The 1,153,433-nt window shown below is 42.7% G+C and overlaps 8 protein-coding genes, 2 long non-coding RNA genes, 3 other non-coding genes and 1 pseudogene across 21 annotated transcripts; 5 read left to right on the forward strand and 9 right to left on the reverse strand.

Annotated features, from left to right (window-relative positions):
- Positions 1-60,915: 60,915 nt before the first annotated feature.
- Positions 60,916-795,612, forward strand: ALK (ALK receptor tyrosine kinase). 2 transcript variants are annotated; one of them, XM_061432943.1, is made up of 29 exons: positions 60,916-62,564; positions 289,836-289,955; positions 309,740-309,904; positions 468,210-468,411; positions 603,930-604,057; positions 667,127-667,258; positions 676,492-676,623; positions 679,025-679,125; positions 698,644-698,813; positions 718,807-718,901; positions 719,073-719,201; positions 737,441-737,603; positions 751,418-751,568; positions 755,853-755,984; positions 756,750-756,894; positions 759,449-759,631; positions 760,840-760,938; positions 761,416-761,568; positions 762,923-763,027; positions 764,995-765,181; positions 765,826-765,916; positions 766,045-766,109; positions 767,523-767,652; positions 773,965-774,062; positions 778,015-778,107; positions 780,633-780,734; positions 789,763-789,897; positions 790,628-790,718; positions 792,828-795,612. In XM_061432943.1, exons 1-29 carry the CDS (start codon positions 61,880-61,882, stop codon positions 793,509-793,511), a joined length of 4,866 nt encoding a protein of 1,621 aa, XP_061288927.1. In that variant the 5' UTR covers positions 60,916-61,879; the 3' UTR covers positions 793,512-795,612. The 2 variants fall into 2 exon arrangements, with proteins under 2 accessions (XP_061288927.1, XP_061288926.1); XM_061432942.1 differs by lacking the exons at positions 60,916-62,564; positions 289,836-289,955; positions 309,740-309,904; ... (10 more) ...; positions 755,853-755,984; positions 756,750-756,894 and having other exon boundaries at positions 759,486-759,557.
- LOC133256541 (uncharacterized) lies at positions 184,241-199,614 on the forward strand. The gene is made up of 3 exons (XR_009739244.1): positions 184,241-184,325; positions 185,673-185,864; positions 199,468-199,614. It is a non-coding gene; the product is annotated as an uncharacterized LOC133256541 (long non-coding RNA).
- LOC133256542 (uncharacterized) lies at positions 628,326-642,853 on the reverse strand. Of its 2 annotated transcripts, none has more exons than XR_009739246.1 (3): positions 642,753-642,853; positions 636,050-636,336; positions 628,326-628,782 (listed from the first exon to the last, which is right to left on the reverse strand). It is a non-coding gene; the product is annotated as an uncharacterized LOC133256542 (long non-coding RNA). The 2 variants fall into 2 exon arrangements; XR_009739245.1 differs by lacking the exon at positions 628,326-628,782 and adding an exon at positions 635,524-635,954.
- A 6,158-nt stretch (positions 795,613-801,770) lies between the features above and the next one.
- Positions 801,771-880,261, reverse strand: CLIP4 (CAP-Gly domain containing linker protein family member 4). Of its 3 annotated transcripts, none has more exons than XM_061432938.1 (16): positions 880,015-880,261; positions 859,350-859,497; positions 855,695-855,834; positions 854,477-854,570; positions 852,994-853,155; positions 851,177-851,295; positions 847,281-847,517; positions 846,556-846,691; positions 838,277-838,417; positions 828,996-829,085; positions 827,843-827,986; positions 824,274-824,408; positions 820,772-820,895; positions 816,106-816,170; positions 806,864-806,936; positions 801,771-803,984 (listed from the first exon to the last, which is right to left on the reverse strand). In XM_061432938.1, the coding sequence occupies exons 2-16, from the start codon at positions 859,480-859,482 to the stop codon at positions 803,663-803,665; spliced, it is 2,115 nt and encodes a 704-aa protein (XP_061288922.1). In that variant the 5' UTR covers positions 859,483-859,497; positions 880,015-880,261; the 3' UTR covers positions 801,771-803,662. The 3 variants fall into 3 exon arrangements, with proteins under 3 accessions (XP_061288922.1, XP_061288925.1, XP_061288923.1); XM_061432941.1 differs by lacking the exon at positions 880,015-880,261 and adding an exon at positions 864,916-865,003; XM_061432939.1 differs by lacking the exon at positions 880,015-880,261 and adding an exon at positions 864,912-864,997.
- Positions 880,262-892,002: 11,741 nt separating this feature from the next.
- Positions 892,003-901,347, forward strand: PCARE (photoreceptor cilium actin regulator). The gene is made up of 2 exons (XM_061432944.1): positions 892,003-896,366; positions 900,981-901,347. The coding sequence occupies exons 1-2, from the start codon at positions 892,621-892,623 to the stop codon at positions 901,156-901,158; spliced, it is 3,924 nt and encodes a 1,307-aa protein (XP_061288928.1). The 5' UTR covers positions 892,003-892,620; the 3' UTR covers positions 901,159-901,347.
- Positions 901,348-914,293: 12,946 nt separating this feature from the next.
- On the reverse strand, positions 914,294-958,756 carry TOGARAM2 (TOG array regulator of axonemal microtubules 2). The gene is given in 20 exon segments (XM_061431380.1): positions 914,294-914,771; positions 919,968-920,054; positions 927,519-927,735; positions 928,609-928,801; positions 930,315-930,409; positions 930,800-930,917; positions 935,054-935,212; positions 937,319-937,554; positions 938,323-938,428; positions 939,297-939,450; positions 941,368-941,532; positions 941,750-941,900; positions 946,874-947,040; positions 949,333-949,379; positions 955,088-955,275; positions 955,976-956,187; positions 956,841-957,122; positions 957,806-957,949; positions 958,096-958,249; positions 958,745-958,756. Coding segments are annotated over 20 exon segments (3,225 nt in total). The 3' UTR covers positions 914,294-914,433.
- Positions 958,757-997,586: 38,830 nt separating this feature from the next.
- Positions 997,587-1,036,699, reverse strand: WDR43 (WD repeat domain 43). Its single transcript, XM_061432945.1, has 18 exons — positions 1,036,431-1,036,699; positions 1,027,255-1,027,392; positions 1,024,063-1,024,184; positions 1,018,496-1,018,616; positions 1,017,575-1,017,714; positions 1,016,240-1,016,342; positions 1,015,649-1,015,713; positions 1,012,976-1,013,147; positions 1,011,319-1,011,405; positions 1,010,282-1,010,413; positions 1,008,851-1,008,982; positions 1,006,368-1,006,454; positions 1,005,750-1,005,781; positions 1,003,398-1,003,461; positions 1,001,234-1,001,347; positions 1,000,653-1,000,722; positions 999,276-999,325; positions 997,587-999,174 (listed from the first exon to the last, which is right to left on the reverse strand). The coding sequence occupies exons 1-18, from the start codon at positions 1,036,653-1,036,655 to the stop codon at positions 998,983-998,985; spliced, it is 2,046 nt and encodes a 681-aa protein (XP_061288929.1). The 5' UTR covers positions 1,036,656-1,036,699; the 3' UTR covers positions 997,587-998,982.
- LOC133257885 (small nucleolar RNA SNORD53/SNORD92) lies at positions 1,010,010-1,010,085 on the reverse strand. Its single transcript, XR_009739743.1, has one exon. It is a non-coding gene; the product is annotated as a small nucleolar RNA SNORD53/SNORD92 (small nucleolar RNA).
- LOC133257884 (small nucleolar RNA SNORD53/SNORD92) lies at positions 1,010,756-1,010,833 on the reverse strand. The gene has a single exon (XR_009739742.1). It is a non-coding gene; the product is annotated as a small nucleolar RNA SNORD53/SNORD92 (small nucleolar RNA).
- Positions 1,017,999-1,018,083, reverse strand: LOC133257886 (small nucleolar RNA SNORD53/SNORD92). The gene has a single exon (XR_009739744.1). It is a non-coding gene; the product is annotated as a small nucleolar RNA SNORD53/SNORD92 (small nucleolar RNA).
- Positions 1,019,351-1,020,804, forward strand: LOC133257279 (large ribosomal subunit protein uL15-like; annotated as a pseudogene).
- A 9,866-nt stretch (positions 1,036,700-1,046,565) lies between the features above and the next one.
- On the forward strand, positions 1,046,566-1,059,986 carry TRMT61B (tRNA methyltransferase 61B). The gene is made up of 9 exons (XM_061431381.1): positions 1,046,566-1,046,670; positions 1,046,831-1,047,646; positions 1,047,939-1,048,019; positions 1,050,222-1,050,324; positions 1,053,665-1,053,855; positions 1,057,874-1,057,965; positions 1,058,470-1,058,696; positions 1,059,404-1,059,481; positions 1,059,566-1,059,986. Exons 1-9 carry the CDS (start codon positions 1,046,566-1,046,568, stop codon positions 1,059,607-1,059,609), a joined length of 1,737 nt encoding a protein of 578 aa, XP_061287365.1. The 3' UTR covers positions 1,059,610-1,059,986.
- On the reverse strand, positions 1,059,696-1,098,316 carry SPDYA (speedy/RINGO cell cycle regulator family member A). The gene is made up of 7 exons (XM_061432952.1): positions 1,098,172-1,098,316; positions 1,094,026-1,094,278; positions 1,092,071-1,092,129; positions 1,089,957-1,090,042; positions 1,083,127-1,083,298; positions 1,074,505-1,074,802; positions 1,059,696-1,059,954 (listed from the first exon to the last, which is right to left on the reverse strand). Exons 2-7 carry the CDS (start codon positions 1,094,258-1,094,260, stop codon positions 1,059,866-1,059,868), a joined length of 939 nt encoding a protein of 312 aa, XP_061288936.1. The 5' UTR covers positions 1,094,261-1,094,278; positions 1,098,172-1,098,316; the 3' UTR covers positions 1,059,696-1,059,865.
- Positions 1,098,317-1,106,475: 8,159 nt separating this feature from the next.
- On the reverse strand, positions 1,106,476-1,143,024 carry PPP1CB (protein phosphatase 1 catalytic subunit beta). Of its 5 annotated transcripts, none has more exons than XM_061432950.1 (9): positions 1,142,885-1,143,024; positions 1,142,350-1,142,489; positions 1,123,498-1,123,629; positions 1,121,434-1,121,664; positions 1,119,365-1,119,469; positions 1,117,893-1,117,964; positions 1,113,129-1,113,280; positions 1,110,391-1,110,525; positions 1,106,476-1,108,272 (listed from the first exon to the last, which is right to left on the reverse strand). In XM_061432950.1, the coding sequence occupies exons 2-9, from the start codon at positions 1,142,399-1,142,401 to the stop codon at positions 1,108,168-1,108,170; spliced, it is 984 nt and encodes a 327-aa protein (XP_061288934.1). In that variant the 5' UTR covers positions 1,142,402-1,142,489; positions 1,142,885-1,143,024; the 3' UTR covers positions 1,106,476-1,108,167. The 5 variants fall into 5 exon arrangements, with proteins under 5 accessions (XP_061288934.1, XP_061288932.1, XP_061288935.1 ...); XM_061432948.1 differs by having other exon boundaries at positions 1,142,862-1,142,984; XM_061432951.1 differs by lacking the exon at positions 1,142,885-1,143,024 and adding an exon at positions 1,142,739-1,142,863.
- Between the last annotated feature and the right edge of the window lie 10,409 nt (positions 1,143,025-1,153,433).

The following is a 1,153,433-nucleotide window of genomic DNA, read 5'->3' on the forward strand; positions in this document are numbered from 1 at the left end:
GCTTCAGTATTCTTCTTCAACTCCTTTCTGAAAGACTTTTTCCGTTATCCAACATAAAACTTCCACCTTTTGAAAACATAAAACTCATACACTGTATCCCAGAAATTGATCTCATCCCAGAATCTACTTGTTTCACTATACCTCACATCAGGGACTTGATCTGTAACAGCGTAAATAGGATGGAAAAGAGATACTTGAATGGGATATTCTAGGGTGGAGTTTGGCACTCCAAGGTCTGACGCCCACTGGAGATCCATCATTGTGACTGTAGGTCCCTTCTTTATTCCTTGTCTTCAAACCTGCACATGTGTGTGTATGCACACACACACACAAACACACACAGACATCTCACAGAGACACACAGTATTTCTCTGAAGCAGTGGTATAAAGGAAAAATAACATTATATTTCCTGCAATATCATCTGCATAGATGATGCTGTCAGGAGCAGAGAGTGCTGTATCAATTGTTCTTTCTTCATCCTTCCATGTGTCCCAGGTCCATTTCTCTAAAGAGAAAGGTGGTCAAAGACCATGGATATTTTCTTTTTTAATAATAATATCAAATTATAATATTAGTGATTTGATAATGATGTAATAATTATTTAATAATCTTTTAAAATAATCATCTGGCCTGAATGAATTCTCAGATATGGTGTCTTCCTCCCTCAGTCTTTAGCAGTCGTCTGGAACTGATGGTGGTGGTGGTAGCAGTAGTATTCCTCCTACACGTATGAGCTGCTCTCAGGCCACAGCGCTTCCTGATGACTGGGTGTTACCTCGTTTTATGTATCAGGAAGAGGAGACTCATAGAAGCTTTCTGGTACCCCCAGAGTCAGATGTGGTAGAGCTAGGACTAGAACTCAGACCTAGTGAGTCGAGGCCTAGAATTCTTTCTACCACATTAATGTGGAAGACAACATCACTGAATATATATCTTGTTAAAATAGATTACGACTCCAATAAAGAAGAAATTAGTGTGAGAATGTACAAGGCAGGGGAATCTAGAGTTTAAAATAGATCAAGATATCATTAAATTTTATTTTCTAAGAGAACCTAAGGAAGAAGGATCTTTCTGTTATCTTGGTATAGGAGGAATTGTTCATACTCTTCAGCCAAATTTTATATCAGGTACTTTGAAGAGTTTAGTTTATCTAAAGACAGGAAAGGTCGGATTATGATCCCAGTATTCTGTGATATAAAAAGTTAACAAAACACATAATATGAAGTATAGAAAGTGCCTTCCTTGTTACATGGTGACTCAGGAATGATAGAGTCATGTAGCAACACAACTGATCTTATTGCTGTAGTGTATCCAAGGTCATTGAGTTAGCCTAGCCTTGCAGCCACAGTGAAAAGAAGTATTTCATTTTATGATTGTAGGAGATGATTGGCCATTATCAGGAACAGAGAACTCATCAAATTCTCTGTGAGGTTAAACAAATGTAAAAGGAAGCTTAAGTGGGTCAAGAAAAAGAGCTGTTGGCTGACACTGAAGAGTCCAGAAAGGTCAGATACACCTGGAAAGTGAAGGCTCATCGTATGTAAGACTGATAAAAATTTTAAAAGGTCGGAAGTTTGGTTTGTACAAACAGACAACTATCTATAAGAATGATGGTTGAGGACTTAAACTAAGATGATATAACAGATTCATTTTGAAAGAATGCTCAAGGAAGAAAGTTTCTGTGATGAGTGTGCTGTGCATTTGATTAATGATCAGAAATAGCCAAGACCTGGCATTCATCTGGATCTCTCAAGGGAAGCCAGATACAGTAAAGAATTTGAGGAAAATAGTGTCTGGTCAAGCAGTACCTTCTATCTCTGACTCACCTCTCTAGTCTAGTCATAGTCACAATTCTTGATCTGGAAGCCCTTATCAAAAACTATGGTAGTATCCACCTCACAGGTTGTTGTAAATATAAAATGTATATAAAATATGTATGTGTATGAAAGGGTGTGGCAACCTGAAAAACCCTCAGCTAGTATCATTGCTGTGCTTTGTGGGGACTCTCAAGGAAAGGAGGTGAGGAGGCAGTGTGGTATTTTGGTGAGAGCTGTGACTTTGGTATCAGGCAGTGTGGGTTCTGATCCTTGACCTATAGATAAATCACTCAACACCTGGAGTCTCATATTCCTCATCAGTAAAATGGGAATAACAGATCTTACTTGCACAGGTATATGACTCAAAGCCAAAATGAATAACTTATGGGAAGACTGCAAGTGCTAAAGCGCTGTATGAGTGCAAGGAATTATAAATATGGTTATTACCACTTGGGCCCCTGGTTTATGGGTTTAAAATTCAATGACAGAGGAGAGGAAATACATGAATGATTACCCTCAAATTAAACTCTTTCTTCTTGCCATATATCACCAATAAATAGTTGATTTAGATATGAAATCTTGCAACCCTGAAAGCCATTAATCCAAATAAATACTCAACACTCTGTAAGGCAAAAGGTTTCCCAACCAGGGCCTCTGCCTGCTCTGCGACATTTGCCTGGCACAGACTCATTTGCTGCTGGTGCTGTCGGTAACGACCCACCCCTCAGACAGTCAGCAGCTTGGTGGTGGTGGCCATTGTGCATGCAGCAGCTTGCGCCAATCTGTAGGTGACCCCAGAGGAAGGACAAGCATTGTCCTTTGTTGTTGTTCACTCAGTCATGTCCAACTCTTTTGCGACCCTATGAATGGCAGCATGCCAGGCTTCCCTGTCCTTCACTGTCTCCCAGAGTTTGCTGAAACTCCTGTCCATTGAGTTGATGCCATCCAACCAGCTCATTCTCTGTTGACTCCTTCTCCTCCTGCCCTTAATCTTTCCCAGCATCATGGTCTTTTCCAATGAGTTGGTTCTTCACATTAAAGTATTGGAGCTTTGTTTTGGATATGCTAAATTTAAGGTGCATGAGGGATGACTGGATAGATAAACCCATCAGACAAATGGATATATGAATTTGTGGCTTGATAGAGAGGTCTGGATTGGAGAGAGACATTTAGCAATCATCATCATATAGTTAAAATGATCATCTAAGGAGAATAGTGGGGTACAAAGAAGCACGTTCGAGAAAAACCCTGAGTATACCGATAGTGAAGCATTGTGCTGGAGTTAAAAGAGCTGTCAAAAGAGGCCCTGAAAGAATGGTTGGAAAGATAGGAGACAAACTAGGAGTGTGTGATCTCCTAGAAATCAAGGAATAGCGCTTCAAGATGGAGAGGGTGATCATCAGTATCACATGCAGTAGCATACAGGTGGGAAAAAAAATTCCCGACTGCCTATGGTATGTGAGTCATTTAGTGGTCGTAGAGTTGGTTCAGTAGAGGAAGGATGGGAGTGGGAAACAGAGTAGAGTAAGTCGAAGTTCATAGAATAACTGTGACCATTCTTTGAGAAGAGAGGGAAAAGATGAGATCATAAATGGAAATGGATCCAGTAGCAAGGAAGATTTCCTCTTAAGGACCTGAGCCATCTGAGCATATTTTCAGTATAACAAGAAAGAGAGATATACTGGAAAGGGAAGTTGGAGATATAAACTGAGAAGGTTTGGAGATATAGCAAGACTTAAGAGCCTGGAGGGGGTATGGCCACTGACACCATGGATAGATTGGCCTTGGAAAGGAGGACATATTATGTATGATAATGGGAAGAAAATTTTTAATAGGGGTATGAGTTTTAATGATTGGGAAATCTTTGGGAAAAATACTCATTATAGCTTGGTTTCACAGAAGTGGGAGAGGGCAGGGGCAAGGTTGGAAAGTTGAGGACATAATACTAGATAACTATTTTTTTCTCATGTGGCCAGTTATTTCTAGTTGGCCAGGAATAGACTATGACAAAAAGGATGAGTTGCTGAATGGCACATGGCCCAAAGGCTTTACCTTTGGGTAAGGCCCAAACCTTTCCTATTCTTGAGATATAATTTACTTGACGTAAAATTTACCTTTTAAAAGTGTTTTTAGTCATTCACAGTTGTGCACCTATCACCACCACTGTCTAATTCCAGAACATTTTAGTGACCCCCACAATAAACCTGTGCCAGCTAGCAGTTACTACCTGTTCTCCCATCTCCTGATGCCCTGGCAACTGCTCATGTATTCTCTTTCTATAGATTTGCTTGTTGTGGACATTTCATGTAAATGGGATCATGTGATATGTGGTCCTCTTTGTTATCAACTTCTTTCACTTAGCATAAAGTTTTCAAGGCTCATCCCTGTTGTAGCATGCTTTATTTCTCTTTATTGCTGAATAATCATTCATTGACAGATTCTCCACATTTTGTTTATCCATTCATCAATGATGGATATCTGATTTGTTTCATTTCTGGGGTACTGTGATAATATTCTTATGAACATTTGTATATAAGTTTTGTGTTGCACGTATATCTAGGAATGGAATTGCTTTGTCATATGATGTTTAACTCTTTGAGGACATGCCAAACTGTTTTCCAGAGAAGCTGTGTACCATTTTATTTTCCCACTAGCAGTATAGGGTTCCAGTTTCTCTATATCTTCACCAACACTGGCTATTATTAATTTTTCAAATAATGATCTTTAAAGTTGTATGTTGAAGTGACATGATATTTCTATGAACAGCACTACACAGGGTCCCTCCCATTCCCAGGGTAAATTGGGGAAAGATGGTTACTCATTCTATTCTCATTATCATGGGGACAACCACTGTAAAACTCATAGGAGATGATGGGACTGTTGTAAGGGAAATAGCCAGGACAATAAATGTCATATCACTTCAGACAGTTATGCCTTTAAGACATGCAAATACATGCCTGTGGAGTGGCCACCGTACCATTAAAGGAAAAGCAGTCTCAGGGATAGCTGCAGGTTGACTGCATTTCACAGACCGATTGTTATTTCCTTTTATTTGACCTCTGACCCTGGGTTCTACCTTTCATTACTTTCTTAGGATCTGGCACATATTTGGGATTGAGGACTTGAGGAACATTTTGAATAATAGCCTTTTTTAATTTTTTTTTTTTTTCCCATGCAGTCAACATAGAACTGAGCTAAACACTGAGTATGGACGAGCAGGTTCAGGAATGAGAGGGTCTTTCTATCACTTTATGGCCAGAGCACCAGCACTGGTTTCTACTTTCCTGGCTGCTGTTGGAGGCTGGCTAGTGGCCGCCATGCACTTTGCCTCTGGTTGAGAGATTTATATTCCCTTGGACCCCTAACAGAAGTTAGGAGTCTGTTCACTGCACCTCATGGGCCAAGCGGTTGGGAGGATATCAAGAGAGGCAAGAAAAACCTAGCACTGAAGAGTATTCTGTCCTCTGGGAGTATGTGCTCAACGTGAGTATGGAACCCTGAGTATGACAGCAGGAATTTTAACCAGCAGAGGAATTAAAGCAGTAGGGATTAGGGTGCAAGTGTGGATTAAAAACAGTAGAAATCACTTTGAAAAACACTGTGCTGCATACTACCAGCATAACTTCTGGTATATGCTGGTAGTATATATCTGGTATACTTCTTCTTTTTGCTGTCTTCCTCCTTCTCTTCCTGTTTCCTTCCCTCCCTCCCTTCCTCCATCCTTTCTCTCCTCTCTTTTCCTTTCGTTGTTCTGGGACATGAACCTGCCAGCGTATCTTTGCAATCTATCAGAGCCTAGATTTACACTACTCAAAAGTTTTGCATGGCTGTCACCTCATTAAGGTATTTATGTCCTGGCAGAGGCTGAACTTGAATCTACCTTGAAGGTGTAATTGTGTGTTGCTAATGTAATGGCTGAAGTTGCCCATGCAAAGAGTAACATGGAAAAGGTCACAGGAGGAATGCAAGGTCACAGAGCCACCTGAAGTGTGCTCAGGGTTGATTTGCTCATTTCCTCCAATCCCTGGGAGGAGAGGTCTCATGATGTCAGGTAGGACTTGCAGAGGGAAAGGATTGTAGTTTAACCTGTGCAGATGGGAATAGAGAGTAGTTTATTGTGCTTTCCAACTAGCTGAAACCTCACTGAGAATCTGAGCACATGCAGCAATAGCCCCAATGCAGAGGCCCATAAATATGGATGAATCTAGGCGAGAGTTGCCTCTCCCCTAAAGATGACATATTGTTTACCCAGCATTAGCAGATTTATCTGCAAAACAATATAAGAAGATTTTTTTTTTTTCAGAATAGATACAAAATCCAAGCTTGCTCTCCAGTATTCAGTCTACTTCCCGGATTCTTTGGGGGTGTGTGGCATGAGAGATGTGGCTATATCCAACAGTGTGATGCTTTTCTTTTCCTTTCATCCAGAAGGAGGTGGCTGACAGGGGTCACCCTGTCACAGAGGCACTCTGCCCCCTTAGATTATATCACATTTATGGATCCAGTGAATATTTATCTCATCTGCCGTGAGATGTATCAAGGGGCTCCCCAGGCTATGTAAGAGATGCAGGTTCAATTCCCCTGGAGAAGGCAAGGCAACCCATTCCAGTATTCTCGACTGGAGAATCTTATGGACAGAGGAGCCTGGCAGGCTACAGGCCACGGGATCGCAAAGAACCAGACATGACTGAAGTGACTAAGCAGTAGCAGCATGAGATGTATCAAGTGCTGGGGGTGCTGCAGGGAACAAGGCAATCATGAAGCCTTCCCTGGTGCTCATCCGCTAGCCCAGGATACAGGCTGTTGCAGGGTAGTAAGTGCTGCCATGAAGGACAGAACAGGGTTTCAGAGCTGCACAGAGAAGGGATATCCCACTCAGAGCAGGTAGCACAGGGAAACCTTCCCAGAGGCAGAAGACCCTGCAAATCCTACATTATGAGAATCATGAAAGAAACTTTACAATTCATCTTGTCCAATTCTTGCAACAATGAAAAAATTGAGTCCCAGAGAAGTAAAGTAAAACCTCAAGTTTATAAAAGCTGGTAAGGGGAAGACCAACCAAACTCAGGCTTCTTTTCTTCACCCCGTTATTCTGTTCCAGAAGTAGATGTTCTTGTGGAATTCTCTTTTTTTCTATGATCCAACGGATGTTGGAAATTTGACTCTTGATTACACCAAAGCCTTTGACTGTGTAGGTCACAATAAACTGTGAAAAGTCCTTAAAGAGATGGGAATACCAGACCACCTTACCTGCCTCCTGAGAAATTTGTATGCAGATCAAGAAGCAACAATTAGAACCAGACCTGAAACAACAGACTGGTTACATCATGCAAAATGCCAGTTTGGATAAAGCACAAGCTGGAATCAAGATTGCTTGGAGAAATATCAGTAACCTCAAATACGCAGATAACATCCCTTTATGGCAGAAAGTGAAGAGGAACTGAAGAGCTTCTTGATGAAAGTGAAAGAGGAGAATGAAAAAACTGGCATAAAGCTCAACATTCAAAAAACTAAGATTATAGCATCCAGTCCCATCACTTCATGGCAAATTGATGGGAAACAATGGAAACAGTGAGAGACTTTATTTTCTTGGGCTCCAAAATTACTGCAGATGGTGACTGCAGCCATGAAATTAAAAGATGCTTGTTGCTTGGAAGAAAAGCTATGACCAACCTAGACAGCATATTAAAAAGCAGAGACGTTACTTTGCCAACAAAGCCCTGTCTAGTCAAAGCTATGGTTTTTCTGGTAGTCATGTATGGATGTGAGAGTTGGATTATATAGAAATCTGAGCGCCAAAGAATTAATGCTTTTGAACTGTGGTGTTGGAGAAGACTCTTAAGAGTCCCTTGGACTACAAGGAGATCAAACCTGTAAATCCTAAAAGGAATCAGTCATGAATATTCATTGGAAGGACTGATACTGAAGCTGAAGCTCCAATAATTTGGCCACATGATGCAAAAAACTGACTCATTGGAAAAGACCTCGATGCTGGCAAAATTGAAGGCAGGAGAAGAAGGGGACAACAGAGGATGAAGTGGTTGGATGGCATCACTGACTTAATGGACATGAGTTTGAATAAACTCCTGGAGTTGGTGATGGACAGGGAAGCCTGGCGTGCTGCAGTCCATTGGGTCACAGAGAGTCGGACATGACTGAATGACTGAACTGAACTGCTTTTGTTCCATTAAAGTTGTGTGATTCTCTTTCCATAATGTTGGGTGTTGAGCCAACTGAATTTTAAGACATCAGATGAAAGAGTTGATGGGGACCACAATATTGCTATTAATCACATAATTGACATTAGAAATGATGATTGTCCTTTAGGTGGAGGCTGAACTCCATTACTAGGCAAAGCTGTCCACCCTGTCCTAGAGGTACTGGAACTGAGAGAATGCATGCACCCGTGGATGCCTCACTTTGAAGAGAAGGAGGAGAGAAAAGGGCTAGGCTACCCTCCCCAGGTTTGTCTTCCAAATGCAGCTATTGGATGGGCCATTCAGTATACCTCCCAGGGCACAGTGAGTGATAGGACAGGAGGAACCAGTAGTGCTATGTTCATGGGAAGAAGGAAGAAACACAGAAAAAAGGAAGAAATACTCTCCCCAAACTCACCTTCCATACTCAATTCATTTGTCCATCAAATATTTTTAAGCATCTTCTCTTTCTCTGTGCTATATGACAAGGATTTAATGATGTTATCTTGGCTACTAGAGAAATCATGACCTTAGTAATAAGTAGTATTTTCTTTGAAATCTAACATTGGGAGAGGAGGGGTTATTAAACATAAATTCTAAACTCAATCAGTGGTTCACACAGTGCTTTCTTCTGTCGTTTGAGTTTAGAAAAGAAATCCACATGGGGCATCACTTGCTATTTTAATGCCCTCATCTCGGCTTTGTGTAATCCAAGTCACCATGAGGTGGTGAAAAAGGAACTGAGTTTTGTCTTTCTGTGATGAGAGTGAAACAATTGTTTCCCTCTTCCCTGTGGCTGCCAGCTGCTCCTGTTATGCAGTCATGACATCATTCCCTGTTCTATCCACCTCCTCTCGTACTCCTCTCCCAGTACAAAGCTTCTCTTCTCATCACTCTCCACCCCATAAAGAAGGACCACCAGCCTTTGACTCACCTCTCCCAAAATTTCAGTGACTTGTCTCTTTTTTGGAGTATATAACTGATGTCACAGACTCCTCATTTTGGAGTTGTCTCACTATTATGTCGGAGAAGGCAATGGCACCCCACTCCAGTACTCTTGCCTGGAAAATCCCATGGATGGAGGATCCTGGTAGGCTATAGTCCATGGGGTCACTAGGAGTCGGACATGACTGAGCAATGTCACTTTCACTTTTCACTTTCATGCATTGGAGAAGGAAATGGCAACCCACTCCAGTGTTCTTGCCTGGAGAATCCCAGGGACGGGGGAGCCTGGTGGGCTTCCGTCTATGCGGTCACACAGAGTCGGACACGACTGAAGCAACTTAGCAGCACTATTATGTGTGTTGACCTTAATATAAGTGAGTTTTCTATGGTCTTACTTTTGCCTCCCCCAAAAGGAAACTCTGAGATAAAAATATAAATTCAAGTTATTTATTTGGGTTGGGGGGAAGCTTCAGGAAGTACCAGTAGGGGAGTGAGAAAGCAATAAAGGGAAGGGAACCAAGCCAACCAAGTATGGGGTAATGAGTAAGTCATTGCTGTGGAACCTGGGGCTCTGTTCCCAGACCCTGAGAAGGCCTGTGTGCAGTGTGCCTCAGAATTATCTCCGAAGGCTGAGGAAGTCAGCATATTTATCCACAGCTCTCAGCCCTTATTTGGTAAAGATTGTCCCTGGGGTACCAACTGCCAGAGCAGACTGGAGGCCATTTGAAGCAGAGAAGCAATGCAGAAAGCCATCCACGTGGGAAAAACTATATGGTGACCTCTGGGCTAAGCTGGGAATGTGGGCAAGGCACTGACCACCTAGGCCATGTCTTTGCTAATCTCTTAATCCATCCTTTCTTTCATTAAAAAATATTTACTACACTTATTGCATTTTTCAATTTTCTTTTAATTGGTCAGTTCGTATGTCTAATACTTGTGTTATTTGCTACGGTATACCCAATACTTAGCTCAGTGTGTGGAACCTGGTAGAGCCTCAGTAGCTATTTGTTAATTCAAAGACTAAATTAATGAATGAGTCCATGCCTCTGTCTTAGCTTTCTGTTCTTGGGGCATGTATGGGACTACCTCTGGGGCTTTAATTACTGGAGCAAGGGAAGAGGGAGGTTTGAAGCTATACCAGCCTCCTCTTAGGTAGTTTTTTCCCTGAAAATCTCTATGGGAGTTGGGCATGGCTGTCATTAAAAAGATGTGCCTTCCCTACTCTTGTACCGTAAATCTGTGCTTAGTCACTCAGTTGTGTCCAATCTTTGTGACCCCGTGGACTTTAGCCCGCCAGGCTCCTCTGTCCACAGGGATTCTCCAGGCAAGAATATTGGAGTGGGTTGCCATGCCCGCCTCCAGTTAAAATCTGTAGGGAGATTCTAAGATCCCTTCAATAGCTCACTCACTTGACAAGTATCAAGCAGCCACTAAGGATAATATACCATATTCAGAGCTATAACATTTACAAGAAAGGTACAGGATACAAGTCTTGTCCTTACAGAAGAGCTTACAGTCGAGTTAGGGGTAATAATATAACCAGTGTGAATTACAGAACACCTTATAAGCAAGAGATGGGTTGCATATCTCAGACTAAGAATTAGGTAGTTATAGAGTTCAGAATCCTCAGGGGATTTCACTACATACAGGGGAGTGGAGCAAGCTCTAAACTTGTGATGAAGAGACCTGGGTTTGGGTTCCTTCTTTATTACTAGGCTCTAAGACTCTAAGACTAAAGCTGATCCTGGGAGAAGAAATACTTATATTTGGAGCCCACAGAAACCACCTCATTCTTTGCCCCAAGGCTGAGGTGTATGGATTACATTAATGGTGCTGATGCTCTCTGGTTTATAGTTGGCTTTGACCAATGGAGAACCCAGTTGGTGGGAGGAGAGAGAGGCCAGGGTATTGGCATACCATGGCTCCTTTTCTGTGGTTATCTTGGCTCAGATGCTGACTCTTTCTCACTCTTTCCTTCTGGGATCCATTTACCTGACCTTCTCTCTTTCCTCTGGGTTTCTGCTAGCTCTGGATTTCCACACTATCCTTTAGGTTTCCTGTGTCTTTCCTGCATCATGGTAAATAAACCCTCTTTGAATTATCCAGTTTCAACATGCCATCTGTTTTCTTTTGGAACCTGTTACAAAAACTCAGACCCTGCTCTTAAGAAACTCTCAGTTTAGTAGGAGAGAGAGTTCCAGACAAAACCATTCTTAATCAAAGACAGACAGAAGGCAACATGCTAATGGCTGAAGAAGATGTGATGATTGAGATTATAGGTAGCTGGAGGACCTTTTCAAATTTGCTATGGAATGTACGGGTGATTAAAAAAACTGTTGGAAAAGATATTATTTCCTATAATTGCACTTATTTAATTGTGACAGCATGATTTTTGGTACCATTAGTAGCAGCAATGGTAATTGGGGCTTTATTGTTAAAGCTATACACTGGACATTTTCTGTAACCCACCAAGGCCTCTGTTTCTTCATCCCAGGAGCTTCCTACTCCCCTAAGAAGACAGTGATTCTCCTGGCTTTTCTTTTGCCAAAAGCTGTGCTTCAGAGGGGAGTGCGTTGAGCTTCAAGAGAAGGGAAGACAGTAGAGGCAAGTGTTTGGCATTCAAGAGGCTCTTGATGTTGAAACTGCCAGAGGAGAGAGAAGATTTTAAAATATCCCCTAAGGCCAGGAGAGAAAGAAAAGTTCTTGGGTTCATAGGAGAATAGGCACCAGTGCTTGGCCCTGGAAGGTACTTCAGGGAAGAGGGAAGGTCTCAGAAGAGTGGCTCATTGGGGCACCAAAACAGGCAGGATGTGGCACTCTGGACACTCAGCCTTGGCCATGAGCCCAGGAAAGAGGAGATGCTCACCTTTGTGAGATTTCATGGGCTTGGAAATTGAGCATTTTAGTGATAGACAATGGACCATAGAACATTTCTCAATGACTTACACTATGCCAGGTCCCAGAAACTCTGCCAACCCTGAGTGAGGAAACTGTGCTGCAGTTGAATTTGAAACTGTGGCATGGTTGAAACTATGTTGAATTCCTACCAACTCAATGCTCAGAAAAGATTAACTTTATTTCAGGAGATAAAAATAATGTGAAATTTCTTATATTCTATTTTGTGGAATAAATTCATACACATGGGATCCTCATCTGGGACTACTAAGAATCCCAGTGTAAAACATATCTATACCACAGATTGTTTATGACCATAGCAGTGAGACCGGTTGGTTTTGAGGAAATCCTCGTTTCTCTATTGGAAAACTGGTAGGCAGAGATGTTCACATTTCTGAGTGTGAACTCTTAGAAGTCACTGCTGATTTGGAGAACACCATTCACTAGCGATGAAACTCTGTTTGAAAGGGTGCCATAGAATGCTTTAAACCTTTGGGTTGATATAAAGTGGCTTATTCAGTGTTTGGAAGGAAGATAATACAAGTGTAGCTTTGTTAAATTACACTGACAATGTCTCTGAAATTCCCTGGAGGATACAGAGACATTTGAAACTCATAGAATGAGAAATTTAAGGCCCTATCTCTGATTTTATTTTTGAAAACAAAATTTAATCTCTTTCTAGGATAAAAAGACATCAGAGACTGATATCACCAGAGTCCTTAATAAGAAAACTATCTCCCAAGGGTTATGATGGGCAGAGAACAGATGTCTGGGGATGATTTTACTGGCAGTTTTTCCAGCCAGGGCACACGGGGTCTTAAAACAGAAGGTAGAATGCCAGAGAGGAAGAGGCCTGCACCTTATTTGATAAGGCTGCTAACAAGAGGTGGGCTAAGTATGTATATGATAGGCTACCCCATGCTGTACTCCTTAATGGAAGAGATTATAGCCTCAGGCTCTAAGTTCCATCAGATGAGTCCAGAGAAGTCCAGATGAGTATAGGGACCACCACACCCAGGTTTGGCCAGAGCCTAGAGCAGGGTGATGATTTAAAAGATGTAGAATGAATGGTTGGACATTCTATTGGGATGTGCCTGGTGGTTCAGTGGCTAAGATTCCATGCTCTGAACACAGGGAGCGTGAGTTCAGTCCCTGGCCAGGAAACTAGATCCCACATGCCACAAATCCCACATGCTGCAACAAAGATAGATTCTGCGTGCTGCAGGTAAGACCTGGCACAGCCAAATAAAAATAAATATTTTAAAAAGGCAAGACTTATTAATGAATAAAAGTATCTGTTGAGCACTTATTTCCTATTAAATGCTTGTCTAGATTTTGGGGATATAATACAGAAGAGGCAAAATGTCCCTGCCTTCATGAAGTGTGGCAAACTGTATTTTCCAAAAGTGACTCAGTATTGTTAAGATAGCATTTCTTCCCAACTTGATATGTATATGGAAAATATGTGAAAAGATGCTCAACCTCAGATATCATCGGGGGTTATAAATGAAAACTATAATGAGATATCACTACACACCTATTAGAATGGATAAAATCCAAAAACCTGAGAACACTGAATACTGATGAGGATGTGGGGCAATAGGAACTCTCAGTTATTGCCAATGAAAAGGCAGAATGGTACGGTACGGGTACTTTGGAAGGCAGTTTGGCAGTTTCTTACAAAGCTAAGCATAGTCTTACCATGTGATTCAGCACTTGTGCTCCTAGATATTGACCCAAATGAGTTGAAATCTTATGTTCACATGAAAACCTACAAGTGATTATTTATAGCAGCTTCATTCATAATTACTCCAAACTGGAAGCAACCAAGGTATCCTTCAGAAGGTGAATGGATAAACAAATCATAGTACATTTGTACAATGAAATATTGTTTGGTGATAAAATGATATGAGCTATCAGGAAGGCCAAGAAAAGACATGGAAGAAATTTAAATGCATTTTTCTTAGTGAAAGAAGCCAGTCTGAAATTGCTACATATGATTCCTCCTGTACGACATTCTGGAAAAGTCACCATGTTGGAAGGCAATCCCAAGTCCATGGAGATGTTATATGATGGTGTTCCAGACAACGGTGCCAGCTAATGTCCCAGGTGATAGCATCAACTACTGGACACATGAGTAATTCTTCAGGTAATTTTAGCCCCTTGATGTCAAGGCATTCTCAGCTTTCTAATATTATAGCTGGGGACCCACATACTGTGAGCTGAGGCAAAACCATCCCCACAATGCCTTGTCTGAAATGCTGACCAACAGAATCCATAAGCATAATAAATGCCTGTTTTGTACCATTAAATAGTAGAATAATCTGTAATGAATGACTAGAACATCGTATCTCTTGTATTCTGGCTACCGTTTCATTAATTCTTAGATGGTGGCTATGAAGGAAGAGTCAGAAATAAAAATATTTAGAAAAGAAATTTACCAGCAGAGAAGTACAATATGATAAGAAGGACTGTCTCTCCAAATTATAAGAAACTAACAAATTAAATTTCCTGTTTGTTTCCTATGACTGCCATAACAAATTATCAAGAACATAGTAACTTAAAACAACATCAATGTATTATCTTGAGTTCTGGAGATCAGAAGTTCAAAATGGGTCTCAGTCTCAGTAGGCTAACACTAAGGTCTCAGTAAGGCTGCATGCCTTCTGAAGGCTCCGGAGGAAAATCTAATTTCTTGTCTTTTGCTTGTTTCCCAAGACAGCTCACATTCCTCAGCACGGATACATTTTCCATCTTCAAAGGCAGCGATATTGGGCCAAGTCTTTCACGTGCTGCTGTCTCTTTGGGTCTCCCTTTTATGTTTCCCACTTCCATTTATAAGGGCTCTTGTGATTTAACTGGAACCACTCATAAAATCAGGACTTCCCTTGTACCTCAGTTGGTAAAGAATCTGCCTGCAATGCAGGAGACCCCAGGTTAGATTCCTGAGTCGGGAAGATCCCCTGGAGAAGGAAATGGCAACCCACTCCAGTATTCTTGCCAGGAGAATCCCACGGTCAGGGAAGCCTGGCGGGCTACAGTCTATGGGGTTGCAAGAGTTGGACATGATTTAGCGACTACACCACCACCACCTATAAAATCCAGGAAGATCTTCCCATGTCAAGGTCAACTAATTAGCAAACAATTCCATCTGCAGCCTTAATTCTCTTTTGTTCTATATCCTTACATATCACAGTTTCTGGGGATCAAAACAGACATTATTGGGGGCCATTATTCTGCTTTTGCGCAGACTTGGCCCAGAGTTTCAAACTAGCTTTATAATTGGTGGATGGGTAGGTATTTCCATTCCCTAAGGTGGTTGAGAGTATTTTCACACACTTTTGTATCCATCTACAGACTCTCCCTGTGATAGTTTCCCAATAAATGTCGGTTGCCTCCCTCTCCAAAAAAAGTACAAAAGCAAGCATATTCACATATAAATTATTTGTTCTGTGGAGAAAGAATAATTAAAATGACATGCAGTGCAATCTGAAACCCACGTGGGATGCAGAAACCTGCTCTTCTTGTTCTTATTTTTCTTGGTGAACTCTAGAGTAACTTTGTGAAGTAGGTGGGATGGATCTGTTATCCATATTTTACAAGTGGGAAAGGAAGTTGCAGGGAAGGTGAATGACCTCTCTACAGTCACCCAGGGGTCACTATAGAGCTATCCTTGAATTCTGTCTCATGTTTCCAAATCTAATGCTTTTCTTCTATACACTCTGATGCCCAAGGATCCCCTTGGTCTCTTCCTAGGAAGATGGATTCCCTGCATGTGTCAAAATCTTATATTTGCTTTTGTTTTCCCCTTTTCATCCTTTTGTGGCCTAAGGGATTTCTATTTCCCCACTCTGTTCTATGATTTAATTTCCAGCCTGTTCTTCATATGAAGCTTGTAAGTGTGGGACGTTGTCAGAGACCTGCCAAGAAAAGTCAGCACAGAGCAGCTGTGTGTTTTTTATCTTTCCACTATTACTAGCAGATGCTCTAAATTTTATGCTATTATACCATTGTGTTTGGACTGGCATAGATGATGAAGTCTGAACTTAAGTCATGACCAAACTTCTAGTTGTCTTTTAGGATTGTCAAGGGGCAGAGAAAAACAAAGTTACCAACAACCCCTTCATTTGAGCATTTACTAATATAATCATCCATCTAGCTATTTAAAAATATTTATTGGACATATTTGGAGAAGTAGAATTGTTCACAGTTATTCAGCCAGTTAGCAGCAGAGATGGAATTAAGACAAAAAAGAGATGGAATTAGAACACAGTCATCTTCCCTAGTTGTACTCAGCACCATCACCAGACCATTAACAGAACATCGTTCCAAGATGGTGTGGTCAGGCTATGAGAGCTGCTCATCTCCATCAGTCTTCAGAAGCCACTTTCTAAACACTTTCAAATTCAGGCATCTGTTGACTGTGGGAGGTCCTAGATAGCATATTGAAAAGCAGAGACATTACTTTGCCAACAAAGGTCCGTCTAGTCAAGGCTATGGTTTTTCCACTGGTCATGTATGGATGTGAGAATTGAACTGTGAAGAAAGCTGAGTGCCAAAGAATTGATGCTTTTGAACTGTGGTGTTGGAGAAGACTCTTGAGAGTTCCTTGGACTGCAAGGAGATCCAACCAGTCCATTCTGAAGGAGATCAGCCCTGGGATTTCTTTGGAAGGAATGATGCTGAAGCTGAAACTCCAGTACTTTGGCCACCTCATGCGAAGAGTTGCCTCATTGGAAAAGACTCTGATGCTGGGAGGGATTGGGGGCAGGAGAAAAAGGGGACGACAGAGGATGAGATGGCTGGATGGCATCACCAACTCGACGGACGTGAGTTTGCGTGAACTCTGGGAGTTGGTAAAGGACAGGGAGGCCTGGTGTGCTGCGATTCATGGGGTCACAGAGTCGGACACGACTGAGCGACTGAACTGAACTGAAGGTACAGAGCAAAAGACAAAGGTTGGGGTGATATTGGGGTTTGAATCCCAGCTCTACAAGATATTAGCTGTGTGCAAGTAAATAATTCTGAATCTTACTCTCTTCTTTGTCTAATGAGAATAAGATAACTATCTTTCTAACACAGTTGTGAGGAATAATGATATGGTTCACATGTAAACATGAAAAGTATGTGATACATATCAAGAACTCAGTAAATACCTGCTTCCTCCCTTCTTGCTGTTTGCCGTGTGTTCAGCTACTCCTCAGCCCTGTCCCTGAGGAGGAAAACCCTGAGGGTAGGTCAGGCATAACTGGTAACTGAAATTGTAGTCTTGGTTCTGCTGTTGGCATGGATAAGATGCAGCCTTATTCTGTACATTTTTTTTTTTTTACATCCTTAAAAATGTGAGTAGTCAAGCCTATTCTTCCTAACCTCATGAGGTTTGGTAAATGTGTTGAGCTCCTTGGACTGAAAAATCTGTAGAATTAAAAAAAAAAAAAATCAACAGGAGGCTCGGCTTCTAATATCTCTATTGCAGTGTGTAGAAAATAAGCAACCAGAGCAGCTTGCCAGTGACTAAAAACTGTAAATATTTTTGTTTAAAACAAATTTAAAATTGGTCAAAAAGCACTTGCTGAATAGCTCCAGGAACTTAAATCTCTTATCAACCTAGTTACTATCATTAATAGACAGCTACTGAACCACAGCCATGCTCTAGACAGGCTACAAATAAGAGTACTTAAACGCAGCCCCTTCCCAGATCTACAATTAAAGGAGATTGAAAAACAGGACAAGCATGCATAAATGAGAAATGTACTAAGGGTAGAAGGGGTGTGGGATTAGACTCAGTGTGAATCAGGGTATCCTCTGAATACTGCATATGCCATGGGACTCAATGTCTCAGAAAAGAGAGGGGGGCACTGATCCAAAAGAAAGCAGTGAAAATGATAAAATGGAAGGTTAAATACCTTGGGTTGATTCCAGTGCAGAAGAAAAGGTTAATGAGACTCTGGCTGTCCACTGTACACGTACTCATTCATCCAACTCTCAAATATTTCCTTCTCTACCCCTCTGCCACTGTTGTGGTCAGTTTCCAGTTTTACCAGACTGCAGGTCCTCTGCGGACAAAAACCGTGTTTGTCTTTGAATGTCAGTCTTCTGGCGCTTATACAGAGTAAGGTTTCTATTGCATGGTATTGGACTAGTGAGTTATTATAAGGGAGGGGGAATATAGAGTGGTGAGGCCCACAGCTTGCTCAGAGGAATGAGAAAGAGCTTTGGTAGCTCACATAACACATGCTACTGCCTTCCCCACCTTTCTGACAGCACACAGTTTATTTCTGTGCTGAGGTGGGGATTACCTCAACTTTAGCCAGTTAGTTTAATCCCATCTTCCTTGCCTGGGTGTTGATCTAAGTGAAAGTTGCTCAGTTGTGTCAGACTCTTTGTGACCCCATGGACTATACAGTCTGTGGAATTCTCCAGGCCAGAATACTGGAGTGGGCAGCCGTTCCCTTCTCCAGGGGATCAAACCCTGGAGATCAAACCCAGAGATCAAACCCAGGTCTCCCACACTGCAGGTGGATTCTTTACCAGCTGAGCCGCAAGGGAAGTCTAAGAATACTATCCCTTCTCCAGGGGATCTTCCGGACCCAGCAATTGAATCGGGGTCTCCTGCATTGCAGGCAGATTGTTTACCAGCTGAGCTACCAGCGAAGACCAAGTGATAACCCAGGCCTGAGCTAATCATCAGTGCATGATGTACCTTGGCTACTTTGATTCTTTCAGGTTTGTCTAAATCAGAGTGAAGATTATTAGTCTGCTCCAGGTTTTGGAAAAGAAATGTTTCAAGTCTGTCTTTTCCCTCTGGATGATGTAGAACATGAATATTGTATTGGAATCACCATAATCACTTTGCTTCAGTCAGAGATGAAGCAAGTACATGAATAAGGGTGAAACCTGAGAAATGGAACACAATTCTGAATCAGATGACCCTGAAGACAGCTCTACATTGTGCTTCTCTGTATGAATCAATACATTTCCTTCATGCTTAAGTCAATTTGATTTGAATTTTTATTAATATTTATAACAGTGCATGCTAAGTGATGCAGCTGTAATCCTGCCATCAAAGTTGGAAACTGAGTGGCAGTGGCATGGTGGTTAGGAATTTGGTTCTGGCTCCACCACTCCCTCACCAGCTCTGATACTGGAGAAGTTATCTGCATTTTCTGAGACTCGGTATTTCTCATACATAGAATAGGTAGGGAAAATAAGCTTGTGAGGATTAAATGAGATAATGCATATCACTGCTAAACATATAGTAAGAGTTCAGAGTAAAGTAGCATAATAGTACTGATATAAACTACACCACTTTGAAGGATCCTACCTGGGATTTTGAGTTTAAATGACATGTCCTTAGTTATAATTGAACTTCCTTGTCACACTTCTCTTGGATTCACTCACCTAAAGTTTTTTGTGTCTACCTCTAAGAAGGTCAAGTCAACTCAAATGGTTAATTAATAATAACATGGTCCATCTTATTGTGCTTTATTCATTGTATTTAAGTTAGGGTTGCAAAGTTTTTTGTGTCTACCTCTTAGAAGGTCAACTCAACTTAAATGGTTAATTAATAACAACACAGTCCATCTTATTGTGCTTTATCCATTGTATTTAAGTATTGAAGTTAGTTAACAGAACCAGTGAATGGAGTAGAGACATGGGGCTCTCTCTTTCTCTATTTGCTTATTTATTTATTAAGGAATTGGATAACACAATTATGGATGCTGAAAAGCCCCACGATCTGCAGCAAGCAAGCTGAAGTCCCAGGAAAGCTGGTAGTGTTAGTTCCAGTCTAGGCTGACGGCCAAAGAACTCGAATTGCTGATGGTTTATGTTCTAGTCCAAGGTCAGGAGAAAACTGATGTCTCAATTTAAGCCAGCAGGAGGCTGAAGTTCCCTCTTAGCTTTTTTGTTCTATTCAGACCTTCAACTGGTTGGATGAGGTCTACGCACATTAGGGAAGGCAACCTGTTTTACTTAATACATCATTTCAAATATTTTAATCTCATCCAGAAACACCCTCACAGACACACCCAGAATAGTGTTTGACCAAATATCTGGGCACCTTGTACAGTCAAGTTATACATAAAAGTAATGACCATGTAATCCAAAAATGTTTATTGAATATCTGTATGTTAGGTATTGTTCTGGGTACTAGGAATATGGGAATAGAACGGTGAGAGGGAGTGAGAAAAAGGAAGAAAGAAAGGACGGAGAGCGAGAACACAAGCAAAGAAAAGAGAAAGAGGAAGGAGGGGAGGAAGGAAGGAGAGAAAGGAGGGAGAGGAGGAGAAAGGCAGAAAGGAAGGAAATCCCTAGCCTCACGAAGGTGTTTTTTTTTTTTTTTGGTGAAAGTTTCTTCATAGTTTAGCAAGTTCTTTCTCTTTATTGTCTCATTTAGTCCTCATAATAATCCTGTGAGGTTGTTTTGACAAGTTTTATATCTTCACCATACAAAGGAAAAGATAGAAACAAAGAGAGATTAATTTGTTGACTTGGCCAAAGTCACAGAGCTCCTAAGCAGTAGAAACAAGACTTGAATTGAAATCTTCCGAATCCAGTGTAATGCTATTTTCACTATACTGGATTTTTATATACCTATTTAGCCACAGAAGTTGCGAAGTTGAGAAGAGTCCATTTACAGAATGTCCTGCCTCCATTCTGCAGTGTGTTTAGGGACAGACAGTGCAATACCAAGTGTCAAATCATGTGTAATTACTATTATTACTCTTTCGCCTACACATTGTAACAGGCTTTCTTGCCTTTGTCCAGTGGGCAAATGCATTTGAGAAATGCACTTGGGTTGGCATCAGTTGACCACTTAATTCTCAACTGAAGACAAGCTCTTGCTTTGTTTAATGGCTCTCAAAACATTGACATGCATGGGAGCACAAAATAGCACTCTTTCTTGTTTTTCCCTCCTTCCTAAACTACAAGAAATTATTTAAGGAAGTTTTAATGAAATGCATCTGTCACTTATTAAGATGGATGGCTGGAGTGCAGCTTTCCATTACTGGAAATGGCAGAATCAAATTAGGAAATAACAGTCCTCAGCATCTTCTCCAACTGGCTTTAGCATAATGTGTTGGGAAAAGTGCCACCTCGGCAGAAAACTGCTATTGTGTGGGCCAGGGTTCTTTCCCCAAAAGGGTTGTGTTTACCAGTGAGGTTCCTCTTCTCCTTGGCAACTGAAATGACTGGGTTTGAGAAGCAAGATTCCTTGTCTAGGACACCTTGCCTTGACGTTTGGAGACTGAGGCCTCTATTTAACAGCACCCATTTAACAAATACTGGATGTCCACTATGTGGCCAGCACTCTTGACCTTGGGGTTTCCCGAGAGAGCAAAACTATGTTCCTGTTTCATGTTGCTACTACACACGGTGAGGACACAGTTAATAAAGTTCAGAAAGTGTTTTTGCTGTCAAGGTAATAAAGCCAAGCCACAAAGTTAAGAGTAGGTGGAGGAGGGGTTTATTAGGAAGAATAAAATCTCTTTCACAAGTCATGAAATCTGGGCCCTTATTTCAGGGTAACTACTGTATTTTATGTCTCCAGAGGAAAACTGCAGGTAGCATTTGTTGTTACCATTGTTGTTGTTAAAAAGAATTTTTGAGATCATTTAACTCATCTTCCGTCTAGATAAAGGAGTCTCTTTTTCAACAACCCGATAAATGATAGTGGACTTGTCACCTTTTCCTAAATACATCTAGACTCAACTTGTATTTCACCAGGAAGAAGTCAAATCAACTCAAAATATCTGTTGATCCGTATAGTCTTTCAGCAGATAGTTATTGAGCCTCTTTCATGCGCTAGGCCTTGAGGAGGAAACTGAACAAGGTGCAGGCCATCAGCACACTGTTCATTTTCATAGCACTTTACCCTGATGAAGAATTTTCACACATGACTTTATCCTCTAATCATCCGGCAAAGTAGGCAGGACAAGTACAATCGAGACATGAAGTTTACGCCTGTCCTTAGTGCTAGTCTCAAAATATTTCTGGCTTTCTGTTTTCTGCTGCTGCTGCTAAGTCACTTCAGTCGTGTCCGACTCTGTGTGACCCCATAGACGGCAGCCCACCAGGCTCCCCGTCCCTGGGATTCTCCAGGCAAGAAACTGGAGTGGGTTGCCATTTCCTTCTCCAATGCATGACAGTAAAAAGTGAAAGTGAAGTCGCTCAGTTGTGTCTGACTCTTCGCGACCCCATGGAGTGCAGCCTACCAGACTCCTCCGTCCATGGATTTTCCAGGCAAGAGTACTGGAGTGGGGTGCCATCGCCTTCTCTGTTTTCTGAGCACAACTCTTTTAAGTAGTTGTGCTGGTGTGACATGCTCTGACCAGTAAAAGATGAGGAAGGATCATGTCATCAATGGAGAGGTTTTAAGGGGACCTTTCCCTTCCCACTTTTGTGGTGATCAGGGCGCCTGTGTTCCCATCACTGCTTATTGAGGAACCATAGTGAAGAAAGATCCCTTTTGCCCCACATTGGATGAGTAGTGTGAGCGAGAAACTAAACTTTTGTCATATTAAACCACTGAATTTTTCAGTGTTATAACTGCCTCCTAACCTGGCCCCAACTAACACAAGGTTTCATCTGATCACTTTTCCTCACTGTGAGCTTACTTTCTTGTGGAACAATTTAGCATCTCAGAGAGAGTCCATTCCGTTGCTAAAATTTCTAAGTGTTGGGAAGCTCTTCTATCAAAATTGAAATGAAATTTGCTTTCCCATTATTCCCCCCCTGACTCCTCACTCTTCCCTCTGGAACAACAACAGAGAAACCTACACCTCCTTCTACATGGCTGCTTTTCATATCATATGACAGGTGTCATGTCTTCTGTCAGAGCTCAGCTCTCCAGGAGAAATTAACTGATCCCCTCAAACTGGCGCTTTGATGACGTGGTTCCCAGATGCCTCATTATTCTTGCTTCCAGTCTTTAGATCACGTAACTCAACACTGTAGCTTTTAAATGGGGAGATCGTACTTTCAGGTGTTTTATGTTCACATCAACCGCAATGAAACCTCTTTTTTTTTAATGCTCAGGTACTATAGGTAAAAAACTTAAAAGATTTAGTAAACTTTTAAGACGAATTCAATCATATACTTTCTGTTTAAAACCCTTCAATGGCCCCCCATTGTGTTTAGGATAAAGCACTTACAAGACTATAGGTGATCTGACCTTACCTTCTGTTTTCAATTTTACCTTTACTGTGTTAATCTTTTTTCTGTTTGCGCTCTGATCTGTTCCTTCCCTTCTCTGCATTATAATGGGGCTGACAGAATGCATTCCAGGGCTCTCATTTTGGCTGGATTTTACCTTGGTTTGGCCTACCAAAGACACTAGTGAGGGATGAGGGGTGAACAGAGTTATTTCTACTCTCCAACTACTCCACCTCAGATGGTGTCTCCAGAAATGGCTGTGTTTCCTCTTCTTCTGGCTCCAGTTCCCACCAGGCTGTCATGACCACCATAGCCCTACTCCTGACATTGTGCTGTGGCAGTTAAATCTTGCCTGCAGAGACTGAGTGAGATTGCAGCACTGTACAAACATGCAGATGGGACAGATTATTGGCCAGGGCATTCTCTAGTGCTAAGGTGGCCACATGACAGTTAGCCAGTTGTGTGACCTTGGGGATGACTTTGACTAGGGATGTCCTGGATAGGGGATATAGGCTCTATCATGTGTGATGGTGCCACTGCCACCCATAAGTGTATAGACTCCCCTTGCTGACCCTCCATGTGGCCGGGGGGTGTGGGAGAGGGATTATCACCTCTGGTGCCATTGCATCTAGCAAGGTATTGAGGGAAGGAGAGACTATCTCCTCTTGTAAGTAGGATATTCCAGAGGGCCCAGGTTTGGCCCTAACCTTTAAGTACTATTTCCATCTCAATAAGGAGGCCTCTGTGGCTATGCTGAACCTGTAAGATGCTGCCTTGGTGACTCAAGACATAATGAGCAGCTGGATAAAACTTGGTCTGGTAAAGCTGAGTAAAATCTGGGCTCAGGACCTGTGAGAGCTTCCACGCATCCCAAGAGGAATCCATTATGTGGCCAACAGTTGCTCTTTTAATATTGTATTGTATGAAGCTGAAGAGTTACTTGCACTGGAAGCCCATAAGCAATTTATGGCCATCATGGGTGATCCAAAAACTTCAGGAAGGGGTTGCTAATGCCTGTATAGTGGAGGAGTCTCCAGAGGGCACTAAAAGGATTGCCTGTTGCATTGCAGTTTGAATAGATTTTAGAGGCTTTTGTTGTAAAGAGTCTCATTCAAAGTGGGCTGATTTGTGAGTAACAACATAAATGGGATTTAGTAAAATTTGTAAGTGAGAACTATGTTGCCTCCAAATTTGAATAGATCCAGCAACTCTTGGGTCTGCCTTAAATCAGTGGGTACAGATAAGTGAGGAGTTGATTCCTTGACCAAATAATGCTCAGAAATGTTGTTGAAGTTGTAGAGCTTTGAATCTTTTGTGGAACAATGACTCAGCCCTAATTGGAAAAGTCTATGATGTATGTTTATATCTCCTGTGTGAATGTGTCCTTTGAATCTCTTCTAAGGAGGAAGTAGTCAGTGTGGTGTCATACTTGAGTTCTGGAGAAAATGGAATGCAGTTAAGATCTTGCCTACAAAGAATGAGTATGATGGCAGGGCTGTAGAAACACCCTATGGGGAGGCAAGCAAAAGTATTTTGTGTCCCTTCAAAGAGGAGGGCATATTTCCATTGAAAGGCTGTCAAAATGAGCAGTAAAGAGAACATATTAGCCAAGTCTATAACAGCATAGTACTTTGCAATTTCGGATTGAGTAGAGTCAGTAATATCAATGATATTAGATATGGGAACCTTAATTGAAGGAATTATGATATTAAGGTTAGGGTAAACCACTGCTGAGTATCATTTGTTTTCATCAGATTTGAGTACTGGCCAATTTGGCTTATCAAAGAGGGAGACAGTGGAAACAATGTCCGCTTCCTTCAGTAAGTCTTGTGTAATGGCTTTTGATTCCAGTAGGTCTTGTTTCAGGAGAAGGCAGTGGCAACCCACTCCAGTGCTGTTGCCTGGAAAATCCCATGGACAGAGGAGCCTGGTAGGCCGCAGTCCATGGGGTTGCTAGGAGTCAGACACGATTGAGCAACTTTACTTTCACTGTTCACTTTCATGAATTGGAGAAGGAAATGGCAACCCACTCCAGTATTCTTGCCTGGAGGATCCCAGGGACGGGGGAGCCTGGTGGGCTGCTGTCTATGGGGTCGCACAGAGTCGGACACGACTGAGGCAACTTAGCAGCAGCAGCAGGTCTTGTTTCAAAATATATTACTCTGTGTTAACCACTTTAACCAGGTTCAGTGGAGGTGTGGAGAGGCCTATGGGATCCTTTTTTGTGAGACCAACTTTAAGTGCCAAAGACTTTGTTTTATTCAAACTTATTGCTTATTGAGTCAAGTGACCTTGCCCACTATGGGGTATTTTAGGGAAATGAGTGCTATGACCTTGGGGAATTTAGGTAAGACAAATAATACTGATGGTTAAGGTGAGACATTACTATTTGCCCTATATTTTAATGTCCTGTAACTTCTTTAAGCGCATAGGTGAGACCTTATTTAAATTTCTTGGGACCCCTGGTATCATTGTTACTTGAGCCCAGTATTGACTAAGGCCATGAAGATTTGCCAATTGTGGGGATACCCATGAACCACTAGAGAGATATAGTGGCAAATTGTCCCCAGCTGGTGGCTTATACCTCTGGGAGATGCTGAGTACCTAGCAGGTTTGTGGCAGTTGCCACTGCCTAAAACCAAGGCATTGGGTAGTGGGCTTTTGGGGTGTCAGGGGCATGAGAGTCAGGGAGGTCTGGAGGCAACTTGCTGTATATCTGTGAGGCCCGGCATTGGATACCCTGTAGCTTTTACATAGCTCGCTATAATGAAACTTGTATCTCCTCAGGGGTTGTGCCGAAGATTAAATGATTAAGGAGATCTAGACTTCAGAATCTCCAATATTAGGCCTTTTGATGAGGTTGTTGTTTAGGGGGAGGCTGATTGCCTGGAGGTCCTTTGTGAGGCAACAAATAATGCTAGGCCATCTATTGCTCTCTTTCTTTTTATAAAAAATAGTGGCAGCCTGGTTAAAAGGCACAAGTAAGTCTTCTTGATTCTTTGGGGGTGCTATTTAAAAAAAAATGTCTGATACAGAATCAAGAGGCCCTGCTTGCGAGTAGTAAGTGCTTCTGGTTAATTGGGATGTTTCACAAAGTAATAATAAGTACATTGTACCATGCCAATTTTTCATAATAGCTATTATTCTTCTTTCAAGTTTTTCCAGCTGTTGAAGGCAAGAGAGTTTACAGTGGTGGCAGGGGGATAGAGTCATTTCCCTGGTATGAAGACCCAGTAGATGAGAGGAAAGACAGGGAGATAAGTTCTGGTGTGCTGTGGGAGGGTGCATATTATGGTCCCTTTTCAATAGATCAGTGGGTTGCTCAATAAATTATTAGCTTGGGGGTCATGAAGTATGCCTGCCAATTAACAAATCTCAGCAAATGTGAACATTAATTCTTAGCTGTGTTCAGTCTCAGTCTCAGTTCAGTCACTCAGTAGTGTCTGACTCTTTGTGACCCCTGGCAGCACGCCAGGCTTCCCTTTTAATCACCAACAAACAGGAATTGCTCAAACTCATGTCCGTTGAGTTGGTGATGCCATCCAATCATCTCATCCTCTGTTGTCCCCTTCTTCTCCTGCCTTCAATCTTTCCCAGCATCAGGGTCTTTTCCAATGAGTCAGTTCTTCGCATCTCGTGGCCGAAGTGTTGGAGTTTCAGCTTCAGCATAAGTCCTTCCCATGAATATTCGGGACTGATTTCCTTTAGGATTGACTGATTTGATCTCCTTGCAGTCCAAGGGACTCCCAAGAGTCTTCTCCAACACCGTAGTTCAAAAGCATCAATTCTGTGTTTGATATAACAATTCACTGTGTTATAGAGGTGCAATAGCCAACTTTTCATCTTCACATTGAATAAATTCTTAGAGTTACTTTTGAATTTCCAATAGGACAAATCACAGACTTCTGTTTTAGTTTCTCTTTCCTCCACCTGAATAAAAGATCTTTGAGTAGTTATATGGAACTCTTTGGGGGAGGTCTTGTCCTGTCCTGTCTTTAAGTTTTTCCATCTGGGGAATTCCAGCTAGTGTCAGGAATTTCACCCGCACACATAATCTTACCCACAAATACCACTTGATTTGTTGACTTACAAGGCTGTGCTCCAAGGTGGGGTTGGAATGGCTGCTGAGCATACTGAAAGATGGTGGTACCCAGAGTCTTTGGTGATCACTTTTTCAATTTTCTAGTAATGTATAGTTTCCTCTGGCCCCTTTGGGGAGTTGGGATGACATATTCTGGTATGCTTTCATTAGCATCACAGAGCATCACACATTTTCCCTTTCCAGTGCTGAGATTCGGGATCGTTTTTTCTGACAGAAGCAAAGCAGCAACAGAGGCGCTTTCAGCCACAGAGACCTGGTGATCCAGGTGCCCTGTGGGGCTTGTACCTCAGTGCACCACATACTTATTTATTCTTTCTCCATGAGTAACCACCAATGGCACAGTTGTATGTTTATCCCTGAGTGTTCTCTCGAGAGTCATTCTGTGAGCCAAGAGTTGGTTAGGCTCAGCTTATGGTACTATCAAGACCCATGGTCCACTCTGAGACCCAAGGGTAGATCTGGGCCATGACATACCACCCAGAGTAACTTTGAAGAAAGTGCTAGTCCCATTTAGGGATTCCTGTACCTAACTGCCAATTATCAAAGTTTCTGATTAAGGTCAGTTAAATCTTATAACAGAGTCTTAGTAGAAATCAGCCTGTGCAGCACCAACTAGCCCAGCTCAGAATGTAAGCTTATCAGCAGGCCACAGCAGAGCTGTGGTCACACCAGCCAGCAGGCAGCAGTTCCAAATGCATACTTCTCCACAGGCAGCCTTCTATTTTGTCTTTGGTTATGTTGGTATTTATCATTCCTTTCTGCCACCTCTGTCACCACTGTGCTCTGGACTGCTGGTTTGCTGTTAGGGTCCTGGATAGCCGGCCTCCTGAATGCTTCCATTCATTCTCTGCATTATATGGTACTATATGGCACCCTGTTATCAGCTGAACGCTCAACACAGACAGCTTTGTACCGTGTAATTTTTTCTCTTTTGACTTCTTTTCTTCTCTCTCACATCACACTGCGAATGTGAGGTCTTTGAGGGTGAAAACATCTCTTTTCCTCTCTGTATCCTCAGAGTCTCTACATAGTGGTGCCTCCATGAATTCTGGTCTTTGTTTTGGCTGCCCTGGGTCTTCGTTGCTGTGCAGGTTTTCTCTAGTTGCAGCAAGCCAGGACCACTCTCTAGGTGAGATGTGTGGGCTTTTGTCCTTGCAGAGCATGAACTCTAAAGCACTGGCTCAGCAGTTACGATGCACGGGTTTAGTTGTCCGGAGGCATGTGGGGTCCTCCTGAATCAGGGATGGAACCCATGTCCCCTGCATTCACAGGTGGATTCTTAACCACTGGACCACCAGTGCTGTGCTTAGTCGCCCAGTTGTGTCCGACTCTTTGTGACACCATGGACTGTAGCATGCCAGGCTCCTCTGTCCATGGGGATTCTCCAGGCAAGAATATTAGAGTGTGTTGCCATGCCCTCCTCAGGGGATCTTCCCAACCCAGGGATTGAACCCAGGTCTCCTGCACTGCAGGTGGATTCTTTACCATCTGGGCCACCAGGGAAGTCCCCAATTCAGGTCCTTTTTAATGCTAGTGAAGGTGACATTGAAGTCCATTGCCCATTGCCTGCAAGTTGATATCTCTTGGGGTTTATTTTCTTCCTGTATCCACTCAGCCCCTCCCTCCTTCTGCCTTAAGATAATCAACGAGCTGACAATGTTTACTCATTAGTGAGCTCTGCTTCTAGTGCTCTAAAGCTGGAAATGACTTATCTTTTTCAGATCTTTTTTTCAAACCTGATTCTCCTAAAATCCCTAAAGCAAGTAAAACCAGTTCTTAAGCATTTACAGGGTTTTTCTCCTGCATGAGAGCAATTATGTTGCTGAGTGAGTTCTTCCTTCTGCCCGGAGGGGCTTTGTATGAAATGGAACACCACAAAATGGGGGCTTTTCCATGTGCCTTGTCCAGGTGTGTGAAAGAGCAGGGGACCCTCATCCATGCAACACTGTGCAGAATGGGAGTTTAACAGATGATCCTTATTATTTGTGCCCAACTTCTTTCTAGGAAGAATTCAGGATAGTTTAAAAGAAAAGTAAGTTAATCATGAGAAGTAAAAGAGGCAAAGGAAAAAATGTAAGCTGAAAAAGACATTAGTGCAGAAATGTGCACTGTGATCCCATACACTTGCAAGGGCGGGCCATTTATTTGCTTCTTGCTTTCTTGCAGGACACTACAAATTGAAACTGTCACAGGGTCACAGTTCCCTGAAGTTAAAATAATAGTCAGCTGTGAAGAACAATTGTTGTTACTGAATCCAGAGAGAAACATCTCCCAAGGATTTCCATAAAGAGTATTCCTATAGTAAACAATGTCTCAACAGAATTCTTAAAATAAATTCAGTAGTGGGTTTCTTAGGGTTATATTTTATCATGGCCCAAATGTAGCCTTAGAAAGGGAGGAGGATATTTTGGGGAAAAGAGACTTCCTTTGAGTCAGGGGGGAAGGAGGTGGGTGGCAGCAGATAGTCCTGAACTAGACCAAGGCAGGACTGGGAAGGGCTAGGCCAAACAGGGCTGGCTGGGCATGACTGAGCAGAACACGAACTGGTTTGGGCAAGGCTTAGCTGGGCAAGACATATTGGACAGGACCACACAGTACTGAGCAGTACTGGCTGTGCTGTGTTCAGCAGGTGTGAGCAAGGATGCCTAAGCTAGGCAGTTCAGGGCAGACCCGGACAGGACTTCTAGAGCTGAATGGAGCAGGGCAGAGTCAGGCAAGGTTGGGCAGAACAGAACAAGACTGAGCAGGTCTGGGCTGGGGACAAAAATATAAGAGGACTGGGTCTCAGACTCTGGAAGGAATTGCTAAAAGGAGGAAAATGTCCTCTGTTCCCAGTGGTCTCTAGAAACTGCCACCACAGAACTCATCCTCCCTGCAGGAGGGAGGCTGCTTGCCTTGTTTACATTATGGATTGCTGATCCCTAGCAAGGGTAGATCTCCCTGAGGTCTCCCCTGAGGATACTGGCTGGATTGTCATGCTCTGAATGAATAGTGTCATCATGGTTGGGGAAGACAATCCGAATCTAATATGTCCTCTCCGTGGAAGGCCCTTCTTCCCTGGAAAAGTCCTTGTCCTTCAAGACCTAGTGTAAATGGCATGCTCTCTGTGCTGCCTTCCTGATGCTTCAGCTCTGTAATTTGCTAACCCTTTACCTACATCAACCAGTATTGATGTATCTGTGTCATTACTAGTATTGGTTTAAGTTCATCCTTTCTTTCCTGTTTGTTCATCATAGTGGAGTGAAAGTGATGTTATACAGATGGTCTCTAATTTGGCACACTTAGTAACAAGCTGATTTGTAGTATGGTTCACAATTAATGTGTTAGGACATCTCTGTTACAGGAAATAAAGTGGGGTGTGAGGCCTGGTCATGTCCCAGGTCTCAATCTAGTCCCTGTGAAGGCTGCCAAGTGTGGGTTCTTGGCTTCTTGTAGGAAAGAATTCAAGAGTGAACCATAGTGAAGCGAAAGAAGGTTTATTCAGGGAGATACACTCCATAGACAGAGTGAGGGCTGTCTCAGAAGGCAAGAGGCCCAGGGTATGGGGTTTTAAGTTTTTATAGGAGTGGTTAATTTCATAAGCTAATGAGTGGAAAAATTATTCCCATTATTTTGGGAAAGGGGCAGAGAATTCCAGGAATTGGGCCCCCTCCACTTTTTCGCCTTTCATAGTTGGCCTTGGAACTGTCATGGCACCTGTGGGTGTGTCATTTAGCTTGCTGATGTGTTACAATGAGCATATACTGAGGCTCAAGGTCTAGGGAAAGTTGACTCGTCTGCCATCTTGGACCTAGTTGCTGCTGCTGCTAAGTCGCTTCAGTTGTGTCCAACTCTGTGCGACCCCATAGACGGCAGCCCACTAGGCTCCTCTGTCCCTGGGATTCTCCAGGCAAGAATACTGGAGTGGGTTGCCATTTCCTTCTCCAATGCATGAAAGTGAAAGTGAAGTCACTCAGTCACAACCCCATGGACTGCAGCCTACCAGGCTCCTCTGTCCATGGGATTTTCCAGGCAAGAGTACTGGAGTGGGGTGCCATTGCCTTCTCCCTGGTTAACCAGTTTATGCCATGTCCTCAATGGCTGTGTCATTCTTTTAAAGGTTATGCCCTGCCCTCTTCCTGTCTCATCTCTACTGGGAGCAGTTTTCATGGACTAAGATAGATTTGACTGCAGGATCAGGAACTAGAGCTGGAAGGATCATTAGGAAGTCTTATTAGGAAACTGAGACCCAGAGAGGATAATTGACTTACTGGAAGTCCCTCAGAGAGTTCAGGAGAGAACCTGGACAAAATTCTTTTGACTCTTGGCCTGATGTTTTCCCCTGAAAGACTTTTCAAAAATATGTAACTTTATATCTCAGTGTGCTCTGGAAACCAGATTTTCAAAATGCACGTCAGTAACTCCCAGGATCTGGAGATTTGTAGAAACCTCTCTAGAATGATACTTCCCAGCCTGAACTTCCAGTTCTTTCCCCCTGTAATCCTGTAGCTTCTCCAGGGGAGGCTTCTCTTTCTAATGAGGAGCCCCTGAAGTTGAGTGAGAATCCCGAATAAAAACATCCAGATGAGCCTCATGGAAAGGGGATAGACTCTAGAGTCAGACAGATGTGAGTTTGAATTCCAGTTTCATAACTTGAGTGAATCATTTACCATCCATGAGTCACAGCTTTCTAATCTGTAAACTGGAGGTAAGAGTACCTACCTCACAGGACTGTCATGAGGAATACAAGGTAATAAATGTAAAATGCCTAGCACAAAGTCGGGGCTTAATAGATGCATTTTTGTCATTCTCCTTAAAAGAGCCCTCAGATATAATTTAGTAGTCTGTTCATGTCTGAGAGTCAGTTCAGAACAGCAGGCTGCTTAGGAGTATAGACTCTAAAGTCAGACCCCAGCCCTAGTTAAAGCTTTGCTGTCACATAATGATAGGCTGTGTCAACTTGCATAGGTGAGCCTCAGGTTCTCACTGTCCTTCCTTTCTAGAATCATTTTGAATATTAAATGAAATACTGCATGCACATGGTTTAGCAGTGCAGTGCTTAGTATTCACCAATGCCAGCTATCACCAACAGTATTATTACCCTATTAAAACACTTTAGACAGTTGACAGTGAGAATCTTCCAAAGACTCGGGCTCCCTACAGCAGACTGGCAACTCTTCCAGCTCTATCACCAGGCCCACTGAACCCTGCAGACGCCTCCTGTCTCTAGGCTTGATCTTCTAGCCATTATGAAAATGGAGGGGGCCTCCTGGCAGGTGGCTCTCCCTCCCTGGATGTGGTGAACCTCGCTTCTGTAAAGCCTCAGAAGCACATTTGAAAGCTTACACCAAGTGCAGAGACCCTCTCCTGCCCCATTTCCTAACTCAGGGTGTCCACAATCCTCAGCCTCCTCTTTATTCTCCTAGGGCTGCTGCTCTAATGCTGGATCCAGGATGACTTCTTAATCCACCCCACCCCCAGCCCCTGCTTGGCTGTCCCTTGTTAGTGGTGCAGGTTTTCCCAGCCAGGAACTGCCTAATCCAGGCCTTGAAGCTTTACCCAGATAAACATTTAATGAGCATAGAATGCAGTGGACTCCATCCTGCGGGGTCAGGAGGAGGGGGGAACAGACCCTTGGGGCTGGGAACAGGAGCTGGAGGAACAGCTGCTCCTCACATCTGTGCTCCTTGCACACCGCCCCTCTTCTCAGTCTTAGCTGCTCCAGCAGGCTCCATGGGGGCATGTACTGGGCCAGCTCCTAGCACCTCAGAGCAGTGGTAGTGGCTCTGGCTCTCATTAATTTATAGATGGGGAAACTGAGGCCTAGACAAGATGAGCGAAGGGCCTGATGTTGCTAAATGAGTCAGGCAGGGCCAAGACTAGAACTAGAATTTAGGTCTGTAATCAGTGCTTTTTCTAAGGGAGTCACCTGCTCCAGGCACCTTCACCAGAGGTCTCATCTGCTCCTGGGGAAGGTCCTCAGGGAAACCCTAGAAGGTGGCTAGGCTGGGATGTGCGCCTGACACGATACGAGTGCTGGGAAGACTGGTTGGGGAGTAAGAAAAGCAATCTGGCAGCTTGGGTAATCAGTTACTCCATGGAGCCTGTTTCATCCTCTGAAGAATGGGTACAAAAAGAACTGTCCTCCAGATATGCTTCGATTCTTGTGAGACTAAAATCAAGTGAGATGAGTGCGAAAGTGTTTTGTAAATTGTAAACAGTCATAAAAATGAATATCATAACACAGAGTCAAGGAACAAGGTTGGCAAAACTTACAGAGGGAAAACAAGATAAGAAGAAAGGAGAATGTTAAAATAGGGCTGGTTTTCTTTCCTTATCTCCTTCTATCTTCTGCCTATAGGCTGTCTACTCTGTGTGTGTGTGGGGGGGTGCTGATGTTATTTTATTTGATCCAGATATTCCAAGACTAACTTTAAGATGAAAATGGTTTTATGAGATAAAATCCCAACATATATTCATAACTTTCCTTGAACTTCAGATTTTAAGCCTGTTATTATATTGATAGTTTTAATACCATTCTTTCTACCCCCGAGAATACAAATTAGGTATTTATCTGTTTGACACTATGCATTAAAATAAAAACAATTTAATTTGGAAGTGCTAATATAATTTGCACACAGATACCCCTTAAAAATCATGCCTTAAAAATGTCAGACTTACCTTGAACAAGTTTTAGTGGGAATATATTGCAAAGCAGAGGGAATAAATGCATCATATAGAAAGCTGTAAAATACAGACACCTTGCACATGCAAGTTTAGACTCCAATAAAGAAGAGTAACTATGTGGTGAATGATTATTTTAAATATACATATAATTGGGATTACCTTTGGCTTATACAAAATGTTGTAAAACAGCAAAGACATTTTGTCATCAAAATGAATACATCATCATAGAATACTATTGGAGGAGGAAAGACTTTTGCAGTGACTGCTTAGAAAGATGTAAGGGAATGGACCAATATCATTAACTGTTACCTGAAGAAGGAACTGAAGGCTGAAGAACCTAAGTAACCTGCCACTGTCATTCACTAGCAGGGGGATTGTGTAGCCCAAGTGGCTTGACTTCCCAGTGTATGCACTGGCTGTGCGTGCTTGGTAAGTCGCTTCAGTTGTGTCCAACTCTGTGCGACCCTATGACTGTAGCCTGCCAGGCTCCTCTCTCCATGGAATTCTCTTGCTCCAGGCAAGAATACTAGAGTGGGTTGCCATGCCCTCCTCCAGGGGAATCTTCCTGACCCAGGGATCAAACCCACATCTCTTGCCTCTCCTGCATTGGCCAGTGGGTTCTTTACCACTAGCACCACCTGGGAATCCCTCAAGTTTAAATGCTACTTTGCACTATTTTTTTAGGACTGTCATCTGGTGCTACAATCTCCCTTTTTCTTTTTAAATCTCATTTGTAGAGGTAAATATTTCCTCCTGTCCGATTAGTTTCATATTATTTTGCAAGGAAACCCAGGGTTCTGTGACTGTGACTTTTCCTTGGAATGTGAGCATAGAGAGGACTGGGGGCGGGGAGTGGTGGTAAATCAGCAGGGTCCTTCATCTGCAATCCCCCCTTATCTAGAACTTCGTTGTTTTTGTTCAGTCACTTAGATGTGTCTTTCTTTTTGCGACTCCATGGACTGCAGTACGCCAGGGCTCCTTGTCCTTCACCATCTCCCGGCACCTGCTCAAACTCTTGTTCACTAAGTCGGTGATGCCATCCAACCATCTCATCCTCTGTCGTCCCCTTCTCCTCCTGCCTTCAATATTTCCCAGCATCAGGGTCTTTTCTAATGAGTCAGTTCTTTGCATCAGGTGGCCAAAGTATTGGAGCTTAAGGTTAGCATCAGTCCTTCCAATGAATATTCAGGACTGATTTCCTTTAGGATGGACTGGTTGGATCTCCTTGCAGTTCATGGGACTCTTCAAGAGTCTTCTCCAACATCACAGTTCAAAAACATCAATTCTTTGACACTCAGACTTCTTTACAGTCCAACTCTCACATCCATACATGACTACTAGAAAAACCATAGCTTTGACTGACCTTTGTCAGCAAAGTAGTGTCTCTGCTTTTTAATATACTGTTTAGGTTGGCCATAACTTTTCTTCTAAGGAGCAGGCGTCTTTTAATTTCATGGCAGTAGTCACCATCTACAGTGATTTTGGAGCCCAACAAAATAAAGTCTGTCACTGTTTCCCCATCTATTTGCTATAAAGTGATGGACCCTGATGCCATGATCTTAGTTTTTGGAATGTTGAGTTTTAAGCCAGCTTTTTCGCTCTTTTCTTTAACCTTCATCAAGAAGCTCTTTAGTTCCTCTTAGCTTTCTGCCATATCTAGAACTGCTTCACTACTATTTGTCATGTAGCCTGGATATCAGAAAAAATTTGAATTTAAAATGAGGATTCCACTGCCAAAAAAAGAAAAATATGAAAACCACCACTGAGGGGAAACCATGCCCCTTTTATTGCCAGTTCTGGGGCTTGGGGGTCAAAGGTAATAGTGAATAGTGAATAGGTGGCGGTAGCTGTTGTTTCCAGTTGATAGTAGGGAGAGGAGGTCTCAAAGAATGGGACTTCAAATATTCACACTCCAGATGTGAATCTGGAGGAGTCAGGAAGCACCTGCCTCTCCCAGCTGCTCTGGGAGGTTCTGTTTGGCTCAGGGAATCCAGAGCAGCAGCCAGGGGCTGCCTCAGAAATGAGCAGGCTGTTTTCTGAAAATAGGACATTTGGTGTCTTTAAGGCAGTATACCCTAGCTTCCCGCTTTGAAAGGGAGCAAGATTACAGAGATGTTCAGAGCTGAATAAAGGTTCAGAGATATATACTGTCAAGCGGTCGTAAACTCCCATGTTTGGGGGTCCAAGCCTTTTGTCTTAGATCTCAAAGCACCTCATCTGGTATTAAGTGTGATTACTTCAACTGTGCAGAGTGAAAATAGAGACAAGAATGAACAGAGCTTGAGGGATGAAATAGTTAGGGAATGGAGAGCCATGAATAAATCCTGGGCTACAGGACACTTTGAAATGTTGTTGGAAATTTGATGGGATTTCTTCCCTACCTCCTTGTAGAGCTTGAAATTAAGACGAGGGAGATTATGTTTTTGGATCTGAATTTTATTTCTATTCCTCAAAATATTGCCAATGAAATAATCCTAAAGTGGGTGTTAGATAATTATTAGGAAAACTGAAAAGCAAACATTGCACCCTTTGAATAGTTTCTGATACAAAATATTAAAAAATACATGTGCTTCATTGTTTACATACCAGTTCTAACTCCACCAATTTATTGATAAAGCATCGATAAGAGATCCAGCAGATGTTGCTGTGAGGATAAGCAACAAGGAAATGAAAGCTCAAAGTCCAAGCAAAGGCGGGTGGTGGTGACAAGTTTATGTGCAGTTTATATGGACTATTTTATTTCACCCTCACAATATCCTTTAGAGGGTAGATTTCATCATCTCCATTTTATAGGTAAAGAATCTGAGGCTCAGAAAGGTTATAACTTATTTAAGGTCACATGGTAAAGAAGAGAAAGGGTCAGAATTTGAATTCCAGTTTAGCTGACTCTGAGGTCCATATTTTTCTTTTTTTTAAATCATATCATGGATGAGTTTTGATTTGAGGCTAAAGATCAATGTTATTAGAATTTTAAATGTGATTAGGACAACAAAAAAAGATATATTCTTTTGGAATAAGCTTAAAAAGATATGTGCAAATGTTATATGAAAAAAAACATGAAACACTTCTGAGGGACAAAAAAGTAGATTTGAGCAAATAGAAACACATCCTTTGTTCTTGGATAAATATCTCAATATCAGCAGTATACTATGTTGGTTCTCTTTAAGTTAACATATAAATTTGACATAACTACAACAAAAATGCTAACGTACTTTTTTTTTTTTTTCTGTAGCTAGACAAGCTGATCCTGAAAGTTTATGTAAAAAATAAACATGAAAGAAGAGCTGTGTGTGTGTGTAGTGAGAAGAGAAGAGAGAAGGAACCAGGCTTATTAGATATTAAACACACGACAAAGTCTCTATAATTAGAATAGTACTGGAACATATATAGACCAGTGGAATAAAATAGAAAATCCAGAAGCAGACCAAATATGTACAGAAATTTAATATACATGATAAATGTGGCATCTAAAATCACTGGGGAAAAGATAGCTATTTTAATGAATAATATGAGGCAATTGGATAGCCATATAGTGAAAGATAAAATTAGATTCATACAGTATGTATTAATAAACTAAAGATGGTTCAAAGGGAAAGCAGAACTTCTGGCTATGGTAGCGTCAAGAAATCGACATATCTTTTCCCCCTCAAAATAAGTATAAAATTGAAAAAGAAGTTTAAGAAAAATAATTTTTGGAATCTAAAGATTGACCAAAGGCAGACAGAACTTGAGATGCATTTATTTGTGGAAAACTGCAAGAGATTTGGATGAAAACATTAGAGTCTGCAACCTGTATTCCAGGATTGCTATCATCTTTCCACCGTCATCCCCACCTCCCCACATAGATCTGTTGGCAAGAATTGTGGTTTTGCCATTGGAGAATTGGCCAGTAAGAACAAGCAGTTTTGCTGCCAGAGAGATTGAACTTAATAAGGAGCAGAGGGTAGGAAATCTGGGTATTTTCAGTAAAAGTACAGAATTCAGTATAAAATGAACTGTGGAAACCTGTAACTCTACTAACTTAGGTATTTTGTGGTTGCAGAGATAGTCTGAACAAATGGTGGATCATCAGATATTTAAGAAAGAAATTCTGGAAATGAGAGTCCACAGTTCGAAGGGCTTGGTAAGCTCTCCACCTACCCTTGACTCACCGTGAAACTAGGTGTAGACTAAGGAGAGTCTCAGGAGAGTCCAGTGGAAAGTGAAAGTCAAGGCAGACTTGAGAACTGGCTGAATGTTGAACTCTCCCTAGCCCATAGATAGATAAATTCACAGAGGGGTGGGTGGACACTGTTAGAGATCAGAGTGTTTGAGAGCAAACTCTACTCAAATTGTTGGTTGCCCTCAATCTATATAAGCCATAGAAAGCCAGGTTAAAAAATGAGGAATAAAAAACTGATGAGAGATATTAGTGTGTGTTCACCATGGCAAAGAGGAATTTTGCAGCTCAACTCAAGGCATGTTAACTGCTTTTGCTAAAAACAAAAGAAAATCATTCCTCAGGGAAAAAAATCAGAATTGAGAGTTGTTATAAAATACTATCTACATATTTTTTTAATGAGGTGTGCAAAGAAACAGGAAAGGATGATCCATACTCAAGAAAAGAAGAAGCTGATAGAAATGGATTCTGAGTGGGCCCAGAATGTTAGTTTAGCAAACAGAATCTTAAAGAGCTATTATAAATACATTCAAAAAAATAAAGGAAAATAAGTGACTCAGCAAGTAAAAATAAATGACAGTGACTCAGCAAGTAAAAATTTCAAATAGAGAAAACAATAAAAAGAACCAAATGGAATTGGATTGAAAAATACAATAATTTTAAAAATCACTAGGTTTGCTCAAGAGCAGAGATGAAATAGAAGAATGGATCAATGAAGTAAATCATTTAATGAAGTTATCTAGGCTAAAGAGAAATTAATGGAGCCTTAGATACCTCTGTGACAATATGAAATATACCAACTTATCTGTAAAGGGGATCCCAAAATAAGAAGAGAGGAAAGAGTGGAACAAACATTTATGAAATAATAATTGAAAACTTCCCAAATTGGATTTTAGTGATGAATTTACGGATCCAAGAGGCCAAAGTAATCCCAAGTAGAATAAACACAAAGAGGGTCATATCTCAACACAACGTATTCAGTAATAAAATTCAAAGACAAAGACCATCTTGTAAGCAATAAGGGAAAAATTGCTCATCGTATACAAGGGAATAATACTGTAATATCTAACATAAAAATGAAGGTCATAAGGTATAATGACATAACACAAAAGTATTAAGAGAAGAAATAAGTATAAACCAAGAATAATCTATACAGCAATACTATCCTTTCAATATGAAGACAAAAATGAAGATTTTCCCAGATGAGCAAAAACAGAGAGTTTATTGCTAGCACACCTTTCCTGCAAGGAATTCAGAGGAAAGCTCTTAGGAGTGAAAGACAATGATACTTGATGTTAATTGAGTATATAGGAAAAAATGAAGAGTGCCAGAAATGGTAAACGTGTGTATAAAGTGTAAAGAAGAGTAGAGAAAATTAAACTCTGTTGAAGCAAACTTGTTACATTTTCCTGGAGTTAAGATAGTATTAACTTGAACTAGATTATGGTAAATTAAAGAAATATAATACTACCGTTAGAGTGACCACAAAGAAAATAACTGAAAAAAGTATAGCTGAAAAATAAATTGAGCAACTAAAATGGTAGACAAAAATTATTTGTTTAATATAAAATCCACTAAAGGTGGAATAGAGAAACAAAAGAAGACAAAAGATGTAGAGATAAAAATAGCAAAGTGGTAGATATAAATACAAATATATCAATAATTGCATTAGATATAACTGGATGAAAAACTCCACTTAAAAGGCAGAGGATATCAGATTGGATTTAAAGAGTAAGATTCAACTCTATGACACTTACAAGAGAGCCACCTTAGATTCAAAAACACAAGATGTAAAGAATATATCATGCAAACTATAACCAAAGAGAACTGGAGTGGCTATGAATAATATCAGACAAATTAGGCTTCTGGGAAATTTCATAATTATACAAGGGTAAATACATTAGGAAAATACTACAATTATAAACACCTAACAACAGAGCTCCAAAATACATAAAAGTGGCAGAATTGGAAGGAGTAATAGACAATTTAAAAAAAATTATGGATTTTAATTGGAGGATAATTACTTTACAATATTGTGGTTTTTGCCATACATCGACATGAATCAGCATGAGTGAACATGTGTCCTGCATCCTGAACTCCCCCTCCCACCTCCTTCCCCACCCTATCCGTCTGGGATGTCCCAGAGCACTGGCTTTTGAGTGCCCTGCTTCATGCATCAAACTTGCACTGGTCATATACTTTACATATGGTAACATTCGTATTTCAATGCTCTTCTCTTATATCATTCCACCCTTGCCTTCTCCCACATAGTCCAAAAGTCTGTTCTTCGTATCTGTGTCTCTTTTGCTGCCTTGCATGTAGGATTGTCATTATCGTCTTTCTAAATTCCATCTTTTTATTCACAAATTCAGCAAACATTTGGTGAATGTTTCTTCTTAAGGGGTACTAAATCAAATGGGGAAAGGGAGTTATGAAGTAATAATTACAGTATAATAAATGTGTTCTGAAGTTTTCTGAACATAAAAGAGAATCTGACATCTAAACAAACAAGTCTTCACCAAAGGGGATTAAACACCTACTATTTGTCTGCCCCCTCCATAGATTAACTCAGTGGATTCTCAGAATCTTTTGTTCACCTTATAGGTGTTCCTGGGTTCCACAACCAGCAAGTGACTGAGGCATCACTTCATCCAATTCTTCTGACTTTAGACTCTTCTGCGCTCTCAAGTGTTGGATACCTGCCACAGGTAACTGTCTCCTGGAGCTTAACTCTGCTCATATATAAGATTGGTGAACAGTTTGGTTTAAAAAGGTTGTACTGATTATAACTAATACCCTGGGGGCCTTTAGAGGAAAACAAGCCAGGGTTTATTGGCCTCACATGACTCTTTTAGTCTTAGAAACTAGCTTCTGTTCTAAGGAAGCCTGGTTTCCCCATCTTGCACCTGGTTCTCAGCCCCACATAGCTAGGCTCCAGCAGCTGGCCCTAAAGGGAGGTGCAAACACAGGCTCCAACTTGCAGCTTACCCATGATCTGGACATTGGCTTTGGATCAGCTCAGCCTGCAGGGCTTTGTTTAATTATTGCAAACCTGCTGACTTTTTTTTTTTTTTTTAAGTACTGGATACTTAAAGTTCAGTAAAGAATCTGGAAGAAGGAGTAAAACTTATCCATCACTGCCCATGTCAGTACAAAAGCAGTTGATAATTTCCAAGCCAAGATTGTGCTGGAGCCGGTCTTCAGTGGTGTCTGGAGCCTAGGGGTCCTAAGAGCCCTGAGGGGCTTCAGAGCTACCTTTTGCTTTAGCAAGCATTCAGACATTGAGGTGTAAGGCAGGGGCCTAGCAGTGGTGGGGTGAGAGACACAGGCCCCAAGAGTCAGTCTAAGGGGCCCTGCAAAAATGCTAACTTTGCAAAGTGTGGCAGAGAGAGAGCACACAAACCCGGTACCTTGCCCTTTAAAACCATGTGCCTTTCTTACTGTGCCACCAAGTACCTCTGGAGGCAGATGCCAGTGGGAAGGCACAGTTGCCCATGCTGTTCCTGGCAGTTTGCCTTCGGGGTTCATGTAACCCTTTTGAGCATATTCACCCCCAACTTCACCTCTTATAAAAGCTCCCAGTGAATGATGGGTGAGCATGTCTCAGGTTGGAAGAGAGAAGCTCACACTTTTCCAGGAAGAGCAGAAGTGTATGTAGAGATCAGGAGCATGAACTTGAAAATCAGAATAAGCACTTTCCCAGTTTCACCTGAGTCACTTATTATCTGCCCAAGCTTGGGCAAGGAACTTAAGTTTCTCTAAGCTCCAGTAATCTATGCCTGCACGTGTGTGCTCACTCGTGTCTGACTCTTTGTGACCCCATGGGCAGTAGCCCATCAGGCTCCTCTCTCCATGGGATTTTCCAGGCAAGAATACTGGCGATGGGGCTAAAACTACCTACCTAGCAGTTTGTTGTAAAGAATTAGTGAGATAACATTTAAAAGGCATAAAATACAGTGTAAGCGCTTGTTGAATCATGGCTGTTATATGAGTAAAGGACTCAGTCTTACCCTAAGAATAGACTCAAGGGATTCCTCTATCTTCAGTGGACCCCAGACTAAGCATCCATGCATATTAGATCTTCTACATGAACCCACACCTTCTTTTTCTTCTTGGGTGTGGATGCATCTTAATGATCCTAAACTACTCAGATTAAGCATTTTTCTTTGCCTGGAATTTTCCCTGAACCCTACCAGGCAATAAACTCCAGGAGGGCATGGACTATATTTTTCTTTTTGATTCTAGCATCACTTATAGTGTGTGATGTAGGAAGGTTTAATACGAGCAGAACTGAATTCAGGGTACAAGTTTGTCCCTTTCTAAGTCAGGGTCAGGTGCCTGCTGGAGGAGGTAGATTGAATAGCATCATCTGTGCCTTTAACAGAGTAGGATCCAAAGGAAAGCAAACACTTATTCCTTCAAGCTTTGTCTGAGCTAAGAATACCTTTGGGTGCTTTAGGTAGATGTAAGCCATTAAAGGGAGAAGAAAAAATTAAATGAGAGGAAAATAAGAGGAGAAACAGGAAGAGGAACTGTAGATTTGTAATGGGCCCATTATAGATCTTTGCTGATTGAACAAAAAAATCATTGCTTGATTGAATATGAAAATGGAAGAAGAGAAAGTAAAGAAGAGTATTAGGGAAAGGACAATTAAGCAGTGCCTCTTAGGCTCATGTCTATCTCTGTGAAAAGACTTCGCTCTGTGCCATGCAGCAAACAAGCTCCACTGAGGCTTAGACAGCGGGAGGAACAGAGCATGGGGGCTGTGGGGCTCCAGCTCTGGAGTCAGATTTTCTGACTGTGGGCTCCCGGTGCCAGCAAATGGCCACTCAGCTGTTATTTTAAAAGCCGGTTTTCTGAGTCATACAATGTGGATAATAATTTCTTTTTGTTGTAAGGATTAAATGAGATGATGAGTGTAAAAGAAGTTGTGAGACTTCTTGGTACATAATAAGTGCTCAGTAAATTATATCAATTATGTAAATGTTGATTTTTTTTTTTTTTTTCTGAATGTCCCAGGCCTGACTCAGAGAGTTTGGGGGAAGTGGGATGAAGGGGAATCTTTGGATATAGGGTAATATGGCCTAAAACAGATCTTCTCCTCTCCCAGGTTATGTTCATTGAGATACCCAAAGCATTTTTTACTATGGATCTAAGGAAATTAATCATATGGAGAGACAGAAATAAAAGTGGCAGTGTCAAGAATGGTCCTGGAGTCAGAACACCTGTGCTTTCATCTAAATTCCACCACTGCTCAGTTTTGTGACCTTGGTAAGTTCCATAAGCTGTCTGGGCCTCAGCCCACTCATCTTCAAAGAAAAGAATTGGTCTATAAGGCCTTTTTTTCTATAGCAGTCATTGACTCTCATATCCAGCCAAACTGAGCTGAAGCATTTTTCCCTTCTTTTCTACATTTTGTTGTTACCTTATCCGCTTGGCTGGGGGCTACAAATTGATTAATAGACAAAGCAAACCTCACCAGACAGGCTCTTTGTAAAGGGAACTGATGGCTGAATAAGTACAAGTAATATGTAACAGTATATGTTTAAGTACGTAAGTCTAAGAAGCCAAAGATTTCTGGGGCAGAGGTAGCTGAGAGGTAGGAGTGGGCATGAGAAATACAGAGCTTCCTTAGAAGGCAGAGCTTGATCAGGCAGGGGTGTGCACTGGCTCCCTTCTAAAATACAAGCAGTGAGTGAATAGGACAGGGGTTTCCATCTCAGGGAAGAGAGAACCAAGAGCAAACCACAATATTGATTATATATACCAAAGGATTGTCTGATGGAGGACAGGAGTGAGCTGTCTGATGAAGGAGGACTTAGCCTCCCATGGTACTCCAGGGGAGAATGACGGCCAACAGGGCAGATTGCAGACTTCAGGGTAATGTAAGAAAACCCCCATCCATTTCATTAAAAGCAGGATTTGGAAAACTTTTCAGTAGAGGGACAGACAGTATTAATAGATATTCTAGGCTTTATGGGCAATGCAGTCTTTGTCATAGTTACTCAACTCTGCAACTATAGTGTTAAAGCAGCCATAGACAGTACATAGTAAGCATGACTGTATGACAATAAAATACTATTTACAAAAGCAGATGGCGGGTCAGATTGGGTCCATGGGCCATAGTTTACTGACCCTGTCGTTTGAGGAACCCTTCCCCACAACCTCTCAGGCAGGACAGTGTTCCAGTAGAGGTTGAAAGATTGCCTTAATAGTACCAAGGTGTGTATCCTGATTAGCTGGCCCGCAGGGTCCTTTTTAACAATAAATCCTGTGCTTCTTAGAGGGTAGACATAAGGTGAGACCATGGGGTCCCGAGTGTCAGAGGAGGCAGAAGATCTTGGAAGGAGAAGCTGGGGCTCATAAGGCAAACCACAATTATCTGATTCCAGGCCACCAGTCTCTACTGCATGTGGAATGTTAAGATACAGCAGCTCACCGTGGACCCTGTAACAAGCCACTGGTAATCCTAGTCTTTGTAAAGCCCTGCTCAGGTGGAGCCACACAAGATTCTAGCACTTTACATGGCTGTCCCTCCAATCAGGAGTCAGCCAGGCATCTTTACAGAGTTGCACTGAATTATCTTTCAGTCTTGTGGATGGCTGACTGCACATTTCTAACACCTGGCCTGCTGGACACTAGCATTTCTGTTATTTTAGCATCTGCAGTGTTTCAGAGTAGAAATGTGTGGAAATTGGGGGCCACGCCATTTGGCTTCAAGTTCTGGCTCCATCACTTAGTAAATATGAGCCTTGGGCAAGGGAGCCTTGTGACACTAGGTTCCTGCGTGCATGCTCAATAGCTAAGTCATGTCCAACTCTTTGTGGCCCCATGGACTATAGACAAGACTCCTCTGACCATGGGAATTTCCCAGGCAGGAATACTGGAGTGTGTTGCCATTTCTTCTTCCAGGGGATCTTCCTGACCCAAGGATTGAACCCGTGTCTCCTATATTGGCAGGCAAATTCTTTACCACTGAGCCACCTGGGAAGTCATTTTGGTTAACCATTTGGGAAATGCAAATTTAAAAGTGAAATGAAACAAAACTGTGCCAAGTACAGTGGATTCTTTTTATTTGTGGTAGTTATGTTATCGGACATGACTGAGCGACTGAACTGAACTGAACTTGATGTTCTGTAAAGTCACAGCAAACTCTGAATTAGTGAATACTGAACTAGTACTCCTAGGGGAAATGCAGAGTTAGGTTCCTGTGAGCCTCTGGCCACGGTAGTTTAATTAATATATCAATACATAACCTTGCTTCATTTGTGTTTCTATTTCAAAACATTTAATACATATTGTTGATGCATTAACATTAAACTCATGACAGTAGCACTGTAACTCATGCCAGAGTGCGGCCTATCTAACACATTTATTTTCTCTGCCTTCTTGCTGTGCAGCACTGCAGCAGTACACTTGGGGACTGTTTTAAACAGTGAAATCACTAATACAGAGCACAAAACATGAAAAAGGTGACTCTAAATAGATAGCAGAAAGGGCATTGGTTTATAGTATGAGAGCTGAAACCAAAAGAACATCTTCTTGTTTCACCTCATCTGGAAATGTACATAAAAATATCTGCTGCTCTGCAGGTCTGTGAGTGACAGAGAGGGTACTGCAAGTATTGTTTCGGGTGTTACAAATAAATTTTAAAAAGTAGGACAGTTTGAAAATACCAAATGTATAAATAATGATGACTGACTGTACTTGAGATTTATCACGAGGGTCTATTTTGATAACATCCAAAGGACCCCATCTAGTGTGCAAAGCCCTCCATATTCTATCTTCTGTCTGCTTTTTCAGTTCTTTCTGTGGATGCCGTCTGACACACCCCCCGTTTTCCAGTCATCCTTGCTGTTCTCTGGTCATGGAAGGCTGTTTCTTGCTTCTCTGACATTGCACACACTATTTTCTGTCTAAAATACCCTCTTTGTCTCCACAGAGGTAAACCATTATTCTACTCAAGGGAGGTTGATAGGTAGGAAATGTGGTCTTCACACATTCTGTATATTTGCCTCAGAATAAAAGCATTTGACTTTTTAGATATATTTTTAAAGTCATATGTAAATCATGGGACAAACACATGAAAATTTCCTTTCATTAAGGACCAGTTTCTTCTGATTCTCCTAATCATCAGCTGTCGCAGAACCTCAGTCTGGTGCATGCGCTCAGTATCCGGGGTTGGGAGGAAATTCCTGCTTCATTTCTCCTGGCTTTTATACTCAAGATTTGGGGAACTCTTACTCTCAGCCTGCGGTTTCCACCCTTAACCTGGGCTTTTATCACTTGAGACCTTTTAGAATGGTAAGGTTTGAACAGGCATAATCAAAATAGCATCAGAAGTCAAAATCAATCCTTTATATATCAGAATGATAGTCCAGCCCTCAGTCTTGGTCACTCCAGGTCAGAGCTGGACTTCCAAGAGTGTTTTGGAATCTGTAACACAGGGAGTCCCATGAGTCTGGATCCCAGGTAACTGCCTCTAAGCAGCTTGGCTAGATGTCCCTGCCAGCTGGGTTTGGGCTCCCATCTGTTCTCCCTACTCTTTGGATAGGCCTGCCCCATTCTTGCCTTGTTTCATGCCTGCCTCTATCTGTTCCTGGGGCTTGTTTTGTGTTTGTTTCATCTTCAGTATAGCCAGCTATTTTCCAGCTGCTCCTGTCTTCTCCCACGTGCACAGGCTTCCTTTTTGCCACCCTTGCTGCCAAGACTCTGGCCATGCCATCTGACTGCAAGAAGAGGTTGCACCGGGTAGTGAAATAACACTGGATTGAGAGTTAAACAGACATGGGGTCTGGCCCTGTTCCCACCTCTTATTATCTCGGTATTGTGCAAATCCTTTATTTTCCTTTGCCCCAGTTTCCCTATCTATAAAATGAAAAGATTGACCAGATTGCTGAGGGCTTTTCCAGCATTCACTCTATGATGCTATGAGGTTTTTGGAAGAGAGATGGGTAGGATGGACCTGATGTGTCCACAGGTGGCAAAACTACCTTTGACTAGCTCCAGGGATAATGAAAAATATGCTCCATGACTGGTTGAAAGGTCCATCCTCCTTTTCCACATTTCCTAGGCTTGATGGTGAAAATACCAGTGTGAATGCTGTTGACAAAAATAAAAATTGGGCAAAAGCAATAACAATATGGAGAGTACATTATTTCGTTTTCAAAGTAACCTCACATTCATTCGTTGTCTTTTGAAAGAGAAAAGCCTCTCAGGGTGTCAGTAAAAGCCTTACTTATCACTTTTCTAGTGCTGTTCAGTGGTTTAGAGGTTGGCTCAAAAGGAAACTCAAGCAGCCAAATTCTCATGAATCAAAGCAAGAAAATGTTCACTAATTGGGAGTGTTTATAATTTAAAATAAATGCAACATGTTGATAATGATGAGGATGGTGGTGGTGATGAGAATAACAGTATTCAGCATATACAGAGCATACAGTCTCTAGAACATACACTGTATGCTAAGTCCCGTGCTAAGTCTATGTACATAGGAACTCGTGTAATCCTCAGTCATATTGTATTTTCCAAGGTCACACTAATATTGTATAAACAAAAAATCCAGATCTTCTTAGGGGACAACACTATGTGAGTAATAACAGTATTTTACATTTACTCTCAGTTCAGAAGCCATTGCAAATAGATGATACCATTTCTGATTTGCCTTTTGAAACAGCTCTAAGACATGGAGAGGGTAGATGTATCTCATGTTATGGATAAGCTTGTAAGCTGAGATTCGCAAAGGTAAAGTGACAGGCCAACAATCTCCCCAGAAAGAAATGATGAAACCACTTCAGGGGACTGCACTGGTGATTCAACAGGGGCAGTTCCATCATTGTGATTTGCACAACAGCAAAGAAAATAAAGTCTTCACTGTTACGTGGCAAAAGCAGTTGCTTAATTGCATGTCCTTTGGCTATGTTGAAACCTGATTTGAAAATATCTGAGGCTGTGAAAAGTTCTTAAAATTCTTTTAAAAGAAAGCAGAAAAAGAAAGCAGTTCCAGGGACTTCCCTGCTGGACCAGTGGCTAAGACTCCATGCTCCCAACGCCAGGGGCCCAGGTTCAATCCCTAGTCAGGGAACTTGATCCCACCTGTCTTAAGTAAGAGTTCACATGCTGCAACTAAAGATCCCACATTCTGCAACTAAAGATTCCACATGGCACAACAAAGATCCTGCGTGTCGCAAGTAAGACCTGGTGCAGCCAAATAAAGAAAGAAAAATATTTAAAAAGAAAAAAAGAAAGCAGTTCCCCATCTCTTCCATGACCTTGGGCTTCTTGGTTGTTGTTGTTGTTTTTTTTTTCCCTGGTGGGACTCTGGCCCTGCCTGCCCAAATCCCTTGGGTCAGCAGAGCAGGGTTTATAGTATGATTGCAGATACTGCTGCTCTCTACCCCTTAGTGATTGCTGCTTTTTCTACTGAGTTTTTCTTTGAAATCTTTGACCTTGGAATTTTTAGGCCTGCTTAATCTCTAGTCTGTCTTGCCTTGGCTGCAGCCAACCCTTAACCTAGGTGCTGTGCAGAGTGGGGTGATGGGCAGTGGAATGAAGTCGAGTCTGGGGCTCTTCTTCTTACCACTCTGCTTTCATTCCCTCGGAGGTCAGCCAGAGGGCTGAGGCAAGAATAAAGGATGATCTCAGTGTGCTTGCTTCCAGTTTCTACATTCAGGAACTTTATGAACTCATTCTTTTCATCTTTCTTCACATTTCTGCTTTGTCTCAGCTTGCTACCATGTGCTTTTCTGAGTAACTTTCTTATTATTTCATCTTCTAGGTCATTCAAAAGGATGTTAATCATTTAGAAGGATGGGAGCTTTACCTACCTGGAGAATGCTTTCTCCTGAACTCATTGAAAGTCTCTTTGATTTGCCAAAGAAGCAAGAAAATAAAATCTAGACTAAGTGGGAAAATATTCTGTGTGAATAACATATTTATAAGCTCTGGGTGTTATATCAAAATCTCTATATTGTGGAGAAGCCTGCTGCCTTTTCCCATTGGCAGAGCACGTGGTTACCTATAGAGTGTGTTTTAAAGTTTGCTAGAAAAAGCTCCAGTGTTCTTTCCTGGAGAATCCCAGGGACAGAGGAGCCTAATGGGCTGCCATCTATGGGGTCGCACAGAGTCGGACACGACTGAAGCGACTTAGCAGCAGCAGCAGCAGTAGCAGAAAAAGCTTCCTGCCTCTAAATATGTTGCCTTGGACATTGCCATTACAGATACATGATTTCATATTAAATAATTTTGCCCTCTGTGTTCTTGTGATTGAGAATACTCCTAAGGTGATTTCAGCTTGAATTGTGTTTGGGTAATAGAGTCTGGATTGAGTCTACCAGGTGTAGCAGATCCCACTGGCACCACACTCATGTCAGTCTGTACGCTTCTCACTGCTACTGAAAATACCCCCAATCTTGATCTGAGAGCTTTTTCAGACTGTGGGAGTATGTTTGGCCTGTATGTAGGGCAGGCCAGTGTGCTGGAGAATTAATGCCCTACAGGGCTTAATTCTCCCCCTGCCCCCAAGAGGATGGGACTGCCTGGGTGCATACTCTAACTCCCTACCCTCTTGGCGGGATCTTTCTGGTGTGCTCTGCACGGTGTCCTGGACTTCCCCAGTTGGACTAAGATTCAGTTTCCCACTGAATAGATGACATACCATTTTTGGCTTCCTTCTCTTCTCTGTGTCGCTTCCCATCCCCCTACTGGTGTTTCCTGGGATTACTTCCTAAATAAACAACAATTCAGTTCTTGTCTCAGGGCTCCTTCTGGGGAAACCCAAACCTAGATACCAAGAAATGGCAGAAAGGCACAGTCCACAAGGCATGAAGGATCCAGGCTGCTTCTTCCAGTTCCATCATCATGACTGTGGTTTTCAATGTCATTGTGGCAAGAGAGCTGCTGCCCCTTCAGGCATTAGGTCCGTGTTTCAGGCAGGAAAAAGGAGATGGAAAGCCAAGACAGAAATGAAGACCTTCTCTATCAGAGGTTTTGCGATTCTAAACAGGAATGGACACCTTCTCCAGAATGTTCTGTTTGCACTTTTTTTGTCCAAATTGTGTCATCCCCTCAAACTCCCCACTACAGTGAATACTGGGGAACTAAACAGTTAGCTGAGCATATGACCCTACCAAACAAAACTGGGACTTTCAATGTAAAATAAAAGGAGAAGATGTTGGGTAGGCAAGGAGCAGTATTTGTCACAGAACTTAATGCCTTATAATGTGTCATTAGCATCTGACTGTGGCACGGTTTTTTAGATCCCTCAGCTCAAAGTATCTGACTAGCAGCATTAGAATCACTTAGGAGCGTGTTAGAAATGCAGGATCTGAGGCCAATCCTGGACCTACTGTATCAGAATCTGCTTTTTAACAAGACTTCTCCCACCAACCAGGTAATTTGTATGCACAATCAAGTTTGAGAAGCCTTTTCTTAAAGCACTTTCCTTGGTGTTGAGGTGAACAGGGGCATCCCTGGCTGTGGGTATCCTTTCCTTGGCCTTGCCAAGTGCCTTCTCAGTGGTAAATTTCTGTGGAATGATTGACTAAGTCATGCCAACCCAGGGTTGGGGGAGAAGCTTCCTCCTTCATCCCTCCCCCTCATCCCTCTCCCCAGGCACTTTGCATCTCCCTTTTCTGTATCATAGTCAGTTTTGAACTTCTCTCATTGTTCTCTTGGACCAAAACAATCTAGGATCTTATCTCATTCATCTTGGTGTCATCCCCACTCCATTCTCTCCCAACACCCAGCTGAGTCCTTTGCTAGGTTAAATTGAGCTGAGTGGAACCTTCTTCTTTATCTAGTTCCACCTTTGTTTTTTTCATTGCTTTGACTATTCATTTACATGTTCCTTTTCTTAAAATAAAGCAACTCCCATGACTAAGAAGGTAGTGTTTTCTTTCTGGATTTTTCTAGCATTGTTTTAAATAATAGAAATGTGTAGTGTAGAGATTTCAAACATTTTTTGGCAGCAGGATTCTTTCTGCAAGCATAGAAACTGAGTGTGTGCTCAGATTCTAGGCAAGCTGGTGGTGCTTTGGTGAAGTGGTGGGGGCCTTGACTCCCATCCGTGGGCCTTCCAACTTACATAGTCCTTAAGTGTTTTTGATCATAGTCCACTTGTATGAGGCAAAAGACTCCATGGCCCACCCAACCCCTCTTTTGGTGATGGATAGAAGTTGGAGAGGATAAAAAAGAATTGGAGAAGAACAAATTGTGATAAATTTGTTGCTAGTGAAAAATACTTCTTACATATTATTCACATTATAAAAGAAGAAAGTGAGAATATAAAGTCTGTATATGCTTAAACAGTACCTTGTAATTTTAAAACAACTCAGTGATTTTTATCACACTTTCTTTGACAGAAGTTCAAGTTATTCCAGTGGCACAAATTCACCAGCAGCACATAATGTACTGTGTCCTTATAAAAGCAAATTAGCCCAGGGATGTGGATTAATGTTAAATTTTAATTATTGGAAAAATTATAGGCCCCAAATACTGTTAATGCAACCATATATCACTACATACTGTAGGGTTAACTGAATAATTGATAATATTCTAATATTAATGAAGAGCTTTCCAGGTGGCTCAGTGGTAAAGAATATGCATGCAAGGCAGGAGACATGGGTTTGATCCCTGGGTTGGGAAGATCCACTAGAGAAGGAAATGGCTCTAGTATTTTTGCTTGGGAAATCCCACGGACAGAGTAGCCTTGTATGTGGGGTTGCAAAAGAGACGGACAGGACTTAGTGACTAAAGAACAATAACAATATTAATGAAGCTAAATGAGCAACAATTCATATTTTGAAAAGTAGCAGCTCTTTAAAACCTTACCATCTCACAACAGTGTGGTAATCTTGATGCTAGTAGAATCACCTGGAGTATTATTTTCATTCAGTGCAATTCACAGTGGCACTGAGTACCTGGTGATACGAAAGCCGACTTCCTGAAGATTACTGGAGTACAATTTCCTCTAAGGCATTGCACTCATAGTTAGCTGGAGTTGGGAAATGGGGCCAGGCTTTGCAAAGTGTACTCACTTTTTAGTGGATACTGAATTAAACTCCCCTGCAAACTCTAAAAATGAGCCATTTTTAGTTTATGAACGCCAACATTTAATAACCTCGATAACTCAGTTTGTTACTAAGTACCCCAGAGTCCCATGTCATGATGAAAGTCTACAGAACAGCTCATCATTCCCGGAAGGAAGGGAGACCTCTTGCATTCATCAGGCTTTGAAACTCACTGCTGTAAAGAAGTGGAGAGACAAGCTGGAAAAATGCTTTGCTTCCCTCAAAGAAGCTTCCTTCATTATGTCATGCTGCTGAAAATAGAAGCTAAACTTACCAGATGGGCTCCCTCAATGGGCCAGGCATGCATTCATGACCCTGCAAACTCGCCTTGATGTGGTGTGACTTGCAGGGAAGTAACTGGCGTAGCTGCTGGAGGTTCGTTAGTGGAGTCCCCGAAGGCCCTGGGAAGCAGGTCAGTGGGACAGCTTCTGAGTGAGGGTTCCTTAATGGGCTGAGCTGCTTTACTCTTTTGCTTAAAGACCAATTTAAAGGCAGTTCAGTAGTGCTGCCGCTTCTCACCACCTTTGACTCTAACCACAAGAGTTGCCTATGGGTCTCATGGGTGTTCAAAGACCACTTTTCAAAGTGGCCCTGCTTTGGTACAGGAGAGCAGTAGACAGTTTGTAGATATGCCTGTTCATCTGCAGGGCTTCTTGTCTTTACCTGTGACCATAACTCAGGTGGGCTGCCGGTGAGACTTGCCCAGCTTCAGCAGGCTTTGGGAAAATAGAGGAAGCAGGAAGAGGGCAGACCTAGGTCAGTTATGGATAGCAAGGTGAGTAGTGTTGGGGTCAGGTACACCTATGCTGAGAGAGCAGTGTCTAGGTAGGATTTCTGTAAGGAGTTAGTGCCAGGAAGCACTAGTGGGAGAGAAAGGGCAGTGTCCCAGCTTGTCTTAGTTTGATTAGCCAGGAGCAGAGTACATCCCAAATTTTCTAAGTGAGATGTTCATTTAAGAAACATCTGGAAAACTGATGGAAACCATCAGTTTTTAGGGGGCATTCTGATGCCCCACTATTAATGACTCACATGTCAGTTCCACATAGTCTGCTTCCTAGTTGGAGAGGGAAGCTGATTGGCTCTGCCCAGCCTGAGGATGGGCCTCTCTGGAGTCAGGTGTTCACTTCTTATCTAATCAACCATGGTCATGACCTGTGTCCCATAGTGATAAGCAATGCTTACTCTTGGTTGTAATGCTCAAAATTAATTTTGTTAATTAATTTGCTCAAAATTAATGCTCAAAATTAAGTCAAAGTAATGCTCAAAATTCTCCAAGCCAGGCTTCAGCAATACATGAACCGTGAACTTCTAGATGTTCAAGCTGGTTTCACAAAAGGCAGAGGAACCAGAGATCAAATTGCCAGCATCTGCTGGATCATGGAAAAAGGAAGAGAGTTCCAGAAAAACATCTATTTCTGCTTTATTGACTATGCCAAAGCCTTTGACTGTGTGGATCACAATAAACTGTGGAAAATTCTGAAAGACATGGGAATCCCAGACCACCTGACCTGCCTCTTGAGAAACCTATATGCAGGTCAGAAAGCAACAGTTAGAACTGGACATGGAACAACAGACTGGTTCCAAATAGGAAAAGGAGTATGTCAAGGCTGTATATTGTCACCCTGCTTATTTAACTTCTATGCAGAGTACATCATGAGAAACGCTGGGCTGGAAGAAACACAAGCTGGAATCAAGATTGCTGGGAGAAATATCAATCACCTCAGATATGCAGATGACACCATCCTTATGGCAGAAAGTGAAGAAGAACTAAAGAGCCTCTTGATGAAAGTGAAAGAGGAGAGTGAAAAAGTTGGCTTAAAGCTCAACATTCAGAAAACGAAGATCATGGCATCTGGTCCCATCAGTTCATGGGAAATAGATGGGGAAATAGTGGAAACAGTGTCAGACTTTATTTTTGGGGGCTCCAAAATCACAGCAGATGGTGACTGCAGCTATGAAATTAAAAGACCCTTACTCCTTGGAAGAAAAGTTATGACCAACCTAGATAGCATATTAAAAAGCAGAGACATTACTTTGCCAACAGAGGTTCGTCTAGTCAAGGCTATGGTTTTTCCTGTGGTCATGTATGGATGTGAGAGTTGGACTGTGAAGAAAGCTGAGCGCTGAAGAATTGATGGTTTTGAACTGTGGTGTTGGAGAAGACTCTTGAGAGTCCCTTGGACAGCAAGGAGATCCAACCAGTCCATTCTTTGAAGGGTGTTCTTTGGAAGGAATGATGCTAAAGCTGAAACTCCATTACTTTGGCCACCTCATACGAAGAGCTGACTCATTGGAAAAGACTCTGATGCTGGGAGGGATTGAGGGCAGGAGGAGAAGGGGATGACAGAGGATGAGATGGCTGGATGGCATCACCGACTTGATGGACGGTGAGTTTGAGTGAACTCTGGGAGTTGGTGATGGACAGGGAGGCCTGGTGTGCTGTGATTCATGGGGTCGCAAAGAGTCGGACACGACTGAGCGACTGAACTGAACTCTTGGTTGTGTGCCCAGTCAGAAGAAGGGGGAAATAGAGGAAGATAGCCTCTCTAGTTCACATCCATAGGAGAGAAGACTGAGAACTAGTATACACACAGTTGGGCTGGCAAGAGACTGGCTCAGAGAAGCCAGTCAGTGGAGAGAGGATTTCAGAGGAAGGGTATTGATTAGGGGGAGAGTCCTATAACAATAGGCTAAGCTTAGCCCTTTAAGGAATTAGGAATAAGGTGTGGCTTGGTCACTGGACAAGACAAGCAGTTATTTGAATAGGATTCAAAGTGATTAGCATGAAAGGCAATTGATGATAAGCCATCTGAGCTAAGCCATTAAGATTCCTCTTGTTGTTGTTCAGTCGCTAAGTCGTGTCAGACACTTTGCCACCTGTGGACTGTAGTACAACAGGCTTCCCTATCCTTCACTATCTCCTGGAGTTGGCTCAAACTTAGGTCCATTGAGCCAGTGATGCCATCCAACCATCTCATCCTTTGTCGCCCCCTTCCTCCTAAGTAGAACCAAAATTTGTCTCTCCATCTGGGTAGGGCTCAGTCAAAGGTGTTTAGTCACCCCTGAGTCTGAATAAGGAAGAAAGTCAGGGAGAGAAGACCAACTAAAACAATGCAGATGTGAAATGATGAATCAGATAGGACCGGCAAGTGGGAATTGCCTGTTAATTTTGATCATTAGGACAACTGGAGCAGGTCAGATGTAATCTATTGCTCAGAGATTGATCTGCCTATGATTGATCTGATCTGTCACAGAGACGTGATTAGGCTCTAAGATACCAAAGGCGGCTTCTTGATGTTACTAAAAGTCACAGGCCAGGACACTAACATGTGTTGGCTGAAAGTCAGAAAAAACTAAATGGAATGGATACTGTGTTGATTTGGAGCCCCTGAAAGGTCTTTTAAAAGGACTGCATTGATAATCAAATTACCCCAAAAGTTTTACTTTCATCTTCCCTGACCAAAAAAGATATTTAAAAAGACAAGAAAATATTAGGCCAGCAGCAGGTAAGACCAACACATGCTAGTTGTAGTAATAGCTCACGGCCTTCTTCCCTAATGTACTGTGCTTCAGCAAACACGGGGATTGCTGTGAAATACATAGTGGTGAACTGTTTGCTTTGATCTCTGTTGTTTCTTCTCTTTTCAGTAAATGTGAGATTGTTTATAGTTTCTGGGAGAGAGCTGTCACTCTTTGGTATTTGAGAAGGGCTTTTATTGTGTCTGTGCAGCCTCTTATATCATGCCTTGTGAGGGATGAGAGCAGACCAAGCTTTTCTGTTGTTCCACAATGACATATGGACACAGTGAGAGGCCGTGCAGCCTCATGTGGCTGGGCTCTCCCGTTGGCTGTGGATCTCAAGCAAATTAAGATCATATTTTCTCTGGGTAACACCAGTCTTCTAGACCCTACCTGGTCTGAGTCATCTAAGACAACACTTCAACAGGTTTTCCTTGGACATCGCTGAGGCTGTTTGCTGGATATTTCTGACTCTCCACTTTGTGGACTTTCTCATGATAGAAGAGGTCCATATGGTTGTTTCCAGCCAGAGTCATGAGTAAAAAGGATGTGACATTTCCAGGTTGGAACTTTTTCATTCAAAACCCTCCAAGTTAACAATAATAGCTCCTCCATAGCCTGGATCCCTAAATGATTATGACAGTCAGAGCTGTCTGCTGACCTGAAATAGATATGGATTATGAGATTATATGTCATTGTTAGTGAGATTTTGTTGTTGTTATAACAGCATAACCTAGCTATCCTGACTGATATATTTCCTTTATGGGAATCAAATTCTATTATTATTTATTTTACAAAACTGTTAAAAGTTAGTTGTAAAAAGAAAAAAAGTCACCCATAATTTGCCATGCCCAAAAAGTCTATTTATAAATAAATCTATTTATGTTTTCCTCCACTTTTTTTTGTTTTGTATTTGTAATTTTTGCTTAGTTATAGCATAGGCATGAATTCGATTTCCATTCTTGATTTTTTCATTTAATTTTTATCAAGACCTCATGCTAATAGGAACCTTGTCTGTTTTATTCATCACAGTATCTCTCCTTGGCACCCCATGTAAAGCCAAGCAAATAGTAGGTGCTTAATAAATAATGGTTGAATTAATAATTCTAGTATTAGAAGATATCTTATGTATGACTGGTCAGTAATTGCAGATATAGTTTCAGAACTGAAGTCTGTTTACTAGTAGAGATACATTTTTGGAAATAAATCTTTATTTTTCCTCTTTTCAGCATTAGGTTCAAACTCTTTCCTTGGTTCCCTTGGAAGTTCATTTTCTCCTTCTGATTCTTTGTGACCCCATGGACTGTAGCCTGCCAGGCTTTCTGTCCATACGATTCTCCAGGTAAGAATACTGAAGTGGATTGCCATTATCTTCTCCAGGGGATCTTCCCAACCCAAGGATCAAACCCAGGTCTCCTGCATTACAGGCAAATTCTTTACCGTCTGAGCCACCTCAGCTCTGGTCCTCAGTCTTGGATGAGACCTTTTGGCCACTTGGAGAATCTCACACAGAATTCAGAGTGGCCAGTGTCTTAAAGCTATACCTGGTTCTTCTAGTTTGATGTGTGAGCCAAGAGAAATCAAGGAATTCCCCAAGATTCATAGAGCCTCGAGAAGCAAGATGGTGATTAAAATCTGGTTTCCTGAATACAAATTCACATTCATTTGAATGTTTTTCCTAGATCACACTCCTTACTCTTGTCCCAAGATAAGATACTCTGGCTGTGAGTTTCCAAATGTCTTAGCAGTAAACATCTTCTAATGACTAGCTTTAGCTCAACTTATGATTTTTCTCCTACCTTCTTTTCCTTCTCTTGCTCCTCCTGCTCTTTCCCTTCCGCCTCTCTTCTCCTCCCCGCCCCCCCCCCTCTTTTTGACCAACTGAATGCCTGACTTAACTCTGTAGGTCTCAATCAGATTTTCCAGTTTTGAGGTGGTATGTCACACTGCCTGGATTTGAAATGCTGTTTTTATTACTGCTTTTCTTACAGAGAACTCAAACCCCTGCTTATCAGTGTTATTCACTTTACCATTACCAGAAACTGGGAATTTCCAGAGGAGGGTCTTGGTGCTTTCAGTGTCCATCTTGGCCCTTTCCTTTCTTCCTTCATGATCTCACTTTCCTTCCTCCTCACCTTAAGTGCCCAAGTTATCAGCAAGGTGACCCAGAGCAGCCCATCTTATCAAATGTGTCTTCATGGCTTCCATTATCTCCTGTCCGCTCTCACTGTAACTCCACACCCTATATCTCTCTTTTTGAGTTGAGTTTTCAGTTTTTTCCTTGTTCACCTCTGTCCATCTCAGACTATTCCACCATACTCCATTTTCTGTCTTGTGAGGTCATCCAGGATTTGATACCATGGACTTCTTAGTCAGATATCCAGGTTCAAATTCTGTTAACAAATTTTGTTACTTTTTGTAGTCTGTTGTTGGGAATTTACCCTCTCTGAGCTTCCATTTGTGATCTGTAAAATAGAGATATTATTACTTCTTCTCATAGTGTTAGTGTGACTCTTAAATGAGATAATACATGAAAATTATTTGTGTCCAACTCTTTGCGACCCCATGGACTGTAGCCTACTGGGCTCCTCCATCCATGGGATTTTCCAGGCAAGAATACTGGAGTGGGTTGCCATTTCCTTCTCCAGGGGAACTTCCCAACCCAGAGCTCGAAGCTGGGTCTCCCGCATTGTAGGCAGACGCTTTACCGCCTGAGCCACAAGGGAAGCCCCCTATTTTGAAATATGCTGGTCCATAATATGTGCATCAGACCATGTTAGTTATCATTGCTGCCACATTTTAAATCTTTCTATCTCTGTTTTCCCCCACTTGTTCTTAATTTCTCTTTTCCATCTACTGTGCTCTAGATGGAAATGATATAAGGCAGAATAGATGTGCTTGCTCAGTTGTGTCCAACTCTATGCTACCCATGGACTGTAGCCCACCAGGCTCCTTTGTCCATGGGATTTCCCAGGTAAGAATACTGGAATGGTTTGCCATTTCCTCCTCCAGGGGATCTTCCTGACCCAGGGACTGAACCTATGACTCCTGCATCTCCTGCATTGGCAGATGGATTCTTTACCACTGTGCCACTGGGGAAGCTAATGACATAGGGGAGAAGTGGCAAAATTATAGCTGTAAAGCATGAGCAAGAGGCCAAATTTATCTCAGTGAGATGTGTTAATTTTTAGGGAAAAAAATCACTGGTTTGAATTCCAACTCTTATTTATTTGCTGTTTGACCTTGGGCAAATTATTTTGCCTCTCTGAGCCTTAGTTGTTTTGTCTCTGTAATGGAAATAATAATACATACCTAGGACTTCCCTGGTGGCTCAGATGGTAAAGCGTCTGTCTACAATCCGGGAGACCTGGGTTCAATCCCTGGGTCGGGAAGATTCCCTGGAGAAGGAAATAGCAACCCACTCCAGTACTCTTGCCTAGAAAATCCCATGGACGGAGGAGCCTGGTGCAGGCTACTGCCCATGGGGTCGCAAAGAGTCGGACATGACTGAATGACTTCACTTCACTTCACTTTTCTCAAAAGGCCACTGTGTGATGCGATACACACACACACACACACACACACACACACACACACATACACACAGATGCATATGTATATGCATATACATATATGCCTCATATGTGACTGATAGACTATCAATATTCATTTCTGCCTCTTTTTCTAAATTATTTAACAAAAAGGGAAAAATTTTTGGATTCATTGTGATTTAATCTACAGAGAGAAGCACTTGTCCTTCTTTTGGGGATATTGGAGAAAATTTATAAAAGCATGAGAATTGAGACCATTGTGTTCACAAGGTGCAAAAAAGGCAGTGATCCTGGTGAATACCTGGGAAAATGTTCAACTCTGGCAGGTATCTTAAGTTGAAAGTCTCTGCAGCCCCCTAGTGGCTGTTGATTGTAGCGGATTCATAGTTATTAAATGCCTGGAGTCAGTTTGACTTTGGACAAGAATTAAACAGAGAAATAAGGAAGGGCTGCAGTGGGGAATGAAAGGACCTGTGTTTTAGTCTTTTTAATATGTCACATAGAAAATTATTCTCTCACTAGTGTGCATGCCAGTGAAATATGATGAAAATCAAAACATATTTGCTCACATACTAGGAAACTATTAACCTTCATACCCTTCCCTTCCTCTTCCCTTTTCTCCCTCCTTCCCTTGCTCCACCAAGGCAGGAGCATCATTTCTTCTATGAATCAGGTCATTCTTTGTTGCTCAGTGAGGGAGAGTCAGCTCCACTGTGTGCACCAAAGATTGTAGTTTTGTCTGCGATTCCAGTGAACCACTTGTTATAAACACAGCCATTATCCAGGTTCTGTGATAACTGCTCAAGAGAGAAGAGAGAGACTGGAGATATAGCCCTGACTTCACAGGGCTATAGAAATGGCCTGCACTTTTGAACTGTCACTCCCAGGACTGTGAACAGGAATGCCAGATCATTCTTTCTAGCTAAGTCACTTCTAGACTTCTTAGCCTGTTACTCATAGAGGGGTATGATTAAGAGCAGTGGTTAAGAGGCATGAGTAAGAGCTTGGGAGGCACGTAGGACTATTAGATCCTAGGAAAATCAGTTAAGATCTCTGTGACTCAGTTTCCTCTAAAACTAGAGTTTAAAATATTTACCTTGCAGAGAGTAAAGGAAGTAACACTATTTAAACACCATTCTGGGAAAACACGGCGTGACTGAGGTCTGAAATATTTGTTATAGCTGAATCGCAACTCTGCAAGAACGCGAGCCACTTCCACCCTCCCTCTTAACCCCCCAAATGCTCACTCCTACCTCCGCACCATTTTATCCTGTGTGGATGATGGGATCACCAGGTTCTCCAGGAATGCGTTCAAATAATGGAAGGGTCAAATAAGACTCTGTCTAAGGGCCCTAATCCAAGCCCAGAGTTGGCAGTGTCACTCTGCCCCTCCCTTCTGCCCGTCCCCTGGCCTCCAGTTTTATTCCAGAACTGCTTTTTCCGAAGTCGGATTCGTTTACTTCTCTAAATGCTAAATTAGAATACTTGATTACAAAGGCCTCTTCCAGTCCTACTATTTATCTGATATACGCTCCTGTTCACACAGAAGCGACATAGGGCAGGGAATCTGGCAGAGGTGGAGCGAGAGAGGGAAGAGGGGTGGAGGGAGGCTAGGGCGGGCTTTGTGCTTTTCTCAATGAAAGCGGGGGGGCCCTCTGCAGATTTGCATAAGAAGTCGACCTCGCCTCACCATTGGCTGGCGGGTGAGCGGAGCGGGGCGGGGCGGGGCTGCGTGGGCCCAGCCGCGGTGAGGAGTTGGCGTTCGAACCCCGCCCCCGCCTCGGCCCGGCCCCTTCTAGGCGCGCGCTCGCGGCTCCGCCAGCTGCAAGTGGCGGGCCAACAGGCAGATGCGATAGAGCGGCTCCCGGGGCTGCAGCGGCAGTAGCAGCTGGCACCCTGGCTGCCGCGGCCCAGAGGGTCGCGGGGCACAGAGGCGACTTCCGGCCACCTTCTGCCCAGCCACTGAAGCCGCAGGAGCTGCCGATGAGTGAGGAGGGGGCAGCAAGATTTCGGGCTTTTGGTCCCTGAATGCTTTCACTCCGCTTCTGCCGCCGGGGCCGCTTTGGTGCCTGAGAACTCTGAGACCAGACGCGGGAGGATAGCAAGGACGATGTAAACTTGAACGGCGGCGGCCTGAGCCTCTGCTCCGCAACGCGACGGCTCGATTCAGGTCCAGAAGTTCAGCTAGTAGTGCAGTTCAAAGACCTCCCGCTGCGGAGGGTCGCGGGAGGGTGCGCGAGAAAACAGCTGGTGCCCTCGTTTCCCTAATAGACGCGGAAGAGGAGCTCAGAAGAGCCGAAAGCAGCTCAGGAGGCGGCCGGGACACCAAATACCAGCTCGGAGCCACCGTTCCCGGCACAAAAGTTGCAAAGGGTTGGAGGCCGCTCAAGAGTGGATAGACCACAGCTCAGGCCGCGAGGGGCAGGAGAGGACGGTACCTAATTGCCATCTCCCGTCAACCATAGTAGTCTCTCTCATTCCAAAGCGCGGCGATCAACGGACGGGGGCGCGGCATTCTGCGCGGCGCGCGAGAGGCATAGGGTCCCAGCTGCTGAGCCCTTCGCGCTTCAGGGTCTCTTGACACGCCCCTGAGCTTCCAGTCCTGTTTTATTGAGATTCCTGCTCTCCTCCTTGCAGTTGGAGGAAAGGAAATCTAGTGCACGGACAGTCCCCCGATATCTGGTGGAACGAGCCTGTCAGGACCAACGACTGTTAGGAACCCCTTCTCATCTGAGGGGGAGCGGAGGGTGAGTCTGGATCCCGGGGAGTCGAAGCTCTAGCATTAACAGTCATCCTTTGGCGGGATGGGAGCCATAGGGCTTCTGTGGCTGCTGGTATTGCTGCTGCTTTCACCGGCAGCCTCAGGCTTCGGGACTGGGATCGAGACCGGCCAGCGCATGGGCTCTCCGGCCATAGGGCCGGCCCTGCAGCCCCGGGAGCCGCTTAGCTACTCGCGTCTGCAGAGGAAGAGCCTGGCGGTGGACTTTGTGGTGCCCTCGCTTTTTCGCGTCTACGCCCGGGACCTGCTGCTGCCGCCGCCGTCCCCCTCGGAGCCAAGGGCTGGCCGGCTGGAGGCGCGCGGCTCTCTGGCTCTCGACTGCGCCCCACTGCTTAGGCTGGTGGGGCCACCACCCGGGGTCTCGTGGACAGCAGGCGCCAGCTCTCCCACCCCGGCTCAAGCACGGGCGCTGTCCAGGGTGCTGAAGGGAGGCTCAATTCGCAAGCTTCGGCGCGCCAAGCAGCTGGTGCTGGAGCTTGGAGAGGAGGCGATCCTAGAGGGCTGCGTCGGGCCTCCAGAGGAGGCGACTACGGGGCTGCTTCAGTTCAACCTTACTGATCTGTTCAGCTGGTGGATTCGACACGGCGAAGGGCGGCTGAGGATCCGCTTGATGCCGGAGAAGAAGGTGTCTGAAGTGGGCAGAGAGGGAAGACTGTCCGCCGCGATCCGCGCCTCCCAGCCCCGCCTTCTCTTCCAGATCTTTGGGACCGGTGAGCAGCTCCCGCCTGAGTGGTTCGGGATTTGTTTGTTGTTGTTGTTGTTGTTGTTTTAACACATATCAATTTACAGCCACTGTCAAGTAACCCCGATTTCCAAAACCTCAGCCCATGGTTCTTAGCTCTTTTTTCTTCCTCAAACCTCCTTCCCCAGTTAGACTATATTTACTCCTTGAACGCAGTTACTCCCCAAGGGACTCTCCCTTCCTTCTCAGCAACCATGTCGGGGGGGAAAAAGTTTCCTGTTCTTGATAGAATGACTCTACTGACAGGCACAGGGTTGCAGCCAAGATTGGATGTCCTTTATTTGGGGCTCCTAGGACAGTTGAAATCCCTCTATTACTTTTGCATTCTGAGAGCTTAGTTCTAGATTTCAGCTGTTACCTTTCTTTCTTTCCCTTTGTTACTCTTCCTGGCCTCCACAAATTTGGGGAATGTGATATACTTTCTCAGGGAATATAGAACTCCTTATTATTGAATCCCACCCAGCTATCCTCTTCAAATGTTGACTTACTCTAGGAATGGCCTCTTCTTCATTAATTCATTCTGCTCTCCACCTAATCCCAGTTCCTGTCCACTCACAGACTCTTGTTCTTCCTCTCGGATGTATTGGGAGAGCCCCAGAGGAACTAAGGGACAGGTGACAGGGGAATGGAGGGAGATGTGGAGAGAGGGAGCAAAGTAGCCAAGATTATTTTCCTTTGGGGGAGTCACTCTGAAGCCAGGAAGAGACAGTAGTTGATTTCCCTTTCTCTCCCTGCCCCCAGTTCCTTCACTGCAGTTCTTAGCTTGAGTATCTGTGTTAGCAGATCTGAATGCCTGTTTCTGGAAGGCCCATTTCTCTGCAGATCTCGCTGCTGGAGACTCCTGAAATGAGGTTTATATTTCATTTACTCTCATTTTCTTCCCATATTCACTGAGTTGGGGTTGTGTATTTAGGCACTTACTTCTAAGTCTTCCTATAATATCCTTTAACTGGGAAAACCAGGTGGTTTTGAATGGATGTTTCTTTTGTAAGACCATTGGGGAAAGTCTTGTGAATAAAATATAAAATGTAAATGAATGAGAAAGCACAGAAGAGAAAGCATGCCTTTTAAATGCCTACACTAATTTCATTGAGTAAAACCCGGCATCTTTTCTATCATTCTCGTTGTCAGAAATAAATGAAATTCTCATGCTCCACTGGTTACTAATGTCTCTGTATTAATAGGATGGAAAGCATTGGAAAAAAGCCTAATATAGAGCTACAAGTATCTCCCATGTTTGTCCCAACACACATACACACACACACACACACACACACACTCCCACATATACCCAGTAGTTTCATGAAGGGATATTCTGAAGCTGAGGTTTCTCAGTCATTGCAGAGAAAATACACTGGTATGTGATCCCCATGGAAATCAGAGTCTGGATACATATTTCAGCATTAGCGCTAGTGGTATTGGCACCTAAAATGACCCCTTTATGTTCAGTGTTGGAATTTATACTAGCCTGTGGCAAGAGACAAGATCTGATGAATTTGATAGTGCTTTCTGTGAACTGAGATAGAGACCAATACTGTTGTCTCACTACAGATACTTTTGTAAAGAACAGCTGTGCTTTAATGTTGTCTTGGCTTCCATGGTTTATACATGCAACATTCTCTTTTAGTGCCTAATGTTTGTGTAATGGATATAAAAATTACTTCTCTGGGAATGCAGATTTTCTCCCACTTTCATGTCTCTGAGCATCTCTGAAACTTTCCTATCATTTTTTGTTATATAGGCAGGCCCTAGCAGTCTAGATGCTGATGGTATAGGCAAAGGGGTCCTTTCTACAGCTCTGAACTTACCTACTATAAACAAGCAGGTTGCTTGAAGTTATCACTGGTGCCTCTGGGGAGTCACACACTTAATGCTTTTGAAGAATATACTCCAGTCAAACATTTGATGAGGAGTTGGAGCTGCTGAGTGAGGGAGTTTCATGTAGAGATTAGTGTGCTCTGGGAGCTGCTCTGCTACTGGTTGTAGGGAAGCACAGTGAACATCCCAAATCCTCCCTCAGCAACACAGTCCATTTGGCAGCAGGACGAAGCCCTTATGCATCATTTGACACATCTAGCAATGCTAGTTTTAGAAAGAGCCAGGATTCTGCCATTAAAAGGCTAGAAATTTTAGCCAAGCATTTTTCAGCAGTATTGGGATCAAATGATTATTGATGGGATCAAATAAGACACTAAGTGTAACTGGATGAGCTCCCCATGACCTCCAGGGAGACAGACAGCTTATTGAAAACCACTTCAGGCCTTGTGGTGATCACACTTGGAACAGGCTGGACTCTCCTGCTCTGAGACATATGCTGTCTGCAGTTAGGCAGCTGGCCATGCAGGACTAGGTTCTCACCTTATCACTGCTTCCTCAGCCTCATTTAGATACAGTCTCTACTGCAGACTTCCTGTGGAGGGACTGGGCACACCCTTCTGTATCATGTTTTATGTTTGGGGCAATATATATTATTGTGGTTTCATTCATTTTCTTTTTATCAAATTTTCTTGTATCAAAATTGAAGTTTAGGTTCTCACACTTGGAACAATTAGTCACACTTAGACTAATTATGCTATTTATCATGTTTGAGGAAATGGATTTATTCTTTTTATATAGACTCTGACTTACAGAAAAGGCATTTAACTGTTGTGTGACATAGGATCTTCAATTAAGTGAAGAAAAATAGGCACAGCTCAGTAAATTTCTCCCTGTTTCTGCCTGAGTAACTGATGGTCTAATCTAGAGGGGAATGGTCTTGCTGGTGGGCTGTCTGTGGGGAAGAAAGTGGAGAGGATGGGTCTTCTGCCAACCCTTGTTTTGAGAGGCCTGGGGTAGCCCATTTGTCTCAGACTAAAGGTAGGGTACCAAACCATGACTAGGAATGTGGTAAAAAATGGAAAAGCACCTAGTTAGAACAAAGCAATACCTTCATATCACTTGCAGTTTGGGCTATCTGAGAGAACAAAAGGATGTCTGAGAGACATTAACATGGTGTTTCTTTGAGGGTTATTGTGAATTCATAAATGGGATCAACATATGAAAAGTCGGAAGTAGTTCTCCAGAACACCCATTCATTGAAAAGAGGTACAGAGAGTTACTGGGACTATACAAATGGTGTGCCCTATCTTGGGACAGCCCAAACCTCAAAAATGATGTCTGCCTGCAGGCTACCACATTGCCCATAGCTCTACTTTGTAACCTGTTGTGTAAATGTCTTGACATCTTGCTTCTGCCGTCCTCCAGGCAGAAGCCTAGAGGATAATGATCTGTGGGATAAGAGGGCTTGTTTCACTGTTAATACCTGCCTTCTCATTCCAGGAAAGGGGATATATGACTTGGGACTTTATATGTACTATGGAGAGGCTTAAGCAATTTAGAGTAGGTATATACAATGCAATATTCCTGACCCTTGACCTCACATATCTGTTAGTCCCTTCCTATTTCATTTCTGGAAAGGGCAAAGAGAGGGAAGGAAGATAGTAAATTGGAGCTCCCAGAAGGGATATCAGTTATTGGAGGTGAATTGGGAGAGTTGGAGTTAGTCCAGAGAAGAGCAGAGAGCTGATTTAAGAGTTGAATGGACTGATTTAAGACAAAAGATGAAAAAAATTAAATATATATGGCTGGGCTAAGTGGTGATGAAGGGGAAGCCATGGTAACAATCTACAAATCTCTGAAGAGGGAGAGTGGCAGTGAAGGGGAAGAGTTATTTAGTGTGGCCCACAGAAGTAATAGGATGAGACTTGCAGAAGGAAACTTCAGGTTAGATATCAGGGAAACCTTATTTTCTGAAATTGATATTCCTCTGACTATGGAATGGAATTCCAAAGGAGCAAAAGAGTAAGGTGAGATGTGGGTCAGACAAGCCACAGCATTCATAATTAATCAGTTCTATATTTTCAAATGTTGAGAAGCTGCAGAAGACAGAAGAGCTGGGATGGAGAACAGCATCAGGAGTTGGGTTTTTTGGGATGCAGTTCTGGAGAGCCTCTGGGTTTTGATGTTACCAGGGGGAAGAGAAAATAATTGCATACGTATCTTTGAAGTTTGTGGGAAGTGCTTACAAGAACATTGTTGGTATCTTGAAAATACTATTTTGAAATTAATGAGTTTATTCTTTTTTATCCCTAGATTAAACAAGAATGTTCTCTGAGGTTTTTGTATATTCACTAGGGGGAGTCACACTCACCCAGAACTATACATTAAAGATATATTTATTCATGTGTGTGGCATCAAGTCATTGGGCAAGACAAAAGGTACTTGGATCTTGAGAAGATGAGATCAGTTCTAGATTTGGTGAACTCTTACTGGCTACTGAAAACCCTTTGAAATGCTGAGAATATATACAGCTATTTGAAAAATGCACTTCTTCTGAATCCTATTGATCCTTTCACAAATTTACAAAAGAGAAAGAAGGTTCATGAGGGGTTTTATGAGGAATGTGGGAGGAGAGTAGTATCATGAATAAAAATGAAAGCTTTTATAAGGCAGTTTGTCTGCAGACGGTAAAGAGGGACTGGCCTGTGGGTAGGAGAAAAGAAGGAGAGTTGTGTGAGCAAAAGTTGCAGCTTATTGCCACTCTCAGAATTACTGCCTGACAACACTTCATAGAAATTTGCCCATCCTGATTTGGAAAGGATATTTTGCTTTTTAAAATAATCATTATTAATGTCCTATTACAGTTGTATAGGACTTTATAATTTATAAATCATTTTAACATTTGTCATTTTTACCAATCATACAGTAGGAAGGGCAAATATTTGCTTTATTTTGTAAGTAGAGTAATTGAAATCCAGAAGTTTGATAACATTGTTTCAAGGTCATTTAGGTAGAAAGTTTTAGACCTGAAAACTTTCATTCATATGTTGAAAGGTTATGACTTGCTAAAGGATATATTAGAATACTGACTGGGACCACATATCCTGCCTTCAAATCAGAGCTCTTTCCACTAAGGGAATCATCTCAAGGTGCATACTATAAATAACCAAGACATGTAAATAGACAAAAAGCTTTACGTTATCTTTTTCAGAAGGTCGTATAATAAATATTTGGTGGGCAATAGCCATGACTTGGAAAAAAAAGATTTCTTAAAATCTTTAAGGCCTGGTTTGATCATTTGAAAATGGTTGTAGTAAATAGTTCCTATCTCAAGATCATGTCCCGAATATTAAATTAGGTGATGCATGTAAATCTTAGGGCTTTCCTGATGGCTCAGTGGGTAAAGAATCTGCCTTCAGTGTGGGAGACCTGTTTTCAATCCCTGGATTGGGAAGATCCCCTGGAGGAGGGCATGGCAACCCACTCCAGTATTCTTGCCTGAAGAATCCCCATGGACAAGTGGGCTGCAGTCCATGGGGTCTTGAAGAGTCGGACATGACTGAGCGACAAAGCACAGCACATGCAAATCTTAATCCAAAACCTGAAACATCATAAACTGCTCCATCAATATGCACAATTATATTTTTTCCTAGAAGCAGCACCACTCCAGCATCTGGTTGTGTAGGTTGTGTATTCTGCAATTACAAGGGTTCCATATACATTTTAGCCTATTTGAATGGTGCCATCTGGACTTGTGCAGTCCTTGGTGTGGCAATACGTGGCAGCCCTGGCAGCAATTGTGATGCTGTGTGTTCCCCATACAACTAACTTCTAACTCCTAAGAGATGAGAGGTGAGATCCAGAGGAAATGGGGAGTGACCAGGATGACAGTTTCTATTATTCCATCACGGAAGACCTGTCTTTGCCAGAAATGTAGATGAAAAGAGGTGTTGAGGTGTGGCATTTACTTTGACTTCCCTGGTGGCTCAGATGGTAAAGCATCTGTCTACAAAGCGGGAGACCTGGGTTCGAGCCCTGGGTTGGGAAGATACCCTGGAGAAGGAAATGGCAATCCACTCCAGTACTATTGCCTGGAAAATCCCATGGACAGAGGAGCCTGGTATGCTACAGTCTATGGGGTCACAAAGAGTCGGACACGACTGAGCAACTTCACTTCACATTATCTTCTTATAGGCCTTTTGACCTTGGATTCAGTCCAGAGAATCAAGTGGCATATTTACAATCCGATTCTTTTTTTTTTTTTTTGTCTAGAAATAAACAAAGTCTTAACTTTGTGAAAGTAAGGAAATGAATGCTGAGAAAGAAAAAGATAGAGGCGTTATACAGCAGTAGTTTTCAGATGGTGGATCTTCTCTCAGAATGATCTGTGCAGTCCAGGCCTTACCATGTCCGTAGACATGCTGGACCACTGGCCTCTGGCAACTCCTTTATTGTAATTAGCTGGAGCTGTGCCCTTCCTGTACATTTCTAGCCTCATCATTCATTGTCAGATGTATACTGTGGTTAGTCGCTCAGTCATGTCTGACTCTTTTTGACGCCATGGGCTGTAGCCCACAGGCACCTCTGTCCATGGGGATTTTCCAGGCAAGAATACTGGAGTGGGTTTCTATGCCTACCTCCAGGAGATTTTCCAACCCAGGGATCAAGCCCAGGTCTCCCACATTGCAGATGGATTCTTTACCATCTGAACCACCAGGGAAGCCCCCCATTGTCAGATGCAGTTCAGTTCAGTTCAGTACAGCCACTCAATCATGTCTGACTCTTTGCAACCCCATGAACCTCAGCACGGCATGCCTCCCTGTCCATCACCAACTCCCGGAGTCAACCCAAACCCATGTCTATTGAGTCAGTGATGCCATACAACCATCTCATTCTCTGTCATCCCCTTCTCCTCCTGCCTTCAGTTTTTCCCAGCATCAGCGTCTTTTCAAATGAGTCAATTCTTGGCATGAGATGGCCAAAGTATTGGAGTTTCAGCTTCAACATCAGTCCCTCCAGTGAACACTCAGGACTGATCTCCTTTAGGATGGACTGGTTAGATCTTGCAGTCCAAGGGACTCTCAAATGTCTTCTCCAACACCACAGTTCAAAAGCCTCAATTCTTCTGCACTCAGCTTTCTTTATAATCCAACTCTCACATCCATACATGACTACTGGAAAAACCATAGCCTTGACTAGAAGGACCTTCATTGGCAAAGTAATGTCTGCTTTTTAATATGCTGTCTCAGTTGGTCATAATTTTCCTTCCAAGGAGCAAGCTTCTTTTCATTTCATGGCTGCAGTCAGCATCTGCAGTGATTTTGGAGCCCAGAAAAATAAAGTCAGCAACTGTTTCCACTGTTTGCCGATCTATTTGCCATGAAGTCATGGGACCAGATGCCATGGAGAGATGCGAAGTCCTAAGTGGTTAATGGACATGAGCCCATGAAAGCAATTAAATCTTTGAAATTTCATGGAGACACAGAGCCCAGGGACTTGAATGGGAGGCTGTCTTAGGAAATTCAGTTCAGTTCAGTTCAGTCGCTCAGTTGTGTCCAACTCTTTGCGAACCCATGAATTGCAGCACGCCAGGCCTCCCTGTCCATCACCAACTCCCGAAGTTTACCCAAACTCATGTCCATCGAGTCGGTGATGCCATCCAGCCATCTCATCCTCTGTCATCCCCTTTTCCTCCTGCCCTCAATCTCTCCCAGCATCAGAGTCTTTTCCAATGAGTCAGCTCTTCGCATGAGGTGGCCAAAGTACTGGAGTTTCAGCTTTAGCATCATTCCTTCCAAAGAACACCCAGGGCTGATCTCCTTTATAATGGACTAGTTGGATCTCCTTGCAGTCCAAGGGACTCTCAAGAGTCTTCTCCAACACCACAGTTCAAAACCATCAGTTCTTTGGCATTCAGCTTTCTTCACAGTCCAACTCTCACAACCATATATAACTACTGGAAAAACCATAGCCTTGACTAGACGGACCTTTGTTGGCAAAGTAATGTCTCTGCTTTTGAATATGCTATCTAGGTTGGTCATAACTTTCCTTCCAAGGAGTAAGCGTCTTTTAATTTCATGGCTGCAGTCACCATCTGCAGTGATTTTGGAGCCCAAAAAAATAAAGTCTGACACTGTTTCCACTATTTCCCCATCTATTTCCCATGAAGTGATGGGACCAGATGCCATGATCTTAGTTTTCTGAATGTTGAGCTTTCAGCCAACTTTTCACTCTCCTCTTTCACTTTCATCAAGAGGCTTTTGTGTTCCTCTTCACTTTCTGCCATAAGGGTGGTGTCGTCTGCATATCTGAGGTTATTGATATTTCTCCCAGCAATCTTGATTCCAGCTTGTGCTTCTTCCAGCCCAGCATTTCTCATGATGTACTCTGCATATAAGTTAAATAAGCAGGGTGACAATATACAGCCTTGATGGACTCCTTTTCCTATTTGGAACCGGTCTGTTGTTCCATGTCCAGTTCTAACTGTTGCTTCCTGACCTGCATATAGGTTTCTTAAGAGGCAGATCAGGTGGTCTGGTATTCCCATCTCTTTCAGAATTTTCCACAGTTTATTGTGATCCACACAGTCAAAGGCTTTGGCATAGTCAATAAAGCAGAAATAGATGTTTTTCTGGAACTCTCTTGCTTTTTCCATGATCCAGCAGATGTTGGCAATTTGATGTCTGGTTCCTCTGCCTTTTCTAAAACCAGCTTGAACATCAGGAAGTTCACGGTTCACATATTGCTGAAGCCTGGCTTGGAGAATTTTGAGTATTACTTTACTAGCGTGTGAGATGAGTGCAATTGTGCGGTAGTTTGAGCATTCTTTGGCATTGCCTTTCTTTGGGATAGGAATGAAAACTGACCTTTTCCAGTCCTGTGGCCACTGCTGAGTTTTCCAAATTTGCTGGCATATTGAATGCAGCACTTTCACAGCATCATCTTTTAGGATTTGAAATAGCTCACCTGGTATTCCATCACCTCCACTAGCTTTGTTCATAGTGATGCTTTCTTAGGCCCACTTGACTTCACATTCCAGGATGTCTGGCTCTAGGTGAGTGATCACACCATCGTGATTATCTCTGTTGTGAAGATCTTTTTTGTACAGTTCTTCTGTGTATTCTTGCCACCTCTTCTTAATATCTTCTGCTTCTGTTAGGTCCATACCATTTCTGTCCTTTATCGAGCCCATCTTTGCATGAAATGTTCCCTTGGTATCTCTGATTTTCTTGAAGAGATCTCTAGTCTTTCCCATTCTGCTGTTTTCCTCTATTTCTTTGCCTTGATTGCTAAGGAATGCTTTCTTATCTCTTCTTGCTATTCTTTGGAACTCTGCATTCAGATGCTTATATCTTTCCTTTTCTCCTTTTCTTTTCGCTTCTCTTCTTTTCATAGCTATTTGTAAGGTCTCCCCAGACAGCCATTTTGGTTTTTGCATTTCTTTTCCATGGGGATGGTCTTGATCCCTGTCTCCTGTACAATGTCACGAACCTCTGTCCATAGTTCATCAGGCACTCTATGAGATCTAGTCCCTTAAATCTATTTCTCACTTCCACTGTATAATCATAAGGGATTTGATTTAGGTCATTCCTGAATGGTCTAGTGGTTTTCCCTACTTTCTTCAATTTAAGTCTGAATTTGGCAATAAGGAGTTCATGATCTGAGCCACAGTCAGCTCCCAGTCTTGTTTTTGTTGACTGTATAGAGCTTCTCCATCTTTGGCTGCAAAGAATATAATCCATCTGATTTTGGTGTTGAGCATCTGGTGATGTCCATTTGTAGAGTCTTCTCTTGTGTTGTTGGAAGAGGGTGTTTGCTATGATCAGTGCGTTCTCTTGGCAAAACTCTATTAGCCTTTGCCCTGCTTCATTCCGTATTCCAAGGCCAAATTTGCCTGTTACTCCAGGTGTTTCTTGACTTCCTACTTTTGCATTCCAGTCCCCTATAATGAAAAGGACATCTTTTTTGGGTGTTAGTTCTAAAAGGTCTTGTAGGTCTTCATAGAACCATTCAACTTCAGCTTCTTCAGCATTACTGGTTGGGGCATAGACTTGGATTACCATGATATTGAATGGTTTGCCTTGGAAACGAACGGAGATCATTCTGTCATTTTTGAGGCTGCATCCAAGTACTGCATTTTGGACTCTTTTGTTGACCATGATGGCTACTCCACTTCTTAGATATAATGTTCATCTGAGTTAAATTCACACATTACAGTTCATTTTAGTTTGCTGATTCCTAGAATGTCCACTCTTGCCATCTCCTGTTTGACCACTTCCAATTTGCCTTCATTCATGGACCTAACATTCCAGGTTCCTATGCAATATTGCTCTTTACAGCATCTGACCTTTCTTCTATCACTGGTCACATCCACAACTGGGTATTGTTTTTGCTTTGGCTCCATTCCTTCATTCTTTTTGGAGTTTTCTCCACTGATCTCCTGTAGTATATTGGGCACCTACCGACCTGGGGAGTTCCTCTCAGTATCCTATCATTTTGCTTTTTCATACTGTTCATAGGGTTCTCAAGGCAAGAGTACTGTAGTGGTTTGCCACTCCCTTCTCCAGTGGACCACATTCCTAATTTCTTAGGAAATCACCTTAACCTAAAATAAGTTGCTAAGCACCCACACTGCATTTTATAGATGGTGTTTTTTTGTGAGCCGTAGATGAACCACTGCCTCCAAAAGATGCACATGGTTATCATCTCTGCTTGAGAGTAGATGAACATGAGTATTGGTGAGGATGGTTATAGATCCAGGGGTCATGTAGAGAGAATAGCAAATAAGGAGCCCTGTGAATAGCAAGTAAGGAGCCCTGTGAATGCCTTCTTTCTTAGAACCTTTGCTTTGTCCTCCAATCTAGGGCATGGCCAGTGTTTCTTAACCTAGTAATTACGTGAGTTCTTTCACACAGTCAAGGTGTGAGATTGGAGCAGTTCAAAGCAAGTGTTGGCCTGGTGGTGAGATAGTAAGGAGGTGGGAGGTACCCCATATATTTTTGGGTGAGTCAGATTTCTCAGAATAGCTTTTTTTTTCTTCAGTAAATATTATGATTAATTTTCCAGCAGAACTGTTCTTAGCTTAGGTCCTTTCCCAGGGAAATTTTATCAAATCCATTTGGTGATACAACATAGACATTCCAGAAAGTGGGAAGCCCAAGAACATGTCAGAAAGAGAGCTCCTTTGGGGCAGATACACCTAACCACATGGTTAATTAAGAGACTTTGTTCCCTGAATCATCCCTTTCTGGCTAAGTGACAGCAGGTGCATGAAGAAGTAGGCAGTCTGAATTCCCTTGAGTAAGGAAAAGGCTAAAGGGTAGGTATGAAAAAAAGTATGAAAGTAAAACAAAGCAAATCTAGGCAAGCTTAAAGGAAATCAGGCAGATAACCAAAGGAAACCAGAAGGAAAATTTAAACCATTGGTTATGGTTTTTTCTCTCACTTATATTTTATTCAGTTTTCATCAGAATATGGATTTGTGAACTTGGGCATGGGTGGAACTCCTTTGTAGATCTTTTTTACATTCTCAGCCCACATAATTAAAATAAATAAATAAATAAATAAATATATATATATATATATTTTCTTAGTGAACAGAACACTGGATTAGGAGCTAGGAGGCCTAGATTCTCTTATGATATTAGCTTTCATTGTATTTGAAATCTTGTGCAATCCCTTAAACACCTTGAGCCTCTGAGTTTTGTTTTCCTAAAGGAGATAACACAGATCTTGTCTTGACTACCTCACGGAGTTGCTGTTGCATTGTATGAGATAACCTATGTGGAAGGCTCTACTCTGGATTATTCAGAAATAAATATGTAAGGAAGTAGAAAAATGAATATATAAGAATCATGACAGGTGCTAAGATTCTACTTCATCCATACATAGTTCCCCCAACCTTTGGCATTCAGAGCAGCTATGCAACATCCCAGACTTTGATGCAGGCCGTAAGGTTCAGTTAACAGCTCAGAAGCATTGAAAAGTGTTTGTAAAGCCCCTTCCCAAGGTTCCTAAAGTGAGGTTGTTTCATTGAAATCAGTTTGCTCAATTTCAGACTTTTCTGGAAATGGATCTCTGGTAGTGGGACATAGGACCTGTGTTTTAGCATCAGAAAATGATTTGTTTTTTAATTGAGGGATGACAAATAAGGTGGATCGAGTCTATTGATTTTGTGTACAGCTTGATGATAATTCACATGTACAGCATCCATATAATCGTCACCCAGATGAAGATACAAAACATTTCTAGCATCCCCAGAAAGTTCCCTCCTGTCCTTTTGCAGTCTGTATTCAACCCCTAACCAAGATAACCATCCTTATCATCCGTATCGTGGGTTGCCATTTCCTTCTCCAGTATCATCAATTAGTTTTGCCTATTTTTGAATTTCATGTAAAATGGAATCATATAGTATATATTATTTTGTGTCTGACTTTTCTTACTCAGCATGATTTATGTAGGATTCATTGGTCATTTTGTGTGCCAACATTCAGTCTTTGTGCGCCAACATTCAGTCTTTCTTTTTCTTAATTTGCTGTGTTGTATTCCTTTATATGAATATGACACCATTCATTTATACATTTTCTTATCGAGGAATTGGACTTCTGTAAAGTCAAAAGTAAAAGGTCCTATTCTAAATAATGGGTTGTTGTTGTTCAGTTGCTCAGTCGTGTCCAACTCTTTGCAACACCATGGACTGCAGCACACCATGCTTCCCTGTCCTTCCCTATTTCCCAGAGTTTGCTCAAACTCATGTCCATTGAGTTGATGATGCCATCCAACCATCTCATCCTCTGTCATCCCCTTCTCATGCCCTCAATCTTTCCAAGCACCAAGGTCTTTTCCAATGAGTTGGCTCTTTGCATCAGGTGGCCAAAGTATTCGAGCTTCAGATTAGCATCAGTCCTCCCAAAGAATATTCAGAGCTGATCTCCTTTAGGATTGACTTGTTTGATCTCCTTGCAGTCCAAGGGACTCTCAAGAGTCTTTGCCAGGACCACAGTTCAAAAGTATCAATTCTTCGGTGCTCAGCCTTCTTTATGGTCCAGCTCTCACGTCCATACATGACTTTGGATAAACCATAGTAGAATAAGTAAAAGATCTGGGATTGAAGCCCTCCTATACCATTTATTGGCCCAAGGCTACTTATTTTCTTCTTTGAATTTCGGTTTTTCTTATTTGTAAAGTGAGAAAAATAATACCCATCTCCTGAGTTACTGTGAAATAGGATAAGGCATATAGAAAGTCCTGACACACAGTTGGTATTCAACAAGTATTAGTTTTTTACCCCAGTTCTTGATTGCATTTCTTCCATTGGTGGCCAGAATGGATGCTTCAAAAGCTTCCTAAAGTAGGGAAAGGGAGCCCTGTTACAAGTGAGGTCATTAACTCAAAGAGGGAAAAGTAGCAACCAAGGACTATGTAATAAATTGTGCATAATAACTCTTAATAATTTCATTTTAAATAAAATAATTTAAATAAAACACAAATATTTCTTGTACTCAGTCTTAAATTTAACAAAATATTCAAATAATAAATCAAATTTTCAAAATTCTTTGGTCTTACATTCAAGTGAGTTAAAGAAAAGAGAAAGAGTTTAGAGGGGACAGAAAAAAGTGGGCAGGAGCACAACTATATTTATATAAAGAAAGATAAAAATGAGAATGACAGAGATATAAGTGGGAAAACAGAGAGGAATGTGTAAGAAGAGGTAACCGAGGAAAACAGAAGACAGGGATTATTTTCTGGATATGGAGATGCATAGATGTAGTAAAGGAAGCCAAGAGTGACAGAGAATAGGGGTTGGGGAGGGAAGGACGTGAGAAGGAACACTTGATTATTTTTGGCCTGGAAGGATTATTTTTGACCTTGTATCTGAACCTATGACCAACATTATATAATGGTTATTTTCAATTTTATTGAAGTAGAATTCACATACAATAAAATGCACCTATTTTAAGTGTTTTGTTTGATAAATGTGTACACCTGTGTAACCACCTTCCTAATTAGTATACAGAACATTCCTAAACCCCCGAGGGTCTTCCTTGACCTTTTGCAATGAACCCAGTACTTCCTGCTCTAGGCAATATCTGATTTGATTTCTATTGCAATAGATTTGTTTTGTCTGTTCTACAGTATATTCTTTTGTATCTGACTTCTTTCACTTAGAATTCTAATGCTTTTAAGATTTTTTTTGTGTAGTTGGTATGTATTATAATAGTAGTTTGTTTCTTTTTATTCATCTCATTGTATGAACAGACAGTTGATTCTTGAACAACTTGAGTGTGAACTTAGAGGGGGTCCACTTATGTGTGGATTTGTTCAACAACAAAAACTACACAGTCCACAGTTGGCTGAATCCACTGATGTGGAACAGCCGGTATGGAGGAATTAAACCCTGTATTGGAAGGGCCAAATAAAAATTATATGCAAGTTTTCAACTGCAAGGAGTGTAGGTATCCCTAACTTCTGCATTGTTTAAGGGTCAACAATTTGTTTATCCATTCATCTGTTCATGGACATTTAGATTGTTTCCAGTTTGGGTCACTCATGACTAAAGCTGTTACGAACATTGTGTATATAATTCACTTTGTGGACATACGTTATAAATTATCTTAAATCCATTATAGAATTGTTGGATTGTGTGGTGAATGCATGTTTAACATTATTAGAAATTGAAAAAACATTTTCCCAAGGTATATGTACTGTATTTTGCTCCTGTCAGTAATGTATGAGAGTTCTACTTGGCTCTATCCACATCCCTCAAAATATTTGGCATTGCCAGTGTGTGGTGGCACCTCATTGTGCTTTTGATTTGTATTTCTAGGTATTGGTTATCTAACATTGCATAGGAAATCACCCCCAAAGTTAGTGGTTCAAAATAATGATAAATATCTTTTATAGTTCCTATGAATTAGGAATTTGGGAACAGTTGACTTGGTGATTTTTGCATGGAGTCTCTCATGAGGTATCAGCCAAAACTGTAGGCATCCTAAAGCTTGACTGCGGTTGCAGGATTTACTTACAAGGTGCTTTACTCACATGGCTGGCTGGCTGATGCTGGCTATTGGTGGGGTCTCAGTTCTTCACCAGGTGGTCCTCTCCACAGGATTATTGGAACATCCTTGTGTCCTGGTGTCTGGCTTCCCTCAGACTGAGCATCTATTGAGATGATCGTGTGGTTTTTCTTCTTCTTCTTTGATAAATGTGAACTACAGTATTTAACTTCCAAATGTTGATTTGCTTTAAGTTCCCTGGATAAATCCCACATGGGTATGACTTATCATACTTTTTACATATTGTTGGATCTGCTTCCTAATACCTGGTGAGAATTTCTTCATGTTCATGAAAGTTATTGGTATAGTTTTCTTTTACTATCTTTGACAAGCTTTAGGGTCTAGGTAATCCTGGGATCATAAAATGAGTTGGGAAGTGCTCCCTCTTCTTTTGTTTTTCCTGGAAGAGAATTGTACGTTTTTCTTTCTGGAATTATTTTTGGTAGAATTCGGTACTGATGCCATCTTGGCCTGGTGTAGTCTTTGCTGGAGGGTTTTTAAATACTAAATATATTTATTTAATACTAATTAGAGGATTATTCATATTATCTGTTTATTTTTTAGTGAACTTTGGTCATTTTTATCCTTAAAAAAATTGGTTCATCTAATTTGTTGAATTAAAACAAGTTAGGTTGTTCATAATATTCCCTTATTTATTTATTTTTAATGTTTGTAGGCTCAGTGGTGATGCCCTTTTTTTACTCTTGATGCTGGTAATTTGCATCATCTTTTTCTTTTCTTTTTCATCATTCTGGGTAGAGAATACCAATTTACCAACTTCACTGAATTTTAAAGAAATGACCTTTGTGATATTGATTTCTTCTGTTATTTTTCTTATTTAAATTTCACTGATTTCTGCTCTCATTTTATTGTCTTTCTTTCATTTTGTTTGCCTTGGGTTTAATTTGCTCTAATTGTTTCTAGTTTCTTAAGATCATTGATTAAAGATTTTTTTGCCCTCTATTTCAAATATAATCATGTAATGTTAAAATGGAATCCGGTCCCATCACTTCATGGGAAATAGATGGGGAAACAGTGGAAACAGTGTCAGACTTTATTTTTCTGGGCTCCAAAATCACTGCAGATGGTGACTGCAGCCATGAAATTAAAAGATGCTTACTCCTTGGAAGGAAAGTTATGACCAACCTAGAAAGCATATTAAAAAGCAGAGACATTACATTGCCAACAAAGGTTCGTCTAGTCAAGCCTATGGTTTTTCCTGTGGTCATGTATGGATGTGAGAGTTGGACTGTGAAGAAGGCTGAGTGCCAAAGAATTGATGCTTTTGAACTGTGGTGTTGGAGAAGACTCTTGAGAGTCCCTTGGACTGCAAAGAGATCCAACCAGTCCATTCTGAAGGAGATCAGACCTGGGCTTTCTTTGGAAGGAATGATCCTAAAGCTGAAACTCCAGTACTTTGGCCACCTCATGAGAAGAGTTGACTCATTGGAAAAGACTCTGATGCTGGGAGGGATTGGGGGCAGGAGGAGAAGGGGACGACAGAGGATGAGATGGCTGGATGGCATCACCGACTCAATGGACATGAGTCTGAGTGAACTCCGGGAGTTGGTGATGGACAGGGAGGCCTGGCGTGCTGCAATTCATGGGGTCGCAAAGAGTTGGACACGACTGAGTGACTGAACTGAACTGAATATTCCATTGTGTATATATAGTACAAGTTCTTTATCCGTTCATCTGTCGATGGACATCTAGGTTGCTTCTATGTTCTAGCTTATTGTAAATAGTGCTGCAATGAACAATGCGATACACGTGTCTCTTTCAATTTTGGTTTCCTCAGGGTGTATGCCTAGGAGTGGAATTGCTGGGTCATGTGGTTTTACGGAGAAGGCAATGGCACCCCACTCCAGTACTTTTGCCTAGAAAATCCCATGGATGGAGGAGCCTGGTAGGCTGCAGTCCATGGGCTTGCTAGAGTCAGACATGACTGAGCGACTTCACTTTCACTTTTCACTTTCATGCTTTGGAGAAGGAAATGGCAACCCACTCCAGTGTTCTTGCCTGGAGAATCCCAGGGACGGGAAGCCTGGTGGGCTGCCGTTTATGGGGTCGCACAGAGTCGGACACGACTAAAGCGACGCAGCAGCAGCATGGTGGTTTTATTCCTAGTTTTTTAAGGAATCTCCATAGCATCTTCCATAGTGGCTGTATCAATTTACATTCCCACCAACAGTGCAAGAGTGTTCCCTTTTCTCCACACCGTTTCCAGCATTTATTGTTTGTAGACTTTTGGATGAGGGCCATTCTGACTGGTGTGAGGTGATATCTCATTGTAGTTTTGATTTGCATGTCTCTAATAATGAGCAATATTTGTCCTTTTACTTTTAATCTATGTATTTATTTAAAGTGAATTTCTTGTAGAAGACATATTGTTGGATTTTATGTGTCTTTTTAAAATTCAGTCTCACAATGTCTATCATTTACTTGATGTGTTAGACACATATATTTAATGTTATGTTTGATATGGTTGGATTTGGTCTACCATTTGTTATTATTATTTTCTCTTTATGTTTTTTGTTCTTCTATTATCCCTTTCCAGGTTCCTTTTGAGTTGTTTGAATATTTTTTTGTTTTAATTTTTGTCTTCATTACATCTTTTTATATTATTATTTTAGTGTTTGCTCTTGGGATTTTGTTTATGTTTGGGCTTTCACAGTTTATTTTGAGTTGACATTTTAATACTTCAAGTAAAATATAGATGGCTTACAACTATGTGTAAGGCTTCCCTGATAGCTCAGTTGGTAAAGAATCAGCCTGCAATGCAGGAGACTCCAGTTTGATTCCTGGGTGGAGAAGATCAGCTGGAGAAGGAATAGGCTACTCACTCCAGTATTCTTGGGCTTCCCTTGTGGCTCAACTGGTAAAGAATCTGCCTGCAAATGTGGGTAATCTGGGTTCGGTCCCTGGGTGGGGAAGATCCCCTGGAGAAGGGAAAGGCTACCCACTCCAGTATTCTGGCCTGGAGAATTTCATGGACTGTCATAAAGAGTCAGATATGACTTAGTGACTTTCACTTTCTACAACTATGTATGTCCATTTGTCTTCCCCCTTAGTGTTACAGTTATCATATATGTTTTATCTACATAACTTAGAATCTTGCTAGACAGCAGTTTTAATTTTTTTTTCAGCAGTTATTCATATTTTAAATAAGAGGAGAAAACTAGTCCTTCATATTTACTCAGATATGTAGCATTTCTCTTGTTGTTCCATCTTCATTAAAATTCCAATTTTCCCTATTTTATCATTTTCTATCAACCTAAAAAGCTCCCTTTTGCATTTCTTTTAGAGCAGGTCTTCTGGTGACAAATTCTCTTAGTTTTCCCCTTATCTGAGTGTCCTTATTCCATCTTCACTTATAAAGAGTATTTTTACTGGGCACAGAATTCTGGGTGGACATTTTTGTTTGTGTGTTTTTTTTTTTGTTTTTTGTTTTGCTCTTCAAGAATGATGTTCTTCTCTCCTTTGGTGAGAATTCTGTCATTAAATTGTTGTCCCTTATATGTAGCTATTTTTAAGATTTTTCTTTGGTCTTTGGTTTTCAGAAGTTTGATTATGATGAATCTGTGCATGAAGTTTTATTTGATTCTGTCCTTTTTGTGATTTGTTGAGATTCTTGATCTGTAAGTTTATGTCTTTCATGATATTTGATGAGTTTTCAGCCATTATTTCCTTATTTTTTCCCTTGCACCATTATCTTTCTCCTCCTCTCTGGTACTCTAATTGAACAACTATTTGACCTTTTGATACTGTCTCACATGCTCCTGAGGCTCTGCTCAGTTCATTTTTCATTTTTTTTTTTTCTTTTTGTTCTGCAGGTTGGACAGTTTCTATGCTCTGTCTTCAAGTTTAATGAATCTTTACTCTGTTATCTCCATTTTATGATAATTTTTTATTTTAGATATATTTTTTTAGTTTAAATTTTCCATTAAAAGTTTTCTATTTACTTACTGACAACTACCTTTCCATCTATTTTTCAGATATGTATGTTTAACTCATGGAACATAGTTATAATAGCTTCTTTAAAGTCTTTGATAGTTTTAGCATCTTATCATCTTCTTATTGGCATCTGTTGATCATCTTTCTCCTTAAGACTTTGTCCTTTGTTTTGTTGTTGTTCTTTACATATTGAGTAATTTTAGGTTGTTTTCAAGAAAATTTGACTAAATGTTCTTTGGTCTGAGACTTGACTATGGTTTAAAACTTAGTTTTGTCCTTAAGGCCTTTGCTTTAAGTCTGTCCACACGTGTGTTGCTCACAGGTGAGCTGGAACCTGTGGCCAGTTTCTTTACAGAATTTGCATATTTCCTTCTCCATCTCTCTCTTCTTTTAGATTTTCCTTAAATTCACAGTTTTACCCACTTGTACTACTGCAGCACAACTCCTTTAACTAAGGTTGGCTTCAGGCAAAACAAAGAGCTAATAAAGATAACCAGAACAGGGATTCCCTCCACACTCTTAGGCCTGAAGGGGTCCCTTCTCGAGCCCCAGGCCACCCCACCCCCACCTCCAGTTTTCTGGTCTGAATGATAACGATTGTTATAGGATTTCTATTAGAGTTTGGCTGTTGACATCACCAGCCAAGCTAACTCTCCTGAGGACTTATCATGAATTGAGAGAGAAAAAAAAGAATGTCAAAGATACATGTTCTCTGGATCACAATGCCCTTTACCTGGCCTTTTGGCCAGAAAGAAATGATTTCTCCAAGAATCCTTAGGAGTTGCTTTTCCAAGTTTTTCCTTTTCCTTTCTTTCTAAATATTCCTGGTTTTATTTACTTTTCAGAGTCCCTTGATAGTTGTTTTTGTATTTTGTCCAGAGTTTTTGGTTGTCAGCCTCAGGGTAATAAGATTTAGTGGACTTACTCTGTCTTGGCTGCAGGAGAAGTTCCTTGTTCTTTTTTGAATCACTTTACATCTACAATATTTTTCTTTCATCCATTAATATTTAATGTTGTGCCATTCTTCAGTATTAAAATTTGCTCAGATTCTGTTTGCTGAGTATCTTTATTTTGCTTTTATTTCTGAAGATTTTCACTGGATATAATTTTAGGTTGACAGCACTTTAGTATTGTTCTATTGTTACATGGTTTGTTTTGTTTCTGATCAGAAGTCAGATAAATTCTTATCTCTATTTTCCCTTTTGTTTCCCTTCCCATCATCCCATGGTTGCTGTAAGATCTTTTGTTTATCATGGAGTTTCCACAGTTTGATTATAATGTGTCTTGTGGTTTCTTTGTGTTTTTCTTGCTTGGGATTTGCTGAGAGACTCTCAATTCTGCAGGTTTATATTTTTCATCATATTTGGAAAATTTTCAAGTAGTTTTTTCTGTTCCCTCTTCCTAAGAATTTAATTATAATTGTTATTACAATTAATGTATTCTCACATTTCATTAAGGGTCTGTTCACTTTTTTCCCAGCCCTGTTTCTCTCCCTACTTTTATCTGGATAGTTTTTTTGCTTGTCTTAGAGTTTGTTCCCTTTTCTTGTACAGTGTCTAATTCAATGATAAACCAGCCCATCTAATATATTTTTACTTTAGGTATTATATTTTTTAGCTCTAGAATATCTACTTGCATTTGTGTTTCTTTCCTCATTATGTTTTTAAAAAGTCCTTGAATGTATTAATAATAGCTGCTTTAAATTTCTTTCTGAGGCAGTCTGGTACTATAGAAAAGAGGATAGCCATTAGAATCAGATTTCCTGGGTTCAGATCTTGGCTTTTATATCTGAAAGCTGGATTGATCATAGGCAAGTTGTTTACGAACCGTATGGGGCTTTAGTTTCCTCAAAATGGTACAAAGAGATTATCTCTTAGAGGACTATTTTGAAAATAAATGAGATAATACCTAATGTTAAAACAATAGTACCTTGCACATAATAAGCACTCAATAAACATTGACTCTCATAATTTTTTAAAGTTTCTTTCTGCTACTTAAATTATTTTGTCGTTTCTGTGTCTGTTTCTATTGATCAGTTTTTCTCTTAGTTAAATGTCACATTTTCTTTCTCTTTGGTATACCTAATAATTTTTTACTGGATGGTACATATTATAAATATTACATTGTTGACTGTATAGATTTTGTTGTCTTCATTTAAAGACTGTTAACTTTTGTTTGCCAGGCAATTAATTTTTCTTGCCCGTCAATTTGATACTTTCAAGGATTATTGTCAAGCTTTGCTAAAGGAGTTTAGAGGAGCCTTTATTCTTCTGTTAAGTTTGTTCTCATCTTAAGGTTTGATCTTTCTAGGGTCTCCATTGAAAGCCTGAAGTGTACAGTGAGGTTCTTCTCTCTGGTTAAAGGAAGGATACGCCCATCTGAGTAGGAAATGGCAACCCACTCCAGTATTCTTGCCTGGAGAATCCCATGGACAGAGGAGCCTGGCAGGCTACAGTCCATGGGGTCGCAAAGGGTCTGACACAACTGAAGTGACTTGACACACATACCCATCTGAATGCAAACTTCCAAAGAATAGCAAGGAGAGATAACAAAACCTTCTTAAGTGAACAATGCAAAGAAACAGAGGAAATAGAATGGAAAAGACTAGAGATCTCTTCAAAAAATTAGAGTTACAAAGGGAACATTTCATGCAAAAATGGGTACAATAAAGGATAGAAATGGTATGGACCTAACAGAAGCTGAAGATGCCAAGAAGAGGTGGCAAAAATACACAGAAAATACAAAAAAGATCTTAATGACCCGGATAATCACAATGGTATGATTACTCACTTAGAGCCAGACATCCTGGAGTGTGAAGTCAAGTGGTCCTTAGGAAGCATAACTATGAACAAAGCTAGTGGAGGTGATGGAATTCTAGCTGAGCTTTCAAATCCTAAAAGATAATGCTGTTAAAGTGCTGCACTGAATATGCCAGCACATTTGAAAAACTTGGCAGTGGCCACTGGATTGGAAAAGGTCAGTTTTCATTCCAATCTCAAAGAAAGGCAGTGCAAAAGAATGTTCAAACTACTGCACTATTGCACTCATTTCACATGCTAGCAAGGTAATGCTAAAAATCCTTCAAGCTAGGCTTTAAATTATGTGAACCGGAAACTTACAGATGTACCAGATGTATAAGCTGGATTTAGAAAAGGCAGAGGAACCAGAGATCAAATTGCCAATGTCTGCTGGATCATAGAAAAAGCAAAGCAATTCCAGAAAAACATCTACTTCTGCCTCATTGACCACACTAAAGCCTTTGCGTGGATCACAGCAAACTGGAAAATTCTTCAAGAGATGGGAATACCAGACCCCTTTGCTACTGCTAAGTAGCTTCAGTCATGTCCGACTCTGTGCAACCCCAGAGACGGCAGCCCAGCAGGCTCCCCCATCCCTGGGATTCTCCAGTCAAGAACATTGGAGTGGGTTGCCATTTCCTTCTCCAAACCCTTTACCTATGTCCTAAGAAACCTGTATGCAGGTCAAAAAGCCACAGTTAGAACCAGACATGGAACAGTGAACTGGTTCAAAATTGGGAAAGGGATATATCAAGGCTGTATATTGTCACCCTGATTGTTTAAATTATATGCAGAGTACATCATGTGAAATGCTGGGCTGGATGAAGCACAAGCTGGAATCAAGATTGCGGGGAGAAATATCAAAGACTTCAGAGATGCAGATGACACTACCCTAATGGCAGAAAGCAAAGAGAAACTAAAGAGCCTCTTGATGAAAGTGAAAGAGGAGAGCGAAAAAGCTGGCTTAAAACTCAACATTCAAAAAACAAAGATGATGGCATCTGGTCCCATCACTTCATGGCAAATAGATGGGAAAAAAGTGGAAAGGGAGAGATTTTATTTTCTTGAACTCCAAAATCACTGCAGACGGTGACTGCAACCACAAAATGAAAAGACAGTTGTTCCTTGGAAGAAAAGCTATGACAAACCTAGGTAACATATTTAAAAGCATGGACATTACTTTGCTGACAAAGGTGAAGCTGTGGTTTTTCCAGCAGTCATGTATGTATGTGATAGTTGGACCACAAAGAAGGCTGAGTGCCAAAAGAATTGATGCTTTTGAACTGTGGTGCTGGTTAAAACTCTTGAGAGTCCCTTGGACAGCATGGAGATCAAACCAGTCAGTTTTAAAGGAAATCTAGTCCTGAATATTCATTGCAAGGACTGATGCTGACGCTGAAGCTCCAGTACTTTGACCACTTGATGCAAAGAGCTGGCTCATTGGTAAAGACCCTGAACTGGGGGCAGGAGGAGAAGGGGGTGAGAAGATGAGCTGGTTGGAGAGCACTGTAGACTCAAAGGACACGAGTTTAAGCAAACTCTGGGAGATAGTGAAGGAGAGGGAAGCCTGGCATACTGCAGTTCATGGGGTCACAAAGAGTTGGACAGGACTATACAGCTGAACAACAACAACAACAAAGCATTTTCTAATTCAGTGTGAGCTGCAGAAGTTGTTCAGATTGCAGTTCCCTCATATGTTCTTTCCCCTTTAGCTATGGGGTCACAAAGAGTCGGACACGACTGAGTGACTGATCTGATCTGATCTGATTGTTTACCCAGCTTTGTGTAATCTCATCCTATGAATACAACTTAATACTCAGCCAGAGACTCAAGGGGACTCCTGTGCAGTTTTATGGAGTGTTTTATGTCTTTCTCTAGATGTCTCTTCTCTGGTCTGCTCCCTGATAATTGAAGCTGCATCAGCTTTCCCAAACTCTGCTATTACCTCAGGCCTGTGAGACCACCATGCTCTACTTGGATTCTTCCTTCCTGTATCAAGGGCCTCCTTGGTGACTCAGATGATGAAGAATCTGCTTGCAATGCAGGAGACCCAAGTTCGATCCCTGTGTCGGGAAGATCCCCTGGAGAAGGGAATGGCTACCTATTCTAGTACTGTTGCCTGGAAAATTCCATGGACAGAGGAGCCTGGTGGGGTATAGTCCATGAGGTTGCAAAGAGTCAGACATGACTGAATGACTAACACTTCAGTTCATTTCCTATTTCAGAGTGTAGTAAATTCCTCCAGGCAGAAAGTCAGGGCAGTGCTAACTAAGACCTCCCACATTTTATTTTTCTTCTTTCAAAGATTATAATTCTTTGCTACTGAGTATCCAAGAAAAATAGTTTTTTCATATATTTTGTCTAATTTTATTGCTTTTTATGACAGAAAGGCTAGTCCAGTGCTTGTTTAGTACTCCATCATGGCTGGGAGTCTGTGTGATGAATTTGGAGATCAGAGTCATAATGGCTTGTCTCTAGAGACACCATATAGGTGTTTGTGAGAGAACTCACCAAATAGAAATCAGACAGAGGGATTCTTTTTTGGATATCTGTAAATTTGGACTTTTGCCTGAGGAAATGCTATTTATTGGTTTGGTTTTTATTGAGCACTTACCGAGTTGAATGAAATACAATCTCTTTCTCCAGGGGAGTTCACAATGAGTTGAGGGGAAAAGGCAGACAAGGCATGCTAATAAATAACTCTAGTGAAAGGTAGCACTCGAATGGTGAACAAATGATGCAAATGGTTGTAGTGGTTCACTGGAGGCTTGGAGAGGTCAGTTCCTGCTGGGGTGATTGGGAGCAGGTTCATTCTGAACCTCCAGATCTCAAAAACCATTCCTTTAAAGTCAGATGAGCTCCAGTTGTTCAGTGTATGATGGGAGTGGTGAAGTTTCTCTGAGACAGGAAATTATATCTCTGAAATTTTAGAAAGAATAAGCTTATTACCTTTTGGCAGGAAGTCAAGGCAAAGGATATCTGCTAAGAATGATGGTTTTCTTTTGGGACTACAATAGAAGTGAGTTACAAAATAGTCCAGAAGGAGGTGATTTGAGAGGTCTTAGAGTGAATACAGGGCTTCTCAGGGCTTCCCGGTGAATACAGTGCTCAGTGATAATCTGCTTGCTAATGCAGAAGCTGCAGGAGATGTGGGTTCAATCCCTGAGTTGGGTAGAGCCCCTGGAGGAGGAAATGGCAACTCACTCCAGTATTCTTGCCAGTATAATCCCACACACAGAGGAGCCTGGCAGGTTACAGTCCATGGGGTCTCAAATAGTCGGACATGACTTAGCAACTAAGCACTCAGCAGAGTGGGTACATAATTAGACTTGGAAAAGAGAATGGCAAAGGACTTTCAAGTTGGGAAGATGGGACCTTAACACAAACTAATGCCCAGAGGAAAAAAAACTGATTAGAGAGAGAAAGAGAGACAGACTGATTCTGTGTGTGTGTGTGTGAAAGTAGGACTAGCCAGAACAGAAAAGTCTAAGGAATATTGGGAGTTGAGAGGATGGGTGCTGAGTCAGATACTCTGAATTAGCGGTGGGGCTGGCTTATTGAGTCAGGCTTTATATTTGATGTTGAAGAGTCAGAAAGTGTTGAATTTGTGAGTAGGGGTGATGCATGTTGATTGCCTGTTGACTGCAGATTCTTTAGGAAATGTAGTTTGGTCATGCATTTCAGGCCTGGACCACAGGGAGAGCTGGTAGTTGGATTTGAGCCCTGAGAGGCTGTACCCTGGCTCAGGAGTGGGGGACTCAAAGATGCCCAGATATAAGGGAACAAAAAGGAAGAAGTCAAAGGTCCAAGGTTTTGGGCCTGGGACCCTCTAGACTGGTAGTGTTGCTGATAAAGCAGTCAGTTGGAATGAGGATCTGGTCTAGGAGAGAGTGACTGGCATGATAATAGTTGTAGTGGGCATCCATCTGAGGATCAGGTTATCTTGTATGCACATGAAGATATAGAGTAGAAGCAGGAACAGGTGAGAGGTCCAGGCAGAAGATATGGATATGGGAGTTATTTATATGGAAGGAAGGTCACACCTAAGATTTAAGAAAGTTCATAATTAAGAGGTGGAATGGAGTCAGTGATTTCATCCCAGAGAACTTTCTTACAAGAAGGAGGAGAGGCTACTGGATCCAGTGGTGTGATGGAAACTGAAGGAGGAAGATTTCCACAGATGGACTGGAAAGGTCATTGGGTTTGGCCAAGAGCTTTCTGGAGAGCAGGCGTATGCACAAGGAAGTGTAAGGGTAGTGTTAAAGAAATCAGAGCAAAATGTGCTTGCTTAGTAGTTCAAGAAGTTTATCATCTGTGAAAGGAAAAAGGGAAGAGAGAGAGACTGAGATGTCAGTGATGCTGCAGAATGAAGAAAAAGTGTATTAAATATGGATGAACCTTCTTTATGTTGAAAATCAGAAGGGGAAAAGGTAAAGAGAAAGGAGATTTCAGGTACCAGAAAGAAGGAATAATTTTGTAGCAAGACCACTCAACCTAGGCATTTCAGCCTCTTATACAGGCCTCAGATGCCACTCCACTCAGGCTTTGTCTGCTCCTGCAGTCTGTTCTTTGATAGTGTTCCTACAATCTCATCTTTTAAAATATTTCTAGAAGATGGGGAATCACTGTTTTATAAGGCTGCCCTATTTTTGCTGGACATATATGTTGAAAAAATATTTAATAATGGCTAAATTCTACTCCTCTGTAACTTAATACTAATGATAACAGCTACCATTGAACAATTTTCACAGATTACAATATTTAGTCCTCACTACTACAAGGTTGATTATATTATTATTCTTATTTTCAGATAACTAAGACTCAGAGAGATTAAAGTTACTGACAAAGATCACATAGCTAAGGAGAGAAGGATCTGGTATTTAAGTCCTAGCCAGTTTAACTCTTGTCCGTCATTCTACTTGATGACTGTCATTCTTTCCCCAGTATGAGGGCCCTTTACATCAGTCAGTTATCCTACATACGCTGGATAATTTCCTTAGTCTCCTCCTTCTTTTCTTTCTTTTCCTTTTTCTCACCTTATGTTTCTTGCAGGTTCAGAATATCAAACACTGTGCTAGGTACTGCACAGACAGCAATGAATAAAACAGACCAGGGCTCTGGCCTCATGAGGTTTGTAGACTAGAGGGAAGCATTTTAAGTATGCAGAGTAACAAATGCATAAAATAAGAAATGATGATGAGTGAGTGCTATGAAGGAACCATACATCCTAGCTTCCCTTGTTAGCCTTCTTCATAAACTCTGGGTTTTGGACTGCTCACTGTGTTTGCTTATTTACTCCTGACATCTTATCCTTTTAAGGGGTCTCCTTCAAAGGAAGACAACTTCTGCTGTGATCTGACCATTGTGGAGCACGTTGAAGAAATTAACTAGGAATCCTTGTGTTACTGCAGCTTAGAGGTAGGAATGGGCAGACCCGCAGGCTGGGGTGACTGGAGAGAAGACAGATGTGCAGAGGGCTATGCAGAGATGAAGGATAGAGAACCCAGGAGTGGGGCCAGATGGTCTCAATCCGTTCCATGAAGTATGAGCAAAGGTCATGCTGAATAGATCATGAAACCATGCGTCCTCTTCCATTCCACAGATCCTGCCTTTCCCTTCATGCTCCAGCCTGTCTGTACCCACACATCTGCTTGACAAATGCAGCTGAGGAGGAAAGCACTGAAAACGCATGTGTCACAGTGGGCAGCTAAGGCTGGAAATGTGCTACAAGGAAGGCTTTTTCCCCTTCCCCCTTCCCTCTTTCTTTCCTTCCCTTTTAATCCCCTCCTTCAGCTCTCCCTACCCCATCCCTCCCTCCCTTCCCCTTTCCTTCTTTCTTCCTTCCTTTTTTTTTTTTCTTTCATAGTATTAGTCTTAATACCATAGTTTGGAAAACTGTAGTTGAAGAAAAATGTCAAGAAGTACAAATGCAGATTTGATACATCTGACCTTTCTTCTCTTCAGAACAATAAATGTCAAATAGCTTAAAGTGACAGCAGGATGGATAGGGATTTTTTATGTCCTTAAATATTTAGAAACATAGTTTAGATTTACATCTAATTTACATGGAGATTCTGGCCTATGAGAATCATAAAAATTTTTAAGGAAGCAGTATATAAGCCATGATGTTTACATTTCAGAAAACAGAAAATGTTTTGAAAAAGCATTCTGAAAAATCAGAAGAGAATGAAGTGGTAAGTGATTCCTGGTAGGTAATGAGAACGCTTGATAACATCAAGAAAGTATTTTGTGACCTGAAATTGTGTTTGAGTTTTATATATCTGTGTGATGTGGTTTGGTTAGCATTCCAGGGAAAGATCCACAATCCACATGCCCTGTTCTTTGATTAAATGAAAAATATTATATATACGCATTTTTACTTGAATCACTTATCCCCATTTTACTAAAGACATTTTATTGTTAAAACAGAAGCAGGGAGAATTATCTTGCTCCAGCTGTGTAATTCCTGATAGAAGTATAATCCTTCAGCCTAGAGTGTCATTCTGTAGTCTACCTCATACTCAATTATCATCAGAAGCAGCAGTATCTCTTTCAGAGTGTAGGCTCTGAAAGGTGTTTTCTTTTTTTTCTATTTTTAAAGAATGTTAGTTAACCCATTCACTTCTGAAATGACACAGTATTTCAGTGTGTTAAGAAAATGGAATCTGAACTTAATTCTGCATCTGGTACTCAGTTCCAGAACTTATTATTTAAAAGTTCATAAAATAATGAGACAACAGCTTACTTTTCTGCTCTTGGAAGTCTTATCTATAGAATAGAGATTATGAAATAATAGATATTATAATAACATTTGCTTTATAGGGTTCTTATGGGAGGTACCCCCACTTCATGGGAAATAGATGGGGAAACAGTGGAAACAGTGTCAGACTTTATTTTTGGGGGCTCCAAAATCACTGCAGATGGTGACTGCAGCCATGAAATTAAAAGACGCTTACCTCTTGGAAGAAAATTTATGACCAACCTAGATAGCATATTGAACAGCAGAGACATTACTTTGCCAACAAAGGACCGTCTAGTCAAGGCTATGGTTTTTCCAGTGGTCATGTATGGATGCGAGAGTTGGACTGTGAAGAAAGCTGAGCACTAAAGAATTGATGCTTTTGAACTGTGGTGTTGGAGAAGACTCTTGAGAGTCCCTTGGACTGCAAGGAGATCCAACCAGTCCATTATAAAGGAGATAAGCTGTGGGTGTTCTTTGGAAGGACTGATGCTAAAGCTGAAACTCCAGTACTTTGGCCACCTCATGCGTAGAGTTGACTCATTGGAAAAGACTCTGATGCTGGGAGGGATTGGGGGCAGGAGGAGAAGGGGACGACAGAGGATGAGATGGCTGGATGGCATCACCGACTCAATGGACATGAGTTTGAGTGAACTCCGGGAGGTGGTGATGGACAGGGAGGCTTGGCGTGCTGCGATTCATGGGGTCGCAGAGAGTCGGACACGACTGAGTGACTGAACTGACTGACTGATGGGAAGTAAATGAGATAATTAAAAAAAGTTTAGTGTAGCACCTGCCACATGGTTAAAGGGTTGAAAATATTATTTGTTATCTTCTATTTTAGTATTATTGTTTTCTTAATAAAAGCATCCCCTAACATTTTTGTGTCTTTCTTTCTAGTATCATCTTTGCTGAAATTTAGCTATATTCAAAATTAGAATTTATCCTGTATAAAATACAGTTAAGCAAAGGACCCAAAAGAAATCTTGAGATGTTGTAGACTAAAGCAGTCTGTTTGCTCAAAGAACTAAAATCATCAGAAAATCAGAGCCATAGCATTGTGCATTTCCTAAGAGTTGCATATGGATCCAGCAAGTCTTTTCTTTATTTACGTTTAATGTCAAATAATTTTAATTAAGTCATGAAGATTGTTTTTAAACTCTTTAAGTATTCATTATAAGATCTTTTACTTTCATAGTAGAAAAAGTTCTTATTTCTGTAATTAACTATGAAGTTTGAAAACCTTTGTAAGTTGAAGCAGTAGAAGGAGGGAAGAGATTTGGACCAGGAGTCATGGGATTAGGTTTTCATCTTAGGATGTGCTGACTTGTCCTATTTGAACCTAGGCAAATCACCTAAACTTTCTCAGTCTTAGTTTCAGTCATGTGAAATAAATGAATTCTAATTTCTACTATCCCTTTCCTGTTAAAATTATGTGATTCTAACCTATTTCCAGGACTGGTTTTGAAGTGATACTGGGAAAATCCTATTTCTATAAACAGTTGCAGGCTTAATTAGAATTTCACAGAGCAGTGGTAGGAAAGGATAACCTTCTCTGATTCTTATGTATTTGGTAACTAGCAGATTATAAGTGTTGTTTACTGCTAACTAATATGCCTAGAAACTATAAGATTAAATAAATTTATTTTCATTTCTACCCCAAAGGAAAACCCAAGTTTTGGGGGTACTTTTCTGAATATGCAGAATATATCCAAGATACTCTGTTCTGGCTTTCTGTTCTATCAGGGACCAGCTATGTGGACAGAGGTGATAGATAAGAAGCTAGATGCATAGACAAACAGATAGATAACTAGATTGATCACTACTTATTATTTACCTACCTTCATGTATTAAAAGCTGAACTTCTTCCTTATTTGGATAGGGTTTATATTAGGGGAAAAATTGAGAAATAAGGACTATTTGATTCATCTATCTCAGTGTGAAGGACAGGAGGTATGGTACATTTAATATGGTATATTAAGAGGACTACTTAAACAGATCCTTTCCATCTTTAATTACCCATACCCCAATGAACACAGTGTGTGTCTTACAAGTTTATTCACTCACATTTAATTTTTTTAAATTGAGGTATAGTTGATTTACAATATTTTACTAATTTAAGGGGTACAACATAGGGACTCAAAACTTTTACAGATGACACTTCATTTATTGTATATTTTTGCCTCCTATGTCTTAGATTAGTTGACTGTTAAATATGTGGATTTGTTTCTAGGTTCTCTATTGTGTTCCGTTGATTGATGTGTCTATTTTGTGCCAGTACCATAGTGTTTTGATTACTGTAGCTTTGTAGTTGGGGAGCATGATACCTCCAACTCTGATCTTTCTCAAGATCATTTTAGTAATTAGAGTTCTTTTGTTTTTCCATACATTTTTTTAGAATTATTTTTTTTTAGCTGTGTGAAAAATGCCATTGATATTTTGATAGGTGTATTGCCTTGGGTAGTATGGTCATTTTATCAATATTAATTCTTCCAATCCATTAACATGATATATACTTCTTAATGGCTTATTGACTCTTTCCTTGACTTTGTTCTCCATTCAACAATTATTAATAGAAACTTGTGTGTTTAGAACTTCGTAAAGTTCTATAGGGTAAAAGACAGTAATTATAAAATGTGATCCCTGACTTTAAATAACTTATAGTCTAATAAGAAAAACCAAAAATATGGGGCTTGGAGTCAAAAGTTGGAGATTCAATGCTTGAATGTATTGTAAAAGCTAAGGGTCTTGGGGCAAAGAACAGTGAGTAGGGAGTTAGTGAGTTGAGACTTGATGGAACTGAGGCTTGATGGCTCCTGGAGATGAGTGGGTTCTGGAGACTCAGAATGAAAGAAGGAGACCATTCTAGGTGGGAAGAATAGAATATGGAGCTTGGAGTGAGGGCTGCTCAGTTCAGTTTGGTTAACGCAGCCAGCTCTCCTAGATTACCTAATATGAATGTCAGGCTCTGCTGGAACCTTTCTGTTTGGAGAAGAGATGTGTTGGAAAGAACAAGATGGGATCAGGTCATGATAGGAGAGCCCTGGGAGAGCAAGCAAGAGTGTTTAACTTCCTCATAGCAAGAAATAGGCTGCCATCAATAGGTCTGATATGAATATGATTTTAGGAAAATGAAATTGTTAAGAATTTATAGTTTGTATTAGTATTGCAAAGACTGGAGTCAGTATTCTGGAGTGGAGGGTGGGGAAATATTTTGAAAGTGGGATGGTGGAGAAAAGGATGAGTCCAGAAAAATTTAACAGACTTAGGTGTCAGAGGCAAGAGGGGGGAATCCAATTTTATTTAGAGCTTTTTGCCAGTAAGACTAGAATAACAATGGTTCATTTGATAGGAAAGAAGAATTGGGAAAGAAAAGAAATTTTGGAGGAAGAGTTGAGTTTTTTTGACACATGGGGAGCTGAGATGATAGCTCACTCAGGGCAGCAACATTCTGTAGGAAATTGGAAATATGAGACTAGAACTCATGTAAGAAGTCAGGGCTAGGCATGGGGATTTGGGAATAATCAGCACAGAGACTTATAAATTATGCACTTTGCTTAGAACTTAATTTCATGTTTTTTTAGAAGATAAGAGAAATGAAAAGCTTGCTGAATTATGGATTATGCAACTGTATTAAAAGTAATTCTCTCTGCTCCTCCATCTCCCTGATGATTTTTGTATTCTGTTTTTCTCTCTGATCCACTCACCCTTCCCCTAATACTTTATAAACTGAGGGACACAGTAACCTCTATTTCTGTCAGATCAGAAGATTGTCAGTGAAGAGATTAAGGTGATTGGGAATGTTCACCAGAAAATGTGCGATCCTCTTGGCACCTTCTCCAATCCTTCAGAGATCAGAGGGATACAAATTTTCTCTAGAGGAAAGCAACCATTTATATTTATTTATAGGAGGAAATGTTTAAAGAGCTAAATTTTCAGTTCCCTGGACAGCTCTGTTGTTTGATTTGCAGCTTTTCATAAGTAAAGCAGTGATTCTCAGCAGAGACAGAGCTGCTTGGCAGATAATTTAATCAGATGAAGTAGATTTTTCAGACCTAGTGGATGGACTTGAAGTTGGGACTCCACTCCTGGCATCCAGATTTCATCTGTGATTTGAACTGACTTTGCACAAATAGCAGGTATAGAACTCAGAAGTTGAACTTACTTTATCCTCATCATCCTCCCTTTCAAAGAAAAAAAATTTTCAATAATCTGCTTAAATGTTCTCAAACATTACCTGAAACAGAGAGTATCAGACTTGACTTTAGAAAAGGTATTGAGGAGGAAGAAGTTGGGGAAATAAGACACATGTTGCTAACATTTATTGAACATTTATTATATGCTGACATTTTATAGTCATTCTCTCATTTAATCTTCAGAACTGCAAAAGATGGATATTTTAACCTCAGTTTCACAAATGAGGCTCTGAGAGGTTATATAATTTGCCTAAATCATGCAACTATTAAGTGACTGAACTGGTATTTGGATCCTGTAACTGGGATTAGAAAAAGCAGAGGAACCAGAGATCAAATTGCCAGCATACTTTGATCATAGAAAAACCAAGAGAATTCCAGAAAAACATCTACTTCTGCTTTATTGACTACGCCAAAGCCTTTGTGTGGATCACAACAAACTGTGGAAAATTGTTAAAGAGATGGGAATATCAGGCCATCGTATCTGCCTGCTGAGAAATCTGTATGCAGGTCAAGAAGCAACAGTTAGAACTGGACATGGAACAACAGACTGGTTCCAAATCAGGAAAAGAGTATGTCAAGGCTGTATATTGCCACCCTGCTTATTTAACTTGTATTCAGAGTACATCATGCAAAATGCTGGGCTGCATGAAGTACAAGCCGGAATCAAGGAGAAATATCAATAACCTCAGATACACAGATGACACCACCCTTATGGCAGAAAGTGAAGAAGAACTAAAGAGCCTCTTGATGAAAGTGAAAGAGGAGAGTAAAACAGCTGGCTTAAAACTCAGTATTCAAAAAATGAAGATCATGGCATCTGGTCCCATCACTTCATGGCAAATAGATGGGGAAACAATGGAAACAGTGACAGATGTTATTTTTTGGGGTTCCAGAATCACTGCAGATGGTGACTGCAGCCATGAAATTAAAAGATGCTTGCTCCTTGGAAGAAAAGTTATGACCAACTTAGATAGTATATTAAAAAGCTGAGACATTACTTTGCCAACAAAGGTCCATGTAGTCAAAGCTATGGTTTTTCCAGTAGTCATGTATGGGTGTGAGAGTTGGACCATAAAGAAGGCTGAGCACTAAAAAATTAATGCTTTGAACTGTGGTGTTGGAGAAGACTCTTGAGAGTCCCTTGGACTGCAAGGGGATCAAATCAGTCCATCCTAAAGGAAATCAGTCCTGAATATTCATTGGAAGGACTGATGCTGAGGCTGAAACTCCAGTACTTTGGCCACCTGATGTGAAGAACTGACTCATTGGAAAAGACCCTGATGCTGGGAAAGATTGAAGGCAGGAGGAGAAGGGGATGACAGAGGATGAGATGGTTGGACAGCATCACAGACTCAATGGACATGAGTTTGAGGAAGTTCAGGGAATTTGGTGATGGACAGGGAAGCCTAGCATGCTGCAGTCCATGGGGTTACAAAAAGCTGGACACTACTGAGAGACTGAATTGAACTGGGATTAGGTTTCTAAACCTGAATGTTTCTTTCTTGTCCAAGCTTGTGCTTCCTTTCTATCCTTATTACACAGAAAAATTATTTTTTAAAGGACACTTGATTATAATTTTACAGAGGCCTGTAGGGTAGGATGAGAATCCAGTAGTGCTCAGATCCACATACTCCTCAGCTAGTTTGCTCGATTTGCTTATCCCTCTTACCTTCCTGCTTTCTCTTTTCTTCTCCACCTATCATAATGGGATGCCCTCTTCCCTCCTTACAGTTCTCCATCTTGTGATGAACAGGCTGAAGGATGAAGCAGAGCAGTATGGAAATACAGCACCAAGTTCTTCATTTCTCAGGGTATCCTGTGTATTTTTCATCAGCCTTCTGTGGAGCCTGGTCAAGGACATGTGGCTACTATAGTTTGGCTGTATTATAGCTTCTGATTTTCATGTTGACTGTGGACAGACATTGATAGAAGTACCTACCATATACAAGGTACCATAGTGGGTACTAGAAAAATTACTTTTAAGTGAATAAATTGAAATTTCCTTAAAATTAAAATAAAATGTGTTTAGTTATTGTATTTTTTGGGATTGGAATGAAAACTGACCTTTTCCAGTCCTGCGGCCACTGCTGAGTTTTCCAAATTTGCTGCCATGTTGAGTGTAGCACTTTCACAGCATCATCTTTTAGGACTTCAAATAGCTGTACTGGAATTATATCACCTCCACTACCTTTGTTTCTAGTGATGCTTTCTAAGGCCCATTTGACTTCGCGTTCCAGGATGTCTAGATCTAGGTGAGTGATCGCACCATTGTGGTTATCTGGGTCATTAAGACCTTTTTTGTACAGTTCTTCTGTGTATTCTCGCCACCTTTTCTTAATATCTTCTGTTTCTGTTAGGTCCATGCCATTTCTGTCCTTTATTGTGGCCATCTTTGCATGAAATGTTCCCTTAGTATCTCTAATTTTCTTAAAGAGCTCTGTAGTCTTTCCCATTCTGTTGTTTTCCTCTATTTCTTTGCATTGGTCACTGAGGAAGGCTTTCTTATCTCTCCTTGCTATTCTTTGGAACTCTTCATTCAAATGTGTATATCTTCCTTTTCTACTTTGTCTTTTGCTTCTCTTCTCTTTTCAGCTATTTGTAAGGCCTCCTCTGAAAACCATTTTGCCTTTTTGCATTTCTTTTTCTTGGGGATAGTCTTGATCACCACCTCCTGTAAAATATCACAAACCTCAGTCCATATTTCTTAAGGCACTCTGTCTATCAGATCTAATCCCTTGAATCTATTTGTCATTTCCACTGTATAATCTTAAAAGATTTGATTTAAGTCATACCTGAATGAATGGTCTAGTGGTTTTCCCTACTTTCTTCTATTTCAGTCTGAATTTGGCAATAAGGAATTCATGATCTGAGCCACAGTCAGCTCCGGGTCTTATTTTTGCTGACTGTATAGAGCTTCTCCATCTTTGGCTGCAAAGAATATATCAATTTGTTTATGGTATTGATGATCTGGTGATGTCCATGTGTAGTCTTCTCTTGTGTTGTTAGAAGAGGGTGTTTACTATGACCAGTGCGTTCTCTCAGCAAAACTTTGTTAGCCTTTGCCCTGCTTCATTTTGTATTCCAAGGCCAAACTTGCCTGTTACTCCAGGTATCTCTTGACTTTCTACTTTTGCATTCCACTTCCCTATAATGAAAAGGACATCTTTTTTGGATGTTAGTTCTAGAATGTCTTGTAGGTCTTCATAGAACTGTTCAACTTCAGCTTCTTCAGCATTACTGGTTGGGGCATAGACTTGGATTACTGTGATATTGAATGGTTTGCCTTGGAAACAAACAGAGATCATTCTGTCATTTTTGAGATGGCATCCAAGTACTGCATTTCAGACTCTTTTGTTGACTATGATGTCTACTCCATTTCTTTAAGGGATTCTTGCCCACAGTAGTAGATATAATGGTCATCTGAGTTAAATTCTTCCATTCTAGTCCATTTTAGTTCACTGATTCGTAAAATGTCGATGTTCACTCTTGCCATCTCCTGTTTGACCATTCCAATTTGCCTTGATTCATGGACCTAACATTCCAGGTTCCTATGCAGTATTGTTCTTTACAGCATCAGACTTTACTTCTATCACCAGTCACATTCACAACTGGTTGTTGTTTTTGCTTTGGCTCTGTCACTTACTTCTTTCTGGAATTATTTCTCCATTCTTCTCCAGTAGCATATTGGGCACCTACCAACCTGCGGAGTTCATCTTTCAGTGTTCTATCATTTTGCCTTTTCATACTGTTCATGGGGTTCTCAAGGAAAGAATACTGAAGTGGTTTGCTGTTCCCTTCTCCAGTGAACCACGTTTTGTCAGAACTCTCCACCATGACCTGTTCATCTTGGGTGGCCCTACATGGCATGGCTCATAGTTTCATTGAGTTAAACAAGGCTGTGGTCCATGTGATCAGTTTGATTAGTTTCTGTGATTGTGGTTTTCATTCTGTCTTCCCTCTGAGGAATAAGGATAAGAGGCTTATGGAAGCTTCCTGATGGGAGAGACTGACTGTGTGGGAAACTGGATCTTGTTCTTATGGGCAGGGCCATGTTCAGTACATCTTCAGTCCAATTTTCTGTTGATGGGTGGGGCTGTGTTCCCTCCCATGACCTGAGGGAACTAGATTGTTTGATCTGAGACCAAAATATGGTAGAAGTAATGAAGATAATGGTGACTTTCTTCAAAAGGTCCCATGTATGCATTGCCGCACTTAGTGCCCCCGATCCTGCAGCAGGCCACCGCCGACCCACGCCTCTGCTGGAGACTCCTGGATACTCATAGGCAAATCTGGGTCAGTCTCTTGTGGGGTCACTGCTCTTTTCTCCTGGGTCCTGGTGCTTACAAGGTTTTGTTTGTGCCCTCCAAGAGTCTGTTTCCCTAGTCCTGTGTAAGTTCTGGCAGCTCTTTGGTGGGGTTAATGGTGACCTCCTCCAAGAGGGCTTATACCATACCCACGTCTGCTGGACTCAGAGCCCCTGCTTCTGTGGCAGGCCATTGCTGACCCGTACCTCCACAGCAGTCACTCAAACACTCAAAAGCAGGTCTGGCTCAGTCTCTGTGGGGCCTTCTGATGTGCACAAGGTTTTGTTTGTACCCTCCAAGCATCTATGGCGGGTATGGGGTTTGGTTGTAAACATGATTTTGCCAGTCCTACCATCTTGCTGGGGCTTCTCTTTTGCCCTTGGACATGGGGTATCTTTTTTGGGTGGGATCCAACATGGTCCTGTCAATGGTTGTTCAGCAGTGTGTTGTAATTTTTGAGTTCTCACAGGAGAAGATGAGCACACATCCCTCTACTCTGCCATCTTGTGTCATCTGTACTTTTGCAACTCAGGGGTCTGTCTGTCAAGCCAAGCGGCCATCATGCACAGTACCATCCTCTTCTGAAAATTCCTGTACCCAGGCTTCAAACTTCCTATATTCAATGCTCAAACTTCTCCAAGCCATGCTTCAACAGTACATGTACTGTGAGCTTCCAGATGTTCAAGCTGGATTTAGAAAAGGCAGAGGAACCAGAGATCAAATTACCAACATTTGTTGGATCATTGAAAAAGCAAGACAGTACCAGAGTACTACTTTATTGACTATGCCAAAGCCTTTGACTGTGTAGATCAGAACAAACTGTGGAAAATTTTTAAAGAGATGGTAATATCAGACCTCCTGAGAAATCTATATGCAGGTCAGGAAGCAACAGTTAGAACTGGACATGGAACAACAGACTGGTTCCAGATTGGGAAAGGAGTACGTCAAGGCTGTATATTGTCACCCTGCTTATTTAACTTATATGCAGAGTACATCATGAGAAACACTGGGCTGTAAGAAGCACAAGCTGGAATCAAGATTGTTGGGAGAAATATCAATAACCTCAGATATGCAGATGACACCACCCTTATGGCAGAAAGTGAAGAGGAACTAAAAAGCCTCTTGATTAAGGTGAAAGAGGAGAAAAAGTTGGCTTAAAACTCAACATTCAGAAAACGAAGATCATGGCATCCGGTCCCATCACTTCATGGGAAATAGATGGGGAAATAGTGGAAACAGTGTCAGACTTTATTTTTTGGGGCTCCAAAATCACTGCAGATGGTGACTTCAGCCATGAAATTAAAAGATGCTTACTCCTTGGAAGAAAAGTTATGACCAACCTAGATAGCATATTGAAAAGCAGAGACATTACTTTGCCAACAAAGGTTCGTCTAGTCAAGGCTATGGTTTTTCCAGTGGTCATGTATGGATGCGAGAGTTGGACTGTGAAGAAAGCTGAGCGCCGAAGAATTGATGCTTTTGAACTGTGGTGTTGGAGAAGACTCTTGAGAGTCCCTTGGATTGCAAGGAGATCCAACTAGTCCATTCTGATGGAGATCAGCCATGGGTGTTCTTTGGAAGGACTGATGCTAAAGCTGAAACTCCAGTACTTTGGCCACCTCATGCGAAGAGTTGACTCATTGGAAAAGACTCTGATGCTGGGAGGGATTGAGGGCAGGAGGAGAAGGGGATGACAGAGGATGAAATGGCTGGATGGCATCACTGACTCGATGGACGTGAGTCTGAGTGAACTCTGGGAGTTGATGATGGACAGGGAGGTCTGGTGTGCTGCAATTCATGGAGTTGCAAAGAATCAGACATGACTGAGCAACTGAACTGAACTGAACTGAACTGACTATTTAACTTATACACAGAGTACATCTTGCGAAATGCTGGGCTGGATGAAATACAAGCTGGAATCAAGATTGCCAGGAGAAATATCAATAACCTCAGATACCCAGGTGACACCACCCTTATAGCAGAAAGCGAGGAAGAACTAAAGAGCCTCTTGATGAAAGTGAAAGAGAAGAGTGAAAAAGTTGGCTTAAAACTCAGCATTCAGAAAACTAAGATCATGGGAACCAGTCCCATTGCTTCATGGCAAATAGATAAGGAAACACTTAAAAGAGTGAGGAAGTTTATTTTCTTGGGCTCCAAAATCACTTCAGATGGCGACTGCAGCCATGAAATGAAAAGACTCTTGCTCCTTGGAAGAAAAACTATGAACAACCTAGACAGCATATTAAAAAGCAGAGACATTGCCAACAAAGGCCCATCTGGTCAAAGCTATGGTTTTTCTAGTAATCATGTATAGATATGAGAATTGGACTATAAAGAAAGCTGAGTGCCGAAGAATTGATGCTTTGAACTGTGGTGTTGGAGAAGACTCTTGAGAGTCCCTTGAACTGCAAGGAGATCCAACCAGTCCATTCTAAAGGAGATCAGTCCTGGGTGTTCTTTGGAAGGACTGATGCTGAAACTGAAACTCCAATACTTTGGCCACCTGATGTGAAGAACTGACTCATTGAAAAAGACCCTGATGCTGGGAAAGATTGAAGGCAGGAGGAGAAGGGGATGACAGAGGATGAAATGGTTGGATGGCGTCACGGACTCGATGGACATGAGTTTGAGCAAACTCCCAAAATTGGTGATGGACAGGGAAGCCTGGCCTGCTACAGTCCATGGGGTTGCAAAAAGTCGGACATGGCTGAGTGACTGAACTGAACTGAAATACTGAATATTTAAGAATGGTGGCCCAAGGAGAAAGGAGTGGTGAAGAGAGCAGAGCAGATAGCAGTTCATCTTAGAAGCTAACAAGTTCCTGGAGATAGAAGGCAAGGGCAGGTTGATGTGTGGCCCTGGCCACCTACCCTGGTTCCACTACATTGTCACTTTTTGGTCCACAGTCATCATGTGTTCAAGACTATTTATTAGGAAGCCCATTTCCACTGACATCCCTCGGGTGGCATTTCATGCAGATACTTTACTCCCTTTCCTCTTTCCCTTTCCTCTGAAATCTAATACATGAATCAATGGATGAATTGACCTATCCTTAGGGTAGATGGAGGTGCAGAGGACCTGTTATCTGGGCAAGACAGGGAAATTGGACTGGGCCAGGGCTCCTCAAAGGACTCCTAGATTAGTCAGTGCATGTTGACTACAGCCTTCCAGAGAAGTGTTGCTAATAATCAAGGAGGAGGCAAAGCCAGCTGTGAAGATGAATTGAGATGATGCACATGAGGCAGACTTGGCACATGATAAGTGCGTCCTAGATGTTATTTGTATCGTGATTATGCTTGTTCTTATTGAGATCAACTAAAATACTTTTGTCTGCAAATAACAAAGACCCAACTAAAAGTAGCTGAACAGTCTTATATAATGACAATTCAAGAGCTGGTGTGTCTCTAGGGTTGGTTAATTCAGGAGTACTTGAGAATCTAAAGGACCCAGATCCTTTCTGTCTTTCCACTCTGCCTTCCTCAGGGTGTGTGGTTGCAGAAGCTCTAGGCACCTTCACATGCAGCTGAAAAAGGGCAAGTGTTTGTCTTTTGTTCCTACACAAGAAAAAGGAAAACTTTTCCAAGGACTGCCTAAATCAAAAAGAAATCTAGAGGAAATAACATAATTCACATAGTCTCAAACCTGACCTTGTGTCAGAATCACTGGGAGGGCTTGTTAAAACAGACACTGCTGGCCTGCATCCGCAGAGCTCCTGGGTCATTATGTCTAGGGTGGGCCTGTGAACTTGAATTACTAACAAGTACTCTGTTAGTGGATCATGCATGCATACATGCAGGCTAAGTTGCTTCAGTTGTGTCCGACTCTTTGCAACCCTGTGGACCATAGTCCGCCAGACTCCATTGTCCCTGGGATTCTCTAGGCAAGAATACTGGAGTGGGTTGCTGTGCCCTCCTCCACAGGATCTTCCTGACCCAGTGATTGAACCTGTGTCTCTTATGTCTCCTACATTGGCAGGTGGATTCTTTAGCACTAGTGCCACCTGGGAAGCCCCTGTTAGTGTATTAGTGTAGGGGCCTTACTTAGTAACCATTGCCTTAAACTGTTCAGCAGTCATGTCTCAGGTCGAAAATAGTGCTCTTGAAGTACATAGGTGTTCCAAACCTGATCAGAGTTGAGACCCTGTTAGCAAGAAGGAAGGGGAAAAATGCCTGATGGGTAGTCAAATCATCATTTTTAATTTTTGGAGATACAGAAAGGGCAGAAGGTTTCATATAAAGCTTTTGTTTCCCTCTGGGTCATATCTTGTAGGGGGCTTTCCTTTCATTTAGGACAATGCCATATAGTGTCTGAATTACCAGTTCAACTCAGTTGAAGATGGGATAAAATTAACTGTCATGTTGTTACATAAGCTCTTGGATAAGCAAATATTAAGATTAGCAGATCCTGGAGATGGTGGTGGCTGGTCCTCTTCCCTTTCTTCCTCATCCTTGTCATCTTCCTCTTCTTTGTCTCTACAAACTTTGGCATTGTATGAAATGTCTATATTTCAGAGGACCAAATTCTTCCTTGTCCTGAATGTGTCCACTCCAAGTTTTCCACTTTGGGGCTGTGTGGCAGCAAAGGCTGAGGGTTTTACAGCTGGTATCTGAGCAGTCACAGGCTCAGTCATCAGGGAGCTTGACGCTGTGGTTACTTCTAAATGAATGCTCATTATTGATGCTAATTGAACTTGAAGTTAATGAAAAAGGATTATTTTATAGGGCTTAAGCTGAGGCCAAAATTGTTATTACAGGTTAATTATTCTCCTTAAAAGACACTATTAACAGCCATGATTGTTTTTTATCAGCTTTTTCTTTAGCGCTAAAAGAGATTTCTTCGAAGGCAGATTCCTGATATAATTATTCACCTCATCTAATTCTTAATCACCAATCATTTCTCTCCAGATAAAGGTTAATCAAAGGTGTATGAATTGGATATTCTGCCTTAATTGCATTTGATCAGTTTCAAAGAAACCCTTTTCTCCTCCATCTTTGGTTAGAAATGTGGCCTTTCTCTGTGCTTTTAAACCTAAACCTGGAAGAAGAAATCAAAATGGGCTCACTGAATAAAATCGACCTATTCTACTTCTGGTGTCAGTAGGAGATGGACAACTCTGGGTGTGTCTGGGGCCAAGGGAGGGTGCAGGAGAGAGTGTGTCTCTGTGGGTCTGTTGTTGGGAATCAGCAGCATAGAAATGAGGTCTTGTTATTCTTTTCCCTTACTTTCCTTCCCTATCTTTTTATATGGAGTTTCAGCCTTCAGCATATGAATTTGGGGACAACACATGTCGATTCATGTTGACATTCAATTCACCATCACAGCTCTGTGCTTTTGTTAAACTATTTCCTCTTTTAGGTGCCATTCCATTCTGCTCCAACTGGGGAAATGCTTTTCATACCTCAAGTCTCTACATAAATTTCAGCTCTTCCAAGGCATGTAGTCACTCTAGCCCCCTCCCTGCCTCCTTCAAGAGAGATTTGCTACTTCAGAGCTGTGGGTGCATGCCTTGCCTGGTCATTTCTATGGCAGTGTCTGCTTGCATCCCCTCTGCCATTCCCATAATCCCATTGCAGGGAACAGTTTGTGCCCCCCACCCCCGTGGGACATTTAGTATCGTATATGTGCCTGTCTTCAGAATGGAGAGACATATGCCCGAATCTTCTGGCACCAAACACAATGCCTGTGAAATGCATGGAAGGCCAGGAAAGGCCACAGGTCCATAACCTACAGCTAGCCCCTCTTTTCACTCCTGCCATTAGCAATCCTGGAAAGCCACTGGCTCACTTCTGTCCTCCTCTCAGATACCCATTGATCATAAAGAAAGTCCTGTGTGTTAGTCGCTCAGTCGTGTCCAACTCTTTGTGACCCGAAGGACTGCAGCCCACCAGACTCCTCTGTCCATGATAGTCTACAGGCAAGAATATTGGAGTGGGTTGACATTTCTTCTCCAGGGGATCTTCCTGACCCAGGGATTGAACCTGCATCTCCTATATTTGACTGTGTGGGTCACAATAAACTGTGGAAAATTCTGAAAGAGTTGGGAATACCAGACCACCTGACCTGCCTCTTGAGAAACCTATATGCAGGTCAGGAAGCAACAGTTAGAACTGGACATGGAACAACAGACTGGTTCCAAATAGGAAAAGGAGTACGTCAAGGCTGTATATTGTCACCCTGCTTATTTAACTTATATGCAAAGTACATCATGAGAAACACTGGGCTGGAGGAAGCACAAGCTGAAATCAAGATTGCTGGGAGAAATATCAATAACCTCAGATATGCAGATGACACCATCCTTATGGCAGAAAGCGAAGAAGAACTAAAGAGCCTCTTGATGAAAGTGAAAGAGGAGAGTGAAAAAGTTGGCTTAAAGCTCAACATTCAGAAAACGAAGATCATGGCATCTGGTCCCATCATTTCATGGGAAATAGATGGGGAAACAGTGGAAACAGTGGCTGACTTTATTTTTGGGGGGCTCCAAAATCACTGCAGATGGTGATTACACCCATGAAATTAAAAGACATGTACTCCTTGGAAGGAAAGTTATGAGCAAGCTAGATAGCATATTGAAAAGCAGAGACATTACTTTGCCAACAAAGGTCTGTCTAGTCAAGGCTATAGTTTTTCCAGTAGTCATATATGGATGTGAAAGTTGGACTATAAAGAAAGCTGAGCACAGAAGAATTGATGCTTTTGAACTGTGGTGTTGGAGAAGACTCTTGAGAGTCCCTTGGACTGCAAGGAGATCCAACCAGTCCATTCTAAAGGAGATCAGTCCTGGGTGTTCACTGGAAGGACTGATGTTGAAGCTGAAACTCCAATACTTGGGCCACCTCATGCGAAGAGCTGACTCATTTGAAAAGACCCTGATGCTGGGAAAGATTGAGGGCAGGAGGAGAAGGGGCCAACAGAGGATGAGATGGTTGGATGGCATCACCGACTCAATGGACACAGGTTTGGGTGGACTCCGGGAGTTGGTGATGGACAGGGAGGCCTGGCATGCTGTAGTTCATGGGGTTTCAAAGAGTCAGACATGACTGAGCGACTCAACTGAACAGAACTCCTGCATTGGAAGCAGATTCTACCATTTGAGCCACCAGGGAAGCCCCAAAGAAAGTCCTAGGAGAGTCAGTAACTTGACTGATAAACCAGTAATTAACCAGATTGGGACTCACAATTAACTATTGAATTGAGATGGTGAAGGACCTACTGAATTAAGCCTCTGGAAATACTGTTAAGCTGCAGATATTATCTAGAAGGAGAAACTATGGCCAGTCATGCAATACTCATTTACAGAGTCCGTGATTTCTTTTCCACATTATTTAATCAGTCACCCAGTTTCCAAAGGAATGGTAAAGGAGCTGGACCACAGTTTAGCAAGGTTAACAGCCACAGCACAGACTTTCTTGGAGCTGCAGCTTCATTTTCAGTTTTTGTCTCTCTGCCAAGACTTTCAGTCATATAACTTTAAACTCCTAGCCCATTCTCTTTTAGAGCAAAGCTTTGTCTTTTAACCCTTGTTCACATTGTGTCTTTCAGAATGAAAAAAAGATCTCCTAATGGAACCCTGATTCACTCCAGTGTGGTCTTCCTCCCCAGGTTGTCACTAATTCACAGAACAAGATGGCAAGGAGGAGGCTATCCTGAATAATTACTTTCAGGGCTAATTGAGGTTTTAAATCATCCCAGAGAATTAGGATCAACCAACAGTCCTCATGTGTGCCACTGTAACTTGCCAAGCCCAAATCCCGCCTTATCTCTAGGCATAAAAGCCACATTAAGTTTTAAGACCTGATTCAAAAATGCATTATGGATAATGATGGCCCCTTGATATCAAGTTTTCAGAAAGGAGTCTGGGTATATGATTTGACATGTTGAGGTTTCACCACTAATAGAAATGTTAGTTTTTATAGGTTCCATTGATTATTAAGCAAATACTGTATCTTTCTATAGAAAATATTTTCTCAAAAGTACATTTTAAGAGGAGTATGTGTAAATAGTGTGTGTGTTTTGGTGTGTGTATGTCTGTGTGTGTTTGAAATATTGTCATACTTATATATTGGCTTTTCCCTGTCTTCTTCCAAAGGGAAAAGCAAAATACTTGAGAATTTAAAAAAGTTGAAAGTCAAAGAACATACTGCATTAAAAAAAAAAAACACTTAGGAATAAGAATGAAACATTAGAGCACCCTTATTTTTTAAAATTTTAGAAGAAAATATCCTGACTAGAAGTCATGCTACTTAGGTTCTCACTGGTCTCTCACTACTTAATTAGGTGATCTTAGATAAGGTATTGAGAGTTTAAGCGCTAACATTTTGTTGGTTATTTTTTTGTTGTGTTGTGAGTTGAGTTTTGTTTCCATTTCTTATATCACCCTCCTAAGCAGCCCTATGAGGGAAGTATGGATGCTTTTCCCATTTCACAGAGGCTTAGAGAGGTTAAGTCACTTGCCGAAGTGGTAGAACTAGTCTCTTGCTCGGGCTCTCGGGCCCTCAACACCCACCATCAGCCACCATGCTGTGCTGCTGTTCTGAGTCTGACAACACTGTCCACAGTGCCATACTCACCGAGTGCCTCCTGTGAGCCAGGCACGGGGAAGGGATGGAGACAGGGTGGCCCCTGTTCTCAGAGCTTGCAGATCAAGACAATCAAGGCAGTTAAATTCTCTCTGGGTTTTTTGATCTTCTCTCATAAGAAAAGAGTTCTGGTCCTTGATATCCCTTCTAACCTGAAAGCTTCTGAGCATTTAAACTACTTGCAATGACTTCTGGTCTTCCATTCCTTTATTAATATTAATAACATTGTACTTTTGTTGGAGGGTTGTTGTGTGCCAGGCATTCTGCTAAGGATTTTTATAGAATTACTGAATTTAGTTCTCATACCGAGTCCAGGAGAGACTGCGGATGAGGAAATAGTGACTCAGAAAAGTTCCTTTGGCCAAGGTCATTTCATTTATAAATGGCAGAGCAGAATTTGAACACAGCTCTATTAGCTCCATGATCTTTCCCATGTTAGCAATTTCTTGAGCTACTGTTCTGGAAATTTAATAAGCTGCATTTTTATGACTACAGTTATCATGAAAACAAAATTCTAGGTAACTAAGCAAGCTGGAAGCCTGGGCCACAGCCTGCTTATTATAGGCAGCACTGTATACCAGAGAATTCAGATCTAAACAGCCTCAAATGTGGGGTTTGGTTTGTTTGAGGCTGAGAATGAATCTGGAAACCTTTACTGCAGTGAGAGTTAACATTTCACCATGGTGAATTGAATTTGGGAAGTTGTTAGTTATAAAAACAACAACAACAATAGCAAAGGACTAATATTTATACACCTCCTTATAGGTTCCCAGGCCTTTCCATCCATTATATCATTTGATAAGAGGAAAAGAAGAATAAGTTGGAAGGCTGCAAATATATAAAATGATATTGAGTCTGCCAAAGAGAAACTCAGAGCAGTGAGAAAAAGGAGCAGGGTCACTTGTCAGAAGTAGACAGGCTTATCTTTAAATACCTGATCAGGATGGTGGCTGAGCAGTAGATAAATGTAAAAAGACCATGAAGCTGAGAATAAATGGAGCAATCTTTTTCTGAATGGAAGGCAGCTGAAATTCCAGAGCCAGGGAAGGGGAGGGGTGGAAACATTCAGAAGTTATGGCCTGAGAGGAATCCCTAAAGCTGTCAGACAGCGGGGAATGATAAGGCCCATCAGGAGTGGCCCAGAATAGATGGAGCTATAAATCAAGGAGAAGTGTTACAGCCATCACAAGGCACTGCAGTGCCTTAATGGGGAATGGGCTGGAGGGCTTTATGAAAGCTGGGTCTCCTTGGCTCTGGGGCATGATGGAATTGACCGTGTCAACCTTGGGAAGGCTTGAAATTCAACTCAGTTTTTAAAATGGACCTGAGGGGTTGCTTAGATTATTCTGAAGATGCACAAGTCATTTTTTCTCTCACCAAAGAGCCTATTTAAAATAAAAAGATTATACTCTGTTGGGAAATAATGTGTGTGGGAGCAGAGGAGAGGTTCTGAGTATTTAGGCTTATGTGTGTTTGAATTCTATCAGTGCCCATAGAAGCAGTCTGGAATGGTGCTGGTGGCAGGGATAGTGTTTGTTCCAAGTCCCAGATAGGCCACCAGTGACCAATCCCCGCAGCTCTCAAGTTTTCCAAACCTCAAATTTATCATCTGTAAAATGGTGACAATAATATCTCAATTTTAGTTCGTCATGAGGATCGAATGAACTAAGAACTGTAAAGCACTTGATACAGGGTCTAGTACATAGTACATTACTAGAAGCCATCACTGGAGAGGGAAGTAGGGCATATCTCTCCATTCAGAAATCACAATTAACAAATGAAGAGTGTAGCAGAAATCTTTCTCTGAGTTATGCTGCATAAATAACCTCAGAGTCTTGTTGCTTTACAAGATTGCTGTATTTCTCAATCATGCTGCCTCTTGGTGCCATGGGTGGCTACTCTCTGCTCCAGGCTGTCAGTAGATTCAGATCTACTTCAAGCATATTCTCATTCTGGGATTCATGATGAAGGGGCACCTCTTATCTGAGCCTCCATATTCTCATGGCAGAGGAAACAAATGGAAGAGACCTCTCAGAGCTTCTGCTTGGATCTGGTACCTCTCCACTTCTCTATACATTCCAATTGATAAAGGAAATACTAGGCCAAGGCCAACACTGATGGGGCAGGCAAGTATATCCTCCCATAGTGGATGGGAAGGGGAGACTAAATATTTGCAGGACAGTAATAGAGTCCACCTCAGGGGGTATGCTTGGGACCATGGCTGTGTGTGTAAAGTCACCTGACTGGATCAGGAGGAGACTGAACTCAGTCAAGCCACCGTTTACCTAAGAAGGTAAACAGTGGATGTGCATTCAGAGAGTGGGCTTTTGTGGAATCTTGCTCTTGGCTTTGGCATTCTGTGGAGAGAGGCTGGATGTCAGGAGGGCTGTGCCTGGTTCTCCCCACCACTGTTGCCCTTAGGTCTTACTGCATCTGTGGCTCCACCTGTGACATGGCAGTGACTTCCCTAACTTACCCTTCAGCTCTCAGCTTTCTGATGGCAGTTCCTGGTCTGTGTGAGTTGATGGTGAATCAGTGTCTCCTAATGTCTTCTGATGCTGTCTGGGAACAAGGGTGAACACTTACATAAGCAGTTGGATGTAAGTGTTCACACTTATTCCCAGGCAGCATCAGAATCCAGTGATTTCTTTTAGTTTTCCCCAGAATCATAAAATATCCTTCTTTTTGGGCCTCAGACTTGTCATTTTAAGGTGAGAAATGGCAGAGTGATCTCTAAGGCCATTTCTAGTTTCTGTGGTTTTTGACCATGATGATTTGACAAGTGTTTAGGAGGCATGTATGAAATACTTGATCTGAAACTCCCTAATATTGATAAGTGTTAATGGCAACATTATGCTCACTAAACCTGTGCTGTACTACTCACATTACTATAAAAATAGTAATTGTCACCCAGCACCCTTTCCAGGTCTCCTGTTACCCTGGGGTGCTGGTTTCTCTTACATACTCTTTCAAATCTGCTGAAAGGTTTCAGGGTGTCACGAAAGTGTGCATGATTGATCATTATTTCCTCTTTACCTCCCAAAGAATGACTTTTAAATACCATGATGTGACAAGCTTGAAAAGGAAGACACTTAGGGCAGGAAAGCCCCTCTTCTTCTTTTCCCTAATTTGATAAATATTTATAGGGCACCAAGCCCCATGCTTACATTTATGTTCACTTATTTAGCCCTCAAAAACACCTTCTAAAGGAAGTATCACCATCTTACAGATGAGAAACCTAGTTCCAAAGAAAGGAACTTACCGCAGTCATACAGCCAAGAATGGCAGATCTAGGTTGCAAACTTTGGTCTGTTTGATTGCAGTTTCCATTCCCTTTTATTATGTTTTGATGAGATGTGACACCGAGATAAAGTTGAGGGTCTCTTCCTAAGACTTGAGTCTGCTTCTGGCCTGTGTGGCCTGAGGCAGAACTCTGATACTATAGAATTGAGGCAAGGGAACATTTAGCTACCGGGAGACTTTTGTTTTCAAAACCCGTTCATAGTTTACTAATTCAGTGATTTTACATTTGTTACATTTATATAACAGGATTTATGATACCAGCTCTGCCTACCCCACTGAGATTCTGGGAGAGTGTGAAGAAACAATAAATGTGAAGACACTTTGTAAATTGTTTAATGTTATTCAAATATAGGCATTGATGGTGGTTCTTCTTAGAAGGAATGGAGAACAAAGCTGACTACCACTTCCCATCTTAAAGAAGTTTCTGCCTGAAAAGGAAATCTTACCCTACACTGGTCATAGCAAACACCCTCTTCTAACAACACAAGAGAAGACTCTACAAATGAACATCACCAGATGCTCAACACCGAAATCAGATTGATTATATTCTTTGCAGCCAAAGATGGAGAAGCTCTATACAGTCAGCAAAAACAAGACCAGGAGCTGACTGTGGCTCAGATCATGAACTCCTTATTGCCAAATTCAGACTGAAATTGAAGAAAGTAGGGAAAACCACTAGACCATTCAGGTATCACCTAAATCAAATCCCTTATGATTATACAGTGGAAGTGAGAAATAGATTTAAGGGACTAGATCTGATAGACAGAGTGCCTGATGAACTATGGATGAAGGTTCATGACATTGTACAGGAGACAGGGATCAAGACTATCTCTAAGGAAAAGAAATGCAAAAAAGCAAAATGGCTGTCTGGGGAGGCCTTACAAATAGCTGTGAAAAGAAGAGAAGTGAAAAGCAGAGGAGAAAAGGAAAGATATAAGTATCTGAATGCAGAGTTCCAAAGAATAGCAAGGAGAGATAAGAAAGCCTTCCTCAGCGATCCATGCAAAGAAATAGAGGAAAACAGAATGGGAAAGACTAGAGATCTCTTCAAGAAAATTAGAGATACCAAGAGATCATTTCATGCAAAGATGGGCTCGATAAAAGACAGAAATGGTATGGACCTAGCAGAAGCAGAAGATATTACAAAGAGGTGGCAAGAATACACAGAAGAACTGTACAAAAAGGATCTACATGACCTAGATAATCACAATGGTGTGATCACTTACCTAGAGCCAGACATCCTGGAATGTGAAGTCAAGTGGGCCTTAGAAAGCATCACTACGAACAAAGCTAGTGGAGGTGATGGAATTCCAGTGCAGCTATTTCAAATCCTGAAAGATGATGCTGTGAAAGTGCTGCACTCAATATGCCAGCAAATTCGGAAAACTCAGCAGTGGCCACAGGACTGGAAAAGGTCAGTTTTCATTGCAATCCCAAAGAAAGGCAATGCCAAAGAATGCTCAAACTACCGCACAATTACACTCATCTCACACGCTAGTAAAGTAATGCTCAAAATTCTCCAAGCCAGGCATCAGCAATATGTGAACCATGAACTTCCTGATGTTCAAGCTGGTTTTAGAAAAGGCAGAGGAAGCAGAGATCAAATTGCCAACGTCTGCTGGATCATGGAAAAAGCAAGAGAGTTCCAGAAAAACATCTATTTCTGCTTTATTGACTATGCCAAAGCCTTTGGCTGTGTGGATCACAATAAACTGTGGAAAATTCTGAAAGAGATGGGAATACCAGACCACCTGACCTGCCTCTTGAGAAACATGTATGCAGGTCAGGAAGCAACAGTTAGAATTGGACATGGAACAACAGACCAGTTCCAAATAGGAAAAGGAGTCCATCAAGGCTGTATATTGTCACCCTGCTTATTTAACTTATACGCAGAGAACATCATGAGAAATGCTGGACTGGAAGAAATGCAAGCTGGAATCAAGATTGCTGGGAGAAAATATGAATAACCTCAGATATGCAGATGACACCACCCTTATGGCAGAAAGTGAAGAGGAACTTAAAAAGCCTCTTGATGAAAGTGAAAGAGGAGAGTGAAAAAGTTGGCTTAAAGCTCAACATTCAGAAAACTGAAGATCATGGCATCTGGTCCCATCAGTTCATGGGAAATAGATGGGGAAACAGTGGAAACAGTGTCAGATTTTATTTTTTGGGCTCCAGAATCACTGCAGATGGTGATTGCACCCATGAAATTAAAAGACACATACTCCTTGGAAGGAACGCTATGACCAACCTAGACAGCATATTCAAAAACAGAGACATTCCTTTGCTAACAAAGGTCCTTCTGGTCAAGACTATGGTTTTTACCGTGGTCATGTATGGATGTGAGAGTTGGACTGTGAAGAAAGCTGAGCACCGAAGAATTGATGGTTTTGAACTGTGGTGTTGGAGAAGACTCTTGAGAGTCCCTTGGACTGCAAGTAGGTCCAAGCAGTCCATTCTAAAGGAGACCAGTCCTGGGTGTTCATTGGAAGGAATGATGTTGAAGCTGAAACTCCAATACTTTGGCCACCTGATGCGAAGAACTGAGTCATTGGAAAAGACCCTGGTACTTGGAGGGATTGGGGGCAGGAGGAGAAGGGGATGACAGTGGATGAGATGTCTGGATGGCATCACTGACTCAATGGACATGAGTCTGAGTGAACTCTGGGAGTTGGTGATGGACAGGGAGGCTTGGCGTGCTGCCGTTCATAGGGTCGCAAAGAGTCGGACATGACTCAGTGACTGAACTGAACTGAATCCTGGAAAATGTTTGTTTTGAAGTTTCTAGGATGCAAGAGAAGGAGTATGACATCTGTAGCTACTTCTGAGAGAACGAAAGGTAGAATTTCAAACTCACTTGTAGACAATCCAATGCACAGAAATCCAGATTTTCACCAAAGGCATTCAGGGATTCAGGCCCAGGCTCTTTTGGCTTGGAAACTTCCACTTTTTCATTCTAAAACAGTGCTTAGGCTAGGAGTTAACAGAGGTTACCAAAGATGACATGGTCCCTTGATTCTAGTGACATACAGTCTGACTGGTCCTGGGAAAAGGCACACTTACACAACACAGTTCAATCACAATACAGAATGGTATGGGGTATCGGGTCTGTCACAAGAGTGAATGTCTAGTTAAGACAGAGGATGGAACTTGCTTCTCTCCTACTGTAGGTATGTGCTTTGTGTCCTACCTCAAAGTGTAATGGCCTAGAAATACTTGTTTAGAGGACTAAAAACCTCAGGATGTATATGTTTTGGAAACATTGCTCTATAATATTTGTAAAGCACCCTGTTGTCTTCTTTTACCAGCTTATTTGCACAATAGAATCTAGTAAGAGCTGATTAGCTGGTTGTTGTTCTTTTCCCTTAAGAAGCTGGGTCATAAAGAGATGAAATGACTCCTTGGTCGTCTATGCCTAGGAGTACTCGAGTCCATCTTCATCAGAGTCTTTACCTTGCCTGACCATCTACCTAATGTGTTCCCTCCTTCCCTCTCTTTCATTTTTTCTCTTTATTGATAGATCTTGATTTCCTTCTTTCTCTTCGCTCTCCCTTCCACAGAGAAACCATTGTACAGCTCTACAATCTTTCACTCTATTCAAATGTGCTTTTTTGTGTTAACAAAGTAAAAAGACAGAACGTTTTAAAAAGAGGCTGCCAGATTATTGTTTATTCAAACTCACTTTTTGATTTAAATTAACTTTTGAACACAGATGCAAAAACCCTTAACAAAGTACTAGCAATTAGAATCCAACAACACATTAAAAAGATCATACATCATGACCAAGTGGGCTTTATCCCAGGGATGCAAGGATTCTTCAATATCCACAAATCAATCAATGTAATACACCACATTAACAAATTGAAAAATAAAAGCCATACGATTATCTCAATAGATGCAGAGAAAGCCTTTGACAAAATTCAACATCCATCTATGATAAAAAAAAAACAACCCTCCAGAAAGCAGGAATAAAAGGAACATACCTCAACATACTAAAAGCTATATATGACAAACCCACAGCAAACATCCTCAATGGTGAAAAATCGAAAACATTTCCCCTAAAGTCAGGAACAAGACAAGGGTGCCCACTCTCACCACTACTATTCAACATAGTTTTGGAAATTTTGGCCATAGCAGTCACAACAGAAAAAGAAATAAAAGGAATCCAAAATGGAAAAGAAGTAAAACTCTCACTGTTTGCAGATGACATGATCCTCTACATAGAAAACCCTAAAGACTCCACCAGAAAATTACTAGAGCTGATCAATGAATATAGTAAAGTGGCAGGATATAAAATCAACACACAGAAATCCCTTGCATTCCTCTACACTAATAATGAGAAAATAGAGAAATTAGGGAAACAATTCCATTCACCATTGCAACTAAAAGAATAAAATACTTAGGAATATATCTACCTAAAGAAACAGAATACCTATATATAGAAAACTATAAAACACTGGTGAAAGAAATCAAAGAGGACATTAATAGATGGAAAAATACACCGTGTTCATGTATGGGAAGAATCAATATAGTGAAAATGAGTATACTACCCAAAGCAATCTATAGATTCAATGCAATCCCTATCAAGATACCAATGGTATTTTTCACAGAGCTAGAACAAATAATTTCACAATTTGTATGGAAATACAAAAAACCTCGAATAGTCAAAGCAATCTTGAGAAAGAAGAATAGCACTGGAGGAATCAACCTGCCTGACTCCAGGCTCTACTACAAAGCCACAGTCATCAAGACAGTATGGTACTGGCACAAAGACAGAAATATAGATCAATGGAACAAAATAAAAAGCCCAGAGATAAATCCATACACCTATGGACACCTTATCTTTGACAAAGGAGGCAAGAATATACAATGGAGAAAAAGGACAATCTCTTTAACAAGTGGTGCTGGGAAAACTGGTCAACCACTCGTAGAAGAGTGAAACTAGATCACTTTCTAACACCATATACAAAAATAAACTCAAAATGGATTAAAGATCTAACGTAAGACCAGAAACTATAAAACTCCTAGAGAAAAACATAGGCAAAGCACTCTTTGACATAAACCACAGCAGGATCCTCTATGACCCACCTCCCAGAATATTGAAAATAAAAGCAAAAATAAATGGGACCTAATTAAAATTAAAAAGCTTCTGCACAACAAAGGAAACTATAAGCAAGGTGAAAAGACAGCCTTCAGAATGGGAGAAGATAATAGCAAATGAAGCAACTGACAAAGAATTAATCTCAAAAATATACAAGCAACTCCTGCAGCTCAATTCCAGAAAAATAAATGACCCAATCAAAAAGTGGGCCAAAGAACTAAACAGACATTTCTCCAAAGAAGACATACAGATGGCTAACAAACGCATGAAAAGATGCTCAACATCACTATCAGAGAAATGCAAATCAAAACCACAATGAGGTACCATTTCATGCCAGTCAGAATGGCTGCTATCCAAAAGTCTACAAGCAATAAATGCTGGAGAGGGTGTGGAGAAAAGGGAACCCTCTTACACTGTTGGTGGGAATGCAAACTAGTACAGCCACTATGGAGAACAGTGTGGAGATTCCTTAAAAAAACTGGAAATAGAACTGCCATATGACCCAGCAATCCCATTGCTGGGCATACATACCAAGGAAACCAGAATTGAAAGAGACACGTGTACCCTAATGTTCATCACAGCACTGTTTATAATAGCCAGGACATGGAAGCAACCTAGATGTCCATCAGCAGACGAATGGATAAGAAAGCTGTGCTACATGTACACAATGGAGTATTACTCAGCCATTAAAAAGAATACATTTGAATCAGTTCTAATGAGGTGTATGAAACTGGAGCCTATTATACAGAGTGAAGTAAGCCAGAAAGAAAAACACCAATACAGTATACTAACCCACATATACAGATTATAGAAAGATGGTAATGATAACCCTGTGAGACAGCAAAAGAGACACAGATGTATAAAACAGTCTTCTGGACTCTGTGGGAGAGGGTGAGGGTGGGATGATTTGGGAAAATGGCATTGAAACATGTATATTAACTTATACGAAATGAATTGCCAGTCCAGGTTTGATGCATGATACAGGATGCTCAGAGCTGGTGCACTGGGATGACCCAGAGGGATGGTATGGGGAGGGAGGTGGGAGAGGGGGTTCAGGATGGGGAATACGTGTACACCTGTGGTGGATTCGTGTCAGTGTATTGCAAAACCAATACAATATTGTAAAGTAATTAGCCTCCAGTCAAAATAAATAAATTTATATTAAAAAATAATAAATAAATTAACTTTTACTGAGTGGTTTTCAAACTGTGTATGGAAATGGAAATGCCTCCTCTTTTGATTCTGTTATAGCTACTGATTTTCATTAGTTTTATACATTGAGATTCTCTTAGGACTTCACTTGACAAAATGTGTACCAACAAACAGTCTACATGCAAATCCTCTTTTATACCAACAGTGAGTTTCCCAGGAATCAGTAGGAAATGCTAGAATACAAGGTTAGCGTTAAGATTTTTCTAATGGTAATGAAAGCATTTTAGAAATTGACATGTAACTTGGTATTTTTTCCAAGTGCTTTTCAAATGAAAGTATAAAAGATGTAAAGACTGTGGGTATAGTAAGAGGAAATCCTTTTTGGGAAATTAATAGAAAGTTTTGAATTTGACTTCTGTGAAATTAGTGCTCCAGAGCTACTATCAGTTCAGTTCAGTTACTCAGTCATGTCCAACTCTTTGCGACCCCATGAATCCCAGCACGCCAGGCCTCCCTGTCCATCACCAACTGCCGGAGTTCACTCAGACTCACGTCCATCGAGTCAGTGATGCCATCCAGCCATCTCATCCTCTGTCGTCCCCTTCTCCTCCTGCCCCCAATCCCTCCCAGCATCAGAGTCTTTTCCAGTGAGTCAACTCTTCGCATGAGGTGGCCAAAGTACTGGAGTTTCAGCTTTAGCATCATTCCTTCCAAAGAAATCCCAGGGATGATCTCCTTTAGAATGGACTGGTTGGATCTCCTTGCTGTCCAAGGACTCTCAAGAGTCTTCTCCAACACCACAGTTCAAAAGCATCATTTCTTCGGCGCTCAGCCTTCTTCACAGTCCAATTCTCACATCCATACATGACCACAGGAAAAACCATAGCCTTGACTAGATGGACCTTTGTTGGCAAAGGAATGTCTCTGCTTTTGAATATGCTGTCTAGGTTGGTCATAACTTTACTTCCAAGGAGTAAGCGTCTTTTAATTTCATGGCTGCAGTCACCATCTGCAGTGATTTTGGAGCCCCCCAAAATAAAGTCTGACACTGTTTCCACTGTTTCCCCATCTATTTGCTATGAAGTGATGGGACCAGATGCCATGATCTTCATTTTCTGAATGTTGAGCTTTAAGCCAACTTTTTCACTCTCCTCTTTCACTTTCATCAAGAGGCTTTTTAAGTTCCTCTTCACTTTCTGCCATAAGGGTGGTGTCATCTGCATATCTGAGGTTATTCATATTTTCTCCCAGCAATCTTGATTCCAGCTTGTGTTTCTTCCAGTCCAGCATTTCTCATGATGTTCTCTGCGTATAAGTTAAATAAGCAGGGTGACAATATACAGCCTTGATGGACTCCTTTTCCTATTTGGAACTGGTCTGTTGTTCCATGTCCAATTCTAACTGTTGCTTCCTGACCTGCATACATGTTTCTCAAGAGGCAGGTCAGGTGGTCTGGTATTCCCATCTCTTTCAGAATTTTCCACAGTTTATTGTGATCCACACAGCCAAAGGCTTTGGCATAGTCAATAAAGCAGAAATAGATGTTTTTCTGGAACTTTCTTGCTTTTTCCATGATCCAGCAGACGTTGGCAATTTGATCTCTGCTTCCTCTGCCTTTTCTAAAACCAGCTTGAACATCAGGAAGTTCATGGTTCACATATTGCTGATGCCTGGCTTGGAGAATTTTGAGCATTACTTTACTAGCGTGTGAGATGAGTGTAATTGTGTGGTAGTTTGAGCATTCTTTGGCATTGCCTTTCTTTGGGATTGCAATGAAAACTGACCTTTTCCAGTCCTGTGGCCACTGCTGAGTTTTCCGAATTTGCTGGCATATTGAGTGCAGCACTTTCACAGCATCATCTTTCAGGATTTGAAATAGCTGCACTGGAATTCCATCACCTCCACTAGCTTTGTTCGTAGTGATGCTTTCTAAGGCCCACTTGACTTCACATTCCAGGATGTCTGGCTCTAGGTCAGTGATCACACCATCGTGATTGTCTTGGCTATGAAGATCTTTTTTGTACAGTTCTGTGTATTCTTGCCACCTCTTCTTAATATCTTCTGCTTCTGTTAGGTCCATACCATTTCTGTCCTTTATCGAGCCCATCTTTGCATGAAATGATCCCTTGGTATCTCTAATTTTCTTGAAGAGATCTCTAGTCTTTCCCATTCTGTTGTTTTCTTCTATTTCTTTACATTGATTGCTTTCTTATCTCTTCTTGCTATTCTTTGGAACTCTGCATTCAGATGCTTATATCTTTCCTTTTCTCCTTTGCTTTTTGCTTCTCTTCTTTTCACAGCTATTTGTAAGGCCTCCCCAGACAGCCATTTTGCTTTTTTGCATTTCTTTTCCATGGGGATGGTCTGATCCCTGTCTCCTGTACAATGTCATGAACCTTCGTCCATAGTTTATCAGGCACTCTGTCTATCAGATCTAGTCCCTTAAATCTATTTCTCACTTCCACTGTATAATCATAAGGGATTTGATTTAGGTCATATCTGAATGATATAGTGGTTTTCCCTACTTTCTTCAATTTCAGTCTGAATTTGGCAATAAGGAGTTCATGATCTGATCCACAGTCAGCTTCTGGTCTTGTTTTTGTTGACTGTATAGAGCTTCTCCATCTTTGGCTGCAAAGAATATAATCAATCTGATTTCGGTGTTGAGCATCTGGTGATGTCCATTTGTAGAGTCTTCTCTTGTGTTGTTGGAAGAGGGTGTTTGTTATGACCAGTGCATTTTCTTGGCAAAACCCTATTAGTCTTTGCCCTGCTTCATTCTGTATTCCAAGGCCAAATTTGCCTGTTACTCCAGGTGTTTCTTCACTTCCTACTTTTTCATTCCAGTCCCCTATAATGAAAAGGACATCTCTTTTGGGTGTTAGTTCTAAAAGGTCTTGTAGGTCTTCATAGAACTGTTCAACCTCAGCATCTTCAGTGTTACTGGTTGGGGCATAGACTTGGATTACTGTGATATTCAATGGTTTGCCTTGAAAACGAACAGATTCATGATTCCTTTTGGGTAAATTGCAACCTTTTTCAAGACAGCCAGAGCCCTGTGCTTCTGAGTTCTGAATTACTCCAGGTTCAGTAACTAGAGCAGTACGGCTCCTGGAAGTTCTAACACAGGATAAAAACCTGTGCTTAATTTGGTTGAACAAAGGGCAAAGTCCACTTAAAAATAGGTGTTACAAGATGTTAATTTGTAACAGTTGAGAATTAGTCCAGAAATTGCCATATCGTATCTAAAGGTTTGTATATCTTTGAATCCTGCTTTGAATTTATCATTCCTCAAGTAAGAAAACGTTAATATAGTTGTGTTAACACTGATGATCAGCTAAAGTTTGTTTTTTTATAGAAACAAAATTGATTGAACTGTGTGCCTAATGCCTCCAGGCCCAACCATGACAATTGGGACATTGACTTGTATGACCAGAACCCAAGGCATCAATACTTCTTGGCCAGCAACTAGCTGAGTCACAGATATTGTCTGAGCCTCCAAGAGGTGGTAAACCACCAATGAGTCCTCTTGTCATAGTCATCTTTTTGGATGTGTCTATAATCAAATGCTGGAGAAAAACATACCCCAAATTCTTTATGATTACCTGACCTGACATCCTCATTTGCCAGAGGTTTTCCTGTTAGCCATTTTAAGCTCCCTGTGAAATCTAAACACAAGGGTGTTTGTTTCTTTTAAGGTAAAGGTCTTTGAACATAGTTGCCCTTCCAGTAAGTCTGAGAAAAGATTGGCTGGATGAGTTCTAAATTAAAGGAAGCTACCAGAACATAGTAAAGAATCTGACTGCCAATGTAGGAGACACAAGAGACACAGGTTCAATCCCTGGGTCAGAAAGATTCCCGGAATAGGAAATGGCAACCCATTCCAGTATTCTTGTCTGGAAAATTCCATCGACAGAAGAGCCTGATGTGCTACAGTTCATGGGGTCACAAAGAGTCAGACACACACACAGCATAGGATAACACCAAAGAATGAGACAATAGAAACGGTAACAAACAGGAAGAATTTGGGTATAATGGAAGATGCAACATAATGGGTTGTCAAAACTGTTTCTACTCGAGTATAATATATGAAGAGCAGTATCTTCTAACTTGGGAAATTGTTGAAGTGCGGAATCCTAAGCCCCACCCCACCTCTGCTAAACCAGAATCTGCATTTTTATAAGATTCTCAGAGTGGCAGTTTAAGAATTGGGCCCCAAATCTTTGATACTTTCATTGAGAGATGAGGAGCCTATGTTATGTCTCCTTGAATCTAGGCAGATTTGTGACTGTTTTCACCAATAGTTAGTTTTGCAGAAGTGACCCTGTGTGATCTTCTGAGAGTAGGTCAGAAATGGCCATGTAGTTTTCTCCTGAGATGTTCACTGGGAAGAAACTAGTGATCATGTAAGAAATCTGAGCACCCTCAGAAATTCAGTAAGGCACTTTGGTAATCTGTCTCCGCCAAGCCTAGTCTTCCAGACACCCTTGCCAAAATGCCAGATGTATGAGAGAAGCCACCGTGGAACCCTCCAGACTAACACATCCACCAGCTGAAAAACCACCAGGTGGCTCTAGTTGGTGTCATAGGGTTTGGAAGAGTCACCTAACACAAGTCCTGCCTAAATTTCTGAATCACTGAATTCGTGAGATGTAATAAAATGGTGCTTGTTTTAATCCACTACATTTTTTTGTGGCAATTTGTAATCTAAAATATATCTGTGTCAGATGTACTGTATGCCTAATAAAATTTTGAGACTCACTAGACAAATGACAACAACTAATCACTCAGAGAGGCATTAAAAGACATGTCAAATGCTAGGGTGAGTTAAGATGTTCCTGATTTCAAGTGGGAATGCTGCTTGTTCAATCTTTCTTGCCTTTACTGTGTAAACCACAGAAAGTCTTATAAGAAGAATTTGAAAACTGACATCTATTAAGTGTCTACACTGCCATGCATTGAGCTAAGTGCTTTACTGGGTTGTATCAGCTATTCTTCGTGCAACCCTATGAGTGAGGTCTAATTATTCCTATGTCATAAATGATGGAGCTAAAGAAAAAAGGTTATATAACTTGTTCAAGGTAAACTATCATAAGTTAAATGTAGGTCTCTCTGATTTGAATTTCTCTTGATGGTACATGGTTTTCTCTTCACGGCCATGGTTGAGATGTATTTTCCCTCAGGCCAGACAATGTACTGTGAGCTAAGGGCACTCTTTTTCCCTCCTGGGAGGAAACAGACATGGCTGTAAATAGCCTGAGTTTTGAGTTTTATCTTTTTTAAAATCCAATATCTGATGGAAGGGCTAAACAAAGACCAAGATGCAGGTAACTAGAGAGATATAGGACTGCTGCTGCTGCTGCTAAGTCTCTTCAGTCGTGTCCGACTCTGTACGACCCCATAGATGGAAGCCCACCAGGCTCCCCTGTCTCTGGGATTCTCCAGGCAAGAACACTGGAGTGGGTAGATATAGGACTAGGGTGCTACAAACATGTGTTGAATTGTTCTTAGGCAACAGGTTCAAATGTACTTAATTGGCTTAAGAGAAAATTCTATCTTAATCTTTGATGAGTAAGTAGATCTGAGCCTAGATGTTAACTCCGTTGAGTTGGAGCTTCTCTGTATTCATCTCTTGGGAGAGAAAAGTATTTCAGTTCAACATCTTCTACTGAGTGCCACTGTGTGCTTGGTGGAATTATGGCACTGTTGGAGGTAACACTATGGGGAAGAAAGAGATTCAACACCCCTGTCAGGAATTCCTCATTATGCACTAATGAATATCACTGGGCAGAGACCAGAGGATGGACAGTGGGGGAAAAGCAAGGAAGGTTTTCTAGACAAGTTGGCCTCAGATGGGCCTTTGCAGATTTCACCAGACAGAGATGAGGTTAAGAGCATCTAAGGAGGGGGACACTTAAAGCAAAGCCCTCAAATGAGGAAAAGGCCAGAAAGGATTGGGGAATGGCAGAGACTTCAGTGGCTAGAGTTAGCTTCAAGCTTTGCATTGTGTATACGGATTTGGGAGGGTGCAGCTAGGATAGGGAAACCCCATCCTGTTGACCTTCCTAATGGGGAAATTAGGGATTCTTTAAAACTTTTTATAATGTTTGGGTATTAGCTAGAACTGCCAGATTCAGCAAATAAAAAATACAGGATTCCCAGTCACATTTGAATTTAAGGTAAACGTGTACCATAATATATTTGGGATAGTTCAGTTCAGTCACTCAGTCATGTCTGACCCTTTTCGACCCCATGGACTGCAGTGCTCTAGATGTTTCTGTCCATCACCAACTCCCAGAGCTTGCTTAAATTTAATGTCCATTGAGTCCGTGATACCATCCAACCATTTCATCCTCTGTCGTCCCCTTCTCCTCCTGCCTTCAGTTTTGCTCAGCATCAGGGTCTTTTTTGGTGAGTCAGTTCTTCACGTCACATGGCCAAAGCATGGGAGTTTCAGCTTCAGCATCAGTCCTTCCAATGAATATTCAGGACTGATTTCCTTTAGGATGGACTGGTTGGATCTCCTTGCAGTCCAAGGGACTCTCAAGAATCTTCTCTAACACCACAGTTCAAAAGCATCAATTCTTCAGGACTCAACTTTCTTTACAGTCCAACTCTCACATCCATACATGACTACTGGAAAAACCATAGCTTTGACTAGATGGATCTTTGTTGGCAAAGTAATGTCTGTGCTTTTAAATATGCTGTCTAGGTCAATCATAACTTTCCTTCCCAGGAGCAAGCATCTTTTAATTTCATGGCTGCAGTCACCATCTGCAGTGAATTTGGAGCCCCCCTAAAATAACATCTGTCACTGTTTCCATTGTTTCCCCATCTGTTTGCCACAACATGATGGGACCGGATGCTATGATCTTAGTTTTCTGAATGCTTAGTTTTAAGCCAGCATTTTCACTCTCCTCTTTCATCAAGAGGCTCTTTAGTTCTTCTTCACTTTCTGCCATAAGAGTGGTGTCATCTGTGTGTGAGGTTACTGATAATTCTCCTGGAAATCTTGATTCCAGCTTGTGTTTCATCCAGCCTGGCATTTTGCATGATGGACTCTGCAGAGAAGTTAAATAAGCAGAGTGACAATATACAGCCTTGACGTACTCCTTTCCCAATTTGGAACCAGTCAGTTGTTCCATGTCCAGTTGTAACTGTTGCTTCTTGACCTGCATACAGATTTCTCAAAAGGCAGGTAAGGTGGTCTGGTATTCCCAACTCTTTGAGAATTTTTCAGTTTGTTGTGATCCACACAGTCAAGGGCTTTGACTTAGTTAATAAAACAGAAGTAGATGTCTTTATGGAACTCTCTTGCTTTTTCGATGATCCAACGAATGTTGGCAATTTGATCTCTGGTTCCTCTGTCTTTTCTAAATCCAGCTTGAACATGTGGAAGTTCATGGTTCATGTACTGTTGAAGCCTGACTTGGAGAATTTTGAGCATTACTTTACTAGTGTGTGAGATGAGTGCAATTGGGCGGCAGTTTGAGCATTCTTTGGCATTGCCTTTCTTTGGGATTGGAATGAACACTGACATTTTCCAGTCCTGTGGACACTGCTGAGTTTTCCAAATTTGCTGACACATTGAGTGCAGCACTTTCACAGCATCATCTTTTAGGACTTGAAATAGCTGCACTGGAATTCCATCACCTCCACTAGCTTTGTTCATAGTGATGCTTCCTAAGGCCCACTTGACTTCGCACTCCAGGATGTCTGGTTCTAGGTGAGTGATCATATGATCGTGGTTATCTGGGTCATGAAGATCTTTTTTGTATAGTTTTTCTGTGTATTCTTGCCACCTCTTTGTAATATCTTCTGCTTCTGCTAGGTCCATACCATTTCTGTCCTTCATTGTGCCCATGTTTGCATGAAATGTTCCCTTCGTATCTCTAATTTTCTTGAAGAGATCTCTAGTCTTTCCCATTCTGTTGTTTTCCTCTATTTCTTTGTATTGATCACTGCTGCTGGTGCTAAGTTGTTTCAGTCCTGTCTGACTCTGTGTGACCCCACAGACAGCAGCCCACCAGATTCCCCCATCCCTGGGAGTCTCCAGGCAAGAATACTGGAGTGGGTTGGCATTTCCTTCTCCAGTGCATGAAAGCGAAAAGTGAAAGTGAAGTAACTGAGTCGTGTCCAACTCTTAGCGACCCCGTGGACCGCAGCCTACCAGGTTCCTCCGTTTGTGGGATTTTCCAGGCAAGAGTTACTGGAGTGGGTTGCCATTGCCTTCTGCGATTGATCACCGAGGAGGGCTTTATTATCCTTGCTTTTCTTTGGAACTCTGCATTCAAATGGGTATATCTTTCCTTTTCTCCTTTACCTTTCACTTCTCTTCTTTTCTCAGCAATTTGTAAGGCCTCCTCAGACAGCCATTTTGCCTTTTTGCATTTCTTTTTCTTGGGGATGGTCTTGATCAGTGCTTCCTATACAATGTCTTCAAGCACTCTATCAGATCTAATCCCTTGAATCTATTTGTCACTTCCACTGTATAATGGTAAGGGATTTGATTTCAGTTATAATTGAATGGTCTAGTGGTTTTCCCTACTTTCTTAAGTCTGAATTTTGTAATAAGGAGTTCATGATCTGAGCCACAGTCAGCTCCTGGCCTGTTTTTGCTGACTGTATAGAGCTTCTCCATCTTTGGCTGCAAAGAATATTTGATTTTAGTATTGACCGTCTGGTGATGTCCATGTGTAGAGTTGTCTGTTGCGTTGTTGGAAAAGGCTGTTTGCTGTGACCAATGTGTTCTCTTGGCAAAACTCTGTTAGCCTTTGCCCTGCTTTCTTTTGTACTCTAAGGACAAACTTGGAGTACATTTTGTAGTCCAAGGAAAAATTTGGGATACAGATACGCTAAAAATGTATTCTTTGTTTATCTGAAATTCAGATGTAATTGAGTATTCTGTATCAGACAACTTTTTATTGGGAAAACATAAATAGCCCCTTGGATGCCTCATGTCTATTCCACAAATGAGGTGAAACCTACGTGGTTTAATTTAATTTTTCTAATAAATTTTAAAAATTATCTAATTTTTATGAATAAAAGATATTTCTGTTTAACCCAGTGTAATAGTTTATATCAAGACATTGTTTTCTTTATACATTATTTTTTATTTCTTTTTAAAAAATGACCTATTTGCAACCTGTCACTTAGTTTCCTTATGTCTGCCTTTATTCTCTTGATTTTAAGACTTTCAAATGTGACAGTTAGTTTCAGAAGGTGTTCTCCTTCAAGCTAAGATTTGCTGTGAGGGACACCGAGGCTCTCATATTGATAATCCTTCATTGTCCTTTGCATTTCCTGGAAATGTTTATGTATTTAGACAGCCTCAGAAAGTGTCTCTGCATGCAGATGGAGACACTGAGTGAGAACTGTAGTGTGGTGGTGGGGTCTTCACCAGGCTCCAGATCAGGTAACTCAAAAGGGCATACCCCATCCCAGAACTCACGGGACTGAGGAGCCTCTAGTTTCTCCCTCCAATTTGATGGCATAGAATTGTAGAGAATTTGAGGTTTGAGACCAGGGAAAGGGGAGGAGGACATGCAATGAAGATAATGATGAGAGTGAAACATTTTGACCTGGAGATGGTAAAGGAGAAGAGGGAGGGTGAAGAAATAGGAAAAGTTTTGTGGAAGAAATGACATTTCAGCTCAGCATTAAGAGGTTAAGCAGAAGTTTTACCCTATCCCTTGCCTGTGGAATCTCATCCACTCTCCCCATTCCATTGTGTTACTCTTGTAAAAACTACAATTTAGTCCAACTTGTAACAGCACATGGAGGAGTCAGGGAGACAGCCAGCAGCCTGTTGTGTCTGGATAAGCTGGCTGGGGACCCCGCCCCATGGACACAAAAGTTTGCTCTGCCCAACAGTGGCACCGTGGCCTTTGCTCCAGGGTCAGAACGGTTCAGCCCCATGTATCTCCCTTGCTTCCTATAACATACAGAAATGCTGCTCTTTGAAACTTGATAAAAGCACCGACCTGCCAATCCAAAGACGGAAGATCATAATTAATGATAATAGCCCTGTTTTAATTATAGCTATTTAGCAAGTTAGCAGAACAATACCAGTAACACAGCTTGACACTGAATGGGTGGGGAGCAGGCTGCTGTTCATGCGGTGCCCCTGAAACTTGCAAGGTTCAACTCCCTGTAACTGGAGGGACTGCAAGAGAAGACTAAGTAGCCTGCAACTTTCTTTAACCCAGTGAGGTCGTTCTTCCTTGCTGTCTTCCAGACTACTTGCATCTCATGCCAGGTGCATCTGACTTGAGTCAGTGGCCTCTGAAGCTGCAAGGTTGAAGGCAGACCCACATTCTCTTGAGGGTAGAGGCAAGAGATATTGTATATAGATCCCAGTGAGCCCCCTTTTAAATCATCCATTCTTGGCTCAGCTCTCTGTCCTGGCCAGACTGAGTATCCTAGAAAGGTAGCCCTGAAAGGGACCTTAGAGCACCTCCAGTCAAGAGACTTTCAAATTTCTTAAGACCAGAAGAGCTGCTCTACTTGAAGGGAAGGGGTAAGAATGCCAACAAAACCTGCTCACCTCATCTCCATCTTGCCTCTCATTATAGCCCCTGGTTGCTCCATGGAACATTTAAGACACCTTGGAGAAGGTGTTCATTACCTTCATTTTTAAAATTGTGGGACTAGAGGAAATACAGCTTCCCTTTGTGTGTGTGTGTGCTCAGTCGTGTCAGACTCTGTGACCCCACAGACTGTAGGCCATAGGCTCCTCTATCGATGGGATTTCCCAGTCAAGAATACTGCAGTGGGTTGCCATTTCCTCCTCCAGGGAATCTTCCTGATACAGGGATCAAACGTGCATTTCCTGTGTCTCCTGCATTGCAAGCAGATTTTTATTTATTTATTTATTTTTTTCACACTGAGCCACCAGGGAAGCCTCACAGCTTTCCTACATCTAAGCAATTAGATTCAGGAAGAATTAAAATGCAGATCTCCTCCCTGTCAAGCATGTGCTCTTATAATAAACCCACCTACCTAAGTTATTGTTTCAGTGCTGAAAATCCAAATCCATGTATCCATAGATCCCCAAAGACCTATAATAGAGGAAAGGAGGAGCATAGGTAGGTCTTATGGTGGAGAGAGCCCCTAAGTCAGTGACTTTTAAGCTGTGTTTCACAAGCAGATTGGAGAATCATTTTGTGTGTATGTGTGTCTGTATGACACACTTGTGGGTGCCTTTTTTGATTCGTTGAGAGGTCTATAGTTTTCATCAGATTTCAGTAAGATTGATGACCCCCAGTATTTAAGAACTACTGCTTGAGATTTCTCTGCAAGTCAGTGAAGGACTCTGACAAAACCCAAGCTGCTGGAACTTCTCTGATTGTCCAGTGGCTCAGACTCTGCACTCCCAAAGTAGGGACTCCAGGTTTGGTCCCTGATCAGGGAACTAGATTCCACATGCTGCAACTAAGAGTTTGCATGCCTCAACTTAAAAAAAAAAAAAAAAAAAAAATCACACACAAAAACCCAAAACCCACTCTGCTGCTTCCTTTATATATCATATCAGCACACCCTCCTGCCCTGGGCCATATCAGCCTTCCTAGTTGGTTTTTCCTACTTCACAACTAATTCCAAGTGACCACAATCCAGTTGAGATAGAACCTGACAGGCAGCAAAGGTGTGGAGCTTTATGGAGAGGAGCAGATTCTTCCCCAAGGCAGCCAGAGGGGAGTTGGCTCTGAGAGATGACAAAGTAGCCTTGTCATTAATGAGGCAGATATCTCTTCAAGGATGGGTCTGCAGAAAAGACAGCACTTCCCCAATTGCTTATGACAAGACCCAGTCTTTAACAGATGCTGAAGAAATCTATAGGATGGGGTTTCTTGGATCTGCTTTGAATCTGCCATGGAATGTTGATGGTCAGAGAAAATCATCACAGGTGATAGAGAGTTGATTAGCATCAGATGACTGTGAAGTAATAAACTGTCCCTTTGAGGTGATTCAGGTGGGCTTTCTTCCCTGACAAATTCAGACATGAAGTTTCAGTCTTGTTAGTTACCAGATTTACAGGAAATGTACTGGCTGCTTTTTACCAAAGGGAAGAGAAATTTCTCCCTAAGACTTTGGTCTGGCAATCTTCCTTCCTCTCTGATTCATAAGTGGGCCTGTGTTTGTTTCCAAGGAATGATAACTCTGTTGCTTTTGAGAGCGAAAGGACAGAATAAGCTGGTACATTAGAGCCACCCCATCTTTTGAACCGAATGAATACACCATTGTCCTCGAAACCCCAACTTTCTATGTTGTCAGTCTCCTGGGACCTGGTTTGGGAGGGGAGGGGAGGGAAGGCATTAGACCAAGGAGCTGGAGCAGAAGAGTTTAAAACAGGCTGTCCAGTCACACACCATTACCAGTCATTGATGAGGTAAGGATCTTGCAGCAGAGTATAAATCACCTTCATCACTGAGTTTGCAGGTTAGCTCAGCTGATATATATATATAATCTTTTTTGTTTTTTTTCATTGCAAGATCTTCTTAAAGGAGGATGCAGTGTGTTTCTGCTTGCTTGGTATACACTTCTTATTCCATCATGGACTGGCACTTTGAGAAGCACTGATTGAAAGTAAAAGTATTTCCTCAAATTGCTTTATCTAGAGGTTGGAAGTTTGCCAGGCCAGTTGTTCTCAGGATCCAGAAGAATTGATTGGAGGGGGGCTTCTTGTCCAGGGGGTCAGGTCTGTGTGTCCTAGTGCTACCATGCCAGCCGGAGCTCCCTGTGAATAGTAGCCCTTCAGGACCATACACGGGAAAGCTGAGTGCCCTAATCATCAAGTGCAAAGGACCTCATAGTCCTGGAGTCATTGTTGGCAAAGGATGTTGAGTAGAATTACCTTCCTTGGGGGCACAGGGGCCCACTAGGGTGACCACTACTTAGTATCAGTCCTGTTTCTTGCCTATTCTCTGCTTAGCCCCTCTGCCTAGGCTCTGCCCAAGCCAGCCTGCTGTGTTCTTGTGGAGCTCCTTGCTCTAGCCTCTCTTCCTGCTCCATCTACCAACCTTGTCTTCTTGACTCTGGATTCCTGGCTTATGTTGTTTCTTGATGCCACTTTTCTCATCGACCAGTGACCTGGTGCCCCATACCCTTGCCAGCTGTAATGGTTCCCAGTCTCTCAGCCCAGCTCTCTACTGGGCTTGATGCCCTGTGTTGGCTTAGCTCCCCTACTTTGAAATTCTCTTTACTCCCTAATCCTATGGCCAAAGAGTTCATTCATCATAGTTATTAGCAACTGCTTCATTCTCCAGAGTGGACTAGAAATTCCAAGACCCCTGTTAAGACCTGGGTCTGCTGGTAACATCTAGATCTGAGCTGGGCAAAGATGTGTTAGAAAACCCCCCAGCAGGACAGTGAGCTGGGAAAAGTTGTATTAGAAAATGCCCCAGCAGGACAGTGCAGCAGACTTGCCAGAGAACAAAACTGAGGCTTGGGATTAAATCTGAGGTTAATGCTGCTGCTGCTGCTGCTAAGACGCTTCAGTTGTGTCTGACTCTGTGTGACCCCATAGACGGCCGCCCACCAGGCGCCCCCATCCCTGGGATTCTCCAGGCAAGAACACTGGAGTGGGTTGCCATGTCCTTCTCCAATGCATGAAAGTGAAAAGTGAAAGTGAAGCCGCTCAGTCGTGTCTGATTCTTAGTGACCCCATGGACTGCAGCCCACCAGGCTCCTCTGTCCATGGGATTTTCCATGCAAGAGTACTGGAGTGAGGTTAATAGCTCACCAGCTTTTGGAGCTTAGTCAAGTCATGTAACAACCAAACCTCAATTTCTCAATCTGTAAACTATGGACAATCACAGGGACATGTTAGGACAATAGATGCAGTGAACACACACTTAACACAAGACTTGGCTTATTATAGTTTCCATTATTATCATTCAACCTCCCAAAGATCTAATTTCCCTAAAGACTCACGACTTTCTTCTCTATTTTTCCTGTCTGGTTTCTGTACCTTCTATATTCCTCAGTGGGTAGAAAACTGAAGCTCCACGCTAATATTTCTCAGAGGCAATCAAGTCTCTTTGCAAATGGTAAACAGGTGGTTTCCTGGTAAACAAAAAGCTGTGTACTTGATTTATCCTGCAATCCAACAAAATGAAAGAGATAGCTTTTTATTCTGTACAATAACAGAAAAACCCTTCTCACCAAACAGTACTCTCAATTTGTCTCCTAAGTTGAGGTGGATGGGATAATTGCCCATACAGACTGCAGTAAGCAGGTTGCCCCGCAACCCCTGCCCTCCGATCCAGTGGTCATGTTTCTCCTCTGGGCCTTGGGAGGAGACCAATGTCCTGGTGTTGGGTAGGAGGAAGAGGGGCTTCCTTGCCTCTGCTTCATTGGGAGCCCCATCTGGTCATGCCTCAGGGAATGGCAGCCTCCTGGGCAGTCTGGCACATCCTCCTACCACTGAACCAGGGGCACCCACAGGAGTAGCCTCTGTGTAGAAAGTGCTGAAGTGCCTATAATTTGCCTCTACATTCTGTGAGATTTTTGACCAATTAAATTAGTGGTGGACTAGGGCCTCAAATGGGGAAACAGTGGAAGCAGTGTCAGACTTTATTTTTGGGGGGCTCCAAAATCACTGCAGATGGTGACTGCAGCCATGAAATTAAAGGACGCTTGCTCCTTGGAAGAAAAGTTATGACCAACCTAGATAGCATATTGAAAAGCAGAGACATTCCTTTGCCAACAAAGGTCTGTCTAGTCAAGGCTATGGTTTTTCCAGTGGTCATGTATGGATGTGAGAATTGGACTGTGAAGAAAGCTGAGCGCCGAAGAAATGATGCTTTTGAACTGTGGTGTTAGAGAAGACTTGAGAGTCCCTTGGACTGCAAGGAGATCCAACCAGTCCATTCTGAAGGAGATCAGCCCTGGGATTTCTTTGGAGGGAATGATGCTGAAGCTGAGACCCTAGTACTTTGGCCACCTCATGCGAAGAGTTGACTCATTGGAAAAGACTCTGATGCTGGGAGGGATTGGGGGCAGGAGGAGAAGGGGACAACAGAGGATGAGACGGCTGGATGGCATCACTGACTCGATGGACGTGAGTCTGAGTGAACTCTGGGAGTTGGTGATGGACAGGGAGGTCTGGCATGCTGTGATTCATGGGGTCGCAAAGAGTCGGACATGACTGAGCAACTGAACTGAACTGAACTGAGGGCCTCAGGAATCAACTGGATAGCTTAATGAATGAATGAACAAATGAGGAATTATTTATTTAATGTCTACTGTATGTGAGACACCATTCTAGGCACTAGGAATACAGTGGTGAACAAAAAGGGGAAAAGTTCCCACTCTCATGGTGTTTCTATTCTAGAGGGGACAGCAGGAATAGACCAAGAAACACATAGCACATCAAGGGGCAGTAAAAGTTTGGGAGAAAGTGAAACCTGGGATGAGGGTGGATAGTGATGTTAGTGCTCATTTATAGGATGGGCAGGGCAGGCTCTGTGACCAGTGATGTTAGAGTAGGAATGGGAACAACGTGAGAGATGGAGCTGTGAGCATGCCTGGAGGAAAGATCTTTAGGTAGAAGTAAGAGCAAGCATGAAAGTCTAAGGTGAGAGTGTATTTTAGTCCATATCAGCCTCTAACTTCAGCTTTAAAAGAAGCAAAAAATTACATATTTATTTCCAACATGTAAGTGTGACCCCACATGGGTCAAAGGAGGCACTGATCTTTGAGCAAATTACTTCATTGGACCTTAATTTACTCACTTATGATGTATTGATAACTGTGCTAGATTAGGTTTGCTCCTTCTATAAGATGGAGTTTAGAGACTGCTTTTTGTTATGGGTACTGGGAGGCTATAAAAGCAGAGAAAATCTGGGATCAAGGCATTGTACATAGGGGTGGTATCTTTGTTGGCTTCCACCCTTTAACCTTCATATCTGGTAAAGGGACACTCAGTAATATTTGCTGAATGACCTTGAAGTCAGGAAGACAGATGAGGGATGGGAAGAAAAGCTAAACTCAAGAATGAAGCAGGCACTTGGGAAGGAAAGGGCTGGGTGGTTAGATTTGATGAACTTTCAGGTCACTCTCAGTCCTGAGAATTTAGTTCAGCTCCAGGGCTTGTTTGATACAGGTTTTGATGTTTATCAAATTATATCAACATTTAGCAGCAGCTTAAAGCAGCAAACATTTATCAACTCACAGAGTTTTTAAGGGTCAGGAGTCCAGAAATGACTTAGTGGTGGCTCAGACTCCCCTGAGGTTGTAGTCAGCTGTCAGTCAGGGCTGAAGTCACCTCAAAGCTGGAGCAGGGCTGGAAGACCTGCTTCCAAGATGGATCCCTTGTGTGGCTGTTAGCGGGGACTTCAATTCCTCATCATGAGGGCCTCTCCATAGGTCTGCTGGAGTGTCCTTCCCAGAACAAAGACCAAAATGAGGACTGGGACTAGGGCGAGGCAAGCTCTGGCTCTGCACCTCATAATGGCAGCTAGCTTCCCCCAGCATGAGGGACTCAAAAGAGAAAAAGCAAGCTGGAGGCAGCAGCACTTTATTCTATTAGGTAAAGGCCAGTCCTTAGGTCCAGCTCACACTCCAGGAAAAGAGTGTGTAAGAGTTTGTGGACTTTCAAAAATTACTACATCCACTTTTTAGCCATGGGAGCCTCCTCAGGTTGTTATCTTTCCATCCTTGGAGTGCTCATTTTTAGCTCTTAGCATACTGTTCAACATATGCAAGGCATTCAGTTAGTGCTCATTTTTTTATCTAGGGGAAAAGGCTAGACTGGGTGAACAGAAGTCTGAATGGGTGGTCAGATGTTTAAAAACACATCCTGTTGCTGCTGCTGCTACGTCACTTCAGTTGTGTCTGACTCTGTGCGACCCCAGAGACGGCAGCCCAACAGGCTCCCCTGTCCCTGGGATTCTCCAGGCAAGAACACTGGAGTGGGTTGCCATTTCCTTCTCCAATGCATGAAAGTGAAAAGTGAAAGTGAAGTCGCTCAGTCATGTCCCACTCCTAACGACCCCATGGACTGCAGCCTACCAGGCTCCTCCATCCATGGGATTTTCCAGGCAAGAGTACTGGAGTGGGGTGCCAGTGCCTTCTCCAAAAACACATGAACCACACCTAAGAAATCATAATTCAGTTGATATTAGGTGAGATTGGAGCACAGATACAATTAAAAAAATATATATATATATATATTTCTTATTGTGGTAAAATATAAATAATATAAAATTTAACATTTTAATCAATTTTAAGTGTACATTGACATTTAATGCATTTGTAACATTGTGTAACCAATACCACTATCCATTTCTAGAAGTTGTTCATTACCTCAAACAAATTCTGTGCTCATTTAACAATAGCTCCTCATTCTTCCCTGCCTTCATACCTGGTAACATCTGTTCTATTTTATGTCTCAATGGATTCCCTTTATCTAGATGTTTAATATCTGTGGAATCATGTAACATTTGTCATTTTGTGTCTAGATTATGTCTTAGCAAATGTTTTCAAGGTTCATCTGTGTTATAGCATGTGCTGTAATTTTAGTACTTTCAAGGCTGAATAGCATTACATCCTATGCATATACCCCATTTTGTCCACTAATCTGTTGATAGACATTTGGGTTGTTTCCACCATTTGGCTTCTATGCACATTGGTGTACAAGTATCTGTTTGAGCCCTTACTTTCAGTTTTTGGGGATGTAAAGCCAGAAGTGAAATTTCTGGATCATATAATAATTCAATGTTTAACTTTTTGAGAAACTGTTGTGTGTTTTCAAAAACTCCTCAGGAAATCCTGATGTGCAGTGAGAGTTATAAAGACTGATTATAAGTGAGGACTTCTAAGGAGGTTCATCTGATGGAAGGGGAAGGACAGAACTAGGAGTCAAGGCAGATCTTGGTAATTAAGTCCATAGTGTTTGTATCTGGGCAAACTCACCTCCAATATCACTTATGAAGTTGCCCCCGATATTAGAATACCCCTATGCAAGTCCATAATCCACTCTTGGCTTCTGCCCTTGGCCTCTTGTCGAACTTTCTGGAATGATTTCTGCATATGTGTCTCAGCTTCCTCATATAAGAACCCATGTCATGACTGCTTTCCTTCTCTCTTCCTGGCATGTTAAAAAATGACATTGGTAATTTGGAGACACACTCTCTGAAGCTGCTTGAGCAGTATAAACAGTTTTCTCCAGATGTGTGTGGGCCATGAGTTCCTGACCATGATGTGGTAACTGCTTTAGGTAAGCATTCCAGCAGTGTCCCTTACTGTACACATCTGAGTTTTCTCATCAGTTTTTGAGTTCCACTCAAGAGGGAGGGAAATGTCTGATCTGATATGTCTGATATTTCACTTAGTCCCTTTGGATTCAGCTTGTCATTGCCAAGTTTTCTTTCAAGTATGTCAGCCTTTGTCATACCAACAGATCATTTTTTGTTTTTGTTTTTCTGGACTTCAGGTGACAGATGTCAAGTGATGCTCGGTTCTGGGTGGTAGGGTTGGGGGCCAGTGAAAGAAACCATATGAGGTTTCCAGATGAAGAAATAATCTTACAATTTTTTAAAACCACAAAAGCAATCACACCAAGTGTTTTGGAATGCCCAAATCTTGGGGCGGTGAGACAGGAGGATTTGTACATACATTTCTTTGCCTCATAAATTTGGTCAGTGGTTAGTGGGTGCTTTGAGAACAGAGCAATTTCTATTCACAGTTGAGGAGGTCATTGTGGAATGGCCCTTTTTGGATCCTGTGTTTCTCTACTGCTAAATTTGGGCCATGCAGAAAAAGAGCTTCTAGAACAAACCAGGTTTCCACGACACATGAGCAGATAGCTGCTTTATTGGCCAGAGGCCATCACTTTGTTGGGAACATTTAAAGAGCCAGGCTTTTGAGGCCCAATGCAGAGTGGAAGTGCTTCCCAAGCAACTGTGATCTGGGTGGTGAGGAAACAATGGGGGTTCTGAATTATTCTGGCAATGTTTCCATGTCACAGGCACCCAAGAAGAGCAACCCTAGTTCAGTTGGCTGCTGCTTTGCTTAAGACGTGGCCCCTGGGAGGCATCTGCTTCTTCCTGTCTGGCTTCCATTAAGATGCTGCTTTGACTCCTGATGCTCAAATCTCTTCCTAGAGTTTGGCTCTAGGCATCATCTGGTTTCTGCCTCTGGGCAGATTTCTAGCTTCTTGGTTTGCTGCACTGATTTTAGTTGCTCCTCTACTTCCTATCTGAGCTGGAACCACCATATGAACACAGTTATTATTTCTGTCTCCCCATCATCACCACTAGGTTTTCCTTTCTGAGGGCCTGGATGTGTTAACTGTCAGAGCTCTGGTTGCGCTTCAGCCTTTGTTGCTCCCTTGGCATATGCTGGCCTGTCGTATTGATAAAACATCAGAGTCAGTGGCAAGGGCTGCAACCTAGAGTGGACCCCAGCCATGCCCCAGATTCCTGGAGGGTATTTGGATGGGGACACAGCCAGTTGAGGAGCCCACATAGTCTAAGTCACTTCCAAAGTAGACTTTGGAAATCCTCTGGAGCTCTTCCAAGGAAAGATATTGTGTATCTCTTAAATGACTTACTTTTTAAAAAAATTTAGAATAATGTTATTTCTTTATTATCTTCAATCATATTCAAAGTCTTAAAGAGTGGATATTTGCTGGTATTAAATAGTAGAATTTCAGTGTGTTGCATTGTTGACCATTTATACATGGATCATCTGTGTCACACGTTATATTTTCTATTGAAAATATGTAAGGGAATTCCCTGGTACTCAGTTGGCAAAGAATATGCCTGCAGTGCATGAGACCCAGGTTCAATCCCTGTGTTGGGAAGATCCCTGGAGAAGGAAATGGCAACCTACTCCAACACTCTTGCCTGGAAAATCCCATGCACAGAGGAGCCGGGTGAGGTACAGTCCATGGGACAATGTACTTTTGACATTTAAATGCGCTAGCCAACTTGAAAGTGAGGAGAAGTGCTGGTTTTTAACAAACCTATAGCAAAGATGAAGAAGAAAATTTTAAAACTACATAGTTATAAGAGACCTTACTGATTATACAGTTTGTCCACCTGTATTGTCTCCTCACCAGATGAGAAAACAGGCCTAGACAGATCACAGGATGTCCTTAGTGTCATACAGCTTTTTATCAGTCAGCTTTTCCCCCTGACTGGTTCTGTTCTTAAATTCTTTGGACTTTTAAGGTCTTCAGCTCTTCTGAATTAGGGATGTTCTGGAGAGACCAGTTCAGTCAACCTCCTGTCATTATTTAAATATATTAGAGGCTCTTGTATGAAAGTATCTAGAATTTTATATACAAGAGAGGGAGCTAGAGAGTGTCAGGTTTCCTGAAGCTTGAGTCTGAGGGTCATAAGATTGTTATCGGCCCTGTATGTAATGATATAAAACCTGGGGGTTGGAGGGCAACAGGCTGCATGATTTCTTTGGGAAGGAGGGGGTGTTAGAAGGCAGGCCTCTCTACAAGATAAGCATGGTTTTTCTTCAATCTATTGAGGCAGGTAATATCATGATTCTCACATTGTGATTGCTTTCTTTAAAATGAATTCCAAACTTCTGTCAGGGTTGGTCTAGGTCTGAACCAGGGCTTCCCTAGTGGCTCAGATGGTAAAGAATCTGCCTGCAATGCAGGAAACGCAGGTTTGATCCATGGGTCTAGAAGATGCCCTGGAGAAGGAAATGACTACCCACTCAATTATTCTTGCCTGGAGAACTCCATAGACAAAAGAACTTGGTGGGCTACAGTCTGTGAGGTCACAAAGAGTCAGACACAGCTGAGTGACTTTCACTTTTTGTGCTGTGAACAAGTTGTGTGACCTTGGACAAGTTGCTTTCCCTCTTGGGCTTCAATTTTTCTCCTCTGCAAAACAAGGAGAGTTGCTTGTTTAGGGATTTTTAGAAGTCCATGATTTCATGACCCATGCAATCTCAATAGCATTTACTGTAGAGTAATCTCAAACCTCTTTTTAAGCACATCTTCAATTTCTACATGTCTCACAGCCTTTTTATGGCCAGGAATGTAATTGGAGCCATTGGTTAAGAGTTAATTCCAGAATCAGAGGTTTTATTGCTCTTAGATGCTAGACCTACTCTGATTTTACTTTTCCCTTTTCTTGTTGCCTGTTTCTAATGGACCTAAGCTTCTCACTGCCATGTGCTTAGCAAAAAACCAGTCTTGGACTTCTGTCTTTGGAGGACTGACTAGGCAACAATGGGAGGATCCCCATAAGGGAATGTAGTGGCTGATCCCATGAAGCCTGTCCAGGACATTCTGTCCAGTAGAATTTAAGGGGTCAGTGCAGGAGAGCTGCATGGATATATTATGGTCTTCATTCTATTTGGAGTTAACACCAGGGGAGCCTGGATTAGTCTAGATACAAATTTCTGCTAGACCAGAGGAGGCCTGCAGTGGTGTTTGGCTGTAGGCTTGGTTTCGCTGGTATCTCTCATCCGCAGTCAGGTCTCCTATTCCTCACCACTTGGCTTCTACAAACTTCCCTGAAACCAATGAGCTCTTTACTCACTGAGCAGCCAGGGAAGCCTAATGAGGTCTATCCCAAGGTTCACGTGTGTTGACTAGTCACACCTCTCTGTTCCCACAGTGGACTGGAAAAAGAACATGAAATACACCTATCCAAAAAACTGAAGGCTGAGGTGCAAGACAGTCCTGGAGTCATTATAATTGATCCCCTTTACTCCAACAGTGGTTATTTGAACTGCCCTATGATTTGGCATGGCCTTGTAGTTCTTGTGAGCAATGAGGGTTGCTCTTCATCACAGACCTATAGCACTTAACTCCTCTTACAGGGGAATTGGGAAACAAATCTTAATCAGTCTTGCCCTGATTTTTTTTCCCCGTAATATTCTACCAAAACAGAAACTTAAGAAATAGATAAAGAAAATTCATTAATAATCCCTAGAGCTAATCAGAACTATAAGTTTGAGGCACATCTTAGGTTTGTTTCTTTGCAGAAGTATACATATATTTGCATCTTTTTATTTATTTAAATTTGATTACATTTTCCACATCTTTAAAATATTTTTATAAACATGATTTTAATAAATGCATAATATTTTATGAAATAGATATATCACAATTTGCTTAACTATTTCTCTAATGGTGGATATTTATCCTGGATCTAATATCCTGGATATTTATCCTGTTTTCAAGTTACTCTTGTTTTATTTGCTGGTGTACATATTGCTAGTTTACTTCACCAAAGGTTTTTTAAATGTACACTTCCGCCAGCAATGTATGAGAATACTCAGCTCACAGTACACCGTTATTGTCATTTTGCTGTTATTGCAGATGAAGATCATTATTACCTCATTATTATTTTAATTTGAAATTCTTTGATAACCCATCAAGTTGGGTATTTACCATTTGGATTTTCTCGTTTAGAATTCTTCTGTTTGCATTCTTTGCCCATTAATCAATTGGGATCTTAGTGTTTTTGTTTCATTTGTTTGTTTTTTGGTATTTGTTCTTTGCTTATAATCTTTGTTACAGATATTATTCCTTATTCACTGTCTTTTAATATTATAATTTTTGGCATACAATTCAGTCTAACAGTATTTGCCTTTGTAATTATTTTGCTTTTAAATTTAGGAAGTCTTTCCCTTCAAGAAATAACGTATTGCTTTATCCAGATTCTCTTCTTTATTATTTTATTTTTAACATTAAGCTCTTTGATCATATTGAATTTCTTCAAGTGTAGGATCTAAATTGATTTTCCACTGAGTAGTTAACCAGTTCTTCCAGTATCAATTTTTAAATAATCTTCTCTACTGATTTGTGATACTTCTTTTGAACTTTTTAATAAGGTTTGTTTCTGGCCTATTTGTTTTTGTTGTCGTTGCTAATCTCTCTTAGGGGTAATCTTGGGATTAGTGTGCAGTTAGGAGGTCAAGGGACAAAGAAACACATTAATCTTACCTGTTAGCTTAACCACTTTTCCTCCCTTGTGAGGTACCTAAGGAAGGTATAGGCACAGAGGACAAGCAAATTAATATTTTATTATTAGCTGGGGTAATACACACTCTAATATGGATGCTCCAGTTGTCTCTTGCTGCATAAAAACCACTCAAACTTAGAGGCATGAAACAGCTACTTTATTATGCCTATGGATTCTATGATTTAGGAATTAGTAAGGGCACTTCAAGGATGTCTCGTTTTTCTTCCATGATATAGAGACTTTAGCTCAGCTTCAGCTGAGAAGACTCAAAGGCTGGGAGAGACTGATGGCTGGAGACGGAATCTTCTGAGTGATGTTTTTACTCACCTTGCCTACTGGTTGAAGATGGCTGTCAACTGGGATCTCAGCTGGGGCTGCCAGTTAGAATACCTACTTGCGGTCCCTCCAGGTGCCTATGTGGGCTTCCTCACAGTGTGGTGACTGAGTTTCAGGAGTGAGTGTATCCCTGGAGAACCAGGCAGATGTTTTACTACCTTTTATGGCTTTGCCTCAGAAGTTATTGTCATTTCTGCCATAGTCTCAAACCTGTCCAGATTCAAGGTGATGGAAGGAGTGTCAAAGTTGCATTATAAAGAAAGCGAGTGGGATAGGAGATCCTGTTGTGGCCATTTATGAATGAGGTGCATTGCCATAGCAGGAGACTTTGACAAGCTGGGCTAGAATGTGAGGCTTAGGGAATCTCTCCTGCTTGATATTCTCTTCTCTCAGATACCCACATGGTCCATTGCCTCATAACTTTATATATTTGCTCAAAGCCACTTTCTTAATGAAGTCTCTCCTTATCACCCTATTTAAATTTGACCTCACCCACATCTTGCAACACTTTTTACCCTTCCTTGCTTTATCTTTTCCTCAGTAATGCTTATCATCATTTAACATGCAATCTCATTAACCTAGTTATTATGTTATTATTTATTAGTTATCTCTTCTGCATAGAATATTGCCTTGACAAAGGCGGAATCTTCTTCTGTTAATGTTTATGGGTGTCTCATAAGTGCTTAGAATAGTGACTGGTACTTAGTAGGTGCTCCAAATTATTTAATGAATTAATAGATGAATGAAGGGCAGGGGCTCCTCATCCCTTTCCTTTTTTGGCCACCTTACTTCTTGGGGCTCCTTTTGAAGCTAAAGAAGGCAATCAACCTGTCTGTTTTCCTTCCTTTTCTTGGCTTCTGGAATACATACTCCCACCTTCCCGCTCTAACTCTATAACCTCTCTGCTCACTGCTCCCTCCTTAATGAGTAGTCCTCAGTCTGTTCCAGCTGAAGCATGAGGAGCACTCTCCAGGCTCTGGGCCTCCCAGGTCTGTCATACCTGCTTCTGCCACACTTGCTCTTCACCTGTTTGCTCTTTACCTCAGGGCCTATGGCTTCTCTGTCCTCACTCCTCAATGGGAACTAAAGGCACTGCTGTCTGGGTAGCTGCCTATTCCTCCATCCTCACCAACTGTGACTGTGTCACCTCCTCCCCCTACACTCTGCACTCAAGCAGCACAAGGACACTTTGTCCTCAGGACAACCCTGGGAGGCAGGAAGGCCAAGTTTGGAAACCTTCATTTGTAAACAAGGGAATTGAAGAGCCAGTGTAGTAAAAGAGCTTGCCGAGGTAACAACAGGGCTAGAGCTCAGATGCTTTCACTTGGAGTCCTTGTGTCTCCACTTCCCTTTGGTGCGGTGATGGTTTTACTTTGTGACTCTGGGCCACTTCTCAGTCTCTTTGTGTTTCAGTTAGGGCTTCCCTGGTGGCTCAGCCAGTAAAGAATCTGCCTGCAATACAGGAGACCCAGGTTTGATCCTTGGGTTGGGAAAATCCCCTTGAGGAGGGAATGACTATCCTACTCCAGTATTCTTGCCTGGAGAACTCCATGGACAGAGGAGTCTGTCAGGCTTCAGTCCATAGGATCGCAAAGAGTGGGACACAACTGAGCATCTTAACACTCCTTCACCTTCAAAGGGAATTACAAAACATCCTAATTCATAAGACAGTTGTAAGCCCTCAAGTTGTCCCGGACAAAACAGCATTGTTGCAATTCATCAATCAGCTGAATAGCATGAGCAGAACAACAAAATGGTTGAATATCTCTTTAGGACAAGTGAACCTTGTAATTAGATCAGATCACCTTGCAGAAATATCACTTTGACTATACTTAATACAGAAGTTACATACCAAGCAAATGACTGTTTTGGTTATAGTACTTCTACTCCAGTTACCTTCAGTCTGGAGAACATTTCCTTACAATCTCTTTTTTTTTTTTTCTTAAGGAATAAACTTCTTTGAAGGGATGTAAGGACACAAGAAAATAACTTTATTTTGCCTTCTTTGATGTGCTCATTTGAGTTCTAGGCCTCAGTGAAACAGGGACTATTTTCTAGAAGGTTCCCCTTCAACCTATCATTCTGCTGTTGTTCAGTGGAGTGTCCTGCAGAATGTAGAGTGGGCTGCAGGCTTTCTTTATGTAAATATATTAATCTTTCTACCGCCCTGGAAACTGTCATCTAGTGCCAGCCAGATAATGAATTTTGCCTTTCAAATATTGAGCCAGTGTATATATTTTTGCCAAAAGGTAGAAACTGGCTTTTTTGCAAGTGGCAAAAATGCCTAGGAATGCACAGTTGTGACAGGCACCCTGGATTTCCATTACACACTGCTGCCTATGAACCACGGATCAGGGAGAGCAGAAGCAGAGAGCTCCCAGGAACCACACCAGGATGCCTGGTACACTTGTTTTGCCCACATAGCTGTTGCAAGAGTTTCGGATTTTCAGACAGGTGACTTGTACTCCATGTGGCATATTTTCGATAGGTCTTTAAGGACTTTTTTCTTTAGTCCCTCCTTTGTTTCCATCTTTGTCGACTCCTTTAATCAAGTAGTTCTTTTCATCTGCGAACTCTAATTCCTCTGCATGTAGATTCTCCCTAGTCCCTGGTAAATCTGCATATCATAGTGATCAGCCTGGGGTGTAGGGATGTAGCTCATAAGTTTAGCCTGTAAATAGAACTGGAGTTTAAGCTCCTTATTACCATAGAAATTAAAAATTCTTCCACTCCCATGTAGTTTTGGTCCTTAGACAAGGTCCGCTAAACCCGCCAACTCCTAGTGGGCTGTGAAAGCCTTGTGCATGCCACACACTGAGCTGGCATCTCTCTGAAAGGTGGAGATGCTGCCAGCTCCCCTTGCTCCACACCCCCAGTGTGTTGCTCATCATACTCTCAAAAGCCGCTCTGTAGACATGAACAGGTTTTACTGCCCTTCCTTTCACTCCAGTTACCAGAGAGTTGGAGTGAGTTCAGTTCCTGGAGCTGAGATAGAGATGGGAGATGACGTGGAGGAGGAAGACCCCATCTCCTGAGGATCCGAGTGACCTCTTTCCACTTCCTGAAGAGCAGGAGTGGGAGAACACCCCTACAGCCTCCAGGCTGCTCAGAGTCAGGCTCCGTTTTTTTCCCCACATCCTTGTCTTTCTGTGCCCTGAGAAGAACTTTGATGTTGCTGTGTTTCCAACAATAGTGGAAACAATTGTTTATTTTTCAAAAAGTAAAGAGCTAGTTTACTGCCAAGCACCAGGCTAGATGCCAAGGATACGATGCTGAATAGATTAGTCCCTGCCCCCAGAGAACTTTGGGCTCTGGGTAGAGACACCTTGATCATCCAGAGACCTGGTTTCAAGTTCTGAGTTCTCTCTTACTGGCAATATGACTTTGGGCAATGATAACTATATCAATAACAATTTTAATTTGTATTTTGGAGCAGTGGCATATACTAGGAAGAATAATAGGTGATTTCACACACATTATCTACTTAAGTAAATTTGTCTCTTCAACTCTCAGTTTCTTTGTAGTAGACAGACTTTTTGCCAGCCTAGGTTTTCCTTCACCACAATCCCTACCCTCATGCTCCCATGGCCATGGTCATGTGATCTAGGGATGGATATCTGAGCAAAGATGGGCCAACAGTTTCTTATCCTGGCATTTGGGGGTAGGAGTGAGTTGTGTCAGGAGAGAAAAAAAGAATGTGAATCTATAAGTATCTGGATATGTGAATTGTTACATGTCAAACTGAGGGGTCGCTGAGGAGCAGAGGAAGTCAGTTCACAGATGAAAAACAAATAAAGCAGATTAGCAGAAAGGTGCAGACGAGAGAAGGTGAAAAGGGTTGTGGGAGTTTTGCAGGCCCAGGTACCAGTATGCTCTGGTACCAGTGTGCCCAGCTCTTTGCCTGTTCGTGAGCTCTCTGAGATAGTCTGAGTCCTAGCAACATCTTCCCTTTTTGGGTGAAGCTAGTAAGAACTAGCACTCTAGCCATTGTAACAAAAGTCCTAAATAGTGCATTTCTTTTATGAAAGGAGAATTGTTGTCAGAGTTAAATGAGACCATGTGCCTGAAGACACTTTAAGGATATGTTTGAAATGCATGGGATTATTGGATGATGAGGATGACCATGATGAAGGCAATGATGAGGATGGTGATGATTACTATCATACAATGACAGACAAGTGAAGTCCTCTGTAAGGTGTAAGGTGACAGTTTTCCAATAGAGGTCAAATGATGCTGGTATTATTTGATGTTGGGTGGAATAGATCAGAATTTGGTGCTGGACCCAGTGGCTTCCAGGATGATGTAGGAGCTGATCTAGGTGTTGGAGTTCAGTGAGGAAGAAGCTTGCTCCAGGGAAGCAGCTGCATTTCCTCTTAAAAGTCTCAGGAAGTATTGTCGTAGATCTAAGAGAAAGGGTCTCCCTCCCAGCTAAGAAAGGCAGAGTGTGTTTCCTCCTTCTACCTCTGGCAACCCTAACTCTAACCCCACTGCCTTGAAATAGCTCTCACTAGCTGCTCAGTAAGAGTGGGGGCTAAGGAGCAGTCCCACGGAGTACACATGCCCTGAAAAGGTCACTTTAAAGTGGCAAAGAGGTCACAATCATATTGAGTAGATGTCATTGAATTAGCCACTGACTCTGCCGATTGTCAGCAGCAGAGTTCTGTCCTGGACTGTCAGGGGCAAACCCATTGAACGTAGTAGCATCAAGCCAGAGGACTCGGCTGACATCTCCGACACTTCTGATGGATATCAGCCCTGCTTGACATCCAGTGTCCTTCAGGATTGAATATAGGAGGTGTTTGTTGGCACAATGTGACTTGCATGAACTGCTGGCTTTATACACATTCCTTCCAGGAAAAACACTGTAATTTCTCTCAAGATGGACTTGCTCTCTCAAGCTACAGATTTTCCCATTATTAGAGACACCCTGGCACCTGGGACCATTAGAGAAATGTGAAGCATGATTTTTTTCTCCCAGTTCAATGAATTTAACCTCTTCTCTTTGTGTTCTCTTTGCTTTTTAAAATGAGAGAATGTATATGGTAAAGTGCCATGCAAATACATTGCTTTATTCAGCACACATGTATTGATAGACTGTGTGCCCAGCTCTGAGTTAGGATTTATCAATGCACTAGAAAGAGAAAGACATGACACTTGGTATCATGAGACTTGCATTCCAGGGGCAAAACCAGAGAAAAACACTATGCAGAAAAGCAGTGGGAATAATCTTATATTGAAGTGAGTGTTGTGGAGGAAATAAACCAGGGGCAGAGGTAGAGAAAGACAAAAAGATCACTGCTTACTTCAGGAGGTCAGGGAGTACTCCTTTGCCAAAACCCAAAAGAGGAGAAGGAGCCTGCCTTCTAGAGAAGAGGAACATTTCAGATAGAAGAAACAGTGTGGGCCAAAGCCCAAGGCAGACTAACCAGGTGTGTTCAAGACATGAAATATGGCCCATGTAGCTGCAGTGTGACAGATGATGGAAAGACTGGCAAGTGTGGGTAGCTAGGGAGATGAGCACTGACTCTTGTCAGGCACACATGGTTTTGTTTGAACCTCAGCTCTGCTGATGAACTAGCTAAATGATCTTCAGCAAGCACTTAAGTACTCTGTGCCTCAGTTTTCTTATCTGGAAAATGGGAACAATAGTATGTATATCTTGGGTTATCATAATTGCAAAAAGGAATAAAGCATTGTTTCTGTCCAAGTCTTCTGAGAAGCAGATGCCAAGACAAGATTACATGTGTAACAGATTTATTGGGGGAAATGCCTTGAAAGAAAAAGTAAAGGAAGCCGGAAAAAGTGGTTGGTTTTCAGATCTTGATGCAGGTCTGACATCTATAAAGGCAAGCAAGCGGAAGGAAGGCATTCCAATAAAGATTTGGCCAGGCCAGAAGGGAGCCCTTGGGCCAAAGCTACTTGTTGGTAGGCTCTCACCCCTCAAAGGATAGGGCTGATAGTAATATCATCGTACCACTGCTTTTCTCAGTCATTGTCTGGCTGAAGCATGATCTTGCTATGGAGCCAGAGGAATGGCTACTGAGGCTTTTGGTCAGCTGTACTCCTGTAACAGGAGATCTGAGCAGTGCGTTTTCATGGCTGCCAACAGTGTATATGCCTTAGTAGACCCTCCAGTGCATAATAGATGTTAAAATTAAGTGTAGATTTTGCTAATAAATTATTACTACCAAGAAATCTCAATAATAACTGTTGTTATCTTGTTTTCTTGATTTTTTTTCTCCTCTGCCTTGATTTTTCCATAGCCAGCTGGTAGAACTTCTGGACATTATCCATGCTCATGGATGAGCAAAGGCATTTCTAATAAGAGAGCTGGTAGTTGCCATATGGTGGGATTTGAGAGACACCAATAAAATTGTTTGTTGTTATTTAGTCACTAAGTCCTGTCTGACTCTTTTCCAAGCCCATGGACTGTAGCCCACCAGGCTCCTCTGTCCGTGGGATTTCCCAGGAAGAATACTGAAGTGGGTTGCCATTTCCTTCTCCAGGAGATCTTCCCAACGCAGGGATTGAACCCAGGTCTCCTGCATTGGCAGGTGGATTTTTTAACCACTGAGCAACCAGGAAAGCCCTCCAATAAAATTACCTTTTCTTAGCAACAACAACAAAAATCCCTATCACATTACCAGAAGTTCCATCATTAAAAATTTCTTCCTTTGGATAAGCCTCAGATCACAGCTCCCAAAGCAGAAGATTTCAAAGGCTTATCCTTGTCATTCTTTCTCTCTTTTTTCCTTTTCAACAATTTGGAATATCACTTAACCTCTACTTGAAATTCTCACCTTCCTTTTCATGAGTCCATGTTGTTTTGAGTCCTTTGTTAACCCTTTTCCCTATCTTTTAGTCCATATCTATATTCTCTGCTGTCTTCCTTTTCTCATCCTTTTCAAAAGAACCTTATGGCTTTCTTAACACACTTTCCCTTAGAAATCTCCCCTGACTTCAACGAGTTACAGTTTTACTTCTTTCTTTCTGATTTGGATGCCTTTATTTCTTTTCCTTGCCTAATTGCTCTGGTTAGGACTTCCAATACTATGTTGAATAAAAGTGAGGGTGAGTATCCTTGTTTATTCCTGATCTCAAAGGAAAAGTTTTCACTTTTAACTGGTGAGTATGATGTTTGCTGTGGGCTTGTCACATATGGGTCTTTATTCTATAGATGTATCTTCCCTCTATACCCACTTGTTGAGAGTTTTTATCATAAAAGAATGTTGAATTTTGTCAAATGCTTTTTCTGCATCTATTGAGATGACCATATGATTTTATCCTTCATTTTGTTAATGTGGTGTATCATACTGATTAATTTGTGGATGGTGAGCCCACATTGCATCACTGGAATGAATTCCCACTTGATCATGGTGTCTGAACTGGGAACATGATTGTCGAAAGCAATCTCTTTTATCTCTTCCAAACTTCATATCACATCTTTCAACTTCCTATGGTCATTTCTCCTAAAAGAAGTCCTCCTACTAACTCAGTCTTAACCTGACCAAACCATCTTGTCCTCCCCTTAGTCTTTTCCCACTTGTGGATTTCCTGTTCACTCAGGCTGAAACTTTGGTCACTTCCATCTTCTTGTTCACTTGGGCTTGAAATTTGGGGTAAGTCATCCATGACTTTCCCCTCCCTTTCCCCTACATTTCTAGTCAGTCTTGAACCTTCTGTTTATGTTTTCACAAGTGATTACTCTCTTCTTGCCAGCTTCTCTGCCATTATCTTAATTCACGTTCTCTTCTTACTACTGTGGCCTCCTCCCTGGTCTTTTTGCTCCCTGCCTCTCTTCCATTTATTTGGAACCATCTATTGTTTATTTAATACATACAGTGAAGTCATGTTTTTAAAGTTCTTGAAGTGGTTTGTTTTCAACAACTTCAGCTTCTTTCAACCTTCTTTACACACATCTCTAACGCATAGGTCTGGCTCTTGAGTGAACAGAGGCCAATTTCATCTCCACGGTCTTTCTTGCAGTCCCAGCCTGGATCCTACCCAGACTTGACCACTTGCTGAACAACCTCTTGTCTACACTGGACCCTCCAGACCCTGCATCTTCTTGTCACTCCTGTTATCGTCTATAGGGGGGATCCTGTCTCCAGTACATGGCCCCTCTAGTGAGACATGGATGCTCTGCATCCTGCCCCATCCACTCAAGTTGCTAAATAAAACAAAGTGAATGTCAAAAGTTCAACTCCATAAGACCCATTGTTTCTATGTAACCCCCTATTAACACATGAGAGATACTTTGTGAAAAGGATAGTTCAACTTTGGTTTTGAATTATTACCTCAAGGGATGTTCCTCATCTTTAATTATATGCTGTTATCCATAAAATGTTAGAGCTCCTATGATTCCACTTATGTAACATTATTAAAATGAAAAAATTATAGAGTTGAAGAACCAATTAGCAATTGCTGGGTGTTGGGGATGGGAATGAAAGAGCGGTGGGTGTTGTTGTAAAAGGGCAACACGAGACATCCTTGTGGTGATGGAAATGTTCTGTACCTTGACTGGTGGTGGTGGATACAGGATGTGATAAAATTGCATAGAACTAACCACACATGGAGAAGGCAATGGCACCCCACTCCAGTACTCTTGCCTGGAAAATCCCATGGACGGAGGACCCTGGTGGGCCGCAGTCCATGGGGTCGCTAAGAGTCGGACACGACTGAAGCGACTTAGCAGCAGCAGCAGCAACCACACATACATGTACATGTATGCACACATGAGAACAAGTAAAACTGGTAGAATCTGACTAAGACTGCTGGATTGTATCATTGTCAGTATCCTGGTTGCACTGTTGTTAGTTGTATAAGATATTACCATGAGGGCAACAGGGTAAAAGGTACCCAACAGGATCACTTATTATTTCTTAAAACTACATGTGAATCTACATTTACCTCGAGATAGAAAGTTTAATTAAAAAAAATGTTAGCACTCTTAATTCTAATTCTCAATGGTATTTGTTGAACTGAACCATTTATTCTTTCAGCCAGTTCTGCCTCATGGGAGTAATAGGTTTCATGGGGTTTTGTTCACTTAATTAGAGAATGCTTCCACTTACTTTCCAAAATATACCTCTGCCTTTAGTTTCTTCAGTGTTCTTATATTTTAATTTATAATTTTGTAGACATCACTTATACCTCCCCTAGTGCTCTTGCACATGAACTGAAGAATCCCAATAATTTAGAGCAACCCCAGTGTTCCTTTTACTGTTAAAACCGCTTGTTTCTGGTTTCCCACCTGTGAATTTTTTGCTTTCTAAAGTGTCAGGGATCAGATCACACTCAGCTACAGCCCAGTGGTATTTGTACCATGATTTGGTACAGTCAGAATGAGATCTTCTGTTTGGTTTTTATTTTCCCTTTTCCTTTTTTTCTTTCCTATGTTTTTGGCTATAGAAACACATTACATAGAAGCCTTTGGGGCCCAATCATGGAAAGACTCCAAGATGAATTGCATGGGTTTTAACTGAGAACTCTGAATTCTTGAAGTTGGGAGGAAACTCCTCCTCCCGCTTTCCCCACCTAATTGCATAGTCTCAGAGGATCCTGTGATTTCTTCTCATCAATTTGCTGATTTAATACCCAAAAAACTTGTCATCTGCAGTATGTGAGCATGTATTCCACATCCATATTCTCAGTAATTTATAAACAAGTAAATAATCTTGAACCCAGTTCTAATCCCACAGAGATGCACATTCACACCTTCTAGATGTTTCCTACCTCAGGTCAGGGTCCTGAGTTTGCTGCATACCATCCGCACAGTTCTCTGCCCAGCATGTGCAGTTACATAAGAACAGTTATGATTACCTGGCTGAAAGGTAAAACTAAGAAATGCAGTCTAACTTACTATAGAATCCTAGAGGCAGAAAAGACGTGAGGTCACCTTATTTCCAGTTAAGCATTCCTTCTAACTCATGAACTTCACTTGTTAGACATTCTTTCTTATACTGAGTTCTCAGCTGTGTGCCCTCAGGAGGGACACAGGTCCTTCTACCTATGACGCCTCTCTGCAAATTGAAACCTCTGTCCCCTCTGTGTAACACCTACACACACCTTCAGCCTTTTGTGCGTGTCAAAGGGAGACAGACAACATCACCAGTCCTTCTTTACCCACTTAAATGGGAGATGTGATTTGGTGAAAGCAGCCTGATGGTGGATTAACATCCATCTGGGTTCAATATCTCTTCCTGTACCTACTAGCTGGTGACCTTCAGCAAATTACTAACTCACCCTCAGACTGCTTCTTCACATGTAAAATCCACCTCAATAGATAGGGGAGAAGTAAGTGAGGACCTGTATGTAAAATGCCTGGCACACAGTAGGTGTTTTCAGTATGACAACTTACATGACTAGCAGTAGCTGTAGTAATTTACTGAACACTTATTATGATCTAGATGCTGTACTGAGCACTTTACATGCAGTATTTATTTTACTCCTCACAACAACCCTATGATCAGTTCAGTTTAGTCACTCAGTCGTGTCCGACTCTGCGACCCCATGGACTGCAGCATGCCAGGCTTCCCTGTCCATCACCAACTCCCGGAACTTGCTCAAACTCATGTCTGTCGAGTTGGTGATGCCATCCAACCACCTCATTCTCTGTCATTCCCTTCTCCTCTAGCCTTCAATATTTACCAGCACAAGGGTCTTTTCCAATAAGTCAGTTATTCGCATCAGGGGGCCAAAGTATTGGAGTTTCAGCTTCAGCATCAGTCCTTCCAATGAATATGCAGGACTGATTTCCTTTAGGATTGACTGGTTTTATCTCCTTGCAGTCCAAGGAACTCTCAAGAGTCTTCTCCAGCTCTATTATAAGTTCCTACTTTACAGATGAGAGATCTGGGGCTGGGTTAAATCACTTACCCAAGGCCACATAGCTGGAAGGTGGTAGAGTCAAAATTTAACCTCAGATTTTCCTGATGCTAGAGGAAAGAGTCCTGACCTACAGCTCCATGTCATCCGTTTTCACCCTTCCTCCATCAGAGAAGTTCAATATATTAATCAGGCAGTCTCCTCACATCTTTCTTGGGATGAGATGGCATATCAGTAAAGAGAATATGCATATTTTAACTGAAGGAGTCACAATACCTCTCACTTGATGTCTATGTAATCATGAATTTAAATTAATGTCATCTGTATTAATGGGGTCACACATTAAAGAAACAAAACATGATCTTTAGGGTACTTTTGATTTTAAAATTTGATGATTCTACATACATAGAAAATTACAGAGAAATAAACAGCTAAATAATTGAAGAGTTGGAAAGACTAAACAGTTTTGATGAGGATTGGCCTAGGACCTGTAGAGCCATGGACATGCAAAATAGGTGGGGCCTCTATTCTCTCCAGTCCACTTAGAGCAAGAACCAGAACTTGTAAACTCCTGCAACCACTTATTTAAGGGAAGCAGGGAGACTTCTGTCAGTGTGTTGATTTCTACTAATTAATTTTTAGGAGCTCTTCTGTTAATTTTTTCGAAAGTTCAAGGATGTGATCCTTGAATATTGACCAATTAATTAAAGGTTATATATGAGCCTGATTAATCAAGATTCTTATCTTTACATTTCCTTTTTCCCAGCAGCGTGAGGCAGCAGTCTCTTCACAGCAGGAAGAAGAGGGTAAATCTTCCATTGTTCTCAAGAAATGAGGATGGCACTGCATAAACAGATGGGTTACTTGGGCATCTAGGTGCAGCTTGTGGGACATGAGCCCAAGAGCATAAGTCTCTTTACCTGTGGGCCCAAGAGCCCTAGGCATAAGTCTCTTTACCTGTGGGCCTTGCTGTGTTCAAGTGTGGAGATGAAATGATGATAGTAATAGGATGACTGTGAAGATTAAATTTCATAATGTATGTTAAGGGCCATGGTGCCTGCTCCTTTACTGGTTCATTTCATAAATACTTATTGAGCCCCCTTGTAGGCCAGGCCATGGCATGTACCAGAATTACAGTGGGCTGCATTGTTTACAGGGAAAATAAGGTAGGTCGTTCCTGTCCTCTCAAAGACCTCCAGTACAATGAAGAAGACAGACCAAAAAAAGGTCACAAATAAAATATATAATTACAAAATATGATAAAGGGCATGGAAAAGAAAAAGAACTATAAAAATGAATATGCCAGGGGCTAGAGGGAAAGGGAAATGGGAAGTTGTTGTTCAATGGGTATAAATTTTCAGTTACAGACGATAAATAAATTCTGGAGAGCTGCTGGACAGCACTGTACCAGTAGCTAGCAATCATGTATTGTGCTGCTGCTGCTGCTAAGTCGCTTCAGTCGTGTCCGACTCTGTGCGACCCCATAGACGGCAGCCAACCAGGCTCCCCCGTCCTTGGGATTCCCCAGGCAAGAACACTGGAGTGGGTTGCCATTTCCTTCTCCAATGCATGAAAGTGAAAAGTGAAAGTGAAGTCGCTCAGTCGTGTCCAACTCTTAGCGACCCCATGGACTGCAGCCTACCAGGCTCCTCCATCCATGGGAGTTTCCAGGCAAGAGTACTGGAGTGGGGTGCCATTGCCTTCTCCTGTGTATTGTGCAAGGCTGTTAAATTTTGTTAAGAGAGTAGAGCTCATGTTAAGTGTTCTTAGAACAGTAAAATTATATATATGTATATGCTTAGTCACTCAGTCATGCCCATCTCTTTGCAACCCTATGGACTATAGCCTGCCAGGCACTTCCATCCATGGGGATTCTCCCAGCAAGAATACTGAAGTGGGTTGCCATGCCCTTCTCCAGGATATATATATATATATATGTGTGTGTGTGTGTGTGTGTGTGTATGTATATATATGCACATATATATGTACATATATATGTATATGATATGTGTATATATATATAAAAACTAATGTCAGTTCACTATACATATATATGTTTATGATATGTGTGTGTATATACATATAAACTAGTGTCAGTTCACTACGCATATATATGTCACTATACATATATATGTCAGTACATGTATACGTACACATATATATATACATATATAAACTAGTGTCAGTTCAGTTCAGTCGCTCAGTCATGTCTAACACTTTGAGACCCCATGGACTGCAGCATGCCAGCCTTCCCTGTCCATCACCAACTCCCAGAACTTGCTCAAACTTATGTCCATCAAGTTGGTGATGCCATCCAACCATCTCATCCTCTATATTCCCCTTCTCTTTCTGCTTTCAATCTTTCCCAGCATCAGGGTCTTTTCCAATGAGTCAGCTCTTTGCATCAGGTGGCCAACGTATTGGAGCTTCAGCTTCAGCATCAGTCCTTCCAATGAATATTCAGGACTGATTTCCTTTAGGATTGACGGTTTGACCTCCTTGCAGTTGAAGGGACTCTCAAGAGTCTTCTCCAACACCACAAATCATCAGTTCTTCAGCATTCAGCCTTCTTTATGGCCCAACTCTTACAGCCATATATGACTACTGGAAAAACCATAGCTTTGACTAGACAGAACTTTGTTGGCAAAGTAATCTCTGCTCTTTAATATGCTGTCTAGGTTGGTCATAACTTTTCTTCCAAGGAGCAAGCGTCTTTTCAATTCATGGCTGCAGTCACCATCTGCAGTGATTTTGGAGCCCAAGAAAATGAAGTCTCACTGTTTCCATTGTTTCCCCATCTATTGGATGCCATGAGCTTTGTTTTTCAAATGTTGAGTTTTAAGCCAACTTTTTCATTCTCCTCTTTCACTTTCATTAAGAGGCTCTGTAGTTCCTCTTCACTTTCTGGCATAAGGGTAGTGTCATCTGTGTATCTGAGGTTATTGATATTTCTCCCAGAAATCTTGATTCCAGCTTGTGCTTCATCCAGCCTGACATTTCGCATGATGTACTTTGCATATAAGTTAAATAAGACGGGTGACAATATACAGCCTTGACGTACTCCTTTCCCAATTTGGAACCAGTCTGTTGTTCCATGTCCAGTTCTAACTGTTGCTTCTTGACCTGAATACTGATTTCTCAGGAGGCAGGTCAGGTGATCTGGTATTCCCATCTCTTGAAGAATTTTCCACAGTTGGTTGTGATCCACACAGTCAAAGGCTTTGGCATAGTCAATAAAGCCAGAAGTAGGTGTTTTTCTGGAACTCTTGCTTTTTCTGTGATCCAGTGGATGTTGGCAATTTGATCTCTGCCTTTTCTAAATTCAGCTTGAACATCTATAAGTTCTCAGTTTGCATACTGGTTAAGAATTGCTTGTAGAATTTTGAGCATTACTTTGCTAGTGTGTGAGATGAGTGCAATTGTGTGGTAGTTTGAATATTCTTTGGCATTAAATCTATTAAATCTATTTGTCACTTCTACCTTATAATCATAAAGGACTTGATTTAGGTCATACCTGAATGGTCTACTGGTTTTCCCTACTTTCTTCAATTTAAGTCTGAGTTTTGTAAGTTCATGATCTGAACCATAGTCAGCTCCCAATCTTGTTTTTGCTGACTGTATAGAGCTTCTCTATCATTGGCTACAAAGAATCCAATCAGTCTGATTTCGGTATTGACCATCTGGTGATGTCCATGTGTAGAGTCGTCTCTTGTGTTGTTGAAATAGGGTGTTTGCTATAATCAGTGTAATATCTTGGCAAAACTCTGTTAGCCTTTGCCCAGCTTCATTTTGTACTCCAAGGTCAAACTTGTCTGTTACTCCAGGTATCTCTTGGCTTCCTACTTTTACATTCCAGTCCCCTATAATGAAAAGGATGTCTTTTTTTGGTGTTAGTTTTAGAAGGTCATGTAGGTCATCATAGAACCATTCAGCTTCAGCTTCTTTGGCATTACTGGTTGGGCATAGACTTGGATTACTGTGATACTGAATGGTTTGCCTTGGAAGCAAACAGATCATTCTGTCGTTTTTGAGATTGCATCCAAGTACTCCATTTTGGACTCTTGTTGACTGTGAGGGCTACTCCATTTCTTCTAAGGGATTCTTGCCCACCGTAGTAGACATAATGGTCATCTGAGTTAAATTTGCCCATTCCAGTCCATTTTAGTTTGCTGATTCCTAAAATGTTGATGTTCACTCTTGCCATCTCCTGTTTGACCACTTCCAATTTACCTTGATTCATGGACCTAACATTCCAAGTTCCTGTCCAATATTGTTCTTTATAGCATTGGACTTTACTTCTGTCACTAGTCACATCCACAACTGGGTGTTGTTTTCATTTTGGCTCTGTCTCTTCATTCTTTCTGGTGTTATTTCTCCACTCTTCTCCAGTAGCCTGTTGGACACCTATGGATCTGGGGAGTTCATCTTTCAGTGTTATTTCTTTTTGCCTTTTTATACTGTTCATGGGGTTCTAAGCTCTTGTATTTAACTATTAAAAAAGTGTGCACACACCACTCGTGAAGGAGCTCATATTAGTAAAACATTTCGAATATTGCCTGGTACAGAGAAAGTGGTAATCAATGGATGTCAAGTAAAATAAATGTGTATGAATATAGGGCTTTATTCTAAGAAAATAATCATGGGATATGCAAAGATTTAATTGCAAGGATATTTAACTCAGGGTTATAAATCTGAAGTTGTAAACAACCTAAATGTCAAACAGTAGATGACTAAGTTGTTGTAATTTGTTGTTCATTCACTAAGTCATGTCTGACTGTTTGCGATCTTATGGACTGTAGCACACCAGGCTTCTCTGTCCTCCACTTCTCTTGAAGTTTTCTGTTTCATGTTCATTGAGTTGGTGATGCTGTTTAACCGTCTAATCCTCTGCCACCCTCTTTTCCTTTTGCCTTCAATCTTTCTCATTGGAAAAGACCAGGATGCTGGGAAAGATTGAAGGGAAAGACTAAGTAAATTATATTAATTTGTGAAATAAAAGAGAACCCAGGGAGTGTTGATATAGATTTTGCATGTAGTGAAGGCTCTGAGGATGTGAAAACTGATATATGAAGGCTGAGAAAGACCCATCCTGTTCAGGTTGAGTGGGGGCTTGGGATAAGAGGAGAACTTTCTGGTCGAGGGAACAGTAAATACAAAGGCTGAGAGGTGGGGAGAAGCCAAACAAGTTTGAAATATGACCCCCAAACAAAAGGAACACAGAAGAGGCTGGGGAGCCTGGCAGGGTCTGATATTGCCTGATCTTCAGGCTGTAGGAATGAGTTATTTAAATGAGTTTATTCCACACAGTATAGATGAAAAGCCATTGAAAAGCTTTAAAGTGGGAGGATGGCACAATCTGATATACATGTTAAGAAAACTGCATAGATGGTTGCATGGAGGATGAATGGGGAGGAGGGTAGAGGTGTAGCCAGGAAGCCAATTGAGAGGCTGCTGGACCAGCATAGGAGAGACATGATGGCAGCTGGGCTGGCATGGTCCAAGTGCGAAGAGTGAATGGGTGGCTCTGAGATATTGTTTGGAGTCAGAACCAAAAGGACCTGTGATAGACTGGGCATCCGGTGAGAGCAGGTAAAGAATTAAGGGTGAAGCCTGAATTTCTGGTTTAAATAATAGGAAAGAACCAAGGTGTCATTTACAAAGATGTGGAAGACTGGTTTGTGAGGAGAAACAAAAAATTCAGTCTGAATATGTTGGATTTCTATGAAATATATAAGTGGAGGAATCAGACAGACTGTGGAAGCATTAGGATTGGAGGTGTAAGTTTGGAAGTCCTCAGCCATATTGACAGTGCTTATAGTCTACATCAGTAAAAGTTGCTTAACATTCCCACTTAATAATAGCAGCCACAAGTTTATGCGTTTTCTCTTGTTCTCAGTTCCAGCTGTCAAATATACCCATTAGATTGTGTACCATTAGGAACTGTAACTGAGTGACTTAGGACAGGGAGAGTATTTATGGAGGAAGGTTCCAGAACTGTTGGAAATCTCTGCTGGGAGTCTGCTGCTCCAGTCCTGACTCCTACAGCTTGGATTTGAGACATCTGTCCCATGGTGTGAGAGACCTTCTCCACATTTCAGAATGAATCAACAGGCACTGTCACACTCCTTGACCCACCTTGGGTGGCCAGTCTTGGTGAACCTAGGTGATGGTCAGTGAGGCTGCCAGCCTGATTACAGCCAGATTTACAGCCTGACTTACAGCCAGAGGTTAGGAGGCCACATAGATCTCACTGCAGAGAAGGTTCACAGCCTTGCCACTGACACACCCCATCTGCCTGTCTTATTGTCACCTGGGTGGAAGGCTGTGATGCTCAAGGAAAGGTGAGAAGGTTTATGAATTATTAATGCATTACTATCTTAGCTAGCTTAGCATATGCCCCTCCATGGAATCAAGCTTTGTGCCACAGGTCATGGGATAAACACTACATAATGGGCTGGTGTTCTTTCTGCTGTAGAAGCACCTAGGGGAATGGAAGAGAAAAATCAATAATAGTTTTTGCTCTGTTCTCTATCTTCCCCCACAGGCAGATATGGCCAGACCAGAGTAACAAAGTGAAAAAGTTCTCCAGGTCTGAAACACAAGACAAAGCAGGTTTTAGTTCATATGCTCCCTCTTATTTCCTCTCTGCCTGTTAACTTCATGTGCCCTGAGCATCCTGAACCTCAGCTGGTCCATCTGAGGAACAGGAGCAATCTCCTCCTCATCTGCCCTTCTCCAGAACTGTCTTAAAGGTCAAACGAGGCAACAGGTGAAAGTGCTTTGTTAGAGTGCCACAGAAATACGTGAGTTCTATTTTCCTTCATTCAGGCACTCCCTCGTCCTCATGGCAGTGATAGTTGTTGAGGAGGCTAAACACTGAACAAATACTAGCAAGTGCAGACATAGAAGGGGCAAGAAGAGATGTCCTTGGAGACTGTAACAAGGGGGTGGGGCACTTCGTCTTGACCGGTGGTTCTCAAGTGTGGTATCTGGGCAAGAATCACCTGGGAACTGGTTAAACACGTAGATTTCCATCCTGAACCTAAGGAATCAGAAAGACTAAGGGCTTGTGTTTTAGCAAGCCCTTCCAGGAGATTCTGACCCCTGCCAAAGACTGAGAACCACTGGTCCAGGCATTTAGGGAAGGTCTTCCTGAGAAAATGAGCTCAGTGAAACCTGAGAGAGAATTAAATTTGGTCAAAGGAGAGGGAAGTGTGGGGTTAAGAATACTGTTCCAGAGGAAGGTCCTGGCACAAGTGAGAATGCGGTCTTTTTGAAAAACTGGTCAGTCCAGTGTGGTAGAGCAAAGGAAGAGCAAGTGGAGAAGGACATGAACGGAGCAGCCAGGTGGAAAGGCCCTTGTAAACCTCGGGAAAGACTTTGCAGTTTATGTTCAGGTCAGTGGGGAGCCATTAATGAGGTTTGAGCAGGGAAGGGCTTTTTCTGGTCAATAAGTACTATTGTAATTTTAAAACATTTCCTTACAATCCAATAAGGCAGTCAATTGTCTTAATTAGAATTACCACTCTAATTCAGGAAAAGACACAATGTAACTACTGGGCCAACAAATGAGAATATATTCACCTCTAATTGTGTGTTTGGCACTGTGCTGGGCATGACAGAAAGGATGCAGAAAAAGATGTCTCCTTTCAAAGGATTGAGAACCTGGGTGAGAAGACAGATGAAAGTACACACACAACTCCTAGTGAAGAATCTCTTCACCTTAAATCGCTAATGGCCTGGGTTGGCTGTGGCAGGATTCCAGAGACTAGGTAGTTAAGGAAGTGCTGGGGCAGTAAGACAAAGCTTCCTGGAGAAGGTGGGTATAAAGCTTGGCGGGGCAGAGGAGGAGGAATTGGGAGAAAGTGTAGGGTCAGGGATTGGCAAGGACTCTGTCCGTGTCCTGAGGAAACAGCCTTGACAGGAGTTTACAGTCCACGTTGGGAAGTACTGGAAAATATGCTTGGAGAAGCAGTCTGAGACCAGATTGTGCTGCCACGCCCAGAGAGGGGAAGCCCCTAGACCATCCTGGCCCCAGATGAAGCCATCCTTGGGCTTGTGGGCAAGGGCCCTGCCGGGAGACCTCAAGAAGGGAATTATGGCCATTTTCTGCAGTCACCACTGAGAATATCTTTTCTCTCTCTCTTTCCCAGGCTCTTGGGCATCCTTGATAGTTGACTGCTTCACACTTGTTTTTTAATTCTTTTATTGCAACAAATTAGTCATAGAAAAAGTCACAGACATTAACAGCATAAAGAATTTTACCAAATGAATATACCTCTGTTACACCCACCATGATCAAAAGCAGGACATGGCAGCACCCTGAAATTCCCTGTTCCCATTATTTCCCTTCTGGGTGTATCTCTGTCCTAGAGAATCACTGTCCTCTTTTTGTATCTTATGTACTCTTTGTTTCCAGCTTCCCTAATGTCATATTTGTAAGATCCATCCAGATCATTGCCTGTAGTCATAGATTATTCCTTCTCATTGCTATGTGCTCATCTGTCGGGTGAGTGCATGGCTATTCATTCATTCATTCGTTATGCCGTTGATGAACATTTAGGTAGTTTCTATTGTGAGGTTAAAATGCAACAAAATAATACCTCATATCAGAGCTATCAACTATACTTCAGTTTTGAAAAAGAGAAAAATGTTTGTGTAGAACTTCATCTTGTGCCAGGCACTCCCAAGGTGCTTTACATCCTTTGCCTCCTGTAGTTCCTTCATAGCCTTGTGGAGATAGGCACTCTTCTTGCCCCCCACATGCAGATGGGAAACTGAGGCATGACTGGCCCAAGCCACCTCCATGTCCATGCTCTTGATTCATGAATGTGTCATGGGTAACATGGGAAGCCAGGAGGCTGGGCTCTGATCTGTGCTCTTTGCCACCACACAGCTGGCATCAGATGAGCACAGCCAGTGGTAAGGGCTATGGAAGGATGGGCAGACCGGGAGCCATTCCCCTGTGGGCTGTGGTGAGGGGGGGAGGTGGAGTTTGGGTGGGATCTTGAAGAAGGGATGATACTTACGCAGGTGGAAGAGAGCAAGCTGGTCCTGGGATATGGGTGACCAGCCTAAGCGCCCTCCTAGGGTGGGCAAGGAGCAGGATTGATGGGGGTCTGGGGAGTCTGCCAGAGGAGGTGAGACCCTGGGGAGAGTAGGCATATCCTGGTTGTACTCAGAATACAAACCCTAGGAGGATACTGTGGCAGATCAGTCTACCCAAGTGCTGCCTGAGTTGATATTGCCCAGCCCAGGTCTCTGCTACTTGGCCACTACTTGGCTGTCTGGTAGCCAAATCTCTGTGGCCCTGACTTGTGCCCTTCCTATGAGTTCGGCTGCAGCCCACCACCTCCAGGACTGGCCTCCCTTTGGAGAGGCTGACCCATATTGTCCTCCTGAACCTGTTGTAGGATCCCATCTGCAGGCAGCGCAAAGCCCAGACCTGCCTGAGCTTTTTTGTCCCCACAGACCTAAGATCTTAACCTTCTCTCCATCCTGGGGAACCCTCTGGACAACAAACAAATCCCTTAACACTTACTGAGATTTTAGAGGCTGGGTACTAAAACACTGTGCAGAAAGCCCTGCAGGCTAGCCGAAACACCTGAAAATTCTCTGCTCATCCCCCTTTCACCACTAGCAATTTAATAATTATCGTGAAGACCATATGGTTTGAAAGTCCATCATCTGCATAGAGATGATCCTTTCCTTCTTCCTTGTATATGTAGCTCAGTGGTTCTTAAACCATCTTGTGAAAAAGCCTTTCTGAACCAGGTGGTAAATATGAAGCAGAGCATGTATGCTGCACTTTATAGACAATTTAAGGGATTTTTCAAGTATAGTTTTTTCTCTATGCAATTTATACCTTTTGCGCTGACTTCAGAATTGAAGTCCCACTGTATTGCTGACTTGGCTGGGAAGAAAAGCTTCCTCCTGACCCCTCCCTGGGGAAATAAGGCACACTCATGCTCTGAGTGTGAGTCTACTCTGTCTCTGAGTCCCTAGGGACCCTGGCAGCTGCATACCCAGTCTTTCCAGTGGCCAAGAGGACACTTCTTGGAGACTTGGAAATTCTTGCCACTTATGGAGGGATTTAGATCCAGTTGGCTCCTGAGCTGAGCCTACAGTTTTAGAGCCAGGAGTCTGTCTCCCCCACTAGATAATGCGCTCATCTGAAGGCAAGACTGTTTCTTCTTCTCCACTTCTTTTCTTCCCCCTTCTTCTCTTCCTTCTCCTTATACCCCCACCTCCCACAGTCCATATTTCCACCATGGGGCCCAGTGCCTGGCACAAAACAGTTATTGTATAAAGTCTGATAAATGAATGAATGAATGTCATTATTTGGCTTCAGAGGAAAGTTCACTCATTTTTTTTCATTCTGGGATGTTTGGAACTGGATTGTCATTCACCTTTCTGTCTTTTTCATTATTCCCTGAAAGCACAAACTCAATTTAGGCTTTAGTGAAAAATGAAGAGCATTAGACCAACCTTTTAAAATTGCTTGGTCAGTACTTCCTGCTCGCTTGTACTTCATGGGGCTGTCATCACTGGGTAATTATAACATTAAGTATGTACCTGATCAGCAAGTTGCTTTTAATTAAAATCCCCTGTTGGTTTCCTAGCACCTCAGGGCTCCTGGAACATTCTTTCAGCTCCTTGGGCTGCTGGCAAAGTTTCAGCTCCAGCGGGGAAAGGAGTAGACATCCAGAGGTCCTGGTCAACATATTCCCCCTACTTCCGGCTGTAGTACATTGCCTGCTGTGGTGAGCAGCTCCGTTCACCTCCAGAAGAGGGATAACTATTCATAAGGGAGTTCTGAGGCACCCCCCTGCCCCCAGAGAATGGGAGGGAACCCCTGGAACCAGAACTTCTCTGGGCAATTCCTGAACCACATCCAACCTGAGTGAGATTCTCCCCTGTGGCTTAGCCAGCGGGGCCACTTGGCTTCTCTTCCTATGTCCTGTGCAGGGAAATGGCGAGGATGTCAGAGCTGTTTCTACTCCTAGTCCCTTCATGTGTGTTTATAGATTCTATAGCTCAGCAAGAGTAGTTCTAGAGGTAGGTTGACCTGCTTATGAATCCTAGAGCAAATGATGTTTTCCAAGTTTCATTTCCTCATCTGTTAAGTGGAAATAATAGAATCAATCTCTTGGAACTCTTGTGGTGAGTAAATGATATATACAAAAAGAGCATCACATAGTTGCTGGCATATAAGAATATACTCTCACTAAGTGGTGTCTGTGACTGTCATGACAAATGACTACTACTGCCATCACTACAACCACCACCAGTAGTAGCAGAAGTAGTACTTCTACCAGTAAAGAGGTTGCCCAGCTTTTGGCAGTCTTCAGAGGAACACGGCCTCCTTTCTTGCAGTGTTGAATGTCCTTTAATGCCAGGGAGAGGAGGTGGCCGTTGAGCCACTCAGAAGACCATGAGTGGAAAAGGAAGCCATTCATCAGGGTAGACAGAACAGACTGTGGAAACTGAGAAAGTCTAAATATGGACTAATGTCAACCTTTGGACACCAACGTATGTGCCAGTAAAATTCACTAATACTTAAAGTAAATGCGTATTTCTTTTTGCCAAAGGATTATGTCCCCCTTACATTATAAACTCAGATGGTAAAGTGTCTGCCTGCAAAGTGGGATACCCCAGTTTGATCCCTGGGTTGGGAATATCCTCTGGGGAAGGAAATGGCACTCCACTCCAGTACTCTTGCCTGGAAAATTCCATGGACAGAGGAGCTTTGTAGGCTATAGTCCATGGGGTCGCAAAGAGTCAGACATGACTGAGTGACTTAACTTTCACTTTACCATATAAACAAAGAATGTATTGTGTTACTGTTTTATTCAATAAATATTTATTGGACACTCACCGAGTATCTAGTAGATGTGATAAATGCTTATTCAGTCACTCAGTGACCTACTGTGTGCTTACTCTAATTTGGGTGTAGGTGTACAATGGTGAGTTGCTGTGCAGAAGGAGGAACTGAAGCACAGAGAGGTCGGGAGCCTTCCCTCAGGGGACACAGCGGCAGGATACGATTCATTTCAGGCTTCCTCTCACTTACCTTGGATCCCTTTCTGCCGTAGCATACTGATATGTCCCCGTTTTCAAGAGGATTGTAATACTTCTTATGGGACAAAAGTTATAAGCCACAGACCATTGAAAGCAAGGATTCATTCATTCAACAAATATTTATACCCCTACTATGTGCTGGGTTGTAGGTGACAGATGAGACAAGTTCTTGTTTTCATGGAGCACATATTCTAGAGGGGAAGACAGGCAACCGATAAGCATATGTATATATGTGCAAGGCAATTTTTCATAGAAGTAAATATTGTGGAAAAAATAAAACACGAGAGACTAACAGGACCAGACCATAGAATAAGACATTACATTTCCCAAGTCCTGAATTTCTTACAAACATAGCCCAAAATGTATGATCCAGTATACAAACACTAAATGTAGACTAGAGCATTGGTGAAGGTTTCCTTCATGGGGTAGCATTTCATACAAGTCTTGAATGGGAAATAGAGGCTATCCATTGTGTTAAAGAGAGTCCTGACATGGTCAAGAAAGCCAGGGCAAAGGTCTTTTAAGAGAATTTGGAGAGCCAGATTTCCCCAAATCTGTCTTACAGTACATGTGTGAGATGCTCCTCAATCAAAGGCTTCTGGGAAAGTATTTTAACAGTTTTAGGAAATTAAAACTAGAATTCCTTCTCCAGGGTTGAAGAGATACCACGAACAGCTGGGGAACTCCTGAGAAACAGATACCTGTCTCACTTTTTATAATCCAAAGTGTCCCAAGCTTACTTGACCATCAGTTCAGTTGCTCAGTCCTGTCTGACTCTTTGCGACCCCTTGGATTGAAGCATGCCAGACTTTTCCGTCCATGACCAACTCCCGGAGTTTGCTGAAACTCATGTGCATCGAGTCCTTGATGCCATCCAACCATTTTCATCCTCTGTCATCCCCTTCTCCTCCTGCGTTCAATATTTACCAGCATCAGGGTCTTTTTCAATGAGTCAGTTCTTTGCATCAGGTGGCCAAAGTATTGGAGTTTCAGCTTCAGCATCAGTCCTTCCAATGAATATTCAGGATTGATTTCCTTTAGGATTGACTAGTTGGATCTCCTTGTAGTCCAGGGGACTCTCAAGAGTCTTCTCCAACACCACAGTTCAAAAGCATCAATTCTTTGGCACTCAGCTTTCTTTGAAAAACCACAGCTTTATCTAGATGGACTTTTGTTGGCAAAGTAATATCTCTGCTTTTTAATATGCTGTCTAGGTTGGTCATAACTTTTCTTCCAAGAAGCAAGCATCTTTTCATTTCATGGCTGCAGTCACCATCTGCAATGACTTTGGAGCCTCCCCCCAAAAATAAAGTCTTTCACTGTTTCCACTATTTTCCTGTCTATTTGCCATGAAATGATGGAAGCAGATGCCATGATCTTCATTTTCTGAATGTTGAGTTTTAAGCCAACTTTTTCACTCTCCTCTTTCACTTTCATCAAGAGGCTCTTCAGTTCCCCTTCACTTTCTGCCACAAGGGTGGTGTCATCTGTGTATCTGAGGTTATTGATATTTCTCCTGGAAACCTTGATTCCAGCTTGTGCTTCATCCAACCCAGCATTTTGCATGATGTACTCTGCATAGAAGTTAAATAATCAGGGTGACAATATACAGCTTTGACATACTTCTTTCCCAATTTGGAACCAGTCTGTTGTTCCCTGTCCAGTCTAACTGTTGCTTCTTGACTTGAATACAGGTTTCTCAGGAGGCAGGTATGGTGGTCTGGTATTCCCATCTCTTTGAGAATTTTCCACAGTTTGTTGTGATCCACACAGTCAAAGGCTTTGGCATAGTCAATAAAGCAGAAATAAATGTTTTTCTGGAACTCTTTTGCTTTTTCAGTGATCCAACGGATGTTGGCAATTTGATCTCTGGTTCTTCTACCTTTTTAAAATCCAGCTTGAACATCTGGAAGTTTGCAGTTCACGTACTGTTGAAGCCTGGCTTGGAGAATTTTGAGCATTACTTTGCTGTTGTGTGAGATGAGTTCAACTGTGCGGTAGTAACATTCTTCAGCATTGCCCTTCTTTGGGATTGGAATGAAAACTGACCTTTTCCAGTCCTGTAGCCACTACCGAGTTTTTCAAATTTGCTGGCGTATTGAGTGCAGCAATTTCACAGCATCATCTTTTAGGATTTGAATAGCTCAACTGGAATTCCATCACTTCCACTAGCTTTGTTCCTAGTGATGCTTCCTAAGTCCCACTTGGCTTTGCATTCCAGGATGTTTGGCTGTAGGTGAGTGATCACATGATCGTTGTTATCTGGGTCATGAGATCTTTTTTGTATAGTTCTGTGTATTCTTGCCACCGTTTCTTAATATCTTCTGCTTCTGTTAAGTCCATACGATTTTGTCCTTCATTGTGCCCATCTTTGCATGAAATGTTCTCTTGGTATCTCTAATTTTCTTAAAGAGATCTCTAGCCTTTCCCATTCTATTGTTTTCCTCCATTTTTTTGCAACAATCACTGAGGAAGACTTTCTTATCTTTCCTTGCTATTCTTTGGAACTCTGCATTCAAATGGGTCTATCTTTCCTTTTCTCCTTTGCCTTTAGCAAACTCTCTTCTTTTCTCAGCTATTTGTTAGGCCTCCTCAGACTACCATTTTGCCTTTTTGTGTTTCTTTTTCTTGGGGATGGTCTTGATCCCTGCCTCCTTATACAATGTCACAAACCTCTGTCCATAGTTCTTCAGGCACTCTATCATATCTGACCCTTTGAATCTCTTTGTCACTTCTACTGTATAATCGTAAAGGATTTGATTTAGATCATATCTGAATGATCAAAATGAATGGTTTTCTTCAATTTAAGTCTGAATTTTGCAATAAGGAGTTCATGATCTGAGCCACAGTCAGCTCCCGATCTTGTTTTTGCTGACTCTATAGAGCTCCTATATCTTTGGCTGCAAATAATATAATCAATCTGATTTCAGTATTGATACCTGGTGATGGTACTCTTGCCTGGAAAATCCCATGAATGGAGGAGCCTGGTAGGCTGCAGTCCATGGGGTCGCCAAGAGTCGGACACGACTGAGCGACTTCACTTTCACTTTTCACTTTCATGCATTGGAGAAGGAAATGGCAACCCACTCCAGTATTCTTGCCTAGAGATTCCCAGGAATGGGGGAGCCTGGTGGGCTGCCATCTATGGGGTCGCACAGGGTCGGACACAATGGAAGTGACTTAGCAACAGCAGCAGCAGATGTCCATATATAGAGTCATCTCATGTGTTTTTGGAAGAAGGTGTTTACTATGACCAGTGTGTTCGCTTAGCAAAGTTCTGCTGGCCTCTGCCCTGCTTCATTTTGTACTCCAAGGCCAAATTTGCCTGTTACTTCAGGTATCTCTTGACTTCCTACTTTTGCATTCCAGTTCCCTATAATATAAGGGACATCTTTTTTGGGTGTTATAAAGGACCATCTAGAAGGTCCTGTAGGTCTTCATAGAACAGTTAAACTTGACCATACAATCAAATTTATTTTCAGAACTCCTATTAACATCCCCTAGAATTAAGGTACCAAGGAGCACTCTTTGGGAATCATTCCTGAAATAAAAACTCAGGTTTTCATGGGCGAGAGTGATCAGTAGCTTCAGTCCTGGGATCCCAAGGTGGATGATTCACCACTTGTGCCCACGATGGCTAACTCTGATGATCCTCTCCAGTGACTCAAATCACTGAGTGTCAACTGTGCCTTTTTCTGCCTTGATCCACTTGCTGTTAATTTCACTTCATTAGCAGATCAAGCGGAGAAGGCAGTGGCCCCCCACTCCAGTACTCTTGCCTGGAAAATCCCATGGATGGAGGAGCCTGGTAGGCTGCAGTCCATGGGGTCGCTAAGAGTTGGACATGACTGAGCGACTTCACTTTCACTTTTCACTTTCATGCATTGGAGAAGGAAATGGCAACCCACTCCAGTGTTCTTGCCTGGATGAACACTCCAGTGTTCATCCCAGGGACGGGGGAGCCTGGTGGGCTGCCGTCTATGGGGTCGCACAGAGTCAGACACGACTGAAGCAACTTAGCAGCAGCAGCAGCAGCAGATCAAGGGAGAGTCTGGAGAGAGGAAGTGAGTAGACATGCATTCATAATCCACCCCCCACCCTCGCACACCCCCACCCATCCCTCCCCACCGCCACACACACACCACCACACAAACACAACAGCCTAGCTGTGACTGAACTGGTTATGAAAATGCTTTTGGGCCTTAGACAACAGCCCTGGGAACCTCCAGTGCCAATGTTCTGAAGGGGTTGATATCTATAGCCTTTGAGAGGCCTTTCCTTGGGAGGGGCAGCATGTGTGTGAATGTGTGTGTGTGTGAAAAAGAGAGAGAGACAGAGAGGCAGATAGACAGAGACACAGACATGGAGGCAGAAATCAGTGTGAAGATGAGTGTATTCTTTGTTATACTTTGAGGCTAAGTTCACTGTGCTTCTTTTTTCTACAGGGCCTTTGCATATGCTGTTCCCACTACTTAATATGGTCTTTCTTCTCCATCTAGAGGAAGAACTACTGATCCCTCAGGCCCATGCAAACCCCGATAAATCCTTCTTATCCTTCAGATAGCTGCTGTGGCTGCTGCTGCTAAGTCGCTTCAGTCGTGTCTGACTCTGTGTGACCCGATAGACGGCAGCCCACCAGGCTCCCTCGTCCCTGGGATTCTCCAGGCAAGAACACTGGAGTGGGTTGCCATTTCCTTCTCCAACTCATGAAAGTGAAAAGTCAAAGTGAAGTTGCTCAGTCATGTCCGACTCCTAGCGACTCCATGGACTGCAGCCTACCAGGCTCCTCCATCCATGGGATTTTCCAGGCAAGAGTACTGGAGTGGGGTACCATTGCCTTCTCCATCAGATAGCAGTTCAGGGGTTAGTTTCTCTAGAAGGTTTCCTTGACCTTTACCAGGTCCTATATATTAGATTTTCCATTCTGTGTTCTCATAGCACTTGTAGATTTTTTTTTTTTTTCAAAAGTGCTTGTCATAGTTGAGTTTTACCTTTCTTTGTGAGATTAATTGGTTGGTGTCTGGATCCCCACTAGATAGTAAGCTTCATGAGAGCAGGAACTGGGTGTTTGGGGCCTAATGATGTGCTTGGCACACAGCTGGTGGTTCATGGTAACTGTGTGTGGGATGAAAGAATGCTGTTTGGTCACCAGTGTGTGTTATATCTCTAGACAACACATTCCATAGTCCCAGGGTTTCTGTTGACTTCTGGTTTTGGTTAGTGACTATTGCTTGTGTCCATTATATTGACAAATTGTGAGAAGTTTTGTTCTTCTCTAGGTAAATCAATGAGCACTTTAGTTTTTACAAAGCTGTTGGCTAGGTCTCTACAGTGTGAATTTCCCTCAATAACTAAATCTAAAGGCAGACCTTAAACTTCGCTGTACCCATGCTTTGCTGTAAGAGTGTGTGATAACCACATCCATCAGCAGCCATCCACACAATTCCATTTGCAGTTTGTTCCTTCCTTTCTTCCTCCCTTTTTTCTTTCCTTATTTCCCCTCTTCTTTCTTTCTATCTGTCTCTCTCCTTTCTTATAGTACTTGCATAGTCACCTTCGGGAGTTAGGAAGTTGTACACACATACACACAACTCTTGGAGGAAATTGTATGTGTATGTGTGTACCTGTTGAATGGAAGTGGGTGCAGAGTAGGGTGCAATTTCACTCCCAGTAATTTCAGTTCATAGTTTAAACCAACTCTGTGTGGTGGTGGGGCACTAAAATCCTTCTCAAGGAGAAGTCCATTGCCCTCCACCCTCAGTCACATTCCTCTTCTCTCCAGCCAATGTCAGTATTTCAAGTCTCAAGTCCTGCTTTCTTTAAAGCTTAGTCATCCTTACCTGTTCACCCTTCACTGGCCATTTGGTATTTCACACCATGCAGAGGACAGATGTGAACCTAGCCTCCCAAGAGGTGAGAAGTCAGAGGACTTCCCTTTTATCATTTTCTCCACCTTTAATGTTAGAACATTTGCTAAAAGTTTCTATCCCCCTCCTCATCCCACTACCCAAATATCTATGGATTTTGAGCCCAAAGTTCCCCAGATATAACTTATTTCCCCACTTGCAAGGGAGGAGTTTGCTTGGAACTAGATGTGAAAAGGGATGTTTCCACAGCGCCAGCTGCTCAGGGCACACTGTTGTTGTTGTTGAGCCTACCAGTCAAATGTGGCACTTGGCAGGGCTGCTGTCATGAAAATGAGCCCTGCTTGCTCGATACTGCCTCAGCTTCTTCTCTCCCCAGTGACTGGTCCATGCTCTGGAGGCCTGGAGGATGGTGGTAGTCAGATCCTGCCCTACTGCTGTTGGAAATGTCTAGAGCCCTTATTGCCCCTTACCTGCAGCTGCCCCTAACCCAGAAGCATGAGTGTCTATCCTTGGAGAGTTGAATGGTAATTGTGTAGTGGGTGAGAAAATGTATCATTAAGTGAGAAAAAAACCAAAAACTGGACACAAAGGATATACCTGTGCACCCTGGTGGTGAGCTCCTAACTGCCCCCCTCTCCCCGCCCCGGCCCTGCCCAATTCAAATTCACCCTCCAGTTTCTGCTTTTTCTGAGATGTGATTTTAGGGCTCTTTTGAGTTCCTGTGCTCAAGTTCCCTTCCGTTCCTTCCAATAAATCCCTTGTTACCTGAGGTAACTCATTGCAACCACAAGAGTCTGTCTAGATAGAACCTTTGCTGTGCGCATTCTCAGTTGTTCATTTGTGTCCGACTCTTTGAGACCCCGTGGACTGCAGCCCATCAAGCTCCTCTGTCCATGGAATTTTCCAGGCAAGAGTACTGGAGTGGGTTGCCATTTCCAACACCAGGGGATCTTCTCAACCCAGGAATCAAACCCTTGTCCCTTGTGTCTCCTGCATTGGAGGGTAGATTCTTTACCACCGTGCCACCTGGGAAGCCCCAGAACCTGTCCTAGGATTCTTAATATATTCTTTGTCATAAATATAACTGTCATATTTTTCCTTTTTGACTGTAAACTTCAAGAGGCTGGTTTCAATTAATAGTCATCTTTCTAGCTTCTGATTCAAATTTGTTAGAATATAGAGAGAGAAAGAGATGGAGGGGTGGAAAGAAGAAGAGGAGTGGAGAGAGGGAGAGAGGGAAAGAAGAGAGAAGAAAGGAAGAAGAGTAAGAAGAAAGGAAGAGGAAAAAGAAGGATGGAGGGAGGAGGTGGGGGGAAGTGGTTTTAGGAGTTACGTGACATTTACAACCTGCATGCCATCGTACTGTACACCATGGTTGGGTAAGAGTGAGGAGGAGGTTTGATGAGGGTGAAAAACAGTTATTGGCTGAAGAAAAGCTCGACAAGCCCTTGATTCAGAGCAGAATTTTATTTTTGGAGAAATTAGTTTTGATGGATATTTTTGGAAGTTGAGAAAATGGAAGTCTATTTCACTGCCAAGTCTGTGTGTTTCAATTGGCAAACACAGATTTCTTCACCGTGTTTTGTGTTTCAGATGGTGCTGAAATGAGCAGCGCTGGTTGGGCTGTACTGAGCTGGTTGCTCAGTAAAGCTGTCTGAGACTCCTCAAGCACAGGCCCCAACAGAGGCCGCCTGCTATTCCCCAGAAAGCCAATAGAGGGCTCTCAAGAATACTGAGCAAAATCGGGTGGAAGTCATCACCCAGAGAGATGCGTCTATAAGGGCAGTAATTATTATGCTTACCTAACACCCTAATGGATAGAACTATATTCAGATGGTAGAGGTGCAAGTGAAGGAGAACCTGTCATGAATGCAATAGAGTAAGTTGCTACATTGGAGGGAGTTCAGATTAGATTAACTTGTATACAGAATGCATATAGTATGCTAGATGTGAACTGTTGTCTTGGGGGAAAAAAATCACTTAATTCCTCTAAGCTTTACTTCAAGAAAATGATAAGGTGCTCCTGAGATAGAGCCTGGCTTTCTAAGAGTTTTGCAGGTGTAACCTTAATATTGTTATAGTTGATGGAAGCCACATTCAAGAACAAGCCAACAAAACATGGCTTACTCTTTTGTTAAAGGAAGGGGGTTAATGCTGACCCCCAAAACAGGCCTAACGAAATGGTCCTATTATACATTTAGATTAACAGTTGAGTGCAGTAGTGAGCTAGAGACAATATGGTGAGTGGTGAGAGTGAAAGATGACGTTAATTTTAACCAAAAGAGAGCTTCCCTGGTTGCTCAGATGGTGAAGAATCCACCTCCAATGCAAGAGACCTGGATTTGATCCCAGGGTTGGGACGATCCCCTGGAGAAGGGAATGGCTGGATTGTTGACTTTATTCAGTAGCTAATCACTTTATTTCTCTGAATCTCGGTTCCTTCACCTCTGAAGTTGGGTTAATACAAATTTCCTTGCCTACTCCAAAGTGTGAAGATCAGATAAGACGGTGCAGCAGAAGTACTTTGCCTATTGCAGTGTCACACAAGTGTTCATTTATTACTAGATAACTTGCATGGCACTAATTTAGTGACACAGTATGTGTGAACGCCTTGAGTCCTTTCTTTCCTGAACTGAAGATCTCATACAAACTACACTATTGCCATAGTTTTTCTTTGTAATATTCTTTCAATAGAAAATAAATTAGGAAAGAAATATTTCTGAAGTGCAGAGGAACAGGAACTAGATTTGCAAATCTTAGAACTGGCCAAAAGACCAAGCAAAATCATGTGATTTATACCCAATCTTGAGATTGTGTTTGAAGTAGGAAATAAAATTTTGGGGGATCTGTTTATTTATTCATATATTCATTAATTTTGGTTGTTTGGCACTCTAGGATTACAGTTTTTGAAATTAGGGAAAGAGCTAGAGTCTTGCAATGGGCTTGTCTGCCTATCCGTCCTTTCAAGCACGTTGAAATCTACCTATTTGCCAGAAATCATGTCAGATGCAAGGAGCAATACAAAGATGTCTTAACCATGATTCCTCCATTCAAGGAAAGCATAACACTCTGTCACTTAGTAAATGATATATAAATAGAGATAGATTTTGTTTTTGTTGTTTTAGGATTAAATGAGACATGAATGCCAAGGAGGTAATATAGTGATTAAGAACAAAAGCTATGGAGTCAGACAGCCCTGGTTGTAATCCTAAATCTGCTTAGTAGACTGACTTTGTCCTTGAGCAAATTATTTGGTTTTTCTAAGTCTTTGTTTCCTCTTGTGTAAATCAAGTTAATGCTGTCTCCCTTGAAGAGTGGCTGTAGAAATTGCATGACCTGATGTATGTAAAGCACAGTGAGTAGCGTATAATAAACTCCCAATACATGGTAGTTATTATCCGAATCATTATTGTTGTTGTAGAGAGTCACAATACCAAGCCATGCTAGATTTCATAAGACAGACCCTGGAAACCTTGGAAGTTCAGAGAAGGGAGCATTCAGTGAAGGACTTTTGGGGAATGACCCTTGGGACACTTAAAGGATAAAAGGATTTTCCATTGGCAGATAAGGAAAAGGTCATTCCAGAGGAGCAAAAGCCCATCCCTTTGAGAGGGATATGAGCAAAGTAGGGAAGCAGGAGAGAACGTGGCAAGTTCTGGGAATGGCGAGACATTCATTTTGCCATGAACAAAAAGCTCATGTTATGATCTACTTAATGTATTCATTCTGACTTTGAAATTTCCATAAAGATAGCTTGTCATGTTTCTCTGTGTAGGAAATTGCCTCAATTATCCTAATGTTTTGCTGGTCTGAATTGGAAGGCAGTTACTTGAAATCTTGAAGATGATGACATTTTTCTTCTGGAATTCTGAGCTACTTTTTCCTCTGCCAGTTTTCCATCTTGCTGGGCCACCCACCCTACCCAGTCAGCCCGGATCTTCGTTTATTTAAAAAAACTTCATTCATCTTTCTTTATATATATATATATATATATATATATATGTAAAATATGTTTATTGAGGAGAAATTAGAACACAGAGAAAAACTGTCTCTTATAACCCCCATGGTATTTGTTTCAGCCATCCCCACAAAAACACGTTCTTATACTATAGGTACAAATGGTTTTCAATGTGACTCTCATTTAAAGGCCATTTGATTTTTGAAGAGGCATAGGCCTCAAAGCAGAGAAGGCAATGGCACCCCACTCCAGTACTCTTGCCTGGAAAATCCCGTGGATGGAGGGCCTGGTGGGCTGTAGTCAATGGGGTCGCTAAGAGTCGAACACAACTGAGCGACTTCACTTTCACTTTTCACTTTCATGCATTGGAGAAGGAAATGGCAACCCACTCCAGTGTTCTTGCCTGGAGAATCCCAGGGAGTGGGGAGCCTCGTGGGCTGCTGTCTATGGGGTCGCACAGAGTCAGACATGACTGAAGCGACTTAGCAGCAGCAGCAGCAGGGCCTCAAAGTAAATTACTTGGAATTTCAGGCATCCATAGGCACACATGGAAGTCATTTTGGGTGGTAAAAATGGTACCAGATACTTAAAAATATAAAAGTATATTATTCACCACTTATATGCAGATTATGATTTTATTTTTACTTTTAATATTTTTATTGAAAAATAATATATATTCCATGAGATGCACATTTCTTTCATGTACAAATTCATTTGATGATTGCATATACCTGTAGAACCCTTATCCTTATCAAGATGTGCATTACCATCATCACAGAAAGACCCTTCTTTCCCCTTACCCGTAACACCTCCTTCATAGGCAACCAGTCATATTTCTTTCACATAGACTCATTTCGCCTGTTCCAAAACTTCATATAAGTGAAATGATAAAATATGTGTTTTTTTGTGTCTGGCTTCTTTCATTTAGCATAATATCTGTAAAATCCATAAGTTATATATATCAGTTTTTTTTGATTAGTAATATTCCATTATATAACTGTATCAAAAATTGTTTATACATTTTCCTGTTGACAGACATTTGAGTTATTTGCAGTTAACTCAGTTATTTAGAGTTATTATAAATTTCCTATGCACATTTGTATACAAATCCTTTATCTATCATTAATTTTTAGCAACTTAACTATGATGTGTTCTGGTGTAGCTGTCTCTGTTTATTTTGCTTTGGATTCATTGAACTTCTTAGATCCATAAGTCAATATTTTCCATAAAACTTGTAAAATTTTTTTATTATTCCTTCAAATATTTTTTGTCTGATCCAGCCTTTCTTTCTGTTAGGCCTGTTGCATATATGTTACAATACTTAATATTTTCCCATAGATCACTGAGACTGTGTTCATTTTTTTCCTGTCATCTTTTTCTCTCTACTTTTTAGTTTGGTTAGTTCCTATTGCTTCGTTTCAAATTCACTGATCTTTTCTTTTGTAAAGTGTTGTCTGTTGTTAAGCCCATCCAGTGAAATTTTCATTTTGGATATTGTATATCTCTATTCTAGAATTGCCGTTTGGTTCTTCTTTTCACTTACCATTCCTCTATTGTGATTTCTTCTTTGTTTCCTCATTAAATTTATCTTTTCCTTTTAATCTTTGAACAAATTTATAATATCTATTTTAGAGTCATTGACTACTAACTTATTCTTCTGTATCATTTCCAGTGTGTTTCTACTGACTGACTTGTCTCCTGAAGATATATCACATTTTCTTGCTTTTTTTTGCCTATCTACTTTTTTTTTTTTTTTTTTTATGCTGGGCATTATTGTTGCTACATCATTGACTGCCTGGATTTTGTTGTCTTCCTTGATAGTTTTATTTTGTTCTGATAGGTAGTCAATCAGTTCAATCTTTTTGAGGCTTATTTTTAAACTTTCTTAATAAGGACCTTTAACCTAAGGCAAGCTTAGGCCCACTGTTAAGGCATGAACTTTCTGAGGTCTATACTGAATTAACTCAGGATTTTCCAGTGTGTTTGGTGAGGCTCTAATGTCTCTCAGTCCTGTGCAACCTTCATTAGACTGAAATACAATCTCTAAGATACAGGGGAATAGTTATCCTCTTGTACTTTTTATCTCTCTGGTAGATGTTATTTTCCTGGCCCTGTGAAGTCTTTCCTGCACGTGTGCAGTGTAGTGGTCAGCCAAAGACTAAAGGAGACTTCTCTGCAGATTTGTGGATCACCTTCTTGGTATAGCTCCCTCTTTTCTGGTACCATATCCCATAATTTCCAATGACTTCAGTACCCCTGAACCTCAATATCTGTCTCATGGGCTCAGCAGGATCATGTTTGAATTTCCCTGTGACAAGTGCCTTTAGGTAGAAAACTGAGTCCGTTGCAGGCTTATCTCATCTGCTGTCCTTTTCCCAGGGATCACAGTCTTTTGCTGCTTGCTATCCAATTTCTGTAATAGTGATTTCATATGTATTTTTCTGGTTTTGTAGATGTTTTCATTAACCATATAGTTCCATACTAGTTATTCTATCCTGACCAAGTAAAAGACCACACAAAGTAGTTCATTTTGAATATGGAGAAATAAAGAATCTGCCTGCAATGCAGGAGACCTGGCTTTGATCATTGGGTCAGGAAGATCCCCTGGAGGAGAGCATGGCTACCCACTCCAGTATTCTTGCCTGGAGCATTCCATGGAGGAGCCTGGAAAGCTACAGTCCGTGTGATGTTGGACACAACTGAGAAACTAACCCTTGCACTTTTCACTTTTGCAAGACACTCACCATGGATTGTCAAAGATCACTATATTACTATATTATCACTATATTACCAGGGAAAGCTGGAATAATAGCAACATTTTTCATCTCTGGATTTCTCTAAACCTACCACAAAGTCTTTTGTAGGAAGTATCTGTAAGCACATTATGGCGATAAATTGCTACTCATGGACACCAAAGCTCATAAACAGGCAACAGATATCAGGGTTCTAAGCTTTGATTTCCTATCGTAGTCATTAGTGAAGTTCATCCCTGGATGCTTTTGGTCAGGTGGGGCCATGAAACTAGTTCAGGACAATGAGTTGTTAGCAGCAGCAATGTGTGTTAATTCTGAGTAAACACTCACTGCTTTCTGAGTCTCCCAGTTTCTCTTTTCCTTATGTTATGGTAACTGGCAATGTTCAAGATGATTCTTCTGCAAACCAGTGTCTTTGAGTGATTAAGATGAGCAGAGACAGCTTCTTAACTCTCAGGGGACAGGTGACATGAACAAGAAATAATCCTTGTTTTAAACTACTGAAATTTGGGGTGTTGTGTGTTTTCATGATATAACTATCCTGAATGTTAAAGAAAACTTTGATAAAACTTGATTGTCTTATGTTGGTTCCCCTGAAGCATCCCGAGGTGAAAATTAGCATGCAAGTTACTTGTTTAAGAAGTGCTCCCAGAGGAGACTTCTAAAGGAGTAGGGAAAGCGGTATAGGGAAGGGAAGAAAGGTGTGATCTCAGGCAGAATTCCCTCAGATGGTACTGCAGCCTGATTTTACAGGGGAATCCTTGAACTTAAGTTATGTCTTGGTGTTTTCCCAACTCAGAGCAAGAGAGTTAGGCTTTATTATGCCTACACACAGCCAAAGTTGGGGAGGGGAGGCTGCTGCATGTGGATTTGGTAGAAATGTACCTAGGTGAACAAGGCAGGAGGAAAAGGCTGTGAATCTTCATTTCCAGTGTTGTACAAGAAAACTCATAAATTTATCTTCTAGGAATGTGGCATGGAATAAAATGCATTGTAATACTATTTGAGGATCGAAATGCTAGTGGTTGCAGAATTCTCAGATGGAAAGGCCATTTCTTCCTTATATCAGTATGTTTTGACTGTCAATATATATTCCATAGTAGAGCCACTGAATTTTTCTCCTAAATATTTCTAATTTCTCCTACTTTCTCAGCCTCTGAATCAATTTAGAGTAAAATAGAGTTCAAGATTTGCCTTCAGCTCATGTTATTTATTATTTGCTGACTGCCAGCAGGGTACTTAGACCTTTTCCCTATATAAAAAGACATGGTCACGGTTGCTTGTTTCCTTGTCAACACTTGATTTACCCCCTCACTTACCCAGCCGGAGTGATGGCTGCCTTCTTATTTGGCTTAGATCATGATTTGGGGGAGCTTGTCTTAAGGGGAAATTTTTCTTAACTGAGAGAGTTGAATAAGTTACAATGCTTTTTCTGCTCTTTTGAAAGGTAGGGCACACAAAAAGGTGTGTGCTTTTTTTGCTGTAGTTGATGGCATAGTTAGTGCTCAAGGTGGATTGAGGAACTCTGATCTTTTGGTTTTGGTGTGAGTAATGTGGAAAGACTTCTCAATTAGGTACAATAAAGTGATTTGAGATCAATTGTCAATTCTGGAGTGTAGAATCATACCCCTCTTTTTCTTTCCCTCCGTTTTCTATGATCTCCCCTCCCCATACTCACATCCCCTCCCCATACTCACACCCCTTTTGTTTGTTGAAATATCTGGACAGAATATTTCCTGTTGCAATCTCAGTTCTTCCTCTTAATCTTTAACCTGATAGAATGTTTATTATGTTGGCATTATAGCTGATATCTAAGCCAACTTCACCATTAACTTTGGCAAATATCTACTGTCCCTTCCCACTCTGTCTAGTTTCTACATGTTAGTGTTGCCCTAATTGTTTAGAGTTGATCCTTACTCTAGAATTTTTTGCCTTCAGCTCTGTCAACCCATTTATCAAGACAACCTATCAAACGAGTTGAGAAAATTGATGAGACTGACTATTTGGCATTGTGTCAAGTCCTCAAAACCTGGTTCACTCAGCTGAATTGTTCACTGTTTTACTAACTGGGTGGGTACCGTATAGACCATAGACATACCACGTCATTAGAACTCAGTTGGTAAGAAGCATTCTTCTCACATTGTCCCCAGACAGCATTAGCTGAGAAGTCAGTGGTTTTGACCTTACCAAATGTGTGACCTTACTGGACACATTATCTAATTTTACTAGCATTTTAGAATCTCACATTCCTGATGTGTATATTAGAACACTTTTAATAATGTATCAAATATTTGCATGGCCTTTTGCAGTTTACAAAGTGCTTTTAATTGGGCTAGGGCATTTGTGTAGGTCCTAGAATGCACATGCCTCTCTCTCACGGGCATGTTATATATTCCACCCCTCCACAGACACCGATTTTGGGTTTCTTGGTTGTTATTCTGTTGTGTACCCCTTTGAGAGATACCCCTTTCTTTTCACCTCCATTCCCTAGTTCCAATGCATTGAGCTCTGTCTTTGCTTCTTGGACATGCTCATCCTTGTGAAACCTCCTGCCAGAAAGTGCCCCATTATCTTGCTTTGCCCTCTCCCTTGCTGTCATTTGTCCAGAGTCCTATGAAATTGACTTGCGAGCATCCAGAATTCCAACCCAGTCTTTTCATGATGTTGAGCAAGGTGTCTTACATAACAGTCCCTTGCTTGTCTATTTCCACAGAGATGACAAGGCAGACAAAAGACCTCACCTCTCAGTATAATAGTGAAGATTCACCCTTACTCAAGGTTCCTTTCCTGTTGCTAGAGGTTCTTAAAATAGCCTGTTAAGTACATTGAGATATCTGAATGATAAAACATTACCCAGTTGAGAAGCCATTACCCAGTTGAAAACCACAACTTTTCCAGCAGTCTCAGACTTAGGCATGCAATGAAAATGGTTAGCTTTTTCAGGAGATAGTGGCCATTAACCCAGACAGATGCTCACAGAAACTATCTTGGATTTGCTATATGATAATGAGCACTATTAAATATGAATGACCCCATTTGTCCTCCTGGCATGTGTATCCCGTAGAAAGTGACACATATATATAGGGCCATTTAGCATCTGGGGAAGCCACAACGTAGACAGGTCAAATGATTTTTATCAAAAACCAATGTTAACCATTAGGTCTTGAACTTTGGGAAGGCATTGTGTTTGGTAGACTTGTGCTGCAAAAGCTGTAGGAGTGAGTGTGGGATGAGAAGTCAAAAATGTAAACCGACTTAGGTCAACAGTGTTGGGACACAGTGCACATGGTCAAAACAGAAGAGGAGCTGATTAGGAACTAGGGTTAAACTTATAGTGGAGTTTTCATCCTTAAGGGCACAGAGGAGAGGAGATCTAAAGCATGCTTCTCAAAGTTTAGTATATCAAACTGATCTCTGGGGATCTTGTTAAAATGCAGATTCTGATTCAGGAAGTCAGTGTTGAGGCCTGGGACTCTGCATTTATAACAAGCTTCCAGGTGATGTTGATGCTGTCAGTTACTGGATCACCTTGAATAGCCAGGGTCTCAGTCCCTGGGCTTGGGACTGGAGAAGACCTTGTTTGAAGAAGTCGAGTAGGACTCCTGTTGAAAGCCCCAGACCTGGTTCTAGGGTTGGAAAGTAATGGCTGTCAATGGGGCATATTAGCTTATGCCACATCCTGGGAATTGGCTAGTGATTTTTCTCTTAGACTGCGTTAGCAGCAACCCTACTGTTTGAAGACTATGAATTTACCCCCACCCCCTGCAGTTATTAATTCAGTTGAAAGAAGAGAGAAGTTGTTGCTGTCAGTGTCTTTGTGAAGGACAAAGTGTGTATTTGTTCACAGAGTTGAAAGAAATGACAGAAAAAAAGGTTTCCTGAAGGTATTTACAGCCAAGAGCCCCACTAAAACATCCACTACACATTGAATAGAGGGGGTGATAGGCTACACAAACACTCTGTCGCAGCAAATCGGAGCCAAGTCAGTGTTAAACTTCTCAGCAGCCAGTGGCTCCATGCCACTTCAGTTTGCCAAGGAAGTGATGAAGGATGCCCAGATTGGAAAGCAGAGCCTTGGGAGAGACAGCAAATTATGGCATCAACTTAATGGAAATCTCAAATCTTCACCCAGAGGCCGACAGCTTCCATGCTCCCATCAGCCCAGAGTATTTTCTGAGACTTGTAGCTACAGAGAAGAGAGATGAAATCAAGGAACAGGAAAGAGCCTCACAGATCAGGGCCATACCAGGCTGAGGAGTAAGTATATACACTCGTAGCTTGCAGCAACAGACTTCAGATAATCTAGATAAGCTTTGCATTGGTACCCAGGGATTTTCCTAACATGAGAACTCAGTAGTAGTAGGATGGATCCACTATTCACTGAGAATTAATCTAATGAATAATATATTTCCTTCTGTAGGTGAAAATGATCTTAGTAGTGGACTCACCTTCTTCATAGGAGTGTAGATCTGTAATCTGATTTTAAATAAACTGTACCCAGAACAACTGTGACAAGCCTCAGGCATGTACAGCCTTGCTTGGTTAATGTTCTCAGGCTCTATGCAGTAAGACTGAGGGTAAGGGATGTTCTTGCTCTCTGATCTTATAAGCAGACATCTGGTCTGCTTCTTACCTAGCTCTCTGGTCTTGCGAGGAACACCAGAATTTACAAGCTCAGCTCCAATAGGCACTAAGGGTAGAGCGGGTTAGTTTAGCCACATACACCCTTCCTCCCAGGGCTCTTTGCAAAGCCAGTGGTGGGAAGGTTTCTCAGGCTGTGGAGCTAGCTTCTTAGAAGGGACATTGAGTCATCTCAGATGGAATTTGAGGCTGGCAATTAAGTCCCTGACCCTGCCCTCAGCCAAGAGAGTTCACTAAACAAATTAGACCGGAAATAATAACTAAAAGCATCTCTAGTATATAAATTCTGCAAAGCACTCATCATTTGATAGCAGTTCATAGGCAGAGAAGACCTATACATTACAGAACATCACATCATTGCAGCGAACTCTGTAGAGAAAGTGTGTTTTCTATTGGAAATGTTTGGCTTGCTCCTTCTTAGAAGGTCAGTGTGTTTTGCTTTAGACAGTGAATCACAAATTAGGGATTTTGAACAAATTCCTTAGCATCTCTGGATCTTGACTCCTTACATATAAAATAATCTTAGAAGCCTACGTTTTCAGCTTTGATATTTTAATTTTCCTGTGCTGGACAAAAACTATAAAATAAAAGCTGCTTCTGAACTGTATGCTGTTCTGAGACTGTTACCTAACATCTCTAAGCCCCTGTTTTCCTTCTAGCAGTATTTCCCCCATCACATATCTCATGCTCATTGGTTGAAAGATACTGGATTGAGACCAATTTCTCTGTTAGTCTTCAGCACTTGGATTTGAGTTCATTTATTTGGAAATCAATCTCTGTAAGAAAATACCAGCTGAAGGCAAACCTTTCTGAAATGTCACACCATTAACATGACCCCTTAGATGGTTTAAAGTTTGACATCTGATTAATATCAGCATAGCATGTGCCTGTAGACTTGAAGCTGTGAACTTAGTTAAAAGCATTCTTTTAATGAGTGGCAGTCCAGTTCTCTGTTTCTTACAGCTAAGTAACCAGTCAATGCCCTCTCCTCAGTGTTCAGTCAACACTTGGGGTCCCCAAGAGGTGGCAGGTAGCCGGGGAGAATGAGATCTGACTTATTGCACTGATTAATCATGGAGGACAAGGCAGGCATTGCTCTGGTGTTGAGTTTTCTCCCAAGAGTGTGAGAACATTATTCTCCTCATTCCTTGCACACCAGGAACATTTGCTGCTGCTTCAAGCACAGAAAGGGTTGCGTAAACATTTTAATATTGCATGAGGCTTGTATAAGACTGACTGAGTATATGAATGTTAAACCCTGACACATAAAGAGACAGAGAAAGAGAGAGAGAGAAAGAGAGAGCGAGCCTGGTAAAGACCTAAGATTGCCTTTTTTATCAGCTGGAGAGATGGTCTGTAGTAACTCAAAATGTTTTGATGATTATTATTGTAGAATTTGTTATGGTGATATATTGAAGCCCATGATAAATCAAGCCCCAAATGTCACAAACTAGAGATGTTTCTGTTTTTGGTTGATTTTTTTCACACCCAAAAAAGATCTTATAAAATCCCAACCACTCTGTCTTCCTTTTCCTTCAAGAGTTTGGAGGTTTATAGTTGAATTTCTACTGCCCTAGATGGAGAAGCAGGCTTCATGTAGATGGTAGAACTGTGGTGTGTTTGTCCTTCCTATAGAACTATAGACTGTGGTGTGTTTGTCCTTCCTACAAAATTATAGGGCCATGACAGAGCTTCTGGGGAGGATGTGATAAGGCAGCACAGGGTGGGCCAGTCACAGGTGGTATCTGTCACCTGAAAGGGACTCAGGGAGGGCAGCTGTGTGAAGAAAACCTATTTTGTTTGATTTAGCATTCACTGAGTCACAAAAGCAAGCTATGGATCACCAGGCATCCTTAGAAATGATTTCTCAGCCTCCCGAACATCTTCCTTTTAATCACTGTCTTTCAAGCTCCACCACCTCCACATCTAACTGCTTTTTTTGTTGTTTTGATTTCTAGCTTGTAACTATTTGTCAGATGCTTCCATGTTTCTTCATCTCCTTCCTAGTCCAAGTTCAAATCATCTCCTGTCTGAACCATTCATTGGCCTCATTTTCATCTAGTCAATCCTGGTACACAATAGTGATCTTAAAAAATTTAAACATAAAATTATCTTTTCAAGATAAAAACCTATTTCCATTATAATCATGATTAAAATCACCCAGTGATCTCTACTAGAATTCTTTTACACAAAAATGATCTTTAAGCTGGAGTATATGGTCCTTCAGATCTGGCTCCTGCCAGCTCTTTAGCTTCAACTGCCACCATTCCCTGCCTTGCACTTCATTGTACAATCCTATTGCTTCACATTCCTTGAAGTACCAAGGTCCCTTATTCCTCTGGCTCTTCACAAGCTCATTGTGATATTTAGTTCTGTGCTTCTCCTTCTCAAATGTAATTAGCACATGGACTGAACCATGCCCATCTTTCTCATTGTTGTTACCAGTGACTAGTAGAGACCGTGGCCATATGATAGTCACTCAGTACGTATGTGATTAATTAATGGATGGACAGATGAAGAGATGAAACAAAGAAGAGTCAATGTCTGGAGAAAACTTTCTCTACTGTAGCTCCTTCCACATACAGTCATTGAATTTGGAGATAGATGCCAAACTGGAAGGAACCTCAGGGAGAATATAGCTAACCATCTCATTATATAGGTAAGGAAACCAAGTCAGATGACTCACTCAGCATCAGACAACAGCTAATGGGCCAAGACTAGAATCAAGGTCTTCTGCTACCTGTTCTGATAATCCTATATCCCTTGATATATCTCTCAAATTTTCATATTTGTCAACTCTTAGAACTTTAGAGCTGGGAGGAATTTCTTTGTCATTTTATGAGTGAGGAACATTGCTGAGGATCAGAGAGGTAAAGGGACTTCCTCCAGGCCAGTTTTCACAAATTGCCTAGTCCTAGAGAACAGCTGGACACCAGTCAAGAAGAAATGAGCCAGTTCTTGAGCCAACAGCACATGACTTTTAGCTACTCATTAGGCCAGGATGGTACCCCTAGCCAATATAGTTCAGATTCAGCTATGTCGGTTTCTCATTTCCTCTGCCCTCCCCTAGCTGAGAGCTGGTTCTGCCTTTGTCTTCCCTTTGCCTAACTGCTATGGCACTGTAGTACCGTTGGCAGGTCCTGTATACTGCCAACAGATTCTGGGTAGTGGTTCAAAATTCTGGTGGATTTCAGAATTCAGTACTCAGAATTCAGATGGAATTCCGAATCTACTTCTTGGGCAGTGGGGAGCCTTGTAACCACTCACCTTCCTGTGCTTTGATTCCTCCCTTGACTGAATCAGGAGGCATCCAGGGTCTGGGAGGTGACTTTACTGGATTACTATGAAAATGTGCATAAGAGCCTTTGGGCTCCTTAGGGAAAAGGACAGTGTAAAGAAGACACAATTTAAGGTTTATAAGCTTAGCAAATAGGGACTGAGAAGCTTTCTGAGATTCTTTTGCTTACTAATAGACCATGAGGAATGTCAGGAGAACATGGAGGATAGTCACTTTGGAGTGACCCATTAGCCCTCACATTCCCTGCCTGTGCTCATCTTTGGGGCGGGGGCAGTTCAGACAAGATTGATTTTCCTTTGCTAGAACTTAATCTGGCTGACAACAGGAGACTGAGTTTCCCTCTGCTCCCCAAGGTCTGAGGACTGGTAACAACAGAGGGAGATCAGGACAGTTCAGTTTGTAAGATGCATTCCAGAGATCTTCCCATTAGTGCTGGGATGATGTCAAGACCTGAGTGGTCTGGAGTAACAACTCCCGAAGACTCCTCCAGATGTACTTGATCAGGATTGGGTGGCCAAGACTGGGGGTGATGATTACTTCCTTTTCATTCTCATTTGTAGGGGCTAGTCTTGGCTCTTTCAAGGAAAGAGGACTGAGGAAATTCAGGGATCAGAATTTCTTAGTGAGAAGCCCCAGGGTCCTAAGTTCAGAGTTTCTTTACTTTTATCTCCCATGCAAGATAAATTTATCCAGATTACTGCTAGTCCTCCCAGTCTTCCCAGGAGGTAGATTCTTAAGGAGAAGGGTGCAGTAACAGAGAAAATGAAAACCAAATAGGGTGGGAGAGGGCAGAAGGTGGGGCCAGGGTGAGTACCTTCCATTACTCTCATGATCTGGCACCACTGGGTAGAAAAACATAAGATGGTCTCTACCTGGTGCCACATATGATATGTTTATTATATCACAGTTTTTTTTTTGTGGGTCAGTTGTCCAGCAGTGGCTTAGCTGGATGGTTCAGGCTCAGGGTCTCTCCTGAGGTTGTTGGTCAAGGCTACAGTTATCCATAAGTTTGACTGGGGCTGGGGGATCTGCTTCCACGATGGCTCATTTTGGGCTTCAGTCACTCCATATGCATACCTCTGAGTAGGGCTACTTGACTGAGCTCATGATGTGGTAGAGTCATATGCTATCACTTCCACCACATTCTATTCATTCAAAATGAGTTGCTAAAAAAGAAAAAGGAAAAGAAGTGAGTTGCTAATTCCTGCTCACTTTCAAGGAGAGAGGAACTAAACTCCATCTCTTGAAAAGAGGAGTGTTACAGAACTTGTGAACAGCCTGTTACTCAAGGCATCTCAATCTTAGGGGCAGATGTTTTCTATCTTCATGCCAAGTGAATGTGGGCATTGGAATTTTCTGTTCCTTCTCTGTAGTAAGAAATTTTTTGTTCTTCACCAACCCCAAGAAAGACACATTGCGTTGTGGCCCACTGAGTTAACATCATGGACCAGGGACGTGGATGATGTAGAGCAAGCCGTCACTTCTGGTAACATCTTTCTGTGCCTGGCTGACTGTGGAGACTCTGCCTCTCAGAGTGAATGTTCTTTTAGCAAAAGAGAACAAAGGTATAGTGTTGTAAATCAGCTATACTATAATAAAAATGATAATAATTATTAAAAAAAGAACAAAGGTACATACATCCTCATGCTGCACTGACTTGTTTAACCCTTTCCTAACACCTTGACATAAGTGCTGCCAATCAAGTGGTAACACCAATGTGGCATGGCAGTGAATTTTTCTGTATACAATAGGGGGATGTGAAAACATCAGAGGGGGTGGGAGTCTAGGACTTCACCCAGTCATCCCTGTCATGGTAATAACTGATAATGCGCTGCTGCTGCTGCTAAGTTGCTTCAGTTGGTGTCCGACTCTGTGAGACCCCATAGATGGCAGCCCACTAGGCTCCTCCGTTCCTGGGATTCTCCAGGCAAGAACACTGGAGTGGGTTGCCATTTCCTTCTCCAATGCATGAAAGTGAAGTCACTCAGTTGTGTCCAACTCTTAGCAACCCCATGGACTGCAGCCCATCAGGCTCCTCCACCCATGGGATTTTCCAGGCAAGAGTACTGGAGTGGGGTGCCAGTGCCTTCTCCAAGAGAACACTTAAAATGAACCAGGCACTGTTTTAAAGTGTTAACTAATTTTCTTCACTCAGTAATTCTCTGAAATAAATGCTGTAATTCATTTACAGACGAGGAAACTGAAACAAAAAGAGGGCATATAATATATCCAAAGTCAAGTAAGCAGCAGAATGGTTTTGAGCCCAACAGCATTTGGTTGCTGAATCTGGGCTCTTACATAAAAGTCCTAGTGGTTTTACATATAGCCTTGAATGAAAACAACAAGAACAAGGGAAGAAGGTAATGTTTCTGGATTTGTAATGTGAGTATGCATCTCTTAGAGTCTTGGGAAATCTGTTAAAATGCAGATTCTGATGCAGTAAGTCAGCTGGAAGCTGAGATTCTGCGTTTTTAACAGATTCCCAGGCAATGCTGATAGGGGCTAGAGAGGGTGGGAACATTCTGAGTGACAAGATGTCCCTTCCCTTTCTCAGTTCCTTTGGGATAAAGGTTCTTCACCAAATCTGGACTTCAGAATCACAGGGGTGGAGTGGAGGAGGGAGATATTAAAGAAAACAGAAATGAAAACAATTCTGCCAATGTTCCACCTGTAGAGATTCTGATTCACTTAGTCTGGGGTGTCTTCCTGGGGAAACAATATTTTTAGAAGCACTCCAGGTGACTGTCATGTGCAGCTAGGATATAGAACCAATTCCTTAGGGATAAATCTGCAGTCTGGGACAAGAATAGACTTATTTCTTTTGTTAGAAGCTGTGGCACAGGGTCCCTAAGATGAGGGCTGCCCTATGCTGGGCCAGGCATTATTAAACCCTTTATCTGCTCTGGAGCTGCTGAAGGGGTTAGGAACAGAGTGGCTCAGAGCTGCATTTCTTATGCAACAGAATATTCTTGGAGCAGAGCATTAATGGGCTGCCTTGCTTTGGGGGAGAACAGCAGGTCCCAGGCTGGAAAGCCTGTGCACTGTTCTGGCCAGCACACGTTGGGGATGCAGTGCACGTACCAGGCTGGGCTTTCTCTAACGCCTCATTTTGCATAACACTTTTTGTTTTCATTATGCCTAAATTTGGCCTGCCCAGAGTGCGTGATTAAAATGAAAACCTTATTCTAATAGGGCTCAGAAAACAGGAGAAGGAATCTAAAAATAGGCCATGGAAAAGGGGAAAGCTCAAATGGTATAATGGCCAAGTGGGTTCAAATACACACACTTGCAGTAATTTTTCTTGAAGAGACAAAAGAGTGGTGACATCCATGCAGGTGTTTGTATAATCCAGGTCACATCCGAACTCCTATCTGTTCTACAAATTCAAAGCCCTGGACAAATGGAAGCAAACAGTAATAGGAGATAATAAGAGGAATAATAAATCTTACTCCCTGCTTCTTGCATAGTGGAGTTTGGTGTGCCACGCGGGTGCCTGTATGCACTTTCGTTCTCTGCAGAGAAATACTAGATGTTGGGAAGAAACAAGTCCTTATCTTTCTAACACAAAGCCTGAGGAGAACTGTCCATGGGCACCTCGTTTCTAGCTTCATTCCTCGCTTTCTATCTATAATTAAATAACTCACTCTTAAGAGCTCAGCTTAAATTTAACTCCCTGTAGAAGGCGTCCCCTGGCTTGAGTTAAGTTCATTAGCTCCAAGTTCCCAACATCCCCTCCATTTCCCCATTAGAAGCCTTGCTTCTTGTTTAATCTGTGTTTAGCTCAGCCCTATACCTTCATGACCTTGTACAATACAAGACACTTATTAGATGCTTAGTATGAATGAACGAGTGAAATCCTAAGAAAGACATTTAAGTTCCCTGGGCCTCTGTGTTCAAGTCAGTAAAACAAGGTCAATTTTCATTCCAATCCCAAAGAAAGGTAATGTTAAAGAATGTTCAAACTACAGTACAATTGTGCTCTTTTCACATGCTAGTGAGATGATGCTCAAAGTCTTCAAGCTAGGCTTCCACAGTAGGTGAACTGAGTTTGGGCAGATAACGTCAAAACGCTCTTTTTATTCTGACTCTCCACTTAAAAGGCTTTACTTTTTCTGGCCTCATAGTTCACTCTGCAGGGACAGAGTGGTTGGCTGGACAGAGTAGTGGCAGAATACATGATCTGGCCTTGTTACTAAGAGGAGCAGAAAAGATCCCTAGAAAAGATACCATCTTGCAGTCACATTGAGTATTCATCTCACAGCTCGTCCCCTCACCAGATTCATGCTGTGTGACCTATGATTTATTCTAGTGGCTTGTTGCTGAGTGTGTAGGCTCTGGGGTCATCAGTTCAGTTCAGTTCAGTCGTTCAGTCGTGTCCGACTCTTTGCGACCCCATGGACTGCAGCACACCAGGCTTCCCTGTCCATCACCAACTCCTAGAGCTTGCTAAAACTCATGTCCATCGAGTCGATGATGCCATCCAACCACCACCTCATCCTCTGTTATCCCATTCTCCTCCTGCCTTCAATCTTTCCCAGCATCAGGGTCTTTTCCAATGAGTCAGTTCTTCACATCAGGTGGCCAAAGTATGGAGCTTCAGCTTCAGCATCAGTCCTTCCAGTGAATATTCAGGAATGATTTCCTTTAAGATAGAATCCCTTGGATTGCAGTCCAAGGGACTCACAAGAGTCTTCTCCAACACCACAGTTCAAAAGCATCAATTCTTTGACAGCTTTTTTTATAGTCCAACTCTCACATCCATACATGACTACTGGAAAAACCATAGCTCTGACTAGATGGACCTTTGTCTGCAAAGTAATGTCTCTGCTTTTTAATATGCTGTCTAGGTTGGTCATAGCTTTTCTTCCAAGGAGAAAGTGTCTTTTAATTTCATGGCTGCAGTCACCATCTGCAGTGATTTGGGAGCACAAGAAAATAAAGTCTGTCACTGTTTTCATTTTTGTTTCCCCATCTATTTGCCTTGAAGTGATGGGACCGGATGCCATGATCTTAGTTTTCTGAATGTTGAGTTTTAAGACAACTTTTTCACTCTTCTCGTTCACTTTCATCAAGAGGCTCTTCAGTTCCTCTTCGCTTTCTGCCATAAGGGTGGTGTCATCTGCGTATCTGAGGTTATTGATATTTCTCCTGGCAATCTTGATTTCAGCTTGTGTTTTACCCAGCCTGGCATTTTGCATGATGTGTTCTGCATATAAGATAAATAAGCAGGGAGACAGTATACAGCCTTGATGTACTCCTTTCCCAATTTGGAAACAGTCTGTTGTTGCATGTCCAGTTCTGACTGTTGCTTCTTGACCTGCATACAGATTTCTCAGGAGGCAGGTCAGGAGGTATGGTGTTCCCATCTCTTGAAGTATTTTCTGCAGTTTGTTGTGATCTACACAGTCAAAGGCTTTGGCTTAATCAATAAACCAGAAATAGATGTTTTTCTGTAATTCTCTTGCTTTTTCTATGATCCAACGGATGTTGGCAATTTGATCTCTGGTTCCTCTGCCTTTTCTAAATCCAGCTTGAATATCTGTAAGTTCGTGATTCACATACTGTTGAAGCCTGGCTTGGAGAATTTTGAGCATTACTTTGCTAGTGTGTGAGATGAGTGCAATTGTGCAGTAGTTTGAACGTTCTTTGGCATTGCCCTTCTTTGGGATTGGAATGAAAACTGATTTTTTCCAGTCCTGTGGCTACTGCTGAGTTTTCCAAATTTGCTGGCATATTGAGTGCAACACTTGAACAGCATCATTGTTTAGGATTTGAAATAGCTCAACTGGAATTCCATCACCTCCACTAGCTTTGTTCGGAGTGATGCTTCCTAAGGCCCACTTGACTTCACATTCCAAGATATCTGGCTCTAGGTGCGTGATCACACCATTGTGATTATCTGGGTCATGAAGATCGTTTTTGTATAGTTCTTCTGTGTATTCTTGCCACCTCTTCTTAATATCTTCTGCTTCTGTTAGGTCCATACCATTTCTGTCCTTTATTGTGCTCATCTTTTCATGAAATTTTCCCTTGGTATCTCCAATTTTCTTGAAGCAATCTCTAGTCTTTCCCATTCTATTGTTTTCCTCTATATCTTTGCATTGATTGCTGAGGAAAACTTTCTTATTTCTCCTTGCTATTCTTTGAAATTCTGCATTCAAATAGTGTCTTATCCTGCCTCAAATCCTAGGCCTTACTCTGCCAGGCTGTGTGACCTTGGGAAAATTACTGCTTACCTCCCTGTGGCTCCATCTTGCTCCCTGTAAAAGAGGGAGGATAATTTTTCCACTTTATAAGGTTCTTATGAGGATTCAATGAGTTAATACACAGAAAGCACTTAAAATGATGCAAACAAAGAATGGTAAAGATGAGAGACCTCTTCAAGAAAACTGGAGATACCAAGGGAACTTTTCATATAAAGATGGGCATAATAAAGGACAGAAACAGCAACGACCTAATAGAAGGACAAGAGATTAAGAAACAGTGGCAAGAATACACAGAACTGTACAAAAAAGGTCTTAATGACCCAGATAACCACAATGGTGTGGTCACTCACCTAGAGTCAGACATCCTGGAGTGAAGTCAAGTGGGCCTTAGGAAGCATCACTATGAACAAAGCTAGTGGAGGTGATGGAATTCCAGCTGAGCTATTTCAACTCCTAAAAGATGATGCTGTTAAAGTGCGTCACTCAATATGCCAGCAAATTTGGAAAACTCAGCAGTGGCCACAGGACTGAAAAAATTCCATTTTCCTTCCAATCCCAAAGAAAGGCAATGCCAAAGAATGTTCAAACTTCCATAAAATTGTGTTCATTTCACATGCAAGCAAGGTAATGCTCAAAATCCTTCAAGGTAAGTGTCAGCAGTTCATGAACTGAGAACTTCCAAATGTGCAAGATGGATTCAGAAAAGACAGAGGAACCAGAGATCAAATTGCCAACATCCACTGGATCATAGAAAAAGCAAAAGAATTCCAGAAAAACGTCTGCTTCTGCTTCATTGACTACACTAAAGCCTTTGACTGCGTGGATCATAATAAACTGTGGAAAATTCTTAAAAAGGTGGAAATACCAGACCACCTTACCTGCCTCCTGAGAAACCTCTATGCAAGACCAGAAGCAACAGGTTAGAACCAGCCATGGAACAGCAGACTGATTCAAAATTGGGAAGGGGGTATGTCAAGGCTGTATGTTGTCATCCTGCTTATTTAACTTATATGCAGAGTACATTATACAAAATGCTGGGCTGGATGAATCACAAGCCGGAATCAAGATTTCCAGGAGAAATATCAGAAACCTCAGATATGCAGATGATACCACCCTAATGGTAAAAAGTGAGGAGGAACTAAAGAGCCTCTTGATGAGGGTGAAAGAGGGGAGTTAAAAAACTGGCTTAAAACTCAAGATTCAAAAAACTAAGGTCATGGCATCCAGTCCCCTTCATGGCAAATAGAATGGGAAAAAATGGAAACAGTGACAGACTTTACTTTCTTAGACTCCAGAATCACTGTAGATGGTGACTGCAGCCATAAAATTAAGACACTTGTTTCTTGGAAGAAAAGCTATGACTAATCTAGACAACATATTAAAAAACAGAGACATTACTTTGCTGACAAGGGTCTGTAGAGTCAAGGCTATAGTTTTTCCAGTAGTCATGTATGGATATGAGAATTAGATCATAGAGAAGGCTGAGCACCGAAGAATGGATGTTTTTGAATTGTGGCACTTGGAGAAGACTCTTGGGGACTTCTCAGGTGGTGCTAGTGGTAAAGAACCCACCTGCCAGTGTAGGAGACGTAAGAGATGTGGGTTCGATCCTGGGTCAGGAAGATCCCTTGAAGGAGGGCATGGCAACCCACTCCAGTATTCTTGCTTGGAGAATCCCATAAACAGAGCAGCCTGTTAGGCTACAGTCCATAGGGTTGCACAGAGTTGGACATGACTAAAGCAACTTAGCATAAATGCACAAATGATGCTTGAGAATCCCTTGGACTGCTAGATCAAACCAGTCAATCCTAAAGGAAATCAGCCCTAAATTTTCATTGGAAGGACTGGTGCTGAAGCTGAAGTTCCAATATTTTGGCCACCTGATTCAAAGAGCCAACTCATTGGAAAAGACCCTGATACTGGGAAAGACTGAGGGAGGGGGAGAAGGGGGCAACAGAGGATGAGATGGTTGGATGACATCACCGATTCAATGGACATGAGTTTGAGCAAACTCCAGGAAATAGTGAAGGACAGGAAAGCCTGGCATGCTGCAGTCCTTGGGATTGCAAAGGGTCGGACCCAACTTAGCGACTGAACAACAGCAACAGAGTAGGCAGTCAATAAATATCAGCTTTTTGTTTTTTTAACTCTCTTTCTCTTGTATATTCCTGTCTCTGTCCCTGAGTCTTTATTCATGAGCTCCCACTCCTCTACTAAAATCTGATTCAGCTTTCAAGGCCTAGCCCCTCATAGACCATAGATCACAGCCTGTCAAGCTGGGAGGAGCTGTGCAGATAATTAAATCCAAATAACCTAATTTTACAGATGAGAAATCAGAGGCACAGAGGGACTCAGCCAGTTGCTCAAGGTCTCAGAGTTGGCTGGTAGAACACTGGCCCCAAACCCCAGGGACCAACCCTGCAGCCCTGGTTTTTCTTCTGACACCGGCCAGCCTCCCTCTTTGGAACTCAGGGCTCTTCATTTCGGTGTCTTTCCTTCTGCTTGTTTTCTTGTGACATCTTTTTTAATAGGATGTGATTCGTAATCACTTTTAGAATACACTTTCTTGCTTAATCTTACATGCTCATGTGTTAAGCAGGTTGTTTTGGTCCATACTTGGTATCACTAATAATAAGAATAAGCTATATTGGATTCAGTTCAGTTCAGTCACTCAGTCGTGTCCAGCTCTGTGCAGCTGCATGGACTGCAGCATGCCAGCCTTCCCTGTCCATCACCAACTCCCTGAGTTTACTCAAACGCATGTCCATTGAGTTAGTGATGCCATCCAACCATCTCATCCTCTATCGTCCCCTTCTCCTCCCGCCCTCAGTCTTTCCCAGCATCAGGGTCTTTTCCGATGAGTCAGTTCTTGGCATCAGGTGGCCAGAGTATTGGAGTTTCAGCTTCAGCATCAGTCCTTCCAATGAATATTTGGTACTGATTTCTTTTAGGATGGACTGATTGGATCTCCTTGTAGTCCAAGGGACTCTCAAGAGTCTTCTCCAACACCACAGTTCAAAAGCATCAATTTTTCAGCGCTCAGCTTTCTTTACAGTCCAGCTCTCACATCCATACATGACTACTGGAAAAATTGGATCAGGACACTGTTATTTATAAAGTAATTCCTGATAATGTTGCTATCATGATCTAACAATGCTAAGAGGCAGGGATTAATTTTTATCTTCTCCAGAAAAGAGGAAGCAGGTTTAGAGAAAGGAATAGGATTGCTCAGAGCCACCCAGCCAACACAGGGGAACTTGTCTGTCTGCAAATGGCCCTCCTTTGCCTGTTTGCAAATGAAGGAATCTGTTACTTAACATTTCACATGGATTTGTCATGTTTCCTTCACTAGTAGACCTGGGCCATGTGTTAAGAATGATTTATATTTTCAAAGAGTCTACAGTAATCACAACAAACTCATGATATGTGTTTGTTGAAGAGATAAGTAACAGTTTTCACTGCTGCTTCCATCCCTAAAGAGGTAGGGTCTGTCCAGATACACACGTATCGTTGGCTATGCAGTGTTAATCCACTTTCTGTACTTCCCAATCTGTGATCTCTCTATTCTTCTGTACAGTGTGGTTAAAGCTGTTTGCCTTCTTTCAAATTTTTGATCATGCTTTAAGATCAGGCTGACAATTAAACTTTTGTGGACTCCTCAGGCTGTTTCAGCATAATCCCAGGAGAAAGAGTGTGTGTGGGCGCCTCAGAGGCTCAGTCATCGGATAGTCTTTCAGGATTGTGTCAGGAAACAAAAGTTGGGGGGAGGGGGATGGGTAGGAGGTGGGAGGGAGGCACAGGACTAACCCACTCCCACACCCTGTTCCTTCAGTCTTTAATTACATCCTTGTTTCATGAATTAATGATGACACTGCCACCTTAATATTATTCATTAAAGCTGTTGATTCTATGCAAGTCGGCACGGCCTCCTCTCTGAATCCCGTAAGAAAGACCTCTTCACAGTCTAACAGCAGAAAGCTTCCAAGAGCAAACCTCTCCTCTCTCAGAGCACGACCAGCCCAGGAAGGGGCCAGTGCAGCATCCAGGTGCCTCCCTTGCCTCCGTGGTCCCCATAAAGAGATCTGTTTACATTAGATGGATGGTGGACCAAGAGTACTGGGGTCACTCAAAGACTTGAATGAACAGCCCCTACCTCCTCCTTTTTAAGTAAATTAGGAAGATCTGTAGTAACATAGAAAATTTTAATTGAATCCAATGGGGTCACAAATTTAAATGCCTATAGGTGTGGGTGATTATGCAATGAAAGAGTGAAAACAGCTCAGCCAAATAAAATAGGACAAGCTGACTTCAATTAAAGAGATCAGGCTTAGGTAGATTCTTGCCCTATGGGCATCTGGAGCCATAAATGAAGACTCTGCTTTTAAGTGTTGGCAAGTGATATAAATAAAAACAAATTAAAATGACACAAATGCTATGATATGCTAAGTCACTTCAGTCGTGTCCGACACTGTGTGACCCCATAGACGGCAGCCACCGGGCTCCCCCGTCCCTGGGATTCTCCAGGCAAGAACACTGGAGTGGGTTGCCGTCTCCTTCTCCAGTGCATGAAAGTGAAAAGTGAAAGTGAAGCCACTCAGTCGTGTCCGACTCTTAGCGACCCCATGGACTGCAGCCTACCAGACTCCTCCATCCATGGGATTTTCCAGTCAAGAGTACTGGAGTGGGGTGCCGTTGTCTCCGAAATGACACAGAAGACTGTAGGATAAGCAAGACTTTGGGGGCAGGATGCAACGTTGACTACCAGTGTGAGATATTGGATGCAGTGACCACATTCATGTGACTGATACCAAAGGCCCTAGCCTTGGGAGGGAGAGAAACTTTTGAACATGTTTTGGAGGTCAGAAAGTGTTTGCTATGCACTTCTTTTTTTAAAGTACACACTTAAGTGGGATTTAGTGGTGACTTTATAAAGAAATGTAGGTACTATGTTAAATAATGTACAAAGTTTGACATCCTCATGGCACTGCAGATTGGCTATTATCATCCACATTTGATAGAGAATAAAATAAAGGCTAAAGAAGCCTAAGTTACTTATCCAAAGTCACCTAATTATTGTGACAGAGAACTGCTGTGCCAAAAATATCTTTGGTTCTAGACACAGTTTACAAAGTACTCTAGATTTTTATGGTTCTCTGCTTATAGCCTGCAACATGCCAGAAAGTATGTTATAGTACAGCTGGATCTGCTCATGTATTATGTTTTCATTCATTCCAGGTTGGATCAGAGGGTCTCTAAGACTTGAAATTCTGTGGTTCCTGGACGTAACCACCACCACTAACCACTGCCACTAATATTTCCCTGCATTGACAGCTTACCAGTTGCCAGGCTCTGTTATGTGCACTTAATTGCATGTAATTCTCACACCAGTCCTATGACATAGGTATTAGTCCCGTTTCACAGAGGAGGAAACTGAGGTTCAGAGAAGTTAAATAACCTGCTCAAGTTCATACAGTTAATAAGGCAGACCCAGGATTGGGGCTAAGGTATGTCTGACTCTTAACCCCTGAGCAAAGGTGAGGTGCAGGGTTGGAGAACGGGTGTGATCTATCTTCCCAAGGGCCCGGGAAGAGCACTGCTGAACCACAGCTCCAGCACTTACATTAAGAACAGTGTGACATGAGTAAGTTACTTAGCCTTCCTAAGCCCCAGTGCCTCTTCCGTAAAATGAGGTAACAGTAGCACTCCCACCTCTTTTACTGCTCAGTTCACCTGTCTAGGGTGTTCAGAGCCACACTGGACAGATACTGAAGTGTTCCGTGTTGTTTCATTTTCTTTTTCCATAACCCAGAACCTTGCTCCCTCTCCCGAGGAGGTCAGCTGCATGTCTGTTCCTCCCTCGCACCACCGGGAGGGGAGATTCAGCTCAGACTTGTGAAGAGAGGCTTAAAAGATGTTACAGAAGCATTAAATTATCCTTTCTTCCTCTCCTTAAGTTTCTTTCAGCCATGACAGCCACAGACTTAATAGAATTTCAGTTCACTAAAGTTCTATTAGTTCTTGGTATGAGTTATAGAAGGAGGTTTCCCAGGCAGCTGTTTATGAGACTGGCAGGGTAACAGCTATTTGCCACACAATTATGGATTAAAGGATTCTGCAGAGAGAACATGCTCAGGTAGTTTAGATGGGGGCTCAGGGCTGGCAGGGCAGGTGTGGCTTACAAGGGTGTGCTGTAGAGTTCAGCAGCATTGGTCTAGGTAACAGGTTGTCAAACTACAATGGAACATTAAACAGGGCCTCCCAGTTTTGGAGGAGACATAAAACCATAGCTCTGCAAGTTCTAGGAGGTTGATATTTATGCTTTTTTTTTTTTTTTTTAATCTAAGTAATGAATTCAATACACCGTCTTGAGGGAGACCTTTCCTCCCATTTGTGATGTAACAAGAATGTGTATTCAGCCTTGAGTTCTCAATGGGTTTATTTCCTTAGCCTGCTTTCCTCCTCCTCCATTTACTCCCTAATTCCTCTTACACCTCTGTCTTTAGTGCCAGAGATTCTAGCTTGTGACATGTCTGCTGTGCTCTTTTTTGAAGCTTGCTGGCCAGACTGAAAGGGATAATGGTACCTTCACCTAAATATAAGAAGGAGCACACCATCAGAGGGTGGGGGCCCGCAGAAGAGACATCTTTGTATCTCCTTTGACATCTGGCAGTGTGGAAATGTAGTCGGTGCTCAGCATGTGCTGGCTGGAGGAAGTCATGAACGTGCTGTGCCCAGAATCAGCCGCATTTACTGGGATGCTTGTCCGTCCTCCATCACTTCCCCTTGGAAGTCTTTCCTGGTTGCATCTTCATCTAGAAATAATGCCTTCCAATCTAAAAATATCATGAAGTTTATTACCTCTTAAGAGAGTGTCACACTTTGCTTTTGTCACAAATAAGTCTTGTTTCCCTGGCAAGACAGCAAACATCTTCAAGTCAGGACCAGTTTGACCTCATCTTTATTATCTGTATGGTACTCACCCTACAGGCCCCGTTCCATTAATTTCTATTAGGGCTTCAACCTATACCTTCTGGGGGAGTAAAATTCAGTCCATAACAGACCCTTAATATAAGGCCTGAGCAGTAGGATAGGCATTGTGACTGCCATTTTATCAGCGTAGGATCTGAAGCTCAGAAAGCTCACAGTGTTATCAAATGCCTTGCATAGGTTGCCAGGTCAGTGTCAAAACTGAGGAGAGAACCTGTTTTCTAACTCTTCTCATTATTCTCTGAAGCCGTTCAACACAACTTATCCCCAACTACAAAACCCAGTGGTCTTTTCTCAGTCTTTATCTCCTTGACACTGTCGAACAATATGACTGCATGCCCATTATTTTTTTAATGATGAATCTTTTTTAAATAGTAAAAGGAGAAACTGTACTCAAAACACCACCATCTTGACATCATTGCTCTTCATCTGTATTACCTTTCAAGTTTTGTCCATTTATATTCATTAGACTCAGTTGTAATGAGTAAACTGGAACAGGAAATCCATGGGTTTGTCAAGCTCTTCCAATCAATGACTTGGGAGGATTCCAAAGCCACAGGAAGATACAAGTCCAAGTAGTAGACACTGGTTGCAGATAGACTGGTCCTTTCCCATCAGGCTGGACTATCTGGCAGTTACCTTGTTGCTCTCTTCACAAACCAGCTGGCCAATCCTGGTTGCTCTCAGGAATTGTCTGGCCTTTTGTATATCTCTGGGAAGTAATCATTTGAATTCAGGACAGGGCAGCAGAAGACACACTGAAAGCCCCATGAAGCCTATGAATATGGATGGAGTCAGACCAAGTATCATTCACATTCTGCCGTGCACCCATTCATTCTTTCATATCCTTTCTTGTTCCAGGGAAAATTTTAAAAATCTTGCTGCCTTGCTACTTGCCAGGGAGGTGACATTTATAAGATACTTAACTGACTTCTGACTCTCTGTATAATGGAGATACCAACAGTCACTTTGCAAGGCTATTTGGAAGATTAAACAAAATAATGTGTAAAAGTTCCAAGTACAACATGCATGGCACATAGTAGGTGCCCAGAAAACAGTATCTATTATTTAAGAAATGGATGTGTGTGCTAGGCTTATGTTTGCAAATCCTTGTATAAGAACATGTCCCTCATCCATATTCTTCTCTAAAACTCATATGCTCTTGGATGCACTTAAGCTTCTGCATAAAGTTTATGCTTCCCTGGCATCATCAATAAGGGACTCGTTGGTTTGGTAAAGTAACCCCTGGAAAGGCTTTAGGATTTGAGAATGGCAGGTGATTATGGATGGGGCTAAATTATTTACTTCATCAAAGTATCTCTGGGCTTTATCTTGCAGACCTGTCATAGAAAGCTGTACATAAAGATGAATAATGGATCCTTTAACTCAGGGATCTGAAAGGTCACTGGGGCCGTGGCAGATATATAAAGTTGTGTTTGCTGCATCCATCAAGATGCAATTGTGTATGGATGTGATGCATGGCAGGCAGCGTGAGGCTGGACTTTTGCTTTCCACTTTGTATTCTGGCCACACTGGGCTGCCACATAGAAAGGCGGTGACGATTAGCTCTCCAGAGTCTCACTATGCTGTACTTATACCATTCTTTGCAGCCACTACTTCCTACAGTGGCACATTCAGGACAGCAGGGGGTTTGGAGAATGGACCAGGGAGTGTAAGATAATGGTGTGTCTGTTTTTCCATTGGAGAGGTGTCCTGGCTTGAGCTCCCTTCTTGTTGCTCAGTGATCTAAGAGAATGATGGAAAAGGAAAAGAAAACGAGGCAAAGTGACTAATTCTGTCACCACCATGTGACGTGCCTAGTGTATCAGCTGACTGTTGGTTGTATGCCTAAAAAGGAAAGACTGACTCCTGCTGAGACTCCTGGGACCCAGAGCTTTAGAAAAGTCATGTGGCTCCTCTGAGCTCCACATGCTTCTTGGACGAAAGTGACTTTCATCTTGTCTCTCCTTCACAGAGGCCAAGCAGCAGGATTGGATGACATCAACCACATATGCCATTGTGGGCAAGTCATTCCTGCTCTGGGCCCAACATCCTTGTTCTCCAAGCTCCAGTCACATTAGTGCCACATCATCCATGTCCTGTCTGTGTAACATGTCCTTAATATATTTTTAATGGACTAATATTTTACTTTAATAAACTTATGTTTAAAGAAGAAACTTTATATCTTTGTAGTAAAGTATATGAAAAATATTTGAAAGAATAGATAAAATGAAAACCAAGCAGTGAGATTGATTTCTGCCTAGATGCTTTGGCCAAATCAAAGTTTCTACACATGAATCTTGCTCACTTTTTGTTAAAAAGGGAGCATGGTAGGGCTTCCCTGGTGGTCCAGTAGCTAGGACTCCGCACACCCAATGCAGGCGGCCCGCATTTGATCCCTGGTCAGGGAACTAGCTAGGAGTTTGCATGTCACAACAAAAAGATCCCACCTGATGCAACTAAAAAACACCCTGCATGATGCAATGAAGATCAAAGGCCCTGCATGCTGCAACTAAGACCCAGTTCGGTTCAGTTCAGTTCAGTCACTCAGTCGTGTCCAACTCTTTGTGACCCCATGAATTGCAGCACGCCAGGCCTCCCTGTCCATCACCAACTCCCGGAGTTCACTCAGACTCATGTCCATCGAGTCAGTGATGCCATCCAGCCATCTCATCCTCTGTCGTCCCCTTCTCCTCCTGCCCCCAATCCCTCCCCATGTAGCCAAATAAATAAATAAAGCCCTCTTAAAAAAAAAAAAAAAGCTTGGTAAGTGTTAGAGACATAATAGCACCCAATTGAGACTTTGTTCTGAGGTACTCAGAAGGGATAAAGAGAACTGAAGCAGGAGTAGTTTTCTCACAATGTAATTTAATGATATTTAATAACTTGTCCTTGTGTCACCTACAGCATTTTCTGGCCCATCTAAAATCCTAAGATACTAACAGTGGTATGAATCCTATACTTTGGGGAAAACTGTGCTAGGAACCTTTAGTTCCCTTTCAACTCCAGATTTTTATTACTGCCATCTATTATCCGTAATGATCACTTAATCAACTGTTTCTACTTCCACTTTCACTTGCTTACTGGCTGTACTAAACTGATATTTGTTTGAACCACCCACCCAGCACTTTGCACCTTCAAAAAAACTCCCACGTGCTAATTAAAAACTATTGACACTTAAATAGCAAATTACTGGAACCTGGCAGCAGGCCAAGGATGGAGCCCCTGAGAATCCCCCCTGCACACTGTTCCTGCTCCCAGCACGCCTTAGGCACTTGAGTGCGGAGCCCTCCCAGGCGGAAAGAAGCCTCTGTTCCCTTCCTGAGGGCTGCTGCCATTCCAGTGAGTAATGTTTTGAGACAGATGCAGAATCGATAGCACTAGACTCACACTGCTCCAGTTATCTTCCATTCTTTTTCATTCAACCTCCTTTGGCTTCCCTAGAGGAGAGTCTGGGGAGAGATTCATCTCCTCCCTTGTTTCTTATTGTATCACTGTTGTAACCACATGAGGAGAGTGACAGATATTTCTAGGTTGTCAAGGGAGAGATTAGAAAGATGAGCCCTTTGTCGCACCTGACAACTCACCGTAAAGACCCAAAGTGCTATTTGTGGTTTTTTAAGAAAATTAATGTTTTAATTGTCATCTTCAGTCTGCACAGATTGTAATCCTTGCTGAGGATTGCTCCCGAGTGAAGTTTAAAGTCTGAAAATGCTTTAGGTGATCGAATTGTCTGAGATCTCTTTAATGAAGGGGAGTGTGTGTTTCTTATGTTTTCCCTGAAAACTATCTAATATGGACCTAAGATCTTTTCCTTCAAGACCCCTGCTTGTTATTTTTACCACCATCTAACTTGAGACCTTCTTCTGTGATTCCTTCATTTTGCTTCATGGCAACCCACTCCAGTATTCTTGCCTGGAGAATCCCATGGACAGAGGAGCCTGGCAGGCTACAGTCCATAGGGTTGCAAAGAGTTGGACCCAACTGAAGCATCCTGGCTCCCTGTCCAAGCCTGGATGTTCCTTCTGTGGTGGGAAAGTTGTCGTGAAAATTAGTCATTTTGGCACAATTGTTGACTTATTTTATAGTAATGAATCTCAGGATCGGAGAGGGTAGGCATATTCTGAAAGATCAAAAGTAGGACTAAAGTGGCACCCCCACTCCTGGTGAGCACCCTAAACCCAATGCTGGCCTTCCTCCAGAAAATGGAAAGCACCAGAGGTCCAGTGGGACCCATGAGCCCTACCTCCAGGTAAGGAAGTTATTAATATTATCAGCTTGAGGATCTCGCTGAACTTCTGTTGCCTTATCTGTCAAATACAGACTGTCTTCCAGGCTTTACTTGCCTCACCTCTTAGTCATGGTCACAAGCTGCATATGAGGTGAGGGTATGAAAGTTCTTTGTGACCTAAAGAATGCTGGGCAAATGTAGGGCTTCAAGGACCAATACATACCCTACACCCACCAGACCCTGTCTAGTTCCTAAAATCTCATTAGTTCCAGGTGGAATGAAATGGCATGAAGGGGCCACAGCCCTGGCTGCTTGTGACCCTCACTCACCTGTCTGTGGGGCCAGGACAGCAGGCATGTACTCTTAATGTTCATTTAAAAAATTCATCTGTAAATACAGTAGTTAGCTCTTGGAGGATGAGATTATTATTCTGAAAATATTCTAACTGCTAGCTTCACACATAGGCAGTCTTTTACATTTGCAATACAGTAATGAGAAAATAAAAGAGATTTCGTTTTCCTGGTTTGCCTCTGAGTATTGTCTAATTGTCTTCAAAAACAATTGACTTGGTGTTTCTTACTCAGCTTCTAATACTCAGCGTACATATATTATGTCTCCCAGCTTACTTATCTATTTACCGCTGTTGCTTGGGGAAGTTTAATTTCCTCAGTCTAAGTTGTTTGTTCCCTGAAAATGCTGCCTTCAAGGGACACTGAGGCTGAGCCCGTGGAGATGAACAGGGAAATGGAGAGCTGTGTAATTTACTGAGGCACAGATCCACGCAATGGTTTGGGCCCCCTGCCCTCATGCCTGCCCAAACTCCAAGCTTGGGATCTCTTTATCTATCTGCATAACTGTCTTAAATCTACATTTCACTATAGACAACCTGAAACAATGTTTTTTTCCTCTATGAGTCAATGCTGGTGCAGCCAGTTTACCTTTCTTGCTGCCGCTGCTAAGTCACTTCAGTCGTGTCCGACTCTGTGTGACCTCATAGACGGCAGCCCACCAGGCTCCCTCGTCCCTGGGATTCTCCAGGCAAGAACACTGGAGTCGGTTGCCGTTGCCTTCTCCAATGCATGAAAGTGAAAAGTGAAGTCCTATCTTTCTTAGTAGGATAAAAAGACAATTTCCACATGATGGATCTGAACAAATACACAGCCATATGAATTAATGGTTAAGAAGATGAAGACCAGCACCCTGACGGACCAGTGTTATTTTTATCTCTTAACAGTTAAAACTCTCTATTCAGTTTTCCACACTTGACTATGAAGGATACCCTAAACACGATAGTAAGGGTGGTAGACTCTTGCAAACAACCAGTTGCTATTTTTAAAAGTTAATGAAGTTGCTAGTCATTTAATGATTGTTAAACAACCAATTAAATTCAACAAACAAGGGTTTGCTTGTCCATACGCTGCTTTTCAATACTAGCTTGAGTGAGCTGGATCATCTCTGGCCCACTCTCTGCCCCAAGTCTGCTGCCTAATGAGCTAAGTTGTTCAGAATCTCAGGTTAATGGAGTTGTGACAATGGCATATTTCTTTGATCTGAATTACGTGGACATTTGCCCAAATTACCACTTCGTTTTGCTGGCAACGACACAGCTCATTGAGAGCAGCTCATTGAGGTTGCTTTAAAAAAAGATTTTGCATTTAATAAAAGCAATTCCTTACTTGTGTTATAGTTCAAGCCATTCAGATAATTAAGAAAGAATTTCTTTGAATACACCTTAACTATTTTTAAAAATTCACTTATTTTTAAACACCCCATTTAGGTAATTTGCACATTCAAAGGGAAACAGAGAAACTGGATGTAAGCCAAAATGCAGGTTTAGGGATTAGTATAGAGGAGTTGGCTATAATTGTCTAGAATATGTGTTGGACTTTAATTTTGATTTTCAACCTTCTCCTCTTTTGTCATTGTTGTTATAAACCCAACTGATAACCAGATTAGTTTCAGTGTTTTGTTTCTTTCCCCCTTTATAGTGTAGGTACAAGGAAATAGAATAAAGATCTGAAAATCATGTTGGCAGAGAGTAATGGGAAAAACAAAGATCCTGAATAATCTGCCAACTTGATAACCAGCCCCTGAATGCAGAATTGATTATAGAGGGCCCATCCCCTTTCCCTTTAATGGTAGGCTAGACCATGGCACTGCAGTCAACTGTTAAGTTTCTCCTCTCATTCAGTCTCCATACTTGACTGAACTTAAGTGCATGACTATTTTGGGAGACATGAATGGGTTTCTTTTGTGACTGAGTAAAACATATTTGTACTTAATTAGGTTTGGGAGATTTCATTTTGTTTTGTTTTGTTGTTTAAACCAAGTCAACATTTGAAACAGAACTATTTTGATAGTACAGTTTACCTTATAGAACTAGAGGTAGGTTTTGATTTGGACTTTATTATTATTATTGTCATCATTATGATTTATGCCCTTCTAGACCTAGGGGTTAAGAAATTGTTAATCATATCATCCCAAACTGACTTGCCCTAAAACTGCATAGCAGTGCAGTGGGAGAAAGAATCTTAACACAGGAGTTAAGCGACCTGGGATCCCAGCCTAGAGCTGACTCTTCAGTCAATGACTGTGACTCAGGCTGTGATTTCTCAGCCTCAATTTCCTCAATATGAAATGATGGGTTCCTGGAAGATTTCTAGAGCCTCTTTTAACTTTAATGGTCTGTGTACTCCTGGCAAATAGAGAGATACATTTCGTTCCTCCTGGAAAAAGAAAGAAGTCAGAGATTGAGCAGAAGGAAAGAAAGCAAAAATGAAAACATTAAAGGGAGAGAAAAGGAAGCAAAAACAGACAATAGAGACCAGTTTCTATTGAAGTAGCTGTGTCATTTCTCTGATCCTTGAAGGCTGAGGGTAGCGCCGCAACGGCATACACAACGCACAATGCAGGAAAAACTTATATGTCTTGGAGCTGAATTCACAATCATTAAAAGTAAATGAGAAAACCGAAGTGTTGCTCAGTACAGGTAGCAACTAGAATGATCGTGTTCTCTCTCTCTCTCTTTTTTTTAAACAAAACAGTCTCTGGAACCGAGCGATAGATGACTAGTCGTTGAGCTTAAAAAATTCTATGCATTTTTCAAATTAGGTGCAATGAAGGGGAACTGCAAATTGGGAAAGCAAATGGGTTATCATTTCCTGTGTTTCCTGTTTTCTTCTCTTTCTCTTGGTAGTAGACATTTCTCACACCACCCACTGGTTATTACATATAGTTTTTCTTTCCCTCCATTAAGTAGGTGTGTGTGTTGGGGGGAGTCTCCTTCCACTCCATGATCTTTCCTAAGTTAAATGTTGTACCTGTCTTGCTATCTGTGAGTTCCTAGGAACCTGGGTTGACTGCTTCAACATCTGTTCCTCTCTGGGGAAGGAGTAGTCTGTGCATGTTCTTAGGGCTGATCTTCGCTCTAAGTAGGACCCACTGGAATCTAGATGAGAGAGAAAGAGAGCACACATAGGAATCAACAGCACGGATAACCTCAGCTGGAAGGCTCTGTTCTGTTCTCATCTCTCAGAGTTGTGATGTGAGTAGGCTGTGAGTTAGCTCCCCAAATTGATTTGCTTAGGACTTGGAGGCCCCAAGCCTTGGAAAGGAAGTCAGTTCTTCCTTTCTGCCTGCATTCCTTAGTGAGATAGATTTGCGCCAAAGGACTTTTCTTGGGTCTCCAAGAGAAAAATTGGCTATTAAATCCAGTGTGGGGGAAATTCGAATACCTCATAGCCATAGCCCTTCTGAAAGATCTCCAGTTGCCAGCTAGAAGCTTCAGGGCACTTAATCTCAATGGGTTTTTTTTTTTTTTTTTTTGGCGTGGGCAGACAGATGTTTTAAGGGGTTGTGAGCAACCTGTCCCCACTGAACAGCTGCTCCTAAAAGGGATCCTGTTCCATAGCAATTTATTCTCTGTGTAGACCTAAACTTTTATTTCCAGCTCACTTTTATATAACCATGTTAGATTGCTTTTAAAACAAGGCAGGGTATAAATAACAAATAAGTTAAATGAAAGAATGGCTTCAGAATTGCTAGAATGATGAAGGTACATTCAAGGATTTATTGGTACTGAGGTCTGACCCGTAGCCTTTCCTCTGGCCAGCATGGTGGTGGCTGCACCTACCTTAGGTCTTTACTGTCTGAGAGATCGATTCTGCTGTCTCTTGGCCATGAATTTCCTACCCTACCTTTCTCCCTTTTTAGACTCAATTCAGGCATCACCTCCTCCAAGTGATTTCCTCCCTCTCCCGTTTTTCTCCCCACCACTTGCTTCTAAGCACTACAGATGTCTCTTTTGTGGGCCATCATTCTTGAAGTTTCTAATATACCACAGTGAATTACAGTTGTTACTCTGCATATTTGCTTCCCCTATTTGGAGGCAGGGCCTTTTGCCCTGCTCTGCACCCTAAAAGATGCATCGTGCCTGGTACAGAGGAAATTCTGAACACAGATGCACTGACTGAATATATGAATATATGACTGTTGACATCATGCCTTTTGGAGATCCACTTTCACACTCTTTGTTCAATTAAATTCGATTTGTTAATGATAGTACAATAGTATGTCTCTCATTTTGAAATCTTTTATTGTGATTTTTTAATCCATTTTTCTTTGGGGCCAATTATTCTCTAACTTTAAAAAAAATGCAAAATTCTAAGGTTCTTAAAGTGATGCTTGGTCATTCTCTCCAACCCATTTCTTCCCCACAGCCCCATTCAGAACCAATTCAGCATCCTTCTTGCTTCCCTGGCTGGATCTCAGTGGATCATTCAGGAGGGTTTTTGTTTGTTTTTTAAGTTAGACTAGAGCAATGGCACCCCACTCCAGTACTCTTGCCTGGAAAATCCCATGGAAGGCGGAGCCTGATAGGCTGCAGTCCATGGGGTCGCTAAGAGTTGGACATGACTGAGTGATTTCACTTTCACTTTTCCCTTTCACGCATTGGAGAAGGAAATGGTGGCCCACTCCAGTGTTCTTGCCTGGAGAATCCCAGGGACGATGGAGCCTGGTGGGCTTCCATCTATGGGGTCGCACAGAGTCGGACACGACTGAAGCGACTTAGCAGCAGCAGAGGTTCCTGAAAATGTTTCTTCTTTGGTCAAAATAAAAAGGAAGTAAAAAAAAAAAAAAACAAAACAAAACAGGGAAAGAAGATCTCTGGAAGTTTTATTGATTCTATTGCTATCTATCTGGTAAGAAATGCCATGTTAAAAATAACTAGCTGGGACTTCCCTGGTGGTCCAGTGGTAAAGAATCCACCTGTTAATGAAGGGAACACAGGTTTGATCCCTGGACCAGGGAAGATTCCACGTGCTTCGGGGCAGCTAAGCCTGTGTGAATTACTGAATCTGTGCTCCAGAGCCCCCAAGGACTGCAACTACTGAACCGTGGGCCTTAGAACCCATGCTCTGCAAGAAGAGAAGCCACCACAACGAGAAGCCTGAGCACCACGATTGAAAGCCCGCATGTAGCAGTGAAGACCCAGCACAGCCACAAAAACTAAAAAGCTAGCTGGTGCAGCCAAGGTTTTAGATTTCAGGTATTTTCACATCCTCACATCCTACTTGTTGTTCAGTTGCTCAGTCATATCCGACTCTTTGTGACCCTGTGGACTGCATCACGCCAGGCTTCGCTGTCCTTTACCATCTCCTGGAGCTTGCTCAAACTCATAATCCATTGAGTCAGTGATGCCGTTCAACCATCTCCTCCTCTGTCATCCCCTTCTCCTCCTGCCTTCAATCTTTCCCAGCATCAGGGTCTTTTCTAATGAGTCAGCTTTTCATATCAGGTGGCCAGGACTGATTTCCTTTAGAATTGACTGCTTTGATCTTCTTGTAGTCCAAAGGACTCTCAAGAGACTTCTCCAACACCGCAGTTCAGAAGCATCAATTCTTCAGCATTCAGCCAACTCACATCTATACATGACTAATGGAAAAACCATAGCTTTAACTATACGGACCTTTGTCAGCAAAATAATATCTCTGCTTTTTAATATGCTGTCTAGGTTTGTCATAACTTTCTTTCATTTTGTGGCTGCAGTCACCATCTGCAGTGACTTTGGAGCCCAAGAAAATTAAGTCTCTCACTGTTTCCATTTTCCCCTCATCTATTTGTCATGAAGTGATGGGACTGGATGCCAGGATCTTTGTTTTTTGAATGTTGAGCTTTTAAGCCAGCTATTTTGCTTTCCTCTTTCACTTTCAAGAGGTTCTTTAGTTCCTTCTCATTTTCTGCCATGAGGGTGATGTCATCTGCATATCTGAGGTTATTGATATTTCTCCTGGCAACCTTGATTCCAGTTTGTGCTCTATCCAGTCTGGCATTTCACATGATGTACTCTGCATAGAAGTTACATAAGCAGGGTGACAGTAAACAGCCTTGATATAATCCTTTCTCGATTTGGAACCAGTCTGCTGTTCCATGTCTGGTCTAACTGTTGCTTCTTGACCTGCATACAGATTTCTTAGGAGGCAGGTAAGGTGGTCTGGTATTCCCATCTCCTTAAGAATTTTCCATAGTTTGTTGTGATCCACACAGTCAAAGTCTTTGGCATAGTTAATGAAGCAGAAGTAGATATTTTTTCTGGAATTCTCTTGCTTTTTCTATGATCCAACAGATGCTGGCAATTTGATCTCTGGTTCCTCTGCCTTTTCTAAATCCAGCTTGAACATCTGGACGTTCATGGTTCATGTACTGTTGAAGCCTGAATTGGAGAATATTGATCATTACTTTGCTAGCATGTGAAATGAATGTAATTTTGCAGTACAAAATTTGAACATTCTTTGGCATTGCCCTTCTTTGGGATTGGAATGAAAACTGACCTTTTCCAGTCCTGTGGCCACTGGTGAGTTTTCCAAATTTGCTGACACATTGAGTGTAGCACTTTAACAGCATCATCTTTTAGGACTTGAAATAGCGCAGCTGGAATTCCATCACCTTCACTAGCTTTGTTCATAGAGGTGCTTCCTGAGGCCAACTTGACTTCTCACTCCAAGATGTTTGGCTCTAGGTGAGTGATCACACAATCATGGTTATCTGGGTCATTAAGATCTTTTTTTTATAGTTCTTCTGTGTATTCTTGTCACCTCTTCTTAATCTCTTCTGCTTTTGTTATGTCCATACCATTTCTGTCCTTTATTGTGTCCATCTTTGCATGAAATGTTCCCTTGGTATCTCTAATTTTCATGAAGAGACCTTTAGTCTTCCCCATTCTATTGTTTTCCTCCATTTCTTTGCATTGTTCACTTGGGAAGGCTTTCTTATCTCTCCTTATTATCCTTTGGAACTGGCATTCAGATGGATATATCTTTCCTTTTTTCCTTTGTCTTTCACTTCTCTTCTTTTCTCAGCCATTTGTAAGGCTGCTCAGATAACCATTTTGCCTTTTTGCCTTTCTTTTTCTTGGGGATAGTCTTGATCACCGCCTCCTACAATATTATGAACCTCAGTCCATATTTCTTCAGGCACTGTATCTATCAGATCTAATCCCTTGAATCTATTTGCCGCTTCCACTGTATAATCATAAGAGATTATATTTAAGTTATGCCTGAATGGTCTAGTGGTTTTCCCCACTTTCTTCAATTTAAATCTGAATTTTGCAATAAGGAGTTCATGATCTGAGCCACAGTTAGTTCTGGGTCTTGTTTTTGCTGACTGTATAGAGCTTCTTCATCTTCAGCTGCAAAGAATATAATCAATCTGATTATGGTATTGACCATCTGGTGATGTCCATGTGTAGAGTCGTCTCCTGTGTTGTTGGAAGAGGGTGTTTGCTATGACCAGTGTGTTGTCTTGGCAAAACTGTGTTAGCTTTTGCCTTGCTTCATTTTGTACTCCAAGGCCAAACTTGCCTGTTACTCCAGGTATTTCTTGACTTTCTACTTTTGCATTCCAATCCCCTATGATGAAAAGGATATCTTTTTTTTGGTGTTAGTTCCAGAAGGTCTTGTAGGTCTTCATAGAGCTGTTCAACTTCAACTTCTTTGGCGTGGCATCTCACTGATTCCTTACAATAGCTTTGTGACATAGGTGAGCAAATCTTGATATTCCCATTTTCAAGTGGGTAAAGCAGATACTCAGAAATGCTCAGTGTCACAAGAAATGCTTGTGAGCACAGAGGCATGACTGGAGCCAGGCCCCGTGACGGAATGCAGTGTTCTAGTCACTGCACTCTCCAGTGTTCTCCTCCTCCCCCCACCCCCCTTTTTAAGGAAAATTCTGTAGCAAGATCAGTATTCATCCCCTTTTAGGAGCAGACTTTCTGTGCACATTTACCTCAGGGGCAGGATAAAATCTTTGCTACCTAAGTGAGATTTGAAGGATGAGTAGAATCGTTTGGGTTATTATCATCCTACCTTTGGGTATTCGTGGAGACATGACAGATTCTAGATGTGATGGCAGTTTATAGAACGTGGCCAAGAATCCTGCTCTGCTTCTTTTCTTTTTTTGATTGCACCGTGTGGCATCTGGAATCTTAGTTCCCTGTCCAGGGATGGAACCCATGCCCCCTGCATTGAAAGTGTGATGTCTTAACCACTAATCCTCCAGGGAAATTTCCATCCTCTACTTCTTGAGAGCTTCACTATCCCTTAAATACACATGAAACTACCTTTGCTGAAAAAACCTAGATACTAGGAGCAGGGAATTTGTAGTTTGTGATGGGAAGACCAAATTCTATACATTTTCTATCCAACACAAAACCTATATAATGTATTGTTTCTAATTTCTGACTGATGATTCTCATTCCAAAAACATTTGAAACCATAATTTTCCAGCTGCAATAAAAATAGTTCTTTGTTTCTTAGATTTCCTTTCAGGGGACAAATGTGGATAATTTTGTCCCTGTGGATGAACCTGTGGATGAGAGCACTGGGCTATATCAAAGTGGATAAAATCTGGTGAAAGTACTGATTTCATAATAAAACACTCCAAATGCTTTCATGCACATAGAAGAGGAAGACTTGGCGGCCTTATAATTACCAAAATGATGGCAGTTATTCCCCTTCTGGATTTAGATTTCTGAGCTCATTTCCTGATTAGCTAATGTAGTAAAGGATACTGGCAGTGTGCTCCTCTCACCTTCCCAAATGAGTGCTTGGTGACAGTTCCAATGCAGTACTCCCCTTGGTCTTTATCAAGCAGTCTCACCCCTCCCACCCACCAACTTGCTTACTGACAGGGAGATCTAAAGTTCACCACCCACTCTCACTTACACATGGATCCACCACTCACTTATGCCTTCCTCTTGTGTCCTTTGGATGGCCAGGGCTAAGCCTTACTGAACTCAAGCTCTTGGTTCAGTAGCTGCATGAATATACAAGTCTAGTCCTTTGGTGAAAGTGAAAAATTCCTCACATTTCCCTCTCTTTTTAAATCCTCAATTCAACAAATATTTATTGAATACCTACCTTGTGCATGGTTTGGACATGAGTAAGAAAGATCTTAAGGAGATTTAAAATTCTAAGAGTAGACAAATTGCTAACCAGTTCATAAGTAGTTCATTCATTTAACAAATATTTGGTGGTACTGCTATGCCGGGCCCTGTGTCAGCATTTTGGATATATTTATAAATGAGACAGACAAGGTCCCTGCATTCAGGAAAGCTACAGTCCAGAAAGGCAAAGAGACAATTAAACAAGCAGTGACAATAAGGAGTAATAAGTGATTTGATAGGGGCGGAGGATGGGGTGCTCTGGGACCTTCAAGCCAAGAAGGCTATTATAATCAACTGGGTCTTAAGGGAGATTCAAGTGAAAGAAACCAAGGAGTATTTGGAAAAAAAAAATATATGAAAGATTGGTAAATCATAGCAGAAAGTGGGGGATAGCATGAGCAAAGGTACGGATGTGGGGAAGTAAGAATGTGCTCAATAAACAGAGTTATCTGGACTTGCTAGAATACAGTTGTTGTTATAGAATACAGTTGTTGTTATTCTTGTTTAGTTGCTAAGCTGTGTCTGACTCTGTGACCCCATAGACTGTAGCCTGCCAGGCTCCTCTGCTCATGGGATTTACCAGGCAAGAATACTGGAATGGGTTGCCATTTCTTTCTCCAGGGGATCTTCCTGACCCAGGGATCGAACCCACAGCTCCTGCTCACAGACAGATTGTTTACCACTGAGCCACAGGGAAGCTTTGGAATACAGTGCGTACCCCCCAATTAAGAGGGTTACAGAACAAATAGTTTGTAAATTTAATTTATTTTAGAAATCTTTAAAAAATGATTAAAATCTAAAGAAAAGTGGCTAGAGTAGTATTATAAACCTCTGTATACACTTCCATTGCTGCTGCTGCTGCTGCTAAGTCACTTCAGTCATGTCCGACTCTTTGCGACCCCATAGATGGCAGCCCATCAGGCTCCGCTGTCCCTGGGATTCTCTAGGTGACAATACTGGAGTGGGTTGCCATTTCCTTCTCCAATGCGATTTTTCCAGTTCTTGGTATTTTGCTACGTACTGTGTGTGTGTGTTTGTGTGTGTATCAGTCAGTCAGTTCAGTCACTCAGTCATGTCTGACTCTTTGCAACCCCATGAGTCGCAGCACGCCAGGCCTCCCTGTCCATCACCAACTCCCGGAGTTCACTCAAACTCACGTCCATCGAGTCAGTGATGCCATCCAACCATCTCATCCTCTGTCGTCCCCTTTTCCTCCTGCCCCCAATCCCTCCCAGCATCAGAGTCTTTTCCAATGAGTCAACTCTTTGCATGAGGTGGCCAAAGTACTGGAGTTTCATCTTCAGCATCATTCCTTCCAAAGAACACCCAGGGCTGATCTCCTTTAGATGGACTGGTTGGATCTCCTTGCAGTCCAAGGGACTCTCAGGAGTCTTCTCCAACACCACAGTTCAAAAGCATCAATTCTTCGGGGCTCAGCTTTCTTCACAGTCCAACTCTCACATCCATACATAACCACTGGAAAAACCATAGCCTTGACTAGATGGACCTTTGTTGGCAAAGTAATGTCTCTGCTTTTGAATATGCTATCTAGGTTGGTCATAACTTTCCTTCCAAGGAGTAAGCCTCTTTTAATTTCATGGCTGCAGTCACCATTTGCAGTGATTTTGGAGCCCCCAAAAATGAAGTCTGACACTGTTTCCACTGTTTCCCCATCTATTTCCCATGAAGTGATGGGACCAGATGCCATGATCTTCGTTTTCTGAATGTTGAGCTTTAAGCCAACTTTTTCACTCTCCTCTTTCACCTTCATCAAGAGGCTTTTTAGTTCCTCTTCACTTTCTGCCATAAGGGTGGTGTCATCTGCATATCTGAGGTGATTGATATTTCTCCCGGCAATCTTGATTCCAGCTTGTGCTTCTTCCAGCCCAGCATTTCTCATGATGTACTCTGCATATAAGTTAAATAAGCAGGGTGACAATATACAGCTTTGACATTCTCCTTTTCCTATTTGGAACCAGTCTGTTGTTCCATGTCCAGTTCTAACTGTTGCTTCCTGACCGGCATATAGGTTTCTCAAGAGGCAGGTCAGGTGGTCTGGTATTCCCATCTCTTTCAGAATTTTCCACAGTTTATTGTGATCCACACAGTCAAAGGCTTTGGCATAGTCAATAAAGCAGAAATAGATGTTTTTCTGGAACTCTCTTGCTTTTTCGATGATCTAGTGTGTGTATAAAGATATGTATATAAATGTATATACTTATATATTTGAAAAGGAAAACTCAGCTTTTTCCCTTTCTATTTAAGGAAAAACACAGTTCTTACCTACTGTGCCTTTCGTTATCCTGTGTGTCTCTTTTACCTTCACAGAGAACACTTCGTTTCTCAGAATATATGTGGAAGATTTCCGCCACAACATAATTTAACCTGATTCTGATACTGTCTACACAAAGACAGCATCAGATCTGACATGTTAAGGGCTCAGTCCCACAAGCCTGCCCGTTCAGCGCCCCCACACATAGTTAAGACCACCAGTTGCAAGCCCAGGTTATCACCTGATTTTCTGTTCCACCAGCTATAAATAGGTTTCAGTGACTCCCCGCTTGGGTTCAATGAGTTTGCTAAAGTGACTCGCAGAACTCAGGGAAATGTTAGCTAACATTTGCCAGTTTGTTATAAGGGTATGATAAAGGATATAGATGAACATCCCCATGGAAGAGATGCGTAGGGCAAGGTGTGTGTGAAGAGTTGGGCGCTTGCGTACTCACCGTGAGCGTGTCACTCTCCTCACACCTCCGTGTGCTCACCAACCCACAGGTCCCCCAGGCCCACTGCTATTGGAATTATGTAGAGGCTTCTTCACATAGGCACAGTCAGTAACTCTCATTTCCAGCCCCTCTCCTCTCTAGAGGAATGAGGGAGATGGTGAAGCTGTAAATTCTAAACTTTTAATTATGGCTTGATCTTTCTGGTGACCACCCACCCACCATTCAGGAGCCATACACGAGTCCACTCAGAGTCGCCTCATTAGGACAAAGGATGCTCCTAGTGTTCCTATCAATCAGGAAATTACAAGGGTTTTAGGAGTTCTGTGCCAGGAACTGGGGGAAGAGACAAAATACATATTTGTGTACCTCTCTATATAATTTTTTGTTATTATTGCTGTCATTGAACTGAAAGTTGTACCCTGTGTCTATACCATGACCCTGTGTCTATCTCCTGAAACCAAACAAGTAGGATTTTATTTTTACTTATTCTTTGATATTAACAAAAATAACTTATTAAAAGGTAGCTCAACTGCCCCCACCCATGACAGTCATCATGTACATTTCACAACCCAGCTCCGACTTCCCTTTAGGGTAGTTTCATCTCCCCCTGCATCTTTTTGAGCCTTGAAATGAACAGCTGCCCAGTAGCCAGGTTGCTTGGAGAAAAGGAACAAGTTTAAACAACTCCAAAGTTGTTTGCAGTCTCTGCTGGGTTGGAGCAGACAGGGCCATCTGTGCTTTCTGCTCATACCTCAGGATCTGAAAGAAAGTATTCTGAGAAAATGACATAAAATGAATCCATTCCGCTGTCACAGATCATAATGAAACTGAAGAAGAGGTACAAAATCAGTTCATTCTTATTATAATTCCCAGATTGCCATCTTTCCGCTTGTTCAGATGTAAGTCTGGTGGCTCAAATTGGTCTTTGGAATATTTAAGGAGCTTTTGTGGTCCCTTAATATTGGCTTATCAGTTCCAGTAATTTTACCTCCTAGAGTGAAATTGGCTGCTAACACTTGGAGGAAATCCGTGCTGTATTTTTTGGTAAGTTTTGCTGATCATCACCTACCAGGCTATATAGTAAATGTGCTTCTGGTTTATTTGGAAGACAGCCTTGGCGACTGAACGCTTTATCACAAAACCTCTGGTCATTCCAGGAGCTCTTCCCCAGCAGAGAGAGCCTTTGTCAAGCGTTTATCTATTTTTCTTCCTGTACAATGCCTTAGACCTCCTGTTTAGAGGCAGTTTTCCCATTTGGCAGCTGGGGTAAAAGAAAAATCAGGCCTGCAGCAAGCAATCCTTTTATTCCTCCTTCAGGGCCATGTGTGTGGGCTTAATAGAGAGAGATTAAGACGCAAGAGAATGGTAGAAAGAAAGATCGACTGAATTTGAAGACCCATCCCATTTTTTAAGTGTTGCAAAGTAATAGTTGGAATGTGCATCTATGTTTATAAAACTCTTTGTAAAAATAATATGTATTGTTTTTGAATGATGGAAAATACAGAATAAAATAATAGCCCATAATTCTACCAACTAAATATAATCATTTTAACAGCTTAATGTTTCTTGTCAGTCTTTACTTTGTGAATTTTAAACATAGAAGTGAAAATATATTACATGTAACCTTTTAAAGATTATATTTTCACTTAATATTGCATAAACTCTTCATAAACATCTTTTTTAGAGGTTATATAATAGCATACCTTGTGGATGTCCATAATTTACTTTGTCATTTCTTATTTTAGGCAGCTAGTTTGCTTCCTCATTGCTCTGATTTGTGTTTTCCATAAAGATTGCAGCAATGAATATTCTTATGCAAAAAGCTTTTATGTGTACATCAGATCATTTCTTGGGATGGATTTCAATAAGTTAAATTACTGGGTCAAAAAGTAGGAACATTGTAAGACTATCTATATTTACCTTCAAAGAGTTTTAAAAAATGCTCTATCAGAACAATTTATACTCCCACTAGCGTATGTAAGAATGCTTATCTCACTGAACACTTGCCAGAACTGAATATTACTTTAAAAACATTTTTAATTTAATAGGTAAAGAAAAATGCAATCTTACTTTAAATTGCAATTCTTAACTTACTTGTGAGTTTAAACAATTTTTCATGTTTGTTAGTAATTTGTATGTGTGCGTGTGTGCTTTTTGTTAATGTCCACAGACTTTAAACCTGCTAGTCTGTGTTTTTCTAAATTATTTGAAGAATGTCAGGAATAACTATTGTTTGCTATAAAATTTCCCAGTTTGAAAGCCTTTTACATAATTTTTATGCAGTTTTAAAATTTCATGTTGTCAAAGTTTTTTCCTTTTTCTTTTAATTTTTAAAATCGCTTTTAATCTTAGAAAATCCTTTCTTTTCTAGAGATCCATGAAATACTACTTTGTAGTTCCATTTTTTTGCTATAGATTCATTTTCTAAACATATTTCATTCTATTTGCCATTTATTATGGTGAAATGATTTGAATTGAGATGCCAATTGAACTTTTCCCAAACAGTTAACAAATGGCTCCAGCATTATTTATTAACTAATCCTGCCCTCCCAAATAAACTGAGATACTCTGTTTATCATGTGTTCAATTCTTACATAGACCTGAGTCTGTTCCTGGGGTCTCCATTCAGTTCCACTGGTCTATTTTTGTTGTCAGCATCACACTTTTCAATTTTCTTTTTCAAACAAGCTTAAAACCCTTTTAAATTATTTGTTGTAACAGAGGGATTTTAGAATAATTTTTCCAAGTTCCAAAGAAAATCGATTGGTGTTTTTATTGAAATGATTAAACCTATGCATGAATCCAGCCTTCTTCAAGATTCCAAGTTAATTTTTATTTCATCAGTTCATGTTATGATCAGAATTACTGATTCATAAATAAAGCAGTAAGACAAATTTTCAGATCAATTGCTGCATCCCAATTGTTTGGAAAGAACTCTAAAATGGTGTGTTTCAAGTTCCCTAAAATTTCAATTATTAATTGATTGTTAATGGTAAAGTCTGTCTCTGGGTCTATATTAGATAAAATATAGAAACTAGTTGATTGTACATTAATGCATATATGACTTTGAGATTGTAGATGAGCTGTGAAAAACAAAAGATCTGACTTACCAGAGGCCTTCAGTGCCATCTGGGCAGAGAGACTGTTACTTGGAAATCCCTGATTGCAAGTCTGATAGTATCCACCAGTGGTTCCCCATGTATGACGCAGAGATTGGAAACCAAGTTATTTATTGAGCTACGCTAGGCATTTGTCTCAGAGAAGGCGATGGCACCCCACTCCAATACTCTTGCCTGGAAAATCCCATGGACGGAGGAGCCTGGTAGGCTGCAGTCCATGGGGTCGCACAGAGTCAGACATGACTGAGCGACTTCCCTTTCACTTTTCACTTTCCTGCATTGGAGAAGGAAATGGCAACCCACTCCAATGTTCTTGCCTGGAGAATCCCAGGGACAGGGGAGCCTGGTGGGCTGCCGTCTATGGGGTCGCACAGAGTCAGACACGACTGAAGCGACTTAGCAGCAGTAGCAGCAGCAGGCATTTGTCTAGGTGTTTTCATGTGTTATCTAAGAGAAGAAATTAAGGTAGAAGAAAGTAAGAGACTTGCCAGAAATCATGGAGTTTGTAAGAGGTAGAGCCAAACATAAATTCACGTCTCTTGGTCTCTAGAGTCTTTTCAGTCTGTTTCTGTTCCTGTAGTCTATGCATGTGCAGGTCAAATGAATCAGGTTTTTAAGAAGATTACTTGATCTCTTCTAATTTTAATGTGTCAGAAACAGCAGATAATAACATCTTAGATATAGAGTCCCAGTGATGATTATTTATTCTTGGACAAGACTCACAAGATTAAGCTTTTGTCCTTATTACATGGAAGTAGTTCCACAAAGATGTAGGTCAGAAAGAAGTCTACTAGGGATGTGCTTGAGGACCAGAGGACTTTGCATGGATTAAAGTCCAGTCCATATCGGTTGTGATTGCATAGACATGTCTCATGAAGTCTTGACCTGGCATCTAGTCTTAACAAGAGCAGACCTTCTTTAATCTACTTTCCACTCTGCCTCTCTCCATCCAGGCAAGATAGTCTAATTATGGCAGATGTGGGGTTGTGAACTGTGATTTACTCTCCCTTAAAAAAAATTACATTAATGTTGCTGTAATCATTCTTTAGCTGCATATATTAGAGATTCCTTCCCTAGAGCCCCAAATGCTTTGCAAATATGATCTCATTAACCCACATGCCAGCCCTCTATGGTAGGTCAACCATCTTGGTAGCATTTGGGAATTGAATTATGCAGAGAGAAAGTGGGCTTTTCAGAGCTGCCTGCCAGATGGGGTGGGATCAAAATTAACAAGGAATCTTAGAATTGTAGAGGGCCCCAGATATCACCTGGTCTAATATCCTCATTAAATAAATAGGAAACTGAGGCCCAGAGGGGACATATCACTAAAATCCAGGGTTCTCAATCATGGCTATTTATTATCATCACCTCAGTCTCAGTCTCAGTTCAGTCACTCAGTCGTGTCTGACTCTTTGCGACCCCATGGACTGCAGCACGCCAGACCTCCCTGTCCATCACCAACTCCCGAAGTATACTCGAACTCATGTCCATTGAGTTGGTGATGTCATCACCTGGGAAGCCTTAAAAATATGTAGTCTTGTCCAGGTTCCACTCCAGATCAGTTTACTCAGTGTCTTTGGGACCTCCCTCCATGAATGGTTTTAAAAGCTTTGTAGATGATTCTAATGAGTAGCCAGTTGAGATTTAGGTGGATAAAAGCAAACCCTGGAAGAGAAGCAGTGCTGTACACTCCAGCCTAGGGATCTACTCATGACGTCCCTTTGTCATTCTATGCCATACCTGTTGGTTTTTGGCAAAAGTTCTTTAGCTTTGACAATCTAGGCTGGCATCTTTGAAATGGGAAGTATTTGTAGTAATTTCATCCCTTTTCACTTCATTTCATCAGCAGAGACACATTGCAAAGCTGTGGCAACATGATTCTGAAGTAACTGTGTTATTCCACCAAGCCAGTCAGGCAACCAGTCAGTTCACTGGACAAAATCAGTCAAATCAGTTGGTGGTTGACTTAGCCATTCCAGGTAGAATGGTCTGGCTAGTTGTCTAAGTGTAGACATTATTTTCCTAGACCTTGCCTTTTACAGGGAGGTGTGGTGATATTCGGAGAAGGCAATGGCACCCCACTCCAGTACTCTTGCCTGGAAAATCCCATGGATGGAAGAGCCTGGTGGGCTGCCGTTTATGGGGTCGCACAGAGTTGGACATGACTGAGTGACTGAACTGAACTGAACTGAACTGTGGTAATATTATATTCATATATTATATTATTTTCTATAATAAGCTCAGTTCTGGGGAGCACTGGAGAGGTTCAGCATTAGCCTTGTAAAGGAATAGATGAAATCCTGTCCTCTGGCACTATAGGGATTAGAGATTCAGGAGTTCCTCAGTGCTCATAGTAAGTGCTTGATAAACGGTAGCAATTTTTATGCTCACATTGCCCTGAGATATTGCAATGACCTAGACCCAGGTCTAGACAGGCATGGGTGCACATGTGTGTGCAGGCACACACATATATAGTGTACAGTATGGAGCATGTTTTTAGACTTATGTCTTTGCAAACTTGGCTAAAGTTGAAAGTGGGAAGAAGAAACAACAATCTATTCATTCTTTTACCTCCAGGAAAAAGTAATAGCACAGAAAGTGGCACTGATTAGGGAACTGGAAACACAAACATCTAAAGCTATGTCTGAATAAGAAAAAGCTGTTCTTTTTAGCCTTGTGTGAGTTACAGCTCTGGTGGGTCCCATGGCTCCTGCTCCTTAGCCCTTGGCTCCTGAAGCCAAAGCCCTTTGACACCAGAATCTGGGATCATTGTCCCCTAGCTCTGTGGTTCTGAATGCCCTTTTCAGTTTTATTGTCTTTGATAATAAGCCAGTCTCGTTGAAGTCCTGCCCAGTGATTTGAGTCTCACTAGGTTGCCTGCGTGCTATCTCCTGTCTCTTACTCCAAAACTGATCTCTGGTCTAGTTCTCTCCCTTTGCCTTTCTTATAAGTCCCTAAGTCCCTGTACAACCTCAGGTCTCACCAGCCTGTGCATCACACAGCATCAAAAATGAAAAGAAAGTGTTTGATGTTTTCAGGTCCCAAGGCAGGCTGTTGAGAATCTGTCTAGACCTCTCTGGTTTCAGCAGCTAGACCTCTCCCTTCCTTCCCTGATGAAGTGTGTTATATTCACTTGTCCACTGGAACAACCCCTCACTATCTGCCTCTCACAACCCACTAGCTGTTCTTGTCTCAAAACCTGTCTTGACAGATGCTATGGCTATGTGATCAGGTCATGAGCCACATCACTGAGGCACTCAGCAAGTTATTGCACTAGGCTCCTTAAACTAAACAGTTATTTCACCACCAGATGGTTGGATGAGCTAAACAACTGAACTAGCTGTCCATAAAGATAGGTCACAGCCTAAAGACCAGACAGAGGCTCTGCAGCACGTCTTATTAACTGTAATCACTGTTTGCTTTCAAGAAACTCTCTTACCTTCATAGAAGTACTTAATGTCTGCAGCAACTGATGATGTGTTTCCATTTCTACAACTATGCTTACATGCCTTGGCTAACCAGTATTTTCACATACCAATTCTTTCAATAAAGGCATGGACTCTTGTCTCACTTTAGTGGAATTAATGTTTGCAGGACAGTACCAAAGATCTTTGGTGACTTTGATCCCATTCTTTGGTGTAGAGCCAAGTTGGTTACAAAGTCCCAGACACCTTATTAGCATCATTTCCTGCCTGTTCTTCAGCATGCATGCATGCTAAGTCGCTTTGGTCCTGTCCAACTCTTTGTGACCCACCAGGCTCTTCTGTCCATGGGATTCTCCAGGCAAGAATACTGGAGTGGGTTGCCATTTCCTTCTCCAGGGGATCTTCCTGACCCAGGGATTGAACCCACATCTTTTACATCTCCTGCGTTGGCAGGTTGGTTCTTTACCACTAGCGCCATCTGGGAAGTCCCTCTCTTCTTCAGAGAACTAACTGAGATGTTCCCCCTTATGGAATTCACCCTACTCTCTCAAACCTCCATATCTTTACACTTGTTGCTTCCTCACTCTTGAAATGTCCTTTTTCCATTCTCTTCCAGGCAATTCTTACTCATCCTTCAAACCTCAACCCTAATATGAACTCCTTTGTAAAGCCTTCCCTGAACTATCCTTCTTCATGTCTGAGTACCTTACATGATGTATACAGTATGAGTGAAATAACTGTTTGGGCACAAGTGAATAAATTTGAATGCAAAGTAACAAACATGGAGCCTTGGATTGCCATCTGTTACTTCTTGATCAATCCGTAAGTGGCTTAAGGAATGAAGCCCTGATTAATTCATGTTTGTATCTTTCACCCAGTGCCTAGCACTGTGTCTAGTACATACAAGTATATAATATATATTTTCTAGATGAATAAACTGTTACCAAATGGCTCTCTGTTATGCCAATATGCTCTATCTAAAAATGGTGTTTGTTTGGGTTAGATTGAACTGGCATAGAATATGCAGGAAACTGGACTTCAGGAAACTTTTTCTGTTGAGTCAGTTTCAGTCCCCTTTCAAAGGCTTTCAGAGCAATCCTAGGGACATCTGTTTCTGCAAACTCAAGAAATAGAGGGAAACTTTTCATTTGCATTTACTTTTTGCCTGGATTTTGGGCTCCCACCACCTAAACTCCAGTCTGGGGACTGTGTATTATTTTCCCTTGAATTATAATTTCCTAGCCTAGTGCCTGGTACACAATCAGTGCTTTATAAATATTTATTGAATGAATAACCACATGGTGATCTCTACATTATTCAGCAAACCCTTTAGCACCATCTCTCCTAACATACATTTATTTTGGTTTAACATCAGTCATTATGAATGCCTCTCTATGCAAAGTTATTTGTTCAGGTGCAACTTGCTTGCCTTTGAATTGTGCTCAAAAAGAATCTCTGATGGTTGTACTGATGTTTAATTAAATGGAATGAGGTGCTTCTATTTTCATAATACTTGAACTGCCACTTGTGTTGGCTCATGGGCTATGGTGAGGGCCAGGGGAGCAGCGCCTGTCCTTTTAGGGCTCTATGCAAGTTCCAGATAATCCAAGGGAAAGAAAATATTGGATGGAAGAAGGGGGAAAACTAAGTCAGGTAAAGAAAAGGAGTATGGAAAAACTTCCCAAAGGACACAAAAATTGGTGGCATTCATCATTAAAAAGAGCAGCATCAATCATTCTCAGTCTCATTTTATTTTCATTGTGTGTGTGAGTGAAGGCGCAAGTGGAAATGACAATGGTGAATAACGTTTAAAAGCCACTTTATCCAGGAACAGTGAATAAGAAGAATATTTAGTCCCAACCTTGCAGATAGGGTAAAAAAGAAATCTATCAACTCTAAAATGTTCCCCAGGTAGATGAAATTCCTCTGAATCTTTCCTGTGCTTCCTGATCTCAAGGCAATGGAAGTAGTCAGAACCCATAAGGAAAAGCTGAAGGGGAAATAAGAGTAGGGGCCAGTGGAGGTTCATGGGTGTGGTTCACAGTAAATTCTTTTTCCTGCTACAGGATTTGTTTTCAGTCTCATCTGCTTTCTTTCTAGGTCCTAGCCTCATGGCCTGCACAAATTCATTTGCCTTGCTTCATGTTTTACACGTGTGTCCATATCACATGGACTCATACCTGTGTAACTCTTCTTTATTAATGCAAGGCTGTGTGAAAGGTTGTAGACAAATGGAACTTTTGTAAACCTAATCATCTTTCAAATGTACTCGGGAGCGTTCCATTTAACAGGAGCCAGGCTTGAGTCTTGCACAACATGAAAAAGACTAGCAATCCCACTCACATACCAGTTTGTCTTCACTGAAAAGTAGTTTTCTTTTTTTTTTTTAAAGTTGAGCCTGACTCTCCTGAAGCAATGAATAGATGTCTGCAGTTTGTAGGACCTCCCTGTACTCTGCTAAAAGAGCTCTGATCTCCCCACTCCCCTCACCTACTCCCTTTGCTTGTATCCAGCCCCTTGTACCTAATAGCACATGCACCCAGATATTCTGTAGTGCCTGGAGTACATAGGGCAGGTAGGGCTCATGCACAGCCCTTCAAGAAACTTGTAGCAAGAAACCAGACCTTATTCTCCTGATTTCTAAACAAGTGCTTCTCCCTTTCTTTGCTATACCATCTCCCTATCGTAGGATTCATCCCACGATGTAGTACTTCTTGTCAGTTGTCAGAACGCTCACCTTGATCCTCCCTTTCTCTGTCAGAGGCACATTCAGAATTGCTCTTGGTTACAGATGCTGCCTTCTTGGATTCTTCATGAATCCTCTACTTGAACTACACTTTATGAACTAAAGCAGAAGAGAGCACTGGATCTCTTGCTAAACAATGGAGAGAATGGTTTAGGAGGTAGTATAACATAGGGGAAAGGCTGGCTTGGGTTCCTGGGTTCAATCATGGTGTGATTAATTAATTATTAGCAGTGTGAACTTTAAACCACTCTGAACCTCAGATTCCTCATCTGTAAGATGGATATATTAATACAACCTCAGAAAGCTGTGAATATTAGAGAAAATGTATTTATACCTTGGTAGATGTTGAACGAATAGAAACCATCACTATCATTAGTGTTTACTAGAACTAAATAATTAAAGTTGTTTTGACCTCACCTTTATTTTATCGTCACCTGCCCACTTTGTCTACCCTTCTGTTTCCTGTTATACTACTCTTTTGGCTTTTTATTTTCTGTCTCCTAACTTCCTAATTTCTTCCTCTTTCTTACATCTAATATTATGGTATTCCTATTCTCTCTTCCATGTAAGGGTCATAAAATTTGAAATCTAAATCATCTCTTGGATATTCTTGGATCCAGCTCCTGTGTGTCAGATGGGACAACTGAAGCCCAAGGAAAGAGACATTTACACAGGATCACCAGATATGGAATCCTGGAGAACTCAGGTGGCACTCAGCCTCTCTGCTCCTTTATGATTCTGTCTCTGGGGGTGAACATGTGAGGGACGTCTATCCCCAAGGAGCCTTGCTAGGACAAGGATGTTATAGAGCTCAGTCTCCCTTAAGGATAGTGTTTTTCTTCTTTCCTTTCTAACCCCTCAGGAGCATTTTATATTTCAAAGCTCTTTGATAAAACAGCTAAACCAGCTCATCTCCTGGGGCAGCAAAGCTCAGCTGAGATTTCTCTTGAAATTTTCTTGTTGTTGAACTTAGGGTATTTAAAATTTTTTTGTTATTAAAAAAATCCACAGTTGCTCAGCAGGGGTAGTACATCATGAATGAAGAGTAGAGGGCCTTTGATCTAATTTTTGTGTGTATCTGCTTTCTCAGTAATAAATCGGCTTTTGTTATGAGACAGGTTGACACTTACTGAGTTTGCTTTTCATTGGTCCAGGTGAGCTGGGAGCAGCTGAGGCTGTGTTCTCTTTTCTTAGTCCTGTAGCAAGGCTATGACTTGACACCTAATTGGACATTGTTGCTTAGGTCCTTTCAATATTCCAGGCATTGAAGACGGAGAAAATTGTGCTCCATCTGAGAGAACAGCGTCCACGTTAAATGTCAGGCGACAGTTTACATAGTGGTGCCTGATATGATCCATTACAAAGCAGAGATGAACTATTGATTATGATGCTGCAGAGAGAAAAGCACATCCCCAAGGAAAAAAGGCAGGAAAAACGGGGAGCCTATAATGTAGCAGCTATCTTTAAGTCAATGTCCTTGAGTAATGACATATGTCTTGCATTGGCTCGGATTTCTTTCACTCAGACAGGAAGTCGAGCTCAATGCCTCTACCATCAAAGGCAGCAGGAGTGATGATGTTAAAGCTGTTTTGAGTAATGTTAACGTTGAGGAGAATGGCTTACACAACAGCACATCCATCTAGAATGCGGTCAGAGGGCACTCTGCAAAGGGGTCTGAGAGTAAGAACAGGGGAAGGAGGGGAGAGCTGGCATAAACAAGTCAAGAAGGCTCATTTATCTGTGCTCTCAGATGGATGAGGTGAGAGGCAAAGGCACAGGGAAGGCTGCCCTGGGGAGCAATAATGGTGTTTGGAGCCTTTCAGTTCAGTGCAGGTCACTGGTTCAGTTCAAACCCAAACTGCTGGAATTGTTACGGCTTGATGGCTGATGGGAAATCAAGTCCTGACTTTCACTCAGCTTCCTAAAAGTAGTCCCTGTAATTGGTCTCCTTTCCTGGAAGACTGTTGAAGTCTGGGAAGGGCGACAGGTGCAGAGCTGTCTTGAGGCCAAGGGAGATTCTGCTGGGATGGGGAGGGAATACATGATGGGCGGGCACAGAGGTGAAAGGCAATGCAGTGGAGGGAGGAATATGCTTTACTCCTCTGGCCCCTGAGTGTGCAAGGGTTGCTAGGATTCTGAGGCCAACCTGTAGACAGACCAGCTTGTGAACACTGGGCAGAAAGTTGGACTGAGTCCCATGAAGAAACTCATGTCTGATCCACCAGCCTCTTTCTCTCTCTAATTCATCTCTAGCACAATTCCAGAGAGTCCAAATCTGATTTCAGGGCATGAGAGTGTAATTTGTGAGCCAGCTTCTGAATCCCTTGTGTAAGCCTCCAGCCTTTCAGATTTAGGCTATTGTAAAGCCCAGGCTCTTGCAAAGCTAAAGCTTTGGCTCTTGGATTTCAGCTGCTTTTCTTGGTTTTTCTACTCCTTTCCTGATGCAGTAAATGGGGAAGGGGGATGTTAATAGGTAAGCAAAAAAATATAGAATAAAAAGCCCATCAGTTATTATCTCAAACTGTCACCCAGCTCTACTTCATATGTGTTTCTTTCAACAATAACCCTATTCCTGGGCTTTTGAAGCCTGCACCCAGATCAGCCGGTAGACCTGAACATGGGTCCATCAGCTTCTCGTCAAGGAGAAATTCTCCCTGTGGACAATTCACACATCCAAAAGTCCTGCCACAGTCTATTTTGTAGAGTGAGATAGGGTACAGAGGAAAGGGCCCATGAGAAACCTGGCTAAGTCTAATATTCTATGGTTTACAGCATTTTGGTCACATAATGGGAGATGAGAGGGAAAAAATGCAACTCATTACCTATTATAATGTATGCAGGTCAGGAAACAAGAGTTAGAACTGGACATGGAACAACAGACTGATTGTTCCAAATAGGAAAAGGAGTACGTCAAGGCTGTATACTGTCACCCTGATTATTTAACTTATATGCAGAGTACGTCATGAGAAATGCTGGGCTGGAGGAAGCACAAGCCGGAATCAAGATTGCCGGGAGAAATATCAATAACCTCAGATATGCAGATGACACCACCCTTATGGCAGAAAGTGAAGAAGAACTACAGAGCCTCTTGATGAAAGTGAAAGAGGAGAGTGAAAAAGTTGACTTAAAGCTCAACATTCAGAAAACGAAGATCATGGCATCTGGTCCCATCACTTCATGGCAAATAGATGGGGAAACAGTGGAAACAGTGGCAGACTTTATTTTGGGGGGCTCTAAAATCACTGCAAATGGTGATTGCAGCCATGAAATTAAAAGACACTTACTCCTTGGAAGGAAGGTTATGACCAGCCTAGATAGCATATTAAAAAGCAGAGACATTACTTCATCAACAAAGGTCCATCTAGTCGAGGCTATGGTTTTTCCAGTAGTCATGTATGGATGTGAGAGTTGGACTATAAAGAAAGCTGAGCCCTGAAGAATTGATGCTTTTGAACTGTGGTATTGCAGAAGACTCTTGAGAGTCCCTTGGACAGCAAGGAGATCCAACCAGTCCATCCTAAAGGAAATCAGTCCTGAGTGTTCATTGGAAGGACTGATTTTGAAGCTGAAACTCCAATATTTTGGCCACCTGATGTGAAGAGCTGACTCATTTGAAAAGACCCTGATGCTGGGAAAGATTGAAGGCAGGAGGAGAAGGGGATGACAAAGGATGAGATGGTTAGATGGCATCACTGACTCAGTGGACATGGGTTTGGATGGACTCTGGGAGTTGGTTATGGACAGGGAGGCCTGGCGTGCTGCAGTTCATGGGGTTGCAAAGTCGGACACGACTGAGTGACTGGACTGAACTCAACCCATCATAATAAGTATGAACTGTCATTTTTATATAGATGAGAAAATTTATTTGTTTGCTTTGTAAATTGTAATGATTTTATGTCACTTTGCAGATGATCTGTTTCTGAAAAATGTGCTGAACCTGTCAATTGTGTGATCTTGGGCACATTCTCTCTCCTTCCTGGAGGTGGGGATCCTGGCTTCTGACCTGGAAGGCCCATGGGAAACTGGTATGCTAGGGCTAGTGGTAAGCGTGGAAGAAGCCCAGAGAGTGGTTTCCAGGTATCTCTAGAACACAGGATTTTCACAAAAGCTTACATGATGGGATATATTTCTTTGAGGGGCTGGCTCTGCCAAGGCAGAGGGTAGGATGGAAAACGAGGTCCGTGTTTTCCAGATCAAGCTGCTACCCTTGTGCCCAATCCCAGAAGGGGGTGGATATGCTTTAAGTGTTTGTGTGTATGTTTCTCCTTCATTATACCTTGAACTCCCTGGGGTAGTATCAGAATCACCTCTGTCTCCTTCATCCCTGGCAGCTGCCAGACACATAGCAGATACACAGAAATTACTTCCGTTAAAAGAGTGTGTAAAGGGGGAGAGCAGAGTGTGGGGTAGTTCTGTCTTTTCTGAAGATGATGATTGGCTACCTTGGTGTATTTTTAGTCAGTTCCTACCTGGCCTCCTCTTCAAACTACACTAAGTGTCTAAAAGTCATCAAAAACATTTTGCTGAGTAGGCAAGAAACAGATCTTTAAAAATTAGAACTTAGGCTTCTGTGTGGTGATAAGGTTAAAGCTTTGTCAACAGAAAGGATGTTGGATGTATCTGGAGAACTTCTCACCAACATCACATTTCAAGTAACATGGACTCTTGCTTGTGGCATCTGTTCCCCCTAGAATCCTTGCGTTGTGCTAACTGAACCATTCATTTCAGCCAAGAGTGGAGCTCAGACCTCCCCTAGGTATCTAGAGATTAGCTTTCCACACCTGGCTTCCTCTGCAAGCTCCTGACCCCATGTGAGCTTGTCATGTTGCAGTTAGGTCCAATCAATAGTCATTTAAAGTAAGCTTTGCCCTTTGAAAACCAGCCCTAAGCACTTTGCATTCCTTCCCTGTTTGAAAAGTTCATTTTTGTTCCATGTTCAGTTCTAAAAATATCCAAGTGAGTGGGAGGCCCAAGCAGTGCAGTTCAAAGCTGTTCCTGTAGGTAAGGGTCTGGAGAGCTTGACGTTGCACTCATTGAAATGAATCCATCACTTTCATGGCTTCCGGAAATGAGCTTTGTGAAAGACAGAGTAGGAAGGTGGGCATTCTGTCACTTGGCAGCCTCAACTCAGTGGAAGACAGGAGGGCACAGGATAAGATCCTGAAAGTTGTTGAGATGCCTGAGTCAAAGAGGGCCATCACATGTCTCGAATGTATTTTTCCAAGATAGATGCAGTGTTTAGACAGTATTGACTGCAAGTCGATTGATAATCTTCTGTGTTTTTGAGTGTGTATGTGGGGATCAGGAGTCAATATCCATTGTCTTCAGGGCTGGGATGCTTTATCCATAATTGATGCCGGTTATTTGTTTCTCAGCATTCCCAGGATCAAGGAGTTTTGTGCAAAAGCCCCATGAATAAAAGTGTTTCTGGGTGTGAGTGAAGTAATACACTCGTCCCATTTACTTCTTAGTTGTCTCAGAGTGGGTAGCAGAGGCCTAATCTCTGTTTTGACTCTGTGTCTTTAGAGAATAAAGGCACAGTGAGATACATGCTGTTCAAACACTAAGCTTTTTACACTCTGTTTATCTGATTCTTCGGTCTAATTAAAGTTACTTTCTACACTTGATTGGTTTTTAAAGCCCAATATTTAGCAATGAAACCATCTTTATTCTAACAACTGGCTGGCACTTGCCTGAATGATTTAGCACATGATGTATTATCTGCTAAAAGAAGAACTGGCTTCTTGGAGAACTTCTTTTGCACAATTTGATGTTTCGGTGGCCACTATGAATGCCCACTGAAGAATCTGTAGATAGAATTGTGTGGATTCAATTCAGGCGTCCATGCAGCAAGTGTGGAGAAATCCTTGACTTGAATTAGGGATTGGGAGACCTGATTTAATCCCCATTGAGACCACTTTTCTAGAGCTTCCTCAATGTCTTTGAAAGTGTGCTTTTATCCATGTCTATGAGTTATAGTCAGAGAAGCTCAGTGGGTGCCAGAAGGCAAGCTAGCCTGCCTCAGGATGCTGGCAAATCATCTCCACTTGGTCCTTCCTGAGAGCCCAGTCCCACCACCACAAGGCTTTCCTTTATTCCGTGTCCTTTCAGATAGGAAGACCTGTGACAGGACAGGCAGGGAGTTGGGGGGCGGGGGTGGTCAATGTCATAATAATAACTCTCCTCTCACCTCATGAGAGTACACTCTATTTCCTGTTCATGTTTGATAGATTTTTGAAGGACAGAGTTTTAGTGTCATCTTTTCCAGGGAAATAAAGAGGAGGATGTTAAGGAGATGGCAGCCGTTTATAGAAAAAGAATCAGTGTGTTTACCTCTTCCTCCCAGCCTTGCTCCTGCTGCCCTCCCAATAGACACACACAAACAAATGTAAATGCATGTGCACACACACACATGCAGGCACACAGGCACAGATACAGCCTTGCATCTTCAAAGCCATCCAGAAATGCACATGCGCTGTCCTTCTGGCCTGTTCTCACCCTGGTGGCAGGACATCTTCTCCAAGTCTAGCATTCATGCTGAAGTTTTTTCAGTGACAGTGGCCCTTCCTGGGATCCTGGTCCAACCACAAAAGGCATTCTTTATTTGTTTGAGAGTGTTTTCAGTCTTTTATCCTCATATGTGAGTCCACAATGATGCTTCAGTTCAGTTCAGTTCAGTTCAGTTCAGTCGCTCAGTCATGTCCGACTCTTTGCGACCCCATGAATCGCAGCACACCAGGCCTCCCTGTCCATCACCAACTCCTGGAGTTCACTCAGACTCATGTCCATCGAGTCAGTGATGCCATCCAGCCGTCTCATCCTCTGTCGTCCCCTTCTCCTCTTGCCCCCAATCTCTCCCAGCATCAGAGTCTTTTCCAATGAGTCAACTCTTCGCATGAGGTGGCCAAAGTACTGAAGTTTCAGCTTTAGCATCATTCCTTCCAAAGAAATCCCAGGGCTGATCTCCTTCAGAATGGACTGGTTGGATCTCCTTGCAGTCCAAGGGACTCTCAAGAGTCTTCTCCAACACCACAGTTCAATGATGCTTAAGGGAGGCTAAATTTCTGCCACCAAGCTGATCTGATTCACCATGAGGTGATTAGCTCTGCCACCTGACACCAAGGACTGTGGGATGCATCCTAATGCCTTTATATTTCCTATACCGTGAATGCAAATGATTTAGGGGGTTTCTTCTGGACTTTTTATCCTTTCCCGAGGACTCCCCTGGGGAAGATAACTGGAACTATTGAAGACCTGCCGTAGTCATTCTGGCATGTTTGTAAGCTTCCTCTGCAACACCTCTGTGCCTAGGCTGAGGTATCATCCAACTGCTGGAGCATTTCTGCATCCGAGTTCCCTGTTTTCACGAGGTGGAAGACAGGGCTGGTGTGTGGATGGCACAGAAATCAAGGGGCCTGTGAGAATGACCCCTGAGATTCTCTTGTTCTGAGAACTTCTGGAAGGGATGGTTTTGGGTGAGCTCACAAGCTTAGGGCAGTCAGAACTGGAAGGGTCTCTAGCACCTCCATACTCATTGTGTGGCCAAAGGACCGGAGAAATGAACCCCATCCAGGAGCTTGGTAGCCTGCAGAATTGCAGCCTGCAACCTAGGCATGCTGAATTAGAATCTGCATTTTCACAGGAGCCCCGGGTGATCTGTAGACAAGTAAAAGAAAATGGCCAGTCAACTCCCTCTTCTTATGGGCTATTCTTATAACTGTCCCTCTGAGATATATTGTATTGAGAAAATGTCTACATGGGGAATGGAAAAGAAGCAAGCCAGCCAAAATTTGTAGCATGGATCTCTGACTCTGGGGTCGCTAGGTGGCAGAAGGACCAAAGAACCCAGAGGTAGGCAAAGGGATAGATGGTGGCATGAAAGGACACAGCGGGAATGTTTGAGTGGACACAGACTTCCTTAACATCCCTTTCTCCTCTTTTCACTCCCCATAAACCCTCTGCAACTAACCTCATGGATGCCCACTTCTTGGCTGGATGATGATTTAAGAGACCTTGGTCTCTAAGAGTGTTACAGTGTGCTTATTCCCTAACTCTTGCCATAGAACTAAAAATAACAGTGAGCTGAAAACAGGTATAAAAAATCTAATGAAGTTCTGGTTCTCCCATTAATAAATAATTTGATCTTTGCTTTCAAATAGCAAATTGGAGCTTCATGTGTGAGCCCCACCTTTGCTGGTGCCCCAGGCACATCGCTGGGGAGTCAGACCCCTGCCCAGTGCACCCTTGTCTTGGCCTTGCTGTGGTTTGAGGAGACTCATTCCTGACACTAGATGAGGGACTGAAGTCTCAGCTCCATGACTCCCTCCCAGTGACAGAGCCACATACCAGTACACTGGGGGCCAGAACCTGGTTTCTGGGTTCCACTTGTTGAGGCACTTCTACTCAGGTCACCGATAATCCTGTCCACCTTGGCACAGCTGGTACCTTGTATGGATCATGAAAATAATGTTGGTTTCCAGGGCTTGACACAAACTAGGACCTGTTTTGACTTCAGCCACAGCTTGGTATCTGGATGCTGATGAGAAGCAGAACTGACTCAGACTTGAAATAAGGCAACTAGTCATTCAACAACCAGCATTTCACTCTATGCTTGAGAAGGATCAGAGGGACGCGCTGGCTCCCTGCCAGATCCATTCAGGTCAGCGTAGCCAGGAGAGAAAGGGGTAGCTGCCCTACCAAAGGCCATCTTTAACCTCTATTTAGCCACTTGTCTCTCAACACTGACTCTAGGTTGGGATTGGAAGGACAGTGGAGGTGGTTAAGAATCATGGCTGCTTGTGACTTGTCAGTTTTGATGAACACCCTTCTTGCTTAAAGGGCCAGCTTACTTGTCACAAAGTCTTACTGGCAATAAACTCTCTTTTCTTGAATTCCATTGTGTTTTTGTTTTTTCAGCAGTAAAGCTATTGTGTATCGATCTATCTATCTGCATACATGCTTCTTCAAAGAGGCACTGAGTATAATTAAGCTTTGTGTGTGCCTAGCACCATGCCTGGCAGGAAGAGGATCAACATGTGTCTAATTCAGAGAAGGGTTTGTTACACCATCAATCACATGTTTCACTGCTTCAAAAGTGCAAATTAGACAATGTCTTTCTCCACTGCCTTATAGCTGTTACTCTAGTGGACCTGGTGTTTTCTATTCTTTGAAAAGTCATGTGACTTTTTCAAATGATCAAGAATTTGTGAAGCACCCTGTGATACCAAGACTTTTCTTGCCCTAAATGTTATGGTTCTCCTTCAAGGCAACACTTTCTCACCAAAACTTTAAATTACAGCAAATGATCATTCTCATGTTCATTGGATTGTTACTATATTTTAGCCAGGAGGCTAAGCAGCTCTAATTAAATTAATTTAACTGAGTCAGTACTATTATTATCCCCATTTTATAGATTAAATAAATGCCTCAAAGTCACCCAGTTAATAGGTGGCAACAGAGAATTTTATCTAGTTGAGCCCAAGCTATTAACCACTGTGTTTTCATCTGTTAAAGGTATATGGAGCCCCCCTTTTTTTCTCTTTTGATTTTTCGCCTCTGCTTTGACTTTTTTGCAGGGGAGACTACTCACATCCTACATGGTGGAACTGGTTTCCAATTATGAATAAGAGGTTTGGGATATGACATTTTGGTCCTCCATCTCATTTTTCCAGTATTCAGCTACTTGGGAGAGGTTTCCTTCTCTCCTCCTGGTAGCTATGTTCCGTTTCTTTGGTTAGCAAAATAATAAGACGGTGTCACTTTCCTTTAGGTGAAGTGTTTGGGTAACAGAAACAGTTTCAGTGAAACATGACCCTGAGGCCCAAGTTAGACAATGGTTTTACTCAGAGTTAATCAAGACCTGAGTGTTAGAAGGGATTTTAAAGGCCCTTTTGTCCAAATTCCCATCAATTTATGACTCCCCTTTATAACTTTCCACCAAGCATCATGCTGTGATTTGGTTTATCTTTTAGTCAGTCAAAGGTTGCCTGGTGCTTGTTGTCACGTCCAGTGATTAAAAGAAAAATCTTTTCTTTTGCCTTTTCCTGAATTTTCAATCTGGCTTTCTTTTCTTGTCTCCATCTTTTCTTAGAACTTTATTTGTCTGCTTGACATGAATATCCAGGTTGATTACATCTGGAAAGAAATAGGGATTTCAATCATAGAATCATTTCAATCATAGAATGATTAACTATGTAAATTTAAATTAACCCATCCCAAAGTCAGTATTTTGAAATCATCTTTTTGGCAACTCTTTGGTGAAACTTGTTTCATGTAATGATTTTTCTTGACAGTGTAATTAATACCATCCATTTTCAGAGAGAAGCCATATACACACAACCAAAGTCATTTAATTGTTGTCTCCAATTTTTATATTTCTCTTCTGGCTCAAGGAACTGTACCTTTTGTATTTTATTGGAAGAAATTTATCAGACATGTGGCATTCTATTTTTATGTCTTAGGTTCACCTCAGAGTCCAAATGTCAGCATTTTATGGAAAAAGCACTGGGCTAGAAGCCAAAACAACTGAGTGAGTCCTAGGTTGGATTCTGCCCTGAGACCTCGGTCAAGGCATTAACCTTTGGGAATCCCCAGGAAAATGGGCATTCTGCCAGCTCCGGTCTTGTCATAGGATTATTGAGAGGCTCAAAATAGGGAATCTATGTAACAGCACTCAGTAAATGGTAATACAGAATGGAAAATACAAAGCCAAAGCCCTGGGTTTACAGAGTGGTTATGAAATGGATAAGTATGGAGGAGTGGAGCCAGAGAGCATGAGAACTCAGACTCTCAACTTTACAGTTGATTCTTATCTATCTGGAGCATGTGTCTGCAGATGTTAGGGAGGGATTGAGATTAAGTTGTCTCAGAACTGAGCATTCCTTTCAGTAAGTAATGTGTCAGTCAGGGTGTTTCCAAATAGCACTGAGAGAATGAGCTGACAGTCACTTGTACCAATTTAATGAACACTAGTTAAATATCCGGAGAAGGCAATGGCAACCCACGCCAGTACTCTTGCCTGGAAAATCCCATGGATGGAGGAGCCTGGTGGGGCTCTATGGGGTCGCACAGAGTCGGACACGACTGAAGTGACTTAGCAGCAGTTGAATATCCTGTTTGTAAATAGCACTGAAAATCGTATAACACAAACCGTGCCTGCGCCATTTCAGGAGGTGGCATCAACCAGAGTTGTGTTGCTCCCGCCACCACTGTGCTCTGCTTCCAATGGCTCTGAGCACTGTCAGGCACCATATATCTTTTAGACATTTTCCTCAACAGGATTAGCTTTCAGTTGAATATTGTCCTGCAATAATACAAAAAAATACAAAAAATTGTATTTTTTCCCAATATTTTAAAAACTCTGATGCCATTCTAGTTCCAAGACCTTCTCTTTAAAGAAGTCTTCACATTAAAGGTATCTTCACAGAATCTATTCCTTCTCCTGTTCCTTTCAGGATTATAAATTAATTTCTTTCTCCTTTAAGTTCTTTTTTTATGATGCTTTTTTAAAATAATATAATTTTATGAGGAAATTCACGAAGCAAAATTCAGCCCAAAATGCATGTAGTGCTTAATGTAATAAATAGTTTAACTGTCATTTCTATCATCCATTCCAATGGATAAATGTTTTACTTGTATTTCTTTGAAAAATAATATCTTTAAGTTATCAATAATCTTAATTTTATTCCAAAGAAACCCATCCTTATGTAGTAAGTTTTGCCTTCTGTGGACATCAATGACAATGCCCTTTGGGGAAATCTATAGGTGGTGCTAGTGGTAAAGAATCTGCCTGCCAATGCAAGAGATATAGGAGACACAGGTTCAATCCCTGGGTTGGGAAGATCCCCTGGAGGAGGAAATTGCAGCCCTCTTCAGTATTCTTGCCTGGAGAATTCCATGGACAGAGGAGCCTGGTTGGCTACAGTCCACAGCATCACAAAGAGATGGACATGACTGAGCATCTGAGCACATGAGCACCAGGGTATTTACTAATCTGTGAAGTCAGAGCTGACCCTCGCAAAAGGCAGAGACTTCCTTTCCCCAAGTCATAGAGAACAGAGGGGAGGGTAAAAGTCACTGTAAGAATACAGGCTCCTGAGGGATCATTTGGCTAAATTTCTCTAGTCAGACTTCCTTATTCCTAACTCATTCCTGAGCAATAGCTGTAGGTCCAGTGGTGTGCCAATAAATGTTTGTTGATACTCTGTAAAGAAAAACTTGTATGTATAGACATATGCACACATACAGATGCACAGACTCATTTAATATATATTTTACTGATAAAAAAGATATGTACTGCACAATTTACAGATAATAATCAATAGTTTTTCTTTGTAAATTAAACTTGATTCTCACAGAATGCTTCTGTTAATTTTCACCCATTTAAAAAATTTGTAGTCAACATATGGTTGTAATTAACAAATGTGCGGAGTTCATGCACCAATGTTGGTTGATATTTTTATTTACTTTAACAAGTAAGATAAACATGAAACAGCGAAGATATAGGTTGGAACTCCAGTACATTGTTATGTGAGTCCCTTTTCCCCATGTCTAGCCCAAAGCCCTCATGTTGCTTGTTAAGCCAGTCCTCTGCTTTGAACACAAAAACAGATAGGAAAACACTACTGGGAGAGGAAAGGGCACTTGGAGAGTTGAGATTCACTCTTTCCTTACATTTTATTATTTTATCAAAATTTGTGCCTGCCTGTAGTTTAAAATAGCAAATAGTGTATAAGATTTGTTAGTGAACATATCAGTCCTCTGCCCTGATCATTTGTTTACTAGGCAAGCCAAGCCAAGCCTTTCTTTCCCCCCACTCTCCCTATCATGTTACATTTTACTTTTGTTCAAGTCAGTATTCAGTGTTTATTGTATATGGCAATGAAAATTAGATTCATGGCTAAACCTTTTCTTTTCCTTTCATGCACAATCTTTTGTTTTTCCTAGGGGTTTTGTTTTATTTTATATTTACATTTAGATTACATTATACCCTCTTATATTCCCTTAGTTTCCTCTGAATTTATCACTGCTTCAACCCCAAACTCTGCCAGTTGTCTAAATGTCTTCTCCACACATCAGATGTGTTCATTCACCTGCCAATCACATCTTCTTTAAGAAATCTCTTCTGGAACCCTCTCCCCTGCTCTCACCTGAGGGTCTTACCCTCTGGCTTCCTGGGACCTCCCTTCTGCCTCATCCCAGGAATTCCCTTTGCCTGCCCTGTGTTCCACCCTTCTCTGCCAGTGTGCTGCTGAATCGGGTGGAACGCATCCCCGTGTAGCGTCCTGAGAAACAGTACCAGAAGGTTAAATACTTGAGACCTTGTATATCTGACAGAGCCATTAATTTATCTTCAGGTCTGATTGGTAGTTTCTCCTAGTATAGAATTCTAGGTTGAAAGTCATTTATCTTCAGATTTTTGAAGGCATCACACCATTGTTTTTTATCTTCCAGCATTTCTATCTAGAAGTTCAAAGCCATTCAAATTCACAGTCTTTGGAATGGGATTTGTTTTATTTTTCTCCCTCTGCAAGTTATTTGATTGTGTCTTTGCCCTCTGTATTTTAAAATTTCATGACACTGTGCCTTTCGAGTTTATTTTAATATTGCTGTATGGACACGCTTTAATCTGGAAAGTCAAGTATGAACTAAGAGACATTTCCTTGAATTATTTTGTGGTTGATTTCTTTCTGTCTCTTACTTTCTGTGTTTTTCCTTTCAGGAATGCTTATTATTTGCATGTTGGGCATCCAACATGGATTTGTCATTACTTTTCTCTTCTATGTTCTGTCTCTTTATCTTGTAACCCTCTGTTGACTTTTCCCATTTTTACCATAATATTTTTAATTTCAATAATAGTTTTTTTTTTTTGCTCTCTTAGTGCTCTTTTTCTAAATTATCCATTTCTTGTTTGCATAAATGCAGTGTATCTTCTTTTGTATCTTGTAGGACATTAAATATATTCTGAATATAAAATGTTTTCTTTGAATAATTCCTGTTAGGTTGCTTTTGTCCTGCGTGTTTGTTTGATTTCCATCTTTCACATTAGAGGTTTTTCTCACATGTCTGTGAACTCTGATTTCTCTCTTGTTAAGAACAGAGCACTCAAGTACTGTCTGGAGGCTCTGAGCTTGCCATTGAGGCTTGTCACCTGTGGGCTTCACTGAAGAGTGTGGCTGGGCTATTTTGTTGGAGAAACTCAGGGTCAGTGTTTTTAGGTCTTTCCTCTTACCCTCTTTCCCCGTGGTAAAGCCCTGCCAGTCTCCTGCTTACAGGTACAGGCCTGGTAACTACATTCGGGAAACCCAGTGAGGAAGAAGGTTGGCGGTCTCAGCATTTACCGAGTAAACACCCACTCTTGCCTGCATGTCCAGTACTCTGCTCCCTACCTCTAGTTGTGCCTTGTATCCCCTGAACCCAGTGGGTCTCCACCTCTCCCAGTCCAGAGAGCAAATGCACCTCTCAGTCATGCTGTGGATTCCACTGCTTCTTCTTTTATTTTAATTAATTTATTTTTAAATTGAAGGATAATTGCTTTACAGAATTTTATTGTTTTCTGTCAAACCTCCACGTGAATCACCCATAGGGATATGTATGCTGCTGCTAAGTCACTTCAGTCGTGCCCGACTCTGTGTGACCCCATAGACGGCAGCCCACCAGCTCCCCCGTCCCTGGGATTCTCCAGGCAAGAACACTGGAGTGGGTTGCCATTTCCTCCTCCAACGCATGAAAGTGAAAAGTCAAAGTGAAGTCGCCCACTCGTGTCTGACTCTTCGTGACCCCATGGACTGCAGCCTCCCAGGCTCCTCCATCCATGGGATTTTCCAGGCAAGAGTACTGAAGTGGGGTGCCATTGCCTTCTCCAGGGATACGTATAAGGATACATATATACCATGTCTTTTGAACCTCCCTCCCCATCCCACCCATCTGGGTTGATACAGAGCCTCTGGACTTTGACCAAGCTTCTTGGCTTAGCTTCCCTTCTGTCCCATACCTGCAGAGGCAGTAGAGTCAATTTCTCATTCTTTTGAGGAGTTCTACTGGGAAAATGGGGCTGCTTGTAGGCCCCCATAATGTCAGCTGAGGATACTACTGTCTCAGATCTGGTAAGTCAGTTAGGTATTAGCCTAGTTGCCCATTTGCTGCCCAGTTTCCAAGTTGTTGCTGCTGCTGTCTGCTTTCTCATTCTCTTTGTCCTTGCGAGTTTATACTTGCACGTTCATTTCATGGCACCTGTTTTTGTGTGTTATAGTTCACTGTAAACCTGTTTAATCTCTCCTCTGAAGAGGGAGCTCCTTTGAAGGAAGAGATGCATCCCACATATTCAGTAGCCTTCAGTACTTAGCAGTGAGAGACAGCATGTGCTGAAATATACCTACACTGAGGTCACTTCAGTGGCCTGGCCAGCACAGGCCTAGCTGCTGAGGCCCAGTCTCTGCCCTCAAGGATTTTATGGTTGGGTGCTATTTTCTTCCTTCCAATAGGAGGTCTGGTTCTGACTTTTGGCCCCTCAGTGGCTAAAGAAAGTAGTCATGGTTCTAGCCACAAGCTTTCCTTGCTCTCTCCTTATAGGAAAAGAAACACGGATGGATGTGAAAGAGAGCCTAGAAACAGACACAGTGTCTGTAGATGGTTAAAAAAAGAGGAAGGGCTAGTGTGAGAGTGAAAATCAAGAGACCCCAGCCCCTTTCCATACTCTTCTTTGCCTCTTTTTACATGAAAGAGTGTTTTCTGACTGTGCAGTGATGCAAGGTCATTCCATATTTGATAACTGTTGTTGTTTAGTCACTGAGTCATGCCCAACTCTTCTGCAACCCCGTGGACTATAGCCCACTAGTCTCCTCTGTCCATGGGACTTTCTAGGCAAGAATACTGGAATGGGTTGCCATTTCCTTCTCCAGGGGATCGTCTGGACCCAGGTATTGAACCCATGGCTCCTGCATTGGCAAGTGGATTCTTTACCACTGAGCCACCAGGGAAGCCCCATATATACAAATATGCACACACATAATTTAGAGTCATATTGATTACAATATATATACAGCTTTTATATTCAGTATTACAGTGTGAGCTTTTCTCACACCACTAAATTTCCTTTGAAAGCATGATTCTTAATGATTGTAAAATTCTACTCTGTAGATGTATTTTATATTTTAAACTATTTAGACTCTTTAAATTTTTCATTATTATAAATAATGCTTTAATTGATAATCATTTATGATATCATTTTACTCATTTCTAATTATGAGTTTAGAATTTATGCAAATGGTTTATTGGGCTACAGAGAATGGATTTTTTAAAAGACCATAATGCCTATTATCAAGTTGCTAAACATAAAAGTTGCTCTCATACTTAGTACCACCACCCAAGGATAAAGTGACAGTTTCTATAGTCCCTCACACTGTGTGTGTGTGTGTGTGAGTATTTCAGAAGCAAATTTCAATTTTTAGGTTTGCATCTCCATATTAAACTTTCCCCTTCTTATTTTTTTATGTTACTCATTTACTTACGCTAAGTATCTATTTTCAAATCACTATTTTACTTTTGCCCATTTTATTATTCTCAGGTTTATAATTTTTAATTGATGATCAAGAACTTTATATGTCAATATAATCAACCTTCTGTTGTATCTTTTCCTTTGGTTTCTTGTTTCTGTTTTTACTTTTGACACCTTCTGATATATACCAATTAGTAGATATTTATGTAATAAAAGCTTACTTTCTCTCTATGCAGTTTATACTTGCTTTATACTAGAAAAGTATTCTGAGTAGATGTCCTAAGAAGGACGTGAATAGGTTTATTTCTCAAAAAGCCGTCACACTTTCCTGCAGTTGTTCAATTACCATTTATGGGACTCACATTTACTTGGAATCTACAGGCTGGCTCAGATAGTTGTAAAAATTCGGCTCTATAGGGCTTTGGCTCCCTTTGCTAAATGTGTCCATTGTTCCTTCTGCCACTTTCACAGAGAAGATGTGCTGGCTGCTGGCAGAACCGCAAACATTGCCACAACTATCATCAGTTCTCTAAACCATGAAAATTCCCTGGGTAGCCCCTTATATATCCAGTCTATAATCCACCTTAATTTGAAAGTCTTGGTACCGTCCCCAGAAGACTTGCTTAAACAAGAAATAGCAAAGGCTGCTCCAGGCACCAACTGACAGCCGGACGGTAACCAGTCATTTTTCTCTCTTTGTAGCTATCTAATGAGTAATCGTTAGAACTTCCCCCAGACTGGGTCTAGAAGATGAGCAGTGTTCCTTGGAGTTACGTCCTTTCATCTTGCCTGCTTGACATCCGTGTTGACAGGACACGAAATGCAGGGCCAGATGGCTCTAGGAGCATTATACACATGAGTGGCAGGAGTCCAGGTGTGCTGAGCAGGGGGGAGGAGGCAGGGGAGAGACTGGGCATTTCATCACTAGAGTGTACGAGAAAGAACAGTTCCAGCTGGGGTCTGTCTCTTCTTGAGAGCTAAAGTGATTGATGTTATAAACAGATTCTGAAATGCCTGTTTCACTGAGGGCCCAGAAAAAATGAATACATGCATCCTAATGACTTCATCTTTCATTATTAAGAGAGAAAGTACAGTTTGTGATGGGAAGAGCACTGTACTAGTACTCAGAGATCCTAGGTTCTACCCTCTCTTAGGATGACCAACTGTGCTGGTTTGCCTGGGACTGATGGTTGGCCCAGAACATAGGACGCTTCATTTTAAAATTACAGTAGTCCTAGGCACACTGGAATGGTTGGTCTCCTAGACTAGCTATGTGGCCTTGGCCATGTCATTTATCCTACTGAGCCACTGTTTCCTGATATCTATTCCTGCTTTGCCTTTAAAAAGTTGAAGTAAGAATCACCAAGGTATTGCGAAGCAGACCAACATTAAGTTGGGTGACCTTGATCAGGTTCCTTAACCTTTAAACTAGATTTTACTTCCTTATCTCTACAGTTAGAGTAACACCAGTGAATACCTCATAAATTATTCTGAGAATCAAATGAAAAATGAAAATTATATGAAGATTTCTGATCACAGTGTTTGACACAAAGTAGATCCTATTATATGTTAGCCATGGTTGTCATTGTTAATGCATGTAGACCATTGTCAAAAGTAGACTAAAATGATGTCATTATTACTGGAAAAACCCTTGAATTTAAGGAAGTCTGTTCTGCCCTTTTTGGGTTGGATTGCCCTCATCCAAGAGCCAGGAGTCTGAGGGTGTACAGTGGCTTCCAGACAAGCCTTCTGGAAGCTGGGCTCTGGGATAGTTAGGACCTACACCCAGAAGCTGGAAGTAAAGATGTCTTCCTTTTCCCCTGGACAGGTGTTCCAGTTCTGTCAAGGACACTTGCATGCTTCTTATTCAAAAGGAGGGTAAGTTGAGGTCTTGCAGGTTAGGTATATAAAGGATTTTATTTAACAATAATTTATTAAGTTCCAGCTCTAAGCCTGATACTATTGTTAGTTGCTCAGTCATGTCAAACTCTTTGCAACCCCATGGACTGTAACCCACCAGGCTCCTCTGTCCATGGAATTCTCCAAGCAAGAACACTTGACCCTTCTGCTACGGCCTGTGACCTGTCAGGCGAGGCCAACTGGTTTCCTGAAGCAGAGGTGCTGTGAGTGCCTTCAGAGGCAGCTGGGTCTCCAACATCCAATAAATGTTGGGGGCTGAGCTTGGTTTGATGGGGAAACACTTAATGAAGCACTCATTTATGAAGCACTGGTTTTTATTAACTCTCCTATTTCATTAGGTCTCATTCATGGTCTGGGAAAATACCCATCCTTGAAGCTATCAATGCCAAGATTGCCATACAGACATAGAAATGCTCAAGGGTCACACCTCTGGGGGAAAAGCTGACTTTCAAAATGACTAGAAAGAGATAATAGCATTTATAATCAATGTAATAATACTAGTTTGGTGCCTACTATGGGTCTGATCCTAGACTGATACTTTATATGCCATCCAATCCTAAGAGCACCCCTATATGATGGATATCATTACCCCTGTTATACAGGTGAAGAAACTGAGGTTTAGCAAGGGTATACAACTTGCTCAGTGTCATACATCCTGACAGTGGTGGTAGAAACCTATACCCAAGTCACCTGACTCCAGAAGACATTGTTGAGGCACTGCCATAGATTCCTGGACATAGGAAGGGCCTTAGAGCTCCCCCACCCCAGTCTCCTTGTGTGGCTGGATGCCTTCAGCTAGTTGCTTAAGCCTCCCTATAGCCCCATATCCTCTTCCGCTTCACAGTTTAGAGACACAATAGGGTACGTCTGCAAGAGCTGGTATATTTTAAGTGCTGACATCATCTCAGTCATAACTGAGTCCTAACCAGTCCTTTACTCTCTCTCTCCTGCAACATGGATTTGGCATGGTGCTTTCTCTTGTCAGGTAGATCGAGGGCTACAAGTTGCTCCACATATACTCGAGGGGCGACTGCAAAAAGCAACCCTCTGCTCAGCTATTAAAATAACCTTCCCTCTGTAATGGATTAGTTATTTCAGCGATGAGGCCCATTTGAAGGGAGATCATGAGATAATTGACTGTCAAGCAGTTGAGCAATGTTAAGGTCAATTGTAGTGGAGGTCAATTCGTTTGAACAATGGGCTTGCTTCTGTCAGGCCTCATAATGTTGATAATAATAACTTTGGTTTAATGGAAGTGTTCAATGATGTTAGAAAAGAATGAACTATTAGACGTCCAGATTAAGTATTGTCTAAACTTAGAAGGTTTTGGAGCTGGTTTGGTCATAGCAAATGTAAAATCCTCGGCTAGGGAAAACCAACTTTAAAAGAACAGCTGGATTTAATGTCAAAGGCAAATGATTTTCTTTCCCCCTTTACCGACTGACTTGAATTTACACTGTGCAGACAGTGATTATTCCCTGACTCTATATTTATAGCTTCTCATTTGCATTTTCCAGAATAATTAAGAATTTAACCTAGAATGGTCCATTTTTGAGTAGAGGTGAATGCTTTCTGATTTTTAAATGAACCATCTAAATTAGATACTAAATATACATTGTATTCTCATTGCCTCCTATTTAAAGTCCTTCTAAACTTCTGAAATCATTACTGGAACCCAAGGGAACAGACTGCTCACCCCATCCAGAAGTCTGTTTTTTGTGAAAGAGTGACTCTCATCCACAGAGGGCGAACTGTTTCACAAACATTCCCCTCTATCTGATGTGTGGAACCAGAGGACAAGCTCAGTGGTTTCTGTACTGGGGGCACCAAGGAACTCCCCAGTGAGTCCCCAGCAGACAGCAGCAGGGGAAGGCAATGCTGTAGTTTTTGCTTAAATTCTGCTAGAAATCATTTCTAATCTATTTCTGTCTTGTTTGCCAATGCTGGCTCGTCCTTGTGCCTTTAAAGGATTTACTTCTCCAAGAAGTGTGTTAACTGCACTCGCCCAAGTAAGGCTGCTCTCCAGGTCAGCTGAGAAGGAGAGAACTACTTCTCAGGAGTGCCTGCCTTTCTGGTCGGGAGTCCTCATCCTTCTCATCACCTCCATTTAGACAGGAAGGCTGAGGCTCCAAGGATTTCTAAACCACTTCATGAAGTGCCTGGAAAAACTAGGAGTTCCACCCACATCTGTCTGCCTTAGACTTCTGCTTACTCTTCCTCTCTACTATGCTACTTCCCACAGTTATAAACAGGGCCTGGTTTCTTGGTTTTTCAGTAATGAAGCCCTGTGTCTGCCCCGTAAGCTCATTCTCTGTTAATGGCAAGAGGCCTCTAAGTCATGTTGCCCTGCAGTTGCCAGATTCTACAATGTAACAGTAGTTCCTAAGAGAGGGATATTCTCTCTTTGGTGGGCTCTGTGTCCCTGGGAGGCAGATCAGAGGGGCAGAGATAATTCACCAGAACTTTCTGGGAAACCTGCAGCCACAATCAGTTGTTTCTTTCCTTAGACCACAAGGGAAGGAGGGGGGAACCATCAGGCTCTGGGGGGGTGTAGGCATGAAAACAGATGTACCTTCAGAGTTCCAGGATGGAGACAAGGGCATGCTGAGGCATGTTGAAGACAGCACACTGATCTTACTGTCTGTAGATTAGTGAGTTGTCTGCAAAGCTCCTTGCATTTCAGGGTCCCAAACACTTCTTCCACACTAGACAAAAATTAGCAAGGATCCCACATTTGTGTCTATAATATATGTTGCAGAAAAGGCAAATGCCCATCAAACAAGGGCAACTTCTGAAATCCATGGCACTCACCTGGACCAGATCGTAGTTAAGATTAGTTAGCAAAGATCACAGGAGAGGTCTTTATGGAATCTGATAGGTCTATTTAATTTTTGAGATCTAGTGTTGGGATATCCCCTGAGATTCTGCAGTGGGGGATCTTGGCCAAAAATAATAATATTGGCTGATATTTGTAAGCCCTTACTATGTGCCAGGTGTGGCAGCCACGAGTATGACATGCATTTTCTTACTTCATCCTTACCCAATAAGGATGCAAATACTATTATTATCCCCCATGTTCAAAAGAAGAAACCAAGACTTGGAGGGTTGATTAGCTTGCCTGAGGTCACTCAGATAATAAGTATGGGAACCAAGAGTCTCATGCCAGTTGGTCACTCAGGCTCCAGAGTGACCAACCTGAGTTGGTCACTCAGGCTAAACGTGTCTGTGCACTGGCAGGCACACATGTGCACAGGGTTGGGGGCGGGGCAGTGGTGAAAGGGGAGAAGACTTGGCCTGCCTCACATGTGTCTTAAATTGTGCTGGGATTTCTGTGACTCTATGGAAAAAACCAAATATGTATATAGATATTCACAAAATGAACTGTATTTACCGTCCCTTTCTTTCCCACAGTTACACATATCAGACAAGATTCTCAGTATAAATGGTGATCCTGCTAAGTCACTTCAGTCGTGTCCGACTCTGTGCGACCCCGTAGACGGCAGCCCACCAGGCTCCCCCGTCCCTGGGATTCTCCAGGCAAGAACACTGGAATGGGTTGCCAGTGCCTTCTCCAATGCATGAAAGTGAAAAGTGAAAGTGAAGTTGCTCAGTCGTGTCCGACTCTTCGAGACCCCATGGACTGCAGCCTACCAGGCTCCTCCACCCATGGGATTTTCCAGGCAAGAGTACTGGAGTTTGCTGCCATTGCCTTCTCCCATAAATGGTGATCAGTCATTGCTATATGGACCTCTATTTATCTGGAAGGCCAATACAAAATTCACAGCCAGAGTAAAGCAGTAATCAAAGCTAGTCCTCTAATATCAACAAGAAAAAAAAAATTCATATATGACTGCTGACTAGAGCTGTCCTAAAGATCTAAGTAACTCTACTTTAGAATTCATCTTCCCACTTTCTGGCTAGACAGAATGAGGCCAGACATCTTGCCTGGTCTGAAAGCAAGAGTAGAATGGTAGCTGAGTGAAATACTTCTAGCTTAGTCACACTTCCTGTGACTTTCCCTCCATGAGAATGATAGGCAGCAGTTAAAAAAAATCCTATAATACTTCCTTTGTTTTGGCTTCAAACATGCTGTTGATAACAGCTGGTACTAGTGTACAGTGTGTTTATTGTTGAGTAATTATGTTTTGCTTTCATAGTGGCAAAGCTATTATTTGCACTCTTAGGAGCTGTGGACATCTTCTGTGCACAAACGAATTAATGTGACAATGGCTTTTGACTTTGGAAGCAGTGACTTATTAATGTTTTCATGGGCAGTATTGTTAAATAGTTATTCAGATCTGTTCAGCATGGCACCTATCACTAATGGGTTTCTCCAGCTCCATATTCCATAGGATGAGGTAACCCAAAGGACCAAAAGAGAGACAGAAAAGGGAGACAGAAATTAGGGACATCTTTCTTATAATTTTTAAATCCTGTCTGAATGCCATAGAGTGTTTCTGATTTAAAAGTCAGATTGGTGATAGCCAGACACTGATGTTCCCCAGAGAGGATGTCCAGGGGAAGACCTCCTGTGCTATATCCTGTCCCTAGAAGATTAAATCAAAATGACATCCCTCTCCATACACAGTTGCATGCACACATACATACATGCACACACATGCTCACACACACACATGCATATCCATGGATCTTTTATTTCTCTAGAACTTCCTAAGTCCCTGGTGGAGGGCTCAGTCAATAGTATTGCTTGGCTATTTCATTATTACTTACCATTTCTTGTACACCAGGTCCCATAGAGTGAGCTAAATCACCCACTAAATTGGTTAAATGGAAAGGCAGATGGAAAACCTAAGTTAGATGAGGGATGATGAATGTTTTCACGGAACAGGAAGGTACAATAATGAAGAAAAAGATCTTGTGTGAGGATCCTGCAGACTTGCATTTAAATTGGTTAACTTCAGAAAAGAGATGAGGTTGGCAAGCAGTGAGGAGACAGGTTAGAAACACAGAGAAAGGGGATGGGACATGAAAGAATTCCACTTGGAAAATAATCTAGTGCCTTCATTATGTGCAAAGTGAAGTGTGGATTGCAAAGAGAGAGAAAGACAGCTTTTAATTCTCAGAGAAGTTAAATTGTAGGACAGTGTACACCAAGCATATAAAGAGGCAGTGGTTTCCACACACGCAAAGGGACTTGGTAGGACATAGTGAGAACAAGAGGAAAACAAGACTTTAGCTTTGAGACTCTTCCAGGCAAATCTGAAACGTCCAGGAAATGGGAAACTTGAAGGTCTAATGGAGTAGGAAATGTATTTTGAACTGAAACCTTTTTAATAAGGAGAAGAAGAAAGAAACAGTAGAGGCCTGGAGGAGGTCACCCACGGGGATGAACAAGACGGAAGCAGAGCATGGGGAGAGAAGAAGTTGAGGTAAGCCCACGGTCCCATTTGCACACACACACACACACACACAGGGATGGGGAGCAGAGAAGAGCCCAAGGAGACTTGGTCCACAAGGTACAGATCCATGACCCTTGGCATGGAAGCCCTGGGGTCATATCACCAACCCAGACACAACTAAGACAGCCTGATCCTCAGAAAAGGCTTGTCCAGTGCCTCATTAACAGGAGCCATGGCTGCACAGTAATGCCGAACCGAGTCCCAGCCCTGAGGCCATCAGGCAGCCATTCCTCCAGCCAATGTTGAACCAAAAAGTAGCAACCCTTCCGTGCTCCCCCAACAAGAGTACTGTGGGTAGGTGGTAAACACTATCTCTTAGGAAGGTGTGAGTTGATTCTCGAGCGCAGAGAATCAAGGCCTAAGTAAGATCATGTCTGTCTGGTACTTAGAAGCTTCTAGATCAAGGATCAGAAACTGCAGAGGGCATGCCCTATGTGCTGAGAATGTTTTTTTATATTTTTAAAGGGTCGTTGAAAACAAACAACAGCAACCAAAAAAAGAAAAAAAGCAAGTGAAAAATGCAAGACAGAAGGTGTATGTGGCTTTCAAAGCCCAAAATGTTTACTCTCTGATCCTTTGCAGAAAAAATTTGCTGACCTCTGCTCTAAAGGATTTTGGAACATTTAGGAAAAAATCCAGGTAGTGTTGACAGACCTTTAAAAAAAAAATAAAATCCACATACACACACAGAAACAAAAAACCAGTAGCAACAAAAACAAACACAGGATACCCACAAAATATCTGAGATACTCTTAAACTAAAAAAATGCCTGTTGTTTATCTGAAACTCATATGTGACTAGGCATCCTGTATTTTATCTGGCAACCTATGTACAGGGCATAACAGGATGGTATAATAAGACCCTGTCCTCTGGAATCAGATCACCTGGGTCCAAATCTCAGCTCTGCCACTTGTATCACTGGACAACCAGTTGACCTTTCTATACCTCTGCCTTGTCATCTGTAAAATGGGGATGATGGGTTCTCACAGGGTTCCCGGAACAGTGTCTGGCACCAGCTGCTGCGGCTATGTCGTTGTGCTCCAGGCCACCTCTCTGAATTCACCTCCTAATTCTCTCCCCTCCCAGTCTTCACTTTAGCCACAGTGGCCTCATGGCCTTTCCTGGATCTCGTCACACAGGCTCCTGCCTTAAAGTTTTTGCAACTGTAGCATCCTCCAGTGCAGAACTCTCTTTTTTTTTTTTCCTCAATGTCACCTGCTGTTTTTGACCTTTATGCATATAGGATTCTGATCAACTGCCGTCTTCTTGTAGGTCTTCCCTGGCCACTGTGTCCCTCTTTAACCTCCATTCGGATCTACTTTGTCATAGCTTTTACCTTTCCCTGACATTATACATCTATGCTCTTTGCTCCTGATCTGCTCTCTCACTTAGAATGTCAGTTTCCTGGGCGGTGGGATCTTGCTGTTTTTATTTGTGGTTATGCCTCTAAATCCCAGTACAGTATCTGGTGCTTATTTGAAGAATAAATGAATGAATGAGTGAATGATGGATTATACTTCCATACTTTGTTCAGAAGTGTACTTCATTCAGGGCTTCGTTCAGAGTCCCGAGGCAGTTCTAAAACCATCAACACATGTTTTCAAGGGTCTACTATGTGGTGGGAATAAACAGATGGGTCTCGGTCCCCTTTTGAGTTCACAGCCTGGCTGGGAAGGCAAATATTATACAAGCACTTAGGAACAATGAAGTAGAAAATCTGAAAAGGACCATCAAAGAAAAGTCTTAAAGACCTTGAGAGCATTTGCCAGGGACATCAGGGAAGGCTTCTCCCAGGACGGGCCTCTGAGCTGAGTCCTGAACAAGACCAGAAGTTAGCCAGGTAAAGTGGGGGAAGAGTTCTGGTGGCCGAGGGAACAGCACGCACAGAGGCCTAGAGGCATGTCTGCAGAGCACAGAGGTGGGCTAGGAGGCTGGGGGATGTGGGCTGGTGTCTCATGTTCAGCAACCTATCTGCCCTGCATGTGGCATTCAGGTTTCTTTTTGTTCTGAGTCCACGCTCTGTCAGCACTGCAGGGATGAATCTGGGCTAACAGAAGCCTCCTAGCATATATTTTTAAAAACTTGTGCACATTATTCTTTTTGAGTCATTTTAGCACTGGTGGAAAGGCAGGAATTGGCACATCTGAAGATTAATCCATAGGTTGACAGTGTGGCATAGATCCTGTGAGGGCCCCAAACCCCCTTCATTGCAATTTTCTTACATTTATTAGGAAAAGCACAGGCTTCCAGCCATGACTGTGTTCTTCTGTCGATCCGCTATATGACCTTGTGCAAGTTAGTTATGCTTTCAGAGCCTCAGTTTCTCCATACACAAAATGGGGAGATGGGTGTTAATTTGTACCTCACAAAGTTAATGAGAGACTTATATGAGAAGGGATGAAGTGTGCTCGGTTTGTTGCCAGGCATAGTCAAGGCACCCAGGCATGGCCAGCTCTTGTCTCCTACTTCCCCCTTCTGAAACTCAGCCCTCTTCTATAGGCAGGATCCATTTGAGGAGAATGAAGATGTCAGGTTAGCATTTTCCACCATGTGGGCTTTGAATCTTGGTCCCCTGAGACAGGCTGCAGACATAGATACCGTTGTAAAATTGGTCCCTGGAGAATACATACTCCAAACATCCAGGTTCCTTCTCAAAGCATCAACCAATGGCTTTGTCTCAGAACAGACCCGAGGATATTTGGATATTTGACACGGGGGCCTCTTGGCCAATGTAGCCTGGGCCCTCATATAGTGCCTCTCCCTTGTGAAGAGTCAGGACCCCTGACTGCAGCATTGATGTTGAAGCAGGCTGGTCCCTTGAAGGGAGCTGGGACTAAGACATCAAGAGCCCACAGACAGTGGTGTTGGCCACTAGCTTCGGAATGAAATCACTTCATCGTGGAAAACTGCTGGAGTCCCTCACTGCTCCTCCCCACTTATCCTCTAGTCTCCCCTCCTAAAGTTAGTGTCGTTAGAGAAGCTGATGGAGAAGAAACTTCATAACCATTCCTTCACAGGAAACTGAGCCCAAAATCACCCACTCATACACGCTCCACACCAGCTCTGGGAAAGAGCCCATCTCCTTTCCATGCTGGCTCCTGTCAGCTCCTTAGGCTGAGGGGCTATTTTGTCCTGCATGCTTTATACTACTTTTCTTCAAATGAATTTAGAAGCTGTGCTATTAGAAAAATATAAACTCACTCAGGATCATTTTTCTTGTTGATAAATAATAATATCAGTGGCTACTCAGGTACAACTAACATGCATATGTTGGCAAATGTTTAGCCTGAAAATAGATCTTCATTGTCATATAGTTCTGGAACATCACTTTAGAATATCTGGTATTCCCTCATCAAAGATGAAGAAACTGAGTCAGGGAGTTGCTAGTGTCACACCTAGTCATAAAGGTGGGTGATGTGTGTGTGTGAGAGAGAGAGAGAGAGAGAGAGAGAGAAAGAAAGAGAGAGAGAGAGAGAGAGAGAGAGAGAGAGAAAGAGAGAGAGAGAGAGAGAGAGAGAGAGAGAGAGAAAGAGTGCTCAGTCACTCTTAAAACTGCCCTGTTCTTCTCCAGATCTCCTTCTACAGGGAGATGTGTCTGGGGAAGAAAGGATGTTATATCCTGTGTTCTGCCACACCTGCTCAGGATCACCCTGGACAGCCTGGCTGTCTTATCTGATAAGCCCACTCCCATGTTAGGGCTGGCAGCACCCTGCAAAGGAGCATAGCAGAGCAAAAAGAACTACATTCAGTTCAGTTCAGTTCAGTCGCTCAGCCGTGTCTGACTCTTTGAGACCCCATGGACTGCAGCACGCCAGGCCTCCCGGTCCATCACCAACTCCTGGAGTTTACCCAAACTCATGTCCATTGAGTCCGTGATGCCATCGAACCATCTCATCCTCTGTCGTCCCCTTCTCCTCCCTCCTTCAATCTTTCCCAGCATTAGGGTCTTTTCAAATGTGTCAGCTCTTCCCATCAGGTGACCAAAGTATAGGAGTTTCAGCTTCAACATCAGTCCTTCCAGTGAACACTCAGGACTGATTTCCTTTAGGACGGACTGGTTGGATCTCCTTGCAGTCCAAGGGACTCTTAAGAGTCTTCTACAACACCACAGTTCAAAAGCATCAATTCTTCGGCGCTCAGCTTTCTTTGTAGTCCAACTCTCACATCCATACATGACCACTGGGAAAACCATAGCCTTGACTAGACGGACCTTTCTTGACAAAGTAATGTCTCTGCTTTTTAATATGCTGTCTAGGTTGTCTAGGTTATGGCAGAAAGTGAAGAGGAACTAAAAAACCTCTTGATGAAAGTGAAAGAGGAGAGTGAAAAAGTTGACTTAAAGCTCAACATTCAGAAAACGAAGATCATGGCATCCGGTCCCATCGCTTCATGGGAAATAGATGGGGAAACAGTGGAAACAGTGTCAGACTTTATTTTTGGGGGCTCCAAAATCACTGCAGATGGTGATTGCAGCCATGAAATTAAAAGACGCTTACTCCTTGGAGGGAAAGTTATGACCAACCTAGATAGTATATTGAAAAGCAGAGACATTACTTTGCCAACAAAGGTCCGTCTAGTCAAGGCTATGGTTTTTCCTGTGGTCATGTATGGATGTGAGAGTTGGACTGTGAAGAAAGCTGAGCACTGAAGAATTGATGCTTTTGAACTGTGGTGTTGGAGAAGACTCTTGAGAGTCCCTTGGACAGCAAGGAGATTCAACCAGTCCATTATAAAGGAGATCAGTCCTGGGTGTTCTTTGGAAGGAATGATGCTAAAGCTGAAACTCCAGTACTTTGGCCACCTCATGTGAAGAGTTGACTCATTGGAAAAGACTCTGATGCTGGGAGGGATTGGGGGCAGGAGGAGAAGGGGACTACAGAGGATGAGATGGCTGGATGGCATCACCGACTCGATGGACATGAGTTTGAGTGAACTCCGGGAGTTGGTGATGGACAAGGAGGCCTGGCATGCTGCAATTCATGGGATCGCAAAGAGTCAGACACGACTGAGCGACTGAACTGAGGCTGGTCATAACTTTTCTCCCAAGGAGTAAGCATCTTTTAACTTCATGCCTGTAGTCACCATCTGCAGTGATTTTGGAGCCCAAGAAATAAATTCAGCACTATTTCCACTGTTTCCCCATCTATTTGTCATGAAGTGATGGGACCATATGCCATGATCTTCGTTTTCTGAATGTTGAGCTTTCAGCCAACTTTTTCACTCTCCTCTTTCACTTTCATCAAGAGGCTCCTTAGTTCTTCTTCACTTTCTGCCATAAGGGTGGTGTCATCTGCATATCTGAGGTTATTGATATTTCTCCCAGCAATCTTGATTCCAGCTTGTGCTTCATCCAGCCCAGTGTTTCTCATGATGTACTCTGTGTATAAGTTAAATAAGCAGGGTGACAATATACAGCCTTGATGTATTCCTTTTCCTATTTGGGACCAGTCTGTTGTTCTATGTCCAGTTCTAACTCTTGCTTCCTGACCTGCATACAGATTTCTTAAGAGGCAGGTCAGGTGGTCTGGTATTCCCACCTGGATTCTAATCCAGCTTAACCACTTATCCTTGAGATTTGGGGTCAGTCAGTTCATCCTTCTTTTCTTTTTGGTTTCAACACACACGTCTGTATAATGGTGGGTAAAAATCTCCCTTGCCTTCTTTACAAAGATGCCATAAAATAACAAGAATGTAAAACACTTTGAAAACATGTAAAGCAATTCAGCCGTATTCAGGTTGCTGATTGTGTTTAAGTATTAGTGCCAAAAGTAAATGTTTTCTTTTGGCATGTTTAGGATCACATTCATGGCCTGGGATTATAAAAAACTGACCAGAAAAAGTTTCTTTGAGTCTTTCAAGGGCACCCCATTATAGTGCAGTCCAGTTTAAACCTTGGGAATTTGCAGTCTGAGATTGGAAACTGCTCTGGGTAATGGAGAGCCAAATTGGGCCTTAGAGCAGAGAGCAGGGTGACTTATTTTTTAATGTTTCCAACATGAAAGAACACAATTGATTTTTTTCCTCCTTAATCCCTCCAACTCCCTAGCTTTTATTGTTTCTAAAATAAGATAAACCAAGCAGGTGTTATTTCAGCTCTGTAAACAATCTTTATTTTTCTGGCCGATAGGAATAGAAATTGAGACGGAGACCAAGCTTGTGAGAGGGGGAAGCAAGGTAATCAAGGAAATCATTGATCTTAACTTAGTCGACTTCTACCACTTCTGGAAATGCTCACGGTGGTCGCGCTCCCCCACCCCGTCCCCTACCATAACTCACCCTCCAATCTTTGTCGATAACCTCATGAAAGAGTGGAGCCTCCGGCAGCAAAATCTTCCAGTGCTCTGGTTCCTTGCTCAGATCAAATCACATTCATTATTTTTTTTTAAGATTAGTGGCTGCTCTGAAAATGACTTCACTTTCTCGATCCAAGCAAATAATTGTCAAATGATTTTATTTTAATGCCTCAGTGCTGGCAACATGGGAAGGGTTTCCATTTTATTGCACATTCTGAAGTTGTCGACCTGTTTCTCTTCCCTTTGTGGGCAGAACCATGTTACCTTCAAAAGCCTTGTCTGAGTTGGCAGACTCTTAGCAGGATGTTGACAAAAGGAGAAATGAGACTGATGGGCCTAGTGAGCAGACAGGCACTTATCCTGGATTTGGTATGAGCATAAGGGTTGGAACGTACACAGTTCCACTCCCTCTAACCTCAAATGCCCATGGCAGCTGGACATGTGCAATGCACAGGGTATCTCCTTTGGCTTCATTGCAGACCCTGGCAGATGCTCAGCTAGCTGCTGCTGAAGGTTGGCCATCTAGCCAGATGAGCCCCAGTCCCTGTTCCAGCTCTGAATTCCCTTGCTCAGTCTTAGGTGGGTCCCTTGAATTCTTGGAGAGCAAGGCTGGTATAAAATAACAAAACCGTTTTTCCTTCTTCCTACCTTTGAGGACCATCCTATGGTGTTGGTGTAATTTTGTTTGTTTTTGTTTGTGAAAAGTGTTTATTAACTGAATGTAATTGAATTTTCTTGAGAAACACAGTAACCTCGATTTAGGAACTCTCTGCCCATATATATATAATATGAATTATGATAGGAAATCTGTGATATGAATTATGATAGAAAATCTAACTCTACATTGTCAGTGGACAAAGATTTGAACTATTTACCCATCTTTGAAAATAAAATAAAAACATCCTCTTCCTTAGACCCAGACATTTGTAAAGTATAAATGCTTTTGTAAATTCCACTGTGTGTGATCCTCAGTGTGATAGCTACAATGGAAATTAAGTAGCCTGGGGCTCAATCAGGCTGAAAGACTCTTTAAGATCACCCAGATGGTCAGATGACAAGACTATTTTTCCTTTTTTCTACCTTCCAGGAACATTCTACCAAGTTAGTATCCTTAGTGAGGGCAGAAGCAGCAGGGTATGGAGGACTAGGAAGGTCTTGATGACAGATAGACCTGGGTTAGACAGTGGTCCAGAGAAGGCGATGGCACCCCACTCCAGTACTCTTGCCTGGAAAATCCCATGGGTGGAGGAGCCTGGTAGGCTGCAGTCCATGGGGTCGCTAAGAGTCAGACATGACTGAGCGACTTCATTTTCACTTTTCACTTTCATGCATTGGAGAAGGAAATGGCAACCCACTCCAGTGTTCTTGCCTGGAGAATCCCAGGGACGGGGGAGCCTGGTGGGCTGCCGTCTATGGGGTCGCACAGACTTGGACATGACTAAAGCGACTTAGCAGCAGCAGCAGCAGCAGCAGACAGTGGTAGCTTTATGTAATTACCTTTGCTTTTTGAGTCTCTGTTTCCTCATCCCAGAAGTCAGAATGACATTACCTATACGACATGAAACTCCTATATACTTCCTTGCCTCTTTTGTGCTTTTAAGAGTCATGTTAACCAGACCCTGAGATTTTCTATTCAGTGTTTTAGTTCTAATTTTCATAGAAAGACAATTTTCTGCTAACAACATTATTTAGGTTCTTAACATTTGAAACATTTACCATAAATGAGAAATATAAGTACAAAATATCTTCAAATTCTTAATTTCTTAAAAATTTAAAATTTCTTATTTTAAAGCGTTCAAAGATATTTCCAATGGTGGAAATATCTTTAACAGAATGAATTGAATATTATCAACCAATAACTGAGAACCTACAGCTCATTAAAGAATATGTTCTATCTCAAAAAACACACAAAACCTGAATTTCTAAAATGATACCCAAGTGATTCATACACATATTAATATTTGAGAAGCATTGCCTTAGACTATATGCTTGGAGCACCTGCTATATGTGGGCAGCTGATTCTTAAAGTCTTGAGTGGGAAGTGCCACTCCAGAGTAGACCAAGGACTCACGCTACCAGTGTCTCATGTGTCCTGACTCAGATATCATGGAGCATTCTGTGCCATGTAATTAACAGGATAATAGATGACCTTGCAAGCCATTGGAGAGCTGGTCACCTAATGAGTATAGGACTGTGGGTCTTGCATCTTTTAAGAAGGAAAGTTCACTCAAGCATTCTTTCAAGCCACTGTTTTTTCCTCAGAGAAAAGAGGAAATCCCAATTCACTCATTATGACCTAGCCCAGAGAGGCAAGATTTAGAACTCACTTGACTCATTCTTTTGTTTGCAGTTGATTTCATGTACTGAATAGCTTTCTGGAAAATGCCTGCCAACAGTTCTTTACACCTTAGTGTGAGTTAAGATTAATTCATCTTTTCTCTGGGTCTTGACACTTTTGAAGGGAAAGCTTGACAGTGTGTTCTGGAACTGGCTACTTTTCTATTCAAGGAAATTTAGGTGACAATAGCAGATGGAAAGATGTTTGGAAGAGGGGGACATTCAAGTAGGGAGCCGTCCAAGAACTCCAAGGTCATGTTCAGTACCTAGACTTAGGTACTTATTCAGCAATGAGTATTGCTGAATATTTGTTTCTGTTTTGTATTTCCACAAGGGAAGTAGTTGGGTTGAATGGTCCCTGAGGCTCTTGGGGCTCTTTCCTTTTTTAGAAATTCTTTGGAGTATTTGTTCAACATTCATTCTGTGCTGGGCCCTGTGCTGGATATTGATATGAGATGGGAAATTGAAATGATGCTTCTTCTGTTCTCCCAGACTGGGGTTGGAGATGGGAACAGAGATATTCTCCTTCTTTCACTTCAGACTGGATGTACCTGGAGTGACCCAGTAGTATCTCTAGAGAATATAATGAAAATTTCCGCAATTTTTGGGTGTGAAGAAACTCATTTACTCATTCATTCATTAGTTCAACAATTTTTTAAAAATATCTATTACTTGTAGGTAATTCTTCCTGAGATTTGTTCTTGGGTTTTATTATGGAAGCAATCTTTCTTAAAAGCATCTACTTCCAAAGATAAGTTTAAAAAATTTCAGACTAGTTGGAACATATTATAAAGAATAGAGCACTGATTAGAAAAGAAGAACTATTTTCTCTCCAGTTTCCCAAAGGGCAATTTGAGAGAAGTCAAATTGTAATTCTGAATGAGGAGGACTGTTCCATCAGTCAGTATTGGCCACTCATGGATTAGTGACCACCCCCGCCCCCAACCCCCAACACACAGACACACATGGAACTGGTGGAGGAGAGACAGAAGTGTCAGCCATCATTGCTAAGGGCTTTGAGAGGAGACATGTACTTTGTGGCTTCAAGTATCTTCCAGCCCTGAAATTTTGTGAGGAATACAAGACTGCATGAGATTCATCTCAAGAGCTGTAGTTCTTGTAGCATAACACATGTATATGGTTTACTCCATTATGTTTCTGCAGGATGAATAGAAGGGCTGGCAAATGCAAGCCAGATTCTATTTTCCTCTCCCAAGTGAGACGACATTGGGAATATGGTTCAAATATAATGAACTGAGTGGAAAACAAGAGAATTAGAATTAAAAACAGCATAAAGGGCAATAGACATCTCAAAACTGGCAGCTGATAAAAATTATAGGGATTTTTCCTCCTAAATTGGCCTAAAATACTATAATTGTGGAGAAGCCCAGAACACTTCAGGCTTCTTTCACTAATGGGTCTCTAAGTTACCTCAGTATGTCTCGGTAGACGCAACTAGGGGAGATATTGGTAGTAGGCATGGGAGCTGATTTCTGCATAAAACCTTATCAACTCGGTAGAAAACTGAGAGTTTAGTGTAATTTGAATCAAGATGTCCTGTTATTTAAAGGGTCCCAACAAAGCCAAATCTTGTCATATCACTCTCTATTTGTCTTCTAAAGATCCAGGCTTGAAGATAAATAGTTCTCCTATAATTTGGGTACCTATCACCAGCATGCAGAGACTCAGTCCAAATTCTACCTTTGTGTCAGGAATGCATTTCCAGAGAGTTTTGTACACAATTCTTATTGTTTTTCACAAAAAATTTAATGTTCAAAACTGATTTCCAACTGCTTTTAAAAAATCACATCTTTAAATAAACCCATACTTAGTGGTCAACCTGAATATTCAATATTCAATATCAACCCTGAATATTCATTGGAAGGACTGATGCGGAAGCTGAAGCTCCAATACTTTGGTCACTTGACATAAAGAGCCAACTTATTGGAAAAGACCCTGATGCTGGGAAAGATTGAAGGCAAAAGGAGAAGGGGGTGGCAAAGGATGAGATGGTTAGGTAACATCACCAACTCAACAAAAATGAATCTGAGCAAACTCCACAAGATAGACAAGGGTCGGGGAGCCTGTGTGCTGCAGTCATGGGGTCGCAAAGAGTCAGACATGACTTAGCAACTGAACAACAGCAACATTCTTAGCAATATTGCCCACTAGGTAAGGGATCAGGCTATGGAGTCAAACAGACCTCAGTGAGAATCTTATCTTTGATTCTCTTTAGCAGTGTTAAATGAGGGCAAGTTATGTATCTTCTCTGGACCTCAGTTTTGTCACCTGGAAAATGGAAATGGTTCTAATATCTATGCCATAGGGCTGTTGTAGGACTAAATGAGATAATATTCACAAAGCGCTGGCAGAGTATCTGACGCATAGCAAGAAGTACTTCATTAAGATCATTTTTCTTAAACTCGATTGTTTCATAGTGGGGCCTGAGGATGTGGACTAATGTCCTAAAATCCTAGAGGTCAATAATTGATCTCAAGATTTTCACAGTCTAGGATTCCTTCCTTCTTTCATTTCTAATAAATATTTATTTAGCACCTACTTTCTGCTAGATTCTATTCTACCACGTGGTATAGATGCATAAGATAGATACTATCCCTCAATGGAGTTTGTACTCTGGAAGGGGAGTCAGACAGTGAGCAAGAGAATAAACAAATATGTGATTATAGATTGGGATGAGCAGCGTGAAGAAAGCAAATAATGGGCAGTGATGGATCATACCAGTATATGGGAACCTCCTCGGATAGGATGATCACGGGAGGACTTTGTAAGGAGGTGACACCTAAACTGAGCCTGAAGGATGAAAAAGATTCAGCCAAACAAAGAGCTACTAATCCCTCCATTAGCACACGAGGTAGACAGAGTTTCACCAGGAGTACTCAATATAAGCTGGTAGTCCCAGCTTTCTTCTGATCTGTAAGGAAGTGGACTTTGCCAGCATCTAAGAGAGTTTTTGTAATTTTATTGCATATGATGAAAAGTTCAATCATATCGCAGTTCTCTAGGGCTCAGCGTATTTTAGCATGTTGCACCATGTATTAGTGTTCTCTAGAGAAACAGAACCAATATGAGATATATATGTATGTATATATATATATATATATATAATGAGATTTATGATAAGGAATTGGGTCATAAGAACATGGAGGCTGTGATGTCCCATCGTCTGCCTGAGCTGGAGACTCAGGAAAGCTGGTGGTGTGAATTCTAGTCCAAGTCTGCAGGCCTGAGAACCAGGAATGATGCTGATGGTATAAATTACAGTCCAAGGGCAGGAGAAGACTGATGATCAGCTTAACCAGTCAGGCAGAGAAAATTCAACTTTTCTCTGCCTCTTTGTTCCATTCAAACTCTCAATGGATTGGATGGTGCCCACCCACATTGGGGAGGGCCATCTGATTTATCTAGCTCACCAGTTCAAGTGTTAATCTCTTCTGGAAACACTTTTACAGACTACCCAGAAATAATATATAACCAGATGTCTGGGCATCCTTTGGCCCAGTTAAGTTGACTCGTAAAATTAACCATCACATATCACCAAGATACAGTTCTTATCCACTGCTGAAGAAATGTAACTTGTGAAAAGAGATTTAGAACCAGAATATAGCCTTTCTGTGCGACTTGCTAGTTGAGTGAGCTTCAGCAAATTAATCTCTAAGTCTTAGTTTTCTCATCTGTAAAATGTGAGTATAGCTTCTTTTGTTGTTAGAATTGAAATTGAAATGAGATATTGCATATAGAGTGTTCAGTATAGTGCCTTAAATATAGTAGTCATAGAGTAAAGCAAATTTTCCTGTTCAGTTCAGTTCAATCACTCAGTTGGGTCTGACTCTTTGCAACCCCATGAACTGCAGCACGCCAGGCCTCCCTGTCTATCAGCAACTCCTGGAGTTCACTCAGACTCACGTCCATCAAGTCGTTGATGCCATCCAGCCATCTCATCCTCTGTCATCCCCTTCTCCTCCTGCCCCCAATCCCTCCCAGCATCAAAGTCTTTTCCAATGATTCAACTCTTCGCATGAGGTGGCCAAAGTACTGGAGTTCCAGCTTCAGCATCATTCCTTCCAAAGAACACCCAGGACTGATCTCCTTCAGAATGGACTGGTTGGATCTCCTTGCAGTCCAAGGGACTCTCAAGAGTCTTCTCCAACACCACAGTTCAAAAGCATCAATTCTTAGGCACTCAGCTTTCTTCACAGTCCAACTCTCACATCCATACATGACTACTGGAAAAACCATAGCCTTGACTAGACGGACCGTTGTTGGCAAAGGAATGTCTCTGCTTTTCAATATGCTGTCTAGGTTGGTCATAACTTTACTTCCAAGAAGTAAGCATCTTTTAATTTCATGGCTGCAGTCACCATCTACAGTGATTTTGGAGCCCCAAAAAATTTTACTGTAGGACTGTTTAAAATAGTGTCAAGTCAAATGAAAGTCTCTCATTTGTGTCCAACTCTTTGTGACCCCATGGACTGCTTAGTCCATGGAATTCTCCAGGCCAGAATACTGAAGTGGATAGCCTTTCACTTCTGCAGGGGATCTTCCCAAGCCAGGGATCGAACCCAGGTCTCCCACATTGCAGGCGGATTCTTTACCAGCTGAGCCACAAGGGAAGCTCTAAAATAGTGTAAACCACCCCTATTTTCTACCTCATGTGGTTAAAAAAAATCTTTGGCATATGTGGTGGCTTTGAAAAATGTTTGCCAACTTCTTTTATCAAAAGGTGGGGTCTAATTCCCTTCTTAAAAGTGGACTTGTCTGAGTGACTCACATCTAACTAACAGAAAGCAGCAGAAGGGACACTGAGTGACTTCTGAGGCTATATCAGAAAACATACTAGCTTCCACCTGGCTCCATCCCTTTAGAGCCAGGGGTGCTTCCCTACTACCACCCTTGGCACTCAGACACCAGGCTGTGATGAAGTCAGGAATCTACATGGAAAGTCCACTTACAGATATTCCAGCCACTGCCTTGGATAAGGTCCCAGCTAAGAGTCAATATCAACCCCCAGACATGTGACTAAGACTTCCAGCTCCCACCCCCACCCCCTACGGCAGCCTTCTCATGCCCCTACTGACCCTGAATGGAGCAGGAATGAGCTGCAGCTGCCAAGCCTTGCTCATTTGTGAGCAAAATATTGAAGATTTGTGAGCAAAATAAATGTTGTCATTATTTTAAGCCCTTTGTATTGTAGTGGTTTGATCCATAGCAACAGGGAACTGAAGATTTGTGAGCAAAATAAATGTTGTCATTATTTTAAGCCCTTTGTATTGTAGTGGTTTGATCCATAGCAACAGGGAACTGAAATATCACTCTTCCCTCTCTTGGTCAGTGCCACGCCTTACCATAGTGTCTTTCCTTCCACCGATCATGGGTCCAGAGTAGCAGAGATAATTAGGAAGGACATTGTATTGTAATGAGGTCTTGTTTCTTGTACCAGCACCCTGCAAAGTTTTGGGCATGTAGCGTCTTCTCTGTGGGCTTTAGTTCCCTCCTGCATGTGGTGGCTTTAGACTTAGATACTCTCTCAGGCATGTGCTAGTCCCAGAGTCATGCAGGAAACCAGTATGGAAATAGGAAAAGTTACAGTCTTCAGGCATTTTGGATTGTGTGTCGAAGTTTTGCATGTTGTAGTATAGAAACCCAGTGTTATCTGAGAGCCTTCTTTATGATTTTTCAATTAAAGAAAATATAATCTTAGCACTTTTGATTTGAGAGGAAGATTTTATATCTCAAGACCTCCATGTGAATCATGAATGGGCATGGTTGGAGCCTTGCAGGTCTGTCTTGATCCAGTAGTCTAGTAATTTTCACAGAGTCCTCTTTGGAACCTGTGCTGTGAAGAGGCTTACAATCCTGGGGGGCCTGTTTAACACCTGTAAATTCTCTTAAAGTTTAAACAAAGACTGGCAGGCTGCAGGCTGGCAGAGTTTTAAGCCCCCGTCTATTGAATGGTTTCTGGCAGATGGTCTCTAAAGGGTGCTGTGTGTTTTATCATTTCAGTTTCTTCTGAGAAAGGATTTAAAATCAATTTAGGGGTCATGTTCGGGGACTTTGTCAAAACGCCAGGCTCCAGCTCAAACAGGAATCAGTCCTCAGGGGCTCTCTAATGACAAAGTGAAAGTGATCTGGGCCCTTCTGAGGCTCCTTGTTCTCATCTCCTTCCTGTGTTGAAGGGTTGACTTTTCTTTTGAAGTCTATTGCCTCCTTCATTTATTCTTTAATTTCATACCACTGAGGTGATTCCCACTCTGTCTTGTGTGTGTAACTGACTGTCATGGGCTAGGCTTCTCTGATGAACAAAAGCTTAGCCCGCCTGAAAGGAGTTGCTTTGAAAACCAGGTCTCCAAGTCAAATATCACACCTCTAAATGAAACAGGAGAAACTCTTCTAATTAAAGAGAACTTCTGGGCAAGCTTTGGAGAAAACAAAAAAAGAGTGCAGAAGCTTTAGAGATCTCAGATAGCTTATGGGATATCAATATGGAAAAATGGATTTATTTGTTTATCTAACCCCCCTACCATGCACAGGCAGATCACGAAACTCAATGTCAGAAAATCTTAATACTGAGAGCCCAGCGGGAATGTGACTTGTTTTTCTTGGTCTGTTTAAGGCTGCTGAGATTGGATTATATCCCTGGGATGTTGGATTTTCTCTCCTTCTACTGCCTAAAACTTGACCATTATTGCAATATTGGCAGAGATGTTGCCAAAGTGCAAGAAGTGCTTGGTGTTAAAAGTCCATAACTGAGGATGGCTGGCACACGAAGAAACCTGTTCCTCAGCTGGGCTTTGTCCTGGCTGCAGCTGTATGTAAGGCTGACTCTTACTCTGGGATGCTTTATCTATCTTAGAGCAAAGGAAACAGAGGGGATAAGAGGTTTGGGGTTGGCAACTTTATTGAGATTGAAACCTAAGGCATCTTTGCTCACCTGGCTAGAATGGGCGAGTAGGTCACGTTCGACATGCCAGAGGTCTCCTGCCTGGGCATCTCTGTCCCTGAGCTGTGGTCGTTGGTTTCAGTTGGTTAGAGCACTAGACTAAGGGGCTGACATCCAGGGCTGGATCCTTAGCTGGGTAGAGGATCTAAAATGTGTATATAAAGGCTGTAGGTAAAATAAGAGCCAGGAGGGACTTTGGCAGACAATTAGCCAAGCCTCTTTGTCTTATGAACGCAGAAACTGGGACTCACAGCCAGGGAGTGATTTTCCCACAACCTGTAACATAGACAGGACTGCCCATCTCTTCTCTCAACTCCAGCCCACGTATCAGTCCAAGTTGGGCAACCTGTAAACAGAGGCCATTGATCACAAGAGTGATCAGAGAAAGTGTTAGAACTAGTAGCCTATGCCTGCTATGGGCAGAGCAATTTAGAGTGCTTGCCTGATGAGTACTTGTCACCAGTACCCACCTTAGGGTTAAAGATGGCACCTTACATAATGAACTTGGCCTTGAAGTCTCCCCTAGCAATAGGGACCCAGGCAAAAGAAGCACCTTCCCCAGTTCATCCATAGTCATTCAGGCCCTGCCTGAGGAGAGGCCAAATGGAAACTCAGGCCATGTCAAGTGACAGAGACTGACTGTCTCCAAGCCCCAGGGGAGCCTTGTGGCTGTGAAGTTGTTGGTGTGCAGGAGACCAGTGTGCTCACTGATAGGGGAGGCAGATTTCAGTTTTGTTGTGAAAATATTTAACTTGTTTTTCATGAGTGACTGAGACCTTGAGTGCCAGCACTTTAGCTGAGTGACTCTCATCCCTACCACAGCTCCTCCTCCAAACTGCCTTTGGACCCCAGTCATATAATTGCTAGGCCTTACCATCTGAAGTCCCTCAGAGCTATGTAGGACCCATGCAGCTTGAGCCCAATTCAGTCTATATATGTGACTACTTCAACTTGCCCCAGAGAGTTTGTAAGGGAATGGAGGCCAAAGAGGCTTTTGCCTTGGAAGAATCATCAGAATGACTCTCTAATTTTAATAAGGGAGTAGAGCTTGGTCCCTGCGAGCTTCCCAATGACTAGATGAATGTCACTGGGGGAAATGTGTGCTGGTTAGATTTATTAACCAAGCAACTCAACCAAAAAGTTTAGAATGAATTTGACCTCTTTTTAGATTTTTTGAGAATCTTCAAAGTATTCAGATTATAGGAATTTTTAAAAAATCAAGCATTCTTATGGTAGTGTGATTTGTCTGTTTTATTTGACATTTAATATTGACCCTCTGCTTTTTCTCATTTTTAAAATGTTTGTTTCAGTAGCCCATGGCATAGTTAAGAACGGTCATGGTCAAAAGATAAGAGAACAAGAAGATAAATAAGAGTCTTTGTAAGTCTGTTGACTGTCCCTCTGTGTGTCTAACCAACTGTCCATCTATCTGACTGCCCTTTATCTCTCTTTCTGACTCCCCTGTGTATGTGACTGACCAAGTTTCCCTCTCCCTCTCTCTTTCAGAATGTCTTCCCTTCTTCCATCCTTTCCTTTCAACCCTTTTTTTTTAATTGAAGAAGTGTTTGATCTACTATGTGGGAAGCATTATTTTTTGTTAATTCATGAAGCTGATAGAACCGAAAGTAGAGCTTAATGGTCAAATAAACTGGCCCTGCAGAGTTGGGGCTAGAAAAGTTCTCAATGTCAGAATGGGAGATGTGAAACACCAGTCTCTGACCTCACAGAGAAATACAATAGCTCTTTGAAGTCAACTAAACTAGAGAATGAATACGGATGGTGTAGGCATTCAATAAATGTTTGCTGAATTGAATGCAATAAAAATGATAAAAGAGACATTACAAATGCATTTTTTAAAACTTCATTACATGCACTGAAAGATGTTTTTGACATTTTATCTACATTCCTAGTTATATCCTGAGCTCCAGGCACGCATGACGATTGAGTCCCTCGCGCTGTTACACTGTGAATCAGTGGCTGCAGTCAAAACCAGTGCTGGCCTCCTACAATTCTGATTCTAATAGAGGGTGAGAAGGAGATTTAATGACATTAAAGCAGTCATTAATATATGCTTGGTATTCACAATACACAGCTCATGAAATCTTTTAGTAATTACAGAAGGTGAAATTTTCATCCCCATTCTGTTTTTTTAACAGATGACAAAATTGAGACTCAAATACGTTCGTTAATCTGACTCTCTCACGTACCTAATAAGTGGTAGGATAAAGATGTAAATCCAGGTTTATCAGGCTTTGCAAAATATCCAACCATGTTCTTCCCACCCTATTCTGTGCACCCTTCAAGTCACATGTCACAGAAATTATTTTTTGCTATGTTGATATTTAAGTAATCAATAACAACTATTCTCCCATGTTCTAACTTATAAACATTTAGTTTCGAATGAAGCTTTTCATAGAGCTTCAAAATATTGGATAGGGCAGATGATGTCCTTATGTCAGTTTACTCTTTAATGAATCAGTTCCAATAGGGGTTAAATGAGTCTATCTCCAATAGTCCTTGTCTGACCATTTCAATTTTTCATCTGACACCCTTTCCCCATGTTGAAAGTTCTAAGATATGTATATCCAAAACATGTCTCAAAATTTTCTTAGTCTTGAAAACCTGGGCAGCCTCCTCTAAAAATGAGCAGGGTCTGCTTCATGAGCTGCATTATCACCACCCTGTAATTCTGGAGTGATAACAAAATAATCCATGACTGTGCAAGTTAAAGAATTTGCCCTGTGGGCTCATATGCTAAATTATGCTGTCAGGACATAAACACAAAAGCCTATTTTATGATTAAAAAGTAATGATACATAGAATTTGAGCATGATTCTTCTGCAAAAAGAACATGTAAATTTGTAAAGTGTCATTTACTTTTCAACAAAGTCCATTTGGTTGCTCTTTTACTATTGACACAAGTGCCAGCCTCCACGAGGGCTAGGGTCACTTGGGTTTTAAACTTAGTTTTATGTCTATAGCACTCAAATCCTATAATAGAACATGAGCTCCTCCCTGATCTGAGACTGCCCAAGCTATCTTTCAGTCTTCTTGTTGCTGGCAGTCTTTCTGTTTCTCAACTCTTCTCACCCCAGGCTTTGGGTCTCTGGACTCTCATTAGCCCCACCAGGCTTGTATTTTTACTCTTGTCCCCTCCTGTTCCTATCTTTTTCCTTCTCAGCTTAGCTCAGATACTCTCATCAGGATTACTCTGTTCCTCCTGGCTCTAAATTCCAGGGTCTAAAGTTCAGTTCCAACCATTGCCCGACCTCCTCGCAGACACAGTATGTTATTCTTGGGAATCAGCCCAGGATGGTTCCTAGTGGTAGATACTCAAGGAGGATTATGTAAAACAGAACAAATACCAAGCTGGGAAGGGTGGCAGAGGTAACACCTCTCAACAGACTCCTCTTTCCTGCACAAACCTTGCTCACAGCAGATGTTCCTGCCACCTGCTTGTTTTGCTCTGGACTCCCTGGTTCGTTGGTTTTTTTCCCTAAAACAATGCAAGAACTGAATACAGTTATTACCAATGTGCTTTGCTCACTACAGAGCCCAGGGGAGTCACTGCTGCCTAGAGTTTGGAGGTTTGTCTTCTAGGGGTGTCACTTAAGATCGGAATTAACGTCTTTTTAGCTACTATGCTGCCTTGCTAGCTATGGAAGAGCTTAGGGCAATCATACATCCCGGCTTTTTTTTTTGTACATGAAATATTGTAAAATCAGCACCAACTACAATACCCCAAAACACATTCTATAGTTGTATGAGGATATTTTTACTTTTTTTTTTTAAAAAGTAACTCACATTCAATAGAGCAAGATGAAAAAAATACAGTATATAAATTACCCATAGTTATACCATGTGATGAAGTTTCCTTCATGGAAACTTCATGTATAGCCTTCTGATGTGTATTCTATGCATTTATCTCTAGCTATCTATCACTTATTATGTATTAATATTATTATATGTTTATTATATATTACTAGTAATAATAATAATATTATTGTATCTATCACATTATTATAGCTATCTATAAATTAGAATTACACTGTTTGTTATATAATAACTTGCCTTTCTTACTTAACATATTATGAAAATATTTCTAAATCAACAATTTAAATTTCTACAATATCCTTTTATTGAATAATGTTCTATTTTAAGGAGGCCCGTAGTATATGCAACATATCATCACTATTATATATGTTTCTAATCTTTAGATGTTTCCAGGTATTACAAGGGACATCTCTCAGGCTAAGTCTTTGTGCATATTCTTCTTTATTTTCTTGGGATGTTCCTAAAGTTAGAAGCAAATCAATGGCTAAATCATTTTAAGACTTTTGATACATAAGCGATCGATATACCGAAAACTTCAAACGAGTATTACATTTCGTCTTGCATTTGGCTTAGATAATTTCAGATCTTGACTCTGCTTTCTGTTGTGTCAGTTGTCACTACAAGTGTCATAAGCATTTCTTCCATGTCTTGTCACTGATTTTTTAAAAAATACTAAACAAGACAATGTCACTCATTCGGCAAATATTCGCCAAAAGTTAACACTATATAAGGCACTCTGTTAGATATTGGAGTAAAGGGAGTAGAAATTCAAGAGTGTGTAAGTTTTAATCTTGATCCTCTTTTATTTACTTAATATAAGAAGTATTGTTCCATTAATAAATAATTCAAGATATCTTCTGTTATACTTGTTCCCTTTCTTAATGCACTAAATATGTTACTTTGTCAAATTCTAAAATACATTGTCCAAATGGAAATAAGAATTATTTGGCATGCATATGACTTCCTTTTTCTTCACCCTAGATTTAAAAAAAATTAAAAATATAAAAAGCACAAGCTTATTTAGCAAATTAGAAAAATTCATAAAAGTATAAAGAAGAAAATAAATGACTCATAACCAAACCATTCAAAGACAATTACTGTTAATTGGCATATTTCCTTCCAGGCATTTTCTTTGTATATTTTTTACATAGCTAAGATCATACTATATAGGCAATTTTTCAAGCATATAATGTAAATATTTCCTCTTGCTATGAAAAACTCTCTGAAAACATTATCTCTAATGAGTTCATAATATTTTATCATGGAAATAAATATATAGAATTTGACAGTTAATAGTGAAAACTCTGGAGTAAAACTGCAGGGGTTCTAGTCTGATGCTGCCATGGTTAGTTCTGATCCTGAGGAGTTACTTTTCTCTGGCTCAGTTTCCTTATATGCAAAAATGAGAATAATTAGTACCTCTATTTTTTAAAGTTTCTTTAGGGAATACATAAGACAATTCAAGTAAATCTTAAACAGGTACCTGGCACATAATGAGCATACAATAAAAGTTATTATTATTCCTATTGCTACTTAATCATTCTACGTATTGTTATATATTTAACTTGTTTCCCATGGAGATAGCATTTACTACTATAAAATTACTGTAGAGTATAATTCTTCACAAACCTTTTTATAACCTGAGAATGTTTTGTAAAATAGAATCAAATTCAGAGAGGAACACTGTTAGGAACACTGTTAAGATTCTAAATATTGCCAAAATTGCTTATGTACAGTGTGATGCAGTATTGTTATTCTCATCAGAGAGATAGTTATGTCCAAACAGGATCCCCTGTGGGACTTTTTAATCTCTCCTCTCATCCTCTCTGCACCCATCTGTAGCCTTTCTTTCTAGGATGACAAGTGAAATCAGAATCTCTGGGGCATTTGGAAACTCTTATCCTTTTCATTTCTTGATATGTAAAATGAGGATATCAGTATCTATTTCATAGGGCTGTTGTAATAAATAGCAATGCATGTGTATAGGACTTTGGAGAAGGGAATGGCAACCCAGTCCAGTATTCTTGCCTGGAGAATTTCATGGACAGAGGAGCCTGGTGGGTCACAGTCCGTGGGGTTGCAAAGAGTCAGACACGACTGAGCGATTAACACACACACACATAGCACTTTATATATAGTAAATACTCAGTGATAGCCATCATTAAATTATTATTACAAATAACATTAAATCTATAATTTATACTCCTATCAGTTCAGTTCAGTCTCTCAGTTGTGCCCGACTCTTTGTGACCCTATGGACTGCAGTGCACCAGGCTTCCCTGTCCTTCACCAACTCCCAGAACTTGCTCAAACTCATGTCCATCAAGTCGGTGTTGCCATCCAACCATCTCATCCTCTGTCGTCCCCTTCTCTTCCTGCCTTCAATCTTTCCCAGCATCAGGGTCTTTTCCTGTGAGTCAGTTCTTCGCATCAGGTAGCCAGAGTATTGGAGTTTCAGCTTCAGTATCAGTCCTTCCAGTGAATATTCAGGACTGATTTCCTTTAGGATTGACTGGTTTAATCTCTTTGCAGTCCAAGGGACTCTCAAGAGTCTTCTCCAACACCACAGTTCAAAAGCATCAATTCTTCAGTGCTCAGCTTTCTTTACATATACTCCTATCAGGAAAGTATAAAATTTTCTGTCTCCTTGCCCAGTGTTGAGCATAATTATTTTAAAATTTATTTTAAATTTAGTTTAACTCAAACTATTTAAATTATTTGTATCTTTAAATATTTTCTACTTCAGTAAGTAAAAGGCAGCATTTCAGTGTTTTAATTTGCTTTCCTTTCATTACTGTTGGAGTGGAACTTTCGTCAAATATTTATTAGCCATTTGTATTACTATGTGTGACTGTAGGAAGGGGAGGGAAGGGGAGACAGACGGGCACAACAGACACAGGGAAGGAGGGAGTAAGGAAGGGAAAGAGCTCAGAATCTATTTATTTTACAGGGGTCTTAGTTTTATACTTCTCTTTTATTCTTGTGAGGAGGAGATGTGTTGTTCTTTGGATAGTAAGAATGTTATCCTTAGTCTGACCATGGTTTATCCCTACTGAACTAGTTTTATTTCCCTATGATCAGTATATGTTTCTAAAGTTTTCCAAGCCATCTGTTTAATTACCCATTTTAGAATTGTGCCAGAAGAGCATTGTTAAACTTTTAAGTCTATGGTCTCTGAACTCCATTCTTTTTTCTCAAATAAAAAAAAAAAAATCTGAAAAGATTAGCCAGTCTCCTATTCTCTAGCACAATTTGATATCTCTGTGATTGCTCAGAGCTTCCAGATGGTGATGGAGACTGTCTGCAAAAGAACTGTTTGTCTGGACCTGAATGTGGGTGAGGGGAATGAATGTAGAGAGCACAGATGACTCAGTTGCAGTCAACAAATCCAGGGAACAGGGTCAGAAAGAGGCTGACACCTGGGTCGAGGGTTGGTTCTGTGCCCTGTCACACTGCTTATTCTCCAAGTCTCCTTCGTAATTGGGTACCTAACTTGTTTTTCCATGCCTGAGTTCTCACCTTGGCAACCTAATTTATGCTTTATTGGCTCTCAGACTGACAATGTATCTGATCCTCTCCACTCTCTGTAAGCATCAGAACTCTACTTAAGGCCATCGACTCTTGGCCTCTCTGACATTGGTCAATAACCTGCCAGAATCTGCAGGCCCAAGCTCTCATCGCCACGTTTTCCGGAGACCATCCCTTCAACCCTCCTGTCACTGTCTATACAGTTCTGAAAACCTGCCCTATCCAAGTGGCTGTGTATGGATTCTATGTCTTTGCCTGCTGCCCACAAAACTCATGTTCTCCCTCTGAGGCACCATATGGACTCTCCCTGAAATTTTAGAACTCAGACTTAATGGATGGGCCCAAATTTTGTCCAGCATTTCCTTTATTTACTCTAATAATAATACATTATTGTTTATGGTGCTAGAAGTAGCATTTACTGTGTGCTTACTCTAGGCAAGGCATTGTGCTGAGTGGTCCATAAGCACTTTCTCATGGAATCTTCAAGGCAAGCATATAAATCTGGCTCTATCACTGTTCCCACATCACAAGTGAGGAAAGCAAAGCTTAGGAAAGTTGAATAAGTTGCCTGAGGTCACCCTGGTGGTAGTTTGGTGTTGAGGCTGTGAGTTAATTTCTGGTCAGTCTGATGTCTAAGCCCATGCTCTAAACTCCAAGATGATACGGTACCATCTGGGATTCCCCATCTAGCCTCCTCTTCCTAATCTAGTATATAGCCCCTTTTATAAACCTGCACCTCCTATCACATATCTCTATAAACAATGACAATTTCAAAGCTGGGAGAGGCCCTGGATGCCATTTCATTCTCCTAAGGTGACATCAGGTTTTTGTCCTCCCTGATCATGCTTGTTACTTTCTACGTGACTTCTGGGAAGCCTGGCTGGGTTATTCTTCTTCAGTTCCCCCTTGCACTAGCAGGGTGAGGGCCTCACTAGTCAGTTGTATGTCTCTCTCTTTGCTGTCATGCTCTCCTATTCGCTCTGTGAGTAGATTTTCTTCTACTTGCTTCCTAGCTTTTTTCTTGCTTTTGCTGGCAGGCTGCTTCACATTCTAGAGCTTCTCCCTGTTGGTCTTGTATTCATTCCACTTATATCCACCCTGAAATGTCAGGAGCTCAATGTCTTTGTTTCAGGGGTTTCTCTAACAATTAGCAACCCACAAGCATGCCTTCCTTCAGTCTTTTCACCTCACGAGTGAGTTAGCCCTATTGTGGATATAATTGCTTCTTGTCTTAGACATAAAACTGCAGAGATCTACAAATCTGGACAATGAGAATGCCACAGAGAGAACTTCTGTGTGCTAACAATTCTTGCCTCCCCTTGCTTGTTTCAGGGTCTGGAACCCCAACATACCCCCCAGTGAACCCCAAGGTACCTAGAAAAGTAGCTTTTGGTTATGTTTTTTCCCCATAACTTTTATATTCTGACTACAGCAACTTCTTAGTAGTGGCAGATTTTAGAGTCACAGTTTCTACTATTTGCAAGTGTCTCCAAATTCCACTATATGTAACAAATCATTTTGTTGAGGTAAGAATTTGAAAGCCTCATACTCTTAGGCTAAGTGTGGTTACAACTCATTTAGACGTGGGTGATTTCTTGTTTCCCATTTATTGTGGCAGTACATTTTATGGAGGAAATGATATGCTGCTAGTTGACAAATGTTGGGATTCTAGAAGTCTCTGGATGCCTCCAGCACCAAAATACAGGAGTTTATTTACCCTGTGTGCAAAGTGATGTATAAAAGCCCAGGGAAAAGTGGTACCTCCTCCCCTCCCACTGCGAATCCTATTGCTGTGTGAGCAATTAGTAGGGATTTGACTTCACCTGCCTATGACACCTTTCCAGGTCATGGACAGCACCTTGCTAGAAGTCAGGCATCCTCTTTTTACAGTTATAAGTGATGTAAGTAAGATTACCCATTTAGCTTGTGTTTCATTCATCTGGTCCAAATATTTTTAATACTCAATCCCAGCTGCTCTCTCAGGTTGGATCAATATAAGGCATGCTATCCTGATGAGAATGGAAACCTTTGGTTTACATTTGGAGACAGGAAACTGAGGAAGTATTTTCATTTCCCGTCCAGAAGTTTAATGTTGTGTAGACGCTGCCTGAGTGTAACTACTCTTATTGAATATAACCTTGGATTCAGCAGGATTCTGTTCACAGGGTTTAGGTTCTCATACACATGGTGCTGGTACCCTCATATCCCAGTGCTGCCCAGCATCTCCATTGACAGCAAGACCCAGGAAGTCTTGGGGAGACAGAGTTTCACTTACAGAAAAAGAGTCCATTATCTTAGAAGCCACTCCTGGAGTCATTGCTGAAGGCAATTTCTCAGAGTTTATGCTCCAACTATAGAAAACTCCTCCTGCCACTTTGATTGAAGGGGCAAGGGAGGGAGCCAAGCCAGCTTGGTCGGCAAATGTCATCAGTCGTGATGAGCCACTAATCCTGACGAGACTTCTGATAAGACTCTGGTATGATGACAGATGAGGCCACGTATAGCAGTTAACTCAGTCATTTGTAATCATTACTTCTGGGCCGTTCAATAACCATCCTGTGAAATTATTTTCTGAATTTCCCAGGGTACAGAAAGGAGCTAAATTTTGCCCCTTTTCTTTGGTGAAGCATCTCAGCACTTATAAACACTTAATGCGAACTTTCTACAGTCCTGTCAGATCCAACTTTAAGACCCTTATTCACCCGAGTCACCTGCTTCATGGAGGTGATGATGCAGTGTTGGGCACACTTGCTCTTTTCCTGACTCTGCCCATGGAGTCGGAGAAGGCAATGGCACCCCACTCCAGTACTCTTGCCTAGAAAATCCCACAGACGGAGGAGCCTGGTAGGCTGCAGTCCATGGGGTCACAAAGAGTCGGACATGATTGAGTGACTTCACTTTCACTTTTTCACTTTCATGCATTGGAAAAGGAAATGGCACCCCATTCCATTGTTCTTGCCTGGAGAATCCCAGGGATGGCAGAACCTGGTGGGCTGCCGTCTATGGGGTCGCACAGAATCGGACACAACTGAAGTGACTTAGCAACAGCAGCAGCACCAGCAGCCCGTGGAGTAAGCCCTGGATTCCTCTGTGGCTAACATCTCTGATTTTGTTTCAAGATGTCCCAAGGATGAGATGTACGGTGATGCTGCTGTCTGTCACTTCTCACAATTGTGACTGAGGCCATATCTGTTGGCCCACAGCTTTTCTTCCCCACAGTGTGCCATGCCATGTATGTGCTGCAGAAGCTCACCAGCATGCAGAGATACCAAACTGCTGAGGCCCTAGGCACTCTGGGAGGCTGACGTGGACCAGCTATGCTGAAGCTTAACCCCTACCCAAGTCAGTTGCCATCTGGTTACCCCAGATTATTAATATCATTCTGTCTGTGTCATGATATAGAAAAATGTTAGGAAGCACTGACTTAACTTCTTTGATTTTCATTTTCTTCCTAAGTTGGGATTTTTAAAATTATCTTAACAAGATCATTGTAGGGATCAAGGGCTTGAACACACATGAAGGGGTGTTATTGTTGTTGTTTAGTTGCTAAGTTGTGTCCGAACTCTTTTGTGACCCACATGGACTGTAGCCCATCAGCCTCCTCTGACCATGGGATTTTCCAGGCCAGAATACTGGAGAGTGTTGCCATTTTCTACTCCAGGGTATCTTCCTGACCTGAAAATCGAACCTGTGTCTCCTGCATTGGCAGGTGGATTCTTTAGCACCAGCCACCTGGGAAGCCCTGTACAAAGAGGCTTTAAGAACTACGATATGTTTGTTGGGTATTTCACTGGCCACAGAGAGATAAGACTGTATCTTTAGTTCATTGATTGTCCCTTTGAGAATAGGATGGAATTTCACTTTTAAAAGATCTTTTCTAAGTTATAAAATTAACGTACTGCATCTATCATTGATGTTCAAGCCCTGAAATACATTTTCTACAATCTTTGTTTCTTGTGACTTCTTTGAAGCATCTACTGGAACAGAAGTTCTTTGCCTCTCTGCCCAGTGAGCTGAGGGTACACAGCATCTCCTGACTTATCGACATTCACATGCCAGCTGCTGTCGAGTCTACCAAGCCAGGGTCCCGCGTTCCCACTAAAGACTGGCCTGTGTTGCCCTTGACTGCAGGCCCATGCCCTGGGCAGAGAGCATCTCAGGTTTTTGTGGTTTTAGCATCTGTGTTCCAGGGTGTGATGGCTGGTGTTGGTCCACAGGGCTTCCAGAGATGACTTCTCTCAGTCCTGCAGGCAAATATCTCCTTCTCCTCAATAGAACTTAAGCCAAATGCTACCTTGATAAACCTGTGAAAACCAAATCACAAAACAATATACCATAAAAAGTTAACACTGGCTTTCTGGATATGGAGGTATGGGTCATATTTATTTTCTTCTTTAGACCTTCCTGATTTTTTTCAGATTTTCTATAGTGAAACTGGAAGAGTATTTTAAATTATCTTTCTAAAAGCACTCAAGATGTGCTGCATGAAGGCAAATAACAGCTCCAACATTCCTTCACACTTGCTGGCTCCAAATTACTGCCTCTGTCTTCAGAGCCAGTCGATTTGGAGGCGATGGAAGCTAGGAGGCAGGGGGAGGAGGCAGCAATGTGGGCCATTGAATTTCCTCTTTTCAGACATTGCTCTGGCAGCTAATTCCAGGGTGCTCATCTGTATGGTGGCAGCATGACTTTCATGTTTTCCCCAAGGTGTTTTATGGCCTTTTTACAAAGGTACTTTGAATAACTTTCTCTCGGTAACTTCCAAATAGTGAAAATATCAGGTGACTTCTCTGTCTCTCTCCACTTTTTTCTCTTTTTTGTTTCTGCCCATTCCTTATTGCTTGTCTCTTCACTGTCTTTTGCTTTACCTTCCTCCCTCTTCTTCAGTCTCTTCCTGCTGCACCAGCCCAGTCCCCCTGTTTCATCTCTCTTCATTTAATATTTAAAGCAAAATAAAACACGGTAGTGAGAAAGAAAAGATTTGATGGTATTTCCCAAGTTGTGGTGAGGGGAAAGTAAATATGAGTTTATCATTAGGAGGTCAGTGGCTTCAAGACTGGTTCTAGAAGCAGTTTCATCCCTTTACTTTTCAGTTTTCAGACCTGTAACTAATACATCTTAATTTGCTCTCACCCTTAAGATCAAGGGAAGATGGCCTGGGAAACTGATGTTTCAGTTGTGGCCCTAAAGTGAATGAGGGGAGTTAACTAGTTAAAGAGAGTGAGATGGGGTGGGTGGCCAGAGAGGGTAGGGGTCTCGATGGGGCCGAGTCTGTCTCAGTCCAGAGCATTTGCTCCTTATTTGTCACCAAGAAAGGTTTGCTGTATAGACCAACCAGCGATTCTGCAGTCCCACTCAGAATCTCCTGGAGATGATGCTGATTATCCTGGAAAACAAGGACCTTGAATTACATGCCGCAGAAAGACTGATCAAATCACAGACACCTGCAGCATTCTCCCAACTGAGGACAGGACTTCCTTCAGGCCACCCAGGGAGGTCCCCTAGAATCGACACTTAGAATGACTTCATCCCACTGGCAGGACTACCCTGTGCCATTAGTCATCCCCCCGTCGTTTATCCAGTGCTTGACCTGTTAGCCAACCTTCCTGTAGAGAGGGAGCCTGGAATCCAGATACCAGGTCCCAGTCCTTCCCTTTGGTGTATGATGGTGTGTTTGAGTTCTGAGGGTCTAATCCACTGTGTTTCCTTCTCAGCACATCCTCCATAAGACCGCCAGGCCTCTGACAGATTTCACACTAAGCATCCTCCTCCTGGATCAGGCAAGGCCCTGTCTCAAGGGGCAGGCATCAGGCCTGGTGTTGGTGTCCATACAAAGAGTGCTGGCTGAGCTTGAGGCCTTGGAGAGGGCTGACATAACATATATCTGACTACAGGTGTATGTTTCTAGGTGACCTTCCTAGACGATCTTATAGAAGAGACAGTGAAGAGGTTAGGGGACCCTCTCTGGCTCCCCACCCCATCTCACTCTCTTTCACTAGTTAACTCTACTTCTCTGCTTTAGAGCCTCGGCTCAAGCATCCGTTTCTCAGGGAGTCCTCCCCTGGGCTTAAGGATGAGTCAAGTCTCTCTTTTGTACATTCTGTTAGGGCCATTTATCTCTTCTTTATAACACACACCAACACTGAGATGTTATAAGGATTTGTGAGGTTGTTGGACTGCTGTCTGCTGCTGCCCTACCACACTCAGTTTACAAGCTCCTTAACCTGTGAGATTTAAAAGGGGGGTGTTTAATTCTGCTCACTAATGCATCCTAACTGTCAAGGGTAGAGCTTGGCACGTAGGAGATACTCAATAAATATTCATCAAATGAAATTAATCTTAGCTGCATCCCATTTGGCTCCAAGACCTTGAGCCATTTACTTAATCACTCTTTGAGCCTCAGGTCTCTCATTAGAAATGGGGATGATAATTCCCCATTGAGAAAATTGTGAGATTCACATTGAACAGTGGTTATAAAATACCCAATATGGAGAACAATGTAGAAAGTCCTTAAAAAACTGAAAATAGAACTGCCGTATGACACAGCTATCCCACTGCTGAGCATACACACCAAGGAAACCAGAACTGAAAGAGACACGTGTATCCCAATGTTCATCGCAGCACTGTTTACAATAGCTAGGACATGGAAGCAACCTAGATGTCCATTGGCAGACCAATGGATAAGAAAGCTGTGGTACATATACACAATGGAATATTACTCAGCTATAAAAAAAAGAGCATGTTTGAATCAGTTCTAATGAGGTGGATGAAACTGGAGCCTGTTATACAGAGTGAAGTAAGTCAGAAAGAGAAACACCAATACAGTATATTAATGCATATATATGGAATTTAGAAAGATGGTAGTGATGATCCTATAATGCAAGGCATCAAAAGAGATACAGATGTAAAGAAAAGACTTTTGTAATCTGTGGGAGAAGGTGAGGGTGGGATTCTATGAGAGAATAGCACTGAAATATGTATGTTCAGTTCAGTCGCTCAGTCGTGTCCAACTCTTTGTGACTCCATGAATCGCAGCACACCAGGCCTCCCTGTCCATCACCAACTCCTGTGTATATTACCATAAGTAAAATAGATGACCAGTGCAAGTTCGATGCATGAAACAGGATACTCAAAGCCAGTGCTCTGGGATAACCCAGAGGGATGGGGTGGGGATGGAGGTGGGAGGGGAGTTCAGGATGAGGAGACACACGTGCACCCATGGCTGATTCATGTTGATGTATGGCAAAAACCACCACACTATTGTAATTAGCTTCCAATTAAAATAAATAAATTAATTAAAAAATACCTAATATGGGGCCTCTGTGCATAATAGGCACTCATGAAGTATTGGTTTTTCCCTTACTTTCTTTTTCATCCTCAAGTATTGCACAGAGCAGTAGTTGAAAGGCTTAAAGGACAAACACATATGTTTCTGTATTTCTTTTCCCTCCTCCTTTCTTTATTACTTTCTTTCATGGTTTGGTGAGGCACAGAATGAAGGGTCGGAAGATCAGTCTTGAGTTTTCACTAATGAGATGACTTTGGGGAAAGCACTGGCCCTGTGTTTCAGTTGCCTCATTCATGTGATGGGAAGACGTAGATAAATGGTCTTTGCAGTCCTTCCCAACTCTCACCATGGGTCTCTGCATAGGAGTCAAGGGTGACACTGACCACTGTTGTTCACAGTGCAAGATGAATGGGGGTAAGAGGGAAATGCAGCACCAGAACCAGAGAAGCAAATTAGGTTATTGGCCGATCTAGTTTAATGTGAACTGAGTTTATTTTAGTAATACAAGTGAAGAATGTTTTTAAAATATATCACCATGACAATGCCCCTCTGTAACTGCACAGGATTGCTAGTGTATCTTTCTTCAAAAGAGCCTGAGGGCTTTGTATGTACTGTTGCAGTAATTCTCAGAGCATTCCTAAAGTTGGAAGGGAAAGCATGATGAGTTCAGTTTTAAATGCAGAGAAAAAAAACTTCAAAAATGGTTAAGTAGCTAACCCGAAGTCTCACAGCAACATCACTGTTCCCAGGAACCCAGGTCTCTGTCTAACATACCAACCTGTTAGAGCATTCTGCTTCTGGTTTCCAGAAATGTGTCCAGCCATGGGTGAGAGGTCTTTGTGCTGAGCAAAATAGTACTTAAAGTGTGGTTTCCTGGAGGATAGACTCTTTTTTGCTGCAATGAGTGGGGTGACAAGTAGATAAAGATGGGTTGAAAGGCCTGTAAGTTAGTACAAAGTGTTCTGTCCGTCTCCATCTCTCCATCCCACACATCATTTCTCTGGACCAGCCAAGGCCCCAATTCGAGGCCAAGCATCAGACCTGGTGGTTGTCATGGAAACAGTGCTAGCTGAGCTTGAGGCCCTGGAGAGCCAGCTACCCTGACTGAAGTTGTGTGTTTCTAGGTCACCTTCCTGGCTGACCTGAAGGGCTTCGATCATCCTCAGGAGAATGCTTCAGGCACCTGCAATCTGATGAATCTTTCTGCTTTATTAAACACAATGTCACTATTTTCCAGGGAAGTCAACATCATCTCCAAGAGGTTGTACTGAAGAGTGGCATTTCCAGTTAGTCCATTTATCAGGGTCTTCAGTTGAATGTCCTATCCTGATTCTCCCTGTGTGACCTTGGGTAGGGCAGTTGTGCTTTCAGAATTTCAGCCTTCTCATCTGTAAAAGAGGTTAATCCATAGGACCGTCGTGAGGATTATGAGAGTGAATGACTCTGAAAGGCATCTGCTGCTGCTGCTGCTAAGTCGCGTCAGTCGTGTCCGACTCTGTGTGACCCCATAGACGGCAGCCCACCAGGCTTCCCCGTCCCTGGGATTCTCTAAGCAAGAACACTGGAGTGGGTTGCCATTTCCTTCTCCAATGCATGAAAGCGAAAAGTGAAAGTGAAGTCGCTCAGTCGTGTCCGACTCTAGCGACCCCATGGACTACAGCCTACCAGGCTCCTCCGTCCATGGGATTTTCCAGGCAAAAGTACTGGAGTGGGGTGCCATTGCCTTCTCCGCTGAAAGGCATCAGTAAGTCATAAATCACAGTGATTGTGTAAATAGTTAGCATCTATTCTTCTTTGCTGGAGGCCACGTCTTCTGGTAGAAGTGGGCCATGACGTCCCCAGGGGTCACCCTGGTAACTGTCACTTTCTAACTAGAAATATCAGGTCAAGAGAAGACTTGTTTCCGGATAGTCTGTAGCTTCTTATCCAACTTACCCAGAGACTACTGGGCCTGCCGGTGGGTTGTTCCCACAGCATGCCCTCACTTGGAAAGAGAAAGGTCCTTCACTGAGGGACTGGTTCCCTCCACTGCCTGGGCTTTGTGTCACTTGCAGTACATTAATTATTTAGTGCCTGGTAAAGCTTTCTGAGATCACAAGATAAAAGGCCTAGTGGTAGTTCAAAGTCTTCCTTTTGATTATTATTCTAGTCAGTAGATTTTGAGGCAAGAAGATAGGATTGAAATAACAGTGGAGTAAGTGTCATAGAGTATAAGCAAGCCACAGAAATGGACCCAGAACATAAAGTCCTATTGCCCTGCTAATGGAAGCACTCAGACATGGGGTGTGTGTGTGTGTGTGTGTGTGTGTGTGTGTGTGTGTGTGTGTGTGTGTGTGTGACACACAGAGAGAGAGAAGCATCAGGCTACTCGGAGAGTGATATCCTCTCCATTGCACTCTTGGATTAGTATAAATGCCGATTAGCCTTCCTCCACTACTGAAAGCCAGAGAGTCCAGCTGGACGAGGTAAGTAGGGCCAGTAACCAGGCACACCTGGAGCAGGGATTCCAGAGCCGTAGATACAGCAGGGCTCACAGGCCAGTCAGGAGCTCTTCCTTGGAATGCTGAGGTCATCTCTACATAGGTCGAAATGTAGCAACTTGGGACACAAATTCTAAAGGGCAGTATTGAATGTCTTATTACTTTCATTATCTGGCTTTGCCTTGAATTATGAGTTACTGGTGGCCTGCACAGACGTGGTATCCCTGGGGTCTATGCCCCTGATCTGGCCTTGGCCTTGACCTTGGAAAGCATGTCCATATGTCCCATATGAGACAGAATAGCAGCCCTTATGAAAAGCTTTTGGTAATTTCTTCTAAATCTGTGCACTTGAAAGTTGTGAATTAAATTAATAAACTAGTTTACTTCATTGTCATGAACAACCAAGGTAGTTTGAACAACGTGTTTGGTAAATGGTTTAATGGCACATTCCGAAGTGACAGTAAGCCATGGTGGTTAAGAAGGCACACTCCAGTTTTGCTTTGGGCCACTCTGAATCCCAGATCAGCTGCTCTGATGAGACTGCAGCTCAGGAAAGATGGGAAACCTTGGAGAAGGAGGGATTTTGTTTGCCCCTTTAAGAAAGGGTAGGATTTAGGAAAGCAGCAGGTCAAGAAGGACATTCTAGGTAGAGATCAACTTGGGCAAAGGTTTGGAGACTTAAGTGTGACAGAGAGAGAATATGAAAGGATTCTGTGTGGGAAATAAGAATGAAAAAGCAAGTAGTGGCCAAAGTGTGTTGGCTTCATATTTACACATTTCAGCCATTTCTGCCGGAACCTCTTTGTAATTCCCTTTTATGTGTGGGTCTAATATACCTTGCAGGTAACCAATCCCCAAGAGCTGGGACCATGCTGACAATTTCCGTTGTGTTCCATCAATATTCCTTAATGCCATGCCTTGGGAAGGAATGCCTGCTTTCATTTGACTGACAGATGGGGTTCACCACTGAATGAACTCGGTAGTTATACACAGGTCCTTTTGGGTACTGGGGAGAGAGGCAAGGAACATGTGTTGAAACTATGACTTTCAATGGTACAAGAGAACTTTATGAGAGATAATGATTTTGCTTCAGGACTCGAGCTACCAAGAAAGAGCACAAACCTTCCTGGCAGAGGGGGAGTGGAGTTTAGTGAAAGGTAAGGTGAAATGGGGAGCTTTTCGTTCTATTCAGATTCTGCCCTGACACTAATAGCTGCTCTCTGAATGAGCCAACTGGAAGGAAATGTGAAAGCAAACTGCAGAAGAGTTGATTCCCTGAACTGGAGAGGAGCTGACTGAACCGAAAGTTCAGCCCCTTCATTTTCCAGGCCTGGAGAAGGTGTAGGGAGGTCTGTGTGTTTAGGACAAAGGGCATATCTGCTAATTCTCCCTCTTGCGTCTGAAAATCACATCTGTTTTTCAGACTAAATGAACTGCCTGTCACTGCTCCAACATCACTGCTGACTCTAGAAGTCATGTAAATTCACTGAGGTTTCTTTGGCTGCACAGGTGTGGGCTCAATCTTGTGAATACTGAAACTATTTCCCTGGGCTGCCAATCCCAGGCGGGAGCCCTCCCCTGTGCCCAGCCCTGCTGTGCCTGCTCACCACTGTTTGACATCTGAACGGCTATTTATTTGGCCACATTAAGCTTTGTTTCGTGTGACACAAAATCATTGTTAAAGAATGCATTATTAAGTGTGTTTTCAAATAAGGGAGAAAAACTAGCAGGCAGTCACTGATTGTTTTATTGTTGGGAGGAAAATAAATAAGCAAAACGTGTGCAAGGCAAGGCAGGAGCAGTTCCAGAGAGCGTTTAGAAGGGAAGCATTTTTACATTTTATTGATGGAGGTTTGTAAAACATGCTTGATAGTGAACCCAGGGCATTCATGTAAATAACCATCACACACACATAGCTCTGTATTATTTATGCCAATGCAAGTATGATATATTCATTGTATCATGTACATTGGCTTAGAGATAAATAGACACACAGTAAGACATATAATAATAAACACTGAATATAGAGACATTGCCAATTGGCTGAAATTGGGGTAGTAGAGATTGTAGACAGTTGGCAGAGTTAATAATTAACTAGTGAATAACAGAGAAACAGCTCTTTGGAGCACTTTTGATTTTTGGACATTGTATCCTAGATCTTCAGATAGAAGAGGAACCAAGACTCTCATTCATTTTGGATTCTGAAACAGAAATAAAAGCATAAAATTTCAATAGTGGTGTGACTGATACATCATGCGTGCATTATTTCATCTGGCCTGTACAAAATCCTGAGAATTTGCATCCATTATTCTTGTTTTTATCATTTTTTCAGGACACTGAGTATGTGATTGGCCTGAGTTAAACAGCTAATAAGTATCAGAGCTAATAATTTTCTCCAAAACTCTGGTTTAATTATTTGACAAATATTTACTGAGTGCCTATTATGTGCCAGGCGTGGGGACATAGCAGTGACTAATGCAGGAGAGACACAATAAACAGACAAATATAAATATAAGAAATAATAAATGCAGATCAATGTGATATAGAGTTGTTAATGGAGTGTGTGGGCTTCCCTCATGGCTCAAATGGTAAAGAATCTGCCTGCAGGAATACATGTATATATGAGTAAAGGGTATATGGGAAGCCTCTGAGTTATCTTTGCAACTTTTTCTGTAACTTTAAAAATATTCTAAATAAAATTTAAGAATAAAAATGCACAGCAAGAAAATTTAAAGTTGATAATCAAATACTAGCTTTGGAAAAATATGTAATAAAAATATAACTTAATAGCTACAATATGTAATATATAACTTTTATGATAGCTATAATATATATCTTTATTGCAATAAAGATATCTTTCAAACTGACAATGAGAAAACAACTCAAAAAATAGGCAAAAATATTAGTCAATTTAGAGAATGGCAAATTAATACCACTATTCCCCTCCCCTAGTAAATGGAAGGCCACACAAAAAGATGTACAAATTCACTCATAGTCAGGGATATGAAAAATCAAGTAATAGATATTCCTTTATACCAAACATCCTTGCAAAAACCGTAAAGTTCCTAATATCTATTATTGGTGGAATACAGGGGAAAGGGGACTCATGTATTGTTAGTGGAATTGGAAATTGTGACAGCCTTTTGGGGAAGGCAGTCTGATAATCCTATTAAAATTAAAAATACATTAAAAAAAAAAAAAAGAATCTGCCTGCAATGTGGGAGACCTGGGTTTGATCCCTAGGTTGGGAAGATCCCCTGGAGAAGGAAATGGCTACCCACTCTGGTATTCTTGCCTGGAGAATTCCATGGAGAGAGAAGCCTGCAGGCTACAGTCCATAGGGTTGCAAAGAGTCAGACATGACTGAGCGACTATAGAATGACTAGGAAGATCTCTCTGAGGAGGTGACATTTGGGCAGAGACCTGGATGGAAAGATGGGATGATCTCGTGCCTGTAGAGCAGAGGAATTTTTAGGCTGAGACCCGCCAGTGCAAGAGCCCTGAGATGGGAGCCTGCTTGTTGAGTTTAGGAATAGCAAGGAGGCCTGTAAGGCTGGAGCTCCACGAGCAAGGGAAAAATGGTTGGAAATGAGGTCAGAAAGAGACCAGGAGCCAGATCGTGTGGGACCTTAAAGGACTAGGTCATGGCAAGAAATGTTAATGCTGTTTCAGGGCTGAAGTGCCAATCCAACTGCTGTGTGGAGAACATATTGAAGGTGAGCAATAGGAGAAGCAGGGGACCAGCTGGGAGCTCATAGCAGTTGTCAGAGTGAGAGGTGATGTGGGAGAGAAGAGAGGGACATAACGTAGGTAGAGCCATTGAGATTGGTTGGTGAACTGGTGTGGGCCATGGGGAAAAAATGTCAAGGATCCCTCCTTGGTTTTGGCCCAAGGAACCAGGAGAGTATTGCCATCGCTTTCTGAAATAGAGAACACCTGGGGTTTAGATGGAGAGACATCACGTGTTTATTTTTGCATGTATTAAGTTTGTGATACTGACCTAGGAATAAAATGAAGATTTCAGACTGGCAGTTGGATATATGTTCTGCTGTTCCGGGGAGCGCTTGGGCCTTGAGATATAAATTTAGTGGTGTTAATATATAGATGATATTTAAAGCTATGAAACTGGATGAGATCATTTTGGGGAGTGAGTATAGATGGGGAAGAGACATGTCCCAAGTTACCCAACTTTCAACACCTGTAAAATAATAAAACAGAAATTCCCTCCCCCATCAAGTTTTTAAAAAAGAAAAACAGCTGAGCTTATTTACATGTCAGACAAGAAATTCACTGAGCAGTTCTCTAAGGAATAAAATTCAGAGTTTTTAGAGCCCTAGGAAGAGTTACATGGTGGTCATGCTAATTCAGAATTGAAAATCAGCACTTTAGATAGGAGAGAATGAATTCATAAGTCTGAACATGCTTGGTTAAAGCAAATCCCTTGTTCATGGGTCACGAGATTTTAGTGAAGTTTAAGGGTCTGGTGTCCTGGGCTCACTTGAAATTCATGGTCAGAGTTTATTGTCAGCTGGTTAAAACTACTGTGATGAAATTGAATATTCAGCCGTGAAATCTCCTGGGCAGTTACTGCTAGGAAATGGAGAATGTTCCTTTTGTACAGCCTGGAAAATGGGGAAGATCTGGAGGAGTAGAGAAGACCTGCCATTGAAGTAGGAGACAAGGACGATGGCAGCCAAGGACTGCATGTCACTGAGATGTGAAGAATCTAAGAAGCAGGGAAGATCAGTGTGATCCAGTGCTGCTGAGTGGTCCAGTAAGAGAAGAGCCAAGACTCATTCATTGTAACGTGGGGTCTTTGGTGACCTTGACCCAGTGAAGTGGAGATGATCCTGATTTAATTTAACTTAAGAGGAAATGAAAGAGGAAAATAGAGACAGATGCATAGACAGATCTTTTTAAGATACTTAGCTGTGAAGGAGAGCAGGAAATGGGAGGATGGCTGAAGAAGAGTGTGCGGGTCAGGGAAGTTTTTTCTTTTTCTTTTTTTAAGATGTATATACTTGCTGCAGATGAGATTGACTTGGAAGAGGAAGGGAAACTGTTGATACAGAAGAAAGGGCAAACTACTGACCAGTGGATTTCTTGGGACGTGATGAGATTAGCAACTAGGTGGAGAGGCTGCCACTGCTTAGAGTGTGGTCAACCTGTTTTAGCAGGAGAGAAGGTAGTATATAAAGTTACTGATACCTCTGAGTTGGTAGATTTGCTTCTCTTTTTTCAATAAAATAAAAAAACAAGTTCACTAGCTGAGAAAGTGGAGGAATGTGGGTCAGGGATTGGAGGCTTGAGGGGTAAGAAAATCTTAGAAGTAGTGAGACTAGAAGAGCGAGGGTGAATTGAGCCCATCAGGGAATTCAGAAGAATTCCTGGGCAGTCCTGAGGGTCCTCTTGAGGTTTGTGGTTATAATTTTAAAGTGAAACTTTTAAGCATCTGGTATGCTCCTCCCCTCCTTTCCTACCACCACATTCAGATGCTCAGGACAACCGTGAAGGACGAAAGGACAGGAGTTGCACCTGTTTGCAAGGGAATTATTGTAGTGGAAGTATTATAGTGATGAATCTTGGAATCTAAGTTGAGGGTGCAAGAGGGGTGACACGTGGTAGGAAAAGAGTAGTGTCAAGAAGTTAGGGGTTTCACTGTGCCTAGATACCCTGTGGTACCTGGAAAGGACTCAGGATATCACCCCAGACCCCCCTAATCCCCTCCAAAACCTAAAACAATCTTATCTGTAGCCAATCAAAAATGTCCTCAGTCCAGAGTACATTACTTTTCTCCTCAGGTGGTTTTGGCTATCACTTGGACACCTGGAAGCCCTTGCTCCTACTTTCTCCTCTCCTTTCCTTTCCACCCCTCTCCTCCCTCAGGGTCCAAGATACACTCCGTTTGAACCAGAGGGTCTCAGTTCACACTTTCACCCCATAAGTCTGTGCTAGTGAGATTCACTCTGGATCCTCACATTTCCAGAGGAAAGCACCAAAAACCCAAGCTTTTTTCTTGCTTAAACAGATTACTTCTTATGCATAGCTTTTCTCCATGCTGGAAACCCCCATTCCCACCAGGGCTGAAGGTAGGTAGTGGGTGGAAATGAACTGTAAAGGGAGCAGAGAGCCTCTTCCCTGCACTTAAATGCAGTTCTTTCTAGTCTATGTTTATGCATATTCTATTAACATTAACTAGAACCCACTTCTGTGTCAGTGCTTCTGATTTTGACAAACAACTTCATTCTTGTAGACTGTGCTTTTTCTTAGTGTTTACACTTTCAGGTGAAGAGACGTATCCTTTTGGTTGACCTCCATTAGCTCCCCCAGTCTCATGTAGCAAATCATTATCCACTCCCCTCTGGGGACCATGTGTGAACCCAGCCTACTAGCAGAAATTCTGAGAATTCCTATAAGGGTGGGGTAAAAATGCGTGCTTTCTCTCCAGTATTCAACTTTGAAGGTGCTCAACTATTTATTGGCATTTTTGGTGGCTCAGATGGTCAAGAATCTGCCCGTATTGTGGGAGACCCAGGCTTGATCCCTGGGTCGAGAAGATCCCCTGGAGAAGGGAATGGCTACCCATTCCAGTATTCTTGTCTGGAGAATTCCATGGACAGAGGAGCCTGGTGGACTACAATCTATGGGGTCACAAAGAGTAGGGCATGACTGAGCGACTCACACTTTCACTTTTGGATGTAAAATGGTTTAAGTTCACGTCATTAAGAGTGACCCACAGTGAGGTCCATGGCTCCTTGCTAGGCCATGACTCAACCCTCAGAGCCCTCCTTTTGAATTATTTCAGATATTTTTTATCCCTGAGTATATAACCTGACCCTTATCCATATTAACTTAATCTGCCATCCATGTCCACGCACAGATTCATAGATGCCTCCTGATGTCTAGCCCCATTTGCTTGGTGCTTCACATCCAGGAAGAAGTTAATGCCATTCCCAAACTGTATGGCTAAGAAAAATGACATCATTCTGAAACTGGGAAATATCACCTAGACTTGATCTTCCTGTTGCTTCAGAATTACTTAAAATTTGAGCTCTGCTGATGACTCAGAGATGCCAATTTTTATTCACATGGGGTTCTTCGCAAGGAGTTGATTGTCAAAGCCTTCTCATAACCCTCACGCTGTTGACCCATTCTGGAGCAGACTCTTATCTCTGGTATTAACCATTGACTAGTGGGGATACTGAAGGGCCCTATAGAGAACTGATCACCATGGAGTAGTTTGTGGGAGTCCCTGAAGGGTGGTATAAGGAGCAAGGGCTATAGCATCAGGCCAACCTGATCTGTTGACTCTGTGGTCTCCTGCCTGCTGGTCATGTGGCCACAGTCAGGGCATCTAACCTCTCTCAGGCTTTGTTTCCCTGTTCTCAAAATAAGGCCCAATAATAGTATTTATTCACAAGGTTGTTGTAAGAATCGAGTGTAATCACACATTTAAAGCACTTACCACAATGCCTACTCCATGTGTGCTCAGTTAGCATTATTAATTCTTTAAAAGTCTAATAACCTCAAGCCTGCTCTTAAGTAGACCTGTGTGATCTTGGACCTCAATTCTCTCAGCCCCATTGCCCATCTGTAAAACAGAGTTGATATGAGGGTGAAATGAGGTGGCTGCTCTCTCAAACTTACTAGTGTAACATCTGACTCCTTTCAGTGCATTCCTCTGAGCCATTTTGGAGAAATGTTACAAAAGATGTATCTAGGTACCAACCAATTCAACTCATTTCTGTTTAGATCACCTGTGAGAGAAAATTCAAAAAATCTTTTCTAGGCACTCAGGATTGCCAGGAGAAATATCAATAACCTCAGATATGCAGATGACACCACCCTTATGGCAGAAAATGAAAAGGAACTAAAAAGCCTCTTGATGAAAGTGAAAGAGGAGAGTGAAAAAGTTGGCTTAAAGCTAAACATTCAGAAAACGAAGATCATGGCATCTGGTCCCATCGCTTCATGGGAAATAGATGGGGAAACAGTGGAAACAGCGTCAGACTTTATTTTGGGGGGCTCCAAAATCACTGCAGATGGTGACTGCAGCCATGAAATTAAAAGACACTTACTCCTTGGAAGGAAAGTTATGACCAACCTAGACAGCATATTTAAAAGCAGAGACATTACTTTGCCAACAAAGGTCCGTCTAGTCAAGGCTATGGTTTTTCCAGTGGTCATCTATGGATGTGAGAGTTGGACTGTGAAGAAGGCTGAGCACCAAAGAATTGATGCTTTTGAACTGTGGAGTTGAAGAAGACTCTTGAGAGTCCCTTGGACTGCAAGGAGATCCAACCAGTCCATTCTGAAGGAGATCAGCCCTGGGTGTTCTTTGGAAGGAATGATGCTAAAGCTGAAACTCCAGTAGTTTGGCCACCTCATGCAAAGAGTTGAGTCATTAGAAAAGACTCTGATGCTGGGAGGGATTGGGGGCAGGAGGAGAAGGGGACGACAGAGGATGAGATGGCTGGATGGCATCACTGACTCGATGGACATGAGTTTGAGTGAAGTCTGGGAGTTGGTGATGGACAGGGAGGCCTGGCATGCCGTGATTCATGGGGTCTCAAAGAGTCAGACATGACTGAGCGACTGAACTGAACTGAGGTACTCAGGCCAGCACTTCCAACTCCAGTCTTTGGAAGGTAGAAAGAAGAATGTTTCTTTGGAAGGAGAGTATAGAATGCCCATTATGTTCTAGTTACAGAGACAAGTGGGCTTCACGAAAAGGCAGCGCCTGTAGATAAAAAAGTGGAGCAGCCTGGAAACAAAAGGCTGCTGGGAATACTCAGAGCAATGATTTCCTAAACATATGCAGAGGGACTGATACTATAAGGGGATTGAAGGCATAATAGGGCCTGGAGGAGTGCATGCTGGAAGTGATGTGGAAGAATCTGCAAAGCAAACAGGCTGAGAAATGCTTCTGCTACTGTTGCTTCCTTTTCTTTTTTCTCTTCTTCCTCTACTTCCTCTTTGTGAAATCACTCCAGGTGGTTTAACACTTTCTGTTTGAGTAGCAAGCCAGCCCACTTATGGTAGAGCATGGCCTCTTGAGGTCAGGCAAATCTGGCTGCAGTTCGTGATTCCATCATTTGCCCTCTAAGCCTCAGTTGCTGCGTATGTAAAACTGAGACGGTAATGCTTATCTCAGGGAGTCATTGTGAAATTATGTGAGTTGAGAGCCCAGCATGGTGCCTCATCCATGGAAGCTGCAGAAGAAATTCTGGTTCCCTTCTTTGCCTCCTGCCCACACTCAGCCTATCTCCTAAACAGATAGGCTCAGACGATCAAACTGGTCCTTCTTTAACAGAAAAAGCTTTACCTGCCTTAAGACATTAGCAAATAGCAATTGGGTTGGGGATTTCTGGGAAGAACTGCATAAGAGCATGCAGCCTATGTTCCTTTGATTTGTAGATATATTATAATTACTTTTCACCACATGAAACCCACTTGAGGTACTTTTAAGCAAAGGAATAATGGTACTTTTACTCTTTTTCTCTCAATCCTTCTTTCTCTCATGCAAATCAGAAACATTAATCCTTTGTGGCTCCCCTGAACTCTCAGCTATAGGAAAACTCATCACCTAGCATTTTCCCCCTGAAAATAGCATAATTGTCAAAACTCATAACTTCTGAGTGCAGTTTCAACATTCTTATTGATAAGACAATAACCCAAGCAAACAACATTAGATGAAGTTACAAATCTGAACACAAAGTAGAGTGGAGGCATTATTTGAATGCGATGAATTAAAATTCTCTGTAAAGTTGCTCAAATTCTCATAGGCAGAACAGACTTTGGATAGAACTACTAGACCAAACCATTAAGTATCCTGGCTTCTAATTCTTCTACCAGACATCTTTGGCATGGCCTAGTCACAAGATTCAGACTTCTTAGATCTTACTGCCCTTGGTAGAAAATGTGGATTGAGGTCCTGAGGTCAATTCAATCTCCTAGTGGCTCAGTCTTTTTCTCCCTCATTTTCCAATTGATGTCATGAAAGCCTCCTCTGAATTTTCTTTTATAAGCCATATGAGTGACAGCTAAAAGACACATCCCAAGCACAAAGATCAGTATTCTCTTTGTCTTTTTTATGTTCAGGTCAGAGCTCCTTGGAGTCACCAACAAGCCTGCCTTCTCTTCCTCCTGATTCTTTTGCATGGAATCTGACCTGGATAATGAAAGATTCCTTCCCTTTCCTGTCTCATCGCAGCCGATATGGTAAGTATATTTTGATAGTTATTTGTAATGTATAGTCACCATCTCATAATTAAAGAAGCTGTGAGTTGCAATTAGTGATGTATGGCTTGTCAAGAAGGAAGCCTTTCTGTGCCCTTAGTCTTCCATTGACAGCCACCTCCATAAGACCATTGCCCTCAGGCCTGGCCTCTCCAGACTGACAGCCGTCTTCTGTATCCTGAAGGAAGCCAAAGGCTTTGTGGCTGCCACATCTTATCCCAGCTGCCTTTATGCATGTGTGGTATTCCTGACTGCCCCTTACCCACCATGAGATGTAATACTTGTTTGTATTTTGACTGTGGCTTTCTAGATACATGGTTCTAATCCATGAGTGTCTCTATAGTGATCTCTTGAGAGAGGATTATTATGAGGGTCACAGGTCTTCTGGGGCCCCTCAAGTGATTCCCTGACATTTCAGTTCAGTTCAGTTCAGTCGCTCAGTCGTGTCCGACTCTTTGACATGACTGAACTGAGCTGAAATGTCAGGGAATCACTTGAGGGGCCCCAGAAGACCTGTGACCCTCAGAAGACCAGGGGCCCCTCAGGTGATTCCCTGACATTTAGGTACCTCCTTAAAAGTACCCAGACATGTTCCTAGATATTATTTCAGTTCATTTGATTCTGCAACAACTTTGGAAGTAGGTCCCATTTCATTTTTACAGATGCAGAAACTGAGCATAACAAGATCATACAAAGTGGATTTTCTAACTACAGAAGCAGAATTCTTCCCTTCACTTTTTCTCCTAGGGAGCTACCTACTCACACTGTTAGGCTGAGGCCAGAATTACATGGTGTAGCATTCCTCATCCTCTGCCCTCATCCTGATAGTTCACAGAAGCTGGGCCTCTGCAGAGGAAAGGGAAGGTTTGGAGGAGAACTAATGTATTTCTACTTGAACATTTTTTTCTTCTCTTGAACTCCTCTAGGGTGAACCCTGTGAGGGCAGGCACAAAGCTCTGTTTGCTTCTCATTTTAACCTATCACAAAGAAGAAACTCATAGAGGATCGTCCATGATAAATGAATGCAGAGGCCTTCCGGGATGGAATTCACTCATCAGGCCTGATTCAATTAAATATTTATGAACCTAGTACAACTCTGAGTTCTAGATTCCCTTCTGGGCATATTTGCCTATTCTTGCCACCCGGTTTCTGCCCCTGGGCTTGAGCTTTTTAAAGTGCACCTAACAGAGATCTTCCATGTGCTAGTGTTCCATTTGTAAAGCAGTAAGTCTGGGTTCAGATTAACTGTAACTTTCAATTCAAACTTAAAAAATAAATGCATCAAAACCCCGAGGGCAGTTTAGAATGGTACTCTTCTAGGATGTTTCCTGCTACTCCTCAGCCGCCCCTGGTAGGAGGGGAAGGTCATTAGTTTTCTGGAGATTCCAGATAAAAATTACTTCTTGATTTTATTTAGGCCAGACACTGAGTGTCATCTTAGGATAAGAAAAGGTGTTTATAAATAATTGAAATCTGGTCCTTTGTACTGTTATTGCTTTGTAAACCCAGATTTGTGATAGAAGCAGTCTTTGGATAATGTTTTTGTATTTGCTCTCAAAGTCCCTCAGTATTTCCACAATTTTTATAAAACGTAATGTCCAAAAAAGTCAGGTCTGCTTCTTGCATGACACAGAGAACATTGCATTTATTCTCTCTGAAACATCCGAAAAGAGGTTTCAGGTTAAGAGAAGAAAACCACTGGAGCTTATTTAAACTGCTAGCACTCCACCGTTTGACTCTAATATACCTACTTCCTCTTCCTGGGCCTCCCCTTTCTCATATATAGAATGAGGGTGCGGTGGCATGCTCCAGGGGGGAAAGGAACAGATAAGGGTGATTCCCAAGATTCCTTTCAGATGTCCCTTGTAGCCTGGAATCCTCAGGATTTCCCTTCTTGGCAGAGGAGAGAACCAAAACCATTGGTCAGACATTGCCCAAATGCTCAATGAGGTACCAAAGTCAGCACCATCATTGCTATTGATTCACAGGGTGAGAAGAGATGATTCTTGGTTGGTGGCTCCTTGATTGAGTGCAGTGGTAATTTCAGAGCCTTTTCGTCTTCTTCCCGTATTTAATTCAGCTGAGACCATAGGACTTAGCTGTCTCCACCACCATCTGTGTGAGCCTGGCCCCGTGCCACATGTTAGAGGTGATACAAAAACAAACATGAGCGAGACTTACTCTTCCTCTCTTTGAGTTCACTGGCCAGAGAAACAGTTCTGTAGGCAGTTCAACCCATTGCACAAAGAGCACCTCTGGGGCACGGAGGTTGAAGACTAGTCCCGAGACACACAGCAGGGAAAACCGAAGGCTGAGACTCCTGTCGCCTTAAGGATGTTTGTGGGGCTCAGCCTGTGTCTATGAACCAAAGAGGCCAGCAGGCTCACTGGTTATAAATTCACAACTTTCAACTGCTGTGAAAGACATTTTAAGAAATGTTAACAACTTCATTAATTTTAAGACCTCAAACTTGGGCAGAGAGATTTGACTGGAAAATTTCTGCCCGAAGGGATAGTTCTTTAGACAGTAAGAAGCAACTAAGACTCAGCAAGTCAGTGTGGGCCCTGAGTGATGGAGCTTGGTGCTGGCTGGCTGTCCTCACCTGCACGCTGGGGTGAAGGTGGGAGGGAACGGCTGGTGGGGAGGTAGGAGGGGGCGGCAGGGGTAGGCTTCAGCAGCACAACCACAGGCATCATGACAGACAGTGGTGGCCAGCCCTCTCAGGCAAGCCGTCCAGGACTGAATTGAGTATGGCTTTCTTCTCCACTGGTGTTTTATGAGAAGAGACGAGGTGGATAGAGGCTAATAAGATTTACTCACCCCAGCCCGTAATTATCTGCTTGAGGAAAAAGTTTGACCTACCTTTTTGAAGTCTCCCCATATTTCTTCTAATTTACGTTGGGGCCTTTTATGTTGTGTAAAATATATTCTTTTCAATGGCATTTGGTATCAGATTCCAGCTCTTTCTCATCTTGTCCTGAATGATGGGAGCCTGCTAATTTCATCATCAACAAACAGAGCTGCACATTCTTCCCTCAAGGCTTTGAAGAAGGGGGGGAGGGGTGTATAAAGAAACAATTTTTTTTTTTCCTTTTATCATCCAGCTCTGATGCCTTAGGACTTATTTATAGGCTTGGTTAAAAGACTGGGCTCCAGCTCCCTACCCAGATAAGAATCTGTTTCATTTGGAAGCTCCAGGTAATAAGAGATTACAGGGTTTTGATCACCTTGAGTTCTAGAACCACAAAAGCAGATAATATTCCCCCCCAGCTTTAATTCATGTTTGCCATTCTGGGTTTAGGAAGAATCAGATCATGTTTTAAAGCAAAGTAACCAAAGTTTCTGCCCAAATGAGGATGAGAAAAAGATTTTTCATTTATTGGGAAAAGAAGTTTGATACTTTGCCAAACTTTTCCACAGCCCCCTTTCTCACTTAAGTGTATTAAAAAATTGTGGTGGGTGAAAATTATTTTATATCCCACTTTGTAGAAATGTAAACTGAGGGCTCAAGATATTTATCAACCATGTTACCAAGTTACTGAGCTGGTGAGCATTAGTTGGGACTGAATGACCAATCTGATATCCAAGATCTGGGCAGCTCTAGGACCAAGACTTGATATCCCCAAATTGAGACTATTCCTAGGAAGCTAGGGTAATTCACCTCTTCCTAGATGTGAATGTAACCGCCCCCAACCCAGGAGCATGGGCAGTCTTGCCTCCCCTACTATCGACTCTGGTTCAGTATACCAACAAGGTGTACTGAAGTCTTTACCCCCACTGTGAGTATGACCTTAGTTTAAAATAGGGCCTTCGTAGATGCAGTTGAGTCCACACTGGATTAGAGCAGGTCCTCATCCAATATAACTGATGTCCTTGTAAGAAGAGAAAGCAAAGATACAGACACAGACACGCAGGCTGAACATCATGTAATAATGGAGGCAGAGATTAGAATGATGCATTTGCAAGCCGAGGAATGCCAAGGATTGCCAGCAACTGCCAGGACTAGGAGAAGTCATTGGACAGATTCTCCCCTAGAGCCTTCAGAGCATGGCCCTGTTGATGCCTTGATTTCAGACTTCTGGCCTCCAAAACTGTGAGAGAATAATTCTCTGCTATTTGAAACCAGCCATTTTGTAGTATTTTGTTATAACCGTCCTGGTAAAATAATGTAGTGTTTCATCCCTCCAGTCCTCCAATGTCCAGAACACTGAATCCTGGAAAAGAAAGGTTCCTGCCAACATTTCAACATCAGAGAACAACAAAGTCATTGTTGGACTTTAAATAAAAGTTCTATTAAAACTTTGTCTATTTTCAAGCGCATTGGGACTCATCCAATTCAGGGACTGGTGTTTTTGGAAACAAAGAAAGATTAGACTTTTTAATTACTTCCCTTGCTGCTGCTACCACCATCACCAGTCTTGTTAATGTATCAATTTCTTTGATTGAAAAGACTGAGTAATTTAAATCTCTTTCTCAAAAAAAAAATCAACCTACCCCAGAATAAAAAATGGTAAACAAAAAGCCCTCCAGCCCCCCGTGGGATACACTTCATAGCTCTGGCAGGAAGTCAGTTTGATCACATTTCTGAAATTACAGGTGACGTGGCTGGCCATGGTCTGACATACTGCCCTCAAGAGCCTGGCGTTTTCAGTGAAAAGCAGCTCCACAAGGGACCCTAGTGGGCCCTTGTCACAGCTGATGCTTTCTTACCAGTTCCTCTGCCCTGAGAGGCCAGGCCTTTTCCCGTTCTCTTCCCAGTCCCCTGAGCCAGGAAGTCAAGTTCATTCCTTGTCCGTGCCTCTGTATTTCTCTCTATTACTTGATAAGCACACGGCTCTGGATGTCGTCACCAGAAAGACTGAGTCCTGTAGGGAAAAGCAGTACCAGCCGTCATACAAGACCAAGAGCAGGCAACATTTGTCACCATGAGGACCAGTGACCTGCTGGGAACCAATGAGCTCAGTCTGTGGAAATCAAGTGGAAAGTAGTTGGCTTAGATGTTTTGAGAGATTTGTTTAAAATGCTCTACTCGATCATATCCTTTGCCTTTAAAATAAGGACACATAGATCCACTCAATAAATACCAACGAATTACCTCTGTGTTAATGGCAGACTGAAATGGAAAGGAATCAAGTCAGATTAAAAGGTAATAAAAAATAATAATAAAAGAATAATTGACCAACTGACACAAAAGCAAGAAAGGCAAATCAAAAGAGATCCATTTAAAATGACTGTCACAGACAGAGTGGGAAAGAAATTAACAAAAGGGGAAGAGTGAGATGGGTGAGGAACAGGGACAGACTGACAGATAAGCAATGTGGAGAGCATCACTCAGTGTTGTGTGGTCTCCTGGTCATGCATTCATGCTCCTGTGAACATAGTCTCAGCTCTCACGCCTGGGAAGGTGGCTCCCCAAAGCTTTCTCTGATCTTGAGCATCATCCTCCTGAGAGCTGTTTCTGCACCCCTACTTATCTGCCTGCATCATTTCCCCCTTAGTGTGTCTGTGACACACAAGAATGGGATAATGGATATAAACACTCTTTGAGCACTAACTGTATGCCTGGTTCTGCTCTAGGCATCAGATCAGATCAGATCAGATCAGTCGCTCAGTCGTGTCCGACTCTTTGCAACCCCATGAATTGCAGCACGCCAGGCCTCCCTGTCCATCACCAACTCCCGGAGTTCACTCAGACTCACATCCATCGAGTCAGTGATGCCATCCAGCCATCTCATCCTCTGTCGTCCCCTTCTCCTCCTGCCCCCAATCCCTCCCAGCATCAGAGTCTTTTCCAATGAGTCAACTCTTTGCATGAGGTGGCCGAAGTACTGGAGTTCCAGCTTTAGCATCATTCCCTCCAAAGAAATCCCAGGGCTGATCTCCTTCAGAATGGACTGGTTGGATCTCCTTGCAGTCCAAGGGACCCTCAAGAGTTCTCCAACACCACAGTTCAAAAGCATCAATTCTTCGGCGCTCAGCTGTCTTCACAGTCCAACTCTCACATCCATACATAACCACTGGAAAAACCATAGCCTTGACTAGACGAACTTTTATTGGCAAAGTAATGTCTCTGCTTTTGAATATGCTATCTAGGTTGGTTATAACTTTCCATGCTAAATACCAATAGCACAAGAAGTCTTGAGGATGAGGCAGACCTGCCTGCTATAAGACAGGTGCAGTAACAGAGGCATGTCCAAAGCTCCCTGGAACACAGGGAGGGAGAGCCAGTTCTGTGAAGGACTTCGGAAGGTAGACGTTCAGGAGACAGGGACTGCTGAGCTGGGCCCTGGACCCTGTGTGCCACTGAGATCTCTGGGAAGGGCTTTGCAGGCAGAGGGAGTGAATGTGCAGGGGGGTGATGAGAAGCAGGTCAAGCCCAGTGACTCAGGGTAAAGATGGTCTGGGAGAGAGGAGCCTGGAGAAACAGTTACTTCTGGGTATACTAAGTGTTTAGATATGATCCTATGTGTGAAGCATAGGCTGGAAAAGGAAGGGCAGGAGGGGAACCTAGGAGAGATTCCAGCTGTAAGGTGAGAATGACTAGGTTGCCCTTGTAGGAGAGTCCAGCTTGAGTAATTGAGTAGATGAAGATCCCACCATCAGAGGATGGAGGAGGAGAAATACTTGACAAGGAGAGATGGGGACTATTACATCTAGAGAGAGGAGAAAATGGCGAGACCTGTATTGAACCAGTTACATTTGAAGTGCTTTCAGGACACCCAGGTAAAGATGGTCAGTAGAGAACTGTACATCTGTCTTGGCTTTGAGGAGACAGGTGTGATAGAGAGTGGTTAGCACAGACTATGATGGAGGCTGTGATTGAAGAGGAGCATGACAAACAGTCAGAGGTGGAGAAACTGAAAGGATAGGAGGAGAACCAGAAGGTGGAACAGCCACGGGTTCCGAAGGGATGAGAATTTTACATGCGGGAGTCACCAGCAGTGTCAAAGCTGCCTAGAGAACAAGCACTGTCATTCCGGTAAATACCCTTTCTCTTTTACATTCCCCTCCTTCCCCTGTGTTTCCTTCTTTCTCATTCCATTTTGTCCCTGGTTAATTTGTTTTCCTTTCCTTGAACCTGTCTCCCTAGATCCTACTGCTCTAGCTTGCAAAGCCCAGCTCAGTCCCTGCTTCTACCTCAGGCCTTTTTCTGAGTACCCAGGCTACACTGATGTTTCTTTTTCCCTGTAATTTTTTTTTATGGAGAAAGTTAATGAAAATTTTTGGTAATACTAGGGTTGCATCATCCCCCTCTTGAAATCTGAAAAGATTCTGACTTGTACAGGGAATGGTTTTTTTCTTGAGCATCCCAAATTCTCCAAGAATCCCTTCTCGTGATACCCGCTCCACAAAACCTGGGGCTTTCCTGATGTTTCTAATGAACCAAATTACTTTCCTAATTTGTATTTCATCCTTTTTATGGTCCAACTGTAAACTAGGTCACCTGTTAAAGCAGTCACGGATGGGTCTAATTTATTCAACCCAAGGTAGAGATGTTAAATATGACTTTTCATCTATCTATCTATTGTACATTCATTCATACAGTGGGTGTCTACAGTTTGCCAAGCTCTTTGCTCCTGCCCCTCATAGAGATTCTAGCCTACTTTTAAAATTTATTTATTTACTTTTTAATTAATTTATTTTTAATTGAAGGATAATTGCTTTGCAATACTGTGTTGGCTCCTGCCATACATCAGCATGAATCAGTCATAGGTATACATATATCCCCTCACTCCTGAACCTCCCTCTCACCTCCAGCCCATACCGCCCCTCTAGGTTGTCACAGAGCACCAGGTTGAGCTCTCTGTGTCCCACAGCAAATTCCCACTGGCTATCTGCTTTATGTATGGTAATGTGTATGCTTCAGTGCTGCTCTCTCGACTGGCCCCACCCTCTCCTTCCCCCACTGTGTCCACAAGCCTGTTCTCTGTGTGTGCGTCTCCACTGCTGCCCTGCAGATAGGTTCATCAGTTAGCCTAGTTCACTTTTATCATAGGTCACAGGTCTAAGGTGGTTCTGAATATCCGTCTGAATGGTGCTGCTTAAACACTTGTGGTATGATTGTTTTGTATCTGTACCCCTGGATCTGATGAACTGTCAAGCCTATACGAAGGTTTACTTGGGAAATAAGACTTTCAACTTTAGCAAAGATACTGTCTGCCTATTAGAGTGTCTTTTTGGAAACCATGTAGTGAGCATTCACACCCCACAGCTAGTGACCAAATTAACACCAAATTAGGACAATCTACAAGGTTGTAGACCTCACTGTTCCCATCTTCTCAGCAAGAAAGGTTATATAATGTCTTTCTGCAGCACTTTGCATGTCTGTGTCACACTTTCTTCATATCTTAGTTATGTATGACCCTGAATCATCCTGATTCCTAAACTGGAAGCTCTTAGAGGTCAATAATCCACATCCTATTTCCTCTGCATCCCCAGTGTTTTCTTAAACATACCCTGGATTAAACTACAGCATATGCTGAACGGTCCAGGGGCCAGCCAGGAGTATACTCAAGTCCCTCAGTTCCCAGCCATTTCTGCCGCTGGGGATCTCTATTTTAGTAAAAGGTATGGATGTTCCCTTAAGCCCTGTTACTCCTAATGTCGCATTAATGAGGAAAGACATGTGTGTAAGGGGAGAACAGTTCCTAGGCTGGACATATTTTCATTTAGAAAGAAAAGCTGTGACTTTAACTACTTAGGGCAGGCTTTTTTAAAAAAAATCTCAATCTGAAAAAGCACATTCAGCAGACATGAGTGAGCTGAGGAATTTTTGTTTTGACAGCTTTGGGACATCTGAGATATTGTATACAGAGCATTTCTAACCAGTCTAGAAAGACATGTGTCCAAAACATATGCAGGAAAATGACTGATCAACAGTGATAAAAATGAGAGGAAATCCTCTTAAAGTGAAATGTTATGTGAAGAGCTACCTCAGGGGCAGAACTTCATGACAGAACAGACCTCAGATTAACAAGACTTTAACCAGCTCATTTGAATAGATGACTAGAATAATTTGGTCTGTGAGAAATTCACAGAAATGGTGAGCTTTCGGGGCCCACAGCAGTCTCATCAAATAGCCTCATCTTACAGCGGGTAAATTAGGCGCAGAGAGGTCATTGATCTGCCCAGCGCTAGTAACACAGTTGAGATTCAGACCCAGGCCACCTGCTTGGCAGACCCTACAACTGTCCTCTGCTCCTGCCCCCTGGGTGGTGGTTGATATTTTCTCAGTACTTGAGCTACAAAGCATTTCCTCACATGTTACTCCCAAATATTGCTTTACTCACATTATCACTTTAATTCTGTGGGTCTCTGTCAGCCTGGCGGCTCTTGCTGCCCTAAAGGTTACATCAGTGTAGGGTCAGTACCATCCTGATGTGGGTAAGCTCACATACAAGCTCAGTCTAGTTGCTTCGCCATCACCTGGAGAGCTTCTTTTTAAAATAATTTTTAAAATATTTGTTTGATTATGTATTTGGCTGTGCCAGCTCTTAGTTGCAGCAAGTGGGATCTCCGATCTTCGTTGCATCATGAAGGGTCTTTTAACTGCAGCATGCAAACTCTTAGTTGTGGCATGTGGGAACTAGTTCCCTGCCCAGGGATTGAACCCAGGCTCCCTGAATTGGGAATGCGGAGTCTGAGCCACTGAACCACTGAACCACTAGGGAAGTCCCCTGGAGAGCTTAAAAACAAGATTCTGGGATGTGGGGATTGTAGGATTGGGCTTAGAAGCCATAGATCTTTCATACACCTCCTAGTTGCCTATTAAAATCTCCTCTGTGACATGGAAGCAAGACATCTTCCAGCCTCTGTTTGAATGATGGGGAAGAAGCTCAGTTGGGATCGAGATGTGAATTTCATTCTCAGCTCTTATTCTTAAGAGTGTTGTTATTTTACCATCAGTGACAACCACCGTCTTTGATTCTCTTTGTCATCTGAAGAGTGGGAATGGTCATGATTCCTAATTGAGAGCATCACTGTCAGGATTAGCTGTGAGGACAGAGTTCCATGTGCTGGAGCATAGGTGCTTCCCTAGTGCTCTCTGAAGATGAATGAGAGCCGCTCCAGTGAGGGGCCAATAGCCTGCATTTTGGTGGCATGACTATTTGCTAGAATATTTTTCCTTAAAACTCTTTAAGTCCCTAGTTTTGCCCTCTGGAACCTGAGAGCACTTTATCCTGAACCATGATACTCTCTGAGCTGGGATTTAATGCTGAGAAGTCCAGCTTCAAAATCCACATGACTCCATGAAAATAAGCAAACTATTTCCTCACCCTCCCTGGAATAACCTCATTCCTTCCTCTATTCTTAACCTTTCTAGTTAATCTTTATCATCTGTCAAAATCCTTTCACCCTTCAAACTGCAGCCCAAAAGTTGCCTCTTCCATGAGCCCGTGATCCTTCCAGGCAGGTCTCTCTTATTCTGTGTTCCCATGGCTTCCCCAGGTCTGCTTATTGTGAAAGTCAGGTGTGATTAAGTCTTTCTTTCCCGCCAGATTAGGAGTTTCTGAAGGTCACAGAGTCTGTGTTAGGGAAGCCTATGTTCTGAGATTGGCACCAGGGAGGAACCTCATGTTCACCTCCAACACTCAGGGGGTCCTCACCAGCAGAGACAGATGAGCGAGTGGGAAGGGCCACCTTGCATGAGGTCAAGACTTCCCAGGACCCTCAGCCTTCTCCAGTTGTTGGGGCTGCCACACTACTCAGAGATCTCCTCCAACCATCTAGTTTCAGGAATGATCTCATTTGGGTGGATACCATGCTGAGCAGTGTACAAAGAGCATGTTTTCACCATGCTCTCCAGATCTGGCCTCATTCTGTTAGAGATACCATGTTTTGCATAAACGCTTCCTGAAAATTGCAGGCAGAAAACTGGCCTAGACGTCCAATTTAGACTTTAGTCTTAGCTTTCTGCTTCTCCAGAACCTGGGCTATGCCACTTTGGCCAAGTTATTTCACCTTCCTGAGCCTTAGTTTTCCTATCTGTAAAATGAAGAGGCTATTAACTTCAGAATTTAAATTATTTCTAATTTTCTGTTCTGGAATGAAGAGCCAAGTCCCATTTCTTCAATCTGTAATATTGTTACGGCCACAGATAAGGGAAATGAGAATTGAGCTTTCTGTGCTGATCTTCCACCCTTGTGGGCATGCATGCACACACACACCCTCCTCTGAGACTCTTCCGAGGCTGTGTTTATATAATTGATTGATTGAAGGAGACTTGGCCCTTTTTTGCTGCATCTTGATTATAAGTGAGCCGAGCAGATGTCTTAAATTTGGTGGTTGGTTCCCAGATACATTGTAGGGAGGATGCTGGTGGGGAGGAAGTGAATGATTTCAGTTCTGGGGTCCCTCCAAGTGAACAGTGGTGGGGGAGGGCAAGCAGGGGGCAGATCTCATAAAGAGTGTGACCAGAATGTTGACGGTAGCTGGTGGATTAACATAGAAGATGACTGGTGGGCTAAGTGCTCCTTAAGAAGAAAACCCAGAGGAGAAAGGAGAAAGGAGCCTGAGCTGGAAGTCAGGACTCTTGGGATTCTGCTGACCAGCTGGCTAAAGCCAGATTAGAAAGCTTGTTTCAGCCATGCCCAAAGGTGAAATTGGTCTTAGGATGATGGAGATGGATGAGATCTGAGGATCATTTTATTCCACTACTTCATTTTTCAGATGAGGAAACTGAGGCCTAGAGAGGTTGAGGGACTTTCTTGAAGTAATATCTCAAGCCAGGGCTTGAACCCAGCTCTTCTTACTCAAGGTCTAGCGTGACTTCACTTCCAAAGGAAAGCTTGATCAGCCTGTCAAAGTGAGGAGGAGCTTCCACAAGGTTTCACATAGTTCTGCCTTCATTGCTGAACATGCGCCCCTTTATTTCTGCTCTGTGGTGACTGAGCCTGGAGCCAACTGGAGAGCAAGAACAAGGCTTGCCATCATTTAGTAAGAATCAGACTGTGTGTGTGAGTCCCCATGCCAGGTGCTTGATGTGTGTATTGCATTTAATCCTCCTCATAATTCCCTGAGGTGGCCCCTGTTTTAATCCCCACTTTAAAGTGAAAACAAAATCGAGCCACACAGAAATTAAATAATTTGCCCTGAGATAGCACAGCCAGTAAGTGACAGAGGCAAGCTTTCACCTTGAGCAGTCAGACCCCAGTTTGGAGCTTATGTCTCTGTTTACTCCCCAGACACCCTGGTGCCCCTCTGAGGCTTTGATATAAAACAGGGCAAAAGAGGATCTTCCCACTTCACTCTTAGACCACCCTTTTCTCTTCCCTTTGTATTCACATAGCTTCTGGCCTGTGCACAGACTTGCTGTCCAGCAACCACCACAAAGCAGGAGAAGAGGACTTTTAGGATGCGAGAGGCCAGGAAGCCTTATTGGAGATTATTTTAGCCATCAAATCATTGTGGAATATTTGAAACCTAGCTATGAATGCTTTTGCTGGCTTATCCAGAAAAACACAGTATGGATTTTTTAGAATTTTAAAAATTGTTTTAAGATATCATTTTACTTGTTTGTTGCTCACAGCTTTGAGTGATAATAGTAAAAGTTACCAGGTTAGGAGCTGGAATTTAGAACACTTCTAAACTCACCCACTGTGCATCCTTTGGCAAGCTCCTCTATGTCTCTGGATTCAGTGTCTTCCTCTAAGATGGTCCTCAGGGTCTTTCATGATCTTGAGGTCAACATTTGGAAAGTTCAGGGAAATCTCTTGAGAAAAGGAGACCCCACCTTGTGCCCCAGGATTCGTGGCAGCCAAGGGAGTTCTCTTGAGCTGGATACAATTCTTAAGGCCTGACAGTATTTCAAGACTGCTGGTTCCTGGAGCTTTATCTAATGAACTGAAGTTTCGAATATGAAGCTCTATTTTATGACCTCTAAAGGTCACCTACAAGAAAATTGCCACATGTGTATGGTGCTTCATATGGTTCTTTATTGAATACACAAATCAGGCTTGTCAGGAATACATTGGCATTTGTAAGGCCACCCATGAATCATTACAGCCTTAGCTTAAATGTGCCAATAAGCCAAGCCTGAGGAGGTGAGAGCTGGTGTTTCAGTAACAGATTTTCAACCTAGCTCAGGCCTGGTGCTGCCTGGAGAGGATGCCATTCGGAAAGGCCTCCACAGCCAGGAGAGATGCCCTCTACTCTGTATGTGAAGGACTCCCTGACCAGCCATATGACCGTGGGTAAATCTTCCCTGGCCTGGGTCTTGGTGTTTTCACCTGTCCAATGGGAAAAACAACCTCAAATGTTGCTTCAAGTTCTAACAGCTGACTGCGAATATCACCTTAAGGCAGAAACACCAACCTTCCTGTGGTACAACAAAATACTGAGGAAATGGTCATGTGCTATTGGTTGACTGCCCCATTAAATACTGTTTCTCGTGGTGAACAGAAAGCTGTGTTCAAAAGGGCATGAGTAAATTCTGAACCAGCTAATGTGCATTAGGAATTTCTCCATTCTAAAGACATGCATCATTCTCATTGAGTCCTCCTACCAGTCCTGGGAAGTTAGTCTTATCACTGAGATGGCTGGGACTCAGAGAGAGGGAGAGAGTGCCCCACACTGCACAGCTGACAAGTAGCAAGACTGGAGTCAAATCTCAGGACTTGTGCTCTATCCCTGAGAAACAATCCTGATGGTGTTAAGTTGCTTAATAAGACCTATGGGCAAGTATGCATAGGAAAAGACTGCAGAGCTGGGTGGGACCATAGAGACCACCATTCAGCAAATGAGAGATTTCAGGCCCCATGTCAGGCTATCAGCATCCTGGCAGCTAAGCACTGGATCAAGAAAACTAGAGAGAGGAAAATAACCCCGAGGCAAAAATCACAATTATGTTGCCATATGTTAAACTAGTAGCAAACCTGTTAATTCTGTTTTCAGATGCAGATCCCAGGGCTGAGCATACAGTTGAATAAACTCTCTTGTGGGCCCCAGATAGTCCAAAAACCTTGCCCATCCCACTCTCAGTTCCCTTAATGGAGACCCTTAGCCTACCAAGAACCACAAAGGATACCACAGAGGATATCAGGAAAAACAGACATCAACATGGAGTCCCGGACTTCAATGCCGCTGTAGGTTTGACTTTCTGAGTCATTCCCACTGGGAGTAAGACTTGGCTCTTGGGGATGGACAAGACTGACTCAGTCCTCGCCTAGGGTATCCCAGGTCTGGCTTTGTGAAGGGGGAAGCAGGACACTCTTCAAGGACAGCTCAGTGCTTTGCTTCCTGTCCGGCCTCCATCTTGACCCTGCCTGTCCCAGTTCCTGTCTTGCCTCACTGCAGGTCTTGACTGTTATTGGTGTCTGTGGCTCTGAACAAAGGGAAGTCTTTCTGCTGCCTTTTCAATTCATAATTCCCTGTTAGTGAGCTACTGATGTCAAGGCCTTGGGGTCCCATGCAGGAAGCAGGTCAGTGGAAACCAAGTCAGTCACTTCCTATGTGAGCAAGTAACTTCAGATGTGACTTCATTTCTCTAAGCTCCAGTGTCTTCCTCTATCAAATTGAGATACAAATCCCATTTAGTTCATAGGAACTCAATAAGATAATGATATAGGGTGCCTGGGATTGTGCCTGACCATGTTAAACTCTCAGTACATGCTATCCATTATGAAATGGAGGAATTTCATAATTCCTCCACTGGAACTATTCTCCATCTCCCCCAGGGAGATCCCTTACTTGGGGCTCTTCTATAACCATACACTCCTTGCTGCCAGAGTCGAGAACATAAGTCCAAGCTTGACTCCTGGGACACTTGTAATAAGAGACAAAATGAAGAAGGGTGAAGTATCACGAGGTTGATAAACATACTGTTTCTCTATTTTTTCTATGACTCTGCTTTTTACTCTGTGGTTTTGCTTTCACTCCTTGTGCTGGGTTGAGGCTGGGCAACATCATCCAATGGGCTCCTATGAACCTGCCCAGGCTGGCACCTGCCACCTGTGGCCTCTAGAAACCAGCCAGCCTCAGAAGACGTGTCTTAAAGTCTAAAGGAGGCTGTTGGTCCCTTAATTTGGGTTGTCTAAAGGAGACTTAGGAAACTAGTGGGGGGGTCTCTGTATTTATAGGGTTGGGGTGAAGGAGGTACAAAGGACCTTGATCTAAGGGATTTGGGGAAGCTTGAGGTCAGTTTGGATATAAAGGAAGACTGTGGGACTTTCTAAGTCCACTCAAGAGAAAACTCTAGAGTTCAAAGTACATCTGCTATCCCTGTTATGCTTGGACAGTGCCTGAAACTTCCATGCAGTCTCCTTCCTGTGGCTCAGGCTGGGAAGATTCCCACCTTTGCCAGAGTAGCCACAGCTGGCTTCCTAGGCTCAGGCCTTGAGCAAGATTGCTGTGGTAATCACTCACATTCCCAGAGTCCAGATTCAGTCTCAAAGTTCTTGGTCACTGCCAACTCACCACAGCCAAGGGAACTGGGCATCTCTCTGGGAAGGGCCACCACAGGGTTTTTCTGATGGGTTACTGAACAGTTCTTCTGAATGGCTGTATTTTATACTAGAACAATTTCTTGAAGCTGTTAATTCAGTTTTAGAAATGTAACTCATATCCTGGAAGATTTAAGAATATGGGTACAGACTGATAAAAATGTGTGAATACACACACACACACACTCACCCTGGCAGTCATCTGTAAAATCTGCCTGAACTCTCCTTCTTAATTCTTTGAGAATCTTGAGGCAAACTGAGTCCCTATGGAGTGTGATGCACATTCCACCTCCTTTCCTGGGGAACCCATTAGGGATAACAGCAGGCCCTCATTTAGAGGCAGACAGAGTGAGGGGACCAACAGTCTGTAAGGTTGTGTTGGCTCACGGTGAGCTCTATAGAATCACCGAATTCAGAAATGGAGAGCATCAGAGAGGGACTATGCTCCATCATTTTCAAATTGCAGAAAGCCAGGTGCAGAAAAAGGAATGGACATTCTGAGGCCCTTCAGCTGCTGTGTGCAGGAGTGAGCCTGGAGTCACCCTCACTGCTCTACCAAGACCTTTCCCTTGAAAGCACTTGACACTCCTCTCAGCAGGCCAATTATTTCCAGAAGATTCCATTACTTTATCTTTCTTCCATGATGGAAGTGACTTTCTGTTGGTCACAGTGATTTCAACTATGTGATTAGCAGGTTCTGGAAAGTCTTTTTCTCATTGCTCTTTCTCAGTGGTTAGATTCTCCTGGTTCCAAACGGATATGTGAAAAGTACAGTTTTGGACCTGACACAGATGAAATATAGCTCTGTCCCCTTAGGGTAGTATAGAAGCCTTTATGGATATGACAAAGTTACAGACATAGTGTCTAATAATAGCCAAAACATAGCACTTCATAGCTTTCTCATATATTATTTAATTTGATCTGTTGGCCCTGGATTAAAATTCTGAAGCTGTGGAGCTGTGAGCTCTTCAGCGTTAGTCGGCCCTGGGTCACATTCTGGCTCTGCCTCAGGGCAGTCCTTTCATCTTTGTACAAGTAGGGTAAACTTTCTGAGTCTCAGTTTCCTCAGCTTTAAAGAGAAAACACAATTCACTTCTCAATTTGTTCAGCAGATTAAATATAGTGATATAAGAAATCTCTTTGGCACAGTCCCTGGCTGACAACTGGGGTTATTGAATGTTTGTTTCTACACCTCCCCTTGGGTATGGGCCTGTTCAGCCATTTTGGGTTGCTTAAGGCTGAGCACTTCACTGAAGCCCTTAGTTCCTCTGAGTCCTATTTGTAAGAGAGACTCTATAGCACCCATCTCCTGGGGACAGAGTCAAGGAGGGCTGAAGAGAGAGATCCAAGAAACACCCTAGATCTAGAAACTCAGAAAAGGCTTAGGAAAATGAGACTTAATCTGCCATTTTTAGAGAAGACAAGTCCCAGATATTATTGCTCAAAAGGCACTAAAGCTAGGTCAGAAGAAACCTGTGTTGAAATTTTATAAGAAATTAAATCAGAATGTAGAAAAGCCCAATCTAATTTCACCCCAAATAAGCAATAATGTTGGCTCCATTTCTATTTAAAGCACAAAGTACATCTTTGACAGCTGAAGAGAAGCTGCCTCAGAGTATGAATTTCAAAACAAACCTATTTGATAATAGGAGTATCTGCCTGGCCTGTTTTACTAGGCAGAATCTGATCCATACACAACTGATCATCAGTCTCTCCAGAGTTCAAAGATTCAAGGATTGATGATACTTGAGGCTGGAATTGAATGCTCTGTTGTCTGTTTGTGTAACATGCGCACAGAGCATGTTTGCTAGGCAGTGTCTGAGCTGGCATGCCACCCTTCTGTTCCACGTGGAAGCAGGATGATTCTAATTGGAGAAGAAAAGTCAAGATGGAAGATGGGCTTCAGAAGTTGAAGCTCTGGGAAAGGCACCGATAGTTGTTGATGTGGGGTGGAGGTGGCCACCTTCTGACTTGATCTTCCGCTAATGTGGTTGGGTCTTTTTGATCATCCACAGAGGAGCCAGGCTTAATGGCTATACTTTTCATTATAAGATACATTTCATTATAAGGATAATTTTGTGCTACAAAGTACAAAATGTTGGTTTTTTTTCCTTCTCTTTGCATTCTGTTATTGAAACTGGGGACCTAGCAAGCAAGTCTTGAAGATTAAGGCAGCCTACAATTCATGGATACTAGCTCATAGCAGTAGCTCAGCCCCCAGAAGCATGTAGAAAGTCTTCAAGGCTGATAAAATATGTAGGCAGCAAGTGGCATGTCAACTCAAACAAGCCTAGCTCTGCCTGTTTCAGCTTGACATTATAAAGGTGAATTGTCTGAATCGTGAAAGGGCGAATGGCATTAACCTTAGGACCAGGAGGATGGCAGCTCTGGAGAGCAGCTGGCACATAAATCTCTGCTGGTTGAGAAGTAGAAAGATACTTAATAGAAGGGTAATTGAAGGATTTTTTTCTTCTCCCCTAAACTTAGTTTGGCCAGTGTCATTGGGAATTATTTTACTCCTACTCCAGGGCAGGGCCAGCTTCTATGGTGTTACTAAAGGACATTCCAGTGACTGGCTATCTGCACTAGATTCCAGGGCAGGGCCAGCTTCTATGGTGTTACTAAAGGACATTCCAGTGACTGACTATCTGCACTAGGTTTGGCACTATTCCTCCTCTGCCTTCTGGAATTCCCAACAGAGAACTTGTCTTGGAGATCAAGGTAACAGTAGCTCCAGAAGCAGCTATTAAAATGCACAGTGATAATTGGGAGTTAGTACCCATTAGTGGCTTGCCTGGTGGCTCAGTTGTAAAGACGCAGATTCAATCTCTGGGTCGGCAAGATCCACTGGAGAAGGAAGTGGAAACCCACTCCAGTATTCTTGCCTGGGAAAGCCATGGACAGAGGAGCCTGGCAGGCTACAGTCCATGCGGTCTCAAGAGTCAGACACAACTTAGCGACTAAAACTACCCATTAGCACCACCAAACAGATTGATTTAATAAATTAGTTATAACGCTTCTAAGAGTAGGGACTTTGGAATCTTAAAAAAGTCAAATCAAGAAGGAACTTTAGAAGACATCTAGTGTGGGTCTCATTCTGTATTTGAGGAACTTAAGGCCCAGAAAAGTAAAGTGGCTTATTCAAGGTAACCAGCATATCAATGGCAAAGTTGGAGCTGGAACCTAGGTTTCTCTGGGTAATTGTTTCTAGAATCATTGAGTCTAAACCTCTTATTTATGAATGAGGGCACCAAGTTCTACATGTGAGAAGAAGATACCAACCAAATGTGAGAAGCCTGGATACCAACAAAATTCCCCAAAGTCCCATTCAATGGTCTTTATATCAAATTTTCCCTTTCTTCACATCTCCAGGGCAAAAAGGAGATGGAGATGATGAAGTAAAGAGTAGATGACTAATTTGCTTTCTGACACATATTCTATTGATCCATGAGCAAGCATTGAGAGCCTTCAGCCACTTTGGGTAGAAAATAATGAGCAAGGCAAGGGAAATAGAAGGTGAGTATATCTTAAAAGTAGGGCAGCAGATGTGAAAGGATTGGACACAGTGATGATTCTTGCAAAGAAGCCCAGAAAAGATGATACAAAGTCCCAGAGCACGGCCTCTTCTTGCCTCTTCTCTCTCTCCCAAATCAGTGACCTTCCCTATTCCCTCTCCAAGAGAAAATAGAACTCAGATTAGCTATTCTAGCCTTTGTGCTCCTCCCTGGAGGGTGGTTGAAGAATAGATGATATGGTTGGCAAACAGGGCTGTGAGAAGCCTAAGTTCCCTTTGGCCTCCTCTTCTTATTTAGGAACCTGATAAGAATTTTTGCTGAGCATCAGTTGTGCACCAGTTGTGTGTGTAGATATTGTGTTATCCTGCTGGTTCTTACAGCAATCTCCAGAGGTAGAAATTATCATCCCTAATGTACAAGAGAGGATGGTTGAAGCCAGAGAGGTTAATTTTCTTGCCTGACTTAGATTCACACCTTTCTGGTTGCAAAGCCCAGCTCTGACCTGTTGACCTCAAGCCTTCTTCATGTCGCCAAGTAACTTGACAGGATGCAAATCTTTTCATGGTTCAACCTCTTAGCTCTTTTTTTCTACTTGCCTTCTCTGAAGACATCTCTCATAATCCGAGTTATACAAAGCACTCTATTTTTATCTCTTAGTCTCCTTCTCATCCATATGGAGCTAAGCTGCCTGTGAAATTTATAGCTCCTCACACCTGGATGAGATGGAGGCCAACTTCCTGGAGTGGAGTGGGGCTGGAAGGTCACATCTGGGAGACAGTTTGCTCCACTGACCATGGACTGCTTCTTGCAGGTCTGGAGTGCAGCTTTGACTTGCCCTGTGAGCTGGAGTATTCCCCCCCACTGCACAACCTCGGGAACCAGAGCTGGTCCTGGCGCCATGTTTCTTCTGAGGAGGCCTCTCAGATGGACCTGTTGGATGGGCCTGAGGCGGAGCATTCCAAGGAAATGCCCAGAGGTAAGGGTAGAGGACAATGCAAAGTGTCCTGAGTGGTCCAGGATGAGGATGGGATGTCTGTTTCTGTTTGAAATTTGTGACTTCTCCATCCCTGTTCTGTCCTGTTTCCTTTGAAACCTGTTTTTAATATCTGTGCCTTTCCATGCCTTCGAGTATACAAGGGAGAGGAGGCTACAAGTTCAGTTTCAAGATCAATCCAACCCTTTGGATTGAAGGGTTTAGAAATAGGATTTCATAGCTCTCTTTCACGCAGATTTCCCAATGTAAGATGTTGAAAAAAATGTTAACCTGTTTGTTTATTTGGAATGGTGTCATCTCTAAAACATGGGACATCCAGTTAAATTTGAGCTTTAAGCAACAGATGATTTTTTTAGTATAAGTGTGTCTCATGTAAGTAGTTGGGACATACTTACACTGAAAAATTATTCCAATTATCCTAAAAAATTCAAATGTTATTGTGTTCTGCATTTTTACTTGCTGAATCTGGCAATCCTAATTTGGAGTATGTTGTATAACTGAGTTAAATGTTAGTTTCAAAGCCATTAATGACTATTCAGACTGCATATTGGTTCTGTAAGGTGCTTCCAGTAGTTCTGAGCTGTTTATGAACATCCTCTTCTGAATTATCAGTACTGGAAAAGATAGGCTCAGGATAAGTGATGGATGCTTGATAAATATTTGCTGAGTTTTTAGAAAGAGATACAGAGGCACTAAGACCTAATCCTTTCTCAGGTCTCTCTAAGGCAAATCTTAGAGCTCCCAATTCCTTGGACCCAGAAAATTCTACCGATCCAGCATTGACAGCCTGTATTTTTAGATTTTAGGAAGAAATAATAACTGACATAGTACTGGATTTACTGGGCGTGGCAGAGTAGTACTTCCAATTGCAAAGCCCTTCCAACTGCATTGTCTCGTTGGGTTCCAATTTTGCGAGGGCAACAGGGCAGATGAGAAAACCAGGGCTCAGAGAGGGGAAGCAACTTGCTGACGATCAGCTTATACATGTGGGTCTACAGGTCTAGATGTCTGCCTTGATGAATCATAGACAGGAATACTCTCCACCTTATCATGCCTCTGTCTTTATAGCAAAAGCTGTGGTGAGAGCTGCTGTGGGCCCAGTTCTTAGGGTGATTATCTCAGACAGATGCTCCTGGGAAGCACACAGGAACAGGGCTCAAGGAAGTTGGTGAGGACTAAAAACTAGTAACTAATGCTCCCAGGCTTCCCCCTCAGCCTGGAGCCCTGAACTGTGAGGCCTCTTTCTATTATACACACTCTCCCAGGATGACCTTTTCTATTTTTATGACACTCTTGAAATTTCTTGACTATGATTTGTATTTAAAGCTGCTTTCACCTGGATACCGATGTGTAATGTGGGGTGTGTGTGTGTGTAAGTGAGTGGCTCTTACCCAATAGTGCATCCAAATCTTCTGGAGAACTTATACAAATACTGTCTAAATGCTATAACCTAAGATTCTGATTCAGTAGATGTGAAGTAGAGCCTAGAAATCTATAGACTTTCAAACTTTATTGTAAAATCAAGCATGTACAAAAAAGTAGACATAATATATATGTGTGGATTAAAGATTACAACATAATCAGTACTTGTATTCTCATCACCAAGTGTAAGAATTTGAATGTTGTCAATTCCTTTACAACCTTTTCTTCTCCCACCTAGATCAAAAATCTCTCCTTTTCCCCAGAGGTAACCGTTACCCCATACTTTGTGTTTAATCATGCATTTGCTTTTCTCTATGGCCTTACCCCTTATGTATATAGCCTCAAACAGCATATTGATTAGATTTGCAACCTGTTGTATAAATGGAATAGTGTTTTGTGATTTGCCCGTTTTAATACATATAGCTGTGGTTCGTTTTGTATTGGATCCATTACATGAAAATACCACAGTTTGTCTCTTCCACTGTTATTAGATATTTGGGTTGTTTCTGAGTTTATGCTATTACCAACAGCACCACTACATGTCTCTTAGAGTGTGTGCATGTCCAAGGGTTTCCCTGGAGCATAGAACTTGGGGTGGAATTTCTGGGTCAACATGGTTCACCTTCCATTTCAATACATAATCCAATGTATTTTCCAAAGTGGTGGCACCAACTTATATTCCTTTTAATGATGTATTAGTGCATCCAGGATTCTACATCCTTACCAGTATTGGGTTTTGCCAGACTTTGTCATTTTTGGTCATCTGGCAGATGAAATACAGTATGTCATCGCAACTTTGATTTCCATGGGGCTCTGTTTTATTTTATGATTGTATAAGTTTCTCAGGTGATTCTTAGGTTTCTTGTACTATTGGTGTGGACCCTTTTTCAGGCTTACTCACATTCAGCCATTGCTAGTGATGTCTCTGGATCCCAATTCCTAACCCATTGAAGTCGTCCTGTGTAAACATGTTTTTTGATCATAGGTTTTTAATTATGACTGATCATAGGTTGAATTATGATCAAATTTCACTGAGTGAGGAGAGAAGGACAAGTGGCAATTATCCACAGATATGGTGGTGTCAGGCTTTATAACTTTGAAAATCAATGCTTTTTACATTTTTAAACAATTTTAAAGCAATGCCAATAGATTGTGTTTTGCCACACTCTGACCTGTTTCTCCTCCCCTATGCTCTGTCTTGGGAGAAGGCAATGGCACCCCACTCTAGTACTCTTGCCTGGAAAATCCCATGGATGGAGGAGCCTGGTGGGCTGCAGTCCATGGGGTCTCTAAGAGTCGGACACGACTGAGCGACTTCACTTTCACTTTTCACTTTCATGCATTGGAGAAGGAGATGGCAACCCACTCCAGTGTTCTTGCCTGGAGAATCCCAGGGACAGGGGAGCCTGGTGGGCTGCTGTCTATGGGGTCGCACAGAGTCAGACACGACTGAAGCGACTTAGCAGTAGCAGCAGCATGCTCTGTCTTATGATCTTTAGCATCTGCATGTTATGCTGAGTATCGTGAGAGGGGGGAAAAAAAGGAAGGAGAGGAGGGGAGGAAGAAATACTGACTTTGCAGTGGTCCTGAAAGTGGATATATATTGAGGGCTTTATGTTTCTAAAAAGCTAGATCCCAAGGCCAGGACATACACTAAATGTGAACTTTTCCATTATATGAATCAGTCAGTTCAGTCCAGTTCAGTTGCTCAGTCGTGTCCGACTCTTTGCAATCCCAGGGACTGCAGCATGCCAGGCTCCCTGTCATCACCAACTCCTGGAGCTTGCTAAACTCATGTCCATCGAGTCGGTGATGCCATCCAACCATCTCATCCTCTGCTGTCCCCTTCTCCTGCCTTCAGTCTTTCCCAACATCAGGGTCTTTTCCAATAAGTGAGTTCTTCACATTAGGTAGCCAATGTATTGGGGCTTCAGCTTCAGCATCAGTCCTTCCAATGAATATTCAGGATTGATTTCCTTTAGGATGGACTGGTAGGATCTCCTTGCAGTCCAAGGGACTCTCAAGAGTCTTTTCCAATACCACAGTTCAAAAGCATCAATTCTTTGGCATTCAGCTTTCTTTCAGGATCAGTCAGGATTTGAATATCCACTTTTTAGCAAGTGTTGCTAATTTCCATCTCTCTGAAAAATTATTGCTCTTCCTAGTGTGGCAGGATCTCACATCTCTGAAGATATTGATGGAACAACCATGACAAAAGCTTCTGTGGATACACCAGTTTACTTTATCAAGTTTTTTAGTGAACAAACGCATCCAAATGTAATTTGGGGGAATCTCACCATTGTCAGATACTTGCGTTTATTCTTCCTGGGGTCTAGTGGAGGTATCTATACTCTGTCTTGATCAGTCTTAGAAACAAAAGACCAGCCTCCCAGCTTTTGTAGCTTTTGGACCACCTGTTGTTTTTGAAATCAATTGATTACATTGCTACCTGCTTGTTCCCTGAAGTAGGGTTGCTTCTCGTGAAGCATCAGTCCCTTGACCTGCAGGGAAAGAGTAGAAGAAGGTAAAGGAAGAGAAAATTACATGTCCAGTCCAGACAGGAGCAAAGCAAGGACCTAACTCTCAACTGTTTAGAAGCTTATTTCTCTGTCATTTTGACAGAAAGAATTGCTGTTGATGGAGATAAGAAGGAGTGATGGAGTACCCTTCAATAAAGGGTTTTCCCACTCCCCCCCCACTCCATTTTTTTAACTCAACATTTATTGGTTGGATGGTATTTAGACTCTATTGCAATATTTCTTGTCAGGGGATATAGAGGGGCCAGAGAAGGCGGTGAGATAATACCAATCATAGATAATGAACTGTAGGAGTATAAATTCTGAATGATTTTAATTTATGGCCCCTGTAGCTGAGAATAATAAGGGAGATACAATGCAGAGCAGCAAGATAATAAAAAGTGATGATCTTGATGGAACATAATATTATAAATTAATAAAATCTTGAGGAATCATCAGGTTGAGGCGTTCTATGACTTTTTAAGAAGTGCCAGGGGCATGTTCAATGTCTATTCCTTCCGGTATTTTGGAATGCAGTCAAGGGAACATATTTTTCTTCTTCAGCAAGATAAGATTTTGATCTCTAGCTAAATCCTAGCTTTAAAATGGGAAGCAGATTAGCAGCCCCCCTCCCAAACGCCTCCCCAGCCCTTCATATGCATATGTATCCAGAAGCATACACAGTAAGACCAGGAGTAGACTCAGCTGGGAGGGGCTCACGTTCTTCTTGTATCAACTGAATTCTCCTCCAGGGCACTGATTCTCAGGCTTTTGCTTTATTTTGTTCTGTGTGTGAGGCCTGAATGAAACTCTGCTCCTGAGATTTTTCTGTTTATCTAGGTAGCATAATAGTTTTCAAAAAGGTTGAGGAATACCGTTCTGGAGCTCTGAGATGCCTAGCGAAGCTGCCGCGGGTGACGGGGCCACAGTGGTAGATGGGGTCATCTGGTCTTTAGGTTCACTCCTGTTTTACCCTTTTGTGTTAGTTTCTTGTAGCTGCTGCAACAAGTAAACACAAACTGGGTGACTTAAAACAACAGAAATTAATGTTTCCCCACTTCTGGAAGCCAGCAGTCTGAAATCAAAGTGATGGCGTAGTTGGCACCTTCTGGAGGCTCTGCAGGAGAATCCCTCCCATGATCAGTAATTGCTCCCCTCACTTCGTCTCTATAGGCAGTCTTTAGCAAAGACCTCTGGTTTTAGCAGTTTGTTGAAGCTGGGAGAGTAGTCAAGAGAGATAGGCAAACTGGACTAGAAGAATGTAATTGGAATCACACACACACATTCCAGAATAGAACGATGTTTCTTTTCACGTGTGTCAAATGCGGTGGTCCAAACTGGGACTGTCTACGCCAAGTGGTTCCCAGAATCTCCCCACCTATTCTGTTCCCTCTGTCTACTATGGAGTTTCTGTTTTAAGGCAGTGGTTTCTAAACCTTATTTTATTATATTCCCCATTAGTAAAATATTTCTGAGCACTCTTGCTATGTGTGTATTCATCAATTATATGCATATATATTTTTTCTAGCTATATAATATTATTGGTAAAGCTTATTTTGCTTCTTACTTCTTTAAAATAAATGTAATCATGCACATACTTTGGAGCCTCTGCAGGACATCTGTCCTCTATAAATGGAACTGAACTTCAGGATTTGCTAAGACATGTCACCCAGCCCCAGAGTCATTGATGAATCTGTCCCTTTCCAGTCCTTTAGGAAGTTGCCTGGGCAGATTTCTCCCTGTTCACCTCCCATCTCCTGAGCTATGCTGGCTGGGTACTCTCCATCAAGAAGGCCTTACAGATAGGTTTAGCTCTTGTGGTCTCTCTGAGTTTCAAAGACCATTTAGTCTCTTTTTTCAGAGTCAATATGGTTTGAAGAGGAAGAAATCACTTCCTGTCTAAGTACTATTAATATACTAACTCACCTTCAAGAATCAAAAGATATTTTTCTCTAAGATTACCTGACAGACCTGAGGAATAGGGTTGCAACCAAATATTTTCTACTGGCTTATCTAAAAAGGTATCTTGGTAGTGAAAAACTAGAATTCATTTAAATGCTCACACAATAAGGATTTAGTTAAATAAAATATTATTGTTTTTAATTGCTAAGTCATATCTGACTCTTGCAACCACATGGACTGTAGCTTTCCAGACTCCTCTGTCCATGGGATTTCCCAGGCAAGAATACTGGAATGGGTTGCTAGTTCCTTCTCCAAGGGATCTTCCCAATCCAGGGATCAAACCTTTGTCTCCTGCACTGCAGGCAGTATACTTAAATATTATGCAGCCATTATATGTATGCCATGTAAAAACAATAACATGGGAACATATCCAAGGCCTATTATTAGATTTGTTTCAAAAGATTAACCAATGTATGTTACATAAATTGTTTTGTAAAAGAGAAAAATGTATATGTACGTAAGAAAAAAGTCTATAAGGAGATATACTAACATAGCAGAAGTTATTTCTAGATGACTCAATTTTCAGTGATTTTTATTTTCTTCTGTGTACTCTTAGTATTTTCAAATTTGAGTCCATTATTATGTATTACTTTTATAATAAGATAAAGCATCATTATTTTTTAATATAAGGGGATAAAAATTCTCATTTGAAGGTATGTCTTATTGAATTATTTTAGACTTTCCTGGGGGAGGGAACATGTTAGCTATTTTCTGCCACAACAACCACCAAAAAAGCCTGTGGTACTGGCTGGAGTGAGACAAACCAATGGGCAAGCCTGCCCTGCTGGGTATGGTAGAGGGCACCAACAGTTGGCTTCAGCTCACAAATCCAGAGCACCCCGCTGGACCCTATTTGTGCTTGATTTATGCTTGGAGGGTTACAAAGGGTAATCACTTGCGCATAAGGTTCAGGAATTCACCCAGGGACTAAGTGCAGCACAAAAGTATGAATGACATCAACACATTTCAATTCAATTCACATTCCTATTTCAATTCAATCTTTGCCCCTTCAGATGTATCAGAAGGATTGCGGGTGGTTGTGTGTTTTTTGTTTTTTTTAATTGAAGAATAATTGCTTTACAATGTTGTGTTGACTACTGCCATCAGTGGAGAAAAGGGAACCCTGTTGCAATGTAAATTGATACACCCACTTTTTTTTTTTTAATGGGATTTTAAACTTTACTTTTAATTAATTAATGTATTTGTTTTTATCTGAGCTGGGCCTTCATTGCTGTGTGTGGGCTTTCTCTTATTGCAGTGAATGGGGGATACTCTTTAGCTGTAGTATGCAGATTTCTCTTGTTGTGATGCGTGGCTCTAGAGTGCACGATTCAGTAGTTGTGGCATACAGGCTTGGTTGCCCTACAGCATGTGGAATCTTCCTGGACCAGGGATTGAACCCATGTCCTCTACATTGGCTGGCAGATTCCTGTCTATGGGACTACCAGAGAATTCTCATGTGTTTCATCTGAACACACTTCTTATCATACTAAAGTCAGTGGTGCTGTTTGTGGCCTCTTATCCCTGCCCTTCCCCTGGAACTCACCATGAGAGGCCACACTGGTTCCCTGATTCTGCCTACAGAAATGTAACCCTCGTCTCCTGAGAAGTGAGGTCACTGGACCTTTGGTTTTGACCTTTCAACAAGCTGTGACTTGTGATTATTTCATCCTAATCAGATTCTGGTGCCAGCCTGGCAGCCGGAACTTGAGCTCCAGAGAAGAACTTGCCTTAATGAGGTGGCATGCTCTCGGGGTATCTAGTGAAGTATTTCTTGCCTCCCCATCAGTATAGGCCTCTTCCAGGGTGTTTCTTCTGCCGTCTATGGGAAGCCTTCATTGGGAAGGGATGGGTTGTGGTTGTCTGGTGATGATTATGCCCTTCCTTAGCTGAATCTAATAATCCTGCCCATGGAGCATGTGGAGTAAGAAAGGAGGACAAGAATTGGAGGGAAAAGGGACCTGGACTCATTGCAACTCTGCCATAAGGGATGTCACTTCACCTGTCTGGGCTGTAGGTTCCTCATTTGTAAGGTCAGTGTTTTAGACTAGATTATCACTAAGGCTCGTTCCCACTCTGATACACGACTGTGTGTAGGTATATCCAACACAAAGGATAGCCATGTACCTGACACAGAAATTGTTAGCCACAGAAATCCTCATCAGCCTTAACAGATATACCCACTCCCCAAAATTTAGCCATGACTTCTGGAATCTGGATAGTTTCATGGCTCAAGTCGCTCTTCAGACCACAGCATCAAGATGGGGCACTGCCTCTGGAAACCTGTGTGGCACCCTGGAAGGTTGAAAGAAGAGCTCCTTGAGAGGCTAGGAAGCCTGTGGGTTTGGTGTGGCAGGTAAAATGGAGGCCACCAAAAAAGTCCTAACCCCCAGAATTTGTGAATATGTCGCCTTATATGGCGAAACTCAACATTCAGAAAACCAAGATCATGGCATCTGGTCCCCTCACTTTATGGCAAATAGATGGGGAAACAGTGGTAAGAGTGACAGACTTTATTTTTCTGGGCTCCAAAATCACTGCAGATGGTGACTGCAGCCATGAAATTAAAAGACGCTTGCTCCTTGGAAGAAAAGTTATGACCAACCTAGACAGGACATTAAAAAACAGAGACATTACTTTGTCAGCAAAGGTCCGTCTAGTCAAAGCTATGGTTTTTCCAGTAGTCATGTATGGATGTGAGAGTTGGACTATAAAGAAAGCTGAGTGCCTAAGAATTGATGCTTTTGAACTGTGGTGTTGAAGAAGACTCTTGAGAGTCCCTTGGACTGCAAGGAGATCCAACCAGTCCATCCTAAAGGAAATCAGTTCTAAATATTCATTGGAAGGACTGATGCTGAAGCTGAAACTCCAGTACTTTGGCCACCTGATGTGAAGAGCTGACTCATTTGAAAAGACCCTGATGCTGGGAAAGATTGAGGGCAGGAGGAGAAGGGGATGACAGAGGATGAGATGGTTGGATGGCATCACCAACTCAATGGACATGAGTTTGAGTAAACTGTGGTAGTTGGCGATGGACAGGGAGGCCTGGCGTGCTGCAGTTCATGGGGTCACAAAGAGTTGGACACAACTGAGTGACTGAACTGAACTGAACTGACATGGCAAAAGGGACTTCACAGGTGAGATTATCCTGAATTTTCCAGATGCATCTAATGGAATCACAAGGATCCTAGTGAGTGAAAGAGGGAGACAGGAGAGCCAGAGTCAGAGAAAATGTGATGATGACTCCAGATGAATCAGAGGTCAGAGAGAAACAGATTTGAAGATCATTTAATTACATGCTATTTGTATCAATTTAAAAATTCCATTTATTCTTTAAATTGTGTATTTCCTCACTAAATTAATAATTGGTAATTCCCTACTGTAATCTACAGTTCAATGCAATGCACTGTATATTAAAATCTAAGTCAAGGGAACATCCAAAATCAGGGGGGTGGACACAGTTCCATGTAAAGTGACAGCATAGCAGCTGATGGTGTTGGAGAAGCTGTGAGAGAAGGAATGCAGGCCACTTCCAGAAGCCAGAAAAGGCAAGAAAAAGCATTCTTCCTCAACTTTCATCCAGAAGGAATACAGTCCCCAACTCATTTTAGACTTCTGACCTCCTGAACTGTTCAATAATGAATCTATGTTGTTTTAAGCCATTGCATGCTTGCTAAGTCACTTCAGTCATGTCTGACTTTTTGTGATCCTATTGACTGTAGCCCACCAGGCTCCTCTGTCCATGGGGATGCTCCAGGCAAGAATACTGGAGTGGGTTGCCATTTCCTTCTCTAAGGAATCTTTCCTACCCAGGGATCGAACCCTCATCTCTTAACGTCTCCTGCATTGGCAAGCTGGTTCTTTACCACTAGCACCACCTGAGAAGATCTTTAAACCATTAAGTCTCTGATAATTTGTAAGAGTAGCCATAAGACATTAATATTGCTGGTCCTGAGCAAGTCTGGAGGAAAACTGATGTTATTAAGGCACTTTTCTAGAAAGGCAGGGCTCAGAGGACTGACTGGGCCTCAGAGACACACTTCTTGTAGTTACTGTAGGTATCCTTTGACTTAATCCTAGGAGGGCAGTCTACAGATTTCCTCCTGCACAGGGCACAGGCAAACAGGACCAGAAATAGAACAGAAAGAGCAGCAGCAGGAGCTGAAGCTAGAAGTATGCAGCTGCATCTGAGGGTCTGGCTCCTGTGGGTAAGGAGGACAGAAAGCACCCAACAGAAGGGTCTGGGGAGGATCATTGCTCAAAATGGGGGAGCTTGGGTGAGGTGACGTCACCTGTGGAAGGAAGCTGTGCTGCTGCCCAGGACAGTATCTATGAAGTCTTGTCAAAGGTGGCTGGGTGATGCAGTCAAAGTGCACATACAGGGCCTGTGGTGAGCGGCTGCCAGTCAGGCCCAGCAAGGGAAACTGGAAAGAGCTACAGTCTGTGAAGTGCTTTTCTATTCATGATCACCTTTGATTCTCATAAAACAACAAGACAGGTAGTGTTAGTGTACCTAATGTATAGGTTGGTAAACTAAGGCTAACCAGTAGGCTTTGAAAAGAGGAAGATGGGTCTTTCTCATTCATTATGATGTCCCATGTTTACTCAGAGGAGACTGGGTCTTGCATTGTGATTGTCCCAGGAGCCTGGCCCAATGCCCAGTATAAAATAGACATTCACTAAATATTTCTTGACCCACAGATGGAAGCTTAGAGAGATGAAGTAAGTTACTCATCTACAGAGTCTACAAAGCCAGAATGTGAGTCAAATCTTGAATTCTAGTTTTTGAATACCAAATTTTATGTTCTTTCCATTATATCAAACTCGTGAAATACAGTGTTTCCCAGGTTTCTCCTACATAAGACTCTCATTAGATGTCTGGCAGTATTCAGAAATTCAGGGCATCGTCCTCACACCAGTGATGCTGGGGGACTCCTTCTGTTCGATAACACAACCAAATTATATCCACTCTGGTACCTGTGGGGCTTCCCTGGTGGCTCAGATGGTAAAGAATCTGCCTGTAATGCAGAAAAAGCCAGAGACCTGGGTTCGACCCCTGGGTCGGGAAGATCCCCTGGCATCTGGGAAGGGCAATGTTTTCGGATGGATCCTGGGAAGCCTACTCTCACCCATGTCTTCTCTGCAGATGGCCAGGTCAAGGAGTGCTGCCTAAGGCAGCCACAGCATGAAGCTTGCCATCTGGGCGACATAGCAAGGCAGTCAGTGTGGAGTCAGGTTATTGTGACTTGAATTGCCTTTTTAGAAATATAGGGAGTGCTGTGCTGAGACCGGGAGTGGTGCCCATGTGAACCCAGGCCTAAGTTTTTCAATTGGTAAATTGAGTGGGTAGGGACTAGATAGGCTCCAAGAGTATGTGAGGTTGTCTTTCTGATTTCCTACTCCCTCTTATTAATACCTTTTATTACTGTTATCTGGATTTTTTAGCCTCACTGATTTCTATATATCAAATGGTTCAGAGAAGACACATCTTAAAGAAATATGGGTTCTGTTTAAGAAAAGCTATGAACCGCTCGGAATTTATGTTTGAAGAGAGTTGAGGGAAAGCCAGGACCTTGCAAAGAGGAATAAAATAAAATTCTTTTGAGTGGAGATAACTACAGTGTAATTCTCCTTAGAGTGGAAAGATAATCTTTACTCATTTAAGATGGAGAAAAACTGGTCTGATATAAGTTGAAGAGAGATCTGGGGGTCATTTTACTTCTGTGTTTTTTTTTTTTCCTGACTTGTTATAAAAATCAGTGGAAATAATGCACAAGAGACCACTCTGTAAACAGGGAAACGGCATAGCATAGTAACAAGGCCCAGTCTGATAGTGGACTTCCCAGCCATAGCAGTCTGAAGCAGGGGCTGCTGCTCTTTCTTGATTTAAGAATCCTGATCCTCTGGGACTTCCCTAGTGGTCCAGTGATTAAGACTCTGTGCTCTGAACGCAGAGGCCCTATTTCAATCCCTTGTCACCGAACTAGATCCCACTTGCCACAGCTAAGAGTTAGCATGCCACAATGAAAGACCAGCATACCACAAGGAAGATCAAAAATCCATGTGCCACAACTAAGAGCCTATGCGACCAAATGCACAAACAAATATTTTTTTAAAAAACTTTAAAAATAGGCAATATTGACCCTAAAAGACAGGAGGCTTACTTGGCCTAGGTATCCATGCATAACGTATTTAGGACTTTGGGGACATGACAAAAGAATTCGCTGAGAAGGATTGAGCACATTTACATGTGGAAGTGCATCAGGTGGGGGTTCAGATCCAGGGTCCAGTTCTCCCATTGAAAAATACATACGGACCTTTTACCTGGTGCTATCGTGGTAGTCTAGTTTTTCTTACCTAAAGCATTATAATCAATTTTGACTCTTTCCAATTCTTGCTTTATAATTCTTAGTACTATTTGCTAGTCATACTTAATAAAAACACATGATTGGATATCAGCTGTTAGTTAATTTTTATGGAAGCTGTTATTATTTGGAAGTATGCTGGATTTACTCGATTTACTAGGCTTACTTTTAATGAAACTGGCTGCATACATGGTGTGGAAGCTCCCTGTGTCTTTGTTGTGGTACCCTGACCTGAACTTGTATTCTTTTCAGCAACTGTCTTCTCTCTGATATGTTGGTATGGCTTCACCAGGAAGCATTGGACAAGGCAATAAGAGATATTATGCTGGCAATAAGGAATTATTTATTTATTCCTCATAAATAAAACAAGAATGGTCTACAATGAGAATGTCTCAAATGAGAGTGGCTTGTTTATTCTGAAGTAGATAGAAATTAAATTCACTTTTGTAGCAACGGCATTGAATGCTCCTGTTTAATATCTTCACCTTCAATATTGCTTGTGCTGCTGCTGCTGCTAAGTCGCTTCAGTCGGGTCCGACTCTGTGAGACCCCATAGGCCGCAGCCCACCAGGCTCCCCCGTCCCTGGGATTCTCCAGGCAAGAACACTGGAGTGGGTTGCCATTTCCTTCTCCAATGCATGAAAGTGAAAAGTGAAAGTGAAGTCGCTCAGTTGTGTCCGACTCCTAGTGACCCCATGGACTGCAGCCTACCAGGCTCCTCCAACCATGGGATTTTCCAGGCAAGAGTACTGGAGTGGGGTGCCATCGCCTTCTCCAATTGCTTGTGCTACGCAAATAGAAAATATTGTTCAAGTATCATTCCTCAGATCATATACTCTGCTTCGCCTAAGAATTATTTTTCTTCATTGACTAAGACACTGTGTTTATACCCCAAAAGTATCCATTCCAACAGTGGTGTATATTCTGGGAGCTGCCGAGTGTGGGAGGAATCAGTGCATTTGTTGCTATTCCTCCTTCATCCAAGCTTTTAACACTGATTCTTCCCTATTTATTCCTTAACTGTAAATTATATCAAAAACATTGAGCATATTAAAAAATAGTGTAACCAAAATAATTAGTGCTTTCAAAATGAAGAATTTAGAGAAGGTAAGAGTTTCAGTTCTATGGGATTGGCAGCCCTCCAGTGCAGTTGTCGAGCCCTCACACAAGTGCTTCATTCCCTCATTTTTTCTGTCTTTGCTTTTCCCTCTGTCTTCTATCTTTGTTTTAGTGGCCCTCTTCCCTCCTCAACCTCTATTTTCTCCTTAAAAGCAAATGCGTCCTTCCCATCTATAACTCTGGACGCAGAATAGGCGTGACGAGCCAGCACACAGACCGGAAGTGGGCTTCCCCTGCCAATAAAGATTAATTCAGACTTATTGTCTTTCCTGTGGCACGTGTACAAACATACATTTAAGAAATATTGCTTGCTAGAGAAACAAGAACGTTTATCAAATTCTGGAAGTCTTGTGCTTCATGAGGAAATGATTATAATTAAAACCTCATGTAAGAAAAAAGTAAGCTGAGTCAATTGGCTTCTTTACCCCTGAGGTCAAAGTCAAGATGGAAAGTCAGCGTTCTTCAAAAGGCAACCAGGTGCTTAGATGGAGTGGAAGAAGGATTCCTAACGACTCCTGTCTTTCAGGAGGATTTAGAGATTGAGTTTCTGCAGGAAATGTAATTAGCAGTACTTTCCCTGACACCTCTATCAGCAGCAGGAGCAGCCCACAACTTTTTAAAATTCATGTTTCCATAAATGCATGAGTAAAGTCATTCAAACCATTTACCCTGAAAAAGGAAAAGGGAAAATAAAGTGAAAATAGGGGAGAAACAACCAAGAGGCATGCGATTGATAAGGAGCTTTCCTGTGAACATGTTGAGCCAGCTCAAGAAAAAGGACTTAGCCTGCATCGTGAAGGACTAAGGTTGACGAGAGGGAATATGATGACCCTGAGACCAACTAGACTATATGGCACCTCTGTGTGAGTTTGAAAGCATTACCTCCTCTGGGTGAAGGAATTAGGAAAAGATGCTTCTTCTGGCTGGGTGCAGCCAGTGCTAGAACTTGTAGCTTGGCAAGCAGAACATGGACTGATGCTTAGCCTCACTCGCCCCTTCGCTTAACACATCTGTACGGGGCACAGTCTACCCGACTGCATACAATAGCTCTATCAGTGTTTACCAAGAACTTACTTTATGCCAAGCACTTATCATGAAAAGAGTGAAAGTGTTAGTCACCCAGTTATGTCTGACTCTTTGTGACTCATGGACTGTAGCCTGCCAGGCTCCTCTTTCCATGGAATTCTTCAGGCAAGAATACTAGGGTAGGTAGCCTTATAATACTATGCTTTATATGATTCTCAAAATAGTTCCATAAAATAGTTTTAGAAAGATGAATATCCATCTTTCAGACTAATAAAATAAAATTCAAAGAAATAATGTGAGGCAGGATTTCCAGGTATGACCAAATGAAAGAAAGAGTTAGTTGCTCAGTCTTGTCTGACTCTTTGTGACCCCATGGACTATAACCCCAGGTTCCTCTGTCTATTGAGAACTTCCCAGGCAAGAATACTGGAGTGGGTTGCCATTTCCTCCTCCAGGAGATCTTCCCAATCCAGGGACTGAACCTGGGTCTCCTGCATTGCAGGCAGCTTCTTTACTCTCTGAGTCACTACTTGCAAATTCTCTTCCTCAAAAGTAACTTTTAAGCTGGAAAAGAGGGCTTCACTGGTGGCTCACACAGTGAAGAGTCTGCCTGCAATGCAAGAGACCCAGGTTCAGTCCCTGAGTCAGGAAGATCCCCTGGAGAAGGAAATGGCAACCCACTCCAGTATTTTTGCCTGGAAAATCCCATGGATGGGGGAGCCTGGGGGTACAGTACATGGGATCACAAAGAGTAGGACATGACTGAGTGACTGAACAACAACAATCAGGAAAAAGTGAGTGGTCTCATAATGTGAGTTGAAATGTTCCTTCCTCTATTTTCTGAAAGAGTATATGAAAAATTAACAATATTTGCTTGTTAAATATTTGATAGAATTTACCAGTGAAGACATATAGGTTTGGACTTTTCCCTGATACTAAACCTAGAAAAAGGCATCACAAGGAAAAAGCAAAAACAAAACCCCACTATCCCTCATAGACATAGATAGAAAAAGCCTTCACAAAATAAGCAAGCAAAATTTAGCAAAATATGAAAAGGATGACACTGTGACCAACTGGAAATTATCCAAGAATACAAGGCTTAACTTTCACAAAGAAATCAATATAATATATTAACAGGATAAAGGACATGACTATCTAAATAGAAACAGAAAAGGAATTTGAGAAAATCCAGCATCCATTTATGATAATATCTCTCTACAGAATGGTAGTAGTAGGAAATATTCTAAATTTGATAAACAGCATCTATGAAAAAACCCACACCTAACAACATACTTGATGAAAGACTCAAAGCTTTCTCCCAAAATTGTAGAAAAGGCAAGAATATCTGCTTTCATCATTTCTGTTCAGCATTGAACCTTACCAGTTTAATAAGGACATGAAAAAAAGATGAAAGAAGGAGGGAAGGAAGAAAGGGATGGAGAGAAGAGAGAAATTAAAGACAAACAGATTGAAAAGGGAAAAAAGAAATTTTAGTATTACCAGGTAACGTGATCCTTTATTTAGAAAAACTCAAGAGAATTCACATGAGAAAGAAAAAACTAAAAGAACAAAAAAAAATGAATTTGGGAAGATCACAAGATATAAATTGATATACAAAAATTAATTATATTTCTATGTTCTAACCAAAAACAATTCCCCAAAGGGAATTAAGGAATCAATTCAAATTATAAAAGTGTCAGAAAAACACAAAATTCTTAGGAATAGATTCAACAAAAATATAAGCCTTGCACACTGAAAATTACAGAACATTGCTGAAAGAAATTAAGGGATAATATAAATAAAAAGATAATATAAATAAAAAGAGAGACATTGTATTTTCATGCATTGGAAAACTCAATAGTGTAAGATGGTGTTACTCTATAAATTGCTCTGTGAATTCAGTGCAATCCTGATCTCTTCAAAAACCCCAGCAGGCTTTTCTCCCCCCTTTCCTTTCCTTCCTTCCTTTACTAAAAATCTATATGAAGACGCAAAGGACCTAGAATATATAAAACAATTTTTTTTAAAGAAGAAAAAAGTGGAGGATTTACATTATCTTCTTGCAAAACTTTTTGTAAAGACAGTGTGATATTGGGGCGAAAGGCATATATATCAACAGAACATATTTGAGAGCCCTAATGTTTATGATCAGTTGGTTTTTGACAAAGGTTCCTAGGCAATTCAATGAAGGAAAGGTAGTCTTTTTAACAAACAGTGCTGGGATAATTGGATATCCATACTAAAAAAAAACAAAAACTTAGACCCCAGCCTCACACCACATACAAAAATTAACTCAAAACAAATACAGACCTAAGTATGAAAACTAAAACTCTACAGTTTCTAGAGAAAAATAAAGACCAAAATCTTTTACTCTAAATTGAGAAAATAGATTTTCCCTGTGACACTAACATCACAATCAATTAAAAAAAAACTGATACATTGTACCTCATCAAAATTTAAAACTTTTGTGTTTAAAAGACACCATTAAGAAAAATGAAATAAGCCACCGACTGGTTGAAAATATTTGCAAGTTATATATTACATAAAAGGTATGTATAACTCTTGCAATTCAATAATAAGCCTGAAAATCCAGTTAAAAATGAGACTCATATCATCCACTTCAAAGGGATTTAGTGAAAATTAAACAAGTTATGCACTGAAGCTCTCTTTTGGTACAATATTTGGCATATAGTGAATAATATATGGCAGTGATAGTTATGATTAGAAAAGTTATCACTATTTTATAAATAAGCAAGTTGAACTCCAGAGATGGTAAAGAACTTGCCCTAGGACACTCAGGGTATAAGCAATAGCACGAACCAGGTTCTACCTGGCAGTACCCAGGAGAATTCAGAAAATTTCAGAGTGAGCTTCACATTAGGTGATTAAAAGGTGTTCCTTTGTACCATCCCATCATTCTTGGTGACCAAGGATGCTCCACCTCCAGTATCCCTGTTCCATAGAGTTCTGCTATTAGGGGAGCTTGTGGGGAGAGGAAGAGGAAGAAGCAGCTTGCCTTCACTGGGCAACCCTCATGGTTTCACAGTTCTCACTCATTCCCTCAATTCTCATTAATTGTTTAGACATTATTGTAGTTTATTATCATTAGTAGTAGGAATAGAGAAAAATTTGGAAGCTACTTTAAATGTCTGTTAGTAAGGACTGGCCAAATTAACTATGATTTAACCATAACAAATTTAATTACAAACCTAATAGATACTTATTGTGAAAAAAATTTGGATAGGTGTATGTACTGTCATGGAAATACATTTGATATATAGTTAAATGAAAAATGTAGATTGTAAAGCATTGTGAATATTATGGCCTCATTTTGATTTATATGCATTTATTTTTTATAGAAAATATCCTAGAAGCGTGTATGTGTGTGTGTATGCTTGCTAAGTCTCTTCAGTCATGTCCAACTCTCTGCGACCCCACGGACTGTAGCCCTCTAGGCTCCTCTGTCCATGGAATTCTCCAGGCAAGAATACTGGAGTGAGTCACCATGCCATCCTCCAGGGGATCTTCCCAACCCAGGGATCGAACCCACATCTCTTATGCTGCCTGCATTGGCAGGCAGGTTCTTTACTGTAGCACCACCTGGGAAGACTGGAAAATGCATATAAAACCATTATCACTGGTTACTTTTAGAGAATAAGATCTTGACTGGAGAGCCAAGGGGATAATACACTTCTGTGTCAATTAGAATTTCTCATATATTTCTTTTGTAATTAAAGAAATACAATATTTTAAAATGTTTTTATTTTAAAATTCTTATTTTTGTCTCATTAAAAAAAAGAAAGTTACTTAAAGTCACACAGCTAGTAAATGGCACAGTCAGGATTTGAACTCAGTATCAGATCTATGCCTTCTTCACCATAACTTCCTCCTTTAGAAGGAAATTGGATGAGAAATTTGGAAGTGCTTCCTAAGCATAAAGTTATGAATCACTGATTCAGGTATCAGTAGAGATCTCAAATTCTCCTATTTGGGAAATGCTAAAAAATGTATAGTGTTCTGAAATGGTTCAGGAAGGTGATGAGAGCCTTGTGAAGAAAAAGGCATTGACCAAATGACTTCTGCAAGGCCCTTTCTTATTCTTTTGTGATATAACAGAATAAGGAAATACCCTTACGCTGATTGTATCAAATTAGGTAGCAAACTTTCAAAATAGCAAGGTAGCAATCCTAGAAATGACCATCTAGTAATTCAATCCTTGTTAAAATAGTGGAACAAATATTAAGAGGAAAAAAATACTATCTAAGATAATGGAATTATGAGCAATAAGCATTATGGGTTTTAAAAGAACAAATCATGCCAGACAAAGTTGATTGCTTTTTTGATTAGTAGACTAAGGGAATAGAGTAGATGTAATATATCTTGATTTTAGCAAAAGGTTTGATAGTGTCTCGTGAAATTTTACTCAGGAAATTAATTGAAAATGGCCTAGAGATGAGCACTGTTGCGTGAACTTCAGAGTGGTAGCAGGACAGCAGAAGGGAATGAGAAACGGCGATGTATCATAGTGGGGAGACGTGGGGCGGGGAGGTCCAGGTTAGGGGTCAGTTCTATTTAATTATTTCATTACTTCTCAGGAAGAAGAGGAGGCAGCTCTTACGTGAGTGAAATTTATATTATATCTTATCTCTGTGCTTTCATGAAAAAATCCTTTGAAAGCTAGCAAGTCTACCTGGTTTCCAGTCCCAGGTATAGCCTTGGTCTGGATCCCAGAAGAAGCCTTGTGTATGCAAGAAATATCATACAGTGTGGTCCTGTAATGAAATTTAGTTCTAATTCTGGAAAGTGAAAGTGAAGTCACTCAGTCAGTCCTACTCTTTGTGACCCCCTTGGACTGTAGCCTACTAGGCTCTTCTGTCCATGGGATTTTCCAGGCAAGAGTACTGGAATGGGTTGCCGTTTCCTTCTCCAGGGGAACTTCACAACCCAGGGACTGAACCCAGGTCTCCCATATTGCAGGCAGATGCTTTACCATCTGAGCCACCAGGGAAGCCCTTCTAATTCTGAATGATGAGTTAAACATAAGTCTTAGCCAAGAGCCCTACCTATCCTTGTCACCATGCCCTTATCCTTCATAGTCTTCCTCTCAACCCCTAAATACCTGGGAACCCCCTAATATCTTGAAGCCCAGCATTTAACCCTAAAATCAACCCTCAGTATCTACTGTTTGCCAGGACCATGGTAGATATAAAGGATAAAGAATGTTATAAATGCAAAAGACAGAAAGGATAGTTCATGGTTTACAGTAGGTGACAGACACATTAAACTGATAATAATCACTGCAGTAATCAAATTTAAAGAACATTCTATGGAAAATATAGAAGTCTAAGAGTAACGTTAGATGGAGGAGAAGGGAAACTGGGGAGAGCCAAAAGGCTGTTGAGGCCCACTTCTAAAAGGAGGTACTATTTGGCCAGAGTCTTAAAAAATATTATGTAAGATGGGGAAGGAGAAGGCAATGGCACCCCACTCCAGTACTCTTGCCTGGAAAATCCCATGGATGGAGGAGCCTGATAGGCTGCATTCCATGGGGTCGTGAAGAGTCGGACATGACTGAGCAGCTTCTCTTTCACTTTTCACTTTCATGCATTGGAGAAGGAGATGGCAACCCACTCCAGTATTCTTGCCTAGAGAATCCTAGGGACTGGGGAGCCTGATGGGCTGCCGTCTATGGGGTCACACAGAGTCGGATACGACTGAAGCGACTTAGCAGCAGTAGCAGCAGCAAGATGGGGAAGGAAAGGGAAATTCAGGTTGAGGATAGAGACAAGTTACCCAACCTCCATAACTGATCTGTGTAATTCTAACAGTAATCATTTCAGCCCTAAGTGTTATGGGGAGGATAAAGTGAGGGGTTGTCTGTATAGAGCAGAGCACAGAATAGAGGTTCAACAGTTGGAAGCATTATGCTGCTGCTGATGGTTAAGGGTGGGGTTCAGCAGGACACAAGGATGGAAAGGCATGTTTAGAACCAACTTGTAAAGAAGGATCTTGAAAGTCACATTAAGGAATCCAGACTTCATAAGGTAGACAATAGGAGAACATTGATGGGCTTATAAACAGAGGAGGCAACTTGGCCAGAACTTGTTTTACCAAAATCAGTCTGATAGTGATGGAAGAAGAATACAAGGAAAGAGTGGCCAAAACAAGGCCAGGTAAGAGGCTACTTACTCAAGTACAAATGAAGATCCAAACTGGGGCAGTTCCACTGGGAGATGGAAAAAGGCTGTGAATCTGAGGTCTGTCTTAATAACTGAAGGAAAGAGAATCAATATTAACTTGATCATATGGTTTCAGCAACTAGATATTTTGTAATGCCATTATCTGAAAAATGGGGCTCAGAAATGGAAAGAGTGGATCATGAATTTGATTTTCTGTCATCCCATGGAAAGTTTCTGTGGACTTATGCAAATTGTGTCTCAGAACTGTGGTGAGAATGCATTTCCATCATTACTACCTTGCTTATAGAAGTGAAGTTTTAATAGGCTGACACTGAGCCATCTCTCCCAGGTCTCAGTATTTGACAGTGGGGTGGTGTTATAAGAGAAACATCTCAGGAGGTTTTACCTGGGGAAGAATTGGAAAAACTATACTAATCAAGAGGAAATAAATGAGGAACTAAGAAAACAAAGGAGTTCCCAGAGATTAACCTTCTCTCTTTTTTCCCCCTCTTATTTTTTTGTTTCAACATAACAAAAAAACATTTTCAAAAATCCCTCTCAGGGTGTTTTCAGCATAGAGCCAAACATTTCATTGTTTCTCTATTTGACATATAGGCAAACAAATGAGAGAAACATTATATCCTGACCTGAAACATGTAAGGTTATGTATAGACTAGGTCTATTTGCTGTAATTTCTCTGCATTGTTACATGTGGAACCAAGTCTAAACTTTCACAGCCCATGATGTGAAATCCAGTGTTAGATTTTGTCCTATGCTTTCCCTTAAACATTAAACAGACGAGGATGAAAAATAGCAGAAGAGAATGCCTGATTCATTGAACCCTGTTGTGAGAAGATATTCAATATGTCTTAGACACATGACACATCTTGTGAGTCACCCAAAATATAATCCAGTCCTCTTCAAATGGACCTCATGAGGTTTAACTCCGTGAAGGGAAATTGCTCCGGCACAGCTGTCATCACTGTCTGTGCTCTTCTCTGGGTAAAAGTTGCTGAGAGAACGGGGGAGGGAATGCAGGAAGATGATGAGAAGGAGAAAGAGAGGGAGAGCAATCATTTTTGGACCAAGAATTTTCTTTCAATTTCTTCTCTTAAAGCTTTGACTGATTATGTTTACTTTGACTCACCTGAAGTGATTAATAAGAGCATGGCTTCATGAAAAAATTTTGTGTCAGCATAATCAAGACATTTTTACTTAAACTTTTTTCAGTGTCCCTAAGACATAACCACTAGGTCATTTTAGAATCATGTTTTATGGTTTCTTAGGAAGATGAATATTATGAGTTTCAAGGGGAGAAGTTAGGCACATAGTTTAGTCTGCTCTGATTTATGAATTGCCCTTTAAGGAAATATAGTGATAGTTGAACACGGGTTTATGGAAAGTCAGTGTTGTTCAGAGAATGTGGAGTGCATATTAGTCAAACTAACAGTCACATTTTTTGTGAGTCCACCTTTCTTTGAACATGTGAATCTCTGCTTTCTTGTCAATCATCAAACAGTTCTTAAGCACTTAGTATCTACTAGACACTATTCTAGTCCTAGTGGGAAATACTATAAGGCATGTAAAGGTATGTTACTTTCTCCAAGGAGCTTACACTTTGATGAAAGTGATGTCACACACTTGTGGCAAGGATTTAAGTGTATTGTAAAAGTTGGCACACAGTTTCCTTTGGGGAAGAAACTGTCTTTATTTGGAAAAAGAAACATCTTCATATAAATTGCTTGACCGGTAAGCAGCAGACCCCTCAAGCAATTTATACAAAGTCACAGATGTCTGTGTGTTCTGATGAAAATAATGAGAAGACATTTCCTGCAAGAAGAGAGAGGGGCGAGGATCGGTGAAACCACCTTTGATGGTCTCTACTGAAGGAGTGCTTGACGGACTGTGGGGGCTGGCGTTCCTAATGTTCATTTCGAGCTTATTCATGTTCCTCTGACGTAATGCTTTCTCTGAAATTATTGCTGTCCCTGCCAGCAAAACTATTGTTTTATAGTAAATACACACATTGCCCTATATAAGTGGCCTTTTTTTTTTTTTAATTGGAGGATAATTGCTTTAGAATGTTGTTTTGGTTTCTGCCATCCAACAATGTGAATCAGCTACAAGTATACATGTATCTCCTCCCTCTTGAGCCTCCCTCCCCCTTCTCCCATCCCACCCCTCTGGGTCATCACAGAGCTCCAAGATGAGCTCCAAGTTATATAGCATCGAAATATATACATGACCATGTTTAAAATAGGTATCTAGTGGGAGTGTATACGTGACCTTTCTGATAGATTTCAAGGAAGGGATCAAGTCTCACCTTGGCGACAGCTTGTTATAAAGCAGGCAGGACATTGGCACAAATGGACGATCCAGTTTGAAACCAGAAATGGTCATGGGCACCTGGGAACTTTGGAAATCTTAATGAGAATTTGAAAATTTTAAACTTCCACAAGGTGTGGAATTGAAAGTTTAAGCTCATCTTCCCTAAACCTCAAAGGATGGGAAAAATGGCCCTAGTTGACGTTTTTATGGCGTGTGCATTGAAAAGGCAGCTGTAAGAGACTTAGTGTGAAACCTGCTGCACGAATGAGCATTTAACAGATAAGGGCTTTCCTTACATTGGCCCCCATTAAACCAGAGGCCCGTTTTCTGTTATGCAGATTCTAAATGATGTAGAACAGCTATTTCAGTAAGTGTGTAAATATAGAGTAGTTACAGGGACCATGGAGTCAAACTACTTGACTTCATGTCTTGGCTCCATATTTATTAGCTGTATGACCTTGGGAAGGTCACTTTATTTTTTATATGCACAATGCAAATAAAGAGTCTGCCTTACAAGGTTACTGTGAGGATTAAATGGTTATTACATGGCAAGGCCTTAGAATAACACCTCTAAGTCCTAAACAAGCATTGTTCTTTCTGTTGTTAGAGTTCAGAGGGATTTCATATTCACGTGTTCTCACAACATTGCCATAAACTATTCTTATCTCAATCATAGAAATGGAAACATTAGTTTGTTAATTTATTTATTAGTTGATAAAATTAATTTATCATCTGTAAAATAGGCCTAATAATAATAATACCTACTTGTAGGACTATGATGAGATTTCAGAGTCAAACTATATATTATATATATAATAAAGATATAAATCTATATTATATATAATATAGATTTTAAAATATAATATATATATTATATAGATATAGATATATAGATACATTATATATATTACATAGATATATATTATATTGATATAGATATATAATCTATATCTATATATCTATATAAAGATATAGATATCTAATCTATATCTGTATATCTATATATAGATATATATATTATATATATAATATATATATTATTTCTATATATATTTGATCTATATCTATATATATAGATATAGATCTATATATAGATATATATAGATAATAATATATATAGAGATAATAATATATAGATCTATATCTATATAGATTATATATCTATATCTATATATAATATAGATATTATATATATCTATATAATATATATTATATATAATTATATATAATATATTATATATTATATATATTATATCTATATAATATATAAAATATGTATTTTAAAATATAAAATCCCTAGCCCAGTAATTAATACCAAGTGCATATTGATGTCTTCCCTTTCTTTCCATAACTGTGTCACCAGGAGATAAAGAGGATCAAGGTGCACTGAGTGCATTTGATCACATAGGAAGATGCCTACCATGAGGGGTTCATGGGAGAAGTCAACCAAATGAATGAGTAGGGTGAGCACCAGTGTTTTAGTCAGGGCAATGTGCAGTCTAATTCTTCTGTGCCTTTATGGTCAAAGCAGTACTTCCAGGTTGGGGCGGGGGGGACACTGTGTAATCATATTTAGCAGGAGACAAGAACTGCAGAAAATAATGGACATGAAGATCCCAAAGAGAAAAGCAGTGCACTTTGATGCAGCTGTGTGCACTCTTGACTAGAAGGAAAGTTCCAGCCTTCCCGACTTTCTGCAGCTGTCACTATCCATACTTCTTACCAGCCCTGTTTGTCTTTTTTCTCCCTTCTCCCTTGGCCCTATTTCTATTTCTCTTCTTTTTCTTCTTCCCAGTTTTCTCCTGATTTTCTTTACCCCCTTTTGCCCTCACTTCCTCCTTTATATCTTTCCTTGTTTCCTGCCTCATCACACACCATCTATTGGAAAGAGGGGACAGCATTAAGCACTTGTATGAGGGTTGACAGCTTGGTAGCTGGCATCCAGGGTGGCCCCAGCCTCATAGGTGGCTTCCAGATGAGAGTGACCTTCAGAGGAACAGCTCAGACCCACCTTGGGCACTCTTCTTGGACTATTTGTCCCCTACTCCTCTGAACACGCTGGACGCAGATGACTCAAGCTTTAAAGTGTTCTTTGGTCTGTGTTCACAGTTAGTTCATGTGCTTTCCTCATTCAGCTGGCACAGCATCTCCTAGACCAGAGTTTAATCACATAACCAGTCAGCCAGGATATCTGAGGGTCTATGAGTGCAGAGCCCTGTCTGGGCCTTGGACTCAGAGGGACACATCTCACCTCTATTTTCCACCTTACACCAGGGACTTGCTTACTAAGGTCAAGGCTTCCTTCCAATATATTAATATTAAAGGGTTGTTTATTTTATGATGTCCTGGGAAGGGTGTGTTGATCTTTTCAAAAGATATATTCTAGCTAATAATACAGAAAATAAGGATATATAAGAAAGGGTCATATTAGGGCAAAGAATAGGGCAGAAGATAGGAGAGATGAGACCAAGTGAGAAGATGAAAAAGAATATAAAGAGTGCAGATAGGAAGAGAACAAAGGGGAAAAGCATATTCCTAAGAGGCTGGTTAAATTACTTATATTAAATTTGTTATGAACACCAAGACTCCCAAATAAAAATAGTTGCACCCATTCATGCATACATACATAAATACATGGATTCAATTTTTTAAAACTAACATCTATACTCACTTTCCAGGTAAATATTGAGTTAGAGTGAATTGTTAGAAGTTTCTGGCCCCTGATGACAAATATTATAAATGTGAAGATGCGTTGGCTTTTATTTTGGGATCTGTTTGCCTGGAAGATTTGTGCAGCTTGTTTGCTTGCTTTTTTAATATATTGAGTGTAGTCTTAGACCTGAGAGACTAGGTAATTTGCTTTATTTCCTCTAATTTTCAGTCTCCTGATGTAGAACACAACTTGAATGTCTCATCTTCCTGCTCATATAAAGTGTCTGGAAAGCTTTTGAGTAGTCCAGGTACTATGAAGTGCTAGGTCACAGTAGACATCAGTGGCAACTCATAGAGGAGACTCCATCCCATCTCTTCAGCCCAGTTGCCCAAGGCAGAGGAGCCTGCTCCCAGTTGCAGTGATGTCAATCCTATACGCTTGCCTACCTGGGACCCTCACCAGCTAATTTGCCACAGGACATGAAGTGCTGTCTGTAAATGCAATGCTTCTTTCTTTAAGTAGAATTGTTCCTGATGAAATTGCAAATCTCCCTATCAGCCACTAATTCTTTTGTTTGAATGGGTTTGTTGTTGTTGTTCAGTCACCAAGTTGTGTCCGACTCTTGCAACCCCACGGACTGCAGCATGCCAGGCTTCCCTGTCCCTCACTGTCTCCTGGAGTTTGCCAAGTTCATGTTGGTGATGCCATCCAACCATCTTATCCTCTTTCACCCTGTTCTCCTTCTGCCTTCAATCTTTACCAGTACCAGGGTCTTTTCCAACAGTGGGTTTAGAGGATCCCAAGCATTCCTATTAACTACTTGCAGTAGGCTTAACAGTGAATATGCATGCTGGGAGATGGCAGGAGGGGGACTCCACAGTTCCTGAGCACCTAGATAGACATTAAAACGTGGGCTTTATTTATAAAAAGATACCATTATTTGTCAAATAAACAATGACCTGAAAAACTTTTAAAACAAAGCAAAAACTCTGGCTTTAATTTCAGAGCCTGATAAAATGAATGTGAGAACTTGAGATAATTAGCCCCTCCCCAATTTGGTTTTTTTTTTTTAAGTGAAAACTTTATAATCTTAAAATATAAAAGATTTAAAAACCACAGAAGCTAAACAGTAGCTTCTGGCCCAAGGAGGGGACTAAACTTATGGGCCCTGCTTCAGTGTAGTTTATGAGCCTCTTTATCTTGGTCTATTCTGGGGGTGAGTGTACAGTAAATATTATATATGTGTATTATATATTATGTAAAGCATATAATTAAGAAAATTTGTATCACTTAATCCACCCTAGAAAGTAAATATATTAGCATGAATATGCATGCTCAACAAAATAGCATTCATTGTATTTGCATATCACATCTTTAAATAAAAAATTGTTAGTATTTTTTGAGGCCAGGTCAACTTCTGTACAAGTATGTGGTTATTTTATTCAAGCACTTTCTTCACCCTCATTTGCCCATCTCCGAAGAGGGGCTCTACCAAGCTGTTGATGTCTTTCTGAAAGGGTATTGAGCAGTATCTTCCAAAGGCTTGACATTTCTTTGAGAAAGGATGTGTTTATTAACTCAAATTTCCTAACACTATAAGAGATGCCAAAATGAACATCTCTGCATGCAGGTCGGCAGTTCAGGTGAGCTAAGGGAGGCCTGGAGAAGTTAAGCAACCTTATCATGGCTCTAAAGCTCTTTGGTGGGAGAGGAGGGCCTGTAGTCTGGGCTAGAACTTCTGCTAGCACTCTGTTCCGCATTTAAATGATGTACTGAGGCAGGAATAACCTCATTCTAAGTATTTTTGTTTCTTTTGTTTCTCATGGAATTACTGCAGTCTTGACTCGCCTTGAGTAGATCGTGGAGCTACGGAGCAGTGGGCAGTGGCAGGGGCTGGGAGCAGGAAGAACCCCAGAAGCTCTTGTTTTTTCAGCCTTGTGTTTGGCCACACCTCCTACTCCCAGAACCAGGACAAATGAATGTCTTGGAGACACGCCCGCCATCCCTCCAGCTGTTCAGTTGAGTGAGACAGATGCTCTGGCCGGCAAGTGACCTGAAGTGACTGGCAAAAATTAATTAACTTGCTGTGGAACTAATAAGCTGCTGGTTTGTTTTCTCTTTCCCTAACACCAGTCATCAAAGAGTTTTCCATTAGGGGGCTGAATGCTTCCTTTGTAACCAGAATAACCTCATTAGTTACAGTCCCATCGTGTCTGGAGAGATAGACAACAAATCACTGTCTCCTCCGCAATCACTGTGACCTAACTTATCCTCTTTCATCATCTTGCTGGGAGGAGTTTCTCTCCACCCCCAACATCCTCCATCCTTTCTTCAAGGTGTCTTTCAGAAATGACTTTCAAATATATCTACTTATAGTTGTTGTTTTATCTTGACAGCAGAGCTTTTTTGTGTCTGTTATCCCAGGCATTTGTTGGAAAGACGGTAATTCTGGCTGATCCGTGTCCATACTTCCAACTCCCCTGGCCTCTGCTATTGGTACTCTGCTATTTTAATTCAGATTTGCTATGTGATTTACAATGTTCACATCAGTTTCAAAGACATCTTTAGTCTTCACAAAACCTTATGTGCTATCCCCATTTTATAGATGAGGTCATTGAGGCTCATGGAGGTAAAATATCCAGAATTATACTTCTATAGAAAGATGCAACTGGTATAAAGGCCAAAACTTTTGACTCCAAGTCAAGTGTTCTTTCTAACCTATCACAGCTGTCTCTTGGTCCCTTGTTTGCCTGTGTTATCTTTACAGTCCAGATTTTTACATTCCCCTCCTCCCACCTTAGCCCTGTTGCTAAGAAACTTGACCTCTGGAACTAACTGAGATCAAGTTAGACACAAGTTACAAACAAGGTGAAGATGGTAGAGTCCAGAGATCCATAAGACTAGAAAGTAAAGGGTTATCTTTCAGCCCAATGTGTTCATTACTGAGCCCTTCTAGGCCTCCCTGGACATAGCTCAGAATAATCAGAAGGAGAACTTGATGAGTTCCTATGGAATCTGTTGTTATTAAGATTTCAGTGTTAGTGTCCATCTCCTACAGGCTTCCCAGGTGATGCTAGTGGTAAAGAACCCACCTGCCAGTGCAGGAGATGGAAGAGACCCGGGTTCAGTCACTGGGTCAGGAAGATCCTCTGGAGGAGGGCATGGCAACCTACTCCAGTATTTTTGCCTGGAGAATACCATGAACAAAGGAGTCTGGTGGGCTCCAGTCCATAGGGTCGTAAAGAGTTGGACACAACTGAAAAGACTTAGCATACACACACATACATCTCCTAAGATACCCTTTTCAGTATCTTTCCAAGCACCCAGAAGATTGGCTTGGAGAAACACGATAGAGAACTGGTATATTATAATTTACTATTCCATTGGAATTGATATCTTTCCAAAATCATGGATCTCAGAACCATTCGATTAGGTCCACAAAATACACACTTCCCACTTTCTCTGAATTTCTAGTTTATCAATCCCACCACATTCAATCTCTACCAACATTTCTACAATATTCCAAACTTGCCACTTTTCCACCAGCAGGAGTATCTTGAGATCACTTTTTTCCAGTCCAGACACACAGAACTTTCTTAGATTTTGAAGGTCGATAAATCAGAGAAAAACATGACTAGTTCTCTTTGGTTTTTGCATATTCCAAATAGTGTTTTTGGATATTTCTCTGAATTTTTTTTCTGGAAATCAATATCTGATCTTCAGCAGCTCTGATCCATTTAGCTTCTTGAAGCTGTCTCTAGTTGGTAGAATAAAAGAACTTGTTTGGCCTACAGTAAGTTACCAATGACAGAAACAGCTGGTTTATCATCTTTTCTTTATTAACAGACATCAGAGTAATTGATGAGGACTTTTTTTCAATCTCTGATACATTTGTTGAAATGGATTGATTCTGGGGCATTTCAGTTCATTTACTGACAATGTCTTAAGGAGTAGAATGTGACTGTAATCAATTTTCATTATCATTGTGTAGCTAATAGGGCTAAAAATAAGAACTCTTAATTTGCTATGGCATGATTGATTATCCAAGAAGAATATGGAAATAACGTCTTTTAATATGCCTGGAGAGTTATATTAGACCTTTAAATTTTTCATCCTCAAAACATATCACTTCCTGTAATTTTCTAACCACTAATAAAACAACTCAGGACTTATAACATCACTTTTATCTGGCTCTCAATATCAAGTGATCTCCAGTTTCAATTTTCATATTCAGTGTTCCCCTGCAAATAACATCATGGCCAAAGCTTTTCTTCTTCATAGGTTCTCTTCATCTTTGTGTCTCTTGAAATAATTCTTTGAAGCTATGCTAGATTTGGAAAACCCAAAGCAGCTTCCTAGAGTCCCGATTCTGCTCATATGTGTTCTCCTTAAACCAGAAGTAGGCCATCTGGAGTATGGGATTCATCACAAAATCCCTCAAGGTGGTGTGGTAAAGATAGAAATTTGAAGACTATGCGGACTCATGAGCAAAGTATTAGGCTGGGAATAAGGAGACACTGGGTCTAGTTCCAACTCTTTTCCAACTTAGTCAACTCTTACTCTTTGGGACTGTAGCTTCCTCATCCATAAAATGAGTACTAATGCCTGTCCTGTCTCACAGGGTTGTTGGGATATGCCACTGATGGTGGTGGTGGTTTAGTCACTAAGTCATGTCTGACTTTTGCAGTACCACGGACTGTAGCCATGGGACAGGCTCCTCTGTCCATGGGATTTCCCAGGCAAGAAAACTGGAGCGGTTTGCCATTTCCTTCTCCAAGATATCTTCCCAACCTAGGGTTTGAACTCGCATCCCTTGCATTGACAGGTGAATTCTTTTACTGCTGAGCCACCAGGGAATATGCCAGTGATATGGTGTGCATAAATATGTTCTATAACTGTAAAACTTTGTATATTATTTTTACTACTCCTTCTCATGTTCTTTCTCTCTTTATTTTGAATCTTTGGTTTCTTACACCTTACATCTTTCCCAGTTCCTTTACTTTCCAATAAAATTTTGGTTACCTTTTGCTCTTGCCTGATAGTTACTTAGCATCTGCTCATTCCTGGTCCCTTGGCATACATTGAAGCATTTAATCCTCACATTCTCTCGGTGGAGTACTTATTGCCATGACCTTTTACAGATAGGAGACGGATGTTCAAATTAAGTGAACTTGGGTAAGCAAGTGGTAGAGTCATGATTTGAGCAGAAGACTGTCTGATTCTAGGGCACTTTTCTTTAACAGTGTTTCTCAGGTATAAGAAGTTGCTATTTCCTGGTCTGATCTGATTAAAAGACATGGTGTACTCAAAGGCTGAGCCAAAAGAACAGGAATTGGAGAAAGTCTTAAATGGATAAATTGATGACTTTCTTCCTGTTTAGAGATCCATGTTTCTTGTGATATTTAAACTGTTCAGGAAACTTTCATTATGGTAAAGGGTGTCTCATGGTAGAATACTTTTGTCCTTCTCCCCATGACTTTAAATCACTGTTAGACACAGAGAATTTCTTACCACTTCATTAACCAGCCTCAGTCATTCTTTACTATGGGCAGGAAACTCTCAGCCAGGGAAGGTGGTCCCAACTTGAGGACCCTTCTGCTGAGGAGCTATGATAAGGAATCTCAAAATCCGTTTGTAGACTAAAGAGGTAAAATGTCTCACCCCTCTAGATGGTATTTTTCAAAACTATGTAGAAGGAATAGAATAAACAAAATATAAATTCATCTAAGAGCATCCCTTAATCCACAGGACAGTAGAAGCTCTCTTAATTAACTTCCACTTTTACCAACCCGCTATAATAACTGCTCCCCCTGTAAAACATCCTGATTGATGCAGTGTCCTGAATACTCGAGGTCAACAGGCTACTCTCTAGCATACCTGCATTTCTATGTGGCCATCAGTTAAGATGTTAGCTTCCCAAGAGTCCCCTGTTGTATTTGTTCTCAAAGATATTTATGGTAATTACAAAATTCAATTACAATGCAAGAAGAGAGCTATTGTTTCTATGAAAATTCAGTTGAATGCTTTGGAAAGAGTCAATAAAGGCAAGCCACTAAAAAAGAAGTTGCTGCCAAATGATGCAAGGCCACTGAGAAAGGCTCTGCGGGTTGTCACAGTGCAGTTCTGAGGAACGTTCTTAATGACACCCCCTCAGATTGCATAGGGCATAACAGCAAGGCAGTGCACAGAGCCTTTGCATTAGGAGTAAGATGACTATAAAAGTTTGAAGGAAGAGTATGAGTATCTTTAAGAAGTCTGCATTCAAAATTCTCTGCAAATCCTTTTAGGTTTCTGTTCTTCTTTATATAAACCCAAATGGGAAATTATAGGCAATAAGTTATGGATGTGGTGATTGTAAGAAAGATGACATGGAGGACCCAAGATTTTGCCCTTGGCCCTACATCAAGATCAGTATATGAAACTCTGTACATGTTTTCTAGTTAAAATAGAATGTTTATGGTATCCTATTTTACAATTCTCTGACTTAGCTGCCTTTTGGGATTAATATATGAACTGCTAGTCCTTGGGGACTCTAGCCTTTATTTGCTTTATGTGTTTTCAACCAGCAGATACTCAAAGTATAGACATGATTATGTCATGAAGGGTGGTCTGTGAAAGGTTTTGAAGTTAAAAAGATTTACTCTGGTGGCACTCAGCTTACTCTTAACTGAACACAGCACTGAGTAATGCTGTCATTGTCAGAGAGAGGACCTAGATTCCTGCAAACACCCATATCAATTTCTGTGCAGGCCACACACTCTCTGAACAGCCCACACCACTGTTGTTTCGAGAGCTCCAAGTCACTAGCAGACTGCATTCTCCATAATTACACCCAATTTTCCAATTGAATTATCACATGATTTAATTCGTTGGCTGCATCTGGAGAGCATCAGCATTGTGCAGCTGTTGCAGCTTCAAGAGCTAATTGTTGCTAAGCACATTAAAAGTAGCCCTATTGCAGTGCACTGGAGTCAGAAAAGGAGGGGGTACAAACTTTCATTTCCCATTTTCTCTTTGGTTGAATCATCACCCAAAGAGCCTGAGGGGTAGAAAACATTTAAGCCCTGTTAGCATGGAGACCTCACTGGGTATGGTTACTGTCACTGGATGAAAGCCCTTAAGTGAGTCAGACATATCCAGATACCAAAATACATAGAGACCTGAAAGCTTTATTTGGCATGTCTCAGAGAATCATGACAAATAAGATTAGGTTAGAAATTAAAGTCTCTGTTAAACAAGAGGCAGTGCATCATCGAACAAGGAAGCCAATTGTTGATGAGGCACCAAGACATCTGAAGACCCCAAATCTTAGTTTTGGTAAGAAGCTACCATATACCTACTACCCTACCCATGTGTTAAATTCACCTTAATATGTTTCCATAGAGCATCTACGATGTGCATAGTCACTTGAAGACTTGCTTCAGTCTAAATATTTCATGATGATCATCTTCAATCTCTTGTTGTTTGATATCTTAGAGTCGGGGATCTGAAACTCTGAAAGAAATGAATTGGGTATTTTCCTTTCTTCCTTCCCTTCCTTGTGGTTCCAAGCATTTTGAGTTTGACTCCAAAGAATCTTCATCCCCTGCCTAGATTTAGGGGTCTACACATAGGCTCTATTTTTATGTGAAATATAAAAATTGGGGGTTTAGTAAAAGATATCAGGGGATATTCTGTCAGAACTGAAGGCTGGCAGGGGAGGAAAACAGGCCATGGGGGAGCCATATGTAAAGGCTAAAGGGTGGAAATGGGTGACCTGAGGGAAAGAACAGAGGGACCCAAAACAGAATCTAAGGAGAGTCCAGGAGACAGGCAGAGGTGATGTCATGGGTTTACAACCATACTACCTACTAGAGGATTAAGGGAGAGTCTGTATCCTGAACAGTGGATTCCCTAGCTTATTCTGTATCCTAGAATGATAAGATTTAAGAAGAGTGGGAGTCGAGCTTATAGCTTCTTAGCCAGGCAAGAAAGCAAAAGGTGACAGGGGGATTGTTTACACAATCCTGTGAAGTTCACAAGGCAGTGGCTCCCATCCATGCACACAGAGATTCTGACTGGCTTTAAATTTCTCTCAATCTTAAGTTAGAAATGACAGCCAAAGACCAGCAGACTTTTGGTGATAGAGTTCTAAAGAAAAAATAGAGACCAAAGCCAAAACCAAGAAGCGAAACAAAGATGGGGAGAGGATTCTCAGAATCAATGTGGAGAGCAGGAATAAAACTTACACACACACACACAAATGATAACTGTGACAATTAGCTCCAAGATACAAAAGGTATACATAATAGCACATAATTGTGAAATTTTTAAAAACTAGAGAATAAGGAAAGATTGTACATCTTTCAGAAGAAAAAATATAGATCGTATATAAATAATAAGAAATCAGAATAGTATCTACCTTAACATCTGCAATTGGACTTCACAATATCAAGAAGTCAATTGATAAATGCAACCAAAATCCCAGGGGAAAATAATTTTCAACCTAAATTTTCATACCCAGTCAGTTCAGTTCAGTTCAGTCACTCAGTCGTGTCTGACTCTTTGCAACCCCATGAACCACAACACTCCAGGCCTCCCTGTCCATCACCAACTCCCAGAGTTTACCCAGATTCATGTCCATTGAGTTGGTGATGCCATCCAACCATCTCATCCTCTGTCCTCCCCTTCTCCTCCTCCCTCAATCCTTCACAGCATCAGTGTCTTTTCCAATGAGTCAGCTCTTCACATTAGGTGGCCAAACAATTGGAGCTTCAGCTTCAACCTAAGTCCTTCCAATAAACACTCAGGACGGATCTCCTTTAGGATGGACTGGTTGGATCTCCTTGCAGTCCAAGGGACTCTCAAGAGTCTTCTCCAACTCCACAGTTCAAAAACATCAATTCTTCTGTGCTCAGCTTTCTTTTTACTTTCATCAAGAAGCTTTTTAGTTCTTCTTCACTTTCTGCCATAAGAGTGGTGTCATCTGCATATCTGAGGTTATTGATATTTCTCCCAGAAATCTTGATTCCAGATTGTGCTTCTTCCAGTCCAGCGTTTTGCATGATGTACCCTGTATATAAGTTAAATAAGCAGGGTGACAATATACAGCCTTGACGTACTCCTTTTCCTATTTGGAACCAGTCTGTTGTTCCATGTCCAGTTCTAACTGTTGCTTCCTGACCTGCATACAGGTTTCTCAAGAGGCAGGTCAGGTGGTCTGGTATTCCCATCTCTTTCAGAATTTTCCACAGTTTATTGTGAGCCACACAGTCAAAGGCTTTGGCATAGTCAATAAAGCAGAAATAGATGTTTTTCTAGAACTTTCTTGCTTTTTTGATGATCCAACGAATGTTGGCAATTTGATCTCTGGTTCCTCTGCCTTTTCTAAATCCAGCTTGAACATCTGGAAGTTCATGGTTCACTTATTGCTGAAGCCTGGCTTGGAGAAATACCTGCAGTGAATTGCAACTGTAGCATGTTACAACATTGATGAACCTCAAAGTCATTATGCTAAGTGAAATAACTCAGTCTCAAAAAAGACAAATACTGTATGATTCCAGTTCTATAAGGTACTTAGATTAATAAATTCATAGAGACAGAAAGTAGAGTGGTGCCTGGTAGGAACTAGGAGGATGGGGAAATGGGGAGTTACTGTTTAATGGGTATGGAGTTTCAGTTTGTGATAAAAAGAAAACAGTTCAGGAGATAGATCATAGTGATGGTTACACAACAATGTGCCACTGAACTCTACACTTAAAAATAGTTAAAATGGTAAATTTTATGTTGTGTATATTTTACTACAATTTAAAAAAATAATTGAAAGTGTTTATTCTGAAAAGTGGGAATTAGAAGGAAGGGAAAACTGCTTTCTGTTATATGGGTGTGTAATACTTTAATAAAAAATGTTTTAACTAAAACCACTCCAGTACTCTTGCCTGGAAAATCCCATGGACAGAGGAGCCTGGTGGGCTACAGTCCATAGGGTTGCAAAAAGTCGGCCATGACTTAGCAACTGAGCACACACGCAAATATTAAGGCAATAGGCTTTCTAGGCAAAGGGAACTGCATGAACAAAGTCAAGAAGGCATGAAACAGCATGGGAAGAACCATAGGAAGTTGTACCTTCCTGGAGGGTGTTAAAAGAGGCCATGGGAAGGAACTGGAGCTTTATTTTCTAGGGAAACATTTTCAGTGTCATGTGCACTTACCTGATGATCTTTGTCATTTGAATAGTTGTGTATTTACTTTTAAAGTGCCTTCTATTCATAGCAAATGACATTGACTTTTAGTTGATGGTGGTGGTAATAGTGATACAAATTCCCGAAACTAAATTAATTTTGTAAATATGAGTTGGTTTTAAGAAAAATGTTAATATTAATAATAAGAGACACACAGTTGTGGCAAAAAATGAAGGTGACACGTGGATGATCAAAGTAGAGGAAACACTTTTTGAAGTGATAGAAAGGCCTTGGTTATTTGAATGAGGCAGCGTGTGCAGGCTGAGTTTTGAGTCCCATATCAATTCAGAGAATATGAACTGCCTTTTACAGATCTTTAAGACCTAGAGACATTTTCAGAGGTGGTCCTAAGGTGAAAGTTAGAGCTTCAAATAACAACTCTTTGTTCTTGAAGCCTTTCTATGAGTAAAAAACAAAAGAGTTGCCATTAAAAAATAACAGATTGAAGACCACTGAAATAGATCATTCTGGTTGGAGGTGAGGCAGGGAGAGAATTAAAGAAGAAAGCCTGAAGAAGAGGAAGACAAACAGAGCAGCTTCTGCAAGTGACCCAAGAGGAGACTATGGCCTGGTCTAAGATAGTGTAGGGAGAGGAGACAGATTAGAGAGGTAGAGCTCCTGACTGCAGGCCCAGTGTTCCACCTCGCAGCAGGCCATCTGAATTGCAAGGATACACTTATGAAGAAATACATAGTTCTTAGAGAACAAACTTTATCTTCCCAAATAAAGAAGTTATGGAAGAAGTTTACTGCTTTTTTTGAATCTTCCAACATTAATTACAGTATTAGGAGCAGTGGTATTAGACACTGATTTTTCCAAGCCCAAAAGAATATGAAAGTAGAAGAGGAACCATATGCTATAATAGCAGACTAGACTTGGAGCCATTCATTCATTCACTCCTTCACTTATTTATTCACTCTGTCCATCCATTCATACCATAGCTGTTTATTCAATATGTATACTGAGGAACTGTTCTATAAACTGGAGAGCCAGCAGTGAACAGAACTGACATCAGTTCCTGCTTCCTGGTACTGATATTCTTGTAGAAAGAAACAGAAAAAATAAGTTAGTAAAGCATACAATGTGTTAGAAGAGAATAAATTTTTTATGACAAAACTGAATTCATGGTATCAGTACATTAAAAATTTGAAACATCTGTTAGATATTCAAGTGGTGATCTTAAGAAGGCAGAGAGATAAAATGGACCTGGAATTCAGGGAAGTGGTTTGGGCTAAAGATACAACTCGGGGTCTTTAGTAGGGAGATGGTATTAGCCAAGAATACATGTAGCGAGAAAAGAACTCCAACAAGAGGACCCAAAGGCTGAGTTTTGGTGAACTCCAACAAGCTGGGGAGATAAGGAGCAACTGGCAAAAGAGATTGAAGAGAGGACAGTGAGGTAGGAAGAAACCAAAGAAGGTCCTGTGTCCTGGAAGTCACACGAATAAAGTGTGGGAATGGGAATGATCAGTCATGGTAATGCTTCTGATGGTCCAGGAGGAGCATCTGAGGCTGAGGACTGACCACTGGGTTTAATAACAGGGAGGTGACCAGTGACCTTGAGAGGAGCATCTTAGTGGGAGGTAGGGACCAAAGTCTGATTGGAATCATAGTTGCTGAGCTCTGGTTGGAGTCAACATGCTGGATGATTTTGGATGAATCATGCAACTTCTCTGGAATCAGTTCTCTCATTTGTCAAGTGAGGGTGTCTGAAGATCTCTAAAGCCTCTTATGGCTCTAAAATTAAAAGATTTGTGATGACTCCAATAAAACAGGTTATTCTTTCCATAAAACTGATACCCCGAAAGTATTTGGAATCTGAAACTTGCCTATGAGGCTTCTCCTTCCTCAGAGCAAAGAAAATGTGGGTGGAAGTGCAAGACATTCAGCAAACTGACCATTGGGTCTAATGTAATAGAAGCCAAGTTAATTTGTAGTTTATTTCAAGATAATGAAACACATATGCACACACACGTTTTCTGACTTTTCCCACAAGGAAAGACACCTCATTTGCATTTGTGTGTTTGTTTTTATTCTGTGTGTAATATTGATCCCATTTAATTAAGATTTTCAGACTCTCATTAAATAGAGTTTGTTTTGGTAATTTCCTGAAAGAGAGCATTTGATAGCTCCACCTTTGCCATGGATGCACTTACCTACTACCACCTGGTGGTAGCAAAATATTACAAAATAAAGGAAAAGAGGAAAAACTGAGACTTTCTTATTTCACTGCTCCCAAGGACTGGTCCTAGGTCTTTCCAGGCATTATGACTTCATGAGGTCTTAAAGGCCCTCAAGGCTGTGGGAATCTGCATGACCCTATGGAGACCTGACACCTGGGACTTGTCATGGGTTCCTTATATCCAAAGCCAGTGAAACCTAGACATCTTGAATAATCAGAGTATTCCTGAGGAAATGAACCGAGTACATGAAGGCCCTCAAAATTAATCCTGGTTTTCTGAAACCACTTCATCTCCCTATTTAAGAACTTATCTATTCAAGCATTGTTTTTAAAATTACCTTTTTGAAGAAGTACTCTTAGAAAACTGTTTTTAATGGAAGTTGAGTTTTGTATATTTAATGTCTTCCATTCATGTCAGAGACAAACTGTGAGAATACCTGGTTGCTAAAGGATATAAACTTCTTTAAATTATCAGTAAACATAATAGCTAACAACTGGATTCCTGCATGAATGGAAAAGATTCTGCTATCCCTGGAGGGTCAAAAACAAAGCAAAACAAAACAACAACAACAAAACCCTTTAATTTGAAAAAAATAGTTACTGGCATTTATTCTGCTAGTACAAAGACACACCCAACGTGGCTATAATCTCTGAGTCGATGAAACTGCAGGGAAAGCAGAGAGCAAATTTAAGCAAGGAATAAAAAAGATAACAAGGGACTGCAGGATTTCTATCGCTGTCGAACCTCACTGCCTCTCCTCCCCTGATTTTTTTGAGTCAGCTCAGAGAAGAGAGTCTGAGTTATAAGACAGAGGAAGCCAGAGTTGTGGGTGACACCGAGAAGATAGATTCTCCCAGAAGAAGTCTATATTGCTCCTGAACAACCCTAAGATTCAATAACAAATCAAATGAGTAAGATAAAAATGCTGGAGTTTCTGTTAATAAAGGAAAAATTAAATATCATATGAATTTAAGATCACTTGAAAGGATAACTTTATGTGGATGTTTATTTCTTGAAATAGTTGTGCATGAATGTGTAGAGTAAGGAAGTTAGAGAAAGCAAGGTTCAGAATAAGAACGAGCCCGGCACTTTACAGAAACAGATCACCTTTAATGAGGCGAGAAGAGGCAGCAGTCAGATTAGTGAGCTGCTTCACTTACCCAAGAAAAGAGTAAGTATATATAGGCATGTTATGGAAAGCTACTGTCTTAAGGGGGCCTGTTCTTCTGCAAGGTTGTTCAGAGTAGTTATCTCTTAAATGGCTGGGGCAAGGAATTTTGGAGATCTGCCAGAGGCTGGACCAGCTGGGAGCTGGGCATAACCAACCTAATGTCCATTTTTTTTTTTTTTTCGGGTGAGGGAGTTCTTTGTTTTGCATAGAATGGTGGGGAGGACCTGGAGGGGAGTTTTAACTCCAGGCTATTTTGAGCCATGTAACTTTCCTTCAGAATGTGTAGCATAAATTTTAAAATTGTGCTACTTGATATTGAGCCGCTAATCATGGTAGAAAATGGGAGGAAACAGGGAGGACCCAACTAATGATGGGTCATTATTAACAGACCTACTATATACTACAAACCAAATTTTATAGTTTGATATGGGAAGAAATAAGTCATTGGGAACCTGAAATGATCTTAGTTGAAGCAGTGGGCAGGCCAAGTAAATTTAGTAATAGAAGTGTCAAATGATCAGTGACTGGGCATTGGAAAGGAGAAAATGTGGTATAGTTGAGTGATATCATAAAGAGTGAAACATCTGGTCTTCATAAACTCCTTCATGTCACAGTGGAAAGATTCATAGACTGTGGATCTTCTGGTTTATTCCTCTGTATTTTAGATGCAAAGTCAAGATCAGAGAAGTAGAATTATCTACTCAAGGCTCAAGGGAATTAGAGCAGAACCAAGACTAATGCTCCAGTGACATCTTTAAGCCCTCTATGAAGTTTAAACCTTAAGGGATATTTCTGAATGGGGAACTTTGCTGGAGATGGACAAGGAAAGCTCCTGTGAAGGGTAGAGGGAGGGTAGGAAGGGATCTTTAGCTTTGCTATCATATTGAGTTTAGAATATCCAACTAAACACCCTTGGTACCTTCCTCTTTTTTCTCTTTTTCCCGTCTCGTTCAATCCCATGACCTCAACTCCCATCTCTAAGATAAATGATCCCCAAATCACTTCATTCAGTCTCTTCCAGTCTCCAGTTCCATATTTCCAATTGCCTGTTGAACATTTCCTCCTGGATTCCCACTAGGATCTTAGACTGAAGATGCCCAATATGAATTTATCACCTTTCCTTCAAAATATCTGTCTTGGTTCCCTGATTAGTACCATTCTCCTCCCAGACATCCAGATCTAAACTTTTAACAATATTTTTACTTCTTTCTCTTCCTTGAAAATCCCAATAAATTGCAATCTAGTTAGATGCCATCAGGGCTTCCTTCATGGCTCAGATGGTGAAGAATCGATCTATAATGCAGGAGACCTGGGTTTGATCTGTGGGTTGAGAAGATCCCCTGGGAAGATCTCACTCCAGTATTCTTGCCTGGAGAATGGAAAAGGGGAACCTGATGGGCTACAGTCCACAGGGTCCCAAAGTGTTGGACATGACTGAGCAACTAACATTCACCTTTTTTTAGATGCCATCATCACTGCATCTCTTGTTCCTGCCCCTTCTTCTCTGCCTGCTCTTAGCTCATGCCTTCACTGCCTGTACCAAGACTCTGATGATGCCTTCCTCTGGACTTTCAATGTCTAATACTCTTTTATCAGGATTTTACTCCAGAATCTGACTTGGTTGTGTCACTCGTCTATTGAGAAAGCCTTCAGTGTCATTGTTGCAGTATATTTTCCCATTACTTTACACTGAAGTTGACTTTGCTAGATTCAGTTATCCACTAACCCTATGAATGTGGTAAGCCTTTGCCACATGCTGTTCTCTTTGCTGGTGATGTCTTTCTTTCTAGTGCCAGCCCGGAACATTAAATATGTACCCATATTATTATTATTTTCACTCTTGAATATGTGTTTCAAACCCACTGTAACTCTTAAAATTTTTTTTATTATTCTTCTCTAGACAAAAGGATTCTCTTCCTTGGCTTTCTCACCATTTTATCTCTTTTGCTCTTTAGAAGGAGAAGGCAATGGCACCCCACTCCAGTACTCTTGCCTGGAAAATCCCATGGACGGAGGAGCCTGGTAGGCTGCAGTCCACGGGGTCGCTGAGTCGGACACGACTGAGCAACTTCACTTTCACTTTTCTTTCACGTTTCACCTTCATGCATTGGAGAAGGAAATGGCAGCCCACTCCAGTGTCCTTGCCTGGACGGGGGAGCCTGGTGGGCTGCCGTCTATGGGGTCACACAGAGTCGGACACGACTGAAGCGACTTAGCAGCAGCAGCAGCAGCACAGCTCTTTAGAAATCTTTACTTTTCACTTTCTGTTAGCTATTACTATTCCTGAAGTTTAAATTCCTCCTAAATTATAAACCCCCAGAGGGTAGCGATGGGTTTAACTTAATCTTACCTAGTAAAATACTTGGGTATAAAATGCTAAGTAGGTCCTCAATAAATGTTAATTGAGTGAATGACTAAGTGAATATTAGTAAATAAATTTCTGAAGACAATAGACAAATTGGATTAGAATGAAGTAGAGAGGTAGGAATGGAAAAAAATTTGGGGTATTTTCATATTTTATTGATGGTGAGAATTACGCAGGTTTTTATGGTTGCTGCTGCTGCTGCTTTATTTTTTAAGGGTAGATGAACAGGTGAGATCCAGGTCTGAGTCAGGGAAACTGCAGAACATAGCCCAGGATGAGAAGGGTCTAGTGAAAAAGGAAGCTGAAAGGGGAAAGGATATACGGTACCCCTGAGAAGAAATTTATGCAGACCCAGATTTGGAGTCAACCTCCAATTATCTACTATTTATATATTTTAAAGAAATGTGCACCAGATTTTAGTGCAGCTTTGTTTGTCTCCCTATATATGCATGAGCCAGCACAATCCTGGACTTGATTTACCTTTGCTGATTCGGCTTCTTTTCTCTGAACTTATTTATGGCTGCGAGAGAGGCATTGTGTCCTTGCTGATAAAGGACAACTGAACTGTATTCTAGGCTTAGCTGCCTAGTTGCCGTACAACTCTTAGAAAGTTGCTTTCTTACCTAGCTGCCAAGTTTTCTGAACTATAGCAAATAAGGACCACGTCATAGCAAATCTATAACAAATCTAGACCACTCTAGTCTGGAGTCCTAGACCAGAGGTCTCAAAATTTAATATGCATTCAATCTCTGGGATACTTGTTAAAAAAGTCTTGTTTCAGTAGGTCTGGGCTGGGGCCTGAGACTTTTATGTCTAACAAACTCACAGATGGACCACACTTAATAACAGGGTCCTTTTGAATACAGGAGAAACCCTAGAGATCAGCCAAGCCAGTTGTTCACAGCCCCAAGTCATCTTCAGAGATAATTTGAGGAGCATCTAAGAATACAGATTCCAGTGATAGCTTCCAGGGAATGATGTCAGATTCGTGATCTCCAAAGAAGAAGATTGTAGCTTCGGGACCAGGGACCAGGCTTGATCACTCAAGAGCTTTTGTGTAGCAGAGTTTTATTCAAGTAAGAAAAGGGACAGAGAAAGCTTCTGACACAGACATCAGAAGGGGGACGGGGAGTGTCCCTCTCACTAGTCTAAGTAAGGGGGTTATATACCTTTTAAATTAGTTATTACAATAAATCAAAAGAATGTCTCAAGATTGTAAAGACTACTACTGCTAAGTCACTTCAGTCGTGTCCGACTCTGTGCGACCCCAGGGATGGCAGCCCACCAGGCTCCCCCGTCCCTGGGATTATCCAGGCAAGAACACTGGAGTGGGTTGCCATTTCCTTTTCCACCCACTCCCATAATTTACAGTTTAAGATAACAGGATTAGCCAGAAGGTTTTCAGGAAGGAAAAACTGTCCTCAAGCAGGATACAGTATTGTTCTATAATCCTTAGAACGGAGTTGAAACTGAGTCGTTTGCTGTGTAATTATCAGTTCCGGGCTTAAAGAAAAAAAAAAAATGTTTTTTTTGTGATTAAGACTAAGGAACGTAGAGAAAAGAAAAAAGACATTTGTCCTTTTCTCCTCCTTGAGAATTCCAGGCCCCTATCTTCTCCTTGAGAGACCCAGACCCTTTTCTCCTCCTTGGGGACCGCAGACTTCTTATCAACCTGCCTAGGAATTGACTCTCTCACCAGGCTCCCCAGCCAGAGGCTTGTATGGGGCCCAAACAGCTGAGTTTTTAATAAGCTCCCAGCTCATTCCGATGTAAAGCTAGGTTTGAGAACTACAGCTAGGTTTGAGAACTACAAATATTGTCTGACCCACACTACCACATAGGGATGGCAAAACTGAGGACCAAAGACTATTTGAATTCCATGAAGAAAGATTTTTTCCATTTGAAAGGGGTTTTCCTGAAAACCTGCAGCCTGGTATGCTGCATTCCACAGGGTCGCAGAGTAGGATACAACTTAGCATCTGAACAGTAACATTCCTTAAAACAATTACTCCTATGCAGTTTGTTACAGCTCCCCTTTAAAGCCACAGAAATAACTGGATCCTGTATATAATTTATTCCTTAGATGCTACTAACATAGAAAACCAATGTTTTCAATCATTTTTAGAGTGATAAATACTCTAGATTATTTTAGTTTCATCCTAATGGTAGGGGGTGGTGGTGGGTGGTGGTAAGGAATGGCCATTAAGCAATTATGCAATTCAAATACATCATTATTATTATTACCATGATGAGTGGACTAATTATAATCAAACAATAAAAGCGTGAATGACTCTGCATTGTTGTTAGTGTCTGTCTCAGGGCCCCTGCCTTTCCCAGGGGCTATTGCATTCAGCAGACTGATTCACCGCGTACCGTACTTGCAGTGCTCAACTTGTAAACTACTGGATTAGTTTTCAGAATCCAGTGTGGTCATCTTTTCCTTCCTGGTGCTGACCTGTTGTTCACTCAAGATTCTTGCTTCCTCCACCCTCAAACAACCTGATCTGAGGAAGCCTGTGGTCTCCTGGTATTCACCTTTGTCGTTCTCCCAGCCTTTCTTCCACACCGCGATTAGTGATCCTCAGAACTTGAACCAATATTAGAATCCCCTTGCTTAAAACTTGCCAATTGTTGCCAGTTTCTTCTAGGATAAAATAAAAATCCTTGGCGAGAGTTCCCAGACCCTTAATAAACTGTCCCACTTCCTTTCAGCGGCCTGATTACCAGCCAGTCTTCCTCTCCCTCTTGCCACACTGTTTTGGGCTTCTGGGATAGTCTAACATCTCCAGTTTTTGGAAGCTTTTAACATCTCTCGTCTAGGAACTCTATACATGCTTTTCTCTCCGTTTGCAAGATTTTACCCAGCTACCCTGTCCTCACCCTTCAGCTCTCAGCTTAAATTTCTGTTGCTCAGGGAGCCTTCCCTAAACATCTGACAAAATTAACACCCACAGTCATTCTCTCCCTTAACACCTGGTGCTTCTCCATTGGTAATAGTGATTATACCAGTAATTACTTGTTCAGTATCTTTCTTCCCTCACTCATGATAAACCCCAAAAGGACATGGTTGTCCTTTCAAAGCTAATTCCTCATTGTTCAACACTTACCTGGTTTAATAGTTGTTGGAGGAATGAGTGTAAGAATCACCATGCGTGGGACTTCCTTAGTGGTCCAGTGGTTAAGAATCCACCTCACAATGAAGGGGACACAGTTTTGATCCCTGGTTGGAGAATAAAGAACCCACATACTGTGCAGCATGGCAAAAAAAAACCAACAAATCACCAGGCTCTTGAACTGACCATGCAGAATCCTGGAGATCTAAGGGGAAACAAAGGCGCTGGGCCTCCTCCTGTCTAATTCTCTGAGTGAAGGACTGCCCTCCCTTTCCCAGATCCATATCTACCTCGCCCCTGCCAGTACATTTTTGAATACTTTAAATGAGTAGAATATTTTATTCCTAAATTGAGCATCAAGTGCAGCATGCTGGATCTCACTTCCTAGAAGCTCTGTCACAGTGTTCCTCTTGGAGGACTTGTGGGTGAAGCTCTGCAGAGCCCAGAACTTCTGTGGAGATACTGTTGTGGATGCCATTAGCTACAGCACTCTGTGTCCCCTATGGAAAGACCTACTCAAGAAATGGTTCATTTAGATTTAATATCAGGAAGAGTTTTGCATCCTTGGGAAACTGATGAGTGTTTTCCTTATGTCCACTGAATTTCTGTACCATATTTTTCTCTCTGCCAAGAAGCTCAAAGTCACATTCTCAGCTCAACTTTCGTTAAGTGTGGAAATGTATGGGGTCGCAAAGAGTGGACACAATTGAGCATGCGCGGGTGCGGCACATGTACTTGCGGTATAACTTTGCCCTGGTGTTGATTTTCTATTCTAAATATATTTTCTCTGCTCTTGATTTATTAAATATTTACAGCTTTCTATTTTAGAGTATGAAGTCTTGTAGGCTTCCTCAAATCCTTAGTGGAATGAGGCAGGGAGATATATGAAAGAAAGAAATTCATGAGGCTCTGAGATACATTCCCTTTAAAGTCCAGAGGGTTCCTTTCTACAGGTGGTACTGGCAGGAGCCGTGAATAGCAAGAGTCCTGCTGGCAAGGGTGTTCCTTGCCATACAAAGACATGGCAGAGCTTCTGGGAGAGGGAACCCTTTTGAAACAGCTTATTGAGGTGATTTTGCTTCTGATCTCTTGCCAAAGCTATCCTCAAATGACCCAGAAGTGTGAGTGGCCCTATCCTCCCCTTGGAGTCTGAATCCTTTTGGGGAGAGTGACTAAATAGAATAAGCCTTGTAATCTGTTCTGAAATTCTATATGAGAGCTAGATTTTCATTGGCATAAGTCTTCTATTATGAAGTCTGAATTAGAATACTTTTGTAGGGAAGACTGTAATTTCACCTACTTCCCAATTCTACTTTAGTGCCCAACATTTTCTATAAGAATCCATTTCTGTGTCTAAGGGAAGCAGGAATGAGCATATGTTCTACATGTACTGTATGCTGGGTACTATGTATGTACCTCATAGGAGTTCTTTTAACTCCTGTATCCACCCTGTGCACTAGGCTCATTATCTGCATTTTGTATGTGGATAAAACAAGGCTTGGAGAGACTTGGCCAGTGTCACCTGGATAATGGAAGATGGTGCCAGGATTATAGTCATACCTTCTGAGCCCAACAAGGCTGACCTTCTACAGTCTACTGGGAAGATCACGTGAAAGCAGAATATGTTTAGGGCAGAAAAAAAGACTGCTCAATGGGTGAGTCACACACAGATCTGAGGAAGGACTCAGAGGCAGGCAGAAGAGAAAAGAAGAGAACACGCTGAGACCCTGGCCTCAAGACTGCTCCAACCCAAACCCGCTTCCATCTCCTTCCTCCATTCTGTCATCTTTGGTATACTGCTGTTGCTGCAAACAAGTTCCCCGATACTCTAGGCTATCCTGGCTTTAAGCATTCTTGCCTCTTAGAAATTAGATAGAAATAGATATAGACACATACAAACACATAGATATATCCACAGCATTCTTCTGGAGAGGAGATGCATTTTGAAGGTGAATACTAATCACTGACTCTTGATATTGGCAAAAGTTGCTATGTATTGAGGTACTATCATGTTCTGGATCCTTTAGAGGCCTTACTTTATTTAAGCTTCACAAAAACCTAGCATGGTAGACATTATTATCTCTGCATTGCCGTGAGATCGTTACATGATTACATTGTAATCATGTACCTGGTTACAATATTACATGTTACATGATTACAGAGGTTGTCCATGGTCATGCTGTAAGCAAAGAAACTGATGCCCCAGTTTCCTGCCTTCATTTTCCATCATTGCTGGGATGCTAACTATGATCAGGAGAGTTCTCTAAGTATTAAGGATGAGGTGTACCCCTTTAGGGAAAATGGAGTCAATAAAGAGGAATGAATTTCACAGACCTCCGTAAAGCTCTGATTTGAATACAAGTTCTCTCCACTCACTTCAGTGACATGCATATTGAATTTTAATAGCAACTATATAGTTTTAATTAAACTTTTAATTTTTAGATAATTATAGATTCACATGCAGTTGTAAGAAATAATGTAGAAGATTCCATTTGCCCTTTACCCAGTTTCCACCAATGGTAATACCTTGGATCACTGAAGTGCAATATCACAATCAGGATGATGAGATTCATAGTTAAGACACAGAACAGTTTCAACATTACAAAGATGTTTTATAATTGTCCTTTTATAGCCACAGCACTTCCCTTCCATCCCCGTTTTTTCCTTTAGTCTGGCAACCACTATTCTCTTCTTCATTTCTATAATTTTATAATTTCAAGAATACTGCATATGGACTTCCCTGGTGGCCCAGTGCATGGGATGTGGATTCAATCCCTGGTTGGGGAGCCAAGAACCCACATTTGTTATTGTTGTTTAGTTGCTAAGAACTACCAGCAATTCCACTCCTCAGTATATATCGGGAAAAAATGAAAACATTAATTAAAAATGTCCATCTAGTCAAGGTTATGGTTTTTCCGGTGGTCATGTATGGATGTGAGAGTTGGACTGTGGAGAAAGCTGAGTGCCGAAGAATTGATGCTTTTGAACTGTGGTGTTAGAGAAGACTCTTGAGAGTCCCTTGGACTGCAAGGAGATCCAACCAGTCCATCCTAAAGGAGATCAGTCCTGGATGTTCATTGGAAGGACTGATGTTGAAGCTGAAGCTCCAATACGTTGGCCACCTGATGCAAAGAGCTGACTCATTTGAAAAGATCCTGATGCTGGGAAAGATTGAGGGCAGGAGGAGAAGGGGACAACAGAGAATGAGATGGCTGGATGGCATCACCAACTCAATGGACATGAGTTTGGGTAAACTCTGAGAGTTGATGATGGACAGGGAGGCCGGGCATGCTATGGCTCATGGGGTCACAAAGAGTTGGACACGACTGAACAACTGAACTGAACTGAACTAATTAAAAAAGATGCATGTACCCCAATGTCCATAGTAACACTATTTACAGTAGCCAAGGTATGAAAGCAATCCTAATGCCCATCAACACATGAATTGATAAAGATGATGTGGGATGTGACAATGTAATATTACTCAGCCATAAAAAAGAATGAAATTCTGCCATCTACAGCAACATGGATGGACCTAGAGAATATTATGCTTATTGAAATTTGAAATAAGTCAAAGAAAGACAAGTACTGCATGAAAGCAATGATATGTGAAATCTAAAATATAATACAACTGAATGTATTTGCAAAATATAAACAGACTCACATTTATAGAAAGCAAACTAGGGGTTACCAAAGGGGATAGGTAAGAGGAGAAAGACAAATTAGAGGTGTGGAATTAATAGTTACAAACTACCATGTATAAAATAAATGACTAGATATACTGCATAACATAGAAAAGTGTTACAATAACTATATTATGTATATATAGCTATATAATAACATAGCATAGTTGTTATAATAACTTACAATGAGGTATAATCTGCAAAAATACTGAATCACTATCCTATACAGCTGAAACTCATAAAATATTATAAATCAACTATTGTTCTTGTTGTTTAGTTGCTAAGTTGTGTCTGACTCTTTGTGACCGCATGGACTGTAGCCCACCAGGCTCCTCTGTCCATGGAATTTCCCAGGAAAGAATACTGGAGTGAGTTGCCATTTCCTTCTCTAGGGGATCTTCCTGATCCAGGAATCAAACCCACATCTCTTGTATCTCCTGCATTAGCAGGTGGATTCTTTACTGCTGACCCACCAGGGGGGCCCAAATCAACTACACTTTTTAATAAAAGTTCCATTAGTATAAAAATAAGAATGATTGTATTTCTTCCTCGTTGATATGTATTACTTTTATTCTACCCAACCCCTTCTTTTTTTTTTTTGCTTTATTGTCCTTGCTGTAGCTTTCAGTACTATATTAGTTAGCGATTGTTTAAAGTGGACATCTTGCCTGTTCTTAACTTGTAAAGCATTCAGCATTCTTTCTTTAACCATTAAATATGGAATTAACTGGGTTTTTTGTAGACTTCTTTTATCAAGTTAAAGGAGTTCCCCTCTGTTCTTAGTTTCCTGAGAGTTTTTGTCATGAATGGATGTTCAATTTATCTACTGCTTTTTCTACATCAACTGATACGATTATGTGATTTTTCTTTTGTAACCTGCCAATATGATGAGTTAAATTGATTGCTTTTTCAGTGTTGAATCAGCCTTGTATCTCTGGAATAATTCCCACTTGGTCATGGTGCATAGTTATTTTTATATATTGATTATTTTTTTGCTGATATTTTTGTTAAAGATTTTTGCACATATATGCATATATGCAGGAGGGACTTTGGTCCTTAGTTTTCTTTTTTTGTACTGTCTCTGTCAGTTTTTGTATCAAGGTAGTTTTGGCTTTATAAATGAATTGGGAAGTGAACCTCTTCTATTTTCTAGAAGAGATTGTGTAGAACTGGTAGTAATTCTTTAAATGTTTGGTAGAATTCTCCAATGAAACCATCTGGGCCTGGAGATTTCTTTGGGGGAAGTTTTTAGATGGTAAATTCAATTATCTGAATAGTTATACAGCTGTTCAAATTGTTTCATATTGGGTAAACTATAGAGGAAAACAATAGAATGGGAAAGACTACAGATCTCTTCAAGAAAATTAGAGATACCAAGGGAACATTTCATGCAAAGATGGGCTCGATAAAGGACAGAAATGGTATGGACCTAACAGAAGCAGAAGATATTAAGAAGAGATGGCAAGAATACACAGAAGAACTGTACAAAAAAGATCTTCATGACCCAATAATCATAATGATGTGATCACTGACCTAGAGCCAGACATCCTGGAATGTGAAGTCATGTGGGCCTTAGAAAGCATCACTATGAACAAAGCTAGTGGAGGTGATGGAATTCCAGTGGAGCTATTTCAAATCCTGAAAGATGATGCTGTGAAAGTGCTGCACTCAATATGCCAGCAAATTTGGAAAACTCAGCAGTGGCCACAGGACTGGAAAAGGTCAGTGTTCATTCCAATCCCAAAGAAAGGCAATGCCAAAGAATGCTCAAACTACCACACAATTGCACTCGTCTAACATGCTAGTAAAGTAATGCTCAAAATTCTCCAAGCCAGGCTTTAGCAATATGTGAACCGTGAACTTCCTGATGTTCAAGCTGGTTTTAGAAAAGGCAGAGGAACCAGAGATCAAGTTGCCAACATCCGCTGGATCATGGAAAAAGCAAGAGAGTTCCAGAAAAACATCTATTTCTGCTTTATTGACTATGCCAAAGCCTTTGACTATGTGGATCACAATAAACTGTGGAAAATTCTGAAAGAGATGGGAATACCAGACCACCTGACCTGCCTCTTGAGAAACCTATATGCAGGTCAGGAAGCAACAGTTAGAACTGGACATGGAACAACAGACTGGTTCCAAATAAGAAAAGGAGTACGTCAAGGCTGTATATTGTCACCTTGCTTATTTAACTTATATGCAGAGTACATCATGCGAAACGCTGGACTCAAGAAACACAAGCTGGACTCAAGATTGCCGGGAGAAATATGAATAACCTCAGATATGCAGATGACACCACCCTTATGGCAGAAAATGAAGAGGAACTAAAAAGCCTCTTGATGAAAGTGAAAGTGGAGAGTGAAAAACTTGGCTTAAAGCTCAACATTCAGAAAATGAAGATCATGGCATCTGGTCCCATCACTTTATGGGAAATAGATGGGGAAACAGTGAAAACAGTGTCAGACTTTATTTTTCTGGGCTCCAAAATCACTGCAGATGGTGACTGCAGCCATGAAATTAAAAGACACTTACTCCTTGGAAGGAAAGTTATGACCAACTTAGATAGCATATTCAAAAGCAGAGACATTACTTTGCCAACAAAGGTCCGTCCAGTCAAGGCTATGGTTTTTCCAGTGGTCATGTATGGATGTGAGAGTTGGACTGTGAAGAAAGCTGAGCCCCGAAGAATTGATGCTTTTGAACTGTGGTGTTGGAGAAGACTCTTGAGAGTCTCTTAGACTGCAAGGAGATCCAACCAGTCCATTCTGAAGGAGATCAGCCCTGGGATTTCTTTGGAAGGAATGATGCTAAAGGTGAAACTCCAGTACTTTGGCCACCTCATGCGAAGAGTTGACTCATTGGAAAAGACTCTGATGCTGGGAGGGATAGGGAGTAGGAGGAGAAGGGGACGACAGAAGATGAGATGGCTGGATGGCATCACTGACTCAATGGATGTGAGTCTGAGTGAACTCCGGGAGTTGGTGATGGACAGGGAGGTCTGGCGTGCTGCAGTTCATGGGGTCGCAAAGAGTCGGACACGAATGAGCGACTGATCTGATCTGATGGTAGTTTGTGGTTTTGATATTGGTCCATTTTATCTTCATTATTAAACTGATATATGTGAAATTGTTTGTAATATAATCTTATTATTCTTTTGATGTCTGGAATCTGTAGGATCTTTTGATTTGGTCCTCTTATTGATGATCTGCATCTTGCCTTTTTTCCTTTATTTTTCTACTAAAAGTCTGTCAGTTTTATTGATCTTTTCAAAGGACTAGCTCTTTGTTTTATTGATTATTCTATTTTTTTTCTGTTTCCAAGTTTATTGATTTCTGCTCTTAGATTTATTATGCCCTTTATTGTGCTTGTTTTGGGGTTTATTTGGGTTTTATTTTTCTTTATTTTTTTGGTTTCTTGACTTAGGATTGACGATTATTGATTTGAGAATTTTATTCTTTTCTAATCCAAGCATTTGGTGATATATAATTCCCTTTCAAATATATTGGCTTTATCTGTGTCCTACAAATTTTGATATGTTATTTTTGTTATTTATGTTATTTTGTCCTTCATTTTTGTTCAGTTCAATGTATTTTTAGGCTTCCTTTGAGAATAATTTTTTGACCCCCTGGTAGTTTTTGACATGATAAAGCTACCCCACACCTTCTGATCACATATTCAAAAATGGAGCCTCTTCATGTTCCAAAAGATAATTTTTGACATGATCATTGTCATGACTATGATGAAACAGATTCTATCAGAGAAAGAAGTAAGAAATGAAGCCCATTAAACTCATGAAGTAGGTCATCGTAGACTCAGTTCACCTCCAGCCCAAGGTGCAGTATGTACTCTTGCTGTTTTCTGCTAAGGATGCCATAACAATGCATCATTGACTGGGGGGCCTTAAACCATGGAAATTCATTTTCTCCTAGTTCTGCAGGTTGCAAGTACAAGGTTAGAGTGCCAGCATGGCTGGTTTCTGCTGAGAGCCCTCTCCCAGGCTTCTCAATGGTCATCTTTTCACTGTGTCCTCACACAAGAGAGAGATTCCTTCTTCTTAAAAAGACCACCAACTCTATTGGATTGAGGCCCAAACTTTCATGACCCTTTTTAACCTTATTTATTTAAACTTTCTTAGTCTTCTCTATCTTAACCCTATTCAACCTTATTTGAAACTTTATTATTTAACATTAATTACTTCCTTAATCACCTAAATTTGACCTTAATTGCTTTCTAATGTTAACCTTATTTATCTCCTAAATTACTTGAATTTAACCTTAATTACCTCTTTAAAGCTGTATCTCCATATACAGTCACTGGGGTGGGGGTGGGTGGGATTTCAACGTATGAATTTGGGGTGAGTGACACAATTCAGTGCATAACTCCTCCGTTCCCACCAGCCCCACACCCTGGAGACAACCTGTGCTCTCAGCTGTCACAGGTTCCGTTCAGCATTTCTTATTTTAATTTTTTTGTTGACTTCATACTTCATGCAAAGTTCTGCACTAGAAAGCACAGAGGTGGAGAAGGAGGAGTTGAACCTTTAGGAATTTACTGCCTACTCCAGGAAGAGACCTGAAGAAATTCTCTACAGCAGGCAGCTCAAAGAGACAGACTCACCTCATGACTCCACCACTTAGTGGTGTGAGACCTCTGCAGTTCACTTACTTCCACCTTATCTGCTAATTAGAGACAATCCCTATTTTATCTGCCTCAAACCATTAGGCTGATCAGATGATGTATGCATGGGAAACAGAATTAAAAACTTTGCAAAGTTGCCACTGGGAGAAAATGGTGGTTTTTGAAGGTATGTTCATCAGGGGAGAGGAAACTGAGGCAGACTACATGGGATGGGATTAGATGGTGTAGGGCATTGGAGGCTATGTTGCAAGATCTGAGTTTTATTCTTTAAGCAGCTTTCCTGTGGGGTTCAGTGCTTGTTTTACAACTTTCAGAAGATCTTCAGACATCCATTTTCATTTGATGTACAAATGATCCTTTGAAATGTGCAGAGCAGATACTATTTTCTCAGTTTTAGTCATTAAAAAAAAAAAATTCAGAGAAGTTAATTTGCCAAGGTGTCACATTGGCAGAGCTGGGATTTCTGATTCCGCTTCTAGTCGTTTGTCTATTGTCCTGCCAGCTACCGTAGAAATGCACAACCATTCCCTGCATGGGGTCTGGAATTAAAGCCCATTTTCATTCTCAGAGATTCACATATATTAGCAGAGCCAAAAGTAGAGGCTAATCCTTGTTAGGGAAATCCAAGATTTCCCTAACTGATCTCAATTCACTTGAATGTATGAACAGCTTAGACTCCTACCTGGAATGATGATAAAGGCTAGGTTTACTTTGATTTGTTTTAGAGTTTTAGACTTAGTCTTTATCACCCTCATCATGAGATATGGCCCAGGGGCCAAAATCATCACTTGTTCATTGACAGCTATTAATGAAAAATTTTCTTAAATTAATCTTAATAAACATTTGTGATGCAAAGATTGCATCAATGCTTTATAAATCTTAAAGCTGTCTATATAGCTGTAAGAGCTTGATATTCTTTAATTTTTATGTAGTTTGCATATATTTAGTACAGTTTTCACTTTGATCATTTCATCTATAGACCCACTGAGTTGACTTTATTAGGCTAACTTGAAAGTGTTCGTTTTTATATCCTCATCTTTCACAAAGAACCTAAAGTGCCATGCACTACACAAATCACACTTTGGCCAGTGTGATTCTGCAGCTTGTAAAGTTAGGCCACAAGAAAAAATAGATTATCAGTGTGTAACTAGGCTATGAGTCGTGTGGGGTGAATGCTCAAATTTCCTGAAGACATAGGTAACCAAATTTCAAAAGATCACCTACGATAACTATAGTATATATTTCCTTCTGCGTCACTTCATGGGAAATGGGGAAACAGTGGAAACAGTGTCAGACTTTATCTTTTTGGGCTCCAAAATCACTGCAAATGGTGACTGCAGCCATGAAATTAAAAGACACTTACTCCTTGGAAGAAAAGTTATGACCAACCTAGATAGCATTTTCAAAAGCAGAGACATCGCTTTGCCAGCAAAGGTCCGTCTAGTCAAGGCTATGGTTTTTCCAGTGGTCATGTATGGATGTGAGAGTTGGACTGTGAAGAAGGCCGAGTACCAAAGAATTGATGCTTTTGAACTGTGGTGTTGGAGAAGACTCTTGAGAGTCCCTTGGACTGCAAGGAGATCCAACCAGTCCATTCTGAAGGAGATCAGCCCTGGGTGTTCTTTGGAAGGAATGATGCTAAAGCTGAAACTCCAGTACTTTGGCCACCTCATGCGAAGAGTTGACTCATTGGAAAAGACTCTGATGCTGGGAGGGATTGAGGGCAGGAGGAGAAGGGGACGACAGAGGATGAGATGGCTAGATGGCATCACCGACTCTATGGATGTGAGTCTGAGTGAACTCTGCAAGATGGTAATGGATAGGGAGGCCTGGCGTGCTGCGATTCATGGGGTCGCAAAGAGTCGGACATGACTGAACTGAACTGAACGTGTTTACTAAGATAGCAAAGCATTAATCTAGGAGCATTGCATACTATAACACTTACTGTGATACCCTTAAGAATAACATTTTAAAAATTTTATTGAAATTGTAAATACCTAGTACACTCAGGCACTCAATAATGACAACCTTAATTCCACCTCTCTTTTCCTTCTCTGCTTTCAATGAAAGCATTTTCTTCTCATTTATGGTAGTTTGAGTGTCAGAGTCCCTGAGCTACTATATAACTCCCCAGTGCTTGGAATTAGAGACCCTGTACTTAGGCTTAATATCACTTTCAAAAAAATTAAATAAAACTCTATCTGTGATAGCTCTATTACTAGAAAATCCCTAACATCCCCTTTTAGCTACTGTTTTATTTTCCTCCCTCTTTGAGAAGAGAGGCTTTCATTTTCTCCCCACTGGCTTTGATAGAAGGAGGAATATCTATGATCCACTTAGGGTGCCTTCCTTGTGCATCCACAGCTACTGCTCTCCCACCAAGCGCCTTCCACCTCACCCTCTTCCGTGGCGTTGCCAGCACTTGAAGGTACGTGTGGCTATTAACATTCAGTCAGGTTCCTGTCCAGACTCTGAATTGTAGCTATGGTGCCTGAGGAAGTCAACTGACATAAACTACCTAAAAAATAATGTTTTACTATTTATTATTAAAGAACTTTTATAGGTACTGATGGAGCATAGAATGGGAGCTGCATTTATTGGGTACACTACTGCCTGTAGGGCCCATCATTTTATAGATCTAGAAATATGAAATGACCTCTTCAGGGTCAGCTTGTTTTCAGTTAGCTTAATGGTTAAAACTATGGGTGTGGAGTCAGGCTGACCTGCATTCAGTTCCTGTCCCATAACCTGCTGCAGTGTGACTTATTGCTCTAAGACTCCATCTATAAAATGGGAATAATCACAGCACTCACTTCAGAGGTGGCTATCAGGATTAACAGAAATCATGTAGGTAAAGGACTGCACAGGGCCTGGCAACTCAATAATGTTAAATGTTGCTGTTGAGAGATAGATAGTGGTTATTAAGTGGACAACAATGCCTTGGACTGTGGTTTCTTATAATCTCTGCTTGATGTAACAGAAAGGATTACAAGAACAATTTAAGATTATTCAATTTAAGATTCTCCTGTATGCAATACCTTAACTTTAAAAATCCTAAAAGAAAACTCTGACTACTATATAAGGCAATTCAATACTCCATTTAAAGAAAGATTCAAACAAAGAAAACTCCTGTTGTAGGCCACTGTATATCTGTTCATTATCATAGATACCAATTTTCTATGATAATTGGTTAGAAAGCAATTTCCACTTGTTCCATTCTTTCCTTAGACTCTTGAACTTTCTAGCATTTGCATATGGTTACTTTGTTAAATATGATGACAGATATTTTAACCATAGTTTATAGGCAATAGTCCTGTGGATTGACTTTGAATGCAGGGCTTCTTAAGCACTCAGAAACATGGGTGAGAGGGAAATTCTCCCAGGGTGCCCAGGTCTAGATCTGATCCCATTGCTCTAGCACACATGTAACTGGGCAGAGCTCTGTGTGCCCGGTTTACATAACAACTTGCAGCTTATAATAGAAAGCATGTAACTTTGCCTTCTGAATGCTCTCATGGCAGGTGTCATCCCAATTTTTAATCTGGTTCCTTGAATCTTCATTAGAGAGAATGACATCCCTGTGTATGGGGTCATTCTCTGGTGATGTGCTCCAGCTTCTGTGGAGAGGCAAATCATTGAGTCTTGAACATACTTAAGCTGTATTATGTAGGTCTTTTATTATGGCCTTTTTTTTTCTTACAATTTTTTTTTGATATATGGATAGCTTCTTCAAAGCTTCCTTAATTTAAAAATTATTTGTATTGAATTGCTTGGGATTATAAAGGAACTAATCAACAAACAGGTTTTGCGTTCTTGTCTCTGCCAAAGGTTTGGTTTTAGTCACTAAGGTAGCCAGACATATTTTTCTGACTCAAGCACTTTAAACAGAATTCTACTAAGTTTTTTTTTTTTAATATAAATTTATTTTAATTGGAGTCTAATTACTTTACAATATTGTATTGCTTTTGCCATACATCAACATGAATCCACCACAGGTATATCTGTGTTCCCCATCCTGAACCCCCCTCCCACCTCCCTCCCCATACCATCCCTCTGGGTCATCCCAGTGCACCAGCCCTGAGCATCCTGTATCATATATCGAACCTGGACTGGTGATTCATTTCACATATGATATTATACATGTTTCAATGCCACTGTCCCAAATCATGCAACCCTCGCCCTCTCCAACAGAGTCCAGAAGACTGTTCTATACATCTGTGTCTCTTTTCCTGTCTCACATACAGGGTTATCATTACCATCTTTCTAAATTCCATATATACGCATTAGTATACTGTATTGGTGTTTTTCTTTCTGGCTTACTTCACTTCCAGTTTCATCCACCTCATTAGAACTGATTCAAATGTATTCTTTTTAATGGCTGAGTAATACTCCTTAGTATTACTTGTGTATATGTACCACAGCTTTCTTATCCATTCGTCTGCTGATGGGCATCTAGATTGCTTCCATGTCCTGGCTATTATAAACAGTGCTGTGATGAACATTGGGGTACACGTGTCTATTTCAATTCTGGCTTCCTCCGTGTGTATGCCCAGCAGTGGGATTGCTGGGTTGTATGGCAGTTCTATTTCCAGTTTTTTAAGGAATCTCCACACTGTTCTCCATAGTGGCTGTACTAGTTTGCATTCCCACCAACAGTGTAAGAGGGTTCCCTTTTCTCCACACCCTCTCCAGCATTTATTGCTTGTAGACTTTTGGATAGCAGCCATTCTGACTGGCGTGAAATGGTACCTCATTGTGGTTTTGATTTGCATTTCTCTGATAATGAGTGATGTTAAGCATCTTTTCATGTGTTTGTTAGCCATCTGTATGTCTTCTTTGGAGAAATGTCTGTTGAGTTCTTTGGCCCATTTTTTGATTGGGTCGTTTATTTTTCTGAAATTGAGCTGCAGGAGTTGCTTATATATTTTTGAGATTAATTCTTTGTCAGTTGCTTCATTTGCTATTATTTTCTCCCATCCTGAAGGCTGTCTTTTCACCTTGCTTATAGTTTCCTTTGATGTGCAGAAGCTTTTAATTTTAATTAGGTCCCATTTGTTTATTTTTGCTTTTATTTCCAATATTCTGGGAGGTGGGTCATAGAGGATCCTGCTGTGATTTATGTCAGAGAGTGTTTTGCCTATGTTCTCCTCTAGGAGTTTTATAGTTTCTGGTCTTACATTTAGATCTTTAATCCATTTTGAGTTTATTTTTGTGTATGGTGTTAGATAGTGTTCTAGTTTTACAAGTGGTTGACCAGTTTTCCCAGCACCACTTGTTAAAGAGATTGTCGTTTCTCCATTGTATATTCTTGCCTCCTTTGTCAAAGATAAGGTGTCCATAGGTGTGTGGATTTATCTCTGGGCTTTCTATTTGGTTCCATTAATCTGTATTTCTGTATTTGTGCCAGTACTATACTGTCTTAAGTCAGACTGTACACCAGCTTCTTTATAACAACATAGTAAGTTTTTGCTATGCAATAGCAAATAAATATAGTACAATACTTGTGAAGTAGTGCAACTGAATTCTGGCCAAGAAAATTCTGCCATATGGTTCCTCTAGCTCATAAGTTTGGCTGAAATCCTGAAGCATTCTCCTGGTAACTATGGCTGCTTATTCACTTAAGTCCCATGGAGTCATGAAAAATTGCAATGATGTGAAAATTAGCTATATAACATGCTTTAATGGGGAATACATGTGATTCATCCTGAATGTACTAAGATTATATAGAAAAGCAGGTTTTTCTTACAGTTTTGTAGGACGACTTAATGCTCATAGATTGCATGTTGACAAAGGTAGAATGCTTGCAGTGAATCATAAGAGGACTAAATGATGCTTTTATTGTATTTTGGGGTCTCAAGGAAACATATCTCTGAAATCATAATGGAAGTCAAAGGGAAAAGAATATAGCTTAATACATACTTTTTAACTTTACACATGGATGTTTGGGGACTGCCTGAGATGCATAAAGTAAGATGAAGCTTCACTGAATTTACTAATTCTTCAGCTGAAGAATTCTTAAACTAAGCCCTGTTGATTTCTCCACTGAATGCTGAAAGAGAATTAATGATATTTCCCAAGCCAAATCAAAGTTTGATACTCTAAAGATTACTTCACTCCTTTTCCCTTTTTCAGCACTTTCTTTCAACTTGGGCCCTATGCAGTGCCATCAAAAATGGAGCACGCTAAACTTTTCTGTCTTTAAACACATAAGCTCTCTTCTTGCTTAAATGGTAATGAATAAATTACTTTCTGCTACCTGACAGAAAGATGAATTGTTTAGCACTTATTATGCAGCCATCTACTTTAAGCCCTGATTACAGTTCAATTCATATTTGATTCATAGAACTTGAAGTATTCATCATTCCACCCTCTTTCCCGCTTCAAAAGGTCCTGGGACATTTTCGTGTTGTAACAAACAAGACGTGACTCATGCCTTCTCCTTCCTCTCTCCTGCTGGGGTCTTAGCAGTAAGCCAGCCAGAGACACGTTTGCGAGAAACGCGACTTAAGTTGGATGAATCAAATGCTTCACAGTTCCCTGGCCCACTGCAGTTCACACAACCTAAATACAATAATCATCTTCATTTGCTAAATTAGGGAACGGAAATGGGCTACCTGCCATCTAACGCAGAAATGCAGCATCAACAGTGAGCAGTGTTTGGGGAGAGGGGGAGTGAAGAGCAGGCAAGTGTTCTTCCTTGCAAAAAGCCCTGCTTTAGAATGCTTGAAATGATGTGTTATTCTCTCCGGGTTCTGTGTAGAGGGCAGCTGGGGCCGGAGAACAGAAGAGAATTTTCTGTTATAATTGGGCTAGAGAGAAATCTTTTATAATACAGGGCCGTGGTGGTCTGGAAAAGCCTGCTGTTAGCCTTCCGGAGTGCGTTGTGCACAGTCGAGCCTCCTTGCGTCAGCCGGGCCTCAGAGCCACCTTGGCGCCTGGCATTAAGCATCATTAGGGGATGATGAGCACGATTGCCTGACACGGGTATCTTTCTCTTTTGGAAACAGCAGCCAGGCTCCTAAGAAGCAGGTCTAATAACTGCAGTGGGTAGGTTGCAGGTGGTTTGGAGGAGGCCCTGGGGAAGGAATAAGCAGAGGTTTCTTTGCACTGCAAGTCTGTCCTACTCCTTGGACCTCCATCATCATCTCTGCAGAGATAGAGGCCTGTCTTACTAGAAGGCAATTGTCAAAACAGAAAAATACAGTGAAAACAGCATACTGTCACAGTCTTCTCGAGCTACTATAACAAAATGCCTTAGACAGGGAGGCTAAACATTTATTTCTCACTATCTTGGAGTCTGCGAAGTCCATTACCAGGGTGCCAGCATGGTCATGTTTTTGGTGAGGACCCTTTTCCTGGCTTACAGTGGTTTTCTTCTTGCTATGTCTTCTCATGGTAGAGAAAGAGGGAGCTCCCATTTCTTGTACAGACACTAATCTTGTCATGACAGCCCCACATTCATGACCTTATCAAAACCTAATTGCCTCCTAAAAGCCTCGTTTCCTAATACCACCACACTGGGGGTTTAGGGCTTCAATATATGAATTGAGGGGACGCAAATGTTCGGCTCCTTACACGTATCATTACCGTTGTTCAGAGCCCTGTGCTGCTTCTCACTTCTTTGCCTTTGTACAGGTTTCCTCTGATGGAAATACCTTTGTCTATCTTGCCTCTCTTGGCAAACCCACGTTTAAGGTGCAGATTGAGGAGTTTTTGAAGTGCTTCCCAGCCTTATCCTAGCTCCCCAGGTAGACCATAAAACACCCCAGTACATGCCCCAACCCAGCACATGGTCTAACTTCCCCACTGGAGCACAAAGTGCCGGGATCTACTTCTTACAGGGAGGGGTGTGGAGAGTTGGGGTCTGTTAGAGGGAGGGAAAGTCAGATAACTTTTTGTGTCTCCAGAGCCGGGCCCTGCCTGGCCTACCAGCAGCAGTCAGAGAAGTCTTGGTGGCTGAATGAGTGAGTGTAGTAAGTATGAGCTTAATAGTAAGAAAAAGTGGGTTTACATGTTTACTTTGCCACTTAACCAAATTTACTTATTCCTCATACTCTCTGGTTATCAGTTTTCTTATCTGTTGAATTGAGGTAATTATAATTGCTACTTTTCTGGGCTATTGAGAGGATAGAATTAAACACCTGAAGGAGAAGATCTTTGTAAATGGTAAAATGTTGTTTAATTTAAAACCTTTGGAAGGCTTTTTGTTTTTGGAATATATATGTACATACACACACACACACACATATGCATTCCTTCCACCTATGGATTTGAAAGTCAAACAATTAATTTTGAAGTTGAACTCTAGTCCCTTTCTAACTATGTAATCTTTAATAATTAGCTTTCTCATTTGTAAAATCAAGAAAATAAAAATAAGATGTTGGTGAGGATAACACAATATCAGTTCAGTTCAGTTCAGTCACTCAGTCGTGTCCAACTCTTTGTGACCCCATGAATCACAGCATGCCAGGCCTCCCTGTCCATCACAAACTCCCGGAGTTCACTCAGACTCACATCCATCAAGTCAGTGATGCCATCCAGCCAGCTCATCCTCTGTCGTCCCCTTCTCCTCCTGCCCCCTATCCCTCCCAGCATCAGAGTCTTTTCCAATGAGTCAACTCTTCGCATGAGGTGGCCAAAGTACTGGAGTTTCAGCTTTAGCATCATTCCCTCCAAAGAAATCCCAGGGCTGATCTCCTTCAGAATGGACTGGTTGGATCTCCTTGCAGTCCAAGGGACTCTCAAGGGTCTTCTCCAACACCACAGTTCAAAAGCATCAATTCTTCGGCGCTCAGCCTTCTTCACAGTCCAACTCTCACATCCATACATGACCACAGGAAAAACCATAGCCTTGACCTTTGTTGGCAAAGTAATGTCTCTGCTTTTGAATATGCTATCTAAGTTGGTCATAACTTTCCTTCCAAGGAGTAAGCGTTTTTTAATTTCATGGCTGCAGTCACCACCATCTGCAGTAATTTTGGAGCCCAAAAAAATAAAGTCTGACATTGTTTCCACTGTTTCCCCATCTATTTCCCATAAAGTGATGGGACCAGATGCCATGATCTTCGTTTTCTGAATGTTGAGCTTTAAGCCAACTTTTTCACTCTCCACTTTCACTTTCATCAAGAAGCTTTTTAGTTCCTCTTCACTTTCTGCCATAAGGGTGGTGTTATCTGCATATCTGAGGTTATTGATATTTCTCCCAGAAATCTTGATTCCAGCTTGTGTTTCTTCCAGTCCAGCATTTCTCATGATGTACTCTGCATATAAGTTAAATAAGCAGGGTGACAATATACAGCCTTGACGTACTCCTTTTCCTATTTTGAACCAGTCTGTTGTTCCATGTCCAGTTCTAACTGTTGCTTCCTGACCTGCATACAGATTTCTCAAGAGGCAGGTCAGGTGGTCTGGTATTCCCATCTCTTTCAGAATTTTCCACAGTTTATTGTGATCCACACAGTCAAAAGCTTTGGCATAGTCAATAAAGCAGAAATAGATGTTTTTCTGGAACTCTCTTGCTAACCCTAACACAATATGAAAAAGTGGAATTGCCCAGCATGGTGCCTGCAGACTGTCCAGATGCCCATCCTGTTTCCCACTCATACCCCAAGTGTCACTGACCTGGCGCTGCTAGTGTCTGCACTGCTCATGCATGGTGAATCCCACACAGCATGGGACTAGCACTTACCTTTCCCCTGAGTCTTAATCTTACTTCCCCAGTGGCTGGTAGACTTCTGGAGATGAGACCTAGCTCATCTAGCCCCAGACTCTGCCCACAGTGAGTACCTCTCCCTAGATATCAGCTAAATGAATGTGCTTATGTATAGTGCCTGGGGCAGAATGCAGAAGCAGTGAGTCTTAGGTATTGAGTGACCCTGTCTTTGGTGTTCCTCCTCAGGCTAGTCCATGGGAATAGTTCCTCCAAATCAAGATCCATTCACCTTTCTTGCAGATGTGAACACCAGAGTGGAAGATGGGCCTTCCTTTTCTACCCTTCATGTCTATATTTCCCCTCTCTCATGTCCTCACTCTCCTTAGAATTGCTCTTACTCATCTACAGACATTAAACCTCTCTCTGTTACCCAGAAATATTTTTGTGCAAGACCTCTGCAGAATTGATTTTGCCTTTATAAAAGACCACAAATCAGATGAACCTGAAAGGAAAGTAAGGCACCCTTAATCTCTAGTTGCATCCTTGTTGCTGCAAATGGCATTCTTTCCTTCTTTTTGATGGCTGAATAGTAGTCCATTGTATACATGTACCACATCTTCTTTATCCATTCATCTGTCAATGGACATTTAGGTTGCTTCCAGGTCTTAACTATTGTCAAAGTGCTGCTGTGAACATACGGGTGCATGTATCTTTTTGGATTAGAGTTTTGTCAGGATTTAAGCCCAGGAGTGAGATTGTTGAGTCATATGGTGATTCTATTTTTAGGTTTCTGCGTAACCTCCATACTGTTTTCCATAGTGGCTGCACAAACTTACATTCTGACCACCAATGTCGGAGGGTTCACTTTTCTCCACATGCTCACCAGCATTTGTTATTTCTAGATTTTTTAATGATGGTCATTCTGACCTTTGTGAGGTAGTACCTTACTATAGTTTTGATTCTCATTTCTCTAATAATTAACAATGTTGAGCATCTTTTCAGGTGACTGTTGACCATCTGTATGTCTTCTTGGACAAATGTCTATTTAGGTTTTCTGCCCATTTTTTGATTAGCTTATTCCATGATTTTCAGTAGATGGAAAATATTGCATCAGATTGCAGTTTAGCCTCTTCTCTGATAATTGGACATTTAAGTTTCCAGGTGGTGCTAGTGGTAAAGAACCCACCTGCCAGTGCAGGAGACATAAGAGACACAGGTTTCATCCCTGGGTTGGGAAGATCCCCTGGAGGAGGGCATGGCAACCCACTTGAGTAGTCTTGCCTTGAGAATCCCATGGACAGAAGAGGCTGTCAGGCTATAGTCCATAGAGTTGCAAAGAGTCAGATACAACTGAAGCGACTTAGCAAGCGTGCAAGTTCATTCCAGATATTTTCTACTTTAAGTAATGCTGCCCTGAATGTCTTCATGGTGGTCACTTTTTCATAGTTTATATTATTTTCTGAAGAGAGGTTCTCAGAAGAGGAATGTCAGGGTCAAATGCTATGAAGTCACTCTTGTTTGTGATATGTCTTGCCAAATGGCTTTCCAAGGGCCTTGCGTCAATTTCTACCACAAAGTAGAAAATGAGTGTTTCAGCTCATTCTCAGCAGAGCTGAGTTCTGTCTTTTTAAAAATCATCAAATTTGACAGGTGAAAAAAAAAGGCTCATTCACAATAAATATTATTCAGCATTTCCTAGGTTCTAGGAACTGGGTCTGCCATCAGGGATGTCAGGAGGGAGACCATTGGCTATGCTCTCAAGGAAGAATGGAAAACTAACAATTACAAGTGCTACAGGGTGCAGGGAAGTGACCCTCACCTAGCCTGGGAAATCAGGGAAGACTTTCTGGAAGGGGTGGGCTTGAGTTTAGTCTTGAATAAAGAATAATGGTTAGCCAGGTGGAAAGGGCCATGAAGGGCATTCCGTACCAAGGGAACAGCATGTGCAGGGGAGGTGTGAGGGGGCTGGCTTATTTGAAGAACTACAGGAGATTGGATACAGGTATTTTGGATTTTAAAGGGAGTCACTTGAAGATAGAAATTCTTGCAACCAAAAAAATCTCTAGTGTTGGAATATCAGGCCAGAAGGCTGGCCAGTGAAGGGACGATTTAAGGTTGGGCTGATCAAGCTGTGTCTTCCCAGCCCCCCCCATCATCCAGCATAGCAGAGGGTCTTTGTGCAAGTCCAAACCTGGATGTAACCATTTGTCCCATGCCCAAAGGTTGACTTCCTTCATTCCGTTGCCTGCTTCATCTTGCCTTCTAGATGGACTGTGGGATCGGTGTCCTGGGGTAGAGGGTGTGGTCAGTTATCTCTGAAAGCTGGTCAGAATCAGGATGATGGCCAGTAGCTGGGAGGGGGAGGGCATCTGTGAAATGGCCACATTTCCAAGTCTCAACCTCACCTACCTTTTTAGCCCTGTATAAAAAAATAGCATCTTTTCTCCACCTTCTAGGAAGCAAAAAAAAAAAATCATCTAGGACAGTGTTTTTTCACTCCTCAGGAAAACATTGTAATTCCCTCCCGGAAGATTTCCTAGATCTTAAATATCAGCTCAAACATTTATGCATGAAAAATTAGAGGCCATGAATGATGCATGTGTTCTGGAAACTCTGCTCGTAAATCTCCCCTCCCTCCTTTGTAAAGTCCCCCACGATGGCAGCCAAAGCCTCATTTCCAACCCCTATTTTGAAGCCACCTGAGATGAAATCTCCTATTTGTTTCCAACTTGCATGGCCTTTGAATATTCAGCCCTCTCTTGCGGCAGATGAGTCTGCTATTATCTTGTCTGAGATATTGTTCTTTTACTTGACCAGATTATAGCACAATTGTCAGTTTGCTCTTTAATAATACTACTTCACAGGGGATTTGTAAGGATTAATGAAATAATGTTTGAAAACCACTTTGAACTTGTCTGCACTTTTTCTATGGAGGCTCCAGGGTTATTATTTCTTAGTGTTTATACTGTATCTTCCACGTGAGAAGTTTTAAATGCTTTGTTAACATTTGGATCCGTTTCAATTAGATGATGAAGCTATTCGCTGTTAGAGCAAGAGGGGCCTTTGAGATGGTCTGGTCTTAAATCTTTAGACTTAGGGGATGAGGAAAAGCCTGAGGCCTAGAGAACCTACTCAGCATACCCTGTACCACAGAGCTGCTTAGAAAAGTTGGTTCTAGAATCTAGCTGTCCTGACTGCTTGTTCAGTTCTTCAAGTCTGTAATGGAGTGAAGTATGCCCCTCCAAATATTCGTATATAGAAGATCTCACTCCACTGTACCTCAGAATGTGGTCTGATTTAGAAGTAGAGTTACTGCAGTTGTAATTAGTTAAGATGAGGTCATTCTGGAGGAGGTTGGGACCCTCATCCAATTGCCTGATGTCCTTGTAAAAGGGAGAAATCTGGATACAAGCACACATAGACACAAATTCGGACAAACTCATTTCTATAGACATAGAAATTTGGACACAAGCACACATAGGAGATCCTCTGGAAAAGGGAATGGCTATCTATTTCAGTATTCTTGCCTAGAGAATTCCATGCACAGAGAAGCCTGGTGGGCTACAGTCCATGGGGTCACAAACAGTCGAACATGACTGAGCAACTTTCAGTTTTCATACGTAGAGGGAGAATACCATGTACGTGTGAAGACAGTCTCAACACCAAGCAGAAAGTTCTGGAAGGGATCCTTACCTCACAGCTTTGGAGGAAATCAACTTTGTCATCATCTTGATTTTGGACTTCTAGCCTCCAAAATTGTTAGACAATACTTTTGTATTTTTAAGCTTGTGGTACTTCTTTATAGCAACCCTAGAAAACTCACACAAAGACTTTCCTACTCTTAATACTAATCATTGCTGGTTAGCACTTTAGGAGATTGAGACCAGAAGAAAGGGAATCACTTGGCCCTGTCGAACCCAGAAGCCCACCTGCTTATCCTCACTCACCCCAGGCTTCTCTTGGGGCTGCTGCAGTTGGGCAGCCACCCTTGCTTCATGTCTCTCGGAAGCCCTCACTGTGGGTGCAGGCACCCGAGTCAGCCCATCACATAAGCCAGTGCCCCAGGAACTGCTTCCTGGCATTCCTCCAACATCCTTCGCTCCATCAGAAGGCAGCAGCACTGCCAAGTGAGGGCAGAAGCCCAGGGACCCTTGCTGCATGCTGTTTGACAATCCGGGAGGGGTCGTTAAGCACAAATGAAGGGAGATAGGTTCTGAAAGTCTTCTTGTAAATGAGATGCTGGCAACTCAGAAATCATTCTCCTGGGATAGAGTGACTGTGCATTAGGATGGGTTCCTAAGCCTGTCCACAAAGTCTGTTTGAGTTGTATTGTTCGAGAAGCTGCATACTAGCAGTCCTACTTTTGAAGTCACAGTAACATTGAAAGGCTCTTTCAGTGGGGTTGTCAGGCTGACAGGCAGATTGTGGGGCTTTTAAGAAAGGGAAAGGATGAAGAGTGCAATACCTCAGAATTCACACAGTGAAACAGGAGGGAGAGAACCCAGAGAGCTAGAACTTGAGGGTTCAGCACACCCTAGGAACAGTTTGGGGAGACTGTTTGTAAACATACTGGGAAAACCCGAGTACATTTGAAAATCAGGAAAGGAGCCAGCCCCAAGAAATCACAGACAATCCCAGTGGAGGCCCACAGAGGTTGAGGTATGTGTTTGAAGCCGCATGGAGGATGAGTGGCAGAGCAGGGACTCCTGGCTGCCAGCCCAGGGCTCTCTACTGTGCAGACCTGCAAACTTCAGTCCATTGTTTCCAAAGCCTCACATCACTCCCACTGTCATTTACTTGGTATTATTATAAGTCAATCTGCTTTTTAAAAAACTTACATATATTTAGCTTCACTTAAAGCAGTAATATCTGCAAAACTATGTGTTTGATGTGCTAGTTATATAATTTTTTCTTAATACAAATTCAAATTAAATGCATAACTATTTTGAAGTGTTTATTCTTAATCATCTTGCACATCACTGGTAGTAACCACCTGTTCAAACTTTGGGCAACTCTGCACCAGGAGATTGCAGGTGATGGGGAGAGGAGCACTAGGGGCAGGGCCAGGACCTTCAAATCCTGGAGGAAGAGAGAGAGTGGACAGGTTGACAGCACACAGGGAGGGGGTTATCTCTGGGGAGAAGGGACCTTCTTCCCCCAGAATGAGGGCAAGTGGGTTCAGGGACAGAGCAACACTGAAATGGAGCTGAAAGAAGAGGACAGAGCTCACGCCCACTCACCTTGAGTTTTTTCCACAAAGCGGTGTGGCAAACTGATGACAGCTTAAAAGGAGCACAGAGCTTTAGATTTTAAACTAGAATTGTATTATAGTCCCCTGAGACTCAACTCTGTTTGTCAAAGGGTGGAGGCAACTTGGTTTAGGAAAAAGAAAAAAAATAAAAGGTTGAATTTTGAACCTCAACTGTGGTTTTTAAAACACTACTATAATTGCTTCTGGATTGGATTTTGAGGTTGACCTTTGATCAGAAACATTGGTTTTCTAAGATGAAGGCTTTCCCTGAAAAAAGGCCGATTTGATTACAATGATCTTGGTTGAACGTGGGTCAGGGACTAGGAGCTTTTCTAAAGAACTGGCCCAGCCCCTCCCAGGAAGTTTACCATACTGACCCCAAGGAAAGGGATTGAGGAATGTGCTGACGCAGGCTCTGTACCTGCCCCTCTCTTTGACCCCAAGGCACCTACCTGTAGTTACCATATCAGGGTAGGTCTCCCCAATCCAAAAGTGATGCCAGGAAGGTAGAGTTTCCACATGATTGTGGAAGTGCTGCCTTTTTAACTAGGAACTAGATAGAAAAATTCCACAACCTCTTGATCCCTGGAAGGGAGGAAAGATAATGGCAGTAATCATTGGCATGTACTTTTAAAGAGGAATGATTCTAACACTTGTGAAAAACGGTGAGGAAGACTTTTGTTCAAGATTATTGCAATAGGGAAGAAAGATCGGGCTCAACTCCAAATATGGGAAAGATAAGGGGAGACTTACAGTCAAGGAGCAAGGTGTGGGGAGGGGTTCAGCGAATAAAAAGTTCTAAGAGGAGACATCAAAAGTAGAGGAATTCTTGCTGACTTAGCATGATTCTTGCTAAAGCTGAGCTTGGCAGGCTGTAGACAGGATGGGGTTCAAGGTGGAGGCTGAGTGGAGAAGTGGACTCAGGGGAGCCTGACCAAAGTTTGGTCAAAGAGAGTCTTTGTCAGTACTGAGTGCGCACCCAGTGCCAGGCATGGGGCTATATCCTTTGATATCAATCATCAGACCACCTTATTAAATAGGAAGAGGAAACAGGCACATCCATTGTCCATGGTACATAGCCAATCAGATGTTAGATTTGATTTCAGTGTCCTCTGATTACCCAAGCCCAAAGCTCTCTCCGCATAATGGTTCCTGACATCATGGGTGGACAGCTCCTTCCTCAGAAATGTTTGTAGAAAGAGAAGACGCATGTTTGGATTGTTCAATGCAGACAGGAGGGATGACCTGATACAGTTGTCTCACAGCTTCTTCAGACCCCTCCATCCCTGACTGAAAAACTGTCTTTAAGTAAAAGTCATTTAGGTGAGGCCCAAGCCCTGGCATTCACATGGATGATCCGGTCATACAGTAAATTAGATTTGGAGGTTAGGCTCAAAAGTGTCTGCCTCGTCCTTCTCAATATTAGATAATTTGACATCTGAGGTGACATGCGAAAAGTGTTCCTAGTCGTGCAAGCACTGTCTGAAGGCTCCTGTTAAACTGCAGGTAAACTTCTGTATTTTAGATACATAGTTTGCAGATATGTTTTCCCATTGCATAAGTTACCTTTTCATTTTGTTGCTTGTTTTCTTTGCTATGCAGAAGCATTTTAGTTTCATGTCATCTCATTTGTGTTTGCTTTTGTTTCCTGTGATTTTGATGTCGCGTCCAAAAGATTGTTGCCAAGACCAATACGAGCCAACAGTCCCACATCTGAATGTGTATCTGAAGGAGCTGAGCTAGAATCATGACGCATTTGCACTCCCATGTTCTCTGGAGCATTATTTACAGTAGCCAAGACAGAAAAGCAGCCTATACTTTGGCAGATGAACTGACAAAGAAAATGTGATACAGAAATAAAGGAAAAATGTATATCACACACCCATACATACACACACAGTGGAATATTTTCAACTTTAAAAAAGAGGGAAATCCTGACATTTGCAATACCATGGATAGAACTGGAAGGCATTATACTAAGTGAAATAAGCCAGACACAGAAAGATAAATACTGTATGATCTCACTTGTAAGGGGAATCTTAAATAGTTCAACTCGTAGAAACCGAGAGTAGAATGGTGTTCACCAGGGACCAGGAGAAGATGGAAATGGCCAAATGACACAAAGTTTCAATTATGTAAGATGAATAAGTTCTAGAGATATAGTGTACAGCATGGTGATAGTATTTAACAGTACCATATTGTATACTTGGAGAAGGGAATGGCAACCCAGTCCAGTATTCTTGACTAGAAAATTCCATGGACAGAGCAGCCTGGAGGGCTACAGTCTATGGGGTTCTAAAGAGTTGGACTGGAGGAGGAAACGGCAACCCACTCCAGTACTTGCCTGCAGAATCCCATGAACAGAGGAGCCTGGCAGGCTACAGTCTGTGGGGTCGCAAGAGTCAGACGCAGCTGAGCAACTAAGCACAGCACAGCACAGCACAGCACTGTAGACTTGAGATTTGTGAAGAGGATAGATCTTAATCTCCTCACCACACACACACACACACATACACAGTGGTAAATTTATAGAGGTGATGGGTGTGTTAATTAGCTTGATTGTGGTGATGTTTTCACAATGTATATCAAAACATCAAGTTGTATACCTTAAGAATATAGTTTTTATATATCGAAGATATCTCAGTGAAAGTGTTGGAAAAAATACAAATAAACTGCCAGAGAGATCATTTTTGGCCCCCATCAACATTTGCTATGAATCCTTTATCCAACCAGTTATCAGCCCAGGGACTTAGTGACATATTGTGAGCCATGATGATGTGAAACTGGAGGGAAACTGCAAAAATAAATGAGACCCACATATGCTATTAAGGAGCTTCCTTGTCAAGGATTGAGGATATGGGCAGGGCAGATAGTATTAATAACAATGATCATTATAAAACATGAGAAGAGATAATAACAGTGGTAAAATTTATTGAGCACTTACTATGAGCCAAATACTATATCCAAGCACTTAATAGAAGTAATGCAACAACAGTCCATGTGGTGGGTAGTATTATTAACCTCATTTATCGATGGGGGAACTGACAGGTTAAATAACTGTACAGACAGGTTAAATAACTTTCCCAAGGTCAAAAATTAAAGAAAGGTAGAACTGGAATTTGACTCCAGGCTGTCTGGTTCCAGAGTCCTGTACTAGACAGGATGTGGCAGTAGAGGGTGGGGTTGTCCACTGAAAATTGCACAAGGAAGCTGACATTTATAAAAGTGAATATCATTTAACCAACTAGGCAAAACAAGAACAGGAAACCGACTTTCTCAAAGTCACAAGCGAGAGCACAGATACATGAGGTCTTGTTAAAGAAAAGAATTATTCATGACACTTCTAAAGAATGATAGAGCAGACCTCATTCAAGACTATTGTGATAGAGAGTCTACAGTACAAGAGAGAGATTGGGCTCAGTCCTGAATATAAGGAGAAGTCGGAATTTATAGCCAAGGATTGGAGGGGTGGGTATGGAAAATTAGAGAGAGGAACTATCAGGAGAAAACATGAGGAATTCTGACTAAAGGGGCATAATAGGAGTCTTGCTGAAGGCAGGCTAGGGTGATCAGATATTGAGAATGAACGATTCTGGATAAACCATCTTGACAGAATTCTTGCTAAATTGGGCTCTTAGAGGTTGAGGCCTCATTGAACTCAGAGGTCCTGACTAAAGTTTGGTCAAAAAGAGAATATTTGTCAGTCTTTGAATCATTTGTAGTGGATAGACTGATAGTATTATCAGTCTAGAGGGGAGAACCTTGAAGAGGAGAGACAAGCTAGGTGAGTCTGCAGGGAGTGAGGGCTGGAGGATAGAGAGGGAGGGAAACTAACCATAACTGACCCTTTACTAGTGCCCCGATATTTTGTCAGTCACTTGAAATAGGTTAAATTTAAAAAAAATTTTTCCAGCTTTATTGAGATATAATTAACACAAAACATTGTGTATGTTTAAAGTGTACAATATATTGATTTTATATACTTATATATTGCAAAATGATTACCACAATAGCTTTAGTCACCACCTCCATCCTGTCACAGTGTGATCATTTCTTTTTTGTGGTAAAAGCATCTGAGATCTACTCTCTTAGAAACATTCAAGTATATGATACAGCGTTATTAGCTAAAATCAATCACCACTGTACATTAGATTTCCAAACTTCTTAATCTAATAAGTATGAGTTTGTGCCCTTTGAGCAAAATTTCCCCATTTCCCTGGTCCCCCAGCCTCTGGCAACCACCATTCTACTCCCAGTTCCTCTGAGTTTGCCTAGTTGAGTTTCCACATATAAATGTTACCATACAGTATTTGTCTTTCTCAAGTAGACTTACTTCACTTAGCATAATGCCCTCAAGGTCCATTTATGTTGTCACAAAATGGCAAGATTTCCTTCTTTCTCATGGCTGAATAATATTCCATTGTATGTATGTATATACAGACATATGTACATGCATGCATACATACCACATCTTCATCCATTCATCCATTGACAAATACTTGAGTTTACACTTCTTGGCTATTGTGAGTAGCACTACAACAAACCTGGAGGTGCTGATATCCTTTTGATATTCTGTTTTCATTGTGAAATACATTAACATTTAATCACGAGGTGGGGATTATTCTCACTGTTGAGCAAATTGAAGTTCAAGGGGTCCAGTGATACAGAGCTACAAGTGGCAGAGCTGGAGTGACAAGCCAAGTCCCAGGGGCGCCAGCACCCCTGGAACTAGCTGCAGGGGGCGGGGGTGCTGTCAAGGGGAGGATAAGAAGGCAAATGGAGCTGGCCATCGGGTGTCCAAGGACCCAGGGATCCAAGAAAAGGAGGGCACTGGTTTAGGGCAGGAATGACAGGAATGGTGGAGCGAAAGTAACCCTGCCCCTGGCTCCTCCTCACTTTTTAAGCTCCTTGGCATCCCTGGTGAGTCTCTTATAGTCTGAGCTGCCTGGACCAGATCTGCTATAGTTGGAAGCAAGATGATGGAGCCAGGAAGCACAATGGCTCTGCTCTGTTGCCTATTAGGCCCTATGCTGTGGAGCTCCTCTTTTCCTTGACTTGCTGGAAGTGGCCCTGTCTCTGCTTAGCCAAAGAAGAAGCAAGTCCAGCTGAATCTTCACAAAGCTAAGTAGCTAGGTTACCATAGGGCAGAAGTAAATCAGTCTTGATAATCACATTTGGCAGTATGCAAAGCCATTCTGCTGGACAGTGCAAGTTCACTTAATGGTACAAAATGCTATTTATTTGTTATGGAAAAACACTGAAATCAGGCCTACTCCCTGGTGTTCAAAGCCTCTGTTCCATAGAGAAGAGGGTTTATTTCTTTGGTGGAGGAGATACAGATGTGTAAGATGCATGTGTTCCTATGTGATACATGTCCAACTGGAGCCCAGATGTCTACTGGTATCCACAGCAAGGAAGAGCAGTGTGCGAGCCTGTGGATTGTGTTTCCATTTACCTTCTGTTTCCAAAGATGATTTTTTACAGGAAGGGGTTATCCTCTGAAAGAAATGTCAACATCTGAAAATATTAGCTAATTTGACTTCCTGAGTAGAAATGAGAAAGGGATTGAGGTGATTTATTATGTTAAATTTCAAATAAACCTTGACAATTAAAAATGGAAAGGAAGCCAAAACTAATTAAAAGGAGAGGAGAATGAGAAATGCCAGGCATCTGGGATAAATTTATGATTGCGGTTGAACACTAAATTTAGCTCCAGGCTTCCTTTTGGCGCAAGCATTCAAAAAATAATTTGGGTTAATAAAGTTTTTTAGGTTCATTTACAGAAAGCTACTGATGATGACCACAATTGTGGCAGAACACTTATGACTAGACATTTAATTTGGGTATTGAAATGTGAATAGAACTAGAATTCATGAACTTGCTCTCCATTCATGTACCTTAACATGTATACTCACTCCAACCACCCCTTATGTGAGCACACCAGAGTGAGAGGAGGCCATGCCTTCGAAGATTTATGTTTGCTCTGAATTCTTTCTTCCCAAACTGGTCTGGCATTATTCTGAGGGAGATGGGTATTTGTAGACACATCAAGGAGAACCAGAGCTGGACCGTGGTGACAGCAGTAAAAACAGATTTTACTCAGGAAGAATTGCAGTAGGATAAAAGAAACCTTAGTGCAGAACTGGGCTCGATTCTGAATACGACAAGGAAAGGTGGGCACTTATTGCCAAAGAGTATCTGGTGAGTGGAAAATTGCTAGGAAAGTAGGTTAAATCCTATTAGGTTTTAACAGGATTCTTGCTGAAGGCAGGCTGGGGCGACCAGCTATAACCTGGATGGGGAGCAGTCAAGAGTAATTTGATCAAAAATCAAGGGGTCAAGGGTAAGGATCTGGATAAACTGACCTGACAGGATTCTTACTAAATGTGGGCTGTGTAGACCTACAAGGAGGGACAGTGAAGGTCAAGGTACAGGAGGATTGAAAGTCTTTTTCAGAAGATAGGAGGGGAGACAGCAAAACTGCCTGTTCCCACATTCACCTCCTCCTTAACATTAACTCTTGCCTGGAAAATTCTATGGATGGAGGAGCCTGGTGGGCTACAGTCAATGGGGTCGCAAAGAGTGGGACACGACTGAGTGACTTCACTTCACTTTCACATTAATAGCCCAACCCCTCAGTAAGCACCATGTAGCCTTACCACTCCCACTCCATCCCTTGGTGAGCTAAAATACCTGGAGAAGTAACCACCCTGGATTCCGCCACAGCAGGCCAGTCTGCAGGGCTTGAGGCTGAGAGAAAAGGAGGAGGAAATGAGAAGAGAAGTGGCTGGAAAGAGAATGACCTCCAGAGAGAACTCTCCTCAGCTGACTCACCATGGGTTGATCTCATGATAACGCTGGGGACAGGAGAGGAGTTATCCAGGTTGGAAGCAGAATTCCTACATTTGTCTTAAGCATGAAACCCTGAGACGTGGGCATGACTGCCAGGAATGAGTGAGACCAGGAAAGCAGAGTGAAAGGAAACTTATCAGGGACTTTATTGACTACCCAGGTAAAAATGAAAAACAAACTTGGGAAAGGTTCCTGGTGGCCTAGTGGTTAGGATTCCATGGTTTCGCTGTCATGGCCGGGGTTCAGTCCCTCGCAGGAAACTGAGGTCCCACAGGCTGTGCAGTGGGGTCAAAGCAAAACAGCAAACTTGAAGTTAAAAGAGAAGGGAATAGGTGCAAGTTGTATTTGAAAAGACTTACTTTTTTACTTTCTTCACATTTAAAATTGAAACATTGCTAGAACACTACTGAGATGGGATTACAAGGGTACCTCTTGAGTACCAAGGTGTTAAACAGATCATTAACATGTAGGGCAGAGGGCTGGGAAGAGGAGGAAGTGTGGGTCCTGGTGCCTGCCCTGGTGTCAGGTCCCAACTCTGCCACTTCCAGGTCATGTGATCTTGGGCAAGTCATCCTGCCTGGGTCTGCTCTGATAAGGATTCATTTTGTAGAGGAGAACTTATGTGTCTGTCAGCTGTTTGTTCATTTATTTATCCAACCTTCCTCCCAGTAAGATTTAAGATGGCTGACATAGCCATTTAATCAAATCACTTAATAGCAAACAAGCAGGCAAAACCCCCCAGACCAGGACATTACAACTCCATCTCATTCACAGGGTTGTAATGAGGCTTAAATGAAGTCCTATTTATGAGAATGTTTACTTTTTTGGATGGGCACATAGTATATACTCGGTAAATGTTTGTTGAATCTGAAAATGTGCTTCCACAGCCCAGGGAAGCAAGGCATCGTGGGTATTTGCCCACAGCGGAGCCCAGGAGAGCTAGAGAAATAAATACCCTGTGCGAGTTCCTTTCCCTGTACAATGTTGCACACCTTCCAGCCCCTCAAGGCCTGCACCTGTGACGGTGGTGTTCTTGCTGCCATTCCCTGCAGCCCAGCCATCCCTGGAGTCTGTCAGGCGAATTGCAATTGGTCTGATGGGTAGAGTCTCCCAGCCTGCCCCCTCCCATGCCCTGCCATTATTAGTGACCCAGATCACGTGAAGGAAGCTTCTATCCTTCCTTAGGAGCTGAAGCCTGAGAAATGGACTACAGCAGGGGTCTGGGAGAAGAAATAAATGGTCCCTCAAACACATTTTTCAGTGGGGTCCTGAAGAAACTCCAGTGTCAGCAACTCCAGACTGATTTCAGTATAAGTGAAATGTATTCAAGTAACGAAATACACAAGCAGACCTACAGAATGTTTTTATCGGGTCATTTTTTTAATTATTGTTGAGAGGCAGAATCTAGTTACAGAGAAATGATTTGACACTGATGCCCAGACCCCAGTTGAAAAATGAGATACAAGGTACCATTTGCCCAGTGACCTTTTCCTTCCTCAGGACAATTAATAAATCTTGTTTTTGTAGAGCTATGATCTTGTCAGTTTAAATCCGGCTTGCTGACCAAACTGGAGAGAAACCATTGTCTCCAACAGACCAAGTGCCCCTGTCTGCTGCTGCCTGGAGTTGCGTTTGCTGGCTCGTGTGAGTGGAATTTTAGCTTTAGCAGGCCATCACTGGAGTGGAAATAATAAACATGGAATTTGAATGAAGGAAAAGCAGAAAGTAGAACTCATCTAAGGAGAATGAAACCCTTTAAATGAAAGTACATCTTTCTCAGTAATAGGAATTCTAATGTTCTTGGAGTTGTTATTATAATAGCTTTCTCTGGAGTATGTACTGCATTAGGGAATCCAAGTCAGAGCAAAGGACAAGCAGTCTTGAATCCTGAATCATCTGTCCACTGAGCCTACAGTGAGTCATCTGCCATCCGTATGCCTTGGTTTCTCCATCCGCACCATGGTAATGGCAGTACTTTTAACTCTCTTGCTGCCTGGGGGTATATAGAAAGATTTATTAACCTGTATTTATTTTAATAGCCAAAAAAGTTATATTGGTATCTAGGTTCAACACGAATGGGTCGGATGTATTTTTCTATGCTCACAGGCCTATTTGAAAACCTGGCAAAAAAATGAAAAGTGAGGTTTATAGGAGCTAGGTCTAAAGACAAAGACCACGACCAATGTGTGGAGGCTTTAGGGAGGCTGGTTTTGACTCAACCTAAGGAAAGTTGTATGAGAGTAAAAATATTTTGTTGATACAGCGGCTCAAGCAGAGGTGCCCTTCATGTCACAGATGTTTCAGGGATCACTGATTGTTGCTAACTGTTGGGACAGTATGACATTTGAGATTCCATCCAGATCTAAGATTCTGAATTATAAGATGTTATTCACTTTGAAAGGAAAGATGAGTGAATGAAGACCTTGAAACAATAATTCTTAACATTTTTCTTGTGTGGGCCACCAGTTTGGGCTAAAGATCTCACAGAGCCCCTGCCATTTCCCACTTGCCACCGTATAGCAGAATCTTCTCCGAAGGGAAGGGCAAAATCACAGTACTTTGGACTAGACTCTGGTGAAGGTAACAAGATTAAAACCATGCACCTTGATAACCAATGATCATTAAAAACTAGAAGTACAAATATGAGAGACAAGCCAGGAGACACAAGGACTCCTCACAAACCACATAAGATGAGACTCAACACTTAATAACAGTCATAGTTTAGAGAGATGAAAAAGTTATCTTAAATGTGAGGTAAAAATTCATTTTATGCCTCAGAATCCTGTAAGATTATACCTTGAGAAGGAGTAATGGCTGTTTAAGAATAAAGACCTTAGTCTCAAAGGGTCATTTTGATGGTGGTAACAAGAAGCCAATGGAAAGAACCTGGCTTAGAGGTCAAGGGGTGAGTTGCCATTGTCTGTTCAAAGTCAGACTGAACAGCTCTGAAAAACTGAAAAACCACTGAAAAACTCCATGAGAGCAGAAATGGAACTTGTGTCTACCCCCCATCAAGCACATGACCAGGATTCATATATCAGCTTTGCCACTTGCAAGCTATGTGATTTGAGGCAAAAAAGACCTAAATTTAGCTCCCCCAGCTATAAAATCATGTTGACTCCTAGAATCCCAACATAGACAACTCACACCTCTATTCATTCATCCTACAACATTACTATGTGCCTACTATGTGTCTTCCAGGGATCTAAGCCCTTGTGTTAACTCTTTTGGAGAACAAAAGAGTACCTGCATTCATAAAGCTTATGTTCCAATAACTAAATATTTCTGATAGTGATAAGTTCTGAGGAGAAAAAAAAGTATGCTGAGGGAACACTGGCTGGCAGGAGTGAGGGGTGAGGGTGTTATTTATACATATATTTATAGAGTGGTCAGAGAGTACTGTATGGATACTGTAGTATTTTAGCAAAAACATGAAGTGAGCCAAGCAAATTTTGGGGTAACGGACATTCCAAACTGCGGATAGAGATAGAAATGTGGGAGTCATTGGCATCAAAAGCCATGAGACAGGATGAGCTCATGTAGAGACCATGTAGATGGATGGAGGCATTCTAGTGGGGGCCTTGGGGAATTCCAGCATCTGGAGGTCAGGGAGATTATAGTGACCCAGGGAATGGCTGAGAAGGGGGGCCAGTGAGGTAGAAGAAGAGCCACAGGAGAGCAGGATCCCAGAAGCCTAGAGAAGGAAGTGTTTGGGGAGAAGAGTCATTATCTGTATGCTGCTGCTGCTGCTGCTGAGTGGCTTCAGTTGTGTCCGACTCTGTGCGACCCCTGAGATGGCAGCCCACCAGGCTCCCCCGTCCCTGGGATTCTCCAGGCAAGAACACTGGAGTGGGTTTGCCATTTCCTTCTCCAAAGCATGAAAGTGAAAAATGAAAGTGAAGTCACTCAGTTGTGTCCGACTCTGAGCGACCCCATTGACTGCAGCCTACCAGGCTCTTCCGTCCATGGGATTTTCCAGGCAAGAGTACTGGAGTGGGGTGCCATTGCCTTCTGTGCATTATCTGTACAGAATACTGCAAATATTACGAGTACAGTGACTGAGCCTTGACCTTGGGTTTAGCCTCACAGAAGTCATGGTGATCTTGACAAGAGCCATGTTAGGGGAATGGTAGGGGAGAAAGTCTCACTAGAGTGGATTCAAGAAAGAGTAGGAAGAGGGGATTGGAGGGGATGAATATAGACAATGCTTTAGAGGAATTCTGATGCAAATGTCAGCAGAGGCATGGGTGTAGTGGCATAGGGATGGCATTTGAGAGAGGGTTGGTTTGTTTTTTGAGATGAAAAAATTATGTTCTTTGCTTATAGAAATAATCCAATAAAGAAGGAAAATATGATGGCATTGGACGGGGACTCCTGCAGGCCACTGGGGGTTCTCCCGAATTTCTAGTGTTGCCACTTCCTCGGGCTGAGAGGCACTACTCACTGTACCACTCTGGCCTAAAGGAAACACCTCAGCCCTCCCTCAGATCTCATCAACATAACTGTCACTAGACTGGAAAATCTAAGCAAGGTGCATCCCTGGGCTTGGGGAAAAAAATAGAAAATCAATTCAAAGAACAGTAATAAGCAACAAGATTGGTATTTTGCGAGTGTGCTCCTATGCTGCAATGGAATGTTGATAGGATCAAGTGAGTCTGAGGAGTGCTGAGTTAAACAAAGTTAAACAGACATGTGTGCTGCAGGGCTTCTGGAAGCCTTTACTCAATTAGTAACACCATGAATTTTCAAGAGGGGCACCTGGTGTGAAGAATTACCCCCCAGATTTGTTGCCTCACCACATTAGTCACTCAAGACTAATGTGGTGAGGCATTCAATACTGGAAATACGGAACTGTATCACTGGTGGCAGACTTTTTCTGTATTTTTTTTTTTTTTTGCTAGTCACTCAGTCATGTCCAACTCTTTGTGATCTCATGGACTATAGCCCACTAGGCTCTCTGTCCATGGGATTTTCCAGGCAAGAATACTGGAATGGATCACCATTCCCTTTTCCAGGAGATCGTCCCGAACCCAGGGAATGAACCCAGGTCTCCTGCATTGCACATAGATTCTTTACCATCTGAGTCACCAGGAAAGCCCTTTTTCTGTAAGGACTAATAAATATTTTAGGCTCAATGAGCCTTAGTCTCTGTCACAACTACTAGGCTCAGCTATTGTAGCACGAAAGCAACCATAGTTAATAGGTAAATCATAGGTGTGACTCTGTTATTTACAAAAATAAGCAACAAGTCAGATTAGGCCAACCATTGAACCAGATAATCTGCATCAAGAGGTAAACTCATTCTCCTAACTGCCCACAGGAATGCCCAGTTTCTAGCTACCTCTATATGACAAGGGCTGTTGTTTCTTTTCCTTATATTTAAAAGCACTCTCAAATACACTTAAATTCTTTGAAGTTTGGCACAGGGGCCCAAAACCTGTAATGGCCCATTTGGATTCCCATTTCCTTCCGATGGTCTTGTCCCTTTTCTCCATGATTGACACCAGGAAAATCCACTCTTTATGCCATTTTAACTAGACAACCTTTTGGGTCTAAATTGAGAGCAACTCTTCATGCTCCACATTGTACCTTATCCAGTAAGCCTTTGACTTACTTGCAGCTCATTTCCTCACTCCTGGGAAGGAGTCAGGGAAGGGAAATGAAGTGAGCATCTACCATATTGGCTGCTTATTTTCTAAAGTTGAAAGCTTCAGTGGAAAAACAAATTTTGGAACAATGTCATATAAAGAATGATCAGGAAGTATTAGCTTGTTGGGCCTAGAAAAGAGAAAGCTGGTACAGTTATGAGTATGTGGCAATGGGGGTGAGAGGTAGGGACACAGGGCATGGTTGTGGGGCTGATTCATGAAAGGGCAATGTAATCCAAGTGATGAACCAAGAACATGAGGTCAGACTTAGAGGGCACAAATTTCCACTGATGATCTGCCATTTTGATTCTGGCAGAGGCGTGGGAGGTAGCATCACATACATATTCAAGCAGAAGTGGTGGAGAGGACGCTCAATATTCAGATCATGGATGTTCGATGCATGATACTGGATGCTTGGGGCTGGTGCACTGGGACGACCCAGAGGGATGGTACAGGGAGCGAGGAGGGAGGAGGGTTCAGGATGGGGAACACGTGTATACCTATGGCGGATTCATGTTGATATATGGCAAAACCAATACAATATTGTAAAGTTAAAAAAGAAAAAAGAAAGAAAAAAAATATTCAGATCGTGGATGGGCTGGCTTTTTAGTCATTGTAGGCTGCTATAACAACATCTTGAGACTGGGAGGCTTTAAAAATAAACATTTATTTCTCTCAGTCTGGAGACTGAGAAGCCAAGATCAAGGTACTGGCAGATCCAGCTCTGAGTGAGAGCTCTCTTTCCGACCTGCAGGTGCATAGTCTTGCAGAGTTTCTCTCTCGGATGCATCACATGTTGAAGAGAAAACTCTGGTCTCACTTCCTCTTCTTCAGTTCAGTTCAGTCAGTTCAGCTGCTCAGTCGTGTCCGACTCTTTGCGACCCCATGAATCACAGCACACCAGGCCTCCCTGTCCATCACCAACTCCTGGAGTTCACTCAGACTCACGTCCATCGAGTCAGTGATGCCATCCAGCCATCTCATCCTCTGTTGTCCCCTTCTCCTCCTGCCCCCAATCCCTCCCAGCATCAGAGTCTTTTCCAAGGAGTCAACTCTTCACATGAGGTGGCCAAAGTATTGGAGCTTCAGCTTCATCATCAGTCCTTCCAATGAACACCCAGGACTGATCTCCTTTAGGATGGACTGGCTGGATCTCCTTGCAGTCCAAGGGACTCTCAAGAGTCTTCTCCAACACCACAGTTCAAAAACATCAATTCTTCGGTGCTCAGCTTTCTTCACAGTCCAACTCTCACATCCATACATAACCACTAGAAAAACCATAGCCTTGACTAGATGGACGTGGTTGTTGTTGGCAAAGTAATATCTCTGCTTTTCAATATGTTATCTAGGTTGGCCATAACTTTCCTTCCATAAGGACACTAATCCCATCATGGGGGCCTCACTCTCATGACCTCATCTAAACTAATTACCTCCCAAAGGCCCTACCTTTACCATCACTTTGGAGTTTAGGGCTGCAAAACATGAATTTTAGGAAGACATAAATATTTTGTCTTTTACAGCTAGACAATCTTTTAAGACCTCTTCCAATCCAGAGAGTTTATGAGATTGAAGCTATCAATTCAAACATGGTTTCCTCTGGGCTGTAGATTATTCTCTTCCGCCTAGCTTCTTCCAACAATTTTCATTGTCTTTAAACATCACCTATATTTGTTAGTTGGGATGAAATGTGCCTGAATATTCCAACAGCAATGATTGAAGGGAGGATTCATTGACTTTCAAGAGACTGAAATTAATACCAGTATTGCCATCTTAATATAACTGGCTTGAGCAGGGCACTCTAATCCAGGGACATTTGTTTGCACAAGCCTGTGGCTTTGTTCCCGTGTCGGAAATGTGAGCAGGAACAAAAGCAAGATCTGAAAGCAGAGCGATGTGGCATCAGAACATAAAACTCCTGGGGTTGTTGCATTTTGTAACAGAATGGAAAGAAACCTCAACTTCCACATAAACAGAACACATCAGACCTCTTTTCAGCAGAAATGCTTTTATCCCTGTAAGTATCTTTTCTCGGGGAGGTATTTAAAGTGGCTTTTAACAAAGCACCTTTTATCCCAGGTCCTCAGGGATATTTACCTATCATGGATATCTAGAAAACCTGCTGCGGGCCCGGGTAGATTCTGGGCCATGGTTTTTGCAGTCCTTGTTGTCAGTTTGGAGAAATCCAATAAGTGGAAACACTGCAGGAGTTTGAAAGGTCTGAGTTTAATCCCTGACACATGTCTGAACTTTAGCATGGCCTTTCTCTGCTTTTCTTCACTGTTGTAACTACTCTCATGTTACAGCTCTGCCACTGTAACTTGAAAGCAGCCAGAGTTGATACGTAAATGAAGGAAAATAGCTGTGTTCCAATAAAGCTTTATTTATGCACGTTGAAATTTGAAGTTCATATAATTTTCACATCACAAAATACACTTCTTTTGATATTTCCCCCAACTATTTAAAAGTGTAAAAAGTATTCTGAGCTCTTGGTTCATACAAAAACAGGCGGCAAGCCAGATTTGGCCCCCAAGCTGTAGTTTGCCAGCCTCTGTGCTTGACCTTACAATGATGGACACAGTCCTGGCCTCGTGCCACTTACTGTTGATGGGAGAGATGGATATTGAAGAAATAATTTGAATAGTTTTTATGTAATTGCTAATTGCATAGGAAGGAAAATAAAGGGTTAATTAGGAATTATAACAGGGAAATATCATTTAAATTGGTGAATCAGGAAATGAAATGAGAACAGAGACCTAAAGATGAGTAATATCTAGCCAGGAAAGAGTAGCTAAAAAAGGAAGTCTTCCAGGAAGAGGAGAATTATAAGGTCAGACTGATAAACTGAATGGTGGGTTTTATCCTTCGCAGTCCTATTAGGTAAGCAAATGCTCCAGGAAGTTTTCAGAGAGAATGTGGTACCTGGTGTGTTGGGGACAGTGTGAGGGAACCACCTCATCTCCGAACGTGACACAGAAGGAGTTCTTGGACCTTCCTTACTGTCATTCTGTGTTTTCACAGAGGTTCTGGCCTCTTCATGCTGCTCTTTTTCCTCCTCTGGGAGGCAGGTGAGAGGCAGTGACATTATGAAGCAGAACAGGGACTCCCCAGCTGAGAGTCAGGCACCCTGAGTTCTGAATTCAGTACTGCTATCCCTTGTCATGCAGTCCTGGGCACATTGCTTAACCTTACTTAAACCAAAAAATAAAGTACTTTTATACATCAAGAGTCCAGGCAGGTGACTCCAGGCCCCTTTAGAGCCGTTCATTCAAAAATAGAGTTCCAAGAAAGGCCACTGGACTTGGTGACTGCTGTCCTCCCCAGGCCTGGCTCTCAGTGATTCTGTGAGAAGAGTCTTTTTCTCCAGACCTGTCTGTGTTGGATCCTGAGCTAGGAGGGAACCCAGGTCTGGCTGCTCCCAGGCAAATTGAATGTGGAAGTTTCCATCCCAGCCCTCCCTAACAAGAATCAGGGGAAAATCCAGCCCTTTTCTTCAGGAAAATGATAACTGCATCTTGTCGGCACACTATCAGGAAAAAAGCAAAAGTATATGATTCATATCACGGTTGTTTCAGATCGCTATCATTTCAGTGGCACCACAGGCAATTGGCAACATAAACTAGGTAGCAGGCCTTTAACGTCCCAGTAAATAAGCATCCTACTATGAGAGGCTCACACCCCAGAGAATGCTGAGGCAGGCTGAGTTCCTGCCCCCTCACACCTTCAAGTGTCGTAGGAGGCAACATCAGGGCCTCTGGCCAGCCCTGTCCAGCTTCCTTCTGTGTCACCTTAAGGCTGTTCCCATCAGAACATCTATCTGCCCCTCGGCTCTGGTGATTTGGTAAGCTTTGCATCTGGGTCTGCTGAAGGCCATCCAGGCCACAAATGCAACGGCGAGGTTCTGGACCCTTTTTGTTGGAATCTGCCCAAACTGTATTCTGAGTCACCTGAACCCAATACTGCTCCCCTGGACGTGTTCTTCAGGCTTATTCGTATGACTTTCCTGCCCCCTTTGTTTGTTTGTTTGTTTGTTTTTACTTCTGGTAATCTCTTCCCATGGCTCTCTTAATTCTACAGGACACTCAAAGAAGCTGAGGGAGCACCATTTTTCTGTCCTGCCCTCCTGTACAGCCATCACACAAATCTACAGTTACTCTTGATGCTCCCATTGAGAAGAATGAAGTCTATAATCTAGGCCTTGGGTTATAATTCCTCCTTCCCCTGGGAATGTCCCCCCAAGTCACTACCTTGATTTTACATCACAGTTAATAAAGTCTTTTCATTTATATCCTTGCAAAGTGAAAGTGAAAATCGCTCAATTGTGTCCGACTCTTTGTGACCTCATGGACTGTATAGTCCATGGAATTCTCCAGGCCAGAATACTGGGGTGGGTAGCCATTCATTTCCTTCTTCAGGGGATCTCCCCAACCCAGGGATCAAACCCAGGTTTACTGAATTACAGGTGGATTCTGTACCATCTGAGCTACCATGGAAGCCTAAGAATACTGAAGTGGGTAGCCTATCCCTTCTCAGGGGATTGTCCTGACCCAGGAATTGAACTTGGGTCTCCTGCATTGCAGGTGGATTCTTTACCAGCTGAGTTACTGGGGAAGTCCTATATCTTTGCAATAGATATTCCAAATACCCTCATTAAGTAGGTAGAGGAGTTACGATTATCTACTGGGACCCATGGGGAAGCCGAGACACCAGGATCGAGTCATTGAATCAGGATGGAAGTATGACTGGTACCCAAGATCTTGATTAAGTATGAAATTAATATTCGTAAAGTACTTAGAACCAGTCTGGGGGCTTGTTTCAACCCTAGGCTCCCCCTCTCTGGTCTTCCCTGATATTTCTGTACTGTTCACAAAGGCCATTTGCCAAGCTCTGAATTGGCTAGTTTGAATACTTGTAGAAGAAGCATCAGACAGAATAAATTTCTCTGCATACAGGCAGAGCTATGTGCAAAAGCAATTTTGGTTATTTTTTACGATTTTACAGCAAATTTGAGCTCCAGAACTGAGTGATTTCTGAGGAATTATAAATAAGTTACAAATCCAATTTTGAAACCTTTAACCAAATATAGTCAGTGACCCAAGCAACCCTCTCCATTTCCACCTAGATGGATGTCCCCTGGGCTTGCCTGTTAAGGAATTTGCCAGTAAGCTTCAGTGGAGACACTTAGCCCTTTCTTAGTTCTCCAAGCTAAGCTGCCTATTTCCAAATATATGACCTGAGTTCCTTCCTACCTCACACTAACCCAGCACCATGCCTCTGTGCTCTAATTTCTATTTTATTGTTTGTTCACTAGCCCCGCTGTTAAAGTGCCTCTAGCCCCTCCCTTTGAATCATCTCTTCCTACCATCTACCTCCCACAAAATTCACTGAGCTCTCAGGGCTACCACATCATGCCACCAACGTAGCATACAAGCAATGCCTTGTGCCCAGGCAGCTGCATGGTCTCAGCAGGACATCTCTCCTGGTTTCCCTGCCTATATGAGAGTCTACTTCCTTCATCTCTGTCTTCTTTGCTTTTCTTCTGATACCAGGAGCTACGTCTTTAGCCTCAACATTTCATTTTCCACATAAACAATGATTTAATTTCTTTTCTTGCAGCCTTCATTTCCAAAATTTCTAAGGGTTTTCTTTCTTGGAACCCCCTCTTGTTATTCCATATCTTACATTCTTTTCCACGAATGCTATTGCCTCCTTTATCTCTTTGAGTTTCTTAAAGATAGTCAAAAGCTCATCAGGGTATTCTAGTATCTCTATTCACTTCAGATAAGTTCTTCTGTTTGTTGTCTCCCTTTCAAGGTGTTATTCTCCCACACAGGCTGAAGGATTTTTGGTTTGTGAACTCATCTTCCACCAGAGATTTCACCTCTTGAGTATTTTAAGGTGATACCCTAGGAAAACAGTCTTGCAGGGTCTCAGCTCCAGGCTTGAAGGGAAATGGCTCCAGGTCAGGCCTGTGCTGGTTACTGGTTTAACCCCTTCCTGGATGGGTGGTGTGGTTCCAAGCCCATCCTCACTGGTGCAGGGCAGCTCTCGGTTCTGGTCTCGTATGACTGAAGACTTCCTAACCTTGACATCGATGAACAGCTCAACACCACCCCAACCCCAACCTTTGGCTGATGGCAGGGATGCAGAAGAGTTTAGTTCTGTAATACCAGCGAGCACCATGACCCAACTTCCAGACGCCTGAGGGTGGTCTTGGCTTCATTGTAGGTGAAAGCATTGGCCCTATTGCCCGTTAAGGATTCTCTTTTTTATTTACCTCTTTCAAGGTTTAAGGAATCACTATTTGTCTAGTGAGAAGTCTCTTTCTTGGATTTCAGTGTGAGATACATGTTAGTTAAGTCTGATTATTCAAAGATTGTTCTATCTTTTCCTATGTTTGGTGTGCAAAAATGAGGTATAGACTATGCTCAATTTCCCATCTTGAACAGAAAGCACAAGTTCAAATACTACCTTTATGGTCCCAGCAGATCCCTGGGAGCTTGCATTTTCCTGCCAACAAAGCACTGGTCACATTCTTATATCCCAAAAGCAGACTGATTCAACAGCTTAATCTAAAAGCCCCCTTGGTACCTGATGGTTGAGCCTCCAGCTTCCTTAATGACAACTTCTCATCTCTTGCTAAGGGATTTTTCAGCTTAAAAACATATTATCAAGTGAAAGAGCCACCATCCTATTCCTAGCAGTCAGTCCCCCATTGCCTTTGAAACATTAAAAAGTACTTAAGAGCTCACATTTTTATTTTATCACTTTTGGGATTGTCCCTTATTACTAAGGATGTTCTTGTTACACCATAGGCTTTTCAATTACATAGTACTCCTCTAGGACAGAGTGTAATATTTTTTTTTGCAGAGTCAGATATTTAAGTGAATTTTATTGTCAGGTTTTCTTTTTAGTCATTTTAAAGCCAGCCACTGTTTCTTAAGTTACCTCTGAGGGTATCTTATCTGTTGATGACACAGCTATATCTTTTTACAGTGTTCCACACCATGCAACTTAAGTGCCTGGACATTGTTATTTTAAAGTAGAGATTTTTTTTTGGCCTGTGATTTTCTATGTGTCCTTTTACATGTAGTTTTAGGTGTTCCTGTATTTTGTTCCTGTATTTTGAGAACAGAGGTATGGCTTAAGTTGCCTTATAATTTGAAACAATGCTTATTTGAATAATATAAATGATATGTTTATAGTATTTTCAATTCATACTCATTGTAGACTATTCATTGAATATTTAAATGTATAAAATAAAAAAATAAAATTTATTGATACTCCTACCAACCAAAGGCTTTTAATCACTATTAACAATAGGGAGCATTTCCTTCTAGCTTTTTTTGAATGTATGTAAGTGTGCATGTATATTATATATTCCATAACTGGAATCAGTACATGTATATGCACACTATGCCTATATATACATATGTATCACTTTTATTCTGCACTATTTTCACTTAGTATCGTATAATTTTAAATCAAGAGCTAGCTGCCTTTTGCTTTCTAGATCTCTTGCAGCTCTCTTCCTTTTGTAAACTTAAAACAATTTTAAAAAATTCATTTCTTTTGGCCACACTGTGCATGTGGGATCTTAGTTCACTGACCAGTTATCTCAACCATGCCGCCTGCAGTGGAACCGAGACGTCCTAACCACTGGACTGCCAGGGAAGTCCCTCCCTTCCTTTTTTCATGAAGCGATGAAGCCATGCACGTTCATGGTGTCCCTAATAAAAGGTATTAGGATGAGAGCAATGTGTTTTAGGGTCATGCACTGCCTAGTGTCACCCCTAGGTTTCTGTGCTGAGTCCTATTACACTAGTCCAAGTGCAAAGAAAACAAAACAAAAACCACACGAGTGTGTGTTTTTTAAGAGTACTCTCTGTCCTCTGTTTTTTTTTTTTTTCCCTCCATTACAGTGAGGAGATAGGAGAGCTGATAAAATTTGACCCAGCCTCCTTTGGCAGAAACTGGCCTTGGCACCAGCAGAGCCCTCATGTGAACACTGCTTGGCCACTCTCCTCTCCACCCTCCTCAGCCCTGCGTCCCCTACCTGCCCTGTCCTCTTCCTATCCCCCAGAGGCATTCTGCATCTCCTTATCTGGTGAAGAGGAGAGAGAGCTCTCTAGGAGCTTTCAAGGTTTTAATTAAACATGACACCAGCTGAACAGCAGTATGTATTAAAACTTTTATTAAAAACACTGCTAAGGTTCCACGTTAATCAGGAAGCCACATCTTCCCTTAATGGACAGAATTACTCATTAGATCATTAGAACCAGTGAGACCTCTTGGCTGTCAGATTTTTTTTTCCCTAATGTAAAACTCTGTATGAGTCACTCTTATGTTAGGAATTAATAAATTTATTGTTTGATTGGTTATGTAATTTTAAGAAAAGGGCACCTGGCTTTGTTGAGGTATTTCTGATGATTCCATGGCAAATGGAAGGGACTCAGCACCAAATTAGCAGCATCAATTCATATTCCTATATGATTTATCATCTTTCACATGCTCTGAAGCACAACAGATGTGATGGTCTGGGGATGAGCACTAAATCTCTCCCTCACCACCCTGTTGACAGTAGCTACTTAAGGAGAGTCTGATTTGTGAGGTTGGCCAGGCTTGCTGTCCACTACCTCTGTCATGGCCAGTCGGGATTGGATTTCCAAAAGATTGTCTCTTTTCTTCAGATTTTCTTCATTTAACTTTTTATTAATAGTCTCATATTTACCAGGCAGTTTTCTGTGGCCTTCAAGAATTTCACTGACTTTATCTTACTCCCAGTGTTGGAGCGGGTAGCATCTTCATGTCTACTTTGAAGTCTGGAGGTGCTAAGACATATAGGGACTTACTGATCCACAGACATACAAACTAGACCCAATGACACAGGCTGGAATGTCCTCACTGGGGAGAAATTCTTTACCAGCAAGGCTCCTTTGCTGCTAAGTCACTTCAGTCATGTCCGACTCTGTGCGACCCCATAGATGGCAGCCCACCAGGCTCCCCTGTCCCTGGGATTCTCCAGGCAAGAATACCGGAGTGGGCTGCCATTTCTTCTCCAGTGCATGAAAGTGAGAAGTGAAAGTGAAGTCGCTCGGTCGTGTCCGACTCTTCCAGACCCCATGGACCGCAGCCCACCAGGCTGCTCCGTCCATGGGATTTTCCAGGCTCCTTTGGCTCTCACCAAAAAAATGAAAGACCTCATGGACCACTTTATGAGGTCTGACCTCATTCAGGATGCAGTAGTCAGTATGCACTCCAAAAATATCCCTGGGAAGCTCCATACATGCTCTTGATGCTCCTTATTAGGAGTCAGATCTGCCCTAGTGTGCCCAAGGAAATTCTCAGGTGGCCAGAGTCCTTGCTGCCATGCCAATACTCTTCTGGAGTCTGTTTTCTCAAAGATTCTTTTGTCAGTAGCTAGCTTCTTACTGTTAAGAGGTCCCCGCTAGGTTTCATGAGCAACTCATAAATCCTTAATGTGGCTCCAGGATTTCAGAATCTGGTCCTGATCATCCCTTCCAGGCTCTGCTTCCCCATCTCCATCTTCCAGTCATCCTGAATTTCTGTCATTTCTTTAGAGATACACATTCCTCTCTTCTTTCAGTCTTCAGATATATTTCTTCCTTTGCCTAAAACACAAAAAGATGTTGCCTAGAAAAGAAAAGATGGTTTGGAGAAAGAGATAATGAATTGTTTGGGACATTTAAATGTGTTTGTTTTTTTGTTTTGGGCTTCATCAGGTCTTTGTAGCAGCATGCAGATCTTTCATTGTGGTGTGTGGGCTTCTCTCTACTTGTGGATGGGCTTAGATACCCTGCAGCATGTGGATTTTAGTTCCCCAACCATGGATCGAACCTGCATCCCCTGCATTGGAAGACAGATTCTTAACCACTGGACCACGAGGGAAGTCCCTGGCACATGTTGAATGAAGCTGACAGCAAAATACTCAGGATTCCTACAGGCTACACAAAATACAAGACACAGGGAATACAGGAGACTGAGACTCAAGCTGTGGATCTAAAAGTCATTTTCAAAGAGAGGGTGATTAAACTCATCAGTGGAAATATAGGGAGAAGTGCATAGGTCTCAGAACAGAGCTTCTAGTGGGGCTTGAGGAAAGAAGAATCTAGCAAAAGGGTGAGGTAGAAACAGGTTCAACTGGTGACATCAGAGGTGAGAATAAAATAATAGTGTGTTATTGTAAGTAAGAGAGGAGAGCTAACATTTGTTGTAAGTGCCAACTCTGTATTGGTTGATTTGTACACTCGTAGCTGAAACTCAAACCTAAAGTTCAGGTTCACCCCAGAGATGATTCCAGTGCCAAATATTGCAGAGACCAGTAGGATAAAGGTTGAAAACTGTCATTAAATCAAGCTAAGGAAGTCACTGATAATTATTAACAGATGAGACCCTTGGTATAAGGTCTAGTTTTTATTAGTATTTATCATCTTTGAAGTATAATAGAAGATGGACTGAACTAGAAATACAGAGGATCTATTCTTAATTCTTCAATTAACTAGCTAAGTCACGAATGCATTTGACTTCGTTTTTCATGACTATGAAATGGGATACATTATTAAAGGATTTGGCCTTCCAACTCTTTCTGGAATCCATAATCCTATCCCAGTGAATTTTACAGGAAATATACACACCAGATATACTGCTATATGAGGCAGAAACATTGCCTATTTTGTTCACTGTTGTGTCCACAGAACATAAAACTATACCTAAAACATAGATAATAAATATTTATCAGTAGACAATAAATAAAAGATATGTATCTTTTATTAATCTAAAACAAAAATATAGGCATTATCACATTTCAGAACTCGAATAGTTAGGACAGTATATTAAAATTCAAATTTCAAGAATAACAGGTAAAAATTACTGATCTGCAGTACAGGAGACCCACTCCAGTATTCTTGCCTGGAGAATTCCATGGACAGAGGAGCCTGGAGGCCTGCAGTCCAGAAGTTGTAAAGAGTCAGACATGACTTGGCAACTAATACTTTCATACACTTTTTCACTTCACTCAAATAAAGTGAATATTCAAATATATTTTCATTCTAGTTAGAAAACAGTGGGAATTAGAGTTGAAATTGAGGAGCTGGGCAAAGAAGTGTGAGAATCACTGGTCTAAATTGCTCTGCCTTTGAGGTATTAAAATCAGATAGATGTAAGTCAATCTGAGTCTTTACTAAATAGCCAAAGTATCATTAGTTAGACAGTGATCATGAAATTAGGGAAAACAAACCCAAATTGCAACAAGGACAGTTCAGGGCTGTTTCAGGCTGACTATCTTGGATTATACTACAAACTGGGAAGACATATGTAAAAAGACACTTTTACATATACTGACTGTGTTCACCTTCTCCTTTTAGAACCAACTTTTTTCTTTTTGGTTATAAATTAGCCACTGTTTATGATAGAACATTTTAGAAATACAAAACTGTAGAAAGAAGAGAATAGGGGCTACCCATAGCCCTAGCTAGTGGAGATGTCCTGTTTTATATTTTGTAATGGTCCCTCCTGTCTTTTTTCTAGGAAACTAATTTTTCATGTAGCCCCTCAAGCTGAAGCTGACTTGACCATTGGTAACCCAACATCTGAGATGCCCAGCAGGAACTGGTGCGCTCTCCACCTACTTCCACCTTTTGGAGAACGAGGACTAGGGTCAGTTGTCTGGGTTCACAGGATCTGAGTGGACATTCTCCTTTACCCACACCTCCTCAAACACAGTCCTAGCCCCATTTCCTCACTGTTTGGCCAACTCCCAGCTCCTGGACTGCAAGATAACTCATCTTCGATCACAGCCCACAACTGTCAGTGTCCACGGCTCTCCTGGCTCTCTGCCCAGTTCAGAATTTTCTCAGCTTCAGAGAAACTTCCCCCAGGCTTTGCTCTCAAAGCCACCACGTTATTCACCAGATTTATTTCGTTCATGTACTTGGTTTTAAAATTCGTACAAATTTTCCTTTACTTTAAAATGTTTTGTTTTTTTTTTCTTGTTGTCTTCCCCTATCACCCCATCACGTTTTCTTATTGAGGGAGGCTCTTTAAGTCTGTTACCACGCAGAGTAATCTCAAATTCTACATGAGCCACGTAGGCAAATTTGTCTAGTGCCCTCGCTGGTTTCTAGTGTGGGTCATCCTGAAGTCAAGTTCTACTTTAGTAAAAGTGAAACTGCTTTCACATATCTAAACAGCAGGAAAAAGAGTGGAAACTCATCCTACTATTTCCTAGTATTTTGATATTATGCTTCATGGACTCTGAATGTTCGAGTATTCGTCTACCGGTATCACTCAGAAAAGATATCTGGGTGAAGGATTGATTTTTCAGTTTTCACCCAGATGTTCTAATAGTGTAAAAAGATAGATTTAGATGCATGACTTAACTTTCCATTAACAGTTGTTTCTTGTAAACACCTTATTTCTTCCATTTCTTTCTTTTGCCTTTTTATATGAGACTTCATTTTTCTAGCCACCTTTGTACCCCCTCCCAGTTTTTGTTTAGAAAAACGGAGATCTCCATTTCACTGTGATCTTTTGAGAGAAGTGAAAAATGAAGGAGAAGATCCCACCACAATTCAGGTACCCTATACCTATATATACCTAAAGTGGTGTACTGTAGAATACTTAACAACTGGATCTCCAAAAACAAGGGGAGACCTTACAGGTATGTTTGCCTATTTCCTTGGTGTAAATCCACCCACCATGGCTAGTTTGAAGGTACTGACATGATTTACTGAATGTGGAGTTGGGAAGAGATACACAGTTCACACCATAATAAAGTATTTCTACCATGCAGATGCAATACATGCAGAAATCTGTCGCCTCAAAAGAGAGATACTAGTAAATAGGAAGTGATGAATTTGATGTGCTGTTTACCTGTTTTTTATTTAATTGATTTAATTCAGGATTTCTCACCCTTGATATTGTTGACATTTGGGGCTGGGTAATTTTTTATTAGGGATCTGGCCTGTGGTTATAGGATGTTTAGCAGCATCCCTTAGCCTCTACCCACGAGAGACTAGTAGCATTATTCAGTGTGACAATCAAATCCTCTCCAAACATTGCCAAATGTCTCCTGGGGTACAAAATCACCCCCCAGCAAGAAGCACTGATTTTAATTGTAAGTTTTATACTTTAATTTTAATAATGGCTGTGCTGAACAACATTTTCTCAAAATTCCTGAAAATTAAGCAATCAGCTGTTGCTCGCTCACTGCTCTGTCTCCCATAGAGAAGCTTGTCCAGACAATGTACTGCTTTGCCATGGTCACATAGTATATCAGAGGAAATAAAAAGAGGAGTATTCAACTACACTCTCTGACACTTTTGGTTTCTGCATTTAACCACTTGGTTTGTCCCATACCAACAAGCATCACAACATCTTTCTTTCATTTCTATGAATTAAAGAGTGTCTTGGTTGACTGTCTAGTTTTCTTCCAAAGTGGACTTTGCTTTGCACACAGCCCCAGAGTTCCCTCTAAGTGAATGTGATTTTCTGCTCAGCCAAACTCAAGAACCTCACCTAGATTTGTATATGCTTTCCAAGGAAGCCAGCTTTGGAGTGGGAGGTAAGGCTTGGAGAATGAAAGGAGGATGAGCCGCTAAGGCAGTGATAGGCAGTGATCTAGGTAAGGAAGGGCCTGGTCTCCCAGTCTTGGGAGAGACTGTGTCCTGGAATAAGAAATTCTAGTCTGTCTCCAACTCTCCACTCCAGGACAAGGGGGAGTTGGAATGTGAAAATGTGACTGAGAGCTCTGCCAATCTATGGGGGCCGGGATGGGGTGGGGGGGCACGGGGATTGAGGGAGGGGACCCTTCCTGTCTCTAGGCAATCAGTTTAGCCCTTGTAGTTATTTGAAGTCATCTCCAACCATCTTCTTTTCTGGGATTTTCATGACCTCATAATGCCCTCATTGGGTTTTACTCTAACCAAATACCCAGTGACCCTTCACAGACCAAAATTACCTTTGGGTAAAAGCTTCCACTGTATATGCCAACCAGGCACAGGGGTAGCATAACCTGTGAGTTAATTCATCCCAACTTGTGAGAACCAATTTGTAACCCACTATCGGAGAAGACTCTATACATGGACATCACCAGATGGTCAACACTGAAATCAGACTGATTATATTCTCTGCAGCCAAAGATGGAGAAGCTCTATACAGTCAGCAAAAACAAGACCAGGAGCTGACTGTGGCTCAGACCATGAACTCCTTATTGCCAAATTCAGACTTATATTGAAGAAAGTAGGGAAAACCACTAGACCATTCAGGTATGACCTAAATCAAATCCCTTATGATTATACAGTGGAAGTGAGAAATAGATTTAAGGGCCTAGATCTGATAGATAGAGTGCATGATGAGCTATGGAATGAGGTTCGTGACATTGTACAGGAGACAGGGATCAAGACCATCCCCATGGAAAAGAAATACAAAAAAGCAAAATGGCTGTCTGGGGAGGCCTTATAAATAGCTGTGAAAAGAAGAGAAGCGAAAAGCAAAGGAGAAAAGGAAAGATATAAACATCTGAATGCAGAGTTCTAAAGAATAGCAAGAAGAGATAAGAAAGCCTTCTTCAGCAATCAATGCAAAGAAATAGAGGAAAACAACAGAATGGGAAAGACTAGAGATCTCTTCAAGAAAATCAGAGATACCAAAGGAACATTTCATGCAAAGATGGGCTCGATAAAGGACAGAAATGGTATGGACCTAACAGAAGCAGAAGATATTAAGAAGAGATGGCAAGAATACACAGAAGAACTGTACAAAAAAGATCTTCACGACCCAGATAATCACGATGGTGTGATCACTGACCTAGAGCCAGACATCCTGGAATGTGAAGTCAAGTGGGCCTTAGAAAGCATCACTACGAACAAAGCTAGTGGAGGTGATAGAATTCCAGTTGAGCTATTCCAAATCCTGAAAGATAATGCTGTGAAAGTGCTGCACTCAATATGCCAGCAAATTTGGAAAACTCAGCAGTGGCCACAGGACTGGAAAAGGGCAGTTTTCATTCCAATCCCAAAGAAAGGCAATGCCAAAGAATGCTCAAACTACTGCACAATTGCACTCATCTCACATGCTAGTAAAGTCATGCTCAAAATTCTCCAAGCCAGGCTTCAGCAATATGTGAACCGTGAACTTCCTGATGTTCAAGCTGGTTTTAGAAAAGGCAGAGGAACCAGAGATCAAATTGCCAACATCCGCTGGATCATGGAAAAAGCAAGAGAGTTCCAGAAAAACATCTATTTCTGCTTTATTGACTATGCCAAAGCCTTTGACTGTGTGGATCACAATAAACTGTGGAAAATTCTGAAAGAGATGGGAATACCAGACCACCTGATCTGCCTCTTGAGAAATCTGTATGCAGGTCAGGAAGCAACAGTTAGAACTGGACATGGAACAACAGACTGGTTCCAAATAGGAAAAGGAGTACGTCAAGGCTGTATATTGTCACCCTGCTTATTTAACTTATATGCAGAGTACATCATGCAAAACGCTGGACTGGAAGAAACACAAGCTGGACTCAAGATTGCTGGGAGAAATATGAATAACCTCAGACATGCAGATGACACCACCCTTATGGCAGAAAGTGAAGAGGAACTAAAAAGCCTCTTGATGAAAGTCGAAGATCATGGCATCCGGTCCCATCACTTCATGGGAAATAGTTGGAGAAACAGTGGAAACAGTGTCAGACTTTATTTTTTGGGGCTCCAAAATCACTGCAGATGGTGACTACAGCCATGAAATTAAAAGATGCTTACTCCTTGGAAGGAAAGTTATGACCAACCTAGATAGCATATTCAAAAGCAGAGACATTACTTTGCCAACAGAGGTTCTTCTAATCAAGGCTATGGTTTATCCTGTGGTCATGTATGGATGTGAGAGTTGGACTGTGAAGAAGGCTGAGCACCGAAGAATTGATGCTTTTGAACTGTGGTTTTGGAGAAGACTCCTGAGAGTCCCTGGGACTGCAAGGAGATCCAACCAGTCCATTCTGAAGGAGATCAGCCCTGGGATTTCTTTGGAAGGAATGATGCTAAAGCTGAAACTGCAGTACTTTGGCCACCTCGTGTGAAGAGTTGACTCATTGGAAAAGACTCTGATGCTGGGAGGGATTGGGGGCAGGAGGAGAAGGGGACGACAGAGGATGAGCTGGCTGGATGGCATCACTGACTCGATGGACGTGAGTCTCAGTGAACTCCGGGAGTTGGTGATGGACAGGGAGGCCTGGCGCGCTGCGATTCATGGGGTCGCAAAGAGTCGGACACGACTGAGCGACTGATCTGATCTGATCTGATCCTTTTTGTGTCAAGAGAAATTATTCTACTCTTGGTAGAGTTTACCTAGGGAGATATATTAGTTTCCAAGGGCCGCCATAGCAAATTACCACACACTAGGTGGCTTAAGAGGGGCTTCCCTGGTGGCTCAGAGGGTAAAGCATCTGCCTGCAATGCAGGAGACCCGGGTTTGATCCCTGGGTTGGGAAGATCCCCTGGAGAAGGAAATGGCAACCCACTCCACTATTCTTGCCTAGAGAATCCCATGGACAGAGAAGCCTGGTAGGCTACAGTCCAACAGGAATTATTCTCTTACGGGTCTGTAGGCCAGAAGTCTGAAATCAAGGCGTCAGTAGGGCCAGGTGCCTTCTGAAGTCTCTAGGGGAGAGTCCTTTCTTGTCTCTACCAGCTTCTGGTGCTCCTGGTGTTGTTTAGCCCACATCAGTACTCTAATCTCTGCCTCCATCGTCACTAGTCTTTCTTTCTATGTCTCTGGGTCTCAGATTTCCCTTTTCTGTTTCTTGTAAGGAGGCCATCACTGGATTCAGATGCCATCAAAACTAAAATCATCTGCAAAATCCTATATTCAAATAAGGGCACCTTCACAGGTGCTGGACTATAGAACTAGGACGCATCTACCTGAGGAACACTATTCAACCTACTGCTAGGAGATTGGGTATGAGGGTCCTTTCTTCTGCTCCACCCAACACTCAACCTAGCCAGGAAGCGAGCAAAAGGAAGCCGTGGCCTCTTGTGATCCTTCTCTCTGGGTGTAGGGAGAGATGAAATACCCTTGCACTGCTTCTTTCTTCTGCCAGCTTCATGTCAGGGAACAGCCCTGAGAGCTCAGCCAACAGGAACCCTTTCCAGCTCCTAGCTGTCTGCTTAAACAGAGCAGATTAAAGAAACAGAGAAGGCTTGCAGCATTACTGGCCTGACCTGCAAGAAGCAGAAAAGTAGACCCCCAAGGTACATGCTGTTTCACTAGCCAGTGCCCAGATCAGCAAAGAGATGGGGTGATGTGGCCAAGGCTGGAAAAGAGCCTGTGATAATACAGAAATTGGGGATTTGGAGGGGTACAAGGAAAAGAAGGGGCTTCCCAGGTGACTCAGTGGTAAAGAATCTACCTGCCAATGCTGGAGACTCTGGTTCAATCCCTGAGTTGGGAAGATTTCCTGGAAAAGGAAATGGGAGGAGCCCTGGAGGGCGCAGAAGGTGCTCTGAGATCCCTCTGAACACCCAAGGAGCCATCAGCTGTAGTGACTCAGGGGGGCCTGGGCCCTTCCCCATTCTCATTCCTTTCCCTTAGGCCCTTAACTGAGAATTTGTCATCTGAGCTTTCTTGGGGTCAATTCCCCAGTGACAGTTTCCTAATCCTTAAAAGTTGGTAGCCTTGGCTTTGTACCTGAGGTAAAAAGGGATCTTAAAAAGACCGGCAAAAAGAGATCTTAAGCCAAAAGGCCAAAGATGGACCTGTGAGGACAGTGGAAAGACTAAAACCCAGAATGAGTTCAGGCCCTGAAAAATGCTAGTGGCAGCCCAACAGGTTTGTTTTAGCTCTGATAACTGAAAACAAGGGGAAGACAATGTAATATACATACCTAAGGTCCTGAGCACTGATTTCCTTTTTTTAAAAAAGCCTTCCTGTTTTCCTCCCTTCTCCTGCCCCCTTCTTCCTCTTCTTCCAGGTATCCTATTGTCTGCTGCTTTCCTTCCCTGCCTCCCTTTTCCATCTGACCGTAAGGAAGAAAAAGCCAAAACACAGTCTCCCAGGGGTTGCTTTAGTGCTCTCTGTTTATTTCTATCTCTTTAAATTCTGGCCGAGTCCATCCTCTGCCTGTGCTCCTCTGGTGTCTTATACTCCCCTGTCTCTCCAGCCTTCAGCATTAATCATTCATAGCGTTGTGGTTCAGTGAAGAGGCCCACTTGCCAAAGTCCAGCCCTCCTGCATGTGCCTCTGTCTTGTTTTCTGTGCTTCCCTTTGTTTGCCATACTGGCTGGGGCTGGCTGGATGCTTTGGTGAGCCTGATATTCTTGGAGATCCCACATTTAAGAGGAGCTTTAACTCTTTGAACTTCTCCCTAGTGACAAAAAGGAATGAGAGGAGCGTTTAGTGTCAGAATGAAGAACTTCAAAGGACCTAGTAAAGGAAATTGTTTAGGTGGCATTGGACCATTTGGTTTTAATATGGGGGCTGCTGAATAAGAACATGAGCCTGGGTGTAGAAAATTCAGCCTTTAAAAGTAACCAGCTGAAGACAAACTCTGGAGCCATGCATGATTTGGGTATTTCACTGTAGACTAATTGCTTGTTATTCAGTCACTAAGTCATGTCCGACTCTTTGCAACACCAAGAACTGCAGCACACCAGGCTCCCTGTCTTTCACCATCTCCTGAAGTTTGCTCAGACTCATGTCTGTTGAATCAGTGATGCTATTTAACCATCTTATCCTCTGTCGCCCCCTTCTCCTCCTGCCTTCAGTCTTTCCCAGCAACAGGGTCTTTTCCCATGAATCGGCTCTTCCCATCAGGTGGCCAAAGTATTGGCGCCTCAGCTTCAGCATTAGTCCTTCCAATGAATATTCAGAGTTGATTTCCTTTAGGATTGACTGGTTTGATTTCCTTGCTGTCCAACAGTCTCTGAAGAGTCTTCTCCAGCATCACAATTCAAAAGCATCAATTCTTTGACACTCAGCCTTTATGGTTCAATGCAATGCAAATTAGTGACCAATTTTCAAGGAATTAAAACATAATAAAATTACCGATAACATTATGTTTAGAAGAATTAAATGGTTTCATGGTTAAGTATGCGCATGTCCTTCTTAGAGTGCTCTTAGTCATCATTATGCACATGGTCATTATTACCCTGTAGATGTGGGCTCAGGTTGGCTAACAAGACTCCTTTGGATGATAAGCCGACAAATCGGCTTTGGCTGGATGGCCTTCAGGGATGACTCTTCCCTAATGTGTTTAATAATGTCCTGTTCCCTGGGACATAGAGAGTTTGACATGGTGACCCCAAAGTCCTTCCAGATTGGCGATTTGACAAGCCTACTACAGGGCTCTTTACTGTTTACTTTCCATTCTATCAAGGATCTTCCACTTGGCACAGAGATAACCACTCTTTGGTCACCAATTCTGTCTTTGCAGAAGTACTTTATACCAGTTTTCTGAATATCAATTGGGTTCTTTTGATCTAGGTCATGTGCTGAAAATGTTTACTTATGCATAAAATGGGAATAGTGAACTTTCCATGTTAGTGCCAGAGGTGAGAAGGCCCAGACTCTGTACAATAGGGGTAGAATTACCGAGTGCTTTGGAATATTGTTGTTGCAGTCAGAGCCTGAAGACAGCAGACTGAGTTTTTGAGGTTTCTCTGACCCCTGTGATACTGAAAACTGTGTGCTGTAGCAAAGCCTACAAAGTTTAGGACTCTAAAGACCAACATTAGAGTTCCAGGTCTGCTGCTCATCAGCTGTGTGACCTTGAGCATTTTGCTTTGTCTCTGCCCCTCAGTTGCTCTGTGTGCAGACTCAGGCCCATGACATCTTTTCCTGGACCCTTTCTTATGCAGGGCTGCTGTGAAGACCTTTACCCATCTGAAAAAGAATGAGATTGGACTAGGTCAGAGGTTTTCCACCTTCACTCATCATGCAGCTGTGGAGCATCCCTGACAGTTGGTCCTGGTCATTCATGTGTCTGCAGAACCCCTCGGCAGAACCCCTCTTAGTACCCTAAGAGCAGATCAGGATGAAGTGAGAGAGAACAGCACTCTTATAATGAAAACGTCAAATGTGCTCTAATTTATGAGTAGGCATTAATCACTTGCAAGCTTTGGTAGTTTATTACTGGTAGCAAATTATGATACACTTCACCTATCACCACTCCATGTTTGAAAACTGAAGAGATTATAAGATTTTTCTACCTCTTAAGATCTCAAGCCTCATCGTGTGTCCAGACTATAAATGTAATTATCGACTATGATGATAATAAATGTATACAGACAACAGATCCAACAGAGCCCTTCCCAGAGCAGAACAAGGGGTTTGTCTACCAGTACCCGAGTATGTTCACACAGGTGACAGAAGAGCACAGGGGGTGGCTATGACCTGCAGGCCAAATCTGGCCCTGGATTTAAGAATGACATTTACATTTCAAATGTTAAAAAAATACTTCAAAAGAAGAAAAATATTTTGTAACAGGAAAATTATATGAAATTGAGGTATTTGTGTCCATAAATAAAGTTTTATTGGAACACAGCCAGGCACATTTGTTTACATGTTGTCTGTGACCACTTTCCCTGCAAGAACCAAGTTGAGTTAACTGTAATAGCAACTGTCTGGCCCATGAGGCCTAAAATATTTACTATGTAACCCTTTACAGAAAATGTTCACCAGCTCCTGGAACAGTGTTCACTAATTCCTGGAACAGAGTGTGACTTGTCTTACTTCAATCCCAAATCTAGAGAGAATGAGAGTTTAATTCATACTTAATCTCTTTCTCTACAAATAATTAGGGTAACTATACAATTTATTGTCCAAACTAAGACCTTTGTGAGAGTGCCTTAGACCGTTCAGGCTGCTGTAACAAAATGCCACAAACTGGGTAGCTTATAAACAATAGAAATTTATTTCTCACAGCTCTAGAGGCTGGCAGTCTGAGATCAGGGTCCCAGCATATCAGGTGAGGGCTCCACCCTTATGATTTAAGCACCTCCCAAAGGGTCACTTCCTAATACCATTTGTTGTTGTTCAGTTGCTGAGTCATGTCCAACTCTTTGCAACCCCATGACCTGCAGCATACCAGGCTTCCCCATCCTTCACTATCTCCCTGAGTTTGCTCAAACTCACATCCATTGAGTCAGTGATGCCATCCAACCATCTCACACCCCCTTCTCCTCTTGCCTTCAAACTTTCCCAGAAATAGGGTCTTTTCCAATGAGTCAGTTCTTTGCATCAGGTGACCAATGTAGTGGAGCTTCAGCTTTAGCAATAGTCCTTCCAGTGAATATTCAGAGTTGATTTCCTTTAGAATTGACTGGTTTGATTTCCTTGCTGTCCAAGGGACTCTCAAGAGTCTTCTCCAGCACCACAGTTCAAAAGCATCAATTCTTCAGTGCTCAGCCTTCTTTATGATCCAACTCTCACATCCATGGGCTTCCCTGATAGCTCAGTTGGTAAAGAATCTGCCTACAATGCAGGAAACCTGGGTTCAATCCCTGAGTTGGGAAGATCCCCTGGAGAAGGGAAAGGCACCCACTCCAGTATTCTGGCCTGGAGAATTCCATCGACTATATAGTCCATGGGGTCAAAAAGTCACTTATAACTGAGTGACTTTCAATCTCACATCCATACATGACTCCTGGAAAAACCACAGCTTTGACTTGAAGGACCTTTGTAGGCAAAGTGTTGTCTCTGCTTTCTAATACACTGTCTAGGTTTGTCATAACTTTTCTTCCATTACACAGGGCATTAGAATTTCAGCACACATTCAGACCACAGTAGAGAGTGAAAGGAATAGCGGTGTAAACTGAGACAGACCTGGGAAAGCTGGGACACATGGGCACCCTACTTAAAATCTTTGGTGTGAAAAAACTCTCTAGAGTAAGTTTGTCTTGGGTGGGGACAGAAGGCTTTGGTGACCCAGACTCTAAGGGATTTGTTCTCTGGCTTCCTGAACTAGAAGAAGCATCTCTGTTCAGGATTGTAGAGTATGAATGGACCTGGGACAGCTGACTTCTCTTTACTCTGCCCACCTACTTTTTTCCTCTCTCCCACAACCTCATTGTTTAGGAAATATTTCAGTATTTCTATACATTCTTGCTTTTGAGGAGATAAGCTACTTATTTTCTTCTTATTTTTTTTTAGTACATAAGAGAATATTGAACACAACATGAATGCAGTCTTTTACCTTTATTCATTTTTGAAATTAACTTAATAGCTATCACCCATCCTGTAGTTGTTTGAGAAATCTGGAATGAAAGAAGTTAAAGAAAGAAATATGAAGCTGCTGTCACTTAGGCTTTTTCCAGAAAACCAAAAGCAAAATGCTAAGTCTTTGCCCCAGGCCAGAGAACTGACACAGGAGCCTGTGGTTGAACTGAAATAAGAAGTGGTTTTCAAGTGCTGAGACCTTTGGTTCCTACAACTAATCCATCTCAGGGGAGAAGGAAACCTGAATGACTCTGGTAGGGGCAGAAGGAGAAGTGATCTCTCGGAAAAATTCAGGGCCATATCACTTGGGACTTTATATTTCACTGTGAAATAAAATAACTAAATTTAGTTAAACTTAAAAGAGCTTTGAGTTGTGCTTAGAAATAAGCCCACAACCTCAGCCTGTTATGAAAGATAGATATAACACATCAAGTAGCAGCCAGGGATCACGGGTCTGCTGTACAGAAGACCAGGGACTTGGTGTCTGTGGCTGGGTCTGAAACTTGGGAGCATCCCATCCCGCTTCCACATATAGGGGAATTATATTGCCTTCCCGCCAGTTGCACTGGGATGACTCCTAATTCAGAGTGGGAAAAGGCCCACTGTAGGAACAGAGCTAACTCTCAGGCTAAAAGGGGACTAAGAAGCAGGAAGACTCAGATACAAAGACTCAGATTTAGGCCCCACCCTCACAAACAGATACGGCTGTGCCCACCCCCACCCCAATGCTCCTTCATCCTGGATTTTGTCCTGTTGAACCTGGAACTCTTGGCTAAAATTCTCAGAAAACAATCACCCCTAACTCTGGGAACCGTCTCAAGGATTTTATATCCCTGGTTTTTGGTTTTCGTTTGTTTGCTGTATCCTACTAGAAAGAAAAGGAATATGTGTATAATGGGAAAATTTGGGTTTTGTCCCTGGATGCTAAATGTACTGTATGTGACAATGGCTTGTGGGGGGAGATCATCCTGATTCACTTCTAACCACAGTGTATAAGTTGTTACCTGCATTACTTTCTTCAAAGAGGCCAGCTTATTATACAGAGTGAAGTAAGCCAGAAGGAAAAACACCAATACAGTATACTAACGCATATATATGGAATCTAGAAAGATGATAACAATAACCCTGCGTACGAGACAGCAAAAGAGATACTGATGTATGGAACAGTCTTATGGACTCTGTGGGAGAGGGAGAGGGTGGGAAGATTTGGGAGAATGGCATTGAAACATGTAAAATATTATGTATGAAACGAGATGCCAGTCCAGGTTCAATGCACGATACTGGATGCTTGGGGCTAGTGCACTGGGACGACCCAGAGGGAGGGTATGGGGAGGGAGGAGGGAGGAGGGTTCAGGATGGGGAGCACATGTATACCTGTGATGGATTCATTTTGATATTTGGCAAAACTAATACAATTATGTAAAGTTTAAAAATAAAATAAAATTAAAAAAAAAAAAGGAGGCCAGCTTAAATGAACATTAAAAGTGTTCTTATTTGCCAGGTTAGATAGCAAAACCACTAGCTGAGAGCATCTTAGAGAGCACTGATGCACTGCCATGGGCTCAGGGCTTGAGTCTTCAACAGAAGCCCAAAATATACCAAAATAAATTCTAAAATTTAGCTAAATTTAGTTAAACTTAAAAGAGCAAAACACTTTTCAAAACTTAACAAAACTATGTGTGGATAGTTATCTTGTCCTCAAATGTAGGTAAGAATTAAATTGAACAGATCTGTTGAGATAATTACATAAGAAATAAAAAATGGCAGTCAAAAATGAGAAACAAAATGGAAACACAAGCATATTTTCCAAAAACACATTGGAAAATAGTTGATGTATTAGATATATGTAAAAAGCCTCATGTAAATAAAAATGAAAAGTGTTAATACCCTGAAAAGAAATATGGGCAACAATTCAAAGAAAAACACATGGAAAAGATTAATAAAGAGATGAAAGATGATTTAGATTCTAGTAATCAAAAGTGAAAATTAAATTTTTAACACTGTATGGCAGTGGATGTTAAACAATGAAAAAATACAAATTAAGAAATTATTTTTAACTATAAAATTAATAACATTTTTTAATGATAACAACATAATTCCAATGAAGTCAGGATGAAATAGGCATGTTTCCTATGCTGCTAGAAGGAATGCAGACTGATGCAATATTTTTGGAAAGCAGTTGTATAATATTTATCAAAAACATTAAAAATGTTTATATTCTTAAAGAGGACAAACTAATGGTTACCAGCTGGAAGAGGGAAAAGGAGAAGGAGCAAGATAGGGATCAGAGATTAACAGATTCAAATCATTATGTATAAAATAAATAAGCTATCGGGATTTATTGTACAGCACAGGGAATGTAGCCAATATTTTATAATAACTTCAAATGGTGTATAATCTATAAAAATTTTGAATCACCATGTTGTACATGTCAAACTAATACAATATTTTAAATCATCTCTACATCAGTAAAAAACATTTTGTATCCTTTAGACTACTAATTCTCTTAGGAATTTATCCTAAAATAATAATTTAAAACTTGAACAGAGATATATTCTAGAGAGATCTTAACACAGTATTATTTATAACATCAAAAAACAAAACAACCCCCTGAAAATGTGCTAAATGCCTGCAAATAGGGAAATGTTAAATATAGAGAGACTATTTAAAGTAATAAGAAAATGCTCATGATTCTATAAGTGGAAAAAGCAAGACACAAAGTTGTATATAGTATATGATTCTAATTTTGTAAAAATGATTGACAGAAAATACATCAAAATATTAGCAGTGCAGAACTTTATCTAGATGTTAGGATTACAGTTGATTTTCTTGATGTTTTTTCTTTGTATCATCACTTAAAATGAGCTTTAAAAAATTTTTAATTATGCATTTATGCCTTGCCTTATTCCAAAAAGAACTTAGGTCTTAAAAATATGAATAATTGAGCTAGATAGAATACATTAAAAATAAGAAATTAAGATGAAGGAGAGAATGTGGATAAAAATGTTACCATGTATCTTAGAATATCCCCAATACAAAAACCGTGCCATATATATTATAATATACTGGTAGAGGAAACCACAGATTTGGCTGTAGGCTTTTAGCAGCCCATGTGAAGCATGAAATGCTTTTAATTACAAGTTCACAGTGTGTCTATAGTAAAATCAAACCAATTACCAGTCTGAAACTATGACCAGAGAGAAATGTTTTACATGGGTTCTTAAAGAGAGATGAAAACACTCAACATCATCTGAATAATAACCAAAGAGGTGCATTTTATGCAGCATTGTTTACATTAACCTTTAAATACAAGCTGATGTCACCATATCAAGATGTAAATCAGAAAAGCGATTCTGATCATTTAGCTAAATCCCTGAGTAGACTCCAGGACCTAAACCAGCCATTCTAGAATGAGTTTTGCAAGTTCTTTTTTTTTTAATCGGGGTACTGTTGATTTGAGTGAAAAAGTTGGCTTAAAGCTCAACATTCAGAAAACGAAGATCATGGCATCTGGTCCCATCACTTCATGGCAAATAGATGGGGAAACAGTGGAAACAGTGTCAGACTTTGTTTTTATGGGCTCCAAAATCACTACAGATGGTGATTGCAGCCATGAAATTAAAAGACGCTTACTCCTTGGAAGGAAAGTTAGGACCAACCTAGATAGCACATTCAAAAGCAGAGACATTACTTTGCCAACAAAGGTCCATCTAGTCAAGGCTATGGTTTTTCCAGTGGTCATGTATGGGTGTGAGAGTTGGACTATGAAGAAAGCTGAGTGCCGAAGAATTGATGCTTTTGAACTGTGGTGTTGGAGAAGACTCTTGAGAGTCCCTTGGACTGCAAGGAGATCCAACCAGTCCATTATAAAGGAGATCAGTCCTGGGTGTTCATTGGAAGGACTGATGCTAAAGCTGAAACTCCAATACTTTGGCCACCTCATGTGAAGAGTTGACTTATTGGAAAAGACCCTGATGCTGGGAGGGATTGGGGGCAGGAGGAGGAGGGGATGACAGAGAATAAGATGGCTGGATGGCATCACTGACTCGATGGACATGAGTTTGAGTGAAGTCTGGGAGTTGGTGATGGACAGGGAGGCCTGGCGTGCTGCGATTCATGGGGTTGCAGAGTTGGACACGACCGAGCGACGGAACTGACTGACTGACTGACTGTTGATTTACAATATTACATTAGTTTCAGGTGTACACCATAGTGAGTCAAAGTTTTTATACATTATACTCCATTTAAGTTATATAAAATATTGGCTATATTCCCTCTGCTATACAATATACCCTTGTAGCTTATTTATCTTATCCTTAGTAGTTTGTATCTCTTAATCTCCTGCCCATATCTTGTACCTTACCCACTCCCTTCCCACACTGGTATCCACTAGTTTGTTCTCTAGGTCTGTGAATCTGTTTGTTTTTTGTTATATTCATTAGTTTGTTTTATTTTTTAGATTCCACATATAAGTGATAGCATACAGTATTTGTCTTTCTCTATCTGATTTACTTCACTAAGGATAATACCCTCCAGATCCATCCGTGTTGTTGCAAATGGCAAAATTTCATTCTTTTTTATGGCTGAGTAGTATTCAAGTATATGCTAAACAGTATATTAAAGAGCAAAGATATCACTTTGCCAACAAAGGTCCATATAGTCAAATCTTTTTTCCAGTAGTCACGTACAGATGTGAGAGGTATACCATAAAGAAGACTGCTGCTGCTGCTAAGTCACTTCAGTCGTGTCGGACCCTGTGCGACCCCATAAATGGCAGCCCACCAGGTTCCCCCATTCCTGGGATTCTCCAGGCAAGAACACTGGAGTGAGAGCCAAAGAATTAATATTTTCAAATTGTGGTACTGGAGAAGACTCTTGAGAATCCCTTAGACAGGAAGGAGATCAAACCAGTCAATCCTAAAGAAAATCAACACTCAATATTCACTGGAAGGAATGTTGCTAAAGCTGGAGCTCCAATACTTGGCCACCTGATGCAAAGAGCTGATAAAGACCCTAATGATGGGAAAGATTGAAGGCGCAAAGTGAGAGGGGTGGCAGAGGATAAGATGGTTAGATAGCATCACTGACACAGTGGACATGAATCTGAGCAAACTCCAGGAGATAGTGGAGGACAGAGGAGCCTGAGATGCTAAAGTCTATGAAGTTGCAAAAAGGCGGACACAATTTAGTGACCAAACAACCAGAAGTATTTCTCTGTCTATCTGTCTCTATCTACCACATCTTCTTTATCCATTCATCTATTTATGGACACTTAGGTTGCTTTCATATCTTGGACATTATAAATAATGCTTCTATGAACATGTGGGTACATGTATCTTTTCAAATTGGTGTTTTTATTTTCCTCAGATTATACTCAGGAGTGGAATTGCTGGATGGATCATATGGTAGTTCTATTTTTAGTTTTATGAGGAACTTCCATAATACAGCAGCAGTGGCTGCAGAAATTTACATTCCCACCAACATTGTACAGTGTTTGCCTTTTCTCCACGTCCTCCCCAACATTTGTTACTTGTGGTCTTTTTCATGATGGCCATTCTGATAGGTGTGAGGTGATACCTTTCTGTGGTTGTGGTTTGCATTTCTTTGATGGTTAATGATGTTGAGCATCTTTTCATGAGCCTATTTGCCACCTGTATATCTTCAGGGAAATGTCTATTCAGATTTTCTTACCCTTTTTTAATTGGGTTGTTTGATTTCTTTTGAAATCAAGTTGTATGAGCTGTTTTGACATTGAATTATATGAGCTATATTTTGGCAATTAATTCCTTATCATTCATATCATTTGTAAATATTTTCTCCCATTCAGTAAGTTGTCTTTTGGTTTTGTTGATAGTTTCCTTTGCTGTACAAAAGGGTTTGTTTAATTGGGTCTCATTTGTTTATTTTTAGTTTTGTTTCCTTTGCCTTAGAAGACATATCCAAAAAAAAAATTATTGCTATAATTTATGTCAGAGTGTTCTGCCTATGTTCTCCTCTGAGAGTTTTATGGTTTCCAGTTTAACATTTAGATCTTTAATCCATCTTGAGTTTATTGTTGTATATAGTATGGGAAAATGTTCTGGTTTCATTCTTTTACATGTAAGCTGTCCAATTTTCCCAGCACCACTTATTTTTTCCATTGGCTATTTTTGCCTCCTTTGTTGTAGATTAATTACCCATATAAGCCTGGGTTTATTTCTGGCTGTTCTGTTCCATTCTATTCTGTTCCATTGATCTGTGTGTCCATTTTTGTACCCATACTGTACTATTTTGATGACTGTAGCTTTGTAGTCTGGAGTTAGGGAGCATGATACCTCCAACCCTGCTCTTTTTTCTTAAGATTGTTTTGGCTGTTCAAGGTCTGTTGTCTTTAAATAATTTTTAAATTATTTGTTCTAGTTCTGTGAAAAATACCATTGGTATTTTGATAAGGATTACATTGCATTTCTATATTGTTTTTGGTAGTATGGTAATTTTAACAATATTAATTCTTCCTAACCTTAACCTAAAGGAACTAGAAAAAGAAGAACAAACAAAACCCACAGCTAGTAAAAGGAAAGACATCATCAAGATAAGAGCAGAAATAAATGAAAATAAGACTCAAAAAAAAAGGGGGGGGGGAGGAAAGATCAAAGAAACAAAGCTGGTTCTTTGAAAAGCTAAACAGAATTAACAAACCTTTAGCCAGATACTTCAAGAAAAAAAGAGAGAGGGTCCACAGTAGTAAAATCAGAATTGAAAATGAAGAAGCTAAAACGAACATCACAGAAGAATAAGGAATCATGAGAGATTACTAAGAACAACTATTAATATATACCAATATAATGGAAAACCTAGAAGAAACTGACAAATTCAGTGTTCAATCTTCCAAGACTAAACCAGGAAGAAATAGAAAATGTGAACAGGTCAATTACCAGTAATGAAATTTAATCCATAATTTAAAAACAAACCAAAAAAACCTCCCAACAAACAAAAATCCAGGACCAGATAGTTTCACAAATGAATTCTTTCAAACATTTAGAAGAGAGTTGACACCTATCTTTCTTAAATTATTCCAAAAACTTACATAGGAAGGAATACTTCCAAACTCATTCTATGTGGCCAGCATCACCCAGTTACCAAAACCAGACAAAGATATCCAAGAAAAGAAAATTGCTGGCCAATATCATTGATGAACGTAGATGCAAAAATCCTCCACAAAATATTAGCAAGCAGAATCCAACAATTCATTAAAATGATCATACAACATGATCAAATGGGGTTTATCCTAGAGATGTAATGATGGTTCAGAATCTATCAATGTACACCTCAGTAACAAGTTAAAGAAAAAAATCATATAATCATCACAATAGATGCTGGAAAAGCGTTTGACAAAATGCAGCATCCGTTTATGATAAAAACTCTCAACAAAGTGGCCTTAAAGGGAACATACCTCAACATAATGAAGACAATATGTGATAAGACAAGAGCTAACATCCTCAATGGTGAAAAGGTGAAAGCATTTTCTTTGAGGTCACAAATAAGACAAGGATGCCTACTCCCACCACTTTTATTTAACATAGTATTGGGTGTCCTAGCAATCAGTCAAGATAAAGAAATAAAAAGAGTCCAGATTTGGAAGGAAGAATTAACACTATCACTGTTGGCAGATTACATAGAAAATCCCATAGATGTCATCAAAAAACTACTAAAGGCCATCAATGACCTCATGAATTTTCTATACATAGAAAATCCTATACATGTCACCAAAAAAACAACAAAAGGTCATCAAAGAATTTAATAAATTTGCAGGATATGAAATTAATATGGAATCTATTGCATGTCTATACACTGATCATGAACTATCAGAGAGAGAAGTTAAGGAAACAATCTGATTTATAAGCACATTGAAAAGAATAAAATACCTAGGAATAAACTTACCTAAGGAGATAAAGGGCTTCCCTGACAGCTCAGTTGGTAAAGAATCCACCTGCAATTCAGGAGACCCCAGTTCGATTCCTGGGTTGGGAAGATCCCCTGGAGAAGGGATAGGCTTCCCACGCCAGTATTCTTGGGCTTGCCTTGTGGCTCAGCTGGTTAAGAATCCACCTGCAGTGCGGGAGACCTGGATTCGATCTCAGGGTTGGGAAGATCCCCTGGAGAAGGGACAACTACCAACTCCAGTATTCTGGCCTGGAGAATTCCATGTGTTGTTTAGTCCATGGAGTCACAAAGAGTTGGACACAACTGAGCAACTTTCACTTACTCACTCAAGGAGGTAAAAGACTTGTACTTGGAAAAGTGTAAGACATGGATGAAAGAAATTGAAGAAGACAAACAGATGAAAAGACATACTATGTTTATGGATTTCTGCAGATCCTTGATGACCACATTTCTCTGTAAGAAAAAGAATCATTTCCATGATCATAGGAATATAAAGACACCTGTGTACTCTGTGTGCCTTTCTGAGAGTCCCGGTGCATGAGTACTACACCAGATTTTGTTTAATTCAGGTTTGCCCAAATTTATTTGACTAATATCTTTGCAAAATCCCTGTTGAGATCCTGATGAACCAGCCATTAGTTGTCATATTTTGCTTTGGAAAAATTCCCAGGGAACATTTATTGCTTTTAAAAGTAGAGGAACAACATTTAACAGATAATGAAAGCAGAAGCTCCCTATATAGATGGAGTAACTGTAAATGTGGTTTCTTATGGATTTACTACGTCCATGACCTTACATTAAATCCTACTGGATTTGACTCCAGGAGTCTTCCTAGAGACTCATTCTCAACAGAAACCCCATTCAGATTTGGTGACTTGGTGACTTTTGGAAGTTTGGGGGAGGGGGAAATGAGCTCTGTCTTTTGAGCTTCCGCCCCCACTCACTCATCACATCTTGGCTTTGTCTTTAGTCCTCTTCTTCCTGCTGCTTCAGAGCCAAGATCCAGGAAAGACAGAGCTCATTTTCCTCGTTGCGTGCTGTGGCTAGAGTGGCCAGAATGCAGAGAAGGTGGTGAGACCCTGATAGACACAGAGTAAATACATCAGGCCTCTAATTAAATTTACATGATAAATAAATAGGTTGTCTCATTTATTTAGTAAACAAATTTAGGCAGATAATGAGATTTCTACTGGAGGCCTTGCAATGCCCTAGAGGCATATGCCAGCTATCACCCTGTTAACATTCCAAGGTTTTCTATAGAGGGCTCATCTGGCTCATCAAGTGGTTGTGTCTGTAGGAAAAGGGACAAGTGACAGCAAGCAAGGCACATGCTGGTACACATGGAGTCTGTCCTTCAATTTATGGCCACAGAAGAAACCAGAGAATAGCACCTAAGAAAGGTTTGTTTGTTTGTTTGTTGTTTAGGGCAGAAGGAAGCAGGTTTGCCATGGTAAAGGAAGAGAACAGATGGAGCATTTTTATCTCGGTGTTAAAAATCAGGAAACTGAGGTCAAGAGAGACTGGAATTAGAATCAAGACCTATTCTCTGCTCAGGGCTCTGCTGTGACTGGAGATCTACAGAGGGCCAGGATGTTTGGTTTCATGGGAGAAGCTTCCCTGAATTAGAGAGACAGGAGGTGGAGTTTCCTGTTGGCCAGTGGTGTGGCCCTAAGCAGATCACCCCATGTCTGTGTGACTTAATTTCTTTGTCTCTAAATAGAGACTAATGGTGGTGGAAGAATCACCAAATGATAGTGAGATTAGGAATGTTTTACAAATTGTAAAGCATGATGCAAATGTTTCATTTTATTATAACATTATGTAAATAACAGCAGGAAGCAAAGTGTAGTGGAAAAAAACGATTTCTCTGGATTAAGAAGAGTGCTGGCCTTGAATTCTGACTTTTCATTCTTTTCTCTGTGCGAAGACGATGTTGGAAAAAAATCTGCCTCTCTCTGATTCAGCCTGCCTGTCCTTCTTTGTATCCATTCTTGTACTCTATTTCTCTAGTTGTATCTATGAAACAAACGTGACCACTTCTTGGAAGGGAATCTTGATGTCAGACTTTCGAGAAGCCTGTTCCCTAGAATTACTGTGCAAGTGAACATTCTTTCGAGCATCAGCATAGGAACTAACAAAATGAGATGGCATTGCAGTGTCTTTAATTTGTAAGACTCTCTAGCCCTGGAAAAACTGGCAGTTACAAGACAGGTGAGAATGTCTAGGATGGGATTTCTGAACAATCTGAAACGTTCATGGCTCTTACCCAAACCCAAGGCCTCAATTTTAGGTCCTAATTATGAGACTGAGCCTATAAGCTTTCTGCTTCAAATTCCCTCTCTGGGCCTTGTTATTTAAAATACAGAGGGGAAAAAATCCATTCTTCATTTAGAAAAAATAAAAACACATAGAAGGAAAGTGAGTGAGATTCCCATTTTTTTCAGGGTTTGGGATGGAGTTCCTAAGCTTTAGTCAAATCTCCCTCCTCCTTGAGCCTTTAAGATTGCCTTAGCTAGAAGGCCATTCCCCTCGGCTTCACCTGCATGGTATGTTGCTTCTAACACTCTTAGGCTCTTGTCCATCTCTCTCCTCCAGATATGGTTCTGTCCATGCAGATCTTCTCCTGTATAAGCAGTGCAAACAACAAATGATCAGGCCTTGCAAACAGACAGAGCCTAATAAATGCTTATTGAGTCAATGTTCAGCTTGAGTCTACACTCAGGGACAGGGGAGAGAGAATTGCACCATGACCATTACCTTGCAGTCCACTCTGCAGAGGTCCCATATATTCACCTGGGCCCACACTACCCTTATCCTGACTCTGCTTTCTCTTGGCTTAAGAGATGAGGAGATGAGGCAAGATGGGCATTTAAGCCATCACTGGGCAAAAACTTAGAGCCAAATGCCAATCTTCTCAAAAGTTATTCTAATTTGAAAGGAAGTAAAAAGAGAGAAGGAAACTCCTCCTGACTAAGGAAACCAGGGGCTGGGGTCCCTGCTTCACCCACACTACCCTACTCATCTCTGACGGTCATCATTTCCTGGAGTTCTGGCTCTTGGTCCAGGTGATTCCCACCTCTGGTCTTGACCTGCAATCTTTAGACCACAAGACACCCATCAGCCATGTATCACCTTCTGCCTGTCTCCTCCTCCAGTGCTCTGACCATAGGGAGTGCTGAGCAGAGCCTGGCGGGATGTGGGCACAGTGAAGGGGTCCTTGCAACTGTCCCCTTAGCTCTGGGACTCCAGATGGGTTCCACCAGGGCAGGCCCTTCCTCTGAGCTGTTGCTACACACAGGCTCTGCACCAGGCAGTTCTTGGTAAGGACTTAGAGCGGCGGAGAAGAACTCGACCTTGGGGAAAGAGACACCATATGTTCACCAATACTAATTCACCCCGAGTCCTGGCCTTGATACTTGTTTCTCTCTGCCTGAGACACGAGGAAACTAAGAAAGGCCGTTATGCCATCACTCAGCAGAGCCTGACAGAGCTGACCACTGCGGAGCCTGCGGGCGAACGCTTTGACTTGCTGCCACTGGGCAGCAGGACGGCATAAATAGCCCCGAACCACGTCAGGGCCTGTCTTTGTTCAGGCTGAACTAAACTGTCATATGGATGGCAACTTTCCCCTCCACAGCTGTTTAGCGTAATTTAAAAATCACAGCCCTTGCACCTACACGATCGGCACCACATGTTGTTCATCTTCCTTATTATCCTAAATTAAAGCGCTGCCTGGTGTCTGGATTTTCTGCATTGACCATAATAATGGAGCTCTAGTCTGACTCCCAGTCTAACTTTGGGAGAAGACGTATTCAATCAGAGGGGAGTTACGTAAACCTGATTTCAAGTGGCCGCAGCAAAGGAGACCTCCATTGTGACTGGGCCTAAAATCTCAGGCTTAGGTTATAATGACTTTCAGATGCCAGTGCTGGCCTTGAGGTTTGGCTACTGTGCGTGACAGAGAGAGGGAGGGCGAGAGAGGACACGGAAGCAAGTACATCTGGGCTTCATTAGTTGCAATGTAATTTACAAAAGGCAGCTTTTCAGATGTTGGGATAATCAGCAGGCTGTTATCGAGGTAGTGCACGGTAATCATGGGTTGACATGAGCAATCCATGCTCAGTGAGATAAATGGGTTTGACTGGCAGGGCAGCGGTTGGACTTTAATAAAAAACAAATTGAATTTTTTTTCCTGCAGCTTAATATAAGAATCATCTGGATATATGCATAAAACCCACACAGTCGCAAAAACCCCTTCAGAAAGAAAAATGCCACATCGCTGGGTCTCAGAGCCAGTTCCAGTGTTATAAATTCTGTGGATGTTTAGGCAGTGGTTGAGATGGGGGTGGGTGGGGTGAGGAGGAGAAAGCAATGCAGGGACCTCTCAGACTGATCCCAGCATAAATCACAAAATAATGGACAAGTAATTTAATACCATCCTGAAGCCGCAGAGTGAATCAGTATTTTTCCTACAGTGAGGCTGGGCTCTTGTGGGTGAAGAACTTGGGGCTGTTGAATCCTAGAATTATGCCTTCTTCGGGAGCCATTTATCCATGTGCGTTGCTTGGTCAAGACTGGAGTCTTCGCTGAGGGGTCTGTTCACCTTTCCTCTAAAGACCCAGTATCCAGAGCGCACGGAACTGCCTTCCGTCTGCCACGTGCACCGTCTCCACAGTCCTAAGAGCTCCACAGGGGCGCTCCCGTGCCTCAGAGCAGCTGGTTCATAGTTTGACTAGTTGGATGTATGCAGTTTTTCAAGTCTGGCACGTGGCAGGTGCTCTTGGACAAGCCTTGGGGTGGCTCACATACACTAAGTCCATTTGCAGGGCACAGAGGAAAAGGGCAAAATTTCAGCAAAGAGCACTGAGGACATGGAGGAGGCTGTGCAGGAGGCCACTGGAGTTTCTGTGCAGATACCCACACAGGTTCTCATCAGAGCTAGGCTGAGCATTTTCTCTCATGTCACCCCCCTGTGGACCAGAATATCACCTTTTTAAGGGTCAGATTAAATAAGCCATGAGCATCTTTAAGACACCTAAAGCTTGTGAGGACAGAACGGAGGAATAGACTTATTTTTCACTGCAAGTTGATCTTAAATATAGACATCGGTACAAGGATGAGCTCATCATTAAAGATCAGAGACAGCCTAGAATTCTATAGCTGGAATGATATTAGAAATAATCCATCTGTAGATGAGGAGACTCAAAGACAAAAGTACTTGTCCAAGATCACACAGCAAATTGGCTACAGAGGCAGGGCTAGAACCCTGGGTGTTGGGCTCTCTGGTGCTTCTCCATGTCCCATAGAGTCCCAGGCCCATTCAGCAGGGCTACCTACAGATGCTATAGAAAGGGCCTGGCAAACCAAGAACTCCCCAGAGTATCTCACAGCAGATAGCTGCTGCTTCCTCCAGATTGTGCAGTTCCCTGTCGATGTTGCTCAGAACCCCTTCCACTTCCCACATTCTGCTGTTCACGACTGTACCTCCTGGCATCACCAGTCTGGAGAGCACTCAGATTGCTTGCAGGGCAGGCCAGGGGAAGAGCTTGACTAACTAGCCAGGATTTGTACTAACCAGCTGGGGGGCCTTGGGGAAGTCAGGCTCCTTTGCTGTGAAATGTGGAGATGGAATAAGCTATCCCTGGGGATTCCGTGGCAGTTTTTGTTTTGCTGCAGTGGAATCCTTTTATACCAGGTGAACCCTTCATTGGCCACACCCCCAAGCACTAAGAAAGAGATGGAGTCGAGTGGTTCTGGTCGAAGGTGGGAAGAAACATGTGCCTTCTTTCTACCCTCCGCACACCCCAGCAGACCCTGAGATCCCTTCTGAAGCGCAGGGCTCTGCAGAGCATGGGTAGAAATCACTGGAATAAACTGCCTCAAAGGCCCTTTCAGCTTCTGCAGTTTATGATTTTATTAATGGTCAGGACTCAGGGGTCTGAACAGAGATGGTATTAATACAGGGCACGATACCCTATGGACCCTCCCAGAGCTATTACAGATCAAGATCCTCTCTTGCTTTTCCTTGACCAGGCGAAAGAGCCCAATGCAGCCAGGGGTTGCTGCCCTGGGCCTGCCTACCTCCCTGGTACCCAGTGCATCTCTCTCAGCTTTTCCCCGATCCCAGAAGCAGCATAACTTCAAGGATTGAAGATCCTATCCTGCAAGAACAAAGACCTGAGGTGTCTTGAAAACTGGATTAGGCTGTCCGTTTAGGTTTCTGGGAAAGACTTGTCCCCTGCCAGTTCCCATGAGAACTGGGGCAGAGGTTCACCAAGTCCATGCACTGCTCTCGCATCAGTGTTCGAAGTCATCTGGAAACAAGGAGGTTGTGAGACACGCTCCTGTATTTGCAGAGCTGAGGGTGGACTGCACGTGCTAGAACGGTGGTCCCACGATGGGCAGAGATCACAAGCTGCAGCATCCCCTCAGACAGGACCCTCATCACCTCTCTTTGCTTTTACTAATTCTTCACCGTGTCAGCCCCAAAGTCCCTCTATGTGGACTTAGCCACCCAGCCCCTGCACCCATGGTATTATCCATGTGTTGTTATCTATGTCAGGCAGTTAGATGCACTGCCAGCACCGGACTGCTCACCAAGTCCCTTCTTGCTTTTGTTCACACCTCAGGAAAGGAAGTGCAAGTTATTCAGTGACTGCTGGGTGCCAGCACAGGGCATATAGAGACTACTATGAACAGTCATCTGTTTTAAGCTCATCTGATGTGGATATCTTTATTTTCAAGTGAGGAGACTGAGGCTCAGAGGGATATAATGACTCAAAAAGAATAAAGAGCAGGCCCGAAATTTGAATCCAGACACACCAGAGTATGTTTGATGAACTTCAGTGTCACTTCACCCAAGAGTATGAAGTCTTGGGCTCTGAGGAGTGTTGAGAGGGCTGACAGGTATCTTGGAAATTCTCCAGAGGACTAGAGAAAGGACTGCCTAGGGCATCTGCAATCAGCAGGTTGCTCTCCTGAAGGCACTGGGTGCACAAAAAGAGATCTGAACCAGGAGGTTTCAAGGGCTGGGTCCTCCTGGGCAAACCTGACAGAGCACCTGCGAAGAACGCCAGCTCCTCCCTCCCCACATTGGCACTGGCACTGAGAGGGGGGTTCTGCCAAGCTAGCCTGCAGTCCCAGGGGGGCTGAGGGGTAGCCTGCAGTCCCAGGGGAGCTGAGGGGGCGGGTAATGAAGAGCTCTATCCAGACTGGGACCTGCAGCCATGGCCCTGGAGGAGGCAGGGCAGGGGGAGTTGGAGTTCTGCTCCTGGCTTCTGAGATCTTGAAGACCAGGTGAACCTAGCACAAAGCACACTTGTGAACTGGGTCATTTCTGAATACACTTTGACTATTTGGGGATATATAGGCCATCCTCCCTTTTTATCAATACAACATATTTCTCCATTTCATTCATTTCATGTGAAATGAAATTCGTTAATTTCTCTGAAATGTACTTTTAGAGAATCAGGCAACCACACCCCTGTGCATCTACCTTCTCACAGAAGAAGCGACTGCTGGCTCTTGCCTGCAGCTCCTGATCCTTTATTCAGGAGTGAGACGGGCAGGAAAATATAGGCAGTCTTGAAGAGGGAGGCTGAAAAAAAGGTATTCTCAAATAAAAACACCCTCGCCGCCCCCACAACACTCTGTAGCTCTCAGGGTGTGCCTTTCAGGAGCACATCAACGTGCCATCACTGAAGCCCCCTGCACTCCATTCTGCCTGCGTTTTGGGCGAGCCTGGCGCTAGGCAGACTTGGCTGACAGAAACACCACTCCAGGGCCACTGCACTGTAAAAGAGCAATCTTCTGCCCAGAAACTTTCCAGAAGGCTGGGAACTCACTTATCTGCTGGCAAAATTGCCAACTTGGGGATTCAGCGCCGCTTTTCTGCAAAACAGGCACTGAATTACCCCGCACTTAACAAATGGTTGCCCTGCTCTCCTAAAGCTGCCAACACAAATTGAATTGTATTTTTTCATTGGTGTATACAATGGGTGTGCTCTTGCGCCGGCACTAATTTCTCCCAAGCAAGATAAATGCACAGACCCAAGCCTTCCTGCTTACATCCTGTCTCATTCCAGCAAATTAAAATGTCACAAAGCTCCAGGATTCTTTAGGAGACTGGTCTGTTGGGAGTGGTGCAGTGGGGGTGGGGAGGCTGTCATTTGGTGTCACACCTCAGCCACCACTTAGAGGAGTAAGAATGAGCACTGATCAAAACAGTTAAAACACTCACTGCTTGCCGTGAAATGAGCATCTGAGGAAGGCAAGGCGGTGTCGATGGAATCTTGCAAGAAGCAAAAAGCTATCATTTGGGTGGTTTTCTCAAGAGTTGTTTTGGCATTACTGGTGTCCTGTCGTGAATTTTTCCCCCGCTCACTCTTACAACGAACCACAATCAATTTGGCTAAATTCAGTCCTATAAAAATTTTCACCTAGAGTGGCCACTTTGTGAATCGAAGTTCATCACAAACAAAGTTCTCACAATGAGAACTGGAATTTGATTTTGAGAGGCTCTCAGAGGAGAATTGCAGTAGGAAATGGAATTGCATTTGCAGCTGAAATGCCCCTGGTTGTGCCCGCCTGGATTCTCTGAAGTTGTCAAAGAACGGGTATTAATAATGTAACACCTGGTTTACGCATTCTCCTTTTCTCTCGGCATCTCCCATCAAAGGGCACTGCAGCAGCTCACTGTCGTCCCTCAGGCATCCTTTTAGGAAAGGGGGTATGTAAGCCTGTGTATCATCATCCCATTTCCCAGAGCAGAAAACACAGGCCCATAAGAAGCTCCTGAGTACCTGAGCAGTACCTGAGAGAAGAGTGTAGCACTGCCCCCCACCCCCCAAAACAATGGTGGAAGCACTGACCTCAAAGCAATTCTAGGGAACTTTTCCCTATTCCCTATTCCCAGAGGTCAGGCTGTTTGCACCAAATCTTCATTAACAAGGGTCTGCAAAGGGGCAGGCACTTCATGTGAGAAGCAGTCAGGAGATGTAGTTTGGAGGCTGAAATATGTGACTTTCTAGGACATTTCAATAGTTTATAGAGCCAGTGGGACCACACACATGAAGTCAAAGCTGTCCCAGAAAATTCAAGATAAATGGTAGCCAACCCAGGGGGGCTTACAATCAAAAGCAGGGAACACCAAAAAGGCAGGCAGGTATAATAGAAGTCCATGGTAAGGATACTTAACCCCTTCATGCGCATTTCCATTTAGAAAGAGACTTCATGTTCATCTTATTCAACATGGGGCAGGGGTGGAGGTGTCCACCCCGCTTTAAAGGTGAGGCGGCTCAGGGAGATGGAATGGCAAGAGCGAATCCCTGAGCACAGCTGAGGTCCTGTGACCTCTGCACCACACTTCCTCTCCCTCAAGATAAGAAACAGAGGTGCTTGCTGGCTCTGCACCAGTGTCAAGGGTGGCTGCAGGGAAGGTATCCAAATGGAAGGTTCTGGCCAAAGACTCTCCTCCCGTGAGGCCTTGACACGAGTTTCTCACTGTCCGAAATCCTCTCGCCCATACATCCAGATCTTCCTCCTATATATCCCTCAGGTCTCTGCTCAAATGCCAACTCACCAGGGAGGTCTTTTCTCAAACCCACCCTTACCCATCAAATTTATCCTCCTTACCATCGTAAAGTGTTCTCCATAGCATTTCTCACTTTTTATTTGTCAGTGTCCTGTCTCCTTCCTCTAAGTCCAGCCATGAGAGCTGAGACCTCATCCTGCTTTTGCTTTATACCTCTGTCTAGATTAGGAGTTGGCTGTTTCTATAAAGGGCCACAAAGTAGATACTTTTGGCTCTGGGGACTGTACATTCTCTGTTGCAACCATTCAGCTCTGTCACTGTGGCATGAAAGCGTCCACAGACAAGGCGTAAAGGGGCAAGACAGTGTCCCAGCAAAACTTTATTTATGGATGATGAAATTTGAATTTTATATAATTTTTATGTGTCATAAAATATTCTCCCTGCCCCCTCAACCATTTCAAACTATAAAAAGCATTCTTACCTTTTCTATGGGCTGTACAAAACAGATATTGGGCTGGATATGGCTTCAGGCCATAGATTGCTGCCCTCTGGTCAAGAGACAGGATGATTAAAACAGACTCACAGGTATAGAGAGCAACTAGTAGTTACCAAAGGGGAGAGGGCAAAGAGAGAGAGGCAAATTAGGGGTATGAGATTAAAGGTACAAACTACTATGTATAAAATTAATAAGCACCAAAGATACATTGTATAACACAGGGAATTGCAGCCATTATCTTATAATAACTTTTATTAGTGGAATATAATCTGTAAAAAAAAATAGCAAACCACTATGTTGTACACCTGAAACTAACATTATATTGTAAATCAACTATACTTCAATAAATACTTTAAAAAAATACTTAAAAAAAAAAAAAAAAAGAACAGAAGAGAACTGGGTAGCCGGGGCCTGAGGGGGGCAGTGTTGTCTTGGAGGCCTGGTTCTTTAAAGGAACACTGCAGAATGTTTGCCCCTAGAGACCCAGACATGGCAACCCACTCCAGTGTTCTTGCCTGGAGAATCCCAGGGATGGTGGAGCCTGGTGGGCTGCCGTCTTTGGGGTCGCACAGAGTTGGACACGACTGAAGCGACTTAGCAGCAGCAGCAGAGACCCAGACAACTACAGTGCTGTGTGTTTGGTTTGGGGACAGACTGCATTGGGAAGGCAGGGAAGAGGCCCCTCCCACAGGTGGGGAAACAAGGTGGATCAGAGACATTCCTCAGAGGAAATAGCAGAGAAACACCTTCATTCATACATTCAAGTACCAAGTGTTGAGAGGTACTGGGGTAGGAGCTCAAGATAAAGACAGGCATGACCTTTGTATTTAAGTGAAAAGTGAAAGTATAGTCACTCAGTCGTGTCCGACTCTTTGCAACCTCACAGACTGCAGCCCGATAGTTCCTCTGTCCAAGGAATTCTCTAGGCAAGAATATTGGAGTGGGCTGCCATTTCCTTCTCCAGGGGATCTTCCCGACCCAGGGATCAAACCCAGGTCTCTCACATTGCAGGCAGATTCTTTACTGTCTGAGCCACAACTCAACAATTGCAAGGGGTTCATAGACATTAACTATTATTTCATTAAATTGATGGTAGGTGCTTATGGAGAAGAAATAGAGGTAGTTATGAGGATATAATAGGGACCCAGGCTAGGTGCCAAGGAGAATGTAGGTTAGTCTGGCAAGACAAAGTGGGGAGGGGTGTGCCAGAGCTGTGCAAAGGCTCAGGGGTGTGAAGGGACCTTCAGGATGGCCACACTGTTAGATGTGTGCTGGGGAGTGGGGGTGAGGACTCCCCCTGAGAGGGTGCCCAGTGCCTTAGGGTCTTGTGTGTGGTGTTGAGGAGTTTGGGTTTAACCCTAATATTTTTTTAGTCTAAAATTTTTCATTTGAATGGTGGCCAACCACCTCTCTGGATGGTTCGGTATAAAATCTTGAATTTTCCATCAAAGGCTCAAGACCTCTTATCAAATCTGCCTCACAGGAGAACTTCCAAGAAAAGAAATTGCCATCTATACCTAGGGCTGAGCAAACCCCAGTCAGTTCTGTGATGTCAGCCGAGATAGTCTAAGCAAAGTAGCAAAATTTGGAAATGATACTCTAACACAGACCTGATTTTCTTTAAAACGGGATGTGATTCTACCCATTTTGCAGGATGAAAAGTTCAGGGTTGTCTCCAGAGAAAGTGAGGATAAAGTGATTTCCCTCACATTGGTTCTTAACCTATTATCACTCACTCTGACACATTCTTCAGCTGGATATTCTTCATGTTTGCAGGTGTCCTGATTTATCAACCACCCCCTTTGCATGACTGAGCCACTGTGGGTCTCTGGATACCTCTGAGTATGTAGCTCAGCCTAGGACTCCTTGGTCCTTCTGCAGAGTATTCATTTTCATCTTTCACCCTGAGTGGAGAAAGGAAGCCTGTGATGCCCTGCTGCGCCATGCCCTCTGGGCCTGTAGGCTCCTTCTGTGGCCCTCTGTTTCTGTTTTTATCTCCAACTGTCTCTTTCCCCTCTTTGGCCCCCCACCCCTATCCCCGCCTTTCTGTTCCACAATTATCCATAACAGAAACAGAAGATTTTATTATTTTGTTTTAATTATTTGAAAAGTTTTTTTTTAGGTTTCCTGTTTCTCGTTTAAAAGTCTGATGAAAGAACAGTTTTATATTCATCCCTCAGAAACCAGTAAATAAAAGTTTTTCTTTGTGGATGAACCCCCACTGGCTAAAATGTTGGCCATCTGCTCTCTACATAAGGATGCCCCAGGCCAGAGAACTCTGTCCTCTTAAAAGTCACTCCTGAGGAGCCAGCTTTACTGTGGAGAGAATGCAAACTCAGAGAGAGAACACCAAGGATCCTTCCCCTGGAGCTGCAGTCATCACGTTCAGAGTATCACGTTTAGAGTGTCACGCGAGTGTATGTTCCTCGGTTCTTTGTCTCGTCACAACAAAGATTTGGAGCAACAGACATTAAAGCCCTCTGTGCATCACAGCTCTCGGGTCTTGGACAAACCGTGCTACAGCTCTTAGACAAATCAGTGTTACAGCTCCATTTTATTTAGAAGATAGCAGGAGAATCCAAGACTTGAAGAGAAGAGAGTGGAGGAGTGCGTGGGGAGGGAGAGAGAGAGAGAGTGCACACACACGGGAGAGAGAAAGAGAGAGAGAGAGTGGGGGCATGCGGGAGAGAGAGTCCGTGAGAAAGCGCTTTGGCTCCTCCTTTTATATGTTTTTTCCTCCACCTGGGCCTGCCTTATGCAAATTGGGCTTAGCCAGGAGTGCTGTTTGTTCTGCCTGAAGTCTTCACTCTGGTCCTCGGATCTTCCTTTGACCTTACTTGTCTTTTAGCCACCGCCATTTTGGACTCCTTTTCCCTATTCTACCTACCTAACAAGAGGAAGAACTTCCTCCAAGGACTCAGCCTTGGATCCCTCTCCTTATGAGACTGTTCCCAACTCTGTGTGAGACCCAGTGGTCTGGATTGGATGCTGTGACCCTGTAGGCCCTTCCAACCTAGAACACTTTCTCAGGCCCACATACTTTCTTCTGTTCAAATGCTTCCCCCTTCCAAGACAGCACTCCCAGAATTTTCGCATTCTTGAGCACCTTCAGTCCTACCTGTGCAAACTCTCTCCCTTAGAGGAAAAGTCCTGCAAATAAGCTGATTTCACATTCAGAGAGGGTCTTCCTGGGTAACTCATACCGTAAAGAATCTGCCCTCAATGCGGGACACCTGGGTTCAATCCCTGGGTCCAGAAGATCCCCTGGAGAAGGGCTTGGCAACCCACTCCAGGATACTTGCCTAGAGAATTTCACGGACAGAGAAGCCTGGGAGGCTACAGTCCATGGTCTTGCAAAGAGTCAGACACAACTGAGCAACTTACACACACATATAGAGACAACTACATATGGCATCACTGACTCGATGGACATGAGTTTGAGCAAGCTCCAGGAGTTGGTGATGGACAGGGAAGCCTGGTGTGCTGCAGTCCATGGGGTTGCAGAGTCGGACACTGAGTGACTGAACTGAACTGAACGTATGCACCTTACAACTCTTTTCCTTAAATCACCTTTCAGGTCTAGTGTCTCTAATATCTTGAGAATCAATCTTAGTTGTGTTTACCTTCTCTTTCTTTTTAGAAGTCCATTAGAATCCTGGGTTTTAATAGTTGCTTCCTTGATGTAAGGAGTTTAATTGTGCAGCTCTTAGCATGCCCTGGAGAGTCCGATGAAGATAAATAACCTTAAGTAGCCTCCCTTGGGGATGAGAGATATGCTATTTACCCAGAGGCTCTTGTTAAAGAGATTTGTTAATTGTTTCAGCAGTGGTAGACTACTCCCCAACTAGGTAGGAGGCTCCTTCAGGGCTGGGATCATTTCTTAGCCTCTGAGATTGTTCCCCTGGAGAGGAAAATGGCAACCCACTCCAGTATTCTTGCCTGGAGAATCCCATGGACCGGGGAGCCTGGTGAGCTACTGTCCACAGGGCCGCATAGAGTCGAACATGACTGAAGTGATGCAGCAGCAGCAGCAGAGGTTGTTCCCTTAAGTCCTAACACAGGGCCCAGGCATAGGATGGATTCCAGACTGTCCCCAGGAGTGCTTTTGCGCCCTCTGATTGTTTGAGCAATGGCTAAGGAACCCTATCAATTTTTTTACTGCCTTCGTGTCCTCATCTGTAAAAGGAGACACTCTCTCAACCTCATTTAGGGGAAGAAAAAGGAAAGAAAGTCACATTTACTGAGCATGAGTGACATCCTGTGTTTTCCCTTCTGCTATTACCCCTGATTGCTACAAAGCACATTTTAGAATCCATCTCACTGTACAGACAAGAACTCAGGCTCAGTAAGGCTTGTGTGTGTGTTAGTCACTTAGTCGTATCTGACTCTTTGCAACCCCATGGACTGTAGCCCACCAGATTCCTCTGTCCATGGGATTCTCTGGGCAAGAATATTGGAGTGGGCTTCCATTTCCTTCTCCATCAGTAAGGCTCAGTGATTTCAATTACAAGTGTAATGCAATTATGGAGTGGTAGAGATGGGACCACTCTTCAGTGATTTATTCTGGGTAAGGACCTAAAATAACAATGGTAAGGGGTCAGTAGGTGGTGATCACTGTTGCCATTACTGCTGTAGTTATACAAAACCAGGCTCTTGGATTTCCAAGCCCATACTGTAAGGGTGAATGAGAGGAAACATGCAGAATTCTCTGGGGTAGGATGAGGAGCCTCGTACATTGGATGAAATTCAAGTAGTTTAAGCCACATGCAGTTGCAAATTAAGTCAATATCCAGAGGGTTTGCCAGTGTGGCTGTGTGGGTGGAAGCCTCCCTCCGTAGGGTCTTTTGTCTCCTTCCTCCAGTCCAGCCTCCTTCCTTGGGTGGAAAGAGGGCCTCTACAGAAGGCCCAGGTTATAGTCTCAAAAGAAAGACTCATTTTCTCCCCCAGGGCAAGAAGTGGAGAGATGTATCATAATTTTGGAGCATGCCCTGTCAGTCCCTCCTGCAGACTGCACACAGGAGTCCGGTTGATGAAATGCTATTGCCCACAACCACTCCAGTGCCAAGCAATTGCTTTTCCCACCCAGTCCCACTGAGAACACACTGGCAACACATACCAATTTTACAAACAAGAAAATAGGACCCAGAAGGAAAGAAGGGTTTTCTCCCAAATTCAAGTTAGTTCTTTTCTCCCATTTTTACTGTCTCTGCTGAGCAGGCACTGAGCTGCATTTTCCCTTTCTTCACTTTGGGGGCTGTGGGATCAGTGAGCAGGTGGAGCAAGGGACGGAAGGGGGAACCACTTGGCACCCAGGTTCCAGCGGCTTTGCTGTGCCCAGACACCACTGGGAACCTGGACTTGAAAGGCCTGCCCTACGCTTTGAGTCACCTGCCCCTGAAAAGCACACACACATTCAAAATCACCGACTGAAACTGGTTCTCATTTGATTTTCTCTGCCCCCTCTCATTTCCCTGGCTAAACCTAAGCATTAACACTTGTCGCCACTATGAACATGTGGCTGTGGAAAAAAAAAATGTCTCTAGGCCTTTGACAAAAGAGGAAAGGCACTCTGTTCAATCAACTGTGGGAGAGACAGAATTATTTATACTGCTTTTGTCAGTCACTGGGAAAGGTAATTTCATTGCTGAATTTTAAGTTTTTCATTAATTAACCACTTTTTCAGTTCAGTGCTCCGCAGCTAGGCAAAAACTCACGGCAGAGCCATTTTGCAGAAAGGCTGGGGGGAAGCTTGGCTTTGGCCCTGCCACTCCGAGGACATAACGGATGTTTCCGTGTTTTTGTTTTCTGCAGTTTCTTGGGCTGTGTTCTGGTGCAGATATTAGATATTTCATTTAAGACTTGGTCTCACCCAAACTGTCTGCAATTTAATATGTCATAATATATACTTGGGTAAATCATCTCTGTGTCATCTCTCTCAACGTTCTGTTATTAAAGCCCATTTTTCATGGTAAAATATTCCTCCAAGAGATGACACGAGGTGCACACGTCCCCAAGTCTAGTATTTAACGCTAATAGGCTGAGCCTTCTCTCTGAAACTAAGCTAGGAATTGAGAAAATGTAGCAGAATGAATCAGGAAAATGCTTTCTTAGAAATGGAATGAGATTTAGACTAGAAAGAGGATTCAGAAGAAAGCTGACATTTTACCTGAACCCTCCAGATAATTGCTTCATCTTTTCCACTTCTCTCGGAAAGTAGAAACCTGGCAAGGCTTGCCTAGGGAACAGTGAGTGACTGGTTTCAGGGAGATTGTGCAGTGGCTCTCAGTGAGGACAAGGCGTGCAAAGTTGTCAGAACTCAAGTGTAGCAAAAAGTTGATGATATTATAGGATTGTGAAATTTCTGTCTGTAGACATCCTTTGGGATCAGAGTCTTTGAAATGTCACTCCTGCCCCAAACAGAGAGCAGATAAAAGCTTTGTTGATTCCAGAAAGACACCTGAATACCTATTTTGTACAGGTTCAGGACAGGTGCTGGGCGAGTGGAGAACATGAGCTTGGTCCCCATGAGTTTATAAGCGAATGAACCAAGATGGACTATGTTAGTGGGGCTGCCAGTTGGCTCTTAGCAAGGCCAGTATTTTCTGGGCCCTGGTCACATGATCCCACTATATCAATAGGGAATCAGTTATCTAAGCCATAGGTAATCAATTTGTCAGCCAGGTTGTACTGAGTATCTAGTGAGTTTTTAATGTGTGAGAATACCAAGGGCACTGAGACAGCCAAATGACATGACCTAGTCTCTGTTGCCTTTGGTCACAGAGCAGCTGGCTTTACTTAAAGGCCTCTCCTCACTAAGACTTGTTTATAGAAAACACCACCCAGAGTTCCTTGCATATTAAAAAATAAAACTTTTATTATTTATTTTGATGAGAATAGCTAACATATTCATTGTGAAAATTTGAGAAAACAAAGCCTAAAAATTCAGAAAAATTACTTGTAACTGTATGACTTAAAGATGACCACAGTTAACATTTTGTTGCATGTCTGCCCAGTCTCTTTTTCTTTCTATTCATATATTTATGTTACATAGTTTATAGATCTCAGTACAATTCTGTTTTGTGACTTTTTTTTATCATGTATAAATATGTCATGATCATCTTCCAGGTCATTAACTGTTCTCTTCCAACCTTATCTCCAGTTCCCACTGTATGCCTGAATTACTTCACTTAACCGTTCTCCTTTTTAGGCTGTTTCTTTCTTTTCTTGGTATTATCAGTAAATCACATTCTGGAAACTAAATTGTACTCACTTCCATATCATTTCTATTAAACAAATTCTAAGTTTTGAATTGCTGAGGCTAAGGTTTTTGCCGAGTTTTAAGGTTATTGCCAAATTTTCCACCAAAAACCTTCAACCAGTTTACGTTCCTACCCGCAATGTGTGTGACAACTTGTTTCTCCACATTCTTGCCTTGGCTGCTTACAAGTTTTAAAGTCTTAACAACATGTGAGTGCTTTGAGGATGCCTTGCCCCACGGTAATATCAACTTTCCACGTGGACTTGAGTCAGTACACCCAGGACACCCTATTTCTTTTATTGGAAGATAGCATGTCAATTCTACTATTATTAGTGGTTTCTTAAATATGAGACAAGCTTGCAGTGCTTCCTTGATGCTCTAGTGAATTCTGTGTAAACCCAGGATGTCCTGACAAAGCATGATGTGGACACTGAAATCTCTGGGACCCTAATGACTGATTAGAATTCAGCCATGGTGGGTGCCTCACCAACAGGCCTGGATAAATTGGACGGCTCATAAAGTGATCCAGGCAGGGTGGCTCTGGCTGGGTCTTGCCTGTTTTCCTGACCTGTCATTCCTTCCTGCAAGCTTGTAGCTCAAGCAGGGGCCGCCAGGTTCAACTTGCCATAAAGGGTAGCTCCAGGAGACCCTATGTATCTACCCATACTGGAAAAGTTCCTCAATTCAGTAAAACCTGATTTGGTGCTGATACACAAAATTGTGAGTATCAGCAGTGGTTCCCACACAGGCCTAGAGATTCTTCTCTTTCTTTTCTCTTCCTCTTTTCTTCTTCCTCTTCACCTCCCCTTTCCCCTCCTTCCTCTTCCTCCTCTTCTTTTTTTCTAACGGCTCCAATTTAATCTCTCCAAGTACTGAACTCATATGCAAAAGGTAATAAAATCCTTCTAGGAGAAAAAGAGAGTTTATGTTTAGAATAACAACCTCTGTATTTTGCAAGATGCTGTGAAGTTGCTGCTGTGCGATGGGGAGGGACTGGGTGAGGAGAGGCCGGCTGCCTTTGTCTGGCTGCCCTGTTTTTCCATGTGATAAGCTAAGCCCGTGGAAAGGTAGCTGCTGGCGATGAAGAGAGCTGGGCCACTGCCTTAGGGATTCTCCTCTGAATAATCTGACTGAGAAGATCTCCAGGGTGCCTCTCATTTGTTTAGGCTCTGTTGTTGTTTATTCAGTAGCCAGCAAATATTATTTTCCCATAATCGCTTGCTTGGTGCCTGGTTTCTAACACTCAATTGGTTTTCTTTGCCTCCCTTTGCTCTTGTTACCCTCTCACCAACTGCAAGTTTCTCTTAGGCTTGCCAAACAGGATCCTGGGATATCTGTGTGTGTATATGTGTGTGTGTGCACGCTCACTCACTCAGTCATGTCCAAGTCTTTGTGACCCCATGGACTGTAGCCTGCCAGGCTCTGCTATCCTGGGATGTCTATCCACATCTATCTATTTATCTATATCCTTATCTCTATCTATCTATCCATCTATCTTCCTGCACTTTAGTCCCCTTCATGCTCACCATTAGGAAGCTGCTGCTGCTGCTGCTAAGTTGCTTCAGTCGTGTCCAACTCTGTGCGACCCCATAGACGGTAGCCCACCAGGCTCTGTCATCTCTGGGATTCTCCAGGCAAGAACATTGGAGTGGTTTGCCATTTCCTTCTCCAACCTGGGTTTCAATCTCCATTTCACCATTTGGGGTCTTTCTGTTCTTAGACTTGAAACTTCTTTGCCTCACGTTTCATCAGTGAGTTTAATAATCTTCTCTCTGAGGGATTTATGTAGGGATTAAATGAGAATATATTAAATCGTTCTGCCATGCAAAGCCACAATAGCACCAGACCCAGAATTCACTTTGTCAGCTAGAGTTGTGTTGTGTAGTCAACTTCTCATGCTCCATGCCTGGCATAGAGCAAGTGACCAGTAAATGGAAGCTGTCATGATGATGGTGATGATTTTCTGCTTCCTTCAGAAAACAGCCTCAGGTCAGTAGGCTGCACGGTTATCCCCAAAGGATATTCTGATGAATGCCCTTGGCTATACATAGCCTGCAAGTCTGGGTCCCAGGGAGAGGGTCAGCTGTCCTGCCTCTCTGGAAGGTCCATGAATGGTGGACCTGAAGACAGACAAAGTCTTCTTCTTCCCAAGGAAGACTGCTTCTGAAGGCACATCACATGTCCATTGTCCAGGCAGAGCAGTCTTGTAGAGATTCTACCTATACCTGTGAGAATGAAACTGGTTGCCTTACCTGAGGTGCCCTAAAGTCCCCAGCAGATTGCCAAGGCTCACTCACTCAGAGTTTGGAATTGACCTAATTATCAAACTCTGCAACCCCTGGATCCCCTCTAGAAACAGTGCTTTCCATTGATTCATCCTAGTCCTTCCAACATTTATCTGCACATTAGAATTTCCTGGAAATTTTTAAAAATTGTCAAAGCCCAGGTCTCATCCAGACCAGTTAGTCACAATCTTAGGGGTGAGACACAGACACCAGGGTTATTTCAAGGCACTAAGTGATTCCTATGGCAGACCAGTTTGAGAACCACTGGCCTGTGAAAAGAAGGTGAAGACTGTGCAGTGACTCAGATCCCAGCATGGTCCGTGCGTGCCGTTATCTGGACCACCATGGTGCTGCCTGTCCCCCAGAAGGGTTGCTGGGAAATTCACTATGGTGTGTGTTTTGTTCCATTAATTGGATGCTGTTATGTCTTTTTCTAAGGTTTCCTTACCGTGTACATCACAGGCATAACATCTAATCTCTATTTTCCTGGGGAGAACTCAGAGGACATTTTGCAGATACCATAGTGAGAACCTTAAGAGAAAGTGAACCTGTGTAGAAGTTTTCAATCACTTTGCCCTCAGCAGGCAGGACCCCCTTCCCCGGTCTCTCTGTAATAAAGCATGAGGCCCAGGGGTCCTCTTGGATCAAATCCTGGAAGAACCATGGGAAAGCAAAGTGATAGCAGCACAAACACACCAAAAAATAAAGCAACAACCCAGAGATAATAAGAATAGCTCAGCCTGTCTCTGACTCAGAGCAGAGCATCTTGAGGCCTCTGACTCTCCACTTATGAGGATCTCAGTGGACAAACGGAGCTCTTCCATTCCAGGACTCTGAAAATATGGGTGCTTTTTATTATTATCATTTATCTCTTAGGCGGGAAGTGGAGAAAGAAAAGAAATAAATGAAAGACTGGGCTGAGCAACTCAGGGTGAGGCATCTGCACAGATGACCTTGGTAGCACAGGAAATCTTGGAGGAGATGAGCATTTTGCCACATTGTCTCAACAGAGCTAGGAAGCAGTGGCCTTTCCCTTTACTAGGGTGGGAAGTGGTGGTGGAGATCCTTCATGCCAGGCATGGAATAGGTGCTCTTTGAATACGCATTTGCCAGTGTCTACACCTCTATTGGTTAGATAGTATCACTGACTCAAAGAACATGAATTTGAGCAAACTGGGAGATAGTGAAAAACAAGAGTCTGGAATCCTGCAGTCCATTGGGTTGCAAAGAGTCAGACATGACTTAAAGGCTGAACCACAACAATGCCTCTGTTGATTTGTTTTTGTTTCAACTTTGATAGCTAAAAAGATAATATAGGTAAGAGACAATGTCTGTCACCCACATGATACTGGCCTTTGAAAGTCCAGGTTGGAATAGTCTGTTTCCAGGGTTCGGAAGGAGTATCCCCTGAGAGGAAGTTATATTATCCTCAGCAATGAGGGAGGCAACTCCCTACATCAGAAAGAGACTATTGGTTTGTATGTCACAAAATCACCCATTGTCCTGCCTCCCCTTGGTGTGCCATTCGGCACTCTGCCATGTCTGTCTGTGGCATTTCGCTAGTTGTGGTGAGGGGGTGGTCTATGTCCATGCAAGCAATGGCACTGTGGACAGGGATGCGTTAGGCTTTGAAAATCATCCTAAGTCTACAGGTAGCCTCAAGGTCATGCACAAAGACAAGGTATTCCTGAGTTTTTCTGGTGCTTCCCTGAATCTTCTCTCAACTCCAGCACCAACCCTCCAACCCCCTGGTGTCCAGTGATCTTTATTGACTATAGTCAATGTTTCCCTTTCATTCATCAATCCTGGTTACCCACTTGCAAACAATTGAAAGCATTTATATAATTAAAAAAATATGTAAAGGCACCCTACCTATCTAGCACAGAGTGCATATTCAATATAAGTAAATTGAATTTGAAATAAATTGTTTTTGGAGAGAGATGTGGGTAATTAATTGTTAAACAGCAGATATCTTCTACTATGTTCTGGGCCCTATGACATTACAGAGAAGTCAAATGGCCACTGCTCTTTGGGAGGCTATGTTTTTGTGAGCAAAGCCTATAAGGACCAGCTTCAATTAACAGCATGGAATTAAAAAGGCTTGTCCAGGCAGGGGATATAATTTGCCTTTGCTCTTATCTTTGTGAACCAAGTCAAGTCTCTGCATAGAAGGTACCCTACCCAGGATAGACCAGCCCTTTCAGATCTGTTAAACCCTTTCCTGAGTATTGTCATTTTGCCAGTGATCCCCAACTTTGGTCACTGGAGCACTTGTTAGGAGGTTAATAGTTAAGAAATAAGTTAGGAAAAAGAGCAATCTTTTCTCTGCCCATAAGCCCTCCATTCTCATAAATTGGCTCCACATTTACTCCAGTGCAAATTTTGTGAAGTACCGTACTCAAATGTGAACGCTGTACAGGTGAAACATTTCGGGAATCTAGCTCTCATTTTTTCCCCTTCTTTGTTTTCCTCTTTCTGGTGGTCACATTACTAGGATGCAATGACCTTATCAAGGAGTGAAACTGTTCTTCCATACACAGCCCTGGGAAGACACCATCTGGAAGATGGGCATTTGGAATCTCTACATTTTAAAGAGGAAATTGACAAATTTGTGCTTAGATAAGGTTATAGGCCTGGAGAAGGGGCCACATCTGATCAAAGAACTGGGAGTATATAGTATAGAAAAGACAAAAACTTGAGGTGCTAATAATTGTTTTCAAATAGTGGAAAGACCATCATTGGGGAGAGGATAGACTTCCTTAGTCCTGTCCAGATGGCAGGATAGGAGATGTAAGTAGATGTTAAAATACAGCAGGTTTGAGCTTGGGCTAAGTCAGACGCAGCTCACGATGAAATCTCGTCCAACACCACAGGTGCTGTCTTGTAAGCTGCAGGCAGCATATTCCTAGATGGGCAGAGAAGTGCAAGGTTCACATGGCCTGTGGGAGTCGGTGCTTCCTTTGTCTGTTGCTTTCCTCTCCTCCTCTTTCTCTTAATTCTAAATCCATTATTAAATCCTTGTTGAGCAAAGCCAGGAATCTGTGACTCTCACTCTGGCCTATGCTAGAATCACTTTGAAAAGCTTTCCAATAGCATTACCAAGACTAGTTAAATCCAAACATTTAGGAATGAAACCCAGGCATCTGTACATGTTTACAGTCCCCCAACTGATTTTTGAACATGATCCATTTTCAAACATGATGGATGCTGCACTGACACTGGACGTGGTTTCCCCTTAAGCTCCTGTACCTCAACCAGCAAAGGGTCACAACATCTTCTATGCCCAGCCCAACACTCCTCTTCCAGTCACCAGGGTGCTGTTATATAGTCAGTCACATAAACAACTGTAATCCGGCTGCTGCTGCTGCTGTTAAGTAATCCAGGCAGTTCCCCCTTATTTTAAAGTCTGTTGAAGGGTACAAGCACCCTGTTCCCATATGGGGCTTGTTGCGAGCCAGAAGGAAGGCAAGCACATTCTCTGAAATTGTAAGGACCTGTGGACCTGTGCTTAGTCGGTATTATGGGACCTTCTAAAGTTGTGCTGTCCAAGCAACATAGATACTTGAAATTTTCTAGTAGCCATGTTAAAAAAGTCAAAATGAACAGATAAAATTAATTTAACACAGTATATCCAAAACACTATAATTTCAACATGAAAATTATGTAAAATTACTACATTAAAAATTACATGGAAATATCATATAATATGGGCTTCCCAGGTGGCACTAGTGGGAAAGAATCTACCTATAATTTATATACTACAGTATTTTCTCATTTTAAGTGTAAGATTCAATGATTTTTAGTATTTTACAGAGTTGTGCAACCATCACCACAGTCTAATTTTAAAACAGTTTCATCATCTCCCCAAAATCATTCAGCCTATCTGAAGTCATTCTCAGTTCCCATCCCCAGCCCAGGCAACTGCCAATCTAGTTCCCATCTCTATAGCTTTAAAGGTAGTTGTAAAATATGTGTCTTCTGGGTTTATCTTCTTTCATTTAACATAATGTTTTTGACATCCAGTCATGTTGTAGCATGTATCAGTAGATTGTTCCTTTTTATTGCTGAATAATATTCCATTGTAAGGATATGATGCCACAATTTGTTTATCCACTCACCAGTTAGTGGACATTTGAGTCATTTCTAGTCTTTGGCTATTACATATGAATAAAATCCTGTGAACATTCACATACAAATTTTGTGTAGACTAATTTGGGTTATGTACCTTGGGTATTATGTACCTTGGGTAGGTACATCATAGAATTGCTAGATACATGTTAACTTATGTTTAACATTTTAAGAAACTTCAAAGCTGCTTTCTGAATAATGAGATATTTTACATTTTAAAAAATGTATTTAAAATCTGCTGAGTATTTTATAGTTATAACACATTCAGTTTGGACTAAACACATTCCAAAAGCTCGATAGTCACATGGAGCTTAGGGCTATTGTATTGGACAATACAGATCAAAAGTGTCTCTGCCTGGACAGAAATCCTATTCAAATCCAAAGCCAGCTCAGAAAAGCACACACAAACACACACACAAATGTACATACATCTCTAAACACACACATATATGGTCATCATAAACTGATACACAGCAGTTCCACTCATATTTCTCTTCTTTCATGATTTATCATTTGCCTTTACTGAATGTTGCAATAATTATATTGTACTAAATAAATATGCTTTACAATAATTTATCCATGGTTTGCTGAAATACATTTCTCATGGGACAGAAGGTGATAAATTAACAGAAGTATATCCCCCTAAATGAAGATATAGATCCTCATTAAGCGTTGATGGCAAATATTAAGAATATGGAGAGACAACGAAGATTAGAAAGCTGAACATATTAAAAATCCTATCATAATTCTGGAACTCTCTATTACTTGTCAGTGATGACAAGTGTTTAGCTAGGGCCTCTTCTGGCAGGAGTTAAAAACTACTTCTCCTACTTACTTCATCACTTCGACCCAGTTATCCAAAATCCCAACATGTGTGGTCTCTTGGCTCTCTGAATTCCTAACAAATAGCTCTGGATATAATTCTTAGTCTTCAAAACCACTTACAGAGCAAAGGTCTCAAGACCATAAGATGGTCCCCCTTCAATACACAGATTTCTGGAAAGGCTGTTGAAGTTCGATTTGGGGCTATCCATACCCTGAAGGCAGCTAAGCTAACATCCACCCAACTTTTCAGGAACTCTCTTTGCTTTCATATCTGGGTACACTTGTCAGAACCTTTCAAAGTGTATAGATACTGGATGTGTATTGACCAGAGAAGTAGCTTTGCCACCTATGCATATGATTATGCTAGTGTTTATGAACAGGAAATTATAGGCTACCCTCTTAAACTTTTCAAGTTTGATCTATTATAGCAATTAGTGAATTATTTCACATTTCTAAACCTGAATTCCCTGTCAGTTTAATTCAGGAGTCACTTGTGGGTATCTGCTATGTGCCAGGACTAGGATAGAATGCTGGGGAGAATAAATGGATAAATTGAATAGTTGAATGCTGAATGAATGAATTGTGATGTATACCCTTGGGGAGAATATAGGCTACCTGGAAATGTGGGCACAAGTCATAATAAGGTACTAAGTTTTGGAAAATGTTATACACAAAATTATGGTTGTAGGAGAGGAAAATAAGACTGACTTTGCTTGAGGAAGTTGGAAAAGGCATAACAGAAGGGCAACCTTTGAATAGGCCTTGAAGGAGATTTCGAGGTGCAGAAGAGGAGGAAAGACAGAGAAGATGGTCTGTGAAAAGCCTCGATGTTATGGAAGAGAATAGCCCAGGGTAGCAATGACCAGCTCTGTGGATTGCAGGCTGGGTCACGGAGTGAACCTAAGAACTGGGAGGAGAGAGGTGTAAAAATGATGTTGAATCAGGCTAAGGAGTTTGGCCTTCATTATATAGGCAAAACTTAAGAGTAATAAGGACTCTTGAGAGAGGCAGACTGAAAGCATTTAGTCAAGGATTAATCCTGAGATGAACAAAAGTGTGTCAAAAAAGCTTTTCAAATCTAGGAGTCCAAAGTTCTCTGATTCTGTGAATGCCTGAAGCATTATAACACGTGCCAGAAACAAACCAACATGTTTGAAAATGAAGAAGAGATAGGTCCTTGATTAAAGGTGATCATGTAGTATTTATAGAAACCAGAAAGAAGGAAGAATTTTCAGATGAGATTTGGTTGGCATCGGTCTTTCCCAGCAACCAGAAGGATTTCTGAAACATAAGGACTCAAATGAGGAATGCAGTGCATATATCATTAGCCAGACATGGGAGGAAGAAAGAGACAGCCTTTCATCTCTTTAGAGGCACTATGGACTCTTAGCCCAGAGGACCCCTTTTCCAGGACTTCAAAAGAACACATGCATGAAAGCCCAGATTCCCTGACTCAGCTTGGAGGAGAGGACAGAGAAGACTGCACATATGCAAATGTCTATCTTAACCCATATCCTAAAATCCCAGCATCAATTATATTACAACTCTTTGGCACCCCCATGGCCTACCTGTGCTTTTTGGTTTTGTTTTTATTTCATCTATCCTATATGTTCCCTGATAACAAGGAGAGTCTATATACAACCCACTCAGTTTAATGTAGTATATAGTAGATCTGGAAACAGTGTCAGACTTTATTTTTGGGGGCTCCAAAATCACTGCAGATGGTGACTCCAGCCATGAGATTAAAAGACGCTTACTCCTTGGAAAAAAAGTTATGACCAAGCTAGATAGCATATTCAAAAGCAGAGACATTACTTTGCCAACAAAGGTCCGTCTAGTCAAGGCTATGGTTTTTCCTGTGGTCATGTATGGATGTGAGAGTTGGACTGTGAAGAAAGCTGAGCACCGAAGAATTGATGCTTTTGAACTGTGGTGTTGGAGAAGACTCTTGAGAGTCCCTTGGACTGCAAGGAGATCCAACCAGTCCATTCTAAAGGAGATCAGCCCTGGGATTTCTTTGGAAGGAATGATGCTAAAGCTGAAACTCCAGTAGTTTGGCCACCTCATGCAAAGAGTTGACTCATTGGAAAAGACTCTGATGCTGGGAGGGATTGGGGGCAGGAGGAAAAGGGGACAACAGACGATGAGATGGCTGGATGGCATCACTGACTCGATGGACGTGAGTCTGAGTGAACTCCGGGAGTTGGTGATGGACAGGGAGGTCTGGCGTGCTGCGATTCACGGGGTCGCAAAGAGTCGGACATGACTGAGCGACTGAACTGAACTGAACTGAACTGAATGTCTGTTTTGTAGCCTATCAGTGAGTGTTTCAGATGAAGGGAAATGCTTTCATTTGGGGGCCCTTGGTCAGTTTTATCTAGCAGCTATTTATTATTTGTTAGTTAAAGGGTTAAAGTAAAGGTTGCTGACCTATTTCTACTACCTGTTTCCAGTTCCCTGCTGAAACATGCCTCTTGCCGAGTGCCCCAGGATCTGAGACCAGTGAGCTCTGAGCCCTGAGCCCGGAGGATCTGATTGGAATTACTTCAAAAGTCGTTCCCTAAGAGAGTCTCAGCATCCTTGGCTGGACAGGAAATACCCACATTTCTCACAATCATTTGGTTCCTGAAAACCAAGCACTTTCAATATGTCTTAGTGTTTCCAAATGGGCTATTTGATGATCTGCTCTAGGCTACTTACAAGCAGAATTTAGAGGATATGTCTCAATTTCAGGGTTATGCTTAGTGCTCTTATTCTTTTCTTTTTTCCATTAAAAAAGGTTGTGTTTGCTTTTTTCCAGTCATGAATTAATCAGTTAATATCTAATTGTCTAAGATGCAAAGTACATAGAGAACAAAGTATATATGATTTTATTATACATTTGTATGATAAATGTTCTTATCCGTGGAATACACCACATTGCTGTATGAAATATTGTAAACTGGAGTCAGATTATATAACTGAAACATTTGTAAAGATATTTCTGAATTAACTAGTTAGTATTAAAAGAAGGAAGAAATAAAAATTTGGGACTGTAATTTAAGTTTTCTGGAAGAGAGATACTTGTAACAGGCTAAACCACCTAAGTATATACACTGCAAATGGAGGCTAACTCAGGCCCCTGGAGGCCTAGTAACAGCCTTCTAGAAACCTAGAATATATCATCAGTATAAACCTGGGCAGGTAGAATATTGATCAGAAAACCCTAAGCTGGATGTCATTTCCAGGTTTAAATGAAACCTGGAGAGTTCTCACAGGCCCCACTAAAATTACTAGGGAAACTTAAGACTTCTTGATCACAACTTTTATTTAAAGGAGAGTGAACCCATGAAATCACAGTGGCTGCCTTTCTTATGCCCCTCCCTGGCCCACCTCCATTCAGGTCCCTAAACAATGACTGTGACCTTGGAGAATGTGTCCCTGCTGCATTTCTTGTATCCCTCATCACTGAAAGTCAACGACAACGTAAGTGCTCAGAACAGTCTTGTTGGTGATAGTAATGATTGTGAAGGCAAGTAATAATGAGAGTGAACACTTCCTGAGTCCTTGTGAAGACCAGAGAGGATGCTAAGTGCTTTTACATAATTTTCCTCCAAGAAGTCTCACCACAACACTATGGGAGGGTCCTCTCGCTGTTCCTATTTTACAAAGCCTTCGAGAGGCTGTTTTCATTAAGATCACACCTCCTATAATAGAGCCAGGATTTGGCCCAGGGATCAGAGCTCCCAGTGCTGGGGCAATACCACTCCAGGCTACAGTATTCTCCCAGGTAAGCTCCTGGACCATTGCAGGTATAGAGTTCTAATGCCAAGCTTCCCTTGGGGCCAGCTTTGACTATCTCTTCACTCAATAGGGGTGCAGCTTCTCAGGATTCCAATCCCTTTCTCCTACATCATGATCCTTTAGCCTGACTCTTAAGGCAGTTTCCTTCTGTACAAACTTACACCTCAACAGCCTGAAAAGCCATTATTTCTTCAATAACCAAATATTTTTTCTAAAAAATTTTTATAAATATTTAACAATTATCCTTTTTTTCTTTATTCCTAAATAACTGACTGGTCTTTTTTCTTCTGATTTTTGAAAATCAAAGCATTCTTGTATTCCAAAGAAATTGAGAGCCTGCCCTTATTTATTTATCGTCATCACCTGTGACAATTAGGATTTAAGATACAAGATGTAAGATACAGCTGCATCTTCAGACTCTCGCAATGAGTGTCATTTAACCATCTGCTTCTTTAGCTGGGCTTTAGTTATAGAGTGTCAAAATTGAAGTCAAAATAAATCATATTTATTAGGTCCAAACCAAGGGATCAAGGATGAGAGAGAAATGGTGGGTAGAGATGGGAAGCAAGCAGCAAGTTCCACTTGTATAAATGGGCAGATCAAATACTCAGATTGACTGTTTCCAGGACAGAAGCACTAGATTCAAAATTAATCCTTGTAGCTCTATGATTGAGATTATCACACAGATTCCAGAGCCTGATCTGATGTCATAAATTAAAACTCAAATCCCGTGGCAGCCTGGTAGACAAAGTAATTGAGCAAAATGAGCTCTTGGCTCATTTTGGGGCCATTATCTCACTAAAATTACTAGGGAAACCTAAGACTTCTTGATAACAACTTTTATTTAAAGGAGAGTGAACCCATGAAATCACAGTGGCTGCCTTTCTTATGCCCCTCCCTGGCCCACCTCCATTCAGGTCCCTAAACAATGACTATGACCTTGGAGAATGTGTCCCTGCTGTATTTCTTGTATCCCTAATTTTAGTCAGATAATTTTAGTAGGATGATAATGATCACTCACCATCATGCCTCAGTGATGGGACACTAGAGAGTGGTGGGGATCATGGGGAAGTAAGAGTGTCCTGAGAGCCCTGAGAGGGTCAGAAATTCAACCCTGGTCAATTATTGCCACCAAAACACCAGACCCATTCTTGCTAGACCTTCTTTTTTCCCTCAGAGCGGCTGGATATGCAGGTATTAATGTGACTAATGTTTCCTGACTTTTAAGCATTGATGCTAATCCAAATTTAAAAGCCAGTGCTGACCAAGACTTGGGCCAAAGGAAAGCTACCCATGGACAGTGGCCTCTGGGGACTGATGATTTGCCCTTTCCTAAACCTTCTTCTCCAGGTCTGACTATTTTTTTGCAATTTAGATCTCACTTGAAATTTAGAGCCTTTCTCCCTCCCTGACCGCAATAGCTAAGGAAGTCTTAAAGCTCAATTTACAATATAAGTTCAGTGACTTCACTTAGGTTTCCTTTGTTTTCACCTAATGATTTCCTTGGATATAATTACACTTAGACATTTCATTCAATACCCACAAAGCAATTGATATACTTTTAAATATAGTAATTATTCTTATCAAATATTATTGAAGTTAATACTAAGGTAAGCCATTATAGAACATTCAAGTTTATTGATATAAAAAGGCAAATTGATAAACTTCATATATAAGATTTGATAGCATAAAATGACTCAAATTGTTTACATTAAAAACAAAATTAAATGACAAAGACTAAATGGGAGTAATTTCTTTTAGCAAATATAATAGACAAAGGGTTAATAGCCTTGTTTTAAAGAGTTTTTACAAAATCAATGAGGCATATACTAAACTTCCTATAGATAACTGAACAAAAGAAATGAACAGACAGTTCACAAAAGAGGAGAGACAACTAATTAAAGAACATATGGGGGAAAGATTCAGACTCACTAGTAATTAAATAGATGCAAATTGAAACAACAAATATTATAATTCCCATTGTTGACAAGGCTGCAATGAAACAGGTACCTCCACGCATTGCTGATGGACAAAATAGAAAGGCTTGTTTTGTTAGCAAGCAATAAGTTAATAAAAACCAAGAGTTCAATTCTGTTAAGTAAACACTGAGCTCCTTCTGTGAGCTAGGCGTTGGTGTGTGCCGCTGACAAAGGCCTGCCCTTATTCTCAGTGAGTGAGTGTGTCTTGTGCGGGAGACAGACACACATCACTCCATCATTAAAAGGTGAATGGCAGAGGCATCCTCAACGTGTGGCAAAAGCAGGAGTAAGGTCATCACTTAGCCTGGAGGGTTTGGAAGGACTATTTGAAGAAATAACCCTGAGCTGACTCTTAAAGGGTGATTAGGATGTAGCTGGATAAAGAAGGGCAATGAGAAGGAAGAAAAGAAGGGAAGGCAGTCTCTACAAAAGGTAGAGCATGGGCAAAGAGACCTGATGTCTGCAGGAAGTTTGGAACAGCTGCAGCATCCTATGTGAAGCAGGAGGCTGCAGATGGAGCCTGGCTGACCTATACCTTGACAGCACGAACCTCAATCCAGAGGCAACACAAGGTATAGAAGTAGGGAAAGACCCAATTAGATGTGCATTTTAAAAATCCTTCGTAAAAGTCACTGTAGTTTACTTTCTAATTTAAAAAGTGACAGATGAAAACGAACAACCCAATTACAAGCTGGGCAAAGGACTTAAATAGACATTCCTCCAAAGAAGAAATACAAATGACCAATAAGCACATAAAAAGATGCTCAACATTACTAGCCATTAGGGAAATGCAAATCAAAACTACAGTGGATACCACTTCATACCCATTAGGTGGCTATTATTTTTAAAAAAGTAAAAAAAGAATTTTGGTTAAGAGTGTAGAGAAATGACATTGTTGTACAATGCCAATGGGAATGTAAACAGTTTGGCAGTTCCTCAAAATTGGTGTTTCTTGGGGGAGCCTGGTGGGCTGCTGTCTATGGGGTCGCACAGAGTCTGACACGACTGAAGCGACTTAGCAGCAGCAGCAGCAACAAATATGGAATTACCATATGACCCAGCAATTCCATTCCAAGGCATATCCCCAAAAGAATTGAAAGCAAGGACTCAAACAGATGCTCGTACACCAATGTTCATAGCAACATGATTTACAATAGTCAACATTATTTACAACAACCCAAATGTCCAGCAACAGATGAATGGATAAACAAAATGTGGTATATATATATATATATATATATATATATATATATATATATATGCACAATGGAATATTATTTAGCCTTAAAAAGAAATTAAATTCTGACCCGTGGTACAACATTGAAGAAATTATGCTAAATAAGAACTTTAGCTAAATTTCTTGAAGAATTTCTTGAAGAAATTATGCTAAATAAGCATCATAAAAAGACAAAACTCTATCATTGCACTCATATGAGGTACCTAAAGTAGTCAAATCCACATAGACAGAAAGTAGAATAAAGATTACCAGGGGCAGGAAGTGGATAACTGGGTGATGAAAGACTTCTCAAATTGTATGGTTGTGACAGTTTAATAACAACACTGTGATGTACTTAATGCCACTGATTTGTACACTTAAAATAGTTAGAATAGTACACTTGATGTTGTATACATTTTATTGCAATAATAAATACCAAAAAAGTAGCAGATGTTTTGGAAAATTCAAAAAAATATAAAGAAAAATATTCCACCATCCAGAGCTACCCATTTAATCTTTTGGAGAATATCCTCAAGTATTTTCTTTTTCCATATACATATATTTATTATATGTGTTTTACAATACCAAGATCATACTATCAACATTATTTTGCAAATGCCTTTTCCATCTAACAATAGACGGTGAGCATCCTGGTTATTAATATATCATGGTGATTAATCGTGCAAGCCCTGGAGATGACAAGTTTGTGTCTCAGTTCTGTTGCTTACCAGTTTTTTGGCCCTGAGAGGTCACCTAACCCTCTAAACTTATTTTGTATCTGTACAAAGAAGATGATAATAATAGTACCAAACACATGGGTTGTTGAGGATTAAATTAGATCCTAAATATGGATAAGCACAATGTCTGGTAGTCAATCAAGGAAAGTTATCATTATCAGTAGTAGTAGTATTTAACAATCCTTCAGTCGGTCAGTCGTGTCCGACTCTTTGCGACCCCATGAATAGCAGCACGCCAGGCCTCCCTGTCCATCACCATCTCCCGGAGTTCACTCAGACTCACGTCCATCAAGTCAGTGATGCCATCCAGCCATCTCATCCTCTGTCGTCCCCTTTTCCTCCTGCCCCCAATCCCTCCCAGCATCAGAGTCTTTTCCAATGAGTCAACTCTTCGCATGAGGTGGCCAAAGTACTGGAGTTTCACAGTCCAACTCTCACATCCATACGTGACCACTGGAAAAACCATAGCCTTGACTGCTGCTGGTGCTGCTAAGTCGCTTCAGTCGTGTCCGACTCTGTGTGACCCCTAGACAGCAGCCCACCAGGCTCCCCCGTCCCTGGGATTCTCCAGGCAATAGCCTTGACTAGATGGACCTTTGTTGGCAAAGTAATGTTTCTGCTTTCCAATATGCTATCTAGGTTGGTCATAACTTTCCTTCCAAGGAGTAAGTGTCTTTTAATTTCATGGCTGCAGTCACCATCTGCAGTGATTTTGGAGCCCCAAAAAATAAAGTCTGACACTGTTTCCACTGTTTCCCCATCTATTCCTTATTTATTTTTAAATTTTAATTGGAGTATAGTTGATTTACAAAGTTGTTTAGTTTCAGGTATTTGGCAAAGTGAATCAGTTACACATATACATATACCCACTTTTTTAACTTACATGAACATATTTATTTATGTATGTGGCTGCGCCAGGTCTTCGTTGTTGTGTACAGAATCTCTTTTTAGTTGTGGTATATGAGGTTTTGGTTTTTCCTGTGGTCATGTATACATGTGAGAGTTGGACTGTGAAGAAGGCTGAGCGCTGAAGAATTGATGCTTTTGAACTGTGGTGTTGGAGAAGACTCCTGAGAGTCCCTTGGACTGCAAGGAGATCCAACCAGTCCATTCTGAAGGAGATCAGCCCTGGGATTTCTTTGGAAGGAATGATGCTAAAGCTGAAACTCCAGTACTTTGGCCACCTCATGTGAAGAGTTGACTCATTGGAAACACTCTGATGCTGGGAGGGATTGGGGGCAGGAGGAGAAGGGGACGACAGAGGATGAGATGGCTGGATGGCATCACTGACTCGATGGACGTGAGTCTGAGTGAACTCCGAAAGTCGGTGATGGACAGGGAGGCCTGGCGTGCTGCAATTCATGGGGTCGCAAAGAGTTGGACACAACTGAGTGACTGATCTGATCTGATCTGATCTGAGGTCTTGAGTTGTGGCGTGCAAACTCTTAGTTGTGACATGTAGTTATCTAGTTCCCTGACCAGAGATCAGACACAGGTATCCTTTGTTGGGAGCAGAGAGTCTTAACCACTGGACCACCAGGGAAGTCCCTATATATATCATATATCTGGTTTTAAGACAGTATTTGTAGTGTTTTCATGAAGTACTTCATCACATGAATACAGCGTACATTACTTAACTAATCTCCTATGTCCAACATTTACCAATTCTGAATATTTGCTCACGTAAATAGTGCTAAGCAGCTTTGCAAAGAAGTATTTTTGGATAACTGTTTTTTTAAAGCAAATTCCTAGAAAGGAACTGTTGGGTCAAAGAATATGCACAGTTTAAAGTTTTTGATACATGTTGGGGGACTGACCCTCCAAAAAAGACTGTACTATTCAAGGGAGCAAGAGAACAACTTTTTCTGTAATCACAAAAAATTGGAAACAACCTAATTCTCTAAACTAAAAAAAATAGTTTAAATGTTATGTCCACTGAATTGAAATATTATACAAGTGTGTGTGTGTGTATATATATATATATATATATATATATATATGTTTGGAAAGCCTACATAAGAGCATATAGAAAATACTTATAACCTAACGTTAAAGGAAAGAGCAAGGGAAAAAGTATACTTAGTGAAACTATAAATTTTTAAAATTCTATGCATATGGGGCTTTCCTGGTGACTCAGTCTGTAAAGAATCTGCCCACAATGTGGGAGACCTGAATTTGATCCCTGAGTTGGGAGGATCCCCTGGAGGAGCGCATGGCAACCCTCTCCAGTATTCTTGCCTAGAGAATTGCCATGGATAGAGGAGTCTGGCAGGCTGCAGTCCATGGGATCTCAAAGAGTCAGACACAACTCAGCTACTAAGCACACAGGCATATGGAAGAACAAAACAAACACAATACAAAGTTCAAATAGTAGAGGTATAGATAAATTGTTTTGTCTTACTTTTTCTTCCTAAATTGTACTTAATGAGTATGCACAGTGTTTATAAAAAAATAAAAATAATTTCATGAGGAAAGTATGATTTGTCCCTATATTTGAAAGCTGTTATTAAATTTAATTTTAAATTGCAAATAGATCTTTAAATAAGCACCCATAGTAATGAAGCCCATATTTCAATTTTCTGGTTGAAAATTTTTCAGATACAAAGTCACCTTCTTGAGCCTTATCTATCTATTCAAAGACTGTGGCACTTAGAGATTTCTACTGCATAGTGTTGGAATCAGCAGCAAGATCAGCAAACATTATTTCCCAAAGGAAATTAATCTAACAGGATTCTGGGAGATACAGCTGCTTGTTACCCACACAGAGCCCGGATGCTTTTGTGATGGCCATCATATTGGGGAAGGATTTAGTATTCAATCATTTGTATGGACCTCCTAGGTTCTGGGCCCCTCAGACTGCGCTACCTTGAGCTGATAGGCAGATTAATTGGTATCACCAAACCTTAGTTTCCTCGTCTAAAAAGTGGATATAATAATCACATGCCTACCTTACCAAGCTGTTGTAAAATCAAATGCAGTAAACCTTGTAAAATGTTAACCTAGCACCCAGGACATGTTCAGTCCAGTTCAGTTCAGTCACCCAGTCATGTCCGACTCTTTGCAACCCCATGAATCGCAGCACACCAGGCCTCCCTGTCCATCACCAACTCCCAGAGTTCACTCAGAGTCACGTCCATCAAGTCAGTGATGCCATCCAGCCATGTCATCCTCTGTCATCCCCTTCTCCTGCTGCCCCCAATCCCTCCCAGCATCAGAATCTTTTCCAGTGAGTCAACTCTTCACATGAGGTGGCCAAAGTACTGGAGTTTCAGCTTTAGCATCATTCCTTCCAAAGAAATCCCAGGGCTGATCTCCTTCAGAATGGACTGGTTGGATCTCCTTGCAGTCCAAGAGACTCTCAAGAGTCTTCTCCAACACCACAGTTCAAAAGCATCAATTCTTCGGTGCTCAGCTTTCTTCACAGTCCAACTCTTACATCCATACATGACCAATGGAAAAACCATAGCCTGGACTAGACGGACCTTTGCTGGCAATGTAATGTCTCTGCTTTTCAATATGCTATCTAGGTTGGTCATAACTTAGGCACACATTAAATGTTAGCCATCATCATCATTATATTGTTATTGTCCTAAAGTTCAGGACAATAATATTGTCCTATCGTCCCCACTGTTTTTAGAGGTAACAATGAGGCCTGTTAGAAATGTTACTTGTAGTTTAGCAAAAAGAGCCATGAATTTTGAGTCACATGATCTGGATCATAACGGTGGTTGAAGCACTTGACTCATCCAGTGGCCTAGGGCAAGACACTTGATCCTCAGAGCAGTGCTACCAAGTAGAAATATAATATGAGCCGAAAATGTAACTTTAGAATTTGCAGAAACCGCATTACAAAAAGTAAAAGAAACAGATGAACTTAATTTTAATAATATATAAACTCAATATATTCAATATTGTCATTTCAACATGTTATCAATATAAAACTATTCATAAAATAGTGTATTTTTTCAGTACTAAATCACTGAAATCCAGTATATGCTTTATATTTACAGTACATGTCTATTTGAGGCTAAATTTTCATTTTAAATAGTGGATCTGTATTTCATAAAATTTATGATTGAACAGTTAGATTCACATGCCCAAGTTGTTCCAAACATGTTTTTCTAATGACTAAATCAAGTGTTGACTTCTAAATTTAATTTTTAAATTAAATTTAAAGTTTTAAAAATTAAATAAAATGAAATATTCAGTTTCTCAGTTTCATCACCTCTTTTCAAGTACTCAGTAGCCACATGTGGCTAATGGCTGCCATGGCAGGAACAGCCACGACTGGGAAAGCATCTGTTTCACTGAGTTGTTATAGAATTGTTTGTGTGGGCGAGTTTTATAAATCACAAAATTCTGTCCAAATAGATTTCTTCTCCCCAAATCACCCACCTAATGAGAGGTAGCTCAGGGAACAGACCCACCCAGTATACTTTCCGTATGAACATTTGAAATGTGAACAATACTCATCTTGAGCCTTTCAATTATTTTTAACCACAACCCACAGTAAGAAATATATTTTATATAACAGCATAGGACACAGAAACATGTGTGACTTTGTGTGTGTGTATATATATAGATCAGCAGCCATTATTTCCCAAGGGGAAATTACAATATGGATATTTTTTAATTTCATTTTTTTCCTCTTCCTTTCTTCTTCCTTCTCATCCTTTTTATTTAATGCTGGTCATGACCCACTAAGTTGATTTCATGGCCCACTAAAGGGTTACAAACCACTATTTGAAAAACACTCACGTTAACTGTCCAAACTTCCAGGCATTTAAAAAATTATTTGTTTTGTGTTGCAAATAATACTCCTTCTGTAGCCACCAGTCAGTTCAAGGGGGGAAATGTTCTTCCTAACATAAATAAGAATGACACTATTTTAGATGAGATACAAGGAAATCAGTGAATTACCCGTGTCTTTGTGAAGTGTAATGTCTTTGCCCATTTAGGAAATGTTTGTTGAAGGAGTACTGTTCCTGTCATCGTGTTAGGCACTAGATAGCTGGCTCAAGACAGACAAGATCCCTGATCACAGAGCATCAGCTGTAAAAACAGAAGCCCTCACCACAGTGGCTTAGCCAAATAAAGATCTTGGGCAGGCAATGGTACAAATGTCCAAAAACACCATTAGTGACAATGCTCGTTACCTTTCCATTTTGTGTGCTTATTCTTGTCACTTCTTAGTCACAAGACAGCTGCCACACCTCCAGGCATCAAGTCTACATTCCAGGCAAGAAGAAAAAGAGGCAGAGAGGGAATGTTTTCCCCAAATTTTCCAGAACATGGGCTTGCCAGATAAAATATAGGCTGTCCAGTTAAATGTGAGCTTCAGATAAGCGATAAATAATGTTTTTAATATAAGTATGCCCCATGTAATATGTTTGTGCTGAAAAAATTATTCATTATTTTTCTGAAATTTACATTTAACTGAGTGTCCTGTGTTCTTATTAGCTAACTCTGGCCACCTTATAAGCACAATTCTGCTTACATTTCATAGGCTAGAACTGTGTCAGTGGTCTGTAAGGAAGGCCTGTTAAATTGTTTTTTAACTTCCAGTCTCAGTAAAAGAGAAAGGCAAGAAAGAAGGAAGTTGGTGAGGGTGCTAAGTGAGCCAACCTATGATATCTGCCACAGGTTGGTTCCCCTCTGACCTTCCTTGTAGATCATAGTAAGGAACTTGGATTTATTCTATTGTCATTGGGAAGCTATTGAAGAGTTTAAAAGAAGGAGTGTGACTAACTAAATCCTATTTAAGAAGATGGCTCTGGCTGCTGTTTGCAGAATGTATGGGGGGGAGGGTGAGTGGGAAGTGGGAAGACCAGTTAGAAAAAGCCAGATCATTCTAGAACCTTTGAGAGCTCAACCTAGCCCTTTTACTCTGCCTAACCCTCTTCAGACAGTTCCTTCACCTTCCTGCATGTAAGTTCCCTCTTCAGTTCCCTCTTCTGAAGGACAAAGAGTTGGGTGGGACCGCCTCTTGGTGCCCTGTGGGTCGTTCCCAGAGTGGCATGTGGTGACCTGGTGGCCTTCCCTCGCTTCCCTACCCTCCCTTCCCTTGTCAGCATTTGCCCAGGGTTTGTGTTCCTTCCTCAACACCAGGGTGTCTGAGAGCCACAGCACACAGAATGTCAGAAATTATTACAAGAGGCTGAGATCCTGTGACACTCCCACAAGAACATGGGTCCAAAATTGCTTTAAAAAATTTTTAATTTTAAAGAATTCAATGAACTACACAAATAAAGTGATAAAATCTGATACCTCTTAGCAAAATTTTAAAAAGTAACATGAAAGATTTTTATACCCTGACATCTGGGACTTAAAGCAGAAATAGAACAATCTGATTCCAGAGCTATGAACCTACATGGAAAAGGGAAAATTTGATTTCCTGCTGTCTCCATCTAAAGTGGATCTTGTCACACCAAAGGCACTTTGTCCCCTAACTCCTCCCTTCCCAGCCCCGATAGCAGCAGATACTTTTATCTCTCCTGCCTCTTGCTTCTCATTGAATTAAATCAATTGTTTAGTTTTCATTTGGCTTCTCCTTTCTTCCTCTCATCAGATCAAGTGCTGTTCTATTTTCTTTGAGGATTACCACAATGAGCTCTTAGGGAAAAGAGGTTTCTCAGCACTTCAGCTTGTTTCCTTCTATTTATTTGCTTTGCCTTTTATTATCTTTTTTTGCTGACTCCCCAGAACACAGAGGCAGTATATAAAGATTTTTGGTCTTTTTTTCTTAAATGAAGCCTATGGGTTAAAAAAACAAAAACAAAAAAAAGTATGTTTCTCCCCCTGCCCAAAGATTTGTTCTTTATAACAGGATCAGAGATCTAAAATGGGGCCTACCTGAACATACACACATATACAGGATACACACACGTGTGTGTGTGTGTGTATATGTATACATACATATACACACTATAAAGTATGTATACACATAAGCATAAGTATATTTTACCATTTCTAGGCAACTTTTGCCACAGTTAACCTGGACCAGAGAGGTAGTTTACAGCAATCCACCAAATAGGCAAGTGTACTACCACTTTTGGCTATAGCCGAACTCATAGTGTTAAGGTTAATAATACTGTTAAGAAAAATCAACTCCTACCTCCCTTTCCTCCCTTAATGAACACACTTGGTTTTTCTGTCATTAGACCTCAAAAACCGATTCCATTTCTCTTCAAGTGCTTCCTGATAAAGGTGCAGTAAAGCAGTACATTTAAGTCCTGGTGGTGGAGGGCAGTAGAGCTTTTACCGAATATTTGACATCGTAGCAGTATGAGACAGTAAAGGTGCACCAGTCTGGAACTGGAGGAGCTGAGGCCTAACACAGCTCAGCTGCCTGCTGTGGAACCCAGGCATACCCCTTCAACCCTCTGGCCTCAATGTCCTCACCTGCAAGGTGAAACAGTTGGGCTAAATAACTAGCAAGAACTCTAGGTCTGGATTCCTAAGTTATCCCACTTTTAGACAAGGCATGGCGATAAGGACAATCCTAACTATTCCTTCCTATATATTTCAAAACTCTGAACTAAAACCTAAAACCTGAGTTGAGATTACATAGGGTAGCAGAACCCAAATTTGAAAAATAAACAATAAAGGAACTTTTTCAGTGTTCCCAATGTGGTTTGGTACTTCATAAGACCACATGAAGAGAGGAGACCCTCAAATACTTTCCGGACTTGAAGGACTACCCTAAGCCCCTAGGAGTGATTTCCAGAGGATAAGTCATCTGTGCCCTTTGCCCAGGCTTTAGTCTATTTCCTTGGATCTGAGACAGTCAGATAGATGGACCTGATCCTCAGAATTGTGAAAGTGAAAAGAAAGAAAGTGATGTCTGGGACAGCTGAAGACCAAGCCATAGAACATTTGACCAAAAATACTATCATAGATCTCTGACATGGGCAGGCAGATACTGAGTGTTCCACTGGACAGGATCTAAAAATCTTGCTGTTAGTCCCAGATCCACCACTAATTTGCTGTATGACCTTGAGCAAGTCCTCAGCTTTTTTGCTTTCTCCCCATTAGAGCAAGGGGCTAGCTATGTGACCACCATGTTTGTTTCTAGCTCTGACATTCTGAAAGTCAGATATAGAACGTAGCATTTTTAAGTATCCTCAGGTAGAGAGACCAAAATAGTAACCCAGAGGAGCCTTTCTAAAAGCATGATTCTGCCACAAGAATCTTAGGTGTTGATGGGAGGACAGTTTGAAAGTCATACAAACAGAGCTTTACAGTTTAAGAGATGGTAGAGATATGTTATTCACTTTTATACTACTTTAATTCTTATCACGATGGATTTTTTTCCTTTCTCGCTTTCTGCACATGGTCTCTAGAGCACAAATAGAATAGAGTAGGGTTTTCAAAGCATATTCCATGGTGCATTATACACCATAGCAAAAGATTCTGTGCCCAAAGGAGTTTTGGAAATCTTTGTTTTATGTTTCAGTCTTGAAGAGTCAAAACTCTTATTGGCATATTAAGTTTCTAGGAAGTCCCACAAGGAAAGAGCTTGTTTACTTTTGTTTAACCCGATAATCCTCAACCTTCCTTGACCCCTGAGCTTTCCCATAATACCTATTAACACCTTGTGGGGCTGGTGTGTTGTGGAACATACTCTGGGGGATGGCACAGCATCATTCCCTATGCTACACCTTGTACCGTGTTGCACTTCTTCTGTCCACATTCCAGCCAATAAACTTCTGCTATTCCTTAGGCCCCACCTAATACAAATGGTATCGTGATCAAGTAATAGCTTGAAATAATGATTTAATAGTTTAATTTCAATATAGACAATTAACCAGTGGTGCCAGAATCAGGTGGTTTATTGAGATAGAAATCTGTCCATTCATACATTTGTTTATTCATGTTCTCACGCAAAGAATATGATTAAGAGACTTCTGGTTCCGGATGGTGGACTGAGCACACTTTTGTCTTCTTCTCTCCTGTAATCCCACTAAAGTGATAATAAAGGATTCAAAGGAGGAATAAACCTTGAATGGCAAACAGAACAGGAGGGGATCTATGAGTGACTTCTAGAGCACAAAGAGGAGATGGAAGCTGCTGACAGAGGAAATAAGATGAGCAGAGGAGCAGAGGAGGGGGTCTTCCTTTGCTGGGAAGCACCACAATGGGTACTGATAAGTGATTCTCTGGAAGGAAGGATGAGAGTCAGGAGGAAGAATGTGATTTCTCTGGGTGTGTTAACTCATATGGTCGCTTCCTTTCAACCCCATTTTACCAGATGAAAAATTAGTAAGATACCTAACCCCAAGGGAGAGAAACAAAGACTTTTCTCTAAAAATTCAAGTGGACCTAGAAAACCAGGGCTACTCTTGGGAGTGTTCATTGCTCATGTAGAGAGTGAAGATGAGTCCACGATGCTGGAGTTGGGGAGCAGGTGCTGCAGGGTGGCCTGCTCCCCACAGTCCATCAAGCCAATGCTGACATGAAGGGCAAGCACTAACTATGGGTAAAGAAGTTTCTAGAAGTGCTCCTAGCTTCTCCTGTTTCTATACGAGGGGCTGAGCCAGGACCACCCTACATGTGATAGCCCAGCAGAATGAAAAAGAAATATCAACATTAAAAAACTGACCCCAGAGAAAACAAAGATAAAGTAGCTAAAAAGTTAACTTGAGAGATAAATGTCTTCAGAAAGATTTAAGACTGAGAAGAGGGCAATGAAAATATCAGAGAAATAATGAAACAGATTTACCAGAAATGAAAGAAAGAAATGTATTTTCAGATTGAAAGAGCCCACCAAATGTCACGGCAGAATTTTTATAGAGATCCATTCCTAGATCCATTGTACCAAAATTCAAGCACATCAGTGTTAAAGAAAGGTCCTAAAGGCTTCCAAAGGAAAAACAAACAGATTGACCATAAAGAAATTACAGTAAAACCAGCATCAGATTTCACCTCAGTCACACAGATGCTCAACAATACTAAAGCTAGACCTCTAAATTTCTGAAGCAAAACTTCTAATCTGGAAACTATAGCCAAACAATCTATCAACCAAGTGTGAAAACAAAATAAAAATATTGGAGATAGTCAAAGATTCTCAAAGAAGTTTTCCCCTGAGGAAATTTCCTAGAATGGTGGGACTAATGGAAGAGACCCAGTGAAAAGAAATTCCAGAATAATAGCTGTACTGGAGGCCCAGAAAACAACTGGTACAAATTAAAAACATAAAGTCAGGGTCTTCGAGAAAAAGGGAGAGATTTTTTAAGGAATTTGTAGAAGCATTAGTGATATAGTGCAAAAGGCAGATAGAAAATAAATAAAAGAGAAAAGCAATCAGAAATTTCTGGAAAAACAAACTGCACAGGAGACTCCTGGTTCAAATATAAGGCAAATCATAATGTGCCACAATTTTGACAGGTGACAATGTTAAGACCAAGAGAGAGAGAATGAATATTCATTTCATCTTGATATTAGAAACATTCTCTGTGGAATGGGATGCATTACTGGACCAATAAAGACATTTATAAATATAACCTTTGTTCACTGCAGTGAAAATATGTATATAGTTTTCAATATAAAAAGCTCTGTTATTAATTTTCAACATTTAGCATCAACCTGTAAGCAAAACACAAGACTTAATCATTCTTACACAACCTTGACAATATAGAGGAAAACACAGCTGCTTTAGGAGGTGGATGTGAAAAAGTCTGGAAGAGCAGGAAGGCTAATGGCGTCACCTTCCTGGGAGGAGAGTCAGGTGATTCTGCGTAAAGCTGATGGAACAAATGATAAATTTGCCATGAAGAGTTAAAAAGGAAAGTAATTTAAAAAAGTAAAAAGGGATTTAAGAAATAAAGAATTATTAAGATCATGTGGAAAAACTCAAACGAACTTTTTGACCAACCCAATAGAAGGGGGATAGGATCATTTTTCTTACTGTACCATCAATGTTAATGAGCCTAAAGTTGTTGCACCAACAAATAACACTCTAAATCCAGATATCTAGACTTATGAAAGCAGCTGGCCAAAGACATCAGAATTCCTTAAAAGTATTTTTGGGACTTGGTGTGAGGAGCATGATTGGGGATAGTTTTTATTATTATTATTATTACAAGCCACTCTGAACTACTTGACTCCTTGCTTTATGTATAAATTACTTTGATTTGTAGTCATTGAGTGCTTGCCATATGGCAAGCATTGTGTTAAATATGAAACATTTAGAGGTGGTACCAGTCTTGTAACAAAAGCATCTACAGAACAAATGATGCTCCGTCAGGAGCCCTTCACAGAGATGGGTTCGTGTAAATTAGAAGAGAGGAAGCAGAACTGGGAATCACAGTCCACAGAATATTTGGTCAATTGATAGAAACTGTTGGTTTAGAAGCCTCAGAGAGCTAAATTAGGAGAAGAAGTCTTTAGGACTTAGGGGCTTGGAGACTTGACATGTTTCCTTTAGATTAATAATATTCTAGGCAGGCAGATAGAATTACTGACAGTTTGCAGCTCTAAGGGTCCTCAGAGAGATTCTATCCAACCTTTTCATTTTACAAACAAAGAAACCTTGGTAGTAGCAGAGCCAGGGCTGAAATTTGGTCCTTCTGATTCCAAGTTTAGGGATAGATAAAAGGAGCTCCAGATTGACACCCCTCAAAGCAGGAAATCAACATTCATCACGTATCTACTAAGGGCCAGACACTGTACTAGCCACTTTCACATATGCAATTCAATTTAATCTCCATGACAGCCATAGGAGGTAGGCTATAGCCATATTAAATCTGAGCAAACTAAGGTTTAAAGAGGTTAAATAATTTGTCTAAAGCCTAGAATGAAATAGAGATAGAGCCTGAATATAAAAGTCTGTCTGATCTCAAGATTCATGCCCCTTGGTTTCTGTCTCATAATTTGAGCCCTGCTGGCTTAGATGAGAGTGACACATCCCTATGCCTGTGACCAGAGGTAGAAATAATAACCATTTCATATTTAATCATTGAACACATCAACACAATAACGTAATAAGGAAACCACAATCATGGCACCGGGTAAGCAGGGCTCTTTGATCTGCTTCTCCACCCACTATGGCCCACTCTGGGAGAAGGTCTGTGAGCTGCCAGGCCATCCTTCTTAATTAGAAGGGACCCCAGGAGCCTTCCCATAGCCCCAAGCTATTCTGAGCAAAATAAACAGGAAATGGGAAAGAGGAAGAGGAGAGATAAATTCTCACTGACTTTAAAAGATTTATACTGACAATATCCCAAGGAGCTTATGAAATGTATTTTTTCCTTTTATTTTATTTTTTAGGGGTAGAGGAAAGCTGCTGATGAAGAGATAGCTCTCAACTATAGTTTTATTGAGAGTGAAAATACTTTAAGCTCAGTCCCTTATTGATAGTCCAGTTGCACAAAATAAAATTCATATAAACATCATCTCACATATTAGAACTGGAAAAGTAATCCATCTTCCAGTCAGCTTTGAAAGAGTCTCATTATTGAGGTACTGAATCACAAGGACAGAATTTACATGTGGTTTCACATCCAGGAGGGAGGGACAGTGGAGAAGATGAGCCCCCCAAGCCCCAGCAACTTCAGCTTGATTTGCTCCTATTGGGAGCTCGAGTTTCCCAGGGGTTAAACGAATATCTTTAATACCCAATCATCAGTGTGTGCTCACTGACAAAAAAGGGAAGCACCTCTTTTATTTTGCCTGCTTTCTTTCTCTCAGTAGCTCAAAAAGCTGGTTTCAATCCAACTTTTTCCCAATGAAAAATACCAGCGTAGGGTCTCAGACCCAGACACACTACTGTGCTCCCTTATATGTGGCATGTGTGGTTTCATCCTAAGCTCAGAATGCACCCCCAAAGTATCTGCCACAAGACTGTGCCCCAGAGATACTTCCAGGGCTCTCACTTGCTCTGAACAGATGGTTGGAAGCCTCAGTAGATCCCAGAGTTGTCCCTAACACAGCACCTTTGCTTACAACGTAACATACTAAACACATCACATCTGCATTTAGTCTTGTCCTTGCCTGGTGTGGACGGATGGTGGAGGATGAGGTTGGGTCAGTTTTGATCCCGCCTCTCCCCCACCATACCAGATTAATCTTCCTGAAACATGATGAGGTGCCTATCCTGCTCAAAAATCTTTTCTGGCTCCCTATTGTCCAAAGTATAGTTGAACACTTTCAGCTGGAAATGAAATGTTCTCTGTGGTCTGGCCCACATGCACCAGCCTTCCTTATTTCTCAGCCTTCTCTTCATGTGCCCCACTCTGCATCCAAATGCCACGACACATTTTCTGCATTTCTGCCTTGACTCCTCTTCCTCTCAAATTTTGCATAGCCATTTCTGCCAATATCTTTGTTTTTCTCTCCTTTAAAGACCTAGCTCAAAGATCATCTTCTTTATGAATCTTCCCAGCTGAACCTAATATCTTTTGTGGAGCCTCCCAAAGTACTTTGTCTGTATGTGTCTTATGACTCTATAACCTCTACCTTTGATTAAAGTTAGTGCAGACGTCTCATCACCCCTATGGGACCTAGAGTTCCTTGAAGTCCAGAACTGTGTCTGACTCATGTCTGTGTCCCCAGGGCAGAGCCAGTGCTTGGATGTTTGCTCAAAGTAGGCATCCAATAAATGAAATCTGAGGGCAGAAAGGAGTGAGTAAAGAGGCCAATGAACAAATGGATTTGGTCCAGCACCCATCTGCCTGTCTTTCTCCTGTCCCACCCCTCTTGGCTCCTGCGTTATACAACTTGGCCACAAGGCACTCTGGTTACATTTCATTTTAGGATAAAGAATACAGTGGGGCAATGAGAAAGATGCAAGGTTTAAAGAGCCTTGATTAGGAGTTCAGAGACCTGGAATCTGGTTTGGACTTTCAAGTTGAGACTTTATACAAGTTATTTCCCACTTCTGATCTCCAGTCTGCTTCTCTAGAAAAGCAAGGGCATTACATTGGATCAAATTAAAGTGCTTTCTGAGTCTTTGATTCTAATTATCTTTTTTTTTTTTTTTTTTTTTACCTCTGTGCCCGTAACAAGAATGTCTCCCCATGGTAAAATAGGATAATAATACAGATTATTTACTGAGGGTCAGAAAGCACTTTTTAAAGGCCCGTGCACCATGCTGAAAACTTCCCACTAATTACAGAGGGTTCAGTTTCCAGTACTAACCCGTGTCCCTGATTCAGTTCAGAAACAGTCTTGTGCTGACTTCATCCTGATTGTAACTAGAAGTCATATTTATCTACTTCTAAAATATAGCAACTCTCCAAATTCCTGACACAATATGTGTCCTTGGAAATACTTAGCTTCTGGTAGAAATCCCCTTCTTTCTTCCATATCATTCTTTATAAACAAAAAGTATGGTTCCTTTGCCTACTCGATAAATTGGGTTATCTGTGAAGGAGACTAATTCTATGTGCTGGGGGTGGTTAAAGAAGCTGAATACTTGTTAGCTGGTTCCCACAGGAGAAATCAAGGATCTTATGAGACAGGCTTTCACTGCAAAAGGAGCAGCATCTAATGGTCCAAAACTTCAATGGAGAAGTGTGGCGAGTGATATTAATGCATCAGAAGGAATACCAGGAACAATAAAATAATGCTGTTCTTTTATGCCAACAGTAATCCCCATAAACACAGGTTTTGTGTAGGTCACTTGGCCTGTGCTGCTGGTATTAGGGTTGGCTTGCCCCAGAGGGAAACTCTGCCACAGACATGGCACCAGGATGGATTTGTAGGGCTCTCTTTGTGGAGAATAGTTGCAGATTCACATGGTTCATAGACTAAAGGGCTGAAATGGGTCTTAAAAGATTATTAAAAAAAAAAAAAAAGATTATTGAGTTCGGCCAACCCTTCCCATGCCATTTTTATACATGAGGAAACTGAAACAAGAAAAAGTTAATGCTTTGCTCTAGATCACTTAGCTAGTAAGCAAAGGAGTTGTAGCCATGATCTTGGCTACAAAATAAGTGACCAAAATAAGCCACACAAAGAAAATCTTGAACTGGTCATAACTATTTGACAGCCTGGAGCCAACCCATACATTCCTCAGAAACTCTGAATTGTCCAACAGATATCAGTTTAGTCTGAAGTTGGCTTGAGTGTCATATGGAGAACTCAGGTCAGTTCAGATTTAAACTGTGACCCATTGGGTGGCCTGAGATGCCCCAGAGTGTCCTGGTTTGTGAGGTTTGGAGATACCACACATGGAGGTTTATGACGTGGAACTAATGCCCTGGATCCACTCTGGGATCATATATGCAGTGAGGGACTCTCTTAGGCTGTCCGAGTTACAGACGAGAAACCTGAGATTCAAAGATAAGATACAGAACTAGTCAGTAGGGAAGCTGAGGTGAGAAGCTCGGTCTTCCTGATAATAAGTCCCAGATCACTATCTTTGCCTGAGGCTTTACTTTTTATGGAAACAGCCTAAGAGAGCAAAGAAGAGATTGGCTGCGTGAAGAAGGTGAGAGGCTGGAGGAAGACTTCCAGCATCGTTGACTCTAATGCCGTTGGTCTCTCTAATCCCACCACAGAGCTGATGCTGGTCCTCTCATCTGGACACACTGCAGACTCACTCTCCGTGTCTCTTGGCAGGTGCCTTCCTCCTCCTCAACACCTCGGCAAACTCCAAGCACACGATCCTGAGCCCGTGGATGAGGAGCAGCAGCGAGCACTGCCGGCTGGCCGTCTCGGTGCATCGGCACCTGCAGCCATCGGGCAGGTACGTCGCTCAGCTGCTGCCCCACAACGAGGCTGGAAGAGAGATCCTCCTGGCACCCACTCCGGGAAAGCATGGGTGAGTCCTTCCCCGTGTCCCAAATCCAGTATGTGAATGGAGATGTGGCTTTTGGCTACAAATTTCCAGACTCTATGACATCTACTTAAAACTCACAATCGTCCTTTAACGGGTAGGGTCCAGATTGAGCCATTACTGCTATTATTCCCTGGGTGGTGTCTCGGGCACTGATCTGTGGGGCCCTCTGGCTGCCCAGGCTGGCGGTCCTTCCAGAGGCCAGAGGACCAGCTGGCAGAGTGGACATTTAATGAGTGGGTATTAAAGATATTCGTTTCCCAAAGTCCAGATGGAGCCAAGAAGAAAACAGCCAAGGGGAGTGTTAAAAGGCCAAAATGAAAGTAATTTAATATGCTGGAAACTGGTTTTTACCAGGGGAACTTTGGCAGGAAGGGAAAGAGCAAACCTTTGTGGCTGCCTGAGCGGTCCCACAGCAGTGCGGGACCCCACGGCGGAAGAGATTAGGGCTGCCGCACGGTGCCGATTGAGGAGAGGAGCAAGACAGGCTTCACAGCAAGGCTTCACAGCACTGATGTCATACCCAGTACCCTTGTCATTGAACTTAAGCTTCCTGGACATACTCACTTGCTTCCTCAGTGATCCGTCAGGCCTCTAGAAACGGTGACTCTGGGAAGCAAACTTGAACAAGGGAATCTCTGCGCTTGCCTTTCTTCTCATTCCATAAGACCCCAGCTTTGAGGGGTCCCTGCTCTGATAATCAACAAGAGTGAGAGAGGCATGTGTGCTAGTTGACCTCACATTTCTAGCTAAGCTTACAGGGCTTAACTTTCCTCTAAGAAAATATCTTTCAGAGAGACTCCAACTGAACAGTGATGTTACCCATCTCCACCTCTGTGCTATACTGGGTCAGTGGGGAGAGCCTACCTACCACCATTCCAATAAAACTATACAGCCTCTTACTCATTTCTTGAAAGGCTTCACCCTACTCCCCCTGCTACTGTCCCATCTGTATTTATTTGTGTTTCAAAGAACTGCTACTACTGTCCCAGCAGGAATGAAATCTTGGCTTCAGAAAGGATGTTCTCCTCATATCGAAACTCGCATGCGTCTTCTTGCCTCAGAAATGTCTCGTTGGCCTGACTGGGAGGGGCCCGGCCACCAAGTGTTTCTTGCTGTGTTCACAAGAAATCAAGAATGCCAGGTGTTAGGGGTGAGCCATGGGCACGCCTTCCTCCATCATGGCCTCCCTTTCTTGTGAGAATACCAGATGGCAAAGTCTCCCATCCATGAGTGGGGCTGGTGGTGGCCTCGGCTGCAGTGCCATCCTATATGTATTTGCCCAGCCCCATGAGCTATTTATTTTGCCTTCTGCTCACCATTCCTGCCCCACCAAGCCTGGCAGAGTCCAGAGAGTGCTGCCTGGTGCTGCTGGGACTTCAGGCTATCAATCTGTTAAAGTGCTGGAGGAGTGGGGAGCAGGTAGAGGACTCACTGATGTCACAGGGGAACCTGGAGTTTGGGGTCTCCCTGAAATGCCAGCTGAGAACATGCATGCCTGCAAGGGGACAAATGCCACAGGACTTCAGCACTTCCTAAGTAGCAGGGCCTGGTCCCTGTCCAGCATCCTCAGGAAGATGACTGCTCCTTGGTGTGACTCGCTGTGGGGGCTTACAAAAAGCCATCCCCTCTTTATCTTCCTGTGCTCATAACTATCATCTGAGGTCCCATTTCAGTTCAGTTCAGTCACTCAGTCATGTCTGACTCTTTGCAACCCCATGGACTGCAGCATGCCAGGCCTCCCTATCCATCACCAACTCCTGGAGTTCATTCAAACTCATGTCCATTGAGTCGGTGATGCCACCCAACCATCTCATCTTCTGTCACCCTCTTCTCCTCCTGCCTTCAATCTTTCCCAGCATCAGGGTCTTTTCAAATGAGTCAGGTCTTTGCATCAAGTGGCCATAGTATTGGAGTTTCAGCTTCAGCATCAGTCCTTCCAATGAATATTCAGGACTGATTTCCTTTAGGATGGACTGTTTGGATCTCCTTGCCGTCCAAGGGACTCTCAAGTCTTCTCCAAAACCACAGTTGAAAAGCATCAATTCTTTGGCTCTCAGCTTTCTTTATAGTCCAACTCTCACATCTGTACATGACTATGGGGAAAACCATAGCTTTGACTAGACAGACCTTTGTTGGCAAAATAATGTCTCTGCTCATTTAACAGACAGGAAAACTGAGACAAAGAGGAGATCGGTAGCCTATTTATAGTAACCTAAACAAGACTTCAGTTCTCCCCTTTCTTCATTTGGGGTCTTTCTGGGTCATTTCTCCTCTTTCTGGGAAACCCATAGCCTCTCGGCAGGAATTCAGGGAGAACCGATGAGTTTGCGAAAGAGGAGATGGAAGTGAAGGAACTTTGCGAAAAGAGACAAGCTAGCTTCTTTGACAGAGAAGGCAATGGCAACCCACTCCAGTACTCTTGCCTGGAAAATCCCATGAATGGAGGAGCCTGGTAGGCTGCAGTCCTTGGGGTCTCAAAGAGTCGGACACGATGGAGGGACTTCACTTTGACTTTTCACTTTCATGCATTGGAGAAGGAAATGGCACCCCACTCCAGTGTTCTTGCCTGGAGAATCCCAGGGATGGTGGAGCCTGGTGGGCTGCCATCTATGGGGTCTCACAGATTCGGACATGACTGAAGCGACTTAGCAGCAGCAGCAGCTTCTTTGAAGATCCGGGGGGCATGTAATGGTGACCTTCCCTCCATATGTGGTGAGAACACAGAGACCAATACTGCACAATGCAGGAGGCTGTGACCTTTCCCTGAGGCTGCCATTTCTGTGTCCATTTCGCAGGCCAAAGCATTTTCTTCCCAGCATGACTCCTTGATCACTGGCAGTCATCTGTCCCCTGGAGGGAGGGAGCTGAGGCAAGGGAAATGCTGCAGGGGTGATGGGCAAGCCCACTGACCCTGGCTTTGGTAGGGCTGCCCCTGCATCCTAGGGGCTTTGCCTCAGGCCAGGCTCCGTGAGTCTTGTGCCACAATGTTCTCTCCTAGCCGTGGCAGTCATTTTGGAGTTTGATGATAAGAGTGATTCTGGTTTAAATTAAAGACACCTGAGCCAGCCCTGAGGGTGCTTCCCTGGGCACCCTAGCAAGCTGCAGGCCACAGGCCCTTTCCATCAAGTCAGAGAACTCTAGCTGTTCACGTCCAGCTGGATCTGGGTTTGCTCAGTCTCGATACTATTGACATCTGGGGCCAGACAGTTCTTCTTGTGGGCACTGTCCTGAGCGTGGCCCCCGCCTTCCAAGGCCTCTACCCACTAGATGCCAGTAGCACCTCCCCAGGTTATGACAACAAAAATGTCTCCAGACATTGCCAGATGTCTCCTGGGGGGCAAAACTGTCCCATTGAGACCTCTGAAATGGAGCATTTTAGAGTGGGGAAGAACACTGGAATTTACCTGGTCCCACCATGTCAGTTCACAAGTGTTGGGAACTGAGGCCAGGAGGGGTAAAGGACTTGCTTCCCGTCACATATGTGTCAGTGTTGGCAGGCGTGTGTATGTTCCAGCCGCTGTGCCAAGTCCTGGGTTTCACAGACATATAAGGCCCATTCCCACCCTTGAGTAGTAACTTGTTGACACTAATTATGCACTAATTATGCCAATCACTGCTATGCACTTTAAATGTGTTTTCTTATTTAATACTCAACAACACAGGTACTGTGTTACTATCTTCTATCTCACAGATGAGGAAATTGAGTGAAGCCAAATAACTTGTCCAAGGTCACTGACTAGACAGGGTGGAGGGCATCTGAACCTCATCAGGCTGACTCTAGATTGTTTTCACCCATTGCTGCAAGAGCTCAATTGAACCACAGTAGTGCAGCAAAAATAATAATAATAATGTTCTGTGAATCAAAGTCTTGAATTTAAGTCCTATGTCACTATTCAATTGTCAGTTCAATGAATAGTCATTTATTGGGTATTTTGTATTTGTTAGGACCATAGAGGTGCTAGAGATGTGGAAAGCCAACCTTGATGGTTTGTGAAAGGATATTTCATGAATGAGCTCTATGAGTTCAGGCACATTCCATCCCTACCTAAGCCTCAGATTTACCATTTGTAAAGTGGGAATGATGGTGCTGCCCTTCTCACATAGTCATGTGGGGTCCGTGCAGTTAAGGATGTGAAGGGTTTTGTACACTCTGATCAGGAAACACATGTAAGAGGCCATTTACTTAATACCCTGATCTACTCCACTCTGCTTACAATTTGGGATCACACAGGATTGCAACTCATCTGTTTTCTGATTATGAGGTCAGTGCCACTCTCAAGAATCTTTTGATTTTGGGATCCTTGGCAGTTTGCCTTGCTGGAAGCTTGTTCCCTATAATGTCAGAGATGACCCCAGGAGCCCAGTGATCAATGCAGTGAGGGGGACATGGTGAAATCGTGGTGGTGATGACAGTGATGACTACGGATAAGGCTGGCTTCCTCTCAGAACAGAACACGGTGGTTGGGGAACGCTGCTGGGAAAACAACAGTCAGCATTTGTAGTAACAAGGGAGGAAGTTGTCATAACACTGTCGACTCGGGAGAGCCTGACTCAGAGGAACGACAAGTCAGAGGCCAGCAAGTCCCTGGGAGACCACTCAGTGCAACACCAGCGGGGCGGCAGCCTGTGAGGAGGCACAGGAAGCAGGGGCAGCGGTTGGGGAATCCCAGCAGATGCTCCCCTCCCAGTCGCCTGGAAAGCAGCAGCAGCAGCAGCAGCAGCAGCAGAGTGTGTGAGATCTAAATGATTCACAGGGCGAGAACGCCTGAGTCTGCCAAGACAGTCAGGCTTTGCCCGGAGTCTCCCAGGGGACAGCCGACAATGAATGCCTGGCCTGCTCATCTGCTCATCTTCCCAGCCAGAAAGGCCACAGACTCAAGGAAGCAGAGAAATGGGCTGTCAAACTGCCCAACCCCGCTGACTGCAGAATCTAGCAGGCAGAGGACATCCTAACTGGAAATTAGAGGCCACAGAGTTCTGTGAATTGAACGAATATAATACCTATTTAACATGGTATACTGTGAAATGCTCCAGTATTTTGGCCACCTGATGAGAAGAACAAACTCACTGGAAAAGACCCTTATGCTGGGAAAGATGGAAGGCAAAAAGAGAAGGGAGCAGCAGAGGATGAGGTGGTTGGATGGTGTTACTGACTCAATGGATGTCAGTTTGAGCAAACTCTGGGAGGTAGTGAAGGACAGAGAAGACTGGCGTGCCACAGTCTATGGGGTTGCATAGAGTCAGACATGACTGAGCAACTGAACAACAAACTGGAATGGCATGAGGAGAATGGCGCACACGGTGCCCAACTGTAGTAGATACTTGATACATTAATAGATCCTTCTCAGTTTATAATTCATGTAAGCACCATGGATGGAGTGCCACCTGTATCATTGGTGCTGGGAATACACAGCCGGAGATGACAAAGGCTTTCTTTCAAGAAGCATCCAGTTCAGTAAGGAAGACATAAGTTCAACAGCAACAGCAGATGCTTATGCAGATGTTTTTAAATTAGGGCCCAGAAATTTTAAGAGGCTGAGCTAAGACCACTGTCCAGGAAAGCCAGCACAGGCATCTCAGTTCCTTCTTCTCCTGTGCTCCCCTGCCTTTCAACTGAAAGCTGTTTTAGAAAGAGCAGTCTGCCCAGCAGCAATTGGCAATGTAAAATCAGCAGCTTCTTGGACTCAAGAACACAAGCCCAAGGGTTGGTGGTGTCTCAGACTGTAAGAGCGACTCTCCAAGACTGCTTCCATGACATCCGTCACAAGTCTGCCTTCCTCCTCGCACATACAGCTTTCTCCTGCAGCCCTGGGTATCTGGGGACTTTTCTTACGTGTGACCAGAACTACAGTGTGTGGAGGGAAGAATTGGGCCTGGGGGGATAGAAGTTGCCAATCTTTTGAATTACTAATACTTGAAAAGATGTTTTAAACCTAAAGGATTTGGTGATACCTGGGCTTGAGCCAAGATAAGCCGTCAGGGCCTTTTCACAACACAAATGAGACTCATTCCAGAGGGTAGCAGAGAAATAAGATTCTCCACAGCACAGAACTTCACCTATCTGTGGGAGCTTAACCCCCACACTCAGAGGAGACTTGAGTTCTATCTGTCTCGTTGATTTCCTGATGTGGGAAGCCAGGGCTCAATGCCTGATGAGATGTGATAAAGGTCAAAGTGCAGGCTCCTGGCAAAGCCAGGACCCACGCCCATGTTGGGCCCCAGAGCCCCATCCTCCAGTGCTTCCATTTGTCTGTTTCCCAGCTAAACAGAAAATCTCAATCAAGAAGTCCTCAACCTCATTGCCCTGAGATTAAAATCTGCACTCCCCTCTCAGTTGAAGAAGAACTCACGTCTGTGCTGGGTACCCACACGGCTGCCATGTTTATTTAAACCGATTGGTTCTGACTAAAGATCCCAGCTTTAAAACCAGAAACAGTCCCAATGGAAGACCTGCCAAAGGAATTTAACCCAAAGCAATATTGATTGCTGGGCGTCAGGGGTGAGCCGTCAGTCCTAGCTGCTAGTTTGCAGTGTGGTAATAGAACAACCACCGCCTTCCCGGCCTCAGCTTCCTCCCTCCTCAAGTGGAGATTTCACCGCTGCCTCCCCTTCCTCCATCGCGCAATGCAAGCGCCCCTGCCTCAGGTTGCCAGTCGGGACAGGGGAGCAGGAAGTGATAGAGTCTGCTTTATGGGCCCACTAGTCTGGCACACAATACAGTTACCTACTACTGACCCACAGAGACCTTTCACCACTTTTGTACAGAAACCTGGATTTCCCTATAAATATACTGGATGGTCTCAGGAGGCTGAGCGAGGGGCAGGAGCGGGGAAGCGCAGTGTGGAAAGATGACACAGGGCATTTGCCTCTGAAAGGATGCCCGACGGCCTCTGCTCAGCCTTGCTGGGCGTACCTTCAGTTGGTTCAGGGCACTGTGGCAGGCCTGGCCAGCGTGAGGAAATTAGAGGCCTGTGGTACTCAGCGTCCCAGGCAAAGTTCTCCTCGCATCCTGCCCGCATGACAAACGGGACCAGGAGTGAACAAAAGGTGATCATTTATTGAAATTGATGCCCTCGAGTGGCACTGTCACAGTGATTTAATTTCAGGCCCCACTTCTTCTCGCTTTCAAAGTCATTCGTAGTGTCAGCTTCTCTCTTTTCCCCCTTGGTCTGAATAACACACTAATAAATATACAATAAGGGCTTTAATGTCCGGGTGATTTACACTAAAAAGAGAGAGCCATTCAAAGGCTTTAAAGATAATTTTTAAAAAGCCTTAAAACTCACACTCAGCCCTGTCACGGTGTCATGGGAACAGTCATGCAGCTGGGAACTCTCGAGCAGAGGCAGTTGTGAGACTCCAGTCCTAGGAGCACAGGGAGGCACCCCCTCCCCCAGCACACACACTCAGTATGCTCTGAGGCTAGTCTCTGGAGCCTCAGCTTTCCTCTCTGTGTGATGGTAGTAACTGAACCACCTCATAGGGTGGTTGTGAAGTTAAATTAAATAATGTGGAGTGGGTGTTCCCCTCATCCCCTACCAATTGCTCCTATAAAGGTGGGCCAGCCTTCCTCCAGACTGCTCAGCATTTGGGGAGAGTGGTTGTGAGATGGGCCAAGGTTATCAATTTCATACCCCTCGGTATGACCTAGGTGGTACCCCAAAGTACCAGTCCCACTAACTATGCCTGGATTTATCATATTTCTCACCCCTTTGAGTAGTAATATTGAAGCAACAACTAAAATGCTAGTCTTCTCTAGCATATGGACCTTAAGCCATTGAAATGGTAGGTCTCAAGATTTGGGGGTACAAATCATAAGTACACAGTTTACAAAATCCATATGGCTAAAGGCCATTCCAATTGATTCTGATTTTAGTCTTGGGAAGGGGCATGAGCATAAGTATTTTTAAAGAGTGCCACTGGGATTCTGATGTGCATCAAGAATTAGTAATGACAGCTAACATCTCAGCTTGACTTGCGTCATCACATAAACAGGTGGCTTTCTATAACTATTTACTAAATGCTAAGAAAAAAATTAAAAAAAGAAAGCTTGGAGAGGTGAGATGGACTTCTGTGCAGGGTGGACAGTCATTTTTCTCCCCCTTATGGGGAGAAATGCTAGTGACAAGGCTGTCTAAGCCTGGCCTGATCCTGCCTGCTGTGCACCCCCAAGCTGGGAAAACTATGTATCCCAGGTCATGGATGGGTCTGGTCTCCTCTGGTGGGTCTTCTCAGGACACATGTGTTATTCTTTCTCCAAAAGGACTGTGGTGTTCAAGGCCATGGAGACTGAGAAGAATACACCGTGGACTGGAGAAAGCCTGACCTTTTAGAGTCAGAGGGGGTCTCCATCCCATGCATACTTTCATGCGTCCATCCACCCTCTATTCACACACTATCCACCATGCCTCTTGATCTTCAGAATGTCATATGTTGACTCTCATCTCATCTTCAGATTAACAGCAGGACCACGGCACTCCTCTGTGTTCTTAGGAGGTAGACACTATGTTGTCAGTATTCGCAGTAAGTATCTGCCCTGTGCATGTTGAGGGTACAAAGTACATCAACATCCACCCACTCATTTCATCTTCACTACAATCTGTGCCTTATATGTTGTTACCCTCATTTTACAGATAAGTAAACTGAATCTCAAAGACGTTCAGTGATTTGCCCATAGTCGTGGGTAACACACAGTGGGGAACACAGATCTTCTGCCTCATTTTTTTATCTCATGTTATTTCCCCCAAGGAAGCCTTGCAGGTGAACCCTTGTATCACACCTGGCTCTGAGGAAATCAGTCAGGAAAATCTCACCTGATATTTGGTCATCTGGCTCTAGGCTACACACCCTGAAGCTAGATCCTTGGTTTGCACATCTTTTCCTTGCAGTGCCTGGCACAGCATCTAGAACACAGAAGATATTCTGTGTTAGGTGAACAGATACCAGATCAGTTTACGGTAGTTCTGTGATGCGAGTCTTCCTAAATCTAAGCTCTAAAAGTTAAAAGTCCAGGCCAAGATCAAAGAAGAGTCTCCAATCAGTGAAAAGATAAAAAGTGCTTCTCCCCACCCTCTGCCCACGCCCAGGGATAGATGTGTGATTCTCCCTGGGGTTCGGGAAGCAGCTGTCAGAATGCACCTCAACTGTGAAGGTTGCCACCAAGTACAAAGGACAATTCCTTTCCTGGCAGGTACAACTTTTACTCACGATTGCCTTCATTGATGAGCGTCAAGAAAAATAAATGAAAAGACCATCGGCTTCTGCCAGCTTTGACCTTCGAGATTTGACAGCCCAAGGCTTGTAGTGGGGCTCTTTTGAGCTGGTTGCTTTCGTTTTTCCACTCTGCCCTGGATATTTGATGGATTGAACACTACGTAGATAAGAGAATTGTGAATACCTATAAACCCCTTGGCTTGTCAGAATGGCATCCTGGCAAATCCCATAATGATAAATATATGTTGTATACAAAGAGAAATCAAAATGCATAAAAACAATCACTTCTCATCTCAGGAGTGTTTACCAAGTACTTACCACTTCCCAGTGGGGAGGGAGATATTAAAAATAGATGGAGGAATTAGGTGATACACCAGTGGTGTCAGAGAATTGACATATTCCTTCCATCATGCACTGTGGCAGCAAATGTTTACAAGTCTTACTCTATCCCAGGTACTGGTTGGACTCTGGTGGCTCTTCCTGCCTTCAAGGCCTCAGAGTGAGGTTTGGTGTTGGACGACAAGGGACAGATCTGATGCTGTGATGGGTGTGTGCACCGGTGCCACAGGGGTGCTGGTGAAGAGCTTGTCCCCTGAAATCCACTTGTGCTGGGGCGGAAAATAGTTGCACATGTGGACTGTCTTTAGATCATACCAGAGGGAAAGAGAAAGTGAGAAGTGCCTGGACCCAGGGCGAAATCTTTTGAGCACTTGAAACAGGATAAGGAGTCGGACACGACTGAGTGACTTCACTTTCACTTTTCATTTTCATGCATTGGAGAAGGAAATGGCAACCCACTCCAGTGTTCTTGCCTGGAGAATCCCAGGGATGGTGGGCTGCCATCTATGGGGTCACACAGAGTCGGACACGACTGAAGTGACTTAGCAGCAGCAGCAGCAGCACAACAGGATGTTTGCCACAAGAAGAGGTGGGGTGGGGGTGGGGTCCAGAGACTTCTGTGTTTGGAGACTGCCTCGGTGGGGAGGGGTTGGGTTCTGCTTCCACACAAGCCAGTGGGACACACACATGGAAGTCAGGCGCTCCGAGAGACAGAGACCTGGGGCGGGGGGTGGGGTGGTGCAGGGTGGCCAAGTGATCCTGTGGCCCCAGCACGTCACCAGGCCTCGGCACACATGCCCGCTTTGTGTGGAATGCCTTCCTGTCGGTGTGCACCTGACCACTCCCCTTCTCCCATCAGAGCCAGCTCACTTGTCTTCTCTGGGCCAGCCTTATGATTTTGGCTGCTGTTGGCTCCAATTTCAGACCTCTCTTGTCATCCTCCTTCCTCTCCTTTCTCTTTGCAAGAAGAATAGCTCGGGCAGGTTGTTCCTCACGGATTGCCCTCCACCCTGTTCTCCACCAGAGGTCCTTACTCATTCTTCCGCAGCCAGTTTAGTGTCTCCTCCTCTGAGAAGCCCTTTAGGGTCCCCAGAGTGGCATTGGCCCTGTGGCCCTGTGGCAGTCCAGCTGCAGCCCTGTCTCTCCACTGGTCGACAGGGATCTGGTGCCCTTTCACAGCTGGCTTCTTCCTGAGTGCCAACACACAGAGGACAGAGGATGAGTGAGGCTGCTGGTTCGGGGCAGGGATGAGCAGGCACCCTGGCAGCCTGAGTAGGGGCTCACCTCTCTTCCAGCATTCCTCTTAATTTGTATAATAGTAATAATGATGATGAAATGGAAAATTTTAGTCCTTGTTTGAGCCAGTGTAACAAAATACCACTGACTGGGCAGTTTATAAACAACAGAAGTTTATTTTGTACAGTTGTGAAGTCTGGGGGCTTCCCTTGTGGCTCAGCTAGTAAAGAATCCGCCTGCAATGTGGGAGCCCTGGGTTCGATCCCTGGCTTGGGAAGATCCCCTGGAGGAGGGAAAGGCTTACTCACTCCAATATTCTGGCCCAGAGAATTCCATAAACTGTTATAGTCCATGGGATTGCAAAGAGTCGGACACGACTGAGTGACTTTCACTTTCACTGGAGTCTGGAAGTCCAAGATCAGGGTGTCAGCAGGAAGAGGTCTCCCTTCCTCGTTCATAGTTGGTGCCTTCTCTCTGTCTTCACATGGCCGAAGGGGCAAGGGAGCTCTCTGGAACCTCTTGATAAGAGCACTCACTAATCCCATTCATAGGGCCTTCACCCTCATGACCCGATCACTACCCAAAAGCCCCATCTCCTCATACTACCACTCTGGGGGGTAGATTTCAACATAGGAATTTGGGGATGGGGGCAGGGAGCACACGCAGGCCATAACCAGGAGAGAGAGGAATAGTTACTTCGTGCTTCCTGTGTGGTATCGGGCATTATTCTAAGAGCCATCCACGTGTCGTCTCACCTAACATTGTACTTACCACCACTCCGTGAGGGAGGCACTTTCATTTTATCGTGGAGGGAGCTGAAGCTCAGTGTGGTTAAGTAACTTGGCCAGAGTCACACATCTCATATTCAAACCCAAGTCGTCCAGTTCCACAGGTGATACTCCCAAACACTGTGCAGTGAGCTTCCCCAACACCAATAATTGAGAATACATTATTATATATATGTGATGATTAACCTTTGATATGCCCAGTTACATATTTTCTATGGTATATATGTAATCCTTCCCATCCAAAATCAAGGGCAAAGTTCTAAGGCCTCAGCCCACAGAAGAAGCACATTTTGGAGAGCAGGCAGTCCTGAGAACAGGAACTAGAAAACATTATGTCTGGCCCTGCAGAAGGTCATAGTAAGTCTAACTAAAGAATGTGGTCTTAGATTCCTGTGATTGCTGATTTGTGAAGCTCTCCTCCAATCCTACCCCTCACTGCTTGCTGGTTTCAGGTTTCTTTCTGTGGTAAAGTAGCAGAAATAGGTGATGGAATCATCAGTTCTTTTAATTGTAATGGAAAAAGGTTAGGTAGCCAGTGCTGACAAGTAAAGAAACACCACCACCTGCATGATCTCCCAGGTCAGCCTGCGTTTGCTCCAGGTCTCAAAATAAAGCTCCCTGTTTTTCATTACCTGGCCTGCTCCTGAGTTTTCCTTTTCCCTTTCTGTTTTGTTTGTAGTTCCACACTCACATGTCTAACTAAATTCCTTGCTGTTAGAACAGAAATGCATTCTCTTATGGTTCAGAGCCTTAGTTAAGAGCTGATCAACCATGGGATTTGGCATTTAAAAGGCTTTACAAAATCTGCTCAGGGATTTGGTGCAATGTCTATTCCTGAGAGATTCTTACATCACTGAACTCCAAGAGGAGAGTTCTCACCACTTTCAAATTACTGATAGCTTTCCCTATAAGTCTTGTGGTGGCAAGAAAAGGGAGGCCATGGAAGGAAAGCCACAGCTTGCAGCAGAGCAGACCGAGCCCAGGCGTGAGAACTAGCATCCCCAGTGGCTTGGAAGGTCCTTGAGACTGTTCCCTCCAGGGCGCCAGGTTACCTGAGGGTCCGGAGCCTTCCTCCACCCCACAGGGCAGCTTTGCTCACATGACTGCTGAGCAGTGGGCCTCCGAGGAGAGACAGCTGTGTGCTGTGCTGTTCATCTTTGGCTCAGCTCTGTGACTCAGATTTTCAGTCTCTCTGAAGGAGTGTGAGGGAGAGGCCAGAGCCAAATTGTTATTCTGTGTTGTTCCGTTAATTCTGTGGAATGCTGCGTGAAGCCTCTGAGGATGATAAGCTCAGTGACTCTTCCTGGGTATTAGGAAGTCCCAAATGAAGCACATCAAGACTTTGAGGAGAGAACGGACAGACGAAAATTGCAGGCTGTTAATCTTCTACTTCAAACCCTTCAATGAAACCATGTCCAACCCAAGATCAAGTCTGAGCTCCTTAGCATGGTACCAACCCAACTGGGCTGCACCCCTCTTAGGCCTAGATCACCCCATTCCTTTGGACCCATACTTCATTTATATCAAACTGTTCAGTTACCCTGCTGAGTAAAGCAAGTTGTTTCAAGCCCTCTTGTCCACCTCCACACACACTCCACATGGCAAAGAAAGAAAGAAAAAGAAAGTGCTAACTATAGGAACAAATTCGCAAATGAATCGGGCCAGGAACTCTTCAAGAACTTGAAATATGGTGGGTTTTTTTTTGGGGGGGGGGGGAGGGGGTGGGGAACACATCTAGAAAGCTCTTGACCAAAATTCTACCTCTGTCTTATACAACAGCTTACTTCCTTCTACCCACCTCAGATATATTGACTGTCCTCAGCCTGAGTCATCTTCTCTGTAGCCCTAACCATCCCACACTGCTAAGCAAAGGCTGACATATATCAGCCTTGGAAATAGGTGGTTCTGATGTTTTCTGATTACCCGCTCTGTGATCCTTTTATCCTCTCCAATTTTCTAAGTAATTTCCTACATATTCTTTCTATATGTTTCCTCATCTTCCACAAGAGACTTCTACTTGGTACTTTCCCCCTGGTTTCTCCCTTTCCTTAGTTTACTACTAGTCTTTACATCCCCACTTAAGCACACTGGCTCCTGTTGAGTTTTTTATCTTTTCACATAAGCCAGGGTGAATTCCAGTTGCATTCTCTTCAGTGTTCCTTGAATATTCCCTCCATTTATCTTGTTTTTCTCTCCCAGGACTACCATTCCTCCCTGACTGCATGAAATTTTGCTTATTATTCTATCGGATATCTACCTGCAGGCCTCAGAGAGACTTCTCTGTCTGGAGTTTTCCACCCTGGTCACTTTCCCTAGGGAGTATCTTGATGCTCTTTGGGGTCATCCTCGCAATAGACCTAGATGACTTCTGTTTCTAAAAATCCCCACTTGGCTGTTATCTTTCTTGATTAACCTTCTGCTACTTTGTCTAAGTTGTCTCACTGGCCTCTGAAGTTTGGGGAGCCAGTGACAGCAGATTCATTGTGTATGGAATGTGAGCCAGGAAATTTGGTGGTTGACAAAGTCAGAATTCAGATAGGAATAAAAACTCTGGATTTCCCTATGCATGCATGGTCCTTGGGTCCTTGGCCTTCTTCTCTGGCTGCCTCTCCAAGTTCACATTCCCACTGAGCCATTTATGCTAAGATAAGTTAAAGGCATGGTCTAGCCAGCCAGCAGAGCTTGGAAAATATTTCGGTCATAGAATTATCAAGCATTAAAGAACCTTAAAATTATTCAACTCAACCCCTTTACTAGTCCAAACCAACGCAAGAGCCTCTTCCTAAGCTCCTCTACTTCACCTTACCTTGCTCCAAGCAGTAGAACACTCATCACAGCCCAGCAGACCACCCCACCGTGGGGCAGCTAGAGCTGCTAGGAACAACTTATTAAGGGCCCATTCACTGGATTTGTAACCTTGTAAAGTTACTGAATGTCTCTAGAAAATTATTTAATTTCTTCAAACATCTGGTGTCTCATCCATAAAATGAGAATAGTAATACCTACCTTGTGGGATCTTTGAGGATTATTGCTTGTAACAATGATAGCTAATATATACTGAGTGCGCACCATGGTCTTAGCAGCAAGGCATACAATTACATTTAATACCATGATTTCCCTATGAAGTAGTACTATGATAATGTATACAACGCACCTAGGGTCATTTGAGTAGACAATATCTCTTAGTCCCATCTCCTGTTTCACCATTATCTTGCCAGTCCTCTTTTTCTCCTCTAAAATTGAACAGAACAAGCCTAATTTCTCCTTACATAGCAACTTTTCATTTGAGGATAGTTTTCATGTCTCTTTTTAACTTTTTTCTCCCCAGGCTAAACAATTTTACTTTCTTCTGTAGCATATTTTTCAGAGCCACATTCTTCCAATGTGACCAGTGAAGGGGTCAGGGACCTATTCTTCAGTGATCTGGAAAACCCCACCTGCCACTGTAGAGGACACTTGGCTCTCTCTTCCATTCTCTCCATCTGCTGTTTGAAGCCCAGACACACTGAAGTTGACACCATTAGGAACCAGGGAGGCTCCGGAGCAGTCCATCAAAATCACGTCTCAGACTATTTGCATTGGTTTTTGCCAATGGAGAATCCTCATGTTTCTCTTAAAAAGAATGCTTTTGTTTTCTATTGACATTCCCAAAAATGTCTGATTCAAAAAGAAATTTAATTCCAGCCCCAGCTTTCATGTCATCTTGCTTTGTTTGTCATCCTTGTGGTCTGCCAGCTTTGCCCCTTTGTTCCCCTAATTGCCAGAGACATTTTTATACTGAGTAAATTGCATCAGGCTCACTGCAAAATGAATCAATTTGGAAAGAGTATGAGCTGCACTGTTGTCTTAAGTGTGCATTAACATTTAGATGCGTTATTTAAAACGGGTCTGGGGTTAGTGCCAGAAGGACAGCCTCCTGACTATTCTGACTCATTCTCTGTGGCTGGACTTCACAAAAAGGAACTGGGGAACCCTGTAACCCACCACTAGCCCTGTCTTACTGTCCATCCCTCTAGGGAAGGCTTGAACTAGGTGAGATCTTTTAAGAGCTCGGATTTGGGAACTTGATTGACAAACTGAGTTTGACTTGGTGATCTCAGAATGAAACACAGCCGGGAGTTGGAGACGATGAGAGGCAAGCATCTCTTCCTCTCTCATCACCCATCAGGCACACATACGACATCTAGGTTTAAGCGCAAACCAGACTGCCAAAGCCCTTGGCGGTAAAGCAAAGCACACACAAAGAAACAAAAGACATCAGTAGCCCTCTCTAGTGTAAAAATTAAACAATGCTATGGAAACTGCTGAAAAAGAGGAGCTGCCATCCATGTGATCAGGTGGTGATTCGATGAACTAATTCTTTTATCATTGAGAGGGCCAGGTAATATCTCCATTACTAGCAGAAGGTTTAAAAATTGGAGAGAGTGGCATCACCAGGACAACTGCCTGATTTATGCTTTTTCAATCACCTGGGCTTGTGGCCTAAACTGGTAATGGACTTCATCCATCAAAAAATTATCCCATCTGGCATCCTGGTTTTTGAAGAAATCCGGACGTCCTCGTAGAGAATTGGCTAAATGATATAATGCGTATGAAAGCCCTTAGCGCAGTTCCTCAGTGAAAGGATGTTGAATCTATTCAGTCTTTTAATTCTATGTTCAGATATATGATGATGCATTAGGTAACACAAGAGAAAATATCAATTTTATAATGCCACCATTAAGGTCTCAAAGCCTGAGATGAACAACTGTGAGGATTGTGAGGATGGCACCTTCTCAGGGAAATCTGCCCGGACAGCTCTGTCCCTGTGTGTCCTTCTCTCTCAGCCCCTAGGGCCCCTTGTAAGTAATGGCTCCAGTCTCATGGAAACTCACCAGCTATATGTGTTTCTGCCCATTTCGCACAGTAGAGCCCGAACTTCACGCAGGCTTTCATCTTTGGTGTCTACCAGGTCCAAAACAGTGCCTGACACACAACACACATTCAGTAAATACTTACTGACTGAGAAATAATTCCAAAAGGAACTAAAACATATTGTCATGCTAACCTCTGAGTTGAAGCGGATGATAAGGGTATGTGCCTCTGTACCAGGAGGCAGAGAACAGTAGAATCTCTGACCAGAGATAGAGCATCATGTACAGAAAACACTGCTGCCACTTGCTGGCACTTATTATTAATATATGGTGGGTATCATTCCAAGAGCCTCTGCCTGCGTCTACCCATGTAACCTTCACCACAGTCCTGTGAGGTGACATTATTATTATCCCCATTTAGTCCCACTAGGAATGATCAGAGCTGGGATTTGAACCCCAGAGTCTTACTCCAGAGCGCGTAGAGATGGAGTGGGAAAGAATCAGATCTGCGCTTCTACCAAGTCCCCAGCAATGCACTTGGTCCTTCCCTTTTATTTGCAGACGAAACTGAGTAACAGACCACTAAGGGAAGGGGCAGATCCATGACTTCTTATTGGATGAACCAAGGTGGGATGGAGATAAGGAAGTCTGCATGCATGCTGCTGCTGTATGCAAATCCCCGCTGAGATGGACCCCCCCGCCCCCACCCACCGCACCGCTGCCCCAGACTCCTGTTGCCTCACTGCCCTAGCCCTGACTCAAATCACTGGACCCTGCCCGCCTCAGCCCTGCTCAGTCAGGCTTGAACTGAACTTTTTGCATCTGTGTGAATAGGGTTCCCAAAAGCTCTAGAGGAAAAGTGAAAAAAAATCTCTTTTCCAATTGGCTTATGAAAATATCTTCCTCGAACTGAACTTTCCCCTTTTACTAATGCCTTTTGATGCCTGCACTTAATTGCTTTTAAACAGGAAGCCGCTGTGATCAGAGAATTCAGAGTTACATCTGGATCTTTTGTGCTGAAACTATTTTACCATATGCTCCTAAAGCTGTACAGGTTGATTTTGATGGGAACAATGTAGGTCTCACCAGTCTTGCTATAATTAGTTGCCTGCTTACATGATTGGGGAAAGAAAATTATCTATTGATTCCCAGTTCCAAAAGAAAATTCAACAAACAGGTTTCCCATAAGCACATAATTCCATTCTAACCCCCATCTTGGTGCAATCTTGCCCCATGGCCCACCTCCACCCCTCTTCTGGTCCAGATGCCTTTCTCTTTGTCTTCATTCATTCACTTATTCATTCATTTTCATTTATTTACTAAATATTTACCTCAATAAGTGTTCCTCTACTGCATGAAGGGAAATGGATGGTGGGAAAAAAAGACTGAGAACCAGCAGAAACAATTGCTGTCCTCATGAAGTTTGCATTCTAAAGGAGGAAATTAACATTATTACTAATTACATGTATAATCATGCAATTACCATCGTGATACATGGTATAGGAGTATATTGGAGAAGGAAATGGCAACCCACTCCAATATTGTTGCCTGGAAAAATCCCATGGATGGAGGAGCCTGGCAGGCTACAGTCCATGGGGTTGCAAGAGTTGGACACGACTTGGCGACTGAACCACCACCACAAAGGAGTATAGACTTCCGTGAACTCTTAAAACGGCACGTGACCCCGACCAGGGGATCAGATGAGCCTTCCAGAGGAAGTGGCCTTTGAACTGAATCTGAAGAAAGAGCTATAGTATGACAAGTGAGGAGATTCTTTCTGGGAGGGGAAAAAGCATATGAAGGTCCTGAAGGTGAGATATTTTTGAAGAAATCAAGGAAAACTGATGCATCCGGGCATGAAAATAAGGAGAGACCCTGCTGGGGTAAAGGATGGGGAGAAAGGCAGAGGAGCCACCAGCCATAAAGCTCACAGTCTTTACTTAAGAGCTAAGGAAAGCTAATGTAGAGTTTTATGTATATGGTGAGAGGGGCTACTCTTCGTTGTGGTGTGCAGGCTTCTCATTGCAGTGATTTCACTTATTGTGGAGCACAGACTCTACACGAGTGAGCTTCAGTAGTGTGGCTCATGGGCTCAGTAGTTGTGGCACACAGGCTTAGTTGCTCCAAGCCATGTGTGATCTTCCCAGACCAGGCATCTTACCAGTGTCCCCTGCATTGCACTCTTAAGCCCTGGACCACCAGGTAGGCCCTAATATAGAGTTTTAAGGAGAGAACTGTGAGTGAATTGGAGGTAGGACAGAAGTGTCTGGAGACTCCAGACTTCTTCAGTGGTCCAGAGACCAGGGATGGTAGTCCTGTAGTCAGAAAGTGAGGATAGAGAGATGTGAACAGGTGTGTACATGTACATGTACCAGGTACAATGGACAAGATTAGTTCTGAATTGGATACAGGTGAGAAAGAAAGGAAGGTATTCTTGCCTTGATCAGTTGGGTGGATGGAAAGATTCATTAAAACAGGCAAAAGAGAAGGAGGCACACATGTGGAGAGGAAAGTAGAAATCAGTTTGGACATGGACTTTTTAGAAACTTATAAACACCTAAGTGGATATGCAGGTGAACAGGGGAATCTGAAGCTCAGAAAAAAGATCTGGGCTGGGATACAAAAAGTAAATTTCGGAATTGTTAACATGTTGGCTTGACTTTGAAGCCAATGGGAATGTATAAAAATGCTTAGGAAATTAGCTGGTAGTGAATCATTGACCTAAATGTAAAATCTAGAACTATGAAATTTCTGGAGGAAAAGATAGAGAAAATTTTAGCAAACTTAGGTAAGCAAAGATTTCTTGAATAGCACACAAAAGGCATAAACTATAAAACAAAATATTGATTGTTTGGAATTTATCAAAATTAAAAACTTTTCATTTTCAAAGGATTCCATTTAAAAATGAAAAATCAGAATAGGAGAAATATAATATTTAAGATTTTATCTATATCAGGGCTTCCTTGGTGGTTCAGCTGGTAAAGAGTCCACCTGCAATGTGGGAGACCTGGCTTCGATCCCTGGGTCGGGAAGATCCCCTGGAGAAGGGAACAGTTACCCACTCCAGTATTCTGGCCTGGAGAATCCCATGGACAGAAGCCTGACAGGCTACACTTTATGGGGTTGCAAAGAGTTAGACACAGCTAAGTGACTTTCACTTTCATTTTTCATACTTTTATCTATGACAAAAGGCTTGTACCACTCAATTAAGAAATGGTCAAAAGACTTTCATTGACACTACACAAAAGCAGATATATAAATGGCACTGATAGGTGAGGAAGTGGGTGTGCAGTCAGTTAACTTGGGGCTGGTGAGAGATGGCGGATGGAGGGGCAGAGGAGCCAAGACCACTTACTGTGCCCCAAGCAAGGCTCAGATACAGCTAATCAAGATGGAACCCCCACCCTCATGAAGCTTCCGGGAGACATCAACCCACTCTGTTCTGCTTCCAGGAGACGTCAGCCCACTCTGTTCTCTTTATTTCTCAGTTCCATACAACTATCGAAACTCAATGCACTGTGGTGTCCCCATCCCATCAGAGAATGCCTGCAGGTTGCTATACTCAGCTGTGTATTTACTTAGTCTGTCAACATCCGGTGCTCTCTTTGTTCACAAATCATTTTGTGTAGGTGTTTCTGGTTTCCCTGATGCAACTGTTCTTACTGGTTTTTTGCTACTAGATATCGAACGTTTTTGCGTAAGTTAAGCACTTTACAAATATTGTACATATTGAGTACTTTCAATTCATATTGAACAGTATGTGAAGTAAATATTACTAACCTCAGTTTTCAGGGAAAACACTAAGGCTAAGGAGAGAAATCAAGTAACTTCCCAAAGCAGCATAACAAGATTTGAACTTTGGTCTTTGTGAGTTCTGAATTCTCTGTTCTGAGTTCTAAATCCTGTTTGTAAGACGTGGATTGTAAGACAAGGTTTGTAAGACTGGAGACATGGACCTCATTTTATACTTACTTTGCATACCTCTGTGACTGTTATGGTGCTAAGCACATGGCAGATGCTAAAGAAATATTGATTGATTTCCTCAACTAATATTTTTATGCTTTGAAATAGCAACCATCTGCCATGAGGGGCTCCTAAGGGGTTTTAAGGATGTCAGTTATTAGGTACACATCATCTTTGCCAAAGCAGATGAAGAAATTAATTAAAGGAGCTCCAGGCTTCTTGTTACTGCCTTGGTGAGACAAGATAAAGAGTGTCTTCCTTCTGTCTCCTCATTCCAGCTACCTTTCCACCTCCTTTGGGATTTCTCTTTCCTTCAAGAAAAGCCACAGAAATGTCAAGGGATTGACTGGTCACCTTGACCCAGAACCAATGGAAGAACTTCCACTACATCCATGACTCCATAAGGAATTCTAGAGCAGGGAGTGGTGACTATAGCCACTGTTTCGTCTTCTGATTGCAAGGTGACAAATCCCAAATGTGAATACAGGCAGTTAACAAGTACCTTGCAAGTAAAACTCCTTTACTTATAATCTCCTAATCTCTCCTTCTCTCTTTTTCTCTAACACTAGTTTCTTTCTTTCTGTCTTTCCTCCTGGCTCTCTTTTAAAGCCCAAACAAGTCTCCATTACAAATGCTTATCCAGAAGATTTTCTTTGTTGTTATAAAAAGGCATTCTGTTAGAAATATATTGCAATAGATTCCAGTTAGATGGCCTTGATTTTTGCATAATTTAGGGTGAGTTACAGAAGAGCTGGGCTTCCTTGATAGCTGAGTTGGTCTCCTGCAATGCAGGAGACCCTGGTTCAATTCCTGGGTTGGAAAGATCCACTGGAGAAGAGATAGGATACCCACTCCAGTATTCTTGGGCTTCCCTCATGGCTTAGCTGGTAAAGAATCTGTCTGCAATGTGGGAGACCTTGATTTGATCCCTGGACTGGAAAGATGCCCTGGAGAAGGGAAAGGCTACCCACTTCAGTATTCTGGCCTGAAGAATCCCATGGACTGTATAGTCCAAGGATCGCAAAGAATCAGATACAACTGAGTGACTTTCACTTCACTTCACTCTTCACAGAAGAACTATACAAAAAATATCTTAATGACCCAGATAACCACGATGGTGTGATCACTTACCTAGAGCCAGACATCTTGGAGTGTGAAGTCAAGTGGGTCTTAGGAAGCATCACTACAAACAAAGCTAGCAGAGGTGATGGAATTCCAGTTGAGCTATTTCAAATCCTAAGAGATAATGCTGCGAAAGTTCTGCACTCAATATGCCAGCAAATTTGGAAAACTCAGCAGTGGCCACAGGACTGGAAAAGGTCAGTTTTCATTCTAATCCCAAAGAAATGCAATGCCAAAGTACTACACAATTGCACTCATATCATATACTAGCAAAGTAATGCTCAAAATTCTCCAGGCCAGCTTTCAACAGTAGAATGGAGAACTTCCAGTTGTTCAAGCTAGATTTAGAAAATGTAGAGGAACCAGAGATCAAATTGCCAACATCCATTGGATCATTGAAAAAGCACTTGAATTCCAGAAAAACATCTACTCCTGCTTCATTGACCATGCTAAAGCCTTTGACTGTGTGGATCATACAACAAACTGTAGAAAAATCTCACAGAGATGGAGATACCAGACCACCTGACCTACCTCTTGAGAAATCTGTATGCAGGTCAAGAAGCAACAGTTAGAACCAGACATGGAACAACAGACTGGTTCCAAATTGGAAAAGGAGTGCATCAAGCCTGTATATTGTCGCCCTGCTTATTTAACTGCTATGCAGAGTACATCATGCGAAATGCTGGGCTGGAAGAAGCACAAGCTGGAATCAAGATTGCCAGGAGAGAGATCAATAACCTCAGATATGCAGATGATACCACACTTATGGCAGAAAGCAAAGAACTAAAAAGCATCTTGATGACTGTGAAAGAGGAGAGTGAAAAAGCTGGCTTAAAACTCAACATTCAAAAAATGAAGGTCATGGCATCCAGTCCCATCACTTCATGGCAAATTGATGGGGAAACAATGGAAACAGTGAGAGACTATTTTCTTGGGCTCCAAAATCACTGCAAATGGTAACTGCAGCCATGAAATTAAAAGATGCTTGCTCCTTGGAAAAGAAGCAATGACAAACCTAGACAGCGTATTGAAAAACAGAGACATTACTTTGACCATAAAGGTCCATATAAAGTGTTTTTGTTCCACTCATTCCTTCATCCCTCAAGGTATTGTAATGGGCACTGAGTCATAGAAATATTAGTGAAAATTGAGCCTGTTCCTCCTGATTTGCATCTGGAAGCTTTCATATTTCTTACTGGTTAAAAATAATTTTTATCTAAAAAATTTAATACTGGTAAAATGTATATTAAGTATTTTTAAGTTCAGTTGTGTTAAGTACATTTACAGTGTTGTGCAACTGTTACTAACTATTCATCTACAGAATTTTTCATCCCCAAATTGAAACTCTGTATCCATTTAACAATGACTCCCTATTCCTTCTGCCCCTAGTCCCTGGCAACCACTATTCTACTTTCTGTCTCTATGAATCTGACTACTCTAGGTACCTCAAATATAAGTAGAATCTACACTAGTTGTCTTTTCGTGACTGACTTATTTCACTTAGCATAATGTCCTCAAGATTTATCCATGATGTAGCATGCATCAGAATTCCTTCCTTTTTAAGGCTGAATAATATTCCACTGCCTCTTTTTTCCATGCATCTTTATACTGTATTTTATTAATCCATTAATCTGCCAAACACTGCTATGAACATGTGTGTACATATACCTTCGATTGCAGGTAGATCAAACCAGTCAATCCTAAGGGAAATCAGTCCTGAATATTCATTGGAAGGACTGATGCTGAAGCTGAAGCTCCAATACTTTGGCCACCTGATGCAAAGAACTGACTCATTGGAAAATCTTGCTGGGCAAGATTGAAGGCAGGAAGAGAAGGGGACGACAGAGGATGAGATGGTTGGATGGCATCACCGACTCGATAGACATGACTTTGAGCAAGCTCCAGGAGTTGGCGATGGACAGGGAAGCCTGGTGTGCTGCAGTCCATGGGGTCACAAAGAGTCAGACACAACTGAGCGACTAAACTGAACTGAAACATTTGAGACCCGCTTTCAGTTCTTTTAGGTATATACAGAAGTTGAATTGTTGGATCATGTGCTAATTCCTGGTTTTAATTCTTTGAGGAACTACCATTCTACTGCCATGGTGGTTGCATCATTTTATGTTCCCATCAGCAGTGCACAGGGTTCCAATATCCTTGCCAATACTTCTGCCTCTTACATCGGGCCACTTCCTTAGCTATAATCTGGGCCATTGCAACAATGTCCCACTCAAATTACTCTCTCAGTCTTCCCCGTCCCCTCCAAATTTTGCTCAGTCTCTAAAGATAACTCCCATGTTCTCTAAAAAGTTCAACGACATCAGCCTCTGATGAACTCACTCCATCTTCATCTGGGACCCTGTTTTCTCTCGATGATTAGTATCTCATTCTCTAATCACCTCCTTACTTCAAGTCGTGTTCTGTGCTCACTACTTTCAGTTGGCATTTGTTATAGCCCATTCAGTAGAATAATATATGAAAAGCAAAATGTATGCCGACAAAAAGGGATGAAGCACAAAGCTTGATTCCTGATCTGAGAACTCTACATGGAACAAAGAGACTGAATCCTGTTGCCCCAAAACACTGTTTCTGGTGGAGGCTTACTAAAAGCCTTTGCTCTGTCTCATCAGACATCCTCCCCCAGCCCCCGTCCCCCGGCCACAGTGACCTGGGGGAGCACTGAGCCTAGCATCACCGGTAGAGGAGAGAGGCTTCTCAGAGGAGAACTGGCTCTGGAAGTGCTAACCACCGATCATAGCAAGCCAGAATTCATTAGTTCAGGGGATTGCTGTAGAAGTCCGCATGAGTTTTATTACAATATCTGCAGCCATTTACATTACACAAAAGCGGGGTTTTTTTCCACATCTTACCCTGTGCTGGATGCCAGCAAACAGTCCCAGTAGGGCTGTTGCTGCCAAACCAAACAAACCTTACTTTTTTCCCAATTTATCTGCCCCCTTTTGAGTTTGAAATCTTCTCAACCTTTCATTTGTTCTCTTTAGGGGTGCGGTAGAAACCCTTGGCTGCCTATGTTACAGAAAGAGCTGAGCAGTGCTGGGGCTGGCCTCTTGGAACGATGATTTTTCTGCCATCACCTGAATGCTCTGATATGTGATGTGGCCTCTGCTGTCCAGGGCTTGCCCTGTACCCATTTAACAGCGTGAAGCAATTCCCTGAAGCCCCAGCCATCACTAATAACACAGGCTGCAGAGGGCTAGGTTCCAATGTCCCTTCAAGCTCTTCCACCCAGAACGGAATTTCAGTCATGTCAAGAGTGCTTGGCCCAACACACATCTCCCAAGCTCTCAGAACCAGAGGGGAGCTAGAAGCTCTGCCAGGAGGGAGACCTTTAAGACATTCAAGACAACTTCCAGCTGGTATTTGAAGCCCCTGCTACGGGGCTGTCAGTCTACTTGAACTTCGTAACAGGGAACTCACTGCCCCCAAGACAATTCAGTCATCTCTAGACAGCACTTTTGTTCTGGAGCTGTTGAGGCCCCAAGAGTCTACTGAGAAGGAGCTGGTGTGTACGCAGGAGCAGTCCCCTGCCCAGCTCTGGGGTAAGAGCCAATCCCTGAACACCCGTTCCCTTCCCGGTAGCCCTGGGAAAGCTATGTTGAGGATGGTGTGAGGCCTGGGTGCCCTGGATGGTTATAAAACTGCCATCAGCAGGTATCATCCAGTAGGGAATTCATAAGCCTTCCTGCCCTGAGAACCACAGAGCATCCCAGCTGCTCCCAAGTTATGCATCATCGAGAAGCCCCAGGGGTTTTGGAGTTATTCTCAACCCAGCTGACTTTCCTTACTGTGGTTCAATTACTAACCACTCCCCGAAGGGAGGGGCTTCCCAGGTGGCACTGGTGGTAAAGAAGCCGCCTGCCAATGCAGGAAAATAAAAGACACAGGTTTGATCCCTGGATCAGGAAGACCCACTGGAGGAAGGCATGGCAACCCACTCCAGTATTCTTGCCTGGAGAGTCCCATGGACAGAGGAGCCTGGCAGACTATAGTCCATAGGGTTGCACAGTCAGACATGACTGAAGTGATTTAGCATGCACAGCCCAGTGGGAACCACATTTTCTTTCATAGTCCAAACAGCTGTACACCTGGGGTTGTCAGCAGACCATAAGCAGCCTGGGGTCTCTGTCCTACTTTAAGCCCTTATCACCTCTTGTCTGATGATTACAGTCACCCTCAACTCACCTCTCTGTCTCGAGGCTCCTTGCCTCCTCTCTACCCAGTTGTCAAAACAACCTTCTAAAATGCCAGTCTGACCATGTTATTCTGCTCAGCATCAGGGCATCCATCTTTAATGAAATCAAGCCCGATCTTACTGCCAAACCTTTAGGTCACTTCAGTTCTCCGGGTTGGTCCACCTTGGCTGCTTCCTCCACTCCATCTCAACATTACCCAAGCCTGCAATGCTTTCTTGTCTCCTCCTTCACCCTCACCCATACCCACGCTGAGAGCAAGCCCCATTCATTCTAGCTACAAAATACATACTTAGCCACTTATCCCTGTCTCCCACCACTCTGGTCCATGCCACCATCATCTCTCAACAGGTGACAGCAGTAGCCACCGAACTGATCTTCCCACTTCCGCTTTTGTACCCTTATAATTCATTCTTTACATAAATGTCAAAATAAACTTTAAAAATATGATTCAGGGATTTCCCTGATGGTCCAGTGGTTAAGGCTCCACACTTCCACTCCTGGGGCCATGGGTTTGATCTCTGGTTGGGAAACTAAGATCCCGGGTGCCACTGAGCAGCATAGCCAAATACATGCATACATATATACATATACATGTATATGTATACATTTTATATATACATATAATTCAAATTACATCATTTCACTATGAAATAGTTGAATGGCTTTTCATTGGTCTTAGAATAAAATCTTGACCAAAAGCTCTGTATAACCTGGCTTTGCCCACATATCTGACCACCTCTCATACCATTCTCTATAGTCACTGTCCATCTGTCTCTACCAACCACAGGCCCTTTGCACTTCCTACATCTCCAACATGGAACACCCTTTCTTGATCTGTACTCTCATCTGGTGCTCATCTTCTAGGTCTCAGCTGAAACATCACCACCTCAGGAATGCTTGATATGACCTGTTTTTCTCTATTCTCCCACCTTCTTTAGTTTGTTTTAATGCTATTCACAATCTGTAACTAATTAGTATACTCAGTTTCTTGCCTGTTGTCTGATCTGATTCTCTTACTAAAAAGAAAGCATCATCAGGGCAAGAAGCTCTCTCTTTCACTATATCCACTGGATCAGCTATATTGAATACAGCTCATAGCATGTGGTAGGCTCTCTATAAATTTTGTCCATGAAATGCTAAATGAATCCAGCCCCTGCTGCTCCTTCAGTCTTTCTCCTTTGCCACTCCTCACCCTTATACCCATATTCCAGCCATGCTGATTGGAACTCCCTGAAGACGCACGCTGCTTTCCCTCTCTGTGCCTTTGCACACGCCTCTGGGCTGGGACTCTTGATGCACTGTGTGTGTCTAGAAGACTCCTGCGATTGAAATGTCATCTCTTCTCCTAAGCCTTTCCAGCCTCACAAGCAAGGACCTGCATGTGCCACAATGTGGTGCCCAGACCTTTGTTCTTGCTCTCAGCAACTTGGTAGTAACGATTCATTTTCATATCTGCATCCTCTGTAAACTCTGTAGTCCCTGAGGAAATACAGCACGTCTCCATTTCCCCAACTTTCATCCATGATCAAATCCAGAACCTGGGACACTTCAGTTGCTCCACCAACATTTGTTGAAAGACGGCTGAATGAAGTGGAAGAGTAGTCCCTGCATGTAAACTCAGTAAGCCAGGTTACTCATCTCTGCTCCCTGGTGACCAGGTAACTGATAATGCCACATTATGTCTCAGGTTCCACCTGTAAATTGGGAATAATAAATCATTACCTATCTATTCCGTAGGCTAGCTTAAGAATAAAATAAAATAGTAAATGCAAAACAGTTTGAAAAATATAAACTTATTCATTTAAAATATATATATTGAGTCCTTCCTTAGTGTTGAGACACTCAAGTTATAGAAATAGAGACATGACCCCTTAAAGGGTTCTACTTCAAGATGGCATTAATTGCCCACTGTAAAGATGAGTCTGCCTCTTCCTGACTTGGTTCCTGGTCTGTTGCATCTTTCTGTCTGCATTAACCCTTTGGTTCTGGATTCACTGCATATCAGTATAGTCTAGTTTTACTGAAGGTCTCTGCTTGCTTTCCATCTATAATCATGGCTGAACGATCCCCTAACCCATCCCGGTTCCACTTTAGGAAAACTGTCAGCGGTACACACAGCACCAAGCCCATCCATCTGTGTATGAGATAATGTAATTCTAAGACAATATTTAACATTGTGGGATGAAGCATAAACTCAATATGTTTTCAGGCAAAATGCAAAAAAAATATGTGCCTCATCTCATTAATCACAATAAGAATGAGGGATGGGGCAGATACCCGGGCCGGAGCTGTTCCCTTCAAGTTAATCTGTCTTAATACTAGCCCCTTGATAAAGAGAGTGCACGTGCCACTGTTCTGCTTGTTCAATGGCAGTTTACATTGGGGGAATGCAAGACATAGAGAGTAACAAGATTCTCTCAGTAATAAAAACTTGAGCGGTCCACGCTGAGTTTGGAGGTAATTTCAACTGCAAACACTCTCTGGGGATGAAACTTCAAGAGAAAGATTTCAAAGTTGGTATTATAAAACTGATCTATTCACAAATGCTTACTGAGTTCATTCATTCACTCATCCAACACATTTTTTCTGGGCATTTATTTCTGCAAGAGGCTCTGTTAGGGGATTTGAAGCTGCCAAAGAAACCAGCTATGGCCTGTACCCTTGGGGGACCCCCATAAGGGAGTATGCAACTCATACCCAATAATGAGGGCACCATATGGACAGCAAGCTCTGGTGTACAGCAGTGCCTATCACAGAAAAGCTCATTAAAAATCTGTCATATGACAGTGTGGCACATACACACAATGGAATATTATTCAGTCTTAAAAAGGAAGGAAATTCTGACAATGCTACAACCTAGACAAACCCTGAAGGCATCATGTTCAGTGAAATAAGCCAGCCACAAAAGTATGAATACTATATAAGTCCACTTATATGGGAAACCCAGGAAAGTCAGGTTCATAGAGACAGAAAGTAGAATGGTAGTTGCCAGACGCTGGAGGTTGGAGGGAATGGGGAGTTATAGTTTGATGGGTATAGAGTTTCAGTTTTGCAAGATAAAAAATATTCTAGAGACAGATGGTAATGATGGTTGTAGATCATAGTAAATGTACTTAATGCCAGTGAACTATACATTAAAAATGGTTAAGATCCTAAATTTTGTGTTGTGTACATTTTACCACAAAAACAACAACAAATTTTGAAAGAATATCAGATGTCCAGAGAGAGCTTGAGGCTGGAGATGCGACGGAATGTTCCATGAGAAGGGAATCATTGGGAGGACATGTGCTTTCCCAGGGAGAGAAGAAGAGGACATAGCATTATGCTGAGGACTCACTCCAGAGAAGAAAGTAGGCTAAGGGCAGTGTGGTTGGAATTTCCAGGAGCAGTGGGCCAGTTAGGGATGTGGAAGTGAAGGATCAGAGAGTTCCAAGGAGATTGCACGGCAGTCATTGACCAAAACCTCTGCTTTTGACAAGAAGAAGGGAACATGCAGCCCTTAGTAGAGCTTCTTCAAAGAATTGTGAATGTGGCAATGAGGCTGCAAAAGGTTAAATGCCACATGAATGGAGAATAAGACGTTTGATAGGAAAGGAAAAATGATGGCAGAAACTTGAAGAGATCAGTGGATGGGAGAGAAGAAAGATTTAGCAGGGACACGGGGACTGAAAGTAAAAGAGAGAGGTTCTGGAAGGATCTGGAATGGTTGGGAGAGATGCCTTGGGGGATTCCCTCTCCTTTTGAAACAAGAGAACAGGATAAGGAGATGCAGAAGGTACCAGGAGGAGATAAGGCAGAAAAGGGGGAGCTGAAGGGTTCATGTCTCCTCGGGGAGGCAGGAAACAAAACCAAGTTGGAGACGATATTGTAGTGCGTGTGAACTTGGATCCAGCTGAGATTAGAGCCCCTGTGCAAGTGGGGAACCTCTGTTAGCTGAAGGAAGAGTACGCATGGAGCATTTCCCAGCCGGGGAGACAGAATCAGCAACAGACCAGAGAGACAGGCTTCCCAGGATGGCCAAGAGCATGGATAAAGCTGACGTCCACCAGGTCTGGACTGGGTGGCAAGTAAATCAGGATCCAAGGAGCTAGGAAGGCATGAAGGTAGGGACTGAAGTTCCTGATGAAGATGAGGAGATGGTTCTGGAAGAAAGAGAAGAAATTTTGGAGTCTGAAATCCTGGTTGAGGAGCATCTGTGTGGGAGGGCAGCACCCAGGTGAGACGTGCTGACAAGTTGTGGACACCATCCCAGTACAGGGACTGCGAGGTCCATGTATTTGTGGTATGTTGCAATGTCCCCAGGGACAGTGACAGGGTGATGAGGTGGGAACAAGTGTTAGATGAATGAGAAAACCAACCACGGGGAGGGAAGATAGTGCAAGGAAAGTTTACTTGGCTGGCTAGGACAGGGAGAGGAAGAACTTGTTGAAAGACAGAGGCACCACCGTCGGGGGTGGGAGCTGAGGGCGCCAGTCAGTCAGGAAGAAACAGGCTGAGAGCCTAAGTCTGCTTCCACTGAAGAGGGTTCACTGTGAGACGCTGAGGCTACCCATGAAGAAAGGCGGGCCAAATGGGGAAGGTGTTGGTGTTTGCAGTTTATAGCCTGAGCAATAATTGTGAATGAGCTGGATGAGGAGTCAGGCTAGAGGAACTAGAGGGGTGGGAGGGAATTGCAGACGGAGGGCTCAGGGAGATGTGTGGTGAGGAAAGCACTCAAACTCCAAGTGTCTATAAAACCAGCAAGCCCTCAACCTGACCAAGAGGACCCCCAGGAAGGAGGGCCAGAGCAGGGCCCAGGGGTGGATTCTCAAGTGCCTCAAGACCACGGTGACAAGCATGTATCTTGGAACTAGAGGACTCCTTCTAATATGCAGGCCTGCCAGTCAGGACATGAGGGTTCTCATTCCAACCACTACCAGCCAGCTTTATGAACCTAAGTAATAAACCTTCCCCCCCCCCAACCCCGCTTTGAGGGTGAGAGAAGTTACTGAGTCCTGGACTCCTTCTCTGCAGAATGGGGGTGTTTGGAGTAGGTGATCTTCCAGCTTCAAAATGCTGCAGTGCTGTGAACCTGTGTCCTTGGTCTTCTCCTTCCACCACTTTAGCCTGTGTTCAGTTGTAATGATGCAACTCCACACTCTGTCCACTGGTGGGAGAGATAGATGCTCATTAGGAAAAAGTAGAAGCCCTTGGCTGAATAATGATGTCATTACATACTTAATCCGGGTGGCTGTGAGCACAAACAGCTCCTTCTTCCAAACTAGAAGCAGCCCCCCAGCTCTTTGGAGACAAATGAGCAAAAGGCTGAGGCTTGGCAGGTGGAGCCAGGCTGGATTGGACTGGAGCCAGGCCCTTCTCCTCCCCTCAGCCCCAACCTGCACAGCTGCGACTGACTTTGATTCTTGTGACAACAGAAGTGTCACTGATTGGCAAGTCAGTACTCCCATTTCACAGAGGAAGAAATCAGAAACTGGAAAGCTTCAGTAATTTCTCCTACATCTTGTGGTCCCTCCACACGTATACCCCAACTCTACTGCTTTGGAGTCCTGAAAATGGTCACATTTCAGAACTCTTCTGTTTTTTCCATATTGTAGTCAATGAGTGGCTCAGCAGCAAAGAATCTACCTCCCAATGCAGGAGACACAGGAGATGTGGGTTCAATCCTTGGATTGGGAAGATCCCCTGAAGGAGGAAATGGCATCCCACTCCAGCATTCTTGCCTGGAAAATCCCATGGACAGAGGAGCCTGGCAGGCTAGTCCATTGGGTCACAAAGAGTCGGACACAGCTGAGTGACTGAGTGTATCAATGAGTATTTCCTTGTCAAAATAGCTCAACACTTCATGGACATTATCTTCTCCACACCCCACAACCCAGTCACCATGCCTCCGTGTCCATTTTCCAAACCATATTTGGACATTAATCCCGTCACCCACAGTCAAAATGCCATCTAATCTGGAAGGAATATGGCTGCAATATTAGGAGAGCAGAGAATAAATTCTGAAACCCATAACTCTTTATCATCCTCTCAGTTCCCATACGCACTTACTAAAATGCATTTGGCCAAATGAGAAGGGGAGAGAGAGACATTAATCCTATAGAAGTTAATAGTGATGGCATGAAGAAATTGTATTTTGACTTATACTATTATTGCTTATTATAAGTGATAGTATTATAAAGATCTCAGGTGCTTTCAATTAGTTCTGTGTTTTTTGGACTTAAAAAGAGAGAAAAGAAATCTCAATTTACTTTCTGGACCAGGAGAGTAATAATCCTTTTATGACTATGTATATTCATTTTCTTAGCCTCGGATGAAAAAGGTGACCGGGGACTAGTTATAACAAATGATCATGCTTTATTTGTCAAGGCACCTTACATGCCCAAAATAGGGTTTATAGAGTTCCCATGAGAGCAGAGTATTGAACCCAAGTGGAAGGAAGAGATTCTGTCTTTAAGGGACCTGCCTTCTTGGTGAGAATTCAAGGCCTCGACACATAAAAGAGTTATAATTAGTTTCACAGAGACTTACAAATCACCACCAAGTGCTGATTAGTAGTGAACAACAGAGCACAGGCCTGTGTGGAGCTTATAGAAGAGAAAAGGACCCTGAGTGAGCTGAGCTTGGTGAGGATATGCATAGAGCTGGGAATCTAGGTCACTCTGGGTCACAAGCACAATGTCTGACACAGACCAGGCTTCATTCATACTCGATCAGTGTTTGAAGCAGAGCATAGATTGGTGGAGAGGCAAGCACCAGGTATTGTAGAGAGAATGCTATCCAAGCCATGGACGACATTCCTAGAGCTCTGGTGGAAGTTTTATATTCTCCTACAGCAACAGTCATCATCATATCCCAGGCACTGTAGATTCATCATCTTGAAATCCTCACAACTATTCCCTCATGTAGTGATGGCAAATGGCATCAGCCAACATGCCAACCCCCATTTGGTTGGTAGCAGTTGCCTGGGACATGAAGTGGGTGGCATCCAGGCTTGGTGAGAAAAGGAGTCCTGATGGGCTGCTGAGGTCTGCCATTGGCTGACAGTGATGTGGTACCCATGGCAAATATTTGCCATCTCTATTCTAAGAAATGCCCGCTGATTAGATTAGGAAACAAGGATTAAGGTAAAGAAATTTCATAAAGTCATATAGTTGCTTTTTGTGAAGCATATTAGGAAAAGGCATCCTTTTTTCAAGACATTTTACTTTATGTTGTAAAATTGCCATAATATAACAACTTTAACAGGGCAAGCCACTCTACTATCATCTCCTGGAAAATTGTCATAAAACACATAAAGATCTACAGCATCTGTGATGTGAATGTCTTAGATGTGGCATCCTTGTTCAGGACCCTGTCTGCACAGCTATACATGATGACCCTGAACCAAGATTTGAATTGAGATGATCTGTATTAGTTCCCCTGCCCCATACTGCCGTAATGAAAAAGTGAGGCAATTGTAGAGGAAAGGCAGTAAGTTTTTAAAGGGCCTTAAAATTTTGCCTAAAGAGCTTGGATCTGATGTAATAGGTGAATGTGCAAAAGGGCTGTTTGTATGCATATGCTCTCCTTAAATCAGACATTTATAGGTTGAGTACCTATAATGTTTCACATTTTGTGAGGTATGTTATACTTTTAAAAATACTTTGAATAGTTTATTTCATTTGATCTCTACATGTGGAACTACAGTAGATTTCTTGGCAAAGAATTGTCATCAGTTGTCAGGAAGTGGGAGGAGGTAGGTGGGTCTTAGAGCAGAAGTTATAAAAAGCTTCCATTAAAAAAAAAAAAAAGGCATGTAAAGTTGTGCTCCTTTCTTAAACTAGGTTTGGATTCTCTTAGCTGAGGCTGAAATGTGCATTTCATTATTTGATTCATCAGCATCTCGAGTAGACTTGCTAAATCATAGCTCCATTCATTGGATGTGCCAGCATAATTAATTACACTGTGAATCCTCCTGACAGCATTTTCCAGGGACTGAGGGGAAAAAAAAAAAGACTAAACACAAGGAAGTAGGATAATCTGGGTCAACTTTCTGTATATTCATCATGGACTTCTTCCATGTGAGTCCTGGCTTTCTGTAATTGAGTGACACTTAGCAAGTCACCTCCTGAGTTTCCTCCCCTGTGAAAATGAGATGGGAGTAGATGATTTTTATCATTCAAGGTGGAAATGAGATGATATATTCAAATTAGATAATTTGAAGTGAGTTGAAGAGAGAAGATTCTTTATAAAGGTGTAGGCAAAGTAAGGAAACTACCAGGGATAAAGCAGTAGCCCAGGGGCCAGTAACCACTGGCCACTGCTACCCCAGTCCTGAAGGAGAAGAGGGCACTTCTAGCACTATGAGAATCCAGAGGGACAGAGTTGTGGAGAGAAGGCTGCCTTGAGAAGGGCAGTGACCACTGCTGAGGGATAGACAGGTGTGCAACACTGAAGGAAATAGAGAAGTAAATTCCCCAATGCTACTCTCCTTCTCCCTCCCTCTAATCTCCTGCGACGCTCTGCATTGGCAGAACCTAACCAGAAGACAGAATTCAAGGGGGCTGGGGATGTATTCCATGCAGCTCAGCCCCATGTAGCAGAAACCAGGGAAGAGAAGGGCAGAGAGGGGACCTAGGGGTGGGCAGGAGATGCCCAGCACTCACCTGAAGTCCACTCAATGTGAACGCACTTAATGTACATCAAACACCCTGTCCTCTTAAACATGCCTAATGAAAACATGTTAGAAGAATGTGTTGTTTTTGTTTTTTGTGTTTTTTTTTTTTTTGAGTAGAGAATGTGCTGGAAACTTAGGAGAACATGGCAAAAAGCATGGAGTCTGCCACAAAAGGAGAGCAGAATACATTTACAGAATGAATAAATACACGAAAGAAAGGAAATAGCTCTAACTGAAGTCTAACCACAAAGAACTATGACCCTCTACACATACACACACATGCACATACATACCGCGTGCACAGGCACTAACAGCCTCGAAAGGCTTTGAGCATCTCACAGTAGCATGGAATTTACTACGCAGGGAGTCACTTCTGAGATCCAAGCCTTGAGACAGAATTATTGAGGTACCTTAAAGGTTTATTGCTATCTATGTCACAAGACTGGGCAGACCTGGAATTCCAGGATTTTAGGTCCTGGAAGGACTTGAGGGAACAGCTAGTCCAACCTGCCCCCTTCCTGTTGCAGGGTAGGTTCCTGGAGCTGTAGAAGGGTCTGGCTGTCAGATACCCACCTGGATGGGGCAGAGCCTGTGTTGGAGCCATGCCCAGCCCCCTCTCCCCACCAGCCCTCTTTAGGACTCAATGTCTCACTCTAGTGTGGCAGCTCTCGTGAGTGTGGGAAAGGTTTCTGGTTAAAAATCCTTAATATCTTAAAAGATATCAGAGCTCCAAGCTTTATGGGCCTTCTAAACACCCTCTTTTTTGCCAAAATCTTTGCCAAAATCCACCTCTCATCACTATTTTCCCATAGCTTCTGCCCAAGTTGTCTTAGCTGCACTCCCCCTCACCATTAGCCAAGCCAGTGAAAGTTGCTCAGTCGTGTCCGACTCTTTGCAACCCTGTGGACTATACAGTCCATGGAATTCTCCAGGCCAGAATACTGGAGTGGGTAGCCTTTCCCTTCTCCAGGAGATCTTCCCAACCTAGGGATCGAACTGAGGTCTCCTGCATTGCAGGTGGATTCTTTTACCAGCTGAGCCCCAAGGGAAGCCTGAAGTGGACTAGTACCAGGTCTGAAAACCTAAAGGCTTAAGTTGTTCTTGATACTAATGTTACCAAAAGCCCTGCCATTTATTCAGCACTTCCTGGGCTCCAGGCTCTGATCCAGACAATCTCACATTCTTTATCTCAACTGGCCCTTCCCAGACCCATCAAGTTGGGGATTCTGCTTCTTATCTTCATTTGAGGACACTGGGACAGTTTCCCTAGATGCTGAGCAGCCTGCCTGCCAAGTCAGAGAGAGACTTAATGTATCTCACTGGACTCTCTCCATTGTCTCCCCCTGCTCTGCCAGAATCAAAGATCTTCCAGGGTAGGAAGAACCTGCTACTTCAGTGTTTGGGGACATTTTACCCTGGCAATGGCCCCACAAAGAGGGATTCTGTGGGCTCTGTCACTAAACAAACCCCAAGGGCTCTGCAGGGCACTTCTCAGGGAGCCTTGTTCAACCTCTTTACCACATGCCTGTCCTAGACCTGGGTGCTGGGATATGGAGGGAGCTAATGTTTATCCAGGATAAGTATTAGCTACTCTGTGCTCTGTGCTTCAGGTAGTCCACGTGACTTACTCTTTCCACAACCTTAGGAAATAGAAATTATTTCCATTGTACAGATGAGGAAACTGAGATTTACCAAAAGAATATAAAGAGAAGTCAGTTCTGTTTTAAAAGCAAATACTCTTTTCATTACACACTGTCCCCTCAGATAATGAGAGACAAAAGGGAAGACAGGAAAGCTTCAGAGGTCACCTGGATTGACCTGTCACCGATGTAGGGACCTCCTAAAAGGCAGCTCATTCTGCTATGGGATGACTGGAGAAAACATTCTCTGATATAATATACCTTTCTTTGGTCTTTGACTGGGTTGGGGGACAGAGTCTTAGAGTGAGGGGAGGTTAGGGCCTGGACTAGAGGATTCCCTTAGAAAACTGGAAATCCAGAGTTGTAGGAGTGAGTTACCCAGCAGAGTCATTGAAAATCTGATCAGCTATCCTTCCAGTCTTCATCCCAGTGTTGGATAAAAACCTCCAATAGGACAGGGCAGAGGACAGAGAGATGTTAATCCATACTCCTTTGCTGTTGAAGCTCAAGTAACTGTAAATCCACTTAATGCTGTTATCAACTAATCCACATCTATCTTATTACTTGAAAGCACAGCAAGAGAGATTTCATCAAAAGCTGAAATGAGATGCATGTTCTCTACTGCATTACTCCCCAACCTGTGCCAAGCCTAACAGTGAGAAAATGCGGTTGGTTTGCATGCCTAATTCTGAGTTTACCCTTGGTAGCTCTTCGGTGATCCCTGTGTTCTTTTCTAAATGCTCCCAAACCATCTGGTTGGATTAAAAGTTGGCCAGGTTTCTATGCTGGTATTCCCACTATAAAGTTAGTTTTTTCGTTCAGAACACTTACCTACATCTAATCTTCAATAGCATCTGTGTAACCAAGACAGCCTTGAGTTACCTCCATGGCTTAGATGACCACACCCTTGATGTTATATCCAGCCTCAGAAATCACCTTTAAAGATCTTTATGAACAGAAGGAAGTTCCCCCATCTGTACTCTCAGTTTTATTCTTGTTAGCAGAACCACTGGGCCAAAGTAAAGACAGGAGTTTCTGCTAAGTGCCTACTTTGTGCCAGACACTGAGCCAGGCCCTGGAGAAGCCAGAGCTGAATAGGGTGCAGGCCAGGCAAATGCCAAGTCTCATATTAAGGCCCTAATTCTTTGTGCCTCTCCTAATGCCTCTCCCACTCTTTTTAAGCAGCTCTGATCTGAACCACCAAGGACTATTGTTTCTTCTTTCCTCAAGGGCAGAATCTTTTTTATTTCTCCATGCCTCCCCAGTGGAGAGCCCCATGTCGTCTATGGAAAAAGCACTCAATGCACTCTTGTGACAAGGATAACAGTGTTGCTGATGGGTTGGGGAAAGAAGATACAACCTAAAGATAATTTAATTTCTGATTCAGAAGTAAAGGATTATAAAACACATTAACTATAATGTTGCCAATTAGTATGACTGAGTATTAAAACAGATCTTGCAATACTATAATTTGGAATGGTAACCATGGCATATTCTTCCAGTCAGGCCAAGAGTGATATTTTCCATGATTAGCTTTTGATTAATCTTTTGATTGATACTTCATTTACAGTCTATATGTTTGTTCTTAAGGATTTAATTGCTGTTATGTTAATGAATTTTTCAGCATCCAGTTCACCTTTAAGGTAATCAAATTAAGTGTGGTTAGTTAAGAGCGCTAGACTTCTATGAAAAGCGCCTGACAAAAATTTGGTTTGTTCAGGTGAGAAGGCGGCCTTCTCTGTTTCTGTACCCTCGTTTTGTTTTTCTCCCAGATTCTGGGTCCTCTGTGTCCCCTCCCATGTTCCTTCTTTCCTGCTGGCTCCAACTAATTTGCCAGTTAAAGAAGGACACATGTTGAGTGAAAGAAACACCCGGCTTCATAAACAAGCTCAGCGGCTTCCAAGAGAAAGCAGAGGGACTCATGTTCCTTGCTGAGATGCTCCTCTCCTCAATTTGTTGAATTGTTTTCCAATTTTGATGGTATAATGTTGCTCATAATCTGTGTATTCAACATGAATTTTAGAATCAGAGCTCAGCAGTCGAGTCTAGCAGATTAGGGAACTGAACTTACCTTTTCCTGACTTCTGGATAAATATGAAGAACATGTCCCATCTTAATAGTAGCATAGTGTGGTTGGGGAGTAGAAAGAATGGACTTTTGAGGTAGGTAGGCTTGGCTTTCAGCCAGTCTGGTGCAGTTCATTCATTCATTCAGGGAATACTTATTGAGCACATATTGGGAACCTGGCCCTCTTCTGGGAATTGGGAAGAAACACGGAAAGCTGCATTTCACAGGGACTCTGACCCTGCACTCTGTGTCTTGCTTGCTGTGGAAGACACTGGATATATTTCTTCAATTCTCTGAGCCTCAATCTCCTCACACACAAAATGGGAATATTAAGGATAATATTGTTCAGAGAATAAAATTATATTTATTAAGTGCTTAATAAGCAGAAGTTGCAATCCTGGGTCCATGGATCCTTAGAGAGCTGTGGATATAACTGAAATGCCTATGAACTTGGAAGGGAAAAATTACGTCTTTATTTTTAGAACTTGTGACAGAAATTTAGTGTTTCTACAATTGTGAATATAGGAGATAAATCTGCTACTACTGTAGTAGTATATGTGACTTTGTCACAAATACAAGTCTCATTACAACTGTGGCAGACATCATGAAATACTACTGAAGCTCATCACTACTTCAAATTGACAGATGTTATTAGATCTGCCATGAGATACTGTTATTAAATGTGTTAATAAAGAAGCGTACAGATTACTATATCATAACTTTTTAGATATTGATAACTATATTTCAGTTTAATTGGTTTCCTTTGTAATGCTATGTATTTTATTTTATGTGTTTGGAATTTGGAAACATTACTCTAAGAAGGGGTCCATAGTTTCATCAGACTGTCAAAGGGGTCTTTGTGAAAAGGGAAGAACATTGACTTAGATAGTGTCTACTACAGTGATTTTGAACATTGATCTGTGTCAAAATCTCTTAGAGGCTTTGTTAAAACAGAAACTGTTGTCTACTATCCCCAGATTTCTGACTCAAGACGCCTGGGGTAAGGCAAGGCTGATGTTGCACAGGGACCACATTGCGAGAGCCCTGGCCTAGCACACACTAAGAATGACATGTTTCTTCCCCACTTGACCTGGCACATGAACAATTTCAGGGCACTGGAGTGCTAGCCAATGATTCAGAGCGATACAGGAACACACCCTTTGACTCTGCTAGTCAGGCCATGCTGAGCTTTAGCCTCCTCTCTGCCCCTGGCCAAGGTCTTGTGACCCTACTCATTGTAAGCTGAGCCCTTCTTTTGCCTCTCGCTCCAATTCTGGTTTAGGCAGGGGCAATTTAAGAAGCACTGAATGTTCTGGGATTCAGCATCAACTCATACACACAGCCTCGCCAGCCCTTGTCCGTAGGGATGATACATGGCTTCTCCTTTATTCCATGGTACGTAAATTCTTGACTCATGCCCTAGCCCCTATTAGACAAGTGCCATGCCTGCCCTCGTGCTAGAGTTTGTAGTCCTAGTCTGGATAATGCAATTACTGAGTCCCTGTTACCTCCTGGAATTCCAGTCTTCCTGCATTTTTTAAGCATTGCTTTCTATTGTCTTCTTTTTAACATGTTTCTGTCTTCTGTGGGTCTGTGTCCTCTTCAGAATACCTGCATAACCAGCTATACCTTTCCTTCAGCACCTGAGACAGCTCCTCATTTTGGAATAAGCTTCCTGGCCCAGGTTCTGCCTCTTCAGTTAACCTATCCTTCTGGAGTTCATTGTGACATAAGCTATCGTGCCCCAGATAACGCATTAGCCATGCTTTGTGATTTGAGGCAATATCAAGCCCCAGAGATTAATATAACACCTTTGGAGGTGCTTATGCCTGTGGAGTATTTAGCTCAATTAATCATTTATTGAGCATCTCTTAAGTACTAGGTATCATGCCAAGCCTTGGGGTATAAATAAGAAAAACTCCAATACAGACCTTGGTTTAAGAAATGCACAGAATAATACGAAATGTAAACATATAAATAAATAATTATGGTGTCTTTTCATCTCCTTTGCATATTCATTTGCATTGTTCTGCTCTAATTAATAGTTCATCTCTAATTCTTTTTTAAGAGGAGTTTGTTTTTTCTTTCCAGTCCTAAAGATGAGTGGTTATGAACTGTCCTTTGGTAAGCTTTTAGTCCTTTGCTTTCTTCTCAGAGCTTCTATAGTCCATTCACCACCCCAGTGATCCCAGTGATCACTGCTGTTGTGTTGGGGCTAATAAAGTGATATCCCTCTCTTTTGCTCCACGAAACCAAAGTCATGTGCTTTCCCAGATGGAGGAGGACCAGGCTGTGACTAAAAGTTGCTCTACTAACTTCTAACTTCCTTGCTAAGTCTACCTGATATTCGCACTTCCAGTGCCCTCATCTCCCTTTGAAGATACACCATGATTATGGGGCTCTACTGGATCTGAAAAATCTTATGTTATGCCCGTAGACCATAGTTACTAAATGAGAGGTGGAGATCATGAGTAAATTATGAGGAAAAGAAAATTAGATGTCATTTTTTCCCCCGTCCTTTGCTTTTTCAACTAACCCCAGTGTAATTTTTGAAATAAGACCATGAAGGCTATATGGACCCTTACCAATATTATCTGACCTAAACCAACCCTACAGCTCCAATGCAATCAGTCATGCTGGGGAAACTGCTTGACACCCCCTGAACTGCTCCAATGCTGCTGTGATTAATTAGGAGAGCTGGTGGAGTCACCAGTGTTTGAATATCAGTTTAGGAAGTGACCCCAGCATTCTGCTGAATATAACAGCAGACTTATATAATAGGAAGTAGGCACCTGGTAGAGCACAGTGACAAATTATCAAGGAGCAAATAACAGGAGCTTATCGGTTGCCCGAAAAGCAGCCTATAAAGCTAAGAGAATGCAAGAAGTTTAATCATTTACATAGGTGTATATTAATAGCACTTGCTTTGTGCAGAGAACTGTCCTGGGATTACCTCGACCTGCTTGTGAGCTGATCCCCACTGCTATGAACTCTAAGTAGGACAGGCAGTGTCGAAGGCTGTTGGTGTGTCTATGTATGCACGCATGTGTGCATAACTATTATGGAAGAGTCCAAAAGAAACAAAAATAACAATCCAGGAAAAGATGCTGAGCAGAGAAGATCAAAATAACTCCAGCCACATGAGTCCCTCTTGCCTTTGAATGTGGGCTGAGATTCAGGAACAAGCCCAGGATAACACACAGCCTGTGGGGAGGGGGTCAGACACACGAGATGTGAGTGCTGGGTCCGGCTCTGTCTATGATTCTGTCTCTGTCTCATAAAATGACAGATCAGTAAACGAGCAGAAAATCCAATGAAATAATGTTTAATACCTAGTAAGGTGACTGGGACAGAGAACGCTTTGAGGAAGTGTCTCCCATCTCCTGAATCATCTACCATTATCCCCGTTTTACAGATTGGGAAACAGCTTCCAACAGGTTAAGTGAGCTGCCCAGGGTCACAGAGCTGTTAAATCTGGTGCTCTGGATGCTGTACCATGCTGTCTCTATTTCACATGTTCATGGGTTAAACCATCTAATGTCGAGTCCTTTCTTCAGCTGACCTTAGAGTTCATAAACAGCATCATTCTAATCAGAGGCAACCACCTTTCCTCAAAATCCAGGCTGGGACTTAGAAGAACACTCCTCACCTTATTTTTTTTAACCAGAATCCTGTTCCCTTAGCTTTTGATTTGGTCAGAGCCACAGACCATGTTTGGGGGCTCAGCAGTTCCCTCCCACACAGCTCCCCCAGCTCATGCTTGGCTGCTGTTCTACATACAGCAGAGAGCTGAGAGAAGCATCCAGTCAATCTCCCCCACATCTACTCTGTTTATTAATAGTTCAGTCCTTTTGGACCATGATCCCAAACTGACAATCCTGAGAAACCCAATTTTTGTCTACTTTTTTGATGACTCTGGAGTTCAGGAAGTTAAGAGTATTGCTTTTTAATTAATTCTACCTTCTAGGAGCTCGAAAAGCATAGTGCTGCTAACAGTGACCCCCTCTAACTCTTCTGGAAAATGGATATGGACCTGTTTGTTGGTGTTGTTTTGGGTCATTATTTTTCTCTTAAAACTCTACTTTAGAAAAACTTGCATTTTTGAAATGGCTGTCATTTAATTCCATAGGCAGTTGATTTAAGCTTCATTTTTTTTCCATTAAGTGAAAATTAAATTAAGCTCATTATTGTATTAGACAGGCATTGATTGTACTCACTTTGGTTTTAATTAAATGCTACTATTCATTATTTTCTCCTGTGTAGTGCTTTTAATTTTCTTTGGTATATAATTTGGGGTAACAATATCAGTAAATTATCCCTCATAAATAATATTCAAAGAGAAAGACGAACAAAGCACACTGTGAAGCAATTTGAAGGTATTTGCTTATTGTTTTTAATTTACTGGTAGGATATTTATCAAGGGATATTTTTCCATGTTGCTCCTTCGTGATAAAATGGGGCATGCTCATATCTCTCTTAAGCAGCTCTGACTTTTGCAGTTAATGGCTGACTTCAAGACATCATTGATCTTAAAAATGTGCTGACTTTATGTGCAACACTGAAGATATGGTCCAGGGGGTAGATGTTTGAATTTAAGTCTAAGAACATTATCAGAAAGGTTCAGAAAAATGTCCAGAGAAGCTTATTTATCTATAGTTTTTTCTAAAACATTTGTCAGGCACTTATTTCATGCTAAACAGTCTCCTGGGGTCCTGGTAATATATGGCATGATAGAAGACCACAGACCTTGTCCTTCTGGTACTTGTATTCTAAAGGGTAGGAGACAACATAATATGCACTGACTCCAACCCTCCAAGAAGACAGGACTCCCATTAACCTCCTGACAAAGCCTGGGCCATTCTCCTCAAGTCTAGACTTTGAGCAAGATCATGTGTTTTGCACTATCCTCCACTAAATATTTTATAATGAAAAGCACAGAACAGCTTAGCTGAGCTCCAAAGGACAGACAGATACCACCTCTCAAATCCAGATCAGAAGTAGAAAACAGAGTGACTAGATCAAGCTGCTGCAGGTGTCCAGGGTTCTGGGTGGAGAAGCAGTCCATTCAGCTAGGAGTTTGGTCACTACTGGTAAGCAGTTCTCAGGGCGACCACCAGGATGTGAGTTCAGCAGTCAGTGCTTACAGCTGGGGTTGACAATGGGATAAGCTTCCCCAGGCATACAGGGAGCCTAGACTAGTGTTTTTAGCAAGCTGTAGTCCTATGGACAATGTCTTCTGACGTGAAATTGAACCAAATTGTCAGTGGTTGGATCTGATTCTGGCCTTTATAGAGTTGCAAGTGCAATGCAAACAGCTACACAAGGAGGGGTGAGCCTGGCTGGGAGGAGGAAGACTTGTAAACAAACAAACCACTCCAGATGAGCTTAGCTTCAAGTCAAAGTTCCGAAATGTGAAATCATGCCAAGAAGACAGCCTAAAATCAATGATCAGGATATGAATGCTCTTCAGATGAAAAGAAATTTATGTACCAGTCTGAACTGGTTTTAATATGAGTACATTTAGTATATATTCAAATAGATACATAAAGGGAACTTCTGTTTAAAACGTTAGGAACCAAAAGTTATGAAAAAAACCAGGCTGACATGAAATGAAAACAGGGAGATATGAAAAGGAACCAATTTTAAATATTAGAAATAAAAAGTCATTAAAAATAGAATAAAAATAAAATTTTAAGTAAAATTTAACAGCTTTGTAGATAAGATAAACTCTGGAGTGGTCTTCTTCCAATGGAAAATTAGTGGAATTTATGATTACATTCAAAAATTCACCCAGAATACAGCAGAGAGAGACAAAGAGATTTTCTCAAGTCTTTGAAAAGCAGTTAAAGATATGGAAGACAGAGAGGGTCTTACATAGTCAAACAGGTGTCAGGAGAGAGTAGAGGAAATAGAGGAGAATCAATACTTGGAAAAATATTATAAGAATTTTACAGACATGAAGAAAGGCAGAATTATTTAGATAAAAAGTCCACTCCAAGTATGTAGCACAATTAAGGAATATATATACACCTATATGTTCAAATTATCAAGGACAATAAAGAGAAAAACCTTTAAAAATTAGTAGAATATCCTTAATGAAGCATAAGTGACATGTAACATTATATTTATTTCAGGAATATAACATAATGATTCAATATTTGTATACATTGTCCAAGTAGAATATTTTTAAAGGGATTAGCTACAATCAGAGTATCAGACTTCTCACCCAGGACTGATGCCATAGAAATCATGTACTCTGATCACAGTGCAGTTAAATTAAAAGTAAATATAATAATAAAAGATAGTTAAAAGCAATACCAAATATGTTTGAAAACATAAACATGTCAAAAATGACCCATAGATTAAAGAGACAACCACATTGGAAATGACTAAATATATAGGAATGAAAGACAGTACTAAGGAAAATTGGTAAAATGCAACTACAGTGAATTTTGAGGTCAAATTTATAACATTATGTACATTTTCCAAAAAAATTTATAATATTCAACTCAATAAGACACAAATATAAAACCTAATAAAACAGAAAATATAAGAAAAAAGATAATAGTGGTTAACAAAGCGGGTTCTTTGAAAAACAAAATGAACAAATCAAGCAAAAGAGAAAAAGAAAAATCAGACAATAGCTACAGATAAAGTAGAACTTTTTTTAAATAAATGAATTCAATAAACAATTTTATGTTAATAAATTTGAAAACTCAGATGAAACACAGTTTTCTGGAAACAGATAAATTGCCAACATTGACTCAAAAAGAAATAGAAACTCCAAATAAACTGATATAAACAAATGAATATTATTTCATCAAATATTATTTCACTATTAAAAAAGTGAATCAATAATCAGTTCCTTGAACACCCCCCAAAGATGCAAGATCCAGATGATTTTAGGAAAACCTTTCTAACTCCCCAGAAACAGATAAATAAACCTAATGGTTTACAAAATATTTCAAAGAATAGGAAAAAAAGTAATACTACCACTCATTTAATACAACCAGCATACTCTTGATAACAAAACTAACACTAAAGGAACACTTCAGAGGAATCTCATTTAATACCATAGTGAAAGTTGCCCAGTCGTGTCCAACTCTTAGCAATCCCATGGACTGGTCCACGGAAATCTCCAGGCCAGAAAACTGGAGTGGGTAGCCTTTCCCTTCTCCAGGGGATCTTCCCAACCTAGGGATCGAACCCAGTGTCTCCTACACTGTAGGTGGATTCTTTACCAGCTGAGCTACCAGGGAAGCCCCCTTAATAAGGCCTAAATAAAATACAAGCAACCAAATCCATCAGTATATTTCTAAAGTATACATACCATAACCCATTATGATTTGTCCCCAGAATGCAGAGATGGATCAATAGCAGAAAACCTATTAAATAGACAAAATCATTTTATCTACCTATGTAATTACCCACCTATGTAATAATAATATAAAAACATTCGTGAAATTAAAAAGTACCAAATTCAAGATAATGACTACATCTATGAAGAGAGGGAAAAAATGGGATTCAGGAGGATAAATAGAGGGGCTTTGTAATAAAATATGTATTATTACATTAGACAAAACCTAAATCAAAATGGTGAAAAGCTAATGATTTGATGAAGCCGAGTTGGGTGCATGGGTGTTACTTAAATTATTCTTTAAGGGTTTCCATGTGTCAAAAATATTTCACAATTTAAAGTAAAATATTACTTAGAGATCTGTCTTCAGCTCAGTTCAGTTCAGTTGCTCAGTCATGTCCGACTCCTTGCGATCCCATGGACTACAGCACACCAGGCATCACTTGTCTTGGGGCTTCTCAAGCTTGGATGTGCATGTAAATCATATGAGAATCTTATTAAACTTCAGGTGCCCAGTGGGTAGGTTCCTGGACTGGGGCCTGAGATTCTGTAATTCTAAAAAGTTCCCAGGTGATATTGATGCTATTGGTACATGAATACCCTTTGGGTAGAAAGAGTAGTTCTCAAACCTGGACATACATAGAGTTGGATGGGGAGCTTCAAAGAGAACCTAACGTTTATGCCCCAGCCCCAGCCCCAGGGATTCTGATTCAGTTGGCTTGGGGTGGTAATGCCTAGACAATGGTACTTTGAGAAAGCTTCTAAGTGATCCTAGCATGCAAACGTGGTTTAATTGAATGCAGCTCATTTTGTAGCTAAGGAAACTGACTCAGGAGAGGCGGAACACATCGCACAGATTGCTGGCCACTAGATTCTACTTTTGCAATTCCCACTCCAGTTCTCTTTCCAGGAACAAAAATTTTGCTTCAATCTCTTCCAAGTTTCTGCCCTTCAGGTTTTCAGGTGCCTGTTGCTCATTCCCTCTTAGCACAATTCCTGGGTGCATGAGTGCTCAGTTGTGTCTGACTCTTGGCAACCCCATGGACTGTAGCCCACCAGACTTGTTGGCATTTCCTACTCCAGGGTATCTTCCCAACCCAGGGATGGAACCCATGTCTCCTGCATCTCCTGCATTGACATGCAGATTCTTTACCACTGTTCCACCTGGGAAGCCCAATAACTGGGTACGATAGTCATAAAGCAAGACAGGCTGCCAGTGGCATTCTTCAGCTACCTCCCTTCCCATCCACTGCCCCCTCCAGGCATAAAAGGAAACACTCTTGGGGAAGTTCTTGCCTTGGATTTGAGTAAGTGACATCATGAAAGAGTGAAGAACTTTCTTCTCCCAAGTTTTTCTGTTTTTGTTTTGTTTTGCTTTTTTCCTCTTGCACAGCACTCTCCTGCTCTCTCATCAGCTGAAGTGAACAACACTGCAGTCATTCCACTGCACCAGTAACATTTATGTCCAAAGCACCTACGAGATCCATGGGTGTATCCTATGCCTTAGTGCATGACCTCATGTCACACCATGAGCTCAACACAGTTTCAAAATGTTAGGTGAACTTTTCCCAAATGTTCCCAGCTTTCATTCTTTTCTTCTAGCCTTAATCTCTATTTTTCCTTACTAATCCACCCTGATTTGATAACCCCTCCTCAGATGTACACATTGACAGTATTCACCCTCACTTCTCCTTGACCTTAAACAAGTAGGATGTATGCCTGGACTTCAACTCCACCTTCAGATACAAAATACTTAGAACTATAGACTATTAGAGTTTAGAAACTAGAAAATCTTGCAAATTAAAAACCTTAGCTATGGGGTAACTTACTCCTACTCATGGCATGCTGTCCAGTGGTATATCTCATACTGAACAGCTGTATCCTACACCTTGGAAAGCAATACCTTTCCAAGCCCAGAGAGAGCCTTATGGTTCCAACACTAATGGAGTTTTCATTTCTAATATTGGTCTGATACCAGAACTGTCTCAGGGGAAAAAGGTAATGACTGGTTAGAATTCACCCAGGGGTTACGCTAAAGGTTTATAGTTTGTCCATTTGAGATCTATGGTCATAGATACAAGGGAAAGGCACAGTTGGCTTAATTAGGGTTTCTAACAGGCCCACTGAACTGACCATATTCTTTCTTCTAAAGCAAATAGTCTGTGGGGCAATTACTTTTTTTTTGCATGTGTGTGAGAATTGAGGTTTAAGAGCTTTTGAAAATCAGTGCATAAGTCATTCTGTTGCTGGGTCTTAAATAGTACCTTGACCCTCTTTCCTGAATAAAAAGTAACCACTGTATCAATAGTCCTTCCTTTTACTTATCACTTTCCTGGGCAGGAAAGCTATGAACCATGTAAAGAGAAAAATGACAGCTGCAGAGAGGAGTCCCAAAAAACTGTATTTAAGATATACAAAAAAGAAAACTTTAGACTCAAAATTATTAAAAATGAAAAGACTTAGAGAGTATGAGTCCAACATCATTGAAGAAATTGAAGCCTAAAGAAGTAGCCTTGCCAAAATCAGAGACTGTAGAAAACTAAAGAAAGACAGGGACCTAGGGTCTGGCAGACACAGAATCAGTTAAGATGGGCCTTTATTTATGTATGTTAACAAAATAGTATACATAAATTGATTCTAGTAAAATCAAATTATAAGCAAAGTTTATTATAGGAGCTTGTAGTTTATAGGAGTCCTATGATAAAGAATGCAAAACAATTTTTCCCTTCCCCATTGCTCTTTTATTTTTAATCTGGGTTTGTCCACAGGAGAGTTGCTTAAAGCCCAATATATTGGCAAGTTAATGAGTTCTTACTGTTGAGTTTGTTTTCTTACTAAGATGAAAATGATGAAATGGTAAAATAGTTAAAGCGATGAACTACAGGTCAGAAATCCAAATTCTAGTCCTGCTCTACCCCTAACAAGTTATGTGGGCTTGGATGCGTCACTGAACCTCCATATGCAGCTATTTCCTCACCAGCTGTTCTAGAATAATCTCTAATATTTTCCTTCCCTTAATCTGATGCCCATCCTCAGGCACGATTCCCAGTAGAAGAATACACTCAGTTGCTGCATGCAGTAACTCAAAGGACCACATTCAGTCTTTTTCCTGGTTTAAGATTTCGATCAATGTGTGATCCTTGATCACCAGCAGCAAAGCATCACCTGGGAGTTCATTAGAAATGCAGAATCTCAGGCCTCACCCAGACCTGCCAAATCGCAATCTGCATTCTAACAAGATCTCTAGAAGATTCATATGCACATGGAGAAGCACTGGCTTAGGATACCTTGTCCAGCTTCCCAAATGATAACTGGCTTTTCCTGGACCTTCCTCAGTGCCCACTTTAGCATCACCTATGTGTTGACCTGCCTGTGGTGCTCTAGCTGACCTAGCAACCCCCAGTCTGCTCCCTTCCCTCTGTCTCACAGACCTCTCCTCCAGGCTGGTGTGTGAAATAAGTGAGTCGATTGACAGACAACAGCAAGGTCAACATGTCCCTGGGGCAGGGGGACAACAAAAAAGCAGAGACAAGAAATATAAACAGACAACTTGGAACCACTGAGTTCAGAGATAAACAGTCCCAGACAACTCAAGCAACTCTGAAAAATACTTACAATATAAGCTATATGTATTTAAGGAGTTGTTAGACAAGGTTTTCTAGGTCAAGAATAAAAAGCACAATAGACAAATAAAAGAAAAATAAGAATATGAATAGGCAGTTCACAAAATAGAAATAGAATGGTCAGTAAATCCATGAAACTATGCTCAACCTCAGGGAATTCAAATTAAAGCAACAGGATACCATTTCAGCATCTCTCCAAATGGAAACAATATGCCTGTTATTCTTTTTTAAAATAATACTTTGCTTTTAATTATGAAATATTACAGAAATACAGAAAATAATATAACAAACGCCCGTGTACCCACTGCTTAGAATGGATATTAACATTTTGCCCTATATACTTTCCTCCTCCTTTTTAATTGATAAAGATAAACTAAAGCATCACTCCACTCTCTTTTACCTCCTCCATCACTCTCCTGAAGTTGCTGGGTGTTATTCCATGTGTGACTTGGTACTTTTTCTACATATGAGTGTGTCCAAAGTCAATGCATATTCTGTTCTGATGACACTATATATCTTTCAGAACTTGTATTTCTTCACTCCACATTGGGGGATTTTTCTGTGTTGATATATAGGGAGTTTGTTCATTCTTTTTAAGCTGTTTTTAGCATTTAATTGAATGAATACAACAGTGAGTCACAGGTTAAAGGAATGAAAACAGAAAAACTTAACAAATTCTAATGCTTTATCTAGTATATTTTAGGTCTGATATAGAAATTCTGTACCAGATTCCAAGAATCGTATGCTCCTTTTTCTGGTCTAAACTTGTGTTTTCCACCCCTGACTTGAATGAATGCTCTCTCCTACATTTTCCTAACTTCTTCCAAGGCCACTTCCAGAACAGAATTACTCATGTCTCTTGGTGATGTCAGAAGGACAGAGAACCAGCAACCCCTGGGGCTCACAGTCCCAGGGGTCAAGCTGCCTCATGGCACCCTGTTTTACCCTGTGGTCTGCAATCTAAGTGTCCATGACTGGGAAAGGCTCAGCTCCCTTCACCCAGTGATACATGGAAAAAATGCAAATACTTTATCACTACAATTTATCCTAAAGGAGATTTGCAAAGCCGCACGCCTGAGATTTATGGTATGACATCCAGAGATTTCATGTACTGTATTTCTCATTTATGGGCCTCAATTTAGTTAAGAGAAAAGAAGCTATCTAGAGCAAAAACACCCTGAAGCTTTGGTTAAATGGGATATTTAATTAATTCCAAAATCACCACATGGATAAAAAGTGAGTTTCAGATCCATGTGTTCAAGCATCCCCTAGCCTTCTTATTAGCTCCCTCGTAGGTCTTGGTGACCAAGCGGTGCTCCCAGAAACCTATCCTTGTGACCTCAAATCCTACAGCACTCTCAGGCAGGCCTGGAGCCTAGAAAGCTCAGGGTGGAAACTTTCCCCTAAGTAACCAGGTTGTGTGGGTTGATTTGCATATGCAAAGCTTGTTCGTCGGTCTGTAGAAGCCTGGAGAGCACAGAAGTCCTTTACTTCAAAGCTCTCCTATAAAAGCACACAGTAAGGAGTAGTGGAAAGAAAGCGGCGACCATCAGGGAAATAAGTCCTCCACCTGCCCCGGCTGTTTCCAGGTGCATACGCAGCAGACCGCACCCTCCCACCTTTCTTGGAAGGAGCTTGTGTGACTTGAGGCAGACAATGGATGTGAGGGCTGTTTGAGGCTACAGTGCCCTTTATACAAGATAAGGTCATGCTAGTCAGTCATGTCCACAGAACAGGATGGTTTGTTGATTGACCCTAAAAGGAAGTTACAGAAGGGAAAGGTAGACCACATTTATTCATATGATCATGTTTTATATGTATGAACATATTTATGTTCACATGTATGTTTATATTCATATTTGTGATTTTGTTAATATTCATATTTCTATTTATTTGATGGGGAGCCAAAAGCAGGGAGCCTGGGGGGAACTCTCGGAAGCTGAAAGCGAGGCAGTCTCTTCATTTCTGATGGATGGAAAAGCATACACCACGTGGGGCAGTGCTTTGCACAGCTTATCAATATTGAGCTCAGACTTGGGAAAATAGCCTTTTTTCTTTTTTGTTTAAATCAATGTGTTATCTGCTAGCAAAAGATCTTGACTCGCCTTGCCTCTATGCTCTCACATGGCACCTCCAAGTGAGGACCCGTGCTGTCAGATTCTAAGTCACACTCAGAAGAAGCTCACATTTCCTGACCACTGACTTCGTGCTGGCTGGGTGAGCACTCTGCCCTAAGTCCCCGCCTTTCTCAGTGCCCCTCACTGTACTGGGACCCTGCTTTCCTTTGCATCTCTCCACACTCCCAATGTTTGCCATCCCTGCTGGTAGCATCTATCACCCTCTGAACCGCTGTCTCCCAGAGCAAAAGAGCTGGAAATTTCAAGATGTTACCCCAGTTGTTACCCTCTTTTGTCTATGACCTTCAGAATCTGGAAACCATTCTATGTTATTAAGAATCATATAATGTCTCTGATGAAGCAGCCTGAACCTGAGGGTAGGAACTTACTGACTTTCTTCGCTGGGAAGAGAAATGAAGTGAAGTGAAAGTCGCTCAGTTGTGTCCAACTCTGTGACCCCACAGAATATATAGTCCATGGAATTCTCCAGACCAAAATACTGGAGTGGGTAGCCAATTGCTTCTCCAGGGGATCTTCCTAACCCAGGGATCGAACCCAGGTCTCCCACATTGCAGGTGGATTCTTTATCCCACATTGAAGCTGCAGGTGCAGCTGAGCCACCAGGGAAGCCCTTAGCTGGGAAGGAAAATATCAATCATCAATTGAATACACATTGTGTACTAGGCACTCTCCTAGGCAATTTCATAGTTTCCCTCTTAAAGCCTCACCACAACTAGAGAGGCAAGTATTGTAGTTTACTTTATAACACAGAATCTCAGAAAGGTGAATATTGTGTCCCAGACCACACAGCTGGTAAGTAAGAGAGCAGCTTTCTGTGTTGTGTGGTGCACCTCTGGCCTGTGGGATAAGGTGGTACTAAGCATGTTGATTTTTGTTTAGTCTCTCAGTTGTGTTCAACCCTTTTGCCACCCAATGGACCATAGCCCATGAGGCTCCTCTGTCCGTGGGATTTCCCAGGCAAGAATACTGGAATGAGTTGTCATTTCCTCCTCCAGGGGGTCTTCTAGACTCAGGAATTGAACCTGTATCTCCTGCATTGGCAGGCTGATTCTTTCCCACTGAGCCATCAGGGAAGCCCAAGCATGTTGGTATGGGCATATAATTTCTAGGCCCCCTGGTTCATTCTGATCTCTGTAAGCTATTCAGACCTTCTATGCCAGGCGTCATTTCCCTATTCCTCTTCAGTTAACCCAAACCTAACCTAGCCAGCACTGCTCAGCTCAGCTCTGTCTGATGGCACACCTCTTCCTGTAGATCTACAGCCTTTCTAGCCTGATGTCCCACTCTATACCGTATCCTCCACCGATCAAATGGTAAATGGGAATCCCACCTCCCCATGATCCAGTCAAGTCCCTGAAGGTATAGTGCAGGGCCCAGAACAGCCATCTGGGGTCCCTCTGTGTGGCTGGAATTCCATTATTAACATTCCATTATTTGGCTTCAGAATTTATCATTGCGAATTGGGGAGGTAATAATGCACTAAGCCTTATTAGGCATTTATATCATTCTTTGATTTCACTTTATGAAGGCAGTTTTGATAAGAAGAGAATATTAATAAGCCCACTGAAGTTGCTCAAGGACAATTAAGAAAAGCGATTGAGAAGAAGATTAGGTGGGAGAGGGATGACAGGAGACTAAGATAACCTCACTCCCCTGCCAAGTTTGCCTAAGGGCCAGATAGTTGTTGGCTGATCAGTCAAGGATTCTGGAATGGGAGAAGTAGAATTCTTAGGGATCATCTACGCCTGTTACCAGTAATTACAAAAAAAAAAAGAAGCTAAGGTCCAACAGAAGTAGCGGTCATCTTTTGAAAACACACATCTGACTGTGCCACTGGCACTCTGCAAGCCATTCAGCTGTCGGCCACAGCAGCCAGGTTTGGATAGAAACAGACTTCAGGAAGGACACACGTCTATTGGCATATGCAGATTTTGACTTCTCTTCAGTATATAATTACTTGGTGCCTAGTATATTCCAGCCCCTTTAGGAACCAAGTGAAGTGTAATTTCCTCACTGATTTCTTCATTGCTCCCAGTCTAATTATTCCTCCCATGCAGAACCCCTGTGCTGTTCCTCGATAGAACTTGTCACCATTTGTAATGAAACATTTATTGGTGTGTTTATTCACTTAAAAGCTGCCCCTCCCGCCCCGACTAAACTTTAAATTCCACGAATCTGGGCGTGTTCAACAGAGTGAAGTGAGTTGGTTGTCCAGTGCAGAGTAGACATTCAATACTTATTAAAGCAATAAATGAATGAACGAAATGTGCTAGGGGCTGGGGATATAGCAAATGATAAGACTGATATGGATTCCACCCTCACAGAACCTACTCAGGGCAGGAAGGGGAGAGAAAGGAGACAGTTATCAAGGGGGCAGAACTATGATGCTGATGCTCATTTCCAGGGGAATGGGTGGGGGCACCATCCTGGCTCTGCTCTATCCCTTTCCCATCTACTCTTGAAACTGATGAGAATGCAAGTGAGTCAGAGTGTGGTGCACAGTGACTGCTCTAATGAAAAACAACTATAAAAAGGCATGTCAGTCAGTATTGAGGAATCATTATTAAGGAATTACTAGCAATGCATCTCAACTAATTTCTACATGCAAAACTACAGTGAAAAAGGCTGAGGATGAGATCCAAGTTCTTTCTGGAAGAGGGGCTCTTTTGCAGCCTGTCTGACCTGTCTCTAGGGACTTCCCTGCTGGCTCAGATGGTAAAGCATCTGCCTACAATGCGGGAGACCCTGGTTTGATCCCTGCATCAGGAAGATCCCCTGGAGAAGGAAATGGCAACCCACTCCAGTAGTCTTGCCTGGAAAATCCCATGGACGGAGAAGCGTGGTAGGCTACAGTCCATGGAGTTGCAAAGAGTCGGACACGCCTGAGCCACTTCACTTTGCTTTCACTTTCGTTGACCTGTCTCTTCTCTCCTCTCACCTCCTTCCCCTGAGTGCCTACACATACCCTGAGTCCCAGCCCACACCATGTTTTCCCGCCCCTTGCTGTACTCCCCCTCAGGTAAGCACCCCTTCCTCTACCTGAAAAGCCTTCCTGACTGCCTGGGCCTCCAACTCCCTCTCTCTTCTGTGCTCCTCCCCACTTTCTGCCTCTTCCACCACGGCCTTGGTCATGAGCTATATGTGCATTCATGTGTGCTAAGTCGCTTCAGTCGTGTCTGACGCTTTGCAACACTATGGACTGTAGCCCTCCAGGCTCCTCTGTCCATGCGATTCTCCAGGCAAGAATACTGGAGTGGGTTGCCATGCCCTCCTCCAGGGGATTTTCCTGACCCAGGGATCAAACTCCTGCACTGGCAGGCGGGTTCTTTACCACTAGTGCCCCCTGGGAAGGCCCATGAGCTATATCCCTAAATAAGTGCATTAGTTACTTCTCTATAGTGGGATTAAGTCTGGTTTTTATTTCCTCCTGGATACTTCCAGATATTTTCCATTTTTTCTACAACGTATCTTTCCTACAATTATTTTTTTTATAAATGGAGGAAAAAACTGCTGGTATTTTTTAAAGATTGTTGTTATTTTATGTCTGTCACTTCTGCAATATCATCAAGGCCAGAAATCAGGTCTTTTTGTTTTGTTTTCAAAGCTTAGAACCTATTGTGTGCTCATTATATGTCAGATGGATGGATGGATGGATGGATGGAGAGAAGAGGGCAGCAACTGAGTTGGCAACTAAAGACATGAATCTGAACCTCAGGTTAATCAAGAAAGTGAATAACAAATCCCATTGGTGTCAGCATCATAAATTAATAGATCATTCCCAGGGAGTCTCGTGACCGTTTCCCAGAGCAAGTGCTGGTGGGCTTGCAGCTCCCTGGGCTCTCTGGTCTGCTGTGCCCACCCTGTCTGTCTGAAGTTACCCTATGTGGCACAACTGAGACTCCCCTTTCATTGCAGTTGTGGAACTTGATGTCACCAGTCGCATTGCCACCTGTCTGGGATTTTATAGACATCCTTTCTCTGTTTATTGTGATGGCAGTTTGCACAGCTTCTCTTCAGGCACTCAGAGTCTTTCAAGCATGAAGCTCCTGGAGATGAATGAGCCTTTATCGGGGCTCAGTGCTGTTTACTCAGTGGGAGCTAGCTGTGCCCTCGGCACAGCTTAAATTTTCAGCCAGAATTCTCAAACCTTTAACTGAGAGGCCAGGGCCAAGTGGAGACTGGCTTCAGGGATTGCCAGTATCTCCACAGAGCCGGCCGGGATTCAGCCACTCGCTAATGGGAGGGAGTGAGGATGGCGACATCTGCCTCATGTCATCTCGTGCAGCTAACCTGAGATGCCCCGAATGTTCACCCGTGTGAGGGCTTGGAGGAGGGAAGCCCTGCAGAGTAGGGAGGGCATCTGGGATATGCTGGAAGGAAAAGCAGATTCTACCACCTACAAAGTATGTGGCCTTGGGCAGGGCCTTTCACCTCTCTGAGCCTATTTCCTCATCAGTCAAATGGGAATGGTGTGAGCTGAGATCACGTGGAGCACGAGGAGACATGCAGAAAGGAAAGCTCTCCTCTTTCATTGTTGCCTTTGGATTCCCCATGGCCCCGTTGTCCTCTGAAATGTGCCTCTTGTCCAGCAAGGAAGGGATTCCTCCAGGACCGGCGGCTCATCTGCCAGCTGCCTGGCTCACTGCTCTCCACTCGCCTCGCTCACTGCTGCTCCAGAAGGCGAGGTGAACCATTGGAGGGAGGGTTGATGCTGAGAGGGGGAGATGGGAGAGGATATCAGATTAGACAGAGGAGCCGAGGCAGCTTCTTCTGCAGGAACTTCAAGGGTCCCCTAAGGTCTCCCTTCAAAGTGACACCAAAGCCTGGACGCTGACAAGTGGCAGGAGTGGCAGACGGGCCTGACTGGCAGAGCACTTTGAGTAGATAATTAGTTCAGGCTTTTGTGCTCCTCTGTCTTTGCCTTTCAACTTGATCTATGAATCACTCCTCCCCACACCCATCTTTCTCCTCCCGCCCTGACTGACTTTTATTCCTCTAGAAGACCAGCCTAAACTAAACTTCCCCAAATCCAACAGAATAAGAAATGAATTCAGGAGTAAGTTTGTATGCTGCAATGCCATCTTGTGAAAGAGAGCGTATTTCTGAGTTCACAAATTTTTTTTTCCCCCAGAGGCAAAATATTCAGGTATTGCTGTCGCAGAGTTGGTTACACAGTGGTAACTGAAATTCTGTACGTGAGGCTTGTGTGGTGCCCACTTCTTGGGCGTTTGGGAAAAGAAACGCAGTTCTTCTGAAGAACAGAAAGTCATCATTGTTGCCATCAGCATTCCCAGCTACCACTTATGTTTTTTCTTCTTTTTATTCTTTGAATGTTTTAAATGAAATACGATATACATACACTAAAAACCATATATGAATGCATGAATTTTTACAAAATGTAATTATATTTTTTAATGAATAATTACCACACATTTCCCAGCACGTGAGAAGCCTCCCTATGCCTCTTCTAGTCATTACAGATTATTTAGGCTTCTTTCCCTATAGATTAGGTTTTCCTGCTTTTAAAATATATATAATTTTATATGAATGAGCATATGAATAGTAGTAACTGTTTTTTGTCTGTGAGTGATTTCCATTTAGTTGTATGTACTAATTCAATTTTCATTGTGTAATAATATTCCATTTTATCAATGTGTACCAGTTTATCCAGTGAATTAGATTGTACATGTACAGGGCTTTTATTGCACATATGTATACATTTCATTTTGGATATTTACTAGGAGGGTCAAAAGCGTGTGTTCATTTAGCCTTAGAAGATATTGCTAAGCATTTTGCCAAAGTTGTGATACCAATTTACACTCCCTCCAGCAATATATGAGACTTCCAGCTGCTCCATATTCTCAACTTGGTAGGGTCTGGTTTTTGTTTATTTTGTTCTGTTCTCTTTGTCCTTAGCCATTCCGCTGGGTGAAGTAGTATTTCATTGTTGTTTAAATTTGCAATTCTTTGATGCTTTTCATATGCTTATTGAACCTCTGCAAATCTTTTGCTCTTTTTGATGTTCTTATACTGTAGATTTTGTTTTCTTATTTATATTAGGAGTTCCTTCTATATTTTGAACAGAAGTCCTTTTTAAGATGTATGCCTTATGGATATTTCTCATATTTTCTCCCAGTTCGTGACTTGCCTTTCCAATTAGTTAACAATGTCTTCTAATGAGAAGAAGTCTTAAGTTTTTGTGAACTCCCACTTACCAATTTGGAATTATGATTAGTGCTTTTTAGGTCCTGTTGAAGACTTCTTTACCTATGCCAATGTCATGTTTAATATTCTCCTGTGTTATCTTCTAGAAGCTGTGTTGTTTTGCCTTTCATATTTTAGGATTATAATTTATTTAAGTGGATTTTTATGTATGGCATGAAGTAGAGATGCAAACTTGCTTTTTCATAGTCCGTTAATCCAGCACTATTTGTTGAAAAGATTATCTTCTTGTCATTGCATGTCAATGGCATCTTTGTTATAAATGAGGTGATTATAGGTTTGTTCCTGAACTCTATTCTCTTCAGTTGGTAGCTATGTGTCCATCTTTGTGTCAGTACCATTTCATTTTCATTCATGTAGCTTTATAAAATCTGTCTTTATATATGGTATTCTAAGTGCTCCAACTTTGTTCTTCTTAAAGATTGTCTTTGCCATGCTTCTGTTCAGTTCAGTCGCTCAGTTGTGTCCAACTCTTTGCGACTCCATGAACTGCAGCACACCAGGCCTCCCTGTCCATCACCAACTCCTGGAGTTTACTCAAACTCATGTCCAGTGAGTCGGTGGTGCTATCCAACCATCTCATCCTCTGTTGTTCCCTTCTCCTCCTGCCTTCAATCGTTCCCAGCATCAAGATCTTTTCAAATGAGTCAGCTCTTCCCATCAGGTGGCCAAAATATTGGAGTTTCAGCTTCAACTTCAGTCTTTCCAATGAATATTCAACACTGATCTCCTTTAGGATGGACTGGTTGTATCTCCTTGCAGTCCAAGGGACTCTCAAGAGTCTTCTCCAACACCACAGTTCAAAAGCATCAATTCTTCAGTGCTCAGCTTTCTTTATAGTCCAACTCTCACATTCATACCTGACTACTGGAAAAACCATAGCTTTGACTAGATGGACCTTTGCTGTCAAAGTAATGTCTCTGCTTTTTAATATGCTATCTAGGTTGGTCATAACTTTTCTTCCAAGAAGCAAGCATCTTTTAATTTCATGGGTGCAGTCACCATCTGCAGTTGATTTTGGAGCCCCCAAAAATACAGTCTATCTCTGTTTCCATTGTTTCCCCATCTATTTGCCATGAAGTGATGGGACCAGATGCCATGATCTTAGTTTTCTGAATGTTGAGCTTTAAGCTAACTTTTTAACTCTCCTTGCTCACTTTCATCAAGAGGATCTTTAGTTCTTCTTCACTTTCTGCCATAAGGGTGGTGTCATCTGCCTATCTGAGGTTATTGATATTTCTCCCAGCAATCTTGATTCCAGCTTGTGCTTTATCCAGTCCAGCATTTTTCATGATGTACTCTGCATATAAGTTAAATAAGCAGGGTGACAATATACAGCCTTGATGTACTCCTTTCCCAATTTGGAACCAGTCTGTTGTTACATGTCCAGTTCTAACTGTTGCTTCTTGACCTGCATACAGATTTCTCAGGAGGCAGGTCAGGTGGTCTGGTATTCCCATCTCCTGAAGAATTTTCCACAGTTTGTTGTGTTCCACACAGTGAAAGGCTTTGACATAGTCAATAAAGCATAAGATGTTTTTCTGGAACCCTCTCACTTTTTGATGATCCAACAGATTTTGGCAATCTGATCTCTGGTTCCTCTGCCTTTTCTAAATCCAGCTTGAACAGCTGGAAGTTCACAGTTCATGTACTATTGAAGCCTGGCTTGAAGAATTTTGAGCATCACTTTGCTAGTGTGTGAAATGAGTACAACTGTGCAGTAGTTTGAACATTCTTTGGCATTGCCTTTCTTTGGGATTGGAATGAAAACTGACCTTTTCTAGTCCTGTGGCCACTTCTAAGTTTTCCAAATTTGCTGGCATATTGAGTGCAGCATTTTCACAGCATCATCTTTTAGGATTTGAAATAGCTCAACTGGAATTCCATCACCTCCAGTAGCTTTGTTCGTAGTGATGCTTCCTAATGCCCACTTGACTTCACATTCCAGGATGTCTGGCTCTAGGTGAGTGATCACACCATCATGATTATCTGGGTCATGGAGATCTTTTTTGTATAGTTCTTCTGTGTATTCTTGCCACCTCTTCTTAGTATCTTCTTCTTTTAGGTCCATACCATTTCTGTCCTTTATTGTACCCATGTTTGCATGAAATGTCCCCTTGGTATCTCTAATTTTCTTGAAGCCATCTCTAGTCTTTCCCATTCTATTGTTTTCCTCTATTTCTTTGCATTGATCACTGAGGAAGGCTTTCTTATCTCTCCTTGCTATTCTTTGGAAGTCTGCATTCAGATGCTTATATCTTTCCTTTTCTCCTTTGCCTTTCACTTGTTTTCTTCTCACAGCTATTTGTAAGGCCTCCTCAGATGACTGTTTTGCCTTTTTGCCTTTCTTTTTCTTTGGGATGGTCTTGATCACTGCCTCCTGTACAAGGTTATGAACCTCCATCCATAGTTCTTGCCATGCTTAGCCTTTTATATTTACATATACATTTTAGAATCATCTTAAACACACAAACACACACACACAAACAAAACCTGCTGAGATTTTGATCGAGATTGCATTGAATCTATAGATTAACTTGAGGAGAACTGATATGCTTACAATATTGAGTCTTCTAATCCATTTGCATGATAAAGCCTTCCATTTATGTAGGTCTTCCTTAATTTCTCTCAGTAATATTTTGTAGTTTTCCTTGTGTTCTTGCCAATATTTCTTTAGATTTATTCCTTTGTGATCTTTAAATACTTTTGTAAAAGTTGTTTAAATTTTTTATTTTTCTTTTATGACTAGTTTTTTACAATATAATTTTTATTGTGTATTGATGGTCTTTGGATACAGATCCAAAGTGAAGTGAAAGTGAAAGTGAAGTTGTGTCCAACTCTTTGCGACCCCATAGACTGTAGCCTACCAGGCTCCTCTGTCCATGGGATTTTTCCAGGCAATAGTACTGGAGTGGATTGTAATTTCCTTCTCCAGGGGATCTTCCCAACCCAGGGCTCGAACCTGGGTCTCCCACATGGTAGACAGACGCTTTACCGTCTGAGCCACCAGGGAAGTCCACAGATCCAAAGACCATGCTAAATTTACATATTGATTCTAAAAGCTGATAGATCATTTTGGATTTTCTATCCTGTTATCTGTCAAAGTTGACAGTTTTATCTTTCTTTTCTAGTTATTTCTTTTCTTTTCCTTGCTTTATTATATTGGCTAAAGGAGCCAATAAAATATATATTTGAAGTGGTGATAATGAGTATCATTGTTTCATTCCTTAGGTCAGAGGAAAGATTTTAGTATCTCATCATTAGATATCACATTAGCTGTAGAGTTTTCACAAATGTCTTACATCAGATTGAGGAAGATTCCTTCTGTTCTAGTTCCTATGGTTGCATCACAAAACTTATTGGCAAAAAAATGACCATTTATTATGCTTGTAGATTCTGAGAATCAAGAATTTAGACAGAGAGCAGTAAGGAAGGCTTATCTCTGCTTCACAATGTGCTGGAGTTGGAAGACTTGAAGCTGAGTGGGTGGAATCATTAGGAAGAGTGTTCCCTTACATCTGATGTTTGATGCTAGCTCTTGGCTGGGGGCCTCTTTACTTGGGTTTTCTCCATGCAGTCTCTTCATACAGGCTAATTTGAACTTTCTTATAGCACGGTGAAGAGTTTCCGATAGCAAATGTCCTGCAAGAGGTCAGAGTGGAAACTGTACTGCCTTTTATAGTCTAGCCTCAAAAGTCACACAGCAACATTTCTACTGTATTGTATTTAACAAGATAGTCATAGAGTCCTGCAAGTTCTGGAACAGCATGGAGAGATGCAATATGGCTGTGGCCATTAAAGTACAGTCTGCCAGACTTTTAAATCTAATGTGCTAAGGGTTTTAATCATGACTGGGTGATGAACTGTATCAAATTCTTTTTCTGATTCTATCAAGTCATTTATAGAATGTTTATTGTTTTTTCTATTAAAAAAGTAGTGAATTACACTGAATTTTGAGAATTAAACTAATCTTATATCTTAGAATAAGCTCAATTTGTTGTGATGGATTATATACTTTATATGTAACTCATTGTTTTGCTAATATTTTATTTAGAATTTTACATCTATGTTCATGAGAGAGAATGGTCTATACTTTTTACTTCATGTAAGCCTTCAAAGCTTCTGTTTTCAAACTTATGCTAACCTTATAAAACAAAATTGGAAGTCTCCCTTAATATTTTTATTGCTGCTGACTTCATATGAAATTGGTTTTACCACATATTTAAATATCTGCAAGAATTCACTGGTAAAGCCATCTTGGCCTAGAATGACCTTTGTGGGAAGGAACTTAATTATGTATCATATTGTTGTTGTTGTTCAGTGGCTAAGTCATGTTAGACTCTTTGGACTATAGACTCTTAGGACTATGCAGCTTAGACTTAGACTCTTTGGACTATTCAGGCTCTTTGACTATAGCTCTCTGTCCATGGAGTTTTTCTAGGCAACAATACTGGAGTGAGTTGCCATTTCCTTCTCCAGGGGATCTTCCTGGACCAGGAATAGAACCCATTTCTCCTGCATTGGCAGGCAGATTCTTTACCATTGAGTTACCTGGGAAGCCCAATTATCATTTTACTGTGCTGTTAATTGTTACCCTGGAGATCACTAGGGTATATCTTAAATTAGTATGCTTACCATTCCCAAACAAGGCAAAGACCTTAGATTATTTAAATTCCATTTACTCCAGCACTATCTTTTGTCCTTTTTTGTTATGTATTTTATTGCTACACATATTTAAAATCTCTCAGGACACTATTACTGTGTCAAAATGACAATATATATATTTTTGTCTTTCCAATGCTCTTGAGCTCCTTACGTTATTCAGCTTCTATCTGGGACCATTTTTGTATTGCCTCAAGAGCTCTTCTTAATATTTCTCTTAGTGAAGATCTGCTTGGAAATAACTGTTAAGCTATTTTGACTGAAAATGTCTTTATTTTACCTTTATCTTTGAAGACAGCAATCACTGGGTAAATAATTCTTGGCTGGCAGTTATTTCCTTTCTGTGCTTAATGTGTATCACTCAGTTCTCTTCTGGCCTTCATTGCTTCTGTTGAAAAGTCAATTTTCAGCTTTATTGATGCTTCCTTAGAGGTAATAATTTTACCCGTCATGCTATTTTGAAGATTGTCTTTTTGTCTTTGATTTTAAATAGCTTTATTATGATATGAATAAATTTGTTTTACATTTATTCTGTTTGGGGCTTATAAAGAAACATGTGTTTGACCATTTTTAAAAGAAAATCTTTTCCTTCAGATATTGCCTCTGTCTTTTCCTCTTTCTCCTCTCTTTCTGGGACATCAAATTCATATATCTTGCACCTTTCATTGTGTCCCATATGTCTCTTTGACTCTCGCATTTTTCATCCTTTTTTTTCCTCCCTGTGATTCAATATAGTTATTTTCTACTGAACTCTCTTCTAGTTTACTAATTCTCTCTTCTGCTGTGTCCAATGAACTGTTAAGTCCATCTATTGAATTACTGATTTCAGACATTATATTTTTCACTTCCAGAATTTCCACTTGATTCTTATTCCATAGATTCATGTTCACTGATGAAATACTTTATATTTCATTGATTTTCTTAACTATATTCTTCAGAAAATCATTTTTAAGTATGTATTTGATTACTCCAGTACCAGGCTTCAAGGTCTGTTTTTCTGTTTGTTTTTTATCTGGGCTTTGGGTCTTTTGGCTCTGTTTCCTGTCATTTGTGGTAATATTTTATGAAATGCCAGAAGTTCTGGATGATACTGTTCTTCAGAGAAGTTTTATTTTCTTTGACAGGCAGATTCATATTGATCTAATCAGGAGTAGATGATTCAGGGCTGTGGGGTCTCCATAAAGGCTTGGTAGAATTGGTAGAAACCAGCAACTTATTGAAAAACAGAAATAAGGGTGGCTGGAACAAAGAGGGTGATTAGGATTAGCAAGATAGGAGGAGAAGTCAAACACCCTAAGTTGAGAACCTCAGTAACAAAGAGGATGATGCCATTAAGAGAGCTGCAAGGAAGATCAAAATTGGGAAAGAACAGGGATGGATTTGATTGTTGAGCTGGAGCATGCCTATGAAACAATGTTGGGGCTGAATAGATAGTGATTTTAACTATGTGAAGAGAACTGCCTTGAAATACAAGTCAAAACTTAAAGTGAGAGAGATCTTATTAAAATACTTAGGCTAAATGCAAAAGAAACAAAAGAGACCATAGCAAAAATCAACAAAGCCAAAAGCTGGTCCTTTGAGAAGGTAAATAAAATTGACAAACCATTAGCCAGACTCATCAAGAAACAAAGGGAGAAAAATCAAATCAATAAAATTAGAAATGAAAATGGACAGATCACAACAGACAACACAGAAATGCAAAGGATCATAAGAAACTACTATCAGCAATTATATGCCAATAAAATGGACAATGTGGAAGAAATGGGCAAATTCTTAGAAAAGTACAACTTTCCAAAACTGGACCAGGAAGAAATAGAAAATCTTAACAGACCCATCACAAGCACGGAAATTGAAACTGTAATCAGAAATCTTCCAGCAAACAAAAGCCCAGGTCCAGACGGCTTCACAGCTGAATTCTACCAAAAATTTAGAGAAGAGCTAACACCTATCCTGCTCAAACTCTTCCAGAAAATTGCAGAGGAAGGTAAACTTCCAAACTCATTCTATGAGGCCACCATCACCCTAATACCAAAACCTGACAAAGATGCCAAAAAAAAAAAAAACAACTATAGGCCAATATCACTGATGAAAATAGATGCAAAAATCCTTAACAAAATTCTAGCAATCAGAATCCAAAAACACATTAAAAAGATCATACACCATGACCAAGTGGGCTTTATCCCAGGGATGTAAGATTCTTCAATATCCACAAGTCAATCAATGTAATATACCACATTAACAAATTGAAAAATAAAAACCATATGATTATCTGAATAGATGCAGAGAAAGCCTTTGACAAAATTCAACATCCATTTATGATAAAAACTCTCCAGAAAGCAGGAATAGAAGGAACGTACCTCAACATAATAAAAACTATGTATAACAAACCCACAGCAAACATTATCCTCAATGGTGAAAAATTGAAAGCATTTCCCCTAAAGTCAGGAACATGATAAGGGTGCCCACTTTCACCATTACTATTCAACATAGTTTTGGCCACAGCAATCAGAGCAGAAAAAGAAATAAAAGGAATCCAAATTGGAAAAGAAGAAGTAAAACTCTCACTGTTTGCAGATGACATAATCCTCTACATAGAAAACCCTAAAGACTCCACCAGCAAATTACTAGAACTAATCAATGAATATAGTAAAGTTGCAGGATATAAAATCAACACACAGAAATCCCTTGCATTCCTATACACTAATAATGAGAAAATAGAAAGAGAAATTAAAGAAACAATTCCATTCACCATTGCAACGAAAAGAATAAAATACTTAGGAATATAGCGTACATCATGAGAAACGCTGGACTGGAAGAAGCACAAGCTGGAATCAAGATTGCCGGGAGAAATATCAATAACCTCAGATATGCAGATGACACCACCCTTATGGCAGAAAGTGAAGAGGAACTAAAAAGCCTCTTGATGAAAGTGAAAGTGGAGGGTGAAAAAGTTGGCTTAAAGCTCAACATTCAGAAAATGAAGATCATAGCATCCGGTCCTATCACTTCATGGGAAATAGATGGGGAAACAGTGGAAACAGTGTCAGACTTTATTTTGGGGAGGGCTCCAAAATCACTGCAGATGGTGACTGCAGCCATGAAATTAAAAGATGCTTACTCCTTAGAAGGAAAGTTATGACCAACCTAGATAGCATATTCAAAAGCAGAGACATTACTTTGCCAACAAAGGTTCGTCTAGTCAAAGGCTATGGTTTTTCCTGTGGTCATGTATGGATGTGAGAGTTGGACTGTGAAGAAGGCTGAGCACCGAAGAATTGATGCTTTTGAACTGTGGTGTTGGAGAAGACTCTTGAGAGTCCCTTGGACTGCAAGGAGATCCAACCAGTCCATTCTGAAGGAGATCAGCCCTGGGATTTTGGAAGGAATGATGCTAAAGCTGAAACTCCAGTACTTTGGCCACCTCATGTGAAGAGTTGACTCATTGGAAAAGACTCTGATGCTGGGAAAGATTGAAGGCAGGAGAAGAAGGGGACGACAGAGGATGAGATGGCTGGATGGCACCACTGACTCAATGGACGTGAGTCTGGGTGAACTCTGGGAGTTGGTGATGGACAGGGAGGCCTGGCATGCTGTGATTCATGGGGTCGCAAAGAGTCGGACACGACTGAGCAACTGAACTGAACTGAAAGAAACTAAAGACCTATATATAGAAAACTATAAAACACTGGTGAAAGAAATCAAAGAGGACACTAATAGATGGAGAAATATACCATGTTCATGGATTGGAAGAATCAATATAGCGAAAATGAGTATAATACCCAAAGCAATTTATAGATTCAGTGCAATCCCTATCAAGTTACCAACGGTATTCTTCACAGAGCTAGAACAAATAATTTCACAATTTATATGGAAATACAAAAAACCTCGAATAGGCAAAGCAATCTTGAGAAAGAAGAATGGAACTGGAGGAATCAACCTGCCTGACTTCAGGCTCTACTACAAAGCCACAGTCATCAAGACAGTATGGTATGGCACAAAGACAGAAATATAGATCAATGGAACAAAATAGAAAGCCCAGAGATAAATCCACACACCTATGGACACCTTATCTTTGACAAAGGAGGCAAGAGTATACAATGGAGAAAAGACAATGCCTTTAACAAGTGGTGCTAGGAAAACTGGTCAACCACTTGTAAAAGAAAGAAACTAGAACACTTTCTAACACCATACACAAAAATAAACTCAAAATGGATTAAAGATCTAAACAGAAAACCAGAAACTACAAAACTCCTAGAGGAGAACATAGGCAAAACACTCTCCAACATACATCACAGCAGGATCCTCTATGACCCACCTCCCAAAATATTGGAAATAAAAGTAAAAATAAACAAATGGGACCTAATTAAACTTAAAAGCTTCCGCACAACAAAGGAAACTATAAGCAAGGTGAAAAGACAGCCTTCAGGATGGGAGAAAATAATAGCAAATGAAGCAACTGACAAACAACTAATCTCAAAAATATACAAGCAACTCCTGCAGCTCAATTCCAGAAAAATAAATGACCCAATCAAAAAATGGACCAAAGAACTCAATAGACATTTCTCCAAAGAAGACATACAGATGGCTAACAAACACATGAAAAGATGCTCAACATCACTCATTATCAGAGAAATGCAAATCAAAACCACTATGAAGTACCATTTCACGCCAGTCAGAATGGCTGCTATCCAAAAGTCTACAAGCAATAAATGCTGGAGAGGGTGTGGAGAAAAGGGAACCTTCTTACACTGTTGGTGGGAATGCAAACTAGTACAGCCACTATGGAGAACAGTGTGGAGATTCCTTAAAAAACTGGAAATAGAACTGCCATACAACCCATCAATCCCACTGCTGGGCATACACACTGAGGAAACCAGAACTGAAAGAGACACATGTACCCCAATGTTCATCACAGCACTGTTTATAATAGCCAGGACATGGAAGCAACCTAGATGTCCATCAGCAGAGGAATGGATAAGAAAGCTGTGGTACATATACACAATGGAATATTACTCAGCCATTAAAAAGAAAACATTTGAATCAGTTGTAATGAGGTGAATGAAACTGGAGCCTATTATACAGAGTGAAATAAGCCAGAAAGAAAAACACCAATACAGTATACTAACATATATATAAGGAATTTAGAAAGATGGTAACAATAACCCTCTATACGAGACAGCAAAAGAGACACTGATGTATAGAACAGTCCTTTGGACTCTGTGGGAGAGGCAGAGGGTGGGATGATTTGGGAGAATGGCATTGAAACATGTATAATATCATATATGAAACGAGTCACCAGTCCAGGTTCGATGCACGATACTGGATGCTTGGGGCTGGTGCACTGGGACGACCCAGAGGGATAGTATGGGGAGGGAGGAGGGTTCAGGATGGGGAGCACGTATATATCAATGGCGGATTCATGTTGATATATGGCAAAACCAATACAATATTGTAAAGTTAAAAAAAAAAAAAAAACTTAGGCTAATAAAAGCTGTAATATCCAAAGGGCTTCCATTGTGGCTCAGCTGGTAAAGACCACCTGCTACTTCCTTACTTGATATTCTTGTTGTCATCACTGGCTCTTCTCAGTTCAGGCTCTTCTCAGTCCCTGTCAAATCAAAGGTTCTGGATATTGAGAAGTCACTTTAGCACAAGATAATGGCCAGTGATCACCAATTTGGATAACTCCACAGATGTGGATAGATTGAACATTTTAACCTTTCATTAGCTTGTTGACAGGATACTTCCTCCTTCATTCAGAGTGTCAATGAGAATAGCTTCTTTTGGAAAGCTTCTTAGCACCATCTTTATCTCCTCAGTCTTTGCTAGGGCTGGTTACTTCCAAGACACATCTGTCTGTGCCATGAATAGTGAAGCAATTATTGCAGTTTGTTTTGTGCCAAACCACTGTGAACCAGTACTTTTCATCTATAAGGATAAAAGGGAGAAATGTATGCTCAGGAACTAAAATTGCACTTATTCCTCCAGTGAGTTGGCATTCTTCTTGTCTGTATCACCATGGCTCCTCAGTTTCACCACAAAATATATTAACCCACCAACTGTTCAGCACTGGCCCAAATTAGCAGGTCTCAAACATTTTGTCCCAGGATCACTTGAGAATGATATAAAATTATATCATAGAGTAACATAAAAATTAATGTTTGTGTGGGTTAAGTAGGTTGACTTTATCGCATTATTATTAAACTCAGAAATTTAAAAAATTTTATCTACTAATTCATTTGCAAATAATAATAAATCCATTACAAGTAAACATAACATAGTTTAAGGAAAAGTAACCATTTTTACCAAAACCAAAACAAATATATTGAGAAGGGTGGCATTGTTTTACATTATTTTGCAAATCTTTTTAAAGTCTGGTTTAATAGAAGTCATGTAGTTTCTGGAAAACTTGACTACATAGTCATGAAAGAATGAGAGTGAAAAAGGCAAATAACATCTAAACATGATTATGAAAATAGTTTTACCCTATGGATCCCCTGAAAGACACTCAGGAACCCCCAGGGATCTCTGAACCACTATTGAAGAAGCGCTTGTCTAGCTGATTAGTTTTACTCCAGACTGAGTGAGAGGATTCCAAGTTCTTGTCTTCAGTCAGGATCTTCTTTTTAAATGATCCTCTCCATTTTAAAAATCAGAATTACGAGTGTGTTTGAACTCTTTAAAGCAACAGAAATTGAAGGTAAACTAATTTAAGTGAAAAATAAAGATTAATTGGGTCATGTAACTGGAAAGTCTAAAATACTAAAACTAGGCTTCAGCTGAAGCTGAAACTCCAATCCTTTGGCCACCTGCTGCAAAGAACTAACTCATTTAAAAAGACCCTGATGCTGGGAAAGATTGAAGGTGGGAGAAGAAGAGGATGACAGAGAATGAGATGGTTGGATGGCATCACCGACTCAATGGCCATGAGTTTAAGTAAACTCCAGGAGTTGGTGATGGACAGAGAGGCCTGGTGTGCTGCAGTCCATGGGGTCACAAAGACTCGGACACGACTGAGCGACTGAACTGAACTGAAGCTTCAGATTCCACCCTGTCAAGTAGCTCAAGAATTCCCTAGAATGTGTTTAGAGGTCTTGTTCACTGTTACCCACTCAAGGCCAGGAGCAGTGCTAAACACATAATAAGTACATAGTAAACACATAATAATGTATGTTTGCTGATTAATTAAACAATAGATTAAATATTGTTAGCAGAACTCTGTTTCCATTCCTCAACTCTACTTGCCTCTTATTTCTTTCCCTTATCTCTAAGACTCCCTAGAAGCTCTGGTCACACATGGTTCTCAGTGCTCAGAATCTTAGAGAAGAAGTCATCCTTTCCTTCACATTGCATCCATATCCCCAAGAAAGAAAGATTATTGATCCTTCTTGGGCCATGAACCCAAACTGAATCAATTATTGTATGTGAGGGGAATGGGTATTACCAGCTTAGAAAGGGAGGGGCTGGATTATTAGCAGCTCCACCAGAATCAAATCAAGTGAATATGTGGTAATTCCTAAAAAGAAAGAGCACTGAGCATACATCACACAAAATTACAGATGTCTACTAAAGATACTGTAATAACCTATCAACAAATGGCTTATCTAATCACATAACTCAAATTATCAGATGTACAATATGTGGTCTGGTCACTCAGTGATCCAGAAAACTGTATGCCAGCCAAGTTAACCACTGGGTGATTGATTTATGATTATTCAATTTAGTTTTAGTCCCTGAGCTTCAGAACAAACTATTTGACTTTTTTCTATCTCACATCATCTAATCTAAAATTTGATGTGAGAGCATTGCTGTCAGGTGTCACCTGCTTTATAAACCATCAGTGATTGCTTGTTACCTTTCAGAAAGGATCTCAAACTCTTTAGGCTAAGTTCTTTCATCCAACACAGTGGTTCCATGGTTCTTGGCCATTTCAAAATTGAGGAACCCTTTTAGTGACTCCCATATTGTAGAAGTAATTGTTTTAGTCATAAACATTAACTGATTAAAATATAATGACAGCAAGTCATCAATTTAGTAATATTTTAAAATAAATTTTTACTATTAGAACATCAGCATATATTTGAATATTATTATACATAGTTGATGTGAATATTTGTTATATTCCCTTAAAGAGTGCTGGATTTCATTCTGGCATGCAGTTAAGTAACTTGCAGATCAATTTGATCCTTTCAGGGATTTCTTTTAAGTTTTGCTCTGTCAGATTCAGAGCAGCCTTTATTCTGAGGCTTGTTGTTCAGTTGCTAAGTCGTGTCTGACTCTTTGCAACCCCATAAACTGCAGCATGCTAGGCTTCCTTGTCCATCACTGTCTCCCTGAGTTTGCTCAGACTCATGTCCATCGAGTCAATGGTGCCATCCAGCCATCTCATCCTTTGTCACCCCATTCTCCTCCTGCTATCAGTCTTTCCCATTCTGAGGTTAATTTAACTCTGTTACTACTAAAGTGTGATTTTTCTGTGTACCTTACTGAAGTACACAGTACTTTACTGAATGGTATTACTAGATCTGTCCACTCTGGCTGGTTGGAACACAGACTGTATTCACAGTCTTGCCTCCAGAAATTGTTTAGCCTCTTTATTCTTGGTTCTTTTCTTGTCCTGCAATGGTTTTCTTACATGCATGCATGAATTCAAATTCAACCAAAGGGATTTCCTCTGTTCGTGTTCTCTCGCTTCCTTTCTCTCTATTTCTCTCGAGGTTCCTCTTTGGTGTGTTGCCTGAAAACCATAGCTTCTTTGGCACCCCCAAACTCCCATTTTGGTCTCAAGTCAGCTCGCTCTGTTTAGGTTTGCTTGCTCTGAATTGCAACCTAGAAGCGGCTTCCAGGAAATAACCTGGGGAAATTATAAGGCTCATCTCATTTCTTTTCCTTCTCTCCTGTACCACGGTCTTGTGATGTCTGCTGTTCAATACCTGAAACCCATCACTTTGTATGGATTTCTGGTTTTCTATTTGTTTATGACAGGAGGCCAATCCCTGTAGCAGTTAATACACATAGGCAGAAGTGGAAGTCTTGTGAGGAGCTTTGAATAAACCAAAGCAATAGCAGACTTTTACATTTAAAACATTTTTTCAGCATTGAAAATCCCACAACCTGCCATTGTGGATCTCCAAACAACAATCATTATTTTTCATGGTATTTCAAGTGAATCTTTGGAATACATCTGCTTGCTGCAGGAGTCAATCCAAAATAAGGGAACACATAAGTACTAATTTCCTTGGATATTTCACCCTTATAAGAGAAGTGAGCACTTAAATTATCCTGTAAAACTCCATCTAAAGTCTCAAAGAAGCAAATACAATTATCACTCATTGCATGTTTTTGGTTTATTGTTGATCGCATGTTAGTTTTAGGTCATATTTATGGTGTAGATTTTTATGTTCATATTATATGACTACTTTGATTATACAGTAAGCCCAAATGTGCTATAATGTGTTCAATATATTTATTCCCATTTTATAGGAGTTGGAACATCATTTTATTATTTCAAATGATGTTACATTTTGCTCTTGAGCCTTGTTATTGGCTATATTTATAATTAATTGGATTCTACGTCTTTGGTTAGGAGCACAACCCTTTTTATGACATAATTCCTATGGGAAAAATAAGAATCATTTTATAATTATTTGCTTTATAACACTGTTTTCAGAGACATATTGTAGCAAAAGTAGCCTTTGCTTTAAACAGCTTTAGTTTAACTCTTGCATTGCTCCTCAACATGGTATGCATGTATGTCTTATCTCCTCAACTAGGTAACAGTGTGCTAAAATCAAAAATCAAGTATTGTACTCTTTATAATGCCTTATGTATCAGAGGAAAACTGCATGGCATAATGCTATTTTATTTTAAACTATATATTTAATCAACAGAACACTTTCTTTAAATTATGTTTTATGTGAAAGTCTAATTTATAAAATGGGTCAGTAAGAATTATTCTAGTTGACGTGGGATAGGGAGCTCAGACCCCCAATTACTGGCTTCCTTCCACTTCTCTTGTGTGGGAGTCACTGGAGCCCCTTCATTGTACAGAGAGGCTCCAGGGTAGACAGTTTAGGATTTGGAGTTCGTCCATCTGAGTTTCAAGTCAAGGACTCATTATTTATTTGTTCAGAGATTTTAAACAAGTAACTTAACCTTCTCTTTGGCTATTCTATATAAAATAGGATTTTAATAATTATAACATCTCTGGATCAGTTAGGGATGATTTTGGCTAAAGGTGACAGAGAAAATCTAATTTAGATTGCCCCACCCCCCAAAAAAAACCCCAGAGATTTTTCTTTTTTGTAATTAAAAACAAGTTCAGATGTATATAGTTGCTGTGGTGCCCCACCCCCCCCCCCCCGCCCGCCACAATTTAAGTGATGTTGTCGGAGGTCTTTTTCTCTTTCTGCTCCATCATATTTAGCATTTTGGCTTTTATCCTTGTGCTTGTTGCATTATAGTCACGAGATAGCTATTCATTTATGAGTTTCAGAAAAGAAGAAGGGGCAGGCATTCACCTCAGGAGGCTGTTTTTTAGTTCAAAAAGGGAGATTCTCCCCAATACAGTTCTTTTTATAGCTCAGTAGCCCCAACATGCCCATTCTTTGCCAATCAGTTTCCTAAAGTAATTTGTTTGGACCTGTCAAAAAGTTTTCCCCGGGTAGGATAGAGGACCCATGTTTCCAGGTTTCATGGGATCTCCAGCCCAACCGATGAATGCAGAGGATAAATTACTACAAAATCCTTGACAGAAATACTGAAAAGGTCCATGCAACATAGCAACATACCATGTCTGAAGCTAACTATCTGGGTGTGATTGAGCAAATCCTTTCCCGGTTGATTTTAAAATAAATTAATCAAGTCCAAATTAATCAAACTGGCAGAGGAGAAGAAGAGAGCTCACTGGTGTCTGCCACATGTGCTCCCATACCTACATGATGGAGTTTAGATGGCTACTGTGAGCTTCAAACGAGGGTGTATGTGGAAATTATTTTCCAACTGTAAAAGCACCATCCAAATGAGATTCTCCATTATGTTAACTTCTTGGTGAATGTTTGAGAAGTGAATGAAGGGGGAAATTTCAGTAACAAATAAGAATGTCTTTGCAAGTCCTGAATCAATGATTATTCCCCTGATGCCTATATTAGAAGGCATCAGAAAGATTAAGTAAAAATATAACTTCAGAGTACTTAAACTTTAGATGGGTCCCAGAAACCTGTATTTTAATACATTTCTCAAGTAATCCTTATGCCCCTTAAAATGGAGGCTCATGGGCCCACATGACTAGTAAAACAGTGAGGCAGAACCAGGTTTTCTTGAGTAGATATGCACATGCTGTGGGTGTTTTGAAGCCCAAGAAAGGGGAACACCAAACAGAGGAGTAGACTGCTGAATAGCAACCACACCATCTCTTAAACCCCAAACACAGTGTAAGCACTCAATAATGTTGGCAACTTTTATTATTATTGACAATTTTCTCCAGCACCAGGAAACCTAGATCTTAATGAAAACCTCAGCCATGGTTCAGTTGCTTAGTCACCGTCTGTGAAATGAAGTCACTATTGCCCAAGCCTGCTAGCGGCAGACACCATTGAAGTCTCCTAATTCAATCCACAGGGAACAGTAGGAAGTTTCCAATGCCTTCCATAAGTCAATAAGAAATCTTGAGCCTCAGGATTGTTTTGAAGGTATTGCAAGACTTATGTAGTATCTTTTGAGTCCCTCAAAAGAAAGACAGCCTAAAACAAATTCAAGCCATAATGATTAGTGCCATCTCCTTAGCTCAGAGTGTTGGGAAGGACGGGTGATAAATTATTACAAAATCTTTGACAGAAATGCTTAAAAGGTTTACATAACATAACATCATAGCATGTCTGAAGCTAAATATCTGGGTATGATTGAGCAGATCCTTTCCATTTATTTTAAAACAAATTAATCAAGTTTATAGGTGATCGTTTTAGGCTGTATGTCCCAGTTGCATAACTGGATCTGAAAAATATTTGTTTATATGTGTGTGTATATACACATGTGCACACATATATATGCAGACATGTATACACATACATACATATATATTTAAATGTGTATCTATATATATACATATATATAATACATGTACATTTATACACACATGGTAAAAATACTGTGGGGGTCACATGGTGACCATGGTTATTGGTTTAAAAAAGCAGGTTCCAAATGTTCATATGTTATTCTTTGAGCCTTTTTCCTACAAGCTTAGCATACCTCTAGAGCTTGCACGAAGGATATTTGTAAGCATGGCATATGAGAACTTCCTAAACTTTCTATTAATAACATGATAATGGTACCTTCAAGGTGCTGAAAAGTTAGGAAGGAGCAGGAGGAGAAGAGGATGGAAATAAGGAGGATCTTTACCTTGAACGAGTCACCTAACCTCTCTCAACTCCCATTTTTGCACTCATAGGATGAGAATGATAATACCGACAACATAGGGCTCGTATGGGGATTGAACTGAATAATGAATATAAAGCACCTAGGATAGTCACCAGTACATAGTGAGCCCTTGGTAAACCACTGTTAGTTTTACTTTTACTATCCTCTATAGGGCGATAGGTTTGAGGAAGTGATTTGAGCCTAAGCGCCCTGATTCATAGTGTTCAAAGGCACCACCTGAGAAAAAAAGGGGCAGTCCCAGCCTGGCCTGGCCTGTTGGAAGAGTTCTCCATGAAACCCACAGGCTGCAACCTGTTCTCCAACATGGAGGCCACAGATGCAACCAAAGTTGGATTTGGAAGGAGCCTTGGTAAAGTACTCTTTGGCATCGTCCTTTAGAGATCCAGGTTGGGCCAGGCGCAGAACCCCTCACCACTCCTGCCTCCAGCAGGGACTGGCCTTCACTGTACTTCTTCATCCTGTTTCTGAAGGTCACCTGAGCATAAATGGGCAGGTGTGGTGACTCCCCACCCAGAAACACCATACCGCAGGGTGGATGAGAGTCTGGTTCCCACATCCGAATCAAGCTGGTGCTGTTTGTTGGCCTGCTGAACTAGGTAGGTAAAAATGTTTTGAAACCTAGAAAGACATTTCTCCCTTCCTGTTTTCAACTCAAAAGAGATTTGCAATGGTCCCTCTGGTGCATCTTTCTGCATTCGGTTTGCTTTAAGGAATAAATTATTCTTAAGGCATAAAATGGAAGGAAGCAGTCTCCAGACTGACCTATAATTAATGTCTTCCTTCTTTGAGTATGATCATCTTTGTGCAGAAATGTTATTGTATGCCATCTCCATTGTGTGGCCACTTTTCAGTTATAATCTTCTAAGAACGCAAAGAGAGGCTCCCTGTAAATTAAATATGCTTGTGGAGAAGGAAATCCCTGTATGTGGAACAACTACAATGTGACAGGCATTGTTCTAGATATTTTGCATATGATATCTATTTCAATTTTTAAAATAACCCAGCAAGTTAGTGGTAATATTCCCATTTTTTTCCTATGGTAAACTATACAAAAAATTAACCATTTTAAGTGTGAAGTTCAGTGGCATTCACATTGTTGCACAACCATCACCACCATTCATCTACAGAACTTTTTTCATCTTCCCAAACTGAAACACTGTACCCATTAAACACAAACTCCTCATCCCCTTCTCTTCCCAGCCCCTGGCAACTACCATGCTATTTTCTGTCTCTAAATTTGACTATTCTAGGTACCCCATGTGAATGGGGGACAGCATTTGTTCTTTTGTGTCTGACTTATTTCACTTGGTATAATATCTTCAGTGTTCATGTATGTTGTAGTGTATGTCAGAATTTCCTTCCTTTTTAAGGTTGAAAATATTTCACTCTATGTACATACCACATTTTGTTTACCCATTCATCTGTTGAAAGGCACTTGGGTTGTTTCCACTTCTAGATTATTGTGAAAAGGTTTCTATGAACAATGGTGTACAAGATCTGTGTCCCTGCTTTCAGTTCTCTTGGGTTTTTATTTAGGAGTAGAATTGCCAGGTAATATGGTAATTCCATATTTCACTTTTTGAGGAACTGCCAAACCGTTTCCACAGTGGCTACATTATTTTATATTCCTACCAAGACATGAGGATTCCAATTTCTCTGTATTCTCACCAACACGTGTAATTTTCTGGTTGTTATTGTTGTGTGATCATAGCCATCCTAATGGACATGAAGTGACATTACCATTGTATAGGTGAGGAAGCTGAAGGTCAGAAATCTGGGGTGTCTTATTCAACATCAAACTGTTAGTAAGCAAAAGGGGCTCGGTTCTAGTCTAGAGCTCTTAGGCATCAAACTTTTTGCTGTATTCCTTGCACAAGCACCATGCTAGGAACTGAGGGCCCTTAGGAGAACTATAGAGAACAGAGTCCCACTTAAAAGAAGAGCTTGGTTGAGTCTGTTTTTATTTCCAATAGCCATCCAAGGATGGGCAGACTGTTTCCTGGTGTAATTGCCAGGTCAAGAGCACAACTCGGAATTTCAGTTTCCATAGTTATAAATAGAGGCTTTTGAATTTTCATTTCTCTTACTTCTCTTGGTCAGTCAAGTGGCTTTTGACCTTGTTCCAAACAAGGTTCCTGCTGAGGACATCATGCATGTTCCTTTCTGCAGCCAATTCAATCGTTCTGATTGTGGAGCTAACGCACAGTTCTTATTTGAAAATTCAGAGTGAGAGAGACAAAGACTATGAAACAGAAGCAGTAGGGAAAGAAAAAGATAGCATATTCTGAGATTGGTGTAATTAGCGTGGCACAGCATTTCAGCCACTTGAACAACTTCTGTGTCTGTCCCTGGCCTACAGGATGATGGGAGTCTCCAATTGCAGACCAGACACAAGGCTCCCACCTTGCAGCTTTCCTGGGGTAGGAGAGGCTTCCATATCTTTGTCATCTGACAGAAGGCACAGCCAAAGCTTGGACAGAGCAAATGCCTTTGTCTGAGATCCCACTGCTAACAATATGAAAGGCTAGAAAGGCCTCCAGTTTGCTGGCAGTTTCTCTGGGCTTCTAGACTGTGTTCCACTGGCCTCCTGCTTCGACATCTTGTGAAAGACGGTGACAGGGGGGACCCCTTTCTCTTAAAGTCTAGTCTGTTTCACCTGCTAATGCCTATCATTAGCAGCATGGAATATGGGGCAGAGCAGTGTGGAGTCAGAGCAGATGATGTCTAGGACCCGTTTCAAGAGCTTTGGATGAGAGGGAGCTGGGCCTAAATGTATGACTTCAAGACTTTAGTGCTGTGTAAATTAGGACTGATCAAGCTTCGCTGAAAGCTCAGCTGGTAAAGAATCTGCCTGCAATGAAGGAGACCCCGGTTTGATCCCTGGGTTGGGAAGATCCCCTGAAGAAGGGAAAGGCTACCCACTCCAGTATTCTGGCCTAAAGAACTCCATGGATTGTATAGTATGTGGGGTCACAAAGAGTCGGACACGACTGAGCAACTTTCACTTTCACATCTCACTCTCTCAACTTGATTTTCCTTATCTGTGAAGCAGAGATATTAACTTAATTTCAAAGGGTTTTTATTGTGAACTAAGGAAGTATATAACTAGATGCTAGGCACATCGGTAGTCATTTATACAGAGAATTAAAATAATGGTCTTCAGTAAAATTTCATCCCTTCTATTAGAAAGACACCTCAGATTTTGAGCCCTTCTTATGTCCTTAAATTTGGAAAACAGCACAGCACATGATTTTATACATCCTGCATTTGAAAATAAATTCAGTTCTGTAGGCTACCCCGGGATAGGCTCTTTCACTGAGTTAATTTTGCTCCAATTTTCAATAATCTATAGAGACTCATTTACCCAAGCCCTCAGGACCCAAGCCTCAGACTGTGCCAGTTCCATTCAGTAGCCAAAGTTATTAACCTGCCCACCAAAAGCTGGAGAGTTCTCTTGGGAAAGCATCACATGTGTTAATCCAACCATTGCATCTAATCCAAGTCATTAACTACTTTAATTAAATCAAATTTAGTAAATTTGTATGAACACCTAGAATGTGGCATAGGCGCTAGGTCCCAGGAACACAAAGATAAACAGCCACAGCCCCTGCTTGGGGGATATCCCCAAGCCTCTGTGTACCGAGGACACATATATGACAGATGCTGTGGGTGAGCCTCTCCCTTGAGGGCCTTAACAGAGCTGTTATGTTCACATCTTCTTCGAGAGACACCTGAAGTCTTCCCAAAGCCACGCACTCCCTTCTTCCCACACTTCCTCCAGCTCTTCTCCCTTCCTCGCCTCCCTCTTTCCCTTCACCATTTCTTCCTTTCCTCAGTTTCATCCTTCTTTCTTCCTTCTCACCTTCCTTCTATTCACAAATGATTAGCTAATACCTGCTATGTAAAAGGGACTGTTCTAAAACAAGACAGGTAAGTCCCTCCTCTCAAAAGCTTGTATTTTTTTTAAAGTTTTATTTTGAGATAATTCTAGACAACATAAAAGCTGTAAAAATAGTACAGTGTTCCTATATATCCTTCACCTAACTTCCCGTTCCGCCAACATCTTATATAAAGGTAGTGTAAATATTGAAACCAGGAAATTAACATTGATACACTTCTATTAGCAATCCCACCAATATTATTGTATTTTTTTTTCAACTTTTTCTACTCTTTTTCTGATCCAGGAAACAATATAGGTTCTTGTATCATGTTTAAACATCATTTCTTATTTTTCTCCAGTCTCACAATCCTTCAGTCATGACCTTGATGCTTTTGAATAGAACTGGTCAGATATTCTGTGCAGTGTCACTCAATTTGAGATTGTCTCATGTCTCACACTTAAACTGAGATTCTTCATTATTGAGACAATACCACAGAAGTGATATATCCTCAGTCGTCACACCAAGGAGGTACATGATGTCAAATGTTTTGTTACTGCTGCTGTTAACCCTGGATTACACTTGTCAGGTTAGCACTTGGTAAAGGTGGTGTCTAATATGTTTCTTCTCTGTAGTAAAAATAGCCTTTTCTCCCTTAGAGTTAATTAGTATCTTGTTGGGAGACAGTTTGAAACTGTGCAAATATCTTCCTTCTCATCATGTTTTCACTCACTGATTTTATTACACACTGGTATTTGAGTGCTTCCTTACTCAAGAAGCTCATCTTTTATTCGGAAGAGTTAGACAGTAAAGAAGTAATAAAATAAATTCTAGATAGTGAAAGGGTTGTAAAGAAAATCTAAGGAGGTGGGGTAACAGAAAGAGAGGTCTATTTCAGATGGCATATCAGGGACATTCTCTCTAAGGAAGTGACATTTGAGTTGAGACCTGAATGACAACCCAGCTGAATGAGATCAGAGAGGAAGGCACTCCAAGCAGAGCACAGGGCAAAAGCAAGAGCCTGGAAACCAGAGCGAGCAAGGCCTACTTAAGAAAAGGAAACTAGCCAGGCATGGCTAGATGGAGTAAGGGGGGAACTGGTGGGAGCTGAGCTAAGGATGCAGAGGTAGGGAGGACCAGATCAGGTGAACCCTGAGGGTAGAGTAGCAAGTTTAAAAGTTTTCTAAGTACAGTGCATCCTCCTTCATTAAATATGTTCTCTGTCTGTGCTGTCCCATAGTCTATTCATTAGCCACATCTGCTACTTAAATATAAGTTTTGATCAGTTGAAATAAAATAAAATTGAAAATGTAGTTCTTTGGTCACCGTAGCCACATTTTAAGTGGTCAAGAGCCACTATTGTGGCCAATGACTACCCTGTTGGATGATGCAGGTATATAAAATTTACCTCATGGCAGAAAGTTCTATTGGGCAGCACTCTTACATATGCCTTCTGGAGGTCATTTTACCATGTTTGTTTCTATGGGCAATACAGAGTGGAGTGTGTTATGGGACTGATTGAGTGAGTGAGTGAAGTCGCTCAGTCGTGTCCAACTCTTTGCGGCCCCATGGACTGCAGCCTACCAGGCTCCTCCATCCATGGGATTTTCCAAGCAATAGTACTGGAGTGGGGTGCCATTTTCTTCTCCAGTTATGGGACTGCTCTCCATAACTTTAAGTCTAGTAGACAAATAAGCAATAAGTACAATACCTGCTGCTGCTGCTAAGTTGCTTCAGTCGTGTCCGACTCTGTGCGACCCCAGAGACGGCAGCCCACCAGGCTCCCCGTCCCTGGGATTCTCCAGGCAAGAACACTGGAGTGGGTTGCCATTTCCTTCTCCAATACCAGGTATCGTATATTAAGACCAGGGGCGTAGCACAGAAAAAAGCGCTGTAGAGTTTGGATGAAGCGCTTACAACTGGATGACCAGCACTTAGATGTCTAGAGATCTAGAAAGATGGTAAGATTCTGATGAGTTGAGATGAGGAAGTTTGGTGTGAGCTAAAGTTTTGGAGACATAAAGTGGCAGATGAGGATGGTGAGCAGTCCAGATTGGCTGGCATTTGGGTGTATGTGTAGAAAAATGTGAGAGAAAGATTAGCTGGTAGGTGGGCCATATAGTGTGAAAGACCTGGAAGCCAGGCTAAGGAGTTTTATCCCATAGGCAGTGGGGAGCCATTCATGGTTTTTTGTTTTTTTTTTGTTTTTCCACCAAAGGAGTAACCGTACCAAAACTGTGCTTCGGAAAGACTGGTCAGTCTGTGGTATGTGAGGTGGACTGTGGTGGGGAGAGACAGACTGCAGGGAGAATGTTGGAAATCCATTTGCAGTAGAGCAAACGTGAGATTGTTCCTATCCCAGTGTATATATAATTTTTCTAAAACCTAAAATCATTCTCAAGCAGATAAAGTCAGACTGCTTGAAATACAACATTCTGAAATAAACTTTGAGAATTGAAAATACACTATTTTATTTTGCCATAAGGAGTATTTAAAATACTCATTGTAGCAAGCAGATATCTTACATAACCATAGTAAAAATACTGAAACCATGAAATTAATATTAACTTATAAAGCCCACAGGATCTGATTTGGGTATTTGATAAACAGGTGCTCTTTGTGTGTGTTTATTCACCCAAATCAGAGGTTCAATATGTTTAAATATTACACTTCATAAAAGTCACCTGAGCAGCTTGTTACAGCACAGTGCCAGGCCACATTTCAGGTTCTGATGTTTTAGGTATGGGATGGGGTCTGGAGACCTGGATCTTAACAAAAGAAGCAGTAATCTGAGGGAAGTCACACAAGAAACATTGCCAGTCCTATTTCCTTAGAAGTTTTCTGTCTTCCAGTTAACAGATTCCCCTTATCATTATTTATAGGCTATGGCCCTACAGATATTAAAAAAGAAATAATAAAGGTTTCATTATACCTTTTTCTCCCACCTCCATGAACTAGTAGATTTAAGAGAACTGTAACATATTTTTCCCCTTACAATTTCTTTTTATTTTACCCACTTTAAATAGGTTTAAAGAAGTATCCCTTCAATTTTCTCTTTTTATCCCAAGTGTTGATTTCCCAGAACTTGATCATCCACCCTTCTCCCATGCTTCCCTTATAGTGACATTACTTTTGCATTGCCCTGTCTGCCCTGTACCACTAAAAACTCTGTGAGGACTAGGACTTTGTTCGAGTCACTTCCATGAACCTCGCAGGGCTTGGCTGGGATCACCACAGCTAACACTTGTAGGACCCTCAGAGCTCTAGCCCAGCTGGTACCACAATGCTTCTAATAACCCTGCCAAACTAGAGTCTCTACCAAAGCTGTTTTACAGATGAGATTACCCAATCTCAGTGAGTTTAAGTGACATCTTTATGGGCACACAGCAATTAACTGAGTGATTTTGAACATAGGTCTCTGAACCCAGCATCCTCGTCCTGGTTTTACCCTTCACCATATGGGCCCAGAGAAAATAGCTGTTTGGTGATGATGTTTTTTCCGTGGCGTTCTAGGAGCCCTGTTGTCAAGGGGAGAGCGGGAGGGTGACAGCATCTTCCCCTTTGCCCTCAGGGTTTTGCTTGTTGTCATTCACTTCCTCTAGTACTTTTCCAATTTCTCCAGTGCCTTGCACCCAGGCACCATCTGCCCTAACAGTCAGTTCTTCCATTAGCCCACCTTCAAGAGGAGCGTTCCCAATTCACAGGTCCCTGGGGAGTCCAGAGGGTGATGATTACAGACCTTTCCTCCAAATCCACACAAGTAAGGCACTTTCACAGTTAACTCTGCCCCTTTCTTCCAAATGTGTCACAAGCAGACAAACTGCTTGCAGAAGATGCTTTAAGATTCCCCTCGGCAACCCATGCCTCTGTGACACAGATGGGGGTTTTGACACAGGAGCCTCATCTGCACAGACAGTTTCTGCAGGGAAGTGACAGGGGAGACCAGTAACATTCAAGAGCCCTTGGGTCCTACAGCCAGATCCTCAGGAGCATCGTCCTCTCCAAGGGCTTCCTTGCTCCAGATGCAGTGCCTCCAGGTTGCAAGACAAGTGAAGCAACTTGTGTCTGGACTGTGAGCAGAAAAGTACCTAACACTTGAGACTGTCAGAGTCTACATTAATGGAGACTCCAACACAATGGCTGGGCAGACCCTGATGTGCAAATCCTCTCATGAGAAATTAGCAAGCAGCTTGAAGAGAAGGTAGGAAACATAGCCCTGGGAGTCCAAGACCAAAACCACCACCTTGGGAGGCCTTCTGTGCTTCCACCCACCAACCTCCCACTAGGCAAATAGCTGTGCTTTCCCCTAAGCCCCCAGGAAATTGTTTAGACTTTCACTTAACCACAGAAAATTCAATTCATTTGGTAAGGTACCCAGTGGTACCTTACAGTAGTACCTTAAGGTGCCCAGTGGTACCTTATAGAAGTGCCCAACTGTATTGTGATGGCAGGTTCTATGGTCTTCACTTCGTAGCCTTGGACCCTGCTTTCTGGCCCATAATAGATGGTTTAGCTAATGAATGAACAAATAAATAACATGGCTGTCACTGTTGGAAGATTGTCATGCCAAAAGGGATTATTTTTGCCCTTTGTGCAACTAGGATCAAGAGCTAGGATCAAGCAGGAGGTGCTGTGATTTTAACAACATAAAGTAGAGGGGTTTGTTTCGTTTTGTTTTTTAACCATCTGGACACTGGGAAGTTGAGACGGGTTAATCTCCGTGGAGGAGGCAATGAGATCCCCGTCATGAAAGGGATTCAAAGCAGAAACCGGAGGAGAATACACAGAGATGCTCAGAGGACACAGGCTTGGGTGTCTGGACAGGTGGCTGATCTAGACATCTTTCAAGTTTCTGCCAACCTTGAGACTCTGATTTCTGAATTTGTTTTTATTTACCTGCATGGCTGCTTTATTGGCTGAATATATATGGGAATATTTTTCATCTTCCAAAGTAATCTGAAGGCAGCCTCTCCACTTACCTAAGGAGCTTTTGGTGGGCAGCATGGACTGACTTATGGTAGGGTTGAATCTCATGTTGCATGATTCACTGTGCTCTATAGATGCCCCCCAAAACATATATCATTGTGTCTGCTGTTCCAAGATGACACTGTTATTTCCCACCTGTGCAAATACAGCTGTTAAAAAATGATGCATGGCCAGTCATCTCTTCCCCAGGGTGTAGACAGAGAGCACACACCCTCTGGCTTAACACGCCCAAGAGGCACACACATACCCTCTTCTGAATTTCAATACTCATTTTCAATCCAGCTGAGAAGGGAAGAGAATTGCAAATGAACTCACATTACCAGCAAAACCAAGCCAGCCTTTCTCCTAAATTACTTTGTATATTAAGTCTGTGGACTGCGGAAGCCCCTGCATCCTCCGTGGCTTCTTGAAAAATCAAAAAGGTTTCCAGCAGTTTCAGCAAACAAGCAGGCTCTGAGCCTTCTGTCTTTGTTAGAGATTTGATTCAAACTGTGTCCGCTAGCAGCGAAACACAAAGGGAAAGAAAGTCAGTATGGTATAACTGAAATTTTTAGCAAGCGCCACGGGAAAGAATAATAAACCATAAACTGCTGCATCTGGCTTTAAATTTATAAAGAAAACAATAATACCAGAAACTAAAAACGTTACTCTCCATTGTCATTTTAAAAAAATGGTTTCTGGCTCTTCATCCCTTTTCGTTCACCCTTTCACTTCACCAAGTGTTGAAATTGCATCAAAGGCAACATCACTCTCTCCCCACCCCTCGCTTAGGCAATACACTTGTGTGGAAAAATCCACCCAAATTCAAGCAGCTGAGAGATAAGGAGACGTTGAAAGTGATAGGGCCCTGCACCCCAAAGACCAGAGGTGTGTGGGGGTTTCTGATTAGGAAGCAAAGGAAGGAACTTAGCTGGAGGACCAGTGAGATGAACTGTTGACCCTGTCTGATTGATCTGAGATGTAAAGTGCCATCTGTGTTCAAGGGGAAATCCTGCCCTTCTCCCCAGCCCCCTCTTTTTCACCAGAGGTGCCACTGAATCATGTCATTTCCTAATAGAAACAGACTGTGGAGAGAAGGACAGGGCCTGCCTCCATTTTCTCTTCTTTTATGTGTGCTCAGCAAACCAGGACCAATTCTATTCTATTTCGTTCATTCAGGGCAATCATCTTGGACTGCATTATAATAAACACATAGGATTTCTCCCCCTCCTGAAGCCATTGCTCCCTGTGCTGCTCAAAATAATTTCCCGAGCTAACAAAAGCACCGCATGTCAGCAGACCTGTTCTGCGTGCCCTCTCCATCCTCATCCTGCCAAGACGTAGTGGCGGCTTAATCTGAATGCCGCCTGCCCCGTGCTAGTGCACCTGCTAGAGTGGTTTCTGCAAGAAATCATAACAGACTGCTCTAAAAAACCAACAGCAAATGACCAGTAAATATGGTTTTGCCCCAGTCGGTCGGGGTTAAGAGAGGTCTGTGCCCTGCTTGCTCTGTTAGCCCAGGATGGGTGGGAGCAGGAGGCTGGATGACACGTCAGTGCAGCTGGGCCATCACCATGGGGAATGAACCAAGTGGGTGGCAGAATCAGTGGGCCTAGAGCCCGTCTCTGGGCACAGGGAGGCAGCTGCCTCATTTCGCCTCTCTGCAGCATGGCTCACCCAGGTATATGAAAAGTATTGATGCCTTGGCCTTACTGCTGAGATTCCGTTTAACTGGTCAAAGTGGAGGGTGAGCACTGATAGGTTTCAGATCTCTCCAGGTGGTGTTAGTGTGCAGCCAGGGTTGAAAGCCTTTGTCTAGACTATGGAGGAGCAGAAGAAGGTTGCTTAGTGCCCTACTCTCATTACCATTATTGTTAATACAAAGGCTGGCTGCACATCCAGGGAGCATCTGGATTGTAATGACCTGGAGGGGATGACCTTGTCCCAGAACTTGTGTCTCCTCACTAGTTTCCACCCTGGGAAGTGTTCGGTTAACATAGCCTGATTTGTTAAGGTGACCCCTAGAAAGCAGGTCAACTTGATTATTTTTTGTGCTTATGTCTATGAGCCATGACCATGATGCAGTTGTTATGGAGTCCTGGAGTTGGATGAGCACACTTGGGTACTTGTTCCAGCTCTATCACCTTGATTAAGCCCCTTCCATTTTCTTGGCCTTGGTTTACCCATTGGTAGAACAAGGGCGTTGGATTATTTAGTTGATCACTGAAGACTCACCTGCTGTCTCTTTGGCTTTGGAAGCATAAGTTAGCAAAACACTCCTGTTTGTCTGTTACCAGAACAGAAGCAATGATACATACTAATAATGCACTTTGGTATTTAGAAAATAAGCATTATCAGAGACACAGAGTAGGGGAGGGGTAAATATACTTGGAAGAATACTAAATATTACATACTAAACATATGAAAGCAGAGGTTATGTGAAGAAGGGTCAGGGGAGAGATTCTGGTAGAAAGTCAATTTGGTCTAGGTTGCGAAGAGTCTTGAGTGCCCTGCGATCAGCTACTTGGACTTTATTCAGAATGCAGTCAGGTACTAACCATGAATATGTGTCAGGAAACCGATGCCCCAGCTGTGTTTTAAGAGCCAACTTTGGCATCCACATGGCCAGAGAGTCCTTGAGGAAGGATGCGTACCTTACTCTGCTAATCATCAAATCCCTGGCACCATCATTGTTAAATGATTAATGAATGAGAGACTGCTTAACTGATGTCAGATATCCTGATGAATACTGAAAAAGGATCATAACCAGCTGGTAAGCCACGTACTGAACACTAGGTTCCTTAACATCCATAGTTTTTAAACACCTGGAAGAGTGACTGTTGTGTAAAATATTCTTCCTGATTCTTTCGAGGATATAAACAAACAGCCTTTGGCCATCAGATTTTTCTAAGCAAACACACGGACACTGTTTGCTCATTATTTGCATGAAATATAGTCATTTACATATATTTGCATAGTGCTTTCAAAAACCCTTAATTCCAAGTATGTCAAATAAATAAAACAAATTAGTGTAATCTACTGCCATTGTACGGCAGCCCAGCTTGGGGATCTTGGTGGTGACGGGGCCAGCTTTTAGGAAGCTCTGACCACCGCAGGGGGCAACAGCGACAAAGAAGTCTGAGAAAGGGGACTCTAGGGCAGGGTCAAGTTTCAAGCATCTGGACAGTGCTCTGTAGCTCACAAAACCAATTTATATCCTTTATTTCCTTTAAGCCTCACAAAAACCTGTGTGTTTGGTAGGGCTGGGGTTGTTATGAACTTCTCATTAGCAAGGGGATTACAGAAGTGAAGTGACTTGCTCGTATCACAGTTGTAAGAGGTCATGCCAAGATTTATTCCACATCTAGGCCTCTTGGTCCTCAGAGGCTTGATGCTTTGAGGATTGATCCAGAGTTCCCCTGACAAGAGGCAAAATGTGCCAATTCACTGATAATCCAGTGTGTCCTCTCTAGCCTCCACACTGCCACTGGGAAACTACAAGAGAGCCCCGGATGTCTCGGAGACAGTGCCGCCTAGCCTGTGCTGTCTGGCCTTTTATTGTTTGAGACAGTTATTTGAAAGTTATGGAAATGGGGTGAAAATATAAGCAGCTTACAGTTTACTGGAACATTAATCCTCTGGGGATGATGTCTTTTTCCCTCTGAGTATCTCTGTGGGACCTTTTCCATTGCATTATGTAGACTTTATTTTCAGACTTTTCTGCTATCACCTATCTACTCTTGCTTAATTACTAATTTCCATATTTGCTAAGGTGTAGATAGTTATTTAGAAACATCCATCTCTGTAGATATATAGATGTTTCTGGTGTAGGTCCCAGACAGGACAATGTCTAGTCTGGGGAGTGGTGTTCAGTAGCAGCTCAGATATACACTGTGGGAAGTAGGAGTCAAATCAAGGGCTTTGGGGAGAGAGAGAGTTAAGTTCAAAACCTGGCCCCTCCATCTTTGATAACTCGACCATGACATCTTTGAGCTTCAGTATCTTCACCTGTAAAAGCAATGAGGCATCTGCACCTCCTAGAAGCTCAAACTGATGCTTTGAGGCTGATTCTATGAATTTGAGTGAGCCTGGCCCAGATGGGCTTGGGCAGACCATAGGGGTCAACTACTGTAGCTGGTCATTGTAGGAGGCAAGGAATGCTCTCATGCCAGCTGATTAATCCCTGAAGCACAGCTGATGCAGTGCCTATGGCCCACATTACTCTTAGGGCCTCATGAAAACATTCTAATTTCTTTTTTCTTTTGGCTGTGCTGGGTTTTTCTTGCTTTGTGAGGGCTTTATAAGAGTGTGGCATACGGTCCCATCACTTCATGGCCAATAGATGGGGAAACAGGGGAAACAGTGGAAACAGTGTCTGACTTTATTTTCTGGGCTCCAAAATCACTGCAGATGGTGATTGCACCCATGAAATTAAAAGACACTTACTCCTTGGAAGGAAAGTTATGACCAACCTAGACAGCATATTAAAAAGCAGAGACATTACTTTGTCAGCAAAGGTCCGTCTAGTCAAGGCTATGGTTTTTCCAGTGGTCATGTATGGATGTGAGAGTTGGAGTATAAAGAAAGCTGAGCACAGAAGAATTGATGCTTTTGAACTGTGGTGTTATAGAAGACCCTTGAGAGTCCCTTGGACTGCAAGGAGATCCAACTAGTCAATCCTAAAGGAAATCAGTCCTGGGTGTTCATTGGAAGGACTGATGTTGAAGCTGAAACTCCAATACTTTGGCCACCTGATGCAAAGAGCTGACTCACTGGAAAAGACCCTGATGTTGGGAAAGATTGAAGGCAGGAGGAGAAGGGGACGACAGAGGATGAGATGGCTGGATGGTGTCACCAATTCAATGGACATGAATTTGGGTGAACTCTGGGAGTTGGTGATGGACAGGGAGGCCTGGCCTGCCGTGGTTCATGAGGTCACAAAGAGTCGGACATGACTGAGCGACTGAACTGAACTGAGGGCTTTCTCTAGTTTCAGTGAGCAGGAGCTACTCTTTGTTGCAGTGCATGGGCTTCTCATTGTGATGGCTTCTCTTGTTGGAGAGCACAGGCTCCAGATTCACGGGCTTCACTAGTTGCAGCACACAGGCTCTAGAGTACAAGCTCAGCAGTTGTGGCACACAAGCTTAATTGCTCCCAGGCATATGGAATTTTCCTGGACCAGGGATTGAACCTGTTCTCTGCATTGGTAGGTGGATTCCTATCCATTGTGCCACTAGAGAAGTCCTTCAGTTCACTTCAGTCAGTTCAGTCACTCAGTCATGTCTGATTCTTTGCGACCCCATGAATCGCAGCACGCCAGGCCTCCCTGTCCATCACCAACTCCCAGAGTTTACCCAAACCCTTGGCCATCGAGTCGGTGATGCCATCCAGCCATCTCATCCTCTGTTGTCCCCTTCTCCTCCTGCCCCCAATCCTTCCCAGCATTAGGGTCTTTTCCAATGAGTCAACTCTTCTCATGAGGTGGCCAAAGTATTGGAGTTTCAGCTTCGTCATTACTTTCTTTTAAAATCAGAAGGAAGGAAAACGAGGCTTTAGTTTGAATAAAGTGTTTTAATATATAATATCAATATATCTGTACATCAATGCAGTAGTAAAATAGAATTTTTAATTCGTTTTGCAGAGGAATGGTCCCATGACAGCAAAAGTACCCAGGCTTGGAAGTCATAATGCAGCCCCGGATGCTACAGCCTGACTCTTTGCCCCCTGGGCATCCAGTCTTCACCTATTCAGTCTTCATCTTTTCATTTACAAAAGAGCATCCAAACTGGGGGTCAAGATGCCCATTGAGAACTGACCTTACTGAGAAGGTCATTTATATCCAAATGACCGCTGGCTTGTCCAGACTTGGCTACTTGCTTACCCTGTGTCTTGTGTCTGGCAGTGTTTTTCCATGTTCCTCAGTTTCCCTCATGTTCCTGTCCAGAGCCCCCCAGCTCCCTCAAGACAAGCAAGAGAAGGACAGAGAGAGTAGAGAGTGCAGAACCAGGAGTCCCTGACTCCCTGTCCCATGGCACACCTCTGTCTTCTCCCCTCTTCATTCAGGGACTATTCGAACAGCCTAAATAAATATTTCATTAGCAGTTACATTGTTCTTTGTTGTATTTTGATATAAACTTCTGAGAACATAGGAGAACCAATGCCAGTCATTATGCGACTTTCTCCTTTCCATGACTCAGTTTCCCCATATGCAAATTGGTGCTAATAAAAACAGCTTTGTAAGGAGCAATGGCAAAGAGAATGAAATTATTGCTAGATAGATGCAGAACCTTTAGAAGAAACATTCTACCTGAGCTAGGAGTTAATATTAGCCTGGTTATCAGTGAGCTCAAGCCTCTCAGAGTGCCCAGGCATAAGGACTTCCTGTGTTCATAGGACTTAACAACCTCCTCCATGTCCTTCCTGAATTGCCTTCCGTTAATTTCATCACTAGTGAAAGGGTTCTGTTTTTTTTATTATTATTACTCTCAGTCCACCCCCATAGCTTGTGAAAGGCTTGTGAACCAGTGGTTGATTCAGCTTGAAGAGTTAGCAGTGCCCTTTCCCAACCACTTCTGAAATCCTTGGCCAGCCCCCTGGCAGGGCTGAGGTCTAAGGGTGAGGAAACAGGAATGAGAAGGGAGAGAGTGAAGAGAAAAGGGAAAGAAGGAAGTCACAGGAAAGGGCAAGGACACCCTGTAGCCGGCGTGTCACTCTAGGCCTGGGCCCTCATTCTCCACCCACAGTTATCTTTGGAGCAGGACGCCACCCAGGAAGTTCTCTTTGCCCCCTGCATCCTTGTCACATCGCAACTATCAGGTGACAGCCTTGGCCAGTGGTAGAGCTGTGACTTTGCCCCTTTCATGTCTGAGTTAGAATTAGAGGCCTTTGGCCCAGGAAGGACACTGGAAATCATTTGTCCAAAGTTGTCTTTTTTACAGATGAGGAAACTGAAGCCCAGAAGCCTAAGAAACTTGTCCAGGTTCACACAGCAAAGAAGCCAGGACTAACACCCAGGTGTTCTGATGCCCCCAGTATCCATTTCACTATAGTACACAGGGCTTTTAGGTATGTGTGCATATGTGTCTGAATACATGCACACACATACACACACATTTCCACATGCTTGGGAGTCTTTATTTTATTTATAATTACAGCGACTAGGCCTGGAAAATGAGTAATACAGCCCCATTTTTACCAAAGAAGAATTTGAATCTCAAACAGGCTGAAGTAGTCAAGATCCCCCAGGTTATAGAAATTCTGGTATAAAACCCAGTCTCCCGACCCCCAGCCCCATACTTCCCAACACCCCTCACTGCCTCTGAGCCAACTGTCCAGAGCTCTTGACTGTGGCTATTATGAAGGAGCCAAGATTTCCATCCATATTTATAGGAAAACTTTTGGCTCAACTGCATTCATGCTTAGAAGTCTCAACGTTTTTTTAATTTATCAAAGGAAAGAGAGTAACAATGGAGTTGATGGGCAATTTGTGTAATTAACACCCCAAAGCTCCCTGTACTGTAAGGTTTTTTGTTTCAGTGCATTTTTCTCGACAGATGCTCTTTTTACTGGTCAAGTGGCATTATCAGGAGGAGTATAAAGGAAGGGTAAGATGCCTGCCAGAGGAGAATGGAGGGGAAGGCATGATTTGGGTTCATCGTTAGTAATCTTAGGTACATTTTGATGTACCTATGAGCCTGCTTCCTGCAAAGATTTGAATGATGAAACCAATGAGACGCAGACAAGGAGTTGGACATCTGCTTCTAAATTAGTGCTAATTTAGCTTGTTTGGAAATGATTTGTGCCTCTACAAGACAGCATAACTGAAAGTTGTTTTCTTTCCTATGACCATAACTTTTTACTCTTCTCACAATGGGCCAGATGGACACATCAGAGGGGACTTGCTGGCCTTCAGAGGAATAATGGATGTTCCTGTTCATCCCAGTGTTTGAAAAGACATTGCTCCTCCTTAATCTCGGTATAATCATAATACCCAAATCGAGGTCTTGAGAAATCATACAGCCCCTTCCAAAGGACTTCATGGAAGCATGTAACCAGCTCTCCTGTGAGTCTGAAGCCAGGGTTGATGTTTAGGTGGTAGGTATACACCAAGGCGGGACTTCCCTTGTGGCTCAGATGGTAAAGAATCTGCCTGCAATGCAGGCAACCCGGGTTTGACCCCTGGGTTGGGAGGATCCTCTGTAGGATGAACTGGTAACTCACTCCAATATTTTTGCCTGAAGAAATTCCACGGGCAGAGGAGCCTGGGGGACCATAGTCCATGGGGTTGCAAAGAGTTGGGCACCAGACACAACTGAGTGACTGAGTATACACATCTCACATGTTGCAAATAATTATTGAATTATTTTGTTTGGCTTTAGTCGTCATGTAAAAGCTATAAGCATAAGGAATTTATACCCACTTTTATGTTATATATTTAAAAATAACATTATAATACAATTTGTCAGCTCAGGTAGTCCTTAATGATTTTCATTTGTTCTATTTTAAGTAACTGCATGTTGTTTCAGTACTAGAGCCCCTGGGGTCTATGAATTCCAGATGTGAGAGGAGATGATAGCCTTCCAAACTTTGTATGTATGAGTAAATGTGTTAAAAGCAGCTTGCCTGGGAACACGGTCAGATTTCAGATTCCCTGCAGATTTGTGTACCTGTTATGACTATGTCTAAGAATAAACATTGGGCTTTGACATGGCCTGGAGCCAAGGCCAGTTCCCTTAGGGTCTTCTCCCACCCACCCCCCTCCATGCCTCTCAGCAGTAATAGCTGGTCTAGAGAGGGGCTGGATTCTAGCTTGAGTCCCCCAGGGAGGTCAGGTTTGGAGATCACCAAGCTGCAGAAAGCTGGATGCCCCCTAGAACCCTAGAGAACTGACCCCCAGGGAAAGTCCACAGCTCGCCTCCCCAAGGGTCAACAGGGGCCCCAGGAGACACTTAGCCCTACTCCATTGAGCCTCATGGCCCCGAGGACAAGTTTGCCCTCAGCACTACAAGAGTGCTTGAACATAAGTCCGAGGCGTTTGCTCCATGCCTTTTCATCCAAAGATGGATTGTAGGACCTTTGACGAAATTCTCAGCTCTACTTTAGTATCCCTAAATCCAGACCCCTGGAGGGTGGGCACAAGGCCTGGGATAGCAGTCTTAAGTCACTTGCAGCAAATAACAAAATTTTTTGCTCTCTTTTTATTTTTAACTTTTTCTTGAGTTTTGTTTTAATTCTAAAATGTTTAAACCTCATTCTTTAAAAAAAAAAAAAAGTTTAACTTGTTTCCTCAAAAATCTTATATTAAAATCAATGATTCTGAAAGATATTTCAGGTTTATCCCAGAATGTTCTGCCCACCACCAACCTCATTCCCTTCTCAGCTACAGTCTTCAGTTGATGAAGCACTAAATTACAAATAGTTGAGGGATTTATTTCTTCTAGGATCAGGAACAGGGAAAAAGCACAGAGGATGGAACAAACAGATTTGTCTCAATCCCTGATTCCAATACTTAATAGACGTTTGAACTTACTTAACCCATTTAACTACACGGGGCCTCAATTTCTTAATCCGGAAAATGAGTATAATAATACCTTCCCATCTTCCTCATAGTCATGAAGATTGAACAAAATAATGCTTGTGAAAACTTTTAAAATGTAAATTGTTACTTAAGTGTGAGTTATTTTTATCATTTGTCAATGTCCTTCAAGCAAAGGCCATCAGTAAAACACCTGTAACTAAACAAACTGGGTTTGTTACTGGCTGCAGTACAGAACAGAAACCATGGAAAACATTGTGGGTCTCACTAAGAGAGTGCTGAAGGAACCTACTATAGGATTTGGGCTTTGGTTGGATGATTTGCAAGAGGTTTAGGGAAGAAGGCGGTTGCTCTAAACTGGATGTTGTCCAAAAGTGGGGGCAATTATATGCCTGTGTGTCTCAATAAATCTTCTCAGGGAGAAAAGACTAGAATGAGGATCAAGCTGTAATTGTAATTGGTTAAGAAGCACTAGCAACTCATCTTGGTTGAGAGAGACACGTTTGGTGTTTTGTATGCAGCATAGTTACATATTTTTTATCTGTGCTTAGAAGTGGCCATGCTTTGTCTCATTTTTATCATGATCTCAGAGTAACCTCGCCTGAGCTCAGCATTCTGTGTTCGTGTCTGATAGAATAACATGACCAAGCTGTGGAGTGCCAGGCCAGCTCCTGCATGTCAGGGGCTGCTCTTCTTTCTCACATCGCACATGTTCAAACCAATAGTTTTTCTGTAGGACCGTGGGCCCCATGGGGTTTCAAAAATAGATGCACTTAGAGTAGGTAAGAACAAGAAGGAAGAAGGGAGGGAGAAGAATAAGGAGGAGGGAAAGAGGCACTAAGAGGAAAAGAAGTTGTGAGGCTGTAGTGTGTATGCTCATGCACCCCAGGACTCTCCAGGAACAGAACTCAAACTGAGTTAATTCCATTTCATAATTGGCCACCATTGGAGGCAGCATCCAAAGGTCAGCCTAGGATACACCAATGCAACTCCATTCCCCTATGGGGCTCCAGTGTCATCAAGTCCTATGGCTCTGGTCCTGACTACCTCTCCCACTCCCCCTGAAATCTGTGCCACCTAGCTCTTGGGGTCTGTGCTTCCTAATGCTTCGAGGAAGATTCCAGAGCCATTTTCTCCTCTGGTCTATGATCAAAGTGCACAGATGTTTCATAAAACTTAAAATGACTAAGCCATTTACCTCAGGTGGCTAATCAAGCAGGTTTAAAGAATTTCAAAGTATCAAGGAACCACAAGTGCAGAGTGGAAATTGAATTGCGGTCACAGATACAGTTTGGCCATTAAAAGCTGAACTTGATGGGCTAATAGAGAGTTACCAGCTGATGAGTGAAAATCAGTATGATAGCAACAAATTGGCCTCTGTTGAAAGGGGCTTTTCTCAAAGACCTCATGATACCCAGTAGAAGATGAACTCTTGATACCTGCTATGTCTCAGTTAATAGCATCAGTTGAATCAGATTAATTTAAAGGGGCTAATGAAAATGATGTAGGAGAAGAGTTTGGAGGTGATCATTTGATGCAGAGATATCAGCTGAACAATGATGACATTCTGAAACCCGTCCCCTTGGGAACAGGCATGTGTGATGGAAGTTAGAAGGGAGCAAAGGGTTCCTGCCTCATTTCTGTCAGCCTTGTCTCAGGAAAATGTGGCAAAATTGGTTGACATTTATCAGTAAAATTTTTTAGATGGCTATCTGACTTCTAAGAAGTTCAAGTCTTACTGATGGTTTTGTAACAAATGGGTTTTACATTTCTCTTGCATTACTAAAGAAGTTCTCTGGCTGTACTTGCTAGGCCTTCTTGGCCTCTAGCTATCTTTTTTTGTAAGCAGAATTATACTCAAGGCCAAATCTTAGCATTATTAAGGCCATGTCTTATACAGAAAAATAGAAATATCCAAACCAGAGGTGGAAAATTAAATGGTGAACAAGGAAGAGGAAAGAGTCTTAATGACTAAATGGAGCCTACCTTTTAGGTAGGATCTGCTTGTGCTACCTGTGGTAGTACATGCTGGCTACTATGATAAGAGTACCGCAGACTAGGGAACCTAAACAACAGACATTTTTCTCGAAGTTCTGGAGATTGAGAAGTCCGAGATCAAAGCACCAGGAGATTCGGCATCTGGTGAGAACCTACGTCCTGGTTTGAAGACAGCCACTTTCTTGCTGTATCTTCACATGGTGAAAAGAGTGAGCTCTAGTCTCTTCATTCCCTTGTGTTAGTTGCTCAGTCATGTCTGACTCTTTGCAACCCCATGGAGAGTAGCCCTTCAGGCTCCTCTGTCCATGGGATTTTCCAAGCAAGAATACTGGAGTGGGTTGCCATTCCCTTCTCCAGGGGATCTTCCTGACCCAGGGATTGAACCTGGGTCTCCTGCATTGCAGGAAGATTCTTTACTGTCTGAGCCACCAGGGAATCACTCTTATAACACCACCAATTCCAATATGACGGCTCCACCCTCATGACATAATCACCTCCCAAAGGCCCTGCCTCCAAATACTATCACATTGAGAATTCAGTCTTCAAAATATTAAGTTAAGGTGGAGGGTAGATACAAACATTCAGTCTGCAGCACTACTTTAAGGCTTAATGTTGGCAAAATCTGTCAGGCAACTGCTCTTGACACAGTTCCTCAATAAAATTGGCAAAAGGGTGAAAACTGTATTGCCTTTGGAGGCAACTTTGTGGTTGTTGTTCAGTAACTAAGTCATGTCCAACTCTTTGCAACTCCATGGACTATAGCATGCCAGGCTCTTCTGTCCTCCACTATATCCTAGGGTTTGCTCAAATTCATGTCCATTGAGTCAGTGATGCTATCTAGTCATCTCAGTCTCTGCCACCCCCTTCTCCTTTTGCCTTCAATCTTTCCGAGCATCAGGGTCTTTTCCAATGAATTGTCTCTTTGCATCAGGTGGCCAAAGTATTGAAGCTTCAGCTTCAGCAATAGTCCTTCCAATGAATATTCATAGTTGATTTCCGTTAGCATTGACTGATTTGATCTCCTTGCAGTCCAAGGGACTCTTAAGACTCTTCTATAGCATCACAGTTCAAAAGCATCAATTCTTCAGTGCTCAACCTTCTTTATAGACCAATTTGCACATCCACACATGACTACTGAAAAAACCATAACTTTAGCTTTATGGACCTTTTTTGGCAAAGTGATGTTTCTGGCTTTTTAATTCACTATCTAGGTTTATCATAGCTTTCCTTTCAAGGAGCAAGTGTCTTTTAATTTCATAGCTGCAACTTTACCTGTATTCAAATCTTAGTTCCAGATTTTATTACCTCTGTGACCCTGGATTGGATTCATAAAATTTGTACAAACTTCTGAATTCTTACTTTTATATATATATACATACATATATATATATGTATGTATATATGGGAGACAGCAATTCTTCACTGTGTAATGCCAGAACCAGATAAGATCACGGATATGAAAGCACCTGACATTGTACTGGGAGGTTCAGAAACTTTGAGATGTTATATTGCTCTCAGTTATGTTCTTGTTTCTAGAACCTGGCAGGGCCACCTCTGACAGATGCGTAAAGGGATTACTCTTGAAGTAGATTAAGCAGGGTGGTTTTGGTGGTGCTGAAGTCTCTTACAAGTCTTTATGTTGAGAAATGAACTTCGGCATTCCAGATGAGAGAGTTTGATGACTATCCAGGATTTCGTCATTTGAGTGCCAGGCACACAGTAGGTTCAGTGTATTTTTTATGTAATGAATGAATGGCAAGTGGTAGAGACACTTAGTTGTTTCCTTTAACTATTTAGTTCATTTCCATTGTGTTTTGGGTCAAAGCCACAGCCATCTATTGGTAGAAATAAAAATGGCACACTAAATTGGGAGTGTCCAAGGCATTGCTTAAAACAAGGCAGGTGCTTTCTTGAACTATATTGGGTGCTTGAAATAGTTCTGCAACCTTGGCAAATCAGATCAGTTTTCTAGCCTTAGTTTTCTTATTTACTAAATGGCAGGTTCAGGCCGAAAGATTTCTGTTATTCCTTTGAGTTCTAATGATCTGTGATCCAAAATTGACTGTTCCCTTGCAAATGGATTTCCTATTGACCTAATGGGAAAAATACAATTGCCTCATCTCTCAACCATGAGCCCAGCAATGTCCGTTAGAATTGGAAGGCAAGTCTCCATTGTAAATGGATATTACATGTGTTGGGGACTGATCCATGCCTTTTCTTTGTGGGTGAAGTGTTATTTTGATAAATGCCTATCTTATGAATTTTAATCATGTGGATTGTCAGCACTCTTCAAACTCTAAGGACCAAACTCTTGTTATTACTCATTGACTGATTCAGAACCAGGTCAAAGAAACAAGTCCCAAACATTGACAGTTGAAATATTTATGATGCAACTGGTGTTGCTTCCGAGTAATGCACATTGTCTTCAGAAAAAAACACATTATGGCAATCCAGGCCTTAAACTGATGAACATGTTTCCATTTTAGCCATGCAAATCATTCATCAGAGAGCAACCAATATGAATTTGATATTCCTTGGAGACAAAGTTGGGATGAGAGTAAACCTTGGTACTGATCCTGCTTTGTCAACTTTCAGAAAAGGAATAAGCATCCACCACATCACACTGTAGCCCCAGTCGTATTTTCATTAGTCTATTATGCCTACCATCCTCTTTTTTAAAGGACAATATACCTACTTGGAGTGTATCATATAGAGAGCTATTGTATATGATTGACATAGGAGTTTTTGAACATATTCAATTAAAAATTGCATACACTCTCTTTGGAAATATAACCAAGAATAACACATTAGGAATTCTTGTACAGGCACAAGTGGTAATATGATATGGAAAACGTTCTTTATAAAATTGCTGGCAAAACTGTGTATCTGTGTGCCTTCTACTTCTTCACACTTTTCCTTTACAAATGCCCATTGAATGGTTCCAACTGGTTGGAGTCAAAGAAGCTCTGAATTTTAAAACATCTTGTAAATATTCCTTTAAACTTGGCCTAAGAGATCCAGAAAGTCTTAATAGAAATTGCTAGCAGGATGTGGTGTGAATATACCAGGTTGTTTTTGTGTTGTTGAGTAGATGAGTCATCTTGGAATCTTTTGTGACCCCATAGACTGTAGCCCACCAGGCTCCTCTGTCCATGGGATTTCCCAAGCAAGAATACTAGAGTGGGTTGCCATTTCCTTCTCCAGGGGATCTTCCCGATCCAGGGATCGAACCTGCATCTCCTGCATTGGCAAGCAGATTCATTACCACTGAGCCAGCAGGAAAGCCTTAATACCAAGTAGGAGAAGCCATTTGGGTTTAATCGCCCTAGATAATGAAGAGCAAAGAGATATATTTTCTTTTAAACTTTAACGAAAGAGTAAAATCCAGCAGTCAGTGAGCAAGCACTTGCTAAGAACCTGCTTTGAGCAAGGCCTTGGGGAAAGCACTTGGAGAGAAAACAAGTTAGCTGAAATTTGGTATTCTTAAGTATCAAGCCTTCTAATACTGGTCTCACGTCCTCTCATCAAAACCCTCTAAAATCTTGCCACTCAAAGTGGCATATCACTCAAAGTGTGTTCCATATCAGCATTGCCTGGGACCTTGTTAGAGATACAGAATCTTCAGCCCTACCCTACATCTACTGAATCAGAATCTATATTTAAACAAAATCCTCCTGTGACTTACATGAACATTAAACTTTAAGAAGAACTGCTGTAGACCAGTGAGTCTGAGAAATCATCACTTCGTCAATCAAAGAGTACTTATAGGGGGCATCCTGAAGTATCTACTGTGCATCTGGTATTGTCAGAACAGACTTTATAGTTGTTTAACATTGCCTAGTCACTTGGGCGGAGAAGGCGATGACACCCCACTCCAGTACTCTTGCCTGGAAAATCCCATGGACCGAGGAGCCTGGTGGCTGCAGTCCATGGGGTCGCTAAGAGTCAGACATGACTGAGCAACGTCACTTTCACTTTTCACTTTCATGCATTGGAGAAGGAAATGGCAACCCACTTCATTGTTCTTGCCTGGAGAATCCCAGGGACGGGGGAGCCTGGTGGGCTGCCGTCTATGGGGTCACACAGAGTCGGACATGACTGAAGTGACTTAGCAGCAGCAGTAGCAGTCACTTGGGAGACAGATTTTCTCTACAAGTCTGACAACGAGGACATTTTTATTGATCATATGAAATCATATATGATACAGCTGGTAGGATCTTACTGACTACAGACTCCCTCCTGATAGAGACAAGGAAACCCAGAGTGGGGAAACAATCAATGGCCCATGGCTAGTAGGTGGGAGAGCTGGGGTTGGAGCTGAGGTTTCTGAACTCACTGTCTAGTGCTTACTCACCTCCACTTCACTGAGAAATGACACAGAGGCCCAAGGGCATGTCTGGATGACTCACTTACAAATCAGTTGCTATTCAATGGATCATATCAGTTAAAAAAAAAAAAAAAGACTAAATATAATTTACCATTGGATGATCCATTGCTCAGAACCAAATTCTCAAGGGGAAAAAGTGGAATCATAATAACATAGTCATTGTTACCATAATTAATGCCATGGCATGAGTAGAAAGAAAATGGAGACTGGCCATGTTTAATCATCAAATAAATGACCAAGTTACCATTACAATCTAAAGTTATTTGTCCCCCGACAAGCCCAGGAAATGAGTATGTCAGAGAGAGGCCTATCTACCTGTAACCTAGGCTATAGGGATTGAGGTGGTCTACTTAGAGTCCTTTTTATGCTAGAAGGTCCACCCTCAAGTTCCATCCTTCAAAGGCCACCTAAAACGCCACCTCCTCCACTCAGTGAATGGGAATGAGAACAGAATGAGACAAAGTGGAGCAGTACACTCACTCACATATCGACCTGGGAGCTCCTAAAGACAGAACACACGTCTAACTTATATCTGCTTCCCCAAAACATCCAGTCCCTAGTAGGCCCTCAATCCCTATTTGCTTGGTGGAAACTTCAGGGGTGCTCATTTATAAATCGCAGGTCACTTCAGCAGTCAGTCAGTCTTCAGCAAGAATGACTGCAGCAGCCTCAGGGAGCCCCAAATCTGCCAGCAGCCATCACCAGAGGCATAGACCCACCCCTGGATACCACCAAAGTCCCTATTGCTGTTCTCACTTGCAGTTGGTGTGGTACACACACCTGTCAGTCAGCTGAGTCAAGGGACCAGTGGAGAGCTGGCACAGAATCCTGAGCAAGAAGAAAGGTTGGGCCAGACTGGTTTGTCACTTCTCATGAGCCTAGAATAGATCATTGTGTATGAACAAATCACTTCGGTAGTTTTATCTGTGATTTGGTTTCTGCTAAAATTCAGAGTCAGCTGCTTACAGGAGTCAAGAGATTTGACTCCCATCTCCTGGTTAATCCATTAGCCCAAATGTTCTGCTTTTCACATTGTTTTCTGTCTTGTATACATAGCCTTAAATACACAGTAATGACTCTTGGGGGATGCATGTTATCATCTCATATTTATCATTTCATTTAATTTTCCAAACTCCTAGGTCCCTTTGTGCTTTACATGAGATATCGTTTGACCACATCACCTAAATCCATTTTCCTTCACTTTCAGCTAACTTAGTGTTGTCCTTTCTGGCTTATTCTTTACAATAATTCCCTAGTCTCTGGCATCTCCAAATTTGTCTTTTGTGGAAGTGATTATGTTTCCAAGAACTCTTACTCTTACCTGCCCCCTAGTTACAGAAGAAAGCCATCCCTTTGCAGCATAGCTCCTTGTCCTCACCTTGCATTGCAGCCCAACTGCACTTCATCTGGAATGCTGACATACTGTACCAGCACTGCCCCTCTTGAGAGGTTCCAGAACCCAGGATCAGGAGCTGGGGGCAGAGCAAGCCCTGTGTTCTGGCTGAACATGCCTGGAGTAGAATATCCATCATGCTGAGCAGGGAGAGGGATGGAGGGGTCAAATGTCACAGATTCTCACTGTTCTTACCAAGTTGTAGTCTATTTTCTTGAATAAAGGTTTTTTTTTTTCATGCGTTGAATGCCCTTAAGATAATTTTCAGAGGCTTTACATGAGTAGGTTTTTAAAAACAATTTTCACAAGATATGCTTCTTTCACTGAGGAACAGGTCTTCAGAACCCCTCATATCACCATTCCAAAAGTGGAAACCCCTCTGTAATTCTTATCTTTCTCTCATACCAGATGAGAGAGGAATAGGGGCTGTATCCAAATAATAATGCTGCCTGCGTTTACTCTGTGTCAGGAACTATGCTTGGTGCTCTGTGAATATTATTTCTAATCCCCTTAACAGTGAGTTGGTTATTATCATCCCTCCACAGGTGAAGAAACTGAAGCTAAAGAGTGTAAATGACTTGCCTGAAATCTCGCCATTAGTAAGTGTCAGAGCCAAGAACCCAAACCCTGTCTCTCTCTCTAAAGTCTGTCTTCCACTTTCCCATGCTGCCATTGTGCTCTAGTGTCTGCACAGTGCTTGGAATACAAGTGCTGGCTGAATGAATAAAAAAATTACAAATGACTGGATAAATAAGTGAATGCTTAGGCCTAACAAGCCCAGGAGTATCTATCAGCACATAGCTATCCTCACTCCCTTCACATTTTGGTTTCAGGCTGATTAGATCATCTTCACAGCAACCTTTCTGACTTTGCTGATTAGTTCCTTTGCTTAATGGCAATCATAATATGTAAAAACAGCTTTAATCCTAAATTTATTAAATCACTGGGTATTATATAGTAATGTTTAGGAAGTATAGTACTAAGCTGTCTGGAATTTGCAAAAGGTCTTCCTTTGAGTTTATTTCTGTGAGAGCATAGTAGTATTATTTTGTGTGTTATTTGATTTTTGTATTTTAGTCAGCTTGAAACCTTTTAGATGGGTGATCTTTAGTGCTGTATTATTCAGAAACTCAGATCAGATATGTTATTCACAGTATGATTGTACCTGAGTCTATTTCTGACAAATGCAATGATCTATTGAATACCTTAAAAGTTGAATCAGTATCTTCATTCCTAAAGTAAGCTTTATTTTTCCTAAGTTCCATTTTTTATTTCTCTTCTCCTCTTTCTTTTTTCAAATTAAAATTTCATTACCCAAGTAACATATGAATTTATTCTTCTTGTGGAATTTCTGTAGATACATATTTGTGTGTATGTTTGTAAGACACATGAAAAAAGACCTAAAGAGATATATCTGAGCTTAATATAGCAATGACCTATAGGAATGAGAATGGGAGGGCGAAGAAGGGAGTCTGCTGGTCAAAGAGGCCACTAGGCTCATCTGCAATGTTTTAATATTTTACAGAGAGAATGTTTCCTCTTTCTTTTTGCTCCCTTCATTCTCTGTCATTCTTAGTATAACATGTGAGAATGTGTAAATCCCTATGCGAGATAAATTCAGCCAAAAGCTCCTACTAAGCCTCCCCAGTGTCCAGAGGAACCACTCACCCCTTCTTAATTGTTCTCTACTGAGTTGGAGAAATGGAGTATCATTATTCTTGCCTGTGACTTTTTCATCTTCAATGTACATTTTCTATTAGCTTGGTCTGCTGCAGTTTATGGCAGTTTTATTGCTTAGAGTATTTGCCTGTAAACACCAGCTTGATCATGAAGAAGAAGCAGAGAGAATTGAAGTACTTCTAAAAGCATATTCTGTTACCAATAGCAGGATGCTGACTAGCTTACATATTCAACCTGAGGGAGCCTGAGGAAGACAGATTGACATACAGCATAATCCAGGCATTCACTCTGACCATCTTCCCAACTGATGCTAATTGATTCCACGTAGTTAGTCACAAAAGGTTGTTGCTTAGCCCAATGCAAGGTGTCAGAGCAAGGACTTCAGGGTTTCACTCCTGATACAAATCCTAGTTTCATCTCTAGCTGAAGGGTTCATAGGTAAGTCACACTTCTTAACCAGTTTTAGTTTCCTTCTCCCTTCCCCCTCCTCCTTCCACTCCCCCCTCTCTTGCTCTGCTTTCTCCTCCATTTCCTCCTTCTCCTCCTCCTTCTAGAATTAAGTGAAATAACACATGAAAGAACATAGTTTCATGAATGCTGGGGAACAGAAAGATGGTCTATGACTGACTGCCAGATTTCTTTCCCTGTGCTAAGACGAAAACAAAACAGAAACAAAACTACAAAACAAAACAAAAAACACAGCACCAACAAACAAAAACTCTTCTTTTCACACTAATGTGCTTTCCATTTCTCTTTCTAAAAATGTGCAGAGCAGTCCTTACCCATGCCCATCTCCCCTGGCATTGTTAGCGACACTTATAGATAAGATCTCTTGGACTAAACAGAAATTTGATGAGGGAAGAAAAATAATAAAGCACCAAATACTGTTTTGATTGAGGCTTGGGGTTGTCACAGACCCAGGCACCACTTCTGAAGCAGTTTCTGAAAAAGCTTTTATGGTGAAAGACTTCCAATATCTATAGGAGGAATGAGACTCTGGACCCTTGAGGAGCCATGACCACAGGCCATGCTGAATGCTTCCATCCTTAGATGGGGACTCTCATGGAGAAACAGCAACTGGCAGGAGATGTCACTGGCATTTCTTATTTTCATTTGATAAGCATGGTATAAAGGATATCCAACAAGTCTCAGAAAGAAGAAAAAACTAACTAAAAATGTCTTGATCAATCTGTTACCTTCATCAAACATTTCTTTGGTCAGGGCAGCTGGAAGATGGAGAGGGGAACATCACATTTGACTGGCACCTTGACAGACACTCAGCTCTGCTCAGGCTGAAGTGCTGCTCCAGGCTGTAAGAGGCCTGGGACCAGAGAAGCCTCCCATAGGAAAAGGGCTGAGGTTTTTCTGAGTGAGTAGATCCCACCAGTTTGGGGCCTGCAGTCATTCCTAAGTCTGTCCCTGAGTAAAGGGAAACTGTGTCTTTTTAGTGATCTGAGCTCACCCAGTTTTGCTGGGTACCATTAGCTTCTTCTGAAAAAGACATGACTGTCGTTAAAGTCAGCCTGTTGCCTCTGATCCTGCTCTAGAGGGACTGAGTCACACCTGCCTTACCTCCAGGCTCTTAAGAGACCACCCAAAAAAAAAAAAAAAAGAGACCACCCAGTTTCAGTCTCAGACTCTCATTCCTTGTCCTCTCCTTATAGACAAAGCCCAAGGAGCCTCAGTGTAGAATGAAGTTGTCTAGGAAAATTCCAGAATGGAGAGTTCATGTAACAGTTGATCCTAATTATTCTTAGATGTTAAGAAAAAAAAAAAGTTGACTATAAAATGAGTTGCTTTTCTAGAATTTCTAGCAAACAGAGGCTCTTCCTGCAGACTGGACAATGGGGGTATTCCGTAGAGTTTATGATCTACAGAATGGAGCTTTGCAGGGAAGTTCAAATATAAGGGCTCTTCTTTACCCACACTGTAACTGTGATCTGGGCAGAGGTTGCTCAAGATACCTGACCAAGGTCCAGCACTTAGGATTCTCCTGCTTGACTCAGATATTCTGGCTTTCTGAGACATAGGCAGCAGCCAAGCTGAGCATGAAACTGTAAACTTGGAATCAGGACCCACATCTCTAACCCGTTGCTCATCTCTGGTAGGGTCAGAGAGCCCAGTCTCCCACCATAGACTCTTAGAGGAGAAAGGGACCTTAGAAATAATGTCCAACATCTTTGCTTTTAAAGGAAACAAGCCCAGAGACATCAGTTAGCCTTCCCAATGCCTCCTCTCCCAGATTGCACCTTAGGGTATCTTAATATTCTCAGCTACCAGCCACTTCCACACATACGACAGGTGCTCAACAAATGTTGAATGAAGGAATATACATTGTGGTGGGAACTCAGTGGCAGAGCTAAAATGAGCACGCAAGACTGACTTTTCTACCCCATCACTCATCAAGTCAACACTTAGCACAAGTTAATCAGCACGTTCAAGCACAGTCATTTGGAGCCAAAGGCAGACTCACAAAACATGGCCCCCTGCTTGCACTCAATCTGGAGAGCTTTTCCTCTCATTGCTCGGTTGACCTCTAGATTGAGGGCTGCAGCTTGCAGGACCAGCAGATGATACCCATTGACTTGGGGAATGGCGTGAAGCCAGTTTCCCCTCTGGATACCAAGAGGGAAGGAACCAACAGCGCTGTCCTGCCAGAGCCATCCTGGGCTGAACATGGACTAACAGTGTGGAGGCAAGAGGGGTCCTGAGCCATCAGCAGCCCCCTTGGCTATGGTTTTCCCTGGCAAGTTCCATGATGGAGGAGGGCACACAGCCTCCAGATTGCTTCTGCTGCTGTTCTGGGCATGTTATTGCAAAGCTAAGGGGGCAAGTGTGTCAGTATAAAGTTAAGGTCTGGCCAGCATTCCATTTCTGCAGACTTTTTTAAAAAATAACAGGCTGCAGGGCTAGCATTTCTCCTCTCTGTGGTTATTATCTGTTTCTTTTCGCAAAGCAAGACATTCCCGTGAAGGGCGCTGAGACCGTAAGGCAGGTCATAAAGGGTGACATAGCAGAAAGAGAGCCGCCTGCAGTCTCCTCTGATGGCGACTCACTCTGCCTGGTTATTCATCCGCACAGGGAAGTCGTGGGCCTCACTCTTAAATGGCTTCATTCATGATGATTGACTTCAGAGATTTGCCTGTGCCTTTTGCAGAATGTTAAGCAGGAAAGGATTTTTCCCTCCTTTGAACCAGCTATGATAGGAAGCTCTGGTTTCACAGGCTTGGAGTGGGTGGCTTGAAGGAAAAAAATCAGTCCTTGGTAGGAATGTGTTCCTCAAATGAGAATAACCACTGAATAACTACGGTAATGAACCTGGGAGCAGCTCCATCAGGGGGAAAGTCTTGCCTCTGGGCACTCAACTATTTTTCTGATCAATTGTAAGCAATATCTAAACCCTTAAAATACCATTAAAAATGTGTTTTATTAATATATCTTCACTTCTGTCTACTGACTATCTTTGGTCCCTGTATTACAGAAGCTGGGGAAGGTCTGAACTTAAACATTGTTCTTAAATGATGTGATGCCTTGGATACTTTTCCAGGGCAGCCCCATCCTTCTAAGCAAACGATCACCACCTTAATTCAAGCCTTCTCTCCCCAGTGCTCCCCTTGCATTAGTTTCCCAAAATGGATCTGTCTCCACTCTTCCCTGTTCCTTTATCCCAAAATATCTTCGTGATGCTGAACCTTCAGAAGCTCCCCCACTGCCTCTCAAACAAAACCCAAACTCCTTTGCAGTGTAGGTAAAGTGTTTTGCTTTTTATCTTACTAATACTTTACACTTTCTACTCCAGCCAAGCAAGTTCACTCCTCATTTTTAACCAACCTTCACACTTTTTCACCCTTCAACCTGTACTTATTATGATTATGGCTTGTGACTATAAGGTAAGAGAAGAAAACCAGGAAGCACGTACCCCCAATTGTGAAGCTTTTAAGTCTCTTCTGTTGATTTGCACAAGTAGAATTGCAGCTGTATTTGTGGAAAATAAATACATAAAATAAACATGTCCTTAAGCATACAGATTAAAAAGCCCAGCTACTAGGGTAAGTCACTCTCAATATTAAGCATGGTATTTGGCTAGATTCCAATAAATTGGACCCTCATACTTAGCAGCTGAAAGAATAGAACATAGCAGTTCCATTGCTTATGCATATAAAGCACAAGGGATGGGACAGCACTGGAAAATAATTTCTTCCTGGTGTCCTATCTGGGCTTGATGTTTGGGTTGGAAATTGTCTAGTTGGTGATCACAGGATAAAGGCTAGTGACTGTTTAATCAGAAAATAAAGAGGCTTTCCTTGGAATGAAAATACTCTGTCACCAGCTATGTGGTCTTTGGCAAATCAGGTCTTTCCCTCCCTATCAGTCTCTTTATCTGGTGAACTAAGGGATTAGAACAGAGTGCCTCTCTTTTCAACTCTTGTGCTTGTGGATGAAATTCTATGAGTCTGTGAATATTTGTTCTTCATAGCATGTATAGGACTTGTAAGTGTAAGTTTGCCTCTTGAACATATTCAGGAATTTTGAGGAAAAGAAGAAAAAATGTTTCAAAAGTTGATTCACAAAGCAAAGGAAGAATGCTGACACTGACTGACCTCACTGAATGTTTTAAATGCACCAAACATCTATAAGACGAGTAATTCTTGCCTTAAGGACAAATATTTGTTGATGCATACTACTATGCAAGGCCTTCCCTGATGGCTCCAATGTAAAGAATCTGCCTGCACTGTGGGAGGCCCGGGTTCGATCCCTGAGTCAGGAAGATCCCCTGGAGAAGGGAATGGCAACCCTCTCCAGGATTCTTGCCTAGAGAATCCCATGGATGAAGGAGCGTACAAGTTATAGTCCATGGGGTTGCAAAGAGTCAGATATGACTGAGCAACTAACACTTTCACTATGCAAATTTATTACGCAAACTACAAGACAGGTGTTCAGTCAGATATTGGAGGTGCAGCATGAAGTTTATAGTCTAATGCGATTTTCCATTAGATAAACTGACTTTTAGATAGGTAAAGTAATTGGCACAGGTCAGGTAGGCATTGGTGAGTGAAATCAGAATTTGAACCCTCATTCCTCTGACTGCTGCAGTCAGAGGAATTCCTGGGAATTGAGACAGAAGGACCAAAAACAGCAGTGTCCGGAGCCTGAGCCTGGATCTGAAATCTTGATATTCTTCCTCTTAGCTCCACTAAAGTGAGTTCTTTGTGCTTCCCGACACTATCCCTAGCATTTGATAGCCTCTGAAAATCTCTTTTTTCCCTTAATAATTTTTATTGAACCATCTTCTGTTAACACACACAAATCTCTTAGAAAACTACCTCTGGAAAAGTCAAAACCAAACCTCTGAAACCTGGACCTTGGGTGCCATAATTCTAAAAGCTAAAAGAGGACTTAGTCTTATGTCACATCACAGATCAAGCACTTGAAGAAGTAGCTAAAGGATGGCTGTCCTGTGAATTGGAGTTCCATTCCCTAATCCCATTCCCCAACGCCCCCAGCTTCTTACTGGATTGGCCTATGGGCATTTGGGCACCTGGCAGAGATTGTGAAGAGCAGGTTCTGTACTCCTCCCACCCTGCTTCTCCTGACCTGCAGCCTTTGGATCCCAACACAGTGATTCTGACTGGGGATTCTGCTCAGTCCAAACTCAATGGGCCTGCGGTCTCTTGTAGAGATGGAGAGGGTGGTGATCTGAAGGATCCAAGGGATCAGGGTGAGGCCTGGGAGAGGTCAATTACATGAGTTTAGACTCCATCTTATGCTAAAAGGATAAAAAGAGCTTTTGAGAAAAGCTCAAAAGCCAGGTTAGCTGACCAAAGAGAGCTTTAGCACAAGGAACTAGGCTAGGGATAAAGAATGTGCTTTAGGGGCAGAGTGGAAAGATAACGGCTGGAAAGCCAGCTCAGCGTACTAACCATGCACTTTGGGTCACTGGGCATCAGTGTCTATGTCAATTGAATGGCGATAATAACACTTCCTTTGGAAGATAGTCACTAACAAAAGTCAAGTTTGCAGTAAAAGGTTCCTGCTATTATTTTGCTGTATTTGTACTGTATTATCCCTCATGAATCAGGCAAGATCTCAGACCCAGCATGTCAGCACCACAGCATTCTGGATAGTCACTTGTTAGTGAGGGAAGAGGAAGCTTAACTGTGAATAGAAACATGTGATTTTGTTTTATGTGTTATGTACATGTGTGTGAGGTACATATGTGTGCACGTGTGAGTGTGCACATGTTCTGTGTGGACATGCAGGTGTGGGCGTGTCCCTGGGCCTGCAGACACACCTCTCGTGGCATTCCTTGATGTGACCGAGGGATTTGATAACCTCCCTTCTCATGCAGCCTGCCTTGCATGTGGCAGTTTGAGAATCCCAATTATAGACTCTTGTCTCAAAACAGCCTGGAAAACAGAAAGACAAGCCGCACAAACACTGTCTCATTAGTTCAGTAAAACCTTACTAATTTACCCTAATTGTGGGGAAGGATCGTTTGCATGCGGGAAATGTCCAAAAGGGGGTTGCTTTAATAAATAGACAGGACTTATTTGTAATTAGTGGTGCCACTTGCACACAGACAATCAATGTGCTTGGTCCTTAAAAACACTTTGTTCTCGTAAGTGGATTGCACATTCCCACTGCCATCTTGAAGCTGCTAATGCAAGGGGTGACCTGGGAGCAAGGGTCTTTTATTTTCCTTCTTATTTCCAAGTAAACAACAATCTAACAGATGGCTGAGGGGATTGTACTAGGGCCACTTGCAGGAAGAAGCTAAAGACAAAGGAGAAAAGGAAAGATATACCCATCTGAATGCAGAGTTCCAAAGAATAGCAAGGAGAGATGAGAAAGCCTTCCTCAGTGATCAGTGCAAAGAAATAGAGGAAAACAAGAGAATGGAAAAGACTAGAGATCTCTTGGAGAAAATTAGAGATAACAAGGGAACATTTGATCTCTGGTTCCACTGCAGTCCATGGGGTCACAAAGAGTCAGACACGACTGAGCAACTGAACTGGAGGGAACATTTCATGCAAAGATGGGCACAATAAAGGACAGAAATGCTTTGGACCTAACAGAAGCAGAAGATATTAAGAAGAGGTGGCAACAATACACAGAAGACCTATACAAAAAAGATCTTAATGACCCAAATAACGACAATGGTGTGATCACTCACCTTGAGCCAGACATCCTGGAATGTGAAGTCAGATGGGCCTTAGGAAGCATCACTATGAACAAAGCTAGTGGAGGTGATGGAATTCCAGTTAAGCTGCTTCAAATCCTAAAAGATGATGCTGTGAAAGTGCTGCACTCAATATGCCAGCAAATTTGGAAAGCTTAGCAGTGTTCACAGGACTGGAAAAAGTCAATTTTCATTCCAATCCCAAAGAAAGGCAATGCCAAAGAATGCTCAAACTACCGCACAATTGTACTCATTTCACACGCTAGCAAACAAATGCTCAAAATTCTCCAAGCCAAGCTTCAACAGTACCTGAACTGTGAACTTCCAGGTGTTTAAGCTGGATTTAGAAAAGGCAGAGGAACCAGAGATCAAACTGCCAACATCCATTGGATCATAGAAAAAGCAAGAGAGTTCCAGAAAAACATCTGCTTTATTGACTACACCAAAGCCTTTGACCATGTGGATCACAACAAACTGTGGAAAATTCCTAAAGAGGTGGGAATACCAGACCACCTTAACTGTGTCCTGAGAAATCTGTATGCAGGTCAAGAAGCAATAGTTAGAACCAGACATGGAGCAACGGACTGGTTCCAAATTGAGAAAGGAGTATGTCAAGGCTGTAATTGTCAACCAGCTTAGTTAGCTTATATGCAGAGTACATCATGTGAAATGCCAGGCAGGATGAAGCATAAGCTAGAATCAAGATTGCTGGGAGAAATATCAATAACCTCAGATGAGCAGATGACACCACCCTTACAGTAGAAAGTGAAGAAGAACTAAAGAACCTCTTTATGAAAGTGAAAGATGAGAGTGAAAAGCTGGCTTAAAACTCAGCATTCAAAAAATGAAAATCATGGCATCCGGTCCCATCTCTTCATGGCAAATAGCTGGGGAAACAATGAAAATAGTGACAAACTTTATTTTCTTGGGCTTCAAAATCACTGCAGATGGTGACTATAGCCATGAAAAAGGAACAAGGAAAAGACATTTGTTCCTTGGAAGAAAAGCTATGACAAATCTAGACAGTATTTTAAAAAGCAGAGACATTACTTTGCCAACAAAGGTTTGTTTAGTCTTTATGCTAAAAAAAAAAAAAAAAAAAAAAGCTTTGGTTTTTCCAGTAGTCATGTATGGATGTGACACTGGGACCATAAAGAGAGCTGAGTGCCAAAAAATTGATGCTTTTGAACTGTGGTGTTGGAGAAGACTCTTTAGAGTCCCTTGGACTGCAAGGAGATCCAACCAGTCCATCCTAAGGGAAATCAGTCCTGAATATTCATTGGAAGGACTGGTGCTGAAGCTGAAGCTCTAATACTTTAGCCACCCGATGTGAAGAACTGACTCATTGGAAAGGACCCTGATGCTGGGCAAGACTGAAGGCAGGAAGAGACGGGGACAGCAGAGGATGAGATGGTTGGATGGCATCATCGACTCAATGGACACGAGTTTGAGCAAGCTCTGGGAGTTGGTGATCGTCAGGGAAGCCTAGCCTGCTGCAGTCCACAGTGTTGCAAAGAATCGGACACAACTGAGCAACTCAACTGAACTGAACTGACTTGCAGAGAGAAAGAGAGACAACAAAGGCAGAGCTTGAGAGTTTTGGCAAGAGTTCAGACTCAAAAGACCTGAATTCTAATCTCAGCTCAGTCAAGTGACTTTATCTCTCTGGGTCTCAGTTTCCATCTCTCGTGAATGAGTTTACCTCTCAGTGCTGTTAAATCATGGCATTTCAGGGCTGGAAGAGATCATAGAGATCATCTGATTCCACCCCTGGGTTTCCTTGTGACAACAGTAAGGAGTTCTTCCCATACTGTGATTTTCTGAAGGTTTCTGAACTACAATTATGAAGACTGAATATACATTTAATGATATATGTGCCTGGCATAAAGGCTCAGGCAAGAGGATGGGACTGAAAGAACTTGACTGGAGTCAGTGTTCAAGCTGAGAATAGATGAGCAGCCAACAGGGCACACAGAGAATGAGCAACCAGAGAATCCAGAAATGGGCAATGGGGTTGAGAAGTGGGCATGAGACTCTAGAGCTCAGCAAGCCAAGAGATCACCAGCAGAGCAGGCAGGTGGGGATTCCCCTAGGAATGAAGGACCCAGAGAAGAACCTTAGCAAAGAAAAGTGAAACTCCCAAAGAAGAGAATGAGGCTTGATGGAGAGCCATTGGCCCTGCCAATAGTGGTAATTACAAGGCTGGAGGTCCAAAGGTATCTTCTCTGATTAAAGGAGATCGAGGAAGCCCTGGGCTTGTTTCCTGTCCTCTGGAGACCTGTAGAATAATGAATGGAAGGACTGGCTGATTGAAAGGAATGCCATGTAGTGGAGGACAGCCAGGGAGAAATGGTTCAAAGCAGCAGGAGTGCAGTGCTGGTGGCCCACATGAGCCATCAAATCAGAGCTGGAGCTGAAGATCTAAAAGTCATCCCCACTGAAAGCAGCACCGATCCCTTGAGAATGGGCAAGCTCTCTGCAGAGAGCAGAGAAAGGAAGAGTCAAAGACAATCTGAGAGAACACCCTTATTCTGGCCAGATAAGCAAACTGAAAGGTGACCTATCCTCTTACCTTACTTGAGGCTGATAGTGAAGTATGTATTGAGAACAGGCGGGAGAAAGGACGAGTGGCATTTTAGATGACACAAGAATAAATGGACTTTCCTCCTGGAGGTGCATATTATCAGGTCCACCTGTCTGTGCCTCTTCTTCACTTACATCACTGTTCACTCACGAGATGGCATCTCTGTTGTCTCTAGAATTCAGACGATGACTGAATGAGTCCTTGGCTTTCTTTTCCTTTAGAGAATATGGGTTGAGATGTAGAAGCCACAGAAATAAATCAGCCTCTTGATATGGATGTTTGTATATTTCCTTCTCCCAGGGAAATTCCATTCCAGAGAAGATATCAGCAAGTCCTGCTTTTTTCTTGATTCAGTTTTCTAAATGAGTATTCTCATGCTCAAAATTGGAGCATGTTTTCAAGCATGACCTTGAAGCAGTCAGCTGGGGCAGCAATCTCAGAAAGGTCTGCCTGTCTCCCAAATGCTTGTCTTCTCAGCCTGAAATTCCTGGAACTAAAAATTATCTCATCTACTCATCCTATTTTTTTCTTTTTTTAGCGTGAAGAACTAGTCTAGGAGCAATGAAATGACCTTACTCAGGGTCATTAGTACATATAAAGATTAGATTTGTTGTTGTTTAGTTGCTAAGTCATGGTCAACTCTTTTGCAACCCCATGGATTGTAGCCCTCCAGGCTTCTCTGTCCATGGGCTTTCCCAGACAAGAATACTGGAGTGGGCTGCCATTTCCTTCTCCAGGGGATCTTCCTGACCCAGGGATCAAATGTAGGTCTTCTGCACTGAAGGCAGATTCTTTACCATCTGAGCCATCAGGGAAAGACATTAATGGTTGAGCCTGGGTGAAAAATATGGTCTGCTAAGAGGATAAAGAACTGCCTCAAATCAGGAAGTTATGAATTCCTGGCAGTTAGAAGTGTTGGCTGGAGACTTGAGGGGCAGTTCTTCCCGCCCAGGATTGAACACAAAGCATAGGTGGACGTGGAGTCCATGCACAGTATTAGATGTGCTGCTGATGGGGACAGCAGACACACAGACAAGATCAAAGTGTGCCTTGAATGGGGGAGCAGGAAGTTCTGCCTCCCCATCAATATTCAGGCCGATTCTTTTTCTGAAAATTCTGTTTTAATTTCATAATACAGAAGGTCTGTAAATTGGGCAGTCCTCTCAGCTCCATGCAGACTCTGAAAATGAATAGAGAATCCATCAGTGCTGGGTGGACTTGGCTTCACAGTTGTTAATCATCTGTCAGGCTGAGGCCCCTGAGCCAAGCAGAGACCTCATACTTACTGAAGGCAGTCTTGAGAATGGGCTGGGAACAGTTCAGCTCAAAGCCTTAGATTCTCATTCCACCTCAAATCCTAAGGAGTCTCAGTGCAAAGGGGTTCTGGACAGAGGAATGGAGAGTGAAGAGGTGTGGGAGAGGGGCTGCAGGAGGTCGGGGTTCCCAGAGAAACCTGGGAAGACACAGGCCAATTTGGTGGAATGATGTGTTTGTTCCCTTGACCTTTTCTGTAGAAGGTGCCATGGTTTTCCCTGAATTGCATCCCTGGGGAGAGTAAGGGATAACTTGTCCCAAGGTCATGCTCATCAGTGATAGGGATGGAGAAATGTCACTCTGTGCCTTGTTGGCTCTGCAATTATTCAAATGCTTTGCTTATAATACAATCACAGCTCTCAGCTCTGATTATTGGCATCATCAACATCATCTATTAATGGATTCTGAGCTCCTCTGGGTACAGGGCATTGAACAAGATGCTAAACGGTGCCAAATTCAGAAATGAAAGCCACAAAAGAGCAGAAAGTGGACCAAACCAGGCATCATTCTGAGTAGCAAGATTTAAATCAGCCTGAATCTATTCATGTGTGCTAATCTTAAAGGGCCAGAGCCTTATAAATTTCAGAAAGGTATTAATTATTCCGCACTCCTTTTTATCATTCTTGTCTCCATTATTTTCAGCTGTCTACTTTTAACTAGAAGTATTTAAACTTCTATTAGTATTCTTTTATCCCTTTTGTTAAATAAACTTTCCTTTTTCACCTCTCAGTCTCTCCCCATGTGGCCGTCTGGAGGAGGAGAACTAGCTGAAGGAGAACTTGCCTCCAAATTGGCCAGAGCTTGCTGTGTTTGCACAGTGGCACCTTGCTACCTGGCATTTCTACCTGACCGTACCTTAGGAACCAAGCTCAGAGTGAGGAGACACACCATGCTGAAAACACCCATCACCCCGGCATGAAAAATGCTCAACCCACTGCAGAGCTCCAAACATCTGTTCTGCCTTCTTTCATGCATGTGCTTTTAAGCTGATGGTGGGAGACAGCCTGCCAGAAACGTCTGAGTTTCCACAAAAGTCATATTGTAGGTTAGAAGACAGAAGGCATTGTTGTATTAAAAACCTGTTCACCAGAACCTCCAAAATGAACAGATATGAAAGGTTCAAATGAACCCTTCAGGGTTTCTCCATCTAACCAGGCCTGAAGCTCTGCCTCTCATTAATCTTTAATGAACAACAAAGAAAATGCATCGCTGGCTAATTATTGTGTAGGGTGGCAGATGCTGAGCAAGGAAAGATCCCCAGAGACCCATCATTAAAGGGACGCTGTCAAAAAGAAAGTCTTATTTTGAAACGGATTCCCTGACCTGTAACATTATCTATTCTTGTTCAACTTGAATTACGCTTTTCTCTCGACGCTTTACCGTTGTCTCGGTCTCAGGGATTTGCACTTTGAGCTGGAGCAGTCAGGTGATGGAAACTGAAGGACCTCTGTGCTGCCTTTCCTTGTCATGATGCCTACGTGCAGTGCCTTTCCCTGCCTCTATTTCCTTCAAACCTCTTAATCTTGTCCCATGCTGAGCGAGGCTCTCCCTGACTTTGAATATTCTTAAGCAGTCTCGATGTGTGAATTCTGGAATATAAATCCCTTTAGGGCAGAAGCTATGTCTCATCTCTATCTAGTACCTACCACATGCCCAGTACGTAATATGCTCAATAAGTGTTTACTGAATTCGGTGAAATTGATTGTACGTGCCTTGGACTTATCTATTTCTTGTTCCACGCTACTTCTTTAGCCTTCAACTGAAAATTTCCTTGAGGGTAGGATTCCTGTGTTATTCTCCCTTTGCCCTACTGCTGAAACACTTGATACAGATTTATATATGTAACAGGATCTCCACATATTAGGTGGCCATGTTAGTTGTTTTTCAAAGTCAGATTTTTTTTTAAATTTTATTTTATTTTTAAACTTTACATAATTGTATTAGTTTTGCCAAATATCAAAATGAATCCGCCACAGGTATACATGTGTTCCCCATCCTGAACCCTCCTCCCTCCTCCCTCCCCATATCATCCCTCTGGGTCGTCCCAGTGCACTAGCCCCAAGCATCCAGTATCGTGTATCGAACCTGGACTGGCAACTCATTTCTTACATGATATTTTACATGTTTCAATGTCATTCTCCCAAATCTTCCCACCCTCTCCCTCTCCCACAGAGTCCATAAGACTGTTCTATACATCAGTGTCTCTTTTGCTGTCTCGTACACAGGGTTATTGTTACTATCTTTCTAAATTCCATATATATGCGTTAGTATACTGTATTTATGTTTTTCCTTCTGGCTTACTTCACTCTGTATAATAGGCTCCAGTTTCATCCACCTCAGAACTGATTCAAATGTATTCTTTTTAATGGCTGAGTAGTACTCCATTGTGTATATGTACCACAGCTTTCTTATCCATTCATCTGCTGATGGACATCTAGGTTGCTTCCATGTCCTGGCTATTAGAAACAGTGCTGCGATGAACATTGGGGTACACGTGTCTCTTTCCCTTCTGGTTTCCTCAGTGTGTATGCCCAGCAGTGGGATTGCTGGATCATAAGGCAGTTCTATTTCCAGTTTTTTAAGGAATCTCCACACTGTTCTCCATAGTGGCTGTACTAGTTTGCATTCCCACCAACAGTGTAAGAGGGTTCCCTTTTCTCCACACCCTCTCCAGCATTTATTATTTGTAGACTTTTGGATCGCAGCCATTCTGCAAAGTCAGATTTTTTTATCTACTCAGTAAAAACTGGGCTTCCCTGGTGGTTCAGATGGTAAAGAATCCGCCAGCAATGAGGGAGACCTGAGTTCAATCCCTGGGTTGGGAAGATAGCCTGTAGGAGGGTATGGCAACCCACTCCAGTATTCTTGCCTGGAGAATCCCCAAGGACAGAGAAGCCTGTCCTCCTCTGGGCTACATGGGTCGCAAAGAGTCAGTCAGACAAGACTGAGCGACTAAGTACAGTGTAGCATAAACTATAAAGTGTCCCATTGGAGTAAATAGTTACATGCTCTCTATCTAAGATGAAACTAGGCTAATCTGACTAGGTTTCCTTTCATAGATAATTTTATTCTTAGGTTTAAATGCAAGGGTCTATATTTTTAGGATTCTAGGGAGTCAATCAGAAAATTTTTTGAATTTGAAAATATTAATATCAGTTAAATTCTAAATGAATTGCTGAAGTGGTTTGGAACTTTTAGAAAAGAAGGTGGTGATTCTAAGAGTCAACACAGCCTCATGTAAAGCAAGTCCTAGAAAACACCTTCTTCAGAAGGGGTGTGAGATTAGGAGGATAAGGGGATGTGACAGAGTATCTTGATTTAAGTACCCCACTTGACAGCGTTTCCCTGAATATTCTGGTAGATGAGTCTGTAACAAATTGAACATTTATATCCAAAGAGGCATAGTGAGTGAGCCCTGTCCATCTGAAAGGTGTCTCTAAGAAAACTGAAAAAGGGCTTTGCCTTGAACTCTGACTCTTCCATGGTTTTAATGCATGACTGAAATGGTGACAGAGAGGGAATCAACATTTGTTCAGACCTGTGACATTCTAGAAGCTACATGATCTTTACCTCATTTCATGGATGGGGTGGCAGTAGGGGTGGGGGCTGGTCTACTGATGACACGAAGCGTGGTTGGAGGACTAGTACTACAGATTCTAAATTCTGGAGATCAAATCAGTTGCTGCAGGAAATATGATGGTCCTGCACTCAGATTCAAAACAGTCTAATGCTTTGAGTCACAACCTATAAAATATGGAAAATCTGGCTTGGAAACAGTTTTCTGGAAGGGGATTAGAGACGGGAGGGAGTGAAGAGAGGTTCCGATTGATTAAAGTTGACATAGAACTACAGTCTCCTGCAGCTGCCTGAGAAGACAACACTCTAAGGGGCCGCAGTGAGTGCAGAAGCAAAGCCCAGGGAGGGTTGACCAGCATTGTCTGCGTCAGCCAAACCAGTGCATCCTAGTGTCCAGGGAACAATCACATAGAGGCGAGTAGCAAATATCAAAACAATATAAATCAATTACAACATATATTTTCAAAGCTCTCTCCTATTCATTCCACCATGTAGGCCTTCCAGCTATTCTTTGAGGAAGTCAGTGAAATAAAGGAACCTTGAGCAGAAAGGTGGGGTGACTTGGCCGACCACCCAGCCAGTGCAAAAGCTAGATCTCAAGCCAGGATCCCTGGACTCAAGCTAGTGCTCTTCCTCGGAGCCATGCTGCTTGTCCAGGTCAGCTCCTGGCCCCAGCCCTCATGCGGCAGCTGCTCCCCCGGCTGGCGCAGAGCAGCTGCATAACAGACAAGGGCCCTGGCTCTCAGCAGAGCTGGAGCTGCAGTGCACCGGGGAAGGGCTCTGCCAGGTTGTCACTCAACGCCCCTCCACCAAGCCCACCCTCCTTCCCGCACTGCTCCCTTGTGAAGTGAGGGGTATAAAACACAACCAAATGCAAACCCGTGGTTCTCTGCCAGCCTGGCCCTCAGAGCTGCCCCCATTCCCGGAAACAACACCTGAGCACCATTCATTATTTCTACTTCTTAGTATTAAAGCCCTTTTAATATGGCATTGGAGACCATTGGGGAGTTTTAAATTTTATGTCAAATCAGGATTTATGGGCCAATTCTGAAATGTTACCTCTGGGCTCGATAACTGCAATTCCCTTTTAATCGCTCTCTTAGACACCTCTGTTAAAAGACTTCAATTATATCCACACAGTGGCCCCCAGGATTGGGCCAATCTGAATACCCTCCTGTGTCACCTCCTTTTGGAATCCTGCATGTGAGGCTTTAGCCCTGGGTCCAGTTTGAAGATACCATGTCTAACAAGCAGTTCCACCAGCAACCTGGGAGGATTCTTAGGAATCTCTCCTCACAGGTAGTCGTGAATTTAGTGGCTGTGCCCCCAAATACCCCTCCCCCACCATTCTCCAACATGTGTGTGTTAGTTGCTCAGTCGTGTCCGACTCTTTGCGACCCTATGGACTGTAGCCCACCAGTCTCCTCTGTCCATGAAATTCTCCAGGCAAGAATACTTGAGTGGGTTGCCATTCCCTTCTCCAGGGGATCTTCCCGATTGCAGGTGGGTCTCCCGGATTGCAGGTGGATTCTTTACCATCTGAGCCACCAATGAACCAAGAATAGGAGGCAAGAAATGAATGCATTAGGATGTACATGTTCCACGATGGTTGTTGTAAAGGCTGTACAATTCTGGAAACAGGCAAATGATATTGGAAAATTTTCCATAGGAAATCGCTTAAGGGAATATGCTTGGAAGGAGGGTCAGAGAAGGGAGCAATCCTTCAACTGAGCCCTAGGGAACCCGATGATGTTTGGGGAAAAGTACAAGTAGATGCTATCTGAGGGGGTGTGCAGGATTGGAAAGGAACCCCCACCACCAAGGACAAAATGAGGGTACAGGAGGAGAAACTGCCTGTGAAGGGCAGCCATGTCACAGAGAGGAGAGAAGGGCTGCAGTGACAGCAGGCTCTTGCCCTCTTCCCAAACACCCAGCTGGACCAGGGCACAGTAAAGGGGCTAAGACAGAATGCCTGGGGCGGGGGCAGCTAAGGGGCCACCTCTGAGCTGTCACTAATGCTCTATGTCTGGCAACAGCAATATTTGTATGGGAGAAATGCCCAGCTCGGTGTCCAGTCACCAACGGCTGAGAGGAGGTTTAACTGTGGGCCGAATACATCTGCTTCTGTTTGACAGCGGGCTGGGTGGGGGACAAGGTTCAGACTAGGGAAAGGGGAATTCACCAGAGTCTTGGGAAGCAAAGAGAAAGCCCGGGACTCAGGGCCTCGAACACTGATGCTCCAGGACCTGACCTTGCATAGAGGCAGCCAAGAGGGAATGAAACTCCCAGACCTTGGTGAAGAGGTACCCCAGGCCCTCCGTCAGCAGCCCTTCATAGGCTACATGGGGATTGCCTACACTGGAAGGCACAACGTGTGAGAAGGCAATTAGTGGACTGGACCAAGGCACCAAGAGCCTTCATCACTTGAGTGTGACCTAACAAGGCAATGGGGTGAGGTGCATCTCCAAACAGAGTGCAGTCACCTCATAGGCAAAATGATTCATTGAGGGTACTATTAACATAGCAACTGACATATATGACTCATTTAAAAATAAGATATTAAATTTTACTAATATTTGGTATTAGATTGAGAGGAGTATCTGTAAATGCTCAAAAGACTTTTATAAAAGAGGAAAGAGGTAATAAGATCTTTTTAAACTAGATGATGTACTTGACACTGAAGGATACAGTGACATATGATTTAACTCAATATGGGACCTTAGCCCCTGGTCCACCCCAGGCAGCTTCCCACAAACCACAGGCATACATAGAGCCAAGTCATAGGTGAGGACCAAAGGGTTCCAATTACCTTCACTCAGTTCAGTAAGAGGCCACAAGGATTAGGTGTCAGATACTGGCCCTAGGATTCTAGCGTTTGTGATCTTTTTCTGTCTAAAAGGCTAGGTTCCATTTCCTTCTGCTTTTCATGCCTCAATTTTCTCACCTGCAAAATGGGAAGAGTTGTGTATTATTCCTGTCCTAAAAGAACTGATGTTCATTTTCTCCCAAGTGAAAGTGTCAGGGATAGAGGAGGCTCCCAACTCAGATTTTTCCCACCTCCCCCCACCTCCCCACACCCATGCCTCTCATGCCCCTGCCAAGGGACGGCTCTAGAAACAGGAGATCTTAATCAATGAGGCTCCACACATACCAATGCCAGGCAGACATCATGGCAGACAGTCCCCACATGCTGAGGCCCATCTTCAGGGGATGGAGAAGAGAGCACCAGCCTGGGAATCATGAGACCAAGCTCTGGTATTTCCTCCAAGCAAGCCCTGTAACCCTTTATTCTAGTCTACCTGGCTGTGGGACAGAGGATAAGAGCACCTGTGTGCATGTTCCCCAGGTTAGGCCAGGCAGGGTAGGGTAGGGTGCTGTAAGAATCAGATGAGAGGCTGTGTGGAAACATGGAGCCCTTCAGGTGGGAGCCAGTGTGCTGAGGCAGCAGTCCCATGGCTGTCCCTAGAGGCACTCATCCTGTGAACCTGAGGATTCTGGACTGGGGGGTCCATCTTCACCCTGAGAACATCTCACCTTTAAATCTCCTGATACACACAGTGATTTCTGTGCTCTGCACACAAGGGACCCTCAAGAAACTATCTCAACCATCTCAGCTCTGACGTTGTGGGATCTCTCAGTGTCTGAGGCCAGCCTCCCCTATTTCCTACAGCAGCCCTGTCTGCACCCTGCTTCTGTGGGAAGCCAAGGCATAGAGAGACAGCCATGGACTTGAAGTTTGACAGACCTGAGTTTGACTCTCAACTGGTTAAACATTGCTTACTAAATCAGACGAAGATAATTCATCTGCTGAAATCTCAGTTTCCTCATCTGTACAATGGGCCACCAACTCCTACCTCTCACAACCCCTAAGGGATTAAATGAGATAGCTGTGAAGGGTTCCTTCAGGTCCAGGGAGTGGTATGCATTATAAGAATTATAATAATCTAATAGCAATGTAACAATTATTACCATCATTGCCGGATGACACCACTGGCAGGGGTCCAAAGCCAGAGAGGCTCGCAGACCACCAATTCCTTCCACATCCAGGACCCGCCAAGAGCAGAACCTGCCATCCAGCCCCTGCTCTGTGAGCATGAAGATCCAGAGATGAGTGGCCGCCACCTGCTCAGTGCAGAGGCCAGCAGCCCCTTGAACCAAAGGCTCAAGGCTGTTTCAAATGATGTCTCTGAACCTCCTGAAAGGTGTTGGCAGACCTTTGGAATCATCCACGACATTCACACGAGCCAGGAGATCCTGTGCTGAACCTTGTCTTCCCAGCCTTTGTCGCTGTCTGCTCCTGCAGTCCTCTGTCCTTTGAGGATGCCTTAAACTGGGAGGAGAAAAGGGCTCAGCTCTCCCTCTGAGCTCCACGAGAAGCATGCTAAACACTTGAATAGGCTCCAGCTTCAGTGATCTGTCGGTACAAGGCTTAGCAAATAGATGGGTCTTATAGCCTCATCCCCAGAAGCTAGTTTTTATTGACTCTTTGGAGGTCTCTGCTTGCTTTGGTTTTAACAAAACTGCACTGCAGGCTTACTAGTGACTATGGTGACGTTTATAATACACTGGGTATCCAGGCAGCCTTTTCTAAGATACTTTATATACATCTCTTGAGAGGAAGGTAAGGAAGATTGGCTATTCCTGTCTTAGAGGTGACTGTTCCCCAAGCCCTTATTGATTAAACAGATCATTGAAGGGGAAAAGGGGAACCCGCCCTTTCCAGAAAATGGCAGCTTCCAGTATATAGGGCCAGGGCCAGTGTCAAAAGATTCTGAGTGTTCAGGGCATTCTTATTGCAAATATTCAAAGTCTAAGATGAACTGAGAGAGGGGAGGAAAGCCTGGCCCCATGCCTGGGGATTCCTGCCCACCCCAGCCTGAGCCCAGATCTTTCTGGCTCTGCTTCCCATGTACTCCACTTCTAGTGCAGGCTCATCATCCCTTCAGAGTTCCAGGTCATTCTTCCAAGCTGACCCTTTAATGTCATGTGAAAATTGGTGGTGGAAATTTCAGCCCAGAAATTGGCTCCCAGGTGAACATACCGTTGGCACAATCTCAGCCTCTCAAGCGATTCTGTCTGCTACGTTCTGGAAAGCTCCCACATGGCTGACACAGTAGAATCCTTAAGTTCAAATTCCATTAGTTTCCTCAAGCATGGCTTAAAAGTATGAGCATTACCCAGGCGAATCTAATAGGCCCATGATTCCTGGGTTATTAGCAAGCACTTCCTGGTATCATTGTGAAGTAGAGCCTCCCCGAAGGTGAAGGTGATATTGTTCATCTGGGAGGCAGAGGTAAATGTGTAGGAAAATGTCTGGTGTTCTTTCTGGCCCCAAGGAAAACTGGACTCCTTTGAGAGAAATTAGTTGTTTTTCTCAGTCTATGGGCTCCTGTCCATGGCAGGGGTTGTCACATGGAAAGATGACGCCATCCATCATCCACAGTTGGTAAAAATATTTTAAAGTTTGTTTCACCACTTAGTGGGGATGATATTTTTTTTTCTTTTCCATAATGACTTATCATAAGAGACTGCATATAGCTCCCCGTTCTATACAGTAGGACTTTGTTATTTATGCTTTCCATATGCAATAGCTTACAACTGCTAACCCCAGCCTCTCACGCCATCCCTCCACCTCCCCCTTGGCAACCACAAGTCTGTCCTCTACGTCTGTGAGTCTGTTCTGTAGATAGGTTCATCTGTGCCATATTTTAGATTTCACATCTAAGTGATGTTGTATGGTATTTGCCTTTCTCTTTCTGGCTTGCTTCACTTAGTATGATAATCTCTAGTTGCATCCATGTTGCTACAAATGGCATTGTTTCATTCTTTTTTTATGACTGAGTAGTATTCATATATATGTGTGTGTGTGTGTGTATACATATATATATGTGTAGGTGTGTGTATATATATACACACACACACACACCACCTTTTATTTATCCACTCCTCTGTTGATGGACATTTAGATTGCTTTCGTGTCCTGGCTATAGTGAATAGTGCTGCCGTGAATGTAGAGACCCATGTATCTCTTTGGATTAGAGCTTTGTCTGGATATATACACAAGAGTGGGATTCCTGGATCATATGGTAATTCTATCTTTAGTTATCTGAGGAACCTCCATATCATTTTCCATAGTGGCTGCACCAACTTACATTCTGGTGGAGATCATTTTGAACTATCCACCTATATTAGTTTGCTAGGGCTGCCACAAGAAAGTACAAACTATAATAAACTAGAAGGCTTAAACAACAAACCTTTATTGTCTCACAGTTCTGGGAGTCTAAGCTCAGGGAGTCATTACCAGGGTTGGCACCTTCTGAGGGCTATGAAGGAGAATCTGCCCCACACCTCTTTCCTAATTCCTGGTGATTTGCTGGCCGTCTTTAGAATCCCTTGGCTTGTAAACACATCATCCCAAACCTCTATCTTCGTCTTCACGTGGCAGTCTGCTTGTGTCGGTCTTGGTGTCCAAATTTCCCTTAGTTATAACAACATTGTCATGTCGGGTTAGGGCCCACCCTCATGATCTCAGTTTAACTTGATTGCCTTTCTAAAGACTCTACTTCCAAGTAAGGTCACACTCTGAGGCACTGAGGGCTGGGACTTCAACACAGCTTTTTGGAGGTATGCAATTCAACACAAAACACCCCCCTTTCTGACCATTTCTTCTAGGACCAGAATAGATCATCCAAAAATAACAGATGTCACTTCCGCCAAGAAACTTTCCTTAAAACGCCCCAGGCAGGGTCAGGCCTATCCTTATCCTTGCCCCTATACCAGTCACCTGGTGCAACCTGGGAGTTGGATTCCTTAGTCAATAAAAAACAGCCTAATAGAGAAAACATATAGAAGGAATTCTGGGTACAGGGAACCCCCTGATCACATGCACAAGGACAGGAAAGAACCCTGGCATTTTCGGGGAACCAGAGGTGGGTCTTGAGGCCAATGGAGAGCATGGTCATGTTTGAGTTTAAAGAAATTGTTTCGGACACAAGGTATAGAATAGAACCCTCCTCTGTCTGCAGAGTAGAGGTGAATAGTTTAGGCCACAGTCCTTCTCTGCCCTGTGAGAGGATTAGACATGGGGATTTCCAAGATTCATGCCATATTTACATCTTCCAACCCTACAATAGCATCATCATCTACTATACTGGGCGCGGTACAGTACAGGGACTGCAGCAGGGCCACTTAGCCTCTCTGTGCCAAGGGGCCCAGGACACGATCGATCAATGCCTCTGGCAACTGCCTCCATGCCCCTGGATGGCCACTTTGAAGAGGGCAGCACAGGAGCAGAGTGTGAAATGAGGCCTCATCTTTAATAGGGACAAATCTGTGGGCTGTCCTGACTTCACCTGGCCAGGCCCCTCCATCCTTTTCCAGCTGACCACTGTCCCAGCTTCAGAATTTGCTTACAGGGCCACAGTTTTATGGCCAGGTCTACACTACCGTATAAGGTTTCAGCACAGAGGCCTGGCTTGGCCAGAGATTTATGACTGAAATGGAGCCTCTGGGCTTGGGCGTCAGCATTTTGCTTGGCACAGAGGCTTGACTTCATATTGAACCAATCAATACAATAACACATTAAATGGCATTTAAGCTGGCTCTCTAGGGACCGGGATGGGAGACTGGCTGTCATTTGAGCCCAGGGGAGGAGGACAGCTTCCAGGCCTGGGAAACCCTGGGCCTCAAACTGGGACACAGGATGAAAGCCCACCCCCAATCCCACTCAGGACTCAGGGCTCAAGCTGGGGCAGACTGGGCTGGAGGAGGAATCCTCCAGAAAATGGCCACATTTAAGGTTTCTGTGTTGTCTTTATATTTCTTCATCTGGCTCTGGGGAGGATGTGTTAAAAAAAAAAACAAAACAAAGAACTGCATTGAGTTGGCTTGAGAGAAAGGACTGTGTTTACAAAGAACAGATGGTGCTAAGAAGTTATTGAACAGAGAGGAAGTTAGGAAAACAGATTCAAGAATCCCACTGGCTGCTGGTGGGTGATGTGCCCAAATCTCCTTACAGAAAAAGTTCCAAAGACAGAATGATCACCTAGGCCTCTACTCAGAGAAAATCTACTACCCAGCCTGCCAAAGAGACTGTCTGGTAAATCTGTAGAATGGGGAACCCCACTGGGATCCCCTCTTGTACTTCTTCTGTAATTTTAAGTTATTTCTGGAAATTTGACACCAACCAAACTCTGTCTTTTCACTTCCCCTGCTCAGCATCCAGCAGGTCCTGCACACAGTCCCCTGATCAGGGAAGTTCATTAGATGCTGAAGGAGGTAGTGACTTACCTAAGACCTAATCCAGTATTCAGAGAAATGGAAAGGGGAGTATCAGGATCCTACAGCTCACTACTTCTGATTTGAAGTTTTCTCTCATTTGATTTTTTGCCTAAATATTCAGTGTTCCCTCCTTTAAAAGAAGAAAAGCTCTAGTGAATCCTCTATGGATTTTTAAATATGTGCTTGCGTGCTAAGTCACTTCAGTCATGTCTGACTCTGTGCGACCCCCATGGACTGTCAGTCTCCTCTGTCCGTGGCTCCTCTGTCGTGGGATTCTCTTATACCCTTCTCCAAGGGATCTTCCCAACCCAGGAATCAAACTTGCGTCCCTTAAGTCTCCTGCCTTGGCAGGTGAGTTCTTTACCACTAGTGCCACCTGGGAAGCCCATTTTTCAATACATACTAGAGCTAAAAGAAATGTTCTTAGACAGTAAGCTTGAGACCAATAGTTGCTTGAGAATCAACTTACATCCTTATACATTTTCACCAGAAGTTTCTAAACATATGCTAATCCACCAGGCTCTTGCTGTAGGGCCCAGGCTTTTGCTTCCAGTGTTGGCCTGTTTCTCAGATATTCTACAGTGTCTTTCTGTATAAATCGCATTCCTGACAGCACATCCATGATTTTCAGTTTCAGTTTTTTTTAAATGGAAATAATTGTCAAGTCCTTGTGAACCACTCTGAAAGTTTTCAGGATTTTTTAAGGTCTTTTTCTTAATCTTTTCTGTTGCCCTGAGTGAGTAAGTGAAGTCACTCAGTCATGTCTGACTCTTTGCGACCCCATGGACTGTAGCCAAACCAGGTTCCTCTGTCCACGGGATTTTCCAGGCAAGAATACTGGAGTGGGTTGCCATTTCCTTCTCCAGGAGATCTTCCCGACCCAGGGATTGAACCCAGGTCTCCCACATTGTAGGCAGACGCTTTACCGTCTAAGCCACCAGGGAAGATTAAACAAGAGTTATTTTTAATAACTTACCTCTGCTATGCTATGCTATGCTAAGTCACTTCAGTCATGTCCGACTCTGTGTGACCCCATAGATGGCAGCCCACCAGGCTCCCCCGTCCCTGGAATTCTCCAGGCAAGAACACTGGAGTGGGTTGCCATTACCTTCTCCAATGCATGAAAGTGAAAAGTGAAAGTGAAGTCGCTCAGTCGTGTCTGACTCTTAGCGACCCCATGGACTGCAGCCTACCAGGCTCCTCCATCCATGGGATTTTCCAAGCAAGAGTACTGGAGTGGGGTGTCTTCAAAAAGTAATTCCGATTGTTCTTGCTCATGTTGCATCCACTTAGTGAGTACAATTGGCATAAACAGAGTTGGGAATAAGCCAAACTAACTCAAGTGATAGGAGTGGAAGGTCTAGGAGCATGAGAGAGTAACCTTGAACATTCAGTGACCTTGAGCACTCAGAGCACAGGGTGTACCTTTGAAAAGAAAATGTAGAGATTATGCTAATCCAGCAAGCAGATTGGTCACAGGGAGGTCATTTAAGAACATTCTTTCTACTAACATTTTTTCTTACAAATGTGGCTATCATAAGTCTAATGGTCTCCACCTCACATCCAGTGATCTAGGGGCTATGTCTGCAGAGGTTCATTCTCAGGCTCCTCTTTGTGCATGGCCTGGTGTACAGAATGAAGAAAAGCTCTCTGCCAGGGAACCGGGTGGATGTTTGCTGCCACAGTCCCATGTATTCCCACATGGTTGTGACTATGTAGAGCTTGAGGGGAAAAGGAATAAGATAGCCTGGGACAGCACTGGAAAAAGCCAAATATTTCTTGGATACAGCCTTTTCTGAGCACTGCTGTTCTTCAAATACTAGCCACCTCTGACCCACTAAAAAATTCTTTTAATAAACAAGTTATTTACGTTTAACATAAATTTACACCCATGTGTGATGTAGTAGGAAGTGCAACAGTTTTGAAGATAAATCGTCTTGGGTTCATATCACCTTTTACCATTTACTACATGGGCAAGTTTATAAGCTCTCTGAGCCTCAATTTTCTCCCTTATAAAATGGAGATGGTCATATCTGTCTCATGCATTTATTGTGAAAATTAAATGAAATAAAGTAAAATAGCTGCCTTAAATCCTTTCCGGAATGAAGCAGAATGTAAATGAACACACACACACACACATACAAATAAATGAGATGTATATCGAGTGCCTGGCACAGTGTTCCTTGGGGTATTTGCATTTTTGCATTTGTCTCTTCAGCGCTGCATGGGAGACTGGAAAGAATCCCCAAAGTTTGGGTGTTCTGGGGTGGGAGGCTCCCCCCTAATCCCTGAAATCCCATCATACTCAGTCAATTTCCTGTTCCACCCTCTTGTAAAGTCCTTCCTCGTAAGGTCTTCTGCCATAGCGGGTATAAGAGAGAGAAGAAACACTAACCTAATAGTAACAGTATTAGCTGATGCTTCCTGAGTGTCAGCTAAGTCCTGTGCATCTGTTAATCCACATGGTCTTCAACATACCTCTTATAGGGCCTTTTACTATCCCTACTTCTTAATGATGGAACTTGGTCACAGAGAGATTAGGTAGGTAGCTGGCCAGAAGTCACAGTCAGTAAGAGGTAGGATTGAGATTATAAAATGGGAAGTCTGCCTCCAAGGTTTGTGCTCTTAATCAGTATACTTCTCCTGAAGGAAGGAAAGAAAAAAGGAAGGGAGGGAGTAAATGAGAAAGGAATTAAGGAAGGAAAGGAGGGAGGGAGAGAGGAAAGGAGATAAAATTAGAAGCTAAAGAGAGGCCAGGAAGAAGAGCCAAAAGCCATTCAACTTTTTTCTTTGCTCAAGAGCATGACAGAAGAATTAGGGGAAAGGCAGCTTGGGAACATTTTCTTAGCCCCCACCTAGGGAAAGCTGGGCCACCTTCCAGATCCCTGTCACCCACACAGCATCTCTGATAGAAACCAAAACTGCTTTCCGACCATCAGTGCTAAGGTCTCTACCGAGTCCACTGTGGCCCCAGTGAGCCCATCCATGTCTCAGCACCTCACTGCTCCCACAGTTCCCTCCAGAAGAGCCAGAAGCCACCTTCAGCCTCAGGGCATCTCTTTCCACCACGGGCTGGTGGGAACCACATCCTGAATCAACTGGAAACCTAGTTTCCATCCAGCTCCAATTCTCTCCCGGGCACACACATCTAACTTCTGGGAAATCTTGAAGGGCAAGGAATAACAAAGCCAGGGCTACTTGGGTAAAAGACCCCACACCACATACCAACTGTAATTATTATTACAGAAAATTAACTAGCAACAAAGGACTTTACAGTAAAATTTACATTGATCTGGCATTTTCTTCCCTGCTATCTCCCATAAAAATGCTTTAAACGCAGGCTGATTTAATGGAAACAATAAAAAATAGTGCTGAATGGTTTATATTTGCTGTAGAATTACTACAAAGTCTATTTTTAAAAAACCTTGAAAGTTATGTGTGCTTCTTTCCTTTAGGATAAGATTAGGGAGAGAAGTGCAATTGACTTTTTTTTTTTTAATCGATCTAGATGAGCTGCCACAGGCTCAATCCCTTATTTCTAATGAACCTTCACACCTTCACACCCACATCCCGACACTTGTCAAAAGAGAGTCTTAGCAAAGGGATATGTGAAGGAATGTCAGCTGTGTGGCCTGAGCCTTGACAGTCTTATGCTCAGTAATAATAGTAATCATGTGACTAAGCTCCATGTGAAAAGGACGTGGCTGGTTGTCTAATTTGTGTGGTTTCCATCATCCTCAATTAATTTGTGAGCTTAGCTATCCTGGCAAGGGGGTAGTCACTACATGAATGGCTTGGCACTTGTAGCCATTACAGGATGTGGGATGACCATATCTTTTAGCTTCGAATCCCTAGCTGTATTCATCGGAGCCAGAAATTGAAATAAAGGCCCAGGAAGACATGGTTTCTAACCTCAAGAAGCTTAAAAGGACAATTTAGGAAGGTGTTCGTAAAGACTATGGAGTCACATGACACTAGGTTTGAAACTCAACTAGAAGCAGAGCACAGAGTAGGCCCTCAATAAATGTTAACTGTTGTTGCTGATCACATTATTAGTGCAGTTATTAATATCATTAGAATTGTTGCCCTTGTTAATATTCATTAACAAGGTTCAAGGCTGAACTGGGTTCTAGAGGGTGTTCATGCATGAGATGGGACCTCTCCTAGTTGAGCACTCAGGTCCCCTCCATGTCTCAGGACATACTATAACTCTTTGGGTTTCCTTCTTTGGGTTCTAGGTCCTTGCACAAAAGCTAGTTTGATGGTTTTCCATGGCCCTTCCCCTTTAAAGTGGGGCCTATGTGTGGGCAAAGGGGGAGCCAAGAACTATACAGTGAAAAAATCCCAAACTTCCTTCAACCCCCCCAAATTTCCCAGTCTTTAGGTTCTTCCTAAGGGAAGGTATCATTACCACTTGAATGGATGAGAGCCAACAATAATGAATTGACTTGAACTTTGAGATTAACTCAACTTCACTACTACAGGGAAAGAGCAAATTAGCCAAGATGGCATGGTCAGGCTTTCTTGCCCCACAGCCTCACTCTTGCCCCATGTTTTGTAAATAATGATTATGTAACAGGTGAGACCACTTACAGCACTGTGCATGTGTGTCACAAGATAGCCGCTTGGTCACAGGCTACTCTATGCAGTACACCTGTGTATGTTTCACCATGAAAGCCCTGGCTGCTGCTGCATCAGGGCTACACTGGAGCAAATATCATCGATATGTTATATGAGGTCATGCTATGGCTATGTTGTTATGGCTGCTGCTATGGCTGCTGTGTCAGCCAGGAGAGAGGCTGTGTTATGGCTGCCATGCCAGTCAGGAGAAAATAAATGTTTCTGCAGTTCCTGTGGCTCCTTGAGTTTCCTTCCAGCCTCTTAGCTCATGTCTTGCCTACCCTGGGTTCAGCGAACAGTACAAACTGCAATATAAAGAATGTCAGAATCTTGTCTCATTTAACAGAAATCTGTTGGTACATTTATTCTCTTATTCAACAAATACTTAAGTGTCTAAAATGTATCAGGCCCGGAAGACGCAATGATGAATGATCCATCACCCTGACCATAAGGAGGTTGAGGTTGGGGAGTGGCAAGACACAGAGGACCTCCTTCCTATAGAAATTAGTGAAAAACATTGACTCCCACCAGACAGAACCACCTGTTTTCTGTATACACAGTCTGTATGGGCTCTGCTCATGTGCTCATGCCAGCCTCCCTTTCTACATCACCCTCTTCCCAATTCCTGCCCCTTCTTCACAACCCATCCTCAAGTTACACCTCCCCTGATCACCGGATTTAAGACATCACTTTGCTCTCTATGATTCAGCAGCACATAGTGCCTGTGCTGCTCATTCAGCTCCTCTATACTGCTGTTCTCGGAGAAGGCAATGGCACCCCACTCCAGTGTTCCTGCCTGGAGACTCCCAGGGACAGAAGAGCCTAGTGGGCTGCTGTCTATGGGGTCGCACAGAGTCGGACACGACTGAAGTGACGCAGCAGCAACATACTGCTGTTCACTGTGAAGTTCAGTTCCTACTTTTACTCTTCCTCGCCAGTCTGTAAGCTCCTTAAGTACAAAACTACATTCTCAACTCTAAGGATCCTCAGAGCATTTAATATGTTATCTAGTATACAATAATGCACCAATAAATGCCCGAGAAATGAAATTCAATTCAACAAATCCTAACCAACATCTAGACATAAGGCATCTTTTCACATGCTACAGAAAGATGCGAAGCTAAATAGAGGATTTTACTCCAAAGTGAGATGGGGCCTTTAGAGAGTTCTGGGCAGAATATTGATCTGCTATCATAGTCCAATTATAACGTATTTGGTTGTAGGAGTTTTTCAACATAGTTTCTTTTTGTTTCAACATAGTTTCTTTTTGTTCCAACATAATTTCTTTTAACTAAAAATTTTTCCTCATTTCAACAAAAGGGGCTGCTATTCATAAATTGCTAATGCCTTTCTTACCTTCTTTTGTCTACTTTACTCTCCCACTTGAATCTTATAAATGAATTGAGATGCAAATAGTTTCATGGCCCAGTGCCATTCTATGAAAAAATGTTCTGGTCTTCTATAAGAATAGCTCCCATTTATGGAGCCCCTGATAAGGACGTTTCTTGTGTACATCTTTCTCATAAATCCTCACAACAATCTAGAAAGCTAGGCATTATGACTCCCACCTTAAAAATAAGGAAATAGGAAGTGAGAGTAAGTATATAATTTGCCTATGGTTGCTTAGTAGATCATGGAGCTGAGAAGTGAATGTAGGCCTCCTGATATTGAAGCAGCTAAAACCATCTCAGAAAAGGGTTCCATTGACCAGCATGTAGGTTTGATGGCTCACTTTTGTGAGCCAGCCCTACATCAACATCATGCCTATTGGAAGATCACACAGCAGGAAGTAATACACATTCCTCCATCTTGTCAGGTGCCACCCATGGCCCTCCAGTGCTGTCAGAAAGTGCCCCTTCGTTCTGGACTTAAAATAACTTTCTGCCTTCATCCTTTTGAGACATGCTGCCAACAATATCATCAGCAGCTTGGCTCACATCAGAAGTGCCAGTCTCCTTTAAACTTGGAGAGACTGTCCTGGTATGGGGCAGTAGGAACCTTAGAGTTTCTGTTTCCATGTCATATCTTCTTATGACTTTTTTTGCTTTTATGTGTGCATTTTCTGACAAGGTATTTCACTTTCTGACTGGCCTGTCTGTCCTCAAAACCCAGACTGGTGATTCCCTGCAGCAATGCTAAGTCAACACATCTTTCTTTATCTCCATGATTCTAGCAATACGAAATGTGACTGAATATACAGACTGATTCATGGGTCACATTGTCTCCTGTTCTTGCAGTTGTGGAGCAATAATATATTTGATTTTAATCTTTGGTCTTCAGATAACCAAATGGGTGACCTTGAACCAGTCTCTTCATTTCTCTGAGGGGGTGGAACTGAGTCTCTTTGGAGAAATAAGTCTGAGTTATTTGACAAATCTTTCTTCCACCTTCTGTAGAATATTATTGGCCCACTGAAGCTTTCAGGGTTTTGGTAAAGTGTTTTGTCACTAGGACTTGGGTGATCTGCTAGAGAAATATTGGTATCAGATCAGTATGAGACCTTGGAGAACACTAACATTTTGCTAATGAAGAAACTAAAACCCAAATGGGTTCTGGGACTTACCATACCCCATGAAAGTCTAGGACCATAATCTGGGACTCAGTTCCCAACCTGATGGCCTTTGAATATACAGCTTCCAACCTCCAGGTCAGAAATGGACCTTGCTATTCACAAACCAACCCTCCTGCCTTCTTCAGTGAACTCTGATTCATTATGATGCAGCCACTCAGCAAAAAATGTGTAGTCAGTTGTTTTCTCAGCAAATTTACACCAAGTTGGAGATACTTTCTGTGGTTGAGAATACAACTGATTAGAAAACATTTAAAATTTCAGGCATTTGGAGTAAAGTGCCTTGTTCAAAGTCATCAGGCAAACCGTGGGCAGAGCCAGAACTGGAAGTAAAGAGCTCCAGAGAGACAACTGGAAGATAATGGATGATGACAGGCCATCCAGACCATGCTTCTGGCTTCCTGAAGTCCAGATGGACTCCCCACAGTGTCATGTTGATTGATCGAAGCACCAGTGCTGAGATGACTGCAAATCCCCAGCATGTGCATATAGCTGCACGTTTATCTCTAGGAGGCTCTAGGTTAGAACATCACTTCCCGCCTTGCAAGCACAAGTAGAGTTGCCACCAGCTAAAGAGGAAAATAGGACCCTAAGGAGCAAGTTTCATGACCATTGGGATGTCAGCCAAGAAAATGGAGGGAGAGAGAAAAGAGAGTGTGTGGTATTCCCCACCCCACCCCCCATAGGGTTTTTGCTGTCTCTTAAACAAATCTGACCCTAGGTATAAGCTTGCCCTTTTTCAGTCCCAACTTCCTTGGTTATAAAATCATGTTTGGCAACTGCTCTGAAAGTTATTAAAGTTGCAACAGTAAACTATGGGAGGCCAGAGAATTTCAGACAAAAGTTATTGCATCAGTAACTCAGAAACTAATTCCTAAAACTCTTGACACATTTATCCAGAGGGCTACTGCCAATACAGAAATGGAAATCATCATCAAGGGCCACTGTGTACCTGGAATTAAAATCCATCATTCCTCAGAGCAGAGAGCTATGATTGTGGAAGAATATGAATAGTCATGCCTTTTCACCACCATCTTCCCTCAAAAATAGAGTCCTTTATTTTTCAGAAGAACAAGAAAAATTCTGCTCTCTTTGTCTCTTTTTCCTTAAGAACCCCTCATTTACATTTTCTTTTCAATTTTTTTTTTCTTTGACAGTTCCACATTTAAACGGAAAGGCCCCTTTTCCTTACTCAATTGCACTGGTTTTATTTTGGATAGAAATCCTGTTGGGTACAGAAACAGAGAACAAACTTCACAACAGCAATAGTCTCTTCTACAACATCTATTGTGGGGAAACTTAATACGCTTTTATCAAATGGCAGAGGCACTGGCTCCATTGCTCAGAATTAACTACAAAAGAGCATGGAAAGGGAACAGCACTGCCTTCTTCATCCAGCAAACCTCATTGCATGCCCAGCAACATGGCAAGAACCAGAGACACACAATCCCCATCCAGGAACACCCCCCTGAAGACCATAGATTGCTTTGCGTGATGCCTTCCTCACCAAAAGTTAATGAATGGAAAAGATTTGATGGGATCCCATGTCAACAAACAAATGGAGAAATGAACCCTCTAATTCAGTGTTAGAGGACTGACAATATCCTCAGAGTTTTAAATACATATATGCTTTGACCCAGGTTCTAAGAATTCGTCCTAAGATAAACTCACAGGGCTAGCCTCAGCCTGATCATAAAGAGGAAAAACCAGGAGCAATGCACAAATCGTTAAAATGCAGCCTTTGACCTGATCATGTAATTTATATTGATTGTCTTATGACAAACCATTGAGGGAGCACGTGTGTGTATGACCTTATATGTGTAAAGCTGTAGCTACAATGCTGCTTACAGAGGTGTTTACCAAGGTAGTCTCTAGATGAGTTTCCAGGTGACTTTTACTTTCCTTTACCAACTTTTCTGAATTTTTAATACCTTTATACTTGAAATTTGGGAGGGTGCTTTAAAATTTTTTTAAACAAAAAGCTAGTCTTTCCCTAAGTTCCTTAGCATGCGTACTACCATACCTAAGCCCAACCTAGTGGTAAGACAGTATGAAACATTGTGATGAGTTAAGGTGAATCCACATGTCAAAATTCATCAAATTGTACACTTTGGATGTGCAATTTATTGTACATTATACCTCAATAAAATTGTTTTTCTTTAAAAGGAAAGAAAATGTGAAATAGTCCAGGTAATTTCCATTCTCCACACAAAGTTATCAAAATAATTATGTATTTTAAAAAACTTGAATCAATGTTGGAAAGTAAATTTGATGTTGCAATCAGTGACAGGAGGCTATTCCAAGAGGTTAATAGCCTGAGTGAGGTGTAAAAATGTTCATTTAGCTTATTCTCTATTCTCTGGCTGTGTCAGTGTCCTTGATTATAGACAGATGCAGAGCTCACATTTGACCTGCTTCTGTCTACTTCTGTTTGCACCTTTTTGCAGAGTCCACGTCAATCTTAGGTAGCTTTTACCCCAAAATACATGCTTCAATGCACTTTAATTTTCCTGCAGTCAATAAATAGCACTTGCTAGCTTCCCTTAAGTAACTATATAGCAAACCCGAGGATTCTGAGATTTGAGGATGAGATAAAATTCCCAAAACCAAGCATTCTTTCCAGAGATAATTATTAGTACACTGATAAATGCTTTGAAGACTATTCCTTCACTCTGCTGGCAGATTTTCTCAGGTGTACATATTTTTTCCTGTATGAAATAGTCCAAAGGTCTGGCGTTGCCTAAAAAGTAAGACAAAAGGCACACCAGTGGCCGCAGTAGGTTTAAGAATTGGGTCTCTGAGTTAGTTGGACAAGAAGGAAATAAATGTGTGTGTGTGTTGCTGTCAGTGACCATCCTCAGAACCACTTAGGGTTCCACCCACTTAGGGTTCGTAGAGAATGGAGAACATGGGCCCTAAACTCAGGGCAGGCATGGGACCTCTGTATAGGTTAGGTCTGCTTCTCATCACTGTTTTTCTGTGTTTTTCCCCCTCTGCTTTCCAATGCAACCAGTTGGACTGTGCTGCAGGGAAGAATTGGGCGCCCAGAGAACCCGTTCCGAGTGGCCCTGGAATATATCTCAAATGGAAACCGAAGCTTATCTGCAGTGGACTTCTTTGCCCTGAAGAACTGCAGTGAAGGTATCTGAATCTGGCTTTCCCCATCCACTCCTTGGTAGCTTGTTGTCTTAAGTAGGTCAGTAATCTGCCACCATAATTAGCTGAAAATGGGCACACTTATACAGAAGTGTCTCCTGTGCTTTGGGTCTGATTCTGAATATTGCCAAGTGGTTCACAGCCCAGCTGATCAATTTTCAAAGATTGAGTTATAATATTATATCTACTTAACTTAAAGCTATATCAAATAGAATATAGTCTTTGTTGGATAACACATTAGCTTAATTTCCCTGGAGTCCAGATGCTTTCAGCTATGGTTTTGTTTTGTTTTGTGGAAATTTTCAAATGTTTACAAATGAATAGAATAGTGCAATGGGCTCCCATATACCCTCAACCCAGTTTCAACAATTATCAACATTCTGCCTTTTTTTTTTTTTCACATGTATCTCCATCCTACTAACTTGATAATGATTAGTACTTTACTTTTTTCCCCCCTGAGGTAAAATTTACAATTAAGTATTTTTAATGATTTGATTTAAGCTGTTATTAAGGGACAATGTGGGAAATGGTTATATGTGAAAATTCTTGCTTATTTTGTAAAAATCATTAAGGCATGTGTCATTGAATTCCTTTTGCATAACTCCACATTGTGAATTTATTTCAAGATTTATTAACAAGAGAAGACATCTCTCTCCTGAAGAGTAATTTGTCAATTTTTTTTCTTTTTGTCTTTGTTGCCAGGAAACTCTGAGCTAAATGCAATACTCAATCACAGTAAATTATATCTGTGTCGTTATTTGATAAACTTATTTTCCCTTCCCTCTACAGAGTTTTTGATCTTCTATTCGTATTTTCAAGATGATATTTTATATATATTTTTCATTAGACATTGCTCCAAGTGTGATTGGTATGCAGGAGAAGACTGATCATTGATATAGATATGAGGTTGATCTTTCCTTGGTTCTTCAGAAGACCTAGGGTCATCATTATAAATATCCTTTATTATTTTTCCACATGTAAAGGGTATATAAGATGGACTTGAATTGTACAAATCTTTAGGAAACAAGTTGTTTTCATAGCCACTATTCTCCTGCCATGCCTGCCTCTTCCTCGAGGTTCACTAAGCTGTGCTATGGAATCTGTGGTCTGGAGGCCCAGGAATGAAGTATAGACAGAAAGGGAGTCTGTGGCACTCCCAGGCCTAACCTCTCCATTTAGAATGTTCATCAGCAGCCATGAAGGCTCATAACACATAGCCATTGATTGCATGTTGAGGCCCAGTTTTGATTTTGAAGCTGAATACAAAAGGGACTCCTTTAGGTAGGGACCCTACTGACCACCCAGTTCCTTACCTTGCTGTTGCTCTTCATTCACTGCTAGCCTTGCAAGAACTTTCACAAAGTGGTTTTCTTTCTTTCTTTCTTTTTTAATCAAAACTGGTTTATGTGTCAGAAAAAGAAAAATCTATCATAACATGATAGATTGAACTTCAGTTCAAATTGAAAAGGTGCCTAGCCTGTGATGTGAGACGCTGTACAAGAAACATATGGTTTGGGAGAAAGCCAGGAGCTTGTGCAAATGTTTCCACACTCACTAACTTAGGGATTTGTGAACGTCTCTGGACATCATCAGTCCTCACCGATGTCAAGGGTCCACGTACCGTCCAAAAGAGGTTATGTGTTGAAATGGAGCCAGTTATCAGGAATGTGTCAGGAAGAAGGTATGAGTTCCCAGAATTGGCCTAATCTCATTTCAGCAGCATCAGAAGGGAATAAGAGGCTATAAAACTCCAAGTATTAGGCTCAGCACAAATACTCTTGCAAAAATTCTTTGCACTTGGGAAAGATCTCAACCAGTTGTGCACATTTTTCCTTCCTTACACCTACGACTTCCTTTCACCTACAGTATTCTCCCTCTGTAGTTTATCTTGCATTTGCAGCAGTCCATTGCACAGTTTACAAGATATGTTTCTTTTCTGCTTCTCTACCCTTACAAAACCAAGAGAGTTGACCTCTCTAACTTTCTCTAATGGTCCAGAAAGTGTTTCTTCTGGCAGGACACTCTCTTAAGGAGGAAGAAAAGAAATCTGTCTCTGATTCCTTAAGGAAAGTGGGCCTGCCAAGAGACCCAGGAAGGTTCTCATGGCCCAGCTACCTTCCTTCAGAGGCTCCAAGTCCAAGAACAGATGGTTTTCATGGGGAAGCAGGTGTCCTCTGTGCTCCTTCTCAGGTTTGGAATCCTGTGGCCACCAAGAGGTATGAGAGGACCACTGTGGACCTGTGAGGCAGAGAACAGAGTGATCCCAGTGTTTCCTGAGAACTTCTAACTCTTTCTCCTATAATGGAACAAATTCAGGTGCACATCGGGTGGTGTGGACAAGTTGAAAACATAAGAAGTATCCTAAAGCTACCCTCATATATTTAAAGAGAAGAAGTTGTTTTGCAGGCATACCCAAGGCCTGTTTGATGTAGACAAACATCTGTGTTTTCTGAGATCATTACTTCAGTTAGGTCATGAAGGGGAGGAGCTAAGAGAAGTAGTGCATTTGAAGGGGCGGAGCTAAGAGAAGTAGTGCATTTGAAGGGGCTGATCAGGCTGATAGGTTTGTGGGATATCTAGTCTACTTTCTACCTGGGTTCGATCCCTGGATTGGGAAGACCTCCTGGAGAAGGGAATGGATACCCACTCCAGTATTCTTGTCTGGAGAATCCCATGGACAGAGGAGCCTGGTGGGCTATAGTCCATGGAATCACAAAGAATTGGACATGACTTTCACTTTCAGCTTGTAGGGTATCTGGTCTGCTTTATATAGACTTCTACAACCCTTCCTTGTCCCACAAGAAAAAAAATGCCATTTTAACTAAACTGGAGATGGGGTCATTGGGACAATTCTGCTTGCAAAAGAGAAGATATCTATCTGTGGGTGCCATGAAGGCAGAGGTCGTGACTCCCTCTGAATCCTAACACCTGTTATCATAGAATGTAACAGTTATTAGCTGATCAGTTAGTAAGCAATGAAAGCTCACATCTATGGAGCATTTAGCATGTGCACAGATACAGTGCTGATCCCTTTACACGTGTTAGTTATCTCCTGTGAGCTTTACAATAACACTAAAAACCAGGTACTATTATCCTCATTTTACATATGGGGAAACTGAACCTCACAGATGTTTCTAAAGTTACCATCATTGTATAGTTAGGGAAAGGTAGAGCCACACTCAATCCCAAATCAGTCTGATCACCAAGCCAGTATTTCTATCCATGACATCCTGCTGCCTTAATGGAATGTGTAGAGGCTGGAGTTTTATTTACCTTAGAATTATCTTTGACTCTTCCTCTTATCCCTACATCCGGATGATCAAGCCTTGGGCTCTAGGCTTGTGGCTGCCTCACATTCTATCTGTTGCTCTCTAGATGCTACTGTTACTGCTTCTTGAGTTTATCCTTCTGACTTCATTTCCTCAGCCACGTGCTTTATTCAGGCCTTCATATATGTATTCTGGGACTTTAGCAATAGCTAAATAGACTTCTAGCTATTAGACTAAATAGACTTCTAGCTATTAGACTAAATAGACTAAATAGACTTCCAGCTAGTCTCCCTGATACCATTATCCATCCTTCACACATTGCCAGAAAAATCTCCTCCAAATTCCCTTTGCTTGTGGCATTTTCATGAGGTTCCAGTAACTTCTTATTGTCTACCACATCAGGAATATGAAGGTTGGGCTGGACCACTTCACTCAGAAGTGAAGACCACTTCACATCAGAAAAGTGATGGCTGCAGATCACCCAGCTGGTTGATGGTAGAGCTGGGATTAACATCAGGACCACCTTGACTCTGACCTTGGTGCTTTCACCACTTCTCAATCCTGCCTGGGAAGCCACAGTGCCTCTGCCTGATTTCCACAGTCATTTACAATCCGGCCCTTCTGTACCTGCCCAACATTATGCCCTCTGTTTCCCCATACCTCTCCTCTAACAGACTGGTGTTCTCTACACTATGCCAATAATGCCTACTTGATCCCAGGCCTTATGTTTTGAACACTGATTCATCATTTAAGATCCAGCTTGGGGCCCAAACCCTCCAGAACATCACTCACAGCTAAAGAAATTATTCTTGGAAGACTTTGTTCTCTGCATCTAAATTTAGTAGCTATTTTATAATTATTTCTCAGTTAGTCATTTTGGGGCCCTAACGAGGTTCAGAACCTTGTCTTATATTGCTTTTATTTCTCCAGAGTGCAGTTAACACCATGCTAAACATATAAGAAACACAATGTAAATATTTGTTGACTGATCAGCTAATCAATCAATTGACAAATGCTGTTCCTGCTTTTATAGCTTTGGGCTATTACCCTATTACTCCCAAAAGAAAGTAGCAGTGAGTGGAAATTACTTGGAAGAGATTTTTCCCTCATCTTGAAAGAGTGGTGTGTGTATTCAGTACTGAGGGCAGGGATATCAACCCTTACATGCCCAGGCTCCCAGGGAACCCTTAACCCTTTCATAATGACTTTTCTTCAGCAGACAATTAAAGCATAGGATTATGCAGTACACTCATTGGGACTCCTCAGGTTCAGAGGAACCTGCTGAAAAATACGTCAGAAGAGCAGGACTAGCATCTTGAAAAGGACTTGAAAACAGTCAGTGTGTTCATAAAATTACATATTGCAAACACCCACCTAGCACCTTCTATGTGCCTGGTCCTGTCCTATGCACATTCATATATTAACTCATTAATCCTTCCAGCAACACTGTGAGGTATGCATTATTATCATCACTAGGCACCCTTCCAGCAACACTGTGAGGTATGCATTATTATTATCACTAGGCACAGCAGTCACGTACCCAGAGTCTCACAGCTGATATTGGAATGGAGGCCATCTGGCTCCAGCATCCGCGCTGTTAGCTGCCACACGCTGGTGCTGCCTGTGGAAGGTCACTGCTGGTAAGGACCCCAGAAAGCATCTAATCTGCCTCCCTCACCGTGTGGAAACTGAATGCACAAACACTCAAAAATTTACCTTGAACTTTAACACACTAAATTACTGATTAGTCCAATGTGCTTCCTACCTCCATCTCATTGTCATCAAGTTCTCAGTTTTTCTAAGAAACCAATTCAGAATTTCCCTTTCCCTGCCCAGACGGGTCAAAGGCAGTTTAAGAGGACCACCACACCCTTATCAATAGTGGGTCCCCCATCCATGAAAATCAAGGATGTAAGCCTAAACACATTTTACTGCAGGTGGCCATAGTTCTTTCATGAACCTACAAGAATCAGAACTGAGATTTCCCAGATGAGAGCCACATTCAGCTCACTAACAGACCTTTTCCCAAGAAGCACTCATGGTCCCTTACTCTATCAAGACATTGTCACACACATTACTTCTAATCCATTCAGAGAGGGTGTCAGAAGCCTCACTCACACTATCCATGGTGCTGAGGGTGATTTCACTGACTTCTATACTTCAGGAAGGGGGAGGAATCCGAGGAATACAATGCAGTCAGACCACTGCAGACACCTTAAAACACGTGTCCCGAAAGAGTGGGAGATGACAGCTATCTTAGCCTCTTTGTGCCTAAAATGAGGACATGTAAACTAGATCCACAGTCTTCAAACATTTTTTAGAGGCTTAACTCTTAGTTCAAACAAAGTCTTATATAAAAACCCAGGATATGAAATTACACAAGTACAGCTGCCCTAGAGGAAGTGACGGTGAGGAGCCCACCAGTTCCACAGTCTTTGACAAACCTTCCAAATGGGTTTTCATGAAATACAGCTTGAGAGTTGCTGGGCAGTCTGATTTTTAACTCTCCTATTAACCCCAGCTTTTTGATCCTATTATACTGTACTTATTTAAAATGTAATAGCAAAACGGAATTACATTAACCAGACCTTCTTTAAATGATTAAGACTAAGCCCAAGGCTATTGTACTTTGAATATGGGCCATTTCCCCAGACAGACTTTTGTCACTGTGGGTCCTGGCTTTGAGATGCTAAGTATGGAGCCGGTATGATTGTTTCCAATAAAACACGCATGGCATCACCTGGCCCTCTCTCCCTTCTCTTTCTTCTTACTTTATCAAAGACAGTGATGGGCACTGGAGGATATCCTCCTTAGACCAAGAGGGGACAAGATGAAATGAGAGAAGCTACACAAATAGATTCCAATATTTGGCCAGCCATGTAGAACCAATTAACCTTTAGAGTAAGATCCAAAATCCAGCTGGGTAAAATGAAGGATAACCTCATGGGCTCCTGGCAGCCTGGCCCAAACTGGGCATTTTCTGTTCCAAAAGCAAGCAGCACCCCAGCACCTTCCTTAGTTTGTGCTTGTGAAATTACTGTGGAATGCTGTCTTCGGTCTGCCAGCAAAAACCTGTCTGTGTAGCAGACTCATTCATCCAACGGTCTGTGCATTCACCCATTCATACGACAGGTATTTACTGAGCGGTACTAAACTAAATGCATAGTGACCTTGATATAAACTTGTTTCTGTCTTAAGATTGAGTTTTGATGTTATGGCTTTAAGATCTCTATTCTACTTAGGACAAACACTGCTCCCCAAGGGCATCCCTGACTTATATTTAGTTTGCCCAAGGTATTGAATAGGTGCTCCATTTGTAGAGATGTCTTCCTCCAAACTAGTTACAATGCACCTTTCTCAGAAAGAACACAGAATGAATGCTGAACCGGCAATCAGGGAATTTAAGTCATGTTTCTACCTCTTCCTTGGTGGCTCAGACAGTAAAGAACCTGCCTGCAATGCAGGAGAACTGGTTCAATACCATGGTTGGGAAGGTCCCTTGGAAAAGGGAATGCAACCCACCCCACTGTTCTTTCCTGGAGAATTCCATGAACCAAGGAGCCTGGCAGGCTACAGTCCATGGGGTTGCAAAGAGTCAGACACGATTGAGCAACTAACACTTTCATTTCTTTCACTTCCACCTCTTTAGGCTTCCCAGGTGGCGCTAGTGGTAAAGAATCCACCTGCCAAGCTTGAGAAACATTTTTGACCCCTGGGCTTCTCTGTCTTCTTTACTGTCTGGCTCAGACAGTAAAGAATCTGCCTACAATGCAGGAGACCCAGGTTCGATCCCTGGATTGAGAAGATCCCTTGGAGAAGGGAATGGCAACCCACTCCAGTATTCTTTCCTGGAGAATTCCATGGACAGAGGACCCTGGCGGGTTACAGTCCATGGGGTCACAAAGAGTAGGACACAGCTGAGCAACTAACACTTTCACTTTCAAACCCTGAGTCAGGAAGATCCCCTGAAGGAGGAATGGCAACCCACTCCAGTATGCTTGTTTGGAGCATTCCACGGACAGAGGAGCCTGTCCATAGGGTACAGTCCATAGGGTCACAAAGAGTGAGACATGACAGAGCTACTAAACAACAGCAAACAATGCAACACTGTGGATCAAAAGAGACATCAGGTCTCCCCCAGAATTGGCACACTTTTTTTAAATTTAAAATAGGAATAACAATATGTCAACGGCTGACCCCAAATTGACGTTAATCATGAGCGTCAAAGGAGAGGATGGCTGTGGAGGTGTGTTTGTGGATGTTGCTCTGAGCTCCCTGACTTCTCTGGCCTCAAGTCTTTGAAAATGAAGCTACTCCCTCTCTGCCACTCAGTTTCTCATGGTGAAACAACCATTCACAGAAATAAATTGAAACAAACACTTCATGTTAATGACAACAACGTGCCAAGTGGGTGATGGGAGCTGCAGCATCGCCAACCTGATGCCAGCATCCAGGTGGCCAACACCTGGGTTGGTCTCTTCAAGGGACTGAATCAATCATGCGGTGGTGGATCTATTGCTCGGAAGTGAAAACCAGAGAGGACCCTGAGCCACAGCCTGGTGTCCTCACTTAGTTCTCACTGTGACTACCTGGTGGAGGGTGAACCTCATTTACCAAACATTCCCCTTCTTGACTCCCGATCTCTAAAACTTCTTGCCTGTTTTTTACCTGTGGACTGTGCTCTTTAAAAGATAGGCATTAGAATGACTAAAATTTCATTTAGTCACTGAGATCTACTCACATTTCCCTGAGTGCCTTCCCACCTTTAAGCTTTTTTTTTTAGCTATGCCCCCTCCATTCCCAATATCTGCTTCTCCCAGTCCGCCACATCTTTCAGATTTCTGCTCAAATATTATCTTCTCCCAGAAGTCTCAGCCCAGAATTGTGTTTCTATATATTTCTGTTTTAAAACAGCCTACTTCTTTCCAGAGTTATTTATGTGTCTTGCTCAATTGATGCTAGGTTCTATTTTTTTAAAGACTGTCTTTAAAAAAAAAAAAAAACTCTACATCCCAATTACCAACTAACAGTGTTTTTCCCATAGTAAGTAGTGAATAAAGGTTTTTTTGTTACAATGTAGAAGAGAGATTACAGGCTTTGGAATCAGAATGAGTGTGGAATTCCAGCTCCATCATTTACCACCCTTTTGATCTCAGAGGAGGTTTCTTTTTTTTTTTTTTTTTTCCAATCTGTGAGTTTTGTTTTCCTCATAAGTAAGTGGGACTCAGTTCAGTTCAGTTGCTCAGTCATGTCCGACTCTTTGCGACCCCATGAATCGCAGCACACCAGGCCTCCCTGTCCATCATCAACTCCCGGAGTTCACTCAAACTCATGTCCATCGAGTCGGTGATGCCATCCAGCCATCTCATCCTCTGTCATCCCCTTTTCTTCTTGCCCCCAATCCCTCCCAGCATCGGAGTCTTTTCCAATGAGTCAGCTCTTCGCATGAGGTGGCCAAAGTTCTGGAGTTTCAGCTTTAGCATCAGTCCTTCCAAAGAACACCCAGGGCTGATCTCCTTTAGAATGGACTGGTTGGATCTCCTTGCAGTCCAAGGGGCTCTCAAGAGTCTTCTCCTGCCAGGGTCCAGCCCCGGTGGAGTCAGAGGATTTGAAGGGGAGACGGCTTCGGCGATGAGGATACGATAGAATTAAAGATATATAGAGTGGTTAAATAAAGATAGCTCAGTGAGAAAATTCAGTGGAGAAAAGAGGCTGAATAACTTGGTTTACGTGGAAAGCCAATAAAATTCCAAGATAAGGAATTTGAGTCCCTACATAGGCCATGGGTGTCCTCCCGCTCTCCTGAAGGAGAGGAGACACTAAGGCTTCCCTGGTCAGATCTTAGAAGCCCAGGCAAAATTAGTAGGCTTAACGAGCCTCCATGCTCCAGATGGGAATTCAGCCAGAAGGTGAGAGAAAGAACGACATGGGGAGACCAAGCTTTGGTGAACAAGGCCTGCACTTTATTTTCCAAAGTAGTTTTTATACCTTAAGTTGTGCATAGAGGATAATGGGGTAAGGGGTAGAGTCATGCAAGGACAGCAGTCCTTGATCCTAATCGAAGCCAGGCTTTCTTCCTGCAAACTTATCATATGCAAAAGTTTAGGTGATTTACATCATCTTCTGGCCAGGAGGCCTGTTAACATTTTATGACCCTTTCTTCAGAAAACTTATTTTTCTCTAAAGGTGATTATTCTAAAGTCAAGTGCCACCCTCCAAAAGCATTAGATAAAGTTGCATTCCTATAGGGCAAAGGTGTGGTGGGCTATAACAAGAAAAGAATTAACTCAAGGGTCCAAGGTTACAAACATTAAAACTACTACTTACATTCCTATACACCAATTATATTAATCAATACACTCCCAGGGACACAGTAGGTAAGGGATATGGAAACTTAGCAGCAAACATTGGCCCAACAAGTGAAAAACCCCTCACCAATACAATCTCTAATCAATCTTTTAACTGCTCAAAGGAATCTTTATTTAGACAGTTTAGAACATCTCATGCCTCTCATGGTTGGGAGGCTGTGAACAATCACATGTGGCCGGAAGAACCTGTTCAGGCAGGCTAGAGGACTTCCAAAGGAGTTTGTAAGTTGAAACACTCTTGTCATGCCCAGGAACTTTATTAACTGGAGCTGTAAGTTAACTCTTTTTCAGAGAGAGGTGGTGGGGGACAGCTCCCCATAAAGTCAGAGGTGTAGGTGAGAGCACAAAGCAGTAAAGTAGGCAGACTATGGTTTTGGGGGTCGATGCTCCAGAATTTCCAGGGGGACTCCTGAGGCTCGATCCCGCCTTTGCGGATGCCGAGCCTCCTTTCTCATGACCTTTGCCACGGGCAGATTTCCTCACGCTGGCTCCCAGCATTCTCCAACACCACAGTTCAAAAGCATCAATTCTTTGGCGCTCAGCTTTCTTCACAGTCCAACTCTCACATCCATACATGACCACTGGAAAAACCATAGCCTTGACTAGATGGACCTTTGTTGGCAAAGTAATGTCTCTGCTTTTGAATATGCTATCTAGGTTGGTCATAACTTTCCTTCCAAGGAGTAAGCGTCTTTTAATTTCATGGCTGCAATCACCATCTGCAGTGATTTTGGAGCCCCCCAAAAATAAAGTCTGACATTGTTTCCCCATCTATTTCCCATGAGGTGATGGGACCAGATGCCATGATCTTCGTTTTCTGAATGTTGAGCTTTAAGCCAACTTTTTCACTCTCCTCTTTCACTTGCAACAAGAGGCTTTTGAGTTCCTCTTCACTTTCTGCCATAAGGGTGGTGTCATCTGCATATCTGAGGTTATTCATATTTCTCCCGGCAATCTTGATGCCAACCTGTGCTTCTTCCAGCCCAGCGTTTCTCATGATGTACTCTGCATAGAAGTTAAATAAACAGGGTGACAATATACAGCCTTGACATACTCCTTTTCCTATTTGGAACCAGTCTGTTGTTCCATGTCCAGTTCTAACTGTTGCTTCCTGACCTACACACAGGTTTCTCAAGAGGCAGGTCAGGTGATCTGGTATTCCCATCTCTTTCAGAATTTTCCACAGTTTATTGTGATCCACACAGTCAAAGTCTTTGGCATAGTCAATAAAGCAGAAATAGATGTTTTTCTGGAACTCTCTTGCTTTTTCCATGATCCAGCAGATGTTGGCAATTTGATCTCTGGTTCGTCTGCCTTTCCTAAAACCAGCTTGAACATCTGTAATATATAATTATGGGTTTTGGGAAATTAAAACTGATATTGTATGTAGAACCCCTAGCACAGTCCTTGGCATGATGAATACCATCTCCCTCTCTCTCCCATGTCCCCCGTCTGAGCTGAATGTCCCCATTCAGGAACCAGGACTGAATAATTCTGTAGGACTAGCCCATGGTGTGTTATATGTTGGCAGGGTCCTACCCACCTTTCATTTATGTTGTTGCTGTTTGTTTTCATTTAATATACTATCTTTTTAATCATTTATTTTATTTAATTGTCAGTTTATAAAATTTAATTTTCGGTAGTAAATGTTTACCAGCTAGCTCGCAAGATTTCTGAAAATGTAACAATCAGCTCTTACCAGTGAGTGTGAGCTGGCTATAACCCACCACTGCACTCTTCCTTTCCCAGATTGTTTTTCCTAAATCCCAGACATTATATTATCTTATCCATAGACATTTCAGCATATACCTCTAAAACCCCATTTCCAACAGAGATCCTGATAACCCAGATCTACATTTTGATTTCCAAGGCAGCTACTTCTGTATGCTTTTATCTTTAATAAAGTCAGTTTTTTTTTTTTTCTTTTGTGACTCAAGTGCACAGAATCCAGTTTCCCCAAAGGAAAAGGACCGTTTAATCCCATGGGGATGGCTGAAGTCCAGGGAAGACCCTAAAAGTACATTGACCCGACTATCACATTGCCTCCTCAAGCCAACTAAGCGTGCAATCTAAAACAGCCAGGCCCCAGCTGGTGGAACCAGGAAAGACCTTTGTCCGCCCCTCCTTTCCCTTCTGATGCATAGCTGCTGTTGGCAGAGACTTTTATATTCTGGAATGGCTTACTCATAATCACTAATAAAGCCAATTAGAAATGCCCCCACAAAGTGCCTAGGAACAAGAATGATTGCTTGGGTGACTGTTTTAAACATTCGACCATTGAAAAATCACCTGGAAATGGGGGCAGACACAAAAGGTTTTAAAATATAAATAAATAAGGAACCAGTGTGCTGAGGTCATTGTACTCCCAAAAGAAAATTACTTTCAAATCACAACTACATAAAAGAAATAATTGAAAAGATTAATCACACTAAAATAATTGGTCTATTTTACAAGTAATTTGGAGCAATATTCAGTCATTGACATCAATGTCTAGTAGTAAAATAGCAATGAATTCCATTCTCTGACTAATGTATTTATTTTATTAATGGTACTAAATGGTGTTGTTACTGCTTATAAATATTTCATAATTTTTAATTCATTAAAATGTTCAAGGAACTTCCAAAAGTATTTATTAGTTTAAGTCATTCTTAGTATTCAATATGCGATTGCCATTCTGCTTGGGTAATTAAAAAAATTATTGTTTTGGGTAATGGGAGTCTCTTTGAATTTGGAGGATTAAGCCCCAGTTATTAATGAGACTACTGCTCCAGATGGTGATGAATGAGGGGCTTGGTGAAACTGTGTTCCCTTTTTGCATCTCTAAGGTTCCTCTGTAGCCATTCCGTAAAACCTGGCCCTGGAGCTGTGAGGCAAACAGGGTGGACCCAGATAAATTAATTCCGGAGATAATAAGAGGAGTGTCAGTTTGAACATTGGTTTCAATCCACTACCTCTCCCACCCCCATTTCATCTTCCTGAAAGAGCTGACAGCAAAATTCATATATTCCAACCTCGCCTCCTGTTTCTTTCATTCTTTGATAGAGGCCATAACAGGTGAAATGAACAAAAAGATGCAACAGAAAGAATGGACACCCAATACTGAATAGTGGAAGGAGGATAGGACTTGGATGAGGAAAACATGCATTTGGGTCTTGAGTTGTTTGGGTGCCACGTGTCCATTATATCCTGCAGTCCTAGATCATTCATGTGTGAAACACAGACCGTGGATGGTACCTGCCCCAGGGTCCCTGTGGGGTTTGAACGTGTTCATCTGTATGCCTGTGTAAAACAGTACCTAGAACCTAGTGGGAAACCAAACAGGATTAGTTCTACTCTTCTCTAAGTCCAAAGAGTGTGTCATGGTGGTGTGCCAATGGCCTCAGCAACTCTTAACTAACTGTGCTATTACACAAACAGTTGGTATGAGTCATCAAGGAAAATCAGCCATAGTGAATTGTACAACTCAGGGGCTCAGTGAAGTCTAAGGACATCCGCTAGAGGAGGGACAGGTTAACTCTGCCCAATAGGTCTGAGATCAGGCTCACTGCACTGCCTCCAGAGTGTCATCCACACAGGAAATGGCTAAAGTCATTTGGCTATAGGCAAATTGGGAGGGGCCAGGATCCAATAAGTGGCTTGAGGTGAAGTGGGGCCAATGCTTCTCGAACTTGGATGCTTGTGTAGTGATGTTGTGGGGGTTGATTCCACAGAATCAACATGATATGTCTTTCCAGATTGGAGTTGGGGGACATTTTCTATTGAAATTAGCAGGCTATATGTTGGGCTCCAGTGCAAACTGTGCACAATTAATAAAATACCTTTTCTGTTCATAACAATCCCCCAGATTCTGGAAGTGACTTCATCCTTCTCTGCCACTGGGAGAACAGCAGAGGACATGTTGGTGAAGCACCATTTCAGGGGGACAGAGGGACATGGGTCAGAGGAAGTACAGACAGGCCTGGGGTCAAGCAGGTACCAAAGGGGAGGTATCCTCTCAGTGCAAGCCACGGAGGAAGGGCAGGGTGGCAGGCAGAACTCCACTGACACCAGAAACCAGCAGCAGGGCCCTGAGCTACCTAAGCTACCAGAAAGGCTCAGTTCCTAAAATTTAGGTACCAGGTCAGGGACAAACTAACCAAATATTAGACTGCAAAGTCCCCTGTGCATTGACCTAGAGCTTTTAAACTTCCTCAAGGACAGAATTAATCTCAGAGTTGGTTTGGTTTGGTTTGGTTTGAAGGAGGATACAGGGAGGGGTTTGTAAACCTTATCTGAAAACCTGGGAGACATTTTACTTCCTCTCTTCTGGCACCCCTGCACAGGGCTCCTCACTTCAGGGGTTCGGCACCTTCCGGGGTAGTATGGGCTGAAGGAGCCATTTGCTCTGCTTGCTGGGGGGCATAGACTCAGAATGCTGGAGCCTAAGTGGCTGGGATGTGAGGCTTTTTCTCTCTTCCCTCATGGTTATTTTGCCATTTTTGGCATTCTACATCCTCAAGTCATGCTGTGATCATGGTTTTTGTGGAACTTTAGTTTGCCTTTCTTGTTGTGATTTGTTTGGGGAAGAAACACTGAGAGACTAGTTGCTCTGCAGCTTCCTGGAAAGCCCTGCAGTGTAGAGTTTGCAAACCACAGGACAGACGGTCTCTGGGATCCCTCGTTCTCTCAGCTCCATCATTCTGGGATTCTCTCAGCAGCATGTGGGTGAATGCAGTCTTTTGGCTTTTGCTTCTTCATTTAGCTCTTAGCCAAAATTTTGTATCTAGAAAACGCTTAACGAACATTAACTAATTACCCTTCATTAATCATTCATGCAGCTGGTACAGCAGGGTCTTACCATTTCCTTTAAGAACACGGGTGTAATATCCTATCTGGACCCCAGCTCCCACTCAGGGGGCAATGGGGTCATCATGGCGGCACTGGGATATTCCGGAGCTCACTAGGGGAGTGGGCCGGAAGGTGGGCATGGGCTCTGTGAGGCTACAACCACACTGGGATGCCCTTCTATTCTAACGAACAGGAAGGACGAGCCACATTGCCAGCCAATGGCAGCTGAGAGGCAATAAGCTTTAATTAGAGGCTTCTTCCAGGAAATTCATATGAACATAATAAGTCTGTTGTCTTAAAAGGCCCAGAGAGGTTAAATGCCTCGCCTTTCTTTTTGCTTTTATAAGCTGATCTTTTCAATCGTTTGTGAAATGTAAATATAGTGAGGACATTGACTCTGAAGAGCTCCCCACTGCTCCAGGGACAGGTAGCCCGAGTCTGGGGTCAGGAGGCAGCCTGTCTGTAGGTTTATGGCTCAGGAGCACAGAGCAGGGCAGGCAAACGAGCTGTCACAGCTGAGCGCAGCAGAAGGGAGAAGGTCACTTGGGTCTCTGTGAGGGCTGGGAATGAAGCAAGCTCCCTGTGCCGCGGGCCCAAGAGGTCAAGGAGAGCCTGTGAGTAGCCTGAAGTCTCTGTCCTATGAACTTGGGCCCAAGAGTATATAAAGCTAGGGTGAGGAATGCCCAGAATTACATTATATGGATAAGAATGGAAAATATTCCTTGTAATGGTAATTACAAGGAGAGATGTTTTTCTGCTTATCTTACCATCTCAGGAATGATATTCTTCTTTACTGTTAGTATGCAAGCACAGACTTTTGCTCACTGGCTGTCATGTGCTCTCATGTTATGCACATGGCACATATGTACAGTAATGTTAGAGCCCTGTTGTCGGGCCATTCTCTGCCATCCTTCTCCTGATGTGGCCCTTTTCCCATTCCTTTCTCTCATCCCTTACCTGTGGCATGTGCAATGCCAAAGCTTCTACTCCATTCAGAGTCCTACCTTTTGTTTACTCTGTGATAAGAAATAAGTAAAGGCAGACAGATCATTTCCCTTCTCAGTTGTTTGTTTGGGCATCCTGTGGACAGCCTGTCCCTACATCTCCCCACTCTCAGCCTTTCTTCCTTCCGTCTCCCCTAGGCTGTGGATGTCTTCATCTTTTTGTTTGTCTGTTAACCCAGTATCTTCTCAACTCTCTTCCTTTCCTTGTGAGAAGAAGAAAATCGGGCCATGGAATCACTGTGGCCACTTCAGTTATCAGTGAGCCTGCTCCGCTTTCATTCCAGGCACAGACCTCTGGCTCTGCACCCATGGACAGAAGCTGAGACAGGCAGGTTGGATGGATCTGGGATGGATCTGGGGCGTGCATATGTAGAGTCTTCCTGTCTTTTCCTTCTTATTCTAAGCAGAGATTTTCTCCTCTCCTCCTTTTTCCCTTTCCCCATGTTTCCTCCCTTCCCTTCATGAACCTGTCACCCTCTCATTCAGGACCTCAGCCACCCGAAATGCATATGCTCTCTCTCTTACACACACACACACACACGCACACACAGAAAGAGAGGGCGGGGGGGCGGGGGGGGGGAAAGGCATGAACATGCTCAGGAACAGGGAGAGGTTTTGAGGGACATTCGGATGTGGGACTCCTAGAGAGTGCCTATGGGACAAGATCATCATCTTTAGTTGAGTGAGGTCTTACCTAAGATGGAAGTCTTTCCTGGTGTTGATCACATGGCAAAGGCAAGGATCTAGGTAGATAAAAGGATCTGGTATTTTTTTCTGAGCATCAAGAAATGAAATGGGAGTGAGCTCTTGGGTACTGGAGCTGAGGTTGCACTCACTGCATGAGAAGACACTAGAAGCCAAGAAGGAAACATCACTGGGTTTAGGAGAGCTCTCTTCTGGGGTCAGCAAAACACAGAGTCTAAGCTCATGGGGCACACCTGAAGTTTTGTCCCTTGTCTTTCCCAGTCTTCAGTAGAGTCACATTGAACATTCCAGCTTACCTTGGTTGTAGTCCAAGAGTTTTGTATGGGCACTGTCTCGGGTCTTAAAGGGTTTAAATGTCACTCCTGAGACCAGATTGAAGATGGTAGTAGTGATTTATAGGAATCTCCAGGGAAATGGCTAATCTTCAAAGAAGAGGGAGGAAAGGAGGGAAGAAAAGAGGAAGGGAGGGAGCCAAGTCTTGAGATCTAGCCACTCCCCCCACTGTGAAGTTCTCTTTCTGGACCAAAGTTGAAGATTCTGATCTTCACTGATAAGGAAGGTGGGATCTCCTTACCTGGGATATGTGCAGATGCATCAGTTGGGCTTCCCATCTTCCCACCATCTCGAAACTGGACTCCACAATAGAAACCCAGCCTCCCAGAACCAAGGCTGGAGACCTTATTAAAGAACCCAAACTCTTTAGGCTTTTCTAGATTTTAAAAAATCTTTCTTTGTTCTTCCATGTTTCTGTATTATCTGGTACAACTTCATCAGAGGCTCCGATGACATATGAGGTCCCCCAGTCTCTAATTGTTGGTTGTTGCTTTTCAGAGACAAAAAATAGAAAAGGAGCCACACAGTCACAGTCACTATTGTGGGCTCTTTTGTCAGGTGTATAACTCCTCCTTCCATACCCCACCCCAGCCTTTGGTTCCAGTGCAGACAACTCCATTCATGTGCTATGAGCTCTGTCCACAGAGCTCAGCAAGGCTTTGTAGGACTCATGTGGATCATCCACAGTCTTTTTGACTTTCGCTTCTGTTATTTTCCCCTCCTGCTAAGTTGCAAGCCTTCCACCTCATCTCTGTATCCCTGGCACTTGGTTCAAAGCCTGCAACACAATAGGGGCTCTTTGAGTTTTCACAGAGTGTTAAATGAGTGAATGAACAAATGAGTCTAGAGGGAGCAGTGTGGAAAGTGTCTGTGAATGCAAAGCCGAGTGGAAAATTGAGATCAGCAGCTGGAAAGTGTAAACAAGGCAAATGTATCAACATTGCAGATGATTTCAGATGTCCCCTTAGTCATTTAGGTGGACCTTCTACTTTGTAAGTATAGGCAGACAAACACACCCATAGCATGAGCTTAAATTCCAGATTTTCCATGCCAACATAATAATAAAAATCATTAATACTATTATTGTTATTGTTATCATTATTGCAAGAGTGGACCCTCCAGTATACACCATCTAGAAACCCCTTCTGGAGTCCTGAACACCACCAGGACTAGACAGGTTGCTGACCCATGATGTACTCACCTCCATGCTATCTACTCAAAATAGGACTTTGAGGTGGCTCTGAGGATGTTACAGAGGAATCAAAGAGCAGAGGTGCTTGTGGTGGCTGTATTCTATCAACTCTCTTGCGTTCTGCGGCTTCAGTGAACTCTACAGTTCTTCACTTTTGAAAATCACAAGTTTGATATCATTTAGCATCTGGAAAGGAACTAAATTAATCCCTCCCACTACCCCCAGTTTTACAGGGTAGCATACTGGGACCCAAAAAAGTTAGGGCTCTAAAATTACCAACTGGCCAAGTCATGGCTTTTGACGTCCTATCCCATTTTTGTTTTCCTTCAGTCTCTTCCTACTACTTCTCAGCGTTGGAAAGATTAGAAATTGGCTTTAGCATCTATATATTTCTGTTTCCCACTGCCCACAGAGCCTCATGCCAGATCCTCACCATCCAGCACAAGAGCCTGGCACAGACCAGATGTTCAATAAGAGGTTTTAATTGAAACAAATGGAATGCACAGCATCCTGATAAAGTATTAATGGGTGATAAGCATACTGGAACCTTCTGTCTCAGCCTGTATCTTCAGAGATACCAGCCCACGCTCAGCCCAGGAAAAGGGCATGCCTAAGAGGAGAGTTATGGCAGGGAAGAAAATCCAAACCAGGTTATGAGAAGCAGCCCATTGGAAAGGATTTTAAATATCACATAGAGGATGTAAATTTTACAGTCTATATGCAAAACTTACAAATTAAACTTCACTTGGCTCCCATCTCTGTGGATGGCAAATAGCTTAATCGAAAGTCAACTCTAAGAGTCAACTCGGAACTGGAATTTTCTCTGTCCCTTTTGGCTAGTTCAGACTCCTCCCCTCTGCCCTTCCCATTCCTCTGGGGAGCCAGTAACAATGCGAAGGCCCTGTGCCAGTTGGTAATGAAAGAACCATGTACTCTGGTCTTCCCTAAGAGACTCATTCACTCCCTGTTGGTCTTTGGTCATTGAGCCAGGCTCCTGAGTGTGACTGAGGGAGTGAGTCCTGGCTTGCAGGTCCATGTGGATCATTCCAGCTCCATCCACAAGCCTCTCCAGCTCTGTCCACACCCACTTAGCCACCTCTGGACTCCTCAAAGGAGATACTAAGGCTCCTGACACCCTCCTGTGCTGCTCTGGGTTCACAGTCCCTTTCTGCCCTCAGCCTCCCAGCTGCCCCATCCCTCTCTCCTGACCCTACTGAAGCAGCCCGGTGCTAACCCAGGGCACACAGGTCTTCCTGTTTGCAAATATCCTCAAACTTCCTGGTCTCTGTCCCATGCCCTCACCAGGCCAAGCCTTTCCCCAGGTAGGAAATGTATAACCCTTGTTGCCCTAGCAGAGCCACATCATTTGTTCTCCTTTTCTTATTGTCTATGGGGTCTATTCCACACCATTGTAGGTTCTATCTCACTCTGTGATTTTTATTTATGGGGTTTAAGGCCTATGTTTTAGGAGTCTTATTATTTTTGGTTCTAGGTATTCAAGACTCAATTTTTTGACTCCAAGGTCTAATTTGCTCTTGAAAAAGTCCTGATCTTACTGTTGAAAATCTGTATTTTCAAGTGTATGTGGCCTCCCCCATCAAAGGCAATGCCTGGAGAAAGCAATAGCAACTCTCTAAATGGAAGTGAGGGAAAGTGTCTGCAAAGCTCAAAAGAAAGAAACCTCAGAGGGGTGTTCAAAAATACCATCATAATTTGAATCATAATTTTCCTAATCATGATAATGAATGCATGCTAAGTCGCTGTCATGTCCAGCTCCTTGCAACGCCATGGACTATTCTGCCAGGCTCCTCTGCCCATGAGATTCTCCAGGCAAGAATACTGGAGTGAGTTGCCATGCTCTTTTCAGGGGATCTTCCCGACCCAGTGATTGAACCCATGTCTCTTACGTCTCCTCCATTGGCAGGCAGGTTCTTTACCACTAGTGCCACTTGGGAAGCCCAATCATGATAATATCATATTATCACAGATCCTGACTCCAGTTGTCCAGCTGTGCCTCCAGCTAAATAATCTCCAGAGAGAGCTTTCAGTTCCCCCTTTTCAATGATCTTCCTGGAAAGAGTTCCACAACTATTTTGATGGGAGACAAAGACCTCTAAATATTTCAAAGTTCTACGATGGTGCAGCCAACATCCATCCCTTCTGGATGTGGACTGTCACCCTGAGTCAGGGTCAGAGCCCCACAGTACAGTGTGAGCATCTCTGTGGTCCAGCCCAGAATCTCCCCTGACAAGAGATCTCAACCTAAAGCAAACCCAGTCTGGGTTCTGTGATGGCCAGATTCATTTTTTGAAAGCACTTCTTCATCTGTTTCCTTCTCAAGATTCCTATAACATGTCAAATCAAGCTCAGAGACCTTGAATTCTCTCTTCTCTGCCCCAAGCTGCATGCTCAGTCTGCTCCCATCTGACTGACCTCTGACTAAATCCCACTCCAGCCCACCAGATCAACAACCTGTCCTCTGAACAAGCCAGGGATAGTCATTCCGTGGGTCCCAGCCCAAGGTATTCATCAGCAACCATCAGAAGTCTCATATCATCTCATCTCATCATCCCTCAGCGGCTGAGAACTTCCCACAGTATCATCGTTTAAACTGCTCATTTGGCACTAACTAGCCTTAGGCATCTACTGCTCACAGCTTCTCATAGAAAGTGATTTCACTTTTATAACTAGTCTGTTTGAGGTAGAGTGTATACAAACTCTTGATTCTTCCCTGAGAATGTGTCCCTGTGCATCTAGATAGCACACTCTCTGAGGACCACGCCCCATGGTGAAGATTTTTGGAGCCACACACAGCACTCACCGAACTCAGCCCCTCTAAGCATTGCCTGCTTCTCTTCATAAAATGAGAATCATTTTAATGCCAACTCTGCAGGGATGGGCTTAGACTCAATGAGACAACCTGTATAAGAAAATAGCACAGGAAATTTTCAAAAAATTATCTTCCTTCTTTGTTTTTAGAGTTCTATATGTTTCTTCCTCCTTCTTGCCCCTACTCACCAAAATGGATCCTACCAGTTCACACGATGGCCTGATACATGAAGCATAATAAATCCTCAATAAAAATGTGTTTGATGGATGAACAATAACTAGATGAATTAATTAATGAAAACAAGCGACATGTTAGGGTTACTCTATTACCCACACTGGCTCCCTGTTCCACCTTTGATCTCTACCAGGGCAGCTTCACCCAGCCTCTGGGAGGCCTTCTGACCACTGCTTTGAGCTCCAGCTCTCCTTCATTCATTTTGCTAAGGAAGAGCTTGGCAAGGATCCCTCAGCAGGCTTCAGTTTCCTTGACAGTGAAAACCTGGGCACTTCTGAGGAATGATCATTGGCTATTTTTTAAAGGACAGTGTGTCCTTCAGAAAGAACTGGCAGAATTTCTTACTGCAGGTGTGCTAGGGGCTTCCAGCTTTCCTAAGCAGTGACATGAGGCCCACAGCAAGCTAACCTCGTTGTCTGGAACCTTCCCCAGGTCAACACCTGTCCTTTGTCTCAGAGAAATCACCATAGCTCTTCATACCACTTCATTCCCCTATCCCGGAGCCACGAGACAATGTGATCATTACCCAAGCTGAGCACTTCTGCTCTAGGTCTGAGAATGCCAAATGTTGGCCATGGAGGTGGGGTAGCTCTTAGATATAGGAGTCTGGATAGAAGCCTCCCTTTAATTAATCTCTCATCATGAAAGTCTTCAATTGAATGTAGAACATTAACCCAGTCATATTTAGATTTTTCCCATTTTGAATATATGTTTATGGCCCATAATAATGAGGGACTGTGAGGTTGGATGACATTTTTAAGGGCTTAGATTTATTTCAGTGAGATCATTAGAGAGTTTTATAATCTCACTCCCAAGATGGGAGGAAGAAGGAAGTCTTGTAGGGGTGGGGGTGTCAGTTCACAGCAGCAGTACCCCAGTTTCCAGCTAAGGTATTATATTCTCCCAATGCTTTTCACAGGTTGCAATCTGGTCTCTTCCATACATTTCACAATAACCTTTCTGAAGAGATGACTGAGTCTGAATTGTTGACTCAAACTGTACAGCTTTCCAAATATCCTGCTTTCAGAGTAGGGATGATGAATTGAAGTTATTTATTTCTCTTTTTAAAATGTGTCCATCATTGAGTACAAAGATTAAAAGACACAATTCCTTCAGCAAAATACCCTGAGTAACCTCTACATAGGCCACATGAACTACAGTCTAGACAGGCAACAAACCTGTGTCTCAGATCCAGGGTAACAGTGGTTCGCGGAGCTCATAGACCTAGCAGACATGTCCCAGTGGAAGTGAAGCTTTTCTGAGGAGGACATGTGACTTCCACCTACACTTGATTTCTGAGTCAAGAGACCAGCCTCTTTAGGCTGAGTGGTATGAGCTCAGACAGGCACCACTCCATGGAAAAGGTCATGCCTTCAGTTCCCTGGATATGTTGTTTTCCAAAAAATAGCCCAGCAGCAATGGATAAAGTCCCCAGGAATGAGGAAGCCAAAGTAGGGTCTGTGTTCCCAGGAAACAGACATTCCCAGAGCCATCGATTCATTATGTTAGTACACAGCCCAAGTTGTGCCTGAGAAGAGATCCCTGAAACCTCACACTCATAGGGAAAGGCTCTAGACAGCCAGGATGAAAGGGAAACAGGCTCACCCACTTCCACTCAGGATCCCTAGAAAGGGAAAGAGGCACGTGCAAAAGAAAGGGAAGTGAGAGGTGGGGGAAAGATGGGGGAAATGCGTGGATGTTAATGAAAGCATTCAGAGAAACACCTTAACCTTTTTCCACATAAAATGTCAGCAATGTGACAGAAATACTAGCTAGAAAGTTAGTTGTTGTGGTAACCCATGTAAATGGGAACCACTGGAAGAGAAATTATATATGTCTAATACTTCCAGTCAATGTGGTTTTGTTACTGTTTTAGGGGGTTTGGGGTGTAGGAGGTGGTTTCTTTTGACATCTGCTGTTTGCTGGCTCCATGCTAGGTCCTGGGCAATATAAATATAAAAGCAATTAAGCCAAGTTTCTAAGCTTTAAAGAGCTCAGTCCAGTGAGTAAGACAGACATGAAAGGAAATGATTACAATACAGTGCAGTGAATGCAGATAAAATTGTTTCACAGCGTCATGGAAATATGGAAACTAGAGTGACTAACTCAGGGCTTGTGTGAAGATAATTCAGCAAGGCTATAGAGGGGAAGCTGCATGTAGAAGAGCCCAGAAATTCCTCCCATCTTGAGACCCACCCATCTCCCTGAAGCCTCCCTGGCCCTCCCTCTGCCCGCAGAATCGCCCACTCCTTTTGCCATGTACACACCCCTCTATGGTAGTCTTTCCACACCTAGCCACACGGTAAACGCTGCTTGCTCCCAATATACTGTGCGCTCCTTGCACGCAAGGACCACGTCGTGCTCGTGTTTGCACCTTTAGCACCTAGACTATTGATGTAGAATACTGTGTGTCAGGTTGTGGGGTCCTCATAAGTGTTTGTCAGAAGCAAAGAAGGAAGGGAAACAAGACGGGAAGGAGGGAGTGAATTTCTTAAACGTTCAGCACTTACCTCCGTGTGTGTGTGTTAGTCACTTAGTCATGTCTGACTCTTTGCGACCCCATGGACTGTGCCTGGCTGTCGGTGGGATTCTCCAGGCAAGCATACTGGAGTGGGTTGCCATTTCCTTCTCCAGGGGATCTTCCTGACCCAGGGATCGAACCTGGGTCTGCCACACGCAGGCAGATTCCTTACTGTCTGCGTCACCAAGGAAGCCCATAGCCTCTGCCTTTTTCCTGTATTTGGCCTCCTTCCAGTACCTCCTTCTCCATGCCTGTCCCTCTTTCTCCCACACTCTTCTAATTCTCACCCTCCCTCCATTCCTGCACCCCTTTCCATCCATACTCTCCCTTTCTCTGTTTCTCCTCCATATCCCGCTACTTCCCACCTCCTGTCTTACCCCCCAAGCCTTTGTGTCCTTTCTCCATCCTTCTATCCCTAATTTCCCATTACTTTAGTGAGGTCAGGGGTCTGATATGGACCATGAATTGAGGGAAAGGAAGAGCCTAGTGTAACTTGTTTCCAGTCTTCTTAGGCCTTAGGTCAGTGAGGAACAAACAGGAACTGGGGCTTATGCCTCCACAGCCTTCACTCTCTGGGTTGCTGACAGTGGATAGACCACAGTATCCAAGGACCATGTGGCCAATCCATTTTGAGTGTTCCCAGCCTAAATCAAGAGTTAGAGCCCCTGCTCTGCTAAAGAACAGCCCACCCAGTGAGCCCAAACTGTAGATCTCACAGGCATCACCTCCTCACTTCACAGCAAGCCAGGCACCAGAGAAACTAAGTGACTGACCCAAGGTCACACAGCAAGTCACGAGTGAGCCAAAACCAGCAACTGGTCTCTAGACAAGGAGTGCAGTGTTCTTCCCACTACGACGCATTGCCCACGCTGCCGGCGGTACATCCCTGCAGGCCAGGATTGAGGCTGCTGACACGCACACATACAGGGAGTCGTTCTTCCTGCAGAGAAATGCGACCAGTATGGGAAGGAAGGTGACAGCTGTTTAATAGCAGCTCTGTGGGATGGTTCTGGACTTAGAATGTGGAATATTATCTCCCGCTAATGCGTTAGAGGAGACTCGGGGAAACAGAATGTAATTACCCAAACGGCTGTTTTTCCCGGATACCAAAACCAATTCTCCCACCCTCGTGAATAATGCTGAGGGGTCTTTAACAATTAGTTTATGCCCCGTCTGAAAGCTGTCACCAGCACTAACAGCGTGGGATCTGTTTTGCCAATCAAGGGTATGGATTGGAGGAGGCTCATCAGTTTCCTGAGGGCTCCTGAGAGAGTCCCTCCAACAAGGAGGATGTGGGCGACTTTGTACTCCACTTCTGACAGCTTGGCCTCCGGGAGCCCCCCTCAGATGTGGCTGTTCTTCTCCATTTCTCCTTGCTTCTCATCGAGCCCCTGGCAGCTTCTCTGGTTCCAGCCACCAGTGACAGGCTGTGTGGAGAGCAGGGATTCAGAGAAAACACTTTATTCTGGGAAGAACCAAGAACGAGTAGGCTTCCTACCACCCCTCTTTAAACAAACCTCATGCACAAGGATCTCAACCATAAAGCACATAAATTAAGCATAATTAATTCATCTCATCAACCTGGAAATAACATCTCCTCTTCTAAATGCCTGTGGGCTTTTATTTTTACCACCATTATGGTACTTATGGTTTACCACAGTTCCTTATTATTTGTGCTCCTGTCATATCTGCCCTAAGATTGCTACTCTTTGAGGATAAGAATCCATGAATCACCTCTATATTTCTGCAGCACCTGATACCTACCAGAGCTATACACAGGGAAGATGCCCAATGAATAGAACCTTAACATGAAGTCACTAACAAAACAGGTTTAATACATGGTTTTAGAGAAAAGTACCCACTGTGTGTAGGGTGAGCCTGGTGTAAAAGCTCTGGGTAATGTGTGCCCTTTGTACTTCCTACTCTGCAGAGGCCAGTAGGCTGCCCAGAGCCTAGACCTGTGAAAGGGGAGGGTTGACTGGCCGGCTCAGGATAGCGCACAGACTCCCCAGCAGCTCATTATCCAGAAAGAAGGGAAACGGAGCCCACTCAGGCTAAAATGGAGACTGACCCAGAAGGCTCTCTCATGGCTGTGTGGACTCTGCCTGGGAAGGGTTGTGGACGGCAGGAGGCCAGGGACCCTTGAGCTAAGCTGTAAAAGTCACAACTCGTGGCTTATAAATCAGCCTTTCAGCTGTGGAAACCTACTTCCCTGGACATGAAAAGGGAGTTGAAATGCACATCTTCCCCACAGCAAGGAGGAAACATTTGGACAAATTCTGCAAATATATAGGCACCACCAAAGGGCCAAGCTGCAGAAATTCTGTATTAGGTAGAATTGTCTCTGAGACGGAGAGAGGAGGGCAGAAGGTGGTGAGACCACTCAACCAGACGGCTTGTTCATGAGATTTGCAGTCTGAGGATGAGCTGGGTGGCACTGGCCACCTTCCGGGAGGTGAGCTGGCTGGTGCAACCAACTAATGATACAGAGAGCCTATATGAATTGAGTGTCTGAAAGCCCAACTAGAGAGTGTATTGATCCCAAAGTCACCCTCAGGTGGAACAGCCATAAACTGCCAGTCAGCTTTTATTATGTGAGAGACTTTCACATTCTGAGAGTTTGACTTTCTCGCTTTTTATTATCCTAATGAAACACCATGACTTGGCCCAACTGCAGGAAAGCACCACGGAAGAGGGAATAGGATTTCTTGGCTAACTGACTAAGCTCCTCGATGAGAAGGCTGGGACACCAGTCCTGCCAGGAACCCTGCTGCCTGGGTGGGGAAGGGGTGCAATCGGAAAGCTACATCACACAGTCTCAGTGGGGCTTGAAGGGGACGGAGGTTAGGATGCAGAAGAGCACTGGGCCAGCCTAAATAATGTCCTTGTCAAGGCATGGGATCTGTGTGCAGTACAAACCCTGAGTTGATGATCCAGGGAAGACACCAGTTCCAGCTGGTATGAGTGTCGATACTCTTGGGCAAATTGAAAAGCTTTCTTTAAATCCGGATCATCCTTCTAGATAAACTTAGAATATTTCTAATTGTTCATCCCTTAGTTGAAAAAGTCCTGTACTGACACCATTTATTTATTAATCCCCCAAATATGTATTAATCATCCGGGAATGTGTGTAGTAGGGAATCGTGGATCCTCACAGAGCTTGTGCCATTGTCAAGAAGGATAGATGACAACCAGTTATAACCAAGTGAAATGCCACCATGCGGGAAGCTGTGGACACAGAGCAAGGAGCAGGGGGCTCCAAACAGGAGAGGGGGCGGTGGTACCTGCCTCTTTCTGAGACCACACACCCACTCCATTTATTTTATGGAGATGCAGATGAGATGTACAGAGAGGCCGGCATCCGGCACCCGCAGGCAGAGTAAATGCACATTCAAGTGGGACTGGTGAACAATCGACTTTCTCGTCGCTTGAGCAAACTTGAGATTGAAATGGTTCCTCCGGAGCCCTTAGAAGAATTTACTGTCAGCCACACTGCTTCCTGGGGGCTCAATGCTGGGAGACTTCAGTTCTTATTTGGAGACAAACAAGACGAAGAGCCCTGCATGGTCGGCTAAACCCCTAACGGTCCTCATGAGGCTCACATATTTATCTGAGTAAGAGATCTTCATCTCTACTTTTCACCTTAGACTAGAACATTTATTAAAAATCAGGAATTGAATTAGTCTATCAGTCATCATTCAGAGAATTAGATTTCCAAATAAATAAAATAAAATACGTTCTGAATACATCATTGCTTAATTCAAAGAACAAAGGCTATCGTTTGATTTTTCCTACACTTGCAGAAGTTGTTCATGAGACATACACACACAACTTCAGTGATACTCTGACAACCTTAGTATCATACTGGTTAAGAACTTTGGTTCTGGAGTCTGATATTCTGGGCTCAAGTCTCCATCCTGCTATCTACTGGCATTGTGAACTTGGTCAGTTCCTTTTATTCTCTTAGTCTCAACTTATCCATCTGTAAAATACTGATAATAATGGTACTTACCCCATAGAGATCCTCAGTGGAGTAAAGAAGATATCTCATATTCTGAGTTTAGCACAATGATTAGTACATAGGGAGATTTGATAACTATTAGTTATTGTATTTTAAAGACCCAGGGTATGACCAAGCCCATGACATATCATTAAATATCTGAGAAATCAAGGGGATGCACCCTTGACCACTGTGTGCAAATAGAGAGCTCTTTCTGCCCTCCCATCAAGGAAACCCTGCTAAGTCAGCCTGCAGATTCTGCAAAGGGTAATTGTCAACATAAAGGAACATGTCAGGTTGAATCCCAACCAGAGCCTGGCACGTCACACAAGGTACCTTGAATATTCCAGGGAACAGAGAAACCAGGGAGGTTGCCACTGAACTCATTTGTGACCAGCAGGACAGAATGATATCTGAATCTGGCCATGGTATGACCCTAAACTGCAAAGGCATCTGTCATGAGAGTTTGTCAAGACTGCTGAGACTTCAGAAATAATACATCTGATCTTCCTGGATGCTAGAAGCCGTGCTGTGACATACTGTGTGAAGGGAAAGAGAGACCACTTCTCCCTGGAAGAGCCACCGGAGAAGAACTGTATGAACTGGGCTTTGCCAGGGATAAAACTCAGACAGGGAGACATGGAGGGTGACCCAGGAGAGAGGACAGTGAGAATGACGGTGAGGAGGAGACAAAGCACGAATATCCACACTGTCACCATTAATCAGTGATGACCCACATTCAGTCCTGGCCAGGTTCCAAACCCTGCGCTAAGCACTTTAGATGGGTTATCTCATACTCCTCACCATAAACCCACATGGTAGCTCACTATCCCAATTTTAATACAGAGAACAGGAGATGCTGAGACTTTAGTTAGAGCTAATATGCAAGAACAAAGTGACAGCCCCTGGCCTGACTAAATCTTTTCATTCAGTTCTGTGGGGAAATAGCCTGGGACTTGCTTAAGAAACTGACCAGGGGCGGGATGTGTGAAAGTCCTGACGGTGGAATGGGGAGTTTTTGAGGACAGGTAGACTTGGAGCAGTTGAGGGGCTGGGAGTTACAAATGGTGTAAGTAAGTTTCAGGCATTAGTAAGTTTCAGTTCCTATCCAGGAACCTGGAAGATTCTTTACCCTCAGCTGAACTCAGGTCCCTCCTTCCCTGTCCAAGACAGCCCAGAATAAACAGCACCCAGCAGCTGCATGGGAGCCCATGCTGTGTGCAGAGCCCAGATGGTGTGCTTGATTGTCTTTATTTATTTAGATGTCATTCTCAGTATGATTGAGTGACTCCACCACCCCAGTGGGCCTGCTCAGTCTCCCATCCCAAAATCAGACAGGAGAAGTGGAGCAAGTGTGGGGTTTCTGAAGTATACTTATCATTTATTGATTGAGCCAGCTCTGAGCAAGCAGCTTCTTCTAAATATAGAACCAGAGGCAGCGAAGTACAGGAGGGTAGAAGGGAGTACTCAGGCCCCTCAGTGAATACTTTAGTGAAAATGTTAATTTTCTAGCATTTTTTTAACCTGGGAGTTTTTTTCCCCAAATTAAATCTAATGTGGAGAAACAATAGCATAGAGGTTAAGAGGGAGGATTAAGAGTCTACCTGCCTGAATTCAAATCTTGATGCTCCCTTTACTAGCTGTCTGCAGTGAGTTACTTGACCTCTCTGGGCCTCATTTGTTTCATCTGCAAAAAGGCAGTTAATAATGCTACCTACTCTTAGGGTCATAGGAGATAAAGAGGGTCAATGCTTGTAGAGCCTCAGCCCAGAGCCTGGCAAGTGTGAGTGCTCAGTAAAGGTCAGAGGCTATCAATCCAGTCCATGGAACAGACAAAAGGAGGGCTGCCCGGGTGGCACGGGGACTGAGAGGTCTCTGGTTCTGCCCCTTGAGCCTCTACCCATACTCACCACTCAGACTCCCGTGGTCCCCCTGGGGGCCCTGGGCAGTGGTGGGCCAGCGCATGTTTAACAACTGCCTCTCTGGAGGGATGGGAGAAAGGGCCCTCATGTTAGTATTTGCCAGTTTCTGCAGTATAAACCATCTCAGTCATAGCTGATTTTAAAAATACCATCCTGAAGTCACTGTATGTGGACTTGAGAAGAGATGCGGGCAACTAATTGGCTCCAGTGTACCACTTGCCCTAGGACTCTGAGGAGCCTAGTGAGGAACCCAGAGAATCTTGTTCCCTCCTAGCCCTGGCTTTGTATATTCTGCCTCAGGGTAACCCAGACTTTGGAGCTAAGCTTCCCCTAATGTTGGGCAAACGTCACGGAATGGGTAGAGTATGAAGCAAGAAGAAAAAAAGTTTGGAGAATTCGAGGTCTTAATTTTATGCCTAATCCAAGAGGCAATATGTCTGACAGTTCAGTGTCTCTTAATTAGATGAGATTGAATCAGCAGAACTGCTTCCTGTGGCTTAAAGGCTTTCCCTTTGAGTGCAGCCATTCAATTACTGCCAGGGCCCATTGGGCAATGAGCCTCAGTGGAGGGGTGAGAGCATGGCATAATTGTGATCATTGCAGAGACTGCCAAGGATGCAGTGTGTGTGTGTGTGTGTGTGTGTGTGTGTGTGTGTAGAGGTGTGTGTGTGTGTGTGTAGAGGGGAGCACAGGCCAGAATAGACACAGTGTGTGAGTGTGTGTGTGCATGTGTCTGTGTGTAGAGGGGAGCACAGGCCAGGATGGGCTGGGAATCCTGAACTTACAAACTGAGGACTTAGCTTAGGAGAAGGTAACCTTCTGAGAATGTGAGACTCATGATACCCACCATGCCTTCTTCACAGGAGTGTTGTAGGATCCAGTGAAATGATATCTGTGAAAACTGTATATAGATAGAAAGGATTAAGCCTTACTCATTACAATAGAGGCAAAACACTCATGGATTGGATAAAGGCCTCCAAAACCAGACAGCTGCTAGAGCGGGTATTGGACCCACACTCATGTCACCACCAAGAAAAGTGGGAGCTTTGTAAGGGTATTCACAGTCTGGGACTGGAACCAGAACCCTCCAGGCACCAAGATAGTGACTCTTCATCTTACTCCTCACAGCAGATGTGTGAGCACCTCATCTTTGCCCCTGTGAGGCAGGGATAATTAAAGCCTCTGAGTTTAAGTTCTTCTATGTCTAAAATTGGGATGAGGAAGAGAAAGGATAAAGAGCAAGGTGAAGAGTTGGCCTGATGTCCCCTGCACCTCTGATGGGATGCTGTTGTCTCCTTGCTCTGCTAAAGAGCTGCTTCTTAACTTTTGCTGGAACGTGGTTCAGAATGGCTACCTTAGTCCCAACCCACTCCAAGACCTTCAGCTGAGCCCTCAGCCCCCAACCCACCCCAGGACCTTCAGCTGAGCCCTCTGCCCCCAATCCACCCCAGGACCTTCAGCTGAGCCCTCGTAGGCAGCCACCACTGCCTCAGTCTCAAGTTCTAAAGAAAGGCATCTGAGTAGCCCAGACGCCACTTAGATGGTATCAAAGGTGAGCTTTTCAAACAAGGCCACCGAAATCACAGGTGGAAGGCTAGCCTGTGGAGGGGTACCCTTCAGTTCTGGTCAGGAAGGGGTCCCACAGAACAGAGAGAACCGGCCAGGTCAGGCAGACAGACTCCTTTAGAGCCGGTGCAGAAAGCAGCCTCTCTGCAACTCCCTTCCTGCCTTGGACACGTTTCTAGTCTTTGTGTGGCCCCTGTACACTCAGAAATAAAATTCTGAAAGATCTTGTGGCTGGCACATGAGACCACCTGAAGGTCACACAAAAGGTGCAAGTGTCAGTGGGAGGAAGGTGTGGGACGTGTGAGCTGAAAGTGAAAAAAGTGCCTCCATCTCAGAGTCAAGTGCTAGTTGCTCAGTCGTGTCCAACTCTGTGTGACCCATGGACTGTGCCAGGCTCTTCTGTCCATGGAATTCTCTGGGCAAGAATACTGGAGTGGGTTGCCATTCCTTCTCCAGGGAATCTTCCTGACCCAGGAATCAAACCCAGGTCTCCTGCATTGCAGACAGATTCTTTACCGTCTGAGCTACCAGGGGAAGCCCTTCAGAATCAAGGCTCTTCTCTAAATAGGCACCAAATGGCTGTCCTTCGTTCAAAGTTTCAGCATTCATCCGTTCCTCTCCCTCCCTTTGAGTCTCCCTCTCGTAATCAGGCAAAAAGCAGTGGAGATGTTTTCCTTGTGAAGTGTTTATGAAGAACTCCGCAGCATCTGTCTACATTAGGTTGACCCATATGAAATAGTGATGTCTGTGGGTTGAAAACGGTTCATTGTCGGCAATTGCAACCTAATCGGAAGCTTTCAATACTTTCCCATGAGCCCCTCACTTCACCATAACCTCCTCCACCAGAAAATATTGAAACCATAGCACTCTGCCTTCAGGTCATTTATAGCTGAACACAAATGTGTAATGGACGAAACACCTCTCCCCAGTGTGCAGACAGGCAGTTTTAGTGCAGACAGCGCCTTGTAACTGCCCTGCCCTCCGCCCTCTCGAGATGGGGACTCGCGAGCATGGTTCCAGACCCAGACTTGGCAGCACAATGGAAGCTCTGTTGGAAAATTCCAGAGATGAGTTTGCTCTTCAATCATGGTTTTCCCTCTCTCTCTCTTTCCTGGAAATTAGAGTCATTGCATATGTAAATACCCAAAAAAGGTTAAAAACTTGACAGTTGATTGATAGGGAAGAACAAGGGACCCAGCTCATTACCTTCCCTTGGAGCAGCCCTTGGCCAGCCCAGCAGCTCTTCTCAGCCACCATGGCCTAGCTGGGCCTGGTGGGGGTGTGCACTGAGGAAAAGGAGGTTGCTGAGGCAGAGTCTGGAAGTTGCTGGCCCGGGGGCCAAGGCAGCTCCTAGTGCCAGGGGACTCAGGACTGGCCCCTTCCCTCTATGGGCCTCAGATTCCTCATGAGCAAGATGAGCAATCAGTCAGGTGTACTCTCTCTCCAGTTCAGCATCGTGATCTCTGAGACAGGGGTGCCCATAGTCAGATGTCCTGCAACAAGAGGCAGCAGCTGGTGAGCCCTGTGCCAACACTGACAGTGAATGAGTGCTCCCTGCCCATCCACCCCCACTCTCTTGACCCCCTCTCACCCTTCTCCCTTCCTAGAGACCCCTTCCTCCAGGCACTGTTGTGTTCTGCCCGCTTCCTACCCCCTTTTCCTCGCTGCCCCCAAGATACCACTTCTGACCTCTCTTCCCCTTCCTCTTGCCCACTACAGTCTCGGTGCCTTGGAGTCACCCTTCTACAGATGGAGCTGAAGGACCTGACTTGCTAATTGCTGATTAAGTAGTCAGCATCATGATCTTACACAACCCGTCCACTTCTCAGTTTTCCTACCCAATATGCTGTTTTCTGTACCTTCCCTTGAGCATATTCAAGACCACCCCTGGACAGGCATGTGACTTCAGGGGGTGACGTAGGAGAGCAAGACTGAGGTGGCCTCCTGTAGCACTTCCTTCAGGACCTTGTGGTCCACCTCAGCTGGAGACTGGCTCCCCGGGATCCCCTGAGTATCGCTGCCCCCTGCATGGCCTTTGAAAGCATCTCTGCCCCCTTACCTACATCCCATGACTGATAACAGTAATAAATCTCTGCCTCCTTTGATACAGGTCTTTTTTCATAGGTCTTCACCCCCACAAGAATATATAATATCCCAAAAGAATATGTTTCTATTTGTAATAATTCTATATATTAACTCCAAGAAAAGCCAAGATATAACTCAGTGCCTCTAGTATAGGACTGCTCAGAGCCTTTCATTTGCTACGTGTGTGTTAGTTGCTCAGTTGTGTCTGACCCTTTGCAACCCCATGGACTGTAGCCCACCAGTGTCCTCTGTCCATGGGACTCTCCAGGCAAGAATGCTGGAAGGGTTGTCATTCCTTCTCCAGGGGATCTTCCCAACCCAGGGATTGAACCTGGGTCTCCTGCATTGCAGGCAGATTCTTTACGATCTGAGCCACAATGCAATGTAAATCTCCAATTTGAACATAGAATATGTAACCTTCTTGTATTTTTTGCCACAAAATTACCTTTTCATGAAACACAAGAAGTAGCTCCCAGAACCAATATGTTGTGCAGAAAACACCTGGGAGATACTGATATAGCAGAAGTTGTTTAGACTCAGGTGTGGGCAAGTCATAGTTCACATCTGGCTCTGTGGCTTTGGACAAGTCACGTAACTTCTCTGGGCTTGGGTTTCTTCATCTACTCAACAAAGGTAACACCTACTCATACATGTCAGTAGGATGACATGATATCCAGTGTAGGCAGAGAGACTGGCGCTGTGGCTGGCCCTGAGCAGATGCCTCATGCATGGTTTCTGCTGGTTTCTTGGTACCTCTCTGGGCTGAGTTTGCTCTGGAGCAGGTGCTCAGGCGGTGCTCACTCAGAAGCACAAGACAACAATGAAGGCCCCGCGTAGCCAACTGAAACCCAGCAAGGCCACAGCTGGTGGCAACCAGCACTGTGGGATGAGCTGACTCCAGACACACATCTCAGCGCAGTGATCTTCCCACAGTCCACCTCCCTGCCCCACCCCCTTACCAGAACCAGAGATCACCAATGGACTACTGACTTCTTTCTGGCCACAGCAAATGCCCACTGGCCCTTGTCCACTCTCATCCAGCACTCTAAATAAAAGAACGAAGTCACTTGTATTTACACAGATATTTCAAGTTCACAAAGAACTTTCTTTTATGACTTCTGTCTCATCACCTCAACCAGGTGCTCACACAGACTTCACCGCCAATGCCCTGGAGTTGTGTTACGGGACAATTCTGATCCCAGCAACCCTGTAGGATATTTAGGACAGGAATTATTTCTTTTACAGATACGAAATGCAGGCTTGGAAAGAGTAAGCCAGTTGCCCAAGTCTTTGCCCTGAGATCAACAGTCTGTCAGCCTTGCCCAACGGACATGTTCTTACTGATGCTCAGTCATTCTCCAGGGCCCAGGGGCCTGCCTACCTCCACCCCTAATGTGGGGTCTTCCTGTCTCAGTGGGCCTGACTGCCTAGCCAACTTCTTGTGACCAGCTGTCTCCAGTAGCCATGGTGACATGGACCCTGCAGGCACTGATTCTCCTTGTCTGGCTAAAGCCTCACCCCCACCCCCACAGGCTTCACCACATCTTCAGGCATTGAATGTGTAATCCATGCCTCCATCCTTCCCCCTGTGATCATCTGATCCCTCTCCATGAGCTGACACCTGGCCAACCTCTATGCATCCTTGATGCTACCTGCAAGGTGTTCCTCAGGAACCAGAAGTAATGAAAGGAGAGATCACCAGCCAGGGAACAGATTGCCACCAATTATTGCATTGGAGGGTTATAAACAGCCCCAGTGTGCTAGAACCCTGCTTTGTGGATGTGGAATTGTTTTGTGTATAAATGAAACTCTCTCTTTGGTCACTGCCCTTTACCCTGGTAAACACCATGTCAATTGCCCCACATAATGCACTCTGATTTCCCCACTGTGATTCATAATGGACTGTTAAGCCAGTGGCCCCATGAATCTTATCCTACAAGGCAGCGATCATAAGCAAGCAGTTTGAAATTATTTTCCCTGGATGAGGCCACAAACAGAGGCCAGAACTCAGGCTGAGGTCTGTTGTCAAAACATGAGTCAGAGTGGGGTCAAGAGTGAAGGAGAAGACTGTGTTGTGGGCCATGGAAACCACTGGTTTCCAGTAATTAGGGCCCATCAGGCCCCACAGAAGGCAAGATTCCACTGTCTTCTCTAAGCCTATGGAGATAACGGCCCTGCAACCCATTTCATCAGGGAGGGAGTGATGGTAATACAACCTCTGTTCATCAGGTTTACCCTAGGTCAGACACTGCTGAGAACTTTATGGACACTGGTTCACTTGCCCTTCTCCACGACCCGATGCAAAAGTTTCTCTTATTATCCCCATTACATGAGAAACTGAATCTGGGTGAGATTAGACAGCCAGTACATGGTGGAGCCAAGAATCAAACTCAGGAAGCCCAAATTCAGAGGCCAGTTCAGGACCCACTGCCTCATTCCTTCCATGGGATCTGAACAAGAACCAAACCTCATAGTGGTTTTATAATGACTTTACAGAATTATTACAAAGATTAAATTTCATAATACAGGTCAAAGTGCTTCAGAAACCATGACGTTGACCATATGAACCAATAGGGCTTGCTGTTAGATGAAGGACCAGGGTGTGAAGATCTCTGGTCCTGTTACCAACTGGCTTTGTGAATTGGTACCTCTCAGCTTCAGCTCTTCAACCATAGAATGATACCACTGATACATGGCCACCTTCTCACCTCATTTCCTACCAACCTGATTGTCCAAGTTGTTGTAAAGCCCCAGGGAGCGGAGGCCCATGAGAATCCACAGTGCACCATATGAGTGAAAAGCATTAGTTATGACAGTGATTGGGCTGAGATGCCCTCTCTGGAAAGCTGCCAGCTCTTTACAAACACTTTTCATTCATTCTCCTAAGCAGACCCATATGGGCCACCCCGGGGGACCATCTGGCTGGGTGGGTATGCCAAGTCAGCCTGGGAGAAATGAGGAGACTGGCTCACTGGGATGCGGCGGGATCCTGTAGCTCATGCTTTCCACCCATGCCCAACCTGGCACAGATGGTGTTGTCTCTGAGAGAAGAGAGTAGACTTCCTCACTCCCAAATTTCCCCAGTCCTTAGGGACCAGTTTGTCAGCCGATATCAAGTTACTGGGAAGGCCCCCAAGGTGACACAGCAAAGAAGCCCCGTAGCTGTTCCTTGTACTCAAACCCTTACCGCAGAGGTTCTCAAGATGTGGTTAGAGGAACTGAACCATCATAATTTGTACAATTAGAAATACAAGTTATTGGGCTCTCCCCTAGACATACTGAATGAAAGATTTGGGGGATTTTAAGAAGAGTGATTTTGATGCTAAAATTTTAAAACCACTTGCTTGGAGTAATTCGCAGTTTCAGGTGCAGAGCTCATCTGTGACCACGGAAGGCATTCTGTAGACGTGGAGGGTTAGCTCCATGGCAGCCAGGGCTGGAGGCTGAAAAGTGATTGGAATTAAAGTCTCCCCCCACAACCCCATTACTGCCCCTTCCTTCCCCCTTGGTCCCAAGTAGCCCCTGCATCTTAGGAGTGGATGGTACCATAATCCAGTTCTTTTATAATTAATTATTTTATAATATTTTAATATTATAAAATGTATTTTAATATTATAAAATTTAATAATTTTCTCAAATTATTTTGCTTAGGGGCCCAGAATCTGGACCTAAATCACCTCTCTTCCCTCTAAGAAATGCACCAAGACCTTGGCTGCAGGCAGACCTCAGCAGCTCAGAGCATCAGGCCCGTCACTCCCTCCCCACCCCACCCCTTGCCATCCAAACCAAATGATTCTCTTTACTGGTCCTGTTTGGTATTTCTTCCAAGTGCTAATGGAACTGCTCCCACCTCTCATTGCTAAGCATGGATATCTGCTCTGACAGGTAGCTCCAGGTTAATTAATAACCAGGATGAGATCAGAAGCAAGTAGGTACACTTTTTGTTGAACCTGCCATCCCCCAGAAAAAGTGTCTTATCTGACTTGGGAACCTCAGGGCCAAAGACCATGCTGTGTCTCATTTATCTCTGCAGTCCCACATGGCATGTGGAGGGGGCTCTTGTAGCTGTTTTGATGGGAGGAAATCTGCCCTGGGTTCACCAGAGTGTTATCAGCAGAGCCTGGGCTGAAGGAACACAATGTTCAGTGCTAAACTGCCAGGCAGCAACCCTTGGAGGGCTGGGGTTTGCTGAAGTCAGTGCCTGCAAGGATGTGGATCTGACTCACGATGCAGGTCAGGGAAAGCTTGAGACTGGCCTGTGGCAGAAATTATTAACAAAGATCTTGGCATTGTCTGTGGCAGAGAATCCATTGGCATCCCCTGTCTGCATCATCAGAGACTTGTCCACCCATGAGGAGGCAGGAGGCAAGGGGAGGAGCCCAGGTTTTAGAGCCCAAAAGGTGACTCTAAAGCTAAACTACTGAGTGGTCCTTGGCAAGTTATTAGATCCTTGAAAATTGTTTCTCATCTGGATTAGGGAGAGAGCAAAACATACATTGCAGGGTTGCTGTGAGAATCAAGTAAGCTATCATATATAAAGCACCTTATGCCATAGGGTCACTTTCTCTTCTCCCCAGACCCTCTGGGGACTCAATATTTTGAGGTAAGGATATAGGATTGTGGAGTCCCAAAGTATGAGTAAAACACATTCCAAATTACTTGCATAATGACTTTTGCAGAGTTAAAAAAAAAAATAAAGGAATGATCTGGCCACACCAATCGTTGAAATTGGTATTGGCCATTCGCTAATTGCAGCGGCTTCTTGTAAGCTTGTCATGAGTCTTTCCACATGTGGAAACACTAAACCCAAACAAAAGCTCCCCCGTTGCAGTCCCCCACAGCCAGCGTCTGGGCTCTGAGCTCAGTGAGTGGCATTATCAAGAATGAAGAAGGAGAAAAACTCTGTACTACTTGATTCCACTTATTTAAAATGCAACCGAATCTAGAGTGACAAAATGCCGAACAGAACCAGGGCCCAGGGCTAGAGGGAAAGGATGAACTGAGAAGGAGCGTGAGGAATTGCTCAGGGGTGATGCGGAGAGTCTGTATTTTAATTACGGCAATGGCATCACAGGTGTATATCACTGTCATCATACTTTACCAATTTGTACACTTCAAAATGAATGTTGCTTATTATCCATAAAATATTCCTCAATAAAGTTGACAGAAAAAAAAGAAGGGGAGATGTCTTAGATCCTGCAAATTATTATGAGGATGATTCAGCAAATGTAGGCTACGTGCTTATTCTATTCAAAAAAAAGAAGAGTCAAGATTTGAATAGGTATTTGTATACCACTATTCATAGTAGCATCATTCATAGTAGCCAAAAATATAGAAGCAACCCATGTCCATCAGTAGATAAACAAATTGTGGTATGTGCATAAAGTGAATTATTTGAATAATGAGGCTGAATACCTTAAAGAAGAATGAAATTCTGACACATGGATGGCCCCTGAGGACATTATGCTATGTGAAATAAGTAGGGTCCATCCGTGAGGACAATTACATGATTCCACTTAAATGAGATTCCATTTAAATGAAGTACTTAAACTAGTCAAATTCATAGAGATAGAAAGTAGAGGAGCAGTTTTCAGAGGCTTTAAGGAGAGGGCAATGGGGAGTTAGTTTTTAATGGATACAGAATTTCAGTTTTGCAAGACAAAAAGAGTTCTGGAGATGGATAGATGGTGGTGATGGTAAGACAACAATGTGAATGTATATAATGCCACTGAACTGTACACTTAAAATGGTGATTTTATGTGTATTTTAAAGCTATTTTAAAAAATTTTACATATAAAGAGGAAGTAGTAGCTGGCTGGCTTACTATGTCATACTGCCTGGTCACTGTGTCCTGTACCAACATAGAAGCCCATCTGGAAAACCAGGTTCCAGCAGAGGGAGGGTATCAGAGCTTCAGAGGAATGGTCAGGGCCCCTCTGTTCCAATAGAGTAAGCGATTGTACTCTTAGAAGATTCTAGAAGGTTCTAGGATGTTCTAGAAGGTATACTGGATTGGCAATCAGGAGATCATGATTCTAGTCCTTCTCTACCCCTTATAACCTATCTGACCTTGAACTAGCTTCCTCATCTCTAAAATGGAGGTGGACAGTAACATCTCATAAGGTTATAGACAAGATCAAGTGAAATAATTTATGTTATTGAGCTTCAAAAAATGAAGAATGCTGTGCAGATGAAGGTCTTTATTATTCTGAGTCACTGCTCTTCAAGACAGCCAAGGGAAGTCAGGGGAGCAGGTGTAGACAAGTCTGACCATCAGGGCAGAAATTAGAAGTGAAATTATCCCACTGATTGCAAGGAAAGCATGTTGCAGAGTGAATGACCAGCTCTTAGGGACTGCCTCGCCAGGTCAGCTGCCTCTGACTCATTCATCTCCTCCCAGTTCAGAGGCTGACAGATGGACATAGGAATTGCTTCCTAGTTCAGTGAGTGAAATGGACGCGGTGAATAGTTTACTATTTACCCCTGAGCCAGTAAATCCAAACTCCTCTGCACTGTGTTGTGCCTGGAACACATTCAATCTGGCAGAAGACAGGACATAAAATGTATCGGAGTTCAGTTGATTTGTTAATTTAGCTGTCAAAGGAAATCAGATGTGAGATTCACTGCAGTGCAAAGTAGCAATTTGTGCCTCTGACAGAAGTGTGGGTCTAAATGGTGATTTAGAAGCTTGCCGGAGCACCATGGACATCTTGGGCATGCAGTAGCCCTGAGACGTGCATGCTACTGCATGGCCGAGGCGTGCCAACAGCTTGGTGATCCAGCTGTGGGTAAAGTCCATCTCCCCATCCCTACCTACTGCAAGGCTCACTGTACCAGCAGATTTTTGGGTGAAGGTCAGAGGTGTGGATGAGATGTGGATTCCTGAAAATAAATCAGACACTCCACTCAAATAGTACCTTGCTAAGTATCATGTTTTCCTCTCTAAAAACGCATGGAATCCCTACCCTGCCTGCCTCCTGGGGTGATTGTGAGAAACTAATAAGAGAATGGCGATGAAAGTGTTCGAATAAAAATGCAGGATGAACAGTCTCCTTAGAATGTAAGCCTTGGTCCAGAAGAGGGGAGGATTGATTCTTTCATGCTTCTTTTAAGGTAACTTCACTTCCTTTTTTCTGATTACAGAAGATACATGCGTATTATAGATCACATAAATTCAGAAAGGTAGGAAAAAGAAAACTCAAACCATTCAAAATCCTCCAGCTCAGAGGCACCTTTGACTAGCAATTTGATGTATTCCTTCTAGTTTTTCTCTTTGCGTGTATAAATGGGTTTTGCCATGCGGTTTCAACATTCTTAGATACAGATGGAGTTTGTCTTTTTGTTCAGTTAATTTATCATGAAAATGTTCTCATATTAGTAAAAGTGTTTAGAAACATCTCTGTGTGTGGTACAGGTGTTCCAACTTTTATTACCACTCCCTATCATTGGATTTCTTGCTTCTCTGTTTTTCCTTTTATGATATTATAATCCACTGTGAATGTCTTTGGGTCTAAATATCTGTATAACTCTCAATTTCCTCAAGGATGTTTCCTAGAAGGGGAACTATGGGGTTTTAGAGTCTGAACAAAATTGTTGAGATTCCTATAACCAATTTCCAAACATTTCTAGAAAAGTTCTATCAGTTCATATTCTCACCAGTGGTACATAAATGTTCCTAACTCACTACATCCTGGCTAGTTACAAATATTATTTTAAAATCTTTGCTAATTCGATGCAGCCCAACTTTCTAGTCTAACCCTCAGTTGACTTAGGTGCTTCAGAGATAGCACTATAAAAATGGCTAAATGAACATGCTGTTGTATTGGCTTTACAGATGCAGGTGAAGATGTTAACTGTAGCACTTAAGAGGACTGGGAAACAACTTCTGTTAGAGCTCAGTGTCAGAAAAAGCATTCTCCTAAGAACTCTTATAATTGATCCTGTTTCCCTTTTTGCTTTGGCCACTAGAGAACACAGAAACATACTTCAGCCAAATTTTAGTTATCATGTAGAAATCTTATGGCACATTTGTACTAAAATATTACCTTAGATCACCCTGATTTATTGATTTATGTGCTTTTATTGCAAGTAATTGCTCACTTTAAATCCTTTTTTGAACAACACAGAAGCAGTAGAACTTTTCTTCTGTTATCTTCAAGGACTTGAGCTTCTTTATTCTCACTGAAGACAGTAACTTTGCTTTCAGTAAAGTGCCACTTTATAAGAAGTTCTGGCTAGTGGTATTTACCTTCATTTCCTTTTTTTAATATAAATTTATTTATTTTAATTGGAGGCTAATTACTTTACAATATTGTATTGATTTTGCCATACATCAGACTCAAAGTGATTCACACAGAGGTCTCCAGCACCAGAGTCTTGGTAGAAGTTAAACGTCCTGAATAAGTCCCACCCCACCACACCTACTACTCCCACCCCCTCCCCGCTTCTACCTTCAGTTGGCAGGAGGCCTCAGAAGTTTGACATGACCGTTGCAGGAAGTAGTCTGCTCAGCCTAAAGATGTCAGTACTCAGGCATGATCCTGAAGAGTCTTCTCTTTGCTTGAATCTACTTTAGACATAAGACATCTCGAGCCAGCAGAACCAGTCCTATTAACACTTGGATGAGTCCCAGTCATCAACACTGATGGTGTTGGTCCTCAGCCTGGAGCCTGCAATAGGCAAAGATGCTGCTCCACATTCCAGGATCAGACCACAGAGTTTGCAGACCTGTGATCTGAGCCAGCATCCTCCTCCCACCTGGCACCTGCCCTCTCCCCTTGGTGGTGCCAAGCATTTCAACTGAGAGCCACGAGAGGAAGCCAGCACAGAGCAGCCCCCTCTGAAGCCAGGGCCTCAAATCGTCCATCAAGAGGCAGGTGTGTGCCAAGCAAGGGAAGAGGGGCTCTTGTCTACCCAAAAGTGCTCGGCTGACAAGGCAGACCAGTGACCACCAGTCTGAGCTCAGAACAGAGCTCCTTGCCCATTCACCTCATTGGGAAGATGGAGTCCCAGGTGGGAGGGCCAGCCTCTCTCTGACTGCTCTGCTAAATGCTGCTTAATCAATTACCCTGGAAAAAAAAGAAAAGAAAAGAAAAAATGGAGATTTTTTTCTAATTTTAAAGAACAGGAAGAAGCTGAGGCTCAGAGAAGTTGGCCCACTCAAGGTCACTCAGAGAGTAAGTGGCTGAGTTGGGCTTGAATGTGGTCTGCTACCTCCAGAGCCTTCTCTCCCTCCGCTCATTGTGCTTGAAGGCAGGAGAGAGTGGCAGCAGCTGAGAAGGTTGGGACCCACAAGGAGAAACCCTTGTGTCTTTTCCACCACATCTCTCACCAGTGGGAGCAGGGCCAAAGCCATGATGTGACTGCCCACCTCTCCCCAGATACCATGACTGAGTCACACTAGGGCTGGTGGGCTACACGAACTGCTGGCACGTGTGCAGGTGGTAAAGAAGAAGAAATAGACCCTTGGAGCAGAGGAGGAGAGGGGCAAGGCACCCCTACATCTTCTGGCCAGTCTTAGCTTCACTAAGAATCCACAACACATAAACCACTGTGGTGGCTGTGGGGTAGGGAGGGCCTCTGCAGCCATCTGGACCACCTGTCGTGACAGGGAGCTGGGGCAGGGTGGCAGCTGGGAGGAGCTTGTGATGGGGAAGCCGAGTTAGCAGGAACCAGTGCCAGCTGGGTCACCAAGGCTCTCTCCCCAGAGGAGAGAGAGCCAAGGTGTGTGTCCACCCACAGGACCCCTGTGCTGGCCCCTTTAGAGCCCTGCCTTCCCAGAATGCTCATTCACCTCCTGCACATCCTCCGCTGAGCCACATTTGCCGTCCTCTTGCATTCCCCAAGCTCCCTGAGGTAACCCTGCCCAGGGCCCCAATGCCACAGCAACCACCCCGGGAGGCCTTGGAGGCCCTGCAAGAAGAAGGGGTGCAGGTCATCCAGCTCACTGTCCCTCGGTGCTGTCCCAGCCAGCAAAACCTGTTCCTCTCATCAGCCTTTGCAGATAAAGGTCCACTTTGCCAACAAAGGTCCATCTAGTCAAAGCTTTGGTTTTTCCAGTAGTCATGTATGGATGTGAGAGTTGGACTATAAAGAAAGCTGAGCGCTGAAGAATCGATGCTTTTGAACTGTGGTGTTGAAGAAGACTCTTGAGAGTCCCTTGGACAACAAGGAGATCCAACCAGTGCATCCTAAAGGAAATCAGTCCTGAATATTCATTGGAAGGACTGATGTTGAAGCTGAAACTCCAATACTTTGGCCACCTGATGCAAAGAATTGGCTCAGTGGAAAAGACCCTGATACTGGGAATGATTGAGAGCAAGAGGAGAAGTGGGCAACAGAGAATTAGATAATTGGATGGCACCACTGACTCAATGGACCTGAGTTTGAGCAAACTCTGGGAGACAGTGATAGACAGGGAGGCCTGGCATGCTGCAGTCCATGGGGTCTCAGAGAGTCAGACACGACTGAGCAACTGGACTGAACTAAACTGAGGTGCCCGGATGCTTAAGCCTCAGTGGCATGTTGTTCCTCTTCCTTCATCTTTCCACAATCCTATCCTGACAACTCTACCTCTGAAAGAGTTCTCACCAGCCCCCTCCTGTCCACCCCACAGCCCTGTCTTTCCCTGGGTCTCCCAGACTCCTGTGATGGCCCTCTGGTCACCACCATCTCTGCACCCCCCTGACCCCACCCCACGCCTTCCTCCACACCCTCTAGGACATAGTCCTAGACCTATCTCCTTCTCTAATCTGATCCTGTACCTTTTGAAAGTGTTTTAGATATTCCTTGTCATCTCTGGTCTTGCACTCCCTCATGTTTATTCCTGAGACTTCTAAAATGGCCTTTTCCAGGCAGCCTTCAGAATGGGAGAAAATAATAGCAAATGAAGCAACTGACAAACAACTAATCTCAAAAATATACAAGCACCTCCTGCACCTCAACTCCAGAAAAATAAATGACCCAATCAAAAAATGGGCCAAAGAACTAAATAGACATTTCTCCAAAGAAGACATACAGATGGCTAACAAACATATGAAAAGATGCTCAACATCACTCATTATCAGAGAAATGCAAATCAAAACCACTATGAGGTACCATTTCATGCCGGTCAGAATGGCTGCGATCCAAAAGTCTACAAGCAATAAATGCTGGAGAGGGTGTGGAGAAAAGGGAACCCTCTTACACTGTTGGTGGGAATGCAAACTAGTACAACCACTATGGAGAAGAGTGTGGAGATTCCTTAAAAAACTGGAAATAAAACTGCCTTATGATCCAGCAATCCCACTGCTGGGCATTCACACTGAGGAAACCAGAAGGGAAAGAGACACGTGTACCCCAATGTTCATCGCAGCACTGTTTCTAATAGCCAGGACATGGAAGCAACCTAGATGTCCATCAGCAGATGAATGGATAAGAAAGCTGTGGTACATATACACAATGGAGTATTACTCAGCCATTAAAAAGAATACATTTGAATCAGTTCTAATGAGGTGGATGAAACTGGAGCCTATTATACAGAGTGAAGTAAGCCAGAAGGAAAAACACCAATACGGTATACTAACGCATATATATGGAATTTAGAAAGATGGTAACAATAACCCTGTGTATGAGACAGCAAAAGAGACACTGATGTATAGAACAGTCTTATGGACTCTGTGGGAGAGGGAGAGGGTGGGAAGATTTGGGAGAATGGCATTGAAACATGTATAATATCATGTATGAAACGAGTCGCCAGTCCAGGTTCGATGCACGACACTGGACGCTTAGGGCTGGTGCACTGGGACGACCCAGAGGGAGGGTATGGGGAGGGAGGAGGGAGGAGGGTTCAGGATGGGGAACACATGTATACCTGTGGCGGATTCATTTTGATATTTGGCAAAACTAATACAATATTGTAAAGTTTAAAAATAAAATAAATAATTAAAACATTAAAATAAATAAATAAATAAATAAAATGGCCTTTTCCACCCTAGTGGGTCTACCATATTGATTAAGGGTCTGGGCTTCAGAGTCAGTCAGACCTGTTAAAATTCTGGCTCTGCCAATCCTCTATGACCTTCAGATGCACTATACTAATGTTTGGATTGCAGTTTGCTTTCAGTAAAATGTAGATAACAAACACTTCATATAGTTGCCGTATGGTCTGAACAAGATAATGCATATAAGGTCTGAACTCTGATTTTTCATGAATTGCTTCTGGCTTGTTTTTCCAGCTTGTCCCAAACCCCCAGCTCATACTTGGGGTCACCCAGAACAACCTGCTGTTCCCTGAGCATGCTGTCCTCTTCCTGGGGTTCCCTTGTCCTTTCTCCTTATTTGATGAACCCCCATCCATTCTCTGAGGACAATTCAAGTGTCACGTCTTTCTAAAGCCTCCCTTTACCCCATAATCAGACTCCTCTCCTCCGTGTGTCTGTCATTCATATGTTCAGTTATTCCTGGTAGCAAATACTCCGGAGTACGGCCACTTAACACAACAACTATTATACCTCACAGTTTTGTGGGACAAGAATTCATGCAGGGCTCAGCTAGGTAATATTTTTGGTACTGGATAGCATTGATAGGGGCTTCCCCGGTGGCTCAGAGGTTAAGAATCTGCCTACAATTCAGGAGCCACAGGAAATGTGGGCTCGATCCTTGGATAAGAAACATCCCCTGGAAGAGGGCACGGAAACCCACTCCAGTATTCCTGCCTGGAGAATCCCATGGACAGAGGAAACTGGCAGGCTACAGTCCATAAGGTCACAAAGAGTCGGATGCAACTTAGCATGGCATGGGACGGCATTGATAGAGGTCCGCAATGGCATTCAGCTGGCAGATGGACTGATGTGCAGGATCCAGGACAGCTTTGCTGCATGCCTGCTATGTTGGCCAAGATGGCAGGGAGGCTGGGCTCTGCTGGGACTGTCCTCTGAGTGCCTACACGTGACCTCTCCAGCCTGGTAGTCTTGGAGGAGTCCATCTTCTTATGCGGAAGCTCCAAGGCCAGATGTATCCATGAGCAAGTAATCTAGCCTCAAAAATCACGTGGTGGCTTCTACCATACGCAGTTAGTCCAAGCAGTCACAAACCTGCCCGGGTTCAAGAAGAGAAAACCGACATCCCCACCTCCCAAGAACCCTCTCAAGAGGATTATTAAAGAATTTACAGACTAGTTTTAAAACTGTCACAGTATACATATTTTATCTCTTATCAGATGATGACAATCATGATGGTAACTATTTGTCCACATATTTGCCCCAACATGGGGCTTCCCTGGTGCTTGCTGGCTTCAGACAGTATAGAATCTGCCTGCAATGTGGGAGACCTGAGTTCGATCCCTGGGTCAGGAAAATCCCCTGGAGAAGGAAATGGCAACCCACTCCAGTATTCTTGCCTGGAGAATTCCACAGACAGAGGAACCTGGTGGGCTACAGTCCATGGGGTCACAAAGAATTGGACATGACTGGGCAACTAACACTTTCACTTTCACTTGTCCCAACATACAGGATGGCCTTAAGAGGGTAGACTGTTTTTTGCATCATCTACTCTTTATTGAACACCTACTATGTACCAGGCACTGGCGTTTACTTATAGTATTTCTAAACCTTGAAATAACCCTGCAAGATGAATGCCGAAGCTCAAGACAATAGAGTACTTTGTACAAGACCACATGGTGAAGTCAGAATTCAAATTTGGTCCATCTGTCTCCAAAACTACAAATTTGGTCCATCTGTCTCCAAAACTACAAATTTGATCCATCTGTCTCCAGACCACATGCTTGGCAAATTACAGAAACCAGTGGAGATTGAGGACAGTCACACAATTTAAATGGGCTTTCCATCGGGTCCATCTAAAATGGGTTGTCCTTGTACTCTGAGGAGTTCCCTAGCAGAGCTGTTTCTCTGGACCCTCCCTGAGCTGAGAGAGGACACTTGTGTCTGTGCCCCTGCGACTTGGCAGGTCTGCCTGAGACCTGTGGGCATGAACAGTCCTATAGGTGTCCTCACAGATCTCTTCCTTCAAATCTCATTTCTTTTCTCACCTATTTTCTTGAAACAAAATTGTAAACTCTGTTAGGTAGCAACTTCCCTCTCAAACTTATAGTACCTGGCAGAAACCCCCCTGAGTGTTCAGGAAATACTCATAAAAGTGGAAATGGAGCCCTCTGTGCCTGGGAACTTGCTGGGCCTGCAGCAGCCCTCCATATGACAGGCCTCACATTTAATAGCAAGAGTGCAGGTTGAGAGGACTCCAGCTGACCTGGGAGTCTCCCCACAGGCTTTCCAAGTTGTCATTCACATATGTCACTATTTCCAGGGCCCCTGCTCCCCCAAACTTGCACCCTCCTCCTACATATCGAACTCTTCTCTGCTATTCCCTGTTGTTGGCTAAGACCTTGATCCACGGTAGTGAGGAGGGAACCCTCTACAGCTCACCTGGTTCAGCCCCATCACTTCACAGATTAGTAGACTCTGAGACCACGAGGGCACAGACCTTGTCCAGCATCACTCGGCTAGAGCATGGCAGCAACAGGCAGACCTGAGACCTCCTGCCTGCCAGGCCAGTGTATTCTTGCTGTATCCACTGCCCAACACACCAGCATATTCCACTGGAAGCCAAACGGAAGGGGATTTTAAAAAGAGGGAAGAAGAAAAACCTAAACTCCTCAGAGAGCCACTGCAATGGGTTTTTCTCATGAGGCCATACTGATGTCTTCTTGCCCTGCCATCCTGCCATTAATTAGGGCTTATTTTCAAGGCTGGCATAATCAATAGGCTGATAATCATACGTGGGAAGGCCAGCATAATCATCTTCTGCTTTTTTTTAATTGTGGTAAAATAACATATAACATGAAACCCTTTGTAAGTGTACAGTTCAGTAGTGTTAAAAATATTCAGGTTGTGCAACCAATTATCAGAACCTTTTCATCCTTTTTCATATTGCAAAATTGAAACTCTGTACCCATGAAGCAATAATTCCCCATTCTCCCCCTCTCACCATCCCCTGGAAACCAGTATTCTATTTGTGGAATTTGAATTTCTATGGATCTGGCTACTCTAGGTACCTCATATAACTGGAATCATACAGTATTTGTCTTTTTGTGACTGACTTGTTTCACTTAGTGTAATGTCCTTAGGCTTCATCCATGTTGTAGCATGGGTCGGAATTGCCTTCCTTTTTCAGGTTGAATAATATTCTATTGCTTGTACATACCACATTTGATTAATCCATTCATCTGTTGATAAACATTTGGGCTGCTTTCATCTTCTGGCTATTGTGAATAACACTGCCATGCCTGGAAAATCCCATGGACGGAGGAGCCTAGTAGGCTGCAGTCCATGGTGTCGCTAAGAGTCGAACACGAATGAGCAACTTCACTTTCACTTTTCACTTTCATGCATTGGAGAAGGAAATGGCAACCCACTCCGGTATTCTTGCCTGGAGAATCCCAGGGATGGGGGAGCCTGGTGGGCTGCCGTCTGTGGGGTCACACAGAGTCGGACACGACTGAAGCGACTTAGCAGCAGCAGCAGCAAACGTGTATATATAAGTACATCTTCCAAACCTTGCTTTCAGTTATTTTGGATATATACCCAGATGTGAATATCTGAATCACATGGTAATTATATGTTTAATCTTTTGAGGAACAACCATACTGTTTTCCATATCAACTACACATTTTACATTCCTACCAACCGTGCACAGCTTTCCAATTTCTTCTCTACAGCCTATCAACACTTGCTATCTTCCATTTTTTATAGTAACCATTCTAAATCACTTATCTTCTTATATATTTCAGTTATGTCCATTCAAAAAATCAAGTGGATGATAATACACACACACACACACACACACACACACACACACAATGGCTGGTGCATAGTAGGTACCCATTGAATATCATGTCTTCATATTATTTTTTGTAACCTTCTTCCCTGTCATCCACCTTTCCTATTTCACTAGATTTCTCTCAATTTTGTGGTTCTAAGAAGGTCAGACCCCAATGTAAGAGTCTTAGAAAAGAATTAAAAACAAAAAAATGTAGAGATTCTTGACTCCTAGCCAAAGCAAGTGACATTGATCTTTTCATAGAAGACTCCCCGCTTTCCAGATTTCTTTGCCTATCAAACTGAGTAACCCAGAAGCTCTTCACATTTCCTCCCAGAAAGCTTTACTTCATCTTGACTCCAACTAGAAGGAGCCCATCCACTGAACATTCATAACTTGGGGCCTGGTCCCAGCCTCCCTCTTAGCTTTGAGCCTGGAATAGAAATACTTTCTGACAGGCTCTCAGCCTCTCACTGCTTACTGTGAATGGGCCAGCACTTCTTTCCTCCCTCCATGTGTGGCGAGGTCCCAGCAGCCCGTGCCTGTTGCAACTTCATCAACACCCCCGCTTCCCCAGTTAGTGCTTCATTGTACACATGAGTATGCAGCCATCATCCTGAATTGGGTTGGCAGCACTGAGCAAGGTCTTTAGACAGAGACAGCCTCATTCACCACAGTAAGCCTCTTACATGATTTGGTTTTTATATGGACAAATCCCAGCTATGTACACATGTAGCCATGGGAGTTGGGACTACATGAAGTTCTCCTCAGTGAAATGCCTTTTCTCAGAACTACCAGTTTTAAATCATGAATAAAACATAAATCCTGCTTCTAAAACCATTGCCCAAAATTACTTATTAAAGAGCATATGTGTACATGTGTCCCCCCATCCTGAACGCCTCTCCCACCTCCCTCCCCACCCTAATTGATTCATGTCAATGTATGACAAAAAACCAGCACAATATTGTAATTAGCCACCAATTAAAATAAATTAAAAAAATTTTACAGAGCATATGTACCTATTCTTTTAACAGACATATTGAGAGCCCACTCTATGCCGAGCACTGTTCAAGGAACTGGGAATTCAGCAGTGAAAACACAAACTAAGCTCTCCATCCCTGTAATGCTAGTGGAGGAGAAAGACTATCAACAAAACTAATAGGGAAAGCGCACATTGCCCGTCGTAGGAGAAGCAATACAGCAAGGAAGGGAGACAGGAAATGTCTAGGGTGGTGTCAGGGGAGAAAGTTTACACAAGATCACCAGATTAGCTTCTCACTGAGAAGGTAACATTTCATAAAGACAAGAGAGGAGAGGAGTGAGCCTCTTGAGACTTTGGTGAGAGCCTATATGAATGTCAGGTAATAATAAATATACAACTTGAATCATTTGCTAGCACAGTGGTTTACCAAGTACTTTTCTGTAACTATCTCCTCTGATCCCAACAGGCTCTGATAGAGATGGGATTTTTGCCCAGCCCAGGGGATAAACTATGAATTATGATATTCAAGTCCAATCTTGTTCCCCTTTGTCTGGACCCTGCCTTAGCCCCTACCTGGTGCATCACACCCCTAAAAATATTTTACCAACATTTGAGGGGCTAGAATCCAGTCCAGAGTCCCAAGCAGTCTCACTCTCCATCCTTCCACATTCCCAAGACCAGGGTCTCTCTCTCTCTCTCTCCAGACTGCTGCTCATTTTCTGTCTGGCACTCCACTGATTTGCAGTTCACCAGCCTCCCCCTTGTTTATCCCTGGGCTTCTAACAAGGCCTTTACCACCTGGTGGGTCTAGCATCTTGATTAAGAGCGTGGGCTTCATTCAGAGTCAGGTAGACTTAACATATGTCTCCGTGACTGTGGGTCCCAGTTTCCTTCTCAGTGAAATGGAGCTAATGACTATCATAGAGTTGCTGTAAGGTCTAAATAAATCACCGCATATAAAGCCTGTAATATAGTCCCTAGAAAAAGCTAAGCACCCAGTAAACAGTGAGGGTGGTTGTTAATCTCACTGTGATTGATTTCTGCATCAGCACTCAAGACTACCTTGTCTCTTCAAGCAGTCATCCTTCACACCATGGCTTCCATAGATGGAATGGAGGCAAGATGACCTCCCATCTGTCTTCAGGAAGCCAAGTCTACCCGACTTCCTTCCGTGGAGGTGCCTCATAGGGCCACTCCCCATAATCAGCACTCCTGTCTCTGTTCCTCCAGTCTCAATGATCCCGGCTCGCCTTCACTCTTCATTCCATGCAGCCTTCTCCACCGCATACTCTGCATAGTCCCTCCAGGGTGCTCAGTTGTAGCTGTGATTTGTTAATGATTAGTATTAATTCTCCAAGGTGCAACCGGGATTGTTCATTGTTTACTGAACAAGCAAGAGGAGAAAATGACATAGTTTATAGGGAGCTATGGTGCAGATTGGTTAAATGTCATCACTCTTCAGGGAGATTAATGGTAAATGCACACAGAGGTCATTTATAACATTAAAAATAAAATTACTGCTGTGTCTTTTCAGCAAAGCAATGAAGATAAATGTGACATAGAGAAACCTTGGGAAGAGGACTGTGCAACAAAATCAAGGGATATTGAGGCCACAAAGAGATAAGAAAATTTTTAATTTCTTTGGAGAGCTCAACTGCAAAAATGAGACATACTGCATCCCACTGATGGCCCATAGGCATCCTTGTGGTTCTTCATAAGTTTATACGAAGACTGGCTTTGAGGAACTTGGATTTTGAAACAAACTGTCAGTGGTTCTGTCATGTCAACTGGCAGCCATGGTTTCACCTGAGCACCATCCTCGCCACCAGCCTGTTCTGTCAGTGTCACCTCAGACACAAAATCCATCACTCACTTCTCTCCATCTCCACCATCACCAGGCTCCAGCAAGGTGCCTTCATCTCTTACTTAGGCGGCTACAATGATCTATGAACTCGTTTTCCCACTTCTATTGCCCTCTGTAATCCATTCTCCCTAAATTGATCTTCCCGACCTGGAGGTTGAACCTGGATCTCCTCCATTGCAGGCAGATTCTTTACCAATTGAACCACTAGTTCAGTTCAGTTCAGTCACTCAGTCATGTCCGACTTTTTGTGATCCCATGGACTGCAGCATGCCAGGCCTCACTGTCCATCACCAACTCCCAGAGTTTACTCAAACTCATGTCTATTGAGTTGGTGATACCATCCAACCATCTCATCCTGTATCATCCCCTTCTCCTCTCGCCTTCAGTCTTTCCCAGAATCAAGGTCTTTTCCAATGAGTCAGCTCTTCACATCAGGTGGCCAAAGTACTAGAGTTTCAGCTTCAGCATCAGTCCTTCCAATGAACGAACACTCAGGACTGATCTCCATTAGGATGGATTGGGTGCATGTCCTTGCAATCCAAAGGACAATCAAGAGCCTTCTCCAACACCACAGTTCAAAAGCATCAATTCTTCGGTGCTCAGCTTTCTTTATAGTCCAACTCTCACATCCATACATGACTACTGAAAAAACCATACCCTTGACTAGATGGACCTCTGTTGGCAAAGTAATGTCTCTGCTTTTCAATATGCTACGTAGGTTGGTCATAACTTTTCTTCCAAGGAGTAAGCGTCTTTTAATTTCCTGGCTGCAGTCACCATCTGCAGTGATTTTGGAGCTCCCAAAAAATAAAGTCTGCCACTGTTTCCACTGTTTCTCCATCTATTTGCCATGAAGTCATGGGACCGGATGCCATGATCTTAGTTTTCTGAATGCTGAGCTTTAAGCCAACTTTTTCACTCTCCTCTTTCAATTTCATCAAGAAGCTCTTTAGTTCTTCTTCACTTTCTGCTAAGGGTGGTGTCATCTGCTTATCTGAGGTTATTGATATTTCTCCCAGAAATCTTGATTCCAGCTTGTGCTTCATCCAGCCCAGCATTTCTCATGATGTACTCTGCATATAAGTTAAATAAGCAGGGTGACAATATACAGCCTTGACATACTCCTTTTGCTGTTTAGAACCAGTCTATTGTTCAATGTCCAGTTCTAACTGTTGCTTCCTGACCTGCATACTGATTTCTCAAGAGACAGGTCAGGTGGTCTGGTATTCCCATCTCTTGAAGAATTTTCTACAGTTTATTGTGATCCACACAGTCAAAAGCTTTGACATAGTCAATAAAACAGAAAAAAATGTTTTTCTGAAATTTCTTGCTTTTTCAATGATCCAGCAGATGTTGGCAATTTGATCTCTGGTTCCTCTGCCTTTTCTAAAACCAGCTCGAACATCTGGAAGTTCACAGTTCACGTATTGCTGAAGCCTGGCATGGAGAATTTTGAGCATTACTTTACTAGCGTGTAAGATGAATGCAATTGTGCGGTAGTTTGAGCATTCTTTGGCATTGACTTTCTTTGGGATTGGGATGAAAACTGACCTTTTCCAGTCCTGTGGCCACTGCTGAGTTTTCCAAATTTGCTGACATATTGAGTGCAGCACTTTCACAGCATCGTATTTTAGGATTTGAAACAGCTTAACTGGAATTCCATCACCTCCACTAGCTTTGTTCATAGTGATGCTTTGTAAGGCCCACTTGACTTCACATTCCAGGATGTCTGGCTCTAGGTGAGTGATCACACCATCATGATTATCTGGGTCGTGAAGATCTTTTTTGTATAGTTCTGTGTATTCTTGCCACCTTTTCTTAATATCTTCTGCTTCTGTTAGGTCCAAACTATTTCTGTCCATTATTGAGCCCATCTTTGCATGAAATATTCCCTCAGTATCTCTGATTTTCTCGAAGAGATCTCTAGTCTTCCCCATTCTATTACTTTCCTCTATTTCTTTGCACTGATTACTGAAGAAGGCTTTCTTATCTCTCCTTGCTATTCTTTGGAATTCTGCATTCACATGGGTATGTCTTTCCTTTTCTCCTTTGCTTTTTGCTTCTCTTCTTTTCACAGCTATTTGTAAGGCCTCCTCAGACAGCCATTTTGCTTTTTTGCATTTCTTTTTCTTGGGGATGGTCTTGATCCCTGTCTCCTGTACAATGTCACGAACCTCTGTCAATAGTTCATCAGGCACTCTATCAAATCTAGTCCCTTAAATCTATTTCTCACTTCTGCTATATAATCGTTAGGGGTTTGATTTAGGTCATACCTGAATGGTCTAGTGGTTTTCCCTACTTTCTTCAATTTAAGTCTGAATTTGGCAGTGAAGAGTTCATGATCTGAGCCACAGTCAGCTCCCGGTCTTGTTTTTGCTGACTATAAAGAGCTTCTCCGTCTTTGGCTTCAAAGAATATAATCAGTCTGATTTCGATGTTGACTATCTGGTGATGTCCATGTGTAGAGTCTTCTCTTATGCTGTTGGAAGAGGGTGTTTGCTGTGACCAGTGCGTTCTCTTGGCAGAACGCTATTAGCCTTTGCCCTGCTTCGTTCTGTACTCCAAGGCCAAATTTGCCTGTTACTCCAGGTGTTTCTTGACTTCCTACTTTTGCATTCCAGTCTCCTATGATGAAAAGGACATCTTTTTGGGGTGTTAATTCTAGAAGGTCTTGTAGCTCTTCATAGAACTGTTCAGCTTCAGTTTCTTCAGCATTACTGGTCGGGGCATAAACTTGAATTACTGTGATATTGAATGTTTGCCTTGGAAACGAACAGAGATCATTCTGTCATTTTTGAAACTGCATCCAAGTACTGCATTTCAGACTCTTGTTGACTATGATGGCTACTCATTTCTTCTAAGGGATTCTTGCCCACAGTAGTAGACACAATGGTCATCTGAGTTAAATTCACCCATTCCAGTCGATTTTAGTTCACTGATTCCTAAAATGTCGATGTTGACTCTTGCCATCTCCTATTTGATTACTTCCAATTTGCCTTGATTCATGGACCTAACATTCCAGGTTCCTATGCAATATTCCTCTTTACAGCATCAGACCTTGCTTCCATCACCAATCACATCCACAGCTGGGTGTTGTTTTTGCTTTGGCTCCATCTCTTCATTCTTTCTGGAGTTATTTCTCCACTGATCTCCAGTAGCATATTGGGCACCTCCCGACCTGGGGAATTCCTCTTTCAGTGTCCTGTCTTTTGCCTTTTCATACTGTTCATGGGGTTCTCAAGACAGGAATACTGAAGTGGTTTGCCATTCCCTTCTCCAGTGGACCACATTCTGTCAGAACTCTCCACCATGACCCATCCATCTTGGGTGGCCCTACACGGCATGGCTCATAGTTTCACTGAGTCAGACAAGGCTGTGGTCCACTAGGGAAGCCCCTAAATTGCTCAGAACAACCTTTTTAGAAATCAAGTTATTTTCAGTCTCTTGTCTATACTCCTTAAGCAAAATTCACACCCCTCCCCACAGCCTGCAAGATCTTGCCTGACTGGGCCTCTGCCTCCCTTCCCATCCACTCTTCATGACCCTCCTGGCCCTTGTGATCCTTTTGCGCCACACTGGCCTTTGCTCTGCTTCTAGATCATTGGTATCATTTCCCACTCCTGGCAATGCAGTTCCTGCTCCTCTGCAGCTCTCCACATGGCTGACTGACTTCTCTTCTCCTTCAGTATCAGCTCGAACATCTCCTCCCCAGAGAAGGTTCCCATGGCCTACCCATCAAACCAGGTCACCCATGTCACCTTCTGTTCACTACCCTAACCCTAGGCTCTTAGTAGAATCTCTGAACATTGTTCACTAATCCAAAGCTTGCACGGGATTTCGGCTGAGAGGGGAAGATGTGTGTATGGAATTGCTACAGTGCAACCTAAAGGAACTAGTAATTTCCAGAATGCCAGGAAATTCTACCTCATCCCATTTTTCTACTTAAACTTAGTGATCTATTTTGCACTTCTTCTGCATACATTTATTAGCACTTACTATGTGCCAGGCACTCTCCAGGAGATAAAATAAGATAGACCCCCTGCCTCAAAGAATTTAGAATTTAGTGGGAGAAGTTAGCAATGCAAACATAATCACCAATGGGGACGATGAGTTCACCATTAAAGGTGTATAGTGATTACCAGAGAACCGCAGAGGGAGGCATACATCTTTCTTCAAGGGAGAAGAACAAGCAATCGGGGAAAGTGACATCTGAGTTAGAAGGAATTGCTCAGATGGAGAAGGTGAATCTAGCCCACCAAATTGGGTTACACAAAGGCTGTAGCCATGGCTGCATGTTCAAGAAACTGCAAGTCATGGTCTTCAGCTAAAGATGCAAACCACACGGTGAGGCTGGGAAAGTGGGCTGAGCTGGGTGTGCAAAGGCTCAGTTTGAACTGAAGGCCATGGAAACCAGTGAAGGTTTAGGATTAGGACCTAAAGGGAGCTGGGCTCAGAAAACTAACTCTGGTGGTGGAGGTGACACTAGAGACAGATAATCTTAGAAATTCTTCCTTGCAATTACTCTTCATAGCTATTATTTATGTCACAAATTACTATTGGGTTTGTTTGAACTTTTGTTTTGCTGAAAGGGTTTCATCTTCTCTTGGGACATGAGGGCTTCCCTGGTGGCTTAGATGGTAAAGAGTCTGCCTGCAGTGCAGGAGACCTGGCTTCAATTCCTGGGTCAGGAAGATCCCCTGGAGAAGGAAATAGCAACCCACTCCAGTATTCTTGCCTGGAAAATCCCATGGATGGAAGAGCCTGGAAGGCTACAGTCCATGGGGTTGCAAAGAGTCCGACATGACTGAGCAACTAACACATCAGGCATAAGGGATCTCCAGAGGTACAGTCTGCCTCCAAAATTTGGCCTGGTCAATCCCTTCATTGACAACTTTCTACCCAACCTCCATGGCCAATTCTCCCAAACTCTTTGGGATGCTCTTTAGCTCCTAAGAAACCCAACGTCATTTGATCCTCACAAAAATCCTGTATATTAGACAGCCTCCCTGATTTATAGAAGAGAGAAGCTTGTGAGGATATGTCTGAGTTCACACCACCAGCTAGTAGAAGAGGAGAGTGGAACCTCCTTGCACTTGGAACCTAGTCTCTGCCCCTTAGGGGTCTCGTCAGCACAGACTGAACATAGTGGTGCCTTGGGTCTGCTGGAGTCATAACAGAAATGAGAGCCCTGCATCAAGGAAGGAATTGTCACCGTGAGAGAGGGGTGGTGCTGGAAGGCTTGAGATTCTTCCAAGGAGCGAAGGAACTGAAGATCAGTTAACCTTGTGAGCACTAGAGGTCTCAGATTGTGGTGTACCTAGTTGTCCCCCATGGGGCTTGTGGAACATGCTGGATCCAGAGCCCCACTCTGAGATCTTCAGACCCTGTAGGTCTGCAGCGAGGCCCAGAAGTAGCATGATTACCAAGTTCAGTGTGACTTTGATGCAGAGAGTCTGCAAACACAACTAGCCCATGGTAAATGTGAGTGACTGGCTGTGGACAGTCTACAAACAAGGAAACTGAGGCCCAGAAGAGTGACTGGCTCATGCTCCCATGAGTCTTACTAGTGGCAAGACAAGTCCTCAAACCAGTTCTCCTGACTCCTAGCACAGCATTTCCTCATCCCACCCTCTTGGCCTCTGAAGCCAGGCCCTCTCCACACCAATTTACATTTTGAGTAGGAACCGAAGATGCCAGTTCTTTAATGAGGTTGTCCGCACTACAATTTATGAGGCCAAAGCCCTCAACAGGACTGGTCTCTGCCAGGCTTAATTTACACAGTTCCCAGGCCTTCCAACACCTCCATTAACATCAGCATGGTGGCGGCGGCTGTTAGCCTGTGTGCATTGTTTGACTACATCCTCATCATGTCACCATCCATTTTCATGTCTCTGGGCTTGTTTACCCTTGAACACCTGATTCTCCTCGTCCTGGGAAACAGTAAGTTTCCACTGGGAGCCTGGCTCAGATTCCAGCCCCACTCCTGACCTCCCCACACTCTAGAAGCCGGCCTCCTCCCACCATAGTTTCTGCTTCTCTTTCATTTAAGAGCAAGATCTGCACTCCCCCTCCACTGATGCAGCACTCAAATTTTCCCCCTTTAACGAGTGTCATCAGTTAGGCAAGAGCAAGCAGGTGGGAGACAGCCCAAAAGCTGATACAACTGTGCCTTTTTTAATGTCACATAAATCACCATAATTAAAAATTAATTAAGTGCCCTAAAATTTGACATTCATTTAAAAAAGAAATTTGAGTTACGAGAGTTGTGTAGATTTTGTAGCATGAAGTCTCTGAGACACGATTGAAGGAGGGGCGTAGGTGTGGGTTTCTGTTTTGAATGAGCAATTAGGGAGAAGGAACCATTCCCAGTGAGCAAACCCAATGAATTACTCAGCGTCAAACAGCGGTTCACGTAACCCGACCGGGGCCCCACGCATCTCGGGTGCAAGTCTGAACTGGTTTCTCCCTCACCCAGAGAGAAGATAAACAGGCAGGCAAGTGTGGCATGCTATTTCAGGAGAGATATTCCAAGATGGAAATGACAGATGACCGAGATGGCAGGAGACAACAGGGGAAGCTCGCTGGGTGAGTGACTTGGCAGCAGGCTCCAAGGAAGCCATTAAGTGGTCAGCATTAATAAAGGCAGCACGAACTATATCTGAGCAACCCTTTAAACAGATAGTTACCAAGAACCACTGCTCAGAACCCCAGAATCAGGATGTTGAAGATGGAAGGGGTCTTGGAGGTTAGGTCTGAGACCACTCCCTCACTGTACCAGGGGGCATTGGAGAACCATGCAGGTAAAAGACCCACCTATGACACATAGGTGCTCGGGGCCAAATCCTCCAGCCCTTCAGGGAAGTGGCCCTCAACCCTACACTCATGAGAATCATTCCAGAAGCTTGTACTTATTTACTTATCTATTTATTTTATTCTTGGCTGTGCAGGGTCTCCATTGCTGCACACAGGCAGCAGGGGCTACTCGTCATTGTAGCGCACAGTCTTCCCTCTGTGGTGGTTTCTCTTGTTGCGGGGCACGGGCTCTAGAACACAGGCTCAGTAGTTTTGGTGCACGGGCTTAGTTGCTCCGTGCCTTGTGGGATCTTCCTGGACCAGGGATTGAACCTGTGTTCCCTGCATTGGCGGCAGATTCTCAACCACTGGGCCACTAGAAAAGTCCCCCAGGAGCTTTTCATACCCTGGTACCAAGAGTCTGTCTTCCAGAAATACTGGTTTCATTGGGCCATGTGGGGCCCGAATATCAACAGTATTTCTAACTTCCCAAGTGATTCCCTGGGCAGTCAGGGTGCTGGTTCAGAAGGTGATCTAACACAAGTGATGGGAGAAGAACCCCATCTGAGGTCATCTGACCACGTTCTGGGCCTTCCCTGTGGTTTACTCCCTGTGAGACCTCAGGCAAAGCACCTAGCAAATAACTGGCTGGATTTTGTACTGCCTTGCTGTTTAGATAGCATTTCTTTCTCCGTTATTTAATCTCTTGAATCCTCATTCTTCTGATTAATCAAATGGAAATACGAATAACTGTTCTGCCAGTTTTTTATGAGGTTCAAACAGAGAAGGATTGGGAAAGCACATTCTAAGCTATTACAGTGCTGTACAAAGGTAAGGAATGATGGTGGCTTACTACTCCCATGTATGTATGTGTGCTAAGTTGCTTCAGTCATGTCTGACTCTTTGAGACCCCATGGACTGTAGCCTGCCAGGCTCCTCTGTCCATGGGATTCTCCAGGCAAGAATAGTGGAGTGGTTTGCCATGCCCTCCTCCAAGGGCATCTTCCTGACCCAGGGATCAAACCCACACCTCACCACTAGCGCCACCTGGGAAGCCCAGTGACTTATACTATTATTCTGGAAAGAACTGCCTCCTCAAAGGTAATAAATAGATTTCCATAGAGAAGACCCCTACTAACCAAAAAACCCCAGCATCAGTTTCCCTGAAGTGACTTGATCTTAGCTCTCCCTAATCTTTCTGTGATTAGGGCATTTGGTGTTTCAGTGGTTTCCATGAATCACCAGAACCTGTGGCTGGAAGACCTCAAGAAGAGGGTGTTGGATCTTCTTTTCCAGGCTCTGTCCCTTCCTTGCTGCATTGGGGCAGGCTGCGACCATCCAGGGCCTCAGTTTACCCTATTCCACAAGCCAGAATTATCATTTCACAACCACAGAAAGGATGCTGTTTCAGAAACTCGGGCCCTTGATTAAAACCATTCACCAAGGGTACTTTCCTCCTTGAAATTTATGGGCCCCATAAAAAAAGAACTTGAGAAGACAGAGCGGTTGTTTTTTGTTGCGCCTCATTAGTTTTGAGTTTGGGCTGGCAGTAGAGATCAGAGTACCAGGCGTCCATCTAATTGAATCTCTCACAAGCATAAAGTTCCCTGTGGTATGGAGGAGGCTATGCCAGGGAGCCTGTAAGTATCCAACTGGGGAAAGGAAATGAGGAAGAGTTGGTAGAAGCAGGGCTGCAGGAGACGGCTTCTCTGGACTGTGGCTGTGCAGCAGAGAGGTCCTGGGGATAAACACCAGGGCACCCAGAGAAAACACCAGGGCATCCAGAGAATGAAAGCAGCACCCCTCCCATGACTGGGCCCCTCCTCCATCCGGGTTTGTGAGTAAAGGACAGGGTACTGACTCCCTGCCCTTTTGTACCCATTATCACCAGTCCTGAGCACATCCTCCATACCACCCATCACCTGGTGGGGGGACCCCATAGACAGGGTGCAAAAGATAGAGATCAAGATGTGAAAATGTGGGTTTCCACCAATCTCTCAGCAGGCCATGTGACCACTCTGAACCTTTGTATTATCAACTGTTAATATAAAGCAGGCATGATGATCACATCCATAGTTAATACATACCACAGTTCAAGTCCCAAATATTGGGGTGAGGAGATCTCTACACAAGCCACTGTTGTAGATTCATGGAAGTAAGACTTGATCCCTCCCTTCAAGTCACTTACAGTTTGGTGAAGAAGACAGGCATCCAAACAGCTAGTTGCGTGCTAAGTCACTTCAGTCATGTCCAACTCTGTGCAACCCTATGGACTGAAGCCTGCCAGGCTCCTCTGTCCATAGGGTTCTCCAGGCAAGAATACTGGAGTGGGTTGTTGTGCCTTCGTCCAGGGGCTCTTCCTGACCCAGGGATCTGTTATGTCTCCTGCATTAGCAGGCGGGTTCTTTATCACGAATGAGAGGGCAACCTTGCAGTGAGAGAGCAACTCAAAGACTACAAAAGCCAACCCACACCTTACTTACCAACCCACATGGAACAAACACTCTAAGGCACAAAAGAAGAAGAAAACACCAAGGAAAATATGTAGGTTTGGATTACATACAAATTTTTAAACTCCTGGATATCAAGATGCATTATAAACAGAATGAAAATACATATAAAATACTGGGGGGGGGGCGGGGAAATGCCAAGCATGTGATAAATAATTTCACATCCTTGTTAATAATCTCATACAATTCAGTAGGAAAACATGGAGAACCTAAAAGGTAAATTGGCAAAAGGAAGTGGGCAATTCCCTAAAAATCAGAGTAAGATAAAGCTAGTAACATGTGGAAAAAAAATATACACCCTCACTAGCAAAGAAATACAAATAAAACAGCAGGGAAATACTTTTAGTTAAAAATCACGATAATGTTCAGAGCTGGCCAGGAGGTAGTAAGAGGGGCATGCATGTATGAACACAGCTGGTGAGAGTATAAATTGGATTAACTTCTAGAAAGCAATTTGGCAATATGTATCAAGGGCCTTTAAAATGTTTATACCCTTTGATTCAGTAATTCCACTTCTGGGAATCTATCCTATGAAAATAATCTGAAAGGTGGGTAAAAATTCATGCTCAAAGATATTCTTCAAAGTGTTATTATAAACAGTCTAACAATCTGATCATTGAATAATGTTGAAATAAATTATGGTACATATCACGTAGTATTGTGGCCATTAAAAAGTATTCTCATGGGGAATTTTTAAACCCTAGAAAAAGCTTGCAATATAACCTCAATTGATTTAAGCAATTTACACATATGACACAACTCTACACACTTTTAAAGCACAGGCCAAAAACAAAAGAGAAATCTACCAAGATGTTAAAAATTATGGCCTCTGGGTAGTGGGATTCTGAGCATTGTTTTGTTGATTTTTACCCTGGTTTTGAACTTTAGACAATAGGCATATATTTTACAAATGAAGGAAAGTAAAAGAAACTGTAAAAGTAAAAGCTATTTGGGGAATGACAAGTAATTGGTGTATGAAACATGCGCGTGTTCATGAAAACACATGATGAGAAACAAGGCCTAATCAGAAGGTGTGAATAAAACAGGACACGGCTTACATTTGTTTCATAGGCTGGGGAAGACTTTACAAGCATTTTATTTTGCTCATGTTTTCTTTGGTAGGACTGAGAATAAGGGCAATAAGGTCCTAAGTGTATTTCATGAGCATGTATAAGGCATAAGAAAAAAATACTTTGGAAACTAGAAATCACCAAGCAAAAGTACAGGAGAATTTTTCTTGTTATCCTAAATACCTTCAACCTCTTCCTCCCATGACTCCAAAAGCTTGCTGCCATCATCAGGTCTACTTCTCACTTTGACTATCTTATCACCATCTTATAAGAACCCTGTGATTACATTGAGCCCACCTGGATAATCAGGATAACCTGCCATCTAAAGATCACAACAAGTTACATAAAATAACATATTTCCAGCTTTGGGGGATTGGGATATGGATGTTGATGGGGAGGCATTATTCAGCCAGCCACTGATAGGTCACCGGATGTTCATAGTTTTTGTGAACTGGACACTGGCTAGGGCTGGGAACACACAGAGGCTCAAGCAACTTGGTGGAGAAGATGTTCTGGGAATGGATATTCTAGCACCAGGTTGCATCCAACCAAGGCCAGAAGGATCTGGAGCCCAGGGGTCGTGGGGAGAGACCGAGAGAGGTGAGACAGGAAAGGAAATTTGGACCCAGATCACAGAGGACATTTAAGAACAGGTAGAGTTTGGATCTGATTCCCAAAGGAAGCAGGGCCTGTGTGTTGCCCATGCCCAAGAGCTACTGAGAATGTGCAGCTAGGCTGGGGGCCAATCTGACAGTGACAAGAGGTCATCTGCCATCAGCTGACAAACTGAGCTCTTCTGGGACTAGCCTGTGGAAGAGGGCCCAGGGCCACCTCCAGCGAGCCCCTGTCGTGAGAGGGAGAGGGCAGCTTCGTGGCCCTGTAGGCTGTCCACCTGGCACATGAAAGCCACAGATTGGAGGACCCCACAGTGTTGGGGGAGCATGGCTCAAAGCTCAGGCCACTCTACCACTGACATCACAGCCAGGGGTCTGTGGGGTCAGGGCTCTGACTTCCTCTCTGCCTCCTGGGGTTAACCCTGGTTTGGGCCAGACTGAAGCCAGGGTTGTCCCAGGCCATGAGATGTGAATGGTACGGAGGGATGCCTCTCGACAGCCTTCCTGCAGGACTGCTGAGCTGACCAGGGTTGTGTCTCTGTGTGTGCTCCAGGATCATCTCCAGGCTCCAAGATGGCCTTGCAGAGTTCCTTCACTTGCTGGAACGGGACAGTCCTTCAGCTGGGGCAGGCCTGTGACTTCCACCGGGACTGTGCCCAGGGAGAAGACGAGGGCCAGCTGTGCCGTGAGTAGATGGGGCTGCCCCACCCACCCCACCCTGTGCTCACATCCCCTCCTTCCCCTCACCACCTGAGGTAGGCAAGCTTGAGCAACCTCCCTTATGTCCTATGACACTTATGTCCTCTCAGTGGCAACTTTCAAAATCTACACAAGTCTTCAAAAGATGGAGCTAAGACCCATGGTCTAGAAAAAGCGTATAGTTAAGAACCAAGCCAGATCTTATGTTATGCTCTCAGCATCCTCATGTATAGAGAAAATGTGCAGACTACAGCCCAACTCGAACATGATGTGCGAAACCTTCGAGGCCCAGACCTCCTGCACTTTCTAAGCCTTTCTTTCATCACCCACATGCCTCCCTTATCCTCACAGCCTTCCAGGTACCCCAGGTCCAGCCATATCAAACCTCCTCTGAATGCTCTCACACCTTCCAGGCTTTGTTTGTGTCCCTTCCCTTCCCAGAATGCCCTTTCCTACCGGGGTCCAGCCCCAGCTGATCCAGGGTATTCGAAGGAGAGACGGCGTCGGCGAGGATCAGGAAACAACTGCTTAATTAAACTTTAATTAAGGATATAAAGAGTAATAGAATAAGGATAGCTCAATGAGGAAATTCAGTGGAGAAAAGAGGCTGAATAATTCAGCCAGAAGGTAAGAGAAAGAACGACATTGGGAGACCAAGTTTCGGTGAACAAGGCCCGCACTTTATTTTCCAAAGTAGTTTTTATACCTTAAGTTATGCATAGAGGATAATGGGGGAAGGGGTAGAGTCATGCAGCAAGCCAGGCTTTCTTCCTGCAAACTTATCATATGCAAAAGTTTAGGTGATTTGCATCATCTTCTGGCCCGGAGGCCTGTTAACATTTTATGACCCTTTCTTCAGAAAACTTATTTTTCTCTAAAGGTTATAAGTCAAGCGCCACCCTCCAAAAGCATTAGATAAAGTTGCATTCCTACAGAGCAAAGGTGTGGTGGGCTATAATAAGAAAAAGAAATTAACTCAAGGGTCCCAGGTTACAAATATTAAAGCTACTATTTACACCAATTATATCAATCAATACACTGCCAGGGACACAGCAGGTAAGGGATATGGAGACTTAGCAGCAAACATTGGCCCAACAAGTGAAAATCCCTTCACCAATACAATTTCTAATCAATCTTTTAACTGCTCAAAGGAATCTGTATTTAGACAGTTTAGAACATCTCATGCCCTCACAGTTGGGAGGCTGTGAGCAATCACATGTGGCCAGAAAAACCTATTCAGGCAGGCTAGAGTATTTCCAAAGGAGTTTGTAGGTTGAAACACTGTCACACCCAGGAATTATTAACTGGAGTTGTAAGCTAACTCTTTTTTCAGAGAGAGGTAGTGGGGGACAGCCCCCCGTAAAGTCAGAGGTGTAGGTGAAAGCACAAAGCAGAAAGTAGGCAGACTCTGGTTTTGGGGGTAGATGCTCGAGAATTTCCAGGGGGACTCCTGAGGCTCGATTCTGCCTTTGCGTATGCCGAGCCTCCTTCCTCATGACCTTTGTCATGGGTGGAGCTCCTCACGCTGGCTCCCGGCAGTGATAGAATTCCAGTTGAGCTATTCCAGATCCTGAAAGATGATGCTGTGGAAAGTGCTGCACTCAATACGCAATATGCACTCAGTATGCAATATGCCGGCTCCCGGCACTTTCCCATCTTAAGTCACATCTTCCCTTTCAAAACTCACTTCAAAAGTCAGTCCCTCTGAGAAGCGTCTTCTGACCATGGCCAAACAGTACAGTTTATTCTTCTTCCTCCATGCAACCCCACCCCCGCCCCGCATCCATGCACCATAATATTCATTACTTTTTAACATCTTTTGAGAGATATAATTTACATACCATACAATTCACTCATTTAAAGTGTACAATTTAAGTGTAGTCACAACTATGCAGCCATTACCACAATCTAATTTTAGCACATTTTTATCACTCCAAAAAGAAACCCCTGGCAATCTCTCAATTCCCTCTGATCCCTCCCCCTTCAGCTTCCTCCCCCTCTTCCCTCCTCAGCTCCCGCTAGCCCTAAGTAACCACTAATCTACTTACTGTTTCTATAGATGTGCATTTCATACAAACGGAATCGGATAATATGTGGTCTTTTGTGATTAGCTTCTTTCACTTAGCATAATGTTTTTGAGGCCCATCCATGTTTTAGAACATGTCAGTACTCGATTCCTTCTTATCTCCAGAAACTGTTTTATTGTATTGCTGTACCATATTTTGTTTATCCATTCATCAGTGGATGAGCGTTTGGGTTGTTTCCACTTTTGGGCTGTTGTGAATATTCATATACAAGTTTTTGTGTAGACAGATGTTTTCATTTCTCTTAGAAATGAGATTTCCTACATAGGAATAGATTTGCTGGGTCATATAATAGCTCTATATTTAACATTTTGAGGAACTTCCAAGCTGTTTTCCAAAATGGCCACACCATCTTACATTCCCACAAACAATGTATAAGGGTTTCCAGCTTCCCTGTATCCTCATCAACACTTACTGTTGTCTGCCTTTTTTATGTTAGCCATCCTAGTGGGGGTGCATCCATTACATCTCTTGGAGGTGGTTTCCATGCCTCTCTCCCCTGATGTGGACAGAGTGGGTCTGGTACTCTTCCCCGTACCAAGATCTCAAATGATTCCTGGTGTAGCATATGTGCTCACTGACTCCTTGTTGATTAAAATGAGTACATGAGTTGGGGAGCCTGGGCTCCCCAGAGGACACAGCTTGCTGAGGTCTCACTGGGAGTTAGGGGCAGAGTTGACTCCCAGCCCAGTGCTCACTCCACTTGAAGACGGTGTTCTCAGCAGCTGCCTGGGGAGAAGTGAACACTCGAGACATTTCTTCCAGGAAAACCACAAGCACTTACAGAACACAGGTAAAGTGAACTAAAAAGTGCACTTGATCCTGGAGCACAGACGAATAACACAGCCTCTGTCTTCAGAGAGCTGAAAATCCAACACACAGGCAGGGCGTGAAACAAGGGGATCATGGTTGGGAAAGGACACAGCAGCCTGGGTGCTGTGGGGCCCTGGGCAGCCAAGTCAGCGCCCCTTCAGACACAGTGGCTCCAGGACGCTGGGGCCTGCCTGCCGAACAGCTCTAAGAAGTTCACAGTGTCCCCAAGGTCATTTGGAGGACAGATTTTTTCCCTTAACAGAAAAAAGGTTTTATATATTCCCTTTCAAGTGAAACAGTAAAGAAATCCATTTTTCCATTTTAAAATCTTCCTTTTTATACAAAACTTTCAGTGGTTTAGATAAAACTCGGTAATGAGCTGCAGGTAAGCCCTTGGCTTGTTCCACACTGGTCTGCTCCTGGCTTTTTCTCCAAGCTCTCACTACACACAGGGACCAACGAGAAGCCAGGCCCACCTGTGCTGCCCCGGACCCAACCTGTATGTGTGTCTCTGTCTACTTATTTGTCTCTATAGTATTTCCAGCAGTGCCTCTGAACTGTGTGACTTTGTCTTGGCCTTTTTAAAGTTTGTGATACCCACTTCCCAGCTGGGACACAGGTCAGGCAGTCCATGCCCTGATTTACAATTGGGAAAATGAAAGCACAGAGAAGGTAATTGATTTGTTTAGGGTCACGCAGCATGTCGGGAACAGAGCTATGATTAGAGCTTTGAACCTGCGGGATCCAGCTCATTACTGTGGGTTGAGGGCACTTTCCCACCATTTTGGGGCTTGCCATTAATGGGTTTTCAGGGCCAACCCCAAGCTTGAGGGCAGCCCGGTTCCAGTAAGGAGGGTGGGCACCTGGAGCCCAGAAACCTTTTCAGCCAGACTTTAAAAGTTGCTCTGACCAGCTGTCAGAATGACCGCTCCATCCTGGAGAACACCCCACTGAGCTCTTCGCTACAGAAGTCGGTTGATAGAAGGAAAGTCCAATTAGAAGGAGGGTTATTCTGATATTTTTGCCACTCTGATCTTGGTTGTACTCTTGGTAAATATCCTTTTTATTTTATGGGCACCCCTATTCTCTCAGCATTTAAGCTGTTTTCCCCATCACACTGGCTAATGTTGATTCTGGAAACCAACCCCATGAAAATAACAATAGGCATAGTAACAACTAACATTGAGAATTTTCTATATGCTAGGAGCTGCTCTGAACACTCTTCACACATTAACTTATTTCACCCTCACAGCAGTCCTAGTGCAATAATGCTATTGTGCCCGTGTTACAGATGAGGAACCTGGAGTCCGTCAGACTGCTAGCCAGTGGCTGAGCACTGATTCAGATCCAGACTGACTTCAAAGCCCATGCTCTCAGTCACTGCAAGCCGGACTCACTAGTTTCATGAATTTCCGGCAATTTCCAACACAACTCTCATCACATATCCATGCAGGAAGAAGAGGCCAGGAAAAGGCAGGGAAGGTCCAGAGCTCTTCTAGGGGTCACTCAGATCACTCGTCTCCACCCTCTAGGCCTCAGTTTCGTCATCAGTACTACGAGTTGGAACATGATGCTTGCTGAGGTGCTGTTGTCCATGATGCATTAAAGATAATGCTCTTGACCTCATCTGGTCCTTCCCAGGTGGTCTGGAACCTGTTGGAACATATTCTCTGAGCAGCAGTCATTTAAGATTGTTGGGGATGTCCCCATGAGGGTCACTAAACTTAAGCCAGGGTGTTCAACCATGGTTGAAATTCAGAGGGAAAAAGTAGGTTGTATCCTGGCAACTCCCAGCCTCAACTCCCTACACTTTCCCCACACTCACACTAAGCTTCATTCAGATTATCAGGCTCAAGCTTGAGGGGCATTTCTGACTGAGACGAGTTGGGGACCTGAAATGGAGGTGGCACTTCTCCATCCAATCAGGAACGTGTCCATTCACATCCCATCCTCCAAGCCCACCACCATACACCATACTGCTGCTGCTGCTGCTAAGTCGCTTCAGTGTCCGACTCTGTGCGACCACATAGATGGCAGCCCACCAGGCTCCCCCATCCCTGGGATTCTCCAGGCAAGAACGCTGGAGTGGGTTGCCATTGCCTTCTCCAATGCATGAAAGTGAAAAGTGAAAGTGAAGTCACTCAGTCATGTCCGACTCTTAGCGACGCCATGGACAGCAGCCTACCAGGCTCCTCTGCCCATGGGATTTTCCAGGCAAGAGTACTGGAGTGGAGTACTGGAGTGGGTTGCCATTGCCTTCTCCGCATATACCATACACCTTTTTCTAATTAAACATAGCCAGTTTATGTCTACATCCCCGAATGCTGTGACCCATTGAAGGATGTCTTCAAGGTTCCCTCTGTGTCCTGAGCAATGGCCTTGAAGGCATGCAGTGTCCCTCAGGCTGCCCCCCTTCATTCCTTGGGTGGGTCGTGGATTCGCTCAGTGTTGCAGGCAGCTCACTCCCCCTCCACGTACTCAATAATCTCCTCTGTTTATTGGGATACTCTTCCCGTCGGGCGAAAACAGTTTGTTTGTTTTTTTTTTTTTTTTAGGTTTATTTCTTTATTGTAAAATAAAACATGTTGGTTGTAAAATATTTGGAAAATCAAAAAGTACACGGGAGGAAATAACTCCCATAATCCTCCCTCTCAGACATTCAGAGATAACCATAATATTTTGATGTATTTCTTCTAGCATTTTTCCCATGACTCTATATTTTCAAAGAAATATATAACACATATTTATCAAAAATGTTAACAGAGTTGTCACCCAGGAAGGAAAAGAAGTAGTGTCGTTTGGCCTGGAGTTTATACTTGGCAGCTCCTGCAGCTGCTGCTGAGGTCACATCTCTGTGACCCGACCAATTTGTCTCTCTTAGAGTGGAATCAGGTGTCATAATTGCCGAATATTGTGGGACTGACTGACCCACACATAGCTGATTTGGCCATCCAGCCAGCGAAGTACCTGGCTGCAGCCCAAGAAGAAGGTGGCTTACAGCAGTGCCTTTCAGACATTAAGGTGTCTGGGAGTCATGTGAAGATCATTAAAAGTACAAATTCTGATTCAGTAGGTGGGGGAAGGGAGGGGAGACCTGAGATTCTGCACAGCTAACAGTTTCACTGGTGATGCAGGTGTGGCTGGCTCCTGGACCACATTCTAAGTGGCAGAGAGTTAGGGGACTGAAGAAAGTGAAAGTGTCAGCACTCAATCGTGTCCTCAGTCTTTGCAACCTCATGGACTATAGCCTGCCAGGCTCCTCTGTCCATGGGATTCTCTGGGCAAGAATACTGGAGTGGGTTGTCATTTCCTCCTTCCCGACCCTGAGATTGACCAACTCCCATTTCATTCAACAAATGAGTATTGAGGCCCTGCAACACGCCAGGCACTGAGTAGGTGCTTGAGATGGATGAGGTAACATAACACCTTAGATCCAACACGGGGTGCTAATACTGCTCAACAATGGTCTTAGCAGCAATTTCCCCGCCCCGGCCTGATCCGCCAAGGGCTTGATGCTGGCAACCATCCCACCATCTTCCTCAGGACTGGCTCCTTGCTGAGCACATGCTCTGATGTTCTTACAGCGGTAGAAATCCTCTCAGCACCCCTGCCCACCCTTCAAGGTTTTCGTTGTCACATAAGTTGCCCTTTGACCTATTTTGGCCTATCTCGTCTCCCTTTATTCAATCATCCAAAAAGAAAGGGGCTTCTGACCTCAGCTCACCCTGGATCCTATGTCAAGTTAGGACAAGAATGGGCTTCCAGAAGGTGGAGAATGCCAATGGCTTTCCTCATTCCTGTCTCAGTGGAAGGCCCAGGCGTTTCCAGAGAGGAGCTGAGGGACTCATCTCTGGCCCCTAGGGCAGTGTTGGCAGTTTCAGATGTTGACTTTCCCTGCCTAGATATGAATGATGATTCATAATGCCACTACTGCTGTGGTTACAGAATGTTTCCATACTCTCTCTCTTACATTGTCCTCAAAACAGCCCTGTGAAATATGCACTACCTTACCCCACTTTACAGATGAGGGATCTGAGGAAGGAAGTGACTTATCTGAAGTCACCTGCAGAAAGCAGAGAAGTTAGGACCAGAGCGCAGGTGTCTGGTACTGATGAGGCACCAACACCGATAAGTCAGGCTAAGTTCTCTGCCTCCACTTCCTGGAAGAGTGAGGAGGGGGCGATACGCTGTGCAGGACCCAGCTCAGCCCTGTGCCTTCCTTCTACCTGAAGCTTGTCGTTGCCTGCTGGAATTTTCCATTGTGGTCTTGGTTTAAGCACATGTGTGAAGGACGTTTTCTGGAAGGTCGCTTCCAGCTACCAGTTAGTTTTTGCTAAAGAAGTGAATGTGAAATTCCTTGAGGGGGGCATAAAAAATAAAATAGAAAGATCTCCTTTGCTTTTGGATTTTTAATCAGAGGAACATGTGGGGCTGGGGGTGGGGATGGTTTCTTCAGGGGGGTATAAATGGGAAGAGATGCTCAGAGTCAGTGACAGCCTGTTTTAATTTATAATTCTGCCTCTGTGTGAAATGCACAGAGAATCAGGGGGAAATGAGTAATAATTCACTAAGGTGCTGTCACAGCCAGGAAGTGTTAGGGCCCTCGTTGTCAGCCTGCTGCTGCCAAGAAGGCTGAGACAAAGAAAGGACACTGGAGGTGCTGGTCCCTGCTCGAGAGCTCCCGTGTGGAGACAGGCCTGGCCGGGGCTGTTGGGCACCATCAGGGTAGTCTGGAAAACCCACTAACTCCTCAGGGCTGAGAGGCTTCCAGCCATTCTATGAGCGAGCTGAAGCAAGGGAGTTCTCTCTACCCCTCTGCGCCTGTCCTTCTCTGTGGGCCATGGGGAAATATATGGTCTCTAGAACTGACGGTGGCCTATTTAATGGGACCTGAGGTCGGGCTGATAAGGAGAGAAGTGCTAACAGGACCGTTTATGCTGAGCCAACAGATGATATAAAGAGGCCCCAGGGGCTGGGGTTGCTTAGTCAGGATAGGCTAGGTTATGCTGCAGTAATAAACCATCCCCAGATTCCAGTGGCTTAACATAACATTTACGGTTCTTCCTGTCCACTGAGGGTTGGGGGGAGGGGCCCCTACCATACAGGATCTCTCCTGCTGGCAGAAGCGCCATCTTCCTGCAGCAGCGCTCCCAGGAACGAGAATTCTCCTCGGTCACTTCAGCAGGAGAAGAGAGAGACTGAAATCTACACCAGGGCTTTTCACAGCCTCACTCCAGAGGAGATGCACATCACTTCCACTCACATGTCATTGGCCAGAACCAGCCATGGGCCTTCACTTAACTGCAAGGGGATTGGGAAACAAAGGGAAACAAACAGATAGTTTTGAGCAGTGTGTGTCTCTGCAGACAGAGGTGATTTGAGGGACCCAAAGCAACCACCTCCCAACCAACACTACCACTGCCACCACCACAGTCTTATCAATTGTGCCGATCACTGGAAATGTACTTCAGTGATATATATATATATATATATATACACACTGGCTTTTCTAGGGTCCTGTTCATGGTGGCTCTGTGTGAAGAGCACAGAATTTAAAAGCAGAAGAGGGACTTCCCTGGTGATCTGGGGGTTAAGAATCCACCTGCCACTGCCAGGGACACAGGTTTGATTCCTGGTCCAGGAAGATCCCACATGCTGTGGGGCAAGTGAGCCTGTGTGCTGCAATTACTGAAGCCCGTATGCCCTCTAGCCTGCACTCGGCAACAGAAGAAGCCACCACAATAAGAAACCCAACCACTACAACGAGGAGTAACCCCTGCTCTCCACAATTAGAGAAAGCCTGTGCGCAGCAGCAAGGACCCAACATAGCCAAAAATAAATAAATAAAGCAGAAGCTGCTGCTGCTGCTAAGTCACTTCAGTCATGTCCGACTCTGTGTGACCCCATAGACAGCAGCCTACCAGGCTCCTCCATCCATGGGATTTTCCAGGCAAGAGTACTGGAGTGGGTTGCCATTGCCTTCTCCAAATAAGGCAGAAGAGCTGGGTTCAAATCCCAGCTGGGTTACTCTGTGACCTTGGTCAAGTTGCTTAACATCGCTGAGCCTCTGCTTTCTCATATATAAAGCTGGGTTAACAATACCCCATACTGTGAAGTTATTATTTTCAGAAGATCAGAAAACAGGAAACCAGCACACGTACAAGTTAGAGATTAGGCTTCTCTTCACTATGAGCAGCATTAGACATTGTGGGTCTGGTTAGGGAGCTGTTATTAAAGAGAATGGTCATGCCTGGGTAATTTTACTTGATGATTTGGGTTTAGCAGTCCCGGCAATGACCATGCCCCTGTGCTCTCCCTGCAGGTAAACTCCCTGCTGGTTTTTACTGCGACTTCGAGGACGGCTTCTGCGGCTGGACCCAAAGCTCACCATCACCCCACACACCCCAGTGGCAAGTCCGGACCCTAAAGGATGCCCGGTTCCAAGACCACCAAGGTACCACCCTCTCTTCCCTTCCCTGGTCCCTACCTGGCCACACGACAGAAATGGGGCACCACCCTGAGCCACTGGACCTCCCCGCCTCTGCCCTGGGGTATGCCCACACAATTTCTTCAGACCTCCTTGGGCATTAGAGTGATTAAATCAAGCCAAGGCTGACGTTACCTTTTGATCCTTTGATCCTTAAAATGAGAATTTTGATAAAAGATTAGCTAAAAAATAAGAACAACAATAACAATAATAATAATTTGACAAGTTTATTGAAACCTGCTGTGTATTAGGCACAGAACTCACTGAGAAATAAGGAAAACTGTTCTTTTTCCTTATTGCACAATCTTTGCTTGGAAAGAGAGGAATTTTGTACAAGGGACTCCAGCTGGAGCAAGTAAACACAGGGGAGCAGAGGGGAGGGGAGAGAGACCCCCTCCATCCTGCAGAGAGGTGGGAGACTTTATGACGTGGGAGACTGGGACTCAGGGAGGTCCTCCTGCCATTTGCCCCAGGATTGTGCCTAGGAACTTTGCTTATCTAGATCATTCCCTGGGGCCCAAATTCTTCAGCCAAACCCTACCACTATATCCGGCTGAAACTGGCAACTCCCACCCTTCTCACATTGTAGCTCATCTTCTCACAGGCCCTGCTTGACTGCCAGGGGGGCATGGGGTCTCCACACACCCAAGAGATGCCACCCACACTGGGCTGACTCCACACCTGGAAGTGCTGGCCTGGACATGGGTCAGAGGTGGTCTGTGCGGCCAGTGTAGCTCCCAGAGCTGGGCCCCTAGAGAGGCCACACCATCCAGTCATGGGCCTCTCCTTGGCCTGTGCACCGTGGATAGGCCTAGCAGGCCTGGGGGCCCCACCTTTCTGTAGGATGGAGGGGGTCTCTCCCCACTCCCCTGTGTTTACCTGCTCCAGCTGAAGTCCCTTGTACCAAAATTCCTCTCTTTCCAAGCCAAGCTTGTGCGTCCTATAGCTTCCTTTAAGAATTAATAGTAAAAAGTAGGAGAGAGGACAAGGTCCACATCTACCACTGAGGATCTCAGCACCCCTGCAGTCCTGTCCTTGGTCCCCAGAGCCGGCTGCATCTAGTGAGCTGGCTTTGGGCCCGGCTGGGAGGGAGGCTGAGTTACTGGACCATGGGGGGAGTCTGCAGGGCCCTCCCCAGATGTGGAGGCCAAAAGCTCTCACTTCTCCTCCAGCCTTCTCACTGCACTGCCTCATGCCCAGTGCCTGGTCTTCAGGAGCAGAGAAGACAAACAGCTCAAAGCCCGACGTGAGACGTGATCTTCGTCTCTGCTCTGATGGTCCCCGACAGCACCCATAGCAAATGTGTCCAGCCCTGTTGAATAGCTCTTGTGACAGGTCTCTCCCTGCCTCCAAAAGCAGCCCTTTTTGTTGCTTAACAGCTCAGAGTCACACATCCATTCCCTTACCTGGAGATGAGCCCCACCCCTCTGTAAATTCTTCTCAGTGACCATGATTTCCATCTCCTGGAGCCCCACAGAACTGAACTGTGCCCTCTCCCACAGAGGCAGCCCTTCAGATATTTGAAGACAACCATTATGACCTTTCTACCACAGGTCTTTTCCCTCCCTGGTCACATAACCCTGGCCATTTGATTTTTCCTCAAGGGTGGGAGGGTGTTTTCCAAGATTTCTGGCCTGGTCTAGTTACTTTCCTCTGGACCCATCTGAATTTGTTACTTGTTAGTAACTTTATAAACATTTTGCTATGAGATAGAGAAACACAGAAATGAATGACTAGAGTCCGATCTGGGGCTCTGTGAGCCCCCTGAAAGTGAGCGCCCTGGGCTCACTCTGTCCCCCACCTCCACAGCACCAAACATCGGCAAGCACTCCTGGACATTTGCAGATGCTCCTTCCCACCACCACATTGGACTGAGGCTCATGTTCTGCCAGGTTTTCTGGCAGGTCAGTGCTTAGAAAAGAATAAATGAGTCTTCCTGGTCAGGGGATGGGGCACAGGCTGACCTGAGCTCCGGAGAGGGGAGTAGATAGTGAAGGTTCTGAGACCACTGGAGGGCAAAGCACGGGCATGACTGGAAATGGGGGGCAGGGTGGACCTGGGGAAGTCCAGCGTGCTTCAGGCTGCTCCCGGGCTATGAGCGAAAGCTGGTGGCCATGGGAGATCAGGGAATGCAGTAACCCAGATGTACGGTGCTGGAGTGTCACAGGCTGTTTAGAACGAAGACCTCTGCACAAGCCTAGTCTCATAGTCAGTGATAAGCAGGCTGTTTTACCCACTGGAAGCAGAAGTAACAGCATCTTCAGTCCCGAGGCTAGAGAAGAATAGTGCGGGGCCCGTTAACCTTGCACCCCAAGGCCCTTCAGTGCACAAGGATGGTGCAGTTTTGACTCTTCTCCTCTCTGCCCAGGCCATGCCCTATTGCTCAGCATCACTGATGCCCCCACCTCTGAAAATGCCACAGTGACCAGCGCTACATTTCCTGCGCCCATGAAGAACTCTCCGTGTGAGGCAAGTCTTGGTGTTCTTCTAGTTCTCTGCCTGCTCCTCCCACTTCAGGGCACTTCCAGGTGAACACACACAGATGAGCAAAATAGACTGATGGTCAGGCTTCTTCTTCTCCTGTGGGAGGACCAGAAGACTGTTTGCACCATCTTCTAGGCAGACAGTAGTTAGCAACATGGCATGGCAGTGAATTTCACCTTAAACACCACACTCAGCTGCACTGAACTATTTGCAATAGAACTTTGATGGCAGCAAACCTCCAAAATATTTCCAAGACATAAGAGGCAATGGTAACAGCAACTTTTTATAGAATCCTTAGATGTCAGTCTAAGATGTCAGTCTCTTACAATACATTTCAAAGTTTCAAAGCATCAACACTTTGACTTACATAAGTATCACTAAGGCATCAATGGCAGTCAGTGAAGTGCCTCCAGAGCCACTGGCCCAGACAGTTAGCGTAGCTGTTACCCCTTCAGTGTGGGAACTGAGGGCCTGGTGCCAGGATTCTTAGCCCAAGGTCATATTCTCTAGGGACCAGGAGATGAGCTTAGACCCCCAGAGGGCCCAGTGATTAAGCTTATGGACTCTGGAATCAACTACTTGGGTCCAATCCAGGTTCCACCGCTGACTGGTGGCCTAATTTGTTTTATCCATTAATAATCTCTCAGTGCCTCAGTTTTCCCACCTGGAAGTAGAGACTCAGAGTGCCTACCCCAGGGAGGTGAAGCTTAAATAGCTTAATATTTGTAAAGGGCTTGTCATGCGGTCTAGTACAAAGTAAGTAGCACAAAGATTAACCAACAATGTCTGAAACCCTGTATAAATATGCAAAGAAGAATGGGGGATGAGGAAGAGAACTTTAGCCAACAACCAGATTGCGCTTCTCCACACTGGCCCAGCATTGCGACAGTACCGCGCACATGTAGGAAGTCAGGACTGAATTTAAATTTGGCCAGTCCTCTCTTTCTGGAAACTCACAGGAGAAACTCCTTCCTGGCTTCTTTCAGGAATAGCTTTGTGCTCTCGGAGCAATTTGTTGCCTTTCAAGCTGTGGATATTGTGAAACTGACCACATTCACATCCCCTGAGCAGGCTGGAAGCAGTGCCCGGCAAGCGGGGCTTTGACCACGAGAGGTGCAGGAAAGAGGTGATTTAGTCCCTGAATCCCGACTCTTGTGACCCCATGGACTGTAACCCGCCAGAGTTACCCATGTAATACCAGTCTGTGAATGGTATTTCCTCAGCAAGAATACTGGAGTGGGTTGCCGTTTCCTGTACAGGCAAATCCAAGCCCTCTAGTCTTTTTGTGAAATAAAAACTCACAGACATAAAGCAAAGGAGAATGGAAAAGATATATCAGTGATGGTTTTTTAATCAGAAGAATGGTAGAATTAAGTCTGTCTTTACCCAGTAAGTTTGCAGCAGCCTCGCTCCTGATTCGCTTTTATATTGTTACTTGACATCTACCCCATCAACCTCACCTTCTCCTAGTGTATGTTTTATGTATCTCTGTGAGCCACCTTAAATCCTTTCTGGAAGAAGTCAGGGCACAAATAAGTAGATTCATTATGTTAAATTGTATTTGAGAAACCATGCTCTCCGCTGCAAATGGTGGAATTACTCAGTCATCATTGATACTTCTCGGGTGTCTCAGAGCATCACCTAGAAAGGGAAGTTTCTTAAGAGGAAGTCTAAATGAGGAGAGGTGATTGGCCTGTCTGACAGGCAAGGGGAATCCTTAAAGTCACTTCGCCTTCAAATTTATTTTTCACTAGGTTTCATGTGAGCCTGATTTCAAAAAAAAAGAAATGTCAAGGTAAAAATGATATTTTTCTAATACGTCATCATTTCTCTAATAACCTTTGGGTTGATCAATAGCTTAAACAGGTGTTTTGTTTTACTGGCCTATTTTATTACTCCCCCAGTCACATTTGCTCTGGGCGGTTTCTGCTATTTCCTGCCCTTTTCCAGAGCTTGGCTCAGCATGAGGAGTGAAGGGAAGGCAGGGAGACCACTCCGTTTTCAGCTCACAGTTATTTCACATTCAGGGTTTCAGATCATTCATCTCAGGCTGCTGGGTCTTTGAATTCCCAATGTTGGAGAAATGTTTTCATCAGAAAAATAAATGGCCAAAATAGAAATATGCATTTCCAGGTTTGTAAGCCCTGCCATCTGTTTCTCTCGAATCCTAAATACAGAAGGCAGGAAGTTGATTTCCTTCTCCCAGGTTGGCTGAATGTCGGTGACAGAGAAACAGATGTTGCATTGCTGTGTGGGACTGTGTGAGGTTAACCTCCCTCCAACCCTAAAGGGGCCTCCATTGGCTATGGAGCCCTGGTTCAGGAAGGTGGACACTAGATAGAGCCATGGGTGGAAGTCTCTGGTGAGAGTCAGGCCCTTGGGGACAGGCTGGAAGCACTGAGCTCCCAGCTGACACCCACCCCTGAGCATCTTCTCTAAACCCTAACAGTCCTGGTCCACGCCTCCAGAGAGTTGAAGTAATTGCCGAATAACTCAAAATACTCTTGAGAAACTACAGTCATCAGTGGATCCCAAAGGGAAACTGGTTTTGCCTTCAATGCATTTCCTTGAAAATCTGGCTACAAGCTACTAGTAGGTCTGTGTTTCTCCAGTTGCAGTCACTTGGAAAATATGACAAATGCAGATTCTTGGGCCCCACCCCAGACTTCCTGAATGACATCACTGACAAGGGCCCAGGAATCTGCATTTTCAAGCCCCACCATTGGTGATTTGGATGCACACTGAAGCTTAAGAGTGACTATCCATAGGTGTCCTTGCCTGTTGTGACCGAAATTTATTCTGAACCCAAGCTGAGAGCTATCCTCCATTACCTGGGGTGCCAAAGATTATGATATAACTTGCCTTTTTGGAAAGATGAGTCTGAGGAGGGATTAGAATTGACTGATGGGGTGGGGAACAGAGGTGGTGGAGACAGAAGTGGGAGCCACTCTGAAAGCCATGTGGATCTAGGTCAGTGGCCTACCGATGATGGAGACATACCCAGGGTGTGCCTTTGTGCCAACCAGCTTCCAGGGCATTTCAGAAGCATGCCAGCTCTGGCCTCCTCCCTCCAGATCCCTGCAGCCACTGTCACCAGGGTCTCTCTCCACTGCCTGGCCTTGGTGCAGATGCTGCCACTTCAATGGCTCTGCACTGTGGCATGTGGGGCATGAATATTTAAAGACCTCTGCCCAGCCCTGCCCCACTCTCCTACCCACAAACTATTCTCTGCAAGAAACTGAGGAGCCACTTAAAACACATTCAGATTTTATTTTGATTTTGCTGAGCTCCAGTTCAAATAATTAAAGTTGCCACTGGGGAGGGGAGCCTTGCAGTGGCTTTCATGCGCTTGCTTGCTGTCAGAACTGCTCGCGTCCCCCGGGTGGGGACACACACTGGGATGTGTCTAGCATTGCAGCTGCTGGTAATAAAAAGGACGGGAGAGTGGCAGGGGCCGTCTCCGCCCCTCCCCCTGCCTTTCACACATCCTAGCAGACTGAACGTCTCAACAAGCCCCGTGTGGTTTGAAATTCTATTTTATTTGAATAGTCTGAGCTGTGACTAGAATATTTTAAACCATGTTCTCAGGATGGAACAAGGCCTGGGGGGGAGAGGGGGGGAAGTGGGCTTCCCTCAGTCTCTTTCCCCCTCCACAATGTAGTAGTTTTCCTTCTATGAGCTGCAGAAATGAAAGGGACCCAGGAAGTGGGAGGTGACCCACTTAATTTATGCTGATACCCTAGGGCAGACCAGTTCCCGGCTACTGGTTTTCTGACCTTGCTGAAGCTGCAGCCACCTCTGTCCTCTCCATACACGCATGTGCAAACACTCAGACACACACACCCTAGGGCTGGAACACACCTGGCCTTTCTGTCTCTGGCATGTGCCCTGTAGTGATAAAAGCTTTGATTAGTGACTGGGAGCTGCTGAGACCAGGGCAGAAGGTGACCAGCGGGACTCCTCCATGTCGACATGGGCTATCTAGTCCACAGGGAGGAGACCTCCATTCAGTCATTAAAACCAATGAATATGGCCAGAGGAAGGTGGGAGAGGAGTTTGGCCTCTGGAATTGCCCTCTGCTGTCCATTAAATTCTGTGCAAAGCCCCACTAGGAAGGAGCCTCTTGTGGCAGGAAGCCAGGGAGTTTTTCAGCAAATTGCTCTCTGGTTGATATTGTAAGGCTTTCCAGACTGCTGGCGCTTATTCCTGGACACAGAGCCCATCCTTTCCTGGGGATTTGGCTGGTGAGACGTTCTCCAGCATCTCAGTATAAACCCGCATCTCAGTAGGTGTCATGGCTCTATTGATGGGGCTTAGTCAGGCTTGCCTCGCTCCCTCCCTTTGGGTAAACAAATAGGACTTCCAGATAGGAAGAGGAAAGGAACTTTGAGACCCCTGGGTTTTAACAGTTTATTAATTCAATGGCAAAATCCCCCTTGGAATGGTCAAGAAAAGAAAAATAAGAGTAATCATAATTACTACAGGATGACTTGGGGCAAGGGAAAATGCAAAAGCTGAGGGGCTCTTCCTGTGTCAACCCCACCAAACCCTCACAAGCAGGGGCTAAAGACGCTGAGAATATTCTGTGTAGCTCACTTCCTGGAGAAGATCCTATGTGTCAGGGGTTGCCCCGCCGGTGATTTGGGTCAGGGTGCGTGCAGGGCGGCCCAGGGAAGAGAACAGCCCATCTCCACAAGACAGGAAAGCAATGTCCCCAATGTGCACAGCCAGAACATACAAAATCAGGATCAAACTCAGGTCTTATGACTTGAGCCCTGTGCTCTTTCTGTCACATTACCCTGCCCCTGCCAGGGGCAGATGGTACCTTCTCAGCTTCCGGGGAGCTGACGTGGGCCTTGGAAGCATCCCTGAGGACTGGCGTGGCTCCCACCTCACCCAGAGACCCCATCCTCCTCACCACGGGGTCCTCATCTCCAGAGACAGGGAGGAAAGTCATACCAACCATTTTGTAACAGACTAGTTACCTGCTTCATCTCTCCTCAAGCTGGGACTGGTCACTGGGTCTAATTCCTAGGCAACAAGGGGACATTGCCGCTTACCCGCCGAAGCCCGGTGTTATTCGTGCCTTGTGTGTGTGCTGTTCCCAGCCTCACGTGCTCTCACTTATTTTAGCAAATCAGGAAGGAGAGGCTATTTCAAGAGGCCTCGTGAGCTTGATCCTGAATAAAGCTGTTGTGTCCCGAATCCATCCCATCTTCTGCATTGAACATGTGCCCGCCTGGGGGAAGCAAAGTGCCCCTTGCCCTCTTCCTATTCACTGTCCTCCCCCTCGGTCTCTGCGGAGTGTTGACTGGTAGAGGAACAAGCAGTTTCCTGCTGAGTCCACCTAGGACAGCCTTTGCCCCTGTGTGGCCAAGTGATGCTGCACAGACACCTTTGGCGACCGTAGAGACCCTCTTTGTAAACAGTGAGGGCCCAGTGCCAAGCTCAGGGGCAGACTGGGGCAATACCCTCCCTAGATCCCTCCACTAACCTGAGTTGGACTGGATATCCAACTCCCATCTCATCTAACACTGTGACATCCACTGCAGTGACAGAATGCTCACCAACTCAGCAGCAAATCCCTCTCATCTTTGGATAGTTCCAGGCTTCAGTGTTTGCCTAAATCAACAGCAAATGCAGCTAGACTCACCAGGGCTTGTTTTCACACCCTCTGTTCTCTGCACCCCTCCTCTTCTTGCTTTGGGGAGCCTTGAAGAAGCAGAGACAGACTCCATGGTAGCTCTGCAATACCCAGCTGGGTGGTCCATCCCTGGCCAGGACATCGTGGTGGGCCCGGCAGGAAGCAGTTTCCCTCTGGCTCCCATGGGGTAACGCTGACATCTGAAGTAAGTCAGAGCAGCATGGTGGCCCCAGGCAGCTGCCTGCCTCCTGCCCTACGGCCCAACAAGCACGACATCTCCTGTGTCTAGAGGAACCCAGCTGGTCATCTGGGGCCAGGGCAAAAGGAGCATCATGAAGGCAGCGTGGTATGGTGGTTGGAGCAGCTCCTTGAGGTCCCACAGTCCTTGGTAGAATCCTGCCACTTTCTAGCAGGGTGACCTTGGGCAAGTCACCTCACTTTTCTCAGCCTCAGGGTCCTCTGCAGAGCTGTTGGGATAAATAAGTAGACAAGTTAGAAAAGCGCCCAGCCTGTATCTGGCCACATAGTAGATGTTTAATAAGTGTGGTTTCTGCTTCTCCACTGCTGTGTGTATACATGTGTGCTAAGCTATGTCTGACTCTTTGCAACCCCATGGACTAAAGCCCACCAGGTTCCTCTGTCCGTGGGATTCTCCAGGTGAGAATACTGGAGTGGGTTGCCATTTCCTCCTCCAGGGGATCTCCCCAACCCAGGAATCGAACCCATGTCTCCAGCAGCTCCTGCATTGCAGGTAACTGCTGCTGTTACTATTAGTATCTGACTTTTGTGATGACTCCAAGATCAAAGGCTAGACCTGCCCTATCCAATGACCCTCAATCTGGAGAGTTAAGCGAGGGTCCTCACTCTCAGGACATGAAGCGTGGCAGCTGCCAGGACAGGGCCAGAAAGGTAGCATGGTACTTGGCTGGGCTGGACGGACACACAGATGGCTGGCTGGAGGTCCTCACTCAGGCGGTGAGCCAGCAAGTATTCCTCTCAAACCCACCATGTAACCAGCCAGCCATGCAGGAGACAGACCACAGGAATCTGGGATCTTTTAAGAGTGTTTATTCAGCAGAAAATTAAGAACACTTACTTCCAATATGACAGGTCCTGGTCTCCAAGTTACTTATGAATCACTTGGCTATGTTACAAAACGCAAGCCAAAATTCTTAACTAGAGCCCTCAGACACCCTAAATCTTTGTACTCCTAGGAGAAAGAAACCTTCCCTTAGTCTGGGGCTAAGGGAGGGACCCTTAATAACCATAAAGTAACTAAAGGTGTGCAGTACCCACCCCCCATCAAAGGAGGGGATACGTTCTAAGACCACTAGCAGATGCCTGGAACCACGGATAGTACCAAACCCTGTATATCCTATATTTTTTCCTATGCTAGCAGGTGGGTAGTGTGTACAGCATGGATACAGTGGCCAAAAAGATGATTCATGTCTCAGGCGAGACAGAGGGGGTCAGCCTCTGTCCTCATGAAAACATGAGTTTTCATGGTTTTGATCTGCTACTCAGAATGGTATAGAATTTAAAACTTAAGAATTGTTTTTTTCTGGAATTTTCCATATAATAGTTTTGGACTGAACTTGACCTCGGGAAACTGAAACTACAGAAAGTGAAATGGCTGATAAGAGGACTACTGTATTTTTTTAAAATAGTGATCCCCTCCCGTGTGGCTGGCACTGTGCTAAGCAGGTCATTTGCCTTATCTCATTACCAAAAGAGACTTGTAAGGAATTGTTGCCCCATTTACTGATGCAGAACCTGGGACTTCAAAAGCTTAAGTAACTTGCTAGTCACCTTTGCTATTAAGAGGCAGAACCAGGATTCAAAACAGGTCTGTCCAACTCCTAGGCCAATCCTGCAAACACTCTTAACGTCATTGGACTTGACTCAGGTCACCTGAGCGTGAGTCCCAATACTGCCATGTAATGAGCCATAGGACCTCAAGTCAGTCAGTGACCCTAATTGGGAATAAAAATGCCTGTGTTACTTGCTGCAAGACTTAGATTAAAATGCAAAAACTCTTTGTATTCTCTTCAATCTTTTATGAATGGCAGCAATTATTATGATCCCTCTTCTTACTCTGCATAGGTGTGAAGAAGTCACTGCTGACATAAATTCAGACAGGCTATATTCTTATTTCTCCTCTGAGTCAATTAGCAATGCAGGCAGCTTGGGAGCATTATTTTGCACAATGCCGATCATTAGCACTGGGGGGATGTGCCCAACGAACCTGCTTCATCCTAATTAATTAATTAATTGTGCAGCCTCTCAGTCGTGAGCATGGCCATGGTCCAGGATGAGCGCAAACAAGGTGACTCCTCATTAAGTCTCAAGGACCCAACAAATATGGCCCTACTGAGATCTGGGGCCAAAATCATTCTTACCTTAGTACCTAGAGCTGGGAAGCCGCTGGAACCTAGCATTCTGTCACCACTTCCTGCGATGTGGTTGATGCTGCCAGAACACATGCTAATGGGCTAAAGTAATCAACAGTCATTGTAATTACAGTCGGACATAATTAATTTAATACCTTTGAGTCATTCAAAATTAATACCTCAGCCATTACATGATGAAACTGAGGCATAGAAGAATTACTGTCAAGCCTCACGGGTGTGAATAAAAAACCTCCCGGGCACTTGGCAGAGATTTCGGTTTAGGTCCCATTCCAAGTCTATCTGTTAATCAAACACCCTCGTGGCTCCCACTAGTGGCGATCATTCATGTGGCCAGGATGCACAGGGGCCAACCTGTTGAAAGCACACTCTCCCAGGGAGTAAATATACTCCCTGAGTGGCTATGGGTCCTGCAGACACCTGGAGATGCCTGAAGTCCATTCTCTTTCTTTTTTTCTTTTTTTAATCACAGTTTTATTTATTCATTTATTTTTTTACTTTACAATATTGTATTGATTTGGCCATACATTGACATGAATCCACCATGGGTGTACACGTGTTTCCCATCCTGAACCCCCCTCCCACCTCCCTCCCCATCCCATCCCTCTGGGTCATCCCAGTGCACTAGCCCTGAGCACCCTGTATCATGCATCGAACCTGGACTGGCGATTTGTTTCACATGTGATAACATACATGTTTCAATACCATTCTCCCATATCATCCTGCCCTCACCCTCTCCCACAGAGTCCAAAAGACTGTTAAATACATCTGTGTCTCTTTTGCTGTCTCACATACAGGGTTATCGTTACCATCTTTCTAAATTCCATATATATGCGTTAGTATACTGTATTGGTGTTTTTCTTTCTGGCTTACTTCACTCTATATAATAGGCTCCAGTTTCATCCACCTCATTAGAACTGATTCTTTCTGATGGCTGTTTATGAAGATTGTAGGAATTTCATTTCACTGAATTGATCCTGTTCCCCAGTAAAAGGATTTCTAAAGCTATTTCTCAGCATCATCTCTATCACCCACAGGGAAACTGAGGCACAGAGGAGGCTGTCTGCCCAAGATCACCTCATTACAGTGTAACTCAAAAGAAAACATTGTTTTCTTCACACAAATTGGAAAGATAATCCTCTAGGGGGCCCGGAAGATAAAACACTGGACTGAAAATCTTAATACAGCATCCTTCATCCTGTCCTATTCTGTTTGTGTGAGCTGTTTATTTCTAAACTTATTCCCTGCCTGCTTTTTCCAATACAGGAGGAAGGAACTAACATTGATAAATGTATTTGGTAAGTTGGGTACTGGGCTTACATAATCTTACTAAAGTCTCCCAGCAACTCTATAAGGAGAGTATGATTAGCCCCATTTCACAGATAAAGACTGAGGCCCTGAGATTTGTTGTTGTTGTTCAGTCCTTAAGCTGTGTCCAACTCTTTGTCACCCCATAGACTGCAGCACACCAGGCTTCCCTGTCCTTTACTATCTCCCAGAGTTTGCTCAAATTCATGTCCATTAAGTCAGTGATGCTATCTAACCATCTCATCCTCTGCCTCCCTTATCCCCTTTTGCCTTCAATCTTTCCCAGCATCAGGGTCTTTTCAAATGAGTCAGCTCTTTGCATCAGGTGGCCTAAGTATTGGAGCTTCACAGCTTCAGCATCAGTCCTTCCAATAAATATTCAGGGTTTATTTCCTTTAAGATTGACTGGTTGGATCTCCTTGCTGTCCAAGGGACTCTCAGGAGTCCTTTCCAGCACCACAGCTCAAAAGCATCAATTTTTCAGCATCCAGCCTTCTTTATGACCCAACACTCACATCCATACATAACTACTGGAAAAAACACAGCTTTGACTGTACAGACCTTTGTCGGCAAAGTGATGTCTCTGCTTTTTAATACACTGTCTAGGTTGGTCGTAGTTTTCCTTCCAAGGAGCAAACGTCTTTAAATTTCATGGCTGCAGTGACCATCTGCAATGATTTTGCTTCCACTTTTTCCCCTTCTATTTGCCATGAAATGATTGGACCAGATGCCATGATCTTACTTTTTTGAATGTTGAGTTTCAAGCCAGCTTCTTCATTCTCCTCTTTCACCTTCATCAAGAGGCTCTTTAGTTTCTCTTCACTTTCTGCCATTAGAGTGGTATCATCTACATATCTGAGGTTGTTAATATTTCTCCCGGCAATCTTAATTCCAACTTGTGATTCAATATTATGTCATAAGTAAAGACAGAAATGTTCTTTCTGATTCCAGAGCCACAGCATGACCCAATCTCATTCCCCAGAAGCTCCCACTTGCCCTTAGTCTTCCTTGCAAAGCCCACAGTTCAAGCAAGAGAACTAGATCCTCCTCAAAGTGCTGGAAAGATGGCACTCTTTTCCCACTTTCCAGTGATATCAGAATCCTCCCTTGATGCCTTTTTTAGTATAGTATTTATTGTTTCTTCTGATTACATAAGTGCTCTACATTCACTGTAGGATATTAGGAAAATATAAAGAAGAAAATTGAAATTGCCCACAACCTTACCCTCCAAAGATAACCCCTGTCACCGTATTTGTACATTTCTGTCCAGACAGATAAATGTAGATTTGAGCAGAGGGATAGACAAAGGATTTATATAAATCATACCATATAAGCATTTTGTATCTTCTTTCTTTGCTTAATATTATTCTTTCCTAGATCAATATTATTCTTCAAAAAATATGCTTTTACACTGAGTCTGTTCTAGTTATCAAAAGTAATAGATGTTCATTATAAAAATATTAGAAAAGAAAAGGCCAAAGAAGGAATAATATAGCCATAACTTTGTAACTTCACCAGCTAGGAATCCCACAGTTATTATTTTTGTATATAATCTTCACTGCTTGCTGTGTTTTTACTAAGGGGGCATGTGGATGACCCTGGCAGGGTGTTCTCTGGCTTCACTGTGATGCCTGAGAAAGAAGGAAAGACGTGGGGTGCTGTTTTCAGAAACAATCTCAATCTTTTAAGTCTCTTACATGGCCAGGAATCCAGCATTCCTTAAGCCTCTGTAATTGCAAGTATTTCCCAGCATATTTTATTTGCTTGTTATCAGAAATCCACATCTGGCCTGCCTCGTGCTGAGTTCGGTTGATTTTCCATTAGGCTATTTATAGCTAGAGAGTTGGTATTTATTTTTTCCAGGTGAATTAGAAGATGGTGTACAAAATGTTGGGTTTTGCAGTGTCAATAGTCTCAGTTAAAACTAATAAGACCACATTAAAACTCTTAAAATTACAGGTTCACACCCAGAATTACAGCCCTGGCACCTTAGATTAGAAAGAAGCTTTAACCTCCATTCAAACCTTGGATGTCCTTGACAACATCCCCAATCCTGGCCATCCAGTCACTACTGGACAACCCCCAGTGTGGGGAATACTGGGGGAGTACCCATCCCACCCGCTAGAAACAAACTCATCTCTGAGCATCACAGTCTGTTAAAAAGTGTTTTCTTCTTCTGTTGAAATGAAATACACACTAGAGCATCTGTCCTTGGTCTTGTATCTACTGCTGGAATATATACCGCCCTTTAGAAATTCAAAGAAACATAGCACCTCCCCCTCATACCATTCCCTATGTTTGAGAGTGCTGCATGTTAATGGACATTATGGATACCATTGGGTCTCTTTTGTCTAACTTCAGCCTACATTCCATCCCATGCTGAATTTTTTTACGGATTCAAGATAATCTTGTGAAGTTGCCCATGAGATATTCATAGCAAACATGGGGCATATTCTAGACATCAAATTGCAGTAATTACCTGTGGAGGAGGAAAGGGCCATGAGAGAAAAAATAGCATTAAGCCTAGCCACAAGGCTGGTCCTGCTTTACATACAGAACTTTAATTAATAAAACTACAAACACTGGTGGTGCATAATTGGAAAGTCTATCAGGCCCACCAAGAGCAGGGGGAAGGCCTGGAAAGGGCTGGCTGGAGCCAGAAGATGTAATTGCTGGTGGCGTGCTCCTGGCATTGTCTCTCTTCACTTGTCTCATTTGCTGTCAGCATGTAAAAGAATTTATTAGTCAAAAGCTATCACTTATAGCCTATATCTATTAGAATGGGCCTCGAAAGGATAAAAACTTTATTGTTACAGGTTCCAACAAGTTTTACATCCCATAAATATTATGTAGGATTTGTATAGCATTTCTCATATTTGTGTGAATACATTTGAGATACCCACAGACACACACACATTTGTAACTATTAATTTTCTGGCAGAGGCAGAAAAAAAGGTTGTACATGGCTTAAAGTCCACTATCTCCATTATTCTCCCCAATATTATTTCTATGATAATACCTTGTTAAAATATAAATTCTGATTCAGCAGGTCTAGGGTAGGGCCTGAGAACCTGCATTTCTAACAACCTCCCAGGACACACCAGCACTGATGATTCATAGGCCACACTGTGAGCAACAAGCATCTAGAAAACCTTCACAATAACACACCCAAAAGATTTAAGTATCACCTAATATGTTACGCTTGTATAGTGCTATAGACATGGTGGAAAGAGCATAGCACATAGTATGGAATCCAGGTCTGCAGTATATGAACTTAGTGACCAGGCATTATGTGCATGGTCTTAGATTCCACATCCAAAAAATGGGTGTGACAATTTCTGTAGGAAGGGACGTTATGAGTGTAAAATGAGACAGAATATATACAAGTCCATAGTACAGCTCTCTAATATTTAATAAAAAGTCAGTTGATGAAGTATTTTATCCTATAGGCAACCTAGAGAGAAGTTGGTCTTACTAAGATCAAATTCCAAGACTGCTTTTTGCCTGCTCTGGGTACCTGAACTTGACTGCAAGATCAAACCAGTCTACCTGATTTGAGTATCTGTATAAAGTGATATCAAGAGGATTTTTGAACCTAGGACTATATAAGGAAAATGGAAGAGTTTGAAAAGGTCTTGAGCCTTCAGTCTGTTCTGGTAATCGCATATAGTTCCTCTGTATAGTTGCATGCTCAGTTACTAAGTCATGTCCTTGCTGCTGCTGCTACTGCTAAGTCGCTTCAGTCGTGTCCAACTCTGAGTGACCGCATAGACGGCAGCCCACCAGGCTCCCCTGTCCCTGGGATTCTCCAGGCAAGAACACTGGAGTGAGTTGCCATTTCCTTCTCCAATGTATGAAAGTGAAAAGTGAAAGTGAAGTCACTCAGTCGTGTCTGACTCTTAGCGACCTCATGGACTGCATCCTACCAGGCTCCTCCGTCCATGGGATTTTCCAGGCAAGAGTACTGGAGTGGGGTGCCATTGCCTTCTCCCAAGTCATGTCCTTAGATACAAGTAATTAATAAGAGATATTCTGTAAGAACTGACATCAGTCGTCCAGTCCTGCTAAGAAATTGGAGAGGACCTTACGCTGTACGTCCAAGATGAAAGTTGTGGTCCTGTTTGCATCCTCAGATCATCCCTATTCACTCTAAGCCCACAAATCTCTCACTCTCAAGGTCATTCTGAGTCTTTGTCCAGGGGTAATGTAGCAGCCATGTGAGGACCCTCTGCTGAGGAATACATCCTCCCCCACTGCAGGAAAAACGCTCTTTACCTTAGTGATGGTGGGCACATCATAAGTCATTTTTTAGCTATTTACGAATTGCTTCTTACTCAAAGTCCAAGATGAAAATGGACACCCCACCAAGAAGGCCAGGCTGCTTCCTGCGCAAAGTAGCTTGCTCTCCCCAGTGGTCTCAGCCTAGGCTGCACTTTAGAATCGCCTGGAGAGATCTGAAGAGTGGCCAATGCCCAGGAGCTATCAAAGGCTAATTAAGTCAGAGCCTCTGGGGGTGGAGTACAAGGTGTGAGGGAGCAAGAAACTTCCAGGTGATTCTAATCTGCCAGAAAGGTTGAAAAACCCCTGTTTAACCATTTCATTCACCATAGTGTGAGCTCTACTTTCATGTTCTTTATTTCCTTCAATCTTTATAACCACCTTTTAAGGCCAACAGGGAAGATATGATTATTATCATAAGTTTGTCTCTAAGAAAACAGAGATTCAGAAAGGCAAGTGGTTGGCTTAAAGTCATACAGTTAATTTTTGTTGGCCTTGGAGCACAAACTCCAAGTAATCCCATTGTCAACAGGCAAGGAAACAAAGATAGTCTGACAAGCCACTGGAGAATGAATGTTGATACAAAGATTCTTCTGGTACTTTCTAGAAAGGAAATGGGGTGAGTCGTAGGAGCACAAGGACAAGACCCTAGAGGCTACTCTCTAGTACCCGGCTTCTCTGCAGATTTTAATGCAGTAGGGTTGGAGTCAGGCCAAAGATTCTGTATCTCTAACAAGTTCCCAGGTAACGTGGATGATATTAGTCTGAAGATCACTCCCTGAGTGGCAAAGCACTGACTGACTCTTAGAGGCAGAATCTGGAACCACTGGGGAAAGTACAGGTGAAGATGGTTAAGTGAAAGACTATATGTTCTGCACTGCCTGTATCTTGAAAAAGAACAGCATCTGCCTGGATACATCATCTTACCAAATAGTCAATGGATGAAAACATAAATGGCCAAAAAACAAGCTTTGCTAGCTGCTCACTGGCTACCAGTAGGCAATCTTACTCTAAACCTTTTGCATCTGTTTCTAGAACTAGACTTCACTGAAACTCAGACAGAGCATCCCTGGGCTTGAGTTTGGCTATAGATATATGTTTTCTAAATAGATGGTAATACTGTAATGAAAGTTTAATTCCTCTCTTTATCCATAGCACTGAACAGTTGGATCAAGTGGCCATCTTAACCCAAGTCCTGACTATCTTATGTCAGGTGCCTTGACTGTCTTATGTCTACACTGTCAAGTGGCTCTGATTATTTTCCCCCTTGCCATATTCAGCACAGTTGCCATTATTCATTTAAATTCAGACTTCCTCACTAGATAATAAACTCCTTGAAGGCAGGGAAGATATGCATAATCAGTTCAGAGTAGACAACGCAATAATTATTTGCTGAATGAGTGAATGGTCATCTTTTTCGAGAGGGATCCTGGGTCACCACCTCAGAAGCTAAGGATGCCATCCTTAGCACCATCTCTTGGCAGCCAGCCCAGTTCTTTCTTGCCCAGGCTTACTGTCATAAAATATAGTGAATAGTGCAGAAAGATGGAGAAAGCTCAGCAGTCACTGGCCAGTGGCACCCAATGTCTATGAGACAGGACTAGACCTCACCAACATGCTCATACCACTAGCAGAATCTATTTCAAATGTAGTTTCCTAAGAACAGCCAAGAGGTATGCAGTTTTGACTATAGTCATTGGCTGTGAAGTGGGTAGACCCTCCCCACTTTCCTGGAACCTGACCCCTGGAATGCAGGAAAATGCTAAGGAGCATCACAGGATGCAGAGCTGGTTAGCATCCCTGAGAGGAGGACCTGGTAAAGAGGAGGGTTTTCCTGTGTATGTGTACATTTTTGTTCCTTTTGACATCGATCCGTGCCTGTCATGTGCGTACACTTGACAACTACTGTGAATCCAAGGTCAATAAAGCAGTCCCTGCTTTGAAGGAACTAGTGGCCCAAGAGGGCTGAGGGTAGGGAGGGAAGACGAGGTGGCAGAGCTATACCCTGTGATGCCCCCACCAGCCTCAGTTACAAGATTTCAGATGAGTGGGAGGTCATTTCTGAGATAGATAAGAAATGGCTCCATGAACAAAAAGGTTTCTTTTTTATAAGTGGCAAGAAGGAAAAAGCAGGTAGAAGAATGGAAGGATCAAAAGCACAGAAGCAGAAAAATGAATGGCAAGTGCGAATCTGGCATGTAGGCTAGTGGGAGGGATCTAGGAACCCGCTTCATTGAGCCCCCACGTGTGGACTCCTGGGTAAAAATTTCAGCAGATCCCACTACTTACCTGGTCACTCTAAGGTAATGCAGACCTAAAGTCACTTCAAAACCCCAAACACAGGCCTATGTAGAAATCAAAACTTCCCTCTCACTTTGATGTCAGGGCTTCGTCCTTTCCCCTCCACCCACCATGCTTGGCCTTATTGCAGATGAAAAGCCTGAAATCAGGGAGAGGGTGGTCATTGATCTCTCTCTTCATCACCCAACTCTTCTCCTCTTCTTGCTAACTGACCCTTCAAGATCTTAAGTGTGGGGAAGGAGAAGAGATAAGGGGACAGGGAATCTCTTACTGGGCCCAGCCCGTTGTGGTGATCTTCACTGGTATTCTCCAGACATGACAAGTATTTAAGGATTTACTATTTCTTACAGGGGACATATTTGTGGTTTCTTTGGAGATCTGCTTTTTCCCCAGTCCCTCCACTATGGCTGGGCATCTGTTACCTTGGCTAGGGCATATGTGTCTCTCCCGTCCAGGTGGTCACTTAATCCTTCGCCTGCCCTTGAGCATCTCAGTATACCTGCAGCTGCTTTCTGCTGAGTTATATTTTCCCCTCCAAACAGCCCTCTCAGGTAAGATCTGAAATGACTGACATGGGCTCCTTTGTACACAGCTCACTCTGGTGTAGCCTATGTGCAAGCCCTCAGGCTTTTTTTTTTCTTTTGCCAAAATTGTCACTCTGCCTCTGTTCTGCCATCAGAGAAGCTAACCATCCTCTTGTTCATACTTCAGGTTTTTCCAGATGAGAGATAGACACTAATCCACTGTGCTCCCAAATTGCAGGGGGTGAATGTCGAGTACTTGATGTGGGATCACTGAAACCACACTCTCATCAGTTGGGGTGAAGAAACAGCCTTCCTCAAAGTGAGGTGGAACTCGTGATACACCAAAAGCACTTTCCCAAAACTCTCTCCTAGTAGTCAGCCACCAACTTTTTTACATCCAATATATGGACAAGGGATAAAGAACTGTGTACCCTGTTTTCATCCACCTCTCTTGAAAGCCCTGTACCGCACTGTGCTGTCAGACTTTCCATTGAAATGCAGTATCTACTGCCTCCATGCTTCAGCCAGAATTCCTTTTTAACCTTTTGTTCCACTATTTATTACCTCATTCAATTGTCTCTATAACCTTGTAAGTTTAAAATAATTCCCATATTAGAGAATAGAGAACTGAGCTTCACATTTTCCAAAGTGGCAGGAACAAGTTTTGCATCCAGATCTCTCAGACTCCAGAGCTCTTAGACCATCCTAGGATGATACATGTGGCTCAGCAAAAGTCCTCAATAAACATCTATCGAATGACTGGGAAGTTGATTTGCCTAGATTATAGAGGAATGTGAATGGCTTGCTATTAATTGATAGAGAGTGAGAAACCATTGAAGAGTCACAGATGGCAGTGATAAACAGGAAAATGTGACAGAGAGATACAAAAGAATTTAGAAGGGAGAAAGAACGGATAGAGAGGTACGTTTGGAGGCTATGGAATCTAGAGTACAATGAGTAAGTTGTAAAGGACATGGTGAATGTTACTTTAGACTAGTGAGGATAAAAGACAGGTTGAAAGGATTTATGAGAATGGGCAACAAGGAAATTGAAGCAGTGGTTACATACCAGTTTTCCAAGATGTTAACATGTGAATTGACATATAGAAATATATTGTAAGCCAGAGCAGCCAGCAGGATCAAATAAAGGATATTTTTCTAGGAGAAGTGAAACCTGATCTTGTTTGTAGACAGAGGAGCCAGAAAGTAGAGAGACTTCGAAGGTGCTGAAGAAAGGAAGGACAGAGGTTGCAGGATGAAAAGAGAAAGGGTTAACATAGAAGAAAGTGGAGGGTACATCTTCCTCTAAAACAGGAAAGGGAGAAGTTGGATAGATACTTACGCTATGGAGAAAAAAAGAGGTTGAAGGAGAATGCACTTGATATAGTAAATCTTCATCAGTAAGGTAGGAATCAAAAGAATAAATTGGGTGTTGGGGACCAGAGGGTGACAAAATCAATGTTTGAGGAAGAGTTTGAAACACCCATTGTACCACATGTGTTAAGAAATCAGCTATGGAAGTCACCAGCGGATGAATAAGTATCACCAGTCATCCAGGACACTGAGGCTCCAACGGTCCAAATCAGCACTATTCTGTGGCCAGGGAGCAAAAAAAGCAAAAAGTATGTGGCAAGCGTCATCCCAAGCCGGGCACTGCAGGATGATGAGCTGAGGGCAGAGGGAGCTTCATTAGCAAGAGTAGGTTTAAAATTTCCAACCATGGCATCCAGACTGCTCAAGAAAACCAAGTGGAGCCAATGAAAAAAATGTAACAGATTTGGGAAATTACGCTAGGGATGTGCAGTGGAGACAAGTATTTGGTACACAGGATGCAGGGAGATGGGAAAGATAGAAGTGAAGAGGTTATGGTTATATAGACCAGGCTCACCAGGCTCAGCTCTCAGAAATAGAAGAGCACATGGGCACTGCAATGCCAGGGGTGGCTTGTTAGTGAAGCGTTGGTATGCAACAGAGTGAGGGGTCTTCTGCTTCAAGTGCTTCATGGTATGTAACCTCCTTAATCAAATTGTGAGGCAACTGTGAACTTAGAGACTGAGAGAAAAGGAGTAGTGATTTACAAAGAAGCATGTCTCCAGACAATGAGAATCAGAGAAAAGGAGGCACCATAGCTGATGAAAACTCCAGGTTGCCATAGGACATATATTGTCTTCCTTTCTATAATAGCCATTTCTATTACAAGGATCTGAACAGGAATATTTGGGGCAGTGATATGCTGTAGTTGTCCTAAGTTTTAAATGTTGCTATAGACTTTCTATCAAACATACAACCTCTATTATTTGAAGCACAAAGACCAGAGATCTTGTTTATAGTATATACTGCCTCTGGGCATGACTGTACTGAAGCTTTCTGAGATAAATTAGTTATTCCCTTTCGTATGTCTTAGGGTACAATGCCATAGAAACCTTTAATAAAGATACAATGAAAACATATAATTGTATCTTGCTTTAGGCAAAGTGTACACCCTCATTCTGAAAGAAATCATATTTTAAAATGTTGATAGGTAGGTTCTTGTCTCACCCTTGCCCACCAATGGCCACAGGTATCAAGTCATAGGGTCTCCAGTTAGCTAACAAATGACGTGGTACCATTCAAATAAGATTATTAGTCTTTAAAAGGAATAAAAATCACTGATACCTAAATCACTAAAAGAAATTAAATCACCAAATCACTTGCCTAAGGTCACAAAGTGAATTGGGACCACAGACAAGACTCTTTGAATCCTCTTTAGAAAGTTCATTTAATACCCCACTGATCTTAGAAGGCAGAAGCCTGTGAAATTTAGGATGATGCCATCAACCTGAACAAAGTTCCGAAACTGCCCATTGGTTTCCCCTCCCAGCTCCTCGAACCTTGGTGAAAATGGGAGACAATGAACCAAGTCAGGCTATGGTTGGCTGGCTCTCCTCACAGGAAGACCTGGGCTGAGTCTCCAGCAAAATTCTTGAGAATTCCAGAAATGCGACCTACAGTTTCCTTTCAACAGTAACACCTTGTCCTTCTGACTCTTCTCTTCCTTGCAGCTCCGAATGTCGTGGCTCATCCGTGGAGTCCTGCAGGGAAATGTCTCCTTGATGCTGGTGGAGAACAAAACCGGGAAGGAACAAAGCCGAATGATCTGGCGTGTTGCCACCCTGGAAGGCTTGAGCCTGTGGCAGTGGACGGTGCTGCCTCTCCTCGAGGTGGCCGACAGGTGGGCCTTTACCCATCCCATCTGTCCCGCTTCCTCTGTCAGCCAGAATGCAAGAGAGGGCCTGTCTGCCCTCCTGCCACTCCTTCTATCCAGATCTCACACACACATGTGCACATACAAATGTTCATACACACACTTTCTGGAGACCTACAGGATGCACTGATACTCTGAGGGATTTCCATGCTAATGAGCACTCATCTCTCACACCTCTGGCCTAGCCTGATTGGCTCCCTCTGGTATCTGTAGGAAAAAGTAAAACCGAACAACTCATATGATAATAATCAGGCTTTATATGTATATGGCATTTTCTCTTAATTAATGGATATTGCCTTACTTTCCCATTTGACGTTTTAGTTATTCCTTATTAGCGACAAGAAAACCTGTGACATAGGTAGGACATACCTCATGTATCCCCATTCCTGCCCTTTGACAAGGTTCTCCTTCACTGAGAACCAAAGAGATGAAGCACCAGCAGGTCAGCACTGGAGTGAGGACAGATGCTCCAGCCAACCCCATTCTGGTGCTCCTAGAAGTCTAGTCCGTGAGGCAGGTGAATAAGAATTATTCAGTAAAGAAGGGAGTGCTTCTACCAGAGGCCCAGATTCCTAGTTAGATTCTAAGATTAATGACCTTTGTAACCTTGAACTCCTCTGGGCCTCAGTCTCCTCATCTTAAACTGAGAGGGTTGGATTACAAGATCCTTAATGCCTTGTGGCTCTGAAATGGAGCAGTAACTGCTCGGCTGCCACTTGTCTGCCCAGGATGGCACCAGTCTGCCACCTGCAGTCAGTCTGGAGCAAGCAGCGCCTGACCACCCCAGCTGCTCACATGGTGCTCCACTGTGTCACACTGAACCCTCAATGATTGGAGCTGATCTGTTCCAGACCAAAAAGTAAGGGAGGAAGGAGGGAGTCATGTATATAAATGGATCTGAAAGGGATCTTTAAGCCATCTTTAACAGGCTAAATGTCAAACCACACGATCCAGAGCAGCTTCTGCGTTCGACTCCCCAATTTGCCGTCCTAGTGGATCCTTCGAAAAATGAGGGCAAAGGGCTTCAGGTAAAGGGGAGGGTGATGCCAGTTGGCACACAGTTTGTAAATATAAAGCTGAATCTCAAATTCTTCACCCAGACTTCAGTCTGCTGATTTCTAAGAGCTCATAACTCAAGCTGAGCTGTCACAGGAAGACGCCATCGGCCTCTGAGCACCAGCTCCCCACTCCTTCAGATGTAAATGGGTTAAAGATCAAAGCTCTCGGACATCCCAGGGCTCAGTGCTGCCCCCAGGACAAATGGATTTAATTAAAGTGGAGGAAGGGGCAGTGTGGGCGCCCTCACCCTAGACTAGTCTTTTGTCCTTTGGGATTGTGGGGGCTGTGTGCAGGGGATGGAGAACAGGCAGGTTATGCCAGAGTCCTCCCTTCTGGGAGATGCTAAATTAATTCAGATGAATCAAAAGGTTTTTTTCCTCCTCAATCCAGCTAGTCCTCTCTCTTTCATAGCCACTCCAGGGGATTTAAGGCCAGTAAGATGTTGACTCTGTTCACTTCCATCGGCTCAAGTTTTGTTTGAAGGAGACTTTGTTCTCAGCCTCCCTCCTTCCTGTTAAAAGCTGTTTACCAGCCTGACATTTCCAATATTAATAGTGAGACCAAACTGTCCAGTGGGGATTGAGACAAAGGCCAGCCTGGTTGGATGATGCCTCATGACCTAATAAATGTGCAATTATGCGAGTGGCCCTGCGCACCAGGAGCCTGCACGCCACTGACATGCTCTGATGTGGGATGCTGGCCTCCCCCTCCCTGGAACTAGAGGTGATAGAGGAAGGCATCCAGACCCTGAGGCAATGGAACTGCAGGAGGAGGCAGAGCAGTTTTCACATGCTAAAATCCACCTCACTGTATGTGTGGCTGCCCCATAAAACTGAAGAACTGTGGATGGCAGAGCACAGGCTTTAGAGTCAGAGACTCCTAAGTTTAAAAACTGGCTCAGCCACTTACTAGCTGTGTGACCTCAGCCAATTGAACCTCTCCAGGCCTGCAACTGCACCCACAACTGCAACATGAGCATAATACCAGTGCAACTTTACAGGATTATTATAAGACTAAAAATGACTGTCGAAAGCATCTATGTCTAGTACGTATCAATAAGTTTTGTTTCCCACACCCTCCATCATCATCCCTTAGTTTATGGCCTCAGATAATTTATTGAATGAATGGAACAAACCACAAACTCCAATCTTCTAAGTCAAGCCATATTCAATTATACAAAGATAATAAAGTCTACCTCTTAGGCTTGGAGAAGTAAAGTACTTGGTGAACTGCCTGCTGCATGGTAAATGCTTAGTAATAACTACTCATAATAACAATGATTTAGTAGTAATAATAATATCTCCCCATCTAATGCGTCAGAAGAGGCTAAGATGGCCAATTTAGCAATAGTAACCAGTAATGAAACCCTAGGGTGGGGGTTAGGGTTCTTATGAATTTGTGGTCATCGATGCTCTGTAGGCTTCTTATAAGGGAAAGCACATTATCCTTCTTACTTTCAGACAGTGTGCTCTAGCTGCCTGGATCTCCAGAAAATGAAAATGGGAGGATAGTGAAGGTAGAGGAAGGAAATAAATGAGGGAAAGAGAAAAAGAAAATGGATAAAAACAAAAAACAAAAAACCAAAGGTTAACTCCCTTCCTCCTGACCCTGAGGTAGGTGTTAGCACCTTACCATCTGCCCACATCCCATGAAGTATCATTAAGCAAGTCCTTGTTTCCGTTATTCAGCACCTGCCTCCTGGACAGCTCCCCAGTCATGGCCGTTTAGAGGGCGAGACTTCATTCCCTGTACTGTCCCAAACCACCATCTGCTCCGAGGTTGCCCAACCTCCACACATTACCAAGTTTTAAAAGCAACTTTATTAGTGCTTAAAGATTAGCCCTAAAGAGCTCCCAGGCTCTGGACATTCCTCATAGCCCCCGGGTATTACATGAAACTAGTGCCTGCCTAGACCTGGGAGTGACATCCAGTCTTGCCTCCTTGCCTGCATGTCTTATCCCCACCCAATCCAGTCTGCACAAGGAAGCTGGAATAAACTTTTTGAAATGTAAATCTAATCATTTCCCATTTTTAACATGCTTCCATGGCTTCTGTGGTTTTTTGAGTGCCTTTCAATTTCCTTTAAAAAACTCTTTATTTAGCCCCACATGTGATCTACCCAACCATAATCTCACCAGCCTCTTTTTATACTATTCTTCTGTTATTCTACCTGCTAACCTCATTAAGCTTCTTTCAACTCAATTGCACCGTGGTAAGTTCTTACTGGCAGACTTTTGCACCTGCCGTTCCCTCCACATGCAACATTCTTCCACCTTCCATCTTCCTCACTGCTACTTTTCCTTAGCTTTTCAAAAAAGCCTCCCAAAATCCCTAGACTATACAGTATAGCTACAATATAGTCTCATGGTTCTTGAAACACTCCTATGATACCTTTTCACTCAGTGATATCTGTTTTTTATTTTCTGAATATACACATCAACGAGGCAGGAATCAGGTCTGACTTATACTGCACTGCTTCCTGATCATCTAGTACCATACCTAACACATAGTATGCCCAAGAGATGCATGTTGACAGAATGAAGTATCGAGAGAAATTGCTGTATTCTCAAATTCCGGCTGAATTAAGTGAGAATTTCACTTGTTGGAATCCATCTAACATTCCTTTTCTGTTCAACCTGCGTCTAACAGAGCAGATAAAATCACGTTATAAGAAATACTACTACACAGAGTTCTGTATATCAAAGCAATGCCTGTGTCCCATCAGATGAACCCAAACAGCATTTGTTACTCTTGTGACAAGGTATTTTCTTTAGAGATTTGCCTGGTACCTGTGCTTCCTTTGTCTCTGGGCACTCTCCTGTCAGGATCACTTTGTAAAAAAGACTTTGATCTTAATTGTGTGCCCTGGTCCTTGTAAGTAGGGAGATCCAGAACTGGGCACTTGAGAGCTATATTCAGATTGTTCCCACCACACAGTAGTCTTTCCGTAAAGACTCAGAGAATATGCCATAGGTATATAAAGGCCGCTGACAGGGAGGCATTGATCCATGGAAGGATATTTCTCCTGTCCATTTACAAACAGGGAAAGTGATAGAAATAATGCCATAGTCTGTCATCGTTATGAAATGGTATTAACTTTACAACCTACTATAAATAGTAACAAGAGAAATCTCCAAGAGCAGTAAGTGCCCAAGATGTTTTGAGCAGTGGTAACATCCCTGGAATACAGATGTGTGCTCTCAAGGTAATTTTGAAGGACAGCACTAATTCAAATACTGGCTTGATGTAGGCTTAAAAGTTATCTTGTTACTTTACCTCTACCTCATATAAATGCTTTCTGTATTCTCTCCCCACCTCATCAGCTTCCCTCCTCGCCCTGCCATCCAACTGCCACTCTTATCACTAGAATTAATTCTACCTTTTCTCAAAATAGAAAAAAATAAAAAAAGGACAAGTTCTCTCCCCTTATTCTAATTTCCAGCCTCTTGCAGGGATTCCCTCGTTTTCCTCTTTATAATGATATATCCTAGTAAGTTAAGCACAGTGCTCCCACACCATGCTAAGCTTTGATGTGCTTACAGCACAGAAGCAGGTGCTAAGTTCAACTCATTATGAGGTGGATTTGGAAACACCATGGATCAAACTGTGCCCCACAAATCACTGCATCGTACAGCCAAGTAGAACGTACATAACTTATCACACATATGTAGGCTTCATTCTCTAGCGTTATCATTATAAAGGCTTTTAACTGCTCACTAAATACACAGTCTAACAAGAAGAAAATGTTCCCTCTGGAGATATTTAGATGTCTGTTCCCTCTGCATCCTTTGTCCTAATGACAAGTGGTGTGCTTCACAAACACATCTTTTAAACGGGATCAGTTGGGCTGAGAGTTGTGGCTTCATGTACTTAGCCCAGAAACTCCACAGAGGCAAGGTTTTTCTCCTAATATGTTCTTGTTTCTCATCTACAGAATCCCCATTTTACATACACAATACTCTCTCTTTGTGTAGCGTCTTCTGTGATGAGACCAGCATGAGAGGGACATTTTCATTGCTTATTCTCACCTGAATAGAGAAGTACACAGTGAGTGGAAACCCAGAGAGCTCCAACAAACTTTAGTTTGCAGGCCTAGGCACATTCCTGAAAAAGTTGTATTTGATTCATATTTTTTTAAGTTGAATCACAACTTCCTCATAGAGCCATGGAAATTGTAGACAATGGTTAGAACTAACATTTGTTGAGTACTCACTGCCTGGCCATCACTGTAACAAGTGCTTAACATGCATTATCTCATTTCAACCTTAAAACAGTTGCTTGGGATAGATTCTATAATTAATCCTCTTTTTAATAAGAGGAACTGAGGTCTAAAGAGGAGAAATAATTTTCCCTTGATCCTGAGGCTAGTCTTCTTCCTATGTACATATGTGAAGAAATGTGCTTGACATGTAGTTGAAAACTTGGTAAATGGTAGCCATTATAATTAACAAAATATTTTGGTTTGGGTTTTTTTTTTAGGCTACACCTCTTACTCATTTTGAGTTAGTTTCCTTTACCTCATCCACTCCTTGAAATCCATCATCTTAATTCCCTACCACCAGCTCCTGCTAAAGACCTCTCCCTGCCCAGCACTACCCTCCCTGCCTTCCTTCTTTCACACCTCCAGCCAGCCAGCATCACCAGCAAAGAAGATTCTACCCACTTCCTTCCAGGCCATTGTTCCAGTCAGTTGAGTTCAGTTCAGTTGCTCAGTCATGTCCAACTCTTTTCGACCCCATGAACCACGGCACGCCAGGCCTCCCTGTCCATCACCAACTCCCGGAGTTTACCCAAACTCATGTCCTTTCAGTCAGTGATGCCATCCAACCATCTCATCCCCTGTCGTCCCCTTTTCCTCCTGCCCTCAATCTTTCCCAGCATCAGGGTCTTTTCAAATGAGTCAGCTCTTCACATCAGGTGGCCAAAGTATTGGAGTTTCAGCTTCAGCATTAGTCCTTCCAGTGAACACACAGGACTGATTTCCTTTAGGATGGACTGGTTGGATCTCCTTGCAGTCGAAGAGACTCTCAAGAGTCTTCTCCAACACCACAGTTCAAAAGCATCAATTCTTCAGCGCTCAGCTTTCTTTATAGTCCAACTCTCACATCCATACATGACTACTGGAAAAATTGTGCTGGTCATCATGTGCCTTTTTAAATCACCACTCTGGTATGCCTTTGATGCTTCCCTGGTGGCTCAGACAGTAACGAGTCTGCCTGCAATGCAGGAGATGTGGGTTTGATCCCTGGGTTGGGAAGATCCCAGAGAAGGGAATGGTAACCCACTCCGGTATTCTTGCCTGGAGAATTCCATGGACAGATGAGCCTGGCAGGCTATAGTCTATGTGGTCACAAAGAGTTGGACACAACTGAGTGACTGAGCATGCACATACAAGCCCATCAAGCTCAAGCTTTTCACAAGTCACTTGCCCTTGCTATCCTTAACTTCCCAGAGGGAGGAGGAACTAGCATCTTAGAGCACTAGACCCCACTCCTTAAAGCCCATTCTGCCTCCCCCAACTTGTCCTTCATCCTGCCGTAGTGCAGATGTGCAGGGAGAAGCCTGCAGCTGCAGGAAGGCCTGCAGCCAACCTAGGGCTAACTTTATCCTGCACCCCACCCCCAGGGGCGGTTAGTCATTGACCCAACCATGTTGGGTGCATTGAACACACTTGGGTAACTAGGCTTGTGATACACGATATGGTAGTTGGGGTAACACTACCCAGAATAACATTAAACCTCCAATCCTTGGGCTGTACAAAAAGAAACATAGCAAAAATGAATGTGCCAGTTGGCGAGTAGCCTTCCATCTGGCCATTCAAAGGTCCAGCCTCTTTCTCTCTGTGGATCCATCGTTTTCTCCAGTTTTGACTCCTTTGCTTTCAGACAGCCAGTGAGGAAAGAGCACTGGAGGATCCTTGCATGGGAAGATTTTTATGAGTCATCACATCAGCTCACTTTCCATTGGCTACAACTCAGTTACCTAGCCATCACTAACTGCATACAGCAGATGCTTGGATATATAGAAAAAAGTGAAACAGGTTTGATGAAAAAATATGTGTGTGTGTTGTGTTATGGGTTAAACCAAGGAATAGAGCCTCCATCTTTGGCATCAATCAGACTGTCATTTGAGAATACTGATTCCTTATCTAGCTACTCTGAGCATTGATTAGTCTTCTCCAAGAACCTTCATAATTCAAGGCTGAAATCAATTCCAGGATCTATTCTAAGGTGCACATGTGCATACATGCTAAGTCGTTTCAGTCATGCCCAACTCATTGCAATCCTGTGGACTGTAGCCTGCCCAGCTTCTCTGTCCATGGGATCCTCCAGGCAAGAATACTGGAGTGGGTTGCCATGCCCTTCTCCTCTATTCTAAGGTATGAATGTTGTATTCCCCAAATTTTACGATGTAGCAAAACCTCACTTTCTCACTTTTAGGGAGAATTTCTCTCAGTAAAATAGTCTTTCTAAAAATTAATTAATTAATTAAGCAAATAAATAGGAAACGTATTTTGAAAAGACTTTAGCAGGACATTTTAGGACAGTGGTTTCCAAAATTGGCTGAACACTATACTTACCTAGAAAACTGGCTTTAATGCAGTCTTGGACCCCATGCACAGAGATTCTGATTCAGCAATCACATACTGGACCCAAGAATGGTTTTTTTTAAGTTTCCTAAGAAATTGAGAGGGTCAACCACATTTGGAAAGTCACGGGCATAAAATGTCAGATCCAGCTGTCTTATGGACAAGAGAGGGAATCAAGTGACTGGAGAAGTGTCACTGGCTGTCACCTTGTCAGCAGTTATGTACTAAGCCTCCATTGAGCACAGAGAATGGAAAGGGGTGTATGATGCAGCCTCTTGCTGGGTCACAGGAGCTGCATGCTGTGGGGATGTGGAGCATACACACTGAGAGGCCAACAGCAGCACACAGAGCATTGTGCTGGGTCCGGCAGAGTGTGGCTGGTCTTCAGGTAGCTCAGTGACTTCTATGTGTCAGGGAGTCATTATGGAGAAAATGGGTTTATTATATATATGCTGGACCTTAAGGACAATTTAGGTCTTAGGGAAATGGGAAAGGGACAAGGGTATTCTGGAGATGACCATCAGGATAAGCAGAGGCTTAGAGTCAGGAATGTTTTATGCAGGTTCAAGAATACTCAAGAGGATTCTATGTCTTCTAAGAGGAGAATTCTGAGCAATCTCCTTAGAGAGAGTGGATAAGAGGTCAAGTATTTTGGACTCCAGGCTGTGGGGTATAGGGAGCCGTTGGACACAGAGATAAAATCGAGGATGGGAAACCAGAGTGTGGGGACTGTTGGAGGCTCTTTCGAGGGACCAGATATGAACTGCTGTGAGCCTCAGAGTGCAGCTTAGAGGAGGAGCTGGAGGAGGAGAGAGCCCTTCTGCCACAGCCTACCAAATGGCACCATCGGCCAGCACAGGCTTGGGTCAGGCAGAAGAGTGGGAGAGTGTGGCTGAGATCCTAGCAATGCAGTGTGCAGCCAGGCATTGATACATACAAATCAAACGTTCCTTGCAACAGTGGGAGGATCTAGCCTTGTTTCTTTCTCAGAAAACATCCCAGATCATTGGAGCAAGGAGTAGATTAGCAATTCCAAGCTCTAAATCCTATTTCTAACACTGATTTACTGTGACATTTGAAAAAAGTTCTTGCTTTTGATTGCTAAGTTTCCACAACCAAGAGCGCAGAGCAGTAAGATAGATCCAGCCTGTGAGCCTGGTTTAAGAAGTAATCACTCAAAACAGCAGTAAGTGAACCACTTTAGAATAACAGGATGTTCCGATCTGCTCAAGATTTTCCTGGTAATATCCACAGCTTGGTTTACAAGTCAACAGAGGCATATGTTTTTCATAACTTACTGCCTCTGAAAACACAGCCGTGTATTCTCAGTCCCTTCTCTCCCCAGGCACAAAGTCTGGAATTGAGGAGATACCTGGACTGCTGAGATACCTGAAGCAAAGCAGCTAGACTTCTACCCTCACCCTAGTCCTGAATGATTCTCCTGTCCCAGCTCTACCATTCTTTTCTAGGCACTCAGTTCTTCAAAGTCTTTCTTGATTCCTCTCACTCCCCAGATTTGATGTTTTCTCAGGTTGTGAAGGCACTAGTTCTGTGGGGGGCAGAACCAGTAAGGACTTTAGAAATCTCATGGCCAGTGAATAATATGAATTAAAAATCTGTCCGTATTCCCTGAGGTCAAGATCCATGTCTTATGCACCACTATACTCCCAGCTCCAGACACAGTGCCTGACTCACAGGAGGTGCTCAAATAATCTTTGTTTGAAGGCAGAGGAGGAGATACATAATTTGTAATACTTCTGGAGGAGGTACAGATTTTTAATAGAAAATAATATAAACAAGGAACAATGAACTAGACTCTCCCACACTAAAGAAAGGCGTCCACTATGAAAATACTATTCTCCAAGCTAGGCTTCAACAGTATGTGAACTGAGAACTTCCAGATGTTCAAGCTGGATTTAGAAAAGGCAGAGGAACCAGAGATAAATTGCCAACATCCATTGGATCATGGAAAAAGCAAGAGAATTTCAGAAAAAAAAAACATCTACTTCTGCTTCATTGACTATGCCAAAGCCTTTGACTGTGTGGATCACAGCAAGCTGTGGAAAATTCTGAAAGAGATGAGAATACCAGACTACCTTACCTGCCTCCTGAGAAATCTGTATGCAAGTCAAGAAGCAGCAGTTAGAACCAGACATGGAACATTGGACTGGTTCCAAATTGGGAAAGAGTATGTCAAGGCTGTATATTGTCACCTTGCTTATTTAACTTACATGTAGAATACATCATGTGAAATGCCGGATTGGATGAAGCACAGGCTGGAATCAAGATTGCAGGGAGAAATATCAATAACCTCAGATATGCAGATGACACCACCCTTATGGAAGAAAGTGAAAAGGAACTAAAGAGCCTCTTGATGAAAGTTAAGAGGAGAGTGAAAAAAAAATGGCTTAAAATTCAACATTCAAAAAACTAAGATCATGGCATCCAGTCCCATCACTTCATGGCAAATAGATGGGGAAACATTGGAAACAGTGACAGACTTTATTTTGGGGGGCTCCAAAATCACTACAGATGGTGACTAGCCATGAAGTTAAAAGACGCTTGCTCCTTGGAAGGGAAGCTATGACAAACCTAGACAGCATATTAAAACGCAGAGACATTGCTTTACCGACAAAGATCCGTATAGTCAAAGCTCTGGTTTTTCCAGTAATCATGTACGGATATGAGAGTTGAACCGTAAAGAAAGCTGAGCACCAAAGAATTGATGCTTTTGAACTGCGGTATTGAAGAAGACACTTGAAAGTCCCTTGGACTGCAAGGAGATCCAACTAGTCCATTGCCGAGATCCAGCCCCGGCTGATCCAGGGTATTCGAAGGGGAGACGGCGTCGGCGACCTATTCAAATGGTAATTAGACATATAAAGAGTAATAGAATGAGGATAGCTCAGTAGGAAAATTCAGTGGAGAAAAGAGGCTGAGTAGCTTGGTTTACGCAGAAAATCAATATAACCCATGACACCAGGTTAGCTCTGACCACTGAGGCTGCAGGCACCCTCTCGAATAGCGGAAGGTGCCCCACCTTAGACACCTTCTCGAGTGGGTCTTAGAAGCCCAGGCAAATAAGTGGTCGCAGAGGATATCTGCGCTCCAGATGGAGACTTCAGCCAGAAGTTAAGGAGAAGAATGACATGGGGAGACCAAGCGTTGGTGAGCAAGGCCCGTAGCTTTATTTTCAACTGGGGCTTATATACCCTAAGTTACACATAGAGGATAATAGGGTATGCAAAGTCAGCAGTTTTTGATCCTTATCAAAAACCAGGGTTTCTTTCCTGCAAATTTATCATATACAAATGGTTTAGGTGATTTACATCATCTTCTGGCCAGAAGGCCTACTAACATTTTATGACTCTTGACAAGGACTTATCAACAAAGACTTATTTTCTCTAAGAGTAATTATTTTAAGGTTTGGCGCCATCTTCCGAAGATAAAATTGCATTCCTATAGGGCGGATGTGTAATGGGTTTACAACAAAGAAAAGAATTTATTACCTTAAGGGTCTAAAGTTACTAACACCAAGGCCACTACTTATTTTTTCTACATACCAACTATTAATTAACACATATTCAAGGATACAATTCAGGGGACGTGAAAACTTGGCAACAATCATTGGCTCATCAATGAAATCCTTTACTAGTTTATTCTGACAGTTTCTAACTCTCTGAGAGGCTCTAAACTATTTGAATATCTTAAGCTTCCCGTGCCTCTCGAGGCTGGGAGACTGTAAACAATCGTATGCATAGCTGTAGGAGTCTCAGTAAACTTGTCAGGCGAGTTAGAGAGCCATCTAAGGGGTTTGGATTTAAACACTCCTAATTGCCCAGGAACTTTATTAATTGGAGCTGTAAGTTAACTCTTTGACAGAGAGAGAGAGAGATGGTGGTAAGGGACAGCCCCCAGTAAAGTCAGAGGTGAGAGCACAAAGCAATAAAGTAGGCAGACTCTGGTTTTTTGGGGGGTAGATGCTCGAGAATATCCGGGCGGACTCCTGAGGCTTGATCCCCCCTTTGCGTATGCCGAGCCTCCTTCCTCATGACCTTTGTCACGAGTGGAATGCCTCACCGGCTCCCGGCAGTCCATCCTAAAGGAAATCAGTCCTGAATGCTCATTGAAAGGATTCATGCTGAAGCTGAAGCTCCAATACTTTGGCCACCTGATGTGAAGAACTGACTCATTGGAAAAGACCCTGATGCTGGGAAAGATTGAAGGTGAGAGGAGAAGGGGCCGACAGAGGATGAGATGGTTGGATGGCATCACCGACTAAATGGACATGACTCTGGGTAAACTTCGGGAGTTGGTGATGGACAGGGAGGCCTGGCGTGCTGCAGTCCATGAGGTTGCAAAGAGTCAGACACGACTGAGCGGCTGAACTGATGGAAATACTCACATTACATACATTTAAAAAAAAAACAAGATAGCACCTGACAAGTTTCAGTGACTTCCCTGGGGTCCAGCCAAGTATACAATCCGTTCTTTGTGTCACTCTACCTTTTGAAACTACCTCCCCAAACAGAGAGCCAAGGCCACTTATTCACTCTCATGAAGATATTTGTATCAGGTGAAGGGAGTCAGCAACCACCCTTCCCCTGGATCTCCTCTCCATGGCGGGGGGGAGGGCGGGGGATGGGGGACTGCCACCATCTCTAGCAGCAGCATCTAAGGCCTCAAGCCACAGGCCACACAGAAGCAGGAGTGGAGGATGAGGTCTGTGCTGGAAATGCCTGAGTGTGTCCTGAGAAAGGTGAAACAGGTATCCCAGTGTTTCTGAAATGAGAGGGTATGGGTGCTTTCCAGCTCTGGATGGCCCTCCAAGCCCCCAGTGGCTCCAAGGGGCTGGTTGTATGTATGATGTATGTATGTATGTATGTTGTTGTATGTATGTTCACCAGTAGTATGAAGGACCTATGTGTATACTCAGTTACTCAGTCACATCTGACTCTTTGCAACCCCATGGTCTGTAGTCTGCCAGGCTTCTCTGTATATGGGATTTTCTAGGCAAGAATACTGGAGTGGGTTGCCATTTCCTACTTCAGGGATCTTCCCAACCCAGGGATTGAACCTGCATCTCCTGCACTGGGAGGCAGATTCTTGACCACTGCGCCACCTGGGAAACCCAGTATGAAGGACGTAAGAGGATACATGAGATTAATGAATTTCGATGGTTCTATCTGGAAAGCAAGAGGCCCGAATTCCCATCTTCCCTCAGCTACTGTCTTCCTGTGTGACCTGGCAAGTCAGACCATGCTCCCAGAGGTCCCTGCCCTTCCTTCATAAACTCTATTCTTATGCTTGCATCCCAGAGATAATCTAGCCTCAGTAACTCAGAAGGGGACATCCAGCCTAAGAAGCTGGCTCTCTCTCAAGTGTACACACTCTCTCTCTCCCTCCCTGCCTCTCCCCCTGGGAAAATGCATTAATTCTCCTTCCTTGGGACCCATGACACCCTCAAGCTCCTGGGGCAGGTATTTTTGTGCACAGATACCTCCCCTGATGGGCCAGGGCTCCAGGAAGCAAGATCTCCCTTTCAGCTTTCCTCCTGAAAGCCTGGGGCCCAGAGAGAACTCAATACACAGGACCCAGAATGAGAGAGTGGAAGAGTAAACTGGGAACCTGCTAGCACAGGGCTGCTCCCCACCATGTGATCTGGCAGAATATCCTTGTTCCTTTCTGATGGGTGGCATGCCAGAGCAAGTGTGGGAACCAGATCCGTAAGTGGCAGCCTCCAAAATGAGCAGAGACAGCCAGCACCTGGAAGGCTGGGCCCAACAACGTTGAGTCTGAGTGATTCTCCACGCGTGCACGGCTGAACTGAAAATTCATTTTCTCCCCTATTCCACCCCAAAGGGCTCCCTTGCAGAAGCCAGATTCACTGTGAAAGAGCTCTGTGGCCCTTATTAGCCCTGGAATTGCTCTGTACTGACTTCCCCGCAACCTCCCCTGCCAACCCTGTTCTTGGTTTTATTTTGCCCAGAGAGGAGACCAAGTCGGGAGATGGTAAATTACTCTGTGAGTGGGACCTCGGGGGGCAGAGGGATCTCCCAGTAATAACTCTGGCCTTGAATGTCCAGCGCACCCCTACTCTCCTGTGCCAGAGCCAAAGATCCCTAGCAACAGGGCACAAGAGCCCAGCCCTAGCCACACTGATCCCGGCCAGGACTGGTTCCAGGCCCCTGAGGCTGGCCATCAGCCCCTCCTTTTCAGCAGTAACTGAAGTCAATTACACAGATAATAGGATGGGTGCAGAGGGCTTTGTCATCACATACATTATTCTAATAGAAATGCATACAGTGGCCCAAGCTCTGTGACAGTCCATTTTAGAAGACTTTTGCCGAGCAAATCAAGTACACAGTGAGAAACCGGAGAAAGCATTTTTCCTCAGCAGCATCTCCCCTTTCTATCCTAAGCAGACAGAGCCCAGATGAGCCCCAGCTGCAGAGAGGGAGGTGGAGCGCTCTGCCTTCCAAGCACACTAAGTGCTCTACCGAGGAATCCAAGACGCTGTGCCATCCATTAAACGCCTGTTACCCAGCCCAGCCATTCTTTCTAGTCTCCCTGCAAAGCCTCCCTATTCCCTCAGTCCACATTCAGACATACACCTTTTTGTCAGCTACTTAGAATCATTAAGGGAACTTAATTAGGTTTCTCCATCCCTCAGGCTGGCAGGGTGGCAAATACGGCATTATATCCACTGTCCATTAACAGTCTGATGCCTGAGCAGGATTGTGTGTTTTCTGAGCTGTGTGTGAGTTGCCTGAGCATCACCCAGGCAGAGATCGGCCCCATGCGTTTGGGAGGTAACCAGTACCAAGGCCGCTGCCCCTCTAAACCTGGCCCTCTGCCCCAAAGGCCACCTCCCAGAAGCCCCCAACCCCCAGGTCAGTTTTCAACAGGCCTCTCTGTAAAGCTAAGTAAGATGGAGTCAGGGGATGTGTTCTTTATGCAAAGCCAGGTTCCAACCAAGATCTCTAGCCAAGCGTGTTTTAGCAACAAGCTCCAAATGCCACTGGCTGGAAAAAAATGGAAAAAGGCAGCATCACCCAGGCCATCAAAAATGTCTTCTTTGGAGAAAGAGAAAGAGCTGAGCAGGTGTGAACCACAGAGGGACAAGGAATGAGATCCCCAATGTGGAGGGCTGGACAGAGGGTCTCAACTGCCATGTTCTGAAATGGCACAGCTCCGTAAAGGAGCTGGACAAGCACCAGGGAGCTGGCTCTTCCTTCTCCCTGACCAGGGTGCCTGTGGAGAGGGAGAGCAAGGCTCGGCCAGCCATGAGGCTCTGCTTCCTTTCCCCACACAGAGCAAAGGCTTTGGGGCAGCAGAGTGACCTGTGCACGTGTTAGAACCACCCGGCCCCTGCCATCTGGGCAGTAATGTGGCATGGACCTTGTTCACCTCAGACCCAGAGCAGGCTGCCTGGTATGTGCAAAACCCAAGACCCAAGACCTTGGCTGGCTGTGCAAAGTGATTTAGGGTCTGTACTTTGGGGGAGCTCAACAGTGAAGAGTAGTTAAACCAGAAAGACTCTGAGAGCCTTGAGGACTCCCACCATCTCCAGCAAGGAGAGCGAGCAGAGCCAGGAGCAAACTCTTCTTCACTTGTTGGTGTTCAGTCGCTAAGTAGTGTCCAACTCTTTGTGACCCCCTGGACTGCAGCACTCCAGGCTTCCCTGTCCTTCACTATCTCCTGGAGTTTGCTCAAACTAGTGTCCATTGAGTCAGTGATGCCATCCAACTATCTCATCCTCTGTCATCCCCTTCTCCTCCTGCCTTCAATTTTTCCCAGCATCAGGGTCAGTCGGCTCTTCGCATCAGGTGGCCAAAGTATTGGAGCTTCAGCAGCAGTCCTTCCAATGAATATTCAGAGTTGATTTCCTTTAGGATTGACTGGTTTGATCTCCTTGCTATCTGAGGGACTCTCAAGAGTCTTCTTTGGGAAAGATACACAATCCGATGCCATCCAAAGTAGAGAAGCCTGAATCTGGGTGGCCCTGATGGCCACATGATCTCTTGGCCAGTGCCCCCACCAGCAAGAAGCTCCCAGATTGGGTCTTCTTTCCCATCCTGCCCCATCACCAGCATCCCCAGACCCCTTTCCCAGACTGTCTCTCTTCACCCCTGCCCTCCTCTGCTTCCCAGCATGGCCCACCTTTGTCCCACCTGTCCCTTCCCTGCAGTTTCTGGAGTCTGGAGCATTGGGGAAGAACTGGCAGCATGGCCTCCTGGGTGGACAGAGGCAGCATCACATGTTTACATCTGATTTGGCATCTGATTGAGTCTTCCCTGATTGTTATGAGTGTTCCTGACTCAAAATATGTGCAATTCCCAGTGTCAATCAAACTCTTTTAAACAGCAGCTGCCACTGCCGTTGCCTTGCGGAGCACTTTAGAAACTCTTCCATTTAGAAACCGTTCGAGCACCAGCTTGCATCCTGCCATCCATGCTAAGAGGCCCAGGGGCTGGTTGAGAACTTTGCAGCTCTCAATCGCTTAGTCATAAGAAAGAAGGCAGGAGAGGGGCAGGGAGAGCAGAGGGACAAGAGGAGACATGCATTTAGGGCAAGGGCTCAGTTAGGGATAACAGGGATTCTGGCCCTCGCCCCCATGCTCCACAGGTACCGGATGTCACTTGCTGGGGTACCCCAGGCCCTCCCGGCAGGTACTCCCATGATGCAGCTCAACAGTGAAACCAGTGCCTGACCTGGCCCCTTTGCCTCTGGAGGTCAGACTAGGAGATGACAACCAGAGTGGAGAATTGGAAAGGTGGATGGAGGACCCCTTCCCCACTGATGTGCGGGAGCATCAGGCAGCTTGGCCTCCCTGCTCTTCCACCTGGGAGCAGGATTCTTTCTGGTCGTCCTTTCCAAGTAGACCTACGTACCTGTTTTCCTGCTCCCTCAGAGCTGTGTCTCCTTCACCTCCGGAACTGTAAGACTGCACTATTAGAGCACGTGCTTGTCCCTTGAGAATCCTGGGTCTGGCTGTGTCTGGGGGTTACACAGGGTCCAGTCCAGAGTCCATCTGTACACCATGTCCTCTGGGGAGATCCAGGGAAACCATAGCTCCGACCTCGCCAAGACTCTTGGAGAAACCTGATGCAGGTGCGTGAGACCTACGGGCCTCTCACCATCTTTTCTTTCTTTTTTTTATTTTTTTTTTATTTTTAAACTTTACAATATTGTATTAGTTTTGCCAAATATTGAAATGAATCCGCCACAGGTATACATGTGTTCCCCATCCTGAACCCTCCTCCCTCCTGTCTCCCCATACCATCCCTCTGGGTCGTCCCAGTGCACCAGCCCCAAGCATCCAGTATAGTGCATCGAACCTGGACTAACCCTAACCATCTTTTCCTCCTTCCACAGCCCTCACACTGGAGCTCGGGGGGCCCTCTCCCACTCTGACCCACCTCCCAGTCCAGCTCCTCTCCTGGAGACCTCCTCCCCTCACTGCTCTCCATCCCCATGTCCACGTGTTTGAGTCCTTTGCTTCCTTCAGAACCAACCTGAAGACTACCTCCTCTGTGATGTGCTTGCATCCCCCCAGCCTGGTGGAATGCCTCCTTCCTCTGAGCTCTCAGAGCATCTTACCTGCACCTCTTATATGGTAGTCACCTTCTTCTAACTGATTCTACACCCTTGGTCTTTTCACTGGGAGAGAACTTGAAGGCAGCATTCCTGTCTGATTTCTTAGAGATCTAAAATAGGACCCAGTGGATAGACATGAGTGGTCTATGTGAAATGAAAATCCTTTCAGTGGGTGCTTTTCAAGGTCATAATGAAAGATGCCTCTCAGGGGCAAGTGCCAGGTGCCAACAGCTGACCAGACAAGGCAGGTGGGTTCATGCGTTGCCCACACCTCATGCACAGTCACTCAGCCCAGGTGTCCCAGAACAGGCTTGGGAATCCTCCACTGGGCATGCGTCTTTCCACACTCAGCCAACCACCAACCCTCTTCACACATCTCTCCTAATGGGGCTTGTGACCCCATCATGGGCAGTGTGGCCTGCGGGCACTGTAGGGTTGGCCATGAGTACAACAGACTCGGTTATTTCCTCTTTAGAACTGACCAGATTGAGATCTTCTAAGTGTGACTTTCAAATAAGAAGGACTGTGAGTCCTTCACCTGACAGGTGAAGGCATAGACGGAGTTACTGTGTACAAATACGTACACAGTACATATTTAGATAAAAGTTTGCCTTTGATTTCAAGTCTTTCTCCACCAGAGACAGTAATTCTTCTCTGACCCTAGCGTCTAACCCTTCTGCACCTGGAGAAGAGTTCATCTGCTCATGGGCACAAGGGCGGGGGGTTCTACCCCGTGGCCGTTCACTCACTCACTGACTACTCTGCTTTAAATCTCTATCAGATCAGATCAGATCAGATCAGTCGCTCAGTCGTGTCCGACTCTTTGCGACCCCATGAATTGCAGCACACCAGGCCTCCCTGTCCATCACCAACTCCCGGAGTTCACTGAGACTCACGTCCATCGAGTCAATGATGCCATCCAGCCATCTCATCCTCTGTCGTCCCCTTCTCCTCCTGCCCCCAATCCCTCCCAGCATCAGAGTCTTTTCCAATGAGTCAACTCTTCGCATGAGCTGGCCAAAGTACTGGAGTTTCAGCTTTAGCATCATTCCTTCCAAAGAAATCCCAGGGCTGATCTCCTTCAGCGGATGTTGGCAATTTGATCTCTGGTTCCTCTGCCTTTTCTAAAACCAGCTTGAACATCAGGAAGTTCACGGTTCACATATTGCTGAAGCCTGGCTTGGAGAATTTTGAGCATTACTTTACTAGCGTGTGAGATGAGTGCAATTGTGCAGTGGTTTGAGCATTCTTTGGCATTGCCTTTCTTTGGGATTGGAATGAAAACTGACCTTTTCCAGTCCTGTGGCCACTGCTGAGTTTTCCAAATTTGCTGGCATATTGAGTATAGACTTGCCTATTTTAAATGTTTCATATAAATGGAAAAATGTATATGAACAGGGTCATGAGGTCTTTACTGTCTGGCTTCTTAAACCTAGTATAAAGTTTTTGAGATCCATCTGTTTTGTAGCCTATAACTATGTGCATGTGCTCAGTCACTCCAATTGTGTCCGACTCTGAGATTCCATGCACTGTAGCCCCCCAGGCTCTTCTGTCCATGGATTTCTCCAGGCAAGAATACCAGAGTGAGTTGCCATGCCCTCTTCCAGGGGATCTTCCTGACTCAGGGATTGAACCCCTGTCTTTTGTGTCTCCTGCATTGCAGGCAGATTCTCTATGACTGAGCCACTGAGGAAGCCCCGCCTAGAACTACACCCAATCCTTTTTATCAGGGATAGTATTCCATTGTACGTGGTTCATCCAGTCACCAATTGATGGGCACTGGTTGTCTCTCTTGATATTTTAACATCCACACCAGAGGCCATGCATGTTTCTGCAGGTCCTCTAGGACTGACTTTCTGAAAGGTGGGAGAGTTTTTTAAGTTCTGAGGAAATTCACTTTACAGCAATTCAGGCCTGGCTGACTGAAGTCTTCCAGAAGCATGACTTCCCAGGAAACAAATGAATGAAAGGTATTTTCCATTTATCAGACTCTAAAGCCTCCCCTGGCCACAGTCCCAGGATCTGACCCTCCAAGGCTGTGAAAGAAATGGAAAGAAGCAGTATCTCATGGGTTTACTGTTAACACTTACAGTCCACTCTATACTACTTACAAACACCCCCAAAGATCATAGTCAAATCACTTAATATTTAGTAATCAGTCAAGCACTGCACAGACCAACCCCAGTCATCTCTGATACTGAACAAGACCCAGGTTTCTAAAGACCTCGCTCTGTGTGAGGAGTTAACCCTTCAGTTGCTGGATAATGAGGAATCCAGGGGAGGCAGGGGCAGATCAGGCTACCTGAGGTAACCAAGCACAGGACACATGGGGGACAGAGGCCCTTCTCAGTGGGCACAGAAGCGTCTCAGGAGCTTAATAATGGCTTCAGCTCTGCCCATGAGTACCAGAAGATATGGAGCCCAGTACTTCCCGTCTACCCTGTCCACACAGAAAGCACAAAGAGTCTCCTCAGACTATCGGGGAGTCCTGCTCTCAGTCCCCAAGCCCCACATTTCATTAACCTGTGGAGCAGTCCTTCAGAGGGGGAAGTGTTCTTTGCTGAAAAAGTAGGGAGATGCTTACAGCTCCCCCTCACCACCTCCCTGGGATTAGGCGAGCTGGGTCTTCACAATTAAATTGGGCAGGATGTTGAATCCTAAGATGCGACACACCCCCGTCGTCCCTCACACATTTTCTTGACACACGTACAGGTTCTGGCTACAGATTGTCGCGTGGTGGGGACAAGGATCCAGAGCCACGGTGGCCTTTGACAATATCTCCATCAGCCTGGACTGCTACCTCACCAGTGAGTGCTCCCTGTCCCTGGCACTTGTCCCCCAGCCCAGACTATCCCAGCCTCACTGTCCCTCCTCAACCCAAGCCCTGGTCTCTCCCACCTTCCCTGGGGCATACTCCTCCATGTCCCTTAAACCAAACCTCCCTTAACTCAGCCCATGGGCTCTTCTCTACTCTACAGTCAGCGGGGAGGACAAGATACCACAGAACACAGCACCCAAGTCAAGAAATCTGTTTGAGAGGAACCTGAACAATGAGCTGAAACCCTGGGTGAACCCATCAAAAGAAACCCCCATCTTTGACCCTACAGGTAAGAGTTCAACTCACATGTCTGAGTGAAGTAATTTTTTGTTGCAAAAAGTAGAAAAAAAATATATGCTGTGATTAGGGTGGGGAGCTGTGTTTAAAGAATAACATTGTCAACCTTTAGGAAGAACATCACCTACACCCTGGTTAGTGGGCTCCAAGAGGAAGCTGTTTCTCTGGGAAAATAAAGTTTCTAGAAGTTGTGCAAAGCAGCAACTGTCCTCCATGCCAGGGAAATACCCAGGCCCCAACACAAAAGGGAGAAGCAAGCTGGTATCCTTTTCTCAACTCAGTCCTTCGAAACCACTCCACACTTACTGAACAAAGCAAACTTTCCATTGATTTCTCCTCATAAAGAGGGTTGGGCCCAAGGTCAAGGATATCTGTTGCACAAAGGCAGACTAGCTCGTCAGTGGTGAAACCCCAAAGCTTCAGGTTCGATGAGTTTCCCCAAAGCTTGGCTCCCCTTTGAAGCTGTTCGATTCAGCCTCCCGTGGGCTGGAAGACCTCTCATGGGCCCTTGCTGCCTCAAACACAGGCGTCTTGAGCACCTGGCCCTAAACCATGGACGTGACTTCTCAGCTGTTCTGTACCAGGAGAAAGTCTCTTGGAATGAGTCTCTAAACCCAGTATGAGGTTGGTCAGAGATTATTAGATCTGTGAGATTATTAGATCAGCCCCAGAGAAGTTGATGAAGGCCACTCAGCCTGACACTAGCAGGTCGAGGGGGTCACCCAGCAGTGCATGGAGGTATGAGGCTCCATCCAGCATGAGTAACTCGGAGAGGCAGGGGTACAGCCGCAGTCCACCCATACTCTTTTTCCTGTAAAAGGTAATTCTGTATTAAGATAGCAAGAGATAAATGATAGTCTTTTATTTCTACTTTTAATGTGAAATCTTTGTTGAGTACAAAGTATAGAAAAAGAAAGTAAAGGCTATGTCTTTTCACTAAATGCATTGACCCTCAACTTATTAAACAAATATTATTAGCTTTGCTTTGTCTTTGAAGAAAGAAACCCTTTCCTTTCCTTCCCCTAAAATGCTGTCGCAGGATTAACTCTCATCCCTTCCAGTTCCCACCAGACCTAATCCAGCCGCCAAACCAGAGGAAAGAGTTTGCTGCTTTTCCCATCACCTTCCCCCTTTCCTCCCTTCACCTGAGCTAGAACCTCAAAAAATCTTGTCTTTTGTTTCATGCAACAGGGAACCTGGTCTCCTAAACCATGATCTCTACTTCCCCCTCTGCCCTGTGGTTTGCAAGAACATCTAACATGATGGGGGCAGCTTTCTATTAATCGTTCAACACCCTCCCCACCCTCCCTCCCAGCAACTCACCTCCATAGCCCTTGGCTAACCACTGCCTCCCTGCGATAAATACAGGACATGCCCAGCAAACATGACTGCAAGCCCTACTTCTCGTCACCACCAGCCCCTGATTACATAGCAGGGGCTCCAAAAACACTTATTGATTGACTGTAGGTGATTGATGCTTGAGTACGATCTTCCAATGTCAGCAGCGTCTTCCTCGCAGCCAGCATTTAGGAGGCAGACATCCGCCTTGCCTGACTCCCAGGTTTATTGCCATGTAACTCCCACTGCCCCTAAAAGGCTGATCAATAAGGGTCTGTCCAGTGGCCACTCAGACTAATGAAATCTCACAGTGGCTCGAAAGTGGCAGTGCCCCACCACCACCTCCAAATAAAATTAGGAGAAAGTGGATGCCTGAGAGGGTGGAGATGCCAGGGCTGGAACACAACCTTTCTCGGCTGCCTGACCCCAGCCTCAGGGCAGGAGTGTCAAAAAGTGGCTGTGGGTCGGTGTTCTGTCTCTAGACCCCTTCCAGGGTGACCCCAACTCAAAAGGAAGAGGACACTGAGGCAAACACGTTCCCAAGCAGCCTTAGTAGCCTCCTCAGGCAGGTTTTAGAGAACCGAACAGAGCCTGTGCTTCCCAGGAGCCCACTGCCACATCAGGGAGCAGCTCAGGTGAGCGAGGAGCTGAGGCGGGCTCCTGACACCCCTTCCCAGCTGTGTTCCTGTAGCAGGAGGCACCTTCCCATCTGATGGGCCTGCCAGGGTGAGGGTGTCTGTCTTCATCTGGAGGATTAATGAGGGGAGAGGGAGCAGGGCCTCCTTTCCCCACCTTCTGCACGACAAGGTCCACTGAGCCCTTTGGAGCGGCACTTAGCCAGGACCCACCTTCATGGTCAGGGAAAACAGGCCACCCCCTGGGTTCATGCACAGGCCTACCATCTTGGCTTTCATCTAACCTGCCCCCCCAACACAGTTCTTGCACACTTCCTCTGTGGGCAGTCCAGACCCAGGTTAGGAGCTCAGAGAGCTCACCATCTAGAATAGGAGAGCACAAGAGGACAAACTCTGGGAAGATTTGTGGAGCTCAAGGTGCCCACAGCGAGAGAAGTGGTGATGAGGGAGGGACCTGGAGGGGGAAGTACAGGCGGTCCTTGAGAGGCCAAGGTCAGGACCACAGCCACTCAGTGATAATCACCTGGCAATGTTTACCTGGCACCTCCCATGCCCCTGGGGCTGTGCAGCTCCAACAACAAAGAGGGGAACCGGTTCTGGAAATTCCAGCCCCTGGAGAGAGGGCAGCCAGTGAACCCACAAGTCACAGTCTGCAATGTGAAGCTTGTCAATTGAAAAAAATGCACAATGTTTTATTTGGAGCAACTTGAGGACTGTAGCCGGGAGACAGCATTTCAGATAGCTCTGAGGAACTGCTCTAAAGAGGCAGAGGGAAAGGTCAGTGTATATGTGATTTTGGTGAAAGGGGGTACATGCAATTGAGCACACATTTTTGTAGAAGGCCACTGCTAGGCTCGTGAAGGTTACTGGTAGCCACAAGGAGTAGATGTCACCATGAAAGATTTTAGTGCTTTTTTCAGATGTGATGAAATGCAAGAATTGGGCTCATAAAATCTTCTCCTGAAAATACCTAACTATCTGATGGCCTGTCCTGCCACTTTTTCCAGAGCACAGAGTGACTCATTCTTGATCTCCACCCTGAACTCCTTTCAGGGACTGTTAAAGGTCAGCAGTTGCAGCAGCTAGTGATGTGATCCTTGTAGAGGTAGATGGCAAGTGCCAATTTGTAGATGACCAGCTTAACCTAACTCAGAGTTTCTACCCAGGGAGGGACTCTGGAGAGAAAATGGGGGCTGAGGCCGGGAGGAAAGAAAAGGAAAGAACAATCAGTGAGTATGCTTTCCCCTGGGCTGGGGGGCTCTCATGCACTGACTCCTCTAGCCCTCACTCCAGCCCAGGGCCCGCTGCTGTTGTTAGCACTGCAGGGATAAGGGAGGTGATGGGGAGGAACATAAGCATTCCATACAGCTGGTGGGAAAATGAGCCAGGATGTGGCCCTGAAATCTGCATCCTTCAACCAACTGAACTACTTTGGGTATCCAATTCCCTCTCAGAGATCAACACTCTACATGGAAAAGAGGTGGGAGAGCGTCCCAGACAAGAGGCCCTGTATGATCAGTAAACAAAGCAGCTCCCAGCCATCCCTGTAAAGGACGGAGGAGGCTGGATAATAAGATTTCTCCCCAAAGTTCAGCGCTGTCAGTTTCTGCTCGACTGGAACAGAGGTGGCTGGTGGCATTTCAACTCTCCTTCTGGCAGGCATTAGAGCAGCTCCTGGAAACGCAAAGGCCAGTCGGGTCTTCCAAAAACCATCACTCACAAGCTCCCAAATTTCTAAACACTCCTCACATCCCCCAAGCCATCCCTTCCCTCTGATGAGGGCCTAACCCTCGGAGTCTGGGGGTTTCCTCTCCCCCAGCCCAGGGGGCAGAGCTGAGCCACTGGAGCATCCAGGCAGGAAAGAGCCTGTCCAGGTGCTTCATGGAACCTTCTCAGAAGCTTCTGAGTCACTTCAGCTAATCAGATGAAGAAACTGGGAGAGAAAATGGGGCAAGTATTAAGGCTAGGAAATTACATTTGTCAGCTTTGCACATAAAATTACACTATCCAAATGGTTGGGATAATGCGATCATGGGTGCAGAGCTCTTCTCTTCCTCTCTCTCTCTGCCTGCTCCCCACCCGGCAGTAATGAACATTAGGGGTGAAGAGGCACAGGCAGGCTCTGTCACCTTCTCTCTCTCTCTAAAAGCCCAGGTAAGGACAGGCAGGATCCCCACCCACCCCCTGCCCTGGGCCTCAGGACCCTGCCTCAGCTTTCTAACCTCTCTCTCCTTCTCCTGTGAGCTTACATGTTATGTAGGAGGGCAGGATGGAATCATCTCAGTTTATATGAGAACCAGCCCAACCCACAAGTATCCATAACTTGCAGAATCCTGGCTTCAAGCCAAAGTCTTGCCTCTGAGTTGGCTGATGACAGTTGGTTTACTGTTTTCTGAGTACACATCTCTTGCCAAAGGTGGTGGGGGGAGGGACGGCAATTTAAAAGGAGTGGGAAAGAGCACTGGACCAGGAGTCAGAACCCCCAGCTGGCCTACACTTGCTGGCCTCCACTGTGCTCCTGGGGCAGGGCTCACCTCTCCCTGGCCTTCTGTCCCCTCATCTGATGGCTGATGCCTGTCAGCAAAGCCCCAAGTAACAGCTGGTGTTTGCGGGGCCAACACAAACACAAACAAAGGCTAAAAAGCTGCTGCATTTAAAAGACAAGTTTAAAGTAGACTGTCTCCAGGCCCCTCGTCATCCCCAGCTCCGTGGTTCTGCGGGCTGAAGGGACAGAGTATAAGTGAGCCAGAGCTCACTAACCCATGGCACTGCTAATGTGCCCAGAAGTGAGAAGGACAGACTGTCCACACACACGCTCCTATGACTCAACAACAGATGCCAATTCCAATGAGAAAGTTTTATGTGTTTCACATAAATTGATTGGGTCTATTTCTGCTAAACGCATTATCCATTCACCACAGAACAACTATTAGAGTTAATAGAATTTGTAGCTAGAGCCATTATGCTCCAAGCAAGCCCTTCTGGGGATGACAGCATTATTGGAAGGCAGGCTTCACAGGGCCCGCCTCCCTCACTCAGAACTGTCTTCTCACTCACTGGAAGTCTTTGTTTCCATCAGAGCCTTCCACACCCCAGCCCTGCAAGCCCAGTAAAGAACATGTATCTAATCCGGTTCCAGAAAATCCTGTTGTCTTATCACCTGTGGGCACTGCCGACAACCTCGTGCCAGGCTGGAGGCAGAGACGAAGCTGGGACCCCTGTGTTAACTGCGGCTCTTTACTGTGTGCCAGTTTTGAAGGCAGGAGGCCCCCAGAGAACTGGGAGGGAGGCAACAAGGAAGGGTAGAAGCCCACTCACTCCAGGGGGACCCCGGATTAGACTCCTGGTCTCATTGCATCGTTAATGGAAAATAACCAGTGACCATCTGGGAGTGCAGGAACAAAGAAGCAAGCAGGTCGGCTGTCAGGGACCTAGATCCAGCCCAGGGCTCATCCACGTGTGTTCTCACATCATCTGTTTCTTTCACCTGGCAGGGTGAGGGGGACCCACGAGTGCTCTTGGTTAAAATGCAGATTCCTGGGCCCAGCAGACCTGTAAAATCATGTCTGAGGATTAGAGGGCAAACTCTGCCTTTTTAACAAACTCACAAGCAAATCCTGGTTTAAAACAGAGTTTAGGAGCCCCAGACCACAGCCTGACATCCTCGTTACAGATGGGCGTGGACCTGGAGATGGGAAGGAGGCGGGCTCAGAGCCACACAGCCCGCTCCGAGGGTTTAGTTCTCAGGCAGCAAAGGCCTTGCCTCCTGTGTCTCCTCTTCACACAGCAATAATAACCACGATCCCTGAGCACCGCCCGGTGCTGGAAGTATGCAGGACTCTTTCATATGCATTGTCTCGTTTGCTTGTATGATAATACTGACAGTTGAGGAGCATGACGTCCACAAAGAGGAAGTAACTTGCCCTAAGTTATATCAGCTGTGTAAAAGGCTAAAGAATGTTTCTTTAAAATCATGTGAAAAATAAAGTTTCCTAAGCCAGATAACATTCGGAAGGGCAAAGTTTCCTTAAAGAAACCTTAAAAGGAATCCCACTGTTGAGTGGGTCTTCTGGAGGAATCTCTCTTCTCTGAAACACCCTGAACTGAAAATGTTAGTTTTTGTTTAAACAGAACACAGAGGCATCTTCACTAACATGCAAAACGGTGCAGCAGGTACAATGCACTCCCGCACGTGTGAGAGAGCCGATCATTGCAGCTAACTGGCGTCTTCCCGTGCACCCCAGCCTTCACGGGTGCACATGAAAGGCGCTTCTGCCGGCACTGGTTCAGTTGGGGGGAGCACCTCTTTAAGAGTTGGGCAGATTCTGTAGATATAACCCTTGGAACCCCTTCGGTCACTGGCCGTCTCCCTGCTCAGCTGGCCTGCTGTTAAACCATGTGCTGCGAGTTCTCTCATTCACTAATTTTAGATTATCACCTATTTATAGCCAGCGTGCTGTGATGACGCAGGAATCACGAGCCCTAACAAGACCCATGGGTCCTAGTCACTGCAGCAGCTTTGGCGCCCTTCCTATTGGGCTGTCATGCTTCATTTGGGCACAGACTCCCTTCCCCGGGAGCCAGCATGGCCATGCTCCGGGGAGGCAGGTGGCGTAGAACTGACTCGTGACTCAGGACTCATGATCCCTGCTACTCAAGTCCCTCCAGAGTAGTCAGCATCCCCAGGCGGTGGCCAACACCAAGGCCCAGGGGCTGCTTGGTGGCCGAAGGAGAGGCAGCACTTCCGCAGGGACCTGGTGAAGGTAGAGGGAGGCACCAAAGCCTGGAAGAGAGGCTGACCTCCCTCCCTGGGCAGTGGAGTCTCATGGGTTTGCAGACGCCCCCTTTCCTCTGCTTACCTGTGTCTCCAGCTACTAAGTACGCTTGGGGTCACTTATATGATCCTTACGGCCTCTCCCCTCACCCAGTCCCCCAGGATAGATTTCACTATTCGGGTCCCAACTCTGCCACTTACTTAAAGCCATTCACTTCTCCTTCCTGTGCCTTTGTTTCCTCACATTAAAAAATGGAGCTTATGTTCTTCGGGTTTCCATCACACAGGTCTGATGAAAGGTTTACATGAGTGAATCGGTGTCAAGGGCTTAGAGAAGCGCTTGACCCAAAATGTACTGCATGAACCATCATGATTTTCCCATTCTAAAACTCAGGAGACATAATCAGAAGGGTTATGCTGCCTGCCCTACCAGTCAACTGCAGAGCCAGGGTTCCCACTAAGTCAGTTCACCCCAAAGTTGTCAGTTTCCATGCCCATTAGGAACAATCCCAAATACCACACAGCTGCTGACCACGGTTAGGGAGATGCTCCTGCTGCATCCAGATTGGCTACATCCATCTTCTCTTTCCACTTCTCTTGCATTTCCACTCGGAGATGCAACTGAGTGTTCAACACAGAAGACATCATTGCTTTCTAGTTAATGTGTTCACAGAGCCCTGAATCTCAGTCCCAGGGGGGAATAAAAGTCACACGAAGCTGAGTTTCATTTAACAAGTCTGTACTGGTGCCTGCTCTGTATCAAGCCCTGTGCTGGGTGCCTCGGGGCCTGCAGCTGGGGACAATCCAAAGTGCCCCTCATGGAAAATACACCACCCAGAGCTGGGCCCACATAAGCCTGACAGGAAGCCACTGTTACCCCAACACAGGGAGTCTCCAGGTCCCTTTCCAGCATCCCTTCCTGAGCACAGCTAGTAATCAGACTGGTCCCCCAAGCCCCAGCTCTGACTTTATCCTGCCCTGTGGTGCAAAGGTCTCTATCCAAGATTGGAACATTGCCAATTATGCTGAACTGAGCATCATTTTTGAAGAGAAATCCAGTGTATGCTGAGAAAGCAACGAATCAGTAGTGGATTCATAACTTCCCAATAACCTTCCGACCCCGGGCCCCACTGGAAAAATAGTGCAGCAGCATCCAGCTCTGACAGACTCAACAAGGCCTCAGGAACCTCCAGTCTGACGTGATGTGCTGGTTGGCATTATAGCGAAGCTGCAGACAAAATGCCTTCACGCCATGCCACGGCCCTGTCAGCAACAGAGAGGACCCATTGCCTTTCTGTCTCTTCTTGGCTGGCTTGAGAAAACATGTTGTTTTTTCCCATTTGTTTCAGTGAAAGGTTACATAAATGGGAGACAATAAATGATCCGGGAACTCCGATCTCAGCACGCCTTAGTACCGTTTAGCTCCAAGGCCAGCAGGACGCAAAGGCCCCTCCATCAGTGCAGGTGCATTAAGCACTTGTTACTTGGAAGTCCACTTTTAATTACCATCCTTCCTTCAGACTTGCTGGTTCTGCCTGCAAAACAACCCCACGTCCCCTCAGAGCCTATTCAGCTCTTTGCTTTTTGCAGCAAAGCTTCAGTGATCCTGGACAGAAAGACTTTTTTTTAAATTTGTTTGGGCACAGAACTGAACAGAGAAACTATGACAGGAATGCCTGAAATGCTAATGCTAGGTCCCAAAAGTCAGCTCCTCTTTGCCTGCCCCTCCATTGCCAAGAAGTGGGATCAGCTTAAGCTTCACTGATTCAGGGAAGAGAGAGAGAGCACAGAGAAGAACTCAGACCAGCCAGGGTCCTCCAAGCTGGGTGCTCACAGAAAAGAGGAGGCCAGAGAAAGCACTGGCTTCTGGGGAGGAATTTGGGTTATGCAGACAGTTATCTATTGCTCTGTATCAAATTACCATAGACACAGTGGCTTAAAACAACACGTATTTATTATATCAGTTTCTGTGGGTCAAGAAACCAGGTACAGCTTAGCTGGGTCATCTGCTTCATAGTTTCTCATAAAGTTCCGTAAGGTGTTCACCAGGGCTGGGTCTCATCTGAAAGCTCAACTAGGGAAAGAATTACTCCCAAGTTCATGTGGTTGTTAGTAGTTCCTGGAGAAGCTGTTGATGAGAGAGAGAAAGAGAGACAGAGAGAGAGATAGGGAGTCTGCCAGCAAGATGGAAGTTACAGTCTTATGTCACATAGTCATGGAAATAATATCCCATCACCTTTGCCATATTCTTTTGGTTAGAAGCAACTCAAAAGTCTTGCCTGTACTGAAAGAGAGGGGATTATGCAAGGCTGTGGCCACCAGGATGTAGAGATCATTCGGGCCCCCTAACAGCCTACCTGCAGTGGCTTTTGTATGTAGGAGAGCAATCAGTCACCAGGAAGCTCTGAGAGTTCATTGTGGACTCTGATGGGGCAAAATCTTGGCAGCAATCTTAAGCCTCTCTGTTCAACATTCCATAGACACTCAAATATCACAAAGTACCTACTGAGTGCCAGTCCATAGCCAGATGGAAAATGAATCAGAAAGAATCCTAGAGACCGTGGTTCCAGCTTGGGGACTTCAGAAGAGTCATATAGTCTCAGCCCCAGTGTTTTCTTTATCCCTAAAGTAGGGATAATAATTACCTGCCACAGTTCTTTCTCAGAGCTGGCTATTGTGGTGAGCAAATGAGATCATTTTCTCTGAAAGGTATAAAAGAATATACTAATATAAAGTGTGTGATATTTTTAACATTATCAAACTACATTACAGAAAAGATTGGGCCAGTTCACTTCTCCCTCATAGATTGCCTTCTATACATTTTCAGTTCATTTATAATCCTCCTCCACCTGTGAGCTGTGCAGTTTTTTATTTATACATAAATATGTGTTCTAGGCATATTTTTCCTTATTTTTTTTTTTTTTGCAAAACTTTCAAACACATTCTAATTTTTGACCTCTTAAAACCAACCGTGTTAAGGGAAAAGGGGACAGCATTTTGCATGTGGGATCCTTTTGTTCAATCGGTTCCTCCAACCCAGTTGATCATCAATTTGTAGATGAAATCCTCATACTCTACTTGGGGGAAACATGTAACTTGAGTGAGGACATAGAAGAACGCCTCCAGAAGACCCACTCCTTAATACAAATTGAAAGAGTGTCAGAGTCCCAGAAATAATGGGGACTCCAGAACTTTCTCCAGGACAGCTTCCTAAACCAATCCAGGTGGTTGGGTCTAAAAGGCCTGATTTGGTTTTTATAGTGAATATTGACAGTGACTTTGTAATAATGTAATAACATATTTTATTCATTTAATTTTTATTTATTATTAAGTGACTGACAGAATAATCCAATTCTGGAATTAAAGTTCATAAGTAAGGAAAATAAGGCACTGCTTGGGCTTATCCAGCAACACAACTGAAAGTCAGAAGAGCTCCCTGAAAAAGAGAAGCACTTCTTTTCCTTCACCCAGATTTCTGACTTGGATCCTACTAACTAGTTCACTCGGTCTATCAGCCAATCAGCTCCATCAACCATGGAGCCAGGGATATGTCCTTACTGCTAAACAGCAGGATTTGAGCATTTCCTTAGAGACTCACTTAAGCCCACTTAAGCCTCAAAACCAAACCCGTTGTGTGTAACCCCCATATGAGTGAGTCCACAGCACCCATCTCAATATCCAATACTTTATTAACACAGCTCTGGCCTGACGCCAACTCGGGAAATAACCAAATTAGCCCCGAGACCTCCCTTAACTTAATTTTTACAGTTCTGCTTTCAGGATACTATTTTTCCTGTGACATTTCTTCTCTCATGTGTTACTCACTTTCCCTCAGGGAACAGAGGGTGGCTGAGAACACAAGAAGCCATCACAGGAGCCATTAAAAACTGCCTCAGATGGCTGGGTGTCAGAGCTGTTTAGGGTAATTCAGTCCTGAAAGCAGCTTTTATCTCAACAGCCCAGACTTGCTTCCCTGTTGATGGGGAGCTGGCTCATTCCAAGGTTCTTCTTCATGAAGGGATGTCTGCTCCCAGCAGACAGGGATGTGGGCCTCTGGTCTTTGCTCCCCGGGTGACCTCAGCTTCTGCAGGCATCCTGCCCATCCAGAGGGAGTGTGAGGCCCCTAGGAGACAAGGATGTAAAAGTGAAAACAGATCATTCTGTGAGCATGTCTAGTACGAAAGTCAGAGCGGCTGTTATTGTTACCACTGTTACCCACTCCTAACGTCTCATCATCAAAACAGAATAAGAGAGAAATGACCAAGAAGCAATGCATGAACAAACAAGGCGTGTGTGTATGTATATGTGTGTGTGTATAGATGCAAAATAGTTCAGTGTGAGAAACAAGCTAGAACAACATGGAAAATTGATCAAATGAAACAACGTTGTAAAAAGAATAAATGTGATGGTCCCCTCCTCACTTTACTCTATAATCGCAAGCCAGTTGTTAAACTTTTCTGCCTGGTTGACCATCTTATGAGATAAAAGTAACAGTTCTTCCCCATTCCCTATCTACTGATCTAACATGTTTTAAAGACATTAAACAAACTGGAGAGTGGAAGTGACCCATCAGTGTACTGTAAATCAATACATTGAAATAGAGGGCCAAAGATTCCCAGTTCTGTTGGTGAAAAATCACAACAACATCCTTTTACCTGAGGTTAGAAGATTCTTCTAGTATGCTCCACCATCCACCAAATACAAGTATCAAATGTGAATACATTCCAAAACCCTGAAATAAAGATTTTGTGCATCTAGCTGCCCCTCAGTCTAATGCACAGAGATTCTCTGTGCTTTCGCACACCCTCACCCAACACTAGATACCAAATAAGACTAATCATAGAACATCCTGAAGCCCTAAGAAAGTAAACCTGACAATAAAGAGAGAAGAAAGTGAGTTAATAGAAAATATTTATGTCTACAGTCATTTAGTAAAGGGTCAAATAGCCCCATCAACTCAAGTCCAAATGGCAGTATCATGAAGAAGTTAAATTATACTCAGTAGGCTCTATCAAAAAAAAAAGGCAGAATATGATGCAACAGTAGTCACTGGGGATGTCCCCGAGATAAAATCTAAAAAAAAAACCCTGCAGTTCCAAGAGTAGGAATAAAAGTGAGGAGCCTGACCAGAGAGATATCAAGTGATTCCTAAATTTAAAAACAATTTCAGGTATACACGTGCTCCCCATCCTGAACCCATACCTGAAATAAAAAATTTAAAAAAAAAAAAAAAACAATTTAAGGATCCTGGAACGACGCACAGCACCTTTGGTGGTAACAGCATATTTTTTTTAACCTCTCTGAATCTCTATGCAAAAATTGAGCAAACATACATCAAAACTGAAAACCCATGGATATTTACAGCAAAAAATTTTTAGTAAGGTAGTCCCTTCCAACTCTCAAATACAAAGGAGTGAGGACAAAGCACCATAAAGTGTATGCGTAACTAGAGAATATTCTAATTCCATTATCACCTTTGTTCTTGAGAAGCAAGATTTGCAGTGTGGAAAAATAAATACAGATGTACTATAGAAGAGATTAAATTAAAAAACCTCTAGTCCTGAATTTGATTTGGAACTGTCGATGTAAACTCATGGATACTTTGTCATATAAATGTATATACATACACACACACACACACACACGTGTGTTTACAGCCTATGTACTTCCTAGCTCTGTCCACTAAAAAAGCCTAGAAACAATCACACACACATGTGTATATAGCCTGTGTATTTCCTAGCTCTGTCCACTAAAAAGCCTAGAAACAATCACAAACCCACTAGCAATAAGTCTCTATAGCACCCAGATTGTATACTTAAAATACCTTTTTTCAATCAAAGAAACCAAAGTTTTTGAAAAATGGCTGAGCCCAGGTCTGGCTAAGGAACATTTCATCACACCAGATAGCAAGGGGCCAAAGGACACAGCTTAACTACTAAATAACAACAACCAAAAAAAAGAACTCAGGACGCTACCACTCACCAAAAATGTGACAGTTTGAGCTATTAAGAAATAATAATTATTAATTAAAACTCAAAATATGTTTAAATTCATGTAGCATTAGTGATATACAAACAACTAGTCAACTTCAGAGCATGGGAGATGACCAATTCATTACATTGAATGCTCCAAACAAGGAGAAAGAATGGAGCATTTATCTGCCTTCCCTATACGAACTGTATCACTGGGCAACCAAATAGTAGGTGAGAAGAAGCACCTCTTTAAAAATATATCCCAACTAATAAATATGGAAAAAGGATATAATCTGAATATCATAATTTTGCAACTCTCAGTAAATAAACATATCTAGGCATTATGCTTCAACAACTGCTAACATCAAAAAAAGACAGAAATAATCAGACATTGATCTGGCACCTGGAAGAGGTTGCTGCTCCATTGTTTAAAGAGTTAAAATGTTTTAACCTCACAATAGCAACAGTATGTATTGTTTTCATTCTTCCCTGATAAGGCAAACAGCTGGTTAATTTTCATCATGTACTCACAAAAAGGGTTACTTTCTCCAATTTATAATAAAGAATAGCATCAGATACATTTATAGATGGTGAATGACTGTATTTGCTTGGATTTGGGGTCATTATTTAGTTTAATGGGATCTACAGTGGCATCATGGTTCAGTATGCCACAGCTCCCATAAAGTTCAGCTCAGTCAACAAATATGGATAAAATTCAATTCCATGGATCAGAATCAAAATAGTATAAAAGATCCACAGGAGCCATTGAGCTCACTTCCATGGCACAACCATATAGGCCTTCGACGTGAGGCAGATCCTTATTATTGTGATTAATAGTGATAGCTGAGAACTTATTTTCCTTTGTATCACGCTTTATTTCTTTGCATTCAATTGAGCAGATGAGATGGCTTAGGAACAGTAATAAAACCAGCACAATCACTATCTAGCCTATTTTTTTAACATTGTGCTGTATATTACTAATTGATTTGTTTCTTCTTGGAGGATGCTACAATATAGTTAAAATGAAACCCAGTGCTTAATGGATTTTTCTTTACTCAGCTGTCTATAACCATTCAGTATTTTGATGTTTGTGGGTTCTTTACACAATTTAGATGTGAGTCAGTATTAAACTAGGTTTCCAGTGTGTGGTATAAGTGAGAACAAGATAAAGCAGTTCTTTTTTCTCTCTTTCTGTCACTCATAAATGAGTTTTAATATAATAGTTTGGTTTTTGTTGTTTTTTTTTAAGTAAGAGATGAGGAAAGAACCGGGCTTCTTTCCTCCCTGGCTTCTTCCCTCCCGTGCTTCCAATCCAGGCTGTTCCTTGGGGGCCATCTAATCCTCCTACAGCTCCATGGAGCCTCAGGGATTAATGTAGACTCTCAGCTGGGGAAATGCGAGGACCCTTGGACTCTTAGATTGGCAGCTCACATCAAGCCCACCTCACTGCCAGTCTCACTATGACCTTGATCTTCTCTTTAAAAACCAAGATTTTACCTCGTTGCTTTTTACCCAGTCCCTCTCATATGTCTGCTGGTTGATCTTGTAAACACTCCAGTTACTGGAGTCTTTTGACAACCCCTGGCTCCCCATGACCTCTCAGGGGACCAGAGTCCTGACACTGATCACCTGCTTTCCCTGGTTTGTGCCTATGACTCCAAAACCCACACTCTGCTAGGCTAAGCCACTGTGGTACCTTCTAGAACTGAGGGTCTACCTACCACATACCCTGAGCGACTCACCTCTCCCCTCATGGTGGCCTGCCTGCTCTCTGGGCCTGAACAAACTTGTTTGGGTTTAACTGAGCCCTGGGCTCATGGATTTATAAGGAAAATAAAACCAGACTCACAGAAAGTTTCCATGAGGATTTTATGGTAGTTGTAGCACTTTTTTAAGTCTTGAACTTAAACTCTGAAGATCCATGTTTCACTCCTAGCTTGACTATTTATCCGCTCTGCACACAGCAGTCTGGCTTTTCTGGGAAAGTTTTCACAAAATGCAAATATTGTCCTTCCTCTATACAAATCTGAATCTTCAGGGCCCTGGAACTGGTATTTTTAAAGGTCCTTAGGTGGGTTGGGAACCACTAAATTCAGAGATCTCCAGGGTTGTCCCATCTTGCTGTGGCATTCTATGGTGTCTATGAGATTCCAGGCAGATGAGCAAAGAGAACCAACAAGATGAAGCTTCAGCAAGGCAAGCCCATACACAGCAGAAGCAGGACAGCTCTTGTTCAATGAGCAATAAACTCAGAAACCCCATACCCCTAAGAAGTGCTGCTCGAGGGACACAGAAATTAATTCCAAACAACCTTGGGCAGATTTATGAGAATCAGAGCCATCGAAAGGAGCAAAGAGGACCTCCATGCCTCAAAGGCTGCGATCGCAACAGACCTCAGCTGGATGAATCATGTGTCTGACCTGGGATGGCAAATCCTCATTCTGCGGAATCCACTTCAGAAAGAATTCCCACTCTGGACCTTTGCATCTGCAGTCGCTGCAAATGAAAACAGAATTTTGCGTATATAAACCACCTGAGACTAATAATATCTGTCCAATGAGTTGGGAAAATACTGTTCCTTTTATTGAGAAACAGCCTTAGAGTCCCTTCTTTATGGACTGAGGAATGTAAATCTTGAGACTGGGTGTCTCTGCTTTCCTACAGTCAAAAATTGAACAGGAAGTTACACACTTTATAAACTATATTCTTTATGCGTCTCTAATGCATAATGTTCTTCTAATGGTCATCATTTAATACTCACAGCACGTCTAAGTACTGGGTATTGTATCTCCACTTGTTCAGCTTAAGAAACTGAGGCTCAGATAGGCTACAGGGTTTACCCCAGTTTTCACACCTCCTCAGGGGTAAAATCCAGTGAGAAAAGTTGGCCCATCTGGATTCAAAGCCCATGCCCCTCTTCCTACCTCATCAGATGCCCAACTTGGCCAGGAAGTAGAAACCCAGACTCTCTGAGAACATCTCAGAACCTTCAGAACAGTGTTAAGCGAGGCTGGCTTTAAAAGAGGTCCTGCTGAAGACAGATGCTCAGGTAGGGTGCCAAGTCCATGCCTTCTTTTAGCTGTCTTCCTCAGCACACTCTCCAGGGGGAAAAAACATATTTATGTCTGAATTCTTTGGTTTCCAGGACCGAATAACTAAATGAACCACCATGCTTCTGCCCCAGATTGACAAGGCTGCCCCCAAACCCAGGCTGCATGCTATAGGCACAGACTGACCTGCAGAATAGATTTAGAGGAGCTAGAGACCATGGGGTGGAATGGACTTTTAAACTTCTTTTCTGAGCTTTTCTTTTTCTTCCTGCTCCTACCCTCATCCCCAGTTCACTGAGTTTAAATTCCTAGGTGCTGTTGGCAGGGGGATCCATATTCACAGAAAACCTGGCCACATTTCCCATTGTCAGGAACAGCACCAGACTTGGGTTGTAGGCAGGAGTCAGCAACATAACTTATTACATTTTTAGAGTTTTAGATTTTATAATAACCTTTCATACCCCTCATTTCTCTTTAATTCTCATACCAATCTAGCCCCTTTCACAGACAAAAAAGATGATCAAGGTCCCATAATCAACAAGTGATGAGGCTGCTCCCAAGCCCAAATGTTCTTGCTGATTTCAGAGTCCATGACCTTACCACATCTCCCCCTGGCACAGCCCACACGTGTAATTTGAGCACTGGAGAGGGTGAAAAGTCAACTGGCCATGACAGCTCTGCTGAAAAGCTTCCAGTAAAGAGTCAGTCCTTTGAATTAACAGATTACCCCCTTACAATGCAAACAGATGAGAAAATTAACACTCAAGCATTCACACCAAAGATGAATGGATTCATTACCTTCTTGCCCTTGAAACGACCTTCAGAAACCAAATAGAAATCAACATCTTTCTTTGGAGAAAATGAAGCCAAGAAAAGCCCTGAGGGCTCAGTATTGAGTAGCTGTGTGTGCTTTGGAACCTCAACTAGAACTTTGCTCTCCTGACCCCGGGCTGGGGCAGCATGACAAAAGCCCACGGCAATCAGCCTGGTTTTTAGATTATCAAAACTGCCCCCGTGTAATCTCAATCTGATTGCTGATAATTAGCAACCCAAATTAACCTTTCATTTTTGCATCAAGTTAGTTGAAAGTCATCAAAAAGAATTTTATGTTTTAGAGAACAAAGCTGCTGCTGCTGCTGCTGCTAAGTCACTTCAGTCATGTCCGACTCTGTGCGACCCCACAGTCAGCAGCCCACTAGGCACCCCCGTCCCTGGGATTCTCCAGGCAAGAACACTGGAGTAGGTTGCCGTTTCCTTCTCCAATGCATGAAAGTGAAAAGTGAAAGTGAAGTCGCTCAGTCGTGTCCGACTCTTTACGACCCCATGGACTGCAGCCTACCAGGCTCCTCTGTCCATGGGATTTTCCAGGCAAGAGTACTGGAGTGGGGTGCCATCACCTTCTCCGAGCGAACAAAGCTATATACACCCAAATTAATTTTTTCATAATTTTCTGTAGGTAGGATTCGACTTCATCTCTTTAAAGGGAAATAATTTCTCCAATCTTATAATGAGATTTGTGTATTTTAAGTAAAAGTAACTTTATCAAGAGCACATTTGGGGGGAAAGTTTTTATAGATCTAAACATGCTAGAATTCCCGCCAGGATGAAATCTGACAATTCTCCAAGGTCCAGCCTGACTCAAAGATAAAATGTAAGGAAATGGTCCAGCGGCTGTGGAGGGGTGGAGGTATGCTGAGTGTTCCTGAGACACCCCCGAAAGGCCATGGAAAAGCATTGGGTGCTCTGGGTGAGGACAAACCTCCAGACAGTGGTGAGGGGCTTGGAAAAGGAGGACATGCATTGGAGGCACAAGTGATCCATTTCCTATTTTTACATTAAATAGAGAGCACAGAGCTGTTTCCACTGTGTTTCCAAGCACAACCAATGAGGGGAAGGATGGCATGGAGCTGACTCTGTGCCCAGTTTACTCTTTCGAACTTCTTCAGGCTGAGAGGATCCTGTATGCGAAAGTCAGGTTAGAGCCAGTCACGGTAGCACACATTGAGCACCTCTTGTTTGCCTAGCGCTGTCCTGGACCTGGTGAGAACCAGGAGAGGACCAGCACCCGTTCGTGCCTGTCTCACATGAGAGGAGTCTTCTCTCCCTCCTCAGAACTCTCACGGTGCAGAGTTAGCTGGACCCTTCTGTGACTCTTTCCCTTCCTGGCCTGTGTTGTTGCATCCCTTTGGGTCTCCTTTTAGTCACCTGTAAGTCTGTGAAGGCCAGGGTCCTAGTCTGCTCCATGTATGTGTCTCTACCTCCGGTCCAGGGCCTGGCACATAGCAGATCCTCACAGAAGCTTCCAGTTCAAATGACTGATTAGTGTTCCTTGCCCCAGCCTTGGTGCCATATTGGAACAGGGGCTTGGCACCATGGAGCCAACAGCTCAGGGGCAGCGAGGGAGACCCCTGGAGAAGGGAGGGCCAGGCCAAGTGAGTGATTGCCTTTCCTCTTGTGTGCAGTTCACTGGCTGTTCACCACATGCGGGGCCAGTGGGCCCCACGGCCCCACGCAGGCCCAGTGCAACAATGCCTACCGGAACTCCAACCTGAGCGTGGTGGTGGGCAGCGAGGGCCCCCTGAAGGGCATCCAGACTTGGAAGGTGCCAGCCACCGACACCTACAGGTGGGTATGGAGGAGGGGAGGGTCAAGGGCAGACCCGCCCTCCTGAAGAGGACTGGGGTCCTGCCTGTGGGTGCATGCCTGACCCACTGGGGTGCCCAGGCAGGCCAAGGCCAGAGATTCTGGCCCACATTGGAAGTGAGGGCTGGAGATGGGGAGATTGGGGATAATGGAATATGGCAGGAAAGGTAGCTATGTCCTCTGCCAGGCGCCCACACCACAGACCATTTGTGGAGAAAATACGCATGCATGAGCTAGCTTCAGAGCGTTCTCTAGTTTTATTAATAATTATAAATTGAATGGGCTGTTCTTTGACTATTACTTCATGCTGTTCAAATGAGGCAATGAATGTCAAAATGTTTGGGAAACAAAAGTATGATACACATGAAAGATGTTTCTTATCCTTGAGCCTCCTTTCCTGGGCCTTCATTGTTTGCTAGTAAAGTGACTATTCTTGAATTATCATCCCAGGCCCAACCCCCACCTTAGAGCATTCCACTAGAGCAAGGCCAGGCTGAGGGAGGCCCAACTCCAGCGGGCAGACAGCTAAGCCAAGCTAATGGCAAGGCTTCTAACCCTGAACGGGCATCGGAATGACAGGAAGGCCAGTTATTTGCATGAACAATGGCATAGTTACGCTTCCTATTTGCGCAGCCCAGCCATGTACAAGGCCCAGATTGCTGGGCCTACTCGCAAAGTAAAAGTGAAGGTGTTAGTCACTTAATTGTATCTGATTGTTTGACTCCTCTGTCCATGGGATTTCCCAAGCAAGAACATTGGAGTGGGTTGCCATTTCCTTCTCCAGGGGATCTTCTTGACCCAGGGATTGACCTCATGTAGGTCTCCTACATTAGCAGGCAGATTCTTTACCATCTGAGCCACTAGGGAAGCCTCGAGAAGAGTATGATTGTATAGGTCTGGAGTGGGGCCCAAGAATATGCATTTCATTTTTTTTTTCATGCTAAACATTTTTACATTAATGAAGCAAATATGACAACACATTGACGTTTACTGGATGCAGGTTGAGGAGGGAGACCTAAGTGGTATTCATTGTACTCTTGGAATCCATCCACACATTCGTTCATCGAGAATATGAATTTCTAGCAAGTTCTCATGTGATGTTGATGCCACCCCCGAAAACCACTGGGTTCGTCACACCCCAGACTGTCATCTTCTCACAGCTCGATGATGGGGGCAAGGTCAATGCCGCAATCCTCCTTTTACAAAGGAGGAAACTGAAGCTCAGAGTCAGGAGCCTCCCCACAGCCACGGGGTCCAGAAATTGCCTCCAGGCCCAGACTTCTGAGGCCCAGCCAGTGGAGGCTCCTTGCACAGAACATGGCTGGGCTGAGTAAACAGGAAGCATAATTGTGCCATTGTTCATGCTTCCCTTCCTGCAGCCCCAACCCCACCCCCATACAGCCTCAGCCCCCAGGGAAGGAAAGGAGCTTCTCAGGTTGCCCTGTTTTCTGTGCAGTCCCACCCCCTGGGACCTTGTGTAAATGCATTCTGGGGAAACCCTAAGTGCTTTTTAAATGACATTCTGGGCAGGAATGCAATAACAAGGTTTGGCTGCAATGAGATTAGCAGCTCCAGGTCCCACAAATCCCCAGTAAATGGCCAAAGACATCCGGCTACCCCTGCTCCTACCACACTGAGCAGGCCGGGCCTCCCTTCCTGCCTGGGCGATTTTCCAGAGGTCACCACTGTCCTAGAGAGAAGAGGATGCATGTCTGTTGAGGACCCACTAGGTATTTCTCTTCCTTGTAACAATGAGGTAGATGTCATTATTATTGTTCTTATCTGTATTCCCTTGTTTCCATATGAAGAAACTGGAGTCAGGAAGTTAAGCAACAGATCTAAGGCCGCATGTATGTGTGTGCATGCATATGTGCTAAGTCACTTCAGTCGTGTCTGACTGTTTGTAAGAGTCGAACTGTAGCCCACCAGCTCCTCTGTCCATGAGATTCTCCTGGCAAGAATACTGGAGTGGATTGTCATTTCCTTCTCCAGGGGATCTTCCTGACCCAGAGATCTCACCCTCATCTCTTACGTCTCCTGCATTGGCAAGTGGGTTCTTTACAACTGGTGCCACCTGAGAAGCCCCCCTAAGGCCCCCCTAAAAAGGCCCTCAGTGACAAAGATGGAATTTGAACCAAGGACCCTCAGGCTCAAATTCTTTGTGTTCCCTACATTAAAACTCACATCTGGAGTCTGAGACACAAGAAACAGGAAATGGGGGCAGGGGGATCCATAGGACCCACGCAGCACCCACCTCCCGGAAGCCTCCAGAAATGAGAGCCTGGGAGGGGAGGCCCCACTGCCTGAAGGGAGACTGGCCAGCCCAGCACTTGATGTAAATCCCCACATATGAAAAGCAACATGAGGAAGGCGGCAGAGGACTGGCAAGGCAGACAGAGACCTCAACAGTTACCTCCAGCAAGACCTGCTGGCCCATCCTTGCCCAGGGCGACTCCCAAGTTAGACTGGCTCAAAGTCCCCTGAGACTTACAGAGGTCCTCTAAAGCTGTGTTTCCCCTGAAACAGGGTGAATCAGACCCACTTCCAAACTTGGGCAGGTCACTGAATCCCTTGAGACTCTGTTTTCCCATCTGTTAAAGGGGAGGGTTGGGAGTTGCTGACACCTGTCCAGCTGGTTGCAAAGATCATGTACAAGTATGTCACACGTGTCCTGCACATGATAGGTGCTGCCCAGCCCAACATCTGCAAGAAATCTGCTGGAGTAACCATGGTGTCAGGCAGTGGCCAGACAGCATTTCCAGAACAATAGTAGTTTCCAACTTCTGTGCTTCCAAGGACTTTTTTCTGGTTTTTTGAAAGATTATGCCTGCCAAACTACACTTATTAAATAATAATTAATTCATTTCCCCATTTTTTAGTAATCACAGCCATGTCTAAGTCTAGCCAGGTTTCTGATCTACGTGAATTGCCACAATATCACCACCCTGTGTTGCTATACTGCTAAGTCACTTCAGTCGTGTCCGACTCTGTGCGACCCCAGAGACGGCAGCCCACCAGGCTCCCCCGTCCCTGGGATTCTCCAGGCAAGAACATTGAAGTGGGTTGCCATTTCCTTCTCCAATGCATGAAAGTGAAAAGTGAAAGGGAAGTTGCTCAGTTGTGTCCAACCCTAAGCGACCCTATGGACTGCAGCCCACCAGGCTCCTCCATCCATGGGATTTTCTAGGCAAGAGTACTGGAGTGGGGTGCCATTGCCTTCTCCGGTGTTGCTATAAGCCGAGCCGAAATGGGAGAACTGTTTCCATTTCTCTCTTTGGAATGTTGAGACTAGCTAGCTCGAAGCCCCTAGCACTGCCTACTGCACACTCACCAGAAGCACACACAGGAGCTGTTTTTCTGTTGAAGCAAGACACTGAAATGCCCACATTGCTAAAGGGGACTTTTTTGAACTGGCCTGAGAAGCACCATATCAATACGAAAGAATCAAACCCCAAAATGTTTGGTTTGGGTTTTGTTGTTGCTGTTGATTCCTTGTTTTTTAACCCAACAAAGGCTGTTACAGATATTCTTGACCCTCATCTAATTCTTGACCCTCATCTAATCCTTGACCTTAGATGAGGCTTGAAACTTGGACAATAATGTCTGTTGGTCACATAATGTCGCATCAAAGAAGCAGACCATTTAATGATGTGCTATAAATCATTACAGCATGTCAAAGTGCTATGCGTGCATGCATGCTTAGTCGCTTCAGTCGTGTCTGACTCTTTGCAACCCATGGACTATATAGTCCACCAGGCTCCTCTGTCCATGGAATTTTCCAGGCAAGAATACTGGAGTGGTTTGCCATTTCCTCCTCCAGGGGATCTTCACAACCTAGGGACTGAACTTGTGTCTCCTGCTTTGGCAGGTAGATTCTCTACCCACTGAGCCCCCTGGGAGGCCCCAAAGTCAGAATATCCAGGTTGAGGGGTCAGGCGCCTTTTTTCTGGAAGATATTTTCTCCATAGTAACTAGTACTAATCCTTATTTAGTAAGTACAGTTCATCTGGTGACACAAACAGGACACACAGAAGACAGATGTGATCAAAGGTTCTTGAGAACAGAAAGGTTGGGAGCATTCCTTAGGGAGTCCATCTATTCCTGGAAGAGTGTGGCACTCAGCTAGTGCTGTCTGACTGCAGCCTGAGACCCGGCACTACCTATTGATCGGAGAGGTTAAGGAAAAGAAACTACTACTTCCCAAGCACCTACTGTCTGCCAAGGTGGGGCTTCATTGTCTGAGGCTTCCTCAGGGATGTGTACAGGTGAAAGCACCCCCACTCTTTGTTTGTAATTAATTTGTATTGGAGTATAGTTATGTACAATGTTGGTTAGTTTCTACTGTATAGCACAGTGAATCAGTTATACTTTATCTGCTCTTTTTTAGATCCTTTTCCCATGTAGGTCATTACAGAGTATTGGGTAGAGCTCCCTGTGCTGTATAGTCGGTTCTTGTGTATGTGTGTTAGTCGCTCAGTCGCATCCAACCATTTACAACCCCGTGGACTGCAGCCCACCAGGATCCTCTATCCATGGAATTCTCCAGGCAAGAATTCTGGAGTGGGTAGCCATTTCCTCCTCCAGGCGATCTCCCCAACCCAGGGATCAAACCCAAGTCTCCTGCGCTGCAGGTGGATTCTTACCATCTAAGCTACCAGGGAAGCCCAGGTTCTTATTAGTTACCTATTTTATATCGTACTGAAAGCCCCCACACATACACAGATGCACGCACATGTGTGCATGCGCACACACACACACAAGTTGTACTGTCCTGAGCTTCCCTTTCCCCTAGATTTTCTACTTTCTCTGTCAAAACAGGAGAGGGGTCCACACCTGCTCTCCTCCTGCTTTGCAAATCTCAGAGAACCATACTAAGCACCTATTAGGACACTGTGCCTGACACCTAAGTATATACAGGGTACAAGGTGCAGTCTCTGCCTCCAAAGGAGCCCCAGCCAATGGTGGATGTAGGAACAAAGCATTTCGGTGTGATGTACAAATGCCACACCGGAGGTTTTCACACCGCCCTACATCAGAGGCCAGGGGAAGGGCCTGAGTTCACGGGTAGCTTCCACGAGGAGACAGAAGCCTGAGTTTCAGTCTTGAAGGTGACAGAGTTGTCTATGAATAAGAGGGGAGGGCTTTCCTGGTGGGAAGAGCTCCTGGGGGAGCCGGGGCCTGCAGGAGCTGAGGCAAGACCTGGCCCTGAGACTGGAGCCTCACCTCCCAAACGCATCTTGCTCCTTCTGGTGATGGTGTGATGAGGAGAGAAACAAGCAGGGAAACAGGAGAACAGAGGGAAGGCTGTTGAGGTCATCTAGGCAAGAGTCAAGTGGAGCTAGACCAGGGCAGGGGAAACATGGCGAGAGGGGTTGATATGTTTGGGAGGCAGAGTCAGCGTGACTGGAGGACTGAGTGGATGGGGGATAAGGGAGCAGACGATACCAGGAGGACAGTGAATCAGGGGCTGAGGAAGCCAGGACAGTGAGTGACACCTCCTGTCCCAAGGAGCCTGACTGGGAAGGACAGGCAAGGATAACAGGGAGGGGGGCACCTTCCCTGGTAGCTCAGACGGTAAAGCATCTGCCTGCAGTGTGGGAGACGTGGGTTCGATACCTGGGTCGGGAAGATCCCCTGGAGAAGGAAATGGCAACCCACTCCAGTATTCTTGCTTGGAAAATCCCATGGACTGAGGAGCCTGGTAGGCTACAGTCCATGGGGTCGCAAATAGTCGGACACGACTAAGCAACTTCACTTTTCCAGTTTGGTTCTGAGTGCCTGTGAGGGTGGGTGACCGAGGTAGGTCAGAGCGTGAGCATGGACTGTGGGTTGTGCTGGGGCAAGAGTCTCAGCCTCACTGTGAAATGGAGGCACGTGCCCAGCTTTGAGGTATTTAGTAGGATTCCATGTATGACACACCTGTGCTGGGGCAGCCACACGCCAGAGGTGTTGGCTAGCCAGCCTCTGGCTCTTCCTGACTTTTTCCCGTCTTCATCTTTCTCTCCCTTCCCCCAGCCCACCTGCCTGTCTTCCTTCCTTACTACTTCTCCAGGGTTCCACATCCTTCCCAGCCCTCCTCCTCCCCCAGCTTCACACACACACACACACACACACACACACACACACACACACACACACACGTATATGCATGCACACACAGATTGTCCATAAAATCATTTGTCTCATTTGTCAAGCAAGGCCCACAGCTCCTGACAGCAGCTCTCACACGGTTCACTTGTTTCTCAGACATAGCGTGCAGGAGGTCCCAGATTGCAGCTGCAGCCAGCCAAGCCCGCCCACAGACTTGGCCGCAGCTGTTCCTGATGGCCTCTGTCCCTGACACTCATTTCCTCACCTGGCTCCAGAGACCAGCGAGTGCAGCTGGATCACACCATTATTCAGATCCACCCGCAGCCATGAAGCACCTACTGCGTGCTCAGCTCTGAGCCAGGGAAAGGGTGGGGGTGGTGTCCACTTGTCTGTCTGGAGCCGCAGACCTTGTAGAGAGGACTGAGCCTCTGGTCTTTACAAAGACTGCAGAGCAGAAAAGTTCAATAACAGTTCACAATGCCAGGACAGTTCTAGACAAGCATAGAGGAGAGTTGTAGGCATAACTCCTTGCCAGGGTAATTGTGCAGATGGCCATCGCCCTAGGGAGCATAGAGCAGGGCAAGTCAGAATGTGGGCCTGGGGGGTGCATGGAGCAAAGATCCATGAGCCACTGGCAGAATGAAGCTTGGGTTCTACCTCCGATACAGTGTGTGACCTTGGAAGTGTGCCTTCCCTCTGCTTTAGGGCCTCATCTGCAAAGGAGGGGTGAGAGGGAGAGGTCACTGAGGTCTCTTCTAGCTCTCGTACTCCTGGGTCAGGAAGGTGGTAAGGAACACGAGTGGACAATGGGTCTTGCTCATCGGTGCAAAACTGGAATGGAACAGGAACAGCCTCTACTGCTGACCTGGGTATCACCTGATGGCTCGAAGGACCCATCTGGGTCATCTGACTGTACAAATGAACAGAGACCTCGTGCTGCCAAAGCCCTGCGCACATCCAGCGTCTCCGAACACACCCAGCATCTCCGCGCTCTCACAGCACCCCAGAGGCTGGATGGATACACAGGTGGACCTTACTGTTCTGATTTCCCAGAGGAGGAAACCAAGCCTCAGAAGACAGAGGGACTTGCCCGAAGTCCAGCTAGGTATTAAAGGCAGAGCCCAGATCAGGTGTAGGAGAGAAATGAGGTGTCCCTGCTTCTCCAAGTGGGGTCCCCTCGCTCCCTCCCCTCCACCGTCCCTGGCAGCCCCGTGCCGCACACCAGCTGCGCTCTCCTTTCAGGCTCCAGCAGACAGCCACTTTGATTTGCTGCTAATTCTTTATTTAAAAAAGATTCACAACTCAATTACATCAGGTAACAATAGCTCACAGTCAATAATACAAAACGCAAACCCAATAAACATTCATTCTGACCAGGGGACATGGATTTAGATGAAGAAAAACAAAAAAAATTACAGCATCAGCTCGTTGAGAACAGTATCCTGTAATTTCCAGTAAATTGGAATCACGGCGAGTCATTTTCCCCACTTGAGTGGCAGGTATATTAATTTGTTGGCATTTGTCAACCATCAAAATAAGCTGTTTACAAGGGATGGGAAGAGAGCTTCAGAGAGTCAGGCTGAGGTTATTATCCTGGCAGGAGATTGTGTACCGTGATTCATATGATTAGGGGGTCTTCAGAAGCGCCAGGGCTGGCCTGTACTCCCTGTGGAGGTAGGTCCAGGGTGAAACTGAACACCCTTGACCCTGGCCCCTTGGCCACACTCTACTCCACCTACTGCTCTGCTCTCTAGAATCCAGGGCCTCATCCAGTCACCCCCTTCTGCCTCCCGGAAGTCACTCCAAGAGAGGAGTGGACAGGCTCACCAGGGGTACATTAGAACAGTTACCATCTGTTACTCACTAGTTACCCTCCAGGGGCTGAACTAGGCCCCTTAGCATGCGTGCATGCTAAGTTGCTTCAGTCGTGTCCAACTCTTTGCGCCCCTATGGATGGTAGCTTGCCAGGCTCCTCTGTCCATGGGATTCTCCAGGCAAGAATACTGGAGTGGGTTGCCATGCCCTCTTCCAGGGCATCTTCCCAACCCCAGGGATTGAACCAAAGTCTGCTGTGGCTCCTGTATTGCAGGCAGATTCTTTACCGCTGAGCTACCAGGGAAGCCCCAGGCCCCTTATAAGGGGCATTATCTCATGGAACTCTCACAACAACCTTTCAAGGTAAGTATTATTATCCACCTCTTATAGATGAGGAAACTGGAGCTCAGAGAGGGTACATAACCTGCTCAAGGTCACAAAGCTGGTGGGTAACAGGGCCAGAACCAGAAGAGGGAAGCAAGGGGCCTTGAACACAAAAGTCCAGGAGGCTCTGGCTCTCAGGGTGACCCAAGTGCAAGGCTGGCACCTGAATAGGGGACGTCTCACTCAGATCCTGAGTGGGGGATGTCTCACCCAGCTCCTTGGGTAGGCGATGTCTCACTCAGCACTCGGGTGGGGGATGTCCCACCCAGCTCCTGGCCATGAGGGACAGAGCTGGATCTAGATCCAGAGTTCCAAAGAACAGCAAGGGGAGACAAGAAGTCCTTCTTCAATGAACAGTGCATAAAACTAGAAGAAAACAGCAGAAGGGGAAAGACTAGAGATTTCTTTAGGAAAATTGGAAATACCAAGGGAACGTTTCGTCCAAAGATGGGCACAATAAAGGACAGAAATGGTAGAGATCTAGTAGATGCCGAAGAGATCAAGAAGAGATGGAAAGAATAACTGTACAAAATAACATGGAATAACCGTCCAAAAAAGATCTTAATGATCTGGATTAGTATGATGCTGTGGTCAGTCACCCAGAGCCAGACATTCTGGAGAGTGAAGTCAAGTGGACTTTAGGAAGCACTGCTGTTAATAAAGCTAGTGGATGCAATGGGATTCCAGTAGAGCTATTCAAAACCCTAAAGGATGATGCCATCAAGGTGTTACATTCAATATGTCAGCAAATCTGGAAGACCCAGGAGTGGCCACAGGACTGGAAAAGGTCAATCTTCATCCCAATTCCCTAGAAGGGCAGTACTAAAGAATGTTCTAACCATCAGACAATTGCCTTCATCTCCCATGCTAATAACGTCATGCTTAAAATCTTGCATGCTAAGGCTTCCGCATTATGCAAACTGAGAACTTTCAGATCTCCAAGCTGGGTTTTGAAAAGGAAGAGGAACCAGAGATCAAATTGCCAACATTCACTGGATGATAGAGAAAGCTAGGGAATTCCAAAAAAAAATCTACCCCTATTTCATCAACTATGCTAAAGCTTTTGACTGTGTGAATCATAACAAACTGTGGAAAGTTCTTAAAGAAATGGGAATACCAGACCATCTTACCTGTCTCCTGAGAAACTTGTATGCAGGTCAAGAGGCAACAGTTAGAGCCCTGTATGGAACAACTGATTGGTTCAAGATTGAGAAAGGAGTATGACAGGGCTGTCTGCTGTCACCCTGTTTGTTTAACCTATGTGCTGAGCACATCATGAGAAATGCCAGGCTGGATGAATTACAAGCTGGAATCAAGATAGGTGGGAGAAACATCAACAACTTCAGATATGCAGATGATACCCTTCTAATGGCAGAAAGCAAAGAGGAACTAAAGAGACTCTTGATGAGGGTGAAGGAGGAGAGTGAAAGAGTTGACTTAAGACTACATATTTAAAAAAGTAAGATCATGGCATCTGGTCCCATTACTTCATGGCAAATAGAAGGGGAGAAGGTAGAAGTAATGACATATTTCCTCTTCTTGGGCTCTAAAATCACTGTGGATGGTGACTGCAGCCATGAAATCAGAAGACAGTTGTTTCTTGGCAGGAAATCTATGACAAACCTAGATAGCATGTTGAAAAGCAGAGACATTACTCTGCCAACAAAGGTCCTTATAGTTGAGGCTGTGGTCTTCCCAGGGGTCACATATGGTTGTGAGAGTTGGACCATCAAGAAGGCTGCTGCTGCTGCTGCTAAGTCACTTCAGTCGTGTCTGACTCTGTGCAACCCTATGGACAGCAGCCCACCAGGCTCCTCTGTCCACAGGATTCTCTAGGCAAGAATACTGGATTGGGTTGCTAGTTCCTTCTCCCTCAAGAAGGCTGAGCATTGAAGAATTGATGCTTTTGAACTGTGGTGTTGGAGAAGACTCTTGAGAGTCCCTTGGATTGCAAGGAGATCAAAGCAGTCAATCCTAAAGGAAATCAGTCCTGAATATTCACTGGAAGGACTGATGCTGAAGCTGAAGCTCCAATACCTTGGCCACCTGATGAGAAGAGCTGACTCATTATAAGACCCTGATCCTGGGGAAAATTGAAGGCAGGAGAAGGAGTCGACAGAGGATGAGATGGTTGGATGGCATCACCGACTCAATGGACATGAGTTTGAGCAAAGCTCCAGGAGATGGTGAAGGACAGGAGAGGCTGGCGGGCAGCAGTCCATGGAGTCACAGAGAGGGACACGACTGGGCGACTGAACAACAGCAACAACTGTCTGCACCAGGCTGTGCTTTTTTCACTGTGGTTCAGCCACCTGGAAGAGATGGGCCTTATAGTAGCTAGAAGCTTCCAAGGGAGTGAAGCTCAGTGGTGGAATTTCGGGCCTCACCAGACTGACCAGAGAGGCACTATCACCCCTACAAGTGGTCCCAGCAGGTAGCTGCCTCTTCCCTGTGTCTAGATGTTAGTCCAGGTGGAAACGTGGGGCTGAGGCCATCACACAGGAAAGCCAAGTCCAGCTGCTGACACCTGGGTGCCAAGCTCCCCCATGTCCCCAGCCCAGAGTCCACCTACCTTGCACTTGGCAGCAGTTTGCCGTCTTTTCAAATCCCCTACTTACCCTCATGAGGGCAGGGGTCCTTCTCCTCATTTTTTCCTTGGCCAGGGGAAGCTGAGGCTCCGATAGTTGAACCAAGTTGTCCCAAGTCACACAGCCAACAGAGTGCCCAGATATGACTCAGAACTCAGGGCTTTTTCCATCTACTTCTCTGCCGAGAACTAGGTCAAGACCCAGATGGGGCTGGAGTTCAGACTTGGTTGGGGGTAGGAGAAATAGGAAAGAAGGCTTGAGGGGTGGGAAGTGTCAGGAACAAACAACATCTAAAATATAATGCTTTGGCTAAATTTAAACATGTGAGAGAGTTCAGAATGATTCATAATACATGCAGATTGATGCAAATGACTATGCAAATGAGGCAGAGGGAAGAGAAGGGTACAGCTCACCTCTCAACCATAGCAGGAGTGGGCAGAGCAAGGACTCCCTCTTGGGCAGCAGTCTTCCAAGCAAACCTCACCTTCAAAATGACTTTCTGAGGCAATGTGCCAAGGCCCCGGGGCCCTGGACAGATGTGGCCAGTACACGTCCACGTCACTATCTCCACACTCGACCGGGTCTCTGCAACGCCCACCACACCCAGCCCCCGGCCCGAGTCTGCCTTCTCTGAGCTAAATGATTCTGCTGCTTTCCTTTCACCAATGAGCCTTCCTTTTTCCTCAGCCTTTTTAACCGTCCTCATCACCTTTCTGTTTCCAATGGGTTGGGACCGAGGGTTTGGCAGACAATTTGAGTGAGTCAGGATAGGCCAGTCGCTTCTCAGACCATATAACCCTCAGCAGCATGCTGGAGGGCAGATGGCCTCCATGAGGGGAAGTGTGGAGCTTTAGACCAGGGTTTGCATGGTCCAGTGAATCCCTCTGTTCCTTGGTTTCCTCATCTGTCAAATGAGATCGCTAACAGCTCCTGTGTATGGCTTTTGGCTGTTGGATTTGGGGGTTGAGGAGGATGCCATATGCATTCACGCCTAGCACATGGTCAGGAATCGGCCCTACTTCCCTCTGCAGACCTCCCAGCCCCCTCTTCCCTACCCCAGCCCCCTGACTTTTCTCCCTTTTCATTTCTGCTCACACAAGCCTGACTGCTACCCTCCACCTCTTTCTGCTTGTCTGAGAGTCCTACCCATCCTTCATCTCCATCACAAAGCAGACCTCAAACGCACACCCCGCACCCCCCCAAAAGCAGCCAGGACCCCAGCACTGCTGCCGCCATGCCTGTCATGGTCGTCCGCCCCTCCTGGGCCCCGGGCACCTGACAGCCCCGATTTGCACAGAGAGCTGCCGCTTTCTCAGGGCTTCACACCATTATCTCCTCCTGACGTTGACCTCCCCATGCCCCTGTACGTTTGGAGAGGAATAAATGGTTCTTCCTTGACAAGGGAAGAATCTGGGACCCTGAGGGGACACACATGGTCCACTCTGGGCGTGGAGGCCCAGAGCCCCTCGGTGCTTCCACTTTGCCTCCCCTGTCTCAGCACTCCCACAGGGAGATTTCTCTGGTCATAACTCTATCTCCCCAGTTTCTTTGTAAGCCCCTAGAGGGCCTGGAGCCCATCTCCCATCTCCTTTTAGGCACACACCCTACACCAATGTGCAACGAGCTCGCAGGGGAGCTGGCCCTGGAGACAGAAAGATGAGCTCAACTCTCCTTCACTCTCTACGGAGATCTTGGCTTCTAAACTGCCGCGTCAGCCATCAGCTGGCCCAGCAGCCTTGTCTCTGCAGAACAGGCCTAAGTTCTGCCTTAGGACAGCCCCCAGGAGCCCCCTCCCATGCTGGGAACACAAGACATTCCTAGAACTAAAGGTGGAGAAGCCACCACGTGTGCATGTGAACAAAATCACCTTGCAGCTCTCCCTCAAAGCTTTTCATAAAAGACCTTGGGTCTGAATATGCAGGGACTCGAAAGCCCCCAGACCCCTCTCCCTGGCAGCCAGTCTCTGGGGAGGTACGTGTAGTGGGCACAGGAACTGTCTCCATGGCACGCTGCTCTTCTCATACAGTTCACCATTTGCGTTCTTTGTCCCCCATCCTTGCTTGACTTCATCTCAACAGCCTCAGAGGTAGCAGGAATACCCCTGCATCCCCACACTCTGGTTTTATTTTCATCACGATTGGTTGTTTGTTTTCTGCACACACATGGCTCCAGAAGGAGTTACTGGCGAGATGGGAATAAACAGTCTGTGCTCGTAAACACCACTCTCCTCAGTCATTCCATGTGGGACTCCTTGTGTCTAGAGCCTGTGGGGAGACTTTAAAACTTTGTACCAAGTCAATTACTGCTACTCCCATCAGTAAGAATAATAACAAATACTCCGTGAGTGCTTCTTATGTGCCAGCCACAATTCTGAGACGTGACCTCATTGCTTTACCCTTCACCACACACACAGGCTAGAAGGTAGGTTTTTCTCATCCCCATTTTATCGATGAGGAGCAGGAACGTTCAGGAACACTTTATAGATGAAGAACAGGAAAGCTGCTTGTCTAAGGTGGACCACATGAGTCCTTTGATCTTCGACAGGGAGAGAAATCCATAATAGGAAACTCCAGGTATCTGGGACACCATCACTGCAACACCCCACCTTAATGCAGACTCTCCCTGTCTTGTCTTCTCTGTCTCCCTCTTCCTCCTCCCTCTCCTTCTCTTGTACCCCTTACTAGTTCTTTATCCTCCTAGCTCTGTGAATGAGGCGATTTCCTGTCCCTCTCTGAACTTGACAGCCCTCTCCTGACAGTAGACAGAGGACCCTCCTTGCTGACCTCGTGGGCTGATGCAGGGGCCAGCCCTCCAGCGCGAGGGCAGTGTGCTCGGCCTGCTGGGAGCTGTGGGGTGGGCAAGAAGGGAGTCGGTCCTCACACCCCATGGCAGGAGCCCATGCGCTCTGTCCTGTTGCAGCATCTCCGGCTATGGGGCGGCTGGCGGGAAAGGTGGGAAGAACACCATGATGCGGTCCCACGGCGTGTCTGTGCTGGGCATCTTCAACCTGGAGAAGGACGACACATTGTACATCCTGGTCGGGCAGCAAGGGGAAGACGCCTGCCCCAGCGTAAGTACCCAGCGTGGGAGTTTCTCCTCCACCTTCCCCAGGACCCAGGCAGGTCCCTCAGGGACACCAACGCCAGACACACCCCATCAGGGAGCTCTTGTTCAAAAACGGCAGGACTCACCCCTTGTTCTGCCTGCAAATGCTCCTCCCTTTCCAGTGCCTAAGAAAGTGGGTGGTGTGGCTTTGGGCGCTGCACATCCGTATGGGGATGGAGGCTGAGGCATGGGTTTCATGAGCAGTCCTTAAAACTGAAGTCCTGAGTTCTGCTGAAATGGGCAAACGGTTGTTTCTCTCAGCACAAGTGTGAGTCAAAGCCCCCTTTCTAAGCTTTCTTGCAAGGGCATAGTTTTTTTTAGCCGTATCATTATAAACAGGAAAATGCCAGACCAAACATGTCTTATTCAGCTCGAAATCACAGACTCATAGCCAATATATGTATATAAAACCACAGAAAAAGTTCTGAAGGACACAGACAATGGTGGTTGCTTCTGGAGCGGGGACTAGAGTTGAGGATACTTTGTCCATAATGTCTGATATTGTTAGAAAAAGAATGCATTCACATATTATTTGTGTGATTAATTTAAGTTTTCTTAAGCATAGAATCAGAGCTGGAATATCATGTAATCCACTTCCCCCAACCCCATTTCACAAATGAGAAAGTGGAGACCACGGAGGTGAAAGGACTTGTCCAGAGTCACTCATAATGCTCACAGAGACTCTGCCTCCTGTTTCTGATGCCCCGAATGTGCTGGGGTTTCAGTTTTTACCCCCTTTCTCCCTTTTCCTCTTATAGCATACCACCCTAGACTAGCTAGGGTGTCATCCTCTCCAGCCCGAAACAGCCCTTCCTTCTGGTTCCTGATCCCACTGGGGTGTCCACACTGAGCGCTCCAAGGGCAGCACTTAAGAAAGCCAGTAGTGATCTAAGGTGACCAGCAGGGGGAGACAGTGAGAACTAACAAAGCTGCAGCCATGCCTCTGGCCTGTGCTGGAGGCGGCAAGACGCAGCAGTGCTGGCTATTCCACATGGGAACTCAGCGCTCCACAGGGCATCTCCACACTGGGCAGGCCACACCCTCATCTGATGGTGAACTTCTGCACCGGGCGAGGCCGGGGCAGGGATCCAGCTTCTGGGACCAGGACACAGGGCTCCTTCTCCAGAAATTTATTCAAGAGCAGATTTGGAAGACAGAAGTGGTAACAAAGGTGATGAGTTCAATTCCACAGAATAACCTCAGGGTTCCTAAGAATCAGGTGTCAGGCTGGGAGCCAGGGGTAAAATACAGGGTCCCACCCCCAACCCCACACGAAGCAGCAGGAGTAAGCTTCACAGGTGCAGCCTCGTGCCTGAGAAACGCGTGGACCCTTTTATTTAGCAGCTATAATCAAGACTTTCCAACCTGATATAATATATTAAGTCATTAAATTACAAGCTGCTGTAATTTTCACAGGAATTTATTGAGTGCTAATGTAGTTCTTTCATCTAAGCAAAAAGATTGCATTCACTTCTGTAAGGGACTTTTATTTGATTGGATCGTAATCAGTTATGTCTTTTCACAAGACTTCATCCTTCTTTTTTAATTCAGTTGTAATCTACTTGTTCCTCTGGATTGCTGCATTTTATCATTTTATTAATCAATCTGAAAGTGTTAGTCACTCAGTCGCATCTGACTCTTTGCGACCCCATGGTCTGTCATGGAATTCTCCAGGCAAGAATACTGAAGAGGTTTGCCATTCCCTTCTCCAGGGGACCTTCCTGATCCAGGGATCGAACCCAGGTCTCCTGCATTACAGGCAGATCCTTCACTGTCTGAGCCACGAGGGAAGCCCCATTAATCAATCTACTTGCTCTTAGACTTTGAGGATATGCCGGGCAAGTTTCAGAGAAGCCAGGGACAGAGGATAGCCTCCTCTTCTGATCGGGTTGGGCATAGCATGGGCATGGGGAAAGGAATTAGTCTTCCCAGTAGCTCCAGACCTCCGCTCCCCCCAGGGACCCATTTGAGTAAGGGAGAAAACCTTGTACAAGCACCACCTCAATCTCTGGTCCTCCCAAGGCTGAAAAATGGTGTGTAGAGAGGATCTTCTAGAGAATGAAGTGGACCCTAAGAATTAAACTTCAGGTTTTGGCAATTCTACTGGTGCTGCATGGAGTGGCTCTTCCTGTGTGCCTGGCCAACCAGAGCCTGGAATGGGCTCCAGCTGCTGGAACCCCACCTCCCATCCCACACACACATTCCTCAGTCCCGATCCTGTGCACAGTAGGTTGTTTAGCAGCATCCCTGGCCTCTACACCCTGTTGAGCAGCATCCCTGGCCAGTATCATCCATCAGAAATTACAATCAAAAATGCCCCCAGACATTTCCAAACATCTCCAGGACAGCAAAACCATCAGTCTAAAAGTCAGTTCCCACCACTCCCATCATTCCCAAGGCAAATATTGTGAGGAGTCAGCCCACACTCACCCAGCTCCTAAGTCTTTCAAATGTATTCAGGACCTCGCAGAAGTCAGAAAAAGAAAGCAAATCATGGAAAAGTGATCTCTTCCAAATGCTGCTGTGGGCACAGCAAGCTGCAGACTGAGACTCAAATCAATGGGTCACCTCACCCAGGGCAGTGAGGCATGGCCATGAGTCTGGGCTCTAGGAAACCAAAAGGCCGTCCTTCGGCCCAGTTGCTTCCTCCGGCGATCTCCAGCCATCTGCAAGTTCTGCTCAGAAGAAGAGGGCCTCCCCAAGGGGTGGGGGCCCCCACTGCTGCCGGACGAAGGACAGGAGGAAAAGGAGCAGGGCGGAGGGACAGACCTTCTTTAGCACCCTGGGCAGCTCCCCAATTTATGGAGGAGGCAGATCCAGCAGATGGGCCGGCAAATCTCCAGTCAGGAAGCTAGACTGGACCCTGAACTCTGCTCTGCTCTGCCCGGCTGGCAGCACACATTTCCATCCCCTGTCCCTGGCTCTGCCCACAGGGAATGCCCCCAGCATCTCAGGGCCTCCCCCTGGTGGCAGTTAGCAGGGTTTCCTTCCAGCAGACTCCATGCCACTCTGCCCCCACCCCAGCCCTGACCAGCACTGCATGTACGTAGGAGAAATGTCAGCTGTCTACAATAGCAATTCACAGCCTTCCAAGCACACTAAATCCACTCTAGAAAATATCAAATTATTTCCATCATTAAATCCAAAATGCCATAAAACAAATTGCATCTCAGCTGTTTATCTGGAAATTTCTCTAGTACTCATTCCTGGCACCCCTGAGTGCTTTAGCGTAAGGAGTGGCTCGAGATGAATTGCCATGTCCACTGGCTGGTTACCCAGCCACATTTGATGAAAATTTGATGTTTTATTGGCCTTTTTTCTATTAAGTGAAAGAAAATTCGTTTTCCTCTGAGGTCAGACCAACGTGTGGTGAGTTCATCTCAGCTGATGTGACCTACAAGCATAGTAGCTCTTCTTGAAACCCCACCCTCTTTGTTCAGGGATTCCAGGATTCTGGGTCACAGGCATTTCCAGCATGTCCCCAGAGACTCCCAGATGCCTAGGTCTGCATCAGGTGGAATAAAATCCAAGTTTGGCTACCCACTGTTTTTTTTTTTTCTCTTTACATGATGCTTCAAACTGCAACTTCTCAAAAAACCTCAATGGCTTCTCACTGCTTAGAGAATGAAGTCCAGCTCCTTCTCTGTATTTGAGGCTTCTGGCCATGATCTGACTGTTTGGTTTAGCCTCCTCTACCCACTCCCATTTGGACTCCCTCCAGCCCTGTCTTACCTCATGGGGCCTTTGTCATCCCCTCTTCAGAATTCACAGGGTCCTAACAAGTCGTCCTGGACCACCTCTCTGTCCTAAGATGGATTTTTCTGAGCTGAAGAAACTCCTTACACGTTTCCCCCAAATACCCCCACTTAGCGCCTTCCCTCTGAGTTCCTGCTGATCTCCTCCCCTGCAATGTCATAACTTTCTCCCATTCTCAGTGTTTAAAAAGCTCTACATCCTGCAAGGCCCAACTGAATGCCACCTCCCCCAGGCAGTCCTCCATGCTCAGCAGTCCAGCAACAAAGCTTCACTCTCCCTCCTCAACTTCCCGTGCATTTTCTGTCTAAGAGGTCCCTGTAGTCCTTCTCCAATATTTCCCAGAGTGACAGTTATCCATGTGTATTTTTTGTCTCCTCAACTCGACCATAAGCTATCTGAGAGATGGTCAGACCCTATGTTTTAGTATAGAAGGTCTGTCTGCTGGGAGGCGGAGGACCCTGGGCACAAACCTGAGGTATTTTTGTTTCTCCAGACAAACCGATTAATCCAGAAAGTCTGCATTGGAGAAAACAACGTGATAGAAGAAGAAATCCGCGTGAACAAAAGCGTGCACGAGTGGGCAGGAGGGGGCGGAGGAGGGGGAGGAGCCACCTACGTGTTTAAGGTGAGGTCTGTGCGCCATTTCCCAGGGCAGGTGCCTTCTCTGCGTCCTGGCTTTGAATCCTCAGGACAAACCAAGGAACCACACACCTTGGGTGCTCTTAGCTCCATTTAAAGTTGAGGAAGTGGAGACCCATAGGGATATAAGCTTCCCTGTCTGTCCAGGAAAGGGCAGGCCCTTCTCATGCTGATGTCCTAGCCCTATTTCACTACGCAGGCCTTCATCATCCTGCTTCAGAGCCCCAGAGGGTCCCACTGTGCCCTCTTGTGTCCTCAGTTGGACTTTTCTGATATCATCAAAGATAGACAAAGATTTCCTGTTGGGTCCTCCTGCAGGGCCAGCGGTGCTGAGGGCTTAATCTTGAAGTTGTGTGGTCAAAGCAGAGAGCCCTGCATGCAGAGGAAGGAGAGAAAAGAGACCTGCCCTGAGCACCAGCTCCCAGATCCCTGAGGCTCGAGAAGCGCTTCAGGAAAGGGGCGGTATAAACAGCCCCAAAGAATGATCCTCGCCTCCCAGTGTTCATAGACATTTATATCTCCTGATGCTTTTGCTTCATTTACGAACTTGGACTGATACAGGAGCTGGGGGTTGAAGGGGACAGAAGAGCTCATGGGCTCTTGTAACATGAGATGGGAGCCCTCGGACCACCGAGATGTCACCCACTACCCAGCAGACACTCAGACATGTTTAAGCATTTAAATGGCTCAGGGGTCTCCAGGGTGGGAGCCCTGGTCAGCTTCTCAATCTCTGAATGTCTCTTCCCGGCAGATGAAGGATGGCGTGCCGGTGCCTCTGATCATTGCAGCCGGCGGTGGTGGCAGGGCCTATGGGGCCAAAACAGACACATTCCACCCAGAGAGACTGGAGAATAACTCCTCAGTCCTAGGGCTGAACGGCAATTCTGGAGCTGCAGGTAAATCTCTGCAAGCCCAGCCTCTCCCAGAATGGTCCCCGAGGACTGTGTGAGCGTCACCTTGGCTGGGCACCATCACACACCTGTGGGCACTTTAGATGTGGGCCCTTGAGATGCTGGGAGCTCTGGATATTGGTACTGGGATCAAAAGAGGAAAGACAGGTCATACCTTGGGAATCCAGAGGCCGTCTTGCTGGTGTGGGGTTTGGACTTGCAGAAGGTCATTGACAAAATGAGACAGGAGGCAGCGTTCTGACTGCCAACCCAACCCTCCCTGGGATTTATCAAATGCAACTAGATATGAGCAGATGGAAGAGATCTGAGTGGGGTCAGCCTCCCAGGTCCCTGTGGTTTGTTTGTACTTCCAGGCCCTGGGCTGCCAGCTCACACACTCCTCACATGGAAAGAAAATCTCTGTCCATGGTAGGGCTGTCTGCCTCCTTAGTGAGAGCCAGTCACACAGAGATGGGGAAGGCTCTGAAGGAGATGTGAATTCCCTAATTCCTCTGAAGTCAACCATTCATCTTTGAGTGTTCTTTTCTCCACACTCAGACCGAGGGAGGATTTTTGAAGGCATTTAGAGATTTGAGCTTAATTAAAATACTCAAACTTTCTCTTCAACTGAGAGATGGCTAGAGAAAGAGGAAGGAGAAACAGTCATTGTGTCCACAGCGGGGAATTACCCCAATGATATTTACAGCGCCCCTTATGTCAGTCAGCATTTAATAAATTACGAAACATTTCCACATCTATCATGCATGTTCTTTTCAAAACAGTCCTGTAGGGTTTTCCAGACATATTATTTTCATTTTACAGAAGTGTCAAGAAGCTCATTGAAAGTTGTAGGGGTTTTTTTTCCCTCAGGATGACCAAACAGTTTCATACTTAATCCATTTTTTAAAACACTGTTGTTGATGTGTTTTTACTTTCACGCCCATTGTTTTCTTTTCCACACATTTGCTTGAAGGCTGGGATGTGCAGGATGCAAGGGTAGGGTGCTGGGGGGCAGACTTGGTTTCAGGCTCATCTCATCCTAATTTATTAAGTTCATGGCCCCACGTAGCCAGCAGAGCCCGATTCCCGCTAAGGAAGCTGAGGGGGCCTTCCCCCCACCACGTGACATAGACAAGAGCCTCGACAGGCCCACACCCACTCTCCGGCTGGCAGAGGGAGGCCAGATTCTTGAAGTCCTGCTGCTTCCAGAACTGGCAGATGGTCCCCATGACTTGCCCAGGGCTCTGGTTATCCCTGTTCTATACCCAAGCTTATTCGTGACCTTGACCTCATTTCCTGAAACCTGTCTCCCTCTTGCTCGCACCAGAGTCAGCCCTGTCTGCAGCTTCCCCCCACCTACACGTTCCTCTGCTGCCCCCTCTGGGTCCAGAAGAACCTTGGCCAGGAGTTCTCCCGAAGAACTGAGCCGTGTCCAGGCAGATGAACCCTTACGGTCCCAGCAGACGCAGGCACTGTTATTTCTCTAGGTTCCCGCCCTCGACCTTCTGCTGGAGCAGAAAGGGTTTTGGAGTCTCTGGGAGTAAACTGCCTCATGAAATGTCATATGAAACAATAGGGGGAGACAAAGTGGGGATCCTGGGGTTTCAAGGGTCTCTGGAGAGATGTATTACGGTCTGCCTGTGGCCTTAAGATAAAGTTGCAATCAAGCTAGCTCTGTACAGACCCTTTGCAAGAGTTCAGAACAGGCCCAGGCATAGGGAAGCACAGCTCCAGCTGCTGCCCCTGTAGCCAGAGCATCACCGCCTCTGACTCCAGCCCTCTTTGCTCTTGACCTTAGAGCAACTTAGACGCCGCTGGCAAGACCCTGCCTGGGCTTTGGGGTGTGAGGCCTTCTGCATGAGTGTGTGTCTCACAGATGTCCAACGATCCCTCCACTTGGTGGCTTATAAAACATCTCACACACTCCCCTTCTCCTTTGATCCTAACATCCACCCCATAAGGCGAGTCTCGTTATCTCCAAGTTACAGGTGAGGAAACCAAGGCTCAGCCTAGGGAAGCTCTTGCCTAGTAAACAATTATAGCCCTTTGGGTTATCTGGTGCCTAATCCAGGATTGCTGCTAGGAATTTCACTGCTGTGACCTTGGTGGGGTGTTGACAGTTGGTCCTTGTTCTTGTTGGGATGAGAAGTAGTTAACCACATGAAGGCCAGGAGCTTCAGGAGTTGGCAGGCCCAGAGGGAAGGCAGAGGAACAGATTTAGTCGTCATGCCGCCTGTCCCCCCCACCACCCCTGTCCCTTAATGAGCACAGTTTGGGGTTTTGAGCCAGAGGCCTGACAGGAAGCAGGGGTACACGGCCCGCTTCCATCTGGACATGCACAGCTGTGGCCAGAGCAGGTCTCCCTCCAGCAAAGGGCAGATGCCTGGTTTTCTAGCCGTGGACTCTGAAGGCCCCAGGCCCCACTGAAGACAAACCCCCTGGGCGCTGCATAGGGACAAGCACCCCTGGAAGACAGAAGTCCTGCATTCTTTTCCAGACCCAGCAGCCGCCCGAACCAGCCAGAATCCTTACTTAGGTGTTTCTCTGTCTCTGCCTACAGGTGGTGGAGGTGGCTGGAGTGATAACACTTCCTTGCTCTGGTCTGGAAAATCTTTACTGGAAGGTGCCACCGGAGGACATTCCTGCCCCCAGGCCATGAAGAAGTGGGGGTGGGAGACAAGAGGGGGTTTCGGAGGGGGTGGAGGGGGGTGCTCCTCCGGTGGAGGAGGCGGAGGATATATAGGTAAAGATGATTCGTGTTCAAGGTGTCACTCCCTCCCCTCTTAGTCCTAGGCACCTCCCTCCCCTGTCCTCTCCCCAGCCCTCGCCTGCCCGCCCCTGGCCCGCCCCACGTGTGGACTGTGATGTGACCATGCACGCCTTCCTCCCAGCCTGCCAAACGAGCCAGAGGTAGGGTGTTGGCTCCCGAGCCAGCATCCTGCCTCAAGGTTTTGGCAGGACAGCATCAAGATCCCATTGATTCTTGATCTCCCCAAAGCTGATGATAAAGGGGCCTTGGCTTCCCAGGCTCCTCTCTGAGCCACCCCCAAGGACGCATGAGAACCCTGGAGGCCAGACTCCTCCCTTTGGATGGCCTGGCCACAGCCCTTGCCAAGCCAGCTCCCCGAGGGCCTGTTTTGCAGCTTTTGGCCTCAGGGACTCCCTACTTTCCCTTCCCTACCCCAGCCCACCAGCTTCCAGAAGGGGCACCATTCCCCATACTGATGGGGGCTACTCCTGAGAGCAGCCATGGGCAATCCCAGCCCAGCCCTTCAGCACACAGCTGGCCCCTGGCCCTGGCTCTCCTCTGGGCTTTGGAGCAGAGCAGAAGAGCCTTCTGAAGCTGAGAGGCTGGGAGATGATGGCTCCAGCGCCCCCCAGATTAGGAAACGATGCATGCACGCGCTGTGATGTACTGTCTGTGTTTTGCTTTAAGGCTGTGTGTAAGATGTTTGTGTTAACCAGATGCTCTTCTTTTCCAAGCCCTGGGTGGGTGGGAGGAGCCCAAGGCGGGGAGCCCAAAGATAACCCAAGCCCCGCTGAAAGGAGGGACAGGAGCCTAAAGGCACAGGGGCCCATCCCCCTGCCCCAACCCTCACTGGATGGGACAGGAGCACCACCCCCCAGGCAGTCCTGGAAGAGGGGCCAAGGGGCCAACCCAGCCTGGGGAGACTAGAACTTTTCTGACTCTTGATCACATGGACTGCTTCCTGGGAAAGCCCAGCAGAGCAGCAGAGGAGACTGTGGCCCTGGAGGAGACAGTGGCCCACGCACCCAGAAGCTACAGAACCGAGCCCCAACTGCATCCTGTGTGCCATGAGCTCCCTTCCCTCCCACTGCCCCGCCCTCAAGGCCCCTCCCTGACCCTGCTGCTCACCCCGCTGATGCGCACGTGTATCCAGACTTAGGCACCCACCTCTCTGCGTTAAACTCTTCTCTGGTTTGCCACAGGTGGCAATGCAGCCTCAAACAATGACCCCGAGATGGACGGGGAGGACGGGGTTTCCTTCATCAACCCACTGGGCATCCTGTACACCCCGGCTTTAAAAGGTACACCCTCTGCCAAGTAGCAGAGCCCGCTTCCCTGGGCCAGTGCTCCCTCCCTCTCAGCTGAAACCCCAGGGCTACTCAATGAGTCCAGGACACACAGGTGTGATCGTGGGTCCCTTGCAGGCAAGTCTTCCTAGTGGTCGCCTCGCCAAGTTTTCTGGAAATCAGAATGCGTGATCTGATACGTTCACAAAAGACGACTGACTCCAGGCAGGTCAGCCCTAGGTAAATGCAACAGTAGTGGGCCCTGTGCCTGTGGCAGCCAATCTAAGGGTCCTTCGTGTGGACCCTCCCGCCTGCCTACAGGTCCTCTGAGTTTTGCTCACCAGATGCATCAGGGGCTTGCCTGCACAGGCAGTGCTTCCAGTGGCAGTGGGATGTAGGAACAGGGACCGGCAGCTGGAGATGAAGCGCAGAGCCCGGGGTGGGGTGCAGGGTGGCCTCCGCCTGAGGCTGACCCTTCCTCCTTGTCACCAGTGATGGAGGGCCACGGGGAAGTGAACATTAAGCATTACCTAAACTGCAGCCACTGCGAGGTAGATGAGTGCCACATGGACCCCGAGAGCCACAAGATTATCTGCTTCTGCGACCACGGGACCGTGCTGGCTGAGGATGGCGTCTCCTGCATTGGTAAGGGGCTGGGCGGTGGGCGGGCACAGAGCTTGAGCCACAGCTAGTTTCCATGGTTCTGGGACACCTCAGATGCAGCTTTGTAAACTTCCTGACACTGTGTCTGCCCCCAGCATGGGTGCTCAGATGACAGGCAAAGGGACCTGTGTGCGAAAGGTGGGTCATGGCTTGGGAAGGAGTCATAAGTCACCTGGTCCCACCACTAGCCCAGGATGCGACCCCCACATCCCCACCAAGGGGCCAGCTCACCCCTCGGCTCCCTGCTTGTAGTGGCCCTTTGAACACGGCGTCTGAAGAGCATGCTGCCTTCTTCCTCCTCAAATCTCCTCCAGATTAAATAGCCTGTTTATTTCCATCCAGTCTATGGGACACGAGTCTATGTCTCTTTCCCATCCTGTTGTTGCAGTTGTTCACATCCCTTTTGAAATGCCATGTCCGGGACCAGGCTCGGTGCCTGGTGTGGTCAGTACCATCATGCACCCAGCTCTCCCTCCCACGCGCTGGCCCAGTGCTCTCGTGGATAAAGCATCAATTCGGCCTCCAGAGTCTAACTGACAGGCACACTCTATCTTTGGGTCATACTGAGTTTGTAGTCACCTAAGGCACCTGAGGGCTGCCCTGGTGGCTCAGAGGGTAAAGCGTCTGCCTGCAATGTAGGAGACGCAGGTTCGATTCCTGGATCAGGAAGATCCCCTGGAGAAGGAAATGGCAACCCAATCCAATATTCTTGCCTGGAGAATCCCATGGATGGAGGAGCCTAGTAGGCTATAGTCCATGGGATTGCAAAGAGTCAGCACGACTGAGCGACTTCACTCACTCACTAAGGCACCTGAAGGGCTTCCCAGGCGGTGCTAGTTGTAAAGAACCCACCTGCCATTGCAGGAGACATAAGAGATGTGGGTTCGATCCCTGGGTCAGGAAGATTCCCTGGAGGAGTGCATGGCAACCCTCTCCAGAATTCTTGCCTGGAGAATTCTGTGGACGGAGGAGCCTGGTGGGCTACAGTCCATAGGGTCACACAGAGTCAGACACGACTAAAGCGACTTCACACGCACACACAAGGCACCTGAATCACTTCTACAGCCCCTATTGGCTCACTTTCCATCCTCATTCTGTCATGCGCAGTTGATGTTTCAGATCAGTGTCAAGATTGTGGTATTTATCCCTGTTACATAGTGCCTCTCCACACAAGCTGTTAAAAGTTGTAAAACCAGGATGAAACTGCTTCACGCCCTCATCCTCCGAGAAGGCTGGCAGTCCGTGGGTCCAGGGCTGGGAAGGGTCTTTCTGATGTGGGGGCAGCTCAGAGGAGAATCAATGTGGTCATCCGTGCCCTGTGGGGACTGTCTTCCAGTGTCGCCCACCCCGGAGCCCCACCTGCCACTCTCGCTGATTCTGTCCGTCGTGACCTCTGCCCTTGTAGCCGCCCTCGTCCTGGCTTTCTCTGGCATCATGATCGGTGAGTGTCCCAGAGCCCCAGCACGTCCTGAGCAGGGCAGGGAAGGAAGATCTGGCAGAATAGAGTGGCATCTCAGGCTGTGCCATCTCAGGCTGAAGGGTCATTCTGGGCGGTGGTAATGAAGACAGCCCAAGCCAAAGCAGAAGCCCCTCTCCTGCCTCCAGCACATTCCTGGCTCCTAGGAGCCCTGATTCTGAACCTCAGCCCTGTGTAGAGCCTGCTGGCTGCTCAAGGAGGGGTCTTCAGAGGAGAACACCAATGGCTAAAGCTTACCACCGCCCACACTCCCCAGCCTCCTCCAGACCTCAGTTTAGCTCTCATCAGACATGGGCTTCAGCGGACTCTTCTAGTCTGGTTCACACCTCCAGTCCACACTTCCCCTCTCCACAGAGAATGCAGAGCTGGTTTCTCAGTGTTTCCCATTAGGCCTGTGAGCCAAGGGGCACTGATCTGCACATCACAGAGCACCCAGCCAGGCTCTTTCTGCTGGAAATGCCTGGGGTAGGTGGGCAGAAACTTGAGGGGAGGCAGAAGGAAAGGAAAGGAAAGCCTCCAGGCAGCACTTTGAGGCCAGCCCCATGGGGCCGGGGGAGTCTGGGGGTGGACAGGGATTCCCTGTTCTCAGTGGACCTTTGTGATTCCCATGACACCATCCTGCAAAGAGCAGGATGACAAGAGCTACCTTGCTGCACACTCACCACACGCTGAGTGAGTAACACATTTTAGTTCATAAACCCTCAAAGAACCCTGTGATCACAGTTGGCACGTTTCATAGAGGAGGAACTGAGTGCACAGAAGTTGACTTACTTGCCCTGGCCCGTAAGAGGTGGGGATGAGCTTTAAAAGCAGAATCCACCCTGTGAATCACCTCCCATGCAGTTTGCCTTATATACAGAATGTTCTCACATATAGTAATAACAGTGATAGTGGTCACTTGTATTGGGGAGCTCTTTAGAACTTTCCAAAACCATTTCTTTTGACTGCATTACTCGGCATGTGGGATCTAAGTTCCCTGACCGGAGATTGAACTCAGGCCCAGCAGTGAGACCGCTGAGTCCCAGCCACTGGACAGCCAGGGAATTCCCTCTGAAACTATTCTGTTTTGGTGAATTCATTTCATTATCACAATCCCAGGGGATGGGGAGTGGAGGTTTAGGAGACAGGGCAGGCGTTACTGTCCCTGCTTACAGAGAAAGAGACTGAGATCCAAAGAGGTCACATGTCACTTGTCAGTGTCACAGCTTGTAAGTATCAAAGGCGGAATTAGAACTCAGGTCCTCGGGCACCACCTTAGAGCCACTTTAGAGACCTTCCACTCTGCAGTTGTATCCAGCTATGTGGCTTGGTGGTTCTTCATCTGTAGGAAACACAGGTGACCAAGAGCCCCAGCTGTACTCTCAAGTCTATTGCCACATTTGCCTCATGCAGCACCTGGGCAGAGCAGAGCTACCAAGGCAAGCCCTCTCCTGGAGGCGTGGGACTCCTCTGATGGCCCACTTTGACTCCAGAACTTCCCAACAGCCTTGCTGGAACCTTTTTAGATTGAATGGCCATCTAGGGTCTTTGCTCAACCTTCCCTCACCCTGTCCTCCACATGGAGTCAAAACAGTCTAGTAGCTTCCCAGCCTTCCTGGATTCCCCCTGGATCATCTCTCATAGACATTTCCCCAAATGAAATCCTTGCACTTCTAATTCTGTCCTGGGTCTGCTTCTCAGAGGACCCAAGCTAATGTGCCTCTGCCCCTGCATGATACAATAAATCTTTTCATTCATATGATTTTAAGCTTTAATTTGCTTTAATCTTTCAATGAAAAGTATAATTTCACATCTATAATCATTTTGTTAGTATGACTAAGAGTGATGGAAAAAGATTTAGACCCCAGCGGAGGAGCTAGAGATTCAGGAAGGCTACCTGGAGGAGGTGGCCTGGCCCAGGCCACCTTGTATGGACCGCCATCTGTCTGCAGTGTACCGCCGGAAGCACCAGGAGCTGCAAGCCATGCAGATGGAGCTGCAGAGCCCGGAGTACAAGCTGAGCAAGCTCCGCACCTCCACCATCATGACCGACTACAATCCCAACTACTGTTTTGCTGGCAAGACCTCCTCCATCAGTGACCTGAAGGAGGTGCCACGGAAAAACATCACCCTCATCCGGTGAGTGCTGTCTGCTAGGGCAGTGGAAGGTGGGGGAGGCAGGGAAGGGAGAGCTCTAGGCAGCCGGATGTCATCCCTGGACCACAGATTCCTCCGACAACAAGAGGCCAGCAGAGCCACCCCTCAGAGCACCCCCAGCCCTCCAGTGGGGGAGAAGGTTTAATGTCCAGGGCCATTTGGGGGTCTAATTATTTAATTATCTAACTTATGGGGTTGGAACAATGACAGGAGGACTAGATGGGAGAAATGGGGTGCTCCTCAAAACCACCCAAATGCCCCTCCCCAAGCATTGCTCCCCTCCCCCTCCCAGCTCCCAGAGAACCCTTTGCACATGTCTGTCATTCACTGAGCACTCCCCAGGAGGTGTCTGCCAGCCATCTGTCCTCTCCCACCAGATCCATGTCTTGGTCACCTCTAGGACCCGGGCAAATATTAGAGACTCAGTAAGTGTTCACGGAATGAATATCAGCCAACGTCATGAAGCCTGGCTTGGATCCTTTCTTGCCCATAGAGCAATAGAGGCTGGGGATTGCGGAGCAAAGCCACACTGACAGCTTTACTCCTGAGGGTGTGCGTGACTCCCTGCCTCCTGTGAGTGGCCTCTAAGTGTGCCCCTGCCTCATCACACCTTCTCCTCTGCACAGGGGTCTGGGCCACGGCGCATTTGGGGAGGTGTATGAAGGTCAGGTGTCTGGAATGCCCAACGACCCCAGCCCCCTGCAAGTGGCTGTAAAGGTAAGAGGGGGCTTCCTCATGGGCCTGACCTTGGCCGGGGTCTCTGTAAGCACGGCCCTTTGCCGACAGCCTCTGACCTCTGTGGCTCACAGCCTTCTCCTCCTTCCCACCCTCCCTTCTGTGCCCAGACGCTGCCGGAGGTGTGCTCTGAACAGGACGAACTGGATTTCCTCATGGAAGCCCTGATCATCAGGTAATGGCCCAAGCCTGTGAGGGACACAAGACACTTCTAACAGGCACATCTCCAAGGGAAACAGGGTTGTCCTGCAGGGCATCCCTCCTCTCTAACTGGAGACCTCCCCGCCCCCCGAAGTCCTTAGCACATCTTACCAGAGTGGACCAGCCCCCATCTGGTTTTCTCGGGAAAAGAATCTTGTAGCCCCAGTCAATGTCACTTGGCCTTCTACCAGCACCCCTGTGTCACCCATTGGTTCTTTTCCCCTTTTCTTAAGAAACAGAGCATGCTGGTTGTTAACAGTGGAAAATACAATCTTCCTCCAGGTAACTCTTCCACCAGGTCCTTCACCCATCCCAGCTCCCAACTCTCAAGTAAAGGAAATGGGCCCCCACGTGATGGAAGGTGCCCACCCTGGTCCACGCAGCTGGCCCGACCCTTCAGCTGGTGGATCTGAGGCCCACCACTGGGAGTGACAGTGTCCAAGGCTCAGACAGCAGAGGTTCGACCTTGAGAGCTGGCCAGGTTCATGGCCTCCTGGTGCACCGGGGAGCCTCAAACATCCTGACAGGCTAGGGAGGCCTTGGCAGAAGCGGCCGAGGGAATGAGGCCAGAGCAGCATGTGTGATGTGCTGTGTCCGTAGGAGGACACGTGGCAGCTTCAGCTCCTGCTTAAATGACATATTTCCTGGTTGCCCAGGTAATAGTGATCATTGAATAAAACCTGGAAAGTAGAAGAGTAGATGGAAGGAGACCCGAGTCACTCAGTCTCCCTCCTCTGCAGTTAAGTAAGCAGCACTGTATTTGGGTGCACGGTCACCCATTCCATCAGCTCTGCCCAAACGTGCCCACATGGAGCTCCCTGGCCCCACTGCCTCATGTGTCCTCATAGGATCATGTTAACAAGAAAACCCAAATCTCAGAGCCCCCGCAAAGAGTCCATGATGGGATCCAGCGGCCCTCTTCCTTGTTCTCTTCTGCACGCAGTCAGCAGGCAGGTCTCAGGCAGGCCCTCGGGAAAGCAGGCCCTCCAGCTTCCACTTGAGGCCTTCCTCCGAGAATCCTGTGAATCCTGGCCAGCAGTCCTGGTGCCAGCCTCCTGGACACCCTTGTCTCCCTGCCCACCTCCATCCCAGCCTTCTTGCTCAGTGCCTATGCACAGCCCTCTCTCCCACTCCCCAGCCCCCCACTCCAAGCAAGAACACTCCATGCGTGTTGAACCCACACCAGGCCTGCCCTCTGGTTCTTCCAGCTGCTCAGCAACCGGATTCTCCTCTGCTTAGGCCCAGCCTGGGACCCCTGCTCCCCGTATTTACAGAAAGCTTTTACATAATGTGGCTCTGAAAACATAACTCTGTACCCAGCTTCACCCAGTTAAGATTTTTGCAGACTCAGCTCAGTTAAATTCGGTTACTCCCCTCCGCTCTGCAGCAAATTCAACCACCAGAACATCGTGCGCTGTATTGGTGTGAGTCTGCAAGCCCTGCCCCGATTTATCCTGCTTGAGCTCATGGCGGGAGGAGACCTCAAGTCCTTCCTCCGGGAGACGCGTCCTCGTCCGGTGAGTGAGAAACACCTTTCCCATTGGGGGTTCCGAGGATACAGAGCAGGGGGTGGAAGGAGCCAGGGTGGGCAGCCAGGGCCAGCCCCTGGACTCTGATCTGGGGGATGGGCAGGAGAGAAGGGACAGAAGGTATCCAACGGCTGAGCCTGGTCCGAAGGAGCTTGCCCAAGCCTTGAGCAATGTCTCCTCTAGCCAGTATCTATTTTTATGACCCGCTGATTGTGGAAAACCAAACTAGGGACAAGCACAGAGGGGGACTTTCACGCCAGCTGTGTCACTCACTCAACCATCTGACTTGGGGCAGGTCACTCTGCTCCACCCCTTGTGAACCCCAGTGTCCTCGTCTCAGATGGGGACTTCCTGACCTTGTAGTTTTACAATCAAAATGAAGGGCTGAGGTATTTAGGAAGGTGCTGCATACATGTTATGGTCAAAGGGCTAGAGTTCGTGGGGGTGAAGAAACCTAGGTGGGCCCACGCACACTTCCCCCCAATTGATTATTAGACAACCTGGTTTAGGGCAGCCAACCCCCTCTAACCTGAGGATCTGCGATGTGAACTCTGAGGGTCAGGCTAGAACATCTTGGTCAGAGCTAGTTATAAAACACAGCACACTGGGCGAGCCCAGGGGCCGGCTGTCCATTCCCATCACTGCCAGGGTCTTCAAGAGGTCCTGGGCCCAGGGAACTGGAGCAGAGCAGACCCTCTAAGTTAGGAACTGCCATCTTGAAGTTGCTGCTGAACTGTGAGGACCACAGGGAAGACTTGTACCCTCCCCAATGAGTTAGGACCTGCCATCTTGAAGTTGCTGCTGAACTGTGAGGACCACAGGGAAGACTTGTATCCTCCCCACCCCCAGGAAAGCAGAGAAAGGCCGACAGCCACACAGTCACAGCAAGACCAGGACTGAACACCCTCCTCACATGGACCCAAAATGGTGGTGGAAACCTCAGAAGGTCGCACCTGCTCCAATTCCCACCTTCACTCAGGCTCTTAAGAGCCTCCACACCATTCCTGCAAGCCTCTGGCTGACCATCTAAGAGGAATCCAATCTAACTTCTTGAGAGGATGAGCGTGTGCACCTCAGCACCCCTGGCAGGAGGAAGGGGAGAACGACTAACCCTACCTCATGATAACCCTCGTCTGCAGCACCATCCTCCTCCTCCCCAGAGTTTTCATGTTTCTCAAAACCACCCTATGAAGTAGACAGTACAGATCCCACTTCATTTTGGAGATGGGAAAACAGGGGCTCAGAGAGGTTATGTGACTTGCCGAGGTCACACAGGAAGTGGAAGAGCTGGGACTAGAACTCAGGCCTCATGGCTCCTCCTTCCTTGCTCACTCCAGCCTGCTATGTTATTGATCCCTGTGGTCCCCGTGGGGAAGCCCTGAGGGCCAAGGTGAGGGCAGGTGGTTGAGAGCAAAGGTCGCCAGCTACACAGGCATCTCTGCCAGGGTCTGGGCACCAGTCTCAGCTTCCCCACCCCTACCCACCAGAGCAGAGCCTTCAGCCTCATGCCCTGAGCATCTCAGCAGTGCTTCCGGCAGATGACATGTGATGTCACTCTCTGGGAGAAGGTCCAGCTCTGGGTTTCCCATTGGACACTCCTGAGGCTTGAGGACAGGAGAGTATTGTGACTTCCTTGTAAAGGGAATCTGAGAACCCATCACTTGGCAAGACCAAGAACCTCTCTCACAGGCAAAGGTATCTCTCTTGATGATGATTTGGATGTTGTCTCAAAGAACAAAGCACTAGCGAGGAAGACAGATCACTGACATCTCCCACCACCTCCCAGCCCAAGTGCCGCCTCAAGGAGGCCTGCAGTGGGAGCCTGCTGCCAGCTTCCAACCTCTGGCTGCAGGTACCACCCCAGGGATGCCCACAGCCAGGGGAAGGTCAACTCTACTTGGGAGAGAGGTGCTTCTAAGGGTCAGGATCCCCCCACCAAATCTTCCTTTTAACCCTTGACCCTTATCTTTGTGTGACTCTCCTGGCCAACCATGCTCCCAGGTCTTGGTGGCAGCCCAGGTATCCTCCTTACTCCTTTACACACCCACTTACCTCAGATGAGCTGGTCCTTCCTGAGGTACTTACTGCCCATGATGGGTGATTTGAAATGTCAGATGACAGCCCTCCAGAGTGACCCCATGCAAATGTGTTTGTAGCAGCAATTTCCAGCCGGGGTGGGAGCAGGGTGGGTGGGAGGTTACTGGGTGTCCCGCATGGATTCTCAGAACCACAAACTCCAACTTAGCGAGTGAGGACCAGGTTGACTGTGAGAAAGGAGCAGGATTTATAGTGGACCGAGGTAGCTAATATCAGTAAATCCTGAAGAAGGAGGGAGGGACTGGCTGATGGACATAGGGGCTGGAGACATACACACCCTGAGGAGGGGATGGGCAAAGCTGTGCCTCCAAGCTGGAACTCACTGAATTCAAAGGCCTGAGGTCCACCTGGTTCATTTGTTTGAAGCCCCTGCATCTCTCCAGGCTTAACCTGCTGTGTGCAGGCTCCCAGCTGGGTGCTCAGAATCAGACTCACATTCTGTGCTCACTTCCTGCCATCCCTGGGGTTCAGCAGTTCCATAGACATCAGGATGGAAGAATCTCAGAGATGGTCTAAGAGGCTCTGGCTTCAGATAATGCATGGATATGAAGTAATGATAGATACACAGACTCATAGGACAGAATGGGTGCCAGGGCCAACTATGTCTGTCATGGAAATGAAATTCATGGGTACAGAAGGAAACATTGTTCGGTCCCAGGACCCCACCACCTCAAGAAGGAAGGACCCTTTTGATGTCAATATAATTTTGCAGACCCCCCTCCTTATTGAACAAAATTTTATTGAGGATTTAATATATGCCAGATATAGGCTAGTAGCTATCTTTTAGTATCAGTTGATTCAATCCATAATGACAAAGGCCATCAAGGAGTCAGTAATCTCTGTATTAAAGGGGGCGGTCATTGCCCACTATAGCCTCTACACCTGCTTGGGGAATGGTAGTCTGGTAGGTAGTGGCTCAGGAAAAGATGCTCCATATGCATGGCGGCTCCTCGGACGCCAGAGAGCACAGCACGGAGATGAGAACTTCTGATTGCAACTAATGCTTAGGTTTTCATCTTTGGTTTCCATTTTGCTAAATACTAATGTTGCCTCCACAATTCGTTGAGCGCATTTTGTTGACCATGTCTGCAGCCAGGAATCTGAGGCCAGCACCATTCTCATCACTTTTCAAAATGGGTTTTTGCCACTTTTAATATCTTGTGTCCCCTGTCTTCATTCTTTGCTGCTTCCTTTCATCTTTCCCTCTTACTCTCATAGCCATCAATTTAAAAATGTATCCTTATTCTGTTTTTCACTTGGTGAAACAGTTCTCCCCTGCCCACCCCACCCCCGCCCATGTCCTGTGATCCTTCATCTCTAAATGCAGGAGCTACTTAAGGAAGTATTATTATTATTATTATTAATATTATTAATATTATTCTGCCTTTTATCGGTATATACATTATCCTTTGGAAATAGCACCTCAAGAACTGTGAGCAAAGAGATCATTTCACTTCAGTGGGCCTGTTTTTGCCCCTGTAAAAGTAAGATATTGGTCAAAACAGTGTCCTGATGGGAATGTCAGAACCCTGAGTGGTACACACTCACAGGCATGCTCAAAAGAACTCCATGGTCAAGCCAGTTTCAGAGCCACACAGACTCCCCTCTGATTGATTCTCAATACACACTAGTATGTAGCAAAGACTCTGATAATTCCTCTGATGAAGAAGCCAGGAATTCCCATACCTATTTGATTGAATTCCATCCTACAGCCTGATTTGGGAGGTACTGGACAAAATCCTCTCTGAGTATTGGACAGAATAAAAATTGCCTGAAGTTGCCAAAGGAAGGGCCATATTCAGTAGCAAATCAAGGAAAAAGAGCCCTGGTTCCAACTCCTTCTCTGCCCAGGCTGGATACAGATGGCACACTGGCTATGCTCTGCACTGCTCGTTTTCAATATCGGTTTGGTCACAGCATCTGCAGACCCCCAACACCACACACACACACACACACACACACACAGACATGCAGACACACCCCTTGGGTTACAGACAATCTGCTTCTGTGAAGACTGATTATCGGCGCAGTTAATTTGCTCTGAATAGCCATAGACAGGGAGCCCCAATAAATGCGGCCCCTGGGTTAATGCCTGAGAAGATTTAGCCCCTGCAGTGCAGCAGACTCATGGAGCATTTGAGACATCAATGGTCCTTGCGTCCTGAGTGATGGGGGCTAAGACACAAAGAGACTCCATGAGCGCTAGGAATGGTCCTGTCTGGCAGGAACAGAAAGAGTTTTCCTGGAAAGAGAAAAGATAGTCCTAATGCTATAGCAAGATGGATGAATATTTCTCTCAAAAATATATTACTTTTCTTGTCCCCAGGAAATGGGGACTCTCTCTCTCCCAGTGCCCAGTACTTCTGACCCTAACAAGGTCCTGGGAGAAGCCAAACACACGAGCCACTTCTCAAGTCCCCACAGCGCCCTCCATGGAGTAACCCCCTCCATGAATGCAGAGCCCTCTGTGAAGCGCTCACTCTGTTCCTCTTGCTATGAGTCCTCAGAACAACCAGGGAGGCTGAGAGTGTCACATCACTTTCACACACGAGGACACGGTGGCTTGGACAGAGGGAGCGCCGTCAGCTCTAGGGCACACAGCCGGTAAGGGACCCAGTAGGATGAAGCCCAGCTCAGCTCAACCGAGCACTGAAATGTACCCTGTGCACTGTATTTGTGCTCACGTGGGTACCATGCACTGAGTCCACGGGAACTCCAGCCCTTCTCAGACATGCTATCCTAAGAAACTCAATTTTAACTCCTAGAATCCCGCCTCCCCCAATCCAAACCCTTAAAGCCCAGCTCAGGGCAGTTTCAGCTCCACCCTACTAGCTGTGTGACCTGGAGTGAGTCACTGAGCCTCTCTGAGCCCTCAGCCCTCTCATTGTCAATATGGAGGTAACCTTGCTTGCCTACTGACCACACAGGATGTTGCATCAAAGGTCCTGGGACTTGCCCTCTTGCAGGTAAGGGACTGCCTGATGGCCCATGGGCAGCAAACGTTCCCCTCCCTGAGTCGTCTCCCCTGGAACTGAAGCAGGCCCCAGACGAACTCCTCGCAACCTCCCCCAGACCCACGCTATTGCTCCAAAGAGTCCCAGGGCGGCCCTGATCTGTGGCGGCCTCTGGAAAACCCTAGTTCAGCTGTGATCAACCAACAAACCCCCTTGTTCACTGAACCTCGGCAGCAAGCTAAGCATCACGCTGGAGACCATGGAAGTGGACGCCAAAGGCCCTGCCTCGGGAGCCTCAAAGTTTCCTTGGGGATGTGGTGGAACAAGCCCAGAGCAGCACAGTGCACATGAAGCTGCCTGCAGACTTGGGGGGTTAGGAATTGAGAAGACACCAAGAAGGGCGCCGCCCTCAGGAAAGACTTCTGGCCACCCCACCAGACGGGGGGAAGGAGAGCCAAGCTGCATCCCGGGAGGGGTCAAGGAGGGGCGGGCAGCCACTTTTGCACAAAAGGGACTTCATGCAGGAAAGCCAGAGATGGCTCTTCAGCTGCCCAGTATTTTCTGGAAGGTTTGCTTTTTCAGTCCACTTCAGATCTAGGTCTTCTTGAAGAAAGTTAATTTTTTTTAATATTTTTAAGCATTTAAATAGAGCATTTTATTTTATTTTTTTTAATTTAATTTTTAAACTTTACATAATTGTATTAGTTTTGCCAAATATCAAAATGAATCCACCACAGGTATACATGTGTTCCCCATCCTGAACCCTCGTCCCTTCTCCCTCCCCATACCATCCCTCTGGGTCGTCCCAGTGCACTAGCCCCAAGCATCCAGTATCGTGCATCGAACCTGAAATAGAGCATTTTAAAGCAACACTACCCTGCCTTGATTTCCTCACAGGCCTGTTTGTACGTTTAGGGTATTCAAATGTTTATGAAGATAGTGGTGGAAGAGTGGGCAGAAAAAAACACGAAGGGGCAGGACGTCTGTGGTGTGGGTTCCAGCCCCGCTCACCTGGCAGCTGTGACTTTGTAAATGCTGCGCCTGCACAGAGGTGGAGTCATTGTTCTGGGCTGAGGCCCAGGCATGTGCATTTGTATAAATCTACCGGTGATCGCGAATGTGCAGCCAGGGCCAAGACCCCAGGGTGACCAGCCTGCGTTTGACCTCCTGGTGAACACGGGAGCCTAGCGTTTCAGACCTTCTCTCCCCTGAGAGCTCCTCACCAGCCAGTCACTACTGTCTCCTACAGAACCAGCCCTCCTCCCTGGTCATGCTGGATCTCCTGCACGTGGCTCAGGACATTGCCTGCGGCTGTCAGTATCTAGAGGAGAATCACTTCATCCACCGGTGAGTCTAAGTGACCTTGCTCTGCCCTCACCTTCCAGATGCTCCCCTACGTGTCCCTAGGGCTTTGTTTGGCCCATATGTAAAGTGGGATCATGTGTAGTGCTGTGCTTAGTCACTCAGTCGTGTCTGACTCTGCAACCCCATGGACTATAGCCCGCCAGGCTCCTCTGTCCATGGGGATTCTCCAGGCAACAATACTAGTGTGGGTTGTCATATCCTCCTTCAGGGGATCTTCCCGACCGAGGAATCAAACCCAGGTCTCCCATGTTACAGGTGGATTCTTTACCAACTGAGCCACCAGGGAAGCAAAGTGGGATCATAAAACGTCTATATCAGCGCTGGAGACCTGGATGAGCTCTGTCTGACCTCCTGCAGGGACCCCCGCCTGTGTCAAGCCCTAGGTCATGTTAATGTTTCCATATCTAGAACACTGAGCTTCCTAGGTGGCTCAATGGTAAAGAATCTGCCTGTCAAAGCATCCAGGGTTCAATTCCTGGGTAGGGAAGATCTCCTGGAGAAGAAAATGGCAACGCACTCCAATATTCTTGCCTGGAGAATCCCCATGGACAGAGGAGCCTGGAGGGCTACAGTCCATGGATCACAAATAGTCAGGCACATCTGAGTGACCAAGCATGCCATATCATCTAAAAAATTGGGCTCCTTAAGGGAAGTTTAAGGAGTTTGTATTTTCGGATCTCTGGCTATGGATAAATCAAAGGCAACAACCCTATTTTATTCATCTTCATATCCCCAGCATATAGTGGCACACAATAAATGTTTATTGGATAAATTATTTTTTTCTAAAATACTCAGAAATGAAGAATGAGAATTATTTTCTTTCCCTCTGTACTTCATTTCCTCTACTCTATATGACCCTTGTGTTTAAATGGTGTTTGCACTGGTACATCAAGTCCATGTGTAACGCTATAGACATGAGAGATGACACATATTTCTTTCCACGTGGCTATCCATGGCTTTCTCAACAGACAGCTTGATTCTGAAACTTGAAAAGTCAAATAGATTGTTAGACTCTTTGCAAAGCTTTTCTTAATGATTTGTTTCTCATTTAGTAAATAATAACCCGGTGAACTAATAAACATTCATGAACCCATCAAGGAGTATAAGACATGTTGTTAATCATTAGAGTATGTAAAAATAACGTAGAGAATGAAAAAGAAGCGCTGTAAGAGTTTAGAAACAGAAGAGCATGGAGGTAGATAACAAGCTATGTTTTCTTCCCTAATAAAGGGGATGTTAAAGATCAAGAAATACACTGGCCTAGTTTACTGAAATCACTCTGAAAACAAGGCCGGACGCTCACGCTGGCTCATCCTTTGTCGCTTCATCATTTTGGCCCCCAGATCTTCCTGAGTCTCAGTCTTTCCAGCTTGCAGATCCTCGTGCTTGATAGAAATAACAGAAGCAAGAGAGAAGCCGAGCCCCAGTTCTTCTGTTCTCACCCAAAGCCACACTCTCTGCTTCACAGCACTGCCACTGTTGTTCTTGCCCTTTTTATTGTGTCCAGAACTTTCCATAAATCTCAGCTCGGGGCTTTATTGTTGCTCAGACGTGACAGGGTTGTGCCCTTTTTAGAATAAGTCCTTGGCTAGAGCCATCTTTCCATCTTCTTTTTTTTCTTTGAAGTATAGCAGAATTACAGTGTTGTGTTACTGCTGTACAGCAAAGTATGCATTCTTTTTCATATTCTTTTCCACTGTGGTTTCTCAGATTGGTGTACCTGGAAAGAATAAAGTCTCTCCAGCTCATGTCTACCTGCGCCAAGTCTGAGCCCATCTGAGAGCAATGTGACCTATCACCTTAGTGACGTCAGATCTCTCCCTTCACTTCTCCCCGAGGTCGTCTCTGCCTTTTCATCTCCACCCTCATGTTAATCACCAAGTGTCCAGATTCTCTGACTGAGGGATTGTGTCTACTTTTCCTCTGATGTTTTGAAATCTGCTTTCCTAAGGGATGATACATTTTGACTATATCCAGTGCCCTGTTATTACTGAAAATAAGATAACAAGGAGCAAAAATTCACTCGAGATTCCTATTGCTTCCATATCTGTAAATAGTTGCTGAAGGTCACAAAAAGATCCCAGAGTAATATTTTGTTGCTTCTTTTATCTTTTTCAAGAAATGAAATTGTCAAAGATTGAATCAACAGTGTGTTCGATGATCTGCTTTATAAGCAAAAGGTGACGATTAGCAGAAATTGTCCATCTCAATCAAAGCTGTCTCTGGGGTAATTGGTTTTAGGAACGCATCTTTTTATATCTTCTAACTGGCTCGGGGTTGATGGCACCCTCCCCCAATAGGTTTACTTTAATTCTCTCTCCTTCACCATCTGCCTTAAGATTCACAGACTCCCATGCACACACACCTCGTGAATTCAGAGCGGACTCCCTCGCAGATCCACACACTCCCATTTTTCTATTAGATCTGTTTCCTTTGGACATGGTTTATTGCCATTTCAAGAAATATGTGTCATTCTACCAATTCTTGGTGTGTTCCATGATATTACATTTACTTTCTTGCCATCAAATTCAAGATCAATTTTTTAAGCAACCATTCCATGCACATCAACAGAAAGACCTTTCCAGAGCCATAAATATTGTTGTTGGTTGACTTCACTATATTTCTCTTGAGAAGCAATGGCTATATATCCTACTATATTTTCTTCTTTTTGATGTCATATATGTTATGCTTTTATGGTTTTCTTAGGGCATTTTATGCACCATTGTGCCTCAAAATTCAACTTAAACCTTCTGGATTAGGGCAATGGCATTAATAACACCCATCTCCCACCCTGACCAATTGTTCTGCTATCCTAAGCCATCATCCTGCATCCAGATCTTTTTTTAAAAAATACTATCCAGCTGTTTATTTTCCATGATCCTTCTTTCTCAGCCAATGATCATGAAACCAGTTGAAACACCACCCATTCCCCCCAAGAAGCACCATTTTTTTCTGTCCAGGACTTTAATATTATTAGAAACCCATTCCATGAGTTTGAGCAAACTCCAGGAGATAGTGAAGGGACAGGGAAGCCTGGTATGCTGCAGTCCATGGGGCTGCAGAGAGTCAGACACGACTTAGTGACTAAACAACAACAACATTCCAGACTTCGTCTGGCTGCATCCTTAACCCCCACGTGCAACTCAAGAATGGGTTAGCAGTCAGTGAGTAGAAGCTGATGAGTCTTGGAAAGCTTCTGATCCAGCCTTACACTCATGCTATGGAAGAATAGGCCCTAACGACTGGAACATAATGACTAAGACAAGATAACTTTATAACAGGAAAGAAGTGATTCTTTGGCCTCATAGCCATGATGCATACAGCTTAACAAAGGCTTTAGATAAAATCACGGATGTAAAAACCATGATGGCATATTAAAATATAAAACTAGAACTATTTGGGGAAAGCCTTGACCTACTTGAATCTCATGGGAACCATGCTGTTCCAGAACATTCCGTCAAACAACCGGCAGAAACCAACCAGCAATCTGTACAGAACAATAGCCAAAGGCCAAATACATTTCTATGTCCCTCTATTATCTTCCAAGTTTTTTGATAAAATAAGGATAATACTAGCACCTTGTGTCTTACAGGGCTACGGTGAGAATTAGATATGAAGCAGTTAGAACAGTGCTCAAGTACCTAGTAAAAGGACAATCAATTTTCTAGTTCCTATTATAGTTATTTTCATTATTATTATCCCATTAAACATTTTCAATCATCTCCCCTAATCCTTTTCCATTTCCCTGTTGGTTCTGAGACCTAGAATTGCTTAGCTATTTCTTTCATACTGAGGTCTAATGTAAAGGAAATGCAGAGAAGAAAAGGGAACTATTTGAACTTTAGATTGGAGGTGAAAATTCTTGTGATTCTTATACCTTTATCTTTTTAGGAATAAAATTATGAAATGCATTTACCTTTTTTTTTCATCCCAGGGACATTGCTGCCAGGAACTGCCTCTTGACCCGCCCAGGCCCTGGAAGAGTGGCCAAGATCGGAGACTTCGGAATGGCCCGTGACATCTACAGGTGAGTGAAGAGTGCCCTCACCCATCAGAGCCCACTTCTCAACCGCATCCCCCAGAGCACCTTGGTGCCTTGTCAACCTGCCGCCGAAAATGGCATTAAGTTTCTTTTCAGCACAGGGGCAGCCTGAATTATTGTTCATGCCTGAAGGACTAATTCTAGGATCTCTCTGCCTGCAATAATTGACACTAACCTGTTAATTAGATTGTCTTTCTGGTTCCAACTCTTTAGTCCTAACATGTTCTGAGACAGAATAACCTGGATACTTCACTTGGAAAAAGCTTCTAGGTAAACTTTAGCTTAATTAACCCCTTTCCTCAATACTCAGGAATTCCAAACAGACTTAGCTTCCATTACTCTAGGCAAGAGCACCTTAGAACTGACAAGAGACTGGGCCCAGCGCATTGCTCTGCATTTCCCACGCCAGGAGACATGGAAGGATAGTTCAAAGCCCGTCAGTACTTAGCTCAGCTTCATTTCTTTTTCCCTGTCACATTCTCGAGGCTACATCAAAAAAAAAAAAAAAACAGGGAACTTTCTTGGTGATCCACTGGTTAAGACTTGCGCTCCCAATGCAAGGGGCCTGTGTTTCGTCCCTGGTCAGGGAACTAGATCCCACATGTCGCAACGAAATTCAAAAATCCTGTGTGCCACCACTAAGGCCCCGTGCAGCCAATTAAGTAATTAATTAAAAAGAAACCAATAAAATAAAAAATTTAACTGGAAAAAACAAACCTCTACTGTATACTATCCCACACTTCTCTTCCCAACCCCTGGTTTCATCTTTGTCTAATTATTAACAGTGACTCACTCCATGAGCTGAGCGAGCCATTGTCTGACACAGTCACTAATCACACCTCCCCTAATCCAGCAGTAGAGTGAGGAGGGGTGGTCAGGCAGACCTTTCAGTCTTCGGACAATAAGGGAGACCCCTGTCAGCCTCCCAAGGAACTGGTAGCAATCTCCTGATGGCATCCTGTTACTGCAGGGCAGCAGCACATGGAAACTCAGGAGTTAGCAATGTTTTCACCTACTGTTATCTACCACTGATATCCACCGCATACCTGGGAAAGCTCCGCTTCACCCTCTTCCACCACCCGGAGCCTCAGCGTTCCTTCACCTCCTGTCTCGGAGCACCCAGGACTGCCTGTGCTCTAAGACTCGAATTCTGCAGCGAGACTAAACGAGTCACATGGTCTGGCCCTTCCCCTCCATCCTCAGCATGGACAGGTCCCAACTCTAGACTTCAGCACCCTAGCTTCCCTACAGCCCCCTGCCTCCCACAGGCCCCGTGCGACAGCATGTGTCACAAATGTCTCCTGTAAGAGTTTCTTTGCCATTCAGCTTCATCAGCACCCCCAAGAAACTCTTCCTGTACTTTTCCACCCACCACCCCCACCCCAGGTAGAACAAACCCATTCTTCTTTGGTCACTGAGTTTCCTCTTGAATACATACTTTTGTCATCATATGTGTGTTCTTACTGCAGTTAATTATGTCTGTTTCTTCCACTAAACCACATCCTTGAAAGAGAGAGACTATGACTTATTTCTGTCCTCAGCATGTGGCAGAATACCTCACACGTTGTTGTTCAGTCACTCAGATGTGTCTGACTCTTTGCAACCCCACGGACTGCAGCACGCCAGGCCTCCCTGTCCTTCACTATCTCCCGGAGTTTGCTCAGACTCATGTCCATTGAGTCAATGATGCCATCCAACCATCTCATTCTCTGTCGATCCCTCCTCCTCCTGCCCTCAAACTTTCCTAGTATCAGGGTTCTTTCCAATGAATCAGCTAACCACTCAATTCATATTTCAGTCAGTTATTTTTTGAAGTAATTAATCTAGGCAGCTGGTAGGAAGCCACCTCCCATAACATACCAGGCACAAGGACACAGGGCTGGGGTGGAGCTGGCTTCAGAGGGAGGAATTGATTCATTAGTTTTTTTATGAGTGAGTTGCATTGATGATGTCACTGACAAAAACTAGTTACCTCATCCCTCGGACGCCAGCTCCAGCCCAGGCCTGTGTTTTCCCTGGGGGCTGTGCTAAAGGAAGCAGCTTCCTGCCAGCCACCTAGAGGACTTGGAGTCACGTGCCTGTGTTGAATTAGATGCTGTGTAAGTGCCGAGGAGGACCCAGACTAGTAGGACACCAGCCCCGCTCTTAGTCCTCCCATTGTGCATCTCGCATTACCGTGGATCATCAGGAACTATACTCATAAGGTTGGAGTAATGTTATTCATTGTGAGTTACAGTGAACAAAATCCATCAGGGAAATCTAACCATCTCCTAGTGGGTATTTGAGTCATTGCATAGATCTTTTCTTTCACACCTCCAGCAGGCTGTTTCGTCTCCTATTAAGTGACATTAAGGTTGTTAACTAGATGATCTGTGCCCCCTGCTGTTCCCCCGAACCACAAGAGCCCCTCCTTAATTTCAGTTCACAGACCTTGTTTTTTGCCACTCTCTCAAGGTACCTGGCTCGGAGCCATCTCCAGAACCAAGTCTGCTTTTCTCTTCTCCCTGCAGAGCGAGCTACTACCGAAAGGGAGGCTGTGCAATGCTGCCAGTCAAGTGGATGCCCCCAGAGGCCTTCATGGAAGGAATATTTACTTCTAAAACAGACACGTGGTGAGTCTTTCTGCTGCCCTCATCCAGGTCTCACCATGAGCCTTCAAGTAGAGCTCATGAGTCAAACGAGCCCACACTCTCTTGTGGAAGGATAAGAGAGAAGACAGCATACCTCTATAGCAGGGCCCACATCAACAGAGCATCAGAATCACCAGGAAGTCTTGGTAAGACACAACTGAATGCTGGACCCCACCCTGAGAGCTCAGGATTCAAGAAGTCTGAGGTCACTGAGAAGTTCCATTTCTCACAAATTCCCAGGCTGTTCTGATACTGCAGGCTGGTGAAACACACACAGGGCCACACATAATTTTTTTAGCATAATAACAAAGTTGGATTTATCCCAGGAAAACATTGAGTTAAGATTAGAAAAATGATCAATGAAATTCTCCAGTTGACAGAATAACAGAGAAAAAGAAATTATTATCAGCACAAAAATATCAGTGATGGTGATCTACAGCTAAAAATCAGTTTGGAAAACAATATCTGCACATTAGATCTCCAGAAATCATTCATCCTGCAAAACTGAGACCTTGTGCTCCTTGACTAGACTCTTCTTCCCTGGCAATCATCATTCCATTCTCTGTTTCTGCGATTCCACTTATAAGTGAGGTTATGTGACATTTGTCTTTCTGTGCCTGATTTATTTCACTCAGCATACTGTCCTCCAGGTTTATCCCTGTTGTTGCAAATGGCAAATTTCCTTCTTGTTTAAGGCTGAATAATATTCCTCTGTGTGTGTGTGTGTATGTGTGTGTGTGTGTGTGTGTGTGTGTGTGTAAAATACATGCCACATGTTCTTTATCCGTTCATCCATCCATCAGTATTTAGGTTGTTTCCATATCTTGGCTATTGTGAATAATGCTGCAATGATCTTGGGAGTGCAGATGCCTTTTCAAAATACTGATTTTATTTCCTTTGGATGTAGTATACCCAGAAGTGGAATTGCTAGATCTTAAGGTAGTTCTATTTTTAATTTTTTGAGCACTCTCCATACTGTTTTACATAATTCCTACAAGAGCAACACATAATTTTAAATGGCAGTCAACCTGTGTTCCCTCCCAAAATACACTCATACACAGAAGAATCTTCTTTGCATAAAAATCCACAAGGACAAAGACAACAATGACATAACTTTGGAAACTGGAAAGTTTACAGACAAATGGTCCCTTACTTGTGTTTGTGTGCTTAGTGGCTCAGTCGTGTCTGACTCTTTGTGACCCCATGGACTGTAGACTGCCAGGCTCCTCTGTCCATAGAATTTTCCAGGCCAGAATGCTGGAGTGGGTAACCCTTCTCTTCTCCAGGAGATCTTCCCAACCCAGGGATCGAACCCAGGTCTTCTGCATTGCAGATGGATTCTTTACCATCTGAACCACTAGGGAAGCCTGGTCCCTTACTTAGGAGACTAGAAAGTTGACACCTACATCCATCTTGAAGTAGCCTGCTTCACTCGGCCTGGTCAGGAGCCCCAGAAAAGCCCAGGAGTGGAAGGTGTAGAGGTGCTGCAGAGAGGAAAATGAGTTACATATCTGTTTAAAAAGTAACTCGATCATTCCCTCACCTCTGCCCCTCCTCTACCACCACACAAGGCTAGGGGTTCCCTCTCTGAAGAATTGAATTCTTTTTGACCTTGGGGATATCAGACATCAGCAAACATGGATTCTCTACTATAAGCAGAAATAGTAGAGTTTAAGAAGTCTGCCTACTTAAAGGTGCATGCATCCTCTCTCCCCTCAGTGCCAAGCACATGGCAGCTAGGCAGGAGGAGATCAGAAGATTCTCAGTGAAGGAACCGACCCATGAAGAGAAAAACTTTAGACATAGCAAGTGCTCAGTTCAGTTCAGTCACTCAGTCGTGTATGACTCTTTGCAACCCCATGAATTGCAGCATGCCAGGCACACCTGTCCGTCACCAACTCCCGAAGTTCACTCAAACTCATGTCCATCGAGTCGGTGATGCCATCCAGCCATCTCATCCTCTGTCATCCCCTTCTCCTCCTGTCCTCAATCCCTCCCAGCATCAGAGTCTTTTCCAATGAGTCAACTCTTTGCATGAGGTGGCCAAAGTACTGGAGTTTCAGCTTCAGCATCATTCCTTCCAAAGAACACCCAGGGCTGATCTCCTTTAGGATGGACTGGTTGGATCTCCTTGCAGTCCAAGGGACTCTCAAGAGTCTTCTCCAACACCACAGTTCAAAAGCATCAATTCTTCAGTGCTCAGCTTTCTTCACAGTCCAACTCTCACATCCATACATGACCACTGGAAAAACCATAGCCTTGACTAGACGGACCTTTGTTGGCAAAGTAATGTTTCTGCTTTTCAATATGCTGTCTAGGTTGGTCATAACTTTCCTTCCAAAGAGCAAGCATCTTTTAATTTCATGGCTGCAGTCACCATCTGCAGTGATTTTGGAGCCCCCAAAAATAAAGTCTGACACTGTTTCCACTGTTTCCCCATCTATTTGCCATGAAGTGATGGGACCAGATGCCATGATCTTAGTTTTCTGAATGTTGAGCTTTAAGCTAACTTTTTCACTCTCCTCTTTCACTTTTATCAAGAGGCTTTTTAGTTCCTCTTCACTTTCTGCCATAAGGGTGGTGTCATCTGCATATCTGAGGTTATTGATATTTCTCCCAGCAATCTTGATTCCAGCTTGTGTTTCTTCCAGTCCAGCATTTCTCATGATGTACTCTGCATATAAGTTAAATAACCAGGGTGACAATATACAGCCTTGACGTACTCCTTTTCCTATTTGGAACCAGTCTGTTATTCCATGTCCAGTTCTAACTGTTGCTTCCTGACCTGAATATAGGTTTCTCAAGAGGCAGGTCAGGTGGTCTGGTATTCCTATCTCTTTCAGAATTTTCCAGTTTGTTGTGATCCACACAGTCAAGGCTTTGGCATAGTCAATAAAGAGAAATAGATGTTTTTCTGGAACTCTCTTGCTTTTTCCATGATCCAGTGGATGTTGGCAGTTTGATCTCTGGTTCCTCTGCCTTTTCTAAAACCAGCTTGAACATCTGGAAGTTCACGGTTCACGTATTGCTGCAGCCTGGCTTGGAGAATTTTGAGCATTACTTTACTAGCATGTGAGATGAGTGCAATTGTGCGGTAGTGAGTGTTAGTGGGCTGAAAAATGGCCCTCCAGTGGTATCAGGATCTCATCCCAGAAACCCTCATCAGGAGAAGGAGTCTGCATCACCAGTGTCCTCACAGGAGGCAGAGGGAGATTTGCCTCACACCCAGAGGACAGAGGCAGAGGTTGAAGAGATGTGGCCACAGGTCAAGATGTTCCAGCAGCCTCCAGAAGCTGGAAGAGGCAAGGAACAGTGTGGTCTCGCATATACTTCACTTTCAGCTCTCAATACTGACTTCAGACATCCAGCCTTCGTAACTGTGAAAGAATAAACTTCTGTTGTCTTAAGTCATCAAGTCTGTGGTACACTGTTACAGCAGCCAGGAAACGAAGGCCCCTCGTAAAACAAGCAAGTCAGTTGCTCTCCAGTTAGCAAGCCTCATCTACACAGAGCTTCCCATCTTGTCGGGTTCCAATCTTAATATATGAACAGAGAGCCAAGAATCTACAAACATTTGAGGAAAGATTCTGATCTGAAGGAAGCAAACATATACAAAGGAACTTGGAGGAATAAGAATGTAGAAAGTTTAGGAAAACTTTTAAAAACAATATCCTCGGAAAGTTAAGTTATTGTAACCATAATCTTAAGGACAAAAGATTATTTAAAACAATGTTTTTTCGGATTTCCCTGGCAGTCCAGTGGTTAAGAATCTGCCTTCAATGCAGAGGATACGGGTTTGATCCCTGGTTGGGGAACCAAACTCCCACATGCCAAGAGGCAACTGAGCCCGCTTGCCGCAAAGACTGAGTCCGCACACCGCAAGGAGAGATCCCACATGCTGAAACTAAGACCCGATGCAGCCAAAAATCAATTAACTAATTATTTTAAATGTTCTTAGGGAAAAAACTCCTGGATAGAAAAATGTGATAAGAGAGCCTTCAAGGAGATGGAGCCTAGTTCCCTGGAGCCCATGTGGGCAGCACACAGCAGCATTTTTTTCAAAAGGCACAGAGAGAGAAAAGCAGGGGGAAGAAAGAAACTTGGCAAACACTACCTCTGCTAGGCAGTCAAGGTCAACATCAACAGCGGTAGATCATGTTGATAGCACGTACCTTGACATATGAAGAAATGGTAGTTAACCTCTGAGGTCTTTCTCCCCAAACCCATTAACTCCAGTCTAATCATAAGAAAAACAGTCAAATCCTAATATGACATTCTACAGAATTCCTGACCAGAACTCTTTGAAACTGTCAAGGTCATTAAAAACAAGGAAAGTCTGAGAAGTTGCCAAAGTCAAGAATAGCCTAAGGAAACATGACAGCTAAATATAAAGTGATATTCTAACGGAGTCCTAAAACAGAAAAAGGAAACTCAGCAAAAGCTAAGGAAACCTGAATAAACTATGGGCTTTAGTTAATAATAATTCCTCAGTATTGGCTCATTAATTGTAACAAATGTATCACATTAATGTAAGAAGCTAAAAATGGAACTGCGTGTGAGGCCTGTGGGAACTTTCTGTGTTATCTTCATAATTTCTTTACAACCTAAAACTGTTCTTAAGAAAATAAAGTGTTTTTTAAAAAAGATGATAATAGATGTGTGAAAGTAAAAGAAAAGTTGGAAGACAGAGTTGAATAAATCCTCTAGAAAATAAAATGACTATAAATAGATCAGATAGATAGGAAAAGAAAGACAATTAAAAGAATTAGACCATTAGACCCAATTAGCTGACAAATAGGTGTCCCAGAAAGAATGAAGAGCAGAAATGAAGGGAATGAAAACATCAAAGAAACAATTCAAGAAGATTTCCCAGAAGGACATACGTTTTCAGAATGAAAGCATCCAGAAAGTGCTAAGCGCTGTGAATAAAAAGAGCAACCCCATGAACACATCATCGTGAAATTTCAGACCAATGGTGATCAAGGTGGTAAAAGTTTCCAAGGATACAAATAAAGTCATAGTAAACAATTATCAGAGATGAAAGACAGGGAATCCAAACAATTGAATTTCTCAACAACAATGTGGGAAACCAAGAAAATGGACAAGAATCCTCCAGATTCTGAAAGCCTTGCATTGAGATAAGGTCAGAAGACAGAGGAGCCATGGTGACCAGAGTCCCTCCTCTGATCCATTTTTTGATAATGTGCATAAGAGATTTTGTTGTTTGAAGCCACTGAGATTTGACTTACCCAAACCCAGTGGGTCTCAAAGTGTGCTCCTCCGATCAACAGCAACAGCATCAGCATCACCTGGGACCTTGTCATAAACTCAAATTCTCAATCCCACCCCAGGCCTCATGAAGCAGAGGAGCAAGTTTTATATCAGAAGAAACAATGTGGGATTTAAAAAAAAATATTTGTCTTATTTGATTTTTGAATGCTTTGGTGCAAAGCTTTGGGCCTTGTGGCTCTTGTTTAAGACAGGCTTACCTTATAGGTGATTAAAAAAACTGGCATACAAAATATAGATTTACCTGATCTGTAGGATTACTAGATAAAATACAAAATGGCCAGTTAAAATGAAATTTCACATGAACAGTGAATAATTGTATGGTATAAGTATGTCTCATGTAGTATTTGGGATATGAATGTGTGCTAAATTGCTTCAGTCCCATCCAGCTCTCTGCGACCCTGTGAACTGAAGCTCCACAGGCTTCTCTGTCCATGGGATTCTCCAGGCAAGGATACTGGAGTGGGTTGCCATGCCCTCTTCCAGGGGATCGTCTCAACCCAGGGATCAAACCCTCGTCTCTCATGTCTCCTGCACTGGCCAGAGGGTTCTTTACCACAGGCGCCACCTGGGAAGTTCAACTGGGATATACTAATACTAAAAATGTATTTCTTGTTTATCTGGAATTCAAATGTTAATGAGTATCCTGTATGGTTATCTGTTAAATCTCATAACTTTACTTACCTGAAATTATCAGTGTTCTGTAACCAACATGACTTCTCACTCCCTTGAACTCTAAGAAAATAAACATCTATTTGCAATCCATATAGTGATTCTGTCAAAGAATACTGCAATTTGTCTCCCTAGCTATCCATCCAGATAGGCAGAAAACATATTGCTGGGATTCTTTAAGCCCTGCTATTTAGTTTCATCCATGATTTTGCTTATTTTGTTCTGCCTTGGGGGGAGGCAGAAAGACCACCAAACAGAAAAGAAAGTATATGCACCAGGCAATTTGTAGTTAGTAGAATCAAGAAATCTAATAACATATTCCAGTCTGTCTTGAATTAACTGTATAATAAACTCTGCTTCAGCCTTCTCACCTGAAAAATATAGAAACTATCTTTGCCCAATTCTCCTCAAAAGAATCTTTGAAAGTTCACTTAAATGATGTCAATAAAAGTACTTTGTGTAAATCACTTCCTACATGTCTGACTCTTTGGGACCCTGTGGACCGTAGCCTGCCAGGCTCTTCTGTCCTTGGGATTCTCCAGGCAAGAATACTAGAGTGGGTTGCCACCCCTCCTCCAGGGGATCTTCCCAACCCAGGGATCAAACCAGCATCTCTTAAGTCTCCTGCATTGGCAGGCAGGTTCTTTACCACAGGCGCCACCTGGGAAGCCCAGAGAAGCTTTTGTTGTTCGGTCGCTCAGTTGTGTCTGACTCTGCAACCCCATGGACTGCAGCACGCCAAGCTTCCCTGTCTTTCACCATCGCCCGGAGCTTACTCAAATTCATGTCCATTGAGTCGGTGATGCCATCCAACCATCTCATCCTCTGTTATCCCCTTCGCCTCTTGACTTCAATCTTTCCCAGTATCAGAGTCTTTTCTAATGAGTCAGGTCTTCGCATCAGGTGGCCAAAGTACTGGAGCTTCAGCTTCAGCATCAGTCCTTCCAATGAATGTTCAGGGTTGATTTCCTTTAGGATTGACTGGTTTGATCTCTTTGCAGTCCAAATGACTCAAGAGTTATAGTTCCAGAGGAGCTATAGTTCCGTAAATCTTTGAGGTAATATTAACATCATAAAACTGCAACCAAATACTAAAACACAGATAGCCTTTTTTTGGCTAAAAAAACTAATTATGAAATTAAATGTTTTAAAGTTTTAGGCAAAATATCAAAGGAGATGATTTTGAAACACAATAGAAATCATTTTAAAGTTCATTTAAAACAAATCAAATACATTTTTTGTATTTTTTATTTTGAGAAATCAAAATACATTTGATTTGATTGTGAGAAATCAGATACATTTCTTTAAAAACGGAGAAGTAAGGAAAAATGTCCTACCAGATATTAAAACATAAATACAAAAAAAGAGACTTCCCTAGTGGCACAATGGTTAAGAATCTGCCTGCCAATGAGAGAACACAGGTTTGATCCCTGGTCCAAGAAGTTTACACATGCCCAGGGGCAACTAAGCCTGTGTGCCACAGCTACTGAAGCCCATACTCTAGGGCCCAGCTCTACAAGAGAAGCCAGTGCACAGCAAGAGAAGCCAGGGCAGTGAGAAGCTTGTGCAACGCAACTAGAGAAGAGCTTGAGTGCAGCAGTGAAGACTCAGCACAGCCAAAAAATAAATAAAATGGTATCAATGCAAGAAGCAGACAAATAGATGAAGTGAATAGATATCCTGGAACAGACCTGTCTTACTCACAAGTCAATAGTTGATGAGAAAATTATTTTAGGAATATGTAGTGTTAAAGAGTGGTTTTAGAAGAGCGAATAAAATGAGATCCTTACCTCACACTTTACACCAAACTCAACTCCAACTGGATGTGAGAAGAAAGAAAAAAGAAATATTAATACAACTGGAAGAAAATAGCAAACATTCATCTAATCATTGGTAAAGAGAGGATTGTACAATCTCTGAAACAGATGGAAGAAATCACAGAATTTTTTAAAATAGATTCAACTACCTAAAAATGAAAATCTTTGGTATGCTAACAAGGAAAATAAGAAAGCAACTAATAGAAGTGTTTGAACTTTGAATAAAAGATTAACATATTTGATAAAGTATGTTTATAAATCAAAATATAATATGTGGTTTAGGGTGGTTGTATGTGGTTAAACACGAAACATTCACAGGAAAAAAACAGAGTGAATTAACACACACATTCAACCATGTTAATTATCCAATCAGTAATCATAATTTAAAATAATCTACCATTTTTTTACCTTAAAAATCAGCAAAAGTTCTCATTTTCAGTAAGAACTCTCAGTGTTGGTAAGAGTGTCTGATGCATAGTGCTGGTTGATGATCAGCAATGCACTAGAAAGTCACATGGGCAATATACAGAAATAATTTTTCTGCGTTCATATTATTTTGATCTAGTCATTCCATTAGAATTATCCTAGATTTTACTAGATTATCCTAATCCTAAATTCAGGAAATTTATTCTAAGGAAATTGTCCTTTTAAAAATTTATAAAGATGTTATCACAATGTTTTTAAAATACTTCAAAAATTGAAAACAATATGGAAATGATAGAGCAAATTATGGCACAACTACTCAGTGGAATTTTTTATAGCTATGTCAAATTCTATTTATAAAAGGGTTTGTATTAGCATGCAAAATGTTTATGTTATAATGGAATTTGCCCCAAAAAAAGAAAATCACAGCAATTATGTAAAAAAATTCTAAGCCCAGAATCTTGAACGAAGAAACATAACATGCTAGTTATCCTTTTATGGATCTTCACGTAGGGCTAAGTTCTCATTCTTTTCTATTTCTCCATATTAAAAACTTTTATTGTGGAAAAATGAAATTAAGCAATTAAAATTTTCCATGTGTGCATGTCTGTGTGTGTCTGAGACTGTGTATATGTTTATGTCTCTGTGTGTACATATACATATGTCTCTGTAAGTGTGTCGGGGTATTTACATGTGTGTGTGTGTGTGTCTGTGTATGAGCATCTGTGAATGTGTTTGTGTGTATGTCTGAGTCTGTGTGTGTGTGTCTGTGTGCACGCCCACACCCACACCTCCCGTCCTGTGTGCAGGTCCTTCGGAGTGCTGCTATGGGAAATCTTCTCTCTTGGATACATGCCATACCCTAGCAAAAGCAACCAGGAAGTCCTGGAGTTCGTCACCAGTGGAGGACGGATGGACCCACCTAAGAACTGCCCAGGGCCTGTGTATGACTCTGAGGATTTTCTACAATTTACTAAGCACAATTTTCCTTTTCAAAAAATATCTGCAGCCACATATGCATTTTAATTTTTAAGATGAAGGAACAGATGGCTGACCTCATTTAATATGCCCCAAGATAGGAGTGTGTCTGTAGTTTCAATGAGATGGTTTATTCTTACCTGCCCCTTGACAGCAATAATGCCACAGCCCAAAAGGTACACATTGTCTGGATGGAGGCTGTGGACTCACCAGGCTCACTGGCCTCAGGCATCTCCTGGGTCTGTGTCGTGGGCTCCGTCCCTGCTGCCTTACTCCACAGGTCTTGAGTCTCCCTAGAGCATCTCTATCCCCTGGGTTTTCTGCTGTCCTGTGTGTCTCACCACGGACCTCATGCAGTCCACGGGGTCGCAAAGAGTCAGACACGACTGAGCAACTGAACTGAACTGAACCGATCTGTCTCACCTCCTTCCCACAGACAAGACAGATGGGAAATACAGTTAGAATATTCTGCCCCAGAGGTGACGGTAATTCAGGAATGGAACAAATGAGCCCTGTGTGATACCTTCACACCCTGCCCATCAGCAGAGGGCGGCACGTGCAAACACGGGGACAAGATGAGTCCCCACCCTAGAAGACAGTGCTGTTCCAGTCCTATTAGAAAAGCGCTGGGCGGAGGGCGGGACTTATTTTTCATCCCATTTTTCTTGATTTTAATTTATGTCCTTGTTCTTTTAGATACCGGATAATGACCCAGTGCTGGCAACATCAGCCTGAAGACAGGCCCAACTTTGCCATAATTTTGGAGAGGATTGAATACTGCACTCAGGTATACACATCCCCCCCACCTCCTTCAGCTAGTATTTATATGGAAAAGTCTTGAAGATGGCAAATGCCAAAATGTGAAATAACAGTTACACCAGCCAGGAGAAATAAGCTATGCTCTTGAAGATGAATGTTAATTATCTATAAGTACAATGAGTGGTATCTCAGTCTGCCTGTTTTGTAAACAAATACTAGTTGCTGTCGCTTAAGAGGAGTTGAGCTGGGAGAGGGTCTGTCCAAGCCACGCAGCTTCCCGAAGTCCTGCTGGTCCCTGTCCAGATTCCACTCCCAATTCCGTCAGTAAGGACTGCCTTTTTCCTGTTTTGATGTTAATAGAAATGGGGAGATTTTCAGCAGATAACTATGCCTTCTACCTCCTCAAGAGTGGAGGCCATCAAGTGAGAGCCCTGGCCCCCAATCTCCTCCGTCTGTGTCTGCACCATCCTCGGTGGAGGGGTGTGCTCCTCTACTTCAACGTCTCAGGGACCTTCACACCGACACTTCTCACCTCCAGGCTGCGTGAATTTCTTTCCCTCTTTTTTGCCTCTCATTCTGCCAGAATATCAGATTCTGGAGAACCTTTTAGAAGTCAGACAACAAACCGCTACCTCTCTAAATTCCCTCTCCTCTTAGTTGTAACAATAGACATATACATTTTCACACTGGAGTCACCTCCTGTCCTCATGATTCCATTCTTTTGGGTCCTTTGAGCTCAGAAAGCATTTATCTATATAGACTTCAAGTTATTTGGGGTTTTTTTTTGTTTGTTTTAGAGAACTTGATGTTCAGTGGCTTTTAGGTTATTATGTTGTAATATTAATGGGATGTATCCACTTAAGTACATATACTTTGGAGTAATTTTCTTCTCCAAAGCACATAAGATCCCTCTTAAAAGCTGGGAGCTCTGTACAAGCATATTTTGAATGACTCATTCTAGAAATTAATAATTAATAGAGAAGGAACTAAAGACTAAAGCAGAGAGAATTAGAAGGTAGTTATTTTTTATGCTTAAACTTTTTACTGATGAATACTGGACCTATGTGCTTTTCTATTAACCTGAAGTGATGGTTTTCCCAATTTGCACAAAATAGTACAGGATTAAGTTTCCCCAACTTTAAGCTTTCTTCCACAAATCTTCCTCAAATCTCTAGCAGCTGCCTTCTGCTTTTCTATATCAGTCTGTCGCTGTAAAAATGATCTAGCACAGAGTTGATTTTATAAGTGCTTTTTCCTCATAGCACGTCAGTATTTCCTGGGTTTCATCAGATCCAAACTTGTTGAAAAACCACTGCATTGTGATATCAGCATGTGTAATGAAGCGATGATATAACCCAGAAACATTATGATCCAGTGCAGCCTCCGCCCAAAGGTGATGGAAATGCTAGGAGAACCAGAGGTTAACCTTGTCAGCCAGCATGGTGTGTCCCTCCTCCCTTCCCCTCCCCTCCTCTCACTCTCAACAGACACATTTTGAAGTCAAACATATAGATTTTTTGTTGTTGTTAGTATTTCATTGGGAACTGGGCTTCCCTGGTGGCTCAGAGGATAAAGCGTCTGCCTGCCATGTGGGAGACGTGGGTTCGATCCCCTGGTCGGGAAGTTCGCCTGGAGAAGGAAATGGCAACCCACTCCAGTACTCTTGCCTGGAAAATTCCATGGACGGGGCCTGGTAAGCTACAGTCCATGGGATTGCAAAGAGCAACACACGACTGAGCACACTTCACTGGAAACAGACTGTAACCATTTAAAAAAACTAATTTATAATTTTTTAAATCCATTCGTCTGTAAGTTTTGCCTAAAGCTGGTCTCTGCAAAAGCCTTTCTTTCCTGAGCCCACTCCCCTTCCCCAGGTAGTGGGGCCGCTTCTGGGCACCCTGTCCCAGCACGCTCTTCTATAATAGCGCCTCTCCTCCAAGCTCTACAAAGATGAGGACGTTTTCGCACGTGTTTCTTATTCTCCCGTGCTTACAAATTAATATATTCCCAGTAAACCCTGAATGGTTGCCTCATCTGTTAAGTAAGTTTGGATGACATCATCGCTAAGGTTATCTTCCCATCCACACGTTTGGCCTGTGGTTCAAAGTCTCCATCCGTCCATCTCTCCCGCCTGTAGGACCCAGATGTGATCAACACCGCTTTGCCAGTAGAATACGGGCCCCTCGTGGAAGAGGAGGAGAAGGTGCCCATGAGGCCCCAGGACCCCGAGGGAATCCCTCCTCTCCTGGTCTCGGCGGCCCAGGCCAAGCGAGAGGAGGGCCGCGAGCCGGCCGCCCCCGCCGCTCTGCCCTCGGCTCCGCCCGGCAAGGCCGGCAAGAAGCCCGCGGTCGCGGAGGCCTGTGTCCGAGGCGGCGCCCGGCCGCCGGCCGTGGAGGGGGGACACGTCAACATGGCCTTCTCGCAGTCCAACCCGCCCTCGGAGCTCCCCCAAGTCCAAGGCTCCAGGAACAAGCCCACCAGCCTCTGGAACCCCACCTACGGCTCCTGGTTTACAGAGAAACCCACCAAAAAGAACACTCCACCGGCCAAGAAGGAGCAGCGCGAGCCGGGGCCCCCGGGCGGCGAGGGCGCCCGTGCTGTCCCGGCCCCCGCGCCCGCCGCCCGCCACCCGGGTGCCTCGCTGCTCCTCGAGCCGTCGGCGCTGACCGCCAGCCTGCGGGACGTGCCTCTGTTCAGGCTGCGCCACTTCCCGTGCGGCACCGTCAACTACGGCTACCAGCAGCAGGGCTTCCCCCCGGAGGCCGCCCCCGGCCCGGGCCGCTACGAGGACCCCGCGCCCAAGAGCCAGCCTGCGCCCTGAGCCCCAGCCCGGCCCGTGGAGGGACAGGCTACGGCTCCTCCGCAAACCACTGACCAAATGTCACTCTTCATTCTGTGCCAACTTGTTTTGAAGTGCCACATCAAAAGCTGCGTTTTCAAATTGCTTCTAAAGGTTTGGAACACGGGTTCATCCCAGTCTTGCAAAAGGAGAACATATAAAGACGAGTGATCAACGCGAGGCCGGGACGGGGCTGCGTAGGGTTCTGACGGATGGCTGGTGCCCACCTGCTCCTGCTTCTTTCCCTGTCCCGTGTGCTCTGCTCCACGCTCGCAGAGCTAGCCGCTCCCGTGTTCGCTAGTCGGAGTCATAGGTGTTCCCTTACCCGGTCAATGTGGGCCTGGACCACTTGAGAGCAGAGGGAACCGAAATAAAGTTCTCTTTAGTGTCAGCGCGGGGACATTGTTTACTTGGAAAAGAATCATGGAGAACTCACTGGAAGGTCACTGTGGATGCTGGGTGCTTTCACTTGTGCTGAGTCATCGACGATCATATGATACAAATGTGGTGAATAGTTAGAGTAGTAGAGAGAAAATGTGTATACACTCACCTGAATGAAACACAAGTACTCAAAGTGCTTTGAGGATGGTAAGATCCAGAGAGTCCAACATCCTGGTAATATACCTCAAGCCTTAAGAAAACCCTACTACTAACGGTGAACAGTGGAGTGTGAGGTTTCCTACTGCGTCGGAAATTTGAGATTTAAAATTTTAATTCCTTATTTTAAAACTTAGCACTAAAATAAACTCCGATATAATTTAAAAAAAATTTTTTTAATGTAAGCAACAGTGATACATCAAGGCATAAAAATGTATCCATTCATGAGCATTAGTGTCACACTTTCTAACAATTTCAATCATGAAGGGTACCAAGCTGAAGTTTCTACTCCTGGAGATGAATCACGGGAGCAGCAGGCCCTCCAGTGGTCCTAAGGAGAGGTACTGATTCAGTATCCTTCCTTCCAGGCTTTTCCCCAGTTCCGGCTCCTTAATAGTGTGTGATTCTAGCACATATGGGAACAGAAATTGACTGAAACACAAGGCATAATTTGTATACCTGTCAAATACAGAGAAAAACAGTTTTTTTCTCTGGGTGACAAGTGAAGGAATTAAGGAACACATGGAGTGCTGAGGTTGGTAGTGACATGTTACAAAGAGTTCTGAACTTGGTTTTCACACGTGAAATTTATCTCCATTGCAGACAAGTTAGGAATCTGTTAAATCTTACACACAGAAGTATGCAATGATGCTTTATCAGAAAGTTTTCATCTCTTTCTTTCTGCTCCCCTCCATTCTCTTTCCCAGTTTCATTTCTGGTGGTAGCTGTGCCAGAACCTCACTTTTGGACGAAAGTATTTTTTATCACTTGTTAAGCACTAAACATTCCCAAGCAAAAGGACTGTGTCTATCCACCTTCCCCTGCCTTCTCAACTCCACTTGCATCAACAGTCTCACCTGGACATGAGGCCATTCTAAGCCAACACCAGACCAGTGAGTGTTGATTCCTCTATGGCAGAGCCTTGCCTAGTCAGTAGTTCTTCACATCTTTAGAAGCTCAGATACCTTGGACATCACTTTTCTTTATCTTCTTAACTGCCAAAAGTATCTTCATCGGACACACATGAAGATGAAACATCAATGAACTCATCACTAAATACTTGTATCAATAAAGTTTTAGCTCATGCCCGGCACAAAGTAAATAGTCTAATTATATAACCATTAACTCATAAACCACCTGAAGGTGTCCAAGAATCACACTTTGAAAAATACCCTCCTAAAAGGATGACAGAGCAACTGTCATAACGAGAACAATTTTACTTTATACTTGTGACACCAGTAACCAATTAAACAGGGAGCATGCTACGTGGTTAAATAGCCAACTCTTTCATTAACAAGGGAAAAATCTTATTCCTTTCTCTTCTTAAAAACTACACATCCACTACATTTTCAGGTTGTGCCTTACTACCACGGAGATTGATTTGTTGATTCTCTCTAATCATCTTTATTGGTATCAGTTTTCATGTAAATGGTAGTCCAATCTTAAAAGCCTGTATACATGGATAATAAACAACTCCACACCGAGATATGATGACCTCAAGATGTTTCATTTAACTTGCTAATCGCCCAGGTATCAGCACTCCAGCCATATGGCTCCAGCAATTCATACTGATGCTATGGACTCACGTATTTATTAATTATGATGGAAAATTCCACCTAGAACATGGACAGGCACAATTAAAGTCTGTAGAAGTTACATTAATTAAGCCATAAGCTAGTATAATTATTCATGTCCCATATCTATAAAGAAGCTCATCATAAGTTCACAATCATTCCATTGGGAAATTGACAATTTGTGAGGAATGACTGGTTTATCAATAGGTGGTACTTCAATATTTTAGCAGATCAATATATCAGGAACAAACTTTTATTTTTTTAGAAAGTGTAAGATCTACTTGGTAGTTGAAAGACCAGATTCTTCAGGTCCAGTTAGGATGTGCGTCCTGGCTGTCTATGGGTTCTTAGATGTGTCTGTACCTCAGTGTCTCCATATACAAATTGAGGACAATAATGTCCCTTTCTCCCTGGCCCTCAGGGAGATTACAAACTGTGAAAGCACAAGCATTCCCTCTCATACCTCTTGAATTCCTTAATGAATTGGGTTGATTGTGGGGAGAATTTCAAAAGTTGGCATGTGTCTCTATATGCCTGCCCTCCCACTAGTCCTATCTGGTCCTCCCAGCGCCCCTTCTGTGCCACGTGGGCATCAGTTGTTTAATGACAGTAGCAAGAACTCGACCAGAACCAAGTCCTTTCAGCTTAAAAGAAGAGTGTGAAGACTCTCTGCTACACTTAAGTGTTAAAAAATGAGCAACAGAGGAAGACATTTAATCAACTTAATGAATTCTTTTTGAAGTGTCTGGCCTCTCCATTTGGTTTTTTATAAACCTACAGCTGTAAAATATTACATAACCACAGATTAACTTTATTCCGTAACACTTGGGGCTTTTACCTCCAGATTCACAGGGCGCACCACCAAAACTCCCCAGTGGCTCAGTGGTAAAGGATCTGCTTATAATGCTGGAGCTGAAGAAGACACAAGTTCAATTCCTCGGTGGGGAATATCCCCTGGAGGAGGAAATGGCAACCCACTTCTGTATTCTTGCCTGGAGAATCTCATGGAAAGAGGAGCCCAGCAGGGCTAACAGTCCATGGGGCCGAAAAGAAGCAGACATGACTGAGCACACATGTACCACTAAAAATTCTAAGTGATCAGGCTATTTTTAACAGATTTTTCTCTAGTAATAGTAGAATTAAAATTCACATGAGCTTTGTAGACCTAAAACATGATGCTTATGAATTTAGACTACTCTGAATAACAGACTTCCCATGGCAAGATTCATAAAATGTATGAAGTGCGTTGTCAATCTGTCTTTAGCTAATGACTTTTTAAATGGGTCCCCAAAGAACACACAACTTGACTTTGCTAATTTCACTGCAGCAGATGGTTCCCTGTGCTGTTGTGTGAACATATAAAACAAAAACCAGAAATTCCTATAATCTTCCACAAGATGCCCTAAAACAAAAGATAATTATTGAGAACAAATACTAAGGCTTCTATTAAGATTCTGTTTTGATTTGGTATCCTGAGTAGGTATATTTAATTTTTAATGCACCACTCAAACACAAAGCTATTTTTAGCTCTAAGTTAATAACTTTTAAAACATTTGAAAAGCTCAGTGTAAGGAAATAATATGACATAGTGTTGGGGGCGGGAGGAACACGGCTTCAGTGTTCAGTAAATGTAAATGAGCGTGTTACCTTTCCACGTAAAGATGGCACCACCAGGCTTGCCTCAAGAGAACCCCAGATACCGCATTTATCAGCAATACTGTGCTCTGTCCATTCCTCAGATCCCTCTGTTTGACCTGTGCTCCAGCAGTTACCCCACTCCATTCCTCTACTAAGGCCTACTGCCTCCCTGAAAGCAATTACTCAAAATAAGTTATCCTGCCATCACTAAAAGCCTCATTGGGCAGGCAGGTTTTTCAGCCAGTGTTAGTTGAAAGGCAGTCTTACTAAATGAATCCACTAAGCCTTAGTATATTAGTGCTCCCTAGAGCACTTACATTGTGAGAGGTTATTTGCCAGTACAGATGATTATCAGACTGATAAAAACCTCACACGGTTGTAATATTTTGCATGGTTTAGCACTCACCAATTATTTGAGAAGTAGCATGCAGACCAAGTGCAGGAGTTGAGTATAGGTATTAGACAGCAATTACCTACTTACATGACTCCAGCAAGTTAAATTCTCACTTTCTCATTTAAAAACATGAGCAGTTTGGTCTCAAAGGCCCCCTTCCAGCTCTGAAGTCTGATTCTGTAAGACTTCACTCCTGTGTAAGGTAAATCCCTACATCTGGCCCACAGTTGGTAGAGGGGTGTGTGTGTGGGTATGAGAGAGAAAGAGAGAGACAGAGAGAGAGACTCTTAATTCATTCAAAGCCAAAGCCAATTAATTCAGTGCACAATCCCAGTGATGCAAATTATATTTAATCTTCATTCAAAAGGAGACCAGAAAGAAGTTTAGCATCAGTTCTCTGTTTATTGTTCTATTCAAAGATCTCTTTAATAAATCATAAAATCATTAACATAGCAAAATGAGGTTAATTCAAGATGGTTTCCTGAAAGAAGCAAAGCTGACACAGGACTATGAAAATCATATCTTAATGACCTTCACACTTACCATGACACCACTTATTTCTCTTTTGTTACGTTTGCGACAGTGGCAGCCTTATTAGCAAGGTAAAATCATGTGACTTATCACTCGAAGGTTCTCCTTCACCATGCCTAATGTCCAGTGACAGATCTCATGTACTTTCTGTCCGTGACCATTCCCAGCGTAACAAAGCCCATGATGAGCCGCATGCTGGAGACCAGGCGTGTCCATGGAGTCAGGCCTCCCTCAACAAACATCGTGGAACCATTTATGATGAGGAATTCATAGTAACTGGAGTCCTCTCTCCCAACCACCATCGGATTGGTTAGAATCCCTCTTCTCAGCTTTGTGGAGACACCCACTGCCACTGGAGGGCAATTTTTAGAAACCTGTGCTGGATTATATAGCTTTATAGTGGATTGAGAAATAGGGAATCCCCAAAAGATAGCCAATTCAAGTGTCCCACCAAAAGAGAAGACTGTGATGACTGCAGACAATTTTCTATATTTTAGTGTATCTAACAGTTGAGAAAAATATTTTTAAATATTTTTTCTTTATTCCACAAGAATATTTATGTGATATTTCACAGTTCTCAGAGAAGTAAGATTAAAGACAAATTATTTTTCTTCATGAATGTAACCAGTAAGCAGCAGGTGATGTTTCATAAAAGAAAACAAACTCAAGAAGGACATGGACTGGATTTTCCTCTGTCTCACACCAGGGAGTGTGAAGTGAGGCCTCAAGAAACCTCATGCTATTTCTTAATTCCCTAAGCTCTAGTCCCTTCAAGAAAGAGAAAAGATCGCTTGAGAAAAATCACATTTTTAACAGGTACATATAATCTATTGGAATTCTTAATGGAAATCTATCTTTACTGGCAGGTTCAATAAAGGAAACTGAAAATTTTCACTTTCATCCTCTTCTCTGTTGTGTATAATGCGAAATCCACTTTCCCCTGCCATCAATATGGAATTTTTACGACTATTAAAATTCATTCAAAAATCCACATTAGGATATTCTCCCAAAGATACTGCATAGCAACACCTATCCTTCATAACGAGAACTGTCAAGGACGGCCAATATCATCAACACTTGACTAAGACTTAAGCTGAATCTCAGAAGTCATATTAGACATAGAATAAAAAGGATGATTTGAAACTGTGCACATAATTTTAACATGATTCATTTCCATGTCAGTCTTATTTGATTTGTTACATGAAAAATCACTGATTTGGTCTTCATGAAGGTAAGGGTTCTTCAAGTAATGCCTCTCTCAGGCTGGAGCTGAAAGAACTTAGCTTCTATGAGATCAACACAGGTCAAAGAAAACACAGCATGTAGATATTTAAACTTCCTAAACTTTAGGAATGCTTCAAATTCAGTTCAGCGCAAGTAGCTTCCTGAGACTCCCTATTTAATTTAATTTATCCAATTCAAACAACTCTGACAAAACATCCAGTCCTGAGACCGGCTCCTCTGAGAACAGAGGCATACAAGGTGTGCGCGTGAAGACCTGAGTATCTACAGGAGCAACAAGCTTGACACCTGGGGGTGCATGAAGGATTTTAGAGCTGCAATTAAATCATATTCACGATCGCTGGTCAAATGATGGCAGTGATCGCTGGAGACAGGTTATGTTTTAGCTAAACAGCCTCAATTTAAACACCTAGAGTGTCTTCACTAACAGCTCAGAACTTACAGCCAGCCTCTCCTCAGCACCAGGACCACACTTTTCAATTTGAACTAAAAAATGACAAGACCTACTGCTGCTTTATCATGAAAATTCTGTTATATTTTAAAGAATGAGAAGAAACAAGGATCCTACCCCCCAACCCGTGCCTTTCTCCTCAAGGGAAAAGGCTATGAGCAGAAAAGAGTTTCATTTCTACCACGCATAATGAAAATACATTGTTGTCAGTAATGTGCCCATCCACTCTCCTCCACATAAATTTCTTTCTCCTTCCTTAAAAGGAGCACTGGCAAAAATTTTGCTATAAAAAAATTATTTTTGCCTATGCAAAGGCCTCATATTCTGCTTGTAATAAAATCTTAACACAACTTACGTAACTTGTTCAAACCCCACACAGTCTCCATTAAGAATGTCTGTTGTGTATTCAAGCAGCTTATATGACATTGTTTGTAAATAAGGGCCTATGTACCAAGGGATATTACTAAACAGTTACTAAAATCATATGTGATCATGTGAGCTTTGTATTAATTACTGTGTTTGTATAATAAATGAGTGTAGTAAAGCAAAGGGCATGAAGAAAAATAAAAAATTCTCCTACTTGCTTGTCATGCAATGAAATGTATTATATGTCTCTGGGTCAGTCATTTAGATAACAAATACCCAGTGAACAGTTAATTACTAGATCTAGATCCTAGTTAAGATGATTCCGAACACATTAGGTCTCTAGCCATTGGTCAATGTGGTTTAAATAATATCACATAGTCTAAATAGGTAGGTCCAAAATAAAACTCTGAAATAAAAATGCTTGACTCCAGAAACCAGTGCTGTACACACGTGGCTGAGATCCAGTCCACCCTCTCTGTGTTGGAGCACACATGTTACTGTATCCTCTGAATTAGCACCAGCACAACGGAAATTCAGAGTCGGCCCCAGGGAAAACAGATGGGCAATTAGGTGACCACACTGTCCTTCCTGTTCCCTTTTCTACCCTTGACACCCAGCATGTCACTATTTGGGGTAAAGGTGGGCTACCATGATTCAAACCTTTCTTGTCCTTTGTCCTCCCTTACCCAGCAAAATGTACCTGTCCGTGGCCTGGCTTCTCAAGCCCACCTGGCTGAAGCTGGCAACCTCTACTGTAAACCATTGATGGCCTCCACTGCCTCGGCTCATTCAGCAGCATTTCCTCAGCATGTACTAGGTACCAAGTATTATTCCAAGTGTTAGGGATGAAGTGATGAACAAAACAATTAGAACCCACTCCTCAATGAGCACAAAGTTGAACATAACCAAGGGTGGTAAATGCTAAGTAGAATAATAACACATGAGAGGGATAAGAAGCTCAGGAGAGGACGGTACGAGGGACTCACCATGGTTAGTGTCTCAGCTCAGACTCTGCAAATGTCTCTATCTGAACACATTTAAAGCACCTAAACATACTGCCACCAAATTACCTTAAAATATAGAAGCAAAAGCCTTTCAGTAGACATGTATTTATATATAATTTTAAATCTGTAAACTCAACGTTTTCTATCCTACTCTAAATAAATGAAATCCCACTGGTATAAAAGGTAATTAAGCAATTTTAGAAAACCACAGAAATATATTATTTTCTTAAATGACTCTCTGTGCATCAAAACAAAGTAATAAGAAAGTAGCTGAAAACATAACTTTATTTGCTGAGTAGAAGCATGGCACTTTTTAAGACTCTCAATAGGTATAGGACAAATCCAAGTCATTACTGTAAGAAGAAAAAAAATTAAACACAAAGCATATGTAATCTGAGTATCTGAGAAAAGGTACTGCAGGCAGGGTCAATGACAACATGCCACTCCAAACCAGCTTCCCTTTTTATTAATGTTCAAGATGGGAACTTTGAATGACAGAAGCAAAACACAAATGAAAACACCTAATTTTTATGTATAGTATATGTAAACATACACATTACATGGATTTAATAATCCTAATCTAAATATGAGAACAACTGGTTCTCTAACCTCAAAATAAATTCAGTGTTGACATTACTGTTACTAACTTATAGGGTTTTCCATTTAAGAGGAAGAATTATGGACACCCAAGTTCAGTGTAGTCATGGATTTCATGGTAAGATATAAATAGAGTTTTTAAGAAATAAACTATATAATAAAATAAGTTTACTTTTGAATCACAGTACAGTCACTTTCTTCAATCAAAAATATTCCTTGATTATAAAGCAGCCTTACTTTGCAAATGTATTTCAGGAAAATAGCTCTAGCAATATTTGTAATTTCATACTTTTTTTAAAAAGGCAGCAAAGCAACAGAATTTAGATTTTAAACAGTATATTGCAAAATAGTTCAATGTATTCTTTCTAAAGCACAAAGCAAGCTCCATTTTGAAGGATGCTTTTTATCTTATAAAGCAAACTGCTCTGATATTTCTGTGGTAGTTTAGAGTCTGAATATCTATGATAAAAGATAAATCTTTGTACATATAGGACAAACTTCAATACATATCCACAACACAAATGTTTTGCATTATTATATCACTCTATCATGAAGCTTAGTTTGTTAACATGTACTCAAAAGGAAAATAAAGACATGTTACAGCTCCGCAGCTTTATAACAGGCTGAATTCTGCAACAATTGAAAACATGAAACCAGCAGCAACAGCCAAGGCAACACCAATCTTATGAATAATAAAACACCAAAGACCATAACCATTTAAATGAATCGCTACTACATTCTTCTTAACATATCTTAATTTGCTCTGTCTTAAATATACTTTTTTTTAATATTTTTCATCCCCAGAGGAAATGGTGGCAAATTCTCCACAGAGGAAAGTGCATCATGTTTTATTTTCAAAGTGCTTCGCGTGTGTGTGTTTTATAGATATGTCTAATAAGGAAGTTAAATATGTGCAAATAGTTCCAATTGTGACTTGAATTCATGACCCTAATCATGGGATTTTGGAGCTCCTCCAGATGAGGCAGTCACCAACACAGAAGAACGGTCTGAGATGACGCACTGGGCAGCAGCAAGGGCCCAGGCCACAGGTGGGAGACCTGCATTCTAGCTGGACGGTCTGGTGACCAGCTAGCTCATGACCCAGGTGAGGAAGAGCAGCTTCAGAACCCCGCAGCAGCAGAGGTTGAACTCCAGAGCCCCGGGGGCCCATCTACCCCCACAGCTCTAAAGTGTCTGTAGGTGGGACATTCCCAGAAGGGCAAATAACGAAACCCAAAGACAAGAAAAACGCACACCATGCAGCTGCTACTCTCGCCTTGTCCTCAATGGTACAGAAAGAAAGAAAAACTCCAGACAAGGTCACATGAACGTCTTAACATTAACCAAAGCTAGTGAAAACCTGCACAATGATGGTATATGGAAAATCCACTCTTCTGTGCAAAAATGAGACGCAAAAGCAGCCAGTCACCTCATGGCACATTTTCCCCAAGTTTAAGAATTTTCTTGGGTCTAAAGCTTTAAAAGCTTTTAAAAAAAATCTTAGTTTTATATTGTTTTAAGAGACCCATGATTCCTACAGTTCATATTTCAAGCTTTTTAAAGGGGTCTCTCTGAATTGTTATAATGGTCTATATGAAGATAGTTGTATTTTCAAATTTTAAATAACGGCTAAGTGAAGTAAACCACTAGTCATGGACTTTGTGTGTGTGTGTGTGTGTGTGTGTGTGTGTGTGTCTGTGTGTGTAAGCTCATTTATTTTAACAATGTAGAAGCCTAACTCAACAATTCTCATCCACCAGCTTGGACCCGTTTATTCCCCGGTAGGTCACTCTGCTGGGCCTCACGAGGACCCCGTGGTTGGGCTTGCAGGTGAAGTAGCGTTTGTCTCCCACTGCCCCGTCATTCTTTCCCTTGGGGCTTCGAAGCTCCAGGCCCAGCCAGATCCCTGAGGCGAAGTCGGTGGGGCCCACGTACCTCACGGTGGCCATCTCGTTGGAGCTGGTGAGGAGGACCTGGGACCCCTCGTGCAGCTTCACGCTACCCTCCAGGCCGCCGGCCGTCGAGCTGCTGCTCCAGCTGCGGTGCAGGGTGGGCTTTGACCTGCGCACAGGGGACCGAGGGAGATGCTTCAGCATGAAGCTGCGCGACGCCGTGTGCCATGCTCCCCTCCAGGCCAGGTCCACAAGTCACTCACCAAACAGCACACTGGGCATTCACAACTGGATCTCTCCTATTCTACGCAGCAACATTAGGATATACTGTTGCTTAAAGTTTTTCTCTTCGGGCTATTTTAATGCTACCTTCATCTGGATTTAAGATTTCACTAGCGATTTATGTATGTGCACACACATTTTATACCTATTTAATGAAGCAAAAAGAATGAAACCTGGTATTTGGCCGTGGTAAATTAAAATTACCTTTTGTTCACCTTTCAAATATTTCTTTACATGAAAACCATTTTTAAAAACTGTGAATCCACAGCTTTGGAAACTACACACACACACACACACACACACACACACACACACCTTCTATGAAGGAACTCCAGTTACATTTAAGGGTTCGCCACTCCCCCTTGTCACTAACATCAGGAAGGATCTTAGTTGCCTAGAACAGGATTCCTCTCCTTTCCTCGACAACAAAACATTACTTACAAGGTACTGCCTCCAAGCACCTGCCACCCACATGACCTGATGACACAACCACCAGGCACCCACATGCAGCCCAGACAAGCCCTTCTGCCAGCACTGCCCAGAGCTTCTTCCAGTCCCTGGGAAGTAGCTAATCCTGAAACCTGCCCCAAATAGAAATATGACCAGGATCTTGTTGCTCTATAACCTGAGACCTCCCAAAACAGTCATCCAGAAACCACCACCATGAAGCCATCCACCCACCATCCACACCATCTCTCCACCAAGAGAAACCCTTATCCTGGCCACACAGTAGAGATAACAAAGAACCTGTTACCAAAACTGCACGCAGCCTGATGTGAACAGAATCTGGGTCCTGCTTGTTTTCCATTTTATTTCACTCTCTGTATTTTTAAATACATTATCACACACCGTGTCTCCTTCCTACATACTTCTACCTATTAATGCTGGAGAAAGGAAGAGCACTCTAATTTTCTGGGTAGGAAAACTGAGGTAAAAAAACCTGTCCTATCTGATAAATCTGAGTTTTAAAATGCAAAGGGAAAAAAAGATTATTTACCACGTTGAATGTACAAATATAATGATAAAGTTAACAAAGAAATACATAATACATGTGTGTGTGTGTATCCTCCCCAAAGTGATGTCTTTTGGCAACTTGATGAAATTACTCTGAATTTCACATGACAGTATCTACCACTTCCTGAGCACTTACTATGTGCCAAACACATACATTATCTCATCCGACCTCACCCAAACCAGTGAGGAATTAAAAGGTCAGAGAGGTGGCAAAGAGGAGCGCTGGTGTTCAGATCCAAGCTATCCAAAGACAAAGGCCAGGCTCTTGCTCATAAACTCAATGAGTATTAATAATTGAGAAAATGCTGAAAGATAATAATATGGCAAAATTTACATTTTAAATTGATTATATTTCCTCAATAAGAGTATGTTTTTTTTAAAAAAAACAGGTACTAGTGTCAATCTGTAGAAGGATGAGTAAAGCTTCCTTTATTTTTATTTTCAAGGAAAACCAACAGAAGTGTTGATATTTTCTTCTCATGTCAACTCATCATCTTGTACGTATCCATACCTGCTGTATCATCCCCACGGTTCAGATTTCTCTCTCCTTCCCTGGTTTCTCTGTGTCATGCTCTTTCACTCACCAACATCTTGACACTGATTTTGATACCTCTCCCCCTTCGAAATCCTTTATATCCTGGTTGTCTCTTCTTAGTAATTTCTTCCATTCTGCCTAAGAACTCTTGAATATCTTCAACAAACTGGAGCATAAAGTTATTGCCCTTAAACTCTTTCAGCTAGTCATGTGAGGAGACCAATTTCAAAAGCTCACAATTGGTAAAGGTTTTGAGGAAGGGGTAGAAACCAAACCAAACCCACCCAACTCTGTGAAATAGTACCTGGTAGCGCCTCAGTCCCCATCAGGGTTCTCACGTCAAATCTCAGATCTCTGTGAGGCTTCCCAGTAACTTCAGACCATCTGATTACACAAACCACCTGACTGATGCTCATCTGTTTGTTAAGTTCTGATGCATGGGCTGTAATTCCAGGTGGCTTTGAGGACCCCATGACTAGTGCATGTCCCTAACTCAGCTAGACGCTCCCCTCTGCCCCCCAGGGCACAGTTCATAGAGTAACTGGAAGAATTTAAAATTGAAAAAAATAATAAACTCCTTAACCCAATCAGTCTAGAAGAGCCTCATATTCCTCAAAAAAAAACTTTTTTAAGTTTCTGAAAGTTTCAGATAACTTAATAGTTATCTGTTAAGTTATCTATTCTACCCACGAAATAAAGTGTGTCTGGGGGAAATAAATACAAATGAGAAAGAGAAAAAGGAGATTCTATCTACAAAGAAACAACAATAAAAGCCTTTTCAGCAGTATATTATACAAGAGGAAGCAGGAATATTTTTTAAAATAATAGTAAGATTACCTTATGCAAATAGGCCTGACATTTCTATTATGGACTCCCCAAAATAAGTCAATTCTCTAATTAAGTAAACAGAGTGTAAAATCAATCCACCCTATTCAAAGATAACACAAAATGTAAATTCCTCCAACTTTTATTAATAGTACTAAGCCTCTTTGAAAATATATTCAGGATACTACCTTCAGTCATTGGTGACATTTTTAATTGAGCTTGCAAAGGAGGGACAAAGAATTCTTCTCACTGACACACTCATCACACCTTTTCTCCTAGGTGTTAAAATTCTACCATGCAATGTAAAAGATACAAAACTCTACTTTTCTTCCTTCACAGAATCCTGTCATATTCATCTTCAAAGATGTTTTTCTAAATCTCTTAATACTCACTTGGCAAAAGCATTTCTTCTGTTAATCTCTTTTTGGGAAGAAGCAGAAGTTGTACTGAAACTTCTCCTAAAACCTAAATATGAAAGTCAAGGTCAGAAGAGGAAAAATAAATCACAAATTCGCAGTTCTTGTTAAAAGCTATCTTTTATCATTTCTTCTATAGACTTCTATTTTACTAAATGGTTCTCTGAAAACAGACAGAAAAGAAAATAAGTGCATGTGGAGTGTAACATGAGTGTAGATTTCTTGACAACTGTTATTTTACCTTTCTCATCAAACCATGCACTACATGAATAAGGCAAGATCATGACATTACTTTTGGAAGTTTTTATTATAAACTTTCCTGAATACCAAATAAAATCAGATTATATATTGATAGAGTTGAATCTTTTTACTCTCAAATATTATAATCTTGATAAATCACATTTAAAAAATAGGATTAAAATGGTTTTAAAAACACTACTACTAAATATATTGTGAACAATCAATTTCAGAGCTTCTGGGTTTTGGCATCTCCAAATGACAGGGTTCTTTTTAAAAAAAAAAGAGAGACTTCACAAAAGGTAAAATTTTTAAAAGATGTGTTTAAAAAATAATGGGATTTCCAATTCTGGCAGTTACAGCACACCAGATGTGCTGAATCAATCTCTTGAATGAAGCAAGTATAATTTTAAACAACAATAATCTTTAAAAAAAAGAAAGAAAGAAAAATACTGTTGAGCTCATACAAGTGGCACAATTCCAAAAAGGCCAAAAACCAAAAAGAGAAACCATGAGAGGTTCCCCCCAAACAATCCATCACCCTGTACCCCAGGACTAGACTGCCTTCTGGAGAACCTGGGGCCTGCCAAGATGGGGTTCTGACAAAAGTGAGGGTCTTGAGCAGCTCACCCTCAGTGTAAAGTTAAACGAGAAACAAAATGAAGCACCACTCAGATGAACACAAAGGAAAGCAGCCTGTGTCAACCCTACCTTGCAGAAGGCAAGTTCATTTTATCTGAGTAATATAAAGGCAACAACACTGCAGAGAATGTAGACTAAAGTTGGCAGTGCCTTGTAGGCAACTGGCAGAAGTAAATACAGGCATATCTCAGAGATACTGCAGGGTCGGTTCCAGACCACCACAATAAAGCAAATATCTCAACAAAGTGAGTCACAGACTTTTTGGTTTCCCAGCATATATAAAAGTTTACACTACACCGTAGTGTGTGATACCATTATGTCTTAAAAAAAATGCATGTACCTTAATTTAAAAATACCTTATTGCTAAATACTGCTATCCATCATCTGAGCCTTCAGTGAGTCACAGTCTTTTTGCTGGTGGAAGGTCTTGCCTCGATGTTGATGCCTGTTGACTGATCAGGGTGAAGGGTGCTAAAAATTGGGGTGGCTGCAGCAATTCCTTAAAATAAGGCAACAATGAAGCTTGCCACATCGATTGACTCTTTCACAAACGATTCCTCTGTGCAGCCTGCCTGTTTATAGCATTTTACCCACAGGAGAACTTCTTTCAAAATTGGAGTCAATCCACTCAAACCCTGCTGCTGCTATACCAACTGAGTTTATGTACTGTTTGAAATCCTTTATCGTCATTTCAACAGTCTTCACAGCATCTTCACCAGAAGTAGATTCCCCCTCAACAAGCCACTTTCTCTGTTCATCCATAAGAAGCAATACCTCATCTGTTCAAGTTTTATTATGAGACTGCAGCAATTCAGTCACATCTTCAGGCTCCATTTCTAGCTCTCTTGCTATTTCTACCCCATGTCCAGTTACTTCCTCCACTGAAGTTGTGAACCCTTCAAAGTCATTCATGAGGGCTGCAATCAACTTCTGCCAAATTTCCATTAATGTTGATATTTGAACCTCCTCCCATGAATCATGAATATTTTTAATGGCACCTAAAGTGGTAAATCCTTTCCAGAAGGTTTTCAATGAACTTTGCCCAGATCTAAGAGAAGAATCACTATCTCTAGTAGCCATAGCTTTATGAAAAGAATTTATTAAATACTAAGAGTTGGAAGTCTCAAAATGACTCCTTGACTCATAGGATGAAAACAACATTAATTTTATTGTACATGTCCATCAGAGCTCTTGGGTGACCAAGTGCTTTGTCAGTGAGCAGTAATATTTTGAAAGGAATCTTTTTTTCTGAGCAATAGGCCTCAAAAGTGAGCTTAAAATATTCAGTAAGCCACGTTATAAATAGATGTGCTGTCCTCCAGGCTTTATCGTGCCATTTATAGAGCACAGACAGAGTAGATTTAAAGTAATTCTTAAGGGCCCTAGGATTTTCAGAATGGTAAATGAGCACTGACTTCAACAGTTACCCACTGCATTAGCCACTAACAGGAAAGTCAGCCTAGACTTCCCTGATGGCCCAGTGGCTAAGACTTTGAGCTTCCAATGCAGGGAGCCCTCATTTGATCCTGGTCCAGGAACTAGATCCCACATGCCACAACTAAGAGTTTTCATACCACAACTAAAGAGCCCACATGTCACAATTAAGACCTGATGCAGCCAAATCAATCTTTCTTTTTAAAGGCTACCCCTTCTTTGAAGCCTCACATTGACTTCTCCTCTCTAGCTGTGAAAGTCCTAGATGACATCTTCTCCAATACAAGACTGTATCATCTACATTGAGGGATTCCCAGGTGGCTCAGTGTAAAGAATCCTCCTGCCAATGTAGGAGACATGGGTTCGATCCCTGGGTCGGAAAGGTCCCCTGGAGGAGGAAATGGCAATCCACTCCAGTATTCTTCCCTGGAAAAATCCCATGGACAGAGCAGCCTGGTGGGCTACAGTCCATGGGGTTGCAAAGAGTTGGACACGACTGAGCACACATATGTACCCATGTCTACATTGAAAACCCACTGTTTCGTGGAGCCGCTTTCATTAATGAGCTAGCCAGATCTTCTGGGTAACTTGCTTCAGCGTCTACATCAGCGCTGGCTGCTTCATTTTGTGCTTTGATCTTATGGAAATGGCTTCTTTCCTTAGACCTTATAAACAAACCTCTTCCGACTTCAAATCTTTTCTTCTGCAGCTTCCTCACCTCTTGCGGCCTTCACAGAATTGAAGAGAGTTAGGGCCTTGCTCTGGATTAGGTTTCGGCTTTGGGGAATGTTGTGGCTGCTTTGATCTCTCCAGACCATTAAACCTTTCTCTGCATCAGCAATAAGGTTGTTTCTTACCATCTGTGTGCTCTCTGAAGTAGCACTTTTAGTTTCCATCAAGAACTTTTCCTCTGCAGTCACAACACGGCTAACCGTTGGTACAAAAGGCCAGCTTCTGATCTATCTCTGCTTTTGACGTGCCTTCCCCACTAACTGTAATCATTTCCAACCTTTGATTTAAAGTGGGAGACATGAGACTTTTCCTTTACCGTGAACACTCAGAGGCCGTTGTAGGGTTCTTAATTGTCCTACTTTCAATACTGTTGGTTTTCAGGGGATGGGAAGGCCCAAGAAGGGGGAACGAGATGGAGTAACAGCCAGTTGTGGAGCAAGTCAGAACAACAACATGTATCGATTCAGTTCAGTTCAGTCGTTTCAGTTGTATCCGACTTTTTGTGACCCCATGGACTGCAGCACGCCAGACTTCCCTGTCCATCACCAACTCTCAGAGTTTACTCAAACTCACGAGCATTGAGTCGGTGATGCCATCCAACCATCTCATCTTCTGTCGTCCCCTTCTCCTCCCACCTTCAATCTTTCCCAGCATCAGGGTCTTTTCAAATGAGTCAGTTCTTCACATCAGGTGGCCAAAGTATTGGTGTTCCAGCTTCAGCATCTGTCCTTTCAATGAATATTCAGGACTGATCTCCTTTAGGATTGACTGGTTGGATCTCCTTGCAGTCCAAGGGACTCTCAAGAGTCTTCTCCAACACCACAGTTCAAAAGCATCAATTCTTTGGCGCTCAGCTTTCTTTATAGTACAACTCTCACATCCATACATGACTACTGGGAAAACCATAGCTTTGACTAGACGGACCTTTGTTGATTTATTGATCAGGTTTGCCGTTTTATATGAACGAGGTTCACCATGCCTCAAAACAATGTCAAAGATTACTGATCGCAGATCCACCACAAAAAATATCATAATAACAAAAAAGTCTGGGGCTTCCCTGGTGGCTCTGTAGTAAAGAATCAGCCTGCCAATGCAGGAAACATGGGTTTAATACCTGGTCTGGGAAGCTGCCACATGTTACGTAGCAACTAAGCCCATGTACCACAACTATTGAGCCTGTGCTCTAGAACCTGGGAGCCTATGTGCTGCAACCTCTGAAGCCCACGCAGCCTAGAGCCTGAGCTCTACAGCAGGAGAAGCCACCACAATGGGAAGCCCCCGTCTGCCACAACTAGAGATATGCCTGTGTAGCAGCAAAGACCAGCACAGCCAAAAATGAAACTTAAAAAAAATTAATGTTAAAAAAGTTTAAAACTTCAAATTTAACCCCTGTCTCTGGGTTAAAATGCAACCCAGAGACATAAAGTAAGCACAATGCTGTTTGAAAAATGATGCTGAGAGAGTTGCTTAAGGCAGGTTACCACAAACCTTCTATTTGTAAAATATATATATATACACATATATAAATAATATCTGAAAAGCACAAAAAAAGCAAAGCACAATAAAACAAGATATGCCTGTATAATCTTCTTGAGAGGCATCAACCCAAGCTTCAGAGAATTTCCATATATTAAATTCTAAGTAGGTAAAATAAGTATTTCACAATAAATTACAAAACTCACAAGGAAAGAAAGTGCCACAAGTTAGGCTCAACAGAAATAGATGGCAGAATCAGACTCACAAAGATTTCAGATATTGAAATATTAAACATAAAAGGTAATAATATTTAAAATGCTTAATAACATAAAAGAAAAAATCTTGGAAAGATAGGAAAAGAATAAGTGACAATAAGTAACAACCATACAGACTTACAAAAAGAAAACAAATGAAAAATTTATAATTAAAAACCTTTGTGGCTGAATTAGGCAGTAGTATAAGCACAGCAGAAGAAAGAAACGGAAAGGTAACTCTGAAAATATCCAGAATGCAGTCAAGAGAGAGAAAGTTCTGAGAAATATAAACTAGGCATGGAAAAGTGTAAAACTGGACTATCCTACTCATCAGAGTTTCAGAAGGACATAATAAAGAGCATGAAGAAAGAAATATTTTCAGAATATGAACAGTTTTACAGAATAAATCAAAGATACTAATTCCCAGATCCAGGAGGACCCAAGATGCCAAACAGAATAAACAAAGGGAAGTCTCCACCTAGACACAATCAGAGTAAAACTGTACAAAATAAAGCAAACAGAAAGGATCTTAAAAAGCAGTCAAAAGGCGAAGATAAAACATCTACCATCACTTCATGGCAAATAGATGGGGAAACAACAGAAACAGAGACAGACTTTATTTTCTTGGGCTCCAAAGTCACTGCAGATGGTGACTGCAGCCATGAATTAAAAGATTCTGCTCCTTGGAAGAAAAGCGATGATCAACTTTGACAGCATATTGAAAAGAAGAGACATTACTTTGCCAACAAAGGTCAGTAGAGTCAAAGCTATGGTTTTTCCAGTAGTCATGTATGGATGGATGTGAGAGTTGGACTATAAAGAAAACTGAGTGCCAAAGAATTAATGCTTCTGAACTGTGGTGCTGGAAAAGACTCTTGAGAGTCCCTTGGACTGCAAGGAGATCCAACCAGTCCATCCTAAAGGAGATCAATCCTGAATATTCATTGGAAGGACTGATGCTGAAGCTGAAGCTGAAGCTCCAATACTGTGGCCACCTGATGTGAAGACCTGACTCAGTGGAAAAGACCCTGATGCTGGGAAAGATTGAAGGCGGGAGGAGAAGAGGACAACAGAGGATGAGATGGTTGGATGGCATCACCGACTCGATGGACATGAGTTTGAGTAAGCTCCGGGAGTTGGTGATGGACAGGGAGGCCTGGCATGCTGCAGTCCATGGGGTCACAAAGAGTCGGACATGACTGAGTGACTGAACTGAACTGAAACCACCTACAATGGTACAGATTAGACAGACTCATAACTGACTCCTCAAAACACTGAGAGAAGACAGAAAACAGAAGAATGATAATGTCAATGTGCAGGGAGAAAACAGCTTTCAAACTAAAAATTCCATCAATTTTTACTTTTACCTGGTAAAACTATCATTAGGAAAGACAGTTAAAAACTGAGAGCATTTGCTACCAATAGACCTTTTCTTAAAGAAATTTTTAAGAATACAAATGAGTTAAAAACAAAATGATTTCAAGAGGAAATTCAGAGGATTTATGATTGAAGATATTGGTAAATATGTATAAGCAAATTAAATAAATATCAATTATATAAAACCTATTATAATAATGTGAAATTTGTGAGGAAAATAAAGTAGAAACAGAATAACTCAATTTATAAGGATTTTCTATTATTTGGAAAAGAGTAAACATAATAATCGACTTTAGGCTTTGTTAAGTATGTATGTCAAAGTGCCTACAGTAATTACTACGAAGCATATTTATAGAGCATAACTTTTATACAAGTAGAAAACAAAACGAGAAAAATAGAGGGTAGGAATATAAACAGAATGAAGTCAAGAGAGAAAAACATTTAAGTACAAAAAAGTTGAAATATTAGAAAAAAATAAATAACATAAATCCAAATATATTAGTTATACAATGAATGCAAATAGGTAAAACTCTCAGATTAAGAGACAAAGATTGTCTTTTTTTTTTTAAGTAAAATCCAGTTATATTCTATTTAGAAGATATTCCAAAAACATGAAGACATAGAAAGATTAAGGCAATGGCTAGAAAAAAAGTTTTTAGACAAATACTTAACCACAAGAAGGCTGATACAAGATAAAGAGAATTACTATAAAGCAATACCACTGACATTAACACCAAAATGGAAGAACCATGTTGGTATAAATATAATAAAATGCATATAAAAATCTACATTAGGAAAACTATAAAACTGATGAAAGAAAGCAAAGATCTAAATATATCAATGGGTAGGAAAATTCAATACTGTTAAGCCATCAGTTCTTTGCAATTTCATCTATACATTCAATGCAATCCCAATGAAAATACCAGCAAATTATTTTGTAGCCATCAACAAACCATTTGCAATGTTTACATAGAAAGGCAAAAAGCCCAGAATAACCAACACTAAATTGAGGAAGATGATCAGAGTCTATTACTACAACTGAAGAATTTCTATAAAGCTACAGTAATCAAGACAATGTGGTATTAGCAAAGAAAAAGACAAACAGATCAACAGAACAGAATAAAGGGCCCAGAAATAGACTCACACAAACAGTCAACTGCTCTTTGACAAAAGAGCAAAGACAATTCAACAGAGAAAAGATAGTCTCGTCAACAAATATGCTGGACCAACCAACATTTGCATCCAAAAAAAAAAAGAATCTAGACATAGACTTACACCTTTCACAAAAATTAACTCAATGAATCACAGATATAAATGTAAGACACAAAACTATAAAACTTCTAGAAGACAACATAGGAGAAAATTAGGGTAACCTTGGGTTTGGTGAAGACATTTTCAATACAAAACCAAAAGCACTAGTCATGAAAGAAAAAACTGATAACTTGGACTTCATTAGAATTAAAAACTTCTGCTCTATGACAGACACTGTTAAGACAATGAAAAGCCAAGTCACAAAATAAGGAAAAACATAAGTTTGCTATTTTGACTACTTAAAAATTAAAAGCTTCTGCTCATCAAAAGACATCAAAAAAGGGAAGGAAAGGGGACAAAAGACAAGGCAAAAAAAGGAGAAAGATACTTGCAACAAACAAAACTGACAAAATATTAGTGCCCAAAATATATAAAGAAACCTACAAATTAATAAGATAAAAACAAACCAACCCCTCCCCCCAAAAAAAAATAATGAGCAGAAGACCTGAACAGGTATGTCATAAACAAGGCAATGTATGTGGTCCATAAACACGGAAGCGGGCTCAACTTCATTTGTAATCTGAAAACCGAAAATTGAAACCACAAGGAGATGCCGTTTGCATCCTTCAGATGGGCTGCTGCTGTTGCTGCTGCTGCGTCGCTTCAGTCATGTCCGACTCTGTGCGATCTCATAGACGGCGGCCCACCAGGCTTCCCCGTCCCTGGGATTCTCCAGGCAAGAACACTGGTCGACATTGCCTTCTCCAGATGGGCAAAGACTTCTAAATCAAACGGACTACTGTTGCTGAGGTGAGGAGTGACAGAGACTCTCATCCATTCCCATGTGGACAGTCTGACACACTAGGAAGGCTGAAGATAGGGATATCCCATGCCTGGCAATCCTAGGGGAACTTTTGTAAATGTGTACAATGGCATAGCTTCTGAATAGTCAAAAACAGGATATAACTCAAATATAGAATGGATAATGTATTTTAGGGCTTCTCAGATGGTGCTAGTGGTAGGTAAAGAACCTGCCTGCCGATGCAGGAGACATAAGAGACGTGGGTTCAATCCCTGGGTTGGGACAATCCCCTGGAGGAAGGCATGGCAACCCACTCCAGTATTCTTGCCCCATGGACAGAGGAGTCTGGCAGGCTACAGTCCATAGGGTCACAATGAGTCAGACACGACTAAAGTGACCTAGCAAACAAGCACAATATATTTTAATGGAACATTACATAGCATGACTTCCCAGACGGCTCAGATGGTAAAGAATCTGCCTGCAATGTGGGAGACCTGGGTTCGATCCCTGGGTCAGAAAGATCCCCTGGAGAAGGGAATGGCAACATACTCCAGGATTCTTGCCTGGAGAATCCCATGAACAGAGGAGGCTGGCAGGCTATAGTCCATGGGGTCACAAAGAGTTGGACATGACTTAGCAATTAAACCACCATCACCTCTACACAACATAGTAAACAACAATCAAAACTAAACATACATTATTCACTGCCATCTATATATGATGGATAGACATTAAAAACAACCAAGGGAATAATCAACATTCAATGCAAGATACATAGCCTGGAGACAGGGTATATGAAAAAGGGAGGCAGATGAGACTGGGCAATACTCAGGACATACAGGTAATCATCTTTGACCATGGGGTGGGTAATAGATATCACTTTATGATTACATAGCTATACAAATATATTTCATACATTCTTCTATATACACATACACTTTACAATTTAAAAAAAAGTTCAATAAAGGAAAAGAAAAGAAACAGTTACTAGGAACACAAAATCATAATCTTACCAGGATAAGAATGATTCTGTTTATTTGAAGAAATTTCTGAAAGAGTATCCAGGGAATCTGTTACCCTGTGAATAAAAGAAGGAATGCAAATCTAAGTAGAAGCAGCTGGTCTTCATATTTAAGACTGGCACTTAACTGAGAGTTTCACAACAATGGCTATATTTTTTTTTAACTTTTTGATTTATATTGGGGTACAGTCAACTGACAATGCTATGATAGTCTCAGGTGGACAGTGAAGGGACTCAGTCATACATATACATGTATTCAATGGTCATTTCTTGTTTTACTCGCTGGACAAGCATTTACTGAGTATTTATTAATAAGCCAGAAGTGAATTTCAATTTAGCACCAGAGACAGGCACTAATCAGACGGAAGAGGTCCTTGTTATATAAGGATAGCAAGTACAGAGAAAGTCAGCTTCAAGTGAATTCATTTCAAATAGGGGCCCAACTTTGGAGCTTTATTTTCAAAGATGGAACTAAAAACAGTGAAAATTTATTTTACGTTAAATATAACAAATGTTAGGTTATAATTATAAAAACATTACATTTTTATATTGAAAAAATACATCAGCTGAGTCTGTGTATATATGTGATTCTTCTTATAAAACCAACATCTTTTATGTTATACTTGACTCTAAGCACAATCATAAAGGACATATTCTTTACAGGTCTATTTTTTTTATATTCAAATCATTCTTTATTTTTAAAAAGCCAATCCTATAACAGTCTCATTTTCTTTCAACTGTTTACTGGCCTAAACCAGAAAAGTCTTCATTCTATCCATCACTTGTTGCAGCACACTTTGTTACCATAAAGAAATCCTGCAACTCTTGCATTAATTGTAATTTCATCTTGCAATCCATGTGCATCATCTTTACATGATACATAACACAGAGCAATCAATGAAAGACTAATGAATGCAAAGAATATGACTTGATGAAGCAGACAGATACTTGAATTTAGTTGTGATGGAGAGTTGAAAACTTAATTCTAAAAGTGATCAGTTCATTAGTAAGAAGTACCTAATGGTATGAACTAAGAATAAGAAAATTAATACTATGCTGATAAAAACCACTTGAGCAAAAAAAAAAAGAGACAGAGAGAGATTAGATCTAGTCACTGAGTCTCAGAATTTCTCTAAAGAAATACTGGCTTTTATATATGTTGATAGAAGAAAAGGAATTAGCTAGACGATAGTTGGGTGATAGTAGAAAGCCATACAAGCAAAGCAAGTAATATGTGCAAAGATTCTGGGACAGGGGCACATTTTTTTAATGGAAATGTTTTTTTTTTTTTTTAAGGAAAAAAAGGCCAACAACAATCTGGGGAGGAGAGCGATGCAAGGTGAGGGTTGTGATTGGTCACTATGTGATTAACAACTGTTCTCAGGAGTCCCTTCATGAAGATCAGTGTGATTGTTAAAGAGCTCCCAAGCTGGTTTAAATTAGAAACTCCTCAAAATCAGGCATCATGTCTGTTTTATTCGCTTATAGAATGCCGAGCACAGCACAAAGTGCTAAAAGACACTTAATAGTATTTGATGATGATGAATGAGACAATCAGAAGATGACAGGAAGACAGCTGGTTGGAGACAGCAGTTCATTTAGAGAGAGCCGTGCTTCGTCTAAGACGAGGGGGCTGCTTTTAAATGAATCACCTTAAAGAAGACCAAATAGATGCCAAAAAAAAAGAAAGAAAGCAAAAAATGTGTGTTCTATAAACAAAGCAAGAAAAAGAAGTTAAAACTTGGAGAAAGTGGCTTCACAATATAACAGGGAAGAAAGCTGTTACAGCATAAAAGACACTGAATGAAAGCTGGTCAATATTTACTGTGTGCACAATATGCCAAACTATATTCCTCGGGTAGTCAAATAGGAAACAGAGAAGCCCAGTCCTCATGACTAGGAGACAAAGCAAACTTTTAAGAGACTGTAGCAATATGTTAATGAAGATTTGTTCAAAGTAATATAAGAACCCAGAAGACTGACTGGTGACTCAGTATGGATTTTATTCCCAAATCAATCACTTATAAGATATAGGTCCTGAAGAAAGTCATTGAGCCTCTTTTAACCATAACAGGATAATGGTTAAGAGCACAGATTCTTACACTAAACTCTTTGGGCTCAAATCTTCACTTGGGCCCTGGGCACAATTGCGCACCTCACTTAATCTCTCTGTGCCTTATTTTCCCGCTTGTGAAATAGGGATAGTTATGGTACCTGACACACAGGATTGCTACAGAAGACTAAACGATACATATAAAGCACTTAAAATAGTGCCAGCACATCTAAGTGCCATCAGCTACTGCCTCTTTTTCTTTATTTATAAAATAACTACCAAAAGCCCCCCTGCAAACTGTCTAAAAGCAAGGGCTTAGGAAAAAGCAAAGAAACAAACCTGGGCTGAGTCCAGCTCCACCATTAACTAGTGTGGGAGATCAAAATACCTTACCCCAAACAGGCTGCTCTAGCACAAGGGATTATTTTGAGCTAAAGACATTCGAGAATAAACAATTACAAAAAGAGGCTTTCTCTGAACTCCCGTTATCTGCCTAAAACAGATCTTCCCAAAGAAGAACTCAATTGTCATAAATCCCCACCCCAGAATTTCATCAAGCATGGAAGATTGACTTGCATCACAGGAGAGGAGATGGGGAGTTAACACCACACCCAGACAGACACTGTCACAGACTATCACATCCCCATCCACTTTCCTAAAGGCCCACTGATCTTCCCTAACATCATCTGCTCTCCCATAAGCGGCCTTTCCGCCCCCCTTCCCTTCCCCCATTAAGATGGTCTATAAATTCTCCAATGTCACCATTTCTTCGGGCTTTCATCACTTTCTGTGATTCCCCCATGCATGTAAAGTTAACATTTAATAAATGCTATGCCTTTTCTTCTGTTTATCTGTTGTCAGTTTAATTCACAGACTCCGTCCCCTCCAGTTAGTGAACATAAGATGGTATGGGACAAGTTTTTCATCCCCTACACCAGCTACATGACTTTAGCAGTTACTGTATCTCGTGAAACTTTTCTTTACCTGCAAAATAGGAATAATCGTAATACCTTATATCTCATAGGTCTGGGGGAAATTGATGAAGTACATGGTACAGAGCCCACCACTCATTAAATGCTCAGTAAATGTTTGTAGAGATCCTCCTCAGCTTACTATGGGGTTATGTCCTGACGAACCCATCTTGAGTTGAAATGCATTTGATACATCTAACCTGCTGGACACCATCACCTAGCCTAGTCAACCTTAAACATGCTCAGAACACTGTCATGAGTCTACACCCTGGCAAAACCATCTAACACCAAGCCTACTTTACAATCAAGCATTGAATGTCTCATTTAAGTTATTGAATACTGTACTTAAAGTGAGAAACAGAACGGTTGTGTGGGTACAGAAGGGTCGTAGGTGCCTGGGTTGTTCACCTTCATGATCACAGGGCTGACTGGGAGCTGCAGCTGCTGCCCTGCCCAGCCTCATGAGACTGTATCATACTATGTACAGCTAGCCCAGGGAAAGATGAAAATTCAAAATCTGAAGTACAGTTTCTACTGAATTCTTACCACTTTTGCACCATCATAAAGTCTAAAAATTGTAAGCTGAACCACTGTAAGTCAGGGACCATCGGCAGTTATTCTTTTCTAGTTTACCTGACTAAATATGTATTAGAATCAAACAAAACATTTAACTGAGGGTACTTAGTCAAGTTCTTTGCAGTTAACTTATAACTGCAAAGCATTACAAGTTAAATGTTATAAAATCATAAATAACAAGAAAAGGGTTATATCAAGTACATCATAGAAGAAGGAAAGGAATACAAAAATTATATGTAACTATTCAATTTTTAAAAATGAGAAAGAAAATGGATATGAAAACTGTTAAATTTGCCAGGAGGCAGTCACACAGTCCAGTTGGAAGGGGATGAGACAGGACTTGCAGGTTGAGATGGCAGGTCTAGTCTCATGAATGTGATTGTACCATACGTGTTACTGCCTATTTAAAGATATCCAGCCAACTTCTTTCAGCACATTAAGTCATTTCACACAGTGTACCTGGAATTTCATAAGGACTTGTTTCTGCTCAACTTATTTTTTAAAAGCCAGAGTGAGCTGGAGCAAAAGTGTACTATCTTCAGAAGAAACACCGAGGAGGTATATTATATATAAATACTTGAAGCTTCACTTCCCCCCAAAGATGTACTGCCTATCTATTTTTGAAAACTAAAGAAATCAGGAAAAAGCCATTTTGCTTCCATTAGGTTTGTAGGAGAATGAATGGGGTGCCTGCTGGCAGGAAATTTAATGTAGTTAGGATGTGACTGAAGCAATCAGAGAGCATTTTCACTTTTGTTTGCATGACAGATTAAGCTTGCTGCTCTCACTGTTCTGAGCAGCAAACACCACTCCTAATAGCCTACACATACTCATAGGGTTTGCAAATGAGGAATAAAGGAGGTTTTTAAAACTGCAAATCCTCAGCAAAGCAAATTTAGCTACCATGAGCCTACCCTCTGAAGAAGGTGGTTGGTTAACCCGTTGAAAGAAGACATAGTCTGTAGTTAGTGCATATCTTTCATACAGAATTAATGACTCTAACTCACTGCGCATTACAAAAAGTTCTTGTTAATAATGTAAATTTCATTTTTTCTCACCTTTGAACCCTGGATGGGGGAGCAAATATTCCATATCTTGGGGAACAACTAAAATACTGCACACCTCCAACTGAACCATCATTCTTGCCATGGGGTTTCTCAAGCTCTATCCCGTACCAATATCCTAGAACAAGAATACTGGATTTTAAAAGCATCTGTACTTTATCCAAAACTGTTATGTTATTACACAAACCCACAGTCTAGATGGCTTAACATTCTCACATATGACCAAAGTGATGGAAGATCATTGTGATCATTAAGGCTTCAAACAATAAAATTATAAAACAAAATTTGAAAGTTTCAGAAATGAACCAGAAAAACATTTCACAAGCATAATTGCAGAGTTGTACATTAAGGAAGACAAAACGCACAAACACAAATTTGGCAAGGATTAGCTATTATGCAAGTAGTGTTTGACCAAAATATATCTAAAAGCTACAATAAGAAACTGTCCTTAACTTGGTAATACAGTCTGAGATGGGAACAATGGAGCATAATATTGAGACGCATAAGTCATAAAAGAACATGGTCTTTTCATTTCACTCTCCCAACCTGAGAATACCACAAACAGTTCTTAAATAATTAAAGAGGGACAAAAATGATATGGAAAATGGCTAGACTTCATGGTGACTCTTTTTCTTTCATTTTTTTCCCCACCCAAGATGGGACAAAAAAAATCATTTTTAACCTAAAAGATTTAGGTTAGCTAATAGGAAGAATTTTCTAAAAGGCTTTCAAGTATTTAAAAGGGCACTCTGAGGAGAGTAATGGGATTTCCTTTTCCAGAGAGCATAAAATTAAAACAGTGAGGTTGCTTTTAGTGCGGCAAATATTAAATAAAGGGACATAGACTCCTAGAGTACTGCCTCTGGATGAAGGTACCTCCAGATTAGTTAAACGTACCCGACAGTCCATTCATTTCTTATTTAAAAGGAGAATACAATAATGATTTTATTTGGTCTCTCAGAAGCAGTATCAAATAAAGGTATGGATATTGAGAAATTTGCTACAAATGACAAAATACGGAATATTGTTTCCTTCAGATTAATAATGCAGAGAGTCAATTATATAACCTCTAAAATGACAATCCAGAAGTTCTTAACTTTTTTTTCCTCTTATATTCAAAATGATGACACTTGAGTCGATTCCCGATATTGGAGTTTGAACTGGAAAGACTAGTGTAAGGCATGTGATAGTCTTCTATACTGAAACAACCTACTCTGCACAGGTCCAACGAGATGTATACAGACCTACTGCTTGGCCATACTAATGCCGGGCACTGCATTTCTGAATGTCATTAAACCAGGTTATTCTGGTTGCCGTTGTTATTTCTGAGTGCCACAGTTACAATTTTCCAAGTTTTATATCCTCCTGCCTTCGATGCTTTCCTATATAATTTGTACATTTTCCCGTTTTAATATACCAATCACTACATACCTCTAGAAGTATGTAGTGTATACCTCTTGCAAGTATACAGCACACAGCAGGAAGGCATCACAGCAAGTGCTAACAAGCGTGACTCACACACTGCCTAGCAGTGGTGAGGATGGACATCGCCCCACGCAACCAGCACCTTTCTTTCAGAGGTAGAAAGTTCTATAGAACTGACTGATCTACATTTTGAGGCCACAAGAAATATATCCTACTACTTTCTGACAGGGCAGAAGGACTTTAACAAAAAATCTCCAGTTTTTATACTGTTTATTTGTTGTACAGTCGCTAAGTCGTGTCCAATTCTTTGCCACCTCATGGACTGCAGCACACCAGGCTTCTCTGTCCTCCAGTATCTCCCAGAGTTTGCTCAAACTCACATCCAATATCTGATCATTACTTTTCAAATTTCTAAGTGTTCTGTGTGTGCTCAGTCACTCAGTCGTGTCCACCTTTTTGCAACCCATGGAAAACTGTAGCCCGCCAGGCTCTTCCACCCATGGAAGAGCCAGAATAATGGAGTGGGTTACCATTTCCTACTCCAGGGAATCTTCCTGACCCAGGGATCTAACCCCTGTCTTTTGCATCTCCTGCATTGGCAGATGGATTATTTACCATTGTCCCACCTGGGAAGCCCTAAATGCTCTTTACTAGGAGTTCAAAACTTAAAAGTCAACCTAAGAACAATCGTGTCCAAATGAATCAAACCATTCAAGCCTTGTTTAATAAAACCAGAGAAAGGAAACTGAGAAGACATGGTGACTGTGGAAAAATAAACTACCTTTGGGATTTCTAAATTTTTATTTGAGAACCATATTAAGAACATTCTAACTAATCTCAGTTACTACCTAAGTTACTACCTCAGTTACTACTACTATTTCGAGGGACATGAATTATAAAACATACAGCCCATCCCCAATCAATTAGTAACTGGACTACAATTATAAATTGTACTAATGAAACGAGAATGTGCTAGGAGACCATTCTCTGTCCATGTCTTATGGAGAGAGGTGCTGACCATGTGTCTACAGATGTTTGTAGAGAAGACCGCCTTGGGAGATGGAGACGGCCTCCCCTGACAAGAGGACAGGTATACTTACTGTCTCTATAAAGGTTCAGATTGCTTAAGCCTGGGGCTCCTCTCCTGTAGCACAAACTCCTGGGTATACAGGGGTCGCCTGGCCCTCCTCCCTATCTTACTCTCTGGGAACTGGGGCCCAGGAAATCAACAGAAGAAAATGTTGCCACTTTAGCCACCACTATTGATGAGAGCACTGAGGTTCTCTGTCTCTGACCCAGGAGTCTACCATCTTCTGCCAGCATCGATGGAACTGTGGTCATCCATCTTGCAAATAGGGTAAAATCTCAGATCTTTCAGAGTTCCTGACAGAAGGCTACAAACTTTTTTTTAAAAAAATCAATGTTCTCAGTAACCTTTTCCTAAAAAATCCTGCAATGCCACCATGTGTCAACACAGCATATTGCCATACAAATGTTTTATTCAACTGGCTTCTATTTGAAATTACAATCACCAAAAATGCAAAAGAAAGATTATCTTCACTTTAGGAAACGCAGTATTAAGTTTAGATTGGAATGAATATATAAATACACAAACATGCATCTTTAAGGTCCCAGGGTGCGCAAAACCTTTTTCATCTCCCTTTGAATCTCTTTGTTTGCTTTTCTCTCTAAGCCATTCTGTTAAAAGCTATATGCAATGAACTCATTATCCACTCATTTCAAAGACTGTGCTTAGCACAAATCTAATCCTAAAATGTTTTCTCTGTTATTTAGCACACTTGGCAATCAGTGAGAGTGAAACTGGAGAGTAACAACTGATTTTAACTTTAGACAATTTAAAACACAACTGGCAAGAAAAATTCATAAGAAATAATCGACCTGCGTGAAAACAGTCTGCATCTGAATCAACATTTTGCATTTTGCTCTGTGCCAGAGCGACCATCCATAAGAACTATTAATCCAGAACTCTACGTTTTATTTACATGTGAATTCTTAAACCTTTGGTATTCTAAAGAATTCAAGTTGAGCAAAGACTGTACAGGTGAGTTACCTGGAGCGAAGTTTGTTGTCCCAAAGAACTTAATGGCACCAATTCTCTGGCCTGCCACCAACACCCTGTCTCCAATTCGGAGGTCTCCTTCGCAGCGCCCACTATTTGCTACAGATGCTGCTGAGGAATTCAAACCTGTGTGGGGATTGGTTGGGGAAGGGGGTGGGACATGAAGAGAGAGAAAAAACAAAGGGAAACTCAAATACCACATTAGCCAAAAAATTACCATGTATTCTAAGCAGTCTAGTTAGTTGGAGGTTTCAATATATGCTGCTTTCTTCCTTACACACAGTATCTATAGTTGTGTTTCTCAGATGTGAAGGAAAGCTACTCAAATGAAATTTGAAGGGTTTCCTGAGATGATCATTGCTCTGGGAACTTACACATGACACCTGGTGAGGCATCAACTTTATCCTGACTTCCTGGGGGCACTCTACAAGAACAGAGATCAGCACACCCTTTCTGTAAAGGGCTACGTAGTAAATACTTCAGGCTTTGCAAGCCATGCTACTCTGTCACAACTGTTCAACTTTGCTGTTGTAGCTCAAAAGCAGACAGAGACAAAAAGCACAATGTTGTTCCAGTAAAACTTTATTTACAAAAGCAGGTGGTAGGTTGGATTTGGCCCATGGGCTGCAGTCCACCAATCTCTATTCTAGTAAATAGAATAGAGAATCATAATCGTTCAGTGGGACTTGGTGTAAACAATACATACACAAGTGTAATTTAAAAGTGGAACTGCTATAAGGTTCTAATTAACCACAAACTGATTTCCTTATTAGAAACAAAAGCACACACCACCTCCCCTCAGACCTTGATTCAAACCTAAACCCTCAAGTGCCCACTACTGAACATCAGACGTTCTAGAGCAACACTACCTAGAAAGCTGCTCAGTTATAACAGAGGACAGGTGGACGTCTGAGGCTTCTCCCATCAGTCCAAAAAACAGACTGGAAGGCTGTCATCTGAGAAGGGCTAGGGAACCCTCTGTGAGGGTACCAGATACAAGGCAAGTCAGGCTGCGAACAGGGAGAAACTAAAAACATGCTCACAGCCTGACTTGCCCTGTATCCAGTACCCTCACAGAGGGTTCCCTAGCCCTTCTCAGATGACAGCCTTCCAGTTTCCCACAAACCCGGGGAGAAGGAAGGTCTAGATCAACTGTATACTAAGAAGTCCTAGGCTCTCAAAATAACTAACATTTCCCAAGCACTTCACAGTTTACAAAGTGCTTATCATGAGAACTATAATCATAGACAAGATACAAACTCGGGAATCAATGAAGACATGGTGTTCACAGGGAGTAGGTGGCACACCTGACTTAAAACCCAGACAATGGATTTGTCTGCAGACAATGGATCAAGACAATGAGTTCAACGTGGGGCACAGCGGGGCTGAGTTCACAGACTTCCTCCCCGACCTCCCCATCCCCCAACCCCTTCTTTCCGCTCCTCTTTCTCTTTAATAATTCTGTCCTTAACTTCCAATAATGTCCACTCTCTGCGATCCACACCTCCCCAAATGCAAATCACTCAATCTAAAAAAAAATTTAAGGAAATATTTTTGGGTTTGGAATATGGACTTTCTCTCACATGTGACCCATTCTCTCTCCCTCCCTTTTTAAAAGGACCTCTTTCTTACTCTAACTGATAACTCTTTTCATCTGTATTATTTAAACTTACAAACCCCTCAAATTTATAAAAAGAAAAAAATGTTAATAAGAAGGCACACTAGAACTATTTTATATAAAAGGTAAAAAAGACAATTCCATACCCATACATAAATTTTAAAATCAAGTCACTGTCAAAGCCTAAATTCCAAATGAAGAAGGCCTTAAAACATAATTAAAATGAGGACAAACAGGATTGCTACATCACTGCATTGTCTCACCTCTGTTCCTCACAGCATTAAAGAGAAACTGGTTTCAGGGGAAGGGGAATATATTCAGAAAATAGATATTCAAGCAAAATTTCCCGGTTTTCCACTTTCGGAGAACTTTTACATTTATTACATCAATGTTACTATCAAGGATTTTTTTTGTTTTTTCCCCCATACAATAAAATATCTTTAAGAAAATCCTGTCCTGAACATTTTTCACAATAAAATACTGATTCAGCACAAGTATTAAAAGTATTAGAAAAAGGATCTAGTAATTACTATGAGACTTATTAAAAACAAGTTATGTTAAAATGACCGGATTTCTTTTCTATGTAGTAGGCATATAAAGTGAAAGAAAGTGAAAGTCGCTCAGTCGTGTTCGACTCTTTGCGACCCCAATTCCATACAGTACATGGAATTCTCCTGGCCGGAATATGGCGTGGATAGCCTTTCCCTTCTCCAGGGGATCTTCCCAACCCAGATATCAAACCCAGGTCTCCCGCATAGCAGGCAGATTCTTTTTACCAGTTGAGCTACCAGGGAAGCCCATAGGCAAATAAGTGAACTGCAATAAATTCAGTATTCATGTGTTGATTCCAACAAGAAAAAGTGTTTTCTATATGCTTACACATAACTGAAGAAATGTGGATTGAATGGAATGATCATGCAGGCTTCACAGCGAGCTAAACAGGTTATCATTGTCAACCTCTCCTACAGAGTTTTAGACAATGACTTGACTAAAAATAGAGAAAGCATGCTTTTTTAAATAAGAAGATAACTCTAAAGTGTGTGAAAAGCTACACGCAAGATGTAAAAAACAAAACTCAGAGGGATAAAAATTCTACCATTAAATTAAATGAAAATAAATGTAAAGTCCTACGTCGAGCCATAAAATGAAGAAACTTAGCTTTCGGCTCTATTTGAGCCAATGATACAGTGTGGTCACCAAAATTGCATGAGCAGCCTCAGGCTGGACTTGTACTAAGAGGCAGAGCTTCAGCTCTCTACCAGCCAGCCGGGAGGGTCCTAAGGACCCTACAGCACAAGGAGGAGCTGAAGGGACTTTAGACGGAGGTGGAGTTTAACAATAGCAGAGAAGCATCAGACAGACCTGTGGGTGCAGCCCAGGTAGGTGTGCACTTAGAAACTGCCATCATGCACCAATACCTGACCTCCCTAAGCCTCAGTTTCCTCTTTCATAAAGTGAAGGTGGTCATGATATTTCATTCATTTTGAGAATTAAGTGAAATAAGATATGCAAAATGCCTTTAATAGATATGAAATAATAAATAATGCATATTGACATGTTAATTATTAATATTAGGTTTAGATTAGAAAAGAGATACATAAAGAAAGAGAAGAGATCATACAGTTTCCAAGTATCTGAGGATCTGTCAAAAAGTTCTAAGAGGAACCTTACAGAGGCTGGAGTCCTTAGATACACAAGGAAGAGAAGAAGTAAATCCAGACAAGGGAAAATGGCAGGAGCGTGAGGAGAAAGGCAGAGAGATCCAGGGTGTGCTGACAGAGAGGAGAGGGGTGAGGGCTGGGAGAAAGACAGGAAAGGGGAAAGTAGCTCAATCTGACTGAAGTAAAGGGTTCCTTCTACACGTTTAAAAAGAGCAAATCTACTTACAAACAAACCAAGATAAAAAACACCAAGAAAGCCTGGTTGAAAAAGCCATAGATACCAGCACTGGCTCTAGACGAGAGAGAAGGGCTTTTGCTCATTGTCTTCTTGTTATTGCCACGTGCATTCAGTTTCTTGGAGAGGCTCTGTTTGTGCTCCAAAGAAGATATAGAGGAGGAGCTGCTGATGGATCCAATCAGGGGAACTAAAACAACAGTAAAGGAAAGGAATACATCAAAGGGTGGAAAACAAGCAGTGAATTAATTAGATGCTTGTCCAGGTAAATCCTCCATTCAGCTTCTTCCATTGTGGATTATCTTAGTGTTGAGTTAAATGCCTGATTTCATCAAAATACATTGTAGTTCATACACACAAGATTTTAGAGCCCAAGCAATTTTAAGGATCCAAAGGATCCACACCATAGTATGACAATCTTATATAGAAAAGTGTTGTCATGTAATCAATTTAGACCAATTACCTATTCTAACCATCACTGTCTCTCACCTCTCACTGAGATGAGTTAGTAGAATCACAACTTATTTATATAAAAAAACATGACTAATCTATTTTTACGGTAACAAAAGCTTAATTTAAAATGTTCTGAGTTAACCTAAAGGCAAGCAGGAATATTTTTGAATTTTCTATTCATGCTCTATTCACCCAGTGATTTGACAGCTAAAGACAACTTAATTTTTTATCTATTTCAAGTTTATTGAGTAATAATTGATAAATATAATTGTATATAAAGTGTACAATACTATGATTAAAAGATACAGTGGAATGATTAACAAGATCAAGATAACACATTCACATCCATCACCTCACATAGTTCATTTTTTGTGTGTGTGAGTGGTGACAATGCTTAACATCTACTCTCAGCAACTTTCAAGTATAAATTGTAAAGGTAACTTTAAATAATTCTATCAAGCTATCTACACTATGGAATTTCACTTTATTCTCTGCATCTAGTCCTGTAATTCACTACATGTACGTAAGAATCACAACACAGGAATTTATACAAAAAATATATATGTGTGTGTGTGTGTGCGCTTTACTATGAGATGTTTAGGGGATTTTCAAGTATAAATTTTTACTGTACTGAGTCTTCCCTTACAAACTTTAAAATTTAGCCTCATATAAGCTATATCACTATATTGTTTTAAAGTTCCATCAGTACATTAAATTTTAAGAATAGAAGTTGTAAATTATATTACCATCTTTCTCTGCTCCAGTTTTCAACTCTTCACCAGGAGGCAATGAGAGTGTTGATTCTGAAGCACTATCTTTTTTTGATGTCATTAATCCTAGAACACAGAAACAAAACACATTCAGCAAGAAAGAATTTTAATGTTAAACATAAATACGGATTCACTTTTAAAGTACAGACGATCCTAACTGAAATCTTCTCTACTTCTGAGAACACACTGGATAATAAATTCACAGACATCAGGGGCCAGTATTTTATTAAGGGGAAAGGAAAGAATGTATTCCTAGCCCATCTGAAAACCCCAATCAATTTCCCCAAGTATCCCTAAACTATCTTTTAAACTTATTTTAAAATCCACTTAGGAATTCTATATAATATAAAGCATTTAAAACACAGCTATCTAACCATCTGATACTTAGTACACTCCTTAGTACTCGCGGGTAAAACAAACTTAACATGCCTACGGCAGCTGCACACTTATTAAGATCTGCGCACAACTCAGGACTTCACTGGTGTGTGCAGGCAAATTCCCTGGGGCAGACTGCCTATTCAGATAGTGGATTTGTGGTAAAAAACATTTTTTTTGCAAATCATTATAGAAGCTTTTCATTTAAGTGGAAGTCAGATATTAAGAAACCCTGTACTCTCTGTCACTGGTATTCTGAAAATGACTACCTGACTCTCATCTACACTCAACTCCCACCAAAAAAAAAAAAAAAAGTGCAGTTTAAAAAAGAACAAGCTCGTGAATAATAATCTACTTTATTAAGACTTCTGTTTTAATTCTACAGAACGAAACCATTTAAATAAGAAACCTAATGAATGACATCCAGTTTTGAATTCCATGTAGAATCCATTCCAATTCTACTTGCTCATGAAGAATTTTGGGTGGAGAACTGAGCTTGGCACTCTGAGCATCACAAACAAAGCAAGCCATAGTCTCAGTCCTAAAGAAAGACCTTTTCAATTTGGCATGGCAGAAAGACATGAATAATTGAAATACAAGGACATGTTTGATACAAGCCCTAGCATTGAGGGAGGAGACAATAATCATTGCTGTAAAGATAAATTAACACCTCATCAAGAACATCACATTCCTATACGTGTCTTGAGAGACAGGTTGGATTTCTTGCAGAGAATACTGGAGGTATGGTCAGAAAGAACTAGGGTAGGCATTATGGACAAACAAAGAGAAAATAAAGAAAGACAGGGTCAGAGAAGAGTAAGTGGATTGGGTGGAATGGAGTGGACTTTGGGGGGACGCAGGAGAAGTAAACCGGATGGATGGGTCACATTACAATCTTAGAGGGTGACAGGGCTGGCGCTCTTCAGTAAGAAACAAGCCTCTGATGGACTGTGGAAAGGAGGGCTGGAGTGACCACTCGCAGGTAGATAATGTCAACCAGACAGCAAAGTCTAGGAGGAACCAAAAGGAGGAGAGACAGAAAGCAGAGGCCGGGAGTGAGGGCCAGAACTACAACCTCAGACCCTGGATGGACGGGTTGGGAAGAGAGACTTTGTGAAGGCAACCCACAGAGTAAATTTCTTATTTTCAGTTACATTTGTCAGTCCTAACATAGCCATTTGAGCCTTTCCTTTTACTTGAATTGTTAGAGATAACTGGAGATTCACATGCAGTTGTGAAAAACAATATTGGGCGATGTCTCACACACTTTGTCCAGTTTCCCCCAATGGTGACATTTACAAAACTATAGCACAAAATCACTACCAGGATACTGACATTGCTGCAATCCACCAGCTCAGATTACCTCAGTGCTACTTGTGCTCCTGGGTGTGCTCGTGTGTTTGTGTGCACATGCATTATTTGGTTCTTCCTTTTATCTTCATGTCTCTGCTGAAATCTTCCATTTGTCTCAAGAGGGTTCACCCTTAATTCTTAGAAGGTTACGATATATTCTTTGAAAACCTGATAATTGTTCATCTCAGGGTTGTTACCTTTGATTGCCTTTTTCCTTCAGAGCTGTCGAGATTTTCCCGGTTTTTCATATTTAGAACAACTTTTCATTGTATCCTGTACATTATAAACATTATTTTATAGGACTCTGGGTCTTGTTTAAAATTCTATGGAGAATGTGGATTGTTCTGTTCTGCTCTGTTTTCGCAGGCACTGGACAGTCAACAGGCAGTTAGGTTCAGGCTGGCAGTTCCTATCCACCTTCTGTGACTGTGGTACCAATGTCAGTTTGGTTCCCAAAGCCTCTTTGATCTGGCTTGTGTGTTGTGCCACCCAGTAGGCAGCCTGAGATCTGAGTGGAGGTCTGTGCAGACCAAAGCCTGTGGTCAGATGCATGTACACACAGCTTGCAGTAAGCTCCCCCATTCTGAGAGCACTTTCTTGAGCTCCCTCCTCACATGGTCTCCAGAAGCATCCTCCTCCTGATATTCTGGATAGAAATGACTAGGCTTTCATTGCTCTGCTCTGTCATACAATCTCTTGAGGGCCAAGCAGTGAGAAAAAAGAAGAAAAACTAATGGGGACTCCATCCACATTCTCAGGACCACAGTTTCTCTGGCCAAAAAAAAGGGTTCCCTCCCTTGGGGGTTTTAGGTGCCTGGCCATCCCCTGCTGCTATTACAACATGCAGGATTGCTTAGGGACTAGGGTGTGAAAGAACCAAAGAGATTTTTTTAAAAGCAATTGAAAAGGATAACAGGGATTTCCTCCACTTTGTCTAGTAGGAGATTCCTTTTCCTGCTCCTCAGACCAGAAATAGAGGGCTCCTCTTTGAGCTTTCCTTCCATACCTGCTGTGTACTTCTGGGCTTCACATTAAAAGGATACCATTTACAGAGAATCAAAAAGTACAAAGTACCTAAGAATAGAACTAACAAAACAAGTGCAAAATATACAGAAAATCATAAAATTTTACTGAGACATTTTTTAATGATCCAATTAAATAAAGTGATATCCCAAGCTTATAATTAAAAGACTGAATATCAAAGTCATTTCTCAAATTGATTTTAGGCTTAAATGCAATACCAATTAAAATTTCAACAGATAATTTTTTATTTTTTGACACTAAAAATATCATTAACATAATTTGTTAATTCATTTGTCCAGAAGGTAATTTTCTGTTGAGGAGCAAAATAACTCTTGATTTTTGGACAAGCACTTTTGAGATATAATTCCAGTTTATAGTTGCAAACTAATATTCTCTTACCCTAGGGATACATTTATCATCTTATTTATTTATTTCTCCTTTTTATTTTTTTAACTGAAGTATAGCTACATAAATAATATATTAGCTTCAGGTGTACAACACTTGTATATATGACATTATGAATCAGTTGCCACAAGAAGTCTAGTTACCATCTGTCACTACAGAATTGTAACAGCATCATTGTCCTTATGCTATGCACTACATCCCCGTGACTTATTTTTTAACTACAATTTTGTGCCTCTTAATCCCCTTTTTCCCAGTGCCCCACCCCTCTCCCAACAGATTTTTCTTTAAAGAAACATAACAGCTTATTCTATTAAGCAAGAGAGTTCCAGAAAAACATCTATTTCTGCTTTATTAACTATGCCAAAGCCTTTGACTGTGTGGATCACAACAAACTGTGGAAAATTCTGAAAGAGATGGGAATACCAGACAACCTGACCTGCCTCTTGAGAAACCTGTATGCAGGTCAGGAAGCAACCGTTAGAACTGGATGTGAAACAACAGACTGGTTCCAAATAGAAAAAGGAGTACGTCAAGGCTGTATATTGTCACCCTGCTTATTTAATTTATATGCAGAGTACATCATGAGAAACGCTGAGCTGGATGAAGCACAAGCTGGAATTAAAATTGCCAGGAGAAATATCAATAACCTCAGATATGCAGATGACACCACCCTTACAGCAGAAAGCGAAGAACTAAAGAGCCTCTTGATGAAAGTGAAAGAGGAGAGTGAAAAAGTTGGCTTAAAGCTCAACATTCAGAAAACAAAGATCATGGCATCCGGTCCCATCACTTCATGGCAAATAGATGGAGAAACAGGGGAAACAGTGGCTGACTTTATTTTTGGGGCTCCAAAATCACTGCAGATGGTGACTACAGCCATGAAATTAAAAGACGCTTACTTCTTGGAAGGAAAGTTATGATCAACCTAGACAGCATATTAAAAAATAGAGACATTACTTTTCCAACAAAGGTCCGTCTAGTCAAGGCTATGGTTTTTTCAGTAGTCATGTATAGATGTGAGAGTTGGACTATAAAGAAAGCTGAGTGCCGAAGAATTGATGCTTTTGAACTGTGGTGTCAGAGAAGACTTTTGAGAGTCCCTTGGACTGCAAGGAGATCCAACCAGTCCATCCTAAAGGAGATCAGTCCTGAGTGTTCATTGGAAGGACTAATGTTGAAGCTGAAACTCCAACACTTTGGCCACCTGATGCAAAGAACTGACTCATCTGAAAAGATCCTGTTGCTGGGAAAGATTGAAGGCGGGTGGAGAAGGGGACGACAGAGGATGAGATGGCTAGATGGCAACACCAACTCAATGGACATGAGTTTGAGTAAACTCCGGGAGTTGGTAATGGACAGGGAGGCCTGGTATGCTGCAATCTATGGGGTCACAAAGAGTCAGACATAACTGAGCAACTTAACTGAACTGAATAGCTTATTCTAAAGTTTATATGGAAGTTCGATTTATAAAAAGGCCAGTAATCAGAAATCTTCCAACAAGCAAAAGCCCAGGACCAGACAGCTTCACAGCTGAATTCTACCAAAAATTTAGAGAAGAGCTAACACCTATCCTACTCAAACTCTTCCAGAAAATTGCAGAGGAAGGTAAACTTTCAAAGTCATTCTATGAGGCCACCGTCACCCTAAGACCAAAACCTGACAAAGATACCACGAAAAAAAAAAAAACTACAGGCCAATATCACTGATGAACATAGATGCAAAAATCCTTAACAAAATTATAGCAAACAGAATCGAACAACATATTAAAAAGATCATACATCATGACCAAGTGGGCTTTATCCCAGGGATGCAAGGATTCTTCAATATCCTCAAATCAATCAATGTAATACACATTAACAAATTGAAAAATAAAAACCATATGATTATCTCAATAGATGCAGAGAAAGCCTTTGACAAAATCCAACATCCATTTATGATAAAAACCCTCCAGAAAGCAGGAATAGAAGGAACATGCCTCAACATAATAAAAGCTATATATGACAAACCCACAGCAAACATTATCCTCAATGGTGAAACACTGAAAGCATTTCCCCTAAAGTCAGAAACAAGACAAGGATGCCCACTCTCACCACTACTATTCAGCATAGTTTTGGAAGTTTTGGCCACAGCAATCAGAGCAGAAAAAGAAATAAAAGGAATCCAGACTGGAAAATAAGAAGTAAAACTCTCACTGTTTGCAGATGACATGATCCTCTACATAGAAAACCCTAAAGACGCCACCAGAAAATTACTAGAGCTAATCAATGAATATAGTAAAGTTGCAGGATATAAAATCAACACACAGAAATCCCTTGCATTCCTATACACTAACAATGAGAAAACAGAAAGAGAAATTAAGGAAACAATTCCATTCACCATTGCAATGAAAAGAATAAAATACTTAGGCATACATCTACCTAAAGAAACAAAAGACCTATATATAGAAAACTATAAAACACTGGTGAAAGAAATCAAAGAGGACACTAATAGACGGAGAAATATACCATGTTCATGGATCAGAAGAATCAATATAGTGAAGATGAGTATACTAGCCAAAGCAATCTATAGGTTCAATGCAATCCTTCTCAAGCTACCAACGGTATTTTTCAGAGAACTAGAACAAATAATTTCACAATTTGTATGGAAATACAAAAAACCTCAAATAGCCAAAGCAATCTTGAGAAAGAAGAATGGAACTGGAAGAATCAACCTTCCTGACTTCAAGCTCTACTACAAAGCCACAGTTATCAAGACAGTATGGTATTTGCACAAAGACAGAAATATAGATCAATGGAACAAAATAGAAAGCCCAGAGATAAATCCACACACCTATGGACACCTTATCTTTCTTTCACAAAGAAGGCAAGAACATACAATGGAGAAAAGACAATCTCTTTAACAAGTGGTGCTGGGAAAACTGGTCAACCACTTGTAAAAGAATGAAACTAGAGCACTTTCTAACACCATACACAAAAATAAACTCAAAATGGATTAAAGATCTAAACGTAAGACCAGAAACTATAAAACTCCTAGAGGAAAACACAGGCGAAACACTCTCCGACATAAATCACAGCAGGATCCTCTATGACCCACCTCCCAGAATATTGGAAATAAAAGCAAAAATAAACAAATGAGACCTAATTAAAATTAAGAGCTTCTACACAACAAAGGAAACTATAAGCAAGGTGAAAAGACAGCCTTCAGAATGGGAGAAAATAATAGCAAATGAAGCAACAGACAAACAACTCATCTCAAAAATATACAAGCAACTCCTGCAGCTCAATTCCAGAAAAATAAACGACCCAATCTAAAAGTGGGCCAAAGAACTAAACAGACATTTCTCCAAAGAAGACATACAGATGGCTAACAAACATATGAAAAGATGCTCAACATCACTCATTATCAGAGAAATGCAAATCAAAACCACAATGAGGTATCATTTCACGCCAGTCAGAATGGCTGCTATCCAAAAGTCTACAAGCAATAAATGCTGGAGAGGGTGTGGAAAAAAAGGAACCTTCTTACACTGTTGGTGGGAATGCAAACTAGTACAGCCACTATGGAGAACAGTGTGGAGATTCCTTAAAAAACTGGAAATAGAACTGCCATATGACCCAGCAATCCCACTGCTGGGCATACACACCAAGGAAACCAGAATTGAAAGAGACATGTGTACCCCAATGTTCATCGCAGCACTGTTTATAATAGCCAGGACATGGAAGCAACCTAGATGTCCATCAGCCGACGAAAGGATAAGAAAGCTATGGTACATATACACAATGGAATATTACTCAGCCATTAAAAAGAATACATTTGAGTCAGTTCTAATGAGGTGGATGAAACTGGAGCCTATTATACAGAGTGAAGTAAGCCAGAAAGAAAAACACCAATACAATATACTAATGCATATATATGGAATTTAGAAAGATGGTGACGATAACCCTGTATGTGAGACAGAAAAAGAGACACAGATGTATAGAACAGTCTTTTGGACTCTGTGGGAGAGGGAGAGGGTGGGATGATATGGAGAATGGCATTGAAACATGTAAATTATCACATGTGAAACACATTGCCAGTCCAGGTTCAATGCATGATACAGGGTGCTCGGGGCTGGTGCACTGGAATGACCCAGAGGGATGGGATGGGGAGGGAGATGAGAGGGGGGTTCAGGATGGGGAACACATGTACACCCATGGCAGATTCATGTCAATGAATGGCAAAACCAATACAATATTGTAAAGTTAAAAAATTAATTAATTTAAAAAAATAATTAAAAAATAAAAAAGGCCAAACAGGTAGGACACCATTCAAGAAAATAGAGAGGAGGCTTTCCTCTAATGGAAATCAAGATTTTAAAAAAAAAAAAAAAAACCTATAGTAATCATGAAGTGCAGTACTGACACAGGGATATTCAAATAAGTCAATGGAACAGAGTAGAAAGGGCAACCCAATTCCTGGACACACTCCTTTATTCATGGTAGAGAGCCCTCCTGCTTCAGCTATTGATGGGTTCAATTCAGTTCAGTTCAGTCACTCAGTCGTGTCTAACTCTTTGCAACCCCATGAATCACAGCACGCCAGGCCTCCCTGTCCATCACCAACTCCTGGAGTTCACTCAAACTCATGTCCATCGAGTCAGTGATGCCATCCAACCATCTCATCTATCACCAGTCACATCCACAACTGGGTACTGTTTTTGCTTTGGCTCCATCCCTTCATTCTTTCTGGAGTTATTTCTCCACTCATCTCCAGTAGCATAGTGGGCACCTACCGACCCGGGGAGTTCCCCTTTCAGTATCCTACCATTTTGCCTTTTCATACTGTTCATGGGGTTCTCAAGGCAAGAATACTGAAGTGGTTTGTCATTCCCTTCTCCAGTGGACCACATTCTGTCAGACCTCTCCACCATGACCCTCCCATCTTGGGTGGCACCTCATGGCATGGCTTAGTTTCATTGTATTAAGTGCCTACTTTGTGTTATGTGCCACAGTGAATGAAAAGTGAAAGTGAAGTCACTCAGTTGTGTCCAATTTTTTGCTAACCCATAAAGTGTAGACTACCAGGCTCCTCTGTCCATGGGGTTTTCCAGGCAAGAGTACTAGAGTGGGGTGCCATTTCCTTCTCCAGGGGATCTTCCCAACCCAGGGATTGAATCTGGGTCTCCCACATTGCAGGCAGACACTATACCATCTGAGCCACCAGGGAAGCCACAGTGAATATGAAAGTACAAAATACTCTCACAGTCCATTTAAAGTTTAAGATTTTGCCAACAGAATAAAAGATCTGCATGGATAAGGCAATCAGAGGACAAAACCCAAGCTAACAAATAGCAACTAGGCATTGTGGATAACAATGAAGAGATCAAAGAGACCTGGGTCATCAGGGGGTCCTCACAGAGAAACAGGATGTGAATAAGGAGGTACACAAAGACACAGACCTCCAGGAGAAGTCAAACATTGCAGAGAAACAGCTTGGGACAAGTATGAAGGGAAGAGCCAGAACAATATATACAAAAGACAGTGAGACATGATCAACCACAGCTCAACTGCAAAACAGTAAGACCCTCCATCAGCAAAAGGTCTCTGACAGCCAGTTTCAAAAGTCATGACTTTCTCTGATTAAAAAAAAAAAAAAACTCAGTCGGGACTTCCTGGTTGTCCAGTGGTTAGGACTTTGCCTTCCCTGGTCAAGGAGCTAAGATCACTCATACCTCCTAGCCAAAAAATCCAAAACATAAAAACAGTAGCAATATTGTAACAAATTCAATAAAGACTTTTTTTAAATGGTCCACATCAAAAAAAAAATCTTAAAAAAGTCACTAAAATTCTTGAATAGGTGAGAAACATAAAGCTGGTTGTGTTGCATAAATATCAGAAGTATAAAGTCTAGCTTTGAGGTTAGATAAAAGTATGGAGATAGCTGGGGGGAAAGGGAAGGTACATATCTGAAATACTCTTGTTAGGAATTAAAATCATAAACCAAATACATTGCAGGCAATAAGTTCAGGTTTCACAGGTAGCTAAACAAAAAGTCTGAAGCAATATAAGGTATTACATGGATTAAAATTAAAACAAGATAGCTAACATTCTGGTTTGACCTACCAGTATTTACTTTTGATGTTACATGAGCTACATCAATTTTCTGGGACCTGATGAGAGGTCCAGCTTTTGTAGAAGGAGTGTGTGCTATGTTCTTCCTTCGATCTTTTGCTTTACTTATCTTTGAAAGAGGTGCAAAAATACCTAAGAGAGAAGGCAGAATTTTAATATTAAACAATTGAAAGCATTTCAAATAAAGGGACAAGTACAACCATTCAGTAGCAAAACATCTTTAAGTTCTTTTTGAGTGTCTACTAGGTGTCCTTGTAGTGAGAGAGAGAGAGAAAAGAGTAAGAATCAGTACTTGCCCTCAGAGAGGTTACAATCTAGTTGTCAAGACTAACAACATACACAGTAATTCAAGAAGCACGTAACATAGTCAGGCACTAAGTGAAACTAAGGAAAAAGAGGAATGAGTAGAAGTAATAAGTATACTTTTATACATTATAATAGCTTCTAAGTACCAGCAAATAATGATGTACTATATAGGCAGTGGTCCCCCACCTCTTTGGAACTAGGGATCAGTTGTGTGGAAGACAATTTTCCCACGGACTGGGGTGAGAGGGATGGTTCAGGATGATTCAAGTGCATTACATTTAGTGTGCACTTTATTTCTGTTTTTATTACATCACCTCCACCTCACATCAGCAGGCATTAGATCCCGGAGGCTGGGGACCCCTGCTATACAGTATAAAAACTACTCTTCCTTATCACTTTCTCTATAGCTCCTTAGGACATATTTTTTCCCATATTATAACTTTTTATGTCCATGTTTTATCTCCTTTCCAGACTTTAAAGACAAAATTCAAGATTACTCATCTCTGCATTCCCCCAATGTACCTAATTATAGTGCCTGACACATAGTAGGGATATAAAATACTTTTGAATACAAAATATAATCTTCCCCAAAGGCTTATCCCTCAACACCTGAAAATCAGAAACAATACAGTGTGTGTTGGGGATGAGAGGCATGTGGGGATGGGGGAGGGGGCAGCCTCTCTGCTGCAGCTGAGAGTATAAAATTCCATTAAAAAAGAAGTTTATCTGGGCATAAAATTCCAGTATATATAAACAGGCAGACATTAGAAACAGTGAATATGAACTGTAAATACCAAGATTATTTGGCTAAGACATTTAAGAAGAAAAAATAAAGTCATAATATGTGTACGATACATTTCCATTCAGTGTTTACACCTAAACTAACAAAGATACATTATGACCAAAATGTAATACATTAAAACAACTTGTTTTAAAATAGGTTTTTAAGGACAACAAAAAGTGAGTGCTCTATTTATAGCTAACAAGTGAAAACTATACTGCTTTTCTGCTAATCTTGACATTCTTTCCTCCCTTGGATTCTACAGTACTTCCTTCTGATCTTCCCAGATCTTTTGACTTCTCCACAATGTTTTTTCTCTTCTTTCTCCCGACTATCAGATTTTTATTTGACCTTCTATTCTTTTCTCTAAATTATTTTCCTTGCCAAATACACATACATTCTCAAGTCATGGGATTGAAGAAATAAATTATTTTATACTGTGAGATGTACATTTGTAAAATCTTACTGGAAGACAAGAATTCTGCCCTAATTTACTTTATGATACTAACTATAAGGAAATACTCATATTTAAGAGGTGTGAACAAGGTTGCTGCTGCTGCTGCTAAGTCGCTTCAGTCGTGTCCGACTCTGTGCGACCCCATAGATGGCAGCTCATCAGGCTCCCCCGTCCCTGGGATTTTCCAGACAAGAACACTGGAGTGGGTTGCCATTTCCTTCTCCAATGGATGAAAGTGAAAAGTGAAGGTGAAGTTGCTCAGTAGTGTCAGACTCTTTGCGACCCCATGGACTGCAGCCCACCAGGCTCCTCCGTCCATGGGATTTTCCAGGCAAGAGTACTGGAGTGGGGTGCCATTGCCTTCTCTGGTGAACAAGGTTACACATGTATATTATAAGGAGAAGATAGATTTCAAGAATAAAAGCAATTTCTAGTTTTCTACTATGACCCAATCACAATTTTGGAAATTATAAGAAAATAATCCAAATTGGAGGAAAAGACTGTGTACCTGAATATGCCAACACTGTAATATTATAAGAGAAAACAATTATTTGGCAATAGAAGGAATGAATCAACTATATTTGTGAACTATTACATCACCATTAACAACTAGAACAATAAAGATTACGTAGATATATATAAAAATATGAAAAGCAAATTCAAGAAAACAAAAATTGAACTGTAAGTTTGACTGCATTATGATTATCTGTGAGAAGTTATATGTGTGGATATAGGAAGGACTGAAAAAAAATCAAAAACCAAAACATATTTATCAGTGCAGACTATGAATTATTTTTCAAATTTGTTTGTGTCACTAAAGTCACAATAACATTGTTCAATGAATGAACTATATAGTTCTCATCCTCCTTGCTTTTTTTAATTAACTAAATCATTTGAGAGAAGCAAAACTAAATTTAAAGCAATGACTGGATACAATCAAAGTCCAAAGTGTGCGCCATATACATGCTAACCTTCCTGTTTAGAATCTCATGCTAATCAAAATAGTGATAGGATTCTCCTCAGATCCTCACATATAATTATAAGGCTTAACTAAAAATAAACATCTAAGGAAGAATTATTTTTAAACAGAAGAGTAATGAATTTCTAGATAAACATAACCCATTTTGTTTACCCACAATTTCTCCTAAAACTCCACTACAATTTTAATAAGAAATAAAAACATAAACACTAAAGAAAAAATAAAATTAAAAAAAAAGAGAAAAAACACTAAAGCTTCCAAAGAAGTTTCCAAAAATAGGGAAAAGGAAAAAGCAGAAGACTCTGAAACTTGTAAACAGCAACATGGAATCTCAAGATAAGAGCTGGCAAAGTACTGCCCGAGAGCCAGGTCCTCCCTGCCGCCTACTTCTGTAATGTTCTGTTGGAACACAGCCACACCCATTTGTTTACATATTGTCTATGCCTGCTTATTCACTACAATAGGAGAGCTGAAGAGTTGCAACAAGAGACTGTATGGCCCATCAGTTCAGTTCACTCGTGTCAAACTCTATGTGACCCCCATGGACTGCAGCATACCAGGCCTCCCTGTCCATCACCAACTCCCGGAGCTTGCTCAAACTCATGTCTATCCAATCGGAGATACCTTCCAACCATCTCATCCTCTCTCGTCCCCTTCTCCTGCCTTCAATCTTTCCCAGCATCAGGGTCTTTTCAAAGGAGTCAGTTCTTCACATCTGGTGGCCAAAGTATTGGAGCTTCAGCTTCAACATCAGTCCTTCTAATGAACACCCAGAACTGATCTCCTTTAGGATGCACTGGTTGGATCTCCTTGCAGTCCAAGGGACTCTCAAGAGTCTTCTCCAACACCACAGTTCAAAAGCACCAAATCTTCGGTGCTCAGTTTTCCTTATAGTCCAATTCTCACATACATGAGAACTGGAAAAATCATAGCTTTGACTATACTGACCTTTGTTGGCAAAGTAATTAATGTCTCTGCTTTTTAATATGCTGTCTAGGTTGATGAGCTGTGGTGTTGGAGAAGACTCTTAAGAGTCCCTTGGACTGCAAGGAGTGTCCAACCAGTCCATCCTAAAGGAGATCAGTTCTGGGTGTTCATTGGAAGGACTGATGCTGAAGATGAAACTCCAATATTTTGGCCACCTCATGCAAAGAGTTGACTCATTGGAAAAGACCCTGATGCTGGGAAGGATTGGGGGTAGGAGGAGAAGGGGACGACAGAGGATGAAATGGCTGAATGACATCACCAACTCAATGGACATGAGTTTGGATAAACTCCGGGAGTTGGTGATGGACAGGGAGGCCTGGAGTGCTGCGATTCATGGGGTTGCAAAGAGTCGGACACAACTGAGCAATTGAACTGAACTGAACTGAACTAGGTTGATCACAGCTTTTCTTTCAAGGAGCAAGCATCTTTTAATTTCATGGCTGCAGTCACCATCTGCAGTGATTTTGGAGCCCAAGAAAATAAAGTCTGTCACTGTTTCCCCATCTATTTGCCATGAAGTGATGGGACTGGATGCCATGATCTTAGTTTTTTGGATGTTGAGTTTTAAGCCAGCTTAACACCTAAAATATGGCCCATAACTCTTCGTGAGCCCATAGACTGTAGCCTACCAGGCTTCTCCATCCACGGGATTTTCCAGGCAAGAATACTGGAGTGGGTTGCCATTTCCTTCTCCAAAATTATTTACTACCTGGCCCTTAACAGAAAACATTTGCCAAATTGCATTAGACAATAGTGTATCACCTTCCAAATACTGAAAGAATGTGAATTTCAACCTATTCCTGATCCCACTAAATTATCATATGAAATGTAAGGGTAGGAATAAACATTTCTGGAATGGAAACTCTCAAAAAATTTACTTCCCATGAATCCTCTATGAAAAAGCTACTGAAGGATGTGATCCACCAAAACAAAGAAGTCAACCAAAAAAAAAAAAAAAAACAAAACTGACTCAGAATAGTAAGAATATCAAATCTTTCTCTTCATAGTATGAAGTCAATAGATGTCTAAAATTGGAAAGATTTCTATAAATATATTAGTCAAAATATTAAATGAACATCAGAAGATAACAGCTAAAGAAGTAAAAAACATTCTTGCCTCTAAAGAATTGGACTTGGAGTGAGGAAGTACAAGCCAGGGGAGGGTTTCATTATTGTTTTACAACACAATTTGACTAATTAAACTAGGCATTTGTGTTTACTTTGGTAATTATTAAAAGGAATAAAAACAGTTTTATCAAATAGTAAAAATAATTATAAAATTTTCATAATTGCCTAAACTTAGAAGCAACCAAGATATCTTTAGTAGGTGAATGGAGAAATAATGGAAGTCTGTGATACCTTCAGACCATGGGAGTATTATTCAGTGCTAAAAAGACATGAACTATCAAGCAATGAAGAGATAAAAATGCAAATTACTAAGTGAAAGAAGCCAATATTAAAAGGCTACATACTGTATGATTCCAGCTCTATGACCTTCTAGAAAAGACAAAACTGTGAAGACAGTAAAACAATCATTGATTGTCAGGGGCCTGGGGGCAGTGGGGGGAGGGTGGCTGAATAGGTGGAGCATACAGGATCTTGAGGGAAGTGAAAATACTCTATAATATGGCATTGGTGGACACATGCCATTATATATTTGTCCAGACTCACAGAATACACAGCATGAAGAGTGCATATTAAGGCAAACTATGGCCTTTGAGTGATTATGATGTGTTCATATAGATTCAACAATTGCAAGGAATGTACCCTCTGGTGAAGGGATGTTGATGAAAGGGGAAGCCATGCATGTATGGGGCAGGAGGTTTACAGGAAATCTCTATACCCTCCTCTCAATTTTGCTATGAACCTAAAACTGCTCTAAAAAAAAATCTTTTAAAAAATTGTTATAAAATTTCTTTTTTTCATTTTTTTTCTTTTTTTAAAATATAAATTTATTTATTTTAATTGGAGGTTAATTACTTTACAATATTGTATTGGTTTTGCCATACATCAACATGAATCCACCACAGGTATACACGTATTCCCCATCCTGAACTCCCCTCCCTCCTCCCTCCCCGTAGGGCCAAAGAACTAAATAGACATTTCTCCAAAGAAGATAAAATTTCTATAATTAAAAAATCTAATATGTGCTAGAATTAACAGATCAATGGAACAAAACAATCCTGAAACAGACTGCAGCATTTAGAACTTAATTCATATTAAAGGAAGCACAACAAGTCAAAGGGAAAAGGATAGATTTAGGGAGAAGGGGAAAAAAAACCTGTTGCTGAGAAACCTTTGGCTTCTGCTTCATCATGGGGTGCTCCACCTCTCCTGCTCCCCACACCTCAAGTAGTTTAGCAAAGACTGGGCTCAGACTGCTGAGCTGGCTCAGCAGGAAGGACTATGCCCATTTCTGTATAATCCAACATATGACCCTTGCCCCCCAACTTGCCATTGAAATATGGAAAGGGGAATGGAGGAAGGGTCCTTGGGGATCCACCTCTGTCCTAATCATGCATGCCTCTCCTTGGGATGATGGGGTTAGGGAGGCCACACACACTCTGCTACAGTCTAAGCCTCTCCCAGGGCTTTGATCTACATCGGCTCTCTCTGCTGCTAATGGTTTTGGTCTTGCCCTTAGTCTGCTGGACAGTTGCCAAAATTAGCTAATAGAGGAAAATTAAATTCTTAACCTCATACAACTAACCAAATAAACTCCAAATTAATTGCCTAATACAGTATTTAAGAATAAACACATTCAAAAGAATAAAATATATAACCTATAATGAATTCTTGGATTCGGAAGAATGACCTACCTTAGCATAAAAGCAATTTTAAGAAATTATAAAGGAAAAGTCTTTTTTAATTGCATAAAATTACATGTCCAAAAGCACTGCAGATGGAGTTCAAAGGAAAATGACAAACTAGGCCAAGTATCTGTAGTAAATACAAAGGCTTAACATCCTAAACATGCGTTCATATTTTAAAAACTATTGTCAGTTTAAAATAACACTAATATCCCAATTTTTTAATGGGCAAACAATATGAGTAATTATTTCTTGGGAATTACCAAGACAATACAAAAAATACATGTGCTACAACAGAACATTTTAGACATTCCACTTCACCACAATCAAGAGAAATATGAATTCAAACAATTTTCACCTATCAAATTAGAAAAATTAAAGGAAATGGAATCATATAAAAAATCATACTTTCAAAAAATATTTAAAGGTTTATAGAAATTCTAGTAGGATGTCAGTTAAAAATGCAGACTACTTATAATCCAAATTTTGTGGGAAAAAATAAACAGAATACATATACAGGCGATTTTACATTTTTTCCTCCTTTTTTTTATGTTTTTTAAATCTAACATCATGGACATTTTTTATAAAGAAAAATTTTAATAGAGCCAAAAATGAGGCTCCAGCTTAAGTGTATGATGAAAGGAAACTGGTGAGTTTCCCAAATGGCCAGGATCCAAAACAAAAACACTCCAAGCCACACTGCACCCTTGGCACAGAGGCCATGTGGTGACCTTGGACACAGCGTTAGAGACAGCAGCTACTATCATACCTTCTGTCCTGCAGTAACAACACAACCCCCCATTTGATACATTTACAACAGGTAGCAGGTAGTTAACATTTTTAGGGTGCTTACAGGGAACCAAGCACTTTTCTAGGTGCTTTCTATATTTATCAATACATTTAACTCTCACATGAACTCTGTAGGTTTGTTATCCTCAATTTACAGAAGAAAACTGAGGTGACACAAGAAGAGAAAGAAGGTCCCATAGCCGGTAGAGAGAACAGCTGATTCACACCCCAGCCATCAGGCTCCAAAGCCTGTACTCTTCAAACACTACCCTGTTCTGCCTCCCTATCAAGCTGCAAGATGAAATACTGTGCAAACAGGGAAATTAATGTTCTGGGAAAATATTCTCAACATAGTAAGTGACAAAAGCAATTAGAAATCAATGTGTCAGAGTGTGTGTGTGAGAGAGAGAGAAAGAAACAGAGAAAATAAAATTAAGCAAACATTTCTCAGAAACAATCATTCCAGCTCAGAAGCACAGTAATAAAGTTGGCCTCACTTGCTTTTCTAATTTTTCAAGTTCTTCAGCCTCTAGAGTACTGTAGTTCTTTGGTAATAAAGAATAAAAGCCCTTCTTCAGTCCTGATACCACCACCAGCGGGATTCAGGAAGGTCCACAGAGCTGGGTGCACTCCTAGTAAGACATACTCTATCAGTCACAAGACTGCTCAGTAAGAAAAGGGCAGACTCTTCATTCATTTATAACCAGGGAGAACGCTTTATTTAAAAATAATGAAAAGGGGTGAGATATATGAAAAGAGTAACATGGAAACTTACATTACTATATGTAAAATAGATAGCCAACGGGAATTTGCTGTATGGCTCAGGAAACTCGAACAGGGGCTCTGTACCAGTCTAAAGGGGTGGGATGGGGTGGGAGACGGGAGGGAGGCTCAAAAGGGAGGGGTTATATGTATACCTATGGTTAATTCATGTTGAGGTTTGACAGAAAACAACAAAATTCTGTATAGCATTATCCTTCAATTAAAAAATAAACTAAAAAAAGAAAAGAAAAAGTCTATGAAATAGTTGAAATGGGTCATTAAACGCTGTGCCTCAGCATTATGGATCAAATTCAACCATAAAAAAATTTTTTTTTAATCAAAGAGTAAAACTGTATTACTTTAAATTAATTCTCATCAAATTAGGCAGTATCTACCGTACCATATTTGGGGGCACATTTAAAGTACTGGACTTTCCCAACACTTCCATTGTTTTTTCCTTCTGGTTCATCCAACTCAATGCCAGCCCACTGTCCGCTTGCAAATTCAGTTGTTCCACAAAATCTCAATGTTCCAACCTAAAGAAATATAAATCAGGGTAACTTTTGAGTATTACTTGTAATCCCAAATTTTCTACTCTTGTAACTTTATCACAGAAGTCTTTAAAAAGCACTCACTCAAAGCAGACTTCAGAAGAAGGAAAATATTACCAGGGATAAAAACAGACACAAATAATGATAAAAGAGTTGATGGACCAAGAAGGTATAAGAATCCTTAATCAATATGCACTCAACAACTAAGGCAGGAACAGTGAGAGTCCCGTTTGCTGCATTTTCATACAGTAGTAACTTGTAATTACCGGGGAAGAGGGAGCTGCAAGGGGAAACCTGCAGACTGGAAGCCTGTAAATTCACTCAGCCCCTCCAATTTTCTCCCATTTAAATACAGATGCCTTCATTATTCAGTTTGACTAATAGTTTATATTCTTAAGTTATACTTTATAGTAACCGTGCATCTAAATCTCATGTTTTCCATTAAGTATCTTTCTACCTACACATTGAACTTAAAAACAAAGCGAAAAAACACCCCAAGCCACACCGCACCCTTGGCACATAAGCCACGTAGTGACCTTGGACATGGCTTTAGAGACGGCAGCTACTATCATACCTTCTGTCCTGCAATAACAACACGATCCCCTAGCTTCAGGCCAAGTGACGTCAGCATCGCCTTGCCAGTAACACGATCGTAATTTGGAAGCAAGGGCTTTGAGAGATCATATGACAGAGGCGCTGCGTCCAGCAGCATCTGCTTGATTTCCTTAGCAGTGGCCGCAGCATCAGCCATTTCCAAGGGCATCTCAACCGGGTCTGGAACAACGTCAGCGGGGATCTGCCCTTTGTCATTCTACAGATAAAGAGAAACTTTTCAATTCATATCAGCTCAGACCTCTACATGGCCACCTAAAAGTATTCTGGGAAAAAACTTAAGTTAAATTGATCATTTATTTATTCAAAATTATTCACTAAACACCTACTACCTGCCCATTCTAAGTGCTAAAGATACACACAGTGAAGAAATCAATAGCTCCACTCTCAAAAAGCACACAGCCTAGTGAGGGGCAGACTATAATCACATAAATAAAATGTATGGTGTATCAAAGGGTGAAAAGTGGCAGAGAGAAGAACCTTGCAGAGAAGAGGAACATGGATACGGGGGCAGAGAAGGCCTTGGTGCTGAGCGGCACTGGTGCAGAGGCCTAGGGAAGTGAACATGGGGCAGCTTAGCTGGTGGGGATGGCAGTCCAGGCTGAGGGAAGAGCAGGAGCTCAGGCTGTTAGTGGGTGGCGTGCCTGGAGAAGGCACCTCTGGAGATACAAGTCACAGGACTGCCTGGCTTCCCAACCCTGGACCCGACACTCCCACCGGTCTCCTGAGCCTCCCCCTAGACTCCGTGACCTTGACCCACCCTGCCCACTCATGGTGCGACTCAGATTTCGAGAACAGAATCCATAATTTCAACACTTCTAAAATTGGGGCTGGGATTTATCCTGCAGCAAAAAAAAAAAAAATGGTCAGTCACAGGGCCCACTAACATTTGCACGGTGTTTATAGAAGCAAAACTCTATCCCATAGATTCTCACTTGGTTATCACATCAAGAAAAAGCTTGTGAATCACGGAGGTAAAAATCCTTGCCTGTTACAAATTTGTTTTTATTGCAGCAGGAGGGACCAACTAAACAAGTAAAATATTACTACCATTTCCAGTTTGCCAATTAGGAGACTTAGGCAAGGAGAGATGACTGAGTGATCGCTCTGCGTCATTTATCTCCATGATTACTGCAGAGACGGCATTCAGTCAGCCCACACTCACTGCAGCAACCGCTGGACTCTCAGCTCTTCTCCTGCTCCATGCCGTCCTTCCCTCGAACAAACCCTCTTTCTTCTAGGCTCCCTAACCAAAAACTCAGATTTTATCAGAAAGATTCCAGACTGTAATCTTCTCTTAATGAGATGAACCAAGATTCTTTGGCTCAGAAACCTTTTTCCTTTTTCTTCCCCTCTGATAATTATCTTCAAATGACCCATGTGGATAAAAGAATGAGGCTTTTAGAACACTTAGTTTGCAAGGGCTTCACTTTTTTTTTAAATTTTTTTTAGTTTTTTTTAAATTTTATTTAACTTTACAATATTATATTGGTTTTGCCATATATCAAAATGAATCTGCCACAGGTATACATGTGTTCCCCATCCTGAACCCTCCTCCCTCCTCCCTCCCCATACCATCCCTCTGGGTCGTCCCAGTGCACCAGCCCTAAGCATCCAGTATAGTGCATCGAACCTGGACTGGCAACTCGTTTCATATATGATATTATATCTATTTCAATGCCATTCTCCCAAATCATCCCACCCTCTCCCTCTCCCACAGAGTCCAAAAGACTGTTCTATACATCAGTGTCTCTTTTGCTGTCTCGTATACAGGGTTATTGTTACCATCTTTCTAAATTCCATATATATGCATTAGTATACTGTATTGGTGTTTTTCTTTCTGGCTTACTTCACTCTGTATAATAGGCTCCAGTTTCATCCACCTCATTAGAACTGATTCAAATGTATTCTTTTTAATGGCTGAGTAATACTCCATTGTGTATATGTACCACAGCTTTCTTATCCATAGCCAGGACATGGAAGCAACCTAGATGTCCATCAGCAGACGAATGGATAAGAAAGCTGTGGTACATTTTTATTTTAAAATTCAAGTCAGTTTGGTTCTAAGTAAAAATACGGTAGGAAGACATGTTATCAAATTTGGGGGATGGTGATGAACTATTTTGATCCCCAATTTTAAAGTACAAAATAAAAAGAAAATTATCTATAGTGCTAATATGTACTCTTGAGAAAAAGAAAGAAGGGAAAAAAACTTTTTTAAAATCAACAAGCCTGTTCTGTTAAGTGATAGGCTACTTTTACAATGAATATTTTACTTCAGATTTTTAAGTCCTCACCTTTCTAGAGTAAGTCACACACTTCTATTAATTCCTACATAAAATTTAGCAACTAAAACTTCAGTCTTTAAAAAATACTAAATACTAATAAAATAATAATGATGTCATGTTAACATAAGAAGACTTGTTCATGAGGATAGAATTTCACTTTTTTCTAAAGTAGGGGCTAAGTTAGAGTCTGATCCAAGGGCTACTGCTGACCCACATGTAGATATCTTTAAGTATTAACTACCAAAAGTGGGTAAAATCTATTAATTACTTTGGGCTTGAATTGGTAATTTACCTCCGTGACATACCTCACTGCATCTTACTAGATTCAAAATACTTGCTCCATTAATGGGGTCTTGCCAAGAGTTGCACTAGCAAAAGCAAGCACCTATCACCCTCACACTCCGATCAACTCCTGGCCTTTGTGCACGCCGCTCTCTCTGCCTAACGGGCCTTTCTCAACTCCCTCCTGTACCTGGTTAATTCTCAACTCTGTTTAAGTATTCGAGTTTACCTATGCCAGGAAGCAGGCTTCCTAAGGCTTGGACAGACTCCCCTCCCATGGAACCCCATGACACTCTGTGCCACACCCCGCCCGTCTCCCATCCTAACACACTCAACTTGACACCCTAGAGTAAATCTGTCTGCTCTCTTGTTTGTCCCCTCCTCTAGATGATATTCTATTTGAGGACAGAGACACATTTATTGTCCCAGTGCCATATGTACTGTCCCAGACGCATGTATTCTCCCAGTGCCTAATAAACAATAGGGTACGAAGGATGGAGGGAGGGAAGGAGGAACAGAGGGGTTGATGGGGTTAAACAGAAAGAAAAGTGGCAAAGAACTGGGGAGGGAAGGCAAAACAGGAAAGCAAGGAAAAGAGAAGGGGAGGAGGCTTTTGCTAGCACTGCCCACTGCTGCCACTTCAAGAGAATGCACAGACCCAGTGAAGAATCCCTGCCAGAGCAAGTCACTGCTAGTAATGCAACAGAAAAGAACACGCAGAGCCACTTTGGTGAAGACAATAAAATATGACTTGAAGTTTATGAAGTTCAGTCTTGTGTGTTAACTTTGTAAGTATGTAACTTGATTGTGAAAAAATAAATTTTTCCTTTAAGTCAATTTTAAAGGTTTACTCCATTCTTACATAGGCCTTTTTTAGACTGTCTGAAATAAAACTTCTTTCCAAAAGAATTTAAAATATGGTTTAATGCAGAACTATAAACTTTAATATATGCATTTTTATTTAATAGCTAAAGGCTTTATAAATAAAGCAAAAGTCTAAATGAAAGATACTTTTAAACTCAAAGATGATAAACTCTAAAGAACATTTTATTTAGCTGAATGAAAGTAAGGCTAGTAGAGCTTATCAATATAAAAGGACTGAAATTCACTGCTATGCCTTAAACTCATTTGAGATAAAAGTTTATCATTAGTACTCTTTATATGCAGCACAAAAAAATATAAATTATTTACTCATATAAGAGTTCCACAACAGCATCCAGATTCAACTCTTTCCTGGGAGATAATGTGGGATGTTTTAATATTTTTCACTTTTAATTTAACCTCTTACCCTAAATGCAGGATTTGCTCCATGCTCCAATAAGCATTTCACAGTGCCTGCACACAAGTTATATGCAGCGATATGCAGAGCTGTTCCAAAATTAAAGTCACTGCAAGTGGCATCCACATCTGTAATTGAACATCACAAGTATATTAACAAAATTTTTAGTTAATCTATTAAAATGTGAAAAGAGGCAGGTTGGGTTGGATTTATTTGGGGGAATAGGGGTATAAGCTATTGACAAGACTTAAACCAACCCACTAGAAGGACCATTCTCACAATGGAATAAAATCTGCATATTACAATCTGGTTAACTAATTTTTTCCTTAGTATAATAAAATTTCACTATCAAATGGACTCATGTTATCATGGGTTTTCTAACCATCACAAACTAAAGTATACTTAAAAGCAATTAATGGCAATAATTTGTATTTGTAAAAGTAACTGTCTTAACACACTCTTTCACTAAACCTCTTGGATATTTGCCACAACAATGATAATGTAGCAGGGTTTAGATCAGTGACTAGCAAACCACGGCTCATGGTCAAATCCAACTCATCGTGTTTTCATAAATAAAGTTTTATTGGAACACAGCCACTTGCATTCATTTATATATTCTCTGTGGCTGCTTTCACACCTCTCTGTAGAATCAAGTAGTTTCAACAGGGACCATGTGGTCCACAAAGCCTAAAATATTTACTATCTGCCTCTTCATAGAAAAAAGAAGGTAAAACAATGGAGACTTCTCAAACCCGGAATAAATTAAAGTGTAATTAAACATATGCTACATGCTGTATTCATTCACAATACTTTATGATGAATTTGGATTTCACAGGAAGAATGAGAATCTTGCAATTCTAAGAACATTTTAAGAACTTTCAACAAATCATCAGGATGCTATACACAGACACTAGATATACTCCAGATTCGGATATCCCATTTCGACTGTTTTTTATAACATGGGTTTAATATACCTCTGGTTCTGCTAATCCTACCTGAATCAAACGACCGCTTCACCACCTTACATGCCCTACCCACACTGTAAACAAACCAAGACACACTCAGAACACTGTCCTGAGTTATGAAAGACACTGTACCATCAAGAGAGGCTTTCTTCCTAACATTATTCAAAACGTGAAAACACAAAAAGGGAAAGAAGAGCTGGACAACTATATGAAGCAGAGTTTGGGAAATTTACTGAATCTCTAAAACAAGTCTTCTACAAATGGAGGAAACACCGCATACGATCTTCAACGTAAACTAATACTACTGCACTTGTTGTCATTTTTTCTCTAAAGAAAACTGCCCACTGAAAAGAACCACGACTGCGATTTAGACATTCTGATGTTCATTTCTGGGACATCAAGCACCATCAAGACAAGAAGAAAAAAAATGAAAATCTATCCTTTAATGGAATCACAGAATTTCAGAACTGAATACCACCTAAAATAAATATTCTTCATGATTTCAGCGCTCAGCTTTGAAGGTTTTATTGCTCTAAATTTCTAGCTACCCAAATAAGACAAAAGAACTATACACAGATTCAACTACACTTTATAAAATCCATGTTCTACTGGGGAATGTGCAGAGATATAAAAAAATGAGATAACACTTTATTTTGTATGTCTCTGTACTAAATCTTTTGTGAAAAGATAGTAACTAAACTTCAATTTACAAAATTCAAACTATTTCTGAAAAATAAAATGGGATTGGAAGTCATATGGAACAAGATGGATCACAAGTAAAAATATCTTTGAGTTATAATTTTTCTGCCATCAATAATGTGTTCAATTAATAACATCCAGTGGTGATCTTGTAGTACTTGCCTTTTGGTTTAGATGTCTTCAAAATCACTCTTATAAGCTCAGGAACATCAAAATAAGCAGCATAATGCAAGGCATTCATGTTTGTCCATCGACTCCGCAAACTAACATCTGCTCCCAGATCAATAAGCTGAGTTGCAAATTTTACCGCTGTATCAACATCACCTAGAAAAGGTTTTCTAAATTACTTTCCTTCAATACAAATGTTAAGTTCCAATGCATGCCATCTACTACCTCATCTAAAAAGCCAAGGCAAACAGCACACTGAATATACACTTACAACTTAAAACCTGTCACTTTTACAAGAAATTTATTCTTTCTAACAAAATAATCATACTCAAGGATATTGATAAACACATAGCTGTAAAGATGTTCATCACAGCACTTTTTATTATGAATAAAATTGTGAAACAACCTAAAAGTACAATAATAAGACACTGGTTAAATAAATTATGAGACATCCATATAATGGAATACTATAGAGCATTAAAACCAGTGTGCCAGACCCCTGCTGCTCAGAGTGCGCTCTGTGGACCACTGCCAGTCCCAAACTGTAATTTGCACTTCCGATAACGTTTCTGTTTTTCCCTGTGTAATCATTTCCTCTGAATATATTAACTGAAATGCAATTTTATGCTTTGAAAAATACTTGGGCTTGTATTTTATATGTCTTTAATTTCATTTTTCTATTACAAGGTCATTTTTATTTTATTTTACAAAAGTATCAGTCCATGATGGACTGCAGAAAGAAAAAGCAGAAGAGTCCTTCATCATCAATAGTTTAAGAAGCACTGTCTCAGACTATTGAAACAGGTATAGGTATTCACAATTTATCATTAAAAGGCAATGGTATAGCACAAAGAAAGTGAAAGTGAAGTTGCTCAGTCATGTCCGACTCTTTGTGACCCCATGTACTGTAGCCTACCAGGCTCCTCCCTCCATGGGATTCTCCAGGCAAGAGTACTGGAGTGGGTTGCCATTTCCTTCTCCAGGGGATATTCCCAACCCAGGGATCGAACCTGGGTCTCCCGAATTCCAGGCAGACGCTTTAACCTCTGAGCCACCAGGTATAGCACAGGAGAATACCAATTTTGGAAACTGCACATATGTATGTAGGAACAGACCTTAGACAGACATAAAGACCAAGGTCTGTAGGGAGCGGGATGCCTGGAAAAAAGCATGGACTGTTAAACCTTGCTATAAACCCTCAGGAAGGTTCTAGGTGTTACTAATTACTTTCACCTAGCAAGCAGGCAGGCATGAAGCCTGTTCCAGAAAAGTTGGGAGGTACCAGGAGACTATAAAGACTCCCTCAAGAAAAGGGAGGAACAGGAACAAGGTGTGTGCAGGACCTAACTGAATCCTCGCCTATTCAAGGAATATTATCATCATCACCTAGGTGCCCTTGCAGGGACTCTGGTTGACATCAACATACAAGCACAAACATAGATGTCTCAAGCCATTAACAGACTCGCCACATACTCACCAATACCGTGAGCTCCAGATTTGCATGTGTAATGCAAAAGAGTCATATCTGTCAATCCATCTCTGTCATTCACATTGCAACCTCTCTTAAGAATCTGAGGAAACCAAAGAAGATATGATTACAATATAAGAGTCTACTGATTTCAAACCAATACTGAGAAACCAGGATAGTCAGTCTTACTGAATTAGTTCTCAATGAATCCTGGAGGAGGAAATGGCAACCCATTCCAGTATTCTTGTCTGGAGAATCCCATGGGCAGAGGAGCCTGGTGGGCTATAGTCCATGCAGTCGCAAAGAGTCAGACACAACTTAGCAACTGAGCATAAACGCACAAAATGAGTAGATAGAACTGACTTCTCTTACGGGTGAATTTTAACAATAATGAAAATTGAACTTGTCACCAGATCAAAGGAAACTCTTGAAGAGTATTCCCAAGTAATTTGTCACTCAAAATAGGTTCCTTAACCTCTCAAAGGACAAGCAAATTTCCTTTCTAATGGGAGTAACAGTATTTGAAAAAGTATAAGCCCCTCTTCCTTAACACATGACAGTAAGCTGGTCAAGGAACCCAGCATTATTCTTTTACTCCTCTTGCAAAAAATTTAGAGTTTTTAAATTATATTTAAGTCTAGATCTTTACCAAGCCACCCAAAAGTATAGATAAACATGATGGTAATCAAATTCCCTCATGAAAGTATTTTTTTAATTTATAAATTAATTTGTATGAAAATATGAAAAATGCCTGCTCCCATCAAGAGTCAAATGTCAGAACTCCAGATGTAAGGAAGTGAGGAGCACAGGGGAATGATGGAAAGACTGTGCTGTGTGCGTGCTCAGTCACTTCAGTCGTGTCCCACTCTTTTGCGACCCTATGGACTGTAGCCTGCCAGTCTCCTCTATCCATGGGATTCTCCAGGCAAGAATACTGGAGTGGGTTGCCATGCCCTCCTCCAGGGGATCTTCCAGAAACAAGGATTGAACCCACGTCTCCTGCATTGCAGGTGGATTCTTTACCCACTGAGCCACATGGGAAGCCCCGATGGAAAGACTATACAGCACTAATTCACTTTTGGTGAAAAATCCAGAGATACAAAGAACAAGCATCAGCATCTTTAAAAGGCTTCCCCTTTATCACCACCTATTCATTCCAATGGGGGAAAAATATTTTACAATTAACAATCCTAATAACATAGGATTTATGATATAAAAACTCCTCACCTCATTTCCAATAACGTCAATGTTTTGCTGGACCTGAGGAACCCACTGTCTTAAAATGGCAAATAATTCTGATACAGAAGTTTTGGGATCAAAGAGAATTTCCTGGCATGATGTATCATTAGGATCAAAGAAAGAAAACTCTGTTTAAAGAATTAAAAAAAAGGCATAAATTATATTTATTAAAATTTCCAAAAGCATATGTTAAAAATAATAAACAACAAGACCAGGACTCAAATGACACAAATACTTTTAGGTGCTAGAAATATTTTACCTTAAGCAAGTCTCAATAGCAAGTCAGGATCACCAAAAATTACGAAACACTTCTGAAGTGCTGTGAGAATGAGATTTTCACACATCACACCACATCTTATCACAAATGAAACAAAAATCTGAGTGCACTGATCTCAAACCCTAAACTGTCCAAGAACTTCCTCTAAAGCACAGAAAGTCTGCCAAAGTTTACAGGTATTTTCACCTCTCAAAACATTATAAATATGTCATGAATAGTAGATTCACATCCATGATTAAAACATACATAGTAGAAAGAAATATGGCAGAATATTAACAGTGGTACTAGAATGATGCGTAATTTTAAATATTCTTGTTACTTCTCTGTAGTTTCCTAATTTTCCATAGTAAATAGGCATTACTTTTTACCCACTGAGAAGCCAGTGGAGAACTGCTATGTACACACAATAAGGAAGTAATATGTGATAATGCAGAAAGGAAGCATTGAGGCCAAGAGGTTGGGTTATCTGGAATATGTATTAGTAAAGATGTGGAATACTAGACAAAATTAAACATGATTTTAAAATTCCTTAAAACTTCCTTAAGATTCAGAGAACGGATTATCCTATGGCCAGAAAATAAAAGAGAACAGAAGAAAATCAGATTGTTTAATCTTGAAAAAGAAGCTAGGGACTCTAAAAAATCAGAAGCATCTAAAGAAGAGAGTCATTAGAAAAGCAGTATTTGCTGAGTGGTTACACTTTACCAAACACCTTACCTGATAGGTATTAGTCTCATTTTATAGATAAGCTCAGACTAACTAATACTTGCTCAAAGTCAGACAGCTAGCAAGTGACAAATCTGGGGCAGAAAACCAGGTCTGCCTCCAAAATCTATCGTCTTTCCTCTATGATGTTGCCTCCCCAAGAAAATTCACTATTGAGCTAAAATGTACAGATTTTAGCAGCATACATAAGTTAAATTATTTAAACTTAAAAGTTTAATTATTATTTAAAATAATTTCAATTCTAATCAATCAAAATTTCACCAAGATTCCTTTGTAGAAGGAGACAGACAAAATTACATTCCCATTACATTTAGAGAAAAATACAAACTCCTTTCTGAAGCCTAAATGATCCTGCCTGGTCTGGCCCCTGCCTTCCTCCCCAGTTTCATCTCCTGCCATTCTGCCCTTCAACCACTTTGCTTCTCAGCCACAGCGGCTATTGTGGCTGAGAAGCACTATTTCTCTGGATACACCAAAGTTTTTTCCCCAACTCCATGTCTTTGATTTCCTATTCTTTTGCCTGGAACACATCTCTCCAGGTTCTTCTCTCAACCAGATGCTTCTGATTCTTCAGATGACCAGCCCATCTAACAACCACTCTGCTCCATTATCCTCTGTCCATTTCTTTTCGCCACAGAATTCATTATAACCTATAAAATCCACATTTTGTTTATTCCTGTGTTCTTTTATTGTCTGTTTTCCTTCCTAGAATGTCGCTCCCGGTCACTGTGCTATCCCCAGCACCTGGGACAACAACCTAGCGCATAACAGGCCCTCAACAAATACTCAACAAACGCAATTCTGGATGCCATGGTTTAAGAGGACACTGACTACAGCATACTAAACAGAGAACAGCTGGAGTGAAAAGGGTCTAGAGATCCTGATGATGAGGGACTGGTAGAGGAATCAGAAATGTGTAGCCTAAAGAAGTATAGACTAATTTAAAAAATCAAAATTATCTTCAAACATTTGAAGGTTATCATATAAAAAAGTGTTTGTTCCAAAAACATCAAACCATTTGGCCAAAATTTTAAGGAGGCATACTTTGAGTCCATATACAAAAACAATTTTTACCACAACTAAAACTTTAGCTATGAAATAAACTATTAGTTTCCTACTACTGAAGATGTCCAAGTGGCTGAATGGTTACCTATCAGAGATCCTGAAACAGAATTTCTATACTAGGAAATGAGTAGGGAAAGCTGAACTGTAGGTCCATTCAGATTCTAAGGACCTATTAAGAATTCAGACAATGTTTAATTTTGGTTATACAAAGGGATCAATGCCCATTCTCATCTTTCAATGTATTTATTCAACAAACACTGACTGAGCAACTAATATCAACAAATGACTACCTTAGCCCAATGAGATAATCAAAAGCAAAATGTGATTTCTACTCCATCCAAAGAGCTGTGGTCTGGGAAAGGAAAGAAGACAATTATGACTCAAGATAGAACAAGATAAGTGCCATAAGCAAGGTGCAAAGTGCTTTTCAAGGTTTTTCCTGCATAACTGATTTTTTTATATCTGAAAATCAATCCAGTCAGTTTTTGTAAAAACTGCAAATAACTCCCAAGATCCAGGCATGGGTTTTATGTAACACCTTTGATGACTACAAGGCAAGCTGCTACAGAATCTGAACATATAAAAATAGCATACTTGGAGATGAATAGTTATTAGAATGGATATAGCTAAAAAGACAAATTCACAATCCAATCATTATATTTTCACTAATATTTAAAAACTGCATTATCTCTACCTTCAAAGACAATTTGAAATGGTGACCCAATATTTTACTTGAAAAAATCTATCTAAATTAGAAATGTAACACATCCATCAAGTTTACCTTCCAGTTTTCTTTTATTACTTTATCACCTATCTGATAAAATACAGTCCCAGGAAAACAAGTCTAAATAGATTAAAAACCAGAATACTACTAAATTTATATTTTACAAAGAATATTTAATGAACCAATTTAAATATGAATCAATCTCAAGCCACATTCCCAGGAAAGGTCTCACCCTCTCTGCATAAGTACACGGCTTATCTGGTTTTATTTTACTATATTTGTGAACACATAGATCATTACAATGGGAGACACCTGAACAGAATCCAAATTAGGCTTGTTTGTGTATTAAAACACATTACTTTTTGTTACATGGTCATCCAAATTTGGATCATTTCAGCAGTGATTACTTGGCTTGTTAATTAGAATCCCAGTATTTCAGAGATAACAGGGCCCTTTAAAGAAGGCTACCTTACAGTGTTTTTACATCTTTTTTTTTTTTCATACATGGCTTTTTAAACAAGTCAATATATTTAACCAAAATATATATATCAATAGCAGAAGGATGCTAGGTGTCTAAGCACCACTGCATTTTAAAAATAAAATCCTCTGAATCCACTGTGGTGCCTAAAATGAACATTTTTACATAGTAAAAATGCTGACAGCAGACATAAAGTGTTCAGCTTGAAAGGCAGGAAAAGCAATAAGCAACTGTTATTTTTGAAAAAGGAAAACTTTAGCAATTTTATGAAAACCACAATAAATGGTTTTAGGAAAAATTAGGAATACAAAAAGGTATAAAACAGAAATCAAGTTACCAGTTCATGGAAAATAAACACAGCTACTTAACATACCACAGTCTGAAGGCATTGGTGCTGCAGAAATGGAAAAGATAACTGGTGTATCAGAACCTTGAAATAAAAATGGGTATTTTCCAATCAAAGAACTTCCTTCTAATGGAAAATCTGGAAGGTCCTCTATGGTCATCTTCTAGAAAGCCACCTTTAATGAGAGAGAGGAAAAAAGCATATCTATTATATTTGTATGCAACTTAGAATAACTGCCTTCAATCACAAATAGCTTATTTTTTAAAATATCTAACCTATTGTCAACCTTCAAACATCTCTTTAGAGAGTAAAGGGGAAAAATTCCTTTTGGCAAACCACTGTTAAACGAATATACATTGCTTCACACTGTCTCTTAGGGTCAACAGCATACGTAATCTTTTTGGACAAAGTTCAGGAATAAAAAATGACTGTGTATTTCCCAATAATAGGTAAACACATTTTTTAAATGCTGAACTAATCTTAATGGGTGATGTCCTCTTTACTTGCAGTAACAAGCGAGGAGATAGTATCCCTGGTAGATGCATCTCAAACTTCTCATAGGATCTGACACAGCTTCTATCATGTCATCCAATGGTTCGTGCCATCTGCTCATCACATGAAAATAACCTAGTTTAGAGCATTATTATTTTCTGACATCCCAGAAAACTTAATTGAAAACTGACCACATCACTCGTACAAATCTAAATCTAGCTTACTGACATTGTTTCACTTCTTAACAAGGTAGAGGATCTACTTAGTCCATCCAGCGGAAGACGGAAGGTCATGCCTTTAAACCACATCACTTATGTGACCTCTTTTTCCCAGGAAACATGAGCACTCAGAATAAATTTGCTCCAAATTAGACAGTCGCTGCACCCTGACCCACATATCAGAGATGACACAGAATGAAAAGAAAATGTTAGTAAACCTCAACTATGAGGCTAAAAGCCTTCCAGTTTCTTCTGCATCAAATCTTTGAAGTCTGAAATATTATGAATCTCTGTATCTATTTAAAATATAAGCAGAAAACTATATTACAAAGCTAAATAAAAATGAGTATAGATTATTTCAGTAGAGAGAATAGAATAAGTAAAGATGGTTAACTGATAGTGTAGCAGATAACGCTAGGCTAGGTACTACTCAACGTGTGCTCTATTCTACTTGGGTAACCAGCACTTTATCACCTTAACCTATCACGCTTCCCTACCACCATCACCCTATTCCAAGCAGTCACCTTTCTGAGATAAGTGGTTTCTTTCCAATTAGATTCATATGTTTTCTAAATACTAGCAGAAACTGGTAAAGAGTAAGGCAATTTCTTTTTTCTCATAAGGGACAGGTTTACATGGTCATGGATATTATATATTAAATAACTTAATCCAGTATTACTATGCTAAAGGCTCTCAAGGTTTCTTGGATGCTAAAATGTCTCACCACTCAATACTTTGAATCATTTTGACATTAACCTGGCCACATAAATGGGAAAAATTGTTGCCATACGGCATGGTGAACTTCCTCAAATACTAAAAAAAGTAGCGCCTACCACAAGGACAGCTCTCCTTCAATACTGCAGCTTCCCTGTATTCGAAGTCAGTCAGGATTTCTGCTTGCTGGCCTCTACAAATTAGCAGTAAATTTGGGGAAAACAGTGTATACCAGGTATGAAGTGTCCTTTGAAGCCAAGGAACAGAAATAAAGTTTAATAATATTAATCTGTACAAGGCACTACACTATTCTAGATGTTTCAGAGAATACAAAAATGAGTAACATATGGCCCATGCTTGTTACGTAGCTTACAATCTACTGCTGCTGCTGCTAAGTCACTTCAGTTGTGTCCGACTCTGTGCGACCCCAGACGGCAGCCCACCAGGCTCCCCCATCCCTGGGATTCTCCAGGCAAGAACACTGGAGTGGGTTGCCATTTTCTTCTCCAATGCATGAAAGTAAAAAGTGAAAGTGAAGACGCTCAGTCGCGTCCCACTCTCAGCGACCCCATGGACTGCAGCCCACCAGGCTCCTCCGCCCATGGGACTTTCCAGGCAAGAACACTGGAGTGGGGTGCCATTTCCTTCTCCTAGGGTGAATAAAATAGTACTAATAACTATAGTTGGTAAAACTGAGTGAAATATATTCCATAACCTCAGGACAAGGAACGTTTGCAGTATGAGCTCCTGAAAATGAGAAATGGTGCAGTGAAAAAAAGCATCATTTGAGAAGTGTCTTGAAAGATGAGTAGGCAGAAATTTAAAAGTGGAGCCCATCAAAAGAACAGCAGGTTGGAACTGGGCACATCTAGTAAGAGGTAAGGCTGTCATGGTTTTTTAGGACTCTCCTCAGTAATGCTTTATGTACCTGATCAAATACCAACCATTTAATTCCATGAGCAGTGAGAAATCACTGACTTTTTAAAAGGGGACTGTCCTAATTCAAGCTGTTTTAAGAAGATTAATCTTTGACTATAGTCACACTTTGGGACTCAGCCATGTTTTTTACACTCTTAATTCTTCAATAAAATGATTAAGTGGTTTTCTTCCTCAGTTGGTTAAAAGGGAGCCATTTTTCAAAACTTCCCTTTCAAAAAGTGGAGTTTCCCATTCAAAAACACATTTAATAACTATTTATTAAATATACACATTGAATAAATATTCAAACCCAGACTCAAGGTGGAAAGATGATTCATTCAACAAGATGTAATCAACTTTATTTTACATGTTAGGTATTTCAAACCCAAAAAAGCTACAATATTACCTGAACAATGTAGTGAACATTCTTAACAGGTATTTTGTGTCTTCATTTCATTTTTTTTCCCTGGTCCCATTTCCTTTCTGTCATGAAAAGCCCAACCTTCTACCTTTTGTCCCATTTAAGAAAACTATACATCTCTACAAACTTCTGTATAGTTTTAGAATCCTTTCCTAAAAGTGATTTCTGGATCTAAAGATCTGGGAATCTTGGTCAAACCTAGAGTTGTGATGAGCTGGATTGAGTACATATTTTCATTTCAAACCCGACTATGGCTAATTGGTGATAATGGGTTATGCAGAATAACCTAAGATTAAAAAAAAAAGGTGGCCCTAATTAACTGTGTATGTAACAGATGCAATAACAAGAATCAAATTCCCTAAACTATGATTTATATAGGAATTCCATCACTCCAAATCAGCTCTGAGTAAAAGCAACTTGTAACATGGTTCCAATATTTGGTGATTGTTTTTCAGAGATTCCTGGTCAATGCCCTAACACTGAATGGTGGTGAGTGGAGTTGCCCATTAACTTCTTCAGAGTGGTTCATGGCTATCAGGACCTCACTAAGGAACCTCACTGAGACCAAGAGATGCCCTCAGATTTATTTGGAATACAGTTCAAGGGCATATTACTCAAACTCATATCCTTAAGTTGTTACTCAGCTATCAGGAAATCCAAGCTGCATTCACATAAGTTGGAAACATGAGGCCCTTTCATTCACTTTCATATAGTATTCTGTTATGAGTGTTTATTTTCACAAGATACAAAAACACATAATCTTACCAAAATAAGCATTTTAAGTATATTTCTAATAACCCATTTATTTATTTGTTATCTACATGAAATCTATTTAATCATTGAGCAAGTATGGTGTGCTGCAGTCCATGGGATTGCAGTCAGACACCACTGAGCGACTGAACAACAACAGGCCTTACAGAGAACATGAAAGATACCTGCCCTCAACAAGTTCATTTAGTCATTCAACAAGTATTTATCAAGTGTTTCTTACTAAGTCTTAGCCTGGCATAGCAAAGGTAAAGAAAACAGATTGTCATCATGTAGATTACAGTTAAGAACAGAATTCCTACAAGAAATTTGAAATTACTATATAATTGAAATAAGTGCTGGATTCAAGGGGGCCAGTGAAGGCTTCCTAAGGGAATAATTTAAAACTGCAGTGCCCAACCAGGTAGCTATTAGCCACATGTGTCTATACAAATTAAACATTTAGTTCCTCCATTGCTCGAGCCCCATACAAGGGCTCAAAAGTCACATGTGGCTAGTGGCCACCGTATTGAACGCTGCAGAAGAACACTTCCCTCAGAATAGTAAATTATGTGGACTCAAATTCCAGATGAGAAAATGCCTGAAATGACAAAAAAAAACAGAGGCTAACAAACTAAGCAAGCCCACGGTGGTACTTAATTATACATCATTAACAAGGGAATAGCAAGTCTAAAAGTAACCAGATGTTCACAGATTTACACAGGGCTAAAGAGTTCAGTTGATTCTATTACATGAAGATCACTAGTATGTTTCAAAACTGGAGTTGTTACAAGCCATAAAAGACATCATATAAATATTATTTTTTAAAAGCCTTACTGGTGGGATTGTTTCTGGTAAATATGAAACGTCTGAAATAAATCCTACAAATAATATACCATATGCCAAATCTTCTGTAAGACAGAAATAAACATATTCATTCCATTTCAAGATTCACTCTTTCCGCCCAGGTTGTCCATAACAAACGACAGTATTTTAAAATGCATAATTATGGTAGCAAAACAGGGTAGAACCAGGATGGCTTTGCATCATAAAAATGCAGACTTCTGCCAATTCCAATTCTCTGCTTTCTCTACACAGTTGCTCCATGTCCTCCACTGCGTGATCTTCTGCCATTTAGACGACTTTAAGTTGTGCAGAAGATACATAAATGACAAGTGTCAATGTGAAAGTGAAGTACGAGTAAAGTATTTGGCTGATGTTTCAAAAAAGGAGGGTGTTTCCTCACTGAAATTTTTAAAAGGCATCGATATACACTCTGATATTGCTACAATGTGAACCACACTCAAGCAGGGAACATACAGCAAGTTATTATCCCATGAGAATATCCTCCTCTGATACATATCAAAACATTGTCTCAGAGTTAAAATCCAAATTGCCTACATAGTCTCTAGATTAATGAACAACCTGACATCTAATTCAAAAGAAAGCTGACGTTATAAACCCATCAATCCAGCTCACAAGGATGAGGTCTAACCCGCGTCTCTGTTGAGCAGTCTCTGAGCAAGTGTTTTCCCCCAACTTCCCATGATTTAGAATTAAGCAATCTGGGGGTAGCGAACGACTGGAGGCAGAGTCATTTATCTTAGTCATTTATCTTTGAATTCTCTCCGGCAAAAGGTTCTTCAAACAGTTTAATAAGCAAAGGGGTGGCAGGAGAGATGCGAAGAGGGCCCTCACAGGAAAACCACGAAGGGCTGGGCACAGCACGCTGCGCATCACTGCGCGCGAGAGGCTCTCCCAAGGGCGCCGGGGCGGTCAAGGTTGGGGCGGCGCAGCAGGGTCCTGCCCGTCCCACACACCTGGCGGTATCTCATCCTGAAGTTAAACAGGCGGAGAGAAACGGAAACCAGACACCCACGTCCCGGCCCGTGGGCCGCCCCAACCCCGCCCCCGCCCCAGGGAGGCCTCCAGGAGCCGGCGACACTGGCGCCCACTGCAGGCGACCCGGGAGGGGGGCTCCCAGCGCCTCCGCGCCGCCCTCCCCGAACCGCCAACCGGACCTCAGGCCCCCGCGCCCCCGCCCGCCCGGCCCGGGGCCCCCGCGCGCTCCCGCCCCACCTGCCTCCTCCGGTCCTCTCCGGGCGGCCGACGGGAACGCAGGGGCGCGGAGAGAAGGCCAAGAGGCGCGCTTCTCCACCCGGGTGCCTGTCTCCGGTAGCCGACCGCGGGGCCTCCCGCCGCGCCTCTCCCAGCCCTCGTCCGGCCCCTCCCGCCTGCCACCTCCGCGTCGCGCGCGCCGGAGCCGGGCCCCACGCGGGGTCGGTGCGCGCGCGCAGTGCAGGCGCCCGGGCGGCGCGCAGGCCCCGGTCCCGGCCCCGCGCACGCGCCGGGGAGCGGGGACTGTAAGGAAGCGCGCGCCCGTGCTCGCCGCCTCATGCCTGCTCCCCTGCAGCCTCTCCGCAGACCCTGGCTGGGGTTCGAGGACAGGAAAGTCTGGTGGGCTTCGTGCGTTAACCTTGAGGGGGTGAGACGCCACTGGGATATTTCCACCGCAACACAAGGCAGGATCTCTGCGGAACCCCATCTGGCCCTAGGCCATGCTTGGGGAAGCAGCCCGTGGCCTGCTGTACAGAAGCTTCTCCGTCAAAGCCTTTAGCTAAAACAATCTGACCTGCTTCTCTGTCTCGCATCCCTGGACTAGCAGCGCTCCAATACTCTGCTTAGGAGCAGGCATCACGTCTTACCCTTTGGGGGCTCCCCGGTATCGCTCCGTGCATGGCCCAAAATAGGGCCATTAGTCAATTACCTGCTTGCAGGTCTTGCTGTAAAAAGCCTAGTCAAGGCTATACCCAAGTGGAATAATTACACCCAAGTATGGCAGTGTAGGGAGAAGGCAATGGCAACCCACTTTCACTTTTCACTTTCATGCATTGGAGAAGGAAATGGCAACCCACTCCAGTGTTCCTGCCTGGAGAATTCCAGGGACGAGAGAGCCTGTCGGGCTGCCGTCTATGGGGTCGCACAGAGTCGGACACGACTGAAGCGACTTAGCAGCAGCAGCAGAGGCATGGCAGTGTAGATGCAGAAGAGGATGTACCAGTATTTGTCCCAGAAGTTTATTTCCCCTGCTACGTTGCTCCCTTCTCACCCCCTTCTCTCCTGGCCCCCTTCTTCATGCCCCCTAAGAACCAGAAAGTGGTGATGAATGCTGGCATCCTGATTCAAAGAATAGGTGTTATTTGACAGTCCCTTAATGAAGGGACTGAATAAGTCCATGTTTTCCCGTGACTGAAGCCTGTAACCCTAAGCCAGTAGTGTTACACCGTAACAACTCCCTCTGAGGCCTTTTTGATCTCATACACCAACTGCTACACTGTATTTCCACGTTGACCAAACACAGTCCTGGCAAGAGCTACCCCGGCTCTAGAACATCTTTTCCTGTTAGAATAATTGGCTCCAGACATTAGAAAAGATGCTTAAGTCCCCCTTACAATATCCTCCCACCAAGTAGCCATAGTTGAGCACCTCCAGTAAGCACGAGTGCCCCTCCTTTGAGTATTTTATCTTTGATTAGCCTTGTTGAAAAGTTCTTCCTACCTTGAGAGCTAAAATGCTGTATCCTGCATCTCCTCCTTAATGGGTTCCATTTCTCCCCTTTAGACTTCAGATCATGCGCAACTCCAAGGAATCCAGGACAAGCATGCTCAGTGCTCCTAAGCTGCTCCGTATATGACTCTGTTAATATCCATTCACCAGCATTTTAAGGGCCTCTTTATGGTGCATCCCAGCTTGTCTAGAACTCTCTTAATTGTGACGCCCAGGAATGAATGGGATGTCCTGTTGAGTGCAGACAGGAGAGACTGCCTGCCACCTCTTTCTTGGTCTTGTGCTTCTATTAGCATAGCTCAAAATATGAAAGTACTCATTTGCAACAGTCACATCACATTGTCGAATCAGGTTGAGCATACTGTCAACTAAAATCCGTAGTGCTTATGCAATATGTAAACACCATGACCATCCCACAGTCCCTGGTCAGCTGCCAGTCTCTTTGTCCCCGCAGGTCCAGCACCTCATAAACTCTCAGGAGAACGAAGTAACACAGATGCTTCCTCCTCCCTTTGAGGTTTCCTGCCCCTTCTCCCTGCTCTCACCACACCCAGTTCTTGTCTGACCCCACCCACCTGTTTAACTGGTTGAAAGAAGGAAGGCAATCTGCCTTTGGCTGACTTTAAGGAACTGTAAGTAAATAAGACTTTATTGGAGGTGGGGGGGGGGCTCCAAAATCACCGCAGATGGTGACTACAGCCATGAAATTAAAAGACTCCTTGGAAGAAAAGCTATGATCAACCTAAACAGCATATTAAAAAGCAGAGACATTACTTTGCCAACAAAGGTCCGTCTAGTCAAGGCTATGGTTTTCGCAGTGGTCATGTATGGATGTGAGAGTTGGACTATGAAGAAAGCTGAGCGCCGAAGAATGGATGCTTTTGAACTGTGGTGTTGGAAGACTCTTGAGAGTCCCTTGGACTGCAAGGAGATCCAACCAGTCCATCCTAAAGGAGATCAGTATTGAATATTCATTCGAAGGACTGATGTTGAAGCTGAAACTCCAATACTTTGGCCACCTGAGGCAAAGAACTGGCTCATTTGAAAAGACCCTGATGCTGGGAAAGATTGAAGGCAGGAGGAGAAGGGGAAGACAGAGGATAAGATGGTTGGATGGCATCACCGACTCAATGGACATGAGTTTGAGTAAACTCTGGGAGTTGGTGATGGACAGGGAGGCCTGGTGTGCTGCAGTCCATGGGATCTCAAAGAGTCAGACACGACTGAGTGACTGAACTGAACTGAACTGAAATAAGCCCAATTGTCAATGAGCCACAGAAACTCATAAAGTTCTCTATGTAACAAAAGTTGCTATACTTTCCACCTATACAGTTCACTTTTATTGCTGATTTAAATTATCCCTCTGAGAACACACTTTGTGGGTGACAGGGTGTGGCTGGCTGGGTTGTTCCTCACTATAATTAAAGTCTGTGTTAGAACCAGCCAGGCAACTGGCTTTTTCTGCCTTACCCAAACATTGTCTAGTTCATTGGCAAATTCCAAGGATACGAAGCCATTAGAGAAAGAATCTCCCACTCACCTGGTTGCCTTTACTCAAAAAACTGAAGTTACTCCCTAACCCATGATCAAGGATGCAAGCACTCATTGGAGTCATGCTTCTTGGAACACCCCATGGGCTATACAGTTCTCAAACCAAGAGTTGGACTGGGCACTGATATGGAGCCAGAATTTGGAATGTGAACCACCAAAGGGGTGGGAAAGCACATGGGGAAATGGTCCAGCCGAAGCTGCTGAGATTCAATTATATCTGAAGGCACAACAAGGTTCTTGGACAATATAGCAATAATCTGCAAGTCCCAAAAGTTGACTAGAATCAGTAGTCAGCATCAATGTGGAGACAGGGGCATTACTGACTCATTATGCTCATTATGAGCACAGTTTGATTCCTATCTTTTGGATCTTAGTTGTTTTCACTTTACCAATGAAGACTCAGACTCCAGGAGGCTGTGGAACTCACTCACTGTATCCTCGGACAGAAATAGGATTCAAATCCAAGTCTGTGTAACATGAAGGCCTGTGATGATTCACTGTGTTGTATTATCTACACAGGTGTCCTTTGGGGACATTCAGGACACAGGAATGCTGCATGAGTAGCAGGGATCTTTGAGAAATTCGGGTAGACAAACAGAACATTAGCATCTGAAAGGTCTGTTCAGTGCCTAACAGGACTGCAGTCCATGAGAAAAGAGTGGGGGAAAAAAAATCAAAAGAACACAATGTTACTTCCTGTATATGGGCTCAGGGTTGGATATGATTCACAGTGGAGGAAGACAGGGGCTCATTTCCAGAATGCAAGTGAACAAGAGACATCTAGCTATTAGAATTGGCATGCCAGATTGGAGCCCAACTAGCAGAGGTAGTTCTCATGTGGCACTAGTGGTAAAGAACCCACCTGCCAATGCAGGAGACGTAAGAGACATAGGTTTGATCCCTGGGTCAGGAAGATCCCCTGAAGAAGGGAATGACCCACTCCAGTATTCTTGCCTGGAGAATTCAATGGACAGAGGAGCCTAGTGGGCTGCCATCCATGGGACTGCAAAAGAGTCAGACACGACTGAGCAATTAACACACACACACACACACATTTAACAAAGAGGTAGTTAAACATAGAATATCAGAACAGCATATAAAATCAACAGAATCAACTATTAGAAGTTATAGGCCAGGGTAACAAACAAGGTTGCCAAATACAAGATCAGTTTCTAAAAATCAGACGTTTCTACTTCAGCAGTAAGCACCCAGGAAATATAATAGACCATAAGAGACCATTCACAATATCAATAAAACTCTAAAGCATAATATTAAGAATTAACCTAGCAACTTACAAGATCTTTATGGAGAAAATTTTTAAGTTCTATTTAAGGACATAAAAGAAGATTGAATAAATGAAGACATACTAGGGATAGGATGACTTTACAGTGTAAAAAATGTCCATTTAATCTTTAAATTCAATGTTATACCAACCAATATTCCAACAGGAACTCAAATTTTAAGAAACTTCAATAAAGTTCAATAAAGAAAACTTCAATAAAGAAAAATCAAATGTTAAATAAATCAAATCAATTTTGAAATTTGAGAGAAATCCTACCCTGGCAGATAGTATGTCATTACTACATAGGGATAAAAATAGCATGATACTTGTACAGGAACAAACTGAACAGCCACACAAAATAGAACACTCAGAAGCAGACCCTGGCACCTCAATATATGTAAATATGGGACTGCAATCTAACGAGAAAAGTTGCAAATTATTTAGAAGGTGGTTTGGGGAAAATGAGCTTAATTTAAGAAGGAAAAAATAGAGTTGAATGCCCCGTGTCTACCATATTCAGAGTGAACTCCAGATTAATTAAAGATCTACATTTGAAAAGTAGGTAGAAAGTAGGAGAGATGTGGAAGAAAATCTTTATGTATGTGGGGTAGGGATTTACTTCATAAAACAAGATTGCAAAAGCACAAACCTTCAAACTAAAGACTAGGAGATTTGGCTGTATCCCCATGGTTTTTCTTCAGTGAAGAATACCATGGAAAGAGTTAACAGCTGACAAATTGGAAGAAAACAGATATTCAAAAGCAGCAAGGGATTCATATCTAAAATATGTAAGTAACTTTTGCAAATCAATAAAAAGACATCAAAGAACCCAACATAATAATAAAAAAAGCGGGGGGTGGGGGGTAGGAATAGGCGAAGTCACAGAAGGAGAAGCTAGAATGGCAAACATTCATAGAAGAGACGCTCAAACTCACTAGTAATGAGAGAATGGAAAGACAGATGGTGTGATATTGCTGATAGCCACTGGTTTGCTGGTATATATAGGAGTTGAAGGAGAGTCCTAATTTGTAGTGTTTGCTAATTTCCAAGGTACAAATACTCTCACCCGTGATGATTTCAAGCTTCCAAGCTTCCAGTGTGAAGCCACTGAAAAGTAATTGGGAAGAAGTGTGCTCCATCAGTTCTCATGGGTCAACTCCAACATGTCACTGCTTTACCCATCAGCCTGGCAAAATTCAAAGATACTCTCCAGCGCTCGCAAAGATATGGGGAAATGGGAAGCTTCAAGCACTGTTGATGGGAATTTAAACTGCTAAATACATTCTGTAGAACAATCTGGTAATATTTAGTGAAAAATTATCAGCATTCTTTATGACTCAGCAGCCACCTTTGTAGATACACCTCAGAGAAACCCTTACAAGGGTCCTGTAGGAATCTTGTTCATGTGGTTTCCATGAAGCCAATTTCTCATTTACTAGGTAATCTTATCCAGTCCATGGCTCTAAATACCGTCTCTATTTTCATGATTCCAAAACGTCTGCCTCCAGTCCTGAATTTCAGACATGTATTCAACTGCCTACTCGGCTTCTAATCTAGAATATGCTTTAGATTAATAGACATCTGTTCATTAATAGGCATCTCAAATATAACATGTTCAAAATAGAACCCTTCCCTATAACCTTCCCATGTCAGTAAATAGCAACTCTCCTCTGCTGTAGGCTCATAAAATCATCCTTCCTTCTTTCATATTTTTGGATTCTACAAAGTAAAGTCCCCCTTGTCATTCTTTAAAAAAAAGTTCATAACATAATTTATTAATGAAGAAATTCATCAACACCACTGAAATCCTTACAAATCGATAGCCACCAGAGATCCCAGGAACTTCCTACTGATGCTTCGTTTGGGCTTGCCTTTCCCTGATCTACCTCTTTTTCTTTCTCAGGACTTCAACTGGGGACTGCCTGCTGAAGATCTCATAAGCCTTATTAATCTGTGGGTCTCATTCCTGGTTGCACTTTCAAATCACCTGGATATCTTTCACAAAATACATAAACACTAAAGACCCTCAGATATTCTACTTCAACTGATCTCGTTTAGATTCAGGCTATTCTATAAGTGTTTTCTCTCTTTTGTTAGCCTGCTTTCCAAGAAGACAATATCAAATGAATTCTTCAAAACCACCTTGTTCCCGTGTGGGACACCGCTTCTGGGGCCCTCCAGTTGGTGCCACTCACAAACATCACGTGACACAACCACTTTTAAATTTTCTTTAGAGTCAAGCGTAAAAGAAGAAGGAACAAAAGGAATTTGTCATAGCATCAGGATCAAAACTCTGTTGTACAAGAGCTAAGTTATTCATACTGGTCACCCAAATTTTTGGAATTTCCTGGTAGCTCAGATGGTAAAGAATCTGCCTACAATGCAGGAAATGTGAGTTCAGTCCCTAGGTTAGGACGATACCCTGGAGAAGGGAATAGCAACCCACTCCAGTATTCTTGCCTGGAGAATTCCATGGACAGAGGAGCCTGGCAGGCTACAGTCCATGGGGTTGCAGAGAGTTGGACACGACTGAGCAACTAACACACACACTCAAATTTTTTTCCTTGGACAGAGGAGCCTGGCAGGCTACAGTCCATGGGGTTGCAGAGAGTTGGACACGACTGAGCAACTAACACACACACTCAAATTTTTTTCCTTGGACAGAGGAGCCTGGCAGGCTACAGTCCATGGGGTTGCAGAGAGTTGGACACGACTGAGCAACTAACACACACACTCAAATTTTTTTCCTTGGACAGAGGAGCCTGGCAGGCTACAGTCCATGGGGTTGCAGAGAGTTGGACACGACTGAGCAACTAACACACACACTCAAATTTTTGGCCACCAAGACACCTCTAGAAACATCTCTAGCACACCAAGACACCTCCAGAAACATCTCTAGCACATAAAAACAGCATCAGGCCAGTTTCAACTAGGAAGTTAGTTCCAATACGCACCCCACCCCCCCACCAAACATACACATTGAAACTGACTCTAATCAAGTTTATAGATGTATCTATCATTCTATAGAAAATGTGAGGCATAAAGGAAAATCACAAACTTTGAAAGGATTCATTCAGCCAAATCCAAACTGTGGGAACTTCTCCAGGTTGAATAACCACTTCCAAAAAATAGCTAAGAGGAATTGGTATAAATTAAAAGAGACATAAGAGCCATCTCTACAACCTAAAATATCACACCCTGTCTGGATCTGGATTCAAACAAAGAAATATAAAAAAACTCTGGAGACAAGGGAAATTTAGTTCAAATTAGATATTAAATGATATCAAGTAATTTTGCTAATTTTGTTAGGTATAATATTAACATGATTTTGTCTTTATTTAAAAAATTCTTATCTGATAGAGATTCATACTAAAGTATATTTAAGATAAAATATTTAATATCTGGGATTTGCTTTAAAATGCTTCATTTTAAAATAAAAAAGTGTATGGTGGCAGGGATAGATGAGAAGAGAATGAAAACGCATTGATAATTATTACAGCCAAATAATAGGAAAATTATTCTTTCTCCTTCTATGTAAGTTTGCAATTTTTTTCCCAATAAAAAGTTTTAAAAGAAGAAGCTTGAGGAGGGCAGAAGTTTTCGTCTATTTCTGTTACTGCTGTAGCTTCAGTACCTACAACAGTATCTGGCACATAGTAAAAATTTAATAAAATATTTGTTGATTGAATGGGCCTGGCTCTTTAAGATTCTCAGTAAAGATAGATCATTGTATGCAAGGAATTTAGAAATCTCAGAAGTTGCCTTTGTATCACATGCATGCACATACTCTGAGGGGGGAGGCATTCATACATCAGTAAAGCTACATGAAGTTGTCTTTCCAGCAGCCATTTACAAAACCAATACAGTTTCACCCTTGTTCACTGTAAATCATCAGCTGCTTTAACAACATCTTGATTAGGGGTTGAGAATGTCAGACCCACTGGAGCTTCCTGAGTGTGGGTAGAAAGCAGCTTGCACCTTGTCAACAATGGATCAAATGACTCACCTAACAAAGAAAGCCACTGACAGGCCAATTAGCTGGTACTGAGTCATGGGGAAGTCTCCTTTGTGACAGAAACAGCACTGATAATAAAATCGGTTCTAACATTCCATATCTAACTGTATTTACAACAGCAGGGAACAGTTCAAGTAAAAATGAATGTGAACTGCTTTTTCAGATTCACACAGGGTTCAACCCAAGAGGAATAAGTTATAGTCTATCTTTTCAAAGCCCGTCAAAATTTTTCATGCAGAATCTTTATCATTATCAAGATAATCACAACCATAATGCACTACTGAATGACAGTTATAAAGGCAACCAAACTGCATATTGATTCATTAAACCACCAGAAAAGTACACTGAGTGCCTCCTACCTTAAGGGCAGCTGTGGTGTAAGATTCACTTGTTTCCTAGTAAAGGAGGGAGAGTGAGCAACCTGGGTTGGAAGCCCAGAATCATCAACCCTTACCTCTGAAACCCCAGCAAATCACTTAACTTCTCTGAGCCTTAATTTTCTCCTTTGTCAAATGACATAAAGAGGGCTTGCCTCCCTGTGATGCCTTGGGAACAAGATCAGATCAGATCAGTCACTCAGTCGTGTCCGACTCTTTGTGACGCCATGAATCGCAGCACGCCAGGCCTCCCTGTCCATCACCACCTCCCGGAGTTCACTCAGTTGAGTGACTCATTGAGTCAGTGATGCCATCCAGCCATCTCATCCTCTGTCGTCCCCTTCTCCTCCTGCCCCCAGTCCCTCTCAGCCTCAGAGTCTTTTCCAATGAGTCAACTCTTCACATGAGGTGGCCAAAGTACTGGAGTTTCAGCTTTAGCATCATTCCTTCCAAAGAAATCCCAGGGCCGATCTCCTTCAGAATGGACTGGTTGGATCTCCTTGCAGTCCAAGGGACTCTCAAGAGTCTTCTCCAACACCACAGTTCAAAAGCATCAATTCTTCGGCGCTCAGCCTTCTTCACAGTCCAACTCTCAACAAATAGCTGGTTGAACACCACAGTGTGTGGCTGGAGTGTGTGTGTGTGGCTATAAGACATGAGCAGGTGAAAAGAACATCAACCACCTGCCAAAGAAACAGTGTCAGTAACTAGGGATTTCCCAAGAGGAAGAGCACACTGCAGGATGAGATGATCTGGAAAAGCTTCAAGGAGGGTATTTATTTATTTTGAAGCTATATATATATTTTTTTAATCTATATTTATTTATTTTGAAGTTATATATATATTTATCCTTGAAGCTGTACATATATTTTTAAAATTTTTGTTGGCGTACAGTTAATTTACAATGTTGTATTAGTTTCAGGTGTTCAGCAAAGTGAATCAGTTATGTGTATACACATATCCACTCTTTTTAAGATTCTTTTACCATATAGATCACTATGGAGTATTGAGTAGAATTCCCTGGGCTGTGCAGTAGGTCCTTATTAGTTATCTATGTTATATATAACAGTGTTATATGTCAATCCCAATCTCCTGATTTATCCCTCCTCCCACCTTACCTCCTGGTAACCATAAGTCTGTTTTCTACATCAGTGACTCTATTTCGGTATTTTGTAGATAAGTTCATTTGTACCCTTTTAAAATTTCTTTTTCCTTTTTGACCACACTTCATGGCATGAACTTCCCCAACCAGGGATTAAACCCATGCCCCTTATAGTGGAAGTGTAGAATCTTAACCGCTGGACCACCATTAAAGTCCTGTAGACTTTTTTTTTAGATTTCACAGATAAGTGGTATCATATGATATTTGTCTTTCTCTGCCTGACTTACTTTACAAGGAAGAGATATATTTTGAAGTAAGTTGAGAGAACAATGAGATCCAGCAATATAAATGAAGAACTAGCATTTACCGAGTGCTTAGTATATGCTGTGCATTGTTCTAGGCACTGACATGAATTATTGTATCCCTGAAGGAGAAATATTTTAGTTTCACTTTCTAGTTGGAGAAATCAGGGCATAGAGTAGTTAGATAACTTTCCCAAGATCGTGTAGTTAGTAGCAGAACCAGCATTTGAACCCAGAGAGTCTAGTGCAAGAGAGTAAATATCTAATGATACTTCACAAGAGAAAGACTTGGAGGCAGAAAAACTAAATTCTCGTTTGTTTGGAAGACAGTAAAGAGTCTAGGTGGAGAAGAGTCTATGGTGCCTACTGGTTGGAGATGAGCTGGAAAGGCAAGGTGGTTGTTTTTGAATGTCACACTAACAGACTGAGAGCCTACCCTGTTGGGATGAGGAAAAGACACCTGAGTTTCTAATGAGGGAAAGATGAAAGAATCTGTCAGCGCTCTTCAAAATGGAAACTACACCTAAGCTTTATGCCCCATATCTGGTATACTCTCTTAATACAAAGCCTGAAACAAAAGTGCATTTTAAAACTCAAGCATTTTGAAGTGAAATTTAGCACCTAAAAATAGCTACCTTGAGAGTCTTAGCCTTTATCAGTTCAATTTCAAACTTTTTTTAAATAGCAAATGATTTTTATAAATGATTTCTTTACACACAGCTTAGTTTTTATATTTAACACATGCTCAATAATGACCTGCATTCAAAATGAGGTTGAAACAAGTTTTACAGATGCCCCTAGGGGATGGAAACCTACTATTTCTGCCTTTTCCATCATACCTCATAACCACTTTGCAGTATAACAAGAAGACCTGCATATCATCATTTTAACCACTTGGTTATTACATAATAATGTAATAATATATTAATCTTTTGGATATGTGCCTATTGCACAAAAGCACTATCTCAGCAAAAAAAATAAACCACCAGCCACTCGGCTTCCCGGGATGCTGTCCATCCGGCAAGGTGCTGATGTGCTTGCTCCCACCATATGGCATTTCATTCCTCTTGGCGCCTTGGTTTCTGTTTCTCCAGCCTCACCCATGTCCTAACTCAGAATCCAAATAAGGAAGTCTCTCCAAGTTCAGCTTGTCATGTGAGGCACCACACAGCTAATAAGGAGCTGCATTTTCACCAGTTTAGAGGCACTGCTGCTATTGATAGTAACAAAAGACTAGCATCTTTGCAAGCAAGGATGGACCTGCGTGCCTCTGTTGCAAAGGCTATGGCCATGCACAAATCTCAGTGGCATCTGAGACTGAGCATCTCCAAGCACACTGCTCCAGTCTTCAGCTCCTGCCATCCAAAGAGGCCCAAGAAAAGAGATATGACAGGTGAGGGGAGCTCCTGGTTCTCCTTTGACAAGCACGTGCTAAATAATTCTAAGTATCATAAATGCCATTAGATACTACCCCGAATTAGGGACATTATAGCCTAACTTAGGCAAAAAATTAAAATTCACAAAAAAGGGGGGTGGGGAGGAGGATAGGATTCTAGGCTTTGAAGTTAGATATAGGGTTTCCCTGGAACCAAGAGGGCTCCCGGGATATGGCACTTTCTGTTTTAAAGCCAGAACAGTACCAGGGATACCAGAACAAGTTGGTCACTCCACAGACAAATGAAAGTTGAAGTTTAATTAGTTTTGGGATCTTGAACAAACAAAATAACCTCTCAAAGACTCAGCTTCCTCATTTGTAAAATGGATATCAGAGTAGTACCTACTATATCACATATTTCTTCTAAGAATTCAATAAGCTATTGTATAAAAAGAACTAAGCACAATGTCTAGTATTTAATAATTGACCAACAAGTATTAATTCTGTATATACAATCAATAATACAAGATAGCTTGTAATGAAAGGCTGAATTAGTTGTTTGTAGAACTAAAAAAAAAAATGAGATCTGAGATAACTGGATTGGGGAATTTCCTGGCGATTCAGTGGTTGAGATGTCATGCTTTCACTGCCAAGGGCCTGGGTTCAATCCCTGGTCAGGGAACTAGGATCCCATAGGTCACACAGAACAGCCCCACAAAAAAGATAATTGGATCAGGTAACAAGAAGTTTCCATAGTGGTAGAGTGAGCAGATAAAAATAGGTTGCCCAATTCAATTTGAAATTCAGATAAACAAGGAATTTTTTCAGTGTAAATATGTACTATACTTTAAAAAAATTGTTATTTATCTGAAATTCAAATTTAACTGGATATCTGGATATTTTATTTGCTTGAAATGGCAACCCTAGATAGAGGAAGTAGAATTCAATTGTTCTTTAGAGGAAGAAGGAAGGGGAAATGCCAGATAGAGGGATACACATGAGCAGCAGTGGACTGAAGACAGGAGCAATGCATGGGTCTTGTAAGTTTTTGGAGAAAACACCTTGGATCCAAGTTAAAGAGCCTAGATTTGATGCAGAATATATGGGAGAGTTAGAGGTAAGGTGCTGGAGTCTGGGGATAAGGTGAGAATCAAGATGAAGAGATGCTTCAGAGAAAGAATGAATAAGACTTTATGAAGGAAAAGAATGGATTCAATATTTTGAACCTGAGTCACTATGAGAGGGACTATGCAGCCAAGGGGATGAAGTATGTGGCCACCTTTATAGTCTGGTAGGTAGTCTGAACTCACCTGGTGGTAACAGGAATAGAGGAGTGGGAAGAGTTGGATGCAGAGAGACATTATGAAGGAAGACAACGTCTGTGGAGAAATTATTGACTAAAATTCTGAATGTGAATGTGTACTTTCACTGTGAAAAAAATTTTTTTAATCCCTGCAGGGTCATTATTGGTGACCTGAATAAGCGGCCTCTTGAGGTCATGTATGGAAGTGATAGTTGGACTGTGAAGAAAGCTGAGCGCCAAAGAATTGATGCTTTTGAACTGTGGTGTTGGAGAAGACTCTTGAGAGTCCCTTGGACTGCAAGGAGATCCAACCAGTCCATTCTGAAGGAGATCAGCCCTGGGATTTCATTGGAAGGAATGATGCTTAAAGCTGAAACTCCAGTACTTTGGCCACCTCATGCGAAGAGTTGACTCATTGGAAAAGACTCCGATGCTGGGATGGATTGGGGGCAGGAGGAGAAGGGGACGACAGAGGATGAGATGGCTGGATGGCATCACCGACTCGATGGATGTGAGTCTGGGTGAACTCCGGGAGTTGGTGATGGACAGGGAGACCTGGCGTGCTGCGATTCAGACACGACTGAGCAACTGAACTGAACTGAGGTAAGTTAACTCAGACGAAAGAAGAAAAAAAAAAAAAAACTGTATTTAATGTCCTATCTGCTCTTCTCTTAGTAGTAAGAAGAGATTAAAGCTATGGGTTTCATGCTTTTCCCTCCTGGCTTTCCCCAGTCTTCAGAGACCCCCACAGAGGTCTCTGCCTGCCAGAAATGACAGAGACCTTCAAAGAGACTGAGTTCAATGCAGCCAGACAGTGGGGCCTAGGGAACTCAGGGCAACTTCCCAGGGGGCCTTGTGTCACTATTTTTGACCTCTCAAGCAAGTTACTTTCTTCCTGATGTGTGTACATGAAATTCTACTCTTGTACCAAATGAAAAAGCTGCAGACCCTTTTGGTAGCTTTTCCCCAGACAGTGTTTCTCTTTAGAAACATTCTGTGGAATGAGCCTGTAATTCTGACTCAAGAAAGCGAAGGGTTCAAAATACCTGCCCTGAGGTATATGTGAAAATCAAATCCCAATGATCCTAAAAGAACCCCTAAAACCCACAAATTCTGGCAAGACTTTGGAATATCTGGAAATCTCATTCATTTCTGGTGGGACTGAAAAATGGTACAACCACTTTGAAACACAGTTTGGTAGCTTCTTACGAAGCTAAGTATAGTGTTACCAAATGATACAGCCATCTCACTCCAAGGTACACACTCAAGTGATTTGAAAACATACATCCATACAGAACATGCACATAAATGTTTATAGCAGCTTTATTTATAAAAAATTGGAAACAACTGAGACATCCTTCAATAAGTGAATGGATAAACAAATTGTGGTACAATGGAATATTATTCAGCAATAAAATGTAGTGAGCTATCAAGCCACACAAAGACTTGGGGGAATCTTAAAAATATATTGTTAACTGAAAAAAGCTAGTCTGAAAAAGTGACATATATGATTTCAACTATATGACATACTGTAAAAGGCAAAACTGGAGACAGTAAAAATATCATTGGTTGCCAGAGGCTGGGGAAGGAGGGAGGAAAGGACAAATAGATGAGGCATGGGGATTTTTAAGAGCAGTGAAATTATTTTTTATAATATTATAATGGTGAAGACACAACATTATGCATTTGTCAAAACTCATAGACTGTACAACACAAAGAATTAACTCTAATGTAAACTATGGACTTTAATTAAAAATAATACATTAATATTGGCTTGTCAGTTATAAAAAGGGAATAAAGGGTAGATTTTGAAGCTTTTTTACTACTCCTTTCAGGTTTTTAGCACTGAACTGACATTTTGACTTTTTGATGCAATTATAAAAGAGGGTGCATTTCTGTAAAACATGTCTAAATTGCCTCATAGTATATGTCCAATCACTGAAACCCCTGTTAATTTGTCTAAAATAATAGTATGCGGGGTTGCCCAGTGATTAGGACTCCACGCTTCCATTGCAGGGGGCACGGGCTCAACCCCTGCTCTGGGAATTAGGACAGAGGAATCTATCGTGCTACCATCCATGAGGTTGCAAAGAGTTGGGCTACCATCCATGAGGTTGCAAAGAGTTGGAGATGACCTAGCAACTGAACAACAAAGCCAAGAGGTGTGGCCAAAAATAAATAAATTAATTTAAATTAGAAAATTAAATAACAGTGTGCTTTGTCCAGGACACTCACCTGTGCCTTACCAGAAATGAGATTTCAAGAGAGGCCCAGGTGGGCACAAGATTCATTTCATGATGAAACTTACCCAAATCATGTCACGGTCTTCTCAACATCACCCAGAAAAAAAATTTTCAATTTCTCATGGGGCTTCCTCAACAAGAGCACAAATTGTTTAGAGTGCTGGTTGGGAGTGTATGGAAATAGGTGTTTTCATAATGGGCTCCCCTGGGCCCATATGCAGATTCCAATTGGAGAAAGCCTGGGTGGTGGTGGCAGGCTTCGATTTGCCTCCCTGGGGTGGAGTCTTCCTTTGAGTACTGCCAGCCTGCTTCCCTACAGGCAGCACATACACAATAATGACATTGCCTGTGGCGCTACGGATACCAGATTTAAAGGGCCAGAGGCCATCAGCCAGGGCCCTTAACCTACCACTGAAGGTCCAGCAGCAATGGCAGAGGAGGGGGAATGGCCCGGCCCTTCACTTCATAGCAAGGAAGAGGGCTAGGAAGCAGAGGAGACTCTCCCAAAGCGAGATGGGAGAATCGATACCCTGACTCATTCTTCTCCCTCTCTCCAAGTTCCTGCCAATATCCCTCAGAAGCAGGAACCCTAAGGCCCTGTCCCACCCACCCCCAAACCCCCCAATCTGCCCTCAGCACTGAGTCTTGGCAGTGGTTCTACAAGATATACTCAAGAAGATACTCACAGCAACCTGCAATTGCATACTTTCTGCTTTTAGAATCATAGGGTTATAATCTGGACTGAATCTCTTCAGAACTTCAACAAATGTACTTGTTCCACCAACAAGCATTAGCTCTGCTTTCTAATAAAAGGGAACATTTTGAACAGAAATTTGAAAGGATTTCATCATGATTTCTGATGACGAGACATTGTGTGGACCTTCTGCACTGTGGCCGCAGATGCGGTAATAACTTGGAAGTGCAGCCCATAATGATTCTGTGATCTATTCTTGAGACTTTACTGACACCTGGCTGCCTGGAATGATTGGAGCCAGTACAAATTTCACCGTCACTGACTCGAGTGTGCAAAAACGTAATTTTCTCTATTCTCCTATAATTGAGTGTAATCTCTGCCTTGAGTCTCCATTCTGCCTCAAAGCAGAGAACATTTAATCTAGTTACTCTCAGATAAATTCGTTTGAATTCAGTCATTCCGTAGTCAATTCAAGTTTATAATTCAGTCAAAATTAAGCTGAAAATGTCCTCTCTTATCCTTGCTGCCCCCTTCTCTTCCCTGATCTCAGCTCCCTTGGCACCTGCTTCTTACTCTTAGTCTGTGCTGTCTGGCTCTGGCTGCAGCAGATGACTCGAGCTCCTTTGGATAGTTTGTGGGACACCAGGGGACTCCCATTTAATCCTCTCAATTAAAAGGCTTCCCAGGTGGTGCTAGTGGTAAAGAACCTGCCTGCCAATGCAGGAGACATAAGAGAGGCAGGTTCAGTCCCTGGGTCGGGAAGATCCCCTGGAGCAGGGCATGGCAACCTACTCCAGTATTCTTGCCTGGAGAATCCCATGGACAGAGGAGCCTGGCAAGCTACAGTCCATAGGGTCGCACGGAGTCAGACACAACTGAAGTGACTTCACACGCATGCACATCAAGAGGACAGCTCTATCCTCACCTGGTTTTCATACCTCATCCTGGGCCAACCCCCTGGGCTCTGTCTCTTTCTCAGCTCAGTTTGCTCCATGTGGAAGCCTTTGTGATATTGTGGGTGTCCTCCTTTGCCACTCTGACTTGTGGGAGATGGGAATGAGCAAGTCTCCATCCTCTTGCACCTCACATGCCTCACACCACACACCATTCCTACTCTGGCACAATGAGGTGACCTGATTTTAAGCACTTCTGTCCAAGGCTTTCTGGCTTGCTCTCTCTCCAACCTCAGTCTGTGGTTCAGGGAGGGGATGCAAGCACCTCTTCTCTCAGCACCCTCCAGATGACGCCGTGAGATGCATGGCAGAAATCTGATGAGTGTGAGGAAAGAGAAGAGCACATCCGTTGACATGCCACATTCCACTCTGCCACAGTATAGTCTGGTTTGTTTCCATTCACTATTTTATCTTGTAAGATACAACTAACAGTATTAGATTACTTTTATTTTATGATTGAAACTGTCCAAGAAGAAATTTCTAAATGAGATTGTTTTTAACATATTTTGGGGAAACAGCTGTTTGTTGAAATGCCTGTTTATGGTTACCCCAGCATCCCAGCACCCCAAGTCCCCTTCTCCTCACATCTGACTGCTTATTTAAATATGTAGATTACTGAAGCATGGTGATCAAATTAGTATCCTCGCTTAACAGTCACACTTTTTATCCTCATGAACTTCAAAGCTCGTCTTTCACTAAGTGCTCACATACACATTTTCCAAGTCATCCCATTTGTTTGCCAGTTATTTGTGTAGCTCCCAAATAACTTAGTATCATACGTCAGCCAGTTCACTTCCATTTCGAGAATTCCTCAAAATATTAAAGCCAGTCCCAGAAATCTCCATGAGAGGCCATAAGTTACAATTATCCATCTTGAAATGTGTCCACTGTTAGCTGTTTCAGAAATAAAGCTCGATCTAGTCAAGCCACATCCTCCCATTTCATGGGAACTCAACTTAAAAAAAAAAAAAAAATGCTTCCTAAAAAGAAAAGAATCTGCCTGCCAATGCAGGGGGCATGAGTTTGATCCCTGATCTTGAAAGATTTCACATGTCATGGAGCAACTAAAGCCCACACGCCATAACTACTGGAACCCATGCGCTACAACTACTGAAGCTCACCCCACAACAAGAGAAGCCACCGCAGTGGGAAGCAGATGCTCCTCAATGAAGCCGCAGCTGGAGGAAGCCACACCCAGCAACGCAGACCCAGTGCAACCAACAACACGGAAACAATAATAATAAGCAACAAAAAATAAACAAGTAAAAAAATGAGCAATAATAAAAGAAAAAGAACACTATAATAATAACTCCCTGAATATAAATTTGTCCAGGTATTTTACAAAGTATAAAGTTGGCATTTCTAAACATGACAACAGAGATAGAAATTATAAAGAAAGACTGATAGAATTGATCATGTGAAATGAAAACGTCTGTGTCCCTCCAAAATACCATAAACAAAATTAAAAGGAAAGGAGAAAACTTTTTAAAAACTTACTGGCAGTGTGACAACTTATATGATCAGTCAAAATGTTAATATGGCCAACAAAATATATAATTTTTAAAATATACCAACTTTTTAATAAACTCATAAATGCAAATGAAAATGAGATGCCATTTTTCCTCTTTAAATTCAGGAGATATTTTTTTAAAGGATAATATCCAGTGTTGGAAAATTTACAGTAAAGTAGACACATAGTCACACTGCTGCCGAGAATGTTAACTGGTAAAATGTTTCTGAAGAATAACTTCACAATTTATACCAAAAACCTTAAAAATATTTATATCCATGGGGAGTGTAACTCCCTTCTCCCTAAGGGACTGCTCAGAATATTTCCAAAGAGTAGAGAGAATTTGAGGGAATAACTACAACTGAGCAACCTGATGCGCTCTGCATCGGTCAGGTCAACACCAACATCATGGTCGTCAGCATCAAGGTCAACATCAACAGCCATAAGTCATGTTGCCAGTACATATCCTTGATACGATGCAATAAAAAAGGCACATTACCTCTATGATTTTCCTTTCAAAACTCCCCAGCCCCTGTCTAACCATGAGAAAAACATTAGACAGAACTCAACTGAGGGACAGCCTACAAGGTGACCAGGACTTAACTGGCAAGATCGCTAAACACAAGGCAAGTCTGAGAAACTGTTAGAGTCAAGAGGAGCCTAAGAAGCTGTGATAACTAAATGTGATATGGTGCTCTGAATGCGGTCCTGAAAAAGGACATCAGGTAAGAACTAAGGAAATCTGAATAAAGTGTGGATTTTAGTTATAATCATGTGTCAATGTTGGTTCCTTAATTAATAACAACTGTATCACACTAATGTAAGAGACTAACAATAGGGAAAACTGAGTGCTGGGGGAGGGGCATATACAGGAACTCTCTGCTCAGTTTCCAAGTAAACTTAAAACTGTTCTAAAAACTAAAGTCAATTTTTTAAAATTTATGTTCTTTGGCTAAGCAATTCCACATTTCAGAATTTAGTCTGAGAAAATAATCACAAATGTGAGCATGGATTTCTCTACAAGGACATTTCAAGAATACTTCGATAGAAATAACCTATCAATGGTAAGAGTCCGGCAAAAGAAGCTATCATTTCTCTGCTCAATGGAATATTGTGTAGCCATTAAAAGTGCTGTAAAGAATACCTGATTATATGAGTATAAATTCATGATACAGTAAGAGATAAGCTAGGTGCCAAATGGTAAGTACAGCAGAATCTGCCTTTATTGAAAAGGATAGATAGATAGATAGATAATCATTTTTATTTCCCTTTGAGCTTATCTGTATTTTCTAAATGCTTACATTTGCATATACTGCTCTTTTGTTGTGGTAAAATGCACATAAAACAACATTTGTCATTTTGACCTCTTCAGGCATTCAGTACCTTCACAATGTTAATGCAACCATCACTAAGTTCTAGTTCCAGAATCTTCTCATCACCACAAAAGGAAACCTTTTACCCCTTAAGTAGTCACTCCCATTCTCCCCTCACCCCAGCCCCTGACAACCATTAATCTGCTTTCTCTTTCTATGGATTTGCCTATTCTGGATATTTCATGTAAATGGAATCAGATATGACCTTTTGTATCTAGCTTCTTTCACATAGCATGTTTTCAAGGTTTAACATGTTACAATGTTATCAACACTTCACTCTTTCTATGACTGAATAATATTCCATTGGATGACTATACCACATTTTGCTTATTCCTTCGTCAGTCGATGGACATTTCTATTGTCTCCACCTTTATCTATAGTGTTATAGTGAATAGTGCTGCTATGAATATTCATATACAAGTTTCTATAATAAATAAAAATATACCATTCTTAAAAAATAATATCTCTCTAGTCTCATCAGGCTGCCATATCAATATACGATAGATGGGGTGGCCTTAGTAACAAATTTATTTTCCCACAGTTCTAGAGACTAGAAGTCCAAGATCCAAAGTTTCAGCTGATTCAGTTTTTAAATATCAAGTATTTTAATTATCACCTGCCTTATTTGTTCTCCAATTATCCTTAGATAATTAACCTCCCTTAAACATTACTGTAAATACTTGGCTGTTTGGAGGGAGGCTGTTTTTGTCTTAATAATTCTAAATTTATAAAAGCAATGCATTCAAAAAGTTGTGAATGAACAGGAATGAAATTTCCCAGGTTAGGTTATATGCAGTGGCTGGCGTTTCATCCCCCAGTCAGCACAGACAAGCCATTCTTATGGATGTAAAACGTTAAAGAGAGAGAGAACTGAATCTGCTGTCTGCTCTTCAGTCCAAGGGCAATTGCTCAGAAAATATTACAGTATTTAAATATAAGGATAAATGCACAGAGTAGGCTACGATGTTACAAAAACTCTCTCTACTTGCTTTTCGAACCCTGAGAAATCGTGAGACTGGCTCCTCACCCACATTCCACCATGAATTCACGTCATCACCCAATGTCTTTCCCCAAATGTGCCAAATACACAAAACCAAAAATAACAAGAGTAAAGAGTCTATTTTGAGAAGTTTGTACAACTAGCAGCCAAGATCTTTCCAAGGCCCAGGGTACATATGTTTTAAAGTAAATATACAAGTAAACAACTAGTGTCTTTAAGTCAAGAAATTAGATTCTGCTATTTCCCTACTGGGAATTAACGTGGTCCCACAGCTTATCTGCTTGTTAACACAATTTTTCTAACGGTCCTTCTAATAACATGTGAGCAGTGATCTGACAGTTAGGAAGAATCTTGATTAATTCCTCCCCCATGTGCTGTATTCTGACTTCAAAGCCAGAAGCCCTTCCCCTGCACCATCCCTGTATTATAGGAGGAGAGACTGAGATCTGGAAGTCAAAGGCAATAAACTAGGGATTTTTCTTGGGCTTGAGAAGTGGAAGAAAGCTCAGAAGTGAAGAAAGGAAGGGACCCATTCACCCAGTGAATCAAGGACTTTTCAGTACAGAGTATCCTTTACAACCATCTCAGGGACCAACTCCCAGAGACATTAGGCTTAATTTACTCTTTCCTCTCTTCCTGGTGTGGGGTCTTGTCTAATGATAATGCTAAACTCTATTTTGCGTATGTTCAGTTTCTCAACCTGCTCCTCCCGAAGCATGAGCTACATATAGTATAATTAATGAAGATATGTGAAGTGTTTGCAACAGAGCCTGAAACATTCATGACAATAAATATCATCATCATCATCTCAAAGTCACTAAGATTGTTCACCTCTTAGTTTAATTTATGTGCATGAATTGTCTTCACATTAAATAGTAAAATCTTCTTCTGATTTAAAAAATAGTATGATAACTAACTACTGCATTAAGAAGTTGGAAGAGCATGAAAGTATTGTATAATCTGATTGATGTTTGTACTATCTGAGCTGAAATCAGATCAAAAAGTCTGGACCAATTGAGGGGGCTTTTATATTACAGGGTTTAAGATTGGGAATATCCTAATGACCACTCGTAAGGAAGGGATGGCAATCAGACTTCTACATCATTCCTCTGAAGGAAAATACTTTGTTTTCTGTTAAGGCCAAACTATTACAGAACCACAGTCTTAACAACAAGGTTGTTAGAGTCAGAAGGGACCTTGGTGTTAGAGTCAGAACAGACCTTGGAAATCATCTGTGAAATGACTCAAGGATTGTGACAGCCCAGAGCTGGGCACAGGTGGCTAAGTCCCAACACATCTTTACTAAATCCCTTCACAAGGTATTTTATAGGAAAACCCATATGTTAAGCAGAGAAAAGTGGAAGTGGTCAGTTAAAGCTGAAGTGTCCCTCAGACCACTCAATGGCTCCTGAGGGCACTTTGAAAATCATCAACACACTTCCACCTGCTGATTTTGAGCTGTCACAGCAGACAGCCTGAAACAGTGGGAATACCCAGAGCCTGAGAGTCGGCCAGACCTGAGGTTGAAGTCCAGCTTCACCGCTTCATTAAGATGTTTGTCTCTGCCTCGGACACTAGCTTTTCACACAAATCCTATATATTTGGTCACTTTTTTTTTTTTTTATCCACCTATGCCATGGGGTAGGTATGTGGGGTTACATCTATATGCATTTCTATGAAGGATTTCACACTGAGAAACACCTGCCTCAGGAAAGGAAAATTAGCAAATTCATGACCTGTGCTTTCTTTTATACATATAGACTCTTGGATATTTACCTTTTTGTTAAAGTGAGAGGTTGTTGCCTTCACTATACACATCACTGTCTTTCCCTCAAGTGTGGTAAAACACTGCTGCTGCTGCTGCTAAGTTGCTTCAGTTGTGTCCGACTCTGTGTGACCCCATAGACAGCAGCCCACCAGGCTCCGTCGTCCCTGGGATTCTCCAGGCAAGAACACTGGAGTGGGTTGCCATTTCCTTCTCCAATGGATGAAAGTGAAAAGTGAAAGTGAAGCCACTCAGTCGTGTTTGACTCTTAGCGACCCCATGGACTGCGGCCCACCAGGCTCCTCCGTCCATGGGAAAACACTATAACATGGAAAATGTCTATAATATGTTTAAGTTAATGCAGATAATACAATGGCCTAATGATTAGCCCCTATGTAAAATATAAGCACAAAAAAAGAGAAGGAAATAAAAATTAAAATTAAAAGGTATGTAAAATACAAGCTTTTTGATGAAATCAACATGTCTTACTTTAAAATATCACTGGAAACAGAAGTTTACTTTACCAGTTAGAGACTTTAATTGATAGTTAGTATGAAGCCGTTTGTGCTTCCTGGTGGCTCAGCAGTAAAAAATCCACCTGCAATGCAGGAGATGTGAGTTCGATCCCTGGGTGGGGAAGATTCCCTGGAGGAGGGAATGGCAGCCCACTCCAGTATCCTTACCTGGAATATCCCATGGACAGAAGAGCCAGTTCAAAGAGTTGCAAAGACTTAGACACAACATGAAGCAACTTCACGCACACACGCATGAAGCCGTTTACCATATTCGGTTTCCTGGCCCCAGCCACCACTCTGGCTGGCAAGAGCCCTGGGAGGTGAGCCAGCTGAGGGCCAGAGAACCAGCCATCTGGGCTGAGTACAGAGGTGGCAGAGCTTGGGACTTCCTGTGGGTCTAGGATTCACACTAAGGGTCATTTGAAAGTCTCTACCTGGAGACAGACTTTAAACCAGCGACCACCAGCCAAGCCGTCAATCCAAAGGGCCTTATAAGAGACAGAGACAATTTGGAAGGGCAACCTGGAGAACTTCTTTGGGCTGCAGAACAAATCCAGAGTTGCTTCTCACTACTTTGCTTAGGTTAGGGTTGTTTCTAACCCTAACCCTGTAGCCTTCCCTCTGGTGGGACCCGTCTGGTTTCTTTTCACTCAGCATACCAATTTTTAAGCTTATGTTGTTACATATTCAATAGTTTGTTCCTTTTATTGTTGGCAAGTATTCCAACGCCAAATTTATGTATTTCCCTATTAACAGACAGTTGGATAGTTTCCAATTTGAGGCTATTATGAATAAAGCTAGTAGGAATATTCTTGTACCAGTCTCTTTTGTGGACCTTGGCATTCAACACTCTTGAGTAAATCCTTAGGAATAGAAATGACGGGTCAGGAGATGGGTGTATGCTTAACTGCTTTCCAAAGAAATTGGGTCATTTTACATTCCCACTCAAAGCAATTCTTCTCCCTTTTTTTAATTTGAAGCAACACAAGTTTGAAAAGGAAGAAAAACAAAAGTGAGTCTTAATGAAAAATGAGAGGCAGTGAAGAAAGTGCTTCCTAAATTATTTGGAATAGTCAAGAAAACCTGTCTATAAGGCACAAAGCTGTTTGACAGCTGATCCTCCAGGAAAATACTTTTATTTTGATCATTGGTTTGGAAATAATTTTAGCCACTTAGATCAAAAGTTTTCACAAAGATGATTCAAGCAAAAGCCCAAGAGGAGAAGAACTTACATAAAGAACCCTTCAGATGAGCGTGGCACTGTGTTAAATGCAAGAGAGAGAACTCTTCCCACTTGGCATGCTTGTTTACTGGGCCAGCCGAGGCTCTGACAAATGAAACAACGTTTTGATGCCTAACACAGTTCGCCCCCAGGCAGTGAGTCAGCTTTGTGTTTCCCACGAGCTTTGCTTCAAATAAACAGATCGGAGAACTTTATTAATTATGCACTCTGGGGCATAGGGCTGTGATAGACACCAGCTTCTGCACACAGCCTGGTAGCCAGTCTTGAGCTTGCTCCCGGCAGAAAAGGGATCCCTAAGTCCTAAAACCTACAGTTATTTTTGTTGGTTGTACAGCACTCAGTAAGAGAAAATGAAAGCAATAAAGGCAGAATGTAACTCCATTCTCAGTAACTTTAGGAGGTGCTCCATGTAATCTTTTTTTTCTATTAGGAAAATTAAACATTGTCAATCAGCTGAATACCCCCAAATCTGAAGCCTGTCTCTCTCCTACAGTTGGTGGGAATTATTGTGCTTCCCTGGTGGCTCAGACAGTAAAGCGTCTGTCTGCAATGCAGGAGACCCGGATTTGATCCCTGGGTGGGGAAGATCCCCTGGAGAAGGAAATGGCAGCCCACTCCAGTATTCTTGCCTGAAAAATCCCGTGGATGGTGGAGCCTCGTAGGCTACTGTCCATGGGGTCACAAAGAGTCAGACACGACTGAGCGACTTCACTTACTTTCAATTGTGTGCTTAAAAACAGAAAAATGGCACAAGGAGGTCTCAGAGAAGTCCTGGGGCAGCAGTGTTGCTGCTCAGTAGTCCTGAGCAAAGGGGTTGCACAGACGCAGAGCGGCAGAAACCTGATCTGGGCCTCCAAGCCTCAGTAGGCAGTTATTTCCAGACAACTCCCGAAAGGACTGGGGCTTGGTCCTGGGCAAACTAGTGAATTTTCTCATGACTTTTATTATTATAAGTGGCTGAGATGCCGGGGGAGAGGAATAAGGAATTCTTTTCTTTTCTTTTGAGTACCTATCACTTGCAAGGCACTGTGCCAAGCACTTGCTGCTGCTGCTGCTAAGTCACTTCACTTACCTCGCATTAATTAACTTAATCCCCACAACAGCTCCAGGTGGTAGGTGCCACTATCTCCATTTCAGAGATGAGTTTTGCCCCAGGGAAGTTAAATAACTTGTGGAAATTCCCCCATCTTAAAGGAGAAGAGTCAATATTTAAACCCAAGTCTTCCTACTCCAAATGTCTGCTCTACACTTTATGGACGGCAAGTGAAGTGAAAGTCGCTCAACTCTTTCCAGCTCTTTGTGACCCCATGGACTATACAGTCCATGGAATTTTCCAGGCCAGAATACTGGAATGGGTAGGCTTTTCCTTCTCTAGGGGATCTTCCCAACCCAGGGATCAAACCCAGGTCTCCTGCATTGCAGGTGGATTCTTTATCAGCTGAGCCACAAGTGAAACCCTATGGGCAGCAAAGACAGTTTTAAATAAGTTTTTAAATGGGCAGCTGCTACCTTAGCTATGGGCAAGAGCACCAGGTTCAGATTGAGAAGCTGGGGTTGAAAGGAAAACACATTTTTCCCTTAAGTTCTATTCATAACTGCTCTCCACTGCCCCCACTTTAGCTTCTTTTCCTATCAGTTCAGCTCAGTTCAGTCTCTCAGTTGTGTCTGACTCTTTGCAACCCCATGGACTGCAGCACGCCAGGCTTCCTTGTCTATCACCAATTCCCGGAGCTTACTCAAACTCATGTCCATCAAGTCAGGGATGCCATCCAACCATCTCATCCTCTGTCATCCCCTTCTCCACTCCCCCCACCCCCACCTTCAATCTTTCCCAGCATCAGATTCTTTTCCAGTGAGTCATTTCTTCACATCTGGTGGCCAAAGTATTGGGGTTTCAGCTTTAGCATGAGTTCTTCCAATGAATATTCAGGGCTGATTTCCTTTAGGATTGACTGGTTGGATCTCCTTGCAGTCCAAGGGACTCTCAAGAGTCTTCTCCAGCACCACAGTTCAAAATCACCAATTCTTTGGCACTCAGCTTTCTTTATAGTCCAACTCTCACATCCATACATGACTACTGAAAAAACCATAGCTTTGACTAGATGGACCTTTGTTGGCAAAGTAATGTCTCTGCTTTTTAATATGCTGTCTAGGTTGGTCATAGCTTTCCTTCCAAGGAGCAAGCGTCTTCTAATTTCATCTGCCATGATTTTAGAGCCCAAGAAAATGAAGTCTCTCACTGTTTGCATTGTTTCTCCATCTATTTGCCATGAAGTGATGGGACTGGATGCCATGACCTTAGTTTCTGAATGTTGAGTTTTAAGCCAACTTTTTTACTCTTCTCTTTCACATCAAGAGACTCTTTAGTTCTTCTTCACTTTCTGCCATAAGGGTGGTATCATCTGTATATCTAAGGTTATTGATATTTCTCCTGGCAATCTTGATTCCAGCTTGTGCTTCCTCCAGCCCAGCATTTCTCATGATGTACTCTGCATATAAATTAAATAAGCAGGGTGACAATATACAGCCTTGGTGTACTCCTTCCCCAATTTGGAACTAGTCTGTTGTTCCATGTACAGTTCTAACTGTTGCTTCTTGACCTGCATAGAGATTTCTCAGGAGGCAGATCAGGTGGTCTGGTATTCCCATCTCTTTAAGAATTTTCCACAGTTTGTTTGTTCTCTTTTCCTATGAGAAAGGTTTAATAAAAACTGTTTTCCTGTGAGAGCATTGCCTCCCTGAGCAGCTATAGTCCACAGTAACTGGCCTTGAGCCGGTGGTGAGTTTTTCTGCTTTCCCCTCCAGGCCTCCAAGCAATCTACCTTCCTTTTCTAGTGTAAAGGAAAGCCACCTGACCTTCTTTATTCCCCGTCTTATTTAGAGATGTTCACCAGCACTATAAAGTCGTGGTCTATTTTATAAGCCACACAAACAGCAATGCATCACTTCAGTTCCCATCTATTGTGTGTTTTGGGGTCCTCTGGGTAGTAACAGGTTGGAGCCTGCTGTGCCCTTATTAAACTGTGAAGGTCACTTCTCTTTAAGGATCTGTCATCAGTGAGCCCTTTACTTCCTCTCCACAAATGTGTCTCTTCCAGAGCCTTTTGCAATTATGGCTCGTTTCTCTAGGTTTCATATGGCAGGCATCTGAGCAGAATTAAAAGCATAAGCACGTGCAAAAATAATCCGCTTCCCAAGATAGTAAATGCTGAGAAGTTCTATATTAGAACACACTGTGAGTGCTGACTGGCTGGGGCATGATTAACCTAATAGGCTTAAAGTTCCACTTGCCATGCACATCTGTTAGGACACGAGCAACACTCAGAGGCCCATAATCCACGAGACTGAAGTCCTTTAGAATTGCCCTGTTGCTTACTAGCAGCAGAGGGCTCAAACCTTAGAACATCACCAGGAGAGCAGCATTACTACCTCTGCAAGATGGGGCCAAGGAAGTGAAGAGAGCTGGTTGCAAGTTTAGGACATTGCATCGGACTTCAAAGGATTCTGACCTGCAGATTGCCTGGATGGACTAGTAAGACTGCCTTCTGTTTCTATTTTGAATATGATTCTCTGAAAACTGTGAGGGTTGCAGGTGGGAGATGACGACAGGCTGACATCATGGGATGCACACCTTCCCACAGTGATCTTGTTAACAGTGTTGCCAAGAGTGGCATCCAGTTTTTTAAAAAGCCCAAAGCAATTCTGCCAGCACATCAGAGGGCCACTGAAAGAGGCTCCCTCCCTTTGCTGGTTCAAAGTTCCACCTGCTATGACCCTGGAGGGGGCTCATCACAGGGACAACGGGCAGAAGAGGAACAGCCTAGTCCCAGGTGGACCCAGACCGTGGCTGACAGTCTCTGTCAGCTCACCAGGGATCCCACTGCAGGCAAAGCAAAAGATATGGAGAGACTGATCCCAGAAACCAAAACCTCCCCATCCCAGCTGAACAAATCACAAAGCTGCATGGCTACGGACATTCCATTCAAGAGACAGAGCTCCCATGGGTCACAAGGGGCAGCCTTTTCCGGGGAAGAGAGTGAAGAAAGTATTACCCAGGAGACTTCCAAATGGGCAAAGAGACCAAAGTGTCACAGGTCAAGCAAACAGGGCCATTACCGCCAAACCATCCTTCCTGCCCACGAGTCTGAAGACAAGGTGGACTTCCCCGACCCCCTGGTGAAGGCCCACCAGCGCACTTACACCTATCTGCACGCCTGCCTCTCCAAATATGAAGCAGTTCTGAGCATCACCCATCAGGCCACCCAGACCCACGAGCTGCTGCAGCCCATGGTCAGCTTCCTGATGCTGTGTTTTGATGAGGTCAACCAGCTCTTGGGGGAGATCTCCAAGGATGGAGACAAGCTCCTCCAGGAGGTTCAGAAGGATCTGGCTTGGCCGTTGAAGAAAGGAGAGCCCCAGGAGCAGCCAGATCTCCTGCAGCAGCTTCTGCAGTACACAGTCAGCAAGCTGCAGGACCTCAGCAGCACAGTGGCCTTGCTCACCAGCAGCCTCCTGGAGGGCTCCGGCAGCTACCTCAACGCTGCTGCAGCCCACCTGGGGAACAAGCTGAGCACAAAGAGGGGCGCGGATGAACACCTCCTCAGGGCTCTGGGGCACCTGGAGAGCTTGGCGAGCAGCCACAGCGACCCTGAAGCATGGGATCTACCCCTGTGCTCTGAGGACAGTGGCATCGGTGCAGACAATGAGTCCGTGCAGCTAGCAGACAAGCTGGGCAAGCAAGCCAGCTGGGACTTAGTGCCGGAGGCTGCAGAGTGGAGGCCAGTGATTTCACCCACAGTGGAAGCCAGGCTGTCAGGACACACCTGGCAGCAAAGTCCATTCCGGATGGGTTTAGACGGACCCCAGGACTGCCCACTCTCAAGGCCTCTCACAGCTAAGGTTCATCCAGCAGTGCAGGGTGGATCAGGGAGCCCCTGGTCCTCTGTTGCAGGCCCAGAAAATACTGCCTCCAGGCCTTGGGGGCTAGGCCAAAGTGCTCCGTGTGGTCCCCCTGGGATGGGGACTTCCGGTGAAGCACACCTTTCTAAAGGCTCCAGGTGCATGGATGCTCCATCCTTCAGTGAAGGTGAGGACAGCAGCTCAGAGGAGGAGGAGGTCGAAGGGAGCTGCACGAGCCCATGCACCTGGCGGAAAAACGCTTCCCATCCAAGGCCACGGTCTTCACCTGCCAGTGCTGAAAGCCCATTTCAGCCACACCCCCGGAGACTCAGGAGCCCCCAGGCCCGGGAGATGGTTCTGAAGATGAAGGAAGCGATCAGTGAAAAGATCAAGTTTGTTCCTGTGCCCTCTGAGCACCAGGACTGGATGGAGGAAGAGGAGAGGACCACGGTGCCCCCAAGACCCAGCACGGCCAGCGGCAGCAGGAGGGCCCCCTCGAGGCAGAGGAGGTCCCAGTCCGAGGGGTGTCTGAAGAGCCACACAGAAGATACCACCCTCCAGGAGCTGCGGAGGGTCCAGAGGGACCTCAGCCAGAGGCTGGAGGCGTTTTACAGCCTGGGCACCCGATGGCAGGGGCAGAGCCAAGAGCCAGTCACGCAGCCCAGAGCTGCAACGCTGAGGCCTGACAACCGCTGCTGGGTGGTTCCAAGCACTGCCATCAGCAAGCTAAAGTCATCCTTCACCAAGAACTTCAGCATTTTGCCAAGTCAGGACAAGAGCATCCTGCAGAAGTGCTGCTCCCGCCCTGAGGGAGAACAGCCTGGGCAGGGAAAAGCTGAGGGGCTCCCAAGCATCATCCCACCGGGCGAGAGGGCCCATGAGGCTCCAGCAGTCAGGGACCAGACCATCAGGAGCTGCCCCACCAGAACATCGGTCAAGAAACTCATTGAAACCTTCAGTCCCACCGAGAGTCTAAGGACACTGGGGGATTCCCAGGACTCGGGGCCAAGCCCCTGCCCCAAGAAGTGGGGGGTCCCCAGCATGCCTCCCAGATTCCCCATTTACAGAGGGCTGGCCCCATTGTATCCAAAGCCTCGGATTTCTCCAGCAGTGGGTGGAGAATCTCTCAGGATGGGCCCAGGCTGGAGGCCCTTAGCTCCTACCTTTCCCCCTCTGCTCACAGCTGAAGCAACCAAGAGTGAGGACCTCAACTGGGAAACAGAGGAGAACCCAGAGGATCTCCCTCCACCGCCTCTGGAAATTCTGATGGACCAATCATTCACTTCTCTGGAACCCCCAGAGAGCAACAAGCAGGCAGAGAGCCCCCTTGAAGGGACCCACGTGCCAGGGCTGGGAGGGACTGGCTCTGCCCGGAGAACGTGGGCTTCCCCAAGACTAAGGGTCTCCATGAGCCCCACTGACTTGCTGCCCAGCAAGAGCACCGCCACCCTCACCAGGGCCCGCAGCACAGAACCAGGGAACAGCAAGGGCAGCTGCAATACCGGAAAGCTCGCCTTGGACTTCAACCACCCACCAGCAGCTAGCGGAAACCCAGAGGTGCAGAGCAGCAGGGCGCAGAGTCAGGTACGGGCAGACCGGGCCTCAGGCCTCTCCAAGCCTCCCCGGAAGGTCATCCACTGGCTCCATTCCAGCCACACATCTGGGCAGAACAGGATCTCAGAACCCAGCCTGAGCAGGCCAATGCGGGGACCACATTCTCCTGAGGCCCCAAGGCAGACCCAAGGCCGAAGCCCTGTGCTAGTCAGGAAGGCCTCTCCCACAAGGGCACACTGGACGCCCAGAGTGGACAAGAGGCACTCGGGCCTGCCCTCCACTCACAGATCTGCCCAGCCAAGTGCACCCTGTGTACATGGGTCCCCTAGCCCACCCCTCAGCCCTCCAGTGAGTCCCAGGGGGCTAAGCCCCCCAACAGTGAAGAAACGAGCTTCCCCTCCCCTCCAGCACAAGCTGCCCAGCCCTCCCTCAGCAAGCCCACTCGCTCAGCACAAGATCTCCAGTCCCCCTCCCCAGCGCACAGAAGCCGGTTCCCTGGCCTCTGGCCCCTCCCCCTCTCCCCCAGCATCTCCCAGTCAGGGGCCCAAGGAAACACAAGATTCTGAAGACAGTCGGGCAGCCACAGCATCCGGAAACACACGTTCCATTTTCTGCCCAGCCACCTCCTCTCTGTTTGAAGCTAAACTACCATTCTCAACAGTACATCCACTCACCCCATCATCACTGCCCCCTGAAGCTGGGGGGCCTCTTGAGACCCCCACAGGAGGCTGGAGGGGCAGCTCAGGGCCACGAATGAGGACGGATTCACAGCGAGGGACAACTCTGTGTGCCCTGAACCCTCAACCTTTCATCCGAAGGACAGCCTCTGACCCCCGGCCGGGCGTCCGCCTTCACCTGCCTGTCCCGGGCGCTACCAGCAGTGCTTGTGAATCCCAGCATGGCCAGAGCAGGTAAGGAGAGTCCTGTGGTTTGGGGAACAGAGCTGAGGGGCCCTTAGGATCATCTGGGTCAGTAGTTTTCAAACTGTGCTCCAAGAGAAGAACAAGATGGAAAGGGGGTATCAAGATATCTGGTCTCCCAGTGCCCCAACCTGAAGCAACAATTTTTCCTCTGTTACACGTTTCAGGTCCCCATGAAAGATTTCATTGCAAGAGGCTCTGCTGTAATACAAATAAAGTTTAAAACAACCACGTTGGTCCAGCCACATATGCCCCTCATTTCACATGTGGGGAGATTGAGATGAAGCGACTTGGCCCCCAAAGTTGAGTCCTGTTACCTGTCCGGAGCCAGCAGCTTGATTCCTGTCCTTTCTGGTTTACACCAGTAGACCAGCGTCTTAGCGGGAGGTGCTTTGGGTCCCAGGACTTTCTTTAAACTCTTTAAAACCGAGACCCTCAAGGGGCCTTTGTGCATTGCATCTATCGCTTTTTACTGCATTACAATTGAGAGATGTCTAGAGTGTTTATTAATTTTTAAAATGCCCCATTCTACGTTAACATAAATAATATAACGAAAAGTAACTATTTTTTTCACAACAAAAAAAATTGAGTGAGCAGAGTGACACTGTCTTTAGTTTTGCAAACCTCTTTAGTGTGTGGGCTTCACAGAAAGACAGCTGGGTTCTCAGACCTTCATCTGCAGGCAATCTGTTGTGATGTCACACATCCTGTAGTCTGGAAAACTCCACTCTGCATTCATGAAAGAATGAGTGGGAAAGGCACATAACATCTTAATATTGTTATGGACACAGTTTTGACAACTTAGACACAACACCTTCCTTGAAAAGTTCTGGGAGGCAGCCAGGGGACACACTTTAAGAACGGCTGATCCTGGAGGTATTGAGTATAAAAGTTTGGCTTCCTCTTACTCCTGAGGACGCCCAATCCTGCCTCCTTCTCCGTCTCCCCTTTCAGAGTGCGTAGAGGAAGAACAAGACTTTCCATGAGCACTGAGCTCGAGAACGCAGGCAGAAGGGCCGCCCTGCCTGCCCTGGGCTGGCTGAGTTCCGAGTGCGCATTTCTCATGAAGGGCGGCTGCTGGGCATGTCCTTGGCCCAGCCACACAGACAGGCCTGGGCAGGTGGCTGTGAGAGGACATGACTCAAAGTATAGCCACTGCCTGGCCGTTGAAAGGACTCATATGGTGATGTGGTTATTTTACAGGATATACAGGGACATGTATCTTTTCTTGAATTGTGGCATGGGGAGAAACATGTACATCTGAGGTCAGTTAAAGAGGGACTTTTATCAATGTGTCTTGATATCAGATCAGACAAAGCTCAGCCTGCACCAGTCCTTGCTATCTTTTCAGTGCCCACAGTTGTGTAAATCAGAAGTTAATTTCTGCCAGAGTGATACGTGTTACAGACTTCACAGTCTGTCGAGGCGTATATGGTAATTTTTCACAAAGTACTCGGCAGTCAATTTTAAATAAAGATATTATCTCGGGAAAGTTGTGCGTGATTATAGTTATATAAACTTTCCCAGCCACTTGAAAGAAATGAAATATTGATTATTTTTGCACGAATCTTAATGTGACGTTGCTCTTTTCTTAAATCTAAAATGAGCTTCCTACAACACAGTACCTTTCATCTGAGAATCTCTATAAATGTTAATGCATTATTCCTCACACTTGCTACTTACTCAGTGATTAGATTTCTAAAATTGTGCCCTTCAGGAGAAGAGCTTGAGAGAACAGGCACAATAAAATGGCATTAATTAAAAACACTAACATTTTAAAACAGCAGGAGCAATAATAAAGTAACATAAAATTGTTCAAGGAGAAAATACTGCCATTCTCTCAGGCTTCTCCTCAGAATAGGGCAGCCTAAAATGTTGTTTTAGGTCCTGAATTTCAATATGTGGAGAGATGGGGTGGGGTGTGGAGTGATTGTAGCTTGAAAGAGGGAGGAAGAGGAAGATGCATAAACAGGAGCCTTCCCAAGGTCACGTGGAAGGTCACAGAGTGGCTCACACCCATTGCTGTCTCCTGGTCAGACCACACCTCCAAGCTCTTCCAACCTGTGCGACTGTGAGCGTATGATGGAAGCAGTGGGAAAACACTCCTTCCCCAGACACCCTCCACACTCCCCACCCAACCTTTGTAAAGTTGGCATCTGGGAGCAAAAGCCAACCAGCTCTAAGAGCAGGGCGTTTGCAGCTCTGTAGCAGACAAGCATTTTTTCTGCCCTCCTGTGTATGGGAAACAATGCCAGGGAACTGAGCCTGATTTCCCCAAGATCATGCAACAAGTCAGTGCCAGAAAGCCAGGAACTGCTCAGAACAGGCTGTTTCCCCAAGTGGGGACTTGCAGGAGCAGCCCCACCCATAGTATCTTGCAGCCATGGCAGGCTTGCAGGACGCACTGGCCTGCATCTGGTATTGATCTCCCATCTGTCATTCTGTGCTAGGCATGAGCCCCTTTTTTAGAAAACATGATGGTGTTGATATCTTCCCCATCTCGGGGCCCGGGGATTGGGCACAGTCCTTGGAGGCTTCCCCAGGAAGCTCAGTTACTAAGCCTCAACTGTTATTTAAGTATTGAATCCTCTGGTGGAGGCAGCTGTCTCTCTCCAGGTCTCAGTGTGTCCAGACTTGCTCCCCTAAATGCAAACGCAGTGTTTTACTCTCTGCCAGGATAGGACTAGCCAGGCAGGGGCTCTCAGCAGCCATGTTCGCTGGATCCAGAGACCTGGGCAGCCTGCTTCCCTATCAGGTCTGGGAACAGGTGGAGCCACAGCCATACAGCAACTGAAAATATTGACCTCCTGGCCTAAACCTCATGAAGATGTAGGACCTGGCTGGGGATGGAGAAGACACAATGCTAGAACCAAATCCTGTGTCAGACCTCAGTGTCAGCATCCACGGATGCTGGGCACCACAGCCTGTCCCCTGGGCCTGCCCCTCCTGTTCCTGGTAGCCGCTCCCATCCACGGGCAGCAAAGGGTCATGCCTCCCCCCCTCCAAAGGGGCACAGGGAAGACAAACAGTAAGGTGGGAGCTGTTACCCGCACACCACTGGGTCCTGCAGGAACTCATGATGGGGCCAGAGGCTGCCATAGATAAGACTGGCTCTAAGGATCAGAGTGGGTTCCTCACTGCCTGAAAATTATGTATGTCAGCCAGTGCCAGTGCCCACCCCGCTTACGCCCATTCCTGCCACCCTGATCTGGTCAGGGTCCAAACTCAAACTTGTCCTCTGCTGGTTGGATATCCCACGTAAGTCTAAGGACGCAGAGCCGAGCACACTCCTAATACAGTCAGGAAGGTCCTGCTGTGGGCAGAGAGAAGGGCTTCTGGTCTGTGCACATGGAGAGCTGGGTCTCGTCCTGGCCCTGGGGTAGTGGATGGAGAGGCTCGGAGCCTCAGGTGCCATATGACAGAGTGGTCCTTCAGGTCCCTTGCGGGCGTGAATTTCTGGTCATGCTACAAAAGAGCACCAGTGACACCTGACTACTTATTGAGTGCCTATGGTGTGCTGGGTGGTGTGTGGAGAGTTTTCCATGCTTCATCCAATACTGAAACCTTTGAGTGTCCTGTGAGATGAGTATCATTATTACCTCGTTTTGACGAAAAAGGAAACTGAGAATCAAGGCGATTAATCAACACTCTCCAGGTCACACAGTTAGTAAGTGGAAGGGCCAGGGCGGGAACCTAAACCGACAACTCCACCTTCCATGCAGTTGTTACAGGACTAGCCTGGCTGCCCGTGGCCAGGGTGGCTCTCTGAGCTGGCTCCCCATCTGGCCTAGGCTTGCTCCATGCTTGGGACCACCCTCCATTCTGTGCTGCCAGAGCACACTGGGTGGCACTCTTTGTTCAGAGCCCCTTCACTGTGGCACTCAGCAGCTGGGAAGCTCTGTCTTATTCAAAGGCCAGGTCTGGGCCAAGCAGTTTTCATTTTATCCTGTTCAGGAAAAGGGTGGCAGCAGAGCAAAGCTGGGTTGTTTTCGCATTTGTTTTATTTTGGTTTTTGCTGTTATCGTTGGTGTTGCTTTTATTTTTAATTCAACTAGCTAAGCCTAGCCCTTTATGGAATAAGAAGTGGTGGTTCAGATGGTAGAGAATGTGCCTGTGATGTGGGAGATCTGGGTTTGATTCCTGGGTCAGGAAGATCCCCCGGAGGAGGGCATGGAAACCCACTCCAGTATTCTAAACTGGAGAATCCCATGGGCAGAGGAGCCTGGCAGGTTATAGTCTGTGGGTCGCAGAGTCAGACACGACTGAGCAACTAACACTTTAAAACAAAACAAAATAAAAGCCCGAGTTCTTGAGGGATCTGTTTTGTCCAGAGCTGCAGGATCTGATTGTGCCAGGAAAAAACAAGACTCAGCCTGTCCTCCGAAACGCCAGGAGCGTGGCTCCCATGGTGCCCCACCAGAGGAGACACCCACAAGGACAGCACCAGCAGGCAAAGCTGATACAGAAAGGCAGAGGCCTGGCACAAGGGCCCACCAGGTCTGTGGGTGACACAGACAGGAGGGCTAGAGAGAGAGAGAATGGAGAGGGGGCGGGGCCAGAAGCAACGAGGAGGGTTTGACTGGCACCTATGCTTTCTCTCTGCAGCGGCAGCGAGGAGAGCCCCAAGGACACAGAGCCATGGAAAAGCCCCTGTGGCCTAGAACTGAAGGGCAACGGCAGGGGTGTGCCATCCCCAGAGCTCTGTGTGCTGGGCCACGGGCTGCAGCGAGAGGCCAGTGTGGGCCATGCCCAGGACAAGTCCCAGCAGAAGGAAGTGACCTGACGGGCTGCCAACTGAGTGACACTGATGTCAGTCACCCCAGAATGCAAGGGTGACAGCCAAGCGTTAGCCCCAGAGAGGGTAGGCCAACCAGACTCCTGCTGAGATGCAGGAAAGGCCTGGAAGGGGCACTGCCCGAGGGGTCTGCAAATTCTGAACAACTACTGTGCAGCCCTGGGTCCTGGTTTGCCTCGAGGGTCGAAGATCAACTATCAACATGGACTCCACAATTATACTCTTTAATTCTTCAAGTGTTGGCCTTAATTTCGCAGGAAAATGTATTTCCAGCATGCTTGATGAGCCAGGTGTCCATGAAACCATCTAATTCTCTAAACAATGAAGGGAACAGACAGCTTTCTCCTAGTTTTGCAGCAAGAAAACCAAAGTACCCCCACGCCTACTCACCCTCCAAGTGTCTTGTCTGAACTCACCCAGCTAGGAAGAGCAGGAAAAATTGCACAGGTGTGCCTGGCACTAGAATCTATTATCTTTCATTACTTTTTTTTAAACATTCCATTGCCCTTGACTATCACATCATTCCCTTTGCCTAAAGCATGCACTTACTTGTACAAACAGAAAGCTTTTTTAAGGTTAAAAAGTGGCACGGCATCCAAATATCCATTATGAGCTCTGCTGAGAAGCTGATTGCTCCAGACATAAGAAGCCTGAGGTGAGATTAAGACACACAGCTCCACCTACCCTCCTTCTTCTGCTTCCCAAGCTCAACTCCAAAGCCCTGAAAGCAAAGCATCCAGCCCATTGGTGCAGTCTTGTTGCCTTTCCAGCTAAGCGTGTCTCAGATGCTCTGTCCTACACACCCACATGCTTCTCAGACTGAGTGGGTACAACCAAGCCTCCCAAACAAGGCAGCCTTTTCTCTGTGCCCCATGAGGACTGAAGCACAGAAGGACATGTGGGTAAGGGGTGCAAATGCACGCACACACACACACACAACCAATCTCCCGCAGGGGTTTCTCAGCCAACTTTATTCCCAGTCATCTGCAGACCTTCTGCTGGAGTTGAAATTAAAGTGAAGAGCCATCGTTCATGCCAAAACCCTGCTTCTGCCAATTGAGCTAGATATTTGCAGCAGCTTTTGGAATTTTTCCACTGGAGGCTGTGGCATGCTTTCTATTTAGAAGAAAAATTGCAGTAATTGGGTGATTCAGTGCCAGTGCAGTGGGTTGTCAAAAGACAAGAATTCTCACCCACAGGGTACAGCAAAGGGTCAATCCTCCACCTTTGCTGCAAAGCTGATTTTTTAAGTTTGGAAAATATTAAAGTCTTCAAGCCCTGTGTTGTTGCAGTGGATCACGACTCAAGAACGTGTTAAACTGGGTCCTGAGAATTCAGCTACCTCCCCCATGGACAGGCTGAAGCTCTAAATAAGGGAATCCCTCCTTTACCTGTTCAGATACTCAGACAGAGGTGACAGGGATCATCTCTTCCAAGGCATCCAAGAAAGTGTTGATGAGACTACCACGAGGGGCCACAACTTGCCCCTCTGTTGGGAAATGCCTGTGAACGCCCACCGTGAGATCGTGTTTGCCGTGTATCTGCTCTAATCCTCAGAGCAGAACTCAGGCCACTGTGGGGTGGAGTCACACCCCAGGCAGGAGGGTGGATCCTGGGAACTGCCTAGGCTGCAGGAAACCCTGGAAGTTTAAAGCCACCCAAGCAGGCAGGCCCTGGGTAAGTGTGTGAGAGCAGCCAGCTTCAGGGAACTTGTTTGAGGTAGGGATAAAACTTGTTCAGGACATGTCCCTGCATGGTTAGGCTGGCAGCATGCTGCCGAGGGTTGGGCCCCTATCATAGGCAAGCTTTCAGGAGGCAAGCAGTGTGGAGCCATCCAGCCTAGTGGTAAGAACTGGTCACAAGGGGTCCTGCCCTGTCCGAGGTTTCGAGGCTGGCTTCCCGGAGGTCTAAAGAAACAACATAAAACCCCAGCTGCCAGGAGATGAGACAGGGACCCAGCTGATGAAACTGGATGCTACGTGGGGACATAAACCCAGCAATGACAAGTCTAGTGATAGGATGAGAATGGGAAGCAAGATCTGAAAGAATGGAAAGTGAGGCTGATTTCCAGCCCGGGCCCTGCCACCCTCCCCCAAAAGGCCTTATCTTAGAGATTTTTGGCTGGTTTGAGTGTGGAGGGGTGGGAGGTGGGCTGAGTGTACCCAGCTGCAGTGATATGAGGAAAAAGTGGGCAGCTAGGAGCCAGGGAGCATATTGTGTAATGGAGGAGGCTCAGTATCTGATAGAATGCCCTGAAAAGGTCTGGAATGAACCACTGCTGCCTTCATGAGGGTGCCTGGCAGGTGGTTCTGTAAGAGGAGAGCCCCACCCCCATGAAAGCTAGGCTGGTAAAATAGCAGCCAACACCCACCCCTCCTGTCTGTCCTGCAGGCAGCAGTAGAGGGATCCAGGGCACCCAGGATTCCTGCCATCAGAAGTGAAGCAGCTGGTGAGTTTTCCTCCCCCTACCTCCACTGAGCACCTGCTGTGCCAGGACAGGGCCAGGCTACCGCCATATATTCTCATATGTCATATAATGAGAGACCCAGAAACCTCTAGGCCCAGGCAGCAGGGGCAATGAGCTAGTATAGCCATCAAGATGCCCAAGGACCCAAAGGCTTCAAGAATCCCGTCATCTTCCAGGAGAGTGGCAAAGGGGAGGGGTTGCTGAGGCCAAAGAGCTGGGGGTCAGTAAAGGTCTAAGATGAAGCGGTGCCAAGCTGGCCCAGGGGCAGATGAGCCAAAGATGTGTTTGGCTATCCCAACCCAACTATCCCAACTACGAGTTTCCCTTGTGGCTCAGAATCCTGGTAAAGAATCCTCCTACAATGTGGGAGACCCTGGTTCAACTCATGGTTAGGGAGGATCCCCTAGAGAAGGGAACAGCTACCCACTCCAGTATTCTGGCTGGAGAATTCCATGGACCGTATAGTCCATGCAGTCGCCAAGAGTCAGATACAACTGAGCGACTTTCACTTACCTTCCACTCACTCATCCCAACTACTGCATTCAGCCCAAATTACATTCTGAATTAAACTCTGTAAAAATAAATTAAATCCACCCCATTGAACCACTTGTGTGAAAATCCATTGTTTCACCTTTCTTGTGGCCAGGCCTTTCCTCAAACCTGTGTCTTTGACTCTGCCTTGGAAAAAACTCACTGTTGGTGGCCGTGTGGGGCAAGCCCAGCTCTAGAGCTTCTCAGATGGGTCACTCTTACCCGCCTTCCCCCTGTGCCTAAGACCTGCATCCGTGTTGGGGCCAACCCACTTCCTGTCCTCTAGGGGAAGGGAGAGCAGAGATTTTTTGTTTTGTTTTGTCTTTTTTAATTAATTAAGCCAATGGACCCAACCTGTTAAAGACTTATGAGTCTGTTCTTTTTCTTCATAGTTAGAAACCAAGAAGGAATATTGAGTATAAAGGCAAAGCAAGTCCACATAGATTCATTTAAGGGGTGCATATCATACCCAGATTCTTCTTGGGGCCAACTCCTTTTCTTCTTGGAGGATGGGACGGCCATCCTCCATGCCCATGGGGACCCCAGAGCTGTGGAGAGGGAGGTGTTCAGCCCCCTCTTTATCCAACTCGTTAGTAATATAGCAAAGAGTGCTGCCCCAAGGGAGAACCACAGTTTCCTAGCTCTGCCAAAAGGATTCATGGAGTAAAAAAGGTAAATATAATATTTAAGTGGAATAGTGACAGCTTTTTGCAAATATAAAAACAATCTTCAGAATGAAATATAACTTCCTTCCATAGCTTTGGTCTGTGTGCTTCTTTACTATAAGCATGATCTATATTCCTTCCTCGCATCATATACCCAGTCCAGAACCTAAAATAACCCACGTTGATAGGAAATTCAGGGCAGACACAGACCAAAGAGACTTTACTTTCATTGTGAAGAGTTTACGTTTGACAAGACTTGCCTCATAAACCCTACAAGGTGAATGAAAGGGATTTTGAGAAATATACTCTTCTTTCCTAAAATAACCCAGTATTTTTGTATGTATCAGGGGAGCTGGTGCCACGAATTATTAAGTGTCAACATGCTTGTCAATTAATCATCTGATTGACTGTATATAGGCTGCCAACACCCACTCTTATCTGCCAAAGCAAACTTATCAAAGGTAATATATTTTTAAGTAGCCCTACATCAAAGTCTGTTGAACTGCCATAAAGTAAATGTGTTTCAAGCCTATATTAACAGAACATGTTATACTGCACTATGGGTTCCTCCTTGTACTACCAGAAGTTTAAATAAAGTTCCATCAATCCATTCAGACAGTTTTATGAAATGTAATTAAAGATGCATTGCACACGCAAAGGAGCAAACAGTTAATTCACTCGGGACTCTAATTCAATTTTATGGAGGACCCTGGATGCTGCTGGCTTGATTACACTCATGGACTTCAGAAGGTAACTTTACCCTAGTCTGTGGGCCTTGCATCAGGTGACTGAAGAAGTTGACCACCCTGGTAGTCTGGGTTCCAAATGCTGTAATTTCAGACATCCTTGAAGTCTGGCACCCAAGGCAACAGTCTGACCGGAAAGCAACAATTCTAAGGACTGAGGTAATGCCCCTAGACAAACCAGACGGGCCTGAAGCGACGGACGCAGAACAGAACGGAAGCAGAAGGAGAAAGAAGGGAGGATGTGGTGAATGTGATCCTTGCCCTGGGAGCCAAACTCTCCCGCTCCTCCTGGTTGGGCTGGAGACCTGACACCTCCGTTGACTCGCCCTGTGACCTGGCTTACAGGCTCATTTCTTCATCTACCAGGCAGTAATAACAACGCTAATCAACTAATCCTGCCATCTGTAAGACATGAGCAAACCTGCCTTTTCTAAACCATCTTTGGAGCCATCTGTGGGGACTGAAGTCGTAATCCCTCTGTCATCTTTGTTTTTGGTGTTCAGTTCTGCCGTCTCCGCATGCTAAGATTCTGATTAAGAAAAGAACTCAAGACCATTTCCCCCTCCTAGATCTGTGCTTTGATCCTTAGAGAAAGATAAAAACAGCTGTCAAACTCCACTAGAATTGACTTCCTTCTTTGAAGAATTCCGTGTCTTTCAAAGTGAAAAGACTTTAAAACATTTTGCTGGCAATCGCAACTACATATGTCAAACATACCAAACAGGGGAAAAGCAAATTAAGCCTCTGAATCTCCCATTTATTCCCACATTGAGTCGTAAGTGATCTGTCAGTCAGCTGGTAGGAATGACTGGCATGTCTTCAGAATAGCAGGTTTTACTGGGATAAGACTAGAGTTAATCATAATTATTTTTTTGTAACACTCTACTTTTTCAAAATACAATTATCTACATTGTTTCATTAGATCTTTGGGGGGAAAAATCCTAGGAGATGAACAAAGTCAGTATTTTTTCACTGCCTTTTACAAATGGAGTAAAAGAGAGGCTGAGAGATGTCAGATGTTTTCCTCCAAAGACACATTGTCAGCCTGTGGCAAAGAAAGTCCCCTATTCTCTGGCCAGAGAGAATTGCAACATTGCAACAATGTTCAGATTATTCTGGGGAACAGTCTAGGAAAACCACAAACTTCTCTGGAAGAAATTCTGTTTTCTCCAACTTTTACAGAAAGGAAATTATTTTTCATATCCAGCCAAGTCTAGCTATAGCGCTAGCCATTCCTATTAAACTAACTTAGATGGAAACTCAAAATTTCCAAGAAAATTTTAAAAAATAATAATCCCCTCTACGCACCTCAACCACATAAAACTCTCCCTGGCATTAAGGAAAAAAAAGCATTTTCAAAAAATATTTGTTGCTCATTGCCATGACCCCCAGAGTGGGCTTCCAGGTGAAGCCTTCTGGCAGGAGCAGACAAAGCCTTACTCTGGAGACACCTCTTCTACTTTATTGTCAGTGTCCCAGAGCAGTAAAAAACTGCTGGATGAGACAAAAAGGAAATACAGCCCCTGAGAAACAAATTGCCTTCATGAAAATTATTTATCTGGCTTTTTTTTTTTTTTTTTCTCCTTTGGAAGGGGAAAGGATTGGCTATGTTTACAAAACCTGGTGATATGTTAAAGCTTTGGTTCAGTTAACAGCTTCTGACAACAGCCCACAGAGGTGCTGAATGACTTTCTGGATGTAAAAATTCTCAAGGAGAACCCAAGGTGACGCTAATAATAGCCGTCAACCCACAGAGAGGTAATTATACAGCTGTGATTAAAGCAAAACAAAACCTTCAAATGTTATAACTTTTTTCACTGGAACACCAGGTGGTAGGATACAGAGAAACCATAATGCCCTCTGAGTAAGCCCCAGTGACGATAAGGACCAAACTGGGCCCCCTGAATGGTCCCTGACTCAGAAATGCCCACCTGATGAGCAATCTGTACACACAGTGATGCTGCCCTGCCAGCCTGTGCAGGGACTCCTGAAGCCCTGCTGAGAACAGGCAATCAGGACGCTGCTTCTGCAACCTGTCTGATCCTGGGCAGATCAGACTCCCAGGTGCCTCACTCCAGGGACAGGTCTATAGCTGAGAATAAAAATCTGATTTTTAACAAGCACCTTGCTTCCTGTCTCCCTCCCTTCTCCAGTCTCCATGCCTCTTCCCAAACAAAGGTTTCATCAACTGCATTTGAGAAATACTGACTTAGGGATGCTCATTCCCAAGTGTGGACTAGTCTGGGACCCTAACAACCACTCAGAGCACTGAAGCTGTGGCTCAGGTGCTTCAGAGTGTGTAAGGATAACCGAGGTTTCTGATTCAGTTGGCCTGGAGTATGACCCAAGGGTCCCCCCTTTAACAAGCATTAGAGATACTGCTGTTGCCAGCAGGCCATGGTCCACATGGTGTCTACACCTTCCCCAGGACAACAGCCTCCAATAATGATGGCATACCTGAAACCTTCCCCTTTTCCCAATCTTCTGCCTGCCCTTGAACCTCTGCCAAAGCACGAGATCTTGCCAAAATACTGCCTGGCTATAGCAAGCTCTGAATAAAGAGTCTTTGTACTTCTCATTTGGTTGGTCTTCATTGATTTCCACACTTCCTATCCCACACGCACAAGATTGATAAGGGAAGATCAGAGAGGTTGACAAGTGGCTCCAAGGCCACGCACCAGAAGCAACAGTGCCTGAACTTGAGTCTAGCCTGACTCCAGTACCTGGCCTCCATCAGTCTCGGTCCCCAGCCAGGACACCCCAGGGCTGCCAGGTGGGGATAGCTGACAGGCCAGACGCCCACAGGGCCAAAGCCATTGCTGCTTTCTACTCCTCTGATTTTACTGTGATTTCAGAATTTGGTCACCCATTAGAATCACTTGAGAAAAGAGAAGACAGAAAAGAAATGGGAAAAGAAACTGTGAGATACACACACACACACACACACACACACACACACACACACACACACCCCGGAATACCATTTAGTCATGAGAAAGAAGGAAACCCTGCCATCTGCAACAACTTGAATGAAACTTCAGGGCATTATGCAAAGTGAAATGTCAGATAGAGAAAGATAAATACTCCATGATTTCACTTACATGTGGAACCAAAAAAGGTGAATTCAAAAAACAGACAGTAGAATGGTGGTTACCAGGGGCTGAGGAGGTAGGGGGCAGGGGCAGGGGGCTGTGCTATGGGGAGATATTAATCAAATTGTATAAATTTCTAGTTATAAGGCTAATAAATTCTGGGAATCTAACATACAACATGGCTATTACTGCTAATTATTCTGTGTTATATAGATGACTGTTACCAAGAGAGTAAATATTAAATGTTCTCAACACACAAAAACAGTAGTGATTGTGTGACCAGATGGACGTTTTAGTTAATGCTATGGTGGTAATCATTTTGCAATATATAAATGTATCAAACAATACGTTGTGAAACCAAGACTAGTCATCAGTTAGACCCATTAAATTATAACTTGCTTAATAAATAATAACTGTAACCTGGCTTTACGGACTAAGCTCACTTCAATTGTTTTTACAAAAACTTGTGTGTCTTCCAAGCATTATGTATTATTGTTTGCCCAAGTTGTTTTTCAGGAACTTGGAGTCAGCTGTTGCCCAGCTCAAGCCAGTTAAGACTGGTTGGGACCACCCATCCTCCAAATGGGCATGTGTAAATGTCATGACCTCTTGATGTCACAGGGCCAAAAACTACACTCTCAGAACATGCTAAGGCCATCGTCTTTTGAACATGTGTCCCACTCCAGTATTCCTGCCTGGAAAATCCCATAGACGGAAGAGCTTGGTAGGCTGCAGTCCATGGGGTCGCTAAGAGTCGGACACGACTGAGCGACTTCACTTTCATTTTTCACTTTCATGCATTGGAGAAGGAAATGGCAACCCACTCCAGTGTTCTTGCCTGGAGAATCCCAGGGACGGCGGAGCCTGGTGGGCTGCCGTCTCAGGGGTGGCACAGAGTTGGACACGACTGAAGTGACTTCACAGCAGCAGCAGCAGCAGCCCATGAAGAAGCATGTAGCTTAGCTGAACCTGCACAGAGCAACAGTCTTGTATCTCCAGTCTCCAATCACCCTTCCCCACACTCCCCATGCCTCAGACCATCACCACCCCCCCACCCTCCCACCCACCCTTCTCACTTCTGTATCCTGAAAACATGTATACCTGTGGCGGATTCATTTCAATATTTGGCAAAACCAATACAGTATTGTAAAGTTTAAAAATAAAATAAAATTTTTAAAAAAATAAAAATTTTTAAAAAATAAAAGTTCAAAAAATAAATAAATAAATAAACAAAAACAGAAAAAGCAGCTGCCTTGGCCCTACCCCATATGGATTGAATCAAAACCCCCAGGGGTAGGCCCAAGCCTCAGCATTTTTTCAGATCTCACTGGATGATTCTGAAGTGTAATCAGAATGGAGAAACATTTCTTCACTCAGGAGACAAGAATTGAAGCAGGGAAGAGAGAATAAGAGAAGTGGAGCCTGTAAGAAAATGTCAAAAACTCCCAAGCAAGGAAGACAAGCCTTTGTTCCTTGATTCTGACACTGGAGAAAGAGAAAGTAAGACAGACAGAAAGAGAGAAAAAAGCTCTTCCATTGCTCAAGGCTGTATTCCCACCCCAAGGGCATCTTGTAAGTAGAGCTCCTGGCTGCACACAACCAAGCAAAGAATGGAGTGGGCTCTGCTCAAACCCGCCATGTTTTCAGGACAGTCTTCATTCCCAATAAGCCTCATTCTTCCAGGCACTCCTGACAGGCCCAGGTTACTAATAAACTGTCTTCCCTTTGCTTTAAAAGTAATGATTCAGGAACTTTTTTTTTTTAATTGGATTATAGTTGCTCTACCACGTTTCGCCAGCCTCCGCTGTGCAATGAAGTGAGTCAGCTGTATATGTACATAGGCCCTCCCTCTTGGATCTCCCTCCCACCCTGCTCCATCCCATCTCACCAGGTCATCACAGAGCTGGGCTCCCTGTGCTGTCCAACAGGTTCCCACTAGCTGGGTGCTTTACACATGGCAGTACACCAATCACAATCTCCTGGCTTATTTCCACCCCACTGCCCCACCCTGTGTCCACACATCCATTCCCTACATCTGCCTCTCTATTCTTGCAAATAGGATCATCTCTACCATTTTCCTAGGTTCCACATAATTTCCTGAGGCACCCAGAAGCATCCAGCCCCTCCCCACTGATTTGTGCCAGGAGTGTCACCCGCAGAGCCTAGCTGCCCAGAGACTAGATTAAATCCTAAGATAGTGAAGGAAAAAAAAAAACCACACATAAAGATTTATTCTTTGCTTTTCAGATGTTTTCAGTTAAACACCCAACTATGAGGATGGGTACAAAGTATAGGAGATGGAAAGCTTCCGGTTTGAAGACAGAAGGCAGAACAAGTGCAGGAAGACAGGGCAATGTCTCTGAGTTTAACTTCTGCCTTCAAAATCCCTCAGCTCCTACAGTTCTATCGGGCTTCCCAGGTGGCGCTAGTGGTAAGGAACCCACCTGCCAATGCTGGAGACATAATAGGCTCGGGTTCCATCCCTGGGTCAAGAAGGTCTTCTTGAGGAGGGCAGGGCAACCTACTCCAGTATTCTTGCCTGGGAAATCCCATGAGCAGAGGAGCCTGGCAGGCTAGGGCTACAGTTCATGGGGTCACAAAGAGTCGGACACAACTGAAGCAACCTAGCACGCATGTTTATAGTTATAAAAAAAATCTGAAATGTTCTGACAGGCTCTAGGAACTTTTTTTTTCTTAAAAAAAATTTTAGCTCCTCAACCAGGGATTGAATCCTCACCCCGTGCATGGGAAGGTGAAATCTTAACCACTGGATGCCAAGGAAGTCCCTAAGGCTCTAGGATCTGGACCAGCAGAAAAAGTCAGTCTCCCAACCAAACCGAAAAAGCCTACTTAGAGTCCAAGCAGACTCAATTAATTAAATTGTGTAAAATCAGCCTCTTGGGTATCTTTGATGGGTTCACCAGCTAGCAGGTCTTTAACCTCAGCCAATCAGAATCAACTGGAAAAGGCAATGGCACCCCACTCCAGTACTGTTGCCTGGAAAATCCCATGGACAGAGGAGCCTGGTGGGCTGCAGTCCACGGGGTCGCTAAGAGTCGGACATGACTGAGTGACTTCACTTTCACTTTTCACTTTCCTGTATTGGAGAAGGAAATGGCAACCCACTCCAGTGTTCTTGCCTGGAGAATCCCAGGGATGGGGGAGCCTGGTGGGCTGCCATCTATGAGGTCGCACAGAGTCGGACACGACTGAAGCGACTTAGCAGCAGCAGCAGCAGTCAGAATCAACAAAGGGCGAGGTGGTGCAGGGGGAAGCCCCAGCAAAGGTCACAAGGAGGTGAGAAGCCGCTCAGGCTGGGACTGGAATTACCCACACACTTAAGCCGCCTGTTAAAAGCCCAAGTCCCAGGATGACTGCACCACGGCTAGCCTCACCCCAGGGCATTTATGCCAAGGGGAGGGGAGAGCCTAGTTATGCAGTGGCAACACCACATAATGAAAAAGAGGCTTCCCCAGATGGGGGCATCCAGGGGTTTGGAAATAATTGAGTTGGTTCAAAGCTTCCCAGCCTGCTCTGGGCTATACTCTCAGGAGGGGCTCAGAACACTGAAGTGGACCTGATGCTGAACCTGGGGGCGGGTGACAGTGGAGAGGGGTCCACTGGTGGGCCTGCCAGAAAACTTGCTGGTCTGAAGCTGGGCCTCGGGGACTTGCCTTCGGATCTGCCCCAGAGGTGCTATGGCTCCTTGGTTGGCACTGGGATGTTGCCCCTTCAGCCTTCACCGTACCATGTGTTAGAGGTTATGATCTGAGCTCTAATTCTTCCTGGTCATACTGTCGTCAACCTGTCACTGGCCCTAGGCAAGACAGAGCCACGCTCACTGTGTCCAGAACCCCAGCCTGAGACATTGTTCCCCTCTCACTGCCAGGACCCCGTCTCCCATTCTCTCATCGCTCCATCAGTGGCTCCACCTTTGTGTTCTGGGCCAGCCCACACCCAACACACCTCTCCAACTCCATGATCTGACCCAGCCAGATTAACCTGTGTGGTTTCAGAGCTCCCACAAGACATCTGCACATCTGGAGCTTTATTCTTCATCCGGTCCTTTAAGTTTCAAGGGTGAGGGCTCCTCTCGTGGCTCAGTGGTAAAGAATCTACCTGCCAATGCAGGAGACATGGATTTGATCCCTGATCCAGGAAGATCCCACATATTGAATGACAACTAAACCCGTGTGCCACCTACTGAGCCTGTGCTCTAGAGCCCAAGAGCCACAACTACTGCACCCACGTGCCACAACTACTGAAGCCCGTGTGCCCTAGGGCCCGTACTCCACAACGGGAGAAGCCACTGCAATGAGAAGCCCCTGCAGCACAACTGGAGGGCACCCCTGCTCGCCGAAACTAGAGAAAACCCTGTGCAGCAACAAAGCCCAAGCACAGCCAAAAATAAATAAGTGAATAGAGTTTGAAAAAAGTTTCAAGTGTGAAACATAAGCTAGTCCTCTTCAGAAACTAGACAGAAAGTCACCTTCCAGAGAAGGCTTTTAGTAATGCCAATGTCAGTATCAAACTCTCCTTGCCTTTAGATCCTTTAAAAGGTTCCCACAAATAAAATAAAATAAAATAAAAGGTTCCCACAGGACCAGCAGATGCCGCACTGAAGATATTGTAAAGCAGGAGCAGGATGCTCCCAGAGATGCTTGCGTTCACCCCACATCAGGCTTATGACGCTGGATTTGAGTGACCAGCTCAGGGTCTCTGGGTGCAGCAGGGCTTCTCCAGCTTTTCACAGACAGGAGCTATGCTGCAACATGGTCTGCCACATGGAGGGTCTGTGCCACACTTTTTCTTCCTAGTTCTTTGTCTCGGTAGCATCAGCAACTGGTTTTACTATTGCCATGTTTTGTTTTCTTTCTTGAATTCTTTGTGTGTCAGTCAGTTCAGTCACTCAGTCATGTTCAACTCTTTGCGACCCCATGGACAGCAAGCACGCCAGGCTTCCCCATCCATCACCAACTCCCAGAGCTTGCTCAAAATCATGTCCATCGAGTCGGTGATGCCATCCAACCATCTCATCTTCTGTTGTCCCCTTCTCCTCCTGCCTTCAATCTTTCCCAGCATCAGGTACACATCCTTTATGTGTACAATACTATATTTTGACTTCTCTATACATGACAATGAATTTACCACCAAAGGTTTTCATCACCTTACGATTAATCCTCTTACCCCTTTTTGCCCATCCCCGCTACAACCCTTCTTCTATGGTAACTAGTACTCCATTTTCTGTAACTATTTGCTTCTGTTTAGTTTGTTCGTTTGTTTGTTTTGCTTTTGTTCTTTCATATTCCACAGATGAGTGAAATCTTAAGGTATTTGTCTTTCTCCACTTGATTTATTCCACTTATCGTAATACCTCCGAGTTTCACCCATGTTGTTGCAGGATTTCATCTTTTTTATGGCTTAGTATTACAGTACGTGTGTGTGTGTGCGCACACATATGTTACACGTGTGGGGAGTGCGTGTGCTACATCATCTTTATCCATTCACCCAAAATTGGGCACTTAGGGTGTTTCCATATCGCGTTCTGTTTTCTTTGGCACAAACCTAACTATTGAAAAATTCTCCGAGGTAAGAAAAAAATACAAGATAATAAAACCTTAGAAAAATAAGCAATTCTTTTATTTCTACTTCAAAATATATTATATACATCTGGAACTCTAAGGGAAAATAGACCAGGAGATTATTCCATCATAAAAAATAAAATAAGATAAAAATAACAGTCGCCCATCCCAGATCCACCTTTAACCCAGAAGAAAGGGGCCTGAGCTGCCAGTTGTCCGGCTGTTGGATGCCTTCCCCCCGTCGATGACCTCGGGGCTTCCTCACGGGGATTCTGTGTCTAAGAGCTCCTGGAGCATTTTGAGGACTTGCTTTGGCTGGCCGGCAGCCAAGTCCTGCAGCCGGGAGCCCATCTGCTCCTGAAGGCTCCTGCACAGCCGGCAGACAGCCCTGCGGACATTCCCGCTGTGCCCGGGCAGGACGCCGTTCCCCATCATGCTGTTCAGGAAGTACCAGAGGACTGGAAGGACGTGGCGCTCCACAGCCTGAGGCTTTCGGGGGCAAACCGAGGCCACCATCACTGTCATACAGAAAAGAGGGACAGTTACTTGAATCAGGCACTCTCTCCCTCTCTCACCGCCTTCTCTTGGAAGGGGACACCAACTCTGTCCTCCAAAAGGCAGGCAACCCAGGGGGCCGACTGCCTGGGTCATTAGACACATGACCTAGGGCTCACAACTTGCTTTAGGACCCATGGAAATATTTTAAATTCTTTTAAAATCAGAAGGAAAAAAAAGTATGAAGTTGTCTAACCTGCTCTATATTTGAGTTCATATCAACCAATCATAAAATATAATTTTAAACTTTGGGTTTGTTGGTTTATGGAGGAGGGGGTATGCAAAGGCAAAAGTGCTCAGAGCCTGTGACAGAGTAATTGGTCCCTGAAGCCCAGGGCAAAGGGAAGACGCAGGCACATCTGGACTGCAATCCTCTCTGCTATTTACTAGCCGTGTGAGCTTGAGAAAGCCACCCAACCTGTCTGAGCCTATCCCCTAACCTGTAAAGTGAGGAAAAGAATTCTGAACCAAAGTCTTGAGATTGTTAGATAATAGATGCAGGTGAAGTGCCTGTGCGGGTATGCACATGACGGAGAAGCTAGCCCTAGAAGTGCTTTAATCTGCATTACCACCTAGGAGAACTCACACAGAGAAAACTTGTTCTAGGAAGAAAGATCAGGATTCTCTCAAATGAAGCATTCTGGAAAATAAAACTGCCAGCAGGAGATAAGACCATCATGGCCTCCCTGGTGTCTCAATGCCAAATCTCATGACAAGCCCAGTAGTAACTCAGGAGGCACAAACGTGCTTTGTAAACCATCAAGCTCTGCACGGATCCTCATTCAGAGTCGTTCATTCCAATGATGAACCCTCCAAATCTGGTTACCCCAGGCCCCCTGCCTTCTCTAAACCTTGGAAAACTCAGAGACAGGCTAAAACCTGCCAGCAAGCCCTCCATCACACAGAAAGTGCCAGGGCTGCCCCCAATGTCAAGGCCATGTCAAGGGGTACCCCACGCCGCTTCAGACAGGTTGCTAGAGCCCTCAGCTTTGGTCGCATCAACTAAAGTGCGTTCGTGCTAACAATGCTTGCTTGACAATCAGCACACTCTGCGTGTCATTCTGCCAAAGGATAAGTGTTGGTGAAGGCAAAGACTGCTGAGAGAAGCACTTGATTTATTTATGGGCGAAGAAACTGGAAGCTTTCCTGAGCTGAAACACACCCTGGAAACTAGCACTGCCTGAGCCTGAGCCCGGGGCTCAGAGGTTTCTATCATGACTCCATTTCACTCTCACCTGAGAGGCAGGACAGTCGTCTGTTTCACAGAGAAGGAAACCAACACTCAGGGGTCAAGGAGATGGCCCAAGACCCCACAGCTAACAAGGGCAGAAGGCAGAAGCCAAGCCTGCCTTGACTCCCAAGCCCACTCTCTTCCCACTGCTCGCTGCCCCAGATTTCTAGGAGTACCACATTTCAGGGGCTGGTCTGGAGTTTTATTTTTTAGAGAGACCCCCAATTTGTCCTTCCTTCATCAACTCAACTTCATCCAATCCCCCAGGATACTTTGCAGCATGTGCCCCTGTGATTTCAGAGCCAGCCTGGGACAGTGGTGAACCAGCGAGGATGGCCTGGCCCCCCTCAGCTCAGCCTGAGGCCTTCCCTGTGCCATCTCCCATGGAATGTGTATCTTGACTTTCTGGCCATACCCTCAGGGTTCCTGTACCCCACACTGCGGGCCTCTTGGGGCATGCCCAGTAACACAGTTCAGTTCAGTCGCTCAGTCGTGTCCAATTCTTTGCGACCCCATGGACTGCAAGCACACCAGGCCTCCCTGTCCATCACCAACTCCCGGAGTTTACTCAAACTCATGCCCATTGAGTCGGTGATGCCATCCAACCATCTCATCCTCTGTCATCCCCTTCTCCTCCTCAATCTCCTCCTCCTGCCTTCAATCTTTCCCAGCATCGGGGTCTTTTCCAATGAGTCCGCTCTTCACATCAAGTGGCCAAAGTATTGGAGTTTCAGCTTCAACATCAGTCCTTCCAATGAACATTCAGGACTGATTTCCTTTAGGATTGACTGGTTGGATCTCCTTGCAGTCCAAGGGACTCTCAAGAGTCTTCTCCAACACCACAGTTCAAAAGCATCAATTCTTTGGCACTCAGCTTTCTTTATAGTCCAACTCTCACATCCATACATGACTACTGAAAAAAACATAGCCTTGACTATACGGACCTTTGTTGGCAAAGTAATGTCTGTTTTTTAATATGCTATCTAGGTTGGTCATAACTTTTCTTCCAAGGAGGAAGCATCTTTTTATTTCATGGCTGCAATCACCATCTGCAGTGATTTTGGAGCCCAAAAAAATAAAGTCTAACACTGTTTCCACTGTTTATCCAACTGTTTGCCATGAAGTGATGGGACTGGATGCCATGATCTTAGTTTTCTGAATGTTGGGCTTTAAGCCAACTTTTTCACTCTCCTCTTTCACTTTCATCAAGAGGCTCTTTAGTTCTTCGCTTTCTGCCATAAGGGTGGTGTCATCTGCATATCTGAGGTTATTGATATTTCTCCCAGCAATCTTGATTCCAGCTTGTGTTTCTTCCAGTCCAGCGTTTCTCATGATGTACTCTGCATAGAAGTTAAATAAGCACTGTGACAATATACAGCCTTAACCTACTCCTTTTCTATTTGGAACCAGTCTGTTGTTCCATGTCCAGTTCTAACTGTTGCTTCCTGACCTGCATACAGGTTTCTCAAGAAGCAGGTCAAGTGGTCTGGTATTTCCATCTCTTGAAGAATCTTCCACAGTTTATTGTGATCCACACAGTCAAAGGCTTTGGCATAGTCGATAAAGCAGAAATAGATGTTTTTCTGGAACTCTCTTCCTTTTTCCATGATCCAGCGGATGTTGGCAATTTGAGCTCTACCTTTTCTAAAACCAGCTTGAACATCTGGAAGTTCATGGTTCACATATTGTTGAAGCCTGGCTTGGAGAATTTTGAGCATTACTTTGCTAGCATGTGAGATGAGTGCAATTGTGTGGTAGTTTGAGCATTCTTTGGCATTGCCTTTCTTAGGGATTGGAACGAAAACTGACTCTGGAAAATTCCAAAGTCAAAGAGGTCCTCATTCCTGGGAAGGCAGGACTGCACCAAAGGAGCCAACTCAGCCACATTGACGTCATAACATGGGAACCAAGAAGTGAGAGTTATGTTACCTGTGCTGGAAACAGGCTGAGAAGGAAGGGCACAGTTAACCATGAAGCCACCTGGTCAGGCCCAAGGGTGGTGGGAGGGTAGGAGGAGCAAAGGGAGATGGGCAGAGCAAGGGGAGGTGGGAGGAATGCAAGTGGTGGAGGAGGAACAAGGGAGGGGAGGGGCAAGGGGAGGGAAAGGGGTAAGGGACTGGGTGGGGGGGAGCAAGGGGGAGGAGTCAGGGGCAGCCAGAGGGAAGGGAAAGAAAACGAATCATCCGATTAACCCTCCATACTAGACAGCATATTAAACAACAGAGATATTACTTTGCCAATAGAGGTCCATATAGTCAAAGCTATGGTTTTTCCAGTAGTCACATATGGATGTGAGAGTCGTACCATAAAGAAGGCTGAGTGCTGAAGAACTGATGCTTTTGAAGTGTCATGCTGGAGAAGGCTCTTGAGAGTCCCTTGGACAGCAAGAAGGTCAAACCAGTCAAGCCTAAAGGCAATCAACCCTGAATATTCATTGGAAGGACTACTGCTAAAGCTGAAGCTCCAATACTTTGGCCCCCTGATATGAAGAACTGACTCTTTGGAGAAGACCCTTATGCTGGGAAAGATTGAAGGCAGAAGGAGAAGGGAGTGACAGAGGACAAGATGGTTGGATGGCATCACTGACTCAATGAACACGAGCAAACTCCAGGAAATGGCGAAGGACAGGGAAGCCTGGCATGCTGCAGTCCATGGGGTCGCAAAGAGTCAAACCCGACTGAGCTACTGAACAACAACAAATAACTCAAAGGTTTCCTAAATCTCCACTGAATCTCTCCTGTGAACATGGAGGTGAAAACTATCCCAGGCAGCTGAGCCCAGGCTCCCTGACCCCACCAAAGGGTAAAGGGCTCACCTCCCCCTAATCTGTCACACCTCAGCCACTCCTCCCCCCATGACGCCTCTCCCCTGGACTCTCCCCTCTGGCAGCGAGACATCTACACCCTGGCCCCAGAAAGCTCAGTTCCACTCTCAGTCCACATTCACCTGCCTGAGGGGAGCTGGGTGTCCCCCCAGCTGACAGTCCCAGCATCATGAGGAAAATGCCATTAAAGTCGAGCTTAAAAGGCAGCTAAAGTAATTAACAGAAGATTTACTCCCGTGTTAAGCTGTGCTATTATTAGTCCATGCCTTGTGACAATTGAAGTTTTCTTCCCTGTTCCTGGCTGACACAGAGTTAATAGAAGAACTATGTAAAAACTCTTGTTTTTGAGCTCAATTGGAAATAGATGGATAATATTTACAGTAAATGGATATCCACTGGGGCCCATAAAGTACCTATACAATCAGAGAATGCTGATTTTGAGTAACAGGAAAGGGTTCATCGTCTGATACCCAAGGTGCTACATGACCCCATTCTCACTTCAGGGCACCCCAACCTGGCCCTGAAGCTGCATCGTAGCCCCCAGCCCAATCTCACTCAGGCCATCTGTTCAGAGCAGGCCTGGCACCTGGACCAGAAGTAAGGGGCCACTCCAGGGGCCCTGGGAGGATTGAACCAGGGTGCAGAGGTAAGACCAGGAGCAAGAGATGAGGGTGGGCAGAGGAGCGGGAATGATGCCCTCAGGCAGGCAACACACACTGAGCACCTCTGGAATTATTTTTTAAGAGCAGATTATTGAAACTCCCCTCGTGGTCCAGGAACTAAGACTCCATACTCCCAAGGCAGGGAGCCCAGGTTCAATCTCTGGTCAGGGAACTAGATCCCACATGCCACAACTATAGATCCCACATGCAGCAACTAAAAAAGAAAAAATCCTGCCTGTCACAGGAAGATCGAAGATCCTTCATGCCGCAGCTAAGACCTAACATAGCTAAATAAATAAATAATACATTTTTTTAAACAAGCAGCTTATCACATTTTTTAAATGGTTTATAGGATTATTTGATGGTTTTTTTTGTCTAAGTGGGTGGCTCAACTACATGCCAGGAGAGAAGAAGAGAGATGGGCTGGAAGGCTGGGACTCACCGGCCAGACGTTCCGTGACATCAAGCATAGCACGGCCACTCAGGAAGCGCACCCGCCCAGCAAACACTTGTAGAAGGCCAAGGTTGTCTGGAAGAGAAGGAGAGTGTCAGCGGTCATGATGCCGTGGCCTGAGCAGAGGCACCAGTTGTTCAGGGCAAGGTACCCGCTGCACCTTCATAGGGAAGAGCCCCTTTGGGAAGCTGGATTAATTTTTCCAGGTTACAATGGTGCCTGGAAAAATAGTGAATGTACACGGAGTGTTTGAGGAACAGTGAGCGGCCTATGACAGTTAGACTGGCACCCACACTGGCCCCATTTACTCCCAGAAGATCTGGTTCATATTGTCTATATTTCTTCAAAACTGCTGTGAGCTTTAGAGAAAAATAAGTAGATAGACAGATATAGATGACTGATGATAGATGCATGATTGGTAAATGAGAGAGAAAGCAACATAGCTAAATAATTGAGAGGTAGATCAGTATTATAGATGATAGATATAGATAATAGGTAGATGATAGACAAAGAATATGATAGATATAGATGATATTAAGAGAAAACAGATAGATGAATGATATAGAGAGAAAGATGGATGAATGGATACAGATGTGGATATAGAGATATAGTTTTAGTGGAAACTGAGGCACTGAGCCATAATCATAACTAGGATCAGAATTCAGAAAACATGTATCTCCTCAAAGCCTGAACTTGGGCTCTAACCAATAGAACATACCCACAGCCAGCTGGTCAATTATTTCCACACTGAACATTTACTGATATCCACTACGTAACAGGCATGGAGCTAAGAACTAAATGAAACCTGGTCCTCCTCCTGCTCCTCTTTTCCTTCAAGAGACTCCTTTGACAAAGAGACAGACACTCGATCATGAACTCTTACAGAGAGTGGGAGGCTCCATGCTCATGTAAGCAAGAGCCTGGGGGTTCTGGAGCTATGGTGACCAACATGTTCTCCATCTGCCCAGGACCTTCCCCATTTTAGCACTGAAAGCCCCGCATCCCTGGGAAACCATGATGGTTGGTCACCCTATCTGGAGCAGAAGCCCTGGCTGGTTCTGGTAGGATCAGAGGAGGGAATGTGCAGGCTGGGGATGGTGAGGGGCACAAGTGATCTCTCGGTAGTTTATAACCTTCCTGCACCCCTATACTCAGCAGTCCAGTCTTACCCATGGGTGAAGCCTGGGGCCGGAGCTCTTCTGCCTTTTAAAGGAGTGTTTATTAGAGATGGACCACTAATGATAAAGCCCCAGAAAATGGGCTGGGGGTGTTCTGGGGATAAAGAGACTCACTGATCTTCTTTGATTGTACTTCTAAAGTAAACTCCAGCCAGATCCCACAGCTACTGATTTCAGAAGCTGCTCCCTCTTCCCCATTCTAGCTGACACCTCCTGGTTTCCCAAACTACTACACTTGAAGTCCTGTATCCTTCACCAAAGATCTGCAAGATGAAGCCAGTGGCCCTTTACCTGAGAAAGGGGTGCTAACCCAGACAATACACAAGGCAGGAATGGACTCCTTTTACTCCTGGATTGCCCCTTCAAGATCTGAGGAGGTGCCCAGCACACATAGCTCTCAGTATCTGCAATCACTGCAGGCACAGCAGAATTCCATGGGAGGTGAGCAAGGACCAAAATGCATTTTTCAGGGATGTGGTTCTGGGAGGTGAGGTGCACCCAGCAAGGGTGTCCTGTTTCAGGAGCTGACCATCTCAAGGCCAGATTTCTCTGCAGGAGACAGAGATGAGCAACCTGCCTAAGGAAGTTTTTCCAGGCGTGTTCCACCTTCTCTGAGTTCCTTCCATGCCTCAGCACCGAGCCTCAGCATCCCCAGAGATGGGCAATCAAAGCTTTGTTTTTCCCTTCAGGCAGCCATTCTAGCTAAGAGCTAACTTATGCTTCCCTTGCTTCCCTGCTGAGACCTGTAAGAAACACAGAGGGGAAAATGTATACATGTACATCCTGTGCATCTCTGCAACTTGCAAAAGTTCCAGAGTAAAATAATTTGTTTGGAAAGATAAAAGAGATACCAGGTTCTAGAATATTTCAGTTAGCAAGAAGTGGTCTCAGGGTGTCCTGGTAAAGCTATAAATGTGTAAGAATAGATTTTTATATCAACATCACCTGCATTATTGTTTCCAGGTGCTTCTGGTTGTCACCCCACCCATGGCTAATGACAGCCATGAGCTCACCTCTGTGAACAAGGACTTCTTCCCCTTGCTCTCCCCCATCAACACTCAGTCCAGAACATTCTTGGGTGCCGCTAGACCTCCCCACCCCTGGCCACTGATATGACCTGCCAGAGCCCGAGAGAAGTGGAGATCTTGGAGAATACTTGAAAATGCACAGCCAGGGGACATCTGTGCCAGCCCATGCTCCCATGGTGCCTGACACACAACAGATGCCCAATAAATGCTTATGGACAGCAAGGCAATGCTAAAGCAGACACACTAAGTTGGCCTAAACTGGTCTATGCACCCCAGATAACACCCCAAGTAGTTGCCTTTCTGCCTCTGACTACTTCCATAGTGACAGCTCACCATTTGTGTCACTCCTAGGTTTACTGGGAGTCAGTAAAGGACAATGGCTAAGGGGGTAGACTGGGTCCAGATCGCCTGGGTCTGAACCCTGGCCCTTCCATGTTTCACTGTGAGATGTTGGACAAGTCACCCTCTCTAAACCTCAGTTTACCCATCTATAAAATGGGGATAATATTAGTACTTTCCACATAGAGCTGCTTAGGATACTGCCTTGAGAAGACAGTTACTATGCAAATATAAGTTATTGTTGCTACTATTACTATGATTACCCTAAAATACTCTGAAAGCCCAGCAACCTTCATGAACCTCAGCAACCTTAATTGAATCCTCTTCAATTAAGAGGCTGGAATCTAACTTTCAAAAACTTAAAAATCCATGCTCAATTAGACTAACACAGAGTTTTCATAGGCTCCTTTTACATACCATAAGAAGCCACACTGGCCTTGATGCTGTCCACACAAAAGGGAAAGCAAAGCCTTCAGTATAGAGAAATTAGCCATGGGCTGGCAAGCCAGTCATCTCGGCCTCCCTGAGCCTACAATGAGCCTCCCCTCTCTACAGTGGGCTGAGGTCTAGCAGGCCTCACACCTGTCTCATTCAACGTGATTCCAAGGCTACCAGGCCATGTCATTCCCAGGCTACTGGGAAGCCAGAGAAGAGCTTTTAAGAAAGCATGAAAAAAAAAAAAAAACATGGTATCATAAACAGCGGTAGCAAAGACACTGGAGTCAAACTGGGCTCCCAACAATAAGCACAAGACTCAGTAAGTTATGACTCCCAGGTGACTCAGTGGTAAGGAATCTACCTGCCAAACAGGAGATGCGGGTTCAGTCCCTGGGTTGAGAAGATCCCCTGAGAAGGAAATGACAACCCTCTCCAGCTTTCTTGCCTGGCGAATTCCATGGACAGAGGAGCTTGGGGGGCTACAGTCCATGGACTTGCAGAGTCAGACACAATTTAGTGACTAAATCACCACCACCACCTGTAAGTTATGCCACACACCTGAATTCTCTGTGGCCACCAAATCTAGGTCTGTTCATTGCAGGGAAACGGAATAAGCCACCAAAACAAAAATACAAGCTATGACATAGCACGTGATGGAGCTGTTGAAAGTGACTCAAGTGCATAATTATGTGTAAATACTCATGCTCTGCTTTTTAAAAGGGGCTTCCCTGGTGGCTCAGAGGTTAAAGCGTCTGCCTGGAATGCAGGAGACCCAGGTTCAATCCTTGGGTCAGGAAGATAACAGGATGCAAATTTCAATGTGTAATATTATCATGACACTGTACACAAATATACACAGAAAAAAATACCTAACATGAAAAATGCTGACTGTCAGCAATGGTTTCTTTAAGGAGTCCAGACTGTAAGTTATTTTCCTTCCAAATGCTTCCATTTTTCTTTTGCTCAGTAATTAATAAGTATGACTTTTACAGAGGTGGAAAGTAAACTTTATATTTTTAATAAAGCTAACTAGAAAGACTACTTAACAGCATGGGAAATTGAGTGGTGTTAAGTGAAAGGAGAAGAAGGCAATGGCACCCCACTCCAGTACTCCTGCCTAGAAAATCCCATGGACGGAGGAGCCTGGTAGGCTGCAGTCCATGGGGTCGCTGAGGGTCGGACACGACTGAGCGACTTCACTTTCACTTTTCACTTTCATGCATTGGAGAAGGAAATGGCAACCCACTCCAGTGTTCTTGCCTGGAGAATCCCAGGGACGGGGAGCCTGGGGGCTGCCGTCTATGGGGTCGCACAGAGTCAGACACGACTGAAGCGACTTAGCAGCAGCAGCCCAGACTATATCACCCGATTCTAGAAACAAGAGGTCACCTAAAAACAAGAGGTCACCTGAAAAGACCAATCTCCCAGTTTGGCTGTGTCAACTGGACTTTATGCCAGAAGACAGCCTGCCCCGTCTGTGTTTTTGACCCCCTTGAGCCCCATTGAGTGGGAAACAAACAGTAATGTGCTGTGACTTTCCACACAATTATCTCATAGGATTTCATAGCTTCTCTCCAGCCTGGAGCCCAGAGTCCCTCATGGGGCATGAAGAGGCCAGCTTGGGAGAAAGCTCCTTCTGCTCAAAGGACCCCATGCCACTACAGGAGGGGTCTGTGAGGGCTAAGGGTCAACTAGAGCTGCCGGACTCAGCCTGGGTGATTCGGGAAAGAGGGTGTATGCCCCTCCTCTCCTGTCACACCTGCCGCAGTCTCTACATCCACCACCCAGTCCCCCGGGACACTGGGAAGTTTTGTTTCTTGTATCCATTATTTCCTCTGCAGGGCAGGCCTAGACCATTCCAGGCAGAAGAGGACTATTCTTTGGCAAAGCTTAGCAACTGAATCCTACCAGTTCTGACCTTCATGGATTGAGAAGTAGGCTCATGACTTCACAGTTAAGAACACTTCCAAAACCAAGCATTACTGGTTAGGCTGGAAGGGCATGGCTCAAATGACCAGGAGCCAAGACCCTAGGCTTGACACTTTGGGAGCCACAGGAGCCTTGTGCCAGGCGTCAGTGGGCTCCATCCATCCCTTTGAAGCCAACTCCATTCCATTCCAGCCTAGCACCCACCTAAAGATTAGACAGGAGGACGGGGCCGCTTCCCCTGCCTCCATTCTCCTTGTACCAAATCGTCCAGCTGATGGACAGAGGGAGCACTATCAGCCATCCCCAAGGGGACCCTGTTCCAGGAGGAAAGGAGAACCTTAGACATCTTCCTAGATGCTGTAACCTGCCTCAAGGTGGGTCAGATCATGAAAGCAGGCCATCCCTAGGCTCCCTTTTCTGGGTGTCCAGCCCAGGTAGGTACAGCAGGGCCCCAGGTAGAGGAGACATGAGCCTTGTGACTGTGTGAGACATCAGATTCTGTAGCTCAAAGTTCAGGTGCTCCGGTGTGCTCAAGGAGGCCAGCTCAATGGCTGAAAAGGGGAAACTAAAATCCCTGGGCTGGGAAGAGTTAAAAGCTCCTCTCCCTAGACAAGGGTGCTCAGCCTCTTCAAATAGCTAAAGCCTATTTTGCTTGGTGCTGGTTTTCCCAATAAATCTAGGGCCCACGGTGATTTACCAAGAGCCTTGGTTATTGGCAACAGCAATCTCACTTACCCAGAGCAGTGCAGAGAACAAGCTGTAATTTAGAGCTGGATTTATTTTGTTTGTTCTACAGCAACAAACTCAGCAAATCATAAATTCCCTCTGAGATGAAGAGAGGAAATTGACAATATTTATGATCTCGAGAGGCGGAGAAGGGCCTGACCAGGCCTTTAATTTGTAACTGAAACTTCTCCTGGAGGCTCCAGCCAAGGACACAGCTGGTGTCCCAGCCCCAGGGAGCTGGGCTCAGGCCAGGGTGCGGGATGGGGAGGAGGGGTGGGTGTGTCAGGTGGCATTTCCAGCCGCACCATGGGGATGGATGCTCTGTGCATTCCAGAGGCAGGACATGGCTCTGTGCTCATTGGAACATATGGCAACAGAGCCAACAGTGGTTCTCAGATCAAACATTTCCTCACATCAAGGCAAGACTAGTTTGTGAAAGACTACTGGTCTGGACATAAGTCTATCATTTACTACGTTCTCACATACCTGAGGTTTTGAACTTGCACTTCAGTCTGTGTACTAGATACACCAGATATGACCATCTAATCATCTAGCAAAGGAATGGACCACAGAAGGTCATATACACACTGCTGTATTCAAAATGGATATCCAACGACAAAATGGATAACCGCAGGGAACTCTACTCAATGTTATGTGCCAGTGTGGATGGGAAGGAGGCTTGAGGGAGAAGGGATACACGTGTGTGTATGGCTGAATCCCTTCACTGCTCACCTGAAACTACCACAACCTTGCTAATCAGCTATGCATGTGTGCGTGCTAAGTCATTTCAGTCATGTCCAACTCTGTAGCTCGCCAGGCTCCTCTGTCCATGGATTCTCCAGGCAAGAATACTGGAGTGGGTTGCCATGCCCTCCTTCAGAGGATCTTCCCAACCCAGGGATCGAACCCACATCTCATGTCTCCTGCACTGGCAGGCAGGTTCTTTACCACTAGCACCACCTGGGAAGCCTGGTTAATCTGCTTTACTCCAAAAAAAAAAAAAATATTTAACAGTATAATGTCTGAAAAAAAAAAATAAGTAGATGCACCAAAATTCCCACCTAATGTTCCAGAACAAAGATGTGATCCTGCAAAGCTCATAAGGGACAGAGGAGCTGCCGTCTTTCCTCATGTCTCTCCCTTGGCTTCTGCCTTTTTGTTTTTTTTCATTCTTCCCCCATCCCTCACTCCACTGTCACTCTCCACTCCTCACCCCAAATCACTGCAAAGGCAATTCTCATTCATTCCATGCTCAAAAAGTCAAAGGGATCCCAACCTGACTCCTATATCAGACAGTCAAGGTGGTCACCTTTGTCCTTTCTAACAGGCTTGCCCTCCTGTCTCGCCAGCATCCTGCCTGGTTCCCATACAGACCACATCCCCTACTACTATCTCTACAACTAAAAAAAACTTGACAGCTCTTCTAACTCCTTCTCAGTGATCCTGATCTGTTTTTCCATCAGTGCCCCAGTGGCTCACTTGCTTGGCACTATGTGACCCAGGGCAAGTTATTTCCATCATGTGTACCACGAGGAGGCAAGACTAGGTTGTCTCCACTTCTACCAGATGGACATGACATGGAAAAGCCTACAAATAAAGAACCTGGGAGACCCTGGGCTGCCCACCCATGCCCTATGCAGCCTCAGGAAATATTGGGTTGGCCATAAAGGTAATTTGGGGTTTTCCATAAGACCCCAAATGAAACTTATGGGGTTACAGAAAATCCCAAATGAACTTTTCGGCCAGTTCAGTGTTTGACCTGAGAGCCAATCAATGCCTTTTCACTGCTCTGCTGATTCCAAAGGAGGGAAGGGGGAAATGTCCATCCTAAGCTTAACAGAGGGGCCAGGGAGGGAGCCAGCCACCTACCAGAGCCCAGCAGGGGCTCAGAGTAGGCTCACCTAGACTCTCAACCATTGCATCCAGCGCCGTTGCCGCAGCCGCGTAAATTCCTGCATTCTTGGAGTTGAGGTTGTCTGCTACAGCAATAATGATGGAGAGCAGCATGGGCTGTAAGCTTTCTCTCAGGAGGGGGATCATCTTGGCGAGGGACTCCAGCGCCCACTGATTCACCTTCTTGTTGGAATCCTGAAGTCTTGGGGTGAAAGCATCAAAGACCTATTGAGGGAACAGAAACCAAGAGCCCATGGGAACCCAGGCTGGGCAGGAGTCCTACAGCCCAACCAGCTGCCCTCGGCAGGGATTCCTCCTCCCTGCTGGGGACCATCCAGCCTATGTCAGAGCATTCCCAGTGATGAAGAGCTCACCTCTCAAAGGGGGAGGCAACAAGAGGGGAAGGACTGTATACTGAGTACTCGTTGGGAGCAAATGGCATAGAGCATCTTGTTAGGTACTCTGCACTCGCTCATAGAGTAATCTTAATGACCCATGAAGCACAGGTTCTCATCCTCAGTTTACCATTAAAATACAAAACAAAACCTGAGGCTGAGAGAGGTTAAATGATTTGCCCAGATCACACAGCTAGTAAGAAACTTCAAGCTTATGTCTTAACTACTCTGCTATGTGCCTTGAGTGTCAGCAGCCTCACTCCGGGAAGAAGCAGGCATCTACCCTCATTTCCAGACTGTGAAACCTGTGCTTTCTCTGAACCCACCCATCCAGCCATCCTGGCCCAGTTGCCTGATCAACCACATGTTCTACCCCCAAACCTCATGTGCATAGCAGGGTTGGGGCAGCCGTTAGCCATGGCAACCTCCATCTCCACCCTCCTCCCTATAAATCTGCTGGGATGATGAAAAATGCCCAGCACGTCTCTGAGTGGTCCCAAGGTGCCCAACAGGAAGCAATGCCCTTGTCCTCTTGGCCACTTCCAGATAATCTTATGTCACCATGGAAACTGAAAAGCAAGTGTTTGTCAGGCTCCCTTTACCCTGGAGGGTCTGGCACAATGTCCAACCCTCTCCTGAGTTTTCCGGATTGAAGTTGCACCCACTGGGGGGAGAGACAGGACAGGTGTGGGGTGACACTCACCTGGACCAGGTTGGCAGTGATGAGCTCTGGCTTGGCCCTGCAGTGCTCAACGAGCTGCCCCACACCTTCCATCCGAGACTGGTACTCCTTGGCCTCCAGCAGCCGCGTCAGCTCCCGTAGCTGTTCCACCATCTCCAAGCCACCCCGCATGGAGGAGCGCAGCCCCACCAGCCGTGGGCCATTAGAGCAGAGCCTGCGTGGAACAAGCATCTGACCTGGGCAGCCCCAGGGAATGAACATACATCGTGTGCCGTGCACAGCCCCCAAAGACAGATGGGGCTGAAACCAGAGTTTGACCTGCAGCTTAGTCCACTCGAGCCTCCCCTCCACCCACTGCTTGGGGTCACAGGCCTCAGAAACTCTCGAAGTGCCTTTTCCTCAGGAGGGTGCCAATTGGGTGCCTAGGGTTCTGTCCTCTTATCAGTGGGCAGAGCTCTTTCTTCTTGCTTTTTTTTTTTTTCCTTCCTCTTTTCAGAAGGTAAGTTAGGAATGGGGTGAGGGAGCTTGGAGTGAGGGTGGAAATCCATGGAATGACAACAGACACACTTTGTTGGGGAAGGTCTTGCCAGGAGCCTGCATCCTGACCCCTGGTTGTCTAGGCTCTGCTCGTATCCTCTGGGAAGAGGGAAATGTTAAGAAGCCCTGTTGTCCTAACATTTGTCTTAACATCACAGGCCCATCATATTCCCCTGGTCTGTTCCAGCCAACAAGAGAGCTGCTCCACACAGAACTCCTATCCCCCAGCCCCAGTGCTCACCTGGGTCTCTGAGTTCTGCCCTACACCTGAGTCCCACCCAGCAGAGGCCAACATCATCCATTCTGACAGTCATCTCTAATCCCCAGGCTCCTTGCCTAACTGTGTGCCAAGAGCTCTGCTGGACACTGCGAGCGATGAGATGAGAGGTGTGGTCTTTGCCCAAGGAGCTCATGGACCAATGGGAGGTGAAGGACTGAAGGCCGGGGCAACCTGTCCACCTAGGGGACATGGGGGCAGAGGGGCAGAGAGAGCTTCTGGGGGAAGGTCACGGTGGGGTCACGTCTTATAGAATAAATAGGCATGTTCCAGGTGCAGATGACACAGCATAGGCAGAGGCACAGGAAAGAGAGAACTCGGAGGGCCGGGGAGCTGCGGTCTGGCTGAGAGCAGGGAGTTAATCTAGAAGACGTGGAGGGGGCTTCCCCCAGGGGTCCAGCTAAAGAGTCCAGATGTTCTCCCGCAGAAGGAGTTTAGTTTTAAGTGCAGGAGTGACTTTCAGATTCCTGTTGGGTGTCTAACTCCTCCTGATGCCCACTCTGTCACCCCTGGGCCTATTCCTTCTCACCTGCCTTGACTTTACCTCTGCCTCTAAATTAGTCCCAGGATGGCCCCTCTGATGGCAAAAGGTGCTCTAAGTGGATGGAGAAACCCTGAGTTCACATGGAGCCTGACCACATCCCCCTTAAACAGCAGCTACATGGCTGAGACTTCAGGAACCCATCTCTACCAGCAGATGCTCCCTAGCCCACAATTTGCCCTCCCTGAGATGTGGGTGGGGGAACTCTCCCCATAAACTCACCCATGAGTCCTGCCGACCAAGTAGGGCTCAGTTGCAGCCCAAATGCATACCCCTCTCCCCACCCAGGGCCACTGCAGGCCCCAGGCCAAGCAGAATGTCATGGTCAGCAGTCTTGGATGGGGAGCCCTAGGGAGACAAGAGCTACTGTACCCGTCCTGGCCAGGCAGCCCATTCTCATACACCACCAGACTTCTTGACAGCTTGCGGTCTTTGGCGGATGGAAGCTCATCACCATCTTCTATTCCCTTGAGAAATACATACACACACAACATGAGCTGAAAGGGGCGGCCCTCTGGGGAACTGCCAGATGCTCCAGTCTAGACCGAAACAAGAGGAATAACCCCTTCCACCCAGGAGAGCTTGGGAGGGCCCTGGGGAGCCTTTCAGGGGTCAAGATCCCCACTTAGAAGATGAAGGCAAGAAAACCTAGGCAGGCACAAGGGACACAGGCATCGTGAGGCAGAACCAGGTTTGAGCACCGGGAAGGAAATTCTACCCATCAGGCGTCATGGATAAAATGAAAGCCTCTAGAGCACATGACCCCTCCCCTTGACCCGAGTGAGGGTTGCAGGCTGCCAGGCTCAGCCCTGATGCCCACCCCAGACCAGCTCACACCTCACCGCCTGCCAACTCACCCGCTGTTTAATAGCTGTCATGACCTTCTGCAAGTCATGCGATGGAAGGGACTGCTTCAGAAATGCATCAAACTTTGTGTTTGACATCAAGATATTCACCATCTTCCGGCCGTAAAACCTGCCATTGGAGAAAGATCAGGATGAAACAACAGCCACAGGAATGCAATACAAATTTGCTTTACAGTTCTGCATAATTTTTATAATTATAGTAAGAGAATTTTTAATACTTTTTCTATTGTGACAGTAATCCCAACTCAGAATAAACACTGACCATAATCCCACTACCAGGAGAAAACCACTATTAAATTTTTATATTATTTTATTATATATTACATATATATTTTTAGTTGATATCAGAATGTATATACAACTTTTACCCAGCTTTTTTTACTTTATCATTAGTCATCTCCCCATGTCATCCTTTTTAATGGCTAAGTAATATTCTGTTGGATGGCTACACCAAAGAGTAATAACTTTTTTTCTAGCATGAGACATTTAGAAGTCTGAGAAAGGGTGTGGTGGGGCAATCTAGGAGGGAGGGGTCAGCTCTACCTGATGAATAGTGGTGGTAGGGGGGGACCCCATAAGACAGTCTACTGGACCTGCAAGAGTGCAGTTGGAGAATAGCATGCATAGACCAGACCCAGGAAGAGAACAGGATAGAGAAGAAGGAAGGTAAGACCCAGTTTAGGGAGATGTGAAGGAACTGGGCTTGAAGCTGAGGAATGACCAGATTTGCACTAAAATCGAAATGCTTCAGGACTTCCCTGGTGGTGCGGTGGAAAGGAAACCAGGAAAGGAAACCACCTGCCAATGCCAGGGACACGGGTTCGATCTCTGGTCCAGGAAGATCCCACAGGCTGAGGGCAACTGAGCCAGTGCACCACAACTCCTGAGCCGGCGCTGTAGGGCCTGAGAGCTGCAACTGCTAAGCTTGTGTGCCTGCTGCAACTACTGAAGCCCGTGTGCCTAGAGCCCGTGCTCCACAACAAGAGAAGCCACTGCAGTGAGAAGCCTGCACGTCACAATGAAGAGGAAGCCTCTCTCCTTACAACTAGAGAAAGTCCACACAAAGTAACGAAGACCCAGCACAGCCAAAAATAAATACATAAACAATTTTTTTTTAATGTCTCAGGCAGCAGTGTGGAGAATGGATCTTCCAGGACCAGGCTGGGGTCCAGGAGACCTATTAGGAGGCCACTATAATAATCCAGGCAAGAGATGCTAAGGCCTGACATAGGCAGGAGGGTGGGGTTAAGTAAGGATGATCAGATTCAAGAGATGCTAAAGAAGATGAAATTGAACGATTTGGCAGCTGATTGGAGGTGGAGCCTGAAGCATCCAGAGTTATCATATTCACTCAATCTAAAACTTCATTAATTGTAAAAATGCACAATTAATTTATTTCCAAAAGAAAAACAGAAAAGGAAGACATGGGCAATTTCCACTGCCTTCAGTGACACGGCCCCACATGTGAAAGCCATCCATCCTTCTACATGCTATCTCAGAAACAGAAGTAACACTTCTTGTGGGGACTGCCTTCCTTCCTTAGGTCAGGTAAAGTACCAAATGGTTGCTTTGCAAGAAACTGTGGAATCTGGGTCTTTCCTTCAATGACAAATGTTTGCATTAATATCAAATTTATGCCCCAACACTCTTTTTCCATGCCTTTTCTCATATACAATAACTCTTCATTTCAATGCCAAAAACAGTGTAATATTTCTAAAGACATTTTAAACAACGATTAAACTCAACAATTCTCCACAGGGACTTCTTAAAATAAATATAAAAGGCTAACCAGCAAACAAAGTCTCATAATGTAGTTCCTACAACACAGACAGTAATTCAAAGGTTTATATGATGAGCAACGAGCATCAAGTTTGCAATTGTGTAGATAGTAAAACCAAAGTCTTAATTGCTGCCTGGCCAACAACAACTGTGAGATGCCTAGGATTCTAAGATATTAAAATGTGCAGGGAAAAATGAAGTATAACGTCCCCATTTTTAATCTCAGATGACTCAGTAAATAATAGTGACTTTTAATAAGAGAGGGAACACAGCCAGAGAAGCAGCCTTCAGGAGAAGGCAGTGAATTCATTTAGGATGACAGTAGGACATCCCAGTGATGGGTCCTGGGGAGGCATCAGAGAGATGGACGGATGCTCAGAGAAGGAGCCGCCTGGAGGCAGACACAGGGGAGCATCAGAGTTTCACTGTGACTGGAGCCACAGGAAGTAATGGTGTCGCTCAAAGAAAGCTGCAAGGCCGGGGTGAGGACTGAAGACACTCCTGAAGCCATGGGCATCCGGGTGAGGGGGGAGATAGGGGAGAAAGACACAGAGGAAGGAGGAGAACCAGGGAGTGTGGCACCATGGAAACCAGAAGCATAGGGTTCAAAGAAAGAAAATGAAGTGCAGTCAATGCCATCCAGTGTGAGAGAGAGGTCGGCAAGGGGTTTAGATCTGGAGAGGTATTAGATCTCAACGTCCCTTCCCCCACCCATGATGAAGAACAAACCAATCAAACCTTCTATTCAATACTTCCCTGACAATATTCCTCCCTTAAGTAGATGGCCCTTTCAGTCACCCCACAGTTCATCTGAGAACCTAAGTGTCATCTCTGACTCCTTTTTGAAATCCTCACCACCAACCTGCGATCAGCTCTGCCTTCAAAATACACCCCAATCCACCCTCTCCCTCTTCTGCAGCCTCCAACATGACTTGCCCAGATTCTGGGGTAGCCATCCACCCAGCATCCCACCTGCATCCTGGCTCCTCTCCCCAACTATCAATCCTCCAGTGGTCAGAGAGACTTTTTTCAAAAAAAGTAAAAGACTAGCAAAGATATCAAAAAGCACCCAAATGCATTAGCAATCAGGGAGGAAGGAAAGAAGCAGTAGTGAGCTAGCACTTCTATCCACTAGACGGGTAAAAATGTGAAATCCAGAAATTGCAAGCTTGTGAGGATGTAGGCACCTCAGGGGCAGGGGAGGAGGGGCCTCCCTGGTAGCTCAGACAATAAAGAATCTGTCTGCCATGTAGGAGACCTGGGTTCAATCCCTGGGTTAGGAAGATTCCCTGGAGAAGGGAAGGGCAACTCACTCCAGTATTCTTGCCTGGAGAATTCCATGGACAGAGGAGCCTGGAGGGCTGCAGTGCATGGGGTTGCAGTCCTGAGGCGCAGTCCTGTGGGAGTGCATGGGGAGGGTGCATGCGTGCAATGCCACCTTCCCGGCTACACCCTGGGACAGCCCATGTGAACGCACCACCTGGCACACAACACAGAACACAGTCTGGATGTGTCCTCTGGAGCTGAACCAGGAGTGGTGGGGGCTTCAGACATAACACGTCACAAACTGAGAAGTATGATAGATGACCCCAACTCCAGCTTTTAAAGACTTCTACCAAAACCCCAACCCCTGACCCATGAGGCCCTCCCCGGCCTGGCCTTGCTTCCTCCCCACCACTGCCCACCATTCCCCTCGTTCACTGTGCTCCACGAAGGCTCGCCTTCTCATCATTCAACACCCAACTTAGCCCATCCCAGGGGATGTACCACCTGCCTTTGCTGGGACTCTTGCACCCCAAATCCTCAAAGAGCTGGGCCCTACCAGCCAATCAGTTCTCAACTCAAATGTCGGTCTTTAGTGAGATATCCCTTGACTCTCAACCTAAAGTAGTCCCTACCTAGTTCTCCATTACATTTTTGTTTTGCCCCTTATTTGTGTCTAAAATTGTCATAATTATTTACTTGTTTATTATGCAACTAGGAGGTAAGATCCAAGACAACGGGGGTCTAATTTTTCCTGTTCACACCTGTGCTCATAGTAATGAACAGAATGCACATCGCATATCTCTTGAAAAAAATGAATGAATGGATAGCTTTATAGGGAATGGAGCCTACTTCGTGGGCATTTACCAGGACAGAAACTAGAGCAAGACTGCAGTGGCTAGAGGGGGAGTGAAAGGTGAGGGATGGGAGGCAGATGGTAGGGTTGCAATGGCTAGAGAGGGAGTTAAAGGTGAGAGATTGGAGGTAGAGGGTAGTGGCCATTCCCTGAGTGGGCCTGGCTCTGGCTGTGGTGGTGTGGAGAGGTGGGATGACAGCTGTAAGGAAAGGACACAACTTTGTCCATCACTGTCCCTCCCCGTGGCCCTGGGGAAGCTGAGCTGCATGAGCAAGACCCTTGGGGTGGCTGAAGGCCTTGTCTGCCCTGGGCTGGCCAGGTCAGCCGTCCCCCGGGCCCTGCATTACCTGGTGTCCTGGTTGGAGTCCTGGGCCAGTCTCACCAGGTTGTGCACCAGCATGTCTGTGCTGTCTCTGGTGCCTGAGAGGAGCTTCTCGGCGCCTACCTGCTCCAGGACGACCGACAGGTGCTCGGCAGTGCACTTCCGGACTAAGGGGTTTCGGTGGCTGAAAGGAAACACAGTCATGGGCAAGGGCTCAGCCAAGGAATGGGGTTTTGGGTGGCGGTCGGGGGCATCCCCAGACTGGCACACATGGACCTACAGTTGTGCCTCCATGTTTCATGCCACAGGGGGCTCCCAATTTTGTCCCTCCAGGGCTCAGGGGAATCTTCAAGGAAGAGCAGTCCCTTCCTGACAATGGAACTGAAGCCACGTGACGTCCCCAGGCCCACCGTGTGCCCACCACCCCTGTGCCCTCCTGAGCTCATGTGCTGCCCTTGCCTAAATTCACTTCTCACCTTTTCTCTACCTAGGATACCCTACTTCTGCCTTCTGAGCCCCCAGACAAAACTAGTACTTTCTGGGGGAGAAGGGCACTGTCCTTTGTCCCCTGGTAAATACAGGGGTACCCCATGGTTCCCAAGGATCAGACACTAAGTCTTCCTCTCAACTGAATCCCCTGTTCCCCTCTGGCATGGTGACCCTTCAGCACTTCGTGGGCATTTACTGTGTGTTCACTGAGCTGAATTGAAACAGGAGGTGGGATAGGAGATCGATGGGTGATTTCTAGGGGAACCTGAAATCTTACAGGAGGAACCCATTGGGATGTCACCTCTTGTGCATTCAATGTGTCCACAGTCCATTGCATTAGGTGACACTGGCCCCTTCCTCCCCACTGGGGACCATTCCAGTAGAACACAAAGGGAGACTTCCCTACTCCATGTGGCCCAGGGACCAGCGCATTAGCATACAAGTCAGAATCTGCACTTTAGCAATATCCTGCTGCTAAGTCGCTTCAGTCGTGTCTGACTCTGTGCGACCCCGTAGACGGCAGCCTACCAGGCTCCTCCACCCATGGGATTTTCCAGGCAAGAATACTGGAGTGGGTTGCCATTTCCTTCTCCAATGCATGAAAGTGAAGTCGCTCAGTCGTGTCCGACTCTTCGTGACCCCATGGACTGCAGCCTACCAGGCTCCTCTGCCCATGGGATTTTCCAGGCAAGAGTACTGGAGTGGGGTGCCATTGCCTTCTCCAAGCAATATCCTAGGGAGTTCCAATGCACAGCCTTGTTCCAGGCTCCCATGGTTCTTCCTGACAAGAATCAATTGGCTCGGTTTACCATGAGCACACCCTCCCTGACAGGCTCTGCACTAGACACCTTTGAACCAGGGTCTCCTCAACTCCACAAGCTAATTTCGTCATCATCTTGCAGGCAAGGAAGCAGAGGCATGGGGAGGAATCCAGAAAAAAAATACAATTGCTTTCTCCCTAGTTAGAAACAACCACAATCAGCACTCAATCAATGTCAGGTGAGACAGGCGCTTCCCCTACCCCTCTTTCATGAATCAATTCCTGTACTCTTCCTAACAATTTTATTATTATCCCTGGTCTCCTTTTACAGATGAGGAAATAGAAGCTTGGGGGAAGTTTAGTAACAATCCAGGCTGAGAACTTAGGTAATGTGGTTCAGGAGTCTGTGGGCAAAGGCCTTCTAGCTATGACAGCTCACCCTGGGTTCTACCCAATAGGCCACCCGGGATAACGGTCAGTGACTATCTTGTTGGGGCTGAGAGTTGTGTCACCCTGTGGGAGAAAGGGCTTGGGGGAATGCTTCTGGTTTTGCTGTTGGTGTTGGTTTTTGAAAAGAGCAAATCTGGCTGCAGAAGGGCTCTGACAGCAGCCTGTCCCCTCCTCCTCGCCAGAAGGCCAAGTGGGGCCAGCTAGAGCAGATTTTGTGCCTTGCTCTGCTCACGGCCCAGATTTCATCAGAAAGAAGTATCCCTCCCCTGGGTAGAGTGAGACTCAGGCCAAAGGCTGCCTCTGCCGTCCCATCTCTGGGGACAGTACCACGGCTACTTCAAGCTCCCCAGTGTTGAGCACAGAGTAGCACCCGTCCCTTCCCAGCTGGTGCCTGGGACAGCTACAAGCTGCCCTCATTATCCCCAGCCTGGCCCAGGAGAGGCTGGAGAGAGGTCCACCGGGGAGGAGGGGTCTTTCTCCCCAAGGGAAATGCTTGAGGCACCTGCACCATCTCCCTGCTCTGCCCCTACCCAGCGCCTCTCCCCTTTGCCTCACCTCCCCAGGCTGCCCCCCGCTCAGGTCCCCACGTACTAGATGCCCACGGAGGTGAGGGCCACCAGGGAGCGGGCAGGGGTCACGTGCTCCACCATGGCCCCCAGGGACCGGTTGGCTGCCCTTTGGATGAACCCGCTGGTGTTTGCCATCTTCTGGAGCAGGCAGCGGGTGATCTCCTCAGCCTCCTGGTCCATGTTTTTCTTCAAGGCCCGGAAGAGGTCTCCCAGCGTGCTGATGGCCAGGCGGGACACCTTGGAGCGGAGGTTGGTGACCTTGGAGAGAGATGGGCGGGGATCTGCAGGACTGCTGGGCCCTGCCAAGGGCTCCAACACATAGGAAGGAGGAACCCTGCACCAGCCCTCCTGTGGCCCACACCCTCACGCAGGCCTAGGCCTTGCCAGACTGGAAATGGAAACCCTGCAGTAGCTCTGGGCAAAGTAGTCTCATTTTTAAAAAACATCATTACTTTTGTTATCATCGTAATTATCAATCCTCCTATTATCATTATCATCTGGAATTTGTACAACACTTAGTCTTGAAAGCACTTCTACAATTAATGTTTAATTTGATCTTCACAAGGCCCCCCAACGGGGACAGTCTACTCCCAAGGACAGGGGGCATTGCCTCTGCTTGTGATAAGATACATCTTATTGCCCATCTGGGCCCGCCCTTAGGCCAAGCCAGCCCTAGCCTCACAGGAGAAAGGATTTGGGAAATGTTACAACTGCCCACAAGTTGGAGATCTAGCCCAGAACACTCCATCCCTCCTCAGGTATTCTAAGTACAGAGGACAACGCAGGGCTGTGACAGATCTCAATACCCAGAGATTAGAAATAAGGAAACTCCGGGCCTCAATTTTCCAGTCTAAGAAATGGGTGTCTAGCTCCCACCTCTGTGGCTGAGAGCAGAGAAATAAGCAGGGATGCCCTGGGAGCCACGGACCCCTCTGCAGCTGCTGTGTGACCGGCACTGGCAGTAGCACCAGGGAAGGGGGACTGGCTGGGGGTCCAGCAGAGCACACGGGGCACGGGAGCCCTTACCTCCCCGGTCACGGCCAAGGACACATCATGTAGCCTCCCGGGCAGGACCTCCGAGTGCCAGGCTGCCAGGCGCTGGATGCTCACCAGGCCCCTCTCCTTCATCTGCCTGAGAAGCAAGTCCAGGCCCTGTCACAGGTGACTGGGGGAGGGCACTCTACACAGGGCGCCCACACGGCCACCACCCTCGCCGCAGCGGGGAGGGATCTGATGGCATCAGCGGCAATGTCCTGGTGTCACAGCCAGGCTGAAAGGCCAACAGCCCAATACAGGCCATTTTACGGGGTCCATGACCCACCCCAACCCAGGATAGAGGCCCACCCCCACAACCCAAGCCTAGGCCACCCACAGAGCCTGCGCCTGCAAGAGAAGGCTCTTAACATGAGGACTGAAGGAGGCCTTCCCACAAATGGGACCTCAAGTCATCACTTTGCTCACGACCAAGACTGGTGGCGCTAGTGGTAAAGAACCTGCCTGCCAATGCAGGAGACATAAGAGATCCGGGTTCAATCCCTGGGTTGGGAAGGTCCCTTGGAGAAGGGCATGACAACCCACTCCAGTATTCTTGCCTGGAAAATCCCGTGAACAGAGGAGCTTGGCGGGCCACAGTCCATAGGGTCACACAGAGTCAGACACTACTGAAGCGACTTAGCACACAGCACACAAGACTGTGTGGGGGAGGAACACCGGAGCGGGATGAACTTGACTTAGAGAAAGGAAGGACTCTGACCTTCCTCAGGTCCCCATGGAAGCGTTGCAGAGTCAGAATGTACTTCCTAGGCCTGGCTCTGGGGCACCACAGAGCCGCACACAGGACTGTTGGCAGCCCGGGACAGACACTGGCCGTGGGACTCACACGCAGTCCCCTCCCCCCATCTCCGTGGGACCAGGGTCTGCAGTGGGGGAGAGGCACGGGGCAGGAGCTCCTATGCAGCCCCACCCCACCTCATCACAGGGTACACGGGCTGTTTCCTCACCAGTCACTGCTCTCCAGGCACTGCAGGGCATCCACCAGCCCCAGCTCAGGGTTCGAGAAAGGCCTCAACTCCCTGAAAGCTCGAAGATCCGTCTCTTCCTCCTCTTCTTCCCACTCAGGAGACCCCAAAGTGAGCACCGCAGGTAAGGACTGAGCTGTGAGAAAACGAGAGGAGCAGAGTGGTTCACCCAGAAGACCTGAGGCCTCCACAGCACGGCACTGAAGCCACCTTACTGAGAAAGGGAAGACGGGGTGGGGAGTCTGTAGGCTGAATGGACTTGTAAGGGCTAGAAGCCAGGGTCTGGGCTGCACTCCCTGGGGAACCATGGAGACCACCTAACTCCAACCTCTCATTGACCGTTTTTATCCCTACCATTGCTAACCTGATTATGATAAACACACTGGCCTGTGATAGGCTGCTTAATGTCACGTAACCAAGCCCACCCCCCGCCCCCCCATCCTGCCCTTGTCTGTGGCTGGAGGTGAGGCCAGAAATTCTATCAAGGAATGACTCCCTGGCTCTAATCTTGTCTCCACCCAGGAGCCTGTGTTACAACTTCTCCTCCTTCTTCTCCCCAATTGTCCATCCTCTGGTGAAGCCAGGGTCCTCCCGACAGTCCCTTAGCTCCTTCATTAACAGAGCTAGGACCAGAATCCAGATTTCTCACTTCCCGCCTAGTTCTCTGCAGAGGTTCATCTTTACGTGGCTTTCACAATGTGGTACCCAGGAAGTCCAAGGCAAGACTGAGCTGAGGGGTAGTACTCTCCTTAAAGCCAAGACACAAAGACCTCATTCATTCTTGGATTCTCTTCTCAACTTTGCCAATGGATCAAGAGTCATCAGACAAAGTCTAAGTCCCTATGGGCCACCATCACCTTGCGTGATCTTGGGTGACCTTGGGTGACTTTGAGTCTCTGGGTCTCAGTCTGTTGTCTATAAAAGAAGTAGCTTAGATTAGAAAGATCAATGTTTCCCAAGTACCAACCATTCAGTTACCACTTCCATAGGTTTTGGGTTTTTTTTGTGTGTGTGCCATATCTCTTAAATACTTGTACCCTTATTTACTGGGTATTTTTCCTTCAACTCCCTTTTCAAAGGCTGCTGCTGCTGCTGGAGAAGGAAATGGCAACCCCTAAATAAGTTTTTTTAAGGGAAATTTTTTATCACTACCATAATTTGTAAATGATTATTTGTCATAGTGTGTGATAAATATTTACAGTCAGAGTAAAAGAATATTATAAACTCTCGCTACAAAGTGGCAGTCAGATTCTGATGTTTCTAGCCAGGAAGATCTCTTTGTTTAGAAAGGAAACTCGAAAGTCTTAGTAAGGGGTTAAAAATTAGCACCAGATTAGGGCTTTCTACTTGATGGTATCAAAAGAATAGAAAGAGAATGAAATAGAAAGGTGAGCCGGTATTATTTCTAGCACCCAAATGATGCTCTATTCTCCCACCAATGTGTTACAATATCCTATACTTAAAGAAACTCTGAACCAAGTTGGTTGTTTTCAAATGTTCTTCTGTAGCAAAATCTTTTCAAATGAAATCCCACATAGAAACCTAATATGCCAAAAGGGGAGGCAAAATAGACCCTCCTTTGGTAGAATGGGGACAGGGCCTCCCCTTGTCCCTTGGCACCTTCCTGAGTGTCCCACAGAACCTTCAGGTCCTTGCATCCCAGTCTGTAACCAGCCCTGTCCAGCCCTGACATTTTATGAGGCAACAAGCCCAAGATTTTCCCAGAAGCCTTTTCTCCTCTTCTGGGTGTTTCCAGATATTTCCACAGAGGCTGTTATTAGCATCTGTGATCCTGGTGCTCTGGTGGGTCCTCTAGGACATGTCACACAGGTTGGGCACACCTGTCCAGCCATCCACAATTCCCTTTACAACAGGGCTGGCCCATAGACACACTACTGTTCCTCTCTCTGGCAACACCAGGCTGCCCCCTGCTCTATCAAGGGCAACAAGCAGAAGCAGAGCAGCAGAGGTCACCCTTGCCAGGCCCCTAAGCATCCAAGACAGCATACCAAGAGACGGATATGTGCCCCCCATGAGTTAGTCTGGGCCCCACCTGAAGCATGGCGGGCAAAGCTGGGTTCCTTCTTGCTGATGGGGATGCTGGGCAATGAGGCCCGGCTGGCCCGCTTCCTCAGGATGACGCCGAGGTTGTTCCTGCGGGGGCTGCTCAGCCCGGTGGGCACAGACAGGGTCCCACTGCCCCGGAGAGGAAGGAGGCCTGCGGAGGCAGAGAAAGTCCTTGGACAGAGCCGGTCCTGCCTGGCCCCAGAGCCCCCCTTTGGAAATGGGCCCATCGGTGAACTACGAGAGAGCAAAGGTGACTCCCTGTCCAGTCTCAGGATGTAGACTGTGTAGATGGAAATGTTCTCTTTTTGGCCCAGGTATTGGTAAGAAGTGTCCCCAGCCTGAAGGTGCCTTCCCCAAACACCCAGTACCTTCCTTCATCAAGGTCCTCCGGGAGCCCAGGCTCTGGGAAGTGAGCTCTCTGTCCCTCTCCGGCTCCTTTGCCCTGCGGAATAACTCCATCTCCTTCATCTGCTTCAGCTTCATCTTCTCCTGGGCAGACCTGGCAATGGTGACCTGAATCTGGCACAAGGTCAAAGCAAACTCCATCACCTTGTGGACCCAATTGTGCTTTCTATACCTTCTTCATTCATTCAGTCATCAGGAACATGAGTGGCTCCTGGGTGCCAATAGCTGTTCTGAAAATGATCAAAAACTCAGAGGCCTTGCTCCCAAAGAACTATGTGGAGTGGTGAGATGGCAGCAAACAGACCAGCCTCTGATGTCAGGCAACCATGCACGGGAAGGAAAGTAAGGGACACAGGGTGATGGGGTTTGTTTCAGGTAGGGCGATCTCAAGGTGGTGACATTGAAGCAGAGACAGAAACAAAGTGAGGAGCAGACCCTGAGTCTGGGGGCTGCTGGATGTGGCTGTGAGCCCCGAGGAGGACACTGGTTGGTGTGCCCAGAGTCAGAGGTGAGGCAGGACACAGGTCGGGAGTGGTGGGTATGGGGCAGGAGCCACAGCACACTGGCCCGGTGGTCTCTGGTGGGGACTTGGGATTCTCCTCTGGAGGACACAGCAAGTCACTGGAGGTTCTGAACAGAAGAATGACATGATCTGATTCCCTCTTTTTTTTTTCTTTTTGTTTTCCTTTTTCTTTTTTTTTTGGCTGGGTGCGGGGATTCTCTAAGTATTGTTCTTTATAACTTTTTATTTTGATAAAATTAAAGATTCACAAGAAGTTGCAAAAATAGAACCAAGAATTTCCAGGCAGAACTTATAAGATAGCCGGAAAAATGAAAGAAGGACCAGATTCTGGACAAGTTCAAAAGTAAAGCCCACGGCTTTGGCTGATACATGAGGTGTGGGATAAGAGAGAGACAGGAGGTGGGATGGGGCTGCGATTTGGGGTCAGAGCAGCTGGAAGTCTGGAGTTGCCTTTTACTGCCATTCACAGAGAGGACACTAGGAAAAGGAAGTTTTGGGGTGGGGTGGATGAGAATTCAGCAGTTAAAATCTTGGATAAGGTAAGTTGGAAATATAACTAGAGACCTAGAGGGCTCCTAAATCTCCCTCTCCAGTCCAGACCTTCCCCTGAACTCCAGGAGCTGTTAAATTATATGACTGCATTTATATAGCACTGATACTCAACATCTGCATTTAGGTCTCTAGTTATATTTCCAACTTTTTTCTATCATTTTTCCGGCTATCTTAGTCTAAGTCCCGCCACGTGGAAATTCTGGTTCTATTTTTGCAACTTCTTGTGAATCTTTAATTGTGTCAAAATACAAAGTTATATAGACGGGGGAGCCTGGTGGGCTGCCATCTATGGGGTCGCACAGAGTCAGACACGACTGAAGCGACTTAGTAGCAGCAGCTGCATAGAGGTGGTACCTAATGCCATAGGTCGGGTATCAGGTTACAGCAGTCAGTGTAAATAGATAGGATGCTAGAGGTGTGAGTTCTGAGTGCCATCACATAGAGGTCAGGAAGACAAGGAGGAGCCAGCAAAGAAGGGCCAGGAAGGATGTAACTGATGTAGTCAGAGAAGCAAGAAAGAAGCAGCCCTCATTTCCATTCCTTGGTGGGGAATTCAAGAAGGATGAGCCACAAAAGCTGGCAATGGGTCAAGTTGAAAGAGCACTGTGACTGCTGCTCACGGGAAGGTGGATCCACCAGTGCCTCAATGGGGGTGATTTCAGTGGGGCTGTGGGGACTAAACCTACTGGCCCACACTCAGGAAAGGACTGGTAAAGAGACAAGGCAGAATTTTTGCTTCGGTTTGGTTTTCTTAAGATGAGAGAGAACTAAGATGCTGGTGGGAATGATCCAGTTTCAAGGAAATCATTGTTGATGCAGGAGAAAGACAAGTGCTAGAGTCGGGATGTCAGATGGATTGAGCTCGAACATCAGGAGAAGGAAGTGAGCAAATGGGCTGCTTGAGGTTGAGATGATGGCAGGGAAGATGTTATTTGCAGCGCCAAGGTCTACGGTATGACCATGGGAGTGAGTGGCTAAGGTGGGTAGAGGATGAGATCATTTCATGGCCCTGAATTATTCCTCCTTTGCCTCATGGTCTGTCACCACCGCTGGAGAGGGAGGATGTGGTAGCTGGACCTTATCAGCATCACTGGATCCCACAGCACATGCACATAGCAGGCTTTCAAGATACGTTTATTGCACTTTTATATGTCTGTTTTAAAGGAAGACCATAACAGTGACTCTGCATGTATGTACGCATGCATCCAGATAATCACGATGGTGTGATCACTCACCTAGAGCCAGACATCCTGGAATGTGAAGTCAAATGGGCCTTAGGAAGCATCACTACGAACAAAGCTAGTGGAGGTGATGGAATTCCAGTTGAGCTATTTCAAATCCTGAAAGATGATGCTGAGAAAGTGCTGCACTCAATATGTCAGCAAATTTGGAAAACTCAGCAGTGGCCACAGGACTGGAAAAGGTCAGTTTTCATTCCAATCCCAAAGAAAGGCAATGCCAAAGAATGCTCAAACTATCGCACAATTGCACTCATCTCACATGCTAGGACAGCAATGCTCAAAATTCTCCAAGCCAGGCTTCAACAGTACGTGAATCTTGAACTTCCAGATGTTCCAGCTGGATTTAGAAAAGGCAGAGAAACCAGAGATCAAATTGCCAACATCCGTTGGATCATTGAAAAAGCAAGAGAGTTCCAGAGAAACATCTATTTCTGCTTTATTGACTATGCCAAAGCCTTTGACTGTGTGGATCACAATAAACTGTGGAAAATTTTGAAAGAGATGGAAATACCAGACCACCTGACCTGCCTCTTGAGAAACCTGTATGCAGATCAGGAAGCAACAGTTAGAACTGAACATGGAACAACAGACTGGTTCCAAATAGGAAAAGGAGTACATCAAGGCTGTATATTGTCACCCTGCTTATTTAACTTATATGCAGAGTACATCATGAGAAACAGTGGGCTGGAAGAAGCACAAGCTGGAATCAAGATTGCCGGGAGAAATATCGATAACCTCAGATATGCAGATGACACCACCCTTATGGCAGGAAGTGAAGAAGAACTAAAGAGCCTCTTAATGAAAGTGAAAGAGGAGAGTGAAAAAGTTGGCTTCAAGCTCAACAGTCAGAAAACTAAGATCATGGCATCCAGCCCCATCACTTCATGGCAAATAGATGGGGAAACAGTGGCTGACTTTATTTTGGGGGGCTCCAAAATCACTGCAGATGGTGATTGCAGCCATGGAATTAAAAGACGCTTACTCCTTGGAAGGAAAGTTATGACCAACCTAGATAGCATATTAAAAAGCAGAGACATTACTTTGTCAACAAAGGCCCGTCTAGTCAAGGCTATGGTTTTTCCAGTAGTCATGTATGGATATAAGAGTTGGATATAAAGAAAGCTGAGTGCCGAAGAATTAACGCCTTTGAAGTGTGGTGTTGGAGAAGACTCTTGAGAGTCCCTTGGACAGCAAGGAGATCCAACCAGTCCATCCTAAAGGAGATCAGTCCTGGGTGTTCATTGAAAGGACTGATGTTGAAACTGAAACTCCAATATTTTGGCCACCTGATGTGAAGAGCTGACTCATTGGACAGACCCTGATGCTGGGAAAGATTGAGGGCAGTTGGAGAAGGGGACAACAGAGGATGAGATGATTGGATGGCATCACCAACTCAATGGACATGTGAAGTGAAGTGAAGTCGCTTAGTCGTGTCTGACTGTGACTCCATAGAACTATAGCCTACCAGGCTCCTCCCATGGAATTTTCCAGGCAAGAATGAATACTGGAGTGTGTTGCCATTTCCTTCTCCAGAGGATCTTCCCCACCCAGCGATCGAACCCGGGTCTCCTGTATTGTAGGCAGACGCTTTACTGTCTGAGCCACCAGGGAAGTCAATGGACATCGTCGTCGTTAAGTCACTTCAGTCGTGTCTGACTCTGTGTGACCCCATGGACAGCAGCCCACCAGGGTCCCCCATCCCTGGGATTCTCCAGGCAAGAACACTGGAGTTGGTTGCCATTTCCTTCTTTGATGTATGAAAGTGAAAAAGTGAAAGTGAAGTCGCTCAGTCATGTCCGACTCTTAGCGACCCCATGGACTGCAGCCTACCAGGCTCCTCTGCCCATGGGATTTTCCAGGCAAGAGTACCAGAGTGGGGTGCCATTACCTTATCCGAGTCAATGGACATGAGTTTGGGTAAACTCCAGGAGTTGGTAATGGACAGGGAGGCCTGGCGTGCTGCAGTTCATGGGGTTGAAAAGAGTCGGACACGACTGAGAGACTGAACTGAACTGAACACATGCATGCTCTGTCCTGTCTGACTCTTTGTGATCCTATGGAGTGTAGCCCACCAGGCTCCTCTGTCCATGGGACTCTCCAGGCAAGAATACTGAAATGGGTTGCCATTGCCTTCTTCAAGGGATCTTCCAGACCCAGGGATCAAACCAGGGTCTCCTGCAACTCCTGCTTTGGCAGATGGATTCTTTTACCACTGGGTCATGTAGGAAGTCCAATGACTCCCCAAGTTTCACTAAATTCATCCAGACTAGGATCTGTATGAATCATCTGGATCAAGGTCACCTTAGAAGTACAAGGTATTTGTCAGCCTGTGAAACACAGCATTTGGCTGATCTGCCTCTGAGTCAGCTGCCTCTAGGTTGCTATCTTGGGTGCTGGTTCAGATTACTTGGTTTGGTTCACCTAAGCCCTTCTGCCATCTCCCCCACATCCTGCTTCCTTCTGAACCATGTGTGACCTCCTCCTGTCCTCGCCTCCTCCCTCAGCCCCACCCCTCGGGTCCCTGCTGTACTCTCCCCTTCACCTAGGCCCCCTCACCTCTGTCCTTCTCCTCCTTTCTTTCCTCTCTTTTCTGCCATAGCCTTCACCCCAACCCATCTACAGGTTCTAGCCTTAAGGACTGGAGCAGCTGCCTCGGGTTCCTCCTTGCTCTCCTCAAGCCAGGCCCACACTTGTGTATTTCAGAAGCATGTGTGCCTTCAGCCAGTGGTGTGCTCTGACCCCAGCTTCCTCTCCCCTCACTTTCCAGGTACCTTGGTTTCACTCTCCTTCTGGTCCTCTTCTTTTAACAAGGGGTGAGCTTCTTTGGCATGGCTGAAGGAGAAGGATGTCAGCATCGGAGCAGACTGAGATAAAGGCAGGGCAGGCTTCTCAGGGGCAGCAGACCTGTCTCTGACAGGCGGGATCAAAGGTTTTGGCTCTGAAGAGTGAAGAACAAGAGTAAAACTGAGGACACCCAGCACCCGAGAGCAGCAGCCGCTGGGATTAAGGCTCTACAGCCCTGGGGTTGGTATAACATGCAACTGTCTAAGCCCTCCACCCTCAGTGCTTCTCCCCTATGCTGCCTTAAAAGGGAAAGCACAGGTTAAATTCACTCTACAGAGCAGCACTGGGAGGAATAGAACAGGCTGCCTGAGGACCAACACCCTTCCCCTTTCATGCATCCATCCATGCATCCATCTATCAACAGTTACTGCACACTTTATTCTAAGACTGGGGTGGGGTGGGGTGGGGTGGAGAGGAGTGTGGGCAGGAAATAGGGGCAGACCTGTTATCTAAGAGGTTTAAGATATTTCCTGAGAATGTAAGTCTGTCTTAACTGGGAGGCATGTGCTTCAGAAAAAGGAAAAACAAAATGAGCCCATTGATCATTATACACTACCATGCTCCTGTCTGAGACTGTAACACCACAGGAAAGAGCCAGAGGACTAATGCCAGCCCAACGCTCTCATTTTACAGATGGGAAAGTTGAGACCCAGTGACCTTCAGATGCTCTTATGATTAACAAAATTCAAATTCATTTCCAAATGACATCAAATCTGTAGTATATCTTTGTCATTCCATGTTTTCCCAATTGCCAGACTTTAAGAGCATGTTTCTTGTTTTAGGGACAGTGTGGGGGTAGGTCCATTAGTTTTCCTTTAATGAAGGCAGCGTTAATCAGGTTCTCCTGCTCACAAAGTTTGGAGTTCACTGGCCTTGAGAGAACTTACAAATCAGGGCTCCTCTGGGAAGAGGGGCCACCACCTGGGGCTGCCTGAGGCTGGAAAGGGTGTAGAGTCTGGGGATCTGGCAGGGCTCCTGGGGACCCCCAGATCTCTGTCCAGCCCCTGCCTTCTACCAAAGATCCCTCCTGGGAGAAGACTCTAGAACCAAGGGGGAGGAGGGGCGAAGCCTCTGTCTGCCGGGAAGTAAGGCAGGGCCGAGGGCATAGGCGCCCAGATGCCAGCTCACCAGAGCAGGGACTGCAGGAAAGCCCTTAGCTTCAGACACTACCATGCGAGCCCCGACTACATGCTAGACGTGGTGCCCACATTGGGCAGTGTTGTCCTCTGCCGACAGCTGGAAGGTCAGAGAGCTTCTTGAGGACTCTGCCAGTTTGTAGCCCCCTTTCACCTATGCCTCCAAGAGACTCCCTGGAAAGCTTTGTCCAAGCAGCCTGGCCCCTGCCCCACAAGGACCCGGTTCTCAAGTGACAACCTGGTGGGGCAGACAGGGGAGTAGCTCTAGGCTGGCGTCCCCTGGCCCAAAACCCCTTCCAGCGCTCTCAGGAAGCTCTCAAGGGACGCTGGGTGCCCGTGTGTGTCACACTGGACTGCCCCAGCTCACCCTGCCACAGCCCGGCCAGAGAGGGAAGACTGGCCACAGCAGAGGTTTCCAGGCCAGGCCTGCCTCTCAGGCCCAGCTGGGCATCCTAACCCTGGGGCCTCATGGGCAGCAGCCTCCCCCTGACCAACTGACCTGCTGCTGAGCTGATTACAGGGTGACCTGCCCGGAAGCTGGGCAACAGTCCACCCGCTCCTGCCAGTCAGCACAGCAGCTGCCGCCAACCCCCTAGGCCTGTGGCCCACGGTACTCTGCCCATGTCCCCTCACTCGACCTTCCATCCTCCCCACAAATTAGGTCATAGGCTGGAGAGCTTCTCTGAGCCTCAACCACCTGCCTCACTGCCAGCCCAGCTGGCTCTCTTCCCCTGAGGCTGAAACCTCCTGGGATCGGCTGACCAAGGGATTCACGGGATGCAGTTTAATTTCTCACTCTGTCTGGAAAGGAATCCTCTATTCGCTTAGATCCATGCATCTCCTGCATTGGCAGGCGGGTTCTTTACCACACCACTAGCACCACCTGGGCAGCCCAGGGGCAGCCATAGGATGGGACAAACCCCACCTTTGGAGCCGCAAGGACCTGCGTGCTTTCTGTGCACTAAGAAGGTCCATCTTGGTGAACCTCAGTGCACCCTTCCTCCATCAGATGGGACAGCACCGTCTCTCTCAGCCGGGTGATCATGAAGCAACCTATGCTGGTGGAGGGTACCACAGAGCAGGGGCCACCCTCCCTGGGACCAGGGCGACTTCTGCTTCCCCTTCCATGAAATGAAGGCAATGAGTCTAAGAGCACCCAGATCTCCTCTAGCCCTAATTCCAATCCCATGATCCAACCCAGGAACCAGAGAGTCAAATAACAAATGGAAGGGTGCAAGACGAGTACATACCCAGAGATCTGGGGGTCTTCTCCCGAGGCCCATGCTCCCAGACCAATCTTAAAAGAATGGGGGAGAAAAAAGCACCATGAGAGATGGCAAGCAAGACCTCCTGCTGCGCTAGCTAGCAAGCAAGAGCTAGCTCCCAGGCTAGCTCCAGGATGGGGTGACAGCTGAGAGGGGGATGAGACAGAGGGGGCCGTGGGTGCCTCTGTAAAGAGGCTCTTGGCCAGGTGTTCAAGGCAGCAGGAGATGCAGCTCCTTCTGGACTTGAGAGCAGGCTGACCGGCAGGCTTGGTCCAGACAAAACTCAGAACCCTGTTTTCTTGCTGCATAGACCATTGATTTCCCCAGGAAGCCAGCCTCCATGAGTAAACCACTCAGTCCAACAGGAAGCCCTGCCCCTGCTGTGTGCTCAGGAGATGGGGGTGAATCTCCTCCCACCTCAGGACAGACTGACTTCAATCCTCTCCCAACTCAGGAGACCCACTCCTTCTCTCCTCCAAGGTCTAGAGGGAGTGACCCCCTTTGCTGCTGATGGGAAATCACCACTGCTTTGTAGGAGACGTTCAGTTCAAACTGAGCACAGGAAGGGAAGATGAGGCATTCCTGGCACTGGTTTTAATTGCAGTTTTTAAAGTAAACAGTACTGTTTACTCATTTGTGCATGCATGTTGCTGCTTCAGCCAGGCCCAGCTCTTTGCAGCCCCATGGACTGTAGCCTGCCAGGCTCCTCTGTCTATGGGATTATCCAGGCAATAATACTGGAGTGGGTTACCATACCCTATTGAAGATGTACTATGTGCAAAGCACTGTGTAGACACTGGGAATACAGCATCACTAAGACAGGTGGTGATGCATGGATGGGCCTTACATTCCCAGGAAGACCAGATATACATTATCTAACATGGACTTTTCTCTTCTCACTGGGAAATGCATAGACAGCAGAAGGCTCTGGGGGGGTGACAGGGTGACAAGCCACGAGAACTGGGACACGACATCCTGTGCTCTGGCCTCAGAGTGTTCACTCAGCAGGGTGACCTAGGCTGGGATGGCCGGAGGACAGGCTGTAGGAGAGCCCACCTGAGTGCCTGCCCAGATATAGGGTCCCTAAAGTGGAGAGTGAAAAAGTTGGCTTAAAGCTCAACATTCAGAAAACAAAGATCATGGCATCCGGTCCCATCACTTCATGGGAAATAGATGGGGAAACAGTGGAAACAGTGTCAGACTTTATTTTTGGGGCTCCAAAATCACTGCAGATGGTGACTGCAGCCACGAAATTAAAAGACGCTTACTCCTTTGAAGGAAAGTTATGACCAACCTAGATAGCATATTCAAAAGCAGAGACATTACTTTGCCAACAAAGGTTTGTCTAGTCAAGGCTATGGTTTTTCCTGTGGTCATGTATGGATGTGAGACTTGGACTGTCAAGAAGGCTGAGTGCCGAAGAATTGATGCTTTTGAACTGTGGTGTTGGAGAAGACTCTTGAGAGTCCCTTGGACAGCAAGGAGATCCAACCAGTCCATTCTGAAGGAGATCAGCCCTGGGATTTCTTTGGAAGGAATGATGCTAAAGCTGAAACTCCAGTACTTTGGCGACCTCATGCAAAGAGTTGACTCATTGGAAAAGATTCTGATGCTGGGAGGAGTTGGGGGCAAGAGGAGAAGGAGACAACAGAGAATGAGATGGCTGGATGGCATCACTGACTCGATGGACGTGAGTCTCAGTGAACTCCGGGTGTTGGTGATGGACAGGGAGGCCTGGCGTGCTGTGATTCATGGGGCCGCAAAGAGTCGGACACGACTGAGGGACTAATCTGATCTGACTGAGGGGACCGTGGAGGTCAGGGGACCGGAGGTCTACAGGAAGGGCCAGAGCCTGGGCCAACCAAGACTCTGAGTTGCTCCGTGGGACAGGCACAGCCTCCTAGATCAGGACCCCCAGGGAGGGCCTGTGTGGCTTGGAGACACAGGCAAACACCCCAGGGCGCCCAGCTAGGGCGCTAGGTCTTTGCCATTGGAACCCACCACTGCCCAGCTGTGCTAACAGGGCTTGGGCAGAGGTGAGCTGGGAAGTCCCTTTGGTGGTTCTGGCTAGGCACAGAGTGGGTACAGGGCACCAGTAATCATGGCACTGCTTCCTCCCTCAGACCCAGCCATCTCCGGCTCCTGGCCCACAGCCTCGCCCCTTTGACCTCGAGCTGGAGGCTGTTTTCCCTTCCCCTCTGAGCAGAGGACGTGGCCTCAGAGCACGTGGCTCAGCCTCCTTCAAGCTATGGACCTTGGCAAACCTCTCCTTCCCTTCTCTGCTGCTGCTAAGTCATGTCAGTCGTGTCCAACTCTGTGTGACCCCATAGACGGCAGCTCACCAGTCTCCTCCATCCCTGGGATTCTCCAGGCAAGAACACTGGAGTGGGTTTCCACTGCCTTCTCCAATGCATGAAAGTGAAGTCGCTCAGTTGTGTCCGATTCTTCATGACCCCATGGACTGCAGCCCACCAGGCTCCTCTGTCCATGGGATTTTCCAGGCAAGAGTACTGGAGTGGGGTGCCATTGCCTTCTCCACCTTTCCTTCTCTAGAGACCCATTAGCAGAAAGGACAGAGGCCAAGGTCACCCACACCCAGAGAGCCTTCACTTTTCTCCACACAGCGTTCTAGCCCCCTCTCCCTCTTCTGAACCCCCACCGTGACCTGAGGTGGTCCCACCAGGCCACACGAAAATGACGGGAACAGCAAAGCTCTACCTGCATCGACAGTCTTCTCCGTGAACCTGGCCAGACACCTGAGCATCTACCAGTGTCCCCAGCAGCACAAGTTGAACCCACTCACAAGCTGCCACCCCAAGGCTCCAAAGCCTGCCTCTCCTCCTAATTCCCTGTCCTGCTGAAGCCACCACCATCTGTCTGGCTGTTTATCCAGTAACTCTGGCATGGGCCTCAGCTCCCTACCTGTTTCATCCCACATCCAGTCACCAATCCCCTCCCCCACTTCTTCACTTTCCAAGCCCCTCTGCACACTGACCACTGCAGACCAGGGCCCCACAGCCTCTGCCCATTCAGGTGCCCACAGCTTCTCCCCTGGATCCCTGAGGCAACCCCGACTGTGTGCACAGCCCATGCCACACTGCCGTGGCCAAAGTGGCCTTCCTAAATCAGATCTGACATCACTTCCACACCAAAAAGCCCCCAGTGGCACCTCACTGCTTCAGGGTAAAGCTCACACTCCTCAGTTTAGCACACGGGCCCTTCAGCCCTGCGTACCTCACCCCCCGTCACACACAGATACAGTGCTGCTGGAAAACTAGCCATGCCCTAGATGCCTCAGTCAGTCATCCTTCCCAACTCTCCCTCTCTCCATCTCACAGACTCTGCCTCAGCCTTCAAAACTCAACTGGCCTCACCTCCTCTGAGAAGTCTTCCTGGCCTGATTGAAATAATTTTCCACAGCGCTCCTCAGAATGAGAGGCAGCCTTCTACCTTAGTGTTTACCTCACTGGGACTTTTAGTCAATGGTCTGCTGGTAAATTTCCCTTATGAGCTCCCAGAACACAGGGAATGTCTTGTTTGGCTTTGCTTTCATAGCGCCTGACACAGTGTCTGGCACAGAGTGGTTCTTAACAGTGACTCAATGGATGCACGGACACATGGACAGACAGACAGATGAAGGATGGATGAAATGGTAATGGAGTCTCCCTCCCAGCCATTAGCTAGCCTCACGGAGTCAAGGGAGAGAAATCCACGTCACAACCTGACAGCAAATAGGCAGATACTTCAGATGTTATCTGCCTAATCCACGTGTGACTAATCCATGGCAGTTCACATGGGAGCTTGACACCTTGGGAGCCACAGAAGTGTCCAGATATAGCCCCTGCCTTATAGTGCTGCAAGTTCAAGAATAGAAATGAGGTTGAAATAAAAGGTGAGCAAATAAGTAGGTGGGAGGTGGCTGGACCGCACACAGGCTGGGTGCCGTGTGAACAGAGCCCTTCCCCACATCCCGAGGAGGCCAGGGAAGACCTGACAGAGAGGGTGGACGTGGAGCTGGGGCTTGAAAAATGTAGGAACTGACCAGCAGGCCAAGGGTAAGAGGCTCATGTTGGGGCTGCAGGGAGGTGCCGTCCAGGGCTGGACACAGGGGTATGGGGGTGGAGAGGGTTGCCACTCAGGCTCCCAGAGAGCAGCACAGGAGGAAGTGTGAAGTGGTGGACTGGGACACCCTGAATGTCTGGCCAAGGAGACTCCTGTTTAAGCTGCTGGCACCAGGAAGTCAATAGAAGTGAGGTGCATGGAAGGGGTGTATTTGGGGAGGGGGGGTGGATGAAAACAAAAGATCATGATGAAGAGCTCAGGGCCACAGGAGATGGGGTAGGAGCTCCAGGGGGAGGTCAAAGGGGAGCCAGCAAGTACAAACCAAGAGCAAAGGCAGGGCAAGCAGGGGTGGTAGCCTCCGTACTGTCTCTCGTTGCTTAAGAAAGCCCGCATGGAATTTGGCAATCTGTTAGGAACAGGGGGCAAGAGTTGAAAATGATGCTGAAATTGGAAGATCAAAGAGCACTCCTGCAGCCCAGTGGAAATTAGGGGGTCATGGGGGAGAGACAGTTAGGGGAAACACGAAGAGCTCCATCCGTGATGCTGTGGTGGTGATATACCCTCCTTCCCTCCTTGCCTCCAACGCTGGATCTGCATTAGCCTTGAGGGCCTGGGAATGCTCAACAGGAGGAGGGAAGCCCAGGGGATGCGGAAGTCTCCCATCCCACTTGACCTTGGAAGCCACCTGCACAGATAAGCCTCCCAGGGGAGAACAAGGAGATGGAGGCGAAGAGTTCTGGAATACACTTAAGAAATAAGGAAAGAGGGGGCACACAGGAAACTGCCTGGAAGTCAGGAAGGTGAGGAAGACAAAGAATTCAAGGACATCAACAGCTCAAGAGCAGTGGGATGGGTAGAAAGGTCACTTATCGGGGGCCAGAGAGTCATGAAAGCCACCACGAACTCTCAGAGGGGAGGAAGAGGTGGATGTCTGAGCAGGAAACGAGGAGGCGGTGTCGATGGTGAGGAGGTGGAGGCCGGTAGAGGAAGAGGTCGGTGGAAAAATCGAGCAGAGAGCTTAAATCCAGGAGCAGGTCCACAGATGGGCTCCCACACTTCACCAGGGTACAGTAAGATGTGGACATGTATTGGGACAGAAGGGGAGGCGATGTGGGAGACAGAAGACCCTTGAGAGAAATGGGCACAGCAGACCCCAAAGAGAGCGCTCTCTCTACTTCCCCCTGTCTCAATCTCTCCCTCTCTCTCTATTCACTGATTCTCTATTCACTCTCCCTATTCACTGATTCCCAGTTTTTTGATTCCCTTTTTAGTCCAAAACTTTTGTAGACTACCCCCATATATAGACACAATAATGCTTGCATTTTTAATGTCCATTCATTAAGAAAATGCACCATCACAAAGAGCTATCATGAATCCAATAGTGGTTTAAAAATATTCATATTCTATTCATCAGGGCAGCAACCACACGTATCAGGACATTGGTAGAAAACAGAGGTCAAGACATTGTTAATTAAGCCTATGCACCCCTCCTGCTGGAGTCAAGGGCCAGCTCTGTGACTGCCCCAGGTCAGAGGCTCATGGTGGAGGACCCTGCCCTCCACACATCTGGCTCCCAGAGCTCTGCCCTGGGGTGGAGACTCAGTCATAGGGAGTCCAAGCAGATCTTGGAGGGTAGAGGAGAGAGGACCACAGGTAGTTTTGATTTAGGGCTGCTTACCGTGTGGTGGGGGGCCTCAGGCCCGTGAGGATGTCCTGGCCCAGAGGCAAGAGGCTGGGAAGGGAGCCAGGTGTGCAGGAGGTCCCAGCGGGTACCTTGGCCTTGGGGATGGGTGGGATCACAATGCCTCCCAGGGACTTGTGCATCTTCTCATCATTGCAGTGCAGGTACTGTTGGGAAATCTGTACCTGAGAGCAGAGGTAGAGGAGGGTCTGGTCCACGAAACAGTCCACTCTGGATGCTCAGCTCCCAGGTGCCTCGTGCAGAGTGGTCCCTTCTATCCACAGCACTGGTAAGTATCCTGCTTCTCTTTTTAATAGTACAACCCGGGACCTCTGAGCTCATTATTTCCTTACCATTTAAACAAAAAGGGGTCCTCTCATTCCTCCTCCAACCCCTTTAGTCATTATTATTAGTTGTTTTTCTGTTCTCATTTCAGAAAATCCTAGAACATCAGAGCTGAAAGGGATCCTTAAAAACATCAGGTCCAATTCCCTTTTCTTAGTGCAAACTGAGGCCCAGAGAGGGAAGTGACTTGCCCATGGTCACACAGCCAGTGAGGGGCAGAGTGGAAACCAGAACCTAAATCTCCTGAGTCTTAACCCAGTATTCTTTCCCCTCTGCCACAGTCCCTTGCCAAAAGTGAGGAGGGTCAGAACCATAGGAAATTCTGGAACATTTAGATCAGAGAAGGCTTGAGAACCATCACATGTAAGATGGATAATCACACAGCATCTGCTTAGAAGGAGCCAGCTCGGTACCTCTGGGACAACTACCAGAGAAGATACTTTCAGAGATGCTCAGGGCCCAGGAACAGGGATTGGTAAAGGATCGAAAGAAAAACAGAAGGACAGGGAGGCAAGACTCAGAGCAGTCCAACTGCCTTACCTCCTGGGCACCAGGTCTCAGCTCCTGGGGACCCTGACGGCTTATGGGCGGGTCCAGGCCCTTCTCCTTGGCTATGCTGGCTTCTGGGGTGGTGGGGATGCTCTGAATGGGAGGCATCGGCCTGGACACCCTCAGCAGCCTCTGAGAGGTGGCCCGGGGGATGGCAGTCTTCAGGGGAACTCCTTTGGGGCCTCCACCGGGATCCAGAGAGGCTGTATGTGGTAGGGATGGGGAGTAAGTGAGTCCCCAGAGTGTGGGGGGTGGAGTTAATTCAGTTGCTTGGCAACAGGGCCTTGTGTCCTGGGGAGGCTGGCATGGTGAGAGGAGGGGGCAGATGTTCCCCCAGCCCCAAGCCCACCCCTAGACTGTGCTGAGTGTCCTTTCCCACTCCTGTAAAATTTGGTAGTAAGTGTCAGTCAAAGTCACCTATTTAAAATTCAGAATAAATTGATTAAATAATTAAAATTCAGAGGCAGGTTGGGTAGAAAGGGGAACAAAATCAGTACTGAATTAGGAGAGAAAGCAGTGGGTTCTAGTCCTTGTATCCACTTGAAAGCCACTGGGTGGCTTTAGCATAGTTGGCAGGAGTGGGAGGAAGAAGGTGGTCAGATCTGTGTTCGAAAAGAATTGCTCTGCAGTGAAGACTAGAAAGAGGCGAGGGTGGGAATGGGGAGTCCGGTTGGGAAGCGCTGCAGAGGCCTAAGTGGGAGATGGCATTCCACGGAGGAGGCAGGGGCTGTAGAGAGGGTGCCCCCCGACCACCTCTGACCCCAGCTGCCAGTTGCACACCTGCTGACTCTCACAGTCCAAGTGGCCTGGGGTCCCTGACCTTAGGGCTGGGGTCTGGGCAGGGCCCAGGGCTCACCACGGGAAGATGCTGCCAAGCCCTCTGAGAGTCTCCTTTTCTTGAGCTTGTCCTTGATCTGGGTGGTGTCCCGGGCCACACTGTTGGCCTCTGACTTCAGCGAAGGGAGCGGCACCAGCGGGTGGGGACCCAGAGACAAGGCCGCAAGGTTCCTGGGGTGGCCGTTCCTGGCCTGCCAGCCCTTCAGAGGAGCATCCAGTTTGAGGCTTCCAGGGTCCCCATGTCCACTCAAGAGCTGTGATGGCTTCTCCAGGAGGGCGCTGGGTGCTAGCTGGAGGGAGGCTGAGACAAGAACTGCTATGCTAGAGGAGCCCACTCCCCCCACTTCCCTGGGTGCTAACACCACCCAGGCCCCAGGACCTCAGCTCTGCCTTCCTGGGGCTCTTGGGGCCTTCCTGCTATTCCTAGGAGAACCCCACTTATTCCCTGTTCCTGCAGGAGCCCTCTGTACACCTCCATCCTTTGAGGCAGAGAGTTGAAAAGTGAGGTGAAGTGAAGTCGTTCAGTCATGCCCGACTCTTTTCGACCCCATGGACTATAGCCTACAAGGCTCCTCTGTCCATGGAATTTTCCAGGCAAGAGTACTAGAGTGGGTTGCCATTTCCTTCTCCAGGGGATCTTCTCGACCCAGGAATCGAACCCAGGTCTCCCACATTGCAGGCAGACACTTTACCATCTGAGCCACCAAGGAAGCCCAAGGACCCACCTAAAACCAAAGGACATGTCCAGCAGGGACCAGGGTAAAATTAACACCTGCCATGGCTTGAGGACACAGTTGGGCATCTAAACACACCCATCTCCTCCCTCCAGGATGAGGTCCAAGCTCTGCTCTGTGGTCACTGACCCTGTCTGTGTGGCTGCCAGGTGGAATGGCCCATCTCTGTCCCAAGGCCCCAGAGAGGCTGCTGGGACATTCGAAGGCCATTTGATGTGATGGAGTCACCAGGCCCATCCCTCCATCTCACCTTCTCCAAAAGTCTCCAGGCTGGAGTCACTGCTTCCACCTGGGAGTGCAAGGGGCCCAGCACTGCTCTGGGGAACGCTGCCACCGTACACGGCCACAGGAGCCGGAACTTTGGCTGGGGACAGAAAGGCATGGAGAGCAGTGTCTTAGAGTCCACTAAGGCTGGGATAGGGGACAGATGGTCCCGGGCACTCTGTGGCCCATCCCCCAAATCAGAGCCTTGCCCTCAGGTGGGGGCTTGCCACCCCGACCCCAGCCGGCCAGGGCACCGTGCTCCCCACCAAAGCCCACCTTTCCAGCCCGCTCCGCATGACTTCTCCCAGCTTTGCTCCAAACCCTCCCCACACTGCACCTTCTCAGCCTCTTTCATGAGCTCCCGGTCCTCGGCCCTGAGCACAGTGGCCTGTTCCCTGAACTGCTCAGGCGTTCCCGGTTCTCCACACTCCTAGCAAGGAGTCTCCAGGCCCCTGCAGAGGCCCCTCCCAGGAGAAGCAGCTCCACCTCACAAGCACCCGTTCGCTCCAGGCATGACCGCTGACTCCCTCACCCTCCAGGGGAAACAGGCTCACACAGCTGGCTCCCAGCGGCAGCACCAGGCCTGGAACACTGAAACAGTTGGCCACACTGTCTCCTGCCCTGTCAGCTGAGGAAAACGGGGCCACCCAGCTCTCCCATGGACCCACTCCTGCATCCTTGGCCCGTCTTCGTATTCCCACTACAGAACACTACCCTCAGTCAGCCCATCAGCTCAGAGAGTGGAAGCAAAGCCCTGGAATCTGGAGCCAGATAGGGAGCCCCCCACAGGAGGCTGAGCAGGGAGAGCCCACAGAGTCTGGCCCGGATGGAAAGGCTTGGCGGCCTGACCACATCTCCCAAGCAGAGCCCGTGGGAGTATCCAAGGAAGATCCCCACCCCCACAACCTTCCTTGGGGCCCCTTACCTGGGGATACATCGTCACGGGTGCCCATGCCCTGGGTGGAGGAGGCACCTGGGGGGTTGTCCAGAGGCAGCAGCTAGTTTCTGGGCCGTGAGCACAATCCTCAAGCATCCAGAGGACCCCAACCTATAACATCCAGGGACATACAATGGAGAGAGGCAGAGAGGATCAGTACAAATCACAAACTCTTTTTAAACCACTTTGTGGGAAGCCCCCCAGGAGCTAAAGCATTCTTTCTTCTTTTTTATTTTTTTAAGAGCTTTAAAATTTTTATTTATGTTTGACTATGCCGGGTCTTTGTTGTTGTGCGGGGTTTTCTCTAGTTGCGGCAAGCAGAGACTATTGTCTAGTTGTGGTGCACGGACTTCTCATTCCTTGGCTTCTTTTGCCTCAGCACAGGCTCTAGGCATTCGGGCTTCAGTAGTTGTGTCACTTGGACTTTATAGTTGCAGACGCTAGAGCACAGGCTCAATAATTGTGGCACAGGGACTTAGTTGCTCCTAGACATGTGGGATCTTCCCAGATCAGGGATTGAAACTGTGTCTCCTGCATTGACAGGTTGTTTCTTTACCACTGAGCCACCAACTGCTGCTACTGCTGCTAAGTCGCTTCAGTCGTGCCTGACTCTGTGTGACCCCATAGACGGCAGCCCACCAGGCCTCCCCATCCCTGGGATTCTCCAGGCAAGAACACTGGAGTGGGTTGCCATTTCCTTCTCCAATGCATGAAAGTGAAGAGGGAAAGTGAAGTCGCTCAGTCGTGTCCAACTCTTCGAGACCCCACGGACAGGCTCCTCCATCCATGGGATTTTCCAGGCAAGAGGACTGGAGTGGGGTGCCACTGCCTTCTCCGCTGAGCCACCAGAGAAGCCGGTAAAGCATTCTTGTAGTAAAGAAATCTGCCACTGGCTTCCCAGGTGGTGCTAGTGGTAAAGAACTCACCTGCCAGTGCAACAGATGTAAAGAGACATGGATTTGAACCCTGGGTCAGGAAGATCCCCTGGAGGAGGGCATGGCAACCGGTTCAGTATTCTTGCTTGGAGAATCCCATGGACAGAGGAGCCTGGTGGGCTATGGTCCATAACGTTGCAAAGAGTCGGGTGTGATTGAAGCGACTTGGCACTTGGCATGGACTGAGGGCACTTTTAACATTCGGACTCTCTTGGACACTTTAAAGTTTCCAAGTCCCCAGGTTGCATAACTGTTCAGTTCAGTTCAGTCGCTCGGTCATGTCTGACTCTTTGCAACCTCATGAACTGCAGCACACCAAGCTTCCCTGTCCATCACCAACTCCCAGAGCTTGCTCAAACTCAGGTCTATCAAGTCAATGATGTCATCCAACCATCTCATCCTCTGTCATCCCCTTCTCCTCCTGCCTTCAATCTTTCCCAGCATCAGGGTCTTTTTCAATGGGTCAGTTCTTATCAGGTAGCCAAAGCATTGGAGTTTCAGCCTGAGCATCAGTCCTTCCAATGAATATTCAGGACTGATTTCCTTTAGGATTGACTGGTTTGATCTACTTGCAGTCCAAGGGACTCTCCAGACTGCATGACTATAGACAGTCCATTATGTAAACAGTCCATGTAGGCAGTCTGCATGACTGTAGACAGTCCATTATGAACAGTGTCAGTGAAATGCATGAACCCTTCATTCTGGAGAAAGAATAAAACAGAAGGTAAATATTCTTACAGAGAATAGCAGAGCTTTAAGAGTCATTTTCATTTTAAGTCCATTTTGTTTTGCCAATGTATTAATGTTTAGAGGTTCTGTTATACTAATGTTATTTATTAATTTTTTTCACTTCCATACACAGTTAACTAAAGAGCTTTTTCAGGCACCCATGTCTGTAAAAAATATTTTTAAATAAAGTTTCTTTTGTTGTAGCAGAAAAAAAAAAAAAAAGAAATGCATGAACCCAATTTTGCTGGTGGCTTTGGCGTTGACACGGTCACCTCAGGGTCTTGGGGAAGGTGGAGCTTATCAAGGGGGAGTCTGACACTTCCTTTCCCCACCAGTTTCTACTTTGCTCATTACTCTGGTAGCTGCCCTGGAAGCTCATGCTGAGTCAAGCTTTGCAACCCCTCTTATCACTCAAGGATGCAGCAGGGGACTCTGCAGAGACTAACTCCCTTGTTTTCTCTCAGGCACACCAGTCTTCTGCACAAAGTTCCTGGCCCTCATTCTCAATTTGTTGACCAAGCCAACCTCAGACACACCCAGCCATTTCATTGTCCTAAGCTGACCGCTTGACCCCTCCAAGCCTCTTTCCAGCCTCCCTTAACCCTCCGGGGTCAGTCGTCCATTCCTGCCCTTGACCTGACTTCATTCTTTTCTCATGTAATAAAGGTCTCACCGCAGACTCTGCAAGTTCACTCAGTTTTATAAATTCTCTGCTGATATCATAGTGACCCATTTCCACCCTGACAGGTAGGGAGGTGACCAGAGATGATCAATGATAAAATCAGGACAAAGGCCACACCTTCCATATCCCCCAGTTTCTGCCCCAGAGTAGGTCCCTTGAGATACCATCTGGGGACAGGGCAGGAAGCAATGCCAGACTCTTTTTGCTGAGCAACAAATCCTAACCCAGGAACTGAAAACTCCTGCCTTCTGTCTGGAAGCCAGCCCACCATGTCCCCACCCAGACCCCAGCAGGCAGAGCAGCTCCTAGCAACCCCTGGCCAAAGAGGGGTTCCAGCCCAGCCTCTGAGGTCCTGCTGATTACAGCCTCCAGCCACTCGGTTCTCTGAGGAGAATTTTCCTCACAATCAGAGGAGAAGACAACTGCCTGTCACAGTAGTAACAAGCAGCCTGGAATAGCTGAGAGACATGGCCCTTCTCCAGAGTGAAGTGGAGGGAGATTTATTCCATGGGTCCCAATACCCCACCTCTCACCTCTCTGAGCAAGAGAGACTCAAGAATTTGTCAAGATGGCTGCTTCCAGCAAAACCCAGAAAGAACGTTCCTCGAGGGACAGACTGAATCAAAGTAAACAAGCTGGAGTCCAGGCTTTGGACACCACAGACTCCTGCTACCTGTATCTAACCAGGGTGTAGACTTTCTGTGTGAATCACATGTGGAAACGTGGTGTTTGGCTATAGCCCTTGTTCTCAGTCTCAGCTGCAGATCAAAATCTCCTGGAAACTGATTAGAATGACAGATTCTGAGGTGATACCCAGATCTCCACAGAAGCAGACTCTTCCAGAGAACGGCCACAGGGCTTTGTCTGGTTATTTTTCTTCCCTTAACTCCTGAGTGACTCTGATGTTCACACAGGCTGTAGTTCAGACTCCCTGTATAAGAAGACCCCAGCCCTGACTCTGACCTTAGGCTATCAAAGTGGATATGCTGTCTCAGTCTCCCCATAGTAATCATGTCTATGAAGCTAAAAAGAAGATTTAGAGCTGCCTGAGGGCCCAGACACATAAGGTTCAACGGCACCTTCTGAGCAAGACTGCCTCCATCCCTCTCACTACTACCTCCCCGGCAGACCAGAATGGCCCATGTCCCTCCACGCCCTGAGGGACACCAACAGTATGGAAGGGAAGGCTGAGTACACTCCATGGCTTGCCCAGGCAACCCAGCAGACAGAGTCCCTTTCAGGCCTCCCCCTCCTATGTTCACACCTTTGACCCCTCAGGCCCTCAGGGTCTACATACTGGCCTCCTCAGCACCTGCCAATGAGACAGAGTCCCTTTCAGGCCTCCCCCTCCTATGTTCACACCTTTGACCCCTCAGGCCCTCAGGGTCTACATACTGGCCTCCTCAGCACCTGCCAATGAGACAGAGTCCCTTTCAGGCCTCCCCCTCCTATGTTCACACCTTTGACCCCTCAGGCCCTCAGGGTCTACATACTGGCCTCCTCAGCACCTGCCAATGGGAGGTGCCTACACTTGTGTACGGACAACCACGTCTTCTGTCAGGACAGCAGGTGGCGCCTCCCCAAGGCCTGGTGGAAACTTAAAGATCTATGCCCAAACTATAAAACCACAATCAGATATTCCACTCCAAATGAAGACAAAGCTTTGGGGTTTGGCATGGACAGTACTTAGTGCTGACCTCTGAGGCACAATCCACTGAACCCCCGTTTGACCCATCACTGTCCTGGGCATCAAGGAGTGACTGTCCCCTGAAGAGAAAACCAGTCCCTGACCTAAAGGGCTACAGTGAGGGGGTTCTGGGGACCGGGGTCCCCTCCTCACCCCCTGATGCTCTGGATCACCCAAGGTGGCTGGCTCCTCCACCCTCAGCCTCAGAGTCCCCACTCAGGAAATGGAGTGACCCAAAGTAACTGACTGTTGTCCACTCCTTCCACTAAAACTATGGCTAAAGAGGTTCCATGGTGACCAGCATCGCAGGAATGAAGAAAGGTGACGGAAGGGGACTCAGGTTTCAAGTAGAAAGGGAACAAACAGGTATTGTCCCAGGAAAGAATGCCTTCAGCCCCAAGGACAAAGTCCCCACGGCCCTGTGCCTCGCACAGCCCACAGGGTCCACCTTGCTCCGGAGGGAGCTGGGCAGATCCTGGTCCTCAAATGAACAGTCCTCAGGCAGGAGGGCAAGGCTCTGAGGAGGGAGGAAGGGTCAGCACAGGGGGACTGGGATGGGGTTGGTCCCCAGTCCTGGGACGTGGGTTCCAGTAAGTCAGAGAGCTCACCTACTCAGATATGTTTGATGGGAATGATGGTGCCATGTCCAGGAGAGGAGAGAGAGGAGAAGGGAAAGATGACTGAGTCACCAAACCTAGAGTTTGAACCCAAAATATATCCCTGCTGAGATACCCACTGGAGAGGGGCCTTGGGGGTAAGTAATCCTCCCACCCCACCCCCCACCCCAGGCTGCCCTGAACACCCACTCAGGACTCCTGGAACTCTGCTTTGCGGTTGACACAGGGAGGCTGGGACCCTGCCCTGGCCCTCTTGAATGAACCTGGGCAGATTATTTAATTCCTCTGAGCTTTGATTTCTTTACCTGAAAAAGTGTTCTAACAAAGGATTTTGTTAAGATTCAGTGAAGTTGTGTACAAACATAATTTAGTACCATTGCTGGTAGGTAATCACTAATGTCTAGTATTAGCTCTTCCTCTCCCTCCCCCACCCTGCATATAAACACACATGCACAAACGTGCAAACCCACGCTATCTTTAAAGTTACCATGGCCAGCCCTCCATTCCTCCAAGACAGACCCAGGTGACACAGGCACCCCTCACGAGGAAGAGTCAGACATGTCTACAGTGTAAGAGGCTCAAACCAGATGAGTCGCCAGCTAGTTTCATGGTGATTCTATACTGCCCGGGGAATGCTTGTTGCAACACCTGGAGAATCCAGTCCTTCCTGGTCCTGGGTAGGGATGGGCACATGGGGAGAGCCTCAGTGCTATCTGACTAGGCACCCAGAGACCCTCTGTGGAAAAGCTGCATCCTCAATGGGCTGGGAAGGAAGTAGGACCTAGATAGGCAGGGAAGTAGGAAAGGCAATCCAGGCTCAGGAAACTCTGAGCAAAGGCACGGAGGACCAAATAGGCTTGAGATTAGTGTTTGCTGGGAGGGCCCAAGTCTAGGCAGGTAGTCGAGGGCCGGTACCTGCACAGCTCTGTCAAGTCTGGGCTTGTTCTGCAGGCAAAGGGAGCTCTAAGGATTTCTAGCTGAGAAATGACATCATCTAACCTTTTTTTTCATGCAGACCCCTCAATGGGGACCCAGGACGAACTTTCCAAGGGAAGGAAGTTTTTGACAAAATTTTAGGACCCAAGCAGAGACACTAGCTCAGCCTCTGGACTAGGTACAGAAAAGATACGTGACTTAACCAAGATTTGTCTCTAATGTCAGAGTTTAGATCTGATCCCTGCCTGTACCCCAGGTGTCCCCTGAAAATAATCACCCACCCACACCTCCACTCCCATACATACCCTGTTCCCTCCCCCCACAGGAGGTAGCCTACCCCATAGCCTTCCAGGGAAAACTCTGTATGTTCTCAGGTGACCCCCTGGACTCTGACCTCCTGAGTTCGGCCTATCACTGAAAGTCTGAGATCTGCTCACTCATTGAGCTGTATGTGAGGAACTAAAATCCAAAGGTGAATGAGATTAAATTCCAACACCTGTGAGATGTGTGACCACAGACCTGTTGCCAAACTTCTCTGAGCCAAAGTTTCCTTAACTGCAAAAATAGAGATATTGCCTACCCTACTTCAATAATACATTCAATAAAACACAAAATTACTCAGTACTGAGTCTGGCCCCTAGTAAGCAATCAATACTCCGTGGCATCATACTGTACTGTATGTATTCTACATACATACTATAATGTATGAACCCCACAGCAGCTGGCAGACAGATGTAAGTGGACAGGGCAGGAGGTTGTGGAAATAACCCTGGAGAGAGAAGAGAAGAGTGTGATTTTGGGCAGAGGTGGTTCAAATGGGAGAACAGGGTCAGATCTGAGAAAGAAGCAGGAGCCACATCAGCAAGACAGAGAGACTGATGAGGATAGGAGGGCTGGGAGAGTCTAGCCGAGTCTAGGGATCTGAAGAGAGAGCCAGAGCACAGGGTGCCTCTGCTGCTGAGATGGTGAACACAGTAGCAGGTGCCAACCTGGGAGAGACCCTTAGTCCTGGTTTGGACAGGTTGGTTTGTGGCTTCTCCAGGGCCCCCAGGTAAAGGCATCCAGAAAGTTGGTTTGAGACTCAAGAAAGGGTGATCTGGGCTGGAGACACAGGCCAGGAAACCCCTGAGAATCAGACAGCGATTGAAGCCATGAGAGCAGATATTGTCAGTAGGAACAAGACAGGCAAGAGTGCAACCATCTTGGAATCAGGACCCGGGAACAGCCTTGGGCAAAACAAGCCCTACAAGCTAGAGAACAAATGCCTGGCATATCTAGTGGCCACAAGACAAGAAGCTCAACTGTCAATTTCAACCTTATCTGTCCCTGTGCTTTCTTGCAGAAAATTCTCATGCCAACCTTTCCCCCACAGAAACACTCCCTATTCCTGATAGCCACCCACTGCTGATCAAAGATGTTTGACTATTTCTGGAAATTACCAGTGCTCATGAGACCAGCCCTCTCTTTTTTTTTTTTTATAAAAGCAACTCACCCATTGAGCTGGTCCCTTTTCCCCACCTTCTACCTTGAGCATAAACTATCTCTTTCAATGAAAAGCTTTGCTTGCCTGAGAGTCTTGTGCAGGAATTTCCTGTCTGTCCAGTGGTTAGGACTTGGTGCTTTCACTGCAGGTGGCCTGGGTTCAATCCCTGGTTGGGGATCTAAGATCCTGCCAGTTACATGGCATGGCAAAAAAAAAGGGGGGGGGGGCGTGGATTAGAAGAAAAAAAAAGAGTCTTGTGGAAGCAATATTCATTTCTATAGTATTACCATCTAAGACTCTGGAAAGGTCCTGGAACCAGGAAGCCCTGACAATGAGAAAGGAGAGCCAGAGCGAGGACACTCAGGGAGGTAGAGAGTGGGTACCAGGAAAACCCAGAGAGCAGAGAATAAGCAGAAGTGTCCACACAGCAAAAACGTCGGGAGGGGTAAGGAGTGAGAAAAGCCCATTGATGTGGCCCTGAGGACATCAACCAGGTTACTTATAGCAGCTTCTGTGCCTGGGGGACCTGGAGATCACAGGCAGCTGCTGTTGAGAAGTGTGTGGAATGTCAAGGAGACAATGGGTAGGGATTACTCTTCAGAGCTGCTGGAAAGAAGAGAGAGCGTGGGTGGCAGCTGGGGAGGAGCGAAGGTGGGTGAAGTTGGTGCTTGTTCTCTGTATCTCTTTTAAGGATAGGAACTACTGGAGCATGTGCATAGGAGAAGGAAAAAGAGCCAGAAGAAGGGAAAGGCTGTAGATGTGAAGGGAGGCAGGGGAACTGATGGAGCAGGATCCCAGAGCTACCTGGATGGGAGGTGAGGTGGAGGGGCGGAGGGGGATTGGCTTAGGCATGGTCAGGTCCCTGGATGTGAAGGGAGGCAGCGGAGGGGAGTCCAGAGGGAACGGGCAAGAAGGCTTTGATATCATCCATGAAATAGGAGGTTAGACCGCAGAGCACGAGAGCAGTGAAGCCCTGGAATATGACGTATTTTGACCCCAGGAAAAAAAAAATTTTTTTGTTCCTTTTCCCACCCTTGCCCCAGCCAGATGCCTCCATCTCTGTTAGCCTGAGGCAGAGCTGATTTCCTCAGTGACTCTCAACTTCCAGATAAGGACTCAGCCACTCCTGGAGCTGGGAATCCCTAGAGCCTCCTGCCACCCAGAACCAGGAGATGGATACCCACACTCACCAGACCTTCTGTGAGAGGCATCTCAGGGCACCCCGCTCCCCACCACTGCCTCAAGCTATGACTGGCACATGGGCCAGCAGGAAGGCAATGCCCAGATGAGACGGCACCCCCACCTTAACTGCTCCTTCTCTGCGCCCCTCCGCCAGCTCTGGAGCTGCACCCACTGGCTCTCCTGCTGTCATGGGATCAGGTGAGATCAAGACTCCTATATCCCTTCTGTCCTCCAGACAGTATCAGGTGTAGGCCCATGGGGATTTTCAGAAATGCAGACAAATGTCCAACCCAGTACCTGGCACATAGTAATAACTCTTTTTTGAATGTATTTATTTGGCTGTTCTCAGTCTTAGTTGCAATGCACGGGTTCTTTAGGTGTGGTATGTGAACTCTTAGCTGCGGCATGTGGGATCTAGTTCCCCAACCAGGGCTCAAACCTGGACCCCCTGCATTGGGAGTTTGGAGCCTTGGCCATTGGGCCACCAGGGACATCCCAGTAATAACTCTTAATAACTGCTTGTATCATGAATGAATGAAGAAATCAAAATTAAAGCACATCTTTACTGAGAAGTAACTAAGTGAAGGAAACTAGATTTCTTACTTCCATGTTGATATGTGCCAAGCACTGTCCTCATTGTATAGATAAGAAGATTGAGACTTAGCTGAGTGACTATGGAGAAGGAAATGGCAATCCATGGGATTCTCCAGGCAAGAATACTGGGCTGGGTTGCCATTTTCTTCTCCATAGTCACTTCTATACAACGAGGACAATAATATCTGCCTTGTTATTGGATTTAGAAAGTGAAGTGGCATAATATTTAGCACCATGCAGCCTAGTTCTTGGCACATATCAACACGGAAGTAAGAAATCTTAGTTTCCTTCACTTGGTTACTGTAGCCTGCCAGGCTTCTCTGTCCATGGGGTCACAAAGAGTCAGACATGACTTGGTGACTAAGCATGCACACACACAATTTGGAATAGAAAAAAAAATTCATTAAAAAAAAAAAGTTAGTAACTATCAAGGCCACAGAGCAACTAAGCGGAAGCAGCAGGGCTGAAGTCCTCTGCTCTTGGAGGTGGTGGTACACAGTACTCCAGAGAGGACGCTTAGGAGTCAACAGACTTGAATTAAATTCCATTTAGCTGTGTGACTTCATGTGACTAAACTTTGCTGAGCACGCACATAACTGTAATGGAAATAACACTCTCACACGGTTATTGACAGTATTCAATAAAATAGGACAAGCACGTAACACTGTGTCTGGGCCCTAGCGACTACTCAATAAACAGTGGCTATTAACATTATTGTTTGCTTAATAACAATTTTACTGCAGGCAATCAGACATTCAAGGAGCGGGAAATGCCCTTTTTGAAAGTCTTTGAGGCTAGAAGCTAAGAGCCCTGGCTGGGCTTCCCTGATGGTCCAGTGATTAGGACTCTGCCTGCCAATGCAGGGCATATGGGTTCAATCCCTGGTCCAGGAAGATTTCACAAGCTGTGGTCCAGGAAGATCCCACAAGCTGCTGAGCATCTAAGCCTGTGCTCCACAACTACTGAGCCCATACGCCAGAACCTATGCTCCGCGATAGGCAAGACACCGAAACGAGAAGCCTGCACACTGCAGTGAAGAGTTGCTGTCTGGAACTAGAGAAAGCCCGTGCCCAGCAATGAAGACCCAACACAGACAAAGATAAATTATAAGATAAATAAAAATTAAAGAGGCCTGGCTCAGGCTGGGTGGCAAAGCGGAAGCACCACTTAAAGCAACAGAATGTCCATCTGTTGCATGAGTTCCGTGGGGTGAGCAGGAGGCAGTGGGTAGGCTGGGGTAGGACACGCCTACATCTCAGTGACCTCCTGGGACAGGGTGAATCTCATGGTCAGGAGCCCAAAGCAGTACTTCTCAACCATTTTTATGCCCCAACACAGCTGAGGATTGTGGTCTTCAACTTGTAAAGCTCAGTGTGTGTTTTGGGGGGATGAGTGAAAGAGAGGAAGAGGACAGCTGCCTGTATGTCTAGGTCTGTGACATATGAAAGAGCTCCCTACACCTTCCCCAGGAATTCTGATATAAGAATCATTGGTCTCAAAGATATGAGAAAGCCTACATATGAGAGAAAGTTTTACTTAGGCTGTATTTGAAAAATAATGAAGGTAGGAGAGAGGCAGGGCTGCCCTGTCTGATTGTTCAGGTTGGACACTGCACAAGAGCATCATAGTTAAGGGGAGACACCATTCACACTGCAGATGCTACAGATCTGCACATTTATTATAGCCTTTCTCTGATGAATAAAAGTAAAACATCTTATGTGAAAGTGAAAAGTGAATGTTAGTCACTCAGTCATGTCTGATTCTTTGTAACCTCGTGGATTATAGCCCACTGGACTCCTCTGTCCTTGGAATTCTCCAGGCAAGAATACTGGAGTGGGTCACCATTCCCTTCTCCAGGGGATCTTCCTGACCCAGGGCTTGAACCCACTTCTCCTGCATTGCAGGCAGATTCTTTACCATCTGAGCCACCAGGGAAGCTCCAAATGTCTTAAAGAGGCATCTTTTTCTAACTCATACAAAAGTACCAGAGGAACAAGTGGCAGTCCTGGGAACAATAGGTATGTAACATATCCATAAATTTATAAAATCCAGAATATTCTGAGCCTTTCCCCACTCTTGTATATAATGTTAATGGAAATGTAAATTAGAGATCAAAACCTGTCCTAGTTAATTCAATGAAGTTTCGCGCTGTGGGAATAGGATGTGTCTTTACTTGCTTCTCCTGCCACTAAATTTCAAGCTGCGAGGAAATCTTAGAGGTCAGCTACTCTCCTGGCTCTTAAAAGAGGGGCTCATGAAAGGCTGTATGACATACCCAGGAATGTCAAGAGCCACTGCCTACCACTGCCTACCTGCAGGCATCATTCTAGCCCCTAGCTGGCAAGGCCCTGAGCAGGGCTGGGAAGAAAGGTGCCTTTTCCAGTCTTCTACTGAGCCCTCTCAAAACGGTCACTCAGCAGTGCAAAGCCTGGTCAGAGCCATGACAGTGCCTCCCCAGGGTCTGAATTCCTTAGTGGGACTCAGTGCTACTTGAATCAAATTCTTCCTGAAATTATGCAGCTAGACCTGGAAGCCTGCAGCCCACCCTAAGAGTCCCACTTTCAGGAACGAGTCATCCGAGAGCTTGATCATAGTTCTGGAGTCTTAAATTCTGGTCTACTGTCCCCAGAACGCTTTCTGTATATGGTTTGGCTGTTCAGAGATCCCTGCCCAGTAGCTGGAGCTCCCAGCTTTAAATTGTAGTCTGCGAACACTTACAGGTACCAGAGGCTCAGAAGAGACTGGGAAGAAATAATACATCTTTTCCCATCATAGTCTCAGCAAAGTTAGTTCTGACCATGCCCAGCATCTAAGTGTCTGTCACATTCCAGGAAAGCGCCCTTGACAACCATCTCCCTGTAAGAACCTCAGCTGACACCAGAGCAACACTCTGTCCTTCTCCCAGTGCCCCCAGGAGAAGCTCAACTCTTCTTGACCAAGAGCTAGAGTCTTCCACGTGCCTCTCCAGCGTCTAGGCCAGGTTATCCTGGGAAATCGAAACGGCTTCTTCAGAAGGTCGTTGTTTTTTCTGTCTTTGTTTAAGTGAAGGGAAATCCAAGGCCCAAGAAGGGATGTGAGTTGGACCAAGAAGCAGAGATTTAGAAGCAGAGACAAAGTGAATATCTCAGACCTCTAGACAGCTCCTCTGGAGCCCAGGTCAGCAGCTCAAAGATCAGTGATGGAGAAATAATACACATGAGAGATTGGTTTTCCAAGAAGCAGGATGAGAAGATAGTGGGGAGAGGGGCAGGAGGACAGAGAGAAAAAGGGAAGTCAGGAACCTGAGCAGAGTGTGGGGGAGGCGGGAGCTAAGAGAGAGATCCGGGTGGATGGTAGCACCAAAAAGGAAGGAAAGTGAGGAGGAAGAAAGGCGAGGGCAGGTGTTCATTTCCTCATCATCACAGAAATGCAAATTAATGTCAGAATGAGATGCTACCACCCATCGGCAAAGGTTGCCAAAAATTAAAATTGTAGATGGTACTAAGTGTTGAAGAGACGCAGAGCATGTGTGGTGGGTGAGGCATAAATGGGTCAACCGCTAGGGAAAGGCATGCAAACCCTATGCCCAGCAATTTCATCCTAGGCATCTACCCTAGAGCAAACCTCGCATGCGTGAACTAAGGAAGAAGGAGGAGAATGTTCACAGCAGTTCTGATGATACACACAAAATCTGGAAATCATCTCAACGCCCCACAGGAAAACAGAGACATAAGTCGTGGTGTATTTACGCCGTGGAATATTCCATGACAATGGAAATGAACAAACCGGACCTCTACTCAACACCAAGGACAACTGCACAGAGTAATGTTTAGTGAAAGAAGTCAAACACAGAAGACACAGAGAGAGCGATTCTGCATATAGGAAGTTCAATCGAAGACAAGGTTAAATTGCGCATTTAGAAAAACATACATAGATGGGAAAACCTTATGGCAAAACAAGGGAAAAATGGGGATATGACTGACCCTGTGGGGAGGGAGGCGGCTGTGACAAGGAAGACCTCCATGGGGGACGGTTCTAGGGTCCTGCCTGGATGTCCGTTTCCTGACCTGGTGGTGGTGGCTACACAGACATTCACTCTTCAAAACTGTGAGTTCTATACATTCCTCTATCAGCATACAGTAATCAACTTCTAAGTATCCACACTTGTTGAGCAGTGTCCGGGGCCTCTGCGGTGGCCCTAGGGGCACTGGGAGGCCTTCAGAGGCAAGTCTCTCCAGAGCCCAGCCTGACGTCTCTGCGTCCCTCGCTCCCACTACATGCTCTTCCTTCAAATCTGTCAGAGCAAGCCTCCAGGGGCTGAAACAGAGCCAGTCCTGGGATCCAGCAAGCCTGGGGTCGGGGAGCTACAGGCTCCATCCTCCCAGGATGTGGTGGAGAGCAGTGCAGGCTTGGCGGGCTCAGGGCCAGCCAGATGACTTGCCCTGCCCACCCGCCTGGAGCCAGCACCCCATGCTCAGAGACCAACCTCAGTGACCCACCCACCAAGCACGGTCCTCCCCAGCCTTCCCAGTGCTCCCGAGGACATATCAGCCTCCTGAGGCCCCTGGGGCAGCATGGGCCCTTGTCCAGGAGGGCTGGCTGGCAAAACCTCAGTTTCAGGAAGCTGAAGTCTGTTCTGGTAAGGAACAGGGTCATCTCTCCAATACTAACAGCATGAAGAGAAGTGGCCTCTGTCTAGCACAGGGGCTTATGGTCTCCATGCCTCACAAGCAGTGCCAAGGGAGGTATTATTTAACCCCTACTTCACAGGTGAGGAAACTGAGGCTCAGAGAGGAAGGAGCTTAAGTCCACACAGAAGGTAAGAAGTAAAGCCAGAATTCAAATCCAGAACCCTTCCAAGACTTCCATTTCACATGAGTTCCCTTAACATTCTTTATAGCATGCACATCCACCCACGTCCCTCTCCCGGGAAGCCTCAGCTGAATGGGCGCCTGAACCATGCAGTGTTGACCCCCAGCTCTGGCAGAGGCTTTGGCCGGAGAGGGGACAGCCCAGGACAGCTCCTCCTTCCTGGGTTAGAGAGCAGGGACCCAACCTCCCCGTGCAAAGTTGATGCAGCGAGGCCCAGAGAGGCGAAGGCACTCCGGCAGTGACTCAGACTCCATCACGGCTGGTATCCCTCCTCTTACCGCACCCTCGTCCTTGCTCCAGATCAGCTCCTTGACAACCCACCAAGGACTTAAAGCACCCTGACTCACCCTCCCTTCCCATCCCCGCACCCACAGCTTGGCGGACACATCACCTGTCACCTCTTCATCCAGAGGCCAGACCCCTGCCACCAGAGGAATCCAGGTCCCACGGTCTCTCTGCAGATGATGCTGCCGTGGGTCCAGGGAGGTGAAGACAGGGCAGCCTCACACCTGGCCTGCCCTGGCCCCGGCCCAGCCTTGCAGCTCTGGGCTGCGGGCCTCTCGTCTGGGCAGGTGCTGGGGGCAGCCACTGGCCCCGCTGCTGGCACGCTCCTGCCCGTCGCCTGGCTGGCCTTGAACAAACAAGGCTGCATAGCAACCGCTGCTCCCTGTGTGGGGTAGAGGGAGCCAGGAGATATTTCCCCACAGCCTTGTTTCCTCCAGGGCTTGCCCGGGTCTGGGCACTCCCAAGTGGCCAGCCTGTCCTGTGGGGCTGCCTGAGAAAGCTCGTGGTAACCCAAACAAGGGCCAGCACGGCAGGCCTGGGGTGGGGACTCCAAGGCAAATAACCCCTAGTTTGGCCTCATTTGGCCTCTGGGCCCAATTCTGCTTCAACTGTCAAGACACTTTTAGAGGCTGCAGGGCAGGTGGTATAAACATCCAGGCCTTGACAGCAGGCAGAGTTGAGTTTGCATCCTGATTCTGCATCTTCCAGCTGTATGACCTCTGGCCAGTACTTAACCTTTCTCACTCTCAGTTTCCTCATCTAGAAAGTGGGTATATTAACAGTATGACTTGTTAGGGTTGCTGTAAGAATTAAACAGGTGCATGTAACACCCTGTCTGTCTAGCCCATCGTGGCCCTCCATCACTAAAATATTTGCATAGCAGGAAGCACTTATGGCCTTCTCCCAAATCAGATTCTACTGCTCCAACTTTTGGAAACATGAATCCTAGAAGCCCATGTATACATCCTCACTGAGTCCAGGCCAGTGAACAGAAATCCCGGGCTGGCATCTCCCACCTGGAAGGACAATTGCTCCTGCCCCTCATGCTACTCCCTCTTACCTTCACCATCCAAGAGGCTTCACTGACTTTACGCAGCCGTGCAAAGAGCCACTCACCCAAAGATGCTAAGAATCTTCCCAGGCAGATCCCTCGCCCGCATTCTTTACAGAAGAATCAGCAGGCATGTGAAATACAGAGCAGAGAGGGTTGGCTGGAGGCTGTTCACACATCTAGGAGGCCTGGCAATTGAATCAACATACACAAGACTTGTCACTTGCACCCACTCCCAGCCTTCCTGGCCCTTTCCAGGGCTTCTCTCCTCTTCTCACAGACATCACTGAGGTTGGGCCAGTGGGGGACTCTCCTGAGGCCCTGGGAAGAGCAGCTGGCAGTAACCAAGCTCCAGGAGGGCCAAGGAGGACCAGGCAGTGAGTACCAGGAACAAGATCCCCTGTGGCAGACACTGGCTCTGAGCCCACAGGCCTGCTGGACCTCAGGGGGAGACCTTCACCATGGCCCCTCAGGAGGCAAGCTGGTCAATGGAACAGAACTTCTGATCTCCTTCCAGCAGAGGCCCCAGGAAGGAAGCACATCCTCGAAACCAGGACCAATGGCTGCAAGAAGTGAGGAGAGACTTAACTCCGCTTTGCACTGGATCCACGAAGAAAGGTTGGAAGGCACGAAGAAACTGGCATGAAGATGGGAAACAGATGGGGAAGCTGAGACCCAGCATGGTAAGCCCTCGCCCATGTCCCACAGCTTGTTAGTGAGAGCAAGTCATCAATGAGAGTGCCAGACAGGGAGGAGACAAGAGGAGGTCAGCCTCTGTGCCCCTTCACTCCACCAGGGGTTGGGGGGAGGGGGTGGCTGTATTTCCTCCCAAACTCATCCTCACATCACAGTAAGAGTCAGAGGTTCTGAAATACAGGTCCGATGGTTGCTCCCCCAGCTGGACACCTCTCATGGCTCCCAGTATCCTTGGGGTAAAAGCCACACTCAACACCACGGCCAACAAGCCCCTCCAACCTGGTCCTGGCTCTCTCCTTTCTGCTCCTCACTGACTTTCATATCTAGTTTTATCTTCTTTCTTAAAGAAGCCCCCAAGTTATTTAAGCATCAATCCCCACAGATGCAGGCAGATGCTCTAGAGAGACTTGCTAGCCAGGGCAGAGGGTCTGGAGGAATCCAAGCGGGTGGGAGCTTGCAGGGAAGGTGTGGAGGGAGGAGAGACCAGATCACAGGGCCTCCAAAGCCACCTTCAAGTGCGAGTGCTCACAGGCCCCAGATGCGTGGCTCTTAGGCCTCTTAAGTCATAGCTCTACCCCCAGCCCCACCACACACACACACACACACGTGTGTGTTTGTCTGCCTGGTGAATCCTTATCCATCTTTCAAGACACACACACACACACACACACACAAACACACACACACATGTACTTGTCTGCCTGGTGAATCCCTACCCATCTTTTGTCTGCTTATTGAATCCCTACCCAACTTTCAGGACACACACATACACACATACACACATACACACATACACATGTACTTGTCTGCCTGGTGAATTCCTACCCATCTTTCAAGACACAGGTTGTGATGAGTTGATCTGAATCTCCTAAAATTTCGTATGTTTTAGTACTGGCCTCCAAGAACTTAGAATGAAACCGTATTTGAGATGTAATTAACTAAATTAAGGGGTGGACCCCCGAATCAACATGACTTGTGTCCTTATAAAAAGGGGGACTTTGGACACACACACAGGGAGACCACCATGTGAAGACTAGAGTGATGCTGCCACAACCAAGCAACTACCACGAATGAACCGGGAGAGCAGCCTGGAACTTCCTTCCCCAGCACCTTCAGTGGCAACGGGCCCTGCCAACAGCTGATTTTGGACTTCTAGCTTCCAGCACTGGGGACAGGACATTACTGCTGTTCCGAAACACCCAGTGTGTGGTGCTTTGTTATGGCATGCCCAGGAGACTAACATGGAGCGCAAACATCCTCTCCAAAGGGAAGCCTCCCCTGTGCTCCCTGCAAAAGTCTGAGAGCAGCACATCTCTGCTTCCCTCCCCTCACTTTACGCTGTGCTCCCTCCCCCCAACCCTGCTCTGTGCTCCCTCCCCGCAACTCTGCTCTGTGCTCCCCTCCCCCCAACTCTGCTCTGTGCTCCCTCCCCTCCACCCTGCTTTGTCCTCCCTCCCCCAACCCTGCTCTGTGCCCCTTCCCCCCAACACTGCTCTGTGCTCCTTCCCCCCACCCTGCTCTGTGCTCCCTCCCCCAACCCTGCTCTGTGCCCCTTCCCCCCAACCCTGTTCTGTGCTCCCTCCCCCCAACTCTGCCCTGTGCTCCCTCCCCCCCACCACCCTGCTCTGTGCTCCCCTCCCCCCAACTCTGCTCTGTGCTCCCTCCCCCCAACTCTGCTCTGTGCCCATCAGCAGATGGAGGCCCACCTCTCTGGGCTATATCAACAGGCCCTCTTGCCTTTTGGTTCCCTCGGGTTTAGCTAATGGAGGCGAGAGAAGAGGGGCCAAGGTTTGGCTTCCCCCACTTCCTCCACACAGTCCTGCTGTTCACATGAAAGTCCTGGCTCCTGCCAGGTAGCCTCTTTGTCTTGGAGGACTTACAACTATTCCTTTCATGTCCATGAGTGATGGAGGTTCCCAGTGTGACCAGCAAGCTGCTGTACCACCCTGCAGTTTTTCCATATCCTGCCTGCACCTGCATAAACCCTCTTGACACTTTGCTCCGATCACCCAACTCGAGGATGCTTCTGTCTCCAACCAGTCCCCATGTTCCTATCATCGCACTCTTTGCTGAGCTTGATGACTCCATGTCTGTGTCCCTCCACCTTCTGCAAGCTCCCTGAAAACAAAGGTTATGAGTGATTATTTACAAACACTCAGCTCAGGGCACAAGGCCCAGACTACCCAGAAAGCACTGAATAAACACTTGACATGAATGAATTAAATGGACTAACCGACCATGCAGGATCACAAGCCAGGAGAAGGGCTCTTGAAAATACCAGAGAAGTTGTCCCCACCACATCCACAGAGGACAGCCCTTGTCTACCCAGAAAGCAGCTCAAGATCGCAGAAACTTACACTCTGTAATTTCCCATGCTGATGAATTTTCTCAATGGAAGACGATTACACGTTGACCCTATTCCCTCAATAACAATGTCACTGAGGTCCTCCTGGTCCTTGTTGATTTGTAAAATAAATTAGACTGCCTCGATCCAGCAGTGCCCAGACTACATGTTCCATTGTAAAGTATCAGATTCCCTGGTTTAAATATACAAAGAGGCTTCTCTATACACAGCTGGGCTCTCAGCAGGGACTTCACTGAGGGTGCAAGTGCCCACTCTCTTCCTTACTCCTGGCTTCTGCTCATGCTGTTCCCTCCACCTGGAAAGCCCTTCCCACACCTCTACATACACAGACCACCCCTGGTCACCCCTCTTTGGGGATCCCTCCCTGACTCTCCAGGGCCTCCTCTGCTTCTTTAATCGTGTTGTGGCTCCACACAGCACACCGAGCTGTAATTGTCCACCTCTACCTGCCAGGCGGGAGACCCAGGTTCGATCCCGGGTTGAGAAGACTCCCCTGGAGAAAGGCATGGCAACCCACTCAGTGTTCTTGCCTGGAGAATCCCATGGCAGAGGAGCCTGGCGGGCTACAGTCCATAGGGTCGCAAGAGTTGGACACAACTGAGTGACTAACACTTTCACTTTTCACTTTCCCTTTACCTGGACGTGCAAGCAGATACATACACACACACACACACAAACACACACTCACACACACAGTAGGCTGTGAGCTCCTTGACAGCACAGTTCAGGTCTTAAGATTCCCTAGAAACAGCACCAGCCAGAGTGCACAGCAGACGCTCAAAATACACGGTGGGAGTGACAGTGTGGAGGGGAGGGGATGGGTAGGGGGATGGAGTTCCCTTTCCCTGCAGTGTTAACAGCTTTTCCCAGGAGCAGGCATGGGGACTGTTATCTCCAGGCTACAGACCACTCTGGGCACCACATTTTGGGTGGCAGATGGGCGGAGGGCATTCTACCCCTTGGTTGGCACTGCCTTATTAAAAACTAACACTGTCCTAGCCACTCAGAAAGGTTAGATCACATGGACCACTTGGGACAAGGCCCCCCTGGGGACCCCATGGAGGAGAATGCCTGGGCTCAATTTGCAAAATGAATTAAACTGCTTCTTTCTTTTTAAGCCTCCACCAAGCAGGGTCCAGTAGAAAATGGAACTTCCATCTCCATTCACTGGCAATGAGACAAGGCTTGGCAGTGTGAGGCAGTAACCTGCTTTTACTGGGATGGTGTGAGTGGGATCTGAACATCCATCCCTACTTGGGTCTGTGGGCTTCACCTAAACAGGGTAACTGCTTGCAAAGAAAGGGTAGATAGGATCTAGAGTCTCCCAACATAACACCCAACACCCAATGTCCAGGATAAAACTGAAAATTACTCATCATACCTACAAGGAAAATCTCAACTTAAATGAGAAAAGACAATCAATGAGAAAACAAGATGATATGGATATTGGGATTGTCTAACAAGGATTTTTAGCAGCATCAATTGCTTTGATGAGCAATTATGAACATGCTTAAAACACACTAAAAAAATAGAAAGTCTCAGCCAAGAAATATAAGATATAAAGAAGAGCCATCTAGAAATTTAAAGCTGAAAAATACAACTAAAATAAACAACACAATGTAAATATGACTGGCAGAGGAAATAATCAGTAAAATTAAAGATAGAGTAACAGAAATTATCCAATATAAACAACAGAGAAAAAATAAACTGAAAGGAAATGAACAGAGTTTCAGGGACCTGGGGGATTACACCAAAGATGTAACATTTGTACTGTTGGCTGAAGAAGAGAAAGTGTGGGGCTGAAAGAATACTCAAAGAAATAATGGCTGAAAACTTCTCAAATTTAGTGAAAGACATTAATCCAGAGATTCAAGAAGTTGATCCAATTCCAAACAAAATAAACCTAAAAAAATCTGCTTCAAAACATACCACAGTCATGGAGTGGGTTGTCATGCCCTCCTCCAGGGGATCTTCCCCACCCAAGCATGGAATCTGCATTTCTTACATCTCCTGCATTGGCAGGTGGGTTCTTTACCACTAGTACCACCTGGGAAGCCCCGTCATTGCCATATCCAATGTCAAAAAAAAAAAAAAGAGAGAGAGAGTGAGATTATAGGTAAATATAAGAAATTAAAACTCTTGACAAGAAACAAAATGAAAGAGCATATTTGAGGAATTTTAGGCTGCTGCTGGGGCTTCCCATGTGGCGCTAGTGGTAAAGAACACACTTGCCAATGCAGGAGATTTAAGAGATGCAGGTTCGATCCCTGGGTTGGGAAGATCCCCTGGAGGAGGGCATGGCAACCCACTCCAGTATTCTTGCTTGGAGAATCCCATGGACAGAGGAGCCTGGCGGACTACAGTCCATAAGGTCGCAAAAAAGTTGGACAGTATTGAAGTGACTTAGCACACACAGGCTACAGCTAAATGCTGGCTAGTGTGCTTGTAAAGGTCTTAATTGTTTAAGGCATTTTGAGGAGAGTTTTCTATCATTTGACATGGACAGAATCCTAACTGATAAGGCAACTGGCTTACTGAGACTTCCTATCCAAAGACACTCATGCTGAGGAGAATGTAATGACTAAATAGAAAACCTCAGCCAACCCTTCTCACTGGGGCAAGACCTGTTAACCCACATGAACACATATCATATTCCTATTGTGGACCTGTGTGGCATGGGCAGGCTAATCAAAGGACCTTTCCCCAACACATAAGAGTTGCCACCGGACAAGAGAGGCAAGTAGGTAAGACCAGACTTGACCTTTCTGGGCCAAAGACTGGGGGCAGGTGCTGCTCTGAAGAAAATGCTCAGTCTGTGTTCAGATCTACTCCTCCTCACCACACTGTGCAAGGATATTAGCCAAGCACAGCCTATCTAGACCCACTCCTGTGTTCTTGCCTGGAGAATCCCAGGGACAGCAGAGCCTGGTGGGCTGCCATCTAATGGGGTCGCATAGAGTCGGACATGACTGAGGTGACTTAGCAGCAGCAGCAGCCTATCTAGAGGAATGAAAACATGACCGTGAGGAGCTCTAGACCACATTACATAAGCAACACAGAAGACATAGGAAAAAAGACCTCAGAGAGGAATGTGAGGGCTCCACTGAGCCACTGATGGGATGCATGTGTGTGTTAGTTGCTCAGTCATGTCCGACTCTGTGTGACCCCGTGGACTGTAGTCCACCAGCCTCCTCTGTCCATGGAATTCTCCAGGCAAGAACACTGGAGTGGGTAGACATTCCCTTCTCCAGACTGAAGGGATAACAATCCACAGTGGATTGGGCTCAGCTCCATGACTCCAGGGGCTGGGACACTACTTATGGACAGGAAGGTGAGCTTCCTAACAAGCTCACAAATGGATCCCGCAGGAGGCAGTGAAGTCTCTAACCTTAGGCCTGTGTGAGGAGAAGGCAGACAGCCCTCTTCCAGGCTCTCCCAGCCAGCCTCCCATTCCCCAATCCATTAGCTGTGAGTGTAACTGAAATGACACCGTCTTGGGTCCATTCAGTTCCTCCTGTCCTTCCACTGACCCTCCCCAAGACTGCACTGAGCAGTAAATTACTTCACTGTTGGCAGAGGTTTTGTAATTAATAGATAATGTTTAATAATCATTAGAACCAGGTGGACTCTACGCTCTGTTAGTCCCTAAACAATGATGAGGAACTTTGCTGATATTTTCCCAGCACCTACGAGACTAGTTACCTGTCATAAATCTTGATTAGAAATGTATGTCCAGTTTCCAGGCACCTACCCCCTACCTTAGGTTAACTATCAAATTGTGCAGCTTCCAGATAGTTGTCTGCCCAAATCTACCCTGTCGGTAAATTATCCTGTAATAAACTAATTCATTGATTATACAGAGCTGCCTGCCTCATTTTTCCTCAGGATACCTTCTCAGTTCAATGGGCATTTTTCATTCTTTCCAACCTCCAACAACAACCTCACTAAGAAGACTTACGGCTCCGTGATTCTGGAATGTGGGGGAAATGGGCCACACAGTCCTCTTCATCTCAGCTAGGTCTTGTTTCCTTCCAGCTGTATTCTGAAATCATGCTATTGGCAAGACCTGCATTAGGACCAGTGGGAATCTCCATTCCAGCCATTCCCCAGTTTGTTTTATGGAACAAATGTGAGTGCAAAAAAAAAAAAAATTCTGGTAAAGAATGTCTAGGAAACATGAACTTAGATAATGCTGCAATAGTTTCTTTAAATATACCACATCTCAGGGCATTTTCACATGTTCTATGAGTTGTAATGTTCCAATAAAGGGATAGAGTATGAGAAAGCCCTATATGGATTCCCTTTTTGGGCTTCCCTGGTGGCTCAGACAGTGAAGAACCCACCTGCATTGCAGGAGACCCAGGTTTGATACCTGGGTCAGAAAGATCCCTTGGAGAAGGAAATGGCAAACCACTCCAGTACTCTTGCCTGGAAAATCCCATGGGCAGAGGAGGCTGGTGAGCTACAGTCCATGGAGACAAAAGAGTCAGACAGCACTTAGCAACTGAACCGCCTTGGGAAATTCCTGAGGATCCAGTGGTAGAGTCAGCACTTTCACTGCTATGGCAGTCAACGTTCGATTCCAGGTCGGGGAACTAAGCTGCCTCAAGCCGAGCAGCGAGGTCAAAAAACAAAACAGAGTAGAGTATGAACCAATTTCCAAATGTATACAACCATAGACCCGTTTGTTCATGAACTACTTCTCAGGACCACAGTCTTAAGGAGCGTAAGTTACAAAACAATGCTCTGATCTGTCTCAAAGCTTCCAAAGCAACCAGCCCACAACTTAAGCCCAACTGACTAACAGATTTATAAATCAAACCATATTCTACCCCTTGGGCCCATCAAGACACATCAGATCTCAACAAAGTTGTCCAGATCGGTCAGGGTGTGGCTCTCCCCCTCCATCTAGTACCAGAACGTCCTTACTTCTCTACAGAGAAGTTTTCAGAAGCAGATGAGGATGAAAACCCCTTCCCATGCAAAAATACCTCAGAGAAGACATGCCAGGAGCCTCAGGAGTGAGGAGAGAGAGGGAGGAGGCCTTCCCATCGCCAGAAAGTTCCGTCAAGCATCTCCCCTGCGCCCTCCACCACCACCAGTCTTTGCTGGCAAAACTATCAGCTACCACAAATGCAAGCTTTTTGAGCAATTCAGCCTTATCTGGAGTATGACGGATTCCCCAAGCCTCCCACGCAGCACCTGAGGAGCCAGGCTTCAGGGAAGTTTTCCGAGGCAGGAAGGCTGGGTCCTTGTTCTGTTGCCTTCAGGTCTGCTGATCTGCAGCCTCGAACCATAAGCCGGGGCTCCCTGGGAGGGAGAGATGAGGAAGAGACATACACATCTTCTCTGCAGAGGCAAGCTGGGGCCAGCAAGAAGGAGAGCCAGAAGGAGAGCCCCATGGTCTCTGGGCACTGGCTCTGTTTGACGAGGATGGGAAAAAAACTCTTTTTCTCACTGTTCCCCTGGGTGACCGTTACCATGGATATAAATCAAATTTTGGTGCCTGTCATTGCCAGTTGAATATTAAGAGTGGACTCTCCCTGAGCCACCATCACAAAAAGATACATACACATGGGAGATGGTGACTGATGGCGAGCTCAGGTCTGCTGCCTGAGTGACGCCTGCTCCAGGGAGCCCACCCTGGTTTCCAGCATAACACACATGCACTCACAGGCCCACACAGTATACCCTCCTGTCAGGGGGAAGTAACTGGACGTAGATGGATACTGATTAACTCCCTTTACCCTTCATTAGGGCTTTCCTGGTAGCTCAGCTGGTAAAGAATCTGCTTGCAATGCAGGAGACCCCAGTTCAATTCCTGGGTCGGGAAGATCCCCTGGAGAAGCGATAGGCCATCCACTCCAGTATTCTTGGACTTCCCTGGTGGCTCAGATGGTAAAGAATCTGCCTGCAATGTGGGAGACCTGGGTTCAATCCCTGGGTTGGGAAGATCCCCTGGAGGAGGGCATGGCAAACCACTCCAGTATTCTTAACCTGGAGAATTCCATGAACAGAGGAGCCTGCTGGGGTACAGTCCAGGGGGTCACAGAGAGTCAGACACAACTGAGCAACTAAGCACAGCACAACAGCATCCCTCATTAAGATTCAGGACACACAGAACTCAAAAGGACACTCTCCCAGAATGCCCCAAGAAAATATCCAAAAATAAGCCGCTGAGAGAGGGCTTTGTAAGTCTCATTTAATCATCAGAGCTGCAGTTTATTATGTGCTTCCTTCCCAGGTGGCACTAGTGGTAAAGAACTCGCCTGCCAATTCAGAAGACATAAGAAATGCGGGTTCAGTCCCTAGGTCAGGAAGATCACCTGGAGAAGCGAATGGTAACCCACTCCAGTATTCTTGCCTGGAGAATCCCCATGGACAGAGGAGCCTAGTGGGCTACAGTCCATCGGGTGGCAAAGGGTCAGACTGGACCGAAGCAACTTAGCATGCACTGTTTATTATTGGCCAGTCTAAGCAGTTTATAAATATTAGCTCCTTTATCCTCACAATAACATTTGGAGGTAGACTCTCTTATTATCCTTACTTTATGGATGAGGAAACAGGCTCAGGGAGGTCACCCAGCAAACAGGGGTAGGGCCAAGATGAAAGCTCAGCTTGTCTTCTTCCATAGCAGTTCTACTGTAGCATCAATTTCTGGGGTCCAGACCCAGTCCTGTTCCTGTTATCTTATGCAAATCCCATTTTCTCATTTCTAAAATGAGAATACAAATATTCTCCCTGTTTATGACCAAAGTGAAAGTGAAGTCGCTCAGTCATGTCCGACTCTTTGCCACCCCATGGACTGTAGCCTACTAGGCTCCCCCATCCATTCGATTTCCAGGCAAGAATACTGGAGTGGGTTGCCATTTCCTTCTCCAGGAGATCTTCCCAACCCAGAGATTGAACCCAGGTCTCCCACATTGTAGGCAGATCCTTTACCCTCTGAGCCACCAGGGAAGTCACTGTTTATGTCCAAGGATTGCTATAAGAACAATGTCAAAGATAATCCAAGTTTAGGAAAGAGAAAAAGAAAGGATATTAACATTCAGTGATCACCTACTATGTACAGAGCAGTTTCATTTTTTTACTTACAGTGGCTAATCTCTAGTTCTACAAGAAAGACAAGGAACCTAAGGGGAGAGCCACTGTCAAGGACCTCACAGTTGGGAAGCCCAAGAGTCTGGATTCCAACAGAGGTCGATCTGGTTCCAAAATCTTTGGTTTTTATGTTTTATTGCTTGTTTTTGCACATCGAGATGCTATGAGTACAAGAAGAACCCATTAGCACTAATAACCCAGATCTCCTTGGTACTCCAATCTTTTAATCTCTGCCTTACAGGTGTGGGCATGTCCTGCCACACTGGCCACAGAAAGGTTAAAGCCTCTGACCTCCCACCTGGGAAGGTGGCCATCATGGGCCAAGACACCCCGCCTCCAAGTCATCTGAGGTACCCCCTGACAGGCAGTGACAGACCCAATACTTTCACCTATGAATGGCACTAAACCAGAACTGAAGGTCACATGGCCAATCTCAACCCCCAGAGGCAGCCTGCAGACTTTGAGAAGTCCCCGAAGCCCAGCTAGAACCCTTCTAAAACCATCTGTGCAGAGAATGTCCTGACGGTTTGTCATAAAATATAGATGGACATTTGTCATTCTTGCCTCCGATAGTGATGGCACGTTCCTCCAGTGAGATCAAGGAGCAAATATCCTGCATTCCTCTCATGTTGATATTCCTGGAGCTCTTGGGGCTGATGGAGGCAGGGTGAACCTGAGGGGAATTGAGGGGGTGGGAGGAGGGGGAAAGAGTGCCTCTGGAATGCTGACTGGACCACAGTCATGGAAGCAATGGCTCTTTAAAATTTATGTATTAATCTTTGGCTGCACTGGGTCTTCAGTGCTACGCTCAGGCTTTCTCTAGTTGCGGTGCACGCGCTTCTCTTTGTGATTGTGACTCTTGCTGCCCAGCACCTATTCTAGGTGTGCGGGCTCAGTAGTTGCGTTGTACGAGCTCAGTTGCTCCCGGTGCGTGGGATCTTCCCAGATCCCACATGTAGGTGGATCCCTAACCATTGGACCCCCAGGGATGTCCAGCAATGGCTCTTTAAGGACTAAGTGGGTGACACAGAAGAGTGTATCCCCCAGAAGCACACCCAGCACACACACTTTTCTTAGGGTATGTGGTTGGAGGAGAAGGACAAAGATATGAAGAATCAAGATGGCCTCCCCTCCACCAAAGAGACGCACAGAGGAAAAGCGACCGACTCGGGGAGGGGAGGGAAGGGAAAGACAGAGAGACACGGAGAAAATATCCATGACAGCTGAGCACATCTGACTGTGGAAACCAAGGGGTCATGGATAGAGTTTCCAGTGTTCTGGAAAAACATAACATCTAAAGTGTCTTTAAAAAGAGAGACTTTAGCTGGAAAAATATATGAAGATAAAGGGAATAAATACACTGAGGGCTGGAGAAGGTGACTTTGTACTTGACACTCTGCTGGCTCTATGATCTGGAGCTGGTTTTGCAATACCTCTGAGGTTTTTTACTGAACACCTGTGTGGTTTTGGTCACTGGACACATTACAAATTTTATTTCATTTCGTCTTCACAGTCAGCCTCTGAGTCACACTTATCTTCATTTTGTGGATGAGGAAATTGCCAAAGTTTGCAGCTAGAGTCTGGGTTCTCACGACTCTAACCTCAAAGCTTTTGCTATGCTCACTCCCTGCTGACCGGTGGCCACTTCTGATCTGGCTAGTAGAGGGCGTTTTCTGAAAAGAGCTACAGAACTTTAATTTGTACCTTCTTCTTTTTTAGCAGGCTGGCTTATTTGGTTTATTTCTTTTTAACTTTAAAAGGTCCAAATTAATAAACAGTCCAGACTTGAACAAAATTCTTGAAATCTGACAATCCATAAAAAAAATTCGGTCTTTGCCCACTCAAACAGTGCATTTGATGACAAACCCTTTTGAGGCCTAAAAATATGATGCTAAATCTGTAATATTTTTATTTGAGGGGGGAGGTTATATAAAATTCCTTCTCTTTCAAAATTTTACATTTGCAGACTTGCAGAATTTTATATACATATACATGTACACACAGTTTTCTTTTACATGTGAAATTTCTCAAATCCAGAGTCTTACAAATGTGTCTGAAATGTAGGAGGCTCTCCTATAAAACTCATGAGTTGTCATAATATGGAAAAAAATAGTTGCCATTTCTCCTGTGTTCCTGGGGACCAGGCAGCCGTTATAAACCATCGTCACAGTGGATAGTATAGTCTTAGTTTCATACTTATAGATACATATGCACATAGAAAAGTCTGGAAAGATATATGCTAAAACATTATTTATGCTTACTTCAGGATAGAGGAGATTATGGATGATTTTTAGTTCAATGGGCATTTCAAGGATTTTCTGCTATGAACATAGATTATTTATATGCATTTTTAAATTATTATAATGAAGATTATGTAGCCACATAATAAAGATCAATAATCAAAAGTTAAATGAGACTTCTCTTTATGACGTAAGAGAATAACATAGGCCAGATTTACCCTCCCACAATAAACAATTAGAAAACCAGACAAAACAAAACATATGAAACACTTGTTCAGACAATGGACAACAGGTAGCACAGTGAGTCCTAAAGAAAGGAAACAGATGAAGTTAGGCTGGTAGGAGTCCTTACTTTCTTCCTGGAGGCACCCTCCAGACCACACAGCAGGGACAGAGAACACCAAGCCAGTGTGTCGAGGAGACAGAGATGGGGGTTCAGAGAAGCTGAGATACCTGGAAGTTTGGAAGTTGAAGGACTGAGTTCTGATGGAGAGAAGTAGGGAGAAAAACAGCTTAAAAAAAAAAAAAAAACACCTTCCCAGGAGTGCCCTTGAGTCTTTACTGAATACAAGATGCTCACATGTAGAATGAAACTCCAGGTTAAAGAGCTACCAAGAAACACTGAGCTGAACTGCTCCCAGAAATTACACAGTGCTTAAGTTTTAACTAACCAGGAAGGAGAGAGTCCTTGTTGATGATAACTCAGGGCATTCACTAGGGAATTCAGTAGGACCATGTGATGAATATCTCAAACCCCAGAGCCATCACTAAAAAAATAAAACAGAGAAGTAGAGCAAATTAGCGAGTAGTGAAGATAAAGTGGAATTTTTAAAATATTCACCCAAAAGTCACAAAAAGAGGAGAAAAGAAGGAACAAAGAACAGAGGAGACAAATAGAAAACAATTAGCAAAGTGGTACACTTAATCCCAATCATACTGATGACTACATTAAATGTAAACAGTCTAAACATTCAAAAAAAGGAAAAGAGAGTCAGACTGGGTAAAAGCCAGATGTAAGTACATGCTGCTGACAAAATGAAAATGAAAGTTGCTCAGTTGTGTTTGACTCTTTGCGACCCCATGAACTATACAGTCCACAGAGTTCTCCAGACCAGAATACTAGAGTGGGTGGCCTTTCCCTTCTCCAGGGGATCTTCCTAACCCAGGGATCGAACCCAGGCCTTCCGCATTACAGGCAGATTCTTTACCAGCTGAGCCACCAGGGAAGCCCAAGAATATTGGAGTGGGTAGCCTATCCCAGAGTGGATCTTCCCGACCCAGGAATCAAACAGGGGTCTCCTGCATTGCAGGCAGATTCTTTACCAACTGAGCTATTAGGGAAGCCCATGCTGCTTACAAGAGATACACTTTAAAATTTAAAACAGAAGTTAAAAGTAAAAGGATGGAAAAAGATTTTTGTGCAAACAGTAAGCATAAAAAAACGGAAGTTGTTACATTAATATTAGATGAAGTAGACATTAGGATAAGAGCTATTACCAGGTATGAAGGACATTTCATGATGACAAAGAGGTCAATTCATCAAGAAGATACAGCAATCTTAAATGTGTATGTAAGAAATAACAAAGCTTAATATACATACAGAGAAAAATGGAAGAATTGAAGAAAAACAGACAAATCCACATTTATAGTTAATACTGCAATAGACTTCTTTTGATAATCAATAAGAAAGTAGACACAGAAAGTAGAAAACCTGAACAACACTATCAAACAATTTTTAAGGGGTATATACTTATTTAAATATTTATTTATTTGGCTGAACTGGGTCTTAGTTATGACATGCTGGATCTTCACTGAGGCATGTGGGGTCTAGTTCCCTGGCCAGGGATCAAACCCAGACACCCTATATTGGGAGCGTAAAGTCTTAGCCACTGGGTCACCAGGGAAGCCCCTCAAACAATTTGACTGAATTGATATTTACAGAACAATCCAGGCTTCCCTGGTGGCTCAGTGGTAAAGAATCCACGTGCAATGCAGAAGATACACATTCAATCTCAAGGTCGGGAAGATCCCCTGGAGAAGAAAATGGCAATCCACTCCGATATTCTTGTCTGGGAAATCCATGGACAGAAGAGTCTGGTGGGCTACAGTCCGTGGGGTCACAAAAGAGTCGGACACGACTCAGCAACCAAACAACAAACGCAAACGTAGAACACTCCACCCAACAAGAGCAGGTACACATTCTTTTCAAGTGAATAAGAAACATTCACCAAGATAGATCATATAACTGGGCCCTAAAACAAGTCTTAAGAAGAATTTAAAAATAATTTACAGAGAGGAATTTCACTTACCACAACAGAATTAACTTAGAAATTAACAAAAAGACCTTTGGAAAGTCCCCAAGTATTTAGAAGTTAAAGATCACACTTTAAGTAATCCCCGAGTCAAAGGAGAACTCACAAATTGAGCCAATATTTTATAATAACTTCAAATGGAGTATAGTCTATAGAAATATTGAATCACTATGTCACACACATGAAACATATAATATTGTAAATCAACTATAGGTTTTAAAAAGGAGAGCTCTTAAGAGAAAAGAGAAATCAGAGAATGTTTTGTGTTGATTGAAAATGAAAACACAGCCTATCAAAATTTGTCGGATACAGCTAAAGGAGCACTGAGAGGGAAAGTTTAGCTCTCAGTGCTAAATAGGAAACAACAAAGTCTCCATCAACAGAAGGGATAAACAAATTGTAGCATATCCATACAGTGAAATACCACTTGGCAATGAAAAGAACAAACCATAGATACATGCTACAACATCAATGAATCTCAAAACATTCAGTTGAGTATATTTCCTTGGAAGCTCAGCAAAGGAGACAAAGACAGAGAGAACAGACTGTGGATACGGTAGGGGGAGGACAGAGTGGGACAAACTGAGAGAGCAGCGTGGAAACATATACGTTACTGTATGTAAAATAGATGACCAATGGGAATTTGTTGTATGACGCAGGGAGCTCGTCCTGGGGGGCTCTGCAACAGGCTCTGCAACAACCTAGAGGGATGGGATGGGGTGGGAAGTTCAAGAGGGAGGGGACATATGTGTACCCATGACTGATTCATGTTCAGTTCAGTTCAGTCACTCAGTCGTGTCCGACTCTTTGCGACCCCATGAACCACAGCATGCCAGGCCTCCCTGTCCATTACCTTCTCCCGGAGTTTACCCAAACTCATGTCCGTTGAGTCGGTGATGCCATCCAACCATCTCATCCTCTGTCCTCCCCTTCTCCTCCTTCCTTCAATCTTTCCCAGCATCAGGGTCTTTTCCAATGAGTCAGCTCTTTGCATCAGGAGGCCAAAGTATTGGAGCTTCAACTTCAACATCAGTCCTTCCAATGAACACCCAGGACTGATCTCCTTTAGGATGTTAGTGTACAGCAGAAACCAACACAATATTGCTGCTATATCTGCTCAGTGTTATGTGGCAGCCTGCATGGGAGGGGAGTTTGGGGGAGAATGGATACATACATGTGTATGTCTGAGTCCATAAGAGTCCAAAGCTCCAATACCTTGGCCACCTGATGTGAAAGCCAACTCACTGGAAAAGACCCTGATGCTGGAAAAGATTGAAGGCAGGAGGAGAAGGGGATGACAGGATGAGATGGTTGGATGGCATCACCAACCCGATGGACATGAGTTTGAGTAAGCTTCGGGAGTTGGTGATGGACAGGGAAGCCTGACGTACTGCAGTCCATGGGGTTGAAAAGAGTCAGACATGACTGAACAACAGCAGTGGCTGGGTCACCTTGCTCTGAAACTATCACAACATTATGAATCGGCTATACTCCAATACAAAGTAAAAGTTTTAAAAAAAGAAAAGAAAAAGAGTACATTTATTGATTTTATTTATATGAAGCTCTTTGAAAGATAGCTAGCTATTCCATAGTGTCAGAAGGCACATCAATGGTTGCCCCAGACTTGTTAGGAGGGGGCACATTTGGGTCAACTGGAAATAGGCACAAAGGAACCATTTGGGGTGATAGAGGTTTCCTATATCTGGATCAAGTCATGGTTATACAGGAGTAAACATTTGCTGAAACCTATTTACCTATACACTTAGAATGCTTTCATTGACTGTAAATTAGACCTTGATAAAGTTTTTTTAAAAAACTACTCTACTCATAGCGGGACAGTGTGTTACTCTCTTGCCTCCTGATGAGGTGCAATGTAAAATGCACAGCATCACCTTTGGTGTCTTCAAAACTACTAAAGCTAAATCTAATCAAGCCTTAAGATCCATGCTGTTCCATACCACAGCTACCAGCTACGTGTGGCTATTTAAATATAAATTAATGCATACAAATTAAATAAAATGTAAAATCCAGTTACTCAGCCACACCGGCAAATTTTAAGTGCTCAGTGACTACATGTGGCTAGTGACTACCATATTGGACATTGCAAAGGACATTTTCATCATCACAGAAAGTTCTGTTGGGTAATACTGAGATATAATATCCAGATTATAGAAAATACAGGGAGAGGGAAATGAATTAAACCCACAACAGTGAAACAAATCCAGCACATGTCTCATTCTATTAATACAAGACAATAAACCTGGTCTCTTCAATGTGTCACGTCAGAAAAAACTAAAGGGGGAAAGAGGAGGACTCAGTCTTAGAGTCTCAAGTAACCAAAGAAGATTTAATAGAGGATTCCCTGAAGGTCTAGTGTTAGGACTCTGCAGTTCCACTGTTGAGAGTATAGGTTCGATCCTTGGTCAGGGAACTAAGATTCCCACAAGCTAAGCAGCAAGGTCAAAAAAGAAAAGACTTAACAACCAAATCCAATGAGTGCTTTTGACTATCCTGGCTTGAGAAAAGCCGACTATAAAAGATATTTGGGCAATGATTGGGAAAAACTGAATATGAACTTAAATATTAAAATATTTAAGTATTAAGATATTAAAGATATAAGATATTAAAAATCACTGTTTGATTCTTTTGGTGTAATATGGTATTGTGATAATGTTAGAGGTCATAATTTTTAGAAAATTTACACTAGAGTATTTAGGAGTAAAGTGTCATGACATCTCCAATTCACTTTCTAAAAGATCAGCCAAAATAAACACACACACAAATGTAGATGAAGTGAAATATTAACAACAGTTCAATCTAAGCAGTGTGCATAGAGATAATGATACTATTCTTTTAACTTCTGTGTATTGAAATTTTCATAATGTGGGAAAAGAAGTTAAGGGAAAAAAACTTTGCCTCCACACTGACATTGACAATGTAAAGTCCTGGTTTTCATGGACAAAGTCTACTGGGGAAATTAATGTAGTTGATGAACAGTATTGTGATTTTTCTCTGATTTTGCCTTATTCTTATTACTTCATTTTTGAAGGAAATGCAGGAAATATCAATTCAAACTTCCTATGCTCTGGAACCGAAGAAGGCAATGGCACCCCACTCCAGTACTTTTGCCTGGAAAATCCCATGGATGGAGGAGCCTGAAGGGCTGCAGTCCATGGGGTCCCTGAGGGTCAGACACGACTGAGTGACTTCACTTTCACTTTTCACTTTCATGCATTGGAGAAGTAAATGGCAACCCACTCCAGTACTCTTGGCTTGAGAATCCTATGGACAGAGGAATCCATGGGGTCACAAAGAGTTGGACATAACTGAGCGACTAACTTTCTATACTCATGTTCTGGGATTCAGAGACTAAGAGCTGCTGCTGCTTCCCTGTCAGCTGAGCCCATTGTCAGACTGGTGTTTGGTAGTCCAGGATGGAGGTAGACCAGTTGCCTGCTCCATGGGCGCTGCCAAATCACTGTATCTGGGGGTACTGGCCCACAGCCTAGACATTCTATCTCCTCTGAATTGAATTCACTTTTGATCCCTCTCATGATACATGCTGCTGGGCTACAGACATTCAAGGTTCTGTTTTGGGACCAGGACACCAGAAAAGAGAGCTGGAAGCACCTCAGAGCCTTTCTGGGCCAAGACCAGAGGTGGGGTTCAGAAAATACAAGCCCCGCGAGCGTCATGGGAGTTTACACAAGAAGGGAAGCTTTTCCTCAAGATGCCTGGACTGCGATAAGAAATTTGCACAAAGCCAGGCTGACACCTAGTGGTTATTTTCTGCATTGACATCCTTCTAACGAGAAAGTGCTGTGTTAAGTCACTTCAGTCCTGTCTAACTCTGTGAGGCCCTTTGGACTATAGCCTGCCAGGCTCTCTCCATGGGATTCTCCAGGCAAGAATACTAGAGTGGGTTGCCATTTCCTCCTCCAGGGGATCTTCCGACCCAGAGATGGAGCCCATATCTCTTACAACTCCTGCATTGGATATAATGTAAAAATACGTTTCTTAAGTCTCCTGCATTAATGTAATGTAAAAATACATTAAATTTAATACATTAAAAATGTTTAACACATTTTTAAATACAAATGCATTATTAAAATACATTAAACTTTTTTAATGTATTAACATACATTTAATGTATTTTTAAAATCTGTTTTACAAATAATGACATTCATTGAGTAAACTTTGGAACATAAAAAAAAGCATAAAGAAGGAAAATAAAACGTTAAGAGAGAGAACCATTTGTAATGTTATATTGTATCTATATCTTTTAACTATTTTTCTTTTTTTAAAAATAAATATTCCTAGCATTTTACTTATTTAAGCCACTGTATGCCACACAGGATTTTAGTTTTCCGATCAGGGATCACACCTGTGCCCCCTGCACTGGGAAGCATGGAGTCTTAACCACTGGACCTCCATTTGTATTTTACAATGTATTTTAAAAAATTTAATGTATGAAATGCATTTATGTGTTTTAAAAATACATTAAAAAGATTTAAGTTCACTTTCTTATCCGTGGAAAAGAGGAATTGTTCTTACTTTGTCTGAATTTTTTTTAAATGCCAGAGATAGAAAGGGGTTTCCCTTGGAACATGTGCCCCTCCTCCTCTTCCATAAGGGAAAATGCCCAACAATTAATTGTTCCAAAACTCAGCCCTCTGCCAGGCGCTGTGCTCCAGTGTATGTGCTCACAGCATCCTTGCAACAAACCACATTGCCCTTACTCTCCTGTCACAGGCCAAAAAAAAAAGAGAGGTTTATCGTCACCATGCTGCAGTGTAGACTCATCATCGGAGTTTCTGGTCTCAAATCCAGTGTCTCCACAACAGACTGATGGATTGTATTAGTTTGCTCTTTCATTTCTGGGATTTGATCCTTCCACAAAAATCACCAATTAAGAGATTTTGCCAGTTGAACTAGCATGTAAATGTACTTAATGATACAGAACTACACACTTAAAAATGGTTAAAATGGTATGTATATTTTACCATAACAAAAGAAAAAAAGTGAGGGGGAGCACAGACTCTGACAGGTTGGGAGAACTGACTCAGTGGAAAAGACTGATGCTGGGCAAGACTGAAGGCAGGAGAAGGGGACGACAGAGGATGAGATGGTTGGATGGCATCACCGACTCAATGAACATGAGTTTGAGCAAGCTCTGGGAGTTGGTGATGGACGGGGAAGCCTGGCGTGCCGCAGTCCACAAAGTGACAAAGAGTCGGACACAACTGAGTGACTGAACTGACTAACAATAGTGAGCTTGTTTCTTAGTTGTAACCAGGTCTTGTGGTGCTCATGGTCCCTGAACCACTGGAATGCACCCTAACAGGCAGCCCTCAGTAGGTGCCTGAGGAGACCCCAACACCAACCTTCCACCCACAGTGACAGTCCTGTTTATTACAGGAAGGACCAGAGCAACACGCAGGGAAGAATTCTGACCCTTTCAGTACAGACGACCCACGGGCCACTACCCTCAGCTATTAAGACCATCCAGTTCATTTTTCCATTCCAATTCCACGCTCTGGCGCAAAGACAGTCTTCCAATTACGAAACTGGTTTTTACTGCGTGACTCTTCTGTGCAGGTCATCACCCAATATGAGCACTGCTCCACTTGAGAGATGTAGTGTATTTCTATTAATAAATACACCATTTAAATGTCAATTTCTCTTGGAAGCCTGGCCAATGTTCTGACTGTATGAAATTACAACAGCTCCATGGAGGACAAAATGAAGTTTCTGAACCTGTGAGGCTGTGGCCCGGTTTCGGACCATCACATCCACACAGGGCCCACTGAGGCGGCTGCCCAGTTGTCCCTGACCTCAGAGACCGCACTGCCAGGCAACCACGACCCTTCCCCTCTTTCAAACTAGAACAAAATATACAAGGCCAAAGGCAAGACTGTAACAAGATGTTTTCCTTCACATTTATTTCCATTAGGAAATCCCTTTTAAACTTCAGCCTCCAAGAAGTATAGTATCTCCTCGCCCTTTGAGCCATTATTACCTAGAAAGAATATGCCAGGCAATTTTCTAAGTGATGACTTTCAATTTGGGGATTTTTCATTTGACACTCCTCACCCCATAAAGTACGATTTATAATTACCCTGCTCTTCTCAGAACTATTTTCATATTTAAAAATGACCCACACATACACATGAATATTCACTGTACTGCTGACAAGTACAATTTCACTTTCTCACACCAAGTCAGCCGCCCCGTACAGAAGAGAGGGCGCCACCCAGCCTACGCTTTCCTCCACACTGTTCCCTTTTGAATGATGCCTGCTAGTCCGTTTACAGTGCTGTGGTCTTTCTTTCTGCCTATCTTGTGATCCAGTGTACAACCTGGACACCAGGGCCGGTGCTGAGGGGCCACTGAACAACACTGTACTAGATTAAGAGGAAAACATATTTTACGCCTGAGTTGCTTTCAAAGAAAGGGTCAACAAGCAGCCATAGGAAGGACATCCGAAAACCCTGGCAGGACCCACCAGGAATATCAATTACTGCTGAAAGAAACTATAGCTGGGGGATATCATGAATTCAAAGAAAATGGAAGAGCAAGCCAATCTCGATTTCGCCTACCTCACCTTCACTCTTTGTGTCCCTTGGGGTTTCTCCTAACTATGATGCTCGGGTCCCTTCCTGTGCATTCACTCCCTGGAGAAGCTCACGTGGTCCTGTGGCTTTACTGACACTTATGAATCTGTCTCTCCACCCAAACTCATCCCCTCCTCCCCACCCCACGCCCCTCCCCACTGCCAAATCAGCTGGGAATGGATTTACATTCCCAACAGGTATCTGTAACTTAACATGTCCCAAATCCAACTACTGATCTTCCTTCCCAAATCAACTCCACCCACAGCTTCATCCTGGTCTCCTCATAACAAGTCATACCTGACTCCTCTCTTTTCCTCACACCTCACCAAAATCCTATTAGTTCTAAACTAATCCCGAAACAACCAATCATCACCAACCCTAGCCTAAGTCCCCATCACCTCTCACTTACATTCTCCCTTTCTCATTCTTTTGCAGTCACACTGGTCTCCTCTCATGGTTTCAACACATCAGGACACATGCTGGCCTCTGCTCCTGCCATTTCCTCTGCCTTGAACACTCTTCCACTGATACCCACTTAGCTAACTTCCTCACCTCCTCCTAGTCTATGTTCAAATCTCATCTTCGCAATAAGCCCTACACTGATCATGTGTTTTAATTATGCAACTGTATTCCCCCATACCAACTCATGTCCTTACTCCTTTCCCTGGTGTCTCAGACGGTAAAGCGTCTTCCTGCAATGCGGGAGATCCAGGTTCAACCCCTAGGTCCTTACCTGGAAAATTTCATGGAATGAGGAGTCTTGTGGCTCCATGGGGTTCCACAATCCATGGGGTCACAGAGTCAGACACGACTGAGTGACTTCACTTTCACTCTTCCCCAGTCACAGTATCTTCTAATATACTGAATAGAATTACTTCCTCTGTATACCTTACACATCGTATGTTGTCTACTGCTTTTTAAAATATTTTATTTTTGGCTGCGCTTTGCTGCTGCTCGTGGGCTTTCTCTAGTTGCAGCAAGCAAGGGCTACTCTCTAGTTGCAGTGCATGGGCTTCTCATTGTAGCGGCTTCTCTTGCGGCAGAGCACAGGGTTCTAGAGCATGTAGGCTGCAGCAGTTGTGGCCCATGGGTCTAGTTGCCCCTTGACACGTGGAATCTTCCAGGAGCAGTGACTGAACCTGTGTTCGCTGCATCGGCAGGTGGATTCTTAACCACTGGACCACCAGGAAAGTCCCTGTACTTTTCTGATAGAATGTCAGCTCTGTATCATGTAACTGAATGACAATAAACAAGCAACTAAATAATCCCTGACAGAGTAGGCGATCAGTATGTTGTGATTAAATGTACATGCTGAGAATTCACTTCCACAAGAATTGTAACAGCCAGGCTTCCCTGGTGGCTCCGACAGTAAAGCTTCTGTCTACAATGCAAGACACCCAGGTTCAATCTCTGGGTTGGGAAGATCCCCTGGAGAAGGAAATGGCAGCCCACTCCAGTACTCTTGCCTGGAAAATCCCATGGACGGAGGAGCCTGGTAGGCTACTACTGTCAATGGGGTCGCAGAGTCGGACACGACTGAGCGACTTCACTTCTTCATGTGTGTAAATACATATAAAATATATACATATGTATCAATGTACCCAAAATGATCTCACTACATAGATCCCATTTCCAACCCTCATAAGGGCTTCAAAAGTCCCAAACCTAGAGCCTCACATCTACTTTCATCGAATACACTCATCCATACCCAGAGTTAATTTTTACAAATTAATCTCAAATATTGTCACCTATTTAGTTTTCTCACCAAAAACATTTCAACAAGAATCTAATCATAAGGACCTTCTATAAGGGCATGTAGGACATTCTATAACACAGCTTAAATTATGTGGACTTACTTAAATATCAAAATCATGAAACACACAAGGGAGGATATTCTGGACTAACAAAGCAATGACAACCAAATACAGTATGTGATCCTTGATTTGATCAAGGGCAGAGGGCTAATTTTTCAAAATAAAAAAGCCAAGAAATATTAATCTCGGAAAAAAAAAGACACCACCACATCCTCAAAACTCTTGACTGGATTAGGAGCGGAATACTCTCAAACTAGGAAACAGTCTTAGTAAATTTGGGACTTAACTCTGGATTTGTCTAAAACAAGAAATAGTGAGCATCCACCACAGTTCTCTAGGTAGTCGGGCAGAGAGGAAATCTGACTCAGACCACTGAGCAGGGCCTGACGCATGACCACATGCACCCTTGACCATCACAGCAGCCTCTGTCTGCAGGAGCATGGCCCAGCCAGGTGGGACTGGATCAAGGAACCACCACTGGCTTCTGAAAGTTCTTGGTTTCTTCACTTTGATACAAATTCTAGATTATCCAAAAAGCCTTGAAAGCATGTGCCTATTAATGCTCGTGGAACAAGATCCTTTTTTAAAAAACCTTCACACCACAAGCCCAAACCTGTGGCTGTGTCCCCTACATACACCACAAGACAAGCACTGGGTAAAGATGAATATTTATTCACTTTACAAAGAGAATGGTATTAAATTGCCATAAACAGCTCCATTTATAGACAAATATAACTATACATTACACCAGTAGCTGACTCTAACTTTCCCAAGATGCTTGTATGGCTCCAACTCTACTAGTTGAGCACGGAAATCTGCCACCGAAGTGAGAAGTCCCTCAGAGATAATGGTTTTATGTTTTACATATTCACAGGTGGGAAAAATAAACCCATCTCCCCAGCCCTTTCTTAAGAGCTGAGCTTCCATCTGCATGTTCCCTACAGAGCACTGAGCAAATACTGGCTCATTCTTTAAAAAAAAAAAAATTACTGATAATTTGAAAAGGCTTTTGTAGCACACAAAATACTTCTTTATACATACATAAAAAATCTTGAGTCAGATTTATTTTAAGGTAAACATAGCCTAACACTGCCAAGAGTGGATGATGAAAAGGAACACATTAAATTACGGAATTATAAAAATATTTTCTTTGGAAAAAAATTCCAACAAGGTTATCATTAATATCTAAAACCAAAGAGAAAAAAATAAACAATTGTTCTTTGATCCATTAGTAGTTTAAATAAAAATGAAAACCTCTTCAAAAGCAGCTGTAACTGAATCTTAAAAAGTTGTGGGTAATGAGCACTTCTAAATCCATACACTGATGATTCTTTACAGGCAACCTGCAGTCAAGAAAAATCCTTAATATGGCTAATTCTTTACTTTTTAATCATCATGATTTCTGTGTATTTTAAAAAAATATTTCACATGACAGCTTGAAAAATAAGTGGTTGTTTTGGGGAAGCACTCCAAATATTCAATCTGATTCAAATCAGATTACCACAGTTGAGAAGCCAGGAAAACTGGTGATTTTATTTATTTTTTTTTAATCACAATCATTTTTACTCATTTTTAGTTTATCCCTTCATGTTTTATGAAAATGTACCAAACTGTTTCACTAGTGCTGCTTCGTATCAGGACGTGATGAAAGATACCAACCTGAGACAGGAGCTGACTCCTTCATTAAAGTCCAGTTCTTGAACCCTTACATGGGAAATGTCTTTTCATTTATGTCAATCCTTGGCATAACCAATCATACGAAGATATTATATTATAAAAATATACCATATATTGGACACTCATGTCAGTACATTGCAGAAAATGTGTCTATTTACTGTGTAAAGTTTATTAACATTTGAATGAAACTCTCTTATTTACACAGTTAGGTCTGGGGTGTTCAGGACAGCAAAGTGGCATAGGAACCACCATTAGGAATTTGGAAATGTGCAGCGGTCCTTGGCATCTGTCAGAGACAACCCTCCCCAGGAGAACTCGGCAGCAGTGGGTAAGGTGAGCCAGTTTACACAGTTCATTTCGCCTGTTCTTTTCTGTTCATTCTTCTTCACTTTCATTCTCAGGATCTAAATCAGAATCTCCATTTAATTCCTTTTCACTTGCCACATCTCTGTCCTCACCATTTTCTTCATCTTTGTCTTCATCATCCCCTTCTTCCTCTTCATTCTCTTCATCAACATCCTCATCTTTTTCACTTGCTTTCTCATCCTCATCTTCATCCCAATTATCCTGGTGGAAATAGTAAGCAAAGAAAGCATGATTGAAGGCCTCAGTCTTACAGAGTACAAGGATATAAGGCATGTTTATGTACCAGGAAACAAATTACTCACATCAGAATCCTTATCTGCTATTTCATCATCAGATTCCTCTTCAGAAGATTCTGTAAGAAGAGGGAAACCTAGTTTTAATTTTGTGATCAAAGCAAAGGGCATAGCACTGAAAGCTAATAAATGGAATCAGACTCCTGAATTTACTTTTAGAAATGTATTTAGCTGTCCTCCATCTAAGAAGGATTATGTTCTACTTCTAAAAGAAGCACAATGTTATGCCAATTATATCTCAACAAAAGGGGGGAGGAAAGGTGGGATCACAAGAAGTGTAATTAATTCAGGTACATTTTTATGTTCTTCAGTTATGTTTTATAGCTTTCTCTATAAAGGTTTTGCTTCATTTTTTAGAGGTATTTCTAGATAGTTTTGGATGCTGCTGTGAAAGGGATCTTTTTTCCTAATACATTTTCTGAATGGGACATTATGGACATACAATTACTGGGACATAATAATGCTACCAATTCCTTTTTTGCTAGATCTTGGTATCCAGTAAGCTTGCCTATTTGCATATCTTAATAACAATGCAACTGCAGATTCTGCTGTATTTTCTATGTGGAGAAGAAAAACAACTGCAAGGTCCAATGTTCTAGAATTCATTTCTTTCATAAAGTATAAGGCAGGATATCCAGAAGTAATAAAAGGTACACTATTGTCTTGTTAATGACTTTATGGGAATGCTTCTAAACCTTATGTCTGATGTAGATTTATTAAGGAAACTCCCTTACTTAAAATCCTAGGTTGCTTAATATATAGTGCTCATGGTAATCTGTTAATGTGGTAATAACTACAGTGATAAGGTTTCTTGACGCTAAATCATGTTATAATCTTTAAATACATTCTACTTGACAATGAAACATGATTTTACTTCTATAATTAATCTGCTACTTAGGATATTTGAGGATGGCCTAAAATGTTATTTTGACTACATTTTTCTGGTTCTGATTCATAAAATGCCTGAACTGTTCATATATGACAAAAATGACTTGTTCCTTAAAAGACTAATAAAAGTCATTTATAAAACCTGTGTCTGGTACCTTGTGAGGAAAGATTTTGATTAAGTAAATTCAAAACTATTACTTCAAGGTTTCTCTAAGTCAATTTGGTCATTGAAGCTTCCCAAGAAATTACCTATACCATCCAGGTTTTCTGTATGTGCATGGCTGTTCATGGTGTTCTATTTAAATCTCTTCCATACCCGATGCTCTTTTTTGTTACTCTATTTGTGCCCTCTCTTTCATTTGATCACATTTCTGCCGGTTTCGCCAAGGGCTTGCCCGTTTTATCAGGGAAGGTGTGCCAAAGCACGATCTTACTCACAAGTCGCAGAGTTGAGCCAATGTGAAAATGAATTGTTAAGCATATACCCTAAGTCTTTACCTTCTTCATACACCAACTTTGCCTTCTGAGCAGGACAAGTCGTTTCCTTTGTTTTCTCTGACGCTGTAACCTGAAAGACAATCAAGTGCTATTGTGAAGTGGAATGTAAATTTATCTCAAGTATCACACAACCTCCCCAACAGTAAACTCACCCTCACCCTCATCCATGAAATGGATGACCTTAACATGATGCAGTTCAAATATCAGACAAAAGGCAAGTGCATCAAATCCAAGAAAGAATTACTCTGTGTAATTACTCTGAAAATGCTTCTCAGGTTAAGATTTCCTTCTGTGACCAAAAGCTGCAGCAATACCCTGCAACTCTTGCTCACAGCACCACAACCACTCTAACTATATTAAGTTCAAACACTGATGGTGACGAGCTAAAGTTGACTCAAGTACAACAAAGCTTACTTACTATCAAATACATAGCACTGCCTAGTTAAAAATTAGGTCTTCATCTACCAGTTTTTGTTTTAACTGAAATGGGGCACTTTCAACAGCCAGGCAAACAATCCTTATTCCTCTCTCCATTACTCCCACATTCAAATGTTTGGCACAAAACAATCTGATCTACTCACTTGTGTGATTAGAAGGATAAGCTTTCCGTGAAGGTGGGAGAGCTTCTGAAAAGTTTTTACTCTGCTTTCCATTAACTGGTACAGGGTCCCCAGCTGGGGTACCAAGTCAGGCAACTACAGAAAGACAACAATAAAAAAGATACTTTGACACTATCATAACAAAACATAGATAACAAATATATAAATCATGTTCACATATGCCTGCAGATTCAGCCCCAAGCAAATGCTTGCACTTCTAGCGGCAGTGGCAGCCTGTCACATAGCCTAGCAAAATCTCAAACTTTCAGATGCCTTTACTGTACTAACAGCAAAAACAAATAATACATTTTTAAAAAAGAATGATACAAGGTCAGGAGAAACTGCAAGGCAAGACAAACTGCAGGCTGGGGCCTCTCTGTGCTGATCATATTATTTTTGAGAACATCAATATAAAGGAGACAGTAAATAAAAAGTACCCTCAACCACATATTTCTTAAAAAGGACTTCACTCTGAAACTTCCTCTCTGATGATATCACAGGATCAACCTCTACCATTAGGTCCCAGTAGCTAGAGGAAGCTTTTCAGAGCTTCCAGAGACCCACTGGACAGAGTGACAGACTACAAAGCTGACCTTAGAGTATTTCAAACATACTTCCTGTTAAACATACTTCCTCTGACTTATGCTTCAGAAATTAAAGCAGGAAATTATTTTATTCGTCCCTCCAGAGCTGTAGAAATAGGGACCCTACTCTTTGCCCTTTAACTAGCCTTTACTTGCCCTCCTATCTGACACTAAAGTAAATAAGAGTATTTCATTCAAATGTTAAATTTTTAAACAGTGAAAATGAGTGTGTGTACATTACTAAAGCCCCCATGCCTAGCAATCTTTGACTTAAGAGAAAGTGCTTAAAGATACCTGATAAGGAAGAAATTAAGGCAAGGTGGAAGAAAAGCACTGTTCTCTGAGGAAAGAGGACTGTTTTGGGCTGCAGAGCCTACCCCATACTGTACTTCCACAGTCTATTCTGCCCTGACCTACGTTACACAACTACCATTCCGTAGTTATAACTGAAGGGTTGAATCCAGAAGGGATTCACTTCAAGTCCTCCTAAGGCTCTTTTCACCTCTAAGCAATTCAACAAGGTAACAAAGTAAATGCTGTACTATGCTTGTGGTGATCTCTCCATTCCCATCACCATGCCACTCAACCACCACCCCCCAATCTCCCAAGGCTTCTGTAAGCTAAGAAAACCAATATGCATTCTGTTTCCTGTCTCTTCCCCCATTTTTACTCACTGACAGAGATCACCACAGACATACAGAGAATGAACTGCCAAACTCAAAACAGGTTATCCAGTAGCCTTTCCTATCTCAAACTCCTGAAGGAAAAGGAGCCTGAGAACAAGGGACAGTGATCAGGCAAGAATTGAGTGAAACTGTGTTAAGAAAGGAAGAGCTATAGTTTAAACAGCAATTAAGAATTTTCAACTCTCCATTAAAATCTTTCAAGAAAACCTACTGAAAGATGCTAGATAATCAAATAAAAGGAGGAAAATGCCAACTGCATGATTTTATTTCTAGTTTATTCATTTCTGAATTAATGATGTGGTAATAACACAACTTCTATTATGAGATATAGAACTATTTTTTTTTTCTGGTGCTGCTTTAAGATTTTACACTCCCTCCCTTACATCTGTACAGGTAATAAGGAGCTGACAGTAGCCCCAGCGAAACGTCAGGTATTAAATATTTATATAATTTTTATCACAAACTACCCATTTAGCCTCCTGAGGCAATGTACAACAGAAATGTTAACACGGGGGATATAAACTTTTAAAAGTTACTAAGCTTTTTAGCAGGAGGTGGAGAGATACATACAATGTAAAGATAATTTTGCTAAACAGGTTGTGTATATAAAAAAACATGTGAAGGCTCCTATGTAACTTTTCTCCTTTCTGCATTTTTCAAGCTTCTCTACAGAATATATATTACTTCTAAAACCTGGGTCAACAAAAGACCGGTTTACAAAAGTTAACAACAATGACAGTATGATACTGCACCTGGGAAAAAACAAAACCTTTAAAAGAAGCGGCTGACAGTCAAAGGGCAGATGGTTTTTGTTAAGCCATCACTTCATAATCCTTAGCAAATCCAAACTATTCAACTCCAAACGAACAGACTTACTGTGGATAAGTAGGATGCATGGACCGTTAACACACATTTTAGCCACTGAACCATTAAAATAGCACTGAAAAACAACAAACAAACAACAAATCAACTAACATTCACAAATCCAAAAGTAAATACAACAGAGTTATAAAGATCTAGAAAATGACTCTGCTAAGTCGCTTCAGTCATGTCCGACTCTGTGCGACCCCAGAGATGACAGCCCACCAGGCTCCCCCGTCCCTGGGATTCTCCAGGCAAGAACCCTGGAGTGGGTTGCCATTTCCTTCTCCAATGCATGAAAGTGAAAAGTGAAAGTGAAGTCGCTCAGTCGTGTCCGTTTCTTAGCGACCCCATGGACTGCAGCCTACTAGGCTCCTCCGTCCATGGGATTTTCCAGGCAAGAGTACTGGAGTGGGGTGCCATTGTCAACCACTATTGAATATGACAGTCCTTTCATCCTTTCACTGGGTCTATTTGAGGTCTGTGTAATATAGGAATCTCTTGGGGAAGGAGAGGGGAGTAAGATGGACTAGGTAACAGGACAAAAACCCCTTCCTCTAAAAATAATTCAATTCCAGATATAAAACTAATGTTTTACTTCATAATTAGCTGATACCAAGGCACTAAACTGGGCTCAGTTGACACTGCATTTTATGCTCATGTATCTGAGCCCATCTATTCATCATAAGGTACAAACAGCAAAAGATTTCCAAACCAGCATGAAGACAAACATGGGCCACAAATGTAAGTCAGGCCCTAATTAATGAACTCTTCAACTTTCCTCTGTGAGCTCCAAAGTCTAATGGAGTCTATCAGGAAAAACAACTTAGAAAAGAAAAAATATATTATAGACACTGATGATGCCATCAGATCAGATCAGTCGCTCAGTTGTGTCCGACTCTTTGCGACCCCATGAATCGCAGCACGCCAGGCCTCCCTGTCCATCACCACCTCCCGGAGTTCACGCAGACTCACGTCCATCGAGTCAGTGATGCCATCCAGCCATCTCATCCTCTGTCGTCCCCTTCTCCTCCTGCCCCCAATCCCTCCCAGCATCGGAGTCTTTTCCAATGAGTCAACACTTCGCATGAGCTGGCCAAAGTACTGGAGTTTCAGCTTTAGCATCATTCCTTCCAAAGAAATCCCAGGGCTGATCTCCTTCAGAATGGACTGGTTGGATCTCCTTGCAGTCCAAGGGACTCTCAAGAGTCTTCTCCAACACCACAGTTCAAAAGCATCAATTCTTCAGTGCTCAGCCTTCTTGACAGTCCAAGTCTCACATCCATACATGAGCACAGGAAAAACCATAGCCTTGACTAGACGGACCTTTGTTGGCAAAGTAATGTCTCTGTTTTTGAATATGCTATCTAGGTTGGTCATAACTTTCCTTCCAAGGAGTAAGCATCTTTTAATTTCATGGCTGCACTCACCATCTGTAGTGATTTTGGAGCCCAGAAAAATAAAGTCTGACACTGTTTCCACTGTTTCCCCACCTATTTCCCATGAAGTGGTGGGACCAGATGCCATGATCTTCGTTTTCTGAATGTTGAGCTTTAAGCCAACTTTTTCACTCTTCACTTTCACTTATCATCAAGAGGCTTTTTAGTTCCTCTTCACTTTCTGCCATAAGGATGGTGTCATCTGCATATCTGAGGTTATTGATATTTCTCCCGGCAATCTTGATTCCATAGTACAAGCTTAATATCTTTGAGAAATCAACATCCCCTGCGTGTGTGCTAAGCTGTTTCAGTCGTGTCTGACTCTTTGCGACCCTATGGACTGTAGCCCGCCAGGCTCCTCTGTCCATGAGATTCTCCAGGCAAGAATACTGGAGTGGGTTGCCATGCCCTCCTCCAGGGGATCTTCCTGACCCAGGGATTGAACCTGTATCTCCTACATCTACCTGCACTGGCAGGCGGGTTCTTTACCACTGGCACCACCTGAGGAGGCCCATCAACATCCTATCTAAATGTTTAATCATCAAATTAACAAAAGATGACTCATAAGATTTAGTTATATAAAATTGTTTCCTTATAGTGTCTTTTAGCAACTACCAGAGACTGAACAAGTTCTACAAATGGCCAGTTTTACACATCATGATTAGGCCTAAATCATTAAAAATTAATCCACTAAATGGCCTGCGTTGTTTTCTAAAGGAAAGGAAAAAAACTCTAATACAATCTTGGAAATAAGAATCATTCAATTTAAAGTAAGTGCAGAGATCAATATTTCACACTTAAAAGAGTTTTATTAGAATTTCGGGCTACCTACTATGTAGTAACATGCTGTAAGACATTGCTGTTATTAAACAATCACATTTAAAATATTTATAATATCAAAGCAATTTAGGTTGCCCAAACGTCTTACCTATTAGGATGTCCTTGTAATCTCTTTGTAAGCTGAGGAAAAGAAAAACAGTATTAGTCACAGTACTTCAGAGCCAGCCAATCTCTCATCAATTCACACGAAAACACATCCAGAGAACCAAAGGAAAAGAACAGCCATATTAGGAAATCATTATTCTTGTTTCCTAACTCCTAAATGTTTTGACCAATTTAACATCATCTAGGAATACACTCCTAAAATAACAGTAATTATCTGATAAAAATCTAGGCTAGGACTTATGAATGAAATGTCCAAAACAGACACAAAGACAGAAAATAGATTAGTGGTTGCCAGACACTGGGGAGTAAGGACAAACGGGACGTGACTAATGGGTACAGGCTTTCTTTTTGGTGCGGCAGTTGTACAGTCTATAATATACTATACAACACTGTACACTTTAAAGGTATGTAAATTATATCTCAATTTTTAAAATATATAGAAAAAAATCTAGGTTAGGAAACTTTTGGCTGAGGAGATCTAGTGGTCATCTATCACCCACTCTTAAGCACCCTGCTCGCTTACATACTGCAAATCCATGTCTGGATTTTCATCTTCGAGTCACAGCATTAGGACCTTAGAATGAAAAGTGTACTCAGTTACCTCTTGCAACAACGGAATAACAGCATGCAGGGGCATCCTTAATACAGTTCTCTTTATTAAGTTTAAATTCCTAGTTTGAAGTACTTTCTGTGAGGGGGGAAAAAAAATATAAATAAGCATACTCAGAAACTAAGGACACTACAGGAAATACTGTCAGTAAAAATGATCTTAAAAACCACACAATGAAGAACCAACTGAATTTTAGCAAATAAAGGTTGGGATTAAATGAAGAATGCACTATTTCTTATGGCTATCAGACAAGTATAGTCGGCAAGTTATCAGGACATTTACTCCTTGGACTCTTTACCTTCTAGCCTTCCCTTCAACCCACCTCCCTCAGGCAACTACTGAAGTATATATTTGGTTTGCATTTTCTAGAATTTTTATATAACTGAGAGCAAGCTATATGTACTTTTTTGCCTGGCTTCTTTCTCATAGCGTAAGTTTGAGATTCATCCATGTTGTTGATGAAGCAATACCCATTCCTTACACTGCTAGATAATAGTTTGTTTATCCCTTCACATGTGGGGAGTTCTTTCCAGCTTGGGGCAGGTATTCCTGTACAAGTCTTTGTATGAACACTGGTTCTTGTGGTAAATACCTAAGGACAGAATGGCACATTCTTGTGGTAGATGTGTCCTTAAGAAACTGCCAAACTGTTTTCCAAAGCAGGTGTACTATTTTACCTCCCACCAGCAAGACATGAGAGCTTCAGTTACTCTGCATACTCCCCAACGGACGGTACTGCTGTTTAACTTTTAATAAATCGTAACGGACAGGTAGCTGTCATCTCATTGTGGCTTTAATTTGCATTTATGATGATTAATGATGTTTAATACCTTTATATGCACTCACTGGCCACTGGAGTATCTGTGAAATATCTGTTCACACCTTTACCAATTGGTTTTTATTTGAGTCTCACAAATAAGTTAAAAGAGTTCTATAAATTCTGGATGTAAGTTTTTTGTCTGATACATAAGTCGCTTTTTTTTGCCAACCTATGGCTTGCCTTTTCATTATCTTAACAGTGCCATTTCAAGAAAGCAGCTTTAATTTTTTATTAAATCCAAGGGACCAATATTTCCCTAAGTGTGGATTTTGTTGGAATATAGTTTTAAAGAAAGAGAAAAAATAAAAGTTTACAAGATAATCAGCCAGAGGTAAATATTAACTGGATATTTGATAATTTTAAGGAATCATCATTTCCTTTTTTTAGGTGATAACAGATTGTGGTTATGTTTTTAAAAGGAATTGCTATTGTCAGAGTTGAACAGGGGTATATTTGTGGTTGAAATAAATAATACGTCTGAAATTTGATTCACTATAATCTGGGGAGGGGCATGGCAAACAGATAAAACAAGAACAGGTTGGTTAGTGTTGATAATTTTTGAAACTGAGTGATGGGTTCACTGTGGCCCATTGTACTATTACGAGATGTTTCTTTAAAAAAAAAAAAAAAAAGATAACTGATTCACTTGTACTACTAAGGAATTTTTCAAAGCACAATTAAGTAAGCTATGATGGCAAATAAGTTATATTTTTTTAAAACACTGTTTTCTGTAGCTTATTTTTCACCAAATCCTCACCGAGGTTTCTTCACCATGTTAGACTAAAATTGATCTCCCAAGATACATACGCTCACAAACTGTTTTGAAAGTGATTTTAGGTTTTCACATATGTCTGGTTTCCCCCCTCATTTTACAAAATCACCTTAAACATAGGACATTCCCATTTAGATCAAAATATAAAGCAGAGAAACACTATTCATGGGTTGCCTATTCAAGTCACATCTATACTAAGTGGCACCAAGAGTCACTAATAACAAATGCGCTGAGCAAATGGAAACCTGCTTTAATCTAATCAGGTAGTGCTTAAGTCCATTTTTTTTTTACACTTAAATTTTCTCTACAGACCACTTTCAAATTCTGGAATTTAAGAGGACCGAATTAAGCAACATACAAGCAGTCACCAACTTACAAACACAAAAATAGCAAATGCCTCCCTTTTATATACCCCCAACCCTCTTGAATTTTTCCCTCAAACCTCCTATCCATTGCCAAGGTTCCACCTCACCGCCCCCTCTCACGGCCAGGGGGAAATAAGTTTCTGGAATCCAGAGTAAAAACTCAGGAACGCATTTTCCTACAGAAAAAAATATAAATTGTGATCTAGAATGCTGAGTATTATAATTCAGCTACACAACGTTTATAAAGGCTTTTGTGAACTAAAGCCTAAGAACCCAGTAACAAGTCACAACAATATTTCTATGAGAAAATGCATTCCAGGTTCAAAATAACTCAATTCAATCCCTTTGTAGGTTGGTGACTGTCTGTATAGTGCCACCAAGAGACAGACATTTGACTAAACTCACAAAACAGTAAATTCAAGACAGTACATGACTATTCACTCTGTAAATGTGCTGTCAATTGCCTTCTAAGAAAAATTAACCATCTTATTCCTTTAAAAACTGCTATAATACTTACATTTAGAATTTCAAAATCATTACTTTCTAAGCCCTGTGTGAGGAGAACTGGAAAACTATTTGTCTGTGGAAGGTTGTCCTTTTCTTTTTTTGAAGCTATATCCAGGGCTCCCAGGCGTTCTTCAATGCTAACCTACAGAACATAAATGACCAGTTAATGTTGCACCAGACAAGACCTAAACCAGTTTGGTCAAATTACTCTGTGTTTATGTCTCAGGAGACAAAAAGCTCTAACTGATTTACACCTCAACACTGAAAAACACAAACATGCTCTTTCTCATTCCAATAGAATCTCATCACCATAAAGCCAATGCGGCACACGAGTGTAACGACTACAGTCCACGTTCACAGATTTTAGCGGGGGGAGAAAAAACCTGAAAAATCACAATTTGAGAATTTAATTCATAAAAATCCCTCTGTAAGATTCAAAAAAGAGAAGGGTCTGAAATCTGATTACTAGAGCCTAAGAAAAAACCTATAATTTCCCCCTTCTATAGTTTTCTATAAAAGCTTCCCTGTAGTATAACCTTCTCTTGCCATCAACCTCAAATCTCTTGCTAACAAATATTATCGAAAGAGCACAGATTCTCCCCCAAATTTATAAGATGTCTTCCTATTTTCCTTTTTATTTGCTACAGAAACTGACTTGTACTTAACCAATCCCTCTGAAAGCAAATCTAACAACTATGTTCTGCCAGCCCCTTGGTAAATGAATCAAAATACAAATGATCTATTATTACCAAAACAAACAAATATGCTTTGGTAAAGCCTCCTGTCTGGGATATGTTTTACGAAAAACAATTTTTAAAAGGTAGGATGAAATTAAAGGGTTGTATCCAGGCCAAGCTAGAGAGAGTTGGCCATTATTTTTACATACAGATACCACGTTATTGAGTAATAATTTTTATGAATAAAGCTAGACATTTAAAATCAGGTAAGAAACATAACATTCTTTCTCTAACGATACAACAGTTAAAATTTTAGATTATTTAGATCAGAGTGACAAGTGAATGGAAGACAAAAAAGAGGACTTTTCATTGACAAGAAGAGTAAACCATAAGAGGGTTTTAAAAGTTGCAAAAGAATGAAACTTATAAGTGCTTTAAAAGATTATAACGATGATCACTTTTAAAGACTAACTGGCCCTAAACCAGCCAGGAATGCTCAGACAGCCAAGAGAAAAGGCATCATTGGAACTCAGCAACATGCGAAACCCAATGAAAATCATCACAGCAAGTCCTGGTTTAAACCACAATTACCTTATACAGCTAAAAATTAACACATGGCCAGAAGAGCACCCTCTTTAGTTAACAGAGTTTTGTCCTCTCCATTTTCTGAAGTCTTCAGCTTTGGCTCCTTCCAATACATTCATTAGATTCTCCCAAGTCATCTTAAATTTCAAACTAAAACATGGTCAGAAGGATTGTATTACCTCCTTTTCCCCCAATTTCCTCTTGCTCTCTACTTCCTTGGTCTGTGGAGGAGGAGGCTTGACAGCTGCGTGATGACCAGGTATCCCGGGCACCAGAACTTTTGCTTCAGAATTCATCACTGGTGTCCTCACCTGTTACACAGGAATAGGAAGCATGTGACAAAGGAAATTATGTCTTTAGTCCTTGTAACATTTATCCCCAGTGAGAAAACTAACAGATTTTAAAAGGTTTTTCTACTGAAAAGTTTAATACAACTAACTCAATAGGATATGAATTAAAGGTACATTTTAACTGAATATGGGCATTTAAGTACAATCTGAACATTCATGGTTTTAAAGCTTTCAACACCAGGTAAGAGAAAGAATCAAGAAAAACAAAAATCTACCTATTACCTAATGACAGATTGACTTAAAAATGTTAATAGTGAAGCTGTCCCTTTTACTACTACCTTCAATAATTGATCTTTGCCAGAAATGCTCAGACAGCCAAGAGAAAGGTGTCATCTCTGAAACTCAGCCAGAAGCGAAACCGTATGGATGTCATCATAGCATATCTTGGTCATTAGACTGCCAAACACAAGTCTACATGTAGATGCCACATTATATTCAAAATAGAGTATCACAATAACGCTCTTATATATGGTATTTAATTCCAGCCCCATCACGGATTCAAGTTTTATTTCACCCTGAAATACAACAATCCTCTCAACAAAGTTATGGTGCTTTTTAAGTACAGAAACTGATAAAAATAATTTATCAACAAATCTGATATTTATTCAGTGATACTGCATGGGGGGATAGAGGAGGAAGAATTAAATCCAAGGTTTTCAACTTCTAGTCACCTATCCACTGATTCATTCAACAAATTAAGAACACAGAAATGAATAAAGTTTTACAATTTTGATATCTAAAACCTAATCCCACAAAGTTAAGACAAGATCACAAATAAAGATAATATTTAAAGTCTAAACATAGTATTACATGACGATTCAATTCAAATATCTTTTTTCTTAACTTCTAATATACAATGCACTCACCTTTGTTATAGCTGTTTCTACTTTTGGGGCCCAGCAGTTTGAAATATCTCTTATTAAACACATATGAGGTTCTTTGGGATTCAAAGCCTGGGGACGGGATTTTCAAGGGGGACAGAAGGTGGAAGAGGGGGGGGAAAAAAAACTGTTAAACAGAGTAATTGGGAGTAAGAATAAAGTGAAAAAGAAATGCCTACTTGTGCATATTTATAAAAATACAAAAAGGTATAGAAGGTTTCCAGAAAAAACTCCTGGTCACTCAGACTGATCATCATTCAGACTGGGGGCATTTGAGGAAAACGGATAAACTCTGAAGATAGCAAACATAATGTCTACTTTCCTTAGTTATGAACTGCTCTAAGTTTTCACATGTGCACCTTCAAAAGATTGAGATTTTAAATCTAACAAGTTTTAAAGAAAATATTATCAGCTCATTGCCCTTGTAAAGAGTAATCTGCTAAAAAAGACTTGTCCTACTCTAAAATTTCCTACTGCTATCCTTCCACAGGCTAGTCAAAGACAAGCAGTGGCTCAAAGGTGAATTTCTATGTCCTGATACAGTAATAAACAGTTAAGTTTATGCAGCAAAACCCCTATGTATCTACAAGGCTTTAAAGTTATAGGTAATTTCCTATATCCACATAATCAATCAATATCTGAAAGACACAAAGCAAACAGGTAACAGGCTGCATCTGGAGAGTGGGATTATTAAAGGAGTCACATATGGTAAGAGACTTATGTTCACAGCTTAACACTTCTCTCCCCTTTTTTATATCATATCCATGTATTATGTTTTTTAAAAGTAAGTAAATAGCTTTAAATCGAATCAACAACAGATTGCCTGAGCAAGAAATATTCTCTCACCCATGTTGCCCATGCTCTGCAACAAGAGAAGCCACCGCCTTCTCACAGCCTCATCTACTGGATATGCTCATAATTACATACCAGAAGTCCTCAAGAAACTTTTGTAATCAAAAATTTTAAATCATTGCCCCACCTATCACATTTCTACTTGGAATATTCAATGTGTGGTATTACCATGAAATCTTATTTATCTTTTGGGTAACTGGGCAACATTCACCCATACCTGTGGCTACTGAGTACTTGAAATGTGACTAGCCCAAAGTGGTATGTGCTTACAAGTGAATAATACATGCCAGACTTCAAAGACATAATACCAAGTAAAGGAAGGAGAGTAAAACATCTCAAATAATGTTTTATATTAACTCGGGATTAAAATATTATTTTGGATATACTGAGTTAAGTAAAATTACATCGGTGACCCTTGAACAATGCAGAGCCTAGGCGCGCCAACCTTCCATGCAATCGAAAATTCATCACTTATAACTTATAATGTATCCATAGTTCTGGCAACTGTGGATTCAACCACCTTGGATGGTGTAGTAGTACAGTACTTACTATTGAAAAAAGCCCTGTAAAAGTGGACCCACACAGTTCAAATCTGTGTTGTTTAAGGATCAACTGTAGAACCAAAGCTCTCACAAGTTAAAATAAACCACCCACTGAAAGGTCCCTCAGTTAAAGGGAAATATATGACATCTTCTTAAGTATTCCAATAAGCACAGTGTACCCTTTCACAATCATCATCTACAGAGATGTATTGATGTTACACTACTTTACTTCAGGAGCATGTACGTACCACTCGCTCAATGGTGGGCTGAAACCAATTGCCATATACGAGCAACAATGACATTTTGTCTGAGCAGAAACCAGCTGCTAAAATAGGGATAGGTTTTGGTGTTGATTTCTTGCCTTTCCCTGGTGTTGCTATCTGAATTGTACAGTTTGAAGTCAAAGGCTTTTTGCAGTACCTAGAAATGGAAAAACAAATAGATAAGAAAATGTGAAAAGAGGACTCCCCTGGTGACGCAGTGGGTGAGAACCTGCCTGCCAATACAGGGGACACGGATCCAATCCCTGATCTGGGAAGATACCACATGCCAAGGAGCAACTAAGCCCATGAACCACAACTACTGAGCCTGTGCTCTAGAGCCTGGGAGCCAAAACTATTGAAGCCGGGACACTACAGAGCCCATGCTCTGCAACGAGCAGCCACCACAATGAGAAGCCCACACACCACCACAAGACTAGCCCCCACGATGAGAAGCCCACACACCACGAGAAGAGTAGCCCCCATTTACCACAACTAGAGAAAGCCCACACAAAGCCATGAGGACCCAGTGCAGCCCAAAAATAAATTAATTAAATATAAAAACAGAAAATGTGAGATAGCATTTCACACTAATTCTTTGAAGCTGGTGTCAAGTAAAGAAATGGGATCCTCCACTGGCCTCCATGTCAGCACCAGGAGTGAGAGGGTCCCCAGAGCGCCAGTGTTTCTGTCATCTGTCCCCACCCTGCCAACATTCAAGACCTCACCACCAAAATCTGCCATGAGGTACACCTGCTCTATCCCCACAAAAGGCCCCAAGCTTCCAAGTGCTCTCTCACCACCATGAGCTTTCAGACCCAAATGGCTCTGTCCACACCCCTACTCCCCTCAGGCCCATCTCTAAACGCTTCCAATCTCCGAACACTCATCATGACCTCTGCAACACACTTCCAGGGGCAAAATAGTCAGTAAAATATAAATGAAATTAAATCCTCAACTTCAGAGCTCCCCTCACCTTATGCCAGGACCCTTTGCCATGACTTAAGTGTGCACCTTGTTCTTCACTAACGTTCACTACAAGCAGTCTCTTCTTCCACCATCTCTAAAACCACTGAAATTGTCGTCACCAGCTAATGCTAATCCTGTGGCCTCTGGATCACTCAGCCCTTCTTTAAGATGTGAGTGGCTCACTGTCATTCTGTCCAACAATTCTGCTGAAGAATTCCCTTCCTGGTGACTTCCACCGGTGACTTCCACACATGGCGTGCAGACGGATGATCCTTCTGACACCGCCCCCCCACCTCAGTCCTAAGCCTTTTGCCTCCAACAACCTTATCCGTCCCTGTATCTCAGCCACACACACTCACACCACAGACATCTTATCACCGGTAAGTACACATCCTCCATAAATAATTCCAATTCTAAGCACCCCACTAGCTTTCCAACTCTCTCTTCCTAGTTTCCCAACTCCACAACCATCTCCAGCCAGGATTTTTGGCCTCTGCTTTGGCCGTTACCCTTCTATGGCCTATTCTCTTTGCAATGTCTTAAAATTTAGGTCAAACGCCATCAATTATCAGTTTAAAACCCTTTCATGGTAGGCTACTGCCCAAGAAGAAATGCCCAGTCCTTACTGTGGCCCTCTTCTGGGCCCTCAGTTATACGTTCCACGTACACATATGACTATGGGAACAAAGGCCTCGAGGGCTACACACCAAAAGGTTAACAGCTACCTCTAAGGAGTGGAACTCAATGGAGCTCCAGAGACTTGGGTTTTATAACCGTCCATGTGTCCTGAATGTTTTAAAATAAATTATACTGCTTTCATACTTCCTATTGTAAAAGGAAGGGCGGTGGTGGTGGTGGTGTAGTCACTAAGCCGTGTCTGACTTGCAACACCGTGGAGTGTAGCCTGCCAGACTTCTCTGTCCATGGGACTCTCTAGGCACGAGTACTAGAGTAGGCTGCCATTTCCTTCGCCAGGGGATCTTCTTGACCCAGGAATTGAACCCGAGTCTCCTGCATTGCAGGCAGATTCCTTACTGACTGAGCTACAAGGGAAGCTGCCAACTGACAATAAAAAGTTGAAACAATTTTAAAGTTTCACATCATTATGCACACTGACTGAGTCTCAGACCATGTTCACAGCGTATGGCAAGAGCTGGCAAACTTTCTATAAAGAGCCCGATAGTAAATGTTTTTGCTTTGGTGGGGGCCACATATAGTCTCTACTGGATGCAGCCTGCAGGCCATAATTTACTGATTCCTATTCTATGACTATTGTACATAACATCAGCAACATTCCTCTCTGTCCACCAGAACACAAGCATTCACGGACCCACCACTGTGTGACAAGGGCAACACTATCAAAATTAGAAATTAAAGCTTCACCAAAGCTCACAACAAAGTTTTCCTACTAAGCCAATTTCTTTTAAAATTTATGTTAGAACTAACAAAATTTACTAAACACACAGCATAAAAAGCCACCCTCTTTAACCAGAAATATGAAGAAATAGGCCACAACTCCAAAACTCAAGTTTTCATGGGAATGTATGTATTCATACAGACAAAGAATTAAAGCTTTCAGAATGACATTACTGAAAAGTAACAAAGCAAAGAAGGCTGAGGTGGGAGTATAAATAAACAGTAGCAAGTCACAGAAAGAAAATAAATTTCTGACTTGAGAACTTTCTTACTTACCCATTTAGTATGTGTTCAAAAAGATGAACTTGACCATCTCTGCAAACAACAGCTAACTTGACAGGCTAAAACAAAAACGCAACATTACTCTAATAGGAAATATAATTCAGTTTACTCTAATAATTACTTATGAAAATCCAACTACCCTCTCCACCCTTCAAATAGTAACCAGAGATAACACAACAGTAAGGATGGACAACTTTTGAATTTAAAAATTATCACTGCCATCAAAAGAACAATTCAAATAGAAGTTGTCAAGCTTATAAACAGAAGTTTAGACTATGAAGACCGTAGTCAATGACCATGCAGCCTGGAGGTTCAGAGGCACTAAGTTCCTGCCAAGTGCATTGGCTGACAACAGGGAACTGGCAGCATGTGTGTCTGGATCACTGAAAGCGCCACCACGCCCTGGCCTTTCCCCTCATGAGCACTTAACACAGAACCCAATGTTCACTTCCAGCAGTCTAAGACTTTTGTTTTACTTCATTCTCTCTCTTTCCTGAACCATCACATTGTCAAAATCCCGATTTAAAAAGAGTATTTGTGAAGTCCAAAAACAAATTCACAAAAAAAAAAAAAAAAGCCGCTTACCTCCTCTTTGTTTTCTGACAAAGTCAAGTCAATATAGACAGGCTCATCTGTAACTGTAAAAGACATCACTGCATTCTTCTCTTTGTTTTCTGACCGGACCTGCCTAGATAATAAAACCAAGGTTTAGACAGCAAGACACTGGGAGGGGGGAAAAAGGGGGCCAAAGAGCAGTTCATCTTTTGAAAGCTAAATAAGGTAATTAAAGACAAAAATAAGCAAAATATTTGTGTCACTACCATGTACCATGGTTGCATGGGAAAAGAGAAAGCACTAACGTGTTTGTGGCAGACTTAAACAACGAACAACCTTCTTTTCCACAGACCATTTGTCTATCTTGATGGCAATGCCACTTTCTTGATCACTACAGCTTTGCAAGTCTTGAAGTGAGTCCTCCAACTTCTCTTTCAAAGTCATTTTGGCCACTCTAAGTGCTCTGCAGTTCCACTTGAATTTTAAAATCACATTGCTGGTATTTTGACTGGGTTCACTCAGAATTTATAGATTAATGCGAGGAGAATTAACATCATAGTAATATTGAGAAAACAGAGTCCAGAAATAAACAGATAAATGACCTCATTATTTGTTGATTCCTTATTTGAGAATATGCCTACTTGTTAAAATTTATTTGCAGACCCCAAAATCAGTATTTGCGGTGATTTCATGGTCTTTAACAGGTATACACAGAGCAGTGAAGACTATGAGCAGCCCAACACCCATGAGGTTAAACAAGGCGATGCTCTGCCTTTGTACTGCAGCTTTCACACTAAGGATTCTTTTCACAGCCTGCTTAGTGCCACACTTTTTGCTCCTATGCTTTTGGTTGGTGACTTCTGTTTAAAATGGCCCCCAAGAATAATGCTGAAGTGAAGCCTAGTATCCCTAAGAGTAAAAGGGCTAAGATATTCTTATGGAGAAAGTGTCTGAGTTCGATAAACTGTTATTTAACATAAGTTCATCACCTATGTATGTGTGTATTAAACCGTCAGCAAAAAGACATTACTGAACTAATCCAGTAGTCATTTCTTTCAACAAAATCAGAGATTTTCCTAAAAAAAAAAAAAAAAATTTTCAAGGTTTTTAAACTGCCCAGTCACAAAAATATTCAGCCTAGTGTACCTTTAAACAAGCACAGAAGAAGTTCTATAATGTAACACTCTTAAATTTTTCTCATAAAGATCTGATTTTTAGGCAGGCTTAACTTCTCATTATAAGTCAATGTAAATCTAACACTAGATACAATAAAGCCAATCTCATATTCATCACTTATATTAACCATGTAAATGTGACCAATCCTTTCAAGGTAATGTTACCTCCCAAATCCAAAAGACTACATACCAGACATTAAGTAACCGGTCATGGACTGCTCCAGATAAGAAATAAAGACCTGTAATTCCATCAAAGGGTTGGCTCTCATTAGGAGGTCTGATAGTAGTGAACGTAAGTGATGAAACTGGTGTCGCATGTCCTGTGAAGTGCTAGAGAAAGTTAAATCTCATTTAGGAGAAGATGGATATAAAGCAGTAACAAAAATTAAGAGTTCACATGTACCAAACACAATATAGATAATACATATCTGAAATCAGAGCTCCAGACTAATTATTTGTGCTATATTCCTCTCACTTTAAAAAATTTCATCTGAAAATATTTGAACATTAAAGATGTCCCTTCCAACTCCCATGACCCTATCCCATAATCTTTTTTCCCTCCATCTTTACCCTAAAGACTCACTTCATTCTACCCATTTTAAAGGGGTGCTTGGGTGCTCAGACACAGCCAAGGAATTGTAGGTCTTCATGTTACTCTCAGTGAGTCGAAACCACAATTTTAAGGCATCATCACAGCACCAAAAGTTCAGTAACCCAAGTACACTGAATCGTAAGTCTGTATCTCCACAGTTAAGTATGGTGTTAATTCTAAGCTTCCTTAGTTAAATACTAAAAGTGTACCAAATACTGGATGCAAGCTAGAAATTAAAAATTACTATCATTATTACACAATTATAATTATCAACAGAGATTTAATTCAAATTCTACTCATTTCTTCCATTTATATTCATTTTTGCAATGCATGTGAAATAGACGTATCTAATTTATTTTAACAGATTTGGAGGCTAAGTTTTGTCTATTAAAAATCTACTATTTCATATGTTTCAAAGTAACAAATCTTATAAAACAATATTCTCTTGTTCAGATTTCTGCCTTTCTCCATACTTGCTCCAGTCCACTGTTATGCTTATGACTAATTTGATCCACTCACTCTGTAGACTTCTTTGGTCTCCAAAACCCATAGTTTGATTGTTCGACCAGCTGAAAGCAACATCTTTCCATCTGGGCTGATACACAGGGAACTGACACTGCTATTATCACCTTTCCATTTGCTGTATTGAAGAGAAATAAAAACATCTCAGTAAATGGGGAGGAAACTTTACTCAGAGCAAAAACAAAAAACAAATCAGGCCTTAAAAATGCCACTTAAGATTCTAGGCCAAATGACAATCCTCCGAATCTTGAGTCAAGTAACCAACCCTGGACAGATCTCCAAGGTCCTGCCTCCCCAACAGGACAGAGAATCTGGAGAGGTACCAGGAAATGGGTAAGAGCTATGAGAGTGTACAATGGGTAGCTGTGTATCCTGTGATCCATGAGGTGGATTTTATTAATACCCAGGAAACTGGGCATGCTGGCTGGACCCCTGCAAAGCCACTATCCCCTCCAAAGTTCCTGCATTCTCTGAAAGGTTGAGAATGTACTTAGTAGCACAAATGATCTCTCAACCTATGGTACAAAAAGGCTATTTCTATTCCAAATGCACACAGATATGCCCCCATCTGATAGAGTAAACTAAATTAGGTATAGATGACCCCTTTCTAATATCACAAATACGATTAGCAGCAAGAGTGTCTGCAGACTGCCACACACGTTAACAAACTTTTATAAGCAACAAGGAGCTTAGCCTGGCTATTCACTTATATAATAAGAAATAACAGCAGCAATTTTCCTACCAAAAAAGGTTAATTCTAAAGTGGAAAACATATTGCTCTGCTAGTCATATTGGAACTGTCAAATAACTCATTTAGAAAAACAAAACTACTCTTTTGTCTAGGCTGCCAACATGCCATCCGAACTAAGGGAGACCCGAAACTTAGGAGCACGTGAGCCACGGCCACAGTCGCCTCCGGAAACACCAGAAGGCCAAGGCAATTCAAGTACCACCACAGAATCAACTTCAAAAACATCACCCAGGGTACTCTGGGAAAGCTGGTATGAGGCAGTACCACTTAAAGAGGAACCAGGGTTTCTGCCCAACTATCAGCCATGATAAATTATGGACCCTGGTTAATACACAGACATGGGTACATGCTGCCAAGACCAAGACTGGAGCTGCTCCTATCACTGATGTGGTGTGACTGGGTTACTACAGAGTTCTGGGGAAGGGAAAGCTCCCAAGGCAGCCTGTCTTTGTGAAGGCCAAACTCTTCAGCAGAAGAGCTAAGGCGAAGATTAAGGCTATAGGTGCAGCTTGTGTACTGGTAGCTTGAACTGACATGCTGGGAAATTCATTAAACGATAAGTGGTTTTCAAAAAACAAGAAAACCAAAATTAGATTCTTAAAATACACATACAACGAACTTTAGAGATTAAATCGAAACTAATGAAAAATAAAAAAATGTTTATGAGAATGTTTTTATAATTCTGGGGTTAGAAAAGGCCTTCCAAAGCAATTACAAATAAGGAATCACAAAGAAAAAACAAACAAACAAATTTAATTAAATAAAACTTCTTACCACAAAATAAGTCATAAAAATTAAAAGCAAAAGCCTGGGGGGGAAAGATACAAAAAATAAATAGGCAACCAGGGCTCTGTAACAACCTAGAGGGGTGGGATGGGGATGGAGGTTCAAGAGGGAAGGGACATATGTATACCTAGAGCTGATTCATGTTGATACTTGGCAGAAACCAACACAATTCTATAAAGCAATTATCCTTCAATTAAAACATAAATTTAAAATTTAAAAAAAGAATTAATACTCAGAATACATAAATATCTCTTTATACTCAAGAAAGAACTCCTAGGGACTTCCCTGGTAGTCCAGTAGCTAAGATTTCATGCTCCCAATGTGGGGGGCCTGGGTTCAATCCCTGACCAGGGAACTAGATCCCACCATACTGCAAATAAGACCAGTGTAGCCAAATAAACATTTTTAGAAAGACAAATAAAGAAAAAACTCCTTGATTAAAAAAAAAAAAAAAAAAAAAACCTCAAAATAAAAACAGACAAACAAGGGCTTCCTTGGTGGTCCAGTGGTTAAGAACACACCTCCCAATGCAGGGACATGGGTTCAATCTCTGGTCTGGGAAGATACAGGCCTTGAAGCAATAAGTCCAACAGCCCTAGAACCCGTGCTCCTCAACAAGAGAAGCCAGCACAATGAGAAGTCTGTGCAAGGCAACTTGTCAGTAAACGTGAAAAACTCAACCTCACCAATAATCAAGGAAATGCTGCAATAATGAGCAAGAACTTTTCCTTTACTCTTGTTGGTACCAAACATTCTTGACAATTTTTCACCAAATCCCACAGCTTTAGCACTCACCTATATTCCTTATTTACTATCTGGTCATTGAATTGAGAGACTTTAAAGAAAAAAAGGACATGATCACCATCCTGACAAGCTTTCTGAATCTACTTCACCACTGAGCACTGAAAACGCCAGCATAGAGCTACCACCACCAAAGCCCGCCCCCCTCCCCATTAAGAGCTTTGCAACCTAACGTGTTAACCTCCCTCCATCAGTAGTACCTGGGAACTTGTGTGAATTCTGAAGCTCCAACCTAGACCCACTAAATCAGACCTGTAGACACAAGTAGCATAATGTGCACTTTAAAGATGGAAAAGCAATAGGAAATGTGACTGGTTCCAGAGGAGTAACCTACAATATTAACTCTGAAGGCCTCCCAACCACTTTACAAATGAGCCCAGCAACTGAGCCACACACCCACACAGGCTTTCCAATCAGCTTTTTAATGTTTCATTTTCAAAAAACAACAGGCAGTCAAGGATCTCCAGTCACTTGAAGAATGTCTTTAACATGAAAGAAACCAAAATCAAACAAAAATCAAAACACATCCTCAAGAGGGAGATGATAAGTAAAAAAAACTTAAATCCTGCACTACTTTAGAGAATTAGAAAATATTATAGGCATGAAAGAAACATGACAGAACGAAAAAGAAATATTCAAAGAACATAAAATAGCTCCCAGAAGTTAATAATTTAGTTTGAGGAACTTAAAAATTCAATACAAGACTTAGAAGGTGAAATTGAAGCAATTTCCCAGGTAACTGAAGGAAAAGACAAAAGAGTTAAAATGAGAATACAGTAAGAAACTTAAAGGATTGGTCCAGGAGACACAATATCTAAATAACAGTATGCAGTATAAGAGAAAGGAGAAAGCGGGAATTAAATTATCAGATCTGTAGTACAAGAAGAATGAAAAACATGAATTCCCAGGCTAAATGGTCCCTCAAGGGCCAACACAATGCACTGACTGAAGAAAAAAATAAACAAAACAGAATATTTCAGTGTATAAGAATAATTAACAATGAAAGCCAAAAAAAATGAACCAATGCTTCAAAATCCTGGGGGAAATTATTTCCAACTCGAAGTCTGTATCTTCAAATTATTAATCAACTGTGAGGACAGAATAAAGACACTGGAAGACATGCATGGTAAATGTATTGAGATTCTGCTTGTCTTCCAGGAAGCTACCAATTTGTGTGTGTCACCAAAAAGAAGAAATAAACCAACGAAGAGAAGAATGGGGTCTAGGAAACAGAGGTTCCATCTGACAAGATAATTTTCAAGATAATGAAAGGAAATCTCAGGATAATCACTAGAATAGAGCAGAGAAGTCCTCCAAGAAATAAATCAAACTGGAGAAAAGCCTACAAAAATTAAATTACTGATTCATCAACTGATGTGTCTGAAAATATGTGAAATTTAAACTATTGCAGGAATGAGACTGAACTAATGACAAGTATACACAAAACTAAGCAAATGAAGCAATAATACACCCCAAAATTTTGTGCCCAAAGATAATACAAACAGTAGAGTCCAAGTTTCATCTAAAACAGTATTTAGGTAGGTATAACGTGAACAATGAATATTGTTTAATCAAAGTGTGACATTACAACACTGGGGAAATGCAGATGGAAAAAGGTAGGGACTAAGAGCTAAATCCTCATCTTCCTAAAATGGAAAATAAAATCAATTAACTATAGCATAAGAATGCCAAGAATGAAACTGTAAACACAGTATTGTATGAGAGAGCGTAGCTGGGTGAAAGTTTAGACTCTGATTCAACCTCTCTCTTAAGTCAAAACTGGGACGGAGACCACCTTGCAGTGTTACAAAAACAATACTGTGTATAACATGTTGAACAGTGCCTTGAACATTATCAGTCATTCCTGGAAGGACTGGCTTGGTGAACTCTCATCTAGACAGCATTTAAAAGTATAGCTGCATGGGCCCCACCCTGACCTAGTGGACAAGAATCTCCACAGGTGTCTCTTTACAACCATGAGTGTGGTTATTGGAATGCGCTAAACCTCTAGGCAGATGACTCACTGCACCACCAGCCCCAAACCTTCTGTAAAATTCTAAGCCTCTCTCACCACCCCTTCTGCTGGGTCTAGCTTCTCTGCCTCTGAACTAGCTTGTCTGTTTCTGAACTAGCTCCTTCCCATACATTTTACACAGTCCTAGCAAATTGTCTTCCTAAAACATTATTTGGGTTACTCTGCTCCCATGACATTGACCTTCAGTGTCTCCTGCTTATCAAACATCTAAAACTCTAAAAAAAAGTAGTTTTAGTACAGCAGGAAAACACTGTGCCAGAATTCAAGAGAGCAAGATTAGAACTCCCCTGCCACTTATTAGTTGTCAGACTATGAGTATCATTACCCCCCTTAGGACCCTCATCTGCCTAAGTTCAACTACATTCAACAGTCCACATTCACTAAGCATCTACTATACAGTCACTCACAGGATTAGGTGCTTGAACTAGAAGATTGTCTGAGATTTTTATCAAAAACTTACGGCCAGACTCTTATACAGATACTTTGGCTCATATCCTCTACCAGCCATTATTCCCCAGCATGGCCCTCCTCTTAAATTCTACTGCTCCATTCCAAGTAAATCTTTCACTTTTCTTTCTCCTAGCCTTTGCTCCTGCCATATCCCCATGCCACATTCCTTTCCCCACCTTCAAAAAGATTCTCCTGCCCTCTTCTATCCGTCTTACCTCTCTTAAGAAGACCAGCTGAAATTCTTCTCTTCCACCAGGCCTTCCCAACACCACCCTACTCATCTGACCAGTAATTACATGCTGCTGCTACTAAGTCGCTTCAGTCATGTCCGACTCTAGCGACTCCATGGACTGCAGCCCACCAGGCTCCTCCGTCCATGGGATTTTCCAGGCAAGAGTACTGGAGTGGGGTGCCATTGCCTTCTCCGAATTACATGCTACCTTATGGCACCTCTTATGCAGTTATTTTACTCCTGTACCGTTATTTATGTATTAAAATCCTCTTTTATGTATTATGTATTTTTATGTATCTAATACATAGACTTTTATGTATTAAAATCCTCTATGTCCAATTTGATTAAAAATTCCTTGAAAACAGTCTATAACCTTACCAATGTCTACATTCCCCATTGTATCCAATATCCAACTTTACTTATATCAAGAATACAGCCATGATTTGTCAAAACATTAATGCATTCCCAAATAGGCATCGAGCTATCCCAAAAGTATCAATGTTACTCACCACTTTACTTTGCATGTCTGTGTGTTCCATTCCACAATATGTTTATCATCTGAACAACTATACAAACAGCCATTGTCTTGATGCCACTGTATGCAATTGACTCTGTTGTCATGTCCACCATTCTGCAGATTTTTAAAAAAAAGTTTAAAAAAAAAAAAAAAGCTCATCCGGTATAATGTATAATATGCACCCTAGATTCATTACTGAACACTTAACTAAAATGTTAGGCCTTAACCTAATAAAAAGGCCTACCCATTAACCTAATTAAAATGAGTATCCATTTCCAACATTAAAAATGAGATAAATCTGCTATAACTTTATCAAATATTAACTTTCTCTTCCCCTCTGCTGGAAAAACATACATCATAAGTCAAAGTCCTAAATGCCTGCTGCTTTTGATAGGAATGCCAGCACTAAGCATGATAAAATACTTCATGCATAGTGGCAATAGTCTGGGACACCTGAGTGAACTAGTAAAGTCAAATCTTAAAGGGTTTAAAGTCAGCACTTAAGGTAAAATTCACTTCTAGTTAAAACTATCCTTGAAAATCCCTTTACAAAAAAAGTACCAAACACTCTCTCAATTTTAAAAATCATTGTTTCTTCAGGGAAACATTGAATGTTTCCATGTGTCACAGCTCATACCATACAGATGTAAGTTTAAATATACTTAGCATAGCAAAATGCTTGCTTACTCAGAGGCACCGCATAGAAATGGACACATTAACTGCGGAAAGACAAGTTCAAGTCTCCCATCTAACACATTCCAGAACAAGCTCATTCAGCAGAGTAAGGTGTTAAATCTTAGGATAAAACCTACTCTCTGAGCAATTAGTTTTTTCACTCTTTCCACCTAAATTCACATTAATTAAATATACATACAATGAATCATGACTGTATACATATCTAAGCTAAGCATAAAGGTAAACTCACCACTACTATCATACAGACTGCTCCCACCAAAAAAGAAAAATAATTTTAAATGTTAAATTCAATTACTTCCCTTCCTTCCTAACAGCTATCTACTCAAAGCCCTACTTTATAACCGCACACAAAAAACTGAACAAAGGATATGAACGGATAAATTCCACTGAAAGAACTCAGTAAGAAATTTTTTAAAAAATTTTCAGTAAGTAATCCAAGAGATACAAAGCAAAACAAAGCAACATTTTCAGTTGTTCATCTACCTATTTTTCAGCACTGTAATATCCATCCTGGTGAGGCTACAGTGAAAACAACACTATCGCATGTCGCTAGAGGGCCAGCATACCTTTTTGGAAAGCATCTAGCAACTGTCCACTCATTCATTCATTTACTCATTCAACAAACATTGACTCAATACCAATTACTTCTAATAAACTCATTCCTTGCCAAAGGTTTATATATAATCCTGCGAGGTATCAAAATGACCTAAAAAGGAGTTCAAGCCTCCATCAGTATCACGTCTGTAACTGACTGAAACAGTACCACCGTGTACCCAATGGTAGGTCCCTGCTGATCACAGAAGACTGACCAAATCAAAAGATGGGATCCGGGGTATAGTGGGGTAAAAGCAAACATGAGACCTACACTCAACTTGCAGAGGAAGGAGGAACGAAGGGAGTGTCCCTTTACATATACTTCTGAAAGTTTTTATTTCATTTGTATATTATTTTTACAGTATTTAATATAAAAACAAGTGATATATTTTTAAATGCAGATTTAACAATCAAATAAAAATTTTCACCTATTAAATAAGTTTGGGTTTTTGGTTGGTCTCATTGTTGTTTTAATAGAATAATCAATGATGACAAAAACATTGCTGAAACACAGGTACCCTGCCACCACTGAGACAAGGACAAATTAGGAAAACTTTCAGAAAAAATTTATACTATGTATAAAAACACCTAACACACACCTTGGACTCATTAGTTATAGATTAGTAATTGTGGGAACCCATGTAAGAACAAAAAGTTTTATAACAAAAAAATCAGAAACTACCTCAATGGTCAGTAACACCACCAAGGGACTATCCAATTTATAGGACTTTAGGCAACTAGGTCTGAGCAAATATAAAAATTACTCAAGCTGTAATATAATGGGAAGTATCAGGATACAAAATAGACTGACTAAAACTATCAACAGAGGATCTCTCATTGATAAATTTAGGTACGTGGGTGGGGGGGGGGGTTCAGGATGGGTGACACATGAACACCCATGGCTGATTCATGTCAATGTATGGAAAAATCACTATAATACTGTAAATAATTAGCCTCCAATTAAAATAAATTAATTTTTAAAATTTAGGTATAATTTTTTTCCCTTTCTAACTTCAGGTATTCCAAATTACTATGGATAGATGTTACTTAAAAGAGAAAACAGTCTTTTATTTATAAATACAGAAAGCATTCCTATATACAGATAGAAATTAAGTGAACATCAAAAACATACTGTAATAGGTAACGGTCTGAAACAAATCATGCCAATTAAGTTACTATCTGGCAGCACCAAGCCCACATCTCTCTGCTCTGGATGCTGGGGCTGGGGCTCTGCAAACCCCATTTCTGCTTTGCTAGTGGGATCATTAGTGGGCTCCAGACCAAGGGACTTATTACATTCCTGTCTTCCAGTTTGCATCACCCCAGCGTTTCTTCAACCCAGCAGGAGCAATCCTTTCAGCAGCAGCTGAACTTAAGATGCAGTTTTTTCAACACTTGGAGAACCTGTCTCATCAGCTCCTTTCAAAGATACCAGCAGCCAGCTAGGGCCCACTCCCTCCTCCCAGAAGTCTGGACCTCAAGTCCATAGGGCCAATCTCCCTCGACAGACATCATCTGTACAGAGAGCAACATCTGCTTCACAAAGGTCTGAGTTTCAGCAACAATCTCACAGCTTCCCTTGTTCCCGAGCCCTGGACGTGGTGTGCTCCTTCCTTCAGCTACTGTCTGCGATACCCAGAATTCTTCTTATCCTTTCTTATTTTAAGCCTACGCAACAGTTCTTCACACTCTTCATATTCTGACCTATAATAGTGACAAGGTTACCTAGCACAGCTATTATCAAATATTACTGTTCAAAATTTTAAATATGGAAGGGGCAGAAAATGCCCTTATACTACAGATCCTATAGCATATCCTGAACTGCTTTGTTTTTCATAATCAGTTTCCCAACATCACTCTTTTACATAAAACACACATACAGATAGGTACTTACTATCAATTTACTGTGTAATTCTCCTTTTACTGTACTGTATAATAAAATACTACCAACTGCTGTACCAAGAGCCAACAAGTCAGCCTGGTTACTTGTTACTATAGCTTCTGATTTCCTTTTTTTCCTCTGTGGACCTTCCTGGGGGGGAAAAAAAGACAATTTTTTATTTTATTATTTCAAACACTGAACCATCATTAATGCATAAATGCAAATGCCCTTGAGCCCACAAATGAAATGTGCCTGCTTCTAAAAAATGTTTTTTTAAAGTGGAGACGGGATTTGCTCTCAGATGATTTCTTTTTCACTACTTAGAGTATAATCACTCCACAGGAAGAACTTCTAATACCTGTCCCTGTCTCCTACCTCTGAAATAGGAGAACTTAGAATGCTCCTGGTAGGGTTCTAAGGGCTCCAAGCAGCCTGTTTTCGACTTCTCAGAAACCAACCATTCCCAACAAGTCCAAGCGAAGTCTCCACTCCGAAGCAAAAAGATTACAGATCCATATACAAGCAGCCAATACTTTCCCCTTTACCCACAAAATCTTTCCTTGCCTTGTGGCTTCATTTTCAGGAAATGGGACTCAAATATTTTTACATTTATAAACATACAATTACTTCAATTTGAGTCAAAAAATAGTTGAACTCTCAGAGAAGCGCAAAGCACACATCAGAGAAGTTGCTCCAGTGACTGATTAAGGGTCAATCTGAAAGTTCCATGCTGTGTTTGTGATTAGTGTCAAAGAGTCCAAGCCTTCTTTGACTTACTTCAAAAAATGAAACTAAAAAAAAAAAATGAAACTAACAGCTTCTATCTGTCCATCAAGAAGACAACCAGTGCGTACAACTTCAGAGTACTATTTTAGAGTTTATAATGCCAAATAATAATTTATAATTTTGTAACTTTTCTTCCATATATTTATAATTTTTTAAAATTAAAGCTTGTTAGCCTATGTTTTAACATAAATTCTGAGAAATCCATTCTTTTCATGTAAAACAGACCAAAACCATAAAAAAGATAACTTTTTTTTCAATACTGCAAGATCTTTGCTCTACAGCACATAAAAAGCAGTTCACGATACATAAAATCTGCCCAACCCAAAAAACCACCAAGAAAACTGATGTTAGCAGTGCACAGACTATCAAGGAGGAGATTTATAAGGCATTTTCCTCTTTTTCTCCTCTTAGTTATCCTACAGAGATGTTACATTTGAAGAATTTGATTCACTGGACATACTAAGTCAACAAAAAATTGAAAGATTTAACAAAAAATAAGATGTCTTTAAATATGGAAAAAATAATGCACATTTTACAAGTCTTGAGAAATGTATTACATTAATAAACCCAAAAGAGAAGTTAAAATTAAGAGCCAAAGTCTAAGTCTGATGGTCTCATCAGTAACATTTAATCTGACTGAACACTAAACTCAATCAAGAACTGTCCCAAGCTCCACCTTCAGTTACATGAATTTCTAAAGGCACCTCTGAATGATCCCAGAGGGCAAATGTGGCTTCTGCGTAAGGTTATGAACACAGACACCAATTTCAGGCAAGGGAAGCAGGGGAAAGTGTACCAACCTAATACTACCTCATCAGAAAACTCTTCTCTGAAAGATTCTAGAAAGTATTTCTTCTATTCTTGGTTTTCCTCAAATCAAACTAAAATTACCTACACTGAGGTTTCTAACGTGTGGAACATGGGCTGATCCAAATATGTGTATGTTTTTCTATAGATATGCACCTGCATTAAAAAGCACAAAGAGTGCTTCCCTGGTGGCTCAGTGGTAAAGAATCCGGCTACCAATGCAGGAGACACAGGTTCAATCCCTGGCCCAGGAAGATCTCACATGCCACAGCGCAACTAAAGCCTGTGGGCCGCAAGTACTGAGCCTGTGCTCCAGAGCCCCAGAGCCCCAGCTACTGAAGTCGGCATGCCCTAGAGCCTGTGCTCCACAACAAGAGAAGTCACCCCAATGAGAAGCCCACGCACCACAACCAGAGAAAAGCCTGGGCAGTAACAAAGGCCCAGCACAGCCAAAAACAGATAAATTATTTTTTTTAAAGCACAAAGAAATTTTAGAAATTAAACATTAACATATTCAAAACCCTCATTTACCTATCAGCAAAATCTCCATTTTGGGGAGAGGCAAGCAGAGGCTAGTGGTAGGAATATTACAGAAATTATGCCCAATTTTGAGGATCATTGGTCTAAACCTAAATAATAATCCAATTAGTTAACCTCAAACAACTAACAACTCACATAAGTTTTCTCCAAGTTGGGTGATCTTTTTAAAAACTAACTTCTCATTCAATAGGATGCGTATGTCCAAACAAGTAACACATGCAACCAGATAAGTTTATATAACCAATGTGTGTTTTAGTGAAACCTAATATTTTAACGATGGTGTGATCACTCACCTAGAGCCAGACATCCTGGAATGTGAAGTCAAGTGGGCCTTAGGAAGCATCACTAGGAACAAAGCTAGTGGAGGTGATGGAATTCCAGTTGAGTTATTTCAAATCCTAAAAGATGATGCTGTGAAAGTGCTGCACTCAATATGCCAGCAAATTTGGATAACTCAGCAGTGGCCACAGGACTGGAAAAGGTCAGTTTTCACTTCAATCACAAAGAAAGGCAATGCCAAAGAATGCTCAAACTACCGCACAATTACACTCATCTCACACGCTAGTAAAGTAATGCTCAAAATTCTCCAAGCCAGGCTTCAGCAATACGTGAACCATGAACTTCCAGATGTTCAAGCTGGACTTAGAAAATGCAGAGGAACCAGAGATCAAATTGCCAACATCCGCTGGATCATCAAAAAAGCAAAAGAGTTCCAGAAAAACATCTATTTTTGCTTTATTATCGATTATGCCAAAGCCTTTGACTGTGTGGATCACAATAAACTGTAGAAAATTCTGAAAGAGATGGGAATACCAGACCACCTGACCTGCCTCTTGAGAAATCTGTATGCAGGTCAGGAAGCAACAGTTAGAACTGGACATGGAACAACAGACTGGTTCCAAATAGGAAAAGGAGTACGTCAAGGCTGTGTATTGTCACCCTGCTTATTTAACTTCTATGCAGAGTACATTATGAGAAACGCCAGGAGAAATATCATTAACCTCAGATATGCAGATGACACCACCTTTATGGCAGAAAGTGAGGAGGAACTAAAAAGCTTCTTGATGAAAGTGAAAGAGGAGAGTGAAAAAGTTGGCTTAAAGCTCAACATTCAGAAAACAAAGATAATAGTATCTGGTCCCATCACTTCATGGGAAATAGATTGGAAAACAGTGGAAACAGTGTCAGTATTCTTGGGGGTTCCAAAATCACTGCAGATGGTGATTGCAGCCATGAAATTAAAAGATGCTTACTCCTTGGAAGTTATGACCAACCTAGATAGCATATTTAAAAACAGAGACATTACTTTGCCAACAAAGGTCTGTCTAGTCAAGGCTATGGTTTTTCCAGTGGTCATGTATGGATGTGAGAGTTGGACTATGAAGAAAGCTGAGTGCTGAAAAATTGATGCGTTTGAACTGTGGTGCTGGAGAAGACTCCTGCGAGTCCCTTGGACTGCAAGGAGATCCAACCAGTCCATCTTAAAGGAGACCAGTCCTGGGTGTTCATTCGAAGGACTGATGCTGAGGCTGAAACTCCAATACTTTGGCCACACTCATTGGAAAAGACTCTGATGCTGGGAGGGATTGGGGGCAGGAGAAGGGGATGACAGAGGATGAGATGGCTGGATGGCATCACTGACTCGACAGACGTGAGTCTGAGTGAACTCCGGGAGTTGGTGACGGACAGGGAGGCCAGGCATGCTGTGATTCATGGGGTCGCAAAGAGTCGGACATGACTAAGCGACTGAACTGAACTGAATATTTTAACCCCATTACTATATACTTCTGAAATCAAGAGTGTAGTGGGACTAATGATTATAGATTATGACAGACTTCTGTTGGCATTTTCTATTAGAACCTATTATTTCTGTGATCAAAAATTTCAATGACTCCTCAGAGAAGAGTAAATCAAAAAAACAACTGTTTGGCACTCAAAAGCATCCACAATGTCCCTCCAGCCCACCTTTTCTAGTCTCATTTCCAATTCCATCCTTAGATTACACTCCCTAGTCAAGAATGTGTTAGTTGCTCAGTCGTGTCCAACTCTTTGCAAGCCCATGACTGTAGTCTGTCAGGCTCCTCTGTCCACGGAGTTCTCTGGGCAAGAATACTTGAGTGGGTTGCCATTCCCTTCTCCAGGGGATCTTCTCAACCCAGGGATCTAACCCGGATCTGCTGCACTGCAGGCAGATTCTTTACCATCTGAGCCACCAGAGTCACGAATACACTTTCCCATTGGCTTGTCCCTCCTTTTGGAGAGAACTTTTTCTACCCATCTCAAATTTCAATTTGGTTAACAAAAAAAAAAAAACAAAACTCGATCCATGCTTCAGGGTCGACCTCAAATATGTTCTCTCCACAAAAATCTCCTCTTTCTCTTAAGACTCAAGTCATACTCTGCTTTGCATTACAGACACAGTATATCTGAATTGTCTTTATTTCTTCTTTAATGTCTTAGTCATACTGCTTTGTTTCATGTCATGTGCATGTTAATGACATGTGTAAATATATAAAGTAATGGAAAAGGTAGGCTAAAAATTTAGTTCATCTATCTGTAATCAGTAAATCTGAGTTTCAGGGAATTTCCTGGTGGTTCCATGGTGAGGACTCTGGCACTTTCACTGCTGGGCTCCAGTTCAATCCCTGGTCAGGGAACTAACATCCAACAAGCCACACGAAGCGTGGGGAAAAAAAAAGAGAGAGAAGAAAATCTGAGCTCCAGAAGGTACCAGGAATGAAGACCAAAAGGATAGGGTCTATTACTTAGACTACAGAGTCTTTGCCAATGTGAAAGGCTGGCTGAGGTAAGCAATAAATGCAAACAACAGTCTCAAGAAAGCCGTGTTTGATCTAGAAGGCAATCGGAAGGCTGAGTGAGAATCTGCATGTGCATGATTCATAAAAGCAAGGCATGGTACAGATGTGAAGACAGAGAGAAAAAGCACAACCAGGTGATGAGAAGTCTGATTTTGATCAATTAAGCACTGACTTTTTAGGCTGAGATCCCAGAGTAAGAAGAGTTTACATACATACACACTCATAAAAACATGTGTGTATACAGCTGAAACAAGTTTCACCAAAAAACTTAAACTTTACTATGCAAAATACACTCTACATTGTCTATGCCATTTCTGTAATGCTATCACAATCCACTAAATCTATTTCACAATCCACTAATAGTTCGAAACCTATTTTTGAGAAATACTGACCTCTAGTCACTGAAAATCATGGCAAAGTTTCAAGTTTCATTCTGCAATTGGTCTCCTATGCCACCATTTCTTGGCCTATTTTAGCTGTCCCTTACTCTGGCAAATGCTCAAATTTCATGGGTAACAATGAATAAAATGTGTGCATTTTACATGTAATTACATACAGTATGTACCTCAAAAATAAATCTTAATTTATTTCTGCCAATAAGATCTAATACGCAAACCTTACTCTTTTTAGTCTAAACACTGGAGAGACCTTAGGACAGAGCGTTGTATCGTAACATAAGTAAACTGTGCTTCTTCTCTAAGGGTTAGGACTGGGGTTGCTCAGGTCTTTCCCAGAAACATGCTTAATGCTACTGTGCCTGCCCTGTCCAAAGCCTGAAATGCCATGTGCTTCATTCAATAAGCACTAAGCTATGCAGGGTCATTTTAACTGCAGTGACAGCAAAGCAACATAAATGCATTTACTGTGGTAGCCAGTCCGTTTCTTCAGGACTTATCAGCAGTTAGGGAAGGAAAAACTGAAAAGTTTGGATCCTAAAGGAGCAATGAAATAGCAGGTGGCTCAGCCACTTAATGTGTGCCTCTGGCATATCATCTAACATCTCAGCCTTAAACACATAAACCTGAGACTCTAAAAACAGCGTTCACCCAGTCCATCAACCTGTCTCCTTGCATGTTCCTCATCATCATTTGCGGTCCTCTTCCTCCAGGCTCCATCACTGAAATAAAATGCTTAGCTACATAATACATACAAAAAAGTCCTAAAGACCACTGTGACAAAGATGCCAAGAATTATCATCATTTTGTGACCAAAAACAAGCAGTAGCAGTCTAATTTTTCTAAAAATTTATGAACCACTGCTTTAACTCCTGTCACCCAAGAAACCCAGCACCAAATCGTTTTTCTCCACTAATAAGTGTAATGTCACCAAACTTTGTCCTTGGGTGGCAAACTGCCAATTACTAAGCCAGAGAATACTCCTATAAAATAATATAAATCTACAATAAAAGTTTACGAAAACATGTTAGAACTTAAGTGGCAAGGATCATAACCCAGGGACCTGGGAGCAAAGGTAGAAAATGAAGATTTGCAGCAACCACTATCTTTAAAAATCACCTGACTTTACGATTTTACGAAGTACACATGCAAGTGTAATACAGGAAAATTGCTTCTCTCCCTAATTTTCAAGTGAAATTGATGCTCCAAGAGAATACAATCCCAAGATGATGAACACTGGATGTCTCTACATTGCTCCCAGTTCGCAATTCTATGACTCAAGATCTAAGGTTCAAGTAAGAGCACTGGATCAGCAGTCAATGCCCTCGACTCTAATGGCCACAACTACTTCACTGGTTATTAAGGCTTCGGTGAAATCAGTTAAACGTTCTTAGTTCTGACTCTCAAGTTTTTAAAAATGTGACTTTAGGGCATTTCATAGAGTCAGCTGGCTAAAGTGAGAGCATATGAGTAAATGGATACTGAAGCCTGTAAGAACTTTTTTTAATGCAGCCTGACTCTTTTTCAAGGAGGCCTCCAAAAGTAAAGTGACTTGCTCAATGTGACAAAACAAGTTTGGTTCATGGGTATGAAACCAAACCCATTTTTCTACCGTATCATTGTGCTATAAACAATCCCAAACTGATTTTAACAGTAAGTTTAAGACTAGGTAAAAGTTTTATTCTTCAGACATATGATTGCAAGGCAAGAGAAAATCAAGTGGGTGACAAATGTCTGCCAGCCTAATAGTAACGATTTGTTGCTCATAATGAAGAGCTGAGCTCTAAACACTGGTATTCTAGTCCTGGTTCTATTTTTGGTGTTTTTCAAGTTGCTTGATTTTCCAAAACCTGGTTCTTCTTCCTGAACAAAGCAAAAAGTTAGTTTTTAATCTACCCTGCAGGACTAACCATGCAAATAAGAGACAGTAACAATTAATACTTGCGGCACTTACACACCAGGAACTACTCTAGACGTTTTAGGCATCATTAAGTAATACTAACCTTCACAACCACTCTTGAGGTGAGCACTATTACTCCTATTTTACAAATGAGGAACTAGAGGCACAAATACAAAGACACCAAGCCTGGATTCGAGGCCAGGAGTTTAGTTTGGGTCCTTGCATCTAACCATTGCTCCACATTTCCTATCACCATAGGAACTATTATCATTTACAAGACTGTTAAAAAACACAAACAAATAACCCGGTGTACGAGACAGCAAAAGAGACACTGATGTATAGAACAGTCTTATGGACTCTGTGGGAGAGGGAGAGGGTGGGAAGATTTGGGAGAATGACATTGAAACATGTAAAATATCATATAAGAAACGAGTTGCCAGTCCAGGTTCGATGCATGATACTGGATGCTTGGGGCTAGTGCACTGGGACCACCCAGAGGGATGGTATGGGGAGGGAGGAGGGTTCAGGATGGGGAACACATGTATACCTGTGGCGGATTCATTTTGATATTTGGCAAAACTAATACAATTACGTAAAGTTTAAAAATTAAATAAAATTAAAAATATACATTCAAAAAAAAAAACACAAACACAGAAATCTGAAAAGGAGAAATATGCAAAGTACTGTAATCTTGATGACAACTGTGATTTTTTTAAGTCCTAGGTTTGTGCACTGATACGGCTTCTTTAATAGTCAATCGGAGTTACTTCATCTAGAAAGTATAAAAACCTAGCTTAATATCTGAAAAATATCTAAGCATACTCATGCAAAGTGTAACAAATTAGTTATATCCCGACTTTCAACCTAAAAAGTTAGAGGAAAGTTTCCTGGAATAGTCAGAGGGAGTTAAGATCTGTACCAAACAGTTGTTGTTTTTTTTCCCCTTTTTAGTGCATTTGTGTTTAAACACTTTTTAAGGTTGAAACAGAGTGTTAGCTAAACCCCACACAGCTCAATACTGACATTTTCAAATCATACTGCACTGATCCGGGCTGGCTACCTTATAGGTGCAGTACCCACGTGCGTCTGAGTTAGTGCAGACGTAGTCGAGTGACTCAAAAGTGAATGGCATCTTACCTGAGATGGGTCCCTAAGAGTGAAAAGCTTTCCCTAACTCAGCAGTAGCCCCGTCTAAGAGAAACTTCACTTGGACTCATGTTCGTTAAGCTACAATTTCACTTTACCCTCATGTCTTAATGCAGACTTCAGACTTGGGGAAAAGGGGATGTATCAAGGGCGAGGCGTGCAGATGTTAAAATTTTTAAAGCAAGAAGGTTCAAATGGCTAAGAATGGAACCCAGGCTGGGAAAGTTAGGACTTTCAAGAGTCTCACATCCTAGACGTGGGAGAGAACACGTGGTGAGCCGGCACCCAAGCGGGGGGGGGGGGCGGTGGATGGGGGTGTCCGGAAGCAAGGAAACAGACTTGTTCATTTTAACTGCCCAAAGCAAAGTCGATGAGCTCGGTAAGGGTCGGAGAATAGTACTGCCCCAAAGCGGGGCTCTGTCAAAACCCACAGTTCTGAAGAGCCAAGAGAACCAAGAGAACCGGCCGGGCGGCAGGAAGCCGCCCCTGGGGGGCCTGGGGCCTCGGCGAATATGGCGGCCCCGGCGACGAGAGGCCCAGACAGCACGGAGCCCACCGGTAGGGCTCAAGTCCACTGCCCGTCGGATCTGGCCGCACCCGTTCTCTCTGCCCTCTGGACAGGCCGCGCACGGGGGTGGCGGCGTGGGCCCACCCTGCGCCGCCACTGCGCTCGGTGCCTCCTCGCTCCGGGCCTCCGAGGGCCACGCGCGATGCCAGACCGCGCGCCGCCGGGCCGGGGGGCAATAATGCCGAGCCTGGGAGAGTGCCCGCCCCGCGCCGTTCTGCTCACTTTACCTTGGCCTGCAGCCTCGCTGGCGCCCAGGCCAGGCAGGTGCAGGTACCGCTGAGGTGCGCGGAAGGCACGTACTCCTGGTGTAGCCGGTTGTTGGCTGTCTCCCACACTCGCAGGTGACCATCGGCAGACGCTAAAGCGAAATAGGCCTGGCTCTGCGGGGAGAAAGCGCAGGGGACCCCCGCGGGGGACAGGGGGTCGGCAACACCACCGCCACCCGCCGCCATTGCTGCTCTTGCTCCGCGGCAGCCACGTGTTCGGCCCTGCGCAGGCGCATCGGGGAGAGGCGGGGCCTGGAGGGAGGAAGTGGGGCGGAGGGAGTTCAGGGAGCAGAGGGAGTATCTCTTCGAGATGCGAGCGAGCGTTGGACCGCCTACCCATGGACGGTGGCCCGGTGGGCTCAATGTTAATTTGTTCTGGAGACGAGTGAGTGGAGGAGAATGACAGGACTCTGGCCTTAAAAAAAAAAGGAAAAGGTGTTTTTTGTTTTAATTTAAATAACATGATTGAACGAGATGTTTGAAACAAGCGTTCAGCTATAATTCCGTGATTGTGACAACACTTTCCATTTTTCCTTATCCACTTAAAATCTGTAATCCTGCTCACATTAATAATCTATTCAGTCATAATAGTATTAAAGTATTAAAGAGAGTCTTTTCAGTCTTCTTTGGTCAAGATTTATCCCATGTTACCGCACCAAATGTTCAGTTTTTAATGTCTCCATAACATTTCACCAAATTTCTGATTCAAGAAATGTCAGGTACTATTCAGCCACACAGAATTTATTGATCAGCAGGAAAAACACACACACAACAAAAGAAACCCACTGCCCTCAAGGGCTATAGGAGACTCTGAATCTTTTATAAGTAGAAAGAGTCATGGTAAAATCTGCATTTTATATTATCTGGAATGACATAAACTGATCTACATTTTAAAAGGCCTCCTGCATGTTTCATGGAGACAGTAGAGCGGCAAGAATGAAAGCAAAGAGACAAGAAAGAATGAGGATGGTGGATTGTGGTGGTTAGAAATGGTCCAGATTCAGATATAGCCTGAAGTTGAGCCAACAAGACTTGCTAAATGGATTGATTATGAAGGATGAGGAAGAGTGAAGGATGACTCTAAGGCCTGAGAGGATAAGTGAATGGTGAATAAATAACCATTAGCTGAACTGGGGAAATGGGTCTGGATGGAGTGGAAATCAAGACTTCTGTTTTGGACAGTTAAGGCTGAGATGGCCATTAGACATCCAAATAGAGTTACTCAGTGGGGAGTCAGATATATGAGGAAATCACAGATATAAATTGTGCATGCATTAGTATTCAGATGCTATTTGAAACTGTAGGACTGGTCAGATCATCTAGAGTGTAAGTATAAATAGAGAAAAAAGCTTAGCTCCAAAATGTGCTAACCTGTCAGGAACAGAAAGAGAACCCAGCGAAGGAGATTAAGAAGGGTTAACAGTGATTAAAGCCCTGGAGAATGAGATGCCCTGAAAACCAAAAATTTTATAAGGATTTCAGAAGCAAGACATAATCAAAACCATGTCAAATTCTGTAAGATGAAGACTGAGAATCAATGGCAAGATCAAGATCATTGTTGGCTTTTCAAAAGCATTTTTAGTACAGAGGTAGGGGAATAACTCATTGCGGAAAATAGAGCGGGAAATGGGAGGTGAGAAAGGGCAGAAAAGTATAGACAGCTATTTCTAGGATTTTTGTTATAAAAGAGCTTGTGCTAGTCTTCATAAAGACAGGTCTGAGCTAGAGTTACAGATTTGTTAGTCATAAATGAAAATAAAAGCTTGTTTTGCACGAATTATACATCAGGCAGTCTTCTAGGTGCTCAGTGTGTATTAATTCATTTAGTCCTCACAACAGCCTTAGGATATAGAAACTATCAACATCTACATCTTTCTGATAAGAAATTGACATGTAGAGCTGGGCAATGGAGGAAAAGCTTGAGCACAGACAACCAGACCCAATGAGTATGTAGGGTTTATATAGATGACCCTCTGATACCCAAGCATATCAATTCCTTGACCTCCTCCCTTTCAATGATCTCTATGCCACACCAGCCACTCACTCCCACTATCATGTCCCAGACCTTGCCATGCAATAAATGCACCTCTTTCATAATCTCAGTTTCCACACACCAGTCTATACCACCAACTCCGATCTTTTCAGCTCACTCCCTCTGACTCCCAGCATCCAGCCGGTCCTTCTACCCGACCAGACCATCAATTCATTCATCCTAAGGCAATGGCACCCCACTCCAGTACTCTTGCCTGGAAAATCCCATGGATGGAGGAGCCTGGTAGGCTGCAGTCCATGGGGTCGCTAAGAGTCGGACACGACTGAGTGACTTCACTTTCACTTTTCACTTTCATGCTTTGGAGAAGGAAATGGCAACCCACTCCAGTGTTCTTGCCTAGAGAATCCCAGGGACAGGGGAGCCTGGTGGGCTGCCGTCTACGGGGTCACACAGAGTCGGACACGACTGAAGTGACGTAGCATAGCATAGCATAGCATAGTCTTTTCACCAGCCCTCATACTTCCTCCCTGATGGCTGCACTTTCCTCTTAATTTATCCTAAATTCTCTCATTACAACCCTCGACTCCCTTGCCTCTTTCCCTCATCAAAGTCTTGGTAAAATCACAAGCCTGGGAGTTCCCTGGCAGGCCAGTGGTTAGGATTCCACAATTCTACTGTTGGGGCCCTAGTTCCATGGTCAGTTCAGTTCAGTTCAGTCCCTCAGTCATGTCCAACTGTTTGCGACCCAAAGGAATGCAGCACACTAGGCATCCCTGTCCACCATCAACTCCCGGAGCTTGCTCAAACTCACGTCCATCAAGTCAGTGATGCCATCCAACCATCTCATCCTCTGTTGGCCCCTTCTCCTCCCACCTTCAGTTTTTCCCAGCATTAGAGTCTTTTCCAACAAGTCAGTTCTTCGCATCAGGTGGCCAAAGTATTGGAGATTCAGCTTCAGCATCAGTCCTTCCAATGAATATTCAGGACTGATTTCTTTTAGGATGGACTAGTTGGATCTCCTTACTGTCCAAAGGACTCTCAAGAGTCTTCTCCATCCCCACAGTTCAGAAGCATCAATTCTTCAGCACTCAGCTTTCTTTATAGCCTAACTCTCACATCCATACATGACTACTGGAAAAACCATAGCTTTGACTAGATGGACCTTTGTCTGTAAAGAAATCTCTCTGCTTTTTAATATGCTGTCTAGTTTTGGCATAGCTTTTCTTCAAAGGAGCAAACATATTTTAATCTCATGGCTGCAGTCACCATCTGCAGTGATTTTAGAGCCCAAGAAAAGAAAGTCTGTCACTATTTCCATTGTTTCCCCATCTATTTGCCATGAAGTGATGGAACCATATGTCATGATCTTAGTTTTCTGAATGTTGAGTTTTAAGTCAACTTTTTCACTCTCCTCTTTCACTTTCATCAAGAGGCTCTTTAGTTCATCTTCCTTTTCTGCCATAAGGGTGATGTTATGTGCATATCTGAAGTTACTGATATTTCTCCCTGGAATCTTGATTTCAGCTTGTGCTGCAGCCAGTTCAGCATTTCGCATGATGTACTCTTCATATAAGTTAAATAAGCAAGGTGACAACATACAGCCTTGATGTATTCCTTTCCCAATTTGGAACCAGTCTGTTGTTCCATGTTTGGTTCTAACTGTTGCTTCTTGACCTGCATAGAGATTTCTCAAGAGACAAATAAGGTGGTCTGGTATTCCCATCTCTTTAAGAATTTTCCACAGTTTGTTGTGATCCACAGAGTCAAAGGCTTTAGCATAGTCAATGAAGCAGAAGTAAGATGTTTTTCTGGAACTCTCTTGCTTTTTCTATGATCCAACGGATTTGGCAATTTGATCTCTTGTTCCTCTGCCTTTACTAAATTCAGCTCAAACATCTGGAAGGTCTCAGTTCACATACTGTTGAAGCCTGGCTTGGAGAATTTTGAGCATTACATTGCTACCTTGTGAGGTGAGTGCAAGACAGTAGTAGGAGTGAGATCACATTTAGAATCAAACCCCATACCTGCCAGACGTGCTCTGAGGGCTCAAACATACCTTGTACACACCAGGACCCAGAGACCCCACAGAGATTGAGACAGAACTGTGTTTGAGTGTCTCCTGAGGAGGTACCAGTCAGCAGTGGACTGCTGAGGGGCAGGGGCTCTGAGTGCAGTAGACCTGGGTATGGCATAAGCCCTCTTGGAGGAGGTTGCCTTTAACCCCACCATAGAGCCATCAGAACTTACACAGGATTGGGGAAATACTCTTGGAGGGCACAAACAGAAACTTGTGTGCACCAGGACCCAGGAGAAAGGAGCAATGACCCCACAAGAGACTGACTCAGACTTGCCCGTGGGTGTCCAGGAGTCTCTGGCGGAGGTGTGGGTCAGCGGTGGCCTGCTGCAGGGTTGGGGGCACTGAGTATAGCAGTGCACACATGGGATCTTCTGAAGGAGGTCGCCATTATCTTCTTCATTACCTCCACCATAGTTTGGCCTCAGGTCTAATAACAGGGAGGAAATACAACCCTGTCCATCAACAAAAAATTGGATTAAAGATTTACTTAGCATGGCCCCGCCCATCAGAACAAGAACCAGTTTCCCCCTCAGTCAGTCTCTCCCATCAGGAAGCTTCCATAAGCCTCTTATCCTTCTCCATCAGAGGGCAGACAGGCTGAAAACCACAATCACAGAAAACTAATCAATCTCATAATATGGACCACAGTTCAGTTCAGTTCAGTTCAGTCGCTCAGTCGTGTCCAACTCTTTGAGACCCCATGAATCGCAGCACGCCAAGCCTCCCTGTCCATCACCAACTCCCGGAGTTCACCCAGACCCACGTCCATCGAGTCAGTGATGCCATCCAGCCATCTCATCCTCTGTCGTCCCCTTCTCCTCCTGCCCCCAATCCCTCCCAGCATCAGAGTCCTTTCCAATGAGTCAACTCTTCGCATGAGGTGGCCAAAGTACTGGAATTTCAGCTTTAGCCTCATTCCTTCCAAAGAAATCCCAGGGCTGATCTCCTTCAGAATGGACTGGTTGGATCTCCTTGCAGCCCAAGGGACACTCAAGAGTCTTCTCCAACACCACAGTTCAAAAGCATCAATTCTTCAGCGCTCAACCTTCTAACTCAATGAAACTGTGAGCCATGCCTTGTAGGACCACCCAAGATGGACAGGTCATGGTGGAGAGTTCTGACAAAATGGGTCCACTGGAGAAGGGAATGGCAAACCACTTCAGTATTCTTGCCCTAAGAACCCCATGAACAGTATGAAAAGGCAAAAAGATAGGACACTGAAAGATGAACTTTCCAGGTTGGTAGGTCCCCAATATGCTACTGAAGATCAGTGGAGAAATAACTCCAGAAAGAATGAAGAGATGGAGCCAAAGCAAAAACAACACCTAGCTGTGGATGTGACTGGTGATGGAAGTGAAGTCCGATGTTGTAAAGAGCAATCTTGCATAGAAACCTGGAATGTTAGGTCCATGAATCAGGGTAAATTGGAAGTGGTCAAACAGGAGATGTCAAGAGTGAACACCGACATTTTAGGAATAAGCGAACTAAAATGGACCGGAATGGGTGAATTTAACTCAGATGACCATTATATCTACTACTGTGGGCAAGAATCCCTTAGAAGAAATGGAGTAGCCATCAGAGTCAACAAAAGATTTCAAAATGCAGTACTTGGATGCAATCTCAAAAACGACAGAATGATCTCTATTTGTTTCCAAGGCAAACCATTCAATATTACAGTAATCCAAGTCTATACCCCGACCAGTAATGCTGAAGAAGCTGAAGTTGAATGGTTCTGTGAAGACATACAACCTTATAGAACTAACACTGGCTGCAGCACAAGCTGGAATCAAGATTGCTGGGAGAAATATCAATAACCTCAGATATGCAGATGACACCACCCTTATGATGAAAGTGAAAGAGGAGAGTGAAAAATTTGACTTAAAACTCAACATTCAGAAAACTAAGATCTTGGCAAATGGTCCCATCACTTCATGGCAAATAGATGGGGAAATAATGGAAACAGTGACAGACTTTCTTTTCTTGGGCTCCAAAATCATTGCAGATGGTGACTGCACGTAATTAAAAGACGCTTGCTCCTTGGAAGAAATGTTATGACCAATCTAGGCAGCATATTAAAAAGCAGAGACATTACTTTTCCAACAAAGGTCTGTCCAGTCAAAGCTATGGTTTATCCAGTAGTCATGCATGGATGTGAGAGTTGGACTATAAAGAAAGCTGAGCACCGAAGAATTGATGCTTTTGAACTGTGGTGTTGGAGAAGATTTTTAAGAGTCCTTTGGACAGCAAGGAAATCCAACCAGTCCATCCTAAAGGAAATCAGTCCTGAATATTCATTGGAAGGACTGATGCTAAAGCTGAATCTCCAATACTTTGGCCACCGGATGTGAAGAACTGACTCGTTGGAAAAGACCCTGATGCTGGGAAAGATTCAAGGTGGGAGAAGAAGGGGACGATGACAGAGGATGAGAATGTTGGATGGCATCACCGACTCAATGGACATGAGTTTGAGTAAACTCAGGAGATAGTGATGGACAGGGAGGCCTGGCGTGCTGCAGTCCACGGGGTCACAAAGAATCGGACACAACTGAGCAACTGAATTGACTGATTGACTGAGATGAGTGCAACTGTTCAGTAGTTTGAACATTATTCGGCATTGCCTCCATGGTCAGGGAACTATTAAGAAGATCCCACAAGCTGCAAGGTGGGGCCAAAACAACAACACAAGCCTGGTAAAATTGGTAAAATCTAACTCTCCACCCACAAACAACTGAAGATGACTAGAGGAAAGCCACAACCACCTTATTATGCCTCTTGCTGCTGCTAAGTCGCTTCAGTCGTGTCCGACTCTGTGCGACCCCACAGACGGCAGCCCACCAGGCTCCCCTGTCCCTGGGATTCTCCAAGCAAGAACACTGGAGTGGGTTGCCATTTCCTTCTCCAAGGCATGAAAGTGAAAAGTGAAAGTGAAGTCGCTCAGTCATGTCCGAGTCTTAGCAACCTCATGGACTGCAGCGCACCAGGCTCCTCCGTCCATGGGGTTTTCCAGGCAAGAGTACTGGAGTGGGGTGCCATTTCCTTCTCCATTATGACTATTAATCTACTTTAAATTGATCACAAACCTCACATGGGAAGTCAGTGCTAACCAGTTATCAAACAGTTGGTCCCTAATTCATTCACTGTTTCACTGTTGCTGTTCAGTCACAAAGTCGTTGTCTGACTCTTTGCAAACCCCATGGACTGCAGCACACCAGGCGTCCCTCTCGTTCACTATCTCCCAGAGCTTGTTCAAACTCATGTCCATTGAGTTGGTGATGCCATCCAACCATCTCATCCTCTGTTGTCCCTTTCTCCCCTGCCCTCAATCTTTCCCAGCATCAGGATCTTTTCCAATGAGTTGGTTCTTCCCATCAGGTGGCAAAGAATTGGAGCTTTAGCTTCAGCATCGGTTATTTCAAAGAATATTCAGGGTTGATTTCCTTTATGGGCCTTGATTCCATAATCTTCGTTTTCTGAATGTTGAGTTTTAAGCCAGCTTTTTCACTAGCATGAACCTGGGAGAGAAAATGCTGCTGCTAAGTCGCTTCAGTTGTGTCTGACTCTGTGTGACCCCAGAGACGGCAGCCTACCAGGGTGCCCCGTCCCTGGGATTCTCCAGGCAAGAACACTGGAGTGGGTTGCCATTTCCCTCTCCAATGCATGAAAGTGAAAAGTGAAAGTGAAGTTGCTCAGTCGTTCCCGACTCTTAGCGACCCCATGGACTGCAGCCTACCAGGCTCCTCCATCCATAGGATTTTCCAGGCAAGAGTACTGGAGTGGGGTGCCATTGCCTTCTCTGACTAGTTGCCTTCAAATCCATTTCCCTCTTCTTCAGGATTAATGTAATTTCAGATTTTTGGTTAGGCTGATATTCAGTTGTAATAAAGACTAAATTTCTCAGCTTTCCTTGCTGCTAGATCTGGCCATGCGATTAAGTTCTGGTGAATGAAATGTATATGTGTTTTTAGCAAAGTGTTTTTAAAGAAAGAGGGCATGACCTTCTTCCCGCTTCTCCCTTCTTACTGACTAGAATTGGGATGAAACGGCTGGAGGCTGAGCAGCCATAATCAATATTGGTACTTTTAGATGTATGTAGGACAAAATATTTATATCACTGTATTTGTTATTCAAACAACAGAAAGAAAGGAATGCTATTTACTGTTCACAATTTCAGAAATTATGTATTTAAATGTACTTCCCATATTTTGTCAATGTACCTTCTAATTCTTACTCCTTCTGAAATAACATCCAAATATCTTAAATAACATTTAAGAGATAATAAAGTAGGAATGATAAATTTTAAAACAATTGTAAGGCTTAAGATTCAGAAGGTTCCAACTCAGACCCATATTTAGCAGTGATAATAAAAAGAACTTTTCTTAAATCGAAACCAAAAGTGACACGTGCAGTTGGGAACGGAAGAGCAGGGCTGTTTTGTCTTTTCATGTTTAGGATTAAAAGAGAGAAGTCTTGATGATGGAGTTTACAATGGTTGATGTTTTAGAAAGCACAGATTAAAAATGATTTATGTCTTTGAAAGTAATAACAAGACTTATTTTCTCAAATTTAAATTGAATTAGTAGCTCTCTGAACGTATTCCCATGCTAGCTCTGAATTCAGTTGTACTGTTGACTGGTCTTTGAGAAGGGGTGTTACAGTACAAAGAGCATGGACTGCTGAACCAGACTGACCTAGATAGGGAACCCTGTCATGCCACTTGTCAGCTATGGGCTATTGCCCAAATCATTTAATCTCCCTGGGTCAGTTTTCTTATGCGTAAAACTGGAATACTTATTTCTGACACAGGATTGTTATAAATTTATATGAAATAAATATCTGATGTACCTTGTAATGCCGAACCCTCAATGAACTTTTACCGACTGAATTAATATTAAGCAAACAAGTTAGTGATATTTAATGTCAAATGAGATTTTGTTTTGTTTGTCTCATAGTCTCAAATGTCTATGAGACTCCATAGATAACTTTTCCCCCGTTATTAATTTTGTTTAGTTTTTAGGGTTAAATTCATTTTTATTTAAAAACGGAGTGGGGGGGTGCCAAAACCTGGAAATAACAATTTTTTAAAGAGATTCAGCAAGAGAGAATTAGAAAGCACAGTCAATCTCTCTTTTTCTTTTTTCTTAAACAATTGAATTAATTTTCTCACAGTTCTGGAAGCTAGAAGTCCAACATCAAGGTGTTGGCAGGTCTGGTTTCCTCTGAGTCTTCTCTGCTTGGTTGTAGATGGCCATTTTCGGCCTATGTCTTCACATGATGTTCCATCTGGATCCTCATCTCTTCTTAGGAGGACAGCAGTCATACTGGATTAGGGCTCACTCGAATGGCATTTTAAGTTAATTACCTCTTTAAAGACCCTGTCTCCAAATACAGTCCCATTCTTAAGTACTTAAGGTTAGGACATCAGTGCATGAATTTAGCGGGCTGGGGGTGGGGGGGGGCGGTGTGGGGAATGAAATGTAGCCTGTAACACCCCTCTACTCTGCCACTCCTGTTTTAGCAAAGGTCTTTCCCTGATAGCTCAGTTGGTAAAGACTCCGCCTGCAACGCAGAAGACCCCAGTTCCATTCCTGGGTGGGGAAGATCCCCTGGAGAAGGGATAGGCTACCTACCCCAGTATTCTGGCCTGCAGAATTCCATGCAGAAGTCCATGGGGGTCACAAAGAGTCAGACCTGACTGAGTGAATTTCACTTTCACTTTCCCATTTTAAGACACTAAAATTTTGCTTAGTTTTGAGGAGGGTAAAATACTTTTAGTATTATAGTTATTGAAAACAATTGTTAAATGAGCACACGGTGGACACAATCATTGTAATCTAGGGTGGCTGTTCCCAGGGCCTGGGGAGGACATTCAAGTGGTCAGAGCCCGGTCAAAAGGGACTCTCTAAGACCAGGGGAAGAAGGAGGTGGTCAACGGGGAAAGGAAAGACAGTCAGCAGGTGGTAGGTACAAATGCAATCTGTAAAAACACATCTCATGGCCAGTTTTACTGAGCGACGTTCCTGTTCCTGATGACTAGCGAGCTAACTCTGATACAAGACTTCAGCTTAGACAGCGCTTTGACAGCCTGTGTCTCTGTTAATCCTGTTGTCCCCGGACGAGGCTGGTGGAGATGTGTCAGCGGTCAATTGTTTAGTCTGAACACATTCCAAAGAGGAAAACGCGCCCCCGCACAGGAAAGGGACACACTCATAGGACAGTTAGTCAGCGAGGACGGGCGGCCACCTCGCGCCCTTTGGAGACAGGCGCGGTAGCCGAGCTCTTCCCGCTCAATAGTTGTCCAGCCGCGGGAGGCTGCGTCACTGCTACGCGCAGCGAGAGGCGGAGCCTCGCCGGGCCTTCCGTCACTCGCCTGCGACTGCGCCTGCGCGGATCGTCATGCTGTCAACGAGGTGTGTGGGTCTGGTCCTACTACCGCTGCGGCTCCTCCAGAGGTTTCCAGGATTCAGGACCTGTCTCTTCCTGCGCCGCCTTGGGCGAGAGTCCTTCGAGAGAGGCCGGTTACTGTGTTTTAAGGCCTCACCTAGAGACACGGGAAATGAAGAAAGAGAGAGCGAGGCGGCACAGAGGAAAGCCCCAGGCGCAGACTCGCCTCCATCTGTCCCTTCCCGCGTCCGGGGACTTGGGACCAGATGTCTGTCGTCTCTGGAAAGCCTCGGACTCCCGACTCCGCGAGAGGAGTCACCCCCTCAAGAGAGCGAGGTCTCGAGTGGAGAACAGGGCCAGTCGGATCCTGCACACCCGGGATCCAGGAGTCCCTCAGTGCCCACCTTGGTCCAGCCTGCCACCAAGGACGAAATCCTTCACGTCTCCTCTTCCTGGTCCGCTTCCAGAGTGGTGCCTTTTCGGGTTGGGGAGCTGATTTTAGCTGAGACTGGGAAGAGAGAAACACAATTTAAAAAATTGTTTAGGTTGAGCAACGCCGGACACTTAAATAGTAATTGGGGGACAGTCCGGTTCAGCGAGATCGTGGGGAAGTTCCCCGGCCAGATTCTCAAGAGTTCCTCTGGTAAGCACTTCATGCTGAGGAGGCCGGCATTGGAGGATTATGTGTTACTGATGCAAAGAGGGCCTGCCATAACGTATCCTAAGGTAATGCCATGGGAGTTACTAAGAGCAAAACGGATGCAGTACTACAGACCTGATTAATGTGCTTAAAGCACCTCTCAGAATATTTCAAGTTTCTATTCTCACTTTTTTTTTAAACCAATGGCTATAACTTTTGCATATTTTTGATTTCTAATTCTAGGAAGAAACAGCCAGATTTTAATTTTAACTTAGGAGCCTTGATTCTCTGATCTGTAAAATGACTTACTATTATGGAGTGATGTGGACTCACTAGGCATTTAATAAGAATGTACATTTATTCCCCATAATACTTAAGTTTGCAGGTTCAGCCTTCAAGAGAATGTTGAACTCTTGGGGTGATATCTCTGGTGATATTTTAAGCATCATACTTAATGAGGTAAGTTATTAGAGGTTGTTGTTCAGTCATTAAGCTGTGGCCGACTCCTTGCAACTCCACGGACTGCAGCATGCCAGGCTTCCCTGCCCTTCACTGTCTCCCTTAGTTTGCTCAAACTCATGTCCATTGATTCCATGATGCTATCCAACCATCTCATTCTCTGTTTCCCCCTTCTCCTCCTGCCCTCAATCTTTCCCAGGATTAGGATTTTTTCCCAATGATTCCACTCTTCACATCACGTGACCAAAATATATTTTATCAACAAAAAATGCTTTTATCATTAGGGAAAAATGTTTATATTAAAACAGCTAAAATTAGACACTAAACATAAAAGGGATATTCTTTAAAGGAAATTACCTACCAATTCCTTGTTACAGTCTTATATCTATTGCTAGTGGATTATTTTAATCATTCATCATAGTCACTGTCCTTGAGTAGAATGTTCATTTGTAATTATAACAACTCTTCCTCCAGTCCTAGATGAAGAATCATTCATTATTTCTTCAGCAAGTAACCACCACCTTTATACATTCAGGGCACTATTTTAGGGACGTATAGTGGTGAACTATAGTCCTTGCTCTCAACATAGACCGTATGTCCTAGAGCAATGGTCCCCAACCTTTTTGGCACCAGGGACCGGATTCATGGAAGACAATTTTTCCACAGACTGGGGGCGGGGTGGGGGGCAGTGTTTTCAGGTTGGTTTAAGCACATTATGTTTATTGTGCATTTATTTCTATTATTATTACATTGTGATATATAATGAAGTGTTTCTATGTCTTATATGAAAGAGCCAAGGAAACAGAACTGCTTCTCGTGGGCATTTCATTGAAATGATTGCTGGAGCTGCCTCCCACTCCTGTGTGAAATTATTTGTGCCCCTTCCCCCCTCTGCTCCCATGTGCCTGACAAATGGGAAAGGATATGTGTGTCTGAAAGACTTTGAATTTGTGACTGAAACTTTTTCAGGAGTACACCTTAAGTATTATGTGTCTATGTATCATTTGCTTCAAGTCTTAGTCCATCATTTCAGAAAATACATTTTGGCTTTCAATTGGACCACTGTACCTGTTAAATATTAATAGTTTCTTATGCAGCCAAACCCATATTTAATACACAGTTTTTTTGTGATTCAACAGAGGATCCTATTTTTTTTAGAATTTTCACTGCAGCTTTTCCCAGAGAAGAAAAAGATAGTAAAAACTTAATTGATATGTTACTTATTAGCAACTTCGAAAGGTTTGCTCTTGGGGGGAATGATGAAATAAATGCTAACATTTACATTTTTCTCTCTATAGCATTTATAACAAATAGTATAACAGTCAACTGTTATAACTGTTTGGGAGTTCGGCATCAGTGTTACTTGCCCACTTAATTCCTGGCTGTGTGACTTTGGGCAAATTACTTAACCTTTCTGATTTCTCATCCTTATAATGGCAATGGTGACCATTTTCTCATTATTATTCTGATTAAACAAGATAATATTTGAAAGCAGTTTGCGTAGTTAACAGAAGCCTGGCACCTGGTGAAGTTGCAATAAACAGCTATTACTACTATCATCCATGATATTCCTGTTAACAAAACAATTCTTTAGTTATAAAGTTTGGCAAATATGTCCTGTCTGTTCCTGGTATCCTAATTCTAAATGAGAATTCATCATTTAATGCAGATTATGTAATAACTTCCTAACTTGTCTTTCTGCCTCTAATTTTTCTCAGTTCTAGTACATCCTATATTGCCCTGACAGATTAATCTTTATAAAATGCCATTTATATTACCTCAGTGACACATCCTAGTTACTTACCATGTTAAGTTTAAATGCTTTAGCCTGGATTCAGATAAGCAAACTGTGTTTTATTCTACCTCTTTTTTGTTGAAAGCTGTCCCTACCTTGTGACTGTTTCCTTACATTTTCTATGTCTTTAAGCTAGGGTAGTCTGCTGATTTCTCTTTCTCAGAGCTCTCAATGTTACTTATTGTCTGTAATTTCAATATTATACTTAAGTCCTTCTGTATTTGCTAGTTGATTCCTCAATCTCTCATTTTGTCAAGTAAACTATAAACTTTTGGTAGAAAGGGCCAAAGTTTAATCCTTTTTTTCCCCCTCCACTTTTCTCCAAGCCCAACATGGTATTTGAAGGAGTAGGTGCTTAGTATGTATTTATTGGCCACACAATCACCCTTGCTGTATTTCAATCATAGGATATAAATATGATACTGTCGATGATGAATATCCACCCAGGTGATACTGTTTTGGAAGCTGGCTCGGGCTCTGGTGGAATGAGCTTATTTTTATCCAAAGCAGGTAAGAGACTAGGGTAAATGAATTGAATTTAGATGACAAAGAAAACATTCAATCTGTTCATAATAACAGAAAGTTAAATAGATACAGATGTTTCAGAAAATGTTCACGTAACTTTGTGATAGAGAGCATTCTCCTTGAAATCAAATGTAAGCAATGATTTTTCTATTTTGTACATTTATTCAAGTCATTTTCTGTCTAACCCTCTCTCTGCTTTCTATTTGCCCCTTCCATGCTTTTTGTTTTTTTAACTGAAATTTTTATTAGAACATAACACAGCTGCAGAAAAGTGCACAGATCATTAGTGTATACGTCAGTGAATTTTTAATGTAGTGACCACACTCATGTCTGGAGAAGGAAGTGGCAACCCACTCCAGTATTCTTGCCTGGAGAATCCCATGGACGGAGGAGTCTGGTGGGCTATAGTCCACGGGGTCGCAAAGAGTCGGACACGACTGAGTGACTTCACTCACTCACTCACACTCATGTAGTTATTACTCAGATCAAGATAGGGAATATTATTGTACTATTGAAACCTTCTCAAATCCCTCTCAGTCCTTATCCTATCCAAAGGTAGAAGGTAACCACTACTCTGACTTTAATCACCATTGATGAGTTTTGCCTGTTTTGAATCTTACATAAAAGGAATCCTTTAGTACTGTATTCTTTTGAATCAGGTTACTTTCATTCAACATTCTGTTTGTGAGGTTCAGTCACTGCATGTAGCAGTGGTTATTTCATTTTAGTTGCCATTTTATAAGTAAAGCACAGTTTATCCGTTCTGCTGTTGATGGGCAGTTGAGTTGAATGTTGTAAACAGTGCTCCAGTGCTCCTCTGAACGTTCTTGTGTACATGTACACATGTACACAAACATGTACATGTTTTTGTTGATAATAGTGCCAAATGAATACTCAGTATCAGAAACTATAGAAGGGGGAAAAGGGCTGTCAGCTGCTGGGGAAGAGTCATATACTACTAGAGGCAAAGAATTATCATTGTTCATGAATAAATTAATTAAACTATTACTAAAACTAGATCATGAAGAATTTTCCTTTCTTAGAGAAAGTCTCTAAAAATTGTCAGTTGGTTAAAGTACTGCTTGAAGGTCAAAAATCAAGAGGTATATAGTAAACATATCTGTTCATGTTACCTCCACTTGAATTCTGGTTACTGTTGTTGTAGCTGATTACTGCTCCTTCTGGCCACTGAATTCCTCTGATTGTCAAGGTTGCTTTGGCTTGTTTGACTGCCTCTGCATTGTTCCCTTTCTCACCTAATAATAGACAGCACTCTCTTTGGATAAATTTTTTTTAAAAAGATCATTCATGTTTTTATTAGTGCATTCTTTTTTAGCTAATAAACATTGTTAGAGCAGTTGTAGGTGTATGTAGATTTTATATGTATGTATGTAGGTGTATGTAGGTGTAGGGTAGATTTTATAAAGATTACAGATAGACATATACTGAATTAAACTTAAACCTTTTGTTTTTTTACCTAATGTCATCACATACAAACATAATCCAGCTTATACTGGGTGAGGAAATTCATTTTGGGCTCCTCACATCTTTTGTTGTACTCTTTTCTGTGCATAGTTAAAGGCAGCCATTTCTTCACAGTCTGTGACTGATTCCTAAATGCATTTGACAAAGTGAATTTATAAAAGTTTGTGAGATAGGAGTATCCATATTTCTAATACCTATAGTGTTGGAGGAGTGTCACTTAGCATGAATAATCCCAACCTATGAATGATCAAGAAACCATTGCTATTTACCTTCAGGATGGATATTTTTGCTCCATAATTTTCTAAACGGTTAGCTTATGCTGCTATTAACATTAATTTGTATCCCTTGAGAACATGATGAATTACAGCTGGACTTACATTTTTAAAGACACATGCTGGAATTTAAACTCATTTTAACTATAGACTGATTGACCTGGGACAGCCTCCAAATCAAATCACCTCATATAGAGAGGGATAGAAAATTAATTGCTGTATTTAAAAGGGAGTAGTTTTCTGTGAAACTGCAGTGTTACTATGATAGTTTGAAAGTTTCTCAGACACACACAAAAATACAAGTATCTTTGAAAGTGAAGTGAAAGTGGCTCAGTCTTGTTTGACTGTTTGTGACCCTATGGACTATACAGGGAGAAGGCAATGGCACCCCACTCCAGTACCCTTGCCTGGAAAATCCCATGGACGGAGGATCCTGGTAGGCTGCAGTCCATGCTAAGGGTCGGACACGACTGAGTGACTTCACTTTCACTTTTCACTTTCATGCATTGGAGAAGAAAATGGCAACCCACTCCAATGTTCTTGCCTGGAGAATCCCAGGGATGGGGGAGCCTGGTGGGCTGCCATCCATGGGGTCACACAGAGTCGGACACGACTGAAGTGACTTAGCAGCGGGACTATACAGTCCATGGAATTCTCCAGGCCAGAATACTGGAGTGAGTAGCCTTTCCCTTCTCCATGGGATCTTCCCAACACGGGGATTGAACCCAGGGCTCCCACATTGCAGGCGGATTCTTTACCAGCCGAGCCACAAGGGAAGCCCCAAGTATTTTTAAGTATCCAAAAGGCCTAACTTCATCCTAACAAAAGACATGCAAGTTAAAACTACAGTGATAAACTGTATGCAATTTTTAGGTTGATACAAAGTTTGATAACTCTGTTGGAGGAAGTATGGAGAAATAGGCACTCTTAATACATTATTGGTCAAATGTAAATTGGTATCATCTTTTTGGAGAACAATTTGGTAATAATTTTCAAAGTAAAAAAAATTCACATATCCTTTGAGTCAGCAATTCCATTTTTAGGACTTTATCCTATATATATAAATGGCTTATGTTTACAAAGACCTAGGCAAAATAATTGTCACTGCGGTATTGTTTGTAATAGCTAAGATGAGAAACAAGCTAAATGTTCTTTGGCAGGTGACTGGTTAAAAAACATAGCCATACAAGGGAACATAATAGCTCTTTTAAAAAATTCAATAGATTGTTAATCACTGAAATGCCATTGGTAAATAAGAAGAAAGGTAAGTATGTATGATGGGAAAGGACAGTATGTATGATGGGAACCTGTGTTAAAAACAGAAAAAGAGATACTTGCACACTTGTAGAGGCACCGACTATCTTGGGAAGGGTAAATAACTGTGGTGATATGGTTGCCTCTGAAGAGGGAGACTGACTGGGGATTTGGGATAGGATAGAGACTTTTGTAACCTTGAACCATTTGAATTATTTTTTCACATCCATGTAATATCTTTGAAAAATAAATTTTTGACATTTTTAATAAACTGACTTATACTATGTACTGTCATAATTTTTTTTAAAATTAAGTCGGATCACAAGGACGAGTCATAAGTTTCGAAATTCGAAAGGACCACCACAAACTGGCTATGAAGAATTATAGACACTGGCGTGATTCATGGAAAATAAGTCATGTAGAAGAGTGGCCAGACAATGTAGATTTTATTCATAAGGATATTTTAGGAGCAACCGAAGACATACAATCTTTAACATTTGATGCGGTAAGTTTTCTAAAGTGGGTCCTATGATATTACCTAATACTGAGTACAAAAAAAACAAAGACCACACTTCTTTTGTATGGAAAAGGATCTTCATTATTTGTCCCATTTCCATTTCTAAGAGTGGGGGGAATATTTTCCTTTAATATCATGGTGGGATTTAGGGCAGAGATATATACTGAATTAGGTGCCAGAGTTGTTAATAAATGTGCCTGTGGCATGAGTGCCATGCTCAGCCACTTCAGTTGTATCCGACTCTTTGCGACCCCATGGACTGTAACTTGCAAAGTTATGTGAAGCAAGAACTTCCGGAGGCACAGCTGGGTTTAGAAAAGGCAGAGGAACCAGAGATTAAATTGCCAAAATTTGCTGGATCATAGAAAAAGCAAGGGAATTCCAGAAAAACACCTACTGCTGTTTCATTGACTATGCTAAAGCCTTTGACTGTGTGGATCACAACAAACTGGAAAACTGTTAGAGAGATGGGAATACCAGACCATCTTACCTGTCTGCGGGTCAAGAAGCAACAGTAAGAATCTTATATGGAAAAACTGACTTGTTCAAAATTGAGAAAGGAGCATGACAAGGCTGTTTATTGTCACCCTGTTTAACTTATATACAGAGTCCATCATGTGAAATGCCAGGCTGAATGAGTTACAACCTGGAATCAGTATTTCCGGAGAGATATCAATAACCTCAGATATGCAGATGATACCACTTTAATGGCAGAAAATGAAGAGGAACTTCATTCTTTTGATGAGGGTGAAAGAGGAGAGTGAAAAAGGCAGCTTAAAACTCAATATTAAAAAAACTAAGATCATGGCATCCAGTGCCACCACTCCATGGCAAATAGAAGGGGAAAAGTTTGAAACAGTGATAGATTTCCTCTTCTTGGGCACTAAAATCACTGTGGATGGTGACTGCAGCCATGAAATTAGATGACTGCTTCTTGGCCAGAAAACTATGACAAACCTAGATGGTGTATTAAAAAGCAAAGAGATCACTTTGCCAACAAAAGTCCATATAATCGAGGCTATGGTCTTTCCAGTAGCCATGTATGGATGTGAGAGCTGGACAATAAAGAAGACTGAGTGACAAAGAATTGATGTCTTTGAACTGTGGTGCTGGAGAAGACAATTGAGAATCTCTTGGACAGCAAGGAGATCAAACCAGTCAATCTTAAAGGAAATCAACCCTGAATACTCATTGGAAGGACTGATGCTGAAGCTGAAGCTCCAATTCTTTGGCCACCTGATGCAAAACAGCTGTCTCACTGGAAAAGATTGAAGGCAGCATCCCACCTGATGCTGGGAAAGATTGAAGGCAGAGGAAGAGTGTGAGAGAGGGTGAGATGGGGGTTGGCATCACTGATTCAGTGAATAAACTTGGGCAAACTTTGGGAGATGGTGAGAGACAGGGAAGCCTGGTGTGCTGCAGTCCATGGAGTTGCAGAGTTGGACACAACTGGGCTACTGAACAACAACAGACATTGAATATAGTTCCCTGTGTTATACAGTAGTCTAATCTGTTTGTATCTGGCAATCCCAAACTCCTACTTCATCGCTCCCACCTGTTTCTCATTTGGTAACCATAAGTTTGGTTTCTATGCATTAGCAGTAGGATGAATTTGAGAAATACTAAGAGATAGATTTGTAGGACTGGGTAATTTTAATCCAAACAGAAGCATCATAACCCTACAGATTCTCAAAAGAGAATTCAAGGTAAAGAAAATAATGACTCTAAATTTCTGATTTGAGTGGCTAATGAATGGTAATATTGTTGGCCGAGTATAAATAAGAGCTTTGGATTGGCAGGCTGCTTGGTAGTCTGACTTTTGGTCCTTGTCAATAATATAATAAGACTACAATCAAAGAAATCCATTTATGTCTACAGTGTTGGCCCCTTGATTAGTCATTGAGATCTTTACTTGGATATCTAATAGGCATCTTAAACTCATGTCTAAATCTGAATTTTCAAATATTTCTCCCCAGGCTTGTTCTTCCCATTGTCTTAGTCATTTTCCTCAATAGTAAATGAGGAAAATTTACTCCATTCTTTCAGTAGCTTAAGCTAAAAACATTGAATTTATCCTTACTTCTCTCATATCTCACAGCCAATCCTAATTCTAATTGGCTCTGTCTTATCACATTCAATGCTATTTGCTATTGCAAGGCTTTCCTTGCCCAAGTCAGAATATATGTAAGGCCACTGAATTATACAGTTGAAATGACAAGTTTTATGGTATGTTTACCACACTCAAAAAAGTTTAAAAAGTCAGACCATGTCTAAAACTCTCCAGTGGCTTCTCTCTTCATGAATAAAGCTAAAAGTCTGTAAAATTCTGCATAATTTTTCCCTCCCCCATTTCCACCACATCCCCATCATCTGAGAACTCTTCTCTTGCCACTTTCCCACTTTTGTCCCCACTGCAGCGATAGTGGCCTTCTCAGTTCAGTTCAGTTGCTCAATCGTGTCCGACTCTTTGCGACTCCATGAATCGCAGCACGCCAGGCCTCCCTGTCCATCACCAACTCCCGGAGTTCACTCAAACTCACGTCCATCAAGTCGATGATGCCATCCAGCCATCTCATCCTCTGTCGTCCCCTTCTCCTCCTGCCCCCAATCCCTCCTAGCATCAGAGTCTTTTCCAATGAGTCAACTCTTCGCATGAGCTGGCCAAAGTACTGGAGTTTCAGCTTTAGCATCATTCCTTCCAAAGTGGCCTTCTCAGACTCATCAAATACGCTTCAGCCTCAGAGCAGTTGTATTTGCTCTTCTCTCCATCTGGAGTACACTCCCCACCTAAATTTCCACAGGGTGAGCTTAATCACTTTCTTCAGGTCTCTCCATGACCAGCTTATGTATAAAATAGCACTTCCTTTCCTTGCCCTGTCACTCTATCCTTCATTTCTCCTTTATAATCTTGTAGTTCATGTCACTCATTACTCTCTGAATTACATATTTATTGAATTTTTGTTTAATGCCTATCCCTTAATTAGAATATAAGTTCCTATGAAACAAAATAGAACATAAGCTCCCATTTTATTTTTACCACTTAGCAAGATACTTGGCACATGGAAGTTGCCCAATAAATATTTGGTTAATAAATTATTAATGAATGATGACCCATTATTTAAAAAAAAATGTGAACAGAATACTTTCTAATTTAGTAAATTTAAGGATGTGCCAACTAGATTAGATTTCTGGAGTTATCAGTAAGTCAGTTGTTTTCTATTTTGGCTATTTATTTTTGTTTTCAATGAAATTTTTTGAAAATTTCACTTACTCATTGTATTCATTTGACATCTTTTGAGTATATAGCCTTGTATTCTGCAATTGAATGAAGAGTAAAGAAATAAGGGACATGATTCTTATATTTTAGAATCTCTAATATTCAGAAGTTTTCTTTTGAACATAAAAATACACATTTGAGATAGTGTGAATTTCTATTGCAAAAGGCTAAAATAAAGCATTGAAATTTTATATATACAGTGGACCTTTGAACAACACAAAGTTTAGAGGCAACAATCCTGCTTGCAGTCAGAAATCTGAGTATAACTTACAGTCAGGACTGAACCTCTCCATAGTTCCATTCCAAGAGTTCTACATCTTCAGATTTAACCAACTGCAGATCGTGTAGTTCTGTAGTGTTTACTATTGAAAAAATCCTTGTGTAAGTGGACCTGCGCAGTTCAAATCCATGTTGTTCAAGGGGCAACTCTGTGTGTTTATGTGTATGTATAAAAGTAGCTAAAGATTCCTGTATTATCAATATTGTCAAGTACAAGACTTGGCATTACAGTTTTTATGTAGTCAAGAATTATGATAAAATGTATAATAATAAATGTGCCTTTTTGAGAGAAGTAAAATGATCATCATCAGTACTGTATTCTAAAAAGTGAAATACTTTAACTGGCTATTTTAACTGCTTTCCCAAAGTGTATCATTTCACCACAATAAGAAAAGAAAATACATGCTTTATTTAAACAAAACTCAGTCTGATTCTCTTTACCCACTATAGGTAGCTTTGGATATGTTGAATCCTCAAGTTGCTTTGCCTGTTTTATTCCCAAATCTTAAACAGGGTGGTATATGTGCTGTATATCTAGCAAAGTGAGTAATGTGACTGTTCTTTTTTGTAATGTTATTTTTTTTAATTTATTTTTAATTGGAGGATAATTGCTTTACAATATTGTGTTGGTTTCTGCCATATATCAGCATAAATCAGCCATAGTTAAATGTTATTTTAAACACACTTTTGTTTTAAATATTAGGCTAAAATGTTCATTTTGTAACTGAGTTAGATATATATTTTATCTCATAAAACTGTTATGAAAGAGCATATGTCCCAAATTTAGTTATATTTCTGGTTAAATCATCCTTTACATAAACAGTGATATAAGATGGCTATTTCTTCTGACAATTTAGAAGAAAAGTTTTTAAAAGTGTAATCTATATTTTTTTATTTAGTATTCTCTTCTGTGCCCTAACTTGCATTGTTACTGTTTTCCTCCTGTCTTGATTTAAGTATAGCATTTAAATTGGGATAAGAGGTATAGTGAACTTAAAGTTATTGCTGTAGTAGAAGTTTAAAGTACTTTTTCACTTTTTTGAAAGCATCACACAGGTTATTGAACTTTTAGATGGAATTCGCATCTGTGAACTTGCCCTCTCATGTGAAAAGATAAGTGAAGTTATTGTCAGAGATTGGTTGGTTTGCCTTGCAAGACAGAAAAATGGAATTTTAGCTCAAAAAGTAGAACCTAAAATCAACACAGACTTACAAGCACACTCTCAAGAAAAAATTAGAATTGAAGGTGAGATGTTTCAATATGATGACCATGGTGAGCTTCAATTCTATTTTATGCATGTGTCTGCAATAATAAATGGAGAATATATTCCTGAGTGTATGAGCAATACATTATAAAAGTATTTCTCAGGAATTTATTATTTTATCCTATGGAAATTGAAATGTATTTATTCTATTAAGTTAAAATCTCTAAGAGAAAGAATCATGACTTTTCCTGCCTTTTATGTAAAACTCTGATACCTTTGAAGAATTGAACTTCTTAAAATATTCATATTTGTGACAAGGGGGTTGGCTTATGAAATACACTAAAGAATGTTTTAAATTTAGATCAGTGATTATCACTGAAGGGAAAGAATTCAATAGGACTTGGTATGCAAATAGCTAATATTCCAAAAAGCAACTTCTAGTATGCTGCTGGAATTTTTCCAAGAACTAAATTTAGTTCCTTATTGTATGTACACATTATTTAGACTATAAACAAGTTTTCAGTCATCTATAGATTTATGATATGAGCTTATTCATTTGGTAATAAAACCATATATAAAGTTTATCATGTAATCCTCGACAAGTTGTTTCTGTAAGATAACTGTCAGAATAGCTCCAAAACAAACACCATACTAAAACAAAAAACTGAGAGAAAAAACTTACAAGAAAGGGACAGTAATTTGTTGTTTAACACTTTTGTAAACCAATTGTCAAATATTTTATGTAGCTTATAATACGTATTTTGTTCTATAACAGAAGAATCACACTCTGATTTTCCCTATGGATCATTTCCCTATATTGCTAGACCTATACACTGGCAAATTGGTCATACAGGTGAGTAGTTTTTTTCAGGCTATATTATATGGTGTTTTCTTCTCATTATTGCAATCACCTTACCTTTTTCTCCCCTTAATTTAGCTTTTCTTGTCAAGTTGAGGAAGTGCAAACCACAACTTAACTGAGTACCTCAGATAACAACTGATTTGAAGACTTGAAAAGTATCAAAATAGAACTTTTTATTGAAAATCACTACTTTCATAGATTGGTATTTTTAACTATCACTATGATTTGTATAACTTTTACATATAACTTTGAAAAGTAATAAAAGCTGGAGAAACATGTAACATTTCAAAACTGCTTAAATGTCCCATTTTGACACTTGTCTTGCAGTTTGGCATTTTGTAGTAAATGATTCCAAGTTGGTTTAGTTGAGCCATTTCATTCTTCACTTCCTGTAAACCACTCCATAGATTTGTCTTTCTTCATGAAATTAGTTTTCTTTTCTTTCTTTGATTGATGGTCATTGGCTACCAAAATAAAATATGCATTTTGAGGTAAATTTTATGTATCTGTGTATTTTAAATATATACCTTAATGGCTTGTATCTTAAAAAATAACAAGTCTAGGCTATAGTAAATAATAAAGAAAAAAACTGATAATGATATGACTATCTTTAAAATTGTAACAAAAGATGTCACAATTCTTGAATCTCTTTTGCCCTTCACAGAATTATTTTAACAGTTTGAAAGAATGTCAGAATTATTCTGTTGTTATATAAGTCAAATGTTTGGGGAGTTCCCTGGTGGTCCAGTTGTTAGAGCTTGGCACTTTCACTGCCATGGCCCAGGTTTAATCCCTGGTCAGGGTACTAAAATCTTATAAGCTGCATTATGCAGCTAAAAAAAAGTTTGGAGAGATATACTTTATAAATATGAACTAATTAGGACTAGATTTTATTATTCATAGGCACCAGTCATTTAGCATTTACCATGTGCCTTACATGTCTTAAGGACTTTATAATGTCTTTCTATTTAATATGTGTTGCTCATCCTTGAGGTTATCCATATTTTACAGATAAACATAAGCTTATGGTTATTGTTTAAATATAGATTTTTATAGGTTTTGAAGTAGTAGTGCCTGTAAGGATAAATGCTACTTATCTCTTAGGCTAGAACTACTTAATATACATATCCTAAAAAACATTTTACATACTTTTCATTATGTGGAAAAATCTAGTCTAAAATCTCTGCCTTGATTTTACACCTTATCATAGAGATGGACATTAAAGAAAACCACACAAATATAAAACCAGAACTGTTATAAATGCTTCAGCAAGTACAGGATACAATAGAGATTTTGCTCAGGTAAAGTAATTACCTGTGCAAGTGACAACTGAGCCAAGACCTGAAGGGTAATTACAGAGTTAATTACAGCAAGGGAAATGAGCACAAAAAGGGTCAGTGATATTGCAGTTGACTGAAAGAGACTGAAAAGAAGGTAGGGGTCAAGCCATGCAGGATCTTGTAAACCTGTTATGGAGTTGGTCTAACCCAAGAAAAATGGGGTGCTACTGAAGGATTTAGTGAAGTAAGGGGTAACATGCTTAGATCTGTGTTTTGAAAAAAAATCACTTTGGTTGCATTTAGAGAACTGATTAAATCACAAGCAGAGAAGTCTTCTCATACTATTTCTGTGTGGTATCTGAACACTCATATAATAATAATGGCTTTAAAGTTTTTATAACATTTCCAGGTGTATAGAAGTTCTAATATACATTTTTAAATTCCATCATGGAATACTCCCCATTCTTCTGCCCTTCTATTTAACTGCTAGTGAAATTCTGTCCTTCATTTATTGTTTTGAACGCAGGCCCTAATTGTACTTTTTGGAGAAGGGGATGACTTAAAGAAGAGAGAAAAGTTGTGCTTTCTCCTGTTTCATGTAGAATAATTGGTTTGGTACACTGCTCAGTAGACGTTGAACTGCACAAGACCTAACAGTGTCGATTCTAATAATGAGTTGAAAACAAAACTACAGAAGAAAATAAACATTTATTTGTATATTTAATCAAAGTCCAGTTTAAGCCCTTTATCCATCTCTTCATTGAATACTAAGCATCTTTATAATTCAGTTTGTAGGACAGATGCCCTCTTCTAAAGTTAGTTTTCTCGGTTCATGTCTGCCCCTCATTTTACCATAAAATACTCCTAAAGATCTGTGACTGACTCACAACTGTCTTCCTAGTAACTTCCAGAAGTCCTGACTTTTCTACCCAGTAAATGGTCAGTAAAAGTTTGCTGATGGCTTTGAAGCCTACACTGGAGCAGGTATTATTTCATCAATGTTGACTTGGTTGTTCTAGGGGGAAATGTAAGTATATAGCTCATGGACTGTGGAAAACTTTGATTTTGAACTTACTTCAGAATCAGTAGGAAAGTTAAGTTTCAGTTTCCGTGTTTATGCAAAAGCAGGTATTTTTTAAAAGTCTGTTAGCAGTGTCTGAGTATTTAAAGGAAGGAAAAACCATTAAATGGGAAATTTCATACTAATACATAGTGTACAACTATGAGGTCATTAGAAGTAATATACAACTAGGAATGGTGGAAGAGGAGAGAATCTAAAAAATTATTGTAAAGGAAGAACCAGATAAGCTGGTGGTTCACTGGATGTAAAGGGAGAGAAGCTATATATACTCAAACTTTCATCCACTGTTCCGAAGCCCTTTCCCTTATTTCTCTGGGCTGAACAGGATTCAGTCAACACCCAGCTCGTAAATTACTTCCTTGGAACAGCCTTCACTATGTCTCTTACCCTGCAGAGTTAATTTTGAAATCTTTTGTGCTTGTAAATGTTGATTATATAATTAGCATTGGTAATTTATAAGCCCTGATTATGCCTTCACTAAGGATTTTAAAATGGGATGACTAGAACAGTGGTAATGACAAAAGTAAATAAGCAAATTCAGACAATGATTTATTTTTGAGAGAAAATTATTTGCTTTTAGATTATATAGCAGTTGGAATGTCTCATGCCTGTCTACATGACCCAGGAGTAAGGTCTGGTGTATTGCTTTCTTTCCCTTGACTTCACTCTAAACTCTGGGGAGTCCTCAGATAATACATAATAATATGTACCCATGTTTCAGATAGATTAGCCTAGGTGCCATAGGCTTAAAATAGGTAATTTAGTTGGTATAAACATGTACTATCTCTTCAGATAAAACTGGGTTCCATCTTGGTGTTTTTGTTGTTGCTGTTTTACTATGCAACTGTGACTTTTCTGAGTTTGTTTATTCAGCAGTAAAATGAATATCATAGTGCCACTTCAGGATTTCTTGGTGGAGTCAAGTGTTAAATGAGAAGGATTTATTTTTGAGGAAAAATTATTTGTTTAAACCTTTATAAGGTAGCTTAGTACATGATTGGTGATTGTGATGCATGTAAATTTGTACAGAAAGCTTCATCTATCTCCCACAACCTTATCAAAATCAACTATTTTATTCTTAATAAATGTTATAAATGTTTACATAAACTTGTTTCTTGAACACATTGTTTTGAGAAAAAAAATGTTAAGGTAGAAAAACATGATTTTAACCTGAAAAGCAAGAAGTTGCTTGTATTTGAAAGAAGGATGGAAGCATGGATACCATCTATTGCTAGTTTTAGCATAAAAGCCCAGAGCAGAGCATCAGTTCTTTGTATCTCTCCTGGAGAATGAATTGTCTGCAACCACAAACCTTAGGTGATTCCAATAACCTTATGTGAACTGGAGGAAGAGAATTTCGCTGAATAGAGGCCACTACTGGCATCAACAACTGCTAAGGCAGTAAGAGAATGACCACTGTCTTGATAATATCATGTTATCCTTAAACCTCCCCAGCCCCAATTAGCTCACTCTCTTGTTAAACCTGAGGGAAAATGAATATAAATGTTTATTGGTCAAATGTATGTATAAACAATAATTTTTCTTTTTTTATTTTAATTTAAATTTATTTATTTTAATTGGAGGCTAATTACTTTACAATATTGTATTGGTTTTGCCATACATCAACGTGAATCCGCCATGGGTGTACACATGTTCCCCATCCTGAACCCCCCTCCCACCTCCCTCCCTGTACCATCCCTCTGGGTCATCCCAGTGTACCAGCCCCAAGCATCCTGTATCCTGCATTGAACCTAGACTGGCGATTAGTTTCTTATATGATATTATACATGTTTCAATGCCATTCTCCCAAATCATCCCACCCTCTCCCTCTCCCACAGAGTCCAAAAGACTGTTATATACATCTGTGTCTCTTTTGCTGTCTCGCATACAGGGTTATCGTTCAGTTCAGTTCAGTTCAGTCGCTCAGTCTTGTCTGACTCTTTGCGACCCCATGAATCGCAGCACACCAGGCCTCCTTGTCCATCACCAACTCCCAGAGTTCACTCAGACTCATGTCCATTGAGTTGGTGATGCCATCCAGCCATCTCATCCTCTCTTGTCCCCTTCTCCTCCTGCCCACAATCCCTCCCAGCATCAAAGTCTTTTCCAATGAGTCAACTCTTCGCGTGAGGTGGCCAAAGTACTGGAGTTTCAGCTTTAGCATCATTCCTTCCAAAGAAATCCCAGGGCTGATCTCCTTCAGAATGGACTGGTTGGATCTCCTTGCAGTCCAAGGGACTCTCAAGAGTCTTCCCCAACACCACAGTTCAAAAGCAACAATTCTTCGGTGCTCAGCCTTCTTCACAGTCCAACTCTCACATCCATACACGACCACAGGAAAAACCATAGCCTTGACTAGACGGACCTTTGTTGGCAAAGTAACGTCTCTTTTGAATATGCTATCTAGGTTGGTCATAACGTTCCTTCCAAGGAGTAAGTGTCTTTTAATTTCATGGCTGCAGTCACCATCTGCAGTGATTTTGGAACCCCAAAAAATAAAGTCTGACACTGTTTCCACTGTTTCTCCATCTATTTCCCATGAAGTGATGGGACAGGATGCCATGATCTTTGTTTTCTGAATGTTGAGCTTTAAGCCAACTTTTTCACTCTTCACTTTCACCAAGAGGCTTTTTAGTTCCTCTTCACTTTCTGCCATAAGGGTGGTGTCATCTGCATATCTGAGGTTATCGATATTTCTCCCAGCAATCTTGATTCCAGCTTGTGCTTCTTCCAGTCCAGCGTTTCTCATGATGTACTCTGCATATAAGTTAAATAAGCAGGGTGACAGTGTACAGCCTTGACGTACTCCTTTTCCTATTTGGAACCAGTCTGTTGTTCCATGTCCAGTTCTAACTGTTGCTTCCTGACCTGCATACAGATTTCTCAAGAGGCAGGTCAGGTGGTCTGGTATTCCCATCTCTTTCAGAATTTTCCACAGTTTATTGTGATCCACACAGTCAAAGGCTTTGGCATAGTCAACAAAGCAGAAATAGATGTTTTTCTGGAACTCTCTTGCTTTTTCCATGATCCAGCGGATGTTGGCAATTTGATCTCTGGTTCCTCTGCCTTTTCTAAAACCAGCTTGAACATCAGGAAGTTCACGGTTCATGTATTGCTGAAGCCTGGCTTGGAGAATTTTGAGCATGACTTTACTAGCGTGTGAGATGAGTGCAATTGTGCAGTAGTTTGAGCATTCTTTGGCATTGCCTTTCTTTGGGATTGGAATGAAAACTGGCCTTTTCCAGTCCTGTGGTCACTGCTGAGTTTTCCAAATTTGCTGGCATATTGAGTGCAGCACTTTCACAGCATCATCTTCCAGGATTTGAAATAGCTCAACTGGAATTCCATCACCTCCACTAGCTTTGTTTGTAGTGATGCTTCCTAAGGCCCACTTGACTTCACATTCCAGGATGTCTGGCTCTAGGTCAGTGATCACATCATCATGATTATCTTGGTCGTGAAGATCTTTTTTGTACAGTTCTTCTGTGTATTACCATCTTTCTAAATTCCATATATAGGCATTAGTGGGATCCTCTATGACCCACCTCCCAGAATATTGGAAATAAAAGCAAAAATAAACAAATGGGACCTAATTAAAATTAAAAGCTTCTGCATAACAAAGGAAACTATAGGCAAGGTGAAAAGACAGCCTTCGGAATGGGAGAAAATAATAGCAAATGAAGCAACTGACAAACAACTAATCTCAAAAATATACAAGCAACTCCTGCAGCTCAATTCCAGAAAAATAAATGACCCAATCAAAAAATGGGCCAAAGAACTAAATAGACATTTCTCCAAAGAAGACATACAGATGGCTAACAAACACATGAAAAGATGCTCAACACCACTCATTATCAGAGAAATGCAAATCAAAACCACAATGTGGTACCATTTCACGCCAGTCAGAATGGCTGCTATCCAAAAGTCTACAAGCAATAAATGCTGGAGAGGGTGTGGAGAAAAGGGAACCCTCTTACACTGTTGGTGGGAACGCAAACTAGTACAGCCACTGTGGAGAACAGTGTAGAGATTCCTTAAAAAAACTGGAAATAGAACTGCCTTATGATCCAGCAATCCCACTGCTGGGCATACACACCGAGGAAACCAGAATTGAAAGAGATACGTGTACCCCAATGTTCATCGCAGCACTGTTTATAATAGCCAGGACATGGAAGCAACCTAGATGCCCATCAGCAGATGAATGGATAAAGAAAGCTGTGGTACATATACACAATGGAGTATTACTCAGCCATTAAAAAGAATACATTTCTTTTTAATAGGCTCTGGAGCCTATTATACAGAGTGAACTAAGCCAGAAAGAAAATAATTTTTCTTTGTATTGTACCCTCTGTCATCCTGAAACAATAGGTTTTACATTAGCCTTGAGTTAATACTGAGAACAAAACAGAAATAAGAAAGTAATTGTTTCTTCCTATATAGGACTTATATATCCTAAGCCAGGTGTCAGGGTGTTCATCTATAAACAGATGAAAGCACAATTCCATTTACAATTGCCCTAAATCAAGTGCCCCCCTTTTCAACTAAAATCCTCAAAGACCTGTTTGGTTTTTTTTTTTTTCCTTTCCTTGAAGCAAGCTGACTGGCAGAGCTTCTTCCTCCCTTGGTGCACTCTGATTTCCTGTTGAAATATCAACGTCTAAAACATAGATTGTGACTACTCTTGATATCTGAGGGGCTAGTTTGAATAAAATATAAGTGCTTCTGTTCCTCTTTCTTTAAATATTTGTTCAAATTGTGGTTGGAATTCTCTTCTAGTTCATACAGCCTTCCATCAGGGACTTTGTTCTGAATGCTTTCACCATCTCCTTAGTCCTTGGCAGTCAGCTAGGACTTCTGTGGTAACTTAGTTTTACCACAGAAGGCAGGATTTCATCAAAGAGGTCAGTATAGCATCATTGGAATTCAGGCTGTAGTAGATTCAGACCTGGGTTCAAGTGTCACTCTTATCACCTTGGGGAAAGTATTTAACCTCTCTAAGCTTCTGCTTCCTTATCTACAAAGTGGAAATACTAGTATTTACCTTAGGCTTGGCTGTGAGTATTAAGTGAGGTTATGAATGTAAAATGATCAGCATATTGCATGGAACATTTTAAACATCTAGTAAATCTTACCTGTTATGAGGATAAAAGAGTGTGTAAGCAAAAAGAGCTGGGAGAGAGGAGAGGGATACTTAGAGGCAACTCTTATTTTATAATTTAGCCTATGGTAGATACTATTTACCCTCCAATATGAGTGAATGAATAAAAATTATGCTTGAAGATGTTACAAGGGAAAAGAACTAAACAATCAGTCAAAATATTTAGTGATTATTATGGCCAGTGAAAATGAAAGTTTTAGTTGCTCAGTTGTGTCCGACTTTGTGACCCCCATGGACTGTAGCCCACCAGGCTCCTCTGTCCAGGAAGGAATACTAGAGTGGGCTGCCATGCCCTTCTCCAGGAGATCTTCCCAAACCAGGGATCAAACCCAGGTCTCGCAAATTGCAGGCAGATTCTTTACCGTCTGAGCAGGGAAGGGAACAATGACAGGCATGACCCCCTACCTTCAAGAGTCTTAAAAGATTAGTTTCTCTTTTAGTAAAACTTCAGTAGCTACTGCTATAAGGATGTGGTAAAAATAAATAGGTGAAATTCTGAAATAATGAGCCATAAGAAATTGCCAGTCCTATCTTCAGATGGGTGAAAATCTGGGACAAAAGTACTATGAGTAAAAAGGATCACTGCTGCTAGAATATTGTTCTGTTTCAAATTGGGAAATGTCAGAGAAAAACAACCTTTATAAATATAATTTAAATGGAAATTAGAATGTGGTTGACTCCATGTATTTCCAGTTCATAGTTCAGTTCAGTTGCTCAGTCGTGTGCGACTCTTTGCAACCCCATGAACCGCAGCACGCCAGGCCTCCCTGTCCATCACCAACTCACGGAGCTTACCCAAACTCATGTCCATTCAGTCTGTGATGCCATCCAACCATCTCATCCTCTGTCATCCCCTTCTCCTCCTGCCCTCAATCTTTCTCAGCATCAGGGTCTTTTCAAATGAGTCAGCTCTTCGCATCAGGTGGCCAAAGTATTGGAGTTTCGGCTTCAACATCAGTCCTTCCAGTGAAAACCCAGGACTGACCTCCTTTAGGATGGACTGACTAAGGGACTCGCAAGAGTCTTCTCCAACACCACAGTTCAAAGCATCAATTCTTCTGCACTCAGCTTTCTTTATATTTCAACTCTCACATCCATACATGACTACTAGAAAAACCAGTCAAAAGCCTTGACTAGATGGACGTTTGTTGACAAAGTAATGTTTCTGCTTTTCAATATGCTGTCTAGGTTGGTTTTAACTTTCCTTCCAAGGAGCAAGTGTCTTTTAGTTTCATGGCTGCAGTCACCATCTGCAGTGATTTTGGAGCCCCAAAAAATAAAGTCAGCCACTGTTTCCACATCTATTTGCCATGAAGTGATGGGACCAGATGCCATGATCTTTGTTTTCTGAATGTTGAGCTTTAAGCCAACTTTTTCACTCTCCTCTTTCACTTTCATCAAGAACCTCTTTAGTTCTTCTTCGCTTTCTGCCATAAGGGTGGTGTCATCTGCATATCTGAGGTTAATGATATTTCTCCCGGCAATCTTGATTCCAGCTTGTGCTTCATCCAGCACAGCATTTCTCATGATGTACTCTGCATAGAAATTAAATAAGCCGGGTGACAGTGTACAGCCTTGACGTATTCCTTTTCCTATTTGGAACCAGTCTGTTGTTCCATGTCCAGTTCTAACTGTTGCTTCCTGACCTGCATACAGGTTTCTCAAGAGGCAGGTCAGGTGGTCTGGTATTCTCATCTCTTTCAGAATTTTCCAGTTTATTGTGATCCACACAGTCAAAGGATTTGGCATAGTCAACAAAGCAGAAATAGATGTTTTTCTGGAACTCTCTTGCCTTTTTGATGATCCAGCGGATGATGGCAATTTGATCTCTGGTTCCTCTGCCTTTCCTAAAATCAGCTTGAACAACTGGAAGTTCACGGTTCACACGGTTCAACCCAGGCTGAAGCCTGGGTTGGAGAATTTTGAGCATTACTTTACTAGCATGTGAGATGAGTGCAATTGTGTGGTAGTTTGAGCATTCTTTGGCATTGCCTTTCTTTGGGATTGGAATGAAAACTGACCTTTTCCAGTCCTATGGCCACGGCTGAGTTTTCCAAATTTGCTGGCATATTGAGTGCAGCACTTTCACAGCATCATCTTTTAGGATTTGAAATAGCTCAACTGGAATTCCATCACCTCCACTAGCTTTGCTAGTAGTGATGCTTCCTAAGGACCACTTGACTTCACATCCCAAGATGTCTGGGTCTAGGCGAGTGATCACACCATCATGGTTATCTGGGTCATGAAGATCTTTTTTGTATAGGTCTTCTGTGTATTCTTGCCACCTCTTCTTGATATCTTCTGCTTCTTTTAGGTCCATACCATTTCTGTCCTTTATTGAGCCCATCTTTGCATGAAATCTTCCTTTGTATCTCTAATTTCCTTCAAGAGATCTCTAGTCTTTCCCATTCTGTTGTTTTCCTCTATTTCTTTGCATTGGTCACTGAGGAAAGCTTTCTTATCTCTCCTTGCTATTCTTTGGAACTCTGCATTCAAATGGGTATATCTTTCCTTTTCTCCTTTGCTCTTTGCTTCTCTTCTTTTCACAGCTATTTGTAAAGCCTCAGATAGCCATTTTGCTTTTTTTGCATTTCTTTTTCTTGGGGATGATCTTGATCCCTGTCTCCTGTACAATGTCACGAACCTTCATCCATAGTTTAGCAGGCAGTCTATCAGATCTAGTCCCTTAAATCTATTTCTCACTTCCACTGTATAATCATAAGGGATTTTATTTAGGTCATACCTGAATGGTCTAGTGGTTTTTCCTACTTTCTTCAATTTAAGTTTGAATTTGGTAATAAGGAATTCATGATCTGAGGCACAGTCAGCTCCCAGTCTTATTTTTACTGACTGTATAGAGTTTCTCCACCTTTGTCTGCAAAGAATATAATCAATCTGATTTTGGTGTTGACCATCTGGTGATATCCATGTGTAGGGTCTTTTGTGTTATTGGAAGAGAGTATTTGCTATGACCACTGCATTCTCTTGGCAAAACTCTATCATGAGCTCATTCCCATGGTGGGGGTGAGTTGTCCCACCATATCAGACTCAAGAGCACTACAGGAAAAAGGGCCCAGTCAGCTAGGGGCCAGGAAGACACTGTCATTTATCTTATTACTGGAAGTTTATACTTTACACTATTTTCACCCCTTGCCCCTTTCCTCACCACCTCTGGCAACCACCACCTGATGGGGTATCTATGAGTTAGGCTTTTTTTTGATTCCACATATATCACATGGTATTTGCCTTTCACTATCTCATTTATTATTTTACTTAGCACAATGCCCTCAAGGTCCATCCGTGTTGTCACAAATAGTAGATATCCTTCTTTTAAAGATGTGTGTGTGTAAAATATTCTCATTTTATTTTCTTTATCCATTCATCCATTGATGGACAATTAGGTTGTTTCCATTTCATTCCTTGGAATGGAATTATTATTATATTGTAATTATTGCAATTATTATTGCAAATAATGCTGCAATGAACATGGAGATGCAGATATCTTTTCAAGATACTGATTTTGTTTCCTTCAGATAATACCCAGAGGTGGAATTGCTGGATCATATGGTAGTTCTATTTTTAATTTTTTGAGAAACTTGTGTACTATTTTTTGTAGTGACTGTATCCAACAGTGCACAAGGGTTCCTTTTTCTCCACATCCCTATGAAAATTTGTTTCTTGTTAACCACCATTCTAACGGGTGTGAGAGGTTAGCTCATTGTGGATTTAATTAGCATTTCCCTGCTAATTAGTGATGTTGAACACCTTTTCATGTACCTGTTGGCCATTTGTATGTCTTTGAAAAATGTCTGTTCATTTCCTCTTCCCATCTTTTGATTGGATTTTTTTTCTGTTGAGTTTTATGAGTTCTTTATGTGTTTTGGATATTAACCCTTTATCAGATATAAGATTTGCAAATGTTTTCTCCAATTCTGTAGGTTGCCTTTTCATTTGCTGATCATTTCCTATACCATAGAGAGCTTTTTAGTCTGATGGAATTCCACTCTTTGTTTTTGCTTTTGTTGCCTTTGCTTTTGGTATAAAATCCAAAAAGCAATTGCCAAAACCAATTTCAAGGGCCTTACCCTCTGTTTCTTCTAGGGTTTTGTGGTTTCAAGTCTTAAATCCATTTATTTTTGTGCATGGTATAAGATACTGGTCCAGTTTTAAACTCTTTTACATGTGGCTATCTAGTTTTTCCAACTCCATTTATTGATGAGACTGTCTTTTCCCAATGTGTTTTTGACTCCTTTGTCATAAATTAACCATATGTGTGGGTTTATTTCTGTGCTCTCCATTCTATTCCATTGATCTATGTGTCTGTTTTTATACAAATATCATACTGTATTAATATTGTTTTGTAATACCAGGCCTCCCTGTCCCTCACCATCTCCTGAAGCTTGCCCAAGTTCATGTCCATTGCATTGGTGATGCCATCCACATACCATCCACATCTCATCCTTTGACACCCTCTTCTCCTTCTGCCCTCAGTCTTTCCCAGCATCAGGGACTTTTCCAGTGACATTCACATCAGCCATTCACATCAGATAACCAAAATAACTGGAGATTCAGCTTCAGCATCAGTCCTTTGAACAAGTATTCATGGTTTACTTCCCTTAAGATCGACTGGTTTGGTCTCCTTGCTAACCAAGGGACTTTCAGGAATCTTCTCTAGCACCACAGTTCGAAAGCATCAATTTTTTGGTATTCTGCCTTCTTTATGGTCCAGCTCTCACAACCATATGTGACCACTGGGAAGACCATAGCATTGACTATATAGATATTTGTTGGCACTCTATGAACTGGACCATTCAGGTATGACCTAAATCAAATCCCTTACGATTATACAGTGGAAGTGAGAAATAGATTTAAGGGACTAGATCTGATAGACAGAGTGCCTGATGAACTATGGACAAAGGTTCATGACACTGTACAGGAGACAGGGATCAAGACCATCCCCAAGAAAAAGAAATGCAAAAAAAGCAAAATGGCGGTCTGAGGAGGACTTACAAATAGGTATGAAATGAAGAGAAATGAAAAGCAAAGGAGAAAAGGAAAGATATACCCATTTGAATGCAGAGTTCCAAAGAATAGCAAGGAGAGATAAGAAAGCTTTCCTCAGTGACCAATGCAAAGAAATAGAGGAAAACAACAGAATGGGAAAGACTAGAGATCTCTTGAAGGAAATTAGAGATACAAAGGAAGATTTCATGCAAAGATGGGCTCAATAAAGGACAGAAATGGTATGGACCTAAAAGAAGCAGAAGATATCAAGAAGAGGTGGCAAGAATACACAGAAGACCTATACAAAAAAGATCTTCATGACCCAGATAACCATGATGGTGTGATCACTCGCCTAGACCCAGACATCTTGGGATGTGAAGTCAAGTGGTCCTTAGGAAGCATCACTACTAGCAAAGCTAGTGGAGGTGATGGAATTCCAGTTGAGCTATTTCAAATCCTAAAAGATGATGCTGTGAAAGTGCTGCACTCAATATGCCAGCAAATTTGGAAAACTCAGCCGTGGCCATAGGACTGGAAAAGGTCAGTTTTCATCCCAATCCCAAAGAAAGGCAATGCCAAAGAATGCTCAAACTACCACACAATTGCACTCATCTCACATGCTAGTAAAGTAATGCTCAAAATTCTCCAACCCAGGCTTCAGCCTGGGTTGAACCGTGTGAACCGTGAACTTCCAGTTGTTCAAGCTGATTTTAGGAAAGGCAGAGGAACCAGAGATCAAATTGCCATCATCCGCTGGATCATCGAAAAGGCAAGAGAGTTCCAGAAAAACATCTATTTCTGCTTTGTTGACTATGCCAAATCCTTTGACTGTGTGGATCACAATAAACTGGAAAATTCTGAAAGAGATGAGAATACCAGACCACCTGACCTGCCTCTTGAGAAACCTGTATGCAGGTCAGGAAGCAACAGTTAGAACTGGACATGGAACAACAGACTGGTTCCAAATTGGGAAAGGAGTACGTCAAGGCTGTATATTGTCACCCTGCTTATTTAACTTATATGCAGAGTACATTATGAGAAATGCTGCACTGGATGAAGCACAAGCTGGAATCAAGATTGCCGGGAGAAACAGCAATAACCTCAGGTATGCAGATGATACCACCCTTATGGCAGAAAGCAAAGAACCAAAGAGCCTCTTGATGAAAGTGAAAGAGGAGAGTGAAAAAGTTGGCTTAAAGCTCAACATTCAGAAAACAAAGATCATGGCATCCGGTCCCATCACCTTATGGCAAATAGATGTGGAAACAGTGGCTGACTTTATTTTTGGGGCTCCAAAATCACTGCAGATGGTGACTGCAGCCATGAAATTAAAAGACGCTCCTTGGAAGGAAAGCTATGACCAACCTAGACAGCATATTAAAAAGCAGAGACATTACTTTTCCAACAAAGGTCCGTCTAGTCAGTGTTTTTTCTAGTAGTCATTTATGGGTGCGAGAGTTGGGCTATGAAGAAAGCTGAACGCAGAATTGATGCTTTTGAACTGTGGTGTTGGACAAGACTCTTTGAGAGTCACTTGGACTGCAAGGAGATCCAACCAGTCCATCCTAAAGGAGATCAGTCCTGAATATTCATTGGAAGGACTGATGTTGAAGCTGAAACTCCCGTATTTTGGCCACTTGATGCAAAGAACTGACTCATTCGAAAAGACCTTGATGCTGGGAAAGATTGAGGGCAGGAGGAGAAGGGGATGACATAGGTTCAGATGGTTGGGTGGCATCACAGACTCAATGGATATGAGTTTGAGTAAGCTCTGGGAGTTGGTGATTGACAGGAAGGCCTGGCGTGCTGCAGTCCATGCGGTCGCAAAGAGTCGGACACGACTGAGGATTGAACTGACTGATTAATAAGATAAGTAAGTTCTGGGGATATAATGTACATCACAGTGACTATAGTTGACAAAATCCCATATTTGAGAGTTGCTAAGAAAATCCTAAAATTAAAAATCACAAGAAAAAAACAAAAACAAACTATGTGTGGTGATGGATGTTAACTACAATTGTGTTAATCATTTTGCAACATCTATTAAATCATTATGTCACCCACCTAAAACTAATACAATGTTACATGTTACTTTTATTTTAGTTTTTAAAAGTGTGTAAAAGAAACCAGTTACTCACTGATAAAGCTGGGTGGTAAAATTAGAAGTAAATTTATTTTCTTCTTAAAACTTGCTTTGAATAAAATAAACACTTCAAAGAAAATGGTTCAGGCTCTTAAAATACTTGGGAATCCATGGTGAATTAGGTTTTAACAAAAGTCACGTTAAAAATCTTAGTTTAGGTAAACCACCACAAAACAGATACCAAAACAAAAAGTAGCAACTGAAAAGGGGAAATTTTTCAATACTAATTTAACTCATATTGTTATAGTATAAAATTATTACGTACCGCTGCCTACAAGGACTACAGGTCAATAGATAACTTCAATTCATTACTAAGGCACATAGATCTGCCATATTGCTAAATCATACCTTGAGAATAGCTATAAGCTTGAGAAGTATCAACTATTTTGTCCATTGAGAATGAGTTGTGTGATTCCTGAGAATGTTTCTCCACCACCTCTAGTGTATCACTGGATGAAGATGATGATGAAGACAATCCCAGTCTAACATATCTTCCTTTTTTACCACATAGTGAACAATCTACCGGTGTGGCACTAGGTCCCCGGGGCAGTTGAACTTCATCTCTGTTGTAGTTTCTAACAGCTCCACTGTGATGCACAGAGCGTTCTCGTTGCCATATATAATGGGTTGGAGCAATGGCCATAACCTATAGTGGAAAGCTTTCTTTTAGAATTTTTAATAAGATTTTAAAATTTAGTTAAAGAACAAAAATTATAACTTAAGAACAGCTATCTCTAAAACTAGATCTAAAAAAATGTTTAAAAAAAAGCATCTCCAGATAGGGCAGTATTACCTATAAAGTGATGCATTGCTTGGATCCTTAAGATAATTGGTAGAATATTTGAATTATTTCTAACAGGAAATAGAACTGAAGCAACTTTCCAGGTTTTGCTCAAATATTCTAGGTTTGGGAAAGATAATGCCCCCCAAATAATACATCATTCTTAACTTTGGAATGTACTGGGTTGAGAATATTTTTAATTGAGGTTTCCACCTACGTATGTTTATCAGCATGTTTGCAATAACAGCAAGAGATATGGTAAATGAGAACACAGATAAGTTGCTTAACCTCTCTGTTCCTGTTTTCTTGTCTGTAGTATGGGGAGAATAATACTGTCTATTTTAGCAGGTTGTTGCAAGTAATAGATGAGGAATTATTTAGAAAGTACTGAAGATTCTGCACTACATGTCAGACATTGTTCTCTAAAGTGTGTTAGATAAGATACTGCCTTTAGAGTTGGGATAGACTTAGTTTCTTATCCTAGCTCTGCCACTTGCTAGTTGTATGATGCTAGTTACTTAACCTTTAGGAGCCTCAATTTCTTCATATCTAAAACCAGGGATACTATCTGCCTCATAGGATTGTCCTGAAGGGTAAATATGTATAAAATCCTTATCACACAGTAAACATCTGGCCAATGAAAGCAAATGATAGTCATTTAAGAAGACAAGTTAGGGAAATGTACCTACCTGCTGACCTCATGGTGTCTAAAACTTCAAAACAGAATGTTAGAATGTTACTTCTAAACACACAAAAAATGTTTAGTTGCAGTTATCAATGACCCAAGGTAAATTAGAATTGTAGAATTTGAGAGCTAGACAGTGCTTTTAAAAAACATTTAAGTTTCTGGACAAAACTATAATTCAAAAAGATAGACAGTGCTTTATTAATTGCCTAGTCAAGTGATTTTTCAGACTGGTTTGAGGAGCCCTTGGTTTCACAGACAATGCTGGGGATCACAGGAGGGGCTAAGGGAAGACAGAGCAGCTTGGAGAACCTCAGTTTGGGAGATCATATAAAATTGTTTTGGAAAGAAGCTTTTGTTGTTAAGAATGAAAACCTTAACTGCACCTCCCACCCCCAGTCCCGGTTAAAGCTGAATCCCTCAGAAAATAGGGTTTTTGCGGTTATTGTCTCATTCAAGGCAATGAATAAAGAATACTAGCTATGCTAACTTTATGATCGTTTCTTTTAAACTTTTTATTTTGTATTAGGGTATAGCCAGTTAACAATGTGATAGTTTTAGGTGAATAGCAAAGGGACTCAGCCATCCATATACGTGTATCCATTCTCCCCCAAACTCCCCTTCCATCCACAGTGCCATATAACTTGAGCAGAGTTCCATGTAGCTATGCTAATTTTTAAAGTGTACTTTAGGATTGGATTTATTTTATAATCTACTTCTTAAATCCTTGAAAAAAGTTTTCAACCAAAGACATGTAATTAAAGTTATATATCTTTTAAAAGGCAGAAGTAAATAAAGATGTTAACTGTAAACATATATATTTGTATGACAATGTAAAATTTGTTTAAGAAATACACAAGGTGAGGAAGTAAAATGTCAGTTTTCCTTATTCCTTCCAAATTTATCTATAATTTTTCCTTAGTATTTCTCTATTTCCCATACCTGGAATGGCCTTTCCCTTTATTTGTCCTAGCATTGCTTTTCCTTTAATGCCTGGCATAAATCCCACCTTTCTAGAAACTCCAGGTTTCAAATTTTGTTTTATTGTTAATCCTATATTAGGACTCAGCATATAAATGTTAGTACTCAGATATATCTTTTTATGCATGTAACCCCTTCCGGACAGGAACAGCTTCTTGTACATCTCTCTCTCAAATGCCCTCTCCACTACTGTGAAAGTGAAAGTTGCTCAGTTGTGTCTGACTCTTTGTGACCCTATGGACTATACAGTCCATGGAATTCTCCAGGCCAGAATACTGGAGTGGGTAGCCAGTTCCCTTCTCCACAACAGTACACAGTCATTAAATATTTCTTAATGATAGATGAAAATAAGAAATTAAGAGGCCACTGACATTACTAGCCTTCAACAATATAACTTTTGTAGGAACCCTACAGCAAAGTCTAATGAAGAAAGCAGAGGAAACTATGAAGTAAAGGGAACTCTGAAGCAAAGGGCACAATATAGAAGATTTGATATTGTTCTTTCTGCAATAAATTAGGCATCATAGTCTCTCCACATGCTAACCCAGAGAAGTGCATGCAAGTGCACTCTTTTAAATATATATGAGGTCTACATATATTTTGCACACACACTAGAATGTTACAGTGATAACAACAGTGAGTTAAAAAGAAAACTGTACCGCAGTCAAAAAAGCAAGATTTTGGTCTTAATTCTATTTAGTTCCTATGACCTTAGGTAAATTTCATTAACTTTCTCAGCCACAGGCCTTTTATATATAAGGAAATAGATCACTTAAGAGTTATCAAATTCTACAATTCTATGAAAGTGACTTCTCTGAAGCATTGGTAGCACTTGACCTATCAGAAACATTATCCTAGTTTTTTTTACTTTATCTCACTCTTCTGTTATTTTTAGTGATTTCTTGGTGGGGGGTGGAAGTGGGCTTTGGCATTTTTAAAATTTAATATTTGGCTGTTTTGCTCTCTATACATTCTATTTCTCTATGATCTCAAGTGGCAGTATAATATAAGGTGTTAAAAGCAATGACTCTCGAGTTAGACTGCCTAGGTTTGAATACTGGTGTGCTGCTTTTCTAATTGTGTGAACTTGGAGAAGTCATTTAGTTAGTCTCTCTGTGCCTGTTTCCTTATCTGGATTACCTAGTTAGCTGTAAGAATTGTGAGAGTTAATACATGTGCAGTACTGAGACCAGTGCTCAGAAAGTATTAACATTACTTTCATTGTGGATCTTTTATCTACTACCAAACTTGAAACATCACTTAATGAAATGACAGATGTCAGAGAACACAGAACATTGGGAAACCATCAGATGTGAAGTCAAGCTCTGGTTCTGCCATTTAACTGTGTATCATCTTGAGTAAATTTCAACCTCCGTGGTCCTCAGTTTCATCAGTTATAAAATGAGAATGCTACAATCCTCAAAAGTACTTTTGTGAGGATAAGAAGCTAATTTATATGAAAATATAAATTTGTAAAGCACAATGCAAATGTATAGTATAATTATTGTAAGCCAGTTTGTAGCTAGTATTGTAACTTGCATTTATTTTCAGATATGTGACTAAAAAATGGGTTGGCAGTGTGCCAGTACTGGGCTCTTAATAACAAATGCATAGAACACTTAACTAAATTTCTTAGCATGTATCCCCACCCCCACCCCCCCAAAAAATTATATATCTGGATATCTGGATAAGGGTCAGTGCTAAGGCTACTCAGTAAAGAATTGTTCCAAAGTCTTGTTTATTTTTAATGTTTTTTTATTGAAGTGCAGTTGATTCACAATGTTTCAGGTGTACAGCAAAGTGATGCAGTTGTATACATTCTCAGATTATCTTCCATTGTTGATTATTACAAGATACTGAATGTAGTTTCCTTGTTATACAGTAGAAGTCCTTGTAGGTTTTCATGGATAAGAAAGTATGAAAAAGAAATGGAAGCTTTAAGTTTGATTATGTCAGTCAGTTGTATTTACTGAGTACCTACTACAAGTCAGGCACTGTTCTAGATGCTGTACACGTAATAAGCACAGAATAAAGACCCTCTTGGGGACTTCCCTGGCAGTCCAGTGAGTAGGACACAACACTTTCACTGCCGAGGGCTCAGGTTCAATCCCTGGTTGAGGGAACTAAGATCCTGCAACCTGCACAATGCAGCCCAAAAAAAAAAAAGACCTTATTGGAATTTATATTCTAGTAGGAGGAATAGACATCAGCAAGATAAGTAAGTAAAATAGAGTGTTATACAATGGCTAAGTGTTGTGAGGAAAACCAGGAAAAGGAGTAGGGAGTAATAGAGGGACGTACTACTTGCTATTTTACCAGCTTTATTGAGATGTAACTCAGATATCATACAATTCACTGGTTTAAAGTACAAAATTCAATGGCTTTTGATATCTTCAGGGTAGTACAATGATTACCACAATCAATTTTAGTACATTTTCATCACTTCATAGAGAAGGCAGTCACACTCCATTCCCCCCTCCCTTCAGCCTCAGGCAACCACTTTCTATGATTTTGTATTTATGTATTCTTCACAGTTGATGTAAATGAACTACGTGGCTCTCTGAGGACTGGCTTCTTTCACTTGCATAAGGTTTTCAGCATTCATCCACTTTGTAGCATGTATCAATACTTTATTCATTTTAATTGCCAAGTAATATATCATTGTATTGATACTTTGTCTATCATCCATTAACTGCTGGACATTTCAATTGTTTTTACAACTATTGACTATTATGAATAAAGCCGCTTGCTATAAACATTCATGTAGAAGTTTTCAAAAAATATCTATTTTTGGCTGTGCTGAGTCTTCATTGCTATACTTTCTCTAGTTGCTGTGAGCAGGAGCTACTCTCTAGTTGTGGAGCATGGGCTTCTCGTTGTGGTGGATTCTCTTGTTGCAGTGTACAGGTTCTAAGGGCACATGGGCTTCAGTAGTTGCTGCTCCTGGGCTGCAGAGTGCAAGCTGAGTAGTTGTGGCACACGAGCTTAGTTGCTCCATGGCATGTGGGATCTTCTGGGATCAAACTGGGATCCCTTACATTGTAAGGTAGATTCTTAACCACTGGACCACCAGGAAAGCCCCATGTACAAGTTTTTGTGTGAATATAATTTTCATTTTTTTGGAGTATAAAACTAAGAGTGGAATTGCTGGGTCATATGGTCTCTGTTTAGCTTTTTGAGGAACTGCCAGACTGTTTTCCGAAGCAACTAAATGATTTTACATTCCCACCAGAAGTGAAAGTTCCAATTTTTCCACATCCTTGTCAATATTTGTTATTATCAGTCTTTTTTTTTTTTTTTAATTATAGCCTTCCTAGTGCATGTAACACACAAGGCAATGGCACCCCACTCCAGTACTCTTGCCTGGAAAATCCCATGGATGGAGGAGCCTGGTGGGCCGCAGTCCATGGGGTCGCTAAGAGTCGGACAAGACTCAGCGACTTCACTTTCACTTTTCACTTTCTTGCATTGGAGAAGGAAATGGCAACCCACTCTAGTGTTCTTGCCTGGAGAATCCCAGGGACAGGGGAGCCTGGTGGGCTGCTGTCTTTGGGGTCGCACAGCGTCAGACACGACTGAAGTGACTTAGCAGCAGTGCATGTAAAGAAATATCTCCTTGATTTTGATTTTACATTTTTCTGATGGCTGTTGAACATCTATTCATGTGCTTTTTTGCCCATCTGAATATCTTTTTTGAAGAAATGTGTATTTAGATCCTTTGCCCTTTAGAAAATTGGTCTGTCTCTTTATTTCTGAGTTTTAAGAGCTGTTTATATATTTTAGATACAAGTACCTTATAAGACAGATGATTTGCAAAGATTTTCTTCCAGTTTCTGGGCTGTCTCTTCACTTTCTTAATGGTGCCCTTTGAAGAACGAAATTTTTAAATTTTGATGATGCTAATTTTTTAATCTGTATTTTCTATTCTTGCTTGTGCTTCTGGTTATTACATCTAAGAAACCTAATCCAAGGTCATGAAGATTTAACACCTATGTTTTAAGAATTTTATAGTTTTTAGCTCTTAAATATAGGTCTTTGATCCATTTGAGTTCGTTTTTATATATAATATGAAGCAGGGGTCCAGGTGCTTTCTTTTGCATGTGGACATCCAGTTGCTTCAGCACAATTTGTTGAAAAAGATTATTCTTGCCCCACTGAGTTTTCTTGGTACCCTTGCCAAAAGTCAATTGAACATAAATTTCTGGACTCTTCAATTTTTATTCCATTGAGGGAGATACTATGCAATATAGGGGTAAGGAATGATTTCTCTGAGGTGACACTTAGAGTTCTGCATGAAGTGAGGAAGTGAAGCATACTAACTAATACCTGGGAGAAAGCATTCCAGATAATAGGAATGGCAAGTGCAAAGACTCCAAGGTGGGACGGTCCTTGATAAATCTGAGGAATAGCTAGAAGGCCAGTGTCGTTGAAGTGATGTGAACAAATCTGGGAGATAAAGTCAATGAAATAAGGGAGGAGAGCTGGCAGACCATGTGGAGCAAGATAAGGAGGTTGACTTTTACTCTGTGAGATGAGAAACCTCTGAAGGTTTGTGAGTAGAGGAGACATGATTTGATTTCCTAAAAGATTTACTCTGGCTGCTGTGAAGAATAAACTATAGGAGAGAAAGACTGTGAGGGAGTCTATTTGGAACGTCATGGAAATAGTTGAGGCAAGAGATGACAAAGTAGGGTTTAGTGGTGGAGAAGGTGAGAAATGGTGGGATGCTGGATATTTCTTTAAGATATAGATCTGAAAAAAAAAAAAAAAAACCCTAGGGTGACAGTTTTTGGCCAACAACTAGAATGATGAAGTTACTGTTTATTGACATGTGGAAGATTGTAGGAGGAGCAAGTGTGGAGGTCTGTGTGGGAGAATCAAAAACTTTTCAGCATGTTAAGTCTGAGGTATCTACTAGATAATGAAATATGAAGTAGGAAGTTAGATATGCCAATCTGGAACTAGGGGAGGACTCTGTTAGTTCTCAGTGCTGAAGCCTTGAGAGACTGAACTTTTCTGTAAATCCCACTGACATTTTCAGTGTCAATGAAATGAGTGAAAAAGTCAGTGAAAAATCAGTGAAAAAGTCATTACAACAACTGACTTTTCAGGTGTCTAAAACATTGTAGTCTTTTATAAGCCACATCATTCTCTAACAGTCTGGTGCCAGCAACCAAGGTAATTCCAGATCCAACAGAATAAAACTGTTGCAGTTAAAATGTGAGTCATTTTATTTTAGGAGTGGTGGGCAGTCTACCATGAGTAAGCATTGCCTATCCTGACCTCTTGCCTCCAGTGCCTCCTCCATGCACTTGGCTGAGTGTTCCATGGAGCTTGAAGCATTTACTTTGATAAAACCAAAGTGCTCAAATAAGGGCACCATTATACCAAGGATGGCAACAGGTACACAAATTACCCACTCCTGACCTGGGGAAGCAGTGACAAAAAATAACAAGACAGGAATTTTTCAATGCCCTGTAATTGAAATGAGTCCTTTAAATTCATTAATGAGGATCCACTAATGGAAGAGAGGTAGTCATATATACTCATCCTTTCATATTTTTCTACTGAATATAATCATGTGCTATACAGTCTTCTAAGTTATTTCGGAATCTTTGCATTTCTCCCAATATTCAACAATTCTAATTTAATCCAAAACCATGTATAACTTCTATAACTTCATCTCATTAATAAATATAATTAACAAGATTAGTTCTGGACAGAGTTCTGTGACACACTTCTAAAGTCTTCTCTCAGGTTAGATACTAATCCATTAATTGGCTTCTCTGGCCTAGATATGACTAGGTATGACTTCATTTAATTACAGCATTATCTGCCCAAACTTTTCTGAACTAGTTCTGGCTTATATTAATGAACTTAATTAATTACATGAACTAGTTACTGCCTTCCATTAATTTTCTACTCCAATATTTTTAGTTTGAAACATTAACTTTCTTTACTGAAAACCAGAACATCAGATAAAATAACTGATCTTTTAATTTAGTGTCCTTCTGCTTTACATTAATAGAATCTGTCATCAAGGAAACTTACTTTATGTATGCTATATGAACAGAGGTATAGTTTTTAAGCTTATTTAAATTTATTTAAATTTTAATACCACACTGTTTATATTTCAACCTTGTGAATGTGAAATTTTGATAATTTAGTGGAAATTATTATTCAGCTCCAATGTTATTACCCTGAGGTACTTTGGAATGTGCACACTATTTCTTCCTAATATATTGGTGATCCTTTAGAGAAGAGAAATACACTAAAATAAAAAATACTTTCTATGGAAGTAGTCTGTTCAGAAAAAAAGAAATGACACTTTTTAATTATTGTGCTATAAATTTAAAATATCAACATTTTAATATACAAATTGTACTCATGGTCATCAAGGTTAACAGTTTACCCTTCATTTACAAAAAAAATGAAGCATTAGAAGCACATTAAAAAACAAGACAGGGAAAATTACATAAAGAGAAGACAGAGATTATATATATAAAGCATTTAAAAATCTTACCTCCTCACAGCATCGCCTGCTTACAATAGCCCTATAGTCAATTCTATCCCAGAGTTGGTCCCTTAACTTTAAGAAGTCAGGGAATAATTTTCTCCAGTTTTTCCCTAAAGCCCATGGAAAAATTTCATATTTGGATTCTTCTTCATCTTCTTCAACTGTATTAGCGAGATACCTAAAAAAGAAGACCAACAACTCAAAAAAGAAATGGGTAAAGGACAGGAAGAGAGTTTACGCACATGCAAAAAACCCAGCTTGTTTATAAACACAGTAACAGATGTTCAAGCCTTATGAATGATTAAAGAAATGTATATAAAAATTAGAGATACAATGAATTTTACATTGTTGAGTTCTGGATATTTATATATTCCTATAAATTTTGAGCTTTGTTCTAGTATGCAGTTATTGAAACAGTCTGATCCTTTCAAGTCTTGATTTCATGATTTGTTAGATAGATCTGGAGCAATGTTCAGTTTGGGGCTAATTACTCCCCATTAGGGCAAGATGTTTCCAAGTACTCTACTCAGTACTGAATTATTCAGTGTGAACTGGAAGTTTTTTCAGTCTGGCTGGTGCGAACAGGCACTATTTGAGCCATGGGTGAATGTTAGGCACTGTGTTCCCTCTAACCTTTTCTTATGGTCTTTCTTTACACTCAAATACCTGAGGGGATTAGGCATGCACAGAAGTAGGAAAACAGGACAGATAAGAAGAAGAATCATTAGCCAATCAAAACTGATATATGGTAGAAGTAATAGACAAAGACACTAAAACAGTTACAATTATTCCAGATGTTCAAAAAGACAAGTAGACACATTGAAAGTATACTTCTAGAGATGAAAACTTTGTGTACAAAGAAAATTACACTGAGTGAGGGTAACAGCAGATTAAATGTCACAGAAGAAAAGATTTGTGCACTGAAGACATAGCAATATAAACTATCCAAAATGAAACACACTGAGAAAACGAAACAAAAATAATGAACAGAGCATCAGTAAGCTGTGAGACAACTTCAAGTAGCTTAATAAAGGTGAAATTGGAATCCCTAAAGGGTGGTGGGTGGACAAAATAAAAAAACACCTGAAGAAATAATTAATGAAAAATTTTGAAATTTGATGAAAACTATAAACCCACAAAGAAGTTGAATAAACTCCAAAGCACAAAACATATAGAAAATTACACCAAAGCATATCATAATTAATTGCTTAGGGCCAGTGATATAGAGGGGCTTCCCTGGTGGCTCAGAGGGTAAAGCGTCTGCCTGCAATGCAGGAGACCTGGGTTCGATCCCTGGGTCAGGAAGATCCCGTGGAGAAGGAAACGGCAACTCACTCCGGTACTCTTGCCTAGAAAATCCCATGGACAGAGAAGCCCGGTAGACTACAGTCCATGGGATCGCAAAGAGTTGGACACAACTGAGTGACTTCACTTCACTTCAGTGATATAGAGAAAATCTTAAAAGCAGTCAGAGAAAAAAATAAGACACATTACATTACACAGGAATAGAGATAAGGATGAAGCAGATTTCTCACTGGTAACAGTGCAAGCTCCATAGATGATTTTCTAAGGGAAAAAAAGGCAACTTGTAATAAAAAGATTTATAAAACATATAAGGAAACAAGGCAAAATGAACAGAAACAGGCTGTGAAGTGTGAAGATACTGTAATTAACAAACACCCAATAAAAGGGGGTCTTAAAGGCAAACAGAAAGGCAGGCAAATGATCCCAAGTGGAAGGTTTGAGATGCAAGAAGTAACAGTAATGAAAGATATATAAATATGTGGGCAAATCTAAACAAATGTTGAATTTATAAAACAACAATAATAATGTCTGACTTTTTAGAGAGCATCATGTAGAACTAATGGAATTGTAAGACAAGAGAACATAAGTTGGGTCTTGTAATTAAAAATAACTAGGGTAATTGCTGAAAGAATAGGTGTAGAATGTAAGATTTCCAAAGAAGTAGAGGAAAAAAGGTGTCAAAGGTAAAAATTTTTTAATCTCAATTAAAAAAAAGATAAAAGTAGGGGGGAAAGAAGAAACAGGAAAAAAAAAATGGAGTATTTACAAAGTACAAAACAAGATGGTGGGAAAAAATGCAAATATATAAGAAACAAGAGTATTTTTTTCTGTAGTGAAAGTGAACCACAGCTACACATATCAACAGAAATTAGTCTCAGAATAATATCATAAAGCAAAAGAAGGAATTTACAGAAGACTGTACATATAATTTTTATTGTACAGCCCCAAAATAGGAATAACCAAATAATATATTATTTAGAGGTATATACATAGAACAAAGGAAAGCAAAAAAATGATTACTTGTGGAAGGAAGAGGCTCTAACTGGGAAACTGTGCTGTGAGCTTCTAAGATTCTGGTAATGTTCTGTTCTTAAGTCAGGGGTACATGAATGTTTGTTTTGCTTTTATTCTTTCACACACACATACATATACACTCCAGTCACTCTTCTGTAGATATTTCACGTTAAAAAATTTTAAAAGCACACACAGAAGTGTGAGTACATTTCTATTCATACACAGTATGAATACCAGTAACATACACACTGGTTCATATATAGAAAATTATTTCTAGACAGATACATATGAAACCGTTAATTATCCTTGAGGAGGGAGATCAAGATCTTGAGATACGAGAAGACTTACTTTTAATTGTATACACTCCTATGTAGTCTTTTTAACCATGCACATATTCATATTTGTGTATGTGTATGTGTGTCTCAGTTGTGTCCAACTCTTTGTGACTCCATGGACTGTAGCCCACCAGGCCCCTCTGTTCATGGGATTTTCCAGGTAAGAATACTGGAGTGGGTTGCCATGCCCTCCTCGAGGGGATCTTCTTGACCCAGGGATCGAACCCACGTCTCTTGCATCTCCTGCACTGGCAGGCAGGTTCTTTACCACTGGTGCCACCTGAAAAGTACTCATTCATATTTAGTTACATTAATATGAGTACTTATATATTTTTATTCTCCCTTAAAATAATTATATATTTTAGTATTATTTTACATTATATGTGTATTATTAATATCATAAAGCACTTCATTGTTAAACTCACTCAGTTATTTGAATCAAATTGTGTCCTTTGTGAAATTACATCAAGTAATTTCTCACTTTAGTATCCCTAATAATTGTTAGTAAACTGTAGATAGAGTTGGAAGAGGTTGGCCCCTTTCATGCTTGCTGATTATGAAAAATCTATAATGCACATATTGAGTGACACACTCAGTATGCCAGCAAATTTGGAAAACTCAGCAGTGGCCACAGGACTGGAAAAGGTCAGTTTTCATTCCAATCCCCAAAAAAGGCAATGCCAAAGAATGTTCAAACTACCACACAATTGCACTCATCTCACATGCTAGCACAGCAATGCTCAAAATTCTCCAAGCCAGGCTTCAACAGTATGTGAATCTTGAACTTGCAGATGTTCAAGCTGGATTTAGAAAAGGGAGAGGAACCAGAGATCAAATTGCCAACATCCATTGGATCATAGAAAAAGCAAGAGAGTTCCAGAAAAACATCTATACCAAAGCCTTTGACTGTGGATCACAACAAACTGTGGAAAATTCTTAAAGAGATGGGAACACCAGACCACCTTACCTGCCTCCTCAGAAATCTGTATGCAGGTCAAGAATCAACAGTTAGAACTGAACATGGGACAACGGACTGGTTCCAAATTGGGAAAGGAGTATGTCAGGCTCTATATTGTTCCCCCTGCTTATTTAACTTATATGCAGTGTACATCCTGTGAAATGCCAAGCTGGATGAAAACAAGCTGGGAGAAATATCAATGACCTACATATGCAGATGACACCACCCTTATAGCAGAAAGCAAAGAACTAAAGTTTCATAAAGAACTGATGAAAGTGAAAGAGGAGAGTGAAAAAGCTGGCTTAAAACTCAACATTCAAAAAACTAAAATCATGGCATCCATTCCCATCACTTCATGGCAAATAGATGGGGAAACAGTGGAAACAGTGACAGACTTTATTTTGGGGGGCTCCAAAATCACTGCAGATGGTGACTGCATCCATGAGATTAAAGATGCTTGCTCCTTGGAAGAAAAGCTATGCCAAACCTAGTAGCATATTAAAAAGCAGAGACATTTCTTTACAGACAAAGGTCCGTCTAGTCAAAGCTATGGTTTTTCCAGTAGTCACATATGGATGTGAGAGTTGGACTATAACAAAAGCTGAGCACCGAAGAATTGATGCTTTTCAACTGTGGTGTTGGAGAAGACTCTTGAGAGTCCCTTGGACAGCAAGGAGATCCAACTAGTCAATCCTAAAGGAAATCAGTCCTGAATATGCACTGGAAGGACTGATGTTGAAGCTGGAACTCCAATACTTTGGTCACCTGATGTGAAGAACTGACTCACTGGAAAACACCCTGATGCTAGGAAAGATTGAGGGTGGGAGAAGGGGTTGACAGAGGATGAAATGGTTGGATGGCATCACGGACATGATTTTGAGCAAGCTCCGGGAGTTGGTGATGGACAGGGAAGCCTGGCGTGCTGAAGTCCATGGGGTTGCAAAGAGTTGGACACTTCTGAGCAACTAAACTGAACTGATAATGCACTATGTTACAGAGGACCCTGATAGGCTACAGTCCACAGGGTCACAAAGAGCTGGACATGACTGAGCAACTTCACTTTCACTTTTCAATAGGACCACATTATGATTTCATTCTACATTAACAATTTTTCAGGCTCCATGCAATGAAATGTCTGTATCTTACACATGTAAGTTGTCTTCTAATTTGAAATAGATTTTTCTTGGAGCAGAGTCCATTTATTTTGCATAAGGTTAATTATATTTATTCAAATAAAGACTTAAGAAATTCTACATTAGCCATTGAGGTATGCAAAAAAAGTAAGGTACACATTCCTTGCCTTTAAGGAGTTTATAGTCAAGTAGAAAAGGCAACATGAAAAAAATACATAACTAAAAAAGAATATAGAAAAATAATAGTAGAAGTTCAGTGTGTTAAAAGAATACATAGAAAATAACTTGAAATAGAACCATGGCTGAGAAAATATTTAATGAGAACTATTGAGTTGGGTGGGCTTCCCCTGTGGCTCAGATTGTAAAGAATCTGCCTGTAATGCAGGAGACACAGGTTTGATCCCTGGGTCAGGAAGATCCCCTGGAGAAGGGAATGGCAACCCACTCCAGTATTCTTGCCTGGAAAATTCCATGGATAGAGAAGCCTGGTGGGCTACAGTCCATGGGACTGCAAAGAGTTGGACACAACTGAGCGACTATCACTTTACTTCACATTAAGTGGGGTTATATCAAAAGTACAATTAGATATAAAAATGGAAATTATGATTCATGTTACTTTTAATATGAAGCTTATAATACAACATGCAATAAAACCTGACGTGCTACTACACAGTGTAAGCTAACAAAGTGCTCTGCTGGTAATAATTTTACAAAGCTGGTCAAATCCAATTTTGGGCATGTGGTAACATTTAAATAAAGTTTATTTTGGCTTGTTTTCAATTTTCAGGTGAGAAAAAAACTACAAAATAGATATTGCATCAATATACAGATATAATACTAAAAGACACATTAACAGCAATACAGCTTAGTGTCAAATGGATGGATGTGGCCATTGGCAAATCATACCTAAATCTGTGTCCCAGTTCCACTGCTTACTAACTTTTGTGATCTTGGAAAGCACTTAATCTTCCTAAGTTTTATTTTTCCTATCTGTAAAATGGAGATAATTTAAAAATATATCTCATAGGAAAATTAAATGAGTTTATAGAAAACATTTTTCTGGTGTCTCGCACATGATACTTAAATTAGCAAATACTATTATGTTCCTCCAATTTAGCAATCATCATCAAATTTTATACTGAGTTCACTTTTTCCTATGCATGGGGAAATGTATCTCCTGAAAACATGCAAAGATCAATTTCTTCTAGTCCTATTTCTTGAATTGCATTCTGAATTAAGCAGACTTTAAATTCTTCATTGCTAATAGTTGCTGTGATATTTAACTTCAATATGTTTATATGTAGCTCCTTAGTTAGGTACTTAAAATTATATTCATATATTTCAAACTGTAGCATTGTATCCAGGTACTGGGCTTTTGATACTGAGATTGTCTAGAGTATTTTCCACAAACTGTTCAACTTAAAAGGGCAATAGTTATAATGATTTTTACTAAATATTAAATTTCAAAGAGGATATTCTGGCTTTTGACAAGTCTCTAAGTCCAAAAGAAGAAATTTTGGGGATAATTTATATGGAACACTATATAAAGTATGACAATGTGAAAAGTACAATACAAACTCAAGTGGAATATTAAAAAATAAATCTTAGGCATAAGATCAATGAAAAGAACATAAGAAAATCCTATTAAAGTAAAAAAAAACATACAGCTTTTAAACAGGAAGGCCTATTCAAAGATATATACCAGGGTTTAAACAGCCTCTATTTTAAATAAGGTATTGTATATATTGTGCTTCCCTGATAACTCAGTTGGTAAAGAATCTGCCTGCAATGCAGGAGACCCTGGTTCAATTCCTGGGTCAGGAAGATCCTCCGGAGAAGGGAAAGGTTACCCACTCCAGTATTCTTGGGCTTCCTTGGTGGCTCAGCTGATAAGGAAACAGCCCACAATGCAGGAGACCTGGGTTCCACCCCCGGGTTGGGAATATACCTTGGAGAAGGGAAAGGCTACTCACTCCAGTATTCTGGTCTGGAGAATTCCATGGACTGTATAGACCATGGGGTCACAAAGAATCAGACACGACTTATAAATAACTACCATAAAAACTACCACTTAGTAGAAAGCATACTTACAGAGCAATAAAGAAATTTATCCTGGTATGCTCATTTACAGTAAATTTAGCTCTCTTGAAATAAACAAAGGTCATAGCCAAAAGATACTATAGAGAAAAAAGTTAAAAGTTAAAATTAATGTTTTGCTTTCATAAGTAAAACTGCTTTAAACTAGCTGTCTTTCTATGCTAAAACAATAAAGCATTATTTATCCTTATTATAGAAATACCTATTTGAGTCCTTATTTTTTGGCTTCCTTTAATCCATATGAACAGTGAGAAATAGTTCTGGATCACTTATGACTAAGTCATAATTGGAATCAACTCCTAAATTTTATTCTTGCCAATATCTTTTGAACCCCAAACGCATTTTTTTTCTATTATTCAAACATATAAAGAAGCTGAAATAATAATCAAGTGAATAACCATACATCCTTTACCAAGATTCATCAACTGTTACTCTGTTGCCACACTGGCTTGATGTGTGTGTATATACAATTTTCCCTGCCTCAACTCTTTGAGTTAGTTGTAGACATCCATACTCAAAATAATTTAAAAAATAACTTCTAACCAAAAATTAGAATCACATGGCTCTATTTTCACTGGGAAAAGTGTTTTAAATGTATTACTAGGAAGACATGTCTAGCCTGTTATTAGGACCCATGCCAGGTTCTGCCTGTTCAAGTTAAAAACAAGTTACAATACAAATATATTAGACTCCCTTTCATAAAATAGCTAATTCATCCTACCTTCGCAGGTTTGACCACAAAGGTGATTCCAAGTTCTTCAAGGTAACTTTCAGTAGAGGACTCGATACTAGTTTGTTAAGATACACTATTCCTGGTTAGTTACTTTAGAGGCACTGCCCCCTGCTGTCCAACAACTTTAATTACCGATAAGGCACTTAAAACTAAAATTTAAACTTTAGAAGTCCACATGAACTGGATATTTGATATTAAGGCATTACTGTTAATTTTTAAAGGTATTAGTGACACTGATTATGTTTAGAAAGATCTCACTTTTTAGAAGTACATCTTTAAATATTTATGGATAAAATGTTAGGCTCTCTGGGGTTTGCTTCAAAATAATCCAGTTTTGGGGACAGAAATGAGAAGAAACAAGAATGGCAATGAGTTAATCACTGTTTTAGCTTAGGTACACAGACGGTCTTTGTTCTATTATCTCTATTATAATTTTAAATGTACTACCGCATGTTTGAAATTTTATAAAATTAAAATTTCAAACTTTAAAAGAAAACCTCCAATTTTATTTTTGTTATCTTAAGCTTAAAATAAGAGAGTTTACATCAATATTAAGTTAATGGGTATTTAATCATGAGGTAGTCTGTTAATTCCCTTTTCTGTTGGTTGGCACATTATCTTAAATGTGATATGAAGTCATGTCGCATTTTCTGATATGACTAACTGGTCTAAGATGACATTTATAAAGCTGAAATTCTAACTGTTTGGCTAAACCTAAAGAGTACAGAGACATCACAATCCCTACTGTATAAATCAGCATCATGATGTTCTTTTATGAAACACTGATTCCTATACAAAGAATAAGATAAACTAATTTTACTCTACAAGATTATTGGGATTTGTTTCATTTAAATTATCTACAAAATATTAAAATGTATAATCAACCACTTTTATCAGATGTTATTACCTTATAGAAGGTAACAATTCTGATCAAAACATATTAAGCCTAATACAGCAAATATTTTATAACTATAAATGGAGTATAACTTAAAAAAATTGTGAATCATATTGTACACCTGTACTGTACATCAACTGAACTTCAATTAAAAAAGAATCAAAAGCAAAACCAAACCAAAAACACCCAACCAACCAAACAAAAAACATATTACGTCTATATTGATTCTTGTTTTAAATCAAACAAATATGGGTTTAAGATCATATGAACCTAAATCAATAATACTTTACAATTCCTTGAGTATAGATGGAATAAATGTATGTTGTATACTAACGTATAAGGATTCCATTTTGAAGGAGCAACGTTAAGTTAGTTCTTTTCTTAACCTTAATTAATAAGATAGAAAATCAGTATAAGGTTCATTAGACAGTCCATTAACATAAAAATGCTAGTTAATGATTATACTGTTATCAAATTTACCTTGTCTGCAATTTTACAGCAGCAGTCCATCCACAAGAAATCCTGAATTAAATCGTCATCTACAACAAAAGAAGGCTATGACTTGTCTTTTGAAAACAGGTTTCCTTTTGAAGAATTAATTTTTACATGAGATTATAAACAATGCTTATAAATCACACAAAATGGCTGGACTGGTATTGTACAAAGTATAGTTTTTGGTTCTTTAGTGTGTTTACCACTGCAAGCACTGTACAGAAAACTACCACTTTATTTTTTGGCTTCTTCCTACCTGATTTGCTTTAATATATAGCCCAGACTAGAGGGGGAATGCCAGAAGTGTTTGATTTACTAAATATTCCAGTAGCTCTTTTAGGAATGTTTTGGGTAGCTCTAGATGGGCTCTTTGTTAATTTCCAAAACAAATCTTTAACAGGTGGAAATGGAATCTGATAAAAAATAACTCAGTCATTAAGAAATAATGACTCAATGAATACTCTGTTTTCTAAATATCTTTTTTTTTTTTTTTTAACCACTTTCTCCTTTTAGGTATAGGGTATTTTTAGTTTTGGGTTCTTTTTCTATCCTCATATTTATCTCATCTCTGTCCAATTATCTATTATCCAAATACACATGAAAATGTCTATGTAAGGAAGATTTAAAATTCATTAGTTATTTATAACATTTAATTTTGGAAAGACAGTGTTATGACAAAAAGATCAACAGAAAAAAGTACTGTTAAAAAGAATAACATCCAAAAAATAGGTAAAAAACACTCACTTCAAATAAAGACTCAAATAAATACATAATACCAAAATATATGTGTAGCTGTCAGAAAATAATTTGGAAAAAAATCCACTTTTTTCCATTTCTCCCTTCATTTTTAGTTAAATAACTAAGTATAACTTTTTATTACATCCTAGGAATATTATCAGTGTAGTCAAATAAATGGAAAGTTCCAATATGTATCGACTTACTGAGAATAATTAATCTCTGCCTTGTTAATTCCATTTCTATTTCTTAAATTACCTAAAATGGTAGAGCCATGTATTTTCCCTTATTTCCCACATTCAGTTATGAATAACAAAAAAGTTTCTGGGTAATAATTTTGCTCTACTCTTAATAGAGAGGGAACCCCCATCCCCCATTTTTTAAAGACTTCTGTCCTCTCAGAAGGGCAAATACTCTTGTCCCTAACTCTCTCTTCTTTTATGCATCTCTTTTCCTCTATAAGCAAGGAAGGTTGTTACCTCAATCTACCAGTCTGTGATAGCTACTTGATTCAGTCCCACAGATAAGTACCAGAATCTATCTATCCAACCTTTTATTCTGTCTATCTTACTACCTTACCTCAAAAAAAAAAAAAAAAAAAAAGGTCCTCTTTCTTGGGCCAGGAGAAATACTACAAAGTTTCTTTTTGGTTATTTTTAAGATTATCAGCAAAGCAGCACTGTTTCAAGATCTGAACAAAATTCAATTTTATTATATGAACATTATGATAAAACATAGTTAATTTTTAATAATATTCCCCAGAGGTTATACTGAAACTTCTCTAGGTTGACTAACCTTGCCAGTTTGCTCAGTTTTAGCACTGAGTCCTGGGAAACCCCTCCGGCTCAGTGACACGAGTCAGTTAGCTCACCTGAGACTTTCTGTGTATTTACTTTAGGTCAAACAAAACTCATGCTATGACCTTGAATTGCCCAGAATTTATATTTGACACTTGAATTAAGTAGACTAGAAGCTAGATGAGTCAGAATTTCTACTCTAAAAGTAACAAAAACAAACAAAAATCTAGCAGTGGGGGAAAAAAAAAAAACAACAGACTAAGGCAAAAACAAATTTGGTTGGAGATGGAAAATCTGACACAGAAAATAACAGCATCCTTTTTGATTATCATGAAAATGATAAAACAGAACTTACATTCTCTCATTTTTAAGTACTTTATAATTACCTCTATTACAATATTTTAAACCTACCAAATAATTTAAAGAAAGCAGTCATTTCCTGACGCTGTATAACTAGACAGGGTCCTTTGGGGCGTTTAGACTTGTTGCTATTATGTGCATTTTTTTCAGATGCTGGCCAACTATCTTTAAAAATAGGACGCTTCAGGGTAATGGGTTTTTTAGGCTGATGCAATCTATTTGACCCCGATTTTACATGTACAGTGACAGTAGGTGGTGTCTCACAACACAGCTGATTATGTCTCATTTTGGTTTCCCACGATTCCTGTAAAAATAAAACACAAAGTTATTTATCACACTCTTGTTCACTTCAAGAAAAGCTATGTTTCCTTTGGGTCTAGTATGCCTCTATTCCCAAATAATAAAATACTGCATACTATTTTGCTTTGACTACTAGGGAACTAAAAACCAAATTTTAAAGTTAATTATAGAAACTGTACTGAGTTTATAATCTATTTGTGGTATTCTTTTTTCCTGATAATTTTTATTCTGCTTGTACTGACATAATTTTATATGTTTACTGTCATCTCAAATTTTTTATAGAATAAGGCAAACTGCTTTGAGAACTAATTTATTATCAATATCATTATTATGTTAAAAAGCAATTCACATACACACAAACATTTTCTAACTGGTTAATTCCTGGATATGTTATAAAACTCACTGATTCAACAAGTGTTTATTGATATTTTTGAAATGTTAAAAACAATTCTAGCAAACAAATGCATGCATTGAGGGATTCTCATAAATTGATCACTTTAATTTCTAAAGTTGTGAGTGTATGACTATGCTATTTGAGTGGCTGATTACCAGTGTATATGAATGTAAACTGCTTTAGTCTAATAAAAATTGAAAGTTAATCCATCAGTATTTAATGATATGCATAATCACTACTACATTTGATGGTAATTAGTTCACATAATTACTAGTATTACTTTTATGATCAAAGTATTTATAGGGTACTAGGAAATGCAGTTATCAATAGCAAAAGCAGCAAACTACTTTAAGACCCTAATGAGAATCTCTGAATCCATAACTAACAGTGACCCAGACAGTCGTGCCTCCCTCAATGTTCAGTGAGTTAGGTACAGATTCTCCTTCCTGACCCTCAGAAACTTCCCTGCTGAAGGAAGGAATGGAAAATAAAATTGGATATATTGAGTCTAGATCAGAATTGTCCAATATAAAGTAAGCCACATACATAACTTTGTATTTCTAAAGCCACATTTAAAAAGCACAAATAAGCAAGTCATTTAATTTTACAAATATACTTTATGTAACTGAATATATCCAAAATATAATTTTGGCATGTAATCAATATAAAAACTAAGAATACATTTTACATTCTTCTTTTATACTAAGTCTTTGAAATCTGGTTTGTATTATACTTATATCTCAAATTTGAATGCTAAAATTTGCAACAGTTAGTGAAATGTAGTCTTGCCAAAACAATGATCTAGGAGGTAAGGGAAAAATATTTTATATTCCTTCAATATTTAATTGTAAAGTAAAAATTCTTCAGTTGCACCTGCCACATTTCAACTGTTTAATAAGCACATATGCCTAGTAGCTACCCATATTAGACAGCACAGGGCTAGATTATGAAGAACCAGGCAGAGTAAGTTATATTCAATTACTTTTATATATAATTCCTTCTCCTCTACTTTGCTTCCCTCCTCTCCACTCCTCTTTCTTCCTAGATCCTCATCTGTATCTTTTTTTTTCCCCTCAAAGAAAGAGCAGCCTTACAATCTAGATGGAAAAAACTAGTCATGCTTCTCACATTGGGGTGTGAGGGCTAGGCTTAGGGAGTGAGGGACAGATGTGCCAGAAAACAGAATAACTGTAGCACTTCTCCCAGAATATCACTTTTACTTAATGTTAAGCAACGTAAGATAGTGTTGCTTTATTAAAACAACCTGGGATATATGATGACAGAATGCAAATTTTCTATAAAAAAAAATAATGACCACACTTTACATTATTCTGCTTCATATAAAAATTGAGAAAAGAGAAACAGAAGGAAATTCCCCAGTAGAGATTCATTGAGATTAATAAGCAAACACTGGCAAAAGAGTTATGGAGAAGGAGCTTAAGGAGAGAAGGTATTAACGATAAATTTTTGTTCAAATTCCAACCTTAGGTAACTTCAATTTTTGCTCTTCATTTAGACATACTAAGAGAATGGCAATAGTCAAATGAGAATTTTTTTTAAGACAGAGGCTAATTTTTTAATAATTCTTTTAAAAAATTTATTAATTGAAGGATAATTACAGATTTTTGTTTTCTGTCAAACCTCAATAAGAATCAGCCATAGGTATACATATATCCCCTCCCTCTTGAACCTCTCTCCCATCTCCCTCCCCATCCCATCCCTCTCACCCCTCTAGGTTGATACAGAGGCCCTGTTTGAGTTTCCTGAGACATACAGCAAATTCCCTTTGGCTATTTTACATATGATAATGTAAGTTTTCATGTTACTGTCTCTATACATCTCACCCTCTCCTCTCCTCTCCTCTCCTCTCCTCTCCCTGTGTCCGTAAGTCTGTTCTCTATGTCTGCTTCTCCATGGCTGCCCTGCAAATAAATTCTTTGGTACCAGTTTCTAGATTCCATATGTGCATTAGTATACGATATTTATCTTTCTCTTTCTGACTTACTTCATTCTTTATAATAAGGTCTAGGTTCATCCACCTCATTAGAACTGACTCAAATGTAGTCCTTTTTATGGCTGAGTAATATTCCCTTATGTATATGTACCACAACTTCTTTATCCATTCATCTGTCAATGGACATTTAGGTTGCTTCCATGTTCTAACTATTGTAAATGAACACTGGGGTACATGTGTCTTTTTCAATTTTGGTTTCCTCAGGGTATATGTCTAGGAAAGGGATTGCTGGGTCATATGGTGGTTTATTCCTAATTTTTAAAGGAATCTCCATACTATATATAAGACAGGATTTTAAAGTATGACTGAAGTCAAAGGGACAGAACTGGCTGAGAATAAATGTTAAAATACTGGACAAAAGACCTGGATTAAAACCTGATTCTCACCAGTGATATGATCTTAGGTTATTTAACTTCTGGGAGTCTCCCTTTTCTCACTTGTGATACTGAGATAATAAAAGCACTTATTTTTTTTTTAGAAGCTGGTACATAGTAAGTATTCATTTAAAGTTACCTATTATCAGGTATTGTTATAATACATAATGCACAGTGCTCAATGTTTGGCAAAAACTCAACCTATGGCAGCACTATTACTGTATCGTTTTTACAGGAAGAGGTCTTTGAAGGAAAGAGTCCCAATATGACAGATAACCAAATTTCACCTCAACTAATAAACGTAATTTAAATGTTAAAATTTTATTGGTAACAGGCACCATAGGTACATTTTAATGTGCTTACGATAAAGAATAAAGTTTGTAAAGAGACAGGCTCTCAATTACTTCTAAAGTGGTTTTTTTTTTTTTTTTTTTTTTAACTGAAGCTAGCTGGCCTACAGTCTTACTGGAAATGTTAGGAAAGGACATTTGTAAATTTTGATAAATGGGCTAAGGGCATAGCCCTGAGATACAGCAACTCAGGTCTCAGGATTCTGGTGCAGATGCTCCTGGAAAAAAAAGATGCGTTTAATGGGACACAAGAGGCAGAATGAATTAAAAACACTGCTATCCCGCGCTCAGCTGTATAAAGCAGGGCGGGCTGCGGGGAGGCGCGAGCTCTTTCCTAAAGGCCTTCCTTTCCGAAGGGGGGAGCGCGCGCTGAGAGGGCACGTTGAGCCCTTGGGGACGCGTCTCCTTTGTCCTCTCCCACGCCGACTAGTGAGCACAACCAGCTGAGCTGGTGAGCAAAGTGCGGCAAACCCCAACAAACACGGCCGAGGGGAGCGCCCTGCCTCCTCTCTCTACTGCACCGTCGTCCTCCATCCCGCTCCTCCCGGCTCTGCGCAGTCCTAGCGCTACGCCTCCGCCTCCCGACCGGCACCTGAGGAAACTCAGGGGCTGAAGTTTGAGGAAGGGGTCGAGACGCCGCCGCCGCCATAGCCTCACACATTTAGGCTGGCGCGGTTGGAGGCAAGAGGGGACGGAGGGACCAGACACAACCAAAACTGTACAGTCGCCGGTGAGGCCCGAAGCCGGAGAGCGAGCGGAGGGTACCTGCAGAAACCTGAGGCTGGTGAGCGAGGGCCGGACCGACGGCCAGCCTTTCACAGACGCCGAACGCTCCAGACGGTTACTCGCAGTTCGCTCCACCGCCGCACCGCGGGCCCCGAGACCTCCCGCCAACCCGAGCGAGGCCAAGGCAGGCCAATCAGCGCCCGGAGCCCGCCCCTTGAGGCGGGGCTAGCCCGAGGCTGCGCGCGACGCCTGCCGACCTTTTACCGTTACTTTTCCTTGCTTGACCGTGAACTTCCAGATGTTCAAGCTGGTTTTAGAAAAGGCAGAGGAACCAGAGATCAAATTGCCAACATCCGCTGAATCATGGAAAAAGCAAGAGAGTTCCAGAAAAACATCTACTTCTGCTTTATTGACTATGCCAAAGCCTTTGACTGTGTGGATCACAATAAACTGTGGAAAATTCTAAAAGAGATGGGAATACCAGACCACCTGACCTGCCTTTTGAGAAACCTGTATGCAGGTCAGGAAGCAACAGTTAGAACTGGACATGGAATAACAGACTGGTTCCAAATAGGAAAAGGAGTACGTCAAGGCTGTATATTGTCACCCTGCTTATTTAACTTATATGCAGAGTATATCATGAGAAACGCTGGGCTGGAAGAAGCACAAGCTGGAATCAAGATTGCTGGGAGAAATATCAATAACCTCAGATATGCAGATGACACCACCCTTATGGCAGAAAGTGAAGAGGAACTAAAAAGCCTCTTGATGATAAGTGGAAGTGGAGAGTGAAAAAGTTGGCTTAAAGCTCAACATTCAGAAAACGAAGATCATGGCATCTGGTCCCATCACTTCATGGCAAATAGATGGGGAAACAGTGGAAACAGTGTCAGACTTTATTGGGGGGGGGGCTCCAAAATCACTGCAGATGGTGACTGCAGCCATGAAATTAAGATGCTTACTCCTTGGAAGGAAAGTTATGACCAACCTAAATAGCATATTGAAAGCAGAGACATTGCTTTGCCAACAAAGGTCCGTCTAGTCAAGGCTATGGTTTTTCCAGTGGTCATGTATGGATGTGAGTTGGACTGTGAAGAAAGCTGAGCGCTGAAGAATTGATGCTTTTGAATTGTGGTGTTGGAGAAGACTCTTCAGAGTCCCTTGGCCAGCAAGGAGATCCAACCAGTCCATCCTAAAGGAGACCAGTCCTGGGTGTTCACTGGAAGGACTGATGCTAAAGCTGAAACTCCAATACTGTGGCCACCTCAAGCGAAGAGTTGACTCATTGGAAAAGACTCTGATGCTGGGAGGGATTGGGGGCAGGGGTTGGGGGTGGGGAAGGGGACGACAGAGAATGAGATGGCTGGATGGCATCACGGACTCGATGAACGTGAGTTTGAGTGAACTCCTGGAGTTGGTGATGGACAGGGAGGGCTGGCGTGCTGCAATTCATGGGGTCGCAGAGTCAGACACGACTGAGACTGAACTGAACTTGCTTCCCCTCCCGAAAAGGGCCTGGTAAAAAGGCGGGACCCTACCAGGCCTCTTCGTGCCTTCTAATACAACCCCTTTCCCGAGAACATTTCAAAGTCAGGCTTGGATTAGAGCCATTTATCTCCCCTCCAGCGAGACAGAGAGGCACCGCTGGGCCGGGAATTCTGCCCCACACCAAACCTATACACTGGCAGGTACGCGAAAAATGGAGACATCAGTAGTGGGAGGACGAAGAATCAGAGAGGAACTTTGCAGCAGTAATTATAAATTGCTGCTACGTTAAATAATTACAGAAACAGAGGAAAAGGCAACTTAAACTGAAAAATGTGTGAATACTGTGGCTCACTGTGAGAAGGGGTAATGTTCTTCTATCCTGTTAAATCTATTGTTCTAACTTCTACAGGAACCTTTTTTCAGCTACCACCATTGTTGTTGTTATTCAGTCGAGAAGTCGTGTCTTGACTCATTGCAACCCCATGGACTGCAGCACGCCAGGCTTCCCTGTCCCTGTCTCCCAGAATTTGCCCAAGTTCATGTCCATTGAGTCGGGGATGCCATCCATCTCATCCTCTGTCACGCTCTTCTTCTTCAATCTCTCCCAGCATCAGGGTCTCTTCCAGTGAGTCGACTCTTTGAATCAGGTGGCCAAAGTACTGGAGTTTCAGCTTCAGCATCTGTCCTTCCAATGAACACCCAGGACTGATCTCTGCTTTTAAATATGCTGTCTAGGTTGGTCATAACTTTCCTTTCAAGGAGTAAGCATCTTTTAATTTCATGGCTGCAGCCACCATCTGCAGTGATTTTGGAGCCCCAAAAATAAAGTCAGCCACTGCTTCTAATTTCATGTACACTTAAAAAGAAATTTGGCCTTGCCTATTTGTGGTGTATGCAAGCTCAGTCCTGTCCAAGTTTTTGTGACCCCATGGACTGCAGCCCACCAGGCTCTTCTATCCATGGTATTCTCCATGCAAAAATACTGGAGTGGGTTGCCATTTGCTACTCCAGGGGATCTTCTGAACCCAGGGATCGAAACCGAATCTCCTGCAGGCAGATTCTTTACCACTGAGCAGCCTGGGAAGCCCCCTATTTATGGTACTTCCTAGCAAAACTGAGTACTTCCTCAGTCAGCAACTCTGAAGAACGATTTAGTTCCCTTCTTTCTTGGGCTCTCACCCTTTTAGAGGATGGCAAAAACCACCTACATGTAAGAGGATACAATCTGGGAATTCATTTTTCTTTTTAAGCATGTTGGACATTTTCTTGAATGAACCAAGAAACAAACTGTGAAAACCTTAAATACTGAGTCTCTTGAAAAAACACTGCTTGAAGCCTCATCCCGCTTTCTCCGGTGGTTCCCTTTTCCCCAAGATATCACGGTTTTCTGTGATTACTAGTTTCCAGCCTTGGGTACAGAATGTTTACTGAATACTGAATGTCTACTACAGGCATGCTGCTTTGCAGATACTATATTTTCTTTTTTACAGATTGAAGGTTTGTGACAACCCTAACAGACCTGTGCAAGTCTGTTAGCGTGGCTTTAACAGCAGCATTTTCTCACATTATGTCTCTGTCACATTTTGGTAGTTCTTGCAATACTTCAAACATTTTCATTATTATTATTATTGTTATGGTGACCCATGATCAGTGATCTTTGATGTTACTAATTATTTTGAGGTGCCACAAAGGGAGCCCATAAAAGCCCATCTATAAATGTTTTGATTGCTCCACTAACCAGCCATTCACTCATCTCACTCCCTTTCCTTGGGCCTTTTCCCTGAGACACAACAAAATTGACATCAGGCCAGTTAAGGTTTTACAGCGGCTCCACAGTGTTTAAGTGAAAGGTAGAGGTGGATGTCTCCCATTTTAAATCAAACTCCAGGCATCTTTTACATAAATGGGATTGCATATAAATTTTAAAAATGAAATATTTGATATGTACAAAAATATTAGTAATATATATGCAAGCTAAGCATAAAATAAACAGTCAAGAAACCACTACCCACCAAAAAAGCATGAAACCTAAGACTCAAGGAACAGAACATAATACTGTTGAGATTCTGTATACTCCTCCTCCCTTCCCTTACTTCCTAGAAAAGGTGACTTCTGTTTTTCCCACTCCATACGCCTCCTCCTCCCAGGGGCTCTGAAAGCCTAACCACTGGACTGCCAGGGAACTCCCCCATTCCATTTTTTTTAGATTTACCATATTCCCAAACATAAATCTTGTTTGAAAACATTCTCTTTATTCTCCATACTTTTAAGACTTAGACATGCTAATGCATGACAGTGAATCATTTTCATTCTGTATAGGATTGTTCTATAAATATACCATAATGAATCAATGCCTCTGTCAAGTCATTTGGGTTATTTTTTGCTATGACTGCTCTGAGTATTCCCATACACAGACCTGGTTATCTGTTGTGCTGTCTCTGTAAGGCCACTTAAGTTATTTATAGCTTGCACAGGCTCTGATTAGTTGGTTGACTGATCAGTGCACATGTATTAAAGTCAAATATTTTGAATACTACTTCTGTTTATGTATGTATGCCCCATGGGGGACACATGGAGTTTTCCTATAAATGCTTTAAAGTGAAACTGTTGGGCTTTTGGTGTATGCACATTTTCAACTAAGCAAGATTATCAATGCTAACTAAATTCATTTGCCAATGAGCTGTATGTACTAATTTTATGTAAGAGTTTCCACTTGTCAACATCTTACCAACATCAAGTTTTCAGACTTTGTGTGACAAAGATTAATCTTAAGGGCCAGCCACTGATACAAGCTGGGCAAAATTCACTTCCTGGAATTTTGTTCTATGACCAAGTATGGCTAATTGCTCTTTTATATGGTAGAGGTTAAAAACTCTTCAGAAGTATTAGCATTGAGCAGTAATCAAAAAGATAAAACCTCTCTCCAGTTTTATCCACTGTACTTCACTTTTCTGTTCAGTAATGAAAATATCTATTTTTATTTCTCCTCATTCTAGCTTCTACTTATGACATAATCCTTATTTGTTAAATTGAGGCAACAGACTGTCCACTTTCAAGTTTTGATTCCTGGTTTTAAGTGTTCAGTTTTAAGTGTTCATTTACTAGGTTGACTTTTGAAAGACAAAGTGTCACACAAAACTACATCACTTTCCTAAAAATGTTTGAAGTGGCTCACAACAAAGATGATTTTAAGGTCAATAAAATAAAACCTAAATAAAATGCAGCAAAGGGGAGCCAAGAAAGTAACTATAAGGATATTGGAAAGTTTGATACTGAATAAGAGACAATCTCCCCAATGTGCCTGTCAGCAACTAGCTGAGAAATGTTCCTTCAACCAACTGAACACTGACTTCTCATTATTTACCAACGTTTTACCAAATAAGGATTATAGTTCTGACAACAAACTATTTTTGCCATACAGACCCAAATCAATTTTCTCCTGAGACTATTCCAGCATTCTTGTAAGACAGAAAAGGCATTTAGATGAGGATAAAAACTGGAACTATTTTTGACTAATTTCTCCAAAAGATCAGTGTCAAAACAGAACCAGTAAGAGTAATTTTTGAAACTCAATTGTCATTCATTAAACCAACATCTGCATCCGTACTATGTGCCAGGCACTACACAAGGAGCTGTAAACACATCAGCGAACAAGAGACAAAAATCTCTGGTCCGTATGCGTTTACATTCTAGTCACATACAATGAGACTGATCTAGACCCAAAGGCTTCTAAGGACCAAAAAGAACTTTTTGTAGGAGTGCCCAACATACTAATGGATCTGTACAGCAGATAATTTGATTTTCAGTGGCATGACCAAGCCCCAACTAAGATGGGCTACAAAACCTGAGGGCAATTATCCTGGAAGATGGGGATTTGTTTCTAAAACTTAAGGCATATACTGCGTAACAGATACATGTGCTAAGAATGGGGCCCTAGGCCTCACATTAAGTTTTTCTGAGGTATTGAGTAGTTTCCTGAGTTCTACCAGAATATGATTAAGGTGACTCCACCCTTCACACCTGCCTTTTCAGGAATCCTTATTATATTGAAAGCTATAGAGACAGAGCTCATGTTTGCACAAGAATGGTAGGATAGGTGTCAGTTTGTTAATAACCTGTTGGTGAGTGAATGCATTTTCAAACGGTGCCGGTATCAGTTTGAGAATTACATATTGGAGGGTAGCCTGATATAAGGTTACCTTATATCAACACCACCCCAGTTTTGTTTCCTCTGCCCTTCCCCCTCCGAAGAAATATTTAAGATTATTATTTATTATTGTTACATATAACAAGTTATTCCAATTAAACTTGTTACATGTATTAAGGACTTCTCTGGACTACTTTATTGTTGCTCTATATTACGTCTTTGTGACTTTGTCAAAACTCCGTGTTTATATAAGACTATAAATTAGTATACTAAAAGACACTATTTTAATAACTAGTAATAATTAGTATAATAATATAATTTCAGATGTTTAGTTGTAGTCTTACTGCTCTCTCAGGAAGATTTTTTGGCCTGTACATCCACTGAATTACTCAGATTTAGAAAGCTGCAAAAATTAATGTATATCTTACTTGGTGAGCTCAGGCCAGGCTTAAAAGAAAACCTCTAGGGATAGATCTAGGTTCCCACCTTTTTGCACATAGTATCAAAGAAATGCTGAGTCTATGAGCTTCAGGCAATTTATTCTCACTGTTTTACATATGTACAACACAGACCGCACAACACACTTATAACCTTCCACACTACTGATACCCCAAATAATGTGTTACAAGTAAGATTTTGTAACATGAGTTGGCAAAGATCCCTAAGAGAAAAAAAGCAAAGATTTATGGCTACTTAAGAATAAAGTAGAATAAAAAATAAATGTTTCCCTGGTGGCTCAGACAGTAAAGAATCCAACTGCAATGAAGGAGACCTGGGTTCAATCCCCGGTGTGTGCGTGTGGGGGGGGTGGGGGGGTGCGGGCAGAGATGCCCTGGAGAAGGAAATTGCACCCCACTCCAGTATTCTTGCCTGGAAAATCCCATGGACAGAAGAGCCTGGAGCACTAGTGTCCTTAGGGTCACAGAGAGCTGAACATGACTAAGCAACTAAACAACAATGTAAAAATAAGGTTTAATACAACACTGACCACCTGTAAAGAAAGTAACAATGAGAAATTAAAGAATGTTATGATTTAATAAGTCAACCAATGTAAGAAGAGGTGGTAGCTGAAGAAAGTAAGTTTTGACTTAAAAAAATTTTCTGATCAATGGATTTATTTAGAAATTCTGGCATTCAAATGTATAGGTAAAACTTGAACAAGAGATCAAAATTTCTACATTGCATCTAAATTTCACTTTTGTTGAAACATTATAAAGAGAATAAAGATAATAAAGCTTTAAAGTATGTACTTACATGGAATCAACTTACATCTTAACTACTGTTCACTTTGCAAGGTATGCTGTCACTTTACAGTCCTTTTAACCACTTTTTAGCTGTTTAAGGAAGTTATAAAACACTAAACTCTATTAGCAAAGAGGGACACAGTATTTCTAGGTCAGGCAACTGGTACAGTGAGGCTGTTAAGTATCTTTTCAGGCACAGTTTTTATTCATAGATGGATTTACAAGGAACAGAAGAGGTGGATTAAGTCACGGTAACAAGAGTAGAGTAAGCTTGCCTATTTTCCTTCTTATCTAAACACATTTTTAGAATGTGAAAAAAAAATTGGGGGTTTTTTTTGGTTCAAAAGTTACAGTTGCCAAAGAGAAAAAGGAATGTATCTGAACTTATAAATGGAGATAATTTAAGTTCTTGGGCTCAATATATTAATAATATACATTTACATATTCTTAAGAGACATCTTAAGAGACATCTCATGATGCTCCTAATTTTCCCTCAGATGAATTTCTTTAAAAGGCCTATAACCTCTTATACTTCCAATTAGTCACTTTTTTTAAACTTTAAATTCTGCTTGCAGGTATTTTGACCCAACATTTTGAATAAACCAGTCTTGTTGATCATGATTAAAACTGGTCCCTAGGCAAAATTAAAATAGTGAATGCTAAAGCTTCAAATATTTGTAGTTGATTCTTTCCATTCAAGAATAGAAACTGACCAACATAATCCATGTGATCAATCACATTATCACAGTTACCTAGTGTGTTCAGTGACTATGAATGTCATGACATTTAGAATAAAGATAAATTTGAACATAGAAAATTATTAAAATTCAGAGAGGAAAAATGACATAAATTAGTGACAGGGAAGAACAATAGAAATTAGTGACACTAGAATTTTAGATACTCTTCTCCTAAAAAACAAAGTTTTATTTATTTCAAGTAACAGTGTTACCAAGCAAATAATATTTGTAATGAACACAGTATATGAAAAGAAGCTGTTAAAAGTGGTTTGAAGACTGAATAATTTTAAAATGTGATAATTTCCATTCTTCAAATTCAATGACCAATATTAAATTGCTTAATTAGTGACTATTCAGTATTAACCTGACTAAATTATTATAAAAACTCAGTACAGAGGATTCAAATTAATGTGTTTGACTAAGATTAATAAAAGACTGTTCTGTTTCCTCCCAAAGGCTTATTTTCTAGACCCCCTTCACACTGTGACTACTAAGAGTACAGCTAAAATTCTATTAAAAATTGTTCAACTTACTCTTCAGTTGGAAAGATATTAAAATCACATTAGGTAAAACCCTGTTTGACCTAATATATCATAAGCAGTATATGAACAATTTTTAAAAAGAACCAATTCATCATGAAAGATATTAAAAATCTATTTGAATAAAATGTTTACATGTTTTACTGTAAAGGAAAAACAAGGACTAAAATAACCAGTCAGGCTTCATATCAATTAGACAACTTTTACTAATGAGAAAACTACATTTAAAATGTGCTTTAAAACAAAATGGAATTAGAAAAGAAAAAGACATATGCATTTGATTGAACTTTGCACTGCGCTGAAAATCAAATCTCCTGCAGTAATACAATACGCCAATTCTTAAGATTTAAGTTAATAGAATTCTCAATTTACATTTTCAAAGACGATATTAAGGTCAAGAATTTCACATCTATGGTAGCACTTATAGGAGGGCATTTATAAATACGATGTCCATCCCTATGAAGCTTACAAATTTGACAATGCTCAATAATAGCTTTTAGAATCACATCCAAAAGTGTTGCACCCAAAGAATTACAAATCGGTGTCCTGTAAGTTCTCCTAAATTCTTTATGTTGACTCTTCTACTCCTGTCATTTGTTAATACTACCCTTAAAAAAAAGAGAACAGGAAAAGAAAGGCTGCAATAAACCCTTGATCATGTACAGAAATTATTGCTACTATAGTTCACTACAAAGCATGTCTATACAATATCATATGAATTTCGATCATGAAAAATCAGAATAAAAATCTTTAGTGACATAAGCCTTACAATCGTATACAACATTCACATGGCAATATTAGACAGTCAAGCACCCAATATCCATGGTTGACAAATGTCCCACTGACCAGCATTCATATAAATACATCCTTCGTACAGAGGGAGAAAAAATAGTGTCAGCTTTCCAAGGCTTGTCAAAAAAGGATTCTCATGTTCTGTGGATCTAAAAACAAAAAACAAGAACAAAAAAAACCCCAAAAAACAAAACCAACGCAGGTGAGGGTGTTACCAGAAAGTTAAGCATGCCAAAAAGGTGTTTCGTGCGAATTAAAACCTAAAGCCAAGGTACCACATAATCACATTACCAACTAGTTGGGTATACTAAATGAGCCTTATCTTAAAGTTAAATGAAATGCTACTGCACAATAGAGCATCAATAAGTTAAAATTAGAGTGCACAAACTCAAATCAGTGGCAATTTCTGTATGAAGCAAAATATTCACTATCAGCTGTAACAGTTGCCCAAACTGATTAAATCACTCGATTGGACAGTTTGCATATTTTAAAAAATATCTCTAAATTCCTTTTTACTGTAATGAGGCATAAATTTTCTTAGTAAGATCAAACAGGTACATAAGTAAATAAGCAATGGAAAATTAATAGTTGATGAATGTCTTCAAAAATCTTCCCACATTGCACTTTTTAAAATGTTTGGGGAAAAAATTTAAAGAATTTGCCATTATTTCAGCAAAAACAAACAAACAAAAACAAAACAAGTCCAAAATAATTAAACAACCAAGCAACACTAAAACCACATTACACAGATGGATCATCATGCTTTCATCTGGTTTAACTATCACATCTAGTTTAACTGGGATGCTTTTCAGCTTTAAAAACTGTGACACGTGAAGATGTAACTTTAATGGGTAATTCTGAATTTGGATTTAACTTTGTTGAATATTATAACAGAGTATACTTATTACAATACAGTGTAGCACATCTTTCTATTAGAAAAAAATTTAAGATCCTTTACCCGTCTCCTTAAGTTAAAGGTGTGACATCATAAAGGGTGTCAAATGGCTGGATGGTTTTACAGTGCACACTTAAAGATTATGAAGTATGTCCTTAACAAATCTGATGGTTTCTTTACAGAGTTCCTTTCTTCACCTTTTCTTCGGTGGATTAGCTGTTCGAGGTGGAGTGACAGGACGTCCTGAATTCAGTCCACCATATTGGTACTTAGCTTTCTTTTCAGATGGTTTCAAAATCTTAAAGTAAATAATTTAATAACAACGTTACCTTTTTCAAGTACAATAAGTTTAAAGAGATTACTATTACATAGTAGGCTTCTCAATAAATGACATCAATTGTAAAATTGTAGGAAAAAAATAGCAAAGTTCTACAATCATTTCTCACATTTAAAAAGTATCAAAAAATAAGTAAAAAGTACAAATGTCTGAATATCTGAATATTACTATTATTGGTCATTCCATTGACAATTTAGTGACAAAAGCTCAAGTACACAAAACCCATCAACTATTCAATCCTTAGATCTAAGTATAAAAATTTTCAAACTAGTATATATCTGTGATGAGGAAAAAACACTAAGAGTCAAAAGACCCAGGTTCTCATCATAATTCTCCTATTTCTTTAGAGGGTAATTAGTCACAAATTCTTCAATCTTCATTTATTATGTGTGTACAGACCTTTCACTTTAAAAAGCTATATATATATTACGTATCATAAAGTTCACCATTTAAAATGTAGAAAAGGCAACAACTTTTAACATATTTACAACTATGAAACCACTGGTATAATCTAACATTAGAACATGTTTGTCACTCCAGGAAGAAACCTTGTTCCCAAAAGCACTCACTCACTCACTATTTCCATTATTGACTGCCCTAACCCCCTTCAACTCTATAAGCAATCACTACTTTACTTTCCTCTATTGAACTGTCTTTTCTGGCTATTTTAAATAAATGAAACCAGACAATTTGTGCTATTGTGACTGGCTTCTTTCACTGAGATAATGATTTTGATGTAGCACGTATGAGTACTTTATTACTTTTAATTGCCAAACAATATGCCATTTTATGGATACTCCACATTTTGTTTATTCATGCTTTAGCTGATGAACATTTGGGTTGTTTCTACCTTTGGTTATTATAAATAATGTTCCTATTAATATGTATATATACATGTACTTAAGTACTGTTTTCAATTCTTTCAGGTATATACCTAGGAGTGGAAATACTGGGTCATACAGAAACTTTTTATGTTTAACTTTTTCAAGAACTGACAAACCATTTTCCATTCCCACTATCAATATGTAAGGTTCCAACTTCTCCACATCCCCAGCAACACTTTGGTTATAGCAAAAAAAAAAAAACACAAACAAAAAAACAAACTATTTGTTGAAGGATATGGCCTGGTTATGGTTACTACATTTAAATTCTGAATGAGAAATCAAACATTTAGCATTCAATTGTTATTAGCTGATAGTAATGGAAACCTCTCTTACATTTTTTAAGAGAAAAACATTGTGTCAAGGACAAAAAGTTATTTTAGTCCATGAACAAGAATGATTAAGTAGTATGCTAAAGCTGGTCTCTCTTTTAAATGTAAATGTTTCTATATTCACAAATGGATACTTTAAGATTATTTGGAAGGTTTTTCTAGGTAAATATTCTACATTATTTTCATCAGAATTCATAAACTCTTTCTACTCAACGCCTGTCCCATCCATGCATCTTGCAAAAGAAAACACAATCTGAATTCACATTCTTTTAGTAGCGAAGCCACTACGTAAGGATTCATACAGGAATTTCCAATGTAAACACATGCCATCAAGAATGAATGACATGAATTAGGATTCCTAAAACTCTAATTACGAGATATATACCTCAAAGACTAGAGTATTTGTGAATGAAAATAGAAATCTACAGGGAGTCCAAGAGTGATAATTACTTCTGAATTAAACTGATTTCCTATACTTCCTCAAGGAAAGAAAATAAATCTGAAAGAAAATTCTTCTGACAATAGTTTTAAATTAGATTTCTAGATGTTAACTTATAGCTACCAAAGGGGAAAAAAGAGTAGGAAAGGGATAAATTAGGAGTTTGGGATACAAACCACTATATATAAATTAAATAAATAACAAGGTCTTACTATACAGCACAAGGAACTATATTCAATATACTGCAACAAATCACAATGGAAAAGAATATTAAAAAGAATAGGTATGTAACACTTTGCTGTACACCAGAAACTAATTCAATATTGTAAATCAACTATACTTCAATTAAAACAATTTTCCAGTTGTTAAAAATTTATATTTAAAAAGAGAACAAACGAGAATAAACAAAAGTATACATATAGCATACCTGAAATGAACACATCAAAGTTTCATCCACACTCATCATTCCACCAGCATTATCAAACTCGCCACAATAATTTGGGGCTGAAAACAGGGTTACCAGTTGTCGCTTAGCAAAGAATTCATATCCATCTTCCACAACCTGGCAGAGAAAAAGTCAAAAGAAAAAACATTTATGTATCTTTTAAAATTTTCAACCATCAGGACTAATTAAGATAAATGTGACAAAGACCTGAAAAAATACAAACCCCTATTTTGTTTGGGAAGCCTGATTTTTATTCTTAAACTTACCTGAGAAAATATTAAAATTGGCTTTCCCTTTCTATAAAGGCAAGAATTTAGCTTAAATGAAATAAACTTATGATTACTGAAGTTCAAAAATACCATTTTCAAGTATTCTACTACCATTCTCCTAGAACAGTGTCTAAAGGGAGTTGAGACACCAAATACTTCTTAGACAATGGCATTATGATCCAAATATAAAATCCTTAATTCAACGAACAATAATCAGACAATGAAAGACAGATTATGTTATGAATATTTTTCTTCTTCTACTTTGTAATTTCCTATTCGTATTACAAACATTGAAAACTTTACTAAGCTGAGCTTAATTTACAGATGGTGCTACTACAAATTAGCTGCCGATAGATTTTTATGTGTGTAACTCTTTTCCTTAATGATTTAAAATGATTTCTAGAATCTGTTGTCAATTCCTCAGTGAATTAAACAATTTATGTTTCTCAGATCTACAACTCTGAGAGGTAGGCAATGACATGTAAACATTTTCTATTTATTTACAGAACAGGTAAAAATACATTTTGAAGTCTTTTATGTATTCTATGATTAAGCAAAATTATCCTACAATACTTGGAGAAAGCACTTCCACAACCATCCACATTTTTATATAATTCCTACCTAGATATCAGGCACATGTTCCTGTTGTTATTACTTCATGGTGAAATTTAGGTAATAAACTTTTCTGTTAAAACCTTGGCCACATTATCGACTCCAGTTCAGCATACTGCCTGGCATTCAGTACATCCTTTTACAAGTTCTTAGTTTGCTCGTTCATATGTTTATTTATTCACATATTTACCAAAAGAACAGGGTTGTTTTTTTTTTTTAAAGGAAACTTTGTGTTATTTCCCATCATAAGACTCTTAATTTTAGAGATAACAGGCTTGAAAATAAGCAGAACAGGATTTGGAGGTGTCTAGAAAATGACCATGGCATCCATCACGGCATGGGACATAGGAGGGGAAAAAGTGGAAGTAGCGACAGATTTTATTTTCTCCAAAATTACTGCAGCCATGAAGTTAAAACACACTTGCTCCTTGGAAGGAAAGTGATGACAAACCTAGATAGAATATCAGAAAGCAGAGAAGGTGGCTGCTGCTGCTGCTAAGTCGCTTCAGTGGTGTCCGACTCTGTGGGACCCCATAGATAGCAGCCCACCAGGCTCCTCCGTCCCTGGGATTCTCCAGGCAAGAATACTGGAGTGGGTTGCCATTTCCTTCTCCAGAGAAGGCTGAGCACTGCAGAACTGATGCTTTGGAATTGTGGTACTACAGAAGACTCTCGAGAGTCCCGGAAGATCAAACCAGTCAATCCTAAAGGAATCAACCCTGAATATTCCTTGGAAGCTCCTTTATTGGAGCTTCAGCCAGCATCCAATATTTTGGGCACTGATGCAAGGAGTTGACTCATTGGAAAAGACTTACGCTGGGAAGATCGAAGGCAAAAGAAGAGAGAAGCAAAGAATGAGATGGTTAGACAGCATCACCAACTCAATGGACATAAATCTGAGCAAACTCTGGGAGACAGTGGAGGACAGAGGAGCCTGGTGTGCTGGAGTCCACTGGATCAAAGAGTTGGACACAACTCAGCGACCGAACAACACAACAAGAAATCTTATATAAACACAATGCTCACTGATTAAAAGACAACTTTGCCAAAAGCAAAGAATTTGGGGATATGACTTCATTCAACTGAACCAGAAAACTTTAACAGATAAAAAGGGCATGTGATATACAACATGTACAGAAAATGAGAAGCCTGTCATCTGTGTTATCACATAGGATCGCATAAAGAGGTAGAAGCAGTCAAGGTTTATGGGGCACAAAGCTGCAGAAAAAAACTATGTAAGTATATATAGCATATAAATAACAATAAATTTTACCTTAATAAACAAGGAATCTTTAAATATTTACAAATTTAAAATACGTAAGAGCAGCTAAAAAGGATTTTTTAAAAATGCTTTTCAGTGTATTTTGAATCAGTTATGTTCTAGAGAGCATGAGGACTGGATATTTACTTACCACCCTGATTCAATAATTACCAAGACTTTTCTACATTTATTTCATCTATCTCCCCGCTCCTTTTTCTGATGTATTTTAAAACAAAACATCTTACCACTACATACTTGAGCATGCATTTCTGAAAAATATGGACATCGTTCTTACATAACAATACAATTCATCGCAGCTAAAACAATTAACAATGACTCCTTGGTATCTAACACACAGTCTATAATCAAATCTTCCCAATGATCTTAAAAGTATCTTTTTAGAGTATGGTTTGTTCTTACCAAAATCCATACAATGCATTTGATGATTTACCTCTTCTGTTTTCCTTGTAATAATTAGTTTCCTTAGATCTCGATTTTCTCAAAATAAAAAAAAAAATGGCATAGACCTGGATGAAGTTAATAAATACCAAAACATCCAAAAGTTTTGTATTTCATACCTGATGAGCTCGACAAATCAAGTCTAAATCATGACGATTCAGAAATTTACTGACTACATCAGCTCCAAAAGTGAAGGAAACACCACGATCATTTTCTCCCCACCCTTGCACATCCTTATCTGGGTCAGACCACAGCAAATCACAGAGCAAACCTTTAAAGGATAAAAACACAGCAATGAAAAGACAGAATTTATAAAATAAAGTATATCTAAATCACATTTCTTCTCCTGTCCTCCTACCTTTTAATAAATACTGCCAATCATTGCCCCCTAGTATCCCGGCCTATAAAACTCAGCCATTTTTTGTTAAAGTAACCACACATATACAATGTTGCCTGGCTTAAGGTAGTACTCCCCAGCCCTTTAAACAGGTAAGAAATATATGCACAGAATGCTCTAAACATGATATTGGAAAAGGCTCTTCATCTTTGTCTATAGTTTCTCTGTATGGATACCAACTGATTCAGCAGCATTTCCTGAATAATTTCATCCTTTCCTTACAGAGCTACCAATCCTGCTTCTGGTGCTATAATCTATTCCATTAATCTATTTTATCACTGAGACATCAACACACCAGAGCTTTTAAATAAATCTTTCCATTTAGTAGATCTATCCCCACTCATTAATTTTCTTCAGGACTGTCTTGGTTACTTTTAATCCTTTGTTCGTCTATATATAAACCTCTGAATCAGTTTGTCTAATTCTGTGAATCCAACTGAGATTTCATTGTAACTATTTCTGATCTATAGATCAATTTGAGGGAAGAAAATATTTTCTACAAAAGCCTGGAAGATTTAAATAAAGTATGGAGAAACAAAATCAGATCAAATCCTTAACTTTATAGTTTTCAGGCTTAAAAAAAAAAATAAGAGCTGAAAATATTTAAATATTGGTGACAGAGGATGAGACGGTTGGATGGCATCACTGACTCAATGGACACTGAGTATGAGCAAACTCCTGGAATGTGAAGTCAAGTGGGCCTTAGGAAGCATCACTATGAACAAAGCTAGTGGAGGTGATGGAATTTAGGTTGAGCACTTTCAAATCCTAAAAGATGATGCTGTCAAAATGCTGCACTCAATATGCCAGCAAATTTGGAAAACTCAGCAGTGGCCACGGGACTGGAAAAGGTCAGTTTTCATTCCAATCCCAAAGAAAGTCAATGCCAAAGAATGCTCAAACTACCGCACAATTGCACTCATCTATCACACTAGCACAGCAATGCTCAAAATTCTCCAAGCCAGGCTTCAATAGTACATGAATCTTGAACTTGCCGATGTTCAAGCTGAATTTTGAAAAGGCAGAGGAACAAGAGATCAAACTGCCAACATCCACTGGATCACTGAAAAAGCAAGAGAGTTCCAGAAAAATATTTACTTCTGCTTTATTGACTATGCCTAAGTCTTTGACTGTGTGGATCACAACAAACTCTGGAAAATTCTTAAAGACAGGGTAATACCAGACCACCTGACCTGCCTCTTGAGAAATCTGTATGCAGGTCAGGAAGCAACAGTTAGAACTCAACATGGAACAGGACTGGTTCCAGATAGGGATAGGAGTACGTCAAGGGTGTATATTGTCACCCTGATCATTTAACTGCATGAGAAACGCTGGGCTGGATGAGGATGAACACAAGCTGGAATCAAGATTGCCGGGAGAAATATCAATAACCTCAGGTATGCAGATGATACCACCTTTATGGCAGAAAGTGAAGAACTAAAGAGCCTCTTGATGAAAGTGAAAGAGGAGAGTGAAAAAGTTGGCTTAAAGCTCAACATTCAGAAAACTAAGATCATGGCATCTGGTCCCATCACTTCATGGCAAATAGATGCGGAAACAATGGAAACAGTGATAGACTATATTTTTTTAGGGCTCCAAAATCACTGCAGATGGTGACTGCAGCCATGCAATTAAAAGATGCTTGCTCCTTGGAAGAAAAGCTATGACCAACCTAGACAGCATATTAAAAAGCACAGACATTACTTTGCCAACAAAGGTCTGTCTAGTCAAAGCTATGGTTTTACCAGTAGTCATGTATGGATGTCAGAGTTGGGACTATAAGAAAGCTGAGTGTCAAAGAATTGATGCTTCTGAATTATTGTGTTGGAGAAGACTTGTGAGAGTCCCTTGGACTGCAAGGAGATCCAACCAGTCCATCCTAAAGGAGATCAGTCCTGAATATTCATTGGAAGGATTGATGCTGAAGCTGAAACTCCAATACTTTGGCCACCTGATGCAAAGAACTGACTCATTTCAAAAGACCCTGATGCTGGGAAAAACTGGAAGGTGGGAGGAAAAGGGCATGACAGAAGATGAAATGGTTGGATGGCATCACTGAGTCAACGGACATGAGTCTGAGTAAACTCCAGGAGTTGGTGATGGACAGGGAGACCTGGCGTGCTGCAGTCCATGGAGTCACAGAGTCAGACACAACTGAGCAATTGAAGTGAAACTCCAGGAGATAGTGAAGAACAGGGAAGCCTGGCATGCTGCAGTTCATTACGTCGAAAAAAAAGAGTCGGATGTGACTTAGCGACAACAACATCTCCATCATCCACTGAGACCATCTTGGGAATGTAAATTAAGAAGACCAATAAATCTACTCTGAGAAATCAAACATCTAAGACGCAGGCAGAGAAGGAATGAGCAATAAGTATTGGAAAGGTATTGTCAAAACAAAAGAAGAGAGAATAGCAGCTCTCCTTAAAGGGTAAGAATTAACCTGCTACTGCTACTGCTAAGTCGCTTCAGTCGTGTCCAACTCTGTGCGACCCCATAGATGGAAGCCCATCAGGCTCCCCTGTCCCTGGGATTCTCCAGGCAAAGAACACTGGAGTGGGTTGCCATTTCCTTCTCCAATGCATGAAAGTGAAAAGTGAAAGTGAAGTTGCTCAGTCGTGTCTGACTCTTAGCGACCCCATGGACTACAGCCTACCAGGTTCCTCCATTCATGGGATTTTCCAGGCAAGAGTACTGGAGTGGGGTGCCATTGCCCTTTCTCCGAAGTACGAAATGGTTAAGCTTCAAGTACAATGAATAAATGCTAAGGGAAGACTGTTTTAGAATGAGTTGGGGTCAAAGACTTTTTTTTGATAACCCATATACTAATATAGCTTATAACAAAAGGAGCGCTTCATTTTGAGTCACAATATAGCTTATCTCGGAGAAGACAATGGCACCCCACTCCAGTACTCTTGCCTGGAAAATCCCATGGACAGAGAAGCCTGGTAGGCTGTAGTCCATGGGGACGCTAAAAGTCGGACACGACTGAGCGACTTCACTTTCACTTTTCACTTTCCTGCATTGGAGAAGGAAATGGCAACCCACTCCAGTGTTCTTGCCTGGAGAATCCCAGGGACGGGGGAGCCTGGTGGGCTGGCGTCTATGGGATCACACAGAGTTGGACACGACTGAAGTGACTTAGCAGTAGCATAGCTTATCTTGGTAGGCGAAGTACCTAAAACATATTGTAGAAATGGTGGCAATGTACACTTAATTTCTATCATCATTTCCTAAGCTCCTGTCATAAGAAATCCACCAGTATAACAAATCCACTATGATGGTCTCAATTTACAAGCTCTTTCTGGTTGCTAAAGAATCAGAAGCTGATTCTTTAAATACACACACACACACAAACACAGCTCTATAATGCTCATAGTTTCCAGTCTGTTTCCACAAAAGCAGCAGTGAGGAGGTTAAGATACTATTCTATGGTTTTTATATGACAAAATAACTAAAATGTAGTTGGCTTTCGGGACTATCTGGAAAATGCAACCGCCTGGATGCATACAAAATAAAATAATCGTAGCAACAACAATGTGGCGTTCTTCAACCTTAATGGAATCAAGACAAGAATCCAACAGTCAAGGTTTAATGTTTATAATCCATGCCCTAATGAATAAGTATTATAATCATTAGGCTATTGTTTCTAGAAAATAAATTTCTAAATATGACGGACAATATGAAAGCTCAAAATGGCCATTTCATGGCATCTCAAAAATTCCCATTAAAATATGATGGAAAGAGAAACTTAACATGCCATCTTTGAAACTGATTTATGCCTGAACTATACCATCAACAGGAACTCTCAAGATGTAATCACCTAAAATTTGTATTGTACCTTATTTTAAATAAATATTATTACTTAAGTACTAGCTTCTATTAGGTTTAGTCAAATATATTCTAAATTACAGTCAAAATCTGGCAAAATGCATTTTAAAAAAAATAATCCACACAAAAACAGTGGTACTCTGTTAGGAGACAATGTACTGCAATATGTCAGTGGCTTACTGATAAAAGAGCATCTATACAACTGTTTATATGGTTGATGTTTAGTATGAGTAGCATTCTGAGTGATATCATTATGCTCTCAGTATGCTTTAGTACACTGAGCAAAAACTGGCAAGATTTTAGGCAAAAAATAAGTTTGATAGAACCATATTACAGTTATAATAAAATCTAAAACTTCTGTACTATGGGGAATTAGTGGAGAGTGAAATATTTTGTATTATTCCAAGTAATCTGTAGTTAGCTTATTGACTACTAAAACAAAGCTCTATTTATTACACAATACAGTCCTACCTTCATTAAATATAATAAAGTTCATATATGTCAACATTTTACATTAAAAATTGATTAAGGGACTTCCCAGGTGCTCCCAATGTAGGGAGCACAGGTTTGATCCCTGGTTGGTGAACTAAGATTTTGCATGCTGCATGGTATGACCACACACACACCAAAGATTAAACTTCTCTATATACTTAACCTGTATCAGGGACATCAGTGGGTCTCATAATTCTCCGTATCTGCTCCATAGATTGCAGGTCTGGTGACAGTCCTATGAATGAAAACAGGACTCACAGTACTGACATCTAAAAAATTTTCACTCCAAATAAAAAGCATTTAATCAAAGTAGATTCTCTATGTGAAATTAAAGATACTTTCAAGCATTCCTTTCAATGTTCATTGGGTTATTAAATAGAATCCCACCTTGATATAAAAGAACATTATGATTAGGTCTTCCCTATTCTTCCCTATCAGAGAAATAAAAGTCCTTTTCATTTCAAAAGATTTTTCAAAGAAAAAATCCTACCACTTTTCTTTCTTTCCAACCACTCCTTGCTCTTCATAGGAAGGCACCTCAATTCTAGTCCTTCCTACTAAGAAGTCTGGCCACTTCTTACCACTTAATCCTAAACATTTCCTAAATGTCTAGTGTTTCCTATACAATGTTTCAACTAACATAGTAAATTATGTTCTAAGAATAAACATCTTATTACCTCAGGCTAAGACACATGCATCTATCTTTTAGCATTTTTCTACCTTAATTCTTCCTGCACACTGATGAAAAACTATTTTCATTAAATTATCTCCCTGTACAAAATGGTTATTAAACCATTCAACAAACTCCTTTGCCCAGTACTCACATCTCCAAAATCTGATATCACTGTTCTCCAAAATGTATTTGACATCTGAGTTGGGCCAGCCCTCACATAGTCCTTCAACTAGAAAGACTCTCATGTCCTTTTCATCTCCAAAACCCAAGCTTCCGTAAATGTTTGCCCAACAATTCTCTCCTTTCCTGATTTTTCATTATAATTACTGTCAACAAGTACTCTGACAAATTCCTTTCATTACTGAATTATCTGTTTTGAAAATGTTTTATCAACAGGTTTTAAAATGCTTCAAGATAGCCAGATCATACACTACCTATATTTTTTCATGGTATCCAGCCAACTGCTAGACACATATTAGTTTTTCAAATAAACTGTCATATATTTATCATTCTATTATTACTTTTAGGACTAAAGCAGACATAGTACATAAAGCCTAGAACTCTTGGCATGTGAGAATATTAAACTCAATTATATGTGAATTCTGATGAAAGGCATTTAATAGAGACAAGAAAATAGTCATGATCCTTGCATTTTCACTGATAGTTTTCTGTCAAAACTGAGGCAAAGGAAAGACATTTTTTTCAAGCAAAACTCTGGTCATCCTCCTCATATATGAAACTCTTTAAAGACAAGTACTAAATCTGCATTTTCATTATGTATAAACCACCACAAATTTCTAGTTATTAAAAGGTATTGTTGGCTATGTTTAAAACAGTTTTAATCACTTGAGTTTTCAAACAAGCACTGCTTTGTTTTCCCACAGCACCTCAATAAACATAGGCCCTTTCTAAATAAGGGAAGAAAAAAAAGAAAAGCCCGTAAAGCAGATTTACTAGTCTACCTCCATGACAACAGAAGATCTTCTCATCCACAATGGCAGCTATAGGCAGACAGTTGAAACAATCAGTGAAGGTCTTCCACAACTTAATATTAAATCTTCGTTTGCCTAAAAAAAGGACAAACAAACAGAACAAATCTAAAACTGTTCTCATTAGTTATTCTAATAGCCACAGACTTATACATGATTCCAATTTTCTTTATGTTTCACCTAGCACTTGTTTTTTTCTATAATGAATGTCACTTGGTAATACATACAATAAACATTCAGCACCTTCAGTAAAATTACAAAGACTAAAAAGATTTTGCCAGGTGTTTTATGAAACAAAACATTTTTGCCTTTTAAGATCACTATAATATAGCAACTCTAAACAAGCTAACAGATTATTAATTTTTTCCGTTCAACATGTTAAATACCTAGCCAAATAAGTAAGCAGAAGTGAAAAGAGTGCCTCTGGAGAGGTATGCATTGGTACAACTCTAATGCATTGGTAACATGGTATAAACTTGTTGCCAAGAAAGGAGAATTTGCAGGTGCTTAACTTTTGAGTAAATTTCTACTTGGCACCACAGCAAGGATAAATAGAGACACAAAGGCTATAATTTTCCTGTAATCTAACATCAAGAACTACAATGAAGACAGTCTTAAATGCATGTTTACCTTTTTGGAGTTACTGAGTTTTCTGAATTTGGTAGTAAGTTGCAACTAACCAAGGGGAGGAATAATAGACACAAAGCACTCATTTCCTCCGCTTTTTATGCCATAACCTTTCTCTCAATGAACAAGCATAACTGAAAGTGTTTACAAGCTGCTCTCACATACATTTCATTTGATTTCTTCTCTATCCTTAAGAGTATTCAAGTCCATATTTTATCCTTTAATAATACACCTCTATTTCTGATATAGCTTCAGAAAAGTGGTTATAGCTTGGTGTACTACAATCCACTTCCTGTCTACTGGTCTGATTTAAACAACTGAAACCATACACTACACCTTAGAAATAAAAATGCAATATAAAATCATTCCAACTAGAATCTAAACTCCGTAAGAATAGAGATCATCTATCTCTCTTGAGCACTGCTGCATTCCTAGTATTTAGAATAGTGCCTGGCATATAATACATCCTCAAAAGTTTGTCAAATAAATGATTACATGAAACAAAGAGAGAGGGGTTCTAATAGCTCTACTGTAATTAAGCATGGAGAAAAGCAAAAATAGATTCTAATGGAGAATTCAGCACTGAAAAATAAAATTCCATTTGAAAATCATTGTTAACTGGTTCTAACTTTTAATTAATCAAACATATGTTCATCCACTCTCTTGTTAAGTTAGTTGCTCAGTCGCGTCAACTCTTTGCGACCCCATGGACTGTAGCCCACTAGGCTCCTCTATCCATGGAACTCTCCAGGCAAGAATACTTGAGCGGGATGCCATTCCCTTCTCCAGGGGATCTTCCCAACCTAGGGAAGCCCATTCACTTCCATAACCTAACAAAAAGCAAAAAGACCAAAGTGATATGTAACGGGGTCATCTGTAACACTCGGAAATACCACCACACAACAGCAAACCAGTGACTTCTACTGATGAAAAAGAGTACAACAAAATAAGGACCAGAGTACGCAACATCCTTATTGGTACAGATTAAAATTCTAATAAACTTCAAATTTTAAATAATTTCATAGAACTTCTCAATTTTTTTTGTGACACAGGCTCAATAAGAGTTTTTATCATATCACAAGAAAACTAAAACCTTAATGGACACTAGAAACAGGCTACTTACTATCTATAGTGACCTCTGCTCCACTTGGATATTTTTACTACATAAACTAATTATAAGAGGGCCTTTCAGCTGAGTAAGCTGCAGCCAACCTGAAACAACATGACCGAAGAGGTCCTAAGCAACCTATTTAACTAATAACATGTTTCCCAGTTTCAGGTTCCTCTTCCATGAAAGGCTCTCTTCTTGGGCTTCTGCTTGATCATATTTTTTAAAACTCTTGAAAGAATTCTTCTGAAATGGAAAACTATTAGAGAATTTCCAATTAAAAAGAAATGCTTTTATTTTTACTTACATTCATCATAGAATCCATAAATGCGATTGATGCTAGCACACTCATGGTTTCCTCTTAAGAGAAAGAAGTTTTCTGGGTATTTGATTTTATAAGCCAATAGCAAGCAGATTGTTTCCAAAGACTGCTTTCCTCTGTCCACATAATCTCCTAAGAAAAGATAGTTGGCTTCTGGGGGGAAACCCCCATATTCAAATAATCGCAGTAAATCTGTATACTGTCCATGAATATCTCCTAAAAATAGAAAAAGCCAGTTTGAGAAAGTTTATGGTTACTGTGGTAAAGCAGCTTCTATGAAATGATTCTCACTGTTTATACCCTTATGTAATCCTCTCTCCTGAATGTGGGCTGTAACTAGTGACTTACTTCTAACGAAAAAGATACAGCAAAAGTGAGATGGGCTGTCACTTCGGAGACTGGGTTACAAAAGATTGTAGCTTCCCATCTTGCTTGCACTTTCTCTTGCCATCTCTCATGCTCGATGATTAAGCTGCCTTATGGAGAAGCAAACCTAATAAAGAACTAAAGGAGGCCATGGGCCAACAGCTCCTTAGGAACTGAGGTCTTCAGTCCACTGGCCCATAAGGAACTGAATCCTTTCACAATTGAGCTTTGAGATGATTACAGGCTCAAATGGCATCTTGACTGTAGTTTTGTGAGAGACTCAAAACCAGAGGATCCAACTAAGCTCTGCCTGAATTTTTACCCCACAGACACTGTGACATGATAAATTAATGTTGTTAAATAACAAAGTTTGGGGGCAATTTGTTATATACTAATACAGTTACATTCATTATCTGGTAATTTAACTTAGGTTCACTTTTTTTATGCCTAGTAGTGAGCAAACAGCAAAAACTAAATATTTAGTATAAATAACTTCTATTACTTTCAAATTATTTCTGTACGAAAGCATGTAAAGACTATCTTGTTGAGACTATTGAGTCACTTAAATTTTAAGATGACTTTTAATTTGCTTCATTTAATTCATAGAAGGGATTGATTATTTCCACACAATTTCAACTATCTCTTCAAAAGCTGATGGTTAAGTTCATTAAAGCTATGTGATAAACACTGCTGCTGCTGCCGTCGCTTCAGTCGTGTCTGTCTCTGTGCGACCCCAGAGACGACAGCCCACCAGGCTTCCCCGTCCCTGGGATTCTCCAGGCAAGAACACTGGAATGTGTTGCCATTTCCTTCTCCAATGCAGGAAAGTGAAAAGTGAAAGTGAAGTCGCTCAGTTGTTCCCGACTCTTAGCGACCCCATGGACTACAGCCTACCAGGCTCCTCTGTCCATGGATTTTCCAGGCAAGAGTACTGGAGTGGGGTGCCATTGCCTTCTCCGACTAAAAGAAAAACTGCATTATCAAACCAAAAGTCAGTACATTATACATACCACATCCTACTGTATATAAACTATAGAAAAATGCTTTTCTGTGCCAACAGTTTTTCCAACTGCAACAATGTTAACTTAAGGTTTAAGTTTTTGCCTCTGGCCAAAAGCCACTGTAAGATTTGAAAGATCAAATACGAATTGTATAGTTATATAATCTTCAAAATAAAACAATCAAAATTAAGTTAGAAGACCATGGATACGGCCATATCGACCCCCAAAATTCTATACCTGTGTACTCGAATCCATATCCTTGATAACAATAGATAACAATTTTTGACATTTTTTCCCCCAATTTCATCAGAGTCCCAGATTTGTTTTTAAGTTGCATCTCACTGATTACAAGTGAGTCTGAGAATCTTATGTTTACTAGTCATTTGAATCTCTTCTACAATCTGCTCCCACTCAATTTTTTTTTAAATTGTATTGTCTTTTTCTTATTTCTAAGAACTCTTTGTAACAGTGTGACCAGCAATCTTTTAATCTGCTGTATATATAGCAAACATTTTCTTCTCATCTCTAACTTGTCATTTTCTCAAAGTCTCAAATTCTACAATTGTATGTAATAAAACCTAGCAAACCTTTTTTTCACAAAACTTTTTAGATGTTTTCTCTAACTCATCTTCAGTGTAGTGAATTCAAAAGAGATTGTTGCCAACTTTACCCATTTACATACCACAGATTTTCAGTGGTGCTTCCAATTCCAAAAGAATAGGCTGGCTGAGAAAGATCTCCCGAGACTTGATACATAAGCCCCGAACTTCTGCTTCAGTCATCTGTACAATCTTTCCTGGACGACATCCTCGTACTGGTAAACAGTAAATAAAATGGTCAGTTTTCTAAAATTTATCCATAAAATATTAATTCTAAAAAAAGGAGTCATGCCTATATTCTGAGTATCAGAAGATTCACACAGGCAGCAAACTATCAGATACCCTGTTGTGTTCCATGGCTAACAGTAGGTTATTCTATGATCTTTGGCTTATCTCTATCTTCACTGTTGGTGGTTTCCAATGCTCCTTAAGGCTGCTGCTGCTGCTAAGTCGCTTCAGTCGTGTCCAACTCTGTGCGACCCCATAGACGGCAACCCACCAGGCTCCCCCGTCCCTGGGATTCTCCAGGCAAGAACACTGGAGTGGGTTGCCATTTCCTTCTCCAGTGCATGAAAGTGAAAAGTGAAAGTGAAGTCACTTAGTCATGTCCGACTCTTCTCGACCCCATGGACTGCAGCCCACCAGGCTCCTCCGTCCATGGGATTTTCCAAACAGAAGTACTGGAGTGGGTTGCCATAAGGCTGCTACCATAGAAATGTGGTCTTCTTTGTTTTCCAGTGGTCAATTTGAGGCCTTGCAGTTCAAGTGACTAAAACTCATTAATTAATACGGTTCCCAATAACTTCTGGGATGGAGTGGGGAGGAACGGTCCATGGAGAATTCCCTTATTTGCCCTATTGAAAATGAAGTGAAAGTCACTCAGTCATCCATGGAATTCTCCAGGCCAGAATTCTGGAGTGGGTAGCCTTTCCCTTCTCCAAGGGAACTTCCCAACCCAGGGATCAAACCCAGATCTCCCACATTGCAGGTGGATTCTTTACCAGCTGAGCCACAAGGGAAGCCCTTGCCCTACTGAACTGAACCTCTAATCATTTCCTCTCATTATTACCTTCCCTACTGGCTCTTTCTCTTTAAATACACTGTGAGCTGCCAATCTTACTTTGACAGCATTTATTAAAGAAAACAGAGACTACATTTTTATATACACCCATGACTTCCCATTTACATTTTAATCCATACATTTCTTGCTAAAAATTGCGGATTCCTTTGTCAGGTTGAAAGAGGCTTAAAAAAAAAAAAAAAAAAAGCCTCTAACCCTGCAAAAGCCTATTCATATATATAACCCATTAATATACTAATATAACAAAGAGACAATGTTGAAATGTATTTTAAGCAAATATGACAGTAAGACCATTTCTGAAATCCAAACCATGATCAGAACTGCTTTTACTATGGGAACTTAGCCTTTTAAGTACTAGTTCTCAATTACCTACTTTCTGTAAACACGTGAATTTTTTAAAGATGAAGAAACACACAACTTTTTATCTTCCTCTAAGTATCTAAAATACTAGCTTAGATTCAATGCCCTGCAATAGGAACAATTATTAATCTTGGTACAAAAATGTAAATGTGGGAAATGATGATTACAAAAAAGGTTTTACAATCAGTACATCAAATACCTATCTATTTTAGTTTTAGGAGGTAAAAAGTATTCTCCTTGAAGGATTAAAGGTTTCTGGGGGCTTTCAGATGACAAACACACACCTAAAGGTAATTATTTAGAGATAACAGCAATGGACAATACAAACAAAATACTTTGGGCTCTCAAAGAAGTTTCCACAATTTCTGCTGTGACTCTGTAGTAATAAAACACTTCTTGGTTATCAAAATTTAGTTTTAATTTGATGGCAATGATTATTAAGCAAATTAAGACTAGTGTGGGTCACTTTGATGTGTTAAAGTGTCTAAATTCCAGTGGTGAATATTTTATCTCATATTTGCTTTATTTCCTCTGTAAGCTCCATCTTTAATTCTGGCCTCCCATGCAAGTAATTTAAGTTACAGTTAGGTACACTTCAACTAACATTTTTACAGGGCTAAAAATGCTTCAACTTTTAAGTCATGCTAATCCACAGAAACTAAAATTTACCACAACTTCTTGTATTTCACTGCATGCTTTTTCCCAATTAATATCTCTAAAAGTTAGGAGATACCTTGCAATCAGTACTTTCTTAAAATTGTAATTGGTAATAGCTGCCCTACCCTCCACAGGCAAATAAAACAGCGACTTTCATAATCAATCACTTCTAAAAGTTGATGAAGTTAAAGGTTCTTCCAAGGGTTAAGCTTCTGACACGTGACCAAATTTTAGGATACATCAGCAAAATGATTGGGAGAACAGGGTAAACTGCTCAGGGCAATCCCACTGTCTTTCAATGTAAATGTCATGCTCCCACCAGTGCAGACTCCAAGGCTTCCAAGAACACTTCAAAATTCTCAGTTATCTGATAAAAGGGAATAAATCTAGGCAATCTGTTACACGGGGGAACTAGATCACTATCACAATATTCATGAGGAATTACAGAATGTGGGTTTATGCATCTAGACCCAAGTGTCTTTAAATTATGAACATACTACATATTTGCATAATTAATTTAGTGCAAAGCAACTTCACATCGATCATCTCATTTAATCCTTTTGGTATCCCGAGAATTAAAAAGGGAAGTTACTACCTACATTCTACAATAACAGAAAGAGATTAAAATAATCTGCACAAGATTACTACAGGAGTAAAAAGCAGCAGAAAGGAATTCAGAACAAGATCTTCAAACTCAAAAATCAATACTCTTAGTATACTAACGCATATATATGGAATTTAGAAAGATGGTAACAATAACCCGGTGTATGAGACAGCAAAAGAGACACTGATGTATAGAACAGTCTTATGGCCTCTGTGGGAGAGGGAGAGGGTGGGAAGATTTGGGAGAATGGCAATGAAACATGTAAAATATCATGTAGGAAACGAGTTGCCAGTCCAGGTTCGATGCACGATGCTGGATGCTTGGGGCTGGTGCACTGGGACGGCCCAGAGGGATGGTATGGGGAGGGAGGAGGGTTCGGGATGGGGAACACATGTATACCTGTGGCGGATTCATTTTGATATTTGGCAAAACTAATACAATTATGTAAAGTTTAAAAATAAAATAAAATTAGAAAAAAAAAAACTACAAAAAAAAAAAAAAAGAAAAGAAAAAGCTGGCTTAAAACTCAATATTCAAAAAACCAAAAAAAAAAAAAAAAACCAATACTCTTTCTAGTCCACCTCATAAAAATTTTTTTAGTCAAAAATTTCCCCCAAAAAAATTTTCAGTAGGTAATAAATGCAAGCCAGGTGAAAATTCTGTTACAGCAAATATCTACTGTACTATTAATGTTTAAAAATCAATTGAGCTATTATATAAAGTACGGTTTATGTACACACCTAGGTGACCACCACCCAGATCAAGACACGGAATACTTCCAGCAGCCCAAGGCTCCCTTAAGCCCTAACCATTCAATAATAATGCCCAAGGTTACTATTCTTATTTCTTTCAGCATAGATTAGTCTAATGTTTTTGAATTTTAAATAGAAATTTATAGTATAAATTTATAAATAGTATACACTCTTGTTCACTGTCACCTGAGATTCATGCATGCTGTATTTAGCAGCCATTTGAAGTATTTTCTCATACGAATACACCAAAATATATTTATATACTCTATTTGGGTCATTTCCTGTTTGAGGCTATTATGAATGCTTTGAATATTCATGTACATTTCTCTTGGTATACACATAACAGGAGGACTACTGGGTCACAGGAAGACTTAGCTTTATTAAGAAGCAGATACCACCAGTTTCCTAGAGTGGTTAAACCAATTTACAATCCCACCAGCAATGCTGCTCTACCTCTTTGTCAACAGTTTTAGTCAATTTGTTGGGTGTAGTGATATTCAGTGAGATTTTGGTTTGCATTACCCTTTTCATATGCTCAATAGGCCACTGGGACATCTTTTTGTGTGAAGTTCATTTTAAGTCTTTTGTTCATTCTTTAAAACTGCACTTAACTGATCTGTAGGAATTCTTTACATATTCCAGATGAATTCTTTGTCAGATACATTGTAAGTATCTTCTCCCAGTTTCAGTTCAGTTGCTTAGTCCTGTCAGACTCTTGGTGACCCCATGGACTGCAGCACGCCAGGCTTCCCTGTCCACCACCAACTCCTGGAGCTTGCTCAAACTCATGTCCGTCAAGTCAGTAATGCCATCCAACCATCTCATCCTCTGTTGTCCCCTTCTTTTCCTGCCTTCAATCTTTCCCAGCATCAGGGTCTTTTCCAATGAGTCAGTTCTTCGCATCAGGTGGCCAAAGTTTTGGCCAAAGTATTGAGCTTCAGCATCAGTCCTTCCAATGAATATTCAGGACTGATTTCCTTTAGGATGGACTGGTTGGATCTTCTTGCTGTCCAAGGGACTCTCAAGAGTCTTCTTCAACATCACAGTTTAAAAGCATCCATTCTTTGGCGCTCAGCTTTCTTTATGGTCCAACTCTCACATCCATACCTGACTACTGAAAAAAACACAGCTTTAACTAGGTGGACCTTCATTGGCAATGTCTCTGCTTTTTAATATGCTGTCCAGGTTGGTCATAGCTTTTCTTCCAAAGTGTCTTTTAATTTCATGGCTGCAGTCACTATCTGCAGTGATTTTGGGGCCCAAGAAAATTTCATTCTCTTACTGCTGCCTTTGATAAAACTGATATACTTTAATGTATTTAAATCCATCTTGAATTTTTTTTTTTTTGGTGTCTTACATCATGTTCAAGAAATGTTTGCCTTCTCCTAAGTATTTCCTTATGTTTACTTTTAAACCTTTTAGATACTTTATTGTTTAGCCTAACTCATTCAATAATCTACCTTAATTTTGTGTATGGTATAGAATAAAGGTCAAAATTCTTTTTCTCCCCCTTAAAAAAATTTTTTCCCCAGTTCTATTGAGATATAATTGGCATACACCTCTGAATACGTTTAAGGAGAATAACACAAAATGATTACCACAATTAAGTTTAGTGAATAGCCATCATCTCACATAGAAACAAAATAAAACAGAAAAAAAGCTTTTTTCTCTTGTGATAAGAACTCCCAGGTTCCACTCTTTCTCTTTTATGGCTGTGCATGTAGCTTGTGGGATCTTAGGTCCCCCATTAGGGACTGAACCGGGGCCTCTGCAGTGAAAGTGCAGAGTCCTAAGCCCTGGACTGCCAGGCAACTCCCTGGGATCCACTGTCTAAACAGTTTTCATATATAACATACAGCAGTGTTGATTATAACTATCATGTTGTATATAACATACCCAGTATGTATCTCATAACTGGAAGTTTGTACCTTCTGACTACTTTCAATCAATTCCCCTCCTCTGGTAACCACACCTCTGGTAACCACAAATCTGATCTTTGTTTCCCACAAGTAAGTTTGTTTTTGAAGTGTACTTGACCTGCAACACTGTTAGTTGCTGGTGCAACAGTGAGTGATTCGATATTTCTATACATTTCAAAATGATCACCATAAGTTTAGTTTCCATCTGTCACCATACAAAGGTACTGACTGCATTCCGCAGACTGTACATTTCACACTCCTGACTCATTTATTTTTCAACTGAGAGATTTGTACCTCTTAACCCTCCTCATCTATTTCTCTTAGGCCCCACTCCCTGGCACCATCTGTTTGTTCTATCTATGACTGTTTCTGTTTCGTTTGTTCACCTGTTTTGTTTTTTTAGCTTCCACATGCAAGTGAAATCATATAGTATTTGTCTTTGTTTGTCTGACTTATTTCACTTAGCAAAATACTGTCTAGGTCCATTCCTGTTGTCACTGATGATAAGATTTCATTCTTTTTTATGGCTAATAGTTCACAATACAAACACACACACCATATCTTCTTTATCCATTCACTGGATAAAGGGCACTTATCCACATTTTGGCTATTGTAAATAATGCTGCAACATAAAGGTGCATCTGCCTTTCCAAATTAGTATTTTTGTTTTCTTTAGATATATACCCAGAAGTGGAATTGCTGGATCCTACAGTAGTTCTATTTTTAATATTTTGAGGAACCTCCATTCTGTTTTCTGTAGTGGCTGCATCAATTTACCCCCCACCCCCAACAGTGCACCAGCATTTCCTTTCATCCATACCCTTGCTGACACTTGTTATTTGTTCTCTTTTTGATAACAGCCATTCTGACAGGTGTAAGGTGACATGTTAAACTTTTCTATGGTTTTCTGCTGCCTTCTTTCTGTATTCCCCCTTTATTTTTTCTCTCTCAGCACTGCAGAATTTCCACTCAACTATTTTCCCCTAGTTTACTACTCCTCTATTCTGCTGTTTTTAATTTGCAAGTATGTAAACACAACTACGAAATTCTTAACTTTAGTTAACGTATTTTTTTGGTTATAAAGTTTCCAGGTCTCTGATGAAATTTTTCCTTTCCTCTTTACCTTGAGCATATTAAATCAGTTATCTTAAAGTCTGTGTGACATCTCTAATATATGAATTATACAAGGTGGATTTATACCTTTTTTTCTTCTTTTTTTTGGTCAATTGATCATGTTAGCATTCCTGTAGTATTTCACAGAAATATCTGATTATGGATGAATAATTGTAGTAGTTTTTTATGACATCTTCTCCACAGAGGGTTGTTTCCTTTAGCAGCAGCAAGTGTGGCAATAATGCACCCACATTTTCTTGAGGGCGGGTCTATTTCATTTTGCCCTCAATCTTGGCCATGATGGAGGTCTCAACAGAAAACTCAGGGTACAATATAGTCTCTCTTACTTTATTAAGTCTTAACGTCAAGTTTTGCCACGCAGGTACTGGACAACGCTGTAATCTCTGCTCAGATTCTTCTGCACTTCTTAGAATCTTCTCTTGCATGTGTGCATCTTAGAAGTCAATGACTTTAGGGAGAACATGAACGTGGAGTCGCTCAGTTGTGTCCGACTCTTTGTGACCCCATGGACTGTAGCCTACCAGGCTCCTCTGCCCACGGGATCTTCCAAGCAAGAATACTGGAGTGGGTTGCCATTTCCTTCTCCAGGAGATCTTCCTGACCCAGGGATTGAACCTGGGTCTCCCGCATTGTAGGCAGACGCTTTACTGTCTGAGCCACCAGGGAAGTCCTCGACTTTAGCGGGAGTCGACTACAGGTTCTGAGGTTAGAGTCTATGTGATTCTCTCCTCTTTAGGACTTAAGTTTCAACTGCTTTAGTTGCCCCAGACTTCCACCTCTCCTCTTTACTCCAGTAAGACTGCCACTTTTTATTTGGAGTCTATTCCCCTATGCCTCTAGGAGTGACTGGTGAACTCACTGGTACTTCAAGATCAAAACCCTCTGCTCAAGTGAAAATAGTAAGTACACAAAATATGATTATTGGGTATACACTAGAAATTCATATGATTTTATAAAGAATTTTGAGAAATACCTTGCCAAGGACTAGACATTAAGGGCCGTAACTCCATACATTGTGTAAATGAATCAGTCATGCAACATGGGTGTGAGCACCAAGGTACCTGACTCCTGATAAAGCAAGCTTTCTGCAAAATCATGTTTACAACAGAAAGGGGGGAAAACACTAAGGTCCAAGGTGAAATTTGGTCCTTTATATATTTTTAATAACAGTTGGTGGGGAGGTGGGAAAAAATAATACTTTGTGACACATAAAAGTTACATGAAATTCAAATGTTAGCATTCAAAAATGAAATTTTACTGGAACAGAACCACTCTCATTCATTTAGTTATTATCAATACCTACAGGTACTTTCACGCTACAATGGCAGAGTTGAGTAGTTGTAGCAGCGAGTACATGGGGTACCCTCATGGCTTTGCATTGTTTCCCAAGGTTCTAGAAATTGCAGAGATACAGCTATAACTCAACAATGTATTGAGTGCCATTTTATTTTAATTTTATTACTAGTGCATACTCATCATGTTAAAGGAAGAAAAGTGGAATGTGAATGTCTAAGGCACAATGGAGTGTAGATTATTTTGTTACTGGATTAGACTATCAGGCATTATATTTATGACTTTCCAGCTAAAAGAATAAAATATGTGTTAACATTAGGAAACTGAGCACTTGTCACAACATTCCCAACTCACAGGAAGTAACAAAACTTTAAAAAAAAATTTTTAACAGAATCTCATCACAGCAGAATTTCTGCACAAAAATAGAAATGAGGCTGCAATGAAAGTAAGTTTCCAACTGATTCATGTATTAGCAAGTGAGGAAAGCCATTTACTAATGGTGACTTAATTAAATCATGTTTGTTTGGAAAAGCCAAAGAAATAGTCCCCAAACTATATGTATTTATTGAAGTCTTTCTGTAAAAACAGCTCTTGAAGAGTTGACAACGTTGGAAGCAACATCAATAATGAGTTAAAAAAACGAACAGTTTTGAGTGGTTTCATTGGCTCTTGATGAATGCATTCACAGATACTGCCAATACTTATTTGTTGCTTATTTGAGGAGCCAATACTGAATTTGAAATGACAGAAAAGTTAGCCTCCATGAACAGTATGAGTGGAACAACCACAGGCAAGAATATTTTCAAAGAGGGACTTCCCTGGAGGTTCAGTGGTTAATACTCCATGCTTCCACGGCAGGGAGTGGGGAGCAACATAGTTCAAACCCTGGTGGGGGAACTAAGATGCCACAGTCCACACTGTGCGGCCTAAAAAAAAAATTTTTTTCCAAAGAAGCCAAACAAACAAACCCACAACAATGATGCAGGTAAAACTATGCATGGAGCAGAAAAAGACTTAGTTGGATAATTTTAAAAAGCCTGTAAAAATTGAAGGTATTTAAAGTTTATGGTGCAGTTACTGAGTGGAAAAAGATTCTAATCACACCGTTGAACCAGCGATACCAATGGTATACTTCATTAGTTCTCATAAACCTAACCATGGTCGGGTCCACAAATGTTTGTGAGAAACAAAAGCTGAATATCCTGACTTGCCCTAGCACAGAGCAGTTCAGTAGTGATGAAGTTTTACTGATTTTTTTTTTAAGGCTTAGGGCTGATACTGAAATTTTTCTGAATGAGAAGAGTAACCCCCAATCACTACTATCAAACAGAGAGTAGGTTTTATAAATTAGATTTTACTACAAACCTAATAATATTTCTCAGTTAAAACCTAAAATTAAAATGCAAAAAAAACCCCAAAACAAAAAACCTTGTATGTGAAACATATACTATATTAAGTCACTTTAACAACTAACGTTGCCTGGGTCACAAGCAAATGTCAGGTTGCTTTATACAGTTTCAGGGTTGTCAAAAGTTAAAACAAGTGAGATTTTTACTCCCTCATAAGTTTTGCACTGAATACTATTTTCTAAGCTCAAACCACAGTTCTAACAGCATTCATCAGATCTTAGTGCTAATGCAAAATATATCAAAATTCATTTATTTGTGCAGGTGAGAATCTTCCACCTAACCTATTACTGGAATTGATTAATCTGTAATGTAATGACATGCTAAAAGGCAGATATCGAGAGGACTAATAAAATCCTATAAATACCTTCCAAGTGATGACTAAAATCACTTAACTAAAACCATATGCTTGTAGATTGATATTAGTTTTGGCAGTACCTATCTGTGTTAAGACAGCTTCCAAGATAAAATACATAAAATCTTATTATAGATCAACAATAGACAAACACTTCCATTTACTTTGATGATACAGAACACCAACTCTGAACCTCAATTAAACAAAATGTTGTCTTCTCCCCTAAAAGAAGTCCCTTCTCATGACTGCAAAAAATTATACTCAATCACTATATTTCAAATTCTTTTAAAAGTCTTTTCAATGCAGGTTTGTCTCTTAAATTACAAATGGTGCATGATATGTATGTCTGTGTTGTGTGTATGCTAAATTTTATTTTCAATAACAATATGCTATTTTTTTCCAGCAAGTTTTTTACTAATAACTGTCTTCTCTGAAACAGAAAGAATGTCAAGAGAATAATTCCATTACTATTTTTGCCCCATGAAATCTTAGTAATCTTCATTAACCTTTAATATTTTAATTTCTACAATACTAAAATGATTCAATCAAGGTTACATACTAAACAGCAAAGTTAACTTAAAAACGTAAAATTTTTACAATTGGCTAGAATGTGGAATTTTGGTTTTAAATGAAAGAACTAGGCAGCTGCCATAATTTTATCTTAAGTTTGCCTGATAGTAATTATTAATATGATCTGAGTCTACAGATGGCCTTCAGGAGCTCTGTAATCCCCCTGTCTGTAGTACTGTGTATATAAACATGCATATTTTTCGGGGAAGGCCCAGGGCTTTCACGATTTCTCAGAGGAGTCTGTGAACCGCTTGTATCATTTCAGGTACACTAGTAAACAAACAGATAATGAAAAAAGAGTAAAGAAGAAAACTTAACAGATACAGGGGCAGGCTAGACATTTCAGGATTAGAAGGGAGTGCTGTAGGCCTGTGGGTTCTCAGAGTGTGATCCTCTTTTTTACTGCATTGACATATGCATGGTGAAAACGATGATTAAAATGCAGGCACCTGAGCAGAAACCAAGTCAGTGGCACTGAAGTGCCATGCACTTACAGTGAAACAGAAAGATCCAGTTTCAAATTAAAATGCCCTTAAGCAGTAAAAATGATGAATTTTATTAAATCTCCACCACTGAGTATACATCTTTCTAATATTCTGCATGAGGAAATGGAAAGTATCCATGAAGCTTTCCTGTTGCATATTCAAGTACAATGGCTGTCTTCAAGAAAAGCTCTAAAGTGACTGTTGAAGTACCAAAGTGATCCAGCTAATTTTTCTTTCACAGAACATCTCTTTTGCTGGAAAGCACAACTAACAAACTATAGTTACTCACTCAAGATATATAACAGATATGCTTGAAAATGAACAAAGTGAGCCTGTCATTTCAAATGAAACAATTGACAGCATTTGTTGCTAGTGAAAATTAAAATTTTGGAAACTCTGTATCCAGCACCATGAATTTGACAGCTTTTTCATACTTAAGGACTCATCTGATACCTTGTTCTAAATTAACAAATGTGATTCTTTAATGTTGTATAAAATGTGTCAACTTTTAACATCTGCATAAATCACCTTAACCAGTGATTTTAAAAGAACCAAGGCATGTTACAAAATCATTTGTAAGATCCATTTAAAATGCAAGATAGATCAATGGATTTTGATGTAAGAGAACATTTCAGATTCCACATTACAACTAACCTTTAAGAAATTACCACTTGTCAATTTCTATTATACTATTAAAGAATATCCACCATTATCTATAAATGCTTTTAAAATACTCCTTTCTTTTCTGATTTATCTGTAAAAGTACAGATTTTCTTCAGATACTTCAACCAAAACAATGTTATCAAAACAAACTGAAGGTACGAGAATTCTTCTGTCTTCTACAAAGCTAGACAGTAAAGAAATGTGCTGATCCCTAATATTTTTGTTGTAGAAAGCAAACTCTACTTACATAAAATGAACAGGTTATCAAAATTTTAAATTCGTAGTTTTAATTTCTAACAGTACTGATAAACAACTCACACGAAAACTCTTGTCCTCAGTTCTTTTTATGAATATAAAGTAGTCTCAAGATTCAAAGTTTGAAATCCACTGCTCTCTAGTCCCTAATCAAAAGAAAGCATACACCAAATCTCCTTAAATCACCTTTCACCACTTTATTCTGCCTAAAAATCTCTCTCCCCCTCAGCACCAACATTAATATGTCAAACCAGATTATAAATGCCAAATAACAGTAATAGGAAAGAAATGTTTTACACACACACACAGTTCTATATGTGGCTGTATGCAACAAACAACGCACGTCTGTTAGATCCTCACTAGAAATAAACCTTCTCAAAAATTACTGTGGAGAGGGTCCAGGGCTCACCAGCATTAAGAAGCCCTCTCTTACCTTATCTTGGCTCAGGTTTACACTAAACAAGAACACTAACATTTTCGGAGCTTTTATTATGTTCAAAGTGTTTTACCGGTTTAATTGTTACAAATAGATACATTATGAAGCAGGTACCTATTATCATCCTAGAAATACAGAAGAAACTGGGAATAAGCTGAAATTGCAACACATGTAGAACCTGTATCTTTAACAAGTATCAGCATGTACCAATACTTAGATACACCTTGAGTAAACAAATGTACACCTGATTTTATTTAGGATTCACATAACAATTGCAGCTAAGGTCTGATGTTCATAAAATACCCTCCTCTCTGTCATTATGTAACTTAGATCTTTCACTTCCACTCAGAAGCCTAGTCATTTTCTTTCACTACTCTGGCTCAATTATTTGATAAATATTCAAATATCACAGAAAAACCTAAAAGTATCTATAAAGTTTTCTTCTCAGCTTTCCATTTAAAATAAAAGAGCCGTAACTGCTAAGTACAACATTAGAGAAAGCTATATTAATAGAAGTCCTTAAATTTCTTTGGACTTCCCTGATAGCTCAGATGGTAAAAGCATTTGTTTGCCTACAATGTGAGAGACATGGGTTCAATCCATGGGTTGGTAAGATCCCCTGGAGAAGGAAATGGCAACCCACTCCAGTACTTTTGCCTTGAAAATCCCATGGACGGAGGAGCCATGGACGGAAGCTTATAGTCCATGGGGCCGCAAAGAGTCGACACGACTGAGCCACTTCACTTTCACTTTAAATTTCTTTTATGGGGAAAAGTAACTTGATTTCTTTAAATGTTGAAAATAGGTGGCAGGATTAAGGGAAAAGTTAAAATGGTGTTAGCTGCTGCTGCTGCGTCGCTTCAGTCGTGTCCGACTCTGTGCGACCCCATAGACGGCAGCCCACCAGGCTTCCCGTCCCTGGGATTCTCCAGGCAAGAACACTGGAGTGGGTTGCCATTTCCTTCTCCAATGCAGGAAAGTGAAAAGTGAAAGTGAAGTTGCTCAGTCGTGTCCGACTCTTCGAGACCCCATGGACTGCAGCCCACCAGGCTCCTCCGTCCATGGGATTTTCCAGGCAAGAGTACTGGAGTGGGGTGCCATTGCCTTCTCCGAAAAGGCAAGCACTCAAATCAAGAAAATGTTTCTATCAATAGTTTGGTAATTGACTAAGATGGAAACTCAGGCATGGTCTAAGGAACAGCCCAAGGCTTAAACTCTTTCATGATGAAATAAACCTAGTCTTTGCACAGAAGCAGGAAAATCTGGGAAGGGAGGGCCCTGAAGTCAGTGATTATTAGGAAGGTTATGTATGTCCTCATAAATCACTCTGCTATACACAGGTGGATAGGCAGATTAAAGGACAACTGCCCCTGTCCTTTATCTATTTTCCCTATGTATGGCAAATACCCACCTAGACCAGGAACTGAATTCCTCTATCAAGCTAGTGCCTACTGGTTATTTACATATACTTAACTTCAGAATGAATTTCTGCATTTTTAGCCTCCTACCTCACTAATTGTGGAATAAGGACTTAATTTCCATTAAAGCATTTTCATGTTATCTAACAGAGAAAAATCTGAGGTGCAGTGTATTACAGAGGATGAGGTGTAAAAAAAATTGCATTTCACCTACTAATAACCAAGACTTCAAAGGTAACCATATGCAATCTTGGGGGAAGGTGGAGAGTTTACAAAAAGAAAGGAGAGTTGTAACCTCCATCTCTCTGCTTCCTGTCTTCACTGATCCTCTATTTTCCCAGAAACAGTAAGTCTTGAAATGACTACTTCTAGCCACTAGAGCAGTGATTGCTGTCCAAGGGTATAAATTTGTATAGACTCAAAATTAAATCCTAGAAGATTCAACTGTGAATCCATATCCTCCACCACCACACCACAGTAAGCCTACTGACATTTGCAAACCATTTCTTCTTGCATCCCTAGAGCCCAAGACTTCTAGGATAACCTTTGTTTCAGAAACTGAGATTTTAATTATTTCTAAATATTTTGACATTCTTAACAGCTGCATTATTTTACCTGTTAGAGTTGCTTGAGAACATAGGATATTAGAAGATATTCTATCAAAACAATAAATGTGGATAATAAGACATCAGAGGGAAAAAAATTACTTGATAAAATTTAATATCTTCCTCACTAATCCTAAATCTTAATATAATCCTGTCTCTAGACTCAAATGTAAATAGATTTCTAAATCCCAATAAATCCTAATCTTGGATTTGAACATTTATCAGAAAAGCCCTGTACTCAAATACAATAATAACACTCCGGACTACTTCTTCAAACTGTCAAAATTTCCCTCACCTGGAACTAACAGGAAAACCATTTAAATACTCAATCTCTGAACAATGAACCATCTTTATGCCTTCTCCAGCTTTTCATCTAAAAAGAAGCAAGAGGAGAGAAAGCAACCTTTAGCCTATCTCCCCTATTCCTCAACCTGCTTTTTCCAAGAGACCTGGCCTTGGGTTTACACATAACACTTGCCCTGCAGAAGCTGAGGTTGCCAAGATCAACTAGCACTTCCTTCAAAACTGCCTAACCTTTAGACTGCTGGGTCATAATTAAACAACTGAATCAGAAAAGAAGCTTTAAACAGTTTGGCAGTTCCTCCAAAGGTTAAACAGAGTTACCCATTGACAAAGGAATTCCACTCCCAGTTATATTACCCAAGGGAAATGAAAACATATGCCCACACAAACACTTGTACATAAACATCCATAGCAGTATTTTTCACAACAGCCCAAAGCAGGAAACAACTCAAATGTCCATCAAGTGACAAACGGACAAATAAAAATGTAGTACAGTCATACAATGAAATATTGTTTAGCCATAAAAGGAACGAAATACTGACACATGCTTCAATATAGATGAACTTGCAAAACATTAAAAACAAGCCAATCACAAGAGATCACATAATGCATTATTTCATTCACATGAAATGTCCAGAACAGGCAAAATCCACAGGAAGTAGATTAGGGATAACCTAGTGCTGGAGAGGAGTGAAGGGAAAAGGGACTTGTCAGCTAATGGGAACAGGGGTGTGTTTGAGAATGATGGGGAGAACTTTCTAATGTTGATGGTGGTGACTGATGGGTTGCACAACTCTGTGAATATACTACAAACCACTCAATTATACAATTCAAAAGGTGAAATTGCATGGTATGCGAACTGTATCTCAATAAAACTATTATTTAAAAAGGAGAAAGGAGAGACTTGGGAATTCCCTGGCGATCCAGTAACTGGAGGCATAGTGCTTTCACTGCAGGGGACCAGGATTCAATTCCTGGCTGGGGAACTTATATTCCACAAGCTGTGTGGTACAGCCGAAAAAACAACAATAAAGCTTAAAAAAAGGGGTGGGGGGTGGGGCTTTAATATGGTTTCATTAATCTTCATTTTTCAAATCCATTCCTTTTCTTGACGTTCAAAAGGACACAAAAGACATAAACTTCCTATTTGCTTAGTCTTCCAGCTTAACTAAAAATAATCACAGCAGTTTCACAAATTTAGACATCTGATAGGTTGTGATTAAGTGAAAAACGGATTTATAAACAAAAATACACACATCCCAAGATTTTCATAAATACCAGGCCAAAAATACAAACACAATCATATTCTGTTAAGTTTTTGCTAACAGTCTACTAACATGATACTAACAGTCTACAATTTATCTTGTAATATTAAGCTTAGCTTTGTAGCAAAGCAAAAAAAAAAAAAAAACTGTAAGAAAACGTTTAAAAATTAACTCATAAAGCTACATAAACAATATTCTAAAGATGTAAAGTATCTGAAAGAAAAATGCATCGAAATTTCAACAAGTTATCTCTGGATCATGGAATTATGGGGAGGACTCTGGTTTTAATTCTTCACTGTTTCATATAAGAAATTCTTTCCTGTAAGAATAAGAATGCTTATTTTTATAATCAGAAAAGCATATCCCAGACACTCAGTTTTAAATGTACATGATACACATACATAATCAAATATATAATGGGCACATGTTAGTTATCATCAGCTGATACAGCCCAGTTTTTAAACACTTGGATCATGTCTGTATTTGGGAACAAAGCTAGCACAATCTTAACCACCCAGAAGCAGATTCCCAAACAAGCCGATTCTACTCATCCTATTTCAACTCCTCCAAAGTAAACTCAACATTGACAGTCTGAATAAAGCTCCCCAGGTGATTTCTCTATACTCCCACTGCCATCCTAAGTCCTTTTGGAACTGCTCATCAAAGTAAAAAAGCTTTTAGTGGATTTCTCAGGATACTCACAGAAACTAGCTTCAATTTAAACAACCAGTCAAAAGCGCGATGATAAACCCACAACAATGTAGTATCAGGGTCACTACAGCTGAGTGTTAGGAATCTCTGGCTTTGTAGTAAGTAAAACTGAATCAAGAAAATATATTGGAGGAATATGCACTGTCCAAACAATAAATTAGTATACTGTTTTGCATTAAATAATAACAACAACAAAAATTAAATGTAAATGGTGCTTTGGCAATTCACATGATTTGCCCACCTAAGAAAACACAAAGCAACTCATAAAAATTTATACTAAAAGTGTTATAGCTGACTGGTAATTTGATGTAATAAAAAGAAAAAAAAATCGAGACTATGTTATGGAACTACAATCAACACTTTAAAATGAGATCAAGTATTGCTGATCAAGTTCTGTACCTTCATTTAATACTAAAGACAAACCAAAAATTTAACTACAGCTATTCTGCTAAGCAACCTCACTTGAATTTGAGTTAAATTTAATTAAAATGTAATGTCACTGAAAATCAATTAATTTTTATTTGGAAACTAAAAAAAAAATTATTTCAAGACTAAAAATAACTACTTACTAGAAAATCCAAGTCTGTTTTGGATGTCTTTGGACAGGTCTAGATTTTGCAAAGGAGAAAGGAGCCTGGAGAATTTAAGAATCCCAGGGAGGCACTGTCAAAACTAAATATACTTCCCAGGATTAAGGAGCAAGTAATGGTACCCTTTACTGACAGAGAGCAGGCTGCAAAAGCTTGAAAATCACTTGTTTAAATTGGGAATTCCCTGAATGAAGAGACAGTGTCTTGTCTTTGCACTCCTGGTGACTGGCACAAAGCAGGTCAATAAATTCTTGCTAATTTAAAAGGGGAAAATGTCTGGAAAATGATCATCAAAAACCAGAACCGAACACTGATGTAATTCAAATTCACAGAAACAATCACTTAGCCTATTCTCCCCACCGTATCTTTTTCCTAGTAGAAACAATCCTAATCATAAAATCATCTGATTTAAGACGTCCCACATCAAGCATTTAAAAATACATAAGTTTATTCTGTCTTATGCCTATAAAGTATATAAATAAGTATATGGAAAATAAAAATGAACAAGTTGGATACAAGCATCAGATTTTTAAATATTTAAATTTACAAGCCAAGTTCATGGTGAGCATAAACTTCTCCCAAAGTTAACAAGATAATAAAAATTTTAAACAGCTACATTTCCCTCTCAGAACAAACAACAAATTAAAAAAAAAAAAAAATTCCCCCCTAAAGCAAATGTCTCACACCCAGCAAGATGTTCACATCTGTTAAAATCCACCAAGTCTTAAACAGTGAACACTGACTGCAGGCACCAGGGGGCCTCCCAGGAATAACTTGATAGTAAAGGAAAAAGTAAGTAAGAGTTCCTGGTAAAACTTTGCTTCTTATTCAGTCTTAAAAGACATTCAGTCTCACATCTGCAGCAAATTTACTGTAGTTTGTTACACAACCGGTATACACAGAAACTGATGAGATACCGACACTTCGGCCAAAAAAAGGAACTAGCGCCCTCCCTTCCGCCCCCCAACCATACAATCTTGTATGATGCTTTTCCATCACAGTAAGTACATACTGTTTCACTGTGAAAAACAATTATCTTCAGGAAATTCGAAAGCAAGTAACAACGTCTATGTAATCCTGCCACGGTTTCCGACAGAGAGGACTCTAAATCTTTTTTTTTTTAATGGGTTAATTTGTTTTCTACACACTCACAAAGCAGTTAGTGATGACGCAAATGTTGGGATAAAGGCATTCGCGGGCAGAAGACCGCGATGGACTTTGAGTAATATCCTAGCCTCTCCATCTCTTCCTTATGCCTCAATCCCCAACCCTAACATAAACCTATCCAATAAAAACACAAGGGCCCAGAAACTTCAAAAGCTGCGAAGACTTGTAAAGACCCTTTAAACACAACAGAGGCTTTACAATCGACCTTTTCTAAGTTTGTGCAGAAATTAAACCCTGCTCAAACCTGTTAAAATTCTCAAATCCGGAAACTAATCCCCACAGCAAACGTGTGTCTACATTATTTCTGGCGTGCTTCTTCGCCTCGGTCAGACCTGTTTTACTATTTTTTAAAGCTAAATTAGACATGGGAGGTACTCTCGCTAGTGTTATCTTCTCCCTGAATAGTTCGCCCTGTAGGATCATGTAAAATTTGCTGAACCGATCAGTTTTCCCACAAAGATTTAAAAAAAAATTTGTTTCTTTTCACTCCCAGAACAAGAATCGGGAGGCAGCCAAGGGCAAGGCACAAAGAGAACAGAGGAGAAACATACAATTCGCGGGCATACAATGCATCGGAGCACGCATCCCGACCCCCTCCTTCTGGGAAGGGTCACCCCACGCCCCGGCCGCGCGCCGCCGTGCGGGTCCCCGAAGGTCCGCGGGGCACTGCCCGCCCGCGGGGACAGCACCTCTCGCCCGGCCTCTCTCCCGGAGGCCGCTCCCCTGGCCCACCAGCTTCTTCGCCCCCATCCTCGGCGGCCGCCTCGGGGCGGGAAAAGCAGGGAAGCGGGCGTCGGGGGGGGTGGGGGGATTGGGGGGGGTGTTCCCTCGGGCTCCAGCGCCTGAGGGACCAGGAGGGATAAGGGAAAGCGTCCCCTCCCCGCGGCCCGCCGGGCCCCGACTCACCCTCCAGCAGTCGGGTAATAAGACTGTCCACGTTCAGCTCTCCGTCCGCCATCTTGTCGGCACCAGACGCTCCTTCCCGGCAGCGGGAACAAGGGCTTCTCGGCGGCGGAGTCTGCGGCGACCGCTCGGCGTGCCCTCACCTACAAGTCACGCGGCGTTTCGACCCCAACTCCAACTCCCCCTTCCCCCGGGCCCTCCCCCCACCCCCTCCCCACCTAGCAGTGGAGCTCGCACACACTCGGAGGCACCCACGATAAATAAATAAATAAACAAGCGGAGCCCCCCACGAACCGGGCCGCGTCAGACCCAGCCGCCGCCGCCGCCGCCGCCGCCGCCACCTCCTCCTCCTCCTCCTCCTCCTCGGCACCGCCCAACTCCGCAAAGCTCACCAGCGCCGCCGACGGCCCCACCCGCAGCGCCACTCACTCCACACCGCCCTGCCCCGCCACCGCGCCACGCAGCCCCCCGCGCAGGCGCACGGCGTACTCCCCGCGCGTCCCCGCCTCACCCACCCCCTGCCCTCGCGCAATCGCACTGGACTCGGTTCTCCCGCCACCACCGCCGCCGCGCCGCACCGCCCCCTTCGCGCAGGTGCGTCGCCCTTCCTCGCCAGTTCCACTGCGCTGAATCTCGGCGGCTGCGCAAGCGCCCCAGAGGCTCCCAGGGTTTGCTGCGCTGGGGAAGCTCCCATTACGCAGAGCGCGCGTAGGCAGTGCTGACCTTCCCGCCTCCCAGCTGGCCAGGCTCCGGCGCTACGCATACGCGGTTGTGGCTGTTCCCGCCTCGCTTTTCTTTTTTTCGTTTCAGTCCCTGATTTGACAAGCAATTCCTCAGTAAGCGGGAAACGTGGACTGCTGTTACCCATGTTTGAAGCTGGATTTGTCCGTTTGGAAAACGAGAAGGGATTATTCTACTGGAAAAGTTTGACTTTGCAAATAAAGGGTTTTATAATCCAACGGTTCCACAAGGTTCGTTGCCAAGTGTTCGTGGATGAAATGAAGTGGGCCTTGGGAGGGTCAGCAATAAAAATATTTCACATGGTTCCCGCTGTCTGCTTTCTTTAGATCTCTTTCACATACCTTACGTCTTAAATTCTGTGGATACTGTTTTCCACAGTGCATTTAACAACAAGAAAAATACCTTCACTATATTGCTTAATCATCTACCGTGTGATTTTGCATTTATCTCCTACACTCGACTGAGAGTGAGTGAAGTAGCTCAGTCGTGTCCGACTCTGCGACCCCATGGACTGTAGCCTACAAGGCTCTTCTGTCCATGGAATTTTCCAGGCAAGAGTACTGGAGTGGGTTGCCATTTCCTTCTCCAGGGCATCTTCCCGACCCAGGGATTGAACCCAAGTCTCCCACATTGCAGGCAGATGCTTTACCATCTGAGCCAGCAGGGAAGTCGACTGAGAAGTTACACGGTAAACGCAGTTTATCTTTGTGCTTTCAGCTCCTGCCACATCTGGTAATGTATAAGAGAGGGACAAAGAAACACTGAGGCTCAGAAAGGTTGCTTGCCCGCCTCTTCTTTCCATCACATAATTCTGCCTCTAGAAAAGCAGGGGAAAGAGTAGCCACACAAACGATTTAGATAAGCCAGAGTTTTTGGCCTGTTCTCAGAAGTGGTCAGTGGCAAAGTCTTTAATCATTCCTCAGGTGTTTGTCCAGAAACTTAAGATGCTGTTTCAAGCTCAGGGCAGTGCTCCCCCCACTCTCATATCACTAATAATAACTAACATTTTTGAGATCCCTGTATGTGCTCTGGCACGGTTTTAAATGTTATACAACATGTGTTATTTAATCCTTACACCAGCCCTATGAGGTAGGTACTATTATTGTCTTTACTTTGTAGATGGGATTTATTGAAACTCAGAATGATTAACTACCTAGCCCCATTTCAGTGGCAGATCTGGGATTCAAACTCAGGCATCTAGCACCAGTGTCTGCACTGTCAACAGTTGTGATATACTCCCCCTGTGATCTGAGATGCTTAAAAATGTGTGTGCTGTATCATAAACGTTGAGAACAGAATTCATAGGTGTTTTTTTTTGCGGTGGGGGGGCGGGGGGGCGGCAGGGGAGTGAAGCATTGTCCAAACAAGAATTTTATGATGGTTCAGATGACTTATAGAGATAGGATTTCCTAATCATCAACTTCCAGATGTTCAAGCTGGTTTTAGAAAAGGCAGAGGAACCAGACATCAAATTGCCAACATCCGCTGGATCATGGAAAAAACAAGAGAGTTCCAGAAAAACATCTATTTCTGCCTTATTGACTATGCCAAAGCCTTTGACTGTGTGGATCACAATAAACTGTAGAAAATTCTGAAAGAGATGGAATACAAGACCACTTGATCTGCCTCTTGAGAAATTTGTATGCAGGTCAGGAAGCAACAGTTAGAACTGGACATGGAACAACAGACTGGTTCCAAATAGGAAAAGGAGTACGTCAAGGCTGTATATTGTCACCCTGCTTATTTAACTTCTATGCAGAGTACATCATGAGAAACACTGGACTGGAAGAAACACAAGCTGGAATCAAGATTGCTGGGAGAAGTATCAATAACCTCAGATATGCAGATGACACCACCCTTATGGCAGAAAGTGAAGAGGAACTAAAAAGCCTCTTGATGAAGGTGAAAGTGGAGAGTGAAAAAGTTGGCTTAAAGCTCAACATTCAGAAAACGAAGATCATGGCATCCAGTCCCATCACTTCATGGGAAATAGATGGAGAAACAGTGGAAACAGTGTCAGACTTTATTTTGGGGGCTCCAAAATCACTGCAGATGGTGACTGCAGCCATGAAATTAAAAGACGCTTACTCTTTGGAAGGAAAGTTATGACCAACCTAGATAGCATATTCAAAAGCAGAGACATTACTTTGCCAACAAAGGTCCATCTAGTCAAGGCTATGGTTTTCGCAGTGGTCATGTATGGATGTGAGAGTTGGACTGTGAAGAAAGCTGAGCGCTGAAGAATTGATGCTTTTGCACTGTGGTGTTGGAGAAAACTCTTGAGAGTCCCTTGGCCAGCAAGGAGATCCAACCAGTCCATCCTAAAGGAGATCAGTCTTGGGTGTTCTTTGAAAGGACTGATGCTAAGGCTGAAACTCCAATACTTTAGGCACCTCATGCAAAGAGTTGACTCATTGGAAAAGACTCTGATGCTGGGAGGGATTGGGGGCAGGAAGAGAAGGGGATGACAAAGGATGAGATGGCTGGATGGCATCGCTGACTCGATGCACATGCGTTTGAGTGAACTCCGGGAGTTGGTGATGGACAGGGAGGCCTGGCGTGCTGCAATTCATGGGGTCACAAAAAGTCGGACACAACTGAGCGACTGAACTGAACTGAACTGAATCCCATTTTATCTAGCTCTCTCTCCATTTCAAGATTTAGCATGTACATTGGTGGTGAACACAGACCAGGTGACAATCTATTAGAGTGATCCTGTCGAAAGTAGTTTTCATTGACTCTTATTGCTGCCAGTTCATCCTGGGGCCTTTAGGGGTGAAGGAATGGATCCTCATCAAACTCTTTTATTAATGAACATTAATTTATACCTGTTTTATTCCAGAAGAAGGGATTTAAAGTAGCTTATATAAATAAGTGCAATGTGATCAATTAAAATAAGTACAGAGAATAATCGCAGAAAAGAAAGCTGAGGGAGAGATAATGGTAAAACCAGCAGTATTGTATGCAAAATGCATGGCATAAGGTCCTTTTGGTTTGCTAGGAATAGGTCACAAGTATGGTTCTAAGCTTTCTAGTGACCAGGGAAAATTGCAATCAGTCAGCAGCAAGAGGAGTAAGTGTTCTGGCTGAACTGGATCTGGAACTTCAGTAGACCTGATTATGGACTTGGATGCCTCTTTCCCAGATCTCTCCACAAGCCTGTAAGAGTAACAGTCCTTTAGAACACTTAAATAAGTGTCTTTTTATCCTCCACTTTTCATGGGACCCATTGTTGTTAAGTTGACCAGTCATGTCTGACTCTTTGTGACCCCATGGACACCAGGTTTCCCTGTCCTTCACCATCTCCCAGAGGTTGCTCAAACTCATGTCCCTTGAATCAGTGATGCCCTCCAACCATCTCATCCTCTGTCATCCCCTTCTCCTCCTGCCTTCAGTCTTTCCCAGTATCAGGGTCTTTTCCAGTGAGTTGACTCTTTGCATCAGATGGCCAAAGTATTGGAGCTTCAGCTTCAGCATCAGTCCTTCCAGTGAATATTCAGGCCTGATTTCCTTTAGGATTGACTGGTTGGATCTCCTTGCAGTCCAAGGGTCTCTCAAGAGTCTTCCCCAACACCACAGTTCAAAAGCATCAATTCTTTGACACTCAGCCTTCTTTATGGTCCAACTCTCACATCCATACATGACTCCTGGAAAATCCATAGCTTTGACTGTACGGACCTTTGTTGGCAAAGTAATGTGTCTGCTTTTTAATGTGCTGTCTAGGTTGGTCATAGCTTTTCTTCCAAGGAACAAATGTCTTTTAATTTCATGGCTGCAGTCACTGTCTGCAGTGATTTTGGTGCCCAAGAAAATATAGTCTGTCACTATTTCCATTGTTTCCCCATCTATTTGCCATGAAGTGATGGGACAGGATGTCATGATCTAAGTTTTTTGAATGAACCCCCATGAAAGAGAACTTTGAACACTGTCCTCAATTAAGGTCCAATATATGCAGATACATGTAACAGATAAGGAACACCCAAAGTAAACGGAATTATACAGAGAGAAAGTGAGCACCTCAGAGAAAATACTACAAGTGGAGTAGGGCAGAGAGAGTCCAGTCTCAGCAGAGTTCTGGAAGTCAGAAGGGCTTGGAGAGTGGTTCTGAGTACTGCCTATAGGTGGAAGATGGCCCTTCACCCCTATCATCACCAGATTTTCTAGTGTCTTAGAATCCTGGGTAAGAAGGGACTATTATGGAAATGAAAGAGCTATATTACTAGTGGCCCAACCAACTTTCCTGTGGGATCTGCCTCCAAAAATATTACATGAGAATTAAAATCAGATTTCTTCAGATTTTGAAGCTTGACTAGTGTGTATACTATATATATTACTAAACACTTCTGCAGCTTTTGGGACAGCTCACTGTAAACTGAAATTTTTTTTAAAGAAAATCATATGAATATCTATGTCATATAAGGTAAATAAAGACTACATTATGCCTCATGTTAGTTTAGGTCAAAGGAAATTTGGAAAAGAAAGAAAGCATATAAAATCACCTATAATTTCACCAGCCATAGATAACCATTTTCTGTTTTCTTTCTGAATGCACATGAGTGCTCAGTTGCTTCAATCATGTCCGACTCTTTGCAACCCTATGGACTGTAGCCCACAAGGCTCCTCTGTTCATAGGGATTCTCCAGGCAAGAATACTGGAGCGGGTTGCCATGCTCTCCTCCAAGGGGTCTTCCCAACCCAGGGATCGAACCTTCATCTCTTATGTCTCTTGCATTGGCAGATAGGTTTTGTTTTTTGTTTTCTTTACTACTAGCACCACCTAGGAAGCCCTTCTGAATATATATATATATATATATATATATATATACTTACTTATATAATATATAATTATTTTATAAATATATTTACTATATATACATATATAGTGGGTTTCCCCTGCTATCTGAAAGTAGAGCATTCCTATGCAATTACCCTAGGACATATCTTGCTAACAGACACACAAAATAAATCAGATAAAGCACAGATGCTCACAGACACAATTCAAAGTTGTGGCAGCCTGATTCTGAGATGCTGAGTATAGTTCCTAGAGAAAGAGCTTGATGGTGCCTGGTGTGAGCACTGCCTCCATCACAGCCCACTGGAGAACTAAGGGCAAACACTATTTTTGCTTCTCACATTTTTGTAAAAATGAAAGTCCTCTTTAGATTTCTTTCAGTTAGCAGGAAAAGATACTCATGTAGGTCTTTCATAAAGTCAAAGTTGCATAAAGTGAACTTTCTTAAAGCAGGGAAGAGATAGATGAATGCCTATTTTATAAAACTGGTCATGCTTCACTTCCATTTCATCCTACTTTGTTAAGTGATTTTTCATGCCACATTTATGTAAATCTAAGTTTTCAAAGTTAATTTAGACCTTAAAATGTAGGCAAGACATTGAGGACAGAGGAAGAGGCAAGAGGTGGAGATCTGGAGACCAGACAAGAGAGTGCTGCCGGCAGCAGCAGCAATAGAGGCAGTTGGAGCCACTGTGAGGATCAAGGGTAGGTAGTCCCAAAGAGACAGAAACCTCATTTAGCACATACTGACGCTGACGAATTTCTTGGCCTGAGTATGAGCAGTGACCTGTGGGCAGAATGGGATCACCAGTTAGGGAAGTCAGCAGCTTAGAAACAGAGACACAAGAAAGCTGCCAGTGGTATAGGAGACATCAGTTGGAGCACTAACAATATTTGGTGGTCTCTGAAGAGCACCTGAACCTGGAGACCAGCAGATTTTAGAGCAGGGGACTAGCAGGTAGTAGTCCTGATTGCATGCAGAAAACTGCCTATCTTTCTTTCTGGACATGTGGCCAGACTTAGAAAAAGGATGAGGCTAAGGTCCTCCTCCTGGTGAGACCAGGATTGTTAATCTATTAATAATAGACTAAAGGGCAAACCATTAGCTAGACTCTCAACCCAGTAGGGCTTTAGATAATGGCGTGTCAGACCCAGTTGTTAAAATTTCAGGGAATTTTGCAAGCCAGTTGTCAAACAATCATTATTTAAAAGGTAAATTATATAGACTTACAATAAATATAACACAGACAAAGGTAATAATTACTCAAGATTCATCACATTCTATTTATGTTGCTACATCTTACTATTATGTATAGCCTAAAAGTTGTTAACATGTATCCATAAGGTGGAAATACTATATAATGAAATGCTATTATGCATCACTTTCCAACTCTACTTTCAGTGACATTATATTGGCCAAGGTGGGAGGAATATTTACACCAAGGAAATCAGTACATGCTATAAATCCAGAGCTTCTTTCCACTAGAAAACTAGTTGTTCAACATTTTTACCACCATGCCACTGGGCTTAGGAGTGACAACATGCATGTTAATATCCTTGGGTAATTCCAGAAATGTCTGTGGAGGGAAATTGGACTTCCTGATTGTATAGGACTTGGGGAATCATGATTTAGGGTCTCAATAAAATCATGATCTTATTTGCCTGGGATAGACCAGTGCTCAGAGAAACCCAGCTATCGCTGTACTGAAACCAGAGAGATGTCCCTGTGGATTGCCCTCAAAGAAGGCACTTTAGAACACATTGAGCAGTAGCCTCATGATTCCTTTTAGTAAACACAGCACAGACTTTCATAGGGACATTTTATATGCCTCTTGATATTGGTCAATAGCCAATATGGTGTGAAGCTGAGTAGGTTTAGGTAGCAAAGTTTGAAGGTTGTGATAATGACATATAGACTTTTGTTGCCTTGACTAATCCAAGATAGCTTATAAATGAATGAATCAACATTCATCAAACTGTCCTTCCATGAATACGATTCCTCTCAATCAAGTCTTGAATAAGTCTTAAATGGCAGTAAGTTTTAAATTTTACTAGACATACCTTGAGGGCAGCCATTCTGTAGTCAAATATCACAGGTTTTTGTAGTCAGCTTACTTCAAGGATATTGAGAAACCAGGTCAGGACACACATATCAGTAGGAGGCTACCTCTATCCATACAGAGCCAAGCTTCAGTGTACACCCAGGCAGGACCAAGAATTTTGCTTAGGATTTACTTTTGGTTTCATTTCAATACCCATATGAGAGAATAATCAAGCACCAAAGTCATCATTTAAGTCATAAGGCATGTCCTCAGTCATTTTAGCCCCCCAAATTATAAAGCCAGGTATAACCAAATGCCTCTTCCCCCACCCTTGGTCTCAAACCTTCCCCTTCCTGACTTCTAACTCTCTCTCTCTGTTGAGTGCTATCTCTTAAAGTAACTCTCTGGTATATCCTTTGTGATCACAAAGTAAATGCCTATGAACTGATGGAGTTAACTGGCTGCATAGAACAGTTAACTCTAAGACAATTAAAGTCGGTTGGGCAACAATCACAAAGGATAGCTATTTAATATTTGAAGAGTTGATCTGTGGCTTTTTTTTCTTCTTCTTGCAATTAGATTACAGGACCAGCTGTCTATTTAGGTCATGCCATAGTTTGTTACAATAAAGCCAGGATATCTACATATATAACATAGTTTCTCTTTCAGGCTCTCCCATTCTCCTCATTCAAGGATATTCAAGAAATAACTCATTGTGTGTGCTGGTAAGGAAAAGCATACCAAATGGAAAGATTGTTACAAGTAAAACAGTTTAAATGTTTTATTTCTAATGACAGTAGCTCACCTCATTTATTGTATCCAAATGATGTTAGTCTCTGTTTCAGTTGGCTTTCATAAATAAAACAAAGAGTTATTAAGTTTTTTAATGTAGTTATAAAGTAGTGGCCCTCCCTTAAGGCCACATTAAAATTAATGGCATGTATCTCCTAAAACTAAAACCAGATGTGCCTGTAAGCTGTGAAAAATAGTTATTGGAGTGATATCCAACACTAAATAGACCCTTTTATATAGGAAACACTAGTTAAATAGAATATTTTTGAGGGTTGTTTGTTTTGGGATTTTTTTTTTAAGTTATTTTTGAGTTATTTTGATTTAAACCAAATCTAGTCTACTATTAATACATTCTTAATTCAAATGCCCTCATGTTGTTATTTGAGGACATCTTACAGCAAATAGACATCTAAAACAAAGTGAATAATGAATTCATTCAGTATTTATGAAATATTTGGTATATTTGATACTGCACTGAAGAAGGCATGATCTTCTCAACTTTCAAGTGGTTTAATGGCTGTTTGGGAAACTGACCACAAAATGGTTTGGCTAGTGGGAAAGGCATTGGCTTGAAGGTGGGAGACCAAAGTAGCTGAATAACCTTAAACAAATCTCTCTGTCTTTCTGAATCTTGGCTTCATTACCTACAAAATTAGTTCCATTAGATATCCAAAGCTTCTTCCAGCTCTAACAAATCTTTGATTCTAGGACACAAGACTGAAATCCAAAATGTAACATAATATGGTACAGGCTGTCCCCAACTTAGGAACTGGATCAACTCCAAAAGGTCAATTGTTTGGAACACAGAATATATTTTCCCACAGAGACTGTGATACAAGTGATGGTTAAATCCCAGATCCGTCTGCAAAATCAATTTAATCCTTCATGTAACTGTAGAAGAGTATCCATGGTAATATGGACTCCAACCACCAATTACGTATAACAAAGTTTATGGGAAAAGCCATTGAGTATTCTAACTTGGCATGGCAGAAAACATCTATCAGTGTTTTCCACTATCCGAAGCAATAGGCATGAAGCAATTCTAGTTCTAATTTACAGGCAGACCTGAGCCCCAAATGTGAAACAAAGGCTGGAGTGGCAGATGGAGAGTGAGGGAGGCTCTGGTACCTCTGATCTCATAAAGTGGTGGGGGGATGCTGAAGATAGTTCATGGCTTCTGGAGATTTGTTACTAGGGAGAAGTTGGCTCCAAACCAAAGGATAGAGAATGTAAGGGTAGAAGATAAAAAATAAGGGCATGAACATGTATGTGCTGGGAACTTTTTTAAAAAGATACAATTGTTTCGATCTCACTCACTTTGTGGTTGAGGAAGTTGAGATCTAAAAAGGCTGCACTGCATTTAGCAAAACTAGGACTTGAAGGGAGACTTAGAATTCTTCATTTACACTCCTTCCAGCCCCAGCCTCCTTCCCCACTCCCTCCCCTTCCCCCTGATTTTTACTTGAAAGCTACCATGCTGTGCAAGAACTGGCTCTTTTCACCTCCCTCTTTCCTGCACTGGAATCCCTAGAAGCCTGCACCCCACCCCCATCCTCATCCTCTTTTTCATCCCCCGGTCTTCCAGGACAGCCTGCTCAACCATCAGCAAGCACTTTTCTGTTTTGCCCATGTGTGGTGTAACAGTGCCACCAGCTCAAAGAACGACTCTCTAGTTGCTCAAAAGAAGCCTCTCACACTCCAGTGCAGGTTTGAACAAGCCATCCAGAGAGCAAGCTGGAGTAATCCCAAACTCTAGTGACACTGGGGTACTTCTAGTAGTGATGTTTCTTAGGACAGAACCCAGACTGGCTGGGAGAACCACTGTCCCCATGTCCAGGTGACAGGCATTGCTCCTTTGTCAGAAAAAAAGGCTTCCGGGGAGGGGTGGTGGGGGTGGGTTCCTACCCTGTGCTAGGAATTTTCACTGACATTATCACACTTAATCCCCCTAAAAATCCTGTGAGGTCAGTATGTTTCCCTGTATAGACGTGGGAATGAAAGCTCAAAGACTTTGGCTTACCTTGAGTCACCATCTCGGTCTGACGTCTAAGACCTGGCTGGAACAACCACGCAGTACAACTTAGAGGTCAGGGCTGGTTCGGTAGGCCGGTTCTGGGACAGGGTTGTGAGAAGAGAAGGTGAGGAGGGGGTGGGCCCTGGCAGTGGCTGTAATCTGCTTTGATGGCAGGGATAGTTCACTCACAGCAGAAATGCAAGTAGGCAGAAGGTGAGTGGTTTTTCAGCAGTGCAGAGAATTCCAGAGAGGGAAGAGAGGTCCATTCACATCAGTGGCTGGGGAAGGGCAGGAAATGACCGACTCATCCTCCTGAGAGGGCTCCCAAGCGAGACCAACAGTCCCACATATGCAACCCTGATTTGTCCCCATGTTACGCCAGGCCCCCAGGATCAGTCTTGGGAATGTGGTTCAGATTCTGAGCCTTTTAGAATGGGAGAGGGCAGGTAAGACCATAACACAAGTGCAGCCGAGGGGCTGGAGCTGAGTTGTGAAGTGCTGTGGGGTTTACAACAGTGCCTTTCACACAAGGTGCTGTAGGTTTGTTGTCAATCATATCAGGAGCTTTTTGAAAATACCAGTGTTTGATTTCCCCTCTTCCCCTTGAAAGTGAAAGTGTTAGTTACTCAGTCATGTCTAACTCTTTGCTGCCTAATGGACTGTAGCCCTCCAGGCTCCTCTGTCCATGGAGATTCTCGGGCAAGAA

Source organism: Bos javanicus, chromosome 11 (genome assembly GCF_032452875.1).
Source record: "Bos javanicus breed banteng chromosome 11, ARS-OSU_banteng_1.0, whole genome shotgun sequence".
NCBI lineage: Eukaryota > Metazoa > Chordata > Mammalia > Artiodactyla > Bovidae > Bos > Bos javanicus.

What these genes read in the sequence shown, in the direction of transcription:
- ALK (XM_061432943.1), top strand. Translation starts at nt 61,880, where the DNA reads ATGGGAGCCATAGGGCTTCTGTGGCTGCTGGTATTGCTGCTGCTTTCA. An exon ending in GGGAAGACGCCTGCCCCAGC is followed by an intron (nt 751,569 to 755,852) that starts GTAAGTACCCAG and finishes TTGTTTCTCCAG; the next exon opens with ACAAACCGATTAATCCAGAA. An exon ending in ATGGCCCGTGACATCTACAG is followed by an intron (nt 778,108 to 780,632) that starts GTGAGTGAAGAG and finishes TTCTCCCTGCAG; the next exon opens with AGCGAGCTACTACCGAAAGG.
- CLIP4 (XM_061432938.1), bottom strand. Translation starts at nt 859,482, where the DNA reads ATGACCATAGAGGACCTTCCAGATTTTCCATTAGAAGGAAGTTCTTTG. An exon ending in TAAATGTGCCCCCAAATATG is followed by an intron (nt 838,418 to 846,555) that starts GTACGGTAGATA and finishes CTTCTCTCTTAG; the next exon opens with GTATTTTTGCACCTCTTTCA. An exon ending in ACAGAATCATTCTTATCCTG is followed by an intron (nt 806,937 to 816,105) that starts GTAAGATTATGA and finishes TTTCATATTTAG; the next exon opens with GTTTTAGGAGAAGTTTCAGT.
- PCARE (XM_061432944.1), top strand. Translation starts at nt 892,621, where the DNA reads ATGGGATGCACACCTTCCCACAGTGATCTTGTTAACAGTGTTGCCAAG. An exon ending in TCCCAGCATGGCCAGAGCAG is followed by an intron (nt 896,367 to 900,980) that starts GTAAGGAGAGTC and finishes TTCTCTCTGCAG; the next exon opens with CGGCAGCGAGGAGAGCCCCA.
- WDR43 (XM_061432945.1), bottom strand. Translation starts at nt 1,036,655, where the DNA reads ATGGCGGCGGGTGGCGGTGGTGTTGCCGACCCCCTGTCCCCCGCGGGG. An exon ending in AGCCCACCATTGAGCGAGTG is followed by an intron (nt 1,011,406 to 1,012,975) that starts GTACGTACATGC and finishes TCCCGTCCCCAG; the next exon opens with GCTTTGAATCCCAAAGAACC. An exon ending in GGAAATTGGGGGAAAAGGAG is followed by an intron (nt 1,008,983 to 1,010,281) that starts GTAATACAATCC and finishes TATGTTCTGTAG; the next exon opens with GTTAGCATTGAAGAACGCCT.
- TRMT61B (XM_061431381.1), top strand. Translation starts at nt 1,046,566, where the DNA reads ATGACTAGCGAGCTAACTCTGATACAAGACTTCAGCTTAGACAGCGCT. An exon ending in CTTATTTTTATCCAAAGCAG is followed by an intron (nt 1,050,325 to 1,053,664) that starts GTAAGAGACTAG and finishes TTTAAAATTAAG; the next exon opens with TCGGATCACAAGGACGAGTC. An exon ending in TGTGCTGTATATCTAGCAAA is followed by an intron (nt 1,057,966 to 1,058,469) that starts GTGAGTAATGTG and finishes CTTTTTTGAAAG; the next exon opens with CATCACACAGGTTATTGAAC.
- SPDYA (XM_061432952.1), bottom strand. Translation starts at nt 1,094,260, where the DNA reads ATGAGACATAATCAGCTGTGTTGTGAGACACCACCTACTGTCACTGTA. An exon ending in GCTGTAAAATTGCAGACAAG is followed by an intron (nt 1,090,043 to 1,092,070) that starts GTAAATTTGATA and finishes TTTTCTCTATAG; the next exon opens with TATCTTTTGGCTATGACCTT. An exon ending in AGCTTATAGCTATTCTCAAG is followed by an intron (nt 1,059,955 to 1,074,504) that starts GTATGATTTAGC and finishes TTATTTTGGTAG; the next exon opens with CCAATGACCATCAATCAAAG.
- PPP1CB (XM_061432950.1), bottom strand. Translation starts at nt 1,142,401, where the DNA reads ATGGCGGACGGAGAGCTGAACGTGGACAGTCTTATTACCCGACTGCTG. An exon ending in AGCACCACTGAAAATCTGTG is followed by an intron (nt 1,121,665 to 1,123,497) that starts GTATGTAAATGG and finishes TTCTATTTTTAG; the next exon opens with GAGATATTCATGGACAGTAT. An exon ending in GATCTTCTGTTGTCATGGAG is followed by an intron (nt 1,117,965 to 1,119,364) that starts GTAGACTAGTAA and finishes TTTCATTCATAG; the next exon opens with GACTGTCACCAGACCTGCAA.